The sequence below is a fragment of the Mustela lutreola genome, chromosome 4 (genome assembly GCF_030435805.1).
Source record: "Mustela lutreola isolate mMusLut2 chromosome 4, mMusLut2.pri, whole genome shotgun sequence".
Lineage (NCBI taxonomy): Eukaryota > Metazoa > Chordata > Mammalia > Carnivora > Mustelidae > Mustela > Mustela lutreola.
In genome coordinates, this window is record NC_081293.1 from 64,573,299 (window position 1) to 65,726,731 (window position 1,153,433).

The window sequence follows — 1,153,433 nt, forward strand, 5'->3', positions numbered from 1 at the left end:
GGATATTTTTACTCTTCCACTTATGCCATATAAACATTTAAAAATTTTAAGTACTACAGAAAGGAAATGAATGATCATATACAAGAGTTACTGGTTTTAGATTTGCTTAAACATGTACACATGACAGGTCATTTAAATCTAGGGAAACTTAAAATAATTTATTTAAATTGGTTTAATAGTCTCTTGTACTAGTTCACAAAGTTTAAGTAAAAATACTGCTCTTAAAAATAATTGTATGAAGGGGCGCCTGGGTGGCTCAGTGGGTTAAGCCGCTGCCTTCGGCTCAGGTCATGATCTCAGAGTTCTGGGATCGAGTCCCGCATCGGGCTCTCTGCTCAGCGGAGAGCCTGCTTCCCTCTCTCTCTCTGGCTGCCTCTCCGTCTACTTGTGATTTCTCTCTGTCAAATTAATAAATAAAAAAATCTTTAAAAAAAAAAAAAAAAATAATTGTATGAAACTAAAAATACACTATTTTTTTAAAAGATTTTATTTATTTATGTGAGAGAGAGAATGAGAGAGAGAAAGAGAGAGCAAGCATGAGAAGGGAGAAGTTCAGAGGGAGAAGCAGAGTCCTTGCTAAGCAAGGAGCCTGATGCAGGACTCGATCCCAGGACCCCAGGATCATGACCTGAGCCGAAGACAGTGGCTTAACCAACTGAGCCAACCAGGGACCCTAAAAGTACACTATTAAACTTAACATAATTCTACTGCCCTAACCTCTCCCCACCAACACACATAAAAGATATCAATAGTCTTCTCAAAATACAAATACTGTTAAATTTTTAGTATTTTTAAAAATGTAAGATTACTATGGGGATGGAGAGGGTTGGCAGTGAATCATATCAGAATAATTTCAATTTTCTAAAAATGTGAACATTTTTGTTACCATATAAAGAACATGTAATTAATGCGTATTAGCACAGGATACCTTAAAGATTGGATTTTAATAAATATTTACATGTTTTCATGTCCCAGACTTATAGCATTACTAAATTATTTTTTAAAAGCTTTTTTTAACTACAAAAACCACTCACCTTCTCCAATTTTCTCTATTTTGGTATAATCTTCCATAGTTAATCAGCAGATTTGGTAGATCCTAAAATGAGAGGAAAAGCTGATTTGATCTCATGCCACTAACTCAAAAGGTGGTTTTAAGTTTTTAAGGAGATACAATACATAAAGCATTTTCCAGTGTCTAGTGCAGTATTAATTTTCCCTAAGTATTAGTTGTGTTAAAACAACATTTACAAAGGAAATTTCTGCAATAAGATTTTTCTACCTTTTAGCTCTTAAAACACTGGATTTTGTATATCTTAGCCAGTGTAACATTTAGCTTCTTCCAATCAAATTAACTCTCAAATTCAGCTATCAATTCATCTATCCTTCCCAAACAAAACCCAGAATGTTTTATGTAACACTTCTAAGGAGCACCAATGTGTCAGTTATACCCAAACATTTCTATAAATAATGTTATTCAACTGAATTTGTACTTTATGATTTCTTTTTGAAAATTCAAAAGGAAAAAATCTTAAAGACACAAATGGAAAGCTAATGTAGACACACTGCTCAACCATTAGCAAGATTGCTCAAATGTCAGCTGAAAGGCTGACAATAAGACATTTCAAGACTTCCTCAGCTGAGAACTGTGCCAATGAAACCTATCTTCAGAAGCCCAAAGCATAATTACCTTGATTTTCTGACACACTCATCACTGATAAGATCATATATAAAGGTCACTCTGAGTAACTGACACTTAGTTCATTCAGCTTCACAATCATTCCAGAAGTAGAGACAAATCTTTTTAATGAACAAAATTGCACTACACTGGCTATATATACATGCCAATCTTAAATATTTTTTTAATTTTACAAAATGGCAACAACTAGAATAATCGATGTAATATCGATTTTTTCTTACAATATCCAGATTTAATGTCTAAAGATCAATAAAATTGTTGAGTTCTACAATATCCAGATTTTTACAATATCCATACTATTTACAATATCCAGATTCTACAATATCCATTTAATATGCCCAAAGAATAAAACTGTTGAGCTCTACAATATCCAGATTCTTACACTATCCAGATTATTTACAATACTCAGATTCTACAATATCTAGATTTAATATGCCTCACTTAATATGTTGAGCTCATTTTTAACAATAACTTAATTTCCAAGCTGGGTTTTATTACCCTCTCTCCATTTTCCTGTTCTAACAATTCAAAATAAAGGATGCAGCTTTAAAATGTCTTTTGAATGCCTTCTGGGGCTCTGTACTACTAGCAGCAGGATGTAAAACACCAATAGCTTCATCTCCTAACCAGAGACCTCCAGGTCTTTAAAGGAAGCAATTGTGCACCTTGGTAACCCTAGTACTAAACAAAAATTAAGGGGTACTCCAAGACACGTATCTCTCGGCACTTCTTAGCTTTCTACCTTGGGCCAATTGCACAGTGTGTAACAGTTACCAAGCGCAAAGTAAAAACAAACAAATCCAGATTCCCTCTGGTTTTATCCTTGGCCAAGTGTTCTTAAAAGCTCTGGCAGCACAAGAGACTTGGCCACGGAGGGAAGCCCGAGAAAGCCCAAAAGTTGGTTCATCCGATCGGTGTTTCGGGACGACCTGGCTTTGGGAACTGGCGCGGGTACCTGGCCCAGGTGGGCTCTGGCTTTCCGCCGCCACGGAGGCTAGAGCAGGGCGCACGCGGGACAGGCCCGAGCCTCAGGGCCTAGGACCGAGCCTGGCAATCCGCGTCGTCGAACCAATGCAAGGGTTTTCCTCCGCCAGGCCGGCGGCCTTTTCGCAACATCTGCCGACCGCGACCCCAGACTGCAACTCCGAGGCCAGGGCAGCCCCTACCCTCCCCACAGTACGCCCGCCGGATCTGGGCTCCCGCGAGCCTTCCTGGAAAGGCGGGCTCCGGCGTCGCTCACACGCCCAGGCCCCGGGGCCCGAGTGAAGGCGCGGCCTAGCCTCCAGAGGCCCGGCCTGGTCCCGCGCAGACCCGGCCTGGCCCCGCGTAGACCCCTGCTGCCCAGCCCGGCCTCCTAACATCACCCGGTTCCTCGATACTCCTTCTCCGGGGCCTCCGAGCCGGCCCCGCCGAGCAGACGCCCCGTAGGCATGACCCTGACCTCAGCAACTCTACCCGGCTTATTATCCCGCGACGAAAGCGGCGGCGGCTACCACGGCGGCGTCGCTCTGGCCTTAACTTCCAAGAGCCAGCTTTGAAGCTAAGTGCGAGCTGTTTCAAACTCACCGCGCTAAAGGGCCCGGGACCCACCAATCAGATAGTCCGTAGACTTTCAAAGGAGCCAATCGGAGCCCAGCGACGCTTAGGGCTGGGCTTCCCGGGTAGCTAAAGCGCGAAAGAAAGTGGAAACGGCGGCTAGAGAAAAAGCAGGAGGGCGGGCGCCAACTGAGTCTGAGCGCAGGCGCTTTCTTTCATCGCAGGATAACGTCGTCCTACTGTTTCTGCTCGTCGGAAATCTACTGTTCCCTCTAGGTCGGGATGTCCCCCCGCCCGCCCCCGGCCAGTATTGGCACAATTAAACCTACTGCGCTCAATATCTCATCACAACAGTGATTCTACATTGACATTCAAATTCCATTACTTTCACTTCTAATACTTAAAACTACTGTATATTTATGTTTTTCTAAGTGGGTGATTTTCCGGCTCTGCCAAAGGAGCACATTTCACAAGTACACAAGAATATATTTTTACCTTACTTTTAAAAATTTTTAATGTTTTATTTTTTTGAAATTCTATTTATCTAAAAATTTAAGACAAAATTTTACATTTTTTAGTTTTAAATCACTTTCACATCAGAATTTTAGTTGTTTTTTTTTTTTTTAAAGACCTTATTTATTTATTTGACAGAGAGAGATCACAAGTAGGCAGAGAGGCAGGCAGAGAGAGAGGAGGAAGCAGGCTCCCTGCTGAGCAGAGAGCCCGACGCGGGACTCGATCCCAGGACCCCGAGATCATGACCCCAGCGGAAGGCAGCGGCCTAACCCACTGAGCCACCCAGGCGCCCCTTTAGTTGTTTTTTAAAACACAAAAATTCTCAATTCCATGAGAGGAAGAAAAAGAGATCTAAATTATACTTTAAATAATACAGTATCAAAAACTCTCTCTCTCATTACCTCCACCATAACTTTAAGGGAGATGTCTGTTCTTGAACATCATTCTTTAAGTCTCTAAGAAAATAAGAGAGAAATAGAAGTGGTGGTAAGAAGAGTCCCCTAATAAGGGCTTCTCTTTTCACTATCCTTCATGGGATGTAGGACAAAGACTGATTACCATGATTCTCATATTAGAAGACCCAGATTAAGTGCTCGCTTGGGCAGCACAATTGGTAAAATTGGAATGATACAGAGATTAGCTTGGTCCTTATGCAAGGGTGACATAAATTGGTGAAACGTTCCATATTTTATTTAAAAAATGACCCAGATTAGGATAAAGGATGGAGCTGGTATATCAAATGTATTTAAGTCTTTAGTACCTTCTTACACAGTGAGTAGCATCTGTCATCTGGCACTATTTGTGGTACAAACACATGGCCTTAACAATTTTATTCTCCCAGGTGACAGAGAACGTTTGGGATTCACATTGGAGGTAGGGGGTTCTGAAATCTCTAGTTGGACCTAAGGACTTTAAAATACTTTTAAAACCCCCAGTTCACATTTTATTTTTATTATTTTTTAAAGGTTTTTTTTATTTATTTGACACAGAGAAAGAGATCACAAGTAGGCAGAGAGGCAGGCAGAGACAGAGGGAGAAGCAGGCTCCCTGCCAAGCAGAGAGCCCGATGTGCGGCTCCATCCCAGGACCCTGGGACCATGACCTGCAGTGGCTTAACCCACCGAGCCACCCAGGCGCCCCCTCAGTTCACATTTTAAATGAAAACTAACTGCTCCAAAGAAGTGCTTTAGGGAAGAAGACTGTTCTCTGCCAGCTCAGGGTACTGATTTTAATGAGTACATATATATCTCTCCGGGAGGCATTCATTTTATAGCATCTAAAAACAGCTAGTAAATCATTATACCCATTTTACATTTTACATTCAACATAAAGAAGACCACAAACTTCCATAGCTGTGATGCTAGATTTTTCAATTTATCTCAATTATCTTTGTTTTTAAACTTTCAGAGGTTTTGTAAGTTCATGCTACCATCTTCCCAAATACAGTTTATTAATTCTTTGGGCCAACTTGAATTTAGTGTCTCGAAAGTACTTTATAGACACAAAATTAATCAGATACAATTCTGATCTGTAGGTGATGGAGGCAGGAGAACACATGATACTTAGAATTTCATTCTAGCATTTACATTGTAACTTGTGCTGTAAAGTGAAATGAGAACATAGAGGGGCAAATTACTAATTCCAACAAACATTGAAGAAAGAATTGTGGGGTGTGGTTTCCAAACAGAGGAAATTCCATGAAGTAAGCACTTAAAGTCTGCCTGAGACATTCAGGGTGCCGCCATTGTAGGGTGTGTGGGGCGTCTGCTGGTGCACTGCCATTGTGGGGAGCAGGGTGTCCCCCAGTGTTAAGCAACAAAGAGTCTGGAACAAGAATCGTAAAGAGTCCTAAGGGGTTGCACAGGAGAGGTGTAGAACTTTTTTTTTTTTTTTTTTAAGATTTTATTTATTTATTTATTTGACAGAGAGAGATTACAAGTAGGCAGAGAGGCAGGCAGAGAGAGAGAGGAGGAAGCAGGCTCCCCGCTGAGCAGAGAGCCCGACGTGGGACTCGATTCCAGGACCCTGAGATCATGACCCAAGCCGAAGGCAGCGGCTTAACCCACTGAGCCACCCAGGCGCCCGGTGTAGAACTATTTTAAAACTATTCTCTAAGTGCTATGAAAAATCAATGGAGGATGAGAGGATGAAAAGGCATATGCTACAAAAAATGTTATATTTTGATAAGCTCCATTTAGAAAAAAAACAAAAAAAGCGGGTGTCACTGCAAGTAAGTTTGCTTCGTTATATAGCGTTCACTGTGGGATTAGTGCTCTTATTAGAAGAAAAACTAGAAAAAAAAAAAAAAAACTAGAGAGCAGGGTCACTCTCTCTCCTCCTTGTGAGGACACAGCAGGAAGGTGCCATGTATAAACTTGAAGCCTCACCAGACCTCACCATGTGGGCTCCTTGGTCTCAGACTTACAGCCTCCTGAACTGTGAGGAAATAATTTCTGATGTATAAGTCACCCATTTTATGCTATTTTGTTTTGACAGCCCAAGCAGACTAAAACAGGTTTGTTTTTTTTTTCAGATAAAAAGGTTAAGAAACACTTGTCTGTAAACACATAAAATAGCCTAGAAGGAAATGCTACAAATAACAGTGTGCCTGGAGGAAGAGTGCCTGGGGCACAGAGTGGGGGAGGGAGACTGTTGTCTCTTGTGAAGTGCTCACTGTGTGAATATATTACCTTGTGTAAAAACGGACGGATGGATGTACGGATGAGGCCAAAACCTCTTTTTTGCTACTGGATAAAATTCTTGGAAATTTTTGCAAAATTTACTCCAAAGGAGAAGACTGATCTCCCTTTACTTAATTCAGAAAGTGAAGTGGTTGAAAAAAGCAAGACATGAAGTTCCAAGATCTTTTCATCACAGCTGAAAATATGGAACTATCTCGGCTGTTCCTGAGTTAGGCATTTTTGAATTATAAAAGTAATGTGTTTTTTTGGTAAAATGTTCAAACAATTCCATAATAAAAGTTTGTCATATGTGATCTCTAAGCTCCCATCCTCATTCCTCCAACTAAAGAGATAGAAAGAGAAATCACGGGTAAGCTTTATGGCATCCATACTCTAAATCCACATGTGTCAACTTATCTCAATCTTTCACTGGAAATTTGAGAACTGGGGATGGGGTAGAGAGGAGAAATTCATTCATCAACCAAGGAGGATCAAAGACAACAGATGAACAGATATGTGTCTTTCCATATAGGTGTGGAGCAAATGTTTACAGTGCGGTAAGGCCGTTCTGTGCAGAACATGCTGGTTCCTAGTAGCTGTCATTGTGGCGGAGGGCAGAGCAGTCAGGCAAGGCTTCACAGCAGAGGCAGGTTCTAAACTGAATCCCGAGGAATGAAGAGTTTGCCAAGCAGACAATGCATGAGGAGAGATTTCTAGTCCATTGAGAAGAAATAATAAGGCATCTTTGATGCACTGAAATTAATTCAGTATTCCTGGAACATAAATGGAGTTTGGGGGGCTAGAGAAAGGATCAGAGAAATGATGTTATCCAGTAAGGCAATATCCATACCTGGGAGGGCCTTTCAGGGTCTCCCCAAAGGATGTGGATGGAGGGTGGAATTGAAAAAAAAAAGAAAAAGTGAGTAGTAGTAGGTGATGTAGTCAGATGTGGGATTAGGAGGGAAAAGTCAACTGAAGAGAAGATCTGAGGAGGGACAATGAGGTAGCATCAGAGCCAGGAGACCAGTGGAGGGCTCTCCTTCTATCTCAACAGGGGCCGAACTGGGGGAGTGGTAGTCAGTTTGAAGAGGAGGAAATGATGATGAGCTGGAACTATAAGGTCTGAAGCATGGATTTGGTGTGTGACTAAAGGAGAAAGAGTCATCAGGAATGACTAGGATATATGTTTGACAGTGGATGGATGCCACTACACTTCTGGAGAGAAACTGAGGGATACTTATGGTTGGAGGGGGAGGGTAGTCCAGGAGGTGCTGGGGAGAGTGCTGATTTGGGCATGTTGATTATGAGGTGCCAATATAATAGCCATGTGTCCTCAGATGGACAAGGCCTGGGGATGGGGGATGGGGGCCATTTGGGGGCCGTTTTAAAGAAAAAGGATGCTGGATTTGTTGTGATAGGGAATTCTTATTTTGAGAATAAGAAATTGTAAGATTACAAAATTTGAAAAGTTGAAAAGTACGGGGGGGCCTGGGTGGCTCAGTGGGTTAAGCCTCTGCCTTCGGCTTGGGTCATGATCTCAGGGTCCTGGGACGGAGCCCCACATCAAGCTCTTTGCTCAGCAGGAAGCCTGCTTCCCCCTTTCTCTCTGCCTGCCTCTCTGCCTGCTTGTGATCTCTTTCTCTCTCTCTGTCAAATAAATAAATAAAATCTTTTAAAAAAAAGTTGAAAAGTACCATAAAATCACAAAATTCATAGAAAATTATATTTTTATTAATTGACATATCCTTATAATGCTTTTTGTCCTACATTTCTGGGGAGCAACAACTTTTGGAATCCATATTCTAAATGCTTATTCATCCTTCCAACTGGCAAATTCTTTATCTTTGTCTCGTTATATGAAATACAATTTTGTAACATTTACTTTGAAGAGAAAAAAGATAATTCAGTCTTCCCTTTAACATGATTAATCCAAATTGGCTTTTTATGATTAATGATTTCAAAAAAGTTTTTATGACTTCTTACCCCCTTATTGATAACATCATGTAGATTTTTTAGACTTTCTATCAAATTTGAGAAAACATTTATCAAGTTTCTTTCACATATGAGCTGCTTTTAAGATTGGTCTAAACTTATGCCTTACAAACACAGGTATTACACTAAATTCTTATTTGCATGATTCTAAAGTTTCCAGATTCCAAAAATTGTCTGATGCATTTATCATTGTTCATGCTGTGTTAATAAGTGCATTCCTGACACAAGAGAATTTCAGTTTGGATGAGGTAATGATAAGAATTTTACATATCTGCTAATGGGAAGAATTTCCCACAGGTTAGCTTCTCCTCTATTACCCACTTACTTCCAGTTCAGGTAAGACCTCAGACCCTACACTTTCATTTTCACATGCCAGGAGCATTCACAGAATGGGTAGAAGGAATATTTCCAGAAGCTGTTGCTATGTTAGGACTGCTGGCAATGACTTGGAAGCGTTGGGGATGAATAAGTAGATACCGCTAATCCTCAACTAAATGTACCCTCAACTCAACTTCTCCTAAGCTGAATCCCCACAATGTTCTGGTCCCACCAGTACCACTGGGCGGATGGGGAAGTTTGACTAGTGGGGAGTTGAACTGGAAAGAAGACCTGTGGCTAACCTACCTTAGTGTATGCATTTTATCAAAAACCTATGATTATGGGAACACCGCTCTCAGAGCCCAGGAAGGGGCCTGTGCTAAGGCAGGATCTTGACACTTCAGCTTCATGAGATTCATGGTAAGTCTAAGTGTTAAACTGTAAAATATTTTAAACATAATCGGGGCCAGGAGAAGTGAGCAGGGCTGCTGAGATGATCAGGGTTCTTGTTTTAGTTGAATCTCTGAGGTGTTTTTGATAATTTTTTATGGACTTCTTCAATTTTGTGACAATACTCCTTATGCCTAAAAATAGGCCCTTCTGCTAGAACTAAAAATTGAGAGGGAGAAGTAGTTCTTTAAATCTTGATCTTCGTAAAGTTGTCCAGGGTAATGGATTATGGATGAGTAAGTTAAGGAATTAATATAAAAGTTTATTTTCTAATGGTGTTAAACAAAGGTAGTTCTAATTTAACTCAATAAGCTGTCATCTAGAATGATACAGGCCTGGATTTTCACCTGCAATATTCTGCTTCTTTTTAAATGTTTACTATAATTGACAGATTCCAAAGAGCAGAGTGGCAAAAACACACTCCTCCTGTTAAAATGATAGAGATGAAACATAATTTACTCTTTCTTAAAAAATGAGACAGGCACTTTCAGGTATGATAGGAAATTAAACTCTTTCAGTTCCACTCACTAAATATTTGAGTGTTTTCTGTTCTCTTGGCATTATTTGGGGGCCACTAAAGATATAAAGATGAATTAGACTTCCTGTCTTCCTTGACTTGAAAGGAGGGGCCAAGATAAGAAAAATACATCAAGTGATTACACTTCTTTTAAGACCACTAGTTAAATATCTTCCTTTAGCTGATAGCTTACATCAAGTACTAAGGGAATACAAAGTATAGTGATGTGGTACCCAGATAAGATAAAAAGGGAAAAATACCTGCTGTTTCAACATTTGGTCACTATATGGAACCTTTATTATGTCCCAAGTGTGGGCTTAAATAATGGGTATACAAACAGAAATCAGACCCAAGCCTGCCCTTCAAAGCTTCAGGGTTCAGATGGAGAAAAAAGTAAAAAAGAAAAAAAAAATTCAAAGATGAAACAAGAACTTCTTCCTACTCCAGGGATCCTACGTGAGTCTTTCCACAGCTTAACCCCAACCATAGACTCAAAATGTAAGGTAGGGCCCTCAACTCTATGGTCAACTAATCTTTAAGAAAGCAGGAAAGAATATCCAACAGAGAAAAGTCAACAAATGGTTTTAGGAAAATAAGACAGCCACATGCAGAAGAATGAAACTGGACCATTTTCTTACACCACACACAAAAATAGACTCAAAATGGATGAAAGACTTCAATATGAGCCAGGAATCCATCAAAATCCTAGAGGAGAACACAGGGAGCAACCTCTGTGACTTCAGCCTTAGCAACTTCTTGCTAGACACATCTCCAAAGGCAAGGGAAACAAAGGCAAAAATGAACAATTAGGACTTCATCAAGATAAACAGCTTTCGCACAGCAAAGGAAACAGTCAACAAAACCAAAGACAACAGAAGGGGAGAAGATATTTGCAAATGACTTATCAGATAAAGGGCTAGTATCCAAAGTCTATAAAGAACTTATCAAACTCAACACCCAAAGAAAAAATAATTCAATCAAGTAATGGGCAGAAGACATGAACAGATTTTTTTAAAATGTGATGCAGGAGGAGAAATGTTGAAGCTGTGCTGTCCCAACAAAAGCCCTCCAGGAATGGCTGTACCATCACAGTAGTTAGAAGTTCAGAATTGTTGGGGCACCTGGATGGCTCAGTTGGTTAAGCAGCCAACTCTTGATTTCGGCACAGGTCATGAACTCAGGGGGCTGTGATTGAGCCCCACATCAGGCTCCTGGCTCAGACTGCTTGATATTCTCTCCCTCTGGCCCTCCCCATGCTTGTGTGCTCATTCTCTCTCAAAAAAAAAAAAAAAAAAAAGTTCAGGATCAAGACTGCATGGCCTCAAATCCTTTCAAATCCTGGTTCTCCCCCTTAATTTATCTGTGGCTTTGAGCAAATCACTTTATTTCTTTGTGCCTCATTTACTCAAATGAAGATATGAATAGGACCTGGTTGTATCTTTTTGAGTATAAAATGAGGTCATCCATCTACTATTTCCTTAGATCAATGCCTAACCCACAGTAAGCACTTCACAGGTGTGATTTATCACTGTTTATCTCTCACAAAAATTGCTCTGGTGGTGAGCGGTGGAATACGCTGCTATGGGGTCATAGGAGAGGGGGAAAAAAGACTCTGGGGGAGGCAGATAAGGCTTCATTAATGCTGTGACTCTTGCTTTCCATCGGATAGGAAAGCTGATATTATCCGTTTAAATGGGAATGAAAGAGAGGAGCCTGCCCGGAACATCTGGAAAGGAAACAGCATATGCAGCAGATAGCTCAGCATCAAAAAGGCACCTGGCGTGCAAGGGATTGATGAAGGGAGCTGGGTAAAGCTGAACAAAGAGTGCATTTGAACTAATTCTTGAAATATTAGCCCAACTTTGGCAAAGAGAAATGGAAGAAGGATATTGGCGGGAATGATCAGGTGGGAGACATTCTAGGCAGAAAGAAGAAAAACAGGGGCCAGGTTTGGAGAACATCCAGCAGTGGGATTTGGCTGGAGGGTAAAGTGGGATAGGAGGTAAAGAGACAGAGGAGGGGAAAGAAGAGTTAGATTCCTATCATAAAGGGTTTTCAAAGTCACTTCAGGGAAGTTTACCTAAAGCACTTCAAACAATGCAAAGGGAAAGACTAAAGGTTTTTTTATTTGATTGAGCAGGGAGTGACAGGATTACATTTTGTATTTAAACAGATTAACCTGGCAGTACTATACAGAGAGGACGAGTGTGGGAAGGAGAGATGCAAGATTGCCAGCAGAAACGTAATTCCCTCCAGGAGTTTATCATATCTAACTCTGTGAAGCTGAAATTGACAAAACTCTGTATACATGGTGTATTAGTAATCTGGAGGCAATGCTGTGAGGATATTATGACTATGATTCCACTAGAGGGTAGTAGAAACAAATTGGTAAAATAGATGAAGCCACTCTCATCCCTACCAGCTATAAACCAAGTTATTTCTTTTCTTATCTATATTTTGTAAAGGTTGCAGCTTAATTCAGTTATCCCATGACTGAGGAAAATATGACAAGTACATTTAGTGGGTTGTAGCTCTAGACAATTTAATAAATTCAATGTATCCATCTTCAGACAGCAATAAAGCTGAACTGGCCAGACCAGGAAACTAGTTGGGATTTAACCTTTTGACAATAACCAATATCTCATTATGGCCTTGAGTGGAAACTCTCCTTTTAAATTGAATACCGAATAGTACATCCAAGTCTCTTAATTGATTGTGCTTTTTAAAAAAATGGTGACGATGATGAAGAAGACAAAAGTGTGATTGATCAAGTTAATTTCAACATGTGGTCTCAGTTAGATAATTTAAGTTGAAAAAAAGCATATCTTTGGTACGCTCATTTTCAGATAAGATCCTAAAATATATACTGCTATATTTTACACACATACATACACACACACTTCCTTTTGGAAAGTGATACAGCAATGAAGAGTGATCATGTCCATTCTGGTTTTTTTTAAACTTAATATTTCTCTAACATTATTTTGTCATAAGGAAATAACGCTATATAAATAAGTCATATGCTTGAAAAAACTTGCTATGTTGTAATAATATTTTCTATAATAACAAAAATTTAGAGTCAACTTAGAAGTGTAATACGGAAATGGTTAAATACTTAAATTGTGGTTATTTCCCTTAATCAAACACCACGCACTCAGACACAAACACTGTGGATTTACACTATAAGGAAATAGACACAGATTGTTCTTTTAGTGTAAAGGGATGTGTGGTCATTTAAAAACATTGCCATTCAACTAGTTTTGTGCTGTTTTTACAATGACCACACACCAAAAGGGAAGAATATGCTGCCAGTATCATTTTACTTGTAATTTCAAGGTACTGTATTTAACTAACACTTTTCAAAGCTTCACAGTGTAAAGATCATTATATATTAAACCTTTAATTAGAATAACTCTCTTCAACTACCTTAAAAAAAAAAAAAAAAAGGAAGGAGGGAGGAAGAAAGGAAGGAAGGAACTAAAATGAGACTTCTCGGGCACCTGGGTGGCTCAGTTGGTTAAGAGACTGGAGTGCCGGGATGGAGTCCCGCATCGGGCTCCCAGCTCCACGGGGAGTCTGCTTCTCTCTCTGACCTTCTCCTTGCTCATACTCTCTCTCAAATAAATAAATAAAATATTAAAAAAAAAATAAAATGAGACTTCTCGAATATACCTGTTCTTGTATCTATAAACAAAATATCTCTAGAGTAAAATATAGCATTTTAAAAGATCTGTGAATACCTTCCTTGATAGCTTAAGGAAAGGAAAGCAAAGAGGCTAGCAAAACACTGTATGATTTCTTGCATGTATGGAATTTAAGAAACAAAACAGATGAACATAGTTAAAAAGAAAGAAAAATAAGATAAAAACAGAGAGGGAGACAACCCATTAGAGACTCTTAATTTTATGGAACAAACTGAGGGTTGCTGGAGGGGAGAGGGTGGAGGGATGGGGTAACTGGGTGATGGGCATTAAGGAGGACCCTTGATGTAATGAGCCCTGGGTGCTGTATGCAACTGTTGAATCACTAAACTATATCCCTGAAACTAATAATACACCATATGTTAACTAACTTGAATTAAATAAAAATAAATAAGTGAAATGGAATTTCTCCATATTTCAATATAAAATAGACAAGTCTTGGGGGAAGGGCAGAAGCTCTGTAGACTTATTCAGTCATGAAAATGTCCAAGTTGAACATTCTCTTCCATCTTTAAAAACACAAATCCAAACTGAAATAAACTCATCTTCATTTTAATGACTTCTAAATACTTGTAATGGCAATAATCATAGGATTTTTAAATAGTAAAATGGTAGAGTCGATTAGAATTAGAGATCATCCGGGCGCCTGGGTGGCTCAGTGGGTTAAGCCACTGCCTTCGGCTCAGGTCATGATCTCAGGGTCCTGGGATCGAGTCCCGCATCGGGCTCTCTGCTCAGCAGGGAACCTGCTTCCTCCTCTCTCTCTCTCTGCCTGCCTCTCTGCCTACTTGTAATCTCTCTCTGTCAAATAAATAAATAAAATCTTAAAAGAAAATTAAAAAAAAAAAAAAGAATTAGAGATCATCCAATGAGAAATGTGTTAAGGAAATTCAGTGTTTACATTTACCAGTGTTCAGAGTTTCACATATTTATTTTATTTAAGTTCCTATTTTATTAAATTCACATATTTATTTTATTATTTGTTTAAGTAAATTTGTCAGTATGTAGGAAATACACATACATATATATTAAAATATGTGTGTGTATCGATTAATAGACAGATAAAGTAAATCAATTTAAATGTTTCAGTATGGTAGGGGCGCCTGGGTGTCTCAGTGGGTTAAATGTTTCAGTATGGTAACAATAGCTACCTTTTACCTATTATAACATTCAGCCATGCCATGAGCTGAGCGAAGAACTTTAAATGGACTGTCTTTAAGGATGGAACAATCTTTCTGATAAAGATTCTGCTTCAGATAAGGAAACTGAGTTGTAGAGAGACCTAATATTTGCCCAGTGTCAGACAGCTAGTAAGAGGTAGAATGGAGAGGCACCTGGGTGGCTCAGTCGTTGAGCGTCTGCCTTTGGCTTAGGTCAGGATCCCAGGGTCCTGGGTTTGAGCCCTGCATCGGGCTCCCTACTCCGTGGGAAGCCTGCTTCTCCCTCTCCCTCTCCCCCTGCTTGTGTTCCCTCTCTCACTGTGCCTCTCTCTGTCAAAATAAATAAAAGCTTTAAAAAAAAAAAAAGAGGTAGAATGGAGACTTGAACCCAAAGATTTTCTGACTCCAAAGCACAGCTTCTCTACCACTGTGCAATCTTCCACTTAGATGCAATAAAATAAATATACACTCTAAGATGATAAATTATTGGAAATATTATTAACACTAATTTTGTTAAAGAGAAGTTTATATTTAGTCTTCTTATACTGTGTATCTTCGTGATAATTTCATCCTTACTCATGTCTCCTTAAAGAACAGTGGAAGTGTATCATTTTCTTTAAATAAGAATGTGATTAAACAAGGTTGAATCATTGGTTAATGGTAGAGTATTTAAAATAGTTGTTCATTATTCTCGGAACACCACAATTATTAGCTTCAGATGAAAGGGATGAAAAATTCAGAGCTCATTCTCAAATAGCTGTAGGTCCAGATTTTCTCCCATCACTAGAATTTTCCACCTAAGGTACATGGTTATTTTCAGTGTCTCCGGGGGAGCAGGCTGGTGGTGACTTAAGAACACAGAAGTGGAATAATGTAATGCTTGGTTCATGATGCAGTCTCATCATTGGTGCATTATGACCCTCTTTATTCATATAATTATTAATTTATAGTAATAATATAATAAGCATTCATGAAATCATAACCCAACATTAAAACTTCGACTTTAACAGTACTCTACACATATGGGACCCTCTTTTCCCTGTCATCTTGTTCTGCCACCACCCCAACGCCAGGTAATTGACATCCTTAATCATCATTTCTTTTGCTGGTATTCCTACAAAAAAAGTTTAAGAGTAATAATAATAAAACCTATATATTCCTCTCCTAGATTCATCAATTATTATTATTTTGCCAAATTTGCTTTATCTTATCTTTTCTCTCCCTTCACCCCCCCGCTCCCTCTCTTTCTTTCCATTTATTGAGTTATTCATTCTCACATAAATTACAGACCCATAACTTTACTGCAAATACTTCACCATGCATCTCTTAAGAACGATGTTTTCCAGGCCCCTGGGTGGCTCAGTCATTAAGCATCTGCCTTTGGCTCAGGTCACAATCCCAGAGTCCTGGGATCAAGCCCCGCATCAGGCTCCTTGCTGGGTGGGGAGACTGCTTCTCCCTCTCCTGCTTCCCCTGATTGTGTTCCTTCTCCAACTGTCTCACTCTCTGTCAAATAAATAAAGAAAATCTAAAAAAAAAAAAATCAATTTAATTTACATATACTGTATTATTAGTTTCGGAAGTAGAATTAGTGATTCATCATTTGAATGCAAAACCTGTGCTCAGGGCGCCTGGGTGGCTCAGTGGGTTAAGCTGCTGCCTTCGGCTCAGGTCATGATCTCAGGGTCCTGGGATCGAGTCCCGCATCGGGCTCTCTGCTCAGCGGGGAGCCTGCTTCCTCCTCTCTCTCTCTCTCTCTCTGCCTGCCTCTCTGCCTACTTGTGATCTCTCCCTGTCAAATGGATGAATAAAATCTTTAAAAAAAAAAAACAAAAAAAACAAAACCTGTGCTCATAACATCAAATATCGTCCTTAAGGCCCATCACCCAGTTACTCTATCCCTTAGCTCTTCCCCTCCAGCAACCCTCAGTTTGTTCCCTATCATCAGAAGTTTCTTATGGTTTGTTTCCCTCTCTATTTTCCTCTTATTTTATTTTTCCTTCACTTCCCCTATGTTCATCTGTTTTGTTTCTTAAATTCCACATATAAGTGAAATCATATGATATTTGTCTTTCTCTGTCTGAATTATTTCATTTAGCGTAATACCCTCTAGTTCTATTCATGTAGTTAAAAATGTCAAGATTTCCTTCTTTTGATGGCTGAGTAATATTCCATTGTATATAGTCTTCTTTTGGTGGCTGAGAATTATTCCATTGTATAGAATGGAATATATACAACTTCTTTATCCATTCATCTGTCAATGGACATCTGGGCTTTTTCCATATTGTTTTATTTTGGTTTCAATGATATTTTTTGTAAGCCAGTTGTCCTGAGACAATATCCCCATGATACATCTGATAATTTCTTCATGGTGTCATTTACCTTGTTCCAACATTTCCTGTATTATGTAAAGTATCTTCTGTACCTGGAATTAGATCTAGAAGCTTCATTAAATTCAGGTTAAACATTTTCAGCAAGGATACTTCATAAGGAAGTTGTGTACCTCATGTCACATCGTGTCAAAACAGACATAAGGCAGGTTGCTCACTTCATGTCATTGATAACTTTTAGCTCTTTTCCTTTTTAAAGATATATCCATAAATTCTTTGATAGTCTTCTGATCATGAGATAGATCTTAATTTCCCACCCCTAGCTGCCATGGCACAGGGACCCTCAGGCCATGGATGGAGCTAAGTCTTTTCCTAATAGTGAGCACTGAAGCCTTGCTAGTAGGTGAGTTTGGAAGTGGGTACTCTGTCAGGACTTGGTTAATAAGTTATATGTTTCAAGGAATTCGTTTACTGGGTCCAATTTTTCCAAACTGTTGGCATAGGTAATAGTAGTGTTCTGCTATGATATTTTCTCTCCAATTACTATTTGTGATTTTCCTTTTTTTTTTTTTTCCGATGCAATCTTGTCAGATATTTAAATATTTTCTTGTTTTTGAAGAACTGATGTTTGGCTTTAACATTTTGTTTTTTCTTTCTTTCTTCCTTTATTTTTTTTTTAAAGTAATCTCTACACCCAGTGTGGGGCTCAAACTCATGAACCTGAGATCAAGAGTCTTATGTTCGGGGCGCCTGGGTGGCTCAGTGGGTTAAGCCTCTGCTTTTGGCTCAGGTCATGATCTCAGGGTCCTGGGATCAAGCCCTACATCAGGCTCTTTGCTCAGCAGGGAGCCTGCTTTCCTTCCTCTCTCTGCCTGCCTCTCTGCCTACTTGTGATCTCTCTGTCAAATAAATAAATAAAATCTTAAAAAAAAAAATAAAAAAAAAAAGAGTCTTATGCTCTACTCACCGAGCCAGCCAGGTGGTCCATTATAATCTGCTTTATATTTTGATTTCTGCTCTTATTTATATGACGTCTTTCTTCTTAACTCATTAACTTTTAGCACCTGGTCTTTCTAATACAAGTATTAACATCTAAAATATCCCTCAGGAGCCTGGGTGGCTCAGTCAGTTAAGCATCTGACTTCAGCTCAGGTTATGATCGCAGGGTCCAGGGGACAAGCCCCACGTCCAAGCCCAACTCACCATGCAGTGGGGAGTCTGCTTCTCCCTTTCCCTCTGTCCCTCCCTTCATTTGTGCTCTCTCTCAAAGATATAAAATCTTTTTGAAAAAAGGTAAAAAAATAAAATGTCCTTTATGTGTATACTTGAAACTAATATAACACTGAATGTTAATTATACTAGAATTTAAAACAAACAAACAAAAAAATCATCCCTCATAATATCATTAACTCTGTATCCTATAAGCTTCAACATACAGTGTTTCAACTTTCTGAATATATGGAATATAGTAAAAGTAACTGTTTAAATGTCATTGTCTGCTAATTCTAATACCGGTGTCTGTCCTATTTGGTTTCAGATCATTTTTCTGATCATAATATAGGTTGTATTTTCCTGCTTCTTTGCATGCTTGATAATTTTTTTTCACTGTGTCAGACAATATGAATTTTACATTGCTGGGGGCTCAACACTTTTGTATTTCTATAAATATTTCTGAGCTTTGCTCTAGGCTGCAGTAAGTTCCTTGGAAACAGTTTGATCCTCTCCAGGGCTGCCTTTATGGTTTGGTAGGCAGGACCAGAACAGAGTTTAGTCTGGGACTAATTATTCCCCACTACTGTGGCAAGGTCCCTCGGAGTACTCTTCCTGTTGTCCCAGAAATCACGAAGTTTTCCAGTCTGGCAGGGCCTGGATGAATATCTTTTAACCCTTTGATCTTTTGGGTAGTTGTGTAAGGGTTCTCCAGAGAGACAGAACTGATAGGCTGTATATATGGATTATTGTACACAATAATAATATGATTATATAATATAGAGTAATAGTACAATAGTAATAGAACCAATAGGATGTATATGATATATATTTTTATTGTCAGGAATTATAATTATATTAGTTAATTATTTTTATGTCATGTAATTATATTATTAATATAAGGAATTGACTCACATGGTTATGGGGGCTGAGAAGCCTCAAGATCTGTAATCAGCAAGCTGGAGACCCAGGAGATCCAGTGGTGTAAATCCCAGTCTGAAAGCTACCAAGCTAGAGATGCAAGAAGAGACAGTGTTTGTATTTGAGTCTGATGATAGGAGAAGACCAATGTCCCAGCTCGAAGGCAGTCAGATGAAAGGACTTCCCCTTTGGGGAAGGTCAGCCTTCTGTTCTAATCAGGACTTCAACTGATTATGTGATGCCCACCCACATTGCAAGGGCAATCTGCTTTATTTTGTCTACCCATTCAAATGTGAATCTCACCCAGAAACACCCTCACTGATACACTCAGAGTAAGGTTTTACCCAATACTGGGCACGCTGTGGCCCAGTCAATTTAACACATCAAGTTAAGCATCATAGTGGTTCTTGTCTTGCCCTTTCATGGGTTCCACACACGCATGTGCTGTCCATACTCTCCTGAATCCTTGAGGGAGACAGTCTGCAGATTTCCAGGGTTCTCTGTGCATGTGTCTCCACTGAGGTTTCGGTCCTGGGAGGGCCAGCTGTGTTACTTTGACTCCCAGAACTCCCAGCTTTGTCTCTTTGACTCAGTAAATCTCCCATCTCCACCTGTGTCTCCCCTTCCTGCACCACCGACTAGAAACTCTCAAGGCAGCAGACTGGAACAATCTTCGGGTTCATCCCATTTGATTATAATCTCTCATGGATCACCATCTTAAGTTGCCCGATGGCAAGGGTTTTGAAAACTGTTTTTTCATATATCTTATTTTTTATTATTTTTTGGTGTTTTAGGTGGGAGGATGAATTCAGGACCTATTATTTCAGGTTGCCACAAAGAAGCCTGTACAGTGTTCTAGGTTTTATTTTCAAATTTCCAGTGTGATTTTTCTCTTTATCTCAGGGTTATCGAAAAGTAGGTAAATTTTTAAATATGAAAGGACTTTTCATTTATCATTTTCAAATTAAATTTTTTTTTTAAGATTTTATTTATTTATTTGTCAGAGAGAGAGAGAGAGAGAGCAAGAGCGAGCACAGGCAGAGTGGCAGGCAGAGTCAGAGGGAGAAGCAGGCTCCCTGCGGAGGAAGGAGCCCGATGTGGGACTCGATCCCAGGACGCTGGGATCATGACCTGAGCCGAAGGCAGCTGCTTAACCAACTGAGCCACCCAGGCATCCCTCAAATTAAATTTTTAAAAAAATTTTTATTAACATATTATTTGCCTCGGGGATACGGGTCTGTGAATCATCAGGCTTACACATTTCACAGCACTCACCATAGCATATACCTTCCCCAATGTCCATAACCCAGCCACGCCATCTCTGCCCTCCTACCCCCCAGCAACCCTCAGTTTGTTTCATGAGATTAAGGGTCTCTTATGGTTTGTCTCCCTCCTGATTCCATCAACAGATGAATGGATAAAGAAGATGGAAGATGTGGTATATATATACAACGGAATACTACGAAGCAATCAAAAGAAATGAAATCTTGCCATTTGCAACAATGTGGATGGAACTAGAGTGTATTATGCTAAGTGAAATAAGTCAATCAGAGAAAGATAATTATGTGATCTCTCTGATACGAAGAATTTGAGAGGTGGTGTGTGGGATCATGGGGAGTAGGAAGGCAAAATGAATCAAATTAAAATTTTTAAAGGATTTTTATTTATTTATTTGACAGAGAGAGAGAGGACACAAGCAGAGGGAGAAGCAGGTTCCCTGCTGAGCAGGGAGCCTGATGCGGGACTTGATCCCAGACCCCAGGAATATGACCTGAGCTGAAGGCAGACACTTAACCAACTGAATCACCCAGGCACCCCATTTCAAATTAGTTTTTTTTTTTTAACAAAACAGAAAACCTATTTTATTTTATTTTATTTTATTTTTTTAAAGATTTTATTTATTCGACAGAGAGAGATCACAAGTAGGCAGAGAGGCAGGCAGAGAGAGAGGAGGAAGCAGGCTCCCCGCTGAGCAGAGAGCCTGACGCGGGACTCGATCCCAGGACCCTGAGATCACGACCCGAGCCAAAGGCAGCGGCTTAACCCACTGAGCCACCCAGGCGCCCCAGAAAACCTATTTTAAAATGATATTTCATCTTTGCAATTTTTTGTGTTTGTTTCATTGGCTTGGTACAGGATCAATTTTTGTAACTGTACCATGTGAATTAGAGGATAATCGGTATCCTCTAATCTTAGATGTAGATTTATATATACATTTATTAAATTCGGGCTCATTAATGGTGTTTTTTATCTGACTTTTTAATCACTGTTAAATTTTGGACAGCCACATCTATCAATAGTAGAGATAGATGTGTTGACATATTTCAGTATGATAGCTGGATTTATCAATTTTTACCTGCAATTCTATCAAATTTTGTTTTATTTTTTGAGGATATTTTATTATGTACTTACATGTTTAGTTATACTACATCTTGGTTAATTGAAACTTTCATCATTACGTAGTAACCATACTTTTTTCCTAACAATGCGTTTGCTCTTAAAGTGTCTGATGGAAGTTTTATATGAGAAATAACATGTATTTTAAAATTTTCTAGTAGCCACACTGAAAGGATAGAAAGAAAAACAAAGATAAAAAAAAACAAATAAAGTGGGGCGCCTGGGTGGCTCAGTGGGTTAAAAGCCTCTGCCTTTGGCTCAGGTCATGATCCCAGAGTCCTGGGATGGAGCCCTGCATTGGGCTCTCTGCTCAGCAGGGAGCCTGCTTCCTTCTCTCTCACTTCCTGCCTTTCTGCCTACTTGCGATCTCTGTCAAATAAATAAATAAAATTTAAAACAAAACAAAACAAAACAGCAATAAAAAACTCTGTCATCCAAGTGATATTTGCATCATAGTTGTCATTGTCTGAACATGCACAAGCATCCAAAGTTCCTGTATCTCTGTGGCTTGGCTGGCAGAGCACACAACTCTTGATCCCGGAGTTGTGAGTTTAAGCCCCACATTGGGCCTAGAGCTTAGTTAAAAAAAAAAAAAAAAAGTACCCGTATTAAAACTTGAAGAACAGATGTCAGTGGCTCGGAATCAAATCCCAAGAGATCAGAGTGGGACTTTCTTTTAGTCCTTAAGAACTAACTGATTGTGGGAAAGGAGTGGAGAAAGTATGAATCAGACATATTTGGCAATATTCACAAAATAAGAGTAAACAAAATAGACTAGACTATACATAATTGCGAAGCAGTCCTAAGAGCCCAGAACCCTGGCTTTCATTTCTTTTTTGGATTGTTTTAGGAAGTGCTGAGTCACCAATGCTCTTGATGGCACAGACCATAATATGGTATAGATATTGACAAATGGAAAGGTAATTCATGAGGGTTGGGTGGATGTGATGAAATTTTAGAAACATTTTAATCAATGTATTTTGCTTCTATTTTACTTTTTATATGCACATAGTAGTTATGTATGATAAATTCCATGTCTAAATAAATCTAAAAGAGCTCTTTAAATGAGCATTGTAGTCTAAGTGATCAGAAAGCTTTTGTTGTAATTTAGTTAATAACATTTCTTCTTTTTTACTTAGGTTTATGAAATATAATATACCTTTTCAATTCCATGGCATGTTATATTTGATTAAACAGGTTTCTAGATTTCAGTTTTGCTCTTATACAATATGATGACCTCTTTTAATGGCCAAGTTCTATTTATTTATATTTATTGTAACTATGAATTATTTAAATTATATTTCTTTTTTTTTTTTTTTAAGATTTTATCTATTTGACAGAGAGAGACACAGCGAGAGAGGGAACACAAACAGGGGGAGTGGGAGAGGGAGAAGCAGGCTTCCCACCAAGCAGGGAGCCTGATGCAGGGCTAGATCCCAGGACCCTGAGATCATGACCTGAGCCAAAGGCAGATGCTTTAACGCAGTGAGCCACCCAGGCACCCCTTAAATTATATTTCTATAATTGCAATTTATTATTTCAAAATCTACCCCCTTTCTCTGTAGCTTCTTTTAACCCTCTCATTATATATCTTGCCATTTTGGCATGCTCTCACATGTCTTTAATATCTAGAATATTAAATCTGGGATATTTATGGATACTCTCTCCCTTGCCCTCCCTTGCCATATATAAATATTATGATGGGCAGGATAATGGCTTCCCAAAGATGTCCACATCCTAATCCTTGAAACCTGTGAATGTGTTTTGGCCTTACAGGGCACAAGGGACTTTGCAAATGTGATTAAGGTTAAGGACCTTGAGATGGGGAGATTATCCCGGATTATCCATGTTGGCTCAGTCTAATCAACTGTCCTTAACAAATGTCCTAAAGGGGGAAGGAGTCAGAGAGTCAGAGGAAAATATGACTGTCTGGAAAGGATGGTTAGAGAGATACAAGGCTGCTGGCTTGGAAGGTGGTTTACAAGCCAAGGAATGCAGTATCAGCTTCTAGAAGCTGGAAAAGATGAGGAAATGGATTCTCTCCTAGAGCTCCAGAAGGAAATGCAGCTTTGCTCTCACCTTGATTTCATCCCAGCGAAACATGTGTTATACTATTAACCTACAGAACTGTAAGATAATAAATTTATGTTATTCTAAACCACTGTATTTGTGCCACAGTAGCAAGAGAAAACTAGTACAGGTATTTTATTTTATTTTTCATTTTTATTTTATTATTATTCTTTTTAAAGTTTTTATTTATTTATTTGACAGACAGAGATCACAAGTAGGCAGAGAGGAGGGCAAAGAGAGAGAGATAGAGGAAGAAGCAGGCTTCCTGCTGAGCAGAGAGCCTGACTTGGGATTCCATCCCAGGACTGTGAGCTTATGACCTGAGCTGAAGGCAGAGGCTTAACCCACTGAGCCACCCAGGCGCCCCTAGTACAGGTATTTTAAGGTAAACACAAACTTTACCAGTATTTGGAGATCTTTATGTTTCTTATCCTTTTTAGACTTGTTTCCTTTGATTTGTAGTTTATCTAAAATTATTTTCAAGGGTGGGTCTTTGTGTTATAAATTCTCTGAGGCCTTAAACATCTGAGAAACTTTATATCAAGCCATTATATTTAGCTATTAAAAAATTCTAGATTCTTAGTCTTTTTTCTTTTAAAAAATATATATATCTATTCTTTCTGCAAGATTTAGAATTTCTTTTTCCTATGATATTTTAAAATTTCAAAAAGATCTAGGTAAATTTTTTTTTCTTAATTTGAGGTTTTATGGGCTTTTTGACTCTAGGACTTTCATCCTGTTCTAATTTTAAGATTTTTTCTCCATTATCTCTTCAAATATTCACTCTACCTTATTTCTATTTTTCCCTATTTTGGTGACTGTTTTTGCTCATATGTTAGCAATTATATTCTTTTTTTTTTCTCAGATTAAAAAAAATTTTTTTTAAAGTTATCTCTATCTCTATGGATATCTCTATCCATCCAGCATGGGGTTCAAACTCACAAAAACAACATCAAGAGTTGCATACTCCACCAATTGGAAGACCTATGCACTCCACACTTACATTCTTTCATATTCTCTGGCTTTATTTTTATATTTTTTTTTGCTTTTTCCTCTCCTTCTTCCTTTGTTGAGAATTCCTCAATATGATCGTTCCATATACTATTTTCCTCAGCTGGATCCTATTAATATTTATCCCATCTAGTATGTTATTTATCCCATCTATTGTATTTCTCTTAACAATTTTTAGCACTTGTTTTTCTTTTTAAAATAAGTTTCTCTTTTTTTACACTGTTATTTGTTTTCCTCTTTTTTGTGAGGTTATGTTTCAGACTTATTTTAAATTCTTTGTCTGTTGTTCTAACACACGCTTCTAAGGAAATCTGTAATCACTTGTATTTTTTTTTTTCCAAATAGGCATCTGGTTATTTTAGCCTGTGAGCTCCTACTCTTCTGGAAGTATTGCCTGCTTCACGTGCTGGGAAATGCCAAAATCCATCCCTGACTGGGTGTTGGGATGTGGGATAAGCCCGAGGATAGAGAGCTCTGGCACCAGAACATCACAATGAATTATTTCTCTCTCCATGAAAGGGAGGATGAATCTGCTTTCAAGGGAAGTACTCCTTAGCCTGGGTAAGTGAGTCTGGGGATTGTCAAGGGGGAGTAGTGGGGAAGCATCCACTCCAAACAGGCTGGTTCCCACTGTTTTCTCTGCTCTCCACCTGCAGAACTCTTACATCCTGCCCTCGGGTCCAACATTCCCCCACAGTGACTTTGTGACTTCTACTTGTTTGGTGTAAGGTGACGAGAATGGATGACGAGAATACAGACTAGGTAAGCCTGGACACAGGACTGTTTATCTCTGAATCCACAGGCAGAGGACGGGGTTAACACATGGTAAGGGGTCAACATATCATTTTGTAGTGAAATAGTGGTAAGTAGGATGAGGACGGCACAAGGATGGTATGTACATATTGATTACAAACACATATTGGCTACCTACCAAAGAGTGAAGATAGAGGGTAAGGCTCAACAGGGAACTTGAAAAAAAAAAGTTAGCTTCATTAGGTTACTTTACAGAAACAGATATTATTTAGTTTGTTATTCATACACACAGAAAAGTCAGACAAAAAGTACTTATTTACTAAACATACATATAATTTTATGTGCCTTCTATGAGGCATTGGATGCTGTTGGCAGAACTTTTTCTTTCGAAACTGTCTTAAAAGATGCATCCTTCCTAACACCAGCCTCCTTGTGGTGAGTGGTTTTCTGCCTACCCAGTGGTTTCTGCTTCCCCATGTCTCTCATTGGCTGATTTCTTTCTCTCCCTCCTGGTTTCCAGGATTTTATCCTAGGCACTCTCTTCTCACTCTGTTTTCTTTTCTTGAATGGTCTTGTTGAACCCCAAGGTCACAGCTACCACCCATCTAATGGTGATGTCCATCTAATGGTGATGTCCACATGCACATTTCTAATCCTCACCTGTCCTCTGAGCTGCAGGCTTACTATCTACAGGGTAGTTCTACCTGGTCCTCCTCTGGCGTCTTCACCTCAGCTATTCTCCCCAACCAAGTACAGTTTCTCCATTTCCACTCCAGAAGTTTCAAGGTGGATCTTGCCATTTTCCGCCCCAGCCACACCTAATTCAACATGTCCATTCTACCTGTTCCTTCATTTCCATTATGGCTGCTACTTTTTTAGTTGGGGCTCTCATCAATTGCGAAGTGTACCATTTCATTAAATGCCTAGCTGGTTGTCCTGCCTCCAGTCTCTTATCAATCTCCACAGCCCTATGATGACGTTCCTTAAAATTATTCAGGAGCTCTCCATCACAGAGATAATAAAGCCCCAGCCAATTAGCATACTACTCCACTTTCGTCACGGTACAGTCCCAATCTATCTGATCTGTCCCATCTCCTGATATCACCCATGCTCTACTCTGTGGTCCTGGAGGTTCAAAGAAATTGTGATTCTTCAAAATGTATCGTATTGCATTCTCTCTATCTGCAATGTCTGTCTGCTTTGTTGACACTTTGTTGAGTGAGAAGGGTCAGCTTGGCTGAGAAGAGAAGAAAAGCTGCAAGTTAGGTTGTAGAAATGGAAGCAAAGTGTTCAATAATTTCAAGAGAAGTTGAAAGTCATCCAGAACACGAGAGAGAGAGCAGCTTTGAAGGTGGGAGGCAAGGAGAGGAAATAAAGCTGTTAGTTCAAGTTTCATTGTCTATTATCCAGTTCTTGTTGACCTGGCAGTGGGATCATCGGCTAATCGTAATTGTACCATAATAAGAAAATCTACATTCAAATGAAATAAACGGTAATTAGGGATCTTGAACTAGTTACCCTTTCTTGGAAGTGAGTCAGGGGATGATTTGGGGAGGGGTCTGTGCTGTAAACAAAGAATGAAGTCACAGAGGGGAAGAAAATGGTTTATGTATACACAGGATTAACTCGATCCTGTGCTTGGGAGAGCTTTCTGGTATCATCCACCTGTGTTTTCCCCACTATTTTTGGTCAGAGTCCATGTAAACTAATAAAGCATGTGGTTGTAGATGTCTCTCAGAGTCTCATCGCATGTTTCTGTTTGGAAGGAAACCCCAGAAACCAAGAACCTGGATGGGGAGATGGTAGACACTCACAGTCCTGCATCGGTTTGTAACAGTCCAGGCAGTTTGCTCACTGGCTTGCTCCTCCCATCCTTACATTACTCAGTAAGGAGGGGGAGTGGGAGGGAGAGGACAGGATCCGATGTATCCAAACCTACCCTGGGGATTCGAACAGGGAGCCAATGTATAAGAAACGTATTTAAATGATATCTCCCCCAAATATAATCTATGCTACTGTTTAAAAAAGAAAGCCGGGGAAAGGAAGGAAAAAGAAAAAAAAGTTTTTATGTACAAAAAGGTACCATCTCTAATAGAAAAAAAATGCAAAGTACTGAGTGTACTATGCTAGCTTTTGTTTTAGAAATGGGAAAAAATATGAATATATATATGCTAATATTTGCATAACAACACTAAAATTTACATAATAACCTAATAAAACTGGTTTCATACGATGGAAGGAAATGGGAAACAAGATGAATGGATTCAGAGTGTTAGTGAGATATCTCGACTATGTTTTTTCACATTGTTTTCATATTTGAAAGTACAAATGTTTTATCTATTGAAAAAATAAAATAAGTTTAGTTGTTGCTGTATATTTGTTACCTTCTAGAAATAAATCAGAAAGAAATGATCAGACAATTGATTATCAGACAACTCATGGAGAAGGAGGTGGAAGAGAGAGAGGGAAATGTTCATTATAGGGTTGTTTCTAATACAACAAAGAAAATAACTCAGATAGACAAGTATCTGAATACAATAGTTTGCAATTGTAAAATGAACACATGGAACTGTCAATGGTTATGAGGTAAATACATATTTGTGGACAGTAATAGTGGGAAAAATGCAATACAAAATAGTATGTATAGCATGATTTCTACATAGAGATATAAAGCCCTGTAGAACAGTACACACAAAAATGTTCATTTGAGAATACAGTTAATTTTAGTTTAAACTTTGTGTCTCATGCGGTGAAGTAGTGAGGTTTTGGGTTTTTTTTTTTTTTTTAAGATTTTATTTATTTATTTGACAGAGAGAGAGAGAGATCACAAGTAGACAGAGAGGCAGGCAGAGAGAGAGAGGGAAGCAGGCTCCCCGTTGAGCAGAAAGCCCGATGCGGGCCTCGATCCCAGGACCCTGAGACCATGACCCAAGCCGAAGGCAGAGGCCTAACCCGCTGAGCCACTGAGGCGCCCGTAGTGAGGTTTTTTATGTATTAAATAAACGTTTCTAAAAAACCACCTCTCACTGTCCCTCTCTCTAATTAAGCAAGATGTTCTTCCTTATTTTATACTACTGAAGTCATGGCAGTAACAATTGATTATTTACCATGTCCCAGGCATTGTTGTGAGTACTTTAGAAGGATTAGTTAATAGTCAGAACCCCGATATGAGGCAGGAATTATTAGATTTCCATTCTACAGGTGAGGGTCCCGAGGCTTGGTAGAATACCTACCCTGCCCAGCCACACGGACACTCATGAGTGGTGAGGATCTAGAACGTGGACACTGAGTCTGGAGCTTCTGATCTCATCACTGTGCAATCATCTCACATGAACATTTATTGGGTCTTATCTCACTTTGTTATGACTGTGTAGTCTCGGCATTCTCGACACTGTCTTTAATCTTTGGTTCCCTGCACAGTTGCTCAGCCTCTGGCTTTTAACACACACCAAATGTTTATTGAATGAACGAATGAGTTTATTTTAAGCTGGAGATGTTGTTCGACTGCAGCAGCTCTCTGGATGTTATCTCCTGTGGCCGTTTCTAATCATGTTGGTTGGTTCTCTTCAATGTTGTTACTGTGAATTCCATGATTTTGATAGCCAGGCATTCCTGTACTGTAAAGCTGAGGAATGACTATTTATTCTAACAGTAAGAAAAATTAATAAAACATGAATTGGTACCCACCATATAGCAGGATCTGTCCTAGGCAACAGCTGTGGGAAGATAATAAAAAGACAGTTGTAAGGAGTTCATAGGCTGGGGCAAAAGGCAGGAGAGAAGGTTGTCACCCCAGTCATCACTCCTTTGCAATGGAGATGGAGGGATACACAAGTCACCAGAAAGCCCAGAGGGAGAACCACTCCCTCCAGCTGAGAGTGGAGCATCCTGGAAGACTTCCCAGAGGAGGTGGCAGTGATTGAGCTGAATTTTAAGGAATAACTAAGAATGGAGCTGACAGTAAGTGGTGGGCAGAAGGAGAGCTTGATGTCAAGGCAACCTCATTAAAGTTTTAAGAAAAGACTTCCTGCTAAGAATCCTAATAACATGTATGTGGATGGATCAATAAAAGTAGTCAGGAGAATGGGGATTTAGAAATTGTGTGGAGGAGCACCTGGGCGGCTCACTTGGTTAAGTGTCCTACTCTTGATTTAGGCTCAAGTCCTGTTGTCTCGGTGGTGAGATGGAGCCTGGAGCCCCACATCTGGCTCTCCACTAAGCATGGAGACTGCTTAAGATCCTCTCTTGGGGTGCCTGGATGCCTCAGTCAGTTAAGCATCTGCCCTCGGCTCAGGTTATGATCCCAGGGTCCTAAGATCAAATTCTGAATTGGGCTCCTGCTCAGTGGGGAGTCAGCTTCTCCCTCTCTCTCCACCCACCCCACCCCACTTGGGCTCTCTGTCTGTTTCTCTCAAATAAATAAATAAAATCTTTTAAAAATAAATAAATAAATAAATAAAATATTTTCTCTCTCCCTCTGCAACAACCCCCACCAGCCCCTGCTTCCACAATCTCTCTCTTAAAAAAAAAAAGAAAGAAAGAAAGAAAGAAAGAAAGAAATTGTGTGTAAGGAGAAGTGTATGCTTATGTGCAAACAGGCAAGCCTGTGTGATTGTGTAAGATCAGAGAAAAAAGGAATGGTTCCATTTAGTGGAAGATTAAATCTTATTTTAGATCACATCTTTGTTTTCTGACATTCTTAACAGTAATTGTATTAATTGTGACTAGGCTGGTCCCCTCTGTGCTGAATTCCTTTCCCTGACTCTGGTAGCCCTGTGCAGAGCCAGAGTAATTTCCTCATTATTACTCATTACTCAGTGACCAGGAAAAAATTAACAAGCTTCAAAGTACGTCTATTTTATATCCAGAAAGAATTTTAAGCCTTGTGATTTTATCAGACCAAATAAATATATAACCAAGTATATTAATGGCATTTCTTCTTTCCAATCCTAAAAACTTCTTTTAAAAACAGAAGTAAGTAGTCTCATCCTTCATGGATTCCAGAGGTCCTGAGGCCACAGCAACATTTCCACCAGGGCCTCTGAAAGGTAGGGAAACAGGAAAAAATGTCCTGAGAGAGACGGTCAAATCTAGTCTTCTAGTCAAATCATCCAATTAAAACACACACACACACACCCCTACAGCTGCTGTAATTACAATTTACATATTGAGAGCCATACCCCAGATTTCTTTATCTTGACCACTTGTGAAGTGGAGGAATTAATTAGAAATTAATTAAATTGCAGGCAATTTTAATTAAGGGGTTAAAAACAAGACATACTTAGAAATGTTACACAACTCTAATTAGGAGAGCAGTAAAAATCAACAAAGGAATCCAATAAACATTTTTTAATCTGCAAATTTTGACATCATCACTACCTAATTAAGTAGACCAAAAAAGGAGGGGACAGGTAGTAAAGTATGAGCAGTTTGGGGGAAAGATGCCAGAGATGGGTAAAATCAGATTTTTAAATTTCTTCTATACCTTTAGTGAATTGCATTCAAGTCTCTCTTAATTGAACATCTGGAAGCCTTGGGTGATTCTGGACGGGAAGGAGATAGATCTTTATGTTTAATACACAGTGCATTCTTGGCATGCATTAAGTGCAAAATAGTAGCCTCCTGGATCTTTCATCACACAAGGTCATGGAGATGTTCATTACAGGGCTCCTTTTATAATGAATAGGTTATACTTTCACTAGTTAAATGATGAACTCATCCTGGTGATTCAGGCTGGTGTAATTTGTGTTTGGTGTTCAGAGCAGATAAATAGCACAGTTCCCATCCCAAAGTTATATGTGTCCTCGGGTCCCGCCCCCTTGCAGGGCTGGCGTTGCCCTTGTGAAGACAGCCACTGCCCACACACAGGGAAAGGGCTAGGAGAAGGTGACTCTCTGATGGAGAAGATTAGGGGGTATCTCTCTGACCTGTTCACTTGATTTTCTCTTCTTGGATCCCAGCCCTCAGTCTTTACTTCTGTCTCCGTCACTACCCCCCAGATCTCCCAACCCCTTAAAATTGTTCTCAGTCATTCTGACTCAGTCTAAGTATGCAAAGGTACAACTAGTGCTGCCTACAAACGTGAGGTTTTCACTGGGAAGCCTGATACCTAATGTGGGACTGGGGTGGGGGAGTCTGCGGGATACCTTGCCCTGGAGCAGGGTTTCCTGATCTCGGCACTCTCAGCCTCTGGAGCAGAATAATTCTGTGGAGGGCTGTCCAGTGCTGGCGAGGGTGTTCAGGAGCCTCTCTGGCCTTGATTCATTACGTTGTGACAACTGAAAATGCCCCCACATTGTCAAATGTACCCCAGGGGACAAACAGTCCCCCGCTGAGAACCACTGCCCTAGATCCATGGCCCTTCAGATGGAAGTTCTGCTCCTTGGAAGTCTGAAGTCGTATCTTTTCTCTTCATATTCCACACCCTGACCTAAGAGGGGAGAGGAATCCTTCCCCACTGTTCCTCCCACCTATAACCAAACTGCACTCAAGCTGCCTCCAATAGGAGGAGGCTGCCAAATTGTTCCTCAGTTAAACAAATTTCTGCTTGTGTAACCCTGTCACTTGTCAGTGCCTCTGGTGATGATTTTGCTGCTGGGAATCCATCTATCTTTCCTTACTCTTTTTTTCCCCCCACTCAATTCCTTTTTTTTTTTTTTTAATTTAATTTTATTTTTTTCAGTGTTCCAAGATTCATTGTTTTTGCACCACACCCAGTGCTCCACGCAATACGTGCCCTCCTTAACACCCACCACCAGGCTCCTTACTCTTGTGTTCAAAGATAGAACTTTGAAAAAAGAAAAAAAAAAAAAAAAGTGTTTAGGTCTCTGGGCTACTGGGTAGCAAGATATTTTTTCCATATATTTCAATTTTCTCTATCATACTGATTGAAATTGAAATTGTTCTTGCTGTCCCCCAAAATTATGCTCCTGAATCTTCTGGAATCCTTTCCACAGCGTCATCCACACGATTTAATCCTTTGTCAGTTCCTTTTGTCCTGTCGATCACCACGAAGAGAGGTCTCTACTCCAACACACCTTTGAAGAAAATATATCCTTAACTATCATAATTTCATGGTCAATCTCAGCGTGGGAAGCGAACCCTTCTCTCCTCTTTTCTCCTGCCCATTGTCTCCTTACCCAGAGAAGGCTGACTTTATCTTAAGGACATGGTTCTCATTTTAGCCTATATCAGAATCACCTGGAGGGCCTGTTGAACCATAGATTTCTTTAAAAAAAAAAAAAAAAAAAAGATTTATTTATATATTAGAAAAAGAGAGAGCAGGGGAAGGGACAGAGAGAGACGAGACAAGCAGACAGCAGGGAGCATGGCTTGGGGCTCCATCCCAGGACCCTGAGATCATGACCGCAGCCCAAATCAAGAGTCAGATGTTTAACTGAGCCACCTAGGCACCCCAAAACGTGGATTTCTGAACCCCAACTCTAGGTTTCAGATCTGACCTGAGGTGAGGCCCAATAGTTTGCATTTCTAACAAATTCCAAGTGATGCTGATGCTTCTGCTCCAGGCACTGTATACCTTGAGGGCAGAGGGAAAAGCCCTCCAAGTGACTCAGATAGGGGCGGGGTCCACTTAGTGCAGAGCCACTGGTTGATTTCCCCTCCCCCTGCAGACAACAGTATCTTTTGACAAGTTCCATCTTACGAGCAATGCCAGCTAAGGTTCAAAAGGGCTATGAGAAAGTTTCCAGATGTTAGGAAACAAAGGTGGGCTCAAAAAAAAAATTATATATATATATATGCGCACGTGCACACACACACACACACACACACACAACACTACAACTCCTATGCATTTCAGGTGCTCAGACAGGTGAATTTCTACCTGCATGGGCTTTCAGAGGGCTGTTTTGCCATGCTCCTTCCATGAAAGAAATAAGATTTGCAAGCTTACAGACTTACAGACATTTATTAAGTAAACGAATTGCATTGAGAGTTGTCTGAAGAAATAGAGGAGAGAACATGAGGCTTGGAGTGTAAACATCGGGGCTCTAGTCTGGCTGAATAATCTGGGCAAGTTACTTCATGGCATTTTGCAAACACTCAGTCTTATCTCTTAGATAAAGGACCTCCATCTCCTTCACAGTGATCGAGTGCTATGATTCTAGAAACTCTCTTCCTTACGAAGGAACCTTTTAAGATCCTGGCCCTGCAACTGGAACATACCTAACTCGATGTGACTGGTCTCCCTTGGTAGGCTCAAATGTCTCTGTCTCAAACCTAAAAATGAAGCAGTACATGCCATTTTTTTAAACATAACCACTCTGGTAGGCTGAGAAATGGCCTCAAAAGCTATCTCGATCCTAATTCCTAGAACCTGTGAATGTTACCTTACCTAATGGGAACTTTGCAGATGTGACTAAGTTAAAGAATTTTGAGATGGAGAGATTGCCCTGGATTATCCACAAGGGCCCCAAATGTAATTACAGGTGTCCTTATAAAAGAGAGGCAAAGAGAGATTTGACAACAACAGAGGAGCCCAAAGGAGAGGGAGAAGAGGCGATGTGACTCAGGGCCGTCAATCAAGGAATGTCGGTAGCCTCCCGCATTTCTTGCTGGAGAAGGTAAGGGACAGGTTTTCCCCTAGAGCATCTGGAAGGAACCACCTGCTGACACCTTGATTTTGGCAACATAAGACTCATTTCAAACATCTGCCCTTTAAAACTGAAAGAAAATAAATTTATGCTCCTTTAAACCATAAAGTTTGTGGTAATTTTTCATAGGCAGCCATAGGAGACACCAAACTTAGGCCAGTATGACGTGCCCCAGTTCCCAAATTGGAAGCCTTTGGCAGAGCTGACCACAAGTGGTAAATTGCAGGCTTGTTCCAATGAATCGCATCGCCTGCCTTTTGACATGAGAGCTGCCTTTCTTTAGTTCATACAGTCTCTTGATTCTCTGTTCAAACGGCAATATCTCTGACAGGAACTCTGCCTCAGTCACTCACAGGTTTAGCCCCAGACATGGTACAGTGTGGGCATTTCTTACATGATATTACATGTAAGAAATGTAATGTACATGTTATTACATGTACAGGCTCCCAGCTGAGTGCCAAATACCATGAAAACTAGTGTTGGGGGCAGGGAGAGGGAACTGTCTGGAAGGAAGTTGAGTCTTTGTTCAAGCTCACTTCCTACATTCCCTGAGTTCCTGCCAGGTCCACCCTCTGGCCAGGTACTCTTGTCAAGGCCCCAGCAGGACATTTTTTGTTGTTCTTAGGAGTAAGTGGGGGAAAAAAAACATATGCATGGAGAGGCCCTTAAGCTGAGCCCCTATTTACCTGGCATCCTGCCAAATTGATTCTCTGTCTCACTCCCTTTAGTAGCCTCATACTGTTTTTTCTTTTTTTTTTTTTTAAGATCTTATTTATCCAATTGTCAGAGAGAGGAAGAGAGAGAGAGTGCGGCAGGCAGAGGGAGAAGCAGTCTCCCTGCTGAGCAAAGAGCCCCATGCGGGACTTGACCCCAGGACCCTGGGATCATGATCTGAGCTGAAGGTAGACACCTAACTGACAGCCACCCAGGGATCCCTTTAGTGGCCTCATACAGACCTCTCTGGCTGTGTTAGAGGCACAATCTAGAAACTTCCACATTCTCACCTTCAGCTACACACAACCTGCTGTCCAGGAAGCAGAGCAGTTGAAGGGTGGTGGACTTTGGGGAGAACGTGAAAAAACCCTTTCCTGAAAACAAACACCCATTCTTATTTTCTTCTCCCATCTTGGTAGTAGAACACCTCAGAATTGGCATAACTTAAGGAGAAGGTATTTTTATGTGAAAATACATAAAATTTGAATTGGGACAAAATGTTCTCATTGTGAGATGGAAAAACAGGTCCCTGGGAGATGTGAGCAGGTAAGACAAGCATGTGGTACACACGGTTCCTTTCCCCCTTTCCCCCGTCTCTGATCTCCTCACCAGCTGATTATGACAGTCTTCTCCAGTAAACCCAGACTGGTCAGCTAGAGACGGCACTCCGGAGAACCATCATTTGGCATGCCTATAGTACCCCATGGCTTGGAAGACAGGGCTGCCCTGTGAACTCTTTCCGAGTTGTGAATTCACTTAAACAATTTCTGAATTCTATTCCCCCTTTATTCTTTTTATATAAGTCTCATTCTGCTTTTTGTTTATGTGGGTTTTTTACATCTCACATATGACTGAAATCATATGGTATTTGTCTTTGTCTTACCTATTTCACTAAGCGTTAAGACTCTCTAGTTCCATCCATGTTATCTTAAATGCCACAATCTCATCTTTTTTTATGGCTGTGGAATATTTCATTTTATGTATGTTGAGGGTTTCTTTTCCTTTAGTGCCCATGGTTCTTGGTCATGTCACTTTGTTAACATATAATGTATTATTCGCTTCAGGGATACAGGTCTGTGAATCATTAGTCTTACACAATTCACAGCACTCACCATAGCACATACCCTCCCCAATATCCATCACCCAGCCACCCTAACCCTCCCCACCCTCAGCAACCCCCAGTTTGTTTCCTGAGATTAAGAGTCTCTTACGGGGGCACCTAGGTGGCTCAGTGGGTTAAGCCTCTGCCTTCGGCTCAGGTCATGATCTCAGGGTCCTGGGACCGAGCCCCACATCGGGCTCTCTGCTCAGCGGGGAGCCTGCTTCCTCCTCTCTCTCTGCCTGCCTCTTTGCCTACTTGTGATCTCTGTCAAATAAATAAAAAAATCTTAAAAAAAAAAAGAGAAGAGTCTCTTACGGTTTGTCTCCCTCTCTGGTTTTGTCTTGCTTCATTTTTTCCTTTCTTCCCCCATGATCCTCTGCCTTGTTTCTCAAATTCCACATATCAGTGAGATCATATGATAATTGTCTTTCTCTGATGGACTTATTTCATTTAGCATAATATCCTCTAGTTCCATGCACGTCATTGCAAATGACAAGATTTTATTTTTTGATGGCTGCATAATATTCCACTGTATATATACACCACATCTTCCTTATCCATTCATCTGTGAGTGGACATCTGGGCTCTTTCCATAGTTTAGCTATTGTGGACGTTGCTGCTATAAACATTGGTGCCCTTTACTCACCCTTTATTTACTTATTTATTTTAATTTAAAGATATTTTATTGCTAAAAAATGCTTACAGTGAATCATCATCTTTTTAATGGTATTTTACACTTTTATTTTTTTTAATTTTTTTATTTCATTTTATTTTATTTTATTTCTTTTCAGTGTTCCAGAATTCTTTGTTTATGCACCACACTCAGTGCTCCATGCAATTAGAGCCCTCCTTAATACCCACCACCAGGCCACCCAACCCCCCACCTTCACCCCTCCAAAACCCTCAGTTTGTTAAAGCCCACATCTCATCCTACCCACTCTGAGAAGCCTTCCCTAATTATACTGATGTTTGTCTTCCCTAAATTATTCTTCTACTGATAAATCCCGGGAAGAATCTAGATTTTGTGGAGACTGAACACTGACAACAGCTCTGTAAAATATTCTGTAGAGAAAATGGAAAGAATTCAATTTTTCCCCAGGTTGATCTGAATTTGTTTAGAAAAGTTTATGTTGATGTCCTGTAAATTTTTCAGGATGTTCTCTACTTTGGGAAAACCACTATCAATTTTCTTTCATACATGAGCTCTCACATTTCAGGGCATTTCAAGCTTCCTGTGTGACGTCTAATCAGAAATAGCCTTATAATTGATGACGTTTGTTGACCAGTTGTCCCCATTGCCCTCATATCATTAAATTTCATTTCTAGTAAGGATACATCTAAATATCGAAGATGTTGTGGCTGATGTAATCACATCCTGGCAGGGGGAACTGGGCAGCTTCTGTGGAGTACCAAGTTAGGGATATTTCTTTCTGAGCTCTATGGACTAGATCCAGGCGTGTATACTCCAAGCCTTGTGCTTTCTTTCCTCTTTCTTTAGAAAGCTTAAAATGCACTGGGTATTTAAAAAATATCTCCAGGATTCATTCCTCTCACTACATCTAGTAAAATATCTGTGACATTTCAAAAATGTATTTCTGAAGGAGTGAATGTAGAAATGAGTAAATGAAGAAGGGAAGTCCAAGTATCTTCAAATATTCTGATTGCTCTATTTTCCCCCTACATTTCTCATACTAATGTGTTAATGGCAATGTGTCTTATTTAGCTGAATCTCAGGCCTAACTTTTCAGCTGCTGGAATTAAAGTCTTGGTGAAATTGCAGAATGCTGACATTGGAAAGGACCATACAGATTTCATAATTTAATCCTTTTTCGTTTTTAATAGAGTCAGTCAAGGCTGAAAAAGTTATATCCAGGGCCTCAGAGTAGTGAAGGGGTTCAGGACAGACGCCCCTCACCCCCTGCCCCAGTCCCTGGAATGTGCCACTTTGGCATGTGGATTATTTTGAGCTCAAGGCACTTGAGACCCTGTGGGCTCAAGGGAAATTTTGTTCCTTCCTTAACCACACAAAGAATCTAATTTGGAGGTCTTTCCCAGAGTAAGGGCTATTAACCAAGATCAGTTTTATCTGAGTGACCCATCTGTACGGCAGGGCAAACGTCTAATTACTGAACATCTGCTCTTCTTATCACCCTGTGAAATGCATTCCTCTCCTCTGAAATCCCGGACCCCAACCCCCTTCTCCTTCAGGATGACATATATACCTCAGTCGGCCTGACTGTCTTTGGCATTTCCATGTCTAAGTGGATTCCCCGTCGGTATGCCTATTACATTTGATTTTTTTTCCTGTTTTGTGTCTCATGTCCATTGGATTCTTAGTCCAGCCAGAAGGACCCGTGGACCAGCAGTCGGCATGGTTGGCAAGATACTTTAACTCGCTGGACCCTGCTTGCCCCGACCTTGCTGCAGCTGAGACCCTGGGACCTCTAGACATACAGCTGGCAGGAGGTGAGGTTTCTTACTAGGTCAGTCTCCTGGAATCTCTCTCTGCAGAGCCTAATGGCGTGAGAGGGGTAAGAAGCTTTTCTCTCTTTCTACATTTAGGTTAGCAGGAGAAAAATATTTGTGGAACTAGTCTGGTGACTCGTTGGTTAAATCTGGCCCAGCACTCTGGTTACTGATCCATTTCCTCCCAGGGAAAGTCTTTGTTTTCCTTTGTCTGTGTCTTTTATGTTGTTTGTTGCTAAGGGATAGCTTGGAACCCAAAGCCACGAAATTGGTGGTCACAAGTTGGCCACTGTAAAGCTGTAAGAGGCCTCGTCCCCTCAAGAAGACTTCCCTTCAAGAAGACTTAACCAACTTTAAATTGGTTACAGAATGGGTTAGATTGACACTAGGTCACTTGCTTATTTCAAGAAAACTTCCGTGCAGTGAGGTCCGCTGTAGAACAACACACAGCCTTCGAGTGCCTGGGGGGCTCAGGCAGTTAAATGTCTGCCTTCGGCTTAGGTCATGATCCCAGGGTCCTGGGATCGAGTCCTGCATTAGACCACCCCCCACTTCCCCACTTGTGCACGCTCTCTCAAACAAACAAACAAAATCTTTCTTTTCTTTCTTTTTTTTAAGGTTTTTTTGTTTATCTGTTTGACAGAGAGAGGTAGAGAGCGAGAGAGGGAGCACAAGCAGGGGAGTGAGAGAGGGAGAAGCAGGCTCCCTACTGAGCAGGGAGCCCTATGCGGGGCTCGATACCAGAACTCCAGGATCATGACCTGAACAGAAGGCAGATGCCCAATGACTGAGCCCCCCAGGTGCCCCCAAATAAAATCTTTAAACACACACACACACACACACACACAGTCTCCCATCCTGTGGTACCTCCCTTAAAGTATTAGTGTGGCTCCAAGAGATCCAAGGCTTAAATAAAGCTGCTAGACTTTTCCTTTCGTCTTCTTCTTTGTGACCAATGAGAATATTCTTTGCCATCTCCACTATTCAGAGAGTGCACTTACTGGGGTGCCCTTTGGTGGTCAATCAAATAGAGTGGGATCCTAGTTTCTCTCTGCATTTGGCTACGCCAGCTCTCAGGGGCCTTTGTCATGAGAGTTTCCAGCCCATAGAAACCTTGGTTATCTAACCCTTTGTTGCTTATTATTGTTAAAAATTCCAGAAGCACATGCCTGATGTCACAGATTAGTGGGTCTGTGACTGCAGACATCACACGTTTTTGTGGGAGACTGTGGACACTGATTTCATTGCACGGTCCTACTACCTGTGCAACGAAGGTCTTTGCTTTCTTAGACTCATAGCAGGAGTAAACTTTTGGATCACGAGGGCTGGATCATTTATGCCTTCTCTGGACACCTCTTACGTCTTTGGTTAAGCCTGTAAATGGCTTAGTGGTTTGAGTTACTATTAAGAGATCCTACTTGTCAATGGCCAGAAAATGGATCCCTTAAACTGGTTATATTTTTTAAAAAATACAGATACACACATATATGTATATATATTACGAAGAGTTCTTAATTGTCTTATTAGTGTAATAGCTTGCCTCAGGGACTCCTTGACAAGATAAAAGAACAGAAATTAGACATTAGACAAAAAGAAATGTCCACATCCAATATAAATTCCCCTTATTAAAATCAGGTGGCGTCTGTCTGCTTGAACTTCTGTTTCCCTACAAGATTTACAGAGATCATTCTGACCTAAACTCTAGGTTCCAAGTGTATAGGTTGCTCACATAAATGCTAAAAGCCAGAAAATGAATTTAACGAAAGCACTTGAAGCTGGCTCACTTTGCTCCTGCTTTCTGGGGCTCTAACATCAGGCTGTGTCTACCCTCAGGCATTCTTATACAAAGTCCTTTGCAAGAGTACCAGAGACCTCCCCACTACAAAAAAAATTTGTGTCCCTTGGACAACGGTAGAGCTTTTAAATTATAAAGCCCTTTTACTTTCCAAAAGATCCTAATAAATTTAGAGAGCAATTAGAATAATTATTTGGCCATATTCACTACCTTCCCTTCTGAGGAAATAGATAACCAAAATTCCTCCTGGGCCCTCCTACAACTGATTTGCCTAAGGTCAATATTCAAGGGCCAAGGTTAAATTGTGTATCCAGAAGAAGGGCTTTTAGTAAAATGCTCTATACAGACTTTACAAAGGCATAAATCTTTTGGCTCTCATTTTAGTTATAATTCTCCCTCATATAAAGAAGTAAATTTAGGGACCCCTGGGTGGCTCCGTGGGTTAAGCCGCTGCCTTCAGCTCTGGTCAGGATCCCAGAACTCTGGAATGGAGCCCCACATTGGGTTCTTGGCTCAGCGAGGAGCCTACTTCTCTCTCTGCCTCTGCCTGCCACTCTGCCTGCTTGTGCTCTCTCTCTCTCTCTCTCTGACAAATAAATAAATAAATAAATAAAATATTAAAAAAAGAAGAAAGAAGTAAATTTAGTTTCAAAGATCAGGTAATCCTTTGATACTCATTGACATTCAAGGTATAATCCAGTTCTTTGGGGAATTAGGAACAACTGTCGTTATCTTATAAATCTCTACAAAACCAAACTACAACCTTAGAAACAAGTTAAAGCCCACCCATCTGATTAATCTCTAAACCTTGGCTATTTCTCTCAAGATGTTTGTGAATAAAATAATCCAGATAATGGATAAGGAGGATGTGGTATATACACACAAAGGAATAATACTTAGCCATCAAAAAAAAAAAAGAAACCTTCCCATTTACAAAAACATGGATAGAACTATAGGTTATGATACTAAATGAAATAAGTCAGAGAAAGACAATTATCATATGCACTCAATTGTATGTGCAATTCAAGAAATAAAACAGGGGATCATAGGGGAAGAGAGGAAAAAATAAAACAAGATGAAACCAGAGAGGCAGCCAAAACATATGAAACTCTTAATCATAGGAAACCAACTGAGGGTTGCTGGAGGGTTGGGGTGGAGGGATGAGGTAATTGGGTGATGGGCATTAAGGGAGCACATGATGTAATGAGCACTGAGTTTGGTATAAGACTGATGAATCACTGACCTCTACCTTTGAAACCAGTAAGGCCTTATATGGTAATTAATTGCATTTAAATAAAAAAACCAATCAGGATGTGGGTCAATGGGTCAAAATTGCCTGTACTTTAAGAAGAAGGGAAAACTTTAAATAGCTTTTACCCCAAAACTCTGAAAAATTTTTTTCTTTACCTTCTTTTTCTGTCCCTTGAAGTGATAAATCTTATCATATCTTTGAAATGTAAACACAGCCCACAATTTCCTGAGATTGAAGAAAAAAAAAAGAGGGAAAGAGGTCTTCTAAAAATACAAATTGCCAAGAAGACTCTTATTTCCAGATTCTAGCACCTCTAATAACAGGCAGATAAGCTATAAGCATGCACCTTGCAAAAAATTTAGATTTTCTCTCTGTCTTTGATAACAATTTTGGTATAAATATCTTCTCCAGGACCTAAGAGTCAGTCTTTGATATGCAAATTTTAGGGAAAAGTTTTTCATAAAAATAAGTAAATAAATAGAGGGACGTATTTAAAAATTGACCCTATACTGTCCTTTCCACAAATATTAGTAGAAACAAAATTAAGATTTTTGTTTACATCTTGTCTGAGTTTGTGTGTCTGTGTTTGTGTATGTGTGTGTGTGTGTATCTATGTATTTTGTAAATATGAGATATTTTCTCTACCTCTGGGTGGAATTGCTAAAATTAGTATGTAAAAGAGCTCTATTTAGTTGGCTTGAAGACGTGCACTTCTAAGGATTGGGCATTCTAAAATTCAGAAGGGTAGAAATTAACCCAAATGTTTTTCAAGCTCACATGATCTGGGAAAATATTTGGTATTAAAGCTCAATTAAGGATGCTGTTTTAAATAAAAAAGACATGTCTTTAGAGTTACCAGCATTAAGTACAAAACTTTTATTCTCTTTGTGTTTACTAAAAGTCAAGTAAGTTCATGGTATTTTTGTTGCAAAATTTGTCAGTAAAAAAGAAACTTAAAATAATGTTGACTTGCCTAATGCATCCTGAAGTTTTTGTGGGTAGTCTAACTATTAAGAACAAATAAATTAAATAGATGTAAAAAGTAAAAAGGTTTGTAGCTAAGCTTTCAAATAGCTTCAAAATCTTTGGTAACCTAAAATTTTAAAGTTTTGCCAAGTTAAATGAGAAAAGTTAAGTTTGTTGATAATCTAGATTATTTCTGAATAAGATAATATTTTATCTTATCTAAACATTAAGTACTGAACAGGGTTTATCTACTTTTGTCTTATTACAGAAAAACTACAGATAAATTTGGGTCTGTTAATAAACATATTTTATGCTTTAGTGGAATATTGTACTATGAAAAAAATACATGTTTCCAAAAATTACAAAATGAAACATATCAATAAATCTGCCTGTCTAAAGAATTCTAATGTAACAGACAGTTCACAATTGGTTACTTCTTAGTTTCCACTGGAGACTGAGGTTTCTAAAAACAATATTCTTTTTTAAAAAATGTTATTTATTTATTTGAAAGAGAGAGAAAATGAGAGGGGGGAGGGGCTGAGCAGGGAGCCAGACAGTCTCCGATCTTGAGCCCCAGGACCCTGGGATCATCACCTGAGCCAAAGGCAGACGCTTAACTGACTGAGCCACCCAGGTGCCCCTAAAAGCAATACGCTTATAAATGTAATTGAGACTGCTAGAAATGATAAGGGAAGCAACTCTATGCAAGGAAAATAAGATGTGTTTTGACAGGAAAGGTATGAGGTATGGGAATACATTTTTGTTGAAGGAAAGAAAGTAATTTTGTCCTAAAATGAGGCTGGTTATTTAGAGAGAAGGCTTAGGGCAAAATCTCAATGAAAAAGAAAGTTGTGGAAGGTTTGTCAAGGGAAATCTTTGAAAAAGAATTTTATGCATGATCAGGTCTAAGATTAGAATTGGAAGAGTTTTGAAGTACGCTGGTGTAAGATGGAGATTCAGCTTTTCTCTTCATAAGAAGTACAAAAGTTTTCTTAAACTATTGGTCTGCTCTTCATAAGACACTGTAAACAAAAGATTTTCTTTACTTTTTGTCTGCCTAAAAAACAATAACTCTAGGTTTGCCAAAATAATTTCCTATATTTATCTGGTCTTTTTTTTTTTTTTTTTTAAATTTTATTTATTTATTTGACAGAGAGAGATCACAAGTAGGCAGAGAGGCAGGCAGAGAGAGAGAGAGGAGGAAGCAGGCTCCCTGCTGAGCAGAGAGCCCGACTCGGGACTCGATTCCAGGACCCTGAGATCATGACCCGAGCCGAAGGCAGAGGCCTAACCCACTGAGCCACCCAGGCGCCCTATCTAGTCTTTGATTACTTAAGAAAACAGAGTCTTAATATTAAAAGCTAAATTTTACTCACAATTATATGACCTTCTGTATTTGCCTTTGATATCCTTTATTGTCACTTTGATGAAATGGATAATTAAATATTGTTTTCTAATCATGATTCTACTTAATCAAATGTTCAACTCTTTTGGTTTTTTTCTTTTTTTAGACATAGTTTCCAATCAAATTCTAGAAAGAAGTCTTTTCACCACAATCTAACTGAAATTTTCCAGCGGGCCCCTGGAACATTTCGAGAGGAAAAAATTTGGTGAGAAATTAAACTAACTAGGCTTATTCGGTATGTTAAATAACTTGGAAGCATTGTCAAATAAGTGGTATCAAATACTGTTAGATTATATTTACAGAGGTATATTATCAAAACATGTGTTCTACAATTAAATGAAACTCCTAGAATTCTGATGTCCTGGTATGCTGCTGCTGCTGCTGTTGTTGTTCTTATTTTTTTTTAATTTTTTTAAGTGATTTTATTTATTTATTTGAGAGACAGAGCATGAAAGGAGAGAGGTCAGTGGGAGAAGCAGACTCCCAGCCGAGCAGGGAGTTCAATGTAGGACTCAATCCCAGGACTCCAGGATCATGACCTGAGCCGAAGGCAGTCACCCAACCAACTGAGCCACCCAGGCACCCCAGTTGTTGTTATTATTATATTTTTATATTACATTATTGTATTATATTTTTATTAATATATTTTATATTTAATCAAATATATCTTTGTAAGCAAATTAAAACATTTATCTTTTCTCCCTACCAGATCCTTCTAGAATTCAGAAACTCTCAGTGAGAATTCTCAGTGAGTACTTTTACGGCAATATATTATATTATATTTTTATTTTATTATTATTATATATTATATTATTATTTATATTTTATCATTATATTTTATTATACATATTTATATTATATATTTATATATTTCATTATAGCTTTACTATATATAATAATATATTATTATATTATCATTTTTATTTATCATTATATTTTATTTATTTATATATTTAATATATAATATTATAAATATTTTAATTATTGTATTATTGCTATATTATTATATTTATATTATTATATTTTTATATTTAATTTATACATATTTTTATTTTTATATATTATATTTTAGAGAGAGCACACACACAAGGTGGGGGAGGGAGGTGAAGGGCAGAGGGTGAGGGAGAGATGCCCAGGGTGGAGCCCTACATGGGTTTCGATCTCACGACCCTGAGATCATGACCTGAGTCAAAATCAAAAGTTGCAGGCTGAACCGACTGAGTCATCCAGATGCCCGTATCCTGGTATGTTACTATCTTGAGGTGTTCTATGCCACAAAAATAACCACATTTCCTTGTCAGTTGCATTATAATGAACTCAAATCAGATGTATTTGTGTCTTTGTGTTCTATTTGTGTTCTTGTATGGATTGTGTATGGTATATGTGTAAATTGTGCATGTGTGCTGTGTATGTTGTCTGCTGTGTATGTTGTGCTTTTTGTTATTAAGTTTTTAAATTTTAATTCCAGTAGAGTTAAAATAATAATAATGTTATATTATTTTCAGGCATAGAGTATAGTCAAATCAGATATTTGGGGCGTCTGGGTGGCTTAGTGGGTTAAATAAAACCTCAGGCTTCAGCTCAGGTCATGATCGAAGAGTCCTGGGATCAAGCCCCGAATTGGGTTCTCTGCTCAGCAGGGAGCCTGCTTCCTCCCCTCTCTCTGCCTGCCTCTCTGCCTACTTGTGATCTTTGCCTGTCAAATAAATAAACAAAATCTTAAAAAAAAAAAAAAATCAGGTCTTTAACCATGGCTATTTTCACGTCTTTTATCATTAATAGTTCTACTTTTACTCAGCAGATGCCTCTATTCCTGCAAGTCTGCTTCATCTTCAGTGAGACCCATGGAAAAAAAAACCTCTGAGTACAGTTTTCTGATAAGCTTAAGATCATAAAACTGAACCAGCTAAAAATTTCCAGAAGGAGTGGAAAAACTGGATTCACACTGAACAAGAATTAATAACATGAGACTCAATGAACTGAGGAAGATAATTATACTTCCAGTGACTTTTTGTTTGAGATTTTGCTGACCTTTTAAAAAAGGTTTTCTTCAGATTTAAGAAAATTTGTTCTCTTAAGCTAACTCACTTATAGCAATTTAATCAAATATGCCTTTGTAAGCAAATTAAAACATTTATCTTTTATTCCTTCCAGATCCTTCTAGAATTCAGAAACTCTCAGTGAGAATTCTCAGTGAGTATTTTTATGGCAATATATTTATTTTATTTGTCAGAGAGAGGGGATGATCACAAGCAGGGGGAGCAGCAGGCAGAGGCAGAAGCAGGCTCCCTACTGGGCAAGGAGCCCAATGTGGGACTTGATTCCAAGTTCCTGGGATCATGACCTGAGCCAAAGGCAGATGCCCAACCATCTGAGCCACCCAGTCATCTTCTATTCGTATAAGTTTCAATAAGAATCTGTTATCCTTATGACATGATACAAATGATAACACTGGTTATATTCCCAAGGCTTTGATTGGAAGGTCATATCTGAAGGACCTGCATAGGCTAAGATATAATCAGACAGTTTTAAAGAACTAAGATTGGCTTTATGGAAGCAATAAAGCCTCCTTAGAAATATCAGACTTATACCTTGCTTATAGAGTTCCTAGAAGCCTTACTAGGGAAGTAAAGAAGGTCACTTCCTGGCAGGGCAGGAACCTCAGGATACTGGGGACTTCGAGAAGAGAGAAATTCACCCAAATCTATAGGCATTGCAGGTGAAATCTGATGGCAACTATGTGGCTTGGCTTCTGGCTTTAAGAGGCTATTAAAAGCTCAATCTAGCAATTCCTTATGAAAAGTTCCAACAAAGCAAGTTCTAAAGCGTCTATATGGTCAATTACTGTTCTTGATACATTTATGTAAATAATTAGGCTGAGGTTTTTTTGAAACTAGACTTATTTTGCAAGCAAATTAGTGCTAATCTGGCTATCTTTGGTGAAAATGAGAGTGCTTATATAGAGAAAATACATGTCATTGGCACTTCTTTGTAGATCCTACATTTTTATTACAATTCATCATAAAATGGACTAGATCTTAATTTCTTCTAGTGTTCTTCAATGCCTAGCTACAAATCTCCATCTAACATTTTGATTTTTCTCCTACCTTTCTGACTTAGAATCAGTTGAGGACTAAAACTCTCTTTTTCCTGAAACCCTGCAAGCTAAATATAAACGGCTTGATGCGAAGCAATCACCGTAAGAACTCACGCATAGACAGTCTTTGCTCTATTGCTCTATGAGCCACTCAGAAAGATCACTGGAGACATTTGAACCATAAATCAGGAAGATCTGCCAAATTGCACTATCCACCCTTACTCTGTCTTAAGATTCTTCAAGTCTGACATCTAGAAGTCTTCTCAACTGGCAGCCCTCAGAACTCAGAAACTGTCTTACATTTGATCTGGTCATTAACCATTGTTTTTCTTTTGTTTTTCGAGAAATGCCTCTTTTAAAATACTTGAGTACTTGAACCATAGGTCTAACTTCAAGAATGTGCCTACATTGTGCCTCCCGAAATGAGTTCGTCTGAACTGATCTATTGTCAGAACTAAGAGACTGGATCAGTAAGATGAAACAACCTACCATCTCAACTTTTTTTTTTTTAAGATTTTATTTATTTATTTGACAGAGAGAGAGAGAGACAGGGAGAGAAGAAACACAGCAGGGTGAGTGGAAGAGGGAGAAGCAGGCTCCCCATTGAGCAAGGAGCTAGTTGTGGGGTTCAATCCCAGGACTCCAGAGTCATGACCTGAGCCAAAGGCAGATGCTTAACCAACTGAGCCACCCAGGAGCCCCCAGCTTAACTTTTAATTGTGAAACTCCTATGGAAGTTTCAGATGAGGGAGCTGGAGGGGTTCAGACCCTTCACCCTCTGAACGTGGCACTTGGACATGCAAATTATTTTGAGCTAAAGGCATTTGAGACCCTGCTGGTTCAAGGAAAACTTTGCCCCTCACTTAACTACACAGAAGAATCCAAATTGGAGCTCTTTCCTCAGATAAGAGTTTTTAACAGAGATAAATGTTATCTGAGTGACCTACCGGGGGATCGCAGGGCAAACATCTAATTACCAAACATCTGCTCTTCTGTTGCTTGGAAATGCATTCTTTTTCTCTGAGGTTCCAGATCCTTACGTCCTTCTGCTTAGTTCAGAATGACATGTATAACCTCATTTGCCTGACTATCTTTGGCATTTCCATGTCTGTGTGGATTCCCCATATGTATGCCTATTAAATTTGATTTTTTCCTGTTAATGTGTCTCATGTCAATTTGTTTCTTAGTCCAGCCAGAAGGACCTGTAAGGGGACAAGAATTCTTGCTCCCTGAGAGGGGTCCCTCTAAATCCTGATCCTAACTTTTTTTTTTTTTTTTTTTTTTAAATCACAACTATGCTCTTCAGTATCCCAAATCAAAGGGTTTTTGCTTCCTTTTAACAGGCTGGTGATTCAGAAGACTTTCGACTGCCTTGAAATCAATCACTTCCACTGTTTCCTCCCCTTTCTGATTTTTTATTTAAGACATTAAGTATTTATTAAATGTCTGTGTGTTGAACATTACAGGAATGAAATGAAATGTGGTCCCTACTTGTGAAGACCTGTAATCAAGTTAAGAATTGAAATACATATGATCATATTCATGGTAAGACATAATTATGGAAAAAAATTCTGAACTTGGTCTGAAATGAAAGTTTCTTTATTCCATACAGACCATACCTTTTTCATTTTTTAATGAGACCTTTGAAGAATGGCATTCTAGGGTTAAACTGCACAGAGAGGCTGCTTATCTAAACAATAGAATTTAAGCGCTATTAAGATGAGGCTGTCACTTTCAACAGTATTGTTCTTTAAAGAGAGCATAGCATCATCTTTGCATTGTACTAACTGGCCAATGTAGTTGGCATGGTTTGTTTTTGTCTGCTTATGTTCGTGGGGTAATAAATACAAGTTAAGGAATATGGATGGAACAACACAAACCAAATGGTTTCCCAACCGTTAGAATGTGACTCATGAGAAATAGCCTCAGCCAGTCCTGGGAAGTAGTAAATTGTGAGGAAGAGCATGGGATTTTTGTTAATAAACTTTCATTAAGCAGATGTTTATAAATATTTCTTGAGTCCTTAATAAATATCATGCACCACTGGATGTTCTAATCATATAACAGCGAATAAAAAGGAAAAAGACTATAGAACTTACATTCTAGAGGGACAGACAGGTAATGAACAGAGAACTAGAGAGTTGGCATAGGAATGAACACTGTACAAAGAAAAACACGATTGATGAGGAAGCGTAGGCTGCAGGATCCTGGAAGGCTTCTGGGGAAAACAATCTTGAGGTTAACATCTTCTTGACAAGAAGGAGGAGGTAGCAGGAAGACCTGGGGGAAGATGCTTCCGGCAGATGGTGCATCAGGTAGAGAAGCCACGAGCCGAAGGGTTCTCATTTCAGAAACAGCATTTAGGCTGGTGGGGCTGGAGCCTGCAGAAGAGTACTGGGTGAGGGCACTGGGTGAGGTCAGAGTGTTAGGCAGGCGCCAAGCCAATGGCAGGCTTCATAGGCAGGATAAGGAGTTTAGTTTTAATTCCAAAGGCAATAGAAGCCACAGGAGGGTTTTAAGTAGAGGAGTCATGTGTTCTAATTTACATTTAAAAAAGAACATTCTCGATGTTGTGACAAGGGTGAATTTTAGGAAGGAGGAGGGAAGCAAGAAGACCAGTTAGGATGCAAGGGCAGGTATTCTGGGTCAGAGATGGTGACTTCTGAGCAAGGAGAGACCTATGATCTAGACAGATCCAACTACTTGACTCACCAGCAAAGCAAAGCTGGTAAAGTCAGCTTGCTGAGCGCTAATTTCCTCACCCATTTTACGGAGTTTGGAGATTTGTTTGGGGGATTACCTGAGATGAAACAAAGTGCCTACTACAAAGCCAAAGGATAGCATGCTGGCAGGCTAGATTGGGAGTCAGCAAACCGGCTCGTGTGGCCCACCACTTGTTCTCGTTAGTACGTGGGAGCATAACCATGCCCACCTGGTAGGTATGACCGCTGTCATTGTACAACAGTGAGGTTGTACCCAACTTGTTGTAACAGAAATCACATGGTCTGTAAGATCTAAAATACTTAATCTCTAGCCCTTTACAGAAAAAGTTTACTAACCCTGGTCTACATTGTAACGAAGACTAGAAGGAATGTAAGACGGATGTACTCTATCTATACACCTCGGAAGCAGTGCTTTCAGAGAAATACTAGTGGCACGTCATGTGGTATATTTTTCAAGTGCTCTGCCAAAGAGGAGACCCACCTGTAAAGAAGTGATTAACAAGAACAAGCTTTTAAAATAACCTTCACATGTCATTGTCCTATAAACCAACAAATAACATCACATTATTTATATAATGTCTTTATGTTTACATTCTATTTATCAATAGTTTTGTTGATACTAACAAAGACCAAGATGAGGAAGCCAGTCATGGGGATAACTGGAACATGACTATTCCAGGCAGAGGGAAGCAGTCGGAACTGAGATCTCGATGTAGAAGCTGGACCAGGAATAGCCAGGAGAAATAATTGGAAGTAAGACTTCTTTCTTTAGCCATGGCTAGTTCTGACGTGAAACCGAAACCAGTAAGTTGTGCCAAAAAATGGTCAGAAGACATAGGAAATCTGTACAGATTTCAGCAAGCAGGCTCTTGGGATGAAATTGAATACAAACAGGTGAAACAAGTTTCTATGGTAGATCAGTTGGCCAGAGACAGGATACGTGAAGAAACTCCAAAGAAGGGACAATACTTTCTATTACTACAACAAACAGAGGGAGTGTGATGACAAGGAAGTCCACAAAGTGAAAATGTATGCGTACTAGCCTTTGTTCTTTGTGTTACTTGTCATTATTTCTTAAGAATTCATGGCTTTGTTCTATATCATGTAAATGTCATTTTATAAAATGATTCAAAATGCAGACTTCAATGGAATGTTTTGAAACACAAAAGCCATGAAACCTGGTATCAATCATCCTGTTCTGTTCTAAAAGAGAACTGCAAAAGCATGAAAGTTGAAAAAAAACAGTCTTGTTAAAATCGTTCACTACAGATTTATAAATTCAGTGTATGAGAGGATAAGTAATGGAGAGACCAAGTAATATATTTCTTTATTTTATTTTATTTTATTTATTTTGATAGAGAGAGAAGGAACACAAGCAGGGGGAGTGGGAGAGGGAGAAGCAGGTTTCCCGCTGAGCAGGGAGCGTGATGCAGGGATCGATCCCAGGACCCTGGGATCATGACCTGAGCCGAAGGCAGGCACTCAACCAACTGAGCCACCCAGGCATTCCTACCAAGTAATATATTTCAATGAACTGGAAAATCCATATGGAAATAGAGTTCAGTCAGGCAGTCAACAAGTATTAATTTAGCATTAAGCCTGCGTTGGAGCCAGTGCTAGCTGCTGGGACCTGTGGGGATAGACATATACCGCTTCCTGCTTTCTTGGTACTTTGAATTTGATGTTCCCTTTTGGAGAAGACCTGCCGGACAGCATGTAAGTATCTTCGTGTGAAGAAAGGAAGACCCTGGGATGCCTGGGTGGCTCAGCTGGTTAAGCGTCTACCTTCAGCTCATGTCATGACCCAGGGTCCTGGGATAGAGCCCCACATCGAGCTCCTTGTTGAGTGGGGAGCCTGCTTCTCCCTCTGCCCCCTCCACTGTTTGTTCTCTCTCTCAAGTGAATAAATAAAATCTTAAAAAAAAAAAAAAGGCAGACCCTCTTCTTTATAATACTGTATCTCCATCTGTAGTAAATATATTTAAAAAATTTTTTTTTTTTTTTTTTAGGGCTGTCTGCCAAAACCATGTGATAGAAATATTCAACTCTACTCTGTGATGTGAATGGCTCCTGGGTGCGGCACGCTTTTGCAGTAGAGAAACTTGCTCAATTATATGTGGAAGTGCCAGTTTTCCAAAGGGGAAACCGATGAAAATACTATAAAGAAGGGATAGGACTGAACCGAAGATCGTGAAGACCGTTTCAGTAGTTCTCCGTTTTAACTAAGTCAGTGATCCCTGAGTCTTGGTTCTATAGGATCCTGAGTATCCACAAGTATTTCATACGGCTCTCTAAAACTTTCAGTATAAAATTTAAGCAAGCTACACATACTGTTCTTGAAAGAGTGGACAAAGGGGAGAGTGGGCAAAATCAAATGATCAGTTACAGGATTGACCTAGTGACCAAAAAGTTTTGGTGGTCTCAGGAGGGTGCAGAAGTTGGGGCAGTGTTGGGGAGTTGTGCTGGTGTGTTTCTATTTTCAACAAATTGAGGTTAGTTATTTCCCTATTTTCTTTCTTTCTTTTTAAGATTTTATTTATTTATTTGACAGAGATCACAAGCAGGTGGAGAGGCAGGCAGAGAGAGGGGGAAGCAGACTCCCTGCTGAGCAGAGAGCCCCTTGCGGGGTGGGATCCCAGGACTCTTGGGATCATGATCTGAGTGGAAGGCAGAGGCTTTAACCCACTGAGCCACGCAGGCACCCCTATTTACCCGTTTTCTTTTTTAAAGAAACTCAGATTTGAAGTGCAAGGTTTTATATCATACCGTGGTATACAATTAGAATACCTTGATGCAGAAGTCCCAAACGAGGCCATTAGAAAGAGTTTATAAAACACAGGTAATTCTAGGGGAGCTGGGAGCAAAGAGTGCATGGAGTAGGTCAAGGAGCTCCTTGGTTCTTTTTTCCTTTGGCTCAGGACAAAGATGAAAACACCTGAATTAAGAGAGCTTGGTTCTGATTTAGCAGAATCAGGACCGAGAAGAGCAAAGGAAGCGAGAGAGAACTAAAGAGAGAATGTCGGGGAAAGAGAAAACAATGTAAACGAAAGTCTGTTCCTTTTTATTTTCCCACATCTGGTTCTCAAGTGTCATTTCCTTTTTTTCTTTCTTAACTTACTTAATTCTTTCCTTCCTTCCTTCCTTTTCTCTTTCTCCTTCCTTCTGTCCTTCCTTCCTTCCAAGATTTTATTTACTTATTTGTCAGAGACAGAGAGAGCACAAGCAGGGGGAGGGGCAGGCAGAGGGAGAAGCAGGTGCTCCACTGAGCAAGGAGCCCTACGCTAAACTTGATCCCCTGGGATCCTGACCTGAGCTGAAGGCAGATGCTTAACTGACTGAGCCACCCAGGCGTCCCTCAGGTATCATTTTCTTTTATTATCTTCCTCTTGTGACCTAGATGCTACACCAATGAACAATTCAAAGTCTTCCTTTCCTTTACTTTCCTAAGCACCCTCAACTAGAATCAACACAGATCATTTCAGTGGGAAGTTGGGCAACAGTAATAAGGAAAGCTTGCCTTCTTAACATGGGGCTGAAAGTTACCAATTTATCTCCTACTGTTAATTAGTTTTGCTTTATGGAAACTTTTTCTATCTATTCTTTCTTTTAATTTTCAATTTTTTTATTAACATATGATGAATTTATTATTTGTTTCAGGGGTATTTCTATGGATTCTTGAGCAATGATGTTAGCATCATTCATATTACCATCACTTTATATGTTTTTGAAATCCCAGACCAAAGCTAAGAGGAATCGATGAAAAGTTGTCATACTCAGAATGTAATGAGAAGGTAGAATTTACCACACTGGTCTTTTCTCTTCTGCAACTCTACTATGAAGTTTATTATAATTATGAAACTTATTATTACTATGAAGTTTATTATCCCATTTTGTAAACTACTATGTAATTGTTTTTTTTTAAAGATTATTTATTTGAGAAATTTATGTTATTTATTTATTAGAGAAAATAAGAGAGCACAAGCAGGCAGAGCAGCAGAAGGAGAGAGAGAAGTAGGCTCCCCACTGAGCAGGGAGCCCGATGCGGGGCTCCATCCCAGGACCCTGGATCATGACCTGAGCCGAAGGCAGTCGCTTAACCAACTGAGCCACCCGGATGCCCCAAGATTTTATTTTTAAGTAATCCCTACACCCAACCGGGGCTTGAACTCCCAACCCTGAGATCAAGAGTCGCATGCTTTACTGACTTGAGGCATCCAGGCATCCATGTGATTGGGTTTTTTAAATCAATAATTATTTATCTCAAATACTTTGTTGAGTCAAACAGTATTTCTCATTCCATAGGGGATACCCAAATAATTTCTATTTCCTTTCAAATGTTAAAGAAATTTAAGGAATTAAGTACTGGAAGTGGACACTAAAGTAAGTTATTTAACCATATTTTACATGGGACTGCAAAACTTACTCAATAAATAAACATTGCCTTCTCATTCCAGTTGACCTTGATAAAAATATGGCTAACCCATCATCTTTATTGTATATTAGGGGGATGAATTTCTACACTGTTGAAACCATAAATAGGGAGAAAGGCCAAAGACCGCAAGAGGGAAAATATTTTGGTTCAACCTTGTGCTTGGTGAGCCACTTTCTCTCATAAAATTTACAAATTAAGGGACATATTTTTATACACAGTCACAGTCGCCATGGATAGCGGTAACCAAATATGTTTTTTATTTGAGAAATGTTTTTCTGTTACTTGCTAATCTTAGGAAACAAACACATATTCACTAACCATAATCGAACTTAAAAAAATTTTTCTCACAGGCAATAGTTTCCTGTAGTAACTCTTATTTCCCTGTTTGTTTGTTTTTAAGATTTTATTCATTTATTTGACAGAGAGAGATCACAAGTAGGCAGAGAGGCAGGTGGAGAAAGAGAGAGAGAAGCAGGCTCCCTGCTGAGTAGAGAGCTTGATTTGGGGCTTGATTCCAGGACCCTAGGATCATGACTTGAGCCGAAGGCAGGGGCTTAACCCACTGAGCCACCCAGGTGCCCCTCTTATTTCCCTGTTTATTGCAGATTTTGTAAAACCGTGTAAGAAATCAACTTTTCTCTTTTGCTAATGCCCAGGTGGGAAATTCCTACTGCTTAACCACAATTGTGAGTTTGAATCAAACCGCAGTAGAAATTGCTCTGGAAGGAACAGAGTGTCTAATTGAGGTTGTGGAGAAATATATAAATGTGAAAGCAGAGTGAGGATAAGAAAGTTCATATCATCCTTACAATGGTGGTTCTTGAGGTAACTTTAGGTGGCTTAAGGACAAAGTATTAAATAATGTCGAATTGTATAAGATTGTCCCTTTTCAGTTCTTTTTCATTCCTTCCATTAACATTGAGGAGAAAGTTGACATATAGTGCCAGTGTTTGTGTCCTCTTAACCCTTGTTACATATTTTTTTAATTGATGAGAGAGGGCCTCAGACAGAATATAGAATAAATCAGCAAATCTACAATATTTTTTTTTATCATATCTGTTGGGTGCGAGTGAAAGTGATTTTCCATTAATTCGGTAAGGTAATATTTCTTTTAAAAATAAATTTGTTATGGGGCGCCTGGGTGGTTCAGTGGTTTAAAGCTTTGGACTTCGGCTCAGGTCATGATCCCAGGGTCCTGGGATCGAGCCCCACATCGGGCTCTCTGCTCAGCAGGGAGCCTGTTTCCTCCTCTCTCTCTCTCTCTGCCTGCCTCTCTGCCTACTTGTAGTCTCTGCCTGTCAAATAAATAAATAAATAATCTTAAAAATAAATAAATAAATAAATAGATTTTTTAGATTAAAAAGTAATGATGTAAATAAAAATATTAAATAATAAAGTTGATGCACAAATATGACAAATACTGTGACGTGACTGATGGTCAGAATATTCTTTAGAGTTCTCTTAATAGTGATTAAATCATCTTCACCCAGACTTCTTCCAAATTCTTTTTCATCTTTCCTTCTTCCTCTCTCCTCCTTTGATTTTTTTTCCTACCATTTATCATTAAACAGCGTATTGAGCCAGGATGTAAAGCGTGTGATATTGTGCTGGTTACTGTGAACACAGAGATACAGAGATTAATACATCCTCATCTTCACTTTCAACCGGCTCCATCTCACTGCAGACACAGTTATGCAAACAATGATTATACAGGGAGAAATCTGATGTGCATGCAAGGTATAGTGTAGCCCAGAGGAGGGAAAGCCATGCGGGAAGCAAAGAAGGGTATTGGGTTTCGACCTTGGGAATCAGTCCTATGAAATACAGTCCAAGTTCATAAATATATCCTAGATTTATTCAGCAAACTTCTGTGGAGCCTGACATTGTGTTAGATACTGGAGATTTGGACATGAAAAACACACAGTTGGATGCTTCAAGAAGCTTTTGATTAAAAGGGGAGGCAGACAAGGAAGCAGTGCTTACATAGATCTATATACCTTATCTAAAACCTTTCAAGGCAGATGTGTTTCACAATGCTGAATTTTTAGAATGTTCATATGGTGCACATACAATATACCGCATAACACCCATAAAAGAGTCTGGGGTAGTACCTCACAATTAAAACCTGCGACTATTCATACTAAACAGAATGAAGACTATAAGTTGGGTATAGGTGGTTGATTTTTGTCGTGCTTAAGATTTCTGAATTCAGAAAAGTGTGGGCCTTTCTTCAAAATAATTACAGTCACACTGCAGGGTGTTTTAGAAGAACAAAGAGAGGGTGATGAACATTTAAAATATTTTTATTTTATTTTATTTTGTTTTTTAAGATAATCTCTATGCCCAATGTGGAACTCAAACACATGACTCCAACCAAGATCAAGAGTCATAGGCTCTACCAATTTAGCCAGCTAGGCCACCCCGAACCACATTTTAATTGAAAAGATGTCAGGGAAGGCTTCCTTAAAGTTTTATTTTCTGAATGGAGTCTTGCTGGATGAATAGTTCATTCCACAGAGACAATGGAGGCGACAAAGGACTGGAGGATTGGGTAGGGGTTTTCTAGGCAGTAGGGACAGCCAGTAGGAAGACAATGGACTTGGTGTTTGGGGGTGGGGAACTGCAAATAGTTCAGGCTGGCCGGCTGTACGGTGTGCCTGCAACAGAGATGGAGAAGGGCGAGCAGATGGAGATGCTGAGGGAGAACAGCTGAGATCAGGGGGAGGCAGCTGTAACCATTACCCTGAAGCATAAAGAAAGCTCTTGCAAGATTTTAACAGGGTGTAGTCATGTGAGGATATTTGAAGTTTTAGAAAAATCATAATATTGGGTGACAGAGATGATGCACTACACAAAATTCAGGCGACTGTAGTTATCTAGTGAGGGATGATGAGAAAATGCAAGTTGGCTTGGTTTGGCACGGAGTAATTGCTCAAGAACTTGTAGCAGGTGGGAGGGTAAAGGTAGGGATGTGGTGGGCATGGATAAGAGGAGATGATTTAGAGTGATTATAAGGAATTAGGACTCAGTATCTGATTGGACTGGGAGGGAGGAGGTGTAGAGCCTTCTCCCCTCCAGGACATCTTAGCCTTCTCTCCTGGCTTCCAGGTCTGTGTTGCTTGGCATTCCCTTTTGGACATGACGAAGTATGAGTTTGGGGCTCAAGGAAATAACCTTAGTTGGACTTGAGAGTTTTTATGTGAGAGCTGAAGCCTTCATGTGGCTGAGATCACAGACAGTGCCTGGTATGAAAAGTAAGGAAGACTGAAGTACTAGAAAATACTTAAGGGGAAGGAAAGGAAACTCTGGACCATGCTAAGTGCCCTAGAAAGATCAGCCAAGATAATGTCTGGAAAGCTCCACAAGGGCCATGGCCAAAAGGATGTCAACTTTGATTTGAGAAGAGCAGCTTCAGTAAGTGAGGAGGGGCAGAGAGTAACTCTGAAGGAGTGTGCAAGGGACCACTGTCCTCTTAAGACTGTGAAAGGAGGAGCAGAGAGAAGAAGGCCAAAATTAGAGGCAGTCATGGGCGGTATGGAAAGTTTTTGTTTTAATTTTAGTTTTTAAAGGTAGGAAAGTGCTGCCAGACTTCCAGTCACTTCTTGTAGTTAGCTTTTTCACGGGTGTTGCAGCCTGCCTCTGGAGGAGAAGTATGTTTTACCTGAACACAAGTGCTTCTCAGAAGCAGGCGGCCTGATAAGCAGACTGAACTGGAATAGCTCTACAGGAAAGCACGACTTTCTGGGCTCATCTTCCAGGTACTGCTTCTTGTGCTAACTTCCAGCCGGGTTTTTGTATCTTCCTTCTTTGTCTACCTGGTTGGCTGCTTGCCACTTGTTTAAGATGGCTCTTATGGCTGTGCGTGCCAGGGAGCTGGCTAGTAAAATACCAATGTGTGTGCAGGATTGACCCAAGCGAAGCTCTTCCCAAGCCGCCCCCCACCCCATTCTGGTAGACTGAACTGTGTGCCTGATTGGGCTCAACTAATTCCCGAGTGGCCGAGGAGATAAAGCACTAAGCTGTGTACAGTAAAGATACAAGAAGACAGAGCATTTGCCGCCATGGACATTATAATCCAAGACATGGGAGTGTTTTGTAAATAATGATAACAGTGGCTCTTAAATTTTTAGAGTATCTCTGTGAAATCTTGAATTTGATATAAAATTTCGGGGGATGTGTGGACATGCTAAATTCTGAAGAGGTTTTTATTTTTTATTTTATTTTATTTTTAAAGATTTTATTTATTTATTTGACAGACAGAGATCACAAGTAGGCAGAGAGTGAGAGGAGGAAGCAGGCTCCCCACTGAGCAGAGCAGCAGAGGGAGAGAGAGAGAAGCAGGCTCCCTATTGAGCAGGGAGCCTGATGTAGGGCTCCATCCCAGGACCCTGGGATCATGACATGAGCCAAAGGCAGAGGCTTAACCCACTGAGCCACTGAGGCACCCCTGAAGTGGTTTTTAAAAGTCAAGTTAGGAATGCTCAAACTTTGGAGTCTTTGGTGCTCTATTAGTTTGTGACCTTGGCCAAAATAACGTTTCTGAGATTCAATTTCCAGATCCTACTGCCCGTTTTGCAAAGATTTTGGGAGGACTAAATGTGGTAATATGAATAAGATGCTTAGCACAGAGCCCAACACAGAGCTGGTGCCAATAAATACTATCTCAGCTTTCTGTGTGCTATGGAGGAAGTGAGCTAGGTGTTAAATCAGAGGTAGAGCTAACACACTGCTTTCTGGTGAAGGACTTACTCCTGTGTGTAGCTGTCACTAGCTGATGAAAACACTGCTGTGCATTTCAGTGATTCCTCACGTACCTCTGGAATTTTGCTTTATCTCAGTCCCATCTGAATTATTACTTTATGTATTTTTAAAAAACTTACATACACTTGCTTAAAAAGGAAACTGTGGGTCTCTACCTTAAACAGAAAACCACTTTCACTTGCCCTAAATAGAAAGTAACAATAAACAATGAAACTAAACAATGAAAATTTAACAATGCTATAAATTCTGGTTAGATACCAGTGCTTACCTAGGGCTTTGAGCGTGGGACCCGCTCTTTGATAGAGAATTTAGGGTCAGAATACTTTCTCCTTGTAGTAGTCAGAAGAACTGAAAGAGAATTGAAAAGGGAATAACTTTCTAGCCAATGTGATCCGCAGTCCTTTAGTGCCCTGGCCCTGTTGATGCGCAGACTGAACGCATCTCCCCTGACACCAAGGAGGGGCTCTCCTTTCGCAAGACATTAGTGAGGGATGGTAGCTGCCTTGCTTCACATCCAGATCTGAATAAGAAGTGTTGTGAGGGGAGCATCCGGAATCGAACTATCCCTCAGCCTGGTCCAGGACAGAAGCTTCGAAAGCCTTGCCCTTTACGCTCCTAGAAACAAGGACACTCAGAGGTCCTGTCCCCTATTTCCTTGCTAGATCAGGCTCAGTGCCTACCTCACATCCCGGACGACTCTGGAGTTTTATTTTTTAACTGGACACATAGCTGAGGCAATCTGCGAGCTGCTGGCATCTCGGTGGGGAGGAAGGGAGGCTATGGACTTTGTTTAGAAGCTATCTGCTTGGCAAACACTGCTTCTATATGGGTTGTATGCTATAGATTAATAATAATAAGGCAAAAGCAACATTGCTCAATGATTTTATTCCCTTGCACTTGAATAGTTCAATTAATCAAATAATCAGAGAATATTACTCTTATTTTGTTCTCATCATGAAGGTGGCTAAGGGAACTCTATTCAGCAGCCCGCGGGAACAAGGACGTGCCCTCCCGCCCTTCCTAGAGCTACCTCTGCTTCCCTCCTGCCCAGGTAAGACCTCCGCCCCCGCTCCCTCGCCCGCCGCCGCGCAGACCCCCGAGCGCCCGCCGACTGGGCATGCTCGCCGGGCGGGCTTCCCGCGGGGAGCCGGCCGGCCCCTCCGCCGCGTCTCCACCTGGGCCGAGGCCCGCCCCCCGCGCACCGGCCCCGGGCGGGCACCTGGCGGGCGCTGCGGACACAGCAGGGGGAGGAGACAGCCGCGGGGCGGGCGCCGCGGGACTGTGCTTGGCGTTGCTGAGCTGCCGCCGAACTTTTCCCGCAGAAGTCCCACAGTGGGGGGCAGAAGGCTCGGGGCGGGGAGAAGACAGTGGAGTTCCTGGAAGGAGCGGCCGGCGCAGCTCGACAACATGGCCTCCTCCACCTCCTCCTCTCTGGCGGGCGCCGAGAGCACCCCTTCTGCGCAGGTGAGCGCCGCCCCGCCCCCCTACCTGTGGCTTCCCTCGCGGCGGGGGCGGGCGGGCAGCCGGGGGCTGGGGGGGTGGGGGTCCCGGGAGCCGTGCGGCGCAGGGGGCTGCCCGGACGTCTGCCTTCCTGGGGGTGCCGGGTGGCGCCGGCAAGGCGAGCGGTGGGGGACCGGATGGCTGCGGGTCGCGGGGGTCCGGCTGCGCGGGACCGGAGTTGCGGCCCGGGGCAGAGGCGTGAGCTGGTGTTCTTGCCCCAGCGCACGAGCATCCCGAAGAAGGAGCAAAGAGGGCCCAAGGATCTGGGGCTTCTGCTTCGAAACATTTGTCTCTAAGAAACGCGCGGCCCCGGGCTCGGGACGCCCTCACCTTTTCGTGCTTCCCGTCTTTGGGCTTCTGTGTTCTTGGCTCGCGCCGCCAACTCCGTGCCAGGCTGAACCCTTCCTAAGGACACGACCGAAGTAGGCTGCAGGTTTGGCGGGGAGGAAATCACCTGGTGCTGAAAGTTACCTTCAGAATTACGCCTTTTTTGGGGGGAGGGGGGTGAGTCGAGATACTTGATTTAATCGGGTCAGAATGCAAAATATACGTAAAGATTGGGGCATAGGTAAAAGGCAACCAGTAGGGATATAGTGGCTGTACCTGGGGAGTGGCTTGTGGTGTTTTTACCTCTTGCCCTTTTTGAATGCCAGGAGTGCAAGGGAAACACACACGAAGTAAAAACCGGGTGCGTGATGTGCGAAACCACAGTTTCAAGATAAGTCTCTTCCACACCACACCCTGGAGCAGATGGCCACCTTTACGCCCAGAGGCGTTCAGCGGCAGTTTTGCGGCTGCCACTGGGTGTAGAATGGAGGATAATTGGTTAAAATACTTGATTAGGTTTGCACGTTCGTAGAATGTCTACGGAAGGGGCTTCAAGAAATAGCAAGTTGTCCTTGGGGAGGGTCCTGGAGTGAGGACGGGTGGAAGGGAGACTTACTTTCCCGTTCTTCTTGGGACTTTTTAAATTTTTGTTTTTATCTTAAAGATTTTATTTATTTATTTGACAGAGAGCCAGCACAAGTAGGGGGGTGGGGAGCAGCAGGCAGAGGGAGAGGGAGAGGGAGAAGCAGAACCCTGATGTGGGACTGGATTCCATGACCCTGGGATCATGACCTGAGCTGAAGACAGACTGAGCCACCTAGGCAGGGCCCCCCCCACCCCCCCACCCCCCCCCCCCCCACCCCCGCCTTTTTAAAAAATCATAAGCTTGCATGATCTATTTTTGGAAAATAAGGAAACTACTTTAAAAAAATCAGGTATGTTGGAGTAGCCTTGAAAGCAATGATCTACTTGGTTTCAAGTTAGGTAGAATTGTGCTTGAAACATACAAATCTTCAAGCCTTTATGTCTTGAGTTGTCAAAATCCTCAGGGAGTCCAGGAGAAGTCCTCAGAAGAAGACTCTTCAGTCTTGCTTGGCAAAGTGAATTGGTGGTTTTTATCACTACCTTGATTTTGAATTTTAATTTTGCTTGTTTTAGAATAAATGTGGCCTGTCTAATTTTGGAAGAGACCACTTTCTTTTCTATTTTTTTTTTTTTTTAAAGATTTTATTTATTTATTTGAGAGAGACCCAGTGAGAGAGGGAACACAAGCAGGGGAAGTGGGAGAGGGAGAAGCAGGCAGGCTTTCAGCCCAGCAAGGAGCCTGATGCAGGCCTTGATCCCACTGGGATCATGACCTGAGCTGAAGGGAGACACTAACAACTGAGCCACCCAGGTGGCCCAAGAGACCACTTTCTATTAAAAGCATGGCTGGGAGTCACCCTAGGTTTATAACCCAAGTTTATTCAAGGAGGGTACACTACTGTAGGTAGGCTATAGTAGGAAAACTGGAGGGAGGCAGTCTCAGAGTTGACATGGATTGCTGTCTTAGCAGTTCTGGCTTCCTTGTAATCTGCTGACCTGGGCTCAGTTGGATGCATCTTTAAGGAAGCAGATTTTCAATATTGAAAGTGAATGTAAAATGAAAATCACAGCTCTGAAACAAAAACTAAAATAAAACGATCTATTGAGTATCTTCAACATATCTACTAATATCTCCAGGACCGATTTCTTAGTTCTCAAATCAGTGGAGGATAAGTAAGTGAGCTGTGAATCTGGGCTGTGGTTAAAGAATGTTTATTTATGGCAAACCATTTATGATGGTTCTCAGTGTTCTTTTCGTTAAAGCATAAATAAATATCTGTTTCGTAACCTGCACAGCTATGTGTTAGGCTCCATAGTAGAGAATGTGGCTCAATGTCCTTCAGACAATATAAAGACCAGTGGTGTGTTTTGGAATCCAAGGAAACACTGTGGATTCTGAATTTGTTTGCATTTTTGTGGTGGTGGTTACATTAGGACTGTGGTTTTCCTTTATTCAATATTTCAAAAAAAATTTATTTCCCTTTTACAGTGTTAATGGAGCAAGTGAGTCTGCCTAATTCTAGAATAATATTTTGGTAATTGAAAAGAATATAATTGTTCTGGACTCTCAGTGGTTGTTTGTAGGATGATTTCTAATTATTATTTGTTTCAAAGTTACCCATTTTTTTATGCATAAAATGTTTGTATATTTTTGTAGAATATGTTACCGTAATTATAGGATATCGACATAATTCCAATTGGAGGTCATGTGAAATTCTAGTCTATGTAAGTGGCGTTTTTACATTTTCGAATAAACCAAATACTTGAAATTGATTAGATCAGTTAACTAACACTTTTATACAAGAACGTTTATGAGTTAACAAATTCTAATTGAAATGTGTAACCTTGCTGCAATGTCTCCAAACTTACCAAAGTTTACCCTTCTGAGAAGATCAAGGTTACTAATGATCTAATCAGATCTGAAGTAACCTTTCCCTGTATGTATTGACTGGACTGTTGATCACCTAACTCTACTCTTAGATCTCACAATGTGAAGGCCCATAAGATGTTGGGTTAGTGCTGGAACAATAAAAGTACCTGGAATAGGGCCATTTAATTTTGATTTTTCATTCATCCTTTGTTAACAACTTAATTTGTGAAAACAGCTTAAATTTTAACATTACCTTCTGTGATATAATTTTTTAAAAGATTTTATTATTTATTTGAGAGACAGCGAGTGAGAGGGAGAATGAGCGGGGGTAGGGAGAGAAGAAGCAGACTCCAGCTGAGCAGGGAGCCTAATGCTGGGCTCAATTCTAGGACCCTGAGATCATGACCTTAACCGAAGGCAGGTGCTTAACTGACTGAGCTACCCAGGTGCCCCTCCATGATATAATTTTTAAGGTTAATTAGGTATTATCTACTTTCTTCGAGACATTTTAAAATCTTTATTTTTATTTTTATTTTTTAAAAAAGATTTTATTTATTTATTTGACAGAGAGAGAGAGAGAGAGAGAGAGATCACAAGCAGGCAGAGAGGCATGTAGAGAGAGGGAGAAGCAGGCTCCCTAATGAGCAGAGAGCCCGATGTGGGACTCAGATCCCAGGACCCTGAGATCATGACCTGAGCCGAAGACAGAGGCTTAACCCACTGAGCCACCCAGGCGCCCCCAAATCTGTATTTTTTAATATAAATTTTAATTATTATTTTTATGTATTAGATGTATTTTTTAAGTACTAGAAGCCTTACTGTGGTTTGTTATAACTTTCAAGAACTTTCAAGTTCTGTCAAAGGTAAGTGCAGGCTTTGAGTATTTGTTCTGACCAGACCCTAAATGGTTATGGTAACATCTTCAAAATCTTTAGTCATGGTTGAAGTGCTCCTGGACACTTATCTCAGAGTGTGTGAAAAGGCAAACTATATCTTGAATATAAACTTATATTCAAAAGGACAATGATTTGTCCAGGAACCAATCAGGTTCCTGTTTGACTGGAATGAGATCAATGACACTAAGATTGAGTCTTCAATTCTTTGACATTTTATGGAAATCACTCCTGAATTTCCTCTCTTGGGAAGGTCCTGTGTGGAATAATTAGCAAGTATCTTATGTTAGGCTTGCAGAAAGCAGTCACAGGAAAGTTACATGATTTCGGATCTGAGTAGATGGTATTATTATTATTATTATTTTTTAATAAACTGTCTTTAGTACTTTGGAATGTATTAGAGGACGGGAGATGAAGTGCACTAATATTTGGACTTGGAGTTTTAAGATGAGAGAAATCATTTGGTATTTCATCAGATGATGCTTAGTTATTGTCATTTTCAGAAATTACCAAGGAATGGGGAATATTGAAAAATTGCACCTAACATTGATTTTGCTTTCTGGGTAGGACATGAATATTTGGATGTGCCTTTGTAGAGGAAAGCTGCAGAATGGAAGTTAATTTAAATGCCATTGTGGCATAAAGAACTGCATGTTGCCAAATTGGAAAGGATGCTACCAAAGTGTTTTCAAGATAATGCGGTCATTCATTAGTAGGTATTTTGTCCCTCTAGCGTGGAACTGCATTTCTGTTCTGTGCAGCTCCTCTGGATAACGTTAAGGCTTGATGCCAAGAGTCTGCCATACAAGTGTGGGGCTACTGTCTTCCCCCTTGTTCATGAAATGACACTTTCTGTGGAGCCTGGCCAAAAGTTCTGTGAGTGCAGCTTTGCTCGTGAGCTTCGAACACAGGGCTTGGCATGCAGTTGGCGTTCAATTAATGCTTGCTGAATATATGATCAAATGAATGATGAAAATGAAAAGGATTTGGCATTCAAATTTAGGAGCAGCTTTAACCGTTTGAACAGTACTTTTGAGCTCCTATCCAGAAAAGGCACCACAGTCTTGGTTTTTACTCTCAAGAAGTTCATAATCCAAGTTACCTATCGTTTACATAGTACAAGACTCACACAGAGCCGGTAGCAGTTTCCCATGCCTAGATTTTCACTTAATCATGTGCCTCAATTTAGTTTGGGCTTTAGTGTATAAACAAGAAGAGAAAATGTAGACAAAAGCACCTAAGAATTTTAGGAGAGGTGCATCAGGAACGTAGAGACTTCTTATACTTCCTTGTTTCTCCACTGAAGATGCCTCAGGATGGAAACACATGAAAAGGCACAGAAAACTGTCTGGAAAGGTGCTCTAATTTATTTTTGTTAATGGCTGCCTAATATTCACAGTGTGGGGAAACCATAATTTATTTCCTGTTTTCCCTATTAATAAACATTTACCTTGCTTCCAGTGTTTTGAGCTCTATAGCCAATGCTGCAAATAAATATCCTTATACATAAAAAAGTTCATAATCCGGGCATCTGGGTGGCTCAGTCAGTTAAGTGTCTGACTCTTGATCTGAGCTCAGGTCTTGATCTCAGGACTGTGAGTTCAAGCCCCTGGTGGGGCTCCATGTTGGGGAAGGAGCCTACTTGAAAAAAAGTTCATAGTCTAGTGGGACAGAGAAGATATATCCATCTTTAATAATAACAGCCATGATTTCTTGTGCCTCTCATAATGGAACTGTCTACTTCCAAATGAACCATAGGGTAGAAATTATTACGTCATTTTATACACAAAGAAACTGAGCTTTCATGGCTTTTCAGGAAGGCTATGCATGTTGTAGTTGGGTAAGGGCTGCAACTGGATTGGAACCCCTGTCTGCTCCAGCAGTGAGCAGGCCATGATGATGATGAAATCAGGAGGCCATGACTGAAGTCCCCACTCTGGTCCCCATACTCTTGTTGTAACCGCAGAATATTACCACCTCTTGGGCTTTGCTTTCTCTCCTGGAAAGAGAGAGTGGGAATATAAACAGTTTCTAAGGTTCATTCCAGATCAATTAGCCTATGATTAAAAAAAAAAAAATTGAACTCTGAGAGAGGTATAGATAATTAGTAGTCAAGTGATACATTTCTTTACTTCACAGAGCATTTCCCCCCTCACATTTTGGCATTCCTGACGTTAAAATAGTTCTTCAAATGTTAGGGAGAGGGCTCAGAGCTTCCAGGGTCTCTTTGGGTGCCACTCTTGCCACAGCTCTATGTGTTCACCAATCTGGAACCTTTCTCTTTTTGGGTTTGAAAGGAGGCCTCATTATTACACAGGCATGATTGATTAAGTCATTCGAGGGTGGTTAAGTGATTCTGCTTCCAGTACCTTTCTCCTCTCTGGAGGCTGGGGAGGGGTCTGGCGGGTGGGGGGTGGGGTGGAGCATTCCAACCCTCTAATCCCACAGTTGACTCCACTGCCTGCCCATCCCCAGCTTTAGGAGCTTTCTGCGAGGCACCTCATTAACATAACAAGACACCTTTCCTTCTCTTATCACTGAGGAAATTCTAAGAGTTTTTAGGAGCTTCACACCAGAAACAGGGTCAAAGACCAAGTATATGTTACTTACAATAGCACCGAGTACTTCCATCAGGGCTGGTTTAAAGCTGCTAGTGGGGGGGTACCTGGGTGGCTCAGTGGGTTAAGCCTCTGCCCTCCGCCCAGGTCATGGTCTCAGGGTCTTGGGATCGAGCCCCGAGCTGGGCTCTCTGCTCAGCAGGGAGCCTGCTTCCCTTCCTCTCTCTCTCCCTGCCTGCCTCTCTGCCTAGTTGTGGTCTCTGTCTGTCAGATAAATAAATAAAATCTTAAAAAAAAAAAAAAAGCTGCTAGTGGGAGGTGAACATGGAGGTGGGAAGACGTGTGTTGAAGCTAGTATTGGCTGGTTGCAGCCCACCATTTACATGCAGTGAAGTGTACTGCATTTTTTGGGTTGAAACAATGGTTTGTTTATCTGTAATGTATTTGGCCCAGGCACACATACGGACACATGGGTGAATGAGAACTATTTTTTATTCTCTAGGGTGTCATAGAATTTGTAAGTAAATAAAGGGCTCTTGTACTGAGGTTGGTTGATCAGCTCTTTGTTTCCCACTGAGAACAAAGTAATTACCAAGTGGATCCTCAGATATCTGAGTTAGAAGAGAGAACTGAGGTCTGTAACTGGATTATTAGATGTTAGAATGGTGAAACAGGATTTTGAAGACTTTGTGTCTTTGGAAGTCAAGTTCAGCTCAATACATTTTTCTTCCTCTTGTGTATGTGTTGGTGTACATGCATGTTTATTTATTGCATTTATTGAGATATAATTTATAATTTGAGATCTAAAATTCACTATATTTAAGTGTACAGTGAAGTGTCCAACTTTCCCAGTTAGTGTCTAACTTTCCCAGTTAGACTCACTCCCATCCTCCAGGCAAATGCTGCTCTGATTTCCTTCACCGTGGATTCATTTTGTTTTCTTTCGTACCTGGTCTCTTTCCCTTAGTGGAATGGTTTTTGATATCCTTGCTGTTGTGGCTATTAGTAGATTATTCCTTTTTTTTTTTTTTTTTAAAGATTTTATTTATTTGACAGACAGAGATCTCAAGTAGGCAGAGAGGCAGGCAGAGAGAGGGGGAAGCAGGCTCCCTGCTGAGCAGAGAGCCCGATGCGGGACTCGATCCCAGGACCCCGAGACCATGACCTGAGCTGAAGGCAGCGGCTTAACCCACTGAGCCACCCAGGCGCCCCAAGATTATTCCTTTTTTATTGCTGAGTAGTATTGCATTGAATAGAATGTACCACAAATTGTTCATCTGTTCATCAGATGTTTGCATTGTTTTCAGCTTTTGGCTAGTACGCATAAAGGTGCTGTAAACATTTTTGTATGTATCTCTTTGTTGACACATGTATATCTCCCTTTTTGTATATGTGTGAATGAGGTTAAATACCTAAGAATAAGACTGTAGAGTCAAAAGGTGGTATATAATTGACTGAACAAGAAACCACTCGTGTCTTACTTCACATCCTAGGGAAGGATGGATCTCAGATCAGAAGGGAAGAGAAGGGGAGAGTACACAGAAACTGTTTGTTTGACGTGTTTAATACAAGAATTTTTGAAAATATGATTTTAACTAGGTGCATATTGAGAAAAAAATTGATGTGAAGTAAAACTTTATAAGCTCATAAAAGAAAGCATAGTTACAAAGAGAAAACCATAAGTTTAATAACTTCATTGAGATATAATTTATATACATAAAATTCACTCACTAAATGTATACAATTCAATAACTTTTAATATGTTTACAGAGTCAGAAAATCATTGCCACGATCCAATTTTAGAACATTTCTATTACCCTCCAAGAAGTGCTCACTTATGGTAAAAAAAAAAACCAACAACACAACATGGTTTTGGAGTTAAAAAAGACCTGTGTTTTAGTCTCAGTTTTACTTACTAGCAATTGCATGACCTTGGTAAGCCAAATTTCAGTTTCTACACCTTTGAAAGAGATGGAGATACCTCTTTTGCAATGTTTTTAATAAGGATTATAAGTAGTGCCCACAGCACACTTTATTAAAATTTATTCAATAATTATTAAAATAAATTTAAATAAATAAAATTAAATTATTAAATTAAATTTAATAATTTTTAAATAAATGGTAGTGTTTATTGTTGAACTGTGTCTGCATGTTTATAATTTTGTATTTGTAATTTCTGTGGTATTTTGTTCATATCCTTATAACAGCTTTAGTAGTCTACTCTCTACTAAGAATATTTTTGAACATATCTTTTAGGAGGAGGAAATAAGGTGGAGAGGAAAAAGGATGTTGGAGTAACATGCTGAGGTTTTCTGGCTCTTCCATTTAATTGCTCTTTTGGGCAAATCACTTAACTGTGTCCGTTTCCTTATATGAAGAGCTAGAGCAGTAACATCTACCTGGCAGGATTATGCTCAGTCGTTGGGGGAATATACGTGAGATATTGATACAGTAGGTGCTCAATAAGTAGGAAGTGTTATCCTGTGATATCAGAAGCTACCGTCTTTGAAGTATTCCTATCTAGAGGTAAAAATTTATGTACAGAAATCTATGCCTTAAAGATGGAAAATTTGCTCATGTACGACATGCATATTTGCTGTATAAATTTTTGTATTTTAGTACTAGTGGAGTGCTAGGTACATAGTCCTTAGTAAAATGTTGAATCAAATGAATGCATAGATGAATAAATAAAGACGAAAAAGCATTTTCTGCATACTGTTTTAGTCTCCCTGAATGTTTAGGTATCTAGGAGAAAGCTTCATTTCCCAAGCTTCAAGTTTTTTTTACTTATCACCTCCTATTTGGCAGGATGGGGAAGGGCATTGGGGAGCACGCTAATTAGAAATAGTCATAAAAACAAAAATCACAACAGTAATTGCTGACATTGTAAACTGCTGTTTATCTTTTTAAAGGACTTTCATGTTCTTTCTTTAAATTTGTTTCTCAACAACCAGGGTAGGCAGTGGGAATAAATAGTGTCATTTTAGGGAAAAGAAAGGGAAGGTTCGGAGGAGGACTTGCTCCAAGTAGCAGAGCAAATGAGGGGAGGGGGCAATAGATAGGGAAGCCTTGCATGTTGCTGGTGGCAGCTGAGACTGGGGCAGCTGTTTGGGAAAGCATCTGGCATTTCTTAGCCAATTAGCTGCTTACTCTCAACCATTTCATTACTACAGGTGGGCACTGGCATGTGTCCGGTAGGTCCCCCAGAGAACATGACTCAGGTTTTTCGCTGGGTGACTGGTGGTGGTGGGAAATGGGAGGTAACTGGGAGACCGCTGGGAAAGGGAGAGGGAGAGCCCTGGATGCACAGCATGGGGTTGTCTGCAGCCATTAGAGCCAACAGATTAGATAAAAGCAACCTGAAAGGATTCTAAGAGTGCTTGGTGAAAAATGCAAGAGTGAGAGGTATATTGTTCATATGAATTAAATATTCATAAGCATTGCACAGTACACATCTTGCAAGAACACTTACATAAAATGCTTATTAAGTGCATTAGAATGACTGCCTGTAGGACCCAGCTCATGGGGTTAGGCTATGGAGAGAAAAAGGAACCGATCTAAATTAAGAGAAATGATAATGTGCTATGAACTGTTAAGGGTGGCTCACTCGACCTGCTGTATGGTGAAGTTAAAAACAGAAGAAAACAGTATTTGATAGAATTTGAATACCTTTTCTGTGATCTCTGTCTGTTACCACTAGGCTTGGCCAGAGAGGCCCTGCTGTCATGCTACTGGATGCGGATGGGTATTCCAAATGAAATAAAATTTGGATTGGTTTCTGAAGTTTCAAGTAAAGTTTCTCACAGAGAGCAATTTTTTTTTTCTGTAATAAAATTTATAATGTGGTACACTTGGTATAATTTAAAAATTAAGTTCTTTTTAAATTTTGTATTTTGGATAGTAGAGACTGATGTATCATATGGTACAGTTTTTACAAAATTAGAATGTTATCTACTAAATGTTTAATTCTAAAATGATAAGCTGGCCTTCTCATTCTTTATGGATTATCTACCTGTTTGTTTTTTCCAAAGGATTGACGTGATTTATTTTTTATTTTTTATAGACATATCTCCTATTGTCATATTTGTCTTCCAGGTTAAATTTGAAGTATGGTAGATCTCTTTTCTGGTGGGGTGGGATGGCTTAATACAGTGCAGATTTATTCCATTGCAGTTCTGGAGTTCAGAAGCCCAAAATGAGTTGGTAAGCTTTCATTCCTTCTGGAGGCTCCAGGGTGGAATCCTTTTCTTTACTTTCTCCGGCTTCTAGAGCCCATCTGAGGCTCTTGGCTGTGTATCATGTTGACCTCTGCTTTGATCATCATTTTGAATAGGTTGCTTTTTAGTTTACCTCCCCTCTCTATTCACTATTGGTGATATTTCTTTTTTTTTTTTTTTTTTTAAGATTTTATTTATTTATTTGTCAGAGAGAGAGTGAGTGAGAGCGAGCACAGGCAGACAGAGTGGAAGGAAGAGTCAGAGGGAGAAGCAGGCTCCCTGCGGAGCAAGGAGCCCGATGTGGGACTCGATCCCAGGACGCTGGGATCATGACCTGAGCCGAAGGCAGCTGCTTAACCAACTGAGCCACCCAGGCGTCCCTATTGCTGATATTTCTGAAAGAGAGTTATATAAAATGGCTAGTCTTATGTCTTGCACATGTCGTAGGGTTTTCTAACAACTATCCTTACTATTTAAAGAAGTCATTATTGTTTCAAATTCAGCTCAAAATGATCAGCCTTTCAAAGTGTTGATCTATCACTACTGTGAAGGTGTTGCTGGTATTCAGTAGGCAAACTCTGCTAAGACAAGAAGGACACCCAATTATTTTAATGATAGGTATAGAAGCTGGAGAGAAATTGATTACATCCTTGGTGCTCCCAGTGTCCACATGTTTGTGAGTGGTGTGCAGACGAGAGTTTCAGGTTTACCAGGAATATGCAGAGGAAGGCCTAGTTCTTGTGTAAGAGTTTCATCTATAGTACCGTGTAATAAAATGTTGACAACCAAGAATTGATTTTAATGCTGTTTTGTCTTTCTCAGCAACATAAATAAAAGAGTAAGAAAGGGGAAGCATTGGTAATCAGTAGGAGGGAAACAAGCTCAGTGACAGGATACGTGAAAATGAGATTTGTAAGTGTGATTTTGAGCTGTCTTGCAATTTAGTTTTGTCATCTACAAAATGGGGTTAATGATAACGCCTACTTTATCCACCTTGGAGTTGTAAGGATCAAATTATATGATTAGGTAATTTATTTAATTCAAATTGCTTAGTGCTATGTGAACATATATATATATATTTTCCCTAACCTATTAGCTTTTTTCAATGTGTTGCTTTTCATTATGATAGCTTGCCATTGAACAAACTTAGCATCCTGGCAAATATGATAACTTATAGCAAATAATATCTCAGTGATGGTTTGGTACTTTAAAGATGATCTCTTAAGAAATTTGAGATTTTTAGCATCTCTGAGATGTTGGCAACATTTTTTTCTTTTTTCTTTTTTTTAAGATTTTATTTATTTATTTGACAGAGAAAGACTCAGCGAGAGAGGGAACACAAGCAGGGGGAGTGGGAGAGGGAAAAAGCAGGCTTCCCGTGAGCAGGGAGCATGATGCCGGGCTCCATCCCAGGACCCCAGGATCATGACCCGAGCCAAAGACAGCCACTTAAGGACTGAGCTACCCAATTGCCCCGATTTTGGCAATTTTTAATTAAAGCATTAGGTGTGACTGGAAGCTGCTATTTTAGTTTGCTGGTCCCACAGAACAGGTATATACAGAATAATTAAAATCTTGGCACTCCATGCTGCATTTTGCAAATTTTGGTTAGATTGCAAAGCTGGTACTGAGTATGAAATGCCATGGCTTCGATTGGTGTGGAGATCTACTGAAGTCTCGTTGAGTCCCTCAGTATGTGGTACTTACTAGCCTGAAATTCTCCAGGTGTTTGAAGAGTCAGTGTAATGAATTGCCCTCTATGTTGGGAAATTTGGTTTTAGTCTATTATTCAGTGTAGATGTGCTTGGTCAGATCACGTCACTTCTACAGAATGTCCTCTTAACTGGTAAGATTTTTCTTGCTTAAACAGTCTCCATGTTCTGAAATCCAGACTGTGGTGAGGCTCTCCATCAAAATTAGTACATACTGGAGGTGCCTGGGTGGCTCATTGGGTTAAAGCCTCTGCCTTTGGCTCAGGTCGTGATTCCAGGGTCCTGGGATCGAGCTCCGCATGGGGCTCTCTGCTTGGCAGGGAGCCTGCTTCCTCCTCTCTCTCTGCCTGCTTCTCTGCCTACTTGTGATCTCTCTCTCTGTGTCAAATAAATAAATAAAATCTTAAAAAAAAATTAGTCCATGCTGTTTTGCAGAACCTCCTAGCGCACTAATTCTAAGCTGTAGGTTTGCCCAGACACTGATGAAGACTCTGGAGGGCTGAGTAAATGCCTAATGTACAGGGATTCCTGAAGAAGCCTTTTATTTGTTTGTGATCGTTGCTTAAGTTAGAAATCTGAGTCATTAATGAGACCTTTCTCCCCTTCTCATGTAATGAGGTACAAACACTCTCAGTTCTGCCCCACACATATGCACCCCCTTTTTATTTTTTTATTTTATTTTTTTTTTTTAAAGATTTTATTTATTTATTTGACAGAGAGAAATCACAAGTAGGCAGAGAGGCAGGCAGAGAGAGAGAGAGAGGAGGAAGCAGGCTCCCTGCAGAGCAGAGAGCCCGATGCGGGACTCGATCCCAGGACCCTGAGATCATGACCTGAGCCGAAGGCAGCGGCTTAACCACTGAGCCACCCAGGCACCCTGCACCCCCTTTTTAAAAGTGATTTTTTTATTTATTTATTTTTTTTTATTTTTTTTTATTTTTTTTTATTTTTAAAGATTTTTTATTTATTTATTTGACAGACAGAGATCACAAGTAGGCAGAGAGGCAGGCAGAGAGAGAGAGAGAGAGAAAGAGGGAAGCAGGCTTCCTGCGGAGCAGAGAGCCCGATGCGGGGCTCGATCCCAGGACCCTGAGATCATGACCCGAGCCGAAGGCAGCAGCCCAAACCACTGAGCCAACCAGGCGCCCTGCACCCCCTTTTTAAAAGTGATTTTTTTAAACAAAGATTTTATTTATTTATTTGACAGAGAGACAGAGACTGAGAGAGGGAACACAAGCACGGGGAGTGGGAGAGGGAGAAGCAGGCCTCCCACAGGGCAGGAAGCCTGATGTGGGGATCAATCCCAGGATCCTGGGACCATGACCTGAGCTGAAGGCAGACACTTAACGACGGAGCCACCCAGGTGCCTCTAAAAGTGATTTTTAAAAATAGATAGAATTAGCTGATGATAAAATAAAGCTAATAAACTTTCTTTCTTGCTTATGAGAGGTAGCAGCTGAAATCTGTGATGTTGGCTCAGGTCATGAGATCAAGTCCCACACCTGATTTTCTCTCTCTGCAGCTTCTGGGGACTGTGTCCATAGGCGTTCACAGTGGTCCGGCGTTTGACATTCCGCAGCAGGCTGTCCTATAATATAGCTTCTAATAAAAATAGGCTGTCTTGAGCCCCTGGTAATAGGATCATTTACCTTTATACCAAAGAGGTTGGGAAAACACCAAAATCTGCATGTGGTGTGTGCCTAGACCTACTTTGAAGAGGAGTTTGTGCTGGGAGAACTCAAGTCCTTATGAGGTTGTCTGAAAACGAGAAAACACCTCAGCAGGACCTACGGTGGTTCCTTGTGTGTTCTTGACAGGATCAAGTGTGCTTTTCTTACTGAGGAGCAGAAAATTGTTGTGAAAATGTTGAAGGCACATCCACAGAGTCAGGAAGCTAAATAAAAAAATGAAGCTTTTTTGAGTAATAAAAAAAAAGCAAAAGGCAAAAAAAAAAAAAAAGATTCTTTCTGCTTCTCTTCTCTCTCTCTCTCTCCCCCACCCTTAAAAAAAAAAAAAAAAGAAAAGAAAAGAAAAGCAGCTGGCCAATAGACATATGAAAAAATGTTAAATTCACAAGCCTTAAGAGATTAGAAGGACTACTTCCTGTTTGATTGCACTTTACCTACTAGATGGGCCAAAAAAAGTCCTCTTTAGGGTGTTGAGGATATGGGCCCTTCTGAGTGCTGCTGATTTGAGTGTCCGTTGTACAGCTTTTTGTGGGGAGGATGAGAGGAGTTTAGGTATACTATTTATCTGCTAAAATAAAACATGCTTAGGGCACCAGGTGGCTCACATAAGGTCAAGCGTCTGCCTTCAGCTCAGCTCAGGTCAGGACCCCAGGGTGCTGGGATGGAGCCCTGCATAGGGCTCCCTGCTCCTCGGGGAGCCTGCTTCTCCCTCTGCCTCTGCGTGCTTATGCTTTCTCTCTGTCTCTCATGAATAAATAAGATATTAAAAAAAAATAAATAACATGTGCTTACCCTTTGGTTTAGCAAACCAATTTAGGAACTTCCGCTATGGAAGCTAAAACCTCAAAAACCTCAAAAATCAACAACAAAGTATGTGAGGTCATATTTACAGGGATATTTATTCCAATTATATTTGTCAAGCAACAATACTGGAAACAAACAAATTTTAAATCTTAATGGGACGCGTTGCACGGATTATGGTTCCTCTATTATATGGGATATGATTAAGGTAATTTAACATTAAGTTAGAGCTACACATAGTAAACTGGAAGGATGTGCATTATTTCTTAAGAGTGTAGCATGATCCAAGTTTGAAAACAGAAAGAAGAAGGACAGTCATAATATTTGAGCATAGGTCATTGGTTAATTTGGTTACCTCAGGGATGGAATTTTCAGGGAAGGGGAATTATTAAATTTTCTTTTCATGTGGTATGTTAAAATGAGGATATACTTTATAATAATAAAAAAACATCCAATAAAGCAAAACCAAAATCAAGTAAAGAAAAATTTAAGGTAGAGGAGAAGCAGAAACCCTTGTTCTCTTGGACTTCTTTTCCTGGTGTACATTTTTACACTACCATTTATTGTACATTTGATCTTAGGAGTGTTCCTTATTCACAGTCACAGAACTTAATTCTCTAAAAGCCATTGGTATCTGTGCTTGTGGAAATTTTCTCAGTGCTAATTAAGATTTATGGTTCCTTTGCACAGGCCTGTGGTTTAGAAATTATATTTCGAACTGAGCTGGAGCTATAAAGAATTTTTGTTTGGATGTTGGTATCATAATCATGTTTTTAGAGGGTGGAATTAAGAATGCTAATTTTCTTCTTTCATGCCCCAAATTAGAGTAGTCCTATCTTCTTCATCCTTTTTACTTCCAGGTAAGTTGATTTCTTGTCTTATTGGGTCCTTCTATTTTTAATTCCTGCTTTGCTTTTGATTAAAGTTGAAGTTTCTTTAACTTTTTTCTTTAATTATAAGAACAAATGTTATTCATTCCTGAAAAATCAGAAACACAGTCAAATAAATACCAAACAAACCCAACTCCTTGCCTCCAAAGCAAAAAATCATGCAAATCCTACTCATTTGATATCAATGTCTCAATCCATTGATAACTTCCTTTCAGACTGTTCATTGAGAGTATTTTCTGTAGAGTAATTATGGAGATCAGACTGCATTGTAAAGAATAGTTATGCTATTTGAAAGTGGGTTTTTAGATGATATATTGGGCATGGTTATGGAATAACACTGGAGAGGCTGACGAAAGTGAAAGATTTCCTTACCTCCACGGTCCTCTGGGGCACAGCAGAACATACAGGGGCTTGGAGAACACAAGCCAGAGACAGGAGAGGATTTCATTAGTGCGTTTGAATATCACTAGTTTACAGTCAGGAGAGGACAAGTAGGGGAATTTGTGCCTGGTTGTCTGGGTCAGGTCTTCATAGTCTGTTTGTGGAGATGTTGATGCAACAGGTAAATAAAAAATTTTAAAACATTTGCAGTGCACAGGCAAATCTGAATATCCATCCCTAGAATTTGTCGGTTTACATCTTCATTTTATCTGGAAAATGGGCATAATAATTAGCACCATAGGGTTGCTGGTAGCACTGCGTTGTAAACGTCAGTGCTTGGTTCACAGTAAGTTCCTTTTATTCTGTGTTTAAAGGTTTCATATGTAATATTGTTTTTATTGAGCAGGTAATATCTATATTTAACGTGTATGTTCAATGTCAGTCATGATGTTTTGAATCTTATTTTATAACAACGGCACCCTGGAGTCGAAGTACCCGGCTGCTCCCTGATGTAGGTGGCACTAGGGGGTTGTGGGCACCCTTGGCCCTTCTTCATTGCCCTAAAGACTGAGAGATGAATAACTGCTTACTTATGACCATGTTGGGCTTATCATATGTTATCAGAAGTAGAACATACACAAACAATGTGAACATTTTTATGTCCCCTTTATTTTTTGAGTACAGCCCAATCTGCCTTCAGATGACAGGTCGTACCAATTGACATCCCATCAAAGTGTGCGGGAGTGCCTATGTCCTGAGCTTCCTAGAGCACAGCGTTATTTTTTTCTTCACTTTTATGAACATGATTGGTGAAAAGCGGCCCCACATTGTTTTACTTTGTGGTTATACACTTTTGATCAATGTAAAAGTAAAATATGGAGTACTAGCTTTCAGAAAAGATTGTGCTCCTCAGGGGTAAGTGTGGAGGCACTAATACCCGGCAGCCTTGTAAGTCACTGGCTGGGTGAGAAGAAGTTGCTCTCTGCTCTTTATTTACACTTGTCCTAGCAGCCCATTACATTGCTGTGCTTTGTGTTTCTGGTGACAGTTGTGTGATCTGTTATTACATTGAGACTCCATGTGGGAATCTCCATTCTGAAAAATTTTTCCTTTTAATACTGCTGAGTGTGAAATTGCAAGAGAATATAGAGGACTACTCATGACTTGAGTGGAACGTTGAGACTTATTTTCCTGGCTGGAGATCCAAAGAATTATCCTTACTATGTTTGACATTTTCTTTCTTAGCAATATTTAATCATATAGTTTACTTTGGCAACACAGAGTTTGTTTCTCCAAATGCTTGCTTTATTTTTGAGAAGCTGTACTTAGGTTACATTGATCACTTTTTTCACACCTCTTTTTTTTTTTTCCCCCCCCTTAGTTTTCCTGGAGGGATGGCAAGGAAATTAGTAAAAATGTAAATTCAATACTTAGGATGACATTTTCTAGCTTTCTTGGATTTTGGTATTAAAATCCAATTTTTGTTGGGTATGGTATTGATGATTCCTTGATAAAGTTTGTTATTTTCATGTCGTATTCATTTCTTGTAACAAAAAAAAATTGAATACATGTATTATATGTAGGAATAGTGTGTGATTCTTCAGAGGAATACATGATATCCCTAACTAACCATCTGAAGTACATTTCCTAATGTTGGAGCTAGATTTATTTTAATTTGTACATACATTTTCCTAGTTTTTCTTGTACTGGGGACAGTTGTTTGTTAAGGGATAGAGAGACATGATGATGTGGTCAACATTGTCTTCAAATTTCTAATCTCTGATCTTCAGGTCAGAACTTTAGTATCTTTTGGCTGAAAGCCATCATAAAGTTTGAATTAAAGAAAAAAAAAAGAAAAAATCATGAAAACATACCATAACATTCATGCTAGAACAGAGTTGCAAATATATAAAACTACCATTTAAGAGGTAATTTCTTAAACCTTTGTTAATCTTAAAAGTAAAACAGTCAGGGGGGCCTGGGTGGCTCAGTAGGTTGAGTGGCTGTCTCCTGAATTTGGCTCAGATCGTGGTTATCAGGGTTATGAGATCAAGCCCCACCCTGGGCTCTGGGCAGGGAGTTGGCTTGAGAAGTGCCCTCTCTCTCTTCTTGTGCTCTCGCCCTCAAATAAGGAAATAAATCTTAAAAATAAAAGCTGTTATTTTACAGCAAAAATGAGTTTACTCAAGAATAACACAAAATTGCAATTCAGGACATGCAAGCTACAGTAAAACGATGGACAAGTCTAACAAACAAAGGAGAGGTAGAAAAAATGCAGGAGTTCAGGGTGATGATGGTTTCTCATTGGCGGAATTGCCGGAGCAGTTGATTTCTTGCAGGAGGTCCAAAGTGCATCTTTCCCTTTTGGGGCCTGTAATTAGTGATTCTTTTTGTTGACTATTCTTCTGTCGGGGTCTGTGATGACAGGGAGTGATCCAGGCTCTCTCTTTAAGCCGGCGGACTCCACTTCCCATGAGATTTCTCTTTATCAATTTTCACGTTTTTCAATACAGCTCTTTAGTTATGGTATCTAAAACAACTTTTATGCTGGCTTTAGAAGGAAATCCAAACAAAAACTCCCCAGAATTTACCCTCTTACCATTATCCAAACACACAGCCTCTCCCTATTTCTGTGCTTTTGTTCCGATGCTCCTTTGTGTGTTCTCCCACCCTTTGCAACTCTGGAAAGGTCTCCTGTAATTTATGCCTATCCTTTGACTATCACCTCTTTTGTAAAGGCTTTTTGAACTGTATCTCTGTCTCTCCCACCACCAGATGTGTGCATATGTGTTTTCAGGGCTTGAATGCCTTTATGCATTATACCTTTAATTTGTCTGATACTGACACACTTCTTCATGCCAGTCACTCTGCAGAGACTGGGGTTACAATGGCCAATAAAGCACTGTCTCTGCTCTCAAGTACCAGTGTATATTTTTAATTAATAGACTTTATTTTCATTTTTTAAAAAGATTTTATTTATTTATTTGACAGAGAGAGACATCATAAGTAGGCAGAGAGGCAGGCAGGGAGAGGGCGAAGCAGGCTCCCTGCTGAGCAGAAAGCCCGATGCGGGGTTCGATCCCAGGACCCTGAGATCATGACCTGAGCCAATGGCAGAGGCTTAGCCCACTGAGCCACCCAGGCGCCCCTGGACTTTTTTTTCTTTTCTTTTCTTTCTTTTTTTAAAAAAATATTTTATTTATTTATTTGACAGAGAGGGAGAGATCACAGGTAGGCAGAGCAGCAGGCAGAGAGAGGGGGTAAGCAGGTTCCCTGCCGAGCAGAGATCCCAGGACCCTGAGATCGTGACCCGAGCCGAAGGTAGAGGCTTTGACCCACTTAGCCATCCAGGCACCCTTAGACTTTATTTTCTAGAGCAATTTTAGGTTTACAGAAAAAACAGTTGAGTTTGAGTTTGAGATCTTCCATATACTGTCCTGTCTTCCAACCCCACAGGCAGTTTCTTCTGATAGTTGCAGTGATACCTTTGTTATAATTGATGAACAGTTTTGATACATTGTTATTAACTGAAACCCATAGATCACATTGGTGTTCAGGTTTTCTGTTGTGACAAATGTGTAATATCTGTCATCCCTATTGCAGTATCATACTAAACATCCTTCATGTTTCACTTATTGATCCCTTTTCCCTCCCCCAGAGCCTTGGCAACCACTGATTGTTCTATGGTCTATAGATTTGCTTTTTCTCAAATTTCATATAGTTGGAATTATGCAGTATGTAGCCTTCCAGAGGGGCTTCTTTTACTTAGTAATATGTATTTAAGTTTCCTCTTTTTTATTTTGTGTGTGTGTGTGTGTGTGTCTTGATAGCTGAATGAGATTCCATTGTCTGGATGTACCACAGTTTATTTATCCATTCACCTGCTGAAGAGCATCTTGGTTGTTTCTAAGTTTTGGCAATTATAAATAAAGCTGCTATAAACCTTCATGTGTACTTTTTGGGTGGACATAGTTTTTAACTTATTTGTGTTAGGTGTCATGAAGCCTAATTGCTGGACTGTATAGTAAGACTATAGTCAGCTTTGGGTGCCTGGGTGGCTCAGTTGGTTAAGCGACTGCCTCCGGCTCAGGTCATGATCCCCGAGTCCAGGGATAGTCCCTCATCAGGCTCCCAGCTCTATGGGGAGTCTGCCTCTACCTCTGACCTTCTCCCCTCTCATGCTGTCTTTTTAAAAGAAACTCTTTAAAAAAAGAAAGAAAAAAGACTGTAGTTAGCTTTGTAAGAAACTACCAGTTGTTATTGTAACATTTTGCATTCAGCCTTATGGGAGTTCCTTTTGCTCCACATCTTTGTCAGCACTTGGTATTGTCAGTGTTTGGGATTTTTACCTATTTTAATAGGTATTTGGTGGTTTCTCATTGTTTTAATTTGCAATTCCTTGATAGCATATGATGTTGCTCATCTTTTCATGTGCTTATATGCCATTTATATATCTCATCTGGTGAAGTTCCTGTTCAGATCATTTGCCCATTTTAATTTTTATTTTATTTATTTATTTTCCTGCATTTTTTTTTTTTAAGATTTTATTTATTTATTTGACAGAGAGAGATGACAAGCAGGCAGAGAGGCAGACAGAGAGAGAGAGGAGGAAGCAGGCTCCCTGCTGAGCGGAGAGCCTGATGCGGGGCTCGATCCCAGGACCCTGAGATCATGACCTGAGCCGAAGGCAGCGGCTTAACCCACTGAGCCACCCAGGCGCCCCTATTTTCCCGCATTTTTAAATTGGATTGTTTATTTCCTGTTTGTTTAGTTCTAAGAATTCTTTGTATAATTTGGATACAAGTCCTTTATCAGATATATACTTTGCAAATATTTTCTCTCATTCATTTATTTTTATTTAATTAATTAATATATCTATTTATTTTTAAAGATTCTATTTATTTGTCAGAGAGCACAAGCAGAGAGAGTGGCAGGCAGAGGGAGAAGCAGGTTCCTTGCTAAACAAGGATCCTGATGCGGGACTTGATCCCAAGATCCTGGGATCATGACCTGAGCAAAAGGCAGACACTTAACTTCTCTCATTCTTTTAATAGTGTCTTTCATAGGGTAGAAGTTTTTGATTTTAATAGAGTCCAACTTAAATTTTTCTTTCATGATAATGCCTTTGGTATTGTATCTAAAACTCATCACCAAACCCTGTATGTCTAGATTTTTTCCTAAATTTCCTAAAAGTTTTATGGTTCTATGTTTTGTAGATTTACAGTTATAGGGCCACAATTCATTTTGAGTTAATTTTTGTGCCAGGTGTAAGGTCTTTGTCTGGATTCATGTTTTTGTATATGGATGTCCAGTTTTCTAAAACCATTTGTTGAAAAGACTATCCTTTCTCCATTAAATCAGTTTTGCTCTTTTGTTAAAGAAGACTTGAATATATTTGCTTGCGTCTATTTCTGGGTTCTTTACTCTGTTCCATTGATCTGTTTGTCTATTTGTGTACCAATAATAGCCTGTCTTGATTGCTGTAGCTCTGTAGTAGGTCCTCAAGTCGGGAAATGTCAGTTTGTTGATACTGTGCTGGTTTTTTTCTGGGTCTTCTGCCTCTCCATATAAACTTTAGAATCACTTTTTTGATATCCATGAAATAACTTACTGGGGTTTAGAAGTACAACATAGTGATTTGACAACTCTATATCTTGTGCAATACTCATGAGAACTGTAGTTACCATCTGTCACCATACAATGCTATTACAGTGCTATATACTGTCGCCCTCGGCCCGCAAGAACGACAATCAACCTGGTATGGTGTTAATGCTTCATCTGTTTATTTCGTCAACTTCCTTATATGCGGCAAGGTGACCAATAGGGGCCAAGCAATGGGGAGAGCCAATGAGAGTCCTGTTACTATGCTGATTAAATTTGAAACAGCCAATGACTATGTCCTTCGAAACAGCCAATGACTATGTCCTTCTTTAGGCGGGCTTCACCAGAACGTTCATTGTTTACTTGCAGCGTATTTTGCTGGTAGTGAGCCAAGCGCCATCTTGTAATGGCGGGTATTTTCCCAGCCAGAGGCGGTCCCCGACAATATACTATCGACTGCATTTCCTATATTCATCCCTGTGACTTACTCGTTCCAGAACTGGAAGCCTGTGCCACTCCCCTTTACCTATTTTGTGTGTCTCCCACCCTCTTCCCTTCTGTTAACTACCAGTTTGTTCTCTGTATTTATGGACTTGTTTCTGCTTTTGTGTATATGTTTTGATTTTTAGATTCCACATATAAGTGAAATCATATGGTATCTCCTCTATTTCAGTTAGCATAGAGCCATACTAGGTCCATCCGTGTTGTAATGGATGGTTGTAAAGTGTTACAAATGGTTAGATCGTATTCTTTTTAGTGGCTGAATAATATTCCTGTGTACACATATAGGTATGTGTGTGTACAATATCTTTTTTATCCATTTATCTGTCAGTGGACATTTGGGTTGCTTTCATGTCTTGGCTATATTAAGTAATGCTGCAGTAAAAATAGAGGTGCATATATCTTTTAAATTAGTGTTTATGTTTTCTTTGGGTAAATGCTCATAGCGGAATTACTGGATTGTGTAGTATTTCTATCTTTAATTTTTTTTATAAAGATTTTTATTTATTTATTTGACAGAGAGACACAGCGAGAGAGGGAACACAAGCAGGGGGAGTGGGAGAGGAAGAAGCAGGCTTCCCACCAAATAGGGAGCCTGATGCGGGGCTTGATCCCAGGACCCTGGGATCATGACCTGAGCTGAAGGCAGACGCTTAACTACTGAGCCACCCAGGCGCCCCTCTATCTTTAATTTTTTGACCCTATACTGTTTTCCACAGTGACTGTACAGATTTACATTTTCAGCAACAGTGCATGAGGGTTTCTTTTCCTCCACATCTTTGCAATACTTGTTATTTGTTGTCTTTTTTATACCAGCCATTCTGGCAGGTGTAAGGTGGTACCTCTGTGGTTTTGATTTACATTTCACTGATGGTGAGTGATGTTGAGCATCCTCTCATGTGTCTGTTGACCATCTGCTGTGTTCTTTGGAAAAATGTCTCTTCAGGTCCTCTGCTGGTTTTTAAATTGGAATATTTGGTTTTTTGGTGTAACTTGCTATGATTTTGATTGAGATTGTATCAGATCTGTAGATTAGGTTGTAAGAATTGACATCCCAATAATATTAAATCTTCTGGTCCATGGGGGTGCCTGGGTGGCTCAGTCAGTTAAGTATCCTACTTTTGATTTTGGCTCAGATCATGATCTCAGGGTTGTGGGGTCAAGCCTTATGTTGGGCTCCATGCTGGTAATGGAGCCTGCTTGGGATTCTCTCTCTCTTTCCCTTACCCTCTGCTTAGTTGCTTAGTTGGTTAAGTGTCCTACTCTTGATTTTGGCTCAGGTCATGATCTCAGGGTCATGAGACTGAGCTCTCCTTTGGGCTCCACAATCAGTGGGGAGGCTGCTTGAGGTTCTCCCTTTCCCTCTTCTCCTCTCCTCTCCCCGCTCTCTTTCAAATAAGCACATACGTTAAAAAAAAAGAGAGAGAGAGAATGATGTTAGGGTTGTTGGGATGGCACAGTCGTTTAAGTGTCTGACTCTTGGTTTCAGCTCAGGTCATGGGCTCAGGTTGTGAAATAGAGCCCTGTGTTGGGTTCTGCACTCAGTGGGAAGTCTGCTTGAGATTCTCTCTCTCCCTTCTGCCCCTCCCCATTTCCCCCACTTGCTCTCTCCCACACACTCTCTAAAATAAATAATAAATCTTTTAAAAAGTGATGTTAGCTGTAGGTGTTTTGTAGATGCTTTTAAATCAAATTCGGAACTTCTTCTCTATTCTTAATTGTCGAGAGTTTTTTAATCATAACTGAATTTTGGCTGTTGTCAAATGCTTTTTCTGTTTCTGTTGATAAAATCATAACTTCTCTCTCTCTCTCTTTTATAGCTTGTTGATGTGATGGATCCCAGTAAATGATTTTCAAATGTTTTAGACCTGCCTTGCTATTTGGAATAAATCTCACTTGGTTGAGATGTGTAATTATTTTTTTACATTGTTATACTTGATTTGTTAATGTTTTGTTAAGGGTTTTTGTGTCTGTGTTCATGAGAGGTATTGATTTGTAGTTTTCCTTTTTTATAATGTTTTGGGTTTTGGTACTAGAGTAATCCAGGCCATCTGTCCTCCCTCTGGGGTGCCTAGATGGCTCAGTTGGTTAGGTGTTGGTTAGATCTTCAGCTCAGTTGGTTAGACCTTCAGCTCAGGTTATGATCTTGGGGTTCTGGGATCAAGCCTCACGTGGGGTTCTCTGCTTGGTAGGGAGTCTGCTTTTCCCTCTCCCTCTGCCCCTCCTCCACACTTGTGCTTTCCCTCTCAGTCTCTCTCAAATAAATAAAATCTTTTAAAAAAATACAAAAGAAATAAAAAGAAATATTCCCTCTGGTTATAATTTCTGATTCCTTTCAATAATGTTTTATAGACATCACCAGAGAACAGTTCTGGAAGGTTATTATTTCTGTTTATGAATATTACTAATTATTGATTCAGTTTATTTAACAGATACAGGCCTATTCAGAGTACCTATTTCTTCCTGTATGACTTTTGGTAGATATAAAAGTATCTTTTAGGGCGTCTGGGTGGTTCAGTGGGTTAAAGCCTCTGCCTTCGGCTCAGGTCATGATCCCAGGGTCCTGGGATCGGGCTCTCTGGGGTCGGGCTCTTGGCTTGGCGGGGAGCCTGCTTCCTCCTCTCTCTCTCTGCCTGCCTCTCTGCCTACTTGTGATCTCTGTCTGTCAAATAATAAAATCTTTAAAAAAAAAAGTATCTTTTAAGAAATCAATGCATTTCATCTAGGTTCTCAAATCTGTAGGCATAGAACTGTACATATATTCTTTTATTATCCTTTTGGAGTCTATGAATCTGTACTAATGACTCTTCTTTTATTTGTGATATTAGTGACTTGTGTTTTCTTTTTTCTTGCTGAGCTTGGCTGGATCTTAATCAACTCTGTTGGTCTTTTCAAAGATCAGCTTTTGGTATTGTTGATTTCCTTTATTGATTTGATTTCAGTTCATTATTTCCTTTTTTATGCTTTAGACTTATATTGTTCTTAGTTCTCTAGTTTTTAAGATTGAAGCTTAGATTATTTTAGATCTTTCTAATTATGCATTTAATGCTACAAATTTTTCAAGAAGCAGTGTTTTCATTATATCACTTATATTTTGATCTGTTGTATTTTCATTTTGTTTACTATATTTTAAATTATTCTTGAGATTTCTTCTTTGATTCATGTAGTATTTAAATGTGTGTTTGATTTCTAATTTGAGATTTTTTAGCTATCTTTCTGTTATCAATTTCTATTTTAATTCCATTGTGATCTGCGAGCAAACTTCATATCATTTATTTTGTCTAAATTTGTTAAGGTGTGTTTTATGATTTATCAGAATGATCTGTCTTGGTGAATGTTCCATGTAAGCTTGAGAACAATGTGTATTCTGCAGTTGTTGGATGAAGTATTCTATAAATGGCAATTAGATACAATTGTTTAAGGGTACTACTTGGTTCAACTGTGTCCTTCTTGATTTTTTTGCCAGCTGGATCTGTCAATTACTGATAAGAGTATTGAGGTCTCCACAATAATAGTTGATTCTTTTTTTTAAAATCTCTTTTTCCTTGTAGTTCTAGCAGTTTTTGCTTCACATGTTTTGACATTCTGTTGTTAGACACATATACATTAGTGTTTGTTATGTCTTTTTTTTTTTTTTAAGATTTTATTTATTTATTTGTCAGATTGAGTGAGCACAGGCAGACAGAGAGACCGGCAGAGGCAGAGGAAGAAGCAGGCTCCCTGCTGAGCAAGGAGCCGGATGTGGGACTCAATCCCAGGACCCTGGGATCATGACCTGAGCCAAAGGCAGCCGCTTAACCAACTGAGCCACCCAGGTGTCCCTGTTATGTTTTTTTTAAAACATTGAACTTTTAAATCATTATGTAATGCTCCTTTTTATCCTTGGTATTTTCCCTTGCTATGAAGTCAGGTTTTTCTGAAATTAACATTACTATACTAGTTTCTTTTGTTTCATGTTAATAGTGATATGTCTTTCGTCATCCTTTTATTTTTCATCTATGTGTACTTTATTTTTTTTTTTAAGATTTTATTTATTTATTTGACAGACAGAGATCACAAGTAGGCAGAAAGGCAGGCAGAGAGAGAGGGGGAAGCAGGCTCCCTGCTGAACAGAGAACCTGATGCGGGGCCCTATCCCTGGTATCATGACCTGAGCCGAAGGCAGAGACTTTAATCCACTGAGCCACCTAGGCACTCCTCTATGTGTACTTTATATTTAAAATGGTATTCTGGTAGACTTTTTTTTTTTAGTGCATTCTAATAGTCTGTCTTTTAGTTTGTGTATTTAGCCCATTCATGTTTGAAGTGGGTATTTAAATTAATAGCTGGATTAATATCTACCATATTTTGATTTCTTTTTAAATTTTTTGCTCTGTTCTTTCTTTTTTGCTTTCCAGTGAGTTTTCTTCTTTTTCCCTTTTCTGGTTTTAACTGATCATTTTATACAATGATTCCATTTTCTCTCCCCTCTTAACATATGAATTATGCTCCTTAAAATTTTTTTTCATGTTTGCTGTAGAGTTGGTTATATTAATTTATAGATAATGCATGCCCACTTTCAAATAACACCATCCATTACACAAGTAATGCAAATAATTTATAATACAATGTTCCCAATTCCTCCCTCTTATCTCTTATAACATTGTTGTCATTCATTTCACTTATCTCTAGACTATAATAGCTGTATATATTGTTGCTATATTTAATCAACATGAGTTGTTATTGAGCAAACTCTTATCTGCTAGATAAGTTAAGAATAAGAAAAGTAAAATATTTTACTTTACCTTAATTTATTCCTTCTCTAATCTTCTTTTATTAATATGGATCTGAGCTTCTGATTTTTATCATTTTCCTTTGTTTCTCACTACTATTGTCAAATAATCTCATTGGATACAGAATTTTTGGTAGGTTTTTTTTTTTCCTTTTAGGACTTTAAATATTTTATGCCACTCACTTGTTTGCATTGTTTCTGAAGAGAAATTGGATGTAATTCTTATTTTTGTGCCTCTTTAGGTAAGGTGTTTATTTCCTCTTGGTTCTTTCAAGATTTTTCTCTTTGTGTTTGATTTTTTGCAGTTTTGGATGATATGTCAGGGTGTAGATTTTTAGTATTTATCATGTTTGGTATTCTCTGAGCTTCCTGGATCTGTGGTCTAGTGTCTGTAGTTCATCAGCTATAATCTCCTGTTACCAGACAGGAGCCAGACTGATTAGATTAGGTCTTAGTCTTTTAAGGAGCCCTTGGACCGTGAACTTCAAAGTACTTCTTAACCTTTCTTTTCCACCTTAGGAGAGAAAGGAAGCCCCAGACATGCTGGCATTGAACTTTGTGCCCAGGTAGGTTAGACTTTTGGTAAAACCCAGGGGTCATTCAGTCTTTTGCAAATTAGTTTTCCCCAAGGGCATACTTTTGTTAAGGAAAACAGAGCTCAGGATCTGTTTTAAAGTGACTGCCTGTCCCCTCTCCCTCCCAGAAATGTGAGGGGAGTTATCCTCAGAACCTGATGGAATTCCTGGAAGTGAAACTCATGGAGGGATTGGGGCTCTATTAAGGCTGGGACCCTTAGAAGTTTAAACTCTCAAACCTGCCCAGAATCCTGACTAAGGTGTGGCTATGACTATATTACGTGCCTAGATTAGGAATACTAGAAGGTAAAAAAAGCATCTAATTTGTAGCCATTTGATAAGTTTCCCAGGTTTGTGGTTGTCTCCTTTTGCCCCACCCTTTCAGTACAAAATTTGGGCTACTACGTTGCTAAGGATTGGTTTTACTGTAGGTCCACCAAGTAACTGTATTTTGTGGATTGTTTTCATGGCCTCTCATGTTCCTTGAATGTAGCATTTCCTTTCTTGTGTGCTTTCCCAGGAAAGAAAATAATTATCCAGATATTTAAATTGCTCCAGTTGAGAAAAAGGATTTTAACAAATAGCTCATTGGAATTTACCACATTTTCCTCCCTCTTTTTTTGGATGATAAGAGCTCACATTTGCTGAAACTCTACTATGTGCCAACTGTAGTTTTAAAATCATTAGTTCTATTAACTCATTTGATTGTTATAACACTGCTGTGAGATAGGTGTAATTACTGATCCCATTTTATGGATGAAGGAATTGAAGATTAGAGAGATTAGAACAATGGGTTAAGGTCACACATTAAAAAACAGAGCTCAACTTCAATCCTAGGCAGTCTGACTCAGATTCTAGGATTTTCGATTTTTCTTTTCTTTACTATATCTGCATACTACTATATTTAAGTAGTATTCTTTAAGTCAACTCATGTTTTACAAATATAAATTCTTTTTGAAAGGAAACTTGACATCCCTGTTGTAAATTGAAATGGTTTACTGAAACCATAGTTTACTGAAACCATGATTTACTGAAATAGAAAGTCAATATAAAATCTTGATGAAAATAAAACAATGCTGCAAAAAACAAATTTCTCAAAACTTTGATCCAAGAGTGCCTGGGTGGCTCAGTCGGTTAAGCATCTGCCTTCAGCTCAGCTCATGATCCTGGACTCTGCTTGTGTGCCCTTCAGCTGCTTGTGCTCTCTGTCTCTCTCTCTCTCTCTCTCAAATAAATAAATAAATAAATATCTTTAAAAAAAAGAAACAAACTAACCCAAAACTTTGATCCAAGAACTGCTTTTTTCTTTTTTGAAAGGCAAGACTGCACTTGTCAAAGTGTTAGTCTCCAAATTAAATTACATTTCTTGATGTAGTAAGAATGAATCAGAGAATATTGACAAGAGAAAAAGTGATTCCGTTTTTGTAAGTCTCCTTCCTTCTGTTTGACTTTCTTTGGAGAAACTACTCACCTGTTAACTTAGTTCTAAAAATGCAGCAGTGTATTGTTCAGCACACAGAAGAAGCATGAGTGAGTGGCACATACGTAAACAGGTATTTATTAAATGGTAGTTATCATTATTGTTAAAATCCAGATATCCTATTACACATAAGGATTGACTTATAAAAATAATTTTGTTAGGATTTATAATTCTTAGGTTAACCTAGCCCAGAGGTCCTCATTTTTTCTCTTTTGGATGACACATTCTTCTTCCATATATACAACAGATATTTCTACTTCCTCAGATAGAAAAAAACGAACAACAGACCTTAAAAACACCCGGTTCTCTCTCTCTCTCTCTCTTTTTTTTTTTTTATTTGCACGTGCCTAGGTTATTTAGCACTCCTCTTCACTGCTTATACAGTACCACCTGGAATTAACAGGACAAAGGGGAAAAGGGATGTGTGGATGTGTAAGATGTGGTCTCATTTATGCTGCAGGCGACACTCAGTAGGGCTTACGTTTCCTGTATTGTATATCCTTATCACCCTGTTTCTTTCTTTTAGTCACAACTGTTTAAAAATATTTTCCTTCCTTCCTACGAGTAAACTAACATATTTCACTGTGGAAAATGTGGCAAGTACATAAAGCATAGGCTAAAGCCTCTGCCTTCAGCTCTGGTCACGATCCCAGGGTCCTGGAGTTGAACCCTGCATGGGCTTCCTGCTTGACGGGAAACCTGCTTCCTTCTCTCCCATTCCCACTGCTTGTGTTCCCTCTCTAGTTGTGTCTCTATCAAATAAGTAAATAAAATCCTTTAAAAAAAGAAAAGGGGGTGCCTGGGTGGCTCATTTGGTGAAGCTGCTGCCTTTGGGGCTCAGGTCATGATCCCAGGTCCTGGGATGGAACCCCACCCCACATCAGACTCCCTGCCTGGCAGGGAGCCTGCTTTTCCCCTTTCCTCTCCCCGCCACTCCCCTTGCTTATGCTTTCCCTCTCTGTCAAATAAATTAAAAAAAAATCTTAAAAAAAATTAAAAAGAGATTTTAGATTTTAAAAGTGGAGTAATTGATTGTAGCCTAATAATTTTACATTGGAACTCCTGTAGTCTAAAATTAGATTTTACACGTTCTGAATTATTCATAACAGTGTTGTAATTATTCTGGAAGGTTAGCAGTTACTTTTTGTTGTTTTTTGTTTTGACAAAGTGGCATTATATTAAATATTAATTGTGGGGTGCCTGAGTTGCTCAGTTGGTTAAGCTTCCGACTCTTCATTTCAGCTCAAGTCCTGATCTCAGTCCTGAGATGGTGCTGCGCTGGACTCCATGCTCTGTGGAGGGTCAGTTTGAAGACTCTCTCTCCACCTGCTTGCATGCGTGCATGTGTTCTCTCTCTCAAATAAATAAATCTTAAAAAAATACTGTGAATTCCTAGAATTTACAGTGAAGGACTTCATACCTACTTGAACACATTAATCAGGTGTGAAACATATGTGAGTATGTGTATATGAACATACACATGTGTGTGTATTCATGCTCAAGAATATTTACTGCCATGAATACTGCCTTTGTTTATGTCTCACCAGCATTGTAACAATTTTTATTTGCTTTGGTTTCAAAATATATAGTCAAATTATGTTCAGCATGTTTCTGTATCCAATATAAATTCGTTTACAGGCCTGAGTTTATTGTGCTTTAAGTATTTGTGACATGTTCTACAAGTTGTTGGACTTGATTTTGTTAATTAAGTTTAGTAAATTTGAACATTTGGTCCACCAGAAACAATGACAGCAATTGTGGCAGTTTCGAGAACAAACGAGTCTGTCCAAAAAAAATTAATTTACTATTCATGAGCACCTAACATTTCATTAAATCAATTATATCCATACAACACTTACAATATAAGGAGAGTAAAGCGGTGTTCAGACTCTTGCAGTGTGAGGAAGGAAGAAGCTCTATTAGAAAATAAAACTGGGAAGATTCCATGTACCGGAGCTACAAACCGTCATGCCCCATGATGGCACTGGTGATGGCTTGTCATTGTGACCCACGTGCTGACATGGGTGGCTGCTTGCTCCAAGGAATGCACTGGTGTTCCTTGTAGTTTCCATATTGTGGGGAAAATGTCTGTCTAGCTGGTATCCATACCCTCCGAGTTAAAATAAATTGGAAATCTGAGTGGAACAGTAACTGTTGGATACATCTATATTCCTTTTTTTACTCACGCTCATTTCCTTGAATGACCTTTGTACTTCTTTTTTTGTAGAGTCTCTTTGTTGGAGAAGGTCAGGAGGACAACATTATTAAAATTCTTTAGATCTCTCTCTCTTCACGACTATAATATGTTGCTTTTTCTGAGGTTATCTTTTCTTTTGAGTTTCAGGATAAAGGCCTTTTGCTCTAAAATCTCTGGTTTTTTGGATACTTGTTTTTTTTGTATAATTGCACTAATCTTTCAGAGTTTAGGCACATGATGATTGCTGCTACTTATGCAGGGTAAGTATTCAGTCAGCCTGGATTAAAATGTGTTGTAGAGCTTAGGTTTTTTATTTCTACTGGTATTAAATTAAGATAGTATATAGAGAGAAACAAAACTAATACTGAAGTGAAAAGAAGCGATAAAAATAGTGTATTTGACATTTACCTGTAGTGACTTTAAACTTCTTGGATGCTGATGGCATGTTGTTTGATTTTGACTCCATATGATTAGGAGTGTACTAAGGCTATTATGGTTAACTTTTGGAGAGGCAGTAAGTCTTAGGGGTTGAGAGCACAGCCCTGGAATCAGACTGTATGGGATGGAAGACAGGCTCTGCCATGTGTTTGTTCTGACTTTGAGCAGGTACTTAGTTTTGCTAATCCTCAATAAATGTATAAACTGTATTCCCGTTTTTACCATTGTTATTACTTTAAACTTCTACAACATCTTCATTTTCTTGTGGTTTGTTGGTCTACACATCAAATTCCCAAACCAAAGCTAAGTTTAGAGCTTTGCTTGAACCTCACAAGAACTCATATGAGAAATGTCAACCTTTAATGGTGAAGAAACAATCTGGTATTAAAGGTAATGTCTGTCCTACAATTACATGGACATAATGGATATAAATGTTTGGAAAACTGTTGGTACTTAAAGGCTTATTACTCAGCTGCAGAGTACTTCATGCATACAGTCATTTTGTAAAACTTAGGAGGCATGTTTAAAATGGCTTTTGTGGGGTGCCTGGGTGGCTCAGTGGGTTAAGCCACTGCCTTCGGCTCAGGTCATGATCTCAGAGTCCTGGGATCGAGTCCCGCATCGGGCTCTCTGCTCGGCAGAGAGCCTGCTTCCCTCTCTCTCTCTCTCTGGCTGCCTCTCTGTCTACTTGTGATTTCTCTCTGTCAAATTAATAAACAAAGTCTTTAAAAAAAAAAAATAAAATGGCTTTTGTAAAAAAAAAAAAAATAATGCCTTTTCTGCAAATAACAATTTCCAGTGTACCTCTCCCTCCCCAGATTTCTTACCTCCATCTCCCCACTTACCTGCCCACTTGAAGTCATTCTGCTCTGGGAGGCAACCCTACTTAGCACACTCTGTAAGACCCATGCTGACGATTATCTTCCCATGAATAAGGAGTTCAAATGATCTTGAAACCATTTTCCCTTTACCCACCTTTTAATCTCTTCATAAATTTGCCTGGTGATAGGGTAATGATTGTTTTTTCTTACCAGACTTTGTTTTAGTTGGTATTTTAAAGGCTCGTCTCTCCTTTGTTCTTGTGAGTCCATTTCAGGTTCTCTCACTTACTTTCTTCATCTTCTTTAATGAGTTTTTCTTCTGCGTGGGAAGCATTTGATAAGTAAGTTTATGGCAAGGGTTGGTGAACTTTTGGTAAAAGGGGCAGGTGGTAAATGTTTAGGTTTGGCAGGGTCTTTATCACAACTACTCAACTCTGTTGTAGCTTGAACAAAGCCAGAGATAATGCACACAGATAATACATAAAGGAATGAGTATGCTTGTGTTCTAATCAAGAGTATGTGTGTGTGTGTGTGTGTGTGTGTGTGTGTGTATTTAATCCCAGCCCCCCCCAATGAAGTTTTATTATGGACACCGAAATGTGAATTTTGAATGATTTTTGTGTGTCATAAAGTAGTCTTTTTGATTTTTCCCAATCAATTAAAAATGTAGACTTATTCTAAACTTGGTGGGCTATACAAAAGCAGGTAGATTTGGTGCCTGCATTGTTGCCTGTGGACTTCTGGTCTGGTGTCTTACCTATATGACAAGAGCAGTGTTGATAAAGTATCCATAAATGCTACATGTTATTTCTATTATGAGCTTTTGCTCCTTTGAAGTACTTTATTAATAAGTAATAAAAGTATGACGTGTGGTATTCTGGTTATGTATTGCTGTGTGAAAAGTCATTCACTAACTTAGGGGCTTAAAGCATCAGTTTTTTCTTCTCTCTCCTATTTCTCTTCGTAGACTCAGTTCAGCTCTCTTACTTAGTGGCCAGAGCTGGGCTGGAGTCATTGGAAGGCTCACGTGCACTGGATTTCTAAGATGACTTGCTCTGGTGGCTGATGGTTGATGCTGGTGCAGGGAGCTCTGTCTTCCATGGCCTATCCCTGTGGCCTGGGCTTCTCACAGAGTAGCAGCTGGGCTTTAGGACGGGGTGACCCAAGAGTCCCAGGTAGAAGTGCCAAAGCTTCTTAGGACCTGTCCTAAGAAGTCACACAGTATCATTTTCACCACATTCTGTTGACCAAAAGGAAAGTGTTAGGGCCAACCCAAATTCAAGGGCCTACACAAGGGCATGAACACCTAGGGGTGTCATTCACTGGAGAGCTGTCTTTGAAGACTAGTTACCATATGGGGTGTTCTTTCATGAATTCAAGGTAACTGGTCCCGTTTGGAGAGGGTAAGGATAATTAGAAAGGGAAATATAATTGGAGAAAAATAAAATTTCTGATACATATTTTGTCATATGTAGCTATACATAGCTCCCCCCTCCCCTACTTTAAAAATATTTCATAATAGGGAGTGCTTGGGTGGCTCAGTCAGTTAAGCGTCTGTCTTCCGCTCAGTTCATGATCCCAGGGGCCTGGGAGGAAGTCCTGCATCAGGCTCTCTGCTCAGCAGGGAGTCTGCTTCTTCCCTTCCCTCCGCTGCTCCCCCTGCTTATGCTCTCTCTCTCTCTGTGTCAAATAAATATCTTAAAAAATTTTTTTTTTAAATATACAAAATTAGGAAGAATAGTAGAATGGACTTTTGTTTACCTATCACTCAACAAACATGGAGTCATGGCTAATCTGATTTCATTTACACCCACCTATTTATTTTGAAGCAAATTAAAGACACTATAACGTTTCAGATCTACATATTTCCCTTATATCTCTGAGAGATAAGAATAAAAAAAAAATAATAACCTTACTAACCTAACCATAGTATCTAAATCTTAAACAATTCCTAAAACTTCAATAGTGTAATCCTTTTATTTAAGGGATTTATTTAATTAAATAACCAGGAAGTTCAAATTTCTAAATTATCTATTAAATATCACAATTTTTTTATTTATATTTTTTTAGATCAAGATCCTATAAAGAGTCACACATTGTAATTGGTCAGTATATCTCCTGACTCTCTTTTGATCTATCATTGGTTTCTCCTTTTTTTTTTCTTTTCAATTTATTTGTTAAAGAGACCAAGTCCTTGTTTGCTGGTTGCTTTCCCCTGATTGCATCACAGTCACAATAATATCATTGAATTGGTTTTATTATTCCTTATAAATTGGGAGTTAAATTTAGCAGCTCCATCAGATTCAGATTTGTTTTTGGATAGAACTTCTTAGGTTGTGTGGTATGTTCTTTCATGTGGATGCAAAATAATGAATGCTTGTCTCTTTATTGAAGAAAAATGCCCATATCCACTAATTTTTAGAAAGTGCAAAATGGTGATATTCTGATTCTAGAATCCGCCCTCCTTTTCTAAATTTCTAATTCATTTTCTTTTATTGGCGGAAATACAGCCATAAAGAGAAAAAGCCTTAAATCCCCCGTTTGCTCATCTTTTGGTACCATTTACATAGGAAATTTTCAGAATCATGAGTTAGTTTACTTGTCTCCTTTGGTCTCACATGTATCTCCTCCTTGTTACCCCAAAATTCAGTTTTCTAGGCCCCCCTGGACTAGACTATCAAATAATTAGTCTTTTGATTTTTATCATAGTATGCACTGAGTCTCAAAATAATACAAGTACTATAACCAACAATATGATTTCTGTCAAGTATGTTTCCTTCCCTGGTTCTTTTTATCTTTATGTGTATCTCACACAGAATATATAAATTATTTGTTTTAAATCCTTTTGTGTAGTCTCTGTATAGTTAGGCCTCTGACTGACCACACATTTATTTTTAGGAATTCCTGCATTAAAATTTAATTCAATTAATTAATTAATTAATTAATTAAAAAGATTTTATTTATTTATTTAACAGAGTGATATCACAAGTAGGCAGAGAGGCAGGCAGAGAGAGAGAAAGGGAAGCAGGCTCCCCACTAAGCAGAGAGCCCGATGGATTTGGGGCTCCATCCCAGAACCCTGAGATCATGACCTGAGCCGAAGGCAGAGGCTTAACCCACTGAGCCACCCAGATGCCCTAATTTAATTTAATTTAATTTTATTTATTTATTTATTTATTTTTTAAACTAACCAATTGGTTATCTTTTTTTTTTTTTTTTTTTAAAGATTTCATTTATTTATTTGACAGAGAGAAATCACAAGTAGATGGAGAGGCAGGCAGAGAGAGAGAGGGAGGGAAGCAGGCTCCCTGCTGGGCAGGGAGCCCAACTCGGGACTTGTTCCCAAGACCCAGAGTTCATGACCTGAGCCGAAGGCAGATGCTTAACCGACTGAGCCACCCAGACACCTTAGTTTGCATTACTTCTTAATGAAGTAGCAACTGGGATTGTTCCCAGTTTTTGATTCTTATAGTCTTCTATGAATTAGCTTGTTTTCTCATAGTATTTTGTTTTGTTTTGTTTTAACCAATATATGTCTTTTTATCTTCTTGCTAGTGTATCCTTGAAATAAATGTCTAAAAAGCAAGTTAATGGGACAAAGGGCAAGTGAATATGTAATTTTGTTGAATGTTGCCAAATTTCCTTTTGTAGAGGCTGCTGTATTTTGCATTTTCTCCAACATTTGTGAATGATATTCTCATAGCTTCATCTACAGAGTATATCATCAAACATATTTTTACCAATATAATGAGGAAAAAAAATCACATGTCTATATGGTTTAAATTTCTGTTTTCCTATGAGGAATGTTGAGCTTTTTCCCCATATGATTAAGAGCCATTTTCAGTCAGCTGTTTATTTCTGTAGTCCATTTTTCTATATCATCATTGGTCCTTTCCCCCCCCCCCCCATTTTTAGAAATTCTTTATAGATAACTGACATTCCCATCATTTGTGGTAAAAATTCTAAATGTTTTTGTCATTTTACTTTTGATTTTTCTTGCTATTTGGTTTTTTTTTTTTTTTTTTTTGGTCTGTGTGTAATCAAATTTATCTCTTTGTTTTACTGCTTTTAGGGTTTGATCATAATTAGAAAAGTTTTCTCCATTGGCTATAGAGGAAGTCACTTAAATTTTCTTCTGGTGTTTACATGATTTCATATTTTTAGTTTTAAATTTCTCATCCATTTGGAATTTATCTTCATGTATGATATATGGAATGGATCTGATTTTGTATATTTTTAATCCAATTATTGAAATGCCCTCCCCCAAGTAAGAGTGTCTTTATCAAATATCATATTTGCATTTATAATTGGAAGTAATTCTGGATTTTATTTTGCCTGATTGGTCAGCCTATTCATGTGTCAATGCCAACAATTCATGTTTTTTCTTTTTTTTAATAGATTTTATTTACTTGAGAGAGAGAGCTAGCAGCCGGGAGGGACAGAGAAGGGAGGAGAGGGTCGGGAGGAGGGACAAGAGGACACCGTGCTGTGCATGGAGCCAACATGGGTCTTGATCTCATAACCTAAGATTATGACCTAAGCTGAAACCAAGAGTCAGATGCTTAACCAACTGAGCCACTCAGGCACCCCCCAACAATTCATACTTTAATAGTAGCAACTTTATAATATGTTCCAGCTTACTCACCCCCAACTCCCATGTTCTTTTGCAGGATTTTTCTGGCTTTGTTGTATGTTTGCCCTTTCAGATGAACTTCAGAACTAACTTGTCTAATTCCAGGAAAAAACCAAAGTGGTATTTTTATTTAGATTGCTTTAAATTAATACATTAACTTGGAACTGAACATCTTTGTGATGCTGAATTTTCCTAATCAAGGCATGTTTTTCCATTTCCAGTTCAAGTTTGGTTTCATGACGTTCAAGTGTGTTTTGTGTTATTTTCTTATTTAAGTTTTGGGCATTTTTATTTTATTTTTTTTACAAAAGATTTATTTACCTATTTTAGAGAGAGAGAGAGAGAGAGCGCGAGCATGTGCGTGTTGGGGAGGGACAGAGGAAGAGAAGCTTCTAGCAGATTCTCTGCCCAGTGCAGAGCCCAACATGGGGCACAGTCTTGAGCTCATCACCCATGAGATCATGACTTGAGCTGAAACCAAGATTCAGCCCAACTGACTGAACCACACAGGTACCCTAAGTTTTGGACATTTTAAATTATGCAAAGACTTTTAGTCATAAGACATCTCAAAAAACTTACTATAGTAAGCAGAAAAATTGAGGATTATTGCTGTAGGGACTTGCATTTTTTCTGTATTGGAATTATTAATGCTATTGATATTATCTGCAGTAGTAGATTTTTTGTATTTGTATTTAGTTTCTTTACTTCAGGTCATTTTTAATGCACCTGTCTTTAGGAGGCAGAAAGTTGTACACCTTGGTGCAGTAAAAGAAGAACAAAAATAAAACCAAAACCAAAGGCTGACTAGGGAAGGTGATGGGTAGGGGAGGGAGAGAGCTGTCGAGACGCTTAGGCTGTGGATGGTATCTACAGTTAAGTTCAACCTTTATATAAATTGCTAAGCCTGTAGTGTTCTTATCCCCTAAAAGAATTTTGAAAAACTATTTGCCTCCTCACACATTTTTTAGTTGACATCTAACATTTTTACCATAAATTTAAACTGTTGCAAATAATGTGATTTCCTGTTTGTGGTAAGTGGTGTCATTTAAAAATGATATCATTACATCATTCTTTTGAATGTAGCCAATGGAATTGGAATAACAGCATTTTTAAGACCTCTGGTCATGCATTAAAGAAATATAAACAGGATCTTTGACAGCTAAATTTGACATTATTTTTCTCTTTAAGTGTGCATTTCCTTCCCCTTCCTACATAGAATTACATTGTATTGAAATACACTTTGGTGCTGGTTTCTTGTTGACCACTGTATCGTATGTCTTGGTAATAAAAATGCATATAAATTTAAAATAATTATTTAAAATTTTTCTGTGATCATAGGCTTTAAGTGCTAAGACATTTTCTACTGGATTGTTACTATTACAATTATGAGCAGTATAAAATTTATCCAACCAGCACAAATGTATTAAAATATTTGAGAATCATTTTTTTTTTTTAAAAAGCAAAGTTTTATTGGAAATGCCATTTCTTAGATGAATAAGACTGGTTTTATTTCTTCTTGTTTGAATAATACTTCTCACCAGAATAAGTAGGGTTTAGTAATAATTCTGCTTCTATTTTTGTTTTTATAGCTGTAATCTGGAGAAACTTGGTTCACATGAGTCATAAATAGTAATAAAAAGAGGTTTTATTAGAACCAGTCATTCAGTTCTTTGACCTGCTTCCATGTCACATGCCAAAAGCACATAGCAATTTACTATCATTGCTTTTAAGGAGCTGCTGGACAACTAGATGATGTCTTTCTCTGGTTTTGTTCAAAGTAAAGAGTTGGAAATCACCTCAATTGCCAAATAATTTGTTAATCAGGCAGTAAGGTCATTTACTTTCTGGAACTGACAGCAGTAGAATTTGAACTGTGCTTATACTTGGAATCCCAGTGATCAGTGTAGCCTGACACCATGCATCCTAGAAAGATACAGAGTATGAAAATAGTTTGCCCTTTTTTTTTTTTTTGGAAATTGGGAGGGGAGGGACTTTATGTGAAGGGAAGGGGAAAAGGAAGAGGGCTGGTACTCTCTCCTATTCTGCAGCAGATCAATTTTAGGTAAGAGTAAAAATGGAAATTGAGGATTTGGATATTTATGTGTGAAAATATCCCCATTCCAGTTTGTATTCTGAACCTCATAGAGTACATAGTCCCACTTTGAAGACCCCCACTCCAGGCGGTCCACGAGAGAAGGGACAATACTTGGGGCTACGTTGGTCTAACAAAAAGAAACACAACAGCCAGAAGTCAGCAGGAGAGGTGTTGCTATGCTCAGGAGAACTTAAACATACCAGTATTGCTTACACAGGAGCACCACCTGGTGTATCCATATTGTCTTCACAAGATGTTTTTTATGTGGTCAGTGAAAAACAAAACAAAACAAAATGTTTAACATGGACACTCACCAAAGAAGACACGCAGATCGCAAATAAGCATGTGAAAGATGCTCCACTTCATGTGTCAGCAGGAAATGCAAATTGGAACAATAATGAAAAAAAAACAATAACACGGACATACAATATATCTATTATATATATATTCTAATATATCTATTAGAATGGTCAAGATCCAGAACACTGACAACGCCAAGGGCTGACAAAGATGTGGAACCTGGGAACGTTCATAGAGTGCCAGTGGGAATGCAGAATGGTACCGCCACTTTGGAAGACAGTTTGGTGGTTTCCAGTAAGATGAAATATACTTTAACACATAGTCCATCAGTTGTGCTCCTTGGTATTTACCTGAAGGAATTAAAGACTTGGGGTGCCTGGGTGGCTCTGTTGGTTAAGTGGCTGCCTTTGGCTCAGGTTGTGATCCCAGGGTCTTGGGATTGAGTCCCACATTGGGCTCCCTGCTCAGTGGGGGGCCTGCTTCTCCCTCTGTCTCTGCCCCTCCCCCTCATTGTGCTCTCTCTTTCTTCTCTCCCTTAAAAAATACATAAAATCATTAAAAAAAAAAAAAAAGATGCTTGAGAGCGCACCTTGAGGTCCTTTCTTTGTTTCTTTTTTTGTTTCTTTCTTTATTAAGGAGTTAAAAGCCTACACAAAAACCTATACATAGATGTTTAGAACAATTTTATTTATAATTGCCCAAACTTGGAACCAACCAAGATATTCTTCAGTAGGTGAATGGATAAGTAAACTGTGCTACATCCAGAACAAAATATTACTCAGTGTTAAGAAGAAATGAGCTTTCAAAAGGCATGGAGGAAGCTTAGACATATATGACTAAGTAAAAGAAGCCAGTGCAAAAAGGCTATATACTGCCTGTTTCCAACTATATGACATTCTGGAAGAGGATGGAGGCAATAGAAAGATTAATGGTTGCTAGGAGTTGGGGATGGGTGGCCAACAGATGAACAGGCTGAACACAGAGGATTTTTAGGGCAGTGCAAGTATGCGTGATAACATGATGGTGGATGTGTGTCATGATGCCTCTGTTCAAACCCATAGGATTTGTGAAACCAAGAGTGAACCTTAATGTAAAGTATGAACTTTGGGGGATTAGCTTGTGTCCATGCAGGTTCACCAATGATAACAAGTGTTGGAAGAGACCACAAATGTTGGAATCTTGCCTGTGTGGGAACAGGGGGCATTGGGAAATCTCTGTACCTCCTTCTTCATTTTGCTCTGACGTTGAACTTAAAACTGCTCTAAAAATTAAAATCTTGAAACAAACAATATGTTGATTTTGAATTCTGTTGAGTAGCATCTATGTGGACCTTCAATAACTTGAATTAGCTAAGTTTGAAGAATAGAGGATTCATTGGCCTATTTTTTTAGAGCCAAGGCCATCTGTCTCGTAATGGATTGAGTCCCTTTCCTGGTGGAATGAATTTGTGGTGCAGGTCTGTGAGTGCAGGTATGTGTATGTTCTGGCAGAAGAAATTTCAGAAGTACTGCCTTAAATTATGTACTCTTCAAAGCCTCAGCTGGACTCTTGAGAGAAAGAAAATAGATGAAGGCCTAGGGTTAGGGACTGAAATGCAGCATGATATTTGCTGCGTGTGAGCAAAGCCATTTGTGGGGGACATGCAAGAGGCATCATCATTGATATCATATAGTGAAAAGTCAGGGAACCGGACCTACATTTTGGCACGCAGAGTGGTCATCTCACTTCACCTTTGAGAATACCTCTCACTGCACCTCTCTGTAGGGCAAAATGTTCCTTAAGAATTTGCTTTTGACTTTCCCTCTCCCACAATACCTTGCGCTCTTCCTTTCCAACCCGGGCCCGGCAGAATGGCTCCCGCGAAGAAGGGTGGCGAAAAGAAGAAGGGCCGTTCTGCCATCAGCGAGGTAGTGACCAGAGAATATACCATCAGCATTCACAAGTGCATCCATGGAGTGGGTTTCAAGAAGCGTGCCCCTTGGGCACTCAAAGAGATCCGGAAATTTGCCGTGAAGGAGATGGGAACTCCAGATGTGCACATTGACACAAGGCTCAACAAAGCTGTCTGGGCCAAAGGAATAAGGAATGTTCCGTACCGCATCCATGTGCGGTTGTCCAGAAAACATAACGAGGATGAAGATTCTCCAAACAAGCTCTACACACTGGTCACCTATGTACCTGTCACCACTTTCAAAAATCTACAGACAGTTAATGTGGATGAAAACTAATGGCTGATTGTCAAATAAAGATATAAAACTGAAAAAAAAAAAAAAAAGAATTTGCTTTTGATCTGCTGGTGATTTATATAAGTGAAAATTGGCGCATTTCCTCTATGTCAGGTACAATTCTCGATACATTAGTCCTTTCATTGAGTGTTTATAACTCTGTGGAGTTCATACTAGTTCTGTTCTCTCCATGTTACAGATAAGGACACTGGGGCATGGTGTGATTAGGTAATTTGCCCACGGTCACCCTCAACCCGGGCTGTCAACTCCCAAGTCTCCTCTTAAACCTTGTATTATGTTGCTTTTGGGTATTTGAATAGAACCACATGGAGCAGGGCTTCCAGCTCTGTGCAGTGAGGTAGGGAACGGGGTTCAGATATACTGTTCCTCCTGGTCTCAGAGTTGTAGGTGCCCAGGCCAGTTTGTCCACCTCAGGGAAAAGCCTTTTGTTCTTACCCACAGTGCTAGTTCGAGTACTCCTCTGTATGTGTCAAGGTATGGGAACGACTGGGAGGCTCTGTCACAGAACGTAGCAGGGCCGACTTTAATCTAAAGGATCTGTGTGCAGATGCCATAAAATCACTACCTACCCACCCCAAAGAACTAAAAACACACCAAAAATGGACCCGTTGAATGAAGTTGTTAATGTAGTTAGTCTGAAGGGTGAAGCAAATCTGTGCGGATTTATTTAATCCAGAGGTTATTAAAAGACGGGCTTGTGGGCAGATTTAACCCAGGACTCTCTGTAAACAGCCTTAGGTTATTTCATTTTGATTGGAATTATTTTGAATTTATAGACCAATTTTGGGGAGCATTGATAATTCTATTAGATTTTCTCATCCATGAGAAGATTTTTACTGAGGTCATTTTTCTGGCTCTATTTATATCATAATTTTCTTTGTTCTGCATTTACAAATTCTGTTTATGTAATACTTGTCATGTTTATGTATTTGGAGCCGGAGTGGTTAGTTGGGTTTATGCCTTCATTCGAAGTTCTCTTCTTTCCTTACATTTTCTACTTGACAGATCTCATTAGCTGTCAGGTTCCGGCCTCTCTGTAAGTCAAACTTCAGCCTCTTCAGGGCTTCTGCAATCCTTCTCAGGTCATTGTTCTAGGCACTGATTTTCCAGACCCATTTTCAATTACAAATAACACTGTTCATTCTAAAATGTCCAATCAGTGCTTTTTAGACTGGCTAGAGTTTTGCCAGACTTCTCTTCATTAGTGTGGATCATTTTTATGTAATAAACGTGTAGTAGATGTTTAGCAAATGCTAATAACTTCAGACTTAAGTTGGTACAGTTACAAGGTCTTTTAGCAAGAGAAATGAAAGCAATTGCACATCAGCTCTTGTTGGGCCCTGCCTTTTAACTGGCTTTAGAAAGGGTGTTTGGCCCTTATGTATCCTAAACAGATTAGACTTTCAGACCCATCTCCAAATTTCTGCACTAAGAAAGAACACGAACAGTATCCTTAAGGCCATGATTTGTGTGTCCACTCCTGAAGACAATAGAACATTTTCTGTGCTATTTTTAAGGCAGCTGTGGCTTATCTAAGTGGACGGAGCAGCTGCATTTCTCCGTAAGGGCTTTGAGCAATCTCGACAAGGAAAGTCTAAATGATTTAAAACATCCTCTCAGTCTGGACCATTAATAAGCATTTTCTAATTACTGAAGGAAGGGCATTATGAGCCATGCTGTATCTTTGAACATCTTGAGCTTTTTGTTCTGCAAGACTCGGTCCAAGGGACTGAGTACAGTAACGAGGACGAGTATCAGCCAACATTAAGGGTTTTCATATTTGTCAGACTGCTTCCTCCACCCTTCCAAGAGAGCGATCGTTAGTTCCCTCTGTATTTAATGTGTTAATACTTTCCTTGCTACATCCATGACTGCACCTTTATTTTAACCCCACGTAATGACTTGGTAGATAGTTCTAGTTAGCATTGACCAAGCATACAAACAAAAGTAATCGATGACACATAACTTAAAAATATCTTTAGAGAATTAGAGTATTTCCATGAATTTTAAAGAGTAAGTTTATCTGAAGTAAGCATATTCTTTCTTTCTTTATTATTTATTATTTTTAAAAAGATTTTATTTATTATGGGACAGAGACAGCAAGAGAGGGAGCACAAGCAGGGGGAATGGGAGAGGGAGAAGCAGGCTTCCTGCTGAGCCGGGAGCCTGATGCGGAGCTGGATCCCAGGACCCTGGGATCGTGACCCCAGCCAAAGGCAGAGGCTTTAACCCACTGAGCCACCCAGGCTCCTCCATTTTTTTAAAATTAAGAATTCCACAGTGTGATTGTGCAGGAAGGCGTGCTGATGTGCGAACTGACGTCTGTGTGTAGTCCTGTCTTAGCCAGTTTTATTATCTGAGCTGCAGTCTGTTAATTTGGAAAATGAGATTGATGCTTATGGGAACTAAATGAAGAAATGAGTGTAAAGGAATTTAGAAAAGTATAAAAGGGAAGAGCATTCTGGGTTTTGCCCTTTATAAATTGAAAACATACTTTTCATGGCTTTCTGGATTTTAAGGTGAAATTGGGAAAAGGCAAACTTTATGTTTCTAAAAGGAAACCCCACTTATGAAATATCTTCAGAGTGAAATTCAGGAACATGTTTTAAGTTCATCTTCCCTTTTGGAGATAAGGCTAGGGAGGGTGCTAGGCTGTGGGTCGCCCCCCACTGATTAGCAAGTTTGATACTGTTGGCTTGGCTTCTCTTACTGTAACCCTGCCAAAAAGGGCTGTGCTTGGCCAAAGTTGAGAACTGTCCCAGATATTGTTGGATAGTTTCAGCAGTTATGTGCACTTTATGAAGTCCAGAAATTCTCATTTGTCACTTTTTCAATGTTCACAATGACCTTCCTAAGTAGAAATTATGGTCACCATTTAACCAGTGTAAAGGAAAACAAAAGAGAGGCCAACAGAGGTGCCGGTATTTAAAACCAACATGTATTAAGTGGTAGAATCAGAGATATCAGGATATCTGCTGTAGAGTTGCATGGACTTCCCACTGAAAGACATTGACCCTAATAATATGATTTTTTGATTCTGCCTCCATGACCTTGACCTTGGACAAGTTATTTAAGCATTCTAAGTCTCTTTTCTCATCAAGAACATGGAGATGATAATCCTTTTTTTTTTTTTTTTTTTTTTTTTAAGGCAGTTTCTGGATTCCTCTCCTCTTTCCTCCTTTCCTTCCATCTGCCATCATCATTACTGATGTCTTAATATGTGCAGCCCATCTGCTCTGCACTGGGGACACTCTGCTGAACAAGACAGCCTTTCTTCCTGCCTTCATGGAATTTCCAGTTTACTGGGGATGCTTCTAATATGGTGGTGTGAACAATGAGGGTAAACACAGAGGGCATTACTGGAAGGCATAGAACAGCACCTGAGACTGCTGGGGCTGGGTAGGTGGGGGAGGCTTCCTGGACTGTGGAAGGATTGAAGGATGCTTAGCATGTAGCCAAAGGAAGAGGAGGGGGAAAAATGCTTTAGGGAGAGAAAACAATTACTTGCTAACAGCAGGAAGTATGAGAGATCATGGTGTTTTTGAGGAACCGGAAGACCTTCATCCTGTACTTATAGGAGGTGGTAAGAACCGAGGTGGGAATGGTGTCAGAGGCACTTCCTGAAAGGCCTTGCCAATTATGGAAAGGGTTTTGGACCTGGTTCTAAGGGCGGTGGGAAATCACTGAAGGAATTTAAGGACACTGTCAAGTGATGAGGTTTGTACTCTTCCGTATTGTCTGAAATACAGGTATCAGGAGGACAAGAATGAAGGCCAATTTGGCGACAAGAGATGATGGAGGGCCCAAACTAGAGTAGAGGTCGTAGAAAGAAGAAGAAGTAAATATCATCAGCAAGTGTTTAAATTGTAGAATGGCAGCTCAGATATGGAAGCTGGAGGAGAGGGAGAATGTTGTCCAGATTTGGGTTGGTCGCCTGCAGAGTACGTGGTAACTTCCTCTGAGGCAGAGAATGTCAGGAGGGGAAGAACAGTATTAATGCTTACTCCCCTGTAAGAAGTGCCCTGTGTGCACTGGACATGCACGATCCTGTCAGATTCTCACATGGCTCTATTAGGTAGGGACTAGAATTGATTCCCTTTTTTTTTTTTTAAATTTTTAAAAGATTTTATTTATTTATTTGACAGAGAGAGAAAGCGCACACAGAGAGGGGAAAGGGAGAGGACTCCACCGAGTAGGGAGCCCAATGCAGGGCTTGATCCTGAGCTGAAGGCAGATGCTTAACCAATTGAACCACCCAGGTGCCTCTCAATATCCATTTTATAAATGAGGAAACAGGCAAAGGTGTGGAGAGACTAATAATCTGCCCCAGAACAAGCACATGGCCAGAAAATGGGGGAGCCAGAATTTAAACCAGGCAGTCTGGGCCCAGGATCCATGAGGAGGAGGAGTTCAGTTTGGTTATGCTGAGTGTGAGGCACCATCAAGAAATCTAAATGGTTTGGAGTTCAGAACAAATTAAGGTTGCGCATGTAGACTTGGGAAGTATATCCTGGTACACAATAATTGAACTGTGAAAGGAAGAAAAGGAAGAGTGTGAAAGGAGAGGAGAACATTCCTTGGAAACACCGGTGTTATAGTCATTCCTAGAAGACTGACATTAGGCAAGACTGCAGAGTTGGGAAGAAAACCAGGAGACTGTTACGGGGTGGTTACTCAATGACCTCTTCATGGAAAAACTGGCTTTAAAAGACTCTGGTCCCATCTCCTCTCAATAACTCGGAGTCACTGGACCAGCCTAGTACTTACTACCTTCTTTCTGGCCCTCAGGGCACCCCCATCGTCTGTGGTGGTGTATCTCTTCTACACATCACTGGATTATTCCATCCCTTAGGCCAAGTTCTTTGCTCTGTCTCATACATCATTCTGGTTATTTTAGCATACATGCAGTCCACGGCTCTTACTCTGTTAATTGCTCTTCTAAACCAAAGACCTGGGTTTTAAGTGTATCAGGCTGGGAAACCTCCAGTTCCCTACCCTCAACAGTCTCCTTACTCGCCATCTCTCCTTTCCCCTAAACCCTTTGTTCTGTGATCTCTGTTCTTGCTTTTCAGTTCAGCCCGTTTTCTGTGATGAGCCACCTTTACAACCATTAATCCACTTCCATGGCCATGTCCCATACTGTTGGGATTAGATCTATGGCTGGATTGTTCCTTTATTTTCTTCTTCTAGACCTCATAATGATACACGAAGAAAAAAAATCATGAAACTTCACTGACTCAACTTCCAAAAAACTGTTTTGTATTTTTGAAATGTTGAAGTCCTAATCATGTCTTTAATTTGTCTTAATAGTCAATAATCCATAACTGAATAATTTTTATGAGCATTGAATGAAAAATAAAGTAATAATGGTTTGCAAGTGGCCTGATAACATTATCCATCATAGCTTTTTTAGATTTTATTTATTTATTTATTTATTTTAAAACATTTTTTAAATAAAGATTTTATTTAATTTGTCAGAGAGAGAGGCAGAGGGAGAAGCAGTCTCTCTCTGAGCTAGGAGCCTGATGTGGGACTTAATCCCAGGACCCTGGGATCGTGAGCTGAGCCAAAGGCAGATAGTTAACCGAATGAGCTACCCAGGAGTCCCATAGATTTTATTTAGAGATGATATTGGATATATAGTCTAGTAAATAGGCATTTTATAAATTAAATGTTTAAAAAATAGGTATTTTTGAGCCAAGGAGAAGAAATTCATATTTACTATTTAAGCTAGATAATAGGGTAAGTCTTGTGCTTTGCTTAGATATATACTCTCATGCATTGAGGTGTTAAGGCTAGTCCTTATTTTCTTTTTACATCTTCTGACCCAGTGTTTTGAAATTTTGCCCATTAAATTGTTTCTTAAGTAGGCCTTTGTTTTCCCATTCCCCCCCATGTTAAAGCCGCTGTAACTATCAGCATGAGCTTTTTTTTTAAAGCCAACAATGTAATTTTCACAAAAGCCTTAGCAATTTATTTTCTTGTTGGATTCTGCAGCTTTTATAGACTTCACAGTACAATTTCTATAGGGTTTTTGAAATATTAAAATCTAACTCTTAGAGCTCTTTTTGTTGCCTTTGTGTTTGTGGAGAGTAAGAAAATTATTCTAAAGTTACATTGCTTTTTTCCTCAGCCTGTGTTTTACATGATTCAGTCTCCATTAGTGAGGACAAAACCACCCGCTTACAGATAGCTGATTCATTGCCAGTTCTTCCCTAACTTCGTGTGGCAGAGTGCTGTCTGTCAGTAGGGCAGTCTGAGTGGATTTGGGTGGCTGGGATGGCATTTAGCTCCTGTGACAATGGACCAGGGAAAGTGTAGCAGAGTCTGGCTTTTGGAAGGAGTATTGTACTTGATCATGTAAGGAAAAGCTAGTAGTGTTTGATGTGTTCACCCCCCCGCCCCCCTGCCCCATTACCCCCCGCAACCCTGACTTTTTTTTTTTTTTTTTTTTGTAGCTGGGAATGGATTAGTTTGGGATTCAGTTTCTAGGTGAGGTTGTGAGAAACAGTTTGGAATTGAAGAGTCTCTGGAGACCAAACTTAATGCTTGGTTGCAAAGGCTGGTGCTTTTATCCTTTATAAATAATTTTAAATCCTCCATAACCATTTCCAAATCTAAGGCATTGAGATACTCCAAATACACTTCTTTGAAAGCAAGAGTGGCAAGGCTGCAACTTTGTAAGCTGCTTATTTGAGTTGGGAAACCACGTGAAATATTTAAAATTGGTTTTAAGAAGTTATATCACAGCCTCCAACCTAAGATTTTCTTTCTTTGGTAGATCTTATACATTTAAATGATACAATATATACTAATATCTTTCAACGGTCATGGGTGCTGACTTAAAACCAGAAAAAAAAGTGATACGTTTTTACTGCCATATAACTACAAATACATACAGACCCTCTTGTTTTCTCCTTTTACTTCCTTTTCCACTTGAATGCCTCCTTGCTGGTGTGTCTCATTGTATTGCATCAGTTCTTTGAAAAAACAAAATGAAGTGTTGCTGCTTTTTCTACCTGATTGGTTGAGGAGCATTGCTGATCCCTTTTCTCTGGACCATAACTTTACCATTGCACTCTCACGGCTGCGCTGGGGATCTGTTGCAGCCTTGGGCAAGTGTTACAATTATACCACTTAGCCTTCTGATACTTTTGAACAAAGAAGGGATCACTATGCTTATGTTTTATCTTAGTCTTTTTTTTTAAATTTTTTTTAAAAGATTTTTTATTTATTTATTTGACAGAGATCACAAGTAGGCAGAGAGGCAGGCAGAGAGAGAGAGAGAGAGAGAGAGAGAGGAGGAAGCAGGCTCCCTGCTGAGCAGAGAGCCCGATGTGGGACTTGATCCCAGGACCCTGAGATCATGACCTGAGCCGAAGGCAGCGGCTTAACCCACTGAGCCACCCAGGCGCCCTCTTAGTCTTTTTTTTTTTTTTTTTTAAAGATTTTATTTGTTTATTTGACAGAGAGAGACACAGTGAGAGAGGGAACACATGCAGGGGGAATGGGAGAGGGGGAAGCAGGCTTCCCACCCAGCTGGGAGTCTGATGCGGGGCTTGATTCCAGGACCCCGGGACCATGACCCGAGCAGAAGGCTTATGCTTAAAAACTGAGCCACCCAGGATACCTGACTTTAGTTCTTTAAAAATTAAAAAAAAAAAAAAAATTGAGTCTACTTGATATACCATGTTACATTAGTTTCAAGTGTACAACATGGTGATTCAGCATCTCTATACATTATGCTCTGCTCTCTACCGGTATAGCTACCATCTGTCCTCATACATTGCTATTAGAATATCACTGACTATATTCTCTATGTCGTGCCTTTTATTCCCAGGACTTATTCATTCTGTAACTGGAAGGCTGTATCTCCCACTCTCCTTAATGCATTTTGCTCATCCCTCTATCTCCCTTCTGGCAGTGTTCTCTATATTTATCATTGTCATTCTGCTTTTTGTTTGTTTCTCCTTTTTTTTTAAAAAAAAAGATTTTATTTATTTATTTATTTGACACAGAGAGAGAGAGAGCACAAGCAGGGGGAGTGGCAGGCAGATGGAGAGGGAGAAGCAGGCTCCCTGCTGGGCAGGGAGCCCAATGTGGGGCTCTATCCCAGGACCTGGGGATCATGGCCTGAACTAAAGGCAGATGCTTAACTGACTGAGCCACCTAGGCACCCTGTTTATTTATTTATTTTTAAAGACACCACATGTGATGACATTTATCTTTCTCAGTCTGACTTATTTCACTTACAATAATACTCTCAAGTCCATCCGTGTTGTTGTAAATTGCAAGGGCTCATTCTCTTTTATGGCTGTGTCATATTCTATTATAGATACATTACCATATCTTTACCCCTTCATCTATTGATGGACACATAGACTACATTCATATTGTGGTTTTTAAAGTTCTTAACGTTTTGTACCCTTTCTGGTTTCCTATTTCATGATGACACTGAAGGATTTATGGTCATTAGTTACCCTTAATGATCCTGTATATGTATTATAACCTGAGATTTGAAACTTATTTAAGCTGGTGTTTCATAATTAGTGAATATTATTTTTATTACAGAAATGCAGAGATGGATTCTTTAATAACTGTAATGACTTACTGCTATGTATCATGAAAATAGACTACTGAAAATGTGTATAATATAAATTAATTTATGATTCTATTAGCATATACTATATGCAGTGCTGTTAGCAGTGATTTTAAAAAAGTAGAGTAAGAAGCTTATGTCAAAGTGATGGTCTTGGTATGCCAATGAACACACAGACACTTTTAAGCTCTTTCTATTTGGTCTTTCTGTTTTATTGATTGAAAGTAAAATATTTTCAAATTTCAAGAAATATTGTTAGTGGACAAGTAATTTAAATTTTTTTCATTTTAAAATTGCAACTTGAAGTATTTTGCTTCGTTTTAGCATTTTCATTGATTTTATTGACTATTTCTTGTTTTTTTTTTTTTTTTTAAGATTATTTATTTTAAGGGGAGAGAGCATGAACAGGAGGTACAAAGGAAGAGGGAGAGAATCCCAGGCAGACTCTGTGCTGAGCAGGGAGCCTGATGCAGGGCTCCATCCCCGGACCCTGAGATCATGACCTGAGCTGAAACCAAGAACCAGACGCTTAACCAACTGAGTGGCCCAGGCATGTGGGTTCTATGTCAAAATTAAATAAGCCTTACCTTTTGAGGTAGTGATATTTTTATCATTTCTAGTGTACAGATGAGATAGAAAAAAGTGGAATATTCTTGTTTTTGAGTTGAACATATTTAGATATAAATAAATGGTGCAATTTAACTTTTTAGTTTAACAACTGTTTCCTGTTGTTAAACTAAAAAGTTAAATTGCACCATTTGCACCATTTTCATTTTAAATTGCACCACTATTCCTGAACTATTTCCTGTTGTTACTATTCTTCCCAGTTATCTCAATATTTCGATCTCCTTGTTGGCCATGTTCATGAGAGGTGATGGCTGTAATGTGTGGAGAAATGTGACAGCTAATTGACCTTTGCCTAACCTTATAATTTCTTACTGTCTTTTAAGACTGAAGTTCCATTTGAAATCAGAAGAAAGTAAGTCATGGATCCTCTCTTGAGAAAAAAACACAAAACATAGGACTTATTATAACACAATATACATTATAACAGTTTATAAACACAAAGTTTGTTATACATTTCTAGACATTTTATAAACTCCTGTTTAAGAAACCCTGTCCTGGGGGCGCCTGGGTGGCTCAGTGGGTTAAAGCCTCTGCCTTTGGTTTGGGTCCTGATCTCAGGGTCCTAGGATCCAGCCCCACATCGGGCTTTCTGCTCAGCAGGGAGCCTGCTTCCTCCTCTCTCTCTGCCTGCCTCTCTGTCTACCTGTGATCTCTGTCTGTCAAATAAATAAATACAATCTTTAAAAAAAAAGAAAAAGAAAAAAGAAACCTGTCCTGTACCTAGATACTATTTCTATTTAATTTCAGATATTGAGTACCCAAATTTAGTGTGTTATTTTCCCATTTCTACAGAACTATTCTGCATTCACTCAAAGAGTATTTATTATCAGTTTTGTACTTGTTATAGAATTTAGGTGTTGTGAAGAAGCCAGGAATAATTCTCAGTGAGACGCAAATTTATACTGTCTGCTGCACACCGTGAAAGAAGAACAAATTGTGTGGGCCGGAATGTTCTTGGGTACATTGGGTTGAATTAGGCTTGAGAAGATTGGGAAGATAGCCGAAAGAAATGAGTCTTCTTATCCAGACTGCAAAGATTTAGTGATGACCTCAGATCCTTCATAACTAGATTCCATCAGGATGCACATGTAGACTAAAACAATGTTTTTCAAAGTTGAGTTAGGTAATGATGGTTTTTAAGAGAAAAAAATAATTATTGTGGCCTTAATTTTTATTTAACATTACATAAATATGTGAAGACACAAAACTTGGCCTGACCACTTTATGACTCTTGTCAAGTGTAAATCTCAAAACTGGTTACACATGTCATACAAACAAAACAACACCAACAACAATAATGATATGTTGGTGCAAATAAATTGCCACTTCTAACACAAATATGGTACTGGCCATTATGTCATAAGTTCTCTTGATTTCAACATGCCTATGCTACTGGAGATCAAATGTATTGTTCATGCTTTTGTTCTTTTTTCTTTTATCAGCTCACAATTTAGTATTACCTAATATTGTGAACATAAATTGTGAAAATAATTGTGACATAAATTGCCATAGTATTTATTATGAGACATTTATCAAGATGATTCAGAAGATATTTGTATTAATTTTTAAAAGATTATAATTGGTATGGTGATATAAATCAAAATAGTAGCTGCCTTTAAGGAGGAGATTATTTGGAAAAGGCCATAAGAGAAATTCCTAGGGTGATAGAAACTTTTTATGCCCCGATTTAGGTATTTTTATGGGTGCATGCATTTATTAGAACTCATCAAATGATATACTTGAATTCATTATATGTAATTTTATCTTAATAAAGAAAACATTTAATAGTAATGAAGACACAATAGTTAAAAGCTTGTGGGTTTTTTTTTTTTTTTACTATTTTTTAAAATTTAAATTCAATTAATTAATATATAATGTATTGTTAGTTTCAGAGGTAGAGTTGTTAGGAGATTCTTTTTTTTTAATTTTTTTTTTTAAAGATTTTATTTATTTATTTGACAGAGATCACAAGTAGGCAGAGAGGCAGGCAGAGAGAGAGAGAGAGGAGGAAGCAGGCTCCCTGCTGAGCAGAGAGCCCGATGAGGGACTCGATCCCAGAACCCTGAGATCATGACCTGAGCCGAAGGCAGCGGCTTAACCCACTGAGCCACCCAGGCGCCCCTGTTAGGAGATTTTTTTTTTTTTTTTTTTTAATATTTTTATTTATTTATTTGAGAGACAGTGAGAGAGAGCATGAGAGGCGAGAAGGTTAGAGGGAGAAGCAGACTCCCCATGGAGCTGGGAGCCCGATGCGGGACTCGATCCCGGGACTCCGGGACCATGACCTGAGCCAAAGGCGGTTGCCTAACCAACTGAGCCACCCAGGTGCCCTGTTAGGAGATTCTTGATTACTGCTTCAATTTCCTTGATGGTTATGGGTTTGTTCAGGTTTTCTATCTTCCGGTTTCAGTTTTGGTAGTTGATAAATTTCTAGGAATGCATCCATTTCTTCGAGATGGCCTAATTTGTTGGTTGCTCATAATATGTTCTTATAATTGTTTGTATTTCTTCAGTGTTGGTTGTGTTCTCTCCTCTTTCATTCACAATTTTATTTATTTGGATCTTCTCTCTCTCTTTTTAATAGATTTTATTTATTTGACAAAGAGAGAGTGAGAGAGGGAGAGCATAAGAGGGGGGATGGTTAGAGGAAGAAGCACACTCCCCACTGAGCAGGGAACCTGATGCAATGTGGGGCTCCATCCTAGGACTCTGAGATTATGACCTGAGCCAAAGGCAACCACTTAACTGACTGAGCCACCCAAGTGCTCCTCTCTTTTCTTTTCTTTCTTCTTTTTTTTTTTTTTAAATATTTTATTTTATTTATTTGACAGAGATCACAAGCAGGCAGAGAGGCAGTCAGAGAGAAAGGTGGAGGGAAGCAGGCTCCCCACTGAGCAGAGAGCCCAATGCGGGGCTCAATCCCAGAACCCTGGGATCATGACCTGAGATGAAGGCAGAGGTTTAAACTGAGCCACCCAGGTGCCCCCTCTCTTTTCTTTTTGATAAGTCTGGCCAGGGATTTATCAATCTTAATATCTTTCAGAGAATAAACTCCTAGGTTTGTTGATCTGTTCTATTGTTCTTTTGGTTTCTATTTCATTGGTTTCTGCTCTCATCTTTATTAATTCTCCTCTCCTGCTGGGTTAGTTGAAATTTTTTACAAGAATTTTCATATTCTCAGAATAGGTCCATTTACTGTAGTTTGGGACCCACAATCAAAGAAGATACTCCAGTCACTGAACAGTATTTGTGACTACATAGGGCTTTGGCCCAAACACATGTGCTCTTTTCTACCCAGGTGAACTGAACTTGCCTCTGTGCCAAGGTCAGAGGCAGTGTAAGCAGTATGACTGATGCCACCAAGTCCCTTATGCCATCTTGATTCCAACTCAGGCATTTCGTTAATACCCCTCTGTGTATTCCTCCTTCCCCCTGTATAGCCACATGGGAGAAGGAAAGAGTCACAGTAGCTACATGGGAGATAGAGAGGAAGATAACCTGGACAGTGTACAGAAAATGGGATTCAAGAGAGCAGCACTCAAAAGAAGATTAGAGTTTCTTAGTTGCTTTTGTCCTCAAAATTCTGTATTTTTATAGTTAACAGCGGGTCATATTGAAGACATTTTCTGAGGAGAGGTCAAAATTAAAGTTAGGTCCCTATTCTATGAGTGATTTCCTGTTCTTGTAGTTTTTCAGCTTTTTGAGGATAAATGATGGAACTGTAGTCTTTTCTGAGTGCCCATTCTCTTCCATGCCGATTAAAGACATTTTTTATGCAAAATATGCTTACAGCATACGTTTTAAAAATATTCAACAATTATTTTATCATCCTACCACATGAACTCTTAAAAATGTTCCACATTTTAGGTAGGAGGTCATTATGGGCAAAATGATTATTACCAAATTTAAATGATAGAAATGGATATTAGTTGTTATTGTTGAGTAACATCACACCAGAATTTAGCCGCTTAAAGCACTAAGTATTTTATTATCTCACATTAAGTTCTTGGGGCTAGGAATCTGGGACGGCGGCTGTCTGAAGACTTGACTCACTCCCATTCCTGGCAGCTTGGTTCTGGTTGTTGGCAGGTGACGGCAGTTTCTCATCATGTAGGCTTCTTTTGGGGTGCCTGCATGTCCCCATCCCATGCAGCCGACTCCCCCATTGTGAGTGATCCAAGACAGGATAAGGTGGAGATTGCAGTGCCTTCTGACTTAGCTTCCTAAAGCACATTCTCTCATTTTCACTGTCTTCTGGGCTGGACTCCATGTTGGCATATAATAGTGAGCAAGAGGCACACAGACACACTTTCCTGTTCTTGCAGCTTATGGCCCAGACTGGGGAACACACACACACACACACACACACACACACACATACATATGCATATATAGACAAACACGTGTTTATAAGATCAGTGACAGATAAGAATATTTACCAAGGCAGAAAGTGCTGCTACAAAGACAAACAGGATACTGAGTTAGCTGCTGGGAGGACCCACTTGCCAGAGAAAACCTCTGAGAGGAAGTGACCTTTAAGCCCAGACCAGATGGTTGAGTAAGAGCCTGTCATGGGAAGGGCCGGGAGGGGAAAGAGAAGAGCCTGTGTAAGGTCCCAAAGAAGAAGAGCATTTGGCCTGTAGCATGAATGGTGAGACACAATTGAAGAGGTAGGCTGGTGCTGAATCATGCAGGTGGATCTTAAGAAATTGGATTATAATATCAGTGTCACGGTATATTTGCATTTAGGTTCATTTGCGTATAACTGACCCCTCAACCACCCCACACAAAAAAGACTGGTTTATAACCAGATAAGTCTATCTTTTTTATCTCCTTTATATTATATATATACACATATATAATAAATATGTTTATATAATACATAATATAAATATGTATTTATATAATAAATAAAAATAAATAAAATAAAAAATATTTTTATCTCCTTCTCCTATAAGACTCCCAGAAAGGAGTCTTATTGTAGAAAATCCATGGGCCTGGGCTCTTATTGATTCATTTATTCATTCAGCTATTTTTGGCTCCACTGTCCTGTTGTGTGGCTTCCATCCCAAAGGTGATGGCCTAATATGGCAGCTATGGTTTAGTCATTACATCCTTGCTGTAGCCCAGAAGAGGGAAAGTCAAAGAGGCAAAATGAGGGCCTCCTCCCAGCTGCTCAGTTCCTTTGTGTGGCCTTCCTAGAAGTCCTGTATGACACTCCCATGTAGAATCCGTTGGCCAAACGCATTCACATGGCCTTCTTAAGCTGGAAGGGAGAAGGTAAACTTTTGTTTTGGGTCCCATTACTTAAGGGGAAGGAAAATGGATGTGGGGGTAGGCAACCAGCATCTGTGCCACAAACACTGAAGGGGTTAAAACCAGGAGCTTTGTGAGGCCTTAAAAAAATATTCCTGGGGCTCATGGTGGAAAATGGCTTATAGAGAAGAAGGAGTGGAGGCGAGGAGCCTGGGGCAGTGAGTGGTTCAGGGGCTAGATAATGGGCCAGGAATAGGTGAGTGGCAGTGGTGACACCAGTGGATGAGTCTGGGCTGTATGTCGGAGCTAAGCTCAGATCTATACGTCTTTGTAAGGTATGAAGGAAAGGGGGGGGTTGAGAATGAAAGCCAGGTTTCCTCTTTGAGCCACTCTGGGAGCAGTGATACAATCATGGAGATAAGAAAGACCAGCCAGAGAGCAAACTTGGAGGGAAAATTAGGAGGTTGATTTTGAGTATGTTAGGGTCGAGATAACCTAGGGGAAGTGTCGAATCAGCAGTTGACTATATATTTCAGGAGTTCAAAGAGGAAATCAGAGTGTATCCATTGGGATTGTGGCCAAAGAAATGTTTAAAACCTCCTGGGGAAAGAGTATAGAGAGGGAAGGGAAGGGAGGCTGTGACTTAGCTCCAAGAGTTGCTAACATTTAGAGGTTGGATAGGGAAGGAGCTGTTACCAGAAGAAAGTGAAAAGGAATGGCCAAGGGAAATCCTGGGATGTGGTGTCTTGGAAACCTGCAAAGGCTTCAGGATGGAGTGTTTTACTGCTGGGAGGCTGGATAGTGCTGGACATTGGTGCTCCTCATAAGAACATTTCAGGGGAGCTGTGGTTTTGGAAGCCAGGTGGGAATGTGTTCCAATATGAGTGGGGGCCCAGCCGTACCAGACTGCTGTCTGTAGAGTGTAAGCCTCTGAAAAACAGAGAAAGATGAAAACTCTTCGTAGACAATTGGAAGAGGCAGGAAAGAGCCCATAGAATGGCATAAGCCGCTGTGTGCTGGAATGCAGTTCAAGAATGTATTTCGAAACAAAAGACGAGTTTGTCCAGTTATTGGACACTCACCAGTGCTGACAGTTGTCAGGAGCGGACATGGTTGTGAGGAAATTGTTCCCCCAAAATGCCCTTCTCTGCTGGTAGCCCACAAGTATAATCTATTTACACAAGGGCTGAAAGGAGAAAAACCTGTTTGACGTATTTGTGCCAACAACACAAATCTGATCGTTGAGGCCGTTCTTAAAGCCAGGAGATCAGAAACCAAGACTCGCTGGTCCCCAGAGCCACTGTGGCATCACATTTCTTGTGTTTGAATTGTTTAAGAGAATCTTGGACAGGCTGAGCCCGGCAGATTCGCACCTGCTAGAAATCCTTTTCCTACAGTGAAAGAGAAGGTCCCCAGTATTCTCGCCGCAGTTCTTCGGTCTAGCAGGAATGAGTCATTTCCCTGTGATTAAGAAATTCCTGGCACCTGGTGGCAAGAAGAGCCCACCCCCTGATGTCCATGATGTGAAAATGGTCCACTAGATCTTTATATTGGAAAGTGGGTATTTATACCCATGAGTTGGTCAGCCTCTGTGGATTACTGTGTCCCTTAAGTACTATCGTCAGTCCCGCCCTGAAGAGGTCCCCAGTTCTATGACTAGTTACTTCCTTGCTTACATCTCGGAAGGCACCTTCTCTACTCAGAAGCTTAACCTTGTCGTGAGTAACTGGGAGAGAAGACAGTCTGGACTTCAAGTGAGACCCTTCAGCTGACGACTTATTTCTGTCTCCTCTGAAAAGGGTCCATCTTGTGGTAGAGTGAGAATTTATGTTCCTTGAGCTTCCTTCTTCCCCTCTCTTTAGGAAGAGAACTAGAGTTGTCAGGAGAGGTGAAGAAGCGGGACCCCATGCATTCCCTCATGCAGCGGTCTTCCAAGTCCAACAGCATCAGAGCAACTTGGGAATTCACTAGAAATGCATTTTTTTTTTCTCTCTCTCTCTCTAACCGAGACCTATTTTATTACTGGGAAGTGGTTCCCAGTAATCTGTTTTAACAAGCCCTCCTGGTGATTCTGCTGCAGGGTGAAGATTGAGAGGGACTGCCCCAACAGGGGACAGAGATTCATGGCCATTCCAGAGTAGGGGAAGTGAATGCAAGTGACTGGGATAGAACTGGGCCGGTGTTGGGAGGGGGCTGTGTTGCAGACCTGCTGTCTCTGAACCCACTCCTCTGAGGTCCTGGCCATGTCCCCGGTTTACCCCTGTACTCACTGGAGAGGAAAGAAGGTGTAGGCAGAGAGGGAGTCATGGTGGGAAGGTGGACTGACAGAGATGCAGGCAGCTAGGGAAGGGATTGCAGAGAAATGATGGGTCTGTGAAGGATAAAAATGTAAACTAAAGACATTTCCAAAAGATGGTCCACCTTCCCATATCTAAGACTTCGACATGTCCTAAGAGATTGAGAGCTTCAATTTTTATGAAATATTTTTATTTCATCTGCTTGGTTTTCTTTTTTAATACTCAAAAAAAAAAAAAAGGTAAAAATCATTCTGGTCAGCTAAAAGTACTTTGCACATACTGATGTTTTGTTTTATTTAATGCAACGGCATCTGTAACACATGTTTGATTTTCTTTGTTTGTAGTCTGGAACATTCTTACTTGCCCAGGAGGACTCTTAGAAGAGGCCTGCTTACATTCTGTTAGTAGGAAAGGGGAGTTCATTTGTCTCCATTGTCTGGTTCATCCCTGGATTGGGGTGGTTCTTCTCTCTTTCCTCATCTAAAATGGGTAATAACCGCATGGATGCCCTGGTTCCATGGGCGTGATTATATTTGAACTCCATACCCCGCACCAATTATGTAGGGAATCAGGATAACTGCAGCGGCAGCTTTTTTTTTGGGGGGGGGGGGAGGGAGGAAGGGAAGGATTGGGTTACCTAACAGCATTTTCAAAGTGCATAGGTAATGAAATGAGATCTTTAAAGATCTCAGCAACTTGTCAAAGAAAATACTGTTGGCAAATGTAAATTTAAAAAAAAATCTAAAAAGTGAACATTGATTTCACACCCAGAAATCCAATTCACGGCAATACCTAAGTGAAGAATATGCATTCTTTAAAAATATGCCTAAGTAAACTTGGATTATTGCCACAAGAATTCATCTGTGTATTTTCTTATCAGAGCAGAGTGTTGCGTCCTTGGTTTGCTAAGTGTGACCCTGTTAAAGAGTGTGCCTCGCTTTCAACATGGTAGCTCACCATGGTTGAATTTAAGTTCTTTTTGATCTTTTCCTTATTAGAATTTTTATACCAGGATAAAATTAAGAAGAAATTGGGGTAGGTTTTCCAGTTTCAGCAAATAAAAATACAGGGTGCCTAGTGTTTTAAAGTAGAGGTATGTCCCATGCAAAATTTGGGAAATATTTATTCATTGTTTATCTGAGATTTCAGTTTAAAACAGTGTCCTGTATTTCATCCGACAACCCTAAATTGATAGTAACTAAATTATAATGTGTAAGCATTATAGTCATTCAACATTGCCCCCTAGCTTTAGACTTAAAGTTTCTTGAGATAGTTATGGCCTTAGCTAAGATTGGCTATGCGCTGTGCACAGTTTTCGGCACTCTAGAAGAAGTCTTCTCAAGGAATCCTGCTAGAAGGCAATGACTATGAGGGAGATACTTTGAAGGATAATCTTGAAGACATTGTACATCTTTTACGATACAACTTTGGAAAAGGTAATACTACCTCTTTTATCTCCATTCAGGTTTTCTAAGTTTATAGTAAGTGACCTATTGGTGTATTTTTAAAAAATTGTAATGAAATACACATAACTTAAAATTTGCCATCTGAACTATTTTAAGGGTACAGTTCAGTGGTATTGAGGACATTCACATTAGTGGGCAACCATCCCCACCACTGATCTCCAGAACTTTCTCATCTTGCAAAATTGAAACTCTATATCCGTTAAATAGTAATTCCCCATCCTGCCCTCTCACCAGCTCCTGGCTTTCTTCATTTTATTTTCTGCCTCTAACTGATAGCTCTAGGAGCTTGCACAGCTTCCACCTTTTGGCTTTGGTGAATAATTCTGTGAATATAGGTGTACACATAGCCATCTCTTTGAGATTCTGCTTTCAGTTTTCCTGGGTGTCTACCCAGAAGAGAAATTGCTGGATCAGATGGTAATTCTGTGTTGACTTTTTCAGAGGCACGGCTGTACTGTTTCCCACAGCAGCTGCACCATTTTAGCTTCCCACCAGCCCTGCACAGCCATTCCAGTTTCTGCATATTCTCAACAACCTTTGCCAGTTTTGGGGTTGTTTTGGTAGTAGCCATCCTAATGGGTATGAGGTGACATCCCTTATTTCAATAAATCACAGAATAATGTAGTTCTTGATTATTGGTGGTGAATTACTTGCTGCAAGGGCCTTAGTGTGTTGTTACCTGGTAGTTGAGAACTTCTGTGGTTTACTGGTTGGCAGAAGAAATTTGGGCTGGGATTAGGATGGGGATGCTGGATAGCTTTTTTCCAGAATTTTTCAAGAAACCATTAATAGAATGGCTTCTTTCTTTTGTTTTTCACAAATTCCCAGATGTTCAGCTGTGTATATATTAAAACAAATACTAGAAACCCAATACATGCTTGGATCCCAATGGGTGTTTTTTCTGAAATACTGTCCTTTCCACTGTGGCAATGCGTTGGCATCAAGAATACAATTCAAGGGGCGCCTGGGTGGCTCAGTAGGTTAAGCCGCTGCCTTCGGCTTAGGTCATGATCTCAGGGTCCTGGGATGGAGTCCCGCATCGGGCTCTCTGCTCAGCAGGGAGCCTGCTTCCCTCTCTCTCTCTCTGCCTGCCTCTCTGCCTACTTGTGATCTCTGTCTGTCAAATAAATAAATAAAATCTTAAAAAAAAAAAAAAAGAATGCAATTCAAGTCGCAAAGAATTTGTTCAACCAATGTTTAATGAGCACCTGCTATGTGCCAGGCACCACGTTGGTATTGAGGACACAAAGAAAGATCAGCATGTTTTGATTCTGTTGAGGTTCCTCAGGCTTGATGAGGAGCATGTTTTAGGTTCTCAAGGAATGCTTTATGAAAAGAATTGCATTTTGGTATTTTTGTTGTTTTATGCTGTTTCCAGTAGTTAAAAAAGAGAAAACAATACTACCCCTATTTCTTGAAATCATAGTAACAATATAAAATAAATTCTGTTTTGTAGTATCCAGCAATCCTCAGAGCAGGAACTTTCTTTTCATTTTATTGATTAGAAGATAGAGGCTTGGCGCTCAGGTATCTTGCACAGACTTAATCTGAGCACCTGACCAGGAGTCATTCTAATCGGCTCCTGAGTCATCCTAATTAGCATTCTTACTCTTTCCTTCTGGATGAGAAATACTTTCCATGTTCCTATTTTGTAAGATGGTCCCATAAAAATTTATCATTGATTCTGTGGTTATTTTAAGGCTTATTCTTTTTTGAGTGAATTGCATTTTGGATAGAAAAGTAATTTAAATTCCTCATATTTTACTCCTCTTAGATATTTTTAATCAACATTTGGCTTCTGTGGACTTGAAAATATTTCAGCTCCATTTCAGAATTATTACTTTGTGATGAAATTGAGCATTTTCATTATGGCATGAAGCACATATCTCTGCAATGCCTTTTAGAAGTATTTTATAGGTACCTTATTCAACAGAGGTCATTGTTGGAATTTTGAATTTTATGCTTTTAAATGGGTCCCAAGTAAATGATTTTTTAGATTTCAGGTCTTTCTGAATTCATGAGCATTCTGCTAACTATTTTGGCCTACAGCATTTTCTTTTAAGCTAATTTATTCTGGTTTCTCTCTGTGCTCTGAGACTTTAAATGGCTAACTTTGCATGAAACAAGCTTACACTAGGACCATCTGGTGTATCAAGGTGACCGATTCTCAACTCATTTGATTAAATGTTTCTTTCTCGAATGTTCTCTGATATATATATATATATATATACATATACATATACATACACATACACACACACACACACATACATAAATACTTTAATCTGGATGTCTCGGATTGTATTTTAGATTTAAGACAGGGTCATTGTCTCTTAGTGTTTGGCTCCCTGTTTCACAGAACGTGATGACAACTGTCATTTCAGGCACAATTATAGAATCAAGCATAATAAAGCCTCTTCTGTATTTTGCCCTGACTTGCCAGCATTAGTACATGAAATTTGATGTTAAACTCTTCTTGTTTATTAATCCCAAACATCAAGATTAGAATTTCTTGGAAGCACTGGATTGGATTTTAGGCTGAGTTAGCCTCAGGGTTTGAGCTGCCTCCTGTGCCCTCTTCTGCTTTCCTCCCTGACAGCACATTGGGAAGCTGTGTGGGTGGGGAAACTTTAGGCTGCACTTAACGTTGGTTCATTGGTTCGCAGCACAGACTGCCCTTTGGCCTTGTGAGCTGGGCAGGATGCAGTAGGGGAAGACCACTACCTTAAAAGGCAGATGACCCCAGATGCATCTGGTTCTGAGCCAGCTCTTTAATCTCTCTTTATTTCCTTATTCTTATTAGTACCATCCACCCTGTTCTACCTCCCTGCATATTGTTGCAAGGATAAAAAAGACGTGATTTACGGAGGCTTTATATAGTCAGACCCCAATACAAAAATAATTTTTTTGTGTTAATTTGGAGAAATGAGTTAAAATGTCACCTAGTTAAGATGAAAGAATTAAAGTAATTTATGTTAAAAAGTATCTTTATAATTTCAAAGCGTTTTTACATATAGGTCACATTTGCACATTTTATACCATTGTGAAGTAGGAGGAGATGCTGGTATTATCAGCTCTATTCTGGTAATGAGGAGACTGAAGTCCAGGGCCAGGAGATGCAAGGTTAAGATCCTAGGGCTTCTCTACGATTCAGGACCACTGTCCCAGTCTGCTCTCTCTTCATGGTCCTGAATATAGGTGGAAGAAAGTCCTGGCTTGCTGGTTTCATGTCACCTCCTTTTTGCTAGTCCTGTGAATAGGTGAAGGTAGAGCTGGTTGGGTTGAAGCAACATACAAGGGGCCCAGGGACCAATAGCTTCAAACCCGGGGCCATTGCTGAGGAATCTGTCTCTAACTTCTACCTTTGGCCTTTCTAGAAAATCATGGCCAGTGCTCTTTCCCCATATCATGCTTGTATTAACTTATTGAATCACAATTTTAAACTTCCTGGTAGCCAAGAATATATACATAGGAAGGGCTTATTGGTAACAATCTGATTGGGGGTGGGGGGAGAAAGGGATATATGCTATTTGCATAGCAAACATACTATTTTTACCTGGATTGCTCTTTTATTTGGGTGGGGGGCTTGCTGAGGGGAGTTACTGGAAGGAAGAGGGGACAGGAAGACTTGGTATTACTGTGAACTCTTACATTATTTGATTTGCCTTATTTCCCCAAGTAGATTGTTCTAAAGGATTTTTCAAGGATCTTATATAAGGCATATTTGTATAGCCACGAGGTCTTACACAGGTGTTCTGGAAATATCCGAATGTCTAAATGAATAAAACATTGGAGAAAGTCCTGGAATATTCTAATAGTTTATCTTAAGGGCTAGTTTAGTCGTGGATTGTACTCTAAATATGTTCATCTATTCAACAAATATTTGGTGAGCACTGGTGGTGTGCTAGACACTGTTTTAGAGACAGAATTATGTAGTGAACAAAACAGATTCTTATTCTCTTAGGAGCTTGCTTTTATGTTTTAGTGTAAAAAATAAAAACATTTGGAAGGAGTTAATTGGTAAAGGTGTTTATTCTAATTACAGCTTGCTTGAGGAAATTGTCAGTACAGTTTATATATTTACCTTAATGACTTGGAGTACATTTTATGACATGGCAACAATAATGAATGTGTATGAAAGTGTCTAAATGTATTTACCAGTAAATTTGAATGTTAGGATTTGGTTCTGGGGCGCATACAGCTTTTACATTTTCAGCTCTCTGTGGAATTTTGTGGCAGAAAGATTAATAAAAGATTCATCGTGTTCTTCTATGGTTCCCCAGATTATCCATTTATCTTTTAGTGCGTAACAAATACACTCATGAGATATGAATGAAGCACGCTGTAATTGAACTTTATATCTCAATGTGTGACTGGGACAGTTGAAAACATTGTTGCATTCCTTCTCCTTGCAGGGCAATCCCACAATTAAATTTGGCTACCGTGTCATCAATTTTTTCAATCTTTTATTTTTTTCTTGATTTTTCTCAAACTCAAGAGGCCAATGAAAAAGGAAGTAAAAAGTTTTCCTTATTTGTTTATAATTCATATTCTTTTAGGAGTTGATATAGATGGTATAACTGATTTCATCCAGAAATTTCACTGGATTGATTTAGGAAAATCTGTTCAGCCTTGGTTCTTGCTCTCGACAGCATGTATGGTACAGCACTTTAGAGCTGAGACTGGGACCAGATGACCTGGTTCAATTCCCAGTCTGGCTTTGTTTGGGGAATAAAAGAGCCCACTGGTGTTACAGTCAGCTCAAAAAACTAAAGAAGTAATAATGCTTTTGTAGCCTAGCTAAGCCAGATGGAAGGTGAGGGTGCCAAGGGGCTCCCTGCAGCTAGCGGGGCATCATTCCCATCGATGCTGTTTGGGATGTCTTATCTTCAGCTACACCTGGAAACTGCCATTCATCTGGGACATGGTTCTTTTAAATTTGCAAGGCTACATATAGTGAGCAGGTCATTACTGTGCTGGGAGTTCAGAATCCAAAGCTAAGAGACAAAGGGAGATAAAATAAGAGAAAAACTAGTGGAATCTCCCTGGTATCAGCTGGTTATCCATAAGCCAAGGTGTAGGACAGACAGGTGAAAGCAATGAAGCTCTTGTAGGGCCAGGAAAAAGAAAGCAATTAGAAGAGCAAATGATTAGGTCCTTCTAAACTGTATCTTTGTGTGCAGTGCCATTTATGGACTGGGGAGACTCCCTTAAGAGCATTATTTTGGTAGAAGGAAACAGGAATGCCTAGAAATCATGGTAGTTTTATTTCTGGCCCTTGTTCTTTCCCCTTCTAGGAACTACCTGTAGTTTTATGATTAAGATTTTTAGAAATGTAGTTATAGGGGCACCTGGGTGGCTCAGTGGGTTAAGCCTCTGCCTTCGGCTCAGGTCATGATCTCAGGGTCCTGGGATGGAACCCCGCATCAGGCTCTCTGCTCAGCAGGGAGCCTGCTTCCTCCTCTCTCTCTCTCTCTGCCTGCCTCTCTGCCTACTTGTGACCTCTGTCTGTCAAATAAATAAATAAAATCTTAAAAAAAAAAGAAATGTAGATATACTATTTCAGTAATATTTTCTTACATATTTATGTTATTTGACAGGTGAAAATAAAACTGTTACCTTGACACTGGTTACAGTCCCATTGCAACAATCATTTCCCAGAAAAAACCAACTTCCCCTTCTCTGCTCCCCCCGCAACCCACCCCTGTTACTTCTCCTTTCATAGTCCATCCTTCACCTTGCCACCAGTCCTCTATCTGATTAGTTTATTTTCTTTTTCAATTGGCTTTCTTGGTAGTTCCCTATTTTCTACAGAGCAAAGCCTGAACTCCTTGGTCTGCTTTCCAAGTTGGTTAGTTGTGGAGTGTGTGTGTATGTTTGTGTGTGTGTGTGTTTGTGTTTGTATGTAATGTTACACTACTCTAAAGTTTTTGCTCCTATTCTTGAAGGTTTTAAGGAGAATGACATGAGAGGCAGTTTGAATTCATAGGAAAGAATAAAGCGTGCCAAAAATGGCAAATATGTAGATAAACACAAACATGATTACTGTTAGGATAGTAATCATCACCAGACAGGTGTTTTAGGTAGTTTACTATAAGCGTGCCAGTCTGAGGGGGAGATGTTGCTAGTTGATGCCTCCTTGCATCCCAGAACAGGGCCATATGCAGATTGGTTTTGCAGTGAGCATTTGATATACTCATAAAGAGATGTGTGTATGCAAGAAAGGTTTTTGTGCCTATGTGTGGTAGGAGCTTCAGTATGTAAGAAAGCATATGAGAGGATCCTTGTTCTAAAGCAGCTCAAAGCCAAGTATGCAGATAACTAATCATCTAATCAGAAAAACAGATGCCAGAGGAGGGGCATATACCAGGAGTTCCAGGAGTCCTGAAGGAGAAATATACCAACGTATATATCCACCTACCTGCTTTTCTATCCATATAACAAAAGTAATCTTCAGTATGACTAAGTTTTAAGAACAGGCAGATCACTGATTAAGTTAATAAAGTAGAAGCAAATCCTAATAGTTTAACAGAGAGAAGATTTGGGGATATTTATCTCTTATTTGCTGCAAAGTCTCTTGGACACATGCCCATTATCATTTTTTTCCTCACTCCCTGCCTCCTTTTAAATATTTATTTTTTATTTTTGAGAAAGAGAGAGAGAGAGTGAGAGAGAAAGATAGCACAAGAGGGAGGGGCAGAGAGAGAAGGAGAGAGAATGTAAGCTGACTCGGCTCTGACCATAGAACCTGACATGGGGCTTGATCCCACGACCCTGAAATCAAAACCTAAGCCCAAACCAAGAGTCTGCGCTTAACTGGCTGAGCCGTCCAGGTCCCCCCGACGCCCACCCCGACCCCTTTCTAAGCTTTTTTTTTTTTTTTTTTTTTAATAACTCTTAATTTGACTTTGTGTCCAGTCAGCCCATTATTTTTTCCTGCTCTTAATTTCCCCCCAGTAATTTTATACTTATGACAATGTACCTGAAAGCAGTCCCCATTCACTTAAATGGTTATCATATCATTTTATATTTATGATAAACTAAGGGCATACTCTTTTTTGTTAAAGGTGTTTGAACTATTTTATATATGCAGGCATTTTGTAAGGGACAGATAGCTATCATGTACTTTTGAGGTTTATTTATTTATTTTTAAAGGCTTATTTATTTATCTTGGAGGTGCTGAGGGAGAGAGATTCCTGAAGCAGACTCCCTGCTTAGCACAGGCCTTGATCCCCAGGACCCCGAGATCATGATCTAAGCTAAAACCAAGAGTTGGCCACTTAACCCACTGGGCCACCCTTGAGTTTTAAACTTGTACAACTGCCAACAACTTCTAAGAGACATAGGTGTGATGTGGTCACATAAACCCTCTTGCAGATAACAATGATAAGAACAGAGTAAAGTGATAATTAAAAATTAGGACTATAGTTATTTAAAGATGCTGGGAAGTATCACAGAGCAGTCAAAAAAGTCTAGAGGGAAATTTAATCTAAAAAGATTGAGTGGAATTGTGAATTTGTAACTTTCTGACCCAATAGCCTTTTTCTTGATATACCTTCCAATGGCAAACTGCAGCATTACTGACTAAAGGTAGCAGGGATCAGAGATTAGGTCTGGAAAAGCATGTGGACATTGAAAGATGAAATGCTGGCAGCAGCAAAACCACAGGAAGTGTATATAGGTAACTGCACACCTGTCTGAGAAGTTCGAGGGAGCCTGGTTAAAGGGGTCCCTTAGAAACAGGGGGATATGAGAGAGACAATTACCTATCAGTAAGAATAGGGAGGGTCAGAATAGCACTCAGCTGTCTTAATCAAATTGATATTTATAGAACATTATATATGACAACTATAGCATACTCATTATTTTCAAGTGCATATAGAATCTTCTCCAAGATAGACTGTATACAGGGCCATCAAACAAGTTTCAATAGATTTCAAGAGATTGAAAATTTACAGAATATGTTTTCTGACTACAATGGAATTAAATTCAAAATCAACAACCACAAAACATCCAGGAAAGCCCTAAATCTTTAGAAGTTAAATATCTTGCTGCTAAACAATCATGAGTCAAGAAATCAGAAAGAAATTTAGAATAATTTTGAATGATAAGATACAGTGTATCAAAATTAGAAGAAAATAAATTGTGGAGGGCACAGCTATGGTAGGTATATTTATAGCTTTAAATGTTCATATTAGAAAACAAAAAAAAGTCTAAAGTAATTGATCAAAGCTCACACCTTTGCACTTTAGTAAACTATAAAAGGAAGTAAAAAAATTAAACCCAAAGAAATAAGTTAAGAAAAAAAGACAAAGGAAAATCAGTGAAACCAAAGGCAAAACACGAGTCATGTTGATAAACTTCTACTCAGACTGAATAAAAAAAAGACAGAGTCTATAAAAAAGCTACTAGAAGTAAGAAACAAGTTTATCAAAGTTGCAGGATACAAGAACAGTGTACAAAATTAAGAGTATTTCCATATATAAACAATTAACTATTAGAAAATGAAGTAAAACTATAATTCTGTTTATATCAGTTTCCAAAACCATGAAACACTAAACTGTGCACAAGACCTATAAATGCAAAGTACAAAACCATTGCTGAGAGAAGTAGAAGAACACTTAAATGACTGTAGAGGTATATCGTATCCGTGAATTGGAAGACTGAGGTTTTTTTTTTTTTTTTTAATGATTTTATTTATTTATTTGACAGAGAGAGAGAGATCACAAGTAGGCAGAGAAGCAGGCAGAGAGGGGGAAACAGGCTCCCTGCTGTGCAGAGAGCCTGATGTGGGACTCCATCCCAGGACCCTGAGATCATGACTTGAGCCAAAGGCAGAGGCTTAACCCACTCAGCCACCCAGGCGTCCCAGAAGACCAAGTTTTATCCTTAAATTGGTCTGTAGTTTTGGCATAGTGCTGCAAAATTCCAACCTATGAAAGCCAAAGCAGTTTGAAATAGAAGAGAAATACTGCAGGAGTTATATTACCCAATTACTATAAAACTATTAATCAAGGCATGGTGGTACTGGAGAAAGGATGTCATATGGATCAGTGGACTAGTAATACAATCCAGAAAAAATGTTTATTGGATATATAATTATCAATATACATAATATCAATTTTCAACAAGAATGGTTAAGGTAATATAAGGGGGAAAGACAGGTCTTTTCGTCTTTTCAAGAAATACTGCTGGAACAAGTGCAAATCTACATGGAAAAAAGTTACATTTGCTGTAACCTTATACTATACTAAAACATTAACTTAAAATGAGTTGTGACCCTAAATATCAAAGCTAAAGCTATAAGATTTTTTAGAAGAAGAATGGAAAATTCTTTGTGACCCTGGGAAAGGCAAAGATTTCTTAGGACACAAAAAATCATGATCGTAAGAGAATATAATTCAGAAAGAGACTATTATCAAAATAAAAAATTTTGTTCTTTGAGGGGCACCTGGGTGGCTCAGTGGGTTAAGCCGCTGCCTTCTGCTCAGGTCATGATCCCAGGGTCCTGGGATCGAGTCCCACATCGGGATCTCTGCTCAGCAGGGAGCCTGCTTCCTTCTCTCTCTGCCTGCCTCTCCATCTACTTGTGATTTCTCTCTGTCAAATAAATAAATAAATAAAATCTTTAAAAAAAAAAAAAAAAAAAAAAAAAAAATTTTGTTCTTTGAAAGATATTAAAAAGATAATTTATAGAAATTTATGTTTGACGAAGGACTTGTGTCTGGAATATATAAAGAATTCCTGGAAGTCAAAAATAACAATCCAAATAATCTAATAAAAGTGGCAGAAAAACCCTAAAATATGTGCTTCACAAGTAAAAATATATGAGTGGGCAATAGGATATGGAAAGATACTGAACACGAGTGATCTGGGAAAATGGAAGCCTGTAGAGATCTTCATCTGGGGAAATGGCCAGGCTCTGCCTCCTCTCTGTTCTCTAGAGCCCCACCCAACCTTCCTGTACTCTAGTTTCTGAGATCTTGGATTTTTGATCCCGCCCTTGCTTTGACTTCTTGATAATCCCTGGCTCAAAGCCCTGACACCGGGGCCTGTTGGGACCAACAGTGTAGATTGTTGAACATTTTTACTGGAAGAGAATAACCCCTCAGGCAAAAACATGGAATCGAACTGGTGCCTTGGCTTTTCATAAAGAATTCCAGAGCTAGTCTAATACTTCCTAATTGTTATTCTTTATACCGTCATGCTTTCACTTAGTGCCTCTGCCTGTTTTCTTTTCCTTTCCTGAAGTTATTTAATCATGTCTCTCTTTTCATTCTGCTTGTGTGCTAGTCTGCAAATTCCCTCAATGCCAGTTCTTCTAGAAAATTTTCCATTTTTTAAAAATAGGAATGAAACAGCTTTCAGTAAATTTAGTCATTTTTTTCTTAATGAGTATTTTATTTTATTTTTAAAAAGATTTTATTTATTTCACAGAGAGATTACAAGTAGGCAGAGAAACAGGCAGAGATAGAGGGGGAAGCAGGCTCCCCACTGAGCAGAGAGCCCGATGTGGGGCTCAATACCAGGACCCCGAGATCATGACTTAACCCCCTGAGCCACCCAGGTGCCCCTTCATGAGTATTATATTTTATAAGATTACATCATCTAGTTTTTAGGCTAGCGGGCTTTTAATTAAGTATATTTTGAATATTTGTTTTCTCATATGTGAGAGGCCAGAATGCTTATATCAGAAGGGACTGTTGGGGCATTTAATTAGCAAACACTTAACATGGTGCCTACCCTTTGCCAGGCACCAACTTGGTACTATTAAAAATAGAACTAATATAACCTTCACAAAAACCCCACAACATAGGTGCACTATCAGATCCCCATTTTACCAGTGAGAAAACAGGCAGAGAGCAGTGAGGAAAGGTGCCAAGGCCAAATAGCTAACAAATAGCAGAGCCGGCCTTTGGAGCCAGAGTCTGGCTCCAAGTTCTCCCTAAGTTGTATTATATAGCAGTACAGCCATATTCATTCACAATGTTAGCGCCAGAATGCCTTAGGAGAAGAACTGCGTTTTACTCAAAAAGTAAATGTATTTCTTGTGTATGTCCTTGATCTGTCAAATTCAGTGTGTTTGTGACTCTCCGTAAAGTTTCAGCCCTTCTATGATAAGCAACTTTAGTACTGACCGAGGTCCTTGCTGAGGTGGTTCACCCATTTCTTTCCCTAGAGTGAGGCGGGCCCCTGTGCCTCCCAGGCAGAGCCCCGCGGAGCTGGGGTTGCTCGCTTCCACGTATAGAGAGCATCTGCTTTCAGGTTGAGAACATTTTCTAAGACTTTGTTGCTTTTGCCATCAACAGTAATAGATAATTTTATTCAAAGCTAGTTTTATACAGATAGATTTTTGTGTTTTTGACCTGGCATGAGAGTGACTTTAAAAACTCCAAAGCTGAGGGACGCCTGGGTGACTCATCTGTTAAGCATCTGCCTTGGGCTCAGCTCATGATCTTAGGGTCCTGGGATCGAGCCCCGTGTTGGGCTCTCCGCTCAGTGGGGAGCCTGCTTCTCCCTCTGCCTCTGCCTGCTGCTCCCCCTGCTTGTTCTCTCTCCCTTTCTTGCTCACTCTCTCTATGACTAAATGACTAAATAAATAAATGAAATCTTAAAAAGAAAGAAAGAAGGAGAGACAACTGAAGCTGAGAGGTGGAGAACAAAGTGGTGTTGAGGTAGGATTGATGAGTACTCTACTGAGGAAGGTCCCTTCATAGCTTCGTTTCTCTCCCCACAGCACCTTCTCCACACTCTGACCCAAGGTTCTGCCTCGACAAAATTCCATTTCTTTCCAGTGCCCCAATAGATGCCAGACAATAGTCATATCTGTGAATATTAAGACTCCAGATGCCTTTGGTCTCCTGTGAACACGTTGTTGATTTTCACAGACGTAGCACCTGCTCTCAGAGAACAGATAGATCTGACTCATCTTTTCCTCGCTGTGCTGGCCAGCATGGGGCTTTACAGCAGTGGTTGGCAAACGTTTCCTTTCAAGGGCCAGGTAGTAAGTATTTAAGGCTTTGTGGGCCATATTACTGTTATAGCCTCCCAACTCTGCGTTGGTCTCTGGAAAGTAGCTATCAGCGGCAAGTGAATGAGCAGGTGCGGCTATGTTTCAACAGAATTTTGCTTACAAAAACAGGGAACTGGCGGGATTTGGCTCCTGTGCCATGGTTTGCCGGTCCCTGCCTTGGGAGCATTGAGCAGTTGTGCCAGTCAGAAGGATAAGCTGCACTGTGGTAACAGAGAACCCCGATACCTCTGTGGCTTTATCCACCAAAGTTAGTTTTCTGCTCATACTTTCTGTCCAGTGGGAATTGGCAGGATGTTCCTGCCTGTTCTAGATACTCAGTCCCCAGGCTACTGGGGGGCTTCAGCTAAACCTGGGCTCCCATGCAGCAAAGGAAGGGGAAGGTGTCAGGTCATAAACTTCCTTAAAGCTTTCACCTTAGCGGAAACACGTCCTGTGGCCAACTTCAAACGAAAAGATGCGATGCCGCTATGAACCTAGAAGGAAGAAAATAGAATATTTTTGAACAGCCCAAGAAATCTTTCATGGAAGATGACCAATAAAACAGGGTGAAACATAAAAATGAGAGATCTGGGATGGGTACCTAGAGCCCTGAGGCACTTGGGGAGGGGTGTGTGTCCTAGAGCTCCACAGATTACAGTTGGAAAGTCTTTGTTTTAAAGAAGATTATCAGGGATGCCTGGGTGGCTCAGTGGGCTAAACCACTGCCTTCGGCTCAGGTCTTGATCCAAGGGTCCTGGGATCGAGTCCCGCATCGGGCTCTCTGCTCAGCGGGGAGCCTGCTTCTCTCTCTGCCTCTGCTGCCTCTCTGCCTGCTTGTGTGTACTCGCTTGCTCTCTCTCTCTGGCAAATAAATAAAAAATCTTAAAAAAATAAAGAAGATTATCAGCCTAAATACTGGGAGAACAAGTTCTAGGTTTCAGAGGTTGTACACCAAAAATACATTGAGCTGAACTGATTTCATAGTAGATATTGTCATTTTTGGAGAATTAAATTTGTTGAATTTTTAAGATTTATTTCTTTTAAAGAGTGAACACACATGAGCAGGGGGATGGGTGGTAGGAGAAAGAGAGAGAGAAAGAATCTCTAGCAGAATCCCCACTGAGCACAGAGCCCAACGAAGGGCTTGATCTCATGACCCTGAGATCATAGCCTGAGCTGAATTCAAGAGTTGGATGCTTAACTGACTGAGCCACCCAAAGTGCCTCAGTTTGTTGAACTTTTATATTAATTCTTAACCTTGGTTCTTCGTCTTAAGAGACTTAGGTTGTTATGCGAAACACTATTAGTATAAAAATATTGATACTATCTATGCTTTAATAGGTTAAATGATCACTATGATAAACCAATTACATTGTTAAAAGAACTGTAGAGACAGTGTACTTTTAAAATTATTTTTAAGATTTTTAAGTTTTTCTTTAATCTTTCCCCAGCTTTATTGAGGTATAATAGGTATATAAAGTGCACATAATTAATTTATACAGTTTGGTGAATTTGGGTACATGTATACACTCCTGTTAACTTCACCATAATCCATGTAATAAACATATCCATCACCTGCAAAGGTTTCCCTGAATGCTTGGTTGGTTTTCTTTTTCTTTGTTTGAGCATGAATCTAGCTTATTAATAAATTTTGAAGTGCACAAGACCTTATTGTTAACTGTAAGCAGTATACTGTTCAGCAATTTTCTGAAAGTATAACTTCCCACTTGTATAACTTTTTGTACTTTTTAATTTAGGTATTAGGTGTTGATGGTAATATGGGTGGTATTTTGATGGTGGGGCTCACCAATGACTTGCTCTATGCTCCCCCTTCTTGTGGAGTTTCTGCGACAGCATAGGCCAGAAAAATGGCAATCTGAGAAGCAAAGTGTCATCTTTAATAACTAGGAGACTGTGTCCGAGGAGCTTGAATCTGTGTCTTGGGACTGACAGAGGTAGGTGGTTCTGCACAGAAAGTTAGCCAGGAATGTCCAGTTCTTAAGAAGAACATTGAATCCCATTACATTCCCTGATGTATAGAACAAGGGAAAGAGACATGGGAACATGGCTTTTTACCTTCTTAAGGTACACTGACCCTCCTGGTTATAATTGCTTGGGGCTCTGGCCAATAAGATTAGCAAATTCTCCAGGGTTGGGGAAAGCAGGAGCAGGCAATGCTCAGGTATATTTGGATTGGGGAAAGGGGCAGGAGTACCTCCACTGCCCCCCCCTTGCAAAAACTTAATATTTTTTAGATTTATTTATTTGATACAGAGAGAGGGAAGATGAACAGCGGGAGGGGGCGGGGAGAGGAATAGTGAGAGACAGACTCCCCACTGAGCACGAAGCCTGACACAGGGCTTGATCCCAGGACCCCAAGATTACAACTTGAGCCGAAGGCAGATGCCTAACCAACTGAGCCACCTGGGCAATTTTTGAGAAACTTTTCCCCAAAGGCAACGTTATTTTTTTCTTTCTTTAAAATTTCTAAAACCAGTTTTCAGTTGAATCGGGAAAGGTTTTCCTTTATTCTCTGATATATAGTGAGCTTGACATAGTTTTATCACATCATTTGTTTCTTTGTGCAACTTATCATTATTAGGACTAGTAAAGATATCATTTTTCTTCCTTTTTTAAAAGAACCATTAGTATTTAATTTTTTATTGAGATATAAATGACATATGTTATATTGGTTTCAGGTGTACAACAAGATGATTGAACATCTGTATTACCTATAACAAAATGATCACTACAGTAAGTCCAGCCAGCATCTGTCCCCATATATAGTTACGGAATTTTTTCCTTCTCATGAGATCTTTTCAGATCTCTTCTCTCAACAACTCTTTTATTTATTTATTTATTTATTTATTTATTTATTTGACAGAGAGAGAGAGAGATCACAAGTAGGCATAGAGGCAGGCAGAGAGAGAGAGGAGGAAGCAGGCTCCCTGCTGAGCAGAGTGCCCAATGCAGGACTCGATCCCAGGACCCTGAGATCATGACCTGAGCCGAAGGCAGCGGCTTAACCCACTGAGCCACCCAGGTGCCCTCTTCTCTCAGCAACTCTTAAATAGGCAGTGAAATATTATTAACTGGGGTGCCTGGGTGGCTCAGTTGGTTAAGTGGCTGCCTTCGGCTCAGATCCTGATCCCAGCGTCCTGGGATTGAGTCCCACATCGGGCTCCTTGCTCGGCAGGGAGCCTGCTTCTCCCTCTGACTCTGCCTGCCACTCTGTCTGCGTGTGCTTGCTCTCCCTCTCTCTCTCTCTGACAAATAAATAAATAAAATCTTAAAAAAAAAAAGAGAGAAATATTATTAACTGCGGTCCCCATGCTGTATGTTACTTCCACATGACTTACTTGATCACTGCAAGTCTGTATCATTTGACTCCCCTATGCATTTTACATCCCTCCCTCCACCTCCGGCAGCCACCCGTCTGTTCTTTGTCTCTATGAGCTTAGCATTAAAAAGAATTGTTTTTTATTTATGTTTTATTTTATTTTTTTATTCCACTATAGTTCACATACAGTGTTATATTAGCTTCTGGTGGACAATACAATGTATGGACAGCACGTCTCATACATCACTCAATGCTCATCAAGATAAATGTACTCTTAGTTCCCTTCACCTATTCATGCATCCCCCACCCACCTCCCCTCTGGACCGTTAGTTTGCACTTTACAATTAAGAGTCTGTTTTTTGGTTTGTCTTTTTCGTTCTTTGTTCATTTGTTTTGTTTCTTAATTTCACATATGAGTGAAATCATATGGTATTTTTCCTCTGACTGACGTATTTCAGTTAGCACTATACTCTAGATCGATCCATGGTATTGCAAATGGCAAGATTTCATTCTTTTTAATAGCTGAAGAAAAATATATGGCTATTGTAAGCAATGCTGCCGTGAAAATGGGGGTGCAGATATCTTTTCGAGTTGGTGTTTCCTTTTTCTTTGGATAAATACCCAGTAGTGAAATTGCTGGATGACAGGAGGAGCTGTTAGTATTTTAAGTTCACTCCTTGGAAAATCATTATGACCATGGTAAGCTGTTGCCCCTGTTTCTCATCCAAACAGAATAATAAAACCTGGGAATTAGAAACTGCATTTGTGGGGCACCTGGGTGGCTCAGTGAGTTAAACAAGCCTCTGCCTTCGGCTCAGGTCATGATCTCAGGGTCCTGGGATTGAGCCCCATGTCGGACTTTCTGCTCTGCAGGGAGTCTCCTTCCCCTCCTCTCTCTGTCAAATAAATAAATAAAATTTTTAAATAAGAAAAAGAAACTGCATTTGAGAAATTTTAAGATAAAAATTTTGATTTAATTTTGAAAAACTTAGTTTTGTTTTAAACTTCAGCTTTCCTTACTGCCTTTAACTGAATAATGTGAAATACTTTCCAAAAGGGAAATATTGTACGTAGCATCTATGAAACTTTTAAATTATGAAATAATTTTGCAAAGGACCAATTAGTGTTCCCCAGGTGGAAGCATCATGAGAGATCCAGCACTGACGCTGAGAGAGGACATTACTGTGTGTCTTGAAATGACAGTGAATCTGAATCAGCACTGACCCTCTGCATTTCCCTCATAGCCCTGCACTCACCATGTTCTGTCGGCTTCTTTTCCGGAAGTTTGCTTGTGGTTTATCAACGCTTTGTGTCCCCTTGCCAACCTCTTAACTCGAGGCCTAATAATCTAATTGTTGGAAGCATAGCTAAGTGACAGTGCTTTTTAGCGACATCGCTGTTGTAACGGACTCTTCTTGACTTCTTTTTTTCGTGATTCTTTCCAAGCCTGGACTTTCAGTTCTCAGCTGAGTTAAGTCCTTTTTAGACTCTGGATAGGGCGATCCGCCTTTCCAGTTTGCCTGGGACCCAGGGGTTTCCTGGTATGTGGGACTTGCTACACCCTGGAAAGTCCCTGGCGAATGGGGACTGGTTGCTTTTTCCAGCCTTTTCAAAGTCTACAGGGTGCATTCCGTAAAACTTCATCACAAGGCAGGGTTTCTTTTCTTTTTTGTTTTTCCGTTTCTGTTTTCAAATACTGTGAATTTGGAAACTTATTGAAGTTGAGCTTTTTTTTTTTTTTTAAAGTGAGCTTCTTTAATAACGTCTATGTATTTGTATTATGTTTAAATTTTGTTATATGGCGTTTGTCAGTGTCTTACTGCCCCAATAGTGAATGGAGTTGTCTTGTGGTAGACTGAAACTGTCAAAGACAATCTAAAAAATAGCCAGTAGGTGGCAGCATGACATTGTACCTGAAGTAAAGCTGAGCAAAAGATGTATCACAGCTGCACTTTGATGTTATTAAGGCAGAAGGACCTCATATTTCATTTGGAAAACTACATTTTAATCAAGGACAAAATAGCTCTTAAGTGAGTTCTAAGCAAGCAGTTCCTTCCTTGCTTATAACCGGTATCATATCATCTCAGCTGTTCTGTGTTAGTTTTGCCTACCAGACAGCAAGCATCCTGAGGTCAGGAATAACATGCTGTAACTTTTCTCTCTCCTTTCCACAATGTTCAGCACAGAGCTGGGTGTATAATTGCTCAATTTCTTGATCGTGAGGGGTTTAGCTCAGAAATGATTAAAATGTTTTACCGTTATTATATATTCTATTCAAATTTTAGTCCCCCCAAAAGTCCTATGTAGTCTGTGAAGACACATGCATACACGCAACAGAGACAAATATACTTCAGTGACCAGGCTGCGTAATCTAATTTTGTGTTGGAAAGTCTAACAGGCGAGTCATCCATGTTCTGTTTCTACCCTATTTCTCTTCTGCTTGTAGCCAAACTTAATGAAAGTGCTATTTGCTTGCCTTTGTCCACACTTCTCACCACTGGCTCTGCTGTCCTCTTCAGTTTGGCTTTTGTCCTGGTCCCATCACCAACACTGCTTCTGCTCAGGTTACCAGGGATTACCCATGTTGCTAAGCCAAGGGACACGACCTTGCTCTCTGCAGCTTCCTGCACTGGGCTTCCTCTGCTTGCAAGATACCAGTCTCTGTTTTCCTATTTGCCCTTTCTTTCCAGCAGGAACTGCTTAGTAGTCCTTAAATTCCTGTTCTGTCTGAGCTAAATGTTGAAGTTCCTCAGGTCACAGTCATGTCTGATATCTGTCTTTCATGTCCCTCAAAGAATCCCCCAACTTCTCTCCGTCTCAGTGGCTCCCACCCCAGGCAGAGCCACGGGGCCTTTGCACCTGCATCACCTAGGCAGCTCCTAACTGATTTTCTTTTGTCCAGCCAGACTCACTACTACCAATCCCTTCTCCATATTTCTCCAGAAAGAGCTTTCCAAAAGCGATCTCATTTCTCATAGTGAGAACGGTCCCAAAGCTCTTCATTATTCCTCAGGGTAAAGTCTCAAATTCTTTTTTTTTTTAATTTGACAGACAGTGATCACAAGTAGGCAGAGAGGCAGGCGGAGAGAGAGGAAGGGATTCAGGCTCTCTGCTCCCGGGACCCTGGGATCATGACCTGAGCCGAAGGCAAGGGCTTAACCCACTGAGCCACCCAGGCACACTAAAGTCTCAAATTCTTATCACTGCCCTGTATGCTCCAGCTAGGCCTACCCACAAGCCAGTTCTACCTTCATTTTCAGGATGATCTTGAGCCGTTCTCCTTCACTCCAAGCATTCCAGCCACAGTAGGAATTCCCCATGTCTACCTGCCTGCAGACATCTGTGCACCGGCACGCATGCTGGGCCCCCAGCCCCACGTCCTTTAAATGCTTCTCCTTCAAGAACTTCTTCTCTGTCTCTGGAGAGACTATATTAGGTCTTCTTTCTGTGACAGGTTCTCATTTCATGTTGCATTTATTTCAGATCCTTTATTACAGCTCTGTAAATGAAATTTTATGTAATAATGTGTTCCTGTCTTGACTGTAAGCTGTTACTACCCGGTACTCTGTTGTATTCTGATTCGTAACAAAATTCCCGGAACAGGTCGGGCTCATACAAACACAATAAACAGCATTTAATAAATGCCTCAGGAACCTCAGAATCAAACATTCCACCCTTAATTTCTAAAGCTCAGATTTCTAAAGTCATAGATTGTGTATCAGTTTATGAGACCAGTAACTTTGGTAAGAAAATTGTCACTAGAAATTTGTTGAAAATTATTCATGTCAAACTGAACTTTTTAGAATATCTGTGCATTTTTAAGAAGTGGCTTTAGTAGTCCCCCCACCCTTTTTTGGATTAAATATCTCTCTCTCTTTTTACAGAATATACACCACAGGTTTTTCTTTTGTGTGTGTATGTGGTAATTGTAAATGTGGATCATATAAATTAGATGATAAAAGAGGATGTCAAATTCTGGGCATCCAAATAAAAAGCCTCTTATTAGGAAAAATGTACTTTTTTTGTTTTATTTAAGATATATAAGAATTATATATAACCTAACACTTCCAGATGTATTCTAAAATTAAATGAAAAAGGCATTTACTTGTATAAAAACCCCATCATTTTTAAAGTAAATAAAATTTTAGTCCTAATCAACCTTGTAGATCAGAATTACTTCTAAATATATACCTGGGTTTTTGTCTAAATTTGAACACCAAGGAAGAGCAGCAATGACTCATCATTATTATTATTTTTAAACTAAAACCAGCAATAATTCAGGTCTCATTGTCTAAATTAAGTTCCTTAGATAGCTTTTCTTATTGATTCTAAAATTGTCGGAATAATAGGTATTGAATATTTTCCTGCTACACAACTCACAATTACACATTTTTGTAAGATGCATAATCTATTCCTTGATCTAATCTAGGAGAAGAGGGAGGGGATGGGGAAAGAGGATCACTGTGTGGCTGGAGGAGAATTACTTACCAAGAAGTGTGTAAGCCAATTTTATAAACCAAGCGGCAAATGCTTCAGAGCCCTGTTCTGATGATTTGACTCCTAAATCAAGTTGCTACATTGTTTTTTCCAGGAGAGAAATGTGGTACATCTAAAGATAATTATTCCTTCATTTGGTTCAGAGTAATTTCAAACCTGGTTTTTATTTAGTAGCATGTTTATTTACTTAGAAATCTGTATAACATGGGGGAAAAATATTTATGGCTCCATCGTGGAAATTAAAAAAAAAAGTTTCATGCTATATGTAATTAACAAATGAATTATTTATTTATTTAAAGATTTTTATTTTAGAGAGCAGGTGGAGCCAGGGGAGAGGGAAAATCTCAAGCCCACTCCCCTGAGTGCAGAGTTGATGTGGGGCTCAATCTCACGACCCTGAGACGTGATCTGAGTCAAAATCAAGAGTTGCACATTTAACCATTTGAGCCACCCAGGTGCCCCATAGGCTGAAATAACATTTAGAAGAATCTACCTTGTGTGTTTATTGGTTTTGGTAGATGCCATGTTCTCATGTTCAGTGATATAATGTACATCCTAGAGGTAGTTTATTTTCTCTGGGAGCTTCTTTTAAGAGACTGGCCATGCCTGATAATCCAGTGCCCGCATAATGGGCATGAACAAAACCAAGAAAAGAAAAGTCATCTTACAATTCATTACTCTTTTCAAAAGAGTTGAAGTAGCTCTTTGCATTATTTTGTATTAGGGTTCTTTTGGTTTCCTCTGTTAAAAACCACACTCAAATTAGCTTAAGGAGAAAATGGAAAAGACTTGGCTCTATAACTGAAAGTCCAGGAGGGCATGTGTTTAGGTACAACTGCAGACAGGGGCACAAATTGTATCCTCACAGCTGCTTCTATCTCTTTGATACTCAGCACAACTTTCTTCTTGATCGGCCTTTGTCCTGGGAAGGCATTCTCCATGAAAGGCAAAGATGCTTTTGTTGGTCCAGGTTTACCAGGCCCTCAGACAGGGAGGAAGATCTTCCAGCCAACACATTCCTGAATAAGGAGGCTGATGAACTCTGTTGGCTCATTTTCCATTTGTGGATTCATTACCTGGTCTAGGGGTATGGGGTCACACTGTTTATCTGGCAGAGGTCTGGGTCTTCACACTGAAGAGCTCTACTGTGTAAGAGGGGTTGGATCCTAGAAGGAAAGCAGATCAAGGAAGAATTGAGGGACAAAAGCAGGACGGAGCCAGGACACCATTTTTGTTAAAATGTCGTATGTGCTTGTTGAAGAAGATTCTGGAAATACAGAAAAGTATAAAGAAGAAGGAAAACACCTGACCTCTAATCTCACCATCTGAAGAAAAATATTTTGAGTGTGTATTAATTATGTAGTTGGATTTCCTGTGTTTCTGTCCAGTTCTGCCAGGTTTTGCCATCGTGTGTTTTGAACCTTTGTTATTGGATGCATACTCATTGTGGACCACTATATCTCCTTGATGCACTGCCTCCTTATTATAAAGTGACTGTCTTTATGCATGGTAATATTCCTTGTTCTGAAGTCTACTTACAGTTACAAATACAGTGCCTCTAGCTTTTTTTCTCTTTCTTGGTTAGTGTTTCTGTGATCTTTCTTCATTGTTTTGCTTTTAACCTGTGCCCATAAATTTCAAGTGGATCTCTCATAGATGACATATACTGGAATCTTCTATTTTTATCCAACTTGACAATCCCCACTTTATAACTGGAATGTTAAATGATTTATTTTAAATATATGGATATGATTTGGTTTACATCTATTATTTGGCTGTGTACTATTTGACACATATATTCTTTTTTTAATAATTTTTTTATTGTTAGTCACCATATAGTGTATCATTAGTTTTTGATGTAGCATTCCATGATTCATTGTTTGTGTATAACACCCAGTGCCCCCATGCAATCCATGCCCTCCTTAATACCCATCACTGGCTCACCCATCCCCCCCATCCTGGTCCCCTCTTAAAAGCCTTCAGTTTGTTTCCTGGAGGGCATAGTCTCTCATGGTTCATCTCCCCTCTGATTTCCTCATTTCATTTTTTCCTTCCTTCTCTTAATGTCCTCCGTGCAATGCCTTCTGTTCCACAAAGAAATGAAACCGTATCATTGTCTTTCTCTGTTTGACTTATTTCACTCAGCATAATCTCCTCCAGTCCCATCCATGTTGATACAGAAGTTGGGTATTCATCCCTTCTGATGGCTGAGTAATACTCCATTGTATATGTAGACCACACCTTCTTTATCCATTCATCTGTTGAAGGGCATCTTGGCTCTTACCACAGTTTGGCTGTTGTCGCATTTCTGCTATGAACATTGGGGTGCATATGGCCCTTTTTTTCACTACATTTGTATCTTTGGGGTAAATACCCAGTAGTGCAATTACTGGGTCAGAGGGTGACTGTATTTTTAATATCTTGAGGAACCTCCATAGGGTTGCTCTTTCTCCACAACCTCTCCAACATTTGTTGTTTCTTGTCTTGTTAATTTTTGACCCATATATTCTTATAATTTTTTCTTTTCCTTTTTTTTAGGAGAATAATTGAGTATTTTTAAAAATTGATTTTTATATCATTTATTAGCTTGTTAGAAATACCTCTTTTTTTTGTTTTACCTTATTTTATTGATTTCATTTTAGTAATTATAATCTGGGGATTATAATGTGTACATTTACTATATCATAGTAAATCTTCAAATAATAATATATTACCAGTATAAAAAACTTAGCAACCATGTACTTCCATGTATTTCTTCCAGTTTTTGGTGCTGTTATCATACATTTAAGTTCTGCATATGTTTTAAACTCCATAGTCTATTATTCTTTTGTTGTTGTTGTTGTTAAATGGCCACTTTTATTTATTTATTTTTAAAGCCCTATTATTTATTTATTTATTTATTTAAAAAGATTTTATTTATTTATTTGACAGAGAGAGAGATCACAAGGAGGCAGAGAGTCAGGCAGAGAGAGGGGGGGGGAAGCAGGCTCCCTGCTGAGCAGAGAGCCCGATGCAGGGCTTGATCCCAGGACCCTGAGATCGTGACCTGATTAGGCCGAAGGCAGCGGCCTAATCCACTGAGCCACCCAGGTGCCCCGGATACTTTTATTTTAAACACAGATGAAGGGGCGCCTGGGTGGCTCAGTGGGTTAAAGCCTCTGCCTTCAGCTCAGGTCATGATCTCAGGGTCCTGGGATAGAGCCCCGCATCGGGCTCTCTGCTCGGCAGGGAGCCTGCCTCCCTCTCTCTCTGCCTGTCTCTCTGCCTGTTTGTGATTTCTGTCTGTCAAATCAAAAAACAAAAAACAAAAAACAAACCAAAAAAAACCCTTTAAACACAGATGAAAATATTTAGGACCCCCTCCCCCACCGCCCCATTTACCATTGTGGGTGTTCTTCATTCCTTTGATTCAATCCAAATTTCCATGTTTTAGTATGATAAATTTTTAGCCTTACTTTTTTTGTGGGGTTGGGTGGGAGAGTAGGGTCTAAAATATCTTTATTTATCTTCAATTTTGAAAGATATTTTTTCTGGATATAGAATCCGCTGACAGTGTTCTTCCATCATAACTTCAAAGACAACATTCTACTGTCTTCTGTTGCTTAGTTTCTGGTAAGAGGTCTGCTGCCACTCTTATTTTTGTGTCTCTGCATTTACTATGTCTCCTTACCTCTGGTTGCTTTCAGAATTTTCTCTTTATTACTTGATCACTAATTTGATTACGATGTATCTTTGTTGGGTTTTTATGTGTTTTTTTTTTGAGATTCCTGGAGCTTCTAAAATCTATACGCTTATAGTTTTCAACAAATTTGGAAACTCTTCAGTCATCATTTCTTCAGATATGTTTGAACTTCTACCCTTTTCCTAAGACTCCAATTGCATATATGATAGGCTACTTACTACAGTAGTACCAGTCACTGATGCTCTGTTCACTTTTTCAATCTTTTTTTTTTTTTTTTTTAAGATTTATTTATTTGACAGAGAGAAATCACAAGTAGACAGAGAGGCAGCCAGAGAGAGAGAGAGAGGGAAGCAGGCTCCCTGCTGAGCAGAGAGCCCGATGCGGGACTCGATCCCAGGATCCTGAGATCATGACCTGAGCCGAAGGCAGCGGCTTAATCCACTGAGCCACCCAGGCGCCCCTCAATCTTTTTTTCTCTATGCTTTTTTTAGATAATTTCTGTTTTGATTTCCAGGCTCATTGATCTTTTCTTCTGCAATGCCTAATTTGCTGTTAATCTCATCTAGTGTGTGTGTGTATGTGTGTGTGTATATATATATATATATATATATATATTTATTTATTTATTTTGACAGAGATCACAAGTAGGCAAAGAGGCAGGCAGAGAGAGAATGGGAAGCAGGCTCCCCACTGAGCAGAGAGCCTGATGCGATTCCAGGACCTTGAGACCATGACTTGATGTGAAGGCAGAGGCTTTAACCCACTGAGCCACCCAGGCGCCCCTCATCTAGTATATTTTTGACTCTAGAAACCCTCCAGCATATTTTCATCTGTATAAATTTCCTCTGGCCTTTATTTTTCTATTTCTCCCTTTACTATGGTTGTATTTTTCCTGTGCTAATTCCATCATATCTGTCATAATCTGGCTCGGTTTCTACTGATTACTCCCCCTCCTCCCAGTAGTGGTCACTGGTCATATTTTCCTGCTTCTTGGCATGCCTGGTGATTTTTGATTAAATACTGGACATCAAGATTTTCTCATTTTGAGTGCTGCATTTTGTTGTATTCCTTTAGTTTTTGTTCTGTCACATAGTTAAGTAACTTGCAGATCAGTTTAACCTTTTGAGGCTCCTGTTATGCTTTATTAGAATGGGTCCAGAGTAACCTTTATTCTTGGCCTAAGCCCCACTTACTAAGTCCTGGGGACCTTACCTAGTGCCCCGTGGATTGCAGGTTGTTTCCACTCTGGCTGGTAGAATCATGAACTATTCCCAGGTCTGTGTATAGGCTGGGAATTTTTTAGCCTATTGGTTCATTCCTCCACCTCATGGAGTTCCACCCCTTGCCTTGTGGATCTGTACTTGTTAATGATTCAGTGAACCTTGCCGTGTATCTACAGAAGCTTTGTGCAGCTTCTTCCTCTCTTGTATTCAGCCTCACAAATTCTAGCTGGGTGTTTCCTTCACTAAGTCTTCTGTGATGCCTTTGCACTCTTTTTTCCTGTGCTGTGGCCTGAAACTACTCCCAGAGAGTGAGTTGTGGTTATTAGAAGACTGAACTCACTTTTCCTCCTTCACTCAGAGATCATATTTCAGCACGGCCTGTTTTCCAATATCTGAAAGACATTGCTTCATGGGTTTTGTCCACTTTACAGTGGAAAGGAAATTCCTGTAGTTAATCCTTCCAGGGTGGAAGCAGAGATAAAAAAAAATATTGTAGGGACACCTGGGTGGCTCAGACATTGAGCATCTGCCTTCAGCTCAGGTCATGATCCCAGGATCCTGGGATTGAGCCCCATATTGGGCTCCCTGCTCAGCGGGAAGCCTGCTTCTCTCTCTCCCACTCCCCCTGCTTGTGTTCCCTCTCTCACTCTCTCTCTGTGTCAAATAAATAAATAAATAAAATCTTTAAAAACAATTGTATAATTGGATTCATTTTATAAATGCAAATTTTGTTTAATATTATGTCATAAAATTTCCCCCCCATATAGTTATAATGTCCTATTATGCCATCCTGAGGATGATCTCTAATTTATTGAACTCTTTCCCTATTTTAGGATGGTACATTTACTTCCAGTTTTTGATGATTTGAAAGTGGCTATCTTAAACATCCTTGGCTACATCAAAGGCTCTCTTAAACATCCTTGGATATGAATCTTTCTTTATATTCAGTTATGTCTTTGTGATACATATCTTGAAGTGGAAATATTGGGTTGAAGGATTTGCGAGTATTAACACCCTACAAATGTATCACTAGGTGTTTTCTGGAAAGATTGTGTCAAATTCCCATTGGCATTGCATGAGAGTATCATATTGCTAGACCCTTAAGAGCACTACCTGTTTTATTCTTTGTGTGAACACTATTGAATGCAATACAGTGTGAGGTCTGTTGCCGGGAAGCGTTAAGTACAGTTTCTTTCCCTCGAGTGCTCATTGGTGAGTGAGAAAAACAGCAAACTAATCACCACCACGTGATACATTTTGGAAGGAGTGATCAAATGTTGCCTAGGAAAACCCCACCGAGGTGAGGTTTTCTTGAAATATTTGAGGATAGGCAGTTTGTAATAAGATCAAACAGAGAAAACAAAAAACATGCGAAGGATTAATAGGACATTTAAGGTGACTCAAGTGTGGGTTTGGAGTGAGAAAGTAGGAGGAAATAAAGAAGGATCTAGAGGTGGAAAGCTGATAGTGAAGGGCTTTGTATGGTCCTGAGGAGGTGAAACACGTACCCAATCTTCTACGTTCCAAGGTGTACTGCCTCCTTATATGTAGTAAAATTCAGTTTCTTACATGGGCTTTGTTTTTCCTCCTAAGATTTTCTTACAATGGTTTCTAAATTGTTTTCATAACTGTAGGTCCTATTTCACCCGAGGATTAACACTCAACATCTAAGTCTTGCCGCAACCTTTTCTGTTTGTTTGTTTCTTAAGTGAACAGGTTGAGGCCTTGTCTGTTCTTGTAAATTCAATGGCCTTGATTTTTTTCTTGTCTTTTAAACAGCATATTTTGCTCTCTGGGCACACATAGCCCTGCTTGGAGCAATCTTCTTTGAGCCGAACATATGATCTGCTCTTTATCCTGGGTGACTCTCTCTGGAGCTGGCTTGTGCTAACTCAGGTTCCCTCAGGGTGAAGGTCTCATCTTGGCTTTCTGCCTCATTAGAACAAAGGCAAACCAGAGGCATGCTGTACTGTAAAACCAATGTACTTGGAGCATAGTTTAGCCATCACACAAAAAGGAAGAAGTGGAAAAATGTCAAGAGCAGAGTTGATCAGGGACATCAGAGATAGACCTATTTCCAATCTGCTAAATGACTAATGAGTCGAATCATCTTGGTCAACTCACTTAGCTCTTTGGTCTCTGGCTTCTGAATTAATGAAATGACTTTTACATTCTCTACTACTTCTAAACTTTGTAGAAACAAGGCTTTAAAAAAAAGTTTAAAAGGGTAAACCATCATTGTGGATATAGAAATTAGATTTGTGTTTTATAGTAAAAGCAGAATTTAGCCATATTCAGTTATGAAAATTTTTTCCAGATTACCAAAGACCTTTAGACAATACAATTCATTATTTTATTTCATTTTTTTAGAGAGAGGGAGTGGGGAGGGACAGAGGGAGAGGACATCGAGAATCCTAAGCAGGCTCCAGATCAGTCCATTGAGAGCTCGATCTCACAACGCTGAGATCATGACCTGAGCTGACCAAAATCAAAAGTCAGAAGCTTTAATTGACTGAGCCATCCAGGCACACCTATAATTCTAATTTTTTAATGAATTATCTCCTAACCGTGATGCGTCAGCTTGATATCTGAGCAAAATATATTGGGTTACTCTTCATTTATCTTCAATGCATAGCAGATACTTACACTCGAGATGTTTCTCCAGGACTATAGTTAAAATAAAGTGCTTAAATGCGTATTCAGTTCTTTTTTAAGAGACCTCAAATTACCAGAGTTAAACTCAGAATAGCTGTCCTGGTTGTGGGCATCCGTGGATTCTTTCCATTTCCACTTCTGTAATTCTGAGGCTTTCGCTTGTCTTGTGTTGTGAGATGAGAGAGAAGGCTCTCTGAGGTTGTGTATTATAATTTTTTGTTTCAAGTACTCTTAATTTGATACTTTAGTTATTTTTAGCTCGAGTAGGCTTTTTTGGTGTTATTTTGGGCGTAAACTGTAATAATTTTTTTTTTTAAATGATTAGAAACCTTTCAGTCCTAAGTAACAGACTAGTGCTTGAGTTTTGGGCACAAGCTCCTTCCTAACGTGGAGACTGCTTGTCCGCAGAGCATATCTGAATGTCCTATGAATGATCTGGAGCCATTGGTGTGAAATCAGTCATAAACTGATGCGGGGTGCAGAAGCTATTTAGGCTGTTAGGCCTACTAGTCCTTAAAAGGAGTGGCCCTCAATTGTTATACTTCTAGCCTTTTCATCTAATTGTACCGATTTTTGTCTTCGGTATGTTTGGTGCTTTCACGTTTTTAGGACTCCTTCTGATGTAATGTGCACTGGGACTGCAGTTACTGGAGTTTACTTGAATTACAGGGCAATCAGAGACAGAATCTGAGGAAGTCTCAGAAAGAACGCCCTCTCCAGATAGGTGAACAGATTTTAGGTGTAACCACCATTGTGAATGATGAATGGTGTTTCCACCGAGACTCTGGAGGTGTGGAGCAGAGTGGGGTGTTGGGGAGACTAAATTATGCCCGCTGCTGTATGAGCCCTGGGGTACTAGGGTTTTAGAAATGCCTGAGCTGTCAAAATGATAACAAAATGGTTTAATATTCAAATAATCAGATTCCTTACTAGATGGCTTCCCTACTCAGGGTATAAATCATAAATTAAAATTGGTTTGTGGGACAGTTTTGGAATACCTGACAGTCTTAGACTGTTTCCTTCTTTTTTAAATTTATTTATTTGACGGACAGAGATCGCAAGTAGGCAGAGAGGCAGGCAGAGGGCCGGGGTGGGGGGGGGGTGCGGGGAGCAGGCTCCCTGCTGAGCAGAGAGCCCGATGCTATGGAGCTCAATCCCAAAATCCTGAGATCATGACCTGAACCGAAGGCAGAGGCTTAATCCACTGAGCCCCCCAGGCGCACCTATTTCCTTCTTTTTGTTGAGTTATCATGTGCCTTCAGAAATTTCAGTCCAACCAAATAAAACCTAAACAGAAATAGCAGGCAAAAAACCCTTCAAAGTAATTTTAAACATTCTACATTATTCTTTAGCAGGAAGGTTTTTATGTGCAGAATGAGTGAGTAAATTGCAGCCAGCCACTCCCCATTCAAGTAGTTATAATTGAACTTGATGTAGATCATATTATAGGTGAGAGAGTTAACTCTTATTTAGATGTAGGCGCTAGAGTTGGTTCAAGTTCCATGAGACTCCTGTCCTATTTCTTTGCTCCAATGTTATGTTAAATGATGTTCTTTGTATTTGACTCTAAGGTAGGTAACATTTGCAGAATTTGTTCGACAGAAACAACAGCCAATATCCAGTGGAAAGACTGGGCATTTCAATTTAAGAGCAAAAGAACATTTGAAAATTAGAAAAAGATAGAATCAGAACTGAATGCTTCAGGTGGTATAAGCTTTTAGAACATTGGTGTGCCAATGATGCTTTTTGCCATGTTGCACATTTGTAAATATCATCCAGTGTTACCCAGAAAATTAAAAACCTGGAACATCATCGCCCATCCCCACCCCAGCTCAATTCCTTTCTCTTTGTTCTGTTTCACCGGATTGACCAGCCAAAATTTAAAGCAATGGCCTTGACCATGTTTTGGATTGCATCAGAATCTATACATTTGTTTAGGTTAGCTTAAATATTTATCTCTATTGCATAAGTTTATGTGCTTTCAAATTCTCTAATAATTAGTGTTTTCTTTGTGTTAGTTTTAAATTTTAACCTACTGTATAGTGATTCCTTGTGTTTTCTTAAAAAAAAAAAAAACACAAAACAACTCTAGCAGTCTATTGTTAGAAATAAATCATCCCTAGCCATAGGATAGCACTTAAAAATCACCTTGAAGGTATCTCTATGACTTAATTTTTTTTTTCAGTCTGGGGAGTATATTTTTAGGATGTGTTTAATGTGCAGTTACTGCATGAAATACAGTATCTTAAGCTTTGCTCTCTTTTGTTCTTTCACTAGTCATGCTAATGATTATTATTTTTTTTAAAGAGGGAGAGTGGGGAGGGGCAAAGAAGGGAGAGAGAGGAAATCTTAAGCAAGCTCCACACTTAGTGAGGAGCCTGATGCGGGGCTTGATCTCACAACCCTGAGATCATTACTGGAGCTGAAATCAAGAGGCAGACCCAATTCAGTCACCCAGGCGCCTTCCCCTGCCCTCTTTTTTCTTTTTTTTTTTTTTGCTAATGATTATTTTAAAGTGTGTTGTGATGACTGTACTGTTTTGTATACCTGCTAAAACCAGATTTCATCTAGGTAGAAATTCCCTTTGGTTTTTTTGTTGTTATTACACATTATGTGAATAATATTAAACTTCTAAGCATGATTTTATTTGAATTTATTAAATTTGAGCTTACTGTAGAATCTATATACACTATTCTGTCTGGAAATAATAGAGAGGGGAACCCCAAAATAAAGTATTAAAATTTCCCAGAGCTTTACTTTTATAAAATAAAAACTAGCTATCATGTGACATTAGGTAGTCTTAAACTTAAATACATACTGTCTTAAACATTATGCTTTTTAAAGCCTTTTCTTTTACTTTTGTTTACATTCAAGGTTTTTAAAAAGCAATTAGTTAAAATTCTGTTTAATTCTGATATAAAATTTTAAATACTATTTGTAAGTTAATAAATAAATAACAGATTAAAAACATACTTGAAGGGTCAGTATCTTGCTGGTATAGGAACCATTTGGCTTTCATGTAAATGAATATGTGGTATATGAATTACAAAGCAATATAAACCTAAGTTTAAATGGTGGTTGAGGAGGTGCCTGGGTGGCTCAATTGACTGAAGATCTGACTCATGATTTCTCCTCCAGTCATGATTTCAGGGTTGTGAGATTGAGCCCCATGTGGGGCTCTGCAGCTGTGCACTGGGCATGGAACCTGCTTAAGATTCCCTTTCTCCCTCCCTCTCTCTTGATGCCCTTCTGCCTACGCCCCTTCTGGTTCCATGCTCTTTCTCAAAAAAATGAAAATTGTGGCTGAATAAAGAAAGCTCACCTTATTTTAGCTGAATGTTTAATTTGGTAGATGCAGGGTTTGAAGGGGGCTGGTGGTGGTGGTGGTGGGGAACAGGTCGTAGGGAAGACAGAAATCACAAAAGGTTGGCTCTATCCTCTCCAAGGATGTATTCCACCTTTATGTCTGGATTTAGACTGAATAGTCAAGACTAGACTTTGAAGCTTAATAACTAGGCACGAAGCTGTTATCCCATAGTTCATTCAGTTTTTGAAATGTGAATTTTAGATTTCTCTAGCTTTACCAAAACTAAACACACAGAATTGAATTAAGTAGTCTTATAGTCACCAACATACTGACAGGAGGATAGGATTAGGGGTAATTGTTAGTTTCTCTAAACTTTTCCTTATTTTCCAAAATTTCTACAATGAATCTGTATTTTACCATAGAAAAGATAATACTACAAACTGTATATATTTGGGTATATATTCTTTCCCATATTCTTTCATTATCACATGGGTATTCCTAGTCTACTCCAAAATTTAACATTTTAACATAACAAAATTTAACATTTTTGATATTTATGGTGATTTTATAATTTTGATGCATAACTTTGATGCATATTTTGAAAGAAGAGCCTGTGTTTGAATTTTTATAAGTTTTGTAATAGTGGGTATCAATTAATCAAATATTATTATGGTTTTTTTTTTTAGATTTTTTTAATTTGGGGGTGCCTGGGTGGCTCAGTCAATTAAGTGTCTGCCTTCGGCTCAGGTCATGATCCCAGGGTCCTGGGATCAAGCCCCACATCAGGCTCCCTGCTCAGTGGGGAGTTTGCTTCTCCCTCTACCTCTTCACCTGCTTGTGCATTCTCTCTCTCTGTGCATCAAATAAATCAATAAAAACTTTAAAAAAGAAATTTTATTTATTTGTTTGACAGAGATCACAAGTAGGCAGAGAAAGGGAGAAGCAGGCTCCCTGCTGAGCAGAGAGCCCAATGTGGGGCTCGATCCCATGACCTGAGCTGAAGGCAGAGGCTTAACCCTCTGAGCCACCCAGGTACCCTTATTATATATATTTTTAAAGATTTTATGTTTAAGTAACCTCTATACCCAACACTGGCTTGAACTCACGGCTCTGAGATCCAAAGTCATATGCTCCACTGACTGAACCAGCCAGGTGCCCCCATATTATTAAGTATTTTTAAAGAAATTTGTGACTATGGCCTGGGAAAACATTTAATAGGGAAATCAGTACAAAACAGAGTCCCGATTCCTGTCCATCCCTTCTTGTCACTCCAAACCTGTTGGCTCCTTCAGATTCCCTCTAGTACATGACTGTATCATCAGTTGTTTATGTCAGAAACTTGGGAGTTTCACCTGAGCTCCTGTATCTATCTCCATCAGCAAATCTGAACTAGATCTCAGAGATGTCCATTTCTTGCTGTCACCATTGTCACTGCCATAGTACACCTCACGCCATTTTCTCTAAACTGGACAGTGTTGCAGTCCCCTCTCTGGTCTCCCTGTCCAAGCCACTGTCCACACAGCCATTAAAACAAGTGCCTCTGTCAGTAAAACCCTTTGTACTAGTGACCACATTTATAGTCTTACCAGAGCCTGCCTTTGGTCTTGCCTCCCTTCTGGTTTTCATATCATTATCATTTCTTCTGTCTCTGTTGTTGACTGTTCAGCCCCACTGACATCTGCACTATTTTGCCACCACATTAAAGGCTTTACTACTTAAAGGTCTCTCTTTTTTCAAAGTAAACTCTACCCCCAAAGGGGGCTTGAACACAGGATCCCGAGATCAAGAGTCCTTGACCCACTGAGCCCTGCTGCTTGAAGGCCTTACAATGGCTATCCTCTCTACGTGGCTGTTTCTGTCTCCCCAGGACTGGCTCCTTGGACGGCTCACGATCATAGTCCCTTCCCCTTCCTTCAGGAGGACTGACTAGATACACCCAAACTAGCCCATTTCTTTTCACAAATCCTTTCTATTCACTTCACTCTGATGATTTCCTCTGTGCCACTTTCTTTAGTCATCTTTGTTTGCTTATTTTCTGATGTTATCTGCTAGAACATAATATGCTAGAACATATCTGTCTTGTTCTATGCTTTAACACCCACAACTGGCAGTATATTAGGAGCTCAGTAAAATAATTGTGTATCAAAATAATTCAGAATGGGTATGGAGTTTTACATCGATCTTTATCATTAACTCCAATTTTTTTTTTTTTTTTTTAAGATTTATTTGTCAGGGATAGCACGTGCATGCACGAGAGAGCACGTGGAGGAGGAGAAGCCGGCAGAGAGCGGAGCAGACTCCCCACAGAGCAGGGAGCCTGGTGTAGGACTGGATCCCGGGAGTCTGGGATCATAACCTGACCCAAAGGCAGATGCTTAGCCGACTGAGCCACCCAGGCGTCCCATTAATTCCAGTATTTTTAAATAAAAATATAAAGAGGAACATTTTTATTCTCCTTTTTTTGAAGCTAAGACAATACATTTAGTGTTCTCCCTGAGTGCTTATGTATATCTAGCACATTTTGCAGCAAACTGGTAATGAGGAGGAGGCAGATATCATGCCCTGTGACAAGATAAGGAACTGACACTCAGATTAAATGACATGTGCACATTCACTTGCTGGTAAATGACAGAATAGGAATCACAGAGGCTTTAGTGTCCTTTAAATGTAACATCCTTTTGTGAAAGAGAACCTGAGGCTTTTAGAGGTTAAGTGATCAAGGTTACCCAGCTGGAACTCTTGAAAAGAGTAGGAACCAGAAAAAGAATAAGATCTAAACACAGTGCCCCTGCAATGCTTCTAGGGTTCACGTTGCATGATGGCATGTAAGTCTTCTGCAGCTGGGAGAATATAGCCACGCTTATAAAAAATTATGATTCTGTGCTTTAAAATATGAATACCGTATTTTCTGTATTTTCACACTTAATTGTATATTGATGTAAATTCTTTAAGTCCCATAGGCATTAGTTATTTTTTTCAGAAAATACTTCAAATATGCCTTTTAATTTTCTAGCTAATATGTCTTTGAACTGTGATATTGCTTGTTAAATATACAAAAGCATCCATAATATTTGTAATAGATGTTACATGAGCTTTTTGATTTCCAGACATCACCTCTTTAACTCTCTGTTGCTATGGGTTTTCATTAGTATTCCATGGAGCCTGGGTTGCCATAGAAAATGTGTAGTTGTAGAGGAGTTGCCATGGCAACAGTCCGCCATTATGTGTTTTTCAGTATCAGCTAGCTGGAGATGATAGGGAATCTGAATATTTGTTTAGGAGTCCAATATTGAAAAATAAAACAAACGCAATGTTTTAATATCCTGATTATCTCCCACAGACACTTTAAATATGATGCTTGTTACCCTTTATGCAAATAAATTGAATAGAAATGAAAGCTGCTTTAAAAGCTAGTTTTTAGCAGCCGTCTAGCTTTATCTCTGGAGATACTAAAAATTTAAATTGCCTTAAATGTTTGACATGCATATAAACTCCCTTGGAATAAAGCTCCTTGTCAAGTATGCCTAAGTTTTTGTTTTAACCAGCTTGGCTTCTTCCTGACCTTGGATAATAGCAGCTCAGGTATATAGGAGAAGACAAAGAGGAGGAAGAGTAATTTTTGTCTTTGAAATGCAACTCAGAAATAAAGAAAGGAAATCACCCAGTGACTCATGGCTCAAAGTAGCTTTTCAAAAGAAAGAAAAAATCAGAGAAACTATTTTCAGTAAGATGGCAAATCCCTTGGTTGAGGAGAAGTTTTAAACATACTATTCGAAAACATTTTGATATCTCCAAACCTGTAGCAGTCATTTTGAGATTCCTAACCTATTTGTTAGGCATATTATGTCAATTACCTGCAAATAACCTTTGTTATTTTTATCTTGATAGAGTGACACACCATTATTTTGTCACAGGGGCGAATAGGAAAAAATGTTTTAACAGTTCATCAAATTAGGTCTTTATATATTAGAGATTTTAAAAAGATGAGTGAACTTCAAGTTTTACAATTTTAGTTTTATGATCTAGGCTTGATTTTTTTTTTTTTAAATTGCTGCTCTGATCTGAGCACTTGTGTTGCCTCCAAAATCCTATATTGAAACCTAATGCCGAATATGATGGTATTAGAAGGTGAGACCTTTGAGGGGTGATTGGGACTCTTATAAAAGAATAGGATTAGTGTCATTAAAGAGACCCTGGAAAGCTCCCGTACACCCTGCTACTGCATGAGGGCACAGTGAAAAGACAACATCTATTTATTTATTTATTTATTTTTAAAAAAGATTTTATTTATTTGACAGAGAGAGATCACAAGTAGGCAGAGAGGCAGGCAGAGAGAGAGGGGGAAGCAGGCTCCCCGCCAAGCAGAGAGCCCAGTGCAGGGCTCGATCCCAAGACCCTGAGATCATGACCTGAGCTGAAGGCAGAGGCTCAACCATCTGAGCCACCCAGGTGCCCCAAAAGACAGCCATCTTTGAAGCAGGAATTGGGTCCTCACCAGACACCAAATTTGCCAGCGCCATGATCTGGACTTCCCAGACTGCACAGCTACAGGAGACAAATATTTGCTATTTATAAACCACCCAGTTTGAATGAACTAAGAGTATCACCAAGTCTTTCTCTGCAGTTGTGGGAAGATAGGATGTTGGGACTTATTGTTTTGTTTTCTTGAAGCCGCATAGTGCTGTAGCTCTCTAGTGGTCTTCCCCGAAGATTTTTCTTCTGGGGCATTGGAAGGTAGCCTTTTCCCTAGTAGAGCAGAGGCTCAATGCATAGTCATGGAGTCATAACTGAGTAATGCAGAGAATTGTTGAGTACATGAACTGTTTCTGGGTAACCATGGGCAGTGAGTACTCCTTCTGGGTAACACAGGGGCGTCTGAGAGAAAAATGTAAAACCAAACAGTGTTTTATTAGGTACAGCTTGCGTGGTGGAAGTATGTAGAGTTGGATAGGAAGTATATAAAAAGCTGATCTCTAATCCAGGATGTTACTGTATCAAGTAACTCCCTTGCAAGGAGCAGCTTCGAGTGAAATTGAGAGTAAAATGCTTGGAATTGCCAAGCTACAGAGTTCTCAAACAACGCTGTTCATCTGTAAATGGCATTTGACCTTGTCCTTCTGGTTGTACAGATAAGGGAATGAGTAACTTAATGGGTAGTATCAATCTAGGATGGGAGTACTGAGTTTAGGAAAAGAATAAAATTAAATGTTTGGCATTTAGTGAATTAAGGGCTTCTTGTTGAGGATGCATTCAAAAGGTTACTGTGTGCATTCCTTTTCTCTACCACAGGGTATCTCAGAGCAGGGCAGCAGTTAAGAGCACCGAATGCTGTCTGAGGCAGAAAAACCACACTTTCGTTAAAAGCACAGACTTTGGAGTCAGACTGCTGGAGTATGATTCCTGGTTTGATCATTTACTAGGCTCAGTGATAGTGGACAGCTTCACCTCTCTGGGCCTCCGTTCCCTCATTGTATAATGGGGATAATAACGGTCACTATGGTATACGTTGTTATGATGATTAAAGGGATTTACCTTTGTAAAGTGCTCAGAACAGGGCCTGAAAGACAGAAAGTGCTATTTAGGTGTATGTTAATTAAAGTGGAAAAAAGCAGGAAGGTTGGGGTTCACAGTTCCCCAGCTGGTGATGGTTGACCAGCGGGTCAGTGCCACACTGAATCAAAGATTAATTCATGTTGAAGAAATCAGCTCAATAGTGACATAAATAGTGCACTTGTTTCACTTTTTTCATATTTAAAATTACATGCAAGACATTGGGATAACATCAGTAGCTTTTTACACTGTATACTGAGGTTCCATTTACCAGCAAGTCCACTCAAATGTGATAAGGATTTATTAATTTTGATCTTTATGATCCTCAGTCCCTATATAGAGGTTTTTGGCAGCAGAAGATACCGTCACTTTTTTCTTTAATGACAGAAGATAATGAGGTCAAATGGAATTTATCATGGTCTATTACCTTCTCTTACCTGCCTTTTCTTTCCCCTTGATGGATTTTGAGTCAATACTTAACAGAAAAATTAAACAGAAGATAAATATAGTTCTTACCAGAGGTTGCAGTTTGATTTGATAAATACATTCTTGCCATAGTTACATTCCTTTTATTGTAATGGATCAGGTTGTCTATTTAAATCAGATATCAGAGCTAATCCACAGCCTGGTGTGGTGTCAGACTCTCTTGTTTCTTGTCTGGTGGTTCTGGACTGAATGAACTGTTAGTAAACAGTTCATTCAGTATTTCTTACTCACTGCTTTCTTGCTTTTCAGCCTTTAGTCCTTTGCCTTCCTTCCTGAATTGGTAAATCTCCAGGCAAGGCTCTGATCGCCTCTCCTCTGTCTTATCCAGGTCTAACTCCCCCCATCCCATCTCATCTAATCCTCATTCAATCCCCATTTTACCTCTGTGTGGGTATCTTGGAAAACTATCCTGCTGTCATCCCGATTTCTTTCTAGCCGGTCCTCGGTCTTACTGTGCACCAGTGTTTTCGGTGAGTACCCTGCTGTAACTTCAAACAGGCCTGTGACCCCAAACCTTTGTACCGCCTCTTAACCATGCCCACCTGTACCACGGAATCCCATTTCTGCTGTATTTTAAAACCAGGCTCCTCTTACCTTTGAAATTCGGTCAGGGTTCCAGCTTCTCCCAGTGTTTTGGGAGTTCTGTGAATTCAGGATAATTAATAAGAGGCATGCTCAGTGCTTTATTGCAGGCAGGGATATAACTAAATGGTTGGGAGTAGAATCTATAAGACCCTTGAACTTGGATGGGAAAAAAATTACTTCATTTCAGTAATCTCTAGGTTAAAATTTACCTTTTCATTTAATTATGGGAATTTGGATCAGAAATCACCCTAGTGCTACTAATACCTATCACTTTGTCACCAAAAAAATTATGAATATTCTCATATTATATTACAGTTGTTGAAGAGATCTTGAAATACCATTATGCTTAACTACTTCAAAATTAGTTATTAGATCTGCTACGAGATCATACAATTAATGCATTAATAAAGGAGCACTTACTCTATTATAAATTTGTTTTAAAATATTTTGATATTTTTATCAAATAAAAGGTGGGTGTGGGAATGGGTGAAATAGATGAATAGAATTAGGAGTATACTTATCGTGATGTGCACTGAGTAATGTACAGAATTGTTGGGTTGTTATATTGTATACCCAAAACTGATCAGTGTATCTGAATTATACTTGAATTAAAAAGAAAAGGTGTTACTAAAAATAACATAAGCTCTTTCAGGAGAGACACTATGTCTGTCTTGATTGCTGTTGTACTTCAGCATCAGGTTCCATTTGAAGAAGCTGAATAACAATTGGTTCAAAGAAAAATTCTTTTGACAACTGTGATTTGCTGTGTTTGGTTTCTTTTGCAGTTCTGTTTTATGTTACGCTTTACAAGCACTGGTTTGAAGAGGGCCTTTGAGGCTTCCCCATTCTGCCAAAGGGGTCCATGGTCCAAAAGATAAACCATCTGGATTCAGAACCCCTGTTTTCATGTTTCTATGATATCACATATCGTATAAAACTTGATAGGCTTTGAATGGTATTGCATACTTTTTTTTGCTTATTTTCAAGTGTGGAAACATAGCTTTTATGTAAGAGTAATTTTAATACTCACTGAAATGGCAGTGGTTACACTTTGGGCCACCTCCCGGGTGTGTCTGGGGCTGGAGGGTAGGGCCGGAGCTGCCCAACCTTAGTTTCCTTGTTTATTTATTTTTCCTTGAGTATTTGAAAAACAGTTCTGTATGCATCTGGCATTATGTTAGCCAAAACTTTATCTCAGTGTTTTGAACAAAAAGGCTGTGATTTTACAGGAACCATGGGTTCGTTCCAACTATTTTTAATACAGGACAAAAGATTAAGGAAAAGGTTAATTTGTGCATGTTCACATTACCTTCTTGTGCGATTGCAGGTAACACAGAACTGAGCACGCCTGCTGGCAGTTTATCAACCTGGATTAGACTGAAGATATTAATAAGCTGGAAAAGGGGGGCTGGGAGGTGAGGGAGAGGGTGAGCCAGGTACCGTCAGACCTCGTTGAGCACGTGCTCCCTCGTGCCTCCTTCCAGGCAAGGAGATGCTTCGGAAGAGAACTGATTTTGATCATCTGTAGCCACAGAGCAAAATGTCCTGAAGCTCTTTGGGTCATTTAGAGATTTTAATTAGTTATGTTTTTTTACTTTTGACCTCCATTATCGTGGGGAATCGTATGCTTTCTAAATAAAGAAATTAGCTAGGGGAAATGATTTAGTTACGTGATGTTTACTGTCTTAAATTCAGATACCGAATTACATCATCACTCATAGCCCCAAGGCTTGGTGGCTGAAAGGACGCTGAATTTTTACCTCTTGTGGCCCTGCGGGGTTCTCGCCCGGGATCTCCTGCACTGTTGCTGTCCTTGGGGGCCCCACCGCTCTGCAGGATCGCGGGGCCTTGGCCTTCTCTTCTCCCACATCTTTGTGCTTCTCTTTGCGGCCCCTCTGTCAGCCGTTGCCTGGACTGTTTATACAGAAGCTCAGGAGCCAGGAGACAGGAAGCGGGGTCTGCCTGTTCTCTGCAAGGCTGGGATCACCGTGTGCACAGCAGCATTTATGCCATGTTCTCTTGGCAAGGAAAGAGCCCAAGGGGTAAAGGGACCAGACCCCACTGGTCAATGGGGACATTGACGTGTTTGCGCAGGAAAGGAAGGAGCTGCAGGTACCCCACGCTCCTCATTTCCCCGGCCGCATCTTGCTTTCTTCCTCGAACTAGCCCTTATTTCTCATTTCTCAGTTTTTATTTATTTCCTTTTTAAAAGATTTTATTTGTCAGAGAAAGAGAGAGAGGAAGTGAGTGTGCACAAACCGGGGAGCAGGAGAGGAAGAAGCAGGCTCCCCACCGAGTAGGGAGCCTGATGCAGGACTCGATCCCAGCACCCTGGGATCATGACCTGAGCCAAAGGCAGACACTTAACCGACTGAACCATTCAGGTGTCCCTCAATTTTTATTTCTTAATAATTTAATTAATCCCTTTTTCCCAGGCTAACTCCTAACTGTTTTTAGTTTCTTATATGTAGTCGTGTCTCCATCCACTTTTTGTTTTTGTTTTCTTCCTCTATAGAGCTGTAGCATCAGTGCCTTTGCAATTCTACCATAGCTGTTTAGGCTTCCGTAAATTCCTCCCACCGTGTCCCAGAGGGTTTTCTTATTGATTGCTTTAGATTCGGAAACCCCAGGACCACCTTCACTTCTGATGCCAACTTCAAGTTTGGGTTCCCAAGATCCCCCTCAGGTTTGATAAGCCACTAGAAAGTCTCCCGTCACTGCGAAAGCTGCCGGGATTTGTTACTGTGACAGGATGCAGATTCAGGTCAGCTGAGGGAGGAGGTGCGCGGGTCAGGGCCCAGGAGAGTTCCCAGTGCCCAGCTCTGCCATCCCCCACACAGTCCTCCGTCCTGTGGCCGCACACACTTTTTCTAGTCACAGTGTCTGAGAACACACACACACAACACTGCAGACTGGAGAGCTCACTGAGCCTTGGCATCTGGAGTTTTCACTGAGGCTCCATTGAAAGCTGGGTTGGCTACACAGACGTTGTTGAGTGCTTGTGTGGTTTACCTCAGCCTACAGTCTTTCCTGGGATGGAGCTGGTGGCATGTGGCCACAGGCATCCACCACAGATCACATCATTAGTTTAGCATGTGTGGAACAGCTCAGAGCCCCAAGGTCAACAAAGACACTTAGCAGGCAGACCATTCCAAGGGTTTCATGGCTGGCCACTTCCCAGGAGCCAAGGCAAAGGCTTGACCACTTTCTAGGAAAGGTTAATCCTTTACTGCAGAGCTGTCTTGTCTCTGTCTCTCCAACCCACCTAACATGTACTTGCCAGGTAAGTATTTCTAATGAACCGTCTTAGCCATGTCACTTTCTTCTCAATAATCTCTGTGTATTATTACACTTTGTCCCTATGTTCCAGAGTTTACAGATGGTCTTGATTATAAATACTTTTTTTTTTTTTTTTTTGCCCCATAAACCAGTAAAATATCAAAGTGGTCCCAAATTATATAATCACCCTATGTTTTCCTAACTGGTCTTTACCCCTGCTGTCTTCTCAACCTGCAGTGCCCTTGCCCATTCAAAATCTTGTGGTCTCATTCGTGTGCCCCACTATCATAAAGCCTTAATTGCCTAAAATAGATTTATTTGATTCCTCTTTGGATCTCTTTCCTTGTACATCTCCATGACACTTGCTATGATCTGCCTTGCATTGAAGTTATTTTTGTACCTGTCTTATTTTCTCTTTTAGACAGGAACCTCCTTCAGTGTAAGGATTGTGCCTTATTCCTCTTCATGTTCCCTGTAGAGGCCAAGATAAAATGCCTGGAAACCTGGAAGGGACAGAATATGTGCAGAATTTAATTCCTGTCTTTTGGAGAAGATCCACCAAACATTTAACGTCATAAAAACAAACTCCTTAAAATGATGGCTTCTTCACTGTACTTAAGTGCTGAAAGAATGCTGTTGATAATACGCCCTCTTGTACTCCATCTTGGGCTGGGCTGTTTAGGGAGCCCCTTTTGAGGATTTAGCTGTGTTTTTAAAGGATTGAATTTACATGAGTATAAAAACACTAACACTGATGTTCCTTGGTCAGTCTGCAGCATTTGGCATTATGGGTTTGGAGACTCTGCCCTAAAGGATCTGATGGGATCTTGCTCCCAGTGTGAAAAATGTATAGAATTCATTTAACTACTTCTGTCTCCCATATTTAACCCTCTATCACCCCCAGCTATGACTTCAGTATGCCTTATGCTGAGAGAGACAACTCTTCTAATAGATTGATTCATCTAATGAATATACTGATTCAGCATATACTTAATAAATATGTACCTATTAGACGCTGTGCCGGGTGTTCCAGATACAGTGGTAATAAGACGGAAATAGCTAGCCCTTGTCCTCATTTTTTCCCTCAGAAGAGATTTTAAGGGCACCTGAGAGGCTTTAGTTGGTTAAGCAACTGCCCTCGGCTCAGGTCTTGATCCTGGGGTCCTGGGATCAAGTCAAGCATCAGGCTCCTCCTGCTGTACGGAGAGCCTGCTTCTCCCTCTCTCTGCCTGCCACTCCCCCTGCTTGTGCTCTCTCTCTCTCTCTGTTAAATAAATAAAATCAAATCTTAAAAAAAATATTTTAAAAATGAAGGCTCATTTTCTGGTAGTTCAGTTAACTTTCAACTCACTAATTTCCTTAACAGGTCTGTGAAACAAAAATGCTAAATGGATAACATCTGCTGTAGCAAATATTAGCTGAGCACTTACTATGTACTAAGCACTCTATATATTTATTACCTCAGTCCTTACAACCTGTTGGGTAGCTATCCAATTACTGTTACATTATAGATGAGGAACCTGAGGCTTGCCTGCTTTAGAACTTAACACTTTGTGCCCCTGTTTGATGGACTACCACTAGGTAGGGTAAGCTCTGCTACCTTCAGCGGCAGTTCACCATGATCTTGCGTTTTTATTCTAGCCCAGTGATCAAACATAGCTCTTGTCTGTGTTAAAAATCTCAATTCGAGTTGTTACTGCATGATCAGCTGAATGCATGGATCAAGACTGTTAACTCTTGGTAGCAGTAATACTTATCTCTGTTCTTTATGGAGCCTTATTATATTGCCTGAATATCGTTTTGGAAAAAAAGGAATAGGTGATATTAGAAATTTTAAAAAATAGCTACAAGTTGCTAAGAGTAATTGCGCCACTTGGAATTTTCATGATAAATATGTTAGTTGAGCCAAGTTCGACAAGTGGACTAAGAATTTTCTCAGCAAGTTGGTTGTTTTTTTTTTTTTTAAAGATTTTATTTATTTATTTGACAGAGAGAGATCACAAGTAGGCAGAGAGGCAGGCAGAGAGAGAGAGAGAGAGAGGGAAGCAGGTTCCCTGCTGAGCAGAGAGCCCGATGTGGGCCTCGATCCCAAGACCCTGAGATCATGACCTGAGCCGAAGGCAGCGGCTTAACCCACTGAGCCAACCAGGCGCCCAGCAAGTTGGTTGTTGACATGAAGTTTCTCAAACCTGCAGCGAGTCACATGACTTCCAGGAAGGTCTGGAAGCCTGGCTCGTCAGTGGCGAATTGTTGCACTGTTCTCTAAGGCAGTAGTAGTATGAATGTTGAGCACTGCCGTTTATTTATTCAAGTATATTTGAAATAATATATTTGGAGACCTATACTTTCTGAGCTTTATAAAATACTTATTTCTTGAAAGTAATGTCCAATTGAGGACAAAACAATCTGGAATTGTAGTTATCTTTTTTTTTTTTTTTTTTTAGATTTTATTTATTTATTTGATAGAGATCACAAGTAGGCAGAGAGGCAGGCAGAAGGAGAGGGGGAAGCAGGCTCCCTGCTGAACAGAGAGCCCGATTCCAGGACCCTAGAATCATGATCTGAGCTGAAGGCAGAGACTTTAACCCATGAGCCATCCAGGTGCCCTTGGAATAGTAATTATCTTAATGAATGAGTGCAACAGTATTACTTTAAAAAAATGTTTTACTGTTATAGCCCCTCTCTCCGAAAGGTCTTTAAAGTGCTACAAACTATAGGCCCTTCTTTTGAACATATTGGCAGGTGCATTTGTGAATGTAAGTGAACACACTGCATTGTGTTGCCTTGCAGAGTTGAAGTGGAGAAATATTTGCTCATACTGCTTTTTTTCTATTTTAACCAGTGTTATTTCAGTAGAGTAGATGGGGGGCAGGTTGATAGAATGGCTAAGTGTAGGGCTCTGAAGACAAAACTGGGTTTGAGTGTTACCTTTGCTACATATTAGCTGTGGAATGTTGGGCATTTTAATCTTCTGAGTGTCAGAGTCTTCATCAGGAAAGTGGGTTAAGTAATAATTCCTACCTCACATTATTTAGTGGGATAAACGTATTTTGTGCTGGGTGTATGTATTAGATGCCCTCTAGCTCTAAAAGGCTAATTACGGTTTTATTTATTTTTATTGGAGAAAGTATCAGTTTTCTTTCTTTGTACTTATTGAAAAAGTCACCACTGTATAAAACAGTAAGTGGTCTGGGTAATTAGTATTGTTGCTAAATACAAAAGGGCCACAACAGTGAAGAACTAAATATAACACAGACGGTCGTCTCTGAACAGGCTTCCTTCAAGATGCTGAACTTGATTCTAGCAGTCACCATATAAGAGCTTTGCATTCACACTGAGTTCTTAGTAGCAAATGAAAATTTTTTGGAAACCACAAGTTAATGATATTCTACGGATTATGGAGCCACACAATCGGGGTTCAAATCTAAGCTTACAAAAAGAATTTGGGCAAATTCCTTACTTTCTCTCTTGGTTTCCTTGGTAAAATGAAGATAGTAAAAGCACCTATCTCATAGGGTTGTTAGGTGAGGACAAAATGAGATGATACTTGTTAAGCTTATAGAATAGTATTTGGCACATAGTAAGAACTATATAGGATTAACTCTTATTATTTCATATTGATGGTACTAACATAGCTAAACTTCATTTTCATACAGCCATAATGTTGGATATGCATTTTATTTTATTTCATTTGTTTATTTTTTTAAGTAGTCTCCACATCCAGCATGGAGCCCAACATGGGGCTAGAACTCCTGACTCTGAGATCAAGACCTGAGCTGAGATCAAAAAAGTCAGACGCTTATCTGACTAAGCCACCCAGGTGCCCCCTGGATATGCATTTTAAATGATGGATGGACTAATTATTATTGCAGACACTGACTAGCTGGATATATACATCAGAAATATGTTAGACATGGAGAAGTCAGAAATTCAAGATCTCCTTGGAAAGAGTCATTATTTAAAAGAAATGGTAAGATTATATGTAGTTATTATAAACACTTTTTTTTTCTTTTTAGCATTTGTAGCAATATAATAACCTCCAATCCTGCCTTTATAAACTCAGACATGATTTGACCTATATTTTCCAGATTGTTACCTCAAGAGATTATTCAGTCAAGGAACAAGGAAGAGTTGTGTAGGACAGTCTCAAAGTGATTACCATGAACTTCACAACAGTCTTTTTTTTTTTTTTTGTAGCAATATAATAACAGTCTTTTTTTTTTTTTTTTAAGATTTTATTTATTTATTTGACAGAGAGAGAGAGAGCACAAGTAGGCAGAGCAGTAGGCAGAGAGAGAGGGGGAAGCAGGCTCCCACTGAGCAGAGAGTGAGGAGCTCACTCCCAGGACCCTGGGATCATGACCTGAGCTGAAGACAGAGGTTTAACGCACTGAGCCACCCAGGTGCCCCCACAATAGTCTTTTGGGGAACAGTTGCTGAGAAGCGAATCATGATTGCCCTAATAGAAATGATGAAAGTTTAGTAACCAAGGGTTCTAGAGACTGTCAGTTTCAGGAAACAGGGAGAATTTTGGATTTAACAACAGAAATCCTTGTTTTGAATCTTATTGCTATGACTTATGAACATATAACTCAGGGTAATTCACTTAGTTTTTGCTCGTTAGCTGCTTCTTTTACAAAATAACAATGATAATCTCTACTGTGCGGTTCTCCCAGGATTGTTTTGTAGGCCTGATGCTCTAACATGTGAAGTCACTGGACATGTATGTCATTGAGTGTTCCATTTGTGTTAAGGTCAAGACAAGACAATGTTAGGAACTAAGGTGTTTTGTTTTTCTGTGGAATCATGACTTGGGCTATGTGAAGAGAAAAGGAAAGGGGTATTTTCTATTTAGCCTCTATTCTATAAATTTAGATCTATTCAATTTAAACTGTAATTGATTTAATTTAATGTCAGTTATGTAATTTTATCACTTTTCCTCACAGTGTATGATTTTGACCTGGTTGGCAGAATGGGAACAGAGAGGAGCAGCTTAGGTTGGGGGTGGATTAAAGGAGAGAAGAGGGTGTTGTGAAGGACAAAGGGTCGTGAGTTCAAGTCTGGCATTGGGCTCCATGCTCCCTATGGAGCCTACTTAAAATAATAAAGACTTAATCCTTACGATGTTCTTAGTATGTGGCAGATAATGTGTGGGTCGTTTTTCTTAAGCTCTTGTTCTGCAGAGAAGGTCTTAGCAAGACTCTCAGACCTCTTCTGGGGTGGGACTAAGGGAAGAGATGGTTGGCCCTGTATGATTCCAAGTACAGAGAGGTTTGGGACAGACAGCATCTGTGGTTCCTGTCAAGAAAAAGAGAGAAATCTGGCCCATTTGGTAGAATACTAATCTGGTAGAACTAGCATAGAGATAGAGTGTGGTCTGGATAATTACATTCTAGGAAAAACCAGGGTCAACTTTGAGGTTTTTTTTGAAACTGCAACTTTCTTCTTACCTGCATTTTCTTTCCTGTCAATTTCCCAACATTTGCTAAAGTTAAATTATCCCAGAGCGGAAAGACATGTATTTATTTGAAATCAGGCCAATAGAAGGAAAACTTGACTTTCTGAAATGCAGTGAGGGTCAGAGGTAGGGGAAAACTTCAGATCAGATCTGAAAACAGAAGCAGACAGGCCAAATCGTATTTATATTGGGCGTTTGCTCTAACAGGCACATTCAGCCCTCATGGGTCTGAGAAGAAGGAAGAGGTCAGGATGTGCTACTTAAACCCTCTCCTTCCGCTTTGCTTTCTACCACCACCTGCATGTGATCTGCTAAGTCCCAGTCCTCTGCCTTCCAGAGTTTCTGTTTTGCTTCAAAGTCTTACCCTTTTCTACCCTTAGCAAGAGTGATGGAAGTTCTTTGTTTTCTCTGCATAGGCGATAAGGAAGGAGGACTTACAGCCATGTCTCAGGTATCTTCTACTAAATTCTCTTTCTCGGACAAACACTGATGAATGTTGAACTATTTCTGCAGGTAATAACTGATGATTTACACTTCTTTAGCTCAGCTGAGAAATTAGCCATCCTTTCTTATATTAATTTTATAAGAAGATGTTTTATAAGATCTAAATGGATTTATATGGCTAAACTTGGAACAAAACAAATGGCTGTGGGGCACCTTGGTAGCTCAGTTGGTTACGTGTTTGCCTTTGGCTTTGGGTCAGGATCCCAGGGCCCTGGGATAGAGCCCCACATCAGGCTCCCTGCTCAGCGGGGAGCCTGCTTCTCCCTCTACCCCTCCCCACAGCCCATGCTCTCTTTCATGTTCTCTTCTGCCTTCCCATCTCAAATAAATAAAACCTTTAAAAAACCGCCGGAACACAAATGACTGGTTTGAAGACTGACTGTATTATAGGGTGGCAGCATTGTTGCAGAGGGAGATAAAAATGGAACCAGACAACTTGGGCTTGCATTCAGGGCCCATGTGTTCACTGTATGACTTTGGGTAGCTCATGTTACCTCTTCAAAATTCATTTTCCTCCAGGCACTGGGTGGCTCAGTTGGTTATGCAGCTGCCTTCGCCTAGGTCATGATCCCAAGGTCTTGCAATCGAGCCCCGTGTCAGGCTCCCTGCTCAGCAGAGTCTACTTCGCCCTCTCCCTTCCTTTGCTTGCCGCTCCCCTTGCTTGTACTGTGTTGCTCTGTCAAATAAGTAAATAAATAAAATCTTTAGGAAAAATTCATTTTCCTCTGTGGATGGAAATAAAAATAATGTCAAAAAACAGTATCGTAAAGGCTTCAGTACTATAAAGTCTTCAGTATTATAAAGATTGGTTTAAACCCATGACCAACATCAAATTCAATGATGAGACTCTAGAATCTTTAGTATTTTAATCCATTAAAAGGCAAGGATATCTACGTTCGCCCTTACTTTTAAACATTGTTTTGGAAGTTTTGGCCTGTGTAATGTGTGTGCTAAAAAAAGCAAGTGAGAGAGAGATGATTGTGGAAAGGTAAGACTATCCTAAGAATAACTGAAATGAAGATTGACGTGGTCCTATGTAAAAACAGACAGGTGGGAAGAGCCAGGGCGGTTTTAATGAAGTAGTTGGAGATGCTTTTCCTGCCGAATGTTACGTGTACTATCAAATTTACCCTGTGAGCACAAGAACAGACAGATGGTAAGAAGACGACAGACAGCCCTGAATCTGGTGTCCAGCCACTGACTTAATGAGCTAAAATGCTATAGAGGGCACTAAACTGTTTTCGGTAAATTGTTGTTTAATCCTTACCACAAAACTGTAAGATGGGTATTATGATACCCCTTTTACAAATAAGGAAACTAAGGTTTAGAGTAGTTTAAAAAAAAAAAAAACTGACCGAGGGGCGCCTGGGTGGCTCAGTCGGTTAAGGGTCTGCCTTCAGCTCAGGTCATGATCCCAGGGTCCTGGGATAGAGCCCCACATCGGGCTCTCTGCTCAGCAGGGAGCCTGCTTCCCCCTCCCTCTCTCTGCCTGCCTCTCTGCCTACTTGTGATCTCTCTCTGTCAAATAAATAAATAAAATCTTTAAAAAAAAAACCAACAACTGACCCAGGTGCCAAACTGACATTAGAGCAAAGGTTATACCTCAAATCAATTGCTTTCAAAGTGAATATTACACAAATGAGCCATGAAGGAGTGAATGATTTTAACCAGTGGTGCTGGAGAAAAGGCGGAGGGAGGCGGTTGTCAGGAATCACATTAAGTACTCATCTTACCATACCTCCAAAAATTGTACATGGATCGAAAGGGTAAAAGCTGGTGCAGGGGGGAGGTGGTTGCAGGGCTATTTAATTGCAGTTGGACTGAGGAAGAACTTTCTAAGCATAGAAACTGTGGAAGAAACCACAGAAGAAATGATTGATAAGTTTGCATAAAATTTAAACTTCTGTGCATCAAAAGCCAGTATAAACCAAACCTGAATGCAAATAAGACTAGGAAGGCGAATGAAAATATACAACTAAGATACACAAATGATTAATATCTTTATTGTGCAAAGAGCTCTTACAAATCAATAAAAAAAAACCTCAAATGTCCTAAGTAAAAACGGTCAAAGGCAATAAATAGGAGAATTACCATAAATTTTTTTAATTGCTCAGAAGCACTAATAAGAAAAAATACCTAAAAGTAAAAGTAGATACCATTTTCACTGTGAAGTAAAAAGAATTTTATGAAATTGTTAAGGTGCATTTGAGAAATAGGACCTGATATACACAGCTAATTGTCTTTTTGGTAGGCAGTCCGTAGACATATCTCAGATATATTGCAGTTTTGGTTCCAGATCACCACAATGAAGTAAATATCGCAGTAAAACAAATCATATTAATTTTTTGCTTTCCCAGTGCATATAAAAGTCATGTTTACCCAATACTGCAGTATATTAAGTGTATAGTAGCATTAAGTTAAAAAATATATATACCTTAATTAAAAATTACTTTATTGCTAAAAATGCTAACCATCATCTGAGCTTTCAGTGAGTTGTAATCTTTTGTGCTGATGGAGGGTCTTGCCTCGTTGTTATGGCTGCTGATCAGCGTGGTGGTTGCTGAAGGTTGGGGTGACAGTGGCAATTTCTTAAGATGACAGTGAAGTTTGCTGCATCGATTAACTCTTCCTTTCATGAACCATTTCTCTGTAGCTGTGATGCTGTTTGACAGCATTTTAACCACAGTAGAACTTCGTTCAGAATTGGATTCTGTGCTCTCTGACACTGTCCCTGCGTTCCCAACTAAGTACGTAACATCCTCAGTCCTGTGTTGACATTGCAGCCGTCTTCGCAGCATCTCCAGCAGGAACGGATTCCATCTCCAGAAAGCACTTTCTTTGCTCATCCATAAGAAGCAACTCCTCATCCTTGTAAGTTTGGTCACGGTGGGAACAGCCAAGGCGATTTTGATGAAGGAATCGGAGATACTTTTCCTACCGAATGGTATGTGTACTATCAGATTTATCCTGTGAGCACAAGAACGGACAGATGGTAAGAGGAAGACAGACAGACAGCCCTGAATGTGGTCTCCAGCCCCGCCGTCCCATCTCCAGGCTCCATTTCTAATTCTGGTTCTCTTGCTCTTTCCACCACACCTGCAGTTTCTTCCTCCGTGGAAGTATCGAACCCCTGGAAGTCATCTGTGAGGGTTGGAATCTACTTCTACCAAACTCCTGTGGATGTTGCTGTTTGGTCCTCTTCCCATGGATTATGAATACTCTGAATAGCATCTAGAGTGGGGAGTCTTTTCTGGACGGTTTTGTGCTGATTTTGCCCAGATCAGAAGAATCCCCATCTATGGCCCCAATAGCCTTATGAAGTGTCTTTCTTTTTTTAAAGATGTCATTTATTTATTTTGAGAGAGAGTGAGTGAGTGTGTGCATGGCCGGGGGGAGGGGCAGCGGGAGAGGGAGAAGCAGGCTCCCCGCTGAGCAAGGAGCCCCATGCCGGGCTCAATCTCAGGACCCTGGGATCCTGACCTGAGCCGAAGGCAGACCCTTCACTGACTGAGCCACGCAGGCGCCCCATGAAATCAATTTCTTAAATAATGAGACTTGAAAATCAGAATTACACTTTGATCCATGGACTGCAGAATGGATGGTGTGTTAGCCACTGAAAAACATTAATCTCGTTATGCATCTCATCAGAGCTCTTGGGTGACCAGGTACATGGTAAGTGAGCAGTAATATTTTGAAAGGAATCTTTTTTCTGAGCAGTAGGTCTCAGCAGTGGGCTTAAAATATTCAGTAAACCGTGTTGTAAACAAACATGCTGTCCTCCAGGCTTTGTTGTTGCACTTTCAGAGCCTATGCAGAGAAGACTGAGTGTAATTCTTAAGGGCCCTGGGATTTTCAGAATGAAGAGTCAGTGAGTGTTGGCTTCAGTCACCAGCTGTGTTAGGCTCTAACAGGAGAGTCAGCCTGTTGTGGAAGCTTTGAAGCCAGGCATTGCCTTCTGCGTCGCTATGAAAGTCCTAGATGACGTCTTCTTCCACTAGAAGGCTGTTGTTTGTCTGCCGTGCAAATCTGTTGTGGAGTGTGGCCACCTGCATTGTTGTCTTAGCAAGATCTCCTGGATGACTTGCTATCGCTTCTGTATTACCACCTGCTGTGTCCCCTTGTGTTTGTATGTTCTGGAGACGGCTTGTTCCCTTGAAGCTCATGAATCAACCTCTGCCGGCTTCAGACTTTTCTTGGGCAGCTTCCTCACCTCCCTCAGCCATCACGGAACTGAAGAGAGTCAGGGTCTGGCTCTGGATTAGGCTTTGGTGTAAGGGGATGTTTTGACTGGTTTGATCTATCAGACCACTGAGACTTTTTCTGTATCAGCAATAAGTCTGTTTCCCTTTCTTATCATTCGTGTGTTCACTGGAGTAGTACTTTAAATTTCCTTCAAGAACTTTTCCTTTGCATTCACAACGCGCTATAGGAAGCCTAGTTTTCAGCCCATTTCAGCTTTTGACATGGCTTCCTGGCTAACCTCTGTCATTTCTTGGTTTTGATTTAAAGTGAGAGGCCTGTGATTCTTCCTTTCACTTGAACAGTTAGGGGAATTTTAGGGTTATTAATTGTCATAATATCAGTATTGTTGGAACTTAAAGGAGTAGGGAGGCTTGAGGAGAAGGAGAGAGATGGAGGCACCAGGGGGTCAGGGGAGGCTCGTTCGTGGAGCAGTCAGAACATTTCTCAATTAGGTTACTGTCTTTGTTTGGGCAGAGTTCACGGTGCCCCCATATTACTGATCACAAATCACTATGGCAAATATAATAATAATAATGAAAAAGTTTGAAATAGTATAACGATTATAAAGGTGCGATGCCAAGTCCCAAATGGGCAAATGCTGTTGGAAGCATGTTGGAAAAAGGTTGCCACAAACCTTCAACTTGTAAACAAAACAAAAAAAACCCAAAACCACCACCACCACAACAAAAAACAGTATCTGCAAGACACAATAAACTATAGTGTGCCAGTATTGATTTTTGTTCTTTCGGTGGGCAAACTATGGACACGTTCCATGGAAAAAGCTTATGCCGTTTCTTCAGAAATGCCATTTTGGTGAATTTCACTTAAGGAAACTAGCAGATACAATAAGATTTTTGTGCAAGGATAGTATTGTAGTGTTAGATGGACTAGATAAATAGAAAAATGGCACACCTTAAATAAATATTAAGAAACATTTGAACAAATGGTGTCATGCCAATGTGAAAATTAGGATGTAACTGTGAGGACTGAGTTTCGAAGACACTCCAAGGTAAAAATGTTTCACTGCTAAGGGAATTTGTGTATAATCCTAATCTTGTTTAGAAGACCCTGTGCATATGTCTGTGTATATTGAAAGGGAACGGCAAAAGATATCAATTCTGTGCAAAGTGGTGTGATCATGATTGGTTTTTATTTTCTGTATTTTGCATATTTTCTATTATAAATGCATAGTGCTTTTATGATTATAAAAAGTTATTGAAGTCACTGTTTTAGAAGTTGTGAAGATTAAATATGGAAATATGGCTGGGAATAAAGTAAGGTTTTAGAAATGTGAATTTCCCACTTTCCTTTATTGGAACCTCAGGAATGTTAGATTTCAGGTTTAATTCTTTATGATTTGATTCGAATTTTAAAAACTTGGTAAGAGTGGGGCACCTGGGTGGCTCAGTGGGTTAAGCCTCTGCCTTTGGCTCAGGTCATGATCTCAGGGTTCTGGGATGAGCCCCGCATCGGGCTCTCTGCTCAGCAGGGAGCCTGCTTCCTCCTCTCTCTCTGCCTGCCTCTCTGCCTACTTGTGATCTCTATCTGTCAAATAAATAAAATCTTAAAAAAAAAACAACAAAAAACAAAAAACAAAAAAAAACCTTCCTTGTCATGGAACTTGAGAGGTCAAAAAAAAAAAATTGGTAAGACTAATTCCTGTGACATCAATTTGTCTAGCTTTTGGTAGCATTAACTGATACGTAAGCCTTATTATAGCTAAAGATACAAAGTACAGTGTTCCTTTCCTCACATTCTATATATTTAATCTTTGATACCAGTTGGAATAATTTGCATCTTGCACATGTTACTGTATCCTAACAGGAAATGAGCTAAATGCATTTTCTCCTGACAGAAATGAAGTTAGCATTTTGTACAAGCAAACGTCAGCCTTGTGCTTGGTCTTGGTGTGCCTGCCCTCACAGTAGGTCTGTAGTTTTCTCTTTTGAGGCTGGAAGAGTTTGAGAGGAACCACGTCATCTCTTGTAGAATCTGGCGTTTGGCTTTTATCTGCTTTGTTATTCTGGCCTTTGGTAAACAATATTTGGGAAATGAAGTTTGAGAGAGAACATTGGTTTCTCATAATAGCTGTGAAGAGAAATGGTAGGAGAAAGTGTTTTTCCTGTGCCAACATTTTCACACAGGAAAGACTGTTTTCACAGTATATTTGTTACCCCATTGAAATTGTATCTCATGGGCATATTCCTTTCCAGTTCAGGTTCACACTTTTTATGTATTTGACACAACTTTATTTTTATAAAAATGTTATTCAGATTATTGGTGCCTTTGACTTGGTGTGCTTTTCTTTATGGCATTAGTTGTATGAACATTTCCCGCATGTTCCTTTGTTCTCTATGGCCCATTACATTTCCTTTGTTTTACTTTGTGTACCTTTTAAGGCACTTCCTGAGTTTTTAAGTCCATTCATAATAATCGTTTGTAAACTATTGTCACAGTAAATATGAAATTCTTTCATGTTTGCTGAAATTCATTTCTTTGTTTCTAGGGTGACTATGGATTCCATTATTCACGGAGCTCCAGAAAGGTAAAAAAAAATTGACACTGAAGACCATATATCTATATCTATAGATATCTATATATCTATATCTATATCTATATTTTTTATTTTCCTTCTTTGTTATAATTATAAACATGGACTTAAGTGAATTATATATCAGATGCTATTTTTTAACCTTTTAAAATTTTAAATTAGAGAACATTTTGAAAGCTTTTATGGTTTTGCCTCGTGGGGCCACCTGGTCGCCTGGCCGCGTGCTGATGGTAGAATGGTACCTTGGGGGTGTTAATTGTGTGCCACATCTGGTCCTCAGCTGTGCAGTTGGAGATTTGCTTTTATGGCATCCAAGAGTGACCTTGTCCCCTGGAGACTGATGCAATGTCACTTTCTCCATTTATAATGCCATGAAAACCAAATGCTTGGCTCAGTTCTGTAGCACATTCTCCGTCTGAAAAGCCTAAGTGGACGTTTAATTATGATCAAATGCTTCTTGATCTGGAATTAGGAGAGCCTGTTTGATGATTATAATAGTGGAAGTCTTTTAGCTGTGATAACCCAGTGCCTCCTTGAGGGGAGCTCTGCTCAGTGGGCCCCGCAGGCTGCCTTTTTTTCTCCTTCCTCTGTACAGTGACGGGCAAATGCTACAACTCTCTCCCTGTCCTCTCCCCATCTTCCTGCAGTTCCCAGCCCTCATCTTTCCATATGCTTAATAGCCACTGTCTTCCAGCTCTTAGTCTGGGAAGTATCTGTTCTTTGCAACAGCCAGACTGAAGGAAGGGTTAGGATAGGCATTTGAACGTCAACCCGACTTGGCTCCATGTGCTTGGGCAGTATACGGCATCGCTCTGTGCTTCGATTTCCTCACCTGAAAATAGGTTATTAATGGCCCTTCTCTCATAGGTTTGTGGGGAGAGAAAACATTTTACTTGGTGACATAATAAGAGCTCGAAAAAAGGTCAAATGAGGAGCACCTGGGTGGCTCAGTCAGTTACGTGACTGCCTTCGGCTCAGGTCATGATGCCAAGGGTCCTGGGATCGAGTCACCCTTTGGGCTCCCTGCTCAGTGGGGAGCCTGCTTCTCCCTCTCTCTCTCTGCCTACTGCTCTGTCTACTTGTGCTCTCTATCTCTCTGTCAAAGAAATAAATAAAATTTGAAAAAAAAAAACAAAAGTACTTTAAAAAAAAAGGTCAAATGATACAATTCATGTTATTATGGCTTATTGTTTTTCCTAAGGTGACTTTTGTTCCTTTATGTATAGATTTTATTAGGGTGGGTTATGCATAATTGCCATTTGGAATGTCAGAAATTGTCTAATACCAGCTACTTTATGTGGCTAAACAATTATAACTTTCTCCCATCTATGGAACCTTTAGTTATTTTACTGTTCTAACATGTCATTACCCTTATCCTTTGAAATGCAGATACACTTGGATCATCTTCTTAAATGATGGTTTTTTTTTGTTGTTGTTGTTGTTATGCAGTGAAATGGTAGAATAATACTGATTTTTTGTCACGAACTACTCATAAAAATGATAATGTAGTCTTTTGAGATTTTCACATTGGTTTGGTAGGCGTTTTTCATCATATCATCAGCTCGGCAGGATTTCGTAATGTTGCCAGTAAGTGTTATTTGTGTCACTGGTAACAAATGAAAACAAAATTCATTGGAATCCTATTGATAATTCCTTCTTACCTGTATTATGTCTCACCTCTTAAAGAAAGTTTGTATTTTTCAGGTATATTTTCTTTTCCAATAATTTTGAGGGGCAAAAGTATGACTATCTTTGTTTTCTAAAGTTAAAAAATAGAATCATATGTTGAATAATTGGACCAAGATTTAGTTAGTAATCTAGTTAGTTGAGCAGAGGTCTTCATAATTTCAAAGCTAAGATGGGATTTTTCTAGCTCTCACCCAAAATTCTCAATTTATATAGTTGGGTAAATAAAAATCTTAAGAGGGGTGCCTGGGTGGCTCAGTGGGTTAAAGCCTCTGCCTTCGGCTCAGGTCATGATCCCAGGGTGCTGGGATCAAGTCCCACATCGGGCTCTCTGCTCGGTGGGGAGCCTGCTTCCTCCCCTCTCTCTCTGCCTGCCTCTCTGCCTACTTGTAATCTCTGTTTGTCAAATAAATAAATAAAATCTTTAAAAAAAAATACATGTTGTCGTATTTCGACATTGAAATATTTTAGTTTTTTTTTTTTGAAACTTATACGAGAATGAAACAACCATTCATGTGTAAATTTAGGACTTTGTTATTCTGTCTTATCTATTTGTGCACAAACCAACCTCCTTTACCAAGCCTTTATCCGTTTAAACACCTTCCAGAATGTGCTTATGCTACCTTCTGTAGCAGGGTTTTATATGGAGCTTAAATACTGTCTTTCCTGAAGTTTTGACTTTGTACCATGACATCAGAAGTCTTGAGGCACTGGCATTGCCAGGCTGAAATGATTTCCCTAAAGGCTCCAATGCCACAGGAATTCAGTTAGGTAAGTGAGTAAAACTGATTGGGGGCAAAAAGAGCCTGGGAGTTGTTGCATTTTTTTTACCCAGAATGAAAGGTTTCTTCTGATTTACATTTTTGGTATCTTGGGAGTGCCTCATGGCCTCTTTTCAGTTTGGATATAAACTCAACTGCCTTGGCTCGTTGGAACCCTCACTGGCCCATCAGCTTAGTTTGCCTCCTTTCTCTCCTGTCACAGTTTCAAAGAACATACCAGAAGACAGAGATCTGAACTTTAAAGAGATCCCTCGCTACTTGGCACCCACTCCAGCTCCTCTGTCTCCAGTCAGTTAATGGTCCAACCCACTTTGCCAGCAAGCGGATGTCTGGGGCCTCAAGAGGGAACACAGAATCCTTCTTCTGAATTTTTGTGATTGAATCCTCGCACCCACTTAAAATATTAAAGATATTTAAGATTCAGGAGATAATGACTTCATCATGCGCTAGTTGAAGGGTGGCTTGGAAGAATTCTGAGTTTAATGAGAAGAGCATCAGTACAAGTGAAAGGAAACCCATTTTTAAAATTCTGGTATCTGATTCTTTCTTTGTTTTCCTCCACCACTTTGATTATGTGTTTTTTATAGAATGTGAATTGAATGGGCAGCATTTAAAGAAACCAAGGTCACTTTTTCAATATCGTACACTGAAGACTTGCCTAGACAAGCCTTTGATTTAGATGTTTGTAAGAGTGACTTGACATCTGGAGATAGGTGTGCTGTCAGAACGTTCGATTTACTTCATAGAGGAGCTGAAGGAAAGCACAAGCCTCTCTGATAGAATTCTTTTGTCTTTGAACTCTGGAATATGAGTAATCAGGAACAATGCCGCATTGTGTCAGGCAAAGTCTGAATCCCGATGACACAATTCTAAGATCTCTCAGAATTGACTCATGCCCAGTTTAAGGGTGTGGGTTACCACGAGGCTGACTAAAAATACTTGGATGTTTGCTGTGCCTTGCCAAAGTTTGTTTTCTTTCTGCCTTCAGAATAAATCAGCGCTGCCACAGTGCAGGCACGATGCTGCCCTGAAGGGCTTTACGTGGGGAGACTGGCTTATATCAGGGTCAGATGTGAGAATGTGCTGGCCTCATGGTCTGTCGCTTCCCTTAGCCTCAGGACTGACCTGACGACACGCTTTCCTCTCTGCTCCCTCAAGTGGGCTGCTTTTAGAAGGCGTGTGGTCTGTAGGAAGAGAAGACTCCCATTTTCATTTGGGAATATCAGTCCTTAAACACATTTCCTTGGCATTCAAGGAAGACGTGTTTGCTTTGATTTCGGTTCTAAAGGGAATAATGTTATTGCGGGCCCTTTAAAACGTGTGTTAGGGGACGCCTGGGTGGCTCAGTGGATTAAGACGCTGCCTTCGGCTCAGGTCATGATCCCAGCGTCCTGGGATCAAGTCCCGCATCGGGCTCCTTGCTCGGCAGGGAGCCTGCTTCTCCCTCTGCCTCTGCCTGCCATTCTGTCTGCCTGTACTCACTCTCCACCCCCCCTCTCTGATAAATAAATAAAATCTTAAAAAAAAAAAAAACAAAAAGTGTGTTAGGAATGCAAGTAAGAGCGTGTGAGACAGTTGGGGGGTGTGGATCGGGAAGATTAAAGAATATCACTTATTCAGAATATTTACGGAAGTATACAGTTTCCATATATTAGAAATCATCTTACGATGACAAGTTGTTGGTTCACTCATGTATAGTTGTCACATACAAGTAGGACCCAGTTTGAACCCATGAGCTTAGAATCCTGGCTCAGCAGAGCAAAAGATTCATAACCAAATATTGTGAATGTCATGTTCTCAGAAAATGCTACTCTCGTCCTACTCAAGAGAAAATATAATTTTTCAATTTTTCTTCTGTTTTTCAGTACGAGTACAAAGTTGTTTAGAATCTCAGAAATGAAGTCTGATATCACAGTGTTTTCTCCCAGGCATCTGATTGTGGTCTGTTTATTGTTTAACATCTTCTTTTAGAAATTGCCTCTCCATGTCGTTGGGCAATATTTTATAAGGGTATTCATATTTTTCTCATCAATTTATGAAAGTTTTTTATGTATTAATATTATTAGTCCTTTAGCTTTATTTCGAGGGCAAATATTTTTATAGAGTTCTTTTGACTTTTATTTTTCTTATGTTTAGCTTGCAGAGTTTAATGTAAAAATTTAGCAGACATATTTATTTGGCAACTATGGTGGAACTCTTATTTGTAGAATTGTTTTTCAAATATGGTAATTTTTAGAAAACATGCTTGGATACAGTTTCAGATTGTATTTTTGATCTGAAAACCAAAAATCAAAAAGTGGTAAATTTGGCTGAAAAGGTAGGCGAGAGTCACTTTGGGGGCTTTGAATTTTCAGCTAAGGAGATCATTCTGGTATAGATGTGCTTCATATTAAGTTGGATACGATTGTGGGTCACAGTATGATAAGGAATCAGTGTATATGAGTCTCCTTTGAGGCAGGTGGAGGAGATGCCATGTGGTGGGACACTGTCATATTATTTCACTGTGGTGTTTTTTGTTTGTTTTAAAAAAATTTTTTTTTTTTAAATTTATTTGACAGAGATCACAAGTAGGCAGAGAGGCAGGCAGAGAGAGGAAGGGAAGCAGGTTCCCTGCTGAGCAGAGAGCCTGATGCGGGGCTCGATCCCAGCACCCTGTGATCATGACCTGAGCCGAAAGCAGAGGCTTTATTTAATCCACTGAGCCACCCAGGCACCCCTGTTTGTTTTTTTAAATATTTTTATTTATTTATTTGAGAGAGAGAGTGAGAGAGAGCATAAGAGGGGAGAAGGTCAGAGGGAGACGCAGACTCCCTGTGGAGCTGGGAGCCCGATGTGGGACTCAATCCCAGGATTTTGGGATCACGACCCGAGCCGAAGACAGCTGCTCAACCAACTGAGCCACCCAGGTGCCCCTGTTTTTTATTTGTTTTTTAAAACTCTCTTGGAATTCCCCTTTGTGACAGACTTTTTTTTTTTTTTTATGGATTTATTCATATCACATCCAAATCTATGATCACATCTGAAAAGGTTTCATGTGTGAACATGTCTTCACGGAGTCTCTAGAACTCACATTAGTATCCTGGAATTCTAAGGTAAATTCTTGCTCTACGGCTCTCTTCTTCTTCTTCTTTTTTTTTTTAAAGATATTATTTATTTCAGTCTCAAGTAGGTAGAGAGGCAGGCAGAGAGAAAGAGAGGAGGAGGAAGCAGGCTCCCCACTGAGCAGAGAGCCCGATGCAGGGCTTGATCCCAGGACCCTGAGATCATGACCTGCGCCGAAGGCAGAGGTTTAACCCACTGAGCCATCCAGGTGCCCCAGCTTTCTTCTTGATATTGAAAGATGTGGCCCTAACTTGACTAATGCTAGAGTTCCTGTTCACGAGCCACCTCTTTCTGGAGGACAGAAGACCTCGTGGTTGGTGTCTGGCAGACCTGCTAGTTAGGAATTGTGAACAAGATGCTTGACTTGTATTCCTCAACTTTCTCATTTCTGACGGGCAGTAGCAACAAGTGTGTACCTCATAGAGTTTTTATGAAAAGGAAATGAGAATGCGCCATTCCCCCAAATTCCTGCTACATTATACATGTTTGAGAGATGTTTAATGTCCCCATCAGCAGCAGGCAGATGCCCTTTCTTTCCTTTTCCTCAGCTCGTGATACTATATTCTACGGAGTAGGAGCCTATCTTCTACGGAGTAGGTTCAGAGGGAATGAGGCTAAAACCCAGAAAATTGTGAGGACTAGACATTTTAATAGTGTAGTAATAAAGCAGTAGGCAAGAGATTGGTGATGGGGCTAGGAAATGATGCTTTAAAATCTAATGGCAAGATGATCCCGGTTTCTTCCTGTGGATACTGCCCACGTCTCACCCCCTCCGTGCCCATTTGTGATACTCTAGAAGTTGGATCAAAATAGATGGACAGGATTTGACAATGTTCGTCTTGTTTTGGCCTTTGATGGTGTATGTTGATCTATCTAATCTGTGTGTTATCACTAAATATATGTCTATAGATGTTATTGTATGTGGCATGAATGTGTAGACAAGTGTACATACGTGCCCACATATACACACTCTTTGTATAATATATATATAACATGATGTAAGTGAGAGCTCGAAAAAGTCTCCATAATTCCAGGTCCCTGCTGAGCCTCTCGTTAGGAGTTACTCTGCTAATTCATCCCAGGGGGAAGACCTGGGGAGGAGCTTCAGTGTGCTAAATACTGTTTACTCTAAGCTACAATGATGGGTTTCTTTCTTCTCAATGGAGCGTAATGGGTACCCCACTGCTCAGTCTGTAGCTCCCAACTCAAGAGGTTATTGGAATACAAAGTGATTCTGTCTCAGGCCAGAGAGAAAGAAAGATAGACATGTATTTTTCTTAGTTTCACGGAAGAGAAAAAGACTTCCTGATGTAGCTGACTGTGGTTTGTCTTTTTTTTTTTTTTAATAAAGTTTGTTTTCCTAAGATTTTATTTATTTATTTGACAGAGGGATAGAGAGCACAAGTAAGCAGAGCGGCAGGCAGAGGGAGAGAGAAGCAGCCTCTCTGCTGAGCAGGAACCCCAATGCGGGGCTCGATCCCAGGACTCTGGAATCATGACCTGAGCTGAAGGCAGCTACTTAACCAGCAGAGTCTCCCAGGCGCCTCTCTGGTTTTTGTTTTGAGCCTATAGCCACTCTGCTGATAATCACTTCAAATAGTGCAGTAAAGGGGAAGGAGCTCACATTTATTGAATGGCCATTATGTGCTATATGATTTTAACTCATTTGATTCTCCAAGGACTCTGTGAGGCCAGTTGGATTTCCCCCAATTTATAGATGGGAAACTGCAGCTCAAAGCAGTTGGTAAACAGAGTTCTGATCTGAACCCAGGTGCAATTGATCCCCCAAATCATGCTCTTTCCAGGGCTATTCAGTCTGCTGCTACATTCCTTTATGAATAAGGGAGACTGGAAAAATTGTTCAGAGATTTCCCCGTTTCTAGTGTTGACCCTGGCCGTGCACACCCAGGAGAACAGCAGGTAGCTGCTTGCTGGCAGGAATAACCCTGAAGGCAAGTTTCCTTCTCAGCCAAGAGTCCTCCGTCTCTCTGCCCTCTGCCTTGGGGTACTGCCTTGGTCTTCTCTGTTTATCTTGGCTTTCTGACTTTTAACCTGCCTCCCACCTCCCAAAATGTTAACATTTGCTAGATTTGCTTTGTGACTAGTAAAGCCATATTGGTGACAGTTATTTATTTCACTTATTTATTTCAACTCGGATCCAGTGTTTTGAATATCCAGCTATAATTTGACGCATGTATAACCTCCTGAGAAAAGAGGCAGCAGTTAAGATGTCAGCCCTGTCAGGATTCCTAAGCGCTCTGCTGATAGGTACTTGGAAATGATATAGATAGGACATATGCTAAAACCTTCTGGCGTGTAAATATGTTGCTCTTTAGCAGAAAGTTTCCAGGATTCGATAGGCAGCCTTTTGCAATGATTTGGGTATTCTGGGCTGGATCAGCCTTTCGTAGATTTTTTTTTTCTTTTTTTTTATATTAGAAAGGGAGGAAGTGTGTGGTAGAAGGAAAAGTAGGTAAGCTTAAGAGTCTGATGGGTGCAGGCTTTTTTCTTTTTTTTTAAGTGTCCAGTTAGCATATAGTACATCATTAGTTTTTGATGTTGTGTTCAACAACTCATTAGCTGTGTATAACACCAAGTGCTCATCACAATATATGATGTCCTCCTTAATATGGTAGGTGCAGTCTTAAATTGTAGGCCCATCTCTCACTTGTCCCTGACAAGTCCCTTTACCTCTTGGGGTTCTCTGGTTATCCATCTGTAAAGCGGAGGTTGTACCTGCCATTGTTTATAACACCCAGTACAGTGCCTAGCATAGAGCATCACCGAGTAAATATTAGTTCTCCGCGTCTTGACCTGGAAAGTAATGCTTTTCTTTCTTTCTTTCTTTCTTTCTTTCTTTCTTTCTTTCTTTCTTTCTTTCTTTCTTCCTTCCTTCCTTCCTTCCTTCCTTCCTTTCTTTCTTTCTTTCTTTCTAGTTCTTGCCTTTAGTGAATGCATGTATATAGAGGGAAGACTGATTAAATAAGCCTTTCCTCCCATCGAAACTGTCTTCCCTTTATAGTTCGTATCTGTTCTATTTTAAATAAAGGTTTAAACTCTCTCATTTCCCTGATACCTCTGCATGAGATAAGACTTGAACTCAATATACAACAACTAGTTGGGTGCATTCCATACATCTGTTCTGCACAAGTGTTCTTCCTGCCGGATCTGGGGTTCAGTGCGTTGAGAGGCACATTTTGCTAGACTTAGCGATCGATGATTCCAGCACATTTATCAGCATAGGTGATGCTTTTGAAATTATGCAGGAAACAAAAATGACTAACGCGGTAGGTCAATGCTAACAGCCATAGGAAAAAACACTTCTTGGCTGGGGAAGAGGTTTGGGTTCATCTCACATTTTTTTTCTTTCTTCTGTGAATTCTGTGCTCCTGATAAAAACTTGCCTGTCCCATCTGCCTTATTAAGTAAGTGCAACCGTTTCTACAGATAATTTTAAATGTGCTCAAATGTTAACAGTTAATGAGTATAAGTCTAGCAAGCTTTCATTGTAAATTAATCAGCAATTAGATACTGTCTGGTATCTAAAATTAAAATTACTGTTCTTTTACTTTTAAGTCAACAGATGAATAAGTTTATATGCAAGGTATACTTTTTAACGAAAAAGTAAATATTTTTAATCACCAAATAAGAGAAGAACTTTCTCTCTACAGAAATAGACATTTTTATAAAAGATGATGTGTACTTTTTCTAAAGCATCTCATGAGATCTATTAATTTCATTAATCAAAAACTCTAACATTATCTTTACTTTGGCACTCTTATCAGTGTTCCAAAAGAAAATGTTCATTACTTGGCAGTTGTGCTTTTGTCTTAATTCAATCATCAAAAATCTAGGAAATGCATCATTTTTTAAAGTTGGGAAATAGAAGGAACTGAAGAATGACTGTCATTTTTTATGCTCCTTTACCAGTTATCAGTATTGCTGCCCATCAACAGCTAGAACTGAATTTTCTGCTAGTTTAAAGTCTAATGATAAAGCTGCATCTGAATTTCCCTAAGCACTTCTTTATAGACAATCAGCACCAGTGTGATACCCTTCTAACATGACTTGAGGAAGCAGAAAGTGTTGCATAAAGTCAGAAAGAGTACTCAGAAGTTTGTATGTGTTTTCTGTTCCTTTATTGGACATTATTTGATTTTTAGATCATCCTTATGAAGTGGGCATCAGAGCTCTTAATATAAGTCTATAGAAGTGGAAATGGCAGCTCACTGACCTGACTGGCACAAAGTCCCATAGCTGAGCTACTTGTGACAAGAGCCTGGCCCGTGGCTCCGTGCTTCTTCCACTGTCCCACTCTCCAGGTCACTCACAAGAAGGACCATGTGCCCCCGTTCAGGTTATTTCCTTGTGAGAAGCAGTCAAGCCCTGATCGTTGGTGGGCTGGGCATTAAACATTAATGGATAGAGTCTATAACTAAGTGTAAAGAAAGTAACACTGGTTCACCAATGCGTATGAGTCATTCTATGTATGTCTCCTCTTTCTCTGTAAGAGCATTTTTGTTTGGACTCGTCAGGTTTCTTAATGTAGGTCATTTATTTTTTCCTGTGTGGAACCTGGATGGGGACGAACTGAAAGCTGGTCTGAGCCTATCAGTTGTGCTGATGCCAGTAAGTTTACTGATTATGTTTACCAGGCTCAAGCTTTAAGACGAATCTCTATGGAAATGAATTGCTCATTTTAGAGACTTGTCCAGTGCTGTGCTCAGCCACATTCAAGAATGGAAGATAGAAAAAGAACTCAAGTTTAATTTTTTAAAAAAGATTTTAGTTACTTTTTTGAGAGAGCAAGAGTGAGAGGGTGAGCAGAAGCATGGCCAGGGGTAGAGGGGGAAGCAGACTCCCCACCAAGCAGGGAGCCTGAGGTGGGACTCGATCCCAGGACTCTGAGATCATGACCTGAGTGGAAAGCACATACTTAACCAACTGAGCCACCCTTGTGCACCCGAATTCAAGTTATGTTAATGTGTTTCTTGGAAAAAAAAGAACTATTTATTTGACGCAGAGAGACACAGTGAAAGAGGGAACACAAGCAGGAGTGAGAGAGGAGAAGCAGGTTTCCCACCGAGCAGGGAGCCCTATGTGCGGCTCCATCCCAGGACCCTAGGATCATGCCCAGAGTCGAAGGCAGACGCTTAACAACTGAGCCACCCAGGCCCCCTACCTTCTAACTCTTGAATTTAGTGATTTAGTTTTGTGGAGCTTGGTTATGTTGTTTCAGTGATAAGGCACACTTCCTACAGGTTTGGAGCCTTTCTTTCCCATATGGGAGTTTCCTCCACAGAGCCTCGTTGGTGAGGAATTATTGTAGAGGTGTTCAAAGCATTGAGAACATCCTTCCAGATCTTTGGTTCTATACACCTCAGGAGCATTATTTTATCTCCCCCCCCCCCCCCCCCTTTGCAAATACAGGTAACCTTGACAAATAGACTGAGTAGTTAGCTCCTGTTTCCACAGCGCTGGCATGGAAATTTCTTACAGGCTGGATCTGCTGCTTCCACGGTTGCTATGCAACCAGGAGAGGAGTTCACAAGCTTTGTCACAAGCCAGCAATCAAAGGAGAGACAGTATTTTCTTTTGAATATGTATTTTACTTATTTATTTTTTTCTGTCTGCCCTTGTTTTGGGGATTGTGTATTTACATCCTTTGGGGAATTTTTATTTGTGGAAATGTCTTTTCTAAAGAAACTTTGTTTGTTGAAGACTTTTTTTTTTTTTTTTTTTTTTGATCTTGCAAGATGAAAAGGTGAACGCCACCTCCCAGGCAGTAGGTGTTGAAATTAGGCCTTGAAGCAGATAAAGTAGCTCTTACTAAAAACATGATGGAATCAAATACAGCTTCAACCACTCTTTGAGTAAGAAAGCATCCATGTAGCTTTGTATTCTTCTGCTTCTGGTCTCCATATATTGTGTACTTTTCTGACCTACATCGGGGGCTTTGAATCTGCAGTTCTTCAACTCTCTTGTCCCTGAAAGTCATCTCTGAATAGAAGACCATTTAAACCTTTGTAATCAGGATTATTCTGACCAAATTTTCTGGAACCATCTTCTATGTAAATCCTTCTTGACCTATACAGATTTTTGTCTTTCAAATATGAACGAACCAGCTTTTAAATAAATGTTTGGGTAAATGCTTATAATCAATGTTTGTGTTTTCAATTATCCATTGATAATTGGATTGTTTATTGAGTGAGGCCAAGGGATGTGTCTGTCTCAGGACTGTTCATAATACTCATGCAAGTAGAGAAGGGGAGATAGGAAGACTAAAATAATACAGATCTTCTGCCAGGGTCCCAAAGGAGAAAAGATGAATTATAGAAACTGCATCTCAATGAGTTCGATATTGATATCTGAAAGCTCTACAGTCTGGGTTATTGAACTGATACCTCGCGATGACTAAGAAGTGGTGATAATTTGGAGCCAATCTGATTTCAGTAGGAAAAACTCATGTAAAATTAAACCTGTTTTCTTCCTGATGATTTTACTATGCTGGTGAGTCATAGAATTCTGTAGCCACTGGGTATGGATTTTAGTAACACATTTGATGAAATTTCTTATGGGAATCAACATTTCCTTGCAGCAGTCTCTTAACTTTTATGCTTTAAAATAGCACTTAGCAATTTTTTTTTTTCCTGCACATGACTCTCTATGTAAATTATTTGAAGACATGACACAGAACATTAGAACCGATACAAATGTTTCTGAACTTCAGGGACATGACATTTGCATATAAGCATTACTGTTTGTATTTCCTCCTTATAATTGGGCCTACGGTGGGAAGAAAGCTTTGCTTTTTATCTTTTTAAAGTCCGTATTTAGCATTTCGTTGCGTGAGGTCAGGCTCACAGAGCCCCATCAGGATGAGTTTATCTTTACCATCTGTGCCCTCTGCAAGTGAGTGGGGTTCCAGTTTGGGCCTCTGTCGCTGCTGGGGTTTTGCGTATAAAGTGGCAATGACTGTTGGAAAGAGGCCTGATTTCCCATCTTAGTTTCCACACTCCCTTTGAGCTCTTTGTACAAGAGTGGCGAGTGAACTATTTTAAGTCAAACCATAAACCGGTGCTGAGGAATGCTGATTTTTTCATTTGCTCAACCCACAAGCGCTTCCTGAGTAGTGCCTTCAAGGGTTTGAAGACAGGTGGGGCACATGCATTCTGTCACAAGCTACATTCTCCCACTGGCCTTTTTTTTTTTTAAGACCCTTTGGCCAACTGACAGATCCCTTTTCAAAAAGAAAATTTTAAATACGTAAGATATGAGGGACTAATTCTATTAAGGTAGTCATCCAAGATAAAAAATTATGATAAAGTAATAGATATACTTATTAATGCATTAGGTCATACAATCTAGTAGCTGGCTTAACACCAGCTGTAGTTTTGTAATCATGATGTGCTTAAGCAATAGCATATCTGCCTAACTATAGAGTGATAGAAAAGGAATCATTATTTCTATTGGTGACAGAGTCGCAGGGACTGTTAATACTCTGTGGCTTGGGGACCTGGGTGGCTCAGTCATTAAGCGTCTGCCTTTGGCTGTGGTCATGGTCCCAGGGTCCTGGGATTAAGCCCCATACCGGGCTCCCTGCTCAGCGGGGAGCCTGCTTCTCCCTCTTCCCACTCCCCCTGCTTGTGTTTCTTCTCTTCTGCCTGTGTCTCTCTCCATCAAATAAATAAGTAAAATCTTAAAAAAAACAACAACTCTGTGGCTTGTATCATGCCTATATTTATAATGCAAGGAGATGCTAGATTTCGGTTAGATGCCAATGAAAATATACTTTCTCTTGGAGTCTGTCCGCAGACCCATGTGGGTCTATAATTATAATTATAATTATAATGTTCACAAAAGTGATTTTCTTAAAAACAGTAAAATATATATTAATACTTATATTAATAGGTATAGTAATAATATGTGATGATACTAGGTATAGTAATAATACGTGATGATACGTTCTTTTCAGATGATAAAGTCTCTGGGATTAGAATCCTTGGGGATAGTCCAGGTAGCATGTGTAGTTTAAACTATATAAAGCATGTGTCGTAGCAGAGACACATGAGTTTCAAGCATGTGTACTGTCCTTGTGACCTAATCCTCAGTAGACTAGAGTGGTAAATCTTCACGGAAGATGCCAAATGGCTAGGCCCTTTGCCAGTTTTCCATTATATTTTTGAAGGAGCAGAAGAAATAAAGCCATAGTTTAAGTGGAGAGATTTTATCTACACAACCTGCATGAGAGGCCAAGGGAAAATTCCCAGCTCATAAATGAGTAATGTTAGTAGTCATATGGGACATCTTTTGTGCAGTTAACAGTGCGGATCTCGTAGGGATCCGTGGGTTCATGGGTGTGTAACGCTTCGAGTCATGCCTACACACAGGGCGCCCTGTGTTAGTGCTGTTACTGACCCTCCAGCATAAGTTACTACTATTAAGCTCTCCAGGTTTGTTGTGGGGGCCATAAAGCTTTCTCATTTCAAAGAACCATATTTACATGAACAACAGCGATCCTTTAGGGCTCACCGGTCCACGGCTGGGGGACGACATCATGGACATTTTAACTTATTTTTTGACTAGAAAGTACATGAACATTTTATAAAATCTTAATGATGTAGAAGTGTATAGATGGTGAAAAGTAAATCACTTTTGTTTTCTTTTATCCCCGTCACCCAGTTTTCCTTCCCAGAGGCAATGTGTTATATATAAAAGTCATAGATTTATCCTTTTTTCTTTCAAAGGTTTTATTTATTTATTTGAGAAAAGAGAGAGAGAGAAAGAGCATGAGCGCACAAGGTGGGGGGAGAGGTAAAGGGAGAGAAGAAGCAGGAAGCAGACCCCCTGCTGAGCAAGGAGCCTGATGTGGGGCTCGATCCCAGGATCCTGAGATCAAGACCTGACTAAGCCACCCGGGTGTGCCTAAATTTATCTTTAAAGGGAGATTTTATGCATATCGTTACCAGTTTACTTACATATACACACAGTCTTTTTTTTTTTTTTTTTTTTTCCTTAAAGTAAGCTATACACTCTACATGGGGCTTAAACTCATGATGCCCCAGAGATCAAGAGCCATATGCTGGGGGCGCCTGGTTGGCTCAGTCCGTTAAGCGACTGCCTTCAGCTCAGGTCATGATCCCAAGGGTCCCGGGATCGAGTCCCGCATTGGGCTCCCTGCTCAGCAAGGAGCCTGCTTCTCCCTCTCCCTCTGCCTGCTTCTCCCCCTGCTTGTGCTCTCTCTCTCTGTCAAATAAATAAAAATCTTAAAAAAAGAAAAAAAGCCACATGCTCTACTGACCAAGCCAGCCAGTTGCCCCCACATATAGTCTTTTTAATGCAGAGATGATTCCATGATGTATACAGTACATCAGTAAATATATCATAGAGATCATTCAACTCAGAGTTGGCTTGTTTTTTTAAATAAACTTTTAATTTAGAATAGTTTAGACTTACTGAAAAAGTTGCAACGATAGTGCAGAGTTCTCATAAATGACACACTGGTAAACTTCTTACATTACAGTGGTACAGCTATCCAAACTGAGGAGACAGTATTGTTGAATTATTACCTGATGTCCACATTCGATTCAGATTTCCCTAGTTTTTCCCTCATGTCCTTTTTCCTCTTCCAGGATCCATATTACATTTAGTCATCATGTACTTTATGGTCTCCTTAGTCTGATAGTTGCTTAAATTTTCCTTGTTCTTGAAAACCTTGACAGTTTTGAGGAATGCTGGCTAGGTATTTTGTGGAATGTTCCTGCATTTGAGTCTGCCTGGTGTTTTCTCGCCATTAGTCTGGGTTTATGGGTTTTGGGAGCGAGGTGAAGTACACTTTTTTATCACCAATGTCAAGAGTACAAGTTGTCAAGGTGGCTTTTTGTTGATTTGCTGACCTTGGTCACCTGAACAAGGTGGTGTTTGCCAGCTGTTACTCTGTAAAGTTACTTTCCCTCCCTTTCCATGCTCTGCTTTTTGGGAATAGCTCACTAAATGCAGCCCACACTCAACTGGACTGAAGTTCAACGAAGGATGCCCTGTTTGTGTGTGTGTGTGTGTGTGTGAATGACTTTCTAATGTGAAAGTCTATGTTTTGTTTGTTTGTTTTTAGAAAGAGAGTGCCCGTGCGGGGAGGGAGGGGCCGAGGAAGAGGGAGGGAGAGAATCTTAAGCAGCTCCACATCCAGTATGAAGCCCAGTGCAGGGCTTGATCCCACAACCCTGAGGTGATGACCTGAGCTGAAATCAAGAATTGGTCTCTTGACCAACGGAACCACCCAGGTGCCCGAAGGTCAGTTTTTGACTTCTAGGTCATCTTTCTAGACTAAAACTCAGGTCTAGAGTTTTAAGCAGTCCTTCCCAAATCCGTCCTCCCCTTCACATATATTTCTTATTTTGGGACACCTCTCTTTAGCTGCCCAGAGACCTCTTTTTGTTTGTAATTTTCTAGTTATTTTGGCTGTGTTTGTACATACAGCTGAATTCAAAAGAAACAATGTGGTACTTTCATAATGGTTCTGTTGATACGCGTAGATGATAATTGCTAAGCTACTTACTGACAGTAAATTGCTCCAGGTGAGTAAATAAGCAGTTTTCGTAGAGCCATGTTTTTGAAATTAATATCTAGAGATGCTGCTGTCTTATCAAATGTTACATGGAACTTTGTAACATAAAACTTTCTTGTGTACTCACGTAGTTTGGGGCTTTTTATTCAATTAACAGTATTTATTTATGGAGCTTCTGCTGCATTTTTGCTACAGTTATGTGGTAAGACAAACCAGACGCCTGATGTGCGGCAGGTCAGTTCTAGTGCGAGACACACAATAAACGCATTGACAATTAGTAAAGAAGATCATTCCAGAGACTGAGAAGTGCTTTGAGGAAACGAAGCAGAGTGACATGCTTATGGATCCCTTGGTCACTGTGGCTGTGTCTGGGCTGCTCTCAGCTTGTGGCCAGAGCAGTCCTCAAGAGATGCCCTTGATCTGAAGCCTGAGGACGCAGGAGGACAAACATCTGAAAGTCTGGGAGAAGAGCTTCTAGTAAAATCTGGAGTTGAGAGGGGATTGGTGACTTCTAGGAATAAAAAGGCTGGGTGGTGTAAGTGAGAGTGGGGTGGCTGTGAGGCTGGGAGGGTAGGCAGGGCCGGGCCCCTGCAGGGCCTCACCAGCACATTACCTCCTATGGGAAGGCTTTGGGTGGTTTTGAGCAGGGAGTGACATGATCTGATACATAACGTTTTTAAAAGCACCTTCCTGAGGCGCCTGGGTGGCTTAGTGGGTTAAATCCTCTGCCTTCAGCCTCAGGTCATGGTCCCAGGGTTCTGGGATCAAGCCCCGCATCGGGCTCTCTGCTCAGCAGGGAGCCTGCTTCCTCCTCTCTCTCTTCCTGCTTCTCTGCCTACTTGTGATCTCTGTCTGTCAAATAAATCTTTAAAAAAATAAAAGTAAAGGGGCGCCTGGGTGGCTCAGTGGTTGGGCCGCTGCCTTCTGCTCAGGTCATGATCTCAGGGTCCTGGGATCGAGTCCCGCATCGGGCTCTCTGCTCGGCAGGGAGCCTGCTTCCTCCTCTCTCTCTCTGCCTGCCTCTCTACCTACTTGTGATTTCTCTCTGTCAAATAAATAAATAAAATCTTTAAAAAAAAAAAAAAGTAAAAATAAAAGCACCTTCCTAGTTGCTTTGTAGGAAACACACTGTAGGGGAGACAAGAGGAAGTAAGAATACCAGCTCAGAAGCAAGTATACCAGCTCAGAGACCTCTGTAAGAGTCCCTGTGAGAGATGGGTGATGGGTTGGACTGTCAGTGAGATGGGCAGAAGAAGATAGTTAAGTGATGATGTTGGCCATATAAAGGGCCTCCCAACAGATTGCATTGCACGTGAGTTTAATATTAGAGAAATTTGACATCAGAGAAGCATCATCAGTATTATGTTTTCAATTAATGCTTTAAAAGAAGAGTGGTAGCACTGGTAGATGGATGGATAAGGAAGATGTGTCCACACACACAAGCACGTGGGAATGTTATGCAGCCGTAACAATGGATGAGATTGTGCCATTTGCAACAACGTAGAACGTAGGGTATTATACTAAGTGACATAAGACCAAGAAACACAAATACCATTTGATTTCATTCATGTGCGGAATCCTAAGTAAACAAATGAATGAAGAAACAAAAAGCAGAATCAGACCTGTAGCTATGGAGAACAAATGATGGTTGCTAGAGGGAAGGGACTAGAGAGATGGGCAAAATCCATGAAAGGGAGTGGAATATACAGGTTTCCGTTACGGACTGAATAAGTCATGGGCATAAAAGACCTGGCAGAGACAATAGAGTTAGTGATACTGTCATAATGTTGTGTGGTGACAGATGGTAGTTACACCTGTGGTGAGCACAGCAGGACGCATAGAGAAGCTGAATCTCTATGCTGTACACCTGAAATTAATGCAACATTGTGTGTCAACTAGACTCAAATAAAAACAACATTAAAACAACAACAAAAAAGAGTGGTCTCAAATATCATATTAACACACTAGGAGGACATTAGGGAGCCATGTTTTCCCTGACTTAATTCACACATCATAACAGGAGAGGAAACCTGCTTACCAGATTAATGAGCTCTTGATTTTTATTATCTAGTAAGTCTGTTGTAACTACCAAACCCACAACAGTAAGAATTTGTCTTTAGGGGTTAATAATAAACTGCAGTGGTTAGCTCTCCCATTTATTTGATTATTATTCCTCAAGAAATTCTCATCTTTGTAATAATATTTCTGATGTAATGGTCACTGTGAATTCCTTTTATACCATAATGATTGTAATAATCAGCAAAGCAGAACATGTTTCAATCATACATTGATGTTTAACTTTGAAACCACTGAGAAAACATTTCATTTGTGTAGCTATTACTTGCATGCAAATGACTTTTGATAAAGGGTTTTACAAAGTTTTCCTTGGAATGGATCTCTAAATGTAGTCAGTCTTGACATTTTGACTCCTATCAAATACAGCAATTCATTTTATGAGAACTTGGAATTTAATACTATAACAATTGATTTGCTTTAAATTTTCAAGGTAATATTTTCTTTTGCTGTATGAAGAAATATTGTTTCAATGTAACAACCTCATTAGTTGGCCTCAATATTTTGGGATTAGGTAGGTAAGATAGGGACAGTTTATTTTTGTATTCTAAAAATAAGGATTTGCTAAGGAACTGGTGAGGGAAAGAGAAGGGAAAGAGAAGGGAAATATTTGCCTCTTTAATGAACTTTACAAAGCATCGTGTAAGCATGGAGCGCCTGGGTTGCATAGTCAGTTAAGAATCTGACTCATGGTTTCAGTGAGGTCGTGATCTCAGGGTCGTGAGTTTAAACCCCGCATCGGGCTCCACACTCAGTGTGGAGTCTGCTTAAGACTCTCCCTCCCTCTTCCTCTGCCACCCCCTTCTCTCTCTTAAAATAAATAAAATCTTTAAAAAATAGATGGCTAAATAGATGCCTAAATAGATGGATGTCACCAAAATTAAACACATGGATGTTGATATGTTAACTGTCTGTAGTTCTTGTCTGTTTATTATCAGGGCAGGTATAGCTGTACTTTATTAGATAACACTTAGTTAACTCATGATGTGCCACATGTTCCTGTTTAACTGGATGTCTGGGGTTTTTTGTTGTTGTTGTTTCTTTTTAAGAATAAGATGCTATAAGTTGAAATGGGTTTGCCTCTCAGGATGTGAGTTCGTTTCAAGCACAGAATTCTGGCCAAGTTTATTACTTGGAATGTAATTCACTCTGTGTGTTGAATATTCTTCAGCATCATCTCACTGAAGGTTTAGGAGGATTTTCGGGAGTGAAGTGCGGAAACAGGAACCAAGCTTTACTAGCTACTTTGAAACACACAATTTTAAAAATGAAAAAATAAATAAAAAAGAAGTGTTAAAATTGCTTCAGTCCTTGTAAGAAAAGCACGTTTTGGTATTTCAACTGGTTCTTCTTAAGAAAGAATCAAGGTTCTCGTAGCCCCAGGAGATTTTGTTTCCGGTGCAGGACAGAATAAAAACCAAAACTAAACCAAAAGTTGCCCTTTGGAGTTAATGTTGATCCTTTGACACACTTACTTGAGCAAAGAGGAAGGCTCTGTAAAAAGTGGCACGATAGATATCAAGATGTCAATGAAACAGTCCTTTCCTAAAGAATTTAGGTGTCGTGGGGCATGAGAGTCCCACTTGTGTTCCAGCTCGGCCCTGTTCCGTGCCCAGCCAGACAAGTGCGTGTAACACGCTAGGAGGTCAGGCCAAGAACAGACTCAGTCCAGCTGTGAGGGGGACATGAAATTTGGCGTCTGAAATGATTCTTGAAGGAGCTGTAGAATTTAAACAGGTAGGAGTGAAGCCACTAGGAAAGCGGTGGAGGTAGAAATGACAGCACCTATCCTGGCTCTTCTGTATTAGCTGGGGATTGTGCCTGTCACTTTTACGGCTCCCTGGACAGCTCGCACAGTGCCCTGACCAGAGCGGCTGCCAAACAGATGGAGTCCTATGGGTGGACAGCACTCTTAAACGTGGAGAGCACACAGATTACTAATGTGCTTTTCAGTCAGTTGAACAGGGTAGCATAATCACATAAAGTATATTTATGTTATGAGAACTCGATAGTCTGTCGTATTCACTTCACATCTCACTTGCAATTTCCCAACGCAGTTGCTACAAATCGGAAGGAGAAAGAACATTTTGGTTCATGAAGAATTTCTTGGGCTAAATGTTGATAGACATTTCTGAGTTAAGTTTTTGGTTTCTAATCTCCTGGTCTTTGAAGTCAGCAAAAGGGAAGCTGTTTTAATGTTTCTGTTCTCCAGCCTTTGGGGGGCTCACTTTAGAGGAGGGGAATGCTATGAATTTTAAATGAATACATTTAACAAGTTGAATATTTTTAATTAGGAAAATTGCATATTCAGGGTGAATCCTTTTATAGGATATGAAGTCCATTTTTAAAAGTAAATAGTCTTCTGGGGAGCCTGGGTGGCTCAGTGGGTTAAAGCCTCTGAGCTTCTCCTCAGGTTGTGATCTCAGGGCCCTGGGATCGAGCCCTGCATTGGGCTTCTCTGCTTAGCAGGGAGCCTGCTTCCCTTCCTCTCTCTCTGCCTATTTGTGATCTCTGTCTGTCAAATGAACAAATGAAATCTTTAAAAAATAAAAAAATAAATGTAAATAGTCTTTTTTATAATTTGCTGGTTTAACAAACTTGGTTTCTTAACCACCTGACTTAAGCTTTGGGTTTCTAATCTCCTGGTCCACTAGGAGACTATATATGTGCAGTTGATTTCATGCTTTTATTTTCTTACATCTGGGGACTCACTTTAGTGGTAGGAACCCTGATAATATGCGTTTTGAAGAAAACACTTACTAGCTTTATTTTTTTAATTAGAAGAATTCCATATTCAGAATGAATCCTTTCATATGGCATGGATTCTTTTTTTTTTTTTTTTTTTTTAACTTACATAGTTTTTGTATGATTTACAGGTTTCAAAAATGTTGTACTTTTGTGTATTGGATTTGCTTAAAGTGGAACATGTTCAATATCCTGTTGACTTTTTATTGAGACTGTTACAGCATCCAGTGGAAAAATCTATGGGTACTTCTCATTATTTGCTCTAAAATTCTATCAGGGTTGGAAAATAGATAATCTGGAAAATTATTTTTGACACAGTATAAAAATGAGCTTGTTGAGATGGAGTCCACAATAAGCCACTGACTGTGAAAGAGTATAGGTCTGTTTGCGTGTTTGATTAGAACAAGTGTTTCTGACATAGAAAATATTGCTGTTATTAATGATCATAATGGGTTTTGGGGGGTAGATTTTAATTTCATTGTTGCTGTTTCATTATGTTGAGTGCTCAGCCATTTCACAGCTTGTTAAAGATCTATTTCAAGCATTTGTTTCTTCTTCTGAACACTCTCCCAGTATCTCATTATTAAGGGAACACACAGTATGCAGAACAAATTCACATGAGCAAAACTGACAATCCCAGAAGTGTTCTGTTCTTATTTACATTGTGGTCTTTTTCATGTCGGGTCAAATCCATATATTTCTCTCAGATTTTGCTCCTTTCCATCACGGAGTGTCTTCACAGGGATGCTGTCCGTGATACTGCAGGCATGCTGTTAGGAATATTAAAAAGGCTAAGAACCTCATGCTGAAGAATTATGTAGAAAGAGTGGATTCAACATGAACTATCAGTCTGTCCTCTCTTGCCTTTTAGGTTTTGACTTTCTTATTGGCAATATCTTGGGGTAAATGTGGAGCTCTTTTACCTGCCTTTAACACACACACACAAAAAAAAAAAAAAAAAAAAAAAAGATTTTCCAAGGATCTGTCTGAGCTGACAGGCCCTATGCATAATACCAGGATCCGGACCTTTTATTTCTTTCTCTAGAATGTTCTAGTCGCCTTGACACCAGAGATTCCAGTGGGTCCTCACCTTGCTGGAAGTAGTAACAATCTAAAGGCTGCCATTAAGCCAGAGTCAGCCTGCGATCGATTGCTAACAATTACCTGAAAGAAGCAATTACCGTTCTGGTAAGGTGATTGCCAAGAGAGCAGACAGCAGGCATTTCTCAGGCAAAATCAAGGACTAACCCTGCAAGCTTCAAATACCTCATCATTGTGAGGCTATTGTTGTGTCATCCTAGTCCAAACAAAAGCATGCCTAGAATAAAAATCAGCTTGCTAGGGGCGCCTGGGGTGGCTCAATCATTAAGCGTCTACCTTCAGCTCAGGTTTTGATCCTAGGGTCCTGGGATCGAGCCCTACATCAGGCTCCCTGGTCAGCGAAGAGCCTGCTTCTCTCTCTCCTAGTCCCCCTACTTCTGTTCCCCTCTCTTGCTGTGTCCCTCTCTGTCAATAAATAAATAAAATCTTAAAAAAAAATCAGCTTGCTGTCTATATACATCTGCAGATAAAAATACAGTCCATGGAATGGCACAGGTCTGTAAAAAATTGTGTTTTCATTTTACTTTTATAGAGTTATATCCATGTCAGAAGAGGCAAATATATATGCTCCTTCTTATAGGTGAAAGGCAAAAAGCGTGCAGGAAATGGGTGGCAGTGAAAGGGTTAATAATATTGTTTTGCAAAATGTGTGGTAATGAATGACTTAACATATTTTTTAAAGAAGGAGATGGGAAGCCAGGTACATGTTTTGATCTATTCTCTCTGAAGAAGTTGTTAAAGTCTTTAACTGAAAAATGGATTTGTTTTTAAAGAAAGCACCAGAAAAATCAAGCAACATACATTAGATTATTAAATGTTGCCTCATCCGATAGAAGTGAAAGCTGCAATCCCAGGATGGTCTGAGACTGGGTGAGTTTTTCTTTCTGAGGCTCTAGCTCTTGCTTTAACTGTCTTTGGATGGAAAGATGAAGGGGATTATAGTGAAAGAAACAGAAAGGTCAATAGAAAGATTTATACAGACGATGGACAGAGAAGGGGAGGCAGAGACGACAAACTGATTGTTAGATTTTTCTTATGTTCCATATTAAAATGAAAATAGGCAATTCCTCGATAATTCTGAGTTAGATACATCTCCTCTGTGGATATTGGTCGTGTGAATGGTGCCAGAGTGTAGGAAACAAGCCTCAGTGGGACTGTATCAACAGGTGATTTACCCAAATTTGTATTTTAGAGCTCATGGAAAACAGATACTGGTTCCAGGCCCTCTGTCTTTAATGCATAATGTAAAACACTAAGTAAGTGCTTCTACTGTAATAGCTTTTGAGGCAAAGGTCACGGGCTTTTTACTCGGAGACACCTTACAGACACTTTCATTTTTGCTTCAGGATCCAGGTTTTATGTCAGCAGAAAAATAAAAGGGATTGAAACCCGAGCGAGGAAAACCTGCAGTTCACCACAGTTCCCTGGAACAACAGTGTTTTTCTTAGAATACTTTAGTCAGAATCAGAATTACTTTTAGTACATATTTAATTTTCTTGTAGTAAACCCAGATTTGGCCAGCTAGACTTAAAGGCCCAGAAGGAAACTATTTAATAAACATTATTCGTACTTGTGGAAATATTGAGAATGCCCAAAGAGCGATAGGAACCTAAAAAAAAAAAAAATCATGATTTTGGTATTATTTTCCTTTTCCTGATGACAGATTAAAGAATTTCATTTGCTACATGAGAAAGACTTGGGGCTGTTTGCCCCCCAGCTGCGGTTTACACTTCTGGGGCACACTCGAGGTCTTGATTCTCCAAATAGCGAGTTTGTAGAGATCAAGGCAAGACATCCTGTAAAAGAAATCCAGGAATAACACTTTATATAAGGCAGTGATTTTTTTTTAATTTTTAAATTTATTTTCAGCATAACAGTATTCATTGTTTTTGCACCACACCCAGTGCTCCATGTAATCTGTGCCCTCTATAATACCCACCACCTGGTACCCTGACCTCCCACCCCCCGCCCCTTCAAACCCCTCAGATTGTTTTTTAGAGTCCATAGTCTCTCATGGTTTATGGCAGTGATTGTATTTGATTAAAACACATTTCTTCATTTTCTGGCTACAAGACAGTCACACAGTGTTTTAAAAGGGTAAGAAAAAAACGGTCATCAGTGCCATAGATTTGGGTGGTGAGAGTTATTTAATTGGTGCATCAGACCTATAATGGCCAGAGTTAATTAATAGGTGCATCAAACTCCTTAAGATTAATTGTTGTGTTTACTTAAGTATCAGCTATCTTTCTAAGTTCCGCTATAGCCCTTGGCAACTCTATAAAGTTTTCTGTGTGCTGTGACCTCAGCAAAGACATAGGGGTCATTCACACCACGTGGCTGACAGAAATGCTTACGAGGTTCCAATGACAGGAAGCAACAGGAAGAGTCAGTTTTCTTTCCACTCATTCTCCCCACCGAATATATGCTTTTGGAAAGAAGGGTGAAACGCATTTCCCTTTGGTTAGTCCTGGAATGTTATCTTCAGGGGCATTCAGCCAGTCAGCAGCCCCGAGAGCCTACTAGAACTGTTACAAAGAATGTGTGACTGTTATGCCATCAGATCCCTGTCTGTCTTGAAATAGTTTAGTCTGAGATAACTCACATCCTCAGTCATTCACTTGACTCCTCTTTGATCTCCATGCCTTACTTCTATGCTGACTGAACATGGTATGCGCTCAGGCACAATTAATCAATTATACAATTAATCAATTAATTAAGCACGGTCGTCTTTGTGCTTACCTTCTACTTCATAGCCCTATAGATTCTCTAATCTACACTCATTTTCTGTATTGTTCTTAATTGCAAACAACAAACTGATGCTGGCTAACTTAAGCAGCAAAAGAACCTGTTGAAGAATATCGGACAGCTTGCAGAATCGAATGGAATCCTGGAGAACAAGGAGTTACGGCAGACACGGGAACGTGGGCAAGCTGAGGAACACAGCCAGTAGTCGTCAATAGAGGCCATCCAGTCATGCCACAAAGGATGTTCTAGCTAGGGCTGCACTCATGGAATATGCCCTGATCACCTCCGGGCGCTCAGCCCAGCCACCCCTCGTGTGACTAGCCGGCCACTGCGCCGATGCTTTGTGTCTCTTGCTCCCTGCCACACACTGTGTCATCTGAGACATCCAGGATGACTGCTGGCTCTTCAGGAACTCGCGGGAGGAGCTCTTCAGTTTGGGTAACTGTTGTGATCCTGTAGCTTGGCGAGATGATCAAAGTTGCGGATGCACAGGTGGAACACAGTGAGAGAGTGGGTGTGGTTGTCCAGTGAGACGCCGGGGGTGTGCCAGCCATCCAGCAGGTTGCTTCTGGTGTTTCTGCTGTTTAGGGTCCAGCATTGGTACCATCAGCGGTAGCCTGGAAGGTTTCAGGGCTGCGTCATCTTGTCCTGTCCGAGGACCATGTTTGGAGTGGCAGGTAGCAATCCATTCATCACCTGATTAAATGCGATTACGCGCACAAGCTGGGAATCACCAACCTCCGCATCAGTCCTGTCTTCTGTGCTGTCGTTGATCTCTGCCATTCTTCAGGGTTGTTGTCTTGCTTGGATCATGATTTTTGATTACAAGGAAAGGCAACTCAAAGGGTGCTTGGCTGTTCCCACCAAGATAACCTCCATGGGTCCATGGGTTTTCTTCTGAGGAATATCTTTGTTAAGCCTGCACTTGCAAACGGGGAAATAACTACAGCCTGGGTTTGAGGTGCCCCTGGGCTAGAGGTAAGCTAGACTGAGTCAAGACTTGACTTGTCACTTGACTGCCAGCAACCTCCACAGGGGCTGGTGGACGGCGGTGTCATGTGCAGAATTAGTTTGGGCTCAGAGCCGGTACCCAGTAATTCCCAAGAGGCCTGGACATTTTTATTCCCCACAATGTCCAAGTGTCTAAATGGCCACAAAGTCCTTTGAGGAAGGCTAGCCAGAAGATTCATGAACTGCATTTATGATGTTACTGAAGATACATTAAACTTTCATTTGGGTTATTTATTCCTTTGAAGTTGATCTTAAAAATACAGTAAAATAGAACCATTAAATCTGAAAGACTCTGTTCCCGATTGTTTGTGTGGATTGACCGGCATTTCCATTTACCTTGGCAACTCTTTTCAAGTTACTCTTTTCTTTCCCCCCAAGTAATATTTAGCGTGGCACCTATTTCTCCTCTAGCCCAGAAGAAAGTTGGAAATTTTTTACTTAATTCTTCCTTCCTTTCTTCCAAATAGGTTGGTGGCTCTTCTCTCCTAGGGAGGTGGTGCTTTCTATTCCTGGCAATGGAATAAGAAATTAGGAGTAAAGGAGATGGACAAGGGCCCCGCTGCTCTATGGTTCATTTCTCTGAGCTGCATCTGTACAAAGCTGACTTCTTATTTCTCTCGACTCGCTTATCATCAAGCCTTAGGTTTGGGGGACATACTGCATATGAGTAAGAACTGGTTTGGGCCTGACCTTGAACCACAGATCTGCTCCCTACTGGCCGTGTGACCTCAGACAAATCATTGAAATCTCTGACCCTATTTCATCACCGATAAAGTGGAGGAAATAGTGTGTATCTTGGAAGCTTTTTGCATGGATATAATAAGCTAAAAATCATAACACATAGTGAACATTTAATACTGTTAGCTAGTGTATTTCTAAAAGCTTATAAATTTTAAATCATAGAAATAAGAAGTAATAACAAATGTAAATTCTGTTAATTTCCATATTGGATTATCTGTGCTGCTGGTCTTCTGGAGTTCATTTATTTAGCTTCTATTTCTGAAATACCTACTATGAGCAAAGCATCAATGCTGGTTTTTACATGATGTGCTCACCTAGACCTGAGTTTCCTATTAGCCATTGCTAGAGGACACAGATAGCGAAAAGGTTCTTGTGGAATGCTGGGTGCAGAAAAGTTTGTTCCTTTTTCCCCCCATCTGGGATCCTTCCTATCCTGGCTTCTTCATTGCACTAAAATTAAGCCTCTGTGAAGTCTTTAACCACTAAATCATTGTTGTTCAATAGAGGTAGAATGTAAGGCACATCTGTAATTTCAAATTTTCTAGTAGCTTCATAGATAAGGGAAGTGAATGCAATGAGATTAATTTTAATATTTTTACCTAATCTATAGCCAAAATAACAGGATTTCAAAATTTAATAAATCTAAGTAATTACTGATATTTTACTTTTTTTTCCCTCCAACCAAGTGAAGTCCAATATGTATCTCACATGTGTAACACCTCTCTGTTCACACTTGCCACATTTCAGGTGCTCAGTGACCACACGTGGTTAGTTGCTACTAGAGAGGACAGAGCAGGGCTAAGCTGTCACCAGATCCCAAGAGTGTTTAATGAATTCTTCATTAAACAATTCTGGACTCTTCCCAGATCCTCAACTGGAAGGAGAAAAACAGAAAGAGAAAGAATGAATTGAGGTTGCACTTTACATATGTACTTTTTATAAAGCTCATCCAGGGTAAACATGAAGAGTTTGTGGATTCAAGACCATGTTGGCTATTTTCAGAAACCCAAATAGCAGTTAACGATTGTTAGAGAAGAGCTGACTTGGAGAATCTTAAAGGAGGGTTACATCATTGGCTATTATTGATTGGGAAGAAAATCAGCAACTGGTTAGTGATGCTGAAAGGAAGCTGGTGGAAATTGTAAATTTTTGAAAACAAGTTTGGCAAAATACCCATAATAGTTCATGAAATTTTTTTCCATCTGAGACCTTTTAGTCAGAACATAATCCCTGTTAAAGGGAGAAATTATAGAATTTTTTTCTTTCAGGTTGGGAGTTCCAATGTCATTTCTTCTTTCAACTGCTGGTGTAGTTTACTATGGAATGAAGTCAGTTATGTGGAGAGTAATCTTTCATGCCATCTGTTGCCAGAGTTCTGTCACGCTTCCTGCCGCAGTCATCTGGGACTTCACTTGTCATCCACGTGGTTGATGATCCAAGTTAACATGCCACCTGAAACTTTAAAAGAGAAAGCTCCCTAATTTCTCAGTAATTCATGATGGTAGTCACACACACCATGCTTATGCCATGTCATTACATATAGAAGAAGCATAAACATTTAATTTATTAGGCAGTTGATTTTTGGATCAGAATTATTAAGGATTCATGTGAGATTAATATCATTTTTTAATTTTGCCTAAACTTTTTTTTTATTATAGAAAACATATATATACAGAATTAGAATAGAATGATGAACTTTCATGGACCCTTCTAGCTCAGTTTTAACAATTATTAACTAGTGGATGATTTTTATTTCCATCTATAGCTCTATCCCCAATTACCTCAATGCATAATTTTAGAATCATTGACAGCACATCAGTAATTTTAATATCTTCAGTAAAATACCACATCACTTCTAAAATTCAAAAATGTTAGTAACATTTACTCAATGTTTATATTTTCACAATTGTTTTTTTTTTAAATAAGAATCTTCTTTGAATCAGGATATAATAAAAGTACATATTACATTTGGTTTATAGGTTCAATCCTTAAGCTCCTTCCTCTCCTTTTCCCCCCCTTATAATATATTTGTTGAGAATCTAGGCATTTTGTTCTGTAGAGTTTCTCACGGTCTAGATTTTGCTGGTTGCATCTCTGTGATGCTGGTTATCATGTGCCTCTATTCTCTGTATTTTTATAAAATGGTGATTAGATTGAGAGTTTTGACTAGAGTCAGGTTTAATATATATTTTTTTAATATATATATATTTTTTGGCAAGACTGTTTCCTAGGTGCTGTTGTGGACTTCTGTGTGAAAGTACATAGTATCTGGCTATTTTTCTTACCACAATGTTAACACTGATGAATATGATTGTGGACCTACCAGCCATTATAAAGTTGTCCGTCTAGGGGCCAGTGGCTCAGTGAGTTAAGCCTCTGCCTTTGGCTCAGGTCATGATCTCAGGGTCCTGGGATCGAACCCTGCATCTGGCTCTCTCTGCTCAGCAGGGAGCCTGCTTCCCCCCCTTTCTCTGCCTGCTGCTCTGCCAACTTGTGATCTCTCTTTCTGGCAAATAAATAAATAAAATCTTTTGGGATGCCTGGGTGGCTCAGTTGGTTAGGCTGCTGCCTTTGGCTCAGGTCATGATTCCAGGGTCCTGGGATCGAGTCCCACATTGGGCTCCTTGCTGAGTGGGGGGGCCTGCTTCTCCCTCTGCCTCTGCCTGCCACTCTGCCTGCTTGTGCTTGCTCACTTTCTGACAAATAAATAAAGTTGTCCATCCACTTCTCAGGAAATAGTTTTAGCAGCCATTGCTTTGATCCATCGTTTCATTGTGAACTGCAACATAACAATATTCAAACTCTGTTATTCATAATTCATTAGCTGGACTATTTCTACGTATAGAAATGTTCCTTTTTCAACTACTTGTCAACTTGTTGTTATAAACTGTTGAGGTGCAGTTTATAAAGACAGGATTAATATTAATCTTTTCCCTCACTTAGTAGTTTTCAGAATGAGTTGGTTTCCTAAAGTACCCCCCAAAGGTAAATAATGTTTCTTTTCCCCACCTGCACAATTTATGGATTTCAACATACTTGATGTGTTTCAATGCATTCTGTTTATTACTCTTTTTGACACTCCACTTCTGGTCAGTGGAAGCCTCTTTAACTTGGTTCTGAGTCCTTTTTTAACATGACCGTAGTGGATTTTGATAGCTTCTTCGCTTCCTCGGATGCCAAGATGTTCCAGACTGATCTAACATTTCCCTACCTCGGATCTCGAATCAGCCATTTCTCTAAGGGGTTCTGATTTCTTTAAGTGAATAAATGATATTTGGAGAACACACCTGAGTACCGTGGGTCTTAAGCTTCCGGAATTTTCAATCTGGAGTCTGTATTAGGAAAACTGTAGTGAACTTAGTCCCAATGTCAGCAGCTGAAGGCAACCCAAGTTTATTTCTTCCTATTACATCAGCAGACAGCCCTCCATGCAGTGATTTAGGAACCCGGAATCCTTTTATCTTGTAGCAACAATAACTGGTAGTACCTTAGATTCCTCTTCTTTCACCTGAGAGATGAGAAAAGGAAAAATGGAAGGGCACCTACTTTTTAACCATTTTGGCCTGGAAGTGATACACATCATTTCTACTCTCATTCTGTTAGTGAAACCAGTCTATGTCCCCACCTCAACCCAACCTAGTAAAGGTGGTAGAGGTAGCCCCTGGCCAGGGACCCAAAAACACCAGCAGAGCATACCTCTTTTTTAATTGTCAGACTGTCTCTGCTAGAGGCCATCCACAGTCATGTGTTGCCCCGCTCCTTCCTCCAAAGGGACGATGATCCAAAGTCTCAGTCACCCTAAATCAATATATAGTGGTAGAGCAGAGGATGACCACAATAATCACTCACATGTCAAAATGAGAAGAAGGGGGTAGGCACAGTTTGCTGGTCCATAGAAATTTTGAAATACTGCTGGGGATGCATCACGAGGTCTTTCTGCTCTGGTGTTGGATGCCGTTCCTTGATTAGACTTGATTTCTACTTTGAGTTGCTGCAAGCAGGTCTCTGCCCGTTGCTCTCTGTGGCTCTTGCCTCCACGCCCGGGCAGCTTCGTTCATCTTCATTTTCCTACCTGTCCAATCTGAACTGCTTATAGACTCTGCCAGCCTTGCGAGCTATAAATTTCATGTAGGCTGCATTCTATTCTTGCAGTTTGGAAGGTAACTTCGGGGGATTCAAAGCTTAAAGCAAAAAACCCCCCCCAAATTTTAAAGATTTTATTTATTTATTTGACAGAGAGAGAGATTACAAGTGGGCAGAGGGAGGGGGAGAAGCAGGCTCCCCGCTGAGCAGAGATCCTGATGCAGGGCTCGACCCCAGGACCCTGAGATCATGACCCAAGCCGAAGGCAGAGGCTTAACCCACTGAGCCACCCAGGTGCCCTAGCAAAAATTTTTTTATAGCTCAAACTCTCTACATATTTTTAGTAGAAGTTCTAATTTCTTTAGCAACACAATTCTTTCAGAACCTTGGGATGGTCCTTCTAGTTAGTTCCATGTGCCAGTAACGTCATCCAAAGTTCTGTCAAGGTATAACTGTCAAATTTTTTGGTTTTTGTTTCCTTTGGCTTTATCTCTCATTTAGGAGTGGCTATTGAGGAGCCACTCAAAATAGAGAGAAGACCATCTTCTCAATCTGATCTTTACTCCAAAGCTGAGTCTCAGTGGGCTTTTTTCCATTAGGAGGTTTTTCTCAAGTTTTCTGTCTCTCTGTTTGGGGTCTCTTGAGGCATTCGCCTTTCTGTGCTTGCAAGTTCACACATCTCTGGACTTGCTTACCGTGTATTTCTCCACCAACTACCCTACCGATCTCCAGGTTTCCAGCCTCCAGCATTGGTTTCCTCGCTGCCGACTGCCTGACGGCTAGGCCAATTTTAGATACTGTTATGGCAGCCCCTCACTTGAAGGTACTAATTTCTGTACTCCTCAGGGTAATGCTAGCGAGGCTAGTAAAGACTGTCACAGAATTAGAGAATTCAGAACTAAAAAAGGACATTAGAGATCATGTAGTATATCCAGCTTCTCTTCATTTGAAGAATCAGGAGCCAAGACAGGAAACAGCTGAAGCTTGCCCAGACCCACACAGGGACCCGGAGGCCACAGAGTGAGAGGTGTGGCAAGGCCTTGGTGATTTTTGCCCTTTAGCCCATCGCTCAGTCTCACATACTGGAGGCTTAATGAATATCTCAAACTGAATTGGGAATGTGTAAGTCTGACTCTACTAGGGCCTCACTGAGGCTCAGACGAAGAGAAGAGAGGAAACAAGGAAAAGTCAGGGAACAATGGAACTTAAGTAAAATGCCTCAAGGAAAGTATAGATTCAAAACACTTTATGACTTTGGTATTATCTTTGGCACATTTTCCTGCTTTAAATCTTAATCAAAATGCTAAGGACATTTTGATGACGTCGTTTTGAGATGGCTGTTTTGATATAGTCTTAATAATAAGCTACTTAATATTTAGCTAAAAACCACTACCTGCTAATGGACTCCTCAGTCCTGGTTCCCTGTCTTCCTCTGTCTCTGAGCTTCTGGTGTGGGACGAGTAGGGGTTGATCATGCTCGGGATGAGATGGGCCAGGCTTAAGGAGAGGGATAGTTTGAAGAAATAAAAACCACCATCTTTATATTTTGGTGCCATGTGGAAAGTAGCCGGCTGAGATTTCTGTGTCACTTTCCTCTCCCACACCACATCAGCACTTAAAGATAGGACTGCAAAGTTTAGATAGCATAACACTTTTAGGGTAGGACACTGTCAGGCATGCCACAGGGCTCTACAATTCTGTCATTCGTTAATCCAGGTGGCATTTCTGAAGCATCTGTTCTCCCCCAGACCCCATACTAGCACATAGGATATATACACAATGTGATACAAGGGTCATGCTAGGAGCTTATGGGTGACATAATTTATTAAGTTCCAGAATATTCTACTGGACCATAATATTGGGCATCACATTTTTGAAGGTAATGAAGGTTTTCAGGAACATATGTGTAATCCTCTTGAATGCAGGCAAACTTGGAAATCCTGTGGGTTTGGTGCCATGCCATTGCAAGAAAGCAGATATTGCAGCTAAGGCGGCCAAATGAACGTTTTTGTTTCCCAATGCATATAAAAGTTATGTTTATACTACATTGTAGTCTTTTAAGTATACAAGAGCAGTATGTCTAAAGAAACAATGCCATACCTCAATTAAAAATACATGGTTGCTTAAAATGCTAATAATCCACTGAGCCTTCAGTGAGTCATCATTTTTTGCCAGTGGAGGATCTTGTCTTCATGTCCATGGCTGCCAACGGATCAGGGTGGTGGTTGCTGAAGGTTGAGGTGACTGTGACAAGTTCTTAAAATAAGACGGCGGTGAAGTTTGCTGCATCGATTGACTCTTCCTTTCAAGAACGATTTCTTTATAGTGTGTGATGCTGTTGGATAACATTCTCCAGAGTAGAACATCTTTCAGAATTCGAGTCAAGCCTCTTAAGCCCTGCTCTTGCTTTATCAACTAAGTTAATATGGTGTTCTCTGTCCTTTGTTGTCATTTCAACACTCTCCATGGCATCTTCACCAGGAGTAGATTCCATCTCAAGAAAACACTTTGTTTGCACATCAGTAAGATGCAGTTCCTCAGCTGTTCAAGTCTGGGCACGAGATTGCAGCCCCGCGGTCCCATCTCCAGGCTCCACTTCTAATTCTGGTTCTCTTGCTGTTTCCACCACACTTGCAGTTTCTTCCTCCACTGAAGTATCGAACCCCTCACAGTCATCCATGGGGGTTGGAATCTACTTCTATGAAAATCCTGTGGATGTTAATATTTTGACCTCTTCCAGTGAATCATGAATGTTCTGAATGGCATCTAGAGCTGTGAATGTTTTCCAGAAGGTTTTGCCATGATTTTGCCCAAATCCATAAGAGGAATCCCCATCTATGGCCCCAATAGCCTTGTGAAGTGTATTTCTTTTTTTAAAGATGTCATTTATTTATTTTTGAGAGGGAGTGAGTGATTTTGTGCATGACTTGGGGGAGGGGCAGCGGGAGAGGGAGAAGCAGGCTCCCCGCTGAACAAGGAGTCCCATGCAGGGCTCAATCTCAGGACCCTGGGATCCTGACCTGAGCCGAAGGCAGACACTTCACTGACTGAGCCATGTCGGTGCCCCATGAAATCAATTTCTTAAATAATAAGACTTGAAAATCAGAATTACACTTTGATCCATGGACTGCAGAATGGATGGTGTGTTAGCCACTGGAAAACATTAATCTCGTTATGCATCTCAGCAGAGCTCTTGGGTGACCAGGTACATGGTAAGTGAGCAGTAATATTTTGAAAGGAATCTTTTTTCTGAGCAGTAGGTCTCAGCAGTGGGCTTAAAATATTCAGTAAACCGTGTTGTAAACAAACGTGCTGTCCTCCAGGCTTTGTTGTTGCACTTTCAGAGCCTATGCAGAGAAGACTGAGTGTAATTCTTAAGGGCCCTGGGATTTTCAGAATGAAGAGTCAGTGAGTGTTGGCTTCAGTCACCAGCTGTGTTAGGCTCTAACAGGAGAGTCAGCCTGTTGTGGAAGCTTTGAATCCAGACATTGCCTTCTGCGTGGCTATGAAAGTCCTAGATGACGTCTTCTTCTACTACAAGGCTGTTGTTTGTCTGCCGTGCAAATCTGTTGTGGAGTGTGGCCACCTGCATTGTTGTCTTAGCAAGATCTCCCGGATGACTTGCTATGGCTTCTGTATCCCCACCTGCTGCGTCGCCTTGTGCTTGTATGTTCTAGAGACGGCTTGTTCCCTTAAAGCTCATGAACCAACCTCTGCCGGCTTCAGACTTTTCTTGGGCAGCTTCCTCACCTACCTCAGCCTTCACGGAACTGAAGAGAGTCAGGGCCTGGCTCTGGATTAGGCTTTGGTTTAAGGGGATGTTTTGACTGGTTTGGTTGTTTATCCAGACCATATCCTCCATATCAATGTAAGCCTGTTTCACTTTATTATTATTATTTTTTAAGATTTTATTTATTCATTTGAGAGAGAGAGAGAGTGAGTGAGTGTGAGAGAGCACAAGCTAGGGGGAAGGAGCAAAGGGAGATGGAGAAGCAGGCTCCCCACTGACCAGGCAGCCAGATGCGGGGCTCATCCCAGGACTCCTGGATCATGACCTGAGTCAAAGGCAGCACCCCTGGCTCTTTCACTTTCTTATCATTCATATGTTCACTGGAGTAGCACTTTTAATTTTCTTCAAGAATTTTTCCTTTGCATCCAGAACTTGGCTCTTTGGCATAAGAAGCCTAGCTTTTGGCCTGTGTTGACTTTTGATGTATCTTCTTACTAAGCTTAATCATTTCTAGCTTTTGTTTAAAGTGAGAGACATGCAACTCTTCTTTTCATTTGAATACTTAGGAGCCATGTTGGGGTTTCTCTTTGGCCTCATATCAGTATCGTTGTGTCTCAGGAAAAAGGGAAGCCTGAGGAGAGGGTGTAGGACAGGATAAGGCCATTCAGTAGAGCAGTCAGAAGACACACATTCATCAGCTAAGGTTGGTATGTTATGGGAGTGTGGTTTGTGGCACCTCCAAATAATTGCAGTAGTCACCGCAAAGATCATCGATCACAGATCAGCAGAACAAATCTGATAGTCATGAAAAAGTTAGAAATACTGTGAGAATTACCAAAATGGGACCCAGACACCCGGAAGGAGCAGATGTTAATGGAAAAATGGCTTTGGCAGACTTGCTCAAGGCACGGTTGGTTGCCACAGTCGTTTGATGTGTAAGAAATGCAATTATTTGCGAAGCTTTAAAAAGTGAAGGGCAATAAGATGAGGCCTGCCTGTGCTCTGTCTGCTCCCCTGGAGGCAGAGAAGGGAAGCTTGGGTTCATTTCTTCGGGAATTTTTTCTGTCCTTCAAGTCCGAAAAAGGCCTGGTGAGATGGTGTAGACCAGATTCGCTGTGAAGGTGTTCTGTGCATTTATCTGGGGATGTTTTCAGTTTCTAGATGAGCGTATTTGTGGTATTTACACCTAATTGTAAACGTTGCATTTCCTTTTGTGAACATTTTTTTTACGGACTCTGTTACACAAGTTGAGTAACGAAGATTGCCTACATACTTGGGTTAATTGTTTGGAGCGCTTTCTTAATAACTTTGTAAGCTGTGGTAGTGAGTAATCTAGAGAATAATTACATTTTAAAACAGAATCTTACTGTAAAGATCAATTATATCAAGCTGACCTTAATTTACATGGAAAATTCTTGTTCTTTAAAAAACCTTTTGTAGTGCGGGTGAGGCAGGAGCAGAATTTGGATATGCTTATTATTGCAGTGCTCGCTTTGAGTTAACGAAAAGACAGCATGCCAGAAAATGCTGCCTGCCTGTGTGTGTGTGTGTGTGTGTGTGTGTGTCTGTCATCAAACAGGACTTCTTAGAAACTGATTTAGGTAGCAGTTGTGGTTCCCTGGTCATTTCCTCCCTTCTCATTTAAAAAAAAATATATATTTATTTATTTATTTGTCAGAGAGAGAGAGAGAGAGAGAGCGCGAGCACACAAGCAGGCAGAGTCAGAGAGAGAAGCTGGCTCCCCACCAAGCAAGGAGCCCAATGTGGGACTCTATCCCAGGACCCTGGGATCATGACCTGAGCCGAAGGCAGCCCCTTAACCCACTGAGTCACCCAGGTGTCCCCCTCCTTGCTCATTTTGATTAGAGTAGAAGCTGTGTGTCTCTTAGTCCTCAGATTCTCAGGCCCAGAAGTAAGTTCACCTTTGCTGATTATCCTGACAGACTTGAGTACAGTCACAACAGTAAAATCACAGAATAAGAAATGACAGCAATTAGTAAATGTAATGAGATTCAGGGTCTCTACCAATCAAAGTGATGCAAATTACAACCCAGCAGGATAATATTTTTCCCTTGTCAATTTGGCAAATACTATAAAAGACCAGTGCTGGGTTACGTTGGCGATGGTATCAGTAAACATGCATGTTTATACATCATGGAGGAGTTGTCGATTGATACAGAATGTCACGTTTTGGGTGAATGTTTCTCTTACTGCTTATCCTTAGGTGATTTTCTAAGCCATCTTACCGTGTCTTGTATGTGTAAATTATTTAAAGTTAGAGGCATAGGGACGCTTGGGTGACTCAGTCAGTTTAAGCCTCTGCCTTTGGCTCAGGTTGTGATCCCAGGGTCTGGGACTGAGTCCCACACTGGGCTCCTTTCTTTGCTCAGTGGGGAGCCTGCTTTTCCCTCTGCCTGCTGCTTCCCCTGCTTGTTTTCACTGTCTCTCTCTCTCTCCCTTTCTCTCTGACAAATAAGTAAATAAAATCCTAAAAAAAATAAATAAAATTAGAGACATAATTTCATAATTTTGTGTCAAAAGTGTCAATAAGAAAAATAAGAAAAATAATAAAAGCATTGACATTCTCTTGAATCCTTCACTTCAAGAAGAGTTCATGTTTTCATTTATTTGCTTGGAGGAATATGGGTCAGGTGCCATGACACAATCAGAGTACTGTGTGGCATTCGATATACATGTATTATAAAATTAAAGGTATTACCTTAATTTTGTAATTCTTGTAACGAATCTGAAGATTAGCCACACATGACATGATGAAAGCATTATTGGCTGGAGCCTCGGCCTGGCATAGTTCCAACATTATCCTGGACCGTGTGGTTAAATGTGGTTAAATGAGATGGTGTCCTGGTTGCACATGTGTGGATACAGGTCTGCAGGAGGCTCCTAGAGCAGCGGTCATGATCTTCATTTCACAGACTCTCTGTTTCTATAACCAATCCCTCTCTTATTGTAGTTCCTCCTTTACTTATTTATTTTTTTTAGATTTTGCTGTTAGAAAAATCTCAAACCCATTTCTTCTATTCCATAAAAAAATGATTTCAAGCATTTGTGCCAAAAATTATTAAGCCAAATGAAATACCAAGTAGCAAGTGTAGACAAAGTTGTCACTACATCATGATAATTTTAGTAAAGACAGCATTAAGTTAGTAAAAGCTTTTAAGCTACCATGAGATATTGCTTAAGTCATAGTTTCTAAAGATCAAAATTTTTTTCTAAACCCTTTTATTTCAGCCACTGAAAGAGTAAGCATCTCCATATTACTGTGTTGTTTGGAATATGAAGAGTGAGAAGCCGTCTCGGGTGGACATTTGATGAGGGAGAGGCACCCCTAGAGCTGTATCTGGTCATCTTTTGTGTCGATTTTCCCAGCAATGAAAGAAAACCCAGCAGAATCTCTGTCCCCATTTGGGTGTGGACCCAAACATAAGCATCCATAGTTCTTAATCATTGTAATATTTGCATTGCTAGGGATTACCTTGTACAAAGCCAGGGAATTTCTTTAGACTCTGTCACCGTGGTTCTTTAAAAATCATTTAGGATCTCTATTGTTACTAAATAAAACACATGGGTTTAGGGAAGATCACAGGAATGACTCATCAGTCCTCACCTCCTGAAAGGAGGGGTATCTGGCATGTAAACACTACCAGGCCTCCAAATTGTTAGCCTGGTGCAAGAAGATTGCCCCGCTCAGAAAATCACACCAATGGAAATGCAGAGGTTCAGGGAAGGAAACAAACAACATCCAAACCTCTCATTTATAGCCTCTGTCTTTTTGGAACATTCTGTCTCTCCCTGTTTTACTAATCCACTTTGATTATGTCATTATATTTTAATGGGCACATGACTAAATAATCAGGAAAGAAAGAACACGCGGAACAAAACAGGCTACTCCTGCTCTGAAGCTGCCTGAGGGGTTCTGATGTATTGTCAAAAATGGGGCTCGTATATCAAAATGGTAATTTCACAGACAATGTTGCTTAGAGCAAAGCGAGGTTTAAAGAATATCATTTGAAACAAAAAAGCACTAATGAGTAATATAGATGGCTGTTGGGTCTGGCAAGAATCATGGTGGTCGTTGATAAGGGGCTGAAAACTGAGACTCAGTTCACGCTCTCGTCCTCCTTCAGCTCATGTCCACGCCTGCCTGAATGCTCTGAGCGAATGTCGGGATGTCACTGGGTGTCATTGTATGACATGGAGACTCACAGAAGACTAGCGGCTTAAATGCAGAGTGTGTTCCTTCGGATGTTTTCACTCACGATAGAAATATCACGACATTGTGTAACAATAATGGTTTTGATACATACATTTTATATGGATAAATCATCTCTAGGGACAGCCCAGAAGTTCAGGGGCTCTAGCGCATCACTCATGGTGGTGGTGGGCGTGTGGAAAGATGAGACAGTGGTGGTCATGGTGAGATCAGCCTCTGACGGAAATTAGCCTGAGGTAACCCCAAATCTTAGAGAAGGAGAGTGACCAGTGTGACTTATGAAGTGACCACCTGTTTCTGTTGTCCTCTTTCTCCTGTTTCTTCTCTCTTGGCACTCACCCCAAGTAGGGCAAGATAAATACCAAAACCTCACAGTGAAGCTTCCAGCAAACATTTGGTATGTATTTGTGTGTGTGTGTGTGTGTGTGTGTGTGTGTGTTTTAATTTAAAGCACATGCATCACCATTGAAAGCATGTTTGCTTACCACCGAAGATGCTCGCAGATCTCACTATGGGTTCACTTTACCCTCTCTGGGAGACACTGGTGTAGTGGAAGGTGGAAGGAAAGCCCTTCGTGGAGGAGTTGATAGAACTACCTCTGCTCCCAGTTCTGCTCTTAACTGGCTGAGTGGACCTCAGGGAAAACGTGTCAGGGCCACAGGTGGGGGAAGTGAGAACATTACTACCGCGTTTCACTCAGCTCTAAAGATACTAGGGTTTTCGGAAAATAGCTTATTTGCCTGTAATTTTGTCTTTAGCTTTACCAGCATCGTAAACATTGAGGACTAACAAACAGTGCGGGATGCTGTTAGTAAGATTTAGCAGCTACATTAGCTTGCCAACCAGCAGTATGACTACAGTAAGTACATGATGTCCCAGCCTTAAAAATAAAATTAGTTTCTTCATATAGGTATTTCTGGTGGACTTAAATGGAAAGTCTTTGTTTACTTTTAATTTGATGCACTTTGATTTTAGGCAAGAAACTATCAGTAAAAGTGTTTTCTTTTTTTTTTTTTTTTTTTTTTTAAAGATTTTATTTATTTATTTGACAGAGAAATCACAAGTAGATGGAGAGGCAGGCAGAGAGAGAGAGAGGGAAGCAGGCTCCCTGCTGAGCAGAGAGCCCGATGCGGGACTCGATCCCAGGACCCTGAGATCATGACCTGAGCCGAAGGCAGCGGCTTAACCCACTGAGCCACCCAGGCGCCCAGTAAAAGTGTTTTCAAGTGAATTTTATGCAGAATATTACATAAAACATTTGCTTCCTAATAGCCCCGGCCCCACGATTTCTCCTATGGTAAGCCACTTTCATTTTAAAAATAGATCTGTTCTACGACACTTAACTTGGCCCTGGTTGTTGTCCTCTTATGCGAGTTATTTAATTTAAAAATAGAACTGTCTCAGTAGATCTGTATCAACCAGTTTAGGATCGTTTCTATCTGGAGGAAGCTGTAATTAGGCAGGCAGTTCTTCGGATCATATTTGGGCGCAGTGCTCTCCAGTTACGTTTTCCTCTTTGGTGATCTAACAAGGAGCTTTGCTTCCAACTTGATAATTTTATGTTGTATTTAGCTTATAATTTTTTCTTAGGCTAATTTTAATTTCCTCAAGGGTTGGGGGAATTTTATAATTTGGATGCAAACAGATTACCATTAGAAAGTAGTTAACATTTAACATTTTTGGAACGAGGAATCATGCCTAGACTGGTTTGAGATCAGTCAAATGACCCTTTTACCCAGAGCAATTTTAATTTAATGTGCATTGCTACAACTTTGGACTTATTAAAAACAATCAGTGTTTCTGTGAATGCATATTTCTAGAGTACAAGTGTAGGAAAGACCATTAACCAATAAGAAGGAACAGTTTTCCTATTTATTATATCTAAGTTTTAATTTTTCAACCTTTAAGTGAAATTTATCTGATTTTACAAAGTGAAATATGTTTCGTATTGTGAGGAATTAAATTACTATTGATTTTGTGATGTTTTAAGGCCTTAACTTTAACGCAGAAGCTTTTTTTGCCTTACAGATTTTTAGAGATTTATTCCTTCTAAAAGGTCTTGAACTTAACAAGTTCCAGAAAATGAACATAAAGCATGTTATATACATCACATACTGTTATTATTAAACTGTAGCTTAATACATTTTGTTACTTAAGTATACGTTTTTACGTATTTTAAAGTTAATTTTTGAAACTGGGCTTTTTCTCAGATGTGATTATACAGTGTGACACCTGGAAAAATTATTCAGTCAGACTTATGAATTCCTTATCCGTAAGGATAATTCCTTCCTAAAGTGATCTTTCATAGAATTTGGCTATGTAATTTTATCTTTAAAAGTCCTGTTTTTTCCCCATCTAACCAGCAGAGAGCACTTTCGCTTGTAACATAAGCATCAAATATTTAAGTGGAGAGTCAAGATCATGATTTATCAAAGAAATGGACAATTGTCATCACTCACAACCTCATTCTTTCCTGTCATTTCCAGTGTAATTCATCGATTTCCTTAATTTTTCATCAAATTGAAACACAATTTCATAGTTTAAAAAGTGATGATAATGACATTTTCCCCCAAACACATTCTTGTGCTATTTACTTGGCCAGAAATATTCATGTTAGTTTTATTTTATATATTTGATAGTCCTAATTAATTTATAAATTTTCCCACAAATGGACTAAATTTGGTCTCAATTTCTGTACACCTTTGATTTTTCTTTTTCTTTTTTTTAAGGAGGCTTTACTCTGGATACTAGGTAAATAATTAGTGACAATGACTTTTCTGGAAGGAGATTCAACTCAGTATTTCTTTTGATACTAGGAATCAAAATGTCAGGATTCCACTATAAATGGATGCATTATCTCTTTTGCTTAACTAGTGAAAATGCAAAGATTTAGGTAGTCTGACTTCAGTCCACCTGCTTACATCCTCTAGTTAATACAGAATTTGTTATAAAGCACCTACCTCACCCTTGTTCCTCAGGAACAAGGCTTAACAAGTAACAAACCTAGGCTTATCCAATTGAAGTATATGAAGGAGCGAAACAGTCAGGAACTGCCTGGTCCCTGGGTTTTCCTGTGTTTTAAAGATGAGGAAGGGTTGATTTGGGGAAGAGGTGGAAAGGCTTATTCTGCCATAATAGGAATTTTTACCTTTTATTGTGTGATAAGAAGGATCTAGAGAAATGGCAGCAGAAAGTGGGGACTACGGCTAGGTAGCACTTCAAAGTCTGAGAAGAAACTTGCCACATGGGACTACATGCCTGACACCATTCAGAATTCTGGCCACACCAGACTTACTGAGATGTACGTTATTGTGATTAAATACTATGAACCCTCACAGTGAAAAAGTAGCTCCAGCAGCTAACCCATGGTTTATAAAATTCATGTCGTTCTTGGGAGGGTCATTTGCACTGCTGTCCCCCACTTGCTTGGCCATGGGGGACCCTCTCAAGCTGCCCCTCACACTCAGGCTGGGGGAGTGGTTGTTCAAGATGGGGCAGAAGAAATGTTTGTTGCACATAAATACAAACCCCCTTTCTAGGATTGGTAAAGAATGGGGGAATATTTTAATATAAATACCTGCCCTTTAGGTTCAATGTTTTAACATCATTTCCTCAAACCAGCACTAAATCTTCCGCCCACACAACACTGAAAATTAGCCCTTTTGATAGGTTTCCCCCTATATTGCTGGGCTTTATATCCTTTTAAGTTCGGGTGAATGAAGATGTTAATGTTAATCCAGTTTCTCCTGAATGAAAAATGTTAGCGTAAGCAAGGAAATGATTGATTTCTGACTCCTGGACCCCGACGGGTCGCTCTGACCCTGCTGTCCATCTCCTTCTCCTCCCTTGTCCACTCTTCCTATCTTTGCCCTACACCTGGATAACTTATCTGCTTCCAGAGGCCTATTTCTGTCTTAGGGGTGGCCGGTGGGGGCTCAGAACTTCGTTCCTTCCCAAATCAGAATGTAACTGACACTCTTCAAAGAGATGCGTGACAGTTTCTGCTGTTAATTCAGCTATGTTTAAATGGATGGAGAGCAGGGAGAGGGAGTTTCTACTCAGGTGTGAAGCCCCCCCAGGTACCCAGAAAACACCCTGGAAACCTCGGGTGTGCTGGTGTGCTGCACGGAGTGTGTGATGTGATCTGAGAGCAACACTGTCCTAAACGTGGCAGACAGCAGCCTTGTTCTTCACGTTTCCTGAATATTCCGATACTTCTAGTGTTGGTTGGTTGATGGGTTGAATGGCAGGAAAACAATGATTAAATGCGAATGATGGCACATTAGGTGTGGGGCCTTCTGTAATGAGCCCTTCATTAGAAATCTTGAGCTGAAGATTGGCAATTTGCCCATCCGTTTGCTTATCCCATTAAAAAAAGAAAAGTAATCATGGAGAAAGTGTAACCTTTGGTTTCTCCGGTAGTAGTAGATCCCTTTTATTGTCTGAATCATTGAGTGATTTTTTGCAAACCGGTAACCTGATCTTTTATCACTCCCTGGACCGCCTCCTCCGCTGGTATGCCCTGATGCATTCAACACATGTGTTCAAATGGGAGGCTAGCAGCACTCAGAGCAATTTACATTCGGCTTCGCAGCCTGTGAGAAGCAGCAAATCAGCCTCAGGGAAGGCTCCGGGAGACTTGTCAGCAGTCTGTAGCTTATTTCTGTATGTGTGAGGGTGTGTGTGTGTGTGTGTGTGTGTCTCCCTCTCCCGTTCTCTTGCTCACCATTTACAGGCTGGAATCACTGTGGAGGAACAAGCAACAAAGTGTTGTCAAGATTTTATCTCAGGGTAATGATTAGTTAAAAATGAAAGGCTAAAACATTGATTTTCGTTGTGAGAATAATTGACTGTTGGATGTAGAGAACACCCGGTTTCTTCCTGAGGAGAGCTGAGCAGTGGCACACTCCCAGCGGCGAGGGCTGGGTGGAAACGGCCACCGCCTGCCTAGGGAGCTCCCGTAAATGGACTTTGGTCTCAATGCTTTGACTCTTTGTCGTGGTTTTGGATGTTGGAATACGGGCGGTGATCCCTTGTCTTTTATAAACTCACCTGATTTAAAGGAAAGATGAGTGAAGAACCAAAGGAGAAAAATGCAAAACCTGCTCATAGGAAAAGGAAAGGAAAAAAGGTAAGAAATGAATAAGCAACATGTTCTCTGTATTGTTCTCTGGCTCTGGGGAGGAAGTGATCTTCAGGCTGGATTTTTTTAAGAGACTGGATTTTAAGAAGCTGCTAGAATCAGATTGCTTTTGTTTTTCTGGTCTATTAATAATGGGTGTGTTCTGTGCTGGAGAAAAACATCACAACTCGGATACATTGCTAAAATATTTTAACGGTTAAATATAGTCATTTAGATTTCACTGAAGTGGTGTGTTTTTCATAGTGATATTTAGGATTATTAAGTAAACACATGTCCTAATTATGTGGGTGTGTGTGTGTGCTTTTTACCCCTTAAATTCTCCAGAAGAGCTCGTTAATCAACAGGGTACAGTTACTAATGAATATTATTATGGTATAGATGTTTAGCTTTAACACATATATCAGGCAAACTTAGGGAAACCTGTAGTCACTCTTTGAAATTACAGCATGGAGGTGAACTCCATTTTAATTATTGATCAGCCTATGGCTGACAAACCTCAATTTGCAACAGACCCTGCAGTTGCACAGCCATATGCCTCATTTATAAAATCAGTTTTGTCTTCCGTGTAAAGTGAGGAATCTTCCAAATATTGATAGATGATTATTGTAAACCTGTAGATTCATTTTGGTTGTCTCGAATGTGGGTATCTTAAAATGTGCTCCGAACTTTTTGGTCCATTGTGAAATTGGGGGTTGGAGGGGTGGAGGAGGTAATTCCCTAGGTCTGGCATTTGCTTTTGATCCATTGTGGTTAATAAATTGGCTTCCATAGGGTGTGCCAGCAGTGGAAAAGCCAGTTGTATATCTGTAACAAAGAAAAACAAGTCCTCAAATAGGATTATAGTTTATAGCTCTTTAAGGAAAATGTGTACTGCATTTTTTAAATCTATAATCAAAATCTTCAGCTACTGTATATTAATTACTAGGACTGTTATATATAATAGTGACTCTTTAAAATGCTTCCTTGACCCAATGTAATGTCTGCTCAGCCAATGGGTCCATGGAGAATGGATGGTTATAGAAGAGAGGATAGAGATTTCAAGTCCTCATTGAATTGTCAGCATGTAAAATTTTTTCACAATCTATTATTTATGAAAAGATTCGTTGGGATATGATGCTCTTAAAGGAGCTGGTATCAGCAGACGACTCTGAGGACACGTTTATGAATGTGCCATATTCTAGGGCAGTGGTTCAACATCCTATAGATGGCAAAGCCATGCAGACTGGCAAGAAGTCAGCCTGGACTCTGGTCTGCTGTGTCCGCAGGGGCTGATGACAGTGTGAAGGTGCAGTTCTGATTTCCCAAGGGAAGCTGGTCGCAGCTGCACAGCACAAACGATTTGTTTAATGCCTGGCATAGCGGTGCTGGTCTCAAGGAAAGCTGTCGGCTTGGCTCATGTTTATGAGATGTGGCCTGAGTGTCTGACAGGCTCCACCATGATTCCGAACACGGAGTGTCATGGAGAGCCCAGACAGACATCATGAGCCACGACAGTGCAATCCAGAGTAAAGTGAGCAGTGGCTGGGTTCATTGTAAATCATTGAGCTTTTATGTGGAATCCTTTAACGTGGGTATTTTTTCTCTCTTCCTTGAAATTTTCCCAGCTGTGTTCTGCTTCTCATCTGAGGTTATCCTTAGAGACAGTATGAAGTCATTTGCTTTGAGTCCTTCTCCTGTACATGCTGCCCTTTCCCAGGGGCTACCAGGGTACCCTCTATGAAGCCTTCATCATCACACTCTGCCCAAGGACCTTCCAAAATCCCTCCGGCCTGTTTAGTGAAGTCCAGATTCCTGACCACAGAGCTTGAGGCCTTTCCCAGTCTGATCTGTGCCTGCATCTCCCAGGCTTTTTTCCCCTTCACCATTTACTTCATTCATGTTTGACTCCATCCAAACTGGAGATCTTACCAACCCCTGAATTAATTCCCTTCGTCTGATACTTGTCCTTTGTCCATGGAGAAGGCATTTCTGTGCCAGCCCACTTGGTGAAATCCTACCCATCCTTCAAGGTCCAAGCCAGCTCTTGCCTTCTCCCTGAAATCTTTCAATTCACCCTACTTAGAAGTCAGTCAGTCTTCTGGATTGACACCGTACCTTCTACTTAACCTAATACATTCTGCTGCCTTTTCAAGTTACCGTGTACCTGTTCTGTTCTCTTGTCCACATTGAACTACTGGTATTCACCTCAGGAGCCTCTCAACATGTTCCTTATGTGCAGCTGACACTAAATAAATGTCCCATTGAAATAGCTCTCTCATTTACTAACCAGAGTTCACCAAGAATTAGATGTTCAGTATTAGAGCAGATACATATCAAGTAGGAGTTATCTTTTAAATGAATAGGCCTTTTCTCCCAACATTTTTCTGGGTAAAAAATAAAATAGTTTTTGTTTTCTTAAAGACAGTGTGTATGTATATACACACCTGCATATGTGCAGGTGTGTGTGTATGTGTGTGTGTGTGTGCGCCATTTCCTTCTGAGCCAAATATTCTAGAAGGTTTCCGGGTGTTCTAGATGACCTACACTGCAGCATTGGTGGGTGTGGTCAAATGAAAGCATTTCAGGTGGGAAATAAATGCAATCTGCCAAAATTCTATTGCAACAAGCTCCTCAAATATTTGAACTGTTTCCTAACTACTTATGGAATTATTTTAATATAAACTTCAGTATGAAATCCTTCTTATATAGGGATATGTCTCAAAATGGCCTTAAAAATGATGTGTTGTTGTTGAGTGTTTTCAGAACAGATCACATGCTTAAGGGCATTTGGGTATAAAGTGTCTCATGAGACATATTTAATATTGGAGTCAGCAAGATAAATGTAATGGAATCATTATATTATTCCTTTGTTAGCACATAGCAAGTGTTTTCCTATTTTGCTCAGGAATATATAGGGATTCAAACTGATGTTAGGAAATGCTTTTTTCTAATAATTTGTATATTTTGTTCTGAATGTGAAGAGGGAGTGTGTGTGTGTGTGTGTGTGTATCCATATCCTGTAGCTATTTATCTCTCCTTGTGCTGCTTACAGGAGAAGGATTTACTGAAAGTCAGGAGACTGGGTTCCTATATAGCCCAGCTTCTAACCTGTCTTGAGTAGAACAATCAAACCCTCTGACTAGAAAATGGAATCCATGTGCCTGACAGAACCATCAGGGGTATTATGAGAGTAAAATAAAAGTAATCAGTAGGGCCATATTTTCAAGAGATTTTAAAAATGACAACACTTAAACTCAAAGTGGTTGTCACGGTGGAATTTCAAACTTGCTGTAGAATGACTGATTCTAAAGAAGAAATGACAGACAAGGCCGTATTACCCCCATAATATTATACCGAACGGCCAGAAGTGCTTAGCTTAGTCAGCCACCGAAGAATAAGTGTGAAAGGTGTCCGTCAGTGACTTAATTTATTTAGCATCTGCATTTCATCAGCCCAAGTTGTCATAACAAAATGCCATTGACTGCATGGTTTAAATAACAGAAATGTGTTTTCTCGGTGTTGTGGAAAATACAAGTCTGCAGTCAGAGCGCCCGTGTGGTGGGGTCTGGTAAGGAGGACTCCTCCTGACCTGGAGAGTGCTGCCTCACTGCGTGCTCACATAGCCTTTCCTGGCCACGTGCAAGTGAACGTGGGGGTGGGGAGGGAGAGATTGATTTCTCTCTCTCCTTCTTCTTATAAGACCACCAGTCCTGTTGGGTAAGCATTGCACCCTCATGACCTTACTTAACTCGGATTACCCCCCAAAAGCCCTGTCTCCCAATAATTAACATTTACCATAACGCATTTGGGAGGGGTGCAATTCAGTCCATAGGAGCATCCAGAGGAGGCTGTGTGGTTCAGATTCCTAACTTAGATATGCTTAATAAAACATATGATGGTGATCGAAGTCCTTTCAATTAATTTAGTTATTCAGCAGATGCTGTGTCATAGAAAACCTTCAAATACTGGGCCAGAGCCAGCTGTGGAAACTAGTCTGTGCTGGAAGTGTTAAGGGTACCAAATGAAAGTGAAGTCAGGTTCCCTTGGTGGCACAATGAGGGAAGGGGAAATTCCCTCTGGGGCCGACATTAGGCAAGGAGAGGTTGAGGAAGGCATGCTGGAGTTGATATTAAGAAGATATGTGTTTCCAGGTGCTCCCCAAGAGGGCCAGAGCCTTCCAGATAAGAGTATAGGATGAAAGAGGGAGGAACATTTGAAGCAGCCTGATTCCTGTTTAGGAATCTAAACATTGTTTTGTGTAGTTGGAGTGCAGTGGGCAGGGACGTGTCATTGCAAGATATAAAGATGTAAAAAAAGAAAAGGGCCAGCTTTGAGCTACGGGTCTCTTTTTGGTCCTGGGGTTCACCAAAAGGCTTTGAGCAGATGACTACTGAAATCAGATTTACTTTTTAGAAAAACATCCTTAGTATTTGGTAGAAGTGCTAGGTCTTTATTTTACACCGACATCCCATCTGGTAGAAATATAAGTCATATATTTCACTGCTGAGGATTACCAAAAACTTAGTTTCTTGAGTGTTTCATTGAATGAATTTTCTCTTTTTTTTTTCCTCCTTTTCTTTTGCTTTTTTTCCTTTTCCTTTTTTCTTTCCCTCCCCTTCCCCTTTTCCCTTTCCTCTCTCCTCTTCTCTTTTCTTTCCTTCCTTCCTTCCTTCCTTCCTTCCTATTGGCAGATAGGAAAAAACACTTCGCTATTTAGACCCCACTCGGTAATGAGTTCCATTGCAATGAGTTTGCTTGTTTTCTAGGGAACTTCAGTAAAGGATTTTCACTATTTTAGTTCAGTTGCCTTTTCCATCTTGAGAATCCAAAATAACTTACTTTAAGTTAGTTTTGACAGTTTGTGTTTCTTCTGAGGGTGGACTGCATAACTTTCTTCTTTTCTACTCTTTCTTTCCCATGTGCTTGCCTTATGTGTGAGAGCTGTACTTGTCTCATGACGCTTAAATTATCCAAATGTGTATAATTTTTTTTTTTTTTGAGGGAGAGTCAAGGGAATGTCCATTTCTGAATTTCATCCATTATTCCTAATGCTGGAGTTTCTATTGTTGGAATTTTTGTTTGTCTTTTGGTTGTAGGGTCTTTGATCAGGATGCCTTGAATACCAAGTTCCCTCTAAACTGAGGTGTTGGCCTGTGGGCACATTGAACACATGGCATTTCTGTTGACCTGTGATTTTCATTTGTGTTTTTGGACATTGCCCACTACTGCTCTATAAGCACAGAACCTCTCAAAGTCTTTTGTCGATGAGTGGAGTGAGTTGAGTTATGGCTCACTGAACACAATCATGTATCCAGCGCTTTGTAACTTCTGGGGGCCAACGTACACTCCATGCTGATAGCTTTTATATCCTTTTCCATTTCACTATATGTGTTACTATCAGATATTTCTTCTTTTATTCTTGTATAAATAGAAAATTTTGAACACTTTTTATTTTCTTAATCATTTTTCTCTTGACTATTACTCCTATTTTCACAAGTACTATCAACTTTGTAGTTAACAAGACATTTAAAATATTTAAGTATCTTGTGCATCCATATCCCCGAATAGAAATTTTGACGCCTCCAATAATGAGATTGTGATGGTATTTTCTTGAACTTAGTATTAAAGTTTGCTCATTTCAGTGTGCAGATTTCTATGTTATCTTGGCCTAAGGTTTTTGTACTTTTGAAACTTTCTTTTTGCAGGGAGAGATTAAATGAATTAAGAGAACCTGACAGGTTACTTCGTTATATCAGAATTTCATGGGAAAAAAACCTCAATTTAATACCATCTTTTTAAAATCAGATTTAATGAGGTACATTTACTTGGGGATTTTCTTCCATGTTAGAAAAAGACCAGCAGAAGCTTGGCATAAATTTATTTTATATGTAGCAGGCTTGGGGCATAGACTCTGAACATGACCCATAAAGAGAGGCTGTGATACTCCACAGGTCCAAAGGCCTTTCTCCGTAATTTCAAGATTCAAAATGAAAACCGAAAATATTTTCTAGCTTCTTTGGCGACAAAATCTGACCTGACCTGAACTCATGTGGCAGGAAAACGTTCTGACCTTATGTGAAGCTATTTATAGTCTTTATTTATCTACCTTTGTGGGAATCTTCGTATGTTCTGCTGCAGAAGTAAAAATTCTTTGCTTGGGGGATACTGTGGGGAAGGAGCTTATCATATTGGTATATCCCTTTCTAAAGTTTGACAAGTTCTGAATTCCAGAGCTTTTCTGGCTGCAGGTACTTCACAGGAGGGATTGTGAATCCACACTGAGTCCTGAGCTGGGAGGGGTGATGAGCCAGCATGACGAAATGTTAGCTTGCAGTGAGGAGGAAGGGGCTCGTTCTGTCCTTAATCACTTCCAGAAAAAGTGGCGTTTTGTGATGCTGGGCACGATATCAAAGGTCCCTCAATTATTTCCAGGTGCAATCTAACAGACTTTAGCTTGTTTGGCAGTAAATCTGAACCTTTTGACAGGGTGGTTTTGAAGATGATATTTATAAAGCCTTTTCGTCGTCGTCGTTGTTTTGTTTGTTTTTAAGCAATGAATTGTGACTTACCAAAAAGAAGAAAAAAGTCTTAATATATTGTTTAGGAAATTCTTGGTTTTTTGGGTTGTTCATGACCATTTGATTAGGTCATGAAAAATAACTGGTATATATATGTTCTGTAGAAGAAAAAATAGAGTAAATTGTTGTTTGATTGGATTGTTGTGCCTACTCGCAGAGAAAGCAATGATAACTATATAGGGATAATTAATTTCCCACAATTAGCACATAAAATGTCTTTTTCTGTCATCCATCTTACATAAAAATCTCCATTTATGGGTATATTATACAACTTAATTATGTATATATTATGCAACTTACTTTTAAAAACTTTTCATTCCATTTTTTCCTCACAGTTACACATAAATGGAAGTATAAAGTAATTTATTATATGGGTGTATTAACAGTTTAAAATCTAAATGCTTTTCTCAACTTATTCTCCTATGAATTATATAAATTTGGTCCTTGAAATCTATCAGTTCTCCCACTACCAGGGAATTAATAGAAATGTGCTGTCTGTCACAAGGCATGTCATTAATATGATTGGAGATAACTTGCTTAACAATGTCCTTAAGAAAGCCAAAATTCTAAATCATATCTGAAGTTTTAATGCTCATAAAACTCAGAGCCTCGTTAAGCAGTTTACTGAATGCTCGCTGCCCTGTATCTTTCATTCCCAACTCACTAGTCTTTTTTTTTTTTTTTTTTTTTTTTCCAACTCACTAGTCTTTTAAAATTATTTTTCACAGCACGTGAGTTATGCTGGTCTCACATTTCTACTGGTGTGTGTGTGTGTGTGTGTGTCTTAAACTATCATCGTGCAAAGCTATTTTGATTCTGCCTTGGTACCATACCATTTGTTCTTTCAACCAACATTTCTTGAGCGCTGGGGCGAGGCAGTCATCAGGGAACAAGATCGGCAGTAAATGTACGAACTGGGTACTAGTCATAACTCAGTGTGAAAAGTCCACAAGAGGCCTCTACTCCAGGGAGAAACTAGACTTCAGAGAGGAGGTGACCATTGTCGCCAGGGAAGGAACTGAAAACACGGAGGGGAGGTGGCAGGGAAGGCCTCGCAGTGGGGATCCTTGATCAGTGAGCTCAGTCCTGATAGGGACTCCATCAGCTCCAAAGAGGACATTTTAGGTGGAAGGAACTGCTTGGGGGGAAACCTCTGTCATGTTTGGATCCCAAGGAAGGAACACTTTCATGGACTCTCCCAGCTGGCTTGAACTTTAAAGACTTCTAGACGCTGCTCTCAAATGTCTTTTTCCTCCTGGAATTCAGTCAATGTTTCCCGAGTTTTCAGGATAAAGAACAAGATTTGAGGGAGTCAGCTGGTGACACATGGTACCTCTGCAGGGTAGCACCCAGTGAACTTGTAAGAATGATGAACTTTTATTCTACTTTTCACTTTTCCTTCACTGCTGCTCATTGTTGACTGTTGTGACAAGTACAGAGAGGAATTTAGAGACTTATACAGAAACCCACATCTCTTGAGAATCTAATCAACACTAACTGCACCCCCCCACTTAGCCACAGTCTACTAATTTTATTACTATAATAAATTAGAGATACAAATAAAGACACATCGGAAACTAAACTTGATAAACCTTGATATGAGGATTGTGCACAGTACTTTTTGCAAATAAGGCATATGAAATCTCCCTTGTCTTACAATAAAGGTTTCATAATTCTGAGCATTAGTGTCATATTTAATGTCAGTGTTTTGTGAGTACTTAAGGAAAAATTAAAGATAATTATAGCAAACCAAGTTAATTCCTTGACATGATGCTTAACCTCTAGATAATTTATCTGGGAACATTGTGTAATTTTCCTTTGTTATTTTCATGATGCCGGTTTATTCAGTCTTTACTTGCAGTGACTTCACTGTACCTTGGCATTGTACAAAATTGGAAAATCTCTTTGGAACCTTATCATGTTATCTTAAATATCATTTCCACCATTTGTAAATCTCAGTCATTTTCACATAGACGCGACATCAAAACTACCTACAGAAGTGGAACCACGGTCTTCTGAATATTAATGAAAAACATTTTCTGTGTAATTACAGGTAATTAAGTGAATCATGTGTTCAAGTAAATATTTATGAATAACTTCAAAGTTTCCTTTTAAAAACAAAAGCAACCACGGTTATGATTTCAGGGATTCCCACCCCACAGCCCCCACAGAGCTGTTTTTCAGAAATGTAATGGACTGCTTCCTACCACACACGTGGGGTTATTTCACTTAGTCTGCTGTTTTGGACAAATTGAGAAGCACAATAAACAGCTTGGGTTCAGATATTTGAAGTTCCCTTTTCTGATCCGTGAAGAAGGGCTCATCCTCTTCAATTGGTCTTTATGTCTCCAAATTAGAAAAAAATACACAGACTATTTATGAAGTGAGAATAGCAATTAATAGGTTCCAGAATTCCAGACTTCCTTTTTAAGAATTTGTTAGATATGACTTTTGATGAATTCAGTTATGCGAGTGTGCTTGAAAGAGGTGCTAGGAACTTGCAGCAACACATGGGTGCTTGTGAAGTTTTTGCTGTCTTTCACTGATTTTTGCTATTTTAGGGGATCTTTAGAGCAAAACTAAAAAGGGACTGTCTTCTGCATTATCAAAGTGTAAAACCTACAAAACAGCAATTTTAAATGCTTAGATTTAATGATACATTTTCTCTCCGTCCACCTGCTGAAAGTGCTTTTACTGTTATTCTTTCATCTCTGTCTAAAGGTCTTTTAGGGGTTGAACTTCTGGCATTATGCTATAGCGCTTCATGTAAATTATAAACATGCCAATTCTAGTGTTTGTCTTTAGAAAGTAGATGTACTAATGTAGCTGCCTTAAACTAATGTGTCAATATGTGCCTTTTATCTTCTGCTTTTAAAGCTTTTCTGTAATCTTTAAAGGAGAGGTTCTCTGAAAAATATTATGATCATGGGCTTTGGCTAAGGAAAGAATGGAATCACATACACCAGAGCTTAAATCCTTGTTGTGCATCTTAATACTTATACGAAGTTTGTCAGGTTGCCTACATGTCCTAAGCCCTGGTTTCCTAGTCTTTTTTTTTTTTTTTTATGATTTTATTTATTTATTTGACACAGAGAGAGAGAGCACAAGTAGGCAGAAAGGCAGGCAGAGAGGGAGAGGGGGAAGCAGGCTCCCTGCTGAGTGGAGAGCCCAATGCGGGACTCGATCCCAGGACCCTGAGATCATGACCTGAACTGAAGGCAGAGGGCTCAACCCACTGAGCCACCCAGGTGCCCCCTGGTTTCCTACTCTTTAAAATGAGGATATATTGCTTATGTAGAGGTTTAATGTCAGGATTACAAACAGTATATGTATGTCAAGTGCCTGGTGCAGCTCTTGGCCAAAAGTAGGTGTACGTCATAGAGTAGCTGTTGTTGTCCTTAATGTTAAAAGCATTGCTAGCAGAAGATTAGATTTGGTATTACTTATTGCCTCTGAAGTAAAGCAGAATTTAAGTGCTCAAAGTTCATTGTCTCCCTAAATCAGAATTTTTATGTATCATTTTCATATGACTTGTTTTCTTTTCTTCTTTGTAAATCAGAATAGCCTGTTCCCCAATGGTTAAATTTGTTTGTAATGTTGATTTCCTTGCTCATTAATAAAAAACTTAGAAATTTATCATCCAGATATAACAGTCTGTATAAAAATTATCTTTTGAATTGTTTTAGAAAATTGCATATTTATCTCTAGTGAAATTCTGATTTAGAAGGAGATTTATGGAATAAACTGCCTTTTAATAATAGAAATTGGCATTATGTCAATTTCTAATGGTACATGTCAGATAAGATTTAGATTATTAGCATTTGTCTATTAGCATGATAGTGGATATTTTACTCTAGTAACTGTGCTCGAAAAATCCTTGCACTTTGTATTGTATTTAACCATTTAGAATGAGGGAACAGGTTGGCATATTAGAATATACCAACACGGTGGTGTATCAGAAAGAACAACGCATTGTGGGTTTTCTTCTTGACTCATAAAACAGCAGCAAGAGGAAGTGTAGTGGAAGGAAAGTAAGATTCAAAACCAGCTGGTAATTACATTGAAGACATTTAAGACAATGCATATGAAAATATCAATGTGTTCATTGTGTTTACCACTGTGGCATTGAACTGAAGCCTCCTATTTTCTCATCTCTGAAATGTAGTTGTAACAGTTGATACCTATGACGCTTATGGCTTTTAAGACACCATTTTCTAGCAACAATATTGAATCCATACTTTGAAAGCGATAGTATAATGGGTGAGATCTGGAGCACTGCTGTGTGTTTGCTGAAGGGAACAGAAGCCCAAGAGGACCTCCTCTGTGTAGTTGTCACCTTCAGCACCACTAGGTGATCTTGTCCCTAACAACGTTGCCGCCTCATTTACTAATTTGCATTCTAGTTTTTGTATTTTCATAATTGAAGTGTAAAGAACACAAGGAATGGTTACTGATCTTGTCACCTTTCACATAGAATCCCAGCTACCCTTCCGTGATTATATTTAACACCACCACCACACAAAACATCCTAAATTTAAGTATGGGATCTGAAGTAGTTTTAGAGAGAACGCCCTATTTAATGGCAAAGCAGGTCCTTGGGTTCTTTCATTCCTGGGCCTTTCATAGATGTCCCCTCAGGGACAGTTTGTACATTGTTCGCATCTAGAGCACAGATGATTTGGCATTTTTTGGTTTTGTTTTTACTCTGGTAAAATACTCATAAAATGTAGCATTGTGATCATTTAAAAATGCAACTCAGTGGCATTAACTACGTTCACAGTGTTGTGCAACTGTCACCACTATCTAGTTCCAGTACTTTTTCATCGCCCGAAATGGAAACCCTGTACTCACGGAGAAGTCACTCCATATTCCCTCCTCCCCCACTAATCTGCTTTCTGTCTCTATGGATTTTGCCTATAATGTGTTTTTCATATGATGGTTTGTGGTTTATATGATATGTATCCTGTTGGGTCTGGCTTCCTTCAGTTGGCATGTTTTCAGGGTTGACCCATGCTGTAACATGTATCAGTGCTTTATTCCTTTTTTTAAGCTGACTAATACTCTATTGTATGCATAGTCCCCATTTTGTCTATCTCTTCATCTGTTGGAGGACTTTTGGGTTGTTCCTATCTTTTGACTATTGTGAGTAGAGCTGCAACAAACTTTTCTGGACAGGTTTTTATTTGAACACCTGTTCCCAGTTCTTTGGGATATTTGTCTATCCCAAACAGTGGAATTCTTTGGTCACGTAATAATTCTATAAACACAAAAATTACTGAAGAACTTGCCAGGAGGTTTTCTTCTATGATTTTTTTTATAGTTTGATTTGTGTTTTAGTCCCATTTCTGTATCTTATTCTTTATCTAGTCACTTATTACTTGTGAGGTTTTTTTTAGGGAGTAAAATACAGTGAAATTTTGTGTCTATTCATCATATAGAGATGGTGGTGGGAAGGGGTTTGTGGAGAGACTGTGACCCTGAGATAGAGATAGAAACCCCTGGTGAGCTTTCGTGAATGGCTGCAGGTAGATCTGAGCATAGGAGACAAGTACAGTTCTTGTGGTAACGTTCCTGATGGGGACTTTTACTTGAAGCTGGAACTTTGAACAGGGGCAGAACCAAGAAGACAGCAGTTTGCATTCTCTCCCCAAGCACAAGCTATTGACTATCCCAGAACAAAGTGCATGAAATGGACTCTGTTCTTAGCACTAGGCCAGAAAAAGAGTTGGTGCGTTTAGCCACACCTGGAGTAAGATTTCTCCAGAGAGAAGAAAGTTAGAGGCTTAAAGTATCAGATGTCCTCTTTGTTGCATATGTTTGTGGTTAACTTTACTGTGGAGCAAATACTATATAATTCTCATCCCATAATATAGCATCAGTCTTTCCCATTTGTTCCTCTTTTAATATTTAAAGTGAGAATATGCTCCTTGGTGAGGTCACAGAGGAGTTTCTGAGCCAAGTAGATTGTAACTGACAACGGTAGCCACTATTTTGGTTCCTGTTTTGTGGGTAAAATGAGGTTCTGAATATGTAGATTGTAATCACGTCACCATAGACAGGTATTAACTGCTTTGCTTTGCAGTAAACACTACAAAAAAAAAAGTATCAGGAAAACATTGACTTATGGGTTGCATGATCTTTACAGAAGAAGCAGGAAGATTCCTAAAATATTAGGTTCTGAGCTTTTTTCTAGGTGGGGTAGGTTTGTTGTTTTCTTTCTTTTTGGGTGATACCCAGCCTCATGAAAATATGCGGTTAGTCAAGTTATTCCACACTCTGCTGAGCAAAACTGGTGTTACCCCAGAGAGTACTTTCTGGTCCTGACATGTGTTACATATTAAAGATATAGGATGAAGTATTCAGGAAAGGCATTCAGAGTCTGTTTTGTGGTCTTCAGATACAGAATGCAATGTAGCCTTCACACTTGGACGCTTTAAAAAATTTTTTTCTTTAAATTTATTTATAACTAGAAAATTTTTATGAATTTCAATTCTAAGAGGATACATTCCAATAAAATGTGGTCTCTATCTACATATCTTCTTAAAATGTCTTGCTTTAAATTTTTTTTAACTGGAAATCTTAACAATTTCTTTTTTTATTTGCTTCTCTTTATTCCTCACCCTTTTCTGTAAGAATTTTGGACTCAGGTCTTATTTAAAAATGGAAGAAATACAAAACTAAAATGTTGGAAATATTCCTGCTGGGAGACTCACCTAGAAGTTTTGGTGATGGTAAAGTATAGTTGATCTTATCAGGAAAATAAGCTTACTAACACAGAGATGTGGGAGAAAGTCCACCTGGGAATACACCTTGACAACTGTCATTGACAATGTCGGTTTCTGTTGGGTGGGTTTTAGATTTTTAAATGATGTTCACAGTGGTTCTTGTCATCTCACATACTTTAAAACGTCATTGACTCCCTTTGACCGGACTATGAAAACTCAAGTCATTGCAGTTTGTGGCTTCATCTTTTTGAAGCTGGTCAGCAGTCAGCAAATCTCATTTGTAGAAAGGTGCTCTGGGAAAGAAAGGCTTAGTGTTAAGCACATCAGGTCTCTTTCTGTGCGTTACCAGCAGGTTGGAGCCCAGCAGAATGAGCCATGGACACCTGCAGTCAGCTGAAGCACATGTCCTGGGCTCTGTGGGTGCTGGCCTGTCCTCCGGGGAGTTGTCCTCTTACGGGACAACCACGTTTAGAGGTTTATTTAGAGAAGGAGCTCTGAGTGATGCAGTTTGAAAAGGTAATACATTTAAAGATTTTACTTATTTATTTGAGAGAGAGAGACAGTGAGAGAGAGCATGAGCGAGGAGAAGGTCAGAGGGAGAAGCAGACTCCCTATGGAGCTGGGAGCCCGATGCGGGACTTGATCCCGGAACTCCGGGATCATGACCTGAGCCAAAGGCAGCTGTCCAACCAACTGAGCCACCCAGGCGTCCCGGTAATACATTTAAGAAATAAAAAGATAACCTAAAAAATAAGAACACAGACTTAAGAGTGTATTTTATACTATCGTATGTGACTTGGTATAAAGGGGTAAAAGTTGTCTGGAGAGAGCTTGTTTTGAACCAGGGCAGCAAGTTCACGATTAAAAAGCCAGAGAAGTAATATAAATGAATAAATGGGGGGCAGTTGAGACATTCTATAATTTTGTAAGAAGAGCCAGAAGTCTAGATTTCTAGGTTAAATCTCTTGATATTGAAATATTGAAAGTAATTAATAGTATTTTTTGAAAAAAAAAATACTCATTTGTGGCCAGAGCAAGCAAACAGGCACCCAACCAAGACAGTCTCCGGGACCCCAAGTTTGTACCTTTGTTTTTAGCTGTGTTGGCCACTGTCTCCAGTTCTCTCTGGGTAGAACTTTAGAACTGAGTTCCTGAGTCTCTAGAGAATCTCTGTGGTAAACATTTATCCAATGCAAATCTATTTTCCTTTATTTTATTGGTTAAAAAACCTTTGTTTTACTCTTGATCATTCAAATACTCAGATCAGATTTTGCCCCATCCCCACCCCAGGGGAAAAGAAGTAGAAATACCTGCCTTCATAGATTTAGCAAAACAATTCAATTCTTTATGCTTTATTACTACAAACAGCAAATTTTGGATCCTGTAGCAATCTAGATTCATGAACACAGCTCAAATCTCATATAGTTAGAGCTCAGGACTGGTGGATGTACAATTGTAGCAAAGAAACCCATTTTCACTAAAATCTGTACCAAATTCACAAGTTATGGGTATACAGGGTTCTTAACAAAGACATGTTTTGTACCATGTGGTTACACCGTAAAACTTAATGCCAGCGATGTTTATACTTACTGTTGTAATAAAAAGCATTTTGTTGAAACCCAACATATTTTAACATATTTTAGTTGGTTGTGAAAGCTCAGACATGGATATTTAAAAAGCGTTGTGTATTCAGCCTTATTAAGTACTTAGTTGAGAGCACAGTAATTACCTTAGATTTTATGATTATAGGATAGGAGTTGTATGAAGACTCCTATTTCTAATGGTTGATTAGCGAGAAATGAATATGAATATCATATTTCCTCAGTTGTACATGGCAAACTACCTTACACATTTAAATCTCCCTGAACTGGGGTGCATTTCACAATCCATGAATTCTCATCTCTGCTGTCATCCAGACAGCAGCGAGGATGTAATTGCCATGGACTGAATGTGCAAACCTGGTTGTTATTCCGGGTGACGTGACTGCAGTGTCTCAGAGTTTCAGTCTGCAAGGTGCTTAAGGATCCTTTGAGGGAGGAATTTGCAGAAAGGGTGACAATTGGGTTGGAGAATATCCGGGAGGTAGGGGTGGAGCATTTTAAGAAATGCTTTGTCAACCACCATCCCGACACACAGAAATAAATGTATCATGTATGAGAAGACTCACTGATGCCCCAACAACCAGCCTTATCCTCAGGATAAGGAGAGTAAAGAGCCGAATGCGTGAAGTTTTAAGAATGCCTTAACCATAGACCCTCAACTCTATGGTCAACTAATCTTCGACAAAGAAGTAAAGAATGTCCAATGGAAAAAAGACAGCCTCTTCAATAAATGGTGCTGGGAAAATTGGACAGCCACATGCAGAAAAATGAAATTGGACCACTTCCTTACACCACACACAAAAATAGACTCAAAATGGATGAAGGACCTCAATGTGCGAAAGGAATCCATCAAAATCCTTGAGGAGAACACAGGCAGCAACCTCTTCGACCTCAGCCGCAGCAACATCTTCCTAGGAACAACACAAAAGGCAAGGGAAGCAAGGGAAAAAATGAACTATTGGGATTTCATCAAGATCAAAAGCTTTTGCACAGCAAAGGAAACAGTTAACAAAATCAAAAGACAACTGACAGAATGGGAGAAGATATTTGCAAACGACATATTAGATAAAGGACTAGTGTCCAGAATCTATAAAGAACTTAGCAAACTCAACACCCAAAGAACAAATAATCCAATCAAGAAATGGGCAGAGGACATGAACAGACATTTCTGCAAAGAAGACATCCAGATGGCCAACAGACACATGAAAAAGTGCTCCATATCACTCGGCATCAGGGAAATACAAATCAAAACCACAATGAGATATCACCTCACACCAGTCAGAATGGCTAAAATCAACAAGTCAGGAAATGACAGATGCTGGCGAGGATGCGGAGAAAGGGGAACCCTCCTCCACTGTTGGTGGGAATGCAAGCTGGTGCAGCCACTCTGGAAAACAGCATGGAGGTTCCTCAAAATGTTGAAAATAGAACTGCCCTATGACCCAGCAATTGCATTATTGGGTATTTACCCTAAAGATACAAACGTAGTGATCCAAAGGGGCACTTGCACCCGAATGTTTATAGCAGCAATGTCCACAATAGCCAAACTATGGAAAGAACCTAGATGTCCATCAACAGATGAATGGATCAAGAAGATGTGGTATATATACACAATGGAATACTATGCAGCCATCAAAAGAAATGAAATCTTGCCATTTGCGACAACATGGATGGAACTAGAGCGTATCATGCTTAGCGAAATAAGTCAAGCAGAGAAAGACAACTATCATATGATCTCCCTGATATGAGGAAGTGGTGATGCAACATGGGGGCTTAAGTGGGTAGGTGAAACAAGATGGGATTGGGAGGGAGACAAACCATAAGTGACTCTTAATCTCACAAAACAAACTGAGGGTTGCTGGGGGGAGGGGGTTTGGGAGAAGGGGGTGGGATTATGGACATTGGGGAGGGTGTGTGCTTTGGTGAGTGCTGTGAGGCGTGTAAACCTGGCAATTCACAGACCTGTACCCCTGGGGACTAAAAATATATGTTTATAAAAAATAAAAAAATTATTAAAAAAAAAAGAATGCCTTAACCAGTTTATTTCACTTGTATCTTCATATTTTAGTGTGTATAAAGGCCACTAACAATACAATTTTATGTATGAATCTAAGTAATTATTTTCAAAAAGGATAAATTTGAAAGTTCCTATGATAATGCTTTGTGTCACAATTTTATAACAGCATTTTTCTTTCTTTATGTTACATTAAAAATGGCACATCTCATAATCAATGGCATCCTAAATTGATGAAATACAATAGTGAAAAACTGACTTCTCAAATTAAAAGTCAGAGCTCAGAAATAGTTTTCATTTTTAGGACTAAAATTAGAAACTTAATGGTGTGAAGTATATGTTAGATGCAGTTATAATACTGTGATGCCAAATTATGATTTTTAAAATGCTATTTAGTTCTAGAAAACAATATTTTTCTTCAAAGTTAAATCAAAGTCAAAATAAAGATATGGACTATGCATATCTTCTTTTCAAGTTCTTTCATCCTGCTTTGTAAATGGCAGCTCAGGAGTCTGCAGTGTGTATGTACCAACTGCAGCTTGTAAATAAGACCACATCAAATGTGAAAACATAATTGGACATCCTGGAAGTTAGTTGGTTCTCACTGTAATTCCTTCAGTAAATATATTCACTGATAATAACCCTTTCTTTTCTTTTTAATCTCATTCTTATTTTGGAAAACATTTTGTATTTTAATCTGTTGTTGACTGAATTGGCCATACATTTTCATTTTCAAAGCACACCTTTTAAAAAATGTTTATAACACTTTATTTATCATTGCCTCAAACTGGAAGTAGTTCAAAGTCTGTCAACAGGTGAATGGAGAAATAAATTGCGGTTAGTTAACATATAGTGTAATATTGTTTTCAGGAGTAGAATTTAGTGATTCATCACTTACATGTAACACCTAGTTTAAGGCACACAATAAGTATGACAGCGCTAAGTGTCCTTAAGTATTCAGTTTCAGTTTCTAAATTTATATATTAGATATTGTTAAGTTGAAAGCTCAGGAAAACAAAAGATCCAAATGGGCATTCTGTTGTATGATATATTGAAAAGGGAGCCAGAGTCATGGTGTTGGTAATATATGTGAATGTTTAATTTAACTTGATGTGTAGACAAGTCGACAAGAACACTACTTAATCTTCTCTGGAACTGCGATGTACTGAAGTGATGTCACTTCACTTCTGAAGAGACACTGAACAGTATTGCAATGATGTGGTTGGTGTATTAATCAAAAATATAAAAAGGTGTAATATTTCACGCGGAGGTAAATTGAAAAGGACAAACCAAAAACCTTGTTAGTTTATGAAAACGTCAGAGAACTCTAAAGAAAACTTCACTGCATGATAGCAGTGCCTTGTCCAAAGACAGATCAGCTGCTACAACATTCTGTGTTCCTGCTTTTCTGCTGGACATAGAAGTCTTTATATTCTTGTTTGTCCGTCTGCCATTTTGCTTTATGTTTATCTTGTAGAGAATATATTTTATTGTCTTTTAAGCATACCGTTTGTCTTAGGAATACCAGAAAATACAAAACAGCAAACAATAGAAGAAAGCTATGTAAACATTTTGAAAATTCAGTTGCATATTTTAGACTTTTTAGAAATTCTCATCTTTTTTGGACTGCTTAGAAAACTCTAAACACATGTATTTTCCCTGCCTTTCTGTAAAATGGTATACTAGCCTGAAATTTTTTAGAATAGATTTATACCAAGTAAATGCCTCTTAATTCTGTTACTTACAGGAAAGAAATCTGTTAATGATACAATTAAAAGCTACTTAATGATAAAAATAAAAGCTGCTCCTATATCTTACCTTAATCAAACCTATTTATCTCTAGCACACAAGAATGTTTTAAATAAAATATAAATGTGTAACATATAAATAGATAAGGTATATTTATATATAACATATAAATGTTACATAAAATATTTATATATATGTATAATGTTTTAAAGCCCTGTAATTATTTAGACAAATGTTAGTTATGGGACAATTCACCTGTGATTTTACTGATGTGAAATTAATTTCAGTAACTTCCTTTTTCACAAGATATGGCAGATTCTTGAATAGTTGTGTTGTTTTAGTTGGAATAAGTCTAGTTCATGTCAACACAAACAGAGGTTCTATTTAAAAGCATAGTAAGTACTCTTCTTATTTTCTTGGTCCACTACTAATCTCTTTGATAACAAGCTCCTTATTAGGTACCTGTTCAGACAACCCAGAGTAATATGCCACCTAGTGACCTCATTAAGAATTCACAATTTCCACTCAACAATCCAACATGCATTAAAGCCATTTCAGAGTATAGGTTTTTATCAAAATGTTTTTGAATGACACCTATATACATGTTGCTTTGGATCTTCTCTTTTATTTGTATTCTCAAATTTCAATTATGATTAGAATATTTGGATTGGATGTAGAAGAAATTTCAACATATGATTTCCTTCCACCTGACCTAATAAGAAATGTGGTAGTCCTCAGTAAAATCTAAGTTTAATGGCCAAATTGCTTAAAATTCTGGGCAGATTAATCTACTTGTACATGTAATAAAGTTTAAATGAATTTAAAATACATTGCAAGCACTAGTTCAACTAATTATGAACTTTAGGGAGAAGTATTATTAGGTCTTTCCCCCAAAGAAGAAATAAGAATCAGGGTCTTTGAGCATTACTTACATTAGTTGTAAGAGAAATGCTGTATTATTATACAAGAATAAAATGTTAAACCATAATAAATTAGTAGTAAAAACAATATTTTAAGGACTTTCAGTTGAGGGTAACATTATTGAGTTATAACCCATTATTATTAAACTGTCATTTTTGAAACCTATTTCAAAGTGGTTAAATATTTCAAACTCGTGGTGTATAACATCTCTTGGAAAACCATGGTGTTTTTGCATACACGTCAGTCACTCTGTGTGTGTGTGTGTGTGTGTGTGTGTGTGTGTGTGTGTGTGTGTGTTTGGAACAGCCCCTTCTCTCTGGATTATATGTGTGGCAGTGTCTGATTAGCTTGGTTTCCTAGAGAATTGTATTATTGAAGCTCTGGTAATAAGGATTTAGTTTCTCATTTAATTTCTTTTAGAATTAGAATACCCATGGAATTGCAATTCGTGAATTTGACAATGATACTTCCTGTTAAGTGTGTGATTTGGCTTTCGTAGGGTTTAAATTGTTTATTAAGTGAGCACAAGTTACAAAATCTGGTTGTAGAATGCCCTGAGTCTCCTCTCACTTTCAGTTTACTGCAAAAATAGGGATAAGATGATGTCTTGTATGACTTGTGAGAGCTTCTTCTTCTTCTTCTTCTTTTTTTTAAGATTTTATTTATTTGTCAGAGAGAGAGGGAGAGAGAGAGAAAGTGTGCGCACAAGTAGGGGGAGAGGCAGCTAGAGGGAGAAGGAGGCTTCCTGCTAAGCAAGGAGCCTGACATGGGACTCTATCCCAGGAACCTAGGATTGTGACCTGAGCTGAAGGCAGACTCCCAACTGACTGAGCCACCCAGGCATCCCCTCATGAGAGTGTTCTAAGAATGAAGTGAGACTGTATATCTGAGCATGTTCTCTGGTTTATAATGTAGAACAGGAGTATAAATACAGGTTTCTAGGGGTACCTGGCTGGCTCCCTCCTTAGGGTGTGTGACTCTTGGTCCCTGGGTTCGTGAATTTGAGCCCCATGTTGGGTATAGAGATTACCTAACAATAACATTTTTAGAAATAAATAAATGAATGAATGAACAAATGAAAGTTTCCATAATAATCCTATACTACGGTATTTTAAGAAGTACCTATTTATGAGAAATGGAATAATAAACTACTATACTCAATAGGACCTAGTTTAACCACTTCAGTACATAAGTAAGGATGTTAATGAATTAAGGCCTAGCCCTCATTTTTAACCATCAGACTTAAGGTTATTTGGGAGCCATATAAAAATGGATTTGAGACACATTGGTTATATAAAACAGATGGTTTGATATTTTCTGAAACTATGTATTATTATTGGATATTGTGAATGTCCTCTGTGACTGTTCTTAAATACTTACTTTGGGAAGTTTTCCTCTTTGGGAGAAAATAATTAGAACCTTCCCACAGGGCAATTGGTGCTCATTATGTCATTTCAGACTTCTCTGTTCCCTTTGTGGTGGCTTGTAATTTTATAATTTCCTTTTTATGGGTGCCTGGCTGGCCTACTCGATAGAATATGTGACTCTTGATCTCGGGGTCATGAATTCGAGCCCTATGTTTGGAGTAGAGTTTAGGCCTCACTCTTCCTGATTGATTCTGGTTCCTAAAATCTTTTAATGCTTATTACCTTTTTTTCAAGTTTGATTAGAAGAGAGCCTTTCTTGAAGGAAATAAAGACAATGCAGGAATAACTAGGCAGCTGAATGGAATGGAGTGGGGGTTATTGCAAAGTTATGGTTCATACAGAATATACCAGAACGTAATGGTTTGCCCTGAAGTCACACAAATCTCCTTGTGTTTATCTTGGTTATTTTTGTGTCTCCTCTTACATTTAGAGAGAGGCTCTCAAGTAGAGAAATACAGTTGCTTTGGAAAGAAGAAGCAGAATTAAGGATTGCCGTGATACTGTGTGATAACTGAAACATCGGGGAGACCTGCTTTCTAGAAGAAACTTTGAGGCCTCACATGTTGGTTTACAGAGCTGTTTATCTCTCAGTCCCTCTGGTCTGAAGCCTCTTTATGAAAACTCATGATGGTATCGTCTAGTCTTCTTCTTCTTCTTCTTTTTTTTTTTTTTAAAGATTTTATTTATTTATTTGACAGAGATCACAAGTAGGCAGAGAGGCAGGCAGAGAGAGAGGAGGAAGCAGGCTCCCCACTGAGCAGAGAGCGCGATGTGGGGCTTGTTCCCAGGACCCTGGGATCATGACCTGAGCCGAAGGCAGAGGCTTTAACCCACTGAGCCACCCAGGTGCCCCTATTGTCTAGTCTTCTAAGTAGATAACGACACAGATCTAGGATTGTGTCCATCATAAAATTTTAATGACAAACTGAGATAATATTGCTATTGTGCAATGCCCTTAATTTGAGGAAATAGTAAGTATCGTATCGCCAGTTCTTAATTTATAGTGCCGTCCCTATTTCCTTCGTGATCTCTGACTTTGTGGGCTCTCTCTGGACACACAAGATCTTTTGCTTTGACTTGAGAATGCTTTAAGCGAAATACAGTGTTTCTTCCAGTCCCTTGAAAACCTTACACATTCATGAGAATCGTGAGAGCATCTCTTGCCATCATCATACTTGGCAGGTATAAAGGCCTCTTGAGTATTTGTTTTTCGCATTTTGAACCAAGCTCTGTAACACCTGCTGGCATAGAACTGACTGGAAACCCTGGTTAACTCAGAACTGTTTTTTTCTTCATCTGACTCAGAGCCCTAGAACCTCAGTTTGGAAGTACCTAGAAAAAAAATTCTAGTTCAGTAAAAGACACTAGTACTCTCTCCCGAGACCCGTGGCTGGACCAGAAGATAAAATTGCTGTCCCCAGTCAGATAATTTCTGAAGCTGCTAGTTCTTTAATCTCACTTTTCTCTTCTTTCTGATAACATCCCTTCCTATAGTGCTGAGTTACCAACTCTTCTCTTGTTCGTCTGACCTTGCTGGTCATTCTTCAGCACTCTGATTGCTGCGTTTCCCACCTTAATGCCATCATGTTTCATCACAAGAGTGATCTTCCTATTTTATGTGTATTTCTTTTTAAATTTATTTATTTTATTTTATTTTATTATTATTATCATTAATATATCTTTCATACTTATTAGGGTTATTTAGTTTTTTTTTTTTTTAAAGCATTGATCTTTGCAGGTAAATTAAGAGAACCTTCCAGAGAAAAATCAAGAAGAGTCAGTCTCAGCCAAAATAATGGGGTGCTTTCTTCCATTTTCCAAAACAGTATCTGCTCCTCATAAAGCTGAGTTCACTGCAAAAATTAGATAGTTCTGTATCTGGCACTACATTCCTTAGGAATTTTAAATGGGGGCATCTGGCTGGCTCAGGTGACCTCAGAGTTGTTAAATTTTAGCCCCGTGTTGGATGTAGAGATCTCTTAAAAATAAAATCTTTAAAAAAGAAAGAATTTTAAATGAAGTGTGTTAAAATATTATCTGTTGAGACAAGCAATATGGAAATTTCTAAATTTGATGAGTCTTTAGACTTCTTAAAATGTCCGTTATTAAGCAGTGCTATAGATTAACACAAAATGATCAAGACAGCCTTATAAATGAAGGGGAAATGGTTAAAAACGTATTTATTTTACATTATTTTGGTATTTGTATGTGTTCAGATTAAAATCCAAGCCTGTCATTTTGGGGTGAGTTTTCAGATAATATTTTCATATTTGTAACTGCCATTTAGCAATAACTTAAAGTTCAGTGCAGAGTCATTATTTTTTAAAGGAAGAATTTGTTAACCTGTCAGAGTTAAAGGCTATTAATGGTGATTAAATATGAGAGAAAATTGAAAGCAATATTTCACCTGCTGTCCTGAGGAAAGCAGGAATGTACAAGGGTGGCAAACGAGAATGTTATAGTCTTAATCTTTACATTTAGTGTTTTGTGACCATCTTTTTATTACTCTTCTTTACCTCTCACAAATTATGATATTCTGATCTAATATCTGATGTAACAACATCAAAATCAGATAGTCTGTTGAGTTAAAGGGTAATATCTCAAAAAGCTGAAATTAGTACAAGCCTAGTATGCTTTTGTGCTGGGAGACATTGGAATAAAATGTATATAGCTATTTATTGATACCTGCCCCATTCTCTAGGTTGTGGTTAGTGCATGTGTGTGTGTTTCAGATAGTGCCTTTTACCCAATATGGCTGCTTTCTGTACATTTCTGGGCATATGGCTTACACATACCTAGAGCCTCCTGTATGTTTTGCACCGTAACAAGACATAGAGAGAGGTATTGACAAAGCCTTCTCCTCACTCCCCCTTCCCCTCAAGGAGTTTGCCTTCTTAGTGAGAAGACAGGAGCTTATACAACAAGAACCTAGGTGGCACAGGCACAACATGGAGGATAGACGCTGTTCTCCAAAGGTTTCATAGAGATGAGGGTTGCGTCTGGGTAGAGTAGCTAGAGAAGAGCCCCACACTGAACTAGGATTTGAACTGTGCCGTCAAGGACTTGACAGCCTTAAGTAAGCAGGTGGGAGAAGGTAGGCATTGTGAAAAGAATGGGATTTGTATTACCAATGAATGGAAAAATGTTGAGTTAGCAATTAAAAATTTTAGGCAAGATTTTGTGAGATTTTAGGAAACGTAGTTCTTTTCTTCAGAATAAGCCCTACATGTACATGGTATGGAAATCAAAATGTAAAAATAGTGGGTATATACATGGTGACAAGATGGTCTCTCTGCAGGGAAGGATCACTATCACCAGTTATCCTTCCAGAGACAGTCTGTAGTGTACTCAAATGTGTGTGTGTTTGTCTCGATCCATCTATCGAGCTGTCTGTATTTTTTTTTCCCCTTTTCCAACTTTTTCCAAACAGTGTTACCTTGTTCTTTGCTGCAAGCCCATTCCATTATTTGGAAATGCATATGTGAGGTGCCTCGACACCTTACCTACTGATAGACATTTGGCTTAGTTATAATCTTTAGCTCTTCCAAACGCTGCAGCACTGAATATCTTGCCCATTTGTCTTTGTGCGTATGTGTCAGTGGGTTTGTGGGATACATTCCTAGAAATGGAGTTCTGGGAGCAAAAGATGTTGTCAATGTGTGGGTATTGCCAAATTTCCCTCCACAGAGTATCTCCCATTTTATTCCATATTTGCCTATCAATAATATATGGGATTTGTGTTTCCTGGCTTCCCTGTCATCACAGAACATTGTCAAGACTTTTGGGTACTTTTCAATATGAAAGGTGAAAATGTATATCGCTGGAGTTAAATTTGCATTTCTTAGTTTCACCAGATCTTAAGTAATATAAATAGCTTGTTTCCTCATGGACTATTTAAAACAGGACATTTGCAAAAGATTTGCAGTAAATTTTTTACTAGAAGGCTTACTCATTGGTTAAGGTCTCAGTAATAGCTAAAAAAGTCAAGCTAAGGGCAAGCTGAATCATGTCGGGTATGCGGGGGACAAATTGTCTCTGTGTTGTGGGCTTGTGGGCAGCAAATTACTTCTACATTTTTCTGTCTTCCACATTTTTAAACGCCATTAAAACCAGTAAAAGGAAATGTAGTGTTTCAGACTTCAGCCTGAGTGGGCATGACTGGCTGGATAAATGACCCAGTGAATGAGCTGGAATCCTAACCTTTAGACAGGTTAGATTTCAAAGATTGAGAAGACACACCTCCTGTTCTAGTTTTATTCTCTGGTCACCTAATTATTTTAATTCTCTCCACCCAAATAGCAGTCTAGGACAGAACAAAAGAACATGCCTTTTATTACCCGTAATGTCCAGAAATCATAAATGTATCTTACAGATAAAATGGCTCTGGGTTTCTTTGTGTGATTCCCCCGCTCCCCTGCCCCTTTATATCCACACCTGCTATGAGGCATTTTGAAGCTTAATATAGCTGTAGGATTTATCTTTTTAGTTAAAAAAAGAAAAAGAAAAAGAAATCTCATTCAAGGTAGAATACAGCCAATCCAAACATACTTAGCATTTTTTTCATGTTGTGGATTGGTGTTTGAAGGAAATGCTGCCCCCACCCCAAACCCCTGAGTAAGTACGATTAAGGGGGGGATTTTAGGGTAAATTTCGTAACTGGTGTGGACCTCAGACATGATACAGGAAACAGACAATTGCTGGGGATGGGAACTTTTGTATTTTTTCTAACAACATCAAATTGAGTCCAAAATTCGCAGGAAGAGGAGAAAAGAAATTTTTTAAAGATTACAGCCAGGCAGTTGGTAATTGGTGTGTGGTATTCACAAGTATGAGGGAAAGTGAGAGGACATTTCTTGGCATGGCTGTCATATTTCTAAATAAACTACACATGTGTTTACCAATGAAGAGCACACTCGTCCATGGCACCTCAGTCCCAAGGGTGGTTGCGTGCTCACAAGTGGAGGGCTCCCACAAGGAGCTTTGCCGGCTGTGCCAGATGAAAGAAACCTCACAAAGAAGGCAAAACTCCAGTCACCTGTTTCTGAGGAAAAGTCTCTGCTTTATTTTTAACCCAAGTATCTCCCAATTTAGCCTTTTGGGGAAAGCCTGTCAGGGTGCCATGACAACCCTATTTTTCCTCCCCAAAGGAGCTCCCTCCTTTGCCAAAGCCATATTCTAGCCTAGAAAGTAGTGTGACTTCCTCTCTAGCCACACTGTTGGGAGTACTCTAGGGAGTATGGGTGTTATTCGTACACTATTTATAGCAAAGAGAGTTAAATGAAAGCTGGGTGCTGTGGTGGCATAGGGGGTATTTTTAGTACTTCCCGCACTTTGCGCCTTTCTAAAACCGCCGGCTTCTGTGAGCAAGATGTAAAATCACTAGGTTTCTCTCTTTACAGATCTGTAGTGCAGTTAAAAAAAAGAGAAAGAAAGAAAGTTTCTCTTCCCTCACATTTCTAAATCTGTGGGCTTGCTGACAGTTTTCATATAGTTGAACATTTTTTCGTTCTCCGCACAGGCATGGGCTGGGTGACATACCTTCATTGGCCCACTGATTAGAACAGCGGGGTGTGCGTACTTGTGAAAAATGTTAACAACACAGGAAACAGCAGGTGTGAAAATGAAAATGCCCTTTGAATCCCAATCTGACCAAATCTCCTCAGTGAAGAGTTTGGAGGAGAGCCCGACAAACTTTTCTTTGCATATCTCATTACATGTCAAAGTGTACACACATCTTTGCTTCTTTTTGAAGCATGTATGTTTTTCCTGAGCCATTCATTGCTTTTTTCCATTTGCCAGCATATTTCATTTATCAATGCATGCCAATACATGTTAAATTACCTAGATAGTTTTTAAATATTTGATGTCTGCTTAGAAGTATGCCATATTTTAGTGAACCCAATTGTTTGATAGATTTATGTGATCATTTTAGAGACTGCTGCAGTCAACATCCTTGTACATGTAGGAACGTGTACTCATGTAAATATTGCTCTGTTTGGAGTGGAATTTTTTTAAAAGATTTTTATTTTTTTATTATTTATTTGACAGACAGAAATCACAAGTAGGCAGAGAGGCAGGCAGAGATAGAGGAGGAAGCAAGCTCCCCGCTGAGCAGAGAGCCCGATGTGGGGCTTGATCCCAGGACCCTGGGATTATAACCTGAGCTGAAGGCAGAGGCTTTAACCCACTGAGCCACCCAGGTGCCCCTGGAGTGGAATTTTGACATGTACATTAAAAAAAACTGAAGATTTTAAGTGAGCAAATTGGCACTGTCATGACATTTTTCTCAAAGGTAGGGTTCTTTGAGAGCCTAAAACCAATGGCCACATTGGTGATGGGTCCTGTCAACCCAAGGCGCCATTCAGGGTACCACCATGCAGGAACTCTTTTGAGCTTTAGAGGCATTCTAAGCTCTTCTTTAAATATCTCTGTGGAGATTTCATCATGGTGCCCCTTGACTCACTGCCATCCCATCTTTATCCCATGTACCCCTCCCACCATACTGCACTTTCTCTTAGTAGACAGTATTTAGTATCAATTCGATAAATTCATTCGTATGTAATGTGCTTCCCAATGGAGCCACGATAGTATTTAATCTAGTTGTAGTAGCCCTGTTTTAGAAAGCTACACCCATTTGGAAAATTAACTGAAAGATCCATTTGGACCTCATAGGCTTAAGACACAATTGTAGCTCAAAAAGAGACTAGGACCAGGAGCTGGACATGTTCCTCCACCTCCCCAGGACCACATGGTTTCTGATCTCTATTCACTTGTGCCCATCTCCATTTTTCAGATAATCAATGGTCTTGCCCACCGAGCAGAAATAAGACACCCCTGGGCATTTTTACATCATTGCCTGGTTCAAACCTTTTAAAAGAGAGTAGTCTTGGAGTTCCGATTCCAAATTCCTAGGATAGAATCTTTTATTGATTGGATTAGTCAATGCATCTGTCCCTGGGAGAGGGAATTAAGTAAAGGAGCATCAACATGGCTGATGGTTTTTTGTCATTCACTTCCTCCTTCTTGGATGTTACTATATCAGTGCTTTGCCACCCACCCAAAATGCGCCCCTTGCCTGGTGACTTTCCTTCTCATGATTATGCATGATTATGGCACTTAATCTTGAGCTACTTATTTTTTGTCTTTTTCCCTCATTAGAATATTAGCTTTGTGGCATAAGGGAACATATTGATTATAGTCATTGCTGTAATTCCAGGCCCTAGAAGAGTGTCTGGTGCACAATGGGCACTCAATAAATACATGTTGAATGAAGACACAGATGGACAGACCTAGATGAAATTCCTCTATCTTGCACAAGCTGTGCCTTGGGGACTTTTAGTGATAGTGAAATTGTACGTGTCAGCTTCTCTGAGAGCTGTTTTCTTCTATATGTGTTTTTGACTACTCTTCCTATTTGAAAGAATTATGTATTTCAGTACCTCCTATTTTAAATAGGGTTTGCTAGATGGTTTCCTGGACTGGATGAGAAAGTCAGGTATCATTTTTTTGGTAGAAGCATTAATTGAGATGTTGGAGGATTGCACACTTGATTCAAAACTGAACAACTAGTAGATAATGGATCTTAGAACCCAGGTCTCCTGATTCCTATACTAGCGTTAATCTCAGTAATTCTTAGCTTTTAGAATTAATGATGTGGAGTTAACGAGGAGTTTTAGTTCAGACTCAAAGGTGCTATTTCTTAATAAGGTAAAGCAAGGTACTATGTAAAAAAAAAATCACCGAGGGCACCCGGATGGCTCAGTCAGTTACATGTCTGCTGTCAGCTTAGGTCATGATCCCAGGGTCCTGGGGTCGAGCCCCACATCAGGCTCCCTGTTCAGTAGGGAGTCAACTTCTCCCTTTCCCTCTGTGTACTCTCTCTCTCATCCTCGTTCTCAAAATAAATAAATTTTATATATATATATATATATATATATATATATATATATTTATAAATCAATGGTATTATATACCTTTTTAAAATAAAAAAATCCATGGAATCATTTTACAAACATGAAATTTCTAATTGTAAGAGTCATTTTCATAAATTTGTATTTTAATATCATGCCAGCATAATTGCAACATTTTAATTGCAGACTGTTAGTATGTTTGTATTGATGGCCTATTTTATGCTTCCCTTGTTTAAGGATCTCTGAAGACGTATTGCCAAAGAACAAATGCTGAGATACTGGCTTTCTCCTTCATTTAGCTTTGCTTGCTGTTGACAGACTGCTGTGTGCTATGTCTAAGGAACTCTATGGACACAACTTGAATCAGTGAAATGTATAAAACCGAAGATAAACACTGAATTGAAATGCATATGCCAAGTAATTCTATTAGAAGTTATTTTTCCAGGAACTGTAACAGAGATTATAATTTTCAACAAATCACTTCTTCTGAGGAAGTGTGAAAGTAGTTAATTGGAGTGTGTCCCATCCAGCAGTAAAGGTATGTTTACTACTTTCTGTACAGGAGGAAGGAGCTCCTGCCATTGGAAGTTTTAAATGTAGAAGGAAAAGTTACATTTAAAAACTAATTGAAGAAGTTACATTGTATGTTAATTGTATATGAGCATTCCTTCTTTGTATTTTACGTAGTATCTAGTGGATTCTGAGGTATATAGACTAGACCGGGTAGATATTTGTTGAATGACTAAATAAATGAATACCTGAATAATAGAACACACTTCCAAGCAGAGTGTTTAAAGGAAAAGGCTGATGAAAGAAGTGTCAGCTTTTCATAGGCAATCCAGGGGCTAGAATGGGTGTATTTTAGGCACGAGGAATGAATACAAGTAATGATTTCTTCTTCCAAGGAAACAAAAGATCATGTACTGTGGCATAAAATTTTCTGACAGACACATTATGTGTGAGCCTTTCAGAATCTTGTATACTAGATTATTGGATAGACAATAGGATGAGCCTAGTGTACAAGACTTTTCTTAAGTAGCATATAGTAAGTTGTTTTAATTTGGAAATCTATGGAGGAAACATCCCCTTACTTGTTATTCTTGTTCACCACTGTTCCTTTTCTTTTGCCTTATTCAATTTCAACCATGATTCTGAAATATCTACTGGACTTCTAAAAACAGCCATTCAAGGACATGTGATCTAACAAAACCAGGACTGGTGAACCATGGCTTCATGGTTAAAGAATAACACAGAATTAAGTATAACCATACTTACCCTGCTCAAAGTGAAATGATGTTTAACTGAAAGTATTTTTGATGCACTCAGATTCCTTAGTTATTTTAAAAACGAGATTAGAATTTATTCATTACACTAATACATTTTCACTTTATTCCCGTATAAGAATGAGTCATCATGAATCACACATTATAGAAGCCTCTTAGTCATTGTACACAAATGGAATGGTGACACGAAAGACAATGAGATGTCACCTTGTTTGTTACACCGTACTAAGTATGACTTACAATACAGATTTTGTTTGAGGTTGTATCATATGGCTAATACGATGACACTTCCCTCATATTTTTTGAAAATCAAATCTGAAATTTTATTTCTGTAAAGTAAGCCTGCTTAATAATGGTCATTCTATTTAGCCATTCCATTTATTCCATTTGAGCAATTCTTTATTTTCGCAATACAAAAAGTTGCAAGCACACTTCATTTCCATAACATCTACTACTCTCCATTTTCTTCTGTAATTTCTAAAGCAAACTTTTCAGTGGCTTGAGATATTATGATTATACTACATACATATTCATGCAATACATGTATATGAAGAATGACTGATGAATCTGGTGGTTTCTGTGGTGGAAGTGTTACTCCGTTCCATCCCTTCTTTTGTTTTGTGTGCGTGAAACCCAAATGGCACTTTGAGGTTCTCAACTGAAAATGATCTCCATTGTTCTCTTTAAAAGCATTTTTAGGGCGCCTGGGTGGCTCAGTGGGTTAAGCCGCTGCCTTCGGCTCAGGTCATGATCTCAGGGTCCTGGGATCGAGTCCCACATCGGGCTCTCTGCTCAGCAGGGAGCCTGCTTCCTCCTCTCTCTCTGCCTGCCTCTCTGCCTACTTGTGATCTCTGTCTGTCAAATAAATAAATAAAAAAAAATCTTAAAAAAAAAAAAAAAGCATTTTTATATCATGGTCTTAAAATAATTACTATGTTTCAAAAGATACATGGAAAATCTAAAACTAGATTGACATTACACTGAAATGGCTGAAATGTTTACCACATCCCTTTTTAATTTTTTCTCCAAATCTTACATCAACCATTAAAAAGCTAGAGAGCTATGATAATGCCATTTCAGAATGTCAGATAGCTGTTTTCATTCTACAAAATGGCAGTCCCCTAATGAAAATGAAATTCATATTTAGGTGTTTATAGAATTTAAAATCCTGTCCCCAGATTTTCATTTCTTCTAAGTCCTTTCACCAATATATGATATTTTTGTATGCCATTATTTTCCCTGTATAATTTTTTTTTGGAACTGAATGTCAACATTAGCATTTTCTGGCCCTTGCTGAAGCAGACATTTAGGTTAATGCTGCTGTTGGCTTTGTTTCCGTCAACTGAAGAATTTTGATTGTAATTATTGGGATTACTTTAATTTAGAAAAGTGCCAGTCCCTTTTGTGAGCATGATTTATTCTTGCATAAATCAAATTAAAAGTATTTATGGCCAGCAGACCTGTCTTCTTGGCTTTTTAATTCTTGGATGCACTATTACTTCAAGAAGAAGGAACTGGATAAAGGAGACATGACTTACCATTAGAGATGAGACAGATTCAGTGGTGGAAATCTTTGTCACCAAAAGACCCACAGTATACTGGTTGGAAGACTCTTACCTTTCCTTTTAATTGCAGAAATGACCATTTTTTGTTGTTTATAAAACTAGTCTTTTTTGAAGTGGCATGAGAAGATCCCAGAGAAAAGAATTTTATGCATAAACTTATTTTGCATTTATTTCAGGATGTTTAGAAAAGAATGTTCCTCTCTTTGAATGTGAAATGTTTTAGAAACTTACCTGATCACTAATTTTTTTTAACATTTTTTTTAAAGATTTTATTTATTTATTTGACAAAGAGAGATGACAAGCAGGCAGAGAGGTAGGCAGAGAGAGAGGAGGAAGCAGGTTCCCCGCTGAGCAAAGAGCCCGATGCGGAGCTCGAGCCCAGGACCTCGAGATCATGACCTGAGCCGAAGGCAGAAGCTTAAACCACTGAGCCACCCAGGCGCCCCCGATTACTAATTTTTTTAAATGAGGAAAGTATCAGATGCCATGTTAGTTGAATTTAAATTAAAAAAAGAGGAAAGGATGAGGAAAGTATTTTTATGGTTAGCTCATAGAATGCTATTTGAATTTTTTGGGGAAAAGTGGATCAGTTGCAGGTGGCATTTGTCTCATTTCTTGCTCTTACATCATTGTAACAGTACAGGGCTTGTTAATTTGTTATGCATGCTTTTTAAATTTGTGCATTATTCTGCAAAGCAGCTTTCTGGAGTCTAAAAAGAGGGATGCAGGTTGTTACATCTTTGAAATAAGATTGTTAAAAAATAAGACTGTTAATTTTTCATCAGCAATTTAAAAAATTATTTGATTAGGATTTGGACAGAAGATATTATATCTATATTACTATAGGCTTAATAAGAGAAATATGAATTCTTGAAAAATGATATGATCAACTTGTTAGTAGTTTCTAGTCATTCCTAATGAGGTCACAGCTTTTTAAAAAAATGTTTGTAACATGGGGCGCATGGGTGGCTCAGTGGGTTAAAGCCTCTGCCTTCAGCTCAGGTCGTGATCTAGTGTCCTGGGATCAAGCCCCGCATTGGGCTCTCTGCTCAGCAGGGGAGCCTGCTTCCCTTTCTCTCTCTCTGCCTGCCTCTCTGCCTACCTTATCTCTCTCTCTGTCAAATAAATAAATACAATCTTCAAAAAAAAGTTTGTAACATATAGAATTCTTTCCTGCTTTATTGCAATTTACAGTGATTATCTGCAAAAAGAAAATTACTTGATTTTATTGAAAACTTGAATTTAAACAATGAATTGTTATTTCTAGAATAATAATTTTGATCATTTTGCTTGAAGGCTTCAAGCAGTTTCTTTGACAATATCTAGAACATTGTTTCTCAAGCATTATTTCCCACCTAAGGAATCTCTTTAGACTTTTTAAAAAGATCCCCTCAGTGAAATTTTAATATAAATTTAAAATAAATAAATTTAATATAAATACTGCATATCTCCATATACTCTTTATATACTATATTTCTATCTGTGCTTAATCTATATAAATAACGTGTAATGTCTAATGTAATTTTACCTACCTCTGCTGCCTGCCCTGCATCCACAAGACCCAATATTTTTTTTGTGGGGGGGGGGGGCTGTATTGCACCATTGAGAATACATGCTCTAAAGTGGACCTCACTCAGGGTGCCTGGGTGGCTCAGTGGGTTAAGGCCTCTGTCTTCGGCTCAGGTCATGATCTCAGGGTCCTGGGATCGAGCCCCACATCGAGCTCTCTGCTCAGCAGGGAGCCTGCTTCCCCCTCTCCCTCTGCCTGCCTCTCTGACTACTTGTGGTCTCTCTCTCTCTCTCTGTCAAATACATAAATTAAAAAAAAAAAAAAGTAAAGTGGACTCCACTCAGTCCTGAATAAGATCAGTGTTAAGCCAAGAAATCCCGGCCCCTTGTCTTTATTGTAAAGTGGAAGAGGATACATAGTTTTCTTACAACAGGAGGCATCCTTCTCATATTATTTCACTACATAGAGCTAATTAGTATTTGCAACTTAGGACTCAAAGGGGAAATAATGATGGTCTCCTCAGATAAAGGGGCTTTCAGAGTCTTCTGAAGCAAGGGGATCCTGTACCCAGAGAGGGCTCATGTGGCTGGATGCCAGTGACTCAGAAATTTTCAGATGACCTTATTTTCTTCTACTGCTAAGAAACTAGAGGGGTGAAAAGTAAGGAATTTCCCAGTCTGGATTTGGCTCACGTAGTACATTAATTTAATATCTGGGCTAAATCTCAAAGCCCACTGATACTGAATGATGACATAACTGCAAACATCAGAGCCCAATAAAAGTTTCATTGTTTTCAAACCTCCAGAAGCACTGGTGTCAGGTCACACGCCTATCCTCCTAGTTTAAGGGTCCGCGATTTGACAAGAAGGAGAACGTGTCTCGAGCTTGCAGCTCTGCAGCCCTAGCTACTGTGCACGCCGTCGGCCTCCAGCCGCTGTGGGGCTATTTTCCCAGCTGGGATGAAATGGGGTTTGGGTTTGAGGGTCTGTGAGGCTTAACACTGGAGGCTACTTGACACTGGTTGATCCTGCTGCGAGTTTGTTCCTTGCTGAAAGGCCAGGGAAGTATTTTTCCATCCTACAGCCTTGGGACTTTTGCCACAAGCCAGGAGTTCACCAATTGCAGTAAAAAGACACACGCATTTTCCCCATACTTGAAGATTGGGAGTTGTCATTTGAACTGTTACAGCTGGCTTATGGCTGTGATTTCAGACTAATTATGGTTTTCTCACGTATACTAATAGCTCTAATTTAGAATTTTTAAAATAATCACACTCTCAGGTAGAACTGATAAGCTTCTGAGAAATGGAAACTTTGTATATACCCTAGGGGAAATTTAGGTTGTTGTAAATTTAATGCCCTAATGTACTGTAATGAGATGTATTATTTTTCTTGAGTGCTTCTATAATTTATACGTAGGACTCTTTGAACCAGTTTCAAGTAGTAAAAGATATATATCTTAAAGACTTCTTTGACTTGTTACTGTAATTTAGAACACTCATTTATCTTTTGTTATTGTATAGTTGACCTTCCACCCTTGCAAATTTAATAGCACCAGCCCAGTGTTCCCCAAGTGATCCGGAGTAATCTGTAATTTTGCTGAGAGGTGCATGTGTGCAGAGTTCCAGAAGTCTGGGGTGCAGAAGCAAGGGACTTAGTGAGCAAGTTCATCCATCCATTCCGGGTCCACGGCCCCTGTACCTCCGTGGTCTTACCCTGCATTCTTTGTTGCTTACACGTGTGGAGGATATTATATGCGGGTGGGATCCCTGTAGTTTGGGGAGCAACAGATGTCTCTTGCTCTTCTAATCGTATGTATCAGCACTCTGTTGTAATTGTTACTCTTTGGTAATTGTGGAGCAGTGATTCTTGCCACCAGCTGCAGATTCCAGCAGCCCTCCTGAGAATCACTTCTGTAGCATGGGGTTGTGGCAACACCTCAGGTATGTCAGGGCAGAAAGGAAACCGACTTGAATGAGATTTGAAATACAATAATAGAAACAAAACTCCTTAATTTCTTTTTAAATATTTTCATATAGATAGTGTTACCATGTGGTGAGAAGATACTTAGATGGTGGAATGTGGAATGACTTTTTAATTAAGTCCTTGCAATTAGATAAAGTAGTCTAGTCTAAAGGGGCAATCTCTCTCTCCTCCTCTCTAATTTTCTCTTCCACCAGCTAATCTTTTTACATTATAAATTTACCTTTGGAACATGAAACAGCCATCTCTAAACCTAACTTAGCTAGCTCATGACAAAAATAACTCGCATTAGAGATAGTGGGGTCAGAAACGAGTTCTGTGTGGCATTGCGCTTTGTTCCCCCTCATCCCCACCCCCCACTCTTGTTGGTCTTTTTAATGTCACAGATATTCCCCTCCCCAAACCCACAGAAATGTCTTCTTCTTAACTCCACCTTCTGGGTTGCCACTAAGCCATAATATGCTCTTTTATCTTTTGTCCCTGTGAAGCCCTTATCAACATGTTCGAGAGGGTTTTTGTGGATTAGAAAAGGAGAAGAGAATAAGAACCCTATGCAGAAGAGCCCAGCATAGAGAACGTGGAGCCCCCACCCTGGGGGGAAAATGGGCTCTCACTGACCCCTGGGGAGTGCCTCATCTCCTGTGATTCATTGATTGCTCGGTTGGACGGTGGTGGGATTTTCCTGGATTGCACGGATACAGTCCAGCTCCTGAAATTGTGAATCTTGGTAAATTCTACTGATCTTAGTCACTTCATCATTTAAGCCACCCGGCAGCTTCCGTATGACCTAGGACCTGACGCTGTCTGCATTGGGTTGCGTCGCCCTGTTCCGATTGGGCAACCAGCTTGTCAGGACAGACTGCTGATGGGAGCAGTGGTTCTCAGCCTTTAAAGTTCAAGGATCGGTTTCACATACAAGAAATGCTGGAGAAACACCTTAAAAGATGTCATTGCATTCCTACATGTTACACTCTATGTTATTACTTTTCGGCTGGATTAAGAACTGTCTGTAGCCTTTACCAGGCTTTTGTAGATACTCCTGAGAGTACCTGATAAACAGGTACCTACCTCTTATTACCGAGTGTTTCCTACCCGATGTTGCACAGGACAACCTGCTCAGCTCAAAATTTGGTCTCACACTTACTCCCATCAAATTTTGCATCTTCAGTGAATGCAAAAATTATTGTACACAGGGACCATATTTTGGGAGCATGCTTGGAAAGGTCCTGTGGCACCCTGGCTGAGAACCAGTGAACTAGAGAGAGAAGTTATTCCCAGGGGCCTCAGACCAACAGTACCAGTAGCAATATCAGCTGGAACTTGTTAGACATGCAAATTATCAGTTGTCCCCCAACCCCCACCCCCTGTTCTGCTGAATGAAAGCCTCTGCAGTTGGGATAATGCAATATGTGTTTTAACAAGCTGTCTGGGTCATTCTGATGTGCACTGAAGTTTGGGATCCATTATACAACAAGAATTATTTCCATCCATGCACTTAACGGGGGGAAGCAGGCATGGAACTGGGTCTCTTTAGTCTGCCATGTGCAAATTAATCTCAGGAAAGTGTTTGGATTGATCACAACAGACTTTGGTTTTAGGAAGTGATTCTCAGACTCTGGCTGCATGTCAGATTCAGACTATTAAACGATACACATTCTTGTGTTTCATCCAGGATATTGTAATTCAGTCCAAGCTGGGGCTTGGGAGCCTGTTTTCAACAGCCAGCCAGTCTGCAAAGTGATGGTGAATTACTGCTCGGGCCGCTGGGCTTCCGAGGGGGCGTTAGAATCACCTGGAAGGCTCCTTTAACCAGCTCGCTGGTCGCACTCCCAGAGCTTCCTGTTCAATAGATCTGGAATGGGGCACAGAGTTTGCTTTTCTGACAGATATTCAGGTGATGCTCGTTCTGGCCCTCAGCACCGGTCTAGAATGCTGTGACAGGGACATCCAGATCCCAAGTAGTGTTGTACTTGACTTCCGTGAGCTCGTCTCTAAGTTGTAGCAGTCGCTTCCAAGCCTTCTATTTATTTTGATTTTTCTTTTCAGTTTTGAAATAGAAGTATATTCATATAAATAAGAGAATTTTTAAGTATAAAAGGATATATAGTGGGTCCACAGCCACTGATGTTTCCTCTCCAGAGCTAGTAGCATTAGTAGTGAATTATGTATCTTTCCAGTGATATTTGTGTTTATATAGACATACATAGATGAGTGTACGCAGGCTGAACCTCCTTTTTCATTAAAATGCTAGCATTCATTGTTCTGTATCGTGCTTTTCTCCCCTGATGCATCATGTGAATCTTTCCTTTCGTACCTGGAGGACTCCCTGGTTCTCTGGGGCTGCTATTTAGGACTCCTTGTGTGACTGCCCATAATCTATTCAAACAGTCTCCTCCGGATGGACATAATTGGGTTTCCAGTCATGCAGTCCACAAATAAACCAAGGAGCAGACATCCAAAGTCCCAAAACCTCCTCTTTGAGCAAATTGCCTTATACTCTCCATTAGCCTGTAAAGAGATGACTTTGGGCCTTGTCCGATAATTATATTCCCATTGATTCTAGGTAAACAAGAACAAAGTTTAGTTTTGATCAGCATGGAATATAATTTTTAAAATCGCCATTAAAATATTAAACAAAGACTTTTACTGGGTAAGGAAGAGCAGAGAGTCCTATTTATTGTGTACACCTTGGGGGCCAGGCTTTTTCACTAACGTATTCTCATACTCAGTCATTAGAAGGCAACACTTCTATAGATATTACCCTGTTTTTTCACAGAAGTAGCCCATGGCTCAGAGAAATTAAGGTTTGCAGCTGGTAAATAGTGGAGCTAGTTACCTCACTTGTTACTAATGCCTGCACCCTGTTTTTCCCTCATGAGTATCTTCTGTTTGGTGGTGTGCCCAAGACCATGGGGATTCGATCCCAGAGCCAGCACTTCCACTCGGTGTGGCCCAGGAGCCCCTAGGACAGAGCTGGTTCTCGAGGGAGATGAGGCCCCTGAGACGCAATATTGAAGGAGAAGCTCACTCTCGGAGTCATTGCTCTCGTGTGTCAGACCCTGTGCCTTCCTTTCCTTATCTACAAAATGGGGACATAAATCACACCTACCTCATAGAGTTGTTTTTTGTGTGTTCTTGTTGTTTGTTTGTTTTTTTCCTAAATGAGGATTAGTGGAGTTTACACACATGAAGTACTTAAAACAGTGCCAGGCCTACAGTGAGTTCAAGTTAGTTATCATTAAAGTTCAGTTTCTTAATTATTCACTTACACAGAACAGTCATAATCCTGCTTCAGTAACTAGGACTTTGCAAGCTAAAAACTGTTTTTTTAAAAAGAATCATAGGAATATTTTTATAGCTCTTTATGCGCTTGCTTTCATGACCTAACTCACACAGGAGGATCCTGACATCGCCTTTACAGTCATCAGCTTCTAATGCTCTCCCCCACAGACCACCGTCTGGGCACGGAGCCGGCTTCTGTGTCGGGGGCCCGGGGTGGGAGGGCAGGACTCTGGGAAAGAGCGGCCTGCCCAGGGGTCAAGCCAGAGGCCAGCTTTCTTGTGACTCAAGTTCTGTTTTCTTCCCCCTTTCGAGGCAGGAGGTGGGATGGGGGAATCCCAACTCTGATTTAATGCCAGCTTTTATTCAGTTCCTTTTGAGAATTCCCTCCTTCCTACACTTCCTCCCACTCAATACCCAAAAATATTAATGCCTGAGAAATAAAGCGAATTCTAAGGCTTTTCAATAAGTCCTTCAAAAATGTCTGTCATGTGTTTTTACATATTTGTAAGTTGTTGAAGAAATAATGAGGCTGTTGTTTGTGTATAGATAGTGATGATGTCTGATTGCTGTTTTATCTCATATATGCCATTGGGAACCAAGATTAACTGATTTGTGATTGAAAGCTGTCTAATCAATGTTTTCAGGCACGTTTTTTTCTTTAAGAATGAACATGCCTTCAGACCGCATGAGTAAGTAAACATTTGAACTTCACCATTTTTGCTTTGGATGGGAGAAAAAGGAGCTCGGTTAGACCCTGTTTTCTATGTATGTATCCCAGAGTGTGCGCATGAACCTGTATTTTATCAATCTTAATTTTCAAAAATAAATCGTATCGGTTAGACCTCCATCGATGTGTGGGGGCGGATGAGAGATGGGTTTGTGACTAACAGCCTCTTCCATTGTGTGCATCTGGGAAGACAGTCCTTTGGCTCCTGATTGCGACTCTCATTGTGTTTATGACTAGGCAGTTGAGAACATTTTGTGATCTGGTGTTCAGACCCTTCTGAAAGCATTTGCTTGGGGAAGGCATACCCAGGCCTGGTGACTGCATGCGAGGCTGGTTTATCTGTGACCGTTGTTTTCGGTGCTTCACAGATAGGCTTTCTCTCACCTTTACAGTCTATCCCTAATTTAGCTTGGGAGAGCAGCTGCGTCACCATTCACTCGTGAACGGGTCTTTGCACAAGCCTTCTGTACGTTTCATGGTGCTTTCATGAGTATCCTCAGTGGGTTGATAGGTCATAACATTCATGGCAATGCTGAACCTGTCTTATCTTTAACAGATGGCCCCCATGTGAAACTCGTGGAAATGTTGATACAGGGTTAGCATCTCGGCGTTATTATAAATGTTAGTGATGGTCGTCTCTGTTCTCTAGGCCAGTGGTGTCCACACTATTTTGATCATTTATTTCATTAGTAAAAAATCAACACATGCCCTCATATTGGAGTGGTTTTCAACAGGGGATGGTTTTGCCCCCCTGGGGAACAATTGCCAATGTCTGGAGACATTCTGTTGGTTACAGCTGGGGAGAGGGTGTATACTGATGTTTAGTAGGTGGAGGCCAAGGATGCTGGTAAACGTACTAAATGCATAGGACTTCCTCCCAAAAGAGAGCTTGTCGGGACTAAAATGCCAATATTGCTGAGGTTGAGCAATGCTGATATACGGGTTGAACCATATCAAATGGCACACAACTTCTAATTATACATAGAGGTCAAACCATATGAAATTGCTAACATTCCATCCACTTGTACTTAACAAATGCCAGTTTCATACATTTCACCATAATAGGTGTAATTATAAATCACACGAATGAACTACGCTACCAGTAAATTATTTACATAATAAAATTCACAGAATAGCATCTTTTGAAGAGAGATTAAAACAGAGCATGTGAATATTTTTTTCTTATGTCCCTGTAGATAATTTTGCATATACTCCACCTTAGAGAATACTGCTCTAGACTTCAGTTTCATCTCGAGTTTGATGTGACTTTCATTGACTTATTTACTAGGCTAGAATGTCCTGCATGGTGCCCTTTGGTATAGTTAGGAGTTCTCTCGTGATGTCTGGAGGGACCGGCTGCTTCTTGTAGGGCAGGGCGGCAGAAATCTGGGCTCCCGTCTTTTTTGCCCCCTTAAGCAGAACAGCTCTTCTTAGCAATGGCTTAGATATTGAACTTCCATGTAAATTGCATTTAAGGAGAAGGTTTAGTAGGCAAAATTACACTCTGTAAACCACTGCACTGGACAGTGACCTTCTGAGGTTCAGGGACTATCTTCTTTCTCTGCATCCTCAGTACATAGCACATAGTAGCTGCTTAATAAACACTCTTCTGCATGATTTCCACAGGATGTTCTACTTGAATAGAGAAGTACTTTGAATAGAGAAGAGTTTTTTTTTCCTCTTAATACCATCTTTTGAAAAAAGATTTTCCCAAAGTTCTTACAGAGGTTTACATGCTATTTTTACTTTGTAGGTTTATCAGGTGGTATTTATTAAACGCTCATGTGGGTGTGGGTGTTTCTGAATACACCCTCTGTCTTTGTTTTCTTAACTTCCCTGCAATGAATATGGATTAGCAAAAACAAAAGGCTTCTGCATATGGTCACATGGTGTGCATTGATCCTATAAAGCATGTTGGAGAAATTCGGTGCATATCATCTTAGCACATGAGCAATGGATCAACACTAGGGAGCTTTTTTTAAAAAATGAAGACACCAGATTTGGGGTAGGTCTCTAACATTAGTCTACTTTTAAATGGTTCATAGGTGATTCTAGCTTTCAGCTAGAGCTGAGAACCACTGATTTAGAAGTTAGATACCAGTTGTGTCCTGCAACTTCTTTTTTAATATAATTGTCTATCTAGCACTTTATGTAAAAGGTCTTCAATATCTATATATTCAAGTGGGAAAAAAATCCTGATATGGATATAAATGTTTATATGTGAATGTGTGTGGAAGAGAGACTCATTAATTGTCCAGTTTGCACATTCTCCCATGAGCACTTTTTTTTTTTTTTTTTTTAGAGAAAGAGCAAAACAACAATAGCACTCCTACCAATCTACATTTTTTGTTTCTTCATATTAGTTTTTTCCTAAGGACTCTGTCATAGGCCTCTCATTCCTTTTCTACTGCACTGACATAATTTCTCTGGAAATCTATTGAAGAAAATATTAATTTGGCATTGAGAAAAAGCTGATTATTTGTCTCCTAATAGTCTGTTCAGAAAGATTCTGGTGTATTCTTAACACAATGTATTTTTTGTTTCAAATTCTTTATGGCCAAGCATGTTATATCAAAGAGCTGTTTTATCACAATGGTCTGCAGTAATCACTACTGACGTTTTTGTGACTCACTGCAAAATTCAAAGAATGTCTCGTCTCTGTGATGGAATGCACAATAAAAGGGACTCCAATATGTGGAATCAGGGTATCAAGAATAATGTTATGTATCACAGTTGCCTCAGTGAGATGGTTAGTGTCTTTAAAGTTGTACTGATTTCACTGTTCCAGTAACACTTAGGAATCATTATAGAGAATTCATTCTACGGTATTCTGAGAACAGTCCATTAAATACATCTATTGTCTCATCAAAAAACTAACATTTCAGAAAGCCCTTCTAATTTTTGTCACTCTGTATAGAATGATGAGTGTATTTGATTTCACTAAGGAAGGTTTACAAGTGAAAAAATACCATTAGGATGGCAGGATTTTTCATGGCTGATTTGTTTCATATTGTCCTGAGGAGTCAGAGCTTCTGACAAATCCCATCTATCCGGACTAGCTCATACCGTGTTTTACCTCTTTGCTCTTTGAGATTCTAATATCCTTTCTTTGAAGTCTCTGAAATAACTTGACCAGTTTGGCCTGGTCTTTCTTGACCCCTAGCCTCAGGTAGCCTGGACCTTTTCCACCCCATGCCCCCCTTTTATTTTTAAGATTTTATTCATTTACTTGAGAGAGAGTGAAAGCCAGAGAGAGCACAAAGAGAGAGGGAGAAGCAGACTCCCCACTGAGCAGAAAGCCTGATGCGAGGCTTGATCCCAGGACCCAGAGATCATGATGGGGACGAAGACAGACGCTTAACCAACTGAGCCACAGCTGTGGAGAATAATTGAATGGACAGTAACTAGCCTTTGTGAGGTGCCTGATTATTTACAAAATGCATTGTTCCATTTTTCCCTGCAACAGCACTAATGATGGAAGCTTTCTGTTCTCTCCCACTTGCACGTGGGGCTCCAGGAAGCTAAATGATGATCCAAATCCACACAGTTTATACAGATAGAACCAAAACACATACTAAGAGGGGAAGAAATCCCTTTTTGTTGGCTCTGGCAGCTAACAAAATCGAATCTGTCTCCACCCAAAAAGAATTGCAACTACAAAGGATAAAACCTACATCTCTAATTTTGGTAGGCACCGAAGTTCAGGGCACACAATAGGCTTTTGGAAAGCATTTGGTATGTTATCTCTTTCCAAAGATGTCTAATGTTGAGCTCTTTTAAGGTCATGTTCTCTTTCTTTAAAAAGGTCCTAAATGTTTTCTCGAACGTTTCTAGTTTTTGTCTGTTCCCGAAACAGTGTGTGCTTTGATTTTCCCTGGTGCACCTTGCATTTATTTCAATAAACAGTATGTGTTAAAATTTGTACATGGTTTCTGGGAGTGACAGTGGTAACATCTTTTTCTCAAGATGAATGTTTATACTAGAATCTTCTGACATTTTTCCTCAAATGGGAAGCTTCCGTTTACATATGTAAACTGCGTTGTAATTTTATACTTAACCAATTCCTCCTACAACTTCCCATTAAAGTATTTGTTCTTTGGGATGAAATTCATGTCAGATGAAATTATTAGAGGGAAAATAAAGTATTTAAATTGTATATATTTTTGTGTTGAATATCACAGTGCTTTAAATGAATAAACACTATGAAGGACAATGTTTGCTTTGTTGATTTAGCTTTAACTACATTGCAAAACATCACACTTTGTGGGTTTAGTTCATCACGTGAGCTGTATGATTGTGAACTTGCATTACTTTTGAGGTGATTCTGTCCTTCAGCCTTGAGACTGTGCCCTCACAAGAGTCTGAGACGAATAGAATTTCGCTTGACCCCAATCTCAGTTTTGTTTGCTTGTATGGCTTTATTCAGCCAGAAGCTGCTATGGTTTCTGCTCTTCTGTGGACTACCTTCTTTGTTGCCATGCTCCAGGATGGTGCCTAATCTAGTGTTTCTTCAGCCTACCGGATCGTTCAAATTACCTGGGATGTCTGATTAAAATTCCCAAGACCTTTTCTATGAGACAAGATTTTAGTTGGCCCAGAAGACTGACTGGGGTCATCACAGTGTATGACCCATTAGCTGTACCACCATGCCCAGTGCAGGCCGTTGGTAGACCTAGAGATAACCAAGATAGGAGGGGTGGGAGAAAGAAAGGAATTGGGTTGCTCAGTCCCTTGTGGACATAGGCATTCTGTAGCATCTCTCTAATACAAGGAAAGGTCTGGCTCAAACCTTGGACCTTTTGAATAGTCCAGTGTGGGTTTGACATATGTTTACAGATGTATATGCTTGTTTTTACATAGCTGCCATATGTTAAGCACCCGGGAGGTTCTAGACGCCGTCTCGTTTAATGCTACAGCAGCTTTTTCTTATGGTGGTGACAGAAAGAATCCACTCAAAAATCATGTACTAGATCACTTATCTAGAAAAGACAGGTCTCTGACAATTTACTTTTAGTGATCAACTATTTTAATATACAAAGCTGTCTACTTCTGTATATGCCAGGCACAGTTGTAAAGAACTTTGAAACGGGAAAATAACTAAAAAAAGATTATAAGGTGTCTTTTCAGGGGAACATTAGGTGATGTCTACCGTGTTCTTCCAAGTCCTGGAATTCTCTAGAGGTCTCCATCTTTCCTTAGCTTTGACATGGGTTGCAGAAAACTGATAGGAAGGCAAATAAGTTTTGTCTCACGGAGAGGCGATTGACACCGCCCATCTTTTTGGTGGAAGAGGCTGGCTTGGTATCTACTAATTCTTCTTAGCATTCCAAATTGCTCACGAATGTGTCTGCTCTTTGATGTGGTTGAAGCAGCCTACTGGTTTCTTCAGTTAGTTTAATGGCTTCCATAAAACCTTTAAAAGCTGTTCTTTTTATATTCATGGAAGAACCATCATGTTAACCTTTAAAAAGATTATCCTTTAGCTCCTATTATTCTTACTAAGCCTTATGGTTATTATCTCCGCTGAACAGATGGGAAAATTTAGCCAGTGGATGGAATTAGGAACCGTGAATCGCCCAGATGATCTGGATGAGTACTGAGGAGCTTCTGGTTGTGCTGGACCACGGGATCTGGAGCTAAGCTGTTCAGTGTGGAGACTCCTGCCACAGCCAGACAGGATGCAGAAATCCAAAACTTGGGTCAAGGATGGAAGGTCACGGATCAAAGATTAAAACAAACAATAGTTGTGGAATATAGGGCAGATGAGCTGAAAAGTTTGACTCTAGGAAAGGAGCTAAACAGGAAGGAGCCCGTGATCCAAGCAGAAACCTGGCCAAAAAGCATGCATTGCTTAAAAAAAAAAAGTCTTGATATGGAGCCTTAGCAGTTCCTTTGTGGTCCTGTGTCAGCAGGAAACAACCCCAGCCAAGGTATTTAAACTAAGCATAAAATTGGAAGCACCTGGCCCAGGGAAGGAGCTGGGTGTGGAGGTGGGGGAGGCCGGCACGGTCTCCGGCAAAGGAGGTGGGGACAATGGCCTTCAGCTGGGCTCAGCTGCAAGGAATTGCATTGATTTTTAGCCATGTGGTTTCTTTCAGAAAACTGCATACATTCCCCAAATCCCCGTGGAGCTGACATTTTCTTGCCGCTCTGATTAATCAAACTGTTCAGAGTGAAAAAAACTTCTCCAGCCAAACTGTTCTTGCTGGTAGCAACATTACCTGGTCTTTGCTTTTGTGGGTTTTGCTTTCCCACTGAAATTGTTCCTGAAGTTGTGTTCGCTCCCGTTCTAATGTGGAAGGAGGTTCAGTGTTTTGGTAGCTCTCATGGTTTCATAGGTTCAGTATTTCGGCTGCAAAGACTCAGGAACTAATGATGTTTTGGAAGCATCAGGAAATGTGGAAGTTTTGTGATTTTTTGGGGGTAGGACCATCTTCAGATTAAGGCAATCCTCCTCACAGCTTTGATCGATTATATTCAAAGGGGGAAAAAAGTGATTCCAGAGTAGGCCTAACATGGCTTGTGAGAAACTGTTTAAAATGTGTGATGTTAAAGTAATTTGGGTGCTTTATTCCATACCATCATCTGGTGCTGCAGTCACTGTTTTGCATTCATCTCTAATTTTACCTGGGAGATCTTGCAAAGGTAACTCATCATGATTACAAATGAACTTTAATCAGATCTGTCAGGAATTTACTCATTATTCTTTGTGCCCAGATCTTAACCTCTGCTCAGACCTCTAGGCTTTATTTAAACTCTAAGATATTTAACACAAGTATGATTTCCCCCTGACTCCGGTCCTCTCTAATCAGGAATCTAATTAGACACATTAGCTTTTCACATTACATAATGTATAATACAAATGATGGAAGTGTCTGGATGAGAGATTTTTAAAAAGTTGTCTGTTGTAGGATATAATTCATTCTTAAAATAATATGCTGTGACTTGAATCATGAGGCAGATTCATTAGAACTCAGGAGATGTAAACTTACTGGTGGTCTCCTACAAAGAAAAAAATAATCTTTTTACAGCTGATCTAGGGAGAAGGTGGTAAGAAGTTCATTATTCACAGGCATGATTTATATTTCCCCCAAAGAGATGAAACTTGGCTGTACTCACCAAAGGGCTATCATTTTAAAAATTTTATCTATTTATTTTTTACTTATTTTTATTTTTTTGTTTTCGAGAAAAAGAGCCTACATGGCCCTGTGAATGCTGTGGGGGTGGGAGTGGGGGACCAGAGGGAGAATCCCGAGCTGACTGCAGAGCCCAACACTGGGCTCCATCTTGACCCTGAGATCATGACCTGAACCGAAATCTAGAGTCGGTTGCTCAACTGCCTGAGCCACCCAGGCACCCCTTTATCACTTTTTATACTTTAAATTTTGATATAATGCATTTTGTAGAACATGACGGCTGGCGTACTGCTGAAACATCATGCCCGTGGCACAGTGTTTAGCTGCTCTGTGAGTCAAATATTTGAATCAAATATTTGAAGAACAAAAGAAATTGAAGCAAATGAGAAAAAAATTACAAAATTGCAAAGTAGAAAAATAATCAACTTTTGGGTCAGGTACAAATTCGGAATTTGGAACATGCCATTCTATGTGTAATTGGTCTATTAATATCTAAAAACTGTTTTTGATTTTTACCTTTGCTAAGTGGTCATTTCATACAAGTTTTGAGAAGGACAGCTTTTTTATTTGCCAGTTAGTATGATTTAAGTGACAGCAATGGGCAGAAACGGTGTAAGTACTCGGGGAGTAATATAACAAATAGGAAAACCTGTGCTTTTACTGGAGTAGTTTATGACCTTGATGGCAAGCCATCAAAAAATGGACAAAAAAAAAAAAAGGACAAAAAAATTCAGAGGACAAAGTATTAAAAGATTATTAGCATATTAGAAATTGTATACACATTGGGCAGGCTTCTAAAGATGTCTTAGTTGAAATTTTTTCTTGCCTTTTTTTTTTTTTTTTTTTTTTTAAAGATTTTATTTATTGGGGCATCTGAGTGGCTCAGTGGGTCAAACCTCTGCCTTCAGCTCAGGTCATGATCTCAGGGTTCTGGGATCGAGTTCCGCATCCGGCTCTCTGCTCGGCAGGGAGCCTGCTTCCCCCTCTCTCTGCCTGCCTCTCTGCCTGCTTGTTTAAAAAAATTTAAGATTTTATTTATTGATTTGACAGACAGATCACAAGCAGATCCCAGAACCCTGAGATCATGACCTGAGCTGAAGGCAGAGGTTTGACCCACTGAGCCACCCAGGGGCCCTCTCACCTTTGTTTTACTTAGTTGAAATGCCTCTTGATTTCATAATTTCTTTTTTAATCCCTGTGCAGGTCAGAATGGGAATGGGATTTGAAATCCATAGAACCAGGCTTGAAACTTGGCCCACCATTTTCTGTTGTTGAGTTCTGTGATTTTGGGCAGACAAAAGTGCTGAAGTGGAGACCCACAATCAGAACATAACACCGTCTCACTTCATGACAAAGAGATTTCTCATCACTGATTGCCCCTTTAACCCATCATCCTGCTCCTGCATACACTTGGGGCTTTGAGGGCATTCATATTTTCGAGCGTTATGTTTCTGATTCCGGGCCTTTGTTCGGACCTTGATGGGTATAATGAAATTAACATGAGAATATAAGCTCTTTGAAGGCAGTGATTCAGTCCTTATCACCCAGTACCTAGAACACTGGAGGTGTTGTATGTACATTTGTTGGCTTATATAGACTACCTGGAATGAATGCTTAGGCTTGTTCTTAGCTGATGGTCAAGTCACATCCTCTCTGAGGATCCCTTTAAAGATAGCAGAATTCAGAGAAGCACCTTTCCTATTGGTAACCTGTTTTGCCACAGCAAGATAGGTTTCTCCAGTGTTTTGCAGTTTGGCGAGTGGGAAGTGATCCCCCTCCTCCAATCCTCTGGAACAAATCTCCGTGTATCCTTCCCTTTGATGAGTTGTTCAGCCGTGGTTGACCTTCAGGTTCTGCAACATGGATGGCATTCCCTGTAGCACCTGCCCGGAGCCTTAGATAGATGAGACAGTCTGGGAGGTTGTGAGTGAGTTTCTGGATGGACCTTGTCTGTATTACAAGAAGCCCGGAGACACACACGCAACTTTGTCAGCCTCTTTGCTGGAGCCTGTCATTTAATGTCTTGCCCAGGGCATTGGGTCTGGACCAAGGGCTCCTCTCGGTTCCTTAGATATGGCAACCGTACTTTTTCTTTATTCTCCTTATTCCTACAGCAAGGAGGGAGGGAAAGGCAAGATTATCTTACTGTATTCTCTAGCATCTACAGGAAAGGCTTATTATGATGGGGAGGTGAGGGAAGAAATTTAATTTCCTATCCCTGAGGCAAGAGGGAACCAGGTCAAAAGGAGGCTGGGAAGTGAGCCAAAGAGGGGATTGGGAAGCCATCCAGTACTTCCCAGCAAAACTGGGGCTGGGTCCTTTTATCCTTTTGGATCAGTTGCGAATTATCAAAATGCCTACAGGCATTGTAAACCAGATTTGCACGTTGACTTGGATAATTAAAAGCTGTTTCCAATCAACAAATCTGTATTCAAGCCATTGGTAGTCTTCAGGTAAAAATACTCTTCCTATCATTGGGGTTAACTAGTGTTGTGTGTTTGTCTAGGAAACTGGAAAGAATGGTTTCCCACACAGTGAGATTGGGGTTTGGAAGGGAGGGGAAGGTGGAAACCAAATACTGACTAGTCTCTAGCAGTCAGCGAGGCCACTGTGTGCCGCATGTCCCCAATAGGCAGGACCATGAGACTCCTTTGGGGCACACATTCTCAAGCCTCTCTCCTGAAGGTTCAGATTCAGGGATTCTGCGGTAGGGATGGGAACCTGGATTTTTAACAAGTGCCCCAGGTGATTCTTATAAAGCTGTAAGTGTGCAGAACCCTGCTAAGTGCCTCTGCCTGGGTCTTTAAAGTATGTTGTGCTAATGCCAGAGAGCCTGTGACTTGATGGAGCCTGGAACAGCAACCGTTTAGCTCTTTTAGAAGTCGCCCTGCGTGTCTCATTTTTCAGGGAATAGGAGCTTGCTATTTTTTCGCTCTTGACATTTGCTGGTACGCACCGTGTTATTTGCAGATAGGAAAGTAAGTGAATTTTACATAAATTATTTGATGACTATACCAGAAACTTCTGGCGACAGTGAAATAATTTCTTTCATGATTTCGTTCTTGTCCCAGGCTTTAGATTTAGATTTGACTCGGGACCTCTAGGGTGGTGTGGTATTTGGCTAAGGTGTTTTGGCTATTCTAATTAGTAGCAAATATTTATCACATTTTGCTATGTTCTAGGACTTTGCTAAGCAAATGATCGTGCCACTTAGGCTTCATGAGATCCCTGAGACATAGCAGTATTCTTAGGCTGGGCTGGGCATGGGGGTTCAGAGAGGTTGAGCAGCTGTCAGCGGTTACCCAGCCAGCTAATGTGGTTCTCTGGCCCAGCCTTGCCCTTAGTCAGTACTCTCCCCTGCACGCTAAAGAGGGAATCTCCAGTGGTTGGTCCCCGGGGACCCTTGGGAGTCATCTTAATTGTTCTTACCCAGCATGCACTTTGTTTCTTGTTAAAAACCCTGTTCTGGACTGGCGTGTATTTTACATCTTACAAAGTACTTCCAAATGTCAAATTTTGTGTGATTTCCAGCTATCCTGAGAGACCAGCTGTGTAAGGAAAAGCAGACTCTTCAAGCGGTAATGACTTGTCCAGGGTCACGTTCTGTTGTCTCTTTTTAATAAAAACTTAGTTAAGCTTTTGGTGCAGCTAATACATACGCAGGGCACAGTGCAATACGAAGAGTCTGTGTAAAAGCTAGCTGCGTTTTTACGGGTCTGCATTCCCAGCACCCTGTTTCCTTCCCCAGGGGTAAATCTGGGGCTGGAAACCAACTCTGCTAACCCCAGTCTTGTGGCTCCCCCGCTGCTTTGTAGGTCTCTGCCGGCGGAGCTCTGGGTAACCTCCTGTCTGGACTTTCTGGACTTGTCACTGCAAAGTTGGACTTCGATGAGTCGAGGGCCTACAGATGTAGGACTGTAACAAAGTATTCCTATCGATAAAATAATGTGGCTCTTCTTGCTTTGCCAAATCTTTTCTCACCATCTCTACCCACTGCCACCAGGCACCAACGTGCCAACCTGCCAATTTAGCGATCACCCAAGTGCATCACAATGGAGAATTTTTCTTCCCAAAAAAAGATGTGAGAAGGAATAATGCTGTTCTTAGAGCTCTGTAATGATTCCAGATCTTGGGAAAATGTGGTCAATGGAACGAGCTTTGGGATAGAGCATCCGCAGGCTTTGAGTCCTCCAGCTGTGGGGAATCTTGGGCAAGTTATCTATTTCACTCTGACCCTCAGTTTCCTCACTTGTGAAACTGGTAGGATTGTGAAGATGAAGTGAGATTTAGTAGAACAGGTCGTGGCTCTCAATACTTAGCCCCTTAGTCATATGAAACTACGGGAGAAGTAGCTTTTCCTCCTCTTTGGGCAAAGGGTGTTTGATATTTTAGCCTTTCCAGATCCACCCTTACAAACATCTGGCTCAAGATAAAGCAACACTACGCTTTTTTAAAAGATTTTCTTTATTTATTTGACATACAGAGAGAGATCACAAATAGGCAGAGAGGCAGGCAGAGCGAGTGGGGGAAGCAGGCTCCCCTCTGAGCAGAGAGCCTGATGCGGGGGTTCGATCCCAGGACCCTGAGATCATGACCCGAGCCGAAGGCAGAGGCTTAACCCACTGAGCCACCCAGGCGTGCCGACATTCTACGCTTTTATGGAAATGCATCTTCTTCAGGGTTGTGGAATTAAGTCCTTTGTTGGATTAAGGTGACCTTGTACATTTCACCTCTTCCTTGGCTACCTTAAGTAGTTGCTCCCAAGGCGTTCCCCATTAATCTGGATTCTGGTTCCCTTTGTATCACATTACCCTTGCGCTACTGAGCCTCACTGTGAGCACTGACTAGTCCGTCCTGACTGCACGTGTATTGGCTTCTTGCTCCCCGAAGGCAGAGGACATATTTACTTTATTCCCTGGTGTTCATCCAGCATGAGCACTCTGTTGGCACACTGTGGGGCCCAGTCGTCTCTCCCAGCACAATGACACAGTATCAGTGGTCTGCGTGTGACAGTTGGTTTGCTTCTAGTTTTCTGTTTAGCTGCTTACTGTGACTTCTAACTCTAAGCAAAACAGAATAGGAGGAAAGCGGGATTTCTCCTGTGTCATGGCTATAGCCATGAATCCTGTAACTCTTTCCTTTGAGAATAGAACCTGGCCTTGCTAAGGGGCACTGGTGGTTCTGAAATGCCCTGCTGGTTGTGAACCCCTGGATACAGACAGCCTCCTAGAACTCTAAGATGTTTCCATTTTAATTATGATCTATGATTCTATCAAAGTACTCTAATACTGAACTAAGGAAGCATTAGTCTAGTAAACCTAGCACTCATTTATTTTGGAAAAATTATCTTCTGTCCTTCTGGTGGTCCAGGAAAGGTCCTAGGTGAGCATGATGATCCTCTTTGGGGATATCTTGCTTTCTTGTAAAATCTTAATTTCACCTTCATCTTAAGCCAGGCCAGACTAGACCCTTTTAATGTGCAAAGGCTGGACCTGCTGGGGAGCATTTATGGCCAGTGCTTCCTGCATCTGCACTTGATTCCCTAAGTAATAAGAAAACTGGAGAGCAGTTTAATCATTTTGTCCTTGTTTGGCCTATGATGTCAGCTGCTTTCTGGATATCTTCATATCTGTATCACCCCAGAATGTCTAGCATGATACGTTACCTATTGTGGGCTCCTGGTCCAAATGTTTTCAATAAATAAATAGTGGTGGTCTAGTATTCTCATTTATTATTAAACCTGTTTAGCTGGAATCACAACATATTTACAATTATTTAATGAGAGTAGTCTTCTTCTCTTTTAAAAAAAAAAATTGTCTTGTTGTTTTAGAGCCTGTTTAAAGATCGGTTAGAGTCTCAACCAAGCATACAACTCCTTACAGTAAATTTTGACATTTTATATGAAATGCTTGGGAGAAGTGGCTTGTTAGATGTACCTTTCATTTATTTATTTGCTGTTTCTGTTGTTGTTAAATTTCTGATTCAGTGAGGTTGACATAGTTATAAGCAACTTAGAAACCTACAGCTAGACTAGTGACATACTTCATTCTCTGGTGACTCTATTTTCTTCATTTGGAGAGCTGTTTAGGAGTGATCTCAGAGAAGAAAGGACCATCACAGAGTAAGGTTGATAGACAGCAAGGGAGAGAAAAAAGGACCTCAATTTGCTTTGTGTTTTCTCTGTTCATTTTGGGCTTCAACGAGGAGAAACCCACTCAAGAAAGCTCGAAAAGGAACTTATTTTCAGAGCATTAAAGGAATGGATACTGGGGAATTGAACTGCAAGAAAAGAGCGCTATCTCCCTGACAAACAGGGAAACCGTCAGGTGGCTCTTTTGTCTCTCTGAGCTGTATGATCTCGGTCTCGACCTTCCTCCGTTCCTCTGCTTTGTGGTTGTTTTTTTTTTTTTTTTTGGATAGACTTTTCTTCTCACTCACTTCCACAGGGCCCCATATATAGCCTCCCATAATGGTCACCTCCTCCTCCAATGGTGGACAGACTTGGTCTCAACATTTTTAGCTCAAGTTGGGCTAGTATTGAGCAGGTATCCCTCTTGGTTCCAGTCAACTCTGGTTGGGTTTTGGGGCATCTGGTACAAATATGGCCGTCTAGGCTCACCTTTCCAGGAGGGCCTGGGGTAAAAGGAGATCTTTCTGAAAAATGAGTGCAGAGAGGCAAAGATCAGCATTGTTAGTTAAGTTTTAGTAATTTTTAGTCTTTGAAAATTTATGTTTGAACAGGGTGCTGCAAATTACACAGAATGTTCCTATATAGTATCTCCGTTTGTCCTCAGAGCTTTGGTGTGGGCTGCATATCCTTATTCTGATGGGTGGGTGACGAAGTAGGTTCAGATGTGTGAGGTGATGGTGTCAGGCCAGACCGGTATGCCTGGCAGACATGGAGTTCAAGTTCCCTGGTCATTGTACAGCTGCACAGATGTCTGTATGCACAGATGTGCGGCAGTCAGGCAGAGCACTAGAGGTCCTTTTTTGGTATGTGTGTGTGTGTGTGTGTGTGTGAGAAATGTTTTTTGAATTGATCTTCCATCTGATAGTGGGCAATTTTGAGCAAAGCAGTGTTAGAATTGGGGGTTGATAATCCACCAGGTGAAGCCCAGGCCCCAATCTGATGCTCTGGGGGCCATTTTGATTCATTTTGATTGCTTCATGCCTGAACCTTACAGCTAATTAAATTTTGAATATCATCCCTGATGAGCATTTTTTTTGGGGGGGGGCGATTTTTATTATGTCAATCTGCTGACTAATCTAGATATACTTTTTAAGGCTATTCTAATTCTATAATAATTACTTCTTATTACTACTTGAGTTGGTGCTATACATAAGATCATCTGTTAAAAAACAAATGTTTCCTCTTCCGTGAATGCTATGCACTACTTTTAAAATATTATACAGATGGAGTTTCTAATTTTTTATGGTATGTAGAAGGCAAACAGGAAAGCATATTTAGGGGGAGGTTGGTATGTTACCAGTTTGAAGTCATTTGACTTTAACATTTGGACCCATTTTTCATTTTCAACACCCCCTCCTTCTTAACACTAACCCCCATTTTAGCCAAACATCCCTCAGCTTCTGAAGACTTGTCCCCTTCAGTTTTTATATCCTTTGAATTTCACTTCCTCAAAGAAACTTTCCAGGTTTCTTCAGCCAGAAGAGCGTGGTCTCTTCCTGGTCTCAACACTCAGATGATAGTGCTTACCATCAGAGCAGTTAACCGCTTACAAAGTAGAATCCTGACTGGTAGTTGGCTTTTTATGCTTTATTATCCCTAACTAGCTTTTTTTTTTTTTTTTTCTTTTTAACTACACCCAGCATGGGGCTCAAACTGACAACCCTGAGATCTAGAATGATGTGATCCACCAACCGAGCCAGTCAGGCAGCCCTCCCCAACTAGTTTAAAAGTTTTGAGAGTAGTAGCTGTATCTTATAAATTTTGCCCATGATAGCACCTCACACCCAGATGTATATTTGTTCCCTTACGGAACACACCTTGTGGGCCAAGTGTTGCTTGAGACACCACAGACACAAAGGTGAACGGGCTGCTTTCCAGCAATGATCGGCAGTTTCCTGAGGGAGACAGACCTCTAGCTCAGACATTAATAGAGTTATGTGCGCACCCTCTTGAAACGAGTTCAGATTTCTTTGATGTTTAAGTCCTTATGCCATGAATTGAGACATAGCTATTATTTTTTTTTTAAGATTTTATTTATTTATTTGACAGACAGAGACCACAAGTAGGCAGAGGCAGGCAGAGAGAGAGGAGGAAGCAGGCTCCCTGCTGAGCAGAGATCCCGATGCCGGGCTCTATCCCAGGACCCTGGGATCATGACCCGAGCCGAAGGCAGAGGATTTAACCCACTGAGCCATCCAGGTGCCCCCATAGCTATTATTTTTAACACTAAAGTTTATTATGAGAAAACTCCTCAGTTTATGTTTGCCATGAAAAGTAATAAATGTGGGGTACCTGGGCAGCTCAGTCGGTTGGGCATCCACATCCGCTCAGGTCATGATCTCAGAGTCTTAGGGTGAAGCCCCATGTCAGGCTCACTCCTACTCAGCAGGGAGTCTGCTTCTCCCTCTCCCTCTGCCCCCGCCCCCTGCTTGTGTTCTTTCTCTCTCTCTCTCTCTCTCTCTCTCTCTCTCTCGAGTAAATAAATAAATAAATAAATATATTTTTTAACAAAGTAGTAAATATGAATTACTTAAATTAAGGAAATAATTGTTCTTCCTTGTTTCTGTTTTTAGTTTATCTCAGGTGAATTGCCCAGATCTCCCCCAATACAGCCAGTCCACCATGACTACTGCTTCCCAGCTGTGCCCACAGTACTTCACTCCACTTGGTCATTAACATATGTATATATACGAAATCCAAATAACAGTTTTCTTCCCCCCCCTTTTTTTAAAGATTTTATTTATTATTTGACAAACAGAGATCACAAGTAGGCAGAGAGGCAGACTGAGAGAGAGGGGGAAGCAGGCTCTCCACAGAGCAGGGAGTCTGATGTGGGCTCAATCCCAGGACCCTGGGATCATGACCTGAGCCGAAGGTAGAGGAGGCTTTAACCCACTGAACCACCCAGGTGCCCCCCCCCCCGTCTTTTTTTAAAGATTTAATTTATTTGTCAGAGAGAAAGAGAGAGAGAACATGCACAAGCAGGGGGAGGCAGATGCAGAAGGAGAGGGAGAAGCAGGGTCTCCGCTGAGCAAGGAGCCCAGTGCAGGACTGGAGCCCAGGACTCTGGTATCGTAACCTGAGCTGAAGGCAGACGCGTAACCGACTGAGCCATCCACGTGTCCCAAATAACAGTTTACTTAAGTCTAATATTTCTCTTGTTTGCATCAAAACTATAGTCAGTAATACTGTTATATAAAATTTAATTCCCCAAAGAACTGTTCTTCTAGATTGTTAGAAATCTTTGAAAGAATCATCTTCCCATTAAATTAGGAGACTTAGAATGTCTACAGCTAGGAAATTATTGATAGCATCCTAGGCCAGCAGCAAAATTGTTTTCCTTGTGTTGCAATGAATAATTGATTTTGCTTAAGAATTTTCCTTTCTCCCATGGAAAGATCTTTTTGCTATTTCCTCAGTGTGAAAATAATCCCTGGCATATACGGTATGACACTTTCCCACTTGGGGGTAACTTTAACATTTAAAACCAGTAGGGTTTTTTCATTAATTGGATAAATATTTCCTTTCAGAATTTTTTATTCTTTAGTTAAAAAAAAATTCCAAGAAATATTGCACTGCTTGATGTGGGGGGCAAAAAGAGCTCGAGATAGGAGTACGTGTTGGTTTCTAATCACTACACTAAGAAAACTGGTGCAAAACAACCCTATTCGATTCTTGTTTTTTCATTTTTTTGTCTTTATTTACTGCTCTGTCTCTGTGGGGGTGAAGATGACCTTTTTCTACGCAGGGAAAGACTCAGACTGATGTCTGCATGGGGTCCTTACTTGAACTGATGGCAAAGGTGAAAGTTCTCTGAAACCAATGACTTGTATCTCTGCGCATGAAGGGTGAGCTCCCCAAGTGTCACCCACAATGAAGATGGACACACTCTGCTCTATGTGGAGTGCTGCTAATGCTTCCAGAGCATAGATCATTCCAAGCTGGCTGTTTCAGTCTTGATTCAGTAGGTCAATGCCCAAGATTTCTTTACACTGAAGGTCAAGACCTTTAAGTATCTCAGAAATTCTGTCGGTACCAGGAACATTTGAATCTTTGTTTAGAATGGAAACCAGTCTGTACACTACTAAATTTGCACAGTCTCCTGCTGTTAAGCAAAAAAATGTTCTTTACCTCTGTGCTGTTGATGACTGTGTGAACGGCAGGGGAGGTGGCAGGTGAAAAGCAGGGAGGCAGTCTGGTACTGGGACAGGCGGGGTTTATCATTCCAGTATTCTGCAAAGTTGAGGTCTTCTGAATGTGCATAAAGAGCTGAAGCCATGTGTCGTCATCTGCAAATGCTTTGAAAATAAGGTTCTGAGACACATTTGCATAAAACCACTCCCGTATTAAAGATAATCTCTATAAGATGCACTAAACCTCTATCTTCTAGCTGCTAATAGCTTTTGTTATGCAATTCCAGAATGGAACATTTTTTAAGCACAGCGAGGCACAGGTGTCATTAGTGCTATTCTTGTATCACAACAGTTACCTTCTCGTCTTGTGGAATTCATGAAAAACACAACTTTTGGAGCTGCTTTTTTTATTCCTTAGTCTTCGGACTCCTTTTCCTGTCTGATTCCCGCTCTAATTCCCCAGTAGTGGAAGTTAGAGCCATAGTGACAAAATACCCACCCCAGACTTTTGTCGGTGGCTAGCTTTCTCTTGCTAACAAATTTAGGGCACAAAAGAGACAAGATAAAGCTGGGACAATTTCGATCATTTCTGTTTCAAAGAGAAGTGGCACGTGAGCATACAAGTATAATTTCTCTCCAGAGCATTTGGGTAATATCCAGAATAGTAAATTTGAGTAGGACAGAGATCTAAAATACAAATCCTAAGACAGAAGGCAACTAGGCCTGATGAATGTTATTTTCTCCCTTTTAATGAAAAATGTTCCCACTCAGTAGACCCCTATCTCACATTGTCCTTATAAAGAGCAGATGGTCAGTCCTGCAGCTGGATGGAGGAAGGTGGTCCAGAGAATGTCTTATGGTCTAGACACCTGGGGGGCAAATCCCAATGAATGGCCATGTTAGCTCTTGGCTTTTCATTCTACATTTCTAAGTCTCTCTTTCCTTAGCTGTAAATTAAGAGTCATTTTGTAAAGAGGATTTTTGCCAAGGGACATTCAACTGATGTATAAAAATGCTTAGCCTCATACTTGGCACATGGTAGGTAATCAATGACTATCAATTGAATTAGGTCCTTTCTGTGATTGGCCTCAATGAGAAGGACGTTAGTGGAGGAGAAAAACCATATGCACACCAGAACATTCAAAGACCTATTTTGCCTTCGTAATCTTCACTCTAGAAAGTACTACGCATGTCCCAGAGATAACTTGCCTTGATATCTAGGTGTATGTGTACAGCTCCAATTATCGTCTGCCTACCTGCCTGTTTATCTGTGTGATAACTTGAATGAATGGACATACTTTGTAAAGGTGGATTTCATTTTTGAAAATGTTATTTGGCACTAGGTAAAGGACTATTCCCATCAAGTAATATGGTTTTTAGTAAAAAATGTTACCATAAAGTAATGAGACCATTGTCTTGTAGAATTCCTATGTCTGATAGAACTTTAAAAAAGGGTTCCAAAAATAGAGGAGTAGCTATCGCAGTGGGTTAAGCACATAGGGTGCTTTGAAAGGAAGTAAGACACCTTTGACTAAGAAAGGTCCTGCTACGGAGATATCTATCTATCTATCTATCTATCTATCTATGTATTTTTAAAGATTTTATTTATTTGACAGAGATCACAAGTAGGCAGAGAGGCAGGCAGGGGTTGGGGGGAAGCAGGCTCCCCGCTGAGCAGAGAGCCCGATGGAGGGCTTGATCTCAGGACCCTGAGATCATGACCTGAGCTGAAGGCAGAGGCTTTAACCCACTAAGCCACCAAGGTGCCCCTCCTGTTACGGGTCTATTATATGCCATTTAATATACCAAGCATCAATTCTGTGAACAATCCCTGAAGGCTCTTTCGTGAGGCCAGTTTTACAGAACCAGTCCAAGGACAGATAATGATTTGATACTTGCAAACTTTGATCCATGGAAGCATTTTATTTCTATCAAGCTTGTATTGTTAGTATTTTATTCTAAGGGAATGATGTTCTTTATCTTACAGAAAACAGCTGTAAAACCGTATTGTCATTGTGATGTTTTCTGACGCGCACAATTACAGACTTCCTCCTTCTTTCAGTAACATGTCAAAATGAATCCCAGGAGGGAAAGAACTTGATGTCTTGACTCAGGAATCTGTGAAATCTGAGTTGATGATAATAGAAAATACATCTCTTTATTCTAGCTTTGTCACTCCTGGCCATGCGGCTTTGAGCAAGTTTTTGAAATTTCTTGTTTCTTAACTTACTGGTGGACAGGATATGAGAATAATACCAGTTCTTCCCTCAAAGACTTGTTTTAAAAAATAAAATGAGTTTGTGCATGTACAATGCTTTGGTGCTTGGCACGTGAGACTAGCCCAGATATTAGCTGTTATTATGGTTCAGGGATAGAGAACTAGCTCATTTATTTAGGTTCCTTTTCCCCGCTCCTGGTTCGGTGTCCTTGGTGCATCCGTATTTTAGACATTCCCTATGCTTTGTGTCAAGATGAGTGCTCATGCTAAAACGTGCCCCTGCGGATGTGCACCCTGAAGTGGATAAGGGCAAAATGACGGTGTTTGCTGCTCTATTTATGGCTTTTTAAGCTGTCAGTTGCCTAGGAGATCATTGGCAAAATCCTAGCAATAACTAGCACCATTTTATCCTATGAAGAGAGAGCTGCAACTGATCTAGTAATAATCATTAGAGTCTGCAGGGGAGACACCCTCCAGATCTCGAGTGATTGCTGTGTCTCTCACTGTTCTACTGCCATATCTGCTTGTCACCCCACCATAGAGGAATTGACTTACCAACTCATCATAAAGAAAATAATGACTCCACTTCTGTCTCCAATCATCTCGTGTCTGCTGAAGAAGTCCTAGTTTGTCCATGGGAGGAGGGACCGTCTGTTTTCAAATGTTGTTATTAAAGGCCTCAAGGTTATATTTGTCTTTTTCTCTATCGCATAATCTGCTTTAAGTCAAAGCTAATTAGTAGACATGTGGGGAGATAGTTGTGATTAGAACCTTTTAAACCTTTGCTCTTTCTTTTTGTAGGTAAGTGAACATGGCATTGGGCGTTGCTCATTATGCTTCCTGTCTGGCATTTCCTTGTGCTGTCATTTTATGGACTTAACCTCAACGAGGCAGTTAAAAAAAAAATACTGAGATGCAGGTACTGTGGATACTCTTGGAGTGTATGTTCTGAGAGAGATGGTAAGTGTATGGTGTTCATTTTAACCATCCCTCATGATACCAAGCTGGGGACCCTCTTCCTTTCCCTCTCCTAACAAAAGTGGCTGCGTTGGTTTAATAAGCATCTCTAGTTGGCACCGCTAAAAGAATGAAAAATGAGATTTACTTTGCAGGCCTTTTGGACATGCTTTCTGGACAACAATTGAAAAAAACAAAAAACAAAAAACCGTAAATCATTCAGTGCTGTTGGTATTTTAAATGAATTTCTATCACTGTGCATTGTATTTCATATATGGCTAGGTTGGAATGAAATTTAGAGTATCGTGATGCTACAGTAATGTAATGTACTAGATGGTCTGCGTAGCTCAAGAAAAGAAACTCTAGCCTGACAGAGAAGGGTCTAAAGTCCCCGCCAAAGTAAAACACTAAATTAATAGTTGCCTGAGGACTAGAGTATTATTAGATTCCTTTTTTGGAACTCAGAGTTCTAAATCAAAGAAGTATAATTGGAGTTTTCTTTTTAAATATTTGAAGACTGTATTTACTAGGTAGACGTTCGAATATTAGTTCTATATTTAGAAAGGAATCTAAAGGCATTTTAAGCTGAATAGGAATATGAATTTCTATTCGATTCACTATTGCAAAGATATACTGTCATTTAAGACCTTTGGAGCATTAGGTAGCTTTTTAATATTATAAGACTGTTATAGCTAAATCCTTTATATATTTCCATTGTTAATTTCTAAGAGTTAAAAGTCTAGTGACACCTCTTTTTTTTTTTTTGAAATTTGTGGTTCAGTTTACTTGTTGGCCATTTCTTTTTATTGAGAATTAATTATTTTTTTCACTTTGACTAAAATTAGACAAAAAAGGTTATTTAAATATAAATTCTTGGTGGGTTCTTGGTGTTTTTATCATGAGAAAACAAATAGTCCATGCAGACTTTTTTCCAGAAATATGCACAAGTATATTTTCACGTTGACATAGAAAGTACCTGAATTTATTGGTCATTTTATAGCTTCATCTGGGATAAGAGAATAGAAATATTATCATTACCTTTAGAAATTTTATTCCAGCGGGTCTTAACATTAAAAGGATTGCAAATGCTGATCAATTTTATTTATTTTTTGTCTAGGAGGGAATGTTTAGATGATAGCTATTTGAAGATGATTCCTTCTAATTCTTAGATGTTATGCTGCTGTGACATTAATCTTTGGGGATGATTACTTTAGGAGAAAACAAATCTCCTCTGAAAGCACCAAGTTTTGTACATCTGACACATCAAACACCCAATTAATTTCTAAATGCTAGATGGATGTGAGAATAAGTCTCATTTTTCTAATGGCGGTTATGTTCTCCGTGAGGTGTTATCTTTTACATATCACAAATAGGATAAATCTGCTTTATAAATCAGTAGATTATCTTACCATGGACAATGTAACTTATTTTAGTAGTGATGAGAAATATCCTTGAAAAAAAACAAAGGACCTAAAAACGGAACTTTTACAAATGAAGCCTTGAGAGAATTAGTCATGAATCTCAGACTTCTGAAACCTTTCATCCTGTATGTTGTAAATTTTATTAATTATTTTGTTTATCAGAAATCAGTCTCAACCGACATTATGTTTGGACCTGTAAATGTCATATGATCAGTACTCTCATGGATGTTGCTAGGGCATTCCTGGTTCATAGTTTTCAGTTCTGATTAGAAGCAGAATCATGCCTGCTTCACTGAGCCGCAGCAATCCAGAGCCTTTGGTCTTCAGGGAAATCAAGTGTTCTTTAGAACCCTCCAAGCAGCTTTGAGATACCTTAACATATCAGTAAATTGTGTTTGGAGTGTATGGTTCGTGCTGTATCATCTTATGTCCTAGCAATGCACCGTCTGTGTCTTTCTCTTTATTAGAAATTCTGGAATAGCCCAAGTTACTGATGTTGGGGGAACTTTCCAGAGCCACTCTGAAATCTCCTGGAGTCACTTCTGTCTGCACTGTGTTGCTTCTCCCGTAAATGGTTCTTATGGTGACTGATTTACTCTTTTGTAGGAACTGAATCATTTTGGTGGCCTTTATGGTGGGACAGTGACTTCCTTTATCATTCAAATAATGCCACTGGCTGAGAAGGAAATAATTATATTTGAATTTTTGCTAGGTCAGTGAGCATTCTCATCAGTTTTAGTGTTTACGTTTGGAAACCTGAAGTAATAACCCATTTTCTTTTATGCTCTGCTGTGCCCTCTGAGGAATGGATTTTAGGGTCTACTCTGAATAGAATAATTACTTAATTGGATGAAGAAACTTGAGCCAGGGGGCTGTAGAAGCAGTTTTTGAGGGCTGACTGGACAGGTGTGAACCTATTCCAAGTGATCATCACTTTTTCACTGTGTACGCCAAGACAGATTACTTGATCTGTTTGGAATTAGAATATATTTTTCAGCTGTGGTTAGAAAACACGAAGTTAAAATTTCGTTAAATTGAAAGAATTTTTTTCTAGAAATTCTAAGTCATTTCAGAGTTTCCCGATGTACATATTAAATCTTGGCATCTAAAAGATACTGGAAGATTGTGAGTGAGTTGGAGTTGGGAGATAATTAGGACATTTATTGTACCTCTGGGCCCTGACTCTAACTATGACAGATTTTCATCCTCATATATATATGGCATAGCAAATAGCTACCTCTGAGTTTGGAAATGTCAGTAAATGTAGGGTTTAATTCATAATCTTGACAATAACTTTTAGTTGCATTTCCCTTGCGGTGTTCCAAGAATAGCTAATACTTAATTTAAGAAATGATTAAACCTCCTGTATTAAAGTGTTGAAGACAAACTAAAGGAAGATATATCTTGGTGGGCAAAACAAGTAATTAACATTTAACAAACTTTTAATCAAATGATATAAATGAATTTGAGTAAAATGTCAGTTCTTTCAAAAGCATAATTTTATATGTTGTTCCTGTTAAAATTTTCAACATGTATTTTATAATTCATGTCAATTCAAAACGGTATATAATAGTTTTATACATCTAGCATTCTTAGAGTCTCTTTAAGTAAAACTTCTCACTATGAATTTCATCATAAACAAAAGAGAATTTTCTAAATATCATCATTACAGATTTGTCAGTTGCAAGCATTTTACTGTAGTTTGCTGTACTATCTTTGGAGGAGTTTGATGACCTATTTTAAAACAAATTTTAGACCTGTCATTTGCTCCTAACTACTTCAACATGCATGTCAAGGAAAGGGGACCTTTGCTTACATAACTAATATCTTATCACACCTGGAAACTTTATAATCCTTCCTTCATAGACTCTAATACCATAGTCTATATCCAGATTTCTCATATAGCTCAAAATGACTTTCTGTTGCTAGTTTGTTTGAATCTGGTTCAAACCAGTTCCCACTCATTGCATTTGGTTTTATCACTCAAAGTTTTTTTAAAATTCAGAATAATTTCGCCTCCTCCTTCCTCTTACTTTTTCTTGCCATTGACTTGTTGATGAAACTTGTCAAGCATCCTATGGAATATTCTGTACTCTCCATTTTTCTGATTTCTTTTTGCTGGTGTCCTTTACTTTAGTCCCTCTATTCCCCCAATACTTGTAAACTAAAAGTTGGATCTAAAGGATTGACTACATTCTGTTTTAATATTTCCAGTGAGAATACTTCATAGATGATGCCTTGGTAGGGCCTCTCAGTTTCTCAGCCACACTTGTTTCGTAACTAACTTTATCCCAGTCCATTCTTCAAGTGGACATCCTACTGCAATTTTTTAAAGCTTTAATTTTAATTCCAGCATCAATAACATCGTTAATTTCTGATACTCAAAATAGTGATTCAACAATTCCATACATTACCCAGTGCTCATCACGATAAGTGCACGCCTTACTCCCCATCACTCATTTCATCCGTATCTCTACCCACCTCCCCTCTGGTAACCATCGATTTGTTCTCTAACTTACTGTGTATATTTAAAAGCAATTTCTTTTTAGAAAGAAAAAATTGCCTTTTCCTTCTCATTATGTCTTTATTGTAATTAAATCCTTTAGAGGAAGTAGTCAACTTCAATTAATTGATGCCTGAAATATGTGAAACAGAGTGGACCCTTAATGTCTCTCAGTTTGACCATGCATAAAGAAAACTGTGCTCCCCATATTTATCATAAACTGTAAATGACCAGTCAGATGGAAACTGCTGACCACACACTGCCACATTGTGAGCAGATACCTTCACACTATAGAGAGCTTTGAGTGACAGGCATTTGCCACTTGGATCTTGCTTCATCAAGGTTTTTCTACCATTACTACATTTAAAGTTCATGTGTTCAGGTTTTGGATGAATATCGAAAACATATCACTTAGGAATAAAATGGATCACAAGAAAACATGATGAGTGTTTGGTTTGCTTCCAAGCCATGATAGATCCATTCTGTTGCCCTTATTTTGACATTTTAATTCAGTATCTCTTGTACTTCTAGTTATAACGTATGAAATTCTCACTTTCAGGATCATTCTTTATGATCTTTTTCAAAACATGTAATAGAATGGAATTAAAGGATCCCCTTATCTGGGAAGGATAACAGAAGACTCACTGTCATCCAACCAAATGATAGTTCCAGTGGGTACCATCAGGAGAATGTTTTAACCTTAGATGGGCGTCTCTTCTGGAAATAATGTGTGGGGCACTGGACACTTGGGAACAAGGGAAATGTCAGTGGACCCTTATGACGGCCTAGTCTCATAGTAGAAGCGGTGAGACTTTAAAAGGAGAATGGGAAGTCTTTTGACTCTAGTTTCTAATAAGCTGCATTATATTGATAGAGCCTGTCCTGGGCTCCATAGCACATGGAATGAGCTGTAGATTCGGAGATACGGAGCTTCAGTTACTAATTTTGAGCAGTATCGCTTGCTGGTCAGGAACACAGGCTTCAGCTTCCCATTGGGTAGATCCAGATTGCTGTTCTTGCATGTGATCTCAGAAAATTTGCATGACTTTGTGAGAAGCCCTAGTTTCCTGATCTGTAAAATGGTGATAATAGACCTTAATTGTTATGAGGATTTAGTGAGGCTGTTCCCATAAGTGCTTTCATAGTTCTTATATGTAGGAAATGATCAAAGAATGTCATCACTGCTCTTTCACTATTGATGGTAACTAGTTGCTCCCTTTAAAACCTTCATAGTGAATTCTGTCAGATCTATAAGTTGGACTCCCTTGTTTTTTTGGTTTCTTTGACAAATGATAGTTATTTATTCAAAAATTTGCTCTTTGTATGTAGAGACCTCTAATAATAAAAATGAAATTTAATAAGTTTGAAGAGCAACATGTCAACAAAACTCAGCCTGTTTGCAGTCTAACACATGAGTAAAAATGGATATGAACTTCCAAATATATAAAGTTACATATATAAGGCTACATACTTAAGCATGCCTATGTAATTTCTAATAAATATGTGTGATGAAACAGTAAGGTTGCAGTTATATTTGTTAACAGAGAGCCTTCTTTAGGGCCAACTATTCTGCCAAATAGTTTATGTAGATATTTGTATAGTGTGTGTCATTATTATCCCATTTTGCAGATGAAGAAACTGCAGCCCAAGGTCACGCTACTAGAAGAGGGAAGATACAGGATATAAGTCAGGTCTGTGTAACTCTGGAGCTCTGTGTTCTCTTCTGTATGAACTCTCCACTTTTCAGAATCTGTTGTGAATTTAGAGGGTTCTTCTTGCCTTCTCTTCGCTAGAGTGATATGTTCTAATGAAGGAGGAATAAGTGTTTGCATCTTGTGGTCAGAGCATTTTGATTATGGCTGTGATCACTTGAACTCAGCTCTGGTACTTGGGTTACGGACAGCTCATGCTTGAGGCTTCCTAGCTAGCCAAAAGTTCTAGATAACCATTTTCTGTTTATCATTTTGGTGGATTTAAGATCTTCTCTAGTCATCCAGGACAACATCTGAAACGTGTCCTCTTCTAAAGGACTACTCATCATTTTGAAGTGCTGCCCCTTTGGTGAAGAACTATATCCTCCTTTGACAGCACTAAGGTTTACCAGATGGAAAGAAGAATGCACTCGCCTTGAGAGAGGGAGTTCCCTGTAATATAGTTGGCAGTCTTCTAGGATGTAGATTAGAAGGAGTGTTCAGCACTGTTATCTAAACTCTGTCTTCTCCCCCCACCTCCTCCCTGCTCTCAGTGCCCTGCCCTCCCCAACCCCTTCCCCCTTGGCTTACCGTAAAGTCAGAGGTCTCAGAAATGTATTGATCTTGACTTGCAGAGAATTCATGCATTGATAAAGACTAATTTTGAATGTTACTTTTTAAAAAAAAATGGTGTTCTTCATTGCCTCTTCATAGTGGCCCCAAATGATTACATAATTAAATTGAGAATGTAAAGGCCTGGAAGGCAGAATATTTATATAGTCTTTGCATCTCTCAAGGTAGATAGCATTTTCACATAGTAATATTTGCTTAGTAAAGGGATAAATTTGCCGCAGTCAGTTATCTAATTGAGAGGTGCTATATTACATATGTGTGCAGAGAGACTTCAAGTTGACTATATTAGTCCTTCAAGAAAAGGTGCTAAAACCTTCTAGAGCAGTGTTTTTCGAACTTCCGCACTGTACGAATTGCCCGAAGTACTTGTTATAAAATGTAGACTCCTTGCACTCACAGGTAGAGATTCGATTGAGTGGGTATGGGGCAGGGCCTGGGGCTCTGTATTGCAAACTATCCCAGTTGTGTCAGTGCTGGGAATCCCCTTACCATCTGTGGGAATGCTCTGAGCCTGCTCTGATTTCAGGTGTAAGTTCCCAGTGCCTGCACTTCCAGTGCTGGCTGGGCCTGGGGGATGGTGAACACTTGAGGAGCTTTTGGAGCTCTCCCACCACTTCTGTATTTCCACCCCTCCCCCCCCCAATGGTTTTTCTGTGCACAAGGTATCTAGTATCCTCAGTTTATCTGTGTTTCAGTTATATTCCCAATTTCTTCCCACAAATCAAAACTCCTGTTTCGGGGCGCCTGGGTGGCTCAGTGGATTAAGCCGCTGCCTTCGGCTCAGGTCATGATCTCAGTGTCCTGGGATCGAGCCCCGCATCGGGCTCTTTGCTCAGCGGGAGCCTGCTTCCTCCTCTCTCTCTGCCTGACTCTCCACCTACTTGTGATCTTTCTCTCTGTCAAATAAATTAATAAAATCTTTAAAAAAAAAAAAAAAAAAAAAAAACTCCTGTTTCTTCATCATGCTTAGCTAGTGGTCTCCAAAAAAAGCTACAAGATTCATTAGCGGTTTGATACATGTGATTGGCAGCTGCTTGATGTGTCACCTCCCTCCCCAAGTTCAGTTTACCAAACCCAGATGAATAACACTCATGGCGAAAATTTAGTTCACAAAACAGATTTGGGGGACAAGTACGGAGGGTGGACAGGAGAGTGGGGGTTTAGGATCATTCTTCTGGGGACTACTCTGATCACACAATGCAAGCCTTGACCTTCCTTTCCTTTCTGTAATGCTGCGTTACCAGTGGGTAAATCAAACAACAGTGTAGATTTTTCTGTCCATCAGAGATGCAGGAGCAACTCGGGTAATTTAGTCAAGCTCTCTTGTTTTTGATTAATGATAACAGTTGTCTGTTTTATAACAGGTGGCCTTTAGTTAACCTAGATGCTTCTGAAAGATACTTCTGAATTCTTTAAACTAATTTGGTGGGTGTCCTTGTGGGAAGGATTGTGAGCAGTGTGGCCCAAGTGAGAGTATTTTTATGTTGGTGACCACAGTGTGCCCAATGCTTAGCCTCACTGAAGAACGATGCAACCTGTATATGTTATGTGTATTGAGATTTTTTTCTTTTTGCTAATAAGACAATAAATTGAGCTTACAATATTCCACTTAACTGGGCCAAGCTCCAAGTTTTACTGTCTTTGAACTAGTACCTCAGAACTGTAGCGTTCAGATGCTCTCAGAGCCGGCCTTCTACAGACCACGCTTGCGCACTGCAGGCTGAACACGGGAGCAAGACGTACCAGCCTTGGGGGAACATTTTGTTTTAAGTAGCCTTTATTAAACTGGTGTTTTTCCTCCATGTCTCTCTTGCTTTAATCTGGATGGAAAAGGTCAAACCAAATTGATACAATTTGGGTATTTGTTTGACTCTTTGATTAGGACATGTCTGGTGTCTCATGAATTGTACAGTTTTTAAGAGGTGAACTTTTTAGTATCTTTTCCTTTCTATTTATGAAAACGTGTATAGAAACGTGTACGTAACTAGAACACAAAGCCCTATGATATTCTGTACGGAAGACTGATAAATGCTGCTCACAGGCAGGAGCTAACTAAATTTTTTTTTGCATGGTCTAAGAGTCCTGTGACTTCACAGAAATAATTTGGTTGGCTTTATTCATGACCTTTTTGAAGGAGACTATTTATTTTTGTCAGGTAACTGGGATTTTGACTAATTAATTTTTATAAACGTATCTAGGCCGTTGGACCCTGTGAGGGCAGGAATGTGTCTTAATCTGCCTCGCTTGCAACGTCCTGGAGGACTGTGTAACAGGGACTTGGACTATAACAACGAATAAATGAGCAGTAGTCAAAAGTCCTGCCACTCTGCTCTGCTGTGACTGAGAAGATAACGTGACTAGATTGTTGACAACACTTGCTATGACAGGCATATACGCATTGAAATCCATCATTCTCATTGGGTTTGTGTGAAATGCTTCTACTCTTTATCCTTAACATGGCTGTAGTGGTCTTCCTATAAATATATTTTATTGGCCACATTGAAACTTGGTATTTTAATAGCATGCAGTGATAACTAGTTTTTTGAATGACAGTCTACCTGGCAACATCAGGCAAGTCGGTTAAAGAAAATGGAATGGGCTAGAATGTTGAACAAGAGTTTATGTGTGCATTGCAAAATTTATTGTTAAATATGAAAATAAGATAACCTCAGATTTGCGGTTTTATTCCCACATCCTCTCTGCAAAGCAGTAATATACCCAGATTCAACGTATTTAAAGAGTTGCGCATCACAAACAGTGCTTTGTAAATAGTATTTTCTTGGGAAATTCTCCTTGAGCTATAATAGCTCAGGAGTGCGAGGAGCAGCTGTCTGAATCCCCCATGGAGACTAGATATGCCCGACAGTTCAAAGACAGAGGAGGTGAGGATGAAGACAGGTGAAGATGGGCAAGAAGCTTAGGAAAAAACTGGAGGAGCAAAGGGTTCGAGAGACAGTTTGGAGGTAGGGATTGTAGGGGGATTGTCGGGAGTCTGACAGTGATAATGAATGCTCCCTCGAGGGGAAGACACACTGCAGATAAAACCACTAAAAAATATTTTGTTTTATTAGGGTGCCTGGGTGGCTCAGTTGTTAAGTTTCTGCTTTTTGCTCAGGTCATGATCCTGGGGCCCTGGGATCCAGCCTCCCTGCTCAGCAGGGAGTCTGCTTTTCCCTATCTGGTTGTCTGTCAAAGAAATAAAATCTTTAAGATTTTCTTTTGTTTAGTTAGATGGGATTGGGAGGGAGACAAACCATAAGTGACTCTTAATCTCACAAAACAAACTGAGGTTTGCTGGGGGGAGGGGGTTTGGGAGAAGGGGGTGGGGTTATGGACATTGGGGAGGGTATGTGCTTCGGTGAGTGCTGTGAAGTGTGTAAACCTGGCGATTCACAGACCTGTACCCCTGGGGATAAAAATATATGTTTATAAAAAATAAAAAATTAAAAAAAAATTTTTTTCTTTTGTTTTACCGAGAGCTGCTGAAGTTTCTATTGTCTGAGCTCCAGGGGATGGAATTTTCCTGCTCACTTCTTTGTCTCGCTGAGTTTGTTGTGCTTTGCCTGGTACATCTTGATCCCTGTATTGGGATTTAGGGCCTGGCAGCAGAATCACCTGAGTAGTTTGTTCAAGCTGTGAGGGGGACCTAAACTTCGGAACTTAAAATCGACGGCTGCCGTGCTAATTAACTGAACATTTTTAGTAGCTGAATATTATGACACAAAATCCCAAGCAAAGGAGCCTTGTCACTTTTCTTTAGAAGAACCTCTAGAGCTGTGTGTAGGAACACCAAAGCAAAGCAAAACAAAACAAAACAAAGCCCCCAAAGTTTAAAAGGTTGGTCATGCATGTATTGAGTCCCCCTCTAGGATTTTGCTTTACGCGTGGCTATGTTTGTTTTGATCACAAACTCAGAAGAGCAAACTCTGTCCACAGGGCTTCCTAGGACTGCGTTTTGTAGGTTATCTATTGTTGGGACTGAGCATTTTTAAGTGTAAGTAAATCCGAGGGCAACCACCAACCACTCTGAAAATGCCATCGAGAGAACTAATAATCAGATGCACATTTATTTCAAATCACTTGGACAATTTTTCTTTTTTTCTCCAAAGCCTGTGTTGTATTCAAAGAGAAAAACATTCTTCCTGTGTGAAGTCCTTTCTCAGAAGAGAATACTGTGGTAGTCTCTCTAAATGTTTGTAAATGACGAGGAAAGATGTGGTACAAATGGATGAGAAATTGGAGACCCAGACCCTATTCCTCATCTATGTCTGAGCCACCTGCTAGCCAAACAGTTCAACCTTGCTTTGCCTTGCGTTATTCTTCCTTGTAAATTAGGATGATCTTTTTTTTTGTTCAAGATACTGTACAAGAGATATCAAATAGGAATGCAACATGTCTCTTATTTTGGAAGGAAGATTGTCTTGCTTTTAGAGTAATTAAAATTGAATAAATTGAGCTACAATAAAAAAGGAAAGCTAATGTTCATATGGAAGATTTCCTTCTTAAAGTCATTTTGGAGAAAAGTGAGCAGATTAGATTTCCCCAGAGATGGAATATGGTGCAGGTTTCTAATTATGAAGATGTCATAATTATAAAGAAGTAGGGAGAATACCTTTAATTTTGCCTTGCTTGTTTTTAACGATGATTTGTTTTGAGCCAGGGGAGGGGTAGAGTTTGCTTAAAAAAAATTTTTTTTTTTTCTTAAATAAGAGCAGGCAGTTTTGCTATTGAAATCACAGGGCTGAGAGGTGGGGAAGAAAGGAAAAAAAAAGTGAAACAGGGATACACTGGGGGATCTGTCCTCAATTTAGATTACATGAGTTATAAGAACACCTGTTACATGCCTTTTGGAACAGGGATTTGCAAAGATAAGTTAATTATTAAAGACAAGCCTCTGGAGTCTTCTAAAGAGTCATAACTAACGGTTGCCTCTCTGTTTGAGCCTTAACAGTCTTTGCCCCACTGCATGTTATAATTATAAGATTGCAAACTTATTTTTCCTTCTCCTCCCTCTACTATATTGGAATTTGCAGTAAGGTTATAGGATTTCTCTTTTAATCTGAGTATTAAAAATCACACCCAGTGTTTTTCAGAGTACTTCCTAAGAAGTTAGCTGTCTGATTATCATTTGATTTTGAATCAGACTGTTGGACTTTTGCTTTTTGCGGGAACCCCTCATGCACAATGAACATCTGAGCACTGCACTAGAATTTTAGATGAGCTATCATGAGTCATGGGCCTCCATATTATTTCCATGAGAACACAAGCAAGAGGTTGAATGGAGAATATTCCAGAATTACGCTTCTTAAACTGTCATGTGTCTATCAGCATTTAAGGATCTCGTCAATATGAAGATTCCGATTCAGTAGGTCTGGTTGGAGCCCACAGATAGGCTTTTCCACACACTCCTAGGCTCAGTGGTGCTGGTCCATTAGCCACACTTTGAATAGTAAAGTTCTATAACCATGGCATAAATCTTAACCTTAAGGGTTTTAGTATAGTTTTATAGGAACTGACATTGCAGTGTTAGTTTTGGCTTGTAAAGCTTTAGGTAGAACTTCTTAAAATTGCCCCATCAGTCTGCACTACAAGACCATTGCAATTTGCTGTTGATAAGAACCTTTGGCCATGTTGTGGATATTTTTTATAGGAAATAGTAGTTTCTCTCTCTTACAAAAGAACGAGAAACAAGTTTCTTTCTGCTTTCTGCTATTTCTGCTTATTTGGAGAAGGCATTAAGATTTCTCAGTTCTTTTAAAGCTAGATGAATCTAGGCTTGTAAGTATCGTTGCTCATCCCAGTAGAATTACTCTTTTTCTGTGGTGATGTTTTAGAATGGTAAGGTCACTGTTGCATTAGGCTGTACCTATCTATGTATTTATGATGTCAAATCTATGTTATATATAACATTAACTTAAAGTAGGAGTACTTAGAGATATGAAATCGTGACACAAGTGGCAAGATTCCCACATTTCACTTTATTATTTTTTAAAGATTTATTTATTTAGAGAGAATGCATGGGGCGGGAGGGGTGGAGGGAGAGGGCCAGAGTCTCAAACAGTCTCAAGCAGACTGCACTGAACGCAGAGCCCAGTGTGGGGCTTGATCTTATGACCCTGCGATCACTACCTGAGCCAAAACCAGGAGGTGGACACTTAGCCAACCGAGTCACCCAGGCGCTCCAAGATTCCTACATTTTAAAGTGTGTCTCTTTTGAAGGTAATCGAGAGGCCATCTCCTCTAGTAACTAATTAAAAATATAACTGATCAGATTTTTAAAATGAAGCCTAAAATTACACACTTTATTGGAACCAGTTTTTATTTATCCTACTGCAAACTTATATAACAACAGACATCACTTTAGACTTTAGGGAGAGAATGAGTAAATATTTGGAATTTTTATTCTTAATAATGTTTTGATAAAATACAATGATCAAAAGAGGAAGAGCACCTATGTTGATGTATATAGAACTATATTGATAAGATAATTAAATGTACAAATGATTCATGGATCAGATCATATTTCTTGTGCTTGTCTTTCCATATGGAGGCCTTTTTCCCCCCCTCTTGGTTTCAATAACAGCACACTCTTCCTATTTTCATTCTAATGATTTCCTACCTGATAAAAGGTATCAGTCTGGGTGTTCTCTACTTCAAGTAACAGAAACCCTGGCTCAGCCTGGCTCACATATAGCTTTTTTCTCACATAGCTTGAAGTCTAGAAGCTGTACACTCCTCTGATCTGGTTGATGCATTTGTTCAGCAGTTTCATTAAAGGTCAGGTTCTTTCCTCTCCTCATACAAGGAAAAGCTTTCCAGAAGTCTCCTACCATACTTCTCCCTTAGTTGGGTCCATGAATATCCAGGTTAGAAGGGAACAAGAATTATCACTGACATATGCTGATCATTTATGGTAACAGAATGGATGGTGGGTTATCAGGGTCCACTGTCTTCTTTCTCTGCCAACTTTAAAATTTTATATTCCCCAGCTTTGTGTTTGAGAACCTAGTCTTACCATATAATCGGTGTGTATAATTTAATCAACCCCCATGACTGAACTACCACCTTGGCGTGTGAAAGTGTTTCCCACATCTATACACTCGACCCAAAACAGTTTTAGATTTTTCTATCTATGCATATAGTTACTTCCTGGAAAGCTTAACAATAAAGTCTCAAATCCATACAGTCCAAAATGGAGCTGATGGTCTTTACTTAAGAATTCCCAACTTCTGTACTCTTAACCTGACAGGTCACTTAACCTGAAACCCCAGGAGTCCTATTTGATCACTCAATTCATTAATAACCAAAATCTGTCGATTCTTCATTATTTTCTCTTGGTCTGACCTCTTCCTGTTCTTTTCCCAGTTTCTGCGGCCGCCGTTTCGAGATCTTACCGTTGCTGGTCATTAACTCCTCTGTCTCCATCCCCTTGCCATGTCTTCCCCTGTGCTCAGTCAGCTGCCCCAAAATACAGCTCATTATGTCTAAGCCGCTCCCCTTTGTCAAGTGACCTGTCAGCATCTGCTGTGTCCCAGCCTTATCTCATGCCTTGTATTTCAGTTTGCTTTTCTGACTTTTCCCTCAAACATGCAATGCTTGCTCTTCATTTTGCCTGTGTTCCTGCTGCTTCATTTACTTTCTTGTCTCCATGCAATCATTATCCCCTTTTTAAAGACTTCAGAATTCTTCGACTCCCTTTATATCTCCAGGAGAATGGAGGTGGCGATGGTGCTGTGGGCAATGATGATTAATAACAACAACTAATATCTCAGCATAGAGAAATAAAGTATGCACGTAAGTTGTATAAACACCGTTCTGAATGCTTTGTACACATGGAGCCGCATAAAAACACTATAGTCGACACTCCGATCTCTATTTCTAGAGGAGATTGAACCACAGAGATGCAGTTACCTGCCCAAGGGCTGTAAGCAATGACCTTGGGATTTGACCTTGTGTGGCCCTTGGGTCTGTGCTCTTAGTCCCTGTGCCTTCCTATGTCTCAGTCATTTGATCCACTTTTTCTTGGGCAGCGTTTCACTTGGGACATATTTTTATTCTTGCACTAAAAGTATTGTACTGCACTGTCTTTCCTGTCTAATTTCCACTTCTATGCTAGAAGTTCCCTAAGCAATTCTTACTCACACCCAGTCCCAAACACAGTAGGCACAGAGTGTTATTTGGATGAGGATAGGAAAGAATGGAAAGAATGTTTGTTTGGTGTCATATTTAGGGATCAAGAAAGGAGTTCTGCACTTCTCCGGAAGACTTCAGAGCTGTGAAGAGCTTTGCATGCCTAGTGGCAGGGCGTTTGATTGAAGAGTTTAATGTCCTTAGGGCAAAGGTATTCCTGCATTTTTGCTGGTTCTGAAACTTAAAAACAGATGACTTTTTCAGGGCACATAACCCAGATTCCCTCAGTGAGTATGTTTATCCAAAACAAACCAGTCTCAAGAAAGACTGACATGTGAGTGTTCACTGTGGCCTTGGTCATAATATACATGGAAGCCGGTCTGTGTATCTACCGACAGGCAAATGAATAAACAGAAAGGGGAGTCACATAATGAAATATTACTTGACGATAAAGAATAAAAAGGCATGAACAACTAGTATCCTGCGACAACATGGGTGAATATCAAATATGTTGAGCAAAAGAAGCCAGGTGCAGCAGAATGTTCTAGATGACTCCATTTCTATGAAGCTATAAAAGACGCATAATTACCCCTAGTTCTATAAATCAGATCAGTGGTGGCCTGAGTGGGTAAAGTGGAATTGATTGAAAAGGGGTGGGAAGAAACTTTCATCTTGGGTGATGCAGATGCTTTACAATTTGTCTGGGTGGTGTTTACATGGGTTTAGACAGTTATGACGACGTACAAACCCAAACCCTTAGAACATCTTACTGTGTGTTAATCATACTTCAATTTAAAAAGATAGTGGAAGGAGGGGCGCCAGGGTGGCTCAGTTGGTTGGGCATCTGTCTTTGGCTCAGGTCACGGTCCAAGGACTCTTCCACGATTGAGCCCTGCATTGGGCTCCCTGCTCAGTAGAGAGTCTGCTCCTTCCTCTCCCGCTCCTTATTCCCCCCAGCTCATGCTCTTTATCATGTCCTCTCTCAAATACATAAATAAGTAAAGAAATAAAATAAAAATTTTAAAAAGATGGCATAAGTAGCTACCAAGGGAAATGGAGATCAAAAGGACTTATTTTGGGGGGGTGGATAATAGCAAGTTTATATGCTCATATGGTAAAGCTGAAGGGAAAAATACTACTAAATATTGGAAGTGATGCGCTTGGATAGGACAGAGTGTGCGGTGAATGCACAGGTGAGGGACTAGCTTTAGAAAGGCTAAAGATGAGCTGTGGGCTGTAGCTGCAGATCGTGGGGGACGCTTGGTTGTGTTGTTCTGAGTCCACACAAGTCTCTGCTTGATTTTTCTCAGAAGTCAGAAGCCAGAACAGCAGTTCATGGTGAGGGTCTTGGAGGAGATGCTGGGAGTTGGAGTGCAGTGCAGTGCAGACTTCTATCAGAAGCGCGATGCATGTTAAAACAAATTTGCTAGCTCCTGCCCTGGAGTTTCTGGTTCACTAGGGCTAGGAAACACTCTGAGAATGGGCTGACGAGTTTTTAGAGAGATCTCAACGAGACTGTGGCCTTGAGAATCACGGAAGAGAGCTCTCCCTTTCGTTGCTGAGATAGTCCTGCTTTCAGTCGTAAACCAGTTCATCTCTGGTGCTAGAACTGTGACAAGGAAGTAGGCCAGGCCTCCAGCTCAGGATCTCCGGAGTACCGCCCTGGCTGGCTTCAGAAAGGGGAGTGGTGGAGAGCAGTGGGTGCCACAGGTGAAGGAGGGTGGGTACCGGGAGAGGCAGGTGGAGAAGGGAGAAACTGGGATTACCAAAGTGAATCTTGCTAAACCAAGGTCACTTGGTTTACTGTACCTCGATGAATAAATGTGGGCAAAAAAAATAAATTTGTCCTGTTCAGTATACATGAGCATAACTTCAGATCTTAGGAGCGCTTTGTTTTCCTTTCTATCTATGAGGAAAGTTTTAGAAAGTTTATTGATGGAAATAATGATCTGTTTTCTTAAGAAGGCTGGGATTTCATTTGTAAACACATGCTTTCCTTTGGACCCAGTGTATATATGATATATCATGTATGTTGTAAGTAAGATCATGTGAATATGATTGTGAAAATACTCGTGAAATATTTAAAGGCCTTTTAAATTTTATGAACACACATGTTGAAGTTCTATTGAGTAGCAATAGTGAAATTGACACAGTAGATACATCCAGTAGGGACCTGGGTGGCTCAGTCATTAAGCATCTACCTTTGGCTCAGGTCATAATCCCAGGGTCCCAACCCCTCATCGGGCTGCCTGCTCTGCGGGAAGCCTGTGGCGGGAAGCCTGTGTCTCCCTTTCCCACTCCCCTTGTTTGTGTTCCCTCTCTTGCTGTGTCTGTCTCTGTCAAATAAATAGGAAAAGTCTTAAAATATATATATATGTATTTATATTTATATATATATATACACACACACCCCAATAATTAATATACTGTTTATATAGAGAAAAGGCTAAAAGGTAATAATGCTAAATACAACTGTGGCTTTTCTCTAAGTAGTGTGACCACAGATGATGATTTAGTCTTTCTATGTTTTTTCATATCTTTCAAATATGAAAGAAACTTCATAAGAAACTTCTTTTAAAAAGTATTTATAATAACTAATGCATAACCTATAACATGTAGCAAAATAATTAAACAAAAATGAAATTAATATTTTTTTTTAGTGCACTGGTTTGGGAGCTTGGGTTTTTGCAATATTACCCAAAAGTGAATAAGTAAAATGTTCCTGTCCTTGCAGAGTTTATACATTCAAACATTAATGATTAAGCTCCCTGCATCTCAATGAAGCTCTTGTTCCTAGTGGATATTTCAGAATAAGTTAGTCGCACATTAATATTTTCGTTTGAAGTACTGTTATTCATGTTTTTTGAAGTTATGGGCTATGGCCCCTGGAGAAGTTATTTGTTACAAAGGCAACCATGTTAAGAATGAAAGTGCTATAATTTTGCCTAGAATAAATTATTAAGTGCATTTTTTAGTAAAAAATATGTAGCATATATATATATATATATATATATACACACACACACACACACACACACACACATATATATGTATATGTATATATGGTGGGAGTCTGTTCCTAAGTATGAGCAAAGGAATGCCAGGAATATGCTTGGTAATGTCAGATTATATTAAATAGGATCAACTCTGACAAGTTAGCCACTGGCATTATGATATATTAGTCTGATGCATGAATAAGCAAGGACTGTTATAAGGGTTCTTCTTTTATAAACATTTGGTTTAAAAATACATTTTTTTTGGCAGCAGAAAGGAATGAAGTGCATGCTACATTCTACAATGTGGATGAAACTTGAAAACTTACACTAAGTGAGAGAAACCAGACACAAAAGACTTCACATATTATTCCATTTCTGTGGACTATCCAGATTAGGGAAATCAATCAAGACAAAGTAGATTCATGCATGGTTCCCTTGGGCTGGGTGTGGAGGGGGATCATCAGGGGTATTTACTGATGGGTGGAGGTTTCTTTTTGGGGTGATAAATGCTAAAAATGCACAGCCCTGAATATGCTGAAATGGTTAAATTGTACACTTCAAATGGGTGAATTGTAGGGTATGTGGATTATATTTCAATAAAAACTGTCCCAGAAATCGTTACACAAGTCTCAATGTCTTAAAGAGCTCTTCGTGTAAAGCTTGGTGCATCTTTATCTTTCTTGGATAACCGATTTACATGATGCCAAAGTCCTCCATTCAAGCTTCTTTTCCTGCTCACCTTCCCACCCCTTCTAAGGCATGTGTAAACTGATCTGAGCATTTAAACTTTGAAGTAGAAAGAGAAGTGAAAGAGAACTTGGCCTAAGGGAGTTTCTTAAACCGAGTTACTTTTGGCAAACATTTTAATTAGCTGATAAGCAGAGAAAATCCAGATGGTATCTATCGCCTGTAATTAAACACTTTAAAACTTATTTCAGATTCTCTGCTGTCTCCCACACATCGTTCCCCCCCTGTGCTTTAATTTCTTCTGGTGTGATAGAAAACACCCTCAACCTGAAGTCTATTCGTAGGTATGTTTTTTTCTCATCTTATAATAAATTATGATCAGATGCCCAGGGTTTCAAAGGATAACCTGTGAACCAACAGCATCGAAATTATCTGGGGAATTTAAAAAATGGAGACCCTAAATCCAATTTCCAGAGATTTTGGGGGGTCACCAAATAAATATACTTTCCAAATCAGAATTAACCACCTGGCACCTGGAAATATGCATTTTACCATGTAGTCCTCCCTCTGCCCCCCACTCCCTAAAATCCTTATGTGCACTAAAATTCAAAGTCACTACAAATTTATTAAAAACACTGCCTATTGATCATAGGCCAAATGCTTATCTGAGATACATTTGAATTGCTCTTGAAGACTCTTACACTTTTCCTCCTCTATTTCTCTCCCTGTTTCTTTTCTTTCATGCAGTGTATTGGGTGATTCTAGGTGATATGTTCTGAATACTGGATATTCTGAGTATTCTGGGATGTATAAAATTTAGTTGATGTCTTCAGAGACTTATGGTGTAGATTTCTTACTACATGGTTGAGTTTCATTTCCCCTCTAAGAAAATTTGATCTTGGGGCGTCTGGGTGGCTCAGTGGGTTAAAGCCTCTGCCTTCAGCTCAGGTGGTGATCCCAGGGTCCTGGGATTGAGCCCCACATCGGGCTCTCTGATGAGCAGGGAGCCTGCCTCCGCGTCTTTCTCTGCCTGCCTCTCTGCCTGCTTGTGATCTCTGTCTGTCAAATAAATAAATAAAATTTAAAAAAATAAAATAAAATAAATTTAAAACTTTGGTCTTTAAAAAAAAATTTATTTATTTGAGAGAGAGAGCACAAGCAGGAGGGAGGAGCAGAGGGAGAAGAAGCAGAGTCTCCTCTAGCAGGGAGCCCAATATGGGACTTGAACCCAGGACCCTGTGATCATGACTTGAGCTGAAGGCAGTCACTTAGGTGCCCTGGTCATTTTCTTTTTTTTATTTTTAAATAAATTATCCCACCCTGCCACATAACTGCTCATAGCTATAACTTTTAGAACTAATATATTTGCATTATTAAATTTGAGGAAAAAATATGTGGCTCCTCAGCTTAAAAATTTAGCTTTAAGCATAAATAACATGGAAATTTAATTTAAAAATATTGAATTTTGTTTTTAAGACTAGAATACAGACTAACATTTGCAACATAACTTTTAGGAATTAGTCTATTCTGAAAGGCATCTTTTATTTTTTTAAATTTTTGTTTATTTATTTAAAATTTTAAAAAAGATTTTATTTATTTATTTGACACAGATCACAAGTAGGCAGAGAGGCAGGCAGAGAGGTGTGGGGAAGCAGACTCCCTGCTGAGCAGAGAGACCGAGGAGGCGCTTGATCCCTGGACCCTGGGATCACGACCTGAACCAAAGGCAGAGGCTTAACCCACTGAGCCACCCAGGTGCCCCGAAAAACATCTTTTAAAAGTATTACTACATATGCTACTGAAGGTTGAAGAGACCCATTTCATTGTGTTTGTGGGAATAGATCAATAAGAGAAATTATTAATTTATTTTAATATATATTGTTAAAGAACTTTTATCTTAACTTTCCATGGCTTGGAGTTTTAAAAGGATCGACTGCAGATAGATTACAAAATAAAATCAAAGCTTGAAATTCAAGTATGCTTATAAAACTGGGTCATACTCTTATTAATAACCATACATTTTAATGGAGGTTTAATATTTTCATTAAACCTGATAAACAACTCTTGGTATTTTTTTAGTTAATTCTCACTTATATTCTGATTAATAAATTCTTCTCATCGCATGTACCTGTAACACTGCCAGGAGCTCCGGTTCCGAGGGCTTGCTGCTAGCATGCTGACGGGCGTGACCGACACCTGGCACATCCCGCTGACGGGAATGATTCTGTCCTGTTTGAGTTAGGTTCTCCTTTTCAAGAACTGCCTTCCTGCTTCATCGGTTCTTTTTTTGTCCCCCTTCATTTTGCCAACTCATTCTTCTATGTTCTCTTGAATTATACCTTGCCTGATCCCTCCCATTTTAGTATCCAAAAGCCCATTTTTAAAATGTACTGCTTAAAATTTACATCTACTTTAGGTAGCCTGTTGTCAACGTCCCTATCATGTTCATATTTCCCATGCCATCTCAGGTTATCCTTAGTCTCCAGCAAACACAAGTGAAGAATGCCAGAAATTTCTGAATGCTGAAGATACACTATGAATCAGAAAGCCACAGGCTCTGCCCCAACAGCTCACACAGCTAATTATAAATCCATGTGACAAATGCTTAGATTTGTTCACGGGACTGTGGGAACATAGGTGGGGGACATTTAACCCACCGTGGGAGAGCTTTGCCGGCAACGCCCTCCCCACCAGCCTGCCTCCCTCCATCTCCCCCTGAAGTCATGGGTCTCTTGTTAGTCTTCCTAAAACCCCTTTATACAAACCTTTGTCACAGAACTGAGCAAATTATGAGGATAATCCCTTCCCCGTGACTGGGACTCTAAGATTCCCTCTCTGTTTGCATGGCTTCATTCACATCCGATGAGAAAGACCAGAAATAGACTTCTCTTTGCTGTTCCTTCAGGCAGACTTGTTGAGATGTGGAGCCTTCCTAGAACGGGAGGTGTCATAATCTGTGGTGAGCACTGGGTTCCTGAACAGGTGTAGACATAAAGAGAAACAGATTGCAGCCTGTAGGATGTTAAAACCCAGGGAAACTTGGATGGCATGGAACAGAACCCAGTCACAGGGCAGATGATGAATCTGGGATTCCTGAGCCGAGTGCATTGCCTTGGTTCAGCATAGTGCCTCTGTCTCTTAATTCTTTGTTTCCTCCAGTGCTCTTTTTTCTGACCATACTGCTTTCTGAAAGTAGTGGCCTTTTATTATTTTTCTTTGGTGATCCTCATGCATTATATCCCCAGATTTAATTATACCACTGTTATATAGTTAAATGCTATTTTCATAAATGCAAAACATACATATGTATATGTATAGTTTCAAAAATCATTATTTTACTTGGTGTAAAGGGGAAAGTGAATTTGGGGTCATCTTAAATCAATTATTAGATGTAACCATGTAATAATTTCTTAGATATATTTTTAAGTCTTTAAATTCCAGTTAGATAACATACAATGTAATACTAGTTTCAAGTGTCAAATGCCATGATTCAGTACTGCCATATGTCACCCAGTGCTCATCACAAGAGCAATCCTTGATCCCCATGACCTGTTTCACCCATCCTGCCCCCCCCCTACACACATCTCCCCTCTAGTTACCAGCAGTTTATTCTCTATAGTTGAATCTTTTCCTTGGTTTGCCTCTCTCTCTTTCTCTTTCTCTCTTTTCTCTCCTTTGCTCATTTGTTTGGTTTCTTAAATTCCACAAATGGGTGAAATTATGTGGGATTTGTCTTTCTTTGACTGACTGATATCACTTAGCATCATACTCTCTAGCTCCACCCACGTCATTGCAAATGGCAAGATTTCATTCTTCTTTTATGGCTCAGTAATATTGTACTGTATACACACTACCTCTTCTTCATCCGTTCATCAGCTGATGGACAGTTGGGCTATTTCTGTAATTTGGCTGTAGTAGATAATGCTGCTGTAAACATCGGGGGGCTTGTATCCCTTTGAACTAGTATTTTTTTTTCCTAAAAAGTTTAACTCAGAGTTAGAAATGGAAAATTCTCAAATTTTTTTTTTTAATTGAGGTATAATCGACCTACAATATTATATTCGTTTCAGGTGTACAACATAGTGATTAGATCTTTGTATACATTGTGGAATGATCCTTACTTGTGTTAAATTACCACTTGTCACCATTCAGTGTTAATGCCCTATTACTGATTGTATTCCTGATGCTGTACTGTCCATCCCCATGACACGTGTTTTTTTAATAATAATAAGTTTGTACCTCTTGATCCCCTGTATTCCTTTTGTCCCTCTAGCCCACTCTCTTCCCTTCCGGAAACCAACAGTTTGTCCTTTGTATCTACAAGTCTAGGTTTTATTTTGTTTTGTTTCAGATTCTACTTGTAAGGGAAGTCTGGCAGTATTTATTTCTCTAATTTTGTTTAGCACAAGATCCTCAAGGTTCATTCATGTCTATGCAAATGTCAAGCTTTCCTTCTTTTTTTATGGTTGGATGGTATTCCATTGTGCCTATATATCATGTCCTCTTTATCCTGTCGTCCCATCAATGGACACTTAGTAAATAATGCTGCAGGGAACATAGGCGTGCACATATCTTTTCAAATTAGTGTTTTCATTTTCTTCAAATGAATATCCAGTACTGAAATTGCTTGATCATATGATAGTTCTATTTTTTAAATTTATTTTTATTTATTTATTTATTTTTTGAGAGAGAGAGAGGGAGTGAGCACAAGTGGGAAGCGGGGAGGGGTGGAGGGAGAGAAAGAATCTCAGGCAGGCTCCATACCAGCACAGAGTGCACCATAGGGCTTGATCTTATGACCCCAACACCATGATCTGAGATGAAATAAAGAGTTGTATGCTCAGGTGGCTGGGTGGCTCAGTTGGTTAAGCAACTGCCGTCAGCTCAGGTCATGATCCTGGAGTCCTGGAATTGAGTCTCACATTGGGCTCCCAGCTTCACGGAGAGTCTACTTCTCCCTCTGACCTTCTCCCCTCTCATGCTCTCTCAGTCTCTCTCTCTTGCAAATAAATAAATAAAATATTTATTTTAAAGCAAAAACATTTATTTGTTTGTTTGTTTGTTTATAAAGTTGAAATCACAAGCCTGAAGTCATGAGTCAGATGCTTAACCCAGTAAACCACATAAGTGCCCCTAATAAATAAAATCTTTAAAAAAAAAAGAAGAAGAAGAAGAAGAAGAAGAGTTGTACGCTCAACTGACTGAGCCACCCAGGTGCCCTATTTTTAATTTTTTGGGGAACTTCACACTCTTTTCTGTTGTAGCTCTCCCATTTTACGTTCTCACCAACCATCGCAAGTGTCTGATTCCTCCCCATTCTCACCTCATTTTAATTTTCTACTTTTTTGATAGCAGCCTTCATAATGGGTATAAGGTGATAGCTCATTGTGGCTTTGATTTGCATTTCCTGATGTTCAGTGATGTTACATATCTTTTCATTTTCCTTTGTCCCTCTGTCTTTGAAAAAACTGTCTACTCAGATCCTCTGCCATTTTTAAAAATCAGATTTTTTTTTATGTTGAGTTACAGGAGTTCTTCATATATTAACCCCTTACCAGATATATAATTTGCAAAATCCTCTTCTGTTCAGTGGGTTGCCTTTTAGTTTTGTTGATGGCTTCCTTTGCTGTATAGAAGCTTTTTGGTTAGATCTAGTCCCATTTATTGGTTTTTGCTTTTGTTGCCCTTGTCATTGGAGTCTGATCCAGAAATACTTTGCTAAGACCAATGTCAAGAAGTTTATTGTTTGTTTTCTTCCAGGATTTCCATGGTTTCAGATTGTACCTTCAAGTCTAATCTATTTTGAGTTAATTTTTGTGTATGGTGTGAGGTAGTGGTTCAGTTTCATTCTTTTGCATGTAGCTGCTCAGTTTTCCCCACAGCATTTATTGAAGAGTTGGTCCTTCCGCCATTGTACATTCTTGCCACCTTTTACTGTATGTTCATGGATTTACTTCTGGGCTCTCTATTCTGTTCTATTGATGTATGTGTCTTTTTATACCAATACTGGACTGTTTTGATTATGGTACCCTTGCAGTATAATTTAAAATCAGGGTGCAGGCTACCTCCAGCATTGTTCTTCTTTCTCAAGATTGCTTTGACTACTTGGTCTTTTGTGTTTCCATACAAAGTTTAGCATTATATGTTCTAGTTCAGTGAAAAATGCGATTGAATTTTGCTACGGGTTGTGTGTATTGATTTGGGTAGTGTGGACAGTCTAACAATATTAGTTCTTCCAGTCCATAAGCACAGAAGATTATCTTTTTATTTATCTGTGTGTTCCATTTTTTTAAATTAATGTTTTAGGATTTTCAGTCTTTTACCTCCTTAGGTATATTTATTTCTAAGTATTTCACTCCTTTTGATGCTATGGTAAAAGATTGTTTTCTTGGTTTGTCTTCCTAGTAGTTTGTTATTGTTGTGTAGTTATGCAACAATTTTTTGTATATTAATTTTGTATCCTTCAACTTTACTGAATTTGTGTATTAGTCTTAACAGTTTTTTTGGTAGAGTTTTTAAGGTTTTCTATATATAGTATCATGTCATCTGCAAATAGTAACAGTTTTACTTCTTCCTTTCCAAATTAATACCTTTTATTTCTTTTTATTTTCTAATTGCTCTGGCTAGGATTTCTAATACTGTGTTGGGTAAAAGTGACAAGAGGGGCATTCTTATCTTGTTCTTGGTTTCAAAGGAAAAATGTTTAGCTTCTCACCATTGAGTATAATACTAGTTGTGGTTTTGTCATATATGGCCTTAGTTATGTTTAGGTGCATTTTCTTTATACCCAGTTCGTTGAGTTTTTCATCATAAATGGGTAGTGAATTTTGTCAAGTGCTTTTTCTGTATATATTGAGATGAATATATGATGTTTATCTTTCATCTTGATGTAATTTATTTCTTTGATTTTTTTTTTTAATGGATCCTTGCATCCCTGGAATAAATCTCACTTGATTTATGATCTTTTAAAGTATCATTGAATTCAGTTTGCTAATATTTTGTCGAGAGGGCTTTTTGCACCTATGCTCATCAGCAGTAATGGCCTGTAATATTGTGTGTGTGTGTGTGTGTGTGTGTGTGGTATTCCTGTCTTTGGTATCAGAGTAATGCTGGCCTTACAAAATGAGTTTGGAAGTGTATCTTTCTCTGAAAATTTTTTTTAGTTCTTTTTTTTTTTTTTTTTTTTTTCTTTTTTTTTTAATATTTTATTCATCCGACAGACAGAGATCACAAGAAGGCAGAGAGGCAGGCAGAGAGAGAGGAGGAAGCAGGCCCCCCACTGAGCAGAGAGCCCGATGCGGGGCTCGATCCCAGGACCCTGGGATCATGACCCGAGCCAAAGGCAGAGGCTTTTAACCCACTGAGCCACCCAGGCACCCCTCTCTGAAATTTTTTGAAAGAGTTTGAGAAGGGTAAATATGAAAGCTTTGAATGTTTGGTACAGTTCACCAGGGAAACTGTCTGAGCCTGGATTTCTGTTTGTTGGGAGGTTTTTGATTACTGATTCTGTCTCCCTTTCTGGTAGTCAGTCTATTCAGATTTTTTATTTGTTCATGATTCAGCCTGGAAGATTATGTTTCTTGGACTTTATTTTTTCTAGGTTGTGCAATTTGTTGGTGCACAGTTGTTCATAATTTCTTATGATTTGTGTTTCTGCGGTATCAGTTGCAACTTGTCCTCTTTCATTTCTGATTTTATTTGGGCTCTCCCTTTTTTTTTTTCCCTAGGTGAGTCTGGCTGAAGGTTTGTTAATTTTGTTTAGAAAAAACCCAGCTCTTGATGTCATCTTTTCTATTGACTTTTTAGTCTCTCTTTCTTTTCTTTTCTTTCTTTCTTTTTTTAAGATTTCATTTATTTATTTGACAGAGAGAGAGAGAACACAAGTAGGCAGAGAGGCAGGGTGGGTGGTGAAGGCAGGAAGCAGGTTCCCCACTGAGCAGAGAGACTGATCAATGCAGGGCTCAATCCCAGGACCCTGAGATCATGACCCGAGCCAAAGGCAGAGGCTTAACCCACTGAGCCACCCAGGTGCCCCTTTAGTCTCTGTTTCATTTCCATTCTCTTCTTTATTATCTCCATCCTTCTACTTCAGGTTTTGTTTGTTCTTCTAGTTCCTGTAAGTATGAACTTAAATTGAGATTTCTCTTGTTTTTAGAGGTAGGCCTATGTTGCTATGAACTTCCCTCTTACTTTTCATCCAACTTTTCAGTTATCAATTCATTGCCATTCTTAGTTCATTTGTTTCTCTCATCACACATTTATTGATCAAGGAGTACTTTAAAACAACCCTCAAACATCATATTATTTTATCTGTAAATAGTACATTTGTAGTAGATATGGACTTTAAAAAATATTATGTTGTATAAAAAATAGTTCTTTGATATCCTCTAATATCCATCCAATCAAACTTCTAAGATTGGATTTGAAGATTTAAATAGTGAATCACTTAGACTGGCTTCCTGCGTTTATTAACTTGATAAGGCTTCACTCTCACTGCATCCTAAGCCTGGCTGTCACCCACATTCCCTGCAATATTCCTCATTGTCTTTTCCTCACTGATTTTGTTTTCCTTGTGGTCTCTCTCTCTTTCTCAATCTGCCCATCTTACATCTTATTGAATATCACATATATTTTTAGTACCTTCCTTTTTACTACCATTGATGGTAAGTGTTAGCTATACTTTATTGCTTACTTAGGATGTTAGTTTAGTAAGGAAAAAAAAAAGGTATCTCTAGAAGTAGTATGTAGTGTCAGAAGGTAAAAGTCTAGGGTCTTTACCTTAGCTTTACTCTAATGGCGGTAACCCAGGCAAGTCTCTTAGTCACTTTGAGTCTCTACCTGTGATATATGAACAGTCGTAGGCCATTGTTCATGTCCTATTATATGTGTCTTTTGCAAGTTTATACAAGTTATCTTTCACCTAAACTCCGGCGTGAATAATGAAAAATTCTCTCTTTGTCTTCTAAGTTCTTTGTCAGGGGATAGAAAATGCAGACTGTGTATTTGACAGGGTCCATGGTTACAACATATCCATCCATAATAGCTTCTAGGGGCTAAAGGGAGAAATCAGCAGAGAAGCATTTAGATTTGAAAAAACTATTACATCATTAAAATCAGAGGCATAACAAAATATATTCTGTTATTTTCAAATTGCTATGACATATTGATATAAAAGCAAAGAAAAAGATACTAGTTACCTTTTGAAAGGATTACAAAAAGAGGTGAATGAAGCCCATTAAACCAAAGTCGTGTTTCATTCTATTTCTCACCATGCTGAAAATTCTTTGAAGGAACATGAGCATGAAGAAGGGAGAAAATGGGCAAAAGCTATCGGGGCGGGGGTGGGTGGGTGGGTGGTGCATACTGTTGTTTACAAACTTGGGCTGCCGTAACTATAAATTTGAAGATTCTATGGAATACTGCATGTAAAAATACTTTGGAAACATTATTTAGGTATTTTCATTTTCAGAATTAATGTTTTGTGATAGAGATGTTAGAGGCAGAAGTCATTTTGCTTACTATGAATCATGATTTTCCATATTCTTTTCCCAGGAGAAATGCATTTTAGAGCGATTGGAAGATTGGGTCCTGGGGTCCAACAGACCTTGTTAGCAAGTGGCAGAGCTGGGATTTCAAACATTTCTCAGGACTGATAAAATAGACAACTCTGCCAAGTTGCTGTGTATTCATGTACATTAATACATGTCTCAAGTATAGAGAAAATATTTACTATAAATTGTTGTAAGAATTATACAAAAAAAGACTAGTGCTAACACATCCATATGAAACACCAAAAAGACATGGCCATCACATGTCCTTCCTGAATAATCAAGCCTTAGGATAATGTGATTCTTTCTTTAACTTTTCTCAGTGAGAATGGTTCTGTTACATAACGGGTTGTACCATGTGTTTTTTGTTGTTTTCCTTGCGACCAGAGTCACTTATCTTGGATAACTTGTACTTTTATTTTCCTTTACTTTGATAAGTGAGACCTTCTAGATATTGGTAGAGTGGTTGTGATGGTTTTGATTGGGTTTCTGAGAACACTTGCAAATTGAATGAAGGAGATTTTATTTTAGAATGGTTGGGGATTAGATGAAGCAAAGACTGGGAGTACTTTCAGTACTGCCCCGAACCACTTTGGTGATTTCGGGCCATTTCCTTCATCTCTCTGGACACCACTGTCCTCTGTTAGGAAGGAGGGGTTTGGAATAGGTGATGGTACAGGTGCTTTCCGTTTGAACATCCTGTGATTTTCACTGGGAAGGTAGAGCTGCATCATCTGAATGAGAAAGAGCAACCCAGGAGCAAGGCTTAGGGGTGGGAGTTGGGAATGAAAGAACACCAGGAGATGACAGAAGGCATTACTTTTCAGAATGAAGGGAGCAGTATGGGGAGTGGGAGGAAATCAGAGAATTAAAGAACAGAAAAGGAGAGCAGTGCCAGGAATTTTCCAACAGTGTCCACTATTATCTCTGATACATGTTTTTTGTTTTTGTTTTTTTTTTAATGCAGTATTCAGTATGTAGCCTATAAAACCAAGTTCTGGGGAAACTCCAGCTCTGTAAAGAGCTCACTGGAGAGAAAGAGAGTGGGTTCTGCTGTCTGTGGCAGGATGCAAACAGAAGTATGGTGTGATGGCTTTTGCTCTTAGGTTTAATCAGAGCTTCAAACGTGTGGCTTGTGTTGACAGCCAGTAGGAACCATGGAATTGCACTCGGTAGCCAGGCAGCCAAATGTAAGATATGGCTTTTGCTGGAGGGCTTGATATTAGTCATACTGGCAGATAGGACAAAATCACTTTAAAACATGTTGCTTATGTTGCCTGATACCAATCCTTTGTAGAATTTCCAAAAATTCTCATCACGACCATCTGGGATTGGACAGACAGGTAGAAAGATCAGTATGTAACAGTAAAGTATTCCTTGCCACTCTTGGTAAGTAATCTCTGTTGTTCAGCCATTTTAAGGTCACTTCGAGCAAACTTTAGAGGAAGGTTTCATAATTAGAGATAATAACTCTGGCAGAGCTTCACGAAACAACAGTATTCTAACAAGGTCATTAGCTTCTAAAATCAGGAGTTTAGTCTGGGTGTCCAGAAGCATCATTTGCCGGTGCATTTGTTGACAGTGTAATTCAGGGAAACTGCTCCTGACAAATAAAAATCTATAAGATGCTGATGTATAAATGATGATTTACAATGACAATGAAAATATAAATGATGATTTACAATGAAACTTTAGAATAGATTCAAAAATTTTGCCAATTTTTTTTTTGTCTAAATGAAAATTTACCTGGATAGGTCATTATTATCAGAGTTTGCAGACATGGTTGAATGACTTCCTTGGCCAGTATCATTAAGTTGTGATTATCTAGTTCAGGCACAGATCTATCCAAAGCACTGGGTATCTAAGCCCGCTGACCAGGGAACTGCCTGTGATCATTTTTCCCTGCCCTGTTTCTGTGTTCATCATTTATATGAACTCTGTCTTACCATTGTATTTCCATTTCTAGTGAAGTGCTTATCACATATTTGCTGAATTATTGAATGAATTGGTAGGCAATTTGAATTTTGTTGAAATTGAATAATAATCTATTTTATTTTAGTTCTCACAGCACTTTTTCTTTTGTCTCTTCTGTTTGGAATTGAATGTTCCCACATTTCTGGGCCACAAATTGAATGTCTTTGTTATCTTGTCTATTAGGTGTGAATTATTTCAAATTTCATTTTCTTTCTTTTTTTTTTTTTTAAGATTTTATTTATTTATTTGACAGAGAGAGACACAGTGAGAGAGGGAACATAAGCAGGGGGAGTGGGAGAAGGAGAAGCAGGCTCCCACCTGAGCAAGGAGACTGATGTGGGGCTCGATTCCAGAACCCTAGGATCATGACCTGAGCCTAAGGCAGTTGCTTAACTGACTGAGCCACCCAGGTACCCCCCATTCTCTTTCTTCTAAACATTCTCTCTTCATAGATTTTTCTGTTCCCATGGTTTTTAAATACCTTTAAAATGCTGATGATTTCTTTCTTTCTCTCTCTCTCTCTCTTTCCTTTCCTTTTTTAAAATATTTAATTTATTTGATAGAGAGAGAGTTAGTTCACAAGGAGGCAGAGAGGCAGGCACAGAGAGAGAGGGAAGCAGACTCTCCGCTGAGCAGAGAGCCTGATGCGGGGCTCCATCCTAGGACCCTGAGATCATGACCCGAGCCGAAGGCAGAGGCTTAACCCACTGAGCCACCCAGGCGCCCCAAAATGCTGATGATTTCTATTGCTTATAGGTCTTAAGCTCTAATGGCCACTTTAAACGGAACGTGATCACAGTGAACACTTGATAGCCACCCCAAAAATGTCCTCCTCTAAAACTCTCCCTCTTTAGGTATGACTCAGGTGCTCATGTTGGAACCCAGGAGTAATTCTTAATCCCTCTCTGTGTATACATCTAATTAATCCTGGCGTGTCAGTGATGGAAAGTAACCACATTTCCTACACAAATTTTTATTTCACCCAAACTGTGCCTACCACCTTTTTGTATTTCTGACTGACCTTCAAATGTACTAAATAGTTAACGATTTTTTTTGCCAAGTAGGAAGGATATTATTTTATTTGATGACTTTGAAAAATATTTAGTGGATATGTACTTCTGTAATTTAATCCTATGTTTTCTAAAACCATCAAAACCCAGAAATGAAGTAGACAGCATATCCTTTCTATCTATGTACACTTTTGTTTCTTAAGGGGAAAAATCATTCAATTGCCATGATCTGTTATGACCTGTATTTTAACCAATTCCCAGTATAACCAGTCACAATTTTAGTTCAACTTGTTAAAAAATGGTGAATAAAATCATGTAAATCTTAGAAATGGCCTTACTTGCTTATATCTAAAGATACTTGATTAATATAGGTGAGATACTGGTTTAGGAACAGCTGTGTTTTCTTTAAAAACCAAAAATTTGGTAATAATAAAAACTGTTTTCATGTGCCAAGAATAGTATGTATTCTTCATGTGCTATCCTATTGAGACTTCATACCAGGTTTTATAATCCTTATTTTATAAATGAGAAAATTAAGTTTCAGGTCAGTTGTGATCCAGGTCTTATGACCCTAACATTTGTGCTCTTAACTGCTAATGTGCTGCTATTTTGTTTTCCATGACTTGTGTTAATGAAATGTATCTATTAAGTTTTGCTTCTTTTATTGACTCCACCAATGACAATGATTAGCTCTAAAACATGATGTTCTCCTCTTACCTCCCTTATGCTTATCGTAACTAACAATTATTGTCAAGTGGGTTCAATTATCAGAAACTTATATCCTCCTTGTACAGTTTTTCTTTGTTCTCAGAATTTGCTCATATTAAAAATGATCTATATATACTTGAAAAAATACCTTTTATTTCATCATCAATTATTTTAAATGCTGATGTCAGATTAGAAATGTGGAGCTGTAATGGTAATTTTGTGAAGTGCCATTAGTCAGTCCTCATTCCGTTCGATTTTCATTTTTACCACTGTATAAAATTCTCTGCCGTATAACCTGCTAATATAGCTATAGAATTTTTTTAGCATTGCTGAAAATGCACGACCCTTATCAACAGAATCAGAAATATGAGAAAATGGCAATTTTCTAAAGTTCAAATCTAAACTTGTAATAGGACCATGAAAAGGACCCCATTGGCTCAGGCTCATGACCTACCCAGGTTCATTTGCTAAAAAGGTTGAGTGTTGGTTGTTCTACAGATGGATTCTTTGGAAAATTTCCTGCCCTAAGTGTTGTGTCACAAGAGAGATACTCCTCTCTTGGAGGGGGAGGACGAATTCATTATTCGTCCCCAATCTCTTTCCCCAAATGAAGACTGTATTTCTTTTTTCAGTAAATGAAAATCTTACAGAATTATCAAGTATGAATTTCAGACTTTACAACTCACTTTTGTATTATTCTGAGATGTCCTTTCTATGGGATAATTAAATATTACATGAAAATGTCCATTCAGATTGTCCATTTTCAACCGCTTTCTTAATCTTGTTCTTGAACTATGGGAAGAATACACTTCTCTAAATGTTTTTCAGAATTCATCTTTTTTGCTTATCTGTTTCCTTAGTCATTTTGATAATTTCTGTGTGATAGTTTAACAAACATCTAAGGTATTTCTATTTATGCATTTCTAGCTCCTAGTTTGAAGTGACCATCCTGGATGCGGTATCTTAGTGTTCTTGTAGGTGTAGAAGTCCTATAACACTTCATGTTTTCTGCTGTTCTTCCTACTGTCTGGGGTGTGTGTGTGTGCAGGCATGTACTTCTTGCTTTGCATTCACCTATACTTTATGTCCCCAAGACCTGTTTTTTGTTATAAAAAAATATATGAAGTTAGAGTATCATTAAGGATCCAGTAGTACAGGAAAGTGATTTCTGTAATTCTTTCATGTAACTTCCTTATGCTTTTCATTTGTTGCCGTGTTTATTTGCTGCACAATTAAATCCCATAATTATGAAGTTTCCAGGGGGAAAAGTTTATTTTCAAAGTTGGGAACATCAAAGGCCCTCTGTTACCTACTTACCCCTACCTACCCCCCCATTCTTTCAATTAAAATGTGTATTTTAAGTAATCATTTTCTGAGGCATGCAAGATTGTAGAATTGCATATGCTTTATAAAGGGGATTCACCTGAAGGCTAGAAGTGAGCTTTTTTTGCTGAATGTTCTGAAAGAATATCTGTGGGCCCAGTATCCTAGAATTTGCTACCATTAGCAATCTCAAAGCTGAAAAATGCTCACCAACCACCTTTTATAGTAACTTAGGAGGAAAAGCAAATATCCCATTCATGGTAATCTTGGGTTTCCAACTAGAGTTGGACGATTATTGTTTTTCATTTTGTATCTATAATCTAATTTAACTTTTAAGTGAGGACCTTATTTTCTAGATTAAAGAACTGAATTCCTTGGAACTTCACTGACTGATTCAGGCTGAGGTAGCCTTTAAATAACAGAGCCAAGTTTCAAATCTAGACTTTTGAGTATAAATCTATTCTCACCAGCAGAGAAGAGTTACAATTTTGAAAATTGCCCCTTTAAACTTAACATATGGTGAGTCTATATAATTTTTGGCATTGCATAAGCTGGTTTAAAATAGCAGAGTAACTACCCTTGTGAGCTTATAGTTTTATATGAAGTCCTTTGTTAGTTTGAACAAAACTGTTTTCTGCATCCTTTTCATCGTTTCTTGAATAAGTGAAGTCATTTAAAGAGTTGAGGTCATAATCATCAGTGCCTGGAGAAGTTACAGTTTTTCTTATCCTCGAACTACACAGTTCTCATTATCCAATCACGTGGGGGCTGTCCTGTGCTTTGCAAATTGATAGCTCTTAGGGTTATTCCTTTTGTTCCTTCAACTCTACTCCCTCCTTCCCTCTTTGCTGTGAAAACTACTCTGGAGAGCACATTTAGATCTTCGCTGTCCTCTTGTTCTTCTTCAAGTCCCCCTTGAAGATGTTTAATTTATCTTTCACTGTGAGATCCGCATTTATAACAAATCTCTAGGTATAATGTTATTTCTCAGTTTTTGGCCCCACAGCTGAAGACCGAATAGTGACACAACCCAAACCAGGAAGATGTGGTCTCTGTTCAGTCCAATTGTTTTGAATTAATGGAAAATTTTCTTTCACCTGTTTTTTTTTTTTTTTTCCTCTGCACATTGGTCAGAGATGAGATGTTTGGGATTATAAATGCTTACTTTTAAAGCTCCTGCTTTTAAGGCTGAACTAGAACATCTGTTGGCAGGCTGTGTGAGTCTGCAGTGCTTCTTGGTTACTCCAGAACCAGAGTTTTTAAGAATGCGCTTGCATGTCCTGAGAGCAGCGTGAATGTGGCGGCAGAGTGGACAGGCGCAGTGGTGGGCACGTGGCTGGTCTTTGAGCCAGGCTTTCGGACCTGTGAGAATGCATCTGTGTGTAGTTGGGAGTGAGAGTCACTTGCTAATAGTTTTCTCTTTTTCAAGGAAGAAGAGATTCTTGTAAACTTTAAAAACTGCGTAAACTGGGTTTTGCTTACAGAGCTGAGAGACTATTTCAGAATTAAACTATATGGCCTCCTTTTGGAAAACAGTTTCCAGATGCATTTAGACCAGGAAAAATGTGTACACTTTCTCTCTTAAGTAAGATGAGTTCTGTTGTTAATTCTGGAATAGGACTAAACCAGGTCTGTACAGCTGTGCAACACACTGAAGCCCAGATTGGTGGGCACGGCTGACACCAGTAACCAGGAAGTGCAACTCTTACCCACAGTTGGTAGCCACAGGTGCAGCGTGGCTGTTGTTTCCAGCTTGAATTTGTGTAACACGGAGAGATGGCAGAGCTTGTCTTGTCATGACTTACTCGTGTATGTCTTTCCGATAAGGATTGTGGTCAGTAGACATGGTTATCAGTGGGGTCTGTTTGCTTTTAATGAAGAACAGGTTAAGATTTGTGTTCAAGGTTTCATTTTCATTCAGCCGCGCTAGTTTATGGCGGTCCACGTGCCTCAGCGCTTCCAAACGAGTCCCTGCTGCCCACAAGGGTATGAGTCTCTTAATTTCTGACTGGATTTGTGTGGGAGCTCCTGCATTCAGCACATAAGGCAGTAACAGTTTGGGGTTATTAAACAAAAGGATATTTAGATCTTAGGTACATGTATGTATAATAGCCAGATTCGCTTTTTCATGCTTTGGATATAAATACCTTATAGAAAAAAAATGTAAATGTAGAAAAATATGAAGAAAATAAAAATCTTCCCCAACCCCCCATTTTGAAAAAACTGCTAGGCACATCGTAGGATATGTGCTCAAGAGGTACACACACAGACATGCATGTATTTCTTTCAAGATAAGCATGGACTATTTTAAAGACAGTATAATTGCATACATAATTATTAGATTTTAGATTTATGCTGGAAAATCCCCTGAATCCTACAGAGCTTCTCATTAAGTCTTGTTTATTCCTTCCTTCCTTCCTTCCTGACTGCATTAGTTTCAGGTGTACAAATAGTGATTTAATAGTTATGTAGACTGTGATGTGTTCACCACGAATAAGTACAGTTTCCATGTCACCACATACTTATTACGACATTAGTGACTGTATTCTGTATGCTGTACTTTACATCCCTGTGAAGTCCTATTCTTTTTTAATCAAAAGAAAAATTCATGTCGAAGCCCTCTGCGAAGCCATGATTGCTGGGGGCCAAAGTGTGAACTCCCAGAGCCTGAAACCATCCAGTCTTCCTGTTCTGTTGCACACCCCTGAGGTTTTTATGTAAAGCTGGGAAATAATGTTTCATTTGAGGACCCTGCTGCTCCTGTCATGGACCCTCCTGCTCGCGGAGAGAAGCAAAGCCATCTTGAGCCCACTCTCCCTGGCTGGTTGCCTTCTCTTCAGAGGGACATAAGCAATCTGGAGAGATTTTGGCTCTCCTCGCCGGCACTGGAACGCCTGAAAGATCTCGAACACTGCCTGTGTGTGTGTGGGGGGGGGGATGGGGAGACCAGTCTCCTTAGAGAAGATAGTTTCTCACTATCTGTTATGGGTGTGTATTCATTTCCCCTTCCCGCGCTCCCCTAGACTTTCTGAAGAATTGTTAGAGGGCACTGAATTCTTATCTGTCCCGAACTGCAAGAAGCTTGACATTCCTTGGGACGTTTTGGAAATTTTTCTTTTTCGTTAGAAGTGTAAGCTCAACCTCCTGTAATAAATCAACATTTGTTCTGATAGAAGGAGAGGATGCCAAGCCTTCACCGCCCACTCCTCCCTTGATTAAACAGGCCTTCCAGGGAGATGTCCACATTCATCCCTGGGTGGTTATACTCCAGTCTCCTTTCCTCCAGCATGAGGCTGAGAGGCCATGGAAGACATTCATTCATTTAAGTCCAGCACCTGCTGTTCCTGTGTGAACACAGTGGGGAAAAGTGATGCCCTTCCTTTTTTTTTTTTCCCTTAAGATTTTATTTATTTATTTGACAGAGAAAGATCACAAGTAGGCAGAGAGGCAGGCAGAGAGAGAGGAAGGGAAGCAGGCTCCCTGCTGAGCAGAGAGCCCGATGCGGGACTTGATCCCAGGACCCTGGGATCATGACCTGAACCGAAGGCAGCGGCTTAACCCACTGAGCCACCCAGGCGCCCCAGTGATGCCCTTCCTTAAGAGAACCTTCGTGCTCTCACCCTTTTTGTTATTCTGAAGGTAGGGTCACATTTGAGACAAGAGCATCATTACCTCAATACTTTTTGAGCCATGTTAGTAAATACAAAACCCTCAAGTTACATTTCTGTGTTTGAAGGTGGAATTAACATGTAGACAAAGAATATTTAGGCATCTTGAAATTTTGGAGCATTGGCAAGTAGATTTGTATTCTAGTTTTTCTTTGTAAATGGATAAATATAGGCTTTTAGTGTAATTATTTGTAAAAATGTAGGAAATAGAAATAAAAAGAAAATTAGTGTCAATCCCATTACTGAGACAAAAAAAAAAAAAAAAAAATCACGTTCTTTGGCATTTCCTTCCAGAAATTTTTTCCATTCAGAGATGAGTGTGAATGTCTGTGGGTGTGTATAGATATGTTTGTGAGTGCTGCAAAATGGTAATCATGTTTTATGTTTACATTTGTCTTCTGCTTTTTATTTGTTGTGCTGTGAGCATTCATTGGTATCATTAAATATTCCTCAGTTGTGCTGAAAATATTCTCAACTGTATACCGGATTACTTAAATATCAAGTAATACCTATCTTACAGCTCTGTGGGGAGAGGGTGGGACGTCTCATGAAAGCTATGTGGAAGGCTGGGTAAATGATTGTTGGGTCCATTTTCAAAACATTCTCAAGTTGCTCTCTGGAATTTGTGTGTGCATGCTGCTGAAGAGACAGTGCCCTCACCGGCGATGAGTGGTATGATCTCACGGATGCGAGGTAAATGAAAAACTTCAGTTTTTCTTTACAATGAAGAGTTATTCTTTCACCCGATTATTTCTTGAGCTTCTCCTATGTGCCAGGGAATGTGTGAACAGTAGAGCAGGAATGAGACACAGTCCGATCCTCAAGAAGTTTGCAGTTGCCGGACTGAATCACTGTGGAAAGTAACAGTGCGTGAGTATTTGAAGGGGAGAAAATTCATTGACCTGCTAAGTTTGCAAAATGTTGCAGCTGTGTCTCACTCTTGCAGGCTTACAGAGTTTATGAAGTCTTTAAGCGGAGCTTGCAGGGAGAAAACACCCCGATAACTAGCTTTATTAAATAAAGCATTTTACTCCCTGAATCTACCCACAAAAATCATTATCCCATCACTCTAGGGTTCTCTTAAATTCTCTTCATGAGTGTGGTAAATCACTTAGCACCACAATATATTTTTTTTTTGTGATTGTTTCTGTTTATTTATGAAGTCATTTATTTGTTTTAGGTCTGGAGGTTGGGTTGTTATTGGAAAAATCAATGGGGGGGTATAAATTACCAATGGACATTTTTCCTTGTCTTGAGTTCGTCTCAAATTGTAGCATAAAGACCATCAATGCCAAAATGCTATCCTAAGATTTTAGCGTTGCTTGATAATTACTGAAGACTGCAGTGGAGCTGAGCTACATGTGTCTGCTTGAAGATAGTTCGATTAGTTTCTGCCTTCAACCTCTGAAGAAGACCTCTTTCTAAGTTTATTTGATATCTGTCATAGCATGACTTGAAATGCTAAATTGGAAACCACTTGATCTGATAGACTCTCCTTCTCTAAAACTTTTTCTATTAAGTGTCTCTGAAATAAATTCCAAGAGTACAAGGGCTTTCACTGATAATGGCTTCTGATCAAATATTAATATTACTATTAATCTGCTTTTGGCTTCTTTTGTAACTCTTCTCTCGAGAGCCTGTAACAGTGGTGCACACCAACTCCATCACCCAGGGATGGTACTATTCACTGAAAGCAACTCTGACGGTATTTATAAGCCAAGTTTCCTTCTCAGCTGGCTTATTCAGTATACTGTTCTGGTACCCTATTTCAGAGATATAGCCTGTTGTCAGGCCATAAGTAAAAAATGTATTTTGATGTATCTGAAACAAAGTATAAGGAAAGTGGTAGTTTCTTATACTGTTGATGGGAGTTTTTTTTTTTTTTTTAAAGATTTTATTTATTTATTTGTCAGAGAGAAAGTGAGCGAGAGCGAGCATAGGCAGACAGGGTGGAAGGCAGAGTCAGAGGGAGAAGCAGGCTCCCTGCGGAGGGCAAGGAGCCCTCTGTGTTCTGATACATTTTCCTCCCACTCGGTCGTGGGTCCATGGGGCTCTTGGCTGTGCACACTTGACCTTCAGACCACAGGGATGAGCAGGGATTTGGGTGTTGGCGTCAGCTGCCCTCAAGCCCTTGCCACTGGCTGGCCACAGGGTTGATGCCTTTCAGCAGCCTGACTTTCAAACTTCCTGAAATGTGTACTTGTATTTTCATAATTTTTAAAAAAGATTTATTTATTTTAGAGAGAGAGCGAGAGCGAGGGGTAGAGGTGGAGGGAGAGGGAGACGGAAATTTAAGCCGACTCTGTGCTGGGCAAAGAGCCCTATGGAGCCTTGATCTCACAGCCCTGAGATCACAACCTGACTGAAACCAAGCTTCGGGTGTTAACAGACTGCACTGCCCAGGCACCCCTGTACTTATCCTTATTAAATCAACAAATTCTGATGTTGTCTAACCTTCTATTAGGGGACATGAATTGCTGGATTTCTTTTTTAGTGGCTGTGAAATTGCATGATCATGATACTTCATTGGTATTTCTGAAAATGTGAAATAGTGCATGGTAGAAGAAACTATTGATTTGCAAGGTATCATTGTGGTTTATTTTTTGTCATGATTATTTAACTTACCAAACATAGCTCTCCTACTATGCAATTGTATAAATGAACAGCCGAGACCTACAGTTACCCAAACAGACTAATCCTTATCCAGTTGAACAACACTGAGCTATAAAATGAATACTTGTGCTGGGTTACTTCACAATTCTCGATGCTCAAGTGCTTACTATCCCACCATTTCTGTGAATTTTTTTTTTTTTTTTTTTTTTACTTGACTGGGAAAGCAAAGAAAATCCCAAGTACTTCGCATACTAATATGGGGGGTTGTTATAAATATATCCTTATCTACACAAGGAAAACAGTATTCAACTCTGATTTTGGTCCCCGTTGGCTTTTCTGTGTCACTAAGTCTAAAGTTTAAGAGCTTAGGGAAAGAAATTCCACATGAATAAATAGGTTATCATAGAGTTTATCTGCGACTTTTCAATCTAGCTTGTAAAGCTTGATGCCTAGCGTGTCCCAGTCCCGTATAGGTCCCCTCTGCTCAGGTCTGAGAATTGGTTACTTTGGCACAGGTATTTTCCCAGTCTAGTAAATGAAAGGATGTGACTCGTTGATAATGAGTTTATGCCCGTTTTTAAATATACCCAGTGTGGAATGTAATAAAAGTACACAATTGTAAAAGAAATACTGTGGCTCACATTCAATGTGAGTTCATAGTAGTATATGGGATGATGACCTCCGAGAAATATTAAAAACAATATCAATCAAGACAGGACTGTCTAGAATTCCATTGTAGCATTATCTTAAAGATTGCATGTTTATAGGGGTTCCTGGGTGGCTCAGTGGGTTGAAGCCTCTGCCTTCAGCTCAGGTCATGATCCCAGGGTCCTGGGATCGAGTCCCACATGGGGCTCTCTGCTTAGCGGGGAGCCTGCTTCCTCCTGTCTCTCTGCCTGCCTCTCTGCCTACTTGTGATCTCTGTCTGTCAAATAAATAAATAAAATCTTAAAAAAAAAAAGATTGTATGTTTATGTAATAACAAATAATACTAACCAGTGTTCACTGAGTCACGGAAGGTGTCATGTGCTTTAGTTGAACTGCGATATCCCATTTATTTTCAGCTTCATGTCAGCTTTGTCTTTAACTCCACTTTAAAAGGTAAAGAAATCTGCCAAAGTTCACCCAGCTGGTAAGTAGCAGAGGTAGGATTTGAACCAGGCTAGAATGTTTTGTGAATGAATTGATAAGCATAGTAAGCAAGAAATCGGTTGGGGGACGACTGGGACTGATTAGGAAGAGAGACAGTCTGACCTATACGATGGTGTTTTGCTGTTTTACTTGAAATGCACATTTGTGGAATATCAGATACCCATACTTAAACGAGTAGAGCCAAATTATTGCTATTCCTTTTTCTTTCAGAAGTACAGTATGTAAAAATCTGTTTTGTTTAATTCACTAATGTGTTTCTCTACAACCTTACAGGCATTACCCATTTTAAGTACATATAGTGTTGGATTACATATATAAAAAATGTTACATATATTTCCCATTTTATCTATAATTGATTTAATTTTGTGTTACTAACTTCAGTGTCATGTAATATGTGAATTCAGTTAGTTTATCTCATGGATTTGCCACTCTGTAGCTTCCCCCAACTTAATAAAAAATTAATAAATAACAAATAGCCTTTAAAAATTTGAAGGAATAAAAATTACCATTTGATTTTTGTTTCTAAACTGGTTTCCTTTTCCTATACCTATTCTCTCTGCTATGAGGAAACAATGGAATAGATACTTTACATTTCCTGGGAAATACTTTTGGTTTTGAAAAAATAATTGGACCATTTTTACTCAAACTATGCAAAAATTAAATATATATGTTTTAAAAGTTTCTTGTAAATATTTAGGTGAAAAATTCTCAAGAAAGATTAGTAATGCCAAGCTACGGCTAAATATACATTCACTGATAGTTGGCATTTAAATGTGACCAACACGAACTTGTTTGGCAGTTACTTTTGAAATCTTGTAAGGAATAGAGCCGTACTTCTCTGTATATCACGTGATGATCCCCCTAGGCAACCACTGATCTAATTTCTGACTCTGAAGGTTTTTCTATTTTGGACATTTCATATAAGGGAAATCATGCATTCTGTGGCCTTTTGTGCCTGGTTTCCTTTACCTAGCATAATGCTTTCCAGTTTCATCCATGTTACAGTGTGTATCAGTACTTCACTCTTTACATGGCTGAACAATATTTCATTGTCGGGCTGTGCTACCTTTTGTTGATCTCTTCATCAATTGATGGACCTTTGATGTTTCCACGAATGTTTCTACTTCTTAGAAATATACTGCTGTGAACTTTCATGCCCAAGGACAAGTTTTCAATTATTTGGGATATATATTGAGGGGTAGAATGGTGAGGCCATGTGATAATTCTATACTGAATCTTTTGAGGAACTCCTAGGCTTTTCTAAAGCAAATGCACCATTTTATTTTCCTATCAACAGTGGATGAGGATCCTCATATCTTTACAGTGGAATAATAGGGCCTATTCCACAAATGTTGTGAAGATTAAATAAGGCAACACATGGGAAGTGGTTTAGGGTGGTTTTGGTGCACAGGGTGAGGGCTCAGTAAATGTGTCCTTCTTTGGCTTGTCATCCCTAGAAAGACCTCTTTTATCTTGAGCCAGAAAAATTCAGCTGAAGAGAAACAGTGAAATGTAGCACCTCTACCAAAAGTAGCCTTTTGGATACTGGAAGATGGTTATGATAACTAAAGACCTTATTTGAACAAACTCAGTCTTCCTCTGTTAGGTTTGCCTTGTACATAAATGGATACATGTATTCTTATATAATTATAGAAGCATTCAAGAGGACCAAAAAGTGAATGACCTGACCCTCAGTGTGATGAAAGGGTGAGAGCTCGTGTCTAGAACCAACTTCCATCTCTGCCGCTATCAGTCCTTGAATTATTACTCAGCAACACTGCAAAACAAGATTCAGATGAGATGGTCCCTAGGATCACTTTCAGCTCTACTTGACATTTTGATTTTAATATAGTCACACACACACACAAATAGCTTAAATCTACACATTTGGACTCTTCCAAATGAAATGCCTTTCCATTGTTGCAGAACATTTTGTCAAGTTTTGCTGTCGAATGCCAGAATCCAGAGTTCATTTGAGAAGAAGTATTCCTGCATTCTAATAGAAGAATCCTGACATATTTAGCCTAGGGGCAGAAGCAGCCTCATTTCTTTCTCTCTCTCTGATCTCACGCTCTTGTTCATTTGAGTTTCATTTAATTATACCCTAAATTCTTCTAGAGCAATGTCTTTTCCTCTGCACTCAACAGTTTCCTGCCCTATGGACACAATGACTGATGATTAGTCAGGAATATATTTCACTGAACATTGAGTAGGTAGGTGTAGATTTACGTTACCCCAAGTAACTTAGAAACTGTAAAAATTGCCCTGTAGCTTTGTGCAGGTATATAGGAATTTTCATGGTCCACATAGACTCCAGAAATTCTGAGTGTCTTCCCTATTAGACACAAGGGAAACAAACGCTCCTTCAAACGCTTCTTGGAATTTTGTAATTCACTAGTAAAACTCCTGTCCTGGTTTCAGTAGGAAATTAAGAACTTCTTATGATAATCTAGTTTACCATAGAAACATGGTAAGAAAATAGAGCTCTTTTTCATTTGCTTTGAAGAGCCCAAAAGATGTAGTGTGTGGTTCACTGAATTCTAGATAGAGAACAGACTGCAGCAGGTGAAGGAAATGTTTTGAAAGCATTATATATTTTTTAATGTTTTAGGGTGGAGATCTTGCATTTTTAAATACTGTGGGTATAAAATTAGTTCTACACATTGCAACCAAATTACAAGTGACAACTGTGTTATAACTTTGAATATTTGCCAGGAGGCAGTTGACATTGGGGAATAGCAAGGAGAGTTAAGCATAATTCGCTTAGTTTTTGAAGATAAGAAAGAACAAAAATGTCCCATCTTCATATTCTAAAGGAGAGAATCAAAGACACTGGCAAATAGTAGTTCTCAGTACATTCTGGAGGGGATCACTTTTAGATAAGGTTTAAGAAGTTCTAATCAGAAAAGACTGCCTATCTCCCTCATAAAATGAAACTTTATGAATCTGACAAATTATGGCAGAAATCTTGTAATGATTAGACGTTATGTCATTGTCTACTATTACTGGTTTCCAGAAAAATTATTTGAGGTAAAACTGTTTGTTGATTTGAAGCACCACATTTTAAAGCTAGAACTGAACATTAGTGTTTGTAGTTGAAAATGTAAAAACTGAAGGAAAAAACCCTCAATAATTTCATATATAGAATTTTTCTTTCCCAGATAAGTCATTCTGATTGTGTGTTCCCCTTGAGTAGATCCATCGTGCAGGCTGTTCTAATGTATGGTGACAAAAGCACCAATTAGCAACCTCTAGGATCATCATTTCCTGGTAGACATTTAGCTGTTTCTTCCTTAATGTGAGTACCTAGAGTTCCCACATGGGAGGTGCAAAGTTTAACACGATCTGGAGATCAATTCTCCATGTTAAGCAATAGCTAATCTTCTCTGTGTTTCTGGATCATTTTAAAGTTAGAGTGAAGTGCCTTTCTTGGCCAAGAAGAAGGAATCTTTCGTTCCCTAGCAGAGAATTAAGATGTCTCCTTGATGGAATGAAGCCATCACTCCCCAGGGAGCACTGGATACACGGAGAACTCTTCTCCAGACAAATACAAAATCTTCCTAGAGGAGGAAGAATTGAGGCTATTTTATTATGTTCATTAAATTTAGGTTCAGAAAAAGAAAAAAGACTTTCTATCTGAATACCTCCCAATCAACTCTCTCAAATCTGGAAAGTTCTTGGGTATTTGGAGTTTCTTAAAGGAAGATATAAAACTATTACAGTTGAGAGTGAAATAGAAGAGTTCTAGCATGCCAGCATTTCCTTTGCTGCTCCTTTGATGGGGTAGCTAGCCTAGTAGATCAGGAAAATTAAGTCTGTGTTGGCTAAGATCACTCTTGGTATTCTTAAGGGAGAGATGGAGAGATTTTAGGAAGACAAAGAATGGCAAACAGTTGAATGATCCTACCGAAAGATGACAGGGAGTTTTATAAAAACATGCCACAGGGTTCTGTCTTGGACCTTGACCTAAACACCATTTTTGTCCGTGGCCAGGATAAAGTGTAAACAGAATTCTTCTTGACAAAAAATATTGTAACCAGATCTGGAAAGTTGATCAACAAGATGAATCTTAATGGGCGTAAATGTAAGGTTCAAAGAAATCTATGGAACCAGGCCAAAAGAAAAGAGAAATCTCTTAGCTGTGGAACCTCAGGGAAAAATATAGGGCAGAAGTTTTCAGCTTTGGTTACACATTCAGATCACATGGTGGGTACCTGGGAAGCTTTTAAAAAATGCCAATACCTGGGCATCACTCTAGCCCATTAAGGTGGAGTCTCTGGGGACGGGTGCAGGTATTGGTGTGTTTAGAAGCCTCCCCTGGTGATTTTATTGTGCATCCAAGGTAGAGAGCGATGGAGTTTATTATGTAGGCAGATTATAAAGCCGGCTAGGAAGTAACAGATGTGACCGTCCACCTCTTTTAAGAACCTAAATTTTTCTTGCTTAGTAAGACCGTATTTAGAGTATTACAGGAAAAAAAGGAAGAACAAGATGAAAATGGTGGAAAGATGTAGGCCTTCTCTAAGAACGCTTTAGTTCCCTTGGGCACCCACACAGCTGAGTGCTTCTTTCACATCTGAGCTGTGTTCTCAAGAACCTCCCTTTTGTCTTCCATTTTGAGGTAGGAAGCTTGGACTGGTGTGGTAAGGACAGAAGGGGGAAGATTGTGAGAAGAGGTTATTTTCACTTCAATCTCTTTACTCTGTCAGGATTGAAAGGTGTGAATTGATAGCGGATTGCATGATTCTTGACCTTGCCTGGTCGAAGCTTGGAAGGGAGTCCTTTTGAACACTCGTGTTGATATTCAGCCACTTGAATGACAGTTATATTTGCCCTGTTATTAACTTGGCCCTGAGTCACTGATAGCCTTTTCCTGAGGACATTTTTGCTGCAAGTCCTGAGGACATTTTGCTGGAGTCTGAGTGTATACCTAGACTAAACAGCCTACCCGAATCTGTCTAACATACACAGAGTTCACCTGAAAGGATGGATCATGGGACCCATCTGGGCTGCCAGTCGTTATTGTGCCTGCTTTGTCAATGTGTCTACAACATCAGCAGGTGAAATTCTCTATAACAGATGTTTAGACATTCCTATCCATTAGCAAGGAGTCTGTGCACTGAAATTATCATTTTGATCTGGTTACTTCTATGGTGACTATTTTAATAATAGTCATTATTAACGTGTTATTTTCATTATTGTTTGTCAGGGTAAAGAAGTAGCACTCACAGATTTTTGTTCAGGTTTGAGGAAAGAGTTTCCTTAGGTTTAGTACCCGGGAAAGAATACCTGCTCCATGAGGGAATGGGCCAGAAACCAGGGCCTTCATTTTAATGAAATGTTAGCAGTGAAAGGAGGTGATGCTACGGAGGGGTCACACGTGAAAAACCAGTGAGAGCATTCAGGGTGGATCTGTGTGCGGTTAAAGATGGGCACGCACGGAGAATTCTGTGACACATGCTCAGATCGTGTCCCTGCTTCTGACGGGTCAGTGACTAGAAGCCACAACTTTCCTGAAAACGCGTGTCTTTGTAAAATGAGAATATTTGACCAGAATAATTCTACAGTCTCTTGCCACTCAGAAACCTCTGTGGTATTATCATTATAAAGCCATGTCCCACTAATTAGTAGTAGTATGCCATAGTTTTGTGTTAATAAGACTTTGGAGTAATTATGTATACTTACAAATTTGCTCTTCTTACATGGTCTTATTGGCATCTTTACATGGAAAAGAAAATAAATTCTTAGGCTTTTGGGCAATACAGACTCTCGGTATTTTTGGGGGGAATGTAATACTTTCAAAATCAGGAGGATGAAAACATTTGCCCTCCCACCTCCACCTTTAGCTATTTAGACATTTCAAAATATTAGTGAGAATGTGAATTTAACATATAGGCATCAAATAATACAAATAGATAATTCAATGGGATAAAATTGGAACAGTGCCCTTCAGAAAGCCCTGAAAACACTAGTCAGTCTAATGTAAATGCCCAAGGAGACAACTCATTTTTTTTTTTTTTAAGAAATATTCAAGGATATAGGAAAAATGAGATGATGTCTCTGTTGAAACTACATGATTCCTATTGCATCTTGGACAACCGCTCCCTACACCCTGGGTGGCTGCCAATTTTAATTCCGTGAAAATTAAGAGTTTGCATTAGTCATATCCAACTAGGACAGCTGACAAAATGACCCAGATATGCTTTTTGTTTGTTTGTTTGGTGGTGGTGATGGTTGTTATTGCTGTTGTTTTAAAGTAATTCTCAAAAACTGTACCTTTTCTGGACCGGATGTGTTTGTTTCTTTGTTCCAGCACAGTACTTTATGGTAATGATCTTTTTGTGCCTTTAAATTGCTTAGGTAAGTACCATGCAAAGTTATATTTTCTCCCTGAGTTTCTAATGATTTTTGCTTTCTTAATACTGCTTTTCTGGCTTCTTTAGTTTGCTGAATCATTGCCTATACTTCTGGGAGACATGTAGTTATTTCCCAGAGGATTCACCCCTGCTGAGAAGTGATTGCCTACATATTAGCAGCTTAGGTGTTTCTGCCCTTCGGCTCCTTTCTTGATAAATCACAGTTGTTCAGAGCAAGTACACAGCTAAGCTCAGGAAGAGCAGATTTCAAGGTGGATGGCCCAAAGGAATTGGTGACAGGCTCTTCTCTGGCTTTTCTCTTCAGACCTTGTTTCAGATGTCACCAGGTATTGGTGATAAAATCATTCTGCCATCTGCCCTTTCGACTGGAGGGTTTCTTGTGGTCCCAGGCTCATACACCTGGCTCGGCTTGTGATGCTTCTGCGACCAGGTGTGTTGTATATTTCAGAGACGGGTGCAGAGGGGTTTATAGAGACCAACTAGAAACATGTCCAAGAGAGTGTGTAGGTTGCCAAAAGCAATAAATTACTGGAGATGTCCTCACCTGGACAGTCTGAGGAAAATCAGGGTGACGGATCTGAGATCACTCGGGTTACTTAAGGTCATCTTCCACAAAGTGTCTGCATTTTACTTTCTGGGCGATGAAGACTGGGAAAGCTTTATGGACACAGTTTGAAACATCATTATGCATCATTAATTAGAGCTGACAAAGCCGGCAATCAGAAAGAGAAAAGGCCTAGAACAGTGCCTCAACATTGAAAGCAGATTATAATAAGGCAGAGGAGGGTCCCAGGCAAGGGTAAAAACCAGCTACAGCTGCAGGGTCTGGAGGAGTCCACAGTACCTCATTCATTCATCTCACCAGGACCGTGATTGTCTAGTAGAAGCTTCTTGTTAGTACAGGACCCAGCGCCAGTTTCTCCAACCGGCCAGCTCTTACAGGATCTGACAGTGAGGTATTTGGCAAGAGACAGGCAGATGTGCTGTTTGTTGCAGATGTGGAAACACTGAAAGTATTGGCAAAAACTTTAGACTCTGAGACCAAGTGATTTAAAAGTCTATTAGATGTCACAGGGACAGAATCTCACACTGTTCATATAGCATGTCTGTCCTTTAAAAAATGACTAGGCTTGTTCTTGTAAACCAGTCGTCCCAAGGATTTTTCAGCTTAGGCTCTTTATGATATAGGTGCTGTCGCTCATTTTGATCACTGTATTTTGTGGTACTTTTTAGTTTGCCTTTTATTTCATTAAAAAAAAAAAATCTCACCCTTATTTTAAGTAGCATAAATATATCATCTACATTTTTTTTTTCTCCAGTAGCATTAAGGCCAATCCAGTCCCCTTTGATAAAGGAAATGCATATCCACAAACTCTGTTTTGGGGGCATATGAATAACTTACCTGTCCTTCTTACTTTAACTACATTATTTGTAGACTCTAAACTATGAGACCACTTTCCCTTCTGCATGCAGGCAAAACTCCACTGAAATAATGGGGAGTTTCATGTAAGTCTGGCCGAATAGTTTTCTTCTGCTACAATCCCTTACACTGCACATTGCTATGTGGCAGATATTTTTAGGTAAGCTTATTTTTCTCTGTTTCCCTTTCATTTACTCCAAAATAATATTACAAGTTCATAAGGAAAGATAACCTTTCTGCTTTAATCTGCTCTTCTCCCAAAGGATAGAGCAAATCTCCTTCTCCAGCAGGTTCTTGTTGAATTTTCTCAGGACAGCTGTTGTCACCTCCAACTGTTATGTGTGATGTCATAATCAGCTGGCATTTCTCTCTTTCTTTCTCGAGACTATGAACTCCTTTTTTTTTTTTTTTTATTTTTTAAAGATTTTTACTTATTTATTTGACAGAGATCATAGGTAGACAGAGAGGCAGGCAGAGAGAGAGGAGGAAGCAGGCTCCCTGCTGAGAAGAGAGCCTGATGTGGGACTCAGATCCCAGGACCCTGGGATCATGACCCGAGCCGAAGGCCGAGGCCCCAACCCACTGAGCCACCCAGGTGCCCCTATGAACTCCTTTTTTGAGGGGGTGAATATCTTCTTATTCTTCACAGTGCCCTAAGCTGTACCAAACACGTGGTAGGACCCTAAGAAATGTTGAATTGTATCTTCCTTTGAGGAGAGTTATGGGACGTAATTATGGAATATGGAGCATGTGGGCTGCTAGCAAATTTCATTTTCTCAAGTTACTTTGATAGCAATATGAGATCATTGGAAGAAAGTAGTTGGAAATGGAAGAACATGACAGAAGAGAGTATAGTTTCATTTCCAAGAAATTCCCTTCCTTACCAATAGGGTGCCAATTCAGTGAAGATGAGTTTTGCACAGAATAGCACAACTTGCCTGGAAAATTTTTGCATATAGGAAATAATAGCAACCAGTGATTTTCGTTCATGCCACATACTCGATTTTTTCAAAGGTACTTTTCATCCCTTACCTCTTTTAATCCTTATAACTTTATGAAAAAGATTGTGTATCCTTCTGTATGTGAGAATATAGAGAGAGGTTATTACCTCAGACCACGTTAGAAAGAGCACAAGAGACCCACGACTGAGCCTGTTTCTGATCCGGATCACGTCCTCCCATTCATGGGACACCGCCCCCCACCTCACTCCGCCACTGATTCTCTCATTACTCCACCGGCTGCTGGCAGGATTCACCAGGCTAGGAAGAGTGAGGACCCAGAGACTAGGCAGATGTGAAGGGAAAGCTGCTTTTTAAAATAATAAGACAGAAACCAGAGCCCTTGAGGAGATTCTCTGCAGGACACCCTGAGGCCCTCACTCTTTTCCTCCCAATTTTGCCTTCGCCTCGGGGCTCCTTCCTTTCTGTTTCTCAGCCACCTCCCTGCCTCAGGGAGACACTGATGATCTTTTTATCCTATGACTTAAGGGTTGATGCGAGGTGATGCCCTCCTTTGGTTCCATTAACATAGCAGAAACTGCTGGAACTTGCTAGATGCCACAGGAGAATAAAACTGATAAAAACACACTTTTAAAACCTGTTAGCAAGTCATTCCTTAAATTTCAGGCTTCTCTTTCCCCTGGCTTACCTTTCTGCCCATTTCCTTCAATATCCATTATCCAGTATACGTTAGCATAGTGAGTCAGTGAATCCTACTTAGTGGTAGAGAGCGGTAAGGCAATAGGCTGAGGTTGGTTAGCACCAGGAACCTCACAGCCGGAAGTAGAGACCTAGACCTACAGATGGGGCTTTGGGGTCAGACAGCAATCCCTGAGTTAACTCTCACAATGGAAGACTTGAGTTTTGGAGGAACTTAGATAGCAGATTAAAGCAAGGGCTGCAGCTAGACTGAGTTGATGTTGGCTGATGAGCGCCAGGGGTGGTGCCCGAGCCTGCTGCAGGGTCATCTGTTGAAGATCACAGTGCCTGGACGTAAGGAGTCAGAGGGACGGGACCCAGGGTAAGGAGACAGACATGTAGCTGAGATTACAATGGTCACTTTCATTCCTACACCTTATCACATTATAGTTTGATCACTGGTTCTTGAGGTGGGTGAGTCATGGGGGAGGCGGCGGGAAGATGGAGGTTGTGCGGGGAAGGGTGTGTTTCAGCTCTCCGTGGGATCAGGCGAGGGGGTAGGTATCTGAAAAAAAATACTGATCAGTGTTTTAACTTTTTTTACTTGGGGGGGGGGGGAACAGCCCTATCATTTTTATAACATAGGGTATGGAAACTAAAGCTACATGGGATCTTTTGGGCTAGTGGTAGGGAATACAGTGATTCACTCCGAGGAAGTGAATCAGAATCTCCTGGAGAAGGTGAGCTAATTTTGTTTATTCACAGAGGGCACTGGTGGCTTGGCTCTTAACTGGAATTTTTTGACAACTCCTGACATGCATTTATTTCCTTGGTTAGACTCAGGAAATGAGGGTTTGCTCTCAGAAGGAACCCCTGGCAGGTGTCTTCCACTAATTGGATTAGTGATTCAGTCTTTGAATATAGATGGATCTCCAAATTATGTTGCATGCATGACATTTTAAAAAGATGACACACTGAGACAAGCCAGCTGTGAAGTCTTAGCATTCCATGCCTAGGAGGGTCCAAGACAGAAGCACCTTTAACCAAAGAGGACTTAGATAGAAAGAGGAGGGAACTATTTATTATTTTTTTTATTTTTTAAAGTTTTGTTTGTTTTATAGTAATCTCTACACCCAACATGGGGCTCAAACTCACAACCCCGAGATCAAGGGTTGCATGCTCTTCCCGCTGAGCTGGCCAGGCGCCCCAAGGAGGAAACTATTTTAAAAACCTTTTTGCATATGCTCTTGCCATATATCATCGTCATGTCTCCCAAGAGGAGTGACTCTTAAAGTTAGAGTGGAAAGAGGATGGACACCATCAGACCTAAGAAGTAATTCGTTCTTAAACCAGCAGCCAAGATGGAGTTCAGATGTTGCCTGATGAAGGCCAAGAAGGACCCTGCACCAGGGACAAAACCAGAAGGATACATAATGAGGCAGGCATGGAACTAAAATCAGAGTTAACATTTTATTAAAGACAAAGTAATTTTGAAATGCGACATAGACAAATGGTTTACATTTATAGGCAAAGGGAATACATTTTAAATTGTGTTTAAACAATAGACACAATGGTTTTAAAGTAACCAACTCTAAGCTAGGCAGTACAGAATGTTAGCACCTTGGAGCCTCACAGTGCATTAACTTCTGTTGCCTGGTTGAATTATTTTGTACATACTTTGAATAAAGCTTTTATCATCATCTCTGTTTAACCCAAAAATATCTTGACCCAAAGTAAAAAATTGAACAGTGTTATTTGAAACAGTTTGTCAGTATTAAGTGCTCATTTTTTAGTACTGCGCACCCCAAAAGAAAACATGGACCTAATTCAAATGCTGAAACAGATATGATCCATAATGCTCAGTTTGAAATTTGGAGACAAATCTAGTAACCCCATTATTCTCATTAATCAACTTTAGAGTGAGCAAATTTGGTAGAAAAATTAGATTTGATGAAATATTTCTTAATAATTAAAAACCTCTTGTCTGCTCTCTGCATTGAAGGTTTCTCATTAAAATTTTGTTTGAAAACGGTCACTTTAAAAACATTTTCACAACAAATGTTTAGACACACACACACACCAAAGAACACTACTTAACGCTGCATATTATGATCCAGAAAGGTAGTTTTCACCATTATTACAATTACAACTTTTCCAAATTTAAGAATGTGGCCTTCCTTCCCACGTATTCAATATATTTTGAGTGATTAAAAAAGTAATTTGTGAACATGTATGAAGTTTTACTGCCTTAACATTGGATTCTTTTGTGGCTCGATTTTCTTAGTAAAAACCCCTTCCCTTAGTGTGTCAGGCCCAGCAAGCTTATTTGTGAATCCGACAACTTCAAGTATGGAAGGAGATTACTTTATCTGTGATTTTCAGGTAGAGTCCAACAGAACAGAGGAACCATTTTTGTGTATTCAATAAAAACATCACCCCAGGATGTCCTACTTTAGGATAGCCAGAGGGTGGCCTATTTTCATCCCAGCACATTGAATGGGGCTTCTCTGTGACCGGGGCCAGCCTGTAAACCAACCTCCTTGGCCTTCTTCCCTGTTATAAAGGAAGTGCTCTTCCTGTCCTTATCAGTGTTGGGGTTACAATTTCAAGGGGGGCTCTGAAGCCACAAGACCCGTGAGAGATCCTCAGAGCCTGTGTTGGCATTAATAGAAACTGAAGGAAAGAGTCTCAGGGCATTCTGTGGATAGGAAAAAAAAGAAGGAAAAAGAGGGTCATTCTAGAGTGTGCTTCTACTGGCTTTCTGTGGCTTGTGCTTTTTCTCCCCCTCTCATTTTGCAGCATATAGAAAACAGAACATTTTCATGTCAGAGAGGACCAAGGATGAGGTTATCAAAAGATACAGTCCTCGAGAGACTTCTACTCTGAATCAGCATGACCGTTCAGTAGTTATAATTCCAACCGCTATTATAATTTTGTAGATGGAACAAAAATACAAAGGATGCATCCAGTTTCTTGTGAATTTAAATCCACACTTTCAAAATAGAAGGGAAGAGCACGGTGGATTAAAAGATGGCTTTAAAAAGACCGAGTTTTGCATGTTAGAAAACGTGCCAGCTGTTTGATTCATTGTTAGACATAAATGATGAGAAACCCATAAACCAGTCATGTTCAGTCTGGCTGCAAATTTATATTTCATTTGTTTGCAGTGTCTGGTTACCAATAATAACCAGATAACCAGATTCTTATAAATTCCTGCTAATGGGAATATCCCAGGTAATTGCGAATATTTAGGTGTAAAATTTCAGAAATTATAACTACTTCAGAAACAAGAACAACCTGGGAAATTCCCATTTAATTTTCTTTTTCTGTTTCCTGTTGGTTGGGTTTAGCGTCACAAAAGGTCCATCATCCATCAGAATAAAGGGGAGGGCGCCTGGGTGGCTCAGTGGGTTAAGCCGCTGCCTTCGGCTCAGGTCATGATCTCAGGGTCCTGGGATCGAGCCCCACATCAGGCTCTCTGCTCAGCAGGGAGCCTGCTTCCTCCTCTCTCTCTCTCTCTCTCCCCGCCTGCCTCTCTGCCTGCTTGTGATCTCTCTCTGTCAAATAAATAAATAAAATCTTAAAAAAAAAAACAAAAAAGAATAATGGGGGAAACAAGGGGAGTTCGACTTTCTCAGACATTTATTTGCCATTGTTCTTGATGTCTTCTAGGTCCCATCCATAGCCCAAGGCCTTTTACTGTTTCTCTTTGCAGTCTCTAGGACATGGGGAATTTGGTAGCGGCACTTACAGAGAGATAACTGGAGATATATTTTCATTTCCTTTGAGAACAGAACATCACGAGAACAATTTAAATGGCTGGAAAATGTATTCAAATTAAAGCGCAAACTCTTAACTTGAAGGAGCTGGAATGGTTTATGGAAATGGGTCAGAGGTTTTTATTCTCCGGAAAAGCATCTGCAAAGCGCTGGGGGCTGGAGAGGGGGATGGGGGAGCAGGGAGGATAGGGAGCGCCTGCCGTGCCGCGCGTCGGCATTCTGCCGGGAGTGTGTGTGTGTGTTCAGTCTCCACAACTACTTCGTAGCTTCCATGTTACTAATGAACGTGATGTAGGAGTGAGGCAGACTCTGAGCTGAGCACTTCACCCAGGTTTTCACAGCTAGCAAATGCTGGAGCCAAGATTCTAATTCAAATCTTTGGGTTTCTAAAAGTGCTCTGCTATGCCATTTCCTCTAGAGATCCTATTCCTAAGTTACCTTTTCTTTGAGGCCAAAGACAAAATTGACTTGCCGAGTTTCTTCCGGCTCTTGCTGCTGTGTGCCACGGAACAGACCTCTCACTGACATGTCCTCAGGTCCCCGGGTGCCATGGGAATGTGTCCAGGTGGTTTGTGTCCAGGGATATGTGAGGCCATCCTCTCCCCAAAGCTGTGAACATGTGAATTTCTTGAATTCATTCAGCTTATATTAAACTTTCCAGTAGTCCTATAAGAAACACCCTCCCCCTCCACCAAAAAATCCTGTAAAAGGACAAGTTAAAAGAGGTATCCAAATTCTGTGGGCAACCTGTATGTAATTTAGATCACAAGTATTCTCTTTGAGAACCTCATTAAAAAAACAAAACCCTATATAATCAAATTGAGCCTGACTTTCTGGATATCTTCATAAAATTCTGAAGAACTTGCAATCAGAAAACTCACTTTGTGAATTATATTTGGCATGCATCACTCTTCGTTAGTGTTAGGCAGGCTCATTAGAAGGGCTCTCTGTCCTTTAAAGACTTTCAAGACCTGGCAGGCAGGATGAATATTCCCTAAGGTCCCTCTTCATTTCACTGGCGATAGAGTATCAAGAACACTAAAAGAGTATAATGAGTGATTTTTCCCCCAGGGTTGTTTTCACTGCTTTTGTTTCTTTTGCCATTGCTTTATTCCTCTGGAGTGGCTTTCCCATTCCTGCATTCCTCTCCGCAGGCTCTAGGTTGCCCCTTGTTGGCACTACTGTCAGATTGTCTGTGTCTATGGGAGACTCTTGTGTGCAAGGAGAGGAAATTCTGGGCAGCCTGATGTTATTTTCAGTGCACACCAGAGACCTCGTTGGAAGAACAAGATCAGTGTGGTTCTTTTTTTAGGATTTTATTTATTCGAGAGAGAGCACAAGCTGGGCGGGGTGGGGTTAGGGGCAGAGGCAGAGGGAGAAGCAGACTCCCCTCTGGGCAGGGAGCCGGATGTGGGACTTGATCCCAGGACCCGGGATCGAGACCTGAGCTGAAGGCAGACTCTTAACCAACTGAGCCACCCAGGTGCCCCTCACTGTGGCTGCTGACGGTGAGCAGCTGTGCTTGTACCCTGCCAGACCTTCATCCCAAAGGAACACCACTGGTTGTTGGGAGGAAACCACATAGGCCCTCCACGGTGCTGCAGCCGTGTGGTTGCGTGGAGATCAATAAGAGCACATTTCTGGCAATGTGACCGGCTGGGAAACAGTTCCTTGAAGTTTGTCCCTGGAAGAAGGTAGCTAAAAGTGTCACAGTGATTGATCTGTCCACTCTGCGGGCTCGCGCTGTGCTCTGCTAGGGGATAGATGTCCCCTCTCTTACCCCACATCTAGCAAGATTTCAAGTTTAAAGAGAACATGGTCAGTGAATTTGCAGGAACGTGCCAGGCTGTTTTTGTTTTCCTCCCTAGAAGACAAAGTCCTTGGGCAGAGTTTATGAAGCGAGACAGAGAGGGTCTAATTGACACCTGTGTGCTGGTGAGACTCTGCTCTGTTTTCCAGTGCGACCTTGCCACTGGGCCCCCAGTGTGTGTTCAGTGTCCTAGAAGATGGTAGAAACCCTTGGGGAATACTTGTCAGATTCTTCAGTGATGGCAAAAATCACTCTATTCCTTAAGCGACTTCTCTCTCTCAGGCAAGGCTAACGGTTGACTCCACACACACCAGCAGAGTGTGAGCTGGGAGAACAAACAGCCCAGAGACAGCTGCACTTGGAGTGCCCGAAGGCCCAAGGACACCACACGGCCAACTAATCCTGCCGAGGAACCTGCAGATGGCCCAGGTCTGGGTGCTTAGAAACACAGCCGTGCATACAAGCAATTGGGGACCTACGGAAAAGACCGGAACAAAAAGCATGATTCAGTATTCTGGGCAGAGGGTGAAGTTTCCCTCTTGCTTCTCCCTATCCCCTCGTGCAGCTTTTGGACGTTCCTGGACCCCTGTGTGTCCTGTGGAAGGCGAGGCCTTGTCAAACAACAGGCGGCGCACTAGACCAGCGGCCCAGATATGTGGGGCCCAGTTCCAGCCTCACCGAGTTCTAGACCAGTGGTTTCGGACAAATAACCTCACCTCTCTGCAGCTTTAACTTCACACTCCTCTCCTTTCAGAGGTTTTAGGCGTTTCCTAGGGCTGTCGTAACAAATTACCACGAGTGGGTGGCTTAAACAACACAAATTTATTCTCTCCCAGTTCTGCAGGCAAGAAGTTGGAAATAACGGTGTTGGCAAGCTTGGTCCCTTGCGCGGGAGAATCCATTCCACACCTTTCTCCTAGGAGGTTGTTGGTGACCTTCGGCCTGCCTTGGACGATTGTCCCACCATTCCCATCTCTGCCTCTGTCCTTACGTGGCCTTTCCCTCTGTGCGTCTCCGTATGTCTCCTTTTCTGTCCCTTGGAAGGACGCTCTTCACTGGAGGCAGAGCCCACTCTAATCCAGGACGATCTCATCTCAAGGTCCCTACCTTCATTACATTGCAAAGACCGTTCTTCCAAAGAAAATCCCATTCTGAACGTCCCAGGGGACATACCTTGTTCTGTGTCCAACCCTCTATAGGGGTGGCAGTGTCTCCTGCTGCACAGGTTCGTGTTAGGGGACAGTGAGCTACCCCTCACGGGAGCATTTTATGAGTAGGCAAGGGCTACGTTTTATTCTTGTCACTGTCTCAGAGGCCTTTGGGAATGCCCCCCGTTTTGCTCTCCTGGTCTTGTATGCCGTGGCCATTCGGAGCTGATCCTGAGCTGGATCTTTCCAGAGATTTGTTTCCTACCACATTCCCTATGGCATTTTACCCTCTGGCCGCAGAAGATTTCTTATTTTTTGACTTCTCCGCATGTCACCCTCTTAATTTCCCTCCCTTCCCCTGCCCCCTCACGTCGCACTCACTTTTCTCTCCTCCTTATCTCTCAAGGCTGGGCTGATAGCCCACTTCCTTGGCTAACTCTTCTTCCCTGAAGTTGAAATTTCTCCAGGAATGTACTGAAGCTAGCTCACACTGCCTAGAGAGAGCCTAGTGCTGATGGCTAAATATTCAGTAAAGCTCTGGCAGCTTGAATTCAGCCACAGTAGGAGGGTTTCCATCATGGAAATTGGCAAGTGCCTCAAAGGAGAGCATTTTCTTTCTCTTTCCTAGCCCACACCAGTGAATCTTCTCCTTCTCTGCACCTCCGTTGCACATTGTTTTTGTCCCTCTTTTAGCGTCTTAAACATGATCTGTCTATTCTTAACTATGGAAATAGTCATAAGCTTGGTAGATTTTGGGTTCTTTGAGACCAAAGAAATATGCTATATTCTGCAGAGTTGTCTTATATGTCACAGCACCTGCTTTGGACTGGTGTTTCCCAGAATGAATGTGTTGAAGCCTTAACCCCTGGTGTGACTATATTTGCAGGAGACAGGACATATCATGAGGTCATTAAGGTCCAATACTATCCTAAGGGTGGGGTCCTGATCCAATAATATTAGTGTCCTTATAAGAAGAGACTCTGGAAAGTGAGCTTGTTCTTTCTCTCTGTTCTACAAGGACATAGTGAGAAGGCAGCCATCTGCAAGCCAGGAAGAGAGCTCTCACCGGAAACGTAGCTGGCTGACACCTTGACCGTGGACATTTTTGCCTTCAAAACTTTAAGAAATAGAATTGTATTGTTTGAGCCACTCGGTTTGTGGGATGTTGTTAACGCAGCATGAGCAGACTAATACAGCTCCTACTACACAGAAGATGCTCAGGAAACATTTCTTAAACTGAGTTGGATAAAGGCACAAATCGAAGAAGGACAACCAATGTTTATTGAGCCCTCCCTCTGTGCCAACAACTCTGTAAAGCAAGTACCATTAAAAGACCCGTTTTATAGATGTTCACTGAGGCTTAGAAATGTCAGCAGTTTGCCCAAAGTCTGATTGGATAGATCACAAGTTATCAGAGAGAGAGACAGAGAAAGGGAGAGGGAAGCAGGCTCCCTGCTGAGCAGAGAGCCCCACACGGGAATTGATCCTAGGATCCTGAAATCATGACCTGAGCCGAAGTCAGAGGCTTAACCCACTGAGCCATCCCCGGGGCCCCTGGATAGACTAATTCTTAAACACTATATCACATGTTTTCTTGAATCCAATGAATTTCCTGTCCCAGATCTGCACCATCCAATAGGGTAGCCATAGCCACGTGTGGCTGTTGAGCCATTGAGACGTGGCAGTCTGAATTTTGAAGTACAAAGCACCAGGTTTCTGAGACTTAGTGGAGAAAAAATGATTATTAACTATTGAAATGTTAAAATAGTAATATTTCATAGTAAGGTATTTAGGGTTAAATAAAGTTTTCCTTCTTTAATGTGGCTGCTAGACAATTGTAACAATACATGTGGCTTCGTTATATTTCTGTAGAGATAGAGACAGCACTTTCCCGCGACCTGGGACACAGCTTTAGCTGCTGCATTGCTCTGTAGCATTTTTATACCCAGAGATCTCTCCCTAGGTAGGGCCAAGACTTGATCATTCAGAGACTTGTCCACATGACTCTAACTTCCTCCGGAATTTGCTTTCAGTCTTTGCCCTGACCCTTTGATATGGAGGCATTTGCTAGGGATAAAGGGATAAAGGGCAGTGCCTCAGTCACATTGGCATCTTGGGGAAAGGTCAGGCATCCAGGGAGCCAGGGAACAAGGTTGGAGCCATTGGCCAAAGTATTATCTCCAAATAATCTGTGAGTATCGGTTACAATAAATCTTGTGTCTGCTCAGTTGGAGGGGAGCCACAGCTCCAAAGGAGATATTTAAAAGGAATTAGTAATCAATTCCTCTCTTCCTTGAGAGGGCAGGAAGCTGCTTCCCATAAACACAAAATAAGCCATGTTAGAATGCCACAGCTCTTCCCAACTAGCAGGTTGAGGTCATGGCGATGGGCAGTCACTTCCAAACAGAAGAGGGGAAAAAAGAGACAAAAGCGAGTAACTAAGACTTAGCCGGTCTTTCCCCACCAGGTTATCACAGGAGGCAAATAGGAAGGAAGGGAGATGTATGATTTGTGTAAATAGGTCAAATCCTTTGGAAAAGAGAAAAGGAAACACCAGTAGATGTCAGTCAGAAGAATCCACTGGCCTCCCTGCGTTTCTCTTTCTCTGCCAGGGGAGTTCTCACACGCTCCAGTCTGAGTCAGAGGAAAGAGTTGTTGGAGCCCTCATTTTCCTTCCTTTCTAATGAAGAAATAAATTCTGAAGATGCCAGGATGACATTTTATGTTTCTCCAGAGTGCTGCAGTTCCATGTAATTATTTTGGATTTTGTTTGGCGTTCTGAGTTTCTCTGTCAAGCCCCGGAAGCATTGTGAATCTCACTGATCTTTCAGGCAAGGAGCCTGGCCATTTGCTCCCAAGCTTCGAGGTTGAGAGCGATGTGGTCTCTGACTAGCAGCTGCAGAAAGCTGCAGGGGGCGTTCCCCTCCTGTCTTCTCCAGGTTCCCCCGGTGCATGGAACATGGAACCGAGTTTTGTGTACACTCCTCTGCTGGGAATGAGCGGGGCTTTGTGAAGCGCGGCAGGGGGATCTCCTCTGGCAGCGCGGGGACCTGCCCCTGCTTCATTTACAGAGCCCCGTGTGAGTTTCAGGGGTCTCCTGTATCTGTTAATACCATTCCTCTAAGGAGAACAAAACCATAACAGCTTCAGAGATGGTAAAGATTCTTCAAGTCATCTCATCACTCCCTAATTTTTAAAGTTCACGAGCCGGCCAGGTTCAGTCCTCTAGCAGGGTCACGTGCGTAGGTCCTGGTGCCCCTAGCCTCACCCCTGCCCACCGTGCCAGGAAGCCTTCGTTGCAGTCACAGGAATAAACTGGATAGCAGAATCCTACTTTTTTTTTTTTTTTTAAAGATTTTATTTATTTGTCAGAGACAGAGGGAGAGAGAGCGAGCGAGCACAGGCAGACAGAGAGGCAGGCAGAGGCAGAGGGAGAAGCAGGCTCTCTGCCGAGCAAGGAGCCTGATGTGGGACTCCATCCCAGGACCCTGGGATCATGACCTGAGCCGAAGGCAGCTGCTTAACCAACTGAGCCACCCAGGCGTCCCAGAATCCTACTTTTAATTCAACGTCAGAAACAAATGTGACTGTCCGTTTTTGGCATAAAATCGAAAATGTGTGCATGATCTATTCAGCCCAGGGAACACCTAGTCTCACAGTGACTTTGGAATTCCCAGCTGCCTCGGTTTCACGGGCAGAGCTCATTTGTTCCTGTTTGTGCAGATGACAGGAACTGAGGGGCTGCTCCTGGAGAGGAAAAGGCTTTTTTCCTCTTAAAGAGGGAAAACGTGAACTTGAGGATCCTTCAAAAAGTATGTTTCCTTGGGGTGAATTACTTCTCCAGCAGCGATAGAAATGCTTCCGTTTTTGCCTTTCCTGTACTGGCACGGTCCCCTCCCCCCACCTTCCCCACCCTCACACTGATACTTGGTCTCTGCTCTCCCTTTGTCTTGATCCCCCCTAGGTTATAGGTGGTGACATTTTTAGAATGCTTTAAAGTAAAATGCCTCATTTTCTTCCTGGTCTAGTCTACCTAGGGGAAGCCCTCTAGTCTTTGAACACACACATCTCCCTTTTCTCTCCTGGAGGAAGCATGGTGCCTGGCCACCTGTGATGTGGCCGGGTGGCATTTTGGCAGCCCGGTGGGCACCGGGACAGCACCCGGTCTCACGCTCCCCTGGCATTTCCTGTCACTTGTGGGATTTGTTTCCAATCACCTTTGCTAACCCATGTGGGTTTGTATTTTAAGCAGACTTCCTGCTTCCGCAGAGCTTCTCACATACAAGACCCAGTGTAACCCAAGGATCAAACAGAATGACTAAATCACTAAGTACATTCATCTCAAATGGCACTTTACCTCCAAACACCTTTTGGATGCCATCTTATGACTTTTTTCAAGGGTGTTTTCATTGGTTATGGTAGTTTTGAGCAAGGCTTCATTCGTCTTAATTAATTAATTTAAAAAAATACCTTACTGTAGCCTAGTCTCGTTCCCATAGAGAAGCACCCAGATTAACCTTTGAAGTTGAAGATGTTCTTAAAACAACCTTGCCATTGCTATTTGAAAAAGCAGGATCAAACTCAAGAGCCTGCACATGTTACCTTGGCTGTGTAGAAAAGTTCAAAAGAACAAATGAGGGAGAGAAAGGAGAATACAATGTTTTGATAAAGCTCTCCCCAAATGTTGTCATTCCAAACCCAAAGAAGCCCCCACCCCCAAGTCTCCAAACCTTGAATTCATCTACAGACTGAGAACTTCTATGAATTCACACTAATTGTAGCCATGAAAAGATGGAGAGTGTAGAGGAGCACACAGAGCATATCAGGGGCTACCCAGAATTAGTACTATGGATTGACTCAAGCTGCTTAAGTCTTGGAGGTGCCCCAAGTGATGCAATTCTCTCAAATTCAGTTGGCGGTGGATGGATGCATTCCATTCTGATGGATGAGGTATTTGCTTCCTGGGAGTGTTTTCCTTCACCACAGGCAAGAAAAATTGCTCCTTAAAATATACCTCTTCATGGTTGAGAAATACAAAACCCTCCATGGTTTAAAATTCCAAATGACTAGTCGTCGTCAAGAGCACCAAGACATCAAAGCATCCAGACACCGGGCTTGCTGTGCTCTCCTTGGGTATTTATAGCTAGTCCTGATTGCCTCTGCCTTCCCTTCCTCCTTGTTTCTCTGAACAAACAGGTTGTAATTTCAAGAGCAGCACTGATAGAGAAAAATGTTGAAGATAAATGTCCGTGTTTGCCTCGGGCAGTTAGAAAACACATTAGCTTTCTGGATTTGTGTTCCCTCCCCTTGCCAGTGTCCGTATTTTTGTCACTGATGAAATCTATTGCTGACAAGCCTGGTAAACAAGATGTAGCTAACTTTGCATCAGCCCCTTAGAAATTTCTCTGATAACCTGGTGGGCCACAAGGCTTGAGAAATTTGGTGCATTGTTTAGGTTACTGTATCGATTGGAAGTTACCCAGAAATTCTTGTTTGAAGCTGTTTTTGTAGTACCTTATGAAATTGTGCGTGATGATGTGTAAATCCTCCTGTTTGATAGTGAGACTTGTAAAGCCAGGAGTGGTGGTTACATCTAATTTCAATTTTCATTTTGCAGAAAGGTAGAAGGGATACACCACTGAATTTTCTTTAAATCAGTAATTTCAGCTGAATTTAGTTACTGTGATCCTAGTTTGTGCCAAGCACCAAGTGTTACCTTTTTCCTAAACACAGAATTACAAATGAATTTTTTCTTATAATCTGGACCACCGTGTTCTACTTCAAAATTACTTGAAAATCAAGTTTATTAAAGAAAAGATCTAGTTCTCTAAACAGACTTGCTCTTACCATACTCTCACTTTCAAGCTATATCATTGTGATACTCACAGGAGAGTTTCATTTTCAAAACAGTGTAAGTGTTAGAAAACCTTATATGTGATGAGATTTAATTTATCAACAATGGACTAGATTTGGTTGGCATAACTACAAAATAACTACAACCAAATCAACGCAGAAAATTAAAAGGTCCTGATAGCACATGACATTTATGACATAGTCACATTTCAAAGCTTAAATATATGTTAAACTCATTAAAGAAAAAATAAGAATGTTTTTTCTGAGCAACTTAAAAAAAAAAAAAAACTTATTTAAAAAGAAAAAAAGGACCACCACGCCCTCTAGTGACAAATCATAAAATTAGCAATGAAATGCCATTTGGTTAATATTCCAAACCCCTTGGGAGGAAAGCCCCGTGTTTCAGAGGAAACATGAATTATGACTAAAATCAGTAGATTGAAGGGTGCCTGGGGGGCTCAGTGGGTTAAGTCTCTGCCTTCGGCTCAGGTCATGATCTCAGGGTCCTGGGATCAAGCCCAGAGTCAGGCTCTCTGCTCAGCAGGGAGCCTGCTTCCTCCTTTCTCTCTCTCTCTCTTTGCCTGCCTCTCTGCCTACTTGTGATCTCTCTGTGTCAAATATATAAATAAATATTTAAAAAAATAAAATCAGTAGATTGAAATATGAAAAAAAAAGAGGGCGAGTAGGAAATTATTTGTGTTTTTAAGTGTTAATAGTCCAATTCGTCTCTCCATATTTAGTTTTTACCTTTTTAGTTTTTACCTTTTTTTTTGTTTGTTTCTTTTCTTTCTTTCTTTTTTCTTTTTTTTTTTTCTTTTGAGAAGTATTAGGTCATGTGAAGAGGTTCAAATGTACAATCTTGCAGATTGATTTTGGAGTCATTTCCCCATTTTCAACTTCAGTAATACTCGGTGCTCTTTAGTTAGGATTGCATATTTTAGTTCTGGTACTGTAATCACTGGCCAGAATTTCAGTACTTGGCATGCACAGTAAATGGATATAAGGTAAAAGTAGAAAAAAAATACTACCAAAAGAAAATAAACACAATCCCACTATTCAGAAGTATTAGTGTTAATATTTGACCTACAGGTGTATCTTTAATCATTTTTTAAATGAAGAATGCTGCCATTTTCATGCCAAATGTCTGTTCAGCAGCCGCATTGGGGTGGCTCCCCGGTGGCCTGAAGGTGAGTTCAAGGGCTTAAGATGTGGAGGTAAAATGCCGGGTTGAGCTAATTCTGATGTATGTGCAGCTGAGATGGATGTGAGCCCCAAGTAAACAGTGTCTGCCACCTTGCCTGACACCCCTCAGGGAATCAGTAACTAACTGTTTGCCGAATGAATGAGGTAGACTCACTATTAAATCAGAATTTTGTAGATTAGAGCTTTCGTGATGTACTAACCCAAGAGGGACATCTCTTTTATGTCCTTCCCCCCCCCCCCCCCCCCCCTGTCTATTGGGATCACACTGGGGCACTCTCCTTGAAATTTCAAAGGCTTTTATTTTTAATCTCTTCAGTCCAATTTCTCCCAGAAGGGGTATGATTTAACTTGAAGTAAATTGGGCGAAATGTGATGGATAACGTTGGGGATGCTGAAATGAAGGAGTTACACGGTTCGAAGTGAGCGTCGAACGATGTGACGGGGCAATTTTGGAAGTTTGTGGTCTGTTATTTTTGAAAGGCTTGTGCAAAATATTTTTTTCACTTTCATCATTGTCTTGGGGTCCTAGTGAGGAGTCAGAAGCAGGCCAGAAGAAAGCTAAGCATTTCATCTAGGCCATCAGACAGCAAGGATCCATCCTCACCCGGCTTCCTCCCCTAGTCCAACGCGCAGGCGCACATGTAAAATGCTTCAGTCTAACCTGCCTCCTTTGTTTCCCCACCTCTATGCCTTTCCTCCCGTTGGACACTAGGGGGGAGTGTTGCAAATAGCAAAAGAACGCAGGAAGGAATTTATAAATGGAGATTTTATTGTACTGGTAAAATATTTTATTTACTTATGTTAGATATAACTACTTTCTAAACCTGAATAAATTAAGTACCAAACAGATTTTTATAGGAATTTCTGCTGACGTAATTGCTGTTGTACATGTGAGGGACCTACAGAGGGCATTTCTGAAAGAAAAAATGTTAAATTTAGGAAGCAGAGATTCAACTATAGAAACTTCATTTATTAGCAAAAGATACAGAGGGAAAAAGAATCTTTTGATAACGTGAATTTTAGGTTTCACTCTATATTAATTCATGGTACCTTAATAAAACTCATGCTTTGATTTAGGAAGTTTGTTTGTTTGTTTTTTAGGTATGCTCATATTGCAATCCTGTATTTTAAGTTCTCAAGAAGTTATTTGTTTCCAGGTTATCTGCAGCAATTTTTCTGATCTCTGTAATATCAGGCATGGGATAATTTGATTAACAATTACAAAAATAGTAATGCTCATTGAAAAGCAAATTCAAACAATGTAAGAGTAACGATATTATAAAGAGAATAGAAATTGCCCACAATTCCTTTTACTACCTAGACGTGGCTACTATTAGTGTTTTGGTGAATATCTTTACTAAAATTTTTCCTGTCTTCTGACTTTGACCATAACTTGCTGAGTGGCTTGGACTGATCCCTCTTCCCCACCTTCCTGCCTATAGGCAATAAACCCTAAATCCACACTACCAACTCAAGTCTGTCTCCTGAGTGCCACAGGAATGTCACACGGGCTTCTCAAAATCCATACTATTTTAAAACCAGTTTGTAGAGAACCATTTCTATTAGATTTTTTTCATGTACACTGTCTTTAATATTGGTTCCAACTGGGGAGGCAATCTGCCAGACGCCTACAATGTATGTCCCACCTTCATTTAGGCTACTGGAATAAATTCAGGTTCCTTTTTACCACTTAGTCCCTCAAACATTGGGACCTCTCCTATGGTGCAAAGGAATCCCCAGGGAGCGAGGTGAAATGCAGATTCACAGTCCCCACTTCTGGAGAGTCAGGGGATCTTTGGATGAGCAGTTTAGGAATCTGAGTTGGTTCCCAGCCCACCCCCCACCCCAAGTAATCTGGGGTAGCTGGTCCCAAGCTTCAGGTTGGTGAAACTCCACACAAAGTCAAGGACAAGCAGGTGAATATAGATGAAGTTGTTAAGCTCTTTCTCTTCCTTTCACTTACCCTGAATTTTGTTTCATTTTTAATTTGTTTTGTTTTGTTTTATTTTGCATACATTGTTGGAGCAGCCAAGCTTGTGAATACCAGCTGACAGCTTGAGTCTTTGTTAACATACATACAACGTTCCTGGGGGCCCTCAGCAGGGAAGGGCATAGGGAAATGAATTTAGCACAGATTGAAAAACACAGTATGTGGGGTGCCTGGGTGGCTCAGTGGGTTAAGCCGCTGCCTTCGGCTCGGGTCATGATCTCGGGGTCCTGGGATCGAGTCCCGCATCGGGCTCTTTGCTCAGCAGGGAGCCTGCTTCCTCCTCTCTCTCTCTCTGCCTGCCTCTCTGTCTACTTGTGATCTCTCTCTGTCAAATAAACAAATAAAATCTTTAACAAAAAAAAAAAAAGAAAAACGCAGTATGTGGAATGTGTTAATTAACTAAATTTTTTCAGGGAAGTGAACTTTGCTACAATTTGTTTAGGTTTTCACACAGTTTATTCAGCTGTTGGAAGGAGGGATATCCAACTAAGTTGAGAATTTAGGACAAAATTAAAGTATAATCGTGAAGCGTCAGAGCTGTGAGAACTTCAGAGAAGATCACTGGAACCAGTGTTCTTGTTTCATGGAGAAATGAACTACAGCCCAGAGAGGTGTAGTAGCCAGTCCAAGCTGCTCAGCAAGTTACGGTCAGAGTCAGATCCAGAACTTAAATCTTCACCCCCGGGTTCTACCTCTGTCTACTGTGTTCTTACCCCAGATTAGATGGCATCCCTGAGGCTTATAGGGTTTACCATTTAGCTTCCAGGGCACCTGGTTTCAGGGTTTCACGACCCAACTCTGTGTTCTCAAACCAATGTATTATAACTGTGTGTGTGTGTGTGTGTGTGTATGTGTGTGTGTGTGTGTGTGTGTGTGTGTGTGTGTGTTTAAGGGGAATTTGGAACAATAGATTGTAGCACATTGAATCGTCTTTACAAGAGCATCACATCCTACTTGGTGGCTAAGATCTACAAGCCAAGGCATGTCAAAATGAGCCTGGAAAAGCACTTAGAGAACCTGTCATCTCTCTTTTCAATAATGCATCTTTTCCCCTCCAGCTTGGGAATAGATCTTTGTTTCTTCCATGGAGTTAGTTGGTTTGTGTTTGAGGATGGTGTTATGAGAAAAAAAAAAATACAGTTTTTGACACTAGAATCAGAAGGGTTCCCACATCCTCAAGATCCTGAGGCCGTCGGAAGGCATGATAGACTCCCGCTCACTTGATGTGGGGGGACTTGGGAATCACGCTCATTCTGTGTCAGGGCCAAAGGGGTTTTCCTCATTTCTATGCTTGTGTCTTTCTCTCTCACTCCCAGCTCAAGGGACCAGGTCATTTGCTCTTGAGGAGAATGAGAAGCAAAGTCTTATCATGGTTAAGATCCCACCCATAGCTCTGCTGCAGTTTTCCTCAGAGTGAATTATGGAGAGCACATTGTTACTCTTCAGCAGTTCCTTCCCTGAGTAGTTATTTCTGGCTGCTCAAGACCCTGGAGGTGTGGTTCTCAGGACTTCCTTGGTCTTCCTCTCTTAAAATGTGCTCCCCTGCCCCCACACCCTTAATCTAATAGACCCATCACCGTGAGGTCATTAATGGCTGCAACTGGCTCACCCGCTCACATTAGCCATCTTCCTCCTAGTATTTTAGACTAGGCTTTTTGTGGCCTTAATGGAAGAAACAGAGCACCAGATGCTGGAACATCAGGAACTAGGGTAGGTGCTCATAGGGATACAGTCAAGGAGGAGGGAGTTGGGAGAATTGCAGTAGGAGCCTCGTATCCCGTCCTTCAGATGGAGGCCTCATGGCTGGCACAGTTGGGAGCCCATTTTTCCAGAAAGGAGAGTTTGGGGGTGTTTTGTTTTGTTCTGTTTTCATGTTTGCCCATCCCAGCTTCGCTCCGGCCTCACCTTCTCAAGATCACATGCGCATGTATGTAACTTTGGAGGAGAAAAACCTGGCATATCAGACGTTATTTTCAATTACATATGACGATACAGCAGTGGTTAATGTGAGAATTAGAGTGGAGAAGCCCGCGCAGTAACCACACTTAGGAGTCATTGTGCATTTCTGGAGAAGATGTTTCTGTCTCGTCTCAGCTTTGGCAGACAACTCAGGTTTTCCATTTTGAAAAAGTAGGAAACAGTGTTTTGTTATTTAATGACTGTTAGAAATGTCCTAGGAGCACAGAATCTTGGAGTTCACAAGAACCTCAGGGGTAACTCACGACAGTGGGCTGAGATGGAAAGATACGCATTCTGTGGGCAAACTTCAAATCCAACCTGACTTGCTGCGTAGTCCCTGATAAAACACGCAATCCTTTTAAGTCTGTTTCTTCATCTGACACAGCAGTCAGGATGAAGATGTTTAATGCTCAAGCTTGTTATGAGTATTTGTTCTGGGTCAAGAGATAAATACATTCACTTTTCTGTCCTGCCTGCCTTTATTTGCCTCCTCTGGGAATTCTTTCTACCACCTTCTGCTTATTTCCAGAAACCAGGAGCTCATTAATTCTGAGGACAACATTTGCTACTTGCATGTGTTCATTCATTCTTGTATTCGGTCATAGGTATTGGCCCCTCCTTGAGCGAGGCATTGCTCTTTATATCGAATTCAGAGTCACTGTCTCTATAAATTCTGCTCTGAGAGCCCCGCTTTTCATCCTGGCGACAAGCTTCCCACATGGCAGCCCTTTGGCTGGGTAAGGACAATCCTGGTGTCTTCCATGCCTCTTTTCTTGTAGGAAGTATCTTCTGTGGTCTTTAGTCTCCTCACTGTCCTGTCCAGCAGCATCTGGTTACATTTCTATTTTTTGAGTTTCCTTAAAATATGGCACCTGGAAACCCTATCCCACCTGCTGTTTGGCCAATGCAAGTAAGGCCTTGACTTCCTCTGATTAAGACTGTCTGCCTGGCGTGATGCCTTTAAAGACTGCATTTGCTTTCAGCTGCTTTTAGGTGGCTATTGTGAATTTTTAATGCCCAAACAAATGTCCCGACACACTCGGGAGTCCGCTGTAGCTCTGTGAGGCAGTCGCTCACTCTGGTAGAAGGATCACTGTTCCAGGTGCCAGGAAGGAACAACATGTGCTAAGGAAGGAAGCATAGAGTGCTGATGAAGACTGTGCACCCTGACCCCAGTCTGCATCTGACTGGATGCAGACTACTGTGATACAGATTCTCTGCAGTGCTGTGGTTATGTCTGTTGTTGTTCTGAGTCAAGACAATATTTGTGAATTAAGATGGATTGTATTGATATGACACTGAAAATACAAGTAACCAAAAATACAAGTAACCCAAGTAAAACTAGATTGACTGGACTTAGCTAACTTAACTGTGTGCCTCAAGAGACCCCATCAAGAAGGGGAAAAGACAGTCCACAGAGGGGGAAATAGGTTTGCAGATCACTTGGCAAAGAGCCAGTTGTATATATTTATGAAGCTGTGCAGTCACTGCCATCATCTAATTCCAGAACATTCCATCGCTCCAAAGAAATGTGCCAGGCCTACTGGCAGCAGTCGCCCCCCATTTCTGCCACTGCCAGCCCTTGTCAACCACTAATCTACTTTCTATCTCAGGCTTGACCTATCCTGGCCATTTGCTGTTAAGGGAACCATGTAGTATTTGTCCTTCTGTGTCTGGCTTCTTTCACTGGGCATAATATTCCAAGATACATTGTATATCCACACTGTAGTGTGTCTCAGCATTCTGTTCCTTTGGATAGCCAAATAATATTCCACTATGTGGATGAACCACATTCTGTTTTGCCACTTATTAGTTGATGGATTGTTTCTGCTTTTTTGGCTTTACTGACAAATGCTGCTGTAAGCATTTATGAACAAGTTTTCATGTGGAAATAGGTTTTTAATTCTCTTGGGAATATATGTAGGAGTGGCATTGCTGGGTCAAATGATAAAAGTCACAGTTTTTGAGGAACTGCAAAACTGCTTTCCAGAGTGGCTGTACCATTTTACATTTCCACCAGCAATGTGTGAGAGCTCCAGTTTCTCTGGACCCTTCTCAACACTTGTGTATCTGTTTGATTATAACTATCCCAGTAGGTGCAAAGTGGTATTTCATTGTGGCTTTGATTACTTTTTTCCTTTTTCACATGTTTATTGGCTATTTGTGTCCATTCTTTGGAGAACTATTTAGATTCTTTGCTTTTTTAATTAGGTTATTTATCTTTTTATTATTGAATTGTAAGGATTTTTTTCAGACATTTTAGAATTTTTAACTGAGGAAGATTTTTGAGAAGGGCAAAGATTCTTGGTAATTAGAACTTATCTAGAAAAAAGATCCCACAAGGAAAGAAGAGGTATTTGAAACAAGAGCAGTGAATAGGGAGACACAACTACACTTATTTCTCAAAGCACCAATTATGTATTTTTTTATAGATGGATCATTGTTTCCAATGTAAAACATGATTTATATCAAACCAGCAGGAAAATAAAATTTATTTGTAAACTCTTAAAAACAAATATTCCAGCAATCAACATGCAAAAAACTCAACTTATAATCCTCTAATGTCTTGTACTACCAGAAAACACTATATATTTTTAAAAATCTTGAGCAAAGTGTTAATGACATTTTGTGAAAAGTCCCTTGTTTCTTGTGCTATTTCAGTTATCACTTGTATAAAAATTATGATAGTTCTCTGGATTGAGTTTGGACCATGGGAAAGGTGAGTGTTTGGGTGATCTCTGACCCCATTCTCCTCTCAGATAAGATTTAACTCTAGTTTACTGCCTCCTGCACTCCCTCAGTTACTTCTTCCATTTGTCCAGAGCTTTACATAAATTCTGATTTGGAAACACAGTGAACACGTTGAGTGAACATGTTGAAAGGGAATCCAAGTTCACATGAAGCTGGTTTTTTTTTTTGTTTTTTGTTTTTTGTTTTTACATTAATCAAGAATGGAACATCAGTCAGTTTTCAGTTACTCAGAATGTACAGTGAAAAATTCCAAAGTGCCAAATCATTACAGATACATACATTCTGAAACCATTTGATTTGAGTTTCTGTGAAAATGCATGTACTGTACTAAATAATGCAAAGTCAGGTGTTGGTGGTGCAGGGGAATGTGGGTGGTGCTGGCGTTTCTATCAAGTTATGCTCCCCCCCGCCCCCGGCCCCCGGCTCTGGGTCTGAGTGTCTTCTCTGAATTTTCCACGAGGTGGCAGTGCAGGAAAGCCACAGACTGTTAGAAATTGTATTCAGACTGAACATTCTGGTACATACATTGGCCCTACTAAAGAATTTAAGGCTTCCTACCTACAAAAGACTGTTTTCTGAACTAGGGGTTGATGTTACACTAGAGTCAATTTTTAAAATAAAACACAAGATGGAAGGTGAATCACATTACAGATTTCTTTTGGCTTTATTTTGTTCTTATTTTAGCCCACAGATATTCATTAACACAGTGAGTTCATGTGATTTGACTTGCATGCCCCATGCCAATAACTCCACTGCACAATAAAGAGACTATATTGACTCTTAATATTACAAATGTGGCTGTGATTGAGTTACATAAATGAAAATAAATTTTGAAAACCAACGTTATAAGCTCTTACAAGTATCTATATATTGTGTTGAAATTAGGATGAATATTCATAAGTAGAGATAAAAGTATATTATTTAATAAAAAAATGAGTGAGCACAGAATTGTTTGTTAATATTCCACAGAGATTTTGAATGCTTAAGCAAGACCTTTCTTATCATACAGAGTTTTGCTTGTATATTCTTATTTGCCTTATTTTTATAAAATATTTGACTTTGTTTTTAAATTAATGAGCAGTAAATGTAACTGACACTTGCTGTGAATTTCAAAACCCAGTCGTTACATATCCAGTCGTGAAAGTTTTATCTGCTGGGATAATGTGTGGTAAGAGAGATGTAGGGTTATTCTGCAGCTCATGCCTATGCTGCTGTCATGATTGCACAAGGAAAGCAGTACTCATCTGAGCTCCTGTCTGATGTGTACTCAGGATCTGGAAACAGATCAAGAGCTTGAATGTGCTCTCCATCTACGTCTATCCGTGATGTAGTAAGAACGTTTTTCCAAAGCAGTCTGTAAGAGCTATCAAATAATCCCAAACCTTTCCCCTGGTTCTTTCTCTGCATTCTACCTCCCACCTCCACCCTCCACCCACTCAGCCCCCGCCCTTCACCTGTCTCACTCCCTGCCCTCCGTCTCACCTCCCACCTCACCCCCCATCCACCACCTCCGGTCCCCTCACCCTGCTCTTACCTCAGCCTCCACACAGCTGACCCCCAGCCCCACCCACCTGACCCCACCCTCCTCCCACCTGACCCCCACCCTCTAGCCCTCATCCTCCATTGACCTCACCCCCCACCCTCTACCCACTTCCCCCCGCCCCCATCCCCCACCCCCACCCTCCACCCACCTTACCTAACCCCTGGGTTGCTTAAGGATTCATTCCATTTTCAGTATTCTTCACTTGTCTTTTTTTTTAAGTTTCTTTTTTACATACAATTTCTGGCTATTTAGGCTATCTATGATTGGTTCCAGAAATGGGGTATAAAAGCTTTTTAAAATTTATGAATAGACCTTATTTTTTAGAGCAGTTTTAGGTTCACAGCAAAGTTGAGGAGAACGTACAGAGATCTTCTGCGTGCTCTCTGCCCTCATAATACACACAGCCTGCTGGTAGGTGATATTTTAGAGCGTTGGGGCTAGTGTCTGCTGTCCTTATCACACTGTCTCAACGGAAGCTTCATCTCCGTGGCCAGCTGTTGGCGGAAGCTGGGAATGGAAGGGGATTTTTGATGGTGGAGTTGGCCTGACGCAGGAAGAAAGGCCTGGGGAAGATTTTCAACTTGTTTATAAGCTGTATTAGTTCATCCTGTAAATGACTTTCTCAGAAAGGTGGAGGAGCCACACTGGGATGATTTCATTTGGCAAGAACTCGCAGTGCTCTCTTCATTACTGTAAGATTTTAGAATAATGCTGATAACAGGTTTATTCCCGAACCCATGCGGGGCCTCCTCCCAGGCCTCAAACTTCATATCCAGGAACTTTAATATTTGATGTTGTGCTTGTTCAACTTTTTCTGGTTCAGCTTATTCAGATTTTTAAAAACGTTGTCCATTTTCATTATTATATGAGAAGAAAAATACTATATTCCATCTTCCTCCATGTCTAGTCAATTCCCAGAGTTAAAAAGGGATAAAATAAATGTCTTGGGATGAACAGTGCAGTGAAGATGGTTAAGTTTGTGAGTGTGGGCATGTGCTCTGTCAGCCTGCATCAAAGGAGGGGCCTAGCAGGTGCTGGTTACAGAGTACTACATCCTCTCAGCCTGGTACCCTCCATAGGAGACCTTTGGAAAGTTTATCCTCAAGGAAATACAAAAACCTTGACCAACTTAATCTTGGGCACTTAGGACACTTACCTCTTAAGGTCTTCATATAAAGCAGGAGAAAAGCTGGTTTTTAAGAAAAATCAGCATCTCTGTGGTCATAGTAATTGTTACACCATCTCCCCATTTGAGAAGATGGCGGCTTTGGAGTCCTGCCCTGAGGAGCAGTTGCTCTGCCTTGTGTGAACATTAGGCCTACTTGCTGTGAAGTTATCAATGCCCACTTTGCAAACAGCCACCAGAAGAGGGCTTATTGATGACCTCTTTTGACATAGCATGGGCTTCCTTGAATATTCTGAATGTTTACTGTAATTCATAAGATAGGGAGGATAGAGTATGGCATGGAGATGGCTTGTGGTCCAGGTGGCTTGGAAAACAGGCTGACAGGCAATGGGTAAGGTGTGTCAGAAACGTAGAGACACATGAAGCCTCATTGAGAAGTATATGATTGGACAGGGGACATTTCGGGACCAAATATTGTTCCAGAATTTATGCTTCATGATAATAATATTACGAATTAACATTTTTTATATTCTAGGACATATGATAAATCCATTCCATGCATAAACTCATTTAATTCTCAAAACAGACCTGTAAGGCACACATTTTTCCTCCTTTGTTCATACATGAGGGGACTAAGGCTCAGAGAGGGTAAGTCCTTCAGCCTAGGTCACACAGCTAGATAGAGACTTAGAATTCCAATCCAAATCTTTGATTCCAAACTTGGGATTTTGAGTTATGAAAGATGTTTTTGAAACTCTAGAAAACTGATTCTTCTACAATATGGGGGAATAAGATTTCATGATTTTTCTCTCATTTACTTCAGGTTGATTGACTATATCCTACCCTAATAAATTTTTGGAGAGACAAGATGTCTTAATTAAGTCTGTCCTAATTAAATATCTTAGACTGTGTGGCTTATAAACAACAGAAATGATTTCTCATACTTCTGGAGGCAGGAAGTCTGTGAGCTGGGTGCCAGTGCGGTCACATTTTGGTGTGAGTTCTCTTTCAGGTTTTAGACTCCCACTTCTTGCTGCGTCCTCAGTGGTGGAGCAGAAGCTAGTTAGCTCTCTGGTCTCTTCGTATTAGGGCTTCACCCTCATGACCTATTTACCTTCCAAAGGTCCCACCTCCTAATACCATCACATTAGGGGGAAGGATTTAACATACGAGTTTGACAAGGACACAAGCATTCAGTCCATAACAACAATACTACAGGTAATTAGAAGAACTACTCATGGATTGTCAGGGGTGAGTTCTGCTTGCAACTGCTGCCCTGATGTAATGATTCATAAGCACCCCCCTCCACTCTCAGTGGTGCCTCGGTTTGGACAACAAATTAGCTGGTGACCCTGTGTATAACCTCATTTCCATCAGAGCTGATCTGAGAAGAGAGACGACCTGTCAGTTTGGAGTTGAGAAGCACATGGTAGCCATCTCTCTTGCTTTCCTGTGGACCACCTGTTCCACCCCACGGCAGTCATCTTGAGAGCAATGACAACTTTTGGTCATTGACCGTCTTGAGTCTAGCTGTTATGCACTGCAGATCAGTGAATTCTGGGCTGGTCTTCACTTGCACTCCTGTATTTAAACAGCATGGTTCTCCCTTCCTAATTTTCTTGGCACTCATACTTCCGTCAAGGTCAAAACTTTCTGTTCAGACTTCCAAGTTCCTGAGACTTTGGCCATGCAAGGGTGAGTTCAGTGCACTGGACGCAAAAACTTTAAATAATGGCTTTCCTAATGGCATTATAATCTTATGGGCTGGATGAGATGCTCAAGCAAAATTTCCAAAATCTTCCTATGATTTCCTACAAATTCATACAGTTGTTTAGGACTTGTACATGAACAAATCTGGAAGCACACTGGATAAATAGGTACTCTCACCATCAGCATGATCAATCAAGTAGGATGAGCAGCTTCTAAATTTTTGTTTTGCCTTTGGGAAAAGCATATGAAGATCAAAGTAGTGGGTTTTTTTTTAGTTTCACTTTATCTTATATTTTAACTCATAAGTGATGAAATATTAGATAATGTATCCTATTAATAGCCTATTTGCATATGGTGCTCTGGTTTTTCCAAAGGTGTTTTGCATTTATTACCTTATTTGGTCCTCCACTACTCCTGTGAATAAAGTAGGATAGGAAATTTTATCTATTTTTATAGAGGAAGCACCTGTGCTGGGGAGAGTCTAAGTGACTTTCTACCAGTTGGAAATAAAGTCAAGGCCCAAACTGGAAACTGTCCTTCCAGACCAGTCTCTCCCACCAAATCAAAGAAACCCCTGACTCTTTATTTCCATTTCATTGGTATGTTGACCCAAAAGCTTAAAAATCATGCTTACTTGGGTTATATTCACTTACTGTTTTTTTTCCTATGAAATGTAAAGCAATAATCTACAATGAATTTTCTGGGGAAAGTAGTATCTACTCTATCTGGAGTGGTACTTTTTCTGTTTGGAAGGGACCCTTTTCTGTTTGGAGTGGCTATACCCTTTTGTGCCAACCTTGCGTCTCCCTTCTATTCAGCGTCTCATTACGTAAGCCTTTTTCACCTCCTCCCTTATTTTCTCCTAATGTTTTAGAGAAGGCAGTAGTATGCACTGCTTGGAAGAAGCAAAAAGAGCACCTCAAGTTATGTTGTTTACAAGTGACTAACGATGGTCAATTAGTTGGATCTGATGGAAAACAAGGATTCAGGATCATGCCTGCAAAACCACACGACCCCATATCCGAAGATGGGGACCTTGGGGCCTGTAGTCACATTAAATTTTGGCGGTAGAATTACAACCAGATTTTAATACTGAAGATTTGGGCCACCAGTGCCTCAGTTGTTAATATTATCCGATAATACATGGAAGTCTCAGTATAAAGAGCAGTGCTTATTCCTGGGGATTGGATTGGGAGTGGTGTTGAATTGTCTTTGTCACAATATGGAAGGCAAATTAAGACATGTCTTCTTCCTCCCAAACAGGGATAACCTCCCTGATAGAGTTTCTCCATTGCTTTTGCATATTAGTGCAAGTAAGTGCGGTTTCCATGAATGTCAGAGTCCACTCAGTCCCCATGGGAGCAAGGGTTGGAAACCACCCAGATCTTTCTATTGAATTTATGGGGAGAGGATAGTATTGATTTATTTAGGGAAACTCAGCAGGTCTCATATCCAGACCTTTCTTAAGTCTTGGGAAGTGATTTCGATGCTGATGGAGTTTCTGGAAACAAAAGTGTCACATGGCGTTGCCAGTAAATCCATGTTCTCAGGGTGGTGGTGTCATTTTTACAATTCTGGCACCACAGGGAATAGATATCACAGTATAGTGATGAGGCAGTCGAGTCACTTAAAAGTTAATTGTGAAGGACAAGAGAATGGTGGAGAGCAGCTTGTTTGGGGAATATTTTAGATAAATCTCTTCTTAGGCTTTGTCTGTCTTGATAGAGAGCCACCAGAGCAAGTCAGTGCACCCTGAAAAATGATGGGTTGTGTTCAGAGAAGCTAACCATATTTCAGAGGAATGCTGGCCACAGGGCTGAGCAATGGCTCCATACTCAGGCTTTGATAGAACTGTACTCTGCTTGGCTGTGTTTCGGACAGCTTTGTTGTTTGAGCCTTAGTTTTGATGTGCCTGCTTAATTCAGTGATGGTCCAAACAGGCTTTGGGGGGACTTTATAAACAGCTTTGAAGAGTTCATTGTCTAAACTCACTGCCTGAAAATGCAACTCATATATATTAGCCATTCAGAACTGGGTACCTGAGGAAGCACTTGGGAAAAGAGATCTAGCTGGTTATTGCTGATGTGGGCTCTGGCCCTGGAGAGGACTGGGTGGTGCTGATGGCATTCTCTGAATCAGGGCTCACTATCTCCTTAAGGAAGCAAGACAAAGGTGCCTGCCAGAGTAGAAGACTGAGAGGCTCCCCAGTAACCATATTGTCGAATTTCACATGTAACCATGTGCTTCTCAGAAGGAACGTGGGTGGTGCCCACCTATTCCTTGAACTTACAAAGGATCTGAGCTCCAGTCTGGCTCTACATCGAGGCCACCAACTAACCTGGTGACCTTGGGAAAGTCACTTTGCCGCGCTGGATCTGAAGATGGGACATCATCCATATTTTTCTGCTCTTTTTCTTTTATTAAGCCATGAACCCTTTTAAAAACATTAAAATTTCATGCCCTTGTGTTTTTTTAAATCACAAAATGCCCATGGTAAGTACAATCAAAACACTATCGTATTGAATAGGTTATTTTTGAAAGATACTTAACGGACTCAATTCTGATGTGCCATTCCTTTTACTTCCCAAGTTTGAACTCCAGAGGTTTCTGAGGGCTTAAAACCCTACATTCTATGTCATAAGACCTATTGATACAAAAATGCTTTTAAAACAATCACCTTGTGGTTTTTTATTTTTTTCCTTATCTTCATGGTTCATCAACAAAAATGTCAAGAAAACTCACTCTTCATTTTTTTCTGGGTGTGAACTCCCCTGGGCTCTCCTGTAAATGCCAACACCCATATCAGGCCAGCGTCAGGATGGGTCTGTTTGCCTTTCTCAAGACCTTTCTGTAGTTTCTACCAAAAAGAAATGTTGACTACTGTCATCTTGGATAATCTCTGATCACTTTCTTGATGTAAATGTACTGTTTCATCCACCTGGTTACCTGCTTTGGAATGTAGGATATAATTGTTGCTCTGAGTCTATAGGCGATTCTCAGGATGACCTTTGTCAAATGCTCTGTTAGGTTCCCATGTGGTAATGTCTTCTTTCTCCCTTACTTTGCTCGTCTGGTTGCACAGAATGTTAGAGCTGGACAGGAACTCAGAGCATTAGATTCAGCCCTCTGGTTTTTGCAGATGAGAAAATGGAGGCTTCCAACAGTTAGTAACTTCCAACCAGTTATTACGATTTGCTCAAACTGCAGCTTCTCCCTTACGGTAGTCACACGACATCTACAGTTTTCATAGTCCTAATTCCCATCAACTGTTCTTTACATACTGTCTTCCTTCCTTCATAAATGTAGGACTTGGGTGACCTAATTGAACATGCTGATTTTTGCTTTGCTAAAAGCTTCTCAAGCTATAAATAAGTAATTGTGGGAAGATGCTTAATGGCCTTTCAGCTGAAATAATAATCTCTTGGATTGATAGAATTTCTTTCCTGCAAGAGCTAAAAGCACCTCTTACGTACTAGCACATTCATCTTTGATATCCTTGTGGAACTATAGGGACAGACTTCATCATCTGGAGGACAGAACTTTGAACAAGGCTTTGTTGGTTGCCCCACTATGTGTTCTTCCTGTAAGTAAATCAAAGTTGGTGGGATTTAAAGAAATTAGAAGGCAAGATCCTGGCTTTGGAGTGGTTGTTGTAATAACATATAGCATCATGAGACAAGAGGGAGAACTTCGGGAGGCTTTGTATGGTCGTGAAATTAGGAAAAGTAGAAGATGGTATTGTCACCACTGGAGATAAATATAGGGATGTGCCAGCCGTGGGAGCAGGAGGGATAGAGCCCAGACTTCTATAGGAGCAAGGCAGTGGGAGGGAGAACTAGATTGATTTATGTTAGATAGTAAAGCCTTGGTGATACAGTGTGGGTGTTATTAGCTGCACTGGAAGCAGGAAGTAAGAGGAGAAGGTTAGAGAATGTTGGAGATGGGTAGAGCTGCAAAGGTTAAAATAGTAATCAACTGAAGAGTGAGAAAATCATTTTGAAATTGGTCTACATTTGCATACCACTTAAGATTTTTCAAAGTATTTTTATTTCCCTGTATAACCTCTAAGGCTTTTTCTTAGCCCAACAAAGGAGTCTGCTTTTTTTTGTGGCTGTTGTTCCCTTTCCCTTTTTCTTCTTCAGATGATTAAGATTGTACCTATTTTAACTGATGGGAAAGATGAGGCTCTCTCAAGGTCACATGGTAAGTAGTAGCACGAAGACTCAACACACTTAATATCTGCTGATTCTCTGGTAACTTGCACTTACTAGTCTACCCTTCTTATCATCTCTAAGCTATTTTGAACTGAAACACAAGACCCAGTTCTTTATGTGGGCTTTGCTGATTTACTGCAGTCATTCCCTTGCCTGCCACAGGGGCCCACCCTAACTCCATTAATCTTTCATGATCTGCTTGCTGTGGAGCTTTTCAACAAGGCTGCAGCCTGCCTCAGGAAGAAGAACTTCCATTCAGAGTTCTGTCTCTATGGTTAGGGTTGGTTACTTAAACGAAGGCTTTAGCCCAGGTTAAAGACAGGTGATGAAGAACACGGTGGTGAATGAACATAGAGCTCCCAGGGCAAAATAAAAGGCAGAACCTCTCCTACTAACCAGTGACTGTAACTGCTTCAAGGAATCTATTATTTCAAGACACAGGACTTGAAAATAGATGTGGAAGGGGAAACAGAATCACTACTTGTTCTATTATTCCTTCCCAATACTTATTGTATAGTGTTATCAATGTGGTGGTCTACGGACTCTTTTTCCCGCCCTCCGTTATTATCCTTTGAACTCAAATCCGTCTTTCTGCTACTTCGAGACGTATGAGTCTGACCATGTCATTTACCCACTAAAACCCTTCAGCAGTTCCCCATTTCCCTATGGGAACAACCCATAGTTTTTTGCTAGATATACAAAGACCTACCACGTGGCCTCCACCCAGCCCTCCAGCTTCCCTTCTCGCCACTCACCTACTTGGAAATGCACTTCAGTTGTATTTCCACTAGTCCCCTGTGGAATGTCACCTTTTCATATCTCCTTCTGTTGACTTTCTGCTGGGATATCTGTTCTCTCTCTTATGAGCATGACCAGCTATTCCTCCTCCTTCAAGATTCAGCCGAGGTCCTGTCTGGTCTAAGAAGTAACCCTGAACTAGACCTCTTTCCTGTTTCTAGCTGGCCTCAGCCCCTATTTGGGGATCATATATCCCTTTGTATGCCCTGTTCTATCATGGACATGGTACACCGAAATAGTAATATGTGTCCATAAACATCATTGTTTACCATGTGCCATCACTATTAATTTCTCTTCAATCTCTGTAACCACCTCACACTTGGCACGTAGGAAGCAATCAGGTAAGGCTTGTTGAATAGAATCGATGAGCCTATAAGAGGTATTATCTAGATTTTTCCTATGATAAAACTCATTTTCAAAATGATTCGCTAACTTTAGTAAGGTTCACAGCTTGGAAGAGGGGGAAGGAACTGCTGAGCCACACTGCATACCAAACTTGTGCTTTAATTTCTGTCTGCTCCATCCAGTCGTAAGGACAGAATTTAAGGTCAAATACAGGAATGGTAACTTTTGGTTCTCATTCCCTGCAGCCCAGTGTACTAGTATAGGAGGTACTCAGTAATGTTCAATGGGATTGACTTGAATTCTCTTTTTCTGTCCCTTTTGATTAGTTTTATTTTGGATATCGGGCCCATCTTTAGCATATACACCCATCTGCATATATGCTAAAGAGACACTATACACTAATTTATGGCTTATAGACATTCAAACAACTTGATTCATTTCTTTTCCCCCTAAAATTAGCTTTCTAGATCCTCTTCTTGGTGACTTTATTATCTGTCTCCAGTGACTCTAGGTATAATGAAAGTGATCACATAATTGATCCCACTTTAGAGAATAAAAGGGATTGTTGTTAATAATTATGTCAGGAGAGGAGACACAACTGGGACTGTCCTGGGTGAACCAGCTTGTGTGGTCACCATGAGTGTGATGCATCACAGAAAGGAGAGATTTAATCCAGTGCTTTGGACCAAGCCCTAAACCAGACTTAGGTTCTCTTCTGAGTTTCCCATATTGTAGAAAAGTCCTGGGAGTCTAGCACACCTTCTCAAAATGTAAAATTCCTGGAAGAAATCTGGGACAGTCAAGGCATTCATATGTTCTTACTAATATCAGTATGCTTGCATGTACCCCAAGGTTTATTTTCTGCAAAACCACCAACTAGAGGTACTTTTTTTGAGTTATTAATGAAATTTAATACAATTATTTAGTCAAGAAAATTACATTGGTATAAAGTTAGTAAAAGAAATAATAGTTCATAATATAGTGTATTTAATACTATACAACTATATATATAGTACCTTTATTTACAACAGTATATAGGCTTTCATTGTTTTGGGGATTTTTTTAGCCTTTCATTCTTTTTAAACTTAAAAAAGTTTTTTAAATTTAAATTTAACTAATTAACATATAATTTATTATTTATTTCTAGGGTACAGGTCTGTGATTCATCAGTCTTATATAATATCCAGTACTCGTTACAAACATACCCTTCCCAATGTCCATCATCCAGTTACCCCATCCGTCTACCCTCCTCCCCTCTAGCAACCCTGAGTTTGTTTCCTATGATTCAGAGGCTCTTGTGGTTTATCTCCCTCTCTGGTTTCATCTTGTTTCATTTTTCTCCTCTCTTCCCATCTCTTCCCCATGCCTTGTTTCTTAAATTCCACATATCGGTGAGATCACACAGTAGAGGTCATTTTTAAAAAACGATTATTAGGAGAGTTGTTTGCAACCAGAGTTATGGACCTCTAGTGTGTTGTAACCCTTTTATGGGAACACTGCCAAATCTGGATCATCACGTAAGATGTGTATTCTTGGTCTTCGTGCCTTCTCTAGAACGCCTATCTGTTGACATCCTGTCTGATGTAATGGGTCATGAAATGCAATGGAGGAGAGGGACCAACTGACTCTCAGTTAAAAGATAAAGTGTTTGGCAACATGAAGCCTTTGGCAAAGATAGTATTTTTCCTGGAATATACAAGAGGTTTGCTTTGTTGGTATGTAAGAGATGCGGTCAAGGCAGTTGTCTTCAGTAGTCACTCTGGCCAGAAGTGTATCCACGCAGAGATTGGGACAACTACAGATGGTATCAGAGACTCTGTGAGCCAGGGTCTCTGCTGTCGTTTGATTGCTAGTAGTTCTGGGAGCTAGACTACAGTGTGCTGTGAAAACAGAAGGACTGGAAAATGCTACTGCAGAGAGGAATTTCATACTGCTCTATTCTACCTTGTATGAGATTATTCTGGCTCAGAGGCAGCTGTGAATACTCTTTTCTTTCTTTCTTTCTTTCTTTTTTTAAAGCAACTTTGTCAACAATAAAAGAAAGGTCATGTGCAGATACTCGAGTTGGAAATAGACCACAGACAGGTTCTTCTGACTCAGTTAAGTTTATTTTCTTTGATTCTCCTCTTGCCCTACAGATATATTTAGGACATAAACCTTTGGAAAATTTCACTAGATGGGTTTTTATCTAGACTAATATGACCTCTCTAGAAGTCTTTGGGAATTATTTGGGGGTGTGTTGATGGCCACAGCAACTAGAGGGACACCATTGACATTAGTTGAGTGGAGGTCAAGGAGAATGTGAACACTTCACCCTTCAGTGCACAGGGTTGCCTGCACTATAAAGGATTGTCCTTTCCCATATGTCATTAGTGTCCCTTGGTGCAATGCTTGGAGAGCATATATTCCTGATTTGGATAACATATATTCTGTTTTCTCCATATGTGTGAACGGTGAAACAAAATCTTTAGGTTTTAAAGTCACTGAAAATTACTCTTCGTTGACATTTTTATTGTTAGTTGATGTGAGTATTTGACAACATTTTAAAAAATATTTAGCAGAACTAACTCTATTCCCTTTTGCAATCTACCTACTGTCTATTTGCATTTTAAAACTTCCCTTACTGCAACAGCTGTACAAAGGCCATTACAGAATAGAAGGAAAAAAGGAGACCATATTTATGAACCAAATTCATGAAAGGCAAAAGGAAAATGTTTTGCCTAAGCTTTGTGCCTAGAAAGGAATGAAATAATGTGTTGCCGAATCCAAATTGAGCTGAAATATAACAGATAAAAATCTTATAAAAAGATATCCTACCTCTTGCCCTTAGAAGTTTAGATGTTAGGTAGATGTTTATGATTAATTAAAACTCAAATAGCAGGGGCACCTGGGTGGCTCAGTGGGTTAAGCCTCTGCCTTCAGCTCGGGTCATGATCTCGGGATCCTGGGATGGAGCCCCACATCGGGCTCTCTGCTCAGAAGGGAGCCTGCTTCCCGCTCTCTCTCTGTCTGCCTCTCTGCCTACTTGTGATCTCTGTCAGATCAATAAATAAAACCTTAAAAAAAAAAAAAAAACCAAACTCAAATAGCAGTACAGGGTCTGGGTCTCTTGGCAGATCACCCAGAGTTTAGAGCAGTCTTTCTCAACTAAAATTTACACTGCTAATCACATGTGAAAGGGAACAATTTTGTACGTAGAAGATGCTCAACCAATACTTGTTGACATTTGTATGAATGAATAAGTGAATGAATAATGTTTCCTGTGGGTTTTATTAGCCAAAATTCATGGCTCTAAGCCACAGCCAAGAGTAATTAAATGTAGAATTGTTTGAGGGAAAACTTTGGTGGAAGTTATTTAAAATTAAAAGGCAAGACGAAGTCAACATTTACAAAATACTCCAAGCATAGATTAGAGTCTGAAAATAAATGATTTCTTCATCCCTCAAACCCAACCCATTTCCACAACCCTGCTACATAATGTCTGCGCTGAACTTCTCTCCAAGCCCTTCTATATGTTTATACTACCTCGTTCTAACAATCCCTTTTGGGGTCTGGGCCCTCCAAAAAAAGCCACATTTCAACAGAGTTTCTCCTTTTGGCCACCAGAGTGTCCCCTAAAGTAATTGAAGCCTGTGGGTTTTAAATATAGACCTGACTGATGCAACGTGATTACAATGACCAAGTTTGAATTTCAGCACAAATGCTATGTTTACAATATCAGAGTATGGTTGGATTTTTAACAATAGATGTTAAAAGGCCTATTGAGATTATTTGTGCTTGGTTAGCACTTTCCTTGAGTGCTTATCTACTCAACAGAAGGGCTAGGGTTTCACTTAGCTAGCCGCTTAGAATGAGAGCTTCAGGGGAACAGCGGGGGGGGGGGGGCGGGGGGGGGTAAGGGGGGGAAGGAGAGGAAGGAAGGAGTTGTCATAGCTGCGGAGACTCTGTTGGTGGAAATGCACTCCCTCTACTCTTCGCTCCTGGATTTCCTCCCAAGACATCAGTATCTGATTGCTCCAATCCCACAGGTCTGTAGGTGGCGCAGATGGCCCCTCCTTACTCTTGATAGCGTCCTTGTAGTTTGCTGGGTGTGCTGAGAGGTTGTCCTCTCCTGCGACCCACCCTTCCTAAAGAAGACTTTCCCCTTTTCCCCACCTTTTTTTTTTTTTTTTAATTGTGGTAAAGTATATATAATGTAAAATTTGCACTTGTAACCACTTTCAGGTGACATTAATTATATTCACAGTGTTTATAACGTCTCTGTGATTTATTTCCAAAACCCCCGCATCACTGGAAACATAACCTCTCTACTATGATGCAGTTACTCCCTAGTCTCCTCTCCCTCCAGCCCCTGGTAACCTCCATTCTCTGTTTTTATGAACCTGCTTATTTTAGATACTTCGTGTAGCATGAAGCAGAGCTTCATTCCTTGTGGTGGCCCAACGGTATTCCACTGCACATCCGTATCATGTTTGGTTCATCCGTTCATCTGTTGATGGGCACGGGTTCTTTTCACCCCTTGGCTGTTGGGAATAAAGCTGCAGGGAACATGTCACAGGCATGTATTTGTTTGAGCCCATGTTCACTTTCCTTTGGGTATATGCCCCACAGTGGAATCTCTGGGCTGTATCATAATTCTGTGTTTCACTTTCTGGGGAACCACGAAACTATAACCTTGTATTTATTCCCTTTTGGGAAAGGGATCATCTCCTTTTCTCCCCAACTCTGGAGATGACCAGATGCGTTATTAGAGCTTTGCTATGGTTTTATTTGTATCTCAGGATCTGTGTCTTATGTATAAGCACTGCTCGTTTGGGGGGGCAGAAGGGGCAAGTGTCACCTAGATAACAGCTCATTTAGATCCAGACTAATACAGAATGCACTGTTGTCCTGGAAATATTTTCTTCATATTTGTTTACTTTATGGAACATGCACTTTCTCTCTTCTGGTCGGAATGTAACTGTATTCATACAATAAGTTCACCAGTAACTGTACTGGAAGGCAAGCACCCTTTATACAAAAGTTGACCGAAGATGTGGGAGTGGGTCCAGGTCCGCTGACTCACTGCCCGTGCTCATTCCTTCCCACTGGGTCCCATAGCTTTGGCTTCCTGCATTTATGGGCTGTCAGAGTTGGAGACCAGGGCCACTGAGATCATATAAAAACCCTCTTCCTTTTATAGATGAGAATGTGCCATGCTCAAATTCACATTTCAAGCGACTGACTGAGGTGGGGCTGAAATGAGGTCTCCAAACTCCTGGTCCAGTACTTTTTATATTAAATTCATCTCTTCTCAAGGAGTGTGTGTTAGACTCGTGGAACATTTATAGATGTTTCATTTGAGAATATGGATGTTTATATCCCACGGAAGATTGAATTCACACATTAGCTCTTCAAAATAATCAAATTAAGAATTTTTATTTTAATCTAAAAGTTTTATTGTTTAGAAATAAAAACACTTGGAAGAGAATTCTTTTCTCCTGAAGTAAATTGTAAATACAGCTCTAACATTTTTACCTTTAAAAAATTTAATAAAAATATGGATGTAGAGCCTGGGTTTGGATCAGTTTGAGATTGTGAAATCTTATGAAACCCAGGGTACTTTGTATCTTCGAAAGTGTTGCTCTAAGTAAAGAGGAATAAAATAATTTTTTAAAGTATTTTGAAAATTTCTATTTAGAGTTGACAAGTTAATACAGAATTCTCAGTTAAATTTGAATTTCAGGGGCGCCTGGGTGGCTCAGTGGGTTAAGCTGCTGCCTTTGGCTCAGGTCATGATCTCAGGGTCCTGGGATTGAGTCCCGCATCGGGCTCTCTGCTTAGCAGGGAGCCTGGTTCCTCCTCTCTCTCTCTCTCTCTGCCTGCCTCTGCCTACTTGTGATCTCTCTCTGTCAAATAAATAAATAAAATCTTTTAAAAAATTTTGAATTTCAGATAAACAGTAAATAATTTTTTCTAGTATAAGAATGTCTATGTAATATTTGGGACTTATACCAAAAGTTTATTATATACCTGATATTCAGATTTAACTATATATTATTTGCTAAATCTGGCAACCTTATTTCTATTATATATCTAATTTTTGACAATATTTTTTAGAAGATTTTTTTAATTGTGTTATGTTAGTCACCATATAGAACATCATTAGTTTTTGATATAGTGTTCCATGATTCACTGTTTGTGTATAATACCCAGTGCCCCATGCAATCCATGCCCTCCATAATACCCATCACCTGGCTCACCCTTTCTCCTACCCCTCTCCCTTCTATAACTCTCTGTCTGTTTCCTGGAGTCCATAATCTCTCACGGTTCATCTCCCACTCTGGTTTCTTCCCCTTCATTTTTTCCTTCTCTTAGTGTCTTTCATGCTGCTTCTTTTGTTCCACAAAGAAGTGAAACCATATGATAATTGATGTTCACTTTTGGGTTATTTCACTTAATCTCCTCCAGTCCCATCCAAGCTGATGTAAAAGTTGGTTATTTAACCTTTCTAATGGCTGAGTAATTAATATTCCATTGTGTATATGGACCACATCTTTTATCCATTCATCTGTTGAAGGGCATCTTGGCTCTGTCCACATTTTGGCTATTGTGGATATTGCTGCTGTGAACATTGGGTTGCATATGGCCCTTCTTTTCACTACATCTGTATCTTTGGGGTAAATACCCAGTAGTGCAAATGCTGGGTTATAGGTAGCTCTATTATTATTTTTTGAGGAATCTCCACACTGTTTTCCAAAGTGGCTACACCAATTTGCATTCCCACCAACAGTGTAAGAGGATTCCCTTTTCTTCACAGCTTCCACAACATTTGTTGTTTCTTGCCTTGTTAATTTTTGCCATTCTAACTGATATAATGTGGTATGTCAATGTGGTTTTGATTTGAATTTCCCCAATGGCTAATGGTGATGAAGACTTTTTCATGTGTCTGTTAGCCATTTGTATGTCTTCTCTGGAGAAGTGTCTGCTCATGTCTTTTGCCCAATTTTTGACTTGATTATCTGTTTTTCGGGTGTTCAGTTTGAGAAGTTCTTTATAGATCTTGGATATCAGCCCTTTGTGTGGTGTCATTTGCAAATATCTTCTTCCATTCTGTGGGTTGCCTCTTTGTTTTGTTGACTGTTTCCTTTGCTGTGCAGAAGGTTTTTATCTTGATGAAGTCCCAAAAGTTCATTTTTGCTTTTGTTTCCCTTGCCGTTGGAGACGTGTCTTGAAAGAAGTTGCTGTGGCCGGTGTCAAAGAGGTTACTGCCTATGTTCTTCTCTAGGATTTTGATGGATTCCTGTCTCACATTGAGGTCCTATATCCATTTTGAGTTTATCTTTGTGTATGGTGTAAGAGAATGGTCCACTTTCACTCTTCCGTATATATATATATAGCTTTCTAGTTTTCCTAGCACCATTTATTCAAGAGACTGTCTTTCTTCCATTATATATTTTTTCCTGCTTTGTCAAAGATTAGTTGACCATAGAATGGAGGGTCCACATATGGGCTCTCTATTGTCTGTTTTTGAGCCAGTACCATGCTGTCTTTGTGATCACATCTTTGTAATATAGCTTAAAATCAGGCAACGTGATACCCCCAGTTTTGTTTTTCTTTTTCAACATTTCCTTGGTGATTTGGGGTCTTTTTTGGTTCCATACAAATTTTAGGATTCTTTGTTCCAGCATTTTGAAAAATGCCATTAGTATTTTGGTTGGGGTGGTTTTGAAAGTATATTTTGCTCTAGGCAGCATAGTCATTTTAATGACGTTTAGTCTTCTGATCCGTGAGTATGGAATGTTTTTTCATCTTTTTGTGTCTTCTTCAGTTTCTTTCATAAGTGTGTTGTAGTTCCTTGAGTACAGATCCTTTATCCTTTATCTTTTTGGTTAGGTTTATTCCAAGGTATCTGATGGTTTTTGGTGCTATTGTAAATGGAATCAGTTCTCTAATTTATCTTCCTATAGTTTCATTGTTAGTGTATAAGAAAGCCACTGATTTCTGTGCATAGCTTTTGTGTCCTGCCACATTACTGAATTGCTGTATGAGTTCTAGTAATTTGGGGGTGGATACTTTTGGGTGTTCCACATAGAGTATCATGTCATCTGCAAAGAGAGAGAGTTGGACTAATTCTTTGCCAATCTGAATACTTTTTTTTCTTTTTGTTGTCTGATTGCTGTTGCTAGGACTTCTAGTACTATCTTCAACAACAACAGTGAGAGTGGGCATCCTTGTTATGTTCCTGATCTCAATAGGAAAGCTCTCAGCTTTTCCCCATTGAGAATGAAATTTGCTATGGGTTTTTCATAGATGGATTTTATGAAGTTGAAGAATGTTCCCTATGTCCCTGTACTGTGAAGAGTTTTAATCAGAAAAGATGCTGTATTTTGTCAAATGCTTTTTCTGCATCAACTGAGAGGACCATGTAGTTCTTCTCTCTTTTCTTATTTATGTGTTCTAGCACATTGATTGATTTGTGAATGTTAAACCACCCTTGCATCCCAGAGATAAATCCCACCTGGTCATGATGGATAATCCTTTTAATATACTGTTGGATCCTATTAACTAGGATCTTGTTGAGAATTTTGGCATCCATATTCATCAGGGATATTGGTCTGAAATTCTCCTTTTTGATGGGACCTTTACCTGGTTTTAAGATCAAGGTAATGCTGGCCTTATAGAGTCTGGAAGTTTTCCTTCTATTTCTATTTTTTGAAATAGCTTTAGGAGAATAAATATTATTTCTTCTTTGAATGCTTGGTAGAATTCTGCAGGGAATCCATCAGACCCTGGGCTCTTGTTTTTGGGGAGGTTTTTGATCACTGAGAAGATTTTCATATTTATTTAGATCATCCCCAGTTTAGGTACAAGGTGTCACAAATGAATAAAATACCTCTTCTCCTGAAGGCATTGAAAGAAGTCTTGAACAGAAAGTGTTACTGTTGTGCTAAGTGCAGCTATAAGGGCAGAGCCTCACAGTCCAGGGAAAACTTCCACAAGGAGCAATTCCTGGGCTCACAGTGGCAGCAGTGGACAGTATGAGGCATGAGTGAGCATGGTGTGTATACACTGAGGGTCTAGCGAGAGTCAGAGTGAACACTAAGCCTGGTTTGACTCGGGCTTCAGACACACCATGCTGGCATGACCCGGAAGGAGCATTTCAGGAGGACGGCATTGGTGGTAAGAAGGTCAGCATGGAGACTACTGCAGTAGTCAACCTTGGACATCATGAGTCAGAACCAGGGTTACGATAATTGAAGGAGAAGAAACAGACCAAACCAAAAGTTCCAGAGATCAAAATCACCAGTCCTTGCTTGCTGATTAGATGTGGACATCACAAATAGCAGGCAATAGCTACATCGGTCCTTTCACTTCAGGACAGTAGACTTGTGTATGTGGATGAAGGGTATGCCGTTGTTAAAAGACCCTTCCATGATAATTAATAGATGTATTAGTTTTCTTTCAGGTGATTATCTTGGTTACATATATATATACACATACCTTGATCATACACACACATACCTGTTTACCAGACAGAAAAGAATGGTCTAAGAAAAAGACAGTGGTACTCATTTCCTTAATGTTCCTTCCTCAAAATTCTCTCTAGAATGTAGGGTCTAATTTACCTCTGTCGGTTCTTGTGGCCTCATCCACCTGTCATTTTGTTCCCCTCTGGTACCAGTAAGCCTTCCATGAAAAACACAGAAGCTCACACAGTGAGCTCCTCCACTCTTTCTGCAGGATGCTGACCATATCGTACGTGACACATCAATCTTTCATTGAAATCTTTCTGGATCCCTTGTTCGGCTGCACCCTCCTTGAAATAGTGCATGTTCAGACATCTGTTTTTAAGTTCAAAAACCATTCCTTGAAACCCCAACTTTGCACAGAATTCCCATGTTCCCAGGAAACAGGCCTGTACCATGAAACCAGCTGGACACAAGCATGTCAGCTTCTACATCTGTTTTTGTACCAGGTTTTCAGATCTTGGCTGGATTTATGACTTTTTTCCCTGAGGCATTTGGTTTTTCTCTGCTGGCCCCAATGAAGTTGCTGTTCCTCAAATCACCTGAATCTTGGCCACATTTTGGTCTCAGATAACTCCCAGAAACTTTATGTCAAATACCTCTCATCCAGGACCTTCATTCCCCCTGGATGTCCGTGTTCTCTAGAGGTCTCTTTCAGATCTCAAGCTTTTTCTTATCCCCTTATCTCTGTCTAGTTAATGCAGTTCTTTTCATTCAAGTGTACACTACAAATGTGTCCTCCATCAGCTCTTCCTGCCTCCTCTAGAGATCTGCCCAGTCTTCCTGCTTTTCTCAAATGTCCTCTCTACCACCATCCACTTCCCTTTATACTTCTCTGAACCTCAGACAGCAGTCTATTGTCAGGGCTGTTTTCTTTCAAAAACTATTTTTTTAAAGATATTTTTTATTTATTTGACAGAGAGAGAGAGAGAGAGAGGTCACAAGTAGGCAGAGAGGCAGGCAGAGAGAGAGGAGGAAGCAGCCTCCCTGCCAAGCAGAGAGCCCAACGTGGGGCTCGATCCCAGAACCCTGGGATCATGACCTGAGCTGAAGGCAGAGGCTTTAACCCACTGAGCCACCCAGGTGCCCCTCAAAAACTATTTTTAAGTCCATTTTATTTGGGTATTTTATTTTTTTTTAAGATTTTATTTATTTGACAGACAGAGATCACAAGTAGACAGAGAGGCAGGCAGAGAGAGAGGAGGAAGCAGGCTCCCTGCCAAGCAGAGAGCCCAACGTGGGGCTCGATCCCAGAACCCTGGGATCATGACCTGAGCCGAAGGCAGAGGCTTTAACCCACTGAGCCACCCAGGCACCCCTATTTGGGTATTTTAGCACATGTGCGTGTGTGCGTACATATAAGCCACTGGTGAAATCAAGATAGGGACATAGAACATTATTGACTGATAAGACTTTTGACAACAAGGAAAAGTGTTCTAGGGGCTCCTGTGTGGTTCAGTCAGTTAAACATCTGCTCAGGTTATGATTCTGGGTCCTGGAATCAAGTCCCGCCTTGGGCTCCTTGCTCAGCAGGAAGCCTGCATCTCCCTCTCTCTTTGCACCTCCTCTCTGCTTGTGCTTTCTCTCTCTCAAATAAATAAAAAAACTTAAAAAAAAAAAAAGGAAAAGAAAAAGTAAGTAAGGTAATAAGGTCAGCATGGAGACCTTCTATTCTGTACTGTCTGGTATAGTCGCCACATACTGCTGTTGAACATTTGAAATGTGGATGGTGTGGCTGAGAAAATGAACCTCTAGTTTTGTAAAGTTTTAAAATTTTAGTATACTTAAATGGCCTCGTAGAGAGATGGTACTGTACTGCACAGCTCAGTTGTGAGAGTTTTCCATCACCCCCAAACTTCCCTAGTTCCTCTTTCCAGGGCACCCCCTCCCAGCTCCACTCAGCAAGCGCCACTGATGTCAAATTTTCTTATTTAGAACTTCATAGAAATCAAATCCAGTTGCTTGCCTTCTTTATGTCTGGCTTTTAAAAAACTGTTTTATTGACCTGTAATTCACATACCACACAACATGCATATTGAAAATATACAATTCAGTGGTTTCTACTATATTCCAAGATATATAGGTGTCTGGCTTCTTGTGCTCAACATAATATTTTAAAATTCATCCGTATGTAATTGCATGTGATGGTAGTTCATTTTTATGTATTTTCCATCGCAGTAGAAACCTAAATGTAAATTACTGTTACAGTAGCCCATGTAATCTACGTGTCTCGTATTTGAATGAGCAGGATTTCAGCATCAGAAAGAGCTGTAATCCGTGCCCCTGTTGCCCATGGTAATCTTTGCTGAGGTTCAGTTTTCTTTGCTGCCCCAGCAAAGTATTAGGGCTCACCCCATGACTTGTTTTGGTCACTCTCACAGTAACAAAGGCCTCTGGTCACTCTGTCACAAGATTCTCATTTAGTAAATTAACAGGTTCGTTCAAGTATTACAATAACAACAACAACAACAACAACTTGGAACTTTGTAGAAGGTTAAAGCCTTTCCTCTCCTTTCCACTTGAGCCCGACCTGAAGCTTGTGGCCGGTGACAGAAGTGTAGAGTTTGGGCCCTACTTTCTCACTGGGGTTTTAGCCTTCTTCTGCCACTAGCTAATCCAGCCTCTTGTCTCTCTGGAGTTGGAGCAGGTGGAGGGAGCAGAGGCTGGATTGAGAGCTGATGTCATCTGGAGATGGTCCTCTCTGGCTGCTAAGGAATTGAAAAGTTCTCTTCGTGCTTTGCACATAGTTAACACTGCTGCATCCATTTGCAGTTTTTAGGGGTCCCTTCTGAAAACACTCAGCTATACTTCCCCTGACACAGCCTGGCCTCTCATTTTTTTCTTCCCCCAGTCAATGGAAATTTTGGAGGCTCTCTTGGACTGGCTGTTGGGTAGCTGCAAACGGACTGTTTTCCCTCCTGGGGCTCACAGCCGATTGCAAGCAACACCTGGGCACTTTGGTCCTGCTGCAGGCGCCCTGGGGGAATTGTAGGCAGCTGCTAGGCTGTTCCGTTCCCTCTTTCCCCTGCCTGCCTCCTCCTGTCACTTGCGTGGAGATGCATGCTGCTTCTGAAACCCCAGACCTCTGAGGAAATTCCTTGACTCTGCTCTCGAAGTCATCGGTGTGGGCGGTGGGGGTACTTGGAGCATACTGATATGTCTGGGGTGATTCCTGTCTAGGCTACAGCTGTCTCCTGTCAGCTCCTCTGAGCTCTCATGCTCTGAGGTGAGCAGTAAACCGAGGTCACAGAACTGGCTCCCAGACAGTGCCTTTGCAAATGCTGCTGCGGCATCTGATACCTCGCTCTGCAAGGTGGATGCGCTTGCCCCCGGCTTTTTAGGCCCTCAGCCAAAAGGGAGATTGAAGCAGTCTCATTGTAACATCCTGTGAAACACGCGTATGATTTTGGCAGCATTATACCCTTGGCCTTTCTCTTGCAGTCCATCTCGTATGGAAGAGAAAGCAGATTCATTTCAATGCTACCCGCCTTCCCAAACCCATTCCTTCACGGTGGCTTCCTTCCTTGATCTCAAAAGGTCATCTCCCCCAGAAATCATATGGCTCCTTGTGGGTACCACCTTTTCTATTTGTAATTACTTACAAGATCTTATACTGTAGTAATTTGCAGGTATGTCTTGTGTTTGTTGAATTGCACCGAAGATCGATGATTATATAAATAACCTTGTACGCTTCTGAGAAACACTCAGGAGCTCTATATTCCCGTTATGTGCTGGAGTCTACACCGCCTGCCAGTGAGGAGTGCCTTCCACAGCCAAACTCAGGGAGGCTCCAAGACAGTGCCTCCCTGCCCAGCAGGATTTAGATGTGGGGATTTGCTGAGAACCGACTGACTGTCTTTAGCAGAACAGGACTCTTGTGGGCATGTTTTTACATGATGAACGTAAATGTTTTTGAGCTAAAATACCATTTTTTTTGGTGCTGTAAGAATAATGGAAACCATCTTTTTCAAATTGCAAATGTTTTCAAAACTGGGGCAAGATAATAGTGCTTATTATCCTTTTGTGCTCAATTTTATTATGAATTACATAGCACCTGAGAGTGTATTTTAGTTTATTTATTAAATATCCCTAAAATACTCTTGCATCATTCCAAATAAGAGATTTCCATCTCTCTTGCTTTGCTTTTATACTTTTGCAGGATTATATGCTTATTTCATTTTGCAGAGCCTTCTAGATTTCCCTTAGGTTAATGGGATAGTTTGTGGTAAATGATACTGTTTTGGAATTCAAGTGATGGGTCTTACAGATTTTTATATTGTCTCTGTAGAGAAGAGAGATTACTTCATGACTATGGTGAGAAATAGATTAGAAATTGGTCAGAGTAAGAAGATTTTTATCTGTATCTTTTCAAAACTTGTTCCATAGAGCTTTACCTCAGGCACTTGGCACAGAAGTGTGACAGATACTGACATAAAGCAACATGGCAGCCACCGGTGTCTCACGTCACGAGTTCTTGACTTGTGTGCCATGTTGCACAGCATCAGAAGAGGAAATAGACTTCTTTTATGATCTCAATATCCTTTCTACTAAATTGGCCAAAATAAAGCCTTCATTCAAGGTCATAACATTTTAGTGAGAAGTGGCTAAAATTGCTCTAACCCCCTCTTACAATAAGGGTTTAAGAGTCGTACCATCAAAAGGTGGTCATTATTTTGTGTTTCATGTTTCAGTTTTGTAAACTCAGATTTTACTCTTCTACAAACTGAGGAGAAAGATGATTAATGAGGACACTTAATGGATGATCCATCCTTTTATTGATTCATTAATTCTTTCCTTTTTTTATTGTGTTTCTGTTAGGTACAAGATACTGTGTCAGGTGGGAATAAAAGATAAATGAAGTATGGAATCTGTCCTTGAGTGACTTTACAGAGAAATAATAACGTGCACAATAAAAGAAATCAGAATCCTAAATAGAAAGTCTTGGTAGTCATTAGAAAGGTAAAATCAATCAGGTGCAGGTTTGTGGCACATTTCCTCTGTGCTGAGTGCCGTCACCAGCCATGAGGACACCACAGTCAGTAGCTGGGTAGTAATGGGCAGTGAGACCTTTCACACTTGCACAGTTCATCGACCTGGTGGCTGCAGTAACGTCTCCAAAGGCTTCCTGACTAGTCGCCCTCCTCACGTGCTTTTTCACTGGCGTCATTTTTCAGGATTTTTTCTCTCGTGGGTCTTCTCTGTTGTTTAGAAGCCTTTTAGAGATTCAAAACAGTTTCTCTTTAATAAAGTTGTAGGACCCATTAAAAGTAGACAGTACACAGCTGAGATTAATTGCCCTTTCTCTCATAGTCTTTTTTTTTTTTTAATCAGGAACGTATATAGTCCTTACTGAAAAAAAAACACTTCACGAATATTAACTCATCTCCATAAGAACCTCACGAGTGGTTTCTTCTTTGTCCTCATTTCTACATTTTAGAACTGTGGAAACTGATGCACAGAGAAGTGTGCCTAGGTCACTTGTCTGAGGCCATTCTTCTAGCAAGTGGTCGCTTTGGGAATCAAGCCCACGCAGTCTGGATTTGGAGTCTGGGCTTGTCTCTAGTACCCCATGACATCTCTCTCTCTCTCTTTTTTTTTTTCTTCAGTTTTATTGAACTATAATTGACATACAATTTTGTATTATATGTAAGGCATACAACATGATTTGACCTATGAATATATTATGAAATGTTTGCCACAAGTTCAGTTAACCTCCATCACCTCTTATAGTTAAAAACATATTTTTTTCTCCTGACAAGACCCATTAGAGCTATTCTCTTAGCTGCTTCCACTTCTGAATTCATTTGTGTTGAGACTTACCAAGGTTGGAAAGGTGGGCTCGCAGGTGCCCCTCCGCCAACCAGGGTCTGGCTGTCTTCCAGGGTCCCCCATGCCCACCATTCCTGACTGCTCGAGGCAGACCACCTCCAAACTGACCCTTTCTCCCCAAGACTGCTCTATTAGAAGGGCTGCTTTTGTGGTGGTAGTTCTTCTTCTTGTCCCCCTCCCCCCCCACTCCAAGAACCAGTGAGAAAGCAGAATGCACCCTTAATAGCCCAGTGACTTTCTCCAGCACATTTTCTCTTAGCATTTCTCTGTTTAGGATGCCCTGGCCGGAATGTACAGTTATGGCTCACCAGTTGTATTTTTCAGATTGAAGCCTGTTTTACTTTGAACCATAAACACAGGGTAACGGTTTCTCTTTTCCAGGTTAGAGAAACAAAACAGTCTGTGTAAAAAAAATTCACAGAGGGTGATAACTGCTTTATCTTGTCTCTGCCCAACTCTGCAAGTAGGTGTAGTCTACTGGCTAAAACAACTCCTGAATTTGACCCAGGAAAGGTTTCCTTCTGATTTGCATCACAGTCCAGTGTGGCCTGGGGGAGGGGCTGTACATTTACTTGGAATTAGGCTCCTTCCGGTTTGGAGCTCCATCTCTCCCAGGCCCTTGGAGTCCTTTAGTGGATCCTTGGTAACTGGTCAGTGGCTTGGTAACTGGTCTGATGGCTATTAGAAGAGAGGGATGGAGGGAGAGGGACAGAGGTTGTGTGGAAGTTTCTAAGGGCCAGGCTTTGAGCTGCCATATGTCACATCAGTTGTGTCCCTTTCCAACTCCAGTGACATTGCTTTGCCTAGCTGCGTGGAGGCTGGGAAAGGAAGTCAAGGTGTGCAGCCAACAGGACAATGGACATTGTGTGAAGAATCACTGGGCTATGTCTCCTGTACCAACCAAAGTCTGATATTGAAAAAAAATTTTTTTTAAGATTTTATTTTTTAATAATTTTTAAATTTTTTAATAAACATATAATGGATTATTAGCCCCAGGAGTACAGGTCTGTGAATCACCAAGTTTACACATTTCACAGCACTCACCATAGCACATACCCTCCCCAATGTCCATAATCCTACCCCGCTCTCCCAACCCCTCTCCCCCCAGCAACCCTTAGTTTGTTTTGTGAGATTTAAGTCTCTTAAGGTTTGTCTCCCTCCCGATCCCATCTTGTTTCATTTATTCTTTTCCTACTCACCAAACCCCCCACATTGCATCTCCACTTCCTCATATCAGGGAGATCATATGATAGTTGTCTTTCTTCAATTGACTTATTTCTCTAAGCAAAAAAATGTTTTTTGTTTTTCCCTTTTTGTTCTCCTTCCCTGCCTTTCTTCCAACAAATATTTAGTGAGAGCCTTCTATTAAGTATCCAAGCACTCTAAGCTCTGTGGAATATGGTTGTGAAAACACACACATACACACACACACTGCCCCTTCTATGGAGTTTACAACCTGGTGTAAGGACGTCAGACTTAGTCCTTTGAAGGGAGGTGTGTGATGCTCTGAAACCAGCAGTGGACATCAGGAATATGGAACTTTAGGGTATCTTCCCATATCCTGACTCCTGAAGGATGAGGAGGCATCATGCAGCCGAAGGGTGGAGGTCAGAGGGCGACAGCAAGGTGGGGGTCAGAGCACATGGCCCATGATGAAAGGCTGGTGAGAGAAGCTTCTCTCTTGTGCGTGCTGGTGCCCTTCCCATAGCTAAGAAACAGTGGTAGACCCGTAAGGGAGAAGGGGCACATCATGTGTTGACTTTCGGAGGTTGCTGAGTTGAAGACGTCAAGGGAAGAGTCAGATAGAGGGAGAGAGTGGGAGGGAGAGGGGGAAAGAGGGAGAGGACCAATAGCGAGTAAATCCGCCAAGGCCATTCTGTATTCATCTTTTACTTAAGCAGGAGAGGACTCAGTTGTTGGTTTTAGCAAGTAGCACCCAAGCTGGCCAATATTACCTGCAATGTGATATATGAGGGATGTTTGCACTGGGTTCCTTTCAAAAAAAGAATTGTGCATCTCAATTGATGAGAGAGGTTAAAAATCATACTGTCGTTTTTCTCTTGATCTTTCTAGAACTGGAGAAGTTGCTATTTGGGAAGTTTCGTAAACTTAACTCTCAAGCAATGCAAAATGAGGCTACATGGCTACAGGAGGGAAGAGAGCCTTTAAAAAAAAATCAAACTCAGAAACCGGCGGGTGGGGGGCGGGGAGAAATCAGCTGCAGTGCTCCCTGCCGCTGTAGCGATGTCTCGTTTCAGGAAAAAGGAATTTGAGCCCAGCTGGCAACTTGCAGTAGGATTTTACTTTGCCTTCCTTCGTAGATATATTGACATCGCTGCCTGCTTAATGAGGACAACAGTGTCGGGCAAAAGCCTTGTAATAATAGTATTGCCCCGCGCCTGTTTGTTTTCTGAACTCGTCACTGTCGCTAATTAGTTAATGTACCCAGTGCTATTAGCTGATCTCAGAAGCACATCTGAGAAGGTGGAGTCTGCCCAGAAGCACCCGAGTTAGTGCCAAAGCCTGGCTGCGGGGAAGGAGCGAAGCAAGCAAGAGAAGCAGCGCGGACTGCAGGAGCAGCGCGCCACCGTCAGCCCCAGCGCCGGGCGCGTTCTCCTTGCGCACGGGGCGGAGAGGGCGCGCCAGACTGCGCTTCGTTCTCGGAAGGAGCTCATAGGCTGATGCCTTCGTTCCTTCGGCACCACTCCTGCAGAGCCCTGCCTCCGCCGAGCCGCACAGCCGCTTGCCGAAGTGTCATGGCGAAGTTCCACGCGGAGGGAGTGTTTCATAAGACGGGGAGTCCCCGAGTCTCTTGCCTTCCGCAGATGAATTCCAGAGAAGCCGGGAATAAAGTGAAAAACAAACAAAACAAAAAAAACCAAACCAAACCAAACCAAAACAAAACAAAAAAAAAACCTCCTGCATGGGGGTAGGGTGCTGGGAAATGAGTTGCCTGCACAGATGGTGGTGGGGGCTGCGGGTAGGAAGCTACAGAAATTATTGGTCTAACGCGGCTCGAAGAGCAGCGTGGGAGGGAGGGGGGCGGTCCTAGGGAGAGCGCCTCCTGGACCGGGTCTTTACAGAGACAGGACGGCTCGGCTGGAAAAGGGCAAAGCAACACAGAAACACACAACCCAGGTGACTTCAGATATGCCCTCCCGATACTTGTTACGAGTCCAGAAGGCGAGTTTCCTGCTAGATGGCAGCTCCGCCACTCCCCAGCCAAGGGGCATTGGGAAAGCAATTACTCTTTAGCCTTAATTTACCCATCTTGGAAAACAGAAATTATGACACCTACCTCACATGACTTTGGTATAGATTCGTTAGATAATTTATGTTAATCCTGCCCCATGGTGAATATTTCATACACACTAATGGATGTGTGCATGGAGGAATAGAACGGTTAACAGACTGCCTGGCACATAATAAAGGCTCATTTAATGGGTCTCTAATTACTGTGGTATTATTTAGGCAGCCATTAGTGAAAATGGAGGAAACATTGTAACCTAATGTTTGGCTATACCCTTGCAACTTTGCTCACTGACATACTGAGTAAGAGATGGCTGGGTAATTTGTATCCTCACAGTTCTATAGAAGGGAATAAATTTGAATTATTAGCATTTTGCTGCCTCAGTTGCTTCAAGGTGTTTGAAGAGAAGCCAAAAGATAAGAGGGAGGCACCACACACTTAGGAAGTTCCGTTTTCAGTGGGATTTTTTATAGGAGGGACACACAGCTTAGCACCAGGGAGTAAATGAAGTCATGCAGGTTAGAGAAGTGGCCTGAGAGAAAGCAGTTTAATTTGTTTACTCAAGTGTGGAATGGGGGAGAGTGACTGAGACCTCCATGTGATAGGCCCTCCAAATCTGGAGGGCCTCGGTGAATTTCTGTAGGAAAATTAGCATAGAAAATGCAGGAACAATCATGCATTTTCACTGACAGTGCAACTGGTTAGATATTTAATGAACAAAAAGTCTACTATGGTTTATTAATTTGGTCGAACAACATTAAGCAGCTTGTTTTTCTTGCTGTAATTCATCCAGGACATGAAGTATGGTGGCAAAAATAACAAATGAGAAAAAGACAAGGTAATGAAAAAACATGTTAAATAACTGCTTTAAGACAGGGTCTATGCTAGTTACTTTATAAGAGCTACCTAATTGAAGTGTCTATAACCCTGGGGTATATAAAACAAGGTCAGTCTGACTCTAAAATCAATCCTTTTCTATAACTTCTATAGTGAAATAACTTGGATTATCATCTAGGGATCAGCAAACTATAACTCCTGGGCTAAACCTGGCTCCTGCCTGTTTTTGTAAATAAAGTTTTATTGGGACATAGCCATGCCCATTTATTAACAAATTGCCTCTGATTGCTTTCACACTACAAAAGCAGGGTGCAGTAGTTGTGGCATTGATTGTATGGCCTAAGATACTTGCTATCTGGCCCTTTATGAAAACATCTACTAGTTTACTGTTTACTACCCTGACACTTTGGGCAAGGTCCCTTATGAGACAGCATCTTAAGTTGTAAAACACAGTTGATGCTGGCCTCATATGTATTTGCAGAGTTGTAAGAAAGTAATCTCTTATAATTGAAAATTGTATAGAAATTGTATAGAGGTCTGTCTACCTTGTAGTATCAGTTTTAGTTTTTTTTTCCCAATATGCTATGAAGAGAATTTTCAAATATATAAAAAAGCAGAAAGAACTATACAATCAATGAGCGTATTCCTACTGCCTAGAGCCCACAATTAACATTACCTGTGTATCTATCTACCAATCTCTCTCCACCCATTATTCCATCTTATTTTTTATGCGTTTCAAAGTAAGGTGTGCACACCAGTTTAATTACTTACCTGGCAATCGATACGTGTTTAATTTTTTTTTTTTTTAGGTAAAATGTACATACTGTGGAATGTATAAACTTGAATGTACCCTTTGGTGATTTTACAAGGGACCCTGGTTGTGATATAAGACATTATGATCACCCCAGAAAACTCCCTCATGCCCCTTCTTGGTCATTTCCCATCTCACCACACTCCCAACAGGCATTTCTCCCTCAGCGTAATGTGTTTGAGATTCCGTGTGTTGTTTTATATAACAGTGGTTGGTTGCTTTTTGTTGCTGAGTAACGTGAATTGTATGAATGCGCCAGTTTGTTTATTCATTTATCTGGTGATCCACACCTAGGCTGTCCCTGGTTTTGAGTTATTATGACTAAATCTGTGAACATTATTGTACAAGTCTTTTGTGAACATATGCCTTTTGATCTCTTGTATAAACCTCTGGGACTGAAATTGTTGAGTCATAGTGTGGTCTTACAAGAAACTGCCAAAGTAGTTGTACAGTTTCACCCCCTCTCTTCCATCCCCCAACAACTTATTGGAGTTCTGGTGTTTTCACATTCTTGCCAGCATTTGGTTTGCGTCTGTCTTTTTAACTTTACCCTTTCCAGCTGGATGGTATTGGTATCTCATGGTGGATTTAATTTGTATTATGCTGATAACTAATAATGACAAGCAGCCTTTTATGTGTTGGCCATTTATAAATATCTGGTAAAGTTAAGTTATTTCTAGGGTGAAGTGGGATAGGGGCCCATTATCTATATGGGTATGCAGTTTGCAAAATTTGTTAAAAAGACTTTCTTCTCTCAATTGAATTGCTTTGTACCTTTATTATAAATAAGTCAAAGATGTGAGTGTAGTTCTATTTCTGTTCCACTGACCTCTCTGTCTACCTTAGCACCAGTAACATACTCTATTAATTATTGTGGTTTTATAGTAAATCTTACATTAAGGTGGTAGTGTAAGTCTTCCAAATTTGTTTTTATTTTTCAAGATTGTTTTGGATATTTTAGGTCCCGGGGTGCCTGGGTGGCTCAGTGGATATTTTAGGTCCTTTCTATTCTATTATGAATTTTTTAGTAAGCTTGTCTATTAAAAACTAGTGAAGTTACAACTGGAAATTCTTTGAACCTATAGATCTGAGGAATACAGGTGTTTGAACAATGTTGGGACTTCTAACGCATGAATGTGGTATATCTCTACATTTATCTAGATCTTCTTTAATTTCTCTCAGCAATGGTTTCAATATAGTTTAAATATGGAGGTCTTGCATGTCTTTTATTAAATTTATTCCTAAGTAGGGGTTCCTGGCTGGCTCAGTCGGTGAAGCATGTGACTCTTGACCTTGGGGTTGTGTGTTCATGCCCCATGTTGAATGTAGAGTAATGTTTGCAAAATTATTCTGAAGTATTTAGTGATTTTTGGTGCTTTCAAAAGTAGGATTTTGGGGCGCCTGGGTGGCTCAGTGGGTTGGGCCGCTGCCTTCGGCTCAGGTCATGATCTCAGGGTCGTGGGATCGAGTCCCACATCGGGCTCTCTGCTCAGCGGGGAGCCTGCTTCCCTCTCTCTCTCTCTGCCTGCCTCTCAGTCTACTTGTGATCTCTCTCTGTCAGATAAATAAATAAAATCTTAAAAAAAAAGTAGGATTTTTCTTTTTTCTTTCTTTTTTTTCTTGAATTTTATTTTCCAATTGTTTGCAGCCAACATATAAAATGCAGTTGATTTTTGTTTATAGATCTTTTATCCTGAAACCAAGCTCAAGTCACTTATTAGTTCTAGCTGTTTTGTACATTCTTAAGGATCTTTCTATGGAAACAGTCATGTCATCTGTGAAGAGTCCATGTTATGCTTCCATTCCAATCTTTATGACTTTACTTCTTTTCTCTGACTATTTACATTGGCTAAGATCTCCTGTATGATGTTGAATAGAAGTGGTGAGAGTGAACATGCTTACTTTGTTCTTACTCTTAGGAGGAAAGCATTCAGTACTTTACCATTATATATAATAGCTATTGTAGGTCTTTCATAGATTTTTTTTATCAGATTGGATCAATTTTCTTTTAATTCCTAACTTCATGAATTTTTTAAAAAAATATCATAAGGGGGTTTAATTTTGTAAAATGAATTGTCTACATTTGTTGAAATAGTCATCTGATTTTTTTTTTCTTTATTGGCTATTGTGATGCATTGTCTTCATTAGCTTTTATGAAGGTTAGCATTCTTGCAATAAACTCATTCTGTTGCTAAATTTGATCTGGCTTATATTTTGTAAATAATTTTTGCATTTATCTTGGTGAGATAGATCATTTTATGTATTTCTTATTGTTAATTTCAGTTAGACTTTGTTATTAAGATTATGCTGGCCTCATAAAATGAGTCCAAGTGTCTCTACCTCCTCTATTTTCTGAAACACTTGGTGTGAGATATATGTATATTTATTGAAATATAGTTGATGCACAGTGCTACATTAGTTTCATGAGTATAATAATGTTTGAACAAGTCTTATTCTATTTATTCTATGTTCACCACAAATGTACTTCCACCTGTTACCATACAACACTATTACAATACCATTGACTATATAACCTATGCTTTACCTTTTATGCCCATGACTCATTCATCCCACTAGCGAAAGCCTGTATCTCCCACTCCCCTTCACCTATTTCACCCATCTCCTGACTCCTTTCCCCTCTGGCAGTTTGTCAGTTTCCTGTTTTTATGGGTTTCTGCTTTTTGTTTATTTCTTTACTCACTTGATTTGTTGATTAGATTCCACATATAAGCGAAGCCCTATAGTATTTGTCTTTCTCTGACTTTTTTTTCACTTAGCATAATGCCCGAGGGGTAGGTGTGTGTATTGTGGTGTGTTTGTATATTTTACATCTTCTTTATTCATTCGTCTATTGATGGACACCAGAATTGCTACCATATCTTGGCTCTTGTAAATAATATTTCAGTAATCATAGTAATTTTTTTGAATTAGTGTTTTTGTATTATTTGAGTAAATACCGAGTAGTGGAATTACTGGATCTTATGGTAGTTCTGTTTTCCACAGTGGCTGCACTACTAGCCTTAGATTCCTACCAACAGTGTGCAAGAGTTTCTTTTTCTCCATATCCTTTCCAGCACTTGTTATTTCTTGTCTTTTTGATTCAAGCTGTCCTGACACATGTAGGGTGATATGTCATAGCATTTTTGAAGTGCCTTTCCCTGATTATGGGTGATGTTGAACATCTTTTCATGTGTTTGTTGACTCTCTGGAAAAGCGTCTCTTCAGGTCCTCTGCCTGTTTTTTTAATTGGATTATTTGGGCTTTTTTTTTTTTTTTTTTGGGTGTTGAGCTATGTAAGTTCTTTATATATTTTGGATATTAACACCATATTAGACATATTATTTGTGAATATCATCTTCCATTCACTAGGTTACCTTTTCATTTTAGTGACGGTTTTCTTTGCTGTGAAAAAGCTTTTTATTTTGGGGTAGTCTCAATGATTTATTTTTTGCTTTTGTTTCCCTTGACTGAGGAGACCTATCTAGAAGAATGTTGCTAAAGCCAGTGTCAAAGAGATTACTGCCTAGGTTCATTTCTAGGAGTTTTACTGTTTCAGGTCTCTAGTCCATCTTGAGTTTATTTTTGTGTGTGGTGTAAGAAAGTGGTCCAGTTTCTCACAGACCTGTACCCCTGGGACAAGTAATACATTATATATTAATAAAAAAAAAAAAAAAACTCTACAAGTTACCATATGATCTCACTAACATGAGGAATTTGAGAAACAAGATACAGGATCATATGGGAAGGGAGGGAAAAATGAAATAAGACAAAACCAGAGAGGGAGACAAACCCTAAAAGACTCTTAATCTCCGGAAACAAACTAAGGGTTGCTGGAGTGCAGAGGTGGCTGGGAGGGGTGGGATGACTGGCTGATGGACATTGGAGAGGGTATGTGCTATGGTGAGTCCCGTGAATTGTGTTAAGGGTGATGAATCACAGACCTGTACCCCTGAAACAAATAATACATTATATGTTAATAATAATAATAATAACCCTACAAGTTAAAAAAAAAAAGTGGTCCAGTTTCATTCTTTTGCATGTAGTTATCCAGTTTTCCCAGTACCATGTTTTGAAGAGACTGTCTTCCCCATGAATATTCTCTCTTCCTTTGACATAGATTAATTGGGTTTATTTCTGGGCTCTCTGTCCCGCTGATCAACATGTCTGTTTTTGTACCAATACCAAGCTATTTTGATTACTATAGCTTTGAAGTAGATCTTGAAATCTGGAATCATGGTGTTTCCAGTATTGTTCTTCTTTCCCAAAATTGCTTTGGGTATTGGAGGTCTTCTGTGGTTCCACAGAAATTTTAGGATTATTTGTTCTAGTTCTGTGAAAAATGCTGTCAGTATTTTGATAGAGATTACATTGAATTTGCAGATTGCTTTTAGTAGTATAGACCTTAAAACAGTATTAACTCTTCCAATGCATGAGCATGGAATATCTTTCCATTGTTTGTGACGTCTTCAATTTCTTTTATCATCGTTTTATAGTTTTCAGTGTACACAGGTCTTTCACTGCCTTGTTTCAGTTTATTCCTAGATATATATATTTTTTTGGTACAATTTTAAATGGAATTATTTTTTTAATTTCCTTTTCTGCCACTTCATTATTAGTGTATAGAAATGCAATTAGTTTCTATGTATTTTGTGTCCTGCAACTTTACTGAATCCATTTATTACTTCTCATTGGTCTTTGGTCAAGTCTTTAGGGCTTGCTATGTATACTGATGGTTTAACTTCTTCCTTACCAATTTGGATGTCATTTATTTATTTTTCTTGTCTGATTACTGTGCTACAACTTCCAGTATTCTGTGTTGAGCAAAAGTGGTGAAAGTGTCTTGTTCCTGATCTTACAGGGAAAAGCTTTTGGCTTTTTCCCATTGAGTATGATGTCAGCTGTGAGTTTTTAATATATGGCCTTTATTATGTTGAGGTATGTGTCCTCTGAGCATGCTTCATTGAAGTTTTTGTCAGGAATGGATGTTGAGTTTTGTCAAATGCTTTTTCTTTTATTGAAATGATCATGTGATTTTTAGCCTTCATTGTGTTGATGTGGTGTACCATTTATTTGTAAATATTGCACCATCCTTGCATCCCTGGAATAAATCCTACTTGATCATGGTGAATGAACTTTTTAATGTATTATTGAATGCAGTTTGTTTATATTTTGCAGAGGATTTTTGTGTCTATGTTCATGAAGGATATTGGCCTGTAGTTTTCTCTTTCGTAGTGTCTTTGTATTCATAGGGTAATGCCAGCCTACAAGTACAAGTAGAATGTACTTGAAAGCTTTCCTTCCTCTTCTTTCTCTTGGAATAGTTTGAGAAGAGTAGGTATTAACTCTTCTTTAAATATTTGGTAGAGTTTGCTTGTGAATCCATTTGGTCTAGGGCTTTTGTTTGTTGAGTTTTTATATTTCTGATTCAGTTTGGTTACTAGTTATTGGTCTGTTCAGATTTTCTATAGTTGGGATAATGTTGATACTTCTTTCCTAAAAATTTGATAAAACTCATCAATGAAACCATATGGGTGTGGAGTTTCTATTGTAGTATGATTTTATATGATTTTAGTTTCCTTTAAAAAAAACTCTAAAGATTACCCTTTTCATCTTTTGTCAGTTTTGTGTAAGTTGAAATTTTTTTTGAGGAATTTGTCCACTTCATCTAAATTTTCAATTTATAGGCACTGGTATTCATAATAGTCACTTATCTTTGAACATCTAGTCCCTAGAAATTATTCATAGTATTTATAAATTGTATTCTCTGACTTTTTTGGTATCAATTATTTGTGCTACATAACAAGTCACCCCAACATTAGTAAATTAAAATAATAACCTTTTATTTATCTATAAGTAGGCCTTCTAGGATTATCTAAGAAGTTCTTAGAGTCCAGGCAGGTTCACAGAGGGGTCCTCTGCCTCTGGGGGTTGGGTGGCTTTTGGCTGAGAAATGTGGCTAATGCACCACACCTCTCTCATCATCTACCAGGCTAAGCCAGGCCTGTACACTGGCTCAGCAGTGTTCCTGGACAGAATAGAAATGTGCAAGTTCTCTTGAGTACTAGTTTTGGGATATGACAGAATTGCTTATTATCCACATTTTTTTGACCAAAGTAAGTCACAAGAACAACCCAGATTTACAAGGTTGAAAAGTAGACTTCACCCCCAATTCCAGATGAATGTTGGGCAGGGGAGAATTAGCAACATTTTCACCATTTATCACATATTATGGTATACTATTATGGGCAAATTTTATGTGACTAGTTGTCTTATCAGTATTGCAATACAACAATCTTTTTGCATCCTTTTGAAATTTACAGAACGTTAAGTTTTTTGGTGTCTACTCAAAAGCGATGTCTTTTCTCCCATTAGCACATAGGAAGATTGTGATTGTTTATGTGTTTTTGTTTTATACATAATTACATATTTTGGTTATCAACACAACCCCAAACCAGTGAAGTTTCAAGCTATTTTTTGGTCCATAATACTTTAAGAATTCCAAGTGTGGCACTGGTGAAAATTAACATGGATATATTGATTTGGGGCTTAAAAATAGGTTAAGTCTTAGATATTTCTCAGCTAAAGATAAACTGTGGATAGTATGAAAGGTAAGCAGTTTATCTTAGCACAGGTAATACATTTCTCTGCTCATCTTGTCTGTCAATGGAGTGATTCTTGGACACAGAAAATGTAAGTAGAGTAGGACATGTGGTAATGCAAGTACAGTTTAATTCTCCCAATCTGTGAGTATATATTTACATCTTGCTGTTAAGTCACATTCCTTTTACCATTTTGGAAATTTAGCTTGCATTACTTATGTATGTGTGAACTCAGCCAGTGAAAAGAGTAGTCATTGATAGCATTGTTTTTCTCATGGAAAAATTGGAGGTGATCTTAATGTCTAATGGAATGGGGTTGATTTTTTTAAATATGATGATTCATCACGAGAAATACTAAAGAACCATTTGAAAGTTACAGCAGAGTATTTAGTGACCCCTTTGGATATTCATCATATATAGTTAGTTGATACATATTTAAAAGTAGATTATGAAGCTCTTTGTGGGATTGTATTTTTGATAAGATACTTACATGTAAATAATTGTAGGCATAAGAAAAGACATAGAAGAATATATAACAAAAACATTTTGTTTGGAAGCAGAATCAGCATTTATATTCCTTTCTCATAAGTCAGTATTCATGGCTTCCCAGGTCTTTAAAAGAATTCGGTTGGCTGGAAAGTCAGAGTTAAAAATAGACACAGGTATTGGATCTGTGTTAAACTGCTAGCCATAATTCTGTGCTTTCCTTTCCAGTCTAATTGCTCAGTGACCTGACAGGGTAAGTTGGTATTTCTACTTAGTAAATCTCACTATTAGCACTGATTGGCTAAACTTTACTAGATTTTAGTATCATGGTTACAAAACCAAACCAAACCAACAAACAAAAAAAACCCCTCTATTTTGAAGATTTTGATATATATTTTATTTTCATTGACTAGACTATTGGGACCAGTTTCCATCTAGGAAATAGTTAAAGCAGCATGCCATCTGTAATGCACCAGCATGTCTACCAGGGGTATTGAAATTTTGTGGGACCCAAATTAAATTAGATTTACATTAAATACATGCTGGAGAGAATATTTTTTTAAAGATTTTATTTATTTATTTGACAGAGAGAGATCACAAGTAGGCAGAGAGGCAGGCAGAGAGAGAGGAGGAAGCAGGCTCCCTGCTGAGCAGAGAGCCTGATGCAGGGCTCGATCCCAGGACCGTGGAATCATGACCTGAGCTGAAGGCAGAGGCTTTAACCCACTGAGCCACCCAGGCGCCCCATGGAGAGAATTTTTAAAGTAAGGCCAAGTGTTGTGAATTCACACACACACACACACACACACACACACACACACACACACACACACACACACCCCTGCCGCAGGATAGACTACAGTTCAAAAAACATTACTGAGGTGTTGTATCTTGTATGCCGTGGACAGGCATCTCCAAACACATCTGGGTGTGCGGAGTCAAGTCCATGGTTTCTGGGGTGGGAGGATTTCTGGGGAAGCTTCTGCATACCTTGGGACCCGGAGCAGCTCTGTGCCTGCCACGCTCTTGTATAGGTAGCTTTTTCCATTTCAACACCTGCTCATTAGGAAATGGACCAAGACTCCCCAAGAGCTCTCAGATGGCCTGAATTCTGTATCCCTGCCAGTCTGCAGTAGAATTTAATAACAACGGTGAGGTGAAACTTGGGCCTTTCCTCGGTGCTAATCCCCAAAACCATCTGGCCTTTCCCTTTCTCTGAAAAACAGTTGAGTGTATGTGTTGAGGGGAAGGAGGGGGTTGGAGCTGGAAGAAGACGAACAGACCTATCATATGTTTCTTAAAAGACAATCCACTCTCTTTCAGAGCAGATAGAAGTCCTCAGAGATCATAGCTCTAAGCTTGTCTTCCATAGCATCCACATCTTTGCCAGCTAATTGTTTGAAAATCACACCATTCATTAACTATTGACAGATGTCCAAGTTTAGTTCCTTTAGTGAAATAATGCCAAAAAGAAACGTGTACATCTGCAATCATGATTCAGATATTAAAAACAAGAAATTATGCATTTTCTCTTTAATTTTCTATTAGGTTTTCATAGAGTATTAGAAATAAAGCAGAGACTCCATAAATATTTGTTTATTCATGCTCTACAAACGAATTGAAATCAGTTGGTAGGGAATACATAGACTACAATAGTAAATTACAAATAAAACATGAAACTACCTCTACCCTGCCCCTACCTGGGGAGGAACTAGAATACAGATAGTGAACCATGTGACCTACACATTACATGGAGAATATCATGGTTTGGGTCTCTTTGAAGCCTCGCTCTAGGGTATATGCTCCTCAAATGGAAGTACGTATGAGGTCCGTTGTTCTACTCAAAATTGTTCTCTCTCTCTCGTACTACTGAGCACTTACTGAGTTTGGGTGTCATAAAGACATGTGGAGGGTGATGCTACTTCAGGAAGAGGGGTACCAAAAAATAATTGTCAGTGAGTGAATTAATAAAGAAATTTGACTTGTCTGTACATGGGTTAGAAAAGCCAGTAGTAGTATGTCTTTCTGTGTCTCAAATGACGGTGACTATGTTCAGATACAAAGGGTAGATCCCCATGGATACTTTTGCAAATATACACACAGTCACATGTATATGTATGTACGTGTGTATAAACATAAATATGCCAAGCATCAGGTTTTAAGAGTAGTGTCCATTCACTCTTTTTTTCAGAAACCCTCAAAACAGTGATGCCTCGGAAGAAGGGGGAGGTCAGGAAACTGTGGACCTTGGGTCAAATCCAACCTTGTTTTTGATTCACCTACAAGCTAGGAATGGTATTTACCTGTTTAAATGGTTGAAAACAATTCAAAAGAAGAGTAATCCTTGACAACATGTGAAAATTATTTGAAATTCCAGTTACAGTATCCATAAGTCAAGTTTTATTGGATCCTAGCCACATTCCTGTATTTACCTGTGGTCTCTGGCTGCTTTTGTGTTCCAATAGCAAAATTGAGTAACTACAACAGAGACCATCTGGCCTGCAGAACCCAAAATATTTACAATCTGGCCTTTTATGAAAATGTTTGCCGACCCCTACCTTGGAAAATACAAAAATGAGTAGGAGGAAATCTTCCTGAACACACACCTCCTCATATTTGGAAAGATCTATCCTCTAACCTGCCCCCTTTTTTTAAAAAGAGAAATTGGAAAAGGATAAGAAAATTGGTTTCAACTTTGATCTTTCTAAAAAAGGCCTCATAACTTATTTTCTCCATACATATCACCCTATATCTTAAACATAATATTTTCAATATCCAAGCTTCACTTTTTTTTTTTTTTTTGGTTTCTTATCTTTATTTATTTATTTTTTATTATAATTTTTTATTTTTTATAAACATATATTTTTATCCCCAGGGGTACAGGTCTGTGAATCACCAGGTTTACACACTTCACAGCACTCACCAAAGCACATACCCTCCCCAATGTCCATAATCCCACCCCCTTCTCCCAAACCCCCTCCCCCAGCAACCCTCAGTTTGTTTTGTGAGATCAAGAGTCACTTATGGTTTGTCTCCCTCCCAATCCCATCTTGTTTCATTTATTCTTCTTCTACCCACTTAAGCCCCCATGTTGCATCACCACTTCCTCATATCAGGGAGATCATATGATAGTTGTCTTTCTCTGCTTGACTTATTTCGCTAAGCATGATACGCTCTAGTTCCATCCATGTTGTCGCAAATGGCAAGATTTCATTTCTTTTGATGGCTGCATAGTATTCCATTGTGTATATATACCACATCTTCTTGATCCATTCATCTGTTGATGGACATCTAGGTTCTTTCCATAGTCAAGCTGCACTTTTTTAAAAAATTGAAGTACAGTTGGCATGACAATATTCTGTTAGCTTCAGGGGTGCAACATGGCCATTCAGCGGTCGCAGTCGCCCCTTGAACAACACGGGTCTGAACTGCATGGGTCCACTCGCAGACTTTGGTAAACACAGTGCAGTACTGTAGATGTATTTTTCTTCCTTATGAGTTTCTTCACACTGTCTTTTCTCTAGCTTACTTCATTGTTAGATACAGTATATAATACCTGGACAAAATATGTGTTAATCCACTTTTAATGTTATTGGTAGGGCTTTTAGTCAATAGTAGGCTGTTAGTAGTTAAGTTTGGAGGGAGCCAAAAGTTCTAGGTGGATTTTTCAACCGTGCAGGGGGTTGGCACCCCTACCCCCATGTTGTTCAAGGGTCAACCGTTATCTCCATTGCAAAGTTCTCCCCCCATAGGTCTAGTTACCATCTGTCACCATGCAGAATTATTACCATATTATTGATTATATTCCCTGTGCTACACTTTTTATCCCTGTGACTTATTTATTTTATAACTGGAAGTTTGTACCTCTTAATGCCCTTCACCTATTTTACCCATTCCCCTCCTTCTCCCCTGTGGGCATTCTATGTATTTATGAATCTGTTTGTTTGTTTGTTCAGACCTTACTAACCCTTGTGATGATACCCTAACATGATATAATAAAGGACAGGAAAAAAGGTACAAAGTTGTGAAACATACAACAGGACGTTTTATTAGTCCAATTTATAAAGTGGCCTTCTGAAGCAACATGAGAGGGAAAATCTACCAAGACTTAGCAAGGTATAGGATAGGTAGGAAGAAGACAAATCCTAAATGCACTTGGAGCCCCTGTGTAATGCCTTGTGTTTACATGTAACTGTTTTGTCTTCTGTGATGATCATATTTTTTCATAAGCATTAGCTATTGAAACATACTCCTAAGAAGCAGATGCTGTTATTTCCATCTTACAAGAGGAAAAGGTTATAAACTTTACATGTAGCTCTTTCTACGGCAGTAAGTCAGTGCCAATTCCAAGAAAGTAAATATTTTTTTTCTTTTTTTGTCAGGTAGAAATCTCTGCATGATTGATATGGTCCACAGTATGATAAATGATGGTGTGAGTTGTAGTGTGAATAGTTGACTGATTTCCTTGACAGCATCTGGCATAGTGCTTAGCTATGACTATACTACCCTTGGCCATTGTATATGGCCTCATGAGTCAATGAAACATTTTCTAAAAGTAAAAACCTTTGCTTCCTCTTGTGTGCCACTCCATCCCTCATAGAGAGTGTTAGCAAATGATCATGGAGTAGGCCAGCAGATTCCTGAATTTTCAAATCCTATCTCTTTCATACCTTTGACCTTTAGTTTCCTCTTCAGAAAAATGTTTTGAAAGTAGACTTACTTTCCTTACATCTTGACCAGAACACACCCACGGTAGAAGCACACATCAGTCCATCATGGCGTCCTTATTATAATTGTATTTTGTCATCACATAGTTGGGGAGAGAGACTTTAGAATTCCTTACCCCCTTTTTTAGATGCTATTTATTTATTCGACAGAGATCACAAGTAGACAGAGAGGCAGACAGAGACAAGGGGTGGGGGGGGAAGCAGGCTCCCTGCCCAGCAAAGAGCCCAATGTGGGGCTCAATCCCAGGACCCTGGGATCATGACCTGATCCGAAGGCAGAGGCTTTAATCCACTGAGCCACCCAGGTGCCCCTAAAATTCTTTTCCCTTTATTACGGGTATGGGAATCCTGAGGAAGGATAAGGGACTAAGCCACCCAGGTGCTGAACACAGTGACCAACAGGTGAATGGGCGAGTCCATGAGTGCATGAATGGTTCTTTTAGCACAGGCACCTGGGAACATACTACCTCTTTGTGCTTCACCTTTCCAAATGGAAAGTGTATTGACTGACTGTTGAGTGTCTTCTCTCGCTCGTTTGCAGAAGTATCCGCCTTTGGGAAGATCATGTCTGGCAAATTAGGCTCTTTTTACTAGTATAAGCTCTTTATAGAGACAAACACTGTAGTGTGAGCCTCTCATATAATTTCAAATTCCTAATAGCCACATTGAAAGATTTTTTCAGAAAGTTAAATTTATTTTAAAGTATTTTATTAAATATATCCAAAATAGCTCCATTTCAACATGACTCAATGTATACAGTTATTACTGAGGAATTTTACATTGCTTTCTCTAGTATTTAGTCTTGCAATCCGGTGTTAGTTTATGTCTTAATTTGGGTGCTAAATTATTGGAAATACTTGATCTGTATTTTTCCAATAAAAGTTAAAGTTAGAAAAGCAGATTCCCATATCCAGATTGTTCCAAACACGCTGCAGTATGTATCTGAATTGAGTATGTTTTTAAATTTAAAACTCAGTTCTTCAGACATACTAGTCCTGCTTCACTTGCCACATACAGCTGGGGGCTACTGTGTGGACCCGCATAGATCACAAGCTCTTCTTCAGTATACCTTTCCTCCGCATCTCCCTTTATTTCCACACACCCACAACCTTCTGTCCCTTCAAGTCCTAGCATGTTGGGTTCGTGAGAGGGTGGGTTTGAAGTCCTTTGGTCCAGCCACCCCCTTCTGTATGAACAGGGGCCTCGAGAGGAAGTGACTTGTTCAGTACACTTCATTTGCTCACCGCTCAGTGCTCTGCCAGGCTTTGCCGGTCTACTCCTCCGGTCAGAGAGGGCGCAGGATGTGCCTGCGTGGCACATCCTGCGTGGGTCTTCCATGCAGAATGAGGGATCCCCTCCTCCCTGCCAGCCAATGTGGCTGTGGCGGAGACACCTGGGGAAGCCCGTCTACTGCTCGTGTGTGGTGGCAGAAGCAGCTGGCAGCCTGGGGCCAGCCGGCTCTGCAGCACTGAGGTCAAGCCATCGAACTGGCCGGACCATCTCCTCCAGGGATGACGGAGGGCAGATGGAGCATGGACACGGACAGGCCCGAGGCCAGCACTCACGGATGTGAAGATGCCACCCCACAGGGTGTGGGAAGGACCATCAGTCTTTCAGTGTGGTCCAGCAAGTCATTTCTTTTCTTTTCTTTTACTTTTTTTTTCTTTTTAATATTTTATTTATTTATTTGACAGAGATCACAAGTAGGCAGAGAGGCAGGCGGGGGCGGGGGAAGCAGGCTCCCTGCTGAGCAGAGAGCCTGATGTGGGGCACGATCCCAGGACCCTGAGATCATGACCTGAGCCGAAGGCAGAGGCTTAACCCACTGAGCCACCCAGGTGTCCCTCTTTTCTTTCTTTCTCTCTCTCTCTCTCTTTCTTTCACACTTCTTGTGTCTAATCTGAAAATGAAGACGAATCTGTGACTATGAGTTGAGAATTTTCCAGGGTGCTTTTTCTGTCACGTATAACCATTGACAGGTTTAGTGCTTGTTTTCTTTCTTGTTCCCCACGTTGTTCAGAACCTGCTCAAGGTCTCTTGACATCATCTTTATCTAGGATGCCAAAATTAATGAAATGACAGTGGATCCATTTTTCTTTGTGAAGGAAAAATATTTTGACTCGTACGGTGAGCCTGCTCTACTTCTGAGAAGACGGAAGTGGAACACGAACAGCAGCACGAACAGTTTTCGTTCCATCAAAACACACACTTGGCTCATTCCCGAGAACTCGGGGTGGGTTTGGGAAGGTACAGCCTCCCCGGCAGGGGAGAACACTCTCTTCATTGGTTTTCTTTCTGTTTTCCGTCCTCCATTTTTCTTCACACTCCCCGTCTTCCCCTTCTCCACATCACCGTGTCCCATTTTTTCCAAAGGGTTCTTTTACTATAACTTCAAAATGACCAAGAGACAGTATCCTCTTCATAGAACTTGCGTACATTGTTCGTGTGTCCACCCAGCTCACCACTGTGGAGACATGAGATAGAATGACAACCAACCAGAGGGGTCAAGATACTAATTGGCTGAGGTAATCGAGTTGATCTCAAAATCCTGGCAAGGTGTAAGGAACTTCACTTAAACTGTGAAGGAAAATCCCTCTCACTGGCATCTCAAGCCTGTGACATCCTAATGAGTTGACTTGATGTTGTTTTCAGTGGGATTTCAGTTGGTCACAGAGTTTTGGTTCCCGGATTAGAAATTATTTAGGATCTAAACATTATCCCCAGTGCCACGCTAGAAAGTTTGAGTTTTACTTTTTTGTACTAGTTTTATGCTGTAATGCTCTGAATAAAATTTGTCACTTCTGATAAGAAATCAGGAATTATTGGGGGCAGAATCGTAAGGAGAGTTTTTGACATAAGTTCTGGTAACTAAGGTCCACGCAAGGAAAAGGCCAGGACTCCTCCTTGCTGCGGGATGCTGGGTTTTCAGATTGCTCAGCCACGCTGCCTTCTGCAGGAAGGGTAAGGGGACATAAAGCTGGGTGCTAGGATACCATGCCTTCAGTTCCTCCAAGTGGCTTGCTGTTCTTTGATTATCATTGCCTTTCCTATAGGACATAGTCCAAGAAGGATTTCTGCTAGTAAGTCTGAAAGATCACTTTTACTTTATTTTTGAAAGGATGCTTTAGGAATTCCTGTAGCTGGAGCTTTTATTAAACCAGAACAGATTCCCCTCCCCCTGCTTCCCTAGAGAGAAGTGTCTTAAGAATAGTCTTTCTTTAACTTTCAACAGCTTTGAAATTCCATGCCCAGGCCGTCCTCATCCTGTGTAAGTTCTGTCTAGTACATCCTCAAGGCCAATGTCAAGGAGTGGGACTGGAGAAGTTCCCCTGTATGTGAGTGGTAATTGATGCCACCGAACCCTGCATTTCCTTCCTGTTCTGAGACACTGGCCACCCTGCTCGGAGACACACTCTTGTACCTGCTGTGCCCTCCATTTTCCTTGGAAGATTCATACTAATTCTGTAACCTTATAAAAGAGAGCAAACTCTTGAGACTTAAGCGGAAAAGTTTTATGAATCTTCATAGACTTCAGAGACTCAAGTTTTTAAAAATTATTTTCATGTTTCATTTTCAGCTCTTATAAATAGCTTGCTTTCTAGAATTATTGATAGAACTGTCAATTCAGGTTGGGAAGGGAAACACCTAGTATTTGTGGCTATCATGCTTAAATGCCTGTCAGGATGTAGGCTGCGCAGGGAGAAAAGAACTAAGACATTAGCAGTATAACAGTCAAAATCACAGACCCACAGGGCAGCTTTCCTTGGTGGTATTGCTGTTTAAAGTTCTTCTGGCTTAGAAATGGAGGACAAAGGCCCACATGCTCTGTAAGAAAGAAAATCTAAACAAGCCTTAGACTTTATTTTGGATGGGTTAACAACTTACTGAGATACTCCAAAATCCAGCATAACACAAAATGTATGTTATGGCAACATTAAAGTTGTGATGGATTCTCAACTTCTGAGTAATTTGGGGGAAACAAAGAATGATTCTAGTTTTAAAAAACACCTGTGGCCTGTTTTCCTAATTTCCAACAATGCTTTAGCTGATAGAGATCAATGGGAAAGTATAGCTTTACAGCCCCAGCCAAAGAGGTTACTCTGATCAGGGATACTTAGAAATATATTTTAAAGTATCATTAGTGTCTATAAAGGAATTAAAAAAAAGGTCCAGGAGCCGGTGGGAAATGAACCAGTTCTGTAACTGGCTGTTCTCTTCAACTTGCTGAAAATAAGGAAAGGAAATTGTATGAATTTTCCTCAAAAGTACAAGGTGTTTTATATAAGGAGAGACTATACAAAAGTTCTAAATAAAAATTAGAACTTTTGTATAGTCTCTCCTTTGTATAGTCTCTCCCACCTATTCCTATTACAATAAAAAAATTATTCTGGTAGAAAAACCACTTATTTTTATTACTAAGATCCAACTGTGATTTATCACTTTTGGATCTGAGTCTCATTTCATTCCCCTCCTTCATTTTCTCCTCTGTTTTGTCAGCTGATGGATTGGTAGGCAAGGGAGAACCTTTCCAGACGTCTTTCTTCCTGGAGATGGTTTGTGTGGGGAAGCAGCCCATGAACATCAGTGCACGCAGTAGGCCCCCAGCGCACGCAGTAGGCCTCTGGGAATGGTTTGACCCACATGATTTTCAAATCGGTCACCGGGAGTCACAGGGAGAGGAGTGTGAAATCCACTCGCAGCAGGTCCGGAAAGCCATGCGCCTACCATCTTTCTCTTCCCATTGCCTATCACCGCCCACCAGAGGGTGAAGAAGCCCCCTACAGGGGGTATGGGGAGGAAGATCTTTGATCTCCAAGTCTGAAATGTAGTGAGTGGCTGTTGTTTGCAGGAGCGCTCACACTGGAGGTTTTTTTGTTTGTTTGTTTTTTTAAGATTTTATTTATTTATTTGAGAGAGAGAGTGAGAGAGCATGAAAGGGGAGAAGGTCATAGGGAGAAGCAGACTCCTCATGGAGCTGGGAGCCCGATGCGGGACTCAATCCTGGGTCTCCGAACAACAGCAGTCGAACAACAGCTCCGGAGAACGCCAGCCGGCTCTTCAAGCGGCACCTTTGGTCTTCTTGCTCCAGCTCTCATGCGTGTTAGCCCTCAGCCCTGCAAAGCCAAAAGGACTGATCTCTAAAGTTACAGACTTCTTGAGTTGGAAGAAGCACACGGCTTCATGGTATTGAAAGCAAACATACTAAGTCTTTCCAGTGGAACATTATCTCCATCCGCACTGCCCCCCATTCCAATCCCCACCAACCCCGCTCATTTTCCTGGTGCATTTAGGGTTTCCTACAAGGGCTCAAGTGTTTTAGGTCCATCCAGTGTACCACTCAATTCAGCCATTTCTTGCTAAACCCATGTGAATCCCCTGTGTGTATACATGATTCCTGACTTAGGCCATTTCTTCTGGGGTATGTCCTGGCAGAAGCCACCCCAGCAGGCCCAGAGAACGACTGACTGCTGCTTCACTTCTCCATCATGAATATTCAGAGGCTGCAGTCAGCAGGGACTCAGGTGGCAAAAATAGTAAGGTGATTGAAGCAAACCCTAACATGAAGCCAGATCTCCATGTCAGTGTCTCCGAAACCCTGATCTCTGCCCAGATTGCCCATCCTCCGACCCGTGGACCACATGAGAGGAGAGTCCTGGGGAACTCCTCTGAATCGGGCATCTGTTCCATACACCAACATGCTCACGTCTTTCTGTATGATGTGTTGTAATCAGCGTGTTGTTTTTAAAAGACAACAGGCCCTTCTGTAGTCCTCTCCCACAAAATGCATTTAAGCCCATAGTTCAGCATAAAGGACGCACTGTTGAGACCAGCAATGCATGCATTGTTTTCCCCTGTAATGTGGTCAGGATCTCCATAGCGAAATGTAGTGCATTTTGTGAAATCTTATTTTATGTGTTTTGTCCCCATCAGCAGTTAAAACTCAAGTAGGAACGGCTCCATTCTATTACGGGTTAAATTGTGCTCGTTGCAGAACTAGTGGTGATGTATAAATTGCAGCTCTGTCTTTTTTTCGAAGGATTCTAAAATAGGTTTTCAGAATTAGTACTGGATTTTCGCTCCTGCATGTGTGGTGACTCTGGATTTTTTCCCTTCAGAGAAGCATCCTTTGCAGCATTCCCCCTTCCGAGGAATCACTTAGACACTTCCAGCTGGTGGCAGGGGACACAGCCATAATACAGCTTCCTCAGTCCCAGCTGTCTTTCTCACTACGATAAATGCATTACGATGGCTGCACTCTCATGTAAAGGTTCAGGTGCAGGAAGGTGGAGGATGAAGTCTGGGAACCGTCTTTGGGGTTTTTAAAAGCTTCAGCTTCTACAGCATCTTTTGCATTTTGCATGTCTTCCTGCTTCTGGTCAAAGGTTTCTCTCCAGTGATTGGAATGCTGCCGTAAGCCTGGCTAAAGGTGCCCGAGGAGATCACCTTCTAAGAGGAAGCCCTGCGTGCTTGAGAAGCTCTTTTTAAATGCATTATGGCTCATGCAGCTTCCCAGTTAAAGAAAAACAGGGATTTAGAAATCAATGCTGAAGAAGAGACTGAGAAAAAAAGGAAACACCGCAAACGGTCCCGGGATCGGAAGAAAAAGGTAGTGGTCTTTGCCAGAGCATATATCTTGCCTGGCATCTTTTTGTTTTAATCTCCTCCTGGCGTCTGTTGGAGGCATGAAGGGCTGTTTTCACGTGCTGTGTAGGGGATAAATTGGGAACAGATGATGAAGCTCACCGGTGGACCCCGGCCGCAGGACAGGCGAGGCAGGGGGAAGGCTGCATGCCGGGTGGGGGTGATTGCAGGGCTGATGCGGAAGGTGCGCCTCCTCTCCTCGCAGGGGCTGGGGCACGCCGGCATGACACAGAAAGGTGTTGCCAGGGAGTTAAAAGTACTTTCTTCCTGGCCCCGTCAAGGTTAAACGGACTTCGGGGACGTGAGTTTGAGGGAGAGGCTGGAGAGCCAGTTTTTGGACTTGTTAGAGGTCTTGCTCGTGGAAAGGGAGCTTTTTGTGCTAGAACTACTGTCACTGTGTGCGTTTCGCGGGCAGATCTGTGACCTTAAAGACGGAGCAGAAAAGTCATTTCCTGCTTCTCTTCCCCTCACCCATTTCTTTCCTCTTGCCTCTTATTTTTGTAAGGTGCTGCTAGTTAGCTTGTGCAATGGAAATAAGCTGCCAGAAATAACTTTCTTTTGTTACGTGAAGCTAAAATCACCGAGGTTTGTTTTTCTCAGCTGGGGGAGAGACATCATCCTGAATGCAGGAATTCCCTTGGCCCAGCGGGGACCTGAAGCCTTCCTCACTGATTGCTTCTGATTAAAGCTTAGGCATTGATTGATCATCCCCAGCTGATATTCTAAGGTGGTGGTGGTGGGGAGGAGGAGGAATATTCTAGGTCAGTGGTGTTTTATTACCACCTGAGAGTACTTACTGAGTGTTTAGTGGCTGTGCCCTTAAATATGACTCCTAGGTACCCTGTGGGGATTGAGGGCCCAAATCACTTTCCCTCCATGGCAATTAATAAAAACTGACTAAAACTCTGTGATCTGAATACGAAAGTCGGGTCATAAAGCATTTTTATGTCTCTTTGTGAGAATTCCCAAGGGAAAGATAATCTTAATTCGCTCTGAGCAGTGATGCGTGTGCCTTGTAAATGACACGCAGATTTCATCCACATGTGCCTCTCCTCAGGGGTGATGGGGTATATTTTTGGTGCCTTTGCCGTTTTCTTCAGGGTTAGGATCTGGAAAAAGAGCCTCTCTGCCTTTTGTTACCTGGCAGATTTGACGAGATCGGGTTTGGAGGGCTACAGTTGCTTTGCTGCAAGGTGGTAAATATAGAACATTCCCCCTTCAATATTCTTGTAAATAAACTTCTTGACTGCATTTTTACAAAAGTACAGACTCAGAGTGCATGTTTCAAAGCCTTGCACAGCAGAGTTATGGAATTGCCATATTTGGCTAGGTTCTGGTCTAATTGTACCGTGCCAGGTTGTCTGTGGGTAGGTCACTGTTGAGTGCCCCCTCTCCACACATCTTTGCCCACTCCCACAGTGGTAAACTGGCTTCTAAGAACCATGGGGGAAGGTAGATGTGTTTGTATAAAGATACAACGTCACCGTTGCCTTTCCTACTCTGGAAGCGTTGTTGGCTGAACCAGCCTTATGCAGCACAGTTTCCTGTGGTGATGACAGGCCTGCTGCCTTGGGGCCTGGGCCCCTGTTTGACTTGGAAGCAAAATCGGGAAGGAGTAAGGCAAAGGGAGCTTCTGGACTCACTGAACTGAAGCAAATGCTTTGTGGACCAAAGTGCTTTGTTATGAGTACAACAGTCTGTCCAGTGTAAATCTCTTAGCAACCAGAAGGGAACATGGAGAAATATCAATATCGCTATGTCAATGTGTAAGCAGATTTAAATGTTTTGTTCTCAGGACAATCACAGAGTTGATCCAGAAAGTGGCTCGGGGATAACACTTTCATTGCTGTTGCACTACTAGATTCGTGACATAGTACGATATGTATATTCCCTCTCAAAGATACATGTATTTCAGGAGATTTAAATATTCCCAGTCTAGTGATTTCAGGGACTACTTTCAAAATATAAAGTCAAGATCATGTGACTTTGAAGACATAATCTAGATTCTTTTTTCTGTTGTAAAGCATATCTACCACTTACTCTCTATAAAGTGAATTGTTTTGACTTGGGCTTTCCTTTCTCTTTTTGTTCCTAAAGATCCTAATTAAGGCCCGTGGGTTACTTTGCTCCGTATTATAGGTCCCATGTCGATTGGAAAAGCTGCTTTTATATACTTTGCAGGTTATTATGGGATTCATTGCTCTCGCTCATATGTAGAATATCCTGTAGGACCTTTTAATTACATCAAAGTAATAGTGAGTAGTCTCCTAAAATCACAAAATAAGAAAGCTTAAGAAAAACGTAAAGAATATCTAATTTGTAAAATAAGGAATTTGGTTCATGGTACCCATGCAGTTCAAGTCTGAGCAAGCTCAGGGTGAACCTTTCCTGATTCTCTCCATATGATGTGACATCACACAGTATGGGACATTACTAAGTATTATAATCAAATCATAATACGTGCATAAAATCAACACTGCATTCACATTTCATCAGTTTTTTTTTTTTTTAAACCCACCTTTGGTCTGTTAAGAATGTTGATAGCCATGAATAAGTGATTACCAATCAAAAAAATAGGAAACTTCTAGGAATTTATAATGCCTTGTATTTTAATAAGGATGTGTTTTATTCTTGCTGTAACAAGTTTATTGTCAAGAAAAAGATCTTTCTGTTGTTAAAGGATACACACCTGCATGGATGAACCCTTAATCTTTTTATCACTGGTTTTTCTGACTTAAAGCAAAAAAAAAAAAATAATGATAATAATAATCCCCAAATCTTTTCATGAGTATTTTGTTTAAAAGTTGCTTTTTATTACATTACGAATCTTCCTGATGCAGACTTTCCCATTGCTCTTTCCTGATAGATTTTCCCCTTCCCTCTCTTCTTCTCCTGATGGGCTGAGTAGCTGGCCTGCCTAAGGTAGAGGTAGATGGAGGGTCTTTGGGTGTGTTCATATAGGCTCCATGCCCTGGCTGAGCAAGTTGCAGAGAGGAACTCTTTATATCCCTTGCACTGAGCAAGGTCCTGACCCATGGGTAGTGGTCAGAAGGTGACCTAAGCTACTACCATGGGTTAATGAGGGCTAGTCACAAATGCTCTCAGGCCCACACTTTCCTTATTGCCTCTGATGGGGAATTACCTACGTATTTTGCCTTCCCTCCGTGTAAACTGTAAAATACATTTCAGTATTGTGGGGTATTATGAGAATTGACCTTAACTTATTCAATAGTTTTCTTAATGTTCACCAGTATGCTTGTATATATTTATACACTCTACGGCAAAACAAATAACTTTAAGGTGATCTAAGGAAATGTACACTAAAAAAGGAAACATTCGTATATGTATCACTGACATAGGATAATATATATTATATTATCCTATATATATATTATCCTATATATATCCTATATAGGGATACAGTGACAGTTAATTTTATGATTAATATCTTTTCTAATTATTGATGTCAGACTCCTACAGCTACTCAGTGGTAGAACAGGAATGAATATTCATTGCTTCATTTTTGGATTCATGCAGTTGGTCAGCAGACGTTTATTGCGTGACTTCTGTGGGTCTGGCATGGCATCCGGTGGTGGAGGCAAAGCTAAAGGAGCCAGAGAGGCAACAGTCTAGTAACTCTCTGTAGAGAGAAGAGAAAGATCCGAGCACCATTAAAACCCCTACGTAACACATGGAAAGGGAGCCACAGGAGCCCACAGGAAGACTCCCAGTTTAACCCAAATGGGCTCAGAGAAGGTTCTTGGAGAAGCTGAACCTTGGAGGAGGAGTGAGCAAGATAGGCAAGCAGGAGTCCCATGCCCAAAGTGGTGGAAGTAAGAGGGAACATTGGAGTGTGTGAGAAAAAACATAAATAAGGAGCAAAGAGGACAGGCGTGTACAGCAGAAAAGGTAGCTGGAAAAGCAGCCCAAAGCCAGGTCCTGAAGACTTTGTCTGGGGCTGGAAATCACCCTCTTGAAGGAGAGGGACTCGAACCAACTTGAACGGTGGTGGTAGGCAGGGAAACCAACAGCTGCATGATCTAGAACCATCCCTCCGGTGGCTGTGCTGCAGACAGCCGGCGGGCTGGCCGTCCGGAAGTGCTGGTGGTGATTCAGGAGTGAGAGAGGCTGAGGGGCTGAACCAGGGCAGAGACTGTGACAGTGCAGAGGGGGTGTTGCATCCAAGAGATATTTAGGGGAAGACTCAACAGAACTTGGCAGTGGACTGGACGTAGGATGTGAGAGGGAGAGATCGGATTCTAGCGTAACTGCCAAGTTCCTGGCTTGAAGCGGAAGATGAATAATTAAATTTCCTGGATCCATGTCTTTTCTCCCAGGACATTTGTTGACCACTAAAAATGTACCAGGTAGGATTTTAAATTGCTTTGTAGGTGGAGGCTCACTTAATCTTTACACAACCCTACAAAGAAAGTATTTTTATCATCCCCATTTTACAAATGAGGAAACTGAGGCATGAGCCCATGAAGATGTTCCTGTACTGCTTAGTGGTACATTTAAGATTCCAGCATGGAACATCTAACTCTAGCTCGTGCTCTAACCTACAACACAAAACAGCATATGTAATTAATATTTTCACAGCTGTGTATCAAAATGGAATTGATTCAGAGAATCTTCTAAGCGATCAGCTACTTCCTAGACACTGGGAACCTCAAATAACCAGCATTATATCTCTAACTAACCCACTGCAGTATGAGCAGGGTGTCTGGTTTTCTTCTCCTCTGTTAATAGGCTTTTTAGAAAGATTTATTTATTTGAGAGATGGGGAGGGGAGAGCACGAACAGGGGAAGGGGCACAGGAAGAGGGGAAGAGAGAGAATGTCCAGAAGACAACCTGCTGAGCATGGAGCCTGACATGGAGCTCAGTCCCACGACCCATGACCGTGCAATCACGACCTGAGCCAAAATCAAGAGTCAGTTGCTTGACCGACAGAGCTACCCAGGTGCCCCCCATCTCTGCAGTAGATTTTAGTGTTTTATCTGAATAGTTTCTTTTTTAAATTTTGAAAATAAATGGACAGTCACCAACACCAGGACTTCACATCCTCAAAGACATGTTGCTATAGTCTCGTGGTGTCTTAGGTGCTTACTGTGTACCCAGTGATGTGCGGTGTGAGTGCTATGGATTGTTCTACTATTTTTTCCTCACAGCTTCTTTATGAGACTTCTTTATGAGACATCCCCATTTTTTAAATAGCTAAATGAAGACTTAAAGAGAATAAAGAACTTGCCTGTGGTCATATGGCTCATACCTGTTGGGTCTACACTTAATCTTGGGTCATAGGCCCCATTTGGAATATGTATTTAACCACTGGGTTTATTGTTTTGTTTTTTATAAGATTTTATTTATTTATTTGAAAGAGACACAGTGAGAGAGGGGACACAGAAGAGGGAATGGGAGAGGGAGAAGCAGAGCAGGGAGCCTGATGTGGGGCTCAATCCCAGGCCCCTGCGATCATGACCTGAGCCAAAGACAGACATATAACGACTGAGCTGCCCAGGTGCCCCACCACTGGGTTTATTGTAATAAAAATCTGGTGGTCTCTTTTAGGATTGAAACAATGTAGAGATTTGAGAACGAATTTCAGGAGACATAAACAATTGAGTATTATTTCTTGCTATAGATGCTTGGTGCTTCCTGACACTTACAGACCTTCTCAATGCCTAGTTTCCTATGCAGCTATGGCACCCATGATGCCAGGCAGGGGGAGGTTTGGGACTAAAGTGACGGGACTTTTGAGGGAGAGGATTGTGTGGACCTGTATTAGATAAAGGGAGCCTACTCTGTTTCCTGCTTTGCTGAGTATGTGGACTCCAGATGTGTACAGAGTCTAATTTGTCTGTCAGCATCCTTGATATTCTGCACTATAATCATGAGCTCCCATGAGACTGTGAGCCCCTTGAGGGCATCTACTACCAAACTGGGGCTTGTGGAGTAGGTAGTGGATGGGAGGGAGGTGGACAGATGAGAGGTGGTATCACACAGTGACTAAGAGCATGGACTGTAGAGTAAGAGTGTCTGAGTTCAGGTGCTAGGACTGGTAGCTAGTCTGACCTTGGGGAAGTTATTTAACCTTTCAGTTCCCCAGTCTTTTCACCTGCAAAATGAATATAAAAATAGTACATACTTTTGTCACAGGGTTGCAATGAGAGTTCAGTGAATTAGGATTAGAATGGTGCTTGGCCGAAGCAAGGGCCATATAGTTGTAGTTGTTGCTTTTGTTATTGATTCTCATAAGGAACAGAAGAGTGAATGGACTGTTTCCAACCCGAGCCTTTAGAGATTGTGCCAAGTCATTTCACTGAAACCAGGCAGGTCAGCTCCCTAGGAGCACAAGCAGCTGCTGCCCCATCTCCACGCTTCCTCCATGTGGAAAAGGATGGATGGAACTCATAGAAAAGTTGTAAGCCTTTGTCCTTTCACATTCCGTGACATTTAGGAATAAGGAAACAATTGAATAAAACGTGTCTGCTGATTGGTTCTCTATTCCTATCATGATACATTTTTTAATTCTCAAAGTCATATGTTCATTAAAAAAAAAACTTAACCTTTCTTGTTCTTGATCAATTACCATTATAATCAGTGCAAGATCATGTTAGTCTAAATTATACATTTATTAATGTCTGAATATGTTATTTAAGATGTTGTTAGTTTCATCAGCAACATTCTGTAGCTATTGAACTGTTTCTTCATACTCTTCAGGTTCGTGGTCTTTTCTGTCTCTTGATTTGCCTTTGACAAGGTGATAGAGTCCTGTGTGTATGTGTGTTCTGTTGAAACTCAATATGGAAAAAGGTTTGTTTTCAATAGGTATGCTTGTGGATAAAGAGGATTTGGTAGTGCTTCTATAATTTTTGTAGTTATATTATTAGAAAAAAAATTCATCAACCATAACACATTTTGCCAGTATCCATTCATTTAATAAAAATGTACTGTATACCTACATTGTGCCTGTCACCCTGCTGGGGACTGGTAATATAAAGGACCTGTAGGCCCATCTAAATACTGTTTTTTTTTTTTTTTTTTGATATTTTATTTATTTATTTAAGAGAGAAAGAGAGCATGAGAGGGAGGAAGGGGAAAGGGTGAGAGAGAAGCAGTCTCTCAGCAGGGAGCCTGACGGGAGGGGGGGGGAATCCCAGGACCTTGGGACCATGACCTGAGCCGAAGGCAGATGCTTAACCAACTAAGCCACCCAGGCACCCCTACCTGCTTTTTTTTTTTTCTTTTCTTTTTAAGTATTTTATTTATTTACTTGACAGAGAGAGCACAAGTATGCAGAGAGGCAGGCAGAGAGGGGTGGGGGGGAAGCAGGCTCCCTGCTGAGCAGAGAGCCTGATGTGGGGCTCCATCCCAGGACCCCAAGATCACGACCTGAGCCAAAGGCAGAGGCTCAACCCACTGAGCCACCCAGGCACCCCTAACATATATTATTTGCCCCAGTGGTACAAGTCTGGAATAATCCATCTTACACACTTCACAGCACTCACCGTAACACATACCCTCCCCGATGTTCGTAACCCAGCCACCCTATCCCTACCCCCTGCCCCTGGCAACCCTCAGTTTCTTTGGTGAGATTAAGAGTCTCTGATGGTTTGTCTCCCTCCTGCTCTTTTATATTCTGCTTGAACTCCACGACGCAGGTAGGGATGAAGGACTAGAGGAAAATAAAGTGGATTCTGGGAGGGCTGGGCTATGCTAACATTGTGCCAGAGTGTTATCCACATATTTAGAGGCTTTAGCCTGAGCTGAAGTTTGCTATGTAACTTGCCTTGGTCACAGAAATAACTGGTCTTGGAATCAAGCTCTGCATGGTTCTAAGTCCTTGCTTGGGCTATCAGAACCTTTGTAGGATAGATTTTTTTTTTTTTTTAAAGATTTATTTATTTGACAGAGAGAAATCACAACTAGACAGAGAGGAAGCCAGAGAGAGAGAGAGAGAGAGAGGGAAGCAGGCTCCCTGCTGAGCAGAGAGCCCGATGCGGGACTCGATCCCAGGACCCTGAGATCATGACCTGAGCCAAAGGCAGCGGCTTAATCCACTGAGCCACCCAGGCGCCCCGGATAGATTTTTTTAAAGCAAAGTTCTTACTAATACACATCTGCGGTGCATTCTTATGTGGGGACAAGAATAATCACTGTGGGAATGTTAAAAGTTATTTAGTAGCTGAAATTTATAAATTATTTATCTTTCACTGCAAAATGTATATATTGTCTAAATCATTACACTTAAATTAGTGTGCATTTGAATTAGTACGTATTTATTTTAAAGATTGTATTTATTTATTTAAGAGAGATAGATACAGTGAAAAACAGATCAGGAGCAGAGGGGAAGGGTAAAGGGGGAAGCAGGCTTCCTGTTGAGCAAGGAGCCCGACACGGGGCCAGATCCCAGGACCCTGAGCTGAAGTCAGACACTCAACTGACTGAGCCACCCAGGTGCCTTAAATTAGTGTGCATTTAAAATAAGAGGAATCCAGTCATTGAAACAAAGAATTGTTCACTTCTGTCAATTGATGAATACGTTAAACTTTGACTCATGATGTCTAAATACTATGTCACACTGTCAGTTGTATAATCCAAATAGTATCCTAATGAAAATACTTGCATGGGGCACCTGGGTGGCTCAGTGGGTTGGGGCCTCTGCCTTCAGCTTAGATCATGATCCCGGGGTCCTGGGATCAAGCCCCGTGTTGGGCTCTTTGCTCGGTGAGGAACCTGCTTCCCTTCCTCTCTCTCCCTCTGCCTGCTTCTCTAACTACTTGTGATCTCTGTCTGTCAAATAAAAAAAAAAAAAAAAAAGAAAGAAAAAAGAAAAGAAAAGAAAAAATACTTGCATAGAAAGGTAACATTTGAAAACAAGGAGTCTGCTGTAGTTTTACCCAGGCTGTGGTGTTTCTAGTTTGTCTAAGTTAAAAGAGGAAGAATCGAAAGCAAATTAATAGAAATGAACCCAGACCTTTTACATAGAGTTCAGATTTTTTCTGGTGCTTATCCCCTTCATTGAAGATTATGCTGTCCTGGACCCAAAGTGGGATCATGAAAAGAACAGCCCATTATTGTCAAATCTAGGAGCTGCCTGTAAAATGTATAGATTTCAATTTAGATTTAGTTGGGTCCAGTAAATTATTTCTCAGTTATAGGTGACTTTCTACAAATTAGGATCATATCACCAGTTCTGTCTGAATTTACATGAAGCTCATTAGAATGTATAGAGATTAACATTCTTACATCCCAGCTCCATAGCTTGCCCTTTGGCAGAATGAAAGCCAACCAGTACCGTCACCATGGGAGAGGAGGGGTAAGTGGACTGTGTGGAAAAGAATGGGAACAGAGAATGTGTCCATAGAGGGTTGGAAGTAAGTCCAATTGGAAGCCAGTGACACTAAAATGTTCATAAGCTATATGCATGTATCCCCTAAAACTTTGTAGTTTCAATACTACCAACAGCATTATTTTATCGTAGTGAAGTACAGTTTTCTAAGAGGCCTATGCAATTGAAGAGGGTAGGAAAATACGGTAAATTTTGTTAAGTAGAGGATTAAAAACAATAGAGCAGTTAAGCAATAAGGAGAAAGTTGTGGGGAGGGGTAAGGGTTACAAGCCACAGTGATGGAAAGAATGAGCTTTGGGCCTCGGTAAGAATTCGTATCACAGGTGCCACTCATTAGCTCTGTGGCCCTGAACTAAATTTCTTTGGGTTTCAGTTTCCACATTGTTCAAACCAGGATGTTAGTCCTTTACTTGTGTACATACTGTAAAGAGTAGAAATGCTGTAAAGACGTTTTGCCAGGTTCCTGGCATAAAGGGAGAAGTTAGCAAGGGCTTCCAACCTCCCTTCCGTGGAGCAGGGGCTCTCCCATGTCAACCGGTGACCGGAGCCAAGAAGCAAACGGACGAGCTGAGGAAATGAGGAAATGCTTTCAAGGACTTTTATACCTAGCAAGCACTCAGGAAAGTATTTGATGGATGAAATTTTACTAATAAACTGGTATCCTCAAAAAGTCATTTGAGCCTCGCAGTTCAGTTCTTTGCAGACTTTTTTTTTTTTTTTTACAGCCCTCAGGGAATTAAATCTGTCATTTTGAGAAATCCTTCCAAAGACTCACATGTTAAATACATTTTTCCATTCATTAACACTATTATTAATTAGCTTCTCTCAGTAGTTCAGTGCTAGGCTAGGTAGATATTAGAGAAAGCTTAAGAATCATACGTACAGATAGAGGAAGTATCAGATGAATTCTTTGAACAAACGAACATTATTTTGCAGACTTGAGCATAAATGTTGAAATATTTAGGGGGAAGAAAAGTATTTGACGGGGGCTGAATGAAAGCAATTTTCCCTGGGTAGTTTATGTATTTATTGAAACAAAACCATTAGCTATGCAATACGTCTATAAGATCTCTACATTTCAATACCAATCAGCTCTTCACCCCCACTAGCTACTGTGGCCCCCAGAGGTATAGCACAGTTTCAGGGTCGTTGGGGACCTAGGGAAGAGTGAATGATCTGGCCAATGTGGAATTATCACTGTATGTACCTGGTTTCAGATGTCAGAGCGTTCTGTGGACTGTCTTCCTTCCCAGTGCACCCCCTTCTCTCTCCATCTCGCAGACTGCCACTTCTGACGGCCTCGGCAGTTTGCAATCAAACACAGCATGTTAGCCTGCCCTGGACCAAATCGGCCTGTGTCGGTAACTGCCACTTAGAATTACTAGTGTGTTCAGACACCTCTCTTCACCCTAAGCCGAAGAGAAAAAACGGAACCTGAAACCTGGACATCTCTCATTAGACATTTTTGTGGTAGACTCTCAGCGATTTTTCACTTTTCAGAGCAGGGCAGTACAGAGCAATACCTAACAGCAGAAGTATATGGAGAGGAGTTTACCTTTTCTTTTCTTTCTTTTATTGAGCTGTAAATTATTGAGGAACTAGAATGGGCCAGGCACTCTCTGGAATGATTTCAGGAGATTATGACTCTGCTTCATTTTCCTTTTCTTTCTTTCTCTCACTCTCTCTCTCTTTTTTTTTTTTTTTTTTTTAAAGATTTTACCCATCCATTTGACAGAGAGAGATCACAAGCAGGCAGAGAGGCAGGCAGAGAGAGAGAGGAGGAAGCAGGCTCCCCATGGAGCAGAGCCTGACATGGGGCTGGATCCTAAGACCCTGGGATCTTGACCTGAGCCAAAGGCAGAGGCTTTAACCCACTGAGCCACCCAGGCACCGCTCTGCTTCATTTTCATGCATGCGTGGTATTATCCTAGTTCTCTGGATTACAGAAGGCCCATTCTTGAACATTTCAGCAAGCCCAAAGTTGCATGGTTAGTAAGAGTAAATCTGGCGTTCAGACCCAGGTAGGTCTGATTGTCCCATCCTTGTGCTTATTACTTACTCACCTCTCACCGCCCCCCCCCCCATTCCCTATCAGATGTGGATCACTTCCAACACACCACTGAGAGCACCATTTTCCCAGAACACTGGGCTCCATGAGATGACTTTTTCCTGGACCATGAGATGCTAGCCCCCCGCCCCAAAGAAAAGGACACAGTGGGGGGGATAATTATGTATAAATAATTTGATTTTCACATCATACATTTACTTGAAACGCAGCCTACCTCAACAGAATCATAGTTATATTAATGGTAAAATAAATGTGAATACAGTTCATTCCCAAAATGTTTGTATTTTTTGAAGGTAAACGGCGAAATCATTTTGTGTTGGCTGATGTTGTGGTTTTTGAAATCAGTATATTCCCAGTGTGTTGTGTTTCATGCTTACTGTTTTTATAAGATAGCTGTTGAAGAAGCTGGTTTTAAAGAACTCACTCAGGGACTCAAAGCAGACTTACTTTCAGAGGCTAAATTAGAATTAAAAAATAATTTGTAGAATGGTAAGAAGTTAGCACTAACGTTAAAAAAGCAAACAAACACACAGAAACCCTTCTTGAGCTGATGGCACTGACAAATGTTGGAAGTGAGTCACTGTGGCCACTGCCAGGTTCTCAGCGAGGGGAGCAAAGACCTCTGTGGCCTTCCAAGTGATACTCTTTCTTTATCTATTTCCTTGACAGGAAGGGCAATGAGTAAAAAGCTCAAATTTGGGAACGGGAGTAGGCAAAAATTGAAATCTCAAAAAAATGGATTGATTATTTGAAAAAGATGACTTTAGGCTTTACTAGCACACTTGAGTTTGAATCAATAGGGACCCTAATTGCAAAGTTAGGCTCCATTTACAGTAAAATAATTGGCAGGTGCGAAAGGCTGTTCTCTCGGTTAATACTTCATGAGCCTCTGAGTTAGATGGCTTTATTCTCCTTTTCTAGATGAGCAGATTGAGACTCTGAAACCAAATTTAACAGTAACCGTGAACAGACAGAGGCAGAATTTGAACCCCCTTTCCCCTTTCACTATTCTGTTTATAGATTATTCACTGTTCATGTCAGATTCTTACATTTGGAGAAAGCTTTTACTTACATTTTTCATTATTTTCTAATCAGTATTTAAATCATTTTTATGCCTCCCCATTACCAGTGTTATTGTTCATTTGTTTTATGTACAAATATTAGATACAAAGTGCTTTTTAAGTAATGATGCATGACTTCAACCTGTATTTTTATCTTCAGATGTTACATGGGGACGTTAAATATTACTGCAAAGCACAGAGCAATTTTGAATCAGGTAGAAACATCATAATTGACTTCAGTACTGTGGATTTACCATTGTTTAGGGAAGCAGCTGTTGTCAAAGCCATAATCATGAACAATGCATTTTGTTTTCTGTTAGTCCCCAAAATGCCCAGTCTCGTCATTCCTAGCACATTCTTATGACCTAGCTGCTTAGGGGTGAATGAGAGAGAATGTGCCAGAAGGTTCTGAGGTCACCAAATCCTCACACCATCCTCTGTTCCCCTCTGCCTCTTCTGTAAAGATGTGCTGTCCCTCTGTGCAGTGGTTGGTCACTGCAACCTGATTCAGTTAACATAATGAGTGTATTTACTTAGCTCTGTCAACACTCAAAATACGTTCGCCTGCCTTGAAATAAGAAGATAATCATATTGATGTTGAAAAATGCTGGAGGCTGTAAATTTTTTCCTTTGAAGAATGGCCATTGTTAAGGATCCCTGCCTCACTCTACCTCTTCAGCGGGAATCATTCTTCGCCATCTAAAAATAAATGGTTTTGTGGTACACATTCGTTCTAGCCACATTTATTCCAAAGAGAATTAATATATTAATACCGGTGATCCAGGCATATGAATCTCACACATTCACTCGTCTTCATTAGTGTGGAATTAACGAGCCTGGTAATCCTCCCCAATTCTAGTCAAAAGGTTTGGAATGTACCGCATCTCCGCTGATATTAGGTGCTTGAGGGGGACCACGGATACATCAAAACAGGTATTTTCCCTGCCGCCTGTGTTGTGACCGGGCTAACAGGAGTCTGGTCTTCCGCAGATGCTCAGCGTGCTTAATTTAAGGCAGTCTCACTTCTTCCCACTCCGCCGTGTGTGGATCCAGTTCCTGGTCTTTGTCAGAGCTCTCCACTGGAAAGCTTGTCTCCACCGGTTGGTTGTAACTTGATTTTACATAACATGTTTCAGTGGATTTTCTATGGGATCAGATTAAAATAATTACATAGCCACCCATTTGGCATCTGATAGGCATTATCTTTTTGTTTTCTGGTGGATTAGTTAGGGTTTTGTTTGCAGTGTCGGGAAGGGAGAGTGTTCTTAGGTGCATTTGGCATTCTCGGCTTTGACCTGCTTTCCTCGAGCTGCTTTGCAGCTTTAGCAGGACCTAAATTATTAATGCGATCTGCGCTGTATCTGCATATACGGCTTAATCCAGCCTTTTTTCTTTTTTTAAAGTGCTGCTGGGGATCTCTGAAATTATAGGAAAATTGATTTTTGAAGGGTGCGTGGAATGAGGAATGGGTCTGGGTGTGAGCCCTGGAGTCGTGGAGGCTTGGGTTTGAGTCTCCTCACTATCCCTTCTTTACTGCGTGGTCTTCAGTCGGTTACTTAACCTCTCTGAGCCTCTGTGCCCTCATCCACAATAACACCCAAGTGCAAAGAGATGTTGTGAAGACAAAATTAAATTGAACATGAAGTGCCTGGCACAGGGCAGTGATTCAACCAATGTTAATTCCTCCCACTTCCCTGCTCTTTTCCTCTTCCCCTCGTCCACTTGGAAGAAATGAGTTTATTTTATGCTGAGTTTATTTAGGGAGAGTTGTCAGTTAAAATGAGGAAAGTAAATTCACTGAAGGTCATTCCAAGCAGTGTAAAAAGTAAATAAATGCATGTGTGTATGTGGAGAAAAAGACATATTTATGTAAAATACAATATTAAGAATTATACATACATGTGCATATGTATGTATGTGTGTATGTATATATTGGATATATTCCAAATATTTATTATTTGTATATATTCTACATAAGGTGGCTAAATCCAAAGCCAAATTGTGATTACTTTCTAATTAGAAAGAAATGGGGTTTCTGGAGAGAACAGTGAATGTGGTGGCGGGTGTAAGAACACTTGGGTTCTGGGCAGGTGCGAAGGCTTAGCCAGGATGGCTCAGTGTGGCTCCGGCTCCTTCCGCAGCAGCGCCCGCCTCCAATGCAGGTGTCTCCGCAGCTTTTCTACACTGAGTGAGAAGCCAGTCCTTTTCCCCCTGGGTACACCTTAATGGATTTACCTCTATGTTAAAGGTCTCCCTCTGGCAGCTGCTCGTTGGCTCCCAGAGTGAACTCTACTTGGAGGAAGCTAGTCAGCGAAAATTCTGTTTCGGCGGCTCTCAGAGAGGGCTTCAGAGACCGTCTGTGACACGTGTTTCCTCGGGACGATTGCACAGAAGTAGACAAAACGTGGGCAGATAGGTGTGCTTGCTAAATATTACCGTCCAATCAGAGAAGACTTCTTCTCGAGCGTTTGACAGCATTTAATACCTGTTTGCCACCTCTATCCCCTGCTTGATTACTTGTCATATCCCAGGGCATTCTGGCAGTCCTCTTACCTTTGTCCTTCCCACCATGTGAATAATTGATGTACATTGTAGACGCGGCATGCCACACAGGGAGGCTAAGGTCACCCAGAGAAAGCATTACTGTTACCATTTTGAAATAGGTTTTTCCAGTATTTTTCGAAGCATGCATATACTTAATGTCTTTTTCGCTTGCCTTCTGTTTTCTTCCTTTCTTTCTATTTCCTCTTCTTCCCCCACCCCCAAATTAATGGAGATAATGGTGTCACCTCCTCTTTTTTTGCCTCATTTTTCCCATGAAACAATATAATTTGAACATTATGTTTATGTCAGTAAGTATAATTTTGTAAGGTTTTTAATGGGTCTGTGGTATTCCGCTTTATGGATGAACCAAAATGTATCCAACGAATATCTTATTTTGCATATTTGGTTCCTTCCCAATTTTGTTATTGTGAAAAGTGGTGCAAAGGACATTAGGACTTCATCTTTTCCACACCTGAAGGGTTCTCACTTTCTGCTCTCCTTATTTCTGGAAACTCCTTAGCCGAGCACTCTTGGTCCTTCATTCTGAAGTCAGAGCCCCGTGCACCACTTCGTTTTCCACAAGTACACTAGTTGACCTTACTTGTCTTTGGAGGGATGGCCTTTCCGTTTCCCAGAGCACACACACCCCGCTATCGCACCACGGGCTTGGTGCTTGGCTGACAGCAGGACCCACCCTCCCCCATTCTCCTCCTGCTGGAGGTCGTTTCTTTCCTCTTATCTGCTATAACTCTTTGTATTTCTTAGTAACCCATATGGAGCTATAGTCCTTTGTGTATGAAGGTCTCTAGATGAAAAAAGTCCTAAGTCTTGATTTCAGATGAGATCGGGCACGTTCAGGGTGGTATGGCTGTAGACTCCTAAGTCTCGATTTCGAATCTTGGCATGGCCCCTAAGTTTGATCCTTCAGCTGCTCTTTCCTCGGCTGTTACTTGTTGAGGACCCTGACACGGTGCGTGGTGAGGCTCCAGCGGTTCCTTTGTGCTCATTCTGGACCACTGATTCCTTGGAGCAGGCTTACTCCCAATTCCTCATGTGTCTTCTTCCAGGCCCCCTCGGCTCTGTCCTGTTCAAGGTATAAATGGCAGTAGTCACACAGCTCTCCACCCAGGGTTCCGTGCTTTTTCTCCAGATTGTTGGAGGCTTGTGGCTCTCAACTGGCAAGAGAAGAGGCTCTGCCTTATATACCAGGGGTGGGAGAGGGGTTGGGGGGAGATGTCGGTGTGAGTAGCAGGCCTTCATTGTCCGGGGATGGGGTATTTCCCAGGATAGGACACTTTTAGTGATAAAACTGGGACAACCCTAAGGGCATGTTAGAACTGGTGGCTTGTGGTGGGGCTAGGGCAGATCACAGAGCAAGGAAGAGGTCCTCTGTACTCCCTGCTTCTAAAACTCTCTCGGCTTTGCTAACTTTGAGGGGCTTGTCTCCCATCCCTGATTATGAGGATGGTCCTCCTCCAGGAGTCTGTTACCCATTTTTACAATTTCCTGTGTCATCAGTGGGTGTTACTTCTTCCTAAATATTTCTCTTCTCTCTCAAGCATTCAAGCACAGTGGACCCTTCTGCATGCCAAGCCATAGCGCGTATAGGGAAGTACTCAACACCCAGCTTTGGGCCACTCCCGCTTTCATTATATAGGGTCTCATCTAGGACCCGGATGCTTTTGCTTTACTTTTATTTCATGGGCTCTTCAACGCCTTGGATCAAGTGTTTTACTTCTTATTTTTTTCTTTTTTTGACATCTTTTGTTTAAATTTATTTTTACCACCACTCAAATTTAAATTATACAGTACATACAGGGATTTTTGTTTTTGTTGTTAGTTTTATACATTCTTTAGATTTTGGGAACATAGCTCAGGGCAAAGGAAAGAGTTAAAATAAAGGCAAGGTGATAAAAACCCTACCACTGTCACCTTATTTTTATCATTCCCAACTTGGACTTGCCAAAGCTGTCTCCTCCACCCATGCCACCTGAACCAAGGGACGGAGACATCAGCCTTTAACCCCATCTCTCCCTGGGAGAAGTCCCTAGACTGGGTGCCTCCTTCCACCAGGTCATGGGGGATTAGACACAATAAAGAACTTTGCTACCCTCCATCCTCGTTCTCATTTAGTTTCTCATGTCCTCATCAGAAGGAACCTGCCATTATTTTATAAGAAAATGTTTTGATGCAGGCTATCACAAAGCTACATAACTACGGTGTTGTATGTGCAAGAGAGTCACGTTTTACTTAAATTTACATGATTGAGATAACAAACATGACTTCAGACTGTTTGACAGTGCTACCTAGGTAAGAAAAAAAAGAACCAACTTATCCTGTCCCCACTTTCATACCAGTCACTCAACTTGTATTTAATGGATTAGTAGTGACATTTATGGACTACAGATTAAAACAGGATTCAGTTACTTTATTAGGATGAGTCCATGAATAATTTCATTCAGTGAAAAGAAGAGCTACTGTAGAAGTCTGAATAGGACTTACGTAAAGGACAGCCACATCAGTTTTGAAGGGCAGAGTTGTGTGGAAAATCCCCACAGAGTGTCTAGCGTCGTGGAATCTTAGAGGTGGAAGGGACCTTCGAGGTCACGGAGGCAGGGTCCCTGCAGAGCCTGCCTGTCCTTGAGGATGGCTCTGTGACTTGCTTGTCAGACTCTGCTTAGGAATCGCCTATGACTGGAAACGTCCTACCTCTAAACATAGTCCACCCCATTTCTGGACAGTTCTAATTGTTAGAATGTGTGCTCTTATTTTGAGCCTCAATCTTGCTCCTTGCACCTTGCTCTGTCCACCCATATGCCGGTTATTTATATAGAGGAAGATAGTGATGTGTTGGTGCCGTGTCTTCTCTTCCAGGCAAATGTGCTCTTTATTTCCTCAGCAGGTCCTCATGAGATGTGGTGGCAAAACCCAATTCTTCTGCCAGGAGCCATCATGTGCCACCCCAAGTTGACAGTCTTCTGCATGGAGACTGTCCAGCTCATGCTGTGTTGACACAGCTCAGCCTCCACGGTGGCCTCTCTTTGTAAAAGAGGCCAAGGTCACAGTCATTTTAGGGAGAAGACAATTGAGCGTCTGTAGAGCCCCTTTTCATGGGAACTTTGTTTCTGTTCTGCACGTGGGTTTTCTCCTTGCTCTTTCACTTGTCGCTTTGTCTCTCTGTTGGCTTTGAAATACATACGTCTGACTGAAGCGCGAATACGCTGGGACTTTATAAACAGCAGCTAAGTACAGATTTATAAAGATACAAAAGCCCTGTCCCCATCAATACTTCATCTTCTGTATTTGCCATTGTCTGGTCTCCCATTGCTCTAGCCCTCAGACTCAGAAATTATTTTTCAAGTCATTAGTAAGTATCAACCACACATCCTGCATGGTCCTTTCTCTCTCTTTTACTTGGCTTCGGCCCGCCTCTTCTTGTTTCTGCTTTCTTCTTTTTTTCACTAGAATTCACTTAGACCAGATGAAGATAGTTCAATATCCGCTAGATACAAGAGAGGAACAAATAATGTGACGCGTTAAGCTTTATCACAGGTTGATTTTTCATATTTCAGGTTAAGCGATTTAATAGGTAAATTGTTGGCTTCTTAGAGACTTTATGGACTGACTCCTTAGACACTGAAGTTAGGTGAAACTATTTTGATGGGAAAATTAGCCAAATTAATTTGGGTGTAAAAGTAAAAAGTTCTGAAATATTTGTGTAGTTCAGTGACTAGGAAATACATATTGTTTTGATTCAATAGCACTTTAGGTCAACAAATATTTATATGCTTTAGAAATTCAAAGGAAAAAAGATATACTTCTAGACTTTGGGAACTGATAGTTTAGTGAGGGAGACGGACAAGTTGGAAAGAATTAAGATAGTCTTACAGTTGATACAGAAAGTGTATAAAGTGAGATGGAGGCCATGTGAGAGGGCACGGCTATGGGGAAGAGGGTAGGGAGAGGTGGCCATTGAAGCTGGGTCTCTACACCGATAATGTGAGCCCAGTTAGAAAACTTGTAGAAAGAGGTAGGACTGATCAGACAGGATGGTTTAATGTGGAGTGCAAGAGAAAGGAAGGAGCCAAAAAGAATGTGTAGGAGCTGTCAAATGTTAGGGTATATAGGGTGCCTGAGTGGCTCATTTGGTTAAGCAGCTGCTTTTGACTCAGGTCATGGATCCCAGGTCCTGGGATTGAGTCTGCAACAGGCTCCCTGCTCAGCATGGAGCCTGCTTCTCCCTCTACCTGCTGCTCCCCTTGCTTGTTCTCTTTCTCTTTGTCAAATGAATAAAAAATAATTTTTTTTTTTTTAATGTGAGCATCTGAGAGGCTAGTATACCTTGTGTTAAGAAAGAAATATGGAGGGGCACCTGAGTGGCTCAGTGGGTTGAGCTACTGCCTTCGGTTCAGGTTGTGATCTCAGGGTCCTGGGATCGAGTCCTGCATGGGGCTGCCTGCTCAGTGGCGAGCCTGCTTCTCCCTCTCTCTGCTGCTCTCCGTCTGCCCCTCCCCCCTTCTCATGCTCTCTCTCTCTCTCTCAAATAAATAAATAAAAGTTGTTTTTTTTTTTTTTTTTTAAGAAAGGAATGCAGAGAGATTGGCTTACATGTGTGTAGGATGTGGCCCTTCTCCTGCTTTCCCTGATTCCTGTCAACCCTTAATAATTTTTATTTTGCAAAAAAATACTATGTTGACTTTTAACTTGGGTTTCCAATATGAAGTTCTGCACTTGGGACACCTGAAAGTGCAGAGACCCACTGAGCTGCTACATGAAGAGCCTGGAGAATAATTACTGAATGGTTTTGAGAAAGATGGAAGCCATTGGTTTCTGTCTAGGCTGTCATTCATCAGGCATGATGAATTTAGAAATGCTAGTTGAAAGGCCTTTCAGATTTAGATTGTGACAGTCTTTAGAATAAGAACTGTGATGTTCTGCTCTTGTTCTCCCCTCCAGTATAAGTATTTGCTAGATTCACAGTGAACCTTTTAGAACAGTGGCATGTTTTCATGTGTTCTTCCATTTTGTGAGCAAAGTATTTACAGTGATTTTTAAAGGAGGGAAGTGAAAAAATAGGAGAAAATCATCTGTAATGAACTGCAGGATCAATTTAATCCACTTCTTCCATATCACAATTTGAAAGGTTTAATTTTCAGAAGTTTAGAGAAATGAAGAAGAATATATCTTGAAAAACAATAGAATTGTTTTCTTAGAAATATGTTCATTAATACTTACAAGCTTGATTACAAGTGCGATGTAAGAATGCTGAAATGAATTCTGAGAACATGCACTAGATTTAACCTTCCTGAAATGTGCTACTTTTACTGAAAAAAGAAGTGTTCAAGTTTGAAGTTGGTTTTAAATTCTGTAAGGATATTAAAATGCACTCAGTTGGCCTTTTGTAGAACCCTTTTGGGGAAGCATACATAGTATTTTGATGAAAAATGCTGCCTTACTATTAAAGCTCAAATAACCAGTAGGGAATGTCATCACCCCAATATTCATGAGATGATTTTTTTTTCTAATGCTTTCTGTATGTTTGTGTTCATGTGTGTTTGTATATCTTTCTGTATTTTTAATTTCATTAGTTTGACAACTATATATTAGTATTTGCAGCTATTAATTCTAGCCCAAGCAAAGAGACATCAAATTTGATGAAAGATTTGAACTTAGAAGAGAGCCGAAGCAGACAAGAGAAAACAGCTTGTTGGCTTGTTATAGATAAAACCTATATCTACTGGTCAGTGCTATACTATAGGTAGTTATGTTAAACAGGAAGTTCGCTGAATAGCAATGCATGCTTCACGGTGGCACTTGACAATGGAAAGGGATCCTTTTATATTAGAGTAATTGGGTCTTGATGTATCTGTTTGAGGTCCGCTATCCAATTATCATAAAATGAGGTGCACACATCTTTCAGGAGAGGCCTTCCTATACTCACGGTTCTGTGCTGTGGACCACAGCTGGGACATTTGCTTCAGATGTGGCTGGGAAGTCCCAAGTTCCCTTGTGTCATCATGGGGAATGTGGTAGGAATGCCTAGCCTAGACTTTTAGCTTGCACTTGCAATTTAATACAGAGCGTTTAATTGCATTCTCAGCGATATTTGCTTTCATCTCATAACAGTAAAATTTTCATGGTAATGCCTCAGTAAAGCATGGCACTGAAGTGGAGACATGTGGCCCCAGGAGTCCCTCAGCTTTTGCGTAAATGTTCAGCGAAAGGCGTTCTGTTTATTGGCCTTACCATGATATGTCCAGAAAATTCTGAATCCCTGTGCTTGGAAGAATCTTAATTGTTGTTTAATGGTTCCAGGAAGAGTTTTTTAAACTCAGATCTAATTTACATGAGTCAAATGCAATGATCCTGAGTACATATTTAATCAGTTTTGACAGATGCACTGTTGTTTATCCCGTTCCCCCAACGAGGCGGATTGCATTTCATCACCCCTGGGAGCTTCTTTCTGTCATTTGCCAGTTAGTGTCCATCCTCTGCTGGAAGCAGCCAGAGTTAAGATGCCCAGCACTGTTGTTGAACCTTAAAGTTAATTTTTAGAGGCTCCTCTGTCAAAGAAGGATCTTTAAAACTACATTTTTCTTTTCTTTTATTTATTTTTTTATTATGTTCCGTTAGCCAGCATATAGTATGTTTTCCTTTCAGAGAGCTTCCCCCCACGAAGGGGGAGTGATGATTCCTCAGTACTTGCAAAGGCCAAGAATGGGGCTCGAGAACTTGGCCATGTAGAATCTCAGTGTAGTGCTTCCAAAACTCATGAGTGTACCTTAAGTGTCAAATTGTTACTGAAGGAGGGGCCGGTCCCTTTCCAGCCTGTCAAAAAAAATGTCAAGCAGTTTGATTTCTCATTGTATTTTAATTTGTCTCCGTCAGTTTCCACTTCTGGTAATAATTACCGGCAGTGCTTTGTGGACTGTATTCACCCTTCTGTAGGGTGGAATAAATAGCCCATTAATGGGAATTTAGTGAGAATGAACAATGAATGCTATGGGTGAAGCTGCCAAGTTCGGCATAATTCCTTAAACGTAGAGAAGCAGGCTTTGCTCTTGGTGTCCTCTCAACCTCTGCAGGGTGATAAAACAAGTCATACACACTTCACATCTCCTTCCCCTCCGTGACTGTATGCCATTGCCTCCAAGGTGACTCTCTGTCATTTGGTTCTCACTGTAACCAGACAAAGAGTACTTCTGTTCTCTCCCTTGGAGAGAGACAGACATCTCTCTTGGACAGACAGACGGATGGACGGAGACAGAGAGAGAGAGAGAGAGAGAGAAAATGTGTGTGTTGAGCATTCCATATTCTCCCCCGCCCCCTTTTAGCTAATGTGCTCTTCTTCCTAAATACATGTCGGAGGCAGGGTTGGAGTAAACTGAACACTACAGAGACGAAAGATTCCAGGATGGTGGGCAACTTTTATTTCAGTATTGCAGCACATGGAGTATACAAGGAAATTGTGCTGCTGCTGGAATGTATTCCTTTTTATTAAAATAGACAAGCATTAAACAAGCCATAAAATTTCCATCTGTAGTCACAGCGGGCTCCCACCATCCAAAATAAGGCCCCCACCCCCACCCCTTGTCTCTAAAACACCCAGGAGTGAAACATTTCAGTATTAGATACTGACAGAATCGTAGTATTTAATTTCTAACAGCGATGACCAACCGGAGCTCCTCATCTGTTCTCTTAGATTACTGCGTCCGATTTAAAGGGCAAGCACACCTTCTGTAGGTAAATGTCACTGAGGACAGGGGAGTTGGGTCACAAAGGATCTGCAGTGCAGCAGAGGGAAACGCTTGGGCTCCGGGCTTGGTAATTCTGATGTCGTTCTGCTTTCATCACCTCACCAGCCTCCTCACCTTGAAAAGGAAAGCAAAAGGCATTTTTACACGGTGTGCTGATAATCAGCCCAGAAGTGAGGCACCCATTGTCGTTGGAGCACATTTTTCTCCATTGCCTGAAGGACAAAGGCTTTTAATAGTGGGAAATTGCCACCAGGGCGTGTAAGAGTGAAAGGCATTCTCAGGCTTGAGGGAGAATTCATTCTTTCTTTTCCTAATGTCAAAGCCAAACACTTCCTTGGCATTTTAGGCATAGAAAGCATAGAGTTCTAAAACGATGGTTTAAAAGGTAATTGTAAGTTCTGATCTTTTTAGCAAACTGTTGCCCTGCTTGGAGAATACTCTGTTTCAATTTTTTATAAAGGCAGTCTGATAAAAAATTTAAGCGCACTCTTTTCGAAGCGAGTTTCTGTCAGATGTCTCACCAAGCTTCCCTTTGGTAAGAACGGTTATGTAAGGCTGGTTGTGCCATCCATCTGAGGAGTAGACAGACATCTATCATGAATATGGGGTTCCAGTGCTTTCTTTCCTCCCCCCGAGACTTCATCCTTATGGCATTTCTGGCTCAGTTAACTGAAGTGTAATAGAAAATTTGAATAATGTTACTCCATTAGGATGACATTGGCCAGGGTGGGGGGGTGGTGTCCTTACCCAAAGGGTGCAATGCAGTGTCCATACGGTGGTATAATTTAGTAAGAAGAGAAATGATTGTAAAGCAGATATATCCACTGGAGGAAGGAAGGGCTAGGTTACTACAGTGTTTTGAGAGGGGCATCAGAGGACACTGAAAAGAAAAACTGAAAACATAAAAATTTTGAAATCTCAAAAGGTGCGTATCGATTTGGTACTTATGAAGGACCTTCTTATACATTATCACATTTGATCCTTATAATTCTGTGAAAAGGATACTCTCATTTTCAAGAAGATTTGTTACTTTGTTCAAGGTCACTGAGCTACCAAGTTACTTTGAATCCTGGATGGTGTTCTCCCTCCTTCCCTCTTCTCTTCCTTTATTCCTGAACATAGAATGTCCTCATCCAAACATGGGTGGTCTTGGGCTAGGCAGACTGGTCTCCTTATGTCCCAGTGTTTCTCTGGCTAACAGCACAAGCCTTGAAACAAAGGAGTGGTGCTTGGCGCCAGATTTAAAATATAAATTGTGTGTGTGTGTGTGTGTGTGTATCCTCTAGAGACAAAAACTGGAGAGTAAAAGAAGTCTTCATGCCTGATGATAAGCATGCCATGAAGGTGCTTTCTATACCGTTCAAACCAGTATATACCTCTGCGACGTGTTGACCTCATTATCCCCTTTCCAACATTGTTAACTTTTTGTTTTCACCAGTTTCACAGTCGAACAGTGTTCTTGTCATCATTTATTATTAGTGCAAATGAGTATTTTTTCATGAGTTTGGTAGCGATTGGCATTTATCAGTTCTGGATTGCCTGCTCCTATAACTTACATATATCCTGCCGCTGTCCTTTATTTTTATTAATACCTGTCTTTCAGTTCCGAAGGAACTAAGGCCAGTTGTGTGGTGCTGGTATTATTGTAACATGCTGTAAACATGTAGAGTTTGAGTTCATATCAACAGAAAATGTTAAAGTTAAGAACTGTTTTTCAGTAAGCAATTCCCTAATCAATGAACTAGAATTTTAGAAACCCAGAAGGTACTGATTTTTATTATTTCAAATAGGACAAGAAACACAAAATTAGGACCACAGCATAACATGCTACATGGATAACAGCTCCCAGAAATTGTGTAAGCCAAGTGAATGAACACATCTATTTTGTTGTTTCCATATAATTTATATTAGAAAGATAGTATCTCTTAAATCTACACTCAGAATAGAGTTGGAGTAGCTATTCATTTTCTCTCTGGCACCAAACTGAAAAATATAATACCTACTATGTCCAGGGTCGCAACTGCTGACACATAACAATTTCAGACATATAACCGAAGAAAAGCAGTGAAGAAAGGTCTAGCCCTGTCCAGATCATATCCCAGAGGGCGGGGGAGATGCTAAAAAATGTGTCCTTCCCTGGCAGGGTCATGAGCAATTGAGGTAAAAAGGGAGGAAAAACAGTTGATTTTTGAAAAAGAATTTCCAAGTACAGTGATTTAATAGTTTGGTCTTAAAAAATAAGCATGTTTGCTCTTGGCAGGAAAGGGACAACTGAGGTTTGATATATCTTACAAAGATTTCATATGGGGGAAGTTGTTCCAGCAACTATGTGTATGCTAATTTATTACAGACATACCTCAGAGATATCAGGGGTTCAATTGCAAACCACCGTAGTAGAACAGATATTGCAAGAAGCGAGTTTAATGAATATTTTGGTTTCCCAGGGCACCTAAGAGTTACTATCTATATACTAGTGTTGTCTTAAAAAACGTGCATACCTTAATTAAAAATGCTTTATTGGTAAAGATCATCTGAACTTTCAGCAAGCCATAGTATTTTTGTGGGTGGAGAGTCTTGCCTTGATGTTGGTGGGTATTGACTCATTGGGGTGATGGTTCCTAAAAGTTGGGCTGGCTCTGGCAATCTGTTAATGTGGGACGACACTGAAAGTTGCCACATCGATGGACTCTTCCTTTTGCTTAAACACTTAGAAGCCATTGTAGGGTTATTTACTGCATTGGTTTTAATATTGTTCGCCTCAGGAAGTAGGGAGGCCTGAGGAGAGGGAGAAAGATGGAGGAACGGCTGGGCGGTGGAGCAGTCAGAACACACACAACATTTACCAATTAAGTTCACCATTACAATGGCACATCAAAGATCACGGACTACAGATCCCTGTAACAAATACAATAACAACAAGAAGGCTGGAAATACAGCAAGAGTTACCAAATGTGACACAGAGACATGAAGCGAGCAAATGCTGTGGAAAAATTGTGCCAATAGACCTGCTTGACGTAGGGTTGCCACGGTCTTTTGATTGGCGAAAAACCACAGTGTCTGTGAAGTAACGATGAAGGGAAACACACTAAAATGAAGTATGCCTGTATTCATATTATTATCAATTATCATTATCTCTGTCACCACCATGGATGCAATTTCAGTTCATCACAATAATCAGGAGTTGGCTCTGCAGCCAGTTTCCCTGTGAGTCTCATCTCCATTCCTTACTCACCTGTGTGGCCTTGAGTTAGTTAATTCACCTCACAAAGTCTGTTTGGTCGTCTATAAAACACTGATACCAAGAATCCCTGTCTCAAAATGATTGTTGGGACAATCTCCTGGGGTAGTCAACCTGACGTGTTTCAGAAGTGCACAATAAATATCCAGGGCTTTCTCATTGTCCCAGTAAAGAACATACTTCAGATTAACTCTTGACTGAGAGTTTCACAGAAAGATTTCTCATATTAGCCAATAGAATGTATTTCTTAAGCATTTAGGCAGCCGAAGAGAGAAATGCTTCCTATAAGTGGTAAATGCTTGTAACCTCATTCAGGATAATTCAGTCTTCCCGTTAAGAGCAGGTTGCCCTTTGTTGTTTTAGAGATTCCATCTATGACAAATATTTGAACACTGTTCAGTGAAATGGTGACACATATTACCTACCAGGTTTTGATTAATGGAATTGAGGATGCAATTTGAGAGAGCTCTTTGAAGTGTTCTTCTATAACCTACCTCATAAGAATGTATCCTGTGTTGTTTATTTCCTTAAGATCATTTTGCAACTTATGTGTATTTTATACTGCATGATACTTCTGCCACTTGGAAAAGTATTCTTTGTAAAGAATATCTTGCTCATGTAGGAAGTTTCCTACTTCTCTTTTCCTTCTCTTTTTTCCCACAAATATTTGAACACCTACTTCTCAGGTACCATGCGGGATGCCAAAAGATTGTGGTAAATAAGAGTCAGCATCTTGGTGTCTTAGATTTTAAGACCTAAGTTTTTCATACCTTGAAATTTATTACACATTTTTTATTTCACACTCAGAGGTGTGGTGATTTTAAGTTGTTTGCTTTCAGAGAAATAGATCCACAAAGCAGTGCCATGTTGGATGGTGTCCCTCGGCCTTTGGGAATACAGAAAATGTCTGCCTATTCAGATTTCCTTGTAGTTATTGTCTTTCCTTTAAAACACATGGTTCCTCCCCATTTACTTATGATTTTGTAAATTGTCCACATTCAGAATGATTGGCTTATTTTCTCAGACTTTGGGAAAGAGTTTTGTGGGCTTTGGGGTTTGTTAAGACAGCAGTCTGCACATTCCTTGTCTTGTTTTTCTGACTAATTTTACACATTTTTATCATTTTATCATTAGATCTTTCTTCCTATGACAAATTCACGATCATCTAGATGCTGTTGTTTCCTTTGCTCTTAAAATTAAAATGTGCGCGTGCGCGCGCGCGCGCGCACACACACACACACACACACACACAAAACAGCTACTTTCTTTTAACTCCACTGTAATGGTAATGTTTTGTCTGTTAGGTTTTTTAAAATTTTGCCTTATTTTTCATATAAACTCAAAGTTTCTGCCAGAAGAAAATGGATGCAGAAAGGACATCATATGCATGCATGCCCTTTGCCTAGTTGTACTGCTTTTTGTACTCTCATTTGTTATTTCTAAATTATATTTACTCGTTGATTCTATAATTCATGTTAGGATTTGCTTGTCTTACTTTTGGTACTTTTGAAGTTGTTGCATCTCAAAGAATCCATGTTTCAAATTTATTATCAGAGAGTGTCATCCTATTTTTCTAATAAATACACACTCTCAGGCTTTCACACTTAGGAGAAATGTCACCCTGTATACTTAGTTATGCCTCCTGAGCTTGAAAGTGCCATGTTTTGAGAGCATCAGTTGTTGAAGGTGCTCGTTCTGAAATCTGTTCCCTGTTTTGCCCCATCTTGGCCCCTTATTCTTGCCTCTATCCAGACACAGTCTTAGTTGGAGGAATGATACATTGATTGAAGCTGAATGCCTTCAGCTGCAAATAGCAGTACATCCGACTCCAAATGGTGTAAACAGAGAGAGGTTCCTGTTCCCCCACAAAATGAGCTGTCTGTGCTAGTTGGGAGATTTAGTGATGTTGATCTTCACTCCTTGCTTCCTGCCTCAGATACTCAGTTAAGGCAAAAGGAGGTAAAGGATAGAGCTCTGTGGTGCTTTTATCAGAAAAAGAAGCTGGCTTCCCGCAGCCCCTAGCCAGCTTCTCTCTCACTGGCCAGAACGGCCTCTTCTAGCCCCCGCCAATGACAAGGGAGGCTGGAAAAAGGAGTAGCTAGCCTTTCTACTGCAGAGGTAACAAAGGAAGGAAGGGTTCAGGTCATTCAGTGGGTGAGCAGAGAACAAGTCTGCTTCCGTCCCAGGTAACCCAGTCCATTCACCACCACCCCGTTCCCCAGAACCAGCTCTAATGCCCCTGTGTGAAGACTGTCCTGATGTGCTCAGGCAGAGTATTTCTCTGTGGGTCCAGCTGGCCCTGAAGTTGTCATCAGTTAGACTAAGTGTGCTCCCTGGGCAAGGACCGCATGGCCACCCATGGTACCTGAGAGACGGTGTTCAGGGAGGTTTGCTGAAAGAATGAATGAATGCAAGGGGTGTGTGGATCCCTGAATGTTGTCCAAAGCCAGCAGCTGGAGGTAAATGCAGAATGCTGAGTGAGGAACTCTCACTTGCACCTGACATTCCATCCTTGCCCCTGGGCATTCCCTCGGTGAAATGTGAAACCGCAACCCTGACCACTTGTATTCATTAAGGTACTATGGGGAGCTTTTTGCCAAAGTCCTGCTGGCTCATGTGTGATAGAGATATTCTAGTTTGGGACACGAGCCTTTCTGCCTTCCTAGAACTTTTATACACAGTTTTAAATAGTTATCATCATTTGGTCTCTTGATGTTATAAATCTTAGCTCAGCATAATAATCAGTACAGCTCTCGGAATTGAGACAGTTTACAAATTATCTATTCATAGGAAATATTCCTGGTTGTGCCAGAGTAGACATGTAATTTAAAATATAGTGTATACTTTCTGGAATTTATCCTAAGAGAATGATGATGAAACAAGTGTGCAGAGCTATGTATGCAAGATTTGGGCGGGGGGGGGGCGGTGTTGTAGCAGTGTTTTACAGCAAAATTAGGAAGCATTCCAACTCATCACTAGAGGCTGGGTTAAATAGATAATGAAATAGTATGGAAACCTTAAAAATGACCCTGTAGGATATTCTAATAGCATCGAAATGTTGCTTGGGATATGAAGTAGGCTCTGTGGCTATGAGGTGCCATTGCCTCTCGGTTCACAAAGCTGTGCTTCATGCACGTATGAATTTATTTTTCACCAAAATGGTAGGCAGTGCTTAAGACTGTCTACGTTGTTTGATTTTTCAAACAATGTGTATGTTGGTTGTACAATCAGAAAATGTAGTTTTCACAAAAATACCCTTTAGGTTAATGAAAGAATAGTGGAAGAAAATTCCACTAAGTGGAACCAAACGAAGACTAAAAAACCTTTATTAACAGACCTTTTTTTAAAATGTTCACAACATTTTAAAATGTTAATGTTTTAAAATGTTAAAATGTTCACAACAGGGAGAAATCAGGACAAGATAAACTATAACCAGGAATCCACTGTAAATAATAGTTGTCAAAATATGTCTTAGAATTTATCTCCTCCATTTATCCCAATACCTTATTCTACTCCAATGAGTATTATCCATGACTCTGAACTCCTGCTAGTTCCTTTCTTACTGAACAAGGGGCTGAACAGCGTGAAACACAAGTGAGCTAATAATGCATTTATGAAATATTTTTAACATTAAGGGCTAAACAAAAAGCATTTGCCAAAAAGTCTTGAGTTAGACCAAAAATTAAATTCATATTCTGTTCTCTGAACACTCCAATTAACAAGACGTTCACCATAGGAACTTTGAAGAAGTGATTTTAAAATTCCTCTCCGAAATTCCAATATCTCAAATTACAATTATTAAGGGCCACTAAAGGCTGTAGTTGAAAACTTCCAAGAGTGGCTCACTTACGTTATTCTACTGTCCTGGTTTTTTTCCTCAATAGTTTAATTATTAGTAACAAAATTCTGACTCAGGTGGAAAATACACTAGAAAAGATTCAGGCACACATCAGTTCTGCAGAATATTGAATAATTTCCTTAGGTACTTGGGAAAGAATAATGGCCCCAGAAGAAAGATTTGATAAAAAACAGAACTGATCTAATGTTTTGATTCTAGAGTATGTCCAGTATCAGTGTTTTTTCTTGTTGTAAAAGCCTACATGTGACCATAGAGTTTTCAGGCTTAAGACTAAAGATTTTAATTTGCATTACTTAATAAAATAGACCTATCTGGACTTTTGTTTTTAATTAATAGTTTCAGCAGGTACAGTAGTTTCCATTTTCATCCATCTTCCTAGGAAGAACCACTTAGAAACAATCTCTGTGAATGGCAACTTCCTTTTTCTTTTCTGAATAGATCATAGGTAGAAATCAAGAAAAATAACCAGGAGCTACTTTTTTTAGATAAAGGTTTTGTAATATTAGATTCAAAAGTTAAAATTGATTTTTTCATCCAAAAGATTTCTCTTAGCTTCAATAAATCCAGCTGTCTCCTTGGGTCTCCTATTACTGAAAAGGAAAAGAATGTTTTAGATGGTACCCTTGATTTGCTCCTTACATGGTAAGAAACATTTCACATCTACTTTATTAAAACAGAATGAAACAAATATCACCCTTGACATTTCTTGACCTAATCTCAGCTGAATAGTCATGTTCATTCAACAACCTGGAATAAAACAGTTCTTTCTAGTAAAATTAGATCTGTGCCTAACTCTTTAGGGTCTGTCAAAACAGGTAAATATAGTAAGCCTAAAGATGCAGTTGTCTCCCCTCATGCCTCACACACACACACATACACACATGTACCTATGTGCACATGCATGTACACACATGCAGTGCCAGACACACTGAGACTTAAACCTGTATAAAAAACTCTATCAAGGAACTCCTGGGTGGCTCAGTTGGTTGAGCCACTGCCTTCAGCTCAGGTCATGATCCCAGGGTCCTGGGATTAAGTCCCACATCGGGCTCCTTGCTCCGCAGGGAGTCTGCTTCTCTCTCTGCCTCTGCCTGCCACTCTGCCTGCTTGTGCTTTCTCTCTCTCTCTCTCTCTCTGACAAATAAATAAATAAAATCTTAAAAAACAAAAAACAGGGACACCTGGTGGCTCAGTTGGTTAAGCGGCTGCCTTCAGCTCAGGTCATGATCCCAGCGTCCTGGGATCGAGTCCCACATCGGGCTCCTTGCTCAGCGGCGAGCCTGCTTCTCCCTCTGCCTCTGCCTGCCATTCTGTCTGCCTGTGCTCACTCTCTCCCTCTCTCTGACAAATAAATAAAATCTTTTAAAAAAAAACAAACAACAACAACAACAAAAAAAACCTCTATCAAAACTGTTCTTTCAATTCTGGAAAATTTTTTGGACTTTTTTTCAGTTAATTTATTGTCTCTTTGTTACTGCTTAGAAATACGGGGACAATTACTACTACTAATACCATTTAGTACTAGTAACAGAGTACTATTAATACTGATAAAATAGAGATTTTAGAAATAAATAGTAGATCTGTGCTTAACCTTCTGAATTTGGTCAAATTAGATTTGTTGGCATTATCACTAGGAATTTTAAACTCTCGGGTGGAATGATTGAGTTCTTGATTCAAACTAGCGTTGTGATTAAAAAGGGATCTAAAAAAGACCTATTTAAGGAAAGCATAAATCACACTAACAAAGTGAATTCAGGGGTTAAGAATGCATGAGTCAAGCCCCTCAAACTGATCAATATAGGGTACAGTGTATAGATAAGAAGTGATAGTTCATTTAAGTCTGATTTGAAGGGGTGCTATCAGCTCTTCACCACGTTAAGCCTTGGTTATATTTGCAGAGAGATATTGTTCTCAGGGAGCTCTTTTGACTAGCTCTTTCAGTCAAGGCAGTACATGTATTCCAGCTAGAGAAGAGTGCTTTGGGGGCCACTGGGGTCACTGGGTTGTCAACCAAATTGTGAAAATGAGGATAGCGCGTTCTTACAAAAGAGCATACAGTCAAAACACTTTATGAACTGATTTTCATCCTCATTACCATTCAGGTGGATCTGGCAAGTATCAAATCTCAGATCTTCCCTGAGCAGTTCCCTTGTGCAGACATCTTTCTAAATATCAGGGACAAACAGTGAATGGGACAGCCTGAGACCCTCAGAGGTTGGAGCTTGCATCTAGTGAAGGGAATCAAATAATAAATACACAAGCGAATAGGACAATGTCCATTGCAGATAAACGCTGTGAAGAAAGTCAGTGTGGCCAAAGTGTGTAGGTAGTGACTGGGGAAGCAGTTCTCTGTAGGGTGATGGAAGAAACCACTCAGGGAGATGACATCTGACTTGTGATCTGAATTATTAAAAGGAGAAAGTTCTTTATCCCCCAGAGGAGCTTATCAAGTGGAAGGAACAGTAGGTGCAAAGCCCCTAGCGGTAGATCTCCACTGGCATTCCCTGTTCTCCTAAAGGTGGCCCAAATCCCAAGAGTAAAGTCAACTAAAGAAGAATGATAGAAAGTAGAGCTAAACTGAACCCTTAATATGCCAGCTGTCTAGCCAGCAGTAGCTACATCAGCAGGACAGTCAGATGTGCAGGTTTGGTGATAGTCAGGGGTCCAGACCTGAGACCTGAAGTAGTCATCTGTGAGTGCTTTTAGTGATTTTAAACCAATGGAACTTGATTGGGGGCAACTGAAGAACAGAGGGTGACCAAACACAGAGCTCTGGGCCATCCTCAGTGTTTAGAGATTTAGAAGAGGAGGAGGAACCAGAAGAGAGACTGAGAAGCAACATATACTGAGATCAGAAGATGACCGGGTATACCTGCATGGTTGTTTGAGGAAGAAAGCTCTTTGTGGAGGAGGGTGTGGCCAAGCATGTTAGGTGCTCTGTAGTGTTAAATCGAAAATTGACAACCGACTTTGTAAGATTCAGGTTACTGGTGAGCTAAGGGGCTTAAAAGAAGAGAGAATAGGAAGCAAAAGGCTATTATATTGAGACAATTTCTCATAAAAGAGATTAAAGAAGCGAGGGAATTGCTAGAAGAGAAATGGGGCCCCAGGAAAGTATTTTGGGTTTGGGGTTTGGACATTCTTCGTTTTGTTTCATTAGCATGAAAAAGACAGGGAAAGCATCTTACTGATGGGAAGAAGATTGTATAGATGAAGAAATGGACAATGCAAAAGAGAGAGGGGAGGATGACAGTAGCTAAGTTGTTCTGAGGAAGTCAGGACAAGCCCTGAATGGTACGAGGGAGCCGGTGCCTACATGGGAGGGTTGGCTTCACAGAGGAACAAGTACAGCACATCTTTTGTAGAAGGAGAGGAACCCGAGCCCCTGCTGCAGATTCAGGAAGGTTGCTAGGGGTGGCGGTGAGAAGCTGACTTAGTACTCATCCCCTTACATCTGTCTTCTCCGTGGAGGATGCAGCAGCTGAAAGTGAGGGACAGAAGGGGGTTTGGGAGAAGGAAGAGGGAGGACTGGGAATGAAGTCTTTTCTTGGACGAAAGCAGATTTGCCAAGGAAGTTTCATAAGACTGCCTGGCCCCATGGAGTCCATTCAGGGTAAATGGTGGTGAATTTCAAGTGAGTCTAGTCTGCAGGGTCAGGTCGTTTTCTCCGGGATTCTTTAACTGATCAGATCTGGGTGCAACCACCCTAAATAGGTTTAAGCAAACCACTACAGGGTTTGCTTAAACCTATTTAGGGTTTTCCAGAAGGGTATGTTTGAAAGGCCAAGGCCGTTGTATATAAAGGGAGTGGTTGTAATGCCAGGGCATGGAATATAAGCTAATACGGAGGAAATTAAAGACAAGATGGGGGTGATGGGGAGTGAAAAAGTGGATGTGTGAGAGCCTTACACTGTGTATTTTGGATGTGATGCGGCAGTTGGTCATAAAGTACGGCCTGTGGCCATGTGTGATGTGGCTGAAGGGGATTGTCCTGAAGGACGGCAAAGACTTGAGAGGCCAGAGCCTTGGAAAAAGCCACAGTGCTGAAACTGCTAAGAAATCTGCTGGGAACAGCGATAGAGAAAACAATGCCGGGCCATAGGACGCTGTCATCTGTGGTGAAGGGGGTGTGAGGAGGATTTCAGCGGACGAGCAGATAAACACCAGCAAGACTAGTAAGCTGATAGCTGGTGCTTCAGAGGATCTGGGCGGCTCAGTGGGTTAAGCCTCTGCCTTCAGCTCAGGTCATGATCCCAGGGTTCAGGGATCGAGTCTTGCATCGGGCTGTCTGCTCAGCAGGGAACCTGCTTCCCCCTCTCTCTCTGCCTGCTTTTCTGCCTACTTGTGATCTCTGTCTGTCAAATAAATAAATAAAATCTTTAAAAAAAAAAAAAAGAAAAGAAAGAGGAAGGAGAAATGACTTGAGAGTTGCACAAGAGAGCAGGAAGGACGCCTGCTCCCACTGCCAGGTGCTGAATTACATGAGGATGGAAGTGAAACAGACTTCACATGAGAGGGTTACACAGGATCTAAGGGAGGCAGCCCATTTCTGTTAGAATAATAGGGCAGTCGGAAACTGTACAGTGTCTGGGGCTCTTGAACTCAGATAGTGAGCCTGGTGGCATGGATGTGAGGTGGAGTGAGACTGCACCTGGATGTCTCTCATAGAAAGTTGTAGTCCCTTGATGCAGAACATTTAGCTGGGGCCACCGTACGGACGTTTTGTCCCCCAGCCACTGGACATAGGAGTTGCGCTATTAGGAGCTATTAGTTGCGCTATCAGGAGCCACACTATTAGGAGCTTCCTGGGGTGGTGGTACCCAAGAGAGGAACTGTAGATGCTGGCAGATGCCGTACCTGCTGGAAACATGCAGCAAGAGGAACTCTCCGGGCATCTGATCTACCTCGTGGCTGCAGGAGTACCACGGACTATGTATGTAGATTGGATCGGTTGTGTAAATACATGCTGAGAAGCATGAGTACTCTACTCCCATGATTTCAAAGCATTATAAATCATATATATGAACTCAGAATAATTTCCTGTGACAATTATAACATAGAAGGCATTAAATTCTCAGGCGAGTCCATAAAGACGTTCATGCACAAGACGGATAAACCAGAATTCTAAGGAGATGACGATGCTCACCATCCTTGAGACCATTTCTATTGGGGAAGTGCATTCTCCTCACTGCTGCTTCTCTGGGCTCCCACACCAGCAGCCCGACATGCATTTCACTCTCTGTTGGGACGTTTTTAATGTATGTGTTGTTGTTGGTAGACTGTAAGATCTTTGAAGGCATGGCTGTGTCTAAACCATAGCATGATATCCACGTGACAGTGCCTGAGGAGCACTCTGAAATGTCTCTTTTCCGTTCCTCCTTTGTCCTTTCTGGGAGGAGACAGGAAGCAGAAACAAAAGAAGGAAGAGGACCCTCCTAGGTCTCATTTTTCCACTTTCTGTCTGAAATGTAGAACTTTAAAGTTATCAGAGGGTAAGATGATATTGACTAAATTTAGCCATATAAAGGAAGGGGCCACAAGGAGGTGTTGGAAACGGTCTTAAAACCTATAATCTATGGAAGAAAGAAATATTTTACTGTTACTATGGGGGTGTAGAGGTGCTTTCTGGCCTTTTGTGAGCATGTAGAAGATGAAACTTCAGGGGGATGTCTGGCCGGATTTTCCTTTATCTCAATTAGAGCAATGTTTTCTGAACTCTCTTTGGCCTCAAATGCCCCACAGAGATTAAATGTGGTGAAGTTTTAGGAGCATATTTGCCAGTATCTAGGCTCCATTTGACAAAGTGTCATTCCCTGAGAACATGGACAATGTCAATCCAACTAAAACCTGGTTATGCCAGTAAAGCCCCGAGAAAACAAGCTATTCAAGACAGCGGCACAAAAGCCAACCTTGAATTGAAGAAGGAGAAGGAGAAGGAGAAGAAGGAGAAAAATCATTGATTTCCTCCCCTTTAATGCCTTGAGGGGAAAGCAAGGATGTTGACTTCTTGATAAGGTTTAGTTTCAGTTAAACTCTTGTGACAAGAGTAGTTACCGTTGTTGTTGTTTTTTTAAATTTATTTGCAAAAATCTTAAAAATTGTGGTTCTTGAAATTATGAAAAATACAGATTATCAAAACACAAAAATAGCAATCATGAGAAGTCTTAACACCCAGGATTCACCATTATTAATCATGTAGCATATTTTCTTCTACTCTTTTTTTCCATGTCCCAATTTTTTAGAGAGCTAAGTTATATTCTCTAAACAGTCTTGATAAAAATAAATTTGAAGTCTGTTCTTAGATTAAGCTACAAAATACAAGATCTTACACTTCTAAAATTAATTATGAAGATGATCTGTTTCAGGGCTGTTTCTTTAGCAGAAATATAAAATGCGGAATTCTCTCTTTAGAGAACACAAAACCATCAATATCTAAAACTTAATATAAAAGGAAAGTGATTTTTTAATTTAAAGCTCCATAAGCAAAGATAAACTTGTATTACAATAAAAGTTGACATTTTTTGTACAACCACATTTTAGGAGAGAACTCCTATAAAAGAGGAAAAATGCAAAAAATTGGCATTAAACACCTGACTTGCACCACCGTCCCTTCTCTTGATCAGTATCCGGGCAAGAGCCAAGAAGAACTGGGGCAAGGAGCTATTTTTATATTATATGTTCTTTATCTCTGGGGTTTACAGGAGAAAAGATGGCAGAGAGTTTCCTGACAGCTGTTCTTAACTCCAGCTTATTTGGAATGTGTTATTAAAGAATGATGCTGGCTCTACTTATTTTTCATTAAGGATTTGGCAACCAACATCAAATTCAGTTTTTCTATTGAGTTTGAAGATAATGTCTAACTTTTTTTTTTTTTTTTTTTTGTGGCAATGAATGCAGTTTACTAGTGAGAACAGTTTTTCCAACAAGCAGAGACATGTTCCATCTCTTGTCATTAAAGATGCCTATACTTCCAGGAGAACCACTTAGTTCTCTAGAAGGCTTGACTCACTGTCATCTCAAGGGTTTTTCAGATCTCTTCACATCTCTTCTAAGGAATATATCATCTGTCTCGGGGGAGGCAAAGAATGGCTTAAATCCCAACTGCTTATTTTCACGATCATGGAACAATTCACAATTCACAAAGTATTCAGTGATCAAGTCTAGCTGATTGTAGAAGGTGGGATGGAGCTGAAAATGGGACTGTTGATCAGAGTTTGATCGACAGGATACAATACTCTGCTGGAGACAACAGTGTTCATGACATCATGGACTGCACGTGGCCATGGAGATGCCCCAGCCAAGCACAGCCACTTGGTGCCTGGTCACAGGCCAAGCCCATGATGACAACAGTGCACGTGGCTCTCTGGCCCTGCCTGCTGACCTCCACTGGGAAAAATTAACAGGCTGGGATCTCCCTGGAAAATCCTGAGACAATGAATAAGTGCAAAGATTCATGGGGTGAAACAGCAGGTTTCTGGGGCAGTGTTTATTTTAGCAGTGGTCATTATTTTAAAAATCACTCCAGTGACCTTTGTGCTGTCAGTGATTGTGGGAATGTTTCTGACCTTAATTCCCCCCCAGATCAAGTAGGGGCATACATACAAAACAGAACAAGGGATGCTCACGTTCTGCCTGCGCTGCTTGTGGAGGCCATGGCCTAAAGGTTTCAGTCACACATAGAATCTTCAAACCAGATAACTCCCTCACACAGGAGTAGTCTCATCAATGAACAAAATTTGTGCTCATCAGTCAACAAAATTAATGATAAAAAGGGAGATTGTGCAGCAAGAAATCCTGTAGAGGGGTACCTGGGTGGCTCAGTGGGTTAAGCCTCTGCCTTCAGCTCAGGTCATGATCCCAGGGTCCTGGGATCGAGCCCCGCATCGGGCTCTCTGCTCGGCAGGAAGCCTGCTTCCCCCTCTCTCTCTCTCTGCCTGCCTCTCTGCCTACTTGTGATCTCTGTCAAGTGGATAAAATGAAAAATCTTTAAAAAAAAAAAAAAAAAGAAAGAAATCCTGTAGAGATTAAATAGTATGAGAACCCAAGGAGATGTGTTGAGCAGGGATAATCAAGGAAATCCTTACAGAGACGCGTATAGTGAAATAAATAAAAGTACATATTAAATCAGACAAAGTTCAATCCTGGCTTACTATAGCATAGTAATAGTTATAGGGAGCTCATGGACTAAAGGAGTTAAGGACCTAGGATTCACAGCTTCTATTTTCCCCTCATTCATTCATATTTTCTTTTCCTCTCTTCATCCCTTTCTTCCTCCCTCTACCAAGAGAGTCCCGTTAGACTTACTTAAGCTAAATATGATCGTCATTCAGCTGGTGTGTGCATCTAGACATACAGCAACACAGCATTTACCATTCCTGAGTTTTAGAAACCTTAGCTGAATGGGAAAGTAAGTGGTTCATAAGCTTTGTCAGGGAGGAGGAAATTCCTCTGCCCTTCACGGTCCTTCTGGCTGGACTAAGAATCAAACTGACATGAGAGATTAACAGGCGAAAATCAGATTTAATATTGTACACATGGGGAATCTACCCATACAGACATGGAAATTCTAAAGACAGGCAAGTGAGGTATGTAAGTCACCCCAAGCTAAAGAGAAGGTGGCAAGGGTCTGGGACTTTGAAGGGAGGGAGCACAATTCACAGGAAGATGAAAAATAGCAAATGTTTGGTGAACAAATGCTGCTGATAACCCAACGTCTTTTCTTTTGGAAAGAAAAGGAAGAGGGGAGAAACAAGTGTTGAAAGAGTTGGAGCAATTCAAAGGTGGGGAGGGGTGTCATTCCATAAGAAACTTATGGGAATAAGATTCTTACCTGTGCTCTCAGTCCATGATTTTTACCCACACATGCCATCACTGAAGGATCCTGGCCTTTGGTGCCACACTTGCACAGCTCTCACTTGCTTGCCTCTGGGTCCAGCAGTTACTGTGAAATTAAAACTCAGCATGTGTGTGAATGTGGGCATTTCCTCCAGCTAGTTCACTAACTCATATCTGTGTAGGTGTGTGAATGAAGTCCAAAGGCAAACCTTCAGTGAGGGCTTTATTATCAGGTGTGGGAGAGTTAATTACCCAGGCTCCCTTTTTCCATTTGTTGTGTACTTGAAGTCATGATTCAAATAAGCAGGAGACGTCAATTGCCACTGTGCACCTAGACATTAAGTATAAAATAGTAGAGTTGTTTTTTTTTTTTTTTTTCATTGTAAATGCATTTCTGGATGCCTTTAATGCATTGGCTTCTGAGTTTTTTGCTTTATAATCCTTCTTAGAAAGCAATTTTAAAAGTAATAGGGATGTACCTTTTCATTCATGATGCTTGCTGAGATGTTCTCTGAGGTCCTGCCAGCTTGAGCAGCTGTCCTTGCCTATCTCTGACTGCCTGTGCCCCTTTAAGTTCCCTGCGGTTCATCCAGATCCTTTTACAGCCTGAATTGTCATTAGTGTTCTCTTCACCTTATCATGCCATGAAGTTTCCCCCTAAAGTTTCAAGGCAATAAAGTTCAAAATAAAAATTAACGTAGTTTGTAGAACTTGCATATTTTTGGAAGAGAACGTGGACTAAAAATATAAATGAGTGGTCTTTTCTTTTCCTCTCTTCAAATAGGGAACTTCCCAAATGCCCCTGCCCTGTGCATGGAGCAGTCTGTGATAGCACTGAAGTGAATAATTCTATATTTGGCAGTTGTATGTCAAAGCAAGTCTCATAAACACAGCAGATGTACATTCTGGGAGAGTGCCATTAGCGTGCATCTGGGGAGTCATTTAGTGGTTATTGACAGACTTAGGGATGGAGAGTAGGGAAGGGGGTACCAAGGACTTTCCCCCCTCATTGTTTTATTTTCTGATTGTCCCCAAAGAAAAACCTTCTGAGTCTGAATCCTTAAATGAACCTTTTATATTTAAATGCTTGTGGTCCCGTTAACTGTGGGAAGCCTTCGGATTGGAGGTTTTCCACTGGAATTGAGAGAAGTAAGCCGGGCCTGTTTCATTGTTTAAATTATAATTGTTTCCAAGAGAAAAGCATTTGAGGAAATGCGCTTGTGCCCTCTGAGTGGCATTGTCTGCTTTTTGAAAGTGGATTTAAGGGATTTTTCTATGTGAAACCAATAAAGCAGTTTAAGTAATTAGAGCTACATTATTCTCCGTGGAAGACAGCCAGGTGAAAGGCCTGGGAAGAGTGGCAGGGCCCAGGGAACTCACTGGTGGGGTAGCACGTCTTGTTCCCACCCCTAGTGAGTGAGGGGCTGCTGCAACCCTCAAGATCCTGAGGGATGAGCTCAGCAGTTCCCACACTTTTGCCCCGGAACCTGTTCCTCATGACACACTGTAAATTGTGCTCACACTGTGCTGTTTCTCCTCTTCCTGCTCCTCAACCTTCTTTCCCTTTTATCTTGGTAACAGTTACAGTTGTTTTTCCTTTAGAGATGGGAGCTGGGGCTTAAGAGTCTCTTGACATCAGATTTCTGAAGTCTCTTTCTTAGAGGAAAAGGATGAAGAGGATTGGCCTGAGCAACTCAAGGGACCTGCTTCATCTACTCAGACAAAGGTGGAATAACTTCCACAAATTACTTAATATCTTCCTCCCCGCCCCCCGACCCATTTGTAACATGCCTTGAGTGAGAAGACCCCATGTTGGTTGCTCATGGCGCAGTGAAGCTCTGTTCACTCTCTAAAGTTCTTTGACCAGGTTCACTGGAAGCTCTTACGGCTCTTTCTTGTCTTTTGTTCCTTTGGGCTGCTCCTTCCCTACTGCATCACTCCTCCCTCATGCCCATTCAATCTCTTCTTAAAGCCAGAACCTTTAGCTGCTATCTCTGCTCCATAATTAATTAGTGTGCATTTGCTGGATGTTTACTATATATCCTAGTATGCATATTATATTATAGATATTTGTGTACATTGTCTTATCTCCCACATAAAGTCCAAGACAAGGCATTTTCCTTCTTTGACTCTCCCTAGAATAGTGCCTTGCTCATAGGGAGTGCTGAATAAATGTGGCTGGCACTGTGGTTTTCAATCGATTTGAAAACAATGTAAATAATGGATATGTTAGTTATTAGGCATGTAGGCTCAGCACCATTGTGTCCTCTTCCATTTGTTTCCAGAAAATGCTTATTAACTGTATAGACTGTATAGGGCTCTTTTTTTGTTTTTTGTTTTTTTTTCCTTCTGCTATATTCTTGTCGTATCACCTGTTCCCTCTACGTCTCTATTTACCTCTGGGGAGATGTGATTTGTCCAGAAACCCTTGTTACTTAGAAGTTTCTTATTTTGCCAAGAATATTCATGCCTCTTAGAAGGGAGAACAGAGCGGGAGAGATCCTCTCCACCCTCATTCACACTCCTGTTCCAGTGTTGCTATTATCTCTATTCTTTCTTCTCTTTTTCCTTATATTTAGAAAGAATTAGGATTCACATGATATTTTAGCGGGTAAAGTGAGTTAATTTTACCCAAAGAACTTGCATGGAGTCCATCTTTATGTGAAGCAATGATTGAAAGAGAAGAGGAAGAATTAAGATTTTCCTATATTTTGGAGTTTTTTGGTGTGTTAAAAAAAGTGTGTGGGGGGGTAGATTTTACATGCACTGAATATTTCACAGATGGGTTTCTTGAGCATTTATCTTCCTCAGCATCAAATAGGAAATAGTTCTCCCTATTTCTAAACTACTCTCTGCTTCCCATCTTTATGAGAGCCGAAGGACAGTTCTTCAGTTTGGATTCACAGCCAAAGCTGTGACACAGGAGGCCTTTGCACTCCTTTCTTCAAGAGCTGGGAAATCCAACATTGAGACTGCATAGACCATCTTGCAGAAGTGGATCTTCTTCTGACTTCTCTGGTTGAATTCATGAGATCACAATGAAGGGTTGAAGTTCAATAGCAAATAAAAGGCCAAGTGTCACACCAAACAGTTTGCACCGAAAACGTTCCACTTGTCTTTTAGAGCGACTCTTGCTCCACAAAGCTGTGTTAGCATTTTGTCTTTTCCCATGTTTCTCTCATGAGCCTGGCTTGTCATCACTTACTCAACCCTGGAGCAAGCCTTCTTCAGAAACCAGTTCGTGCTGGGAAAATGGAAATGACCCTAGAGAGCTCCATATTTGTGTGGACGATGTGCACATGACTGTGGCCTCCCTTCTGTCTTTAGAGGTTAGAGTCTTGGATCTTGTGGTGGCTCTTTTAGCTTTATCTGTGGTCCTTGTCACTCACCAGGCAGTTATGGAGAGCTGATCACACGCGTCTAACATGGTTCCAGGCTTTGTGAGCCAGTTACCATCTATTGAAACTAGGAGTTCATTTCTTGTATGGCTCATGAAATCAACTAACTTTCTTGTAGAGATGCCCCTTCTATAAAGTAGAATATAATATAATATCTCATGATTGTTGAAACTACTGTTACTACTACTATTATGACTACTACTACTAGCAAGGACATTATGCCAGGCACTATTATAAATCCTTGAAGTATAATATCCCATTTAAACATTACAGCCTTCTGAAATTCCTACTGTATCTCTTCACTTTAACAGCTGGGAAGCCTGAGGCTCACGGATTATTTGTTCTGGGTTACACAGCTCATGTATCTCAGAGCGTAGTTCAAACCCAAAATCTGTTTTACCTCTGTCTTACCTGAGTCTGTGTCTTTAGTCACTACCTCTTACTTTTTCTGGAGATTGTCAGATGCCAATACTTCCTGAATCAGTTACATTTTTGACTGGTTCTGAGCTTTTCTTTCATACAACAGAGAAGGCAGGTGCATGAATAATTGACACCCAAGGAACTGATGTGAGTTCATTTCTTAGTGAGTCAGAAACTGCCCGAGGTTGGTTGTCACACAAGGAAACTTTTATTTATTTGCAGCAAGTAAGGAGATTGCAGGGAATGGCTTCCAAAGCCATGACTCCTCATGAGAGGGTGAAAGGGTTCCTTTTATTTAGGCTTGGGCTGAATATTTAGTTAGGGAAGCCTTGTCATCCTAGGTGGAGGTGGGCAGAAGGTCATACATGCGCCTGCATATACCTTGTGTGTCATGTAAATGAGGCTGAGGTTCCTCCTTGGGTGGAGATTTTGGTATGATAGTGAGGGAAAGGTAATTGTGGGTCATTCCAGAGGTCACTCCATGGCCCATCTGTGCAGGTGCAAGGTTTAGCTCAAATGGTCTGGGTGGTCTGGGTGGTCTGGGTGGTCTGGGCTGTTGGCAGGTCTTGTCAGGGAAGTGGTCATCACCTGCTGGCTGGTTTCAGGTTTCGTTTGCCCCAAGTCAAGAGGAGAGCAGAAAGAAGAGCTTAGGGGATACTGTAAGACAAAGGGTAGTAAGCGTAAGCAGGTGGGTGGCAAAGGCCAGGGCGTGGGATGGAGCCAGTGACAGATCCAGGTTTTGATACCACCCAGACTTGCGATGGGCCAGCTGGGGTGACAAAGACTTAATACTCAAGAGTTTGCTTAAGGAATAGCACCAAGTAAGACGGAGGAGTCCCTTTTCGTCTTTTGTAGGATTTGCAGTTCATCCTTGCTCTGTTGCTAATAATGCTAAGAAACATATAGATCCCTACATCAGTGTAGGAAACAAAGCCATTTCTTGGCTGACACCTCCAGGGTAAGGGAAGCAAACAAAGCAAAGCCTGGTGGTGGCAAAGGGGCTGAGGGAACAAGACTTAGAGGTTCAAGATTACACCTGAAGCTGTAGAGCCTATTTTTCACTTAAAAAGAAAAAGCACACACAAAAAAATCACAGAATCAAAAAAAAATCACAAAAAAGAAGCTGTGTTTAAAAGTAGTCACTTATGTTTAAATGTTTAAGGGCAGTGGTTCTCGAAGCTTGGTACCAAGGCCAGCAGGATCGGTGTCATCTGGGAATGTAAAAAAAATACAGATTCTCAGGCTGCATCCCACATCCACAAAATCAGAAGTCCAGGAGCTGAATCCCACCAGCCTGTGCTTTAACAGGAAATTCTGATGCACAGTAGAGTGTGACAGCCACTGGGTTAACGTTACCGTGGTTCACCCTTGAAAGTTCATCTGGTGAAGCAAGCAGAAGGAATTGGTTTATAATGGTCCCACTAAACCTATCTGGTACTTGACTATTTATGCATTCACCGTTCATTGTCAAGCATGTTGACAGATATCACTCTGTTTCATCCCTTCCAATCCTGTGGGATGCTCTTGCCTCTGTTTTACACATTAGGCAACAGAGGTTCAGAGGTGTTTGGTGACTTGTCCCACATTACATAGCATGTACTGTCTTGGGATTTAACCCAAGTTTCTGGACACATGCTTGGAGAATGAGACAAGATACGGCATCCCAACGAGTTCACGGCCAAGCAGGAAGACAGAGGCACAGCAAAAATCGGAAAACCCTACTACCCTTCTGTCTCTATATACTTGTATTCATAGTAGTAAAATTAATCTTTTCAATAGAGGGTGAATCAAACTAATGTTTCCTTGTTCTTAAAAAAAAAAATCCAGATAAATCCTTCTCAACAAGGGATAAGGTAGAAAGATTAGACACACAGGCTTTTGCCTACATTTTATAATCATGGAACATGATGTAAATGGTTATATTTCAAACTCACAAGGCTTTTGAACACCAGCCAGCATACAAATTCACTTGGTAAACATGTGTCTAGTGTGTACAGCACTGTATTAGGTACTGGGGAAAAACTAAAAAAATAATGGATAGTCTCAAGTTACTGAAAAGGTTCTTTGTATGAAATCATTAGAAAACAATAAAGGAATATCAGGGCCTCAGTGATGTAACAGTGGCTGAGCAGAGGGTGAGATCAGTGAGGGTCAGAACATCCATTCTCTATAAGTAATTCAACCCATGAGTGTGTTCCAAGAGAATAAATCTGTATGATCAGCAAATTGAAGGTTATTACCCTGGGCCCGGGGCAAAGAGGCACGAGGCGTGGCTTACTCTGAGTATATGTGTGTGAGAGAGTGAGAGAGTATGTATGTACCCTTGCATATGTATTTCCATGTAGTGTAGTGATGTGCCCGTAAAACCGCAGCAATGATTGCTGAGTTGCCTCCTATGTGTCCAGTTACACTTTCTCAAACAGTGTCTGATGGTCTCTGTGGCTCCTTGACTTCCCCCAGAGATCTGTTACCAATATTCTCAATCTCTACAGATTCAGTAGGCAATATAATATTTCATTATTTTGGCTCTATTTATTGAAAGTTGCCTACGTTTGAGTGATTTTTCATGTGCTTATTTTCTGTTTGTGTCAGTTGCCCATTATCTTTCAGAAGAGGCTTTTCTTCTTTGTAAGAATTCTTTGTAGTATACAGATGGCAGCCCTTTGTGATATGGGCTGCATATATTTCTTGCTGTTCGTCCTTTTTTTAATCTTACATTTTTGTGTGCCATATAGCAGTGTTACATTTTCGTATACACAAATGTATAAACCCTGTTCTCTACGACTTTTGGATTTCATTTTTTACTTAGAATTCCATGCTTCACAACTATTAAAAACTCTGCCCATGTTTTCAAGTAGTTGTTTTATAGGTCTATTTTTGTATACATATATTTTTGACAAATTTAAGTTTTATTTCATGTAAAGAGTGGGGAAGGAGCTTCACTTTTTCCTTGTAGTGGCCATTCAAGTACTCGAGACTCTATCATTATAAATAATCCATTGACTTCAGATGCCACCTCTGTTACATATTAATCTTCCAAATTTACATTTGAACCACTTTTTGATATCTTTCCCCAGATTAGTCTATGGTTCTAGACTTGCTAGTTAATTAGGGACCACACTTGTTAAAACAGCTTTCTATGAATACCACCTCTAGTGTTTTACAGAAAAAGAGTGAGATGTAAAGATTATTAAAGGGTTTTTTCATCAAGAATATGAGATTCATGATTTTTAATGATAGATTCTCAAAGAGTGTAAGATCTGGGAGGGTCTAGAGCGATGTCTAGAAGAGGAATAGATTCTCAATAGATGTGTTTGAATAAATGAATTGGTGCTTTCGTATTGTCATACTAATTTTGTGCCTCACTATCTAAAAGATTAACGTTTCATCCAGATAAAGAAGTAATACACCTCATGGGTATGATTCAGCTATTTTGGATTTGGCACAACATGTCAAAAGCCATAAGACTTGAACATAATCTTTGACCTCTAAGAATCTAACCAAAGGAAGGAAATCAAAGAGGAAGCTGAAAGTTACTTGCATAAAAATTCTCATAGTAACATTATATCAGGAGAGACTGATAGCAAGTAACCAAAATGGACAATAAAATAAATTACTGAAAAAATAATTTAAAAGCAAAATCTGGATATAGTAGACCAACTATAGACAAAATAGTGCACATAGGCATTTATGGTAAAAGCCTAGAATGAGCAACATCAAAATGATTGGTTGTGCTGGGAGTGATGTGTTGGACTCCATTCCATTTTTCTTTCTTTCTTTTTTTTTTAAATTAATTAATTAATTTTTTAATTTTTTTTTTATAAACATGTATTTTTATCCCCAGGGGTACAGGTCCATTCCATTTTTCAAATGTTTATAATGCCAGCTTTTTGTGTAGATAGTAATAAATTGCACAGCAAATATAATTAATGCTGGACTGAGGCACAGGCACATATATAAGACCCTTAGCTGGGCATTGTTTCACAGTACTGGCTGCTGATTTAGCATTTTAGGGCTTTATGCAATGAGAAATGGCTGAAACCAAATGACATCTATAAGCAGGGTACTTCTTTAAAACCCCACCTATACTGCTAGTTCTGCTAGCCTTGGGAAAGTGAAGAGGTCCCCAAGCCATGTTTACTTTCTATTCTTTGTGTACAGACCCAACCTATGTATTTCAATCTCTTTCATCTTTCAGCATTAACCCAGTGTTTAAGTGTATGAAACACATAGTAAATCAGATTTGTGTGGTTACCTATAAATTCTTTCTCAGGGGCGCCTGGGTGGCTCAGTGGGTTAAGCCGCTGCCTTCGGCTCAGGTTATGATCTCAGGGTCCTGGGATCGAGTCCCGCATCAGGCTCTCTGCTTGGCGGGGAGCCTGCTTCCTCCTCTCTCTCTCTCTGCCTGCCTCTCTGTCTACTTGTGATTTCTCTCTGTCAAGTAAGTGGATAAAATCTTTAAAAAAAAAAAATTCTTTCTCAGCTTTGGAATAGGAAGGAGTGAACTACCTCCCACTGATTATCCGTGTCTTAACTCTGTTTTCAGAGTTGTGTAACTTAGGAAAATCTTCTTCTCAGTCAAATATTGTAGCTATGTGTTTGTTATCTAAAAATTTTTGAAGAGTTTCTAAGTTTTGTATTTAGTGGCAAATGTGATAGATAAATGTTCAGGGTTGAGGAGGAGAGATTGATGACATCTTTTTTTTTTTTTAAAGATTTTATTTTTTTATTTGACAGAGATCACAAGCAGGCAGAGAGGCAGGCAGAGAGAGAGTGAAGCAGGTTCCCCGCTAAGCAGAGAGCCTAATGTGGGGCTTGATCCCAGGACCCTGGGATCATGACCTGAGCTGAAGGCAGAGGCTTTAACCCACTGAGCCACCCAGGCACCCTGAGTGATGACATTTTTAAGAGGAGAATTTTTTTGTAATAGGCGGTGTCATTGAGATTAGCCTGGGATATAGCTCTTTCGATCTGTTTTCTATGTGCTTGTGCAGTGTCTCTCAGACTGTACCTGTTGAGCTGATATCTCTATTCCTCTCTTCTCCCATCAAATCTAGGCTCACACATAGCATCTTTGGCATCAGGACAAAACAGCTTAATAGCTATATTTCACCTTGATTCTTCTGTCTCTACACCCACAGGAAGACCTTTCTGAGTGATATTTGCCTTGGCTTCCCTGAGGACTACAAAGCTGTTGATGTGTATTAGACACCTGAAGTCAGTTCACCAATTGCTTTAAATGCTTTCTCTCCATCTGTACAAATAGTGGACCTGTTGGATTTGGGATATGGAAAGCCGGTGATCTAGGTGGCAGTGGTGGGGAGGGGCAGGCAGAGTCAGCTTTTGTGGTGTTGGTTTGGAACTAGGTGGTCACCAGGATCTGCCTCTACCTCAGCCCTTTTTGCTTGTTCAGTGTGGAGCAACCTCTCCAGCAGGCCCAGGTCTATGGAGATGCAGAACTGGCCCTTGCCCTAGCGCAGTGGTTCTCCCAGTGTTGTCCCTGGACCAGCAGCATCAGCAGCATCTCGGGACTTAGGAGAAAGGCTGATTCCCAGGCCCCACACCAGACACCCTGAAGCGAGGACTCTGGGTGGGTCCAGTGGTCTGCTTCTTCCAGATCTCCAGGGATTGTGAAGCATGCTCTAAGTCAACAGCCACAACTGTAACAAGACAGAAACACTGCCCACAAGCATATCCTTTCAGTTGTTGTTATGACTGCATAATATGTAAAACCCAAGTTCACACTTGAGAGGAAAGTACCATAGATCTACCTCCACTCCCACTCCTCAGAGGAGCCATTTTTGACCATGTCCTGTTCAGGTATATGAGTAGAGCTTCTCATAATTGAAAATCTTTTCTTTAAGAAGTATTTATGGCTACCTTTTCTGAGAGATAAGGATTTAGTTATACTCCCTTGCCTTTCCCCTGCCTCCTTCAACATGTTCATCTCTTACTTTTTTTATTGGGTTCTTCCAGAGAGTACCTTCATAACTTTAAATGACCTACTTCAATTCTTGAGTCTTTGCTCAATGAACTTAGCACTATGTAAAGTAAAGAAATTGCCATCTACTTTCCCACCTCATCCTTTCTCCCTCCCTCTTCAAAGTAATTTTAGATCGTCAACATTTCTCTTTTACTATGTTGCATTATTATTGCATAGTTAATTTGTTTAGACATTGCTTTTGAAAATTAGAAATAATGTTTGCAACAGCAGGGTTATGTAAAACATTATTCACTGCCGAATGAAGAAGTATGATTGGTCTTTGATGTAATGCCTTGCCCGCCAGGGCATGTCGCATCCTTGATTGCTAACCTAGGTCTGATTTACAGTCTTACCTTACCTCAGGACAAGATTTTCCCAAAGTGTTTTCTGTAGACATTAAGCAAAAATGTGGCAAACACTCAGTTTGGGAAATACTCAGGTAAAGTTAAACACACTACTTTAGGACTCTTCAAAGCCCTTGATTTCTGATGAAAATCATTAGTCCTCAAGAGAGGGATTGGTATACAGCATTTTCCAGATGGAACCCCTTTTTTCATAAAGCATCTCAAGGAATTAGGCTAATGAAGAGCATCCTGTGGAGAGTCCTTCCCTATGGGGTCTGGAAGCCTCTTGCTCCACAAGATCTTTCTGCCTAGATTCTGCATCCTGCCTATTCCCTAATTTGTCTGGTTTGATTCTCAAACTTAGTGAATTATTGTTCCCTAAGGTCCTCGTCCTGGCTTGCTGGATCTGAGAATGTTCTTATCCCCTCAGCTGCCATACTGACCTCTAACTGATACGTGCGTAGGCTCTCTGCTGTAGTCAGGTCCTGCCAGGTGCCATTTTGCCTGCCGAAGTGCTTGTTCACTGATATTCTTTTTTATGAGATACTATGATTGTGGTTTGTATGCTTCCTAAATGCTTGGTTTCTTTTCTCTTCTTTTTTTTTTTTTTTTTCCCCAACTTATCCTAGAGATAGTGACCTTAACCAGCCTACTTAGAGGATATTTTCTTTCTGAAAAGCAGAGTCATCTAACAATAAAACAAATTGACTCAAGATTTCATGCTTCAATATCTGAATTCTTATCTACTTAAATAAAAAGGTCCTTTATTTTGAAAAGGAGTGTTTTGGAATATGGCAGTGTAGCAGAACATTTCATTTCAGTCTGATTCATGCTTTAGGAATAAATTATCCCATTCTTTAGGACAAAGAACTTGTCATATCACAGTTTAGGCAAGTACAGTAAATGGACATGGAGTAGATGTTTAATAAAAATATGTATTAATTTTGAATAAATGAAAGCTTCCTTCCTTTGTTCCTACAAATTGAATTCCACCCCCCATCATGAATGTGTTATTTCTTCTTCAAAAGAAAACAAGTTTATGTTTATCTTTCTGGAAATTGTCCCAACTGAACACCTTTGAGAATGCTTTGTTTTGTAAAACTGACCACACTCCCGTGGAACCTGACATTCTCAGATGAAACCTTTGTCTCATGTGGATTAACCAGTCATGAGATTCTTAAAAACCCATCTAGATATTTTTAACCTAAGATTAGCACTTCCTGTTTCCTTTGACTAAATTGAGTATTCTGTGTAACCATTCATTCAAAAAACTAGTCACTGTGTGCCCATTCTGTCTGAAGCTCTCTGCCAAGCGAAGAGCAGAACAGAAAGACGAGCAAGGCATTATCCTGCCCTCAGATGCCCACTGCTTAACTGGGGAGCATTAGGCGTACACTCAGGTACGTGAAATGCAAAGCAGAGACATACCATGCAACAGAAGCAAGAGTACAGTCCTGCTGGTGATGCGGAGTGCTCTGAATGCAAATAATAACCATCTTCAGGTTGTTTTCGTGGAACCTGTGATATTATCAGTGCATTGATATTGCATCCTAACTGGTAGGTGGTGGAATATAAAAAAAAAGTAAAACCTGGTTTGTGCCTGGTTTGAAGCACTTGATCAGCAGACAAGCCATGAATGCAAAAATTGGGTTCATAATAGAAGAGATAACCAAAAGATATATGAGCTGTCATAGAGCAGAACATGATTGATCACCAGGTGAATAGATTTGCATTTCCAAAACTCTCCTTACTGGTTTCCATTGGTCTTTGACACCTTCTTACAAAATCAGACGCTTCGTGTCCCAAATGCTTAAGAATAAAAGTATTAAGCATGTAGAGCTGAGGAGCCCATGCCGAGGCTGATGAGAAGAGAAAAGGAAGGTAAGAATCGTCGGGAATAGAGTTCCTGACTGATGAAGTAGTCAGGTTTTGAGGGGCTTTGAGCAGATGCTGGAAGGGATAAGAGGCAGCCAGAATAGAATAGAGAAGTGATTTAGAATTTCTGTTCTAAATAATCCTGAATTTGAGTTCCAGTCTACAACTTTGCTCCTTTTGTAATCTTGGGCCAGTTCTGTAATCTCCCAAGCCCCAGTTTTCTTATCAGTAAGATGGGGCAGCAATGGAATCTACAGGGTTGCTGTGAGGATGAGACGAAATATTGTGCATGAGGCGTGCCGCACAGGGTTTGCTGGCGCCAAAGGCTTCGTGGAAGCTGGCGGCTCAGGACTGCCTCCATGTTTACTGCTACCTCTCCTGGGAAAGAGGGTGAGAACAATACCTCTGCCTGGGCTTTTTTGGTGAGAAGTAAAAGATAAGTGTGCAGAGTGCTTCTCTGGGGCTCAGCCTACTGTCCTGCCATGTGTGTGTTGCCCACCTCCAGAGGGAGTCAGTCCCCTCCTCATCTACACAGATAAGTACAGCTACTAGTACGTTGCCTTGAAGAAGGAGCACAGCCTCCCGATACCCGCAGTCTTCATGTTTGTCAGCACTGTGCGTGTGTGTGAAGTGCCGGCGGGCACCACTCCTGCTGTCGCTGCCCCAGGGACCCCTCGAGTTTTATCTCCCCATTTCCTGCTCCCAGAGCCCTGCCCCCTGCCCCGGAAGGACAAGGTTGTCTGGACAAGTCAGAAGAGCCTCTCTGGTTTTATGATCTCATCTAATATTTTCAAAAACCATGTAGAATAAACACTGTGTTTTGCATTTCGTAGATGAAACTATTCTGAAACTATTCTCGCTGAAGAGCCCATAACCCTGGAGTGATAAAGCTGGAATCTAAACCAGGGTCTGTGTGTTTCTTTGTTTGTTTTCCATTAACACACATATGACCTGCCCAGATGAAATGTCCATCCTCGCTTTAAGTGACAGAGAGAATGGACTCAAATACCATGTGAGAGAAGTGTGGTCAAGTAAGGATGTGACTGAAATGGTGACACGTTTATAATCTATGTGTGGCTGCTGAGGAACTCCATTCGCCTGTGCAGGTAGAAGTTACAGGTGGTCCTTTATTCCCTGAGGGAGAGGCTGCGGGATTCAGAGAATGCTCACTGATGTTTTAGCTCTCTGATGTGTTTTGATTTTATTCTGCAGCCTAGAAATAATCTTGGCTTCTGAGTAGATTACATTTTCATAGCAATGCGGAGGATTTCACTCCCACAGATGTTAATGGAAGCCATATAGCACAGCACTTTCAAAATGTACCACTTAATGTCTGAACCTTTTAATCATGCTAGAAATTTTTTTCTAGCAAATAAACAAAAATCTATTTTTGTACTAACAAAGGAAAGAAACAAGCACACAATTCTGTTTCGCTCTGCTCTTGGAATATATACTGACTTTCTCTTTGGAAATTCACCAAACATCTGTGAAGCTTCGAATCTCTCAGATTTGGTGGTTTCATACTTAAATACAACTGCCACATATTTGGGGACAAACACCAAACAAACAAAGCCTTCAAATTTTTCTGCATTAAAACCTCTAGGGGAAATTTCTTCTAGGAAGAGTCAGAGAGCAAACCTATATCAGGGATTTATTTAGAAAATCAACATAAAGATCTTCTAAAGGACAGGGAACTTTTAGTGCAGTCTCCTCTACCTTACAACTTCACGAAAAGTAGAACCTGAAACTCAGGGTGGCATGGACCCCACCAGGGCTGAGAAAACACCATTGTGTTCCCATTGCTGGCTTATGTTGATATGCCAGATCTATGCCCTGACACCACTGACATTACATAACAACAATAACAAAAAGATTCAGCATGCTATTCACTGGGCAGGTGACTTTCATGTGTATTTTTCTTTCCATATCAATTCTCTATGTGTGCTCCCTAGATCAGTATCATCATCATCATCTGGGAACTTGTTAGAAATCACATTACTTTTTTTTTTTTTTTTTTTTAGTGGAGGGCTGAGGAAGAGGGAGGGAGAAAGAATCTTAAGCAGGCTTCCATGCCCAGCGTGGAGCCTGATGTGGGGCTTGATCTCATGATCCTGAGATCATGATCTGAGCTGAAATCCAGTCAGATGCTTAACTGACTGAACCATCCAGGCACCCCAGAAATGACAACTTTTTTTTTTTTTAAAGATTTTATTTATTTATTTGACAGAAAGAAATCACAAGTAGGCAGAGAAGCAGGCAGAGAGAGGGGGGGAAGTAGGCTCCCTGCTGAGCAGAAAGCTCGATGCAGGGCTCGATCCCAGGACCCTGGGATCATGACCTGAGCTGAAGTCAGAGGCTTTAACCCACTGAGCCACCCAGGTGCCCCCAGAAATGACAGCCTTAAACCCTTGTCAAAGCTTACTGAATCCAAACCCGAGACAGGTGCCCAAGAATCTGTTTGCTAAACGAGTTCTGGGTGATTCTGAGGCAGACAAACATTTGATAACCACTAATGTTGAGTTAACCTGAATACTGTTCATGTGCCTCCTGGGTGGGTGAAGGCTTATTATAGCCTGTTGTCCCTTCACCATACTAGTTAACTCTGTTTGATCATACTTAGTGTGCAAAGAAGTAGAACCCAAGATTCCAGAAAAAAGCAGCAATGGAGAGAAAAACGAGGGAACAGGTGTGCAGACCTCATGATGCAGGTAGAAGAGGTCCATCTTCTCCTACCAGTTCATAGCAGCACCTCAGGCTGTAGAATATAACAGCTCAGGCTCAGAATATAACCATTTTTGAGCTGTGGGACAGAGGTTGAAAAATGAGGCAAGACAAAGTAGCATACAGGAAGTCAAGGATAGAGGCAGGTCAGGGGACAAATGAAGTGCTACTTTATTGACAGTTACGGGCAACCTGCTTTTAGCTACTGTGCCCCTTCAGGAATACATCTTTCTGCATTAGGCTTTACCAGGATGCTTGGGAATTACTTGTTCACATATGTCCACAATTCTGTGAAGACAGAGAATACCATGCTTTATTCATTTTTGGTGTCCCTAGTATATTCCCGATATGTGGGAAGTATGGGTGCACCTTGTTTTATTGTGCTTTCCTTCGGTGCCCTTCACAGATATTCCATTTTACCAGTGGGAGGTTTGTGGGAAGCCTGCATTGAGCAAGTCCACTCACGCCATTTCTCCAATAGCACTTGCTCACTTATGGCTGTGTTCGCAGTTTGGTAATTCTTGTAATGTTTCAGGCCTTTTCCTCATTATATTGGTTATGGGGACCGTGGTCAGTGATCTTTGTGGCCACCTTCATTGTTTTAGGGCACCATGAACAGCATCTATTTAAGGCAGCAAACTTAATTGATCAACATTGTGTGTGTTCTGACCACTCCAGCCACCAGCCATTCCCCCATTCCTCACCCTCTCCTCAGGTCTCCCTATTCCTTGAGACAGAACAATATTGAAATTAGGCCAGTTAGTAACCCTACAGTGGCCTCTAAGTGTTCTAGTGAAAGGAAGAGTCGCATGTCTCTTATTTCAAATCAAAAGCTAGAAATGATTGAGCTTAGTGAGGAGGGCCTGTGGAAAGCTGAGATGGGCCAAAAGCTGGATCTCATGCTAGTTAGGCAAGTGGTGAATGCAAAGGAAGAGATCTTGAAGGAAATGAAAGTGCTACTCCAGTGAACATACGAATGATTTAAAAAAAAAAAAAAAAAAAAAAGGCAAAACAGTCTTATGGCTGATATGGAGAAAGTTTCTGTGGTCCAGTAGATCAGACCAGCTACAGCATTTCCTTAAGCCAAAGCCAACTCCAGAGCAAGGCCCCAACTCTCTTCAATTCTCTGAAGGCTGAGAGGTAAAGAAGCTGCAGAAGAAAAGTTTGACGCTAGCAGAAGTTAGTCATGAGATTTAAGGAAAGAAGCTGTGTCCATAACTTAAAAACACAAGTGCTAATGTAGAAGCTGCAGCAGGCTATCCAGAGATCTAGCTAAGATCTAGAAGCCACGAAGTTGGCTTGCTAAAACCTAGAAGCCATGAAGGTGGATACACTAACCAATGGATTTTTAATGTACAGGAAACAGTTTCCTGTTGGAGGAAGTTGCTAGGACTTCCATAGCTGGAGAGGAGAAGTCAATGCCTGGCTTTAAATCTTCAAAGGCTAGGCTGATTCTCTTGTTAGGGGCTAACAAACATGGTGGCTTGAAGTTGGAGCCACAGCTCATTGACTATTCCAAAGGCCCTAGGGCCCTTAAGAATTCTGCTGAATCTTCTAATGCCCATGGTCTATAAAAGGAACAACAAAGCCTGGATGACAGCACATCTGTTTACAGCATGGTTTACTTAGTATTTTAAGCCCATTGTCAAGACTTATTGCTCAGAAAAGAGATTCCTTTTAAAATATTGCTGCTCATTGGCAGTGCACCAGGCCACCCAAGAGTCTGATGGAGATGCATAAAGAGATTATTGTTTTTATGGCTGCTCATACAACATCCATTCTGCAGGCTTTGATCAAAGGGTCATTTAGAGTTGCAGATCTTATTATTTAAAGATATATGTATATATTTCCTAAGGCTAAATCGTGATTCCTCTGATAGATCTGGGCAAAGTAAACAGACAACCAACTGGAAAGGATTCATCATTCTAGATGCCATTAAGAATATTCGTGATACAGGAGCCAAACTGTAGAAAGAGCTGAGGTGTCCATTGGCAGATGAATGAGTAAAGAAGATGTGGTCCCATGTATACAATGGAATATTACTTAGCCATCGGAAAGGATGAATACTTACCATTTACATCAACATGGATGGAACTGGAGGGTGCTATGTCAAGGGAAGGAGTCCATCAGAGAAAGACAACAATCATATGGTTTCCCTCATATGGAATATAAGGAACAGCACAGAGGATTGTAGGGGAAGGGAGGGAAAACTGAATGAGATGTAATCTGAGAGGGAGACAAACCATGAGAGATTCTTAACTAGAGGAGACAAACTGTGGGTTGCTGGAGGGGAGCTGGGGAGAGATGGGGTAGTTGGGTGATGGGCATTAAGGAGTGCACGTGATGTGATGAGCACTGGGTGTTACATGCAACTGATAAATTTTTGAACACTACATATGAGACAAATGATGTACTATATATCAGCTAATTGCATTTTATTTTTTTTTTTTTTTTTTTTTTTTTAAAGATTTTATTTATTTATTTGAGAGAGAGAGACAGTGAGAGAGAACATGAGCGAGGAGAAGGTCAGAGGGAGAAGCAGACTCCCCATGGAGCTGGGAGCCTGATGTGGGACTCGATCCCGGGACTCCAGGATCATGACCTGAGCCGAAGGCAGTCGTCCAACCAACTGAGCCACCCAGGCGCCCCTAATTGCATTTTAATAATAAAAAATATTTGTGATTTAGGGGCACCTGGCTGGCTCAGTCAGTAGAGCATGCTATTCTTGATCTTGGGGTTGTGAGTTCAAGCCCCATGTGTGGTGTGAATGTTACTTAAAACATTTTTTTTTAATAGAAAGAAAAAGGATATTCACAATTCATTGGAAAATGTCAAATATCCTCATTAATTGGAATTTGGAAGAAGTTGATTGTAGCTCTCACTGATGACTTTCAGGGGTTCAGGGCTTCAGGGGAGGAAGGAACTGCGGGTGTTATGGAAATAATAACAGAACTAGAGTTAGAAATGGAGACTGAAGATGTGACTGAATTGCTGCAATTTCATGATAAAACTTAGAAGGTTGAGGAGTTGATTTGTATGGATGAACAAAGAAACTGGTTTCTTGAGATGGAATCTACTCCTGGTGAGGATGTTGTGAAGACTTGAAATGACAACAAAAGATTTAGAATATCACATAAACTTTGTTGATAACGCAGCAACAGGGTTTGAGACAGTTGACTTCAATTTTGAAAGATGTTCCACTATGGGTAAAATGCTATAAAATAGCATCTCATGCTACAGAGAAACCATTCATGAAAGGAAGACTCAGTCGAAGCTCCAGACTTCACTGGTGTCTCATTTTAAGAAATTGCTGTGGTCAGCAAACCTGATCGATCAGCAGCCATCAACATTGAGGGGAGACCCTCCAAAGTGCAGATGATGGTTAGCTTTTTTTTTTTAGTGATTTTTAAATTAAGATGTACCTGTTAGCTTTTAAAAGATGTTACTAGACTACAACATAGTATAAACATAACTTTTTCATGTGCTGGAAAACCAAAAACTCATTTGACTCACTTTATTGTGAAATCATTCATGGGTGGTCTAGAATGGAACCTACTGTATTTCTAAGGTCATCTTCGTATTCAGTGGCTACGTGGGGAACTGAGGCAGGCACTCTGGTCTAGGGGGAGTCGCATGCTTGCCAAGTATGACGTCACCACCTTAAGGGAAAACCGACGATGAACACAAATGAGAGAAAAGCTTAAAAAATCATGGGGTCAGAGGAGAAGCATGGAACTTAACAGGAAAAATATTTAGTGGTAGCCAAAAAGAGAAAATGCTGTGATTGGAAGTATGAATCTGGATTTTAAAAAGGAAAGAAAATGGTGGGAAAATTTGGTGTTTGGAGGAAAATGGAAAGTGTTGTTTGTGAAGGGGAGAACTCAAGACTGTAGTGTTTGACAAGAACAGAGCATTCAGAAAACAGGATGGAGCAAGATGGGGGCAGCCAAGAAAAGACTGGATGGAAGAATCGGAATGCCATGGGCAGTAGGAGAGAATCTAGAAGGCATGGGGGAGAGGGTGGGAGTGAGAATTTTATATTTTATTTGGTCAGCTAGACTTAAGGACTTTAGAGTTCATTGTTGTCTTACTGTTTCATCATCAAAGGAAAGTCCAGCTCACACAATGAAGCCATCTGTCAGTGTCCCCACAATTGCCTGACCGTCTTCCCTGAGAGCCCCCGCTGGATATTTTTGTCTTTAGCAAGACAGATTGTTTCTCTTCAACTGGTTTTAGAGGCTTCTCTTGATGTCGAGCCCCTGAGCAGCGGTTCCTTTCTTCAGCCTTGTGAAGTGTGTGCCTGGAAACCAAGAGGGAAGGACCAGTGGGCCCCAGGATCAGGGACCTCACTCAGGAGCTTTTGCCATCTACCTGATATGTGGCAAACTGGGTCAAGGAAGGCTTCCTTTTTTTTTTTTATCTCAGCACTGAATGCTTTCCTCACTGAATACATGGTTGGTGCTTGGGACGTGCTCTCGGCCAATTCCCAGGGCCACAGCTGGGCCTGAGCTGTGGGGTCAAAAGCATCAGCTTGTGTCTGTAGATATGCGCAAGCTATTCTTTCACAATTGTCTTAAAATGCAGTTTGAAACTTATTTTATAATACTCCGGTGTTACTTTTTTCCTTAAAATGTATGTTAATTTTAGAAAATGTAAGTAAGCAAAAAGAACATAAAAATTGAGGCACCGGGGTGGCTCAGTCAGTTGAGTGTCCGAGTCTTGATTTCGGTTCAGGTCATGATCTCAGGGTTGTGGGATCGAGACCCACCTCAGGCCCCCTCACTCACTGGGGAGTCTGCCGGAGATTATCTCTTTCTCTCTCCTCCTCTGCCCCTCCACCTCTCTAAAATAAATAAATCTTAAAAAAAAAAAAAAAAAGAAAAAAGGGAGAGAGAGAGAGAACATAAAAATTTCTCCAAGTCTCACCAAACCAGAAATAATGGTCGCCATCTTGGCATTGTGTGTTTGTGTCCTAGCAGAAGTAAATTCATTTCTTCAGGAAATGCATTGGTGGGATAGTGTATTGGTCTTATATATACTTTCTGTTTTCTGTTGTAAGATATCAGTTTCTGTCATTTCTTGAATCAAGGGATACATTATGTGGAAGTGAGATCCCTGGTTTTAAGGCTTCCCTCTCATACTTGGATTTTTAATTTTTCTCCTAAATTCTTTCCCGTCCTCCTGCAAATATGCCCAGTTCTTTTCCAGTCTAGCCTGGGTTCTCTTCCAATTAAGCCTAGGTCACCCCAGGATCCCCTACCCAGTGCCTCCCCCTCCCTTCTTAACCTCACTTTTTTGCAACCTCGATCTAGAAGCAACCTTACTTCCCAGCCTATCGCATGTGACTTTAGCCTGATCTCTGTCCCCAGGTTTCCCTGTCCTCCTAAACTGGATTTAAATATTCTCAGTAATGTACCAGTGATCATAAAACTTCAAAATCCCAAGAACATTTTCTGATGGGGTTTTTCTGCTGTAGTTGTCATTTAGGATTACTGCTCCTTAAAATTCTAGTCTTCTTGGCCTCTGTGAGCCTGAGTTGACACTCTATCTCTGCCACCTACAGGTAACTGTGCAACTTGGGGCAAATGTCTCAACCTCTTTGTGCTTTATTTGACTCACTTGTAAATTAGGGATAATAATAGAACCTACCGCATAAGATTTTTATTGGGGTTGAATGAACAAAAACTTACAAATTACTGACAAAGTACCACAAGAAATAGAATTACTTATGAAAAATTACAAAGTACTACAAGAAAAAAAGGATAATGATCAAGTGGCTGATGTCTTCCTCTACCTGCTTATTTCATGGTGGTAAGGTTGAATGAAGACTGGTGGGTTCATTAAAACTCTAATCACATCATCCACGATTGTTCAAAGGTCAAACTTGCAAGAGCTGTCTTCATTGCCTCTGTTACACAGTTTTGACTCTGTCCTTATTTGCTATCTTATAGCTGTTTCTAAAGGCTAGAATTTAGATGGGCTGACTTTCCTCATTCTCCCTGCCATAGAGAGACGGTCCAGGTCTGACTTTTCTCCTTGGCAGGGAATAGAACCTGGAAGAGAACATCTTTCAGGTTAAGTGCTGCCAAAAATAGATCCTCTGCTTTGCAGAAATCATTTGTTCTATAGAGTGTGAGTAATTGTATATAATTTGTGTGTGTGTATAATTACGTTTAAATGCCTTTGAAAAAATAAAAACTTGAAACAAACAAACAATAAATAATAAAAAGAAAAAAACAACTCCTTTTTCTGAGCTGCTATCAAAATATATTTTTTGAGCTCCAACCAAAAAACTCCTGCTCTGTGGAGAAATTGTTCATGTGTATGTGTATGAATTATATCAGACAGTAGCATTATTCCTTTGAGAAAACAAAAATTTTTCTTTTTTTGAACGGCTTAGAGGTTAGATGTAAAGTAGACAAGTTTGGCTTTCGGACTCATGCTTGTAGCCCTCACTCTCTCTGTCACCCACAACCTCATGCCTGATCCTGGGTGTCCAGGGACCCCTACTGCCGACTTGGGAAACATCTCATACCCCAGAATGTGCTTTTTCCTCGACAGCCCTCAGGCACACACAGAGACACCCCTTGCCAAATGTTTCCTTTCTCAAAGTGGCATAAAGTCTCCAGACTTATTATTTTATTATTATTATATTATTGAGCTTTAATAAAAATCCAAGTGTCTCCTTGAAAGGAATATTAATAGTGGGAACTTAAGGGTATATAAGGCCAACATTTCAGATCTCTGAGTATCTGATGAGAGTGACAGACTCTGCCTTCCCTCCCTGTATCTGTATCTATAGACACATACTTTTTTTTTGGGGGGGGGGGTCAATAATTTCCTGACTTTGGCCTAGGGAGTCCCAGGTAATAAATAAAAACCTTGAGTTTAGATGATTATTTCTATGCTCATAAAATGTTAACTTGCCCATGTCTTTATCAATAGAAGGGGACAGTCCTTGGCCCTGTTTTCATTTTTAAGATAAAGCCCTTCTCACTTTCCCTTGTTAAATTAGATAAGAACAATTTTACTGGATCATAAAAGACTTCTGAAATCCATCATCCAGCATTAAGAACATGCGAGGTCATTACTATCCTTTGCACATTCTGGAGCCAGGGAGGCCCTGGGCCAGCACCTTACAGACTCATTAGAGACCTTCCCAAGGAAAGAACCACCCCCTGCTCTGAACTGGCCACCTCGTTTTACCTTTTGGACTCCTAGTGGGCTTAAGGCTCATGAAACCAGGGAAAGGAAGTAGGATCGCTAAGGATGAAAAGTTTAACTACACAAATAAATACCTTGTGAAGTAAAAGGGGAGGGAAAAATTCTAGTGACCTTGGGATGCTATTTTATGTAGATCATTTTTATCAGGGGACATCTTTTTCACTGCCATGCACTTTAAAATTAAATAATTTATTAAATTATTAATGTAGTCAAACTAGATATGTGAAGTCATGTAAATTGGGTTGAGTGTTGGTAAAATCTTTATTAGGTGACAAAAAGTACAAGATAATTGGTACCCAACGTCCCCCAAACTGCAAACATTGTATAAGAGCTATGAATATGAATAGAAATCAACCTAATTGCTGTCACCTGTTTTTTTAACCTTTCATAGCTTAGTGTTAATTTCCGCCCTCTCTTGAAATTCAGTGAGCTCTGAGCTAAGGAAATGAAACAAAACACAGCTAAACAATATGTATTATATATCACTAGTGGACAACTGGTAGAAATAAAGAAAAGAGCAGAATAATTAGAAATTAAATAGTATCCCAGATTCAGAATACAGCAGAACATGGGCACCTGGGTGGCTTAGTGGGTTAGGCATCTGCCTTTAGCTCGGGTCATGGTCTCGGGGTCCTGGGATTGAGCCCAGCATTGGGCTCTCTGCTCGGCAGGGAGTCTGCTTGCCCGCTCTCTCTGCCTGCCTCTCTGCCTACTTGTGATCTCTCTCTGTGTGTCATACAAGTAAATAAATAACTTTAAAAAAAAGAATATGCAGAACATCTTTGTCTTTTTGGCCTTTTCTGTAGAAAAGAAAAGAAAATTTACTTTAAATACCCTATGGAGATTTGGGGACTGCAGATGTATCTCCGCATGACTCTATTTTGGAGTTCTTTATCAGAATTAGAAGATTTAAAAAGCCTTTAAAAAATATCTCTGGGTCTAATTTTTTATGCTTCAGATCCTGCAAGGGGTATAGATGTGTATACGTACTTTAAATAGACCCGGCCCGAACGAGCTTCAAATTTGCTCTGAGTTCTAACACTAGAATGGTGTGGTTTATCCTTATTTCTCCCAACAGCTCCATTCTCTTTGTGTTGTAATCACTTTTCACAGTTCGGTGATTCCTCTGATACTATCTTAAAGCTCTGATTCTCATTGTCTTCGTCCTTGCAGAAGACAATGATCAAAATAGAACGATGCCTCTATTTAATATGGTTTAGAATTTAGAAAAGAGTGCTTTTATTTCTGTATCTGTATTGGGTCTTTCCTGGGCATCTGCCTGTGTTCCTTTTTTTCCCCCCCTCTCAGTAGCTACTGCCAAGCAAATGTGGCAATACTGACAGTTGCCACTTTAAGCAGCCTTGCCCTTCCCTTCTGTTCCCCCTCCATGTGTCCCTTTAGCTGGGCCAACTATGAGGTGACTGCAAAGAGGGGCAACTGGCAAGAATGGCTAGATGTTCTAGAAGTCAGAAAAGAACACACACTATATGTACGAGGCCAACATCTGCCTGTAGACACAGCCTTTGCAAAATTCGTACTTGGGATTAAATGGATATGTATTTTATTTAAGGCAAATTTCTAAAGGAAAAGAACTGCATCACTTTCTCTCCACATTGTATTAAAGTATTTTGCATATAATTAAGCGGCATATGTCTGCAACAGGAAATCCCTAGTCATTCTGAATAAAGCCCTGAATTACTTCTTTATCCTTTTTTTTTTTTTTCCAATTTGGAAGCAGAGCAATAAGGAAGCAGGCGCATTTGCATTGGCTTATCATGGCAGAGATGGAGGAGTGTCTTAATTAGTTTTAATCATGAGATGAATGGTAACTAAATGATGTCCATCTACGCTGAGCTCAACACAATGGAAAATGAGCTTAGGCTGCAACAAGAAGAAATTGAGTTACCTACACGGATATATTTCCTGAATTGTTCAGATGAGTTATTAAGAGACTGAAAATGTGGTTTACAAAGGAAGAAGGTGGTGACCCTATCTGTGATGAAGGGGGAGATGAGCCAATTTCCTTCTTCTTTTCTCTATACTATGGCTCAGGTGGTTTCTCTGCAGAAGTGAGGTGCATACAGTATTCATATCTGAATGAAATCAGGTCACTCCTGAGTTTTAACTGGTAGTTGAGATAAAACAGTATATTTTAATGTAGAATATGAACTTTATTTTTTCTCCTGAAAAAATCGGGTTTGTTTCTTAGCTCCTGCTAACTCAAGGACAGGCTAATGTGTTTATCAGAAGGGATGAGTTGTGTGGGTCCACCTGGTGGAAGAGAGAAAAATTCTGGATCACAAGCAAGACTGGTGAATGGTACCGTGTGGTGGCTATGGTGACTTTTCTTTTCTTTCTTTCTTCTTCTTTTTTTTTTTAATGAGCCTGGTTTAACTTTACAGTGGGATTTTCCTCTACTGACATTTTAACTGTTACAAAACTTAAAGAAGTAATTATTCTCATTTTTGAAAATAATTGACTTAACGCCTGTTACGTATTCCATCACAGGGATATAGTTCTTTTATTTAACCACTACTCTATTGTTAGACATTGCTTCTAATTGTTCCTTACCGCGAATAATGTTGCAATGAACATTTACTGGCAAATCTTTGTCTGCATTTAATATAATTTCTTTAGCCATAGTACTTTTAACTCCATCTTTGCTTCACAGTCTAAAATTGATACTGCCTTATAATTGATTTCATAAGCCTACATGAGGCTATAGGAGAGGTATATGGGGTTAAACACGTCACTGGGAATTTTATTTCTTGTTGTGGTCATGTACATTGTTTCATCAGAAAGTCATCTGTCTCTCAGAAGTACCATAGCTGCATGGACTTGAGTTTCTTATCTTGGAAATAACTACTTTAAATGAGTTAAGTCTAAATTTGAATAGATAAAACAGGTAGATTTAAAGATGACTGCACACCTTTTATTTATTTTCACTTGAAGTGTGTTGAGACACAATGTTACGTTGGTTTCAGGTATACAACATAGTGATTTGACAACTCTATGACGGGTGTCACCTCATGACGGGGTGACTACCACCTTTCGCCATATGACGCTGTTACAATACCACAAACTCTTCCCTATGCTGTGCCTTTGATATCTCTGACTTACTCATTTCATAACTGGAGGCCTGTACCTCTCACTGTCCTCCACTGCACACCTTTTAGAAAGAATTCTTTTAAAAGAACGTATTCACTAAAGCGTTCATGTAATTATGGTTAAAGTGTGTTTACATGTAATTATGGTTAAAGTGTGTTTAAAATAGGACCAAATTCAACTTCAGTGTACACACACATCTTTCTGAAAATCGATCATTAGACTCTAAAGTAGCTGTTGGCAAACCCAAGGAGCCAGGTCCCCAAAAGATGTTTTAACCATACCATTTACCAGGCCCACTGGGTCCCAGGAGACAAGAGGTGGTCCTGGAGCATTGGTATTTTTTAAAATCTGACCAGTTTATTTTTTTTTAAGATTTTATTTATTTTTTTGACAGACAGAGATCACAAGTAGGCAGAGAGGCAGGCAGAGAGAGAGGAGGAAGCAGGCTCCCCACTGAGCAGAGAGCCTGATTCGGGGCTCAATCCCAGGACCCTGGGACCATGACCTGAGCCGAAGGCAGAGGCTTTAACCCACTGAGCCACCCAGGTGCCCCCTGACCCAGTTGATTTTGACGATTGGCCAGATTAGAGAGCTGTAGAGCCAAGGACATCTTTTAGCCTTTATCCTGTGATGCTCATTAGATTTGAAAAGACATCAGACAAAAGGGAGGAGGCATGGAAGAGCCAGGAGACTCTGTGACGTATGACAGCACAGCCTTTGAGCTTCTCCTTTACTTCTAAGAAGTCCCATGGTGTTCCCCTTGATCCTCACCCCTGTTCTTTTCTGGAACTTTAAAGAGTACGAAGAGGGACTCTGAATCTGAAAGGCTGTGTAGCCCTTATGGACTGTTTTTGCTTCACTATGTGGAGGGAAAAAAAGATTAGTAGAATGTGGGAGTTAGTACCAAAAAAAAAAAATTTTTTTTCTTTTTGTATAAGGCAGTATTTACCAACCTTCCCACTGTTCTAAATTTACACACTAACATGTATTGTATCTAACCACTTAGAAAAACAAAGAATAGAGCTTGCTGTCCTACCTAAGAGAAAATTATTTGCCCAGTCCCTGTCCCTAGAGGGACTAAATATTTATTTGTTAAACCCATTGCATGCACTGAATATGAAAACCATGAGCACCTATTAGAGAATGGGCGCGGCAGTGAGAGAGGGCATGACTGGACAGCCCACATTCCATTAACCCCATAGTAAAATCACTTGATGTGGCTACTCCTCTCTCCCTCCCCTTCCATGAATATTTGTATGAAAGCTATATGCTCAGATAAAAATAAATGCATTCAGTCTCTGCCCCGAGGAAAGTTACTTTTTAATATGGGTGTGAAAACAGTGAAGCCGTCCACGTCTACCTGTTCATACAAACCACTGAAAAGCGTCAGCGGGAAGGTCAGGGAGAGGGGAGATGGTTCTGTGATTGGCTGATCCCTACATCACAAGTGATGATGGTAGGAGAGTTTCTGGGGAGCCCTGTCTGTGACTGAATGGAGAAGAGGGGTGTGATATCAGAGACCAGAGAGGAAAAATGCCTTCTCAAGTCCAAATACTTAGACATCACAAGGTAAGAAAAAGCAAGGATAGATTCCAACATCAGGATAGAGAAAGATCTGGAAATAAAAGTAGGTAGGTAAAGTACAGGCTCCTAGCAAAAGCTTTTCAAGGCAAGAAGCAGAACTTTACCCTTAATCTTAACTGAAATGACACATAGAAGCTTTTGCAGCAAACTGACATGAGCTTTGGCTTTCTTAAGAAATAGGGAACTTACTGGAAAATGCCCAAGCTCTCTTCGAGGAAAGACTGTTGGAAAACCACAGAGAATGCAGTCTGTCATCCAGGTTACATGTCGGGGTAGAGAGTGTGAAAACCTGCCCCTCAGAGTTATTTCAGACCAACTAACCAATGCTTATGGTTTGTGGCAGCAGGGAAAGAAAGCCCTGCAGGGTCTCCTCCTGGTGATTAAGTGCTGCAGCCAGAAAATGACTTGCAATTTCCACCCACAATCCATGGAGATAATATCCTCTTAGAAGCACAGAGAGGAAAACCAGATATAGGTGTGCATTCAATGCCTCTGTGATAGGCAGGAAGCAGGATGCAAACATCAGGAGCTATAGGAACCTTTGTCTTAGACGCTCTTCTTTAGGTGCTTCTGCTGGAATGGATCAAGACTCTCTGTCACTGTCTTTAAGAGTCACACGTCTAAGAGAAGTCATCTGTTGGGCTCAGGTTGGTTTGAGTGCTTCCCATTTTACCTGGGTAGGCAGGGCACGGCTGTGGGCAGTAACAACAGGTGAAAGCTAACCCAAGAGAGGATCAAGGTGCAAGGAAGGAGCCTACGGTATGCGTATGAAGTGTTCACTGAACTGCAGAAATACCTCCGTCAATGGAGACGTTACCCGGAAGCCTCTTATTTGGGTATTCATCAAATATTTACAAAGCGCCTACTATGTGCTCTTCTAAGAACCATGGATCTAGCAGTGGGTGCAAGAGACAAAGTTTTCCTGCTCACTGAGCCTACATTTTTGGTGGTCAAATAATCATAGTTGATAAATTATTTGGTGGTGTGGACAATCTTCTGAAATTGTGGGGATAGAAAAAGGTTATATGGGTGGGAAGACAAAGTGAGACCTCTGCAAAGAAGAGAAAAGAAAAAGGTTTTAAAAGACTTCAGGGCCTTTGCATTCCTCATTCCAGAAGATTGCAAACTGAAGCTGACTGGCCACTTGTAAATGTTGTAGAGGGACTGCATAGTCTATGTGAGGAGAAGGAAATGGAGGACATGCTTTGCTTAGGGCCCTCCCAGTTCAGAAGTTCAATGACTTAATGACAGTCCCATAAATCCAAGTTGTCACTGGGAAACAGACACGGGATGAGGGAATTGGGGCAACATTATTATCATGAAGAAGACATTTCCTCCTGGTGACCGGGGACACCAGAGTGTACCTGGAGGAGAGTTCCAAGCTGGAGAGCCAGATGAACACTGTCAGTTTCTGACCATACTCAGAAGTCCCTCCCACGACATCTATGCACCTGCTGCTTCCGCTGTCTTCCGTCCTGGCATGTACTGCCTGTATTCCTATCTAAGGCTCTCCTCTTGATGTGTGCACTAGATCCTTTTGGTCTTTCCAACAGTTGGTCCTCAATTCAGCATTTCTCCCTTCTCCTTTTGTTAATTTTCCTCTCCTTTGTGGGTACTTCCAATTAGCACTCCTGTGTGTAATTTCTCCTTTCCTTAAAAAAAAACAAAAAACTACTCTTTGTCCCGTCTTCCTCTAGCTTCTGGCTCATTTCTCTGTTTCCCCTGCCCGCCATCACCGCTAAGCTCTCCTAAAGAGCTGTTCCCGAAGCCTCCCCATCCCTCCCACATGTGACCCCTCCAGGCAGGCATCTCCCTTACCGCTGGTGCACTGCTGCTCTTACAAGGACACACACACCTCTACATGGTGAAATCCTACAGTCTGCAGTCCTCTTATTATTTGACCTGACATTTGACACATCTGATCACTTCCTTCTCTTTAAGACACTTTCTTCGCTTCTAGGAAACTTCTCTGCTGGCTTTCATCCTACCTCACTAGCTACCTCTTCTCATTCTCTGGGGTGATGGTTCCTCCTCTCTGCAACTTCAAAGTATTGGCATATGGCCAAGCTCAGTCCTTAGATAACATCTCTTTTCCATTTAACTTCCTTCCTTGGTCATTCCATTCAGTCTCATGGCTTTAAAAAATCTTTCAATAATTGATAATTCTCCAATTTATATTTGGACATCTCCCTGAAAATCCAGTCATGTATATCCAATAGCCTACTCAAAATCTCCATTTGCCTGTTGGGATAGACAGTGTTGTTGCCCTCTCCATATTTTCTCAGAACTATGCATTTTAACCTGATTTATTCCTTCCTTCCTTCCTTCCTTCCTTCCTTCCTTCCTTCCTTTCTTTCTTTCTTTCTTTCTTTTTTCCATTGAAGATTTTATTTAAATTCAAGTTAGTTAACATACAGCTTGACTTCTAATTGCAAATATCTATGACTTTGCCAGAAGACTTTCTCATCTGCTAGAGTCTCTGTGGCCTACGTGGCCCATGTATGAAGCTGAGTTAACTCTCTCTCAAAGTACCCTTCAACCAGTGACTAATAGGGGTTGATCGGTAAATGCTCTGCTCCCTCACCTTAGGGACCTCTGTGTCCCTGCATAGTGGTATGTTCTGTTTCCCAGGGTTTCCAGAGATCAAGTTCCATTTACCCGTGGTGCCAGCTGGCTTGGTAGTATGATCTACGTGGAGCCCATCCTGTGCTTGTCGCATTTCTTCAGTCCCTACAGTATTTTCTGGGATTGCATCCCAAATAAACGACTTACACTCAAATACTTGTCTCGGGCTCTGCTTGTGGGGAAACCCAAACTTAGATGTCAAATAGGTATCTCAACTCTAACATGTCCTAAATCATGCTCAAGATCTTTACCTCAGATCTCTACCCACTCTTCTCATGGTCTTGCCTGCCTCAGTAAATGAGGAATTCTACCGGGTACTGGTGGTCAAAAACTTTGACACATACCTTTTTCTCACACCTCATACCCAACTAGTTGGCAGATCTACCTTCAAAATTCATCCACTTGTTTTTTGTCCAAAGCCTGCGCTCTGGCATAGTATAACATTCAACATTTTAAAATTGTCTCCAGACAGTTAAATGTACTTCCATGAGGAATGACATGTTCATTTGATTTGTTTGCTCTTGTACACTTAGTGCCTAGAAAAGAGTCTGGTAATATAGTCAACCTTCAAAAAATATTTGCTGAATGAGCTGCATAGATGGGGGGGGGGAAACGGTTCATGAGGGAAGATGTTGGGGGTGAAGGTGTGAAAGGGGACTCCATAGCATTCTTGGAGATGATGAATGCACTTGTTCTCCAAACCAAACATTTTTGTTATTCAAATACTTGTACAATTAGGAAGAAGCCCTCTGAGGATTTCAAAGACCTCTGGTCTATGTTACAGGAGCTTACCACAGTAGGATGCTCTTTGACAAAGATGGAAAGAAATTCTAATGGATTATTTTTAATTCAGAAGTCTGCTTCTTTCTACCTCACCCACCCCAGCACTTGTACATGACCAGCTTTATAGGAATGCACTTGTTCTTGTAGGTATTTCGAGGATAAATTTGCAATTGCCAGGACCACTTTGAGAAGCACAATTATCGTCAGGATAATTGAGCTGGCATCATGCCCCTGATGGTACACAAGGGGCAACCAGTAAGGCAAGGGGCAGGAGAGTAAAGGTGAGGGCCTGGGCTCTGAGTTCAGCCCACTGACTTCAGTGCAAGCTCTGTAGCTCACCCGCAGCACCGCCGTGGGCAGCGTGCCGTGACCTCATTCATGTCACTTTCTGCCTTGCGAAATAGCAGTGCCTAGCTAATGAGATCATTGTGAGGGTTAAGTGGGCTAAGACATGCAGAACACAGAGCGGAGTGCCCAGTGCAGAGTGAGGCCTGAGTAAGTGTGAAATCTCCTGCTCTGGTCGGGCTGTATATTTACCTCTCGTATGTCCCAGACTATTCTGTAGCTTCTAAGACGTAAGCTGTGCTTTGTCATAGCATCATTATTATGTTCGTATACTGCTTCCTCTATTTTTTAAATGCTTTCCACATTTAATATTCAAACTAATACCTCTGTAATCAGAAGATTATGTCTGATCCTGCTTTTAGTAAGAAGCACGGAAGGTTTTTCTCTAGTAGGGTATTACAGTAAGCCTGGGGACATTGCAGAGGAGCATGCTGGGAGGGTCTTGTCACTTTGTACATGCCCGCTAGAGATTCTGAGTTCCTGCTACAGGAAACCACTCTTACAAATGGGATGAGGGGGGCGCCTGGGTGGCACAGTTGGTTAAGCCTTTGGTTCAGGTCATGGTCCTAGAGTCCTGGAATGGAGCCCTGCTTTGGTCTCCCTGCTCAGCAGGGAGTCTGCTTCTACTTCTCCCTCTGCCTCTCCCCCTGTTTGAACTCTCTCTCCCTCTCTCTCTGTCAAAAAAAATAAATAAATAAAATCTCTAAACAACATCAGTAACAACAAATAGGATGGGGAGGGATTGTGTCCCACATATTGAGTACACCCTGTTCAGCGGTATTTCACAAGGTGTGCAACAAATAAACCCTTTCTCTCAACTCACATGGCCCTCCCCAGAATAGACAGGGAATGCCACCTCTAGATTTTGCCACATCCTGTCTGTTCCCTTTGGATCTTTGCAATCACTGAGACTCTCCAGTGCTCTGCACGCAGCAGACTTGAGACAAATTGATGCTTTGAATCCAAGCCCAAGGAGGGCTGCAGTGTATACTTCTGATCTTTATCCAGTCTTGCGTTTCTCTGCCAAAGGGTATCCAGAGTGGGTGAAATAAGGGACAGAGTTGAGTTAAAGTCACACACATGGTTCCGGGCCACCCCAAAGGGAAACTGTAGATGTAGCAGGGCCACTGCCACTAAGGTAGGCACAGAGCCTGGCTCCTTTGTTAGCCCAGGAAAGAAAGTGGCTGAACTGGGGAGACACTCATTTTAAGGCATTTAAGGAAGGAGAGCTCTATGCAGAGGAAGCATCAAAGGCTGAAGGAAAATGATGTTGATTTTCTCTAGAAATTCCTCTAGAGTAGCAGGTTGAGAAACACTGGTCCAGAGTAGTAAAGGGAGTTGGAGTGAAGAAGGAAGAGAATATAGAAGAGTATACATTACAACTAATCACCATCAGTAATGAATAGGTATGGTATACAGACAACAGAGAGGTAGAGAACTCTTGGACTGTTTTCTAGAAATCTAGGAAATCTGAAGACCATAGTTATTTATAGTCAGGTAGAGAAAGATTTCTTCATAGTATAGTATCTATGTCTCCAAGGACTTTGCCACTTAACTGTGGATGGAATATAACCCCCCCAAAATGTAAGCTCCTTGGAAACAAGGCTCCCTTGACTGTGTAGCCTGGCTCTGAGCATGATGCCTGACACCTAGCAAATGATCGTTATATGTTTGTTGAATCAATAAAGGAATGCATGTTAGAGCAAGCTGGAAAGTTAAGCAAAATATATATTAATATACTAAATATTGGGAATAGAATGGAAGACATATTTCATTGTAATAAATTCCACATCGCCATCCAGTTGTTTTTCCCCAACCTGCCACTTGTTGCATTGTTTTGTCTCCATTATAATGATGGGAGACTATGTTAATCTCAGATATTAGAAATTAAAAGATCTAACCTAGTCCACTCAGATCCAGTCCAGCCACCTGATTTGGGGAAAGGTTGCTAATTTTTCTAAGGATTGGTTTTCTTGTTTATTAAAGAAGGATTATAACAGCTGCACAGAGGACTGCCTATCTCAGGTACTAGTGATGATAAATGAAATAGTAAATGTCACAAAGCCTTGGAAACTATTAACAGCCCTCTGCAAATGTGTAACTATTGTAACATCCTGCATATAGTGCTTTGTTTTCAAAGGCAGGGATTTACTATACAGTCCAGTACTATTTTGAAGGAGTTGGTGATCATGTGTTTTCAGAACCCCAGCTCACTGGCCTGCTGCATGGCTGAAGGAGAGTGTGTAAGCCTTGATGACCAAGTACTTAAGTTCTGTGAGGCCACATCACCGATTATTGCATTCTTCTATAGAACTTGGTGGAATTCAATGGCTTTCCACTTAGGAGCATGCTGATCTTAACTGCCATGGGAGGTTGGGGTAATTGTCAGTGTTTCTTAGATGGAGGACCATTTTCTTCCATAGATGATCACAGTATTTGGTAATTTTCTGACCCAAGTACTCAAGGATCAGCATTTTGGGAAGGGGAGGGGGACAACTTTTTCTTCTTCCTGACATTCTGGAGTTGTGGTTCTTAGTTTTTTGAGTTATGAACTCCCCAATGCCCATATACAAAAACACAAAACCAGAATTTGCAACCAGAATTTGTGTTTTCCAGCATTCAGAAAGCCACTACAACCCTGGTCTGGTATATTACCAAAGAGTTTCTCTTTGAGACAATGCAGGTATTGTCCTAAAGGATATACAGTAACTCAGAGCTCTGTTGCCTTAGGCTTGTGAGATAGTTGATCCCATTATCTGTTGTCACTGATTTGAGAGTCTGAACCTAGAAATTTAAATTTAAGGCTGTAAATCTTTATATGGGTATAATGTCATGTAAATTATAAAGAAAGCACTTAGGTATTTATAAAATGGGATATTCAGTAGATAGGATTTAAGGATATGAAATAGTCTCTGAAATTAATAATACATTATATGTTAATTAATTAAATTTAAATTCAAAGATAGTAAAAAAAATGAAAACAAAAATCAAGACAACAGGCCCCAAATGGAATCTGAAGCCCCAAGTCACCAAGACGTAGTTATGGTTTCAGCTCTCCCAGAAATGGAGTCTTAAACACCCCAATCGGAAATCTTTTGATCAACACTAGTTAGGTCATCTGCCTGATAAACCCCTGCTATTCCCTCAGGGAAAGTAAAAGGCAACCTTGCAATAACCAGTCTGGTGTTTTGTTTTGTTTTGTTTTTTGCCTAATACAACTTCCCTATTCCTGTTCCCCTCTGCAAGTACAGCTCTTTGTTTTACTCTGTATAACTCTTCTGAGCTCCTATGTATCTACTAGATTGGATGATGCCTGATTCATGAGTCACTGAATAAAACCAATAAGATCTTTAAATTAAAAAAAAAAATTATTAAATAGGTTCAGGTAATCCAGATAAAGGTAAATTATTTGTGGGAACTTGACATGGTAAATGACGTTTCTTTAAAGATGTTGTGTATTTTTATGACCTCATGAACATGTCAGAATTCTTTTATGAGCTGATCTTTGGGGCCATAACTCTAGCCTAGTACGTAGCTGATGATATTGTATCAGGTCACTTTTTTTTTAAAAGATTTTATTTTTAGGTAATCTCTATACCTAACGTGGGGCTTGAACTTACATCTTGAGATCACAAGTCGCATACTCCATTGACTGAGCCAGCCTGGTGCCCCTTCAGTCATCATTTTTCACTTCAGTTAACTCATTTATCAGAAAGGGACAGTAATACCTACTTTGTAGAAATGGTATGAGTATTAAGTCAAACTTTATTCAGTGAATGATTTTTTGAGTACACACGTAAAAAAGTAAGTTGTATAATATGGAAGAAGGTGACTGATGCTACGGAAAAAGAGTGCAGGCTAAGGAGGATGGGGGATGCTAGGAGTGTGGTTAGTTAAATTGTCTAGGTAAGACTGTCTTGAGGCGAACTACTTGGTACACACCAGGTGTTCAATAAAGGTGGACATACACGTATTCGGATGAGATTTGCCCCTGCAATGTGAAAATCCGTATATTACATGGAGATGGATGGATGGCTGGATGGATGGATGAACTATATTTATGATACGGATGTGAATGAGACAGGGCTGTTTTGTTTTTAATCAGATAATTATAAAAGGTTTTTCTCTTCCTTTCTGTAAACATTACTAGTGATGATGGTAACATATTTGTTGAATACCTACTGTAAATATATTAACTAATGTCTTTGTGTATGTTACATGTATTTACATACGTAACATTTCTTATAAAAGCCCTATAAAGTAAAACTATTACCATCTTCATTTTAAAGATTTAAAAAAAAGAACAAACTAAGAAACAAGTAACTTGTTCAAAATTAAGAAGTAAGAAGGAGCAGAGCAAATTTCAAACCCAGGTTGTCAGTCAGACCTTTGAATCTCCTCACTGAACCATGACATTTGCGGCCACTATGCCTTTATGAAGACATCTAGTTTGTTAAGGAATCATAAATTTACATAGGATTTCTTGTTCTGTTTCTCCTTCCTCACAGTTAACAGTTCTCACTGGGTGAAGTCCAGCTGCCCAGAACCTGCCTTAATGGCAACTTGGAAGAATCCAGATTCTCTGAAGTGTTTCCCTGCAGCCCACCAGGCTAGGAGAATTCTTGAGTCCCCCTGGAGTTCCACAGGGGCTATGGCTGGGGACCTTGATTTTGTTCAGCTTCTGATGCCAAGGGAGTCCTCAATCTCTGGAAATCCTATCTACTGTGCTGAATTGAGTAAATTAGAAAAATCAAAAGCTTTTCTTCACATTTCCACCAGAATTAGCCTCCCTTACCATATAGAGTGAAAGCTGGGGAGGTTTCCAACACTCCTGAAGGATCACTATTGGAATAGTCTATTTTATCACCTCCTTGCTCATAATATCCACTGGTAGAATTTTGCTGGAACACCTCAAATAATCCTTAACTTACTAGTTAGGGAGAGGATGGTTGGTAAAAGGAGCCAGCTCACGCCAAGCTTGGTAAAACTGCTGTGGATTGCTCATCTAAGAAGGGAAGCTAGGGGGAGGCAACAGTGTATTATTTTTATTTTAGAACTTTCCCAAATTCCATGGAGCAAATTTAAACCAGTGAAACGAAATCTCCAAATTAAATTGTACCAAACATTCTTTCCACAGTGACAGGTGGAGGGATTAGACAACTTCCTTCGTGTCCATTTTCATTACTAGTGTTTTCACAAATGACTCATTTCTGACAGTGATGTTGGCAAAAGTCACAGGGATTCTGGAACATGTTCTTACATTTTCATTAATATATATTAGGATTATTGCAATCTTAGTGGACTCCAACTGGGGTTCAGTGCCAGAATTTTTGGGCTCTTGGAAGGTCCTCAGATTTATCGGGTCACACAGGCAATCATCTTGTGTGTTTTATTTGCACACCCTAGTGAAACAAGAGGTTTTTAAAACACCATAATATACACTTTAATGACAGATTTAAATAAAAACAAGGTAATATCCTAAGAAGTATTAATAAAAGCAATGCCAAGTACGGGGTCCATTCTGTTTATCAAAGAACTCATAGATATTACTTAACTTTTTTGTGCACCGATGTCTTGTCTCCCCTCTTCCTCTGGCCTCAGTGATTGTGACTGTTTGAAATTCTTATGTACCCACCCCCAGCTTCTACCACCTTACACAGTGCTAGGCCATGATGCAAGGGTACGGGAATAGGATGGGTAATAGGCTTTATAAACTGGAAAATTCTGTATTAATATGTTACCCTTAATAAGTGAGTTGTAGCATCATTTCCTCTGCCTTTCTAGAATTGTGTGGTATCAGAAATTACAGCTAGCAGAAAAGCTTTACCTTTAAAGTCAACTCACGTAGCTTTTATACATGGCCCTCATCTAGGACATGGGTGCACTCCTTTCACATCAGTCCTTCATCATGTATTTCCAATTTTTAAATTAGCTGCCAAGTTAAAAAAAAAAATGGAGAATTGCACTTAAAAACATCCAGATTCACATCCTTTCTTGAAATATGAGAAGACCCACCTATCCTGTGGCTCCCTGATGGTGGAGAAGCACCAGCTACCTATGGGCTAGAGCTGGGTGGGCCCTGCCCCATTCACATGCAGCCCATACCCTCCCCCACACCCCCCACACCCCACCCCCACCAGCGAGGCCTACGGTTCCTGCATGAAATGTTACTCACCCAGGGAAAGGGAGGCTCCTGTTTTCAGCCCTGGTTATGATTTTACAGTTTTATATTCATGTGACTGTTTCACAGGAATATGCTTATTCCTTTTCTGGTGAGTCACATATTAGTCATATGACACATATTTCTGACACTTGTCTGGTTCAGACCTGGCTTTATTTACATAACACAGTTGAAAAATTGCTATTTTAAGGGTTAATTTGGTTAAGTCCTGTTGGACGTAGTGCCCTGCAGATTCTTCTCTCCAGAACGACACAGCAATAAAGACGCCTTGCACCATTCACTGACAGAACAGCAGTGACTTCCTATAATGTTATGAAAAATAACTGGGAAAATGAACGCCCAGTGTCTTGTGCAGTATCTGGAATAGATCATAAGTGTTCAGTTACTATCACTAGCATTAAATACGTCTGCCTGTAGTAAACACATTAACTGGACAAAATCTGATGAAAATGATCTAATTTGAAATTGTGATAATTTGGGAATGCCTGGGAGGCTGAGTCCGTTAAGCATCTGCCTTCGGCTCAGGTCATGATCCCAAGGTCATGGGATTGAGTCCCACATCAGGTTCCTTGCCCAGCAGGGAGCCTGCTTCTCTCTCCTGCTTCTCTCTCTCTCTCTGACAAATAAAATCTTAAAAAGAAAAGAAAATTTTGATTATTTTGGCTCTTTAACCTGATTTTCTCAAACTTTCCCCCATCAGAATCTCCACAAAAGTAACTATTATTATGCAATTGCTCAGAAATGATTTACTGACTATTAGGCACTGTTCAAGATATGGGGAGGGGCTATATTAATGAACATGCAGCTTCTTGTCCTGGAGGATTTCACACTTTAGCAAGGAGATAGACAGTAAGGGATAGAGGACATTTTAATTCACATAGACATAAGAGCCAGTAAGAAAAGTAAAACGGGGCTGCCTGGCTGGCTCCGTCGGTAGAGCACGCCGCTTTTGAACTCGGGGTCACGAGTCTGAGCCCTACTTTGGTGCAGAGATTACTTTTAAAAAAAACAAAACAGAGTCAGGGGCTGGAATAATGGGTGGGGTGGGCTTGAGGTGGCCTTTAGCTAAAATGTTTAAGATAGGCATCTCTGAGAAGGTGAAATCTGACGTGCTCTGATCAATGAGAGGTGAATTATAAACTCGATTCAGTGTCCTCTGTTGAATTATGTATTCCTGTGTTTATTTGAGACTTCCTGTTTGCAGACACATTTCTGTAAACACAGAACATGGTACGCTAGCTGAGTTTAACGAACACAGTTTGAAAGTGGAAGAAGAAATACTGGATGGAGGTGCCGAGCTGCTGGGGAAGAGCCAAGGTCAAAGCTAGACCAGCCCAAGACTGGAGACAATGAGGTGATTGATGGTTAAAGAAGTTCAGGAGGAAATGAAGGGCTTCGGAGGGCAGGCAAAGAGATAAGCGGTGGGCAGACTGAGAGAAACCTAAATATCCCAGCTTACCCTTTTCTGTGGTAGAGACAACTAATAGTAAAGGCACGTCAGCGGTTTTTCCAACTGTGCATAAAATGTTAACCCTCAAGAGGCTCATTTTTTTTTTCCTTAGTCCTGACTCCCCTGTAGCATATTACTCTATCTGTATGGTTGTTACACCAAAATATGCGTATTTCTTTCCCTCTGAGTCATATATTACTCAAAAGTCACTCGTTTCCTGTAACTTTGAGACTGCAAGCTCTGTTGAGGATATTTCTCTCCCAGTCATGTTAACCCCGGCAAAGCCGCAGCCGGTGTCAGCCCTGTAGCCCCGGAGTGGGTGCTGTTTCCAGAGCGGACAGGCTCGCTTGTGTTCTGGTCCGTTCACTCTCAGGTGTTGTGCTAAGCGAAAGAGGTGCAAAGGGGGATAGGCCGCCTGTCCTTGGATTGACCTCTACAAGCCTGATCTTCTTTGTGAGAGCCCCGCCGTGTCTGTTGTGGGGAGGCCCCGGCTGTTTTCAGGGGGACCTTGTGGATGGCCCCATCGTGGAGCCGCCGGGTGAGGCCGGGCTGGGGAGCTGGAGCGCACTGCAAGGCAGGGTTCAGGTGAAGGGCATGGCTTGGGCTACTCTAGAGCCAGTGGTTACCATGTTGGAAAGGAGGGCTCATTTTGCCAAAGCTTCTGATTTTTTTTAAGAAGAGGCAGAAGTCCGGCTTTCTGTGTGAGTCTCTTTCTTTGTGAACTTTGGCAGTAAGAGTTTTTTAAAAGTTGTTTTTAATCCTGAATGAGTGCCTTCACGAAAGAAGATGGAGAAACCGCTAATGTGCATTGTGATTTCGGACAAGTCATTTTCCTCTATTGGTTTGTTACCTCAGGAAAACTGGGTCCCATTGTCTGTGAGACCCCTTCCAGTCCTAAAATTCCCTGTTTGCCCCTGGAGCACAGCTGCATTGCTGTGGTAGGACAAGGTCAGTAGGTTAGGGGTCTGTGCCCACCCTTCCCACGTATGTCTCTTTATAAAGTGCAGAAACAGAGCATTCCAACGCTCCTGCCTTTCTGGACCATTAGTGAATATACCAATAGGGAGGAGACACTTTCAACATTCAGCAGACACTTACTGAGGGCTTGCTCTGTGCCAAGTCCTGTGCCAGGCACCATCGTTTCGGCTTCTTTATGTAGATAAAGAGGTTTATTCTTTCCAACTCTGAAACACGGGACACTTAGCCCAGTACTGGGCTCAGAGTAACAGCTCCATAATTGTTAGCTTTCCGGAAATCTCCACCTTCCGAGGCTGTCCCTATGAAGGATGCTTCCAGAACTCTTATTGGCTTGACTTTTCCCCCTCAGCCTAGGATCTGCTCATTTTTGTATAGCAATTTTAAATACCCTCGGAAGCCAGCTCAAGCCAGCCCTCTTTCACTTCTGGCTGCAAACTCTGAACTCTGCTTATTCTCATTCATTTAAAAATATTTGTTGAGCATCTACTATATGCCTGGTCTTGTTCTACCTGTGAACAAGACAGACACAGCTGTGCTTTGACCAAGTAAAATTCTGTGGGAGTTGAGAGGGAAGGAAGAAACAAACCAGGAACTAGCAAATCAAATTTTCAAATAGTGTGATATTGAAAATAATGGTGACATCTTGGTTATTTCAGACCTACATTAGATTGAGTGGCCAGGAAAGGCCCATATGAGGGGATGCTATTTGTTCCTTGGCCTCCTTGACAAGAAGAACTGGCCATGAAAGACCTGGCAGAAGGGAGCATTCTACACAGAGGAAATGGCAAGTGGAAAGGCCCTGGGGCAGGAATAAAATTAGCATTGGGAGGAATGTAAAGGAAATCTTTGTGGCTAAAGCCTAAATTGGGAAGAGCAGAGAGAGATAATAGGTGATATCAGAGAATTTGTTTAGGTATACATGCTTAAAAATTATTTTATGCACAGACACTTTCTTTTCCCTTAGCTGGAGTATCATTTCCTTAAGGGAATTGGACTGGTCTCTTTTTTTGTCTTCTGTATCACCCTGTTGCTCTCAGTGTGGTTTGATTTAGGGTTATTCAGAATGGGTGTGTCTAGTAGCCCAGGAGGTCTGAAGGGGTGTGTTCTTGTCCAGCTGCTACTTGAGCATGCGAGTGTGAGGACAAATGATCTTCCCTTTCTTCCCAGTTCACCCATGTGCTGTTTTGACTGCATGTTGCTTTTGAGCCAGTAGCCAACAGACCTCCATCTGTTTTAGGAGATAAAGAAGCTGGGATGTTTCCACAAGTCTTTGTAATTAAACCACCACCACCACAAGATGGCCTTTCTCCACCAAGTCTGGCACTCTGAGGAGAGGAGGCGTGCTTATTCCCCTCTCTGATAACTGCTGCTTCCCAGCCCCCTTCATCCTCTGTCTCCTGAGAGATTAAAGATGGTTGGAATGCGGGCCGAGTCATTAAGTGTTCTCACCCCTTAGAGCAAAGCACATGACACACGCCAGTCCTCTCTGCGGAGCAGCCGACCGTCATGTGACTTGCCCCACTTGATCTTTTGAGTTCCAGAATTGAAGAAGAGAACATTGCGGGAAGAATGATGGATGAAGATATTTAGTTCTACCCCTGTTTTGAATTTCTAGGGGAAGAATGCTTTTTGGCAGAAAGCAGCTAGCTTCAGTATTCTATCTTTTATACCTGTTTTGGACATCGGGCATTACTTGTGTTAGGATCGGGGACTCAGTGTGATAGCAATCAGATGGCAGGTCCATCTCTGGTAGGCTCTGGGGCTCCTGAGTCTAGACTTGCTTCCTAATAACTTGTCACACTGATTTATTAAATTGTTCTCAGTCTCCTGCCTTTTTGATGATGATTGCGTTCTTAGTTCTTTGTATTAAACCATTACTTACTCTTCTCCCACATACAGCCAAATCATGTGTAATTTCTAACACTGAACAATTTTCTGGAATACAGCTAATGTTTCCCCACTCGTAAAAGAGAGCCAATTTTCTTTAAAGAATTATCCACATTTAACACATCTCATATAATGTGTGTGTGTGTGTGCATGTTCATTACAAAAGCCGTGCCTGGAAACAGTGTTTTAGCTTCTTCCTTTCACTTTGAATATTAATCTGACATCCATAAATCAGATCCAGAATGAGAGCATTGCAATTAGAGTTGAATAACCATTGGAAGATTCCTGGAAACCTAGATCATTGTGTGGATCTGTATGTGTGCACACGTGCATTTTAACTTTCTAAGATTTGTAAAGAAATGGGGTACATCGACTTCTGCCTGATAAAGTACAATTTAGACAGCTGCTAAGGGCTGGCTTGTGGGGTGACTGATTTTGCAGACCTAAGTCCAGTTTCTCTTTTTCTTACCTTTGGTTTCTTCTTTTCTGATGGTTCAAATAGAGAATATTTTAAGGTGTTGATCTCTTTCTGGTTTCCCTTTGCTTTCAAGTGTTAAACTGTGGTCCAAAGGCAGAGGAAATGACCGATGTAAGTTATTCCAGCCTTCTAATTCATTTCCGGAAATTTGTATCGTGTCACAATTTACGGACACCTGACTGGAGTAGTCTGTCACTGTCGAGATTGCACAGCTGTGAGCTCATCATCTTTAAAGGTGTTGTTCTTAGGCTGTTCAAAGCCCCTGGAGTTCATTTTGGTTTCTATATCTCAAGCCTTGATTATGCACAACAGCAGAAACACAGTCCGTTTCATCCAGCGAACACTACACTCAATGGAGACCTTCAAAAAAGGGGAGGAAAAAAGTAATCATTTCAGAATCAGTTTTGAATTTTGCATGCTTCATGTTTATGTATTAAATGGCATATGACACATTGCAGAAATGTCTTGCTATTCTGTTTCTTCAGGCTACACTGAACACAGCCTTGGAAGTCCAGAAATAACCTGGCTTTCCTAATGCAACTTGGGCATAACAATAGGGGTACCTTTGTTGTTAATGAAGAGCACGTCTCATAATCTGTTTGCTGCGAAGTATGCAGGCGCTGGGAATAATCTGTTTGCTGCGAAGTATGCAGGCACTGGGAATGCGCCTACGTGAAGGGCTGGTGGCAGTGTGTGACCATACAGCATTTGTTCTCTTGTCCCTCTGCTGAGGGGACCCCTTTTTTATTCTCCTGGCCTCATTTGCACATAAAAGCATTTGCAAAAGGAAGGAGGGAGGGTATGTTGAGTCTGTGCCTATCGTTTCTCCTGGCATCTGAGGTTTTGAGGGAGTGCAGGAGCAGGGTTGGGCAGCAAGGGATGGCTGGGTAAGGGTAGGAAGCTGTGAACTCAATGGGAGGCAGAGGTCTCCCAGACATCCGGTGTGAGAGGAATTTGTAGGAATGTGTATATCCTTTCTGCAGGTCTCCTGTGGGTTTGATGAATGGATCATTCGTACCATAGAATTTCTTGTTTTAGTAAAGTAACCCATTGTTACTTTGTGTGTCCTGACATAATCACTGGCTTTGGGATGGTGGAGGCTTGAGGCCCTGAGAATGGAGAGAAAGGGAGGTTGAATCACCTCGCTGACCACTTCGCTGCTTCTCCACCTTCTCCACGCTGAGTTCCTGACCCCATGGCCCCACGGGAGCCATCCCAAACCAGGCCCCTCCAAAGTCAGGGGTCTCCTGACTAATCTGGGTCTCTCAGCTTTTCTTTTATCCTTTATCTTGTCTGTTTCTCTGCTCATAAAGGAGGCTAGAATGTGCCCTGATGAAGATATGGAAAATGTTGAATACAGCCAATCCAGATTACTTTGCTGTTTAAAAGCTCCCTTGTAGATTAGATCATTTGCCCTCCTACAGGCTCAATGAGCTACTTTTTCCATGTGTTCCCTGTGAACAAGGCCTATGTCATGGTCTCAGCTTGAAAGAAGGGAAAGACAAGGAAAAGAGAGAGTGCACTTTGTTACTACAAGTTTGCAGGAGTCATGTTGTGATGTAAATGCTGTTATCATGATTTTTTCCTTTTTGAAAACATTGTATGTTCTTGTGCAGATTGAACAAAGAAAATGATACAGGATCTAGGTCCTAGGGCTCAATATTTTGTGTTTGATACACACAGAGAGGATACAGAATATTATTAGCATTTTAAATTACTGCTCAAAAAGATATTGCTGTTTTCTGTTACATAAAGCTAACGGGTGACTACATTCTCCTGGATTATAAGGGGTTTCTGCCATTTTCCAATCTCAGAGATTAGACAGCATGCCAAGTACACAGGATTCTCCCCTGCCTTTCAAAAATGCATCATAGTGGGGAACCTGGTAGCTCAGTCAGTCGAGGGTCTGACTCTGGATTTCAGGTCTTGATCTCAAGGATATGAGATCAAGCCCCACATTGGGTGTGGAGCCCATTAAAAAAAAAAAAAAAAAGCAAGAAAGAAAGAAAGGAAGAAAGAAAAAGAAAGAAAGAAAAGCATCATAAGAATACAACCTCCAAACCCCTGGCTCCAGATTAAGGGTTAGTGACTTTTCTAACAATGGGCAGATAGCAAGTATTTTAGGCTTCTTTTGGCCATACAGTCTCTCACATACTGGAATAAAACTTTATGTGTGAACACTAAAATTTGAATTGCATATATGATCTCTACGTGTCATGGAATATTATTGTTCTTTGAATTTATTTCAACCAAAATATAAAAGCCAGTTTTAGTTCAGGGCTATACCAATACAGGTAGCAGGTCAATCTGGGTCCTCAGGTCATAGTTTGAAGAACCCTTATCTCAAGACAAACCAATCTTCACAGCGAAGAAGTTGGTATGTGGGGGGTCCACTTTCAGGCTGGACACGTGGGAGAAGGGCACTCTCCAGACATTTTGCTGTGTCTCCAAAGGACCTGTGAAGCGGGAAGGGTTTCAGGAACTTCCAGCACAGCCACAAAAACCTTCTTCCCCTTGCTTGAAATGGTTCTAACACTGAAGACTATCTCTGAAATCCAAGGAACTTGCAGATGCTACCAGTCTCTCCTCAGTTCTCTCCGCCTCTTCCCACGTTGCTGAACCATTGGTTGAGCACATTCTGTGTGGAGCCCTTGGTTAGAGGTTGGGGATGTAAAGACGCAAGCAGCCCGCAAGTGCTCCCAGGCTGCAGCAGGCCAGGAGAGCTGCGTGGGGGCTCCCACCCAGGGTGAGCAGCCTGTTGGAAAGAAGCTCCGCGCCCTCCACGCTGCCCACCCAGACCTCATGGTCTGCTCCCATGGAGAACTTTGAGAGCCAGTCCCAGGTGGAGGACTCATGATTCAAGGTGGCTTGCCATTCTCAGACACTGAACCCTTGGCTTCTAGTCCGGAATCCGGTTGGTGGGAAAGACCATAACTTCTCAATTGCTCTGTATTTTAAAGATCCATCCAGAAACGTATTACCAGGCTCTGCTCTGAGCTGGTAGCTCTCTCTGTACACAGCCCGATGCAGGTCTCTGTCCCTTTGTCTGACCCCAGATAACAGATCCCAGAAGCGATGTTCACACAATCATTCTTCAGGAGCATTGCCTTTGTAGAGCAGTGTTAGTGCACTTTGAAATCACAAGTTAAATCTCACTTTGCAAATTAAATCCCTGTGTAAATACCCTAAGTCTTTATGCTTGTCATGGGGATCCTGTCATGAATGCTAGGCACTGGAACATCTTTGAGTCACGTGAGTGAGTACGCCAATGAAGAACTACTCTTGGGTTTCCATTTCTTTATCTTTAAAATGATGGGGTTTGATTAAATGGTTCCTGAGATTATGCGATTTACTCTTCTGTTTATCTTTTGTGTCAAAATATATTTTTCAACATTGGATTTCCTTGAGGTAGGGCACAGTTGTCTTCATAAGACGTGGTAAAAGCTGGGGCACCTGGGTGGCTCAGTGGGTTAAGCCCCTGCCTTTGGCTCAGGCCATGATCTCAGGGTCCTGAGATGGAGCCCCGCATTGGGCTCTCTGCTCAGCGGGGAGCCTGCTTCCTCCTCTCTCTCTGCCTGCCTCTCTGCCTACTTGTGATCTCTCTCTTCGTCAAATAAATAAATAAAATCTTAAAAAAAAAACAAAAAACAAAAACAAACAAACAAAAAAACATGGTAAAGGCTGGGGCTCATATCCCAGCATGGAGCGTTTAGTATTTTCAGCAGACCCACCGGACTCCCAGCTTAGGCTATGCCAGCCTCATGTGTCAGCCCGGACTCTTCTCTTTTTGCAGCCGCAGTGTCTGTGAGATGAGCAGCGTCAGTTTGGGAGACAAAATGTCCTGGCCAGGGGGTGGGTTGAAAGACGCAATTATGGGAATTATTACTCTTCTTACTTAGTATAATTATAGAGCGTTTTTCTCTGAAGAGGTTGAACCAGTTGGGATTATTTATCCTAGGGAGAGAAGACTGGAGGGAAGGACATAACTCAGTAACAGTCTGAAATATCTGGAAGGTACTAACCAAGTGTCCTGTCTTCTCACTGAAGACAGAGGATGAAGAAGTTGGCGGGAGAGGTCTAACTTAGATGTGAGGAATAATTCTTTGCCAGTAAGCATGATCAGACACCAACATGAGTCTCTTCTGGACAGGTCTGGGTGGATGCCTTGCCTGGAGCCAGACACCTTGCTCTCTGATTTCTGTTGCAGATGCTAGGGACCGCCCATAAGATCCAGGGGACAGAGTCACAGGCATGGACTCGTAGGCCCCCAGCATTCTGATAAACCAGACGTGATTAACGTAGACATAAAGAAGACCCTGGAAGAGAATAAGAAATAGAACAAATGTTATGAGACGGATGTATGTCTGCAGCTCCAGAGGAAAGAGTTGGGCTTGGGGATGTGGCCTGGGGTTTGAAGGAGTTTGCCCTCAATTAAGCAATGCTTGGCCTGTGGATGGTGAGGATTTCTTGTGCTACCCTCACATCTTCAGAACATCAGCTAAGGGGACCTTTCTCCTGTCCAAGTCTGTTGCCCACCCTTCTTGTGTCTGTCACAGGCAGATCGGATTTGCTATGTTGCAGAGATGACACTGGCCTCACTTGACTGTGTATCCATCCAGCAATAGGTACAGAGAGAGAAGGTGATGGTTTTCCTGGTTTTCCCCGCTGATGCATATATTTTTTAAAAGATTTTATTTATTTATTTGACAGAGATCACAAGTAGGCAGAGAGGCAGGCAGAGAGAGAGAGAGAGGAGGAAGCAGGCTCCCTGCTGAGCAGAGAGCCCGATATGGGGCTCGATTCCAGGACGCTGAGATCATGACCTTAGCCGAAGGCAGAAGCTTTAACCCACTGAGCCACCCAGGCACCCCCACTGATGCATATTTTCAAGCACGTTAGGTGCCCACCCTGTATGTGGTGAACCCAGGAGGGAGGGAAGAAAGAGATGTATAGTCAGTAGTAAATAAATTCCTCCAGACATTTCAGAGCCATCCCTTCCCAGACTGTCACCCTACCCTCCCTTGGGGGGTCTTGTGCTTCCCTGGGCTGTTACAGTCCCTTGGGAATCCCTAGTGTTGTGATCAGAAGCACAGGTTTTAGAGCAAAGGCCCAAATTCAAATGCCTCTGGTAGCTTAGCCCCCAAGGAGTGAAGCAAAGCAAGGTAAGATAGGAGGAAATGCTGAGGGCTGAGGTGGAAAGCCATCACTCAGTCTCTGGAAACTGGCCCAGTGCAAACATGGGCCCAGAGTTGCCCGATCCTTGCATTTTTACTTATTTTTAAAACAAGAATTCTAGATTTTGATGTGAAATTAATCAATTTTGATAGGTTGGCAACTAAAATATTTTTTAAAACACAGTAAAAGCCAGGAAAACCTGTATTTATTATTTTGCTGCTGGTGTGAACTTTCCTTTAGAATAATATGGAATTAGGTTCAAATTTTGACTGTTTAGTTGCCAGTGGCCTTGGCTAGTTATTTAAGTTTTCTGAATTCTAGTTTCTCTTTCACAAATGAAGAAGATTGCTTCACAGCATAGCTATGAGGACTAAAAGAACATGGGTAAGAAGTTAATATAGTATAGGAGCGCCTGGGTGGCTCAGTGGGTTAAAGCCTCTGCCTTCGGCTCAGGTCATGATCCTAGAGTCCTGGGATGGAGTCCCACATCGGGCTCTCTGCTCAGCAGGGAGTCTGCTTCCCCTTCTCTCTCTTTGCCTGCTGCTCTGCCTACTTGTGATCTCTCTTTTTCTGTCAAATAAATAAATAAAATCTTAAATTAATATAGTACCTTGCATGTAGAGAACTTAATAATTATTAAATAATAATGATGGCCTTGATTATGTTATTATTAGATTGAACTATATGAAGTTCCTGGAATACACATGGATTTAACCTATAAATGGCAATTTGGGGGCATCTGGGTGGCTCAGTCAGTTGGGCATCCGACTCTTGATTTCTGTTGGGGTTATGGTATCAGAGTTGTGGGATCGGGCCCTGCATCGGGTTCCGCGCTCAGTGGAGAGTCTGCTAGAGATTCTGTCTCTCCTTCTCCCTCTGCCACTCCCCCTGCTCTCTCTTTCTTTCATAAATAAGTAAATCTTAAAAATAAATAAATAAGATAATCTCCTATGGTTTGGCATAATATTAAGATCCTACCCTATATACCTATATATACCTATATACCGTATATATAGATAATAAAATTATTATTTTGTCATTATTATCAATGTTAAGTTGACTTACTTACTCCTTAAACACATACTTAACCATCCCCCATCCTTTATTCTGTTTTTCTCACAGTACTTATCCTGTTGATTGTACTCAATAACTTATTATATTTATGGTGTATAGTCTACCCCAGCTCTGCTGGTACATAAGCTTCATGTAAGGCAGAGATGTTCTGTATCTCGTTCATTGTCTTTCTCTATGCACCTCACTCAGCACCTAGAATTATGTAGAAAGCTCTCTATGAATATAGGTCAAATGGACTTGCACACGGGCCTTCCCAGAGTTGAATTCAGTCCCCCACAAACACTCGTTCAGGCCTTTCAGGTTTGAGGAAGCTATTGATTTAGAACTGTTCCAAATAAAACATAAAGGATGATTGTCACCTTATGGTGATGGGTTTTTTAGGGCTTTGACTCTTGAGCTCAAGTGTAATGTAAGAGAAGTGAAAAGTTGCACGAATATTACCTGTCCCAAATCTGAAAAACTGAATTCAGTTAATTGTAGAAATAGAAATACCTAAATTGCGGGGGAAAAAAAAAAAAACAACAAACCTGACCAAAATCTTTCGGTGAAATTTTGTTTCATTTTGTTTTATTTTGCTTTGTTTTTCTTGGCAAACACCGGAGCTCTATATGATGTTATATTTCTAAAAAGATGCACTGCATTTGCCCTTGGATAAGAGGGAATTCGGTTTGGAAGAGAATTCTCCTTGGCAGTACAGTATGGGGTGTGTGTGTGTGTGTGTGTGCGCACGCACACACATGTGTGCTTGTACATGTATCCATATATTCGCTAGTAAAGCTAATGCTTCACTAGTAAAGCTAATGCAGCGAAAGAAATTAAAATCATAAAGGGCAGGCTTGCCTGGATTGCAGAGACAGAGGAGAAAATGGTGGTATTGTCTTTCGGAGGAATGTCAGAGTAGTCCGCACACAGAGGAAAGTGCTGATAAGCAGAATGACAAAAGCCGGCTTCATGAGTGATTCCAGCAGCAAGGGTACACTCCCAGATGATTGCCCTGCTATTTTCGGTATTCCACATATCATGACTAAATACACAGAGCTTGACTGGAGGCCACAAATATGGTAAGTCAGTGGGGAATTCTGGGAGCTCCTCTAGCATTTGTAAGGACCAAGGCACCTACCTGCTCTTGTCTACCCCTCCCCTCTCCCTAATTCAGTAGTTAAGAAAATTCTGACCAGCTCCTACCTTCTTACTAGGACACAGGGGAAACCTTTACGTTTCCCAGGGCAGATATTTTTAGACTCGATGCTCAGTCCAAAGTGTTAACTAATTGAGTTATCAGGTTTCATACTTGGCCACAGAGAATGGCAGTGGAAAAGCGAGAGAGCTTCCCAGAACAAGTAAGCCTTTACAGTTTCCGAATGAAATGCATTTTTCTTATAGAAGTGCTGTTTGGGCCTGAATAGTTGTGTCTTTTACAAAATGCGTGTTGCCAGACGGGAAGGAAGCTAGCCTGTGCGTACCACGGATGGCCTGAGCTCAGTATGTGTGGGACAATGCACTGTCCTTTCTTTCTGTTTTGCTCGCATCTGGACCCTAGGTACGTTTTGCCTTTGATGTACTTTGGAGTGTGCTGGGCTCAGGCGTGTCTGAAGAAGATGCTTAATGAAATGCAAAAAGACTTTGGGCAGCGTGGGGTCCGGGAAGGGCCTAGTGGACCCCAGAGTGTAAGGTTTAAATGTTCACACTTTTCTCAGGAGAAATGTGAGAGCTTTAAAACTCAGCTATGTTTGGATTATTAACGACAAGGGGGAGAATAGAATTTTACAGCGGGGGGAGAAAACACTGTGGAGTTGAAGTTCATTTTTGAAACTCTTATTAATGGTAGCTTGGGAGATAGGCTGTATCTGGAACCTGGAGAGTGTAATTTTATTTTTCTGTGTCAGTAGAATTGCACATGAACTAATATGTTTATCTCATTTAATAATGTTAAAGAATTAGCATAGTAAGCCATTGTCCTCTTAAGGGTTACATATGGGGAAAGGAGGTAAATACTTGCTTTATGTGTATAAAATTTTGAATATTTGATTCTGAGGGAATCATAAAATGCTATTTTAATTATGGCATAGTTTAAGATTTCATGTGATCTCTTCCTTCTGTCTAGGTCTTTTCAGTTAGTACCAGTGTATCTACTTCTGTGAACACACATGCACTCACACATGTACTTTGCTATTAATACAGTATATTAAGTCCTGAATGAACATTTTCTATGCGCTGGTCGTAATGTCTAGTGGAAGACATCATAAAGGTGAGAATGTTGGTGCTAGTTCTAACATCAAGTAGGAAGGCAGGCTAATGGTTTTGAGAAAAGAACTGTCATTTCATAGTGTTACCAAAAAAAAAAAAAAAAAATTCAGGGAACTCACCATTTTGAACCTTATTTTAGATGGATTCATTTTAATCTTTGTATTCTTGGAAATAGGTTCATCTTTTCATGAAGAATATTCTTTCATGACCTTTACTGAATATTGCTCTGTTCTACCATAGACATTTATGAAATTTTAATCTCAGTGAGACCTTGCAAATATCCTGTGTGCCTCAGAGAAAGGCCTTTTCAAATTAAACTTGAGATTCATCATAAAGATGTAAATATTGTTCATGAATTCCAGACATTAAGGATAATTTGCTAGTAGCATAAGCATGCTGACAGGTGAGTCCTAAAAATCACATTATGTCACCCTAAAAATAATCAATTCACCCCTCAAAAATTGCAAGCTGTATTGGAGCTTGAATTTCAGATGTGCATTCTGTTCCATTAGTTGTGGAACCAAAAACTTTACATATAATCAGAATGACATTTGCTGATGACCTAGTGAGACTTAGCTTTGAAAAATACTAATTGCTAGGAAGTTTCAAGCCAAGTGCAAATATAACAAGTCTTAAAGAATGTACTTGAAAAGCTTTGACCACTTATGAATTAATGAGTTAATTAAAAAAAGAGAAAGAAAGAAAAGATCCAAGATCCAAAAGGAAAGCTCAAATAAAAGCAGACCATCTTGTTTCTGCCTCGTGTCAGAATATATCAACTAAATGATGAGAGCATTTGATCTCGGCCCATATGTGCAGCATTTTCTGTTTCGGTGGGCATGCTGTTTAAAAAATGTGTAATAAAATGACAGACTGGGTTTGAAATTATCCTGCCCTAAGCAGTGACTCTGGAAGGGTAGTGACCCGACACAGATCACACAGAAGTCCCATCACAATAGAGTGTAGCATATACTATTGCTGTCCTGGGTTTAGCTGGACAATGAATAAGAATTATTCATCTCCTGGTTTCGTCTCTGACTGGAATGGAAGACTGAACAGTTTGTCTGCATGAGCTGAACTATGGATAAAATCCTTGCAAACAGGGTATAGTAGATAATTACATTTTCATAAATGATCATTAATACCTCCTGCTGCTTGTGTTTGGCTTGTGATTTCTGTAGTATTGTTTAGAGATTTTCTACAGGGTTGCTTAGTCTGTTTTGGGAGAAACTTTCAGTGATTTTACAACTTTAATTGTGAAACATTTATAGCCCAAACCTTCTAGAAAGGCAGAGTATGTGTACCTCTGCCAGTTTTAGATATTCTCATGGGTTACTGATCAAGTCTTTCTGAAAGAACTAGTTTGGCATAAATAATTGATGAAAAATTAACTCTTAAACTTGAACTCTTAAGTAATGACCAGGCAAAAGAAAAAGAAAAAAAAGAAGAAGCTTGACTCGAATATTGAGCAAAGCCCAAATTTAATACAATTTGAATGTGCGTTTCAGAGGCAGCTAATGATTAGATCTTTCATAGCTGTGAATTATTTTTAAATCCTTTAAAGTTACTCTATCCTACCAAATAGAAGTTCTTGGTATCACTTCCTGTTCTATCTTCAGTTCAGTGGGGTTTTGCTTTATATGTGTGGTGTTTTAATAATTCATTAATAAATACATACTCGACTGTTGTGAGAATCCACAATTTTATTTATTTTTTTTTTTTTATTTTATTTTATTTTATTTATTTATTTGACAGAGAGAGATCACAAGTAGGCAGAGAGGCAGGCAGAGAGAGAGAGAGGGGAGGAAGCAGGCTCCCTGCTGAGCAGAGAGCCCGATGCGGGACTCGATCCCAGGACCCTGAGATCATGACCTGAGCCGAAGGCAGCGGCTTAACCCACTGAGCCACCCAGGCGCCCCACAATTTTATTTTTGATGATTTTCGCATTAGGAAGCTTAGGGCAAATGGGAAAATTCATATAGTCAAACTCAAGAAAGGAGTCACAAAACCTGTCTTTTGGTGTTGAGACTTTTCTATAGTTTCTTGTTTTAAAATGGAAATGTTTATTTATGCAGTAAGTATGGTATTTATTTACCAACTAAGTGTGCTTTCTTCTGGGTGAAGATACTACTTCCTCTCAGTTACAAATTTAGGTGATAATCAACTCTAAGCAACATTTATAAGACAAAAGCAACTTTAAAAATCCAAGTCCTGTTTTTTTAACAGTCACTCTCTTTATAATACCAAGGCAGTTTTAGTAACAAATTAGGATATATATTTGCCAATTCTTTATTCTAAAGTAAATATTTGTGTGTTATATGTTTTTACTACATCCCCAAAATATTGCAAAGCCTAGTAGTAAGAATTAAGTCATATCTTCGAATTAGACTATTAATAAATATTAGACAACACAACACAAATTTCATAGCATATTAGGTAAATAGCTGCAATTACTAATTAGTCATTTGTTAAGCATAAAAATCTGTAAAGAATTTAATTCTTTTATTTTAAGAAATTTTCCTGCTCTCACATGAAATACAGATCTGTGTAGACATTCAGATAGATATTCATTTCCAGAAGTGAATGCATTTTTCTTTGGTCGAATGACAAGTGAGTGATGCAGCTAATTTAAAAAGTAGAAGTCAATAATGTTAAAAATTGTTTTGTAAAATCTGGGTATGTGTCAGATTATAGTCTTAACTTCTTGATTATATTGTATTCTAATTCTTCATCACTCTGATATATTATTGATTTATATGTTTCAATAATTCAGTAGTTATTCTGTTGTATTTTGAAAACACTTGTGTCAATAAGATAAATTATACTTTGAATACTGTAGCTTTTTAAACACAGGCTGTGTCTTACTCATCTTTTGATCATAGGAATCTGGCACATACTGAGCATTCAGTAAGTATTTGTTAAAAATTTTTAAGTGAATCCTTATCTCTGAAGAGTAGAGCCTGTCATCAAGAGTAATTGCTCAAAAGGGTATTTTAAGCATCTCATCAACAGTATATTTGAATTAAATTGAAAATAAAGTGATATTATATAGCTAAAAAGAAGCAAAAAATATATAGTAAACTAGATTTAAAATAATATTGGCCTTCTAGTCACCATTTAGTCTTATAATAAGGTGCAATGTTTCTAAATATTTAAATATTCAAAATATTTTAAACAGGAAAACGTACTAGCTAACTTTGCATTTTAGGGACTAAAATTAGATTATTATTTCCAGGCTAGAAGTTTCCCAGAATACAGGATTCATGTCTATAATTGTGTTTACACAATAATGACAAATTATCTATAAAGAATTTTCGTGTTATCTTTTCTGATATGGCGGCAGGACTTGCAATGAGAGAAGTTGTTTATTTCTCACGTGTCATTTCCAAGAACATTCAGTTGATGTTCTGAGGATGGCTTTATCCACCACAGACGTGTCACAGTGTCAGAGTATTTGGAGCACGTGGACATGGACACTTGGAAAGAGCCTATATAGGAAGAGGGTTAAAACAAGGTAGTGAAGAGGCAATGAATACATATTTAACTGTTGGGGAATCTATAGCTTTATTGGCAGTAAAAGCTGTAAATCGATAGCAATTAGAGAATTTCTGGCCTGTACTTTGCAAAAATAGCAGAATTGCATTTCCTTCCACTTTGTCTTCCTACTCAATCCTGTTGCCTAAATTCTTCTGTTGGGAGGTAATCAGCCTTAGTGCCGTGAAGTAGGTGTGACAGCTTTGCGATAGACCAGCCACTCTCAAAGTGTGGTCTGAGACCCTCCTAGAGTACTTAGGAGGTCCTTTCTGTTCTCACAACATTATCTGTCTGAGACTGTATGTCCTTCCCATACTTCAATCAAAACAACATATGGCCAGAGATTGAATGAAGAAGTAAATACAAGAATCTAAATATCTTCTATTGTCAAGCATTATTGCCAAACTGTAAAACAATACCAATCTTCTCACATTTTGTGTTTGGTTTGGAAGATGTCACTATTTTCCATAAGATATATGTTTTTTGTGACATAGCGTGTGTTACTATTTTAAAAAAATAAATATTTGTTTAATTCTTAGTTTTATGCTCTAAGGCGGTAAATAGCAATTGTTATAAGACTTTTATTCAAAAGCTCTTTGGGGAACCTCAATAGTATTTAAGAGTGTAAAAGGACCCCAAGACAAACAAGTTTGTGAACCATTAATCTAGACGGAATGTGGTGTGAACCTTCTCTGGCCTGGTTTGTATGCCTAGCATAGTTGCTGAAAGCATTGGTCAAATAAGGTCAAGTTCATATGTTCAGTCCCTGCGTGATCAGTTATGTGCACTTGACTCTTGATGGTAATAGCCATAGCCAAGCAAGCTAAAAAAATTAACTTAAGAAATTTTTAAGGTGATAATAATAGATAGTATTAATTAAAGGTCAGCTGCGTGCCAGGCCATTTCTAACCGCTTTGCATATATTAACTCCCTTAGTTTTATCAAAAGTTGTACACGGTAAATTTTACTGCTCTTCTCATTTTACAGATGAGTAAACCAAGCTACAGTGCGTTTAAGTCTCTTGTCCAAAGACCCCCAGTTTGTAAATTGTAGAGACTTGTTTTGAATGGAGGAATTTTGGCCTCAGAGATCTCTCTCCAAAAACTTAAAATGATATTCTACCCCTGAGTTAGCACCTTCGTTTTCATACCTGAAGAGCAGCTTCTTAAATATGAGTCTCTGTTCCCGTGATCCCTGCGGTATGTCTTAGCCGTCTGATTATAATAGAGCTCATAATAGAGACATCTCAAAGTCAGCCACCACCTTGTAACCACTTACAACTGCACATTCCCGTGGCTACCTTAACTTTGAGATAAAATCTACTCTTCTATGTTAAACTTTAAGTAATAAAAAATACCATCCTTCTTTATCTTTACCATGTGTTTTCATTGTACTTTTAAGAGACCTCTTGCACGTCTGGGCATTCTGTGTTTTTTCTCTCTCTCTTCCATTTTATTCCATTCAGTATAAAGATGTTAAGTCTTCCAGTTACAAATCTCATCCAGGACAGTGTAAATGCCACCTGGAGATTATTTAATATTCCTAGATCATGCTACCTGTAAACCTACCCGTCTACCTCTGACTTTACTGATGAGCAAAACTTATTTTAAAATAAACTTTTTATTCATTCGGGTAAGACCTTATTTAGCTATATTTTTGCCAAGGGCTTCTAAAATCCCTTTGTTGATGACAGATGTGAGTAGCAGTGAAAAGTTAAAATGGAAAGAGCCATAGCATTTTGGTATCTCAGTGTTGATAAGAGTCCATATGGAACCGTGTTCCACACTAGCCCCCCAAAGAAGGCAGATAGTTTCCTATACCAGCAAGGTTCCAGCCGCAGCAGCTGGCACACCACATTTTAGGATGACACATTCAAGAATCTTTCATCTCGCTCTGATGCCATGGGCCTCACCCTTCAATTCCTCTGGGCTTTTAGCCCCGGACCTCTAATTATCTGACCAGGAAGCTAAGTCCAGTGTATTATGATTGCCTGGCTGACCCCCACCCCATAAAGTATATTTGTGCAGTGGAAGAAACTCCATATGTTCACAATATTAAGTCTATCCACACTAAAAACCAAGCTATTTATTTTCTAATCTCAGAAAGAAAAAGGAAGTAAAAAAAATGTTCATCTATTCAAGTAAACACTTTCTCTTTTCTCCTGATACCTAGACCAATTTTAGCTTATCACTGTTTTCAGTTGCTATATTTAAGATGCGAATAGTTCGCTGGATTAAATATTTTAGGACTCACGCCAATGCCTCCTACATAATAAGGATCCTTAGGCATGAAGCCCTGTTCTGATTCATAACATACCAAATAAATGGAAAAATCCCAAACAGTTGATGTGTCTTATATAACCCACCATGCGTAATGCCAGAAGTAACTGCTCTGTATTTCCTAAGTGGTAAGTTCGCAGTACATTCGTATTACAAGGAGCATTTCTAAGGGTCTCCGCAGTTCTTTGTTGTGGTTGGGCCTTGTCTACATTAACGGCCCGCCATTGGTTTTCAAAACAAAGGTGCACACAGACTCCCAAATTTCGGCTGCGTAGTACTATCCCATGGGGGCTCAGAAAAGTTTCATTTGATGGCTGAAGGGACAGCGCTGGCTGGCCGTAGCCCTCTTCATCTGTGTGGCAGGGCTCACGACATGCGGATTCATCTCCGTGCCCTAGGATGCTAAGGAGGACCATGTAGAGACATGGAAGACAGTTCTGGGAAAGGAAGGGTGAACCAGTACACACACCTTGGAGATCCCATTTTTTACTGGAGTCTGGCAGAAGAATCTCCAGCCAAGTCCTTATACTAGTTCAAACCATAAAATTGTTGACCAGTCTGTTCTTCTTGTACGATGAGGTAGGGAGAAGAACATACAATCCAGGAATCCTGATTGCTGTGTTCAGCAATTTCCTAAGTAGTTAAGGAAATCCTACCTCTTTTTGCTTCCGTTTCTTATTTATTGTAATAGAGATGATGCAGTAACCTCAACCTACCTCCAAAACCAAAAAGTGTTTTAGAAAAATTGAAATGCACAATTTTTTTGATAATCCAAAACAAAGCTATATATTCAGACTAAGATTCAATCATTACTATACTGAATCTTTACCCACAAGTTGACTAGGTCAGGGCTATGTCTCTTGAGATTATTTAATACATATCGTTGAGGTGAGTCAAGGGCACTTATCTAAATTACTCTCCTCACTCTAACAATTATAAATGAAGGCATGATGGGGTATACAGGTCAAGGGATCCTTCCAGGGATGAGAGACCCTGTTCTCGAAAGACAGCCACTTCCTCGGGGGAGCAATGGAGTACAGGCTCGGCTGCCAGTATCTTATAGGCAGCCTCGCTCATGGGAAAGCAAGAAAGAATTTCTTAAAGGACATGTTCATGTGGGAAGTAATTGAGATGGACGAGCTGGATGAAGCAGAGCAAGAAAAGAGAAGGGATGACTGATAATGAGAAGGTTGAAGACCCTAGAGGCTCTCCATTTTTTTGTTTGTTTTTTTGTTTTGTTCAGTGCTTGCCTTTTGCCTGACAAATGGAAAAGGCTTTCAGTCATATGTTTGAAGAGCCTGGCAACTACAACCTTTATATATTACGAACCAACAATAACTCCTAACTACTTCATGTAACATTCAGCTACATTCTTGTTTTAATTCAAGGGGGACAATAACTCTCTGAAATGGAAACGACTAAAATGTTCAGAAGAGTTAAATCTTCCTTGTGTTAATAGTCCATCTTTGTGGCTTAAGGTGGAGGGGAAAAAAAAAAATTCTCCAGGGCTGTTCTATGTTCTGAGTTGCTGAGTTGCTGAGCACTGAGAGAGCTGTGGATAGACTTGTTTTTTCCAAAGCAGCGTATTACCATTTCTCTTGTGCTTTCTCATCCCAAGAGATAACCAGAAACATGTCCAAACACAGCGGAGTTTTCAAACATGCCTGTTAATGAATCCACCTGGAAAACCTACATTTTAGAAATAATTTCTCCATCTCTGGCTGTCTTCCAGGCTTACTTATTCCTGTTGGATCTTTGTATTTCAGAGTAACAAAAAATAAATAGATTATGAATTTTAAGGTTACTGGCTCCTGGCTCTATAACTGTACTCTCCTGCAAGTCTTCTGCAAAGACAAACTCACCCCATACTAAAATGTCCTAAAATGGAGTAAGGGAAGAGTTCATTTTGCTTTCATTTTAAACTCCAGGAATATTTTGGATAAGGAGCTACACCTCTTTCTACGTCTTATGTTCAGTACCCTGGCTAGAACGGAACTTTTATTAACACTTTCCATTTTTATTCATTTTGGAATAAGCTACCTGTTTTTAGCTCTAAGAGTACTTTCACATTATCACCATTATCAGGGAGCTTTTAGGAAAGGGAGGACTTTACCTGTCATTTAGTTGAACTGTTCTAACCTATCTAGTCCTAACATCATTTATAGCATTCTGCCTAATATACAATAGTGTTAGCACATAATCTGTGCCCACAGCCCACTACCTTAAAATTCTATACTGCAAGGAAAGTTATTTAAACGAAAGTTGTAAGTGAAAGTGATTTGAATTTCTGTCCCAAGCTACCACAAATCAGAATACAAGATTACTCTATTGACCACAAAATATTAGGATATACAACTCTCCTCCCCTGATACAAATGGTCTTCTGTCCCCTGAGAGGGAAGTTATAATCTTATTTTATGTTCCCAGAAAATTTCAGATAAACCCAAATAAATCCTGCTTTGCAGCTGAACCGAATCAACTTCACTTTGAGGAGTATTAGAAATTCCCACCCACCACCAACACTCAATGTGTTGGTTTGCTTTTTTTTTTTTCCCTCCCTATAGGAAACCTCTTTCTTCTCAGTATTTATTTTTATTTCTAATCAGTCTCCAGGAGAATTTTTAGGTCTCTGAATTCTGGGTGAGAAAAGACCCTGCAAGGGACCTGGATTCCGGGTCTTCCTTTTTGATGTAAACCAGATCTTAGCGGACAGACTTGATGAGAGTGGGTTTTTTATCGGCACAGCCAAGTCAATCTCTTAAAAACACTGTCTTTATGAAAACAAAAGCCGGCCAACGCTGTATTTATTTGTTTTAACTGGGTCCCAGTCCCCTCTAAGTAAAGATAAAGATGGAAATGTTGTTTTGCCTTTCAGCGTTAGAAGAACCCTGGCAGATTTGAAATGTGCACCAGCAGGGGCCTTTCTGGCCAAGGGCCCGGTGGAAAGATGCTAACCATGCTTAACATGTGTTAGGGGACAGTGACCTCATTTTCAGGGATGAACTAAGGTTAGTTCCAAGCGAAGCCCTTACAAACAAAGGCAGCCTTGCAGCAGTGGGAAAGAATCTGTGAAGACAGCCCTTGGTCCTCCGGGTGGTTTTGATAAGGATGACTAGAAACACAGATAACCTTTAGAAGCATTTTCCTTCCTTGTTAAGCCCTTCCCAGCTCCCCCACGCCTCCCAGTGCTGGCTTACAGATGGAGAACCCAGGTGTATCTCCAGTAACTAGGTAGCAGATAAATAAAAAAGAATGAAACCTTAGGAACTCAAGATCTTCCCTAACTAAAACAGTTTGAGTTTTTTTCAAGCACTTGCCAGACAAAATTCCCTCTTAGGATCTCTGCACCCCACCCCCAAAACGCACCCCTAAAAAGGACTTACTTGTGGAGATAACTAATACCCACTTGGTGGCGTGGGGGTGAGGGTGGGGGAGGGGGAGAAAACCAGTACCCAAAGGATCTGTGGTTGTTAATGACAGGAGGCAGATTGTTGCATGAATGTCACAGTTGTTGTCGGTTGCGCAATTCATCACATTCTTTTGAAATTGGTCAGGAATTAGATCACTGTGCAAGAGATCTATAAAATATCAGCACATAACATCTTACTCTCAAATATCTGGAAACTTTGAGTGGGGACTATCTGAATGGCCATGTCTCAAGGTATAAACTGCGATTCTGCTCTACTCTAGTGGGTAAAAAAATAAATGAAAAATCCCTCCTTTATTACCACTCCCTCCCCCCCATATGCTTGGGTACCCCCATGACTCTGTGTCCACTCTCAAAGCCTTACATTCAGAAGAATGTGACTCTTGAGCCACTTTTTTCTGTCCAAAATTATTTTATTCCGGATAAACATATCAGTCTTAGGTTTTGAGAAGTTCTACGAAGCATCTCCACTTCTATTTCAAAACTGTGCTTGACGTTAAATCAGTGACTTAGGAGGAGGGGCACAGAGGACTTTGAAAAGCAGCCCTCATACTCTGTAAATCCCCCTCCTGACTGAAAATAATTTACAAAGCTGTATTACTTTATTCACCAACAATTACTGTCTGATACTACCAAGAACAGCCTGACATCTGTAGCTTCTGGGTATAAAAGTTTGCTTTAAATGGGGGATATAGAAGACTAAGAAGGAAAGGAGGGAGGCAAGCATGAAAGCCAAAACTTTAAAAATCTGGCATGCAGATCTGAGACATTGATTTAGTGAAATTAAAAATCTGGCAGCAGACCTTCAGAATGCCTCTCGCATCATTCCTTTCTTTTCCATTCCACCTGCTATTGCCCCCAGATATCCATATCGCATAGAGCCATATTTTTTCTTTTTTTAATCAAAGTATAATTAACATACAATATTGTATTAGCTTCAGGTGTCCAACGTACTGATTCCACAATTCTATCCATTACGCTATGCTCACCAAGATAAATGTAGTCACCATCTGTCACCGTGCACTGTTATTACAGTATTATTGACCGTATTTCCTATGCCTATACTTTTCAGCTCTGTGACATTTATTTCGCAACTGGAGGTCTGTACCTCTTTGTCCCCTTTATCTATTTGCCATTCCCCCCAACTCCCCCCTTGGCAACCACCAGTTTGTTCTCTGTATTCAAGAGTCTGGTTTTTGTTTGTTGGTTTCTTTGTCTGTTTTTTAGATGCTCCGTATAAGTGAAATCAGATGTTATTTTTCTTTCTTTGTCACACAGAGCCATGATTTTATTGTGACCGAATTCAGTGGCACTCACATCTGGTTGCACATTAGGCTCATTTGAGCTATTAAAATGTTCCATCTCAGACCACTGGAACCTCTTGGGGGTAGGGGCCCGAGTGTCTGATTTGTTTGTTTGTTTATTTGTTTAAGTCTTCCCCTGGAGATCCTTGAGGCATCATAAATTCGACAAGCATTGGTCTTTTTGTCTCCATTTTCTCCAACATGAACCTGCTGTCAATTAACTGGGCTAAAATGTGGATCTAATGATTTCTTCCCACTCTGCAAAACCCTTCTCTGGCTACTGGTATCTTTATGATGAAGTTAAGTCCGATTTAAGTGCCATTCCAAACCTTACAGGAACCCTTCCTTTACCATTCTCTCCAGGGCCTCCCCTTTTTCGGTAGAAATTGTTTATTTGCCATTCCTGAAACCTTGCCATTTCTATATCTCTGCTCACTTTTTCTTTCTCCTCCTTCTCTTCCTCCTTCTTTTTCTCCCTCTTCTTCTTCTTAAGATTTTATTTATTCATTTGAGAGAGAGAGAGAGCATGCACCAGCCAGGGGGATGGGCAGAGGGAGAGGAAGAAGCAGGCTTCCTTCCAGCTGAGTGGGGAGCTCCATGCTTTGGGATCAGGACCTGAGCTGAAGAAAGATGCTTACCTGACTGAGCCACCCAGGGGCTTCTCCTTTCTTCTTTTCCCCCCTTACTGGGCCCCTTCTAGAATTCCTGCTTCTCCTTCTCTTAGCCGTCCAGTCATATTCAGTATGTAGAAATGGCTTTTCTCAGTAGCATCTGTGGACTTCATCCTCTTCTGTAGGTTCTGCTACCATAAAATCTCATCCTGCTTGCCAGCTCCAGCCTGCATGGCCAGACTGTATGATCACTGAAAGCAGTAACTATGCTCAGAGTCAAGGCCAAGTTGACACCACTGCTGAGCTGCCAGATGTTGAACCCTGTGTGGACTACGAACTCCCAGTCCTGGTGATGGAGTAAATGCAATAGGATCTGTTTTACTGCTCAGGAGAGATACAATGTTGATTCCGTAAAGACCCAGACTTGTGATTTCACTTTTAGCACAAGCCCACAGTGAAGTTAAGAATGTGGGTTTAAGTAAACAGATTTACCCATTTTCTGACGTGTCTGTGTAGATGCAGCTGGTGTTGCCATTCACGCCTGAATCAGTGCATCCAGTGTGAAAAGATCATAACATCGGTGCTCTTCCTGGGCCATATTTTCTGAGGCATGGCCAGGCAACAGTTCTGTTAGATCTGCCCACCCCCCAGATGATGCTTCTGGAGGTGTTTATTAGATGCTTTATTAAAGGTGTCTTAGAACCCTCTTGAAATTAACTTCTTGAGAAGTCGAAAGCATGATTAACAGAAGGCCTTTTATTCAGCAAAACTTGTATCAGAGTTATTTGGTTAACTTAAAAAAAATAACTATCAGCCAGGAATGCTAAGAGGTACGTTTATTTCATAAATATTTGAGTGTTGCCCTAAGTCACAGAAAAATACATCCATTTTCCCAAAGTGTATATAAAGATGAAGGCTTTTCTCTAAGCGTGAATCCCCTGACTGTTACTCTCTTTGGCCTTCTATACCATAAATGCTCTTTCTAGGAGTCCCGGTTTCAGTCTCTTCGAAGGAAAGCTCGAGATTAAAGCAATTGGTGAAGTAATGGGAGTACAGAATCTTTCTGGATTTTTCTGGTTTTTATTTTAGTCTCTTACCATCATCCCATTCATATCTGATTCAGCAGGAATATTTTTAGGAAACTTCTTTCTAATAAGTCTTTCCAAAGCATTTAATTTAGTTTTCATAAAAATATCCTGTCTCTGCACTATTTTATACTTTAAATAGTACATAATTAAATTCCATAATTACAACAACCAGGACCACTGGCATAAACATGTGGGAAGAAAACCACAACTGATTACCAGTCGAGCGGGGGCGTCTGTATTCCGGCACCGTCCTGTGTTGACAAAAGGAAAGGTGAGGGACAGATGTCAGTCAGAAGAACAATGGCCACACTCCAGCAGGACCTGGAAAGAACCTAGCAGAGGACCTGTCACTCTGATGACTCTACGTAAATGTTCTTGCTCTTTCTTTCCTTCTTTACTCCACGAATGTATGTTCTTCTTCCTTTTTTATATTACTCTGGAGCATGGAGCCAAGGAAGCCTGAAAGAGTAGGGATTAAGGGCAGAGTTCTAAAACCAGGGAGGCACGAATTCGAATCTTGCCTCTGCTGGTTTCTAGAAAAATGCCCTTGGGTAAGTTACCTAACCCGACTTTCTGTAAATGTGGATGATGGTAACCTAGACTGGGTCCCATCCCTGTGAGAGGAATTTGGGGCAATCTATGGAAAATGCCCCACAGATTATAGGTGTCCAATCGTTGTTGGTCATGAGACCATGTTCTTAGATACCAGAGCATTTCAGTGTCTTCTGAGTCGCAAAGTACAGTAGATTGCAGACCTCACCTGCACGAACCTTCCGACAGGTATCGCTAAAACAAATAACATTGCTCCGCAGGTGATCCCAGCAAGCGTCGCAGAAATAGGTGCTCTGCCCAAGGTGAAGTAGGGACCCATAGTAATCTCAGACCCGCTGAGCACTGACCCCTTTATCACTGTGGATGAAGCTTCAGGTGCAGAAGAACCCAAGTCTGTCACTAGACCCTTAACCTTTCTCGGATGAAATGCAGAGATAGTAAGAAAGAGCAGAGGGTTTGGGTTCCGAGTTAAGCCGAGTTAAGGTGTTTGCTCCTCAGGGAGTAGTTAGAGCATTGGTCCATACAAGGGTCAGCATTTCTTCATTCAGCATTTACTGGGATTCTGTTATGTAGAATGCAGCCCTGAGCAAGATGAGGACCTGCCCTACAAGAGATCACAGTCCATCTTGATAAACAGCTTGTACCCGAGCAGAACAGACCAAGTGCTGTAGGAGCCCTGAGAGGGGGATCGTGTGGCGTTTGTGGAGGAGGATTGCAAAGGTGAAGTGACATTGAAGCTGGGCCTAGGATTGAGTTGCTGAGTCTGTTAATGGGGGAGGGGGGTTAGAGGGCTGGTGGCCAACATTACTGGCAAAGGGATGCACTGGCTGATGTCACAGTGCCAGGAAATTATGGGGCCTGTCTACAAATACTAAGCCCTTGGGGGATTAAAAAGCTGTCTAGATTGCCTTCAAGATCAGCATTCATGTTTTTAGTTCAGTCTGGGAGTGTTTGTTTGCCTCTGGTTTTAAAGGGCCTCCCAGACCATCCCATAGCAATTGAATATTGTGGTTTAAGAGCAGAAGCATTCTTACAAATGAAGCATGCCCTCAAACATCAACAGATAAAGCAGTTAACAGTGCATCTACCTGGGGTGAAACTGTAGACAGGCATAAGGAAATCTGCTTAGGCAGCCTCGCTCTTGATCTCGGGATTTTTCACTTCTAGGGCCACACAGAACCACTGGCATAGAGGGGAGAGTTTGGGCTTTTCTTAAGCAGTAAAGGCTTTCAGTCCTGACTGTTTACTTATTAGCTGTGTGACCTCAAGCCACTTACTTTTAAGAAGTTAGTTTTTCAAACTCTGTCATGAAGGTGCCTGTCCTGGCTGAATTTTTAAGAAATAAACACTAAAAATGCATGTATAATAATTGCCTACATAAAATGCTTAATGAAGTCTCTTAATTGGCATCTTTTGTCATGATTTTCTCAGAATCCCCAGTGGTTCCTGAACAGTGTTCAGCGCTTCTGGAATGTTCAACTATGGGGCGTGTTCTGACTACAACCCCTTAGAGGTTTTGAGAAGGATCTAGGCATCACAGGGCTAGAGTCTGAACTGAGCAATTAGAGCAGGGTGAATGGGGAAAAAGTGTTAAGTGGGAGCACTTAAGTAAGGGCTCTGTAGAGGTAAAATGACATGAAAGCAAGAACCAGTTTCACTTGTCTGCATAAACACAGGGCACAGAAGATATAGCCTTGAACATGCCCAAAGTGCACCGTTTAATAAGAGATCCCCTAATAAACTGGGCCCCCAAGTGTGTGGCTCCCAATATAAAGGTGGATTGGAAATAAACCCACCCCATAGAAAGTGTAGCAAAAATTTTTCTGTCTCAATTTATCACCAGCTGGAAGGGGGGAAAAAATCCCTCCTATCCATACCAGTTGGAAGTCTAAATTTATCTAAATAGTCTTTTGAAACAAAGGCAAAAAATGCTCAAGGCAAGCATTTATTTTAAAAATAATCTTGGGTTAATAGTGCCTCAAGGCAACTGGAAGGAGCAATCATAAAGTCCTTTTCAGAGTGTGGTATCATTAATCCAGGCCTGAAAGAATCCCCAAAGATTAATTGCTAAGGAATATGAAATGATCAATAATCACAACCATAGAAAGTATAACCTGGTACAATCACTTTGAAAAACAGTTTGCCTTTAACTAATAAAGTTGAGTTAGTGCATACCAAATGATACAGCATTTGCGATACTAGGTATATGCCTTAAAAATCCTTGCCTGTGTGCACTGGGACTGGGTCCAGAATGTTCACGGCAACACACTTCGTAGGAGACCCAGACTGGAAACAACTCAAACATTCATCAACTTCACAGTGGATAAACAGATTATGTTACAATCATATAATGGAATCCTCTGCAGCCTCTGTGATGAACGAACTGCAGTTACCCATGTCAGCATGCAGGATTCCAAGAAACAGAACAGCACACAAAGGAGGCATGTCACAGAAGGGTGCAAATGTATGATTCCTCCTACAGAGAATGCAAAGACAGTCAGCTGCGTAGTATTTAGGTTAGAGAAGTTTACATAGATGTGAAAACTATGAGGAAAGTTGTGAGAATGATTAACGGGAACAGAGGATGCCTTGGGAGAGCTGGTCAAGGAAGGACCGATGGGAAGTCTGTAGAGCTGCTTATAAATTTCATTCTTGAGCTTACCAGGCGTGCCGGCGTTTCTTTCATTATTTCTCGAAACTGTTGATATATGTTTCGTGCATTCTTTTGTATGTATGATACGCATTATGATAAGTACTTTTTAAAAAAAATTTTGTTTTTAGAGAAAGAGTTGGGGGGGGTGCAGAGGGAGAGAGAGAACCTCCTGCTCAGTGTGGTCCCCACTCAGGGCTCCATCTCACAACCCTGAGATCATGACCTGAGCTGGAATCAGAGTCAGATGCTTAACCAACTGAGCCACCCTGATAAATACTTCTTAAGGGGAAATAAAAGCCATAAAAGCCCCCTGGATACAGAATATTTAATAGAAAGTATACACATCATTTTCTGGAAGAGAGTCTGAGGGAGAAAATAAAGAAGAAACAAGAAATCAAGGATTCACACCTCTCATTTCTCACACAGGCACACACACGTGATCTGTAGCTGTGTATGGAGACCACTGTTAACTAGACTATTGTGGTGATCCCTTTACAATACATATAAATATCAAGTCATTGCCTGGTATGCCTGAAACTAATATGATATGTCAATTATACCCAAGTTAAAAGGTTCACACCAAAGTTGTATACCTGAGTGGCTAGGAAATTTGGGGATCTTAAGATCAAAGTAAGAGAATCAAAGGAATTTATGGTTCATATCTCTAACATTAGTACCTAGTTGCAGTGGCTGATGAGTTATATGTTCTTGGTAATGTTTGTTGTACCTGAAAGTATTTGCATGGTTAATTTAGTGGTTGGATGGACTGATGGATGGATGGAAGATGAATGAACAAGTGAACCAAGAATCTCCAAGCATAAACTATGGAGCAAACACTTATTAAGCAAACACTTATTAAGCCCTCCCATTTCTTCCATCCAAGTACTAACCAGGCCTGACCCTGCTTAGCTTCCGAGATCAGACGAGATCGGGCGCGTTCAGGGTGGTATGGCCGTAGACTAAGCCCTCCCATTTCTTGAGAGAGATTGAGGGTGCACACATGCATGCTTGTGTGGGTGCTCGAGGGGTGGAGGGAGACGGAGAGAGAATCTTAAGCAGGCTGGAGCGCGACGCGGGGCTCGATCCCAGGACCCTGAGATCATGACCTGGGCAGAAATCCAAGAACTGGACACTCAACTGACTGAGCCACCAGGTACCTTAAGCCTTTTCTTAAAGTAGTGATGAACAGCTTGCATTCTGGAGTCAGACTGTTTGGGTTTGCATTCCTGCCATTCATAAGCTGTGTGTCCCTGGGGAAATCAGGCATTCTTTCTATTGCTTTCCTCATCTGTAAAATGGAGCTAGTAAGGGTACTGAGGGCCACCGTAGCAAACCACCACACACCTGGTGACTTACAACAATAGAAATGAATTGACTGACAGTTCTGGAGGCCAAAAGTCCAAAATCAAGGTGTCCACAGGGCCCTACTCCCTCCAAAGGCTCTGGTGTGTTATTCTTCTTTGACTCTTCCAGCTTCTGGTGGCTCCTGGCATTGTTTATCTTATTGTCAACTTACTTTCAGTCTCTTCCTGCATCTTTACATGTTCTCTCTTATGTATCTGTGTGTCTCCTCTTCTTTTCTTTTTCTTTGAGGTATAGTTGACATGTAACATTATATTAGTTTGAGGTGTACAACATAATGATGTTATACATATATATCTTTTCTTCTTCCAAAGACATCAGTCATTGTATTTAGGGCCCATTTAAATGCAGTCTGACCTCATCTTAGCTAATTATATCTGCAAAGATCCTTTGTCCAAATAATGTTTATGTTCTGAGTTTGTAAGTGAACATGAATTTGGGGAGACACTGTTTAACTCACTGTACTACTGCATGGAAATATTATAAGGGCTAACTTAATATAAGGACTCGTGAAATTAATATATAGAATATTAAGTGACTAATATAATGAAGCTATTATAAGTATGCACAATAGTGTCTAGCATGTAGTCAGAGTTATGAAGTGTTGGCTTATTACTGAGGTTACTTGAGGTTGGGATTTGGGAAATGCTTATTCATTCCAATCACTGCTTTCTGCTGAGTAATATCAATATTTCAGTATTGGTGGGAATACTGAGTTATTATGTTAATTCATAATAATGCTTGACTCTATCCTTGAAGCTGTTTCCTTGAAAAACATCCATGGTTCATATTTCTTTCCTGTCTAGTAAAATGACTAAGTAGACAAGACATGAAGTGGTGATAAAAGATATTATCATTTTCCAGATGCTTCTTTCAGATTTTGATCATCTAGGGGAAAAAAATGCTGACCAATCTGCTTACATTCATTTTAGGTCAGTTGACTCCTTAAGGGTGACCTCCTCTGTAGGACTTTTCATGTGGCAGAGCTCAGCTTCTCAGGAGACCTGATGTCCTTCTGTAGTGCTGTGTCTACAACTGGCATGGGGCATTGTTAATGATAGAACATTTAAGATGAAAAAGCAGGCTGTAGCCTGTGGTGAGAGTAACTCCTTAGTTTCTTAAGGAAATGACAGCTAAGAGATGCAATACACTGATATTGAGCCAAATACAAAATCTTATATGTATTTTAGCATTAAGGAAATAAAGAACATTGTAAAGGTACTGTGGACAAAATTTGAAAAAAAAAATTAAAAAGTGAAGAATCCATTATTTCCCTGCTACCTAAGCAACATGATTTGGAAAAGCTTAAGACTGAGGTGAAAAGCAAGTGAGTCTTCATTTGTGCTGCTCTGTTGCGTTTGCCGCCGCGCACCCAGATGTCAGCACTCCTAGCGCACCATCAGTATTCAACAAATGTTCGTGGAAGGAAGATGTGGCTGCATTGCTTGCTGGTGGTTGAGAATAAATGGAGGATCTTCTTGGCTCCTTTTCTGTAGCCATGAATAACTTCACTTCCTAAGACATCATTTTTCTTCCAGGCAGATTTCATGTTCCTCCTCTTGCTTTTTCTTTATATTTTCCTCCCTGTTTCTCCCTGCATACTCTTTCTTTGAAGTATAAGATTATTATGTATTCATGTGTTAAGCATGCCTGTATGTAACAGAGGGCTGAGAAAAGTGAAGAAAAACAAGTTTTGTTTTTTCTCTTGTTCTTAAAGTTCTCAGGTGGTAAATTACCTACCTCAGAGGATTATCTGGTACCAGGGTCACTAGGTGAAATAGATATGGTGAAGGTATCCACCAGAAAGCCCTTCATCATTAGAGTAGGTGTTCTTAAACATGAATCCATGAGAAGGCTTGGCTATCCTGAACCACATGACGTTAGTGTGCGAATTAGGTGTGTGCCTGCAGATTTGATGTGTATGTGCAGATTTGGTGTATGGATGTGTCCATGCATAGCTGTTAAAGGAAAAATAGTTCCTTGTAATTTTTGTTAATCTCAAAAGAATCTGAACTCCAAGTAGGTAGAGAACCACTGAATTAGAAAATGTGGCTTATGTTGTTTGTATTTGGCTTTTCTTTAGGGAGTCTGGTGGGATAATTCTGAGAGGTAAATGGACAGTATATACAATCACCAAACTTCTCAGATGTGGAATGAATGCAGAGGCTTTCCTTGAATCATGATATCTCTATTGGAACTTCTTTAGCTACTGTTTTTATGCACTTTAAGTCAGAAGTGGGGATGCTTTACTCACAGTTGTTATCTCTGGCAGTTGAAATATCCAGGCAGACTGATGTCATTTGTTCCCAGAATGGCATCAGAGCCCTTCTGGGCAAATTCACTGATAAGTCATTGAGCAGGCACAAAGGAGATGATGTTTTATGGTACAATGAGCCATCCTTGCTTAGCTAATTTATTTCTAACTGAACTTTAAACCAGACCAAGAAAAAACCCAAAAAGAAAAAAACCAAACAAGAAAAAACCCTAACCATTTCAAAGTAATGAGCCTCTTTAAAAATCATATTTCATTTTTCTTAAAATTCCTGGAAACTTCGGTTTGTCCTTTGTCTTATTTGAAGCTCTGATTAAATGATTTGCATGCTTGACTCCAGTCCCAGTTTTATTTTGGCAACAGCTGCGTGTGTTCCCAGATACCTGACTCAGTGGCTTCCTTTATCATTTCTGGAAGTCAGCTTGGTATTCTAGTAGCTTCTCCATTGAAATAGCTGCTGTTATTGGGAAGAAACCTTTCTGTATTGTTGCAGGCGATATTTTAATTAATATAGTTACTTCCACACAATTTACTTATTTATTGGTTCATTCATTCACAAAACATTTTTAAGCACCTGCTAATGGGCCAGGATGCTTCTAATTGCAGGGAAAACAGAAAGATGAATGTTATACTGTAGTCACTGCCTTGTGGTAAGTCTAGGCATGTGGTAACTCAGGCCAAAGAGTGAAGCCTATGAACCCTATAATCTGTAAATAAATTAGCTAACCCCTCATTCAGAGCAGTGGTTCTCAGCTGGAGAAGTCCCTCCCTCCCCTGCCGGCAAGGGAAATTTGGCAACTGAGGATACATTTTTACTAGTTGCACTAGGAGATAGTTGGAATGCTAGTAAACAGGAATGCTAGTAAACATTGACACTGAACAGGAACATCTCCCACATCAAAGAATTACCTGCGTCAAAATGCCAGTAGGGGTTCCCAGCGGGCTTACTCCATGGAACACGTGACTCTTGATCTCTGGGTTGTGGGTTTGAGCCCCACGTTGGGTGTAGAGATTTCTCAAGATAAAGTAAAATCTTAAAAAAGAAATGCCAGTAGTGCTGAGATTGGGAAGGCCTGTTTTAGAGGAAAAGGGATACTCCTTCAGAGAGGCATACACGAGAAGGATGGACACTGTAGAGATGGTGGGCTCTCCTTTGAGGACCTGAGCAAGTCAAATCCTAACTAAATTGGCCCAACCAGAACCAAAGACATTTCTGAGAGATGGGATTTCTTCAGCTCAATTACATTTCCAGGGATGAATTAGTCATTCCTCAAAGATTGGCGTCTTGTCCGCTTTCCAGTTGTCTACCTCTTGATCTGCCTATGCTTGTTCTTAAGAGGCTTACAATTTGGGAGGAAGAAGCACAGGTACACCCAAAACTCTAACGCCTATGTGAGAAATACCAAGAGGGCTTAATGAAATTAATGCTCTGGGAGCACAGAGCCACACATCTCTGCCCGGGAGGTCTGGGAAGGCTTTCCAGATGAGGTGGCCTGTGAACAGGGGCTTCAAAGGTATTTGCCAAATGGGTGACAGAAGACACTCTCTCCTCTGTTGTTTAAGCCATACACTGCATGATTGCTTTGATAACCAGTGAAGAGATGGGTTTGGCTCTCCTTTCGGAAACCTGCTTCTGTGGTGTTCTACACAAAGCAGGACTCCTTTCCAAATTGTGCAGATCTGACTTTGAAGTTTTTCCTCTCACTGTCTTTCTGTTAAAGACTTCACTGGTAGGTGGTTTCAACCCCATAATCGTGGGTACTAGAGTTTAGCAGAAAGGCAGAGTTGTAAGCTTTTGGTGAATGTATCACAGATTTGGTTTTTGTTGTTTTTAAATACATGCACATTTATTTATTTGCTCCTGCTAATACTCAGGTGGTGGCCTTCGCTTATTTGATAATATATGGGAAGTATGCTTCATAATTTGGATAGACATTTATAGATGCTTTTCAGATACATTCAGTATTCTAGCACATGGCTATGTGCTGTAGGAAAATTCAAGAGAACATCCTCCAAATTCCTCTTAAACTAGTATAACAATGTTAAATGTATTTGTGAAACTATGAATTGAAAAATTGGTTGTAATAGTTTAATGTGAAAGAATGGGTTAGATGTGAAGTTTCTGACAAAATAAAACAGTGAGATTTTCATAATGAGACCACCAGGAAGTTATGGGGTTTCTCTTTACTCTCTAGGAATTGTATGTAGATTTAAAGTACCTACATAGTATGGGGAATTTTCTCTTTCAGTTCAGAATCAGTTAGGACATCACATAAGAGGTAACTTTGTATACTTAAAAGCAACTTTTCAAGAATTTGTCCTTTCCTTAGTGACTTTAAAAGACCTTTAAGAGTATTTTCATGTTAGAATATAATATAATAGTTAAAAATCTTTCTTTTAGTTTGGACTGTAAGTTGAATAGGTCTAACATTCTTTGAGTTTTGTTTTTCATCAAAATGTCTTTCTTTTTTATTTTAGTCTGATGCCAATGCCAGTTACTTAAGAGCAGCTCGAGCTGGACACCTAGAAAAGGCCCTTGACTACATAAAAAATGGGGTTGACATCAACATTTGCAATCAGGTTAGTTGTGGTTATTGATGCTATTTAATTTTTTGCCGAAGATTTTAAACATCCAGACTGTGTGAAACTCCTTGAATCTTTCATTAGTTATTGCCAAGACTCTCTCTTTTTGCCAGTTTAGTGTTTGTTTTTGTTTGTTTTTTAAAGGTTTTATTTATTTGACAGAGAGAGACAGTGAGAGAGGGAACACAAGCAGGGGGAGTGGGAGAGGGAGAAGCAGGCTTCCCTCTGAGCAGGGAGCCCGATACGGGGCCTGATCCCAGAACTCTGGGATCATGACCTGAGCTGAAGGCAGCTGCTTAACAACTGAGCCACTCAGGCACCCCTGTTATTTTGTTTTTTTGTTTTGTTTTGTTTGTTTGTTCATTTGGTTAAATGTCATCAGCTTAGATTTTCAAATGACTCTGCTTTGTTAAAGAAGCATTCAGAAATGTAGGTAGGCATCCTTTAATAATTCCTAAAATTTAGTAACTAATGATACCAGAACAACCCACCTGACTTTTAAGTACCTTTATTTGTAATTCAAGTTTCTACATTGCACACATACAAGTGATTGTTGGTGGGATGTGATCTTAAGAGTTCTACGTAGACTGTTTGCTGCTCTGTTCTCAACATGCTAAGTAATGCTTTCCCTTCACTCTTAATCAGAATGGGTTGAACGCGCTCCATCTTGCTTCCAAAGAAGGCCATGTAGAAGTTGTTTCTGAACTGCTACAGAGAGAAGCCAATGTGGATGCAGCTACGAAGGTCAGTATCCCCTATTGAATGCTTGTTGTGTCACTTAACAGATTCAATGAGGATTCAGCCCTCGATAAGAATCAGGGCAAGCATCTCATGAGATAACTTGCCAACCACGTTCTCTTTGGGAAACGTATAAACATAGAGGGAGTCCATATTTTATAAAATGTTAAAACAGAGAAATAAAGAGGGAGAGTTGATGTATCTTTTCATTTTACAGAAAGGAAACACAGCCTTGCATATAGCATCTTTGGCCGGGCAAGCAGAGGTGGTAAAGGTCTTGGTTACAAACGGAGCCAATGTCAATGCACAGTCTCAGGTAAACCTACAACTCTGTTGCCAGTACGTGTTGTAACTTACAGATGTTTTTTGGGTCAAGTCTTGTATCCTCTAAGAATAGAATTCAATGAATAGGGACATTGTTGCAAATTATTTAAATTCATATATGTTCTGTTACATGTGAAAGAGATTTTTAAAAGTCATCTATCTTTGAAATTGGGCTGGTAGTCATAGACACAAATATTTGGGGACTGTCTATAATGCAGTCTTATACACTTTATTATGCTAGTTCAGGTCCAATCTCAGTACCTATTAACTTACAAAGGAGATGAAAATGCCTATAAAGGAGGAAATGCCTCTTATAGGTCCATTCTGTTTCAGTGCTTGATCTCGTTGAAAAAGGGAAGATGCTGCGTAATTCCTGTTTAGTAACTGAGGCCTTACTGTTGTTCCCTGAAACAGATTAAAAGGAAAAAACAGAATAAACTTTAAAACTCCCCAAACTAAAATTTCCAGATTCTTTCATTTGGATATATGCTAATCATTCATTCAGTAGGACGTCCTGTGTGCTCTGAGTCTTGCATGAAGTTCTAAAAAGAACACCAATAGATTATGGTTTCGTAGACTTTCAGTGTAAGAGAATTTACTTTAAAATAGGTTTAAAAATCAGTCCTCATAATCCGAATTGTTCATTATTGCACTCCCCGCAGAAAGGAGGTTGTATAGGAAAGCAAACATCATCATAACACAGAAATAACTGCTAAGAACCTGACCATTTTTAGAACTGGTCCTTACTCAAGTGTTCTTTCTCATTGGATGCCTTCATGTACTCCTCCTGTTTGTCCGTCTGCCTCCAGGCAGTTGGATACTGAACAAATGAATTGCAGAACAAAACCACAAGTTTTGCAAAAGACACAGGATGGCCTGAAGTTAGGGGGAGGGTGCTGGGGAACCCTGGCTTCACAACTAAGCTGTAGGTTGTGGTTTTCTAGCAATGTGTGAAGAATTAGGATGATTTCCTGGTAAGTGTTTCAAAGGAGAATGAGTTGAAAATCAAAAGATTAAATGACCAAAAAATAAATAAATAAATAGATGAGGTCTTTGGTTAGCAAATCCATTTGCAAAAAGGCTGTCTGTTTACTTAGGCCGTAAGAATAAAAAGTGAAGGGCATCAAGCTGTCATAGAATTCTGTCAGAAAAATTACACGTTCCTCCACAGAAATCCTTTTTGGTTTAGTTTTTGTTCGTTGTGAGAACTCATACAGGAATTCCAATTATAACCAATATTTTGTTAACTCCTAAACGCGCTTTTATGGTTTCTAGTTTTTGTGTTTTAGAAGAAAGTCTCAATCTAACCTTTTTCATTATTTACTCTGGCCTTTTGATTTCCAGTTTTAAGTGTGCTCGATTTCCACAACCATCTTCAGTACTGATTATCTCTGGCTAACAGGAGCCTCCTATATTTTGTGGGACCATGGCATTGGGGTGACTTCCTCCATGGTTGCCGCGCCATAGGAACATGGTGTTGATGCTGTTATATATCAGGGTCATGGAGGAGCAACCGCACTGCGGTTCCAGATGTGTGATTTCTTGTATGTCGGATCTGATTCTTTTCTAGTTCCTTGTGGTTGGACTTCTGATACGTGGTCCATTTATGCTGATTCTCTCAGAGTGATGATGCTTTTCCAGAAGCGAATGATACCAACTTGAATATTGACAAGTATAGTCCACTGAGAGAGATACAGACAAGCTGACTATAATAAGCAAAGCATCATGCTTTTAAAACATCTTTTTACTGGAAAGTAAAAGTGTTAAGCTCTGAGACAGTTAGAGAACTCTTTAATCCATTTTCATTTCCTTTATCCCCCCAAGGGAGAAGAAATAAACCTCCTTCTTTTAAACATTTCACACATTCTTGACTGATGTTTAGAGCTGCCGTAATTTTAAACCTCCTTGATGATGTCGGAGAGAATCCACAATTGAAATCAAATTTCAATTTATACACATTCCCTAGTGATGATGAAGTGACGGAGAAGAACATGGGCTGCGGAATTCCCTGTTCCCTGCAGCTGTGCTTGGCATGTCCTGCCCCCACAGTTTGTAGTAGAGCACCCCCTTGTCTGGACACGTGGCCCCATGTGCCTACTGAGCTGCATCATTCCATGCACAGAAGAAGTAACGGATGTCCCAGCAGCACACTGGGGTTTCCATGATAACTCCTGGTAGTAGCTTTTCAATAGGAGCTTTTACAAAGAAATGATAAGCAATAATGCCGTGAGATTAAATTCCGTTTAGGCGTCAGCACAGAAAACATCACAAGAGTATTAATATTCAAGAAAGACAGCATCCCTGTCTGAGTGAAGTTTTAACCAAATGGGTAATACGTAGTAGCCAACAAAACTAGTGTAAAGAGAGTCCCTCATCTTCCTTAAGCATAAAAGTTCTCCTTGTCTTGAAAATGAAAATGGAATTGGACGATATCAAGTTCTGATCTTATAAACTGAGGATCTATAAGCTAAGAATTTTTAAGATATTACTTTAATTTTTGACATTGCCTTGATCTTATGTCTTAATAAGTTAGTTAACTCTTTCTTATATTACTTAACATTCCAGAGATGATTTAGTCCTACCTTGAGAAAGAAATTAGGTTAGATAATTAAATTGTGATTATAAAGAACTCTACTATGATTAAGTCCTTCATACTTTGTACTAAATACCGCAACAAGGATTACTAGTGTTTGCAATTGGAAAATCTCAAACTGCCCCATCAGATGACAGCCCTCACTTTTCTCCTTCTGTCTTTATTCTGTAATATAAGGCACAAACCGTGTTGATCAAGAAGCGAAGTCTGTTTCCAATAATATTTTACCATAACTATCAAAGTATTCTAAATGGATACGTTTTCATAATAGTATGAACAAAGACAAGACCCTTTGGGTTTTTGTGGGTTTTTTTGTATTGTGTGTTTTTAAATTCTGAATAGGTAATACATTCACAGGGTTCTACCATCAAAATGCATGGAAAGACAGGGAGGTCCTCCTCCCAACCCCAACCCCCGTCTGCTCAGCCCCCACCCATCTCCACCCAAGGGCGCAACAGGGACTGAGTTTCTGTGGATCTGTTTCAGAAAGGACAAGACCCTTTGATTAAAGTAGTGCCTCCTTGGTCTTTCTGCGTTTTTCAATATTTTCTTTGGTGGGGAGGTCAGATCTTCATGAAATCAGATAATAGGTATGATAGAGCCTCTCTGTCTTTTGACTTCATAGCACACATATTTTCTAACCAACAGTCATAAAAATCAATATCAGATGTTAGTCAGTGCGGATCCGTCCCCTGCCCTTGCAGTTTAAATTCAGAAGAGCAATTATGATGTGCACAGGCTGCCTGTAGGAACCTAGGATGGATAATAAAAGTACATGAATGAAATGTCAACCCTTACTTAAATGGAATAACAGGAGGGCTTTCTATTTTATTTTATTTCTGTGGATATTAGGCAGCATGCTTCGGTATGATCTATAAAATTATAGGTCTGCATCTTTGTATGCTTTTGATAACCCCGTAATAAATGTTCTGAGCAGAAGGTGTTGAAGATAATGGGTAAAATCAGGTATCCAAGAGCATACTTTCTCAATCTTGAGCTGTTCTGCCTTTTGAAAATTAAATCTATTGTTGCTACAGGAAAAAAAAAATGTAAATTGGGCACCCATATGTTCCATTTTGGCCAGCTCTTTGTTTTGGAAATTTCCTAAGTTAGGAAATTAATTAAAAAAAAAACCAGTGGTGTACTTTTTTCTCTTCAAAAAAAAATAACATTCTTTCTAAAATTGGACCATTCTCCCAATCCAGATGCTCTTTTACAAAAAATCATTTCAGCCGTAGGTTGTGCAGTGACAACACATTGAATTATTGGTGCTTTAAGCCTCTCTGTACAAGAGAGTAATGGTAATATTTTTATTCAATCTTCCCAAAGGAAGCTCATAATTACTCGCTAGAACCATAACTAAATAGTGTATATGTGTTCTGTGTGTTCTCATGCTATGTTGATCCCTTCTTGATAGATGAGATTTGTATTAGTTGATGTTATTGGGATTAAAACAATAAACACTAACATGAACGGAAAAGGGAATTTATTGAAATTACATGGAGAATACATAGAATAGAAAGCCAAAGAAACCTTTTGGCAAGCTTTGAAAACTAGATAGTTGGGGTGAGAGAGTAATCAGCAGCTACGCAGTAAAGTGGCCCTTCGATGTGGTCTGTACAGACCAGCTCGAGGCAGGGGGAAGGAGGGATTTGTCAGAGAACAGAATTGAGAAAGCTAGAGAGTAGACTTTGAAAAGCAAACAGGAGATATCTTGCACCTATGCCCATGCTGCGGTTGAAGAAGGGCAGGCTAATTTGTCTCAAAGATGGCCAAGAGACACGCTACCTACATTTCAGGGGAAGAGGTAGGTCCATCCCTTTCAGGGAAGGCGTAGGTTCTTCGAAATTGGAAAAATATTGCCAGAAAGGGAAACAGATGCTTGGTGACCCAAACTGAAGCACAACAAAATAAACACACAAGCCTCTACATACCCCCTTATAAAATGGAAATTTCATTATAGAGGAAAAAACAAAAACACCAGAAACATTCTATCACTACGAACAGCAGAAATAAAATGAGACCATTCAACAACATTCAATATATATCAGCATATCATACCATATATTGTGTGATTCCATTTATACGAAATGTTCGGAAGAGGCAAATCCATAGAGATAGAAGAGAGATGACTGATTGCCAGAGGCCTCAGGGAGGGGTGAATGGGAGTGAATACTAATGGTACAGAGTTCCTTTTTGCAGTGATGAATATGTTCTGGAATTAGATAGTGGGGATGGTTGCCCAAGTTTGTGAATATACTGAAACCCACTAAATTATACACTTTAAATGGGTGAGTTTTGCAGTATGTGAATTATATATCAATAAAAATTTATAAAAATGAAAAAGTATAAAAGAATGTGACCATTCCAAAAATGACAATGGCAAGCACTCAAAAAAAGAGAGAGAGAGAGAGAGAGAGAGAGAATGAGAAGCGATTGTGGAAAACCATGAATTATAGGGCTCAATCTTCTTGTGATCCTTATTGACATATTTTTTTTTTAGTAACTCCAGCCCCACACAGTTCACACTCTGCTGTTGTGGAAAGGGCATGTGGGATGATTTAAAAGTTGTGATTCTTAAGAATCACTCTTTGGAAGCTCCATGTCTGTAAGAACAGCATCTTTTAAACTTCAGTACCTGGTTTTGGGTTATCTTCCTGGGTCATGAAAGGTTTGGTTCTGGAAGGTAAACTCAAGAACAGCCTACTCCATCGGGCCAAAAGCCAGATATTTATTGGTAGACTAGTGTTCCTTAGGTAATCATCAACTTCAGCTAAATTCTGTCCTGAAGTTGAGAGAATAACATCCATTTTCAAAATTTTTCTGAAGAACTTTTCTCCTAAAACCTGAATCTTCCATCTAGAAATTTCAGCTGATAAGGAAAGACAGATCCTGAACTATCACAAAATCTACCCTGGTTTTTTTCTTTCTCTTCTTAGTATTTTTAACAGGTTTTTTTTTTTTTTTCTTTTTCTTTCTCTTGTTTTGATTTTTAAAGGATATTTAATTCAACCAAGGATAAAATGATCTTCCATTTTGTTCAAATTAAGGAAATGAAAAAATAGCTATGTAAGGGTAATCCTAAACTACCTGTCAGTTTTCCTCACTGGTCTGGGCAGATTAACAGAGATGAAACATGCCAGGCACATACACACAAATATGCACACACACACTTATGTACACATACATTGTGTCACAGTTATTCCATGTCCTATGTTTATTGTTGATAAAAACCTTTCATGGTAGAACAGAATAATGATGAACTTCAGTGATGTTAGTAGGTGGCTAATTTAAAGGGAAGTAGCTTGAATGCTGTGTCATATTCTCCTTCCTCTAATTTCGTGTCTGTAATTTTGAGCTTTGCAACTGGATAATGTAGCTTGTTACAATTATGTGTAAAATTAAGTAAGCAGAATAGAGGAACTCTCTGATGAATAAAGTATGGCAGATTTGTTACGTGACTTCACTTTTATCAGCTCAAGGATCTTTTTAACTTACTTTTAAAATTCTTTGCGGAAAGCCAAAAAAATGCGTCTCCAGAGGCTGAATTATAGATAAGTAAGTTAATCATATAGTAAATGGTATTTATAATGATGAACCTAAACCTTCTGAATCACAAAAGTTTGAGTAATATTTGGTACATTTTACTAAGAATATATTTACTTTTATTCTGTCCAGTTATATAATGTATACAATAAAATTTCCAGAACATTCAGTTAAATGGAACTGTATTCTGAAAAATTTATTCAAAGAAAATTTGCTATAGTTTGAAAAATATGTTTTGATGTATATGTTTTGCAATAAGATTTTAAAATATTACATATAGGCAACATATGAAAATATTTCATAGATGTGAGATAAATTGTTCTAGAGAGCAGTCACACATATGCAACATATTTTTTTTGAAGATTTTATTTACTTGAGAGAGAGAGAGCCCAAGCAGAGGGAGATGGAGAGGGAGATGTTCCCAAGGAACAGGGAGCCCGTTGTGCGGCTCAATCCCAGGACCTTGGGATCATCACCTGAGCCGAAGACAGAGGCTTAATGGACTGAGCCGCCACCCAGGTGCCTCTTCAACATATTTTAATAAAAAGCTTAAGATGCAGTGTACACATTTGTGTATTTGAATCCTGGTATTTGGGCAGCTGGCCACATTTCAGAGAGACATAAGTACACATGTATAGAAAGTATGTGTGTACATATATGTTTATGGATGCATGTGTATATGTATTCTGAACATGAAAATACCCTGTGTTTGCAAAAAAAATGCAAGGCAGGAAACTTACAAAAAATAAACTATTAATTGAATTCTATTTTGAAACTGAAGTATATACCTTTAGCATATTGGTGTTCTTTCCTTTGCTCCAAACCACCTCAGCTGGATGAATTTGAAGCTATTTGAAATTAATATAAATTCCTTCCAAATTAGGAACTATTCCAGAAACTTAATATTATGTGAAAGTATACATCTTTTATTAAAAATAGATAATTATTGGCGTGGGGGAAGAAACCTCACTGGGACATGACTAAATGTATTTTTCTTCATATCCTCTTATCATCTAGGAAACTTCTTTATTCCTGGTAGATATTCAGTAAGAGGCTGATGATTAAACAAATGTATCTATTTATTTAAAGTGGATCTATTGGTGTGAATTATACACTATTAACTATGAGCTACACTCTGTTATAATTTATGAACTATAATTCTGAATTATAAATTCTACTTAAACTGTCCTGCTTAGGCTTTCTAATAAAAATGAATCTCTGCATGAAAGTATCATTAAAATTATTATACACAAGCATTTTCTAGAACATATAATATCAGTACCATGGAAAACTAGATTGGTGCTATAATAAAGCCACAGACAAACATTTCATTTCTCTTTTACAGAATGGTTTCACACCATTGTATATGGCAGCCCAGGAAAACCACTTGGAAGTTGTCAAGTTTCTTCTTGACAATGGTGCGAGCCAAAGCCTAGCCACCGAGGTAAGACATGTTTGTTCTTTCTGTGGGTAAGTTCACATGTTTGCAGGGCATTTTGTAAGCCTGGAGTTAAAACATGGAGAATCTGTCCCACTATAGTTTTAGTTACAGTCATAGACATACAGTCCTAGTGAGGATTCTTCAATGTTTATGAAATACACTAGAAAGTCAATTTTCAATCTTTAAAGAATCTTCCATTGCATAGATAACCCTTTCTGCTCTTAAATGCCTGGCTCTACCTTATAGTTGAGCTGTTTGTTTAATATCTATGCATTTGCTTTAGAACACTTTTCCATCTATTATAATTTTGCCTCAAAGGCAACAACCTTTTTGAAATATGTTTGTAGTAAGACAAGTTTGAAATCCCTTTTTTTCCAAATATGTTAGTGTAATTATAATGATTGAATTTACATATTTCAGTTAACTAGATTTAATTCACACTTTTCAACAAAACTATTATATGCTTTTAAGTGTTGGGTAAACATGGTAGTGAAGAGATTTTTACAGTCTTGAATAGAAGAGTTGTTTTAGAATAAAAAGTTACTGAAGTCATTTGGAACTGTCCTACATAACGCAGTTTTTATTTTTTAAACTACACTGGATGGAAGATTGTGCTCCCTTGTGAAGTGTATCACTAGAAATCTATTGCTAATATTAAAAGATCAACATTTGAGTATTCTGTATTTTTAACAAAATAATGAAAACAGATGCAGGATTATCTCTGTCATAATACTGCTCCTCTTAAATTTTGACATGTTTTCCAAATGGCACAAGAAAAATTGTGATAGAGGAATTGCATAATTTTACCTAGGTTTTGAGATCATGCCCTCTGGAGAAACCACTAAATAAATAAAGAGGCAGTTCACATAAAAAGAAATACAAATGACCATAAATGTATGAAAATATCACATCCTCACTCATAGTCAAGGAAATATTAATTTATTAATCAGTTTAAAAATGAGATTCAGTCTTTTGCCTAGGAGATAAGGAAAAGAATTTGAAGAGTAGAAGAAATGGGAACTTTCCTACAGTTGGTAAAGTCGATCATTGGTTGTAACACTTTTGCAGAACATTTAGCAATAACTATCAAAAGGTAGTGTTTATGTACCTTTTTACTTAGCAATTCTGCTTCCAAGAATTTATATTACAGTTGTGATAGAAGGGGATACGAAAACAGTATACAGGAAGTTCATCAACAGAATTAGTACGAACAATTTTTTAAGAACCGGGATGAACCTAGATATGCACCAGTAGGAAACCTGTTTGATAGTATTGCAATACTCACACAATAAAATGCTATTCAGCATTACCAAAAATGAGGCCAAACTATAGGCATTGATAGATGAAAATCATAATGGTTTTATGATTTTTTTCTCAGTGGTTTATTCTGAGCAGCGGGAGAGAGATACACTTTTTATTTTATACCCTTCCATACTGTTGAAGATTTTTATCATGAGAATATTGTTTTTGTAATAGTCGTAAGGGTAGGTAAGAAGTAACTACTGGTAAATAAGAAAAGAACATGCATCTGGTAGGCATAGAGCAATGCTTACGTGACAGATGAGAGAAAAATCCATTTCCATTTTTGGATAGAAATACAAAATAATATAAATATCCCAATGAAAGTGATTTCATAGTGCTTTTTTGGCTTATGAAGGAAAAGGTACTATTCTTTTTAGACTGTGATGTACAGATCACTAAGTCTCTCTTCTTTAGAAGCAGACGTTAAGTCCAACTTACTGCTAAGTCTTTGGCATGATTGTGGTTTTTATAACCTTTCTGTATTTATATACTGTCTTTTATATATTTATATATATATATATATTTTCCCATCTTGTACTAATTAAGATTCTGAAACATGAGGTAAAAGTATTTGTTCACTTACCCCCACAAGTAATTACTAAGTCCGTATTGTGTGCCAGATTCTGCACATGGGGTGGAGGTTCTCATGGGGCTTCCGTCATGTTTTCCTTGGGCTTGTAGATTTCCTCTTTTTTTTTTTTTTTTTTTTTAAGATTTATTTATTTATTTTAGAGAGAACACACAGGCAGGGGGAGCAGCGGAGGGAGAGAATCTCAGGCACATTCCCCGCTGAGTACAGCTCCTAACACGGGCCTGGTCTCAGGACACTGGGATCATGACCTGAGCCGAAATCAAGAGCTGGTTGCTTAACCAACTGAGCCACCAGGTGCCCCATGTATTTTTTCTTTTAAGAATAACTGCACAGAGAGAACAAAGCTGTTTAAACTAGGTTTGGACCCAAAATCAGGAGCTGTTAATTTTAGCTATTGACACCTTAGAGCTGTTATCTTTGTCTCTTTAATTGGCTTATTGCAGGAAGCACATTCTTGTGGGTGCCCATGGTCTCTGTTGCAGTGTATTTTCTGGTGCAAAGTAGTTTGCATAGGGCCTTTATGCATAAGGCCCTATGAGTTGAAAAGTTCCTATTGGAAAATACAGCCAGAATCAGAAGTAGGCTGTGATTTTTACCCCTTAAATTTTGTCCATGTTTTAAAAAATGAGATGCCATGTTCACTCTTAGCACACAATTTTCCTTTTACTATTCTATCCTTTAAAACATGTATTTTTCTTTTGTTTTGTAAAAGTAATAGATTACATAAACGAGAAAGTACAGTGAAAAGCTAAAAGAAAAGCCACTGTTAATTTTCCCAGAGATAACATTTTGATTATTTGTTAAGACCTTTTGGTATATGTACACAACAAATGTATTTATCTTTATGAAAATGATGTCATATATTTACACAGTTATGTAGATTACTTTTCTCATAACATTAAATTGCATTCAAAATTTATGCCCTGAAATGTAAACCTGTGATGTTCTTTTGGTAATGTCTTGGTTGTATCCAGCCTTTCTTACCTTTCTTAAGGCTGCAGGGAAAGTCCTTCTAACTATGTTAATGATCATCCTTTCCCTCTTTTGGGTGTCCTTGGAAAAGGTGAAAGGGCAGATGGAACTTCGGCAGGATATCGAAGCATGAAGAGTAGACAGAATTTGTATACGTAGAGTGAGGAGGAGGACATTGCAGGGTGGGGGACATGGCGTGAGTATAGAAGCCAGGATAGAAATAGTTTGCACACTACAGTTAATAAGGACACTTCATGAAAGGATTTATATGAGAAGAATTTGGGCAATATTGTCCCTTGGGATTTGGAGCTAATATTTTGTACATCCTTAAATATAAATGCATCGATATGCATTCTGTCAAAAAAGTGGTAGCAATAAAAAGAATGATGAAGGTGATCTTTTAGGCACACCAACAAGACATTAGTGTGCAACTCACTAGGTTTTCTCTTTCTCCTGTATGAACACACCTCCACTAGAAGTAGCCCTCTACTTGTAGCACAAGGCTTACCAATATAAAATATCATGACCAAATAAAGTAAGTGACTTTATTCCCAGTTCTCTAATAAAAACAGCTTATAAATGTTCTTTTGAGTGCATGACAATAAAAGTATAGAAGAATTCAAACTCAAGACAGTCTTAGGATTTTCTGTTCTATGCTCTTGGTTCAACTGTCAGCAACTCTAGATCATGCACAAATTACTTAACCACAGTGAAATCGGTAGCTGTCTTCTCGTCAAGTCCCAGGGCAGTACAGTGGGAAGACTCAAAGTGCACAGACCTGAGTGTATATCTCTGTTTATTCTAGTCATGTTTTGCATGATCCCTGTGTGTTCTCCCTTCGTTGGGCAGAGAATCCAAGAGTGTTTCATAAAGACCTTTTTTAAAACAGCAGTTACTGTGGTTCATCAATTAACATATACAGACTGACCACCAGATAAATACATGTTAGGCAATAAGGCACAGTGAGGAGGCAGACAGGCCTCTCCCTCAGTTTTGAAATGTTAGGGAAAATTTTTATAGCTTACTTGAATAATATCCTTTGGAAAATTTGCCTGGATTTAACCTGAAATATTATTGTTTTCACTGCGATTATTTTCTGGATATTGAAATTACGCTATCTTTTTCCTCTTTATTTGGTACTTCTATGTATTTTCAAAATTCACCCAATTGATGTGTATTACTTTTGAATGGAAAAAAAAAAAAGCCAAAAACTTGTTACAAATTTTTTTATTATTTTCTGCTTTGGTAACTATATAAACATAAACATTTATAGACTATACATATATAGACATATATATAAAAGATATATATGTATGTGTGTATACACACACACACATCATCATCATCTTTTCACATATCTGTCTACTTGAACGTGGTAGCTTTAACAGCCCTGAACAAAAATTGGTCACTTGGTCGCATTTTTATTTGTTAATCAAAAAGAATGCTAGGGGCGATCTTGACCCATCCATTTATTTGCAGGATGGCTTCACACCGTTGGCGGTAGCTTTGCAACAAGGTCATGATCAAGTAGTTTCCCTCCTGCTAGAAAATGACACTAAAGGAAAAGTGCGTCTTCCAGCTCTTCATATTGCCGCCCGAAAAGACGACACGAAGGCCGCGGCCCTGCTGCTGCAGAATGACAACAACGCAGACGTGGAGTCCAAGGTAAGGCGCGAAGGAGGGGAGCTGGTCACACGCTCTCCTGTTAGGCACCCAGGCTCTAAGAATGCCAGTCTCCCTTTTGACAAGCTCACACCGAACCCTTAACCTCACTGGGAGGAATGACAATGCGTGTCCAAGTCAGCCAGCGGAAGCCGCCGCCCCGGTAGCATTGCAAGCTAGGAGGTAGCTGTGGATGCCCCCCATGCATGCTAACAGGGAGGCTGCGTCCAAGGTCAGTCTAACAGGGAGCCGGCCTCCAAGGTCAATCTAGAGGCACCTGGTTTTTCCTTCCTTCTAACGTATATCTTGGATGTATCTAACTCTTAAGCTCAAACACCAGGGCGGAAAATTACAAAACGCTCGCAACAATGTGCGCAAACCAACCTTTGATCGGTATCTAAGATGAGAGGCAATGCACTGAGTGTTGGTCAGTTGTGGAAAGCATGCCGGCAGCCAGAGTCCCAGCCGAACATTCCCATTGCCTTGACATGTATGACCTGAATGTCTCTGTGAAGGAAATGTGGTGTTTGGAACAGGCCATCGTGTAACCCTTCATTCGGTCTAGCTTTCTTTCTGTGCCTCCTGTGCTCCCGCCATTGCTTCCGTCCTCATCACTTAGCTGCCACGAGCTTGCTGCCGTCCATGTCACCGAGAGCAAACTAACCGTTCATTTTTTCCTCCTCTTTGCTTCCAAATGTGTTAACCTAGATGGTGGTGAATAGAACAACAGAGGTATATATACATATATCTATAAACATATGCATATAATCTGTACCTGCATCATCATTTTCCCATTACCTAGAGCTGCTGCCTCATTTCTTTCCCTCCTTCTTTGCATCGCCTCTGTAGGCTAGATACCTGCTTTATGCCCCCGCCCCCAAAGTAGCATGTGCCAGAGAAGATAGTAGTTTGATTACCAGGGCTTTCTGCAGCTGAACCTGGTGTTGGAAAGGAAGAACGAGGCATCCTTGAGACTGAAGGATATCGCAGTAGAGTTGGGTGAGATGAAGAGTTTTGACTCTCTCGATGCTTATCAGCTCTCCCTAAAGCTGCAGACAACCCTGTCATTCTACTCGTCCAGGACCGATTCTTCCGAGTTCTGCATGACACTTGGCCTCATTGGTGTCAGCAAAATGAAAGTTACCTCTGAATGGTGCCAGTGTTCCCACCCTTCCCACAAGACTCAGTAAGATAGCTAGCATGGCTAAGAAGCTTGCTAACAACTTAGAAATGCATCTAGTTCCTATAAGGTTTCAATCTTTGGGGACTAAGTGAATCGCTGCATGTTTTAGCATTTTTCAAGGAAGTAAAATGACCTTGGTGTGACGAAGCTAGAAAAAATGTGTGATCAAATAGGCATTTGCTAATGAAGAGACCAGCTTGTGGATTCTTTCTAAAAATGCAGTCACCCATCATACAAGACCAATTGTAGTTCTCTTCCCCCAAATTGCTTTTATCATTAAAATTGGCACTTACTCTATATTGAATATATTAAGCAAATTGAATTTCGACAAGGAGTTTCAATGGACAATTCTGTCATCGATAACAAAACAGTGGTACTAACCGAACCTTCTGTGAGCAATAGATTTCTCTTGTCATCCCTATTCTGGTGTTTTGAAACGTTGGCTTCTGTAGAGTCCTGCTGCTGGATTACTAAAATCATTCAGTCTGCACCCTTGGTTCCTTCCTGGCTTTTCCTCTGCCTATGAGTCTGGCATTTATTTGAAACCCTACAAACAATTGGCAGTAATTGAAAGAAACCTAGCACAGAATGGAATGTGGACCTCAGCATATTTTGCTTCCTCACTTTGATTGGGGCAGGGTTATGGTATTAACGGGTCAGGCAAGGGGCCGGCCGGAATCAGCTGAATGTCGGCTCTGTTTTCTTTGCAGAGTGGCTTCACTCCACTCCACATAGCTGCTCACTATGGAAATATCAACGTAGCCACACTGCTGTTAAACCGGGCGGCTGCTGTGGACTTCACTGCGAGGGTAAGAGCAGGGCGCTGTGCCCCGCCCTGAAAGCATGTGAAACTGTTCTGAGCCCTCCTTGCCCAGCACGAGGAGGGGCGTGGGACCGCTGACCTCTACGGGTCCTGCCTGCCAGTCAGCGAAAGCTGTGATTTTCAACTTCTCCTACCGCATGTTCTTGCTTTTATACAGACGTGCCGTTTCCTAGTAGGAAAAATAAGCCATGATCATGGGGGGCAGGGAGGTGGGGATGAATACATACAGACCTGAATATGTAGACGTGATCCGAGGAATCATGACTGGAAACGACAGACCCTTCCCCAAGCAGAAATCTCTGAGACTCTTAGAAATGGGTCAGATGGTACTAATAGTGCTTTGGCTGGCACAGTCTTGACCTTGCAGATAGGAAGAGGGTGGACGATGTGGATGAGACCCAAACTTCAGAACCCAAAACACAGAGACTGTCTTTTGCTTTCATCCTCTGTTCCCGGACAGACGTTCATAATGAGTAGCAAGAGTCTATACCTGAGTAAGTTCATATTGCTGGAGAAAGGAGTTATAGTATCATGTGTACCCGTGGATAGCAACTCAGCCGTCCGCAGTAGTCGTGTTCTGAGTGTGAACACCAGGCTGGGGCTGGGCCTGCTCCCGAGACACCTCATTGTCAGAAACAGAAAGGAAGGAGGAAGCAGGATAGAGGAGTAGCCCAAAAGTGTGGGCTCAGGATTCAGACTCCTTGGGTTCCGATTTTGGCTTTAAATTTCCTTAGTGTCCATCAGTTTCCTCATTGGTAAGATGAAACGGTGTGAATTATGAAATTGAATGATAGCAATAAAATATCACCACTCCCTCACTGGGTGAGGGAGTGTATGCAAAGCTCGGGACACAGGGTCCAACACGTCGTCAGCGAGGACGGCATCAGTACTGGGATTTCGAACATAGCACGTGAGGTGGTGTTTTTGCTAAAACCTTACTCGTGGGAGGAAAAGGGGATTAGATGAGACAGGAGAGAAGCCATTTACTGGTGCTACCTTTAGCAATAGCAGTAGAAGTAATACTGTCTTTGAGGTCACTCCTGTGAGGCTACGCGTGATTATCTCATTTATTCAAATATCAAGAAAAGTGTTATTTATCCATGTTTTAGAGAAAAGGAAACCAAAGCTTAGCAATAAAAAGTGGCTGGTCCAGGATCCCAGAGCCAGCAAATTAGGAAAGGCAGGATTTCAGCCCCAACGCTCCTAAGCACTCAAGCCTTCTGCCTCCCTTACATGACTCTAGGTTTTCTAGAGTCTAGGTTTCCATTTCTCCCTCTCCTCTTATAGCTCATTAGTTCTATAAATTTAATAAGAACTGGGACGCCTGGGTTGCTCAGTCGTTAAGTGTCTGCATTGGCTCAGGTCATAATCCCAGGGTCCTGGAATTGAGCCCCACATAGGGCTTCCTGCTCAGTGGGAAGCCTGCTTCTCCCTCTCCCATTCACCCTGCTTGTGTTCCCTCTCTCACTGTCTCTCCCTGTCAAATAAATAAATAAAATATTTTTAAAAAATTAATAAGAACTCAGATTATACTATTTTAAAAAGCTATTTTCTACCCTATGTCATCAGCTTGCTGGAAGCCTTGATCAGTTTAAATGACTCAGGAGTGCCCACTAGCTTGTGTCACCGCAGAGCTACGTTCTTACTGCACGGAGCGTGTCCCTGGGATTCAGTGACATGGCTGTCCTGAAGCCTACTTTGACATTTTGAAGGAAAAAGTTAAGCACCTCTTTCACAGGGGCACGTGAGTGCGAAAACTGAAGTCCTTGTCTTGAAGATGCATTCTTCTGGTTTTATTTCTGTAATTCACAGTATAATGAAAACCTCATTAAGTCACATCTTCTAATTAGGACATTAGGGAAATTTATGGCAGAGTAGTGTTTGAAGTTTGTCTTTGCACCATTGTTCAGAAACCTCCTGATGCTGCTGAAAATAAGACTGGGGCAATGTTTAAGGGATTTAAGAGGACAAATTACAGTATTTTCAGACTCCTTCGAGCAGTTCTAAACCATCCATTTACATTAAGACAATGAATGTGCTAATTACAAACGAATGCTTATTTATCGATTAAAGATCAGTGGAGATCTCAGATCCATGTTGCCCTTAACTGTGCCTCTTGTTCAAAATAATCACATTGTGTTTTGTTTAATATATGTTAAAATTGAGACTTTTGACTGATTTACAGAATCATTTTCTCCAGTCATCCTAATTAATGAGGCCTACCAACACTCTGAGCTGAAGGCTGTGGTTTAATTTGATTGTACTTCGTAGGAGGCCTGCGTGGTTGCTTACACACCAACACTAGGCTCCCCTCTGCCGTGGGTGATTGATGACTCGCTTTAGGATGTCTGAGAACTAGTCTTTGTAGACAGCTTCAAGAAACTCATTTTACAAAGAAAAAAAAAAAAGAAAGAAACTCAATTTAGCTTCCACATCTCTAGCAATTCTATTATCTAGTAACCCGTCATCTGCCCTTTGGGACCAGGGCCTCCCTTGCCCAGTTTCAGTGGGCAATTTCTGCATCACATGTTCCTCAAGGGTGTGGCAGAAACAGCAACTGAGAGTAAGACCGCCCCAGAATGCAGATGGGAATAGATTTTACCTGGTCAGAACAATAAAGGAAGGATCATTAAGCCCTACATGCTAAGAGCTAGCTGCAAATCATAACCATAAATCATGTGCGTCAGGAACTGGGTCTGAACGAGATATTGATTAGATGGTTAGAGGTAAATTAAAAAGCAACAGCAGCCCTTGTCTTAGGGGGCTGTGATCCCTGCTCGCTGGCTGTGACAAATCCTCGGAGAAAGATACAGAGAGACTGTATCTACAGTCTCTGTAGCTCTCTGTGGGCTGAGGACATGACCTTGGCGATGGCTTCCTGTAGGCAGAGAGCTGGGGAGCAGGAGCAAGGACAGCTCTCCTGAGGAATCATTTCGTACATGCGGTAGATACGTGTTTCCCAAGTAGATACGAGGCAGAAACAAATGCGGTGTCGCTGAGGGGAGTACACAGCAGAACAGATTGCTTTCTAGGCTTCTCTGCAGGGCTAGCTGATTCATGCAGCAGGAAAGCAGATCCTTGCCAGTGGGGACTGTGTACCTAGGAGTTGCAATTCTGGTCACCGCTTAGAGTGCTCTGGCCTGCTTACCACCTTCCCTTGATTCCTATGATGACGTCGGTTTTGATTTTTGTGTTACGCTTTTGCAATCGGAATGGAAGATACCCCAAATATTTCCGTTTGGATTTTGCATGGAGACCTGGTCAGCCTCCTGGGTCCACTGTGGGGAGTCCGTGGAGGGGCTGCTTCATGCCACAGTGCAGCCTTGGCGTTCTTCATCCTGCAAAATGAGTCTGCTGACGTGGCATCGACACGGTCGGAATGGATGCGTGACCCCTGCTATCTTAGCAAATCATTCTAGCTCTCTTGGGGAGGAGAATGTAGCTAAGACACACGAGAGCTGCTAGCGATTCTCATTCCAGAAAGGGCCTTTTGCGCTGGGGTAACTGAAGGCCAAATTAGTATGTGGATGCCTGCAAAGTTCCTTTTACGGACTGAGATAGATTAATACTCTGCTGGCTCAGAGTTTTTTTCCATCAAATATAATGGACCACCCAGCTTAATCTTCCCTCATGTCATTGACTTTTCTCCCATAAATGATTATTCAACTCCCCATCTGGGGAGGATAATTGAATAAAATATCCTCATCTGGGTCCTGCCATTTAGTGCTTTTTGGTTTTGATCTCTGGGAGGAATAAGGGATTTATGGGTCTGAGTGTTGTACTTCATTTGTTTCCTAAAGGATTTCAGGTGTTTGCAGATTAAGAGTATACACATGAAGACATCTGAGGATGAAACAGAAAAAGCAAATGTTACCACGCAGCTGGAATGAACCAGTGAATACAACCGGAGGATAAGTTTAGGCCTGAAGGGCTTTGATATATGTCGTAGAAAGGGAATCATGGTTGATATGGCTTTCATTTTTTGACAAAGATCTTACAGTTATTTACTTACCATCTTTTGTGCATGCGGGAATAACTCAAATATGATTTTTATCACGTGAATTCTTCTAGTAAGGACAGTGGGTTTCATAGCTGACAATACCTTTAAAGACTAGATTTCAAAAGGCTCGATTCCAGCTGCCCTGTCCTGTCAATCTGTCGGTGAAGGCACCTGGCCCAGGGATGCTGAGGGACTGTCGCCCACTAAGCTTGATGATGTTCTAATTAGATGTGATAGAACTTGGCATGTGTGTCACAGATCACTGACTGGTTCACATGCCCATGGGACTGCCTTTCTCAAATATCAGATATTTAGAACAAGATTTTGGCAGGTCCCAGGCCATATTTGGAACTCAAATAAGTCGTACAAAAGGTTACTTTATTTTACATAAGTGAACCGCTAAAAAATAAAAGTGAAAAAATGAAAGTGTCAGACTTAGACTCTACCTGCGTAAGAGATCAATATGATTCAGCATGTGCATGAGCAAAGCAATGCCCACGGACAGACATTATTTGGGGATTTCCTTTCTCAATTAAATTCAACCTAGCAAACATTAAGAGCGCCTATTACGGGCTAGATCTGGAGATTCAGACTTGAGTGACCTACTGCCCCTACTCTACTAATCTGTTTAGGCTTTGAAGTGCTAAATGATACAACATAGTCTCTCTCTTAACTCCCCAAAGCATAGCAGAGTCTAGGCTATAATACCAAACATGACTTTTCTGAAAATGCAGAGACTGATCAGATCAGAAAAGCAGAGTTGAAGGACTGGTCTGGACATCACTGCCGCAAAAGTCCATAGGCTGTGACCCATTCCCCAGGGTAGCTCTGGGTCCCTTCTTCAACCCCCAGAGGCAGAGTCTATCTTGCTCCACCACAGTGGAAACCCCTTTTATCATCTCTCTTCCAGCTGGACCCCAAGACCTTAACCTAGTCTCTGGGTCCAATGACAGGGATAACCCTGTTTTCGCTACACCTGGGGCATCTTAATTCAGTAGCCACCATCTAGTGGAAGTAGTTTTAAATTAAATTAAATTTAAATTAAGAATTCTATTTCTCATTCTCAATAACCATGTTTCCAGTGCTCAATAGCCACCTGTAACTTGTGGCTGTGTATTAACACAAAATACCTAACTCTTCCATCAGTCCAGAAAGTTCTTTAGAACAAAACTGAGATACTGTTAGTCTCAGGTCGTTCTTCCCATCCACATAATAATTATCTCTAAATGTAACTCCCTCCTTCAAGGAAAATGATCCCTTAAATAGTTATGCAGAGCAGTTTTCCTCCGATGGACTTGCCCTTTTTTGCTCCAAGGGAATATTTTGCCTTTCTCATTGTGTAATGAGTAATCACCATCGTCACCACCACCGAAAGTAAAACTGAAATGTTTTTGCAAAAGAGAAATACAAATTCCTAGAAGCTCTAAGGTCCTGATTTCTCCCAATTCATGCTATGTGAATTTCACAAGAATTAGAAATGAGATAAATCTCAAGAGAGGTCTCCAGTTGCCAGAGATTTTGCCACATGGTTGCCTCGCTTGTGAAAACCTCAGTTTTTCCATCTGTGTGAAGGCCGCTTGCGTCCTGCTCCTCCAGGATTTTTTCTCTGGCCCCCTGAAGTAAGCTGCTACCCCTGTTGTGTCCCTGGACGTGCTCCTCGCCCTCTGACTCGCTCTCACACAGTAGACGTTACATACCCTTTCCTGTGTATACTAAGGTGTGTCTGGCTCACGCTGCTTGTCAGCTAAGCCCCTTGGGAGTGAAGATGCCTCATTCCCCCTCCCTGCTGAGCGCCTTACCTGGAACAGCGTCTTCGCCCCTGGTAGACCTCCTCTCCCCCAGTACTCACCACGTGCTGAGCACCGTGATCACCACTTTCACATGAAGTTTGTCTTTTCCATCCTTCAGCAAAGGACTCAGCCACGTATTTGCCGTGTAGATTTTTTTTTAAATTAGTTATTTGTTTGACAGAGATCACAAGTAGGCAGAGAAGCAGGCAGAGAGAGAGAAGGGGGAAGCAGGCTCCCCACTGAGCAGAGAGCCCAATGCAGGGCTCGATCCCAAGACCCTGAGATCATGACCTGAGCCGAAAGTAGAGGCTCAACCCACGGAGCCACCCAGGCGCCCCGCCGTGTAGATGTTTTTTAGGAGAAGTAGGTATTTTATTTCCAAAAACCATTCCTCAGTTGTTGTACTATAAGAAGGCAGGACTTTCCCCTTCCCCCTCTTTCTTTTTCTGCCTGAGAGCCCTTTATTGGCTTCAGAGGAAATGGTACATTGGCATACAGCTGCACTGCATCCAACCAGAGGGTTACAGCATGAAAGCGTGTGGTACCCTGCTTGTTGCAGAATAAGGGCTCAGTAGATGTTCATTTTCTTCCTGTCTTCCATCGGTGACATTTGTAGTAATCATGATTTTTTTAAATAGTTACAATTTATTGAGTAGTCAATCTCAGCTTCTTTGTTAAGCAGTTGGCGTGTACCATCTCCACAGTCCTAGGTGGGCCCAAGTAGGGGTGAAATGAATGCAGTTCCCATATCCTTACACTTGCAAGACTTTGAATTTCTCAAAGACAGACCTGTGTAGGGACGCCCAGGTGGCTCAGTCGTTAAGCATCTGCCTTCAGCTCAGGTCATGATCCCAGGGTCTTGGGATAGAGCCGCACGTGGGCTCCCTGTTCCGCGGAGAGCCGGCTTCTCCCTCTCCCACTCCCCCTGCTTGTGTTCCCTCTCTCGCTGTGTCTCTCTCTGTCTAAATAAATAAATAAATGCAAGCTTGGGGGGGAAAAAAAGACAGACCTGTGTATTAGTACCCATTTTGGAATCCCTCAAGGATAGTCCAGCACTTAGTACTGGGAAGGACTCAATATATATTTATTGAATTTGAGAGTAAATGAGCCAATAGCTTGCAGGCACCTGTGCCCCCTACTCCTGGGTGGCCAGCCCTTGTGTAAATCCACTTTCCTCCAGCCATAGCCCTCTCCCTAGTCTCCAGATTTCAAACAGAAACTCACCTGATGGTAGGGGACTGCCTCCCAAACTGATATCAGTACACAAAGGGAGATGGGACATCCACAGCATTCTAATACTGGGATTTTATTTTTTTTTTTTTTTTTTTTTTTTTTTATTTTTTATTTTTTATAAACATATATTTTTTATATACATATATTTTTATCCCCAGGTCTGTGAATCACCAGGTTTACACACTTCACAGCACTCACCAAATCACATACCCTCCCCAATGTCCATAATCCCACCCCCTTCTCCCCAACCCCCTCCCCCCGGCAACCCTCAGTTTGTTTTGTGAGATTAAGAGTCACTTATGGTTTGTCTCCCTCCCAATCCCATCTTGTTTCATTTATTCTTCTACCCACTTAAGCCTCCATGTTGCATCACCACTTCCTCATATCAGGGAGATCATATGATAGTTGTCTTTCTCTGCTTGACTTATTTCGCTAAGCATGATACGCTCTAGTTCCATCCATGTTGTTGCAAATGGCAAGATTTCATTTCTTTTGATGGCTGCATAGTATTCCATTGTGTATATATACCACATCTTCTTGATCCATTCATCTGTTGATGGACATCTAGGTTCTTTCCATAGTTTGGCTATTGTGGACATTGCTGCTATAAACATTCGGGTGCATGTGTCCCTTTGGATCACTACATTTGTATCTTTAGGGTAAATACCCAATAGTGCAATTGCTGGGTCATAGGGCAGTTCTATTTTCAACATTTTGAGGAACCTCCATGCTGTTTTCCAGAGTGGCTGCACCAGCTTGCATTCCCACCAACAGTGTAGGAGGGTTCCCCTTTCTCCGCATCCTCGCCAGCATCTGTCATTTCCTGACTTGTTGATTTTAGCCATTCTGACTGGTGTGAGGTGATATCTCATTGTGGTTTTGATTTGTATTTCCCTGATGCCAAGTGATATGGAGCACTTTTTCATGTGTCTGTTGGCCATCTGGATGTCTTCTTTGCAGAAATGTCTGTTCATGTCTTCTGCCCATTTCTTGATTGGATTATTTGTTCTTTGGGTGTTGAGTTTGCTAAGTTCTTTATAGATTCTGGACACTAGTCCTTTATCTGATATGTCGTTTGCAAATATCTTCTCCCATTCTGTCAGTTGTCTTTTGATTTTGTTAACTGTTTCCTTTGCTGTGCAAAAGCTTTTGATCTTGATGAAATCCCAGTAGTTCATTTTTTCCCTTGCTTCCCTTGCCTTTTGCGTTGTTCCTAGGAAGATGTTGCTGCGGCAGAGGTCGAAGAGGTTGCTGCCCGTGTTCTCCTCAAGGATTTTGATGGATTCCTTTCGTACATTGAGGTCCTTCATCCATTTTGAGTCTATTTTTGTGTGTGGTGTAAGGAAATGGTCCAATTTCATTTTTCTGCATGTGGCTGTCCAATTTTCCCAGCACCATTTATTGAAAAGGCTGTCTTTTTTCCATTGGACATTCTTTCCTGCTTTGTCGAAGATTAGTTGACCATAGAGTTGAGGGTCTATTTCTGGGCTCTCTATTCTGTTCCATTGATCTATGTGTCTGTTTTTGTGCCAGTACCATGCTGTCTTGATGATGACAGCTTTGTAATAGAGCTTGAAGTCCGGAATTGTGATGCCACCAACGTTGGCTTTCTTTTTCAATATCCCTTTGGCTATTCGAGGTCTTTTCTGGTTCCATATAAATTTTAGAATTATTTGTTCCATTTCTTTGAAAAAGATGGATGGTACTTTGATAGGAATTGCATTAAATGTGTAGATTGCTTTAGGTAGCATAGACATTTTCACAATATTTATTCTTCCAATCCAGGAGCATGGAACATTTTTCCATTTCTTTGTGTCTTCCTCAATTTCTTTCATGAGTACTTTATAGTTTTCTGAGTATAGATTCTGTGTCTCTTTGGTTAGGTTTATTCCTAGGTATCTTATGGTTTTGGATGCAATTGTAAATGGGATTGACTCCTTAATATCTCTTTCTTCTGTCTTGCTGTTGGTGTAGAGAAATGCAACTGATTTCTGTGCATTGATTTTATATCCTGACACTTTACTGAATTCCTGTATAAGTTCTAGCAGTTTTGGAGTGGAGTCTTTTGGGTTTTCCACATATAGTATCATATCATCTGCGAAGAGTGATAATTTGACTTCTTCTTTGCCGATTTGGATGCCTTTAATTTCCTTTTGTTGTCTGATTGCTGAGGCTAGGACCTCTAGTACGATGTTGAATAGCAGTGGTGATAATGGACATCCCTGCCGTGTTCCTGACCTTAGCGGAAAAGCTTTCAGTTTTTCTCCATTGAGAATGATATTTGCGGTGGGTTTTTCATAGATGGCTTTGATGATATTGAGGTATGTGCCCTCTATCCCTACACTTTGAAGAGTTTTGATCAGGAAGGGATGTTGTACTTTGTCAAATGCTTTTTCAGCATCTATTGAGAGTATCATATGGTTCTTGTTCTTACTTTTATTGATGTGTTGTATCACATTGACTGATTTGCGGATGTTGAACCAACCTTGCAGCCCTGGAATAAATCCCACTTGGTCGTGGTGAATAATCTTTTTAATGTACTGTTGAATCCGATTGGCTAGTATTTTGTTGAGTATTTTCGCATCTGTGTTCATCAAGGATATCGGTCTATAGCTCTCTTTTTTGGTGGGATCCTTGTCTGGTTTTGGGATCAAGGTGATGCTGGCCTCATAAAATGAGTTTGGAAGTTTTCCTTCCATTTCTATTTTTTGGAACAGTTTCAGGAGAATAGGAATTAGTTCTTCTTTAAATGTTTGGTAGAATTCCCCCGGGAAGCCGTCTGGCCCTGGGCTTTTGCTTGTTTGGAGATTTTTAATGACTGTTTCAATCTCCTTACTGGTTATGGGTCTGTTCAGGCTTTCTATTTCTTCATGGTTCAGTTGTGGTAGTTTATATGTTTCTAGGAATGCATCCATTTCTTCCAGATTGTCAAATTTATTGCCGTAGAGTTGCTCATAGTATGTTCTTATAATAGTTTGTATTTCCTTGGTGTTAGTTGTGATCTCTCCTCTTTCATTCATTATTTTATTTATTTGGGTCCTTTCTCTTTTCTTTTTGATAAGTCGGGCCAGGGGTTTATCAATTTTATTAATTCTTTCAAAGAACCAGCTCCTAGTTTCGTTGATTTGTTCTATTGTTTTTTTGGTTTCTATTTCATTGATTTCTGCTCTGATCTTTATGATTTCTCTTCTCCTGCTGGGCTTAGGGTTTCTTTCTTGTTCCTTCTCCAGCTCCTTTAGGTGTAGGGTTAGGTTGTGTACCTGAGACCTTTCTTGTTTCTTGAGAAAGGCTTGTACCGCTATATATTTTCCTCTCAGGACTGCCTTTGTTGTGTCCCACAGATTTTGAACCGTTGTATTTTCATTATCATTTGTTTCCATGATTTTTTTCAATTCTTCTTTAATTTCCCGGTTGACCCATTCATTCTTTAGAAGGATACTGTTTAGTCTCCATGTATTTGGGTTCTTTCCAAACTTCCTTTTGTGGTTGAGTTCTAGCTTTAGAGCATTGTGGTCTGAAAATATGCAGGGAATGATCCCAATCTTTTGATACCGGTTGAGTCCTGATTTAGGACCGAGGATGTGATCTATTCTGGAGAATGTACCATGTGCACTAGAGAAGAATGTGTATTCTGTTGCTTTGGGATGAAATATTCTGAATATATCTGTGATGTCCATCTGGTCCAGTGTGTCATTTAAGGCCTTTATTTCCTTGCTGATCTTTTGCTTGGATGACCTGTCCATTTCAGTGAGGGGAATATTAAAGTCCCCTACTATTATTGTATTGTTGTTTATGTGTTTCTTTGATTTTGTTATTAATTGGTTTATATAGTTGGCTGCTCCCACGTTGGGGGCATAGATATTTAAAATTGTTAAATCTTCTTGTTGGACAGACCCTTTGAGTATGATATAGTGTCCTTCCTCATCTCTTATTACAGTCTTTGGCTTAAAATCTAATTGATCTGATATAAGGATTGCCACTCCTGCTTTCTTCTGATGTCCATTAGCATGGTAAATTCTTTTCCACCCCCTCACTTTAAATCTGGAGGTGTCTTCGGGCTTAAAATGTGTTTCTTGGAGGCAACATATAGATGGGTTTTGTTTTTTTATCCATTCTGATACCCTGTGTCTTTTGACAGGGGCATTTAGCCCATTCACATTCAGGGTAACTATTGAGAGATATGAATTTAGTGCCATTGTATTGCCTGTAAGGTGACTGTTACTGTATATGGTCTCTGTTCCTTTCTGATCTACCACTTGTAGGCTCTCTCTTTGCTTAGAGGACCCCTTTCAATATTTCCTGTAGAGCTGGTTTGGTATTTGCAAATTCTTTCAGTTGTTGTTTGTCCTGGAAGCTTTTAATCTCTCCTTCTATTTTCAATGATAGCCTAGCTGGATATAGTATTCTTGGCTGCATGTTTTTCTCGTTTAGTGCTCTGAAAATATCATGCCAGCTCTTTCTGGCCTGCCAGGTCTCTGTGGATAAGTCAGCTGCCAATCTAATATTTTTACCATTGTATGTTACAGACTTCTTTTCCCGGGCTGCTTTCAGGATTTTCTCTTTGTCATTGAGACTTGTAAATTTTACTATTATGTGACGGGGTGTGGGCCTATTCTTATTTATTTTGAGGGGCATTCTCTGAACCTCCTGAATTTTGATGCTTGTTCCCTTTGCCACATTGGGGAAATTCTCCCCAATAATTCTCTCCAGTATACCTTCTGCTCCCCTCTCACTTTCTTCTTCTTCTGGAATCCCAATTATTCTAATGTTGTTTCGTCTTATGGTGTCACTTATTTCTCGAATTCTCCCCTCGTGGTCCAGTAGCTGTTTGTCCCTCTTTTGATCAGCTTCTTTATTCTCTGTCATTTGGTCTTCTATATCACTAATTCTTTCTTCTGCCTCATTTATCCTAGCAGTGAGAGCCTCCATTTTTGATTGCACCTCATTAATAGCTTTTTTGATTTCAACTTGGTTAGATTTTAGTTCTTTTATTTCTCCAGAAAGGGCTTTTATATCTCTCGAGAGGGTTTCTCTAATATCTTCCATGCCTTTTTCGAGCCCGGCTAGAACCTTGAGAATTGTCATTCTGAACTCTAGATCTGACATATTACCGATGTCTGTATTGATTAGGTCCCTAGCCTTCGGTACTGCCTCTTGTTCTTTTTTTTGTGGTGAATTTTTACGTCTTGTCATTTTGTCCAGATAAGAGTAAATGAAGGGGCAAGTAAAATACTAAAAGGGTGGCAACAACCCCAGGAAAATATGCTTTAGCCAAATTAGAAGAGATCCAAAATCGTGAGTGGGGAGAAAGGGGATAAAAAGAGGTTCAAAAAGGAAGAAAGAAAAAAGAAAAAAAAAAAAAAAAAAAAAAAAAAAAAAAAAAAAAAAGAAAAGAATTTTTTTTTTTAAAAAAGAAAACACCTAAGAAAAATGTAAAAAAATATATATATATATTAGATAAACTAGTAAAAAATCGTTAAAAAAGAAAAAGGTAACAGTTAAAAAAAAAAAAAAATTTTACCCGAAGGCGAGAAAAAAAAAAAAAAAAAAATGAAAAAGAAAAAATTAAATTAACTGCAAGACTAAAAAAAATCACAGGAAAAAAGCCATGAGTTCCGTGCTTGGCTTTCTCCTCCTCTGGAATTCTGCTGCTCTCCTTGGTATTGAAACCGCACTCCTTGGTAGGTGAGCTTGGTCTCGGCTGGATTTCTTGTTGATCTTCTGGGGGAGGGGCCTGTTGTAGTGATTTTCAAGTGTCTTTGCCCCAGGCGGAATTACACCGCCCTTACCCGGGGCCGGGGTGAGTAATCCGCTCGGGTTTGCTTTCAGGAGCTTTTGTTCCCTGAGCGCTTTCCGTAGAGTTCCAGAGGACGGGAATACAAATGGCGGCCTCCTGGTCTCCGGCCCGGAGGAGCCGAGAGCCCAGGGCCCCACTCCTCAGTGCGCCCTCAGAGAACAGCGCCCAGTTACTCCCGTCTGCCTGACCTCCGGCCGCGCTCCGAGCTCACCGAGCCTGCGACCGGTTCAAGGTAACACGGAGCTGCGAGCTTACTGTCGGCTCTGTCTCTGTAGCCGGCTTTCCCGTTCCAATACCCGCAAGCTCTGCGACACTCAGACACCCCCGATCCTTCTGTGACCCTGCGGGACCTGAGGCCACGCTGACCCCGCGTGGGCTTCGCTCCGGTTTAGCCTCTGGAGCGATGTCCCTCCGCGGAACAGACTTTTAAAAGTCCTGATTTTGTGCGCGGTTGCTCCGCCGCTTGCCGGGAGCCGGCCCCTCCCCCCGGGGTCTATCTTCCCGTCGCTTTGGATTCACTTCTCCGCCGGTCCTACCTTTCAGAAAGTGGTTGTTTTTCTGTTTCCAGAATTGCTGTTCTTCTTCTCTTCGATCTGCCGATGGATTTTCAGGTGTTTGCAATCTTTAGATAAGCTATCTAGCTGATCTCCGGCTAGCTGAAGCAGTCTCAGCTTGCTACTTCTCCGCCATCTTGACTCCTCCCACCTAATACTGGGATTTTAATTGAGTGCACCAAACCCACAAATTGAACGTCAGGTGCTGAGGGGCAAGTTTATTTGAGTGGCAGGAAGATTTGTGATTCAACAGTGTAGGTGACCTTGGAAGACAAGAAGGCTAGAACAAAGGGCCAGTCACCCATGGCTGTTACCAAGCTTTGTTCCTTTCAGGGTATTTTGTTAAACGGGGCCTCAGGTTCTAGACTGTCAAGTCCCAATCAAGGCTACCACCAGATGGTGCTAGAAAAGACAGCAGCTCTTCCACAAAGAAGGCTGTGCATGATGTCAGTAGGAGTGGGACTCTTGTAATGATCTTATAAGGATGCAGCACTTCTGAAGACCCTACTTTGGTTTGGGTGGAGAGGCCAATGAAAATACATTTTTTTTTTTAAAGATTTTATTTATTTATTTGACAGACAGAGATCACAAGTAGGCAGAGAGGCAGGCAGAGAGAGGAGAAAGCAGGCTCCCCGCAGAGCAGAAAGCCCGATGCGGGGCTCGATCCCAGGACCCTGGGATCATGACCTGAGCTGAGGGCAGAGGCCTAACCCACTGAGCCACCCAGGCACCCCGAAAATACATTTTTGATATATTTTCCCTGCACTATACAATTTGTTTTGAAAATAAAATACAATAAAGCAAATGAAAGAAAAGAAAAAGCCCTCATAACCATCCTGTTAACTTTTTCAACATTAAATATCTTTCTTTACAAAGATCAAAAACACACACACAGACACATTCATTTCTGTTCTATATTTTCAAAGATAGAGTAAATTAGATTTAGTTCCTAGTACAGGCTCTAGAGCATTAAAGACTAAGACTTTTTTTTTTTTTTTAAACCACATTTGGAATGAAAATGGAGATGTGGGAGCATTAGCAAAGGAATGTGAGTTATGGGAAAGTAGCCAAGCGGCTACTGCTTCAGCGGGGATATCGTTGCCATGGTGACATTAACACATCAGGAAGAACAAAACCAGTAAACCAGGGGCAGAGTGGTGGGAGATACACCTCTTATAGAGAGTTGCTGTTAGCATGCTGTACAACCCTTTCCTGCCTTTTTCATTTCATTTCCTGAATGCCACGTCAAAGCAAAACCTCATATATCATTTTTTAAAAATTTTTTTAAGATTTAATTTTTAAGTAACCTCTACATACAACATGGGACTCGAACATACCCCGAGATCAAGGGTTGCACGTGCTTCCAAATGAGCTGGCCGGGCACACCCCCTCCATTTAACTTCTTAAAGGAATATTTTTCTCTTAAATCCTGAGTACACTGGACCTTACTGATGTCTTGCTGTGTAGTACGGGATCTGTGTTGTCTTCTGACAGAGTGACATTTCCAGGTTGTAGCAGCATAGAGAAGGAGTCTTCAGATTTGTGGTGGACCCCTGGCTTGCTTTCTGTGCCATCACCTGTCACTGATAGGGCCCAGGCAAGTCTCCTCATCCTGGGGCCTGTGGCTTTCCTAACAGCCCGATGAGAGAGACAGCAGTCAGTCACAAGCCTTTCGCTTTTGCCTCACCACCTCATGTGATAGTGGTGGCGGCCATTTCCCCTCCCCTTTCATGATAGGTCTCGGACAGCGTCATAGTGAACGGCATCTCTGTCAGCCTGCTGCCCCCCCCCCCACTGGCTTACTTTGTGTACTTTTGGGCAAGTCAGTTATACTTCAGCTTTCTCATCCGTAAAATGGGTCCAATAAGAGTACCTCATGCATAACGTCATTATGACTGAAAGAGGGAGTCCGCATCCATTGCTTAGGCCACAACACATGGGCAGGGGCCCCAGCCATGCTCGTGGTAGAGGTGGTTACTACTGCTTGCATCCCGGAGGAGACCTGTCTCTGTAACCACAATGCCGGAGAAGGTGACGTTTGTCAGTCAAGCAAGTGCATCATGGTGGCTCTCTAGAGGACACCTAGAGAGAGCTGGAAATGTGGCTTCCCAGAATGTTGGATTGACCCCGTCTGCGGTGCTGTTTATCAGCATGGGAAGGTCAGCCTTTAAGAAACAATTACTGTGGCATTGTTTGAGACAGTAAGCCTTCTTCTAATTAAGTCATCAGCATTGGAAGGTGCGTGTTTCTCTTTGTTTCGCTTTTCCTCTTTGGCGTGTGCCCTGCTTCCTACAGGGCTGCTGCTCCAGTATTGTTGATGCTCTGAGAACATTTTTAAATGACCCGAATATATCCTATTTTGAAATTCCGTGAAATAAAGTTCCATTAAGGTAGGAATTGGCAGAGCTCACTTTATTCATCCGCACTTTAAAAGAGAATTATTCATCAGCTGTAGGATGTCCATTTCCTCCAGCAAGTGCCAACAGTGGCAAAGGCTCCTATGCACCTCTGCTGGGCGGTCAGAGCCCTATCCATGCTGCCATCAGATAGTGCGTTTGGAGCAGCCCAGAGGCACCCTGGTCTGCCCCTGAGCCCTGCATATTCTTGCATGCTGAAATCTTTACCTTCTTCCTCTGGTGGTTTGAAGAATGTTCTAGAAGAGCGAAGGGGCATCTAGCGGAATGAGGTTAGGACTGGGCAGAACCAAAAGGTTGCGAAGGGTGAACTTGAGAAACATGAACAATCACTCACTGGCTCTCTCCCAAGTCAATGCAGGAGGTTCAAGGAGACAAGTGTAGGCAGGCGATGAGCACAAACTAGCCTTCTTGGGGAAAAAATTGAAGAGTAAGTTGTGCTGGAAACACAGGGAGTAGAATTAGAGGCTGAGCCCGCTTGCCAATGTGAAATGAGACTAGAGACAAATATTAGTGACCAAAATTACCAGACTGTTCCTTAGCCCTCTAGAACTCATTTATCTACACTTGCAGGTTTGTGCCCTTAAGGAACATCTCCCCAGTTGCCAGCCTGCCAACCCCTGGTACCCACCATTCCCATCTGTGTCTACAAGTCATTGCTGGTCTTAAACTGGAGAAGTGGGATAGTGGCAGTGGTGTTTAAAATGTATTAGGACGTACATAATGAAGGGGAAATTAGGGTACTTGGCTGTGAGCTGTGGCAGGCTCGGGTCACACAGGGAAAAGAACTCCGTTCAAAGAGAAGCTTGTGGAACCCATGATATGATGCTCTTTCTTCAGAGATGACTTCTCTAGAGTCTTGCTATAGCCACAGTTTCTCAGTAGCAGAACGGGGATCATCATTCTCCATAGAGGATTTGGAAATTTGCAGAGGCATTTTTGGCTGTCATCATGGCTGGCACATAGTGGGACAGGATGTGTGGGACAGACCCTTTCAAATAGTGTCCCAACCAAGACGCCAGCAATGCCCCCTGAGAATGCCGGATCGAACAGCTCTTTACAGCTAAGGTGGGGAGGTGGGATATCCCAGGATACAGAAGAGGGGCCCTGAAGTTCATCCTCAGGCAGAGCATTGAGTTTCCCCCAGTGATGTACCCCTGTGGGTGGGTAGGCCAGAAGACCCAGAGGTTCCTTTCAGCTCTTATTACTGAAAGTTTCAAAAATGAGGTGGACAGAACTTACACAAAGTTCAAACTAATTTAGGTAACAGCTTTCATTTATTACTAGTATAAGACACTATAAGTTCTGTATACATTGTTTCATGTAATCCTCTCAGGAATCCTGTGAGGTGTGGGTTCGATTTCCATTTTCCATGAGGAAGCAAGAAGCTGTATCTCTTGGGCAAAGTCCCACAGCTTTAAGGTGGGGGAGCTGGGGCTAAGAAGCAGTAAAGTGAATAAAATGAAATCAGACCAAAAAATAAGCTACACTCAGACTGTGTTGTTCATAACGTTTGAACATTGGAGGTAGCATGTCCAGGCTTCATACCAAACATGGACTATCACAGGAAAACCAGAACTGACAGCAGCCCCTCTCACACCAGCTGGTGATTGTTCTCTGCCCATGCCAGGGTTGCCAAGTGAATTAAATGCTTTTTTAAAAAGGGTTTTAAAGGACTTAAAAAAAAAAAAATACTAGGAAATCCCATTACGCATTTAAGAACAGTTAAACTGGAAGATTGGAAACCTAAAAACTAACAAATGATCAGATTCCTACTAAAATATAGTGCATTCTCATCCCCCCCCCATGTTTTGTTTCTCTCTCTCACTTGTGCATTTTTGAATCCCTAAAGATCATGGTTTGAAATGAACTCTTATATTCAGAAATGTAATGGCTTTATGACAAAACATATAATATCTATTTTCTGGTAAGAAGAAATACAAGACGGGCTTGTCTCTACAAGAAGCGAGTTCCTCTAGGTTTGAAAATTAAAAGCCGCTTTGTCCTCGCCTCGTCAGAACCTCGCAGCCGGTTTCCCCAGCTGGCCCCCCATCCCCTTGGACTAGGATTCAGTACCTTTGGGGTAGGACTTTGCAATCTGCATTTTTAACAAGGTCCTTGGATGATTCTTCTGATCAGACACCATCAGAAAACACTCTCTGAGGCCATGCTGTGAAAATCTTCATGTAAATTGTCCAAAGTTGAACTGCAGGAGTCTTTTTTTTTTTTTAAGTTTTATTTACTATTTATTTGAGAGAAAGAGAATGTGAGGAGAAGGGGCAGAGGAAAAGGAGATGGACACCCTCAAGCAGACCCTGCCCTGAGCAAGGGTCCCATGGCAGGGCTCAGTCTCATGGCCTGAGCCAAAACCAAGAGTCAGATGCTTAATCGACTACACCACGCAGGCACCCAAGTCATAGAAGTCTTCATGGTTCCTTGGCTTACAACGACTATTCTTATAACTCCTTAATAATGTGACTTTGAACTTACATTATATGCACAGTTTACAAAACACTTCTGCATGGTGCATCACTTGAGACCACAGAATGGACATTTTTACAGATGAGCAAACTGAGATCCCAAGAAGTCATTTGTCCCAGATCCTACTGAGAGTAAAACAGAATAACAGGGACTTAGATCCAGACCTTCTACCCCATTTTATTGTGCCTGATGTGTGACCATCAGCGGCGCCTGCGGTGCCCAGATGGCAGCTGCGGGTGTGCGGCACTGGCCGCTGAATAGCTGAGGTCATCACGGTCCCCGGAAGAGCAGTACCATCTCCTCAGGACAAGTGCGCTGCAGAGAAGGCCATTTGCACCAGAACTACCTTTTATCCACCCCCCAAACCATTTTTCTTTAAAAACTTGATAGACCTTATTTTCATTTCTTAACACGTTTAAAACTTGAGCAAGGATCTAATTTATCCACTCAAGGATCTGATTTGTCCAAAGACCAAATGAGGGCAGGATAGTTGAGAAACTAACAATTTCAAGGTAACTGACATCTCAGAAACCTATGTGAGTGATTGACTTTTTGGATGGGAAATAAAATTATTTTAACTCAGAAATGCATTTCATTCCAGATTTATCAGAAATGATATAAGAGTGTGGAAAATGTGTGCCGGTAACGCCCCTTCATATTTTTGTTTCTCACAGTTGGGTTGGTAAAACATGAGAAAAAGGAGTGGGCTTTTTGATTAGAGCGACAGCATTCGGTAGAAACATACCAGGAAATCTAACATCGCTAGGTTAACTCATTTTAAAGAATTACACAATTTAAAAACAACTTTCCTCAATGTACAGAAAGCAGCTGATACTCTGTAATTGAATTGTTGAGACACTGTAGAGTTCAATTACTATACGCTTCTCTACTCAGATATTTCAAGCTGGGAGGGGCTTTATTAGTTACTGTAATACAGAGCAGACTACTTTTGAATGAGCACTAATAGTGACAACTTTAAAGAAATCTGAAAGCCATGAGTTCTTCTAATTTAAAATGACAGAGCTGGACTAGCTCCTCTTTTAAACTCTGCATATTTTTATTAGCTTTGAGATGTGCCGTTTCCTTTTGGATGGAAGCTGTATGCCAGCAGCGTTTTTAGTATGGAGACTGCTACTTGGATTCAGAGCTAGAGCAGATGGATGTTTGCCCAAGTTAAGAAGAGACTCTGTATAGAAAGAACGGGCAAGCACAGCTTTTAGAATCAGACAGTTGAGGTTAATCCTGGCTCCAGCATTTTCTAGCGATGGGACCCAAGGCTCCTTCCAGCTGCACCTTGCTTACCTGTGAACTTGAGTTAACAGCTTCTATTTTATGGATTGTTATGAGATTACATGAGATCTAACTCATAGAATCAGCAAAAATAAGAGCCTAATAATTTATAGCTTTTTTGTTCGTTTTAATTTGTTCTGCAAAACAAAGACTTGCTTGGTCTAAGTCAAAAGGTGTCAATTTCTTTAGCAGAATTCTTTTTTTCTAACACATTCTTATAGGATGAAAGGCATTCAGTGGTCAAAAACTCATCATTGTTTATGGAATTATGGAAACTCTGAAATGTATCCTGAAAGATATATATATTTAAAATATGTTTAAATATATATATAGGGGCGCCTAGGTGGCTCAGTGGGTTAAAGCCTCTGCCTTCAGCTCAGGTCATGATCCCGGGGTCCTGGGATCGAGCTCCGCATTGGGCTCTCTGCTCAGTGGGGAGCCTGCTTCCCTCCATCTCTCTCTGCCTGCCTCTCTGTCTACTTGTGATCTCTGTCAAATATATATATATATATACATATATATATATATATATTTAAAATATCTTTAAAATATATATATTTAAAATATCTTTAAAATATATATATTTAAAACAAACTTTAAAATATATATAAATAAATATAAATAAATAAATCGTTAAAATATATATTATATATATATAATGTATATATTAAAGATTTATTTATTTATTTATCTATTTGAGAGAGAGAGAGAACATGAGAGGGGAAGGTCAGAGGGAGAAGCAAACTCCCCTCCAAGCAGGAAGCCCTAAGCGGGTCTTGATCCCAGGACCCTGGGATCATGACCTGAGCTGAAGGCAGTCATTTAACCAACTGAGCCACCTAGGTGCCCTTGAAAGTTATATTTTAAAGGCACATATTGTGTGTGCCTGCGTGGCTCAGTCAGTAGAGCAACCAACCGACTGTCTATTTTGTCTCAGGTCATGATTTCAGGATCATGCGATTAGGCCCTGAGCTAGCTAGGCTCTGCACTCAGTGGGGCATCTGCTAGAGATTCTCTCCCTCTCCCTCTGCCCCTCCTCCTGCTCACACTCTCTCTCTCTCTCTCTCTCTCTCTCTCACACACACACACTCTCTCTCTCTCTCTCTCAAAATAAAGAATCTTTAAACACACACACACACATTGAACACCCATTAGGATGGCTAGTATCAAGAAAAAAAGAGAGAAAGAGAACAAGTGTTAGTGAGGTTTTAGAGAAACTGGAACCCTTGTGCTCTGTTTTTGGGATAAATGTAAATTGGTTCAACCACTATGGAAAAGAGCTTTGGAGATCACTCAAAAGTGTGCTGTGTGAAGTCACCATGTGATCCAACAGTTCCATTCCTGGGTCTGTCTACAACAGTATTGAAAGCAGAGTCTTGAGGATACATTTATACACCCACGTTTCATAGCGGCATTATTCTAGAAGCCACCCGTGTCCATTAAGAGATAATTGAGTAATCAGAATGTTCAACAAAGTTTAAACAAAAAGAGTTGGGGAGCTAGTGAGAGAGACCTGGCAGAGCCTTATCTGAATTGTTGATAAGAGACCTGCTATTAATTCAAGTTTGAGTGATAAACAGTCTCATTTTATCCTTAAAAGAAAATAAATAAATTGCCTGAAGTTTTTAGAGCAGAACGGATCCAAATACGCAGAGCCCAGTTCCACGGCAAACATCAAACAGCCAGGCAGCGGCACCACCGGGGTCTAATCCGGTGGGATCTGGTCGGTCTCTGTGGGAAGGGAGTGAGGGGGAGTGCCAGTGGCATCAGCGTTTTCGTCAGTCTCTGCAGGATGGGGTGGACTTACTCTCCTTATCTAGGAAGCACAGACAGAGAACAGTTGCTGTAGAATAAAACCAGCAGTTAGTAAAACCGGAGAAGAAGACTTTCACCTAAAAAGACCCATCTCATTTCATTAAAGGTTCATGAAGGAGAAGGAAAATGAGCCTTTACTAACAATGGTGGCCATCTTAATAATGATTGCTATAGTATAAAGGAAGTTTGAGTTTATTTTGTTTTTATTGTTAATAATAGACCATATAAGTTTGAATTTTTTTTTAAAGAAAACCCTACTATGGGTCAGACTGGGAAAGCTGGAATATTATCTTAGATTCCATTATTTGAAACTCTCCTGGGTATGTCCTTGAAATCTCAAATCCTTATCACTGAAAGCATTATTTGTTTGCATATATTTTGTGGATTTTTTAAGGTATTAAAAAATCAGGCATCCTCTTGAAAAGAAATGAGGTACTGAGACGTGCTTCAGCATGGGTGAACCTTGAAAACATCGTGCTGAGTGAAACAAGACAGACCCAAAAGGCCATATGTTGTGTGGTTCCCTGTATGTGAATTGTCTAGAACAGGCAAATGTGTGAGAGAAAGAAAATGGAATAGTGATTGCCAGGGGCTAAAGGATGGACAGAAGAGTGGGAAGTAACTGTTTCTTGGGATGGGGTTTCTTTTGGGGGATGATAAACTGTTCTAAATAGATACTGATTATGGTTGCACAATTTTGTGAATATTCTAAAAACCACTGAATCGTATACTATAAAATGGCCAATTTTATCATATGTAAATTATATCTCAATAAGCCTGTTACAAAAATAAACGACTGGAGAAGACTTGCAGTGGAAAGCAATAAAAATCGTCCTAAAAAGAACATGTTTTTATACTCTTGAGGAAATGAAAGCGAGCAGGAATTCAATTCTGTGCTTTTCTACATTGTAGCAAAATCTATGTAATCGTAAAATATCACTGACCAAGCATATATTGTTTGGAAATTGGCATGTATGACTTTGTAGTAGAAGAAAAAACTTTCTCCTCTACACTCTTCGGTTTAGTTCCTAGGGTCTTGCAAATTTAACCAACAAAAGACAGATAAACAGGAGAAAGGTTTACGATGCATACAGAGTCTTTCATAGAAAAGATGTGAAGACCCAAAGTGGCAGTTAGCCACGAGGGGCTTACGTACCATTTTAACAAAGGGTGATACCTTTCTGGAGAAGCGCGACGGCAAAGGAAAGGGAAGTTGGGCTTCCAGAGGTAGTAAATTTGGGAAAAGTAAACATATGGGTGGGGAAACTAATAGCTGCTAAGGGTTGTTCAGTTCTGCAGATCCCAGTTGTGCCTTCTCCATTGATGAGACACTCAGAGGTATCTTATTCCTGGCCTGGGAGAGGGAAACACCTACCCAAAAGGAAATCTGTGCTTTGCTTTTAGATGAAAAGCCCAAAACAGCCTTTATGCCCAAGTGGCATATTGTGGGCATACTCTGATCTCCTTCAGGCCTCCTCTCAGAGGCTGTAAGACTTTTCAAAAAATAAATATCTAAGAGGTGGACAAGCCAAAAGGCCTTGCTTAAATGTCTTCCCAGGGCTCACTCTGTGAACTTACTAATTGTTTTTCTATTTCTACTTACACTAGGGATAACGAATCGAATAAGCAGACTAGCAGAAGGACACGTACAAATCTTGAATTGGGCGTGTTTTAAATGCAAGTCATTAATCCATCAAAAACTTCATTTTCAGACATCTTGTTTTGCCGTTTTGACAAACTTTTAAAACCATAGTAGTAACACGTGTGAGAATTAGCAGAAGATACCAGATTCCCTCTCAATTTAACATTTAATTATTTTAGAATTGGTACTCACTTGGGACCATATCAAGAACCTCAACGAAAAGAGTCATATTGTTCAATTTTTCATTACCTGAAAGACTTGAGTGTGATCACACCGATTCTTCTACCTAGTGATAACCTCTGAGAGAGAAAAGGAGAAAGAGAAAAGAGAGAGAGAGAGAAAAGGGAACAGGGCATCAGAAGTCAGCTGCCTTTTGTATATTTAAATGGGACAACAAGTCTGCCATTTATCACAGGTGAGGTTGGAAGTGGTCCTGATTCACTTTAGGAAGTTGCAGAAAAAATCTGGCCTTGGCTTGGTGACAGTTCCATAAAGAGCCTTGGCTACTACCAAACCTGGGTTTTTCAGAAACAGCTGAGAAGAAACAAACAAGCCAGCAATTCCACCTTTCCCAGGAGAGCTAGCTGTTTCTTCCAAGTCCCTGGAAGTTTAAAAGAAAAAAAAAAGATGCCCTTCCATATTTGTATCACATTTTGTCACACATACCATGTTCAGTCAGTCACCACTCTGCCCATGGTCCCTTCCTCTCCACCACGACTCAGCCCAGCCCACCGCTTCTGAGCTGTGCTGAGCAGACATGGATCGAACACCGTTTGCATCCATCCTAAGAACTGCCCCCTTTAGGGCCTTCTTTCTTAGAGTTCACTCGTTACTTCAGCTCTGTCATGACTTTTCTACCCGAACTATCTAATAATAATGTCTTTGTGAGATGTGGTCATGTCATCCTTTTTTTTTTTTTTAAGACTTTTTTTTATTTATTTGAGAGAGGCACAGAGAGAATGAGAGCGTGAGCAGGGTGCGGGACAGAGGGAGAAGCAGACTCCCCGTTCAGCAGGGAGCCTGATGTGGGACTTGATCCTGGAACTCTAGGATCATGACCTTAGCTGAAGGCAGGCGCTTAACCGGCTGAACTACCCAGAGGCCCCATGTCATGCATTTTTAAACATCCATCTGAGAAATAAGAAAAAGAACAGTAATAGCTAACATTGTATCCTATTTACTGAATGCCAAGAAACATTCTTAAGACTACCCTTGTTAACTCATTTCATCCTCATGACCGGTCTATAATATGGATACTATTATTGGCCTCATTTTACAGATAAGAAGTCTGGGGTACAAAGAAATTAAATAAACTCGCCCAAGGTTAGGCAGGTAGTCTTGGGTGACCTGAGGTTTGAGGTTAAGAGGTCTGGCTCTAGAGTATTAGCTCTTAACTACCGTAGTATTTGACCCCAGGGCTTTCTGTATCGGCTCGTACAGGAACGCGCTAATGGTGAGACTTGGTTATATATTTGAACAGTTTAGAAGCTCAGGGACAACGTGGTCTGGTCTAGTGAAGAAAGTGTAAACTTTTGGACAGACAAATTATGGTGGCTTTATGACGCTTGGCAAAAATCAAAATGATTTTTTGTTCTAGTTTCCTCATCTGTAAAATAAAGATAAGAATTAGAGAGTGCCTGTGTCTAGAGTTGGCGTGCGGGTTAAATAAGTAATATGAAATACTTGTGAGTATATGATGAAATATACTGAATTTGTAGGTGTCCCCTCTTTTCCCTAAAAGTGGAAGGCAAAACCCGTTTTTCAGGGTTGAGAGTTTTACTCCCTAACTTCAGTGATTGCTTATCTTCAAGAAGGGTAGACTGTAGGTAAGGAGTCTTACTGAAAAATCAAAATAAAAGAAGATTAGTGTAGAAGAACATGAATGACTGAAAAGAAAAGGCTAGCAGCCACACCGCGGCGAGAACACACACCCACACATGAACAGATACAGTCACGATCCGTGTTGCTTTGTTAAGTACCTGACCAGGTTATTCACTAAGAAATCTGAAAGAATTAAACCACTGAGTACTGTAATTTTCTTTAGTCAAAATTCTAAATATTCACCCAAATCCTATTAATGTTTTCATAAATACTTTTACAGCCAATTTCCTCTGTATGTTTTTACTAAACATATGTGCATATATATGATGGGATTGCTTTGTTGTCTTTATCCGCCATCTTCCATAAGGGTTGAGGAGAAGTAAATGCCAGGAAAAGAAAGGCACTAGCTAATCAGATTTATCCCCCGCCTTTTTTTTTTAGAATGAATAATTATTACATTGACTAGTTTAATGGAAAAGCTCAGTGGAATAGGATGCTATTGTCCTGGAGATGAAAATAAGCCCAGAGAACTTAGTGAGATGGAAAGGGCAGTGTCTGGGGATCCGGAAACCTGGGGTCATGGCCAAGCCTCCAGCTCTGTGACTCCCGGCAACCTCTTATCTTCCCCGGCCTCCTCATTGTCTCTAAAATAGGTGATTAGACCAAATCAGACATACTCATCAGTTAACAAAGTTATCTAAAACACTAATGTAGACTATAACATTGAATGTTGCACCTTTGGCATAAGAAAAAAAATTCCACTAATAAGCCACTCTACACAAGCTTTGAGTAGCATTTACTCTTATTTGCACTAAATTTAGGTCAGCTTCAAAACTCTAGGTTGAATGTGTTTTTATCCAACTTTTAATTCAGGTTTCTTCTTAGGAAGAACAGGTAAACCATTAACCCTAGCCATATGTAATTTTCTATGTTAGTAATAAATAGGTACCTTCAGGATACCTGTAGGCTTAACAGGGTCCCTCAAAGTTCAAATGTAAGGCAAGTTGATGGGTAGGTAAAACTTCTCCTTGGCTATCAGAGTGGGCAATGCAATCAGTATGAGCCAGGACAGAGCTGGCGATGATGGGCTGCAGATTAGGTAATGACAACAAAGAAATACAACCATTTTTCACTGTACATTGTACAAATGCGTGTAGTAGAAATTATTTAGGAAAGAATGAAGAAGTCTAATGTTATCTATAATCTCAGTCCCGAGGGATAGGTGGTTAACATGAGGGTCCAGAGTTCAACAGATTTTTAGAATGTAGGTGTACATATACTTACACATAAATGTGACGGCATATTTTTTAAACCATGTTTTTTGTATGTTGTTAATTTATCACAGTCTACCTTCAAAGTTATGTCACATTACAGCTAGTGTGAGAGCTGAAAACAGGATCGCTCTCACTCTTCCGTCTATGTGTGGATAGTGGGCATTTTATTTACACATATGTTGTGAAGCCCCCAATACACTGTTACTGTTTCTGTTTTAGGTAATCAATTATCTTTATATTTGCCTTCACTTTTGCCATTTCTGTGTTTCTCTGTGTGGGCCTAAGCTTTTGACTGGTATCATATTCCCACTGCCTGAAGAACTTCCTTTAATGTTTTTTTTTTTTTTTTGTATTATAAGTCGGATGGTAATGGAGTCTCCCAGTTTCCATTTATCTTAAAAAAGATCTTTATTTCTCCTCAGTTTCTTAAAACATATTTTTACCGGGTATAGAAGTCTTACCTGACAGGTGTTAATTTTTCAGTATTTGAAGATGCCACTTTGTTGTCAGCATTGTGTAATTTCTAAGGCTGTCATTTTTGTCCTTGTTCTCTATGTAAATATGTCCTTTCCCCTCTGGTGACCTTCATGATTTTTCCTTTATCTTTCATTTTTAGCAGTTGGATTGACATATCTGACCGTAGCATTTGGTTGTTTGTAGTTTATCTTGCTCGAAGTTCTCCAAGCTCCTGGGATAGGTGGCTTCATACATTTCATGATTTTGAGATAATTCTTAAACATTGTCTCTCCAGGTATTTCTCCTGCCCCATCCCCTCTCTTCTAATGCAACTCCAGTCATTGGTTTCATACTGTCCCCCAAAACTTAGACTCTGCTCTTTCTTTTCCACTCTTTTTTTTTTTTCCTTTGTGTTTCAGTCATTTATACAGACATGTCTTTAAGCTCACTGATGCTTTTTTCAGCTGTATGAAGTCTGGTGATGGGCCCATCAAAGGAATTCTATGTTTCTTATATTGTGGTTTTTCTTACTGAGGGTTTCTATTTGACTGAAATTCCATACCTTTGGTGAAATTCCCTAACTTTCGATGCCTATAGCTCACTAGTTCCACTGGACAGAATGCAAGAGAGACTGAGGTAAACACTAAGTTTGTCTGAAAATGGGCATACCTCATACTTGTCTGTCAGGCCAATGTAGACAAGAGTCAGCAGAGCTTCCGTCTTGCTTGAGGGGATTTGGCACCCTCTACAGGAGGGTTGCACTGCCTCCTGCTCAGCGTAGTGGCTGAAGGGTGCGGTGGAGGGAGGAGGGGGAGTGTTTAATGGTGTTGGTGCTCCGCCCTCGGTTCTCCCTGCACACATGAAGAAGCTGGGAGGAGGTCTCTCACTAAGTTCTAACCTGATTTCATCCCCTGGCTGCTGTTGCTTGTGACTCTGTGCTAGGCTCGTGCTGGAACTGACGGTCTTCAGTGGTGGCCTTAGAGATGGTGCCTAGCCCTCAGGGCTGGCTCTCAACATTCCTACCCTTTTGACTATGGCAGTCAACCTCTGCCTTGTATCTGTGGTTTTAGATTTGAAGGCTTTTCACATATACTGGCACACTGCATCCCAGAAGCGTGTGTAAGCCTGTGTTTCACAAGCAGCAATGAGCGTTCTCTGAAGCATGCATTTTCGTCCGGAGCATCACTAGTTTCTTTTGATGTGTTGGGATTCCATATTTTTATTCCTCACTTATACAGTGGAAGTGTAATGCTGGGTTTGTGCATAATAGAATATGAAACATTTTTACTGGTTAACCAAGGAATTGGACTATAAATGTCCCCTTGAGTGGTCCAAAGGTACCACGTTCATTTTGATTCATTCCTAATTGACAGAAGCAGTTATTACCAGAGTCGGGAACGCAAAAGTATGTATTTCCTTCAGAAGCTCTATTTAATAGAGAGGGGAAGCCATAGCTGTTTCTAGACCACGGCCCAAGGGTCTAGAAAACTGAGTTCAAATCCCGATTCTGCCTCTGATTCACTGTCTTTTAATATACAAATTGCTGACCAGTACTATTCCCCAGTTTGTCTGTCAAATAGGATTAGTGATTTAGTTCAATAGAGTGTAGTGAAGATAAAATGAAATTATGTAAGTGTAAGCAGTCCTTGACAACACTTTTTAAGCACTATAGAAATATCAAGTATTCCTCTAAGGTCAGAAAGGTGTAGAAAAACGTGGGAGTTAGAATTTCAAGGCACCTTTTGACATCTATGCATCACTTTATGAGAGAGTACATGAATATGGAAAAGAGCAAAATTAGATGTAGAGTCTTCCTCTCCCTAAAATTAGCCTACTTGTAATGGAGGTTAATTAAGTCCTTCTCAGCCAGGCAAGGGCACAGTTTTAAAGGGAAATCACATGTAAGTGCTGACTCCCGCTGGGGAAGTCACTATCTCCCACTCTGGGCTCAGTAAGCTGCCTGTTAGACCATGTTTCCTACAGACCTCACCTGCCCCTCCATCAGCTATCTCAGGTCTAGAATTTACCCACTATAATGCTTGGGTCCACACCTGCTCTTGGACAGTGGAGACAAGGAAGACAATTACAAAGTCATCAGGCATTTTGTTTCCTTCTGCCCACTTTCATTCACACCAAAAATAGTCCACACCAAAGGGGCCAGAGCACACACGATGTACAGCATATAGCTCTACCTCTTCTTTTTGTAAACTGTTACACATAGTTGAAACCTTTAGCCATAGCCTGGTTAATCTAGAGCAGGGTCAGCAAACTACCATCCCCAGGTCAAATCTGGCCCACCGCCTGTTTTTATAAATAAAGTTTTATTGGAACACAAGCATTCCCGTTTCTTTACATATGTTATATGGCTGCTTTAGCCCTACAATGGCAGAACTGAATAGTTGTAAGAAAACTTGTATGGCTTGCAAAGCTGAAAATATTTGCTCTCTGGCCCTATGCAGAAAAAGTTTGTCTACCCTGGCCTAGAGCAATAATGCTTATCCCTATGTACTCCCCATTACTGAAGCAAATTTGGTTTCCCGAGGCCTTTTTTCTTCTTTCGTGTAATGAGTCAGTTGATACTTTGGCACCTAAGAGTGATGAGGACAAGAGTCGCTCAGATAGGAGAATGTAGTGCTAGGAGCGTTATAGTTTATAATGTTTAGAAAAGTTTATAGAAAACACAAGGCGAAACAACATGTCTGACAACCCTCCATAAGGATGAAAGCAGCTAAATCTGGACATTAGAAAAGTCTACACAGTGAATTACTCAGTTTTTTCAATAAATAAATAGTCACGGGCAAAGGAAGGCAGAGTCGGGCACCTACGGAGATTGAGATGTAAGAGATATTTCAAAGTAATGCAGGTGTGGCTCTTCTAATTTGAGCAACGCTGCTGAGCTTACTGGACATAATGCGAGACTTTGAATACTGACAGGGTCTTGGTGTGATGAAGGAATTATTTTTAGTTTGTTAAATATGGTCATGGTGTTGTGATTACTTGCTTTAAAAAAAAAAAAAAAGCCTTATCTGTTAGATAGAGCTAAGTTGCAGTATTTGTGGATGAAATAATATGATCCCTAGGATTTTCTCTTCCTTCTCTTAAATTTCTGCATACACGAAAAACAAAATAGCGGGAGCATAGGACAAGTAATGTCACCAAAAAATTGGTAGGTATTGAACCGGAGTGAGGAGTGCATGAAGCTCCTGCCTTTCTCTCAGACCTGTCTGAAAATCTGTTTAAAAATTTTCATCATAAATTGTTTTCTAAAAATCCCAAGTTGAGTCCTATTTTAATTTGAATCCTGGTTTGGCCAGCTACTTGTTTATCAATAAAATGGACATTATAAGTCGGATTGTTTATGACGTGAAGATTTTGAGAATTAAATGAGATAATAAAGAGTTAAGCACAGTGCCTAACGCACGGGAACAGTCAGGACCTGGGAGCTGTGATGCTATCGAAAGACAGAGACATGACCCCTTATGAGCTGACACTATGCGTCCTATAATTGCCTTAGACCTTAAATCCATATTGTTGCTACATAGGCATAAGAAGCCAAAATAGATCATGTTTTCACTGTATACATATATTTCCCCGACAGTCTGGCAATGGTAAACTGGCACCTGTAAGATGGGAGGGAAAACCTGTGGTACTGCGGGGTCGTGAGCTGGAATTTCAGATTGTCGTAACAAGATGTGTATTCCTCCATGGGAAATCCAAAAACAGTTTTCTGTGACGTTGCTAATGAATGCCTGTAAACACATTTTAAAAAGCCCCACGTGCATGGGCAGTCCTGTGACTTTGGTATTGTCCAGTTTCCCACTTGGATTTGCTCTTGTCTCTCTGATATCTTGGGCTCAGATGAACCCAGAGATGGCTTTGAGTAACATGATCCTCCTTTCACAGTCTCAGCGGACGTCATCAGCCACTTAGTCAACTGCTCGTTAGCTAGTACGGATCACACAAGCTTGTAGGACGACGCAGTGGCTTAACGCTGCAGGATTTTAGAGGGGGAAAGAAAAAAGCCATCTCATCCATCAACCACCTACTCAAATGAAATAAAGTTGGTCCCAACCCCACAGACTGTGTCCCTTAAAATTCATCCCTCGGAGGGGGAGGGAAATCCCCTTAGTAAAATTACTGTCAGAAATTTTGAGAAGCATTCTGTTCACAGTGACTGTTAAAAAAAAATTAAAAAGTGAGAATATGTTGGGGGATATTGAGGAAACGATGTTTTGGCTGAACTGAAGATTCTAAACTACATTTTTTTCTGTTCTTCTACAGAACGACATCACACCTTTACACGTTGCGTCAAAAAGAGGAAATGCCAATATGGTAAAACTATTGCTTGACCGAGGAGCTAAAATCGATGCCAAAACGAGGGTAAGGGTACAATTTGTGTACACGCTTCTACTTCTTCTCAGGAAGTAAGAATCCTTCTGATACCTTTGCGCTGGTTCAGTGCAGGCTTTACCTTTGACTTCATTTGCTGCGGTCTCTGAGAAAATGACCGATAGATCAATGTGTCCTAAAATGGGATGCTGGTCCGTGTTTATAGATCTGCAATGCATGCGTATGTGGTGTGTGGCTTTAATTATAAAAACTGAGACCTAAGGTCTAGAGGTTTAGCTGAGTTTGATTTGTAAGAATTCAGTCACTGCTTAATGCTACAGGCTGGGCTCTTTGGTCAGTTTGATATTAAAACTGAGTGATTCTATTTAAAAATAAATCTGTCTGCTTTCGCAAACTGCTGGTAGAAATGTAAAATGATGCAGCTACTACGGAAAATCGTATGGAGCTTCCTCGAAAAGCAGAAAATAGAACTACCTTACCATCCAACAGTTCCTCTGCTGGGTATTTACCCGAAAGTATTGAGAGCAGGATCTTGAAGCAGTATTTGCCCACTCGTGTTCAACTGTAGCCTTATTCGCAATAGCCCAAGAGATGGTAGCAAGCCAAGTGTCCATCAACAGATGAATGGATGAAGAAAATGTAATGCGTACATGTTGTGGAGTATTACTCTGCCTGGAAAGGGATGGAATCCTGTCATATTCCACAACATGAATGAATCTTGAGGACATTATCCTGAGTGAAAGAGGCCAGTCACAGAAGTAAAATATTATAGGATCCCACTTCGATGGGGTATCTAGAGTGGTCAGAATTAGAAATGGAAGCAGAATGCTGCTTGCCTGGGGCTTTGGGGCCAGAGGAATGGAGAGTGTTGTTTAACAGGTATAGAGTGAATTTTATAAGATGAAAAATTTCTAGAGATGTTACCTAACCATGTCAATACAGTTAACATTATAAAAATGTATACTTAAAAATGGTAAAGAGAGTAAATTTTATAGTGGTTTTTTTGCCGCCGTTTAGAAATTGAAAAACAAACAAACAAACACAAATCTGTTTGGCTAGGTGTTTGGCACCTTGCCTGATTTGGTGACATACGTTGTGGGTGGGGGAAGGAGTTGAGTCCCAGAAGCAAGCTCAAGTCTCAGATGCGGACCTTAGCCCGTTGACTTCGGTAGGCTGTCTCATCTGTATGTAATTTCTCTATCTGAAATTAAAGAAAATTAATGGTCACCTTAAAGCGTTGCTGCAATGATCAAGTTAATGTTTATAAACTGGGTTGGAATGACGTCGGCCAGAAATAAGTCCCAGATATTGCCGGGATCACTCAGAGGTCTAACTAGTGCCAAACTTCTAACCAAGGAATTATCATGTCGACATTTCATGCGTTTGTTATAAGGTGGGAGCAAGAGTGGGCATCAAAGGCTACAAAAAGGTGATCTCGCTGTACACAGCCCCTTATCTAAGGGGGATAGTTTGTAGCCCCCACAATCCTGTGTTTGCTCTGCGTAGAATCCTGATCTTGGTGTTTCCAAAACTGTCCCGATAACCTCAATTTGATTCCTGCAGCTCCTTGGTTTAGTGATTCACTTACTCACTGCGTTTGTCCACCCAGCCAATACTGAGGTGCCTGTTGCGGGACAGACACCGTGAGGTAGTAGAGCAAGACTGCAAGACACTGTCCCTACCCTCGTGAGGCCATTGGGCGGTGTGTCCCCTGTCCTCTGACCTGAAGACACCCCAATGTAGGTGCTCAGCAGAAGATCCACGCTGCTTTTTCCTGATAACTATTGCCCCTGATAACGGTGTCTGTACCTTAAAAGAAACAAGCTTTCTAGAGAGGAGGAGTGAAGAATGATGAAGTTTGACCTCTAGAGGACTGTCTGACTGGGCAAGTAAATTGAACAGAGCTCTTTTTTGAATTGGCTTTGCATTATTTAATAAGAAGCCATAACCAGTATGCTAGAGCTGCTGCTTTAAATGGCAGAGGTCTTCCGCTCATACAAGCTATTTAAAGAGGTTGTAAGCAATAAAACCGAATCAGTGCTTGTGCCCCTTGATTACCATGGAGAGCTACAGGATCATCTTGAGTAGAGAGCATTTTTATGAAGAAAAATGAGGAATCCTAGAGCCAAGCAGGAAAGAGGAGTTTGAAGGGATATACCCTGATATCTAGCTAGGGTTTTAGTGGGTAAGTGGATTAGAAATTCACTTATTTCCCCCTCAATAAAATCATCCATGCCCAACAAAATTCCTTTTTGGTCATTTTGCATCGTTTACCGAACACTCACTTGCAGTTTTAATACAGTGAGAGGAGAAAAGGGTATCTGGGGAACTCGGGCCCCAGGTTTATGGGGCATCTGGTGGCACCAGGGTGAAGAAACATAAAAACTCTTCTGGATGAAATGATCAGAGATAGGGAATAATGTAGAATGCAACTTTACACGCTATGCAAATTCAAGATGCAATTTGGTTTCTCTGCCGAAAGGCCGTCCCATTTTGAATAAGGTGCAGACTCCTTTCTCCCATCCATTCAGTTTTAGCTGGGATTTTCTTTTCTCCTGTGCTCTGTGAGTGGCGTGTGAACGTGAAGGAGACAGAAACAGAGGACAGAGAAGCCTGTCCTGCTTGTGTTGTTGTCTCACAGGGAGTGGGGGGAGGGTGGGATGTCCGTTGGGCACAGGCTGAATTCCTGGCAGACCGTATGGAAGAAAGTGTAGTACATACCCCAAATATGTAAACTATTTTGTGTTCTTCTCATCAAAGCTTCCCTTCTCTCTGGCTGAAATGACTGAGTGGTGCTTGGGTGTGTGGGTGAAGGGCGGGAGCCAGCCGAAATGTCAGAAAGCGCTGGGGACAAACCTAAAAAGAGAAAACAAAATTGTTCATAAATGCAAGTTTTAACTACTCAAGCCAGTAGCTCTTGGGAACATAAATATTGTTATCTACTGATCCACCTCCTACCAGGCCTCACTCAGGTTGGGGCTACCTTGTACCAGCAACAGTCTACCCTGTTGTATACAAGCCCCCAGGTTTAGAGACAGGAAAACATCTCCGGATTTCACGTTAGGGACTGGCACTCCCTGGGATCTGGTTTGCTCCCTCTGTCCCCTGCGTGGGCTGCTGAGCTATTAAAGGACTCAGATTAAAGGCAGACTCTTAGAGCCCTTTTATTTAAGCAACTAAACATGAATTATGGTCAGAGTAGTTTAGCTAGGACCTGAGCGAGGTCTTAGCAGCTGGTAAAGCAAGTGAGAGTGCATTTTATTTTACCTCAGTGACCTGATCTTGAGTCTTAAGGGTGACTTGCAAGTCAAGTTGTGACCTTAGGCAAGTTCACCCTCCTGAGTCTCAGTTTCTGTGCCAGCACGGGTGAGGAGTTGTTCCAGATGATTTTACAAGCTCTCCCATGTGGAAGGACATTGGATATCGCACCTGTAAGAATAATTAGTTACTGTAAAACTTAAGATGGTTATGTACATTAGGTTGGTGTCACCAACCTAAGAGACCTCAGCCTCCATCCCCCAGCAAAGATCAGCATTTAGGCAGCTATCCACAAAGAAAAGCAGAGAGCTTAAGGAGTCTGCTTCAGAATCTCCAGTGACTCACTGGTAGGGAGGTGAGGGGGTCGGGGTGGGGGGAAGGGACCCTGAGAATAATTGCGTAAGAAAGGAAAGAAGACCAGCTTCATTTTGCCTGCATCGTCTGAGCCAACCTGGGAATGCCTCGGCCTGAGAGAGCTTCCCTCACCAGGAAAGGGAGAGTCTGGCGAGAGGAAGGAACGAGGAAACCTAGGGGCTTCCAGGACCAGCCATGCAGCAGGAGTGACTGGCTCCCAGTGACCTGCTTTGCAGAAGACCTTAGCAGCTTTCTCACTGCTGCGGGCCCCCTGTGGATTTCCCTGGGTTTTATTCACATTCAAAGTCTCCAGACTCCTGAGTCCCCCCTTCCCTGTCCCTGCCCATGCCCCACCCTGGCCTACCTCCACCCCCTGCTGCTGGAGCCAGGGGTCCACACCAGCAGCTAGCCCAGGCCTCTGGGGCTGCACAGGTACAAGATGGCAGCCCGGACCCCCTGCGGACCCCCATCACCATGTGTACGCTGGGGCCAGCCCCTCCCCACACTGACCTGACCCCTACCCCGGGCTCCACTGCTGTCCACATGCCTGTGGCAGATCACAACGAGACAGGGCCTCACAGCAGTTTGTGGGGCTGAATTTGTCTCTGCTCCAGTCACTGGCTTTCCCCACTTGGCACACATTCAAGGAACCTTCTAGCTGTGCACCTGTGTGCCCCAACCAGACGTTCATTAGTGGCATCCAAACAAGGCACACACCTGTTGGGGGGGTACCCACAGCCATAGGTGTGCACACTAAGGGCAGGGCCCCCACAGCTGTTTGAGGGCTGGATCTGGCCCTGTCTCCCATCACTGGCCTGTGCCACTCAGCTCACCTACGGCTGGTCTTTCAAGCTGTGTAACTGCCTGCCCCTTACCTAACCCCCCACGCCAGTCTCCTCTGCAGGGTGCCCACTGTGGGGAGGCCTGGCAGCCCCAGTAAGACACACGGACAACCACGGTCCCCACAGCCGCTGGTACACCTGCAGCCGGACCAGGCCTTTGGAGCTGGGCCTGGTCCCCCCACTCTGTGTATGTTTGAAACCAGCCCCCGCCACTACCTAGACCCACAGCGGGCCCCTACTGCGGTGTGCACACCACCAGCTCTGGCCCCCATCACTGCCCACCCCAACCCCCAGCCACTGGCCCTGGAGGTGCCACTGAGGACTCCCCACAGTGCTCGCCAGGAACCACACAGTTGTCAGTGTTGTGAACCTGAGTGGCCTGAGCAGATGAGACATCATACACCTCTGGGACACACCCGGCATTTGGCACTCTACGCCCTAGGCCTGGGCTTATGGCACATTCCACCACGTCCCTACCCACAGGTGAAGGTCTTTCCATAGCAAAGTCAACCCATAAAGTCTGGAAGAGGTGACTAGTTCTTTAAATGTGCAGATATCTGTATGCAAGGTTACAGGGATCTTGAAGAATCAGGACAACACAATACCCCCAAAGGAGCACAGGAAACTTCTAGAATGGACCCCAGAGAAATGGCAATACAGGAATTGCCTGGCAAAGGATTCAAAATAATTATTCTAAAGATGCTCAGAGAGCTACAAGAAAACATAGTAAAACAATTTAATGAAATTAGGAGCAAAAACAACAAGAACAAAATGGAAAGAGATAGAAAATATAAAAATTAGAAAATAGAAAAAGATAAAAAAAGAAAATATAAAAAGAGAACCAAGCAGAAATTTTGGAGCTAAAGAAGACAGTAATGGAACCAAAGACCACAATAGAGTGTTCCATTAGCAGACCAGACCAAGCAGAAGCAAAGGCCTTTGCACTTATCCAGGCACAGGAGCAAAAGGGAAAAGAGTGAAAAGGAATGACAAAAACCTGCAGGACTGAAAAGGCACCACTATGTGAAAACAATCTACCCATTATTGAGTCCCAGAAGGAGAAGAGCAACTTACTGAGGACTTAACAAATTAAGTCCAAACCAATTTGGAGAGTTGTAAGGGTCAGGAGGGGGAAGAAACTAGACAAAGAGGTGCCCCTGGGAACAGAAATTGGATTTTTTTTTAAGAAAAAATATTAAAGAAAAAGTAGCTAGTGGTTTTATGCAAAAAAAAAGAAAAAGTCACCAGCATTTTATTCATAAATTGATAAAGCTTTAATACAGCATTTAAATTGCATTTCCAGGATGTGGAATATTATTCAGCCATAAACATAAAGGGAAATCCCGCCACTTGCAACAACATTGAGTGGACCTTTGGTGCATTATAGGAGGTGAAATAAGTCAGACAAAGACAAACACTAGATGTCCTCACTTAGATGTGGAATCTAAAAATATCACACCCACAGAAACAGTAGAAAGGTGGTTGCCAGAGTCTGAGGGGTAGAGGAAATTGGGAGATGTTGACCCAGAGCGGACAGAGGGTACCAGTTACAGGGTGTATCTATTCAGTTATCTAAGGTTGATCTTGGTGACTATAGTGAACCGTCCTGTACTGTATATGCAAAAGTTGCTATGAAAGGAGACCTTTAGTGTCTTGACCATAACAACAGCAAGGTTTATGTAAGATGAAGAATGTGTTAAGGAACCTTAGTGGAAAAGATTGGATGAAATGAAATTAAAAGGTTGAATTGAAATGGAAAGCATTTCACTCTCTGTGTGTGTGTGTGTGTGTGCATGTGTACACATACATACATACATGTATACATATATGTATAGGTAGGTAGATCAGATCATCACGGGTATAACCGAAACTTGCAGTGTTCCAGGTCAATTTTATTTCAGTAAAGTTGGGGGACACTGGGGAAGAGGCTTATACCCAAATGTTCCCGAAAGAGTTTAGCTAGGAGCTGATGAGCCACAAAGGCTGTGGTCTTTTTTCCATTTAATTCCTTTCAAGAAAGCTTTTCCTATTTTCTCAGCCTCTTAATGCTGCCAATGTCAACTGGCCTGTTATCTTATTCTCCCGCAGAATAGGCAAGAATAAGTATGTTGAGTATCTCTGGAATAATGGCGGCAAATGTGTTGAGATATGAACAAATATCAAGGCAGATTTTTTCACTCTGGTCTATATACAGATCCTAATTTTAAATAATTTTTGAAATGTATTCATTTTTTTCAACAAGATTTTAATAGCTTGATTTATAGACTAAAATGCTTTGCAAAGAATGGCTACTGGGGTTTTTTTTTTTTCCCCCTTTCCCATTTAACTCTAGCTCTGTGTAAAGCTGAGCATATATGTTTCTTGAAGGAAGATACTTTGCAAAAGGTGGTGTCTTATCATTTTCCTTTTCCTTTGCATCAACTTGCAGCCAAAACAAAGGCTCAGTAGGGACACGAATCAGAACCATTTTAAGGCTTTGTATCAGCTTCTGAGTTCTATCTTTTCCCGGGCTCTTCTGTACCCGATAATAAAGACAGCTATGTTTGTGTTTAGTGCTTCAGAAAAGATGGCAGAGTGCCAGGTAGAGTCATTAATGTCAGTGTTCTGAGAACGCTGCTCTGATCACGGCTCTGCCAGCTTCCAGTTGTCCTAGCAGGTGCCACTGTCTGCGTCCACCTACAGTCCCATTACTACCACATCCCATCCAAGGCTCCACCATGACCCTCAGATGCACACATTCATCTTAGTATCTGTAGCACTTAGCATACAACCTGGCATATTCCAGGTGTTTAATAAGTATTCACTGAATATATAAAAATAAAAGATACTCTCCTTAGTGTTAATTTGCCAAAAGGTCTTAATTTTCTTGACTTTATACTGATCCTTTTGTGATGTAATTTTGCTCCCTGAAGTTAATGACTTCCAATTGATTTATAAGAATACAGAGAGATTTGTGTGCAAGTAAATAAAGGGTTTTTTTTCCCAGATTTTTTTCTTAATTTATTTATTTGACAGAGAGAGATCACAAGTAGACAGAGAGGCAGGTGGGGGGGGGGGCAGGCTCCCTGCGGAGCAGAGAGCCCGATGTGGGGCTCAATCCCAGGACCCTGAGATCATGACCTAAGCCAAAGGCAGATTAATCCATTGAGCCACCCAGGCGCCCCAATAAAGGGTTTTCAAAATACCTCAAATCTGTTGGTTGTTAAATTCTTACTATTCTGGGAAGGTGTCAGGGGACACTTGGGTGCCCTGTAATTTTAGCTTGTCCTTTCCCAGAAATGCAACTGGTTCTATTTTACAGGTTAAATACAAAGAAAAAAGTAATATTTTTATTGACTTTTGCTTTCTATTTTATTTCCAGAGGTTTATTGCCCTGCCTAAAAATAAATCCTTAAAGAAAACATTAAATATTTTATGGTCATAAAATAGTCTCCATCAAAGAGAAAATTCCAATACAATACTTTCTCCTTAGAGTTCCAACATAGACATGTTGATAAAAGCATGTGAAATGGTGCAAAATATTCTGTGTTTGAACATTAATCAAGATGAATTTGAAAATATTTATGTCATTTGAAAGTAGATTAATTTTTAATTTTTACATTACAAATATTAAAAGTTAATTAAAATTTATTTGAATTCAAAGAAGCATAATGACATCTAAATGTTGCTATAAACCTTAAAGTGCTCTAAAAAAAATTAGATCTTAATATTTAAAAATAGAAAAGAAAAGAAAGTACAAGTAATCATGAAATGCCCTTAGCTTTCAAAACATGAAAATCTCTTTAAAGGAAAGAATGCTTTTAAGAGTTGCAAAGAGTTCTGAGGACATGACGGGAGCATGTTCTCTCACACTGTGTCTCTCTGTCTATTTCTTTCTCTCCTAATGATTTTACAGCATATTGGAAACCCCATTTCCCTTACGAAATTAGAGATATAAAGGTATTGGGTAAATTTTGGGTACCCCTGAAGCCAGGCTGCTGTGAAGAGTCTGTAGAGCAGGCTCAGGTCAGGTGTTATTTTCATTAATTGCTGTGGTTCTAAGTGCTGGTGCCCAGCAAGTACTCTACTCTTTCTCCTATTTTCTTGTGATGTAAGTCAGTAATGCTCAGTAACCTTATTTCTTTTAAATAACTCTGCATTCATTAGGCACACAAGAACTCAATAGTTATCAACAGTAAGTATCGTTAATTATCCTCCTTCCCAAAGGAAAACGAAGATAAATAAATAAGTCATTATTTTTTTAAGTGTCAACTTTAATTTGAATTTTTTCCATGTAACATTTTCTAAGGAAATAGTGTGCGATAGAAACAAATATAAACTGTGATGGCAGAGTGTGTAGAAGTCACATATTCATGTTTTTACTCAACTGTATTAGAATTTTGACTTGAAGTAATGGTAAAAATCATAGATTCTGAAAAAATAGTTTTTAAAACGTGTTTGGAAGGCACTGAAAAGTAATCAAAACTTAGCATAAATTGGAGTGAATTCAACTTTTGAAATAACTAAATATCATGAGATCTCTATTTATAAGGGAGGTACTGTCATACAATTCATGGAGACAGTCACAATGTTACTGTCTTGAGGTTAGAGGATCACGTTTGGAGCTGTAAGAGTGGCTGGATATTCAGGGATGAATCAGTGAAAGGAGGGAAGCACAAATAAAGCACTGAAGTCAGTCTAACAACTCCCCACAATCTTTAGCTGAGCCCTGAACTATGTGTTTTTGCAGGGGAGAGGGTGTTGAAACACCAAGGAGGTCAGAGGGAAATAACAGGTAAAAAAATCGAAAGCTGAGAGGAAAGTTCAGCAGTGCCTGTTGCAAGGAAGACAATCACCACATCAGGGAGGCTTGATAAACTTCTTTGGCTTTTTATTAACTCTATAAGAACTGCATCTTAGAAGTTATAGCTGTGTTCCAAGTCTAAAGGGATTACTCTTGGAATAAGGACAAAACTGAAACAGACTTGCCGTTGAAAACCTAAAACCATGTCCCTACAAGATCAGAGTCTTTATAGCATATTACTCATAATATCCAGAATTTAATCTAAATTTGACATATAATTTAAAAATTACTAGTACACACAAGAGGAAAAACAAAATCTAGCATGCAGTCCAAAGGAAAAGGTATGTAATAAAAACAAACCCATGGGGCATCTGGGTGGCTCAGTGGGTTAAGCCTCTGCCTTCGGCTCGGGTCATGATCTCAGGGTCCTGGGATCGAGCCCCACATTGGGCTCTCTGCTCAGCAGGGAGCCTGCTTCCTCCTCTCTCTCTGCCTGCCTCTCTGCCTACTTGTGATCTCTGTCGAATAAATAAATAAAATCTTAAAAAAATAAAATAAAATAACTATGATAAATATGTTAGAGAGCTGAAGGAAAAGATAGATAAAATCAATAAGGCAAAAAAAGAAAAAAATTCAGGAGAAGTAAAGAAATCTTAAAAAAATAAATCTTAGAATTAAAAAAACAATACCTAATTTTCTTTTTTTTTTTAAATCACTGGATGGGATAAAGAACAGATTGAAGGCAAAGTAAGAAAGAATTGGTGAACTTGAAGTCAAGTTATAAAAATCATCCAAACTGTAGAACGGAAAGCAAAAAGGTTAAAAATCAAGTTAACACCATGTCAGCACACCCCATGGAGGATAGATACGAAGAAAACCACACAGAGGCACATCATACCAAAGCTGCTAAATATCAAAGATAGGGAAAGAAATGTAGATAGCCAGAGAACAAGGCACATTATAAATGGAAAAATAATGATGAGACTGTAATCAAACTTATTATCTGAAACACTGGAGGTCAGGGGTACCCGGGTGGCTCAGTCATTTAAGCCTCTGCCTTCAGCTCAAGTCATGATCCCAGGGTCCTGGAATCGAGTCCCGCATCGGGCTCCCTGCTTAAGGGTGAGTTTGCTTCTCCCTCTACCCCTCCCCCTGCTCCTGCTTTCTCACTCTTTCAAATAAATAAATAAAATCTTTAAAAGAGAGAAAAAGAAAAGAAACCCTGGAGGCCAAAAGGCAATGGAACATTTTTCAGGTACTAAATAAAAAATATCTGTTAACCTAGAACTTATATCCTATAAACAAATTCATAATAAGAGCAGAATGCAGTTTCAGATAAGCAATACTTGAGAAAACATCAAACCCACACTAAAAGAAATACTAAAGGAAGTTGTTTATTCTGAAGGGAAATGATAGCAAATGGAAATAAGGATCTAAAAAATGGAAAGAAAAGTTGGAAGTAATACATAAGCAGATCAACATAGAAAACATTTTTGCTTTTTAGAGATTCTTTAAAATTTGATTAAAGAAAAATATCAATCTATTAGGTTTGTAGTCGACGTTAAATATCTAATATTTATAGCACAAAAGATAAAACTCATAGTGTAAATGGAAATATAGCAGAATTTCATATTATATGTGAAGTTATATAATATTAATTCAATATATCATATATAATATTACTATGTGATACATGATTGATAATATTAGGTAGACATGTTAAATTAAGGATATATATTGTAATGCCTAGGGCAACCACTAAAAGAAAAAGAAAAAAGATTGATTTAAAAAGCCAAAGGTGGAGATAGCCAATGATATGTATAATGATTCAGTGATTAGAATACTAAATAATGCTCGGTTAACCCAAAGGAAGACAAAAAAGGAGGCAAAAAGAACAGAGTGGGAAAATACACAACAAATAGCATAAAGGTGTAGGTTCTAGGCTCAGAGAGAAAGCCATGGTTTTCTAAGCAGAGAGAACAACAGAAGGATTTTGCCTTATTTTAGTTTAATTTAAACATACAGAATGAATGACAGGGACAGCAAGGAAGGGAATTAGGAAGAGATACTTCTTTCTCCTATACATAAATGGCAGAAATGAATTCTAGGTCATGAAAGGAGATTGTTTGACAGTAGAGAGAATCCGATTCCTCAGCTGGAGGCAAGGCGAAGTATAAATTAAGAGTCCAGCCATTGGCTTGTGTGTGACCTCGAGTAGGTTCTGTGACCTTGAGTAGGTACCTCCACCCTCTGGAGGAGCTTTCTTACCTGTAAGTGGAACTCTGGTGTCTTTCTCATGAGTTGTAAAGATTCAGTAAGTTCACAAGTACAGTGTGCCTGTAACAACAGGGGTTTTTCAAAAAATGGTATAACACTCCCTCCTTGGTCAAATCTGTACCGCTGAACACACATACAATGAGGATATAGTCAGAAGTTTTGGTAAAGAATACAGATCTGAGAAGAGTATTACTGTTGGACAGCAGTTGCTGCCCTTTGACTTCTCTCTGACCTTGTTACAGCTCTCCCCTCCTGGAGAAGTACCTGCTTTGTGTTTCATTGTTTCCAGTTTTCGGTGAAATATACATCCTCTTTTACATCCCTGATATAGGAAAAGAGTTCTCTCTGCTTGATTTCCTTTTTCTTCTCTAGAGTGAGATTTATTTATTTATTGCTTAGAGAGAAGGAAAGAAAGGAACCTACAGAATACATGTCAAAAGAAATGTACATTTTAAAAATTATTTCCCAAGTCAAGAATTAGTATCACTTCAGTATTGGCTTTGAACAAGTTCAGCCTGTTAAGAACATATTCTGGGTGCAGTGTTCTCAGAAGTGATGCCTTCATGTCCTGCTCCATGCTTTTTGGCAAAAACAGGACCCGAAAGAAAGCCTTTTTGACCTTCGAGTGTGCAAGGTTTTGCTCTCAGGCTAACACGAGAGAGCATTTTGTCCAGCCAGTAAGGCACAGTTTCCCACCTCAGTAATAAGAATACTGTCACCAAGGTGAAATATGAGATCTGGATGAGCCAGTTGGCTTTGCTTCAGAATTCTCCCCAAGGGAATACTTGTTCATTATGGTAGTGCTTTAAAAATCAGGGGAATTGGGGGAAAAAAAAAAAGAAACTAACCCCATGCAATTTCCCTTCTCTCCCATAACGTTACTATGGCAACTCAGCATCCCTCTCTCTCTCTCTCTCTCTGCTATCCAAGCGCACATGCCGCCATTGGTGAGACTGAGACGGCCTCCCTGGCGCCCCAGGAATTGCCTTTGTCAAGCATTTGCCATCCAGAGGCCGGCACTTTCATATGCAACTGAGGAACTGCTTTTTGGTCCCAGACCCATTCTAAGTGACACTGTGCTGGGAGTAGGTTAGATTCCTCATTTTGTTTTTTTTTTTTTTTTTTTTTTTTTTTTTTTTTTTTTAAATATTTTATTTATTTATTTGACAGAGATCGCAAGTAGGCAGAGAGGCAGGCAGAGAGAGAGAAGGAAGCAGGCTCCCCGCAGAGCAGAGAGCCCGATGTGGGGCTCGATCCCAGGATCCTGGGACCATGATCTGAGCCGAAAGCAGAGGCTTTAACCCACTGAGCCACCCAGGCGCCCCGATTCCTCATTTTGTATTGGAAAAAAGCACTGCTCTAGTTTCAGGGAAAGGAGTACACCGGATCGCCGCTGTGTTCCAAACCACGGGATCCACAGGAGCTCCCTTTGTTAAGCTTGTAGTATTCTAAGTAAGAGGAAAATATCTTATTTAGAACAACTCCTCTGATATTTTGCTTACTCTGAGAGTGAGAAAGACTCGTCAGTCTTTTGTCACATTTAAAATCTTTTTTTTTTCTTTTTAATTGAGAGTTTTATTTTTCTGGAAAGAAAGACAAAGTATAGCACTCCTGAAGTACAAGGTAAATCTAGACAAAAAGGATAACAAGGAAAGGGATTTTTAACCAGCTAACTAGAAAACCTTTTTTGAAAGACTAGTGCCCAAACCCATTTACCTGGTCTCTCCATGCGTTCATTCACTCATTTCCATTAAGCCACTTTCACGGATACAGTACTGAGTAACCCTCCCTGTGACGGTCAAATATCCCTTAAACTAAGTGGCCTTGTGCTCAGAAGCAGACTCGTTGAAAGGATAATGCCTGTTCACAAAGGACTAAGACTCAACCAAAAGTTCGAGGTTCCTCAAAAGAAGTACAGATAAAATAAGGCAGATGCCCTGCAAATGGGATGCTTATGTCCAGTTTTGGAAAAACCTCGTAAGAACACAGAACTTTCAAACGGTATACGCTGGGATCTTAGAGAAAGTGGGAAGGGGAGTCCGTGCAGGTACCCCATGTGGGCAATGCTGAGAAGCAAGAAGACAAAGAGCTACAGAGGGTTTGTGGACCAGGTGGGAAGGAGGGGCACTCGGGGAAGGCTGTCCCTCTTAACCCAGGGAACTGAGGCTTGGCCGGGGAATGAGTGGCAGTTATGGATGGTCCCCAAACACAGGGCTCCAGAAACGTGAATGATAAACCTCACCCATTTCAAAGCAAAAGAAATTAGTTTGAAATTTAAATTTTTTAAAAGACCATTTATTTGAGAAAGATAGCACAAGAGAGGGGAAGGGCAGAGGGAGGAGAAGCAAGCTCCCCGCTGAGCAGAGAGCCTGACACAGGCTGGATCCCAGGACCCTGGGATCATGATCTGAGCCAAAAGGCAGCTGCTTCAGCTACTGAGCCACCCAGGGGCCCTGGAAATTTAAATATTTAATTTTTGTCCAAAATATCGGTATTAAGTCAACTCAGTACTGGCTAATTTTCCTTTTTTTTTAAACTGAACTAAGTGTGAAGCAGTACATGGCAGATACCCTTCAGTCTCACTGCAGGCTGGCCAGGCAGCTGTGTTCTTTGTCACCGTAAATGCTGTGACGCTGAAGACCTTGCATTAACTCTGGGCACCAGCTCTCCACTGACCTGTGAATGTCCCCGCAGCCAGGCCAGGCAGTCATGACATCTTGTGCAGCTCCCTGATGAGGCAGCTCTCCGGCCGGGATCCTGGCTGTTTGAAGTCCTGCACTTTTGAAAAGTTGCAGAGCAAATTTGCAGAAGATCCGAAGGAGTCAGCTACTCATGATCAATGTTAAAAATACTGCAAGTCAAAGTCCAGTTGAAAAGAGCGGTGCTTCAGGTCGATCACTGCAGTTAGCTGGGAACTGAAGATCTCAACCCTGGGGAAGCAGGTGACTTGATGATTGAAACCAGGTGGTAATAGGAACAATGGCTGGGGACAGTGGCACTTCACTGCTCTTGCGCTGATGAAAAAATTACCTTCCCCAGCTGCATCTCTGGAGTCGATGAGTTTTTAATAAATAAACACCAGAGATCAGAGGCAGCAGCTGCAGAATGTAGATAAAAGGAGGGTTCAGGGTGGCTGGAAGTTTGAGCCAAGGGGCTTTGTTGTAGTAACTCCTCCCAAGACGTGCCTTGTCTGTTCCGCACTGTCTGGCCTAGCTCTGCCGTCAGCCTGTGCCGCCTTGGATGCGTCACTGAACCTGTTGGAACCCTTCGAGTCTTCATGTATCACATGAAGATTGTGCCTTCTGTATCAGGGTAGTTGTGAGGATCAGATGGTTTCAAGCTTGGATTGGCTTCACAGTGATCTAAGAGAAGAGAAAAGGTCAGGGACACGAAGGGAAAAGCCTGATCAGGAAGGTGACGGGTGACGGCTGACGCCGAGCACCGCACACCAGAGGCTCGTTACCCCATTCAGTCTGCTTTAGTCTGAAATAGGTTTGAAATTTTCCATAATTAAAACTTAAAAAAAAATGAAACGGGCAAACATGTACGTCTGTAAGGAACAGTATGTTTCAAAGGATTGAGGAGTCGAGGTTTTGCACTTAACAAGCCAGACACTTTGCGTTCAGTGTGTAGGAGTTTGTTTGGGGGAAGGTAATCTTCAAGGATAAATGAGTTGGGCTAAAATAGTTATGTTTTCTGTGTGACCTTAGTTTGAACACGTCTGCACGTATTCTGTCACCTCTTGGGTCTTAGAATCTACTTATGCGAAAATGAAAGAAACAGATTTGACCTTTCAGTTCATAAAAGACAATATAAAAGGGTCTGTGTGGTATGTTTCTGTGTGTGTGGTAGAGGATAGAGGTAATTATTATTTCTCCTTCAGATATTTTCAGATTTTACATTATTGGGAAGACCCTTGGACATTATAGTGATTTTTATTTTTTTATCTGTTTTTATTAGCAAAATGCTGTTTCCAACTTCAAAGTCTATACATTGCTTTACTTTGGTTTATAAGAGCAAATGTTTTAAATCAGCATAAAAGGCAGAATGCTTTCATGCTCACAGCATGATCAAATGAGGTCATGCAATGCTTGTGATTCAAATTTCATTTTTTAAGGACTTAATTCTTGGATGTGGCTGGTAGGTTAGAAATAGGATTGTACCTCACCAAATATACATTAGGATAATTACGGTTATTTTCAAGATCTGCTCATACAATCTAGAAGTGATTTGAACACACTGAATTACATTCTGATGTACCTTAAATTGTAACTGTCTTTTGGGTAGGCATTGTCAACCGTGGGAATCTTCAAGTTGGGGAACACGTAATGTGGGTGTGTAAAAACTCTCCCTAGAGTTTGGGGCCACTTAGATAGTTTTGAGTGAATAATTTTCCACTCCTCAGTTCCCGGGCTTTCCCACCAAACATGTAGTACAACAGTCCTTCTACCTTAGCACTAAAGAAAGACCTAACTAACTCTCACACACCTGGCCCCAGGGTGCAAAACCTGGGGAAAAAGGGGGACAGAGTTGAGCAAGGCAAAGAGTTCAGGATATCAGTGTCATGTTCACAATGGTGTGCTAATGACTGAGCAACAGTTTCTTCTGCTCATTGGATGGTTAGAAATCTTGCTGCTGCTGCTGCTAACAAAAATGAAGGTCCTAAAGGAGTTGTATTATGATGCATCATTGAAAAAAATCTTCACCGTGTAGGTGATTTTGGCATGTAATTCAGGAGTTCAAAGAACTAGTGACACTGCTTTAACAAAGTCCATCTACTTACTTATGCAGAGGAGATGTCTCAGCACTAACATTGATAAAAACAAACATTGGGATGGTGTTTGTACCAAAAATAATAAAATGCCTGGGGATAAACTTAACCAAGAAGGTGAAAGAGCTGTACTCTGAAAACTATAAAACACGGATGAAATAAATTGAAGATGATACAAATAAATGGAAAGATATTCCATGCTCATGGATTGGAAGAACAAATATTGTTAAAATGTCCATACTACCCAAAGCAATCTACAGGTTTAATGCAGTCCCTATCAAAGTACCAACAGCATTTTTCACTAGAGCAAACAATCCTAACATTTGTCCAGAACCACAAAAGACCTCAAATAGCCAAAATAATATTGGAAAAGAAAAATGGAAGCATCACAATCCCAGATTTCAAGATATTCTACAAAGCTGTAGTAATCACAACAGTATGATACTGGCACCAAAATAGACACATATATCAATGGAACAGAACAGAGAGCCCAGAAATAACCCATAATTATATGGTCAATTCATCTTTGACAAAGAAGGCGAGAATATGCAATGGGAAAAATCTCTTCAACAAGTAGTGTTGGAAAAACCAGACAGCTACATACAGAACAATGATCCTGGACTACTTTCTTATACCAGACACAGAAATAAACTAAAAAATTAAGGACATAAATGTGAGACCCGGAACCATGGAAACCTGGAAGAGAGCAATAATTTCTCTGACATTGCATAACAACAGTTTTCTAGATCCATCACCTGGGAAAGGGAAACAAGAGCAAAAATAAACTGTTGGAACTACATCAAAATAACAAGCTTCTGCATAGAAAAGTAAACAATAAAACTAAAAGTCAATCTAATGAATGGGAGAAAATGTAAATGACACCTCTGATCAAGGATTAGTATCCAAAATATACAAAGAATTTATATCTCAACACCAGAAAACAAATAATACAATTAAAAAATGAGAGAAGACATGAACAGACATTTCTACAAAGAAGACATCCAGTTGGCCAACAGACACATGAAAAGATGTCCAACATCACTCATCATCAGGAAAATGCTAATCAAAACTAAAATAAGGGGCACCTGGGTGGCTCAGTGGGTTAAGCCGCTGCCTTTGGCTCAGGTCATGATCTCAGGGTCCTGGGATCGAGTCCCGCTTTGGGCTCTCTGCTTAGCGGGGGGTCTGCTTCCCTTTGTCTCTCTCTGCCTGCCTCTCTGCCTACCTGTGATCTCTCTGTGTCAAATAAATAAATAAAATCTTTAAAAAAAGAAAAAACAAAATGATATATCATCTCACACCTGTTAGAATGGCAATAATCGAAAACACAAAAAGTTGGTGAGGGTGTGGAGGAAAAGAAACCTTCGACACTGTTGGTGGGAATGCAGACTGTTGCAGCCACTCTGGAAAACTGTAGCATTTCCTCAAGAGGTTAAAAATAGAGCTATCCTATGACTCAGCAGTTTTACTACTAGATGTTTACCCCGAAGATACAAATGTAAAGATCCAAAGAGGCACATGCACCTCAATATTCATAGCAGCAATGTCCACAAAAGTCAAACTATGGAAAGAACCTCGATGTCTGTTGACAGATGAATCGATAAAGAAGATGTGGTCCATATATACAATGGAATATTACTGAGCCATCAGAAAGGATGAATACTTAGCATTTACATTGAGATGGATGGAATTGGAGGGTATTATGCTGAGGGAAATAATTCAGTCAGAGAAAGACATTTATCATATGGTTTCACTCATATGTGAAATATTAGAAATAGTGCGGTGGATCACAGGAAAAGGGAGGGGAAACTGAATGGGAAGCAACCCGACAGGGAGACAAACCATGAGAAATTGTTAACTATAGGAGAAAAACTGAGGGTTGCTGGAGGGGCGGTGGGTGAGGGATGCGGTAGTTGGATGTTAAGTAGGGCACGTGATGTGATGAGAGTGGGAGTTACATGCAACTCATGAGTTACTGAACTCTACATTTGAAACTAATGATGGACTGTATGTTGGCTAATTGAACTTAAATTTAAAAGAAAATAAAATGAGGTTGATCTTTAAAAAAACAAATTTCTATAATAAAAGTTTATTTTTTTACTTTTTTTAAATGGTGGCTCTCAAATTACTTATGGTAGGTCAATTCCATTGGATATGGAAAGAGTAGGGAAACAATCGTATTTTTAATGGTGAGTATTCTAATATGTGGGAAATTATGCATTTTACAACTGCTTAAACTTTTGAAAAATTTAGTTTTCTACTTAGGAATAGGAAATTATTTTGAGATATGTGAGTAAATGTTTGAAAGTCCCAGGTCCACAACATGTTGGAAGTCGCACCAAATCCTGAAGAAAGACACTGCATTTATGGAGTTTCCCATCAAATCTAACTGAAGATGTTGCCTTTGTTCCTCAGGACGGTCTGACGCCCCTGCACTGTGGAGCAAGGAGCGGCCATGAGCAGGTGGTGGAAATGCTGCTCGACCGAGCGGCCCCCATTCTTTCAAAAACCAAGGTAATTTCTTCCCAAGTTTTTGGACGTGGACTGTATTTCACTTTGCATGCCTTTACTGCCTGTTGAGCTTATTTAACTGCCTTTGAATCATAGAAAAATGATACCATTCCAATGTAGCAGTGAAGAGTAGTTCAGATCTTGGAGAACCTTAACATTAGTTTGGGTTTATGAAGCCTTTCGATGGAGTGCGCCCTGCCACAAAGTCGTCTTTGTGCGTGTTGCTTGTTTTTGCTTTATTTTGGGAACACTCACTGCTTGATCTTACTCTGTGAAATTTTCATAGCTCATCAATCATTGTTTATTTGTGAAAGAAAATATAAGATCTATAGTCTCGGAAGTCTGGGGACTGGCTCTCTTTGTCCCGCCCTTTGGTTTATTTCTTGAGGGTTTACAGATTATTAAAGGGGATATTGTTTAACTGATAAAGGCTGGAAACTTTGGAACGATGGCATCTTGCTTGAGTCTTTGGCAAAGTTGACATATGCAAAAAGAATGCATGGTGATTGCCTCAAAATGAATGTCTTACAGAATGTCTTCTGGATTTTTATGATAAAGCCTTTGGCACTATTTAATAAGAGAATATTTATAAATAAATTTTGAAACATACGGAATACCTGAGTCCCATAATTTTTGTTAATTTGGTCAGTGATACGTGGAAACTGCATTAAGCTTTATAAAGAGCCTTACTTCTAAATGTCATCAAAACAACAAAAACACATGTTACTCCTGTGTGCGAGTACTCTGGTTGGTGTTTCCTCAACAGCCCTAGTGGAGATGCACGAGGTTCCAGGTGGTCTGAACAATTCCGTCACTCATTTGAAATGTAGGGTTTACATTAGTAACCAAGTGAGGTGTTACCAACAGTATGAAACAGCCACAGTATTTCATTGTATGTGATGACACCTTGACCTTTTGAGGGCTTCTCATCTAAGGCCTTCTGGCTCTGCTTTGTCCTTTCAAGAAGTCTGTATTTATCTTTTCTCCACCTCTACTGCTTTCTTCTGAGTCACCTCACCACTAACTGGAGCCTTACAACAGCTTCCTTACTGGTGCCTCCATCCTGCCATGGTCCTCTCCAGCCCCATTCCCAATGCACAACAGTCAATGTAGCCAGATCACGTCAACCACACCGTGTCACCTCCTGCCTAAAAACCCTTGTTCTGTTCAAAATTAATTTTCATTTCATCAAAACAATAAGGCATAGCTAAAAATAAAATTGCTGTCTCCGTCTTTTCTCCCTTTTGTTCCTCTCATTGTTTTTTCTTTCTTTCCAAGATATTTCCTTGATTTTTTTTCTTCTGTGCTTATAATGGGCAAGAACATTTTCTTGTTCTCTGATAACTTCTTTTCTTAAAGCATCCAGTTCTTGTTTAATGGATGCGATATAGTCTATTACCTTTCTGAGAACACCCCAGAATTTAATTTTTTCCTGCCTCTCTTCTGTCTCTTATTCCTCACAATATATTTTTTCTCTGTGTTGGTTTTGTCTCTCTCTTTCATGTTGGGGTTTCCCACAGGTGTCTGTACCCCACCATCAGTGTCAGGCACTAACATTTGAGTGGAAACTCCATGCGAGTGTAGGCAGGACTCCACTGGTGGTGAGCCGTACACGTCCCCCCATGTCACGGTTAATTGCCCTTTTTTTCTGGCAAGTTCAGTTATTTTGAGAGACGAATCTGCTAATGTTTTACAGTGTAGAATCTGTGTCAGTACATTCCGAGTAAGAAAAAAAAAAAAGAGGGGGCTGTCATTCTCCTAGTTCTCTATGCATACATCAATCATGGTAGTGATAACAAATACTTACGTGGTATCCAAGCACTTTTCATATATGGACCCACTGAATCCTCACAATGAGGCACCAGTTTTACTCTTAGGCCCTTTTTATAGATGAGGCAACTGAGACCCAAAGGGTTAAAATAACTTTCTCAAGAGAGCTCAGCTCATGTCAGAACAAGGATTTGAACGCAGGCAGTCTACCTGGAGAGACCACACTCTTGACACCCATGCCAGCCTTCCTTTTTCTGTGAGCACCTGGTATCACTCCAGAGCCTCACCACTGCCACTGCCCAGGCTCCTGCTTCCAGAATCGCTCTGCTTCAGTTTCTCCAGAAACTAAACTCCTGATTTCCTGAGAAGGACAAGGGGAAAATCCTTTTGCTTTGCTAGGTCCGAAGGACCTAGAAACCTGACCGCTCCATACACAGGTGAGCCAATCCTGCTTTTGACTCCAGGCCTCATCTTTATCTTCCAAGTTGTGTCGTGCTTCCATCTGCCCTGCCTTTGGGGCATCTGAGAAATCAATCACCTGTCTTTATTTTACCCAGTGGGTTGGAGCCACATCATTGAGCCTATTGTGTACATCTTTTTCCAGTTCTGTATTCAGTGACATCATATTGATGGCTCGAAATCAGTCATAGTGGGGTTCTTCACACCATGGGGATTGGCAAATGTCACATATTAGGGTTTTTCTTTTTTTCTTTTCTTTAAAATATTTTATTTACTTATTTGACAGAGAGAGAGATCAGAAGTAGGCAGAGAGGCAGGAAGAGAGAGAGGGGGAAGCAGGCTCCTCACTAACCAGAGAGCCCGATGCAGGGCCTGATCCCAGGACCCTGAGATCATGACCCAAGCTGAAGGCAGAGGCTCAACCCACTAAGCCAAACCAGGTGCCCCAGAGTTTTTCTTTTTCAAAGAGCTATAGTTATTAAACATTAACCAGTAACACCGCTGATGTACCCTTCCACAGACGCTTAGCATTCTACCTTCTCTCTTCTGCTGGATGTGTTAACACACTAAACCCTCTTTTGACATTCTACAATGTATAGACATCACACCTCTGTTTTTATTTCCTTTCCTGTGTGTTTTGGGGGTGTGTGCATACATGCCCTTGTGGAATTTATCTTTTAAATTGCTTCAGAGTTTGGGAAAGGATGGATGCGTATAGGTTACATCTACCATGTTTGTTCAGAAGTAGCCTCCTGCCCTAATAAATTCCTGACCAGCATCTGACCACCTCCCTGCCTTTCTTCTTGTTCTGCTCCCTACCATCTTCCAGCCAGCTGGCCTGCTTCCACTTTCCAGAACGCACCAGGTTTACCCTCATGTCCTGTGCCCCTACATGGAGTTCCCTCAGCTTGTCCCAGATCTCTGCCGTCTCTACCCATTTTCTGACTCCAGTGTTTTGTTCTCACAGAGGCTTCCTTGTTAGCTTTTCTTCCTGTGTACTTATCTCTCTCCTTGGTAGAATGAAAGCAAGGACTTTGCCTCCTTCGGTGTGGTATCCCAGGCCCCTAAATTAGTGTCTGGCCCATAGTAGACCTCCCAGAAACATTTCCTGAATGTATTTTAAGTGAATGAATGCGTTTCTGACTTTAAGGCCATCTGTCTAATTCCTCAAGGCTTTCATCTTTCTGAGCTAAGGAAAGCCGTCGTGTTGGATCTGTATGTTCAGCTTTACGAGGGGGCAGTCTGTGATAAGACCCCTCTTCCTAGGGCAGAAGGTCTTTACATTCTTCTCCTCCTTCTCCAATGCCCTATAAATTACCTACTCATATATTGTTATTTTGTGTATCGCTAGAGAATTTTTTTCTTTCATTGGCACTGCCTCCCATCTCTACTCTCCACGACTATCATTTGATCTCTGAGATTTTGTTTCTTTGTTTACTTCACCATTCAGAACATAAAGCAAAGGAATGTCTTGGCAGGGAGGAAAGGAGATGTACATGTGCTCGTGGGTGGCAGGATCTCAAATGAGAAGCATCCCCATCCTTTGTTGCATGTTAGTGTCTACTTCGATTTAGAATGTTGGAGTGGAATTTTTTAGGCAAAAATATTCTTTTTTTTAAAGATTTTATTTATTTATTTGACGGAGAGAGAGAGAGAGCACAAGTAGGCAGAGAGGCAGGTGTGGGGGGTGTGGAGGAAGCAGGCTCCCCGCTGAGCAGAGAACCAGATGCAGGGCTCCATCCCAGGACCCTGAGACCATGACCTGAGCGAAGGCAGAGGCTTAACCCACTGAGCCACCCAGACACCCCTAGGCAGAAATATTCTGATTGACCATGTATGAAGTCTTTAAAGTTACATGAATATTTATTTTTCTATATATGCCGCACAATCTTGGGAAATTATAATCCATGAAATTTTACTTGCAAGGAGCACAACTAGTGTTGCATTGAAATATATCACAGTGAGTGAATGGTACCATGAGGGCGGCTAGAGGAAGGCTTGCACTGTTTTTATCTTGATCTACTATTTTATGTCATTAATAGATAAATTACGGGAAATAACTTGGCCCAGAGGATTCAGAAATCCCGGAGTCATCAGTGCCTATTTAATACATCATTATTTTCAAAGTTCACCGATGACACATGTTTTGGAAACTGAATTTGCACTCGCTTCTTGCCCACCCCCAGATATGTTAAACTATGTTACAGTGATGAACAGAGCCTCTCTTGACAATTGGATTCTCTAGAAATTTCCCAGACTCCTCCACTTTGCCTGCATATTTGAAGGAAGCATGTGCGAAAGGACTGACATCTTAATGCCTTATTTTTGTCTTCACTGGGAAATAAGTACTGGATGCTAAATGTCCTCCAACCTGCTTTATTTCTTCTCACAACTCTTTAAAGAATTTTTGACTTATTCCTACCATGCATGATTAACTGTGTCGTTGATCCCAGTTGATTTAAATAGAGGCAGGTGTTAGTTGAGGAGTTGGTCAGTGCCTTGCCTTTCCTCATCACAGACACAGGGGGGCACCAGACTGATGGAAGAGGAAAAATTTCCTTTCTACATTGATAGGAAATGAAATGTGTTGTTTTAGTCAGATCTTTTTTTATTGATCAAATCAATATAAGAATATCAAGTGTTAGTAACTTGTAAGGAAAAAAAAAAAAAGCCAGTATAATGAATTCCAATCTACTTTTGCTTTTTTAAAAAATTTTTAAAAATCCTTCTCACTCTTAAATATTAAGAATTCCAGGAATGCCTGGCTGGCTTAGTCCATGGAGCATACAGCTTTTGATCTCAGGATTGTGGTTTCAAGGCCCATTTGGGAATGGAGATTACTTAAAATCTTAAAGAAAAAAAAAAAAGGAAAGAAAAAAGAAAGAATTTTAGTTCACTGGGGATAAGATAAATAATGGGCGTTAGTACAATTCATATTTTTTAAAAAATTAGGCTCCACGTCCAGTGTGGAGCCCAGCACGGGCCTTGAACTCACAACCCCAAGATCAAGACCTGAGCTGAGATCAAGAGTTGAATGTTTAACTGACTGAGCCACCCAGTCACCCCAATTCACACCATGTTTAAAACCAGAAAAGAAATTATCTTGAAAAATTTGTTTTCAACTGATAAAAGAAGTGAGAGGACTAGGTTTAAAAATAGCTAGAATTCAAAACAATCATCAAAACCTTTTAAAAAGAGGGTGGCTGGCTGGCTCAGTTGGTAGATCATGTGACTTTGATCTTTGATCTTGTGTGTCGTATAGAGTTTACTTAAAATTAAAAGTAATATGACATGTTAACGACTTGGAATTTAGATAATAAAACTTTTTAAAAAGCCTTTTAAAAATGAAAAGGTATTTCTGTGTGAAAAACTAGGCTTTCATCTTCTCATATTTGTGCTGTATTTTATGTTCGGGACATTTGCATTTAAAAGGTAAAACATTAAACTCTGATTTTCTTATGTGTTCCAGAATGGATTGTCTCCATTGCATATGGCCACACAAGGGGATCACTTGAACTGCGTCCAGCTTCTCCTCCAGCATAACGTGCCCGTGGACGACGTCACCAATGACTACCTGACTGCCCTCCACGTGGCTGCCCACTGCGGGCATTACAAAGTCGCCAAGGTCCTCCTGGACAAGAAAGCGAACCCCAATGCCAAAGCCCTGGTGAGTGGCTAAGCCAACAGCTCCAGTCTGTGTTGTCTTGCTGACAACATGCGGCCTCCACGTGAGAAGAGATTACTTTGAGGAGGTAAAAATAGAAGCTCTAGTTAAGTAAAGTGTACTTCCCCTCAACTTTTTTCAAATATCCTTTAAAGAAACAACCTATTTCTGATGTGAACAAGGCCGATGGGGCTAAATCATTAATCTCTTTATGGTCGCACTGGTGAATCTCTTAACATAAATAAGACCCAAAAACTGTAGGTGTAGAAAAGACTGAGGTGATTAGACTTATCTTACTGAGGGTATAGTTATATTTATATGAATTAAAATTTTTTCCCCAAGATCTAAAAAAATGAGGAAAAGTGGTCAAAAAACTTTCTCTTACCCATCAGTGGTCTAGGAATGTGTGAGCTAAACTTTTGTGTTACGTTTACCATGTAAGCTAACATATGGCCAGTCATCTCCTTTTCCTATTGATAAAAATGAAAATTTGGTCTCATTTGTAGTCTTAACTCCTAAAATGATCTGTTATTTTAACCCCTAGCTGTACTGTAATTTGATTTTCTTGATGAGATAGGGTTTTTGTCTTTGGAAAAATAAATAATCCCAATTTGGTAAGCTGTTTAAATTTAGTTCAGAATAAGCACCCATGTTTAGGAAAAAATCAGTCACCAAATGCTAGGGAAGACATGTAAATTGACTAGCAATTTTAAGGTAAAGGCTGTCATCTGATCAACTGATTTAGAAAGGGTCACTGTTCCTTTCCAACTGGTACTGTCTCCCTGTCCCAACGGACCCCCAGTGCCTCTGCTACTCTGGGGGCAGGAAACATGAGGACTGAGGAGTACTCTGACCCCAGCCTGTCATTGTCACTAAAAGCTTTTACTGAAATAGTATTTCAAAAGCTGTTGACCTGACCAGTATATCAAGCATATCTTTGAATTCTGAGAAGGGAGGAAAATAAATTAGCAGTCATGACTCATTTTTCCATACAAGAAAAAAAAAAAAGCCTTAAAACAGGGTGTGGACATTCACTCTCATTTTCCTCTGACTTGGAAGATTTCACAACATGTGGAGGTTAGAGCCAGTCATCCTGGGATGGACTATGGCCAGGTAAACGGTCTCAGAGTGGCTGTGGAAACACCTATGGTGACTTGGACCTAAGCTTTTAGAGTGGCCCCTGATACTTTATAGTTCTCTATGGTGACTGAAAAATGCTCTGTGGTTTCAATGATCGAGTGGTATGATTTGGAGCTAATTTGTGAAAAAGCAGACTCCTTTATTAGATGAAATGTGAAACCAAGTGATCCAAATAATGTTGGGTTGTTTCCTGCTTCCTTGGGAGTAAACACCTATTTGAACCCTAAAACTGGAAGGGATGAAAACATTCTAGAACCAGTCTTGTAGTTGTCCTAAAATTCAACAGAGAATGCTGAATGGCATTGGCAGAGTTTGGGCTGTGAGGACAAATGTTTGGGCCCAGCTGTTTTTAGTCTGTATTTGAAATGAGATGGAGGAGGGAGGGACATATTATTTGGAAGAGTGAATTCCAAAATAAAATAATCTAAAAAAACTCATGACCATTTTGCCTCAGCCACCAAGAGGCTGTGACAAAAATTCACTTCCTGTTCGTGATCAGCAGAGTACTGTGGATTTCTAGGAGCAGCTAGACTACCTACGCTTCCAGAGAAGAATCCGCGTTCTGTTTCATCGCGTCATTTACTTCCAAATCCTTACAGAACATCATTTCCCAAACATTTTACCACACTCGGAGGAATTGTATCTTCAAGGAATGTGGTCATGTACTTCTGTGCCTTTGTCCCTTTCAGAACGGCTTCACTCCTCTTCATATTGCCTGCAAGAAGAATCGAATTAAAGTCATGGAACTCCTTCTGAAACACGGTGCATCCATCCAAGCCGTAACCGAGGTGAGGCGAGGAGGATTTCTAGGCTTTGCCGTGTCACCAGTGTATACCTTCACAGCTGGAGTCCCAGAGCCTTCCTCAGAGAACAGCTAGTTGTGCTGTGTGTGTGATTGCCACTGATGACTGTGTAGATCCTTCACCCAAGGGGCTGCCCATCCGGAGGAGAATAGACAGGAGTCTGGGGGGTGGGTACAAACACATCATCCAAAACACATGCTTCATGCTTAGGGGTGAGTGGTACCATCAACGAAAGCGTAATTTTCATGAAATCCTGTCATGCAGTACTCCTCAGTGGGAGCGATTTTGCCCCCCAGGGGGCAGCTGACCACGTCTGGAGGTATTTTCAGTTGTGACAGCCACATGGTGCTACTAGAAGCCAGTGCCAATGAATAGTTGACAGTGTATACAGGCCAGCCTTCTACAACAATGAATTATCTGGTGCATAATGTCAACTTTGCCAAGGTGGAGAAACTCTGTATACTCGAACCTCCAGGTGTTTGTAAACTGAACACTTCTCTCTCCCAAAATTCAGAATGAACGACACACAGAGTTGCTGAAGTTAATAAAGGACTAGCTCTAGGCTTCTTTTGTACAAACTGACATGGAACTCAGAGGAATGTTCCACCAGGACCAGTGCTGAGCCTGCAAGACAGCAAACCAGGCTCGGCCACCCCTGGCCCCTCTGGACTCTCCTTCCCTACTCCAGCCCCAGCACTCTGGTCTCCCTAGATGCCAGCCATGACACTTCCCTAGACTGGACACCCTTTCATTCACCTCCCTATCTCTGCACCCTCCATGTGTCACCCCAGCTTTGCTCAGCTAATTCTGCACACCCGCCTGGACAGGATAGGGAAATCCCTCACCCCTGGCCCACTGTAGGAGCTCCCCTGCAGACTGCCTCTTCCCATCAAAGCACGTATGACCTAACTACTCTCCTGCCCCCAGAGAGTCCAGGCTCTCTCTGGAGTCCAGGCTCTATGGGCACAGGCTGAGCCCCACTGGTCTGTAGATGCCAGCAACACAGTGTAGGCCGTTCAGGAAAGGTTTGTTGAGTGCATCAGTGAAGGCTGTAGCATTGGAAGCAAATAGAAAGTTTGAGATCTAGCTTAGTGACTGTTACTTTGCCTGATTTTCTTATCTGCAGATGAAACATTTGCCTTGATTTGCGACACAATTTTAAAATGATAAATGATTGAAAATATTACTACTGCTTTATTCTTTCTTCACTCTTACGGCTTTATTATGGCACCTGTGATTTTAAAAGCTTATTCTCAGTGCGCAGCAACCTTTTTTAAAATCAGAGTGGGCTCTGCGATCAAATTTTTTTGGCTGATGTTTGAATAAATATCCAGAGATGTCAGCCCCTGAGAAGGGGCTGTTGCCAGTCCTGTATTCCCTGAGAGCTCCCAAAGGCAGGGCAGACGGAGATGAGGGCTTGGCCCTGCGCGTGTTCTAAGGACTCCCCCTGCTGATGGAGAAAAGTGCCAAATTACAACACAGAGCTTTTCCCTGGTTCCCTCGGTTGCCACTGTCTGAAGGTGGGGCAACCAGAATTATTTCTCTTCTGCCCTTTACCTCACTATTATTAGGCAGAGTTCCTTTCACATATTTTTTTGACATTTCTCAAATTTCTCTTGAGATTGGTATCTCCTTCTCACTCTCTTTAAAAAAAAAAAAAAAGCTTTTTCTAGGCATGTTAAATATTTTTACCAAATGACGATGTTCATGTTGCAAGTGGAATGAAATTTTAAAAAATTATAAGTGGCATCATTTCACATACAAAGCACAAGTGTTATGGCTGTGTGTGTGTGTAGGATTATAGACAAACAACATTTAAAGTCTAGTCTAGTGACCTTTGTATTATTTGCCTTACTTAATTTATAATATTCATGAAATTTAAAAATTGATTAAAGATTTAATGCTGATTTGCTCGTTTTTTAGAAGGTTGGCATTAAGTACCCCCCTTAGACACACACACACACACACACACACACACACACGGTTATATGGATAAAGAAGGTTTGGTAGCAAAGGGGAAAAAAACTTTAAGTCATTTTTCTCTAATTTTTTCTCATTGATCTTCATAAAATATATGAACTTTTTCTTCTTTAGTGGATATGACATAGGTCTTTCATAATCACCCAACCTGCTTTAAGGAAACGATGATCATGTCCTGATGCGTTTATCTTATTGAATCTGAATCTATGCCAAAAATAGGCAGGGCGCTGGTGTCTTTGATCTGATCACTCAAGTGGTTATATTAAGGTGGGTGGGTGGAGGGCAGACAGGGAGACAGGCAGACAAAACCTTTTCATGATAAGATCACAAACCAGCATTTCCCTCTTTTCTTCCTAGTCGGGCCTTACCCCAATCCATGTTGCTGCCTTCATGGGGCATGTAAATATCGTATCACAACTAATGCATCATGGAGCATCTCCAAACACCACCAATGTGGTAAGTATCCTTCCAAGAAAGAAGGTCCAATTATGAGTATTTCAGAAACTGGTGAAGATTGTTCTTATTTACTTATTTTTAAGTAATTTTTAATAATTATTTTTATTAAATAAAATAATTATATTTTATATAAATATATAATATTATATAATACTATATATCAATATATTATTATATAATATAATAATACATATTTTATGTTGTATATTATATAAAAATAATATTATATAATATATAATATTATATAAAATAATTAAATTATTTTAAAAATAATAGGTTAATTACTATTTACTGCTTAAAAGACAAAATTTAAGAATACCTGTGTTTTCCTTTACTTCGAAAGCAAGATCTGTTCAATCACTAGCTGATCGCAAAACATTAGGACTTATGAGTTGTGTGTATTGACCTTACAGATATGTTACTATTGGATATTGCACTCTAAAAAAATAGCTTTGGTAGAGGGGAAGATTTTTTGGTTTTGTTTTTTAACAATAGAAGCATTTAGTAAGTGTTTCATGTTGAGGAAGCACCTCAAATCACCATTATTATAATTGCAAGTAAATTCAAAATGATTTTTCTCATTAGTGTGCTTGAGCATGTTATAGCAGAGCCTTGGTTACAGCAAATCCATGTTCATAGATCATTGGATGGTATTGCTTTTCCACACTAATCATTGCTCTGCAGAACCATAAGACTCATTTCAGAGTAAGTATTGGAGAGGTGACTTCTCACCCTAGGTCTGCGTGTGGCATTTAACATTACCTTACAGGAATTTAAGTTAGACATCATGGTATTATTAGCATAACAGACCACAAGCCTAAGAACCTGGTTGGACTCATGAGCACCACAGCATTAACAATCAAATAAACCACACGCTGGCACAGAAAGGGTCAGCCACAAGGTCCGAACACTCCCCCTGATGGTGGGCTTCCAGTAAGGCTCTGTCTTCCGGAGCCCAAATCAGCACATGCACAAGATACAGACCAGCTTCGCAGCTGACAGGTAATCTTTTCTGTAACTAATGCCAGAGATTTTCCTTCATTAAGAAGACCCTGGATAATACAGTAAACTCTATCCTGGATGCTTTTCCAGTAAACACAGTAACAAGTTACACGTGAATGTGCCTTTGTATATCCTGCTAGGGAGGTGGCTATCCTGTAACACAAGGCTTGATTTAGAAAAGGAATTTGTGGGTGGGTGCCCGTGGTGTGAGAGAATCCTTTGATTTCTGTGACTATTTGTTTCTATCCATTTTTTAAAAATATTTTCATTGTTTATTAAATAAATGAACAGATGATCTGAATTCAGTTCTTTTGGTGAAAATGGGGGCATGGTTGGGTTGGAGGAATCCAGTGACAAGGAAAAGGGCCCCGTGGGATAATGTGCAAACTAGGATACTGGTGTGCTGAGGTAAAGCAGAGAAAGCAAACCAACTGCCTGCAACCGAGTCTGACCCTCAGGTGTGTCTATGTTATCCTTGCAGATTTAGGGTTTTGCTTTGTTCTGGGTGCAATTCTGATTTGGGGGAACCAGGCTTAAGAAGTATATGCAAATATCCAAACTGCCACTGCTTTTGAAAAAGAGGAAGGTGTGGCCTGCTGGGGCTGGCATCCTACTGGGCTACCAGCAACCGCTACCAAAGCCTTCTGCATGTCAGGCAGCACTGCCACCCCCCAACACACCCACCATGGAGGGGGCGGGGTGCTCTGTTGTGGAGCAGTCCCTGGCTGTTGCCTTCGCTCATTTCCTCTCCTGCTTGGCTCTGGTGAGCATTCACCTGTCAAGCCCTCCGGGGGCCAATGGAGCAACACTTCTGATACTGCCAGAGACTTGGCTCCCCAGGGTTACACCAGCCCTTCCATCATGAATCAGGTGGATGTGAACTTCTTGAGTATTCAGTTTCCTGTCCTTCCTCATTTTCAGTAAGGAAGTGCTTGGGACTATTTTTTACAAAAAAAAAAAAGAAAAGAAAAAACCCTCCATCGTAAGCTTTATGCAAATAAAATATGCCACCCTCCTCAAGAGCTGTAGTTAATTACCCTTGGCTCCTGTTCCCTGTCCCCCAGAGAGGAGAAACAGCATTGCACATGGCAGCTCGATCTGGTCAAGCCGAAGTTGTGAGGTATCTGGTGCAAGACGGAGCTCAGGTAGAAGCTAAAGCCAAGGTACGTGCAACCCATGAAAGTGTGTGCTATTGAGGGGAAAAAAACCCCTGATTTTATTACAACCTTTAAACACATGCATGCTCTCTTCCAGGAATACTTTCATAAAGTAATGACAAAAGTTCTATGCATGTGATATTGTAAAAAAAAAAAAAAATCCCAACACATTTGTCCATTCAATTATTTGACAAAATTAAATGGAACAAGAACTTTGTGCCAGAAAGAACTCTGTGTCCTTGGCATATTGTTAGCCCTTTGCAGATTTGGAACCAAACCGAGACTTGGTCCAGAGTTTTTCACACTCCACAGAGAAGGACTTAGGCTCAAAACTTCTAGAACAAGCACAGTTCGGAAGCACGACTGAATTCTTTTGGTTAACTTCTATGTCACTGGTCACAGACATAAAAGGAAAAAGGAAATTTTTACTTTTTCTTCACAATTTGTGAAGCCATGAAGAGACTTGAGACTTGAATTGGAATGGTTTCAGTTTGAGTTTGACTGCTTCATTCTCTGCCTGGTGTTTAATTTCCAAAAGAAACCCATTTACCTGTCACCCATTGCCTGTCAGTTGGTCTGGTTATCAAGATGGCAGTTCAGTTCAGGAATTATAAATAAATACATAGATTCTTTAACTGCCTAATTTAAGTTTTGTATATAAATATACATTTATTTGCCATTTATTTGCATTGTCTACAGTTTCTAGTTTCAGGTTAGGTAGAGAGAAAACCAAGACACGTATGAAGCAGTTTGTATGCAGAATATTTCTAGACTTTTATAATATTCTCCCAATGTTTTTAGCTATCTCACCTGTATCTAATTTGACCACAGTTGTTTTTTCTCAACTTCTATCAACACTCTCCAAAGCTTTCAATTAGTATTCTTAGGGAAAAATTGAGGCTTCTCTTTCATACTCATATTTTACCTGCTAACTTATTGTGTGATTGTATAATTAAAGTAATTAGTGCAAATAAAGCACAAAGTAGTAAAGTGACTAGTACAAACATACTAGTGTGGGAACAAATACAACTACATCATTATAAGCATGAAATCTGCAGATGAGCACAAAGGTTGTAACGTTCTGAGCAGCCATCACACACTCTGAGTGTCCAATAGACTGTGGTGCCACTTGGTGCATTTTACAGAGGATCTGGAGACCTTTTCTGTTAAATGGACGAGAGTAAATATTTTAGGCTTTGCCAGATGCTCCATCTCAGCCACAGCTGCTCAGCTCTGACATTCTAGAGCAAAAAGCAGCCATAGGCAATACTACATAAGCATATGGGCATGTCTGTTTCCAATAAAACTTTATTTACAAACACAGGCAGCAACTGGATCTGGCCCCTGGGTTGTAGTTTCTCAGCCCTGATCTAAAGAGATTGGTTCAATCTGCTTCATCAATAAAGAGCCACGAATAGGAAAGGCTGTACTCTACCACGGATTACAAGAAACCTCACATTTTCTGAGTGTTGTTGGTTCCATACCAAGCAATGTACCCAGGGAATGGTTAACCCACAAGCTGAAATGGAGGAGATAATTCATAGTGATGATGATTTCATTAAGGAGGCAGTATGTATCATGATTAAGAACCTGACCTCCTCAGCCAGACTGCCTGGGTTTGAATCTTGATCCACCACTTCCCAGCTCTGTAATGTTGGGCAATGAATTAACATCTCCATGGCATATTTCTTTTCCTAGTTTCTTCATATAGAAACTGAGAATCCTGATAGTTGCTGGTGATAAGATTGGTGTGATGATGAATGAGTGAATGTAGGTGGAGTACTTAGCACAGAGCCTGGGACATGTAGATGCTCAGCAAATGTGCAGTGATGGTGGTGGCCAAAGGAGAATTATGGGAGATCTTGCTGCAGCAATTATCTTCTTCTGGTTTCAGTACTCTTCTTCCTGTGACGCCCCAATTCCTTTTACACTTCTTATATAGACTCTCTTGCTTTGGCCTTGACTCTCATCCTACTTTTATCTTCAAAGACGTCTCCTGTGCTCCAACCTCTTCTGTACACCTTCCCTACAGGAAGCACTTACCTGAACTTTTTTCCCATTCAGGTGTGGGATTTCCTTTTAAAAATGAGATGGCCATTGGGATGGCCAGTGGAAAAACAATGGCCCCCACAGGGCATCGTTGGGCAAACTAAAAAAGATGCCTCTCCCCCTTGGGGATAAGACCCTAACAGTGCAAGATTTGGTGCCTCATGCCTCGAGGTAAATTGTAATAAGGGACCCTTCTACTGGAGGCAGATCCCGCCCATGCCCGGAATGTACCACTTGACAAGCAGAGGGTGGGCTGGCTTTTAGCCCCCTTGGCTGGGAGCCTTTGTGCAGATCTACCTGCACAACCCTGTGCTCCCCACCCCACCCCTCTGCTTTTGACTATAAAAAGGTGATACCAATACAAGAATTCACTCCATTTGAGGGCGTAACAGCTGGTGGAGGCAAAATACCTTCTTGGTTATTTGAGTTTTACTAGGATTCATTCCCTTCTCTCCCAAAAAAGGAACCATTAGAGGTTAAAATTTTGGTAAAGTGTGGCAGGTGGTAGTGGGTTAATTTACAGACAGAACTGCTTCTCACACTTTTCAGACTAATAGGTTACTTGAAAGGCATTGAAGGTAGCCTCTGATACCAAGCAAAGTTTTCTGAATGATCCACAATGTCATCATTGTTCTCTAAACTAATCAGCCTTGTTTTTTCTGCCTTGCACTTAAGGATGACCAAACCCCACTGCACATTTCTGCTCGACTGGGGAAGGCAGATATTGTACAACAGCTGTTACAGCAAGGAGCATCTCCAAATGCAGCCACGACTTCTGGGTACACCCCACTCCACCTCTCGGCCCGGGAGGGACACGAGGATGTAGCTGCATTCCTTCTGGATCATGGCGCATCTCTCTCTATAACAACAAAGGTAGGAAAGTGAGTCTTGGAATCCTGCTGTGTCTCCCAAAAGCCATCCTCCTTACAACTGAGGCCACGTGTCCAAACCACTTTCAGATCAGGAGGTGGATTTTCTTTCATTTTTGTTTGTTGTTACTCTTTTGTTGTTGTTGTCTTGTGTGATTAGTGGTCTGATGTTTCAAATCTCCACTCTGATGCCTTCAAGCAATAACCTATCACTCAGTCGCTCTGCAGGTACAGGTTGCAAAATATAGAGCTCACGTTTTGGTAGTGCTATGTAAACCTAGCAAGTCTGATAGATTAATTGGCCTATGGCATGTCTGAGAAAGCTAGAAATGGGTGTTTCACTCTCCTGTTTGGATGCAGGGAAGTGTGATCCGTACACAAGCCGATTACAGTAATCGGCAATCCTTGGAAAACTATCTGAATAAATGATGACTGCCTCCAACTATACCCCCTGTAATTCTTTAGGCTCCTCAGCAGAGCTGAGATGCACAGTTTCTGGATCTCATTTAATATGTGGAACAGAGTGAGTGGGGATTAGGTTTCGAGTGCCCCAGCCCTTCCACTGTGCCAGCTGCCTGTTGGCTCTAGTTGGCTTCAGTCTCATGAGGTCAGATGTGCTGATGACCCTCCAGTCTCCGACTCATGCTTGGGACCCTCCATAGGAGCGCATGCTGACGGACTGGTGGATCTCTAGATCCTTGTGGGAGCAGGTAGCAAGCAGGAGCAGCTGCTCAACTCTCAGTACCCAACTCTGGCAGATTTACTGGGCTGGAACCATGTGCTGTTACTCAGTCCACCTGTGGTAGCTAAGATTCGAGAATCTCTGACTCCTGAGGACTGGGGCATAGCGAAAGACAATGTGTATACGTGCAGGAATTGGAGAAGTGGGCGCAAAAGGCTCCAGTCTGGTGATGTGAAATCACGGGAGGTCCAGACTTGTCCTGGATTTTCCCAAGCCCTCCAAATCCAAACTGGGCCTGGGACACAGTAACCTATTCTTCCCAAACTGTGAAACCCTAAAACGCAGCAGGAGTACACCCCAGACCCAGCTCTCCACCATTGTCCTGGTCAGACGCCTGAGAAGTCCCAGAGTTAGTGGCACGTGGTGGCTCAGTCAGCAGAGTTAGGAAGATGAAAAATCCTGATCCTCCTTGTTGATGAAGGGACTCGGGCTGTCATCGTCCTGCGTGGGTCTGTCAGTGCACGCTTAACTGTGCTTCATTGTTAGAATCATTTATGGGTTCCAGGAAAGCAACGCCTTTGTGTCATTTCTGTTGTTCATTATTTTTATGGTTCTTCTTTCAGAAAGGATTTACTCCCCTTCATGTGGCAGCAAAGTATGGGAAGTTGGAAGTAGCCAATCTCCTGCTACAGAAAAGTGCCTCTCCAGATGCTGCTGGGAAGGTATGGAGCCAACTGCCCTCAGGCCACTTCCAGGGTAACCAAACCAGCCTTTGCTCCTTCACCAACAGCCACCTAAATTATGACTAGTCCAGAGTTAATTAAGTCTCATAGGATGAAGAGCCCTTTGGACATAGGAAGGTGAATGCCGGGGTCCAAGCGTTGTGGAATCGGGAATGTAAATTGCACTCTGTGTTGAACCCAGACTAACCCCATCTCCCACACCTAGGCCTCTGGTGTTAAAGACACTTTTGACCATGGTTGTTGTTTCTGCACGTGTTTTCAGAGCGGGCTAACCCCACTGCATGTGGCTGCACATTACGATAATCAGAAAGTGGCCCTCCTGCTTTTGGACCAAGGAGCTTCACCTCACGCGGCCGCAAAGGTACCTGGGATTTGGCCTGCCCGGGGAGGCTGGCAGGCGGCGTCCGCCGGCCTCTGTCTGTCCATTCCTTTTGCTGCTCATGGGGCACCCTCCACCTTAGACATCACGGAAAAGTCACAGACATAGAAGGGCCTCCAGAACTCTGTGCCTTCAGCTATTTCGTCAGTAATGTGGTAGATGCTCAATAAATACTCACTTGCCAGTTGATTTTCCTTAAAAATCCAGGACATCCTGGGGCCTGTGGATGAAAAGAAGTTGAGGTACTCTTCAGTCAGATTAAAAACATCAGCACGGCCTGAGGGAATAAGAAAGTCTGAGTTGTCAAAGTTATAAAAATATGCCTTATATTTTCCTGGCCGTGAAACATTGCCTCCAAGTTGTTTATTTCTGTTTAATAAAATAGGTTGGGAGTTTTATCTATTTTTATTAATCCTAAGGGGAATCTTTATTCCTCTTGTTAGAGCATTTTTGACTAGTAGACAACCTACATTTCTCAGAAAAGAGCTATGTATGGTGTGTGGCTTACTAATTAGCCATACATGCTGATTTGGGAGGCAAATCATGAAGAAGAGTTTACTTAAAGATAGGTTAATCGAGTGCTGTTGGTTTAATAGGCTCTCTGTTGTCGAGCAGACGACTGTGATCTGAGAAAACTGGAATGATGCTGCTACATAATGCTGTCCAGTGCTTTCCCTAAAACGCTGCTCTTGAAGGAACTTTTAGCATTTTTAAGCTTTTTATGTTTTGGGGGTTTTTTGACTTTGCCTTTTTGGGGCATCTTTAGAGCCCTCTTTTAACCTTAGTGTTTCAATCTAATGGATTGTGATCAAATCTGAATGGGGCTGTTCCAGAATGCTTTGGAGACTTTAAAAGAGAAGGTTTTTAGGTACCTTCTTTTAGGGAGTAGGTTAACTTTGACAGTTATTTCTCCAACTCTTCACCAATATGTCTTAATGATCTCCTGTCCCATCCTCTCCAGAATTGTACCCGGTGAGGTCTAGAATTCAGAATCATACCCCTAAATTTGCTTTTCATCTAAATGTGGCTTCCCCCCATAGTTTCTGATCCTGACAAACATTTTTCCCCATCATAAAGCCATGCCTTGACTTCTGGTAAAGACTTAATCTTCAAAAAAAAAGAGAGAAAGAAAGAAAGAATAGCATTATTCCCAAGAGCCAAAAGGAATGGAATTATCCATTGAAGAATGAATGGGTAAATAAAATGTGGTGTATACATACAGTGGAATATTATTCAGCCTTAAGAAGGAAGGAAATTCTGGGCCAGGCTGCAGCACTGAATGAGCCTCAAAGACACGGTCCTGAGGAGAATAAACCAGTCATGCAGAAGGACAAGTATTGTTTGATTTCAGTCATGTAGAGACAGAAAGTAGAATGTTGGTTGCCGGGGACTGAAGGGAAGAAGAAACGGGGAGTTGGTATTTAATGGATAGCATTTCGGTCTGAAGACGAACGGTGGTAATGCTTGGAAAACTATGTGAAATGTACTTAATGCCATTGACTGTGCACTTAAAAGTGGTGACAGTGGTAGGTTTTATGTAATGTATATTTTATCCCAATGTAAAATATGAAAAAAATTACAATGTAACTTAATGATTATTTCATTTTAATATATTTTAATATCCTTCTGAACCCGGACCACTTTTATTATATTATTAAAAAAACAAAAAACAAAAAAAAACATGTTCTTGGTGGTCAATCCGTCAATAATTAATAGGCAAACAATTCAGTGCTCGCATGAGAGTGATAACTTTGACACCACTTGTGCCAGGCAGTTTAAGATTGACAAGATTCATAAAGTAGTACATGAAGCAAAATGTGTGCAGTCCACCCTTCCATCCATCCATTCTGTCTTTCAGTCCACAAATAACTCTGAAATAGGTCAGTAGTTGGTGTATTTCCCATTGGGCTCCTGCTTTGTATTTGCCAAACAAGCCTCCATGTTTGCATGTCTGCAGAACATCTTTAACAGAGAGTGGCAAAGAGCTCTAACGGCCCTTTAGCCTTAGGCGGAGCTCTGCCCTGTGTCCACCCACTTTCCTCGGCAGCGATTCTTGTCAGGAGCTTCTTCTGGGCGTTGAGCCTGAGCAAAGCCTGTTCTATCAGGTAGGATTGGCTTCATCGACTGGAAGATACTGGTTTAAATGGATGTGGCTCTATTTTTCTCAGCAGTCTGGAGATGGGCAGTTGTTGATGTTGGTTCAGTGTTTCCAGAGTCTTAAGGAAAGTTTCAGGTGATTTTTTTCTTTTTCTTTTTTCTTTTTTTTCTTTTTTCGACTTTTCTTTGAGAGATTGTTGTTGCCTAGATTGCCAGGCCCTCTTTTAAGCCATAAACTAGAAAGAAAGTTGGACTACAGGGCATTCTCAGAAGCTCCAGCCAGCCCTTTCTCCTTACCTCCCATTGGCCACCTCTTCCTGCAAGGGAAGCTGGGAAATGTAGTTTTTCAGCTCGGCATGGTGCCAAGGCGCTTTTGTTAAGGAAGGAGGGAGACTGATACAGGGTCAGCAAATAGCCTCCCATACCCCAGGGAAGCTTTAGCATTTCTGAATCTGGTAGAGGTGCAGAAGGAGGAACAAAGTCTCAGTAAGGCCTGATTTGAGCTGAGAGTCTGACAGTAATGACTGCAGTGTGAACTCTTCCTCCATTCATGTGCTTGGTCCTTAGGGTATGTGACATTTTGTTGCCTTTTCTTCTCTTTTGTAGAGTTGCCAACATATTTTCTTACACACACGAGTTTAGAAACACAATGTGATCTTGTAATGGGAGAGGTAGAAAGGTGCTGGAAAAGGAGATCAGCTTCTGTAATCCATTTTAGCCGGATCTATTTCCTGAGGCAGGACCCTGTACTAGAAGGAGGATTGGCATGAATTCAGGCATAACCTGGGCACCTGTGGAAGGGATAGTGAGCCATAGCTTGTTATTTGTCATATCTCTCTTCTGTAAAATGTGTAATGTATCTATTGATGTGGAACTGTAGAGATGGTGAAAATTCTTAGAAAAAATATGAAGCATCATATAAATATATTACTTTGGGTAAAATAAAATTACATTTCCTTTTGTTTTCATCTTGAAATGCAAAAGCACACTTGGCAAGCATTTTATCCTCTATATCAAGAGGAAAAAATATCTAAGATGATTCTGTAGTTGGATCTCTATTTTATTTCTTTTCTGATAAATGTACCTGTCCCCTTTAGCATGACAGGTAAGAATCATTTGGCTTTCCAGAAATTAGAAAGCACTTAGGAAATTTAGAAAATTTCTTATAGGTCTCAAGGTGAACTTTTTGTTTATTATTTGAAACACAGTTTAAGTCGTTCTGAGATGAACTTCCCCTTCTAAAATAATACCATCAGTTGTTTCCCCCTTGCTTTATACTTTACTTTGTAGCTCAGGTATGGAGCTCAGAATAAAACCCTCAGTAGTAATGAATAGCTTGTCTGAAATCAGCATGCATTACAGAAATGCCAGAGCTTCCCTTGATTAGTGTTCTTTAGTGCCTAGGATTTTGGGGTGGAATTAAAAGTAATCAAGATGATTAACACCTCTCAGAGGACACTGACCTGCCTTCAATTTTTGAAAAGTGGCTAATGTGAAGGTTATGTCCATGCAAAAGCAAACAGAAATAAGGTGCTCAGTAAGAAGCTAAACTCAGACTATCTTGCTGTCACCACTCTGTTTAGCCAGTGTTAGACATATTGACTAATCAGATGTCCTATTTTAGCACTGTTTGGTGAATTTTGTCTTCTAGGCAGGGGTGGGGATGGGAGGGAAACAGACCTCCCCCTCCTGTCACTCGCTGTAGAGTTGGGCTCAGTCCATAGCTCTTCATTTGGCTCTGAAGGCAATTTCTTTAGGGTGTGTCTGTGCAGAGGGACAAAGGCTTCCCAGGTCAGCTGGGGTTTCCAGATGGCACTAAGTCCAAACTAAAAATAGGGATGTAAAATCTTCTACCCTGGCCCATCCCATTTGGCAGAGGGTGGTTTCAGAAGAGTCTGGAAGTGGCATTTCCACTCACATGGTTTGATATCCAACAGCTTAAATCCTCTACAATTGATTAGAAGAAGAGCGTCTGTCAAGTAAGAAACACTGTTCTCCTAGGACATGTTAGTGACTTAAAATATGAGGGTTGATTACAGTAGGCTAGCCTGTGAGTGGTTCAGCAGTCCCCAGTGTCCTCTGTGTTGATTCTGACCCATCTGTATTGCTTGGAAAGAGTGCGACTGATAGTTGTCTAGATTTGGATCATTTTCCCAAGTATAAATCCACAAATTCTTTTTTTCTCTCTAAGCCTTCTTTTCTATAAAAAAAGTCATTCTAACTTTTCATTGGCATATTTTATAATATTTTATATTATATATAGTCATGCCCAAGTCAAAATACAATCTTGCGTTTCTCTTAAATGACTGTAAGGCAGGACAGGGTCCCCTCCCTAGCACAGGGGACCTTTCTTTCTCAGAGCAAAGGGCTCTGAAGGACCCTGAAACACAGCTAATTAACAGTTTACCGAAGAAATTTAGGTCACCACTACCTTAAGCACCAAGGGTCAGCCAAGATGAGGATCCCAGAATGTTCCAAAAGTTCTAGTAAGTCTGACTCACATTCTGAGGATTCACCAGTCACCATGAGGCATTAATAGAGATACAAAGACAGATATGACACAATACCTGCCCTCAACAAATTTGTGTTTTAGTAAGAGGAAACAAGTGTGGAAAAGAAAGAGCACCACTAAATATCTCCAAGACTTTGATTAGAGTCAGTCAGGCTCAGTGGGTGTTAGAAGGGGAAGGAGGAGGTGAAACACTTCATGAGAACATGACCCTTAGCTGAAGCTTTGGCTGGAAAATGCTGGCCCTGAGGACCTGGTGGGGGATAAACATTCTTGATAGAGGGAGGCAAAAAACAGAAACATGAGCCGTATCTTATTTGGGAAGCCAGTTCAGCCGAAGCATAACATAGAAACTAGGGTTTCGTAAAGGAGGCAATCAAAGGGGCTATGAGAGGTGGTGCAGTCGATGAAGCATCCAACTCTTGATCTCAGCTCAGGTCTTGGTCTCAGGGTCATGAGTTTGAGCCCTGCATTGGGAGCCTGCTCAAAAAGAAATAATAATAAAACAAAAGGGTTATGAGAGTAGATAATAGCATCTGGACTACCATGAACATTAGGTTTTCAGCTTGTTAGCAACAAATAACTATTATGGATATTTTAAAGACAGGATAACAGCTCTGAACATGCCCATACTGTTTGTTGTTTCCTACTTGGGTTTCTTCTTAGTATCAAATTAAATAAAGCAAGTAATTATTGAGCACCTACCAACATGGTAGGAAAGAACTCTATATTCCTTTTGTAAAAACCAGTGGCACTCTGTTTCTCTTGCATTAAACTGTCTGCAGTATAATTTCCAGATTCAGGAATGTGGGGGATGAGCGCAATACTTTAATGGCACAGCTCGATTTATCAGGTTGCTTTACAGGATTCCAAATTTTTAAACCATCGAAGAAAATCACTAGAAAGGGAAGCATGCTATTTGAGAGTGCACTGTACGCATTTTTATCTCTTTCCTGGGCATGTGACCAAGTGATTTGTGTTGACAGAATGGTTATACGCCACTGCACATCGCTGCCAAAAAGAACCAGATGGACATAGCGACGACTCTGCTGGAATATGGTGCTGATGCAAATGCGGTTACCCGGCAAGGCATTGCTTCCGTCCATCTTGCAGCTCAGGAAGGACACGTGGACATGGTGTCCCTGCTCCTCGGCAGAAATGCTAACGTGAACCTGAGCAATAAGGTAACCTTCCTTTTTCTCTACAAAGCCTATACAGTAGAACCTTACCTGTCGGAAAGGTCACTAAGAAGCATGAAGAATCCAATTGATCTTTAAAGAATAATATCGCACAAGGATGTTTGCCAAAATATTTATTATAGCAAAAACTTTAAGAAAATATGGTTAAGCAGTAAAAGAATGGTAAATCAATAATTGGAAAGTCTTGGGATTGAATAACACAGAGCCCTAAAAATGAAGTCCACAAAGTTTTTCTGAATTCTATGAAATTTTGTAAGAATGTTAATTCAAAGAGCAACATTGCTGCCATACCAGAACCTAGCAAATAGTAAGTTGTAAATTGCATCTGTTGACTTAGTCTGCAAACATTTTGGGGGCACCTGCTCCTTGCCTGTCCTGGTTTTAAGTCAGAGATTACAGATATTGGAAATAGTGCTTCCTTCAGAGAGTTCATTAACAGAAATTAAGACTAGCTATTTTATTCACAGATTAGAAAAGTTGTCAGTCTTTATGTGTGAATTGGCAATTTCAAGGAATGCATGAAGCCTCTGTTCCCCAAATTTTTCAAACTCCCCTGCCTTCATAGTTGACATTCTGAATCTTTGTGAAGAATTTTGTGAAGCAAAACAAAAGTCCAGCCCACAATTGGCCAGAGACATGTTAATGAAGCTACAACCTCTCAGTGCATATGCAGAGTTTGCTGAACTGTTTATCAATACCTAAGTCTGAGATCTGCTCAAAATACAGAACAGATGTTTCTTTCTTCCCTTCAGATATCAGGAAAGCCTGCAAGAGTGCCCCCAAATTCTTGATAATCCAGACTCCCTAGCTTCTTCTCTACCACTGGTGATGACACAACCGTAGCTTAGATATTGGAGTAGAGTTTCAAGATAGCAAGAGTTTTATGATGACAAATAAAAAGTAACTTATTTTTTCCCCCAGTATGTGGCCTGTGTTTTGGAATCACAAAAGCTTTAAATCTCCTGGGTGTGAATCCTAAACCTCACTCTTACTTGATTGGACAGGTTGTATGACCTCGCTGAGCTCCGGTTTTGTCCTCTTGTAAATGAAGACAAAATATTTACCTCACAGAGATGTCATAAAGATTAACTGGGATAACATTCAGCACTTTCTTCTTCAGCAGAAAAAGAATAGGTCTCTTAATTTTGGACTTCTCACAGTTTGGGGAAAAGCTTATTCTGCATGAATCTGAGTTCCCAAGGTTGTAAATTAACACATCCTGTAGCTGAAAAGACATACATGAGAGAACAGGGAAACCTTTTTTTCAGTTTCAGTGTCTTGAAAATCCTTTGTGATCATTGCAGAGCAAACACATTTTTTCATATTTCTCCGGTATGACAGTTTGATTTTTTCATAGCTTTCTTTTTAAACATTCCTTTTAGGAGAGCATGTCTCTGCACTAATAAGAATCACAGGACAATTTCAAATAGTCATTAGCAGGATTTTTTTTTGGAGCTTTTGAGTTTTGAGTGTTGGAATACTATCAACTTGTTTTAATGAGGTAGAAGACCTGGTCTTCTCCATTTGAAGTACATTCTGTCATCCACTGAGTTTATTTTAAGAGCCCAGAATACTATAGCTCACTAATTCTCTCAGAGACAATGTAGGCCTTAAGAATTGGTTCATAGGTAAATGTTTAGATTTGATACCAAAGTTCAGTATGACTTGATTTTCCCCTTAAAATCCTCCAGTCTAAATAAATAAATAAAATACTCCAGTCAGCTAGTTGCAGCGTATATCCAGCCTTAGAATCATAGAAATTTTTAGACTGGAAATACTTCAGCATTTCTCAGCGTTTGCTTTGGGAGACTGGACATCAGCGAGGGAATTCTAAGGTCCACGTGACGTGGGTAACCAAGGCAACCTGCACCTTGTTGGTCACCTTCCTGAAAAAACGTGACATCAGCAGAAAACCTCCCAGGGAAGTTTTAAAAAGTGGATCAGGTGGCTTCCCAATAGCGCACTGTGTTCAGGAACATTCAGGAACGTCACAGCACCTAGAAATGACCTAATGGGAAGGCATTTGTAAATCTTTGCTTCCTTTCTCCGTTGCCATGTTCTCTATAAAGTATTAAATAAGCCTTGAAGTGAAAACAGAACACGAGGAGAACTTCATTATGCAACAAGGAGCTCAGAAAATTCTCTGTCAATTTTTCCTGAACTGCCCAAGTTTTAAACACCTGCCCATCCCAACTCCCACTCAACACTAGACTCCATGCCTTTGCTAAAAAATAAATATTAAAAGAGATGTAGCTTTTGTGAAAATTGATGTTGAACCAAACACTTCATTGTTTTCACTTTGTTCCTTTCTTATTATTGATCCCCAGCGTTTCCTGGTCACTTTAAGGAAAAGAGGCCAATGAACCCCAATTACTGATGAAGTGTTAGCATTTGATTTGATTTGCTTTTCCTTTTGATGTTCCTACCTACCTTCCCGCTTGGATTTTGCAGACCACAAGTAGTTCCATTCCTTTGTCCCGCTAATGGAATATTGAACAGGCCTGTTGATATTCTGAGTTGGTGGTGGTCTCTTGTTCCAAGTAAATGCCATTTTTTAAAATGAGCAATGGTTGAAACCTTATAAAAGGTTAGCAGGTAGCTTCAGAAGTCAAATGGGATTGTTTTAACCATCACACTATTTTTAAAAAATCTTCTCAATGGAAATCATGAAGATAAACAAAAGTTTTTATTTATCCTATTTTACCTAAAGGTGATTGCTCTTTCTTCTGATTTAATTATTTAGTAGATCCTAGTATGGGCTGGATGGTAGACACTGGTTATGTGAAGATTAAAGGTACAGCTTTGCCTCAACAGGCTCATAGTGGTGTGAGGAAGACAGACAAGAAAACAGAATTTCAATGCAGGGTTATGATGCTCTTAATAGAGGTGAGCACATAGAAGGCATGCACATAAATGGAACAATGAGCCCTTTGAGAGGCGAGGAAGGAGAGAGAAGCCCAGAGAGCTGTGAGTGCCTCCGTGCCACAGATAGAGTGGGGGGCTCATGGGGCAGCGTGAACACAGACCAGGGGACGCGAGAGAATAGAGCACGTGCCAGAAGACATCCCTAAACTTTGCTGAGAACCACTCAGTAAAGAATCTTCAGAAGTTTTGGAAAGTCTTTAACTTAGAATAGGTGACCATGATACTTTGACAAAATATTATGGCTAAAAATATTTGTTGCCTCTAAAATAGAACATGAATGGGGTAGGGGATGGGGGGAACTAGGGGTGGGGATTGAGGAGCGGCCTTGTCATGACGAGAACCACCTGATGCGTGGAAATGTTGAATCAGTATCTTGTGCACCTGAAACTATAGAACACTGTGTGTTAGCTAACTGGAAGTAAAATAAAAACTTAATAAATCAATGAAGTAGAATAGGGGACATGACTTTCAGATTATGTCACTGTTTGCGTGATACTGGTTTTGGCCCCAGCTTATTTTTCTTGGATTTCAGTCAAATGTATCAGCCCTCCTTTCCATATTTTCTCTTTTTTTTTTTTCAGTTTGAGTGGGCTTCCTCCCTAATCCTGTAAACATTATTAAGAACTCGAGAGCAAGTGACTTCCTGAGTCCTGGGATCAGTCATATGGAAGGGCAGCCCCTGACTAAATAACGTTCAGCATCTCGAGGGCTCTGTGCCCTTGCTGCTGCTGCATCTGATACACTCTTGTCTTCTGACAATAGGACAGCTGAGGCTCTCACTGCATGGTTGCTGCAGGTGGAGACAGAGGCCTCCAGGACACAGAGATTCACTTCTGTGCTCATATTAGGGGAAGGAAATCAATCTGGAAGCACTAACACCAAGTTTCTTTCTCTTAAGTATTATTCATGAAAAGACACTTTAACAGCAACAGAGGATTTTTAAAACAGAGTATAGTCTTGGCGATTATTTCCTTGGCCATTGGAACAGCCAGGTAGTCTGTTTATTCTATGGTAGACTCGGTTTCAAATATTCAGTCTCAGTAAACACATACGCCATCTAAATGACCTGGAAATTCTCAGGAGATAGCACTCATTTTTGCATTTCCTACCCAGAAGCAACATACAGAATGTATTTATAAGCTTTGGGTATTAATATTTGATGGGGAAAATGCAATCATCACATATTCATTTATCATATTTAATTTAAAACTAATAATGTTAACATATTTTTGTCATATTTAATTTACAACTAATTTTTCTTTTAATGATTTCTGTTAATGCCAGCACCAGTGATAATGTCTTGAAATTCCTGCATAATTTTGCAAAAAAAAGTCTCCAGTGAGGGGGTTAGTAAATACGTATTTACTTACTTATTTTTTAAGTCTAGTTGACATACAGTCTTACATTGGTTTCAGGTGTGCAACTTAGTGATTTGACACCTTTATCCATTGTGCTGTGTTCACTACAAGTGTAGTGAACTTGTCCATCTCCGTCCCGACACATCACTTGGACAGTATCATCGCTCTGTCCCCATGACTTACCCACTCCATAACTGGAAGCCTGTACCTCCCCCTCGCCTTCCCCCATGTCATCTATCCCTCCATCCCCCTTCCTTCTGGCGATCAGCAGTCGGTTTTCTGTATTTACAGGCCTGATTCTGCTTTTCATTTGTTCATTTAAATTTTTTTTCTCCTTTGTGGAAGTATCTTAAGGCAAATCCCAGACATTATATCATTTTATGTCATTTTTTTTTAAAAAAAGACTCTAGTTTTAAAAAATGAACACTGAAGTATGTAGTAAGAAAATGATATAATGTCTGGGATTTGCCTTCAAATGCTTGCACAAAGAAAAGAATGAACAGGAAGTAGGGCTGGATGAAGCAAATGTAGGAAAACCTTGATAAGTGCTGAGTTTGTGATGAGGACACAAGGTTCCGGCCACCCCTCCACTGCTGAGGGTGTGTGAAATTTTTCATGAAGCCTGCAGGTTACAGTTTTGGCCCGATGCTAATAGGTAAGCTTATCCTGCAGAATTTTTTAGCATGCAAATTCTAGATATCCTCTCCCAGAACTCCTAAATTGTTGCTCGAACATGCCTGTGTGTGCCACACTCCACTCTCTAAGATGACTGTACTTTGACTCTTTCACAGAATGGCCTGACCCCGCTGCACTTGGCTGCTCAAGAAGATAGAGTGAATGTGGCCGAAGTCCTCGTAAACCAAGGGGCAAACGTGGATGCCCAGACAAAGGTATACAAAAAGAATGTGCTCCTATAAAGTGTCACTTAGTGACTCCTATATGGAAACAGAAAATTTGATAGGGGCGGTTAGGGGGAAGACAGATTTTCCATCCTATCTCTTATACATCATATTTCAAACATGCATCTGTGCAAGGGACACTGAAGTCTCTGGTGACAGTGTCCCAGATGCTTTTGTCTTTGGTGGCGTAGGCTCTTTATCCTAGCTGCCTGTAGATGCCCATCTGTGTTAGTACTGTTGATGTTACAACAGATCTGTCCTTTAAGGGCAGGGTGTAAAATCTTGTTCCTTTCTTGGCTTTTGTGACTGACTTAATGCATACAGAGAAATTTATCAGTGATTTGTAACCTTTGACTTTCTTCGGATATAGTCCATAAAAAAAGGATAAAGTAAGTTTTATTCAATTATTATTCAGTCGCTAAATTCCTTATGGCGTGTGTGGTTGTGAGCATCTCTCTCTCTCAGACAAATAGCTCTCTTCAAAAAGAAAAAGAAATACTGGTTAATATCCTATAATGCCACAATTTCAAACTCAGATAAGAAAAATGGATGTTTTGTGTCTTCATCTTATGAGATAGACTTCATATTAATCTCTTTTCTCTGAGGATTTTCTTTTGGTACTTCATAGCAAACTTGTTTTATTTACTCGAAAATAGAACTCCCGTTTCTTTCTGTGTGTCATATTTTTGACACAAAAACGAATGCTTATTAAATACTGTGCATGCAACATCTTGGGTATCCTATGGATCGATTCTGAGGTTATTGATACTGAAGATATTAACAAATATAGAAGTATCACTAGGAATTCACCAAGTAAAAAGGTATTCAGACATCAAAGTCAGACTGGACTTACCGGATAAACACAGAGGGAGCAGCCCGAGTAGACTACACCCCTGGGACATTCATTGTTCGGCTCTCAGGGCTGTGGCTCCACCACCCATACTGTGTCCCTGTTGAGAAGGAGCTGCCTGAAGGAGATCTGACCAGGCACGATCCTTTCTGTGCTTTAAACTCTGTGTTAAAATGGTAAAGCAAGTGCCATCGTCCCTGGCCAGGTAGAACGGGGAAAGTGAGGTAGGTAGTTCCCTTTCTGGAATTTCTGTGCCCTTGCGGTCTCCATGGCCTCACTCTGTAGCCAGAATGCTCAGCAGTACCTTCACTCTATTTCCTCCCCATTTAAAAAAAAAAAAAAAAAAAATCTCATTGTCCTTAGCCTTGACTGCTTCCCTGGGTAGCTGAGTATTTAGCGGTAAAGGCCCCAGTAGCAGCTGAGTAGTTTCTTGTTACTTTCCATTTTGAAAATAAAAGCATTTTTAATTCTGAAAAAAGAATCAGACTACGGGCACCTGGGAGGCTCAGTTGGTTGAGAGTCTGACTCTTGATTTTGGCTCAGATCGTGGTCTCAGGGTTGTGGGATTGAGCCCTGCATCAGGCTTTGTGCTAGAGCCTCCTTAAGATTCTCTCTTTGTCTCTCGCTCATGCGCGCTCTCTCCAAAAAAAAACAAAAACAAACAAACAAAAAAAACCAGACTGAATTTAGATTTATCTTCTTATTCCTTATTTTATTAAAGGTAAATATATTCACCTTGTATTGTTTCATTTACACACACGAACACAGACTTAAACACTTTTTTTTGTTATCTTTCCCTTTATAGATTAAAAATTCTAGGAGTCCTAAACAGGGTTAAGTATCTTGGTATGCCTCTGTCCCTGCACATCCGAGGCGTACCCCGTCATTCAGTCAGGAAGTGTGGCAGCGGTCCTCCAGGGCATGTTGGGAGGCAGGACATGGCACTGTGAGCCTTCTTGCACACAGGTCCCCTGGGCTTAAGAGTCTTGGGCCTCTACCAGCGTTTCCTCCTAACTCAGCCCACCTCAGGTCAGGTTCAGTAATCGTTTTAGTCCTTGGTGTAGTATTTATGAAGCGTGTTCCCTTTCCTGCCCTTGACAAGTGATGCACTTTGCAAGGTACCGGCCTCTTAACAAATTCTTTTCTCTTTCTTTCTTGTCTCAGCAAAGATCATAGCACCCAAAAAACTGAGGCTGTGATTGTCCCCTTGTTGAGAAGAGCAGAAGGGCAAGAGATGGGTTTTGGGGCTTGTTTTCTAATCTTGTGAATAAGGAATTTATTATGTTCTATGAACTTGCAGATTCTTACTGGTGAAGATGATCTCTGAGCAGCCTACAGGTGTAATATGTGGTACTGTCCAATTCATTGGCTTAAATTGAAGCATAGCAATCATGAGAACATTGAGAACTCTTCTCTGTTTTGGGGAAAAGACCAGAAAATCCTGTTAAAAGCTTTCCCAGCCTTCCCACTGGCTTGCTGATCATCTACACCTCCGACTCTGTATTTGAGTTTTGCTGAATCAGATCAGACTTAATTGTCCTGCTGGCCACAGGGTTTAATATTCAGTGTGATTCCACTGAAATAAAGCTACTCCTTTTGGTTTTTAAAAGGTTAATTTAGACACCCAAAATACATTGATTCTCAGTGGTACTGATTACAAATTAATAGTTAAGTTGTATTTCTTTACACGTGTGTAAAATAATAAAAAAAATTCGATACTCATTTTACATTCATTTTTAGAGCTCCTGCTAGTTTCCAAATTCTTAACAGGGTGATTTATTCCTTTGCCTCATAGTACTTAGAGTCTAGAAAGGAAGATATGTGACAATAAAAATAATAAAATAATGTAATAATAGCAAAGTATATTACCCATCTTCTCTGTGTCAGGTATTGAATGCTTTACCTTTATTAATTGGTTTAATTCTTACAACACCCCTAGAAGGTGGTGAAGTTGGTATCCCCATTTTACCGATCAGGAAATGGAGGCACAGAAAGTAGTTACTTGTACAAGGTCACACAGTGAATTGGTACAAAATCTGACTTTGACCCCATATATAAATAAATAATTTTAAGAAATATTGGCATGAACTAAATTATTTTACAAAGGTGGGGAGTGTAGAAGGGAGGTATAACTGGTTCAGTCTTGCAGAAACAAGAGAAAATGGTGGGGGGCATGCTAGAAAACTAAGATTTCAGAGAGCCTTAATGTGCCAGACTGAGCAAGTTCAGCTTTTCATTCTGTTTGCACTGGGAAGCCTTGGAAGGTTTTAAACAGAAGCATCATAAGGTCAGACATCCAGTTTAGAAAGATCCCAGGAGACAGTGCAGAGACCGAGTCGGTCAAAGGAGATTGGATCAGGGGCCGTTGAAGGCTACTGCCAAGGTCCAGGCGGAGAACAAAGAGGGCTTTCATTTAAGGGCAGATGGGAAATTGGTGAACAAGAGAGAAATTGGAGAAATACTACTTAAAGAAGTATGAACAATAAGACATGAGTAGAAGTGAGAAATTCAGAGGCATCAAAGGACGGGAGCCCTGTGACTGGGCGAGCACAGGTACCATTCAAGGAGACTGGAAATAAAGGAGAGAAGCTAGCTGGGAAAAGAAGATCAAGAGTCCCGTATTGGGTGTGTTGTATATCAGATGATCTAGGGGCTGTCCAGGTGGAAAAATCCAGTAAATGACTAAAGTTTTGGCTCTAGGGTATAGAATGGAGGTCTGGACTATAGATCCTGATTTGTTAGTTGTCAGAATGGTTGTGTTAAGTGATGCTGGGAATGCAGATGTGACCATTGAGAAACAGCGAGGAGGAAACCAAAGCCCAGCCCCCTGGGATCAATATTTTTAAGTGGATGAAGGAGGTAGAAGCAGGCCTAACGACGCGTTTAAGGCGATCAATCAGGAAAGAGTATGACATGGACGCCAGGTCATGAACCAGGAGGGTGCATCGGGTAAGAGAAGTACTAAAGCTTGTCACTGGGTTGGCACGGGGGTGATTAGAAAGTAGGTCCCCCGGAATATGGGAGGAAGGGGGTGGGGAAGGAAGAGTGAGTGAAGATGCCTTCTTTCAAGAAGCTTCGCTTTGGAAGAATCTAGACCTAGAAAAAGAAACAAATATTTGGAAGAGGTGTTTTTGTTCTCTAAGATTGGAAATATGTAAATGTATTTGTCCACTGAGAGGAAGGGGCCGGGAGAAAGAGAAGAGGTTAAATTACAAGACGCATCAGAATTGGGATAAGCCACACTAGAGAGAGAGATGGCAATTTACTTATTTTTCTCCTATCATTTTGAAAATATTGGGGTGCCTGGGTGGCTCAGTGGGTTAAGCCTCTGCCTTCAGCTCAGGTCATGATCTCAGGGTCCTGGGATCGAGCCCCGCGTCGGGCTCTCTGCTCTGCAGGGAGTCTACTTCCTCCCCTCTCTCTCTGCCTACTTGTGATCTCTCTCTCTCTGCCAAATAAATATAATTTTTAAAAAAAGAAAATATTCATTCACTTTGACTCTTCTGTAATATCTGAGATATTTGCTTGTTTTTCTCCCCCAGTTTATTCCCCCATTAATTTTGGAGGTAAACAATAAAACAAAAAACTACAGGGGAAATGTTCAACTTTCTTTTCTCTTTTAGTATGTTGAGATTTTCGACTATACCGCCTTTAAGAAACTAAGTCCAGAGAGTTTATTCTCTAGGGGAGAATTCCTGTTTGCTATGAAATGCACTTTTAAAATTTCAATTAGTTATACCAAACTAAAATTTTGCAAAAGTTATTTGAGAGAATATCTTATAATTTTGTATCGATCTTTACCTGCCTCATTATCAAGTACTATTTCATATAACCTGTGACAATAGAAAGATGTTCCTTAAAGCGATAGCATCAATATATAAAAATAACAAAAAGTTGTTTACCTGAAATAAATAAAATCAAGGAGTAGTCGTAGCTATGAGTGGGTGTGTTCACTGAGGAAAACTATGCTAAGTGCAAGGAAAGCCAAGGATCGACTCCTAGAGGACAAGAGATTTTAGGAGGTTGGGAGTAAGTATGGATTTCCTACTCCCTCTCTCTCAAACCATTTGTGTGGGGATGTGCTTAACTATAACCCAATAAGATATGGTCTTGTGGCAGCATAGAGCAGAAACACCAGCCTGATTACTCCCTCTGCACCTGTTAGCTCTTTCTACACAAATACAGCCTTTCAGTATTGCCTAAAGGAGAAGACAAACCCCACTCGTAAGGACGGTCTAAGTAGACAACAGTGGAAAAGAGGCAGAGAATGCTCAGATACCGGAACTGTGATTATTTCCTAGCCACTCCAGAAAGAATAGTTGGTCTTTCCAAAATCGATTGCTGCTAGTTGGAAAGAATTTCTCAAATCACATCTCTTTGAGCATATATGTGCAAGGTGCCATTTCATGTGGGAATTTTCTAGCCTTCAATGAATGGAAGAGCCCAAATTTCATTTCTCTAACTGCCAGCTAAATCTTCTTGGCTATGCACATGTATTTTTTAATAAAATACTTTAATGCTTGTGGAACAGCAAGAAGACCAGTGTCCTCGAGTGCAACAAGCAAGGAAGAGATTAGTAGGAATGAGCTCAGAGAATTAATGCATAGGGGGTATAGAGAAGGGACCAGATAGGACTGGTCGCATAGTCCATGATAATGACTTAGGGTTTAACTAGGAATGGGATGGAAAGCTACGAGGATAAGTAGAAACTGTGCTTTAAGATTCTTCACACAATTCAATTTCTTTAAAAAATCTAATTAGTATACTTAGCGCAACAAACAGCCTTTTGAGACTGTTGCATCATTGCTTAATTAGGCACACTGACTAAAAACCTGAAAAGTTTCTTTTTTAAATTTTTATTTCTTTTTCATTTTTTTAAAGGTTTTATTTATTTGCCAGAGAAAGAGAGATAACACAAGCAGAGGGAGAAGCAGGGAGAAGCAGGCCCCCACTGAGCAGGGATCCCAAGACCCTGGGATCATGACCTGGGCCAAAGGCAGAAGCTTAACCACCTGAGCCGCTCAGGCACCCCTAAAAATCTGAGAAGTTTCTTAATATTTAGATTTCAAAAATATTTTCTCTATGTTTTTAGCTGGGGATTAATCCTCTACCATGAAATTTAGGAATAATGTTACTTCAGTTAAGCTACATGTACTGAGAACCGATTGGAGAAAACTGTTTTCGTGCCTCTTCCACTAAGCAGCATTCTGATTCCTAATGCAATATCCTGAGTCCTTAGTATCAAGAAAGAAGCCTGCAAAGTTTGGTCAGTCAGTTCTGGTTACCAAGCCAGGATCTCCTTCACCACACGTTGAGCAGCTTCAGGGACCATAAAAGTCAGACTCACGTACACGGTTATGGCGAGCTGTAGCAGTGGGCATCCGGGCAGCACTGACTGGTTTGCGGGACAGCATCTGACCAGAGTAAAGTTCTTTAGGGCAGCACATCCTGGTGAGATGTCTTCACCTTCCACCATCAGTTGTGGTCTGGGCACACTCTTTTCAAATTCAGATATAACCCATTTGCGGGCATGTCTTAATCGGTTTGAGTAGCTATGGCAAGCATACCACAGTTCTGCACAGTTCTGAAGGTTGGGATTTCCTAGATTAAAATGCCAGCAGATTCCTTGTCTGGTGAGGGACCTCATGCTGGTTTGCACATGGCCACCTTGTGCCTTCTTATTGTACCTTCACATGGCAGAGAGCAGAGAGGAGAGACAAGCTGTCTCCTATCTCTTCCTATAAGGACACTAATCCCATTAATGGGGGGTTTCATCTAATTGCCTATGACCTAATTACCTCCCAAAGACCTCATCTCCAAATACCAGCACACTGGGGACTGGGGTTTCAGAATGGGAATCTGGGGAGGAACAAACATTCTGTCTATAGGATAGAGTCACCATAAAGATACAATAGTGCATAATATATGAGATACAGACCCTTGAAAACATGGATTCCCCTTTGCCCTCCACACACTGAGAATGAAAATGTTTTTAAAACTCAGTCTTCTCCCTTTTGTCAGTATTGTGCTGCTGGTGTCCTCATAAAGAGAAATTCATTGTCAATGCTGAAATTGCATGGTGCTGTCTGTTACAATGTGGCCCTCTAGAAAAGTATCTGGAATATCCTTATTTTAAAAAGTAATTATACACACATATATATGTATATAATTATATATATGGAAGATATATTTTTAATGGATACAATTTATAGTTCCTCAGGGGTCAGTGGATATTAATTTGCTTAGCATCTTACTGTCTTGTCTGAATCAGCTGGTTTCAAATTATGATACCCTAGCTATGTAAGCAGGAGACTTTTAACTCCAGCATGAGTATTGGATCAAGTTCAGACATCTCCGACCTCTTGAACTGCCACCAGCCTCTTCCGCTTTAGTGTTTCTGACTTCCATCTCCGTCATGTGTTCTGACAATCTATTACCTGGCATTATCATTTAACCACTTCATGGTTTTTTTCTACCACCATTTTATGCTTTTAGAGAATAGAATGTTCAATAAATCCTAGTCCGCATCTCTCCACAGATCATTCTTTCTGTCCCTCGACAAGAAGCCACTGAATCACTCTGCCCAGCTGTTGACTGTGCCATGTTTCCTTCCTACCTTGAAAAGTTGCTGTGAGGAGTGCCTGGGTGGCTCAATCGCTAAGCGTCTGTCTTCAGCTCAGGTCTTGAGGTCCTTGGCTCAAGCCCTGTGTCAGACTCCCTGCTTGGCAGGGAGCCTGCTTCTCCCTCTCCCACTCCCCTGCTTGTGTTCCCTCTCTAACTATCTCTCTCTCTCTGTGTCAGATAGATAAATAATATCTTTAAAAAAAAGAAAAAAAAAGTTTGTGTAAGAATAAATTGAGCTGATGCAGAAGAGAACACTTTGGGACATTGAATAACTCCTTACATGTGACATGGTATTATTTTTTATATCAAACACTAGCTCTCAGAAATATCAAGGGCATTGTATATATATGTAGGGGGGAAAAAAACTATGCCAGCTCAAACAGACAGGTTAAATAATACTTTTGCTTCTATTTAGGATAGCTGTTTCTGAAAATATACTTATGAGATTTCTTTTCTGAAAAATGTAATTACAGATGGGATATACACCTTTACATGTAGGCTGCCACTATGGAAACATCAAGATTGTTAATTTCCTGCTCCAGCATTCTGCAAAAGTTAATGCCAAAACAAAGGTAAACTCTTTTCTTCTTCGTATCCACCACCAAAGTCATTGATTTTGTGTCCAAGGAAGCAAGAGTCATTTCTTCCATCTTCCTTCTGCAGAATGGGTATACGCCGTTACATCAAGCTGCTCAGCAGGGACACACGCATATAATAAATGTCTTGCTTCAGAACAATGCTTCCCCCAACGAACTCACTGTGGTAAGAGTGAAGGGAAGGGAAAGGCTAAGGGAAGAGGGAAGAGATGGACCTGGATGCTAGAATCTTCTTATATTTTTCTTCATGCACCAATGTCGCTGTTCTACTTTCATTAATAGGTATAAATGGAATATTCAGTAGAATTCAAGCCAAGGGACAGTAGCTATATTGTGAGCTGTCAAGAGAGATGTGATTAGTGTTTCACACTTAAAAACTACAAATCCTGGGGTGCCTGGGTGGCTCAGTTGTTCAGCGTCTGTCTTTGGCTCAGGTCATGATCCTGGGTTCCTGGGATCGAGCCCTGCATCAGGCTCCCTGCTCGATGGGGAGACTGCCTCTCCCTCTCCCACTCCCCCTGCTTGTGTGCACTCTCTCAGTCTCTCAAATAAATAAATAAAATCTTTAAAAAAATAAAATGAAATAAAACACTACAAATCCCCTGCCACCTAGTAGGAAATACATATAGAAACAAAACAAAACAAAAAAAACTTGTTTGTCTCCTTGATGACTTAGAATGTTAAAAAGCCTCTTGGCTTCCATAGGTAGCAGCCAAGTGTCTTCTGTGTGAGGGGGAACAGGTTAGATGGGTTTTGTGCAAGGTACGTCTAATGAAGTAGTGTTTTGTGTAGGACAGTGGGTGGGACCAATGAGACACTCACCCTCTGTTTAATATGGATGAAACGTGTGGGAACACACAGTCACCAAGACACGGGGAATGACTTCTTAATTCCTTGTCCTCCTTTCCCTCTTGCCAGAATGGGAACACCGCCCTGGCCATTGCCCGGAGGCTTGGCTACATCTCAGTGGTCGACACCCTGAAGGTAGTGACTGAGGAAACCATGACCACGACTGTAAGTAGCAGACGCCGGACCTCGTCACCCTGAGTGCCTGCGCTCACGCTGTTGATTTTCCGGGGCCTTTGGGAGATAAACCCACTTTCCTCCCATTCACAGACTAAGCACCGTGTGTCCAAATGCTGTCACCTCATTGCCGACAGCCAGCATAGCCACTCTCATTTCTGATATTGAGATGCTAAACACTAAAAAATACCTTCTTAAAAGCTGCATTAGTAGCTATGGAGTGTTTTGTTCCATAGAAGGCTAAATGTATGCACTTATTTGTTTTGCTATAAAAACATTTTAATGAACTGGAGGCAGAAATATTTTAACATCCACCTGTGGCAATGGGAGGAAGTGGAAGATAAGATGGTTCTTTGAAATGTCATAACTCACAAATGATAATGGATACACTGTTGTCATTATTGTAAATGTGTTTTTTACAGTGTCAAAATAAGACTTCAGAGAGAGGATCAGAATGGGTTTTTGTCACCACTCTCACTGCTCTTCCGTTCAGCTATTGGAATTTTCGTAGGAAAAACAATAGGATGTTTTGTTAAAATTATAAATAAATCTTTACCAGGAGGCCTCATTGCGTCAGATACATTTTTACAAGCTTGCAGCCTCTAGGATAAGTCATTTCTTATTAGCACCATCTGGAGCCTTTGAACTGCTGTGGGGTTTGGTAACCGTGGAATCATGAGCAGATATTGCACCATATCAGAGGCTTACTGGAGTTACTCCTAACTCCGTGACTCAACACACATGCCTGAGATTGGCTCTGGACTCTGGAACACTGGGCATTATCAGCTGTGCCTCCTTTTCTCATCCACCACCTTCTGGCATGAAGGGAGGCATAGTTAGCATCTGCAAACAGTTTGTATACACAGTGCTTCGTATTTTTTTAAAAAATGGATTGAGGGCTTCTGTAGCAATCTACTGGTTGAGTTATTTAGCAATGTACAGGCTTTAAAGCTAAAAACAAACAAACAAAATACCAAAAAAAACCCAAAACAAAAGCAAAACAAAACAAAAAAATAACCTGTTGATTGCAAGAGAGAAATTATGCAATTTGCAGAAAAGAAAGCAGTAGCTTTAATGGGCTAGGGCAATGGTTATCAACCAGGGCATGTTTCTAACTTCAAGGTATAGTTTGTATAGAGATAAACTACTACACATTGCTTTTATGTATACTGCTTGAGTACTTCATGATTTTAAAATCTGTTATTAAGTTCTTGAGAAAAGAGTTTAAACAAATAATATTTATTGACCTTAATCTTATAGATATTCCATCTAGTTTTTTTCTAGAGTGGGAAAAAAAAGAGGAAGAAGAACAAGATATTAAACAGTGGTGAAGTGTCACAATGCCATAAAAGATTTGAAATCACTGCAGTAAATATGTAAAACCTATATAATCATTCAAAATATAAATCTTGCTCATGTTTTTTGAAGATTTTATTTATTTATTTGTCAAAGAGAGAGAGAGTATGAGCAGTCGGAGAGACAGGCAGAGGTAGAAGCAGCTTCTCTGCTGAACAGGGAGCCCAATGTGGGACTTGATCCCAGGACCCTGGTCGTAAGACTCTGAGCCGAAGACAGACACTTAGCCAACGGAGCCACCAGGCATCCCTATAAATCTTGCCTATTGAATATAAATTATTTTCTCACTCATTGGGAAAGTTTAGAATGTTTCTTGAATATCAAAAATGCTTGAAGAGGGGCGCCTGGCTGGCTCAGGTGGTAGAGTGTTTGACTCTTGACCTCAAGGTTATGGGGTCAAACCCCATATGGGATGTAGAGATTCTTAAAAACAAACAAAATAACAAAAAAACAAAAACTTGACGAGAAAATAAAGTTAAAGGCAGAGGAGTTAAAGTTATAGCCTGAGAAGGGTTCCAAGGCCTGGTCTAGGTGAAGGACAGAAGGAGTATAGGAGTCAGGCCATATCCCTTAATGTCATCAGCTGAGTTTTTCTGTGAGAGAGAAAAGATAGGACTCATGCTAACAGAAAGATCCAGTTTGCCTAATGAGGTACATCAGGCTTTTACCAAATGAGTGCTCCACAGAGGTGAGAGTAGAGTCTATTGGAATCCCTAAAACTTAGTCCAGCACTGTGGTATTTGAGACCTTATTTTCACCCCAGACACCACCTTATCATCTGTGTGGTAGCAGTTACGTGTTACCGGGCATGGATGAAGGCTGACAGAGTTCAGGGTGGAGTCTGTGATCTTGAGCTCCCTGACTGCAGTGCGGTCTGCACAGCAGGTGGGTCTCTGCGGGGCCCCTTGCTGGAGTCCCAGCAGCCCGTGAGTTCATAAGCAGATACTGGTTTTTCAAAAACCCTAAAAAGATTCATCCTCCCTGTGAGTACAGTGTTTGACAAGGCAATTCTGAAAAAGATGCTTGAGTTAGTGACATTGCAATCATGGCAGAGTAGGAAACTGAGCAGCTAGAAGCTGACATTCAAAAGATGAATTCAGCTTTTAAATTGCATTGTTTAAAATATTCAGTTCCCTCGTTTGCAAAGAACAGAGGACATCTCTCTTTCTCTCAGATACTGGTTTCTAATACTGTTCTGTACTAAAGGGAATCAGGGCTTCTTCAAGAAATAGCTGAGTCTAGATCTGGGGAAGGAAATATGCACGATGACCCTGGAGCATCTTATGGTGCCAGAAAGTAAGGGAGTGTCTCTCCCCTCAAGTAAGTAAACCAGCATGCGTACACACAGTTATGGGGCTGTGTCAAAGGGACACAGGAGTCAACTGACCCAGGGGCCAAAGGCGGAACAATTAAGATAGATAGATAGATAAGAAAAGGAAGGAATGAATGAAGGAAGAAAGAATTGGAGTATAGTGCAAAGTATAAAACAAATTTCCATGAGTCCATAGTGATATAAATAGACAACTGAATAAGTAGCAAAGAAGAGGAAAATCAGGCAAAAAAATTTCAAACAAATTATAAAAAATACTTCACTCTCAAGGGGGTATAGAATGTAATTCCCCCATTGCTTATGTGTGGGCTGAGTACTGCTTCCCTGCAAAGGAAACAGTATGGAAAGGAACATGGTGGGAGATAGACTAACTTTACGGCAGAGAAACCTGAGGAACGCTGCCTCCGCCAGGCGTCCACGGCCAACATCAACACTGGTAAATCCTGTTGAAAGTATGGAGCCTTGATCTAACTGTGTGGTGAAAATAACACTTTACGTCTATGGTCTTCCTCTCCGAAACATGTAACCCAGTCTAATCACGAGAAGAACATGAGAGGAATCCCAATTGAGGGTCATTCTACAAAATACCTGACCAGTTCTCTTCTAAACGGTGAAGGTGACGTGCCTGGGTGGCTCAGTCAGTTAAGCATTTGGCTTCGACTCAGGTCATGATCCCAGGGCCATGAGTTCAAGTCCCACATCAGGCTCTCTGCTCAGCAGGAGTGGGGAGTCAGCTGCTCTGCCCCTTCCCTCGCTTGTGTGCATTCTCTCTCTCTCAAGTAAATAAGTGGAATCTATAAACAAACAAACTGTGAAGGTCATTAGAAGCAAGGCAAGTCTGAGAAACCGTCACAACCATAGGAGCCGAAGAGGGCATGACAGGGAAAGATAATGTGGTATCCTAGATGGGAACCTAGAACAGAAAAGGGACATTTGGTAAAAAATTAAGGAAAACTGAATAAAATATAGACATTAATTAATAGTAATATGTGAGTAGTGGTTCATCAGTCATGACAAATATACCATAGTTTTAACAACTGAGCTTTTTTTTTCCAGTTGCCTTATTTAAGTACGTGTGTTCCCTTTTACCATTAGTATTTCATATGCTCAGAATAAAGAGGAGTTGTTTTAAGTCTGAAACATTAAGTCATTAATATTGTTAACAAGTTGTCGGTGTCCTTTGGATGGATACAAGCTGTATAGGTAAAAAGTCATCAAAAAGCAAGTAAAAATATTCACTAAGGCTCTGTAATATACAGTTCTTTAAAATTGTGTGAAGGTGAAAATGATCTTGCAAATGCGTGACTAATATTTTCAGCGTGGCATAGTCGCAAAAATTATATAATTTATGCAATCTCAATATTTTATATTTATCCTAGGCATTAAAATGTACATATAGAAGGGGAAGACAAAATTAATGGCTGGCTTGGCACAAGCAATAAAGACACGATTCTCGCTGTTCATTTCTTCAGCCAAGACTTTTAGTGGAGTGAGGTGGCAGGTTCCACAGACCATGAAAAAGTATTAACAATGGACTAGGAGAGGCGGTATCTCTCTTCTCTTTCCTTTGAAAGGCCTCATTAGGGACCTAAATCTTTTAAGCCAGTTTGCTTTACCACTAGAATTCTTTCATCTTATCTTCTCAGTAGTATATATGGTGGAGACCTTAATGCTAAGGGGAAAATCTTAATGCCATTTTACATGTGAGAGCTTCATGATATTCTGCACATCAGTCCCATAATAAATACTTATTTAGAAAGAAATGAATAATCTCATTCCTTAAAGTGACTGCCTTTTGTTTGTTTGTTTGTTACTAGACTATCATAGAGAAGCACAAAATGAATGTTCCGGAAACGATGAATGAAGTTCTTGATATGTCTGACGATGAAGGTATGAAAACGACATTTGTGTTCATAATAATTAAAAGTGACTGTGTATCTGTTTCCTGAAATGTGTTTATTGCAAAAATGTGTTTAGAAGTGTTCATGTGTTTTGTTGTTCGTTTAAAGAGTATGCGATTTTCCACACACTTACACTGTTCACTTGCATCATGCAGTTCGTAAAGCCAACGCCCCTGAAATGCTCAGTGATGGTGAATATATCTCAGATGTTGAAGAAGGTATTTGTAACTTTTTACTGTGATGGAACTTTCACTTCCAGCTTTATCTTCCATTTCTTACCTTCAAAATATAACACTTCCTTGAGTTACTAACTCTTCACCTAACTTCCAACTATTAATTTATGTACCATTTAAAAGATGTATCTAGTATTAGTGGTTGCTTTAAAGCCCCTCTCCTTGAATCCGTTTTCCGACTTGAAAGTACAAGCGTCACTAATGACATTGTTTGCATTCTATTTGTTTCTATTAAGCAGAAAATTGATTTTTATTGTTTACCATTGAAAATCCAGAAGAGGAAATCTGATTAATGTTTACAGCTAAAATATCTTCCAAAATAAGAGAAGGTATCTTATATGTAACTCATTGTAAGGCTGACTCTAAGCTTACTCTAAAAAAGCAGCTTTTGAACTTGAACCATTAATGAAAGCTCAACCTGAAGAAAATTGCTTTCAGAATATAAACTTGCAATATTGATTTCATGACAGAGATCAAAATATAAATTCTTAAAACTCTACTTCATTTGCTTAAAAGAAACGACTTGTTTTCTGCCCTATTTTAAAAATCAGTTCATTTGCCCAGCTCACGACCAATCCTTATACTAATGAATGATATCTTTAAAAGTTTCTTTGGAAAATTAACATTTTTATAGTAAATAAATATTATAAAGGTGGCAAATTTTGGAATTTTGCTGGAGTAATGAAATGTATATTTATAGAAGAATTTCCAGTATATTTATGTTTCTTTCTTGCCCCGTCTGACTCTCCCAAATGACTTCTATCTTCTTGCTCCCTGTATTTGCCCGTCTTCTGTATTTTTCGCACAGAGAGGATTCAGTGTTGTTAGTCTTTCTCTGTGTTTAGGTAATTGTCCCTATTTTAACTACTAGTCTCTCCTTTGAGTTGCACTCATTTAAATGAACATCTAAATAGTGGGAAGCCTACAGAATCCAAAGTCACTTTAACTTTTTTGGCATCCAGTGAGTGCCTATTGAAAGTGCACTCTGGCTAGGAGAACATGGCTAGAACAGCTAATGCCTTGATGGTTATTTAGGAACCCAGACAGAGCTGTCTCATTGTTTGTAAATGTTGTTTTTGTAACTGTTAAAGGTGTTTACTCATTTTTCTTTTCCTTTTGTCTCCATCATCAGCTGTGTATTTACTTCTGTTTTATCCCCGATTGGGTATTTGTATCATCTTTAGGACTTTAAGAATAATATGCCTTGCTATCATACTATATTTTGATGCCTTCTTATATAAAGTTTGCAGAGTAATTTCTTATGGGCAGAAGACAAAAGGAAAATATAATCACACTGATGTGTATGCACACAAATCATGTCAAACGTAGATTTTCAAATGCGATTTTATGAAATATGATAATCACAGACCCAAGAATTTGCTAGTTTTGGACAGAATATCCAAAGTAGTTGCGTTGATAAGAGGCCAAGTTTGAATGGACTATATAACAGTTTTATATATATGAATAACCGAGTAATTTCCCCAAAAGGAGGAATTTTTAATCGTTTCATTTGAAGATAATTCATCTAGCCATTTAACTAGAAATGACAGTGATTTCTTATGGATTTCTCTCAGCTTGGGAGTTTGAAATGAATAAGTTTCGATTCTCATTTTATTCGTCTTTTTTTTAAACTTTCTGGCCCTTGCCTTATGGGTGTGTCCACAGGCTGTGAGAATCAAATGGCTATTGATTTCATAAAGCCGTAGAATTGAATGTTGGGAGGGGTTCCTAAAAGGTCACTTCAGCCATCTATGCTAGAGTCATCTCTATAAAATCCTCTCAGAGGAGGTCTTTTGCCCAAATGCCTTAATGACAGAAATTCCCTAATTCCCAGCCCACTTAACTGTGCTTGAACAGCTCTGACTTTAAAAATTCTTCATTTCGCAATGCGTCCTTCTCCATAATTCAAGCCACTGCTCATTGATTCGGGCTCTGATGCATTTGGCACTATTTAACACAAAACCTGCCTCTTCTATTTCTCATGAGTCTGTTTTTCTCAGGGCGTGTTATCCCCTCCCTCACCATTGCCTCCTGTGCACATTTCAGGGTGTCAGTTTCTACCTCAGGTGGAGGTGATCAGAGCTGAACACAGAATTCCAGGTGTAGTCTGATCAAAGCAGAGGAAGGCAGGGCCGTTGCTTGTCCATGGACGATATTACAAATCTACTATTGAAGATTAAGATGGTTCTGAGGTTATAATATCCATTTAATTTGACTCCTATTAATATCACTGTCATCTGACGTTCCTCAACTGCTTACGTGAGCGCCAGTAAGCCACGTCTGTCCTATCATGAATAAACTAGCATTTCTATATTATTCCAAATCCTCCCCCCCATTTTAATTCTAAAGGGACCCCTACAACTTTAATGATAGCTTTTATTTCTGACTCATTTGCCTTATAGTCTTGCTAGCCCTTTGCTACTTTAGTTGGATTTGGAGCTGCTTCTTTTGGTAAGCCCTCACAGACTGGGGCAAATGTTTATTTCCACGTAACCACAGGGATGTTATGAATATCTGTCTTTAACGAACCAGTAAGAGATCACCACACTGGTATCCTAGGGTACTGAGAAGCTCAGCAGCTTTTAAAAGCATATAAAAATGAAAAGCAATATATGCTACCAGTTTTTCTCAAGAAAGAAAAGGGCGCCTGGGTGGCTTAGTTGGTTAAGCGTCTGCTTTCGGCTCAGGTCATGATCCCAGGGTTCTGGGACCGAGGCCCGCATCGGGGTCCCTGCTCAGTGGGAAGCCTACTTCTCCCTCTCCCACTCTCCCCTGCTTGTATTCCCTCTCTCGCTGTGTCTCTCTCTATCAAATATATAGAACCTTAAAAAAAAAAAAAAAGAAAGAAAGAAAGAAAAAGAATGAGTTTGTAATATGGGAAAATATAAATTTAATCCATATTATAAAAATTGAATAAATACTAAGGGAATGGTACTGAGAGTAGTCTTTCTTGTCCTCCTTTATCTTCTTGGCTTTCTCCTTCTCTTCTCTCATCTCTTAGGAGAAATTAGCGTAGGTAAGAAATGTTTGCATTAATTTCACACACTAAAAAATCAACAAGTCTAGACAATGTTATCAACTAATGACCTAGGGGAACAATGGAGCCAGGTTACAGAGTAGAAGGAAGGCTGAAGTATCAGCGAAGTAGAACTAGAGAAGGAAAGGCGATAAAGCAGCCTTATCCAAGCAACATATTACCTGGGTAGGGGCTACGCAGAGCTCCGAGAGGGCCAGACTCATCCACAGATATCTTAATGCCCCACTTGTCTTCTTTCCCAGAAAGTACGGCACATACATGTCAAATTAATATCTGTACAAAATTAATATTGATTCTGGTGCCAGTTACATTCTTATGTTTTGCAATTCACTTTGCAATTTAAAAGAAAGAACAAAGATGAAGAAGGGAGGGAGGAAAGAGAGAGAAAGAAAGAGAGGAAGGAAGAAAAGAAAGAAGAAAATTGAGGCGAAGGTTCCGTCTGTCTTCTATTTTTGAGTCCCCCTTCTAGGAGATTTTTAGTTTTTTGGTTCAACGCTGACTTTAAATTATAAATTCCTGTTGAGTATATTTTGTAAATTTTTAAATAACGTAGAACATGTTTTAGCTTGCAGAATTCTAAGAGGTTGCATTATAGTGACAAATTTAAAAAATGGAAAATGGAATTAAGCCATGGGAAGTAAAAACCAAAGGTAGCTCTGTGAAATAAGACTCTACTGAACAGGGTTGGGAGACCATTGGGTGAGACTGAGAAGAATTATTTAATTCTCAGCTACTCACAATTTGATAAGGCTGCAAAGTCTCACTCAGGATCAAATGCAGACAATGTATGTTAAAAGGAAAAAAAAAAAAGTAAGAGGCTAAGTACACACATAGTAGAAATAATTATCAGATAGGTAGAGGTTTGGGGCGCCTGGGTGGCTTAGTGGGTTAAGCCTCTGCCTTCGGCTTGGGTCATGATCTCAGGGTCCTGGGATCGAGCCCCACATCGTGCTCTCTGCTCAGTGGGGAGCCTGCTTCTCCCCCCCAACCCTGCCTACTTGTGATCTTTTTCTCTCTCTGTCAAATAAATAAATGAAATCTTTAAGAAAATCAGATGGGTAGAGGTTTGAGCTATAATAAAGCAATAAAATTTCATCAAACGTTAGCATGATGTGAGACATGAGGAGAGTCGTGCTCAGTCACCTTTGTATCAAATTCAGTGCCCAGTGAACTGACCTTGCATCATGGAGCCCATGCTGTCTACTATGCTGATGAGGTAGCAAAGCCCAAATAAATGTTGAGTAGCTTGCCCCACCAGGTTAGCAGCAGAGCTGAACAGGAAGACAGATTGGACAGTCTGGGTCTTCTCTTTCATTTCCACTCTAACATGATCTGTTTTCTTATATACAGAATCCAAGAATATATTGTTTTTTAAGCTTTAAAAAGGGGAAAGTTGGGAAAAGGAACAGATCATGCCTTGGAAATTATCACAAGTTAATAATTATCTCTTAATGACCCTGATAAGACTATGGTAGAAATAGTATATTTTCTTCTGACCATCTTGGTAAAAGAAATATGCAGCCCAAGGTGCAAATTCCAGGAAAATAAATGTAAACATAATTTAGAATAGATCTTAAGAACCCAAAGTAAGTAGTTTTAGTAAACATATCTGAGTCTTCTCAATTAGAGAATAAGTAGAATTTGAATGGCATAATCTAAAACTCAAAAAAATAGGAGAAGTTACTTTAGGAGACATGAAAATGGGCATCAAGGAAACGACCAGAAAGATGTCCTTTTAGGACCCCTTCTCACAAATGCCTAGGACTATCCTGCTTTCCTAATCCCCTGGGCATGCTAATAAATAAATCAGGCCAGTAGGTGTTTAGCTTTCTAGGTCTGGAAGGAAGCCTTGAAGACTAGCCTGCCCCAGATGGTCTGGGGGTGGCTGTAGTTTTGCAAAAATTGTTCTTCACCTGAAAAGTTATCATTTTGCAAATACCTGTTCAGTCATAACATCTAGCCTTTTGCCTGATACGTTTCTGATTACAATTGATCTTCCGAATAGAGATTACCTAATTACATGCTTCTCTCAATGATAAAGTGAAAATGAAACACCAGAAGCAGAGACCCAGAACCTGGCACGGTACCTGGTACACAGGAGATCCTCACTGTGTTTAGCTGATTCCATCACAGTGGAGGGAGACTCAAGGAAAAGCATGTTTTACAGGTTTCTGAGAAGAGGCAGGTTAGAGAGAATTTGCTTGCTATGTCCATATTCCATGTCCATTGGAATATGCCATTCCAATAAACGCCTTCCCACTGAGACAGACCTAGACTACGGATTGCATCAATAAACAGCTTTTTAATGACTCTCCTAAGGTGTATCTGTATCTCAAAGACTAGTTAGTGAATTTAAAAAGAATTTCCAACAAAAGAAAAAGATCAGTGAACTGGGGCAGAGGCCTTTATCCTAAAACATATTCTATCCTATCCTTGCTATCCTGGCTTTGGTTTTGGAATTGTTGAGTGATTTTGATCCAGGCTGTCCACCTACCCAGCACATGCCTGATGTTTCCCTTTAGAGTCTCATAGACAACTCGTCATGCCCTGAACCCCGGCTTCAAACAGTGTCTCCCCCTGGCTCCTCATCCTAGGGAGTGGCTCCGTCACGCAAGCCAGCCCCAAGGTTACGTGTAATCTCCCTTTTCTTAGCACTCATGTGCAATCTTCCAGAACTCATCTCACATCCCCCTTCTCTGCCTCCCCACGCCCCACTGCCACTGCCCAAGCCAGTCCCACCTGCGGACTCCTTACGGTTCTGCTGTGGACTGCTGCGGGAGCTTCTGCACTCTGTCCACTTCTTTCCCTGCAGACTCGGATTTCTACCTGGCATCCCAGCAGTCTTTTACAAATATTGGATCATATCATTCCATTTCCAAGCTTAAAACCCCCTAAAGTTTAGAGTCCTGTTTTTTTAAATTCCTTCGTGGTGTTGCCTATAAGCATAGCTCATTCCTTTTCATTTCACTGTGATATTCTGTTGTCTGCCTCTACCAGACTATATTTCATGATAAAAGTAGCCACCCCCTCTAAATAATGTATAGTGTAAATACTAAACTAAGATACAAACCTCCTGAGGCTTTACATCACACTTGGCTTAAAAGTCTGGCCCTTCCATGGTTGGTAGGTTCTGTGTGATGTGGCCCTGGCTACTGATTTTCCACTGTCCTCTCTGAACACGCTTTTTAATTTCATCCTAATCCTCATCTTGAGGAACTAGCCATTAATTTCCAAGGGTAGCACGTTTTTTTTTTCTGTTACAGGTCAATGGTAAATATTTTCAGTTTTTCACACTATGTAGTTCTCAGGCCCAATTGTTCAACTCTGTCTTTGTGATATAACAATAGCACGAGACAAGACCTGAACAAATGGGCTCGGCTGTGTGACAGTCATTGATTTAAGGGACTCCTGGGTGGCTCAGTCAGTTAAGCATCTGCCTTTGGCTCAGGTCATGATCCCAGGATCCTGGGATCGAGCCCCAGATCAAGCTCCCTGCTCAGCGGGAAACCTGCTTCTCCCTCTGACCCTCACCCTACTTGTGCCCTCGCTCACTCTCTGTCTGTGTCAAATAAATAAATTAAACCTTAAAAAAATAATAAAATAAAATAAAACAAATTGGCTTAAAAGTTGGTGGGAGGTGGATTCAGCCCACAGACTGCAGTTGCTAATTTGTGATTAATTTTGTTCATTTTCTTTTAAAGTAGACTGTTAGCTCCATGAGAGGAGACCGGTCTTTATCCCTGTCACAATATTTAGGATTTATACAAACAGCCACTCTCCCATGGACGAGTGTATCCACAGGCTTAAATCCACACATTTACTTGTGTCAGTCCCCTGAGAGGATTGCATATAAATGAACTCCCAAAACATCATAAATAAGGTACTTACCCTTTATTGAGCCCTTTCTCTGTGCCAGGCATGAATCTATCTACATTTCCTGCTATATGTCATGTGACCTTCACAGTGAGCTCTGAGTTTAGAGCCATCGAAAATGGTATGCCCATTTTATAGATGTGAAAAATCAGTTCCAGCAAGGTTAAAGGACCTTGATCAAGATTACGCAGATCAGTGCAAGGGATTATGCGCAAATCCCTGCCCTTAACCTTTGCTCTGGCATCTCTGGTGCCTGGTAATTTAGATAATTTAGTCTCACAATGGTTAGATTGTTGCAAGTTTTAAATGAGATCCTATATAAGGGATTTGGCCCAGAGAGTTCAGTGAAAGTTAGTTACGAGGTACCTTATCTTCCTGAATTTTTTCCAAATAGTCAAGAGAATTATTGTTACTATTAGCACTCCAATCTACATTTATTCTCCATCTAAAGCCCTGACTTAAAGTCCTATTAGTTCTAATTTACATTAAGGAATCTGAGGCTCAATGGGTTTAAGATATTTGCTGCCCAGGTTCACCTCGTCAAGGCAACTGGAATTTGAATTAGGTTTTTCACTCCAACTTTCTACTTAAAGGAGATGCGGTAAAGAAGAATAGATAAAAGTGACAAGGAAATTCAGAAAAAGGGGAGATTACCAAAAGCCTCAGAAAGGACATATTGCAAGGAATAGATAGAATGTGGAGAAGTCAAGATTTGGGTAGGTGGAAAGAAGTGTTCCAAAGTTCAGAAAGTGTCAGAGACAGGGTGCTTGGTAGGCTTCGTTGGAAAAACATGCGACTCTTGATCTTACAGTCGTGGTTTGAGCCCCACTCCTGCTGGGGTGTAAAGGTTACTTAAATAAAACTTCAAAAGGAGAGAGACAGACAGAAAAGCAGATGACCCGGCAGAAGACCTCAGCAAACAGGAGCTAGAGAAACTGAGCACCGCCCTGAATGGGGACCCCAGGAAAGGGCATAGGGAGGATGAGAAGCAGTTCTAGAAAAGTCTGGGCACATTGACGTGCCCAGAGGAAGAGGAACATCAAAGGACATGGAGGGGGAGTGGTGAACAATAGAGGAAGAAAACCAGAAAGAAGAGTGGGTTCTAGCAGAAGCCAGGGGAGAAGTCCTGACGGGGTCCAGTCAGCGGAGCGCAGGCGATCTGCGGCTCCCTGGTGATCTTGGGAAGCTGCCGCGTCCATGACACGATAGAGACATAGACATAGAATTGAGCAGTTCTCATGTTGTGTGTGTGTGTGTATGTGTGTGTTTTCCCCAAGAAGCTGTGACAGAATGAGTAACTAGAGCCGTTGAGGGGGATAAATGGACACAGGGATTGTCTTAAGGGATTGCAGGGAATGAAGCATGTTTATTAATGAAAGACAATAAGTGGTTTTTCCATTTGCCCAAAGCAAGTCATAATTTTGAATATGCTTTCTCCCCCCACCCCTCACCCTCCAGTTATTTTTATGCCTGCCCACCTACCTAGAGAGTCTGACCTGCTTCATGTGGAAGTGGGTCCTAGTCTGACCACCCTTAACCCTTTCCCTTCACATTGGGATTCTTGCTGCAGGGAGAAGACAGTGGAGTATCAGCACTGGGGATGAGTGGAGATGGGGGTGGCAGGGGAGTGCGAGGGCCAGGAATGGGAGGGGTCAGAGAAGCAGGGAAGATGTTGCAGAAGGAAGGGGTGGTCTGACCCACTGGGCCGGAACCACAGGGAGGCTAACTGACAGCAGAGCCCACCCATCTTCACCTTGTAAGCACACATCCTTTAGGTAGAGGTAGGTAATATAGCAAACTGACAAGCACAAGTTCGTTGTCTACACAAGGAATGGAAATTTGGGTATAACATCAGGAAGAGGCCAAATGCTTGCCCACAAAAACCCATGGGATCTTGATATTCCTGCACACCCAGGGGCGGGGAACATCTTCTTGCCGAGCACACACCATTTTATATGCCTGTGTTAGGAGGAGCCAAGGCTAACGAGGTCTGGATTGGGGGTTGAAGCTAGACAAAAATAGCTAGCAAGGAATAATTAGAAGAATTAATGAGCATGGCAGTACCACCTTGAATTAAGCTATCCCATTTCTCTTTCAGTAAGAATCAACATGTCAGTGCCTGATTTCCCAGGGCTGGCCTGCAGCTGATAATTCATTTGTTGTCTAGTCTATTTCATGCGTGGCACAGATTTTAGATAAGGAGAACAGTGTGCCTAACTTTGTCCTCTTTCTACCTGCGTTCTGTCTGGAGTCTCAGGTGTTCATGTGACCAAGTCAGGGTAATCTGACTTAGATGCCCGAGGGCAGTTTCTGGATGAGGGTGAAGGTGTATTGATAAGAATGATAAGAATATGAAAAAGTTATAGCATCTGTCCCAACATTGTCTTTTTCTACCTCTTCACAGGAAGGACACTGAAATCGTTTTCCTTTCTGGGATGAGTTTGTTTATTAACCCAACCAAGATCACAGGGGACATTTTTCATTGCTACATCTGGAAGAGTTCCAAGCCTGAGTCATGCATGCTTATTTAGAAACTATATCTAGCCTGGATTAAGGAGCAGTTTAAAAACTGTGATCCCGTTTTTTTTAAAAAGAAGCACATCTAGCCACAAAGACTAGAATAAATGTTTGAGAGTAAAGAATCAAATGGACTTTGTTTGCTCTTAAAACAAAAGAAATCTAGCCCGAGCAGAAAGAGGCATTTGTTCTGTGGGAGAACAGCAACTTGTTCACGCTGATTACAAGATGGGCAAACTTTGCCAGTCCAGCCCGATTCCTTTTGGCCATGGAGGAGGGCTGGCTCTTAGGAGCACCTAGAGGGAAGGAAAGGGGGGAGGGAGAGCATGGCCTATGGCCTCCCGCATGAGGTGCTTACAACCCTTAATGACACATACTTCCTTAGCCTCCTTAAGACCACCTTAAGACCTCCTTAAGCCATCTCACCCGGGGCTCATCGATTTCCTCAACTTACCCCATTGTTCTCATTGAGAAGGAAAGCAAGAAAACACTACATTCCAGAATATAGTTAGCAAGCTGTTTGAAAGAACCACCGCTGCCAGGAGGTACTAGAAAACAACAGGTTCTTGTGAAGGCCCAGAACTGTTCCTTCCTGGCTGAGGGAGTTTGCTTCCTCCTTCACCTGGCCCCGGGGGGGAGGGGGGCAGCCTTGCCCTGAGCCTCCACTCTCCCAGAAGGCCACCCTGGGCCTCCAGCCCGACACTAAAGAGCCTCTGCTACATGCATGAACTCTTGAACTACGTAGTGCAATTCCGTCAGCCGCCAGTCACCTCCCCCTTTGATCCGTCCCTCAGATGGCTGCAGGAAACCTTGCTTCATCCAAGCTCTTGCTCCAAACTGCAGTACGTGCAGATCTGGAATCTGAGGAACTTTGTTTGTGCAACTGTAGGGCAGAATCAGACCCTTAGAACAGAAGTCCGAGAGCGTCAGGCTGGTAATATGACTGTTCCCCGTCCATCCAGTTCCCGCCCCCTCGCTTTTCTGAGAATCAAAGTACCGGGGCATGGAGGGAAAAGACTCATGAACAGACACTGTCATGTGGGTCCTCCAGGCTGAAAATGTTATTGTCTAAACATTAGGGGAGAGAGACATCTTTTGACGAATGCTTTGAATTGATGGAAAATGTTTTCAGAGTTATCTGTATTTTTATGTCCCTGATTTGAACCTTCAAAAAATAAAATGTGCTGAGTCTTATTTGTCTCCTCTCTAAACGGGTTCATTATACCACATGGAACTGCCGAGAAGATGAAAAGATATATCAAAGCATTTAGAACGGCGACCAGCATAGAGCAGGTGCTCAATAGGCGGCAGCTGTCAGACAGAGGCAGCTCTCCGTGGATTCTGCTTCTTGCGGGATTAGAAGTGGGTGGAAGAACACGAGAGGAAGAGGGAGAGCTTTGAAGGTTTAGGTCTTCAGTGAGTGAGTGTGTGTGTGTGTGTGTGTGTGTGTACTATATATATATATACATATATATCTATGGGTCAAAAAAATGAAAGTGTTTTCACCCACTGACGGACATATGTTGCTTGTCACTTGGATGGTAGTTGTTATAGTAGAATCCAACTTCCCTATAAACATGGCCGGACATGGCCCTCACTTCCCACAACTCCGTTGCCCGTCACTTTAGGAAAGCTGGCTGCTTGCTCTTCTCACGATAGTCCCATTCTTTCCTTCTCGCGCCACATCTTGGGGCTGGCTGCAGACGGCTCACTCCCCTCACTTCCCGTTTCCACTCCTCTCTGCCTGTCTTAACTCACGCACCTCTGTTCAACATCTACCGCACCGCCTCAATCGAAAGGGATGCCCTCTTCCTGGGAACTCTTGGATACTTCTGTGATTTCTCTTGCATATCCCGCGGCACAAGGGTGGTGGCCAAGACCTTGGGCTTTCCCAGACTCTACCACTGACTAGACACGTGAGCTCTGAACAATGACTGAACCTCTCTGAATCTGCCTTTGTCTAGAAAAGGGAAATGAGAGTACTTGCTCCCCAGGGTTAAAGAGTGAACACGATGTATATAGAAAGTGCTCGGCACAGTGTCTCGCATATGCCAAGCTTTAAGCAAATCATAACCAGCAGGAGACATAGTACAGTATTTCAGTGTTTGTGTCCTGGTCTTCACTGGAGACAAAATGTGTCCAAGGCAGTCGTCGGCTGTACTCAGAGCAGAGCCTAGTCCAGTGCCCTACTGTCTCACTGCTCGAAGTGTGGGTTGCAATCCCCTGGGAGCCCATCCCACGCACAGAATCTCAGAGACAGCCTCAGACCTGTGGAGTCAGCGTCTATGGTTTAAATGGGTTCTCAGATGACACAAATGTACGCCTGGAAATTTAGAAATAGTGTGTTCCATTCACTGAATTCAGTTTCTGAAGCGATTTTAATTACTCTTGCAATTCCCACCAGGAAAATAGATATTTAATTCTCTCAAATCAATACTGCCATTAGATAACTGTCACTTACTTGTAAGGATCCCTTAAGCCAGTGCTTATCACAGTGTGGTTCTTGGACCCGAAGCAGCAGATTCCCTCGGGAACCTGTAGAAATACAAATTTTTAGGGGATTTTAATGCATAGTCCAGGTTCAGAACCAGCACTTTAGAAAAATGGGAAGCTGTTGGAAGTGCCACGCAAATAATGTGCATCTCCTTCCAGCCTTGTGATCTTATTCCTCCTGTTCCTTGCTGAAACAGTGAGGTCAAACCGCACAAAGAATTGAGTTTCCTCTCCATGTTTGCTACGTATTTGCTGCTGCACATACACACCTTAGCATCTTCTGGCAGACCCGTATAAGTCAAAACACTTGATCTGGTGTACGGAACACAGCCTGTATGACTTCTCTGCAGTCCCTCTATCTTGTTTTATTTTGTTAATTATATTCATTTTTTGAATAGGTGATAGATGCACAAGGTATAGAATTCCCAAGGTACAAGAGTTTACAGTGAAAAGTAAGTCTCCCTCCTCCTCACTCCAGTAATGTAGTTTCTGCCTCCAAAGGCAATCACTGAATTTTCATTGCACACATTTATTGAGCATCTACCATGTGCTGGGCACTAGATCTGGAACCAAACAGACAAAAACCTCAGCCCTCACGGAGCTCACATTTGGGTCACCTTTGGGTCACATTGGGGTCACCTCGTGGAGCTTACCTTTCTTTTTTTAGTATATGTGCTGCCGAAGCGAGCACGGAGCTTACCTTTCTTAAAGTATTTGTTCGACAACATCGCATATGACAGTATGTAGAAGTGGGGCTCTGTAGTCACATCAACTGATTTTGATTCCATTTTTATCCAATTTCTAAGTGATCCTGGGTTATCCTCCACTCTGAACTGGGTTTTCTTTATACTGAAATCGAGACAATTCTATTTGAGAAGGTTGTTGCTTGAATCGTATCAGATAAGACTTAAAAAGCACCGCGCCGTGCCTAGAACATTGTAAATGCTCAGTAGATTCTGGTGATGATTATAATGGTGTGCTCTCATCCTGCTGTTCTGTAATGTAGACTAGAAATGCTTGAAGGATTTATTTTCCCAGTCATTTTTATTTTCCTTGCTGTGTGGTGGTCAAACAGTCACCTTTTTCAGAACAAGCACACTAAATGGAAGTAAGTTTCAATCATTAACTATTTGTCTGTAAGACTATTTGCTGAGTTCTAGTATGAAAGCGACGCTTAATAAATCACTAGAGTTTAGATCCTATGTTCCTCTGTATTCTTTCTAATGTTGCCTTTTTTAAAAATCCTGCATAATTTGAAGGTTTTCTACTATTAATTCGTTTGAAGGTGTAATGTATTTTTAACCGTGACTCCATAATGTTACAAAGTATATACCTTGGAAAGAAGATTGTTCATTTCGTAGCAGAGGAATAAAGCACTTCTGAGCAAAGTTTCAGAAAATATAACTTCATATGGTTACATTACGGAACTTTCTTTATGATTCTTGCCTCCAGACAGAGGGGAAAACAACTTTCAACCCCTAGGAAAGCAACAGAAGTATTCCTTGGTGATGATGGAAAACATTAGAAAAAAATGACATGCAAAAAAGAAAGAGCTCCTAGGGCATGAAAACACTTATAAATATTAGCCAAGAACAGTTTCCTCTGTTCAGCGTAAAGAGGCTTGCCAGCGGGCACAGTGAAAGATCGCGGGGAAGCTGGGTTAGGTACATTCCACCACATCTTGACAACTGGCCATTGACACGGCATGTAAAAAAGAATGAGGACTGGGATCCCTCTACAGCAGGCAATGCTTGCTTTTGGGGTTTAGCGTTTGAGCCCCACATTGAGTGTAGAGATTACTTAAAAATCTAAAAATAAGTAAGTACAAAGGACCGAGGGCACAGCTATGTGACCAGCGACTGTCCCGATAATCATTTCATATATTCTCTTTGTCTCCTTTGTTCTTGATTCTATTTTGCGTGATTTCCTGTTAGTGAAAGGGTACGGATCTTCGAAAGGTTGATTGTGGTACAAGAAACCTCTTACCCTAGTCACGATAGGAGGACCAGGAAGAGGGATAACTGGAAAATGGAAGTGAAATGACTCTGAACAGTTTTTATTATTTGGTGAACGGCGGGATCAAGGTAGACTGGGGTGTTTTGTGTTCTCCTTTAAACAGTTTCCAGTGTCTGGTATTTTATTATCAGAAATGGATTAACAGTGAGAACGGCAGTGCTCATGATGTTAAGAGACATAAAGTCAATCCTAAATAGATGAGGCTTCCGTGGTGGCACTCACTGGGTACCCTTCCTGGGCTTGTTCTGCACTAAGCAGGTAGCACTCTGCAGAGCTCACTCTTAATTCACTGGGCATGCATTAAGCAATCAGCACATGACCTCTTTGGCCTACCTTTAGACCTTGTCATTTCTCATTCCTCTCTGTTCCCACTACTTACTACGCTGTGATGACAAACCTCTAAACTCAGTGGATTAATCTATTATTATCTCCCATGGTTGTGTGAGTTAACTGGGTTCAGCTGAATTCTTGAGCTCTGCTGAGATTACAGTCGGGTAGCAGCTGGGATGCGAGTAACATGGCAGAATGTTCGATGTGGTATCTTCAGTTATAGGTCTGTTGGCCTCACTTGGGCGGCCCTGAAACAGCTGAGGGAGAGCTGGCCATCTCTCTCTCTCTTTCCGCGCAGCCTCTCCACGTGGCTTCTTTGACCTTCTTTACAGCATGGAGGTCTCATGGTAGTCAAATATCTTCATGGGGATTGGCTTCCCCCAAACCAGTGTTCGAAAGAGAGCCAAGGAGAAACTGCAAGGTTTCTTGGAACCAACACTGAAAAGTCATGCAATATCACTTCCCCTGCATATTATTGTTCAAAAATTGAACAAGCCCACATTTAATTAAAGAGATGTGGTTCGTGGTGGGGGTGGGGCTGGGGAGAAAACTTCTTTAAACACTAGCTACCACACCCTCTTCACCACAAAATGCTCAGAGTTACCTATAACACAACTGTTAGAACACTCCACCAAACACTTCTTGGAAACATAAACCCACACAAGTGCTTCTTGGTAAGTGAGAATGTGTGGTTCTTGTTTATATATAAACATAATATTATGTTAAACAATATAATATATATAATATATTAAACAAACATATATATTATAATATAATAATATATAATATATATATTTCAACTAAATATATATGATATTGCATCAGAGTTGTCCAGTCATAGAATTATCTTTGTTGGCTTATCTACCTTTGGGCCTATTGGTCAGAAGCTACTACTAATAAAATATTTTTGGGTTACAGCATGGATTAGAGGCCGTTAACAAACTGCACAACATAATTCATGTCATTCCTTTCTAATTTTTGGTGTAATAGTGTGTTGTGCTCTATAAAATTATAGAATATTTTGTTTATTGAAAGAAGAGTAGGTATGGTCTAGTATTATTCAGACAGTCAATCAGTCAACAAATATTTATTGATTAGCTATAAGCCAGGCCTTGCATTCGGCATTGTAGACAATGGAGAGCAGAGACATCTGCTGCCGTGGTTGGATTTTGCCTTTACCAGTATCAGCAGTAGCAACTGAAATTCTAACTGTATGAGTTCATGCATTCAGATGTTTGGGCACCACAGAAAGCTGTGTTACAGAATAACACTGACCATACTGATGAAGCCCTTATTCTGTGCATTATTTCACTGAATCCCTGGAAGAGGCTGAGGTTAGAGGCTGAGTTATTATCCCAGTTACAGAGAGGCAGGAACTGTGACTCAGAGTAAACAGTGTCCCGAAGGTCACTTAACTGGTCACTGATGAAGCCAGGATTTGAATCAAGAGCACCAATTATGCAAAACTGCCTTGAAATACTAACACTGCCTGGGTTTCTGCTTTCCATGCCTTGTAAGAAATGTCTTCATCATGTCATGAGGCTATTTTAATTAATCTTTGGCCAACTATATTGACAGCTCTCACCCCCATTTCAACTCTGGGCATCTTCTGGTTTCACAGTGACCATTTCAGAAGTCTAGAAGGATGAGTAAAGAAGAATGGAAACTTAACTTTATTAACAGTTTCCTATGTGCCAGTCAACAACTTGGCATGCCGGAGAGTGCTAAGTTGCTGCGGCTGGTAGAGGGGGAGAAAAGTACAACCACCAGCCTCTTTATTTTTTTCTCCTCCATCTCCCTCCTCACCTTCCCTCTGGCAACCACCAGTTTGTTCTCTGTATTTAAGAGTCTGGTTTTCTTTGTTTTGTTTTGTTTTTGTTTTTACCTTCCTCTTTGATGAAAGCAATGATGAAATCCAAAAGTATTTATGGGGCACTTGCAATATGCCAGGTTCAGGAAGAATTTGGTTCCTAATCTAGCGTGGATCTCACTATCCAGTGGGAGAGACTAAACAGACGTTTTCCCTGGTAGGACGCTCTGATAAGGGAAGCCCACATGAAGAACCACTAACTTTAGATGGTCCTGTCCAGGACGGGAGGAATTTTAGTGTCAAAGTTTGGAGAGATTACACAGGTGAAGAAGAGGGATAAAGGTTCCATCAAGAGTGCACCCTATGTAATGTTCCAAAGTCTAAAGAGTTTCTGGACTTCTAGGGACTGAAATAATTCTGTATAACAGAAGGACAGCAGATGTGCAGGACCGTGCAGTTGTGCAGGCTGGCCAGAGAAAAGCCAACTGATAAGTCAGGAGGAAGGAGCAGCAGTCATTGAATGAGGCTTTGCTAAGCAGTTTGCAGTGTAAGTGCAGATGTGGAAAACAGATTAATTTTAGTCATTTTATCCATTTGAACCACGACTTCCCCTTCTATTCTTTACAAAGTTGGGAATTATTCTTTTGCTTGGGAATATTTTCCAATACATACCAGGCATTATAAACAGTTTCCCTTCTATTCCTGCGTATGTACCATGCTGATTACAGTCAGGCTGCTCCAATTAAAGCCCTGGGTCTCCTATCATCGTACTATTAGGTGAGTCGTGCATTCATTGATCCAGGAGAAACACATTTGTAGAACCCACTTTGGGGTTCTACAGATGCAAATTTCCAGGAGATAGACACACTCATGGAAAAGTGTTGTAAACCACTGACTTCAGCAAGAACGTTCAGAGCCCTGTACTTAGTATCTGGCATAACTTTCCAGCTCTTCTGAGAAACGAGCCATTGAAATTGCCTCTTGAGCATGCCCAGATGGAGGATGCAGAAGTCCTGCTAGTTTTTTCCTCCCCTGCCAACACAAACAGGGTGGAGGAGCTCCAAAGGGAGGCCAGGAGTCCCGGAGAGAGGGAAACAACGGACCAGAGCAAAGTGACAGAAGTGCCTCCTCTGGGCTGCGTCCTGCCCTTTATGCAAAGACCTCTTCGCCTGGCTTGGGCGCGCTCTGCAGAGCTGCCTCAAGGAAGGAGAACCAGTGAGCTCCTGTGAGGGTGTCAAAGAGCTGAAAGAACTTGTGCCAAAAAGTGGGGCAGACATCCACTTGCTTTTTCCAGCCTGTCTCACTTCTGCTCCTCTCTTCCAACTCTTGATAAAAAGCAGTGGGGATTAGCATATCCTGCAGCGCTGCTCGGAGACATTCGGGAATCCTTGCGACTCCCCTCGGCCCCACACTTTCAGCACCTCGGCTCAAGGGCAGGCCCTCCCTCCGGGTCCTTGCTCCCCCTCCTTCCACCTGACAGGGACCATAAATAACCAGGGCTCCTGGTGTTCCCAGCCGAGAACAAAGTTGAAAGTTTGCCTGGAGCTCCCTGCCACTCCCCGCCTGGGCCACTTCTTTTGTTTTCTTCTGGTTTTCCTCTACCTGGGTTGGCCGTTTCTTCATTCATGCTGGAGAAGAGTCACCTCGTAATTAAGCGCAGCACCCTGCTCGCTGGCTCTCCCTGGATGTAAGGCTGCCTCAGTTCCTCGGTGAGGCACCGGCCATTGGTATCAAATTACGGAAAGTCTACCCTGGAGCAGTCCTCATATTTACATACAAATAACTCAGGGGCTTGCATTTATGTCACCATTCGGTCCTGCTAGAGGCTTGCCAGCGGAGTTTTTGGTCCAATCAGAAGGAGCTTTAAAAGGATGTCTGCAGAGTGATCGAAAGGGTCTTCTCAATTAAGGGTAGGCAGGCTTTGCTCTTTTTTCCTGTATTTTTTTCTGGTTTGGAATATCGAAAATCTCTGAACTCTAACGAGTTAGAGAAAAGATGTACACTTCTTCAACTGCCTACGAGGAGACGAAGATGCTGAGTGGACCCCAGCGGCGGTGAAGACGGTGAATACAGCCCAGGGGTCGGTTTGTTTGGGCTGATTCCGAGGTACACTCTAAATCACTGCTTAAGGAATTCCTGGAAACATCAGGAAAACATTTGATCTGCCCCGCCTGGTGGAAATGGCTTTACCACAGAGTAAGCTCTTTCTTTAAGTCGCGCTTGGTGTGTGCTGTTTTTGTTTCGTATGCAGTGGTTGTGCAAATAGCCCAGCTGTGAGTAGTTACTTAAAATAATCTCTCTGGGTCCTGGGTAGTAGTAGAAAACAGATCTGTTTCTTTTTTATATTTGCAAAAACAGTAGTTGACAGTGTATTTTTAGACTTGATTGGTAGTTTAAAAGCTAAGCTCTTGCGGTTTCCTGGGTTTAAATGAATGGAAATTATAAACGGTACTGAATGAAGGAATTGGAAAATAGAGCTGGAACAGATGAATCACTTACCTTTGAGAAAACATAACGTGCACGCTTTTGAAATCTCTTGTGTCCAGAAAGGGTAAGGAGAGTCATAAAAAGGAAATAGGTTTGCCTGCTTTGCAGAACGAACTTTTCCACGGACTCTGCTACGTTTTTAAAAGGATGGGAACCGTCCCACAGGGCAAAAGGCATTTGAAAAACCTGCTCTGTCACTCTTGGAATGTGGTTTTTCCGTGAGGTCATGTTATGCATATGTAGCTAGTAAAAGTTTTACGGAATTAACTCTTTGTACTGGTGAGCCAAGAGCACTTCATATAGTCCTTCCTTCAAACGGCTGCTCTCTACAGAAGGTAGAGCTCCTTCCTAAACAGCGGTTCAGCCCTGGGGCAGCCGGACCGCGCTGTTTATGTGATAGGTATAGAAACAGTTCAGAATTGATGTGTTTCAAGGTTCTCCAGTGAAGAAGTAATAGTTCAGATTAAATGACTTGCTGGTTTCTTACAGAAGCCCCAAACTGAAATCCTGTGTGTGAGAAGACCATTTAAAAAAAAAAAAAAAAAAGGTCCCCTCCCTTCCCAGTATAATTTTCGGAGTAGTCATGGCGAGGTGGTTCTTATGTTGCAATCCATGTCCATTCGGACAAGCTGCCCTCCTCGTGGTGAGGCGTGGGAAGCTCATTGACAAAAAAAGATCCACCTTTCTAGTCAGCCAGGACTTGAGGGGGAGAAGGAGTACGGGGAAAGTTTTAGAAAGTGGTCCTTAACCCCAGGAGCCCTTCCGCTACTTACATTCACTCTTGAAATTATGAACTAACCTCACCTCTGTTTTTTCCTTAAGCACAGTAACGCGCATTACCTAGTGGGTAGGGGAAAGTGAGTGAGAAACCCGGGTGGTTTGCAGATGACCAAAGGAGTGGTTTTCTCCTCAACGGACCCATTTTTAAAAGGAAAGCTTCTGATTCTGGCTTGTTCTGTCCATCGGCAGGTGAAGATGCCATGACAGGGGACACGGACAAGTATCTCGGGCCACAGGACCTGAAGGAGCTGGGCGACGACTCTCTCCCCGCCGAGGGCTACATGGGCTTTAGTCTTGGGGCCCGTTCTGCCAGGTATTTTATCGTTGCTGTTTTTCACCGTTTATTGAATACAACCATGATTTGTCATCAACCAAAGCCATTTTCATGTTTCACATGATCCTCCGATGTCCTCTTTGGATGAGGGTATGCATTGGGTAGAATAGAATGTTCTCAACACTGGTGTCCATGCTCTGCCATTTTCTTTTGTGGTTTTGCAGTCCTTGATTTTCTGTGATTGAACATGTCACGTGTTGCTTTGTTCCCAGCTCGCAGTCATGCTTCAAGCATGATAGTAGAAGAGCCCACTGAAGGAACTGGGAGAGCCTGTGTGGTCTCTGTGTTTCAAAATTCAGTCATGATTGAGACTTAAAAGAGAGCACTCTTGAAAAAAAAAATTAGATATACTTTATTAGAATTGTCTACCAAATGTTTGGGTATCTCTTCCAAAACTATGCCATTACTTTGTTTACAAAGGGATGCGTCAGGAATGTTACCAAACTTATTTAAAGTCACGGACAGGAATGGTAGCAAATTCAATCCTTGAAACTGAAGTGTAAAACTTTTGCATGTGAAAAACCTTGGCTCATACCTACCTGACGCTGATTGAAAGAAACAGGACCTTGTCCAGAATTTGGGGACTTCTTTTCCCTGGTTGGTTTAACAGCATGTTTGCTGACAGTCAAGTTATTTTGAAGCTAATAATTAAACTTTCTAAGCCAGAGCCCTGAGGACATTTTCCTATAGTTTAAGGCTCTCTTGTAAAAAGTTTCATTGTCTAATAGTAAATGGCACTTCCCACAAAGTAAAGCCTGGGAGTTTATTCTCAGTGTTGCTGATGTGGCCAATTCAGATACTGAACTGATTTTCCTTCCAGTTAGTCTTTTTATTAGTGGAATTTGGAACGATATGTAACTCCATAGAGTTTTTGTTTGATAAATTTATAAAAGTCCTTCAAAGCTTATTGTAGGAGGTATCATTAATAAGGGGAAAATAACTTCTTAAAAATACCTAGTGTCTCAGGTAAGCACACAGAGCCACAAGCTACAACTGAAAAGAGCCAGAATCTCAAAGGATCTCAAGAGAAAATTCTATTTGGAGGCTTAATAGTTTTTGCAATCCAATAACTAGTTGGTTCTCTTCCTCAGATAATATGTAAAAGCTACATTTTGTGAACCAATCATTTGTATATAGAAAATTGTAGAAGCTGACATCCAGTAAGAGATGAAACCAGCATATATTGTTTCATAATTTTGCTCAAGACAGTTCTAAGGCTTCCACACTTCTGGTCTTGATTGCACCATTATGATTTGTTGCTACTATATGTAACTCATTTTTTTACATTGGCAACTCATGTTATGCTCAGAGGCAAATCTGAAAAAAAAAAAAAATCTATAAAACCAATTTATTTTTTAAGTATTTTAGAGTATTACCAAATATAATATTCTGAGTGTAACATTTAAAAGGAATACATTCAGGGGCGCCTGGGTGGCTCAGTGGGTTAAGCCGCTGCCCTTGGCTCAGGTCATGATCTCAGGGTCCTGGGATCGAGTCCCGCATCGGGCTCTCTGCTCAGCGGAGAGCCTGCTTCCCTCTCTCTCTCTGCCTGCCTCTCCATCTACTTGTGATTTCTCTCTGTCAAATAAATAAATAAAATCTTTAAAAAAAAAAAAAAAAAAAAAAAAAAAGGAATACATTCAATGTGTAATTCATTCAACCATAACATTTTTTTCTTTTTTCCCTGTCTGATTTTTTTTGCTTTCCACTTCTCCTGTGTTTTTCTAAAAATACTTTAAATTAGTCCCAAGATCAGGTAAGAAGAAACGTCCCTTTTACGGTGTTTTTCTGCCCTTCCATGACTCATTCTCATTTTGATTTTCCTTAGCATTGTGCTGTGCTGTGCTATGCTGCGATGTGCTTTTTTTTTTTTTTTTCCTGCTCAGTGTCAGAAAATCACTTTTGTAATTCCAAGATACTTAGCAAGCAACTGAATGTATGACAAGAGATATGACTAATGCAAAATTGACTCCTTAAGGAACTTCTTCTATTTAACAAAGTTTGAATAGTGCATGAAGTAACTGGAAAACTTTAATTGGGTTTGAAGAAAAAGTCTTGATTTGAAAAGCAGTCTGTTTGCTGGTGGCTGTTTTATCTGACCTTGTGCTAGGTATATTAGTATGATTTTAGACTTCTGAGGCATGTGTTTTTCTAACACTTCCTGTATTTAACACTTAGAGTATACCGATGGCTACAAATAATATAGTTGACCTTAGTTATAAACAATTTAATGCTTTCCAGATCCCCATGCAAATAATACCTAGTTTTAGTAGCTGAAAGGACTCCGATGTATTAAGGATTCAGAGCAAAGTTTGATGGATGTAATGAGCTCCATCTGTCTAATGTAACTTGGTTGGGAACAGTGAGGAACTTAAACACTCTATAAAATGAAGACATCTTTAGGCTTTTCCGTTGACAGCACCCATTTTCTATGCTCTGTTCTTCAGTTGGAGCTCATACAGAAGTTAAAAGAAAGAGGATATTTTAAAAATATTAACACATCTTAGATATATTTAAAAACTGAAGTTAAAATGAATAGGTAATAATTTTTTAAACATTTAAGTGTTTGCTCCATATACTATAAATTGGCCTTTACTGCCCAGCAGTGTTAGCATACGTAATTTCTAGAAATGAATGTGCAGGGATGCCTGGGTGGCTCAGTTGGTTAAGCAGCTGCCTACAGCTCAGGTCATGATCCCAGCATTCTGGGATCGAGTCCCACATCAGGCTCCTTGCTTGGCAGGGAGCCTGCTTCTCCCTCTGCCTCTGCCTGCCACTCTGTCTGCCTGTGCTCGCTCTCTCTCCCTCTCTCTTTCTCTGAAAAATAAATAAATAAAATCTTAAAAAAAAAAAAAAAAAGAAAGAAATGTGCAGTGCAGAGAGTGGGGCTTCCCAGTGTCTCCCATACCACATCATGGGTGCTAGAAGTTATACTGATGATGATGTGTCATGAGTGCTAGAAGTTATACTGATGATGTAGCCCCTAGCCACGAAAGACTATTTAATTAAAATTAGTAAAAATTAAATAAAATTCAGTTCAATTCTTCAGTCACACTAGCCACACCTGTCTTGGATGGTGCAGGTAAAACGTGCCCATCAGTGCCAAAGGTTCTGTTGGACAGTGTTGAGTTAGAGAGTAGAAAGAACGTATCTGCTTTTAGGAAATTTATATTATATTTGAGAGAAGGGAAGAGGCTAGAAACAGGAGTAAAAAAGGGGAAAATGGGGGGAAAAAATGTTTGCCACTGAAGCAGGAAAAAAAAAATGAAAAGTTATGTGTTGTGTGACTGGGCCTAGAAGGCCCGCCCATGCAAGTGGCCAGGCACGTGGCTTACTAGGTAACTCTGTGCAGAAATAAGACTTCGTTCTTTCTGGGTTTGTTTTTGCTTCTCTGTCCAGTCTGTGATATTTGTGTCTTACTTCTAAGAGTCAGTATATATTTGCTGAATACACTAGAGAATGATGGTTATTTTGAGGTTGAAGATCCCCTCAAGATTCTGGTGGAAGACAAGGCTCTAATCCTAGAAAAATGCATCTACTCATTTGTGTAGACTCTTAGAATTATTCCTATAAATTAGGGGCCTCTGTATCTTGATATAAAAATATCCACCTTGGGTAATCTTTAGTAGTGAGCAGTGGAGAAAAGAAGTCATTTTGTGCAAAGCAAGGAGGCATTTCTTATGTACCTCTTTGCTCTTTTCCCCTCAAACACATACAAGACAAGACCAAGGTCTTATTCTATTGGTAAAGATTCAAGCAGCCGCATTTAGATCCAGACATGGGCAGTGACGGGTGGCAACTTCCCACCGTCCTTGTCTTCCATGTAAGTCAGGATGCCACTGAAATGAAAGAGGCTGTCTACCTCCCATGGTAATTGTGGGATCCTGCATTGCAGGGATTGCAACTAAGTGGTTTCTTGTTCTGAAGCTCTGTCCCAAAGAGAGTGGGGCAGTGGAGCAGAAAGTATCAGACCTCGTTCAAAACAAGAGGTGATGCAAAGTTACCTTATGATGGCCTATCGTGATAGGTGGGATAGGGAGGCAAGACAGAGATGACCTCAGAGCAGCTCCTCATAAACCTGTCCTCTCTTTCTGGAGGATTAATCCCAAGGTGTTCTGCCAAGGCTCAGATTAGGGGCAATCCCCGTCAGCCTGCATGTCCTAGGTACCTACATGTGCAGGCTTCCAGCATCCCTTTTACTCTATTGTTGTTGTTTTTTTAAGTCGAGATGTAATTGACATATAACTTGTTAGTTTCAGGTATACAAAATAATGATCACCACGATAAGTCACATTAACATCCATCACCACCTAAATTACAAAAATTTTTTTTTCTTGTGATGAGAACTTTTGAGATCTATTTTCTTATCAGCATTTAAATACTCAGTGTAATATTATTAGTTAAGTCACCGTATGTATACTGTATCCCCAGGACTGACTTATTTTATAACTGGAAGTTCATACCTTTGGACCATCTTCGCCCACTTCTCCTGTCCTGCCACCCCCTCCCCCAACCCTCTGCTGGTTCTTAGTTTCAAGGTCAGTGTGTGAGAGGCATTTCAGGACATTGGGGGTCTTACACCCTGGGAAACTCAGGGACTGTCTGAGGATTTAAGAGAGGCTTGAGAGAAGAACAGTGTACAGCACAAGGAAGGAAGGAAGAGAGCAAGGAAAGACAATAACCATACATGAAATTTGAATTTTTCAAGGCCAGAAAGATGGCAAAGATCACGCAAGTTCTATTTGTCACACTACCTTTTTTATGTTTTCCATGAGTCCTTCTGAAAACCAGAGCTCTTACTAGGTTAAACCCATATCTGGTTTCCAGAGACTTATGAACAAACCCATTTGCCACAGACAGAATCCCATTCAATAGTGCAAGGTAAACAGATACGGACCAGAGGTAAAGAAGACTCTAACATATGGTCTTAACCATAGAAAAATCTCTCAGATTATCAAGAGGCATCTGGTTCTTCTCAATTGCTGTGTTGGTTCACCTGTCATAGTGAGACATCCAAAGTGTTCATCATTTCATATTCTCACAGATTTAACACCATTTGGCCTAATTTTAAACAAAATCTGATCATGAGGGGCGCCTGGGTGGTTCAGTGGGTTAAAGCCTCTGCCTTCAGCTCAGGTCATGATCCCAGGGTTCTGGGATCGAGCCTCGCATCGGGCTCTCTGCTCTGCAGAGAGCCTGCTTTCTCCTCTCTCTCTGCCTGCCTCTCTGCCTACTTTGATCTGTGAAATAAATAAATAAAATCTAAAAAAAAAAAAATCTGATCATGAGATTGTCCAAGCTGAAGAGATTTCCTCAAATATAAGGGATTTTATTTTCGATGATGTCTTTTCAAGAACGACTTCTGTTGATATTTTTAGCCATCTTGCCTGTTTTCATAGTTGCATGCATTAATTTTATTTTATTCATCTCATCATCATCCACCACTCTTGAATGGTTAACTGTAAATACAACAGCCTCCGCTCCTTCAGTTCGGATAGGTCGTACACCTTGAACAGAAGCTCCTACGCACGGGACAGCATGATGATTGAAGAGCTCCTCGTACCGTCCAAAGAGCAGGTACGTGCTCTCCTTCAAATATTCTTGAATTGTTGAACTTCCGTAGCTATGATTGAATTGAGCTCTTTGTCTTGTGACAAAAACAGTATTTCTACACGTTTGACTTTGCATTCATAAATCGACCTGTACTGCCAGGGACAAAGGTAAAAATCATTTGAAAAAAAAAAGAAAAAATATCAATTGTGCCAAATACAGAAATAGCCTGCTCGTCTTCAGGGTTATCCCTAACAGGCCACATAGAGGAACTTGAAGTCCTATCAAAGACATGGGTCACTTTCTCATTTCGAGGTCAAATCTATTTCAATTTTTTTAAAGAGTTAATAATAATTGGTAGCTGAAGTTGCTGACATCACCCACGTAGGTGTCTTATTTTCCTGAACATACTGGGTGCATGTTGGAATTTGCTAGAATTGTTTTTAGCCTGTGATTAAAGATGAGCTTGGTCAGGTTTTTGATCCCTTAGCATCAAAGCTGCCTGTGATTGGCCTTCTCAAGACGTGATGGTTGTTTTCTACCAGAACCTCTGCTGGTGCTCATGCCGTTTCTGCTTTTCAGGAATTGTGGTTGAAAAGATACTGGTTTAATGCAGGAAGTTCCCGCAACATAGTCCTGCTGCCTGTGGGCTCAGGGTGATTCATTCTTCTAGATACATACAGTACCTGGTTTTAAATGCACACATTCAGGAGCTAATGATGGATAAAACTGTTTAGGCCATAAAACTAATTTTGAAGGTGGCTTATCCTATTTAACCAATGTCAAAAATTGGTGAAATTATGCTAGACTTACTTATTCACTGAACAATGAGGGTACATTGGATGAGATGAACAAGCGATAGCAACAGTATCACTGAGTTAGAGGTTTAAGCAGCTGGTAGTCAGATTTTTGGGACTTCTCTGTGTTTAGAGATGCTGATTTCCAGACATACAGATACATATTGTATTTCACAAGAACCTACAATAAATATTTTATTACTTTGCACTCTCCAGAACATCCTTGCAAGGATATTTTACAAAGGTGAATACAGTGGCTGTTTAGTGTTTGGTCAGACATAAGCACCCTTTGTAGAATAATTATAGGTGCGATAGGATGTCATGGTTTAAATAGGCGTTAGCAGTAGAGAAAGCACTTTTGTCCACTAGTGAAGCTAAGCGTTTGGGTCTAAGGTATTGCCCAGGTATTGGTTGAGGTTTTCTGAGGAGCTGTCCCTGGTTGGCTGTGTTGGCTGTCCCTGCTTGGTTGTTTGGCTGTGGTCATTATCCTGGTCAAGGTAATCCTGCTCTCTTCAGGTTCCCAATTAAAACGAGATGTTGATGGCTATAATGATGACACAAGTGTAGACATGCCTGTCATTCTCCAGGACTAAGGAAACTCCACAAAACTTACAAAATAGCAGGTGGTAGGAGCTTCTTTGGGTGTCAGTAACACTTGGGTCATATATAAAACATGTGCCTGGTTTTAGAATGGGGTCTCAAATGCTTGACTGAACCTAATTATGGTATTTATTTCTGGATATATATTTACTTTGGGACATGGGTCTGAAATTGGGACCACCACCCGCATCAGCCGTGACCTCACCATCACTGCCACCATCACTGCCACTCCCACGGCCATTGTTACACTGCCTTTCAGTTTCTGCCTATCAACCTTAAAAATATAAGTGTTTGCCATGCCAAAAGACTGCAATAGTCTTCTGAGGGTTCTCACACCATTACCTGTTAGCTACTGCCAGGGCCTGCTTACTCAGGTGGGCTGGAAGGGGCAGCTTTAATCAGAATGGAGGATTTGTGAAAGAAAGAAAGAATAAAGAGAATTTTAAAGGTAAAACTGATGTCCTCTAGTAGAGTTTGTTGCTGCTTAAATTTGAATAGCACCTCTGTGGTCACTCTCTGGAGAGTAGTCAGGGGAAAGAAGAGCTTAGGACATCTCGAAACCTTTACAAATAAATCTTTAAGTTGATAACTGCAGAGGTGGGAAGTTGCTTTCTTCAGGGTCCACAGAGAACCCCACGGTCTGACAGGTGTTCCATGTGGAACTAGCATGTTTAATGAACACAGTTATTCATGGGCACATAACTTCATGATAAATTCACTGGAGATTTGAAAAAAAAAATGTATGAACAACATAAAGACATTTCAGGGAAAATTGAGGACACTTGAACACATACTGGCTATAGTGTTAGGAAAGTACTGTTAGTTCTGTTACCAGTGACAGCATTATTAAAGCTATATAGGGGAATATCTCCATTCCGGGGGGTAGGCATGTGGCAGTTTTCAGCAATGAAGTAATCATTAAGTCAGCTGCTTGTTTTCAAATGAGCCAAAAGACGTCGTGTGTGTGTGTGTGTGTGTGTGTAGAGAGAGAGAGAGAGAGAGAAAGCTCGTGTGAGCATAAATATGGCAAAATGTGAATTTTTTAGAGAGATTTTAGGTATTTATTGGAGAGAGAGTGCTTGCATCAGCATGGGGGAGGAGAGAAGCAGAGTCCCCACTGAGCAGAGAGCCCAATATGGGGCTTGATCCCAGAACCCCAAGATCATGACCCGAGCCGAAGGCAGACGCTCAACCAACTGAGCCACCCAGATGCCACAAAATGTTAATGTTGAATCTAGGTGAAGTATATATGGGTATTTCTTATAAAGTTTTTTCAACGTCTTTATTTGTTTGAACTCCTTCAAAATAAAAACTTGGAAGAAAGGGGAAGACAAACTGCAAAAGAGTTGTGTTGACTTTTTAGTCTCTAGTATCTCATTTATTACAGATGAGGGAAAAGACTAATTCCTCAAAAGAGAGGCTCTGTGAGGGAAGGGTCCAGTTACACTGTGCAAGACGAATGAGGAGCATTTTCTTGAGAAGTATGCTTCATGTAAAGCACAGACTCTATATTAGAATTAAGTGGCAAACATTAGTTTATATCCATCATGCCTCTAAATCTGTATTTATACACTTCAAAACGGAGTTCCTGCACAGTACTGATTTTGTCTGAAAGCACGCAAGAAGCCTTAAATATTTAGAATTCTTAAGGCAAGGATATATGACTTACTGTCAGATTTGAAACTGCCCAGTTAAAGTTGCATTGACACATAAAGGTGGCAAATGAATAAAAATGAACTCTCCACGTGCTGGTCATTTTCAACAAGCAGAGACTTCACCAGTACAAAGCATAATTAGTTGCCCCTTCATTACTATGCTGCCCATGAAGCAGTTTGCACATTAACCACAGTTAAAGTGCAGTTGAGACTCTGGATAATTCCCAAGATCCTATGTTGTTGAAGGCAGATATGGAGGCTGGGAAGGAAGCTGGGAGAAGTGAGCCTGTCCTCTTGCCCTGCAGAGCCTTAATCATGATCAGTCTGTAAACCACATAATCCCCCCTTGGATAATCAAGAGTGGACTCTTTTTACTGTGATCCTGGGTTATCCATGAACTCCCTATACCTCTGCCTTCCCTTCGCCTTGTAATCAAGAGTCACCTGTAGCTATGCCTCTGAAAATATATAAGTAAATCATGCCTTGCATTTGTCAGGTTTTATTATTTAAAGCAATGATGCTCAGCTCTGACCGCTCTTGAGAATCATTTTAAAGAATTTTTAAAACACTATTGCTCCCTGTATGATTTCGCTGTTGTGCGGAATTTAAGAAACAAAACGAAAGAAAAGAAAGAGACAAATCAAGAAACGGACTTTTGGTTATAGAGAACAAACGGTTGGTTATCAGAGGCGAGGCAGGTGGGGGATGGGTGAATTGGGGAATAAGGAGTGCGCTGTTGGGTGATGAACGCTGGGTGACCTGGGGCAGTATTGAATCATTATATCATACACCTGAGACTCATAAGGCTGTATTTCGAGTAACTGGAATTAGAATAAAAACTTAAAAATAAACAAGCACAATTGCCCAGTGGCTGGGAGGGCCTAGGCATAGAACTTTTTAATGCACCCAGAACTGAAAATTCCTGATTCCTAGTCAGAATTCTTAACTGGGCGAAGGGATGTCTGGCTGGCTCAGTTGGAAGCGCATGTGACTCTTGACCTCAGGGTTATGAGTTTGAGCCCCACCTTGGGTGTGAGATTAGAATTCATCATTGGGGCCCACATTGGAATCACCAGTAGCTCTTCGGAGAACAAAAGGCCTACAGAATCAGACTCTCCCCAGCTGGGTTCCTGGGCACGTGTGTTTCTTAAAGCTCCACAGGTGATTCTGGGATGCATCTCTGGATAGGACCCACTGATTTAAAGCACTCTGGCTGGGATCTTTTCATATACCGGCCATTCAACATTTAATGTATTTGTTTCATAAGCTCTGATTTGTGCGTGTCAGACTGTCTTTGGAACAAGATCTGTGCTTGGAAACATTCTTTTCCAAATAGAAGGTAACAAAGACAAGGGATGATTGCAACCTGAAACCGGCTTGTCTAGGATTAATATAATAGACTGGTTCTTTCATTTCTTCTGACATAATTCCTGAAAGCCACGTCTGGTATGGCTTATGTAATTGCTGTGCATGATCCGCACCAGCCAGTCCTCGTGATCTAAATGGAATAACATTCAAAAGACACTGTGTCAGGGGGTGTGGTGATGCATATGGTTCATGGAGCTCCTACTGGGTCCAAAACCGGTTCTAAGTGTTTTATCAGTATCAGCTCGTTTGCATTTCACAAAAACCCTTCGAGACAGTTTCTTGGGTCCATTAAGAAGATGAAGAAACTGAGGCACAGTCAGCTTAAGTATCTCATCCCAGGGAGTGCAGGTGGTAAACGGCAGAGCCACGGGCCATGAGGTTCCAGGCTGCTTCCTCAGAAGCTGTCCATCTACATCGCCCTATGTGGGAAAGCAGCCGTCGGAGAGCTCTCACACTTAATACTCTGTCCTTTGAAACCTCACACTTGTTAGTATTTTTAATATGGATTTGGTACCATCAACTTTATCCTTTTTACATTTTTTTTAAAAGATTTTATTTATTTGAGAGTGAGTGAGAGAGCAGGGGGCAGGGGCAGAGGGAGAGAAAAAAAGCAGACTCCCCAGCTGAGCAGGGAGCTCAATTCAGGACTCGATCCCAGCCAGGCCCCTGGGATCATGACTTGAGTGAAAGCAGATGCTTAACCTACTGAGCCATCCAGGTGCCCCATTTTAATCCATTTTTAAGCATGAAAGATTATATTTAGAGTTGTGCTCTCTATTTTGCTTATGCCAAATTCTAATAATAAATTTCATATTTAATGAGACTTGAACTGACAACTTACGTTCATCAGTAAGTTATGAAAATTATGGAGAAAATTATTATGCTAAAAGTCATGGCATGTAAGGCATCATTAAAGAAATGGAAATACTTGACCTTCACATAGATATGAGGTAGAAGGCACAATAGTGGTCTAAAATTGTTTTGCAAGCTAAATTAATTACACTTCCTTTGAATGACCCGAGACGTATCTGTAAGACCAAGGGCTGTATGTATACAGCAAGCAGAAACATTTAATTCAGTATGATTTCTGGTAGTTTTCCAAAAGTAGGAGAAGAGCAGGAATCACTTAGGGACTTGGGTTTGTTTTGCTTATGTACACCGTTCTGCTTTCTTAGCTGGCAGACAGGATCTGATGGTCAAACCAGGACCCCTATCCATTTCTCAATGTCATTTAGAAGGGTCAGAAATCCCTTCCTCTCCTCCAATGATGGGCTCCAAACTTGGCCTCCCAGAGAATTCCTTTTCCTGGGTTACAGTGTTTATTTTAGGTTAAAATGTAAAATCTAAGCCAGCTTAATGAGACTCAGATTTGAGACTTTCTGTAGCCTGTTGGGGTTGCTAAGCTCTACGGATGATGTCAGCTCGAAGCTGCTAAGGATAGAGCATGAAAACGAGATTCCTACCATGAGCCATGGCTGGATTCAGCCTGGAGTTGGTCCCTCCCAGACTTTCTTGCAATATAAACCAGTGCATTGATCTCAATCTCCTCCCACCCCTGGGAGGTGGAGGGGAGTGTCTTGAGCCAGTTTAATTGGGGTTTGGGTCCTCATTAACATGCTTATATTGGTGGTGGTCAAACTTGACATGAATAACCACCTATCAAGGGCAACATAGAAAGTCTTCTAGCATCTTAAAGTTCTGTTCAGTCTTGAGATTCTGTTTTATGCTTTCTCTCTAGATCTAAATAAATGTAATCTTAACAAAATAAGGAAAGGAGCTATGGCTTAAGAGAAGAGCTAAAAATTTGGGTGTTCTAAGCAAAAACTTTTAGAAAAACATTCTTTGCTGATTGATTACTAAGCAGTGAGTGCCTTCCGTTTCCTTTCAGTTCCATTGCTATGGGGGCGGTGCATCCATGAAAACGAGAAAAGGGACAGCTGTGAGACCCCGTTCCTCTTTTAGGAGGCTTAAAGAGGTTGCTTTCATTTTGCAACCTTCTCCTCTGAGATCGGATTTGCCCACATGGTTTATGTCTCAGGATGACTGGCAGGGCTTCTAAAACTGACCAGGTTAGAAGGTTTAACTAAAGTAGTATGGGAAGGGTTGCATTGGCTGTTGAATGGGGTCATTCTGTCTTTACTGTTGGAGGCCTTATTCAAGCCTCCCCATACCTGTAGGCTACCCGGAGGCAGCCGCCATACCTTCCACCTCGTAACTCTCTCCTTTATCTCATAGCCCAGGACTCCAGATCCTTTGGGTTAGATCGTCTTTTTTAGGCTAAGGATGACCTCACGTATGCTTAGTCATATAAAGTGCTGCTTGATGTATTAGCAAGTCATATGTAAATAGGAGGGTTCTTCAGGAGAAATTGCATGTCTGTCACTTTAAGACCTAGGCAATTTCCACTTATTTCAGTAATAGAAAGTAAGAATGCCTAATACCAAAGGCCGGTCATGCTAACGCTCCGTTTTTCCTTCTCTGCCTCTCACTCCATCTCCTCCTGCAGCTTCCCTTTCCCCACATCAGCAGATTAGCACTCCTGTTTCTTATGGTGAAGGTAATTCTAAGGGGTTCTCAGAAATGTGCCTGGTGGTAGAAGGTAGCCAGCCTAGGATGAAAGATTTGCTAGAGATAGTCCCCTAGAAGATAAACACCTTTGACTAGTGACATTTAATATGCTACTTTTTCTGTTCAGAGTGCTTTGCCAGCATTACTCAGGTGATCCATTCAACACCTCTCACAGATTGGTCTGTAAGATTACACATTTTCTTTTCAAGGCAGATGGGTTGGTGTTGCGACTTACTTAAGGTAGGACAGTTTAAATGTCTTGAGCTGAATGTTGTGTTAACAGCTTCCATGCTGACCTTGATTCACCTTCTTTTGTGGAAGTTGGTAGCTAAATTATTTTGAAATCAATCAGGTTTGGAAATCCCAAAGAACTCAGCTTCTATGGTTTGCATTTTAGTCTCAAATAAATCTTAAGCATAATAATAGTTGACTTCAAGAAAAGAAATGCTTTCAGGAAAAAAAAGAAAAGACCTGCTTTAGTCAGCCTTTAATTGTTATTTTCTGTTTAAATCAGGTTTTCTTTTGTGGAAGCCATTTTTTAAGTTGTACAACATGATGTTTTGATGGATATATGTATGTATTGTAAGATGATTTCCATAATCAAGCTAATTAACATATCCATCACCTCCTATACTCACCATTTTTGTGTATATAGGAAGAACAGTTGAGATCTCTCTTAGCAAATTTCAAGAATATAATACATATTTAACTACAGTCCCCGTGCTGTACATTAGGTTTTCAGAACTTACTAATCTTGCAGCTGCAAGTTTGTACCCTCTGATCAAATGCCCCCACTTCTCAATCTTCCAGCCTCTGGGAACCACCTTTCTATTGCCAGTTACTATGGATTAAACCTTTCTTTTTTTTAAGGTGGAATCCATTCCTTAAGAGAATATTTCCAACTAGTTGCATGACATGTCCCAACAGACCCCTAGCAGTTTGCCGTTTCACTCAGTGTCTGCTGTGGATCACAATACTTGGAATACTGATTGTAGGCACTGCCACAGCATTTTACTGATGGATCATCTCACATCCTGCTTTCAGCTTCATTGCGGTCTAGGTACGACCATTAGCTCTTGCAGACAAAGAAGCTGGGGCAGAGAGAAGTATTTCATTTGCCCAGTATCACTAGATAACAGAGCTGAGACTAGAATTTAGGTCTGGTGGCTACTAGACCAATTCTGTGGCTGACCACTAGGTTGCCACTCTAATACACCAAGCGTGGCTGACCTGACAAAACATGTTCACCATGGGAAAGTCGGTATTTACACAAGTATTTGTCACAGCCCAAACCCCACCATTGTTGGCGAATCTAGCAGGCTACTTCCTGCTGTCTGATAAGACGATGCTCTCCTAAAAGCTCCGTAAGGGGCTGTAATGTTCTATCAATTTAAGAAATTAATTATCTCCACTTATAAAAACCATAGGTAAAGTTCAGGATTATTATAATCTGTGCTTCTGTTCACATTACATTTTAGAATGTTCACTTTTTTTTTATTATGTTAGCCAACATCTAATACGACATTAGTTTTTGATGTAACGTTCAACGATTTGTTAGTTGCATATAAACACCCAGGGCTCATCACCACACATGCCCTCCTTAATACCCATCACCTGGCTACCCCAGTCCCCCACCCCCACCCCCCTTCTGTAACCCTAAGTTTGTTTTCCGGAGTCCTGAGTTTCTCACAGTTTGCCTCCCTCCCTGACTTCTTCCCATTCAGTTTTGCCTCCCTTCCCCTGTGGTCCTCCGCGCTATCCCTAGAATTTTCAAATCACTTTGACAATACTTGGGTCATTCCATTCTTACAGTGAATCGGGACAAATAGTCTCATCCGCCGGTTACACCCATGCAGCAATGGAGGTGCAGCGAGGTGTTTGACTTGTCCCTGTCTGGGCAGTGAAGTGCTATAGCCAAAGTCGAACCTAAGTCATGTACTCTTGGTCTAAGGGAACTGAAACCCACATGGGTTCCCCTGTCCTGGTTCTGTGCAGTGTGTGGCCAAGAGGTAACATTATCCTTGCAAGCCTTTCCTTTCATGGGCTCCTAGTCTCGTGCCATCAGTCAACTGTTTTTCAAGTGAACTGTGTTTAGAGCTTTTCAGATTAAATGCACTGAGTTTTGACCTGATAGTATGAGGTCTACTTGGTGCCATTAGCTATAGCCCATCAATGCCACCAGTTAATCTATAGGACTCCCTTCTGCTGGCTCCCAGGGACAGCAGAGCTGACAGAGAAGGACATTCCCTGGTGTCCTCCAGTACTGGGGTTTGACAGTTGGCAGCCTGGAAAAGTATGTAATACTGAAGGGAATCGAGTGGTTCTTTCTTTTCCTCGCATATTTACTTTCTGGGCCCGTGCCTCTTTTCTTCTGTGCTGGGGCATTTATTTCCAGACCTGGGCATTTGGGTGTGTCATCTTGTAAAGCCAGTGTGTACTTGCTCTTCTCTTTCCTCTGATGAATAGTGCTAGTGAGAAGCTATTTTTGGAAAGTATTAAGCTCATGGAGACAGTGATATCATCATTAGTCAGGCCTTGGACTCTATTGAATAACATGCATTTTGATTCTAATAGGGTCCTTGACATCACTTCCAAGATGAAAAAGAGTGTGCCTATTATTCATATCATTTCTGATGTGGGAGTAGAAGGTCTTACTAAGTCAGTGTAAATCTTTCCTTAACACAGTGTCCTACTTAAGCTGCCCAGTGCAGGGAGTTGATTTTGTGTCATCAAATTTTTGAAGTTTCTCTCCGAAATTCAGTTTCCTCATCTGTGAAATGGGTATCATATGACCCCTAGTGCCACTAGGTTCCGAGGACTCAGAGGATAAATGAATGTAAAGGTCTGGGACAGGGCTTGACACTGAGCTGACACGCAGTAAGTTTTGGTATTGCTGTTGTCAACATGGGAATTGAAGCATTTTTGAATCAATAACTAAGTCCTACACATTTATAAGATGCATTTTTCTAATTGAATGGGCGCCATTGATTTGATATACACGGTCTGTGTATATAACTGTAAAGGACCAGTGCTGGCACTGGAACATTTTTGTTTTTACGTGTTTTCCCCAGATTATCACATTTTTGCAAATGAGTTAATATAAATGAAAGCCCTTTGAAAAGCAGAAATGACTACACATATAAAGAAACGTCAATATGACTCCATGCCAGCCCTGACCTTAGTGCCAGATTTTTTGGTGTACATTTGTATTTAATCTCCACAGCAACCAACCCTCAGTTTGCAAATGAGGAAACTAAGACTAAGAAAAGCTAAGAAATACCCTTTTGATCATGAAGCCAGGAAGCCATGTTGGGGCATCTCCAAAAGGGCTTTCAGTAAAGAAAGATAAGGAAAGGTCAAAAGCAAAATATTTCCTTTATTCCTACTGGAGGCCAGGTCGAGGGCTGGCTTAGTGTTGGAGGCACGTAGGCGTGCTAACCGAACCACTGAAATAGACACGCAGCCTCTATGGTGGCCCACATCGCCAATGCTGGGGCAGGCATACCCTTCAAGGAAGTAAGCTTCAGGGCGCTGAGGGGCATGTGTGCTCTCTGGGCCCAAGCTCAAGCCCAGGACAGTGAACACTGGGTTTGAGCAGAGCCTTCCCAGCTACCTTTTCCCAGATCTACCAGCCAAATAAATCACTCCACCTCTCCAGGGCCCAATGTAAAGGGATAGGAAGAGGACCATAGTTACACAACTGACTTACCTTGCCAAAGTTGAAAACTCAGGTGGGGAATGCCATTAAGAAGTAGCAAAGGCAATTTTTAAATCTAGGTCTGCCAACTTTTTCCATTAAACCCTGGGGACACCCTACTTGTGGTGGGAAGCTCAAGAGCCAATCTAGTTCATTTTTTTAACCATCACCATAATGTGATATCCTGTTTATTGTTTTAAATGTCTATTTGTTCCGTAACCAGATAGAGGAAAAGCTTTTTGTTGGTACCATAGTACCATTCACAATAACATGACAGAACCTTCTGGAATTTATATTGTTTATTAAAATAAATAAAATAGGGGCACCTGGGTAGCTCAGTGGGTTAAGCCTCTGCCTTTGGCTCAGATCATGATCTCAGGGTCCTGGGATCGAGTTCCCCATCGGGCTCTCTGCTCAGCAGGGAGCCTGCTTCCCCCTCCCTCTCTATGCCTACCTGCCTCTCTGCCTGCTTGTGATCTCTGTCAAATAAATAAATAAAATTTTTTAAAAAATAAATTAAATTTCAGTTTTAAGTAAGTGCTAATCTATAGAATTTAGAAAGGGAGCTTTCACCCTTTGGTGACAGGGAGATCAGAAGTGAAGCTACAAATTCAGTCTCTTTCTATAAAAAATATAGGTTCTGTCCAATTGCCTTATTTTGTGTTTCTATGGATGCTACAGAGGAAGAGCACGTTTTTGTGTTTAGCTTATTAAAATTGGTAAGTCTGGTCATAAGCCTAAGCAAACCTCTCTGGGGGAAAAAAAAACTGGGACAAATATTGGGATATACATGTCATCATTCTGATCAAGTATATCTGCTCATTATACATTGGTTCATTTGTGTTATGACCAAGTTTTGATGAGTGGCAGAGAGCTTGGACAGTACAGGAGTCAGGAAGGGCTGACAGGGACTTGGGATCCAAGTGCTGGCATGCTTTCACCTCCATAAATAGTACATGATAGTGGTGATACCTTCTTGCATGGTATAATTCATTGTTTCAATAATTAATGTTGCCAGTGCATGTTGCTAAGAGTACCAAAGGTAAATAATTTACTGTAATTACCAAAGAGGTGTGGTATTACTTATTTATTAGAACTTTGAAAAAAAAATGGGTCCTTTGTGAAAAATGACCTCGGGACCCCAAAGATAGGAATTATAGTTTGCTAAAAAATTAAATACAGTGAGCATCACTACCCATATTTTATTTGCCCTATTCTGAAGGTTAGTTGGTTGGGGTCTTCAAAAGTCAGTAAAATTGGTAAATAAGGCCAGACTAACACCAACACATAATCTACAGTCAACTCATGTAGAATTGGGGAACTTTCTGAAGTGATGATGTGTTATTCTTTTGGGGTTAGGACCTTGCTGTTGTGGTCTCTTACTCTTTTCCAATTTGATTTCAGGGCTTTTAAAAAAAAAAAAAAAAACTTTGTAATTCACAGTAAGTTTTTAAATTTGTGTTTTATTTTTTTTTAAAGATTTTATTTATTTATTTGACAGAGAGAGACACAGCGAGAGAGGGAACATAGCTGGGGGAGTGGGGAGGGAGAAGCAGGCTTCCTGCTGAGCCAGGAGCTCAATGGCAGGGCTGGATCCCAGGACCCTGGGACCATGACCTGAGCCAAAGGCTGATGCTTAACAACTGAGCCATCCAGGCATCCCCAAATTTATGTTTTGTTATCGAAGTTATGCAAACAAATAAGCCATGTCATTTTATAAGATGTTCTCATTAGGAAAGAGAATCTCCACATACATCTTCAGCCTCCAGTTTCTCCTCTCTAGAGACAACTCCTCAAAGTACATTTCGAACAATCTTGTTATGTGCTTCTGTGTCTCCAAATAATATGTATATGTGGCCTCCTGTTGGCTTTTTCCCATTTCAGGAGTTATTTGTCGACTTCCCAAAATGGAAGATGAAGTTTTGACTGTTTGAATACCTCTTCCCTCTGACCACACACACTTTCCATCCCCCCCATTTCCCCAAAACAGTTGTGTTTTATTTCGGCTCTGCCAGTATTTAGTGCTTCTAGTATTTTACCTATATAAATATTATCCACAGATGTGAAGTGTGTTATGATTGTATTTTCTCTTGGGCACAATATTTTGCTTTCCCTAGATGTTTTTCATTTACTTGGTGTTTTCTATATGTATTCCTAGTCCAGCCCCCAAACCCCTCCCCAGTTGTGCCAGTCTCCTCTAATATGTTCACACTCATCAGCTGTTCTATAAATTTCATCTGCTTAATTCATCTCTCTTTGAGCTTTCTTACTTGTCAGTAAGTTCCTTTTAGGCCCACTGCATGGATGTCCTCCTGGGTCTTCCTTCGCTGTCACCATGAAAATTCCCTGTGTTCTTACATTAGACTGTGTCTTCCATCTTCTTGGTTTAATCCTTCATTTTGATGGAGTACATTTTCCAATAGTTTCCTTACAGGGTTCGTGAGAAATCTATCTGGGGGAGGGAGTTTATATTTCTGAAAATATCTTAGTTCTGTTTTCATACTTTTGGCGGGGGGCTGGTTTTAGAATTCTGGGTTGAAATTCATTTCCTCTCAGAACACTGAAGGAATTGCTCCAATGCCCTAAACTTCAGTTTTTGCTGTTAAAAGTCTGATGGAAGTCTGTCCTGTGATCATTTTTCCTCTGTAAATCTATAGGCTCTTTCTTTGTCTCCAAGTCCTGAAAGTTCATGATGGTGTGCTATACTGCATTTACATTCATAGTACTACTCAGTCAAGTGGGTCCTTTGACTCTGGGAACTCAGGGCTTTTGCTCTCATGAAGTTTCTTGAGTTATTTCCTTGATTTCTTCTCCTCTATTTCACTGTTTTCTCTTTCTGGAACTTTTTTTGGGGGAGAGGGGAGAAAGGAAATAGGTTTGAAATTCCTGAAATGATTCTCTGCTTTCTTGTATGTTCTCCTCTTTTCTATATTTGAAGATATTCCCCTAACTTCTAGATATTTTTTTAACTTCAGCGCTGTCATATTTGTTACTTTCTTTGAGTTATTTTTTCTTGTTTTTTTGTTTGTTTTTAGTATTTTATTGCTTTATAAGTAGAAGAAGATCTCATCTCTCTCTGGACATCAATGAAAATTTTTAAGCTTTCTTCTCCCTGAAGTCCCTCTATTTCTTCCAGTTTGCTCTTGTTCCATTTACTTATTTGTTTATTTTATTCCTCATATACTTCTTAACCATGCAGTGACTTTTGACCACGGAGCTCAGTGAAAGCTCTCTCCATGGTGGAGAGCTTGCCATCCATGATTTCTACTCAAATGAGGGGCCAGGGACATGTTACTGGGAAATCCCAATTCTCAGTGAATCCTAAGTCACTGGGAAATCCCGGTGAAGACGTCCCAGTTTCTGCCTGGAGGCTCTGTCCCTGTCAGGCTGGGGACCAGTAAAGGAAGGCTGTTCCCTCCTCATGTAGCTTCTGCCTTACTCTCCTCTTCCCAGAGTCCCGTTACACGTAGGAAAACTATTCACCGTGTTCCATAGGTCACTCATATGATTTTCTGTAGTTTCCGTTCTTTTATTAAATCCTTTCTTTTGTACATTTTTCCATTTACACTTCCAATTTTCTAACCCTGTTTCTGTTGTGTCTCATCAAGAACTGAATTGTATTTACAAGTGAACAAATGCCCATTTGATTTTTTCTTACGTGTATTCCAGGGCTCTATTATATCAGCCACCTTTCGGGGTGCCTGGGTGGCTCAGTGGTTAAGCAGCTGCCTTCAGCTTGGGTCATGATCCCAGAGTCATGGGATCAAGCCCTGCATGCATCTCCGTACTCTGCAGGAAGCCTGCTTCTCCCTCTCTCACTCTCCCTGCTTGTGTTTCCTCTCTATCTGTCTCTCTCGATCTCTCTCTGTCAAATAAATAAAATCTTTAAAAAAAAAAAATCAACCCCCTTTTAACTTCTTTCCTATGTTTTTCCCTGTTTTCTTTAACAAACTAATCAGAGCTGTCATGAAGTTCTTACTTGCTTACTTCAAAATGTAGGATGACCTGGGAGTCTGTTTATAGTATCTGTTTTATTTTGTTTTTTGTTCATGTGCTCTGCCCATGCTTGGCAATTTCTCACTGCAAGCAGGACATGGTATATAAAAAGCTGTAGGCAGGACACACCCGATGATGATGTCATTCTCCACAGAGGGCGCTCCCTGCCTCTGCTGGGCAAACAGTGGTGGCTGATTATTTCAATCCCAGTCAAGGTTCCACTGCAATGAGGCAAAACCATTTGCAGCCCTGGTAAACTCAGACTCTCCCGGCTTTGTTCCTGGCCTTTGTGAGGATCCTTATGTGAGACTCTTGTGTGATCCCCTCCCCTGACGAGTCCCAAACTCAATTTTTCCTCATGAAACTGCCCAGAAGCAACAGTGTGCCTTTTAGAGATTTTCTGGATAGATTTTGAGCTTCCTGTTCCACACAGCCCCAGAATTGAGCAAATGTTCTTCACAGAAATCTGGAACATGCTCAAGGCTGCCCAAATCTCCACAGAAACCCCCTTGGTTTTTCTATTCCCCAATAGTAGCTCGCTGGTACAAAGCCCCAATTCTGTCTGTACACATCATTGACAAAGGCAGCCAAGTTAAAAATGGCGACAGAAAGTCCACGCAGCTCTTCAAGGTCTTCCCCTCCCTCAGCTGCGCTCGCTGCTCTCTGAGCCCATTTCTGTAACTATCTGGTGTGGCAGCCACAGTGGGTTTCTTCTCCAGGCTCTGCCCCCCTTGGAAAACAAAAGTCACCAAGATTGATTTTATTTTTTTTTAATATGGGAAAGAATTTTATACTTGTAAAATTAATTGGGAGGTGTGTTCAAGTCATTAAAATCATGGTTAGCATTTCCACATTGATGTACCTTTTGCCCATAGAACGTCATTCACTGGTGATTCGGAAAATACTGCTTTACTAATTTATGCAAATCTTTATATTGTTGGCACACATTTCTTATCCAAAAGGAATATATCACATTTGTTCATATCACCACTGAGCTCATTAGACGTGGACAAAAGGTTCTGAAATTCTAATTTGCTTGAAAGCTCAGATTTTATCATTAACAAATAATCCATCAGTTACTTTCCTTGAATTGACAGACTCAAACTGTTCATTCTCAAGAAAATAATGTCAAAACCGAAGTCAAAATTATCATAGTTTTGCATATACTATAGTATATACTATTTGCATATGCTATACATATATACTGTGTTTCATGGAAAAGTCGCTTCTCAGTTTACATCTCAAATGCCTTTCTTCCCGCTGATGATCATAACTTTAGTAATCAGCAGGCGTGCTTTGTGTCTACTTCCGGTTTGAAATCTGTGACATTCCTTTTGTCATGCCAGTTACTCAGGATGCTTTCTTAAAAGATTGAAATAATACAACATATCAATAAGCTTTGGCTCCTGCTCTTGAAACTTCAATGTAGACCTACAGACCTAGAGTACAAATTGTTTATTTTCACTCTCTGGACTTAGACAGACATACAGGTGTATTTGTAGGTACAGAGAAACAGTGTCTTGTGTGGGTTGTTGATGCCATATATCATTTTATTTTGCAGCATCTAACATTCACAAGAGAATTTGATTCAGATTCTCTAAGACATTATAGCTGGGCTGCAGATACCTTGGACAATGTCAATCTTGTCTCAAGTCCTGTTCATTCTGGGTAAGTAATCTAAAACTCACTTTTCTTTATCCTGTTAAATGAACATTACATTTATTATTTGGAGTTATAAATTCATATCAACAAGCTTCATATGTATGAAATCCTGGTCTTCTGAAGACTTCATTAGTGAGTATATGTGATGTATATTTGTAAGTCATTAGTCATTTTTTTCCTCTGAGCAAAATGGTATATCTGTTTTTTGTTGAAGGAAGCACAGTGATAGAGAGAAAGAGAATTAGAGTATTGGTACATAAAAATTTCTTGCCTTTTTGGTGCTATTCCCAGGTCTTTAATTTTTCTTTTCAATTAAAAAAAATTAAGTCTAGTCATTTCCCTTCATTTTACCTGATTGAAATCAAGTTTTATTTCTGAGTGCTTAATTTTTCTTTCTAATGAAAAATTCAATATGGAGGTCTGTCTGATCATTTACCTCACTGACTGCTTTCATGCTTTGCTTTGAGCCTGAAATCTCCAGGTCAAGTTTGGTACCTTCTGTATTCCTGAAATAAGATTATGCTTAAGTTGTATTAAATTATAACTAGAAGAAGAGAAATTAATTTTAAAATGGAAAGAAAGGAATTCACTTTTAAAAAGTGAAGGTACCAATGTGTGTACCCTAGGGGCGCAGTGGTAAAAACCACATGGGACAGGCTCCTCCCTGCTGTCCCACTGGTGGCGGAATCTGGGGTAGGTGGTGGGAAGTAGGTGGTAGGTGCTCCAACTGCCGAACTGATCATCACTGTATATTTTGATGTGGGATTCTTTACCTTTTGGTAATTAAAACATGGGGTAATTGAATCTCCTCAAATAGAATGCAAATAATTGAGAGGCTGAAAAACATCCAGGTGTTTTCACTTCTGAAACTGGCATTTGGGCCATAAATTAGTTGTGACCCAGAACAAGGGTGGATTAGCTTGCAATTAAATAAATTAACACTAATTAACATTACTGAAATGCTGTATGTATTCCATGAAGTATTTTCTGCTGCTTTTAATTGAAATAAATGTTATAGCTAATGTTTACCTTTGTATGTGCCTGGCATTGTGTTAAATGTTTTACATGTATTATCCTACTTAATTTTTGTTTGAACCTTGAAATGACACTGGGAGGTAGGTTTTACTCATTACCCCCATTCTATAGAAGAAAAGTGAGACTCAGAATGATGCTGCAGGTTATTTGAAGCATTCTTACAGAATTGTGGCTTGTGGCACAAGGATGTGCGGTATCATTCAAATGGAAATAATTGACATGAAAGGGCTTTATCAACTATAAACTACATGGCAGTCTTCGACTCATTAACACTGCATTTCTTTAACTCAATCAGAAAAATCTTAATTATAGTCACATTAATTTTTAATTGCTTAAAATATTTACACCACCAATGTTAGATGTTTATGGATCTAACATTGAAAATGCAAAAAAAAAGAAAAAAAAATCAGTTGAGAAGGAAAATAAAAAATACCCGGGACACACTCTGTGAGCAGCATGTTCAAGAGTTCCTTGTATCAAGCTTAGTGAATTGTTGCCGTGTCTCAAAGACCTAGAACCAGCATCTTGTATTCTCCACACAGGAAAGAAAAGTACTAGGGTCCAATTCAGTCAGCTCTTAGGCTTTGCTTCAAAGGATGGTTTGAACTTCAATGAGGAGTTAAAGGAGCACAGAATAATAAAATCAGAAGTAGACTTTCCCATACACAGGAAACAGTGAAATATTTGAATATGTGCATTCTCTCTCTCCTTCCTCCTGAATTTATTGAAGACAGTGGCCATGTCCGGGAGAGCAAAAATAATGGCAGTTAGTGTGGGCGTATTTGAAAAGGAAACTACAGACGTGGCATACACTCAGAAACGATTCCCTAATGCCAGGTCCGGGGAGTAGCTTCTGTAGCCACGTAAAACAAATATTTCTCCAGGTTGTCCCACAAATGCCAGATGCCTTGGTTTCACTCTCTGATGGTTTTTATTTTTTCTTTGCTTATCATTGACATTTTCTGTTGCCTGCTTCTAATTATCTTACATTAATTTTTTCCCATTTGCTTCTAAATTATTTTGCAGCTATTCTTCTCCACTTCCTCAGTATGATTCAAGGTGATAACTGTGTCTTTGATGTGAACCATCCTTTTTTGTATTTTTAATTTATGTGAAGTTTTCCCGCAGTTAGATGTGTCAATGTCTGTAATCTGCTTTCGTCATCCCGCTGTTCTTTAAAAGTAGAATCATCCATGTGTTAGTTTTAGGATCATTTGTAGAATTTCTGCTTTAGTGTAAGTATTAATAAGATGCAACCAATATGATTAAACATCACCTTCTGATTTGTTTCTAAGAAGTTATTGTGCATGAGATTTTGTTTTGCACAGAATATGTAAGGAATGAGTTTGGAAAACAAATCACTGTATTTCATGATTGTTACTGAATAATAGGACCCTATCCTGCTTAACATTTATTCTCACCTCTCCTCAGTCAACTGGCTCTTAAAGTTGAAAACCTTAAAACAATAAATGATTGCTAATGAATACCAGGGGGGCAGTGGGTGCTATGGGGAACCCAGAGAAAGAGCTTCTTCTAATTTGTTGTTAAAATCGTCTAAGACCTGTTTTTTCCATTTGGTTCTGATATTCTTTGTACTTTGGATATATTTTTTTACGATCTTATTTATTTGACAGAGAGAGTTCACAAGTAGGCAGAGAGGCAGAGAAAGAGAGAAGCAGGCCCCCTGCCGAGCAGAGAGCTCGATGCGGGACTCAGTCCTAGGACCCCAAGATCACGACCTGAGCAAAGGCAAAGGCTTAACCCACTGAGCCACCAGGCGCCCCTGTACTTTGGATATTTTTATATCAACATGAATATCTGCTCAGCAGATATAGATCTTTTTCATATAGATATATTTTTAGTATTAGTAACCTCGTCTGACCTAGGCAGTTCCTAAGCACCCTTAACACAAGAGTTTTTGTTCAGTGGCTCACTCAGTAAGCATTTATTATGTCTTTGGGAACTGTGCTCGGCTCTGCAGGTCAAGCAGTGAACAAGACAGGCCTGATCTGAAATACCATTCTATATGGTTGGCATCAGCTGTCATGTAAACACTCCAGTGTTTATTTGTACTAATACAACCAAATTTTCAAACCCAGAGTTTATTTTTTTGAAGTTTTATTTAAGTGATCTCTACACCCAGCATGGGGCTCAAACTCATGACCCCAAGATCAAGAGTCAGATACTCCACCAAGTGAGCCAGCCACATGACCCCCAGAGTTTGTCTTGAATCATTCTGTTGCTTTTACTCCCAATCAGGAGTTGATTTTCAGTATTGACTGCTGAGAAGGATCAGGTTTTGTCTTGGGCTTCTTTATAAAGTTGCCCTGTTGTCTTCATTACTGAGTAAAGGTCGCGCTAAGTATGTGTATGTCTAAGACAGTGTGGGCTCACCAGAGCAGTCTCACGTGAGCCTTGTTATCATTTAGCACTGGAGGCAATTGATGTGGACACTTGCACAAGGAAACAAGTACCTCTGTCTTTGACTTGGGAGTTGTGTGTTTGTCTTGTTTTGGAGGAGGTCAGTCTCTTCCCCTCTTACTTTGAATACGATACTGGTTCCAGCCTCTCGAAGTAGGTCTAATGTTAAAAAAAGAAAAAAAAAATCCAGAGGAAAATCGCTTAATCTAAAATAAGCAGAAGCGTGTGAAAATGATTCTGCCTAACTGATGACCAGAGTTGGTTCTGAACATCTGATTGGCTAAAAATTGAGCCCCATGATCTTGCCTTTCTCCACGGGAATGTCAGACCAGTTTGCTTTGTTGGAGAGGTTCCTCTTCTGAGGTCCAGAAGCATCACTCTTAAGGAAAGGGTCCCCAGCTTGGACCTCCATGCAAAGTCCTAAAATCTGCTTGCAGGATGTTAGAACTGCATTTAGATGAGATATAGTTAGTAGAACATTTTGATGGAGGGGATTATTCCCTCCCCTAATACTATAGCTATTCAGATAATCTTCTACTTATCAACATGTGGTGCTGCTCCAGTAATAAGCATATTTTCACATGTGAACGTTGGAATGCAGAGGGACAGATGTTCTCCTGTCTGACTTACACTCTTCCGTATGTTGGACTCATTGGTGTACATTCACTGGAGTGCTTTGTAATACCAGAGATTTGAGGAGGATGCTCTAGGAGCATGTGATAAGAATCAGGAATTAGGATATGCTATAACCCAGATAAGATACTAATAATTTCCTTACACTTTCATGTCTACATGCAGACAAGTAATTTTTCTCCATTAGCTTTAATAGAAAGACCAGTGACAATTTTAATGTACCATTTAGAGACATTTTCTAAAGGCTGTTCAGTTCTGAATGGCTGTACAGATACTTAAGTGGAGGCTATTTTAAACAGTATTAATGCCAAGTTTATACGGAAAAGACTAAATCCCTTTCCATCAAAATTGCCTGAGCAAAACTAGCCATCTGCTTTTATTCTTATATTTTGCTTTGTGGTAGTAAAAATTAAGAGTGTGCGGTATGATTCGGTATCTATTTATTTTATGAGTTGTGCATGTTAAGACATACCGTGGAGTTTCATCTGACTTGTTAGGGAGAGAAATGCCATAGTCAGCATCTGGCTAACTCCACCAATAGTTAAAATGACGCTTGAATACAGCTGAAGTCATTCACAGAGGCCACATAGAGCGGTCTCAGTTCGGGTTTTTACATGCGTGACACTCCTGTAAGAGCCAGTTTTTAATCCCAGCTTGGAAATGTTCACTGTTCCTCAATCTGAGCTTCTGACAAAGTGGCTGGCTTCTGTGAGGAGGCCAGCGTCCCACCAAAACTAAGTTCTTGTGCCCCGCTTTCTGCCCAGTTCACACGTCGAATGCATGTTTGATGTGACTCCACCGTATTTACTTCCAATGTATTTTTAAAGAGAGGAAATGATAGCTACATTGTCTGTCGTTTTAAACCCTAACGTTTAATCTCAAAATCTCCTGTGAAGATGGCATGTTTCCCTCCTTGACTTCACCTCCGGTCTTCTCCCCGCAGGTTCCTGGTTAGCTTTATGGTGGATGCAAGAGGCGGCTCCATGAGAGGGAGCCGTCACCACGGGATGAGAATCATCATCCCTCCGCGCAAGTGCACGGCGCCCACCCGCATCACCTGCCGCTTGGTAAAGAGACATAAACTGGCCAACCCACCCCCCATGGTGGAAGGAGAGGGATTAGCCAGTAGGCTGGTAGAAATGGGTCCTGCAGGGGCACAATTTTTAGGGTAAGTCATTTGGTCGATTTTTGTCTTGGCCCTTGTGTGATACATTTGATTTTCTTTGCCCTTTTTAAAAACTCAAGTAGTTAACGCTTAAAACTACTTAGTTGGACCATTGCGACGGAGTACACCTTTCGTGGTGTCAAAGGTCCCAAAAGCTGTGTCATTCTCTGAAAAGCTAGTAGGCTGATACTTCCTTAACTCAGTTTGCTGGTCAAAGCTTTTACTAACCACGAAGCATGTTCTCTGCTCAGTGAGTGCACGGAACCCCAGCGGCCCCCCGTGGAAGTCAAGGCACCATTCTTAGGGAAAAATATAGATGGCGGAACTCTCTCACCACGTTGAATAAATGGCTACTATGGGTACATGTCTTTTTTAAAGATACTTTTTAGGGAACTTAATCCATGGTGATATGGGCTTTTGCAAAAAAAAAAAAAAAAATTCATTTTCTGAGGTGGCACTTGGGTGCAAATGAGGCAGGCTCTGTCGTGACGGACAGTGTGTTCACGATTTCCCCTTCTTGTTTCTCTTCCTGCTGCATGGATGTTATTCAGTAAACTGCATCTTCCTACCAATCCTCCCCCTGTAAATGAGGGCGAGAGCTTGGTTAGCCGAATCCTGCAGCTTGGGCCTCAAGGAACAAAATTTATTGGGTAGGATCTTTATAGACAAGATACAGAATGTCTACAATTCTTTTTTCCATTTTCAATTTTTTTCTGTCACACCCATGGTCTTCTTCTTGTCTGAATTTTATTTTTATCTTTTCAGTTTTTAATGCTTTCAGTTGATGTGTGTCACTGAAAGAAACAGGAACCATAGTGGCTTGACTTAGCTGTAGCACTGCTCCCTCCCCTGTGCTTTCCAAGCATGTGGAGTTCATTGCGAGCCCCCCGCTTCATAAATCTGTGCTTCTGTAAACCTTTCTTTATTTTGAAATGTTTCAACTGGTTATGATAGTCTTTAAGACAGACTGACGATCTAATTTCAACGCAGCGTTAAGAGAAGGTATTTGGAGGCTTTGAATCAACATTTGCTGTAAAGGATATATACATGTGTGAATATATGTGTGTGTACATATATATATATACATATATGTACGTGTCTGGAGTTACAGTTTTTTTAAAAGTACGTACTTATGCATACTAAGTAATCTTTATGGGCTTTGAGAAAGCCAAGTCCTCAAGAAGTAAACTGAATTTGATTAAATGTTGGGAATAGAAGATATGTAAAGAAAGCCAACGAGGCAGCAGATAGAATACTGAAGTTATTAAATTGTCTTGTTTTGTTTTGTGTAAGCTGAAATGTGTTGGTCTTTGTTGTTTGTTTGCTTGTCTGTCTGATTGGTGGATTTGCCTTGGCAGTCTGCATGAAGAGACCTGTTATGAAAAGTTATGCTTGGCTTTCACCTTGGTCAAAGGCCCTGGTTCATACCTTCTCTCCAGTATTGTTGAATGTCCTACACAAAGCCACATTCTTTAAATATTTACAGAGACAGTATCTGATACATTAACCTGCAAAGATTGTATCTAGTTCTAAAAAAAAAAAAAATTTAATGTCAAATCAGACATAGTTAAAACTATGTTAAATATCTTAACTCTTGAAATTATTAACTCTCTTAGGAATATGTGATTTTGTTTCTATCAAAAAATAAAAATTTTTAAATCCTTATATATAAATTCATTTAGGATTATATAAAAAAATAAAAAATATATATAAATATAAATTTTTAAATCCTTAATTTGAGTTAATTGTAATTATTTTGCCAAAAGAAAAATTGTATTTATCAACCCACTTTAAGTGAATGCTTTTGTAATAAATGAAATGCTCCTATATTCTTATGTTATTGGATCATTGCAATGCCTCTCCCTTTATGTGCTCTTACCTATTTAAACCCATGTCTCCTATTATGACCTGTACTTAAACACATAGGTTAAGAGGTGAGGTTACATACAACCTCTGTAGGAGAATAATGATACTGTCTACTTAAATGTCATAAAATAAAGCTGCACAATCCAACTACATAAACTGTGTGTGATTGTGGTCTGCTTACTTCCATCCATCTTTTTTAGCATTTATCCTATTTTAAAAGTTAACAAAATTATTCCTGTGCTCGACTGGCTGTCTTCAATTTGCAGCCATCCTGTCCACATTCTTTGGCAAAAGGACACTGTCAAAAATTAATGTGTGGCTATATTACAATTTCAAGCCGACAAGTGCTTTTTCAGAAGTTTAAATCTTCCTGTGCAGGTTATACTAGAGTTAGGAAGTGACGTTGCCCACTACCATTTCACAAATTAAAAACGAGAGAAAGGAAGTCACTGTTGGAGTAAATGACTATGTCGATTGATCATTTGCTTGCTAAGGGACAAACACCTGTGATCTTTCGAAGCAGGAAATCTACAGAATTTCTCTTTTCAAAGAAATGACTGTGTCCTTTTAAATCATTAGCTTTTTTGCATAATATAATATAGCTATTGTGTTTTTAAAAATGGGCCAACTTTCTTATGGTCTGTTTTCATAACTTTCAATTCCTTGATTCAAAAATCCTGTTTATATGTGCTGAATATTTTCCCCTTATTAAATCAAAATGCCTAACTGGCAGTAGGCCCTTATGAATTGTTGGTGAATGAATGAATGATGGCATGTTCTCAGGCTTCTAACATATTATTTAATTAGCAAATGATTCTGCAGCTTTGAAGTTATTCCCAACCTTAGTGGCACCTCTGATTTTCAAATGAATACTGTTGATGACACTGTTTTTGAAAATATGACACTACAAATATATTTCATTTGATCGCAAAATAATGTGGATTTTTCTTCCAGCCCTGTCATAGTGGAAATCCCTCACTTTGGGTCTATGCGAGGAAAAGAGAGAGAACTCATTGTTCTTCGAAGTGAAAATGGTGAGACGTGGAAGGAGCATCAGTTTGACAGTAAAAATGAAGATTTAACCGAACTGCTGAATGGCATGGACGAAGGTAATTATGACGACTCCTTGTCTCTGTAAATGTCAGCAAGTGACGATCAAAGTCCTGGCCGCGTTGAAGTTCATGCCACTGAAGGTCGTGTTCTGACCCGGGAGTCTGCAGCCCCGGCATTTGTTGCTGCTTTCTGAATCTCAGGCAGGAAGCTCCTTTTAATCCGACAGCCTTTTTTTCTCACAATACTAATGTACAGATAGTACATTGATGATTCTTTCAGTCTCTAGTCAAATATGTTCATCTTTCCAAAACCCAAGAGAGTCTTCTAAGTGCAGGACATGTAAGGGGGAGGTTAATAATGGTGGAAGGTATGCAAAGCATGCAGCACATTTTTAAGGAAATACGTTTGCATTTTATTTTTGGAATTATTATTTCTGGATCCTTTCCTGTATCTCCGTTTTGTTCCTGAGGATTTCAACATTCTTTGCAAATTTTTAATTTCTGTTGGGCAATCATCACCGAAAAAAAATAAGTTGCAGGCTAGTTATTGGAGTCTGGGTCGTGTTCTGTGCCTCCTAGTAAGCCCACATGGCAGACCTGTCACCGTCATTGGAGCATGGCCCTCCCGCAGCTGTCTGACCCTCAAAACCAAGCAGGTTTTCTGACCAGATGCTGGGAATAGACTTGTTTTGAGACTAGGTACTTGATGCGAGGTTTCCTTTAAAAAGGTCAAAAGCAATCAGAGACCAAGTTCACCACAGAGTGAATCTTTATACTGAGTTCCTAATCACTACAAATTCAGCAGTTCTAAAGAACAGCTTTATTGGAGATAAAATTCACATACCATAAAATTCACTGTCTTAGCATTGAATTTACTGGCTTTTGGAAGGCATCTGCATAGTCTCCTGGTTTCAAAGAAAGGACAAAGGAGCTGGACCGACTCAGGTATTGGAGGGATGACCATGGGCAAGTTCTTTGGTCCCTGCAAGCTTCTTCCATTTCTGTAAAATGGAAGTCACCTTCCTTCCTCTGTAGGGTTGTGACTGGGAAAAAATAATCCTGTGAAGCCCTTGTGAGACACAGCCTTTGACACTCCGTAAGCCGTCAGTAAATATCAGCTGTTGTCACTATTCATTCTAGAGGGGAGAATTGCCCTGCCAGAGGTTCTGTATATGACACGGTTCATCGCAGCCAACCAGGACTTTAAAGATGTTTTTACAGTGGGGTAGAAGGAAACTTAGAGTTGTTGAGTTTCTACCATTCATGAGGCAGTGATAAATTCCTTTCTATATGAAAACTTAAAACTAAAGTATAGTACTATAAAGTAGATAGTTTTAATCACACTTTACAGGTGAGGGAATGGAAGTTCTGAGTAGCAATGCTGGCATTGAAATCTTGTCCTATCTTGTTTTCAAAGATGTAACCATACCCCACTGATTTTAGAAGTGTGTGTCCTATGGAGAAGAAAATAAACTTAAAGAGGAAAATTCCTACAAACCTAGATTTAAGGTCCAGAAGAATAGTCATATTTGTATATGATACTGACATTTAGATCACATGCCATCTATAACTTCAAATGATTTCTAACAGGAACATGCAGTGGTAATTGAGATTTCTAATTTTTATTACCTTAATTTGAAGCATGAAGTGTAGTCATTCTCTTATTTATAAGGAAATTGATAAGAAAACACAATTAAAAGCTTTGAAAAGGGGGCACCTGGGTGGCTCAGTGGTTTGAGGCCTCTGCCTTCGGCTCAGGTCATGATCTCAGGGTCCTGGGATCGAGCCCTGCATGAGGCTCTTTGCTCAGCAGGGAGCCTGCTTTCTCCTCTCTCTCTCTCTGTCTGCCTCTCTGCCTACTTGTGATCTCTGTCTGTCAAATAAATAAATAAAATCTTAAAAAAAAAAAAAAAAGCTTTGAAAAGAATGCGTCCTAGGGAATGAATTGAATTAGCATTTTGAAAATAGTAAAAGAATATAGATGAGTCAGGATTTAAAAATGGAGAGATGAGGAGAAGTAGGTCTTCCAGAGAAGGTAGTTATTTTGATTTAAGGACAATAGAATATATAAATATTCTCATGTTTCTAGTGTTTTTTTTTTTTTTTAAAGATTTTACTTACCTATTTATTTATGTGAGAGAGAGAGAGAACATGAGCCGGGGGAGCGGCCGAGAGAGAGGGATAGAGAGAATGTTAAGCAGATTCCCTCCTGAGCATGGAGCCTGATGCAGGGCTGGATCCCACAACCCTGAGACCATGACCTGAGCTGAAACCGGGAGTTGTTTGCTCAACGGGCTGAACCACCCAGATGCGCCCATGTTTCTGGTGTTTTTTAAATGCCAGCATCATAGATCACTGGTGATTGAAATGTAGCCTCTGTTCCACAAGGATTTTCTTTTTTTTTTTTTTCTTTTTAATGGATAGCTACCTTAATACTGTAAGCTCCTGAGGGTAGGGCACGTGTCTTAACCACCTTTGAACCCCCAGTATCAGACACAGCACTGATTTAGGCTCCCTTGCACTGCTGGTGAGGGGCAGGAAAAGGAACCTCCTTAAAATTATTTAGCTCTCTGGAGGAAACGTCCCCGTTAGTCTGTTTCCTCTACTCCAAACATCATTAATGTTAATCTCCAGGAAAAAAAAAAATTAGAGAGGAGCATTTACTTTGAGGAAAGTTTTGAGAAAGTAACAATATTCTAGGAAGAATCCTGAGCATTCTAAAACAATGCCGTCCGAGAGAACTTTATACGATGGTGGAAATACTCTGTATGCATGCTGTCCAACGGTAATCGCTAGTCATGTGATTTGGGAGTACTGCAAATGTGACTAGTGCAGCTGAGGAGGGTAATCTTTAATTTTGTTTCATTAATTTCAGGTAGCCAAACATAGCCACTCGCTACCGCATCAGACACTGTAGTTCTAGCAAAGACACTGAGTTCTAATATGTTCTCCTTCGTTTTTGAGTATGGATTATAGTATGCCCTAACAGTCACAAGTGGATTTTTTTTTTTTTTAATTCTTAAGATTTATTTATGGAATGGACTTCCATGATCTCTTGCTGACTTGTGTTCATTTTGTTTTGAAGAAACCAATTTTCAAATAGGAATTCGTCCTATCTTTGCTTCGTCAATGATGCCCCCAGTGCTGCCGTACTCAAGGCATCTCTCAGATGTTTAAAAGAAATGATGATTTAACCCTCCATCCCAGATTCTGTGCATTATCTTGGAAATAGTAGAAAGAGTTTCTTTGCTATAATTTTATTTTTAAAAATATTTTTTTATTTGAGAGAGAGAGAGAGAACACATGAGCAGTGGGGAGGGGTAGAGAGATAGGGGGAAGCAGACTCCCCACTAAGCAGGGAGCTCAATCCCAGGACCCCAAGATCATGACCTGAGCCAAAGGCAGACATTTAACGGACTGAACCACCCAGTTGCCCTTCATAAATGTCTCCTTTTTAACCCTCTTACATAAATGAATCCTGCTTTATAACTAATATAACTATAACTTTATAACTAAGCTTAAAACCCAAATATTTAAAAATCACCTTTTTTTTTTAAAGATTTTATTTATTTATTTGACAGACAGAGATGACAAGTAGGCAGAGAGGCAGGCAGAGAGGAGGAAGCAGGCTCCCTGCTGAGCAGAGAGCCCGATGTGGGGCTTGATCCCAGAACACTGGGATCATGACCTGAGCCGAAGGCAGAGGCTTTAACCCACTGAGCCACCCAGGCGCCCCTAAAAATCATCTTAACCCATATTTTGATAACAGATTTTGACTAAACACAATCATGAAAATGAGGTTATGGTTCTGTAGTATTTCAAAACATGCAAAGCCTTTCCAAATGCACAATTTAGTAATTAGAATTGAGGAGTTAGAATAACTCAGTAGTCAGAGCAACTTCAGGGCAAGACAGGTTCGAGGAAGAGGATAATTTTCCCAGTGTAATGTGGTTAGGATCAGGATCTGTGGACGTCCCGTAGACTGGAATTCCCATCCTGACTGGGTGCGACCCTAACCAAGCACTAAATCTCCCTAAACTTTAATTTCAGTCTGTAAAGTGAAGGTCCCTCACAGAGAACCAAGGGGAAAGTGACAAGCTAATGTAAGTAAAGTTCTTCACCCAAGGCCAATACATGAGAACCGTTCAGTCTGTGGTAGGATTCATTGCCGCTGCCTGCGTACAGTTGTGCAGGAGAGCAGGTCGGAGCTAAAATCCTGACTCTTCTCCTCCCGAGCCATCTGCTCCAACAGTGGCTGCAGGACAAAGTCTCTTAACCTAATGTTCCCAAGTCATTTACCAGCAGGGCGGTGTCTGCCCCTGTGGCTCCCTCTTCCAGGTCACATAAGGCTAGCCGAGGCCCTGGTCCTGGTTCTTACCTCCCCATCACCACCACCCAGTCAGGAAATCTAAAAAGATCTGGATCTAGACTTCTAAAATGCAGACTTCTGCCTCCAAATTTAGCTGTTTCTCTGTAATACTCCTTCACCTTTCTGTGTTCTCAAATGAAGGATGTCTCTGAAAGTGTTCTGTGTGGAGTAAAAATGTTACATAAATGTTAGCTGCTATTTAAAATTTCCGTGACTCATCAAGGTACCATCTTAGTTCTTCTGTGACTCAAAAGGAGATGAGATGCATTCAGGAAAAAACTGTCATTGCAAAATACAGTGGAATTAAGATTAATTTCTGCCTCTGGTGAGCCCAGAGACAAAAGCGTATTGATGTTTACGCTAATGAAGCAGGTGTGTTAGCAAAGCTCCTACTGAAGAAAGAGGCTAGAATGACAGAAAACAGGTGGTCTGGGTATGACGAACCTGCTGTTACCGCTAGGATATCACGTGGCAGGAACAACTTTCCTCTTTGGCAGCAGACATAGGTCTTATTCAAGCACTTGTCATGTCTCTGCTGAGAAAAAGATAGTGCAACATGCAAAATATTCATTCTGCTCCCCCAAAAACATCATCTTTAAAGTGCACCAAGTTCAATCCACTTCGTAATAAGTTTGTTTAAAATCTTCAGTTAATTGAGCTCATGGAGTTCCATTGAACGTGTTTAAAATTGTGCCTCCAGTGCTAGATCCCAAGGGGTGTTTTGTAGTTTGTGATTTTGCTGGAACTGGGAGTATTGATTAGCAGAAGAATCCCTCATCGTTGGAGGTCTCAGAATTGCAGAGCTCGAGAAGTGCTCCCATCCTGCGCCATCACTGTGGTCACCACTAGCTGCGTGTGGCTCAGAGCACGTGGAACTATACACAGAGATGTGCTGTGAGTGGAAAACACAGCAGATAGGCAAAGTATATCCCACCCCACAAATCTATATCTGATTAATAATTTTTACATTAGTTACATGTTGAAGTGGCAATATTTTAGATATTATGGGCTAAATAAAAAATAATATTAAAATTAATTTTAATCTGTTCCTTTTTATTTTTCCAGTGTGGCTATAAGGATATTTAAAATTATAGGGGCACCTGGGTGGCTCAGTGGGTTAAGCCTCTGCCCTCGGCTCAGGTCGTGATCCCAGAGTCCTGGGATCGAGTCCCGCATCGGGCTCTCTGCTCAGGGGGAGCCTGCTTCCTCCTCTCTCTCTCTCTGCCTGCCTCTCTGCCTTCTTGTGATCTCTGTCTGTCAAATAAATAAAGAAAAATCTTTTTTAAAAAAAGGATATTTAAAATTACAAATGTGGCTTGCATTATATATTTTTTTTAGATAATGCTCCTCTGGACAGTGTATAGACTCATGTATCCACATTTATGAGGTTTTAAAATCAAGATCATTGCTACCTAAGCATCACAAGAAAGCTTTGAGGATATAAGGATTATGCTGTTATTTTAAAACCCCAGCCACTGTATTGGAATCAAGTATAGGTGAAGGTCCCCAAACAATGCTACAAATGCCAGGAAAATGTTTCCTTGCTGTTGTCATTGCTTCACTTTCCCATGATACCGAGTGAAAGTTTAAATAATTAATAATAATAATTATTATTATTATTAAGTAATTATTAATTATTAATTATAGTAATTAAAGAATTATGTTATTTCTTTTTGTAAATTGGAGCAGGAAAGAGAAATTGATAGCTATAATGTTATATTACTAGAAAACAAATTTCCCATAATTTATTATCTAACTGTAGCAACAGTAACTACAGAAAATACATACTTCTCAGTTAAAAATTGCAATTTTGGTTCATCTCGGTTGAACTTGTTTTTAATTTATCAGCCAGGAGACAAAGAGTAATCTTAAAGCCTCAAGTCCCGATTTTAGCAATAGCTGAGCCACGAGAAGTGAAATGCCTGGCTTAATGTTGTACACAGCACCATCTGTTGGACAGATCTGTTAACAAACTTGAAAAATTCTGAAGGAAAAAGTAAAATTGAACTTAACCAAATCGAAATTGTGTTACGGGCGGGGGGAGCAGTGCATACAAAATAGTGTCTGGTAAACCATAACAAAATACTGACTGACTTTCTATCGGTGGCCATGAAATTTAGTTTAAATCAGTTGCATGACCACTATCACATTGCAGAAGGAAAGGAACCTGCGCTAGAACAGTTTCCCACACTGACTGGCCAACAAATGAGAATGGGACCAAAGCAAATGAGCATTAATAATGGATAATAATTTATGGATGCCTGTGTATGTGAATTTGCCGGCATTTACATGTCTTTATGAAACATTTGTGCGTCAAAACAATGACGTCAAACCCCTGACCCACATGTCAGACAGAAGGGGGCTCTTAGCCTTCTGAGGACAGGAAAGCAAGTCTGAGAGATTGAGTGTAAGCCTTACTAATTCAGTGTAGATGTGGCTGGAGGCCAGTATGGCAGACACAGCAAGTGTAGGCCCCCTGGAGTTCAGTGTGTTTCTGTATCTGCTGGACACAGTCTTACTGATTTATGGTGTTCAGCTTTCAAACATTATATATGATCCTGGTTTTGAACGCAGGATTATATGGTTTGTCTTCCTGGATGTACTAGTAGTGGTTTAAACAAAAGGTAGAAGAAAGTGACATAAGGGAGCTAATCGCCTGAAAGCCATGCTTTTTTATTTACCTAAGTGGAAAAGTAAGCAAATATGGAAAAACATTTTCCTGGAAAATACACATAGAGAAGCAGATGCAGAGAATGTTAGGTTTCTGCAATCCTGGAGGAAAACCCTGGAGTGATTATTCTGACATGACCAGACACCTGCTCCCTGACTTCTCTCCCAGAAAGCCTTCCCTAAACCCCAGAGTAAGTGAGATCCACCTGGTAAATATGGCCACGACATCTGGCTGGTCATCTTCTGTAACAAGCAACTTTGAATTTTGCTGTCTTCCTTGATATGCTGTGAAGTCCCTGTGGAGAGGGACTGGCCCTGACTTGTTGACAGCCATATGCCCAGTGCCCGGACAGCTCTTAGCACAGGACTGTCATCTCACCATGCTGAATGAATGGAAATATGAATGCTTTGTATCCAGGCATCTGTCCCCACTTTCAACAATACATTTTCTTAATACTTCAGTGACCCATACCCAAGAAAGAATGCAACTTTCTAAAGGAAGGGATACAGCCAAATGAGGAGAGGAGGTCTGGGTGGCAGGTAAAGGGCAAATAAGGATTAGAAATTCACTTAAAAATACTTTTAAGGAAAAAAAAACTTTTAAGAAATAGGATTGTCAGAAATTATATAGATTGCTAAAACTGGAGGGGAAACATGTAGATACATCATTGTTTCAAGACATGCTTCATCATTAACACTCAATACATTGTACAAATCTGAGTAATGAAGATGTTGCATCTTCTTGCATAGTTAAAGATGTAAAATAATGCTGATCCAGGCAGACATAAAGCAGATGCCAGAACCGAATAGAATATAAGTTAAGTTACTGAGAGTGTAGTGGCGCCTGGGTGGCTCAGTCAGTTGAGCGTCTGGCTCTTGGTTTCAGCTCAGGTCATGCGTGATTTCAGGGTCCTGGGATTGAGCCCCGTATGTGCAGCGCTAGGGGGTTCTCTTTCTCCTTCTTCTGGTCCTTCCCTGGCTCTCTCTCTCTCTAATAAATACATTAAATCTTTTTAAAAAATTACTCAAATTATAGATGTGCATGAGCTCTCTCTGTACTCTTTGCAACTTTCCATGACGCTATAATTACTTCAAAATAAAAGTTGATCAAAATTGAAAAGATTTCTATTATGTTTACATTAAGGAAGAAGGGTCAGTTGTACCACTTGGTTTTGGGCTTTTTTTCCTGCAACATCTTGGACAGGCTTGTTACAAAATTTGATTATTCAGGTGAAGATGAACTTGAATTCCATGGAGGTGAATGTCCACAATTTTCTGAAATATTTGAGTGACAATATTATAAGTACTCTGCTCTTCCACATATTCGATAGCCAGTGATGAATGATACAGACTTGTCTTTTATTTCCTTCATTTCCCCCAATTAATCTATAAATTCTCATACTTAGTTTTCTGTAATTGGTGAAACTTTCTTTTGAAAAATGGAATGAAATTAAATGATATCAATCAAGGTTTATATGCTATAGAAATAGAGTTACGGTAACATGTTTTTTAATTTTTATATAATTATATACTGTAGAAATACAGAGATAAGGTAATATGGGGGTTTGTTTTGTTTTAATCCAACCTTAGATCTGCCACAGAGTGGTTTTCTGGTATTTCTCTCCTCCAAAACTGTGTGACCTTCTAAGAATATTTAACCTATATTATTACATGAATTGGATTGTGCTAGTGGTTTTCTATAATTTATCTACCCCAGAGGAAACTTTTCTTGTCCTCAGTTTAGACACAAGGAACATAAGCTTCAAAGGTCAGGAACTTGTTCAAAGTCCAAGCTCACTGGTCGAGGGTTGGATCTGAACCCAAGGCACCTATCTCCACTAACTTCCACAGACCTAGACTGACTAGCTTGCCCTTTTGAATTCTAACATTCTAGGACTCCATTTCCCCCCACTCCCTGTATCACATACTCTTTAGAGGAGCAAGCTGCACAGAATATTCACCTAACTAGAAACTGAACTGTAGGGGGCCTGGGTGGCTCAGTGGGTGAGAAAGCCTCTGCCTCCCACTCCCAGAGTCATGGGATCAAGCCCTACATCAGGCTCTCTGCTGAGCGGAGAGCCTGCTTCCCTTCCCCTCTCTCTGCCCACCTCTCTGCCTGTTTGTGATCTCTGTCTTTCAAATAAATAAATAAAATCTTAAAAAAAAAAGAAAAGAAAAGAAAAAGAAAGAAAGAAATTGAACTGTAGGTATAGAAATCATTCTTTGTGAAGTCTTGAGGTTGTATTCCTTCTTTAGGCTATTCACACTCAAACCTGACCTTCACACTCACAAACAGCCTTCAGAAAACAAATTTGATCTAAGAAAAAGAACCATGGTCCCATTGGAGCAAGTTATTCAGACATTTAATCACGTGCAGGTAAGGTGAGGCAAAGCTGATCAAGGATGATCATTTGAAAGATTAACTCATTTAGTGGGGACATGATTTCTGTCCTTTTATTTATGCTTCATTGTATTATGATCTCCATAACCATTTATATTTGCAAAGCATTTTTTTATTCTTATTGCTCTGTTGAAAAATCTCAGTTACAGAGAGAGCTGCCCCACTTTTTGCCTATAAAGAAACCAAATGTGTTACAAGGTGCTTAAGAAATGTATCATTAATCAGTGAGTTAAGGAAACTATAGGACATTAGCTTCCATTTCTTGCACAGCAGAAAATGCCACTATAATCAGGGCTTTCTGCTCATAGAGTGGACTAGTAAGAAGCCATATCACCTTCTGGACCAGGATATCTGTGTATCTGTCCATTACTCATCCACTTATCAACCACCACCCCTGTGCTAGCTGGTCTGCAAAGACACTGTGTTAAATAGTGGGCGAAGTTCATGTCTATGTGACTTCACCCCTTCTCCCCCACCCTCCTGGACCTACCTTCTAAGCTCTAAAGCAGACAGGTCAATTTGGGCAAGTCACTTCCTTTCTTGGAACTTTAGACATCCTCTTTACCAACTGCTATGTGGGCGAAATAGTAACTCACCTGCCACAAAGTTAGACATTCACTAAGTGTAAATTTTTAACGTTCTGCCTGACCAAAACTACCTGTTTCAAATATACCTCTTTCTTTTCTCTTTAATCTTATTTTCTTGTGAAAACAGTAGCAGATTAAACAGAAGGGGTATTCAGGGTCCTTTTGTAGTCTACGGCATTATCAATTACCCCAGGTAAGAAGCTCTCTATTTCTATGTCATTTTCTCCTTTAATTGTATAGCTACCAAAGGGTATAGAAAATTTTTTTAAGAAGCAAAGCCATTTAAAACTAATGGATATTATTGCCCCATAAGCTTTTCTTCTCATAGTGAACCATCCTTTAGATGTTTTTCATAGGATCCTCTTGTCATGTTTTTAATAATTTGGGTTCTGAGTTTTTAAGGACAGATACTGGTGAGAGTCTACTAAGACTTCACCTCCTACAGGTATCAAGTCAGAAAGTCTCCTGAACTGAGTGTGAAAAGTAACTTTCCAGGTGCCCTCCTCCCCCACCCTGGCCTACCAAGTCAGAATCTCCATAAGAGAAGGCTGGGAATCTGTGCCTTTAATAGATATCGCTGGTGTTGCTCATAATCTAGCCGGTTTGAGGCACACACAGCTGGGTTCCCTTTGGGGATGAATGGAACACAGGTATCACATTTGTAGAATTTTTGGGGGGGTTTATCTATGTCAAGAGTGGAAGCAAAGCAAAGATCCTTGGTAATACATTCCTGCTCTCTGACCTAAGTAATAAACCATTTTAAAATCTGAATACAAATAAATTCAGTCCTGGAAAGAATATTGGCATTGTTCATTTTTACATTATCAAACTTTATCACTGTTTGCCTGGAAGTCTGACTTTCCTGACATACCTTTGTAGTTTGCAACATAGAACTTTCAGATGAGTTTGACACCCTTTGAGTAAACATCCATTAAGTCAAAAGTAATTTCTCTTATAAATACATGGATGTAATAAAATTTACTGTGAATTAAAAAGTAGGAAGACAAGAGTCACATCCTACATACAATTTAAAAAAAAAAAAAAACTGTTAAAGAAGGAAACAGTAACCGGTCCCTACTACTACATATATTTTAAAGCAAGATTTAAAGAATTATGTGGTTCTTTGATTCAAAAAGTATGCGTCTTATTGATTCCCACTGAGGTCTTTGTTCAGTGGATACTAGTTGAATACCTACAATGTACCAGGCCTCAATCAGACATCAGTTAATTTAGTGTAATTTAACTGGTCACTTCACATTTTCTGAAAAGAAAATCTGATTTTAATATACATTAATAGTTTATCAAAATTATAAATAGAATAAAAATCCTCGTGATAAGGTCTCATGATGGGGGATGTGGCCGGGGGTCAGGGTTTCCCAGTAGCTGAGTGTAGAGAGCTTTCATCCCTCCCGCTGACTCCCCTAGTCAGCTGGGTTGTTAGTTACCTGAAACACACAGCTAAGATCATTTCATGACTCTGTTTCAGTTTCCTATTTTTAAAGTGAGAAATAGAGAAAATATTGCTTGAGTTGAATCTATAAAGTGTTAATACTCTGCTATATCATTTATTATATTTATGTACATCATACTATTAAATACTAGTATTAGTATTCTTACCCATGTAGTAGTACACAAGTATACAGTCATTATAATTTTCCTCTTCTTTCCCCTTGCCTGAAATTTTGTATGAATTGTATGAATTTATACAGAGACGTGTGGAGATGGGATTAGTTGATTGTGATCACATTTTTTATTTTTTGCAACTTTTCCATTTAATATGGACTGGAGATTTACATATTAAAATGTACACTTCTACCCCATTCTTTTTTACTGCACAGTATTCCATAGTATGAATATATCATAATTTAGTTAACCTTTGTCCTGTGCGATGACCAGTAAGATCTTGTGATAGGTTTTCAGGCCGTAAGAATTCCATGGTAATCTTACTGCCTGGTTTTCCCTTCGTGCTCTTGACTCTCACCGTTTCCCAGCTGTCTCCATCATTGTCTTACTTACACAGCTTTCTCTGTGCGTAATAGCCCAGGCTTCCACTCTAATTGTTAGAGATTATGCTTCTTATAAACCAATACTTAAATACTTTTTGTAGTTTTTACATTTGTATTGACTTTTATTCTCAGAAAAAAAGTTAAAGATAAGTACACACAGAAAGAGAATGTAACCTGATTGAGGGGAGGTATCTTTTCTCCATTTCATCAGGCAGAGGCCTGGGATTCTGAGTAATTCAAGAAGGCGATGTGTGTATCCTCCTGTTTAAAGAATGTTGCTTGGGGATTCCAGTGTCCGAAATTCACACAGTAGTTGTTTCTTTGGACTGAGGCTTATCTTTAAAATACCTGTTGGGGTGCCTGGGTGGCTCAGTGGGTTAAAGCTTCTGCCTTCGGCTCAGGTCATGATCTCAGGGTCCTGGGAGCAGGCCTGCATCTGGCTCTCTGCTTGGCAGGGAGTCTGCTTCCTCCTCTCTCTGCCTGCCTCTCTGCCTACTTGTGATCTCTGTCTGTCAAATAAGTAAATAAAATTTAAAAAAAATTAAAAATAAAGTAAAATAAAATACCTTTTAATAAAATACCTATTAAAAGGGGCTCCTGGGTGGGTCAGTTGAGCGTCGGACTCTTGGTTTTGGCTCAGGTCATGATCTCATGGGTTGTGGGATCGAGCCCCGTGTGGAGCCCCGAATCTCCTTGAGATTCTATCCCTCTGCATCTGCCCCTCTTCCTGCTCATGTGCTTACTCTCTCTTAAATAAATAAATAAATCTTTTAAAAAAAAAACTGTTAAAAGACATCATTGAAGATCAATAATTATGCAAATTTTAATGGTGACAGAGAAATTGCTAGAAGGTTTAAAAGAGTGGGTACAACACAGAGTGTCCCAGAACCACTGGCAAATCCTAAAAGACGTTAGACGTCAAGTGGGGAGTTAGAACCCCAAGCTTCTCCATTTTCCACTCATCTGCTGCATCTGAGATGGACATGCTCGCTTTCTATTTGCGGTGGTTTTAATGCTTTATCAAGGGCAACAGAGCAGAAGCATGGCCTGGGTGCCCCCATGACACAAAGGGGCCACTCTTCCCAGTCCTTAGCTATTAGAGTTTCCAGGGGTGATATGGCTGTCTCCCCCTTAACTCTGCACAATTGTACATGCGGCTCTCTCTCTCTCTCTCTCTCTCTCTCTCTCTCTCACACACACACACACACACACGCACGCAGCTAAGAAGAATGTATTGCTCCAAGTTCCTCAGAAGGTGCCTCGCTGCCCCTGGTGGGTGCAGACTGATGTTGAGGAAATGTCATATTCACAGGATACGCAGCTTGTTACACACAGAGTCAGGAAATTTGTCTTGTTTGAAGGATGTAATTTCATAGCACAGTCTTCCTAAACTGCTTGCACTCTGTGGAGTCCGAAACTATTTCTAAAGGAGAAGGTAATCATAAGTTTGAGGCTGAGGTAAAAAATAAAAATGTCTGCTTAGCTGAGGCTGATGGCTTACACAGCAACTGAAACAAATGATCAGAACTCTCTCGGTTCTGGTAGTGAATTATGCAGCATGAATTATGAACTCTGGGAACTCAGACTTTTTAAAATAAGCCAAACCATGGGGAGGGAAATACATCTGCTCTGTATGGAAAACTTTGATTTTGTCAATTGCTGAATAGGTGAAAACTTCTGCAGAATATTTTCCTGAGCAAATCTTTGTTTCCTTCTTGTCTTTCTATAGTAACCTTTTTTTTAATTATTTGCCTTTGTTTTATTTTCTTTCACTAAGAACGCAATATTTAGTTTTGAACAGGGCAGAGGAGAAGCAGATGGTCACAAAACAAAATAGGCCAAATTCTAGTTTCATTCTGATATGGGTGGAATCCTGTTTCTCCCATTTGCCAATTAATTTGGTGTTCCCACCTCAGAGTTTGATGGTTAATCTATAAAATGAGAAAATGTCCCTGATCCATCTATCTAACCATCCATCTTACCTTTTTATAAATTGCTAGTTCGGAATAAGCCATGATCTCAGTCCTATGATGAAGGAGGCAAACATGTTCATAGTTAAAAAAACGGTAGGATGGATACTGTATGTTTCAGAGGTTTGAGGAGAGGGCTGTTAGGAGTAACAACAAAAACAAAATCAACATCCCTCTCTGAAATTTGGGGATTTTCCCTTAATTTTGTAGCAAACCCACCCCAACTATGTAAACCCACTGTCTTCTTACGTCCTCACCTCCCTGGGCCCATCCCTCTCAAGTGGCCCATTGCTAATGGGCTTAGAATGTCTCTAATGCAAATTTTTCTTGTAAATGTAGACAAATGTGCAGATGACATTTTTCCCTGAAAAGGATCAGACTCTGCGTTTTGCTCTGCATCTTCTTCTTTCCTCACTTTATATGCTTTATACCAATGAGTCACTACCAGCCTGGCTCCCCCCTCCCTTCGCATTTTTCACCTATTATTACCTCTTCAGAGACAGGTTTCCCGGTCATCATGTTAAAATAACTTCTCCCTCCCTCACCCCCATGATGTCCCCATATAACTGTCTTATCATGATACTTCCAGTTCTGCCTTACAAATTTATTTTTCCAAAAATACCCTTGGCTAGTCTCAGATATTTATGTCGTATCTTGTTTAAGTCAGTACTTCCATGCAAATTTTCAAGTTTGAGCTTTTTAATTTATATTTTTCTGACCAGTTTTCAGCTTTTGTGAATCGCCCATTTACAGTATTTTGCCATTTTCTGTTGGCTCATCTGTCATCTCTGATAACTCAGGAGCCGCCATGGGGATTGAGCCTTTCAATCCATTATGTGTTGAATGTGGCTGTTATCTTTTCTCATTTCCCTTTTGTCTTTCAAGCTATTTTTGCCATGGAAAACTTTACGTATTTATAGTCAAAATGACCTTTTAGGCTTCTGGGTTTTCAGTTATGAATACAAAAATTTCTCCTAACCATGGCTGAAACATTCTCTTGATTGTTTTATGATAACACCTTAATTTTTTTAAGTAGTTAAGTCTTTTATCCAGTGGGAATTTATATTTATATATACTAAGATATCGTGATTTAGCTCTGTTCTGCAAATAGATTTTTATTTGTGTCAGTGCCATCTTAAATAAGACCTCTTTCCCCCACTGATTTAAGTTTAAATATATGACTTTGATTTAAATATATTCATTTTAAATACATAATATATAATATATAGAAGTAGATATATATAGACTTACATATACACCATGTATGTGTGTGTATATATATAAATTTAAATCTATTTCTTGCTCTGTTCTTATCCCTCTGACCTATTTGTCTAATTTTATATATATATTTCTTAAATTTTTATATGTCTGTCCATATAACTTTTATTATGATACTTCTAGATAAGTTTTTAAATCTTACAAGATAAACTGTCCCTCACAAAGCTATTTTTCCCAAATACTCTTGGCTAGTCTCAAATGGCTATTATTTCATATGATTTTTAAAACCATTTATTTCAGTTAAACTGACCAGCATTATAATAAAATCTGGCTTTTGGAAGAGAACCCATCGGGCTGCACTGTAGGGGATGAGTTGGAGTCAGGAGAGGCGAGTGGCAGGGAGATGGTTAGGAGGTGACTCAGTGATCCAGGCAAGGCAAAGAGGGTTCAGACAGAGACTGGCAAGAGAACAAGCCATTGCCACGTGGAATCAGCTCAACATCCACCTCTCGATGTGAAGTATCCAGGAAAGTGAGTCGAACTATTAGACAGGAGGACTAGACAAACTAAGTCCATTACCAGAGTTAGGACAAAGGGGAAGAAGTAAGTTTGGCAGTGGACAGAAGGAATGACGTGTCCATTTGTGGACAGGTTGAGTTTGATGCATGAGGGTTATTGGTGGGTGGACAGAGATTGGAGATGATGATATTAATCATTTGGGCAATATCTTAAAGAGGATTTCAAATAAAGTTTTAGAGCCTTTTAGACATCCTTAAGTTCTTACTTTCTTGTGAGGCCCTGCTTTTTTCTCACTCCTGCTTTGGCTGTTTGAGGGTATATTATTGGAAGTCATCACAGAAGGAGGTCTCTCTTCTTAAAGAGTAGAGAGCTCTGTTCATAGGAGGTAACATTTCAGTTTTTGAAGACATTCGTTCCTCTTCAATAGAAGCACTTTTCTACAATACTCTATATGAATAGCTTTTATAGTATCTTTACAAATCTTTAAATTATTTTTAAAGTCATGTAGCTTTCTCTCCATCCTTGAAACTCCGCTGAGACTACTGGATATGTCGTTTTTAGCTATCAACATTACACATCAGTTTATCTTAAGGTATCTTAGGATAGGCTTACTCTCATGGCTTTTTCATTCATTTGTCTTTTCAGAACTTGACAGCCCAGAAGAGCTAGGGAAGAAACGGATCTGCAGGATTATCACAAAGGACTTTCCCCAGTATTTTGCCGTGGTTTCGAGGATTAAGCAGGAAAGCAACCAGATTGGTCCCGAAGGCGGAATACTGAGCAGTACCACTGTGCCCCTTGTCCAGGCTTCTTTCCCAGAGGGGGCTTTAACCAAACGGATTCGAGTGGGCCTCCAGGTAACATGTGCGACATGTTATGTAAGAGCCTGTGAGCGTTTGCTCCACTCAGAAAACAGTTGTTGTAATTCATCCTGATGGTATTGCTAATCAAAGCCCTGGGCCATTTGGGGATTCATTAACCTATTTCGAAATGAAAAGCGCTAAGTATAAAGTAAGCTTGGTGGCTTATTCAATAAAGGTACGTATTTTAGGGTTTTTCTTTTAAAAGCATCACTTGGGTCTGATGAAAGATTGTTCTGTTAACCATACGTTATTGGTATTTGGAGTGACAGGAGCTCCAAAGAGCAAATACACCATTAAAGAAACAAACCACATTTGACTTGGTTTATAAGAAAGACGCTGTTTCATAAAAATCAGTAATAAGGATACTTGCAAGCTTTCAGATTTTGATGGAAGTACATCATAAATACTGGGTTTTATCCAAACCCAGTTGGAACTTGTTTGGGTTTGGAAAGCTAACTAAACATCCTGGCAAGAGTCGTCTTTCTTACGTTTATTTGTTTCAGTTAAACCTACTGAAAAAATAAAATAATAAGGAAAGTAATTTAATTTGTGTCAATTAATATAGTAATTAATAGTTTGACTGAGGTTCTTCTTGTGAGGTTTTTTAGAGTGAAGTACTGTAAGCACTGGGAAGGTATTCAGTTCCCACTCGGAGCTAAGGAGATGGCCTTATAGTTCAGAGCCGAGAAGTTCCCTTCAGCTGTCTCCCAAATTGAGTATCTTGCCAAATAGCAAAAAAGCCAAAAAGGAAGACATTAGGTTTGGTAATCTCGAACTGAAATCTTAAATGTGCTTTTGTTACTTACCTCTGAAGTCACCTCAGTTCTTACCTGGGCACAAATCTCCTCTGTGATGTTTTTACTGGATATCCCGCATAGGTTTAAGATACACTAGACTCAGTATTTGCTGATCTTTATTTGGATCAGCTCAAAAGACTTCTCCGTTGTGAGACTTAACTGCCTCTCTGTCACACAAGCTCGTGTTGTCCATATTCTGTTGGGGAAACACACTGACCAGTTTCTGCTACAGCATGAGGTTGTTTGGGTTCTTTTTTTACGACCTCCTGAAGTAGTGAGAAAGGATGAAGAAGAAAGACATTTTTTTTTTTTTTTTGACGGGAGAATCTGTTTTTATTTTATTTTTTTCTCCTTACTTAAAAAGTCAATTTCCCAATGAGAGAAAATGTTAACTTCCACCTAAGGTCCTTTCTCTGTCTTTAGGCCCAGCCTGTTCCTGATGAAATTGTGAAAAAGATCCTTGGCAACAAAGCAACATTTAGCCCAATCGTCACTGTGGAACCAAGAAGAAGGAAATTCCATAAACCTATCACAATGACCATTCCGGTGCCCCCGCCCTCGGGTGAAGGCGTAGCCAATGGGTACAAGGGGGACACCACACCGAACCTGCGTCTGCTCTGTAGCATCACAGGTGGGGTCCCCTTGTCCCGTTACTTGCTGCTGAGGCTAGCAACTTGCAGTGATTCTGTATGGACATGTAAAGCCTTTGAAGCCTCCGTGCCAACTTTATGAGACTAGGAAAAAGATTAAATAAATAAAGCGTTTGACTTGTCCATCCCCTCATCTGCGATATCCCTGTACCTTCCTTTAGGATGCTGAGATCATGACTCAGTAGTAGTAGTAATAATAGTGCTCTTTTGAGGTTATTGAAATAATGCAGCATCTACTAGATCATCTGGGTCATTTCTCAGGGACCTAGGGAGAGGTGGTGGACCTTGTAACACCCTTTAGACTAAAGGAAGCTGGACAGACTTTGGAGAAGACAAGCCCCACAGAGCACCAGGCGCAGGGCAGAGCAGAGGACGTGATTCTCACCACTCAGTTCCCGAGTTTAACCAATAGACCAAATCTGCAGGGACAGGAGAACACATTTTGTGATGAGCACCTGAAATAGAGCTTAGTTCATTTAGTTAACTTACTACGATTTTTAACAGAAAGTACTAAATTAAGATTGTTTTTCTTTGTTTTGTTTTTATGAGCAGTTTTAGTGGCTGATTCCTCTTTTTACCTTGGAAAATTAAATGATTTGGGCAGTACAAAATCTGCTGCTGCTTAGCTTTCTTGATAGTTCTTGTCTTTTTTAAAAAATTAAAAAAAAATAGGAAAGAATTACATTGTCTTTCTGAACAACAGTTATTTGCACTTATAAGTTGCACTTACAAAATGCACTTGATAGCCTGTGATTGTCCATTTAGACCATCCGTTAATAGCCAGACAAACTGAAAAGTAATTTTTAAAAACTATAACGTCTTACAAGGAGATCACCATAAGGCAGTAAAAGCACAGAAGGAGAGTAGAGAGGAAGACCAACCTTAGAGCCTGCCATTGACTGAACGTGCAGAAGTTTGCAAGTTCACGGCAGTGCCGGAAGAACAGGATGATAATGCAGATTTTATCAGGAGCCCCTCCCATGATGAAGTCAACATATCTGCTCTGTTTTCCCAGGGGGCACCTCACCGGCTCAGTGGGAAGACATCACAGGAACAACTCCCCTGACCTTCATAAAGGATTGTGTCTCTTTTACAACCAATGTTTCAGCCAGGTATGGGAATAAAAGATTCCAAAAAGCACTAAGGAATTCATTTTACTACCTTTTGGAAAGTGAAAGTTTTTGTGCTCAATACTAGTATGATTTTTTTTTTTTTTTAATTTCGATGGCACAATTGGGCCTAACTCAGAAATTTAAAATTGGCTGGCGTAAGTCATCTTACCAGCCCTCACAGGGGGCTATACGGTGCTAGACTTGCTTCTTCTAGTTTTTAGCAGTTTGTAAAAACCCATTTCTGTTGATTGTTATGGAAATCTGGACTCAAGTATTAAAGGAGGACAGCAACTTGCTTTTAACTGTTATGCTTTCAAGGAAAAAAGACCGATAGAATTTCCATTTCATAAAATTCTTGCTCCGTCCAGCATAAAGTAAGACATTAAACTCTGAAGCAGGAGTGGAAAGGAAGGGTGGGGGAACAGAATCTTAAGGGAAGGAAAAGAGAGAGAGAAAAGAACCCTTAGCTTTTCCTTAGAAAATTAAAACAAGTAATAAACATAGGCTTTCTGTAAACAGAGTAAACACTTTGTTGTTTCTTTAAATGAACAAGTTAATGTTTGGGGGTAGTTCCCTTATATGCCCCAATATTTTAATGGTGAATTTTCTTTAAGATTTGGCTTTTAAATCACCTCATTGTCATCCCCGTTTTGTTTTTGTTTTTCTCAGATTTTGGCTCGCAGATTGCCATCAAGTTTTAGAAACCGTGGGGTTAGCCACACAACTGTACAGAGAATTAATATGTGTTCCATATATGGCCAAGTTCGTTGTTTTTGCCAAAATGAATGACCCCGTAGAATCCTGCCTGCGCTGTTTCTGCATGACGGATGACAAAGTGGACAAAACCTTAGAGCAGCAGGAGAATTTTGAGGAAGTTGCCAGAAGCAAAGATATTGAGGTACCTTGTTTACACAAGTCCATTCCATTACATCCCCCAGATCTGGGGTTTTATTTTGAGGTCATAACAGCACTCACCAGAAATACCAAGCCCATTCTCGATCTCAGGTTTTTATTCTCAAATTATTTGTGTGTCTTTGAGGTTATCTTGGTTACAGTGCAGTACTAAGCAATCCACATGATGGTCTACACTTCTCTGTGGTGACTTGAGTTCTCTTATTTTTATGGTCACTGTCTTTTACACATTACTATGATTTTCCTTTTTTAAACCCAGTGTAAGTATCTGAGTAAAAAAACAAACAAAAACCCTTTCAAAGTCTGTATGAAGAAGTGATGTCAGCACTTTCTCAAAGATGTCTAAAGTTGCTAGAATAGAACTGAATGTGTAATTCTGTCTTGTACATGTGCATGCTTTGGTTTCCAATCACAGTAGTTGAATTGTGAGCCAACAGTTATTTTTGTGGCAAATAACACCATAGAAGTAGTTTCCTAATAAGGAGACAAATGTGACATAGAAATATATCAATCAGTCTTTTAATATTATGTGAATTAAAAATCTCAAAATTCTTTCAACTTAATTTAACATTAAATTATGTATTTCTCTTATTCTAAAAGGTTCTGGAAGGAAAACCTATTTATGTTGACTGTTATGGAAATCTGGCCCCACTTACCAAAGGAGGACAGCAACTTGTTTTTAACTTTTATGCTTTCAAAGAAAATAGACTGCCATTTTCCATCAAGGTAAATCATTAACAGAGACTCTGAATTTTGAAAAAGCAAAAAATGCTCTTAGAGCATAAAAACAGAAGAGTCTAGTGATTTATTCAGTTTGTAATATCCCACCAAACTTGAATTCAGAGGAACAAGGTCAGATTTTTGTCCCGAGTGTCTTTTTGAGCCAGGAAAGCTTTATAATTAGTAACAAAGAGTCTTTACCTTTTAAACATCTCAATGATCATTTATGTTCAAGCAGATGTTTGTAAGACCAGACCATCTAGAATAGTAAAATGCATCATATCTGGTTAATGCCCAGTAATCAAATAATGGATGAAATCCAAACTCAGTATTTAAGTTCCATCTTCATTTCTGATGGAGCCCAAGGACATTCTGGAGATACCTTCCCCCTCCTCAGAGAACAGAAGGACATGGGACAACTGTTTACTGTGTTGGTTATTTGCTGTTATTATCGTTGCTAAAACCAAGGCCTTGAGGAAAACAAATTATTGGACAGGAAGCAAATGCATATAACCCAGACTGTGTAGCAGAATGCCAGGGAAACCAGCAGGCATAGCCGTCCTGGGTCTGATTTCGGAATTGGGCATTCTAAATCCCGCTGAGTTCACACGTGACCACCGCCATTGATCTGTAATGGTTACCGCCATCTTTTCCCTTTGCCCGCCTCCTGAAGGGCTCTGTCAGATAAACCTGTTTAATTCTTGTACAGACGGGAGTCCTCAGAAAAGTCTCTTTCTATAACTGTCAACCACCTAAATTCTTCTAGGTTAGAGACACCAGCCAAGAGCCCTGTGGTCGTCTATCTTTTCTGAAAGAACCAAAGACAACAAAAGGACTGCCTCAAACAGCTGTCTGCAACTTAAATATCACTCTGCCAGCACATAAAAAGGTATCTTTTAATACCGGTTTATTGTAAGTCTCTTCCCCTGGTCTTGGAGAAGTGGGCCCTCGGTATGCGATTAAGGAATGCTTTGTCACATGATTAAAGTTCTTGAAGCTCGAGTTTAACTAGTCTCTGTGTATAGATTGAGTCTTGTTACTGTGGTGTCAGATTCTTACGGTCTGTACGGTGGAGTCCTCTGTATATCGCTCCTGCTCCTGCCGCTAGCTTGTAGATTCTTGATTTCGAATAACGTCACACATTAATTTGCCGTGGATGTACGGTTCTTGATATTTTGTGTTGGCTTCATTTGATTTGCTTTGCTTTCTTGATTCAACTTGCATTTTGTGCTCCCTACTCAGTCCTTTTCATATCCTGATATTCTTTTCCCTGCTGTCCATTATAATATTCCTTGTCTCTGCAATGCATCTTGGAACCAAAAGGAGACAGAGTCAGATCAAGATGATGAGGTAATATGAACACTTCTGCTTTTACTCTCTCAGAGATAGAATAAAAATTAATTCTGTATAAAAGAAGTTGCAGAGGGCTGAAGTGTGGGAACCGTATGCTATTTTTGCAGCTCTTAGCGTAAGTGAGCTGAAGGATATATACACTTTTCATGAAGAATAGTTTGCTTTTCCGCCACATGGCTATTAGATTAAGATAATCCGGCTAATGATTTAAAAAGAGGAACTAACATTCTTCCAACATTTTTTAAATGTAGTAGCGTGGCATGTATAAATACACATTTGTTCGTACTTTTGCCTAATATCCACTTTGTGTAACATTTAAATCAAGATCCTGAGAAACAGGAAACTTTAGTGTATAAATCAAGTTGTTCTATACTAGAAAATATGTGTCCCATGGCTACTGATAAATATTTAGTATTCTATTTAAAGATAATTATCCTGGCCATTTTTAAGGGTGTAGTGGTTCCATTTGGTTTTGAATGAATTTTTTCCTTGCAAAGGCATCTCCTGCTATTTCCCCAAGCTATAGGATAAATGGATTTTTAAAACTACCACCTCCATAGTAATAAATAGAATCCTTATGTCTAACAAAATCGTTAACCTTTTTTTAACCTCACCTACACTCTATGCCTTTCAACATGTAGAAACAACAGCAGTAATCGGAACGAGACCCTGTGTGCCCCTTTTCCTTGAATGTACTCACATAGAGTGACTGTACATCATGATATATGTGCTTTCAATACCAATAGATTTGGGGAGATTTACTGCTCAGCATCAGAAGTCTCTGTAACGCTCGTCTTGTATTTGTAGTCCCCTGTAGTCTGCTGTGTTGATGCTCTTACCTTTGCCAAGTGATGGTAATTTGGTTGAGACATCGGGGTGGGGTTGTAGACCCACAATAGGAAATGAACATTTTCATGAGGAAAATCCATCAGAAGAAAAATAAAGATAAACGAGGTATCCACATGCCATCCTACAGAATGTTTCAAAACTGTGAAAATGCCCCAAGGAAGTTGGACAGAGTGTCTTTTCCCTTCTCCCTTTCCAGGCCGAGAAAGCAGATCGACGACAGAGCTTCGCGTCTTTAGCTTTACGTAAGCGCTACAGCTACTTGACTGAGCCCGGAATGAGTGAGTTTCCTAACACGTTCTACTAATCTACGTGGGTTTTTATAAGAAGAGGCATTTTTTCTGTACAAACTGAATTTGGGGTCCTTTGAAAACCCAGTGACGAAAGAAAAATTGCCTGCAGGAAAATTTTATCATGAAATCTAAGTGATTTTTTTTTTTTGTACATAGTTCAAAATATGAAGTAGAAACTCCCTTAGCTCATAAGTTCAAAATGTTTTTTTTTTTAAGCACTATCTCTTTTTTAAATTAGAAACATCTATGCGTTACTTGTCTTTAAAAATCTTGATTTCCCTTGTTTGTTAACTAGGAGATATCGGGCCAATATTGATTCAAGTCTAAATATTGCTTCGGATTCTCTAAAGGGAAATACTCATTTTTATATATGTGGGATGGTAGAAGGAATGATAAAGTAACTTTGATTGTCATCTCATTTTTCTTAATATAGGTAGATCATTAGATCTTAGTCCTGATTCTCCTTCTTCCCAGTTTGCAAGAATTAGATTTTCCTACCGTCTTGAGGTAGCACTTCTATACTGATTCCTTATTTCCTCCTTCCTCCTCTTACCCCAACCCCTCCCCCACTGCCCTTTATTAAACACCAGTTCCAAGGCTAGTCTTCACTAGACTGGCTTAGTCCTTTTCTCCTCTCAGTGATTGTTTTGATTCATTGTTAACTGGCTTGCAAGTATCAAGGTATAAATTCACTCAGTCATACTCATTCATCTGTCTCCCTCTCCACCTCATCCTTTCCTGTTCCCTCAGCCCTCCAGCGATTCCCTCCCCCGACAGGAGCTAAGAATGCTGAGAGCAGCACCGTGTTTGATCCATCAGAAGAGGATTTTTACAAAAATTATTGTTAAGTTAGCGGACGATTTCTAGCTACTTTTCATTACCTACCATTAACTTGCGTTCAGGAGAGATTGGAAATTTACCAGTAAGAGCCACAAGTTTGGTTTTTCCCACCTTCCCTGAATTCTTGTTTTGGTGGGCCAAGATAGCACATTAAATGTGCAGCAGGAACACTTAGTTTAGAGGTCTTAGTATAATCTTTTGAGTCTAGCTCCTTGACTACTAGGGAAACTTTTGTATTCAGACACAAAATGGAGAGCATAAGAGAAATGAAATGCTACCACACTCATGAGTGGTTCTTCTGGATCTCAGTTTTTGCCTCTAGCATAAATGTCTAAATCCTTCCAGAACCACAAAGGCTAAGTTTAACCCCTATTATCACAAAGCAGGAACAGTATATGTGTATATAACTAAGTGGTTTTTTCCATATGACTACATCTGCTGGGTAGAAGTTTTCTTGGGAATACTATTTTGCCTCAGAGCTAAGGCTCTCAGAGTAGCTGGTTGGGACTCCTAGGCAATGTCCTTAAGATTTTAACAATCTCCATGACCAGCTCCTTTAGGTCCAAGGCACCTCTGGGCAGGTGAGCTCCCATATGATTCTGGTCCCTAAGATATCTGGGGGGGATATATGAGTTTAAGGTGAGGTCTACGCTAAGTCAACTGAATTTTTCCCACTTGTGGAAGTATTGCTATTTTTTAGTTAGTTTCAGTTATAGTATAATACGTGGCTTATCTTCCTTGACTTTTGGTAGAAGGAAGAGGGTCCTTTTCTCTGTTTTATGAAAGGGAACATAATGGTGGTAAACAGAAGAATGGAAAGAACTAAGATGGGACAATAAGGAAACTAAGGAAACGCTATGGCCCCTTAATTGGTGTTAGAACTCCAAATGATGCAGATATTCCCTCAGTATCCTGCCCTTTCAAACCACACCGCCCCCCCAAATAAAGAAAGAGTCTGGTGTAGTTCAATGCCTGACATCCAGAACCTCCCAGAAATTTTCTTTGTTATAAAGGGCATCCCAGAGTATGTGTCATTAAAGCATAAAATGTGTAACTGATCAGTAAATTGGCGGCTTCATGAGAAGTATAAAACCATACATGTAGTTTAGAGGACTTCTTTGCTTAATGGAGCCAGCCTTCAGTGGTAAAAGCGAGATGCTGTGCCAGGTTCTGTTAGTTATAAAAATAAATTCTCATGAGACATTGAACTGAGCCCAAGTCACTGAATTGAAGGAATCTCCAAACCTTCCATTTGCACTGTGTGTTTCCAAAAGAGTGAAGCAATATAATATTGAGAATTATGACTAGGAGGGGTTAATGAGCGGGTGAGTTTTTCCTCAGTTCTTCCACATTTCTTTAGAATAATATGTAAGCTTAGAAGAGGACATGTTCTGAATGTCTGAATTTAAATGTACACTAGGAATGAAAATCTTCACCCTTGTGGGAGTAGCTGCTAATCCAAGGACTGGATTACAGCACTGGCCCGGGCACGGCATGAAGAGGAGCATAAAAGATGAAGCAGATTCTCATTTCCTCTTCGCGTGTCACTATTATTCTGCACCAGTGCTTTCTGGGAGCGAAACTGTACTCAACTTTGACATAGACCGCTAGCCCTTGGCAGGCATTCCAAATCTCTGTGACCAACTCGGTTTGTTTGCTAGAGTTGTAGAAGTAGAGAGGACCAAGTGCGTGCTTGCTCTCCCCCAGCGAGTGTGCTTACCTCATTTGTGTGTTTCTCGTCCCATTGCCAGATGAATGCTGGTATTAAATCCATCTTTCCCAGTGGGAGGTCTGCCTCATGGTTGCTCCGGTGTTTGGGGTATCTATGAGTCCCATGAACGTTCTTAAAAGGCACCAGAATTCGTACCTTTGCCATGGATAAAAATGTATACAGATATATGCCATATCCCACTGCAGATACTTAAATGTGGGGTATTAAAAATATGACTGCTTTTTTAGATTTTTCCCATGATATCTTTTGAGAATTCAAAGTAATTGTGAAAATTGTGGAAAAAAATATCCAAAATGAACTAGGTGCTTTTATCCATAATGAAGAGAACTCCAGATGTGGACACATTTAGTTGCAGATATGTTTTAAATAGGCAGTATTAAATATTTTCCTAAAGTCTCAAAAGGTACCAAGATTTTGCATCTCATGGAAAAAGTGTACTCTTCTTTCTAAATGCTCTTGTGGAAATATTTTTAAAGTTTATATATTGTGCATAATATGGCATAAAAATTGTATTACTTCATTGGCTTGTTTGCCATGATATATTGTGCATGATAAAATGTTTTCAGTTGCTTTGCTTGCTTATGGTAACCATGACCCATATTTTCTGCTTTTTTTCCCCTTTGTGTGTATGTACACATGCATTTTTAAATCATTTCATATTCCATTTTCTTTTTTCCTCACCAAAAGGAATATGCTGCATGGAAACAATAAATGCAAACATTCCTTTTCTTTGTTTTATTTTTTTTTCTTTTAAACTTCTGACTCAGAAAATTTCTTGCTCTTATTGGCTTTTTATGGGTGTGAAGCATAACCGAATTGTGCATGGAAGGTACAGATTTAAAATCCAGTGGCTTCACAGTTTGCACATCAGTTGCCTGTCACCTAAAAGTTAATTTGGATTCTGCATGAAATAGGCTTGAGTAGTTTTCTAAAAAAGAGTTCTAGATATTTAACGTATAGTGACACATCGATACGGTTCTAAGTAGATGCAATCAGTATCACCGAAAGGTTCGAGCAGAGGGAATGTTAGACATTGCTAAAAATGAAAGTTATACGGTTGCACAAAACAAACTTGTACCTATACAGGCAAAACAGAGTGGCTGCTGATATTTCAAAACCAGCACATAAGAAAGTCAATAGGAAGTAAGGCAACGGTTTTCCATTGTGGTTATTTTTCTCATCATTAATTCTTTCCTCATGTTTTCTGTTTCTCATTGTCGGCCTCTTTGGTTGCGGTGTGCTTTTTCTGTCTTTCATTTCACATTGCTCTGTTTTTTTCTTTGTTTGTTTGTTTATTTTTAACTTTGGATTAGTTATGTCCGTGGAATTTTTTTTTTCCTCTTTTACTTTTGCCTCTTCCATTCTAAATCATGCAAACAATTGTACTTGCTTTTGTAATATTTCAAAGTTTACTGACCAATTTTTTTCTCTGGTCTCTCTGTTTCTCAACCATTTTTGTTGATTTTTGTGTTTGATTTCATTTTAAAATTTAAGAAACAGTTGAACGGAGTGCAGGAGCAACAAGATCCCTCCCCACCACTTACTCATACAAGCCATTCTTTTCTACAAGACCATACCAGTCCTGGACAACAGCTCCAGTTACAGTGCCTGGGCCAGCCAAGTCAGGCTTCACTTCCTTATCAAGCTCTTCCTCTAACACGCCATCAGCTTCTCCGTTAAAATCAATATGGTCTGTTTCGACTCCTTCTCCAATCAAATCCACATTAGGCGCATCAACTACATCTTCAGTTAAATCCATTAGTGATGTGGCATCTCCAATTAGATCCTTTCGGACAATGTCTTCACCGATAAAAACAGTGGTGTCACAATCTCCATACAATATCCAAGTTTCCTCTGGTAACCTCGTTAGAGCTCCCACAGTCCCAGAGGCCTCGCCTTTAAAAGGGCTGGCATCCAGTTCTACGTTTTCCTCCCGCACCTCTCCAGTGACTACAGCAGGGTCTCTTCTGGAGAGGTCGTCCATTACTATGACACCCCCTGCCTCCCCCAAGTCAAACATTAATATGTATTCCTCAAGTTTGCCATTTAAGTCAATTATTACATCAGCAGCACCGCTAATATCTTCACCTCTAAAGTCAGTGGTGTCTCCAGCTAAATCAGCAGTTGATGTCATTTCATCGGCGAAAGTCACGATGGCCTCTTCTCTCTCATCACCTGTGAAACAGATGCCTGGACACGCAGAGGTAGCATTGGTCAACGGCTCTATTTCCCCTCTCAAGTATCCGTCATCGTCAATGTTAATTAACGGATGCAAAGCCACTGCCACGTTACAGGAAAAAATTTCTACAGCTACAAACTCTGTGAGCTCTGTGGTTAATGCAACCACTGACACAGTTGAGAAAGTGTTTTCTACCACAACAGCAATGCCATTTTCCCCACTCAGGTCATACGTTTCTTCGACACCATCAGCTTTTCAGTCTCTAAGAACTCCTTCCGCAAGTGCACTCTATACATCCCTTGGGTCGTCGATATCTGCAACTACCTCATCTGTAACTTCGTCGATAATAACAGTGCCAGTATACTCTGTAGTCAATGTTTTGCCGGAACCAGCATTAAAGAAACTTCCAGACTCTAGTTCACTTACAAAATCAGCAGCAGCCTTGCTGTCCCCCATTAAAACATTGACTACGGAGACACGTCCTCAGCCCCATTTCAATCGAACTTCATCTCCAGTTAAGTCGTCTTTGTTCCTTGCACCCTCTGCCCTTAAGCTGTCTACACCATCCTCTTTATCTTCCAGTCAGGAGATATTAAAAGACGTGGCCGAAATGAAAGAAGACCTCATGCGGATGACTGCGATCCTACAAACAGACGTGCCTGAGGAGAAGCCATTCCAACCCGAGCTCCCCAAAGAAGGGAGAATCGATGATGAAGAACCTTTCAAAATCGTTGAGAAAGTAAAGGAAGACTTAGTGAAAGTGAGCGAAATCCTTAAGAAAGATGTGTGTGTAGATAACAAAGGACCGCCCAAATCGCCAAAGAGTGACAAAGGACTCTCTCCCGAAGATGACTGGATAGAGTTTAGTTCGGAAGAAATAAGGGAGGCGAGGCAGCAAGCTGCGGTGAGCCATTCTCCGTCTCTGCCGGAGAGAGTACAAGTGAAAGCAAAAGCGGCCTCCGAGAAGGATTATAACTTGACCAAAGTTATTGATTACTTAACAAACGATATTGGGAGTAGTTCATTGACAAATTTAAAGTACAAGTTTGAGGACGCAAAGAAGGATGGCGAAGAGCGACAGAAAAGGATCTTGAAGCCAGCGATCGCTTTGCAGGAACACAAACTCAAAATGCCGCCAGCCTCCATGAGGCCCTCCACCTCTGAGAAAGAGTTGTGTAAAATGGCCGACTCCTTTTTCGGAACAGATACCATTTTAGAGTCTCCGGATGACTTTTCTCAACACGACCAGGACAAAAGCCCCTTGTCTGACAGTGGCTTTGAGACAAGAAGTGAGAAAACTCCTTCAGCCCCACAGAGCGCTGAGAGCACTGGTCCTAAGCCACTCTTTCACGAAGTCCCCATCCCTCCTGTCATCACAGAAACAAGAACTGAAGTGGTGCATGTTATCAGGAGCTATGAGCCCTCAGCGGGAGATGCTCCCCTGGGTCCCCCGGAGGAGCCCGTGTCCCCGAAACCGTCGCCTACTTTTACGGAACTGGAACCAAAACCCACCACCTCTAGTATTAAGGAAAAAGTTAAGGCGTTCCAAATGAAAGCCAATGGTGACGACGACGACCACAGCCGAGTTTTGAGCAAAGGCATGCGTGTTAAAGAAGAGACCCACATAACCACAACCACCAGAATGGTCTATCATTCCCCACCAGGCAGCGAAGGTGCCTCCGAAAGAATCGAGGAAACCATGTCAGTCCACGACATCATGAAGGCCTTTCAGTCCGGGCGGGACCCTTCCAAAGAACTGGCAGGTCTGTTTGAGCATAAGTCGGCGGTGCCTCCAGATGTTCACAAGTCTGGGGCTGAAACCCCAGCCCAGCATGCAGAGAAGGACAACCAAATGAAACCCAAACTGGAGCGTATAATAGAAGTCCACATCGAAAAAGGTAACCAAGCTGAGCCCACTGAAGTCATTATTAGAGAAACCAAAAAGCATCCAGAGAAGGAAATGTATGTATATCAGAAAGACTTATCCCGGGGAGATATTAACCTAAAAGATTTTCTGCCAGAAAAACACGATGCTTTTCCTTGTCCAGAGGAGCAGGGTCAGCAAGAAGAAGAAGAGCTTACTGCCGAAGAGTCATTGCCTTCTTATCTGGAGTCTTCCAGAGTGAACACTCCTGTGTCCCAAGAAGAAGATAGTCGCCCTAGTTCTGCTCAACTCATATCTGATGACTCTTATAAAACATTGAAGCTTTTAAGTCAACACTCCATAGAATACCATGACGATGAGTTGTCAGAACTAAGAGGGGAGTCTTACAGGTTTGCTGAGAAAATGCTTCTGTCAGAAAAGCTAGATGTGTCTCATTCTGATACCGAGGAATCGGTTACAGACCATGCAGGACCCCCTAGCTCAGAGTTACAGGGGTCTGATAAGCGGTCCAGAGAAAAAGTAGTCACTGCCCCCAAAAAAGAAATCCTCTCCAAAATCTATAAAGATGTGTCTGAAAATGGTGTAGGTAAAGTGTCTAAAGATGAGCATTTTGATAAAGTGACAGTGTTGCACTGTTCTGGCGATGTTAGTAGTCCAAAACATGCCATGTGGATGCGCTTTACTGAGGACAGATTAGACAGAGGTAGAGAGAAGTTGATATATGAAGATAGGGTGGACAGGACTGTGAAGGAAGCTGAAGAAAAACTGACTGAAGTGTCACAGTTTTTTCGTGACAAAACCGAAAAGCTGAACGATGAACTGCAGTCCCCGGAGAAAAAGCCACGCCCTCGAAATGGCAAAGAGTACTCTTCTCAGAGCTCTCCGGGGAGCAGCCCCGAGAAAGTCCTGCTGACAGAACTGGTAGCATCCAGTGACGAGTGGGTTAAGGCAAGGCAGCATGGCCCTGACGGACCAGGCATCCCCACAGCCGATGAGCAGAAAGCAGCCAGTCCGCCCAGCAGCCCGGAGAAGAAGGTTCTGTCCCCACAGCCTGACGACAGCAAGCCCACAGAGGAGACCCAAGAGAGCGTTTCACAGAGCAAGGCACCAGCAGGGCCCCAGTCTGGGTTTCAGCTCAAACAATCCAAGCTCAGTTCCATTAGATTAAAATTTGAACAAGGCGCACAGGCAAAAAGCAAGGACATGTCTCAAGAAGAAAGAAAGCCAGAGGGCCAGTCGAGAATCCCCGTGAAAAAAATCCAGGAGAGCAAGCTGCCCGTCTACCAAGTGTTTGCTAGAGAAAAGCAGCTGAAGGCTGTAGACCTCTCAGACGAAAGAGGATCCGCGCAGAACGATCTGATGGTACTCAAGGCTAAAGACGAGCACGCGCAGAGCGGCGAGCTTGTCGTAAATGATTCTGGCTCCGAGGATGTGAAAACACAGAGGACTGAAATGTCAAGTAAAGCCATGCCTGACTATTTTTCTGAGCAACAGGCTAAAGACTTGGCCTGTCATGTGACCTCAGATGTAGCAACTAAGGGACCATGGGACAAAAAGGTCTTTAGAACATGGGAAAGTTCTGGAGCCACTAACAATAAGTCTCAGAAAGAAAAACTCTCACATGTACTTGTTCACGATGTAAGAGAGAATCACGTTGGTCACCCTGACAGTAAGATTGTTGGTCAGAGGAATGAGTTTATGTCTGTGACTGAGAGAGAACACAAGTTGTTAACGAATGGCTCTCTCTCAGAAATTAAGGAAATGACTGTAAAATCTCCCTCCAAAAAGGTCTTATATAGGGAATATGTTGTGAAAGAAGGGGGACGGCCGGGTGGGCCCCTGGAACAAGCTCCGAGGAGGAGTGAGAGCTCAGCCGTGTCGCACATCCCGGTCAGAGCCGCGGAGGGAAGGAGGATGCTGTCATCTGATATCCCCGATGGCTTTTGCGAGCAGTCGACATTCCCCCAACATGAACTATCGCAAAAGTTGCCCCGGTCCAGTATGAGTAAAGAGACGGTTGAGACACAGCACTTTAATTCTATAGAAGACGAAAAAATTACCTATTCAGAAATCAGCAAGGTTTCCAAACGTCAGAGTTACGTAGGCTTATGCCCTCCTCTCGATGAAACCGAAACCTCTCCCACCAAATCTCCTGATTCCTTAGAGTTTAGCCCAGGAAAGGAGTCTCCCTCTAGTGATGTGTTCGACCACAGTCCCCTTGACGGATTGGAAAGAGTTTCTCCACTAGCCCAGACAGAGGGAGGGAAAGACATAAAAACTTTACCGGTGTATGTCAGTTTTGTACAGGTGGGGAAGCAGTATGAAAAGGAGATACAACAAGGAAGTATAAAAAAGATCATAAGTCAGGAGTGTAAGACAGTACAAGAGACCAGGGGGACCTTTTATACAACTAGGCAGCAAAAGCAGCCTCCTTCTCCCCAAGGTAGTCCAGAAGACGACACTCTAGAGCAAGTTTCCTTTCTAGACAGCTCTGGGAAAAGCCCTTTAACCCCAGAAACACCCAGTTCAGAGGAAGTAAGTTACGAATTTACGTCTAAGACACCAGACTCGCTCATAGCTTACATACCAGGCAAACCCAGCCCAATTCCTGAGGTTTCTGAGGAGTCTGAGGAGGAGGAGCAGGCCAAGTCAGCCTCCTTAAAGCAGACTACGGTGGAGGAAGTAACCGTTGACCGCGAAACACCTACCGATGTCAGCAAAGACTCTAACCAAAGACCCAAAAGCAATCGAGTTGCCTATATTGAATTTCCCCCTCCGCCACCACTGGATGCAGACCAGATGGAGCCGGATAAGAAACCCCATTATCTCCCCGAAAGAGAGGCGGACATGATCGAAGTCAGTCTGCGGGATGAGCATGACAAGTACCAGCTGGCCGAACCGGTCATCCGAGTGCAGCCGCCCTCGCCAGTTCCCCCAGGGGCCGACGTCAGTGATTCGAGCGATGACGAGTCCCTCTATCAGCCCGTCCCCGTTAAGAAATACACCTTCAAATTAAAGGAAGTGGACGACGAACAAAAGGAAATGACAAAATCCAAAGCTCCTGCTGACAAGCCTTCCAGCCAGAAGGAACTGGAAACGAATGGCTCTGGAAAAGATCACGAGTTTGGCCTTGGCCTCGATTCACCTCAGAATGAAACCGCCCAGAATGGGAACAATGACCAGTCCGTCACGGAGTGTTCCATCGCCACCACGGCCGAGTTTTCTCATGACACCGACGCCACAGAGATCGACTCTCTGGACGGCTACGACCTGCAAGACGAAGACGATGGCTTGACGGAGAGTGATTCGAAACTCCCAAGTCAAACCATGGAAATTAAGAAAGATGTCTGGAACACGGAGGGCATTCTGAAGCCAGCCGATCGCTCCTTTAGCCAAAGTAAACTTGAAGTTATCGAGGAGGAAGGAAGGGTGGGACCCGACGAAGACAAGCCACCTTCTAAAAGTTCCTCATCTGAAAAGACTCCTGATAAGACTGAGCAGAAATCGGGGGCCCAGTTCTTCACCCTAGAAGGCAGACATCCTGACAGATCAGTGTTTCCTGATACTTACTTCAGTTACAAAGTAGACGAAGAATTTGCCACTCCTTTCAAAACAGTAGCTACCAAAGGTCTAGATTTTGATCCTTGGTCTAATAACCGAGGGGATGATGAAGTTTTTGATGGTAAATCACGGGAAGATGAAACTAAGCCCTTCGGTCTGGCTGTGGAAGACCGCTCTCCAGCAACAACCCCTGATACAACGCCTGCCCGAACGCCAACTGACGAAAGTACCCCAACTAGTGAGCCTAACCCCTTCCCATTTCACGAAGGGAAAATGTTTGAGATGACTCGCAGTGGTGCAATTGACATGAGCAAGAGGGATTTTGTTGAAGAGAGGCTCCAATTTTTCCAGATTGGTGAGCATCCTTCTGAAGGGAAGTCAGGGGACCAGGGGGAAGGGGATAAAAGTATGGTCACTGCCACACCCCAGCCACAGTCAGGGGACACCACTGTAGAAACCAATCTAGAGAGAAATGTAGAGGCACCTCCAGTCGAACCCAACCCCAGCAGCCCGACCAGCGGAGAGTGTCAGGAAGGCGCAGCCAGTAGTGGCTCCCTGGAGAAATCGGCAGCAGCCACTGGTGCCTCTAAAGTTGACCCCAAGTTGCGCACGCCTATAAAAATGGGAATTTCTGCATCCACCATGACCATGAAGAAAGAAGGCTCTGGAGAAGTGACAGATAAGATAGAAGCTGTGATGACCAGTTGTCAGGGACTAGAGAATGAAACTATCACAATGATTCCAAGTACAGCCAATAGCCACATGGGCACTAGGCCTCAGGAAAAACACGATTTCCAGAAAGATAACTTTAATAACAACAACAATTTGGATTCTTCCACTATACAGACAGATAACATTACAAGTAATGTAGTTCTGACAGAACATTCTGCACCCACTTGTACCACAGAGAAAGCTAATCCAGTGAAAATCTCATCAGGAAAAAAGACAGGGGTACTGCAAGGACACTGTGTAAGAGATAATAAGCAGAAGGTTCTTGGAGAGCAGCAAAAGACCAAGGAACCGATAGGGATTAGGCGAAAATCCAAACTTCCCATAAAGGCCACCTCACCAAAAGATACCTGCCCACCAAGTCATATGCCAAACATGAAAGTGAGTAAAACGAAGCAGGTCAGTCAATCTGAGAAAACCAAAACCCTTATTGCTTCTTCATGTGTAGACGTAAAGTCCAGAATTCCAGTAAAAGACACACACAGGGATAACGCAGTTAGGAGAGCATGTGCCACACAAAAGCAAGGGCAGCCAGAGAAAGGCAAGGCCAAACAGCTTCCATCCAAGTTGCCAGTAAAGGTAAGACCCACCTGTGTCACCAGCACCACCAGCACCACCACCAGCACCACCAGCACCACCACCAGCACCACCACCACCACCACCACCACAATAAAAGTTAGGAAAAGTCAGCTTAAGGAAGTATGTAAACATTCCATTGAATATTTTAAGGGAATTAGTGGTGAGACCTTAAAGCTTGTGGACCGCCTCTCGGAAGAAGACAAAAAGATGCAGTCCGAGTTGTCCGATGAGGAAGACAGTACCTCAAGAAACACGTCGTTGTCCGAGACTTCCCGGGGTGGCCCGCCTTCAGTTACAACGAAGTCTGCTAGAGATAAGAAAACAGAGGCAGCACCTTTAAAATCAAAGAGTGAAAAGGCCGGCAGTGAGAGAAGGAGCAGTAGGAGGACTGGTGAGGACGAAGGCAGTCAGGTCTCTCGAGCACTCTTTGCTCACATCCTGGAGAACGAGCGTAGTTCGTAAACACTTTCCGACTCGTAGAGCCTAGTGCATGCCCTGTCGTGATTGCCTGTGCGGTGACTTAACTGTAGTTTCTCATTCTGTCATTGTCATCTGTGTGTGCTGTCTCTACACTCTTCTCTCTCCCTATCAACCAAATGACACCGTAGGCAGCTAGGGAAGCATGCTGAAGATATTGGTGTCATTCAAGATAAGCAGCTTTTTTTTTTCTTTTTTTAATGTACTAATGATTCTGTCAAAGTCAAAGCTCAGATGCTGAAATCCCATCATGGTGTTTTCACCGACGCGATGATTCTGTAACCGTTGTCCGGTAGCTAGCTCGTCAGCATGTTCGATTCCATCACATTGAGCATCCATGTAGTCTCACATCTGGCCGGGGCAGGTGACGATCAAGTGAGCCATGTGCAAAGACAAGTGTTCATGTAGGTGACTAGGACACATGTAAGTGTACAGTGTTAGCATTAGTCTCTCTGTAAAATCTGAGTACTGCTAAAAAAACAATTTTCCGGTATCGTGTCTTTCTTGATGATTATTTTAATTAAGAAATTGTAAATCGTAGGTCCACAGAGTCCATGTGAACGGACAGATATCAGGATGGCAATAGTAGCCGATCACCTGGGACTTAGTTGGACAGGTAAGTGTGTACCCTCCTGAGTGAAACAAATACCATTTCTTAATTTCTTTGTCTGACTCACAAGGGGTTCGTTATAAAAAAGAGAAACAAGCAACAAGTAGAAAACAAAACGAGACATTTTTATCTTCCACAATTCTACCTACCCAGAGAAAATTACCGATAATACCTTACATCCTGTGTTTTTCAAAGCTTTTTCGATGCATATACACTAAAGAATAGAAATTTAAATCTTCCTTTACCATAAATGTAGGCACTTTCTTCAAACTGCCATTTCTGATAATAGAAGGTAACATTTTACCTAGTAGTAAATTTATTTTCTGGGGTCAAAAAAAAAAAAAAAACTAAGGCCTATGACTTTTAAATAATCCAAAATTTTAAACATGGTCTATTCCCTTAGAGCAGCTCTCTTAGGCAACTGTTCAATTAACCCATGCCTGTGCTTCCCCAATTTTTTTTTTTTTAAGACTTTATTTATTTTATTTGACAGACAGGGATGTGCTTCCCAAATGTTAATCGCTCTTGAGTCATCTTCACAGTTTTTATGATATACACAGACTATCTGTTTGTTTACCTGAAGCTTTTTTTTAAGTGGACTCACTCTTACGCCCAAAGATTTATTTAAAAGGAAATTTACCTCTTTGCTAAAGGAAAACAAAGATCATTTTCATTAACTACATAAACAAGAAAACAAGGGAATGAGAGGAAGTTGAAAATCTGAATTACAATTTTTTAAGTAGGATACAAGTTCAGAAACCCATTCAGTTTACAAAAGTCATTGGATTTGGTGAGATAAATGAAACTGTTTATAATCCGTGGGTAGAAAAGGAATGTTTAGCTTGATTTCACTTCATTATAGATGAAGATAAGATTCTGTGTCATTTGGTCAATTCTGCTTTGTAGATTTCACATTAACTAGGCCTCCAAAATCTTACGTCACACAAATCAGAGAAATGTCAAGTTCTAGAGGTTGAGTGTATTTTTTAATACATAGTCCAAAAAACAGAATAGCTTAAAATATAAAGGTTAACCATTGTCATACCTAAGTCATCTTGTATACCCTCCATGATATTCTATGCTCAGGGAAGTGATTATCTCTGTTATTAAAAGGGAGAATATGAAACCAGATAATGGCAAACAAGGTCAGCTACATTTTCTTCCTTTAAATGGCCTAAGTCCTGCCCTCACCCCCAACTTCTTATCTCCCTCTTATCTCCCTCCACCCAGCCTCTGCTCTCAGGCACGCTGCTAGTGATACTCTGAGAAGACAGGTAGTTGGTCACCCTTAGCAACTTGTTGAGACTTAACAATTCGTTATGAATAAATATTTGCTAACATAAAATTAATAATAAGTATATTTTAACATCAGACATTATGATCTGAAAATATATTGGAGTAAATGTTGGTTTTGCAGTGTTATATGCCCATACTATTAGATTACTTACCTTAGACAAATCCAGTCATTAAGTCTGTCAGAGCAAATTTTTGGAGAAGATGTGACATAAAGCTATTAAACTGTAAAATTCTTAGTGACAGTGTGTCTTTGCTTGTCCCTGGCTCACTAGACAAAGGACACAGTTGGGTCATAAAAGGCTTGTTGGGCAGTAAGGAGTATTGTCTCTTAAAGCACAAAGGAATGAAGATCTTAGAAAGATATTTAACTTTTATAATTCGAATTACTATCTGCTCAGTGAAGATTACCATTAAAATTATCATTTAGAAGAGCAAAATTTTTTTTTTTTAAAGATTTTATTTATTTATTTGACAGAGAGAAATCACAAGTAGACAGAGAGGCAGGCAGAGAGAGAGAGAGAGGGGGAAGCAGGCTCCCTGCCGAGCAGAGAGCCCGATGCGGGACTCGATCCCAGGAGCCTGAGATCATGACCTGAGCCGAAGGCAGCGGCTTAACCCACTGAGCCACCCAGGCGCCCTAGAAGAGCAAAATTAATCATGTTCCTCAAAACCACTGTGAACATCTTCATGTACCTTGATTTTTGTATAAAAAGCTTTAAAATGTTATATACACCATATAATTTTTTGGTTTTTTGGTTTGTTATTACCTAGTTTCCACAAAATGGCGTATTCTATGATCTTGGTTTTCACGGATAAATAACATCTAGTATACATATTTTATAACGGTGTTTTTCTAACTTTGGATCACAGTGCACTCCTGAGTCATGAAATCAATACATAACTTTGGTTTTGCTTTTAACAGACTACAATGGAGAGAAATGTCTGTGTCTCGTGTGTATTAAGGCTAAGTTTTGCTTCTTGATGATCTGGTTTCATTTATATAAACATTGCCCTCTACAATGTACATCTAACTACAGACCATGATCAAAACAGTTCACAAGCTGCTGTATTAACTCAATGAACTCTTCTTTTGTTCAACACTTGGATTGTTTTCCATTTTTCAATAGTACAAGCCTGAGATAAACACTCATGTGTGTAAATCATTGTGCCCAGCCCAGTGTATCATCACGATAGTTCCTAGAGTGAAATCACGAGTTTTTTGAGCCTCTGAATGCATTTCTCCAAATGCTAGAAATAGTTCAGCCGGGTAGTATATTAACCAATTCCTTTTCCCTGGGAGGGTTTTTTTTTCCCCCCATTTATTTCTGGAATCACTTAAAATAATTACCTGAGGACTTTTTTTTAACTATACAGGAAATATACAGTGAAAAGTGAGGCTCCCTCTCATCTTCGACTCCTGGTTTCCTCTGCCAAGGCAGCCACTGATTGTCACACGTTTCTTGCCAAAGACACTCTGATTAACAAGGTTGAGTGTACAGGTATAGACATTTAGATGGACACAGAGCTATTTCCATTTTCTTTGTTATACATGTGGCTGCATAGTGTAGACAGCAATCTGGACTGTGGTCATCATTTAACCTCCCACAGGGAATTCCTGAAGGCACACTCCCAGCATCTCTTGTGCCGTGTTCGCGGGTGTGTATCCCAGCCTATCTTACATGAGGCTTGAACAAAATACAAAGAATAATTTGGCCGAATGAAAAGAATCCAGCAACATCCTTTGTACAGCTCAAGAATCTTTATAAAAGAGTCTCTCCAGAGAAATGTAATTGTAGCTAAGCAGTTAGGTCAGGAGAGTGAAGTCACAGCCGGTGTGTCATCACTGTTCCCTGTAAAAGCAAGCATGTAAGGAGTCATGCTTGAGGCTGGACTGGGTTTTACGATGCAGTTCCTTTTTGTGTGTATGTAACAGTCGAGCATTACGTTTAATGAAACATAGGTGATAAAAGCAGAATGTGAAATCTTAGTAACTCTTTTTCTTTTCTACAGAACTGGCAAGGGAACTGAATTTTTCAGTGGATGAAATCAATCAAATACGTGTGGAAAATCCAAATTCTTTAATTTCTCAGAGCTTCATGTTATTAAAAAAATGGGTTACCAGAGACGGAAAAAATGCTACAAGTATGCTGACATTATATTACTTTGACTTTCAAAACTGCCTATAGTATTTTAGATAAGTCTACTGTTAATAAACTAGAGTAATCATAAAGTAATAAGTCTTTTGAAGTTACACTTGTTTAATTTAGCACTAGTATTTTAAACACCTGTCTTTGGGAAGCTTCTTAAGAAAGCAAGTGGTAGTGAATTTTTGGCATTTTTGTCGTTAGTTCTCTCCATGACCATCAAAAGTGAAAATCGAATTCTAGCTGCTAAATCCTGGGGTAGAAGTCAGAAGCACTCGGAGGCTACTGCTGTGGCCAGAGCTAGATGCACAGGAGAGAGAGAAAGGGGGATAGAATCAAATCATTCAGCTTCATCTGTGCTGCAGAGAGATCTCCAATATTTTTGGGTTCCTTTTGGTTTGATGGTGTTGGGGTGGGGGGAGGGGAGAGTTGCTGTACTATGACAAGTGCCAACGCACGACAATGTGGAGTAAGTTACTGCAGGGTTTGCCTGTGTCAGCCTGACCTTAGTAAGTCATTAAAATGCTAAGCATCAAATATGAGGGTGATCTGTTTTGACAGTCAAAAAGCAGAAGAACATGTTTAAAATTTTAATAGATCCCCTTGTAACTAAAAAGAGTCTGGCTATTTGGAGGCTCATCTGCTCAGCATCTTACAGTGGAATGAATATTGCTGCCACTCCACACAGCTTCACCAAGTGATTCTTAAGACCCGGACAGGACTTCCCTGTAACAGCGAGCTTTCTGAGCCCTCCAGATGGTGATTTGGCAGAGTAATCATAAAGTAATCATAAAGCAGGGAGGAGGAGCTAAAACTCTAGGAGGGTGCAGATCGCTGTGCTTTTGTGTGGATATTGTGGTGACGGCAGAAAATAATTTAATCGGGTTTTCAACCCTGTTTTCTCCTTTTTCAGCTGATGCCTTAACTTCGGTCTTGACAAAAATTAATCGAATAGATATAGTGACTCTCCTAGAAGGACCAATATTTGATTATGGAAATATTTCAGGCACCAGAAGTTTTGCAGATGAGAACAATGTTTTCCATGACCCTGTTGATGGTAATTGAATTTAGTGTTCCTATTTACTTAATCATTTGATAAAATTTGAAAGTGTGTAGGACGAGGCAGTCGCTTAAAACTAACTAAATTGTGATTTGCTTGACTTAATTTCTCGTTTTCACAGCTCTTTCTCTGCTAGAGTCTGCAAATAAAACACTCTGCTAGAACAAACTTAATAAATGTCTGTTACAGAAAATACAAATAACAGGGTATAAAAGCATAAATTAATTGAAAGAGTTGGTATTTCGAATATTTTACATGACCAAGTGGAAGAAAATTTAATCTCTAGAGAATGAATTGTTTTTGTCATTTTCACATTAACCTAAAAAACTAGTGAACTCTTTTATTCACATATTGATAAGACCAAACTCTAAGCTATCTTAGATCAAACAACCAAATTACTGGGTCAAGTTTTAGCATATAGTATACACATTGTTAAATAAAATGGTGAGTTCCTGTTCTAGGGCCAAGTATTTAAGCAAGTACTGAAAAAGTCTAGTGCATCACTCAAAACTATTTTTTACTTATTTAGCATTATTTTAATTTTGTATGGTTCCAATTATTGTTTGGAAAAACCCTGCCTGATCTATCATGTATAAAAGTCAGTGTCATTTCTAACTCAGGGAGCACAGATGTCACTAATAACATAGTAAGTCCTTTTCAACATTAGCTTACTTTATATAATAATATTGTCATCTTTCCTTCATTGTGTAAATTGAGGCTTTTTTAAAATCAAAGTATCAAGTAAAGTATAACAAATATCTCGCTATGTTTTTCAAGGTGCTTGTCTTCCTTTACAAATGGAAATTTATTCCTATAATGAGTTTTGAGTAAAGAAAGAAGAGCTTGGGATATTTTTCTACTCGGTTTTGAAAAATACGATGTTTTTTCCCCCATTTTTAAACTGGCAGAGTTAGATTAACAAAAACCAACAGCTTCTAGTTCTACATATATTATGTAACAAAGTTGTCAAATTCTTTAAAAAGTTTCTGCTTGCTAAAGTTAAAGCCAACAGAAAATTTAAAGCATACCTTATTATTTACATAACATTACGGTGATAGGGAATAATGTCAAAATTCATTTCATTTTAAGCTTATATATGCCACAGAACCTTGGAAAAAAGCTCTCTTCAAGCCCTCATCTTACATGTGAGGCCATGTAATGGTAGCCAGTCTCTTTTTGCACTAGCAGTAGATCATTGTTATATCAAATTCTGAATTATTGCCAAGTTATAGTTTATGGAATCTTTTGATATTCTTTTTTGGGAAAAAAATTAAGAAAATAGCTAACAAGGAGGGAAAAAAAAGAAGGAAAATAACTAACAAGCAAGATCACCAGAAAATAATGGAAATAGTCCATCGAATTGAAAGCTTTATTTTTAACATTTTAAAAAATCAGAATATCATTAAATAAATTCACAAGAGTTTTTCATGGTCGCATCTTAATATTTTTTATTTCTTATTTTAAAAATTCATAGGGAACTTTAGGAAGGTGTGTATGAAGTAAATTTCACTTAGGCAGATTATCAACCTCAGCTAATCTCAACCAATTTTTCAATAACATTCTGGTTTGTAGGTGACTAGACTTACCTATAGCAGTTTGAATTTACAACAAAAGCTAAGATAGTATTTGTCATGGACTGATGGGAAAATTAGGCTGTAGTTTTGTGGACCATCCATTCAGAAAATGTGCGTGGCTGCCTTTTTTTCCTGTCTCTCCTCTTCGTTGAACTTTTTTACGAAACCTCCTTTCCTCACCATGACCAGACCATTGTCGACTTCTCTCTCTGCTGAAGGAGAAAAATATTCCCTTTGTCCCCACAGCAAAGGTTAAAACAAGGGAATTATTCCCTACTTCCCCTCTCTGTAGGCTGGTAAATAAACCTCCGTGTTTCACAGTATTGTCATGGTTATCCGGAGAGCTCTTTGCAAAGGGCTTTCTTCCTTGTCTCTGTTGTGTATCATTTTTTTTTTTCTCTTTATTTGACTTGTGGTTCTGAGTGGACCCCTTTCACCAAGTTCACTAAGACCTTCATATACACCGCAAACCTTTCATCTCTGTCACATTATGATACCTGAAAATTTTCCTTGGAGTCTTTTCTACTTTATCTGCCTTTCAAATCCTTTTTCTAACATCATTTTAGATTTTTTTTCCCAGTGCTACTGCTCTAAGATCTAATAATAACTTCCTTCCAAAAATTCAATTTATTTTTCCTCATGCTAAATTTCAAGTGAAAAAAATAAGAATTAGAGTTGGATAGCATTGTTCATATGGAAAGCTCTTAAAATAAGTTATAAGTGACTTATTATAAAAATTGGTTTCTTTTTGCTTACTATATGCAGTCCACCAAATATGGATTTTGCATGCTAAACGTACATAATAAATTTGGCATGGAATAAGTATATCTTATATAATGAGAGCCGACTTTGTATTGCATTGAATTAGTCTGTGTATTTAAGTTACTGTATTAAAATTATCAAAATTGATAGAAATCATTTATATCTTAATTAGTATTATTTTATTATAGTTTGCACTAGTCTTTTATTTCATTGTATTACATTTAATTAAACTAAACCAATAAATTTATGAACATTATTCTGTAACTCATCATACATTTTCATAATTTCATAATTTAATTCATTCCATGTGTTTTGTTTGCTGTACTCTAATTCATTCCAGTCAGTCCGAATGTACTGTCTTCCATAGGTTATCCTTCCCTTCAAGTGGAACTGGAAACTCCCACAGGGTTGCACTACACACCACCCACCCCTTTCCAGCAAGATGATTATTTTAGCGATATCTCTAGCATAGAGTCTCCCCTTAGGACCCCCAGTAGACTGAGTGATGGGCTAGTGCCTTCCCAGGGGAACATAGAGCATTCAGCAGATGGACCTCCCGTGGTAACTGCAGAAGACACTTCCTTAGAAGACAGCAAACTCGAAGACTCAATGCCTTTAACAGAAATGCCTGACGCAGTGGATGTAGATGAGAGCCATTTGGAGAATGTCTGTCTGAGTGAGTATCCTCAATACCTCGGAAGTATGTCTGAGGTCCCAAAAGATGTTAAACCAGCAAAGCCCTTGAAACAGCCTAGTAAAGTAGGAGTATGCTCTGAGCAGCAAGAGAAAGGAAAATCTGGTCCTGATGAGGAGATGACGGAAGAGAAACTCAAATCTCTATTTGAGGACGTTCAACTTGAAGAAGGAGTAGAGTCTGAGGAGATGACAGAAGAAAAAGTTCAGGCTATTCTTAAAGGTGTTCAGCAAGCAGAACTGGAAATGTCTTCAATTTCAGGTTGGCAGAACGAGACATCAAGTGGAAATCTAGAGTCCCCTGCTCAGGCTCGAAGAATAACTGGTGGGTTACTGGAACGGCTGGATGACAGGTATGGCTCCATTTCGGAAAAAAGAGGAGCGAATCGCTGCTTACGCGTTAGTGAATCATTTGTTTTAAGTACCTGCTTTTTTAGCAAGTACTATTCTTTGCTAAATCGCCATTCCAGTTTGGGGATAGTATCTGCCTCTAAGGTTGGTTCATTCTGCTTATCCAGAGAGGGAAAGTTACATGACATCTGACTCTGGAACTCAGCTCAGTTCTCGAAGTCATAGTCATTAGTTCCAACAGGGTACTGGGCTCCACCCTGGGTGTGGACCCTACTTAAAACAAAACAAGGGTGTCTGGGTGGCTCAGTCAGTTGAGCATCTGCCTTCATCTCAGGTTGTGATCCCAGAGGCCTGGGATCAAGACCCACATCGGACTCCCTGCTTGATAGGAAGCCTCCTTCTCCCTCTGCCCCTCCCCCTGCTCATGCTCTCTCTCGCGTGCGCGAATAAATAATAATAAAATAAAAATCCTTAAAAAAACAAAACAAAAAAAAACAACTACTGTTAGCCTGAAGTAAAATGCAGTTTTACATGCATGCCAAAGATGTTTACTTTAGAAAACTGCTCTTTTCTAGTTCATTACTTGTATTACTCCTTTCACAAAGCCAATAAGGAATGAGCTTTCAAAATAGTGTAATAAATGAAACCCCATGTCTTTTAGAAATATGAACATTTCTATTGTTTCCTGACCTCAAACGTAATATGCTTATTATGCAAACTTTAAAATACAGATTTAAGAAATCAAAACCCCATCATTTAGCAATAACCACCATTGAAATTTGGGTGGATTTCTTTTACATACATCTTTCTAAATGTCTTTTTTTAAATTTTCTTTAATGATTTTATTTATTTGAGAGAGCGAGCGAGCGAGCATGAGAGGAGAGAGGTCAGCGGGGAAAGCAGACTCCCTGCTGAGCAGGGAGTCTGATGTGGGACTTCATCCCAGGACTCCAGGATCATGACCTGAGCCGAAGGCAGTCGCTTAACCAACTGAGCCACCCAGGCGCCCCTCTAAATTTCTTAATATAGAAAATGCAGAGAAACAAAAAGTCATCGGTTGTCCTACAGTACTAAGAAAACACTTAACATTGTATATCCTTCTTTTTTCCTACATGAACATTTTATGTAATTTACAACATTGCATATGTAATTTTTCACTCCAGATAATATTGCCGTAGTGGAAATTTGATTACAATCAAAATAATTCCCTAATCGTGAGTCTAGTTCTTTTTTGCAGTGGACTTAACTCTAGGAAGGTGAGAATCTAGGGCCCTTCAGACATTGGTTCATATCCCACAGCATTGGGTTTGCATTTTGTGGCTCTGGATGAATTCCTAAGCTCTAAGAATGTCCGTCTAATCAGCTTTAAAAACTGGAACCTCAAGCAGATTAACAGATTAAAAAAGAAAGCCTGTGGAATGGCTGGAGTGTAGAATGGCTATAGACATGACTGGTACAAATAGTCAATAGTTGGCATCATTTTTGCTTATGCATACATCAGATTAAAATACAGTGTACTTTAGTAGCAACTAGGGATAACCTCAGGGTTTTTTGCATCCAACTTGTTTCTTTCATAACCATATTTAATATTTTCGTATTGCTGATAAACTCCTTACTCGATAAAAATTCCCAAAGAGGGAGTTTATAACATTTTGCAAAAAGGAGTCTGCGAGATTCCTTTAGAAGAATGATAAGACCAAAGAATTCTGTGCTCAGCCTACCAGACTGTTGCAAAGACAACAAATAGTATTATTTTTGATGTCTGTGTTCTAATGTAATAACAATCTATAGTTGCATAGCAGGAAATTGTTACATTTAGATTATAGCGTCTTCACACTGTGCTGGGACCGTTTGTCCTCACACATATTGAATAAGGTGTGCTGTTGATTGGGGATTGTTTATGTAGAATCAGAATTTGATTTATAAGAATACACACCTACTTACATATGTAGGATATAGATCTATATCATGCATATAAAATATTGTGCTAGTTTTCACCTTCAGAATTCTACAGGTAATAAAGACAGTAAAAACAGTGCGCAAGCTAGAAAATAAAAGTCTATACTGATACTAATAAAAATTGGAAGTCAATTTAAAAGAAACTATTGGAAGAGAAAGATTGTTAACAGTTGAAAGGAAAATAGTCCTCACAGAATTTGAGAAGTGACCGGTGAGCACCAGCGCCCGCTCACCAGTGGGAGTCAGCAGAGATCAGGGGAGGGGAAGGAGGAGACCCAAGTTAAGGGTGTTAGGGTTGCAAAATCAAGATGGCAGGATTCACAACTGGAAACTCATCCAAAGACTGGAGTGTCGGTACTTGGGGATGCCAGAGCTCTCATCACAGGAATGCGTTTGTTTCTCTGCCAGCAGTTTTTTCCACTGGCAATGTGAAAGCCTTTTGCAATATCCTCCTCTTTTACATTGGTGGGTCTGGAATTCTCCGTGAACCTCTCAGGATGACTTTTTAAAATCTCAAGTCCAAGTAGCTGTAGCAATGCAATTAAACAAAACAAAACAGAAATAAGGGCAGCATAGCTAGACAGTTTGGGAATTGGGGTGTGGGGGAAGCCTGGGGCCTCACCCCCAAACCCAAACCCATGATCGCCCTTCACATATTAGATTTTTTTCATGCCTTTCCATTTCATGCCTATAAAAGTGGCTTCAAACGTGGTTGTTAAAAATTTAGGGTTTCTGAAGCCCATATTCAGCCATGTATTACCATTATAAATTTCCACATTTTCTCGTTTGCAGCCCTGATCAGTGTCGAGATTCTATTACCTCATATCTCAAAGGAGAACCTGGAAAATTTGAAGCAAATGGGAGCCATGCAGAAGTCACTCCAGAGGCAAAGACAAAATCCTACTTTCCAGAATCCCAAAATGACATAGGGAAACAGAGTGTTAAGGAAACTCTGAAACCAAAAATACATGGATCTGCTCATGTGGAGGAACCGGCATCATCGCTAACAGCCTATCAGAAAGCTCTAGAAGAAACCAGCAAGTTTGTAATAGAAGAACCTAAACCCTGTGTGCCTGTCAGTATGAAAAAGATGAGTAGGACTCCTCCGGCAGATGGCAAGCCAAGACTTAATGTGCACGAAGAAGAGGGGTCCAGTGGGTCTGAGCAAAAGGTATGCAGTCCGGTTATCTGATACACTGTCAGTTAAACCAACAGTACTAATGCTTCCCATTCTTTGATTAATCTTGTTGCTGGTTCTTTACTATTTCCCAATTATCAGTGCTAACACTAATGGTGGGGGTGAAGAAAGAACTAGGTAACACTCATGCTATTTGATTATATTTTCATTCACTGAGTAGGACAAAGGAATATGCATGCCTTCAGCCATTTTTCCGGAGAAAAAAAGAACTACAGAGAAGTTACGCTTAAAGTCCAGTGGCAATTTTTGTCTAGGATTTGGATTTGGGCTTCCTAACTCCCAGCCCAGTTGTCTGTCTTATGGAAGGAGGATAATTATTCTGGCTTTTCTTGGTTCTTCTGCATAACTTAAAGAGTTTATAGATGTGACCCACCTAAGAGTTCTACCCTATAAAGGCTGTTATCTGAAAGTGTGTTTTCAAAATTAAAGAAACCCAGGGCCCAAGGCTGAAATGAGGTGGGTATATACAGTGTTGCTTGACTGCATTGAGAAATTTGAAGTTGGACTATCATGTTAATCATTTTTATATCTTAAGTTGAAAATTTTCTTAGTATTTGTTTCTTGTAATTTTGAAGCCTTAGTGTCCTAGAATTATTTGCTTTCACTTTGTACTTAAACATGTGTTTGTGGTAGATTTTTTTTTTCATCCTTTGAGATTTACCACTTTTAGATATTAAAAAAATTTGGAACTGAAATTTATAACTCACACACGGATAAAAGAAAATAAAAGTTAGTTCCATTTCCTACATTTTTTACTGCTTTTTGCTCTCTCAGGCTTGTCTTTTCCTGAACCATGCGGTAGGCGTAGGCCAAGACATGGACATCTTGGAATAGTAACACTTGCAGTTTTCCCTAAAACATCCAGTGGTGCTTAAGATCTCCTGCAGTGTTTGGGATTTAAAAGAAACAAACAAACAAAAAATTCTTTTGTAAGATAGCAAGCCCATGATGAAGTTGTGGTTTACAAAAACTTTATGAGTAAATTCCCAGTCACTCGGGAGCTAATGATCAGCTAGCTGGTCAACGAATCATATCCTTTCCTGGTCCCTCTGCGGGCTAGCTGCTGACCGGTTTCCCACATGTTAGGAGGGAACGTGAGAGGAAGTAAAGTTCTCAGGCTTTCCTGTCACTTCCTGACAAATGGGTTTTGAGGTTTGATTTCTTTCAGTTAATTCTTAGCATATTTAAGCAGTATGACCTTGGATGTTCCCTTTTGAAATGAGTCCACAAAATATAGAAAGAAGCAATAACATTGTGATATCTTAACTATGAAAGTTTACCATTAAAAATCCATAGAGAAGTTCTGAAATCAAATCATCATCTAAATATGAATAAGCAGTTGTGTGTGTGCACATATTGGCCACTGGGGAACCAGGGAGAAGGCAAAAGAGGGTTTGAAAGGAAAGTCTTAACCCTGAATGGAAGCTCAGCTGAGTCTTCAATACTGGAACATAATGACTCATCAGTACTGGAATATAATTACTCTTAGAAAATGTTTTCAAATTGCTTATGAGGTTGTGCTTTTGGTCTTGTCACTAGTCCTATTCTAATGCCTAAAAACTTTTCATGAGCATAAAAGTTCTTAACGGAGTTAAAGTTTCTGGGAGTTTCTGATCTCACAAGAAATCCAGACATGTTCAGGTTGTGTCCTTTGTGGCTAGACAGGAGTAGAGTAGCAGCAACCAAGTAAGTCATCTGATGTACAATCTCAGAAAACAGCGCCCTTTTTGTCCCCTAAAAAATCAGGTCAAAAGTCCGGGTGCGGCTCTTACACGGATGACTGCCTGCTGTTACAAGGTAAACTTCTGCTCTTTTCCACGTCTTTCCATGCCGTGACCCATAGTAAAATGTACTGAAACAACCCCGTTTGTCTGTCTACTAGTTACCCTCTTTGCCAGTTCTCGAGAATTCTCTAAAAGGAATCGTGATCGAGATTCTACTAGCATCTTCTGTCCACCTTTCACCTTCAGATTAGCAGAGAGTAAAAACTGAAACTTTGGCCAGATGGCCTTTTTTCTTTCTGTAGGGGACTAGTCTCCGAGGATTCTTGAGAGAATTCTAATGCAATTCATGTCTAGGTTTGGTAGTGTTTATATGCACATATGTTCTGCTTTTCAATTTACCCAAGTCAAAACCTCTCCCCAGTTTATAATTCTGTGTATGAATAATTCAGATTGAATTTTCTCTTTTGCCTCATCTAACCTGTTGATTCCTGAATGCTGACTGGGAGTTCTTTTCTTTCACAACATGAATGCCTCTGATTTTTTCTGACTTTCTGAGCTATTTCAGTGCCTCCCTTCAAGCACTGGGATCGCTGTACGTTTTCTGAATTTTATGATCTTTTCAAAACATTTTAACAGTATGAGGGAACTTAGTAGCCAATATCTTTGCATGGAATAAGAAACTTGAAGACTCTTCCCTTTTAATACCATATCATTTGGTAGGGTGTTTTGTTCAGGTGAAATTTCTTACAAAGTGAAGGTTGATATTATATTTTGAAGTATTTGTTAAGTGTAACTTGGGTGAAAAGTAACCTACTTTATTATCTATTTGACAATATTTCTTAATCACTTTAGCCAATACTTGTACCTCCTGTAACAATTTTTATTCCCCCCTATTTTTACCGACACTGCCAGTGATTTTTCCAATGCATATGAACTGCAGTTTCTATCTCTGGGACTCTCAGATTTGGGGCAACTACCAAATTTAGAAAATAAAATGCCAGAACTATTTTCAGAATTCCACCATTAAAATTTAGAGATAAAATCATTCAGTAAATAGTCTTCACCATGACAGTTAAGAAGAAGCCAGAGATATTTGTCCCTTTGAATTGTGAACTGTGTGGTAGTTTTTCCTTTGTCTCATCCTTACTGTCCAAAAATTAAAATTTTGTGTACTTCCTGTATTCTTGTCTACACCATCTTCTTGTCTGTCAGATGTTTTCTCTGTCCTCATTTCATATCAGATTCTTAAAATAAAACTCCAAGTTTTTACATGTTTTACATTATTCCTTCATTCATTTGCATAAACTCTTACTGAGTACCTATTGTGTGTTAGGAGAAAATTATGCTACTAAAAATCTCCTGATAAAAATATACGTGACAAATTCTACTCATGTCAATTCTTTAATTTCATAAAAATCAGAAATCCTATACCTGTTTCTGTCAATCAAGTGAAGCATGGCCATTCAGGTCAAATGTGTAGAGATTTAAAACAAATTTTAAATGAATATCAATGTTTCTTCAAACTAATAATGAGTAAGCCTGTAGTCTCATAGTTATTTTTAATTAATGTAATTACATTGATCTTTACTATATATGTGCACATAAAGATCAATGTAATTAAATATATATTAATATACATATACACATATATGCATACATATACAGAGTCATTTCATCTAGGGTCCTGCTCAAAATTTTCTTACACTTACATTCTTTTTTTTAAGATTCTCACAAATATATACCGTGATGTTCTTAGCAGGGAAAACCAGCAAGTGAAAGTAATTCTTTTTTGATTTCCCTTCTCAGAATGTCTTTATTTTAAATGTGATGGTAAAATTATACTAAAAAATGCATTTATCAGGACTTGAAAGACAGTGAGAGTGATTCGAGCTCAGAGGAAGAACGGAGAGTCACTACCCGCGTTATTCGCCGGCGTTTGATTATAAAGGTATCCTGTAGCCAGATCGTGATGGGGCATTGCTCTGGGATTAGAAGGTCCTTCCTTTCGGTCTTGAAAATTCAGCATGCTTGATAATTAAGCAGTTCTCTATATGTTTCTTTGCACATTTGAAAGCTTGTAAGAACAACCACCAAGAGGAAAGGGTCATATTGCATGGTAGTGAGTGTTTGTCTAGGCCTGTGTCTGACTTGTGGCAGCTGTAATTTTGTCTAAGAATTCTTGGCATTTGTATCCTGTTTTCCCTGAAAAAGCGTTGTATGTGAACAAAGATTTTATCTTGGTGAGAGAACAGTTCGTATGAAATGCAATGTTCAGTGGAAACGTCAGAGGCCACAGTGAGGTATGAGGTCAGATGGAGAAGGACAGGGAAATAATGAAAAGGCCCCCTCCTCAGTCTCAAATTCCTACTGCCTGAACAGATCTTGAGTAAAAATCAGTTCTTTATTACCAAACAGTAGCTGAGAATTTGGAGTTATAGCCTGGCATGGATATCAGTGACAAAAACAAAATCAGACAAAACCTTCTGAAAAAGACTTTAACTTGACTAATAAATACAGAAAATCAGGCTGTATTTTTAAGAATAAGAACCATTTTTTACTGGAAGTGAAAAATATTACCCCCCCCCCCCCCCCCCCCGTTGCAGCACAGTTGAATGCAATGAATAAACCTTCATTTCGCCCACGAAGGCGTTTGGAAGCCCTGACTTTGTATGCCTGGTCAGGTCCAGCCCAGTGCTTCTCACAGTCTGCTGCTTGTCTTCATTACTGTCTTTAGAAAAAGGTTTCTTGATGTTAGAATAACTGACTGCAGAAACCCGGAAGCCATTTTCAACACACGGGCCTTTGAACATGGTCCAAGTAACTTGAGGCTCCTTGGTGGACAGCTCTGGAGAGAAGGAAAGAAAGATAAATATCTGTTGAAAAGCATTTATCAGATTCATCATCCTTTTCCAAAGTGTCAGGAGACCCCCTAGAGAGTGGAAAAGTTGGCTTAGGCAGCTAAAATTTCTTAATCCCGCTGTTTGTACATTTTCACTACGTACATTTGTACGTAGATCAGATGAAAGAAGAGCAGAAAATCTGCCAAATTTGCTCTAGTAGGTTTTCTCAGGCTCTGGAAGCATTAGAGAAGAAAGTAAGTCCTTGTCTAAATCTTAAACCATCCCCAAATCAATCAATAGACAGCTTTAACATTAAAAAAAAAAAAATGCATGAATCACTTCTTTGACAATTCCATCTAGGCAAGCCAAATTACTTATTGGTATCCAGCATATTTGCAATTATTCACCGTGCTTATAAAATCCTCATAGTCACTTCCCACACATTTGCTGGGATTAGGGAAAGAAATACTTAATACAGGTTTTCTGAAGGAGGTAAAGCTATACTCTTTGCTCCGGCAGGCTGTGCCCTTTCCAGAATAGAGGTCTTCAAGAAATGGTATTTTAAAGTGAAACATCCGAAAAAGTGCACCAGACGATATCATCTTATGACTTGCCTTTTATGCCTAACACGCATCATACTCACGTTGCATCCAAATCTAACGCATTCCTTGTAAAAGCTGCTCATTATAAAAGCTGAATCTTCTCTATATAAGGCAGAAGAAAATAATCCTGCAAAAAAAAAAAAAAAAAGAGAGAGAGAGAGAGAGAGAGAAGAAGAGGATAAAGAAGTTTTACTCTGAAGAATACAAAAACAAAACAATAAAAACACAAAACCCACCAGATCAATGAGGGTTATTTCTCTTGGTCTTCTAGAATTCTACATGTGCATTAGCAAGTTAGCTTTTAAGTAATTTCATCAGAATGTGTTATTTATATATTTGAACTTAATAGATAACTATGTGAAATATATAAACATTTTTATTAAGAGCTTAAGTTTAAAAGACAAAATTATATTATGATGGCTTCATAAAACAGAGGAGTCTGTTCTCCCCAAATCCCCCACTTTTTGAAGTGGTGTAATTTTCTTTTTATAAAGATTTTATTTATTTATTTGACAGAGAGAGATCACAAGTAGGTAGAGAGGCAGACAGAGAGAGAGAGAGGGAAGCAGGCTCCCTGCTGAGCAGAGAGCCCGATATGGGACTCGATCCCAGGACCCTGAGATCATGACCTGAGCTGAAGGCAGCAGCTTAACCCACTGAGCCACCCAGGCGCCCCGAAGTGGTGTAATTTTGAAGTTGTAATTTTAGGGAGGATGCATGGAATGATCAGAGCATGGGTTTTAAGTGAGAAGAGCGCTGTATAAATGATAGAATTAAATAAACTTGGAGAAATGAAAAGCTAGAAAAAGTAGCTATAATTAGAATTGAAGGCTATAGGTATGATAAAAAATTGTTACAAATCACATACATAAGAATCTGGTTATACTTTTTCTGTAAGATATTTGGGGCTTTTGGAAAGGATCACACTTCTGCTGCTTTTCTCTTCAGTCTACGTGTTGGTATCTTTCTAATGTTAAAAGAGCTTGAAAGTACTGTAGTATACGGTACTTGTGACATGGGAACCGCCTCTGCCAAAAACATAGAAGGAGAATGTTACAATGGAAAGGGATCATTGATACTAAAATCACTTCTTTTCTGAGATGACAAAAACCAAGGGACTGGAGAACAGTTGGCTTACCCAAAACCAGACAGGAAAGCAGCAAGTAGTGTAGAACCTCAAAACCTGACCTCTAGCCTTCCAGAGCACTGTCTTCTCCCTGCCTTTCCCTCAACGCTACCTTCTGTCTCTTCTAGAACAAATTATAAAGGAATAACTTTTCCTAGACCAAATTAGGCACTTGGCCATTTAAATATATCCAGTGGCATGGAACAGGGCAGCCATGGGCTGCCTCTCCTGGAAATTATCTGATGGGACTGGAATGCTGAGAATTTGGCCTTGTTTATGGAGGTTGTCCAGCCTTGGGCTGGACCAGCATGTTTATACTGTTTGCCATAGTCATCCTTCTAGCATATAGGCTCTCAGAGTTGAAAACTACTTTGGGGCTGTTCCTTCCCTCCCCCAACTATCTTGGGCTGCAGTGTCCACACCAGCAGGGGATGTGCTCGGGGTCTCATGACTGCAAGTCATGGCCAATCTGTCTTAGCCATTCAGTTTGTACAACTGATGGAGTATAAGTATAATTTTATAGTTTTTCTTTAATTATGTATGCACTTATCAAGTTCATTTTTTTTTGTTTTGTTTTTTTTACACTGCCTATTTTTTACATTTTTTTTACATTTTACATTACATATAATTTACTTTTTTTTTTTTTACATTGACTCTTTTTTTTACATTGACTATTTTCAAGTCCCTAAGGAATGAGTCAAGTAAACAAACTCTTCCAGTTGGGGGATTTTTAGATAGTATAAGCACATCCATTTATTTCTGTAATTTGAGAAATCACAATGTTTTCAAATGCTTAGAAGCATTTTAATTAGTAACTAGTAAATTAACTAGTCCTATGAGCTTTTTTATATAGCATTTGCTTAGCAAAGTCAGTGATTACAAAAACTTTAACTCACAGCCAAACTATTAGGGAGTTTGGTAAGATTCAAGTAACTGAATTATTATTATATAATTAAACTGTATTTATTTCTACATCTGAACATTTTTTACTAACTTTTGAATTAAGAGTTTACATACATGTTTTCCCCAAATTAAGCAATCAAAAGCATATAAAGTTTGATCTACTCATTCCATTTCCCAACGGTAACCACTGTTTATGAGTTTCAGATTATTTTTATGTACCTGTATTGATACGTGTATAAAATGTATGCATACGCTCTGTGCATGCATATGCACACACATCCCCAGCAAATGGGTTTCTCAGCATATAAAAATAGGTTACACCATCACATACTGCTTAATAACCTGCTAAGTTATATATGTCACAACTGTGATATCCATCCCATTTGGGGGTAAAGTTTAAGTCCTAATGTTATAAACATCAGAGCAAATTGGTACATCTCATGCTGTTATTCCCTCCTTTTATTCAAGGACAGAGGAATAAAAATTATGAAATGCAATGCTTCCAGCAGAGGTCCAAAGGGAAGAACAGCGAGTCCTCATTAAGGTGGCCGCCAGAATGCTACTGTGACACCATATGTGCTGTAATTTTCCTTTGAAATAGGAAAGAAAAAAGTGGGGGGGGGGGTATTGCCAAAAATAGTGTCATCAACAAGACCTGGGGGGAAATTTTGCTCAGTTAAAAGTACAAACTGTTTTCTAGAACTTTAGGAACTAATTAGAGATTATTTTCTGTCATTTCTGTCATTAAAGAAAGGCCCCAAAAAGACCTCCCCTTGGAAACACTTGGTCTCTAATATATTTGACAGAATTAAAGATGGATTATTTTTTTAGAACATGTTTCCTGACTCCTTACTGTCTTCCCTCTTCCTCTATTCAGCTCCTAACTAATCTGCTCCCCCAGTTTAGTGAATTTTCACATCACCACACAACTTACTTTGGTCTTATTAAAGCACTTATTGGCTGTATTTAATGGACACTGAAAGGCACCTGGGCGGCTTAGTTGGTTAAGCGGCTGCCTTCATCTCAGGTCATGATCCCAGGGTCCTGGGATCAAGTCCCGCATCAGGCTCCCTGCTCAGCAGAGAGCCTTCTCCTCCCTCTCTCTCTCTGCCTCCTTGTGCTTTCTTTCTCTCTGTCAAATAAATAAATAAAAATCTTTTTTTTTAATGGCCACTGATGATTAAGAGAGGTATCTTTATCTTTAACTGTACACAAACAGTATGAATTTTCAGTAGGAAGCATGAAAATGCCCCACATGCCAGAGTAGATCGCAACAACTTATATGACTTGTTATTTATAAATAGGGCTTTGCTTTTTTCTAAGGCTATTAATATAAATCAAAATTCTTCACATATTCTCTATGTTTATAAATATACCTTATTTCACATTCCTCTTAGCAACCATGCAAATAGTTAACTGGCATCATTCCCCACTAAAGAGTCCATTCATAACATATCTAGTAGGGTCTTATTTTACTGGATTTTCCTGGGGTCCTCAAATTAGCTAACAGGCAAAGAGCTGGAAATTTCCCCGAGTTAGCTCAAAAATATCTCATTTATTCATTTTTAAACTAGAAGGAAATATTTCTTGACCTTTTATTGGCTTTTCTGATGTCTTTATGCCTTCACTTTTTTTTTGTTTTGTTTTGTTTTAATGTAGGTGCCACACTCAGTGTGGAGCTCAGTGTGAGGCTTGAACTCATGCCCATGAGATTAAGACCTGAGCTGAGAACAAGAGTCAGACGCTTAACTCACTGAACCAGCCCGCACCCCTATGCCTTTACTTTTTTTTTTTTTTTTAAGATTTTATTTATTTATTTGACAGAGAAAGAGAGATCACAAGTAGGTAGAGAGGCAGGCAGAGAGAGAGGGGGAAGCAGGCTCCCTGCCGAGCAGAGAGCCTGATGCGGGACTAAATCCCAGGACCCTGAGATCATGACCTGAGCCGAAGGCAGAGGCTTAACCCACTGAGCTACCCAGGTGCCCCTTTACTTTTAAAATAATTTTTTTTTTAAAACCACAGGAAATATAAATAACATTCCCATAAAAACTTGTTGCAGATTTTAGTGCATTTAAGCATGAGACCTTTACATTTTTCCGGTCACCCTCTTAACTGTGCTGCCGACTGAGCTACCCAGGCATCCCACATCTTACTTTTCTATACCACAGTGAGGAAAATGAGTCCATGTCTTACCCAGTCATGACCCACAATCTCTAAGCTTATAAAGTCACTTTGTAAAAAGAAAAGAATGTAAACAGAATTTTGTTAGCCAAACAAGATAATGTTTTAGTCTTTATTTACTCTGTCATTGTATGACAGTGCACCTTTCTACTGGCTGTGACATAAAACAGTCACAGAACTTTCTAACCACTGGCTAGTGCTAACAAAATTATCAGAACTACTACCTTCTCTAGACCAATGACACTGAAAGAGTTAGAATCCTGGCTATCCCAGAAATGTAGCGGTTGTCTCTGTGATCCGCCATTTTCCCTAAAACAACAGCAGGGGAACAACTGCAGAACATGATTCTGTAGCACTATCCAGGCCACCCTTTCAGCAAGAAGTCTGACTAGCAGGTCACTAAGTCCCTAGACTAGGTCTGCACTGTTTGTCCCTGTTCTCCCAAACTATATATGGCACTAACTGAAAGTTGATTATCAGTGAAGAAGGTAATATATTGCAAATACAACCCTACTTTGGCTGAGTGGTTTTTCTTATACAATCATAAGAGCCAATAGGGAAAGATTAAGGACCATTCAAATCTACCAAGCTGGAAAATAGGCCCCTGCCATGGGGAGTTAAGACTTTATTCCATGTTTTGAAAGTCACCAGAGGAAGATCTTTGACAGTTTCCCTTTCTAAATCAGTTAGCTGTCACTAGCAGAAAGATAACATCATCTTAAATTCCTTTAGTACTGATATTTTCTTTGTCTGTAGCCATGGAGATTAGATGATCTATCATCACATAAGACCCCTTCCCTTGAACATAGTAGTCAGAAACTACGTACTTCATCTAAGTCATTCCCATTTATTTGAAGACCCACAAAAGGCTCAGTTTTAAAGAAAAATAAAAAGGTTTTCTCTGTACTCTGAAATTTGCTTGTAAAATAAATGTCTATGTTACCCTTAGTAGATGAATTTTTAAATGAAAAAAAAAAAAAAAAAACCTGACAAGGGCAATAAATAAGACCTCAACTAAGGGACCATCTTATTTTAGATTAAGCACAATGCAACCCAAAAATTATTTGAGAGATTTGGTAGGACTAACCAAGAGATACTGTATTCAAAATGAGATGATCTAAGCAGAGCTCTAATCATTGGCTAATTTTTTTTTTTTTTTCAACAAATGAACCGTTTTGGTTTGTATATCCATGTGTAACTGTGTTTTATCATTCTTCCTTCTTGGAGTTGGCTGCTAACCATCTTTCTTGTACATATGTAAGGTTTAGTGCTTTGAATGTTGTTGGCTACTAAGTAACCTTCAGAGGAGCCCACCTTTGCCCCTTGCCCAGGAGTAGCAAGTAGGATTTATACTTTCTTTTCCTAAAAGTCCACAGAGCATGTGTGTGGTGTATGGAGTGGTGTGGAGGTCTGTCCATCTAGTACGCTGCTAATCTCTACGCCACATCCTTTAGGGAGAGGAAGCAAAGAGCATGCCTGGTGAATCTGTCACAGAAGAACAATTTACTGATGAAGAAGGCAACCTCATCACGAGAAAAGTAATCATCCTTGGGATTTTATGCTTCTCTTGGAATTTAGATTTTCTACTGTTTGTTTGCTGTAGCGCCCCCTCTTAAAATAGAAAACAGGAAAATCTCTGCTTCTCACTATTGCTTCCCACAGATCACTCGGAAAGTGATAAGACGAATTGCTCTCCCACAAGCGAGAAAGCATGATGCCATGGTAATGAAGAGGGAATGCCAAAGAAAAGTAGAGGATAAATGCTGTGGGAACTTTCTAGAACGTGCTGCTAACAGGCTGGATTCTGCAGTGTGGCAGCTTGAAGCATTTGCTGCTTTTGACACCCTGTGCATTTGATCAGGATGAAGGAAAAGGACTTATTTTCTTAACATTCCTTAACATTCTATATTTTTTTATTGTCTTTAGAGTTTTCACAGAGATAAGTTCATTTTTGGAGGGTAGAATGTGCTGGTTCAAGCATGTAAGAGAAATAAAACACAAACCCTCTCAGCACCAGCCCCCTGAGCAGTGCCCCAGTGTCTCTGCCTCCGCCTTACCCACCCCCTGCCGGCGGGGAGGATGGAGGGCGCTTACTTCCAGCAAATGTACAGGATTTAAATGTTAGACTGGCCAAAAGCTCAATTCAAGATCCTTACATCAAATCTATACATTTTCCCTTTCCAGTGTGTTCTACAGGGAAATAGGAATTCCCTCATCTTGACCTGAGCAAGGTTCATCCTCTTTGGGTTTATAATAGCCCACTTCCGGCGGCCAGTGAAAGAACTAAACTCGCCGCTGGGCAGTGTAGCTTGGCAAATGTGTCTCCATCTCCCAGACAAAACCTCTCTGGCTACTTGTCCTTTCTTTCCTTTTCTCCGATCTTTACAACCCTTTCATTCGGAAAATAGGAACTCCAGTAGCCTGTGTTTACTTAAGAAAACGTGAACTGAAAATTTCTCAAGACTAACTCAGAAAAGTGGAGAGGCTACTGCGTTTCAGTAACAAAGCAGGTGAACGCGGAGGATCTGTACAACTTTGCTCTCAGAGAAAAGTGTCCCTGGTGCTCAGTGAAGAGAGGTCTTGTTTTATGGACATGCCCGCTTGATCTGGAGTAAGAGGAGGGGCTCGGTGATTCCACAGATTAAAAAAAAAAAAAAAAAAAAAAAAAAATCCCTCAGATCAGCAACATTTCCATGGTGTTTAGTTCATGATTAGTGCTTTCCTAAGGAATTTTGGTCTCGACACAACAGATCCCTTAAAATTCTGTTGGCTTGAGGAGAAATAAATTATAATTTACTAATTTTTTTTTTTAGAATTGGAGTTTGGGTGCCTTGAGGGCTTTGGTGATGATTACTACAAAAAGTGAACCAGCAACTCATTTTTTTTAAACTAACCTTTTTTAAAATTTTGTTTATTACTGTTTGTTATTTTTATTATCACTAACCTTTTATTTATTACTAACCTATTGAGTTCTTGTGAAGCACAGTTCTGTTACTGTATTCATTCTGACGCGCTCTCTAGCTTGCCTCCATAATGCTAGGCCGTGTGGTTAAGCCAAATGGATTGTGTGTATTTGGGGACATGAGGTGACAAAGTGCTTTCAACTGTGTTTCACTTACCTTAATCCAGCCTCAAGGGACCAGCATGGGAACCTCTCTATAACTAGAACTCTTTTACTATGAAATCTTAATGCGTATATTCCTTTTTACAGCAGGGAGAAGGTTATAAGGTGAAGACAACAAAGAAGGAAATCCGGAATGTGGAAAAGAAGAGCCATTCATAACAGTAAACGGTTAGTCAAGGCGATGGGAGTGCTCATATCAGCAACAGTTGGCCTTAACTTCCTGTGAAACCTCTCATTTCCCTGGATAAGTGATTCAGATCTCCCCACCCCTCTCCCTCTCTTTTTCACTGAGTTCCAGCTTTGAATACCCAGTGTGAAGCTGTTGAAGTTTTTATATGTATGTACACATCCCTACGCACACTAAAACTCAGTTCACAGTCCATAAACTTCCTCCTCACAAATTAGTCAGGAATTTAAATGTAAAGGGTGTTTGCAGAAGCAAATGTAAATAGTGACATTTGAGTCTCCTCCTAGAGTGCAATGTGGTAGCATTCTACAACCTAACAGGAAAACTCCTGGCAACAAATAATTCTGACAGATGTGCTCTCAGATATGTGTAGATCGAGCCTTTCACTATTTTAGCACAATGACATCTGACAATTTAATTTTTTTTTTTTTTTTTTTTTTATTTTTTTTTTTTATTTTTTTTAAAGATTTTATTTATTTATTTGACAGAGAGAACTCACAAGTAGATGGAGAGGCAGGCAGAGAGAGAGAGAGAGGGAAGCAGGCTCCCTGCCGAGCAGAGAGCCCGATGCGGGACTCGATCCCAGGACCCTGAGATCATGACCTGAGCCGAAGGCAGCGGCTTAACCCACTGAGCCACCCAGGCGCCCCCTGACAATTTAATTTTGGTGAAATAGAGCGGTTGCCAAGTTTAAATGAAATGACTGGGATCCCTATATACTACTTGGTGTATCTTACATAAACCAAAGTAAATTAAATAGGAGGTTAATGGACTACTATTTTTCTTTTAAGTTAAATGTTTGGTATGCTTTGTGTGAATTTGTCTGAACAAATTCTTTTTTTCTTCATAGACGAGGGTATTTTCCTTAACATTGTTTTCTAAGTTTTACATTGTCCTGTTGTTTTCTACATGGTTACAATTAGTAAAGGTAACTTGGGGTGAAAAAGCAGATGGAGCTTTGAAAAGAAATTTGAAAACTTCTCCCTAAGTCTGTGAGGTGAAGTAGCATGATTTCTTGAGGGCTGCGTATGACAGTTGTCTCAGCCCTGTTGGTCCAAATGAAAAGAACAAATAGATTCCAGTTTGCCTCTCTCTCTCTCTCTCTCTCTTTTTTTTTAATTGCTCATTTGTTTTATTTCTTAGATTCCACATATGAGTAAAGTCATATGGTATTTGTGTTTCTCTGGCTTATTTTGCTTAGCATAATACTCTCTAGCTCCATGTTGTTGCAAATGACAAGACTTAAAACATTCTTTTTTATGAATGAGTAATAGTCCATTGTGTATATAGATTCCACATCTTTTTTTTTTTTTTCTCAGATTTAGGATTAGGGTGAGGGCATGTGCCTAATATTGCAGGCCCAGATAAATTCCTAGCCCCTTCCTCTCAAAAAACCTTACCATGTGTTTATTCACTCCAAGATTTATTTTACTTCCTTTCATGAGGCTTTCTGCATAGGTACTGAGAAACTCTTAGTAAACAACATTCATGTGGTACTTACCCTCACTGAGCTTACGTTGTGGAGATTTAATATTAACCAGTCCTAATTGGTCACATCCATATTTACTGGCATGGAGACAACCACCAAGAATTGTGGAACATTCTGGAAATAATAATATTTACTACATATTACACCTCCAAGTATTCCATCCTGCTCTTTATTTAATTCTCACAGCCAATCCTTTTGGAGAGATGGCTTTATCACCCCCATGTCAGAGGGGAGGAAACAGGGCCAAAATTGCTCAACGTCACATAGATAAAAAGTGGTAGAAATAGGGTACCAACTTTCCACCAGAGCCTACACTCTCAACCATGTTGATGGGAGACTTGACAGTTCTGAGGTGACAGAGAGGGTACCCTTGAGAAGGTGATGTTTGAGCTCAGTGTAAAAGACTGCTCGGGACATGACTGGGTTGAGGAGGGGAGTTAGACGGTGTCTGGGGCCACCTAGGCAGACAGCAGCACTGTGCAAAGGCTAGATGGGGAGGGGAGGACCGCAAAGGAGGAGCCGTGACAACCCATCAGTGCCACTGGCAGAGAGTTTGGACCTTGGGTCTGCAGAGGTAGGAGAGGCAGGAGTTTTCAAGCCTCCTGAGCCTCTCTGTAGGGATTCTGGTCTGTCACTAAAGGCAGAAGGAAAGTTGTGCAAAGTCTCGGGTTGGGGGTGTGTGACTGAATGTACGTTCAGCATTACTCGCTCTAGCAGCAAGCAGAGAAGTGAACTGGAGGTGGCAGGAGCGAACGGGCAGAAAACCGAATACAAAGCTCTTGTGGAGACTGGCTTGGGCTGTGAGGATGGTAAGAGGCAGGCTGAGTCAGGAGCCATCGACATGGCTTGCTTTTCACGCAGGGTGAGAGAGGAGGAAATGGCCCCCGGCATTAGTGCCACGGTATCTGGAATGAACCCACTTCTTCATGCCTTACAGCCCAGCCTGGGGCAAGACACACACATACACAGGAGCTGCCTAAAACATGGAGCACGAGTCTGCGATCTTGAGTTAGTAAGCCCTTGTGAGTGACACGTGGAATGAATCTAGAAGAGAGTTCAGTCAGCTCCAGGATGCACCTCAGAGTTCACCAGCTGCATCGGTCCACCTCATATGCTGGCTGGGAAAGAACCAGGAAGGTAGCCCCCACCCACTGAGCCATTTTTCCAGAGCCACGTGTGCCCTTAATCTATGAGTAAATGATGCCCCAAAAATACATCCGTGCTGTTCTTCTAGGTCCTTCTGAGTAAACGAATACACACAGGACATGGTCACTAAATGTACAAGAGCCCTTCAAATGACAAATAATCTACCCTGTAAAGAAGCTGTCAGGGCTTTGGCTCACTTGCCCCCCACTCAAAGGAGAGAGAAATTCAGGTAGAAGTCACAGGAACATGAAAATAACTCCAGCCTAAGGCAAACTGCACACGTCAGAGAGCGAGCACAGTGATTTGACTGGAAGCCTCACGTTACTCTCCAGGGTGATTATTTACCTTCCTGAAGTGAACTGAGGAAATGAGTCCAAGAAAACCACCTGAAATTCCAGGAGACTGAACGTGTGCTCTGGAAAAATCAATTTGCAAATATATTGAGAGTTTTTATAGCTCTGCTGTCTGCCTTTTTTTTTTTTTTTAATAACAAAACAACTAAGAAATGGAATGCTGCCCAGTTTCACTGAGTCTCAGATGGTGACATCAAAATTTCTATTTTCCATTTTAGAACCGTTTTATTTTGAGCTATAAGAATCCTGCACCCACTTTTCTTTAATACCGAGTCACAGCCATCCTGTTTTTAATGTAAGGGAAAAGCAAATGGCTTACAATAGCTATACAGATTTGTACATAGTATGTAGTGATTTATAGTTTTACAAAGTACTTTTACATTTTTGTCTTATTTAATCCTTCAAACATGCCTCTAGAGAGGTCAGGCCAATTTTTTTTGCTTTTTCTATAGACAGATATTTGAGGACTCGAAGAGGTCAAGGACATTCACACCAGTCACACACCCTGACTGGTAGAACTAGGACTTAAACTCAAGGTGACTGATACTCTGATACTCTACCGACTGCCCTTTCTGTGGCACTTAGCTGCATCTCTAAAATTATTTAGGAATAATAGTCATGTTCTAGCAAATGATTACTTATGCCAGGTACTAGGTAAGATCATTACATACATTACCATATATAATCCCCCAAACAATGCTATAAGGTAAGTACTACTATCTCTTTTTTATTAATGAGGAGACTGAGATTTAGAAAAGTTAAATGATTTACTCAAAGTCCTACAGAGCTGATGAACAAAAGAACAAAATTTGAACTTATCCAGAACCTAGGTTCTTTACTATTACTCATATTCATAGTTAAGTAGTATTTGATGATGATTAAAGACCTAAAAGCAAATTTGAATCAAATAGATGTCCATAGGCAAATGATAATAAATGTCTTCATATCTTACACAATGAAAATACTCAGGTTTTTGTTCTTTTTAAAAATAAAGCAAATTAAGGTAGCCATAATCTCCAAATGTTTATTTCATAAACACTATTAGAAGGCTGATTAGCAAGGTTGTAACAAGGGAAGGTTCCCAGGTATAAACCGTCAAGGACTGTGAAACAGCTGTATCCCAAACCTCTTTTGAGGGAAATGCTCAGGTCTCACAGCCATCTGGAAGCTGAGTGTGAAAACAGGGCCCCTGCTTAACACTTTTGAGCCAGAAGTGACTCATGTTTTTCATTCCTTCAAAAAATATCGGAGCTTCCACCTGTCTGCAAGTGGAAAGGGAGATGTACGATGGTGAAGGAAACTTCCACGGTCCCTGTCCTTCCTAATGCCTCAGCCTGTAGGGGGAAATGAGATGGGACAGATGTTGGAGGACTGAAAATACAAAACCCAAGATCCAGTAAAAGAATAATGCAGAAACATAGTTAGACCTTTGGTGGCTGGGGAAGGATGCTCAGAAATCATGATATTTAGAGCACCTGGCTGGCTCTCTCCATGGAGCACGTGACTCGATTTCAGGGTTATAAGTTCGAGCCCCACATTGGGTGTAGAGATGACTTAAAAATAAAATCTTTAAAAAAAAAAAAAAAAGTCATTTAAACAGAGACTTTATAGGTGGGACCAACCATGAAGAGAAGGGGGAAAAGGATCCAAGCGAAGGTTAAAACGTGTGCAGGTTCCTTGAGCGGGGAAAGGCCCAGCACAGCTGAGGAAACATAAGAGGATATGCACCCCAGTGCCCGGTGAGCTGGTGGTGGCTGGGGCAGGCACAAGATGACATAAGGGAGGGATGCATCATCACAGGCCAGAGGACAGGCTTTTGATGTCATTCTAAAAGAATGTGAAGCCCCTGAAGGGTTATAACCGAGAGCCTGAGCCGACTGTTTTTCTAAGCACATAGGCAATGTCGAGAATGGGTTGGTTGGAGGGAAACAAGAATAAACCAAAGGTGACTGGTCAGGCCCCCTAGGCCATAAGCCCAGGGCTAGGACCTGGGCAGTAGTTTTAGGAAAATCAACAGGTCGATTAGCTTGAGGGGAGGATGAGAAGACGGTTAAAAATGACTCCCAGAAAAAAATAAAAATAAAATAATTTTTTAAAAAGGAATGACTCCCAGGTTTCGGCTTATACAGCTAAGTAGGAGAGAAAGGAACAGAAGCAGAACAGCTTTTAAAAAGAACATCAAGCATTCAGGCTGGGACTTGGGTTTGAGGGTGCCTGGGAGCCATCCAAGTACTGTGGTAGGTACAAAAATCTGGAGCTCTGAAGAAAGGTTGGGGCCGATCTGCAAAAATCGTGAGAGTACTCCCTGAAGAGATGGTGGAGATACTCTCCACCAGAGAATAGACGTGATCCTCCAGGGAGGGGGTCAAGGGGAGCAAAGAAGGAGCTTGGGACTGAGTCCCAGGGAGTACGATTTTGAAGAGGAATAGGACTTAAAAGGTTGTCCTGACTTCTGCTGTAGAAATCTCCAAACTCTTCTAAGATCAATGATTAGGATCTTAGATGTCCCCTCATCTAAGATCACCTACAGGTTCAGCCTCAGCCCTCCAGCATACTTGGTTGGTTTTACCTCAGGATCCCTCAATCCATGCAGTTCCGTGGCAATGGATGAGAGAAATGTTCCTATAATGTAGATTAGCTAACAAGCTTTTATAATAGGTGACCACGTGCATTTAGAGCCCCTTTACTTCTTAGCAACTAGGTGGAAAGGCTTGTGACACACCGTGTAAGTGGTAGGGAAGGTACAAAGTTGTAAGACATTTTCTTCAGTTTGACGTTATTATCTGAGAGAACTCCTGCCCATTGTAACTTTACAGTCTAGTCCAAGGGGCACCCAGGACCGTAAGTTGCACCAATCAAAATACATAAATGTAGTAAAAGATAGAAACAACATGCTCAGGGCATGTACTGGAAGATACAATTACCTCCAAGGGAGGAGATCTTTTAAACTTTCTTGAAAGGGTGTATTTGAACTAGTTTTTGTAGAAAGAATAGCATTAAAGAATAGCACTGTATCCAGGATAAGGGCCAAACTCCTGAGTGAAGCTTGCATGACCCTCCACATGCCTGGGTGTTAGCTTACATGGGTCATGCAAGCTTCACTCAGGACTTTGGCCCTTATCCTGGATACAGTGAGGCACCCCTGGAGGCTTTGTGTAGGAGAATAGTATGATCAGATAAGATGTAGGTGACCCTAGCAGTAACAGAGGGAGAAGGGAGTCTGAACATCGGTTCTGAGACACCGATGAGGGCCTGAACTGGGGCAGAGAGAATGAAAAGGAAAGAACAGATTTGAGGAACTAGATGAGTTCTATGTTGGGAGGGAAGGGTGAGAATTGAAGATACTGGGGGTTGCTTGTATGTAGGTAATCATTTAACAGAACCATAAAAGCGAAGACCACAAAAACAAAATCAGGGCTTGATGTAGCCTGTGTGATTCGTAGATGGTCAACACGCAGGACCCTTGACACTCATCAATGATTAGGGAGAGAACTCTGGGCTAGAGATCATAGTGCGGTCCTGTTTGGTATTTGAGTGAGAAGTGAATTGGCCTGAGTGGAGGGAATTGCCAGGGAGCTGACGAGCTACGTGAACTTAGCCAGGTTCTGTGCCTTAATCTCCTTACCTCTACTGGGATAAGAGAAACATACCTCGAGGAGTTGTTGGGAGCATTAACTCAGTTAATACAAGTAAATCACTTCAAATAGCGACAGGCAAGCCCATAGGAAGCACTGGGTAAGTTCAACTGTTAGTAGAATTGAGACAGCCTGGATCAGCGGCAGGTAGACCACGACATGAGGGGTCCCCGGAGGGAACCCTGGGAGAAATCGGAACAGCAGCATCCCTGACATTCTCTGAGAAACCAGGGGTAGCTGAAAGTATTCTTTTTTTTTTTTTTTTTTTTAAGATTTTATTTATTTATTTGACAGAGATCACGAATAGGCAGAGAGGCAGGCAGAGAGAGAGGAGGAAGCAGGCTCCCTGCTGAGCAGAGAGCCCGATGCGGGGCTCGATCCCAGCACCCTGGGATCATGACCTGAGCGGAAGGCAGAGGCCTAGCCCACTGAGCCACCCACGTGCCCCAACTGAAAGTATTCTGAAGTGTAAGCTAACACCCATGCAGAGAAATTCCAGGGGAAATTAGTAAGGCCGGCATTCTCATTCCTCTTTACTAACAAATGAAGAGAGAGAGACAAAACCCCAATGGTCTAGTTAATACACGTCTGGATTTTAACCCAGCAGATTCTCCTGATTCTGCTTCCCAGAAGTCCGAGATGCAGCCTGAATTTCTTCACTCCTAAAGATTTTCCCTGAATTTATTTGGCACAGATAGGTTTTTTTTTTTTTAAAGATTTATTTATTTATTTATTTGACAGAGAGAAACTACAAGTAGACAGAGAGGCAGCCAGAGAGAGAGAGAGAGAGGGAAGCAGGCTCCCTGCTGAGCAGAGAGCCTGATGCGGGACCTGATCCCAGGACCCTGAGATCATGACCTGAGCCGAAGGCAGCGGCTTAATCCACTGAGCCACCCAGGCGCCCCGGCACAGATAGGTTTTATATAGTTTTGTTTTTCATTTTTTAAAAGATTTTATTTATTTGACAGGGAGAGGCAGGGAGAGAGAGAACATAAGCAGGGGGAGTGGGAGAGGGAGAAGCAGGCTTCCTTCTGAGCAGGGATTCCGATGCAGGGCTCGATCCCAGGACCCTGGGAACGACAGAGCACCCAGGTACCCCATGTTTTTATTTTTCTTACCCTTTAAAAAAATCCCTCCTTAACCAAAACCCTTGGCTTTGACATGAAGAGCAAGGATTCTGGAGTCAGGTGGCTTGTCTTCTGTTTCTGGCTCTAATGTGTACTAAGTGTGCAGACTTGTGTTTGTTTTATAGCGCTGAGCTCTACTTCCTTATCAGTAAAGGGGAGGGTATAATAATACCTTATTGTTATTAATATTATATGAGCTAATCCACTCTACAACAGTGCCTAGCCTGTAACATTTAATAAGAATAGCCGTACAACTTTATTAGTGCTCTGTTTTTTACGACCAGAATATAGATCAGTATTTTCCCTGCATTTTTTTTGAACTGGCCCGATTTTAAAAATCACAAGTCACTAGGAAAAAACAGAACAACAACTCAAAAAAGCCCCACTTATTGGTAGTAGTTGAAAAAATCTACAGGAAACGGGAATTATTTTTAAATTGCACTGTAGTTTATTAAGATTACATGAAGTAACTAGAATTAGTGCTTGGGAAAGAAATGTTCGTAGCCGCATGACTTCTGTAATAAGAGACAAAGAGAAGGGAAGGGAAGAGAGACGGTTGGAAGAGAAAGGAATTGAGTAACAAATCTGTGTTCTCCGTAGGCTATAAGGAAGGCGTATCCGAAAAGGCTTTCTTTCCTAAAGCTGTGACAAGCAAAGTTTTTAAAGATGAGTAAGAGTTGGGACGCCTGGGTGGCCCAGTTGGTTAAGCAGCTGCCTTCGGCTCAGGTCATGCTCCCAGCGTCCTGGGATCGAGTCCCACATCGGGCTCCTTGCTTGGCAGGAGCCTCTGTCTCTGCCTGCCACTCTGTCTGCCTGTGCTCGCTCTTTCCCTCTCTCTCTCTCTTTGACAAATAAATAAAATCTTTAAAAAAAAAAAAAAAAAAAGATGAGTAAGAGTTACCCTGACAACGGGATCTCCTTAGGGAGAGCACAGTCTGCACTTGCACGGAGATGACATTTGACACAAACTTGAAGGATAGAGAGGGGTTAGATACATGTGGAGATTAGGGAAGAGAAGTACAAGTACAGGTGGATACAAAATCAGGAGCAAAGAAAAGGAAGTTGGAAACCTGGGTGTTGATAGCTGGCGTGCAGTCTAGCTCCTCCTAGTGTGGTCTGTGGAGTATCAACACCCCCGAAGTCGTGTTAGAAATGCAGCATCTCTGGGTTGACTCTGACCTCCTGAATCAGAATCCACATTTGAAGATCCCTTCGGTGATACATGAGGACATTAAGCTTTTAGAAGCAATGTTCTAGAATAGATCACTGAGTCTTAAACTTTTTTGAACATTCAGATAATCTAGAGAGTTTTTTCAATGTTTTTTGATGTTGGGCTCCACCCCAAGAAATTCCAAATAAATTGGCATGGGATGTGCCCTGGCTACTGGGGTTTTTCTTTTTGTTTTTTTGTTTTTAAAGCCTCCCCAGGTCATTCTAATATTCACCCAAGTTTGAGAACCACTGGAAATTGTGGAACAGAGCTTTTCACTGAAGATTTGTAGGCCCTGAGACTGATTGGGCTGAACTACCAAGAGCTTCCTGAATCAAGCTAAGATAGGTGATTCGTGTTTTTCAGATGGGGACTAGGGACCAAAGAAACGACAATGAAATGGTGGTTCTGGGCACCTTGAGTGGTTCAGTGGGTTAAGCCTCTGCCTTCGGCTCAGGTCATGATCCAGGGTTCTGGGATGGAGTCCCTTATCAGGCGCCCTGCTCGATGGGGAGCCTGCTTCCCCCTCTCCCTCTGCCTGCCTCTCTGCCTACTTGTGATTTCTATCTCTCTCTGTCAAATAAGTAAATAAATTTAAAAAAGAAAGAAAGAAAGAAATGGTGGTTGTAAGCTCAAGCATATGCCTGACTTGAAAATGGGTATGGGAAGTACAACATTCATCTGTGAAATGTAAACTGCCATGAAAATCCACTGTATAGCTGTTTTCCTATACATGAAAAAATTTTTCTTAAAATTAAAAAAGAAATTATAGTGAAATGACTAAAGCCATTTTCTGAGTTGATTTCTACTATCTTTGGGTTTGAAAAACATGCAAAACCCAAAGACAGATTCCTAAATGCAGAGGCTTTTGTCTCAGATGTATTACCTAAACCCACAAAGGGAAAAGGACTCAAATTCTATTTCAGTGGCTCCTGCCCCCTCACTTTTCCATCAGATGGCGCTCTCGTCACAAAAAGGTGCTCATTTTTTTGTAGAACGCTGTACTTGGTATAAATTCTTTGGTCCAATGAATGACGTTCCACACTCTGATTGCATGACCAAGAACAGGAGTGATTTACAAGGGGAACTCACTCCCAATCTTTTTTTTTTTTTTTTTTTTTTTGAACTATCACCTGAATCCTACCGGAATATAAATGGGTATAATGAATAGCACTTTTAAAAAGTATAAGAACATATCCAATATTTCTATAAAACATAAAATTTGCTTGCCTTAAGGTGATAAGAGGAAGACCTTGCTTCTTATTGCAAGATTAACCTGGGCAACTGGATTGGCTTTTGGAAGAGAGGATGCAAAATAATTTCAACTGGGTCGTAATGGTTGCATTACATAAATTTCCTAAAATTATCAGACTATATTTATAATAGATAAATTGTATGGCATATAAATTATATATCAGTTAAGCTGCACAGAGTGTGGGCAGCGCGGGGAGGGCTTCAACTAGAGAAGATTGCTGAGGATCCTCCCTAGGAAGACAGAGGAAGAACACCGGGGTAACCTTATCATAGGGCCATCTAAGAACCCTGGTGCCCAGAGGTTAAGGAGTAAGTGGTAGTAACAGGGGTGAAAATCCTTTACTAGGATTTGCCCACTTTCTGGGACACGGTCTGGCCAAATGAGTCACTTTCCTTCTCTACCACCTCTGCAGAGTCATGGGAGGAGGGGGCCAATATAGAAATCACCCCAGAAGGAATTGATTGACGCTCTGATGTTCTTGGCTCCAAGCATTAGTGACCTGGGGCATGGAGGTTAGTAGCAGTTTTCATACAAAAAAAGGAAGCAAGAACCTAGTAGAACAGACAGAGGAAGTGCTGTACGAACATGTTGACCTAAACCAAGGTATTCTGGGTGATCCATCTTAAAGGAAAAGAAACTTGTCTGGGGTAAGTAAATAACCTCAAGGTCACCGAGGACACAAAGGCCCCAACAGAAGCAAGTTTCTGAAGGTGTCCCTACACCTGGAGAAATAGTCTGCTCCTTACTAATGAGTGAGCTTGGCTGTTCCTAAAATTGTTCTTGCCTTACTCAGGTTTTTTCTTGGGGCTAGAATCTGTTCTCAGGCCAGCATTCAAGCATGTTATCTTTTTACCCTGAAAGAGGAGGATGGACTATACTCAGAAACCTTTGTTTTATGAAGAAAGAGTGCATAGCAAAAATTATTGGTTTATTTTGACCGTATTGACTGGTGATAAAACACTGATACTTTATGCCGTGATGATCCAGTAAGACAAGATGTTGTCAGCCCCCATAAAGAAGCTCAAATACAATGAGTCGATCTTGTCGTGACTGATATGGGCAGGAGGAGGGAAAGTATTCTTCGCAGCAACGCAAGACGGTCTTTAATTTTAATTTGTGCACAGAATAGCCAATTTCAGAGTAATGAAGGAATGATGCTGTTCTCCCTTTTTGAAAGATGAGTTGCACTTTGGGGAGTGAACACTTATTATAAAATCTACGGGTGTTACTGAAATAATCTATCCGGAGTCCGTGTCCCTAGTCCTTATGCCCATGAGAACCCCAGACTGCTGATATTTTGATGTTGATGGAAATCCCAGACAGCACCTCTGTCAGCCTTCTCATTTTACTGCTATGACAAGGTCCAACAGGCTGGAAGTGGCTTTCCCAAGTACCTGAGTGACCTGATCAGAGCTGGCAGCCCTGAAGAGGGTCTTTTCCTACTCAACCTCAAAAAAGACAAATCCAGTGAGGAGTGTGCTGTGGAGGGCATGGGGTTACCTAGAAAAAGTCACTGCCTTCAAAGGGCTCTCAGGTACCCCTCAGGGCTTTGTCCTAGCAGATCGCCTTGGTTAACAGAGTCTTGTGAAACCCCCCACGTTAGAAAGTGGACGCCCCACCCCATTCTCTCAGGCTTTTCTGTTGAATGGCAGGAAGGCTTAGGCAAATTCCTGAAACAAAACAAAACAAAAAACAAAAATGGAAGACAAGCAAGCAAGCTAACCTCACTACCTATTGTCTCTCTTTCCACAGGATCATGTGTTTTTACTGCCAGTATTGAGAAATTCATGGAAGATATGTCAGCAGGAAGTAGAAATTCACGGAGAAGGGTGTGTGTGTTTGCCGCTTCCACACATTAATGGCATGATTTTTTTTTTATGCAAAAAGAAAAAAAAAAGAAAACTACCCACATTTTAATTTAGCATGAGCCAATTTACAGAGCATGGAAATTCACTTTCATTCCGGGGATTGGCGCGTGTGCAATTAGCAATGCAGTGTATATACAAGAAGCCATGCTGTTAACAGTTTATCTTAAGTAATTTGGTGTCATTTACAAAAGGAAGAAATTCCTGCCGCCAGAAGGGACAGAAGACGGGACGATGAAATCACAGAAAAACACTAAAATTACTAACTCCACAACAGCTCGCCTTATTTTTCTTGGACCCAACTGTCAGGGTATAAACACTATTTGTTTCTTTTTTAAAACATCTATAGTTTTGCTGTAAATAATAACACTGTATAAATTCTAACAGAAAAATAGAATAAATGTTGATAAGGCACTGCCTCTTAGAACACAAACAGAATATTGCAAATGCATTTAACGTACTAGGGGTCTCAAGTGACCACCCTAGAGGACGGGGGAGGGGTTTTGGGTGGGGGGAATATTCACTGATTCTTGTATATTAGCAATTATAATGTTTGTATATGCAAAACTGCTAGCTTGATTTTAAAAAAAGAAGAACAACAAATCTTTAAAATCTGCTGCAAATTTAAATAATTCCCCAAATGAGGAATTCTGTAGTTCTGTGAAAAAATTTTTTCTTCAGAATACTAATATTTTGATGCATGTGTATCACCTTATTTTGATTAAATCTTTTCCAATTTTGCAAACACTACAGTATACTGCAACACAGAAGATTTTATCTGTAAACACAAAGCCCTTCATCTAATATTTGTTGCTATTGCCAATTTTTCAATGAAATGACCTAAAAATGAAAAAAAAAACAACCCTATATGGTAGTTGCTTTAGGGGGAGGGGGGTGCTGTTAGTGCTTAAAAGGGGGTAATGCTTGCCGCTTTAGAGGTGGATGGTGCTCATAAGAGGCCCCAGTTGGGGGTAAAATTTAAAATGGACTGAACCGGGATTCGTAGCTAGTAGAATGGCAGCACGCTGTACCATTACTACTGTATCGTGTACTGGCTATAAGACGTAGACACCTTTGAATAAGGCAATCATTTGTAACCATTCTAGCAGTGTCACATTAGGTTAATAAGGCTGCTGTGTTTTCAAGGGCATTTTTATTTGGGTTTTGGTGAAATCCTTTAATTTGTTGATTATATTCATATAAAATCAGCATTCATTGACACATAGCTCTAATGACATATGTATGAAAAACCATACACTGGATGACCTAGTCGATTATTTAAGCATAAAATAAATTGTGTTAAACTCTTCACCCATCTGTGCTCTGCAGTGTCCTTGTGTTCTCTGGCAAAAGGTAACCGGCTGACTCCTGGGCGTCTGGCCTCCCCAGCCCCCTCCCCACTCCTGTTCCAGCCTCTGCCTGTGGGGTCACTAGAGTCCCTAACGTTCAGTTGCGCCCTGCAAACTCCCAGTTTACAGAACTTCTGTGCATTTCACAGAGGAGCCAGGAATTAAAGATTAACTGATCTTTGCCCTCGTCTGGTTTGTGCTGTCCCCAGAATATTGGGGAACTGGGGCTATTGCAACCACATGTCTGCAAGTTGTACATGGACCCTTCCAGCCAGCATCCAGTATGCCGCTGCTTTTAACCCCTAAAACACTCATTTGCCGTTGGCATTCATTGTCAGTGCTTGTAAGTGGGGACATTTCACATGATAACCCAGATTCCCACCTTCCCCTAAGATGCAAGATTTGACAACAGCCCTCATTTCCAGATGGCATCAACCAGGTGTGTGGGGTCCAGGTGACAGGGAAGCCGCCCACCCCTTAACGTTTGTGGGCCCTGACCGGCCTGGTACGTACTGGAATCTGCAGTCAGACCCTACATGATAAATTCAACAGGGGCAGTGACCGTGGCTGTTTTAATTGGCATTCTAGCCCAGAACCTGTCGTGGTGACACCAGCAATTCTCCCTGCTAAAATTGGAACCCTCACTACATGCTCCGCTGTATAAGAACGCTGCTTGGAGGAGCTCAGTCCTCCTAACCACCTTATGAGGTAGGTACGGTCTCTGGTAGTAGTTGGCCCCATACCAGTAGTACATGGGTGCCTGGAGCTGTCTGACAGCATCCCGTATTTCTGTCCATTAAGGATGGTTGCCGATGGGACGCCTGGCTGGCTCAGTCAGTGAAGCATGTGACTGTTGATCTCGGGGTGGTGAGTTTGAGCCCCACATTGTGGGTAGAATTTATGCTTAAAAAAAAAAAAAATTGCTGAATCAGATGAGTTGTTTCCAAAAAGGATTCAGTATCAGTGCAGAACACATGTACAGAGAGTCTACTCTACCTGAATAATGGGGCTAGACCACATTTGCCTGACATCCCAAACAAACAGAAAGTGCCTCTACATCTGCACCAAGATCGTCTTATGAGGAGCAAACTCAGAGCCCTGAGAAGCTTAAACAAACAAAAAAAAGATTCCCCCAAAGCTTCTCTTTGTAAAACTGAGATCGGAATTCAGATAGTCTAACTTCCCACCTAAGAATTCTGGATTTCTGACTCCCAGTCCTGGGCACTCACACATTTATCCTGAATTGGAAACTCAATGAAGTATACTTATCTGTATTAAGTAATTATTAATATTACGTTTATATCATGAAAAACGTGACTGCAGCTCAAGAAAAAGCTCATTTGAGCTCAGAAGTAACCAAAATAGGAAAATAAAGATTTTATTTGCATTTATATGTGTGTATGTATATATTTACATGTGTGCATTGATTGAATATATACATTATATATTCCTACTAGTGTTTGGCCTGCAGACTTATAAAAATGTATTTAAGCTTTTCCTTGACTGACTTTGCTGCTTTAAAAAAAAAAAAAAGAAAGAAACGATAGCTTTCTGATATTTGCTCTGTGTTTCATTTTATATTCTTAGCAAACTCCTGAGTTTTTTAAACTGAAGCGTATTATCATATCGTATTGCCAAGTTATGGCAATGTACTGTGCATCGCTCTTTCTCCATTTCTAAGAGGGATCCACTTCACCAGACACAGAAGCATCTGTGTTTCTCCAGGACATATAAAAAATTGCTCATTTCCCTTATTATTATGGGTATCAGGTTACATTTGGCTGTGCAGCAGGGATATGTGGTAAGTTCAGAAATAGAAATCGCAGAAATAATAACTCATTCTTTGAGTCTCCAAAGAAATCAGAATCCAAAACCTAACTTCCTATCTGGATGTCTTCGTATTTTTGGTTTGTTAAAGAGGCCCTAAGAGAGGAAAGGGTGTATAATTTTACCCTTGTCACCTGGCACTGCTTCTCTTTCATGAAGTCGGGACCAAATGGTCCATAAGCAAATACTTGTTTTTTAAGATTTTATTTATTTATTTGACAGTCAGAGATCACAAGTAAGCAGAGAGGCGGGCAGAGAGAGGGGGAAGCAGACTCACCACTGAGCCAAGAGCCCAACGCAGGGCTCAATCCCAGGACCCCGGGACCATAACCTGAGCCGAAGGCAGAGGCTTTAACCCACTGAGCCAACCAGGTGCCCCCATAAGCAAATATTTTTGACATTGAGCTACAAGTCAAACTTCAAAAGACTTCTTTCAATAATGATGACAAGAAGCAATGGTGTAATTTACTTGTGTGGTAACATGGCTGACAACGTACCAATACAAAATTAAGAACAGAACAGACTCTGAGGAACACCCTTGGTAGTCAGTCCAACAGTCTTTACTTCTTTAGAAGGATTAAATGCAGACAGTTCAAAAAAGGGCATAATTCTAAAGACCGGTGGGACCCACTAGGCTGTAAGAGGCACCCAGGAAACAAAATCTGCCAGAACTTTTTTTTTTTTTTTTTTTTTAAAGATTTTATTTATTTGAGAGAGAGTATAAGCAGAGGAAAGGGAAAGAGGGAGAAGCAGGCTCTCTGCTGAGCAGGGAGCCTGATAGGGGACCCAGGACCCTGGATCATGACCTGAGCCAAAGACAGCTCCTTAACCAGCTAAGCCACCCAGGCATCCCCCTGCCAAGACTTTTGGTCCAAGACCATGTCAGAACTTCTTGTTGTTATCCCAGAAGCGCTCTCCCTGTCTCCTTTCCCCTGACATCCTCAGTTGCTACTTCCCTTCTGACCCCTAAGTCAAGCAAGGGCATAACTCTGGGAACTGGGAAAGGACAGTGATTTACCAGTTATTTTTTAAGTTTTTATTTATTTATGTAAGACTGTGAGAGAGAATAAGCAGAGGGAACAGCATAGGGAGAGGGAAAAGCAGGCTCCCCACAGAGCAGGGTGCTGAAAGTAGGTGGGGCTGGATCCCAGGACACTGAGATCCTGACCTGAGCCGAAGGCAGACACTTAACTGACTGAGCCACCCAGGCGCCCCTGATTTGCTGGATTTTTTAAAAGACCCAGTCCCACCGGGTCCTCGTGCTAAACTGCACTTCCTGGGGCAAGGATCCAGTTTTGTTTTCTGCGGTATCCACAGCACACAGAATACTGCTTGACACCCCACAGGCAGGTTGAGTGCCTGAATGAACGAATCCACAACACATCAGAGGTCCCAGAACGGTAAACAGGAGAGGTTACTGCATGCACCATCATGTGCACTATTTTCTATACAGGTTCAACCAAACTGGAGATTGAAGGAAAGCATAGCTTTCGATTCTCCTGATTTCATTCCCCAAGGACTAACGTGCTCTGGGGCAGGCTCTGGGTGGCTCAGTCATTAAGCATCTGCCTTTGGCTTGGGTCATGATCCCAGGGTCCTAGGATCAAGCCCCACACTGGGCGAGCTCCTCGACAGGAAGTGTGCTTCTCCGTGTCGTACTCCTCTTGCTTGTATTTCCTCTCTCGCCGTCTCTGTCAAATACATGAATAAAATCTTAAAAAAAAAAAAAAAAAAAGGACAAATCTGCCCTTTCCAGTTGCACCGTGCCCTTATTAGCCTCAAAGCCTTAAAGAATTAGACTCAAGGGACGCCTGGGTGGCTCAGTGGGTTAAGCCGCTGCCTTCAGCTCAGGTCGTGATCTCAGGGTCCTGGGATCGAGTTCAGCGTCGGGCTCTTTGCTCAGCAGGGAGCCCGCTTCCCTTCCTCTCCCTCTGCCTGCCTCTCTGCTTACTTGTGATCTCTCTCTGTCAAATGAATAAATAAAAAATCTTTAAAAAAAAAAAAAGAATTAGACTCAAGTACCCCCGTGCCTCCTGCACAAACAGCACAGCCCCACTGCTGAGCTGGCTCTCTTTCCCGTGGTCAGAGCGATCGTCCTTGTCCTTGCCACAAACAAGCCACTGAGAAACCTGGCAAGAGTGTGGAGAAGCCATCCTGAACCCTTGTTTCTGAAAAAGGCAGCTTGGTCTCCTTTCTTTCAAACGTGATAGTCAGATTTTTTTTAAAGTCTCGCTACCTCAAGATTCCTACCCCATTGCTGTTGTGTTTGCTGGGCAGGTAAAGGCCCAGAAGGTCCAGAAATTATACCCTAGAAATCCTGGGGCCATATCCAGTTTGCAGAGAGATTTTGTTTGGATTACATGAAGTTTGAAGAAAGATGGCCAGCATTTCTTAAAAATCAGATTTTAAGGGCACCTGGATAGCTCAGTGGGTTAAGTGACTACCTCTTGATTTGGGCTCAAATCATGATCTTGGGGTCATGGGATCGAGCCCTGCATCAGGCTCCAAGCTCTGTGAGGACTCTGCTTCGGCTTCTGTCTCTGCTTCTCCCTCTGCCCCTCCCACCGCTCACACTCTTGCACACTCTCTCTCTTAAAATAATTTTTTTTTTTTAAAAATCAGATTTTAAATGAAAAATAAATAGTGAGTTCTCTTTAAAATCTAAAGAAGTGATAATGCTATTTCTGAAATTCTTTCTAACAACCACCTAGAGCAAAACTGCACATACCACCTTTGGACAGGCATGTGTTTCACAAACACTCACCATGGCCCTTCCTTGTCCTATTGGGTCTAAGCCCAGTCGACTTTATTCTTGTCTATTCAGTCTCAGTTTGGTCTCACTAGAAGAAAGAGAAAGCAAACTGATGTGATCCTGCTTAAATTCTTCCCTTTGTTTTTGGCAAACCAAACCTCTACCTCATTTTCATCCTCTCTCTCAGTTCCTAGTGGAGGATGATGGAATAAGGGCATGAGGAACTGTGAAGAGAAAGAGGGGTCACGTGGCTCTCCAGACCCACCCACCCAGCCATTTGGCTCAGCAACATTCTGTACTGGCCACTTTCCAGGGGCTCTCCTGGGTGCAGGAGGCCACAGTTCCCTGCCCCTGCCTTCAAAGGAGCATGAAAACAGCTTCTGTGTGCAGTCAAAATTGAGGCCCCCTCAGGAAAAAACCCTATGATGACTTGTGGCAATGAAATCGGTGTAGGACCCTGTATGGAGCGAATGCTGGAGGACGAGGAGAGACCGCGCAGAGGGAGAGAACAGCCCTGTGGCCGCTGAGTGTGGCCATGGTGCTTTCATATCACGCCTGCTGGTCGTAATCCAAGGAGACTCAAGGGCTGATGAAAATAGCAATTCAGCAGAAAACTTTATTATTTATTTTTTTAAGACTTTATTTATTTATTTGAGTGAGAGAGAGAGAGACAGAAGGAGCAGGGGGAGGAGCAGAGGGAGGAGAAGCAGACTCCCCACCGAGCAGGAAGCCTGACCTAGGGCTCAATTCCAAGACCCTGGGATCAGACCTGAGCTGAAGGCAGATGCTTAACTGACTGAGCCACCTGGGCACCCCTCAACAGAAAACTTTTAACACACCTCAAAGTTATTTGATCAACTCTACAAGAGAATACAAGCCCATTGGACTTCTAGAGAGTCTGGATTTCGGTGAAATTAGTTGAAACTTTAAATTCATGCATGATGTTTTTCAGCTTCTGTCTATGAAGTTCTTCCTAGCTCTGACCTCTTCACAAAGCCTCCCCTGTTGATGCCAACTCACCCTGGCAACTCAGGTAAACTAAATGGCTATCCCATGATTCTGCACTCAAGTCTCCTACCTTGACAGTTTCTCTGTCAGTGTCTTGCTCTTCAAGAACAAGGACTCTATTCTCCACATCCCAGGAGCAGACATGGACACACAGTAATAAATACTCAGCTTTGCATTTCTAATTATTTACTAGTCCTCTCTGATGAAGTCTCGGCAGATTCAGCTCTGTAGCAGTGCACACTGATGGCTCAGAAGGGTGCACACCCCAGCCTCCAGAAGTCAGTGCTTGGGTACAGTCAAGGGAAGAGGTAGAGCTGCCTCACAGCTTGGCTTGCTAACACTGTACTGTAGTCAGTGTGACCTGTCTGCATAGAACCTAAAGGAAGAAGTAAATAAATGGTATCTAAGAAAAAGCCTGTGGAACTTTAATCTTGAAGGTCAAGGCTATCCAATGTCAGCAGGTAGGTAGATGATGAATGGGTGGATGGATGGATGGATGGAGTGGTGGTAGCTGAGCATGGCTAGATTTAGAATAACTATCCTGCTTCTGGCTACGGTAAAACTTTGAGTACTCAAGTTCCATAGCCCAAAGACACTCTCAAATATCTGTGGGCACTTAGGCAGATCATCTAAATTAGACAAAGAGGTCATGGTAGACTGTGTTATATAGAAGTTATTGTCTGCCTCTTCCTGTAGGCGACTGCCCTCCAGACCCATCGCTTTCACCTTAACTGTGTAACTTGCTTTGGCCAATGAAAGAGGAGCAGACGCTCTAAGAGCTAGTGCTTTCTTCTTCATGCTCCCCCTCCTCCTAGTTCAATACCAGGGATGGTCCCCCAGAGAGGCTGCTTCCAGACCCTGTACTCGAGTGAAGGTGATGTGGAGCCGAGACACAGTTGCCCCACAACGGACAAGTGATGTGAGCAAGAAATAGACCTTTCTAGTAAGAGTCTGAGATTTGTCAGTCATCTGTGACCACAGCATGACCTGGGATTAATACACAAGTCAGGGAGAAGACTTTAAGGGGTGTTGAATACCAAGTAAGCATATTCTCCTTCTAAGTTTTGAAAATGTTGGCAGTTGGGGCACCTGGGTGGTTCAGCTATTTAAATATCTGCCTTTGACTAGGTCATGATCCCAGCAGTTACATTGGGGAATTACTGCTCAGTGGGGAGCCTGCTTCTCCTTCCCCCACTCCTCCTGTTTGTGCGCCTGCACGCATGCTCTGTCAAATAAATAGATAAATCTTTAAAATATATATATATAAAGTAGAATAAAATGTCAGCAATTAATTTGATTTTTTCCCATATTGCGTAGGTCAAACCAAACATCCCTGTGAGCCGCCGCTCTTCAACCTCTACCACTGACTCTTGGCATTTGTAGAACAGACATGCACCTGGATCACACTATATAAATTTATTAACGTGTGATTTTTAATTATACACTATAAAGTTGGTGTACATAAGCAAGTAATTTAATTCCTGAGTCAGTCTGAGGGATTACCTAACATCCCCACCTCAGAGCAGCTCCAGTGTGCTCTAAGTACCTTTCAAGTGCTAACACTCTCATTAAGGGTCTATAGGAGGTCCGTGGCTTTTTAACCCTCATTTTATTGCTTATTAGTGAGGAGCTGATCTTCCCTTGCGCACCTGGGCCTGAGGGGGCTCCTGGCCCCCTCCACGGCCACACTGAGCCTTCCCTCTCAGGCCCCCGCAGATCAGCAAGAAAGCGTGTCCACGAATCGCTCTTCGTCTGAGAATTCTCAGTTGCCTGCCCAGTCACATAGGGCACCAGATCCAGAATATAAACCAACTGTGTTACTAAGCTTTACTTCAGCTGACTTTTTTTTTTTTTTCTTTTTTAACATGCAGCAAGGCTTTTTTGAGAAGGAAGTGGTGCACAGATTTACAATCTGGTGCAAGTTCCTTGTTGCAGATTGATGCTCCGCGTCGCACAGCTCTGGCAACGCCAGCTTTCTTTTCTGTTCCTCAAAAGTGCCAAGTTCCTCCTCATCTCCTTCCCATCCCATTTGTCCTCTGCCAGGGAACCTCTCATTTCCATCCCCAAATGTCGCCTCCTCAGGCCTTCCCTGCACCCCTCTCTGGCTCCCCCGTTACCCCGTCACACCACCATATTTATTATCCTCATCACATCACCAGTCACATCACCCTTTCCTCTGTAGACTAGTTTCCTGTCCGTATCCTTCGCTCTCTCCAAGGCGTCCAACGCAAGACCTCGCGCTAGCAGTGCTCGGACGTTTGTTGAATAAATAGACAAGGGACGGACGGAAGTACAAACAAGGATGGCTCAGGACACATTCCGTACACATCTCTATGTGACAAGGAAACATGGCAACACCTGCCGTGACTCACTGTGAAAGATCAGAAAGACTTCAGCAGGCCTTTGAGGGTGTGCTCCACACCCAGCGAAGACTCGCTGAGAAGAGTTTTAGACTCAGCTTCCCCTCTAAGCATTTTATGAGAGCTTTGTTACAACCGTCAGGTGTCATCGTGGTGTTTTTCCGTCCTGTGCTGAGGACATGTGATGGGAAGGTTGTTAGAGTCATCTGGTGTGTGTCACAGCATCAGATCTTCCAATGACTCTTTGAATCACCCAAACGCACAGCACAGCCCCTGTTAAACTGGTATTAGACAAATGAGCCATCTTCCCGGATGAAGCAAGAGTCTTGCTGGTGGGACAAAAATGGAAAATGGCTGCTCACACAGCCGAGGGACCACGTTGTACAATGGCTACCACTCTCCCTACCCTGGTAGGGCCAAGCTAGAACTGGAATCTGAATTCTCCCAGGGCTTCACATGGTTAAAAAATCAGATGCCACAGGGCCTGATGCAAGGAGTGAGAAGGGATAGGGCCTGAGAGCACATGCCCCAGTTAAAACCGCAAGTGAGTTCTCACGAGAACTGTTTAACAATGCAGGAAGGCAGGCCCAGTTTTTGTCAGCACTTCGGTTTTTTCAAGAGACGCTGGAAATCTAAATGAGAAGAAGGCAGTGGGCTAGGGATACATAGGAGTATAGTATCTAACAGACCCAACTTCAACGCTATTTAACTTGCCCATGCTATGTCCAAGTCACTGTCCTAGATATCCTTATATATCCTAGATAGAACCATTTCTCAAAAATGAAAAAAGCAAGAACCGGAATCCATAGACTCAAGAGGCTTTATTTAACTTTGTCAGAAAAGCAAGGTATGTTCTTAGAACATAAGATGATATGGGGAGGGCTTTGGATTAAATAAGTGAGTGTGTATGGAGCCCACTGATGATCCTGACACGCAGGAAATGCCGCAACTGTCAGCTCCGACGATGATTGTTATGAGCCTTAAAAGTATGATTACATTATCCTGACAACCGTGATCGCAGGATTGTCCTTGACAAAGTGACCTGAGAAGGCCGGGCAGAGTCTGCGCAAGTCGGGCCCTCAGCAAACACCCGCGGAAGGGTGGACTGCTGGGAGAAGGGGCTGGGACTTGAGAAACGAGCGGAATTTCAACATGTCGAGAAAGGAGGCCGGGACTAAAGGAACAAAGAGGCTAGAAGGATGAACACATCCCTGAAGCGGGAGCAAAGCTGGTTTGGGTCAGAACTTCAGGAGAAAGCACAGGAGGCCAGGGTGGAAGGAGACACTCAGCAGGAGACACTCAGCAGGAGACACTCAGCAGGAGAGCTCAGGCGGCCCGCACAGACCCCATGTGGACCGCAGTGGGCACCTGAACGCCTCCTAAAGCCCACTGGGCCCTGCCGACTGGATGGTGCAAGTCACAGTCGGCCAAATCAGCCAAAAGAGAGACTAGTTCTTAAGAGCAGTCCCAAATTTGTAGATGTTGAGGACCTGGAGAATGGTTTCGTGTGCTTACATGCTTTTATTTATTTATTTAAAGATTTTATTTATGTATTTGACAGAAAGAGACAAAGAGAGAGAGGAAACACAAGGGGGGAGTGGGAGAGGGAGAAGCAGGCTCCCCGCTGAGCAGGAAGCCCGATGCGGGGCTCTATCCCAGGACCTGGGACCATGACCTGAGCCGAAGGCAGACACTTAACGACTGAGTCACCCAGGCGCCCCTTTACATGCTTTTACATAATTTATATCATGCCGTACTAGTTAAATGGCCTCAGACAAGTTACTTAACCTTTATATTTCTTCATCTGGAAAATGGGGGTGGTAGTTTTATCAACCGCAAATAGTGGAAATGAGATCATTCAAGTAAAACACTTCAAAAAGTATCTGACGGAGAGGAAAGTGCTCCATAAACGTTACCTATTTTTTTATTATTTGTGGGGGTGTATTATGCTGAGAGGTGAGAGAGAGGAAAATGCCTTGCCTGGGCCTCTGTGGTTCGTGAGTCGTGGTGTAGGCAGGAGGCCCATGACACAACCTTTCATGTCTGGGATGCTTCATGTGGCTCCAGAGACCAGGGGATGGACACCTACTCTGGGGCTATGCAGTCTAGCCCCAGCCGCATTACCCTCCAAGGCCCCAGCAGCCTGCTCTCTCCCACCCTTGCCCCTGGACAGGTAGGTCTCCATCCCCAGCCCATAGACAAAAAGTGAGCCTCCTTCCAGGAAACCAGCAGTGTCCCTCCTCCCCCACCCACGCCCCCCCCCCCCCCGCCATCACCAGCTGCTGTCCCACCCCACCCCCCCAGTCAGTCACTAACTCCCACTCCAAGGCAAGAAGATCCCCTCTTGACACAGTCGTCTCTAATCTCATTCTTGTTTCTCTAAATTCACTTCCTCTGCTCCATGAGAAAAGAGAAGTACTTTTCTGTTGTTCACAGAGGCGTGAAATGTGTATCTGGGGTGAGGAGTGGAGGTAGAGTTATGAGAAACTTGTATCCAGAACCTGGTTTTTTTTCTGACTTGGGCCCACAGTTACACCAAGAGATTACAATGAAAAGATTTTGATTCTTTGATTTATCGACCTCTTCATCATCCACAATCATACTAAAATTCAAAGCTTACCAAGTCATAAATGAGAGTGAACGCCCTACAAAAACCAAAGGATGTTAGAATGGAGAGCTGCCTCTTCCGTGTGCAGGCTGGGCAGCGGTCCAAACCAGGAGTACACTGAGCTACAGGAGAGACCAGGCACCACAGATCCGTGGTCCCAGCAGCAAAGCCAGGGCCGCAATCAGAACTAAGGTGGGGTGGCGGGGTGGAGTTCTCATGAAGATGCAGGGAGGCTTTCAAAAGCAGTAATCCAGAAGCAAAGATGAGCTTGGCAACCGGGCAGCTGGGATAGGAGGTGAGTCGGGAAATTGGATTCACGATTGCTGTTAAATGCTTTCCCTGTTGCTTGAGCCCATTTCTATCTTACCACCTTCAAATGTGTCAGCTTTCATTCCAGTGACATCATGAGGCCCCGCTTGCCTCAGATGTCAGTCCTTTACAAAGCACCTCAAGAACACAGGTTGTATCCTCCTGATTTCTGTAACATGCCAAGTGCTGCAAGTTTTCCTTGTTTTGGGGGGTTAAGTCTGTTTAAAAACAACATCACAATAAAATGTAAATACTCGTTAAAGGGAACTTGTCCATTGCCATAGAAGTCTACCGCACAGCGAAAGAAACCATTAACAAAATGAAAAAGCAACCTACCGGCACGCCTGGGTGGCTCAGTCGGTTAAGCACCTGAGTTTTGATTTTGGCTTACGACATTATCTTGGGGTCCTAACGCTCTGTGCTGAGGTTGGAGGCTGCTTAGGTGTCTCTGTCTCTCTCTCTCTGTCTCTGCCCCTCCTCTTGCCTATGTACTCTCTCTCTCTCTCGAAGTAAATAAATAAAATCTTAAAAAAAAAAAAAAAGCAACCTACTAAATGGGAGAAAACATTTGCAAATCATAGATCTGATAAGGAGCTAATCTCCAAAATATATAAAGAATTCATACCACTCAAAAGCAAAAGAAAATTCCCCAGACAATCCAATTTAAAAATGGGCAAAGAATCTGAATCGACATTTTTCCAAAAAAGACATGAAGACGTACAGATGGGCAAATAGGTATGTGAAAAGGTGCTCAACGTCACTCATTATCAGGAAATGGAAATAGAAGCCAATGTGATATCACCTCACACCTCTTAAGATTGCATATTATAGGAAAGACAAGAAGGAACCAATGTTGGCAAGGTGTAGAGAAAACCCTCATACATCTTGGTATGAATGTAATTTGGTTGCAGCCACTTTGGAAAATGATATGAAGGTTCCTCAAAAAATTAAAGACTGCCATGTGATCCAACAATTCCACTCTTGGGTATTTATCTGAAGGAAATGAAAATGCTAACTCAAAAAGATACATGCACTCCTGTGCTCATCACCGCATCGTTCACAATAGCCAAGACACGGAAGCAACCTAAGTATCCATCAGTGGATGAATGGATAATGGAAACATGGCATATGTTTCACCCATAAAGACAAACAAACCAACCAAAGAACCACAAGGAAACCCTGCCATTTGCAACAACATGGATAGATCTTGAGGACTTACACTAAGTGAGATAAGCCAGACAGAGATAACTTACTTGTAGAATCGAAATAAAAACCGAACTCACAGAGAACTCACCTTGCCAAAGGCGGGGGATGGGCAAAATGGGTGAAGGGGGTCAAAAGGTACTGACTTCCAGTTATAAAAACAAGTAGTGCCTGAGGCTGTAATGCACCACATGGTGACTATAGTGAGTAACACTGAATTGTATACTTGGAAGTTGCTAAGAGAATAGCTCTTAGAAGTTCTCATTGCAAGAAATATGGAGGTGATATGAATTGGACTTACTGTGATCATTTTGCAATCTCTACAAATCATGTTGTACATCTGAAACTAAAATGTTATATGCTGTGAAGTGTGTAAACCTGGTGATTCACAGACCTGGGGATAAAAATATATGTATATAAAAAATATATGTTTATAAAAAATAAAAAATTAAAAAAAAAAAAAAGATATAAAAATAAAAAAAAAAAAAATCTGAATACATCAAGCAAGTGAAGGCAATATGGAGAAACAGAATAGTCACGGGCTTCTCAGTATGACATATTTGGATTTCAATCCAAATGATCTTGGGGAAATGATCTTTCCATGTGTACATGGAATACTAACCCTACCTTGCAAGGATATTTGGGGATTCAAGATAATGTATGCAAAAGTTCCTGTCTGTTAATGGTATTATTTTAATCACAGGCAGAATATTTTTTTAAAGATTTAATTTATTTATTTGACAGGCAGAGATCACAAGTAGGCAGAGAGGCAGGCAGAGAGAGAGAGAGAGAGAGGAGGAAGCAGGCTTCCTGCTAAGCAGGGAGCCCAATGCTGGGCTCTATCCCAGGACCCTGGGATCATGACCTGAGCTGAAGGCAGAGGCTTTAAACCACTGAGGCACCCAGGCGCCCCAATCACAGACAGAATATTGACCAGGAATTCAATGATCACTCCCTGATAGTGTCAGGTTGAATACCACGCATATAGCAAACGAATCATTTTAAGGATGTCGCAGGACTGCCACATGGCTGGATAGTAACAAATGGATACGTGAGGGGCAGGGAACAAGTGGATTCCAAGTCAAAAACGTTCTTTATCTTTAAATATGCCCTGTTATAACTGTTCTGAAAATTCTTTGAACTAAAGACATAGGTTTCACATTGTTTGGGATAAATTAAAATATTTTTTAAAAAAGAGAGAGCGAGACAGAGAAAGGTCTTTTCGTTCTTGACAAATGAAACTAAAAATGTCTACCTTTATCTCCTCCCCCAAAGGGAAGAAAAAAAGAAACTTGCTTTCATCTTAGAAAATACATAATGCTTAACATAACTCATTATTAAGTATATTATCTTGACTTCCAAAAATGAGCTCCGTGGGCTGGTATTAAATCAGAAGTATGCTTATTGCCTGTGCTGTAGTGGGGAAAAAAAAATGGCTCTAAATGTATTTGTATCCCTTTATTTGCCTTAAATCCTAAACATCCTGTTGTCATGGAAATGCATTCCCTGAGCATCATATATGAGGTGTGTTTGTATTCCGCGTAAAGAGATTTCCAGTATTTGTCACATTTGCCAATCCCATATAGAAGAAAGCTGATTATCCAGGATTCATATGAGGTATATGATATCTGAAGCATCTGGCATGATTAATCCACGAGCTTAAAATGAAATGGAGTTGAAAGGAAACATTGATAGTTCCAGAATGACAAGGAGGAGGAGGAGCAGAAGAAGAATAAGAATAAAACCAGTGAGTGAGGGGGACTTAGGTAAGAAATGCCACAGATTAGGCTGCATATTTCTTCTCTGTACTTTTCTAATGATGATAACCAGTCCAGGTCGTTGGTTGAAAACAAAGGAATCCACCTGGCTAACTTGAGCAAAAAAAAAAAAAAAAAAAAGAGTTTACTGAAAGAATGTCAAGCAGCTCACAGGATCATGGAAAAGGTTAAAGCTTTGGAAAACAAACACAAACCAAGAGAAACTGGGATGCTCAAGTGCAGCCAGAGTCATGTCACAAGAAAAGCTTGGCTAAGGAGACCTTGCAAAAGCCAGACACGTCAATGCCACCACTGTGCTCGCTTTGTTGTGACACTCATGCTAGTCACAAAATTCCAGGTGGGATTTTCCAGGTCTGACAGGCTAAGCTGGGTTGCAACCTAGTGGCCAGGGGCCAAAAGAATCCAGCCTTTTCAACTTCCACAGTTGGAGGCAAAATCCCCACCTCTTACCAGATTCATCAAACAGAAAGAGGCATAGATGTGGAGCAGTACCCCCCCACCGCCAACAAAAGTATAAAGTTCCCCCACAGAAAACGTTATTTTGCATTTATGGTTTATATACTCTTTCTACCTTCAGAGAAGATTTAAAGAGGCTAGCAGTAAAAGGTACAGATTCAGTGGATATATGAAAATAAAGGAAAGGTATTTAGAAGCGCTGGATCAAGGCTAGAAAGGACTTAGCAGATTGGGGGAGAGGGATGCTAGAAGAAGTAAGAAAAATATATACCTTATTATTTCTGTTACATTTTCCCCTCACATTCTTCTTCTTATGATTTTCTTTCCCCCTCTTTGATGAATTTTCTTTCATTCTCAGTAATGTGAAAAGATATAGGAGGACATTCCCAGACCATAGGGCTTCTAGAACTTGTTCTTCTGTCTTCCTGGATCAGTTTTCTCAAGGTTTCAGTGTAAAGCACAATTAGTGGGTACCTGGGTGGCTCAGCTGGTTGAGTATCTACCTTCAGCTCAGGTCCTATACCCACAGTCCTGGGATTGAGTCCCAGATGGGGTTCTCTGCTCAGCAGGGAGTCTGCTTCTTCCTCTTGCATCTCCCCTCACTCATGTTTGCTCTCTCTCTCTCCCCCTCCCTCCTTCTCTGAAATAAATAAATAAGATCTTAAAATTAAAAAAAAAAAGTCCACTAGTATACAATGTTGAAAATCCTGGCACATCTTTGGCCATTACTAAAAGCAAAATCCTCCAAATCTCTCCAAGAAATGAGAGTGGTTGAATTCAGGTGCTATGGTGAGATGAACCTTAGCTTGAGTCATCAAAAAAACCATATTCCAGCCCAAAGCTTCTCCTCTTAGAGATTAGATGACCACAGAAAGCCCCCCTAACCTCCATCTTGGTACTCAACATGGCTGTGGAGTGACAAAAGACTATGTACAAAAGTTGAGGAGATTCCAGACAACTATAGTCATCCGTCTATCCTTTTATTTATTTATCCATTGAGCACTTAACTACATGACAAACCTAGTGAATAAGACACAAGGTTACTACCATCAAGAAGCTGACATATTTGTCAGTGAACAGAACAGACAAGAAGCTGTTTTTGCGTCAGTATTGACTGGGGAAGATGCACAAGTCCCACCCAAAAGTGTTGTCTGTTTACAAAAAAAAGAAGAAATTAAAAAGGGCATATATGTATATAAATACTTAAATACAGAATACTGAATGTAATATAGTGTATATAAGTTAATATAGAAAAGAAGGATTTGTTCAGCATGCGGTGTCAGGGTGTTAAATTTCCAAGAGAAGATGATGTCTAAAGAGGATTTGAAAGACCAAAAGGAGACTCTGAGGCAGATAAGTGGGAAAAGGGCAGCTGAGGCAAAGTGAATATCCTGGGCAAAGATTGTAGGATTGAAACTTAAGTGTGTGGTCGGATCTACAAGATGTTTGGTGTGTTGGAAAACCAAAGGAAGCCAGAAAGAAATGAGATTAGAGAGAGAGATTAGGGACAATGAGTGGAACAGCTATTATGACCACTTACAGGCAAGTGGGGAACAACAGATGGTTTCACACAGGAAACCGAGAGGGTTGGAAAGCAGTTGAGTGGATAGATTTGAGAAGTGGACAACTGCGAATGAAGAGAGTTAGTAGAAAGGATGGCAGCACCACAGGTGACAGACGATGAGGCCCTAAGTGAAGTGGCTGTGGAGATAGACACTTGATCTAAGGACAATCAAGGAAATAAGACTGAGAAAAACCAGTGGCTTAAAAATTCTGTGAGCTGGGGCGTGTGGGAGGCACAGTAAGGTAAGCATCTGACTCTTGATTTCACCTCAGGTCATAATCTGGGGGTTGTGAGATTGAGCCCCACGTCAGGCTCCATGCTCAGCAGGAAATCTGCTTGCGATTCTCGCTCTTCCTCTGCCCCTCCCCTTGCTCATGTGCACACTGTCTCTTTCTCAATATAAATAAATAAATATTTTTTTAAAAAAAAAATCTGTGAGTTAACCTAGTGTTAAATGTTCTGCCATTGAAAGAGATCTGTAGGATCAGGGAGGTAAAAAAAAACAACAAGGACACCACAGTGTCATGAAAGTCAATAGAGGAGACCATTTTTTTTTTTTAAAGATTTTATTTTTATTTATTTGACAGGGAGAAACACAGCAAGAGAGGGAACACAGCAGAGGGAGTAGGAGAGGGAGAAGCAGGCTTCCTGCTGAGCAAGGAACCCGATGTGGGGCTCGATCCCAGGACGCTGGGACCATGACCTGAGCTGAAGGCAGAGGCTTTAACCCACTGAGCCACCCAGGCGCCCCCAATAGAGGAGACCATTTTAAAGGGACATGAATATCACCAGTGTGAAATGTTATGGAAAAGTCAAGTTAACTTAGAGGCACAAACATGTCTGGCTGACATTAGTAACGCTTTCAGACGTTTTGGTAAAAGCACTGTAAGCCAATTTAAGGGATTACCCTAAAACAGGGAAATGTATCTCAGAAGAGGGCACGGTTATTCTGTTGTTGTTGTTTTAAGATTTTATATATTTATTTGAGAGAGAGAGTGCGCCAGAGAGCACAAGTGGGGGAAACAGCAAAGAGAGTGAGAGAAGCAGGTTCCCAGCTAAGCAAGGAGCCCAATGCAGGGCTTGATCCCAGGACCCTGGGACCATGACCTCAACCAACTGAGCCACCCAGGCACCCCAGGAGGACAGGTTAGTAGAGTCCATGATGAAAAGGACCACTGGCCTACACAGTAGATGCAGAAAAGGAGAGGTGAGAAGTAACCAGGTAACTCCTATTTTGCACACAGACATATGTTCTTCCCTCCAGCAACATCTTGATTTCCTTTTAGAGACATAATCTTCCATCCCCCAGAACTGACTTGGCTAGGAATGTAACCACCATATGGACACAAGACCCAGGCCTGGTCTCTTGGCCAAAACAATGGTTTCAGTGAGGAGCCCATAACCCAAACCAGACCATGAACACATAATCCTCTGTGTGTTTTTCACATATTTGGGTTGCTTTGGTTTGGTTTGGTTTAGTGGGAGCTGGTTTTCTGGTTTTTGTTGTTGGGGAGGGGCAGGTTGTGGAACATTGTTTTTGTTTTTGTTTTGCTTTGTTCTTTAGAGCTTTTGGTTCTTCCTCTCTGGAATCACTAAGCCTGTGGGCCACCTGCTGCAGAAGAGAACCTCAGAGCAAGAAAAGCAGCACTGAGAGAGGGGGAGGAGGGCCGAGGAGAAGAGAAGAAGGGAAGAGACGAGGTGGTTATGGTGTCATCCGTGCACCTGAAGCCACACTCAGGAACTTTTCAATAAAATGGGCCAACAGAGCTTCTTTATTTTAACTGCAGCCATTCAAAGTGGTTTTCCGTGTCCTCTATCCTAAAAGCCTGGCCTGAAACAGCAGGTTGGAGAGGTATTGGAAGTGAACCAGTTCCCGCAGCCTTGCCCAGAGCCAGCTCTGAACACAAATCTCCAGGTTTGCCTCCCATCCACTCAGACAACCAGGAGGTTAGGAGCCTTACCCTCCAGCTCCCCGAGGGGGGCGAGTCGGAAGAACAGGTGAGGAAGCTTGCAGCCTCTCAGCAGGTTGGCCCTGAGCCCAGGCCATCCTGTGGCTGATGGATCCAGGTCTCCAGGAACCAGCTGTGAGACACAGAGATTAAGGTATGATTCTGAGAATTTTTAGAGCAGACCTGACTGCTGCTATTCTGTAGAAATGAAGGACCAGACCACCCTTTTCTGCCAAAGTAAGCCAACTTCTAAAATGCAATTGCTGTCAGAAAGAGATTCCCAGACGTCTGCCACTCCTCATTTCAAGCAGATATTGGTCCTTCTTTGTCCAGAAGTGTAGTGCTCACCCCCAGGGGCACCAAACCCACGCAGTGATGTGGACAGCACCCTGGGGTTATGCCCTTTTCCACCTGCACGCCCACCTGTAGGGATCCTAGCAGACACTCACTAACCAGTAACACACATTCACATGCCCCCGCACCTGTGGGAGCTCCAGAGGGGGGTGAGGAGAAAGAAGCTCTGTGCAACAGCTCACATGGCAAGAACCTTTAGCCTTTCAATCTTCAGAAGTGAGCTGCTGAGTTGTCTGTATGAACCACCTTGTCCGGGTCCTCTGAGCTGAGTGTGGGGCCGAGGTCACAACCAAAGTTGACCGAACGGTCCACCCCAGTCTGAGTCCCTGTGCATTCTCTTTCCCAAGGGGATTAGGTTGGTCAAACACTGACTAAAACAGTGGCTCCTCAAGAAGGCGTCTGGATTTTTGGCAATCATGCTATTGAGTCCATTTATGATGAATAAAAATCAGGTAGTTTAAATGTGGGGTAGCGTCAGAGTTTGGGGCCTTATTTAAACCCTCAGGATTCCATGCTGGCCTTTTCTCTTCCAGATATGTGACACAGTGAAAATTCAGAATGAATTGCCCAAAATCTCTGCAGGCCTGAGACTAAGTCCACGCTCCATGATGGGAATAGCGTGTTTGGTGAGGCCGAGATACAGGATGTTGTTCACCAACAGTCCCTTGTGGAAAGTACAGAGAGATTATCTCTACCTTTCCAAAGCAGAGAAGGTCTCAAAGACCCAGTAATTGCCCTTAAACCTCCATTAGAGCACCATTCTGGTAAGTGTGTTGTTTTTTCCCCCACACAGAAAAACTAAAAACCCATTTGTCTTCTTTATTCTGTGAAACTGCAAAATATTCAGAAATCATTTTCTCCCTAACTGTATCCTCCAACAGCAGTTTATTTGTACTCGTGGGTATAATTTGATCGGAGCTTTTTAAATTTTTCTTGTACCAGTGAGAACTTCCGCTCTCAGTGAATGATCTTCTGACCTCACCTGCATTTTTCTGAGTAGCAGAAACATTCACCTTGGATGATCTAGCCCTTAAAAGCCTGTACTGTGTGTTTCCAAAGAGTCACTGTTCCAAAATAAGAACTGCATTCACAATGGACAGAGGCCTTCGTCTTCTCTCACACTTTCCATGATGGGCTCTCCCAGTACAACATCAAATATGTTGCCAGTTCCCAGTTGTACAAATCAAACAGTAAAAGCTTTTGATTCCCTTCAGCATTAGAGAGGTAGGGATTATGACCAGGAGATCACAGAGTAAGAACCTACCATGTATTAAGCACCTAAGATGTGCTTTACAGATACTATCTCAAATCTTAGACTAACCCAGCAAAAGAGGTATTATGAGCCCCATACAGAATTATGATTACAGTGTTACAGCTGAGATTTAAGCTCACATCTACTTAGGCCTGAAGCCCAGGATCTCAGGCCACGGACTTACTCACTAGATCAGTTCAAACACAAAAGGGCAGACCTCCTTAGTTCGCAGAAAACTGGAATTTTATCAGATTGGTATCACCCAAAGCACAGTTGCTCCAGGGGCTGATTTGGAGACCCTGATTATGTCAAGAGAGGGCTGATTGTTAGATTTATAATGATCATGCACTCAAGGATTAGGCCTCATCGGCTCTATCGATAAGCCGCTAGCACTCTTCTCCGCAAGGACAGAGAGGGAAGTGATGGCCTGGAACAGATCAACAGAGCAGTAGCAAAGAGCAGATGCCAATCTTCACGATGGGGTCTGGTGTTTGAAGGCAGCCAGGTGGATGAGATTCAGGCTTAAAACATGGAGTCGAAGAGGGAGGCACCTACTTGGAACACTTATGAGGCTAATTATTTCCTGCCAGGTAATGAGAAGCAAGTTTTTTTGTTTTTTGTTTTTTGTTTTTTTAAAATTTTATTTATTTAACAGACAGAGATCACAAGTAGGCAGAGAGGCAGGCAGAGAGAGAGAGAGAGAGGAGGAAGCAGGCTCCCTGCTAAGCAGAGAGCCCAACGCGGGGCTCAATCCCAGGACCCCGGTACCATAACCTGAGCCGAAGGCAGAGGCTTTAACCCACTGAGCCACCCAGGCACCCAAGAAGCAAGATTTAAACAGCCACAAGAGCCCGCCAATGATAAAGCCCCTTCTAGAAACCATACTGATGATCTGTCAATGTCACCAGATGCATGTAGAAGATAACCGGTGGGTAAGGGATCCTTCAAATCTCAAGTTCAAACAAATTAGAAACAAAAATTTCCACCAGGGGCGCCTTCGGCTCAGGTCATGATCTCAGCATCCTGGGATCGAGCCCTGCATTGGGCTCTCTGCTCAGCGGGGAGCCTGCTTCCTTCCCTCTCTGCCTACTTGTGATCTCTCTGTCAAATAAATAAATAAAATCTTAAAAAAAAATTTTCCATCAAACCAGTATATTTCTATATTTGCATTACTGTAAAACTCCTTATACTGATACATAGGAATAGAACTTTTAAAAAAATATCTAAAAGGTCTTATGCTCACTGTAGTGTTATTAAAATAAAAAATTTCATTGAAAAATCTAAAAAAAAAATTTCCATCAAAAATATCTGAATTGTTATGGTTCTTATAAAACTTTTAATGTCGTGCTAGAAGATAATTAGGTGGACAGAATAATTGGCATTATATTACACAACAAGCAGATCTGTTAACAGTATATTCAAATTTAAGTTGGAGAAAAACTAGACTAATCCTGGAATTCCCTAGATTTTAGTTTACAGAAATTCATATAGATTGACCTGTGTCTGATTCTAAATCTGAGTTTTAAAATACTAAGATTCCAGAAAGACAGGTATCCTAAAACAAAATTAAAGTTCAATCCTATTTAAAAAAACAAAACAAAACAAAACTCAGTTGAATTGACCATCACATAAAAGACAAGGTCACACTGAAATAATAAGCCTTCTATTTTTGAAAGAGAGAAAAATAAATAATATCATCAAACAAATGCTCTTAAAAACCATAGAGAAAACCGAATTGAGTAAGTGAGGTTCGTGGACCTGTACAGAGTGGAGAAGTTAGAGGCTCAGGGGATGTGTGAACACTTAGAAGTCTTCCATGTGTTTGTGTGTGAGTGTGCTGGTGAGAGGAGGTTCAGAGAAGCTCATCATATGATTCTCAGAGAAGCATGTGACCCAAACAAGGTTGTTAAGACCAACCGTAGTAAAGTCTGAGAAAAATTTAAAACCTTGGCCATTACTGGGGGGCGCCTGGGTGGCTCAGTGGGTTAAGCCTCTGCCTTCGGCTCAGGTCATGATCTCAGGGTCCTGGGATGGAGCCCTGCATCAGGCTTTCTGCTCAGCAGAGAGCCCCCCCACCCCCGCCTGCCTCTCTGCCTACTTTTGATCTCTGTCTGTCAAATAAATGAATGCAAAATCTTTAAAAATATATATATATATAAAATAAAAAATAAAAAACACCTTGGCTATTATTGGAAGCTGAGACTGTCACTGACTGGAGCCTAAAATAATAACTAGCTAAAATATAGGCACAAAATCTCTGAACTGCAAACTCAGAACAAAGGACCCTTCGGGAGTCATAAAAGAGCTGACTCTGTGACCTTCAGTAGCATCCAGAGAACCAACAGTCTACCAGGTCATTGTCCCTCTCTTTAGACCAAGCCTAAAATGTGTAAGGGATTTGCTTTGTTTTTCCGACCGCAGGGCCCTAGCCGCTCACAGCTGCTGGAGCCAGTCCAGGCCGCATGCTGGAAGGGGATGGGCCTTGTATTTCATTTTTATAGACCAAATGGCTTCTCAATAATTTATCATCCGTGTGATGGAGGAAAGTACCAATAAAATGTGATTGTAAATCTCCGCCCTCTTCCAGGATCAAGGAAAAGACGTAAAGAAAGCTAAAAGAAAAATGACAACACAGTTTTGAGAGCTGAAAATGCATGTCTTCCAAAATCAGATCCTGCCCCTATTTCCTGAACTAAAGGTCTCTGAAGATATTGAATTTGAAAAGTAGGGAATACTGAGTGGGGAAGGGGGGAGTGTAGGAGAATTGCGCATATCTAGGCAGCCTATTGAATGAAATCTCCCCGAGATAGAGGTGATAAGAATCTGCTGTGAAACATGTTATCTGCTATTTCCTGCTTACATGCATAGCTGAGTAAATCACACACATAAAGAGGAAGACAGGGCTGACATTAAAAAGGGCTATAAGGAATAAAACTCAAAACAATAATAATAAACAAAATAATTAAAGAATATTTAAAAATATTTAAATAATAAATTTAAAGAATATTTAAAAACATCACTGGACGACTTTCACTAGAATCTATTTCTGGGATTACTCCTATCTACCCATTTGTGGCATTTTGCCCTGAAGAATATATTTTCATTACAAGATTATTTTTTTTTCCCTTTCCAGCAAAATTCCGTGACACTGTGCTCTCTCAGATCCATCACAGCAGCTATCTTGAAAGATTATTGTAGCTCTGGCCTCTGAGCAGCTTCCATACTGTTCCCTGCAAATAAAGGAGCCCATAAGAATTCCAGCCTGCAATGAACATCCAGGCTGGAGACTGGCTTCCTTTGCTGTCTTGTCAATGTTCCAAACAGGTCCAGTGTTCATGGGTGGCTAGGCCCTAGTCACAGAGAAGCAATAACAGCTAACATTTCTATGGAGCTTACTGTAGCCCAGGCGCAATTCCAAGTGCTTCTCAAAAACCTTCCATAGTACGTACTATTATTACCTCCATTTTAGGGATGAGGACATTGAGACATGAAAAGCTTCAGCTTTTAATGAAGGCAGAACAGTTCTCTAAATATGACCTGAAGGGAGGCAGATGATTTTGCCTACTTTTCCAACAAGGACCACGAGCCTCAAAGAGGTCAAGTGGCTAACCCAGATTCACATAATTAATAAAAGCAGCCAGGTCAGAATCAAACCCAGACAAGTCAGTACTCTTTCCCAATGTCTGTTCTCAAGCTTATAAGAGCTTTAGCAGCACCTAAATCCTGGACAAAACTTCGTACTTTGGTTCTTTTTGACGTAGAGGACATCAAAGAGCTTTCTTCCAGATGGAAAATAAGGGCTCTAGAAATAAAGCTCCCAAGAAATGAAAATGTTCTCTAGATTTCTTGTTCTCCCCATATGTGAAAGATTAATAGAGGAGTGATGTGCTTAATTGATTCAAACTCCACTGGCAAGAGTAAACAAGTTTGAAGATTGCACACACTCAAGCTATCCATAACACAAAAAAGGAGACAAAAATACATATCAATGCCCTGTCAAGAACAAAGGAATTTCAGCTTACTTCACTTAAATTCAGCAAAGGATGAGATATATTGGACCTTTATTTCTAATAAATGAACTATTTACCTTGGCAAACATCGGAGTAGAACTTGCTTTCCGAAGTGCAATGTCATTTGTAAAAAATGTACTCATCCCTGCATAATAAGGACATTTGCACTGACTAGAAGTGTTTATAATCTTAAAGAGAAGACAAAATGTTTTTAGCCCAATGGTTTTAGTCTTTGAGTTAGATAGACCAGGGCTTAGACAAAGGACTTGTTCTTGACAGTTCCCTGTGAAGCTGCCAAATCTTGCTGTCAGCACCCCTCCAGCTTACCTCCCTCTCCTGCCTCCAGGTGTGTTCCTAGGACTTATATATTGTTCCAAGGATGTGCACCTTCAGACCCACCCCACAACTGTTAACACTGCCTCCTTGCAAACTCTGATGTGGCTCTCTCTTTATGTACAACAAAGACTCTCTTTTCTCCCTTAAGTAGAGAGAATGCAAGGGCATGTTTTTGAGAAGAGAGAGGTGTGAACTGAAAGAACAGACGATATTGCTAAATGTCTCCCCAAAACCCATTCACTCTTTCTATATTTTTGTAATATAATTCCCCTGCTAGCTAGAAATGATATAGCACAACATAAGCAGGAGTAATGTATGCAACTTCTTAAAAGTGGGTCATCAGGGATGGCTGGGTGGCTCAGTCTATTAAGCTTCTGACTTCGTCTCAGGTCACAATCCCAGCATCCTGGGATGGAGCCCTACATCGGGCTCCCTTCTTCTCCCTCTACTGCTCCCTGTGCTTCTGCTCTCTCTCTCTCTCTCTGTCAAATGAACAAATAAAATCTTTAAAAAAATTTTTCAAAAGTGAGTCATCAGGACTCCACTCTTCCATAGGGACTGGTAAGCAGTTTCAAATATGTGGATGAGGGTAAAACCCAGAGAATGGAAACAACAAAACAGAAGGAACCCAGGTCCTTGGATGTCCTCAAAGAACAAACTTTCCTGTAAACCCAGGACCATCTGCCTACCATCACATCACTGTGAAAGAGAAATAAACTTAAACTCTGACTGAGTCCCCATTATTTTGACTGTAAAGTAGTCAAATCAATATCCTAAGTAGTATAGGCAAGAAGAGAAAGGAAAGCACAAGAAGACCTCCTCAGAAGTCTCATACACACACACACACACACACACACACACACACACACACACATCCCTACCCTGTGCCTGATTTCTTCATCTAGAAAAAGGAATAATACCTCTCTTTCAGTGCTATTGCAAGGATTACATTAAATAATGTATGTAATGCATTAAGTAGTCATCATAAGGTTTCCAGTTATGATAGCTTTAAAAAAGTTACAATTTTCTCACTTAAAACATCAGATGTTCTCTCCTTCCTACATTTTTAAGGTTTTATTTATTTATTTGACAGACAGAGATCACAAGGAGGCAGAGAGGCAGGCAAAGAGAGAGGAGGAAGCAGGCTCCCTGCTGAACAGAGAGCCCGATGCAGGGCTCGATCCCAGGATCCTGGGATCATGACCTGAGCCGAAGGCAGGCGCCCCTCCTTCCTACATTTCTAAGTACAAAATATCTTAATCCGAAGATTCTAGGAAGACAGCAGAGTAAGAAGCAACAGGAATCTGCCTTCCCACCTAGACAACAATTGCACTGGCAGAATTTGTCTAACAATTTTAGAAGGCTGGAGTCTATGGAAGGAGTCTATGGAAATTCCAGAGGAAAACTTAATCCATACATTGTGGTTAATTTTGATCAATTTTAGCTGTTAGCGGAGTATACATCTCCCCACCCCCATGACAGACAGCAGTGCACATGCTCCTAGAGCAGCTTGCATACAGCTTGCAGGAGTCAAGGTGGGCCTAAGAAACCCTGTTCTTGGGGCACCTGGGTAGCTCCATTAGTTAGACATCCAATTCTTGGTTTCAACTCAGGTCATGATCTCAGGGTCTTTAGATTAAGCCCTGCATCAGGCTCTGCAGTCAGCACAGAGCCTGTTTGGGATTCTCTCCATTTCCCTCTTACCCCCTCCCCACTCGTATGTGCTCTCGCTCTAAAGTAAATAAATAAATAAAATCTTACCCAAAAAACCCAGCAACAATCTTATTTTCCAAATATCAGGGATCTATGCTCCAATCACTGATTGCTACTTCTGATCACAGAGGAGCAAAGAGGCAAACAACCACTGTTGTTGCACCTCCCTTCTAACTGACATAACTTCCAGGGAATTTAAAGGACTGGAACACATCCACCTGCTGCATTTTTCCCCCTCTTTTGGGAGGCAGACATTAAAGATGAAGACATTCAAAAAACAACTGCATATATGGGGAAAATTAGTAAGTGTGCACACCCAGCAAAAGTCACAGGCTCAGAAAAGACCTGAAAAGACTTTAAGCTTACACCTCAGGCTGATCTTTGGCACAGAGACAGCCTATCACAATCAAGAGAACAAACACAGCAAGCCCTGAGGTAGAGAATCTGGTTTCTCAAGTTACCACATTTTTAGATTCAAGTGTCCAGCTTTCAACAACAACAAAAGAATCACAAAGCATAATTTTTAAAAAATGAACAAAACAACAGGAAGTATTGCCCATTCAAAGGAAAAATGAAAGTCAACAGAAACATTCTCGGAAAAAGACCTGATGGCTGATCTACCAGAGAAAGATTTTTAAAACCACTATCATAAAGATGCTCAAACAACTAAAGGAAGACATAGAAAAAGTCAAGTAAATGATGAACAAAATTGAAATAGCAACAAAGAGAAAACCTAAAAAGAAGTGAAAAAGATATTCTGGAGCTGAAAGTTAGATAACTGAAGTGAAAAATCATTAGAAGGATTCAAAGGCAGATTTTAGCAGGCAGAAGAAAAACATCAATGAACTTGAAGACAGAGTAATGAAAATAATGGAGTCTGAGAAACAGAAAGAAAAATGTTTGAAATAAAGCAAACAGAGCTTAAGAGACCTTTTGAACACTATCTGCATTGTGAGAGTGCCAGAAGGGAAGAGAGAAAGAGGCAGAGAGAATATTTGAAAAAAATAGCAGCTGAAAACTTCTCAAATTTGATGAAAGTCATGACTATAAGAATCCAAGATGTTTAATGAACTCCACATAAGATGATATCAGAGATTTCATACTGATATGCATTATAATTAAACTTTAAAAAGATGAAGAGAATATCTTGAAAGCAACAATAGGAGCAACTCCTCACATACAAGGAATCTTCTACAAGATTATAAGCAAATTTCTCATCATAAACTTGGGAGGCCAGAAAGCAACAGGCTAATATCCTATATCCAGCAAAACTGTACTTCTAAAGGGACAGAGAAGAGGTTGGAAGATGGCAGCAGGGTAGGAGGAATCTAGGCTCATCTCATCCCATGAACACAGCTAGATAACTAACAAGTTACCTTCAATACCCCAACAGTCAACCAGAAGTCTGGCAAAAAAAAAACTCCACAACTAAAGTAGAGAAGAGGCCATATCAAAGAAGGTAGGAAGTTGCAGAGACACAGTTTGGGAGAGAAAAGGATCTTGGCTGCTGCAGTGGGGAGGGAATTATGGTCACAGAGAAGGGCGAGAGATAAATTAACACAGAGAAGAGTACATGGAGAAAATGATTCCACATGGCAATGGAAAGCAAAAGGACCTAAATTTCTTGAGTTTTTACAGCCAGAAGGGCTTAAGGCCTGGAGTGCTAAAGGTCAGTGTGTTTGGCTCTGAGAGAGCTTGGAGGACAATGGGGATGCTCTTGGAGAAAACAGGGCAAACAACATGTGTACACATAGCACAGAAACAGTGATCTGAAGAGCGCCTGTGACAGGGTGGGGAGGTTAGTTGCTCAGTGTGGATCTTGTCCCAGGGAGGCAGAGTTCATAAAGAGACCTCTCTGGGAAGGTAGGAAACTGGCCAGAATCATTTCCCTTTTCCTCTCCTCAGCATAAACACAGAGCCACCTGTTGGAACTTGCTACCTATCTTGCTTACACTAAGCCCCAATCCCCCTGTCCATGCTCCAATGGAACCACTCCTCCCAGTCACACTTGCCTTTATTCCAGTGATTCTGGCCCCTCCCCCAGAAGACCTGCTCAAACACCTGCCAATGACCATCTCCTGACCAGAGAGTTTTGTGAGGTCTCAGTTCTGATGACAGCAGTAATGGGCCTCATTTCGCAAACAGACCACAGCACCTCTAGTTGAAATGTGCCACCAAACATTGCCCACAAGCAAAAAAAAAAAAAAAAAAAAAAAAAAAAGCCACTGCAGACAACTGTCCTGAAGGATAAAGTAGATAGGGCACAACAATAGAGCACACATTAGAGCCTCTCCTAAAAGCACCAGGCCCTGAAGAACAGGGCATTCTAGGACCTCTTCTTTATAAAACCATTACCTTTTGTTAAAAAAAATACCCATTATAAAACAATAAACATTGTTAAAATGTCTATACTGCCCAAAGCAATCTATACTTTCAAATCCATCCTCATCAAAATTCCACTGCCATTTTTCAAAGTGCTGGAAAAAACAATCCTAAAATTTGTATGGAAACAGAAAAGATCCTGAATTGCTAAGAAAAGGTTGAAAAAGAAAAACAAATCTGGGGCATCACGTTGCCTGATTTCAAGCTTTACTACAAAGCTGTGATCACCAAGACAGCATGGTAATGGCACAAAAACAGACACATTGACCAATGGAACAGAATAGAGAGCCCAGATATTGACCAACAACTCTATGGTCAAATAATCTTCAACAAAGCAGGAAAAAATATCCAGGGGAAAAAAGACAGTATCTTCAATAAACGATGCTGGGAAAACTGGATAGCTATGTATAGAAGAATGAAACTCGACCATTCTCTTACACCATACACAAAGATAAACTTGAAATGGATAAAAGACCTCAATATGAGCCAGGAACCTATCAAAATCCTAGAGAAGAACACAGGCAGTAACCTCTTCGACATTGGCCATAGCAACTTCTTTCAAGACATGTCTCCAAAGGCAAAGGAAACAAAAGTAAAAATGAACTTTGGGACTTCATCAAGATAAAAAGCTTCTGCACAGCAAAGAAAACAGTCAACAAAACAAAGAGGCAACCCACGGAAAGGGAGAAGATATTCACAAAGGATACTACAAAGGGTTGATATCCAGGATCTATAAAGATCTCAAACTCAACACCCAAAAAACAGATAATCATGTCAAAAAATGGGCAGAAGACATGAACAGACACTTTGGAAAACAGTATGGAGATTCCTCAAAAAAATTAAAAATAGCGCTACCAATTGCACTACTGGGTATTTACCGTTAAAGATACAGATGTAGTAAAAAGAAGGGCCATCTGTACCCCAATGTTCATAGCAGCAATGGCCACAACCACCAAACTGTGGAAAGAGCCAACATGCCCTTCAACAGACAAGTGGATAAAGATGTAGTCCATATATTCAATGGAATATTATACCTCCATCAGAAAGGATGAATACCCAACTTTTGTATCAACTTGGGAGGGACTGGAGGAGATTATGCTGAGTGAAATAAGTCAAGGAGAGAGTCAATTATCATATGGTTTCACTTGTGGAGCATAAGGAATAACAGGGAGAACATTAGGAGAAGGAAAGGAAAAGGGAATTGGGGGAAATCAGAGGGATAGATAAAGCATAGAAGACTGTGGACTCTGAGAAACAATCTGAGGGTTTTGGAAGGGAGGTAGATAAGGGAGATAGGTGATCCTAGTAGTGGGTATTACGGAAGGCATGTATTGCATGGAGCACTGGGTGTGGTATATAAACAATGAATCTTAGAACACTGAAAAAATAAAATAAAATTTAAAATAAAATATAAAAAAATAAAACCATTACCCTCAAGAACAGGAGACATAGCTGACTTTCCTAACATAGAGAAACAGGCACAGAAATTTAGAAAAAATCAGAAGACAGGATGATATGTCCTAAATGAAGAGGAGGACAAAGCCATGGCTGGAGATCTAAGCAGAACAGATATAAGTAACATGCCTGATGGAGAATTTAAAACTATGATCACAAGAGTACTCAATGGACTTGGGAAAAGAGTGGAGGACATCAGTGATACCATTAACACAGAGACAAAGAATAACATACCAGAGATAAAGAGCTCGATAAACAAAATGAGAAACACACTTGACGGAATGAAGTGCAGGCTGGAAGAAGCAGAGGAATGAATTAATGACCTAACAGACAGAGTAATGGGAAGTAATCAAGCTGATCAAAAGAGAGAAAAAAGAATTATGGAAAATGAGAATAGACATAGGGAACTCAGTGACTCCATTAAACGTAATAATATTCATGTTGTAGAAGTCCCAGAAGAAGAGATAGAAAAATGGTAGAGAATTAATTTGAAGAAATAATAGTTGAAAACTTCCCTAATCTGGGGGAGGAACTAGATCTGCAGATGCAGGAGGCACAGGGAGCTCCCAACAAAGGCAGATCCATACCAAGACATACTGTAATTGAAATGGCAAAAATACAGTGATAAAGAAAAAAATATTAAAAGCAACAAAAGAAGACAGTATATATATATACACCCCACATAAGGCTATCAGTGTAATTTTCAACAGAAACTTTTGAGCAAGGTCATGATCTCAGGGGTCCTGGGATTGAGCCATGCATCTGGCTTCCCGCTAAATGGGGGGATGGGGGTGGGGGGGTCTTCTTCTGCCTCTTCCTATGTCTCTCCCCACCCTCCTCATGCTCATGCTCTCTTTTTTTCCCTCTCTCTCTGAAAAAAATAAAATCTTAAAGAAAAAAAAACCTTCTGACCAAAAATAAAAATAAAAACAAACAAATAAATAAATGAAAAGAAACTTTCTGAGCCAAAAATGATGGGCATAATATATTCAGAGTGCTGAATGGCAAAAACCTGTAGTCAAGAATATTCTATCCAGCAAGGCCATCATTCAGAATAGAAAGAGAGATAGTTTCCCAGATAAATAAAAACTAAAGGAGTTCATGACCACTAAACCAGCCTGCAAGAAATATTAAAGGGGACACTTTGAGTGGAAAGGAAAGACCAAAAATGACAGTATGAAAGTAGTAAACACAAAAGCAGTAAAAATCAATATTTTTGTAAAAAATCAGTCAAGGATTTACAAAATAAAAGGGTATAAAATATGATACCATATACCTAAAATGTGGGGATGAAAGAAACAAAGAATGGGTTCAAATTTAAATGACCATCAACTTAATATAGATTGCTATATGCAGAAGATGTTTTTTAATGGCAACTACAAATTTTTTAAAAACACTAAGAAATATGCAAAGAATAAAGAGAAAGAAGTCTAATTATGGCACTTAAGAAAACCAGCAAACCGTGAACAAGAGAAAACAAAAAAGGATCAGAGAATATCTTCAGAAATAACTACAAAACAGGCAATAAAATCACAATAAATACATCAATAATGACTTTGATTTGAACACTCCAATCAAAAGACACGGGTGACAGAATGGATTAAAAAAAAACCAACAAGACCTGCCTATAACCTATAAGAAATTCATATTAAACCTAAACATACTTGCAGACTGAAAGTGAGGGGATGTCAAAAGAAACCAAAGTAGCAATACTTACATCAGACAAAATAAACTTTAAAACAAGAGACAAGAAAGGGCAATATATGATAAAAGGTACAATCCAACAAGAAGATGTAACAATTGTAACTATTTATGCACCCAACTTGGGAACACCCAAATATATAAAACAGTTAATAACAAACATAAGGGAACTAATCAATAATATTACAAAGATAGTAGGTGTCTTTAACACCCCACTTATATCAATGGACAGATCATCTAAACAGGAAATCCATAAGAAAACAAAACAATGGTTTTGAATGAAACAGTGGAATAGACTAATTTAACAGATATTCAGAATTTCCCATTCTGTAACAGCAAAATACACATCCTTTTCCAGTGCACATGGATCACCCATGAAATATGTGAATAGCTCAAATATTTGGCCACAAGGCAAGACTCAATAAATTCAAAAAGATTCATATCATACCAGGCATCTTTTCTGACCACAATGCCATGAAACTAGAAGTTAACCACAAGAAAAGATCTGGAAAGACCACAAATATATGGAGATTAAGTAAATAAACAATGAATGGGTCAACCAAGAAATCAAAGAAGAAATCAAAAAGTACATGGAAACAAATGAAATGAAAATACAACAGTTCAAAACCTTTGGGATGCAGCAAAGGTGGCTCTAAGAGGGAAGTACATAGCAATACAGGCCTACCTCAAGAAGCAAGAAAAATCTCAAATAAATGACTTAACCTTACAACTGAAAGTGTTAGAAAAAGAACAGCAAACAAAACCTAAAACCAGCAGAAGGAAGGAAATAATAAAAATTGGAGCAGAAATTAAAGATATAGAAACAACAACAACAAAAAATCCAACAGAACAGATGAGTAATGAAATCAGGAGCTGGTACTTTGGGGGAAAAAAATCAATAAAATTGTTAAGTCTCTAGCCAGACTTATCAAGAAAAAAGGAAAGACTTTATTTCAAAGACTCAAATAAAGAAAATCACAAATGAGAGAGAATAACAACAGATGCCACAGAAATACAAAAAATTTTAAGAAAATATTATGAAAAACTATATGCTAACAAGTTGAATAATCTAGAGGAAATGGATAAATTTCTAGAAACATATAACCTACCAAACAAAAACAGGAAGAAATAGAAAATTTGAATAGACTGATTACCAGCAAAGAAATCGAATCAGTAATCAAAACTCCCAACAAACAAAAGTCCAGGACTAGACGCCTTCACAGGAAAATTCTAGCAAACATTTAAAGAAGATTTAACACCTATTCCTCTCAAACTATTACATAAACAGAAAAGGAAAGAAAACTTCCAAATTCATTCTATGAGGCCAACATTACCCAGATACCAAAACCAGATAAAGACACCACAAAAAGAGAACTACAGGCCAATATCTCTGACAAACACAGATGCAAAAATCCTCAACAAAATACTAACAAACCAAATCTAACAATACATTTTAAAAAAATCATTCATCACAACCAAATGGAATTTATTCCTGGGTTGCAAGAATGGGTCAATATTTGTAATCAGTCAATGTGATACATCAATCAAAGAAAGGATAAGAATCATGTGATTATTTCAATAGACATAAAAAAATCATTTAACAAAGTACGACATCCATTCATAATAAAAACCCTCAACAAAGCAGGTTTATAGAAAACATAATAAAGACCATTAGTGAAAAATTCATAGCTACCATCATCCTCGATGGGGAAAAACTGAGGACCTTTCCCCTAAGGTCAGAAACAAGACACAGATATCAATTCTCACCAATTTTATTAAACATATCATTCAACTGTAAGTCTTAGCCACAGCAATAAGACAACAAAAAGAAATAAAAGGCATTCAAATCAGTAAAAAAGAAGTAAAAACTTCACTCTTTGCAGATGCATGAAACTATATATAGAAAACCTGAAAGACACCACCAAAATACTCCTAGAACTGATAAACGAATTCTGTAAAGTCACAGGACAAAAACCCAACATATAGAAATCTGTTGCATTTCTATACACCAATAATGAAGCAGCAGGAAAAGAAATTAAGAAAAAAAATTGCACTTACAATTGCAACAAAAATAATAAGATATCTAGAAATAAACCTCACTGAAAAGGTAAAAGGCCTGTACTATGAAAACTATAAAATGCTGGTGAAAGAAACTGAATATGACACAAAGAAGTGGAAAGACATTCCATGCTCATAGATTGGAAGAAAAAATATTGTTAAAATGTCTATACTACCCAAAGCAATCTATACGTTTTTCATCCAAATTATTTTATTCTTATTTATAATGATTTTCTCAATTTTTAACTGAAATTAAAATGTTTTTATTTACAAAATGAAAAGAATTTGTCTCTAATACTAAAGTACCCATTTTCCTAACTGAAATGAGGACAAAGTTCATAGAAAGGTTTTAACTCCATAAAATTTAAAGGGAAGGGCACCTGGGTGGCTCAGTGGGTTAAGCCTCTGCCTTCAGCTCAGGTCATGATCTCAGCCTGCTTCCTGCTGAAGCCTGCTTCCTGCTGAGCAGAGATCCCGGAATGGGGCTCGATCCCAGGACCCCGAGATCAAGACCTGAGCTGAAGGCAGTGGCTTAACCCACTGAGCCACCCAAGTGCCCTGAAATCAGGGTTCTTGACTACAATAAAGGTTTCCTCATCTTTATTCTGTGACAGATGATAGCAGTAGCACACAGGCAAAAAAAAAAAAAAAAAAAAAAAAAAGCTTAGAAACAATGCACTGTGAATCTTATTTGGCATAAACTGAACCTTAGAATCCTTGGACAAATCATTGGGAGCTTCTATATTAAAGTTTTCTGAAACCATCGCTGCTCTGTTACGTTTCTCTCTTGAAATGAAGCCAACTCATATGGATTCATGAAATATCCTGTCAGGATGTACTGTTTAATCAAGTCAGCAGGTCTATTTAAGTGCTCAGTATCTTCTCCAAATTTCACTTTTATTAAAAGTTCTCTGTGGGAACCATCTTTTAAAATTCCTTGCCTCAGCATAATTTCAGAGCAAATAGCCCTTGTGCCAGGATCAGTGGGGGTGGCCGTGAAGACTGTAACTGGTGTGTTGGTGAGCCCAGCCACATCCCAGAGGACCTGTGAGGCCACCACCTGGATGCCCACAGCTCTGGCAGCCAGGACACTGGAGAACATGCTCCTGAGAAGAGGGCACAAGGAAGAAATGTGGATGGAGGATCCTGTGCACACCTCAGACTACTCCTAGAGTGTGTTGCCACGGAATTAGTGACCACAACAGAAGACTCGGTGACAGCTCCCTAAAGTCCTGCCATTCCCTGGCTCCCTCTAGCTCTGGCCCCTGAATGTTCTGGTGTTGGGGGAGGCAGCAGGCCCAGCATGCTTATTCCCTTGCTCCCTGCCCCTTGCAGTCTACACATTAAGTGCAATTCCTATCAAAATACCAACAGCATTTTTCACAGAACTAGAACAAACAATCCTAACATTTGTATGGAAACACAAAAGACCCCAAATCATAAAAACAATCTTGAAAAAGAAAAGCAAAGCTGAAGACATCACAATTATGTACTTCAAGTTATACTACAAAGCTGTAGTGATCAAAACAGTATGGTACTGTTTTGCTACAGACCCAGATCAATAGAACTGAATAGACAATCCAGAAATAAACCCACAATTCTATGGTCAATTCACCTCTGACAAAGCAGGAAAGAATATTCAATGAGGCAAAAACCAGTTTCTTCAACAAATGGTGTTGGGAAAACAGAACAGCAACATGCGAAAGAAGGAAACTGGACCACTTTCTTACACCATACATAAAAATAAATTCAAAATGGGTTAAAGGCTGAAATGTGAGATCTAAAACCATTAAAATCCTAGAAGAGAACACAGGCAGTAATTTCTCTGACATCAGCGGTAGCAACTTTTTCTAGATAGGTCCCCTGAGGCAAGGGAAACAAAAGCAAAAATAAACTACTGAGACTACATCAAAATAGAAAGCTTCTGCACAGCAAAGGAAAAAATCAACAAAACCAAAAGGCAACCTTTGCAATAGAAGATATTTGCGAAGGACATATATGATAAAAGGTTAGTATCAAACATATAAAGAACTTCTAACTCAACACCCCCCCAAATAATAATTCTATTAAAAATGAGCAGAAGATTTGGACAGACATTTCCCTAAGAAAGACATACAGATGGTCAACAGACACAGGAAAAGATGCTCAATATCACTCATCATCGGGGAGATGCAAAACAAACCACAATGAGATATCACCTCCCACTTGTCAGAATAGTTAAAATAAAAAACACAAGAAATAACAAGCATTGAAAAGGATTTGGAAAGAAAGGAACCCTCTTACACTGTTGGTAGAAATGCAAACTGATACAGCCACTATGGAAAACAGTATGGAGGTTCCTTAAAAAATTGAAAATTGAACTACCATATGATCAATTCCACTAATGGGTACTTACCCAAAGAAAATGAAAACACTAATTCAAAAAGATATACGCACCCCTATGTTTATTGCAGCATCATTGATAATAGCCAAATTATGTAAGAAGCCCAAGTGTCCATTGGTACATAAATGAATAAAGAAGATGTGATATGGGGCACCTGGCTGGCTCAGTTGGTAGGGCATGCAACTCTTGATTTCACAGTCATGAGTTCAACCCACATGTTGGGGGTAGATTTACTTAAAAAAAAAAAAAGTGTGTGTGCATTTGTGTGTGTTTGTGTGTGACAGAATATTACACAGCCACAAAGAGAATGACATTTTGTCATTTGCAAAAAAAAGAATGGCTCTAGAGAGTATAATGCTAAATGAAATAAGTCAGAAAGACAAATACCATATGATCTCATGGATATGTGGAATTTAAGAAACAAATGGACAAAGGAAAACAACAAACCAAAAATCCGGACTCTGGGGTGCCTGGATGGCTCAGTCAATTAAGCATCTGACTCTTGATTTCAGCTCAGTTCATGATCTCAGGTTTGTGAAATTGAGCCCCACATTGGGCTCCATGCTCAGTGTGGAGTCTGCTTGAGATTCTCTCTCTCCCTCTCCTTCCATCCCTCTCTCTACTCTCTCTCTCTTTCTCTAAATAAAACACACAAAATATATTTTTTAAAAATTCTCTTTAAATAAAAACAAACAAACAACAACAACAACAACAAAAAACCAACCCAGACTCTTAAAGGACATTTACCAGAGGGGAGGCGAGTGCAGGGATGGAGTCAAGTAGATGATGGGATTAAAGAGTGCAGGTGTTGGGATGAGCACTGCGTAATGTATAGAATTGTTGAATCACTAATATAACACTATGTTAAGTGTACTAGAATTAAAATTAAAATTTAAAAAAAGTCTCCAGTGAGATACCATCTCACACCAATTACTATGTTTTGGCTACTGTCAAGAAAACAAACAAACAACAACAGCAAAAAAATAGAAAGTAACAAGTGTTGGTGAGAAATTGAAACCATTGTACATTTTTGATGGGAATAAAAAGGAGTAGAGATGCTGTGGAAACCAGCATGGAAGGGCCTCAAAAAATTAATAATAAAATGACCACAAGACCCAGCAATTCTACTTGTAGATATATACCAAAAAGAATTGAAAGCAGGTCTCAAAATATACTGGTATACTCATATTCATAACAGTGTTACTCACAATAGCTAAAATGTGGAAGCGAGTCAAGTATCCACCCAAGCACAAATAGATAAGCAAAATGTGATATAATTCATATAATGGAATATTATTCAGCCTTAAATGAAGAATATTCTGATACATCTACAACATGGATAAACCTTGAGAACACCATGCTAAGTAAAGTAAGACTATCACAAAAAGACAAACACTGATTGATTCCACTTACACAAGATACCTAGATTAGTAAAAATCATAGAGAAAGAATGAAGAATGGTGGTTGTCGGGGAAAAGTGAGGTTATTGTTTAATGAGTATAGAGTTTCAGTTTTATAAGATGAAAGAGCCATAGAGATGGATGGTGGTGATGGTTGCACTTTATGAACATATTTAATGCCACCGAACTGTACAATTAAAATGGTTAGGATGGTAAATTTTGTTGTGTGTATTTTATCACAATAAAAAAAAAAACTTGGAAAAATATCATTATAATCCATCTCTTTCTATTAATTCTCACTACTATTACTAAAGTCTGGCCTGGGGTCAACAACAGACTAGCCACAGGCTGAATGCAGGCTAGAGACATGATTTTTTCGTTAATTAGTTGCCAATATAAAAGCGGGGGGGGGGGGGGCTCTCCAGATACTATTTTCCACATAGGAGAACCAAGATTCTTTAGAGAAATGACAGTTCTAAGTTTGGGCAGGAAATTTTAAAAGATGAGCTGGGACATCTTGTCATGCATGATAGTAAAGAAGTTATCAATTTCTTTGATTGTTAAAGCCAAATGACTCAGGAGCCTAATGTATAAAAAATGAGCTGATTTTATCATCAACAAGAACTGCAATACATTAAAAACCATCAAATATATTTAAATCCTTGAGTTCATAATTATAATAAAAACAATTAATTGATAACCAGGGAAGATGCTTGGGAATTAGCTCATTATTTTGAAGATATACAAGTAACAGGAAAGAGTCAAGTGTTCTTCCTGCCATCCCTAACAAAGTATACTGCAAAGTAACCAAATAATGGATAAGGGAAAGTTTCTTTTTACAGAAGTATTCTAGCTAATAACTAAAAAGAGTTTCTTTTTTTTAATTTTTTATTTTTTCAAAAGATTTTATTTATTTATTTGACAGAGAGATCATAAGTAGGCAGAGAGGCAGGCAGAAAGAGGAGGAAGCAGGCTCCCTGACCAGCAGAGAGCCCAATGCGGGGCTCGATTCCAGGACCCTGAGATCATGACGTGAGCCAAAGTCAGAGGCTTTAACCCACTGAGCCACCCAGGCACCCGTAAAAAGAGTTTCTTAGGTACACAATGCTACATACATATACAATTGACAATAGGAAATCACTATTCTGCAACCTCAAAAAACTAGTTGAGCCAGATACTCAATATGAATGGTCATTAACATTGTAGAAAAGAGGGACATCACATTTCAGGTCTCCTGGCACATGAAGGAACATAATACCACTTATCTAGCAGGTTTGTCCCAAAAAATTGAGCTGAAACTTGATCAAGCTTCTATATCTGACTACCACTTGACAGAAAATACAGAGGAAATGTGAAAATGTTAAATGATACTTTAAGGATGCAATCAGAAAAACCCAGACTCGAGAAGATATTTGCAAATGACATATCAGATAAAGGGCTAGTATCCAAAATCTATAAAGAGCTTAGCAAACTCAACACCCAAAGAACAAATAATCCAATCAAGAAATGGACAGAGGACATGAACAGACATTTCTGCAAAGAAGACATCCAGATGACCAACAGACACATGAAAAATTGCTCCACATCACTCGGCATCAGGGAAATACAAATCAAAACCACAATGAGATACCACCTCACACCAGTCAAAATGGCTAAAATTAACAAGTCAGGAAATGATAGATGCTGGCGAAGATGCGGAGAAAGGGGAACCCTCCTACACTGTTGGTGGGAATGTAAGCTGGTGCAACCACTCTGGAAAACAGCATGATGGTTCCTCAAAAAGTTGAAAATAGAGCTACCTTATGACCCAGCAATTGCACTACAGCGTATTTACCCTAAAGATACAAACGTAGTGATCCGAAGGGGCACGTGCACTCGAACGTTTATAACAGCAATGTCCACAATAGCAAAACTATGGAAAGAACCTAGATGTGCATCAACAAGATGAATGCATAAAGAAGGTGTATATATACACAATGGAATACTATGGAGCCATCAAAAGAAATGAAATCTTGCCATTTGTGACGACATGGATGGAACTAGAGGGTATTATGCTTAGCGAAATAAGTCAATCGGGGAAAGACAACTATCATATTATCTCACTGATATGAGGAAATGGAGAAGCAATGGTTGGGGGGTTGGGGGGTAGGAAAAGAATAAATGAAAGAAGATAGGATCAGGAGGGAGACAAACCACAAGAGACTCTTAACATCACAAAACAAACTTTGGGGAGCCGGGGGGGTGGGGTAGGGAGAGGGTGGTGAGGTTATGGACATTCAGGAGGGTACGTGCTATGGTGAGTGCTGTGAAGTGTGTAAACCTGGAGATTCACAGACCTTTTCCCCTGGGGCTAATTACACATTATGCGTTTACAAAAAAATTAAAAAATTTAAAAAAAATAAAGGGTCCCAGAATCACAAAGAAAAACCCAGACTCTGGAAAAGTTTACAAAACAAACATCCCAGTTTCTTTAATACATGAAAAAAATGCAAGATGCCCATGAAGGATTATCTCCTAATACTCTGGGGTTTAAAGTTCAGACTTTAAGCATCAGTGTGTCTTAGAGACTAGTACTGCCTCTGCCATTTATCAGCCATTTGCATGGAGAAATTAATTTAACCTCTTCAAGCTCAGGCTTCTTTACCTATAAAATAGGTAAATACTAATCGCAACTATGTCCATTGAGATAATGGACATAAAACACTTAGCTCATTGCCTAACTTATAGTCCATGCAAAATAAGTTATTTTTATAATCTTCATCAGTAAAGAATGTGTGCTGAATGAATGATTAAATGAATGACTAGAATTAATCGGCTAAAAATACTATGAGCTATTCTTGGCTGATAATGTTGGCCATGTCATTTACTCAATATTTATAGGGCACTGGAGCTAGTACAAAATGCGTAAGATGTGACCTTTTCGAAAAGAAATCCTCCATGTCTTAATCCCAAGGAATACTAACTAATGAGGTTGTCAAAGCCCCTCTAAAAGCCTGCTGGGAAGAACTTTCAGAATAGAGGACCATTGTTCATTGTCCTTTCCTATAGAACCTGACTGAGGGCGGGTAATGCCCATCGTCGTGCGTGTACTCTGTATCACTGAAACACTTCAGAACCACTCACGTTCTTAACAGACCTTGGCTGCTTTCGTCTGGTTCCTTCTTGCTCTTGTCACTCCCACCTGTTCATTCCCCCTTTCCATGCGCAATGTTTCCTTCTGCTGCATACAGCACCTGAGGGTCAAAAGATGGACTTATTCATTGGGATAACTCGGATTGGGAAAAAATAAGCAAACAGAATGTTGCCAGAATGTTAAGAGAACAAGTACTTCCTCATTAGAGAAGAGACGACTGACCTGCTTAAAAGTGGAGATTTGAATGACTAACGCAGGACAGAGAGCTTCCACCTTAGAAACACTCAACTTACAAATGACCCAGACACACATTACTGCCCTGCCCCGGCCCCACCCCAGGAAGCTGCTGTTGTCATCGGCAACACTAGGTGCAGGAAGCGGGTGGAAATGAAGATTTTATACAATCAGGGGGTTCAAAATAAAAGGGAAAAATTGAGACAAGAATAGCTTTTTTTCCCAACCATATCTCAAGTTTATTTACTTAACTCTGTTTTACTGGCTGAAATTCTGTATTATAGAGAGCCATGGTTAGTAAGCAGGGCTTTAAAAAAAAAAAACAAAAAACTACTCCCAATGGGAGTTTATGTGATCTTCTATTACTTTCAGGCCAATTTTTCACTAATGATATGAGAGATTCTTAATGTCAGTGGGTTTATTTTTTAATGTCAATATTTTTAATCAGATAGAAAGAGTGCCCTGATTTCCTACCAACCACAATAGATAGTCAGCACCACAGGCAGTGTCCTGAGCAAGGGACATTCCCTTGTAAGTCTAATTCACAGCCACCATGTGTAGGAAACCCAATAACCATTTTTATGTGTAATGCAACAGGAAAGGAGCCCCCTGGAGTTCTTTCTTAAGGATCTCTAAGATGGATGACATAGACTTGAGACAGTCGCAGCAAATTCTGCTCCCTGGAGGAAGGCTAATCAAAGAAAGAGACAAAGAGAAAGAGAACAGACAAAGAGAAGCTGATCTGAAAATTGTATAAGGAAACAGACACACAGAAAGAGAAGGGGGGAAAAATCCTGCTGAAGTCATTTGAACTCCTAGATATTATGGACTTCCTAGTTATATAACCCAATACAGTCTTGATGTACTTAAGATACACTGGACTGTGTTTTTTGTCCCTTCTAAACAAAAACCCTAGAAGAGCTTCATTCTCGGACCCACTGGTTCACTTCCTGGTTTGTCTCTCTCTGACCACTCAGCAGGCGTCCGCCTGGTTTCCCAGAGTAGTGACCTCTCTCCTCAGGTCCTTGTCTTCCAAAGGCAGCACCACGAGTAAGACTGGCCCGTTCCCCAGGTCAGCTTCTCTCCCTGGAGCTGACCTCTGAAGGGGGAATGCTATACTTCTAGGTGCAGCATCCCTTCCTAATTATGTGATCTGGACCCTTATTTTCTTCCTGTGTTGTTGGATATACCTTGAACAGTACTATATAGGATTCCAGATATTTCTCAGCAGTTTTTGAAAGTAGACATACATCATGAAGGTCCCCAGAGCTGGGTTGAAAATACTTGCATTGGTAGAGTTAAGTGAACAGTGGAATACGATGGGTAACTGATGGGCATTTGTTTATTTCATTTCAGGTCTGAGCTCAGGTTTTTGCCAAGTTTATTTCAATGTAGTTTGTGTAGTCATTTCCCAGAAATTATATGACCTTCTAGGATCTTTTTAGATTTTTTTTTACACTTTATTACAAGGGAGGGGTATTTAAAAAATAAAAAAAGAAAAGAGAGAAAGAAACCACATTGAATTCTACCTTTCTTTTTTTAAAAATATTTTTTATGTATTCATTTGAGAGAGAGAGCATACCTAAGCGCAAGCACAGGCACAAGCAGGGGAGAGGGGGTGGGGACAGAGGGAGAGGGAGATGCAAACTGTCCACTGAACAAGGAGCCCAATGAGAAACTTGATCCCAAGACCCAGGGATCATGACCCGAGCTGAAGGCTGAAGGCAGATGCCTAACCAACTGAGCCACCCAGGCACCCCTAATTCTTCCTTTCTAAAATAAGTATTTCCTTCCAGTTTGCACCTAATGTATTTCTTTTTTTTTCTTTTAAAGGTCAGAAAACCTTTTTTTCCCCCCCTAAAGCTCTGCCATAGATTTTTAGCACGTACTGATGGTCACTGGCTCTATGAGGTCTCCATAGCCGGCAAACAGAGTCTGGCCATCAGCAGACAAGGCCAGAGAGGTACACTGGGGTGTTTCTGCCTTGCTGCTGGTACTGATAACTTCCTGCTTCAGTTCGTCTACAGTGATCTTGCCTTCTGAGTCCCAGATCTCGATGCTGGGGCCCGTGGCCATATACAGCCCATGTCTGTTAGGACTGAAGCCCAGGACACTGACGATATCTCCACCATCTGGAGTATAAAGATGCTTGCCTTTGCTGAGGTCCCACAGCATAGTCTGGCCCCCTGTGCCTCCAGAAGCAGAGGGATCCATCTGGAGACACAGTCGCAATGTCCAGGTACCCTGTGCGGTTGAAGTGGTTAGTCTTCAGCTTGTAGTTTGCCTCGTTCCATATATTGACCAACTTGTCCCGGCCGTAGCAGGCAGTGATAGGGTCGCTGCTACTGGACGAGAAGCAGACACAAGTCACCCACTCCGAATGGCTCGCATCCTGGACGGTACATTTGCATACACCCAGAATATTCTACCGCTCGATGGTTTTGTCTACGGAGCCAGAGACAATTTGCAGTGTTATCAGAGGTTAAGGCCCCACTAAGCACATCCTTGGTATGGCCTACAAATCTGTGTGTGGTGGTACCCATTGTAGATCCCAAAGTTGAAGGGTTCCACCACAAGAATCTGAGAGGGCAAACTGGCCATCCGAGGAGATGACCCTGGGAAGCCCACCATGGATGCCCTAGTTAGTCTCCTCCCTGGTGAGCTTCTACATGATGATGGTCTTCTCTTGAGAGGCAGATGGTATGTCCGGGAACTGGGGAGGGACGAGAATCTGCGTCAACCAGCCTTTGTGGTACCCTCAAGGGTACCACAAAGTGTCCTCTGCTCAGTCATGGCAGTGGTGACATCAGGTGTTCCCGTGGTAATAAGGATGGAGCTGGAAGGCTCAGAGAGACTAGCACCGAAGCCACTCCAGCCACAGCCCTAGTGAGGAATAAAGAGCTGCATTGGATGTATCTCTATTTTTTCCACATGTGGAATCCCAGTGATTTAATTGTCTGCTTTGTCACTTATATTAAAAAATAAAAGCTTTTCTCCATGCCTGGTCTTCATAAATGTAATTTAATAGCTATATAAGTAATACAATGGAACTGTAAACAGAAATATAATTTTAATTCTATCTATTCCTTCCAATAGGTATATAATTTACATGATATTCATAATTCATCTTATCGAGTCGCCAGACATTTTAATTTTTCCCAATGGAAAGTGGGGTTATTGGGTCAAAAATCTATGAACAGCTCTTGCTGTGTATTATACAAAATCCATTCTCAAAAGAATTATTCCAAGTCACTCTACCAGCTAAGTGTGGGTACATGTGTATGGACATTTCACTTAACATGCAGGAGATCCTGTCTTTGGTACTATTATCTTATTTCTCTTTTTCTTATATAATAGGTGTTACATGTTACCTTAGGATATCATATAAGTTAAAATCTGAATTTCAGAAGGAATAAGTAAGACTTAAGAAAGGAGAGAAAAATGAAAGCTTCCAAGTGTGTAATTTTTCTGTTTCTAAATCTTTTGAAAGTTAGCACTATTAATGTATACTATTTATAGTTCTTTCCCCTGTTTTAGACACTGTAACTTAAAGAGAAGAATGTAATCTTGCATGGACATGCTATTCTACCAGTAAAGGCTGGTATTAAAGGCATTAAAACAAAGACGCAAATCTGTCATTTTATACTCCACCAAAAAACAGATATACCTGGTGAAAGACAAAGCTGTAAGGAACAGAAGGTAAGAGTCAGAGGAGGCAAAACCTAGAGATTTCATTTGAGAGGTTTTACAGAGTCACAACGAAGAAAGGTCAATATTTATGAACCAATACCATTCAAAAATACCCCAGACTTTTCTGATACTTGACCACCTACCTTCCCTGCTCCAAGGTGTGAATCTGTCCTTAAGCCAAGTATCGAAACTGTGAATCTACAGGGTGCTTCCTTAGGAAGCAGTAATAGGCTGAGGTGGGCTATGTGGCCCTTGAAGAGGACTCTGGAACAATCTTTAACTCTGGAATTCTGCCAAGAATGAGGCACAGCTCTGGGCTAGACTTAGGACAATGAAAACTGAAATGACTGACACATTTAAACAGTTGTGGTCAGACTGCAAAGCTGAGCAGCCCTAAAATAGCTTGCATGCAAACTTGATAGACTATTTTCAACTCCTTGCTTGTTTATCAGAGTATGTAGTTTTCATTAAAGCACTCAGCAGGTTCTATGATGATTATATTCCAAATGCCAGACTCTAAACTCTTTGATTTCTACAATTCACCCATAGGATTTTATTGTTAAGTATATATAACAGAAAATTTTAAAAAGACAATTTTAACCAAAAATTATTCTATAATTATTCTACAAGAGTATTGAAGGTGATATATGGGAAATACTTAGTATATTCAACCCTTCATTCATTCAACAAATTTTTACTGAGTCCTATTAGGCATTAGAAATTCAGTGATGCATAAATGTCCTTGCCCTCTGGGAGCATACATTTTCAGAGGTGAACAAGAGAGGGCAGACAAATAAATAGTAAATAATTAAACTAATAAATATAATTTATGTAACAAAAATTATGGTGAATTTTCAAAGATCGCATAAAGAAATGAAATGCAAGATGACAAAGCTGAGGAGGTGGGAAGATCCTAAACGAGATGGCGCTTTGCACTTTACAGAGCTTATCATTTCCAAGATCTATGCAGCCCTTGCTTCTTCCTCTGGCCTGCACCAGTCTACAGCTCTGCAACGCCCCCACGCAGCGTGCACACACAGTACACCGTCATGCGTAAACACTCCCCTTTTCTGATGACCCCAAGACTTAGCTCAGTATTATGAGACTAGAAAACCCTACTTTGTGTTTTTTCTTGTAGATTTTATTTATTTATTTGAGAGAGAGAGTGAGAGAGAGTTCACAAGCAGAGAGGAAGGGTAGAGGGAGAAGCCATCTCGCCGCTGAGCAGGAAGCCTTATGAGGGACTTGATCCACAACCCCCAGGGATCGTGACTTGAGCTGAAAGTAGATGCTTCACCAACTGAGCCACCCGCATGGCCCTAGAAAACCCAACTTTAAAGAAACTGCAGGCAGTAGGCCCTCCTAGCTGCCCCAATGATACTTAGTTGTTGAAAGTGCAGCTTGACATCTTTTTCCACTCACCATTTTAATCTCTCGTAGCACATTAACCAAAAACAAACAAACAAACCAAAAAAAACCAAAAAACAAAAAACAAACCACTGAACAAAGAGGATTTGAGCGAAAGAATAGCTAACTTTAAACACACAGAGAGAAAAAACTTGGGGGTGGAGCACTCACCACAGCTCTCACCACGCACTCCTGTAGAACAGGCCATTCACGCTGGCCACTGAAAGTCGCTACCCGTTCACTGCCGACTTGGAGGGCGTGGAATCCACTCTCCCCTGGTTAGAAGTAATCTAACTCTCCTTCTCAGAGCAGTCCTCACCAACTCAAAAGAAAGTAGATAAATCTCGTCTGGGAACTTGCGCCTGGAGGCTGCTTTCGGCAAGTCTCTGGGAGAAAGAAGGTTCAGGAAGCCCAGCAATGGGGATCACACCAACTGCACACATCTCACCAGGGCTGGGAGGGTGAGGAGGAAGGGCAACTTCCGGCTTTGACTCTCACACACTCCCACCTGTGGTGCTTGAATACATGGATGAGCAGGGTGGCCTTGTTGTCTCGCATGAAAACCAAGAGTCACGTTGTAATCCTGTAACTCTGCCCCCAAGGAACAGGTCTTAATTTTGTATTCTGGCAAAACTTCAGATAAAATGAAGTCACAGAAAAGAGCTCAAAGATGCCATAGATTCTCGTTGGCTCTTTCTGGCCACAGCTTAAAAGAGATACCCATGAGGCCTCCTTAATTGGACTCACTTGGGATGATTGAACCTTAAAGAGGAAGCAAATGAGTAACAGGTTTAGTTTTTGTTTTTAAATAATATGCAGTCACCAAGAAAGAACTGCAATTCAATTTAATCCCATTAATTATCTGCAAGGCTTGTTAAAGTAAGATTTATCCAGAACCCTCGGGTTCTTATATGGTCTGGTAAATCCGCTGATAGATATAAAAACCATGTCTTCACTCAAAGAAATAAATGCCAAAGTGTGATATTTGGGGCTTTGACAGTTAGTGGGAGAGGTCCTGTGATAGCCCCCGACTTCACCCCTCGACAGGCTTTTGATTCAATCCGCGTGAGACAAGCATTGCTGGTGGAGAGCGCTGATGATGCAGCTGCCAGCGATGTAAACGTGTCTTGGTCATTTGTAGGCTATGTATACAACCCGGGTTGGTTTACAGACAACAAAAAGACCAAAAATTAATTTATAACTGTGGGATAAAAATGTAATTAAGAAGATTTTTAAAATCTGTCATTCCCAAGCACAGCAGCCACCCCAGCGGTGTCTGGCTTACAGTTGCCAAAGGATCTGCTGCTTGTGTCTTGGGCCGTGTGGGTGGGCGTTAAGGATCCCATATGGTACGATGCTCATTTCTGCATTCGAAGCAGACAGCAGGTGGACTGCCTTCCGACCGTCTAACAGGCAAAACCACTACAAATTCCAAAATCTGGTGGGCAATGTAAAGCCTTGAGTGGAAGGGCACTGAAGGAGAAATTAGCACTTCCTATATGATGATGATAACACTCTAATGGTAGAGTATTTGAAATTATTTTTTAAAGAATATTTTATTTATTTATTTGACAGAGAGAGAGATCACAAGTAGGCAGAGAGGCAGATGGGGGGGCGAAGCAGGCTCCTCGCTGAGCAGAGAACCCAATATGCGGCTCGATCCCAGGACCCTGAGATCATGACCCGAGCGAAAGGCAGAGGCTTAACCCACCGAGCCACCCAGGTGCCCAGAGTATTTGAGATTATTAAATAAATGTATTTCTAGCTCCCGATTGACTTATCAGAACGCAGTGTAAAGATTACCTTTCTGGAGTGCATGGGTGGCTCAGTGGGTTAAACCTCTGCCTTCAGTTCAGGTCATGATCTCGGGGTCCTGGGATTGAGCCCCGCATCAGGCTCTCTGCTCATCTGGGAGCTTGCTTCCCCATCTCTCTCTGCCTGCCTTCCTACCTACTTGTGATCTCTCTCTCTGTGTCAAACAAAATCTTTAAAATAAATTTACCTTTCTGCCATTCAAATTGAGCAAGGAGGTTGAGTGGCTTAAATGCAGTCCCCATAGAAAAGAGGAGGAAGGAGAAAGTCTGCTCTGCTCAGAACCTTGAAATCATGGGTAAGTGTGGGGAGGCAAAGTACACTATTTGCCATGTGAACTGACTGGTCTGGGAGCAAAAGATTATTATATAGGTTTGACTAAAAAAACAAAATCAAACGAAGTTTTTGACACAATCCCCAACTGGAATATTAGAATGAGACCTCTATGCAAAGGATGCTGCCAACCTCTGAAAAAGTGTTCAGATGGGTGGGTTGAGTTAAAGTAGAAGAAAAGACAGTGCTCCTTGTTCCCTACAGTGTGTGCCTGTAATAATCCAGAAAGATGGGACACCTGGATGGCTTAGTTGGTTAAGCGTCTGCCTTTGGCTCAAGTCCTGATTCCAGGGTCCTGGGATCGAGTCCTGGATCTGATTCCCAGCTCAGCACAGAGCCTGCTTCCCCTTCTGCCCCTTCCCTCTACTCGTGCTCTCTCACTTTCTCTCAAATAAATAAATAAAATCTTAAAAAAAAAAAAAAAAGCACTAGGAGTATCTTTTGTTCTAATGTTTGGTCTTTGACCCCATACCTAACACAGGGCTCCTAAATCCCTTGGAATTTTCTAGGTGAATGTTTTTTGTTCCAACGAAGGGACTCTTGATGGGCTCTTGAATGGGTAGTTAGTCACCAGAAAGACCAAGCCATGATAAGAAGCTTAGAATTTTGTGTCCCACCCCACTTTCTCCAGATAAGGGAGAAGGGCTGAAAATGGAGTTAATGATCAATCATTCCTCACCTGTGGAAGCCTCTGTAAAAATCCCAAAAGCATGGGGTGTGAAGAGCACATAGAGGTCCTGGAAGAGTGGGCATGAAAACGCCATGCTCCTTCCTACATACCTTGTCCTACACATGCCTCTCCTTCATCTGGATGTCCATCGGCATCTTTTATCATATTTTTTATAATAAACTGATAACCAGGAAGTAAGCTGTTTTCCTGAGTTCTGTGAGCCACTCTAGCAAATTAATTGAACCCAAGGAGGGGGTTGTGAGAAGTTCTGGTTTGGAGCGTGTGGGTCAAGTACAGTTGACAACCTGGGCTTTCAAGTGGTGTGTGAGGTAGTGTAGGGACAGTTGCAGGGTTGAGCCCTTAACGTGTAAGATCTGATTCTACCTCCAGGTGGATAGCGTCCCAACTAGTTAAATTACAGGACATCCAGGTGATATTGCAGAGAACTGCTTGGTGAAGGAAAACTCCCACACAGCTGTGTCAGAGGTGTTGTGAGTGAGGCAGCAACCTGAGAGGAAAAGAGAATCGTAAGAGGAAGACAGGTTTTCTTTATACCTCCTTTGGGGAAAATATAAGGGAAGGGGGCAATAGCTCGATTATGAAGATGGATTTTTGACTGGCTAAATACTTCCTTGGAAGTCTTTCAAAACCAGAAGACAGTAACGTGGTTTCTTCCACCCCCTCAGAACAGCCCTCTGCTATCTCACAGTGGGTTATGAGAAAGATCTCTTACAGAAAGTATAGAAACTACATTTTCTTTGCACATCTAGATGAAATGTACAAATCACTGTATAATAAGTACTATTATTATCGCCCCCTTTTACAGGTGAAGAAATTGAGGCATAGAAAGAGTAAGTAAATTTCTCAAAGTCAGTGATGGGGTGAGGATTTGAGATCAAGCACTCAAGATATAGAACTCACACTCTTAACCCCTAGACTGTGTATTCTCAAAACCTTCCTCTTGTATGTTATACATTTTAAAGCGCTTCCTACATAGGTTGCTATTAATTTGACCAAGAACAACTCTGAAATTACATTGTTTGATGATAAAAGAACTTATTTACATAAATTGTGCATATATTCTTATACATAGAGAATTATCTTTCATGATATTCATGAGGAGATGGAGAATTGTTGACCCTGGATTGTAGAACTTGGAATGATTTTTAAATTTTTCTCTATTCTTTCTTGTTCAATTGAAATTTTTATAAGATCATGGCTTTGCATTACAAGTAGGAAATACAGTGAGGCTTGTATTAATAAGGAGAGAATTGGCTTCACTACAATAATAAATCTCAAAAACTCAGTGGCTTAACACATGCAATTTTCTTTTCTGCTGCAGATTGGGCAGCTTCCTTTTGTATCATAACTCAGCAATTGGATCTACTTCTTACAGTTCCACAACTTCAATCAATCCTTGGTTTCTAGAGTCATAGAGGAAAAGGATAAAGGAGAATGAAGAATTTATATCTGCTCTTAAATGCCTCCATTGGCCCAGAACCAATCATGTGACCTCACTTAAACTATAAGGGGAAGTGTAGTCTATACTGTGCCCCAGAAGAAAGGAACTGGACAAAGGAAGCACAAGTAGTCTCTATCATAATGTGAATTCCACTGTAAGAACTTAATAAAAGAGCATGGCCTCCAGAGTCAGGCTGTCTGGGTTCGTATCCCAGCTTAGGCACTGACTGACTATGTGACTTTGAGGAAGTTATTCAACTTCATTGTGCCTATTTCCTCATCTCTCCAATGAGGAAAGCAGTATTGCTGTGCAGGTTAGATGAGGTTGTATGTTGACAAGCACAGGAGATTGTTCACAGAGATGACCATGCCTGCCCATTTGCACCATGATTTTTCCTCTCCCCCCATAAAAGCATACAGTTTATTACCCTACCCTTGGATCTGGGTCTACCTGTAATTTGCTTTGATAGATAGAATGTCATGGAAGTGATATGTGGCATTTCTAAGTCTAGAATCCAATGATCCTTGCAGCTTCTGCTCTTACTTCTTGGAATTCTGCCCTGGAACCTCCAGATGAAGAAGCCTGGCCTGGCTACTAGAGGATAAGAGGTCAGTGAAGGAGAGACAAGCTGTCCTAGCGGTGGGTCCTTATACCAAGCCGCTAACAGCTACCACCAATTGCGAGACATAGGAGAGGGGACAAGTTAGGTTATCAGAGCTGCCAGATTAATTTGCAGCCACATGCATAACCACAAGCAAGAAAAGCAGAAAAACCATTCAGCGAATTCCATCCCAAATTGCTGACTCACAGAATCATGAGTAAATAAAAGGGTTGTTGTTTTAAGCTACTAAGTTTAGCACAGAGTCTGTCACAGCTTCATCACACTGCTTAACACCGTACCTGGCACATAATAAGTATTTTAATAAATGTCAAATGGTGTTATCACTTCTTCATCTAGTTTTAATCTCATATAAATAAAAGGCAACAGAGATTTCTAATCTCATTTCATAGGTGAGGAAATGAAGGCTCAAAGGTGGTAAATAATTTATCTGGTATCACAGAGTCCTTAAGGTGTCAACTGAGCATTTCAGATTTGACCTTGTAAATCCTTCTCCAGTGAAGGCCTATTCTCCACAAATACATCCTTTTATGAATAGGAATAGGAACCACAGTGGAATATCTGCTCCTACGGTTTTTAATTTACTAATTTCCCAGCAAAGAGCATAATCAGGCACCCAGTACCCTAGTATTTCTTTTTTATTTTATGATTTTATTTATTTATTTGAGAGAGAGAGAGAGAGGGGAGGAGAGGGGAGGGACCAGAGAGAGAAGCAGACTCCCCACTGTGCAGGAAGCCCAACAGGGGGCTGGATCCCAGGACCCTGGGATAATGACCTGAGCTGAAGGCAGACTCTTAACCAACTGAGCCACCCAGGCACCCCCCCCCCCCCCGCCTTGTTAATGACCTTTAGTACCTGTAGCATCAGATTGAACTTTAGAGAAAGGTAAGTAATTTTTTTAATGGCAAAAAAAAACACAAAAAAAAACCCTAGTTGTTGTTTTGTTTGCTTTGTTTTGTTTTGTTTTGGAGAAGACTTGAAAAAGATGATCTCTTTGAAATCAGAAATGAGATTTGTAGGACATCCATCAACAGTGATCAAAATTCCCTGAGAATGAGTTCTATTACTTTAGTGATAGACCCCACTGACCTGTCAATCCAAAGTATCTACAACTTTCAAAATCTACTAGTTCCTCACCAATACCTGCAACCATATTTTTGGTCATGCATGCATTTCCATGATTTTTAAAAGTTCTTGCTCTCTCCCAGGTGAAGGATGAGTTCTATTCCATTGAGCCAACAGAGATCTATTTCCTCCATATGTAAATATTTCTAATCCTCCTAACTCTGCCAAAGTAGACCTGCAAATATAGCTAATTCATCTCTTCCATTCATTCCCTCATAAACAATTCTTTGGGAAGTCCTATGGACTTTACCTTCCAACTCTACCTGAAGTACAACACTGCTCACTATCTCAGCTATTACAACCCCTTGTCTAAGATATCAATGTCTTTAACTTGAACTAGCGGTAGCCTCTAATTGCTTCCACTCTCTCTAGAACCGTAACTTTTTGCAATGATGGAAATGTTCTATGCCTACACTTCCAGTGGAAGTATTCTATGCCTACACTTCCAATACAGCTGCCAGTAACCACATATAGCTATTTGAAATGTGTCTGGTGTAACTTGGGAACTAAATTTTATTTCATTTTAATTGATTTAAATTTGAATAACCACATAAGACTAGTGGCTACTATATTGGATGACACAGATAAAGGGCATGGGTCTAATTATGTAACTTGCCTGTTAAAAATCCTCCACTACAATTAAGATAAAATACAAAGTTTCTGCCTGACTTATAAGGTCTCTCATGACCTGGCCCTACCTACCCTCTTCTCCTAGATCAGTGCAAGGACCTTCTTCATGTCTCTTGAATACATCAAGTTCACCCTCTCTGACATCTGTTCTTCCTTCTTCAGTAGGTCTTCACATAATTGACTCCTTCTTCTCATTCCGGTCTCACTACTCAAAAGTTACTTCTTCAGAGCACTTTCTCTAGTCATCAACCCTAAAGTCTGCCCTAAATCCTATTCCATTCAACACATTATAAATCACATGATTATAGCATTTATCATTAACTGAAACTATCTCACAAGTGTATTTATTTCCACGTAATTGTTTCTAGCTTTGATTGTGTCCTCCATCAGAAAAAAAGGGCTACCAAATGCAAAGACTTGGCTTATTTATCACCATCCTAGTGTCTTGATGAATCAGGGAATCTGGGCTCTTGAGGTGAGAGCCCAATGATAATACCAGTGGCATAGTGTTTCTTTGACTATTACATGTTGGGGGTATTACATGTTGTTTTTCCTCTGACTTAGAACTTACTGAGTGCAGCCAGCATGTCCTGAAAAAACAAGAACAAAAACAAAACACAACCTGGTGGATGAGCTTAGACCTACTCTGAGAATGTAGGAGAGCTACGGAAAGCATTTAGCCTTTCTTTCTCTTTCTCTGTAAGATTCTGACTCTCTCTTCTAACTAGTGGCTAAAGAAAAACCTCTGGTGAGAGTGAAATCATGAGCAGTCTCCCACTTTTTCTCATCTCTCGGAATACAGTGAATGTGAATGAAAGATCTCAAGAAGAATGTTCAAAAGCTTGCTGCTCGGACACCAACCTTTGAGAGAAGCTATGGATTGATGGCTGCCTGTGAGGAAGTCTCCAGAAACTGCAGCAATTTTCCAGGTGAGCTCATGATGCTGGTAATGAGACACTGCTGACACAGCTACGTTTGAACTCCAACTCCGGCACTGACTCCCCTGGAAGCTCTCTGATTTCCTGGAGGATCTTTCACAGGGATGTACCACACTTACCAAACTTTGCCTCATCTAAAAAACCCAGAGTAGGGCATAGAGGGTGGTCACAGTGGTCGCAGTAGGCAATGGCAGGTGGCAATGGCAGAATTTTGTCTACCAGAGTGTTTAGCCTGATTGGCAAGGGAGCAATTTCCATGTCAGTGTGTGTTGGAGCACATGGAGATGTCATGAAGAGTGAAAACTATGCTCTCCTGAATTACGTTGACTGGTATGACTACTCTCTGCTCTATGTGGCCCACGTCAAGAACTTCTCTGCCAGCCAGAGGAGAAGAGGTCTTGAAAGAAAGGAGAAGGGTCCCTGGAGTGGCCTCTCCATTGATGAAAAAGTGGAATGGTACTGCATCAAATTCAATGAGAGCTTTACTGAAATGAAGAGGAGCACGAATGAGTGGAAGACAGTTGGGGGCATGTTCTTCATCGGCTTTGCCATTCTCATTCTGATTTGGGAGAAGCACTATGTGTACGGCCCCATTCCACACACCTTTGAAGAGGAGTGGGTGGCCAAGCCACCAAGAGGATGCTCGACACAAAGGTCAGCCTGATTCAGGGCTTCTCAGCCAAGTGGGACTATGACGAATGAGTAGAAAAACTAGGAGCCCACCACTCACTTATCTGAACCTCACCTTATTCTGCCACCTCCATGCAGCTCAGCGTCTTCACTGGAAACCGTTGCGTTGTAGCATCAGCACTAATAAATGAGCAGTCTATGTGGGGAAAAAATAAAACAATTAAAAACCCAGACTAAAGATGAAACAAACTAAAGATGAAGCAATTTGGTATTTTAGTCATGTTCTTTCATGTGTCTGTACCTATAAGGCAGGTTCACACAGAGTGGTCATGAACTGGTTAAACAGCAGAATTCCTGACTTCTGTAATCAGCGAGAAATGTCTGAGAGAGTTTCACAGAATTAGGACTTTGGTGCAGAGAGGAAAACATTGTAAGTCAAGGATTCATTCACTCATTCATCAACTCCTCCATTCATTCATTTCCTGCAATAAAGATTTAGGAAGCTCCTGCTATGTGTCAATAACTCTGCAGAGCTGTGGGGAAACAGAGATGAAAGCAAGGTAACCAGTGGTTTTTTACCTGAGACAATTCTCTGCCACATTTTTGATAAGAGACCAGCCCTTCCCCAGCATGGCAGCACTGGCCAACTGCAGTGCTCCATTCCCCTGGCCTTAGTGACTTTCCTTTCAAGAATTTTCTTCTGGGACTAATAGCAAAGACTGTCATTTACCTCTGGGGACACCATTCTGAAAACCTAGTACCGTCATAGCCAAAAAATTCATCATGTGGGGGAACAATGTCTGCAGTAGGAATGAAGGAAGCCACTACACAGCCTGAAGCGGTGTGAGGTGTAAAGGAAGAGAAGATGAGAGAAGAGTACGGAGAGGAAGGAAGACAGGGAAAGAGTAAGGGGAGTACGAGTAAAACCACTTGGTATTATTTTCTGCCTGGATCAAAACGCCAGATACCAGCACCATTCCTCCCTTTAAAAAAAAAAATCAATTTCATAATCCTCAGATAATCAATATTGTTCTCCTCCCATACATTTCTTTTTTCTTACAATGGTTTCAATTACCTGCAAATGAGAGAATTTAGATGAAACCAGAGAATTTGAGGAGGTCTCTGTAGTAGCAGAGCAATCATATTTATAACCATGAAACAAATGTGACATAGGCATAAGTACAATATACAGTCGTGGCAGAAAAGGGAGAAGAATCAGCTCCGCCAGGGCTTGGTTTATTCTTTTGGGGGGCATGTTGCCTTGTACTGAGTAAATGCTAAGTCATTGAAAAAACATCATGCAGTTGCCCTGTCACTCAAGAAAGGCTTTGTGACACTGAAGTTAAGTCTGGAAGAGCATATAGCTGCCAAGCTGACAAACTGGGGAAAGGCAAACGGAATAAAATTAGAAAAAAATAGACCTGATAAAAAAGAAACAGAAAAGAAAGGAAAAAAATATATTTATTTATTTAAAAAAAGGAAGAGAAAAAAGAAAAAAAGACCTATGGTTCACTAGATGCCCTTGGTATGGCAGATTCTTTGCTATGACAAATTCTTTGCTACTTCTAGTGAGAGGTGGGGTCTAATTCCTCCACCCTGGATTGGCCTTAGTGACTTGCCTCATTAGTAAAATATGGTAGAAATTATATTCTGGGATTCTTAGGTCATAAACAGTTGTGGTTTTATGTCACTGAGTTTTGAGATGGTTTGTTATGTAGCAATACATAAGCAAACAATATAACGAAAGCAATTAGCGTAAGAGGAGAGTGGTTTTTGTGCTGGAGATAAGGCCTCCAAAATGGTCAGATCCTAGAGGTACATGCAAAGAGCTGGATTTTATCGTGTCAGTATTGAGGATCCATTAAACACTTGCATTCGAGCATAATCATTCCGATGACATAATGGAGACTGGATTGGAAGGGAACCAATCTAGAATTGGTGTAGATAACTGCAGTCATCTAGGCATGAGATGTGAGGACCTGGCCTCAGATATCAGGAAGGGGGACTGAGAGAAGAATCCGTTACAGGACGTGATGGAGGCAGCAATAGGGCACTGATTGAATGAGAAACATAAAGGAGAGAGGTAACTATCAAGGTTTGGGTGACTGAAATGGACATTACCAGGTTAGAAACTATACAAGGATGAAATGATTTGGACAGAGTGATGAAGAGTTCAGTTTTTGACACAATGAACTTGGGAAATCTGAACAAAGATAGCTACTAAACACTTAGTTCACAGCTGCAGTAAATGATTATTCAGGGGTGCCTGGGTGGCTCAGTGGGTTAAGCCTCTGCCTTTGGCTCAGGTCATGATCTCAGGGTCCTGGGATCAAGTCCCATATCTGACTCTCTGCTCAGCAGGGAGCCTGCTTCCCCCTTTCTCTCTGCCTGCCTCTCTGCCTACTTGTGATCTCTCCCTGTCAAATAAATAAATAAAATCTTTTTAAAAAATTTTTTAAAATGATTATTCATATGTTTTGTTTAGCATCTGTCTTTCCCGGCTAGATTTTAAACAGACTATTTTTGTCTTATTGACCTTTAAATACCCAACATCTGACAGTGTACTAGAACACAGCCAATCTTCAATGAGTGTTTGTTAAACTAATGAATGAATGAAATGATGTCCAGCACAGTAGCTCTCAACTTCAAATAAATATAGGAATTACATGGACAGCTTTCAAAGCCACTGATACCTGGGTCCCCCTGCCCTTCCAAACCCAGAGATTCTGATTAAATTGGTCTTGGTTGCAGCCTTGTGATTAAGATTTTTCAGAATCCCCAGCTGACTCTGATGAACAGTAGATAGTGGATGTGGGAATCTGGATATGATCTGCATATAAAAAGCTATGACCTTAAAGTTGTTCCTGTCCCAGCAAAAAGCTAAAGTGGACTATAAAACTTCCCAATACAAAATTACTTCCTATAAGTTCTATCTACAAAACAGAGCCGAGGAACAAAAAAAAAAAAAAAAAGGAGCCCTTACCAAGGGTATGGGAGTCAGCAGCCGACATTTTGCCAGTAAAGAAACTAAACCTCCTTAAGTTTTAAAGTTACATGGAATTATGCAGTTGATAATTAAAAACAGCATTAGCCAGACTCATAGAAAACTATAGAATATGGTTTTGGATGTCAAAAAATACCATCAATCAACTGAAAGAGAACGCACAGAAAATATTTACAAAACTCTATCTGGTAAGGAACTTGTATCCAGAATATGTAAAGAAATCTTATAACTCAATATTAACACAAATAACCCAATTTTAAAATAAGGAAACAGTTTTAACTATCATATGTATGACAACAACTTCTTCATCTGTAATCCAATCCAGATCTTTCTCTTGAGCTCTAGCCTCATATGTCCAACATTGCAGGCCATCTCCAGTAGGATGGCTAATAGGGCTCTAAAGATCCAAAGATCCAAAACCGAATCCAAACTCCAAAGATCCAAAACTGAATTCATCATGGGCTCCCACCCAACTGTCCAACTCCTAACCTTGAGTTATTTTCTGTGCCATCCCTTCTCTCATGTTCTGTACCTAATCAATGACTGAGTCCTACCCGGTTACTCTTAAAATGATTCAATTCTATCTAATGCCACTGCCTCTATCTGCCTCTGTGCATAAGCTCACCTTTTGTTCTTCCTTTGCACCTGGTAAGCTTCCGCTGGTTGATCTTTAAGGTTCAACTCAGTCACCATGTCTTCATGAAAGACTTTCCTGATGTTCCCACCTCTACCCCATGAGGCTGAGGTGGTGCCCCTTCTCTGGGTTTCTAGATACTCTGTTATCTTTAAGGCACTCTTTGGCCCCTTATAATAGGTTATCTTTATCAGTCTCCTCCACTAGACTAAAAATTCCCTGAAGACAGAGAATGTGTTGTTCATTGTGGGCTTCCATTACACATAGCATCTCAGGCCTGCTACAAAGTCATTGTTGAACTCAACTTGAAGGATGACTGGAAACAAAGCCCACATTAGAGCATGCAGGAGCTCTTTCATAAAAGTTTACTCAAGGGACACCTGGGTGGCTCAGTGGGTTAAAGCCTCTGTCTTTGGCTCAGGTCATGATCCCAGGGTCCTGGGATCGAGCCCCGCATCAGGCTCTCTGCTCAGCAGGGGGGCCTGCTTCCTCCTCTCTCTCTGCCTGCCTCTCTGCCTACTCTTGATCTCTGTCAAATAAATAAACAAAATCTTTAAAAAAAATTTTTTAAAAAGTTTACTAAAAGTGTATTCCATGAAATACTATTTCCTTGGAAGTAAGAGGAAATTAAGTTCTATGGTCAAATATATATGGGAAAAAACATTGTATCTTCCTTTTAAAGATTATTGAATGGGCACCTGGATGGTTAAGCATCTGACTCCTTGGTTGGTTAAGCCTCTGACTCCTGATCTGAGGGTTGTTAGTTAGAATTAGGCACCTGGGTGGCTCAGTGGGTTAAAGTCTCTGACTTCAGTTCAGGTTGTGATCCTAGGATCAGGCCCCGAGTCTGGCTCTCTGCTCAGCGGGGAGCCTGCTTCCTTCTCTTTCTCTCTACCTGTCTCTCTGCCTACTTATAATCTCTGTTAAATTAAAAAAAAAAATCTTTAAAAATAAAAAAAAATAAATTTTTAAAAAAGGATTGTTGAAGATTCATAATGTTTTCTAACATATCAAATACTATGAGAAGCCTTGCAACACAGAAGTCCTTTTAATTTTGCTATCTGGTTTCCCAAGCAGATTGAACATGGGTTCATTTTAATATGCTGTGGAATGAATAGCCTACAGATTTCTTTTAGTTGGCAGATCAATATATCTCTTTTGGGGAAGTTATTCCCCTCCCCCTACATTAGGATCAGCAAATTTTTTCTGCAATGGGTCAGATAATAAATATATATATCTTTAAAAAAAAATAGGGAGAGAGGTGGGGAAAGGGACAGAGGGAGAGGGAGAGAATATTTTTTTTTCTTTAAGATTTTATTTGTTTATTTGTCAGAGGGAGAAAGAGAGAGAGAGCACAAGCAGGGGGAATGGCAGGCAGGTGGAGAAGCAGGCTCACTGCTCAGCAAGGAGCCTGTTTCGGGACTTGATTCTAGGACTTAAGCCGAAGGTGGATGCTTAACCAACTGAGCCACCCAGGCATCCCGAGGCATAGAGAATCTTGAGCAGGCTCCATGCCTAAAGTTGAGCCCAACGCAAGGCTCAATCTCACAGCCCTTAGGCCATGAGAAGCCAAAATCAAGGTTGGGTGCTTAATTGACTGAGCTACCCAGGAGCCCCAATATTTATACTTTCCTGACCACATATATCCCTGTTATATATTCTTCTTTGCTAGTACCCGACCCTACCCCCAGCTTTTTAAAAATGCAAAAATACATCTCTGCTCAATGTGCACGCGCGCAACACACACACACACACACACACACACACACATCAGGTGCCAGAGGGCTGTAATTGCAAACATCGGCCCTGAATCTACATGGTTATCATCTGGGCTACCACACTCTGGGTCACAGCTCTTTCTTCTAAGGGTGGCTAAATAAACCAAGCTGGGATAATTAGAATCTCTCCCCTAGAAAAATAGAATATGACTAAGAGATATCTGATTGGGCTTTTAAAATGGAGAGAGGGGAGCCTAGGAATAATTCTCAATAAAGAGTGGAAGGACAAACTCTATGAGAGATGGGAATGAAACAACTGAGAAGGAGAGATAAACAATGGGTAGAGGATTGCCTGGGTATCCTACAGTCCCCAGGGTCTGTGTCCAGTCTTTCCTGTGTTTCACCACATAACATGAATATCTCTCCCCAACATTGTCCTCAAAGTACATTCTGTTCTTTCATCTAAGGTAGAGGTTTCTGTCACATGCAACCAAAAGGGATCTAATAAATACACTTTGGAAAATTAAAACAAGACAAATGGGAAACAGATTTCAATAAACATTTCTCCGAAGAAAACATGCAAATCAGTTAATAAACTAAAAAAGAGGCTCAACATCAGTAGTCTTCAGGAAAATGCAAATCAAAATCCCAATGAGATAATACTTCACAGACACTAAGGTGGCTATAACTTGGGGGAAAACACATTTGCCCCATTTTGTGGGCAAAAATGTTGAAAAACTGGAACCCTCATATATTGCCACCCTCATATATATGGCACAATAAAATATTTAAAAAGGTGGTACAAACTGCTTTTGAAAAATCTTTCAAGATGTTAAACACAGAGTTTCCATATGACTCAGCAATTCCATTCCTACATATCAACACAAGAGAAATGAATGTCTGTACAGAGACTTATACTTATATTTGTTCCTACCAGCATTATTCATAATAGCCCCAAGGTGGAAACAACCCAACTGTCTATCAACTGATGAATGGATAAACAAAGTGTGGTATGTAACTATACAGTGTAATAACATTCAACAATTTAAAAACCCTGTGTAGATTTTTAGGCCAGTGAAAATACTCTGGATGATATTATAATGATGGAGGTATGTCATTACACACTTATCCAAACCCACAGTATGTACCCAATGTGAAACCCTAAGGTTAACCATGGACTTTGGGTGATTGAAAATGTGTCAGTGTAGGTTCATTCTTGGTAACAAATACACCACTCTGATAACTGATGTTGTTAATGGGCAGGTTATGTATGTGTAGGGGCAAGAAGTATATGGGAAATCTCTATCTTCCTCTCAACGATGTTGTGAACCTGCTCTTAAAAGTTTTCAAAAATAGAAAAGTGCCAGGAGTGCCTGGGTGGTTCAGTCAGTTAAGCAGCCAGCTCTTGATTTTGGCTCAGGTCATGATCTCGGGGTCCTGGAATTGAGCCCTGCATCAGGCTCCCCCTTCATTGAGTCTGCTTGTCCCTCTGTTTATCCCTCTGTGCCTCCCCCTGCTTGTGCTCCCTCTTTCTTGGAAATAAATAAATAAAATATTTTTTAAAAAAAGTTTTTAAAAATGCATATAGCTAATTTAGAGCAGATACAGAATAATGCATTCTACATGATTCCATTTTTATTCTAAACTAATTTCTATGGTATTACCAATGATATTGGTTTCTTATAAGAAAGGGGCAAAGTTGAGAATGGGACATGAAGAGGCTGCTGCAGTCCAACCAATGTTCTATTTCTTTTTTTTTTTTTAAGATTTTATTTATTTATTTGACAGAGATCACAAGTAGGCAGAGAGGCAGGCAGAGAGAGAGGAGGAAGCAGGCTCCCTGCTTAGCAGAGAGCCCAATTGGGGGCTCGATCCCAGGACCCTGGGATCATGACCTGAGCCAAAGACAGAGGCTTTAACCCACTGAGCCCACCCAGGCGCCCCTAATGTTCTATTTCTTGATGTGTCTGGTGGTTTCATGAAAGTGTTTACTATAAAAAATTCTTTTTTAAAAGAATTTTTTAAAATTCTTTAAAAAATATTTTAAAAAATATTTTAAATAAAATATTTTTAGAAATATTTTTTAAATATTTTAAAAAATATTTTTAAAAAATATGTGCATCTTTCTGTAAATATGTTATACTTTTCAATCAAAATTTATTTTAAAAAGAAAATTTTAAAAAAAGAGGGACACCTGAGTGCTCAGTTGGTTAAGTGTCTGCCTTCAGCTCAGGTCATGATCTCAGGGTTTTGGGATCGAGCCCCTCATTGGGCTCCCTGCTCAGTGGAGTGTGCTTCTTCCTCTCCCTCTGCTGCTCCCCCTACTTGTACTTTCTAACTCTCTCTGTGGCGAATAAATAAATAAAATCTTAAAAAAAATAAAAGTACTGACACATGCTATAATACACGTAAACTTAAAAAAATTAAGTTTCATGAAAACATACAGTAAGTGAAAGAAGTGAAATATAAAACACCACATCATATATGATTCCATTTATATGAAATCACAAGGCAAATCTATGGAGACAGAAAGTAAATTAGTGGTTACCTAGGCCTGGGGTTGTACGTGGGTGTGATTGCAAACTGGCATGAAGTTTCTGTTTGGTGGATGGAAATGTTCTAAAATTAGGTTGTGGTGGTAGTTGCAGGACTTGGAAAATATACTAAAAAATTTTTATTTTATATTTTAAATGGGAGTATTTAATGGCATATTCATTATATCTCAATAAATCTGTGAAAAAATGTAGTTGAAATGGACAAATGCTTTGAAAAACACAACTTACCAAAGCTAATACTAGGAGAAATAAAAAATTTGAATAAAAAAATGTTTTATTCAAATTTTTGCGTCCCTTAATTTAAAAACGTCCCACAAAGAAAACTTAAAGTCAAAATAGCTTCAGTAGTGAATTCTTTTGAACATTTAAGGAAAAAAAACACACAGTATTTAAAACAAAACGAACCAATCAACCAAACAAAAAACCTCTCCCACAGAGTAGAAAAGAGGCGAGAATAGATTCAATTAATTTTATAAGATCAGCATAACATCAGTTTCCTTCTATTTCTAGATTACTAAAAGTTCATGAAGACTTGCTAAATTTTATCAACGTTTTTCCCTGGTGTCTACTGAGATGATTATATGGATTTTCTCCTTTGTATAAAAAAGATAATAAATATATTATGACCAAGTGTAATTTATGTCAGGAATACAATCCTGGAATAAGCATAAAAGAACATATTGTAAAAGATTATTAAATTAGATTTCATGTCAAAAAATTAAGTATTTCTGGGGGCGCCTGTGTGGCCCAGTGGATTAAAGCCTCTGCCTTTGGCTCAGGTCATGATCCCAGGCTCCTGGGATGGAGACTCACATTGGGCTCTCTGCTCAGTGGGGAGCCTGCTTCCTCCTCCCCTCTCTCTCTGCCTGCCTCTTTGCCTCCTTGTGATCTCTGTCTGTCAAATAAATAAATAAAATCTCGATCCCAGGACCCTGGAATCATGACCTGAGCCGAAGGCAGAGGCCTAACCCACTGAGCCACCCAGGCGCCCCAATAAATAAAATCTTAAAAAAAAATTAAGTATTTCTGAATCCAAAAAACAAGAAATAACAAGTGTTGGTGAGGATAGAGAGAAAAGGAAATCCTTGTGCACTGTTTTGTGGTGTACAGCTACTATGGAAAACAGTATGAAGTTTCCTCAAAGAATTGAAAATTGACCTACAGTAGGATCCAGCATTCCCACATCTAGGGACTTTCCTGAAGCAAACAAAAACACTAGCTCAAAACGATATCACACCATGTTCATTATAGCATTATTTACAATAGGCAAGATATGGAAACAACATAGGTGTCCATCGATGGATGAATGGATAAAGAAATTATGGTTATGTATTCAAGTGAGTATTAATCAGCCATAAAAAAGAATGAAATCTTGCCACTTGTGACAGCACGGATAGAACCTGAGGGCATTCTTCCAAGTGAAATAGAGACAGAGAAAGACAAATACCACATGATCTCATTAAACATAGAATCTAAATTTTAAAAAGTAAATTAAAAAAAAAAAAAAGCTCATGAATTCAGAGAACAGACTCAAGTTTGCCAGCAGAGGAGTACTGGGGGAGGAAGAAAAGGGTGGAGAGGTCAGAAGGTACAAACTTCCAATTATGAAATAAATAACCCATGGGACCGTAATGTAAGCATGATGACTATACTTAATACTAGTGTATTGCATATCTGAAAGTTGCTAAGAGAGTAAATCTTAAAAATTCTTATCACAAGAAAAAAAAATTACAAGTATGTATGGTGATGGATGTCACCCATCACCTGACTTATTGTGGTGGTCATTTCATAATATATACAAATAGCAAATCATTATGTTGTACACCTGGAATTAATATAATGCTATATATGCCAATTATACCTCAATTTTTACACAAACTTTAAAAAAAGAAAAGCACAAAAATATGTATAAAGGGGTTAAAAAACTAAGCCTAACGAAAACTAATATAACTTCATTAAGAGCCAACATACACATTTTAAATTTGAGAAAGATACTTCACCTTTGTGACCTTCCACACGAAACTTGTAACTGCCATCTAACCATGACAAAAACATCAGACAATCCCAAATTGAGGGACATTCTACAAAATATCAGAATAGTACCTTCTGAAACCATCAAAGTCATCCAAAACATGGAAAGACTAAGAATTTGTCACAGAACAGGGGATGTTGGAAGACAGAATAACCAAATTCAGTGTGGTATCCCAAACTGAATTCTAAAACTGAAAAATTAAGTATGAGAAAAATGAGTGAAATGAAAAGAAAATCGAGAGTTTAGCTCATTGTAATAGGTCGAGGTTGGGTTGCTAGTTGTGACAGATGAGCGTGGTAATACAAGACACTAACCTTAGGGGACACTGGGTTACAGATAGACAGGAAACTTATCACACTGCAACTCTTTTGTAATTCTAAAGCTATTCTAGGGGCCCCTGGGTGGCTCAGTCGGTTAAATGTTATGATCTCAGGGTTCCGAGATCGAGTCCCACGTCAGGCTTCCCACTGAGCAGGGAGTCTGCTTTCCACTCCAGCCCCCCAGTACCTCTCCACCATCTGTGCTCTTTTTTGCTTTCTTTATCTCTCTCTCTCAAATAAATAAAAATCTTTAAAAATAAATTTAAAAAAAAGCTATTCTAAAATCAAAATTTATTAAAAATTAGAAAAGGATTTATGTTCATCAAAAGACACCCTTAAAACAAACTGCTGACTGACAGGAAGTGTTTGTAATAAATACATTAATAAAGAACTCAATTCTAAAAGAAAAGTAGATATATACATGTATACATATATACATATACATATCATATATATGTATAATACACACACACACACATAACATCCATTGGTGTACCAAGGGCAGGGCAGTAGAAAAGTATGTCCTGGGTGCAGACAATAAAACATCGTATTGTCTGTGAAGAATGTAAAAGCAATAATAAAACTGACTAAAAGCTGGTATGTACTTTACTACCGTGGGCTGGAAATGCTAAACAATGTCATAATTAAATACTCATCTAGGAAAAAACATCATTTGTTGGTATAAGTTCTAAACCTGAAATATGATCCACAGACCTAAAGTAACCTGAAATCCTTTTAGAGAGTCTATGGGGTAAAAATATTTTCATAATAACATAAAACATTCTTTGCCTTCTCATTGTGTCGACTACGTGCCCTGATGGTCCAGAAACAATGGTGAGTAGAGCTTCTTGCTCCACAGTGAAGGAGTAGCACAAATCGTGCTGGTACACATCTCATTCTTCACCACTAGACACTCACAGTTAACAAAAACCTAGTGTTACTTAAGAATGTCTCTAAGGAAACCATAAAGAATTTATTACATCTCAACCCTTGAGCACCCATCTTTTTTTTTTTCTTAAGCACCCATCTTTTTTGAGTAATGAAGTCTAAAGCACTCTGCTAACCGAAGGAGGAGCACTGTAGTGATTATTTCAATTGACAGTTGATCCAGCCACTTCTATGGGATACCATTTTGAGTTATAAAAAATATCTGATGGGGTGCCTGGATGGCTCAGTTGGTTAAGTGTCTGACTTCTGGTCTCAGCTGAGGTTTTGATCTCAGAGTCCTGAGTTTGAGACCCACATTGGGCTCCATGCTGGGTGTAGAGCCATCTTAAAATATATATATCAACATATATAGCTGATAGACTATAGTTATTCAGACCTAGTTATTTAGCACTATTATCTCAAAAGTGATCTAAGTAAGCGTAACATTATCAAAGAAAACAACTTAAATATTCATTACCTAAAATTTGAGCTTTCAAACCAAAATTGAATGTTGGAAATCTGAATCTGCTATTGTGAGCTTAAAAGCTTCCATAAACATAGTTTTTCTGAGATCAATGGTGAAATTAACAAACGGGATCTTGGGGTACCTGGATGGCTCAGTGGGTTAAGCCTCTGCCTTCGGCTCAGGTCATGATCTCAGGGTCCTGGGATCCAGCCCTGCATCGAGTCCCTCATCAAGCCCTGCATCAGGCTCTCTGCTCAGCAGGTAGCCAGCTTCCCCAACCCTGCCCCCCTCTCTGCCTGCCTCTCTGCCTACTTGTGATCTCTGTCTGTCAAATAAATAAATAAAATATTTTTAAAAAATGTGATCATTTTGCTATTGTAAAAAGAAATGTGTCAACATTTAGAAAAGCTGCATTAATTGCAGGGAATAATATTTTCCAAATCACCAATGCCCAATGTTACAAAGTCATGCATGAGAAAAAAGATGCATTTGGGATGTAAGATAAGCCAACAGATTTTAATGTAACAGAGTATGAAAAGTTTATGTGGTTTCAGAACACATTAAAACTAACCTGAAAGAAACTATTTCTTGTCAAGTTTTAGTGTAGCATCAAGTCTTTGATATCTATAATTATTTCAATAGGCTATTAAAGACCCTCTCTTCTCCAGCTACATACTTGTGTGAGGCCAGATTCTTTTCATATACTTTAACTAGAATAACATATTGCAACAAATTAGATGCAGAAGCACATATGAGACTGCAGCTGTATGAATATGAGAGGATGTCATTCTTATTAAAAATTTGTGTTTGGTTTTGGAAAATTAATTATTTTTTATAAATTTGTATTATGTATGTTAATAAGTAGTGAATTATGCATTTTTAAGATGGAAATTTAGTTTAAAAAGAAATATTTAAATTTTTTTCAGTTTTAATTTCTAATAAGGTGAATAGATATAACACACAAACCAAAAGCAAAGGGCTCAATGATTTGTAAGAATGCAGTAACATCCTAAGAACAAAAAGGTTTTTTTTTCGCCTGAAACCAAAAAGTTTGAGCACTGTTATTCTGAACAACGGTAGCTACTATTGCTGAATTTTAGTATTACATGTAAGTATCAAGTTAGCAAACCTTTATAACTTTTGCTGTAATAAGCGTTTTATTTGTTGTGGAAGCTAGTTCAAAGAACTTCACTTTTTCTTTTTTTAAAGGTTTTATTTATCTATGTCAAAGAGAGAGAGAGCCTGCACAGGCAGGAAGAGCAGCAGGCAGAGGGAGAAGCAGGCTTACCTCTGAGGTAAGAGCCCAGCATAGGACTCAAACCTGGGACTCCCAGGATCATACCTGAGCCCAAGGCAGATACTTAACCAACTGAGCTTCCCAGACATCCTCAAAGAACTTCATTTCTACAATTAGCCAAATACACACAGACTCAGCTACTTGCATTCATTTTACAGAATAAGTTCTTAACTCAGAATCATTCAAGCTTGCTTCATGCATAGTTCTTGTCTCCACCTCTGTGGAAACACATATTCCTACATTTAAAAAGTGGATTCAAAATAACATGATAGAGCAGTAATCATAATAAAGACAAACAGAGTTCAAGTTGCTTCAATTCTGTAATTCTATGTGACCATTTGGAGCTTTTATATGTGTTTAAAATTTAACACAATGAAACTGGAAACTGTGAGGTACAATTTTTTTTTTGAAGGGTGAGTTTTAGTTCATAAATGAAGTATTTATTAAATTTCAATAGGGATGAAATGTCTTCTTTTTAAATTGTTCATTGTTTCTTAACCTAAAGACCAAATTTAAAAAATAACCAATTTTACTACTTATTGTTGTTGAAAAAAATTTTGTCCTATTAAGAAGACAAATGACATTCTTCAGTTGTTGTCTGTACATTAGGTAATCACCACCAATGATGACATTTTGGATACTGTCCTCCCAAGTTCAACATCAGGGCTTGTGTTTTAAGGATGCCCACAGAATCTTCATATGTCCCCTTTGTGTCTGATTTTTTTTAAACTACTCAAAATTATGACTGAAATTCATCCATGTTGGTGAATGTATTTGGAGTTCAAGTTCTTCAGTCTTCTCAATACAGGGTCATTTTCCACAATGTTGCTCTTGTCACTCTTTAGTGAAGCCCTCTCATTTCCTTATGCAAGTAGGCACTCCTTCTGTGCTTGCACAACATCTTGTAGATATTCAATTTAGCTAAAAGCTCTTACCACATTGAAGTAAGTTTATTATCTCCTTTTATGCTAGAGAGCTGGGGAACTCACCTCTTAGCCCAGGGTCTGACATGTAATAGAATTGCATTCATTGTATTAGTCAGGAGATACATATGTATATGTGTATATGTGTGTCTGTGTGTGTGTGTGTGTGTATGTGGTGTGTGTGTGTATACATATAAAAATCTATAGCTGGAGACACAGGAAACCTAATACTGTGGTTCCAGTCTGAGTGGAGAAGACTAGGAAGGACCAGGGTAGCTAATGGTGTAGTTCTAGTCCAAATGTCATCAGGCTTAAAACCCAGGAAGAGCCAATGTTTCAGATTAAGTCCAAAGGCAGGAAAAAAACTGATGTCCCAGCTTGAAAGCGGTCAGGCAAGAAGAGTTCTTACTCAGCCTTTTTGCTCTATTCAGCCTTCAGCTGATTGGATGAGATCCCACCACATTAGGGACGGTAATCTGCTTTACTCAGTCCACCAGTTGAGACATTGACCTCATCCAGAAACACCCCCCACAGAAACATCCTAAAGAATGTTTAACCAAATATCTGGGTACCCTGAGGCCCAGTCAAGGTGATACAGAAAATTAACCATCACATTTCTTAATGTTTCTCTGCCTGCCCTGGTCTTTGCCATCAATAACTCAGGGGCAGAATAACCATGTAGAGTTCCTACTTGTAAGGCAGAATGAACCAGGGCTCACGCAGGGTATATAGAAGGCAGGTTTCACTTCATCGAAGAGTTAACTTCTTACTGGAGGAGCAAAGATGAGTAAGATTTGGATGGGAGGAGACGAATGAAGTGAAGGCAAGATCTTACAGACAGGAAGCAGCTTCAACGCAGAAGGCTCTTCGGTGGGTGGATCAAGATTGCATTTGTAAGGCAGTCTTTGGCTAAAGAACGTTCCAGAGACTGGTGCTCAGATAACTAAACATACAGGGCCCTTTCCAACCTGGGGTAAATCCAAAAAAATGTTCCTGTGCTGGAATAACCACTGTTGTTAGCCTCAAGGATCAGTCTTGGCCCTGAGTTAGTTACCATGGAGACCATCTAAATCTTGTGCTTTTCCTTAGTGATGTCCAAGAAAAGTCAGACTGATAACTATTCAGAAAATATTCTAATATATGGCTTTACACCAAGATAGATGATTAAGTCCTTGGTAGAAAACGAAAGCAATGGTGCTTGTGCAAGAATGTGAAGGCCAGAGTTCTCTGAAAATGCAAAAGTTGATGAATAACTATAATCGCTGTTTACATTTTATTTCACTTTTCTGACTTCTGAGTAGAACATGTTTATTTTAGAAAATTGGGAAAAGACATAAAAACATAGAGAGGAAACTTAAAATCACCCCTAGTCATTTTTCTCCATTTATGGTAGGAAAGAGTATAAAGAGAAATATTCAAGCCTTTTCCTCCTCCCCTTCACGCTCACCAGCCCCATGCCTGAGATAACCGCCTTCATCAGTTTAGTCCTTATCAGCCTTGCCAATTTCTCTCTTGTTTATTCATTTATTGATTTAGCAAAAATATATGGAGTAGCACCTTGAGCGAAGCCCTATTCTATATGTAGCCTTTTCACAGCTAAATAAATCTGATAAGATCTCTATTCCCATGGGTTACATTGTAGTAGCAGAACACCTATAAGAAACCGGTAAACAAACGAACAAACAGGAAAACACTTGCCGGTAATAAATATTATACGGAAAATAAGATGGCACTATTGTGTCTGAAACTAGACTGTGAGGATAAAATCAGCCAAGAGGACTGAGGGAAAACATTGCAAGTACAAAGAGTACGGGGAAAGGCCCTGTGGTCGATACAGAAAGAAAGCCAGTGTGGATCTATAGCATGGTGGGGGTGTAGGGCGGGAGTTAAGAGGTTGGAAGGGTGAGCCTGGGACACAATGCCGAGGGCTTTTGGGGAGGAGAGTGTCAACAGAGTCTTGCCTTTAGTCCAGGAAGCCACTGAAGAGTTTTAACAAGGAAATGACAACCTTTAATCTACATTTTTAAAATTTTCACTCTGGCTTTACTGTGGAAAGTATATTTAGAGCTGAGATTCCCAACAGGAGGTCTACAGACATGCCCAAGCAGTCCACAGATAGCATTCAAGGGGTTTATTACCTCGAAAGGGAGAAAACCACCTGGCCCAGCCCCTGTGGGAAGTAAACATCTCAAAATTATCCTATTGTGTTTATTCTCCAGTTTCGGTTCCCAGAATATCAAAATGATCCTCTCTGGTTTCCCCAGTGCCCTAGTGGCAGGATCTCAGTTTTTTGGTTTTTTTTTTAAGATTTTATTTATTTACTTGACAGAGAGAGAGATCACAAGTAGGCAGAGAGGCAGGCAGAGAGAGAGAGAGAGAGAGAAGCAGGCTCCCTGAGCAGAAAGCCTGATGTGGGGCTCGATCCCAAGACCCTGAGATCATGACCTGAGCCAAAGGCAGAGGCTTAACCCACTGAGCCACCCAGGGGCCCCAGGATCTCAGTATGACAGGAAGTCTCTTCTTTTAGTTTTTTCATTTTTCTTTTAGGGGAGTATTTCCATCTGAATCCCACTGCAGTCCCACTAACTTAAAAGGCTTAGATTCAAAAAATGAAAGTGAGCAGATTAAGAGGGACTGTGGGGTCAGGGCCAAAGAATCCTCACAACTCAAACCCCGTACTTCCATAACTTGCCCCAGCTGGCCTCAGATTCTGGTTCCTTGCTGCTAGCTGCAAGAAACAATCAGACTTAAGAAAGACCTTTAAGAGGGCAGGTCAGTGGGGCATGGGAAGCACACTTATAAAGAAAGAAGAAATAAAATGCTTCTTGAAACTGCTTAGCAGTCTTTCCCAAACATGGGCACTAGTTAAAAATACAAATACCTGCGCTCCGCCCTAGACGTCTTGACTCAGAGTTTCCAAAGGTGGGGCCTGACCATCCCTGCTGGTGATTATAATGATCAACCTGTTGAGAAAGCACCATAAATATCTGTGGGAGAAAGTCTAGGAGACCCCATGGAACATTTGATTAGCAGGCCCAGACTGAGAAAGCACAATCTTACTCTTCTAGCCCTCATCACTGGTTTGTGGCTTAAATAATTGTGGGCATTTTCATTGGCAGATCGTTAGAAGGGTGGCTGATCAGCATATGAATAAACCAAACAATTGATATTTGATAAAACCGCTGAGATGGCTGACATTGAAAAAGAGAATGACTGAATTTATCGTTCATTGTGCCCCTCAAGATGTAAAATTCTTTTTCTTCATGCTGCCAGAACAAGTGGACTCCATTTAATGTGGCCGAGGACCACACAATTTATTAAATGATACTTGGAAGTCCTCATAAAAGTGATTAATATGTGTGCACTCAGAGCTCTGAGTATAGTCATTTTTCAGACAGTCCATTGTTCTACATTCAAAGAACCAACCTGAGTGTGTCTGCGCTTTGTAGGAGGAAGGGCTGTTTTTCAATACTTCTTCTTCTTCTTCTTCTTCTTCTTCTTTTTTTTTTTGAGGTGTGGGGCAGAGAAAGGAGAGGGATTCCTAAGGAGATTCTGTGCTGAGTGGGAGCTTGAGGTGGGGTTTGATCCCACGACCCTCATGACCTGAGCCAAACCAAGAGTCAGACTGGGCTATTTTTCAAGAGAATCACAGAATATTACAGAATTGTAGTCAGTGTTCTCATGTAGTCTCTCATGGCCATCAATGTTACCTATACACTCCTACCCCTAAATTCATACCTCTGATTCTTACTGCCCCAAACCTCAGATTCTTATATCCAACCATTTACATGTCATCTACACTTACTTTAATATGCATCTAAAACTGTAAAAGGCTACAGCTGAACATCAGCTCTTCCCCTGCATCCATCACTCTTTTCTTTTCCATCCAGTTATTAAGAACTCTGTTTTTCTAGTTGTTTCGCCATCCTTGGTTCTGGTTTCTCTCCCATTCCACCTCCACATCCATGAACCAATTCTTTCTACCTTCCCTCCAGAATATATCCAGAACTTACCTACTTCTCTACATCCTCACCTTAACCATGCCAAGCCACTATCAACTCTCCCCAGATAAGTGCAGGAGCCTTCTAACTGGTCCCCTTGGCTTCTACATTGGCCTCTCTTCCATCTATTTATAACACAGCAGCTAAAGGGTTCTTTTCCATTTCTTTCATTTTTATTAAGGGAAGTTTTAAACAAATACAAAAGAAGAAAGAAGAACACAGCAAAACTCTGTACCTGCTCATCATTCAGCTTCAACGATTAATTATCAATGCATGGTCATTCTCGTTTCCCCTGTATCCCCATCCACTTTCTTCCCACTGTAGTGGAACCTTGTTTAAACCCTCCAATGACTTCCTATCTCCTTCAAAATAAAATCCAAAATCCTTTCAGTGCCATACGGGTGGCATAATCAGTCTCCCTCATCTCTCTGCTGTCAGGGAGGAAGAATTTTCTCTGCCCTTCAAAGTCCTTCTAGCTGGAACTAAGAATCAAATTGACATGAGACAGATTAACAAGAGAAAATCAAATTTAATAGCATAAAAATTTAATAGCATATGCACAGGGAATCTACATAGACATGGAAATTCCAAGGACAGTCAAGTAACATGACACTTATATGAGCTAAGGAGAGGAATAAATGTCAGAGGATACAAACAGAAAAAAGGCCATTCTCAGGAAGGTGAGAGGAGAGGTTTGGGAAACAAAGATTGCTCTATTAGGTAGATAAGTTTCTTTCTTTCTTTCTTTCTTTCTTTCTTTCTTTCTTTCTTTCTTTCTTCCTCCCTTCCTTCCTTCCTTCCTTCCTTCCTTTCTTTCTTTTCTTTCTTTCTTTCTTTAAAGTAAGTTTCTTAGGTAAAGAGGAATCTCTGTGGACAGCTCTCTTCCTAGTACTAACAGGCAGTTGAGGTAAAGAGCCTATTCTGAATCTGCCGGCCTTGGATAGCTTTTACTTTAGAATAATGTTCACGCCAAAGTGGCCCATCTTGGGAAGACCTGCCCCTGACCCACACACTTGAATAAACATATAGGCCTGACACGGTCTGTTTCTGAAGTACAGCAGTGGTTTCGGTAAAAAAACAATTATTAGAGTTAATTTTTTAAATAAAAATGCGTGTAATGCGAGGATTTCGACAACATATATGATAAGCTGTATTATAATACTATGTTGATAAGATGGCAAAATGTGGTTTGTATTGGCGTACAGAGCAGGGAACATATAACTTCTTGAACAAGTACACCGAAACAATATCCACTCCATTAGTGTTGACGACTGGTTAACACAAACCCTTCCTATGGACTAGTCACCAGACTAAGCACTTTACCTGCTTTAATACCATTGAATCTTTTTATTATTATTACTTTTTATTTTTTAAAGATTTTTATTTATTTATTTGACAGACAGAGATCACATAGGCAGAGAGAGAGGAAGGCAGAGAGAGAGAGGAGGAAGCAGGCTCCCCGAGAAGTGGAGAGCCTGATGCGGGGCTCTATCCCCAGACCCTGGGATCATGACCTGAGCTGAAGGCAGAGGCTTTAACCCGCTGAGCCACCCAGGCGCCCCAATACCATTGAATCTGGACCGCAACTCTATGGAAATATTACTGATTTACAAATGAGGAAGGGGAAGCATATCTTAGTGAAATAACTTCCAGGGTCATAAAGCTAGTTATCATGGAGCTGGGACTTGAACTCCAGCAGATTTCATATTAGTGCACTCACGTGTAATTGCCATGCATCCTCCCTCAAAAGTAAGCTTTGTCCTTATCCTATCCTACACCATCAATTTTTATTAGTAATTTGGATAATGGTATAGATGGTATGCTGATCAAATGTCGTTCATAATCTAAAGCAGGGAGAAGCTATGGTGTTAGAGATCAGAGTTGGGATTCAAAATTATTTCAACAGGTTTGTTTGGTGCTAGAACAGTTAACAACGGACTTTGCAATTTCTCAGCCTCAGTACTATTAAGATTTGGGGTCAGTAAATCTTTGTTGTGAGGAGCTGTTCTGTGCATTGTAGGATGTTTAGCAGCATCACTAAGTCTCTACGCACTAGGTGTGAGTAACAGGCTCAAAGGGTGACAACCAAAAATACATTTGCAGACATGGCCAGTGTCACCTGGGAGGCAAAATCACCCCCAGCCGAGAACCTCTGTTTTAGTCTCTTGCCACAGTCGTTTTTACTTAACTCTCATCATTCTGATAAGAGGCAGATTGATTTGACATTGAAACCAAAGTTATCTGATTCTGGGTGCCATGCTCTTGTCAAGAAGAAATTAAGGAGAGATGAATGTGAATTCCCGCACTTAGAGCGAAACAACAACAAATACGTAAGGCCGTGATGGGAGAAGTGTAGGAGGTAGCATTTGTGGAAGGAAACTTGTTTTTAGATGGGTAAGGACTAAGAACCTGAGCGAACCTTTGTTAATGATTTATGCTTTTACAGATTCTAATATGTGCTATGTACACAAGCTCATTTAATTCTCACAGGTAACCCCATGAGATAGCATTATTATTCCTGTCTGAGAGTATAAGAACATTGAAGCTTAAAGAAGTAAGGCAGTAAAACATAGTGGCAGAGGTAAAGTGATTCTGTCAGGATTTGAATTCAAGCAATTTAATCCTAGAGTCAGTGCTTTTAACTATTTACTAACACACACACACACACACACACACACACGAATCATCAGTGTAATATATATGGCTGGGATAAAAAATTCTAGGGTACATTAATAGATGTCCCAGACAAGAGTGAGTCTCGTCCTCTCCTGCCCTGGTGGCTAGGGGCCATACCAGCTTAATGCACAGGTCCCAGCTGACCTTGCACAGGCCCTGAGGAATTTGATTAGCAGGAGCTGAATCTGTAGTCTACATCTGAAGGAAGGTGGAAGTCCCTTCCCAAGAGTTCCATAGATGCCACTGTCTCTAAGCTTCTGTTGTGCACAGACTGTATTTTGGGCTACATCAACCCAGATGAGGAGCTGAGTCCGTTTCTTAAGGTCACAAATCATACAAGCTGACCCAAAGCTTTCCAGGGTATAATAAATGTCATTTGTCTGTCATGGAGTAAACAAGGCCCCAGAGTCTAAAATCTAGGGGCACGTGGGTGGCTCCGTGGGTTAAGCCTCTGCCTTCGGCTTGGGTCATGATCTCAGGGTCCTGGGATCGAACCCCGAGTCGGGCTCTCTGCTCAGTGGGGAGCCTGCTTCCCTCTCTGTGCCTGCCCCTCTGCCTGCTTGTGATCTCTGTCAAATAAATAAACAAAAATCTTTGGAAAAAAAAAATAAAATCACACATTTGACTATTCTGTACTGAAATTCCTTCAGGCAGAAAACACCAGGACCTTCCCTGGCATAGGCTTTGTTAAAAACTAACCAACCAACCAACCAACCAACCAGGCCCCAAATGAATTCTCTTACCACCACCCCAACAGCAAACCAAGACTTAATTGGAGGAATGTGACCTATAACCAGTCAATCTGGAATTTCCTGATCAGCACTAGTGAGGTAATTTACACGATAGAAACCCCCTCTCCCTCCCCCCAAAGAAGGTGACCTTGTCGGAAACAATCCTTTCTTTTCTTTTAGGAATAACTTCCTCATCCCACCTAGTTTCTGCCTAGAAAAGCATTCCATTTTGTACAGCTCCTTCTTTCTAATTGTTAGATGGAATGCTGCCTGATTTATGAGTCGTCGAATAAAGCCAATAAGATCTTCACATTTATTCAGTTGAATTTTGCTTCTTAACACCCTTCCTCTCCCTGCTCTCATCCTCATCCTCTCCCTTCTGAACTACAAATAATCTTTCCTTTATTATGGTGAGCAATCTGCTCTTCCCCAGGTACGAAGATCTTTTGTTTTCCAATAGGAAGTTTAAGTCCTTGTTATATTTGGAATTTCATATTTGTTTGTTTGGGTGGGTGGCTAAACCAGTAGTTCTCAGCCAAGAGCAATTTTGTCCCCAAGGGACATTTGTAGGAAAAGGTCATTTATTACCATTTACTAAAACCTTAGTCATGAGACCCTTCAGATGTATATCAATGGGCCATATGCTTGGGCGGTGGTTGCCAACATGGATCTTGGAGGTTTAGAGATAAAGGAAGTTTCCAAAAGAACTCTTGTAAGTAAAAGTAGGCTTGGGCACCTTGGTGGCTCAGTCATCAGGCACCTGCCTTTGGCTCAGGTCATGATTGGGCTCCCTGCTCCACTGGAAGCCTGCTTCTCCTTCTCCCACTCCCTTTGCTGTGGTCCCTCTCTTGCTGTGTCTCTCTCTGCCAAATAAATAAATAAAATCTTAAAAAAAAAATAAAAATATAGTAGGCTTACAGGATCCTGGATTGGGACGAGGTTTAGGATTGCCTTTTGCCCTTAGCAAAGTGTCAACATCAAGGCAGTTGAGTTTCTAGAGGAATGTAACTCTGCCTGTTTCAAGGACCTGTCATAGGACTTGTAGGTAGTAAGGAACTTTCATAATTTTTTTCTGCCTTTGTTTCCAACATCAATTCCCCCACAGCAAAGAATTATCTGATTCCAAATGTCAGCGGTTCCAAGATTGATGAACTCTGGGCCACTGAAGAACAAAAGCTACTCCAGAGGAAATTCGAAGAAGATAATAAAAAAAAACTTGAAATTGTACACATGGAGAATGGCTGAAGGAGCCACAGCTGTTTAACATGGAGAAGAAGAAATCTTGGGAGAGCACGAGAACTGCTTATGAAAATCTGAAGAGGGTCAAGGGCCATGCTGGATCATGGAAAAATGGTGGTACAAGCAGAGTGGCAAATTTCATCTGGATTACAGAAAGACCATCCTAAGGAAGATGTCTGAAGGGGCCCCTGGGTGGCTCAGTGGGTTAAGCCTCTGCCTTCGGCTCAGGTCATGATCCCAAGGTCCTGGGATCGAGCCCCTGAGTCGGGCTCTCTGCTCAGCAGGGAGCCTGCTTCCCTCTCTCTACCTGCCTCTCTGCCTGCTTGTGATTTCTCTCTCTCTGTCACATAAATAAAATCTTAAAAAAAAAAAAAAGAGGAAGAACGATAGATCAATAGATAGATGTCTGAAAAGAAAATAGGTTTCCATAATCTTTCTGTTGTTAAGTTGTTAAGGGAAGAGTTAAGTAATAAGCTCAACCACATCGAATTTCTATTTTTATTGGTCAGAAATGGTCGCACATCAGCAATTTCATAAAACTTGTAAACTAGTATTTTTAAGATCTCTTCACTATGGAGAGCTTGGGTGGCTCAGTTCATTAAACGTCTGACTCTTGATCTCAGCTCAGGTCTGGATCTCAGAGTTGGGAGTTCAAGCCCACATTGGGCTCCACACTGGGTGTGGGACCTACTTTAAATAATAAAAAAAAGAAAATCTCTTCATTCTAGGATTCAGTAAGCTACAATGATGTCTATGGGTCTCTTAACTCAGTACTGACCAGGATTCTCAGTATTTACGTAATTGAGCAAGCGCTATGACAATAGAAGCAATTTGAGGGTGGCATCTCAGTCTTGAGCCTGTCTTTCCTTTTTGTCTATTTGTATTTATATTCTTGGATAATTTCAGCATGGTGAAGAATTATTTTTCATTCCATAGGCAACTACCCTGTGCAGGACTCCACAGAGTACCTTAGTCCAAATAAGACTTCTGCTTCTATGCAAGGAGCTTGGTCCATAGAGTGTGTGATGCTATGAAGACTAAAGCTTTTACTTCCTTTCCACTTCTCTGGGCTGCTGAGTTTCTACATATTCTTAAGTCTTTGATATGGTTTTATAAGTTGTAGGAAATAATGGCAGGCTAACAAATAAAAATTGAAGTTTTATGTGTCACACTTATGTTTTTATTATGAAAGCTTTGTAAATGCAGGAGGTTGAAAGAATAATACAGGAGTGCCTCAGTGGCTCGGTCATTTAAGTGTCTGACTCTTGATGTCGTTTCAGATCATGACCTCAGGATCATGAACTTGGACTCTGGGCTCAGCACCGAGTCTGCTTGAGATTCTCTCCCTGTCCCTCTGCCCTACAGAGGGCTCGCACACTCTCTCTCGCTAAAACAAAACAAAACAAAAAAGAATAGTACTATAATCACCCACATACCAATCATTTATATAAAAAAAATTTTAAACATTTTACCCTTTAAAAATATATTTTACATGCACATTTGTATATATATTTCTTTTCACTAATCCATTTGAAAAGAAGTTGCAGACAATCTATCAGTTTATCTCTAAATATCTCAGTCTGCATTTCCTAAAAATAAAAATAAAATATCCTACACAACCGCGAAGCCATTATTGTATGTAAAAAATTAACACCAAATCTCTATTTTTTATTTTTTATTATTTATTTATTTATTTATTGAAGATTTTATTTATTTATTTGACAGAAATCACAAGTAGGTGGAGAGGCAGGCAGAGAGAGAAGAGGAAGCAGGCTCCCTACTGAGCAGAGAGCAGGATGTGGGGCTCGATCCCAGGACCCTGGGACCATGACCCAAGCTGAAGGCAGAGGCTTTAACTCACTGAGCCACCCAGGCGCCGCCTCTCACATATTTTTAATATAGAATGTTGTTTCAACTCATCTTTGATGATGTTGAGTATTTTATGAGATCGGGCAGTTGTGTGGTAGAATGTCCTACCTTACGGATTTGATCTATGGTTTTCTTACAGTGTGCTCAACTTGATTCTCTCTTACTTGTATATATAAACTGGAAATTCAGATCTAAAGACTTTAGTTCAGTTTGGGTTAAACATTTGTGGCATATCTATTTCATAGATGGCACTGTGCATGTCAGATTGGAGGCAATTACTAAACAGCCTACTATTTATATTTCTAAATTTGATGACTGGGTTAAGGCGATGACTGTCAGGTTGCTTCAAAGTAAAGATACTTTTTGCCTTTATTTGGGAGAAAAGCTTTGTCATCATGAGAGTATTCTGTTTTTGACAACTTTCCACTCAATTATTTAGCAACTATTGACGACTCTTGCCTACATCAATGATCTCATGAAACAGGGGGACACAGAATTCGGACTTTCGAATTATTTTATCTTTTGCAACTATTGACGACTCTTGCCTACATCAATGATCTCATGAAACAGGGGGACACAGAATTCTGACTTTCGAATTATTTTATCTTTTTTACATTTATTAGCTGATATTCTTTTGTAAAGGAGCATTTGTCCTCATTAACAAGCACTGAACTACATTTCTTTCTAAAAAGGCACAGTAAATGCTTAATTCTTTCCCTCTAATTAAGAAAAATGAGGATTTTTAATGGTTTTTATTAAGAAGTTTCTACTCTTTGAAATAGAGTAAAAATTCTCAAAACTAAAAGCAAGAAACTGTCTCTAATCTTCTTGGAGAAAGAAAAGGAAAACAGAATTTTAATTACCATCTATAAAATGCAATTTATTTCTGTAATTCCTATGTCATTACATAGGAATTAAACTGAAAATTCACTATCTTCAACAACAGTTTCAAAAAGCAATAGACTGACCAATAACTAATTATCATATATTACTGCAGCAAACATTACTTTAAGAACCGTGTTAGAATATCCTTCATTAAAGAAATGAACAATCAATTGCAACAAATGAAGGTTTATTTGCAAAAATGTGAAATTATTAGCCATAAAATTAAATTATATTTATTTTCCTTTTATATAGTTCAGTGCAGTCAAGTTTAAAAAGTCAAACCACAAGGAGTTGTGAAGGAAAATAAAATACATATAGGAAGGTTAAAAGGAGAACTAATATTTCTTAAATAATTGACCACATGGTTTAAAAAAAATTAAAATTTCAGTGCAGAAGTATCTACAGTCTCTAAAATTTACTTTGGAATTGGCTCCAATAAGTATTCATTCCAAGAAATGTTGTAAGACCTAAAATTATATCACAATAAAATAATAACAAAACCTGCATAACCCAATCTCTCATGCCCATTTGGCACCTTTTCCTATACTGCCCCATTCCTTTCCCAATTACAGAAATATGAAGAAATTTTCTTCAGAAATTTGCCACACTAAGGAGATTCCGCACCCATATGGCCAACATTATAAATGTTTTATCATTTTTATTTTCCTGTGGGGAATAGAAGACTCAAGGTCTTCAAGGACAAAAGAAATGTATTCCTAAATGGTTAGCCATTCCTGAGAAACTTAGAATTTCTTTCAAATTGACCATCTGCAGGGGAAAGAGGAAGAAAAAAAAATTAAGTAGCCACAGTGGAACAACCTGAAAAATCAAAGGAACAAGGCAATTCTTCAGATGGCACCAATTTCTCTAGAGAATTCCCTTTCAGTTTTGACCACATAAGATTAGTATCAAAGACATGTTTGATTCTACGTCATTCTTTGGAACACGTGGGATGTGATCAATTCATACACATCAAGGAAATGAGATTGCCAGTGCAGGAACATCCACGGTACAAAATCTTTCCTGGAGTGGGGAGTGAGTCAAATGACGTACCAGGCTTCCACAATCTCACGATGTATTTTTTCAGTGCTCCTTGAAGGGGAGGTGGAGATTCCCTTTGTTATTCTGTCAGTTCATCTATAATGCCTGTTTTGAAACTTCAAATTATTCCAGTGCAATTGATTTATTAGGGGATGACTTCAGCAAAATGCAAGTTTTGCATTTGCTTATGTGTAATTTTGTCTGTGAAAATACTAAGGAAATGCAGAAAACGATTTCCAGCTTACGTGGACTCTGAAATTGACTCCTTGCCCGTTTACACTGCGGCTGTGATTCCCATGGAGTATAGCCAGCCAGTGACTACGAGCTGCAGAGATCTAAGGCAGGTCCATTCCTAGGAGATGGGGGATTCATTTGACTTGTTACTTTGGCTTAAGAATTCTCCCTCAGCTTTGCCGAGAGTTTCTTAAAACCACAGCGAGGTCTAAAACTTTCCCTACCCAAACTTCCTTCTTCCTTTCTCATCTCCACAGAGGTTAGACCTCGCGCTGCAGTCTGACGGTTCTCCAAGTCTCCTCTGTCTCCCTTCCCCCAGAGCTATTTTCCCCAATAAATCTCTTGTCCATCTTATCCTGTCTTCACATTTACTTTTGGAGTACCAAACCTAACACAGCGATCAAAGAGCTATGTGTGAAAAAAAAAATGCCCCTCTATGGATAACTGTTGAAGGTAGGTGATGGGTATATCGGACGATCTGTGTACTATCAAACAAATAGGAAGTCCATTGTACTGCCTATTTTAAATCTTTCTTTTAAGATTTTATTTATTTGAGAGAGAGAGAGAGAGAGAGAGAGAGAGAGTGTGTGTGTGTGTGTGTGTGTGTGTGTACTAGTGGGGGGGAGGGGCAGTGGGACAGGGAGAAGCTGACCCGCACTGAGCAGGGAGTCCATCGTGGGGCTCGATCCCAGGAACTCGGAATGATGACCTGAGCCAGGCAGATGCTTAACCAACTGAGCCACCCAGGCATCCCTATTATAAGTCTTTTTCAAAAAGTGAAAAGTTCAAAGGAAGAGAAAGGAGGGAGGATGGAAAGAAGCAAGAGAGGGAAGATAGAGTAATAAACCTGGGTGAGATGCCACTTAATTTTAGTAGACCCTGCTTTGTGATCTTTGGTTTTCCAAGAGAATATGCATTTAAGAAACCAACTGTGTGTGAAGCTTTCATTTTTGTATATGTGGCCTTAAACAATAGTCATTACAGTCATCTTTATTTCTCTCCCCCAAGTTCTTGGAAACCACTAATCTACTTTCTATCTCTGTAGATGTCCCTATTCTGGACGTTTCATAGAATTGGAATCCTACAATGTGTGCCTTTTATGTCCGGCTTCTTTCAGTTAGCAAAATGTTTTCAAGGCTCATCCATGTTGTAACATGTCCTTTTATTTTATTTTATTCCTTTTAATTTTATTCCTTTTAATGGCTGAATAATAATCACTATATGGATATACCACATTTATTTACCCATTCATTAGTTCTTTGACATTTGGGTTGTTCCAACTTTTTGGCTGTCGTGAATAATGCTGCTATGAGCATTTGCGTCCAAATTTCTATATGGACAGATGTTTTCAATTCTCTTGGATGTATCCCTAGAAATGAAATTACTGGGTAATATAGTAACTCTATTTTAACATTTTGAGAAACTTCCAACCTGTTCTCCAGAGTGGCTGCCAATTTTGCAATTCATCCAGCAATGTACGAAAGTTCTAATTTCTCCACTGCCCCCACAACACTTGATAATGTCTGTTTTTCTTTATTTCTTAATGGTGTAAAATACTATCTCAAATTCTGATTTGCAATTCCCTAATGGCTAATGAGATTGACCATCTTCCCATGTGTTATTAGACATTTGTAGATGTTCTCTGGAAGTATATCTGTTCAAATGCTTTGCTCATTTTTTTTTTTTCCCGAGAGAGAAGACTCAGGTTATGATTCTCAACCTGACCCCATCTTTCCCACTTTTGGCTCCCACACTACACAGAGCTGCCACCCACCCCCACCCTCCCCCATGTCCCTGCCATAATAGTGAAGCCTCTAGGAGGTGAAGAGGGTAAACTTCAAAGTGAGAAGGCCTGTGAAAAGCCAAGGTCGTACAGTTCTCAAACAAGGAAACAAACTATAAGAAGGGCTCATTGATTGGACACAGTCAGTGTGAGTTGGCCAGTATTCCCTGGACATGGCCAAATGCATAAATAAATCCCTGGCTTCTTGGCCTCCGTCATCATCCAAGGTTGAGGCTAGCAATGCTTTGATTTCCACAGGGTCATGGACATCATCCATGACGTGACAGGCTCTGGCAGGCTGGAGATGTGCAGGGCCCATCTGGTTCAAGGTCCTGATCTCTTGCTAGGGCTTGGGCTTGCGCAGCTTTGGGCGTTGTCCTCCAGATCATCTAGGAAACTCTCCTGGGACATAGAATAAAAGGCGTAACCAGGTGCCCACGCAGGTTACCATGTTGCGGTTTGCTGCCATGGCAGTCTCCTGTCACTGCCGAACTGCACCTGATGCACAAACTCCTCAGAGGTCAGCTTGTCCCATTTGCGCCAGCGGAGACTTTCCATTCTGAGCATCCACAGGGTCACCAGTTCCTAGGGCCGCCATGTTGCTGCTCTTACCTTTATCCTTTTGCTCATTTTTAAATTGAATAATTCCTTTTTATTTTGAATAGTGAGAGTTTTTTACATATTCTAGATGCATTCCATTATCAAATATGTGATGTGCCAGTAATTTCTCTCCTTATAACTTACATTTCTTTGATGGTGTCTTTTAAGGCACAAAAGCTTTAATTTTAATGAATATCAGCTTTTTTTTTTTTTTTTAATGTCACTTAGGCTTTCGTTGTCATGTCTAAGAAACCGATGCCTAACCCAAACTCATGAAGATGTTCCCTTCAAGGAGTGTTATAGTTTTAATCCCTACATTTAGGTCTGTGAGCCATTTTGAGTTAATTTTTCTATGTGGTGTGAAGGAGCATTTCAACTTCGTTCTTTTACCTATGGATATCCTGTTGTCCTAGCACCATTCATAGAAAAGACATTTTTTTCCCCGTATTGAATCGTCTTGGAACCCTTGTTGAAAACCAGCTAACTATACATGTAACTGTTTATTTCTGGACCCATAATTCTGTTCTGTTGACCTACAGTATCATCTTGTCTTGATTAAAGTAGTTTTGCAGTAAGCTTTGAAACTGGGAAATGTAACTCCTCCAAATTTGTTTTTCTTCTCAAAATTGCTTTCCTATTCTGGATCCCTTGCATTTCCATATTAATTTTATGATTACCTGGACAAATCTATGAAAGAGACTGCTGGGATTTTGCTAGGCATCACATCAAATGTGTAGATTAATTTGGGGAATATTGCCCAATATTGTCTTCTAATGAATTTTCATTTGTTTAGGTCTTCCTTAAGATTTTTTTCTATAATGTCTTATAGGTTTTTTTTTTTTTAAGATTATTTATTTATTTGACAGAGAGAGAGATCACAAGTAGGCAGAGTCGCAGGTTGAAGGAGAGGGGGAAGCAGGCTCCCTGCTGAGCAGAGAGCCTGATGTGGGGCTCTGATCCCAGGACCCTGGGATCATGACCTGAGCCAAAGGCAGAGGCTTAACCCACTGAGCCACCCAGGTGCCCCACGTCTTATAGTTTTGGGTGTATAAGTCTTGTCCTCTTTTTTTTTTTTTTAAGATTTTTATTTATTCATTTGACAGACAGAGATCACAAGTAGGCAGAGAGGGAGATGGGGAAGCAGGCTCCATGCTAAGCAGGGAGCCCGATGTGGGGCTTATCCAGGGATCATGATCCCGGGATCATGACCTGAGTTGAAGGCAGAAGTCTTTTTTTTTTTTTTTTAAGATTTTATTTTATTTATTTGACAGAGAGAGAGATCACAAGTAGGCAGAGACGCAGGTTGAAGAGAGGGGGAAGCAGGCTCCCTGCTGAGCAGAGAGCCCGATGTGGGACTCGATCCCAGGACCCTGAGATCATGACCTGAGCCAAAGGCAGAGGCTTAACCCACTGAGCCACCCAGGCGCCCCAGGTCTTGTCCTTTTTTTTGTTGTTGTTAAATTTATTCCTATTTATTCTTTTTGATGCTACTGTAAATGGAGTTATTTTATTAGTTTCATTTTTGGATTGCTCAACACTAGTGTGTAGAAATACAATTGATTCTTATATATTGATGTAGAATTCTGCAAATTTTCTAAACTTACTAGTTCTGATAATTTATTAGTGAATATCCTAGAGTTTTCTATAATAAAAGACTGTGTCATCTGTGGAGAGACATGTTTTTATTTCTTTCTTTCCAATCCAGATGCCTTTTATTGCTTGTTCTCGCCTAATTGTTCTGGCTAGAACCACTGGCACAGTGTTTCTGAGTCAGAGTCAGTGAGCCTGTGGGTTGACTGGGAAGCTCTGCTTCAGGCTTTAGTTTGGTTGTGCTTGGCTGGGCTCAGTTGGATTCTCTTAGCACTTTAGAGAGGCTCCAGATTCCAGAATGCAAGTTGAGTTTAGGTCTACTCCACACATCTCCATATTCTCTTTGGACCTGCGGCTCCCACTGATTGGTGAACTACAAATGTGCAAGACTAAACCCATACCATGGAGACACCTTTAAAGCCTCTGATCATATCAGTGAGAACGTAAGTACATTCTGCTCATGGAGAGAGGACATTTCAGAGGTAGGTGGAAAAGGGGTGAATGTCTATTTTTATTAGAGGGGAATGAGTAACTGGGACAATAGGCCCAATTTAAAAAACTGTGGGCATAAAGATGGAGTCAGAGACAGGTTAGAGAAACACATTAGATCCTCAGAGTTCTATTTTTCTGCTTATATATTTCACATGGGCAGGGTTTTGTTTTGTTTTGTTTTCCAGACCCTCTAAGTAATGAAATTAGTTCATTCCTTCATTCAACCAACATTTACTTCTCTTATCAGGTAACTTCCTTCAGAGCTTTCTCCTTACAGATTCCGGGAATGACTCCCTTGCCCCTTCCTGTCTAGAGGTGATAGGTTCCTGCTCTAGTCTTTGTGTGCTTCCGTACAATCTGCCCACATCTCTGTAGTATTTTTATTAAACTCTCCTCAAATTATTCCAGCTTAAGGGCACCTGGGTGGCTCAGTGGGTTAAGCCTCTGCCTTTGGCTCAGGTCATGATCTCAGGGTCCTGGGATAGAGTCCCGCATCGGGCTCTCTGCTCAGCAGGGAGCCTGCTTCCCTCTATCTCTCTCTCTCTCTGCCTGCCTCTTTGTCTACTTGTGATCTCTCTCTGTCAAATAAATAAATAAAATCTTAAAAAAAAATTATCCCAGTTTAAGACTCTTTTTTGTCAGAACCATGACCAATATACCTATTAATAGTTTCCAGCTAATAGTGCCAATGTAATTACTAAATATAGGACTACCCAGTATGAAGTTTATTGTACTTCTTTTTGTCCTAACAACATATCTCTCCAGGAATATACAGCCAACATATAGTGTTTTATACTGCATTACTTTTCTATTGCTGCCATAACATATCACCTATCGCCACAAATTTAGCAGGTTAAAATGACATAAATTTCTCATCTCACAGTTCTGCCAGTCAGAAGTCCAGTTTGGTTGAGCTGGTTTCTCTGCTTCGGGTTTCACAAGGCCAAAATCGAGATGCTGGACAGCCTGGACTCTCATCTAGGGGCTCTGGAGAAGAAGAATTCACTTCCAACCATATCCCAGTTGTACAAATCGGTTCCTTGTGAATATAGGACAGAGGTCCCCCACTTCTTTGCTAGTTGCAGACATGGGGCCACTCTTGTCTTCCTGAAGCCCCTATTCCATTCGTGCACATGTGTCTTGCCACGTCGGTGCCCCCCAAAATATGTTAAATCCTTGTCGTGCTTGCCATCTCTCTGACATCTTTTGTGCTCCACCTCTCGTTTCCAGCAGAGAAAGTTCTCTGCTTTTAAGGGTTTGTGGGATTAGACTGGACCCACCAAATAATCCAGGAAAATGTCCCAAGTATCAGGTCCATAATCTTCATCACACCCTCAAAATCTCTTTTGCCATTTTAATGTAACATCCTGAAGGTTTCAGATGTTCGGGTGAGGACATCTTTGAGGGGCTGCTGTTTTGCCTACCCTACAGACATTGGAAATTTCTCCTATCATTGTGCCACCAACTTGATATATAATTAAGATTATTTGCTTTGGTTCTTTTTTGTTTTTTAATTTTGTTTCAAAATAATTTTAGACTTACAGAAGAGTTGTAAAGGGAGTACAGAGGATTCTTTATTCCTTTGTGTGAGTTAGTTTTTGATTTTTAGGAATTCTTTTATTAAATATTAAAAACTTTTGCTTTGTTTTTCGTTATGTAAACTAACTTTTACATACATTTACATGGTTTACATGGTTCCAAAATAAAAAAATTATTAACCAGGTACCTTGCAAGATTTGGTTTTCACACGATCTCTCCTTCCTTTTCTTTTTCTTCCTTTTAAGAACTCCACCTGCCTCTAATCTGCCAACACTCCCCATTGCTGTTACATCCCTAAGCCGCTCTTACCTGAGAAGGTTATTCTTCAAGGTTGTTTCCTCTTTCCTCCCATGTCTTCCATCAGGAAAGGGGGAAATACAATGATAAAGGTTAGTGACATCCACCACCTAAATAGGGCAGAGGCTGGTAGAGGTTTCCGATGGAACATACAGGGTGTGTTCCTGACCACCAGCCACATACCCACCTCTCCTTGAAATCCCTGGATATCAATAAAGTTTATCAGAATTACTTAAATGGACCATATTTACTGTACTATAAAACATCACTGAGCACCTGGGTGGCTCAGTCATTAAGCATCTACATTCCGCTCAGGTCATGATCCCAGAGTCCTGGGATTGAGCCCTGTGTGGGGCTCCCTGCTCGGTGAGATGCCTGCTTCTCCTTCTGCCTCTCCCCCTGCTTGGGTATCAAAAGCATAGTTCCACATAAACAAGCACATAGACAATAGGGTGCATCCCAGTTTCAAAAGTGTAAAAAGTACAATATAAAAATATATCTTAGAACAAGAGAAAGGGCTATGAATAACATAGTCCAGATCATTCCATAGTTAAATTAGGTCCATTCTAAACACTGTCTTCTTTCTAATGTTGACATTTTTTTTTTTCAAATTTATTAGGGAGATACCACAGCCTGCACCTTTCTTAGAAATACATATTATATTTTCAGTTAAATATAGTTGTTTCTTATTATTCATGGTAGTTATTGTCTGTACTGTATCTGCAAACACTAAATTAGTGTTTCAGTGAATTTGTGAATTAGTTTTAGTGAATTAGTGAATTAGCAAACACTGAAGTAGGAGCCATTCCTTCCAGGAGAAATCCAGATTTAGTTTCCTCTGAGACTTTGGTCACAGAGTTTTCACCAACCCATCAATATATAATCTTGTTCTATGGATGTATCTCTCTAATGACTCCTTATTTAATATCTACTGTTCATTCGTTAACACTGAGCTAATGACCAGCACTGTAACCCGTGCCTGAAGGCAGCTTCTGTAACACACACCCTCTTTCTCCCTAAGACCTGCCACAGTCTTAGCCAGCTTGGGACACTGGACAGTATTCAGTACTCCATCTAAGGGCCATTTTAAACCGTGGAAGTATCAACAGAAAGCATAAAGATGCAAAACAGGAGGCACTAGACAGACCATGAAAGCGATACTTCTTACTGTATAAAAGCTGAAACAAACAGGTTGAGTGTTCCCCTGTTCTACCTTCAGAATGTGTGTACCAGGTGACTCCAATTTTGCAACACTGCACGTGTCTGCAAAATACCGAAGCAGCACTACGTGTATTGATCTGGGGGCAAAAAATACATTTTAGGGAGGAGGGAAATTCACAAATATGGAATCCGCAAATAGTAATGACCGATTGTATTTGAAACACCCAGAAAAGTATTAAAACAGCTTGCCATGCATCTTCCAGCCTTGTGAAACCTTAACATTTCGTTACATTGGCATCCAATTTTTTACATACTTATTTTTATTTTTATTTTTTTTAAAGATTTTTATTTATTTACTTGGCACACAGAGATCACAAGTAGGCAGAGAGGCGGAGAGAGAGGAGGAAGCAGTCTCCCTGCAGAGCAGAGAGCCCGATGTGAGGCTCGATTCCAGGACTCTGAGATCATGACCTGAGCCAAGGCAGAAGATTTAACCCACTGAGCCACCCAGGCACCCCAACATACTCTTTTTTTAAAAAAATATTTTGTTTACTTATTTGTTAGAGAGAGAGAGGGAGAGAGATAGAGCGTGAGCACAGGCAGACAGAGTGGCAGGCAGAGGCAGAGGGAGAGGCAGGCTCCCCGCCCAGCAAGGAACCCGATGTGGGACTCAATCCCAGGATGCTGGGATCATGACCTGAGCTGAAGGCAGCTGCTTAACTAACTGAGCCACCCAGCCGTCCCCAACATACTTATTTTTAAAAGAAATAAAACATTACAGACACAGCTGAAGCCCGCTGTTATCTTCTCTTTCTTAGAGGTAACCACAATCTTGAAATTGGTGTTTATCGATACACATGACGTCATATATACACGGCATATGTAAGTACTCACCAATGATGATTGGTTTGCCTACGTTTAAATCATATTATATGTACTATGTTTCTGCTGCTTGTTTTGTTGTCCCTTAACATGTTTTTGAGAATTATCTATATGGATACATATTGCTCTAGAGAATGTATTTTTCTTGCTATGCAGAATGAGTTTATCTATAAACTCTCCCACTGATGAACATTTCTTTGTCCCCAGATTTTGCTGTTTCACGCAATTCTGCAAAGATTCTTGTTAATGTTGCCTTGTGTACATGTGTGATTGCTTTCCAGAATGCATACTAAGGAATCACTGGATTATAAGAAACATCCATTTTCAACTTTATTATTACTTTTATTACTATTTTATTACTATTTATTACTATTAGTTAGTATTACTAAACTGTTCTCCAGCTTACCGTTCTATCAGCAATGAGTAAGACAAGAGTGTTCTCGTTGCTTCATGTTCTCACCAACACCTAGATTTAAATTTTGTTGGCAATATGAAGGCTATGCAAGGGTATTTTATTGTGGTATTAATTTGGATTTCACTTACTAGTAGTAAGAGTGAGCATTTTGTCAGCTGTTCATACGCAGTTTGGTCTTCTGCTTCTTTCAAATTGTCTGATCACTATCCTTGCCTTTTTTCCCTCTAATGGACTGTTTTGTTTTGTTTTGTTATTCACATATGGGGTTGTTTATATATTCTGGACACTAATACTTTGTCAGTTATAAAAGATGCAAACATCTACCTGCTATATGCAGTCTCTTTGGGGTCCAGGCAGACAGGGGTTCTGCCATCTTGAGTTTGTGCTCCCTGCGGGGGCTCTGAGGGTTACCATTACAGTTAGCCATAAAAGAGTAAAGAGGACTATGCTTAAGATTTTTTATTCTTCATGTGTGGCAGTGGCATACATCACTTCCATTTAGATTCCACTCTGGGGAACACGATTGTATTCCCATGCCCAAATGCTAGTGACGTTGGGAGATCTTGTCTGAGTGCCTAAAAAAGGAAAGAATAGTTTTGGTGGGTACTTAGCAGTCTAATGCCTTCAAATTTCTTTCTTTCTTTCTTTCTTTCTTTCTTTCTTTCTTTCTTTCTTTTTCTTTCTACACTGCCATTTTCTGGTTTTAGGATAAAGTTTATTGTCCTCATAAAATAGTTGTGAGTTATTTCTGTGTTTTCTATTTTCTGGAACAGTTTGTATAAGACAGGGATTATTTGTTCTCGAATTGTTTGGTAGCACTCTCTTATAAATCTTTCAAAACTTGGAGGAGAGTATTTTTTGGAGGAACATTTTAAACATCTGCTTCAATTTGCTCGATGGTTACAACCAGGTTTTCTATTTGTTCTTGGCAAATAATGTTTTTCGTACAAAAACTATTTTTTTTAAGATTTTATTTATTTATTTGACAGAGAGAAATCACAAGTAGTCGGAGAGGCAGGCAGAGAGAGAGAGAGGGAAGCAGGCTCCCTGCTGAGCAGAGAGCCCGATGCGGGACTCGATCCCAGGACCCTGAGATCATGACCTGAGCCGAAGGCAGCGGCTTAACCCACTGAGCCACCCAGGCGCCCCCAAAACTGTATATTTTAACTACATTTTTTGTTTCTTGTCTTAAAATTGCTTATAGGTGTTTCTCCTTACCTTTTTTTCCTTACTGTCTCCTACTAGTTGTTTATCTGGCATTTTGCTACTTTAGCAGCATCCCTTGTGTTTGATTAGTAGATTTTAAATGATCATTGTTATAAATGTCTGTTAATTTTCATATTTAATTCACTTCTGGCCCACAATTTATTTAGAAACTATTTTAAATTCTTTAATATACATAATATATATTATTTTAGTTATATCTTATTAATTATTTAATATTTAATTGCATTATTATCAGAAGGCTTGATCTTGGTTTTATGGCAAGGCAAGGAATCATGTTTGGTAAGAGTATAAGTCCTATAATGAAGCCATTTTCAGTAAGAATTGTATATATCAGGGCAACTACATAATCCTAGCTACTGAGAAAAGACTCTTCTTTACAAAAGAATGACAGCTGAAATTACTGATTGAAACTAGGATCATCCATGGATGTTGAAATCATTAGGTCAAGTGATGACAGGAGACAAGATGACAATGTATCCGTTGCCATGATGTCGCCCTGTCTATTATTTGTTGGGAGAAAAAGGTAAACCATAGGCAAGAGTGAAAACTGAATGTCACCTCTTTAACTCAGAGATTAATCTTAGTGTCCATTTTTAGTCAACACCCAGACATTATGTTCTTCCTCTATGTGTAACGATGTGAAGCATACAGCATCACCTATGAAATATTCTTGTTAAGAATGTTTAACTTGAATCTGAACAAGTTTTACACCTAAATTCTGGTTTTTAGGAAACACAAAGGGCAGAAGGAAAAGTTAAAAACCATATTAAAAGGAAGGATTGGGCAAATCTAGAAGTGGGGTATTGCATAAGTGCCTTCAGCATTTTAATGACATGAGAAAAGTGATGAAAGGGCTTTATAAAAATTAGAGACTAAAGAGACCCAGAAAATGCAATGCAGTATGTGTGGTCTTTGGTTATATCTTGGTTTGAATAAGCAAGTTGTAAAAAACATACTGGTGACAGTCAGGAAAATGATGATATCATTAGGGTACTAAGGGGCTCCTGGCTGGCTCAGGCAGTAAAGCATGTGACTTTTGATCTTGGGGTTGTAAGTTTGAGCCCCACATTGGCCATAGAGGCTTACTTTAAAAATAGAGTACTGTTACAGTATGGAGTCTTCACTGATAGTAAGGGAATTACTGTTAATTTTTATTGGTAATAATAATTGTATTGGGGTCATGCAGGAAAACTATTTGGAGGGAAACATTGTAATGTCTCTATTTTACTTTAAAATATCTAGGCCTACCACTTTCTTCTTTGGAAAGAAAAAGACAACTGTTCTGATTTATTTCCTACAGGATGAAATCCAAATTCATTCCTATGGCATTAAAAAAAAAAAAAAGCTTCAAAGCTGGTCACAATTTACATCTTTAGTCACTTTCTCTCTTGTGGCTCATGTTCTGGCCTCATTAAGTTTTTCATTGTTTTTGGTTTGCCATTAGCCATAGTTTCCTCATCAAAATGCCCTTTCCTGGGCGCCTGGGTGGCTTAGTCAGGTGGGCATCTGCTTTCAGCTCAGGTCATGATCCTGGGATCCTGGTGATAGAGTCCCGTGTCAGGCTCCCTGCTTGGTAGGGAGTCTGCTTCTACCTCTCCATCTCCCTTTGTCCCTCCCTGCACTCAAGCTTTCTCACTCTCAAACAAATAAATAAAATCGAAACACACACACACACACACACACAAACACACACACACATGCACACATACAAACAAAATGCCTTTTCTTTCCTTCTCCAAATAACTATTAACATGGATTCCCATGTGTATGTTCACTTTTGCATATGCATCCTCACCAAAACAAAACATTTTTAATAATCACAAGTATTGGCCATCATAAATATGTAAAATATAAACTGGAAGGAAACCTGTCTATCGTGGAAAAGAGGCAGGGAATCAAACTGAGTTGTTATTGTTCTTTTATTTATTTTATTATTATTACATGTTAAGTAGGCTCTACACCCAGCATGGGACCCAACACAGGGTTTGAACTCATAACCCTGAGATCAAGATGCTGAGATCTTGACCCAAGTCAGTGCTTATTTGACTGAGTCACCTGGGCGGCCCAAACTGAGTTGTTGTTAAAGGAGACTAACTGTTTGAGTACACTGTTGTTTTTAGAAAAAAGGAAAATGATAAAAGAAATATGGCCAAATTGCAAAACTTATTAATTTGGGGTGTTGAGAATGTGTGCTTGTGTGTGTCTTATAAAATTTTCTCTCTAAAGGAAAAAATGTGCATGTCTACAGACCGCATTATTTTGTACTCCAGTCCTCCAATTTGTCATTTGAGGAGCTGGGGCAATTTTCTAAATTTTTTTTTAGCCCGAGTTTCCTCATCTTAAAAACAGGGATAAAAATAGTTACATACTCAAGTAGGGTTGTTCTGAGGATTAAACAAATGAACACATGTGAAGCACTAAAGCATTTAGCCAGCACCTGGCACAAGGCAAGCACCTAGTAAATATGGGATTTTGTGTGCTGAGACCTGCTCTGTGGCTTAGTTCATTACCACTTTTGGTAAATTATGTGCCTGAATAGAGTGCTTGTTTCATAATTGTTGGGTGTAGGTATACGTACACACACATACACACACACTTGATCAAGCCTGTTAATTGTGTTTAAATCTTTCATTCTTTTTAATTTTTCATTTGCTTCATCTTTCAATAGAGAGATGTGCTATGATCACATCTATGTGATAAGGCATTATCACAGGAAGGCATTTTGGAAAGGCATAAGGAAAAGGCATTTTGTTTGTATGTATGCGTGTATGTGTTGTGTGTGTGTGTTTAGATTTTATTTATTTGTTTGAGAGTGAGAAATCTTTCAATAGAGAGATGTGCTATGATCACATGCTATGATGATTGTGGATTTGTCAATTTTCCACATGATTTTGTTAATTTTAAATACATATATGTGAGGCTATATTACTACTACTTAAACATAAATTAAACATTATTATTTAAACAAATTTTTAAAAAAATTTTCATGGTTATTTGTTCCTTTAATTATTGGATGCTTACTTTCTTTTATATCTGACAGCACTTTTGATTTCTTTAAGGGGTTTAATCTGACTTCTTCAGCTTTCTTTTGATAGGTATCTGTATAATACATCTTTTTTCAATCTTTTATTTTCAAATTTTTAAGTCTTGACAGTCTTGTGAGAAAGATGGCTAGGTTCCCCCCCGCCCCCCGCCATTCTGGTTATCTCTGTGCTTCTATAGGTAGGTTCAATTATAGTTTTTATGCTTTCTGATATATATATACAAATTTCTACATACACATCATACTACATCACACACATACACCCAAAGAAATTTGGGTGTATGTGTGTGATTTTTATTTATTCTGATTTTCTCTTGCTCTTTTCTTCTTTTATTTTTTTAAACTTCCCAGTGGATCGAACAAGTATTTGCTGGTTCTCCTTTATTCCCTTAACTGATTCGTGTTAAAAATTTCATTCCTATACATACCTTCAGTGGTTTCCTTTAAAATTTTAACGTGCATTACTCAAAAAAAGAAAAACAGCAAGTGAATCATTCTCTTGACTCTCCTTTTGAACATCCACAAAGGCTTTAGAATGCCTTAACTCCAATTCCTCTCTCCCATTTGTTGTTATTTTCCAGTGTTTTATTTTTCCCTAAAATGGCAATTATTATTGTTGGTTTTTAAACTCCCATATTCATCACCATTATTTTTTATATTTTTTACAGTTATGTAGTCAGTATTTGTTTAAATTTAGACACTTCCTTCCAAGTTACTTTGCTCATGGTTCTTTCTTGTATCTTGCTGCTTCTAGAAGAACATCTAGAAAGTCTCTGAGCTGGACTGTGGTAATGTATTTGTCTTAAAATGTCTTTAATTTAGTCTTGTTCTTTTTTTTTTTTTTTAAAGATTTTCTTTATTTATGACAGAGAGAGCTAGAAAGAGAGGGAATATAAGGGGAGCTGTAGAGGAAGAAGTAGGCTTCCTGCTGAGTGGAGAGCCCGATATGGGGTTTGATCCCAGAACCCTGAGATCGTTACCTTCGCAGAAGGCAGATGCTTAATGACTGAGCCACCCAGGTGCCCATAATTTAGTCTTATTCTTAAAGAGTATCATAGTTGTGCATAAATTCCTATTATAGTCATTTTCTCTTAGCACTTTGATGTTATTATTGTATTGTCTTCTGGCTTCCATTGTTGCTATTAAGATGTCTATTAACACTCTAATTATAGATAATTGTCTTTTGAAATAGTCTCTGTTTTTGGTTTTCTCTCTGGTTTTACATAGGATTGTTTTAATTTTTTTGCACTTGTTCTTCAGTTTTTACCAATATATGTTTGAATTCCTCTTGATATAGTTCTATTTTTATTTGTCCCATTCTATTCTTTTTTTTTTTTTTTAATAGGCTCCATGCTCAATGTGGGGCATGAACTCATGATCTTGAATTTAAGATCGAGAGTTACACAGTCTACTGACTGAGTCATCCTGGTGCTGCTATCCTATTCCATTCTTATTTTACCTCTTGAATATGACCATTCATATTTTTCTATCAATTATTTAAAGTTCATAGCCATTATTACTTAAAATATTGCCTCGATTATTCCACTTTGTTCTCTAATTCTGAATACCTACTAGATATATGTGGGACCTTGCTTTTCTAACCTTGCTCTTATATCTCTGTGCTGCATTCTAATTTCCTCAGATCTATCTTCTAATTTGTTAATTCTCTCTTCAGCTGTTTCCAGTCTGCTCATTAATTTACTCCTGGAGGGTTTTTAAAAAATTATTCACTTAATGAAAAACTGCTCAGGTGGCAGTTCAGGTGTTCCCAACTGAAATAAGAGAATGCTGATAGAATAAAAGTCCTGCTCTCATGCTCCTGCTTCTTAGATAAAAATAACCAAGATATTCAGTCACCAACTTTCCTCCACTTTTTGACAATATCTAATTCAGAACTAACCCTTGCCCTCTTAAACCTTGCTTAGAATCACCCAGTTCAAGCATAAATCCTATAACAAACTCCTCCCACAATTTCTGTGGTATACATTCTCCTTTATTGTTGCAAGCTAAAGAAAGTTAGCTTTTGTGGCTGCATGTGCGTTCCTGATCTTTGGTTAATTGATTTTTAGCCTACTATATATCTTAAGTTCCAAATATTTTCTTTGGTTTCTTTGTAATTTGTACTGTCCTGTTTTCAAGTCTGTTTGTGTGTTTTTCTATCTTATGCTTTCTGAACCTTCTTTTATGGCTTTTATTTTAAACATACTTATCTAATCCAATTCTCTCCAACACGTGTCTTAACTGAAATTCTAGAGATACCACCCTTCCTGTTCTTCTTCTTCTTTTTTTTTTTTCAAAGATTTTATTTATTTATTGGACAGAGAGGGAGATCACAAGTATGCAGAGAGGAAGGCAGGGAGAGTGGGGGGAAGCAGGCTCCCTGTTGAGCAGAGAGCCCAGGACCCTGAGATGATGACCCGAGCTGAAGTAAGGGGCCCAACCCACTGAGCCACCCAGGTGCCCCACCATCCTTCCTGTTCTTTACTGTTTGTTAATTTTTATTTGAGAGGGATTATTTCTCTGTGTATTTTATGATTTACAATTGTAATCCCATTTTCATTTTGAGACTGTTTCCAGAGGAAAGTTTTGCTTATTTCTTCCAGGTAAAATAGAAATACTACCATCTTTATGCCAAATATTTTTGTTAGTTTATTTTCTTGGTTGGAGTTTACATAGGTGCAAATACCCTTTTTAAGTATGTTTGATGAGATTTGACAAATATATACATTTGTGTAACCACTACCACAGTGAAACTCTAGAACATTTCCATCATTCCCAAATTTCCCAAACCAACCTAACTTTTAAGATGGGGGGGGGGGGATTTTTTGGACCATGTAGGTAGTATGAAGTATATACGTGAAATCCCTAACTCCATGAGGCTTAGGTTTAGATGATAACTTTTCGAAAGGCTTTTTTTTTTTTTTTTTTTAAACTCTGAAACCAGTTTAAGGCAAACAAACTTCCTTGTTGCCTTCCTGTTTGCAGGTAAGAAACTTTTGGCATGGTGAGGCTTTTTGATTGGCATTTTGTAGGTTCCTGCCTTGTATGGCCCCAAGCCCCAAATTCTGTCCTTGATGGGCATTAAACTCATGATTAACAAACCCCACAATGCTGTTGCTCCAGTCTCAGCAACCAGGTCATTACTGTGGTTTATAGTGACTCACTCCTCCCCCCGCCTTTTTTTTTTTTAAGGAATTTATTTATTTATTTGGCAGAGATAAAAAAATAGGCAGAGAGGCAGGTGGGGGGGTGGAGAATCAGGCTCCCTTCCAAGCAGAGAGACTGATGTGGGGCTCCATCCCAGGACACTGGGATCATGACCTGAGCCGAAGGCAGAGGCTTTAACCCACTGAGCCACCCAGGGGCCCCTGTTCTCCCCTTTTTTGATTTATACATTTTGTTGAAGTGCAAGATACATACAGTAAAGTACAGAGATCATAAATCTATAGCCCAATATCTTTTCACAAGTGAACATATCTATGTAACAAATAACCCTGACAAGAAAAAAAAATGTTATTAGAAATCTTCTAGTACCCCAAACACTATCTCCTCCAAAAGACTATCATTATTCTGATGTCTAACCTCATAGGTTAATTTTGCCTATTTTTGAACTTTATATAAATGCTATCATACAGTATATACTCTTTTGTGTCTGTCTTTCTTTGCTTATTAATATATTTGTGAGGTTCACTCATGTTGCTTCATGAAGCTGTAGCTTGCTCATTCATGTTGCTGTATATTATTCCATTACATGAATATAATAGGATTTATATTGTAGGTGAACATTTGGGTTGTTTCTAGTTTTCCTCTTTGCTTTGGAGCCTGGGATTTCCCTTTACTTTCTTTCAAGTTCTGCTGTGCCTTTAGTATCATTTAAAAAAGCATTTCTGGATCAGGAATTCAGTAAGTTCTGTGTCAAGACAAATTTTAGATTTTCTAGGTTGCCAAATATCTAGACATAAATCATATGTTTCATTTTTTGTTTTTTATTTTTGAAATTCTTACTTGATTCTCATCTAATTTAACTGATGACATATCTTTTTTGTCTGTCATTTGTAGAGACAGTTTTGATCTCTTTGAACGAATGATGAGTGAACACAAACAGGAGGATAGAGGTGAGATATGTAATTAATCTTGTAGTCATGATCTTTTGCCAGAGTGGGATGTGGGATATGCAAGACTAGTTTGACATCAATAAGTGTAAAATATTGAAAAACAAAAACAAAACAAAAAAAATGTTAAAGAAATGGGGTGGTTGGAGATAAGCAATAGTAGGATGGATGGATATATTTCGAAATCAACTATTTTTCAAGAAAATGATAACACTAAGTGGCCCATTCTTCTATGATTCTATCTGAATTCTGGCACTCTGATAGCCAGCTCATATTGGCTCATTCCTATTCTTTTCAAAACTGCAACAACGGGTCTTGCCACCACCCATAGAACCCATTCCGAGTTTGAATGAAATCACTAGCATGTGGCATTAATGTAACTAGGTATGTATAGCCATTTATATATAGTCATAAAAAATAAACAAAACTTCCCTATGATTTATGGCATTATTTTAATTTTCCTATTGGAAGGTTCAAGGCCATAGAGTAAATCAGCTGCACAAAGGGCATTAGACAAAGAAAGATTGTGGTGTTGTGCCTATAATTAGATTATAAGGTATTCTTTTCCTTTGTCGTTATATTTTGCAGCTCGAGTTTAGGGCAAAGTTTAGGGCAAAGGTAAATTTCATTATTTCTCCCATGGAAGTGATTATCTAAATATGTCTTCTTCCTCCAGGCAGCACACACTGCCACCTATCCTGATTCATTTCCCCTAGAAAGCTGAGAAGGAGTTTTATAATGATATTATTGGTTTTGTAACTAGTGTTTCCATTGTAATGTTATTACTGAACCAATGTTGTGATAAATGGTCTGTTTATATGGGGAATCACTTTTACAAGAAATAGAAAATTAGACACGCTTCTGCTTTGCAATAACAATAAAAACCACAGTGAAAAAAATATTCCCCTGTTTATTCCCATCCGTATCAGCAGGGAAGCTTTAGAAGATGGCTTTCCCCCCCAAAGTCTTCTAAACACAATTACTGCCTACAAATCCCATGTCAAAATGCAGTTTTCCTCCAGATTCTATTCAAGACTAATACATGTTTAAGCTTCCTATAACATGGGCCCTTTAAGAAAGTCAGGCGCTTTAAACCCCACCCCCATGCTGACTTGAAGGAGTCAGTCTTTCTGAGGTAGTTGGTGATAGAGCGAAGAGAGAGCCAACTTGCCCATTGCTCTGCCTGGAAGGAATGTTTCCGTTGCAATAAGCTCTAAAAGTGGAAGCTTTAAGATACTATGGGATAGGGAACAATAGAAACTTGTGAAGTATGGAAGCCAGACCGGCTCTAAGATTCTATCACGGAGCTGAATAAAGTGGAAAGAATGCAGTTAAATCTGAGTTTCTCCCGGGGCTGCCGCTCCTTGCTAGGTTTACTCTCCCCATTCCACCCAGCAAGTGAGTTTCCCAGAAGCTGTTTCTACTTGAACGAGCTGCTTGTCTCAGGTACCAGACCCCAAAAAGAAAAGTCAGGAAAAGAAAGAGAAGTTAAGTTTCAGGGAAAATTACACTGGATCACTTCTAACAATTTACATTGGCTATATGCCTCTGAAGAGCCAAACCCATTCTTTGTTGTTGTTGTTGTTGTTGTTTCCTGCCACACCAACCCTGTTTAAGTTCAGAAGTCCTTTAGCACCAAAAAATAACTAGGAGAAATTTGGGGGTTAATTGCAGTTGGCATTTCTCAGCTGTCTGCTAGAAGCAGCCATCTTGGTAAGAGATGATGTCATTTGGAACACTTGGAGTTGTAGTTTGTTCCGAGGTACCAGTTTCCATGAGCCACTGAATGACAGTTTAATCATTAGATCAAGTTTAGGTTTAAAGATAAGGGGAGGAGCGAGAATAAAAAAATCATTAAGTCCCCCTCTTTATTCTTCCTGACACATTATAATGGTTTCCAAAAGTTCAAAGCAATAGAAAATTTTCACACTTTTTTTTTTCTCCTCTATTTTCTGCTTCCAAGTGTTTGTTCTTTCCCTGACTAAGCTCAGATAATAACTAGTCTGGTCAGTTTCACTTTCCAATTTTTATACATAAGTGAAAGCTGTTTTGTGTCAACAGTTTAAAGATGTTTAGAATCATTTCACCTGCTGGGCGGACTTCCTGCAAGACTTTCTTTGGGAGGGCAGAGGGGGAATCAAAGTTTTGATTTCAATTTTTTTATACTTCAAAACTAGAACCCTGAATTAGATCACATTAGACTAATGTTTTATTTTTAACCTAGTAAAAGTTTTTATGGTTACGCCGTATTCCCACTTGATCATTATTTGTATAGCAAATGCTATGTCTAAGGAAAACTAGCACTTAAAGAGTTGGGCTTTAATCCACAGAAAGTGTTTCTTTTTTTCTTCGTGGATTAGACAAGTGTTAGTGTCTCAGTCCTATTGCGTGACGCGTCCTGGCACTGTTCTCAAGATGCAAAGAGGAAAAGAAAAAAAAAAGTTGCACCTTGTCTGAACAATTGAGCGCCGTAAGGTTTATGAGATTATTAGGAGGAGGAGTAAAGAGAGCGGCGTGTCTTTTCCGTAAATTCTTAACAAGGTTAACCTGTGGCCGCTGTTGTTGTTTTCCCCCTATGGGCTCCCTGCGGGGGAACTTTCTGTTCTCTTAGAGCTAGTATCCTAGGCTTCCCCGTGAAGCTCACTGAGAAGATAAAACTGAAAGAGGCTGCGTCTGTGTTTGAAGCAGACAGAGGGAGACAGGAGCACACGCAGTCGGCGGAAGATGGGGCCCCCACTCGTCCAGGGCTGGATGCGGGAGCCGGCGTGACCTTTCCACGTGTCCCCAGCACCTGCGAGGCTAGCGGGGCACTCGGTTTTCTTTTCTCGGGAGCCGGCGCGAGCCCGGAAGAGGCTGGGCGGCCAGGGACTTAGGTCTGGGGGCAAGAAGGCCCTCCCTCGGAACACGTGCGGCGGGCGCGCAGCTGGCGCCGGGGCTGGCCTGGCGTTGCAGCACCCGCAGGGCCCGCGCGTCCTAGGACCAGGGGCGGGCGCCGGGAGGCGGGTCGCGGCGGCGGCGGCGGGCGGGTCCTGGAGCTCTCCGCCAGCTTTGTAGGGCGGCCTAGCGCGCGCGCCAGGCCCGGCTGGAGCGAGCCCCAGTGCAGTACTGCCCGAGCCCGGGCGGGGTCTCTGTTCTCTGGCAGAGGAGGTCCCTTGGCAGCGGGAAGCTCCCTCTCTTTCTCTTGCCGCCGCTCGGAGTCTGCGCCCTGCTGCCAGGCGCCCAGCTCGGCGCTCCCCTGTGCTCGCCCGGCGCCCACTCATTCGCAGCCCAGCCTTCGCCGCCGCCGCCGCCTCCCTGCTCCTCCTCCTTTCCCCAGCCCGCCGCGGCCATGGCGGACAGCGCCAGCGAGAGCGACACGGACGGGGCGGGGGGCAACAGCAGCAGCTCGGCCGCCATGCAGTCGTCCTGCTCGTCGACCTCGGGCGGCGGCGGCGGCGGCAGCGGCGGAGGAGGCGGTGGCGGTGGGAAGTCGGGGGGCATTGTCATCTCGCCGTTCCGCCTGGAGGAGCTCACCAACCGCCTGGCCTCGCTGCAGCAGGAGAACAAGGTGCTGAAGATCGAGCTGGAGACGTACAAACTCAAGTGCAAGGCGCTGCAGGAGGAGAACCGCGACCTGCGCAAAGCCAGCGTGACCATCGTGAGTGCCCCCCGGGGGCGCGCCGCGGCGCCGACCTCCGCCCGCCTCCGGGAGAGGCTGCACCTGGACCGGGCAGCCCCCGAACTCCCCGAGGCTCCCGAGAACCCGCAGCAAGCACACTCTCTGCCAAGAACTGTTGGCTCCCGGGGGGTGTGGGGGAGGGAGGTGCCCCTCCGAGGCCACGCGAATCTGGCCTCCCCTGGGGGTCAGACTCCTCGTGGGGTGTGGGAGAACGCTGCTGGACAACCACGTTCCCGTTTCGCCTCTGGGGAGGAGGCCCCTCCCGGGAAGTGCTGGAGGCTGGTGGCGTGGCTGGGGGGCGGGGTGGGACTTTTTTCAGTCCTAGCAAGCCTAAGGTGTGCGTCCAGAATCTGGGGCTCCCTAGGCTGTGGGAGAGGGAGGAACCCGGAGTCAGTTCCAGGGGCCTGACTGGGGGTGCTGGGGGGGTGCGTAGCTGGTCTGGGCACTTCGCTGGCATCTGGAAGGCGCTAGCTTGATCGCCCGGGGAGGGGGCGGGAGAGAGTGGCTGGGAATCCGGGAAGTGGAGTTTTCTGGCCAGGATTGAGAGGGAAGGGCGGGTACCGTAGCTGAGGCTCCCACCTCCGTTGGAAGTCCTTTCCTTGGTAGGGGTTGGGGTGAGGGGTGGCAGCGGCATTATACAGCCGGGCGAATGCAGCATCTCGTACTATACTGGATAGAGTGAAGGGTATGAAGCTTGGACGGGCTCAAACCATGGTATTGACTGACTCCCTTTCCCTTACGGAGCAAGATGTACGTGTGTTTGCTTCATTGGTGGTGGAGTGCCTGGGGGTATTTTGTCTGAGTCCAGATTCTTGATGAAAGAACAGGCTGTCTGTTCTGTTTCCACCTAGCCTCCGAGGCTCCCCCGAAGAGGGTAAGATTAGGTGTTGTCTTCTCCTTCCTACTGTAGCAGGCGATTAGAAAGGCCACTGTAGCCGTGATGAGGCGAAACATAACTGGCAAAAGTACACCGTGTGCTCTCACCTAATATCCCTGCCAGCTAGCCACATCATTAACATGCAGAATCCCCATACAGACAACTCTATTCAGATCAAAACAGTTTCCCAGCCAGGAGCAGAGAGGAAAATGTCAAGAAATCAAGGGGATAAATTACCATAGTTGCTGCACCAATAGCTGATTAGCCTGAATCTTCAGATGGAGGAAAAAGGCATGAATTTGGGAGTGGATCAAAGATGACAGTCTGGGAATGAAATGGGGCAAGTTTAGGATGCCCCTGTGCCAGCAAAAGTCTTTAGCGGAGGAGTGAGTGTGTATGTGTGTGTGGGTGTGTATGCTCCCCCAGTGCTAGCTCATACGTGGGACCTGGATGGCATTCTGAATTTGCTTAGGAAGCAGATTTCCACCAAAGTTTCAGTGTAATTGGCAGCCTAAATAGAAATTGATTGTAGAAAGACACTTTGCATGCTCAAATCCAGTCCTGGTGAATGGAATTGGAGCAACATTCATGCGTTTCCAGACTGTCAAGTTCTTGAAGTGCCCTTTCGGTAGGAAGAGGGAGGAATTTGCAGAGGCAGCCACTTCCAAGCCTCCTCTGTAGCTTTCTTGGCCGAGAGAGATGTCTCTTCTGAGTGGGGGCTTGAGAAGAGGAGGAAGTTGGTAGAAGCAGTTTATTTAAGGTTTGAGTTAGTAAATGAGAGGGTTAGTCTCTTCGAGAATGTGAACCACGGAAAGTAGTAAAACTCTATGAAACTGAATCCTTAGCTTCTTGCGTACAGTGAGCAATTCAGGCTGTTTTTGTTTGTTTGGGAGAGGATTAGGGGGTGGAGGTACTATGAAAGGGTATCTGTTTGACACTTGACCATATTATAAGTAGGTCTGTAAATTGTACACAAACATGTTGGCTTTGCACGGACAAACATGTTCATTCCTGGTGTATAAGATCAGAGACCTTCTGAACACTTGGTTTGAAGAGTGTGTAAGGTGGTGGCTTTATTTCTTAGCACTTACCCTCAGCTAAAACTGACATCCAACCAAATACACTTTGTGAAATGTTCTGTGGCCTTACTGAGTAGAGTTTTAAAATTGTTTTAGATGACAGCCTACAAGTACAAAAAGCCACTCAGTTCTTCTTTAATCTCTGATTCATATATTCAGGGAGACAAATAAAAATGCCTGTGGTTTACCTGGTTCCCTAGGACTTGGCAGGTGTTATTAAAGCAAACGCAGAGAAGAGATCCCTCTAAGCTTTTGAGAGTTTCGGTAACTGGTCTGGGACCCAGATTGTGTTGAAGTGGTTTTGACCTCTTAGGTATGTAAGTTGGGTTGAGAAATGTGTGTGACTACATGAAATGGGTCTGTGCGTGTAAGGGGTCCATTGAACAATACCATATCATAATTTATTGTTGCGGTTAAACTGCACAACCCATAACAACTCTAACTTAAACGTAACCCTTGTTAGTAGCTGCCTAGAAAGGCTTGTGTTCAATTAAATAAAGGCCTTGCTCGATTTTTCACTATTTTAGTTAATCTGAAGGGAAAATGGCACCATAATCCTATTACTTGCCTTCCTGCCTTTTATTATTTCCTCTACCTATAATGTTAACTTTCATGTTCTTGGGCACTAAAGATAATTATGAATGTCTTTCCTCCCCCCCGAACACGTTCAGAAAGATACATTGCTCATTAGCCACACCCTGGAGGAGAGGTACCCTCTTAATCTGTCTCTCTCTTTAAACAGTTTATTTTTCAGAGCAGTTTTAGGTTTGCAGCAAAATTGAAGGGAAGTTGCAGAGATTTCTCTTAAACTCCTTATCCTGCTTCCCCTCCCCCATTATCAACATTCCCCTCCAGAGTGGACATTTGTTACAACTGATGAACCAACTTTGACACATCATCATCACCGAAGTCCATAGTTTACATTAGGGTTCACTCTTGCTGTTTGTACATTCTGTGGATTTACCATTATAGCATCACACAGAGTAGACCAAGTGCCTTAAAAATCCTCTATGCTCTGCCTTTTTATCCCTCACTAACCTGGCAACCGCTGATCTTTTTTACGGTCTTCATAGTTATCCATTAACCTACTGAAGGACTGGGTTGCTTCCAACTTTTGGCATTTTTGACTAGAGCTGCTACAGACATCTGTGTGCAGGGTTTTGTGTGGACAAAAGATTTCTGCTCCTTTGGGTAAATACCAAGGAGAGAAGTTACTGGATTTTATGGTAAGAGTATTTTTGATTTTGTTAAAACACTGCCAATTGCCCCGTGTGTAACGGGGGCCGGGGGAGTGGTGGAGAGAGAGTATCTTTTTCTTTTTAAAGATTTTATTTATTTATTTGACAGAGAAAGACACATCTGGAGAGGGAACATAAGCAGGCTTCCCACGCATCAGGGAGCCCTATGTGGGGCCCAATCCAGGACCCTGGGATCATGACCTGAGCTGAAGGCAGATGCTTAATGACTGAGCCACCCAGTCCCCCCCTTGAAAGAATATCCTTAAGCAGACACCCCACTGAGTGTGAAGCCCAGTACAGGGCTCTATCCTAGGACCCCGAAATTGTGATCAAGCCGAAACCAAGGGTTGGCCACTCAACTGACTGACACGCGCCACTCCACTCCCCATGTGCCCTCTTTTAAAAACAGTCCAAAGGCTAATAGAACTCTTAACTGTGGTAATTTCTGTCTGTCTCTTTTGGTATATAAGTACTTGTTTGGGTCAAGCTTTCCATTTAATAAAGGGCTGGTTTCATGGGCCTGTGTGTTCCCAGCACATATATGATAGAGGTAAGCATTATGTGCAGGGAAGAATCCTCTGTATGAGGCCCTTCATGTGTCCCAAGTGCCTGAAGCATCTGGGAGTTACAAGCTTGACCCTGGGGCTCTGGGGTGAAATGGAATGTTTGGAGTGGTTATCCAGTTTCTTCTAGTAAATCGGTAGTGGAACCAGGTTGCTGATTATAGATCATAATTTCTTCTTTGGAGTGGAGAAAAAAAACAAAAAACAAATGCTCAGTAACTGTTGAGTAGCTTTTAGATGTTAGGCTAGATCCATCAGCTTGTATTGTGGGTGAAAAATGTAATTGGAGGTGATCTGATTCGTTGTCAGGAGAAGTGTCCATGGGTGGTGGTGTCCGAGCAGATGAGGAAATGCGTTAATGGGCATTCACTGGATGGCTTCACGGTTCTGGACTGGTTAGTTGCTGGGCTTCTCAGAGTATAAGCAGAGCTTCATACCTGGCGTGGCTAGTTCTCTAAGGTGTGGGCTTTTCTGAGACCAGTTCAGACCTTCAGCATGTGTCTGGCTTGAAAATCAAGGCCTGAAATTAGTCACTAGTATTGAAATATCTTTCTCTAACTATAAAATTAGTACTTTATTATAGAAGTTTAGGGTTACAGAAATAAAAATGCATTTTGAGGTTATGGTAGAAAAACAGGTTGGTATGGCACGATTAGAAAACCTGGCTATTTTAAAGATCAACGGTGTAAGGATCTCATTAACCAGTAAAAGCCACCGTATAGTAAATGTTGTGGATATGGGATTATTTGCTCTGGAAGCCTAATACACTATTTTCCATTTTTAAGACTTCATTTTGGCAGACTCTGATGCTTTTGGATTAACATTGCCCTTGTAAAGAGGTGTAGTGTGTCTTTTTTTTTTTTTTCCCCTGTTAAAAATTTTTTTTCCCCTTAGATTCTTAATGGAAACGCCCAACTTGAGATGCAACTTTGAGAAGTGTATGACCTAATTGTACACAAGTTCACGCTTCTTAAAAAGGCTATATTGTTAGATTTCTTCTGCAGTTAAAGTCCTTCATGTTCATAGTTCCCTTCAGTGTATCTCATATACCGTATTTGTATTTGATTAAAGAAACACAAAACATTGGAGGAGATTATGTCAGTCTTTTGCTGTGTTCTCCTTATTTGTTTTGCTGGGGATGAGGAATAGTTCAGAGAATCACCAGGATCTGGTTTGTGATTACTCTTGTTTAAGACCAGAAAGACTGGCCTATAGCAAAAATCTGAAATAGTTATTGCTTATTTAAAAACTTTGGATGGCCCCCCATTACCCTCTGAATCCAGGTAGACTTTCTGGTTGTTTCCCAGGCTCTGCTTGATCTGGCCCTTGTGTGTTTCCCAGAGGTACCCGTCATGTTCATACCCCTCACTTGGTTGAACTGCTGGTTCCTGGAATTTAGATTTCTCTGACTCCTCTAGGATGTACTTCCCAGCCTTAATCTTATTCCTTCCTCCTCCCTTCCCTGCTACCTCATAAATGCAAGTAGACTAGATTGCCTTTCCCACCCCCACCGCAGTGTGCATGGCATTGCCTCTTCGCCAGGCACACAGTGGATTTTGTGCCCATTTGTGTGGTCCCACAGGACCCATCTGTTGCTCCTTCTACATCCCCATCACATAGGTCTCCCCCGGCAGATGTGTAAATTCCTTTTGGGGGGCAGAATTTGCTTTGTTCACTCCCATTCCTCAGTGCGGGGCATGTGGTAGATACTCAAGGGTATATTGGCTTGACTCTGGAGGCATTGGGTGGTGGAGGTTTTTGTTTTTGTTTTTAATTGGATGAGGGTGCCCGTACTGTCTCCTGACTTCACTAATAGGGCCACTCTCCTGCCTGTGTCATGAGACACTGTCTTTGCCCTGGTTGGTTAAGCAGATCAGATGGATGAATGGATACACTGTATACTTAGGGAGACTACTACAATCAAGGGGCCTCCCAAGCCTTTGCCCTCTAACCATGGGTGATGTTGTAGGCTACCTTGTAGCATACATCTACATTTCGTGATACATTTCACCTCTGAAAGGGGGACAAAGTGTCTTTAGGTTCACCTTTCCATGGATTTTTGAGCCAGGCTTTTAGGGGGGAAAAGTGGCTCAGTTGGAAAAGTTCAGATTCACCCCTTCACTTTTGGTGATTGATCACTCTAGTGTTTCTCATAACTAGTTAATGGTAAAATGCCCCACAGCTGCCTCTGGGAAGCAGCTTTGGGCTATAACGCATCTATGCAGGTACCCCAGTAACCCGAAGCTCCAGTTGGGGGAGTATTTGCAGGCAGGATTAGGAGACTTGCTGAATCCTTGTGGATGACCACGTGTGGCTTACAGAGTGGAGTTCCAGGGAGTTGATATAGTGTCCCACACAGTGTACTTTTTTTCTTAAATCCTTCTTTGCAGAGATAATTGCATTTACACCTAGAAATGCTAATCTGAGCTTTTAAACCCCAGCCAGGCTGAACAAGGAGTAACAGTCCTCTTCCTCTTTTCCTCCCATACCTCTTCCCTCCGTGGGTAGGAGTTGGTTTTGGTTTTCAATCACAATGCCGCTGCTGTTAGATAAATTGGATTATTGTCAAAGGTGGTGAAGTAAGTGTTCACAGGTTCAAGGTGTTCTTGCTTGGTGGTGGTTGAAGCTTTTTTGACAGGGATACTAATGCTTGGGAAAATGTTTCTAATTGTCAGGATCTTGGAGGGGTGTTAACTTGCAGACTCTTCATTCTTCCCCCAAACTGTCCAATTTTCTTACCTTTTTTGGCTGTCAGGTTTACAGCTAGGGATTTTATTCCAGTGCTCATTCTAGTAAATTAGAAATCTCGCTTTGTGGAAGTATTCTTTTTTATGGAGAAGAATGCGTGAAAGGGTTAATAGTTTGATTTATGGTTATTTAGAAATAACTCACCCTCTTATTTACTATTGGTTTCTAGATCTAATGTATGGGGTGCAGTTTAGTGATTAAAATTCATTATAAAGTCTTTAAAAAACATATTTTATTGTTAGAGAGCACGAAGGGGGGGCAAGGGAGAAGCAGACTCCCTGCTGAGCAGGGAGCCCAGCATGGGGCTCAACCCCAGGACCCCAGGATCATGACCTGAGCTGAAGGCAGATGCTTAACCCACTGAGCCACCCAGGCAACCCGGTTTTATAATGCTAACTTAATGATGGGAAATTGTCCGTGATTTCTTTCCCCCTTTGCCTCCTCAGTACAGCTACAGGTACTTAAGAACGGCCTGCTGTGTGCCAGGACTCTGAAATCTCCAGAAGGAATGTAAGGGCCTTTCTAGCAGCCAGCCAAGGGTCGCACTTGACTTTCGTCCAGCTTGGCTCTGGCTTGGTGCTGTAGAGAATTAAGAGCAGAGGGAATGGTCCTTCTTCCCTCTCCAGCACTTTCCAGTCTGAAGACTTGGGAGGTGCAACAATTGCCTGCATGCGGGGTGGGGAGCAAGAAAGGAAGTCCAGACTTTTGTCTGGGTTCCTGGGAGGGCTGTGTTACCCTGTTTTGTTGAGTACCTTGAAGAGAAAGGATGTGTCATAATTCACTCACAGTTTAATTAGCCCGTAGTTTATTTTGTGAGGCAGAGAGATGGGGAGAGCTGTTATTCAATTTGTCTGTGTCAAGGTGGCACTGGGAGGCTTTCTGTTTGTTTTTAATTTTCTTTTTTATGTGGTGATGATTGAAAAGAAATGTCATTGATGTTTTAATTTCATAATTTGCATCGGCCGGTAGATCGAAATTATCTAGGTAGTTTTGCCTCTATCCTGTTACGCCCTGAGGCCGACCCACGTTCCTTTCAGGGAATATTGTTGGACGGATCGAATTTCCTAAGTCTTTTTAATCCAGAACTATGTGAAAGTAAAGACTTTGTAAGTTAAAGTTAATTAGAGATACTAGTTTATGTGCAATTCCAAATTCCAGTTTTTTAAAAAAGCAGTGTTGATGGATGGGATAATCTTCCAGGCATCTGTTCCTGATCAAACCAGCCTCCTGTGGGTGCCAGGTGTGTGTCCAGAGGGATCTGGTTAATACCCTCCAGGGCATCTCAGGGCACTTGGGATCAAATAAGGCCACTTGGTACTGAGGAGTGGAGCTGGGATATTCAGCCAGACGTTGGTCATGATTCAAAAAAGTTTTCCCGAAAAAAAAAAAAAAAAAGTTTTCCATAGAAGGAAAGAGGAAAAGTGAAAGAATGAAAACATGGAGTGTGCCTGAGCTAAAGGAAATTCTTAGAAATCTAGTACCTGCACTAGATTAAACACAGCTATGCCTTGCTTTTCTAAGCCAGAAGTCTTCTCTGTGCTAACGGCATTTTTGGGATGGAGTTAGGCTAAAATAGTATTGAGAAAAATAATTTATTTGGTGTTTAATTAAAGAAAGAGTTTCTCGACTTGTGACATTATTTGTGTGTAAGTGGTGATTTTTTTTTCCTGTTATCCTAATATACCAACTCAAATAATAACTTTTATTCTATTGAGGATTTTTTTTGGTCTTCACTAGACAGGCCTTAATTTATCTAAACAAAGACATTTGCTGAGAGTCAAAACATTGTGTCTCTGCTTCATTTAGTAGCTCCTGATTATAGAAACACTAAAATTTGAGGGGGAAAAAATTGGTTAGATGATTTTAACATCTTTGTTAATGAAAGAGTACTATTTAAATATATATGTCATTAAGTAGAGGCTCAGACTCAATCAGGTACAGATCATTAACTGCTAAGGTGTCATTTCTTTTGTTAAGTATATTAATTATTTCACATCGTTTTGAACCTTGAATGCATGTAGCCTTTTTTTTTTCTTTTTTAAGATTTTATTTGTTTATATGAGAGAGAGCGCAAGATGAGCGGGTTGAGAAGGAGAAGCAGCCTCCTCGCTGAGTGGTAACACCCCCCCACCCAAGTGGGGCTCAATCCCAGGAGTGCTGACATTATGACCTAAACCGAAGTCAGATGCCCAGCTGCCTAGGCCAGCCAGGTGTCCCCTGTAGCCTTCTTATTGAGAAATACGTGCCTAGTGAAGAGGGCCAGTGACTTTTGTGTGTCATTTAAAAAACAAAAATTATGGTAAAATACATAACATCAAGTTACCAGTTCAACCATTTTTAAGGGTACAGTTCAGAGGCATTAAGTACATTCACAGTGTTTTGCAGTTATGGCCTCACCCATTTCCAGAACTTTATCATCCTAGACAGAAACTGTCTCTGGACAGTTATTAAACAAAAACTCCATTTTCCCTTACCTCTAGCCCCTGATAACCTCTATTCTGAGTGACTTAAAACCCTTCTTTTTTTTTTTTTTTTTTTTTTTTTTTTAAATTTTATTTATTTATTTTGACAGAGAGAGATCACAAGTAGTCAGAGAGGCAGAGAGAGAGAGAGAGGGAAGCAGGCTCCCTGCTGAGCAGAGAGCCCGATGTGGGACTCGATCCCAGGACCCTGAGATCATGACCTGAGCCGAAGGCAGCGGCTTAACCACTGAGCCACCCAGGCGCCCCAAAACCCTTCTTTTTTTAAAGGAGAAAGTGTGCACGGATCCCCAAAAGTAGCTAGCTGGTTTTTGTTTGTTTGTTTGTTTGTGGTCCTCATGTTGAAGTTATAAATTTGGTCCTAAAAACATTTATTTTTTGAAAGATTTATTTATTTTCGATAGCACAAGTAAGGGGGGGTGGGTTGCAGAGGGAGAGAGACTCCCTCTCTCCTGAAGCGGACTGCCCACTGAGCAAGAAGGAACCAGAGGAGAGGCTCTATCCCCGACCTTGAAGTTATGACTTGAGTTGTGGAAACCAAGAATTGGCCACTCAACCGACTGAGCCACCCAGTTGCCCCTGGACCTAAAAACATTTAATTTTATTTTTTATTTTTAAAGATTGTATTTGTCAGCGCACAGGCAGGGGGAGTGGCAGGCAGAGGGAGAGCGAGAAGCAGGCTCCCCACTGAGCAGGGAGCCCATGCAGAGCTCCATCCCAGGACCCTGAGATCATGCCCTGAGTGGAATGCAGATGCTTAACCCACTGAGCCACCCAGGCACCTTTCGACCTAAAAACGTTTTAATTAAAGTGAGGTTGATATATTGCTCCATTGTCAGTCTCTGTGGCTTGTTGTCTCTCCCACATCTGGTTCTTTTCTGTCCTTCAGCAAACATAGACAATAGACTGAGCCCATGCTTGGGCTCAATGCTTTGGTCCTTTTGTACTTAGAGTAAGTACCCAACGGTGGAGGACCTTGGGAGGGAATAACTTGCTGCGAAGACTTGTCCTCTAGGAAAGGAAAGCACTTTGTCCTGACACCTCATAAATAATGGCTGCTTTAAAAATTTTTTCTTATTCTTTATTTTTAAAAAATAATTTTTAAAGGTCTTATTTTTAAATTTTTTTAATTTTTAAAACTTTATTTAAATTAAATTAACATAGTGTATTAGTTTCGGATTAGTGACTCATCAGTTGTGTATAACACCCAGTGCTTCTTACATCATGTGCCCTCCTTAATGTCCATCACCCAGTTACCTCATTCACCCGCCTTCCCTCCAGCAGCCCTCAGTTGGTTTCCTAGAGTTCACTGTCTTATGGTTTGTCTCCCTCTCTGATTTCCTCTTACTTTATTTTTCCTTCCCTTCCTGTATGATTGTTTTGTTTCTTAAATTTCTTATATGAGTGAAATCATATAATTGTCTTTTTCTGACTGACTTATTTCACTTAGCATAATAAAAGATTTTATTTTTTAGTAATCTAATGTGCAATTCAAACCCACAGACCTGACATCAGAAGTCACATGCTCTGCCCTCCACTGACTGCAGCCAGGTGCCTCTCTTTTTTTTTTTTTTTTAAGATTTTATTTATTTACTTGAGAGTGAGAGAAACAGCAGGAGCAGGGCAGAGAGAGCAGCAGACTTCCTGCTGAGCCGGGAGCTCCATTCCGGGACCCTGGGATCATGACCTGACCCAAAGGCAGATGCTTGACCAACTGAGCCACCCAGGCATCCCTCCCTTTTTTTTTTTTTTTTTAATGAAATGTGTTGTAAGCATTTATTTTCCTTGGTAGCATTTCAAGTAAACCGTAATTTAAGAAAGTTTGAACAAAGGTTGAAGAAATGAATAACAATTCTTATTTACCAGCATTGCTGTGTTTCCAAATCCTGTTGTGTTGCTGTGGTGACTGCTCCTGTTCATGAAATGCTTACTGTGGGGAAGGCTTTGCTTAGAGCTGCTTGTGGAACCCTCGCTGCCCTTCTGTGGGATCAAGGCTGCTGTCGGGCGTGGCTAGGCTCAGAGAGGTTCTGTCACTTGGCAGCCCATCCAGGTCAGCCAGGTGGGGCTGGGATTTGAACACAGGCCTGGCCTCAGAACCTAAGTGCCAGGCTGTCCAGCCCATGGGAGGGTTGGCTATAAATCAGCTTATGATAAGTTTTATCTTTATTTTGTTGTGGGCATTATCCTCCTAGTTGTTTCTTCAAAGAGACTGGTCAGGGCTACCCCATTACTCCAGCACATTCCCAGGATGCTGGGCCTAAGGGAGTGTTTCCAGGGTAGCAGACTCCCTTGGAAAAAAAGCAGTGATGGAAGGGTGCTATCTGTTCATGGAGGTGGGGCAGTCCCTGCTCCCATTTCTGTCTTGGTCACCCTCCAGGGGTGGGCCTTAGCCGGTCCACCGCTGTGCCCTGCCCAGAGCACCCCAGGAGGTTGCCGCTCTGCTTACAGCACAGCCACCTGGGCTTGCTCTTTTCCCTCCCGTCGCCCCAGCCCAATCTGGAATCGATCTCTTTGTACTTATTTATAACCTTTACTTAAAAATAGTCTGACTAGCACAGTCCTAGTGGATTTTATTTTATTTTTTAATGTATCGATCACCTGCGGTATACAGGCAGTGTTTCATATATAACAACTGGGATGAGATAGCGCATGGGAAGTTGGGGAAGGGCCCGGACTCCATCTGGAAGTGGGGAACTGTAGGCAAGGAGGGCTTCAGCTCCCTCAGAAGGGGATTTTTAAGCAAAAACCGGAAGGATAAATGGCAGCTCATCTAGAGGAAGATGGGCCCAGGGGTGTTGTCGGGAGGGACACACCCCCCCTGACTCTGAAAGCTGAACATGGGATCAGAAGGCAACCTGGGGAGGAGAGCAGGACCCTGCTGGGCAAGTCTGGTGGGCTCTGTTCCTGGGTTCCGTCCAGGGGCTAACTGCAGAAGAGGTGGGGAGGGAAGGAGAATGGGGGGAAAATAGGAGCATTTCTGTTTTCATCATCTGCTCTGGCTGCTCGGTGCAGACCTTTGTGTTTTCCTTCTACTTGAAGGCAGGTACTTTGGGACTCAACACCTGTGAGATGATCTCCCTTATTCCATGAGAACAGTAGCTGCATGGCACAGTCTTAACTGTGTGGCTGGTACGGTTCCAAACACTTAAGTTAGGGACTTGCAGCAACCCTTTTCCATCTCCGTGTCCTGGGTGAAGCAGTGAGGTGTGGGAGTGTCAGCAACCTCTGGAAGGTCACGGTAACTGCTGGGATCGGGGTTTGAACACAGGCAGCCTGAGGGTACCTCGTATGGTGACTGGTGCATAAAAGCTCTGGCTTTGAAGGATCACCTGCAGCTTTCTACATCCTTGTCGTTCAGTCAGTGTTCATGACACTCAGTAGATAGATGCTCGGTGGACTTTGTGGAATTTGTTTTGTGGGGTGCCCAGGTTTTCTTTTTGTAAACTGATGGGAGTAGGATATGCTTACAATGAAGGGCATAAGATTTGAATGCACACATTTATGCTGAATGAACTTACAGATGAATTCACCAGTGTACTCCTCATCCGCTCAAGATACATGCTATTATCAGCATTTCCTCTGCCAAGCTGCCCTGTACTGTTCCGGTCACTGCGCCCCCAAAAAGTCACCTTGTACTGACTTCTGTCACTGTAGATTTGCTTTGCTTATTTTTAAACTTAATGTAAGTGGTTTTATGAAGAGTGTATTCATTGTGCACTGGATGCTTTGATTTGTTGCCGGAGTTCATCTGTTTACTTATATGAAACAGTGTGTCGTTGCACGCAGAGCTGGTTGTTTTTGTTTTTTTTTTGTTTTTACTGCGGGGCAGTCTTCCACCATATGCGTATCTGTGGAATTGTTTTGGAGTGTACCCTCGGAGGCACCCCACCCCCTGTACCCTTTTGCTCACTGTGTGAAAGGAGTGTGGCCCACCAGAGGATACCAGGCCCTGCAGGATGCAGGTTCTAGTTAGTGGAGGTTCTTGGTGCTTTACTAGGTAAGTTATATTGCACTGAGAGCCGTTGGACCTTGGTGGACTTAACCTGGTAAAACTACAGTTTTTAGGGCTAATACCGGTGTCACTGTTGTCTTTAAGGGTAAAATGAGACAATACACATCAGAGTGTTTTGGTAGGTTGTGTATTATTATTCCTGTGGAAAATGGGATTTAAGATAATTAGTGCCCCCCTAATACTTTCTGATGTTTTCCAAAATGTATTTCAAAATCAAAACTGTTCTTGATACTTCTGTAAGATGGTGGTATCAAAATAATGTCTGGAAACTGATGGGAGGAAGTCAAGGCAGCAGGCCCCGAGCTCTGGAGACCTGAGCCTGGGGAGCTCTGTGTCCTGGCTTCTTAGGGCCTGCGGTTCTCTGGCACTTGGTGGGGGGATGCCTGGGAACTTGGCCCATACCCTAGGGTTTGGTGAGCCAAGATTAAGCCAGCCTCTGCGGTGGTGTCAGAAGGCAAACGCGTGTTTCTAAAAGATCCATGTTTTTTTTTGCAGGTTGGTTCTAAGGCTCTTTCCGTTATTTCTTGGAAAAAAAGGCCAACGTGCATTTTCCCAGTTTTCTGTCTTTAGCACTGGGGGCAGTAGACAGTCAGCCTGCTTCTCAGTCCTGTGACTTTTGACCCCTTTCTCAAGGAGCATGGATTCCAGAGGGTGGGCTTTGATGGATGGCTGAGAGGAGAGAGCCACTCTCGTCTAAAGAACTCCTGGTCTAAAGAACAGAAGCCACATGTGAATGTCTTTGAAACTGACTGACTTCGCAGGTTTGCAGTACCTACTTGGTGGAAGGACAACCACAGCTTGTGAGCCAGGGACAGGTCTGTGGGAGGCCAGTAGTTTTCTGTTTGCAAGGGGACTCCTCCAGTGACCTCTTTTCTTTCTGTTGCCTCTGGGTCTCCCTCTAGCAATAGAAGTGGTTGCCTCAGGACTTTGGAAGGTCGAAGGAACACGCTTTTCACCGGAGCACGGATGTACTTTTATTGCCCTGGTGTGGAGGCTTTTGGGATGACGGAAGGGGGCAAGGAGGACAGTTTGTATAATTCAGGAGCTCAGCTGGCATTGTAAATAAGGTAGAGTAAGCCTTCTTGAACCCAGGAAAGCCCTTAGCTCTGTCGCTGAGGAGGTGTGGCTGTAAGCCAAAACTATTTGAGTCTTTTGGTCTCTCTGCAGTCTGCCTCCGAAACTACTTTGAATGCCTTCCCGTTCTTTTTCAGGTAAGGGAGATTAGCACTAATGACTTTAATCCCTTATTTGGTTGGTTCTTACTTGGCCCACAGCCTGGCAGCTCTGGGTCATTGGAATCTCTGTTGGGCTATGTGAAAAGGCAATTGGAATTCGCTTGTTAGCCCACAAATGAAAACCATTAGGCTTTGCTGCTTTCCATAAGTACAGTGTACTCTTTCTGCCGCTCTCACATTCCTGTGGGTCCCACTGCTCACCTTTGTTTTTATGCTCTGAATTTTATGTGTTGCAGATTAGCATTCTCCATTAGGCCATCTGTGTGAATTGTCCCTCCTTTTAGTTTTATTCATTAGCTCCTTACTGTTTTTCCACCCCAGGATTCTTTGAGTGAACTTGGTGTAATGGAGAGAGATTTGGAAACCAGATAGGGTTGCCAGCGTTAGCAAATAGAAGGAAGGATGAGGAGCCATATTTAAAGTCCAGATAAACAACGAGTAGTTTTTTAGTATATATATGTTCCAAATGTTGCATGGAACATACGTATACTAAGAAATGAACTGAAATGCAAATTTAACAGGGCCTCCTGTATTTTATCTGGCAGTCTTAAAGCCCATAGGACTTAAAAAAAAAAAAAACACCTCAGTTCTGCTTCTTTCTCGTCTGTGATCCTGTGGCAGTTTACCTGACCCCTAAGACACCGGTCTTCTCTAAAAATGGGTCATAGTCTCTTACCTCTCCAGTGTGAGGGAGCCCATGTCTTTTCTCCTCTTTGTTCAGTGATTATGGATTTGCCCATCTTCTTTTTCTCTCTCCCATGAAGCCATCTAGTGTCCTTTTCTTATTGGGGCTCTTTTTTTTTTTAAACCTTTGTGAACCAAAGGACATTATTTTTTTAAGATCTTATTTTATTTTTCTAAGATTTTATTGATTTATTTGACAGAGAGAGAAATAGTGAGAGAGGAAACACAAACATGAGCAGTGGGAGAGGGAGAAGCAGGCCTCCCATCGAGCAGGGAGCCTGATGCGGGTCTTGATCCCAGGACCCTGGGATCATGACCTGAGCTGAAGGAAGGTGCCCAACGACTCAGCCACCCAGGCGCCCCCTTAGTGGGGCTCTTTTGGGTTTTCAGGATGTCAGCCCCTCTTCTTCCTCAAGCTGCTGTCAGTTTGCTTTCACTTTTTTCTGCCCTTCTACCACCGACTTCCTTATTTCTTCCTCTCTGGAAGCTATCTTTGACTGTATGCCTCAGGTGTCCCTTTTATTTGGCCACATGTGACCAGCCCTCTTGTTTCATTTCTCCTTTCCTTCTGAGCCTCAAATGGCACAGAGGGAACGGGGCCTCTTACTGTTTGTGGGACCAGGCGACACTCACACATCATTTTGGGGCCTCTGCTTTCGCTGCTCACTGGGAGGGCTTGTTTAGAGATCAGGGATGGCAGGCTTGCATTTGGCCCAGAGCAGGTGGTTTTGCGTCAGAGTTTTGAAAAACTCCTGCAGGGGGCGCCTGGGTGGCTCAGTGGGTTAAGCCTCTGCCTTTGGCTCAGATCATGGTTTCAGGGTCCTGGGATGGAGCCCCACATCAGGCTGTCCGCTCAGCGGGGAGCCTGCTTCCCCCTCTATCTCTACCTGCTCCTGTGCCTACTTGCGATCTCTCTCTCTCTCTCTGTCAAATAAATTAATAAATAAAATCTTGATTAAAAAAAGAAAAAGACTCCTGCAAGAGAGTGTTGTAGGAAAGGCATGGATGCTCTGGTTAGTCTTGGCATCACCCCTCCCGCTTCTCACGCCTGTGGCTGCACATGCTTGTTTTCTTCCTGTTCCAATGGCAGTTGAATTGGGGACCCCTGGAGCTATGCTGCAGATCGTGACTAATGGTGGCAGTATGTACTGAGTTAGCTTTTGAAACCAAACCACAGGCACAATTGTTCCAGCTTTCCAGACTGCGAGCGCCTAGGTATGGGGAAGGTAACTTGCCAGGTCTTTCGGCTGGTAGGTGGGGGGGCCGGGATTTGGCAGCCCGCCCCCTGGAGGCCCTCTCACAGTAACCACTGTGTCTTCGCGCTGCTGCAAGATTCTATGAAATTCCTTGTAGGAGCTGGAAATACAGCACGGTTTTGTTTATTTAAATTCGTAATGTAAGTCTTTGCCCTACTGTTTGGGAAATTGCTGTAATTCATGGGTGGTGAATCCGTAGAATCAGTTTCCCCTCCGAAGCATCCTTCTTCTGTCCCTTAAAGATGTTTCCAAGAGTTTTCTCTTCCTGTGGCCTTCTTCTAACTTTTATTTATTTTTAAAGATTTATTTATTCGTTTTAGAGAGAGAGCCTAAACCATGGGGAGGGGCAGACGGAGGCGGGAGAGAATCTCAAGCAGACTCCCAGATGAGTGGGGAGCCTGATGTGGGGCTCCATCTCAGCACCCTGAGATTATGACCTGAGCTGAAACCGGAAGTCGGACACTCAAATGACCGAGCCACCTAGGTGCCTACCCCTTCTTCTAACTTTGAAAAGATTATGAGGTATCCTTGTGTTTATTTAACTCAGTAGCTTTTGGATACCTGCCAAGTGCCAGCTCTACACTTGAGATGTCCTTTAAGGAGCAAGGCAGCCTCATGAATAACTGCATCCCCCCTGCCCCAGGCTCAGGGCGTCAGAAGCCCAAGCAGACCTCAGAGTTTGGAAAAGCAGGACATCACTCCCATCTTCCTCCCGGAGGGCAAAGTGGGAGGAGGTGTTATCAGAGCCCAGGGACCCAGGTGGGCCTAGAGACAGGAATGCTGCAGGAGGTGGAGAAAAAAAGGGAAGAGACACCCTGATTCTCCCTTCTCCCACCTTCCAGGCTCTTGCCAGTGCTTCTTACTGGCCGAGTCCCGTGGAAGTGAGTTGGCTTCAGGGACCTGGGAGTTGCAGCCCCTAGAGGTCACTCCCACCTTGCAGAGCAGGAGAAGGACAGTGGAGGATCCTGGGCCGGACAGACCAGGGACTGGCTCAGGAACAAATGGAAATGGAAGGGCTATGTTTGGCCTGGGCAGTGTTGAACACTTTACAGATGACAGAATGTTGGTGAACTGGTAGGGTTTTATTTCCCCTAGAGGATGTGAGTGAAGGGCATTCCAGGGAGAAGGATCTGCATGGGCAGACTCATGGCAGCTTGAAGCCACAGGACCCACTCGAAGGACGCCTGCAGCTCTGAACGGCTCCATCCATCTCAAGCTCTTTCTTCAGCCTCCAGGCCCCTTTTTTAGATGGCTGTCTTGTGTGTCTGCGTTGTCATTTATGGCTGACAGGAATTTTCTCTCGGGGGAGAGCCAGGTGGGGAGTTCAGCACCCTGTATAACCACAAGTGCAACCGCTTCGGACAGCTCCGGCTGCTGCACCAGCGAAGAGAGGTCCTGGCCGCTGCCATTTCTGTTTGGTACCTGTGGCCTGACTTGGGCCCCAGGGCTCCGGTGACGATGCTGCTGCCTTGAGAGGAAAACCCGCTGCACAAGTTGGTGACTTCGTGGCCTTGTCTCCTCCTGGAATGTCTGGCACGTGATCATGCTGTTAGAATACATTTCTTACATTCTCCTACTGTGAAATTTGTTTTTATGATGCTAGAGGATTTTGTTTAAACTTTTTTTATTATGGAAAATTTTCTGCATACGCAAAAGGAAAGTGAATTTATAAACCACTGGGCTGGACCGGTTATCAACATGTAGTCAGTCTCAAAGTTGTTTCACCTATAAATAGTTCAGTTTGCATCACTGATAAGGATTTATAACCACATACCATTACATACCACATTTTAAAAAAGTAATATTTCCTCTAGTAACTTTGTGTTGGAAAGGTAAACGGGAGAGTCTTTTCTGGACTCAAATGTGTTATCCTTCCTTCTCTGCTTTAAGCCTTTACCTCTGTGCTGGGAGGCTGCTGGCTCCAGATTTAAATCTCTTCCTGCTTAGTGTGCTGGCAGCTGGTATGGGGACCTTTTACCTGCTGCTCTGCTTCTTGGTACTAGTCCCCCCAGCATCCTAGTCACGCTGGTTCTGCCCTCAGGAAGGTATGCAGTCTGGCCTCCCTGCCCTCATGCTGTACAGTGGGATGTGTCTCAGGTCACTGGCTCTGGCACATGGGGCAAGCATCTTGGCTTCTGCAGTTGTGCTGCAGAGAAATCTCAAGTGAGGTGTCCTTTGCAGTCTTCGCCTGGAGCTTTTAGCTGCGAAATGTCTGAGCATTGTGGACGAAATACACCTTAGGAAGACGGGCTAGCATCTAGAGCTTCTAGAAAGTCTGGCATGGTGTTGTATGTGAAGCCATCTGGGGCTGGCGAGCAGCAGACAGGAAGCTGTGGGCAGTGTGTGCAGACGGATGTCTCCTGGACAGGTAGAAAAATGAGCATCTTTGCCCAGAATCTGCAGCTCTGAAATCTGCAACTTGTGCAGCACATAGATTCAAAATGGTTTCAACTTGGTTATTTCATGAGTCTCACAGGAAGTCTGTGGGGTGGGTCGTGGGAGTCTCGACTGAAAAAAGACCAGGTGAAATGTGTATAAGTTATTGGCCATGGAACAGTGCTGATAAATGGAACAGTTGAGAGTGCAAGGTAGATGGCCAGGGTTCTTCCAATCTGTCAGCTCCTTGGCTGAAGTGGGGTGGGAGGTGGCGAGACTCCTTTTACCAGAAGTTCTCCAAATCTTGGCTGGACCTCAGCAAGAGGGACCAGTCCAGGTGGTAATGAAGCCTCAGTGGAGGGTGGTGCCGGGTGGCCAAGCCCTGAGCCTAGGAAAAGAAATGTGCCGAGGGATGGTCTAGACAATGTTACTTTGCTCTTTTTTGCCCAAGTCAACTAGGATTTAAAGTGGGTGGCTGACTAGGGGTTTGGGATTTGGCTTATTTTTAGAGCAGTTGCTCTTTGATGGGATTAATTTGGCCTCATAGCTAATAGTGGCTCAGCTTTCAGTCTGTGGGTCCCAGACGATCCTGTCCATCCGAAGCACCTGGAGAACTTCAAAAGTCATGATACCTGGGATCACATCCTTCAGTGTCTGAGGATGGGAGCCCCTGGCATTGGTATTTTTAAAAGATTCCCTGGTAATTCCAAAATTACAGCAACAACATTTTGGAACCACTGGTCTGTACATTTGTATGTACAGTATTTATTAATTAAGGCTTGAAAAAGATGTTGCCAATAAAAATGTTTTGGTTTTTTTCCCCACTAGTTATTTTTTTCCAGCTTTCTTGAGCTTATAATTGACATGTAGCACTGTGTAAGTTTAAGATGTACGTGTCGATTTGATATTCTTATATATTGTGAAATAATTACCCCTATGGCATTAGCTAACAACTGCGTCAAGTCACATAATTACCTAAAAAATTCTGATTTCTTAATTGGCATTCTTTGAATAGAAAGGCATCTCATGATATGCGCTCCCCTTCCCTATTACACCAAGAGTGGTGTAGATGACTCCTTGTTGTATGCCTTTTTTCTCCTCCACTTAGTTATGCCTTGGAGATTTTTCCTTAACAGTACATTCATTACGTCCCCATTCTTTCGTGCAGTTGCATGGTAATCCGCTGTATGGCTGTCTCTTACCATTGGGGATCCAGTTTGCTGTCAGTTTTTGGTCTCACATTGTTTCAGTGATCTTGAACATGGATCGTTTCGCGTGCGGGTGAATCTACCTGGGACACCTTGCATTTGGTAGTGCCTATCTAGTATATACCATGTATATGGGCCACTCCCTTCAACCTTTTCCTTAGATTGACTGAGTCCTCCCATCAGGCCGTGAAGTAGCAGTATCTCCATTTTACAGATGAAAAAACTGGGACTTAACAGGATTTGGGTGACTAGCCCAAAGTCACGCCCCAGAGAGAGGCAGAGCCAGATTTCACACCTGGACAGGTGGACTCCAGAGACATTTCTTTACTTTGAAATACTGCATTTCTGGGTAAATTCCCAGGAGTGACATTGCTGGGTCAGATGCACTATGTATGTTGTGATTTGAATAGATGTTGCCCAGTTGTCCTTAGTGGGGCTAGTGCTAATTTACATTTCCATTAGCAGGATGGGAGACAGAGTATGGTGGCCCCGGACCACACTTTTATCCAGTTGGGATTTTGTCAATATGGTAGATAAGAAATGGCATATTGGTGTGATGGGCATTTCTCTCAAGGGGATGGGCAGACATTTTCTCCCATGTTTGTAAAGCGCATTTGTGTTTCCTTTTCAGCAAATGCCCACCTCGTAGTCTTTTTGATTGCCTGTTGGGATGGTGGTCTTTCTCTTAGCCATTTTCTCAGCGCTCTGTATATTTCAGAGACTTGCCCTTTTTTCTAATTTTGAGTTGGAAAACAGTTTCCCACTGTCACTTATTTTTTTATTTGGCTTTTTGTTTTTTTTTTCCCCCACAATGTTTTTTTTTCTCCACGCTTTCTTACATAATTTATAATCTCAGGAAATAGTATTATGATGTTAGGTAAAAATTTACTGTGTATTTACTCCTTTGGAAAAAAATGTAGGATGGCTACCTATTGGGTTTTTGTTTAAATGATTCACAGTGCATTTAAGAGAGATTCAGAAGAAAACGTAGAAGCAGTCATATTATATATTATTTTAAACTGCTGAATGACTTAAATTTATGGCTGAATATTAGAGCACATCTCCTGGTGTCTTTTAGAGTCTCCCTCATCTTTCTTTATACTATCACTTCATATTTCATGTACAATCCTAAGTTAGGATAAATCTTCCATGATGAATTGATTACTGCATTATTTGCATCTTGGATACTATTAGTGTAACCTTTTCCTCTCTCCAGAACCTTCTTAAATGGACTTGAGGTTAATTGGCATTATTTCTCTCCTGATCAGTTTCAGACTCTTTTATCTGGTGGTTTTATTTTACTCTGCAGTATTTTCCATTTCCCCTGTTTAAAGATAGGTTGAAAGCTCTAGACCTTAAATTAAATTGAACCTCCTTACCACTTAGCCAGTCATCTTCCTTCATCTCTGAAGTATTTCTGAGGCCATTGTTTGTCAAGCACCATGGTAGGGTCTAGGGAACATTCCTGCCTCTTAGGGCTTATGTTCTGGCTGGGAGGAGGGGAGGAATAGATATCTGACAATTAGTTTTAAATTGTAGATTTAAGATTGTGATAGAAGAAGGGGTGCCTGGGTGACTCAGTTAAGTGTCTTGATGTTGGCTCACATCATGATATCCCTCTTCTTCCGCCCCTCCTCCTGTTCCTGCTCTCTCTTTCTCTCAAATAAAATCTTTTTTTTTTTTTTATTATTATGATAGATGCTTTCAAAGAGATGGTTTTCAGAGGATACAATCAGGAACTCAGCTAGTTTGGGGCAGCCAGGGAGAGCTTTCCTGAGGTGCATTTAGGCTGCTATCATTTGAATGATAAAAGTCACCGTGGAGAGGACTGGTAAAAACATGTTGTGGGCCAAGGGAACAGGCCATGCAAAAATCCTGAAAGCAACAAAAGCATGTCGGGTTTGAGGAACTGAGAGATAAGTGTGGTCAGAATGTGATCTGGATGTGGCCCGAGGAAGGATCTGGAAGTAGGTGGGGCCAGTTTTGACAGGGTTCATAGTCTGTCTTCTGATGGCTGCTGTGAATAAAACCGGAACCAGTGGTAAAATATGGAAGACATCCGTTTGAAGGGAAGAGACTTTTTAGCTTTATCTCTTATGGTCTTCAAATTCTGGAGCTGAGAATACACTAAGTGTCCTTTATTGCCAGTCTAATGCTTATTTTTACAAAGGATAGACCAAGGAAATGATACTGGTAGCCAGGAGTTTCAGAACTTGAAACCACGTCTCTTAATAAACTGTTCTTTGTACTCTGCACTTTCTCTTCCCTCTGAAAACATGCATTCTGACTAAAAATTGAAATTTGTTCTGATGTGTGGTTTTATTCTGATTTATATGAGAATATTAAGAAGGCATAAAAATTAAATCACTTAAGAATTTTGTTGAGTAGTGTTTATTGTCTCACAGAAGAGGAGACTGTCTCCTAGAATGTGGATTCTACTGATGTCATGTCCATGCTTCTAATGCTACGGCTTCAATACAACTTTTAGTATCTAGATCATCTACTTCAAGGAGCACTGCTGGCATATGTGCTTTTTAAATTAGGTATAAGTTTGATTCCAGTGACTATGCCATTCTAGAACTTTCTTCAGATGAATAAATTTGGCCTGCAAAAATAGCATTTTAATCCATTCTTTTTTAGTTTTTCATTAGGATGTGTTTTTGCCAATAGTCTTCATATTTTAAAATCCAAATGTGGCAAAAAGATTTACTGCTTGTTATGCAAACTTTCTGACTTGGTTGGGGGATTGGAGAAAGAATGAAGATGGAGAGTCTGTAGATAGAGGAGTAAATGTATCCAAAATGGACCTCCCCCGCCTTCACACTTTGTTCTGTGCTCATTCTAGTTAAAAGGTAAATAAGTAAGTAGCCTGTTCTTTGCTTTCTTTGTACAAGGGAAGAGAAAAGCGGGAGATGACAGGGGTTATGTTCTTCCCACATTTATTAGAGTCTTAGATCCTCATGTGATAGACTTTTTTTTTTTTAAGATTTTATTTATTTATTTGATAGGGAGAGAGCATGAGAGAGAGAGAGAGAGAGAGAGAGAAAACCCAAGCAGGGGAACTGTGAGAGGGAGAAGTAGCTATCCCTCTGAGCAGAGAGCCTGATGCAGGGCTGTATCCCAGGACCCTGGGATCATGACCTGAGCTGAAGGCAGACGCTTAAAGACTATGCCACCCAGGCGCCCCTGGTAGACTCTTTGCATGCCCGTAGTGGGATTTCTTGGCATCTTAGTAGTGTGTTGAGGAGTGTGTTGTCTTTAACCTGCACAGTGAGTGAGTCAGAGACTTTAGACCTTCCTTTATTGGAGCCTGTGCATTTTTGTGTTACAGCTAACTCCAGAGTGTCTCATGTGCATTTCGGATCTTGACTGTTTATGTGGGGGATGGAAAGGGAGCCTAGAGGAAAAGGTGGGTTCACTGGTACTACCATTGAAGTAGGCTAGAGGCTGGGGCCAGAAGGGAGGTTATAGTGGGTGGGGATGATCCATTAATAATTAGAATCTTGGGTGCACCTGGGTGGCTCAGTGGATTAGGCTGCTGCGTTCTGCTTGGGTTGTGATCGCAGTGTCCTGGGATCATGCCCCGCATCACTGCTCACTGCTCAGCGGGGAGCCTGCTCCCCCCTCTGTCTCTGCTTGCCTCTCTGCCTGCTTGTTCTCTCTCTCTCTCTGTCAAATACAATAAATAAAATCTTTAAAAAAAATAATTAGAATCTTGGTTGGGGTCTCGGCAAGGGTCAGATCTAGGTAAAATTCCTTATGTATGGATCTGGTGCCTGGGGAAGTGGAGAATAATTGGGTTATCTAGGGTGTGGTCTGGGTTTGCAAGGATACAGGGAACCCCACCCAACAGGGCTTTCTTACCGCCCAAGTTTGTAAGGTAGAGAGAGAGCTCTTCTGTATTTCCCTGCCCAAGGCTGTTCTATCTCTTTGCATATTGGTGGGTTTAAGTCTGTAGGTGAAAACAGGAATATCCTATTGGCATTTCCCCAAAAATGCATTCAGTCATTAAATATTGTTAACTGCTCATCTCTTTTCCCTCTACTTCCCCCTCTTTGTGGAGATCATCTGAGACTCCTTTTCCACCAATAGAAAGTGCATAGGCTCCATGTTAAAACTGAAAGAAGACAGTTTTATATATTTAGGAAAGATACGTTTAAAAAATTAATGTAATTGGTGCATTTGAAATTGGAGCCATATAAAAATGAAAGGTAATGTCTTATCCTTGACCCTGGTTTGTCTTCATAGGCATAACTGCTATTATTGGTTTCTTAGTCATTTTCCAAAGTGTTTTCCTGGGTATATTTTATGCAGATACAATTGTGGGCCTATATTGTGCCCTTAAGAAAATACACAGAAATGGGAGCGCATTGCATATGCTCTTCTCTGTCTTGCCTTTTTCACTTAATGAAATATTTGAGTTTCATTCTTGAGTTTTGAAGGGATTGGCTTTCCTTTCAGAAATAAGTGCCATGTTGCTTATATGTATATTTTTCCTGGAACTTAGTTAACTTTATTAGCAATGCAAACTCTTCTTTTTGCCTAAATAACTTAGATGGCAGCGAGAGAACAAAGATACATGGCTTTTATTAGTAAACTCTCCTTTCAGTAGAATCTGGAAATTGATAGGTATCGGGAATTCAAAACTGTTCTGTTGGAGTAGCACTAAAGACCTGTCTTTGGCTAACATGGGTCACTCTTCTGGGTCACATAAGAAGGTGACAGTCTTTGTAAAATGCTAGGACATGTTATGACGTTTGTTCAAAGTTTAGGGCTCTCTATTGAGGGTTTTGAACCCCTACAACAGCACATGGAACTTTTTCTGGCATCGACCGTGTTCAGAGTCTACAGATCCAGTTTCTTAAGATAAGGCTGTACTCCAGTCACCATCAGCTCCCATGACCGGAGTCCTAGCTCACGTTCTCAAATATATTTTAGGAGTTTAAGAGTAAAGTAGATTTCCCCATTAAGTACATAATCAATTGAGTTCACTCCAATTTATGTAAGTGGAACCAGTAAAAGGACACAAGCTTTTAATATTATGGTCCTGTTGGACAGGATTTATAATTTGAGCAACCTTGCAGTAAAGTGTACTAATTAGGTTTTTTCTATCACCTGTGCTTACATGGGTTCAGCTGATAGAATAGGGAAGAGCAAAGAGAAGAAAAAGAGGAGCCTGGGTTTTGTTTCGTTTCGTTTCTTTTTTCTTTCTAAGATTTTATTTATTTGAGAGAGCGAGTGCTCGAGTTGGGTGAGGGGAGCTGGGATGGGGCAGAGGGAGAGGAAGAAGCAACACTCCCATTGAATAAGGAGCTTGATGCTGGGGTCCATCTCAGGATGTGGAGATATGACCTTCACCGACAGGGCCACACTGGTGCCCTGAGCCTGTGTTTCTAAATACAGAGCCTCAGGGGACCCGATGGCTCCTGTCAAAGCTGGTGCTGCTTCTACTTGGGTTCTCTGCTGCATCTGAGGACATCTCCATGTTTGACCGTTTCATCCTTCACAAGCTATTGATGCCATCATCTCAGTAGAAGCCACAAAAGGGAGAGTTTATTTCCTTTCCTAGTTCCGTGGCCCCCAACTTCCAGTATCACTTTGGACTTTATAGTTTCGTCTTCAGCAGAACTGATAGACTATATGGTGGTTGTAAAGACACATGGTGTTTAACTCAAAGACTAGGGTGCCGAGGGCTGTTGCTAGTACAGAGAGAGGAGAGAGGTCCTAGTGGGCAGTGAACCCAGACGGTTACTTAAGTTGATGGGACCCCCCTGAATCCCTTTTACTGTGTTTTGGGGGTAACAATATATTCTCCCCCCTTTTTTCTTTTTCCTCTGAATTATTATAATTATTTGGTTAAAATGTAGGCAGATGAATGAACACCCTCATACCCCTCACCTAAATTCACCAATTTTTAGCATCTCCTGACGCCCATATCCCACACACCCCTCCTTGTCGCTCTCGGCCCGCAAGAACGACTCGGAGACTCACGTAGCGGCGAACCTTCTTCTTTAATCGCTTTTTTCTTTCTCCCCTCTACCCTCGGCGCATGCGTTTTTATACAGGCAGTGTTAACCAATCAAAATGCAGTGCTCATGCACCTCCTGCGAGAGTGGACCTAAATGAACAGCCAATCATATTCAGTCCCTTACAGCTCTTAGAGTAGGCCTCCTGTACTGGCTCCCGACATCTCCCCCTTTTTTATTTATTTATAATGGCTGAGATCGTGCCTGTCTTAGGTTGCCAATCCTCAGCACACATGCTTACCCGTCATCGGGTACTCTCCCTGGTCGAAGAGCCCCTGTCTTAGGTTGCTATGGTGTGGGATCAGTCTTACCCGTCTTTGACTACCGATCTAGCATGCTTAGCCATATCTGGGGGGAGGTACCAGCCTCAAGAGCCATCATGGCTTGAACCATGAGGTGTTATTGTCGTTGATTGCGACGGACACGGCCACACACCCAATGTAACATTATTACATTAGCTGTGATTAAGAGAACAGCCATGGCACCAAGTCCGGCCCACTATTTGAGGAACTAAACAGATTGCTGTAACATTTTTTCCACTCACTAACAGGTGCAATAGTTACTTTGGTAGAATATATGGATATAATTTGAGCTCGTAATTGCCTAGTTAAATTTTGAAATTGACGGTTCCAGGTACCATTAAGCATATTTCCCAATTGTCTAGAGAGGTTAGCTGCTAAGGATAAGTTGTTATGAGCTATAGGGGTGATACAAAGTCCGGCCATATTATGTATGCATCCTATCGACACAATTGACTCTAGGATATCAAGTTGTTCCTGTACAAGATCAACCCTTTGATTTACAATAAGGATCCCAGCATGCAAATGTCCGTTAATTTGTTCTTGCGTAGCCAATGCTTCAGCGACCATTCCTGTGACGTTGTTGAGCACAGCTGCTGTCTGTACTGAGGTTGTCAACGCTACTACGGCAGCAGTAGCAGTGGCGGCGGATGCTGCGATAACTGCAATAATGGCTGCTGTTATTCCAAAGTCTCGTTTATGTCGAAGCAGCACCAGCAGGTTGTCGGGGTTCACCTGTACTGGTATCGGGATATACGTCGGTATCTTGGCTATTACTGCCGAGTCTCCCACCATGGCGTTCCAACATTCTGATAGCAGACAATTCTGGGACTCACAAGAGAGACTAGATGACTTGTTAATAGTAGAAGCATTAAAAACTATGAAGAGAAAGGGAGCTCTAACACAGACGGGCATTGGTGAGTAACTTATGTGCTTAGCTGAGGTGCAATTGCAAGTAACATTTGTTTCAAATCGAGAGCCTACGTGATAGTTGTACGTACAGTTACGCCATGTAGACCCATTAATAAAGTGAAGGCTTTCCAAGCCTGTACATGCCTGTGCAGCGTTGCAGAACAGCCACCTATCTAGAAGGTGAGCTGACGCGCCTTGCGCTGGGTCTTGGTAGGTATAATTATAGCCAAAAAAGGTGGAGTTAGAGTAAGTGGGGATTTTAGGACTGAATGAGAATCCTGTTCCCACCCAAACTCCTGAGAGGCTACTATGGCAGCCACTCGTGCGGTGTAGCTCGCACAATAGCAGGCCTTGGTGCAGCAAGGTTTATACGGAGGAGGCCCCTCGTAAGGTGGCGCTGTTGGGGCTGGGCGCGTGGGCATAGGATCTAAGTTATCTACCACTTCCGTCTTTGTTTGTAACTGCGCCATAGCTCCTTCTTCCGCTTTTAATTTCAGCTGCGCCATAACTTTCCCCTGCATTTTGAGCTGCGCCATAGCCTTCTTTAGCTTTTCCTCCTTTTTTGCAAGCTCCTTTTGCATCTTGCTCACCTTTTGGCTTTTGGGCCATTTCCCTCCTCTGCTCCTTTCCAAAAACCAGGGAGCCGTTTGTCCCACTTCTCTCAAAAACAAATGAGCTGTTTTATTTTTTAAAGGAGTACCAATTGCTTTAAGGATATCAGAAAGCGGCCCCAGCATTTTATATGTGGCCATCTCGTTTCCCATACCGGAAAGCTTTACTCTCGTCCTTATCCTAGGAACTTTGCAGCCATCTCGTTTCCCATACCGGAAAGCTTTCTACGCTCGTCCTCGACTTGAGGAACTTTCCCTGTCACTAGACAGAAATAGGTGCACTCTTTACCTGATCGTCGCCGACTCTCACGATGAGATTCCCGGGTCTCAGCACCACTTGTCGCTCTCGGCCCGCAAGAACGACTCGGAGACTCACGTAGCGGCGAACCTTCTTCTTTAATCGCTTTTTTCTTTCTCCCCTCTACCCTCGGCGCATGCGTTTTTATACAGGCAGTGTTAACCAATCAAAATGCAGTGCTCATGCACCTCCTGCAAGAGTGGACCTAAATGAACAGCCAATCATATTCAGTCCCTTACAGCTCTTAGAGTAGGCCTCCTGTACTGGCTCCCAACACCTCCTTCCCTTTCTCTGTTCCCTGTTGCCCAACCATCTGAAAGTAGGTTTCAGATAACGGGTCACTCAGTTCTGAAGTATTGAGTGTTCGTCTTGGGAACAGGGATGTGGGGTGAGAGGATTTTGGAGTGCCGTCTACCTGCCACACTGTCCCTTTTATGAGGACTCACAGAAGAAATTGTTTTCTTGGGTCTTAATACCAAGTAAAGCTCCTCAGTTTTTGGGCAACAAAACTGCTAGGCTGCCAGAACACTCAGAACTAAAATTTCAAAATGTGTAGGACCTGTTGATAAGCATCCGTGGAACTTTTAGTTTTACTTGGCTGCTAGACTTTGTCTTTTTTCCCTCTGTCCATCCATGCTTCCTTCTCTCTTAAAATCTTACATATTTATGCAAAGAACCCTGGTGAATTTTAGAATGAATCGGTGTATAAAAATGAGCTCAGGGTGAATCTGCAGTTGAAGGAAGCCCTCGGCTGACCCTGCAGGGGAGAATGGCTCAGGGGAGTCTGACCTCCTTATGCCCTCCTGGGACACCCAGACAAAGCGGGTGGAAATTCCCCCACCTAAAGCCCCAATACTTTCCTTTTTCTTTTGAATATGCTGCCTTAGGTTCATCTTAAAGACATCTCACCTTCACCCTTATGGCCGTGTCACCCCCCAGTGCATGCCTACTACTCATGTTTTCATGGGGCAGCTCTGCCTGCTCTGACCAAGCATGACTCTTGGTACCAGGGGCCGGTGACATCACTGGGAAGTGCACACCCCTGCCATGGTTGCGTCTGTGAGAACAACAGGAAGACAGTAGGAGGAAATGGACTGAATGGTACAGTGCTCTTGGAGGGTTGAGAGTGGAAACGGATGCTCTCTGAGATGGTAGATGTGGTGGAGAGGGTCAGAAGGCAGGGATGGTGGGAAGAGTCTGGTGAGACCTGAGCGGGCCTAGAAGGCCCAGGATGGGGAAGGAAAAGGTAGATAAAGGGAGTGTGGACGGAGTTAGCCGGATGTGGATCTGCTGTCTGCCGTCTCCCCAGGACGTGTCAGATGACTGCTTCTCACCAAGTTGTACAGAGACGCCGCTGGACAGAGACTGGGAGACAGGATGTCCGTCTGGTGGAAACTGCGTGTTCTAGGCACAGGCCCGCGCCAATGACAAGCATGATCTCTGCCAGCCCTCAGAAGAACTCTGTGGAGAATGAGTGGTTAATCTCATTTACAGCTGGACAAAGGGGCTCAGGGAGGTTGGGAAACTGGCCTCTGTGGTGGACATGTGCTGTCTTCAGAGTCTCAGTTAAGTGGGTGCTGCTCTGTGATATGACATGTCATCCTGCCCTTCTTTAAAAAACTTTTTAAAGCGTAACTTCTTTTTTTTTTTTTTTTTCAAGATTTTATTTTATTTATTTGACAGATCACAAGTAGGCAGAGAGAGGGGGGGAAGCAGGCTTCCTGCTGAGCAGAGAGCCCCATGCGGGGCACGATCCCAGGGCCCTGAGATCATGACCTGAGCCTAAGGCAGAGAATTAACCCACTGAGCCACCCAGGCGCCCCAAAGCATAACTTCTTTAACTGCACGTGGGCTGAATGTACAGCTTGGCGAATTTTCTCAGGTGGAAGGCACTTGGATAACTTGTACCTAGATCAAGAAACGGAATGTTACTACCATCCTGGACCCTGCTTTGCCCCCTGTAGTCTCCATCCCTATGAGTAACTCCTGTCCTGAGTCGGAACTCTGTTTTTAGCTGGACTCATACAATATGTACTCCTTAGTGTTTGACTCCTTTCTCCCCCCCCCCCCCCCGTGATGTCTGTGAGGTTCGTCTGTGTTGTTGATCTCTTCCTTCTTGAAATTGGGTCTCAGGATCTAGGGTGTCTAGAGAAACCATTTCTACTCCAAGGTTATGCGGTCCTCTGAGTGTACAGTTGGTATGCTCAAAACCTGCAAATTTGGAAAATGTCGTCTATGAGGTATGCTCAGAGTTTGCCTTGCTTTGAACTTGAGAAGAAAAAGCTGTCTGAATTTTCAAAGTCCTTGGTGTGAAGGATTTTCTGTATTAATAGCGAAATGCATTTCCATATTTTTAAAAGAATGGAGCAAAAGTCTTGATGAATTTAGAGTCTCTGCCAGAGACATTTTGTCTTATAGATGTAATGTGCTTTTATGCAATAACTAGGATTCTGAAAAGTTTGTTAATGAAGTTAAATTTGGGTTTAACAAAATGTAAGCATATGTGGGATCTTGATGGGGAAAGAAAGTGGAAATTTGCAAAGTGAAGTAAGTTTGTGCTCTTTCGCCAAAGACCATCAGGAATGCACCTGCTAGGAAACAGGTTGAAGACATTCCTCATCTTAGTGCGAGAGAATGCTCCTTGGGGAGTAGGATGGTGTTAGAAAGAACCTATTTGGGTTTTGGATGGGTAATCCTAGGAAGGTCTACAAAAACACAGGTTCATTCTAGGTTGGGTGTTTTCAAAAAGCAAGGGCAGGTCTATGATTGGGTATCTCAGTACATCTTACCTATAGAGAGGACAGAATACAATACTGAAAGCTGTAATTTTTAAAAGAAGCTGCAGTCACTCATTTTAGCTGAGGGGGGATGTTTGGTATTTTGTGGGTTTCACAGAGATCTTGTTTTGTCTCATTTTGTCATGGTCACAGAGTGACCTTGTTTGATGTGGATGTCCTGTGAGATTGTTTTTGTCCTCCAGAGCAATGTGACTTAGCTGTAAATGGCCGTTTGGTTTGTAATAATATTGAGGTTTAGCTGTGAACATCACATCAGCTCCTGGATGTCAGAGGCTATCTTTTTTTTTTTTTTTTTTCTTTCTCAAGGAAAGTTCCTAGGTTTTTTTGTTTTTCATGAGTCTACACATGATAATACAGGTGTTCTTAAAATAGGATTGACCTTCAACAGATACTTAAGATACTATATATGAATTCTGAACAGAAAGTATATTTAGAACATTATCCTGCAGGTTCTTGTTCTCAGGCTTCTTAGGCGACTAGGGTTGCCCTATGTGGACTGGTTTTTAGAGCTTTTAGGTAATCCTAGTGAAGTCACATGGGTCTTTGGTGATTGCTTAGTCACACTTGACTCTTCTTTCCTTACCTGTTGAGTGAGGGTAATTTTAACAGTGACCCACATTTCTTAATGGCCACCAGTGATGTCAGGGTTTGATCTCACCGTGAGATGGAATCTGCTAATTTATACAGTACCTGCTTCTGAAAATGCTTCAAGATGGCCAAGATGATGTGCCTTTTCTCTGCCAAGCGCTCCAGCCACGTCTTCTCCTTTCCTTCCCCCCAAAGAAAAATATTTTCTGAGAGAGTGTAGTCTTTGTCTAAGAAAACTTCATCTAGGGATCCTCTGTGTAGGTACCAAAGGAAGGAAATATCTCATTGTGATTGCTTTTCAAAGCAGGGTTTTTTTGTTTGTTTGTTTTGTTTTTTAAAGATTTTATTTATTTATTTGACAGACAGAGACACAGTGAGAGAGGGAACACAAGCAGGGGGAGTGGGAGAGGGATAAGCAGGCTTCCTGCCAAGCAGGGAGCCCGATGCGGGCCTCGATCCCAGCACCCTGAGATCATGACCTGAGCCGAAGGCAGCCGCTTAATAACTGAGCCACTTGGGTGCCCCATGAGAGCAGGCTCTTGAGCAGGAGACTTGCACTTTGGTGAGCCCAGCATTCTGATTATGAAGCGTGAGGGGCTGGGGTGTCGCATTTTGGGTTACCTTAGGCTCCTGATTCTGTCACATGGGACTTAACTGGCATATGCTTTTCTCATTTTCTTGTCTAACGGAGCATTTAAACTTCTGATTTCTGGCACCTTCGTTCTTGCTACTTGAATGCTTGTAAACGTAGCCTTATCTGTGAGCTGCAGCGGTGTGTGAGGGCTCATCCGAGGTCCGAGAACAGAAGGTGGAACTGGCTGGTGAGGATGGTGCATTTCACCTTGCACTGTCCAGCCTGACAGTCCTTAAGAAAAGGAGGGGACCCAGAGGAGGACGAGTGTTTTGATTAATTGAGTAAGAGCTTCAGACCAGTGCAAGTGGGCGGAAAACAACAACAAGAAGAAAGGAGCTAGAAAGTAGACAGCCTTGCTCAGGGGTAGCGCTTCTTGTGCATATTTTGGGGGTACTGTCTGATTTCATTTTTGACTAAATATGTGGCCATTTATCCCATTGAAATGCTTTGAAATGGCATCTAAATTCCCTAAATACCCAGATTTAGTTGTGGACATTCCTTTTTGATTCCATCATCTCTATATTCCTGTGTTAATAACTGTTTGGATGATTACAGCTTCATAGTAGGTTTTACTCTGCCATATGGTGGGTTCTGACACCGTGTGTTCAAGGCTGCCATCGCTGTGACGGCTCTCCTCCTGCACGTCACGTCCCTGAAGTCTTGTGGGGAGTCGAGGTCAGGGAGCATTTATATCGGATAAATCTCCTGTTTATCCACTTGTTAAAGTTTGTGTTTCTTTATTCCAGCCCTCTGGTGAGGCTTTTAAAAAGACTTCATTTAGCACATTTAGCCGTTAGCCATTTTTCTTTTTCACGGGAACTTTGTCTTGCCCGTGTGAGCAGGACTTTTTCTGTTTGACTTTCTCATATTTAGGCATGATTTTGCTTTGTGTTTTTTAAATGTCGCTTAGCCTCTGGTTACCTGCTGAACAGTTATTGGTTGGCTCTCTTGCACTTTCTAGGTGGATGACATCTGAAATGACAGATTTCTGTTCTCTTCCTTTCTAGCATCTTTTGATCTCTTACCAGAGAATCAGGTCATACTCACATTTAACTTACATGTTTCGCTATTTATACCTAGTAAACAGAAGAGAGTACTAATTTAAATAGTGCTGGCTCCTTTACTCTGAGGCTGCAAGCGTTCGTGGGCCTTGGTCTGTTTCTCCTTCCACCAGTTGGCTATGGATCTCTCCTTGTACCTTCCCACTGCTGCATGTTTTCTGTTGTTTTGTTTTGTTTTTCTAACAGAATAGGGTTCTCTAGATACACCCCAACCATATCATAATCAAAGGAAAACTGACTTTATGCCATTTCCCACTTGCACACTGGCCTCGGAAGTTAGTGTGAACGTAAGAAGCACCTTGACCATGTTTCCTTTCGGTTTATTGCATTAGTCAGGACATTCTGTACAACCTTGAATGATACTGATGATAGCAGGCATCCTTTACTTGTTCCCAACTTTAATGGGAGAGCTTCTTGTGCTTTAGTCTTAAATATGTTGTCTGATGAAAGCTTTTGGGAGAAGCTCAGACACAGGGTGTTTGCTTTGCTTTGTTTTTTTCTCACGAGTGAGTGGAGTTTTGTCAAGTGTTTTGTGTCTGTTGAGATGATACCTAAAATCTTAAGGTAATGAAATACAATAATACATCATCTTATGTTGAACTCGCCACATTCCTGAGAGAAGCCCTACTAGTAATTTTTAAAATTTTAGTACATTACTGTATTCATGTTCATTCTGCTAATACTTTATTCAAGATTTCTGTACACATATTACATAAGAGTGGCCTTTAGCTTTTTGTTGTACAGTTTTGGAAGCAGGATCACTTAGGGGTAGTTTTCTTAGATTTTTTTTTAATAGGTATAGTTTGTATAACATGGCAGTTATCTTCATCTCAAAAGTGTGGTGGAACTTAGCCATCAGAAACATCTGGAGCTGGTATCCTGTCTAGATGGGAGAGGCTTTTATTTATTATTATTATTATTACTATTATTTAAAGATTTTATTTATTTATTTGACAGATACCTAGAGCGAGAGAGCACAAGCAGAGGGAGTGGCAGAGGGAGAGGGTGAAGCAGGCTGCCCACTGAGAAGGGAGCCCAACTCGGGACTCAGTCCTAGGACACTGAGATCCCAGGACACCTGAGCCGAAGGCTTAACCATCTGAGCCACCTAGACACCCCGGGAGAGGCTTTTTAAAAAAATGGCAGAAGCTTTCCTGTTGGGAAAATAGTGGTGGCAAGTAGCCTGTTTTGTGAGGCAGCTGGGCATGTCGCCCTTCAGGGGTGATGCTCCGAACCATTTGCCAGGCGTGCACACACATTCGTGTCTGTTCTGACCGTCGCTCACATGCAGGCTTGCAATTGCGAAACTGCTCTTTGAGTTTTCAGTGACCATTTCATTTTCAGGATTGCAGAATTTACCTTAGTTATTTTCGTAGGAGTACGTAATATGAAATTAAGCCCAAACGTCAGTGTTCTTTGCATAATATCCTTGAACACGTTGAGAATGCCATCTGGCAGGCACGGAACGGTCAGAGCTTTTGTCTTGGTCTGTTTCAGCCAGTTTGGTGCCAAGATAGTTCTTAAAACATCCAAATGAGTACAGGAGTTTCGGCCCTAACATGATCTATGTGTTTCTGAAAACCTTGGCATCCTGCAAAATCACGAAAAACATGAAGGCTTGAAGCTGGGGTGTAGTGTTGGGGCAGAGCACCTGCTCAGACTGCGCGGCGTTGTCACGGCAGAACTGCCCACGTGGTTTTGTGCCCGGGGCGATGGAGTTTGGATGTGCCGAGTCACGGTCGGCAGGCCAGCGTCTTCCGGAGGTACTAGCGGTGCAGGAAGCACAGGCTGTGTGCCCAGGACGCGGACAGACGAAATAAAGATCTTTGCTCCTCAGGTTCACCTGGATGAGAATCCTTGAACTAATGTGCTCTTTGAACCTCCTTTTCCTCCGTCACCTTCCTCATCCCTCGGAGTGTGTCCTTCCCGGTCTTCCTGGTTCAGTCACCAAGGAGCCTGTCACAGCTACCTTAGTTGAGCACACCTCTGCCGGACTTTAAATATTTTCTTCTGATGACAAATAACTGTTCATTGTAGAAACTTTGAAAAACAGGTTCATTGTACAAAGACTGTCCTCAGTGCTGGTCCTCAGAGCCCCCTAAATCGCTTGTGCTTCTGGTTTTCTCTAACACATCTGAGGGTTGGGGTGAATTTTTAAGCAAAACCGGAGTCATGTTGCGGCTCCCAGCTGGTTCTTTCTTGTGAACACGTATCACGGCAGTCGTCCCTTGTTCTTAATTATGGCAGCATAATTATTCCATTGTTAGGGTCAACAACCATTTATCAGTGCCTGCATTTCCCGTTTGTGCCATAACCAGTCACCGCAAATGACCTAGAGATGGGGAATGACGCAGATTTATTATCTTCCTGTTCCATAGGTTAGAAGTCCAGTTTGGGTCTCACTGGACTCAGATCAAAGTGTGGCAGAGCTACCTTCCATTCTGGAGGCAATAGAGGAGAACTCATTCTCTTGCCCCCTCCAGGGTCTTGAGGCCACCTGGACTTCTTGGCTGTTGGTCCCTTCTGCCATCTTTAAAGCCAGCCATAGCAGGATGACTCCTTTTCATATGGTGTCACTCGGACCTCTGCCTCCACTTATAAGAACATCTCTGAGGACATTGAGCCCACCCAGGTGTCCCAGGATAGCCTCCTTATTTTAAGTTAGTTGATTAGCAACCTGAATTTCATCTCTTTCCTTAATTCCAGTTTGTCGTGTAATATAGGCACAGGTTCTTGGATTTGGGACAAGGACACTTTTTTTTTTTTTTTTTTTTGGTGGGGGTGGGCATGATTCTGCCCGTCCTGGTCTCCTCTTGTTGGTGAATTGGTTGTTAGCATGTGTATGAATGACAATTCAGTGAACTCCTACAGACGTCAATCTCTGTGTTATCTCTGGTTGATCCATGGATCACCTTTCTGTACATGGACTATTTCAAAGTGATTGTTTTTAATATGTTCGACAAAGATGACCAAATTACTGAAATTTTCAGTCTTGAGCTATAGGAGAACAGAAGGCAAGTTTAAGTTGAGAGCCAAAGAGAAATTTTCAGAACTGGGAGGAGACCAATTTGTTCCTTTGTTGCATTTCTTTTCTAGTGTAAGGTTCTGTCTCTCATTATAGCTTTATTACATTCCCTGTGCCTTCTGGCACATGTCATACATGTTTATTGGCATAAATTTGCTAGATAAATGAATAAGGAAATGAGTATATACACTTGTCACACACATTCATGCACGCACACACTTCACTGTTAAATTCCTTCTTTTTCCTTGTTTCCCTAGTATTAAATATGGGTAGGGACTCTTAATTACTAACCAGGGTTAATTTTGCAATATTTTGGATGTTGACGGCTCTTTGGGGCTTAAATGTAATACTGCCTCAGTATCACTGAAATGGGGAACATTTATTTGCCACGAAAAGCGTTGAAGATATATTTATTTATTTTATTTATTTATTTTTTTGAAGATGTATTTAGATGGTTTTAACTGTTCCGTCTTGCTAATTTTGAAGGCTAAATATATGTCCTGTGTATTCTCTCTTCTTCTTCCTCTTCCCCTTTAATACAAAAACAGTTTATTATAAATCTTCACATATTTATATAAATACCAGTCTCCAGAAACAGTGAACGAAACCTAGAGTTACTTTGAAATGGGCAGAATAAACTGGCACATTAAAATACAGTCCCCCGGTCTCGTGTCCATGGAGCGTGGTGTGTTTCAGAATTAAGGTTTTCGGTGGCGAGGACGGAGGTATATCCATTTCCTAAGTCTGCCATAACAAAGTGCCACAAACTTGGTTGCTTAAAACAACAGAAGTTTAGGGGCACCTGGGTGGCTCAGTGGGTTAAAGCCTCTGCCATTAGCTCAAGTCATGATCCCAGGGTCCTGGGATCGATCCCTGCATCAGGCTCTCTGCTCCCTTCCCTTCCTCTCTCTGCCTACTTGTGATCTGTCTGTCAAATAAATAAATAAAATCTTAAAAAACAAAAAACAAAAAACCCAGAAGTTTATTCTCTCACAGTTCCAGAGGCTGAAAGTCTGAAGCACAAGTTGTTGCAAGGCCATGCTCCTGGGGAAGCCTACAGGAGGGTCCTTTCCTGCCTCTGCCGGCTTCTAGAAGCTCCTGGCGGTTCTCAGCTGCAGCTGCTGTGCTTCTGTCTCTGCCTCTGCAGTCAGCATGGCACATCCTTGTTCTGTCTTTGTGTTCTCTCTTATGAGGATTCTAGTCATATTGGATTAGGGCCCTCCCTGATGACCTCTGCTTAATCTGATTATATCTGCAAAGACCCTATTTTCAAATACGGTCACATTTACAGGTACTTGGAGAAAGGACTTCAACACCCCTCTGGGGGCGGGGCGGGGGGGGGCAATAGTTCAACTCCTGACGGGGTGGGGCATGGGAAGGCAGTGCTGGGCCCATGCCACAGGTAACACCTCCAGATGGGTTGAACAGCACTCCGTCAGCAAACACATCGGCCAGACATGCGATCAGTCACACTAGGTGTGATGATAAAGGGTCATACTGCCTTGTGTCAGTTTAGATCAGGCTGTGCCACCCAGTGAATGCAGTTCATGCGACCTGGCTTCCTGCCCCATGGTTGCAGCTTTTGGCTTGCAGTCTTCTGGATTTTGGAGTGGGGGACCTGTGCTGGGTTTTCACCTTAATTCCCAACAGCAGGTTAGTGAACTTTGTTGGAAGTTGTATCAGGGGAAAGTTACTCCTTCTGTACTAAAGAGTTCTCTGGTTGAAACAGACTCAAGCGTGGATATCCAGGAGGTAATGTAGTTTGACCTCTATATCTTTGTGTGCAACCGGAATAGAAATGATATGTTGAACAGTAAACCCTTGTCAGGAGTTAAACCACCCCTCTCTCCTCCCTCAGAGAACCTTCATCCATCAGCCTCCCCATCCCCCCAACATCAAAGCCAGTCTTGCAGTTGAACCAAAGCATCATGCCTTTCCCCTCTTCAGAGAAGTTGGCTTCCTTAGAAAGTCAGTGTAGAAGCCAAACCCCAGATGCATCTGCAGGAGCAAGCAGATGATGAACGGGGGAGGTAATTGGCTACAGCTCTCTCACCTGCAGCTGCACGGGAAGCAGACAGAGCTTGGATCTTCGAAGAATGTCGGAAGCAGTTTGCTTTAAATCCCCGTATCCTAACTCCATCCTGAAACCCAGAGCTGGGGCATCTGCTGGAAGGAGCATCTGGCTAGGAGGATGTCCGACCCTGTCACGTTCACTGGAACAGTTCTTAGAGCGGAAGTATTGGAAACATCTGGAACATCAGGGAGATGGGGCACATCAGTGAGATCAGATATTTCGGACATCAAAAATCACTGGAGGAACGTGTAATCAAAGAGAGTACTTCGAATAGGATAAGTGTGGTGAATGGATACGGCGTGCCTCTCCTGTGAGCCGTTTTATCAAATGTACAGGCATTTTATCACATTTCATCAATGTGAGTCTAGAGGGGACGGATAACAGTGTTAGCTGTGTTCTCCCTAGCAGACTACTTAACTTTCTTGGGAGTTTTCTACTCTTATAATGTTTCTTTTTTTCTCTTGCTGCCCCCCAGGACTTTCTCCCTTCTAAGTCTCTTGATCCAGAGGCTTTTTACTTTGGGGGGAGAATTGTATTTCCTTCTGTTGAATCAGAGTGCTTTGCTCTCTTGCTGCTCATGGCCCACTGGGTTTGGAGGATACTACATAAGAGTTGCTTTACAAACCAGGGTAATGTCCCCACTGTCTCCAAGGGCCAGAGGAGGAGGATGTGGGAAGATCACTGAATGGGGAAGAGTGATATTTGGGTTCTCGTTCCCACTTCCTGCTGACTAGCCATCTTCCTTGTCCTTAGTGTCCTCTGATGACAAGGTTTTCCCTAGAGTTCTTCTGGAGAATGTAATTGGTTTTTTTCAGTTGCTGTGTTGTAAGGGACTTTGATTATCTCACCTTTTATTTTGTTTCTTTAAAGATTTTATTTATTTGAGAGAGAGAGAGAGAGAGAGGGCACCAAGCAGGGCTGGATCCCAGGACCCTGAGATCTTGACCTGAGCTGAAGGCAGATGATTCACTGACTGAGCCACCCAGACGCCCTGTATCATGTTTTATGGAGAAAGAAATGTAGGTTTAGGGTAGAAGGAAGCTTGCCAAGGCTAAATAGGGGTTCACAGCACAGCCAGGACCAGAGCCCAGGTCTATAGAGTGCCAGCACACTGTCCTTTCCTCTGCTTCTGGTTCACCAGCCAGCCTGGTCGGAACCCCGGGGCCCCACACCCCAGAGCCGACCCACTCTGTCAGGAGAGGGGCCTGGCATGGGTAGTTTATCTTAATGAATATTAGGTGTTGCTACTGTAACCTTGATATTGGGCTTGTAGGCAGGACGTTCCCTCCTGGGTCTGTGTGTCTACACATACACATGCCAAGTGAATGTTCATATTTGCAAAACTTAATGCTCAGTATGGGCAAAGTAGTGTCCTCAGCTCTGTGGGTATTGTGTGACTCCAGAGGCACTACTAACATTTCTTAGGTGCAGTTCTATTAATTTCTAAGATATTTACAATGATTTATATGCATGATATTTATGTGCATATGTAATAAACTGAAAATTTTTTATTAGATGACTGCATTTTATATATCCTTATTAAATTGAACTTTACTTGGGAGTTCATAATACACATAGATTCTGCCACTTTAATTTACTATATCTTGGGGGAGCTTTTAATTTCTAAACTTAGATCTGACTTTCCTCTCACACTGATGAGTTTTCGTCTAAGGAATTGTACTACGGCAAGCTAAACTGCTGAAAGGGAGATCCAAAATGTGGCTCTGAGTCTCTGACTCTCCCTCAACAGCTCCCTGCTCTGTTCTGTTCATGGGCCTGGGGTCTTCTGTATCACTGCTCTGCCATTTTGTGAGCGGTTAGCCTGCCTCTGTGCCTCATGACCCTCAGCTGATTCCAGGCTGTGGGAAGGAGGAAAGCGGGTGACGATGCTTCCTTTTTAAAGATGCTGCTGCTTCCTTCTGTCCATCCCCTATAGACTAGATTGGCCTCAGGGCTCCCCTCGCTGACAGGGAGGCAGGGAGATGCAGTCTGGCTTGATGGTCACGGGTCCAAGTAGAGCATGAGGGCGTCCTATTGTGGAAAGGAGGAGGAGAGTTCAGGCTGGGGGTTAGTTGCCGTCCTTGGCTACCCCGACCGTGATGTGGCGGTGGTGATAGGAAGGTGATAAGAATGGAAGTCAGAGCTACCAAGTACAGGACTATGCTGTGGTGTTGGCGGCATCCGTGGAAGCCGATGGAGGCTGGGAAAGGCTGTGATAGATTTGGAATTACTGGACTAGCAATGCCAAAAGCAGTGACAGTACTCATCTTTTTGTCACAAGAAGCTGACATTGCTTTGAGCATCTGCTAACCAGCAGAGTGAAGGGAGAAAGGCTCAGAGACTGAGAGAAGGCTTTTCCTGCATCTCAGGGAGTGCCCACGTATCCAGTATTTGAGTGCTTGCCAGATGCCTGGCACGGTTCTAGACTCTGGAGTTGCAGCAGCCACCAGCAGACCTGCTGTGCTTCATAAGCCAACATTCTGGTGAGGCCTGAGAGGGAGACAGAGAAATAAAACCAACAGAAGCAGAAACCTTGTATAATGGGATGTGTGACTATGGGCTGATTTTAGGTTTGGTGGCGGGAGCAGCCTCTTTGGGGAGACGTGGAATGACAGGTGACCAGCTGCCATGCGGCAGAGGGTCTAGCTAGGGCTCAAGTGCCTCACAGGAATCATGAGCTTTGCATGTGTGGGACATGCTGGTATAGCTGGAACGCTGTGAGCAAGGTGGGGAGGGGCAGGCAGGGACTCCATGGTGGAGGGCTAGTAGATTACCGAGAGGAATCACCATTTCGGAGTATCTGGGAAGGCACTGGAGGGGTTGATGTAGGGCAATGGAGTGGTCAGTCTTCTGCCAAATCACTTTGGATGCAGAATGGAGCATAGATTATATGAGAGCGAGAAGGGAAGAATCTGCAGGGCTGGCTCAGCAGCTGTGGTCAGCTGGGTAAAAGATGGTGGTGGCTGGAGCAGAGGCAAGGGGAAGGATAGAAAGAAACATTCTAGATCTGTTTGTTATAAACAAGGTGTTCCGATGGATTGAATTGGGCATAAGGAAGTGTTTACACGAGATGTTTACTCAAGATGTGTTTGATGTTTGTGTTTGAGGTTCCTTCATGATCTCCAGTTGAAGCTGGTAAGTAGGTGGTTAAGGGTCTGGAGATCTGGGGAGGTTTCTCTGGCTAAGGAGTCTCATGGCTTTCTCAGTCAGGGTGCACTTACATTCAGACTTTGGGTTATAGCTTATACCAGCACGCCGAAATCATTACAGTGTGATGGGTGTGCTGTGTGCTCCCATAAGCACTCTGTGGCTCCCATGGTTTTGGACAGCTAGATGAAAGGGCGTTCTTTTTAGATACAAGGTGAGCCCTGGTTGCCAAGACCACCCCCAGATTTGTGGATTTGCCGGGAGAACTCCCAGGACTCAGTATGCAGTCATGATCATGGCTAAGATTTATTACAGCCAGAGGCTACAAAGCAAAATGAGCACGGGGCAAAAGTTCACAGAGCGAAGTCTGGAGGAAGCCAGGCATGAGCTTGTAAGAGTTTGGTCCCAGTAGTCCTACAGGATGTACTTACTTCCCCCCCACCCCCAGCCACAGGTGTGACAACACCTCCGAAATGTTGTCTGTCAGGGAAGCTCAGTAGAGACTGAGCGCCCATGCTTTCACTGGGACTGATCACATGAGCCCCTCTGCTTAGCATGTCCCCAAATCCCAGATACCCAGAGGAAAGCAGGAGTTCGTCACAAACCATAACGTTTGTAGAGTTTTGACACAATGAGCCCCTTTAATCAGGATGGTGGGAACCCTTCCCAGTTCAAGTTTCCAGTCACCAGGTAAGGGCTAAGCTTTGTAAGCAGCCTTTCAGAGAATAGTGGTTAGGCCTGCTATACGTGAGCTCTTTTATACACACAGAGAGTGTGACTTTTCTTATCCTACAGTTTCCTATTAGACTTGAATCCATATCCTCACTTGCCTGCTTGTGGCCGACATGTTCCCGTGACCTCTCTTCCCTCATCCCGACAGACACATCTTCATTCACTCTGCAGGAGCAGGTGGAAGGGCGTGTGGAGTAACGCTAACTTCCAGAGCGTGCTGTCAGCCTGGGAACACCAGTGTGGGTACCATCAGGAAATTGGTAGCAGTAGCAGAAAGTGGTTCTTGGGTGCTTCTGAAAGGTTACCTGTCAGTCACCCTCCATTTAGCTAGTTCGTTTGGGAAAGGAAATTACAGGGTAGCTCCTCCCTAAGACCAGCTGCTTTGTGAAGCCCAGGCATAGTGCCATGGCCCACGTTGGCTTTAAGACTGAGCTCAGAGGTTCTACTTTCTGGAGCATCATTACCTTCCCTGCCCTAGGGGGAGACACTGTTGCTGGAACAGTGGAGTAGGCCATAAAAGGACTAGGAGCTTTGGAACCAGTCCAGGGCTTAGGTTTGAACTGTAGCCCTGATCCTTAGTAGCTGGGACCCTTGAGCAAGTTGCTTGACCTCTCTCAGCTCTTGTTTTTATGTTGGGCAGAAATACGGGAGGCCCATGTATCAGTCGAATGAGATGTATAGAAGGGGTCTCCGGCAGTGTGGGGGTTATTATAGTCATCCACAGAGTTAATGATTCATTTATGGATACACACATACATATGCATGTCTATAACATCAAGTTTGTATATTTGTTTATGTTTTTACCCCTCCTTCGGGAGTTGTTGGATTGCTTCTGTGCTGGGCCGTTTCTTCTGTTACTGCAGTGGATTAAATACTTCCCTTTTCTGTGCAGCTTACTCTCATTTTAAATCCCTTGATTGTTCAGGCTATTTTATGCAGCCAAGATGACTCCAAGGCCAGCTGCTAAGGGTATAGATTAATGATGTTACTTTCACCTAATTGCTAGGATTATATACCCCTTCAGGGCAGGGACAGTGTCAGTGGTCCTTGCTGCCAATCCGTACAGTGCTTGCCATGTCGGAGATTCTCATGTACTGAAGTACATTGTAAAACTCTGATCGCTGTAGTTGCTGCTTCCAAGTGTCAGCCATTCTGGTTGGGAACTTATTATGGAGGGAAGCCTGCTGTTGACGAGGGATGTCTCCTGGTAGTAGCTGGGGCTCTCCCCTGCCCATGTCAGACTTAGCGGGGATGTGGTTCCTAATGCAGGGCTCCTGATGAGTCAAGGCACTTCGTGAATGACCAGCATTCAGTCTGGAACAATAACCGATCGCAGTCTCCACTTTCCCTCTGGGGTGAAGGTGACCACCAGTGAGCTTATTCTTGGCTCGATTGTTTTGTTGTTTCTAATTTTCTTCATGATGCCTCTGTCGATGAGAATGTACCTTCTGGGAGGAAGGATTCCCGTCTTTCTGCCTATTGAGCTGCCTTCCTCCTGCACTGGGGTCCCTGTACCACAGCTCCCCCTCTTGATCCTTTGGAGTAGGACATGCTTGCTGGATTCCTTGCTCTGCTTGGTTGGCCGCTGAGTTGTCAAGCCTGTTTCCCAAGCTTGTTGAGCTGTAGCGATTCCATATTCCTGTTCTGCGGGTCTCAGTTACTGCCCTGGCACCAAGTTTGGAAACCTTGAGGTGTTTGGGGATAGGTAAGGGTATAAAGGGTGTGGCATTCGTGGTTTTCTTGTGTGTGTGGGGGAAGGTAGAGGCCTCAGTTTTTATTTTTTAAGTAATCGCTGCCCCCAGTGTGGGGTTTGAACTTATAACCCACGATCAAGTGTCACACAGCCTACTGACAAAGCCAGCCAGGTACTGCTAGAAGCCTCCATTTTAAGAGCACATCTTCCCAGAGCAGTGGATAACTTCCTCCAGGGCTTCTGAGCCAAGATGTACCCTGGAGATAGTAATAGCTTCAAGGTGAACAAGGTGTTGGGTTGAAGTTAATGAGTGATAGGAATCACAGACATAGAACCCTGATGTGCTCATTTCTGTCTTTGTGTCTCTGGTCCATCCAGTTTATGACCGTTGTTCTTACAGTTGTGTCTGCCTTGAGACTCCTTGGCGCAGACTATGAGTTTTGGTCTGATTCTCTTTTTTTTGGTCTGATCTCTTTTTATATATTGCTTATACATCTGAGATTACCCATCATGATCTTGTAGGACCAGTTCCTGTGTTTATAATTGGGAAAATGTGTTGTTATTCCACTGGGAGACTGTACATCCTCTGGTGCTATCAGGAAGCAAGGAAATGAGTTTTAGCAGTAGGAATTGATCATGGTATGATTCCCCCTGCCCCCCCCCAAAAGCTTCTGACCAAACTTAATATGGTCATTAACAATGCAGGTGGTTGTCCTACTAATACCAACCTAAAGTACTAACCAAATTCTAGAGTTGCTCCTCTTCCATGCCAATTATTTATAGAAAAACCTTGAGAGATTTTAGGATATCTGTGTCTTCAAAAGAAGAAGAAACTTTGAAAAAGGGAAGTATCCTGATTGAGTAGTATTTTACTGCTTCTCTCACTAAGAGATGAAAACTTTTTCCTGCTCCCTTGATCTTAGATCATCCTAGCTCACCTGTACTTCCAGCTGAGTGCAGGAGAGTGAGTGAGCTCAGTGAAACCAGCCAAGGGAATGCCTGTAGAATGATGACAAATGATACATTGTTGTTCACGAGCATTACATTTTGGGACGGTTTGTTACATAGCAGTAGATAACTGGTAGAACAAAGATACTAAGCCAGCGATCCTATTATACCCTCCTGTCCTCTCATAAGAAATCATCAGGGTTGGAGAAAACAGTCTTTCACATTTTAGTATAATTTGGGTCAGTCTGATTGCTTCTCAATTTCCTAGTTGAAAGAGCTTCTAGATGCTCACAGCTTTGTTTTATAGGGAAAGGGGGGTAGCTGATTTGGGGCCATGATTCCTTTAGGGGAAGGATTGTTTGAGAATTATGGTATATTGGGGTAGGGCCTATGGAGCACTTTGAATGTACTGCCAATCTGGTAAGTGTACCAATAAGAAATAGATAATTCTTTGAGGGAAAATGAGAAAATACCAAAGAACTAGTATTTCAAAGAAATACAAACAAACAAAACTGTGCCTTGAATTGGTTCCATACTTAAAGAGGGGGAAGAAAAGCCCTTCTCCTTTCTCCTACTCGTATAAGATGTTTTTGCTTTTATTATTTTTATTTTTAAATTTTTTATTAACATATAATGTGTTGATAGCCCCAGGGATACAGTCTGTGAATCGCCAGGTTTATGCACGTCACGGCACTCACCATAGCACATACCCTCCCCAATGTCCATGTCTTTTATTATTTTTAAGGTAATCTCTATACCCAATGTAGGGCTTGAGCTCACAACCCTGAGATCAAGAGTCTTACACTCTTCCAAATGAGCCTGCCTGCTGCCCCTATTTTTTTTTTTTTTGTAACTTTTGATTGACTATAGATATTGTAGGTCAAAGACCGAGATAATAATGTTAATATTTATACCCAGAAATGAGCATGTCTCTTCTATTGGGCCATCAATGTGAGATTGAGTCAGTCTAATCAGTAATTGAACTAGATTTGAGTTTTGCTGGTGGTTGTACTTCTGTGATTGTACCACAAGCTTCAAATTGCTCCAGTACCTTATACATAGAGTGGGGCCTCTGATACCCCATTTTCCTCATGTTCTTGCTCTGCTGCTCTGCTTTTAGAGGTTCTCGAATGCCTGGGCTACAATAATCTCCATGCCTTTGCCCCTTCTTGAGCCTAGACCACTGGAGTGGTTTCTCATTGCTAGGTTTCTTGTAGAGGAAGGAGTGGTTCTCTGTTCATCTGGTCTAGTCTTCGGTTTATGTGCCTGGGTCATCAAGACACAGTGTTCCCAGCACCGCTTTTCTGTAGATTGTCTGACTTGAATCTGGTGGGTGTCTTAGGGACAGAGTTTCCCTGCCTTTTTCCCAGAGGCAGTGGGTCTTTGCTTGAGATCTGGGGGGAGGACTCTTCACACCCCCAACCCTTGGTCCACTCTTGGCCCAGGGCAGTGGGGAGTAAAGAGTTTGTTGTATCTCCCAGAGTGGCTTAAGCCCCCAACTTCATTTTAAATTGAGATCTGATTCACATACTATAACATTCACTCTTTAAAAATGTACAATTCAGGGGCACCTGGTCACTCAGTGGGTTAAACCTGTCTTCAGCTCAGATCATGATCTCCGGGTCCTGGGATTGAGCCCCACATCAGACTCTCTGCTCAGCAGGGAGCCTGCTTCCCCCTCTCTCTGCCTGCCCCTCTGCCTACTTGTGATCTCTCTGTCTCTCTCTGTTAAATAAATAAAATATTGTTTAAAAATGTACAATTCAGCTGTTTTTAGTGAAGTTATGTAACCATCACCACTATTTAATTACAGAGCATTTTTGTCACCCCAAAAAACAAGCTCATACTTTTTAGTGGCCATTTCTTACTTCACCCCACATTCAACCCTGATCACCCTCTAACATACTTTCTGTCCCATTGGATTTGCCCAATTTGGGCATTTAATATAAATGGAATCATATGTTCTATGGTCTTTTTTGTCTGGTCTCTTTTACCAAGAAGATATTTTCAAGCGTCATCCATGTTGTAAGGTCAGTACTTCATTTTTTTAAATGGCTGTACCATGTTTTATCTATCTTTCCATCAGTTGATGAGCATTTGGGTTTTTCCCGTTTTTTGGCTATAATGATAATGCTTCTTGGAACATTTGTATACGCATTCTTCATGAAGAAAGGTTTTTGGTATTCTTGGGCATATATGCAGGAATAGTTTTGAGTCATACAGTCACTTGAGGGTTAACTTGGAGAATCATCCAGATTGCATGCAAAGGGCTGGCAACACTCTGCTTTCCCACCAGCAGTATGAGGGAATAGCTGTAAGTTTATAGGAAGTCTCTCTCCAGTAGGGCAGGTTTCTTTCTCATACTCTTCTTTGGGAGGTCTGCCTCTTTTGGCCCTTGTGCTTTAACAAAGATTTTAGAATCAGCTCCTCAGGCTTCTCAAAAAACCCTGTTGGTATTTTGATTAAATTGCATTGAATTCATGGGTGGTTTGGGGAAGAATTGACACATCTATAGTAGTAAATTTGTAGATCTATTCTTGCATTTTTCTTTATTAAGTGTATTTCATTTCAGACTTACTTTCTTCATAGAGATCTTGGATATCTTTTGGCGGATTTCTTCTTAGGTGCCTTAAAATTTTCATGACTACATTAAATAATATCTTTTTGAAAAGTGTGTTCTGTTTATGGTTGGTATGTACAAAATGCCATGGTATTGTTTGTCTTCTAATTATTTGAATTTTTAGGAGAGTTTTATAGGTTTTTATTTTTATTTTTTAAAGATTTGTTTATTTGAGAGAGAGCCAGCATGGAAGCAGAGGGAGGGGCAGAGGCAGAAGGGGAGAGAGAATCTTTAAGCAGACTCCCTGCTCAGCCCTGAACCCAATGCAGGGCTAGATCTCAGGACATGGAGATCACGACCTGAGCTGAAATCAAGAGTCAGATGTTTAACCTTCTGAGCCACCCATACCTCTGAGTTTTATACTTTTTAAATAATGCTGCCAATAATGATAGTTTTGTTTTTTCTTTACCAGCCATCGTACTTTGAATTTTTGTCTTACTTATTTTTTTTTGTGCTTGATAGAACTTCCCAAAAATGTGTTTTGTTGTAAAATCCGTTTAAGACAGATATTAATATAATCCTGTATTCCTGGGGTTAGGTTATTGTTTGTGTGGTATATCTTTTTTTCATCTCTGTACTTAGAACTTTCTTCTAATACCTTCTCGGTGTTGCGCTTCCCCTCCCATCTCACAATCTGTCTAGTTTAGTCTTGCTTGTGTTTGTTATGATGACTAAGGTAGTTTCCTTCTTTCTACCATCTTTTTCTTTCTTTTTGTACCTTTTAACTTAAAATACTTTTCTGCTGGTTTAGGAGTTTTCTATTTCTATTCATTTACTAGTTATACTTGAAATTCTACTGTGCACATTTAAAAGAAATATATTAGATCTTTAGGATATATGAGGACCTTAAAATGTTTTAATTCTCACCATCCCTTTAGACTGACACTATTACTATTTAGTATTTGGGTGCTGCGTCAGTATTTTTGTTTCTGAATGACCTAGCACAGCCCAAAACGCCAGAAGGAACAGGGGGGAGTCCTGGTATCCTGCTGTCACCACCCACTCCGGCTGGGTAGTTCCAGGGGGACTGGACAAATTAAGAGCATAGCCCCAGGCTGGGTTTGCCAACACTATTGCCAGATAAACTTGTTGCAGCCAGTAAGTATCAAGAGGGATTTGGAAAAGAGAAAGGGAGAAATTTATTTTGGATGCAGTCAGGCTCAGTAAGCCTTAACAACTGACCTCCCACAAGGTCAACCCCTGGTGGTTTTATGGAGAGGTTCCGAGGGGTCCTGCAAGAAAGCAGATGGGGGACACATGGTCATGGGTGGGGTTGGTATATGTGTAGCCCGAAATCATGGGCAAGGAAGGGGATTTGGTGGTGTGTGGTCTTCTAGGTATACACTTCTGGTCTTGACAGTTGGAATGTTCTGGTCACGACAGAACATCTCCAATGCCTCCAGAAAGTGTGGTAAGAAAAGCCCAGTGGGTTATAGTTAGAGCATGAGCTAAGCTGACTTGTCTCTTTCTGGTTTTAACTATTGGGGTCTGTAGTTGAGCAAGAGGACTCACTGACAGTTTCACCTCACAGACTAGATGTTGTCTTTGTTGAGATTATCCTTCATTTTTACTAGTTTGTTCGCTCCTCAGTTCTTTGTGCATTGTAGACAGTTCTGGGATAAGTCCATCCTGTAGCAGCTTTCTTAGTGTAGATCTACTGGTAATAAACTCAGTGTTGGTTTATATTAGAAATGTGAGTTTTGTTTGTTAAAAGACAGTTCGTCTTGATTATCCCAGTACAGTTTGCTGCTTGTTGTGTCTTAGCATTTTGAGAATATTCTGTTGTCCCCTTTCCCTGTGGAGAAGTGATTGTTAGTCTGCTTTTTCTTTATGGATGACATGTCTTTTCTTTAGACTGTTTTTAAGATTTTTGTCTTAATGTGGTACAGTTGGATCAAAATGTGTCTAGTTACCAATTCTTCGTACTTCCTATATCTGTAGATTCATGTCTTTCATTAGTTCAGGGATGTTCTCAGATGGTATTTCTGAGATACACCATCTGAAACCATCATCTCTTCAAGTATTCTTTCCCTCTTAATCTTTAGTGATTAAGATTTTATAGTTTTATCTGAAGCCTTTGCTGAATATCTGAAGCCTTTGCTGATCATGAGTTAGTGTGTATGTGTGGAACTATAAATAGATTGTTTCTATTAATTATAGTGCATTGTGTCCTTGAGGTGTGGCTTTTCTTTGGGAACTCAGCCGAGGGTCCTTCTACTTCAGATATAAACATTCCATTTTGATATTTCACTTAACCATTTGTTGTTGGACATCTTTTCATGATAGTAAGCGCAAACCATATATAAATATAGTATCTATATACATATAGATACTATATACATATACATATAGATATCTATATATAATATATATAATATATAATCTATATATGTAATCTAAAATATATAATATACTATCTATCTATATATAATTTTTTTAATGGTTCCTCAATGGTTTTCTATGGATGTGCCATAATTAAGCCCCTTTCAACTTTTCATTAAATGAAGGGAACTTCATAAGACTTCATTGTTTTCTCATTAATCCTCTTGTACATGCTTCTTCCCAGGCTTTTTGGTAACTATCTTTTGAGTGCTTCCTTAGGCAAGATACTATGCTGAGCTCTTTCTTTGAAGTATATGAATTTATCTTCACACCAACCCAGAAGGGGGTGCCATTCTTTTCACTTTACAGAGGAGAAAGCAGTGGTCCCAAGAGGTCACATGGCTTGTCTGGGGTCACTCAGCTGGAGGTGGACATCTTGTGAAGTAGGCAGTCTGACAAGCAGAGTGGTTGAGGCCTGGTGTTCACTGAAGCTGATCTGAGAGGCACAGCAGGTTGATAAAACCTAGTAGCTATTGGAGTCCTTCTTAACCTCGAGATTCTCTGAGTTCTTCTTGTCCTGTAGTCACCCTTTCTTGCCCTGTAGTCCTGCAGATGGCCTGGGCATAGTGTCTGGGGTAGAATAACCCAGTGGCAAGGCTGACAGTGATTCTGCTCTGATCCAGTGTACTCAGTGACTTGCTGGCAATACTGGAATGCAATAAATAAGTGTTTGAATTTACTGATTATTAACTGTTCTTACTATAAGCCTAGGTAGCATGCAGTACATGGAGGAAAGACAAAACAGCCTAGTGCTTCCACCGACTAAGTGGGAAATTCTAATGCTCACACATCTGATGTGTGAAATCATCTCTCTTGTTCTTCTAATCGAAGAAGTGAAGGTACTTAATGGACTTATCTTCTGTGTCGCCTGCCACCCACCCCTGTGTTACTGGTACTTCAGTGTTAAACAGATCCAGCAGGACCGCGGCAGGACAGTGGTTTGTTGTGAATAAACCCAGCGGTATGGCTGATATTCAGGCAAATCCTCTGAGAGGCACCAGCCATCTGGCATGGGTTCTTTTGAACTCAGCATCTCCCCGGACTGTGCTGTGGTGACCCTCGTAAATGACAGCGGAGACAGCACGGTTTCAGTCACTTCCCTGGCTTTGTGTTGGGTGGCTCCTTCGATTTTAACAATTTGGTTTCCGATGCTATTTCAAACTGAGATGTTAAGATCATTAAAATACAGATTGTAAGTGACTAGGCAACAGAATAGTGAATTTAAATAATATATTCAAATAGATTCCTAAATTTAGATAATTAAAATAATAAATAGAGCCTGCCTGGATTCTTAAGCATTTGAGCTTCAAGGTAATCTTACCTTTATGATTTTTTGTCATTAAGACAAGTCAGCAATCAACTTAAAAGTAATTTTTAAAAACAAATGCTAATGTGCTACCTTGGTAGTCACTCGTATCTTCTCTTGATTATACCCTCTACCTATGGCTGCTATCAAATATTGATTGCCTGCTTTAGAAAACTGTTCTTTTTCTCATGCTTGATAGATCAGGAATTGCATCATCCTACATGAGTTTGGTTTTGGCACTCGGATTTTTCTCATCAGCAGTGAATGCTACTGTTGAGAGTTTTTGAATTCTCCTTTCTCCACCCGCCTTTGATCTCCAAAAAGAACAGAAACCCTAAACAATCACACTGGAAACTCCTATCAGATTTGTGCCCTGGTGGTCATCCTAGCAATGGATCAGAATGGGCTGTTTTCCTTCTTCACAGAAAATTGTGCTCAGAGTATGGTTGCCTAAATATGTGGTGACTGGGGAGAAAATAATTCTTCTAAGAATCTTGTTGGTGTACTTCGTAAATTTTTGCCAGAGTACTTCGTAAATTTCTCCTGTTCTGCTTTCTCCCCTATTTCTTTACTATTTCCCTTTTTTTTTGGTGTCGGATTTTTGATAGGCAGGGGAAAGAGTGAGTGATGGTGAGATGCCTTCTACTGTGGTCCTTGTGTTTACAGACCTCAGATGATTATCGCTAGGGGAATAAGTGAGTATGGTTATACCAGAGCCACTCAGTTTCTAAACACAACATCCAGAACCATATTGAACATGCAGCTATAATCACAGATATTGAAAAAATTTTCCCTGGATTTTCCCAGTCTTTGACTCTACAGACATAGGCAGAACACAGTAAAGTTTTCCTCCTTCAGAGCATTCCTAATTTTATGTTCACATTTTCTTTTGGGAGTTTATGGTGTTACAGGTGAACCATGATTCTTATATTTAGCTTTTGAAATACAGTTTTATTTTCAAATTTGGATGTCTTTAGGTATGCTGAAATTGTCAAGCATTTCGAATAAAAAGGGAAGCAGTAGCTTGTTTTATCTGTCCCCCTGGTGAATGGTGCCTGGGCTTTGCTTCTTTGCTCCTAGGCCACTCTCTCCCAGGCTTTTGTCTTTGGTGTGTGTGTGGGGGGGAGATAAATTGTAAGGTTAATTCACTTACAGCTTAAATAAAAGGCTTGTTTTGGAGTTAGGGGAAAAAAGAGCCAGGCCCCAGACTGGGCAGACACAGCCCATGGCATGGGAGACGGCTGCAGGGGAAGTGGCAGATGCTGGCTGCTTTGTGTGGCTCTCCACGCAGACTCTGGGCATCAAGTTCGCCCCTGGTTTTCCGTCCACTCTGTCTGATCTTCTAAACAATTTTCTCTGAGGCTCTCTTGGATATAACAGCTTGCCTTTTGTCCTCATTTATGTGTTCATTCCTACAGTGGTTGTGACCAGTTAGAAAGAGGGTGGACTTGGTTTAACATTTTTGGGGACTTGCAATCTTGTTCTCCTAGTGGTTTTCCTCTGGATGTCAGATGCCACGGGAGGCAGACTAACCACCAACCTGGGTTCGGATGAAAACGTGGCAAAAAGGAGGCCTTTGATGGAGTCTGTGAGGGCCTGTCCAGCCCCCGTGAAGTTAGAGAGGCTCCCTAGAGCAGTTCCGCATGTTATTCAGGGGTCCTGAGAGCAGCATTTTCCATTAATGGGCTTTGCCTAGAATTAAGTGGCTATTTTGAAATGGTGAATAATTTTGTTAGCTAAAGCCTCAACCTCACAACTGGTGTTGTGTCACTTACTTGGGAAGGCACTTTATAGCAGATCTGGGGCTCTTCAACGCCTCCCCACCCCCATCCTTTTAAAATTTTGCTGCTTTCTCTGAGAAGAACTGCAAAGGAAGCCAGGTGCTCTGTGAAATACAGACCCTGCTAATTATTCAGAGTGCTTTTTCTTAATCGAGATATAATTCACGTACGATAAAATCCACCCTTTTAAAGTGTATACACCTCATTGATTTTTAGTATATTCACAAGGTTGTGTAAACCGTTAGCACTGATTTCAGAACATTTTCATTGCCCCAGAAAGAATTTGTCCTGCGCTCATTAGCAGTCGCTTCCCATCTTACACGCACGCCCCCTCCCCCGCCCCCCAGCCCCTGGCAAACACAAATCTGCTTTTCATCGCTGAGTTCTGTTTTATGTTATACTGAAGTCTGTTGTCCCTGAAACTTAATGGTTAGATGAAGGGAGAGGCAGGGGAGCAAACTCCACCGACAGACACTTGGGGCTTGTGCCTTATTTCCAGCTTCTTACTTCCAGGCCCCAGTGCGAAGGGGAGGGGTGTCCCCGGAGCCTGGGGAGAGTCTGGCCCTCTCCCTGCTGGTGATCAAATACACCAGGTGTCTCAAATACTGAGCATGTGGCAACACGTAAGAGGTTGAGTCTGACCTGATGATAATAATGTATGGCCAACAGCCTTTTGAAAAATTAAGGGCAGAATTGCAGCATTATAGTTCTCTCTACCTTTCCATTCTGTAACTTTTAGAATTCTCAGGAATCAAATCATGTAGGATGTTGTCAGTCAAAACCAGAGAAACAGGTAGCTTGGACAGATTGGGGGCTTGGATCTGCATGTCAAGTGTGCCTCCGTAAATACTTTGGGTTCCTCCCGGTTGCACTAGTATTGACACCTGGACGTATGTGAGTTTTAAAGAGGAGTGGGGAGTCGTTCCAAGGCGGGGAGGGGAAGAAGCACTAGTCCTCAGGAGATTTTCTGGGTCTTATAGAATATCAGGTGTGAGGGAGCCCACTGGAACCTAGGGATCTCTCCCTGGGTGCTCTGGGATGGAAAAAAACATTTATTAGCTGAGACGTGCCCTTAGGGGCTCAGTTCTCCTGACCTATCCCAGGTGGTTTCTACTGGACCTTCTCCCAAAGTTCCCATTCTTTGTGTATCTCTGTTTTTCAGTTGAAGTACTCCGGGTGGCTCTCCTGTAGAATTCCTCGACAGGCAGTTCTGGGGACTGGGGTGCTTCCTTTTGGCCACAGAGATGGGGAGCACAGAGGACAGGCTCCCCAGAAACTGTGGCTGTTAGGGCACGGGCGCTGGGGAGGCGAGCGTATATGTACAGAGATCTAAACCACCAGACTTGGAGGTGGTTGTTGGAGGTTTTACAATAAAAGGTGGTAATTATTTAGTGCCGCTGCCCTTTTGTCTCCTGCCCTCTGGCTTTTGTGTTATTGTAAGTGACAGGTGCTGGCGGCTTGGAATTGATGGAGCTGTTTCTGCCTCCACTTTGCTGATAAAACAGGAATGCATTATTTGTGATTAATGCATCACAATGATGGTCTTAAAAAGTGTTTTGAGTAGAGTTGAGTTCACTTGAAACAGGTTTTTCTGAAAAGATGAATTTCCTTTAAGGATGGTTAAGTTGATGGTTAAGTTTTTCTGTTTATTCTGGTAAAACATAGCATGAGCTAGGGGGATGCTACAGAAGAATATTTTCACCTCCGTTGAATTATCCAGACCCTCTTGTCTTCTGATTCTAAAATTCTGTTTTTAAAATATGTCTGTCTTTGCCCTCACCTCCAAAAAATTCCTAGTGGGAAATTAATAAAGTAAAAAATAAAACCCCTTTCATCCACCCTTACTTTTCATTGGTTGGATTCCTGCTTCTTCAGTAAGACTTTCTAGCCACTTGTGTGTTTCCTTACAATTACCCTTCGTTGTGCGTGTCATCGAATTCATGTGGACCTGCATTGCTTTTAAAAGTGCATATCCAAAGCCTTTCAGTAACATCCTAAAGAGGTGACGGGATTTTACTTTCAAGCAAGTTGAACTTCTCTGCTTCAATAAAACTTGTTGCCTAGATATTTTAACTATAACCCTCTGAGATGTAGAGACCTGCAGGGAGTTAGCAGGAATGGCTGGCGTATACCCCACAATGGGACCTGTCTGCCATCTGTAGAGCTCTCTGTCGTCTAGTGATTGATTGGGATCGATTCTAAAAACTGTAATAGAAAGTCTTTATTAATGCCTTTGAAATATCACTTTAAGAAGAGAGGCCGTACATATACAGGAAGGCTCTTTGGGGGAATAGCCAGATTTGCTTTTGGGGTTGTGACTCGGCCCCTCTGATTTATGCATCTTGGGGGGCATTGGTTCACAGTTAAAAATAGAAATCTCCTTAAAATCTCCTTAAAATGGGTGCCCTCTCTGCAAATAAATGTATTTTAACTAGTAAATTTACTGTTTCCTTAACATATTTTCGTTATTGTTGTTGCTCTCTTTTCATTTATCCCCCCCCCCCCCTTTTTTTAAACAGCAAGCCAGGGCTGAGCAAGAGGAAGAATTCATCAGTAACACTTTATTCAAGAAAATCCAGGCTTTGCAGAAGGAGAAAGAAACCCTTGCTGTAAATTATGAGAAGGAAGAAGAGTTCCTCACTAATGAGCTCTCCAGAAAATTGATGCAGGTAAATTTATCTTTTCTCCCTTTACGTCTTTCCCTGCCTGTTTTCCTCTCTAGGAAGAAATGACTTTGATGGAGCACTTGGCTTGAAACATTTGCTGATGAGGTTGTAGCTAAAGTTCTTTGGAGATTAAAAATACCAGGTTAAGATGGCAGCAATGTAATACTCCAGACTCTGGCTCTGTGACCCATCTGCTTAGGTAAGGAGCGATATTTTATATTTTGAGCGCCTCTCAAAGTTGCTGATGAGCCCGAAGCCTTAGCACAGGAGTAATTGCTATATGTGGTGTTTTTGGGGTTTTGTTGTTGTTGTTGTTTTTTAAAGATTTTATTTATTTGACAGACAGAGATCACAAGTAGGCAGAGAGGCAGGTAGAGAGAGAGGAAGAAGCAGGCTCCCTGCTGAGCAGAGAGCCCGATGCAGGGCTCGATCCCAGGACTCTGGGACCATGACCTGAGCTGAAGCTAGGCTTTAACCCACTGAGCCACCCAGGCACCCCTATATGTGGTGTTTTGGAAATACGAGGATTAACACTAAATGTGGGACTTCTTCCTCCTTATACATTGAATCTATAATGAATACATAAACATTATTGCAACAGGAGTGGGTCTTTTGCACCAAAATATGAGTATATAAAGTGAAATGTCAATTTAGGAGGCAAATAAAAGATATCTATGGTATCTTGTTAAAATTACGTGCAATCAGATGTGTTCAGATGGGTGAGTAGTATGTTACTGAGCAGATGTCAGACAGCTATTATAACTTAACGTTAATCACTAATAGTTTATAGAAGACACAACACAAAACATGTAGGAAGGTTTGATTTTTTTTTTTTTTTTCCCCTAATTCAGAGGCTCCTTTTTTCCCCCTCAAAGCTTACTAGTAAATTACACAAAGTAAAATTTGTTTTAGGACAAATTATTTTGTGTTCACTTAATATGAACTTAAGAATAAGTGGAATATTAAGTTTTCATTATATACCACAGCTTGTCCAAGATCATGGGCAGATGTAGAATTATGCCAGGAGGACAAGTAATTCCACTTTGTCAGGTGACTAAGAGAGGTAGATGCATTTCCTCGTATCTTCTGTTCAGGGACATCGCTAACCACTCCATTCGTTGATATGGTTGAAGAATACATTTTAGGGAGGTTAAAATAAAAGGATACTTGAGACTTTTTAAAAATAATGTCCTAAATCCTTTTCTAAGCTTCCAATGTAGACATTCCTGTAAGAGAAGGCTGGAAGCTCTGGGGTAGAAGCTCTAGTGTTAGGACCATACAGGGGTCCAGGCAACAGAATCTTTATTTCATTCTCATTTTTCTTCCTATTTGCTGAATAAAGATACTGTTACTCTCTTGCACAAAATTTGATTTAGCTGGTGGCTGTTGAAATGTGAAGAAGAGAGGTAGTCAGGAATTATTGTCCAGCAGAATTTCTGTGTGGAAACTCTATGGACTCATGTGCCTTTTGATTTAGAGGAAGAGAAGGGGAGGCGGTTAGTCTGACCTTTGGCACTCTCTCACGGGGGCAACATCAGACCACTTACTTTGCATGTTACTTCGAGAACTGTAGGGATGCAATTATGGTCTGTTCTTCTGAGTTTAGTGTGTAACCATGTGCCCTAATTTTTAACCCTACAAGAAACATATTTTGTTTTCAACTTGAATGGTTGTTAGTATTTATAGTCTTGTACCAAATTATTTATAAGGCTGCCCGAAGCTAGCAAGGTCATCATGCTCTACTCCTGTTCTTTGTGAGTGGTTCTGTGATGTGTAGTTTCTTATCATAAAGTACCTTTTCCCCAAAGCCATCGATGTCTCTTAAAATAAGACACTAAGTAAGAGTGAGAACAGAAGAGCCATGCACAGCAGAAAAGGGAGTTAGTTATAATAATATATTTGGCGTAAGAAGGTTTGAACTTAAAGTTCTGAACATCCTATAAATAAAGCTATAACCTGCAGAAATATAGTGATTTTTTTTCATATATCTTATATCTAAAAAAAAAAAGTAGTTTACTTGGTCAGAAGAAAAAATTTTTTCATATATTAAAAACTGAGGGGAATGATGGATCTTTTCTGAAGAGATTAAAGAAGGTACGACCTGAACAGGGCAATAAATTGTTTTTGCAGGGAGTAGTATATAACAAGTACCAATAGTTTCCATGTGGCCAAGTCTTAGGTTGGCCCTTTGTCAAAATAAAGGATTTCCTAAGAAGGTGTGATTCTGTTGTTGGGGGAGCTCTTGGTGAGACTGGCTTATTTGGGGTCTGACTTGTAGGATCTGGACAAATGAATGATCAGCATGTCTCTGAGACAGCCTCCCAAGAATCCCAGTGTGGTTCTTGGGCAATCTGTATTTGCCCCACCACCACCACGCATGCATACATTGTAGCAAAATAAACACTAACACAAAATTTACCATTTCACCCATTTGTGTGTGCAGCCATCACTGCTGTTCATCTCCAGAACTTCTTGAAAACCAGACTCCATACCCATTGAACAGTGAGTGACTCATCACTCCCCTCCTGGTTCTTGGGCTCTTGAAAGGAGACAGGTGTCAGGGAGTTTGAGGTTGAGGTCTCTGGCACATTCTAGCACTATGTCTGTTCTGTGGAGTGATAGGTCATCTCTCACTTTTAGACATCAGGTGTTACAGTACACCATTTTGTGGTGAATATCCTTAATGGCCTCCTCTGGTTTTGACTGGTTGGATAGAGCTGGGACAGCTGCAAGGGAAGAAGGCTGCCCCCCTGTGGCGCCCATCCCACTGTGGTGCCCTCCCGCTAGGCTTGCCTCAGGGACTTCAGCCAGTCCTTTGTGGAAGGCTCACATTTTCTGCCACCCAGTGTAGAAGAATGGATCTCCATCTGGAGGCTTTTAGAGTAATTGGTACCAATAGACTTTTCTAATTGTGTAATTACTTTAATATGGCTCTCTACGATGGTGCTTCTAGAGAGACCTTTTTTGAAAAGCTTGCAAGAGACACTTCATATAGGTGTTGACAAGTGAGGCCATGGACCTGTTCACCAGGAAAGTGTTTGCTTAGTATTTTTCACCCAAAAGGCCACCGAGAGGCTGTTGGTAGAACAGTTTTGGTTTTGTCACCACGCTTTGACTGTTGTCTCTGAGAGTGATTGGCCAGAGCTTCTGTGTGCATTTCAAAGGAATTCTTTGGTTCTGAGGACAAATTGAGATTATTGCTGTGGAGGAAACACTTCCTTTCCCATTTGCCATGATGGAACTGGTATCTAATGCCTTTAAAAACAGAAATTTGTTTAAGCGTGGATGAGGGGAAGTCCTTCTGTCCTAGAATATTTTCAAATATGTTAAAATCACTGAAACAAACAACACACTAAAAGCATGCTTTCTCTCCTGTTTTTGTGTATATCCACTGGGTAGCCAGAAAATTATACTTTCATTTTATGAAAACTTGTCTGGAAAATCTGTATCCTTTTGAGCTATGGGATTATCTGATTGAGAACTGTCCTAAAAAGAACCTTCTAGTACTTTTGTAAGCCCAGCACAAGCCTACTTCAGAACTAAATTGAGCTCTGGAATGCCTCAAAGACAGGTTGTATTTAACCATAATTTATAATTAAAATTTATGAGAAATGTTTTGTAAGCAACCTCTTCATCAGTTTTTGATATATAACACGCATGTTGGGAAATATGTCTAAAAGACTGGTTTCCAAAATGTTAGTTTTAGTTATACTGGGGTGCCGAGCTTACGGGTTATGTTAACTTTCTTATATCCCTTTGAGCTTACGGGTTATGTTAACTTTCTTATATCCCTTTTCTTCTCCTTTTGTAAAAGCAACATATATTACTTTTGTAATTAGAAAATGTCTTATTTCCTAAAAAGGAAATTTAAAAATTCCTAGGCCTTTTTTGTCCTTACCTTTTGGAACCTTCTGTGTCACTGGCTCTGAGAGCAGAGATCTGTCATAGTTGTGTCTGTCTGTCACCAAGCTCAGTGGACTGAAGCCCACTGCACACTTGGGTGCATTTGCAGGTGATAGAGGATTCTGGAATGCTGTGATCATTAAGAACTAGTGTTATCAGAATGCTCTAATGACTAGCTTAACTGTCTTGTCAGTCTTGATATGATTTATTTCACTGGTCCTCCGCCATCAAACTTTTTTTTTTTTTTTTTAAATAAATGCCTAACTCCCCTGTGAACTATCAATCACCAATGCCAACTGGAAGGCCTGACATTGCTGAGACTGGTCGTGGTTTTAGCAGTCGTGGATTTTTTTTCACTTGGCTTTTATGTAAGCCTGATGCATCAAGTTTACTTCCTGCTCCTTGGGAAGACCTGTTCTTGTCTGCAGTCTTCTCTCAGCCAGCACTGCTGCCAAGAGTTAATGAATACTTTTTCTTTTTTTTAAAAACCCTGGAATAGGACTGAGATAAGAAGGGTACTATATCTCTGAATCTTTTCAGTCTAAGCCAACTTTTAAATTTTAGACTTTAAAATAACAAATAGGTTAATAGTTTTCTTCTTTTGATTCACATTTGAAATTGGATCTGGTCCAATCTGGAAAATAATGCCACTATAGCTCTAATAGAAATTATTGTGCCCTTATGGGAAGGCATATTCCGAATGTTGATGATTCAGAGTACTTGAGAATAAGTCTTCCGGATGTCTTGTTCAGTGGCATGGCTTTCTCATTACTGGCTTGGTCCCTTAGAATGCCTTCCGGAATGCACATAGTTGATGTTTCCTCGCATCCGTGGAAAGGTGACGGACAGAGAGCTGGGGAGGGAGGGCAGATGCCGCTGCGGAAGCTGGCACTACCAGAGGACGTCCCGCCGTGCGGTGCTGCAGGACGGCACACAGGGAAACCTAGAGGTGAAATTGGAGTGAATCCCTGAATCTGCCTGTTCGTGTAGACAGAGGCGTATCACTTCATTCGCCCTTTTCTTCTCCTCCCCTCAGTTCTGGAGAAATAGTTTCTCCTTCCAGCCCCATGGCTTTCTGGAGTGGATGCTTCTGCAACCCCAGAAGGGCCGTGTGTCCGCCGGGCCCTCAGGCACAGGGGTGAGCACAGAGTGTCAGCGGATGCACCAGCATCTGGGGCTGCCTTTGACCTGGAGCTTACCAGGGCACTAGGAGGGCAGTGCTGGTAGCAAAATCAGCTGTTGGGGCAACAAATATGGAGGAAACTCTCTAGTTAATTTTAAAGATACCTAACCTAGGATGCCATTGCCTCCATTCAAAGGAAAACTGTTTCTGCCCTCCCCATGGCAGAAGAGAAGAGACCTTAAAATACATTCTCCATTAAGGTAGCCCGGGCATTTGGGCCCTCTGGGCTTTTTTCAGGGTTGTTAATGCTGGTCTGAAAAATTTGCTATTACCTATAGCTTACAGAACAGTTGGATCAGAGGAGTGTGTGTGTGTGTGTGTGTGTGTGTTGTTTTTATTACAAAGTATCTGAAACCAGCTTTGTCTGTTCTTTGTTTCTTTTCATGGAGCAAGGGGCTTATACATTGTGTTCCCGATACATCCGCATGTTTTCAATGCATTTTAAATGATGCAGCCTCCAGAGGCTGAATTACGAGCCAGAATTTTCCTGTTTAGTAGCCTGCCAAAAATCTCTGTCCAACACAATTTGCATTGTGATTAGAAAACACAATAAACTTGATGCAGTTGTTTAGTCTTAAGAAATCACAAGATTCTTTCCAAGTGTGCGTATGTGTGTTGACATCAGGGCTGGCTTGGATGTACCAGTACAGACTCCCAGGAATGTGAGGGCAAGAGGAAAGGCTTTTAAGCCTCCATGCTGACTTCCTGAAAAAAGTCAGGGAAAACACAGGTAGAGGGAAAAGAAAAGTAGAAGGAAAATGACATTAAAAAATAACTGGATGAAGCTGGAGTAGAGCTTGCTTTTTGTTCACCAGGGTAGGAGTCGGCATTGTTATTTCTAGTTGAAAAGATGAATGTTAGTAAAGGACCAGTGGCTCCAGTGGAGATAGCCTTTAGCCATCGCTGGAAACACTTTAAATGATTTTAAGACTTTGCACTTAGAAATGTTCTGCATTTCTTGGGTAGGTTCTCTTTTCATTTCAAACCCGTTTATAGTCCTCCCAGTCAGTGATGAACTTAAAATTCAGAGCTACATCCTGCTGCTCACTACCTTTACTTTCCTTTTTTTTCATCTTTATTCATAAAGGTGTGGCCTTTTAATTCACAGTAATGTTTCAAGTTTGAGTCAGTTCTTTCTTTGGGCTGAATACTCTAGTCCTCAGATGAAGAAAGTGCTAGTTTTGACAGAATGGGTTTTTAGTGCAGTCGGCCGACTGTAGGGCCGAAAGGATTTATTTGTGGAGCATCTTTTAAAAATTTTTCTCCTAACCAGATTTCTCTAAAGACATTAATTTCTCTAAACGCTTTCAGCACCATCATGTTCTGGGGGATGCAGGAAGCTCAAACGTGGCCTGTTAGATATTCTGGGTGGGTGGGAAGCCTGAACTCTCCTGGAGCCTCTGCTCTGAAGTGAGGACCTGTCCTTGGGGTTGAGGATGCTGACAAGAAAATAACATCTAAAAAACGATTTTCTGGAGAGACCTAGCTACTCCCTTGCAAAAGTTACATGTGCCTCCCCCCCTTAGGAAATGACAGATGAGGTAACCCAAACAAACCTCACTGAGGATGGACAAAAGCTAGACAGAATACTCTTACGTTTTTTAAAAAAGCATGAAGAACTAACAAGATGAGGAAGGTCTGCAGGTCTGTGCCCTGGGTGGGAGGTGGGAATTGAGAAGACCGCAGCTCCCAAGGTGGCTTTTGTCCTGAGAACATTTGCTGTTCTTCCTGGATCAGGTGGCACTGAGCCGTGCTTTGGAAACTGCGGGAACTGAGGTTACAGAAGTTGGAGCTCGGGGCTGACCAGAGATGGGGGCCTTGATAACTGAAGCCCAGTTGAAGCTGGAATCGTGAAGAGCTCCATCTCAGGATAAGAATTAACCAGTTCTGCAGCACTTGATCACGAAAAGATAGTGAGGCTTTTGTTGTGGATTATAATAGACCCAGGCTTCTTGTTCCTGGCAGAAGAAGATGGAATTTTTTTGGAGGAAGATACCATCATCCTAGGCTACAGGTTTTTGCCTAAAATATAAGTTCCAATACATTGCACAGCACACAAGGAGAACCAGGCACATGGGGGTAGGAGACTTCATGGATGTAAACCAGTGGAAACAAAAGAACAGAAGTGGACTTCACAAATACTGTAGCTATTAGATTTATCAGACATAGACTCCAAAGCGACTGCACTTACTACGTTCAAAGAAATTAAAAAAAAGAAAAAACCAAGCTTGAAATCTTTGTTAGAAAACAGGAATCACATCACAACTTTTCTTACAGACATTCAAAAGGAGAGTGAGTAACTCAAGAATAATTTTATATGGCAGTACATTTGGAATTTTACATGAAATGGACAAATTCTTAGAAAAACATAGCTTTCTACAACTGGATGAGGAGAATTGGAACACGTGAGCTTTCTAGTCATTGGAGAAATTCTGTGTGAGAAACAGCCCTTCCTAGTGAAAGAATTGTAGGCCCAAACGATTTCACTGAGGGTGGTACCAGACGTTCAAGGATGAAATGCAGGTGATCCTGGAACAGCACAGGGGTTAGGGGTCCAACTCCTCCTCCTTATCACTCAATCAGAATCTGTATATCACTTCTAGCTCCCCTAAAACTTAACCATGAATTGACTGGAGGCCTTAACAGATCACATAAACAGTCAACACATCTGTATTACATACCATATTTTTACAGTAAAGTAAGCTAGAGAAAAGAAGATGCTTACTAAGCTCAGAAATTCATTTATGATGTCTAGACACTCACATGAAGATTACAGATCGGCAGCAGCACTGATTCTCCCAACAGAGACATTTTGCTTAGAGAAGAACAAAGACATACCATTGGCAATCATGTAAAGTGAATGTGTAGACAAGCCACAGGGTGGGAAGAGATATTTGCAACTTTATATAACCAACAAAAAACTACAGATTAGTAAGAAAAATGGACGGTCCCAAAGAAAAATGGACAGAGACTTGAACAGACCATTCACAAAGGCAGATAGCCAAATAAGAAGTGAAGGAACAAGTACACATTAGTAATCAAGAAAGGCAGAATAAACCACACGATCTTACTAGAGAAGCCTTCTGAATGCTGTCAGAACGTGGACGTGGTTGCAGCTGCTTTCAGAGCGATTTGGCATAACCTAATGATACTGGAAATATTCACTGTGTGTGACTCGGCACTTTCACTCCTGCATGTATTTCCCAGTGTGTGCACATGTGCACCAGATGTATAGAAGAATGTTCTTTGTGGCATTGTTCGCCAGAGTAAAAAACCAGAAATGACCCAAATACCCATTATCCATGAGTGGATAAATTGTGTGGATAATATCATTGGGATATTATAAGGCAATAAAAATACCGTTAGAATCAGTAATGTGGGTGAATGAAATCACAAGTTTATTTAGCAGAAGCTAGACAAAAAAAATGCAAAACTAATGTTTAGAAATACATAGGCATCAAAGTCATTTTTTTGTTTTTGTTTTGGTTTTTTTTTGTTTTTTTTTTTTAAGAAATGCAAGGAATTTTTATCCTAGGTGAGAATCAGGAGAGTGATGACCTCTCAGGGATGGGGGCTCTGGTCTGGAAGGGACATAGCAGTCTTTGGGGGAGCTGGCAAATTTCATTTCTTGAGTTTGGTGCTGGTCACCTGAGAGTACTGTGTTTGTAGTAATGGCACCCTTGATGCTTGCCTAGTGGTTTCGTTCATCTTGATGCTTCTTCTAAAGGAAGTGAGACTTTTATCATCTCTCTAGTCAGTATTTGCCCAGACAAGGCATTTTCTGCATGATCTGGAATGGAATTCGTATGTGCTAGCCACTGCTGTTAGCGGAGCTTGCAGTCCTATCAGGGTGATTGAGGATGTATGCTGGAGCTTGAGGGGGGCTGCACATGTCAGGGGAAGGGACAAAGGTTCCAAAGGCAGAGACCTTGCTTTTAACCCTAGATTTGACCCCTTCCCCCAGCTGTGTGACTTCGGGCAGGTACTTGACCTCTCCTCACTGTGGTTTTGTCCTTCGTAAAATGCAGATAATAGTATCCACCATTGTGGACGTAAAATGCTTGGGACATAATATCTGGAGCCTTGACGTGTTGGCTGCTTTTGGAAGGAACTCATAGGATAGGAAACACACCATGAACTAGACATTATAATGTATGGGTAGAACAGTGTGCTCCTCGCAGCTTGAAGAAGGAAGGAAGGCATGTGGGAAGGCTCTGTGGAAGGTGTTTTCTGAGCCGGCCCACTCTTGCGGTAGGTTGGAGGGAGGGATTCAGGCACTGTACCAGAGGGCACAGTGTGATCAGGGTTGTGGGGCCATGGGGGCACAGCTCATGGTACCATGGTCCCACGTGACTCACAGAGCTTGTAGTCTGTAAGCCTGGACTGGAGTGGTCTCCAGAAGTGTTTGCCCAGCATGATGGGTTTTGTTTTTTTTTTTTTAATTTTATGTTTTAGGAAGAGTCTTAAACTTTGCCTTTATCCGCAGTTAAAACCACTCTCTGTGCTGAGGCTCATCCCTCTTTGCTAGATGTCTGAACCCTGAAGGCATTTAGGTTTGCAAACCTTAGGATGTCATTTGAGAGTGTGAAATAGCATGAGGAAAGTGAGGGAAACTTTTGCAGAGGGACTGGATCGTGGAAGGACTTGAATGTCAGGCTTTGGCATGTTACACCTTTGCAGTTTGTAGGGAGCCAATGAAGGGTTTTGAGTGAAGTCCTGAAGTATTAGGCTTTGTCTGCCAGGATGACCTACCCTGGATCTTGGGAGATCCGTTAGGAGGCTTTGGCTGTGGCCCAGAGAAGAAGAATGAAAGAGTTGGACGAGATTGGGGCCGTGAGCACAGGAAGAAGAGGGTGGTTTGACAGCTGTTATGGAGGCTGACTTACTGCCAATTGGTAACTGATGAGATGTGAGGTGTTGATTGAGAATAATGGTACCAGTAACAGAAGGGGTTTGGAGGTGGGAATAAGTGTGGGCCCCAGAGGCATTTAGTGGTGATATAATGGATTTGAAGTAGGAGGCTGTCTTTCTGCTCAGGCTGCTCAGTGGAGCAGTTGAAAAGTTGGTTCATAAAAAACTCAGTGTTGTGAGAGATCTTTTTGAACTTTTTTGCAAAGCTTCTATGAATAACATTGATAATTGTTTTTAAAAACCCAATGACTTAATAGTTATTGTCCTCTGGGGGTCTCTACTGGGGGCAGGTAGTTCTAGTCCTTGGTGGTTGTCAGTAAACCAAGGCTGTCGGCTGCAGGGCTGGGTGGTGTAAGTACCCAGAGAGAAATACTAGCGTGGACTAAGGAGAGCCGAGGTAGGGGCAGCTTGAGCTGATTCAGAAGTTGCACGAAAACCTGGGTGCTGGGGCCGGTGGCTGGAAGTCTCGCCTCACTTGGCATTGGCTGAACTGACAGCAGTCCCAGAATTGCACACGCCCATTCCGCCCAGACTGGAATTTGGCAGACCTGCTGCATTGCTGGGTGGGAGGCCTGGCTCGGGAGCCTACAGGTGCGCCTGCGGGGGTTCTCCCAGCTGAACGGTTTTTAGCGTCTCTACGTGCTAGAGAGTGAACTCTTCAGTGAAGTGGTCTTGAATCTATTACGTAAGATGCCTGGTTCACAGAAGTGGCTCCAGGAAGCCGTTGTAAATCATAAAAAAGGTGGTAGTTATAAGTGATTGAATGATGCGTAAGCCTAGCCTGTTTTAGCTCAAAATAATGTTATACTTGCATTTTGTAATGGGCTGGAAGTTTGCTTTTGGGCTCAGTATGTAACGAGTGGATAGAGTAACAAAATGCTCAAGCTTTAGTACTTATAATTTTATAGGTTTATACTTTGTATCTTTGCTTATGGCTTTCTCAGTTATGTTTATTATTTATTTATTTATTTATTTTTAAATGCTGAATCCTAAGGAGTAAACCCTCGTTCATATAACCCTAATTCCATCAAAATTATGCTACCAGTGCATCATCTGTTACATAATAGAATTTCCATTCTACAGGGGTTTTTTGTTAATGTTAATAATATATTGCACAAGTAGGAATTATAAAACTCGGTTTCATAATCTTTGTGATTGACTTTATAAAGTGTATTTATAGAAAATTCTGATTAAAAAAATTTTAATCTGCCTAAGCATTTTGCTTTAGATATATTTAAGGGGAATACATGAGTTTATTTCAAACACATTAATAGAATTTGCTTGACTATTTACTTCTCAGTTTCAATTATTTTTTTGTTCTAGTTCAGGATCACAGACCTTCTTGGAAGATTTAAAATTGCGCATAAAGGAGCTCCTGGGTGGCTCAGTCAGTTAAGCATCTGCCTTTAGCTCAGGTCATGATCCCAGAGTTCTGGGATCAAGTCCTGCATGGGGCTCCCTGCTCAGCTGGGGGCCTGTTTTCCCCCTCTCCCTCTGCCACTCTGCCTACTTGTGATCTCTCTGTCTCTCTCTGTGTCTGTCAAATAAAATCTTTTTTTAAAAATTGCTTATAAATTGTTAAAACCTTTGATTAGAAATTTAAAATCATGCCTTGAGTTTTGTGCCTACTTCAAAGATGCCACTGAAAGTGGGGTTTATTTCTGGTAGCTGGTCTTTCGTCAGCATAAGCCATGCTCCCTTTAGGGTTTTTGTTTGTGGTGTCATGAGCTACGACTTTAACACAGAAGGGTGGATTCAGGATGTCGGTTCCAGCCCCATTAAGGCTGAGTGGCTTGAATTTATATGGTATCTGTTGAAAACAATTCCTGAATTTTCCTCAGGTCAACTCTGTGGTGGTTAGTTTCTCAAGATCCCTTCTTTGCTCTGCCCCCTCCCTCTTGCTCATCTTTATTCTCTAATGATTTGAAGGGTGGTGGTGGTGGGGGGGGGTTCTATATTTCTGTGTTCTCTTTGTATTGGTGGTTTCTTTGTTCCAAGGAAGAACCCTGTTTTCTGCTTCTCGTGTTCTGTTCAGAAACTCTATGCTTGCTCTGAAATTGCCTGTCACCTGAGAGATGGCAGAACAAAGCAGGCAGCAAAGCTGTTTGTTCCAGCTCTGTCTTTTGGGGACGATGAACCTTGTGAATCTTCGGTGAACAGATCTCAGGACGGCTCGATCTTTTCCAAATGGATTAGTGTAACCCAGGGACCTTACTTGAGTTACGGCAACAACAGCTTTAACCACCAAGTTCTCCTTAGGGTATAGCTCTTGAGAGGAAAAAGCCTCTTAAAATTGAGAGCTTTTATGGTTTTTATTACTAGTTTAATCTGTATTCTTAAAGGGAATATCTAATCAGATATTGACAGTATAGACCATCTGTCTGAACAGAAATGTTTTCCTGTAAGCCAAAGACAGCCTTACCTTTTCTCAGATTAACATTCTGTGACAAATGCGGCTTTGTGGGCCAGACATTTTTCAACGTTAGATTGCATCCTTTAGTGTTTTCATTTACCACAGGGTGGAAGAATAATGCTTTAAAAAAAAAAAAAGAATATAAAAAAAAAGACTTTGTAAAGGGCTTAAAGGTTTTAGACTAAAGTTCATTTTTCTAAAACCAGTAGCTATCATTTAAGCTTAGTGTAGGTAAACTGCTTCAGGGCAAGGATGGTATCACTAGAGATTATCACCTATGCCTGAGGTAGGACCTACAGATAATGTTTATGAATAAAAACGTTAGGTGGAGATGTGCACACTTTGCTGTTTTTTTCTTCATGAGTGGTAATTGTCCCATCGGGGTCTTTGTGTCTGAAATGCAGGAGCTCTCCTTGTTCTCTGTCCAGTTCTCTTGTTTCTTTTAATTACTGCTTGATCTTGCAGAACCTGAGTTTTAAAGAGTGAGCTAAAAATAGACTTGTCACTGTAAGCACCTTCTCACATCTGCTTTTTTTCTGGGTCCCTGCAAGGTTGACCAGCTTTTTTTTTGGAGTTGCACATCAAAATCAGTTGGAGGAAAACCAGCATCTGTTTAGTCAACATTTCCAGTATTAGAACACTATGTCAGATTTTAAACTTTTTTTTTTTTTTTTTTTTTTAGCCAGGAATGTGCTTGCTTGCAGAGCAGTGGCAGTTGTGTTCAGTGTGGAGAGGGTTGGGTGCACCCGTGTGGAGGCTGTTCAGGGCCAGCTAATCACGCTGTATGCAGCGTTTACAGGGAGACGTCCCATCCTCCAAGGGAGCTTGCAGGGTGGCTTGGTATCTCCGTTCGATCACGTGACTTTTTAAGCATCGAGAATGCACTAGACTCTAGAGGGATCTGAAGTTGATTCCTCTTAGGTTTGCTCAGGATCCAGTGGGAGAACGCCAGCCTGGGGGTCAGTGCAGGATGTGGGTCCCAGACTCTGCCACCGTCCTGCTGAATTACCTTGGTTGCCTCCTTTGTTACATATAAAATGGGGGTGGTCATGCCTACCTGATGCCCATGAAGAACCTGGTACACCATGCTTCCCGAAGAAATGGTTTTGAAGGTAAAAGTAGGGAGCAGTGTCCTCATAGATACATGCATAAAACTCTGTGTGTTTCATTGTTTTGAATAGCTTCTGCTTCACGTCCCATTGATTTTGAAAATACCGGACCCCGTTGCTACCTTTCTCTCCAACTCCTGCTGTGGATCAGCACAACCCTCCCAGTTGGGTTCTTAATGAGAACCCCAGTAGCCAGATGTCTGATGGATTTCCTTTATTCCCTGTCGGTTTTGATGGTTGGAGTACCTTCTTAAAAAAACTTTACAGTGACACCATAACTTTATCTTTTAATTGCATAAATGAGAGGCCTCCCCGCCCCACCTTGGTTTTTAGGAAAGATGTAGGAGGTGTGATGTATGTTCTCATTATAGAAAGATAATTAATTGTACTGATTTTTGCCAAAGGATGCTCGTTAGTATATTGGGAAATAGCATTCAGAATAATTTACTAAGTAAGCTTTGTGATTGTGACGTCTTTACACACATTTCTGTAAGCCTGAGTAAACGCATTCATTTAAGAAAAATTGACTGTAAAATTTCCATTTTTATTTAATTTTTATCATGGTATAAAACCAAACTGGGGTGTGTGTGTATATGTGCGTGTGCGCATACGAGTTTCCTTCCTTACCTCATTCTGTAGCCTCCCAATTCCTCCCTACAGAGGCAACCATTTACATGTTTTTAAAAAACAAATCTGGGTGTACTCATAGTTTGGTGCTCAGGTGTATCTGTCTTGTCATTTTCAGCCTTTTGCTCAGGCCAGGTGCCTGTGTACATGCGCTGTAATTTTTGGTTGCAAGTTAGAGGAACCTGGGAGCAGGTTCCTCGTAGGTGTACACTTGGATGTTGGCAGACATGAGGGTTGTAATTTCTGTGATGATACCTCTTACTCAGTGGAACCAGCTTTTAGAGCCCATGTTCACCCTGGCTTGTGGGTGTCTTGATTTTCACGTCTGTGTTTTTCCCATTTTCTAGTTGCAGCATGAGAAAGCTGAACTAGAACAGCATCTTGAACAGGAGCAGGAATTCCAGGTCAACAAACTGATGAAGAAAATTAAAAAACTGGAGAATGATACCATTTCTAAGCAGCTTACATTAGAACAGGTAAGATGTAGTTCTCTCCATATAGCTTTTTCCCCTGTTATCAGCTTGTTCCTTCAGGCCTTCAGATACCCTAAGGAATGTAAGTGAAAAGTATTTTTCAGCTGTTTCTTCCGACAGTGGAGACTTCATTTCTGAAGTAAGCATTGACAGAGCTGCATAGCACCTGTTCTCTCTCACACACACTTTCTCTTTTTTTAAACCGCAATTAATAAAGTTTCTGGAGATATGTTGTGATGTACTGATTTATAGGCAGGAAATCTTAGGTTCCTTTTACTGAGGGGAAACAATGTGTTTTTAACCACAGGATAGTTTCTGTGAAAGTTCTTGAGACAGTGTGGCTGTGGAACTAAAACTTTTCTTTTAGGGGTTCTTCAGCACAAACAGCATTTTTCTTCTTTGAATTAGTAACAATATTATTAGCAGTCATTAATGGTATTATTTGAGCCCTATCTTTTCCCAGCTTGATTAGTTGATAGACTTGGTTGTTTATCCTGGTTCAACCACTAACTAGTTGTATGACCTTGCATTGACTTTACTCACTTTTCTGGGCCCAAGTTTTCCATTTGTAAGCACAGAAGAACAAACTAAAATCCTGGATGGCAAGCTTAAACAGTACAAAAGGTGGAAAGTAATTGTGTATAGTCCCTTCGTCCATTGCCCTTGGCAGACATTGGTATTAGAACATGGACCTTGCCTGGGGAGTCCAGTACGGTCTTTATGCTCTTCGATACACAGAACTGTGGACAGCCATTATCAGCCCATCCAAGTTGGCATGTCAGATAAAAGCACTTGTTATCCCTAGCCTCAGTGCTCCCTGATGCTTTTCCCCTAATCTGATATCCTGAGATTTTATTTTCCCTAAGAGAGATTATAAGAGACTGACCATAGTGTACTGCTATCTGGTTTCTGTGTAAAATTCAGTGTATTGATGAAAATCTTCTAGTTCTTTGTAATTTCAACCATGATTGCTAATTCGATGGTTTGGCTTAGCCGTTCAGGCAAAGTTACCAGATTTATCCCAACTTCAGGGTCTTTCTGTGTGTCTCAGTCCATGCTGACTGGTTCTGAAATCACCCCCAGGGCCGCTCTAGTTTCATTATCGTCCCTGAGAATGAAACGGTGACCGGAATGTCAGCTTTGAAAGGAAGTCAGTTTTACTCTAACTGGCATCTGTTTTCTGTGTTATTCTTGAGTCTCCCTGTATCAAAGGGAGGAATGTCACTGTGTTTTCTAAGACTGTGAATAATGATCCTAAAAACATTTCTCTATCCCTTCCAGGGAAAGGGGAAAAAAAAGTTCTGTTTGCAAAGGTTGGTTATTTATTTTATACATATCCAGAGTAATGTAGACTTAACATTTGTCTTCAGAATTCAGATGTAATATCTCAATTTAGAAAACGCCTACCACACACAGTTTAAAAACATTTTATTCCAAAGTTCACCTCTTTAATTCCTAAGATAGGCAATAACAAGTTCCTTCAAGTGAAAACGTTGAAGATTCTTATTTAAGGTCCTGACACACCAAATACTTGTTATCGGAACTTACGAATCAAGAGCTGACCACGTGACCAAGTGAAGTTCTCACAGGGGTGGGCGTTGTGAGAGCTTCACTTGGTCACGGCCTTCATTGGTGGCTGTCAGGAATTGGAACAGCTTCTCTCTTGCATTTATTCCAAAGCTGAGGAGACTTTGGGACTGGGGCTGTGACCCTCAGGGTTTAGCTGTGGCCACAAGGTGGAGGTAGCGGCCTGGCTAGGGGACAGTCTGATCTTAGAGTCCATGGGCGAGAGAGAATGGATTGCTGCACTGTCTTAAGACTCTCTGGGGACTTCAGTAACTGAAACCCTGTAAAATGATGTCCAAGGCATACGTTCTCACCAAGTGCACTTTCAGGGTTATTTCACACCTCAGTAATAAAGAAATGGCATTCGACTATGGAGTTCATGTACTGCAAAGCCCTATCCTGGAAATAAACCTCAGATCTAGAATATCAAGGTCCTGTTTTAATTAAGATGGAGAATTTAACATCATCATGAAACGTCCCCTCTTTGTTTTGGGTATGTCTGGGATGATTAAATGTTGGGGATCTTGTTCTGTATTTTGTTTAGCTGTAAATAGCTTTAGTGCTTTGGGGGAATGTTTTTTTCCCTCCAGCAGGAATAAATGTCTTTTGTTCTTCCATGAATGTGATCTGATCCTCTCTTGTGATTATCCTCCGTGTGATAGACTGTAGGTCACAGTTTGTGTTACAGAATATATCCTCTACTGTAGATCATTATCAAGAGCAAAGGCGTGTACTACATTACATATTACAATGATTTGTCTGTGGTACATGCCTTTGCTCATCTATCTGACAATAAACGTATTTTTTAAACTGTATGCTATTTGAAGGCAATTATCCCATGTGTCTTATGGTCTACCACTGCTCTGTTGGAAGAGTTTTAAGTGTAGATTTGGCCAAGTAACTGGAAAGTGGTCATTTGTGTTTTGGAAGGAGATACAGTGTAGTGTTTAGAGCCTGGGCACTGGATTCCAGAGGAACTGGATGTGAATCTAATTCTTCGCTTGATATCCTAGGTCACTTTCTTTTCAGCAGTGCTGGTGATGGTAGCAGCTTTATTGAGATAAACTCACATACCATAAAAATCCTCCATTTAAAATGTACACTTTATTGGTTTTTAGTCTATTCAGAGTTGTATAACCGTAACCATGATCAATTTTAGAGCATTTTCATCAGCTCAGAAGGAAACCCTGTGCCCTTCTGCTGTCACTCTGTATTTCCCATTCCCCTGAAGCAGCCACTGCTCTACTTCCTGTCTCTGTATGAGCCCATTCTGAATGGAAGGAAAAATGGAATCATACGGTGTGTCCCCTTTTGTGAGTGGCTCCTTTCACTAGGTATAAGGCTTTTATCCATCTGTAGCCTGTATCAATGCTTGACCCCTTTTCCTGACTGAATAACGTTTCACTGCATGGCTGTGTCATATTTCATATATCCATTCATCATTTGGTGGACATTTGGGTTGTTTTAACCTTTTTTTTTTTTTTTAAGATTTTAATTATTTTAGAAAATGCACTTGAGAGAGCAGGAATGTGGGGCAGGGAGAGAGGGACAGACAAGGAGAGAATCTCGAGCAGACTCCTTGCTGAGTGCAGAGCCCACCATGGACCTTGATCTCATGACCCTCAGGTCATGACTGGAGCTGAAACCAGCTGAGCCAGGCGGTCCCCCTCTTGAACAGTTTTTCGTGTGGATTTGTGTTTTCATTTTTCTTGGGTACATATCTAGGAAGATATATGCTGGATTACATGGTAACTCCATGTCTACCTTTTGGGGGGATTGCTAGACTGTTTATTTTTGTTTTTCTTTCTTTAAAGATTTATTTATTTTAGAGAGAGAGCGCCTATGAGCTGGGGTAGGGGGAGGGACAAAAGAAGAGGGACAGAAGCAGACTCTGTGCTGAGTGTGGAGCCTACTGTGGGCCTCAGTCTCAAGACCCTAAGACCATGACCTGAGCTGAAATCACGAATCACTCAACTGACCGAGCCACCCAGGCGCCCCTGGACTGTTTTTTCAAGGTGGTCGTACCATGTTGATTAAAGCCATCTTGGTCAATGTGTAGTGGTATCTCATTGTGGTTTTGTATTTCGCTGATGGCTGATGATTTTGAGAATCTTTTAGGTGCTACTTGGCCATTTTTGTATCTTTTATAAAAATGTCCATTCAAGATGATCTTATTGAATTGTAAGAATTCCTTATATGTTCTAGATATATTTCCCTTATCAGGATATATCGTTTGCAGGTCACATGCCAGGAGGCCCTCACTGTAGACTAGGTTTAGTCTAATCAACATAACTTCAGTGTTGTTACAGGTTTTTTTTTTTTGAACTGGTGGCCACTGCCTGCAAAAGCCTTATTTGAAAATTTTTATTCAAACATGGTCATTGTTAGTCTCTTAATTGGTATTCACATTTTCTTAGGTGACAGTAAGAACATTTAGAACTTGGAATATTCTCTTAGTGTCAGGAAATCTTGACCTTGAATGTTTTCTCCCAACCAGGAAGGATTTTTCTTCTCTGGAGAAGGAGAACTAGCATTAAAAGACAGGCAGCACTGGCTTATTTATTAAGTGAAGTTCAAGTCAGCAGCTATGGCGAGCCCTCTGTGCACTTGGCATAGAAAACTGGAAAAGGAGGAGACAGCTAACAGAGCAGCTGCTAGGTGGACTGAGTACTTAACCATTGTTAGGAAGTACAACAGGAAAAGTGGAATGAATTAGTCCCGTAATTCAGCTAACATTCGCGTTATGAGCAGGCTCATCTGCCACGTACCAGACACCCTTTCTCTGTTCTCCTCTAGCTGTAATTTCTAGAATGTGAGGAGTCTTCTTTTATCTGAGATAACCCCGAATCGCAAAAGCAGAGACACTCCTGTCTAAAGTTGGATTTGGAATTGAATGGTAATTCCATTCATTAGCGTCCCATTTACAAATGACAATATCTTAGCCCATGTAGCATAGGAAAACTGTCTTGGGTCACACTGTTCCTTCCATCTGAAGAACCTGTATGATAATCAGCCCGCAGTTTGAGCTGTTTTGTGAAACAGACATGAATACCTAAATTCGTGGCTTTGTTGAGAGGATTACTCTTGAATCCTGCCTCTCCTCACACTCCACCATGGCGAAGTACTCTCATCCCTCCAGCCAGATCGTTCCAGTGTGGACAAGAGAGAAGTTAACATGGCGACCTCGGACACTACAATGTTTGTTACCATGTATCTGACGGAGACAAGTTTCCTAAAATAGCATTTCTTGTGCTTTGCGCTGATTTTCTATTGAATTGTTTCATTTTTAGCAAAATGTAGGTCACAGTGGTCTCATTTCACACTCCAGTAATGGTCCACAGCCTGCAGTTAGAAAACCATGCTGTGCTGTGCGCCATGCTCGCTTGCCCCCAGATCTGCACGGGTCCGTCTCTCCAGGCAGGCAGGGGCGTGCTGCCCCGCGTTCACAGAATGATCAGTACTGCGCCCCTAACACTTGCTACACAAACAGCAATTAGCAAACAATTAAAGTGTTTCTTCCCTATAAATTTTATGGTAAGCTAAAAGAGGAAAGGCACAGTGTTGACCTAACCACCAAGTCCCGGTGACTCACATCTAGTAAGCTCTTCAAAAACTGTAGCTGTTGCTGTTAATAACGGAAGTTTCATCTAATTTCTATGGTACTTTGCCCTGCCCATTTTCCAGGAAAATGAGCATGCGTGTTATCTGAACCTCAGATGTCTCATCACCTTCCTTGACCTGTTCTCTTCAGTTGAACGAGTATGGGCTCACATGTCCTGTGTGACCCAGCCCCTCTGGCTTTCTCTTGTGCCCATGCGCAGTTAGCCCATTTGTATGGCACAGAGCCTGCATTCACTCAGTTCATGTGCCTGCTGTCTGCACAGACTCTGCTAAGAAAGATGATGTTAGGTATCTGGCCTCATGAAGGCTGGTCTCCTGGTCTGGCAAGGCCAGTGGATGGATCTGTGGACGGCGAGGAGGGACGCTGTGTGCATGACTTTGGGGGAGGGGAGCGGTGACGCTCCTGCAGCAGCGTGTCCTCCCCCTGCCCCCGTTCCCAACCGCGGGAGATGCCCTGAAGCTCCTTGGCACCTGGTTTAATTATTTAATTGACACACATGGTTGGATTGATCGAAGTCCAGCCTGGTTGCAGGGGAGCAGGGAGGTGGGAGGAGATAAATGGGAGAGAAGACATGCAGTAAAAAGTGGGTGTAGGGCCTGCATGGAGCAGAGATGCTGGAAACAGAACAGAGCTGGTGAAGCGGATATGACATTGAACCCCTCCACTGTGTTCCTGGACAAGGAAGAAGTGTCGAGGTGGTCTGCCTCCATGGTGTCTTTGAGGGCGTAAGCTTGTCTTTCCAGGCAGCATTTTGTCTGATGTAGGCCCCAGTGTAGATCGGTGCTGGGGACTTACCTTCAGCCACCTGGCAACGTCAGGTGACCACAGAGGCCTGACAAGACCTCAGTGTCAAGAGCGCTGCAGAAGTGACACCCACTTACCCCAGGGTCGTGTCTCACCCTCCGTGACTGCAGCAAATCACAGGGCTGGGGTTAGAGTGACACTCTTCAAGCCTTATAAGATTTAATTTTGTTCCTTTTTTTTTTTTTTTTTTTTTTTTTAAGTTGAAACAAGGAAACACTTAGTATATTTTAAGTGCTATTAGGAAGAAAAGAAGGTTTTAGGTTTCCAACTCTTAGAACAATTGTTCTTACAGGATGGCCTTTCTGCCTTCCTTGTGAACACGGTGATTCGTTCAAGATACAAACCAGTTTTGCATCTTTGGTTGATCTTTTTAATTGCTGTGGAACAGGGTATTTTTAAAGTTCACAGGGAGTGTGGCCCTGCCGGTTTTATTATAGTTCCATTCTGCTGCCCGCTGCCCTTTCAGGGTCTGGCCATGAGGACCCTGCTGCAATGGCTCTGGGTGTCCCTGCCAGCTTCTGTGTGCCATTTTGCCCCAAAGAAAGACGCTGTGACTGGAGGGTTCACTTCCATTAAGGACATGAAATTTAGTGACCACTGCATGCTTTGAAACTTGATTTCAAATGCTAATATCAAGTTCCGGATCTTGGGAGTTTTTAATTAAATATTTGTATTAGAAAAACGATCCATTGCTTTTTCAAGAAAACTTGGAAAACACAGAAGTACAGATATGGAAAAAAAATTACCTATAGTCCACCACCCCCAAACAACTGCTATTCATATTTTAATCTTTCCCTCTTTTCCTCTTTCTTCTTACCTCTAAAACACACACACACACACACACACACACACAACCAAGAAACAACAGGGTATTATAATTTGCTGTCTGCTTTAATTTGTTTTAAATAAAGCATCGTAACCTGTGCCTGCACGTGTAGGCAAGCTGCATGGGGGCACAGCCAGAATAATAATCAGGATAATTCCTGAAGTCCGCCTGTGGCAATTTGATTGTAGCAAATCCTTGAGGATGTTGAGGTCACTTGAGCAGCTTGGGTACAAGCATTTTACCAACTGCTTATTTGGGACAGATAGGAAAACGCCTCAGAGCAGAGCTGAAACTCGAGCTGGATCTTGTGCCTGGGAAGGAGGCAAGCTAAGGGCAATCCTCAGCGCTCCGAGCAAGCTTTAGTGTTCTTTTGGCAGATTTGTTTTGTAATCCGTAAGCTGTCGGGATGTCATAAAGCAGATGAGAGAGGTCCCTACTCCAGACCTGGGAAAGTATACTTTGAGCTCCATCTGGGACACAGATAAGTCAGTCTGTCTACAGGATGTGGGGGAAACAGTCCCTCAGAATTCCTTCGCTAGATCTCATTTCAATTAAATAGAAAACCTCACTTTCTTCCATCTTGTCAGACTTTATTTTGAAGCATCGGATTAACATTTGCTGTGTGGAAAGGTTGGTACAGATATTACACAGTGGCAGGGGGAAAATTCAAAACGTGTTCCCTGTATAACAAGAGAGACACCTCATCACATCCCAACAGGGTGTGTTTCTGGTCATGCCCTGGAGGTAAAGACTTTGCCTGTTAAACTGAAGGCCATTGGGTATGCCACAGTAAGGGCAGTAAAATCCAGAGACACTGTACTCAGACTTTGTGATTTTTGAAATGCATGAAATCTGTTTGTTTATGACCAGAACAGTAATTTAGTTGATGACTTAAGAAAGGGCATTCTTCTTAGCTCAGTGTGCATGGCTAAGAATGAATGGCTAAGTAAATCCAACATCTCTGTGTAAGGCATTGGGATGGAGGCAGTAACGATTCATCACAGAAACTTCCATTTTGGAGAAAGCATATCGAGAAAAGTTTTCCTCGTGTTATTTTCTTAAGCTCATTTTAGGTAATGGACTGGTGATAGCCACTGATGTGATACCGTATTTCTAACATGGCTTTGAGGGGACCTCTTTCCCATGGACTTCTCCACAGCACTCTCGATGTAGCAAAAGGATGTACACCCAGTTCCACTGATGGTACTCAAATGGTAAAAGTCCCCTCAAATTAGGAACCCATATATGCAGGTTTATATGCTTTTATGCCGATGTTAAGTGATGAACACTTGAGTCCAGAAACCATAGAAATCTGAGTAATTAATGTGTTTTTTTTTTTTTTTTCATAAAAGACCATCGTTTCTCAACATGACTGAACAAAACTAAAATTTATTGAACTGGTAAATAATGAAATAATGTCATTTTCACGTGTTAATATTGACGGGATATTAATGTTGTCCTGAAGTTATGTTCATTTCAAAGAACAAATCTAATTTTTATAGGAAGACGGTCTTTGAGAAAAAATATTTGGAAACTGTGGTAAAGAAGGTTGACTCTGGGTTATCTGGAAAATTCTCAGAATATTTCAAATAGCTAACATTTTATCCTCTGAGAGTTTATTGACTTATTCAGGATTTTGTATATGTAAATTAACATCCTAAATTAATGGATGTACTGTTAAATTGTATTGGAAATGTCAGCTTTTTTATTTTTAAAAGATTTTATTTATTTGACACAGAGAGACCAACAGAGAGAGAGGGAACACAAGCAGGGGGAATGGCACAGGGAGAAAAGCAGGCTTCCCGCTGAGCAAGGGAGCCCAATGCGGGGCTCAATCCCAGGACCCTTAACCAACTAAGCTACCCAGGCACCCCAGAAATTGTCAGTTTTTAAGATTAGATGTCTTTAAATATTTTGTTACAAAAATAATAAATGTTCATTACAAAATTGGGTGCAGGCAGGAAAAGGCAGGAAGAGAAATTAGCACCCGTATTCCTTCCTTTCACTGCAGAGCCAACCCTAATGATCTTGCTATATAGTTCTTTTATGGGGTTTTTTTTTTTTTTTAATCTTTTTTCCTTTTTTCCCCGTCTATCAGTATATTTCTTATGTACACAGATGAGTTTTTTTCACCTAAATTGTTGACTTTCTGGACTCAAAGGGGAGCCTCCTTCCTCTCCTTTCCTCTCGCTCTTCACTGACTCTGCCGGCTCCTTCTGTGCTTGGTGTTGCCCGGGCAGTGATGATGACCTAGAACTTGGTTTTAATTTTGAAACCAGCTGCAGCTTGGTTAATCAGATAGGTACCTCAGGGGCTCTGTGGCCTGTGAACACCCGTCTTAACTCATCTGTGATAAAAATTGGCTGTTGAATTTCTTAAAAAACAACAACAACAACAAATCCACCTTGTTTTAGAAGGCAGAGGTCAAATGTCTTCCAGCCTAGGAGGGGAATTGTTAGGGCTGAGCAAAATTCCACTGACTGCCTGGATAGACACTGGCAGAAGCATCCACTTTTGACCAGCTCTGTGTCTGCTGCTTTAATTGGTGAGTACGGCTTTGCCGTGGGACAAGGACCGTGGTGCCTTGTACTCTGCTCTTTTCATGTCCGTTGCTCATCATCTGTTTTCAGACACCCCGCGCCCCCCCTCCATGAATCCTGTTCTTTCCCATGGATATGGAAAACCTTGATATATTCCCAAAGTAGGCTGGAAGGAGGTTAAGATCTTTATTGGCTCTACTTTTGTAGTAAAAACAAAAATTATCTTCTTCCATTTGGGCTTCTGCAACAACAAAGACTGGCTGATAAACAACAGAAATTTGTTCCTCATTTCTCATGGCTTTGGAGGTTGGAATTCTAAGATCCCAGCGCACGATGGCGTCGTGGAGTTCTGATGAGGACTGTCTTCCAGGTTGCACACTGCCGACTTCTCCTTGTGTCCTCATGAGGCAAGCTGTAAGGTCTCTCATGACTCTTAGAAAGGACACAAGTCCCATCACCATGGGGGCCCCCGACCTCATGACATCAGCTAAACCTAAGTACCTCCCAAAGGTCCCACCTCTATATAGCATCACACTGGGGGTTAGGGCTTCAACATAGGAATTTTGGGGGGACACATTCAACCATTGCGAAAACGTTCATTTTTCTGTCTGTAATTTAGTCATTTTTAAAATACGGTGCTTTTACTTTCCCAGGTATTCTGTATCTCCAGGTTAACCACTTTGAAATCTAATAGTGTTACATAACAAATTGATAGGAAATTGGGCTAAACTATTGATAGCCTTTAGATACTACCTGACCTGGAAGGTTTTGGGGGATTGTCATGTTAATCCCCAGCACCTACTTGTTTTCTTGGAATTTCTCTCCCGGGAAGAAAAAAATCTAGCCAACTTAGAGTTTGGTTAATGTGGGTGTTAGAGGACTCTGATTTCTTTTTTAAACAACGGGTCCTGTTCTTACATCATCACCATCTAAGTGCCCTCTCCTGTGTGTTGTAACAAACTTTGTGTCTTTGTTCTGTTTTTATGGCAGCTCTTATTTCATGGGCTTTTCCCTCTCTTTTATTATCTTGCCTTCAAAATTTGTTTTTTAAGCCAGAGGTTTGGGGTTCAGAATATATTCTCCAATAGAAGTGGGACATCTGGGTGGGTCAGTCACTTAAATGTCCAGCTTTTGATTTTGCTCAGGTCATGATGTCAGGGTCCTGGGATTGAGCCCTGCAACGGGCTCTGCACTCAGTTGGGGAGTCTGCGTGAAGATTCTGTCTCTCTCTCTCCCTCTGCCTCTTTGTAAACCATCTCCTCCCCTCAGCTCACAAACACTCTCAAATAAAACTTTTGAGAGCCACCTGGGTGGCTCAGTGGGTTAAGCCTCTGCCTTCGGCTCTGATCATGGTCTCAGGGTCCTGGGATCGAGCCCCTCATCGGGCTCTCTGTTCAGCAGGGGGTCTGCTCCCCCCACCCCCCAACCTCTGCTTGCCTCTCTGCCTACTTGGGATCTCTCTGTCAAATGAATAAATAAAATCTTTTAAAAAAAAATTAAAAAACGTAAATCCTTGGGGAAAAAAATGTGCATGTGATACATGATTCCCATGATAATGTGGTTAGAGTAAACGTTTTCAATGTAGATTGAAAAAAAATTCATTAAGACGTTCCAAATTCTGTAGTTGAGCACAGTGGTGAGGCTGAAGTTCTCACCAGGTTTCTCACCAGGTTTTTTGGCCAACCATTTCTTTCCCACACCTCTACCCCCACCCCCAGTGTCCCAGTTCTCTTTAAATGGGAAAACGCTACAGGGAGAAAGAAGTGTGGTGGTGCTGGGATCCATCTCTCAGCCACTCCCCACCTTTGGCTTTTTTGATGATAGGTTAGTATCTGCCCAGTGAGAAGATGGAGCTAGGAGAGGCTGTTGAAGTCACATGAACCAGCTAGACTTTTATGCACTTAAGTTTATCTACTGAAGTTTCTGTATTTATTTTGGGAACATAATAAGAACTCCTGGTCTGATGTTAATTAACTTGCAATGGGAAGGAGAGCTACTGAAGAGAAAAAAAGAATTTGGCAGTCCATTGAGCTGATTTAATTATAAAGCAGGCTTTTAAATGAATATTACACAAGTCAGTGATGATACCCATTGGGCTGGGCGCTCGCAGGATAAGCAGTCAGAAGGGACTTGGGTTCAGAGTGCCTATGTCGCTCGGTTGAGTGTCCAACTCGAGCCCCAAGTTGGGCTCTGCAGTCAGTGTGGCATCCACTTGTTCCTCTCCCCCGTCCCGCCCCTCCACCTGCTGGCGCATGCATTTCCACGCTGTGTTTTCATTTGACCATGCGATGTGACTTTGGCTTATTCACTGATAATAAGGTCTGCTTTGGTTGCTTTAAAAGACTGCAATTTATACATAGTGCTGGTCTCATCTTACTGTATATGCAGGGATTTTTTTTTCTCTAAGATTAATTTATTTATCTTAGAGAAGAAGAAAGCAGGGGGTGTGGCAGATAGAGAGGGAGACAAGCAGACTCCCTGCCAAGCAGGGAGCTCAATGCAGGGCTTGATCCAAGGACCCTGAAATCATGACCTGAGTGGAAATCAAGAGACGGCCGCTTAACTGACTGAGCCACCCAGATGGCCCTGTACATTTGATCAGTGAGGAGCTTGCCTCTGTGACCTGCTAAGGCAGTCTTTGTAGCTGTGCAATCAAAAATAATTTGCTGACTCGGTGATTGAAAAGGTGAGTTGCTATTCTAAGAGACAGTATAGGGGCAGTACCATAACCTTTCTTTCCTTAAAAAAAAAATTGTTAAAATTAGTTAATATCTCAAACAGGTAGAGAATTACAAAAAATGATATAACACATTCCCTCTGCACATTGCTGTGAAATGGATCATTGCACTTTTTATCCTTCCTGCCAGCCCTCTTTTTCTTCATAGCTCTTTCACACTCCACCAAAATATAAAATCCTATTTCATTTACTCTCTTGACCCCACTAAAATATAACTGTCATGAAGGCCGAAAATTCTGACTTTGATCCCCTGATACACCCTTATTAGCCAGTGACTGGCATCATTCATAGTATTTTCATATTGCCCAGTATTGATGGAGTAAATGAATTTTCCCATGAATTTTCTTTTCATGAAGTAGAATGCATTTTGGGGCTTCCTTGCTGCTGCATACTTTCCCCCAAATCAGACTTCTCTTCCCTACCTCCTCAGAGGTAACTGGCATTGTGCAGCCATTAATCAGTATAAAGAATTGTCTTGAGGTGTTGAGCTCTTTATATAAATGGTAATATAACCTTTCTGGTTTAGCCCTGAGCTACATGCAGCACTGGGGTCGGGGGACAAACCCGGAGAAGTCCTGGTAACAGTAGTAAGCTGAGCTCTCTCAATGCTCTCTGAGGAAGACTTTACCTGTGTCCCTGTGCCTTGAATGAATGCTGAAACAAGCGGTGTGACTCGTGTACCAGATAGCAGAGAATGAACCTGTCTCGGTTCTCTCAACTAAAGGTTAAGAACGAGATGCACTTGATGTGACTATGCCAGGAAATTGGCCATTTCTTTGCAGTTTTTTCCAAGTAAGGGGGTCCTCATGGTCCAAACAACAACAACAAAAAATCTCATTAACAAAAGTTTAAATGGCTTACTATTCTCAGTAAAACTTTTTTCCTTCCTTTAGTTGAGACGAGAGAAGATTGACCTTGAAAATACTTTGGAACAAGAACAAGAAGCGCTAGTTAATCGTCTCTGGAAAAGGATGGACAAACTTGAAGCTGAAAAGCGGTTTGTTTAGTCTTGCTGTTCAGTGTGGGGCATGTGCACGGCGAGAGCGCTGCTCTGGGTGTGGTTGATGGAGAGAAAGGGGAGTTTTAATTCCTTGGGTGATGCACATTGTTTTAACTTGCCAAACCAAAAAAAAGTTGAAAGCCTCCTGAACTCTTCTCATGTTGCATCTTTCTATTTCTTTTTCTATTTCTATTTCTTTCTCTCTTCTAGTCCCAAATTTCCTTTGGGACAAAGTGTATGAAGACATTAGTCAAGGTGCTAATGGTTCCTCTTTAAATTGTTCAGGAAAGATCGTTGCAATTTCAGCGTCTTACCTTATTGAACTGGCTTCCCCCGTTTTTTCAAGTGCTTCGGTTGTGGATGGTGTACGGCTAGTTATTACACATCTCTAGAATGTATTTCAACAGGAAGGCTGAGATTTTAATAGGAAAATTATTATCTATTGGCGTGAAGACTTACTGTAAATACTTGCACATTGTTAAGGTTAGGAATTGTTGTGCTAAATGTGTGTACATGGTGTGACATGTCCTTCAACAGCAGACGTTTCTTGGACCCCTTCGTGTCCTGATTTTTCAGTGGTGCATCCATTGGGTGATGGAGCAGGACTTGAAGAATGGCAGGGTGTTCTGTATGTGGGATGTGTGTGGGGGTGTAGAAAGGGAGTTTTAAAAATGTTCTTAATCTACTTCACTAGGATCTTTTGTTTGCTAACCAGAGTCCTTTTTGCCTTAAGTATTTGGTTTGGATGAGCATCCGTAAGCTATTTTGAGTTCATCTCTAAATTTGCAAAATACAGTCCTATCACAGGCTTTAAGAAAAGTGAAAATCAGAGCTGTATCTCTAGGGAAATATTCAAGCTGTTGTTGAATTGGGTGTGTTTTGCATTATTGTAGCGGTGCTAATAAATTGAATTATGAAAGAGTATTTAATACAGTAAATGCAGGACCATTACAATGTTTAACATGCCAGTTTTCTCAACAAGGGCAGGCCTGAAGGTAATTCACAATTTGCAGTTGGGCAAACTTAAAGGTAAAAGTTAAAAGCCAAATCAAACCAAGAGCCTAGCAGCTTATGAAAGGGGAGCCTAGAGGTCTATTGCCAGTCTCTCTTCCTTTACAGAACACAGTTGGAGGTTTTATATGTGTAAGTGCCAAAGTATTGTGTTAAACAATATGATGTATCATTTGGTCAGTGAAAAGCTGTTGAATATTCACATTCCTTGTGCCTCAAACTAGTGGTAATTGCTAGAGAAGGTGGGACCACCAATTATTAACCCAATGATTGTGGCTTGGTTTTGTTCTTTACCTTTTCACTTGTGCTCTGAATAGAAGCAAAGGGCCTTCAGCCCAGTTTGCCCCACTCCTAGGAATTTTTTAGGAGGGAATTTTAGAAGTGGAGTCTGTGTGGTGTCTCCTTCCAAGGGAACCTAGTACGGAGTTCAGAAGCATTTACCAGAAAGCGTTGAGAGTGAAATTTCTTTAGTATCTCTGTTCCCACAAACCGATGTGATGCATTGAGTCAGCAGATAATTTGAGTGCCTACTGTATGCCAGGCATAATAATCAGAAACAAATGCTGACGACTTTTTCACTAATGCTTAATTACCGGCGAACATTTAAAAGAAAAAAAGGAGGGTGGATCCTTCAGCTCTGCCCTTTGACCTTGACCTGGATACTAGGTAAGGGAGACCCAAAGTGGGTATAAAACGGGCAGAGCCTGAGTCTGTCAACCCTGTGAATTCTGGTGACTCACAGGAGCTTGCCGTGAAAACAAACCCTCCAGCTAGTATGTTTTGTCTTTTAAGGGAAACTGTTTTTCATTGTTGGAATTTTTCTTTTCACGGAAGAATCCTGCAGGAGAAATTAGACCAGCCGGTCTCTGCTCCCCCGTCGCCTAGAGACATCTCCATGGAGATAGACTCTCCAGAAAACATGATGCGCCACATCAGGTTTTTAAAGAATGAAGTGGAAAGGCTGAAGAAGCAGCTGAGAGCCGCTCAGTTACAGCGTACGTAGCCCCTGGTTTCTCTCCCCGGTCTTCTGTGTGCACAGGCAACCCAGTTACCAAGCACAGGCTTTTACCAGTATTGACCGTTGGATTTGCATGGGTCAGATCCATCCTGTAGTCCGTTACCAATACATGCGTATAGAAACCTTTCTGTCCTGGAATGGATTATTTTTGAAAATATTGCAGTAGGACAGGCAAATAGTCTCAAGTACTTCTAGAAAATCAAATAATTGTGGGAGGGTCCAGAATCGGGGTATTATTTTTATGCTTCTCCCTGTGTTCACAAATGTACTTTCAGGGAACAAAGGCAGAGACCAGAGCATGTATCATCCTTACTAAATTTTAGTGTCAGCTAACATTTTCGCATTTGAAGAATAAATGCTTTAAAAATGTATTCTTACGGGGGCACCTGGGTGGCTCAGTGGGTTAAGCCTCTGCCTTCGGCTCAGGTCATGATCCCAGGGTCCTGGGATCGAGCCCCACATCGGGCTCTCTGCGCTGCAGGGAGCCTGCTTCCTCCTCTCTCTCTGCCTGCCTCTCTGCCTACTTGTGATCTCTGTCAGATAAATAAAGAAAAAATCTTAAAAAAAAAAAGTATCCTTACGGATTGGGAAAATGTCCAGTTGTTGAGTTGGAAATCAGGGGAACTAGATTTCTGAACACTTGATGAGGTCACTGTGCATTTGCTTGGGTTTTCCCCATTTCCTTGTGCAGGCTGCTCAGAGGCGTTTGAACGGACAGTGCCAAGCTGGGTGCGCAGGGGAGGAGGGGCTCTCCCTCTCGCCCCTGACCCCAGCCGCCCATGTCTCGTGGTTAAACACTTTTTTATCTTTTCTTCCAGATACATGTATGTGTCTGGATAAACTTACTTTATACTAAAAGCAGCACAGCGAGCACACTCTTTTGTATTTATCTATTTTTCCTTACTGTATCTTGCAAGTTTTTCCTTGCCAATACATGTAGAGAGCTCTCTGATTCCCTTTCTAAAAGGCTGGTTCGTATTTGGTTCTGGGGATACGCCACTGCCTTCTTACCTACACAGCTTCACTTTCCATAGTGTCAGCCCAGTCGGGAGGCAGGTGACCCTCCTGCCTTACACTCAGAAGAGCAGTAGAAGCCTGATGATGTGTCCCAATGCCTGTGTCATTCCCCTCACTTCATCTCCTCACATAGGCATCGTGTCATGTCACATCATCACGAGGAGGGCAAGTACAGCCAGGCAGGATGTTTTGAGAGTGTTGGGGAGGAAGACCTTTCTCTGCCCTTCAAGGTTCTTCTAGCTGGACTACGAATCAAATTGAAATGAGACAGATTAACAGGAGAAAATCAAATCTAATAGCATATGTACGGGGACTCCACACAGATGTGGAAATTCCAAGGACAGTCAGGCACTGGGAAGCTAACCTGAGCTAAAGAGAGGGGTGGTGTGCTGACAGTACAAAGGGAGACAGACCCTTAGCAGGAAGGTGAGAGGAAATGCTTAGAAAACAAAGGTTGCCCTATTATGTGGATAAGTTTTGTAGATAAAGAAGAATCTGTAGTGGTAATTCTCTTCCTGATAAAGGCAGGCAGTTGGGGAGCAATAAAGAGCTTTTCCTGAATCTGATGGGTGTGGATTGCTTTACCTCAAAATACTGTTCCTGCCAAAGTGGCCCATCGTGGAGTGGCCTGCCCTGGGTCCCCCACAAGAGAGACTGGGACCACTTCATATAACATATAGTATCCTATATTGTTAAAATTGTTCTAGTTTATTATTACTTTGTTAACCTCTTCCTGTGCCCGATTTAAAAAATTAAACTTTGTCATAGTGTGTATATTTAGGAAAATACATAGTATCTTCAGGGTTTGGGGTCATCCTTAGTTTTGGGCACCCACTGGGAGTCTTAGAAGGCATCGCCCATGATGCTATATGTCCTGTGTCAACGGGCCCTTTCTGGTTGTCATGCTGCAACCACAGTGAACATCTGTGTCCCCACATTTGACACCCGAGCAAGAACACTGAAGGGATAAACTCTAGAAGTGGAATTACAGAGTCCAGTGACTATGCATTTAAATTTTCGGTGATAGTTACCTTTCTGTTTCCTTCTCTAAAGTTCATTGCAAGTTCTAGTCCGGTAGTGGATCTGGGTTGGTGACTCAGGATCATCCTTGGAACCTGTAAGAAATGGTGTTCATTTCCTCTTGTTGCCATAATAAATGACCACAGCCTTAGTTGCTTAAGGCAGTTCTGAAGGTCTGCGGTCTAGAATAGGTCTCGGTGGCCTAAAATCAAGGTGTCAGCAGGTCTGGTTTCTTGTAAAAGGCCCTAAGGGAGACTCTGTTTCCTTGCTTTTTCCAGCATTCAGAGGCTGCCTGCGTATTGTGGCTCAGAGCCCCTTCCCTGCCTGAGCAGCATTCCTGCCTGCACCCATGGCACCTTTTCAGTCTGACCCCTGCCTCCTTTTATGAAACGCTGGCCTGACGTTTGTCCAGCCAGATAATCCAGGATAAGTTCCCATCTCAGGATCCTTAACTTAATCCTATCTGCAAAGTCCCTTTTGCCGCCTAAAGTAACATCGTCACGGACCTCAGGAATTAGGATGTGGACATCTTTGGGGGTCTGTTATTCTGTCTAACCTCATAGTTTCTGGGCTCATGCTAGTAGAAACCAGCCCTCCATCTTTTTTTAATACAAGGAATTCTGATGTGTACCCTTGAGTTGAGAACCATGATAATACATTTTATGAAAACGAATCAGCGAGTTCTCAAATAATAGATATGTTAGGGTATTTTTTGAGTTTTTGGTTTGCCGGACAGACAGAGGTCTTTTTGTGCCACCGGCTTACATTTTTCTTTCTGTGCCCCAGACAAAACCTTTAGAAGAAATTAAGGAAGAATTTTTCATTCCCTTTACTTTGTTCCTGTGGCAATATCTGGTATTTGAAGAGCCTGCCGATGCGGACAGAGGCATCCATAAGTGCCATTTTGATTTTGTGAAGGCAGAGAAGGCTAAATGTAAGGAGGGACACGTGGCAACGGGCTGGCTCACAGCTGGTCTGGATTGGTTTAGAGGATGAGTTAGTGACCGAGGTCAGGTAGCCTGCCTCCCTGGGCTGCTGCTGGGTTCTTGGCTCCTCACCCTCCAGGTCTGCTGTATCAGAACTTGGACTTGTCTCCCTGTGGGTCTCAGCTCGGGATGAACATAAGAATCCCTTGGGGACTGTTCAGTACAGTGGTGGAGAGGCTTCGCCCACAGGGTTCTAATCTGTTTGTGGAGCGGCCTGGGCACCAGCATTTTCTAACCATAAACTTGAAAGGGGATATAAAATATACAGGCCACCTTTGGATCATAGGAGACCCAGCTGTTTGGAGTCTGTGAAGTCATCCTCTGTTGATGTCATCTTTGAGTGTTGCAAGATGGCTAAAGATGGTGGAAGCATCAGCTGTGGCCCCTAAGTCTTAGGGAGCTCTGTGTGAGAAAAGGTGACAGACAGGGTGACTCAATGGAGTAAATCCAGTCTTGAAGTCAGGTGTGGTGATGTGCCAGCAGAGGGCACCCAAGGCATACCATGGTGTCAGCATCTGAGGCTGGTCTGTGCCACCCAGAGGTGATGGGCCTGGTGCCTTCTCTGTCCTCTGGCTTCTGGGTTAATTGCCCAGGTGCCAGGAAAGTCCTCCAGCCATCACTCCTGCTGACTGATGGTCTTGTGTATAGATAATTGCTTAAGGATCCCTCTGCTGATATCCCCAGATGCTGAAGGGTTGCATCTGAAAGACAAAGACAGTGTTTCCTCTTAAATGATGATTCTTGAAGCCTCATAAATCCTCAGTTCTCTGAAACTTTCCTATTTATGGAAAAGAAAGGCAGCTTGCTCCAACAGCCACCCCTCTTATTCTAGAAACAGTAATACTCCAAGGGCCCAATCTAGTGCTTCCTGTTGAGCTAGTGAAAAAATTCTGCCGGCTTGCATATTTGGGATGAAATAATTTAAATCGTTTATATTAAACGTGTACTTTGTAAATATTTTCCCAGCTTGCCTTCAATTAAAGAGATTTTTGCATCTGGATTAGACAGCAGGGTTTCTGGTTATATTGAAAACAACTGAGGGATTTAGTGTTTAGTGCACATAATAGTGTTTAATAACTTAGTGTTTTTGGCATTTTTATTTGAATTTCTAAAGTAAGGATATTCAAGAGCTTTTATAGTTTCTGTAATGATGCTGTCTTGGAAATCATGGAATTCCTACCATCAAAAGTCATTATTTGCTAAAACACCAGACCTTCATAGAGGTGCTTAAAACTGAAACTAATTGGATAGATTTAGGAGTCGAAGTAGGGTCAATTTGTGGGAAAGAAATGATTAGTGTGGAACTCTCACTCCTCCTTCCTTGAAAGAATTTGAAGTGGGCTAATAATACGGAGCAGTAACCTGTGGGGCTCTCTTAAACATGATTGTGACCGCTCTTGGGTTCGTAGCTATTTTTCACAAAAGAGAAGTAGATGGAGAGTTTACTTTTCCCAAGTTCATTGGCTGAGAGGAGGGAAAAGGAAGGAAGCAAGATGATGGGCTGATACTGAATTGTATATCGATATTATTTTGGTGACTTCACGTATTCTGTCAGAGGTGGGGACAGGTTTTACCATTCACTGGAATGGTGCTGGCAGGTACCCCACAATCCGGCACAGAGTCCCCTCAGGAGGGCAGGGCTGGTGAAAGCTCCAGGGAACTTGGCACAAGGAGATTCTAGAACCTTATGAAGATGGCAGCCCCAAATTTCAGATTCCTGTAGAGTCAAAACAAGGGGCTCCGCCACTTCCAGTGTCTCATGCTGGGACGAATCAGCTCTGGGCTAGGAAACCAGTATTGTTGCTGTGTCCTTATCACACAGGGTGGTGCCTGAGGAACCTCAGAGAGGCTGGGCCTGGGTCAGGAAAACAGTCTCACAGACACACCAGAAATTCCACCTGACATACTCACCTCCAGTTCTTTACTGTGTCTGTTCCTATTTTCATAAACAGAATTCTGACTTACCAAGTGGGTTCTAGTGCAGCGGTCTTTCCCGGCGTGCTGGCGGGTGTGATGGGCTCCCTCTGTGTCTGGAGCTGAGGAGCAGCAGAGCTGGTGCCTCCCTGAGGGGAACCCAGGGCTGAGCTGGTTGCCCTGGCTGGGCCCCCGCCCCTGTGGGCTCCAGCAGCGGGGAAGGCTCCCGGTGCTGCCACTCCACCATTTCCTCTTCCCCAGGCTTCACTGTAGAAGGCACCCAAGTGGGCGTGAAAATACCTAACCTCCCAGTGCCATGGCACTTCTTACATTTCTTGTACATGCAGCTTGTTGGGGAACTGGGGTCCGTGGGGGTGATCTATAAGTCCAGATCCCCTTCATGTGGGAGAGGGAGCGCGATTCTTTGCGGCACGGGAACCTGACCGCAGTGTTCTTAGCTCAGGTGTGAGTGTGACCGCACGGAACACGGCTGAATGGAGAATTCTGGCCTTACAGATTCTGAGAAAATGGCCCAGTACCTGGAGGAGGAGCGCCACATGCGGGAGGAGAATCTGCGGCTGCAGAGGAAGCTGCAGCGGGAGATGGAGCGGAGGGAAGCCCTGTGCCGGCAGCTCTCCGAGAGCGAGTCCAGCCTGGAAATGGACGACGAAAGGTGCGCGCGCGTCTTCCCCGCCTCGTGAGGAAGCCAGACCAAACCAGGCTCCAGGGGGTCTCCCTTCACATCCGGTCAGATGTGGAAGGAGGTGGCCCCCACGCTTCTGCGTGGTGGTGACAGACAGCGGCGCGTGACAGCCGGGGCTGAGCCTGGGGAAAGGGAGGAGGGGACCATTTTCCTGAAACACAAAAAGACCGAGAACTTGCCTTTCCAAAATTACGTGGTCGAGAGAGAAATGGGGGTTACGTATAGAGAGACAGAGTTTGCCTAGTTGCTGGGTTTGTCTCCTCCTGCCCTGTGTTTGTTTAAAGGATGGGAGCATCTTACGTCCGGATGTGGATGAGCAGGCTTCTGCGGCCTGAGGTAACAGCACTGTGCCTGGGTGGAAGGATCAGCAGGAGGCAGGTGGGGGTTGCTGAAAGGAGAGGCCTTGCCTTAACAACTTGGAAACTTCTGGGCCTTGTTGGAGCTACTTTAAAAAACTAAAACCAGTGCGTCCCCTGTCTCTGCTCAAGAGTCTGTGTCAAGCCCTCTCATTGTCCCACCGAGAAATGGGCTGAAGTAAGAGGGTCATCTGTGGTTGACTAGAGGAAATGGCCCCAGCATTTGTCCCATCCACAGTCTTTCCCCCCCACCCCCAACTCCCACAGACCCCTTGTACTTGGGAGTGAGGCGATTGTTAGAATCAGCAGCAAATCCAACTTGAAAAAACTAAAATTATTCAATCATCAGAGAAATCCAGCATTTGGGAAATTGGGCTTTCTCTGAACCAGATCATTTCTGCAGGGAAATTCTGTGTTCTGGATCAGGGTTGCCTTAGCCTTATGTGTTGGTGTCAGAGTGAGGGGTAAGACCGAGCCTCCTTGAGCGTTCCCTTCAACAGGACTGGGCAGTCAGATGAGAGCAGAGTCTGCAGATGACCATGATGAATCATCTTGACTTGTCGACACCAAAACACATCAAAATCACTTACTTTCTCTTTCCATGGATAGCTCTAGAGAGTTATTAATAAACTTTTGATCAACTTGCTATATAGATAGTGGTATTATCATTTTAAGAAAAACCTGAGATTTTCTATAATGAAGGTCTGTATTTTTATAATAAAAAACTTATAAAAACAGAATAATGGGTTATATTTAAAATATCTGTGTGCGTCCTCATTTGGAAAGATGATTCTTTCTCAAAAGTTTATATCATAAAACTGTTATCCTGACCTTGAATTTCACTGATTTCTTTCTGACATGTTCCCTTCTCTCTGAAATCCTTGGCCTCTGACAGTCATTTGACTAAAAACTTAAGCTTGAATACCAGATAACTATTTTATTAACTACCTTAAGACACGGAGTGGACCAGTTATTAACAGTACACAATGCCCTGTACTTGGTTTTGAAGGACGCACTCTGAGGGACAGTATCTTCCAACCGTGGTGAAAATACTGGAGCTACTTCAGGCTTCCAGATAGATAGATATATAGATATTTTCCAGAACTGGTATCGACTCCAGAAGATTTGCCTTATCTTTCGTAGGTCATATTATCCCAGCTAGAGTACTGCTGCCCAACTGAGATTTCTCCTCTCCCTGTTAGGAATGGTGATGTCACCTTGGGGAGAAAGAAAATAGTTGGAAACCTAAGTTGTCTAAAATGTGTTTATTTCTTAAAGAGCAAGAGGTGGTCTTCGCTGCCTGCGGGAGTTGGGTAGAGTCAGTACCTGGGGCCGCGGTGCTGGGCTGTTCAAGAGGGCAGGCAGAGGTTGCAGGTGGCTGTCTGTCTGAGAGCTTTGTGGCAGGTTGGGGAGCCTGGTTTTCTGTGAGCCAAATGGCCCAGAATGGAAGTAGCCTTGGTAACGTTCTTGCAAACTGCCGGAGGACCTTTGGGGCTGTGATATTCCCCGGGACAGAGCGGCTTGCACGCGCGGCGCTTCCTTTGGCTGCAAGGCCTGTGGAGGGTAGCTGATGGGGAAGACTCTTAAGCAGAGATTTCTGCTTGTCAGCGTTCTGTGCTCATTCACAGAATGAAGGCTGACATTCCTGACCATCAGGCCTGAGGTTCCTCAGGTCTGGTGTGACTTCCACGTCCAGGAAGAAGTCTGAGCCAGCATGGCGTGGCCAAGTGCGACTCCCGTAGGTGTGGAGTGCTGGGTCTTTGACTGTTCTCGTGTGTGGCTGTTCGCTAAGCCAGGCTTACCTCATAAATGATTGACCTCCAGTTTGCGGGAATACCGTGACCTTTAAGCTTTAAGCTTTAATTTTAATTTTAATTTTTGCGATTTGTTTTTACCTCTTAAATTAATTTATTTTTTCCCATTACCTGTATGCTTTAATTTGATGACATAAATCTTAGAGGGCTTGAGTGGGTTTGCGGCTCAAATAACAGTTTAAATATAGCCATCAAAACATGGATATGTCTAATCTTCAGCACAGTGGAGGTAGATTTCTACATAGCTGTCGTGTGATGAAGAAAAGCCCAGCCCTCTCTGTCGTACAACACAGTTCTGTTAGGAGGCCTCCCCCTGGAGCTAGGATATTCCAGATTTCCCTAACCTGTACCCCTGGGAAGAGGGGCTTGCCAAGCAGTGGAGCTTTGTGACCCCGGAGTCTCCTAGCTTATAGTATCACTCTCCAAATACCCGGGGGTTTGACCTCAAGATTTGAACCCCGAACATTATCTCATAGGAGCTCCCTTAGGAACTATTGAAATGCACGCAATTCTGATACTTCCCCCCTTTCCTCTTAGGTATTTTAATGAGATGTCTGCCCAAGGATTAAGACCTCGCACTGTGTCCAGCCCGATCCCTTACACACCGTCTCCGAGTTCAAGCAGGCCCATATCACCCGGTGAGTACACAGTCTCAGTTACCCTGTGAGTGATCTCTGGTACATTTAATAAGCCTCCCCGGATGTGTTCCCTTTTAGCATATAAAAATCTTGTAAGCAGAGGAAGAACAGTCATGTGTTTTTCAGATACATCAAAAACAAATCACCATTAAGCCTGAGTTTTAGCCTAAAATTTTTAGGCGTAAATGTTACAGTGCCAGCTGGTGTTTTTAAATTTTTTGTTGTTGTTGAAAAGGAATTTAACTCCAAAGATTCTTTTTAAAAAGACTGTCTCTGACTGATTTTAAGTTCCAGTGGATTGACAAAGCCTTGGACAGATGTCTCAGATGGATCGTAACCCATCTCCTGTGGGTTCTGTTATTAGGTTTTACATACATCTTTTCATTTTTGCCGTCAGAATAATTAACGTAGGCATCATCTTCCCCACTGAGGAAGCAGTGATTCAGAAGTTAAGTGGCTCTGGTCACAGGTCGAGGAAGGGGGCAAGGTGGACCGGTTCTTGCTTCCCAAGCTTGGGTTCTTTGCAGCACAAGCTGCCCCCTGACATTCCTGGTGACGACTGGTGAGCAGGACTGGGGCCTAGTAGGCAGGCCCTGCAAGAAGGAGTTGGCCTCGCTTTTGGCTTTGCTCCTGCATCTGGCTTGGGTCTTCAAGCCTTTCCCTCAAAGGCGTGCTTGTCTTCATCTGACCCTGAAAGCTCCCTCCCCCCGCCAGGGTCTCTGGCTCAGAACCAGCACAGCATGGGGCTTTCAGGCCAGGAGGGCAAGTAAATGATCCAGCAAGGAAGAAAGAGGAAGCAGGGGTGGGGGACTAGCGAGGGGAATGGAGGGAGGAAAAGAAAAGGTAGCGAGCCAAAGGTTCGCATCTTGTGACTGAAGGGACAAGTCTGAGTTTCTTGTGCTTGCTGGTAAACAGATTTTAAACAGAGCTGGCGAGAGAGAGAGAGTGTGTGTGTGTGTGTGTGTGTGTGTGAGTGAGTGAGTGAGTGTGAGAATTTCACAGCAGAATAAAGCAAGGTGCCTGCTTGGAGGGATGTGGTTTTGGAGAGTAGAACAGCTGAGTGTTGGGGACCCTCTCACTTGGGCTGTTGGAACTGTGGAAAGTGCGGAAGACCCTTCAGGGGGCCAAGGGGAAATGCCCCGGCAGTGCACGTTGCCACAGACACACCGAGGTTAGGGTCCTGCCCGGTGCTATGCTGCTGTGACCTTTCTTTCTTTTTTTCTAAGAGGAGAAATCAAAAGAGCCCAGCACAAAGCAGGGCAACTTCTATCCAGTTCAGGCAGGGTAAAGAGCTGTTTGCAAACCGAAAGGGCTTCGCATCCTGGATCAGTACATGATCATCTCCCCTTGTTCTTGCCCCAAGGATGCTCTTACATCTGTGTCTCCCATTCTCTGGTGGCCTTTACATCTCTCTGAAAGCTCCCTTTCCCTGCTGCCTCAGTTTCCCCCAAATAGCACTCAGGGTCCATTACCATGATAAAGGTCTTCTTTGCCTTCTGAATTATTGATGTAAAGGAAGGCATGCATTAGGAAGAAGCAATATGGAGATGATGGTACTGATTCATATTCAGTATAATTTATTTAGCTTTCTGTTTGATTTATCTAAACCTAAAGAGGTCCTTAGAGGCATCTGTTTTCCAATTCATTAAGTCTAATGTTGAGGTCTTTGAATAGAGAAAAAGCAAAAGTCAGACCTTGTTTGGGAATATTAACTTCTCTTGTTACAGGTATTCTACAAAAATATCTTACTCTGTGTACATAATTTGAACTCTCACTGTCCCTGTCCCTGTATTGGGGACTTGCCTGTTAGACAACCTGTTTGCTTTTCCTTAAACTAAGAAATAAGTAACACCAGATTATTTTTTTTCTTTCAGCCAGCCTAAGTGAGAAGAACATTTGTGTCTTATTTTAAGTTCTATAATATCATCAAAGTAGATTTTATCTTATTTGGCAGCAGAATTACTCCTAATCTAGTCCCTTATAGTCCTATACATAGTACATGAGCAAAACCTGAATTTTCAAATTTGCTTTTCAATTCAGTTTTTATTGGAGGAAGTGCTCAGTATTAAGAATATCTAATCACTTTCTTAGTGGAATTATGTTGTGTGTGTGTGTATATATATATATATATATATATATATATATATATTATATATATATAGTTTTCATTTCCATTTTAATCATTTTGGCTCGTTCCTTCGCTTGCCGTTTCTGATTAACATTGGCAGTCTTGCATTTCATCAAGTTGTTGAAATACTTTAAGTTCTCCTTCAGTTGAATTGAAAGACATATTTCCAAGAGCTTATCAAAGATCCTCCTCTTACCTCTTAATAATGTGTGGACTTACATGTGTGGGTTACCACAAGGAGAGAGTTACTTGTCAACAGTTAACCTTTCAGGTTGTCCATTGTTTTAAGCATTGTTTTTTTTTTTTTTTTTTTTTTTTTTTAAAGATTTTATTTATTTACTTGACAGAGAGAAATTACAAGTACACTGAGAGGCAGGCAGAGAGAGAGAGAAGGAAGCAGGCTCCCTGCCGAGCAGAGAGCCCGATGTGGGACTCGATCCCAGGACCCTGAGATCATGACCTGAGCCGAAGGCAGCGGCTTAACCCACTGAGCCACCCAGGCGCCCCCAGATCTTGGTTTCTAATTCCCTTCTCCAGTGAAGAGAACTGGGAACTTCTTGGAGAAATGGCTCTTTCTAGGGCACAGAGCAGGCAGGGGACAGGATGAACCTGGGAAATCTGGGAATGTTGCAGGGTAAGGCAGTGCTAAGAAAACAGCAAGACACCACAGAGGTGCCAACCAAAAGAGCTCCCAAAGGCCAAAGCTGGAACAATCTGAGCAACAGAAGAAATGATGTCATGTTAGATTATAACCCAAACAAAAAATAAATATCCGTGAGTTCATATGAATATAAATAAATAATGGAATAAATAAAGAAGGGAGAAGAGACAGATCTGTCCTTTGAAAGAATTCCAGAGAACTTACGTGGATACTCTGCTCTCAAGGAAGTAGAAATAACCCCTCATTCTGTCAGTGTGAGAGGACATAGGGTCTTCCTTCCAAAGAGAAGTGTAGAAAAGGGTTAAAAGAGTAACTTTACAATGGAGGAAATTGACAGACCTGGCCTCAGCCAGGCCATCAGGGTCCATGTCAACAATGGGGAGCCCTGTCAGTAGCACGTACCCTCAATGTGATGAAAATGGCACTTCGCCTCTGTGGACTTCTTCCAAAAAATCCATAACCCTGCCTAACCATGTGGAAACATCAGACAGATCGCAGCTGAGGGATAGCCTGTCTGTAGAAGACCTGACTGATACACCCCAAATGTGATAAGCTCGTCAGAAACAAGAAAAAATGAGGAACTGCCGCAGCCAAGAGGTACCTAAGGACGCCTGATGATGAAATAGTAAGTGGCATCCAAATGGGATCCTGGAACAAAAAGGGACCTGAGTTAATAATAACGTATCAGTATTGGTTTATTAGTTGTTTTTTTTTTTGTTGTTTTTTTATGATTTTATTTATTTATTTGTCAGAGAGAGAGAGAGAGCACAAGCAGGGGGAGTGACAGGCAGAGGGAGAAGCAGGCTCCCCACTGAGCAGGGAGCCCGATGGGGAACTCGATCCCAGGACCCCGGATCATGACCTGAGCCGAAGGCAGATGCTTACCCAACTGAGCCACCCAGGCGCCCCTTGGTTTATTTATTGCGACAAATGTATTATACTCACATAAGATGTTAATAATAAGGGAATCTGACCGTGGACCATATAGGAATCCTCTTTATTACTTTTGCCACTTTTCTGTAAACCTAACACTATTCTAAAATTAAAAGTTTATTTTTGAAGAAAACCACAGAAATAGGTGAGACGTTGCCTCGTCCTAGTAGATAAAAGGAGCAGAGCAAAGCCCTCCTGTCTGATCCTGAAGCAACTGCGATATTTGGAGGTCAAGTATAGGAAGAAAACCTGGCGAAGGAGACTGAAAATTGGAAGGAAAATCGGAATATGAGCTCATTGAAGTTAAGACAACGCCTTTCACCCAGAAGAGAGTCAGCTTTGTCCAAGGCTCTCCAGAGTCAAGTACAATGAGGGCTGGAGAAGGTTGTCACAGCCCGCAGCTCAGAAGCACCACTGACCTTGCAAGAGCGGTGCTGATGAAGTCATTGGGACGGAGCTGGATTAGGGAGATTTAAAGAGGAAATTGTGTCTGTAGTTAAAGTTTTGCAAAGACCATGGTCTTAGGTGTAACTTACAGAACTAAAATATCTTAAAATTATAATCTAAAATAAAAACTCTTAAAAGGAAGAAAATGTATCTGTCTTTAGTTTGGCTCTATATTTTTTTTCACTGGCAAAAAGATATAAAGAGAATTTGGGGACAGTCAGAAGGGTAGAAGCAGAAATAAAGTCATACAGAATCCTCCTATCCAAAGGTAGTGGTAATATTTTAGTGTTTCCAGATGCTTCATTTTCCTACCCTCTCCTCCTGCAATGTTCCTTTAGATAGTTGGTTTCATACCAGATTATACACTTTTGTACTTGCTTCATTTTGCTGAGTGGTTTTTGTCATGAATTTTTGTCATGAATTGCTTTTCATTAACCATCTTTTTTAAAGTTGCAGCCTTGAGCTTGTGGACAGCAGAACAAGTCTTACCATTTTCACTTTAGTTAATGCCTTTCTCTGGAGAGCAAGAGAAATTTATTGTAGCAATAGCTTTGAAGAATCGTACTACTTGATTTATTAGTGGACTGGTGTTTGGGGTTTGGCATTTTCAACCCAGTGATTTTTGGATTCTCATCCTGTATTGTGTTTGTGGGCCAGAGGGTCAGATGCATGATGATTAGAACTTAAGGGAAAACAAAAAGTACTAAGATACGGTCTGGCCTCTAAGAGCTTATCATCAACCACAGGGCCTGGGGAAGGGGCTGGAAGGGAAAATACAAGAGACTCTTTTTAAGAAACTTTGCAAGGCCAAGTGTAATAATTTCATGCAGAAAGTGAAATAGCCGAACTGCAGGACATCCACTCCATGGAGGGTTATATACTGTACTATTTCATTTCTAGAACATTCTCAAAGTGACAACATTATAGTGACAGGGAATGGGTCAGTCATTGCTGGGGCACAGGGTGAGAGGGAAGGTGTGACATATGGAAGGACTGACTCGGGTTCTTTTTGTGTGTGTGGTGATGGAGCAGTTTTGCGGCTGGTTGTGATGAGAGTTACTCGAATCTGCCCATGTGATCAGATAACTTTGGGCTGTGTACACACATACACATGGGAACAGTGCAGTAAACACTGATGAAGTCCACCTCGAGCCTATGCCTTCGTCACTAGTCGGGGACCTGTGTCGGTCTCCTGGCGTTGATCCTGTGCTGTGCTTCTGGAAGAACTCTTTGGTGGAACCTGTAGTGTGTTTGCAATTTCATGCAAGTGATGAATGGTTTCAAAATGAAAAGTGGTAATTGAAAAGAAATCTCAGTAGTTTAAGAAGAGATTCAAATTCAAAGAAGAGAGAGAGCTACCAACTTAGAGCACTTTTGAGATGGGCTGTAAAGGAGCTTCATGAGCCGAAGCTTAATGAGGCTATCGTTGGCCAGGCACTCTGAGCATTTTGTGACATTTACTCATTTCATCCCCACAGCAACCTTGTGAGGCCACTTCAGTAATCTCATTTTACAGTTGATGGATCTGAAGTCCACTGTCACTCAGCACCAAGTTGCAGAACTAGAGCTAATATGGCTGTCGGCTCTGGGGTCTAGGCTGTTTGCCTCTTGAGGCTGATTGAGGTCCTGATTGACAGGGGAGAAAGTACAGAGAAGCCACCTCAGGCAAAGGGCATGGTATGAACTGAAGTAGAGGTCAGGATTAAGAGTGGTAGGGGTCACTATGGTTCTTACCACGGGCTGCCCTGAGGCCCTGCTCCCATAGATTCTGATATCATTTGATTTGGGCCTGAGTTTTAATACTGTGTGTTGAGAACCACTGACCTACAGTATAAGAGATAGTTTGGAGCCAAGTGCAGAGGCCTTTATAATAGCCAGAGAAGAGAATTTTTTTTTTTCTTCAGTTTAGGTAGACAGTAGGGAGTCTTTGAAGATTCTTGATTCATGTTTAACATATCAGTAGTTAACCTTGTAATACAAAATAGGCTGCATCTTTTTTTATTATCATGAACTTCTCTGTCTTGGGATAAGAATCCACTTTCATACTCTTTCTCTTAAATTTCATCACTTTCATAAGAAACAGAATTAGGGTCGTATTCATCAGAGCTGTATTAATAAAACCTCTTCTTTCCTTCTCCAGCTGAATGAAGTGCTTGTGGTCAAAACAAACACAGCCACTTAGTTGGACTTAGACTTTACTCCAAACCTTCATTTTGTAAATGGGAACCCCACATCCACAATTGAAATGGGAACATGCCAAATAGAAAGCACTGTTTGATAGTCAAATCAAGAAATGAAATAAATTCTTGACTTTAGATGTTGAGGGCACAGACAAATTCTGGGACATGACACATAAAGCTAGGCTTGGTGGCTGCATGTTTCAGCCATGGAATCCAAAAGAAAAGTATCCTTAATAGCTTAAAGAACTGTGCTCATTATTTCAATTGCCCTCCTTAATCCCTGTTTTCCCATCCCCCCCACTCACCTCTTCTCCAGCAGCCCTCAATGTTTCCTATAGTTAGAGTCTCTTATGGTTTGTCTCCTTCTCTGTTTTTGTCTTATTTTTCCTTCCCTTCCCCTATGTTCATCTGTTTTGTTTCTCATATTCCACATATGCATGAAATCATGGTATTTGTCTTTCGTGGACTGATTTATTTCACTTAGCATGATAACCTCTAGTTCCATCCATATTGTTGCAAAAGGCAAGATTTCATTCTTTTTGATGGCTTAGTAATATTTGTGTGTGTGTGTGTGTACCACATCTTTTTATCTATTCATTTGTTGACGGACATCTGGGCTCTTTCCATAGTTTGACTACTGTTGATAATGGTGTTATGAACATTTGGGTGCCCTGTGCGCCTTCAAATCACCATGTTTGTATCTGTTGGGTAAATACCTAGTAGTGCAGTTGCTGGGTCGTAGTGTAGTTCTGTTTTTAACTTGAGGAACCTCCATACTGTTTTCCAGAGTACATTCCCAGTTTGCATTCCCAGGAACAGTGTTAGAGGGTTCTCCTTTCTCCATATTCTCGCCAACGTCCATTGTTTCCTGAGTTGTCAGTTTTAGCCATTCTGACCAACGTGGGGTGGTATCATTGTAGTTTTGATTTTTATCTCCCTGATTCCGAGTGATGTTGAGCTTTTTTTCATGTGTCTGCTGGCCATTTGTATGTCTTCTTTGGAAAAATGTCTGTTCATGTCTTCTGCCCATTTCTTGATGGGATTTTTGGGGGGGTTTTTTGGGTGTTGAGTTCAGTTTAGGTGGTTTATACATCTTGGCTATTTTGGATTATGTTGCATGATGTTGAGCATCTTTTCTTACGCCTGTTGACTATTTGTAGGTCTTTGGAGACATGTCTATTCAAGTCCTTTGCCCACTTTTTAATTGGGTTATTTGTTATTGAACCTTAGGAGGAGTTCCTTATGTATTTTGAATACTAATCCCTTATCTGATGTATGGTTTGTAAATATTTTCTCATATTCCCTGGGTTATCCTTTTGTTGATTATTTCCCTTGCTTTGGAAGCTTTGGGGTTTGACAGACTTCCATTTGTCTAGTTTCTGCTTTTGTGACTGTGTCACATCTGAAAAATCATTGCTAAGACCAATGTCATGAAACTGTTTCTCTGTGTTTTCTTCGAAGAGCTTATAGTTCTAGGTCTTACATTTGAGTTGATTTTGTATAGGGTATAAGACAGGGGTCCATGTTCTTTTGCATGTGGATATCCACTTTTCTCAGTACTGTTTGTTGAAGAGGCTGCCCTTTCCCCATTATGTATTCTTGGCACCTTTGTTGAAGATTACTTTACTGTTTATGTGTGGACCTATTTCTGGGCTCTCTGTTCTGTTCTAGGACTTGACTTTTACATTCCCTTTCATCTAGGAGACCATTTGGTGAGCTCACCAGTCTTATTTATGTTCATTTTTGTTGGTGATTGAGAACTTCTGCATTTTAAAGTCTTCTGGATGGTTAAAGACACCAGAGAATGGAGTTTGACATCATACTTGCCATGGTTATATTTCAGGTCTATCATACGCAAGTCACACAGTTGGTTTCACGCCACCAACTTCACTGACTAGAGCCGGAATGTCTTACTACAATTCCCCGGGTCTTCATGTGCAGCACATGGGAGCATCCCATGGCATCACAGTAAGTATCCAGAGGGGAGGAAGCCGCACTGGACTCTGTTGGTGGTGGCAGCAGCTCCTCCTCAAGAGACCAGGGGTGATGCCCTTAGACCTTGCCCTTTCTTCTCCCTCCCACCATCAGTTCACCTTCAAACTATAGCGACTTCCATCAATTTGATGCCAAATTCTGGTTTGGAAACTAAAATCCTTCCCAGGAGACAAAACTTCAGCTTCACTTTCTGTGAAAAATGACGCTTTGTGAAATGTAATTTGAACTCTAGCCAGTGCCTTAATTAAACCCCGGCTAGCTCTTTGCCATAACGAATAGTTGCTGGTTGCCACAATGTCTAAAATATTTATTGTCCGCATCTTCACAGTTCACTCAGTATTCTTCTTGAAACTAGCCTTATTTCTGGTTTCACTCCAAATTTTCTCTCCTGGAATTAGAAGGAGCCTTAAGTGTGTTTGGTTCAGACTTCACTCAGGGGAGTTTTTTCTTTAGAGCTGGTTAGTAGGTTGACTAATAGAATAGTCAGAAATGTAGCTAACAGGGGTTTGAGAATAGGAGAGAAGTGAGGGTATTTCTGATAATGGAATCCTTAAAGCCTCTTATTCTACGAAAGCAGGAGGTATCTGGATTTTGGGTTTAGTTGGTTTGCTGGGTTTTATGTAAAAGACACATTTGGTTGAGCTGCATCTTTCAGGATGTTGACCACTTACCTGAGTGGTGGAAGGAACCTGGGGACATACAGTGGACGGAAAAGATTAGAGCGGAGGATGAGACAGCTGTTTCTTAATTCTAGGACTGTCCCATCGAAGGACCAAGTCCAGTAGTTTGATCAGTGCACGTTTTGGGGTAATCTTGTATGGCTTTTTCAAAGGTATAGGTGCAAATTCCACCTTGTTGAAGTTTTCATTAGTAGTTCAGAAACCAATAGGGGTAGACAAGGAGCTCTCTAGTTTCTTGTCTCTGTAGCTCCCCTTTCTCACCGTCCCCGGCTTATCAGGCTGTTAGAAATGAGCCTCTGGACCCAGACTGACCTGTTCTTCTGTCCCCTCTACAGAGGCCTTCACCGCGGAGAAGCAACAGTCCTGACAAATTCAAGCGGCCCACGCCGCCTCCGTCTCCCAACACACAGACCCCGGTCCAGCCCCCTCCGCCTCCGCCTCCGCCCCCTATGCAGCCCGCGGCCCCGTCAGCAGCCACCTCGCAGCCCGCCCCTTCGCAACACCCGGCGCACCCCTCCTCCCAGCCTTAATGCATGTGCTTAGTCCGCATCTCATGTTGGGACTCGTACAGCGGAGCCGTCTACTCAACGCCAAAGGCTTCCTCCCCTGGCATTTTTGGATCTGACTGATTTGCACTGAGGTTATCTAGGCTTCACTATTAATTGTGTTGTAAGTGTTTGTCGGAAGCGCAGCCAGTGTTGTGGGTCTACAACACTAAACAGACGACTTTTTCCATCAGTGTTTTACTTGAATCTACATGTACGTCCATTCCCTGGCTGGAACATTTGCTATTCAATATTTGGTAATTCAGCAGCAGTGTGCAATTTTTGCTTGGCCCCAGAGCTTCATTTTCCTGGCTTTTAGGTTTGTAAAATAAAAAGGGATATCTTTTTTATATTTTTTTTTTCATGAATTTGCAGAAAATTACTGAGCTGTTACCTCTCCTCCCCATCCCCATTATAATGGTGTTTACCAAACATACCAATAATTCAGCACTACAGTTCAGACCTTTGAAAATCTAGCTTTCGGTGTAGAATGGAAAGTTAGATGCAGCAGTGCCCAAGACAATATACTCTTTAATAGAGCTTTCTACAGATACACTTTTTATAGGTTACTTTCAGTATCTGTCAACATCCATTTCTTTTGTGAAACAGACTAAAAGTAATGGGTCACATGGCTGTACCTTTTCCACATACACGTGGGATGGATAATTAGTGTATATTAAGGTGTGCTTATCTTTAGTGTTAACCTACCCAGACGGGCCCTCCAACACGAGTCAATAAATGTTGTCCTGCCCACCAGTGGTTTTGACGGCGGATTAGAACACACTCTTGGATATCTGCTGCAGAAAGCAATGTGATTGTAACAAAAACAGCTATTTTCCCCTTTCCATTCTTCATGTTCCCCTAAGATAGAGTTTGAACAAATATTTTAAAGGTGCAAAATACTATTAGAAAGTACTATTTGAAATGAACATTATAGGAATATCATGGCCTAATGGCCACAGAATCCTTTATTGCTTGGCAGAAAAGACCAGAGGTGAGCGGAAAGGAGCCCCTTAGCCCGAGCGTTCGTGCTGCCCAGTATCAGCAAGTGTGGTGTACAAACAAGTATACTCTGAATACATCATTTCCATTCATTTAGCACAAATAAATCGTTTGGTTTCACTTGGAAGTGGAACACTGTGAGTCACTCTTTTCTTAATACTTGCAACATCTTTATTTTTGCTTTTCAGCAGTAACTGTTTTGTACTTTGGTAGTAAAGTGATTTTTACCACCTGTGTTTGCATATTTATATATGCTGTGGACAAAAATAACTTACTAGAGAATGTATATTTTATGATGAGAATGTGTATCTGTTGGATATAATCAGAGAACTGAAAATTAATTTATCAGTAATTTTTAAGAGTCCATGTTTTGTGACACCCATCTCTAATAGCTAGCTCTTTATTGAACACACTCCTAAAAATAAGGAACCGTGACATTGTAGATATTTGATAGTGTACAGTATAGAAACTTCCGTTTTTGCCTTCGAATGCGTATTTAAAAATTACAGAATGAAGCAAGTCTTGTCGGAAAATAGTGTTTGATTAGCATTTTAAGAACTTGAGAGTAAAAGCAACAATAGGATTTTTCACCTCTTCCTGCTTCCACCCCTAACTCCCCAATTGGTCGATCTAAATTTTATTTATAATCTGTATGTAATATACATAATCATAGTACAGTTCTCAAATAAGGGGAAGAAGTGTGGCCTTTCATTATTGAGGCTTTAGGTTTTTAATTTGATCAGACAGGGTCCTGGCAAACCCAGGGACCTCACCAACAGCCTGTTGCCCCTCCTGGTACATTGCCATTCCGAGGAATTCTGAGAGGAGGCAAACCCATTTTGCCTTCATGGTACAGTTCTTGTTTTTTTTCATAGGAGAAGTACGGTCTATGTTTACAAAACTCTTTTTCAGTGCTGTCGGATAGTGGCTTGCACGCAGCCAAGATCGTCCATAATGTAACAAGCTTCCCTTCGCTTCCTGCCAATAGTGTTACCTCCCGAAAGCACAAAAGTCGTGACATTGCCATATGGTGAATGAAAAAGCACTTGGTGTGAGCAAACCATTGCTGACAATTGCCTTTTAGAAACAGGTTCTTGACTTTCAGACTTTGCAGAAATGGAGTGCTGGTTCCCCCAGACTTGTCATTTCATTTCAAAATAAAACACAGCTCCTTCAGACAGCACTTTGTCGACATAAATGAGTTGCCCCTCCCTGCAGACATTCAGAATTGGATCGAACAAACACTACTCTTTAGAATCTATGCTGTTTCAGGTTCTTCTCAAGTGGTTTCTGACCCCGGGTGCCACCCGTCACGCACGGGCAGTACACGTGCCAGGGACCCATCAGATTCAGACCCCAGCCCATGGAGGCAGGAGTCCCTTCACCCATGGGAAGCTGACTTACCACGGGTGCTTCTCAGTGGGGGCTGAATATGGTTCCTGCCATTCTTGTGGCCCACAAGCCCAGAGGCACCCTGGAGTGATTCCCTGAAGGCCTCTGTCCAGTCAGGAGCTGGCCCGAGGGCAGGCGGACGCACCAGGAGCTTCTAGGAGCTTCCTTTCCCTGTCTTGTGGACAGAGACCCTTGGCTACCACTGTGCTGCTAATAGGATAAGTACTCTGTTGCCAGATTACCATGCCTTTTATATAAAACCAAATTAACTTCTCTAAAACCTGACACCTCTGGGCTCTGAACTGCTTTCTCTCATCAAGCGTGCTGGCATTCTGGACAGAATTCTAAAAATTTGGCAGATGGTGGAAGTATTGGAAGATTTAATTTAACTTGCTCCTTGTTAATTGAAAGAAGTTTTAAATTCTGAGCTCCTGAGATACTGACTACAACCATGGGATGAATGTGTGACCAGAATGTGGCTTTGGCACCAAGTGCTGCTGTCCCTTGGTAATTGGCTTCTAACTGATTTGACCAGAGATCATTGATAATGTGAATTTTTGTTAACTGTTCAATTGTAGGAAAATAGACTATGTATCGCCCTCTGTTAGGTAGACATGAACTTCTCCTGCACGAAGCCTTGCTTATAGAGGAAGCCCAATAAGGCAAGAAAAAGCGTAGTAACTTGTGCTTCGAGAGCACAATCTTTTTCTTACCAGTACGGAAGAATCGTTTCTATGTAACTTGATCTTCTGTCTAGTACTTGTCTTATAGGTAACCAACACTGAAAACTTTGTAGTGGTAACTACCAAAGAAATACATAGTAAAAACAACCTTTTATTTCCAAATTTATTAAAGAGCCAGCCATTGACGCTGCTACACGAGTTCCATGCTCGAGAGCCATTGTAAGATTAAGGGGTTTTTAGGTTTTCGTTTCTGGTTTCTTGTTTTCTCTTTTCTACCTTTTTCTTAAACACACACACAGCTGTTAGCATGACACTATGGGGAGCATTTTCCAGAATGCTTGGCATCGTGTTTAACAGCCTGGCCCCGGGTGCCTCTCCCGAGGCAGTGGGAGGAAGCCTATGTTCAGGATAGCGTGGGCGCCGTGTGTGTGTGTGTATGTGTGCATTCATGCCTTAACTCGGGTTACTGCTCAACTTCACTTCTTGACTTGGTCTGCACCGTCATCGAGATTGTAGTGTACATCTTGATCTGAACTTCATCTTGGCAAAAACAAAGTTGCAGGCACATCAGTTTAAGAACGCATTCCTCTGGAAGAGGTTTGGATCAGGTTGACCCTGAGCCGTTGGACCTTTATTTGGAACTCAGCATGGAAAGCAAAAGTGGACTGTCAAGTGGAAAGACATCAACAAGGAAGAGGGGAGAGCCAAGTGCTAGCATGTCTTTGCCTCTGCATCTCCGTGCACACTGTATGTTCATGGTTAGCTTGTTTACAACTTGACTAGGTTGGAGTTCTGGTAATAGTGGCAATCTTGACATTCTTGGTCAGAGTTTAGAGAGATGTAAGACTTCCAATTAATGTCTTATTTACTTCTTTATGTTGATTAGTCTTTGATACATGTGCTGAATCAGAAACCTAAATAAAGATAATTTTTTAAAATGCACCTCTTGAGCCTTAAAACCTCTCTCTTTCTGGTCTTTGGGTCAGAAAATTGAACATTGTTTCCCTGTTGCTTCTGATGGGCATCTGACTTTGATTCTAATCCTACAGGCTGCCTTAGAAAGTATATGTAAGGACTTAGAAAGTAAACGTAGCAGAAGGGGCTAGGACTGTTCTGTCTCATAAACAGGGTGCCCGTTACCTGGATGTATTGAATTTTTGAAAAGTCACTGAGCTGTATGTTTATAATTTGTGCACTGTTCCAAGTCCAGGTTGTATTTCAATTTAAAACCATAAACCTAGGAGATTATGAAAACTGACATTTCCCAAAATATATTACATATAAACAAGTGTGCGTGTTTACACATATGTGCACACACATACTTGGGCTTTGGGTCTGACCTCCACTATGTTTGTGGGCTTACGCTTGATGCCCATCTCTGTGGTTTCCCTCTCTCTCCTTTGTAGGAAGCACGGCTCCAGAATCTTCCAGATTTGTGTACCAGCTCTTTAAATGAGCTGGCTCCTTAGTCCATCTGGAAATCCAGTTCCTTCCCTGTGAGACAGGTTATCTGCCTTGCTAAAATGAGAAACCGGGAGATGGAAGCCTCAAGTGCAGCCCTTCCACGGGAAGGTACACACTCCTCCCACGTGCGTTCATTTGGGAAGAAACACAATGGGTATTTGGGGAGACGTGTTATGCATGTTCGGGGGCTGTATTGTTGGTCAGCTGCACTTTTGTAAGCCCTTAGCATTGGGTGGGGAGGAGCACGGTACTGAGCAGGATCTGTCTTTGGAGCATCATCTTCAAGAACCTGGTTCTGATACAGTCTCATGGGGGCAGTTGTTGAATCTAGGCCCTTTTCTGTATAAAAGCATTAAATGGACTTTGACCCTTGACCTCACTCCAGCTTAAGCCAGATTCCATGTTCACTATGGGCTAATGAAAGATTTTAGTTTGGCTTTTGATCAAGGCCTCTCTACTCCTGACAGCTACTAGGTTTTAGTGGAAAATGTGGCCCAAGTAATGGCCCAGGATCTCTGAATTCAAGTCTTGGCCCCTTTGGCCAGCCTCAGTGTTCTAACCTGGGGATAGCCATTTTAATTTCAGGTAGAGTGTGATGAAAACAAGATTGAAACAAAGTGCTTTAACAACAAGTAAAGTCTACACTACCTGTGTACTTCTTTTCTTCTTTTAATACATTTTAGAGGCAGTGTGTCCACCAAGTCTACCTAAAATCGAAACTGTTGATGGAAATTTTGTGTTTATGTAAATAAAACTCTATGTAAATCTGGGTCTTTTTTTCTTTTGAAGGTTTTATTTATTTGAGAGAGAGCAAGAGAGCACAAGCAGGGGCAGAGGGAGAGAGAGTGGGAGAATCAGGCTCCCAGCTGAGCATGTTTGAGCCTAGGACCCTGAGATCATGACCCAGGCCAAAGGCAGACACTTTAACCAACAGAGCCACCCAGGCACCCCAGGGACTTTGTTTTAATGTTTATTTAACTTAAAAACTCATGGAAATAGTTGTATTCAGTCACTGATATCTAAGCCAGACCCAAACTTCGTAACATTCTCTAGAAATAGAGGAAGAAGGCAGTGTGTGTCTAATTTTTCATGTCTGATTTTTAAGGTTTTGTGTCTAATTTTTATTACAACAGAAAATTGGATTCCTGACCCTCAAACTTCTGATATCCCTAATTCCATATTACAATGAATGCTATTGAACTAAATACATCGAGAGCTTTTTCTGAAGATTGTATTTTCTGATACCCTATGCATGATTTAGTGCAACTTTAAGATTACTAATTACCCCCAGAAGGAATCTTATTAATTACTTAAAAATTTTTTTAAAGATTTTTTTAATTAAAAAAAAATTTTTTTAAAGATTTTCTCCATTTATTGGAGAGAGAACACACTTAAGAGCAGGGGGAGGGGCAAAGGAAGAGGGAGAAACAGACTCGCCACTGAGCAGGGAACCCCATGCAGGGCTCCATCCCAGCACCCCGAAACCACAACCCAAGCCAATGGCAGATGCCCAACCTACCGAGCCACCCAGGCGGCCCCCCCAATTTTTTTCTTCTTAAAAAGAAAGCCAGACTCAGAAGTGAAATGGATGACAGAATTAGTAGACAGCGATGCGAAAACTTCCTCCATGTGTTCAAGAACGCAGAAGAAGGTGTGAGCGTGATGAGAAAAACAAAATATAAAATAGACCCAGATTGAACATCTAGAGACAAAAAAAAAAAAAACTAATGTCTGAAATTTAAAACATCGGGCTCTCTGCTCAATGGGGAGCCTGCTTCCTCCCCTCTTTCTCTGCCTGCCTCTCTGCCTACTTGTGATCTGTCAAATAAATAAATAAAAATCTTAAAATAAAAAAAAAAAGTTGACCACTGAACGGTGTGCAGGTGAGTCTGTTGGCCTTGTGGGGTGTCCCTGAGGAGTCATTTAGAAGTGCCTCAGAATTGTCCCACCAGAGGGCAGGAATGCAGGGACTTGGCTTCACCAACTCCTTTCATCTGTTGGCTAAAGGTGCCCTGGGAGAGAACCACCCCCACATTTGAATTTTCTGGGTTGTGCCAGAGGCTTTCTCAAAAGTCTGAGGCATAAGGGACCCCTCATGGATGTGGTGAAACTAGGCGGCTGAGAGGCTGGGGGGCCTCGCATTGGTGGCCTCTGAGTACAACACCTGTCACCATTGGCTGGTTTAGCCCGGAATTCGCACGAAAACAAAGGGGGGGGGGTGTGAATTTTCCAGAAAAAAAAGGGGGGGGTGGATTTCCCAGGAGTTGAGAAATGCAATGTGTTTTATTTACCTCTTTTTCCTCCAGCTTTCTGGAGAAATGATCAACACACACAGTGTGTGTCACATGCACAGTGTACTGATTTGGTAATGCCTCTATGCTGTAGAATGATTGCCGGGGTACGGGAGGTGAGCATATCCACCTCATGTAGTTGAAATTTCTAGTACTTTCTACCTTCAAAGGAGGGAAATTTCTCTTTTACAAAGATCCAGAGTCCTGATTTCTCTTGGCAAATAATGTCACGGCAGGGCCTCCTCCCTCTACCGCACAGGCAGAGGGGCTGAGCAGGCCCCTGGGTGGAGGGCAGGGAACAGCATGCCCTCCTCAGAGCCTGGCGCAAAGCTGCTACCACACGGTCCCTGCAGGCTTCCGAGTTTGCAAACCCCTGGCATAGGGTATTTGAGGAATGAACGAAGTTTAAGACAACCAGAGCTGTGTGTGCAGAGAAGAAAGACAGAAGGGCGAGGGGCAGGGCAGCAGGAGGCAAGCCCTGAAGCGGCTGTGGAGAGAGGCCTCCCTGCCAGTAGGTCCCGGCGGCGCTCATCCAGCCCAGAACACTGAAGCGGGACATCAGCACCCGAGGGCCTGCGGTCAGCCGGTCGGTCCGGTGAGCCTCACAGGGAAGGTTGGCCCAAACTGGAGATAGTTAGGATTAAAGCGCTCCTGGGTTCCCTTCGCCGTGGTACTACTATGCCCCTTGCTCTCTTTAAATTCAGTACCCAGTGCGCTTTCCACAAGCTGGGCTGAGGATGTCCCCGGGGGTCTAGAATCCCGGACATCAGTCAGACAGGGGTGTGCTGGTAAGTGTTTAACTTTCTGCTCTCGAGAGACTATAAGCCTTTCTTCTTCTTGTGTGTCAGTTTTTGTTGTGTAAATGCTCCCCAGCAATGTGGTTTTGGGCCCTCCGTGTAAAGTCCCCAAGCTTGGGGGTCATTAGGCTGGCGGGCACCATTTCTGTTGAATTTTCACCGTAGAGACAGGTTTGTTGTAAATAACCTTAGAAGCACAATAATAGTAAAATGTAGTAAATCAACTAAGATATATGATGTTTTCAGTATTTATTAGCTGTTTGTACTATAATCTTTTAAATCATAAATTTATATAATGTAATTTTTAGTAGTGTCAGTGTTCAACAGCCAGCTGACAAAATTCCTGGACATTTAACAGTAATCTGTAGAGAGCCTGCTGATCCTGTTCTAGGTGCCTCTGGCTGGGAGAGGGTGCAGTGGGGTGGCAGGAGGTCAGAGGAAGCAAGGGCCTCAGCTGCGTCTGTATCCTGTTGCAAAGGAGGACATAGTGACAGTGGAGAAAGTCATTTACTGGGGGGACCTCAAGCCCCGAGCCCAGCTGCTGGCTGAGAGCAAGTTTGGGTCTGGACTCAGCAGAGGACAAAAGGTGGTGAGGCTCTCTTGGGAATCTCAAGACTAGTGAGGCAGCCTCTCTGGTGGGAAGGCTCCCATGTGTCAGGTGTAATACCGTGGCTTAGAACTAGCGCGCTCCTTTCAGGAGCCCCAGCACACAGGATCTCTGGCAGCAGGGATCTTCCCCTCCCCTCCCCCCAACTCCACCTTTACCTCTCTTAACACCCCAGTCTACAGCCTTGACAGGGGGCCAGGACTTCCCTCCAGGGAAGCAGACAGATCACTCGGGGTGCGGGGGTTGGTGGTCGACCTGAGGGCTCAGCGGGGAACTCGTGTTCACCCAACTTTTTGGAAATCAGTCCAGACTAGAGGGGCTGTCCCATAGCTCATCCTCCCTTTGTTGGACTATAAACTGACAAGGTTAATGACCTTGGAGCGAATCAAACAGTAAATCATCGGGCTCCATAACATGGGATCTCTTGATGGAAAAGAAATGTGGGGACAAAAAAAATGTGGGGACAAAATGAACGGATTGTTGGGAGGCATGCCTCACAGACAAGGAGTTCCAGAAGCTGTGGCCCTTGGAAGCTGCCACAAAATCCTTGGGAAGCTGTTGGGGATATAGTGGCAAAAAATGTGAAGAGCATGGGGCTCAGACTAAAGGGAAGGGAAAGCTGCGAACTTCATTTGGTGAGGTCCTTTTTTTTTCTCTCTCTGTCAAATAAACAAATTTCTAAAAAAAACTTTTAAAAAAAGATTTTATTTATTATTTGACGGAGAGAGAGAGAGAGCTGGAGAGTGAACACAAGCAGGGGGAGTGGGAGAGGGAGAAGCAGGCTTCCCACTGAGCAGGGAGCCCGATGGAGGGCTCAATCCCAGGACCCTGGAATCGTGACCTGAGCTGAAGGTTTAACGACTGAGCCACCCAGGTTCCCCATTTGGTGAGCTTCTTAACCTATTTGTGTGTCTGCCAGGAGACTGCTCTCGGAAGCAAGGCCTGTCTCTCTCCAGGCTCAGTCCGGCATCTGAGAGTCCAGGATGCTTGGATCAAAGGGGAAATGGATTGAACTCTCACTGCTTAGTTGTATGAAAGATGTACTGTGAATTTCTTTCCAGCTATGATAATGATACTATGGCTAGTTCCTTTTTTCTTTTCTCTCTCTCTCTCGCTCTCTTTTTTTTTCTTAGTCAGAAGCTATTTCCCTGAGAACTTGGGGCTCCGATCCTTGAGAAATGTCAGGACCCTGGAATGAAGGTGTCAGAGAAGGCCATAGGAACAGAAACCCATCTGGCCAAGATTCTGGGTCTACCATGAGACCTTTCTTGAGGGCTTTAGACAGATTATGTACCCGTGGAGCTTTCTCCTTAAATCTGAGTCCAAAGGCTTACTCTGCAGAGCAACCCCATGGGAAGCACAGGTTCCCAGAGAGGTCACAGAGTACAACTAGAAAGGGCAAAGCCTGAAGCAGCAGAAGATGCAGGTTTGAGGTGAACTAACTCTTGCCTGACTCATGGCTTCACAGAGTTTCTAAATCTCTCCAGTCTTGCTTCGTTATGTTTTCTGACTTCTTACTGATGCATATAACACATTCAGCCTATTTTTTATCTGTAAATAAAAACAATATTTCTAAAAGATCTGCATCTTTGAGAATTAATAAATAAAATATTTACAAATGCAATGATAAGATGTTTTGGGTTTGCTTTTAAAATAATTTAGTGGGTACCTGGGTGGCTCAGTGGGTTGAGGCCTCTGCCTTCTGCTCAGATCATGATCCCAGGGTCCTGGGATCGAGCCCTGCATCGGGCTCTTTGCTCCGTGGAGAGCCCACTTCCTCCTCTCTCTCTCTCTGCCTGCCTCTCTGACTACTTGTGATCTCTCTCTGTCAAATAAATAAATAAATAAAATGTTTAAACAAATAATGATAAAATTTAAAAAATGAAATAATTTAGTGAGGGAGAATGAAGAAGAGGATGTGAGCATAGATAAAAGAAGACGCTGACTGCCTAAATTACATGATAGATTATTCTCTACTTGGGTATGTTTAAGATTTTCATAATACATTTTTCAAAAATAAAGGAGGGGGAGGGTATCAAGAGATTTTAAGGATGAAAAGGAAGAAGGGAGTTTTGAGGACAGTGCTGGAGATGTCACCATAGGAAATTCTAATTTTTGCAAGAAGGTTTAAGTATTTCATTCACCACCGCCCAAAATGCGAACCATGGCGAGAAGTTGCTCTGTGGTGAAAACAAGTTTATGGCTTTGTGAACTGTGGACTCCGAGCAAGTGAACTGATAGCCTGGTCAGGTGAAACACAAGGACATGTTCTCTCCTTTATTCCCTTTTTGTTCCCATGTGCACATTTCAGCAGACAATGGGGCTCACCTGGTGGGGGGTCCCCGTGGCTTGGGAAAGGACAGCTTGTAGCTGTCCCAGGGTGTTCAGATTTTTTAGTTGAGATGTGATGTTTGTTGTCATAGTTTAAGATGGCCTTATGGAACTCCGGGACCGTAAGAGGCCTGGGAGTCTTGACCAAGGTCCATCAGTGATGAGGCTTCCGAAGCATCAGTCAAGTATCAAGACACTCACCAAGTATTGAGAGAGACCCCCAAGCTCAAGAATGACACAAGAGAGAGGAAATCACTGGGCTTTGTTTCATTTTGGCTTTTCAATCTCTTTTTTGGAAATATGAGGCTCAACTTTGGGGTGTTTTTAAAATTCCTGGCCTTGCTCTGTGGTGAGTATTCATGACTCATTGGATAACCCCGACAGGTTATGGAATGTATAACCCCAGGCTGGGTAGCATGATGGGGTGTAAATCAAGGTGTGACGCGCAGAATTCTCTGAGCATCCGGCTCTCAGGTGGGCTTCATACCCAGTTTAACAACAGAAGCTTTGCAGAAGCTTCTGACTTGCTTGTCTCACTAGCCCTAGGTCAGTACTTTTTAGAGGGGAGGGGCATGGGGGGATGGGTGAGCCTGGTGGTGGGTATTAAGGAGGGCATGTATTGCATGGAGCACTGGGTGTGGTGCATAAACAATGAATCTTGGAACACTGAAGAAATAAAATTTAAAAATTAAATTAAAAAATAAAATAAAAATTAAAAATTAAAAAATTTTTTAAAATGGTAATTTTAAAGAACTTTAAATGGCCACACGGATGTCAGTAGGACATTTCTGATACTCTGAGCTCCAAGGGATCATCACCTATTAGTCTTGGCTGTGAGACCAAATGGTTTATTAAAACTAAATGTAAAGAAATGTGGGGTGTGCTCAGCGGGAAGCCTGCTTTTCCTTCTCCCACTCCCTCGACCTGTGTTCCTGCTCTTGCTGTATCTCTCTCTGTCAAATAAATAAATAGATAAAATCTTAAAAAAAAAAAAAAAAAAAAAAGAAAAGAAAAAAAAAATTCTCCTCCTAACTTCTCCACAAGGGTAGAATTTTCTAATTTGGCCGGGTTGGAGCCTAGGACAGTGACAACTGAGCCACGAATCAGCAAAAGTTGGATGAGATTCTACTGGCACTCAGACTTCCAGTCATTTTCCTAATCCGAGGATCACCGTCTTCAAGTTCCAGCCCCTCATTTGAAGACATCCTAGGTTTCCTTGGTCCTAAAGAAAATACTTCAGAAACCAGTCTGGCTCACTTATCTGTAGTTGCATTACTGAGATGGGAATTACAACAGCCTGGAGGAAAAGAGGAGGGGTTTTCTTTCTAAAGCATTTAAAACCCAAGTACTTTTTTATGTTACTTATTCTCTGTGTACTTTAGGAAAACAAAGTGCCTTCAAGATGCATTGAGCATCAAGATGTTCAATGATTAAATGGATTTTCCTACCATTTAGACAAAGTGCAGGTTACTCATGTTATTGGCCTTTTTTATGCATTGAGAATCCCTCCAAAGGTGAAGGGGGAAATACCTACACTTCAAACCCTGAGCCAGGTTGAATACCTATGAACCCATACCCTGAGTTGCATTTTTTTTTTTTGCATGGTAAATGGAATTATCTATAAACTTGCATTTCTAAAGGAAAGTTGAGCCCACCTGAAAGAGGGTTCTAGCAACTCATTCATCTTGACCTCTCCAGGTTAATCAGTGTCTGAGAATTTTCCTTCTCAGGGAGGTACCATCTCATCAAATCTGGCAGCAGGGAGACCAGAATAAACAACTCAGTTGATACGAGGTGTGCCTCCTTTTTTTTTTTTTTTTCTTTTTGCATCACAACGTACTTTTGTTTCAGCTACTCATGTATATCTTGTGAGCATCTGTGGACACTTAGATCCTTAGATCCTGGGGTGAATTGCCTAACCACTCGGCATCCATTCCCAAGACTTCCTCTTAGAGTGTGTGGGACAGGTATGTTCCTCTATATGCAGCTCTCATGGCAGGGACCTGGCACTTACGACAAGCAAGCCCTCAAGATATGAGAACTGTTATGATGTATTCCTCTGTTCACTTCATCACACCAGGATCATCATGATCCTAAATTCTGATGATAGCTGTCCATCTAGCTTGTCATCTCTCTTCAGTTTTTCCCTCTTTCTGAACATGCAGTTAAAAAAAGACAATGGCTTCCTTTCAAAGCCACTTATTTTCTGTTGGCAATAGCGTCGTCGTGTGAATACCGCATCTGAAATATATAAGATTCCTTTCAGGATTTTTCTGAGTCATTTATAATCTCCTCCCCTGTGCTTTCTCAACGAATTAGTTAGGTGCTTGATTCTTATGAAGTTCCCGTCTTCAAAATGCGGTGATGTATCAGTTCAGAACACTGAGCAGAACTCTCCATGGCTTGCCTGCTGTATCAGCCACGTCACTCTCCTCCAGTGTGTCCAGAAATTGAAACTGGGCCAAAAAAAAAAAAAAAAAAAAAAAGAAAGAAAGAAAAGAAAAAAGAAAAAAAGAAAAGAAAAGAAACAGGGCCACATGGAACATGGAGCTGACAGGGCAGAGACAATGGGCAAAGGCTTTTGATTACTGTTCTTTCTCACTTCCTCCCCACTGCCCCCCACCATGCCCAGGCCATTCTCATCGCTTTAAAAAATACTGGGCTGATTAAGGACAGGAAGTTAGCTTCCTGACAAATATTATCAAGGACTGAGGGCCAGTTGCAAGTTGCCAGCCACCTTCCCTTTGGATGAAGCTTCCTGCTAGAAGCCGGTCTGCCTTCTTCAAACAAAGCTGTGCTCACATGGGACCCTGCGTATTCTGCCACGTAAAAACACACACAGGCTCTCTGCGACTCTAACGGGATTGTGGAGGGATGTTCGGAACCTGGAGTTGGATGAACTCTTCTGCTGCGCTGAGGGGCCATGGGCTTGTGAGAAGGGACACATTGGTTCTTTGTTTTTTTTTTAAAGATTTTATTTATTTGTCAGAGAGAGAGAGGAAGCGAGAGCGAGCACAGGCAGACAGAATGGTAGGCAGAGGCAGAGGGAGAAGCAGGCTCCCTGCCGAGCAAGGAGCCCGACGTGGGACTCCATCCCAGGACGCTGGGATCATGACCTGAGCCGAAGGCAGCTGCTTAACCAACTGAGCCACCCAGGCGTCCCAACACATTGGTTCTTGAAGGTTACTGTTCCAGGATTTTTGCTTTTCACTGACTTCTTCGTTCAACACACATTTATCAAGTTGGGTTCTCCTTACTAACAAGAGCCCAAACAGCCTCTTGAGATGAAATTCAGGAAAAGTGCTTGAAAAACTGCTTGAATACATAATTCCAATAGGATTTTTTTTCATTACGTCACCTCAATAGCAGTTTTAAACGATAACCCTTTTTGAAATTTAGAAAACAATCAGTAGAGATCTGATAAAAATGGGAATTAGAGGCAAAGTGTATGTAAGATTTTTCCATCAGAATGAATGGGATAAGAGAAATTTGCCAGAAGAAGGGGGCTAGAGGTCAGGCACTATTTTTGTTTTGGCATGAACTGCCCTCGCCAGCCCATAGCGCTCCCCGCCCCACCTCCCTCCATGCTGGGGCGTTCCCCGTGGCTCCTCCGGGATGCAGAGCTGTGATGTGCGGGTCAGAAGTCTTATCCGTGGGAAGGACCCATGTCTCGGATTGCATGAGGGTGTGTTGGAAAAGTGAACAACCTGGGAGACTGAACTTCAAGTCTCCTGTGGCCACAGGCTGGCTTGCTGTGTCCCTGGACCAGTTCCTCTGCATCTTTGCTTCCAAGCCCAGCTCTGGGCCTGATACATAGGAAAGGCTCAGAGACTCTTTGAATTTCTGGACCTCACTCACCCAGCTACCTACACCAGGAATCGGGCACGTGTTCTGGACTTATTGTGGTCTCTCTCCACCCAGTCTGAGCGAGGCACTAAATCTTTCCAACTGTATACCCGCTGCAAGCAACTCAACCCTTCTTCCCTGTTCCACTCGTGCCCCTGGTCAGGTCTGTCCTCAGCGCCCACTGGGCTGTTTTAAGACATGGTTTCCCAGCTCCTTGTCTGGCCTCAGGTCCCAATCCACCAAACTCTCCTCCTTTTGTCTTTCTGGACAAAGCTGACCCTATCTCGCCCTTGCTGAGAAGAGAAATGTTAGCCTCCTCCTGCCCATGGGGTGATGTGCTTTACATAATATAAGACTGGCAAGCATGTTCCTAGTTCTTACTCTGGGCTCTTGTAAGTGTTCCACCCATGTGAGCCCATTCGATCCTTGCAACAACTTTACAGGCAGATGACTACTATGATCTTCAGTTTATGAGGGGGGAACATGATGCATAGAGAGCTTAAATCACTTACTTGGAGTTAAACTGCTAGTACGCAATGAAGCAGAACATGAAGTTTTCTACAGAGCCCTGCTTAGTCCCGTTTTGTAAAAACTTGAGTACCGTTGAGACACAAAGTTGCATTAGTCTCAGGCTTACAACACCTAAGTGCTGTGCTGTGCTCCCCATGGGGATGACTACCATGGGTCACCATACAACGCTAGACGATACCACTGACTCTATTCCCTATGCCGGCCAGTCAGTCGTCCCCATGACTCGTTCATTCCTGAGCTAGAAGCCTGTGCCTCCCACTCCCCTTCACCCATTATGCCCATCCCCCTGGACCCCGCACATCTCAGTTCCATCTATGGTCGCCTCTGCCTTGTCCCTTTCCTTCAAAAATGCAAGCTGCAGGCCATTCTCATCCTCCCTGTATCCACCCCCTGCCCTCCCCAGGCTTTTGCTCCTCTTCATAGCTCCGCCCCAAATGCCTTCCCCATTGACTCCTGGACAAGGTCCCACCTCTTCTTTTGGACTTGGCCTTGGCACATTTCCTCCATCAGCCAAGTCTTTCTAACACACTTCCCCTCTGTGTTGCACACCTCCATATGTCTGAGGGGCTGCTTAGTGTTAGGAATGAGATAGACAATAGGAACTAAGTCGAGGGGTGTTCTTCAGGAGTTATGATTATTTGGGGCAAAGAGGCTAAAAGATCTGGAGCAGAACAGAATATGCCCTCCAGGAAAGGTGAGCTCAGGGCACTCTGTGGGGGCATATGTGTGTGTTGAGGAGTATGGGGTGTGGGAAAGTATTCCTAGAGCTAATGCTACAACGAGGAACTGAGGGGCAAAAGGGAATTCACACTGAGGAATTAGGGAAAGGATAGGTTTTTCAGACATAAGGAATAGCATTTAGGAGCTCAGAGCTGAGGCCGTGCATGGTAGGTCTGGGAATGTGTGTAGTGTGTGTACTCATTAATCTCACCCACTGGCTGAGCTCCTTGAGGACATCTAGTCCCCCCTGCTGCCTCAAGGAGGGCTCAGCAGAATTAGACTAGAACCTAAGCACTGTAATCTCTGGAACTCTCTCTCCCAGCCTGCTAACTATGAGGGCCATGTGAGCAGGCTGCTGAAGTCCTTTGGCTTTTCTGAGATTCTGTGAACCAAGAAGCCATGGAAGGCAAGCAGGTGGGTCTTAGTCTGTGAATTGTCCGAGAACCCTGGAAAGCCAAGATGATGCTCAGGCTCTGATTTTCACCTTTTAATTAAAAAAAAAAAAAAAAGACAATGTGGGGTGGGGGTGAAGACCATTGAAACACACTTAGCCTCTACATGCTTTCTCTGCTCTGCAAGCCTCTTGCTGCCATTTCTGGTGTGAGTGTGGGATCACTAGCGGGGCTGGTGTGAAGGCCTCTTATGAATGCAGAGTCCTTGAGAGACCTGAGAGGATGAATATACAAGGATCAGGCTACTTATAAAAATCGTATTCTGACCTACAACCTGCTGCAATCAGTCCAGAATGCCAACCGGCTACAACAGTAAGCAGTCCTGGAAGCCAGCTCATAACCCCCGTGGCCAACAGCTGCAGACGGCCAGGGCTCTGTACTAACATCTTGCCTCCAGTTTGCACCCACTTCTCATTTAGGACCAACGGGAGGAAGGCCAATATGTATTTCCTTTTTTTTTTTTTTTAAATTTTATTTATTCATTTGACAGAGAGAGATCCCAACTAGGCAGAGCAGCAGACAGAGAGAGAGGGAAGCAGGCTCCCTGCTGAGCAGAGAGTCTGATGCGGGGCCCGACTCCAGGACCCTGAGATCATGACCTGAGCTGAAGGCAGAGGCTTAACCCACTGAGCCACCCAGGCGCCCCCAATATGTATTTCCTAAACAGTTCCATAGGTTTCCCCAACTTTAGTTAGCCTATGTATGGCAGCCCCATGCCTCCAGCCTCCAATCAAGCCACACTTGGGGCCTTCTTTCTTATGCACTGTAAAGTGTTCTGCCTGCCTTTGAGTCTCCACCCAGTGTATGTGAGGGCCAACTCCCTTGCTGGAGCAGCCTCTGAAGAAACAGACTTAGTGGTTCTCATTTGGATGGTTTTCATTCATTTCCATGGATAGAACGAAGTTCCGTTAAGCTCTGGGTATTCTGTTCAATTTTTTTCACTCTTGGATCCATTTCCCTTTTCTTAGAATACTGGAGAAAGTTTTCGTCAACTACAAATATTGACCAAGATTAGGCACGTTCTTGCTGGAAAGGGCATTGTTTTGTAGGAGATCAGCAATAGCACCCAATTCCTACTCTGTCATGGTGCTGGGACTGTCAGCCTGTTCTTTGGCCTTCTTATAATTCCACCTCCTTACCTAGAAAATGGGATTAAGAAATTATTATCTGGGGCGCCTGGGTGGCTCAGTGGGTTAAACCTCTGCCTTTGGCTCAGGTCATGATCTCAGGGTCCCGGGATTGAGCCCCACATCGGGCTCTCTGCTCAGCAGGGAGCTTGCTTCCCCCTCTCTCTCTCTGCCTGCCTCTTTGCCTACTTGTGATCCCTCTGTCAAATAAATAAATAAAATCTTTTTAAAAAAAAACTCTAAAAAAAAAAAAAGAATTTATTATCTGCTTAAAGTCTGGGACCACATCCATGGTTCTCAAAGTCTGTGTCTAGCAGTACACCTCTCAGCATTTTCTCATTAATCCCGGTCAAATAAAAACAAATCCAGACTAAGGTATGGAGAAATTTTATTTGAGAAGACTATTGCAATAGGTAGATGGGACTATTGCAATGGTGAGAACATTCTGAACGGAAGATTGATTGGCAAGCATCTCATAAGTTTCTGCAGACTGGGGTGGTGAGGAAAGGCTGTTCTGTGTTCTAATCAAGGGCCTGTGGGAAGGGGAGAAGCTTGACTAAAGTTTAGCCATTATTCAATCCAGATTGGTTGGTAGGAGCGAACAATTCAGCTAATCATTTTATGAGACAAAGAAGGGGAAGTTGGAGAGTGTGTGTCTGGTCTTGTCTTAGATAAGTAGTTGGCCATCCATGGGTCTTATCTAAATCACAAAACAACTGTGGTTCTTTGCAGAAAGCCATTTTGAAGCACAAAAGTGTGAGGGGACTTTTTGACTACTGTTTTCTAGGAACATAAGGCTCAGGTAAAGTTCAACGTTATCATCCACTGATGGATGAATGGATAAACAACACATGGTAAATGCATTTAATAGAATATGATTCAGCCTTGAAAAGGAAGGAAACTCTGACATGCTACAACACCCATGAATCTTGAGGACATTGTGTAAATGAAATAAACCAGTGGCCAAAAGACAAATGCTGTACAAGTCCACTCACACCAGGTCTCTAGAGTGGTCAAAATCATAGAAACAGGGGTGCCTGGGTGGCTCAGTGGGTTAACGTCTCTGCCTTGGGCTCAGGTCATGATCAGGGCTCAGGGTCCTGGGATGGAACCTGGCATCTCTGCACAGTGGGGAGCCTGCTTTCCCCCACCCCACCCCCGCCCTGCCTGACTCTCCACCTACTTGTGATCTCTGTCAAATAAACAAATAAAATCTTTTAAAAAAATCATAGAAACAGAAAGTAGCAGAGTGGTTTACAGTGGTTAGCAGGTTGGGAAGAGAGGAAAATCGGGAGTTATTTTTGAAAGGACAAAAAATTTCAGTTTTGCAAGACAGAAAGAGTTCTGGAGATTGGTTGTCCAACAACGTGGATGCATTTAACACCACTGAACTGTACACCTGAAAATGGTTAAGATGGTAGATTTAATGTTGTGTGTCTTTTACTACACTCAAAAATTTTTAGAAATTCAGCATGGTCAGTCCCTTCTTTTTTTTTTTTTTTTTTTTTTAAGATTTTATTTATTTGAGAGAGAGAGAGAGAGGAGAGGAGAAGCACAAGCAAGGAGAAGGTGCAGAGGCAGAGGGAGAGGGAGAAACAAACTCCCCGCTGATCAGGGAGCCCGACTGGGGCCTTGATTCTAGGCCCCTGGGATCAGGACCTGAGCCAAAGACAGATGCTTAACTGACTGAACCATTCAGGTACCCCATGTCCATCCTTCTTTTGTTCAAGATGAGTAGATATCATTTATCACTAACAACTCAGAGGCAGTCATAAATCTCCTGAGTGGAAAAACCATCTAAAAAGTAGTCTCCGGAAGACTCTCATTGGTGTTGTTTCTGAAACATCAGTTAAGTCATTTACTGAGAGGTAGTAGATGAGATTGGTTGACTAAGAATCCCACTGATCAGGCCTTTGAAGAGAAAGTTGACTGGAGTAAAATAGAGAAATATCAAAAATAAAGAGTTATTTTAGGTAAAGAGCCAGAAGTTGTCCTGGGGCTGTGTATTCCAGTAGGTTCTGAGAGGCAGGTGGTAATCTAGCACTGGTCATTGCACTTGTCGATGCTAAGATGTCAGTGCTCTTGGAAATGCTGTCTGTGGTCATGGTTGCCTTATATATAAAGGCATACATAACCTGAGCATTTCACCAGGTTTCTTTGCTAGCCCAATCAAGGCCCTTTCCAGGGAGAATTCTGGTCTGTGCATAGGCCGCTGCGGGGAATTCTTTTGAGGTCTATAGAGGTTTTATTTATTTTTTAAAGGAGTTTGTTTCTTTGACAGGGAGAGACACAGCGAGAGAGGGAACACAAGCAAGGGGAGTGGGAGAGGGCCAAGTAGGTTCTCCGCTGAACAGGGAGCCCATGCAGGGCTCGATCCTAGGACTCTGGGATCATGACCTGAGCCAAAGGCAGACACTTAATGACTGGGCCACCCAGGTGCCCCTACAGAGGTTTTAGGTTGCACTGCTGCCTCAGATGCTGGGGATGAAGCCAATGACAAGGCAACCTACAGTCCCAAGGAAGATCTGCTAAGTCATATTTTCGTTCTTGGTGATGCCAAGACAAGGTGGGGAGGGGGAGAAAAATTGGAAATATTAGTTTGGATGGTTGTACACAGATACTGAAGGAAAATAACAGATGTGAAAATTCAAAAAGTTTTGACGATGTGTGCAAGATGATAGGATCGAGTTCAGTTTACAGAGGTGCATATTCCTCAGTTACAGGCAATTACAAAGACGCCCAGGCTAGCTCAGAAACAATGAACAGGGCCAGAATCTGATAACCCACAAGTTGTGCTACTGCTTTCCAATGAAACAAAATTCTCTCGAGAGTTATCTCCCTTTTGATCAAAGACAATCACAAGGAAAGATCATTCTCAATCATAAAATAAAGATAGTCTCATTAGATATGACTTGATTATTGGCAGAGGTTCAGCAAGAATGATGATTTAATGTGCAGGCCTTTTTAAGTTTGCTTTGTTGGAAGCTTTCATAAGAAATATCAGAATGGACTTTTAAAAGCTTTCTTGAGCCTCAACTCCAGTCATGATCTCAGGGTTGTGAGATGGAGCCCTGCATCAGGCTCTGTGCTGGGCATGGAGCCTACTTAAGATTCTCTCTCTCTCTCTCTCTGCCCCTCCCCACCCTGCAAATAAAATAAATAAATAAATAAATAAATAAATAAATATGACATGATCGTAAAGAAACGTTAGCTATCTCCAAAATAGGAAGATTTCATTCATCTAGCAAAGACAAAAGTTTAGTTTTGCATCAGTGTAATATTTGATACTAAAACTCTTCTCCTTTTTTAAGGTTTTACTTATTTATTTGAGAGCGAGAGACAGAGATAATGAGAGAGAGCACAAATGGAGAGGAGAGTGAGAAACAGCCTTCCTGCTGAGCAGGAAGCCCAATGTATGGCTGGATCCCAGCACCCCAGGGTCATGACCTGAGTCGAAGGCAGACACTTAACCGGCTGAGCCACCCAGGTGCCCTGATACTAACGCTCTATTAAAGATAAACTTATAAATAAGCCCATCAAACTTTCACCAGCATTGACCATGACAAATGAAATTATCTTTCTATGAAACTTCTACACCTTTCTCTATCCATTCAGATTTTGTCCTACATGTTCCTCTTCCTCGGTCTTAAACACCCAGTCATTACTTTAGGACAAATCTACTCTCCTTTCCCTTAACAAGGGTGCATCCTGGTTATCTTGTATTATTTCTTTCTGCAATTGTGTGTCCCAGAGAGTTTCATTCAAGGGTAACATTTTTTTTTTTTTCTTGAGAAAGAGAGAGAGGGAGAGATATGTCATTTTCTGAACTGTGAATAAAATTTTGGACAAAGGGCTGAGAGGGACCAAGTCACTCGTCTAAGTGTCTTAAATACCCCATCTGTGTCCAGTTCGTTTTTTCAAGTGTCCTTGAACCCCTTGAGGACCCTGACAAGGGGAGGGCCACCTCTAGCTCCAGTGACTATAGAAGCTGATGGGCCAGCCTGGGAAGGGTAGGGTAGAAATAGAGATGGAAGACGGAAGAGTTTTGAAGGGGAACAGATCAAACAATGCAAGGGAATTTAAAGGAAGGTCAGACTTAGTAAAAAGGAGGAAGAAGGAGCCATGAGGGACAGGGAATGACAGGAAGGAAGATTTTAGGTGAGGACCAGACTGAGGAGTTGTCTCGTTTCCTCAAGAAGTCACTCGAGTTCTAAGGGGTCTTCAGGAAAATTTGGCCATTACTGAAGATATTGAACTGAATCAGTGTCATCGGGGCAAAGTAGAGGGAGGGAGAAGAGGAGGGGAGTGCCAGAGAGAGAATTATTGTCCTGGATCAAATTGTGTCCCTTCTAAAGACACGTTGATGTCCTAACTCTGGTACCTATAAATGTGGTTTTACATGGAAATAGGATGTTTATAGGGATAAACAAGTTAGGCGGAGGTCATTGGGGTGGGCCATAATCCAACATGACTGGTGTCCTTATAAGAAGAGAAGATAGAGACACACAGGGAGAAGGTGACTGTGTGGAGCCAGGGAGGAGTAAGGAGGGCTCTTCCCCTATAGCCTCCGGGGGAGGACACCTCCCTCCCTGGCCCCGGACCCTTGATTTCAGACTGGAGGCCTCTAGATCTGTGAGACAACAAAACTCCATTGTTGAAAGCCTCCTCGTTCTGGTATTTTATGATGACAGCCCAGGGAAACTAATATATCCAGTAACCCAGGGGATTAGATGATTTAATCAGGCATAAGACCTTAAAGAAGACAGAAAAGATACTACTTGTTTTATTTCTCTAGTTCTCCTTACACAATCCCAATCACCCTTTGTTCAGACCTCAGTGGAGGAGCTGAGGGTACTTCCTTACAAAACAAATCATTAGAGAAACAGGACAAATGGAAGAAGCCTCGCAGAAGAGACAGAGAAAATTCTCCTTGCATGAAAGAATCAGTGTACCTCCTTAGAGTGTTACAACACACAAATGTCCAGAGCCCTGGATCCACTCACCATCATGGATGCCACACCCCCAGGACGCAAAGAGTCCGAGAAGCCAGCATGAACACCAGGGTGAAGACGGAGGGGTCCGGCGGAGGGGGTCGGCGCACTATGTAAGACACGGCACCAGAAAACCGTCAAAGAAAAACAAATCTAGATTCAGGTAAGGGGAGACTTTATTTGAAAAGACTGTTGCAGGTGGTTGACAGGGTCTGGGGCTGGGGAGAAGGGGGAGGGGAGAGTTGCTGTTTAGGGGGTATGGAGTTTCAGTTTTGCAAGATGAAAAAGTTCTGAACCTCTGTTGCCCAACAGTGTAAATATACTTAACATTGCTGAATGGAAACTTAAAAGTAATTAAGATGAGAGGCACCTGGGTGGCTCATTCAGGTAAGTGTCTGCCTTCAACTCAGATCATGATCCCGGGGTCTTGGGATCAAGTCCGGCTTCGGGCTCCTTGCTCAGCTGGGATCCTGATTCTCCCTCTGCCTGCCACCCACTACTGCTTATATTGTCTCTATCTCTCTGATAAATAAATAAATAAAATCTTTAAAAAAAATGATTAAGATGGTAAAGATTATGATATGTGTATTTTACCACAATTAAAGACATTTTAAATTATTAAAAAGAAGAGACATGATATGGCAGGGACCCATTAAAATTCAGAAAACAGTGATCAAAAGATCTACAAGCATCTCAAATTTCAGGCAGAAAATGGCTTTTTCGGGACACCTGGGAGGCTCAGTTGTTAAGCATCTGCCTTCAGCTCAGGTCATGATCTCAGGGTCTTGGGATCCAGCCCCACGTGGGGCTCCCTGCTCAGCGGGGAGTCTGCTTCTCCCCCTGCCTCTGCTGCTTCCCCTGCTTGTGCTCTTTTTCTCGCTGTCTCTCTCTCTTATTCAAAGAAATAAAATCTTTTAAAAAAGGGAAAAGAAAATGGCTTTTTTTTTTTTTTTTTTTTTAAATAAAGAGGAGTAAACAAAGCTGAAAGGACTGGGTGTCCACAATTAGGTGAGAGGGTGTATGATCAGACAACTGATCAGAGAATGTCTGTGGTCAACTTATTTTTAGAAAACATGCTAAGGAAGAGCTGTTCTGTATTCTGATGCAGGGGGGTCAAAGTTCAGGGGACCGTGGAGCAAGAAGCCTGAGTAGAGTTCGGTCAAGACACGTGAGCAGGGGGACGCCTGGGTGGCTCAGTTGGTTGGACGACTGCCTTCGGCTCAGGTCATGGTCCTGGATTCCTGGGATCGAGTCCCGCATCAGGCTCCCGGCTCCATGGGGAGTCTGCTTCTCTCTCTGACCTTCTCCTCGCTCATGCTCTCTCTCACTGTCTCTCTCTCAAATAAATAAATAAAATATTAAAAAAAAAAAAAAAAGACACGTGAGCAGGTATTTTGTTCAGATTAGTCAGTGGGGGCAAAAGGCTCAGCTGACCGTTTCTGAGACAGAGGGCAATGGAGAGGGTTTGTGTCTGGGCTTGCTGCCGTGAACAAGGGAGTGACCCACCAGTCTTGTCGAAGTCATTTGTAGAAGGGTGGTTATTTGTGGTAAACCTCTTCCCGGAACACAAAGTGGTAAGGAATTTCAGGGGAACAGGATTCAGGTAGAGCCCGGCAGTATCACGCCACTGCCCCTTCTCCCCGTCCCCCACCGCCCCCACACGAGTTGCCGAGTGGCGAGTTTTTGAAGGAGTGCTCCACCAAAGTTGGCCAGCCCCGGTCCTTGCTCGTAAGGCTTCCTAAAGTGCAAGCTATTTTTTGAGTGTTCCTGGTGCCATGCTGAGGACAGGGCATGTCTTATGTCACTCATTTCTTGAAACAACCTGATCCCGTTTCGATTGCCATTTTACAGATGAAGAAAGTGAGGCACAAGAAGAATATGTCACATTACTAATGTCGCATTGTTAATATCACATAATTAATATATTCGTTTCCTAGGGCTGCGAGACAAATGACCACAAACTTGGTGGCTTAAAACAACAGAAATGTATTGTCTCCGTTTTGGAAACTGAAAGTCCAAGATCCAAGTGTCCACAAGGCCCTCCTTTCTCTGAAGTCACCAGGGGAGGATTCTTCCTTGTGATGTCATAGCTGAAGTGGTTGTCAGCAGTGTTCCTGGCTCATGGACCTACCATTCCGTCTCTGTTTCCTTTGTCCCATGGTGTCCTCTCTGGGTCCAAATTGCCCTCTCTTCTAAGTACTACCAATCTTAATCCAGTAAGAGCTCATCTTAAATGGATTATATGAGGATTATATAAGATCCTACTTCCAAATAAGGCCACAGTCTCAGGTCCTGGGAGGGAGGACTTGAACATATCTTTTTGAGGGACACAATTCAACCCATAGCAGGTAGTAGGTGAGAGCTAGGGCTTGGAACCACTCCCCAGTCATCTGCAGAGTGGGATCTCGGGCCGCAGTACTGGTCAAAATGTCCCTTGAGGGGGTGTTAAGACGATATCAGAATGTCTATTTTTTAAATTTCATCTTTAAGAAAATTCCATTTGTGTTTTAGATGTACGTCATGTATTCGCAATAGTACATGAATGTGTTCTATAAAGGTATGGATATTCAGTGGGTACTCAAGAATTGTAACTGATCAGTGAATGAAAAAGAAAATTAAGGCCTTGTACCTACTCTGTTCCCTCTTACCCATCTCTTAAACCGGTGGTCACTGGTATATTACTTTCTCTTTTTCACAGTTGCCTCAGCAAAGCAGCACTCCACTATTTGTAGTGAGGGGTTTTGAGTTCCCCTCACCCCCAGGATTTGGTTGAAAAGGGTTTAGTTTGGAAAAAGGACAGTCACCAGGCCTGAGCCAAGGTGACAGGTGGCTAGAACCTTAAGAATGAGGCGATTTGACGAGATTTTTTTTCCCTTCAGTTTGTATCCTTATGTATTTCAGGAACTTTGTCTAATGGTCAGTTTCCTTTTCAACACCCACACAGACAGGGAGAGCTAGTGTTTAATATAATTTAGGTCTGAAGACATGCTGTTAATGATCCAAACAATTTAACATCAGTTGTTGGGGACCGGGGAGGCGTATCTTTTTTGGGCTTTTTGTGAGATGCAGTTTTTCAAAAAGGAGAAACACTACAACCAGTAGCCAGGTTGTGACTCCCCTTCTTCTCGGCTTCGGACTTCAAAGCTGCAGCTTCCCTGTTGTGATACTATCCCGAGGCCTGCTTCCCTCCCCCGACACATTCACATACATACACTTCGCCAGGAATGCTTTCGGGTTCCGGTTCCGTAAGGGGAAGACAGGGATATGCTCACAGGTAACTAGATCTCAAAATGATAATGTGCGTTTGAAAATCCATTTGTTTAGTGTTTCTTTCTTTCTTTTTTGAAAATCCACTTGTTTATATATTTTAAAAACAGGAGGAAGTCAAGGTAAACAAGGCAAAATGGATACATGTGAAAAGATACTCAGCTATCCATGGACAAGGATCGCTCTGAAGAACAAAGGGTAGTATGACGTTGAATGAGTCATGGTGTTCTCCAAGAGAGTAAAACGGTATTCTTGTAAGTTATGGTTTGATTCTTAGAACATCTGACAGAGGGTCTATCGATTACTGGGGCGGGGGAGCGGTTCCCCTCCTCACGGGCTGTTTGAGCTCCTGTGGGGCCAAGCATATTTTTGTTGTAATTTATCCCACCTGTGCCTGTCAGTTCCTTTCCACTTGCCTCCTCCCGTGACAGCCTGGCTCATGTTTCTTCATGAAGCTCTAAGCCAGTTATTAATAACAGCCCAGCGCGTCTCCTGACCCACCTAAGAGCATATGGTGTTTTTCACAAAAGAGAAGAGACATCATTCTCCTTGGCTTTGGACTTCACTTACAGAGCCCCTGAGCAGTAAGTTTGGGTGTTTAAACTATAGGACGTTTTGCAATGTGGACGTGGGAGGGAAGTTTATGCAACTCCCGTTTGCTTCTGGTAGGGGAAGAATGCAGTAAGCCAAAACTTAGACTCCCAAAGCCAATTTCTCTCACTCTGTTTCAGCCTCCCTTCAATGTGGATGAGGCTGTTTGCACGACAGACGAATGCATTAGAATTCGCTTCCTCTCATGTGTTTCTGGCTAAGTAAAGGTAGGAGGAGAAGCAAGGGAGTAATAAATCCTAAATGACTTGCCCACACCTGGTGGTACGCTGGGTCTTCCCGTCGCTCCGGTGACTGCGAAAGGAAGTCTCCCCCAGGGAGAGTGTTCGCATGGAGGGCTGCCCAGGAGCTGTGGGTCTTGTCGTTCCCCCGTCCTGGAGTCTCCATTCAGACACGGCACCTGCCTTGTTCCAGCGATTCATCGCCTTCTTGTTTTCTTTTAGCCGAAGGCTTTGTCTTTGCAGCCTCCTTTATAATGGTTGCTTCTGAGAGTCCTGAAAAGTAGGTCACTGTGTTTTCTGTCTGGAAAACGAGGACCAGCTTGGTCCCCGCGAGCTCAGCTAAAACCAGACAATCCAGTCATTCTTCCGGACCGGGGTCGCATGCAGCAGCTTCCTGCTTTGGTTACGATGTATTCGGTGCTCTTGAACGTGGACATCAGGCTTTTCTAAGTGACGTGTGTGAGGGAGGCATTGCAGCGAACTGGAAGGAGGCTGGTGCTGGCCTGGTGTGGAGCCCTGGCCTGGAGCGCTAACCAACTGTGCGAGTTCAAGCAAGTCCTAAGCTCTCTGAGCGGAGTGGGGTTTTCTCATAATGTATATAAGTGGCCAAGTATACTAACGGTATTTATGAAACCCCTCATTTGAATGTCTCCTGAATCTTCTTAATCATCTCTTGTTTGTTTCAGAATCAAATCTAGACACTCCGGGGTGGGTCTTTGACAGAAAGTATTAATCTAAATGGTAGAGACGAAGGAGGCAGGTGGACCGGGGATGAGGTAAATCGGTGACGGACATTAAGGAGGACACGTGTTGTGATGAGCACTGGGTGTCATAGGTAAATGATGAATCACTAAATCCTACTTCTAAACCCAAACTACGCTATTTTGTTAGCTAGCTTGAATTTAAATTAAATCTTGGAAGGAAACAACAAGGAGGACGAAGAAAAAAATAAATGGTAGAGACAATAATTGGTTTCCTCTTTAGGATGGGCAAGCCGTGTGGAGGTCGAGGCTGGAGCATACGGTTGGTTGGCAGTTCGGGACGTTAGGCTATAGCTAAGATCAAGGAAGATGCCAAAGCTTCCAAAACAATTTCAAAGTGTAAGCTAGTATTTTCATAAACTTGCCAGGTTTACCCGTATTCTAACATTTGTTTTTCGGTTATGTGTTTCTATGGCTCGAAGGGACTGGTTCCCCCCGCTTGCCAGATCGATTCTGTGCCTGGAGGAAACAGGAGATGAGATTCTTGCTTTCCTCTACAAGCTTTCATCATGCACACATTTATTTAATTCCTACTTTGTGCAAGGTTAGCAAGGCATCAGTGAGCTCTGTATTCAGTAGGAGAAAGAAGTCATTTTGTGAGTAACTCAGGCATAAGTCAGAACGGGCTTTTTCTGTGATACTTGAGAAGTTCAGACAGAAGACAGACAGGGCCCGGATTCCACAGGCCTTCGCATCCAAAACTGACCCACCAAAAACAGGCATTGTTGGTTAGGCTTCCCCTTGGAAGGCTGTAAATTCTTGGAAAATGATTCCGGAATTTTCAGGGTTCCTCCTAAGATTCACCTTCTAAGTAATGAGCTGGTGAGGCATAAAAGGACAGCACCTTAAACCGGCGCCTCATTCTTATCCCTCGACCTCCCACTTCCCCAGTTACTTTTTTAAAAGATTTTATTTACTTATTTGCAAGAGAGCGAGAAAGCCCATGCGTGGGAGAGCACACACGAGCAGGGGGAGGGCCAGCAGGTAAGGGAGAAGCAGACTCCCCACTGAGTGGGGAGCCTGACTTGGGTCCCCAGCTCAGGACTCTGAGATCATGACCTGAGCTGAAGACAGACACTGAAACGACTGAGCCACCCAGGTGCCCCCACTTACTTTGTATTAAACACATAGTTTTCTTCTAGGGCCTGTGCTAAATGCTGGAAGTATAATTCTGCCTTTAAAGACTCACAGATTTTCATTTAACTTAAAATTCTGTTCTCCCCCCAGCCACCTACCTTCTCAGCTAAACTTGACTCCAAAAAACACTTAACTGGTTTCAGAAATCAAATCTGTGCCTTAATGAATCCAAAATTGCCATCACAGAATTTATGCAGTGTGTTTGTTGCAGAAAGTAGTTTGAAAGGTTCTGCCAGATGCTTTTTAGAGCTCCAAAAGACCTCCAGACAGGCCTCCGCTCTCCTCCACTCACCAGCCCCCCAGCCTGGAAGGGCCATTGTGTGGCTGTACGAATTCTGCAGATAAAAAACGCAGACCTCACAAACATCACCCTCTGTCTCACTCCTGCTTCCTCACACCAGGGCAGGACAAATATGTGCTGGGGCTTCCTCCTAAAACCTTGCAGAGCTAATCCCCACCACCTTGCAGAGCTAATCCCCACCCAGACTCGGGGCAGTTCATCCGGCCTTGTAAGAAGACACTATAGCTGTGATTCATGGAGGAGGTCGGGGAACTTGTCAGGGAGAAGATTGATAACATTTTGATTATTGTGGTTCCAGAAGACTTCTTCATGTTAAGTGCCCATTAACTTGGGGGCAAGGCACAATCTTCTATTTGGGGCAGGAATGTGCCAGTGAGATATCTTAACCTTCAGAAGTCTTGGTCATGGATGATTAAGAGACGTTTGTTCATGTGTCGAAAAATAGTTCATTTTAGGGCCGAGATATTTACTTAACAAAAATCTGAGGCATGGTCAGGATGGCCCGGGAAGACCCCAACTGCACAGGATCAACAGAAAGAAAACATGAGAGAGGGAGAGTTGAAGAGAAGTAGAGTAGATCCACCCAGGTTGGGGAGCCCCCTCCCACCAGCTCCCTAAGAGTCAGGGGGACCCTCGGGAGTGCTGCCAGGCAATCCAGCCCACATACCTGCACGCCTGTCTCCACCTCCCCTTTCCATCTCTAGATTCACTTGTTTCCTCTCCTTCATTGGAGTCACTATGCTTTCCACGGTGCTGGGCGGTGGGGAAGTGACCATGTTTCTAATTCCTCAGCTTCACTGCAACAACGACTGTTTGCTCGAGCACCAGGCAGCATGCTGGGCTCCTGGCTTCCCTTCTTCCTGATCCTGAGATACAGCGGCAGCGGCAAAGTCTGTGGGGTCAGACAGACCTTCATTCAGATCCCGGTTTATCCCTGGTGTGTGATGTGAAGTGGTTTATTTAACCTCTCTGCTCTTCAGTTTCTAGAACTAAGGAAATGGGAGTGCTAATTACTCATGGTATCAGGCTTTACGTGATGACAATCAAAGCATTCATAGGCTTTTCCTAATGATAGTGACGAATAAAATCCTTTCAATCCCCTGCAAGACTGATAGCGTCTCTGAGTAGCAGGTGAGGTTAAGGGCAGGGTCTGAGGCTACAGGGTTATACCACCTAGAACCAGGATCTAAAACCAGTTTGGTCTGGCTCTAAAACCTATATTCTCTCCTCGCTGCACTTTGCTGACCGACCATCTGTGACCAAGCGGTTTTTGTCCTCAGCGGAAGTCTACTTTGTCAAGTTGAGACCTGCCAAAAGTGCTCCAGTCTTCGCTTGTAACTTCCTTGGTTTTGGACTCGCTTGTCTGACCCTGGCCGGAATCGGAGAAGTTGGGAGGTGAGGAAGGTAGAGTGTCTCCAAATAGGCGAGTGAAATGCAGAAATGATTTATCTCAAATGTCAAAACATGGCTAAGGCCATCGTGATGGTCTTTGTGAAAGACAGTAGCTGTGGAGGAGCCTGAGACAAGTCTCTGGAATTCCTGTCCTTCTCTGGGCCTCGTTGGTCGGATGGGAAGTGTCAAAATCGCAAATACCTTTTCCAGAGCCAGCATTTCTGTCATATTTCAGACCTTTCACTGCTATTGTTTTTCTTAGCTGGAAAGAGAAAAATCTCTTTGAAATCCTATCTCAAGCAGGAAACAAGGTACAATGATCATGCCACAGTCATTTAAGTGCAAAGCCATATGCCATTTATTATGATTCTCATTCAACAACATTTCTCTCATACAAGACTCGTATCATTGATGAATTAATTTTTCAGATGTGTGTTAAATTTCCTTTCTCACATAATTTGGCTTTGGGCAGAATCTAAGGGAGGCTTAGCTAGTTCAAAAAATGCAATTTGAACTCAAATTTTAGAAACTTATATAACACACAATACTGTTGAATAGGTCTGAGTTTTTGGTTAACTTCTAAATGACTCAAATTTGAAGGTCTCCTGCCCTGCCACAACCAGTGGCCATTTCTAGAGACCCCAGGGGACAAATCTCCATGATGCCATAGAAACGGTAGCCATCCTAACAGGATGTTCCTATCCTAAAATCCCCTATGGCTGCTGTCAAATTTTAGTTGCCTTCTAGCAACTAGACTCGGTTCCCTAATTACAAATAAAACATAAATACAGAAGCAAAACCACCAACGAGATATAACTCCCCTATGATTTCTGAAGTGTCTAAAAGTAATTTTATTAAACATAAACTTGAAGAGACATTTTCCATGTAGAAAGCATCCAACTTTGGGATTTTGGATGCTTTTCAAATATTGGCTAGAAAAGGTAGACTTAATACATATGTTTTTCTTGTTGCAATTGTCATTTAAACCAAATGGCCTTCCAGTCTTCTGAAAACACTTCTACTTTACATGCAGCTATTAAATCAATATTTGTTGAAAATGGATTGGTGTCAGATACTGTGAGGCACTGGGATCCAGGGTGGGTAAAGCCATCCTCATTGCAGTTTATGCAGTGCTATATGCAAACCAATAATCATAATGGGGTGTAGTGAGTTGAAATGTGGGAGAGACAAGCTGGCTTCAGTTCTGCCCAAGGAAGTCAGGATAGATCACAGAGGAGGTACCATTGGGTTTCAAAGGTGTGTGACAGTTCTGTGTGTTTAGGTGTTTAAAGAGAGCCCGAGAAGAATGACTCATTCAAGGATACCCTCTAGGAGGTAATATGCTAGATTATAATTACAATAATATTTACCATTGCTTATGATGTGTACTTGCCAGGAACAAGAATCATCTCATTTCATGCTCATACTGCCCTAAGAAATAGGTACTTTATTTTCATCCCCATTTTCTAGAAGGGCTAATGAAGGCACAGAGGGATCGTCTAAGGTTTCATGGTAAGTAACAGATCTGAGGGAAACTCTATCAGTCTGATTCTACACCCATCGCTCAACCATCATGTGCAGAAAACATTCTTGTTATTTCTTTGTCTAGTTAAGGTTAAGGAGGTCAAGGGGGAAAAAAAAAAACCTATCAGTCAAAGGTTGATAAGTGGATCAAAAACAAGGTAATAATAAACCAGAATAAAATTGCAAATAAAAAAGCTAATAAATATGTTTTAAAACCTGTACTTTCAGCAAACCTGGCTGCTAGAGTAAGGTCACACTGGTGGTCTGTGACTGTCCCATTCACAAAGAGCAGGCTATTTTGATGTGAGAGAATGGACAGCTGACTGTTGTAGAGATTTTCCAGCAGATTCTGGGTTCTCTCTCCCAGAAGGGCCATTGCAAGACAGTATATAGCATTATTTGATCAACAGTTCACATACACAGAAAGGAGTTGGGACTGAAGAGGAAGAGTGGCCGTTAATAATTACATGCAGGTATTTCCACTTCAGTATGGTCAATTTCCATTGTAAAACAGATCTTTTCAAAAGTAACTTCTTGTTTGAAAACATTAATAAATCTATGTATTTGAAAGATGGTGCCATTTGGAGCCCTGGGCTAGGAGAATCTAGGACCCAGCACAGAATACTGAGTGGCCCTGGGTAGTTGCTCTATGTTCTCATGGCGTGTCGCCACAGCCTGGCACAGGCTAGCTCCTCAATAAATGGGAATTACTGTACTCTACTGGAGTGACCTAAAGGTAAAAATGGACAGATTTCAATTATGTGTCATTTTCAACATGTGTCTTTAGGCAACTTTGCCCAGTATTATTTTGACTATTAGATACTGATGGAAACAGGAGTAGGATGAACAAATTCTTGTCAAAAAAGAAAATATTTTTGAACTATGACTCAAGAGTTTAAGACTATAAACTTGAATCCAATGAAAATTGTTTTTCTTTTGACTGAAAAGAGACTTTCCAAAGTATGTTCTGTTCTTTGTCTCGACCAAGAATCCATGCCCAGTAAGGGGAAATAGTAGAGGTTAAGAGAAATTGAGAAAATGGTGAGGTCTTACTTGGGGGTGGTGAGGTGCAAGCCATTTAGCAAATCCACTCTTCTTATGGTTGCAGAAGTCAGAGTTGATTTGAGAAGCCTCATTTTATATAAAAACAAATTCATGAAGGTTTTAAAGGCAAGAGCCTAGGGCCACCTGGGTGGTTCAGTCGTTAAGTGTTTGCCTTAGGCTCAGGTCATGATCCAGGGGTCGGGATCGAGCCCCACATGGGGCTCCCTGCTCAGTGGGAAGCTTGATTCTCCTTCTCCCACTCCCCCTGCTTGTGTTCATTCTCTTGTTGTCTCTCTCTCTGTCAAATAAATAAATAAAATCTTAAAAAAAAAAAAAAAGGCAAGAACCTACAAGCTGATGGCAGGAGGAAAAATAGGGCATACAGTGAAATTCCATTCCCAGAGACCAAAGTTTATTGCTACTTTCTATTTGTCCAACTTTGGGGGATACCAATTTTCAACCACTGATAAACAATGAACAGGTCACTTTGAATTAGATTATTTGGACTCTTTCTGGAGTCAAAAGATAAAATAAATACAAATTTTAAAAAACAGATGAGAGTATTTGCAGTACAACAGTCTATAAAATAATAATTTGATTCCCAGTACCTTCTGAAATAGGGAAAAGAAAGGTAGGTAGAAGCATTGTGAATGAGATGATAAATTATTCGCAATCTTCTGAAATTTCTACACGAAGGTCCAAAATAATCGGGGATGTCTTAGATTAGAAATTGGAGATTATTTTAGTTATGACTTTTAAATACTATATTCAAGATAAGCCTGTGGTCTCAAAATAGTCACACTCAATATGGTCTATCATACTCTTAAAAGTGTCCTAATTTATTTGAAATTTGTTTTTTTTTTAATTTTATTTATTTATTTATTTATTTATTTTAAGATTTTATTTATTTATTTGACAGAGAGAAATTACAAGTACACTGAGAGGCAGGCAGAGAGAGAGAGAAGGAAGCAGGCTCCCTGCTGAGCAGAGAGCCCGATGCGGGACTCGATCCCAGGACCCTGAGATCATGACCAGAGTCGAAGGCAGTGGCTTAACCCACTGAGCCACCCAGGTGCCCCAAAATTTGTTTTTTTTTAAAGATTTTATTTATTTGACAGACTGAGATCACTAGTAGGCAGAAAGGCAGGCAGAGAGAAAGAGAGAGAGGGAGAGGAGGAAGCAGGCTCCCCGCTGAGCAGAGAGTCCCAGGATCTTGGGATCATGACCCGAGCTGAAGGCAGAGGCTTTAACCCATTGAACCACCCAGGTGCCCCTGAAATTTGTGATGCGTGTTGTACCCAATAAAAAACACTAGGAATCTTTTTGCTCTGAGTATTGCTGTTGCTAAATAGCTTTCCCCCCAAAAGAATGTCCCTCCAATCCCAAAGAAAAAAACACCTGATTACAAAGCTTCTAGCTATGTAAGAATTAGACAAAACATAAATTAAGGTGCAGTGACACTCATAATTTTAATCCACAGTAAAATCTGAGCACATTAGTAAGCTTGTGATGATACAAGTCTGTGTCCTTCCAGTGACTGAGATCTAAAAGCAGATCTATCATCAAGCAGAAGAGCTAAACAGGAACCACCCATATTCCTATTGATCATGAGTGTTTTGGATGAGACAAGAACATGTTCTTTAGCAAAAAAGACTTACAATGAACTCAAGGAAAGTTAAGTTTATCAGTGAAACATTTTAATTGAAAATATCATTTGTACTGATATGTTTTCAATTAAAATGTTTCATGGATAAATCTAATTTTCCCAAGTTCACACTTGCTTAAATGATCGGTTTCACAAAATAAAATTAGTATATGTTACTGTTATATATATGAAGAAAGAAGAAGACTGGCAGTTTTGAAACTATTTTCCAAAGTTATATAAGCAAGCAATGCCCCTTTAAATGAAAATGGGAGAAATGGAAACAGAAGGATAAAAAAATCACATACTGTCCTTCCTTCCAAAATTGACCACTGTGATCATTTGTAGGTATTTCTTAGTGTTCTTTTCTTTTCTTTCTCCACCCCCACCCCCATAGTCCCATTGTGGAGTTTAATATACATACAGAAAAGTGCATAAAACTTACAGGTACAGTTTAACAAATGGTTAAAAAGTGATTGCCAGTGTGGGACGCCTGGGTGGCTCAGTGGATTAAAGCCTCTGCCTTCAGCTCAGGTCATGGTCCTGGGGTCCTGGGTTGGAGCCCCACATCGGGCTCTCAGCGGGGAGTCTGCTTCCTCCCTCTTTCTGCCTGCCTCTCTGCCTACTTGTGATCTCTGTCAAATGAATGAAAAAATTCTTAAAAAAAAAAAGTGATTGCCAGTGCAACCACTGCCCAGGACGGGAACTTAAACAGTGTTAGGCTACAAAATTAAGGTACCAATGGAAGATTATTTATCCAATAAAATGATGGTTATTATAACTACAAAATAATAAAAACACTACTTAGAAAATTATCCCACTTATCTCTTCCCTTAACCCTCACTGAAGTCACCCATCCTGACACGGTAGCCAATCCCTTGCTTTCCTTGATAAATTTACCTCCTACACAGCTGCCATTCACATATGCACCCCTTAATTGTGCACTCTTTAAAAAAGATTTATTATTTATTTGAGAGAGAGAGAGTGTGTGCAGTGGGAGGGGCAGAGAGAGAGAATCTCAAGCAGACTCCATACTGTGTGCAGAGCCTGAGGTGGGGCACGATCTCGTGACCCTGAGATTATGACCTGAGCCAAAACCGGGAGTTGGACGTTTTACCCAACTGTGCGAAGCCAGGAGCCCTTTTGGGGCCTTGCTTTTTAAGACTTTGATATTATGATCATAAAATTTACCCCTGCTTTTATATGTAGCTATAGCTTAATGTTCATTATTGTGCAGTATTCCGTTCTATGAATTTATCTATTTATCTGCTAATGGTCCTGTGGGTTGTTGCTGAGTGGAGAGTATGATGAACAGTGGGTGCCCTAATGCGGATATTCATGTATCTCGTATGTACTTTGGAGTGTATGGGTGGTCATAAGGTATGGGTTTCAATCATATTTAAATATTAAACATAATTTTCTTTTCTTTTTTTAAGATTTTATTTATTTATTTAACACACAGAGAGAGAGATCACAAGCAGGCAAAGCGGCAGGGGGAGAGAGGGGGAAGCAGGCTCCCTGCTGAGCAGAGAGCCTGACGCGGGGCTCAATCCCAGGACCCTGAGATCATGACTTGAGCCGAAGGCAGAGCCTCAGTCTGCTGAGCCACTCAGGTACCCCTAAACATAATTTTCTAAGTAGTGTTTTTATTATTTTGTAGTTATAATAACCATCATTTTATTGGATAAATAATCTTCCATTGGTACCTTAATTTTGTAGCCTGGTCTTTTGTAATAAATTTACTCCTGCACTTTTTAATTTGTTCATAAAAGTGGTACAAAGTCCTAAAACTTATAGAATTTATAGCAGACATACAGTCACATGAACTATGGTCTTATGTAGACAGTGGTGTTTTGTTCATTGTCATAGAAGGTATTGAAGCAATTATATTTAAAACAACTCTTAGGGAATTTTTTGGTTGTGTTGTACAGTATGATTGCCGTAGTAGTATTAGCCAATACCTATATCATACCACATAATTATCATCTCTTCTTGTGTTGAAAACAATTAAAACTTAGTCTTTTAGCAAGTTTAATGTTATAATACAGTTTTATTATCTATAATCACTGTAATGGGAATTAGGTCTTTAGAATTTACTTACTAGTTGCAAATGTATGTATCTTTAAACATTTCTCAGAGAGAGAAATGTTTAATATCTTTAAACATTTCTCAGAGAGAGAAATGTTTAATCAGAGAGAGAAATGTTTAAAAGATACAGTGAATGTTTTCCCTGCCAGGAAAACCTTAAAATTCAGCTTAACCTTTCTGTTAAAGTTTTACTGTTTAGCTGCACAAATCTGTGATAAATTAAAATTAAAGTGTCATATTTTCCGAAGTCTGACCTTTGACATCTTCCTGACTTCTTTTAGAAGTTTCTCCAAGCAGGCTCCCTGCCCCTCTACTTTGTACACTACCTCACTATCTACTAAAACCTTTCAATGTGCTTTGACACAGGGACCAAGGTTGCTAAGAGACCACCTGCGCTGAATGCACTTTGTTCAAGCAAGAGCTTGCGGAGTGAACCCCAGGAGTGGGGTTATCTACCAGTACCTGGGATCAAGTCAGGTGAGAAATGGGTTTCTACTCACTCATCAGTCCCCACCCGCTACCTGGTCTTTTCCAAACTTCCTATCTCAGTCTCTTGCTGTTGTTGGAGGAAAGTAAAAGTGTCCTTCAGAGCACAGATGAAAGAAACACAAGCTGGAGGCCATAGGAATGAAAAAATCACTTTACAAACTCGTATATTCTTCTCACCCATTGCTTCTGAAACATAGGTGAAAGGAATCTTTGGATGTCAGGGAAATTCTAGGTGTTTACTTTGCCAGTGACTGCTGCATAGTTTGGGGCATGTCATTCCCTCCTCCAGGATCGGGGCTAGTTATTACAGAACTTAAACCAGATTGCTGAAATGGGAGAAGACAATACCGTAGAAACCTTGTCTAGTCCTCTCTCTTACAACTCAACCTGCCTTTTTGGTTTTTGAGTGAAAATAGCAAAAAGTATTCTTCTACTCCAACATTGCCACTTTTAAAAAGTATTGACACTCCTTTTGAGTGTATAAAAGGAACTCTGAGGCAAGTCTTTGAAAACTGCTTGATTTATTTGACCTTGCATTCCTGAAAAAGGAATTCAGAACGGTTCTAAACGCCCTCCCTGACAGGCGTTCATTTGGTAAAATGTTCCAACAGTGTGCTGAACTCACATTAATACCTTTTAAAATTCCATAATATTTTTTGAAATTGCTCTTGTTTGTAAAAACTATCTGATTAACACAGAAATGTGGAGGAAATTAAATGTTTGATATCTTGTTAAGTGACCAAAATAATGAGAGAGAGGATCTTGAGGAAAGATCAGGACAATGAAAAAGACCTTTTGTTGCTTAATTAAAAAAACATTTTGTCACCTGCCTTTTTCTGTGTCTTCTAATTCTCATTTCCTGGTGATGCCACCCATATAGGTGGGAAGAATGGCAATTTCACTGATGCCAGTAGAAATGATGGTAAATAACTTTGTAGATAAGATTTCATACAAAACTAATTACATGATAACATGACAAGAGAATGGCCATTCTGCTAGTCCCTTGAACTGTTTCTTTTTCTTCCTTTTTTTTTTTTTTTTAAGATTTTGTACATTTATTTGGCAAAGAGAGATAGAGCAAGAGCACACAAACAGGGGGGATCAGCCGGCAGAGAAAGAAGCAGACTCCCTGCTGAGCAGGGAGCCCTATGCAGGGCTCAATCCCAGGACCCCAGGATCATGACCTGAGTCTAAGGCAGAAGCTTAACCGACTGAGCCACCCAAGTGCCCCAAGCTGTCCCTTTTTAGAAAGAAAGGCATATTTGACATGTAGAAAAATGTCTGATTATGACATAAAGTGGTCAAAATGAGTGGGTAGAAAATGTTTTAATTAATTAGGGGGAAAAGTATTTTAGTTTATTGGTAGGTTACAGATGTGTACAGATGTTCCCTCATCACTATTTTTTACAGTGCAACTATTCCACTGAAGTTAAAAAATCAGGATTATAAATACGTTTATTTCAGGATACTTTTCTCTTTTCCCCCATCAGGGAGCAAGAGCATTCTGTATATGATGTGTAAAAACTGGATATTAATGTCTACTACTATTCCTGCAAGTCCAGAAGATGAAATTCTTGGAAGACTTCTAAAAATTTTGTTTGTTATCTTTGTTGACTTTATGTCTATTATATATGTCATTATAACTTCCTAAAGAACTGAATTCCCTTGCTTCACATGTAAATTTCACATTAATTCCACTGAATAAAATTTGTAGTTTAATTTTTTTAGTGATTTTAATTTGCTAATATTCTAGAAGCCAAAAGGACATTACAATCAAAACAATACCGTGTATTGCTTAGTACCTTAAGGTTTATAAAACATTATAAAAATTCATGTTTTTTTTCCCCCAGAAATCTACACTACTGACTTATAAAACTTCTTGACTTTTTAATATGATTGTAATTTGGTATATTGACTAAAATTTATAAGTGTAACTATGGGTAATTTTTTTTCAGGATGCATAACTATGTGAAATTTTATATGGTTCTATTTTTAACACACCAAGCTTAACATATGACAATCTTTCCATACGATATGCCAGTAAGTTATACTCATTTTCTTATACACTTATCTCATCTGTGTGGAGGTAGGTATGTTTTTCCAAACCCTGGACAATTTTATGTTTCTGTCAACAAGAACTTAAAGTTAGGAATAGAAATACCGTAAAGAGATTCTTTTAAGAAAACAGAAGTTACAAGAGAGGAGAGAAAACAGGAGCAACGTGTCGATTTTCTATTTGGGTCTAAAGGCTCCCCGTATGTCATTTAATGTAAGGCTCACAAAATTCTAGGAGACAGCTTTGTTGCCCTCATTTTACAGAAGGAAAAATGGGATGTTGGGGAGAAATATGCTAGCGTGAGACTAAAAAGAGGAAGTGACCAGAACCAGGTCTTGGGCCTTCGCAATCCAAAGGTAAATAAGAAGACGAGTGTGATTAAAAACCAATCTGCAGAGCTCAGCTTCTTCTCACAATGTTTTAGTTAAGTCTTTAGGGTTGTATTTTTTTTTTTTTAAGATTTTATTTATTTATTTGGCAAAAAGAGATCACAAGTAGGCAGAGAGAGAGGCAGGCTGAGAGAGAGGGGGAAGCAGGCTCCTTGCTTTAGAGGCTTTACCCTACTGAGCCACCCAGGTGCTCCTTAGGGCTGTACTTTTATATCACCACTATTTATTTTCTTATTCTGCATTTAAAAATCTTTTATGAAAGAGACATCAATTACCCTGCTTGACAATGCATTCTCTTTACTTGTTTTCTTGATTTCCTCATTTTCTGACAGTGTTAAAATATAACTGTTGAACTTCTGCTTTTTAAGCTTCTGAAAAGCAAAGGTCACTCTGTCCTTTAGACTTTCTGACTTTTTACATTGGACACACATGCTTCACCAAATTCTGATTTCCTCCATGTGATGACCATTTTCTCAGATTTGGCCCAGTCATTAATGCAAGCTTTCATAAGAGGCCTAATGAAGTGTGAAAGGAATCTGGGACCTTTGAGACTTATTACTTAACTGACTCTTACTTAACCTTTCAGTGGTGTTGTGTATTTAACCATAAGCCAAGCAGAGTCAAACTCCTTGCACACTTGCTGTAACAGAAAATCCTACTTTTTCTACACTATACATTCACACCCTTCCTTTTGGATATAAGAGTTACGTCCTGGGTGCCTGGGTGGCTCAGTCGGTTGAGTGACTGCCTTGGGCTCAGGTTATGAGCCTGGACTTCCAGGATCGAGTCCTGCATCGAGCTCCCAGCACCTTGAGGAGTCTGCTTCTCCCTATGACCTTCTCCTCTCTCATGCTCTCTCTCACTCATTCTCTCTCAAATAAATAAATAAAATCTTAAAAAAAAAAAATGTCACGTCCTGTTGATGTATAACAGGTTTCTCCCCACTTCCCTGTATTTGGGATTTGTTGGGGCCTATATTATCAGGTTACTGACAGGAGAGCAAAGTCACTCCATCTTCTAGAAATTGTTTTTCTTCCACCCTGTCTGCTTCCAGGCAGTAGACAGTGTGGTTAGAAGCACTGACTATGAAGCCAGATTACGTGTGTCCAAATCTGGGCTATGCCTCCTACAGTTTAATAACCCTGCGTCTCCCCTCCCTGACCTATAAAACAAGTGCCTGTGTTCCAGGTTTTTAGAGAGGATGAAATGAGCATGCAAAACGCTTAGCATAGTTCTTGGTGTATGGAAAACAGAAAACTGTGACAGACTGGTGTTATCAGCATCCTCAGGGAGAAGCACAGGTGACTTGGCTTCCTTCAAGCTGAATGTCAGTGGGTCTCAGTCAACCGCCTGTCCTACATGCCCCCCTTGCTCTCAGAATGACCTCACATTAACCCATTCCCTGCGAGTGTGACTGTTTGCCACTGGGCCCAGCAGAGTTCTGGGCGAGGTGTAGGTCTAAACCTGTTGACAGTGCAGGCCTCCTTTGGGGATGTTATTTTGGGACCTGGCAATTACCGCTAGGTACAGTATGACTTGCGACAACAAAGAAACACTGGTAAATATCTTCTTGCAATAAGTAGAGTCCTGGCTTTATAATCAGAAATATATCTTTTTTTTTTTTTTTTCACTCTTCAAAAATACTCATTCAGTTCCTTTTTGCCAGGCATGGTATTGAATAACCTGGGCAAAGTAGTGAACAAAGCATACTTTTCCTGCTCCCAGGGAGCTCAAAGTTCAGTGGGGGTGGAGGTGAATGGATACCCAAAGGGTTCAATTGCCATGGGGTGAGTAGTAGACAGAATATGCCTGGGAGGGTGTGGTGTTGTGGAGGACGTTCTCCAGCAGCAGAGTCCCGGGATCCTGTTAGACATGCAGAACCCTAGCTTCCCCGCAGACCTACTGAATTCAGAAGCTGCACTGTAACCAGATCCCTAGTGATTCATATGCATGCTACAGTTGGAGAAACACTTACGTGGAAGGAAGCTTACTGGACTAAGTGTTCCTACTGTCTGGCTAGTGGACAGATAACGTGACCTCTGGGCAAATTGCTTAACCTCTCTGGGTCTCATACTCCTCCTGCATTAAAATGGAACAGAATGAACAGAATGAAGAAATACCGAAAATGGCATAAATACTACCTGCTTTGCAGAACACGTAGAAATATTGTGAATTTTAAACGAACTGAATGGAAACACACAGAAATGCGTTACAGAAAACAGTTATATAAATCTAAGACTTCATAAACATCAAGAAAACAGGAATAGCTCTGGGAGGTAAGGGACCCATGACTCCTTTTAGGAGAACTGGAAATGGATTGTTCTTCTAAATGGCAACCATATCCACTGCACGGATGCAGGTCTGCAGCCCGGATTAGGTAACGTGTGTTTTCTTGGATGAATTTCTGTGGAGTTTCGTAGAACTTAACATCCACAGGCACTGTTATAGTCAACCCTCCAGCTGAACTGGGTGATGTTTTTTTTTTTTTTTAACTTGCCACTAATAGGTATGAATCGTCTGGCCATGCCTGAGCTCATGTGTCTACACGCTGTCAATTTCATAATCTCGGTATCAACTCAAGTGCCCTTGCACCCTTCCCAGTTCTGCAGTCCTTGGAGAACTTCAGGAGAGACGTCAGAAGTTACTTGCTAGAATCCTCCTAACTCATCAATGGCAAAACCTGAAGTTGGAATGGGCTGTGCTAAATGTTTTGCATACATTATGCAATTTAATTTGTACTGAGAGATCTATGAGGTATTTCCACTCTGCAGATGAAGAGATGCCAGCTCAGAGGAATTAAGTACGATGGCCAAGTTCGCACAGGACATCCTGACGGTGGTCACACCGCTGAAAGTGAGAGAACCCAGACCCTCGATGCAAAATGATCTGCCTCCAGAACCCTGTTCTTGACCATGCAGTTATCTTCACATCAAGTCATAGAGGTTAATTTCCTCACTGGCTTTTTGCTTGGAAGGGCAAGAAGAAGAAGTTTGCACTAAATGAAGCAGTCTAATCCTACGCTGAGGGAGGCAACCTGTCGCATATAACCTATTGTATTGTGACACCTTGCAATGTGATGACTATTCACCTTACGGGCGCTGGTCTTTCTAAGGCTTCTGTCTATAATAAAAGGGCATATGTACTCTCTGGTCATTGAGTCCCATTGCTGCATGTTATCAAATATGAAGTCAGTCTTTATAAAAAGGAAGTCTTGGATTATTGTGCTGCATTTGGTACACAAAGAAATAGAAGTTGTGTCTATAAAATTATTTCATGTCAATTTCTTAATAATTGAAAAATCTCAAATACTATTTTGAGCAATCTGTCCCCAAAGAACTCACAAGGGACACCTTGGTAAATGTGCCAATTGCCTGGGCTTAGTACTAGCATCTTTTGAGTGATAAGCATTCTACAGTTTACGCATTAACTTCAGTGTTTACTTGACTGAAATGACTTACAAAAAACAATAAGCCAGGTAGCCCCTCTGAGTTAGCGCTCCAGGGTAGGACCGGGGTGGACTACTGCCGTAGAGACTGGGACCGAGGTTTGGGAGAGAATCTTCAACGTGTGGTGTTTGTGTGAGGACGCAGAACAGGTTTTTGTTCTGGGCTGCTCTCTGCGCGATGGTTATTTGCTAACCTGACGGGGAGCAGTCCTACTAACTGAACAAACTGAGGGCGTGTTGCCATGTAGGCCAGTCTGGGATCAGCCATGAGCACAGACTTATTTATAAACCTACAGGAAAGGCCCCTTGAGTGTGCTCTGCCTTCCGACCGGGAATGATGGTGAGAGATTAGTGAGAGAGCACGGGAAGTCCTTGAGGGCCAACTGGGTTTCCAGCCTGGGCATCTGCCCTTTCTGCCAGGAGCTAGCTACAGACTGTTCTCTGGATGGTCAGTGTCCCTCGACTGGTGTGATCTCAAGGCACAGAGACTGACCTTTGGGTGTTGTTTACGAAGTTGATTATAACTTGCACTATGGAGATCATTTGCTCAATAAATATTTAACAAGCACTCATTGCCTGTCTGGTAGTGCTGTAGGCACGGGGCAAGATTACAGGTTCTGTCCTCGCAGAGCTTGCCTTCTGATGGGGGAGGCAGACAACAGGCTGATAAAGTCATGAGAATTTTGGATAGTTCTAAATGCTGTGAAGGAAATAAAACAAAGCAATGAAAGAGAGAGTTTATGTGGGATAAGACTACTTTAGCTCAGAGGATCTAAGAAATGTTTCCCGAGAAAGCAACATTGGAGCAGAGCCTCGACTGATGAGCAGCCTGAGCGTTAGGACTTCAGGTACAGAGAACAGTATGTACAAAGGCCCTGAGGTAGGCCGAGCTCAGCAAAAACATTACAAAGGCCAGTGTGACTACAGATCAGTGAACAAGTAGGGAGAGTTTTTTTTAGCATTGATAAAAATCAGCTTCTATATGACTTCTTTAATATTTGTTGCATAACCTGGATGGTTACTGAAACTTTCTCATGGCAAACTGGAGAAAGAACGTGAGCATAGCTCATGTTCTGTGTCCTTTGTATTGGCACACTCTCAATAAATATTGAGCAGACAACCGACCCTCTCTGAAGATTGTGATTTTTCCGTGATTACTCCAGGCTGACCATAACTGGCCCCTAACTTGTTGCAATGTGAGGGAGCTTCATTGCTTGACTCGTTAACTTTAAAAGTCACGTTTTTAGGACAGCTTTTTAAAAACCACATGCAGAGCAAAAATTGTATCTGCTATGGTTTTTTAAATAACAGCTTTATTATTATAATTCATATACCATACAGTTCATCAACAATGTGTACAATTCCGTCATTTTTAGTATATTTACCGAGCTGAGTAACCATCAGCACAATTAATTTTAGAACATGTTCACCACCCTAAAGAGAAACCCCACGAGCACCCATCAGTAGTTATTCCCAGCTGCTCCCAATGACCCCTCCCCCAGCAGCCCCAGGCAACTACTGACCCACTCTCTGTCTCTATAGATCTCCTCTTCTGGGCATTTAATAGAACTAGAATCATCCAATATATAATATTTTGTATTGGCTTCTTTATGGTCATCCATTACATGGATACATCACCATTTAGTTACCTACTCATCAGTTGATGGACGCTTGGATTATTTCCATTTTTTGGCAATGATGAATGGTACTTTTAGGAACACTCATGTATACATTCTTTTGTGTGTGAAAGCATATGTTTTCATTTATTTTGGATATTTACCAGTTTGTGGAATTACTGGGTTGTATGATGACTCTACTTTTAAACTTTTTTTAAATTTTAAACTTTTGAGGAACTGCCAGACTATTTCACAGAGGAGCTGCCCCACATCTAAGTTTTTGAAAAGGTTTTCTTTTGATCTCTAGGGACAGAAAGAACATTTAAAAGATATATATACTTATACATATATATGTATATATATATATATTTTTTAATTTTATTTATTTATTTTTTAATTCTATTTGAGGGAAAGAGTGTGAGTGGGGTGGAGGGGAGGGAGGTGCAGAGAGAGAGGGGGAGATAATCCAAAGCGTCAGGCTCAATTCCATGACTTTGAGATCATGACCTGAACCAAAATCAAGAGTCAGAGGCTTAACCAACTGAGCCATCCATGTGCCCCTAGAGAACATTTTTGTTACCTTGATAATTCTTAGGATTTCAAATATTAAATAGGTGGATCATGAAATAAGGGCTAAAGATGAAAGCATCTGCCCTTTCCTCTAGATTTGAGTTTTAAAACCTTTAATAAATTTCTTTAAATCTCTATTTTATGCTATCTGCAATCACAACTTGTTATCTGTGTTCCTTATTATCCATTTCATTTCAAAAATTAATTACATAAAAAATTCCTGACATTTCCTTTAAGTACTTTAGGTCCAGTTAAAAAAAACCCAAGTTAGCATGAGATACTTTTTCATTGACGGAGGTTAGATTTATTTGATTACTATTCATTGGATACCTACTCTAAGCCAGGCATGTTCTAGGTGTTGGATAGTTCCTCTCTGCTTTCAACTTCAGAAGGTTCACTTTATTAGTTATGTGGTTGGAGGAATACTCTGTAGTGTAATTGATTCTTTTTTTTTAAGGTTTTATTTATTTATTTGAGAGATAGATCGTAGGAGAAAGACAGTGATCATGGGCAGGGAGGAAGAGCAAAGGGAGAAGCAGACTCCCCACTGAGCAGGAAGCTCGAGGTGGGGCTTGATCCCAGGACCCTGGGATGACAACCTGAGCTGAAGGCAGATGCTTAATGACTGAGCCACACAGGCGCTCTATAAATGATTCCTATAGTTCATTTTCCATAAGCAGACCCTTCGCAGATTGAATTTTTGGCTTTTGATACTCATTAGCTTACTTTCTCCAACATATACTATTTGGGCTGCACATAGGGAGTCAGATCTACTGCAGCGTTGTCAGCATGACGAGAATTCCAATAGGTGTTTCTTTATTCACCCCACAGCAATATTAATTTCTTGGCTTATCTGGTGGTATATTGTAACACTATTGGCTAAAGAATCTGTTGAAAAATAATCTTGGCCAGCCAAAGAAAAGTTCACCTAACAGCCTTCCAAGAATTACACCTAAGCCAGGATTCAGCCCTTGAGTTCATTAAGACCATAGTTGACAGAGCATAGACCCATGTCGACACCGGAGGAAAGATTCAAGTCTTCTTGGTTTTAAGGCTAACTACCATATGAGATTATTCTACTCATTTTCAGATGAGGGAACAGGCACAGGAAGGATAATGAACCTCATCAAGGTTACAAAGCTATCTTTGACCACATTATCCAAACCAAGAATTAGAAAACTTGAATCTGATCAAAGAATTTTGTACCATTTCAAATGGCAAAATACATCTCAGAGACATATTTTAGATCTGGAGTTTTGGGAAACTTTTCGTGTTTTATTGGAGCAATGAATATAATATTTGAAATTTGGCCTATTACATGAGGGTCTTTCAGAGTGTCCCTTTATTTTCCTATTAGTGTCCCTAATTTTCCAACAATTCCCTATAAAGCTCTTAGGGGAAAACTGGAGGCCACAATAGCCTTTCCTTTTACCAATCCTCATGTGGTACTTCTTAATCTCTCAAATTGGTCCCCTTATCCTTTCATAATCTCATAGGTTTTACAACTTCCTAAGTTTTTTTCCTCAACTGTTTAATCAGCCTCCTAACTAGTCTCTCTCTCTCAGTCTACCCTTCGGTGGTTTCAAAGATTGATTATGTTGAAACACAAATCTAACCATGTCACCCTTCTGTTTAGAATCCTTCAGTGCTTCCTCTTTATTTCCCAGATAAAGCCTTCATATGGAAACAAGAACTCGCATGGTCTAACCCATTGGAGAAGACATTTGTTGTGTTTTGGCTAGTCAGCAATCCAATTTGCTTTTGGAGAATCTTCTGCTGTGGGTACTCCATGGAGTGCTTCTCCATGTGCCCCTAGTTGAGAGATGGTTATCTTGCCCAAGCCAATGTCCGTTTTACCTTTCCTCTGGAACTCTGAATCTTGAATAGAATCTGGCAAGGAGGGAGAAAATAGTCAGAGCCCATTCATTTGCTGATGAGACTATGAGTCCCTGCCAACTAGATCTCTAAGTGGACTCATGTCCACTTGGGTTCTCCATTTATGCAATCCTGCCAAGAGATGGGAACTACTGCTTGCAGTTAAAAGCTCTGTTGCTGTTTACTTTCTACTTCCCACAAATATGCTTACCCTTAATCCTTTGTAATTATCCACTGTAGTTCTCAGTGTAGTCCTTAACAGAAGAAGCTTTCATGCCATTAAGACTTTGTAAACGTAAAGACCTTTTAAATGCTCTTACCTCTGTCTTGGGATGCCTCCTTCTCTGCCCAAGCTGTGTTTCTGTTTCTGTGTTCCCTTAATGCAGCATGGGTACCTTAACGGAGGTACTTAGCACATTCTCCTTACTATCTACCTGTCAGTATTCCCTCCTAGATAGTAGGACCCTTTGTTTTGTGAAATGCCTGGCGCAAAATAAATGATTAAGAATTTTTGATGAGTGAGTAAATAAGAATAAATAAGAATTGACAATATATTTTGTAGTTCATGCATGAGGTTTTGTGTTATGGACAACAGATTTCAGAAAACAGGTTGCAAGTTGTAGATCATAGAATCGACATAAATTGCAAGAGACTAACCATCAGGTAAATTGCTGATGAGATTAAGATAAATTTATCAGAATAAGGGTGGTGATCACTAAGTCTTACAACAAATAGATAGCATTTGTTTTACTGTTAAGCTTTTTTTTTTTTTTAAACTAGATAGTAATTTTAAAACATTATTTTAAATACAGCTTAGTTAAAGAGTGTAGCAATTAAGAGCACAGAATGCCAGAGTTAGACAGTCTGGATTTAAACTTCACTACTTCTTTTTTTCCATCTATAAAATAGGGGAAATAATATTCTTAAGTGCTTAGCACAGCCCCTAGTAGTTCTGGTCATCTCCATTTGCCAGTTTCTCCCATTCAATTCAGTTTCTGCCCTTCTTTGTCCTGCTCTGGACCCAGGAGGCTGACCACTTGTGGGGTTCTTGGTGCATGGCTTCACCTTGGCTTTGGCCAATGGTGAGCACCATTGAGAGGCGTGCAAGCAGAGAGTGGCAGGGGTATTCTCTCCACACTCGTCTTGGCACTTTGTCTCTGACACTCAGACTATGTCTCCTCTCAATTCCAGCTCCCTTTGGTGGGGGGGGGGTGTCAGGGGGGGGGTCCATCCTTTGCAAGCTCTGCTTTCCTAGGTACTGGTAACACTAGGTCTTCTCTTTGTTACTTAAGGCCCAGCAGCAGCAATCACGTCCCACTGTCTGGTCTTTGGATGCCTCTTGTTTATGCCTTTAACCCTGCCCACAGTGCTAAAATTATTTCCCTTAAGATTCCTTCACTTAATTATCTGAGATGTCTTCTGTTTCCTGCCTGGATCTTGACTAATACACTCTTATGTATAAATCGCTTAAAAATGTGAACTATTTTTATATTTAATTATTAATATTAAATGTTCAATTATTCAATTTTAAAATGAATATTAAACACCATTAATGGAACATAGGTAAGTTGCCATAAATAGATTATTGTAAATATTAAATATTGTTATGATATTAAAACATTTACGGCTATTGAGTAGAAAACAGGATTCACACCTTTAAAATAAAGCAGAGGACTTCAAGCACATTTCAGCTGTACAGTTGGCTGTTTTGCCTGTGGTTTGGAACAACTGCCAAGTACTCAGATGGAAAGTTGAAGAAGCTGTCCAGGGTGTGGGTAGGAGGGCGAGAGCCGAGCACACCTTCCCACGTGAGCACGCCTGGGGTGGTGGGAACAGTCTGCTCGCGCTGTTGGGCTGATCCCACCCGCACTTTTCCCGCCTATGCCCAAACTCTTACAGAACTTGGTTGACTGTACACTTTCGTCCCTCAAGGGTGTATTTTTTTCTTTATAACTTCGAGTTTCATAGGTTAGCTACCATGTTTGAAATCAGGCTCAACAAGCCAAAAGAGCTGACCATTTTTCAAACCCCAAAACCCCGAATGTTTACTCACTGAGACCATGTGGTAAACTGGTTGGATTGTCCACGGTCTTGGACCACATAGACCCTGTGCACAGAGTAGAGGTCAGGCATTCTCACCTCCATCATATGGTGAGGAAGGGAAGACTAAAACTTCCCACCTGGGGGCGGAAACGTTGTTCCCTGCTGTCTGAAACACACAGCACGTAAGTCAGATATCAAGGCAGAACCCCATGAACAAAATCGGCTCTGTTTCACAAAAAGGTTCAGTTCAGGTTCCTTAGGTTTATTTTAAAACAACATTAATCAATTCCACCTGTGTTTTCAAAAAAAGACATTGAATTCATTGGTACATTTGAACCTGACAGCCTGCCTTTGGGATTAAAGCCTTTTCTGGTGATCTATTATCCAATAAGATTACATCATAAATCATACAACCTGAATTTGTAACAGACACGATTCTGTGAGTCAATTAAAATGTAAGAAATAGTCTGAAACTGTCCCGGACACATGAGGGAGTTCTCTCCTTCCCTCCTTCAGTACAGTTCTGGAGACTCTCCTACGCACAAGTGTGGTGCTGGATCCTGAGCTAGTGCTGTGAACAGGAGAAAGGCAGAAGCCATACAGTCTCATCTCACAAGCGTGGTCTCTGCATTCCCGCTGCCTGTCTGCTTCCATCTCTGCTGCTTTGTTGCCTTCTGACTTTGGGAGTTCACTGAACCTAATGGGGCCTTAGTTTCCCATCTATAAAATGGAAACTCTAATTTAAAAAGAAATATCTATCTATTGATATCCCTGTGTTCACCACAGTATTATTTACAATAGCTAAGATATAGCAGTAACCTAAGTGTCCATCAATAGGTGAATGGATCAAGAAGACGTGGCATGTGGGCGCCTGGGTGGCTCAGTGGGTTAAGTCGCTGCCTTTGGCTCAGGTCATGATCTCAGGGTCCTGGGATCGAGTGCCGCGGGAGCCTGCTTCCCTCTCTCTCTCTCTGCCTGCCTCTCCATCTACTTGTGATTTCTCTCTGTCAAATAAATAAATAAAATCTAAAAAAAAAAAAAAAAGAAGACGTGGCATGTATATACACAATGGAATATTACCAAGCCATAAAAAAGAATGAGGTCTTGCCATTTGCGACCACATGGAAGAAACTAGAGGGTAGCATGCTAAGTGAAAGAAGTTATACAGAAAAAACCAAATACCATATGACTTCACTTACATGTAGAATCTAAAAACAAAACAGACAAAAAAAAATAATAAAACAGTAACAGACTCATAGATCCAGAGAACAAACTGATGGTTGCCAGAGGGGAGGGAGGTGGTGGATGAAATTGGTAAGGGGGTTCAGAGGTACAATCTTCCAGTTATAAAATAAATAAGACATGGAGATTTAAGGTATAGTATAGTTGTTACAATATTGTAACAACTTCATATAGGGTCAAATGGTAACTAGACTTATTATGGTGACCCTCTCATACTGAATCATTATGTAAATACTGAATGTAAATATGTAAATACTGAATCATTATGTTGTACACCTGAAGCTAACATAATATTGCATGTCGATCATTCTTCAGTTAAAAAAAGTAATAGAATAGAGCTTGGCAGAGTACGGGCACTGTTGCAGCAAAAAAGCCACCAACAGTTTGAGCATGTATTCATGCATTCACGGCTCATTTGGCCACTCACTCATCAGCAAAAGTTCATTAAGCAAAGTGCTTCCCTACTGCTGTCACTGTGCCCTAGGGAGCAGTGATGAACAGGACAGACCAGGTACCTGCCTTCAGGATTTTATTGTTGCTCTGTGCAAACAATGAGTACATCATAGATGTCTGGAGTCCCATATGTGGATATAAACTGGGTGCTCTGGAAACTGGTACCTATAAAAATGTAATATTTTTTTATGGCCTTGAAACCAGGCAAAGCAGGTCAGAAGGCTGTAGAGTGGAAAGTGTATATATGTGTACACACACACACACACACACACACACACAGAAGGACACACATTCTATGTAGTTTTACATTTCTGATTTCCACTTCCATGAAGATAGAGAGTAGTGGTTCAGAGCATGGATGCCTAGATTAAAACTCCAGCCCTACTGTCATTCACTGTGTGATTAGAGGCAAATTATTTAACTTCTCTCTGGTTCATTTTCATTAGCAGCCAACGTGGATGATTATAATAGCGCGTACTTCAGTCCACTGTGGATTGTAGTGAGTTTAGTGAGCTGACGGTCCACAATGATAGCTCTTACCAGCCTTGGATCATTTTCATAAGGTAGAGTGGGAAAGGCACAGGTTTAATAACCAGCCAGACCAGGGCCTGAGTCCTACTTCATCACTTACCAACCAAGCCAGTAACTCAGCTTCTGAATTCTAGTTTTCTCACCTGTAAAACAAAGATAGCAATACGTAACTCTATGAGATTGCATAGTTCTTGGCAATTACCAGGCACTCAAAGAACAGCATTCATCCCTCTTTATCCCTCCCCTAAGATTAAAAACCATTTGAGCCCAATAATGGGATGAAAGTAAAGGCAAGAAAAAGAAGAAACAATATTTTGGAGAATTACAAGTAAAAATATGATGCAGTATGTTTTTTAAGGTCATTTTTAACATTTGAAAATGTGTCTTTAAAAACAAATCTCTGTAAGTATGTGAGAGAATGGCTTATCCACTTCTAGTTTTGTTTTTCATCTTTTGTCTGTTAAAGTGTGAGTGAATGAAATGGAATTCATAGAATGATCTCTAGATCTGAGCTAACTGCTGTAAAAAACTCTATTTTCTTTATTTTTATTTTCAAATGTAGTGTCTATGTAGCTATGCCATCATTCATAAACAGGGGAAGAGCAGCATGTACAAAAGAAGAGAAGCATGTCCTGCTGTAGTAAGTCAGGAAAGAAAGGCTGCTCAGCTGGGCAGGCTCTGGACGGATGACTCAGGTGTTGTGCAAGTGTCCCACCCTCCCCTGACCCCTGATGCGTCCATCCACCCTCCGCATTTCTGGCTTCCTGGCTGGTGTGAGGTCTGCACAGCAATTTTGGGTTAATTTCTCTGTCTTTTCTCTAAATGATTAAATCAGCAAATGGTCTATGTGGGGGGTGGGACTTAGGCTGTCTCACAAATCACCAACTTCTTAATAAGTGCTCTGAACAATAATAATAATGCAAGACAAAGGACCAACTTCTCAGTCCAGGGTACTGCCTTTATATTAATTTTTCTTTAAATGCACATTCAGGTTTTTTTTCTTCCCAAGGGAGTTTTATTAAATCCAGCTTATTTGATGACCTGTCTTTTTCTCTTACTCTGTCTTGCAAGTACATATGCTTCTGGGCGGAAGAGAGGCTCGAAGGGCAAGGCCTGCACACAGCTATAAAGCCAGAATACTGAAACTCATCTGACCCTTACCTCGCTAGCAAATCTTGCTTCTTCCAGTCAATGGGGACAAAAATTCTGGATGATAAGGAGGTGGTTTTGGTCTTGTCTTTGCCAACCTGCTCTCCACTTCCTCTGCACTGTGAGAGCAGTGTGGGAGCATGTGAGATCAGAACATCCCCAGCTTCTCTGGGTCAAATTCCACTCATGGGTAAAGTGTCAGGGTTGGGCTAGATTTCTGAGCTCTCTTGCATGTCTAATTGCTCTGCTGAGGTGTGACTGAACAATGAACCTTCACAAGCGGGTAGGGGCAATTCTTACCTTCTAGTAATGGCAGCAATTCCCTAAGCCAGCATCCACTGCTCCCAGAGCCACCTTCCTAACTCCTGAAGTCCTCTGGGCTTCTTCTGCCTGCTCTGTTCATTGCAGTAGAAGCCTGGACCCCCAGCCATGCGAGTTTTGGACCCAGTCTTTGGGATCCAGTCTTACACTAAAGTTGGGACCATGCTCCCGTGTGTAAGAATGAGCTCATTTTCAGTTCTTACTTGATAGGTATGGACTGGCCTGAGCAGACATGGGAGTACTGGTCATACACTCTCCTTTAAAAAAATCTGGGAGGGGCCCCTGGAGAGTGCAGTCTGGCTAAGTGACCACCTCTTGGTTTCGACTCAGGTGGTGATCTCAGGGTCTTGGGATCAAGCCCCACATGGGGCTCCATGCTCAGCACGGGGTCTGCTTGGAATTCTCTCCCTCTGCCCCTCCTGCTGGGGCTTGCTCTCTCTAGAAATAAAGGATTAAATCTTAGGGAAAAAAAATTCTGGGAAAACTTGGTGGAGATGAGAACAGGGACAGGCACCTTCAGAAACCAACTGGTGAACAAATATTTTCAAGAACACAAATATTTTTCCTTGTCCTCAAAATATAATTTTATATATATGGATTTCTTCAACCAACTAACTACCAAGATGACACTTTTTTTGGTGGTTAGAAGGTATTTGAATCAAAGATAAAACTTTCTAAAATATCTTTTATCAAAACATATGGAGAAAAGGACACATGTGATCAATGTGCAGGTCAATACATTCTTATAAAGTGAACCATTGAGTAACCAAAACCAACTCAAAAGTAGAACATAGTGAGAAGTCCTTATTCTATCTTCTCTCCTTCTCAGGAATATGTTTATGATCTTATTGACAGCATCACCTCTCTGTGTTCCCTTCCAGAACCATTCCTGGGGCCACCCCCCTCTCATTCTCACGGTTACTTCATTCCCCGCCCCCCATCTTCCGCCCTCTTAGGACAAAACAAAACACCCTGTATCAACTAGCACTAGCCATTCTCTTCCTCATAACCTGAAAGTCAGTAAATTGGGTCCAAAAGGAATGATGGGGCGCAAAGGGGATGAACCACTGTTTTCCTATCAGTAAGAAAACTGGGTATGTGCTGTCAGGGTCCTCAGGATTTTTGGAGCTCTCATTTCGGGGAGACCGTACCATGCAGCCAAGATGAGAAAAGAGAGGCTCAGGAAGGTGAGGCAGCTTAATCTCGATTTCAGAAAAGAAACCTTTGCAAAGTGTGGAGTCTTGGCCTAGGTCAGAACCAGAGGCTTCAGGGTATAAGGAGAACTCTCACCTCGGTAATGAATAGTGGCCCTAGGCCTCTTTGAGAAGCTGGTGGAAGGCATGGTGCTTTTTCCCAGAAAAATGTATAGACCGAAAGCACCTATCAATTTAGGGGTTCCCCTCACCAGTGAGCCCCTGGTACTTAGGAACTGTCCCCCATCTGCTGCAGTGCCTCTCTGTGGGGATTCAGCACACATCCAGTTCAGCTCCCATGACCATTACCTTTCAGCCACAGACAGGTGTACTGTTAATGCAGTGCGCCTGCCCCACAGACGGAACTGTACTTAGATGCACCCTCTCTCCCAGCAGCCGTGCGCACTGCAGGGTCGCCCTCCTTTCCCATGGAGCTGTCACAAAGGACAGCACTTGGCATCCTCACTCCTCACTGCCCAGGAGCACCGACTCCACAAAGTTCTGGTGCCCGGTTCTCTGGGATCGCTGCCAGCTGGGTATACAGCTCTGGCCAGGAGGGCGCCCAGCGGCCCCAGGAGACTAGGAGACCGGAGGCGGCTTGCCCTCATCTCGGCTAGACCCCGGCTTCCGCAAATACACTGGGTCTTTGGCGAGCCGGTGCGGGCACGCGGTGGGCGGCAAGGGCGCAGAGGCGCGGGGGGGCGCGCGCGTGTGCGCACCGATAGGGCGCCTGGCCGGCGGTGCCCCGCTCTCCCGAGGCCTTGGTGGCCCGGGGCCGGGCGGGGGCCCGAGCCGCGAGAGCAGGAGCAGCGCCCCTACCGCCCGCTTTTCCGCCTCCATCTCCTCCGCCTCCTCCTCCTTCCCCCAGCCACCCGCGCAGTCACAACCGGTTCAGACTGGCCAGGGTGCCCCGCAAAGGAAAGAGGCAGGGGGCAAACTGCGGGGAAGAACTTCCCGGGAAGGAGTAGGAGGAGGAGGAAGAGAAGGTGGAGCCCCGAGGAGGGGGCCGGCTCCCTCTCTCCCTGCACGCGGCCGCCGCCGGCGCGGGGCTCGGCGGGGGCAGAGGGCGGCGGCTCCCGGGGCCGCGCGTAGCGGGACCGATTGCCCAATACTCCGGCAGGGGCCGGGGCCGGGCCCGGGCCCCCGGATAAATACCTCCTGCAGGCCGCGAGCAGCAGGGGAGAGCAGCGGCCGCGGTTCTCACCGCACCACCCGCCCGGCTCGCCCGGGGCTCTGCGCCCGCAGCTGCGCCCCGGAGCCCCGGCCGAGGCCGCTACCCAGGTAAAGGGCTGGAGCTCGCGGGAGGGCGCCAAGGCTCGGCGGGCACCCGCGCTGCCTCGCCTCCCAGAGGCGAGAAGTAAACTCCTCTGGCTCGGAGCGGGAGGCGGCGGCGGCGACGCTGTCACCCGCGCGGTCAAGCACTTTGGAACAGGTTTCTGGTTTAGGGTGTGTACCGGGGGGCTGAGCGTCCTCCGTGTGCCCAGCCCTGGATACCCGCCCCTATGGAAAGGTGCTTCTCCGCGGTGGGCAAGTTTTCCCAGCAATCTCAGGGGGCATTTTGCGCGGAGGTGGAAGAGGGAGACACAGATATAAAGAAAGGGGTCCTGGAGGAAGGACCGTGCTCAGGTCCGGCTCAGAACTCCCGAGACAGCAGCTGGTGGCAGAGAGGGGCTTGGGGGGCAATGCGACCGGGTGGTCCCCTCTTTCTCAGAGAGCAGAGAGGACTCCAGGTACCTCGCTGGTGCACGCTGCCGCCCCCGGGAGGGTCGCGGCCGGGGCCCCCGGGTACTCCAGGGCTTGCGGGGGCGGGCGGGAGGCAGCGCGCGGGGCTAGCTGCTTCTACGCCGCCGCGCCAGGTTCAGCACCACCGGGTCAGTCCGGGCGACCGCCGCGGGAGGCACAGCACCTCGGCCTCCCGGACACGGGCGGGAATTGGGAGGACTTGGAGATTACCGCTCCATCTGTGGTTCGCGGCGGGTAACCTGCTCAGCTGTCCGCGGCGCCGGAGGCTCTGGAAAGTGCTGAAACCATTTAAAAACTTGGTCATCAAAAGCAAATCAATGCTTCTTTGGTTGCCAGGTCTAATTCATTCAGCACAGGTCAATCCATCCGGGCTGTTTAGGGGGGATTTACACTAAACAATATACTTAAACAATAAGTTATTTCATATAACATTTTGGGGACCAATTTCCTGGGTCACAATTAGTTTCGGTGTATTTTTTTTTTTTTTTAAAGATTTTATTTATTTATTTTACAGAGAGAGATCACAGTAGGAGAGAGGAAGGGAAGCAGGCCCCCTGCTGAGCAGAGTGCCCGATGTGGGACTCGATCCCAGGACCCTGAGATCATGACCCGAGCCGAAGGCAGCGGCCCAACCCACTGAGCCACCCAGGCGCCCCCTTTTTTTTTTTTTTTAAATCTCCAATTATCTGGGTAGTAGTTCAGAACGCAGATGGATTCTTCCTTCCCCCCAGTAGGATATTTAGTTGTTCCATCAAATTGTGTTAATTTAGTATGTTCTGATAGTTTCTTAGATTCAGGTTGGCTTTAGCTCTGAGAAATTGTTCTGACCGCAAGAGTACTTATATTTTGAGCTAGTTGGCCTTTTCTTTGGGAGAGGCTTTGCAGATACCGGCATATTTCTTGTAGCTAATGAGATTGAGCAAGTATTTAACAACCGAGTTTAAGCAAAGAACACATGGTCCCTGCCTTCAAAGAGTTTAGTCTAGTGCGAAATGGGTATGTTTACAAATATCTACAATACAAGATAGTACAAATGGAGTCAGATGGCAGCAACATCATTAGTGTGCTGTTGATGGCAGAGAAAAGGGAAGGTTCATTCAAGGTTAAGAACTAAAAAAAGTTACATAGCAGGTGTAGTGTTTGAGCTGGTATTTGAAGAAGGAAGAGGATTTCCTCCATTGAAGGGAGCCTTGCTGGAACAAGTGAATGGCACAGAGTTCTGGAAGTCCAATGTGTCCAAAGGAAGCAGGGTAGTTTGGAGTGGCTGGAGCCTGGAATTTCAGATAGATAAGGCTGGGAGGTAGGATGGGCTAGATTGGGGAGAATATGACCAGCCATGTGAAGAAATTAAAAATGTGATTGAACATCATTATTATTGTTATTATTATTATTTATACCAGCAATGTTAGCATCCTTAACTATAATTTATACCTTGAAGTTCATTTTTGTTTTTTTTTTATTTTTTAAAAGATTTTACTTATTTATTTGACACAGAGAGAGAGATCACAAGTAGGCAGAGAGGCAAGCAGGGGGGTGAGGGGAGGCAGGCTCCTTACTGAGCAGAGAGCATGATGTGGGGCTAGATCCCAGGATCCTGAGATCATGACCTGAGCCAAAAGCAGAGGCTTTAGCCCACTGAACCACCCAGGTGCCCTCAGTTTTGTATATATCCTAAAATAAATAAAGGGATATAATCTCAATGGTATTTGCTTCCTATAAACATTACTGTAAAAGAGTAATATATTTCAAGTAGCCTTTAATGCTTTATATAAATCCAATAGTTTTCCCTCCAAGTCTGCAGTCTTATGGTATACCGACTCTTAGTTTGATGAAAATTCCGGATAGGAAGACACGTCCACTTTCCTGAGCAATATGCAGAGTAGAGCCACTGTCTGTTCTGTGTTTCCACTGCCAATAATAATAATTATTATTAATGTTTATTAAAGATGATATGTCATGTGAGCCACATGCCTTATTTTGTCAAGGAAGAAGGCATAATTTTGATCTTAAGCTGATAATGTTAATAAGATCACTCAGCTAAGTAGATGATGGGACCAGAATTTGAAGCCCAGAAATGTCTCTCAAAAGCCCATCCTTTGAACTTGAATCCTATTGTTGAACTGTCACGCAACAAGGGCATAATACATGATAGCTAGTTAAAAGAAATTAGAAATTGAGCCTGCTACCAGTAGAAGTGTTTCTGTATTTTTTTAAATTTGCATCCTCATTCACATCATTCTGATTTTATTATTTTAATTGTTATAAAGACGTATAGCATTGTATTACTTTTACATGTACAGCATAATGATTCGATATATGTATATATTGTGAAGTGATTACGACTGTAAGCTTAGTTAACGCCCATCATCACACATACAGTTTTTTGGGTGATGAGAACTTTTAAGATCCATTCTTTCAAATATATGATATACTAGGTCATCATATTGTACATTACTCATCATTCTGATTAATTTCACTTTATAAATTAATGATGCGACATTAAAAAAAATGTTTTTAAAGATTTTGTTTATTTGTTTGACAGAGAGAGACAGTGAGAGAGGGAACACAAGCAGGGGGATTGGGAGAGGGAGAAGCAGGCTTCCGGCTGAGCGGGGGCTCCGTGTGGGACCCCATCCAGGACTCTGGGATCATGATCTGAGCTGAAGGCAGACGCTTAACGACTGAGCCATCCAGGTGCCCGAGACATTTAAATGTTTTAACACATCTTCAAACTATTCTATGATCTTGTGTTTTTATGACACACCCAAAAGAAACTCTTTAGCACTTTGAGAAGAGAGAGATAGGTTATGGATGGGTAAAACATTAGCAAATATGACACAAAGACCAGATCTGCCACTCTGGAAGAGTGTTAATTTCAAATATCCTTCTCATTATTCCCAATAACCCTCCCGAATGCACCAGATATTTTTGTGTTTCAACATCCCATATAGGTTGCCTTGTGTCTTGAGTTTTTATTCTGAAAGTGATACAGCAAATATACTGGTTTATACATGACATACTCAATTGTGTGCTCAGACAACAGATTGGACTCTACATAATCATGTACAAATTATGCAAAACATATACTAAGCAAAAGAATACACCGGTGTAGATACTATCATCACACGAACCATATCACTCAAAGCATGGCCCAAATAGTAGCTACCACTCCAGGGAAAAGCTAAAACAAGAGCCCAGTAGCATAGGACACATGATAAGAGTATGGGATGCTGCGAAATGATTATACCAAATTTAAGCATCTGTCTCTCACTTGCTGGTTCTTAACTCTGTTAAATCTAGATCTTTCCATCTTTTCTCAGACTCTGCGTGGTTTACAAATTTGGCCATTTTCTCTTCTGAGCCTGAGAGCGGTACTGGAAGTAGGTGACTGTTACTGGATTAGTCAGTGAGGGACCTGGGTACTGGCCTCTCCTCTAACCACACACCCCCAGATTGGTGGAAGCAAGTTCACAGGGTTCAGCCAGGGGAGACAGGCAAGGCAGATGATGGGTAGAGTGGGGAGAGCACAGGTGAAACTCTCAATGCAGGTCAACCTTGGTCTTGTGTCAGGGAGCTCTTAGAGAGTGGAAGGAACTGGAGAGAACATGGCCATTCCGTGACGATGAAAGCAACTCAGTTCCAGCCAACTGTTATGTGGGAATAAGGGCCCAGTGTTGCTGGGTCTTCTGATGGATTTTCAAGAGAAAATGTAAAATCTTCCAGTTTTAAATTCATTCAGAATTTGCAAAAGTAAAATAAAAATAAAATAAAAAAATAAAAAATTGTGCAGGCCAACAAAATACCTCTGGAGATCTAGAGATCAGATCTGGTTTGAAGGCTGTCACTTTGCTAGATGATTCCTAAGGCTCCTTCTGGCTTCAGACTTCCATGATCCTATACTCAATCCGTGTTATCTCTAACCTATTTCTTCCATTTTGGTGAAACATAACACCATATCTAAGTCATGCTTTGGAGGATAATTTAGCTTTGGAGGAGCTCTTTGCTAAGTGCTGGACTGTGATCGATTTGTAAGGCCTTAAAGAGAAAGAATGTCCTTTTTTGATGGCCAAGCTGTTTTCATAATTCATAGGTTCCAGCAGTTAATTACTTGTGTTAATTATCTCTTTTGGGGATGGTTAATGTGATTTAATTCGAGGGCCCAGAGTTATTTCTCTAAACATTTTCCTTCTCACTCCAACCTGAGATAATAACCCATCAGGAAATTGATCCTGGCTCCCCCTTGGGCAACTTGTACTCGTGGTCTGACTTATGGCCCTTGGACAAAGAAATCTTCATCGTCTTTACCCTGGCAAAGTTTCACTGTGTAGTCTGTCTCTCCTTTTAAACTTGGAAGTATTTGGGAATGTTCTTGAATTGCATACTGAATGAAGAGTTTAGCTTTTGAGTTGTGTTAATTCAGCAGTATAGGGCCTTTTTTTTTTTTTTTTAACATTCTTATATGGACCCCAAAGTAAAAATGAAAACAAAAAGTAGTGCATTTATGTCTGATTCCAATTCCAAATTACCTTTAATAACTCTGGTTCCTCTGCAGTGAAAACTCTTTAATATAAATTTTTTTTAAAGCTCAGTGTATTGGATTTAACTGGCTAAGATGTGTTCCTCACTTTATGTCAATGAGCCATTTTACAAACAAAAGAGTCTGATTCTAACTGAAAAGTTCAGAGCAGATGTTGACAATGAGACGGAAGCATTTGAATAAATAACACAAGAATGGCATGTTTAGAGAAACTACATATCTTCTTGTGACGGAGCTGATTTCAAGAGGACAGAGGACAAACAGAAGGCTCTGGATGACAGTTGTGAGCCACAGTTTGTCCTTGTTCTGGCTCCAGGAATGTGTCGCCCACCCCCACCTCCCAAAGTGCCCCCTGCCCTTGCCCCCCTACCATGTTGCCCTTCAGTGTGTCAATCATGTTTAACATTTAAAACCAAATCTAGAATCAGGTAACTGTCTGGCCGTTAAAGACATAGCATTTGATATTATATTGGTAAAAAAGTTTGAATTAGAAAAAACCCTACAATTTCTTTATTTTTACCCACGTGTTTGGCTAGTCCTTCAGATTCAATGATGGAAGCAACCTCTAATCTCCATGGATGCAGGGACCAGGCCGTCTTGGTTCCACCGTGCCTTCTAATTCATTTTCTTCTAAATAAAGGCATGTTATCTTCTAAATGCACGTAATTCATTTTGTTGAATGAGAGATGTTTGATTCATCATTTTAATAGAGTTAGGTAAGTAGGTTTTTTTTTTTTTTAGCATTCATTAATTTCATAAAGATTTATTGAGCTTTTACTATGTGTCCAACACAATTCTTAGTGCTTGGGATGTGGGACAGGCTTGTAAGTTAACAAATAGTAACAAACAATAACAGTTTATTGGGATGAATGTTGTAATAGCAAGATTGTCCAAATTGGTGTGAGATATTAGGGGAGGATAGATTGACTGTTGAAGGATGGCATTAAGTAGAAAGAGACATTTTAGGCTAAGTCTTAGAGGAAAAGCAGGAGCTTGTCAGTAGGCAGGTTGGAGATAGGCATTACAGCCCCTCTCTAAAGGACGGAAGGAGCGGGGCTCATGTGCTGAACTGCGACAATGGCTTGGGGACCACAGGCTTGTGGGACATCCTAAAGGGGTATAGTTGGGAGTTGGATTGTTGCAGATTTTTAGAGGAAAACAAAAGGCATCTAGTAACTCGCTGGGTATTTAAAGATGTAAATACCTAATGTATGAACAAAACATGGATTTCTAGAACAAATTTTTCATTTTTATAAGTTTTGAATACTCATTCATTGATGGGGGACTGTCAGCTCCATGAGGGCAGGAAAAATCTTAGATTTTCTTATATGCTTTTACTAATGAATTAAACAGAGAGCTTGTGCCCTACTAGTGGATACACTGTGGGTGGTGAGGGATGGCTGAGAGATCTGAGAAGTTGGAGGCGGAATTTGAGATGAGGAGAAGCCTGGTTTGGCCGCAGCCTGCAGGTGCATTGCTGCAGGGAGAGAGCAGAAGCAGAAGGGTCTGTGAGCAGGCAGCTGTACGGATTTGCAAAGATGTAGAGGGAGGGTCCGACCCCAGAGCTCCTGCTTGGTAGGTCCGGGCCTGGCTGACCTGGGACCCAGGGGAGGAGGATCAGGGACGGGCTGCAGACGGCGCTTTCTGCTTGGTCCAATGAAAGCCTGGCTGTGTTGGTTTTCCAGATGAAATTCCAGATGAATTTGGGAGGAGGAGGTTGATGGCTGCATGGGGTGGGAGGGGCCTGAACCCAGCCAGAGGGGCATCTTGACATAGAAAATGATAAGAAATGGGGTAGACCTGTGGGTTTGGAGTTCTGGAGAGAGGTCAGGCCTGCGGATGGAGACTTGGGACTCCATCCTTTGCAGACATGCGGTCCCCCAGTGAGGCTAGAGAGCTTGTGGGGTCGGGTGGGTGCGGAAGACCAGGGGGGCGCTGGTTTGCAGAGAAGATTGGGGAGGGGGGCGGTGGTTGGGCACTGTCAGGAGGATGGTGGAAGGCAAGCCCGACCTGGCTCCGCGCTGAGGCGGTGGGGGCTCCACAGCCGGAGCATTTCTCTTGTGTGGACGCGTGGGAGCTAGACCACAGTTGCGGAATCATCAGGGGGTGAGAAAGTGGAGCCAGGGAGCGTGTTCTTTCGCGTTTTTCTCAGAAAACCTGTGAAAGGCGCAAGGACCGTGAGGAGAACGGCGCGCACTCACTCTGCCAAGCCCCGGGCTTTGGGTTGCGTGGATTGTGTCCTGTGTTTCTCCTAAAAGTCCCGAGACGTTGGAGTTCTTGCTCTTTCCATTCTGTAGATGAAGAAACTGGGAAGATCGTGAACTTGCGGTGAGTCTCGGGGCTAAGGGCCAGGTGCAACCACGAACCCCAGAGAAATGACTCCAGGGTCCATGTTCTAGCGCAGGGACTTGTGGCAATTTGACAGTGACCCGCAGTGCGATATGTTTGTGCGCCCTGCACACACACACACACACACACGCACACACACACTCACACACCCCGAAGCGCAGTTTCCCAGACTGCCACGGAGCCCTCACCACCCTGCAGGAGCTGTTCTTACATTTTTGATTCTTACCTGTTTTGTTCCAATTAAAAAAAAAAAAATGTACTCACAATCAACACTTGATTTCATGACCTGCGATGCATTGCAGAGTTTGGACAACACTGCTCTAGCCCACAGCTTGGTGGGCTTCCCAAACTGCTGCTTAATACTCTTTTCTGTTACACTCAAGGAACATTGATTCAGTGCCTATTGTATGCATAGATGCAGAAAGAACGTAAAGAAGATAAGTTGTGTGCTCGCTTCGGCAGCACATATACTAAAATTGGAACGATACAGAGAAGATTAGCATGGCCCCTGCGCAAGGATAACACGCAAATTTCTGAAGCGTTCCATATTTTTAAAAAAATAAAAAGTCAAAATAAATAAATAAATAAATAAATAAATAAAAATTAAAAAAAAAAAAACAAAAACAAAAGAATATAAGTTGTGCCCTTTGCCCAGGAATTTTTGTTAGTGAAGAGGAAGGGAAGAAGATGAGTAAATGGCACACCAGAATGAAGTAAGAAGAAAAGAGTGATGTAAGCCACATCGCATGGAAGCCCAGGGCGCTTAATGCTGGCTCTAAATGTGTATGGATTTGACTAGTAGTGTCTGTTGTTTCCTGTGCTATGAAAATATTTAAAAAAAAACTTTTATGAAATGAATACAAATGTCTCTGGTAAAGACTTTTAAGAGTAGAGGCCAAAGGAGATTTGAAGACCATGATATTCTGTGTATTTTTCTCAAAGCTCCTGAAGTGGTCAAAATATTATTTTTATCTAGACATCTGTTTGTTCAGTGTAAACCCCCTGGATGATGTTAGCAAATTCAGTCATATTAAAGAAATCCATTAAAGGGGCGCCTGGGTGGCTCAGTCGGTTAAACATTCAACTCTTGGCTCTGGCTCAGGTCATGATCTCAGGGTCATGAGACTGAGACTATGTCAGGTTCCACACTCAGCATGGAGTGGGCATGAGTTCCTCTCCCTCTGCCTCTCTCCCTCAGCTCTCTCTCTCTCTCTCTCTAAGTAAATAAAATCTTAAAAAAATAATAAAGTACATCCACTGAAACATTTTAAAATCCAAGAGCATCCGTTAAAAAAAGTTTACCATCAACTTCCCGAAGTAAAAGAATGCAACCATGCATTCTTCATGAACCTGCATTAGGCAACAGCTCCTCAGGTGGAATGGAGAAGCTTCAAATAGAATTTGACAGAAAACCTATGGATGCTGGGGTAGAATGGGAATTATTAATAACTACCTAAGTTTTATGTAGGGTTGTATGCAGATTAAAAAGATAACGTTTGAATGGCGCCTGGGTGGCTTAGTCAGTTAAACCTGTGCCTTCAGCTCAGGTCCTGATCCCAGGGTCCTGGGATAGAGACCCCAGCAAGGGTGACAGGGTTCCTGCTCAGTGGGAAGTCTGCTCCCCACCCCCGTACCCCTTCCCCACCCCTGCTCATGCTCTCGTGCTCATGCTCTCTCTCCTTCTCCTCCTTTCTCAAATAAATAAATAAAATCTTTTTTAAAAAAGATAATATTTGAAAGACCTTGACACTGTGTCTGACGTACAGGAGGTGTCAATAGAAAATGGCAATTAGAAGTTATTCCATGATATGGCTAAGTAGTAGTACATTTAAACCTTAGAAAACTTTCTTCAGTCCACTGTTTAGGGACTTTTTAGCAAAGTATGATATCATTTTTGGGATTAAGGACATTTTGAAATATTTTTCCATAGCTGTGATTGAAGTGGGAAAAAAAAAAGAAAGAAAATCTATTTAAATAACTAAAAGCAGCCATGCCTTTCATTTTATGATTGTACGTTAGGATGTTATTTAAGATGGCTTGTAGTGCTGTTGTCCCCTTCTTTTGCTCAGAATCACATGGTAAAATCACCCAGAGCTCTCTAACAACCTGGTCTCCCCTCCAGAGATCCTGTTTTCGTTGCTGGAGGGTGGGCCCAGACATGGGTCATTCTTAAGCTCCCAAGGTGATTCTGCCAGGTAGTCATATTTGCAATATCCTGCAGGTCTTAGTGTGCTAAGTGCTTAGTATGTAGGTATGTGTTTCTTACTAAGTGTGCTTAGGATGGTTCCATCAAACCATTAGAAGCAAGCTCAAGTGCAGATATAACCTCAAAATAGGATTCTGCCTTTTTGCTCCTCGATTGCATGTAGAGTCACCACCTTTCCTTGAGAACTGATTTAGAAAGGAAGATCTTAGGAGTCTTTGGAATAGGAAAGGGGGTTTTGAACTGGGACGATTAGAAAACTGGGGTGTGAAGAGTACAAAGAGGAGCTCGAGTTCTTGCAGTTCTTTGAGAGGCAAAGGAGCTGAGTTTAAAAGTTTCTGGCCCGCTCTGGTGATCAGTGCTTTCCTCCACTCTACCAGGTGCAGCAGCGGCTGGAAAAGGTGCTGGAAAGTTGTGTGGCTTCCTGAGTTGGGAAGAAAAGGAAGGGAGAAAATGAAAGGGAGAAAGAGAACAAAAGAAAGGAGATGAAAGCAAACCTTGTTTGGATTTCAGCACCTCCTCGTTCTGTCTTTTCTTGACTCTTGGTGACCTAAGAGCAGACTGTCCTTTTCATTGTGTTCTTCCCTCACGGAGACTTCCTTCTTTCCATTTGCTGAATTTTTCTTACTGCCAGGAAATTATCCATGATGTGTCATTTCCATATCTTTTTTTTTTTTTTTTTCCTGGAGGGAGGAATTTGGAAGTGGAGTGAGTGAGTGTGTGTGTGTGTGTGTGTGCTTGTGCGCACGCACTATTGCGGCAGGGAAGGAGAGGTAGCTGTGGTTGTTCTGGTCAGCGGTATTTGTGGGTATAGTACTTTCAGATTTTGAGAGGATCTCTGCCAAGATAAAAAAAGAACGTTTTTATGACAGATGATTATATTCAAAAGGATAAGAAATAATAATGTACATTAAAATTGCTACGTGGGGCGCCTGGGTGGCTCAGTGGGTTAAGGCCTCTGCCTTCAGCTCGGGTCGTGATCCCAGGGTCCTGGGATCGAGCCCCGCATCAGGCTCTCTGCTCAGTAGGGAGCTTCCTCTCTCTGCTTCCTTCCTCTCTCTCTGCCTACTTGTGATCTCTGTCCATCGAATAAAAAAACAAAAAAACAAAACAAAAAAAAACAACCTTAAAATTGCTACGTGCCAGGCACTGTGCTGAGTGCTTTATGTAAAGTAACTCATGTCATCATCATAGTAGTCTGGCGAAGTAAATACTATCATCCCCTCCTCTATGGATGGAAAAAGTGAGGCACAGAGGAACTTGCTAAAAGTCACACTCTTGGCTGGTATCAGAGATGGGATGTGCAAACAAGCCACATTCTTATCCTTTATGCTAAAACTTCTAGAATATAGATCTTCCTGTATTTTTAGATATAAATATCTGTGTATGTACTTGTATGAAGCTGTAGCTTTTTTTTTTTTAAAAGAAGTGTTTATTTACTGAACTTGGGGCAGATTAGATACACAACCAATTTTAAATGTACACCTTTTAATTCAATTTTGAAGTGTTTTCACACCCCCCCCCAAAAAAAAATTGGCATTGCAACTGTTGTCTTAAGGTAAAATACAGTCACCTTAAACTGTTGCAAGTATTTTCACCAAAGGTTGAAAAATTGTTTATCCTGAACATGAAAACCTGTAACAAATTTAAATTAATTATACAAAACTCGTTACTTGTAGCTTTCCCCTTGTAAAGATCCGGAAAAAATGTACAAGTAACTAATATACATCAGTCACAACATAATCCTGGATCACCCCCACACCACGACCAGATGCTCCTTTAATTTTAAACCCATCATCAAAGACCAAAAAAAAAAGTCATTTCATTTTATACAAAACAAAATCCACATGTGCCAAGAAAGACCCAAAAAACAAAAACAAAATCCTAGCTAACCAAAATCCCACTAACCACATTTGGGGACCTCACAATACCATTCCTAGAAGATCCCAGCTTCTCTCCCACTACCGTCCTCAAATGGAGAGGTTCCTTGACGAATGTGAACAAATCACTAGGTGACGCCATCATTCTGCGGGCAGATTATTAGAATTATCACCGTCTAGCATCATCATCATCATCATTAGAATCTGCTCAGAGTTTCACCTGCCAACCGCAGGCCTGCTCTGCTGGGGACTATCGAGGCTGGGGACTGCAGATGCCCTCTGTTGGGGCATGTGACTTGGACCCAGAGAGGTGGGGTGACCATTTTTGCACCGACTGCCTGGAGGTTTTTGGAGCTACTTCTCCTCAGGTTTTGGCTGGGCTGCTGTGCTAGAGAAGCATGGCATTATGGGTGATTGAGTGTTCTCTACAAGGAGTGTGCCCGGGCTTGGCCATTTGGGTCAGAGGAAGAAAGAGAGGAAAAATTTTCTCTCTTCTGGCTGGCAATGGGTGCTTGCTTTCTCGGGAGCCACAAGGGTGGAACTCTGCTCATTCTCCAGCCGGAAAGCAGCCAACAGATTTTGGGGAGTTGCCACATCAAAGTGTGGGGTTAGTAGCATGGCCACCACCAGTGGGGACAGAGCCAAGTGTCACAAATGAAGAGAGAGCAGGCAACTGTCCATTCCTTTGTTCTCCCTCTGCACGCTGGGGTAGTTAAAAAATAAAAGCCGTGCTCTCCTGAGAAGGTCCAATTATTCTGCTCTTTTGTTTTGTCAAGTTAGGATTCTTTGGAGAGGGATGCTTACTTGTCTCTAGCCTTCGAATTCACTAGGGCACATTAACATGTTGGAGGTTGTTTTTTGAGTCGATACACTCTCTGACGCTATGTTCTCCTGTTTTCATTAAAAAAAAAAAAAAAACAACAAAACTTTTGCAAGCCTTCAGATAAATGGATGTAATCATCTTTTAAATTTTGTATCATAGATAATGATCCCCTTTTGCGCCTTCTCAAACATTTTATAGAAAATCAAGAAAATACCTTTGTCGTGGCCATCACTTCTATAGCAATTTTTGCTTTGGGTCAATGGAGCTTTGGGGGTAAATAAGCTTTGTCCTTGGCCATGTTATAGATGACAGGGCTGAGCCGAAAGAGCAGAAAAGTACTGGCGCTGCACTGGGACCAGCAGGCTCAGGTAAGAGTTTGCATGTGTTCCTGTCTCCCACTTCGTCCCTAGCTCTCAATCTCTTCTCTCCCTCGCCTGTATTCCTTCTCTGCTGGGAAAGAAGATGTGATGTTTGGTCAAAGGTTGTTCTCCCTTGTAGGACAGTGGTTCTCAACTCTGACTGCACAATGGAAGGACAGAAAAGGTCAGGCCCTATCCCAGAGCAGTGTGTGTGGGGCCATCCATCACAGATGGATGATTAAACTCTCCAGATGATTCCAGTCAAGGACCCCAGTGGTTGGGCAGCCGTTTTCAGAGTGTGTCTGTGGATGACCTCCGTTAGAGTCACAGGGTGATTTTTTAAAAATGCAATTTTTAAAAATGCTTAGGCCTTGAACCTGCAATAAAAGGAAACTAAATCTGGTAGGAAACACAATTTTTGAATGATTCAAGTTGGAATCTGGTAATATCCGGATCTTGGTATAACTATTATTCTAAATATTAAGAGATAACTGAGATTAAAAAGTCTTAGAGGGGCACCTGGGTGGCTCAGTGGGTTAAAGCCTCTGCCTTCAGCTCAGGTCATGATCCCAGGGTCCTGGGATCGAGCCCCTCATTGGGCTCTCTGCTCAGCAGGGAGCCTGCTTCCCTTCCTCTCTCTCTGCCTGCCTCTCTGCCTACTTGTGATCTCTGTTTGTCAAATAAATAATTAAAATCTTTTTTTAAAAATTAAAAAATTAAAAGTCATAGAAACCCTAGATTTAAATATGATTCAGTAATTAGTTGCTATGAAACTCTTACATGAGTAACTAGTAACTACTTCTTGAAGAGGCTATCAAGTGATCAGGAATCCTTTATGGTTTTTAAAATAATGGCTAACACTTATTAAACCTTTTTACTGCGTGCTAGGCACTAAGGTTTGCACTTGAAGTTCACTGTTATCCCATTTTAAGATGAGAAAAGTGGGGCCTAGAGATAGTAAGTAATTGGCTCAAAAACACATGGTAAGTAGCATAGACTAGGTTAGAAGCCAAATGTATATGTGTAATAACAAAGCTCCTGAAATTCTGGAACTACATATTGGAAAAATTTCCCTCTTCCTCTCTACCCCATCTTTATGGTAAAATTAAGAGGAATAAAGAGAAGCTATTATGCAATTGAAAATGTTAACTTGCTTCATACCATTTTCTTTACATCCTTCTTGTGTGTAGACATAAAACATCCAGACACCATGATGTACTCCAGAAACCCTGAATTTACGTTTCATTTTCATCGCTTAGATTCTTCTTTTATGATATGTGGTCACTCCTGCACCTTTGTTCGAGGAGCTACATGTTGAAATAAGCAACACATCATCTCCTGATTTCATTTCCTTAGTATAACCTGTTTTCTAGGTTAAAAGTCTGGGCATGTGTGTTGGGGGAGTGTGTGTGGGGAGAAGGACTATATTGGCCCCGGGGAATTCCTCCCCTGGGTGGAAGACCTTCTACAAAGATTATCGATTTTACCTCCAGATCAGATCATATATCTGGCGATTGTAACTGTGTGTGTGTTTATAGAATTATTTTTTTCCTTCATAAAGTCAGCTTTATTGAGGTATAATTTACCTATAGTAAAATTCGATGGTTATTAGTGTGTAATATAACTAATTTTGGCAAATATATACAGTTGGAGTTTACATTAAGTTTTTGATAAAGGTTTATCAAAAATGTAACCCACATACCCTATAATGCATATTTAAAGTTTGTTTGATTGTTTTCAATATATTCACAGACTTGTGCAACCATCATCAGAATTTTTTTTTTTTTAAAGATTTTATTTATTTATTTGACAAGCAGAGAGGAAGGGAAGCAGGCTCCCTGCTGAGTAGGGAGCCCAACTCGGGGCTCAATCCCAGGACCCTGGGATCATGACCTGAGCCAAAGGCAGAGGCTTTAACCCACTGAGCCACCTAGGTGCCCCAGGATTAATTCTAAAACATTTTCTTCACCCCAGAGAGAAACTTCATACATATTAGCAGTTACTTCCTGTCCCCCCTACCAAACCTCCTAAACCTAGGCAACCCCTAATCTACTTCCTGTCTCTAGATTCCCTATACTGAAGTTTCATATAAATGAGAATCCTGTAATAGGTGGTCTTTCGTGTTTGGCTCCTTTCATTTAGCATCATGTTTTTAAGGTTCATGATGTGGGAGCATGAACCAGCACTTCTCCCCTTTAGACCACATTTCAGTCATCCAGTCATCAGTGGATGGACATTGGGGTTGTTCACCCTTTTTTGGCTGATAGCATTAATTTTTAAAGTGCAAACTTTTAACAGATAATCTTGATTTCTCTAACCTCATTTTGGCTTTTTTTCTTCTATATTTAATATACCAGAAGTCTGAAATGGCTTATTTCTTTTAACTTCTGAGACCGTCCGATTAAGGCCACCACAATTGATTTCACAGTAGTATTAAAGTTGTTATTTGGAGTTGACTTCCTTTTATAGCTCTGCCATTTTGTAGAAAATGCTTACAGAATTGTAAATATAGAAATCTGTGTGTATGTCTGTGTGTGTATAAAATAAGGCTATCTCAATATGACTTTACAAAGAGTTCTAATAGTTTTCTAGAAGGACAACAAGGTGGATTCTTTTCCTTTAAAAACGACCTTGATCTGGGGCAAATAATACATTACATGTTTATTAAAAAAATGTTTATATATGTTAAAAAAAGACCTTGATATATAACTAAGTTTATTTTACTTCAGAAGAGAAATCGTAAGCTGTACTGATTATGACATGTCATTGGAAAATGACAAAATTCATCCACTGACTATAACATTTAAAGGACTAACATTGGTGTTAATGTGTCTGTGTTCACTAACACATGAATCGCCAAGTGGAGTAGACTCACTTCAAAGTTTATATTATTGGCTCAGAGGGAATTTCTACTATTTTAAATCTTTATGCTACTCCCAAGTAACCAAAAATCAGTCATAAGTGTGTTGACTCTTTTGCAAGTGATGAGTACACATGCTACACTTTTCACTCCTCAAACACTGTAGAACGAAGCTACTTGAGAATAGGAAAGTGAAAGAGGTGGCGTCATAGGCGAGCTGGAGGCAGGCTCGAGCGCTGGCCACAGGCACAATTACTTGTACCTCTGAACTGCCTCTCTTGTGCTCGTGTCCCACTAAATGGAATTTAATTAACTTATAGTTGAATTATGAGCCTCAATATATGTTAAAGGGTATTTTTTTACCTATATATTTTTAGAATTCCCAAATAATTATTTCCTTGTCTTCATTTTTATTAAAACAAAGAATGATTTGTTTACTCACATTTTTTATGAGAATTCCCCCCATTTTTTTCCCCCTCAATTTCCAGCATTCCTGGACCCAGACTGCAGTGGTGGAGGATCTATGATGGATGTTTGGGAAAGCAGAAGTCACCGTTGTGCAAGCGCGGTGTCAGTGCTAGAACTGCTTCCCACAGAGCAGTAGTTTATGAAGCTTGTTACTTGCATTGGAGTCAGAACCAAAACCTAATATCCAGTAGCTTTCGAATGTGTTTTACTCTAAGAGGTTTGTGATAAAGCTCACCTACTTAATGTGTTCAGGTCTGTTGATTCTAACCAGGAGTTGTGCAAAGTGTATCATAATCTATTTTTAAAATACTTCAAAATAATTTGAAAACATTTCCATTACCCCAGAAAGAAATCTTGTGCCCTTGACAGTCCACGCTCATGCCCACTTTCAAACGCTTCTCAGTAGTGGCTGCCGTGTTTTCATCCCCAACAGTGACGTGCTAGGGTTTCAGGTTGCCTCATCCTGGCCTCTGGTTTAGAACCTTTCATTTAACAAGAGTAGCATCAATGTAACTGAGGAAAGTCACAAAGCCCAGGTTGACTTAGACTTTTGACACAGCTGATGGATGACCAGGTCAAGACAAAACCAACCTGGAATCAACATTTCCTCCACCAGGATGTAGTCATGTGATCCTATGCTCCTAATTTAAAAAAAGAAAAAAAAAGTGTTTCAGCATCAGGTAATTTGGCAGTGATTGAGATTGAACAAAAGAAAAAAAAAGTTCTCTTTTACCTCCTAAGATTTGAGCGAAAAATGTATCTAGGACTCTTTACTGACATAGGTAACACTCAAAAGGGGTAGGGTGATTGGGTTATGGACATGGGGGAGCATATGTGCTGTGGTGAGTGTTGTGTATTGTGTAAGACTAATGATTCACAGACGTGTACCCCTGAAGCAAATAATATATTATATGTTAATAAAAATGAATGAATGAATGGTAAAATGCTTTCTGGTATAAAAACTTAAAAATGGACTATTAAAAATTATTATCGTGGGGGGAACAAAGGCAAGAGGGACCATCAACTGAAAGTAAGATCAATTGTAAATCACTCCCAATTTGGCAAAAAGTAGTATAGTATGTGTGTATACATTTCAGGGACAAAAAGCTTCTATGTCAACAGTGAATATTCATAAATGTCAAATATGCAGTTCTGGGATCCTATATGTGGAGAATAGACATTTTCAGCCAGTGGATGCTTAAGGAAATAGCAAAGAATTGGCATTACTTGAACAGAACTAAATGCAGTCTAAGGTATTAGAGCTTAATCACCATCAGTGAAATGTAGACTTTCATCAACAGTTGGCATTTGCCTTTGATAAAACAAATTCTAGAGTTAAGAGATACACTGTCCTTTATACTATGATAATCTGATTTTCTTGAGTAATAATATGTTGCCATGGTAAGTTTTATTTCATGCTGTTTTCTCTCCACTCCAAACAAGGTTTATAATATGTAGAACATATTTACTGTTTAAATTAAAAATAAGAAGTGCACTTAAATGATAAGTTAACATTAATTTTGTGATGTTCCCTTAGACTGTAGTGTGACAAAGAATGGTCTTCTCAAAATGGCTTGTAATTTTGAGTTTTATAAGGTGTCTTGTTATGCAAAGTCTTGGTGTGTGAACACTCCGATTAAAAAAGATTCCAAATTTTCAAAGAATGTACTAGAATATGCTACAATGTGTGTGTTTCCTAGAAGCATACTTTCCTACAGTTATATGCGTAAGAGCCCCAAACTTTGAATATACTCATGGAACTCTAGTCCAAATAAAACAACATTCTCTGATGTTACAGAGCTTGTTATTTTTTAGTACAAAAAAAAATCCATCGTTTAGGTAATATAAATGGGTTATTAATGCCAGCATACATTATGTAAAATATGAAAAAAAATCCTATTTTAGGATTATAGGTATAGGCTTCCTGAGATACTTTCTTCTTCAGTTTCAACTGAGAGTGCTACCTTTCTAATCTTGTTTTCCTCTGTGAGTCCTCTAAGACCTGCCTTCTTTACCTTCCCCCAAACGTAGCAGGCCTGTCCTGATTCCACACCCAGGTGCATGTTGTTTTTCTTGCCAGAGCCACGCTTTCCCGAATCTCTCCATTGTTCTTTAGAAACCTACTTCCTAAGGCCTTCCACTCCTGATTTCATTTTCCTCTGACTCCCAAACGTTTAATAGCCGGACACCTCTTTGGAACTCAGAGATCACACGCTATCTTAAGGCCATGTCATATTTCTTCTGAGTTCACTTGCTGTCTAGGGCAATATAATTTAATTTGTAAGTGATCGAGAAACTTATTGTGTAAGAACCCCTTTTATAAAGCTGCATTTCTGTAGATATTAGTGTAAGTGTGCTTAGTGGAAATTTCAGTTAATTTGAAGTTTTTATTTAAATAATGCCAGAGAAGAGATTGTTATCATATATGGAATCATAAGATATGAAGAAGGAAGGATAATTAATTTCAGAAAAAAATATGACATATCTATATTTCCTATATTATGTGGCCATAGACTATATCCCTAAACTTGCCCTTTGACCCAAATGGAACCAAGTAGGGCATAGAAAGTTAAAATAATCAATTTGAAATTATGGTGTACTCAAATTTATTTAGTCTGTTCTAAGTAAAAGAAACAAATACCAGCTAACTTCACAACTAATCTTTTGAGTTAGCTCATGGAGTGAAATGAAAGCCTGGAGAAACCAATCTTGGGTATCCCCTAGGTAGTCAAGGTAGTAGGAACTGACAGAAGGTCTCTTCAGTGTACTATCTTTGAAATCAATAAACTTCAAATGTCTGTTTTTTTCCTTATGGCATTTCACCTAAGATTCAGAAACCTGATAGAGAGGTCCTGTTGCCCTTGCTTGGGTTAGATACTGTCCTATGGGTCAAGATCAAGGAATCTTAATCAGCAGTGTTACCAACTGTCTACCTATAAAGAAGATCCAAGTCTTCCACAGGAAATTGGGAGCCATTACAGAAGGGGGGGAGGGAAATAAAGATTAGTTTATTTGTGAAATCAACTTGCAGAATATATAATGTCAGAGAAATAGCAGGTGAGAAACACCTAAGGAATAGAGAGACCTGTAGGAGGAAGTTATTCATTACCCTGACAAGAAATCACGAAATGGTATTTTCCAGCATGTTCTAATGAGACTACATGTATATCAAACTATGAGACAATTAAAGATTAGAAACTGTTAGCCAACTCGTTGTAAAAACTTGTCTTTCTAGTCAGAGTTGATATACATGGGAGCTTTGTATTTCAAAGGTTGTTCTCCCAAATATTTATGGTGAGAAGAATTCTCTGGCTCTTGTCCTATGTGTTGAAATGTCACCCTAGGCAAAGCAAAGTAAAGCAAGGCCAAGGTATTTTGTGTATAAAGGCATTTCTGTCTCCTGAAGTGTGCACACTGGCAAGGGAGATTCTCCTCACCCCTTCACTTTCCCCACCCTCCAGAAAATACTGGGGCTTTCTTTGCAATTCTGGTGTTCTGCCTATGTAATTGTATACTTTTCCTGAAGTTCTGTAATTTGAAGATTTAAATAAACAACAGTCTCATATGCATTTGTTCTTATATAGCTTTTTAGTCTCGCTAGCTGTTTGGCTATTGCTATCATATAGTATCTAGTTTAGGGAATCAAGACTATATTTTCTTTAAAAGGAATTTTGACCAAGAAAAATGGCAGAGTACCCAATTGTCATTAGAAGGACCAGCATTATATTATTTGCTTTTATAGTAGAGTAGGTACTAGAAAGAGCTAGTTTCTGATGGTTATTTCAAAGGATTTAGATATTTGGAAGTTTGCAGTATTCTGTCTGCTAACACAATCATTTGGTTTGAGAGGCTGGCCTTTAGACTCTGCAATTTTGTGTACAAATTGTAACCTCTTCCAGTTTTCAGTTATGAAATACTGAAAGTTAATTTATACAAAGGCCTGTGGCAGGTGGGGATGTGATTTTTGCCTAGTGTTCTGAATGTCAAAGTGAATACATTCACTGAAGCCCAGATAAATTGGTGGTTGTAACCATGACTCTCTTAAGATAGCCAAATGCTCCACCATCTAATTAGGGGCATGCATGAATGGCTGAATGATATTTTCCACTGTCTTTAGCTATTATCTGATGAAACAACAGCCAAGGGAATGGCTTAGAAAGACCTGTGGTCAAAGAAGACTCTGTTGAAACTGTAAACCTGACATGGTACAGGGACATAGGAAGTGTAGATTAAGTGGGAAGCCTTGCGGGGGCAGGGAGGTGGAGATTTGGCCCTCCAAATCCATTGCCATGTAAACTGTTTTAGAACTTTGGAAGAAGTAATATTTTCAAATTCTTTGAAAATATTACTTTGATTTAAAAAATTTAGTAAAAATTAAAAACAAAAAGAAAAATATCACTTGTCAATTTAAAAATCCTTCCTCTGTCCCCCAAATAGGCAGATATAATCAAAATAGTGCATGAACCAAGGATGATTTAATCCAATAATGCAAGGGTGGTTCGAGGTAGAAAAATAGAGTTTTAGGGATGCCTGGGTGGCTCAATTGCCTTAAGCCTCTGCCTTCGGCTCAGGTCATGATCCTGGGGTCCTGGAATTGAACTTCACATCTGCCTTCCTGCTCAGTGGGGAACCTGCTTTTCCCTCTGCCTGCTGCTCACCCCTGCTTGTGCTTTCTCTCTCTTTCTGACGAATAAAGAAAGGAAAAGAAAAGAAAAGAAAGTACAGATTTTATTACATTTAAAGTTCTATGGAAGAGATCATAATCATCTCCCTGTGCACCAGAAATGCCTTTGATAAAACATAGTAAGCATTCTCTATAAGAACACTCAAAATTAGGGAAATAGATATATTTTCTTAATTTTGTGGAATAAATTGATTTAAGCCCCAGAAGCAGCACCTTGGCATTTGAAGGTGTTCTAAGTTAGGAGCCAGAGACATACACCCTCATTATTTGACATTATCCTGTATACCCTGTTTGATGCAAAGGCAAAAGAAGGAAATCTGAAGTGTAAAAATACAAGGTAAAAATGTAAAACTATTACTGTTAGTAGATGACCGTGGAACTTTATTGTATTATATATTGTATATACCCAAGAGAATTGTCCAAGCATCTAAGGCAAATGAGAGAATTTAGTAAGGTAGTAGGACACAAAATTAACATACAGACATCAATAACTTTTACGCACAAAAGCCAAAGAAATAACCCCAATTATAATATTAGCAAAAAGAATAGAGTACTTAAAATTACCTTAAACTTAATAATTAAACTAATGTGGTAATGGTGAGTGAATAGGCACAGAATGGAAAATCCCGAAACACACCCGTATATACATACCCAAGAACTAGGTAGGAATTACAGATAGCTTTTCATCTATGAGATGACATACAACATTCAGGGAAAGCTGAAAAATGCAAGTGAAGTCTATAATGAAATACTGTTCTACAGTTACCATATTGGCAAAAATCCAAAAGTTTATGACACACGGCAAATTGCCGGGCATGACGTAAATTGGTTTAATCCCTTGAAGCCAATTTTGTAATATTAGTTACAATTACAGTGTACATAGCTTTTGACTCTGCAATTCCTCTTTTAGGTTTTACCTAACAGATACGCATATATGCAAAAAGATATATGTATATGTAAGGTTATTCACTGCGGTGTTGTTTTCATTGTAAATCACAGGGAACTAAGAGAATTAGTTAAGAATTAAGAGAAAGCCCTATACTGAAACACAGGGCAGCACAAAGAAGAGAATGAGGAAGGTCGCTATGCATTGATGGGAAAGATCTTTAGGATATTTTCCAAGTGAAAAAAAGCAAGACATATACAGATACATATGTATATATGTACATATATATCATGCTATTTTTCTGTGTAAAAAATAGAGGAAAGCTATATTTGAGTTAGCAATATATGCATAAACAAACTCTAAAGAAGGATATAAAAGAAACAAGAAGCACTGGTTTCCTGTGGAGGATATGGGAGTTAGGTGAGAAATAGGTAGGTGTGGATTATATACCTTTGGTCCCTCTTTTTCATTCTTGAACTAGATAATAATCTAGGTAATAAACAATAATATATGATAACAATAGCCAAACACCTCAAGAGACTAAAAGGCTGTGTAATGTTTTGCTTATTTGGTAACTAAATAAACAGTGTGCAACCATATGGTGAGATACTTTGTGCTTAATTAAGAAAAAAATGACTAGGGATGCTGTCTATGTATTGATAGGGAAAAATCTTGGGGATGTTAAGGGCATGAGACAAGGTTTGGAATAGAATGTACAATATGCTATTTTTTGTCAAAAAAGAGGAAATTAGGACTTTCGTGGAGAAAGTCTGGGAGGATACTCAAGTTGGTGGGTGTTATGATGTACTACCAGTTCCCCTCCAGACTCCCTTTGGGACTGAGAGATTCCTTGCCCTAGCTGCACACAGTGCTGTTGGCAGGATGCCTTCAGCTGACACCCCTACAGAAATGATTGCCTCATTTGAAGGGAGCCCCCTCACCTATGGTCATGCCCACTCCCTGGATGGCCTGAACCCGGTGAATGACCAACATGGGAGTGTGATGGGCCAACTCTCCATGCCTAACTCTTCAGAGCAACTCTGAAGGGCATTCCAGCTTTAGAAGTCCCCTTCCTTGACACTACATGGCTGCTTATCTTTTTTCCTCTCCGGCCTATTACCTTCCAATGGAAAAGAATAGTTCTAAAAAAACTTTCTTCTTACTAAGAACCTTCTTCCTGGGGAAGCTAACATGTGGCAAGAAACCAAACCTGGTGAATGGGGACAAGGTGTTCAAACTGTGCCTTTTTGCAATTAAAAAATTTCTTTTGAAGCATGTGGATGTATTCTTTACTCAAATCAAGAGTAAACATTTTAAAGTTAGGGCACCTGGATGGCTCAGTGGATTAAAGCCTCTGCCTTTGGTTCAGGTCATGATCTCAGGGTCCTGGGATAGAGCCCCGCATCGTGCTCTCTGCTCAGCAGGGAGACTGTTTCCTCCTCTCTCTCTGCCTGCCTCTCTGCCTGCCTCTTTGCCTGCTTGTGATCTCTGTCTGTCAAATAGATAAGTAAAATTAAAAAAAAAATTTTTTTTAAGTTAACTTGATATGTCAGTGATATTTTATGCTTTTCCATGTGTATTTTTAAAGAAGACTTTTATGACTTAATTTAGGAGGAGATATTTTTAATCCAAAATACTGTGCCCTACCACACTCTAAATATGTTTTTCTCCTTTTTTTTTTTTTTTTTTCGCTTAGGACCTACAGAAGAATACTTTCTTGATCTCTTACCTACGATGGAATTTAAAAAGTCACCTGATGGTGGATGGGGCTGGGTGATTGTGCTTGTCTCCTTTTTTACTCAGTTTTTGTGTTATGGATCACCGTTGGCTGTTGGAGTCTTGTACATAGAATGGCTGGACATCTTTGGTGAAGGAAAAGGAAAAACAGCCTGGGTCGGATCCCTTGCAAGTGGAGTTGGCTTGCTTGCAAGTAAGTGGATAAATGCATGCTTCTCCTCTGTCCCCTATCGTTGAATTAAATTTGCGGCCTCACTAACACTGTGCAAGCCATAGAAAGATATATATATATATATATTTTAAGTATAACATATTCCCTGCTTTCATTGAAATTTTAGTACCTTTTCACTATAATAAATCTATGTGAAAATACAGGGATCTGGAAGATTGTCATTCATCTCTTTATCCATTTATTTGCTGTTATATGCCAGTCAGTGTGCTAGATTCTGGATATAAAAAGATGAACAGTAAACACACTGTTCCTGCCCTTAAGAGACTCACAGGGAGATGAGGGCACAGATCCAGGCATGTCCAGTGAATGCTGGTAACCAGAGGACCACGTGATGTTGGGCAGTACTAAGCAGATCCTGTATAATTCAAAGTTAGTTCTCTGCCATTTAGGCACACTGTGATCAAATTGTATGAACATCATTTGTGTCCCCTTTATAAGAGAAGTGTGACATAGCAAGGGGTTGTCCCATCTCACAATGGTGATGCTATTCAGAATTCTAATGCAGTGTTATGCATGATGTAGATGTGATATATTTGTCTTCAAAGGCTTTTTATAATGTCTCCAAGAGTAATGTTCTTCATAAACATTTATATATGATATAATGTGATTCCTGTCATCTTTAGAAAGAACAATAGAGGGTTTTAATTTACCTTTAAAGGATGAAAATCATATGACCCTTCTATTTCTGAAGTAATAGTTTGAACTCTGCAGCAGTGTTTAATGATCATGTAATTTACTTGGAACTATCTAAGCACAGGTGTGCTAGGATGGTTTGGGGTCAGTTGCCCCGGAGTCTCTTCCTATTGCTACGAAGTTGACGTGGTTCATTGAACAAATCACAATCTCTGTTCTGTGGGAACATAGGGAGAAAATAAGGACATTGGATGTGGTGATTTGTAAGGTAATTTTCAGCTCTGAAATGATTTCATGAAAACAAAATAAACTAGCGGTACCTTCTTTTGAGTATGTTGTCTTTCCTGATCTCTAAAAGGGATTTTTTAAAAGATTTTATTTATTTATTTGAGAGAGAGAGAGAGAGAATGAGAGAGAGAGCATGAGAGGGGAGAGGTCGGAGGGAGAAGCAGACTCCCTGCTGAGCAAGGAGCCCAGTGCGGGACTCGATCCTAAGACTCCAGGATCATGACCTGAGCTGAAGGCAGTTGCTTAATCAACTGAGCCACCCAGGTACCCCTAAAAGGGATTTCTCAAAACAAAACAAAAACATTTGCTTCCAATTAATGTATTACCTTGTTAAATTAAAAGCAGGACTTGAAAAACAATCCTGGATCATCTGGTCATGCCAGATAAGATAACTAAACATAACTAAACAAATGAAAATAATACTGTCATTATGAACTCAAGAAAAACAGGAAGAGTTTGCTCAAGATTTGTTTGAAAGAGTTTTTTAAAACGCGGATTGTTTGCAAAGCTGTCAAAGTACAAAAGGATGATAACTGATATGTTAATATACGGGTTTGCAAGTACTGATTTCTTGAAAATGATCAGGTATGAAGAGGAAATAGTTTTTTTTAAATTTAATTTAATTTATTTTTTTCAGTGTTCCAAGATTTATCGTTTATGCACCACACCTAGTGCTCCATGCAATACGTGCCCTCCTTAATATCCACCACCAGTCCTTCCTTCCACCCCTGTCCATCCTTCCACCCCCGTCCCCTCCAAAACCCTCAGTTTGTTTCTCAGAGTCCACAGCCTCTCATGCTTTGTCTCCCCCTCCTATTTGCCCCAATTCACTTTTCCTATCCTTCTCCTAATGTCCTCCATGATATTCCTTATGCTCCACAAGTAAGTGAAACCGTATGATAATTGACGCTCTCTGCTTGACTTATTTTACTCAGCATAATCTCCTCCAGTCCCAGCCACGTGATACAAAAGTTGGGTATTCATCCCTTCTGATGGAGGCATAATACTCCATTGTATATATGGACCCTATCTTCTTTATCCATTCGTCTGGTGAAGGGCATCTTGGCTCTTTCCACAGTTTGGAGACAATGACCATTGCTGCTGTGAACCCTGGGGTACAGATGGCCCTTCTTTTCACTAGATCTATATCGTTGGGGTAAATACCCAGTAGTGCAATTGCTGGGTCATAGGGTAGCTCTATTTTTAATTTTTTGAGGAATCTCAACACTATTTTCCAAAGTGGCTGCACCAACTTGCTTTCCCACCAACATTGCAAGAGGGTTCCCCTTTCTCCACGTCCTCTCCAACACTTGTTGTTTCCTGTCTTATTATTTTGGCCATTCTAACTGGTGTAAGGTGGTATCTCAATGTGGTTTTGATCAATTTCCCTGATGGCTAATGATGAACATTTTTTCATGTGTCTATTAGCCATTTGTATGTCTTCTTTGGAGAAGTGTCTTCTGTCTGTCTTCATGTCTTCTGCCCATTTTTTGACATGATTATCTGTTTTTTGGGTGTTGAGTTTGAGGATTTCTTTATAGATCTTGGGTATCAGCCCTTTGTCTGTGGTAGGACAGAATTTTTTAATGTTCTCCAATTAGTCACCATTTTTATTAGCAAATACTAAGTTAAACAGAAATGTCATTACTTCATCTTCCAGCAAGGGTCAGGGATGATGAAAATGATATATACCTCAGTTAGCACATACTCAGAAAACAAATTTTTTCACAAAGTCTGTCCAGGTAGGAGTTGAGGGTTCAGAGGAGCTGAGAGCTCCTTAGGGATGGATGGGGCCCTGGTTGTCAGAACTCAGGCTGAGACTCAAAGTGAACTGCAGCTCTGCACTTACTCCAACTTCCCTCTGCTTCAAAGGCACCCCGTTAATCTGTAGGCAGGACCAGCTACATAATTTGCAGGCCCCATTGCAAAATAAAAATGCAAGGCCCCTTGTTAAAAATTAAGAATTTTGAGACAACAACAGTAGAGGAGTCAATCAAGTTTACTCTCTTCAACCCTCAGACATTCTAATTCAGTCAATCTATGATGGGGTCCACATACATGAATTTTTGTAAGTCTGAAAAGTGATTTTCAATTGAGAGCTACCATTGACTTAGACCCTCTTGACTTAGATTTCAATCTTGCCCTTCTTGAGAATTCTCCAATGTATGATTTGCTTTGACTTATTTGTAAATGGAGCTACTGTAGGTTTCTGCTTGGTTGTAGCACCATTCATGCTATATAAAACATGAAAAATAATGTCCACTGACTCTGATTCTGGTGAAAAGAAACCCCACAAAAATGGATGACCTTGCATCTTTTTGATAAAATATAATGTATACATATGTATATATATATATTTACATTCATACATTTTTTGATAAAGATGGGATTTATACACATACATATATGTGTGTGTGTGTGTATTTGCTTTTAAATTCAGGAGTGTATGTAAATTACTCAAGCTTGTCTAAAAAGGCAATTTCCTACCTATCAGTGCAGTGGGGTGGGGGGAGGAGGGGTCGTCCTGGGCGTCTTCATTTTAACTAGCTCCCCAGATGACTATGATGCAGGCGGGCCATATTATATCTGAGAAACATGAGTCATTGCCTTTACCCAGTTTTGTCCAGAGAAAACATAGAAGATGTCATCCTCAGTTCTGTGATCCAATGTCTGAAGCTTTATAACTGAGCAAGGCACAGAAGAGTAAGTACTTCTGCCAAGCAACATCTAAATTCTGAGGTTCTTGTGCTTGTCCTTTAACGTTCACTAAGCACCCTTTTGTGTGCTTGGCTCAGTATCAGCCGCTTTCACTTACTTGATCTTAGTTGATCCTCCGAACAATGCACCGATATAGGCATTATTGTCCTTAAGATATAGAGCCTAAGATGCCCACACAAAGATGACGCCCAAGGCAAAGCACACTCTCTAGGAGGAATAGTGGTCCCCCAGGCTCCAGTTTTCCTAACGTGTTCAACCCATTTCTTCATCTTTAAATTGGGGACAATAAAGTATTACCTTCTATGATTGTTGTGTAGAATAATGGAGATGGTGCTTGGTATGACTGAGATGCAGGTGCTCAACAAATATTAGCTATTAGAGGACAAGAATCAACCACAAATAAAATTACTTTAACAAGCAATTCAGACCAAACTGTGGAAGCCGCAAAAGAAAGGGACCCTTCAGAATGAGAGACAAAGATATTTCTGGGCTATGGACTGGAGGGAGACTGGAACTTTGGTAAGATTGTACCTGAGCATCTCAAATGTAAAGGCCCACCCCTTTTCTCTGGCAAACCTAGACTTGGACAGTAGCTAACAGTAGAATATTCGAACCATGCAAGACATGCACTCCTTTACTTCACACTCTTCATCATCTTAATTCTTCATTCCTTCTCTTTGAAACTCGAGCAGTTGAGGGGAAAATACTTCTTCCTCTCGTCTGAATTATTTGCTTATTCAGATGATCCTTGCGTTAAAAAAAGCTGGGAATTGGGGTTATATTGTAAACGAGCTCACCTCCGTTACACATCTCCTCCGTGCTCAGGATTCAAAAGCTTATCCTCTGTGCTTATCAGGGATTTTAGTTTCAGGGAAGATATAGAAAAAAGGCTTACTGATAATTTCAGACTTCGAAAATGCAAAGGCAAAGCAATGTCTGGAGTTTTATAGAGATGGGTTGTTAGATGGAAGGAAGGGCTGTGCATGGTGGGCTGACAGGGAGAAGGCCATCCACTCTGACTCCCTCTATGCAAAGGTCTGCAGCCTGCACTGCAGGTACGCCAGGTAGAGTAAATCCGGCAGAAGGAGGCCTTGCATTGGGAGATGTGATGGTCAGCATCCACCTGGGTAGCCTGTATTCCCCAGTTAGTCAAACACCAGTGTAGGTGTTATTTTAAAGGTATTTTACAGATGTGCTTCAAGTTCACCATCAACTGATTTTAAGTAATAGAGATTATCCTCAATAATTTGGGTGAACTTGACTCAGTACATTTAAAAAGACTTAAGAGCAGAAATGAACTTTCCCAGAAGAAATTCCGTCTTCAGGCTGTAGCTTCCGCCTGTGCCAGAGTGTCAAGCCGCCCCTCCTGGTGGCCTGCCCTATGGGTTTTGTACTTGCCTCGCCGGGTCTCACAATCGCATAAGCCCGTTTTTTGCAATAAATTTCCCAACACACATCTTCTGGTTCTGTTTCTCTGGTTGAAATGTGACGGATACAGGAGGGAAGGAACTTAACTGAAATCAGGGGCTCTCATGGCCCTGCATTGTTTTCAGATGAGCTCAAACACTTTTCCTTTAGACGTCATTCTTCAAATTCAAGAAGGGTGGGGCCGTTTTTCAGGCAACAGTGTTGCTGAAACAGCAGGGAGACCTTTTGTTCTCTATTTTTGTGCTCTAAGCAGATTTAACAGTCTCTCCCCTCCCTTTTCTCCTTAATTTCTCCAAAGGCCTGCAAACTGATAATAAGTCAATAAATCTATGCTCAGCTTAATAGTGACTCAGCATAGCCAGTTGGGCTTGCTGAATGAGTTGTGAGTGCAGGCAGAGTGGTGTTAGAGGATATCTGGACGATTTTACTCTCAGGCACTGTTACTCCTTCAAGTAGGACTGAATTTCTGCCTCCTGCAAGGGTTCTGTTGCATCGGCCAGTTCCCAGGATGCTAGGCATTTCCAGGATTGGTGAGAATAACTCCAGGTTTTGCTTAAGCTTTCCGTGCTCTTTATAGATCAGCAAACCAACCAGCAAGCAAAGCAGCTGTATGCATGATCAACAATTTGAGTGGGTTTGGCTCCTTAGTGCCTTTCTCTTCCTTTAGGGAGATGAACTTGAAATTCTGGTCTCAGCAGGAACAAGGGATGAGAACCTACAAGAGTTTGCTGGGCTCCCTGCATTGTGGGTATCGGGGTAAGACTTTCCTGGCTCAGTCATCTGCTCTCTTAGGAAATGCTTGCTCTGCTGCCAGCATACAACCTGGTTACAGCTCTGTTTTTTTTTTTTTTTTTTTTTCCCTCACTGTGCTGTCAGCCTACTTACGGCTTCAGTGCAGTAGGCCTCACCATCTGACCACTCTTGGGATTCTGAAACTTTTTAGGAGAAATAAGTGCATGGAAGTGATTTGTTTCCCAAAAGGCATGCTTTCTTTCCCAAAGCTATCTTATAATAATGACAAATTTGAAAACCACATTATGTTTCGGTTTTCCTCCATTTAGAATTTTCATCCCTTTGTTGATATAAGCACATTTTAGGGCCCAGTTCAAGGCTTTTTTTTTTTTTTTTTTTCCCATGGCGGTCTCCCTTTTCTGAAATCCCTAAACACATGATTTGAGCCTTTCTTTCGGTGCCTCTTATCTGTGACCTTGGTTTTATTTTATTTTATTTATTTGACAGACAGAGATCACAAGCAGGCAGAGAGGCAGGCAGAGAGAGAGGAGGAAGCAGTCTCTCCGCTGAGCAGAGAGCCCGATGCGGGACTCGATCCCAGGAACCTGGGACCATGACCTGAGCTGAAAGCAGAGGCTTTAACCCACTGAGCCACCCAGGCACCCCATGACCTTGGATTTTAATTGAACACTTGTGTGTTTATTTTGTCTTCTGGGGTAGGTCTTATATTGTGTGTCCTCCTCTCTGTGCTTCTGCCATGATAGGAGACTCCAGGGCTGGGCTGTCCAGCACAGCTGCCACCCACCACATGTGGCTACTGAGCACTTGAAATGCAGCAAGCTCAAGTTGAGAAGTACTCTAAGTGTAAAAAATTCACACTGGATTTCAAAACCTTACTACAAAACAAAAGAATTTCAAATGTCTCAATGATATTGCAGTGTTGAAATGATAAGGTTTTAGATGTATCGAGTGAGATAAAATGTATTACTTAAATTAATTTTACCTCTTTTTCTTTTTCTTTTTTTTTTTTTTTAAAGATTTTATTTATTTATTTGACAGAGAGAAATTACAAGTACACTGAGAGGCAGGCAGAGAGAGAGAGAGAAGGAAGCAGGCTCCCCGCTGAGCAGAGAGCCCGATGCGGGACTCGATCCCAGGACCCTGAGATCATGACCTGAGCCGAAGGCAGCGGCTTAACCCACTGAGCCACCCAGGCGCCCCTCTTTTTATTTTTCTAATGTTCCTACGAGGGAGTTTAGAGTTCCATATGTGGCTCACGTGTCCGCGTCCTTGTATTTCTATTGTGTAGCGTTGCTCGAGAAGACACTTGGTAAATAGTGAAGGGATGACAGTGAGCAAATATTTAGTTTTTGGTTTAATGAATGCAGACCTAAATATAATGTTACCAACGTATTTTAAAATTTTAAGAAATATATTCTTCCTCCATGCTAATTTGAACAGCCAGCAAAAATGTAGCTCTGTTGTTTCTTCCTAAATTACCCTGAGGGCTGAAGGAAACAATTTCACCACTCACTTGTAGATCGTTCTGACTTCCTTATAATAATTCATTCTTCTCATTTTCTTAATTCACCCGTGATCATAACAAAACGCTTTTTCAGTTAGAATTTTCACTTTCACTTCCTTTTTTATTCCCTTCATTGACTGAAAATTACCTCAATCAGTCTGATTTGCAGATGACTAGTAACAAATTATTTTATGTTTTTAGTTTCATTTTGTACTGACGAGGTTGCAGGGCTCAAAATCCCATCCTTATCTTGCTCACTTTCTTTGCTCCTTTCCTCAGTTTGTAGGGTTATTTCCTAACATACAGGTTCTTACTTTTTTTGAGTGAATGTGTCCCCACTGTGCCAAAAATGTTGCTAGAAGAATAGAATATCTTTAAGAGCCCTGACTACTGTACGCTAGGAAGGAAGGAGAGAGCTGTTCCCCTCTTAGTGCCCTGCACCGCCGTCTACCATCCTGAGACCATTCTGTGCTGACTGGCGGCTCCGCCACTTAACATTTAGCCAAGGACTAAAGGACTTTCAGTTCCCCCAACTTGTCAACATTAATCTCCCAGACAGAATGTAGTAATAGTAATAATGTCTCCCAAACACCAGTATACACACAGTTGTAGTTTCGAGAAACATTTTCACTGAAGGCAAACTGAATATGAAGGCATTGATCCTTGGTGTGTATTAGCTTCCCACTATCTTCTCACGCTTTTCCATTTTATTTGCAAATGATATATTCTCACTATTTCCTTATTAAAAGATTCCTTCTTTCTCTTAAATGAAATGGCAGAGATAATAGACGGCTGTTGCATTTTAAAAACTGACTTTGCTTGTTAAAAACTGGCACACAGACGATGAAGCTTCCTTCTTCCTTTTTTCTAAAATTTTACAACTTTCCATAGATGGAAGCACTGGCTCATATTATGAGTTAACTAACTTTTGTTCCAGAGGCGCCTTCTGTAAAGTACAAGACCTGAAGCGTTAAAAGTAATCTCCCCTGAGAGCTGTCCTTCCATTGTATTTATCTCTTGAAACTCGTCCAGCACTGAGGAGTACTCTATGGTTTCTCATCTTGGGAAATTTGCCTGCTATTACTGAGAGCTAAACACATAAGTGTGTCATGTCTTGCAGATGTGACTTAATGGTCAATTCCAGTTATACTTTGCCCTGATTGTTATTGATGAAATACGGGACTGCTGTGGTTTAAATCCATATAAACAGAATCTAGAAATACTGTGGTTCTAGAATGAGAATAAAATAATTTGCTCTGAACTTTTAAACACCAAAACAAGCATGGATGTTACATTTTCATCTGCCATAAATTCATAGGAACTCTTAAGCTGTAAGATATTAACAAATGTACATTGGCGTTTTTATTAATATTTTGATTTTTAGGTGTCAGTTGAAATGCTTCTCAGTTGGGAAGAATGCTAAGCTGACTTTGGCCTTAGCCCTCTCATTGATTGGCTCTGGATTCTTGGTCAAATTGCAGGATCTTTCTGAGTTCCAGTTTTATCATTCTAAAAATGTGGTGTTTGGACTCTATCCAAGGCCTCTTTCAGCTCTAAAATTCTGTTTTAAATCTCTGAGACCAAGATATTTTTCTAAGTAAACAGCAGATGGCAGTATGAAAGTAGAGAAATTTTTAAAAACGAGTTTTCAATTTGCTCTTTTCATCAAAGAAATTCTGCTCATGTCTTCCCTGAGCTTTTTTTTTTTTTTTCAAAGATTCAAGTATTTAGACCCACATGGTTTATGAACTTATCACATAACTGATAATAATTATGTACTTTTTAGCATGTAATAGTCACAGTGTAATTGTACATGCTATTAAATTATTACCCTTCATCCACACCCCTAGTTTCCCATACTTTGCATCTCCTTGTGGAGTTATCATGCATCAAAGAGCATAGATTTAAAGTCTTACTTTGAGGATGGAACTTGAAACTTTCCAGGTATGCCAATAATAATAATCTCTGTGTTTTAGTTCCTTTGTGTTGTTGAATTTGTTGACACTAACTCTCAGTGTCAACGAGGCTGGTAAACAACTCGGAAGGATCATGCTTTTATGATGTCACCCATCCATTTATGAAATTTGACCCTTAAAATCATTTCTATTTTTGAAGTGTCTAAGTATTTCTCATTGGGTATACAGAGAGCTCAACTATTGGATAAGTTTGGTCTTTCAAGTGGGTTTTCCTTTTAAAACAGTGGCACGGAGTATTCTCTTCTGTGTGGCGTATAACTGTATCAGTCTGCCCTTCCGTAGCGGCTTTCACAGAAGGCCTGAAAAGTCAGGGGCCAGTTCATGACCAGGGAGAAATTTGGGAGAGCTGTGTGTTTTGAGAGCTCTGTGGTATCTCAATGGTCATATCCTGGTCTTAAGTATGCACTTGAGAGATTCTCTGGTATTAGCAGGAATGTTGGACTTGGGGTGGCTGGACCCTGGCTCTGTCACTTATGAAAGATATATACAGAAAAGTGTGCATATCATGAGTATAGCTTGGTAAAATTTTCACAAAACAAATTATACTCATGTAATAAGCACATTCACATCAAGAAACAGAACGTTGGTAGTACCCTGGAAGTGGGGCTATGCCCCCTTCTGGTTAAACTTCCTACCCATTACCAAAGATAACCATTATCCTGACTTCTAAGCATAGAGTAATTTCACCTATTTTTGCAAGTTATGCAATTATACAAGGTATTCTTTCTTGTGTTGACTGTCTTTCTCTCTCCATATGTTTATGAGATACTTCTGTTTGTGTAGCTACAGATCATTCGTTCTCATTGCCATATAATAGTCCATTGTATGACTATACCAGAATTCACTTCTGTGTTCTCTTGCTGATGAACATCTGGGTTTCTAGGCAACTCTGAATTGTTCTGCTATGAACATTACATACTTTGGTACAGGAATTTCTTTTGAGTATATACATAGAAGCAGAATTTCTGGGCTATACAATATGCTATATTCAGCTTCAGGAGACAATACCAGCAGTTTTTAAGAGTTCTGATCCTTTCCTATCCTTGCTAACACTTACTGTTGTCTGTCCTTAGCCATCCTGGTGACTATATTTTTTAAAAATTGGGAATAATAATTTGTATTTTGAAAGGCTGTTGTCAACTTAATTAAGATGTATTTCTCTTTGTTTTTAAATCCTGGGCTCTCTCTTCTGCTATGGGCTTAGACAACTTCTCTGAGGCTTGGTTTCCTTCCATGTAAATGAGACTAATGGGCTGAATAATCCTTAATGTCCTTTCATTTCTGATAAGCTCAGCTCTGTAGTTGTAGGTGCTTTCTAGGTACACTTCTAGTGGGAGAGAATTTCACTATCACTTAAATCCCATTACTTACCATGGTTATCCATGTCACCCACTTTTCCATAGAACAGATCCAAGTAGTGTCACCGTTACCTGTCACTCAACAGTGTACTTCCTCTCACAAATTCCAGGTTACACATAGACTGTAGGACAGTGGTACTGATGGACTCTTACTGGAATGGGGGGGTGCTTCTCCATTTAGCCTCACCTGCCAGAATATTCTCTAGGAAATGAATAATCACCCCTGCATCCCTCTATAGGGTCATGATTGGTTGTGTTCAGCCAGTCATCAAGCTTGTTTTCCTCATCAGTGTATGATGAGGGAAGTTTAACCAGGGGGCAAATGCAGGGGGCAAATGCAGGGGGCAAAATCCTCAGCATAATATGATGGATAAGACGCTGGGCTCAGGAATCAGACTGCCTGGGTTTTTACGTCTTCTTCTGTTACTATTCTGGTGGCTGCTGCTGTTCTCATCACTGAAGAGCTGGCAGTGACTGGGGACATCCTTGGGTCAGGCCTCGGGATCAGCTTGACATCTATGCTCTCATTGGTCATCATGGTAACCCTATGAGGTGGTACTGCCATTACAGTCATTACAGTCATCAGATGAGGAAACTGAGGCACAGAGAGATCAGAACAGTTGCCTGAGATCATATTGCCAGCAAATATTAGAACTCGAATTTGAAGAAGGTCTGGCTCCAGAACGCCCATTTCTTAACTCTGTGGCCTTACTATCCGGAAACTTTAATTTCCTTATCAAAAAATGAGGTAGTATCTACCTTCCTGGGCTGCAGTGAGATTAAAATGAAATGTGATTGTTTATATGAAGTATCTCGCAGAGTGTCTGGCGTGTAGTAAACACACGGTAGCTGTTTACTTTAGTGTTATTGTGTGATGGAAGGAATCATTTTGAATTTATGATGGGATGGAACTTATGATTGTGGGAAGGAGGTTATTGTTAAATAAGTGAAGGTTTCATTTATTATTTTAGGTCCTGTCTGCAGCCTCTGTGTCTCCTCCTTTGGAGCAAGACCTGTGACAATCTTCAGTGGCTTCATGGTAGCTGGAGGCCTGATGTTGAGCAGTTTTGCCCCCAATATCTACTTTCTGTTTTTTTCCTATGGCATTGTTGTAGGTAAGAAACCTGGTCACTATAATTTTTCTAAGATTCAAGAGTTCAACATCATTTTACCAACATCAGGTTTATTATTCAGTTAATATGCAGCATGAAAATGATGGAAAATAATTTACTTTCAGTGACATGTCACCAAAAATTACTGCCTTAGTAACATGGTCTGCCCAGTGAATCAAAATATTTGAAAGCATAAACATGTTTTATCAATGCACATTATGTTCTCTTGCAAGGCACAAGAAGGTTTTTCATTTCAGCACAGCACAAAAAAGGCAAGGGGCGGGAGCAGGAGACTAACAGCGCTTCTCACTGACTTAGGGAGTGGTCCGTTTCATATTGGCCGGTTCAGCAGGGCTCTGTTGAGTTGTTTGTGTTCCAAACATCCTGTGCTTCCAGGGCCCATATCGCAAAGTTACCACAGAAGTAAAAAGTGGTTTTTAAAACATATTATTATTATTATTATTATTATTACTATTATTATCATTATTATTATTAATTTTTTAAAAAGATAAGACAAGAGTGAAGAAAAACTGAATGGTGGGGAAAAGTGATGATGATCCTGGTTACAGGAGAGGAAAAACAGAGGGCTCGGGAGCCTGCGAGGACATTTTTGGGGCAGACGCCTTTGGGATGTATTATACTAATTGTATTCAATGTTCAACCTCATCAGATTATTCCTAGGGGCTGTCGTAGGGAATTTGGAAAGATGATGCCAGCTGCCGAAGTTTTTCTTAGTGTCTGAAAGAACCTAATTTTGTTGATGAGTGATACTCCTCTTTTTCACTTGGGACTGTTTCCTGAATAATACATAATAGAAATAAGAGCAGCTAATATGCACGGAGTACTTCCTATGTGCCTGGCTCTGTGCTGAATTCTTTCTCTGACCTCAGTTAATCTTCACAAGAACTCACATTACAGAGAGGGAAAGTGAAGCTCAGAGAAGGGAAATTACTAACTGAAGCTATGTAACTAGGAGATTTGGGGTTGAATCCACTCAGTTTGACACCAGATACCAATCTCTTTCACATTTTTGTAACTATTTTTGGTGCTTTTCCAGTCCTTGAAGTCTATTTTAAATTTAACTACATACTCTAATACTGCTGAGACCTGAATTCCATGTTAGTTCTTTGAAAGCATGCAGTACATTTTTGGTATTTTATATTTCCTGGTGGTTAATATAGTTTTGGACTGTGGGTACAAGTACATTAGTCTCTTGTGTAAAATCTGAGAGTTCCACTGAATAATCATTTTGCTTTATTGTCTAAAGTCATAAAAATAAAAATGTAGGTATCTGTGTTTACACATGAATATTGGATTATTCTTTTTAGGATAAATCCCTTTTTACGTAGAAAATTGAATGATGATGCCATTAATATGATTTGGGCTTTTTCCCCAAACTCTGGACTCCACACTTAAATTTTCTTGGGATTTTCCTCCTCCACATGGTTTCAAGGTTAATCTAGGCATACGAAGGTGTTACGGACTTAAAACTGATGAGCAGTGAGTGATACCATAGCATTTGCATTACCTATAGATAAAAATAAATTTCTAAGAAGAAAAAATCTGTTTACATGTCTAAGAGTTATATACATTTGATTGTTTTGGAAGAATATCTAATGATACATAGAAAGAAAAAGACAATATTAACTAACTCCCATAACTAAGATATATAGAAAGAAAAAGACAATATTGACTAACTTCCATAACTAAATTTCAATTTCTCTAGCAATGGAGGGAGCTTTATCACCTGTGAAGTTATTTTTGGTTTGGCATATGTTGTTGGAACCTTTTGAGAGCTAACTGTGCCCCCCACCCCCACCTCCATGAGACCATGATTTTCAATTAATTAGATAGGACTTGAGATTTGTCTTGGCTGGTGATGATGTTATAGGTCTCTTGGCTTTCTCTACTATGATAACTCTTACCCCGTTGGCCAAGGAACATTGTAGAGGGTTATACCCATCACCATGATTGGGTGAGCCAATGAGGAACTTGGATGGGTCCATGGACTCAGTGGATCCATTGTGAGCCAGACCCGGGCCATGATCCTAAGGCCATGTAAATGCTTGAGGACCCTGGTTAATATTGCCAGCTCATGTTCTGTGTCCAACCATGGTCAAAAGGTATCCCACTTTCACTAGTGTACAATTACCTAAATAAGAAGTATTTGCAGTACCATTACCTACATACTTGTCATAGCATTTACTGTAATGTCTTTCCTCCTGGAATGCTGGTCTCTCTTTCACTTAATGATTCTGGGTTAGAAAACAGGCTCATGTCTGAAGACTCTGATTTGGCAATAGGTTCTGAATCCCTGAAACTAAGAAGCAATTGTTAGCTCTTGGAGGGAGTACTGGGTTTAGGGTTAGGAGACAGAGATTCCGTAAGCCTGAGCAAGCTAAATGACAAATGGCCATCCCTTCATCTGTGAAGGCGGGCTGGGAAACCTAACTCACACAGGTTTTGTGAGGACTAAATAAAGTCAAGTGAAATATAAATACAAATAAAACAAATAAAAGAATTGGGTTGGATTTCAGTTAATAAAGAGATCGCTTCCACTGGTAATTACTGGGGCCCTGTGAATTACTCCTAGCCAGCAGATAATTAATACTTAATGCCATGGTCAACATCTTTGTGTCTCTTTCTTTCCTTTTTTCATCGGTATGCTCATAATCCATGGCTCATTGAATATTTCTGGGATAAATAAATGAGATAAAACTGAATAATACTTCCACTGTATCATCATTTAGAATCTCCAGTTGAAAAGGAAGTGACAGGAAATTATTATGTTCTAAAGGCATTTTCCTTTTTGTATTGAGTTTCTTAGAAAAAATAAAAAGATTCACTTTAAATATTTTATTTATTTATTTGGCAGACAGAGATCACAAGTAGGCAGTGAGGCAGGCAGAGAGAGAGGGAGAAGCAGGCTCCCTGCAGAACAGAGGGCCCGATACGGGGCTAGATCCCAGTATTCTGGGATCATGACCTGAGACAAAGGCAGAGGCTTTAACCCACTGAGCCACCAAGGTGCCCAGAAAGATTCACTTTAATTATATTATTCATTGAGCACCAGTTCTATGCAGAATTGTATACTAAGCATTTTCATTTGCCTAGGATGAACTAGATGGTCTCTTAAGAGCGAGAGTATGGGGAGGGAAGGAGCCAACACCAAGAGGCAGTCTCTGGGCTCCAATCATGTGGGTTAAACTTATCTTACTCACTTGCCAGCTGTGTGACTCCAGACAAGTTACTTAACTTCTATTTTCTTTCTTTCTTTCTTTCTTTCTTTTATTTTTAAGATTTTATTTATTTATTTGACACAGAGAGAGAGAGAGATCACAATTAGGCAGAGAGGCAGGCAGAGAGAGATGGGGAAGCAGGCTTCCTGCTGAGCAGACAGCCTGATGCAGGGCTTGATCCCAGAACTCTGAGATCATGACCTGTGCCAAAGGCAGAGGCTTAACCCACTGAGCCACCCAGGATTCCCCTATTTTCTTATTGTTTTATTTTTAAAACAATGTAATAATGACATCCACCTTCAGGTTTTGTGAATTGATGATGTAATTCAATAAATATTAGTTAGCATAACCGTTATTAATAGTTTTGTGACCTTGGAAAGTTATTTGATCTCTCTGAGCTTTTCTTTTAATTTTTATTGGATGACTTCATGAAGCTATTGTGCCTTTTCATGAGATAATGTATATAGAGAAGCATGAGGAGGTGTTTCATACATCCCTTCCCTTAAATTCCTTTCTGAACACTTAGTTCAAGACCACAGCATCAGTTTTTTGCTACTGAGGAAGCTTTTTGAATCAGCAATATTTGTATGACAGATTTAAGAAGATAGAAAAAGAAATTAAACCTTTTTAGTATGTTTAATTATAATACACAATATCAAAAAAGATACTAAAGTGTATTAACGGGTACAATTCTGTTTTACCACTTAACTGATGTTTTAAAAAGTATCATCTTGTTCAGATTTTCTTTTTCTTTTCTTTTTTTTTTTTTTTAAGATTTTATTTATTTATTTGACAGAGACAGTGAGAGAGGAAATACAAGCAGGGAAGCAGACTCTCTGCTGAGCAGGAAGCCTGATGCAGGGCTCGATCCCAGGACCCTGGGATCAGGACCTGAGCCGAAGGCAGATACTTAACAACTGAGCCACCCAGGAACCCCCAGTTTTTAATAGCTACCATGGAATGACCATTTCCCCTTTTTCAAGTGACTGCAGGCCACACTGCCAAACCTGGGAATTCAGGCTTCTGTTTTCTCAATTACTTTATTAAATCAGGAAAAATGAAGTCGGGTGTGGGGTGCGGGGTGGGAAATGTGTGCTGAATGAGTTGTTCAAGTGTCTCCCCAATAATTTCTTTTGGCTTTTCTGAGTTGTTCACGTGTCTCCCCAATAATTTATTTTGGCTTTTCTGAAAAGCACAACTCAAAATCCATGTCTTCTGTCTCTTTTCTTCAGAGTGTATTGTTATTTAGCTACCTGGGTAGTGTTTTCTTACTATTTCTTCTCAGTTTTTGGAAAAATTCATGTGTTCATGGTAATATCTGCATATGTCCTGAATCTGCTCAGGTTATTGAGATTGAGGAGGGAAAAGACCACGTTTGCTCAGTTATGGCAAATGTAATGAAGGTCATTTCCTGAGGTTCATTTTAGCCATTAGAGTTTTAATAAGTCATTTTGTTTTGTTTTGTTTTTCATGGTTATATCATTAATGATAGTTCTTTTTTGTCTCCCAGATGCTTAGTTGTAATAAGGAACTATGATTTTCTAATTAGTTTGAGGCTGTTATTGATATAATGCCATAATACTCAGTGAAAAGTGAAAACATATTATCAATACAATGGTTATTTTTTAGTACTTATTATATTCCAGGCACAGATACTAAATCTTTTACATTTTTTATGTTTCCTAATCTTTACAGCTATCTTGTGAGATTGTTTTAAAGATAAAGGCACTAAGAATTAGAGATTAAGGAAACTCTCAAGTCCTCAAGTCACCCAGCCAGCAAAGTTAGAGCTGGGATTTGAATCCAAGCCTGCCTGATTGCCAAGCCTATGCTCATAACTAGTCAATGTCATGTTAAGGGTATTCATGCTAAGCTACAAAAATCAGAGCCAGTTTATTAAAAATGCTAGCCAACTGCTTGCACTTTTAAGCTCTCCATGCAGATATTTAAAGCTAGTTGCATAAAAGTACCTGCATTGGGGGACACCTGGGTGGTTCAGTGGGTTAAGCCTCTGCCTTCAGCTCAGGTCATGATCTCAGGGTCCTGGGATCGAGCCCTGCATCGAGCTCTCTGCTTGGTGGGGAGCCTGCTTCCTCTCCCCACCTCACCTGCTGCTCTGCCTACTTGGGATCTCTCTCTCTGTCAAATAAATAAATAAAATATTTTTTTTAAAAGGGGCTGCACTTGGATATATGCTAAATTTATTTATCTTTTTTGGTTCTTTAAGTTACCTTCCCACAGTTTCATTTCTAGAAGTAGATTTTTCTGGAACACTATATGCAATTGTCTCTCCTAACCTTTGGTCAGGATAATAAATCATCTTGGCTCAACTATTCTAAGAAGTGGTTCAAATACTTGCTTTAAAACATACAGAAGGGGACTATTGGGTTTTCCAGGATATGAGACTTCTAGTAGCCAAACAGGGAATGTCCTGGGCACTGGCCCTTCCCCTGACTACACACAGTTTCGGATTCTGTAGCTTCACCCATGTTGTTTCTTAAGATTGCCATGTTAAAGTGCACTGTTACTAAAATGTTTCCTTCTCATTAAAGTAATACTGCAGGGAAAAGTTTTCATATATAAATGTAGGGGTTTGATAGATATCCACTCAGTTACATGCAAAAAAATATATATATAATAGCAGGATATTTAAAACAAATTCATGGACATTTTCAAAAATACATATTTGATTTCAGATGTTCTATTGCTTGTCTTCCTAAAATAGATCAGACTTCCACTTTGCATGCTTTCATTCACATACTAGTTCTTTAGAGATGCTTGCTTTAGTTATTCTAAATTTGAAGTGTTTTATAATATCAGAGCGTTTTACTTCAGGTATATTTTCTCCTCATAGCTCTCTTATTAGTTTAATTGATGTAGGTGTTTTGTTTTTGTTTTTTTAGTTTATATGTAAGGATTGAGGAAAATGAGAAAATGAGGAAGTTTAGTGTGATTTGCCCAAAGCATCATCATCCTTTAATGCATAGAAGTAGCAAATTAGTTGTATCTTTCTTCAAACCATGTAATTCTAATTCTGTCTTTCTAATGAGGCTATCCTAATGAATTAATTAATGTAAAAGAAAAAATCTTTAATATTTTTTAAGCTAAGATTTAGTTTTTGGCTAAAATAAAAAGTAAAAAAAAATCAGCATCATTGAAATGGGGAACAGATATAAGAAGTTATTTAAAAAATACATATGGTGCGCCTGGGTCGTTCAGTGGGTTAAGCCTCTGCCTTCGTCTCAGGTCATGATCCCAGGGTCCTGGGGTCAAACCCCGCATCAGGCTCTCTGCTCAGTGGGGAGCCTGCTTCTCCCTCTTTCTGCCTGCCTCTCTGCCTACTTGTGAACTCTGTCTGTCAAATAAATAAATAAAATCTTTTAAAAAAATTAAATAAAAAGTACATATAATACACACGTATATACATATAGAGTGATTGTGTTTGTTATATGTATAGAGACACAGACAGGAAGAGAAAAATGTAAGAACGCAAATGAGGTTTATGGGTAAAGGTAGTAGACTAACTTCTATGGGGAGTTCATTCAACAGATTTTATTTAATTTTTATATGTATTTTTTAAATATTTATTTATTTATTTATTTGACAGAGAGAGAGAAAGAGAGATCACAAGTAGGCAAGCAGAGAGAGAGGGGGAAGCAGACTCCCCGCTGAGCAGAGCGCCCGATGTGGGGCTCGATCACAGGACACTGAGATCCTGACCTGAGCTGAAGGCAGAGGCTTAACCCACTGAGCCACCCAGGCGCCCCCATTCATCAGATTTTAGAAATACTCTGTGCCAGGCTTGGACCTGGAACCAAAATACTTGGATGAATAAGACACAGCCTACCATCAGATAGCCCATTGTCTAGTTGGGGGGATAAACTTGTAGTTTTGCCACTTGTGGATGAAACCAATATTCCGTGCGGGTGTCGTATGTACCTGTAGGGGAGGGGGTGCTGAAGCAGGCTTCATGCAGGAGTTGATGCGTGAGCTGGGTGTGGAAAGACAAGTAGGATGCAGTCAGGTGGGCATGGGTTTCGAATGGGGAGTGAGGGGGTTGGAATCAGCAAATGCTCAGAGGTGTGATACAGGGTGGATAAGAGTGTTCTTACAGATACTTGTTTAAGGACTACATTAGAAGTCATGTGGATATAGCAAGTACCTCAACGCCTGGTATGCACCAAAGGACGACAAAATGTTTTTATACAGACTTGACTGTAGGAGTGTGATGTAATGATAATTGTATAACAGCAGCTTAGAGGACAGATTGTTGGAAAAAGAAAAAAAAAGAAGACAGATTGGTGGAAAAAGTACTGGACGTTTGAGACAGCGATGAGGAAGCCGGGATTCAGCTCAGAAAAGATGAGGAGGTGAATGGAAGCAGTGGTGGGGCCCAGAGGGAGGCTGATAACTTAGGCAGTGAGCGTGATAAAGAGCACGGGTCTGGTTTGATGGGAGGAGATGAGGGAAAAGAGGCCTCGGAAGTTGTGGTCTTGCCCAGAGGTGTGTGAAATGGAACAGAAGGTGTGGAAAGGAAATGTCAGAACATGTAAGTACATTTCGTTTTTACCTCCTTAAGTAAAGGGAAACAATAATATTTCACTAACGTTCATGCTTTGAATTGCTAATATAGGTATTTAGTTTAAAAATTATACTGCAGGCGGATGCTTAAGATAGTCTTCACTGAGAGGAGTCTGACCAAAAATGACGGGAGACTAAGGGATGCTTTAAGACACTGATTTCCAAACTTTATATTCTTGGGACCCTTTACATTCCTTTTGTAGGACCCCATGGAGCTTTTGAATATACAGATTATACTTGTAGATATATATTCTGTTAAAATTAACTGTATTAAATGCTGAGGAATTTGAAAATATTTGGTTAGTAATTCATTTAAAGATAATAACAAATCCAGTACATGATAACATAAATAATGTACTTATTATGAAAAATACCCCTATTTTCTCCAAAGAAAAACAGAATTTAGTGAAAAGAGCTACATTATTTTATAGTTTTGCAAATCTCTTTTTAATGTTTGGCTTCTTAGAAGACTTCTGGATTCTCATATTGGCTCCATACACAATCTGTTGCAATCTGTTTTTTTGATTGAAGTGTATGAAATAAATCTAGTCACAAACAAAGATGTATGTAGAAAAGGGAGTATTTTTTAATAGCCTTTTCAGGTAATTATAGATATCCTTCTTTGGTACTATATCAAAACTTGATGAGGGATGGTTTTTCAATGTTAATTGTAATGTGGAACCTGGTACCACATCAGCATACTTTTCATACTCTGTTATATTAAGCCCATTTATTTATAATGCATTTCTCTTTTTCTTTTTTCATTTCTTCAGTGATTCATCACTTACATGCAACACCCAGTGCTCATCACAAGTGCCCTCCTTAATAATCATCCATTAACCCATCCTGCACCCACATCCTTCCATCAACCCTCAGTTTTTTCTCTAGAATTAAGAGTCTCTTATGGCTTATTTTCCTCTCTCCATTTTTTTCTTTTACCCCTTCCCATATGTTCATCTGTTTACTTTCTTGAATTCCACATATGAGAGAGATCATATGGTATTTGTCTTTCTCTGACTGACTTACTTCACTTAGCAGAATACTCTGTAGCTCCATCTACATCGTTGCAAATGACATGTTTCTGCACTTTTTAAACAATTTTTTTTTAGATTTTATTTATTTATGTGACACACAGAGATCACAAGTAGGCCGAGAGACAGGCAGAGAGAGAGAAGGGGAAGCAGGCTTCCCACCAAGCAGAGAGCCCCATGTAGGGCTCGATCTCAGAACTCTGGGATCATGACCTGAGCCAAAGGCAGAGGTTTTAACCCACTGAGCCATCCAGGCGCCCCATGTTCTGTCCTTTTAACAGATCTTCATTCAAGCTTCATTTTATAATAACATGAATTGGTTATTTGAAAAATATTGGTTCACTGAGTTATGAAAGAACTTTTAAATGTTGACAAATTTCATTATACAACATCAAGAATCACTTTTGTTACTATCACCAACAAACTCATCAGAAAACTTTATATATTGGGAAGCTGTCCAAATTCAAGCTGTCAAAATACAAATTTTCTAAAATTCTATTTTTTTCCCCTGGAATGTTTGGATTTTATCATTGGTAACAGTTAGTGCCAGTTGTCTCCCTTCTTAGTTTGTTTTCAAAAAGATGTCTGCCAAATACCCAAGTCTGAGTAACCATAGTTTTTCTGTTAGACATTCTTTCAAATACAAATGGTTACACTGGAGAAGAGGGGCTATTTGAGCTGGCAACTGAAACAATTGCATATGGGCTTTCCCTTGTAACAATTGTCATCCAATTGCATTTTTAAAAATTTTTGTTTGTTTTTATTGTGAGTATGTAGTTAGGTAGCATAACCTGATACAAAATTTTGGTACCAATACCTTGATTTGTGCTAAGGCCCTTGTGGTTATACTCACCCTCTATTTTTCTCCCTCAGCATAAATGTAAACACAGTGAAAAAAAAAAGCAGAGATCATGTTAGTATTACAGTTGTCACCCCTTATCCATAGGAGATACAGTCTAAGACCACCAACAAATGTCTGAAAACATGCATAGAAATGAGCCCTATGTTTTCTCCTATATGTACATACACACCTATGATAAAGTTGAATTTATAAATTAGGCACAGTAAGAGATTAACAATAACTAATAATAAAATAAAACAATTATAACAATATACTGTAATGAAAGTTATGTGAAGTGGTCTCTCTCTCAAAATACCTTACTGAACTGTACTCACCCTTCTTCTGATGATGTGAGATGATAAAATGCCTGTGTGATGAGAGGAAGTGAGGTGAATGAGATAGACACCACGACGTAGTGTTAGGCTACTACTCACCTTCGGATGGTATGGGAGGAGGATCACATGCTCCTGGACTGCGGTTGACTGTAGGTAACTGAAACGATGGAAAGCAAAACTGCGGTTAAGTGGGAGACTAGTTATGACTATGATGAAAATAGTTTTGACTTTATGGACTCTGGGAAAGATCTTAGAGGTTCTAGGAACCTCTCTTCAATAATTTCCAGTTTAAGGTCAGCCTGATTCAGGTGTAGGAAAGCATCATGCTACCTTTTTTTTTTTTTTTTTTCAGATTTTATTTATTTATTTGACAGACAGAGATCACAAGTGAGCAGAGAGGCAGGCAGAGAGAAAGAGGAAGCAGGCTCCCTGCTGAGCAGAGAGACCGATTCAGGGATCTATCCCAAGACTCTGGGATCATGACCTGAGCCGAAGGCAGAGGCTTTAACCCACTGAGCCACCCAGGTGCCTATCATGCTACCTTTTTGAAAAATTTAAGGAGAAAGCATTTCAAATTTCTGCGACATTAAAAAAATAAATAAATAAACTTAACTGAAACCCATGGCTGTGACATAATTTTTAAAAATGGCTTTTTTTGTCTCGGGCTAAAAGTTTAAAAGTTGCTGCTTCAACTTTTCTGACATTGACATTTAGCAATCAGAAATGTCTTTTTTTCCCCTTGTCTCTAATGCCTAACATTTGACAGAGCCCTGACAAGCAAATCACAGAAAAGTAAATTCATTCGCCCTCCCTAGGCTTTCTGACATATAGTCTCAGTTAAGAGTGATATTTTTTGGTTTTGAAATTGGTTGTTTGGAAACATTTATTTTGTTTATTTTATTTATTATTATTTATAAAATAAATAAATACATTTATTATATAAACACTTATTATTATTTATTTCATATCGCAAAATGTCCCATATATACGTAGTAACTGTGTAAATCAATCCAACTCATATTTTAGTTGATATTTTTTCCCTTAAATCATATAAAAAGGGCACATTGTTATAAAAAGCTTACTTAAAGTGTAATTGTTTTAGTTTATTTCATTTCTTTAAGAAGACTTTTTATGGAATCCCAGACGATCCTCAAGGTCTTAGGTTGTTTAAAGTCTTAATTTCCTAAAACTTACGGTATATTTGTGAAGCCCATGTAGTCTTTCTAATCATAGTTTAGGTACCAATTAAAAGTACTGAAAATGATCTAACTCATTAAATGGGCAATGGTTAAAATCCAGTTTTTAAACTATGGCTTATGTGTTTTTTATAGAATGATCTCCAAGAGCAGATAATGTTGCGGAAGAAAGGAAAAAAGTCGTAAGTTAGAAGCCAGAGGAAAATTTTGTGAAAGACAAATTGGGTTTATCAGGTGCTAAATAGGGAAGAAAAGATTAAGTTAATAAACAAAAGCCTTGGAGAAGATCTAGAGATAAGTATTGTCCTTTGATTTCAAGAAAGGGAAATTTGGTAAGGTATTTTTTTTTTAATTATAAAAGAATTTCAAATCTACAGAAAAGTAGAGAATCATACAGCAAACAACTGTTTGTTCCACTTAAATTTGACAGTTGTTAATATTTTATTTTATTTGCTTCCTTTTTTTTTTTTTTTTCAAAGATATCTTAAACTAAAGACATTTTATTCCACATCGGGCTCTCTGCTCGGCAGGGAGCCTGCTTCCTCCTCTCTCTCTGCCTGCCTCTCTGCCTACTTGTGATTTCTCTCTGTCAAATAAATAAATAAAATCTCTTAAAAAAAAAAAAAGACATTTTACTCCCAAATAAGGTAGTTTGCATCTCTGCAAGGAAAAAACTCACAAACACATATTTTACTGTGTTGGGATGATCTGAGAACCCTAGAGGACCTGCAGGGGGGCCTTTGTTTTGTAGACTGGGGTGTGCAAACTATAAGCCCTCCTAAAATAGCTTGCACCGGTGAAGGGAAATTTCTCAAATTGTTTAGAGCTCTTTGAGGAGGAAGGGACGCTGAGCTCAGGGCGAGGATTTGGAAGAGAGACAGAAGGAAGCATGTTGAATAAAATTTTATTATTTGGTAATGTAACCATTTTCTCTCTCTGCCCATAATGTCTTGATTTAAATTTGCATTATTCATTCATGCTTTAGCAATTGGACTTTTTATTTTTATTTTTTTTTAATTTGAACACAACCTTATGATGGGTATAGAATGAGAACTGAGCCTACCCAAATATATTCATTAAGTGTAAAGGATCCAGGAGTCCATGCTCCGAAGAGTTTTAGTCAATCACAAACAGAATGACCTACAGGACATACTTAATTACTCTTGTTGGTTTTTGTTTTTTCAGTGAAGAACCGTAGTCCGTCTGAATTTATGCATTGTCTTCTTATGTTTAGGACTCGGATGTGGATTATTATACACAGCAACAGTGACCATTACATGCCAGTATTTTGACAGCCATCGAGGCCTTGCCCTTGGCCTGATTTCAACAGGTACATTTTCAAAATAAGTATAGCTTTATCACCATCCATCCTTCTAATCAAAGTCAAAAGTTACCAAACACAGATGTTTAACCAGCCCCTTCCCAGATCCCACTTAGGAAGCACCATTTTTTTACTCTAGTCCAAGAAGGAAATGTTATTTTCTCCTGTAAATAAGGGTACAGCTTCCAGAAAATCTTAGGATACATATACAAAAAATCTGGGGAATTTGATGACCAATATAATGAAGGAAAGAAAAGCTGATGGGCTTAGTCAACGGAGAGACACAAGCTGGTGAGAGCTTTACTCAGAGAAGCAGAGGGCACTTAGGAGAGGCCCCTTCTGTCCGAGAGGGGTAGGAGAAATGCCAGGAACGTGGAGACCCCCGGGCTCTGTCAGGAAGCCTGATGCCGCTGTCTCGCCATCTCCACTTACTGCAGAGTGTATAGTTTTTTCAAGAGTCCTGATTAGTGAATGCATCTCTCTGGCCATGTGCATATCCTCAGGACAGACTGTTGACTCTTGTTCTTTAATAATCAAGAGATGATCACTGGGGCGGTGGCGGGGCACGTAAATATAACAGCCTTCCGGAGTTCCTCTGATGCTTTAAAGTCATGTTGTACTATTCAGATGGACTTTTTCCTACACTGTTTAGGGAACTTACCAAATCTTCTGTGGCCAAAAACTTTATGAGTCTGCTTCGGAGACAGAGCTGCCAAGTTTGGTAAAAGTTGTACATTTACATATGCTACTTACTCGTTAATGAGCATGTAGTCCTGGGAGGTCAGATTTCCAGAGAAACCGAGTAAGTTCAATGATCTTTCTGGCAACAGAATCCAAACGAATGTTTTATTCCTGAGGCTAACCCAGTGGCAACAAAGTGATTCCAGATTGAATTAAATGGAGCGGGATATTTACTGAAGGTGGTTAAAGGAAGCATTGCCAGGTGAGAAATGTGAATCATGGTTTAAGAGTAGACAGGGCCAGAGTCTGAGGACACAGTTAAGGTTAAGGCAGGACTGGGAGAAGAAATAGCAAAAACAGAAGACGGAGAACCCACAGCAGTTGGAATGCAGTTCAAAGAACCTTACAGGCTGTTGCACAGGGGTGGGAGGGAGTGTGAGGGCAGGCATAAGCCTGAAGGACAATAGGGCTTATCTGCTGTTTTTGTTTTTTGTTTTTTGTTTTTTAAGATTTTTATTTATTTATTTGACAGACAGAGATCAAAAGCAGGCAGAGAAGCAGGCAGGGAGAGAGGAGGAATCAGGCTCCCCACTGAGCAGAGAGCCCGATGCAGGGCTCGAACCCACGACCCTGGGATCATGACCTGAGCTGAAGGCAGAGGCTTTAACCCACTGAGCCACACAGGCGCCCCTGCTGTCTTTGTAGGGGCATAGAGTGTAGCAACGAGCACAGACCCCAGACCCAGACCACCTGGTTTTGAATCCTGCCTGTGTCACTCACTTGCTGTCTGGTGACAGACAAGTTCTCTAACCATTCTGTCCAGTTAACTGCTGAGTTAAGCTCAGTTTTCTGAACTGTAAAATGGGGATAATAGTACTCATCACATCAAGTTATTGGGAATATTAAAGGAGCATCCGTGTAAGGGACACAGCAAGGGCTCTAACACAGGGAGTTTTATGATTATGATCTAGGTTTCCCTTAATGTCCAAATTTATGTGTCCCGACCATGGCAGAAATTGTATGCTGTATGCTCTCACTCAGTCTAGAAAGGAGGGCCTAAGGGCTTCGGCCACGGAACACTGAAGTAAAAGTGGTTCAACTCTGGACACCTAAATTGGCAGAATCAAGGAGTTTTTAGCTTCAACTCACAGGGAGCCCAGTGAGGCAAAATTAGGGAGAAATCATGGATCTACTTAGTGTGATAACAAGTCCCATGGATTAAAACACAAATGTATTTCTCCATTCTGGAAGCTGGGAATCTGACATCAGAATACCAGCATGGTGGGGTTCTGGTGACAGACCTTTTCCAGGCTGCAGAGTGCCATTTTTTTGCTGTTTCCCCACATGGTGGAAAGGGAGTGGTCTCTCAGGGGTCTCTCTGCTGTGGATGCTAATCCCGTTCATGAGTGCTCCCTGGGCTCATGACCTCATAACCTCCCAAAGACCCCACTTCCTAATACCACCATGTTGGAGGTTAGGATTTCAACATAGGAACTGGGGTGGGGACAAGGACATTTAACCTACAGTATCCGCATTCAGTGAAAGAGGACAAGCAAAGCAGAAATCACAGCAGAATTTTTTAAACATCGAAAAGAAACCAAAAATAAAAGTATGTGAAATATTGTGACCTCATCGACAAAAAGGAACATGGTGCGCATGAAACAAAGATTTGAGGGATGCAATCTTGTCCCGTGGTGCACAGGAGTTGGTAACGAATGTCCACAGTCCAGAGCTGGTCTTCTGCCTGTTTTTGGAGAGCTCATGGGCAAAGAATGATTTTTACATTTTTTATGGTTAATAAAAAAAATCAGAATAAGGATATTTCAGGGCATATGAAAATTATGTGCAATTAAAATTTCAATGTCCATAGATAAAGGTTTATTGGAATATAAAACCATGTTCCTCCCTTTACCACTCTTATTTGGCCAGTATTAATAATGGTTGTTCTGAGAGTCTCAAATTGTAAGAGATTAAGACTGAACAGCTCCCATTTCCTTTTTAGGTTCAAGTGTCGGACTTTTTATATATGCTGCTCTGCAGAGGTTGCTGATTGAGTTCTATGGGCTGGATGGATGCCTGCTGATTGTGGGTGCCCTAGCTTTAAATATATTAGCCTGTGGCAGCCTGATGAGACCCCTCCAGTCCTCTGATTGTCCTTTGCCTGAAAAAACAGCTCTGGAAAGTGTACCAGATCAATACTCCATTTACAGCGAGAAAGAAAAGGACCTGGAAGAAAACACAAACATTCCTGGAAGGAGCTACGGTGCTGAGGAAACTTGCAAGAGTGCCTTAGCCAGTGGTGGCCAGAAGCAGGAGAGCCTACTTCATAAGAACCCAACAACAGGGGCGCATACAAAAGAGGCCGAGACGTACAAAAAGAAAGTTGCAGAACAGACATACTTTTGCAAACAGCTTGCCAAGAGGAAGTGGCAATTATATAAAAACTACTGTGGAGAAACTGTGGCTCTTTTTAAAAACAAAGTGTTTTCAGCGCTCTTCATTGCAATCTTTCTTTTTGACATCGGAGGATTCCCACCTTCATTGCTTATGGAAGATGTGGCAAGAAGTTCAAATGTGAAAGAAGAAGAGCTTATTATGCCTCTTATTTCCATTATTGGCATTATGACAGCAGTGGGTAAACTCCTCTTGGGGATACTGGCTGACTTCAAGTGGATTAATACCTTATATCTTTACGTAGCTACCTTAATAAGCATGGGCCTGGCCTTGTGTGCAATTCCATTTGCCAAAAGTTATGTCACATTGGCAATACTTTCTGGGATTCTAGGGTTTCTGACTGGTAATTGGTCCATCTTCCCATATGTGACCACAAAGACTGTGGGAATTGAAAAATTAGCCCATGCCTATGGGATATTAATGTTCTTTGCTGGACTTGGAAATAGCCTTGGACCACCAATTGTTGGTAAGATATTTCTCAAAGTCAACCTGTTTTACTGCTCTTCTTTATAACATCCCTGGATATAGAAATCCAGATTGTAAGAGTAGCACAGACGAGCAAAAAATAAACCTGCATAGATGTCTCATGGTAATGATTTATTCACAATCACTTTGATATAGTTGAAAAGGCCAGCATACTTGCTCAGGGATTTGTGTTCTTTTTTTTATTTGGGAGAAACTAAACATACCTGTTTATCCTTGTCCAAATTTTTCAGGAGGTTCTGCTCTGCTAACTCCTAATAGTCCTTTAGAGAGTACATGGGGTACTATGTAACCTGGTCCTTACCGTAGCTAAGACTGTAGGTAAGACTGATGAAATTAGCGGAGGAAGAGGCTTCCTCTTCATACACTTTCTATCCAATTCACTTTTTTCTTGCTCTCTTTTCAGGTTGGTTTTATGACTGGACCCAGACCTATGACACTGCGTTTTATTTCAGTGGCTTCTGCGTCCTGCTGGGAGGCTGCGTCCTGCTGCTGGCCGCCCTGCCCTCCTGGGACACGTGCAACAAGCTGCTGCCCAAGCCGGCTCCAACAACCTTTCTGTACAAAGTTACCTCTAATGTTTAGAGGAATGCTGGAAGGCACTACAGACTTTTCTCACAGCAAGATTTCACTGTGGCTGACTCTGAATGAAAAAAAAATTTTTTTTTAAACAAATCCTATGTACTCTATGTACTGTATATGTAGCTTCTATCTCTTGTATATATTTTTTCCCTTTTTTTTTTCTTTTTGCAAGAAATGGGACTATTCTGTTTTACTATGACTCATGGATTCTTGATGTTGTAAAAATTTGGGCCTGTCTCGGAAGGCTTTCTCTGCGTAAAGAAATATAATTTCTCTGTAGGCTACATTAGTTCCCCTGCAAGGAATCCAGAGGGGGCTCTTCTGTTTTAAACCTGATACAGGCAACGTGATGAGATCTATGTGAAGGCCATTAGGGACTAAATCATTCTCCTCTCTATGTTACACCGGCTAGCACATGAAAACAGTTACTTCAATGGCATTAAGAATTGTGGTGGAGCAAGCCGATCTTTTTTTTTTTTTTTTTTCCAAAGATATTTTAAATTACAGTCACTAGTTTTCACTGTTTGATTTTATTTACCTTGAGGCGGCATCCCCTGTTTGGACCCACTGCGCTTAAATCGTTTCAATTCCCAAGGTGTTTCCTGAGAGGCAGGCAGTCTCGAAACAGGGACCCTCCCCACAGCCTTGTGTCATGGTTGGCTGCTAGAACCACGCTCACTCTTCCCTGTCAGCATCCATGGGACGGATGTTTCCCAGGAAGTGTTTCCCAGGAAGTGCTCATTTTACCTGTTTCCCAATGGGGAATGCGTAAACCATTCCGTTCTGGCAAAGGGTCAACATCCATTTGCTTCGGGCACAGTGGGAATGAACTGCAAATCCTTGCATAACTTCTCAATGAAGCATTTATTTGCCACTATCAGATTTTACCACTATCAAATTTTAATTCAAGGCCAGAACTAAAATGCGCGGCGCGCGCGTGTGTGTGTGTGTGTGTGTGTGTGTGTGTACTCCAAGTCTGTGTGGGACATGGGAAGAGAAAAAGGCAGTAAGAAATTGATACCCTGATCCAACATTATTCAGTCTTATAAAAACTTTTTGGAAGAAAATCAATGTTTAATAAATAGACATTTTTCTAAAGAAATATATTTTTAACCTTGCTATAAGTTGGAATCCTCTAGATGGTTTAAAAAAATATAGTTACCTGAGTACTACTCTTAGAGATTTTAATTCTGTAGGTGTAGGCTGTGGGCCAAGCATCAATATTTGTAGTGAACTCTTCAAGGAATTCTAACAACACAGCCGGGTCGACAATGGGTGTTATAAGACTGGCAATAGAGAAACAGTCTTTCTCTTAAATGAAACACAAAAAAGCAATAAACCATTGAGGTGAGGGATTTTTACAAATAGCCAACTGTGGTTCTTTAAATAGGACTCTTCCTATTGTGCCAAAATTGTCTTTTCATTTCTTTTGAAATATGTAAGATTTTATACTTCTATGTTGCCTTTCTTGGAAGGCGCCTAAAGCACTTTATAATCATGAAGCCCCACCACACCTCAGTGAGGTAGGTAAATAGTACTTTTCTATGCAGTAAACCTGAAGTGTGGGGGAATTTCATAACTGAGTTAATCCTACTCAATAATGCAATAATGGGGCTCCAAAGTGCCTTTGGACTTCTACTCCATACTCAAACTTCTGGAAAGTTTTCTGTACCTCATTCTTTAGTCACTGTCAAGGTTAGTAAATAAAACAAGTGACATTTTAAAAAGTTGAACTGAACGTTTTAGTGTTGAAAGTTCCTCTTTGCCAACACTGTCTTCAGGAAATCGTATAACCTGAAAAAATTTAACTTTCATGACATCCTCGCATTCATCAATGTTGATAATTGTCCAAATGCATCTTCCCTTTGTCTACTAATGTCATCCAGTGTGTGTGTTTTCCATGGTCTAGGGAATGAATTTTATGTTAAAATAAAATATTTTTTTGGCTTGTTTTGCATTGGTTTGGTTGCTTTTTCTCTTCTTGGCCATCCTCCTCCCCCAAATTGCAGTGACATTTCACTGAATGTAGAAAAATTGATTACCACATGTTCACTTCAGACCCCAGAACTGGGTGATTGGGCCTCAACATTTTCAAGTCAATCTGCTAAACTATTTTGACCACTGCCTTCCAGAAAGCTAACATGTCAATACTACAGAATCTTTTTGAGGGAAAGGGGATAGATTTCTCTTCGAGATTCTTAATAATGATCTTGGCAATCATTAATGGATTTCTTAATAAGTTCTAGGCACATTATATTATTTATCTTTCATTATAGCCCTGTGAGGTGGGGATTTTATAGTCTTCATTGTATGCTACAAAACATAATTATCATGATATGGAAACATGTATAAGTAGCTTCCAAAAGCAAAATGAAGAAAGTTTCCACTAAACCCAATGATTTCCAACACGGCTAGGAAATGGGACTTCAGTGGGAGGGTTACTATAAAGCCAATCCTTTAATGAATAGTAAAGTCATGTTTATGTGAATAATTATTCAAGATTTGCCCATTTCTTAAAAATTAGCATTTTTTAAAAAGTTTATGTATCTGTTTGTGTTAGGGGCTGAACTCATGACCCTGGGATCTTTGGACTGAGCCTGCCAGGCACCCCAAGAATTAACATTTTAAAAACACATTTAATGAATAAAAAGAAGAAGAAGAAGAAGAAAAGAAGAAGAAGAAGAAGAAGAAGAAGAAGAAGAAGAAGAAGGAGAAGAAGAAGAAGAAGAAAACACAGTGAAATTACATTGATTAGAATATGATCTTTCTTTTGTGACTCAAATGGTATTTTTTAAACTTGGAAGTGCCTGGAGCTGTGCTGGGATCGTTGCAGAGCCCCTCCTCCTGTCAGCCTCTGCTTCACTGTCTCTGAGAAGCCTGCCGGGAGCCAGTTGCCTATCCAATTTTCTCTAGGGTGACCATGTCATCAAGAGAGAGGTTTCAGCCACCAACTTTTAAAAGCCCCACGAGGAACCGTTCCCAGGAACCAGGAGTTGACGCTGCGGGAGGTCATGACCTGGGGGGCTGTCAGCTGTGTCCTGCTGGCTGGAAAAGTCCACTGACCTCAGAAAACCTCCACTTCTAGCAATCAATCTGGGATTATCTTAACTCGAAATGTTCTGGGAAATAAAGGAGAGCCCCTTTTTGAGGGAAAGAATGCCTCATTTTTTCTCTTACTTAGGAGTATTATTTTAAACACATCAAGGACACAGTTTACATGAGCAGGGCCATACAATTTCTCCCTCATTAATAACTAGATCTTGGGACCTTTTGCTCTGCAGTCAATTGTGGCTGAAGGATGGCAGTTAATAAAATGCCTCTTTGAGTCAAGAGTCCAACGACAATCAGTTAAAATGATCAGAGATGTATGAGTACATGGATAATATTCACAGATGCAGTACACATATTTGTTAAGGTTATGGTTTCTGGGTTCTAATCCCAGCCCAGGTCCTGTGCTAGGTGATTTGTGAGTGTATCATTTAACCTCTCAAAGCCTCAGTTTCCTTATCTATGGGCCATGTCCTAGGGCTGTTAGGGGAATTGAATAACATAACCCATGTACATTAGCTATTATTAGCTAATGTATATTAGCTATTATTATTTTTGTTGCTATCGGTATCCCTTAGTGTGTGGCCTCTCAGTATCTGAGGGAGGTGTCAAGTGTTCCTGGGCACAGGTGTGGGGTAAATGCTTGTCTCCTAGGGCCTCATTTGGTGGAAGAATGAGCCTTCTGTTATCCCTAACTGGTAACAGCTCTCACAATATTGCCCTCCCCCACGCATGTTCTTGTCAAAATCTTTTACCCTTAGGGATTCATGACTCAGCACATTTTTTCTGGAATTGCCATTCAGAGGCCCCGACACAAAACAAAACACAAGCTGTTCCTCCACAAATCAAACAGCATTCACTTTGTAAATTGAATTGCTATGGGAATTTGAACTTTTATTTATTTCCTTAAGAACTCATCATCTGAGCTGTTTGGAAGGCCGGCCTGAAATTCGGCAGAAAGTGCAATGCTCTCATTTGTTTATTGAACACTAATTGGCTTCAGCTCCTGGCTCTCATCTCCCTCTGCCTTCCCCCCGACCTCTTTCAGATTTACTCTTGGGGGAGGGTAATTCCTTGCCAGGTGTTCTGGGAATCTATTCCTAGCAGGTTTGTCACATTAGTTCCTTCTTTCCATATGCATTCTTTGTCCTAAAGAGTCATTTACTTTTTTTCTTTCTTTGCAAAAATTAAAAAAATATATATATGTATGTATGTATATATATATAAATAATATATATTTAGAATTTAATAAATTTTTCTAAGTGATAGTCTACAAACACTGGTAAACAGCACATTTTCTTTCTTTTTTTTTAAAGCAAATTTTTTAAGTCAGGGGAGGGGCAGAGGGCGTGGGAGAGAGAATCTCCAGCAGGCTCCACATTCAGCCCAGCATAAAGCCCAGTGTGGGGCTTCTTCTTATGACCCTGACTTACCACCTGAACCAAAATCTGCGAGTTGGACACTTAATCGACTGAGCCACTCAGGTGCCCCAGCAGCATATTTTCTATAACAAATAATTAATTGTGGTCAAGTAGGTCATCTTAAACTTACAAACCCATGGAGACATGCATGTTTTTCCTTCCTGGAAAATGCCTAATGTGATAATACAAGCTGTTATTCCTCCAGCTTACATCTGAAAGCCCCTCAATATCTACAGCTTTAATAGGGCATCTCTAAGTGTAGTCCAAAGGACCCTAGGACATCACAAAAAAGAAGAACAGATGGAACTGGTTATATTAACCGCTAAAAGATGAGGGGCCGGGCTCAACTGTCCAGTTTCATATAGTGTCCATGGTTGCTGGGAGGGTGCCATTTTGAGAACTCCTGGGCAGGATCATGTCTTGAAGGAAGTTCTCTCTGAAGGTCAAACGTGAACAGGGACTGATGGAGAAATCAGTTGACGCCAAGGAGACTGCCATGCTACACACAGAGGCAGAATGAGCTAAGGTTTCTGGATGCAACTATAGAGTGGCAGTTTGTCTGATAAAATGGGATAATATATGAGGACCCCCCTTTGCTCAAGATTAAAAACAGCTGTGACTTCCAAGGGGCATTTTATGAGTCTGACTTAGGACCTTCCTCCATGTGGCATTTGCTGTCACTAGCAGAGAGGCATGAGCTGAGATAAGAGCTGTCTCTGTGCTTTTTTCTTAAAGCCCTGGGAAGTGGTGTGAACCAAGGAAAGGGGTTAACAGAAGCATCAAGGATCCTTGGCAGACAGCTCTGACGGAACTGGGAATCAATGTTGCAAAGAAATCTGAGAGTAAGTGTGTTGTGTGTGTGTGAGAGAGAGAGAAAGAGAGAGAGCTGTAAAGCTGTGGGTGTTCAAGAGAGGGATTCTCCTCATTACCTTAGCCTAAGTCCACTGAGGCGACAGTTATGCAATATCTCAGAGGATGACCTTGTTTCAGGACCTGAGGCATCTTGGTCTTTCCAGAAAGACCTGAAAATTGAAAATCCCCAGGTTGTTTTTAGGCAACAGGAAGCCTCCTCTCAGTTGGACTTCTTGGGGAAGTTTGAGGTCAACTTCCTTTGTGGATTATTGGCTTTGCCTTAGGAGAATTTTCTCCCCTCTCCCACCCCTCCTCAAGAAATCTTTGGGAAGGGTGGGGGCTCTCAGTGAAGGAGAGGGCAGCTTAGTGAATAGTTAGCCAGGACCATTCTATGAATAGGAACGTGCCCCAAGAAGTCCATGGAGTACCAAGGGCCTGGTAAGTTGAACACTGGGGATAGATGTTAACAAGAAAATAGACCAGAATATAGGAGAAAGCATGGGATCTGGAGTCCAACAGAGCAGGCTTGACCTTCTGGTTCCTCCAACTACCATCTTACTAGGTGAGTAAACTTAGTTGCATTTGTTAAACTCTCTTAGCTTCACTTTTGTTATTGGTGAACTGTATTGTTGGAAGATTTAGAAATAATAGTTGCAAAATGTCCAGTGTGTAGTAGTTTCTTAAAAAAAAAAATAGAGATTATTTTTAACCTCTGTTCCCATAAAGTGAATCCCAGTATTATAAAAAAGTAGGAAGTATATAGTAAAATGTTGGATATGCAATGTATGTGGTAGATTAGATTCTTACCACACTGCTGTTATGATGTGGGCATGTAATCAAACTATTCTGCTAACAATGTTTGTTTAGTGGTGGTATGGTGGGGGGGAGGGGTGTATCACTCTCAGGGGCGGTCCTAGATTCTAGAAATACAGGAACAAATAAGAAAGGCTCTTGCTCTGAGAAGTTCATGGTTCAGTAGGACCAACTGATATCCAATTAAGTATAAATTCAGAAACCACTTTTAAGAATTTTCTTGTTAATTTATGTATTCACTCAACTAATTTTTATGTAGCACACACCATGTGGCAGGTACCCTGGCATTGAGGTGATGGCGATAAGCAGACAAATGGGGTCCCTGTGTTGACAAAGATTTTTTAAAGTAAAAATTAGATCCCACAGTATTCTAACTAGTAATTGTGCTTTAAGGCCATTTCTCTCTCTAAGATTGTCCTAGGGAGAGGGAAACGTGCGCATGTATGGTTGCTATCATAGTAGATGCTGTAGTGTGCCACTTCAGGACCTGAGCACTCATTCCCCTGGGGACTGGGATTGGCTGCTGAGAGCTCACAGCTGAGTCTGGCTCTGGGAGGCTTGTCTGGGCCCCAGAGCTGGTTCCAACAGACACCTCAGCTCCTATGGGAAGCTCTGGAGCTGAGATGGCCCCTTAGCATTGTCCCAATGGAGTTGTCACCTCTGACTCATGCTTAAGTTCCCAAAAGAATGGATATAGGAGCCAAAATGCAAATACTGATTTGTATGATGAGCAATAAAACAGCCAAGAGGACTGAACGCGCCAGCTCGCCTGGTAGTCTTCCTTTCCAAACCATAGCTAAGTCCAACGCGAAGCCACATACCACTAATTGGAAGGTGTTTGAGGTTCCTGGGATTGGCACCATGTTAGTTCACTGAGTAATATGAGTGTTTAATAGCATTGTGAGAAGACAGCCTGGTTCAAACTTTGCCACTCTAAGGAACTGCCTCTAGACAGTGCGGACTTGGGCACAGACAGTATTTATCTCCATGACAATCTTCTTGTAAATGGATTACGGCTGACCAGCCTCTGTTCTCTCTCCAGTGTGTTAACTGTCTTTGATCAGGTTACAGCTTAGTGCTACCCGTCAAAGCCTCTGGGCAATACCTGCTCACTCGCGACTGCTATTTTACTGCTCGGAAGGCAGTCTAGGTGGACGGTGCTTTTGCGGAGGGAGCCACCATCAATCACCCTGGGACAGATGAAGAAACCAAACACTCAAATGAGCCATGCAATGTGCTCAAAGTCACCCAGCCCGTGTCTCAGACACAGGCCCAGGTCCTGCCTCTTTATGGAGGTGGAGAAGTGAATGTGCATATGGAAATGATCTGATGCAACCCCATGACTTCACAGAAGAAAACACTGTGGGCCGGAAGGAGACAGGTTCAGAACAGAACTCTCCTGCATCATTATTTATATCTAGAAATTCATGGCATCACTTCTGCCCCTTGAAAACAGGCATTTAATACGTAAGCAGAACTTTATTTTTAGCAAAACCGTTCTTTTTTATTTCCCCCCAACAGGGTAGGCACTAGAAATTGTAGCTATTGAGCACTTGAAATTTGACTAATTTCATTTGAGCTGTGTTTTAAGTATAAAATGTACAATACCCTGGATTTCAAAGGCTTAGTACAAGAAGTAAAATAACTGAATAATTTTAAATTTTGATCATATACCTCATGATCATTTAATGATTAGAAGATACTATGGACATATTAGATCAAATATATTATTAAAATTAACTTCTCTTTCTTTTTCTTTTTTAATGTGGCTATGAGAAAATTTAAGGTTCTACATATGGTTTCCATTATATACTTACTGGATAGTGCAATTGTAGATATTGTTATCCAAAAATATATTTTAAAATTCTTACACGCATTATATTTGGTTGATAGGAATCTCAGTCCTCTTTTAGGATTTTCCTTTGATTTATTTGTTAAAGAAATCAGATTTGTATCCTATATCCTCTCTTGCTGATTGTAACTCCCTGGTATTATTTAATATATTCCTTTGTACCCTGTATTACCTGGAAACACATAGTTATACCTAGAGCTTGATCACAGTCAGGTGTGATTATTTTGGTAAGAAAAAATTCATTGGTTGTGTGCACTTCCATCAAGATGCATTAAATGTCTGGTTGTCTGATTTATTTTGTGTTAAGATTGAAGAGTAGGTCCAGTATGATTATCCATTATAATTTCCCCATAATATTTTCTTCACCTGATGTTTTTTTGTAGCTAGTTATTAGCATTACCTATGCTCATTATTACATTAGAGGGTGCAAAATGGTGATATTCTAATTCTATCGTTCCTTCACATAGACATACTTCTATAAAGAGAAATTTCCTTCTGTCAACTATCACTTTCCCCCAAGGAACAGAAAAGCAAGACACTTATTTTCTTATTTAATTGTTTATCAGTTTCAGAAAAAAAGTTGGTTTTTCTGGCATCCTCCAGATGTCACCAATGAGTCGCCCTCCTCTGCACCCCCCCACCCCCCGCCGCCCCCCTCCCCACCCAGGCCTCTGGAGAAGATACCATCATGAAGTCATGGATTTTAAGCAGGGGGCATGGAGGGGGTGGTTTCAGCATTTTCAGGTATTTTCTGATGCCCAAATTTTCCCTCAAGTTGACTCTTAAGTACTAATGACACAAGTTAATAGTCTTTGCTGGTTTCTTTACTTATGACAAAAAGTTTTAGCCTGACTCATTTTGTACATTCTCTGCCCCAGATCTGGAATTGGCTATTCCTCCAAGAAGCACAAGGGGATGGTTTTTAGACCACAATCTGGGCACTTGGGATTGTTTCTACAAAACAGATACTTTTAGGGGTGCCTGGGTGGCTCAGCGGGGTTAAGCCTCTGCCTTTGGCTCAGGTTATGATCTCAGGGTCCTGGGATCCAGTCCCCGCCCCCCCCCCCCCCCCCCCGCAAATTCTGGATCTCTGCTCAGCAGGGTGCCTGCTTCCCCCTCTCTCTCTGCCTGTCTCTTTGTTTACATGTGATCTTTCTCTCTCTCTCTCAAAGAAATAAATAAAATCTTAAAAAAAACCCATATAGATATTTTTATTTTTTCAACAGAAAATGCATCATGTGCTAATATTGATAATTCAATTTAGTTTAAATAATTGAGGATCACATTTTAAACCTAATTTCATCGATTTTATATTTAAACTCTTTTCTTTGATGTTGGAAATCCTGATTTGATAATGACAGCATTTGCTCTATCATGTCCTGTGTTTAACATTTTCAAAATAATGATATTACTATTATTATTGGTAATACATTTACTGAAACACTACTTTGCAGTTCTTCTCATCTGAAGGTAACTTATTCAGAATGTGTACTTAGATTATTGTATTTTAGCCCACTGAAATAGTACCTCTCTGTGTGATTAAGTCACCTACTTGCAACTCACTGAGCCTTATTTGTACAGTTCTAATTTGCTTTCTCCTACTGTGTGTGAGCTTAAACATCTTTTCATATATTTAAGGGACATTTGAATTTAATTCTTTGTAAACTGTTTTTCTCTAGGGTTATTGGTGTTTTTATTCTTTATTTTTTAGAAACTCTTTATATATTAGGGATATCTGCCCCTTGTACTATAAGTTTAAAGAGGGACATTTGAATTTAATTCTTTGTAAACTGTTTTTCTCTAGGGTTATTGGTGTTTTTATTCTTTATTTTTTAGAAACTCTTTATATATTAGGGATATCTGCCCCTTGTACTATAAGTTTAAAGAGATTTTTCCCAGTTTGTCATTTGTCTTTGTGGTTTTTTATCTCTTTTACCCTGTTTAAATTTTTTTGTGTTTGACAGATTTTTTACTGAATGTTTTCTTACTGATTTTAAAAACAAATTTATGTATTTTAGATACCAGCTACGTGCATGTTTCTAAACTTGTATTACCTGCTTTTTAAAAAAAAAAGATTTTATTTATTTATTTGAGAGAGACAGAGAGAGAAAAAACGTGTGCGCGCCTATGTGTGCATGCACGAGTAGGGGGGAAGGGCTGAGGGAGAAGTAGATTCCCCACTGAGGCAGAGCCCATTTCTGGACTGGATCCCAGGATACTGGGATTATGACCTGAACAAAGGCAGACACTTAACCAATTGAGCCACCCAGGAGCCCCAATACTTTATCTTTTTAATCAGCTCTCTCATGTGAGTTTCTAAAAGGAAATATTGAGGAAAAACATCTTTCATGTCTTGGGAATTTTTTTTTTTCAAGATTTCATTTATTTATTTGACAGACAGAGATCATAAGCAGGCAGAGAGGCAGGCAGAGAGAGAGAGAGGAGGAAGCAGGCTCCCAATGTGGGACTCGATCCCAGGCCCCTGGGATCATGACCCGAGCAGAAGGTAGAGGCTTTAACCCGCTGAGCCTTCCAGGTTCCCCTGTCTTGGGAATTTTTGATAAAGCCTTTTAAGTTTATGATGTTGCATAAAATCCTGTGAGATAGAACGTGGAAACTGCATTGCTCACACATACCAAGTCCATACTATGAAAGCCAGAGATGTTCTCTGTCTCTACATCTGAAACCCAGATAACCATATGGAATATAACTTAAAAATCATTACTCTTATGCTGAGAAGTCATGTGAAATGCTAGTAATATTTTTATTTTGAAAGTTGAATGTTTAAATATACTTATATCTTATTTATCATAAAAATAACAAGATGTCAACTATCTGCCAGGCACATAGTATCCTGTAGAAGCTTAAATTTTAAGTAAGGATGAGAGTCAACAGCAAATATATGGTGTGTATGTATGTGCATATGTGTATATGTCTATATATGCATGTACACATGTATGTGTGCACGTATATGCACGCATATGTACACGATGCATGTGTATACATGTATATACATGTGTGCATGCATGCACATGTATGTGTGTGTATGTATACACACACACATACAGTAGAAGAAAGGCAGGTAAGAGGGATGTGAGTGCCAGGGTATGAGGAGTTTTTAAACTATGATTGTTGGGAAAGCTTTCACGGGTGGCATGACTTGTGAGTAGAGGCATGGTGCAAACAAGAAAGACGGGGAACTGAGTGCCAAGGCCCTTAGGCAGGACTGTGCTTGGCATTGGTGGGTGGAGTGGAGAGAATGATGCGGACATGAGATCAGAGAGTGAAGGGGCTTATAGGCTTAGGTATGGGCTTTATATGCCATTGTAAGGATGTTGGCTTTTCCTTTAAATGAGGCTGACGGCACCTAGTGATGAGGGGCAGGAGGGAGAGAGGCTGAGTGAGGGAGGGAGGAAGGAAAGAAAGTAGGAACCAAGGAAGGAAGGGAGGGAGGGAGAGAAGAAGATCTAATGTTTTAAGAAGATTATTCCAGGTTTTGTATTGAGAATGGACTATAGAAGACTAGGGAAAAAGCAGAGAGACAAGGCAGGACGCTATTGTAGTAATTTAGTTGGAAAATGAGGGTGAATTGGAACTGATAGGGGTGATGACACGTAACGAGATTCTGGATATACTTTGAAGGTTGAGCCAGGAAGATCCGTTGACACAGCTGACGTGGGATATTACAGAGAGGGGCGAGGGCGATCCCAAAGCTTTTGGCTTCAGTTGCTGGAAGGATGGATTTGCCATTTGCTGAGATGAGAGAAATTGTGCAGGTTGTAAAATAGAAGTTCTGCTATAGGTGTGTTAAGTTTGAATATCTATTCCACGTCCAGGGAGAGATATGGAGCAGACAATGGATGCACAGGAGTTCTGTGCACGCACTTGGGAGTCGTCAGAGAAAGTGAAGCCTCAAGTCTGGGGAGACCACTAGGAGGTGATTGTCCATAGAGAAGAGGGGCAGGGACTGAGTCTGGGCATTCAGTCATTTAGAAATCTGGAAGATAAGATGGAACCAGCAAAGGAGGCCCCAAAGGCTCAAGCAAGTGGATAAATAGGAGGACAAAGAATGGTGTCCCCGAAGCCCAGGAGAGAAGGTGATTCAGAGAAGAGGGAGAGTCCCCTGTGCCATCTGACAGGTGGGTCCGGTGATGGGAAACGTGATGGAGGACCTTGAATGCAAACAACTCCTAAGCAGTTTTACTCTTCTGTGTGATGAAAATGTCATTAGCTCTGTTGACTAATTTGGGACTATGCTAATTAGCCCCAAATTACTATTTCTGTTACTCTGTCAGGTTTAAATACAGGGTCAGTTTGGTTTGCTTTGTCTCCTGGCCAAAAATGAATTCCTGACTTTGATTATCCGGAGTAATCACCTCTGAAAATGACCCGCGAGAGTGTGGGCAGATGATTACAAACTCATCCATGGTCTTGGAAGAAGAGCTTGAGATCTCTGACTCACAGTGAGCCCCGGCTTTATTTCCGATGGAAGTTATCTCTACTGCATGGAGCACACTGGGGCGAGCCATTTCCCTTGGGCCTGCGGGCTGGCAGGTGCTATGGGGGGTGGTGGAGGGTGGGAATAATAACCCCCTTTGATTCTTCAGCCCTGCTTAGCTTACAAAGTGTCTTTTATCCAATATCTCATTTGATCCTCGTAACAGCCATATGGCGTAGGAAGGCAGTGATGCTTTCACCATTTTATAGAGGAGGGAACTGAGGATTCCAGCGTCTAAGGAACTGCTTTAGGCTACAGAGCTGGGATGGGCACCTAAAACTTCTGACCACCTGTCTCCCATTCAGTCAGATTCTCCTGGTAGCTCAGCTCTACTGCACTTGGCTCCAGAGAGCAGCAGCTGTTCTTTTTCCCAAGGTCATGTCTTCCTGGTAACAGGATGGCATGGAGCCCTCACATGGTACTTCTACAGCCTGAGGCACCCTGGCCCTGCCTCAGTTTCTGGAAGTCAACACTGGCCCAACTTCTGCTCTCCTCTCCCAGGCCCTTTCAGTCAGTCTGTTTTTCATAGGTTGTGCCTCAAAGTGTGATGGGAGGTGACAAGCCTATCAGATCGTGCTGGATGACCTCCACTTCTATTAAAATCAAATGTAGCTCCTTTTAAAACCAGGAGATTAAAGCATTAGACGAAATGACAGGTGTTCCTCCATTTTGTGTTCTTGAGATTATATAACTTCTCTTCCATTTCCAAGAATGTTCCAGAACTAATTTTAGAAAGTGTAGTTGACATACTAATTAACAAATGAACTGTATCTATATGTTATGCTTGGGTGGGAGGGCATTCGAGGGAGAATTTGGAGGTGACGTGGCAGAATTGATGAAGCTGAATTTAGTCTGAAATCTGATCGGTCCTCCTTTGAGATGTAATGGCTTTAAAGAGGTGTCAAGGTGAGATTACTAGTATCTTTCAGCAGCAAACACATACTGAGTGTCTGGATGTCTGCAGAGTGGAAGACTCTGGTCTGATTACTGATTACACAGCAAAGTGCATTCATCTATGACAGGATTCATTTTTCTAGGTTAACCTCTATTTTTCTGGTTCTCGACACTTATTGGAATTATTAAGGACATCCTGAACTCAGGAGGGAGAGAAGACGGATAGAAAATCTGCAATCCTCCACTTGTCACACTTGCCACTGTAGCCCTGAGAGGCAAGTATCATGAGACCATCTACATGAAGGAAAGTCAGAAAGACCGTGAGGGAAATAAGGGAGTGAAGCCACACACAGTCTGAGAGGTCTTCCTCCAGTCCAGCAATAAGTTTGTATACAAAGAGATGTGTGCATGCCTGTGTGTGTGCGTGTGGTGGGGTGTGGTGGGGTGGGGTGGGCTGGGGGAAGGCAGAAGAGACAGGTGAGAGGACTGTTCATGCTGGGGAGATCTTGAACCAAACAGGCTGCTTTGAAAGTAGGGAACATGCACCCAGTCAGCAAGTGTGGAGATAGCCTCTCTCACATACTCACCATGGTGTTCACAGGTAATTTGATAGCATTCATCAAAAATGTGCATGTCTTTGACCCAGCAATTTCACAATTAAAATGTATCTTCGGGCGCCTGGGTGGCTCAGTGGGTTAAGCCGCTGCCTTCAGCTCAGGTCATGATCTCAGGGTCCTGGGATCGAGTCCCGCATCGGGCTCTCTGCTCAGCAGGGAGCCTGCTTCTCTCTCTCTCTCTCTCTCTCTCTGCTACTTGTGGTCTCTGTCAAATAAATAAATAAAATCTTTAAAAAAAAAAAAAAAGAAATTGTTATCATTTAAAAAAAAATGTATCTTCATCTTATAGAAGTGTACAAAGATGTACACAAATGTTCATTGAAGTATTATCTGTAAGAACAAAGCCAGGAACCACCTCAGTGTCTAAGAAAGGAACTCAGTAACTACATTATATTATATTAATACGGTGAGTTGTTCTGCAGCCATTAAAGACAATAACTTGGGGTGCCTAAGTGGCTCAGTCTGTTAAGTGTCTGCCTTCAGCTCAGGTCATGATCTCAGGGTTCTGGGATCGAGCCCTGCATTGGGTTCGCTGCTCAGCAGGGAGCCTGTTTCCCCCCCACCCTCTGCCTGCCGCTTCCCTTACTTGTGCTCTCTCTGTCAAATAAATAAATAAAATCTTAAAAAAACAAAAAAATACACAATGTTGTATTGTACAATGTTGTATTGTATTGACTGAGATGTAATGTGTTTCACTACACATTAAGTATGAGTGTGTGTGTGTGTGTGTGTGTGTGTGTGTGTTGTGTTGTATATGTTAGTCAGGATCCCATCAGGAGATAGACTTTGCCCCTGATGGGACAAATGAGTGGGTGATGTACAGAAGTGTGGGTGGAGGCATTAGCCGTTGTACCAGTACCAGTGGGAAGGCGCTATGATCCTATAGCAGAACCTAAGGGTCTCCATCCAGGTCTCCTTTTCAGAGCTGAGGCACCCATTCACAGGGGCGGAAAATACCAACCCTCGTTGACTCACAGATGACCCTTCGTTTGGTTGCCCTCAGCCTCTATAGGGGACAACTTCATTCAGGTTATATTCCCCCTTGGGAGCAGCTATGGTCAATGACTATCTGACATAGGGGTGCAAAAGCCCAGCCCCGTCTTCGCAATTTGGGACAATTCTGAAGGAACATCCCAACTCCAGAGCTCTTTGTAGTATCATCTGAGTTCTCATTCAAATGCATTTCATGTTAGCTTCTCCTTCTGGTCAGTCCAGCTTTCCTCCTTTCCTTATAGGTGTGTATCCAAAGAGCACTCCTCAATAAGCCATCTGCATTCACCTCTCCGTCTCAGTGTGTCTCCAGGAAACCTAGTCTAGAGCATATCCCTAGAGCTGAAAGGGCTGAAGGTGCTGGAGCCTGGGGTAGGGGCTGTATGCAGGAGCTGTGGTGTGGAAGGGTGCTGTTACCACCCGGATTAGGGGCTAAAGCAGCAAGAAGAGATACCCAAACTTCACTCTCCTATTCTCCAAACCCTTTCCATTGTCTCTCACTGGGTAAACCCAACTGGAAACCAGCCAACCAAGGAGGCTGGGTAATGAGGTATACAGGGTCCACCTCTTGGGGGGCAAAGAATAGGACAAAAAATACATGGGGAATGGGAGTACCAAATGGGAAATAAGTGACACAGTATCTCCCACTTATATAAACAGGAGGGATATATAAATATGTACATATATGCAGAAATGGTACACACTTGCTTATGAATAGAACATTTATGGAATGAGTTAGAATAAAACATAGTGGTTGCTTCTGGTTAGGGAAACTGTGCCCTTCATTCATTCACTTCTGACCATTTGAATATTTTTTACATGCACATGTGTTTAATATTGTATTTGGAAAAAATACAATAAGTGTAGGGAATTAAGGAGAGAGATTAGACTGGATGATTTGTTCCTCTGGTTATGGTTGATACTAAGTGCCTTATCTTGTGCTGCATGAATACAAAGGAAAGGTCCTGGCCCTCCAGGAATTTGCAGTTTAGTGTGGTGTAGACAGTAGCAATAATGCAATGGGACAATGGTATCGTGGAGGTAGATTGCAAGGTATAATTTACCAGAGAAGAATGGTCTATGTCTCTTAGCAAGTCTTGAGCTTCTAGGAGACAGAGCCAAAGCAGAGGGTGAAATGAGTAAAAGTTTTAACACATTTAACCTGTAGGATTCATTAAAGATAATGGAAGGATAATGGTTAAATAATGGCAAGAGAATGAAGGACCTTGTAAGCCATTATTACGAGTTTGGGTATTGAGAATCCGTGGAAGATTGTTGTTGTTTAAATTAAGGTAAGATGAAGTATCCAAAGTGATGACTTCTGCTAAATGTAGCCCAATCAACATTCCTAGTACCCTAGAAATTTCCTTGAGGATCTACTCCATTTAATTTCTACCTCTCAGTGACAACCACTGTTCTAATTTCGACCAGCAAATATTAATTTTGCCTATTGACGAACTTCATAGAAAAAGAATCATTTAGATCTGCTCTTTGCATCTGACTTCATTTACTTAACATTATCCATTATGTTTTTAGGATTAAGCCCCGTTAAGTTTGCCAGATAAAGGATAGGATGACCAGCTAAAGTTGAATTTCAGATAAACAGCAAATAATTTTTAGTAAAGGTATATCCCATGCAGTATTTGTATTTTTATTTGCTAAATCTGGTAACTTTGATCCATATTGTGTTTTTAATAGTTCTTAAAAAAAAAAAGTTCTTTTTTTTTTTTTTTTTTTTAAATGCTGAGTCGTACTTAGTAGTATGAGTGTACCACAGTTTGGTGATATTTAGGTTGTTTTTGGTTATTATGAATAAAGCTCCTATGGATATTCTTGTACAAGTCTTTTTGTGGGTATATGTTTTTATTTCTCTTGAGAGAAATACCTAGAAGAAGAGTAGCTAGGTTGTGAGGTAGAAATGCATTTTTTCTGTCCACTTTTTCATTTTACATTCCATGGAAGAATTTTAAGCGGATGGAGTGGTGGGCACCTCAGGGCCGAGAGACTGAGAGGCCAGAGTAGCGGGACATAGGAAGGATTTAGGGACTAGGCCAGGGTTCTCATCCATCCAGTATGGAAGTATCTCAATATTTTATTTTATCTCTACTTTACTCTACTTTATTTTATTTAATTTTTTTTAGAGAAAGTGAGAGAATGCGTGGACAGACACCTGCTAGCGGGGGTTGGGGGTGAGGGAGAGGGAGAATCATAATCAGGCTCTGCTCAGTGTGGAGCCTGGGGCCAGGCTCTATGTCATGACCTTGAGATCATGATCTGAGCCAAAATCAAGAGTTGGACACTCAATCAAGTGAGTCACCCAGGTGCCCCCAAAGTATTTCAATACTTTAAAGGTGGTATGGCTATCCCAGTACCTAGATCCCAAGATGCAATGTCCAATAGAAAAACAACGTGAGCCACATATATAGTTAAAAAATTTCTAGGAACCAAATAAAAGAAAGAAACGGGAAATTGATTTTAATATTTTATTTTACTTAGTAGATCCAAAATATTGTCATTTCAACATATAGTCAATATATAACGTGATTAATGGGATCAATTTTTTTTTTTTTGAAATTCAGTGTGAATTTTAAACTTAGGGTATTTTAAACTTAAGCCCATCTCTCTTCAGGAAGTACCCAACAGCCACAAGTGGACAACGCTGTTCTAGGAGGACTGTGGGGAAGGCTGTCCTCTTTTCTTTCTCTTCGATCCCTGGCTTTTGGGGAGGAGACTAGCCATTTACAGTTTCCTGCAGGATCTTCCTAGGGTTTCCTTCACTGCTTAGCTCACCTGCAAACACACACAGCCCTTAACAGGTGTGGAATCTACAACATAGATTTGGTGACTTTTTCAGCTCTGAGCTCAATTATATTAATCAACTAGCCCATTGCTTAGTGCTGGGTTCATTACCAAAATCGAAGTGTGGCTTAATTGCTCTTTAAGCTCCTTTGAATTTTCAGGCCTCATTTACCAGCAGCCTCGAGCTCCTGGAACTCAGGCATCTGTGGGTTTGCTAGGAAGAAGTAGGAATTCGCTGTGCACGGAGGTCTTCCTCGCAGGGCCCAGGTGAGGCCGGTGGTTTCCTTTCTTATTCAGCTATTGGAGATAAATAATCTTCGCCTTCTGGAAGTTGGCGACACCTGCCCGCTTAAGAAGCATTTCCTGTGTTTCAGCCCCACCTTGTGGTGCAGGAGAAGAAGTCCAAAAGTCGGCCGCATCCATCTTGGATCATCCAGCATCGTGAACAGCCTTGGAAGGCCATCTGGCTTTTGCTGTCTTCTTCAGTCTGAGAGGAAATGAGATTTATTGCTGGTTGTGGAATGTCTCCTAGAGGCTAAACCGCCCGCTGAGAAATCAGGCGGTGTAGTGGGTCCAATTTGAATGAAGCAGGGAGTCACGCAGAATCACAAATCCAGGCTGCTCCTGTTCTATTATTTAAATTGAACTGTGTCCACATTTCACAGATGACTTGGCTCAGCCAGAGAGCTTGGCAGCTCTGTTAGCTGTTACTGTAAAATGTTGAGTTAATGCCTTCAGTTACTCCAAGTTACAGATTCGCTTCTGGCCATCGACGATGCACCCTGGAAATTGCACTCACTTCATGGATCTGCAACCCAACCTGTGGCTGAATTTCACCAACAGACATGTTGGCTTGGCCAGCATAGGTTGAAAGTAAGTGGCATTAGAAAACTGACAGACGGGGCAGAAGCTTTACTGATATCCATAACCTCACATGCTTTCTTATTATCCTGCACCCATATTCCTTAATCCCTTTATTGGTTACTTCTCTTGGAAAGATGTGAGTTGGCAGTTTCCTTACTGGTCCACAAATGCTGATTGACTTGTTTGTGGTCATACTATTAGGCACTGGCAAAACCTTATTGATTAACTTACCACTCTTAATCATTGCTTCCTCCCACAAACTTCCTATTAAAAATAACTCATTGCGTTTTTGCAGAGATGCATTTGTACTCAGTAATGGATAGAGTATATATCCTTAGTCTCCCTGTGTCCCAACATCTCCTTGGCTTGATTGTGGCAATCACTTCACGATGCATAGGCATGTCAAATCATCACATTACATCTTAAATATATACAATTTTGAATTTGTCAATTGTAGCTCAATAAACCTGGGGTGGTGACAAAAAACTTAGGGGACCTCTCTATTGTCAACTATTCAAATGCAAGCTTTACCATTCATTAACTGTGTAGCTTGGTCAGAATGTCTATTGGTCATATTTCCTCTTTTCATTTACTAAACTACTAACATCTAAAGGCCTTAAATTGAATCTGCAACCTAAATATTCACTATGAAGTAATCTGAGCTGGGACTGAGTGAGAGTGCAAGATGACTTGGATATTGAGTGCCTCCCTGGTCTCCCTGTAGTCCTCGCCATCACCATCATGGTGATGACAATGATGTTGACGATGGTGATGTTGCAGCTGCTGGTAGCTACATGGCCTTTGCCTGAGTCTGTTTGGGTTGTATATAAAAGTACCATAGTCCGAGTGGCTTATAAACACAGAAATTTATGGTTCTGGTGGATGGAAGTCCAAGATCATGGTGCCAGCATGGTTGGGTCCCAGTGAGGACCATCTGGTTTGCAGATGGCTGACTTGTTGTATTCTCTTCTGGCAGAGAGCAGAGAGGGAAAGCAAGCGAATTTCTTCCTCTTCTTATTTGGACTCTAATCCCATCATGGAGGCTCCGCTCTTTTGACCTAATCACCCCCCAAAGACCAAACCTCCTGACACCATCACATGGGTTAGGATTTACCCTATGAATTTTCGGTGGGTGGAGGAGAACACAAACATTCAGCCCATAACAGCATTATTTGGAATGTTAATATCATTGTGTCCAAGTGGGCTGGAGAGACACTTTGAGGAGCAGCTGGACAGCCCTGATCCCATCATCTCTGTGTCAGCCTTCTGGGATTTCACCCTAAGGCTTTGTTCCTAGGGTGAGCTTATCCTATCTTTTCCTATCTTAACATTTTTCCAAGATTTAACTGAGAGGATGTTCTAACAAGGACTACTGGGGAGAAAAACGGTGCAAGAGCCTTGGAAAGATAGGCTTCTAATTGAGAGGAAAGGGGCAAAAAGGGGTAGATGGCAGGGTCCTGGACACAAGCTTCTCTGACTCCCAACATTTGAATGAGCGCTGCCTTGCTGACCCTTTCCTGCTGACAAGTGGGCTGGGAATCCTGTGACCCAGAGTGGAGATCCTTCCATATTAAGAAATGGATATGTAGTGGACATAGACAATGGAATGTTACTCAGCCATCAGAAAGGATGAATGCCCTCCATTTGCATCGCCATGGATGAAACAGGAGGGGATTATGCTGAGTGAAGTAAGTCAAGCAGAGAAAGACAATTATCGTATGGATTCACGCATATGTGAAACATAGGCAATAGCACGGAGCACCATAGGGGAAGGGAGGGAAATCTGAAGGGGGAGAAATCAAGGAGGGAGATGAACCAAGAAAGACTGTGGACCACAGAAAACAAACCAAGGGTTTCAGAGGGGAGGGGCGTTGATATTAAGGAGGGCATGTGTTGTGATGAGCATTGGGTGTTATACATAACTAATGAATTGTTGAACAGTACATCAAAAACTAATGTATTATACAGTGGCTAACTGAACATAAAAAAAAAAAAGAAGTGCACATCTGCCTATAGTATTCTAACTACATGTTCCAACAAAGGCAAGGAACAATGGTGGTAATTAACAGGACCATAGAATGTATTACTCCGCCTCCCTCCAGCCTCCAACCAAACAGGGTCAGAAGGCATTTGCAATTCCAGATACTAAATAAAAACAAAAACAAACTCCAGCCTTTGAGTGCTCCTGTATCAGGCAACACTGTGGAGTTCTGCTCTTGGCTCACTATTAATGTTTTGCCTAAGCTTGTGCCATGCCAGTCACAACCCTATCTGTGGGAGGGATGTAGGTGGCACAGGAAAGGAGCCTCAGAACTAAAAATTCCTTTCCACCAGGTGGCGTCAGTAGCTATAGTTCCTATATGAATTTTTCCTTTGGGTTAAGGCAGTGAAAATCCTTAAAGTACAATTCTGCTAAGGGAGTAGATTTAAGCTTTTTTTTTTTTTTTTTTTTTTTTTTTAAAGATTTTATTTATTTATTTGTCAGAGAGAGAGAGAGTGAGAGAGCAGGCACAGGCAGACAGAGTGGCAGGCAGAGGCAGAGGGAGAAGCAGGCTCCCTGCTGAGCCAGGAGCCTGATATGGGACTCCACCCCAGGACGCTGGGATCATGACCTGAGCCATAGGCAGCCGCTTAACCAACTGAGCCACCCAGGCATCCCAAGCTTGCTTTTTTTTTTTTTTTTTTTTTTTTTTTTTTTTAAGATTTTATTTATTTATTTGAGAGAGAGAGAGAGAGCGCATGAGAGGAGAGAGGTCAGCAGGAGAAGCAGACTCCCTGCCGGGCAGGGAACCCAATGTGGGACTTGATCCCAGGACTCCAGGATCATGACCTGTGCCGAAGACAGTCTTTTAACCAACTGAGCCACACAGGTGCCCCTAGATTTAAGCTTTTATCTGCCACTTTAACCTTAGTATAAAAGTACATTACATGGCCTTTGTGAAAGGTGAGTTTTGATGTGGGAAAGTAGTATGCACTTACTTGCCAAAAAGCAATATTGCAAAGGGTAGGGACATTCATATATATATATATATATATATATATATATATATATAGTATAATTATATATAATTATATATATATAGTATATAATTACACATATAGTGACATAAAAATATCTGACTATAGATTATATATTGTATATATATATGTACATATGTCATAGAGAATAGATAACAAATCTGTAAGCAGAAAGCACAGCTGCAAGGCCAATGAATTCTGAAGACTGAAAGCATTTGCCCAGCATTTATTTGGCTGGGGTTACCAGGCAGCAACGAAGCTCCTCTGTTGGCCCTTGCAGTTATGAAGAGGTTTAGTGCATGAGACGCCTTTCCCAGAGCCACATCCTAAGGGCATGTTCAAACCTCAGTGGAGGGATAGACTTGAGGCCAATGTTGGCAGCAGGTCACAGACCAAATCATTGGAAAATAAGTCCTAGTTCAGGAAGAGAGCAAAGTGACGTAGAGAGCTGAATGTCACGCCACATATTTGCAGGCAGCTGGGTGGAACTTAGCGTGGAAGCAGTCTCTGAGGCTCCAGTGAATTTGAGGGCCTAGAAACAAACCAGGAGAACCAGGGAGTTGAAATTTCTATCTTCATAGGAGACAGGGTGGGGTTCAAACCCTCACTCCTGGCTTTCTTAGGTGTATTAGTCGGCTATTTAGATGATATTTATGATCCCCTGTAAGAGGGAGTTGGGATCCAGGGCAATTCCAAGGCTAGTAAGGCAGCTTGATTCCATGAGGTACTCAGTTCTGTCCATCTTTCTGCTCTGCCACCATCAGTGTGCCTGCTTCTCCTCAGACATATTCTCTAATGGGAGCAAGATGGCCGCCATAGCTCCAGGTGTTACAGTCTCTCATGATTATGGCTGCAAAGAAAAATAGTGGAGAGGGGCAGATTCTTCTAAGGAACTTCTTTCTATGAGCCCAGGAAACTGACTGCAGAAGCCCCTTGAACACTTCTTAAATATCACTGGCCTGGATAGGTCACATGCCCATGCCCTAGCTGTGCCATTTTTAGCCTATAGAATGGGTGGTAGATTCTATTAGCGATGATGAAGTAAGGGTGATGTGGTCAGATACACAACTCTAAGTCTGAAACATAGGTCAGAAATCTAAATAACTCTATCCTCAGTTCCTTTATCCATAAAATTGATATTATCCATAAAATTGGTATGTTCTACCATATAATGAGTGTGTGTGTTCCCCCAGAATTCATATGTTGAAACTTAATCCCCAGTGTGGTGGTAGGAAGAGGTGGGGCCTTTGGGAGGTGATTAGATCATGAAGACAGAGCCCTCATGAATGGCATCCATGCCTAGAGGAGAGGCCCGAAAGAGCTCCTTACTCCTTCTGCCATGTGAGGGCACAGAGAGAAGTCAGCAGCCTGCAGCTTGGAAGAGGGTCTTCACCAGAACCTGACCATGCTGGCATCCTGCTCACAGACTTCTAGCTTCCAGAACTGAGAAGTAAATTAACATTTATGAGATACCCAGACAGCGGTATTCTGTTATAGGTGCCTCACCTAAGATATGTTCCTAGCGGAATGCCTGGCGTCAAGATGAACTCAATTAAACTGTGTTCTTTCCCTTCCAGCATCCAAAGCTCAAGAATTTCAGGAACCTATTGTCCCAACAGTCATGTGTAGTGGGGTGATGGGGGCCATACAGGACAACAGATGGGGGCAAGTAAACTTGACTTGGATAAGGTTGGCCCCTTTCTGTTAGAGGTTACAGAGGAGCCTGATGGGTCAATGATAAGGGAGAGGGAGAGGAAGAGGGCAAACTCCATAAGGGACCCCCCCCCCCCAGATTTTAAATATTTCCTATGCAAAAGCAAAGCACTTTAGAGTATGCCTATTTTCAATATCTAATTCATGATCCCATGTAGGAAGTTGATGACCCATCCCAGCTTCCCTTACATGGGTGTCATTTCAAGTAGTGTTGTTATAAAACAGAGAAGTATCGGGCACTTTTTCATGAGGATGTGACCAGGGTTAACCTTCTCCATGCTAAACGGTATGATACAAACGTAGACACTTGCACCTTCATGTATGGTCCTCATGGCAGGAAGGGTGTAGGGACCATTGGTGTGGCACCCTGAAAATCCACAAGTGCCTGGGACAATTGTGATGCTCAAAGGGAAATGGACATTGTGCAAAAAAGGAAAGGAATAAGGAAATGTCATTTTGGAAACCATAATGAAAGTATTGACCCAGTCATGATTGACATGTTAAAAATCATTAGGTGGATGGTTGAAGGATGATTGAATGTCCCTATAATGCTAGGACAACAGCACAGAGTCACATGCTCAGAGGCAAGTGGAATACTTTCCAGTCCGATGTGACAGGAGACCATCATCATGCTAATCCAGGGGTCAGGCTGAGCATTCCAATGGTGTGCGAAGATACTTTGTCTTCTCATGTGATGCGATTTCTTTACACTGAATTTCCATTATATGAGAACAACTAAAAAAACACTGCAAGGGAACAACAAATCCAAATTCAGAGGAGGAGGAGGGCAGCGAACTAGGTTAAAAGATACTGAAGGAAAAAGTTAAAAGATGCAATGTGACCACTCTCCTGGGTTTGATATTAGTTTGAACAAGCCAGCTAGAGGAGAGTTTGGGGTCAGTTGGGAAAATATGAATATTGTGTGGATATTAGTAGAAATAATGTAGAGGTTTTTGATTGAAAAATAGATCATAAAAAAGTATATGATCTCATTTCAGTTAAACCCACACACATATGTACATACATACGTAGAAAGTGACCCAGAATGATGTGTACTAGGTGTTCACAGTATAAATCTCTGCATAATAAGAATGTGATGTTTTTATTTTTTAAGTCTTATTTGTTTGCATTTTTATCATATGTTCTGTTTCTGCAATAACAGGTTATTTTAAAAGATTTAAAAAAATATTAAACCTAACACACAAAGAAGGGAGAGAATGAAAAAACCACAAACTGTTTCATTTTCATTTTTTTTGAAGTCCAGCTTTATCTAGAGAAATAGCTATGAAGATTAGGTATACTATTTATTCTCACTCCCCTTTTCATCTCAGGAGCAATTGTTGAAGTGCTGGAAGTGGCTGGCTTAAACACTTTTTGTGACTGTCACACAATTGTAATCAATCTAGCTACTTCCACCCAGCAAAGGCATTTTCTCAATAGGGTTCCTGGAACATATTTTTAAGCCTAAGAACTTCCCGTACAAAGTATTTTGAATACTTTTGCTTTTTAACAGTTGGAATGAATAGCCTTTCCTGATCCCAGGCCAAGAAAAACTGAGACCCAGAGCAAGAATATGATTTCTCAAGGACAGATAGCCAGTTAGAGGCCAGGGAGACTGGTCTCCTGATTTCCTTCCCTGAGTTCATTCATTCATTCATCACATATTTATTTATCATTTGTCATATGTGGGTACTAGTGGTACTAGTGCTGTTTCTGCCCATAGTCCTGACCCTCTCTTAGAGGAATGCTTTGTTTCTCTGGGAAAGACATCCTCTGAGCTCAAGAGATCCCTGTCTTTTGGTAATGAACTAAAGACCTAAAAGTGCTTCTATGAATATTCATATGATAGATGTGAGATTCTTAGTTCAGCATCAAGGTTCAATTACAGGGGCAAAAGTATGCTATCTCTTTCTTTGCTGGGAGAGGCAATAATCTAATGGCTACATATGGGAAAATAGAAGAGAAAGAATTCTATGGAGAGTCAAGGCTTCTGTCTGAACCACCATGCATCCTAGGGAAAATGTCATTTACTGCATTCTCTGACACTCAGACCTCCCTCTTGAAAGATGTAGGGCCTCACTCTTTCATTGATTAATCATTTTGCAAGTACTGTTTAAATGAATGATGCAGGCAGAAGCCACAAGTCAGTTGTGGCTGGAATGGGAAAGGCTGGGCTCAGCATTTCACCTTCAAACCTTTCTATTTTCTGTAGTGGAGCACCATCCCCAGAGGGACAGAGCTGGACCTGGAAATAGATTGTTCCAATAGATAGAATCAATTGTTTGAGCAGCACGGGCAGGGCCTATGTTCCTCTGGAACACTATTTTATAACTCTGTGAAAGTACATTTTCATAGAGCCTCAAATATGAGATAAATATCCTTGAGTTCATATGGATATGAATAAATGAATACATTAATAAATGGGGCAGAAGAGACGACTCTCCTATGCAGAAGGATTCCAAATAATTTCTGGAGATATCCCACCCTCAGTGAAGTGAAGCAAAACACCCCATTCCTTAACTGTGGGCTGCGCACAGTGAATTTCTTCCAGAGAGTACTGTATGGAAAGTGAGAGGGATAAGAAAATAACTGTACAATGGAGAAAACTGCCAAATACTACTTAGCCAATTGATCAAGGTCAACATCAGTAATTATATATTATGTTAATAGCATATACCTTTGATATGATGTGATGAAAAATGCTACTTTACCCCTTTGATCCTACTCCAAAAAAAATTCATAATCCTAGGTGAATCATAAGAAAAGCATCAGACAAATCTCAATGGGGGGATATCCTGTAATATACTTGACTAGTACTCAAGACTATCAAGGTCATCAAAACAGGGGAAGTCTGAGAAACTCTCACAGCCAGGAGGAGCCTAAGAAGATATAATGACTGAATATAATGTGGTATCCTGGACGAGATCCTGGAATAGGAAAAGAACATATGGTAAAACTGAGAGGGGTGCCTGAGTGGCTCAATGGGTTAAAGCCTCTGCCTTCAGCTCAGGTCATGATCCCAGGGTCCTAGGATGGAGCCCCACACTGGGCTCTCTGCTTGGTGGGAAGCCTGCTTCCCCCCCCCCCCCCCCCACCTCTCCGCCTGCCTCTCTGCCTGCTTGTGATCTCTGTCAAATAAACAAATAAATAAAAATCTTAAAAAAAACCCCACACAACTGAGAAAGTCTGAAATGCTTTGACTTTAATTAATAAAGTATCAATGTTGGTTTATTAATTGTAACAAAGGTAACCATCCTAAGGTAAGAGGTTAGTAGAGGAAACTATATGTAGGGTGGATATATGAGAACTTTGCATTATCTTCTGAAAATTTTTTTGGGAATATAAAGTTACTCTAAAAATAAACTGTTTTTAAAAAACACAACAAAGTTTGGGAGATCTTGTATTAGATCTTATAGGTGCATTGTGGGCCAACTGTGTTGGAGTAGACCCTACATACCTCGGTGGCCATAGAACAACATGCATGACAACATAGTCCCTTTTCAATGGCTATTCCTTGAGAAGACATATATGTATAATCTAAATAGTGCACATGAATACAATGGGATGCTGTATAATTTATTTTTAAATAGCCTTTTTTCTGCTTACAAAGGTAATACATATTTATCTTAGAAGATTTGAAAAATATGAAAAAGCTCAAAGAAGAAAAATTTCAAACCATCTCAAGAAAAAACTCTTGATGCACAAGACATTGAAGATATTTGGTAGGAAGCTGTAACTCTTCCCGTGGATGATTTCCATCTGAAGTAGCTGCTACATGTGTCTTTTCTTGAAGGCTGGGGATGACAAGATGGCCAGCAGCCACCAGTGTGTGAAGGTCCCAGTTCCAACTCTCACTGCCACATCCCTAGCCAGCAGGGGGAGAATTGCTAGTTAAATTACCTGCAGTTAGTTTTACCCCAGACCTGAGAGGTTCAAGAACTAATAACATGATTAGCATTTGCTCTTCCTAGCAAATGGAATGTGTGAAAATGATAGTAAATTAGATTATCATCACACATTGTTCTAAAGCCCTATTCTTATTTGGATATTTTTAAAAAACACATTTTTTTCCACATTCAGGGTTATTGTGGGAAAACCAAAGAGAATATATTGATAGATCAATAGGGTTATGTATACGAAAAAAGCTTTTAAAAATATGGTACAAAGAATACTTTGTATGCATTTATTTGCATTCTTTTTATTTTTTTGTTTTTACTATTTATATCAGGGGGCAACAAAATTATTTTGTTTAAAGCTTTTATTTTTAAGCAATCTCTGCATGCAATGTGGGGCTCAAACTCATACCCCAAGATCTAGAGTTGCATACTCTACTGACTGAGCCAGCCAGGTACCCCAAAATATTTCTGTAAAGATCAGATGATAAATATTTTAAGTGGGATGGGGTGGCAGGAGCATATGACCCCAACTCTTCCCCAACATTTATGTTCCTCTTAGGATCATGTCTAATTCCTACTGATATCCAACTTCTCTTTAGAATTCCAGCCCACCATGGACAATTGACTCTTCCCTTTTTTCTCACAGTACCTGTGAGACACAGCTGGGGCAGTCAGAAGAAGACTTTCCTAAGGTTTAGAGGATTGCAAAAGGGAAATATATTAGAGACACCACCATGAATCTGGCCCCTCTTGAGTGTGTGATTGTGTTTAGCTGTTGGCATTTCTGCACAACCCCCACAGTAGTGGGGACTGCAGAGAAAGAAACAAAGCCAGGACAACTAAAATATACAAAAACCTTACACAACTTAATACCAAAACAAAATGAAACAAAAAAAACAAATACCCCCCCAAAATTAACAAACCACAATATAATATTTAAAATGGGCAGAGCACCCAAACAGTCATTTTTCTAAAGAAGACATGCCAATGGCCAACAGACACATGAAAACATGCTGAACATCACTAATCGTGCAAATCCAATGCAAATCAAAACCACAATGAGATATCACCTGATACCTGTCAAAATGGTTAAAATAAAAAAGATAGGAAATAACAAGTGTTGGTGAGGGTTTGGAGAAAAAGGAACTGTTGTGCACTGTAAAAGGGAATGTAACTTGGTGTAGCTGTGGAAAACAGTATAGAAATTCCTTAAAAAATTAAAAGTAGATATACTATATGATCCAATAATTGCACAAATAGGTAATTACCCAAAGAAAATGAAAACACTAATTTGAAAAGATATATGCATCTCTGTATTTGTTCCAGCATTATTTAAAATAGCCAAGATATGGAAGTAATCCAGGTATTCATCAATAGACAAATGGATAAAGAAGATGTGGTATATCTACAAAGGAATATTACATGGTCATAAAAAAGATTAAGATGCTAAGTGAAATAAAGACCAAAAAGACAAAAACATATGATATTAGTCTTATGTGGAACCTAAAAAACCCCCAAATGAATAAATAAATGAACAAAAAGTGATGTCAGACCTATAAATACAGAGAAAAAAAATCAATGGTTGCCAGTGGAAAGGGGAAGGTGGACAAAGTGGTTTGGGAGAGACAGGCTTTGCAACCAATATGGAATGAATAAGTTACGGGAATAAAAGTCACAGCCTAGGGAATATAGTCAATGGTATTGTAATAGCATACGATGACAGAGGGTAGGTTCACTTGTAGTGAGCATAGCATAACATAGAAAGATGTTGAATCACTATTTTGCATACCTGAAACTAATGTAACATTATGTGTCAACTTCACTTATTTTTTTAAAGAAATAAAGCCAGGGAATTTTTTGCTTTTACTTCTTCAGTCAATGTCCTGTTTTTATTTGTTTCTGAGTTGTTATTTTTGACATGGCGGGGGTGAGAGAGTAATGGTTTCAGTGTTGAGAAGATTAGACAAGAATGATTAGAAATATATACACATAAATATTTCTGCTAGTAACTTGACCTTGTCTGCCCTTTACCCCATAAAGTCCCAGTGCTGAGAACCCCAGAATTCTGTACTGGGGAAGTTACAATCCCATTAAGGCTTGACTTACCTGGGGTGCTTGGTGACATGGAAACACCTGGGTAGTTATTTCTTTGCTCTTTCTTTGTATTAGCTCCTTCAAAATTTTAGACCCATTCTTGGCCAACGCACCAAGAAAGTTTTGTTGTTACTGTTGTGTTTTAGACCATCAAACACCACAGTATGACTTAAAAGTTTGATTTCCTTTATGATGGTAGCTTTAAAATGTTGCCTATTTTATACAATCCTACACAATCTCAATTTGATTGTTATCTTCAGAATTTAATGATCACTTTCTATCACCGCTTACTTATAAGTTTCAAATGGTATTTGCCCAAGTTCAAAGCTTGCTACCTCTTAAAGAATATTTGCTACAAATTATTTTAATACAGATATTCTCTTGGAACAATTATACAAAGAGATTTTTACTATATTCTCTATTTATTGCCTATATTTGCTAGAGATGGCCATCTCTTCTTCCAAAATTTCTTTGAAATCTACCTGATTTAAAATCACAAGCAAGATGTATTGGAGGTAGGGGCCCCCACCTTGTAAGGTATCTCCCTGACATTGCAACAAGATGATTCAACATTCAACATTGAAGAGGAAAAAGTAGTATCAGTTAGATATGTATTAGAACATGAACATAGCACCTAAAACCATAAAAGTCCTTGAGGAAAGCACAGGTGGTAATTTCTCTGACATCTCTGTAGCAACTGTTTTTCTAGATAGGTCTCCTGAGGCAAGGGAAATAAAAGCAAAATGAACTACAGGAACATCAATATAAAAAAGCTTCTGGGCGCGCCTGGGTGGCTCAGTGGGTTAAGCCGCTGCCTTCGGCTCAGGTCATGATCTCAGGGTCCTGAGATCGAGTCCCACGTCGGGCTCTCTGCTTGGCGGGGAGCCTGCTTCCCTCTCTCTCTCTCTGCCTGCCTCTCTGCCTACTTGTGATCTCTGTCTGTCAAATAAACAAATAAAATCTTTAAAAAAAAATAAAAAAAAAATAAAAAAGCTTCTGCACCATGAAGGAAACAATTAACAAAACTAAAATGTAAACTGTGGAATGGAAGAAGATATTTGCAAATGCCCTATCTGATAAAGTATCCAAAAAACATAAAGAACTTATAAAACTCAACATTCAAAAAATGAATAACCCAATTAAAAATGGACAGAAGACCTGAATAGATGTTTTCCCAAAGAAGACATACAGATGACGGACAAAAAGATGCTCAACATCATTCATCATCAGGGAAGTGCAAATCAAAACTGCAATGAGATATCACCTCACACCCGTCAGAACGGCTAAAATCTACAACACAAGAAACAACAGGTGTCGGAGAGCATGGGGAGAAAGAGAAACTCCCTTGTACTCTTGGTGGAAATGCAAACTGGTGTAGCTATTGTAAAAAACATTACAGAGGTTCCTCAAAAGTAAATAATACATCTGCCCTATGATTCAGCAATTCTTCTCCTAGGTATTTACTCAAAGAATACAAAAATACTAATTCAAAGGAATACAAGCACCCTGGTGGTTATTACAGCATTATTTACAATAACCAAATTATGGAAACAGCCCAAGTGTCCATCAATTGATGAATGGACAAAGATGTGAGATATCTATCATTTATCTATCTATAGATACAGATATATATAAAATGAAATATCATTTAGCCATAAATAATATATTAGCCATAAAAAGAATAAAATATTGCCAGTTGCAACAACGTGGATGGAGGTAGAGTATATTAAGCTAAGTGAAATAAATCAGAGTAAAACAAATACTATATGGTTTCACTTACACATGGAATTTAACAAACAAAACAATTGAGCAAAAGGACTCTTAACTATAGGGAAGAAATGGATGGTTGCGGGGTTGCTGGGGGGAGGTGAATGGGGGGGGGATGGGTGAAACAGGTGTTGAGGATTAAGGAGCACACTTGCTGTGATTAGCACTGGGCGATGTAGGGAAGTGTTGAATCACTATACTGTACACCTGAAACTAATATTATACCCTATGCTAACTAATTGGAATTTAAGTAAAAACTTTAAAAAAAGAGTGTGGACACAGCAACGTTAATTGCAAGATAAAGTCACAGACTGGCATTTTTAAAGCTCGTGACTTTTTACCCAGATATGTCAAAGACAAAAACAAACTGAAACTATGTCAGTAAGTGCCTCCTTCTCTGCTTTAATCACGCTATGCTCTTGTTGAAAGGTAGTTAGATCATCGCATGCAGCTAATAAGTGTTCTAATGACACAATTGTTTGGAATAAATTCAAGTTTGATTTTGGCTGAGGAGGTTGAGTTGCTGGGAAGAGTCTGTGCTACTAGGTTAGCAGTAGTGTATGAAAGGGATGAGGTCTGTTATGAAGTCTGAGAAGTTCTGAGTTTCTGGCTTGGGACATTTTGCTATTTGAACAGGTGTCTAAAATTTTATGAATATGACTGGGGTCCTCCATGAATTTGTTCGGAAAAAAAAAAAGGTTGGGTCATAGTGTGTAAGTAGGAGAAATAGGAAAAAAATTGTTCTTACCTGCTTTAAGATACCTTAGTATGAGTAAGTATTTAGTAAGGAGGGACATTCCAAATACTGATGTTTTAAAGGAAATTGTGTTTGTGTTGTGTTATTACTAAAGGTCAAAATGGCTTAGGCTTTGAAAGAGGCAAAATCAGACTTAGAGCATAGGGTTCCTAACTACTATGTTAGGAGCATTTCCACCGTGTCTGGAATTTGAACCGCAAGCCTCTTTCCTGCAAGCATTTTTGTTGCAAACATTTCACTGCATAACTAATTGGTTGTAAGGCGCTTTTGCCATGAAAGATAAAAAAATAAATGTCTGACAGTTTGGCTGTCAGTTTGTTGGTTTCATCAAACTCAACGTTTGGTTTCATTTCTCCCTTGATGCAGTACCTCAGTTTTTAAATTATGGAAGTCTTAGCCCTTGTAATGGTCTGTACAGTGGCACAGAGTTTTGAACCCCATTTCCCACTTAAGTTTGGAATGGCTATTGACAGACACATGACGATATGCTAAGAACAGCTTTCACAACACAATATAAAATGCAGTTAGAAATATGCATCCTATGGGGCGCCTGGGTGGCTCAGTGGGTTAAAGCCTCTGCCTTTGGCTCAGGTCATGATCCCAGGGTCCTGGAATCGAGCCCTGCATCGGGCTCTCTGCTTAGTGGGGAGCCTGCTTCCTCCTCTCTCTCTGTCTGCCTCTCTGCCTACTTGTGATCTCTGTCTGTCAAATAAATAAATAAATAAAATCTTAAAAAAAAAAAAAGAAATATGCATTCTAGTATTAGAAATGAATGCTTCTTTTTAGGAAGGAAGAAATTTTAGCAAAAAAAGGAAAAATATGGGATGCCCAAGGTGAAAATGAATCAACAATCAAAAAAAAAAAGGTATAATACTGTGAATGAAAGATTTTGAAGGTAAGTGTTTAAGTATAATTTGTAAAAGAAATCAGTTATTTGTGTGGTATTGCTGTGAGTCTACAGTACACATTTTGAATGTATTCAAATATTTGGTATTTCACAAAGAAATCTTTTCAATTTTATTAATCATTTTTTTTTCTTTTTCATTATGGTCTTTTTAATGTCCTTTTATTTTTTTGTAATTTTATCCTTTATGTCAAAATACTATTTTTTTAAAAGATTTTATTTATTTGACAGAAAGAGAGACAGTGAGAGAGGAAATGCAAGCAGGGTGAATGGGAGAGGGAGAAGCAGGCTTTCTGCTGAGCAGGGAGCCTGATGGGCTCTATCCTGGGACCCTGGAATCATAACCTGAGCCAAAGGCAGACACTTAACTACTGAGCCACCTAGTTGCCCTGGCCAATTAGTTTTGTGGAGAAAGTATTTGCAGCAAAAATGCTTTTGGTGAAGATGCTTATGGTGAAACTACCTAGAGCAAATTTCCACCACTCTTTTGTTGACATGTGAGGTATGAAAAACTAAGAATTCTTGTTGAGACCCAAGTCTGCTTTAATTCAGTACTGGATTTCTTTTCTTTATTTACTTAAGAGAAATAACTGATCAACCTTGGCATCAAAAATGTAAATAAACTCCCTACCCATCATTTTGTGAACGTAATACTCCATTTTAGTCAATATATAAACAGACACAAAAATTGTTACATTACATTGTCCATTTCCACTGTATTTAAATTTTTAAAACTTTTTATTTTCAGATAATTATAGATTCACATGGACTTGTAAGAAATATTCAGAGTTTTCATATATCTTTGCCCAGCTTCTCTTGACGGTCACGTCATGTGCAATTACGTACTGTATTACAACCAGGAAATTAACATGGATACAATCCGTTGACCATGTTCAGATTTCAGTGGTTTTACATGCACTGTTTTTTTTGTGTGTGTGTGATATTTAGTTCCATGTGCTTTATCATATGTGTAGAATAGCAAAGTTACGACTATGTTTAAGGTACAGAACAGTTTCATCACAAGGAACCCTCATGCTGCCCTTTCATAGCCATAGCCTCTTCTTTCCCTGCCCATTCTCTAATTCCTGGCAACCACTAATCTCTACAATTTTGTCATTTCAAGAATGCTATATGAATGGACCCACACATAAACTTTAAAAAAAAATTATTTATTTATTTATATATATTTCTTTTCAGTGTTTCAGAATTCATTGTTTATATACCACACCCAGTGCTCCATGCAATACATGCCCTCCTTAATACCCAACACTAGGTTCACCCATCCCCCCCCATCCCCTTCAAAACCCTCAGTTTGTTTCTTAGAGTCCATAGTCTCTCATGGTTCATCTCCCCATCCAATTTCCCCAACTCACTTCTCCTCTCCATCTCCCCATGTCCTCTGTGTTACTCCTTGTGCTCCACAAATAAGCAAAACCATATGATAACTGAAGCTCTCTGTTTGACTTATTTCACTCAGCATGATCTCTTTCAGTCCCGTCCATGTTGATACAAAAGTTGGGTATTCATCCTCTCAGATGGAGGCATAATACTCCATTGTATATATGGACCACATCTTCTTTATTCGTTTGTCTGTTGAAGAGCATCTTGGTTCTTTCCACAGTTTGGCGACTGTGGCCTTTGCTGCTATGAACATTGGGGTATGAATGGCCTTTCTTTTCACTACCTCTGTATCTTTGGGGTAGATACCCAATGGTGCAATTGCAGTGTCATAGGGAAGCTCTATTTTTAATTTCTTAAGGAATCTCCACACTGTTTTCCAAGTGGCCGTACCAACTTGCATTCCCACCAACAGTGTAAGAGGGTTCCCCTTTCTCCACATCCTCTCCAACACGTTGTTTCCTGTCTTGTTAATTCTGGCCATTCTAACTGGTATGAGGTGGTATCTCAATGTGGTTTTGATTTGAATCTGCCTGATGGCTAGTGATGAAGAACATTTTTTCATGTATCTGTTAGCCGTTTGTATTCTTCTTTGGAGAAGTGTCTGTTCATATCTTCTGCCCATTTTCTGACATAAACTTTTGAGTTTTTTTTTTTTTTTTCACTTGGCATAACTCCCTTGAGATCCATTTAGGTTGTTATGTGTATCAATGTTTTGATCCTTTTTATTTTTGAGTATTTTTCCATCATATAAATGTACCATTGCTTGTTTAACTATTTACTGACTGAAAGACATTTGGATTGCTTCCAAATTTTGGATTATTACAAATAAAGCTACTGTGGACATTTGCATGCAGGTTTTGCATGAATGTAAGTTTTCATTAGTCTGGGATAAGTGCCAAGGATTAATTGCTGGATCACATGGTAAATGCATGATTCGTTTTGTAAGAAACTGCCAGACTCTTTTCCAGAGTGTATATAACAACTTTACATTCCCACCAGTAATGTAAGAGCAATCTACTATCTCCATATTTTTGCTAGCAGTTGGTGTTATCACTATTTTTGATTTTAGTCATTTTCATAAGTGCATAGTGATAGCTCATTGTGGTTTTAACTAGCATTTTCCTAGTGACCAATGTTGAGTATTTTCAGGTGTTTATTTGTGATCTGTATATCCTCCTCATTGAAATGTCTGCTCATGTCTTCTGCCCATTTTCTAATTGTTTATTATTTACAATTTTTTTATTATTGAGTTTTGAGTGTTCTATATGTATTCTAGATGCAATCCTTTGTTGGGTATGTGGTTTTCAAATATTTTATCCCAGTCTGTAGCTTTCTTTTTTTCTTTTTCACAGGACATTTCACAGAGCAAAAGTGAGGATTCTTTTGGTTATTGGTTTTGTTTTGTTTTGTGTTTGTTTGTTTGTTTTTGGTTTGTTTGCTTTTGCTTTTGATGAAGTCATTTTAAAATTTCTCAATCGGACCATCTGGGTGGCTCAGTCCATTAAGCCTCTGCCTTTGGCTCTGGTCATCATCTCAGGGTCCTGGGATTGAGCCCTGCATTGGGCTCTCTGCTCAGTGGAGAGCCTGCTTCTCCCTCTCCCTCGGCCGCTCCCCCTGCTTGTGCTTCCTGACTCTTGCCCTCTGTCTCCCTCCCTCTTGTGCTATCCCAAATAAATAAATAAAATCTTTTAAAAAATAAAATAAAAATTTTAAATTAACTTTTTCTCTAATAAATCATAATTTTGGTGTCTGACTTTATGTTTATCCCTTTCTATTTTCCTGAGGTGTGCTTATTTGCAGCTAAAAGGAAAACTTTTTGGGTAGAGCACTGCTGTGAGTTCCCTATGTTTTCACACTTGGGGCAATGTACTCAGGTTGGGTGAACTTGGACGTCTGTTTCACTGTTTGCTGCACAGCTTAACAGTGTATACAGTAACTAAAGTCCTGGTAAGCATAAACTGCATTTATTAAGGCATTTTCCTTGTCTTGAGAATTGATATTCTTTTTCAGGCTTCTTAATGGTTTTTGGAGATTGCACTAGTCAGCATGTACTCCAAGCTCCAAGCCCAGGAAATGTACAAAATCTGTTTTATTTTATTGCAGGTAGTTTCTGCAGCAGACCAGAAAGTACCTGCATGAAATTTCAAGGCAGCCATGCCCAAACGTGAATCTTCTAAGCTATAAGAACACTCTATGCTCCATGTTCTCACCAGTAAAGTGGGGATAACAATCCTAAGTATTTCATGAAGTTACTGTGAAAATAAAATGAAAAGATGTATGTAAGGCCCTTTACAGACAATCTGGTATATTTTGTGCTGAATAAATATTACCCGTTAAGATCATAACCTTTTCATTTCTGAATGCATACACTCTCAGATTATTTCCACCTAAAGTGAAGAATTTCAAAGTTCAATAGACACTCCTGTCTCCTTATTAAGACCTGTAGGAAAAACATGAAGGTCTCAAGGGAAAATCCCTGGCTCCTTTTGATCCCCTAACAGGAGATCAAAAACAGTGGGTTTGAGCCTCAGGGAAGAGCACATCTTTGCTTATTTATAGGAGAGTAAATACCTCTGCTTTTGCAAGTGGCTAGCAGAAAACACATCTCCTGTAAGTTGTGTTCCTTCAAAAACAAATTTGAGGCAAGGATGCAAGTTTCTTTGAAATGGGGTCAAAGAAATCACTATAGAGAGTAGGCAAATGAAACAGGGAAGAAAAGGCAGCCAAAAAAAGGATGTGCTAATAACAGGCTACCTCTATGGCAACAGGAGTTTAATCCCTCAGAGAAGTCTGAGAGACAGTGGAGAAGACATGACTCAGCGTTACCTCACCAGAGGGAGGAAGGGTTCTGCTATTTCTCTACCAGTTCCCTTTGCTATTGATGGATGGGTGCTCCAGGATGGGGTAGATTAGTTTCTTGACACTTTCCATCAGCTCCAGGACAAAAAGGGCCCTTGAAAACCAAGTAAAGGTGATGGCAGTTGGGAGGTGAGTAAGGAAAGAGGAAGTGTTGAGGGTCAGAGATAAGACTCATGGTTTCTGCTGCTGCTTTTCTTTGCACCTCATGCATCCACCCAGGCCCCATGTTCATGTTGTGTCCTACATTTCTTCAAGTTTGGGGCCAGTCACAAGGACTTAGTAGACAAGCTACACTCCCCACTGACTTGGTTTCAAATTTCAATCGGTTTGAAAGACATGATTGATTTTTATCATTCTTCTTGCCTCCATCCATCTTAGATCCCTCCTCTCTCAGCTGGCATGGCCGCGTGGGGAGGTTGCTAATGCAGGGCAATAACCCACGCTTTTATCTCCAAGGGGCCTCAGCCCCTGGTTAGTGTTTCAGCAACGCTGTGTTATTACCGTTGCGCAAGTGCAGTTAGAGGAAGGCATGCAAGCCTCAAGTAGAGGGGCTCCAGTGAATTCTCTGGGTTCCAGACCTACTTCCCCTTACCTCGTTATATAGCTACATACCTATTTCCTTAGAATGACCAGAGACAAGGATTTCTGGCAGTGTAGCAATGTCTTTCTTTACCTGCCTGTGATGAGAGAGTTCAGCAGGACTCCTAATGTTTTCTCGGGTGGAACATTTCACTCAGCATAGGGCCATCCACATTCTTATTCCCCAGACCTAAACTAATGTAGGTGTTCTACCTGGGGTAAAAGTATCATCTTAATTATGCGTGTAGGAACTGAGAGACTGTCCCCTGAGGGACAAACTTGGTCTGGGCCTCCATTTACTGCTCAGTCTTTGCTCCCGTCTTTGCTGTTCAGTGAACAGACCCTACACCAAACAGTCCTCAGTGGGCTGGTCCATCTTCTCTTCAGTGTACAACTACATGGGTAAATGGACAGAAGTCCTTTTGGAATAAGATTATGTTCTGCTCTATATACTTACTGTGGTGTCACAGGAAAAAGCCTTCAGTGGCTTCAGTTGATTGGTTCTGGGTGTGAGAGCTGATTCTGGCCAGAGGTGGGGTATTTATTTATCAGCTCCTGTCAGTCATTGGTTGAAGGCTGCCTGGGGAGCATCATTTCCCTGGTATTCCTGGTAAGCCCAGAAGGAGCAAAATGGGTTTCCTTAGAATGAGCTGCAGGTACTGGGCAGACAAGCACAGAAGTGGTAAGCACCAAGGAATCCCTGAGCATGGGCAGTCAACTCTGTGTTGTTGACAAACCCACTAGTTTGAGACAATTTTGTTATGGTACTACCACTGGTATCAGAGAGTTCAGTGGATTTCTGCATCAGCTAAATGCAGGGTTTATTTTCCCCTACAATCTGTTTATAAACTGACTGTGGCTTGTATTTATTTTTTCCCCTTTAAATTAAAAAAAACAAAAAACAAAAAACAAAGCTCATTGGTTAAAAAATTAAAAAACTATAAACAAAAGAAAAACCCTACAAAACATTATCAAAGCAACCCAGACAGTCACTGAGAAAATGTTGTAACATAAGGCATGGAGTAAGAACCATAGAACGCTGAAGAGAATATTGCTATTCTGATGGGAGAGTAAAGGGAAGGAAACAGACAGAGATCTGGAGCATCTCTGCTGACTCCCTTGTCTTCTCTCTCATCTCCTGCAGCATCAGAACATTCCCATGAGATAGATAACAATTTGAATATCATTCTCCCTTTACCAAAAAGGAAGAGGAAAAATAAAAAAAATGAACACGTTCAAGGTTACACCGTGAATTTTAGGAATACAAAACTGTGCCTCTTGATTCCCGTTTAGAATTCGGATACTCCCTAAACTACTCTTTATCTCACTTCAATTGCTATCTCAAATTATACTGTTAAATTCACCCTCTACAATCTGTTTTCTCTGGGGGAATGGGGAATGACAGCCTATCTATCATCCATCTTTGCTTTAGAATGAGATGTGACTTTTATGTAACTGCAGTAATATATGTATGCTGTAAAAATGCCTTGCAGTTTGAAAATGCTACAAATAAACTGGGAAATGAAGACTAATGTGCTACTGAAAGGTTATAATTTTGAACTCTCTTAGCATGAGTCAGACTGCATGTGCCAACACTCACTTGAAATAGGGTTGACAGTTCTCCAGCATGAAGCAGAGACACAATAGAATTCATCTCACACATTGTAAATATCTTGGACCCACTACCACAAATGAAGCATGGAACTTGTGACCTCTTGTTGAAGGAATGAACTCCAAAACCGCGTAGCCTAACATAATACCTTCCTGTTAATTTAATTTGTACCCAATGTATTCTTCCTGAAATTTCTCTTTCAGGGGTATTTTACATCAAATGGTCCTGTAATGTACTTTCAATTATATTCTTAAGCAGCATGCTGGCAGATTTGTGTACTGGGAGTGTCTAACCTTTACTCTCAGTATCCAAAGCAGGATACTGATGGGAAGGGATATATATGTGAATAAAAACCTGATTTTTCAAGTGGTTCATCCTGTGTACTTCACTTATAGATGAAAGATTGGGACTGAATGCTTGTAATCATTCAATTCCCCGGGAGTTTCAGGTGCTCATTTTATGAATATTTGCTCCAAATCCTTGGTTTTTGTTCAAGACGTACAAAGGTAAAATTAACTGGGGGGAAAGGGAAGGGTTTGATTCCTTCTGTCACCTCCCAGCCAGCCGCATATCCATTATCACCATTGGTACATGGCATTCAGCCTTCTATTTCTTCTTGGATGTTCAGAGCCTGTAGGATCCACTTTCTTCTATTTCGTGAGAGTGGGGAGTACAATTATGATTTTCTTCTCTCCGATTCCTCACAGATGACTAACAACAACTCTTTCTGCAATCCCTGCACTTGTTTCCTCCTGCTGGAAATTCATGTAGAGCACCAAATCCCCAATTACAACCTCTTTATCTATCTCTGGCTTCAATTCCCTCTTAACAATAGTAGTTTCACCCTTCCCAGTGTGACACCAATACTTTTAGACAGAGCAGATGGAAGGAAAATAGAAGCTGAATGAACACATTTCTTTTTGTGGTTTGTTAGGATTACACCTTTGTCTTTAAAGCAGATTTAATAAAGCTTGTATCATAACTAAAAGCAAGCTACAAAAAATTAAAAATATAAAAATATCACCAACCCTCTCCACCCTCAATACTTCAATTAAAAGAAAAGTCATCATTAGGTAAGTTAAATATTTTCCTCATTTTGGGTCTTAACTCTTCTGATTTATTAGTTAGAGCTCTTAATAAGCCACCTCCAAATTGTACATATTTTAGCCTTCTCATTTCACTGAAGAATATTATACTATCTTTATTCTTTTTTTAAAATTTATTTTCAGCATAACAGTATTCATTGTTTTTGTGTCACACCCCGTGCTCCATGCAATCTGTGCCCTCTATAATACCCGCCACCTGGTTCCCCCAACCTCCCACCCTCCACCACTTAAAACCCCTCAGATCTTTATTCTTAAATATTATTCAGGGCCTGAAAACTGACTCATTTATTTTGAATGACAATTAGTGAATTGAAATTGAGCAATGATCAGGACTTTATTATATTTCCAGGGTGAGCTTTGAAATCTGAAAGATTCTATCTTCCCCATTCAAACAATTGGATGACCTTCAATGAGCAGATTAATGCCTTTGAATCCTTATTTCCTCGTCTATAAATGAGCTGTTAGGATTAAGTGTAATAATATTTGTGGAAGCCCTGAGTCAGGTGCCCAACACGTGACAGGGAATTTGTAAAGGAAGGTTCACCTGCCTTCTCCTTCGAATGAGTTGTGATGGGATTGAAACAATTGATTTTGGAGCATTATAGAAAATTAATTTTTGTAGGCCTTTATAAAATTAAGGCAACAAGAGTAAGTAAAATCATTAATCAGAGTTTTGAATACATTAAAAAAAATCTATCAGAGTTTCAAGCTCTCAGGATATATTTCCCAGTCTTTTCCTAACAAGATTCATTTTTCAAAGTTTATAATTTATGATGACTGATATCAATAGTGGACAATTTGTCAGCTAATCTTTTAGTCAAAATGTATCCTTTCTCATAACCATATATGTAACCATACATATATCAGAGGCTCAGATAATTAAGGAAATAGTTATTAGCTAGTTTTGCACAAACTAGCATACTTTACCCTAAGAAATTTTTTCAGAGGATGGGGAGTGGAGATTGGTTCTGATCTCTATTATTTTTATAAATCAGGCTGGAGAGAAAACTCCTATTGTCTAATACTTTACTTCCATTATTGAAGAATAATGGAAGTAAAGTATTAGACAATACTTTACTTGAAGCGTCCCTGACCTTAACACAAAACGGGACCTCTTTTGAAATAGACAACTGAGTGGTAAAACTGGATTTAAAAATTCTCAAATCAATTTTTTTCAAAGTGAAGATCAGTTTCATTTTCTGCAGAAACCAAGATTTAAGCGCTAAGCAAAAGAATTAGACTCTGAGTGCCTGAGGGCCAGTACAGGCAGATTAGGCCCCTGTAATAATGTGGCAGCTACTACAGGATCACTGTTCTAGGAAGGGCCACAAATTTCGATCTTAGCCCCATTTCTCCAGCCCAGGCTTAGCGCTGCATGGTCGGCATCACCAGGGAAAGCTGGTCAAGAAAGTTGATGATGGAAACTCGGAGGAGGCGAGGACCCTCAGTTCTCCAGCCAATGGCCAGGACGCTGCCACTCACTGTGAGCTACTTCTGAACAGCCCCTCTGTAGGGTTTGGCATCGGGGGTCAAGGGTCCACAGGCGATCTCTGCCTCCAAAGGGGACAGAAAAGGTAGGCAGAAGGCAAATAGGGTATTCTGTTTTCTGGTCTTCTGGGCAGTGGGAAAGATGTCTCTGTCCCACCAGTGGCCCATCATTCCTATGGGACATGCAGAGTTCCACCAGCTGTAGCATCTTCTCCTGGCCGCCCTGTCCATCCATTGGTCATGGGCCTCAAAACAATTTTTTAAATGTGTGTATGTTTAACTGTTGTTTGCTTAAAAAAAAAAAAAAAAGCCCAATTCAAACTGGGCTCAGTAAAAAATAACATTTATTGGGAGATATTGGGGTATTCATGAAGAGAGACCTCCATGTGGATAATAGAGGTGACATCGGGGCACCTCTAAGGCCATTGAGCCTTAGGATTAACAGTTCAAAATAGGGACTAGAACATAATCAAGACTCAATTTCTGCTCCATCTCTGAGTATCTCTGCTCTCAACCTTTTCTCTTGTCATAGCGTGGCTTTCTCCATGTGCCATAAAACAAGAGCTGGGGGCTCCTAAATTTATATCTTACTATTTCATCCAGTAGAGAAAGAACAACACTACTCTGATCACCTTCAAGACCAGCAGCCCTAGGAAAGGGGGTCATTGGCCCAACTCTGGTCAGATCCTTACTCCTGGACCAAGAAGCTGTAGAGTGGGAGTGGGGTCTGGTGAAAACATGGCGGTCCCTATGAAAACCATGTAAGTAGAGTGGGAGGCAGGTGGGTGGTCCCCAGGCAAAGAAAAAACAATAAGGGCCTTTGTGATTGGGCTCTGTTGTCTTTCCAGAGCCATCTCCAGGGTCCTTCATGCACTTTTACCACTATGACTACTCTACCAACATCTTTCATCCATGGGCTTCTGCTTATAATGATTTTTTCCACCTGAAATACCATTTTTCTTCCCTTCTCCTTTGTTATTTCTGCTTCCCCTTTTATTTGCAACTTAAATATTCTGTCCACAAGAAAATCTTCCCTGGCTCTCAAGTGCAGGTTTCAACTTTACCTATGCCAGGGGATCTAAGTGTACCTTAAATTTCGCACACCAAGGCAGGTATATCATATTGACTCAAACCCTAAGAAGGCTGTAAAACCAGAAGAACTCTTTTATCTTGTTTGTAGCTATGTCTTTAGCCCTTAGTCCACTATCTGGCATGATTATTTGTTCAATAAACAATTGTTGAATAAATGAAAACATAAACAAAGGAACAGAGATAAGCATGGTTTTTTAAAAAAATTTAATTTTGTTTTTTAAAAATTTTTTATTTTATATTTTTATCCCCAGGGGTGCAGGTCTGTGAATCGCCAGATTTACAGACTTCACAGCTCTCACCATAGCACATACCTTCCCCAGTGTCTATAACCCTACCCCCCTTCTCCCAACTCCCCTCCCCCAGCAACCTTCAGTTTGTTTTGTGAGATTAAGAGTCACTTATGGTTTGTCTCCCTCCCAATCCCATCTTGTTTCATTTATTCTTCTCTTACCCCCTTAACCCCCCATGTTGCATCACCACTTCCTCATATCTGGGAGATCATATGATAGTTGTCTTTCTCTGTTTGACTTATTTCGCTAAGCATGATATGCTCTAGTTTCATCCACGTTGTCGCAAATGGCAAGATTTTGATGGCTGCATAGTATTCCATTGTGTGTATATATACCACATCTTCTTGATCCATTCATCTGTTGATGGACATCTAGGTTCTTTCTATAGTTTGGCTATTGTGGACATTGCTGCTATAAACATTTCGGGTGCACGTGCCCCTTTGGATCACTACGTTTGTATCTTTAGGGTAAATACCCAGTAGTGCAATTGCTGGGTCATAGGGCAGTTCTATTTTCAACGTTTTGAGGAACCTTTAAGCTGTTTTCCAGAGTGGTTGCACCAGCTTGCATTCCCACCAACAGCGTAGGAGGGTTCCCCTTTCCCCGCGCTTTGCCAGCATCTGTCCTTTCCTGACTTGTTAATTTTAGCCATTCTGACTGGTGTGAGGTGATATCTCATTGTGGTTTTGATTTGTATTTCCCTGATGCCGAGTGATATGGAACACTTTTTCATGTGTCTGTTGGCCATCTGGATGTCTTCTTTGCAGAAATGTCTGTTCATGGCCTCTGCCCATTTCTTGATTGGATTATTTGTTCTTTGGGTGTTGAGTTTGCTAAGTTCTTTGTAGATTTTGGACACTAGCCCTTTATCTGATATGTCATTTGCAAATATCTTCTCCCATTCTGTCAGTTGTCTTTTGGTTTTGTTATGTGCTTCCTTTGCTGTGCAAAACCGTTTGATCTTGATAAAATCCCAATAGTTCATTTTTACCCTTGATTCCCTTGCCTTTGGCAATGTTCCTAGAAAGATGTTGCTGTGGCTGAGGTCGAAGAGGTTGCTGCCTGTGTTCTTCTCAAGGATTTTGATGGATTCCTTTCGCACATTGAGGTCCTTCATCCAATTTGAGTCTATTTTCGTGTGAGGTATAAGGAAATGGTCCAATTTCATTCTTCTGCATGTGGCTGTCCAATTTTCACAACACCACTTATTGAAGAGGCTGTCTTTTTTCCATTGGACATTCTTTCCTGCTTTGTTGAAGATTAGTTGACCATAGAGTTGAGGGTCTATTTCTGGGCTCTCTATTCTGTTCCATTGATCTATGTGTCTGTTTTTGTGCCAGTACCATGCTGTCTTGATGATGACAGCTTTGTAATAGAGCTTGGAGTCTGGAATTGTGATGCCACCAACTTTGGCTTTCTTTTTCAATATCCCTTTGGCTATTTGAGGTCTTTTCTGGTTCCATATAAATTTTAGGATTATTTGTTCCATTTCTTTGAACAAGATGGATGGTACTTTGATAGGAATTGCATTAAATGTGTAGATTGCTTTAGGTAGCATAGACATTTTCACAATATTTATTCTTCCAATCCAGGAGCATGGAACATTTTTCCATTTCTTTGTGTCTTCCTCAATTTCTTTCATGAGTACTTTATAGTTTTCTGAGTATAGATTCTGTGCCTCTCTGGTTAGGTTTATTCCTAGGTATCTTATGGTTTTGGGTGCAATTGTAAATGGGATTGACTCCTTAATTTCTCTTTCTTCTGTCTTGTTGTTGGTGTAGAGAAATGCAACTGATTTCTGTGCATTGATTTTATATCTGTCAGGATATTTTTGACTACTGTTTAAATTTCCTCGTGGTTATGGGGAATAATGCTTTTAATATACTGTTGCATCTTATTGGCTAGTATTTTGGTGAGAATTTTCGCATCTGTGTTCATCAAGGATATTATTCTACAGCTCTCTTTTTTGATGGGATCCTTGTCTGGTTTTGGGATCAAGGTGATGCTGGCCTCATAAAATGAGTTTGGAAGTTTTCCTTCCATTTCTATTTTTTGGAACAGTTTCAGGAGAATAGGAATTAGTTCTTCTTTAAATGTTTGGTAGAATTCCCCCGGGAAGCCGTCTGGCCCTGGGCTTTTGTTTGTTTGGAGATTTTTAATGACTGTTTCAATCTCCTTACTGGTTATGGGTCTGTTCAGGCTTTCTATTTCTTCCTGGTTCAGTTGTGGTAGTTTATATGTTTCTAGGAATGCATCCATTTCCTCCAGATTGTCAAATTTGTTGGCGTAGAGTTGCTCATAGTATGTTCTTATAAAAGTTTGTATTTCTTTGGTGTTAGTTGTGATCTCTCCTCTTTCATTCATGATTTTATTTATTTGGGTCCTTTCTCTTTTCTTTTTGATAAGTCTGGCCAGGGGTTTATCAATTTTATTAATTCTTTCAAAGAACCAGCTCCTAGTTTCGTTGATTTGTTCTATTGTTTTTTTGGTTTCTATTTCATTGATTTCTGCTCTGATCTTTATGATTTATCTTCTCCTGTTGGGTTTAGGTTTTTTTTCTTGTTCTTTCTCCAGCTCCTTTAGGTGTAGGGTTAGGTTGTGTACCTGAGACCTTTCTTGTTTCTTGAGAAAGGCTTGTACCGCTATATATTTTCCTCTCAGGACTGCCTTTGTTGTGTCCCACAGATTTTGAACTGTTGTATTTTCATTATCATTTGTTTCCATGATTTTTTTCAATTCTTCTTTAATTTCCTGTTTGACCCATTCATTCTTTAGAAGGATGCTGTTTAGTCTCCATGTATTTGGGTTCTTTCCAAACTTCCTCTTGTGGTTGAGTTCTAGCTTCAGAGCACTGTGGTCTGAAAATATGCAGGGAATGATCCCAATCTTTTGATACTGGTTGAGTCCTGATTTAGGACCGAGGATGTGATCTATTCTGGAGAATGTTCCATGTGCACTAGAGAAGAATGTGTATTCTGTTGCTTTGGGATGAAATGTTCTGAATATATCTGTGATGTCCATCTAGTCCAGTGTGTCATTTAAGGCCTTTATTTCCTTGTTGATCTTTTGCTTGGATGATCTGTCCATTTAAGTGAGGGGAGTGTTAAAGTCCCCTACTATTGTATTATTGTTGTTGTGTTTTTTTGATTTTGTTATTAACTGGTTTATATAGTTGGCTGCTCCTACGTTGGGGGCATAGATATTTAAAATTGTTAGATCTTCTTGTTGGATAGATCCTTTGAGTATGATATAGTGTTCTTCCTCATCTCTTATTATAGTCTTTGGCTTAAAATCTAATTGATCTGGTGTTAGGATTGCCACTCCTGCTTTCTTCTGATGTCCATTAGCATGGTAAATTGTTTTCCATCCCCTCACTTTAAATCTGGAGGTGTCTTTGGGCTTAAAATGAGTTTCTTGTAGGCAACATATAGATGGGTTTTGTTATTTTATCCATTCTGATACTCTGTGTCTTTTGATTGGGGCATTTAGCCCATTAACATTCAGGGTAACTATTGAGAGATATGAATTTAGTGCCATTGTATTGCCTGTAGGGTGACTGTTACTGTATATGGTCTCTGTTCCTTTTGATCTACCACTTGTAGGCTCTCTCTTTGCTTAGAGGACCCCTTTCAATATTTCCTGTAGAGCTGGTTTGGTGTTTGCAAATTCTTTCAGTTTTTGTTTGTCCTGGAAGCTTTTAACTCTCCTTCTATTTTCAATGATAGCCTAGCTGGATATAGTATTCTTGGCTGCATGTTTTTCTTGTTTGGTGCTCTGAAATATCATGCTAGCTCTTTCTGGCCTGCCAGGTCTCTGTGGACAAGTCAGCTGCCAATCTAATATTTTTACCATTGTATGTTACAGATTTCTTTTCCCTGGCTGCTTTCAGGATTTTCTCTTTGTCACTGAGACTTGTAAATTTTACTATTAGGTGACGGGGTGTGGGCCTATTCTTATTGATTTTGGGGGGCGTTCTCTGAATCTCTTGAATTTTGATGCTCATTCCCTTTGCCATATTGGGGAAATTCTCCCCAATAATTCTCTCCAGTATACCTTCTGCTCCCCTCTCTCTTTCTTCTTCTTCTGGAATCCAATTATTTTAATGTTGTTTCGTCTTATGGTGTCACTTATCTCTCGAATTCTCCCCTCGTGGTCCAGTAGCTGTTTGTCCCTCTTTTGCTCAGCTTCTTTATTCTCTGTCATTTGGTCTTCTGTATCGCTAATTCTTTCTTCTGCCTCATTTATCCTAGCAGTGAGAGCCTCCATTTTTGATTGCACCTCATTAATAGCTTTTTTGATTTCAACTTGGTTAGATTTTAGTTCCTATATTTCTCCAGAAAGGGCTTTTATATCTCCCAAGAGGGTTTCTCTAATATCTTCCATACCTTTTTCGAGCCCAGCTAGAACCTTGAGAATTGTCATTCTGAACTGTAGATCTGACATATTACCAATGTCTATATTGATTATGTCCCTAGCCTTCGGTACTGCCTCTTGTTCTTTTTTTTGTGGTGAATTTTTCGCCTTGTCATTTTTTCCAGATAAGAGTATATGAAGGAGCAAGTAAAATACTAAAAGGGTGGCAACAACCCCAGGAAAATATGCTTTAAACAAATCAGAAGAGAGTCTAAATCATGAAGGGGGGAGAAGGGATATAAAGAGGTTCAGAAAGGGGGAAAAAAAAGAAACAATTAAAAAAAGAAAATGAATAAAGAAAAAGTATAAAAAAGAAAAAATATATATTAGATAAACTAGTTAAAAAACGTTAAAAAATGATAAAAGTTAAAAAAAAATTTCAGAAGAAGAGAAAAAAATTGAAAAAGAAAAAAGTTAAATTAACTGCAAGACTAAAGAATCATGGGGATAAAGCCATGAGTTCCGTGCTTTGCTTTCTCCTCCTCTGGAATTCTGCTGCTCTCCTTGGTATTGAAACTGCACTCCTTGGTAGGTGACCTTGGTCTTGGCTGGATGTCTTGTTTATCTTCTGGGGGAGGGGCCTGGTGTAGTGATTCTCAAGTGTCTTTGCCCCAGTCAGAATTGCACCGCCCATACCAGGGGCTGGGCTGAGTAATCCACTCGGGTTTGCTTTCAGGACCTTTTGTTTCCTGAGCACTCTCTGTAGAGTTCCGGAGGACAGGAATAAAAATGGCAGCCTCCTGGTCTCCGGCCTGGAGGAGCCCAGAGCCTGGGGCACCACTCCTCAGTGTGTCCTCAAAGAACAGCGCCCAGTAACTTTCGTCTGCCTGACCTCAGGCCGTGTTCTGAGCTCACCGAGCCTGCAACTGGTTCAAGGTAACCCCGAGCTGTGAGCTCACTGTCGGCTCTGTCTCTGTAGCTGGCTTCCCTGTTCTAATACCTGTAAGCTCTGTGACACTCAGACACCCCCGATCCTTCTGTCACCCTGTGGGATCTGAGGCTACGCTGACCCCACATGGGCTCCACCCTGGTTTAGCCTCTGGAGCAATGTCCCTCAGCGGAACAGACTTTTAAAAGTCCTGATTTTGTGCTCCGTTGCTCTGCTGCTTGCCAGGAGCTGGCCCCTCCCCCCAGGGTCTATCTTCCCGTTGCTTTGGATTCACTTCTCCGCCATTCCTACCTTTCAGAAAGTGGTTGATTTTCTGTTTCTAGAATTGCTGTTCTTCTCTTCAGTCTGTCGATGGATTGGTAGGTGTTTTCAATCTTTAGATAAGCTATCTAGCTGATTTCCTGGTAGCTGAAGTAGTCTCAGCCTGCTACTTCTTCACCATCTTGACTCCTCCTTGAGATAAGCATGTTTTAAGAGCTGTGGTAGCCAGGGTGGCTCAGCTGGTTAAGCATCTGCCTTCGGCTCTAGGTCCTGATCCTAGGGTCCTGGGATTGAGGCCCACGTTGGGCTCCCTGCTCAATGGGGAGCCTGCTTCTCCCTCTGCCTCTGCTCCCCTCCTTGCTTGTACATGCTCTCTCTCTCTCTCTCTTTCCCATGAGTCAATAAAATCTTAAAAAAAAAAAAAGAGCTATGGTAGCCTGGAGAAGGCAGTAGTAATAGTAAACTACATACTTTGAGAGCTTCTTGAATAATCCTATTCAATTTAGAACATTTTCTACATATATGCCATACATAATCTCACTTAATCACTATGGGTTGGGTTTTACAATTCCCACTTTCTATCTGAGAGTTTAAGTAATGTGGCAATGTTTCCATTTTAAGTTCACAGTGTAGCATGGCTTAAAACTCAGTAGTTTATGCAGGGAGCAACAGATTTTGGTGAGGATGAGGAGAAAGAGGAACCCTCTTACACTATTGGTTGGAATGCAAACTGGTGCAGCCAGTCTGGAAAACAGGATGGAGGTTCCTTTGAAGTTGAAAATATGATCTCTGTCATATGTGGAATTTAAGAAACAAAACAGAGGACCATAGAGGAAGGGAGGGAAAAAAAGAGAGGGAGGCAAACCATAAGAGACTCTTAACTATGAAGAACAAACAAACTGAGGGATACTGGAGGGGAGTTGGGTGGGGGATGGGCTAAACGGGTGATAATTATTCAGGAGCGCACTTGATGTAATGAGCACTGGGTGTTGTATGCAAGTGATGAACCACTGAATTCTACTCCTAAAACCAGTATTACACTATATGTTAACTAACTAGAATTTGAATAAAAACTTGAAACAAACAAACAAAACTCAGTATCTGACTCAGTTCCTGTACTCTTAACCATTGCTCTGCATTGATTCCTTTGTTAGCAGTTCCTACTTGACAGAATGCAATTCCTCAAAGGCTGTATGACACTTATTTTCCAGGAAGGAAATCTTCCTGACAAAATTAATACATTGTCCTGTAGGCTCTTTGACAACTGAACAAGCTGACAAATTCTTATTTTTCTTAGTACTCAATGAAAACATGAAAAATAAAATTAGCAATCATAGTTTAATCCAAGAGAGAAAAAGAAAAGTTATAAACTGATTAGTCATTTGTTGAAGCTTGTTGAGATTCAATAGGTATAAATTATGCAGAAGAAAAAATCTGCTGGATCTGATGATTATTTTCATTTTCTGGTTTTATTATGGGTATAAATAAAATTTCCCAGAATCTAATGAGTTATCAGTATCAAATGGTTCTCAATTTAGAAACAATACCATAATCAGCTAGGTGTTTTTCATTTGCTCTATTCTAAGTTTATGTTTACATGTGACAAGCTCCAGGTGACACCTAATTATCAAAAGTTCTTCCAATTCTATCTTTGGTTCATTTGATGGAAAATTAGTCTTTAGTAACTTCTCTAGAAGGCAAGTTTCTCATATTTTCCTCTATTACAGAACAGAGTAATATGTTACAGAATTCAAAACAGCTGTATGACAAGTGAGAACTTAGCCTATCTTTCAGATGGCCTTTTCTTTTTGGTGCTGGGTCAGTATAGCTGTAGAACAAAATAGACTAATGATCCTGTCATTCACAGTGACATGCTATTATATAAATATGAAGGCTAAAGATGGGCATGTGAAACCGACTTCCATTTATGTATTGATATTTTTAGCTGTGATCATTTCCTGATCTTGTAATTTTTGGATTTTTGAGTGTAGTTTATTAGAACCATAATTCTTTTTTTAAAGTTAAAATCAATTAATTAACATATAGTGTACTACCAGTTTCAGAGGTGGAATTTAGTGATGCATCAGTTGCATATAACACCCAGTGCTCATTACATACACATGCCCTCCTTAATGCCCATCACCCAGTGACCCCATACCCTACCCACCTCCACTCCAGCAGCCCTCAGTTGGTTTTCGAGAGTTAAGAGTCTCTTAACAGTTTATCTCCCTTTCTGTTTCCCTCTTATTTTATTTTTTATTTCCTTTCCCTGTGGTCATCCGCTTTGTCTCTTAAATCACACATGTGAGTGAAATCATATGATATTTATCTTTTAGAGCCGTAATTCTTGATGAACTTGCCATAAGCACATCAGCCTCTGGTTAGTCAGAGTGTGTTCATGTCAGTGCTTAAGCATGTGAAAAGTGACATCTATCTATCTATCTATCTATCTATCTATCTATATTTGTTCTTGTTTTTCCTCACTTATAAATTCATAAACTTTAAGAGAAAAAGATTCATCCTTTCTGTTTTTTTTATACTATGTTTCACTGTACCTCCTAGCAGAATGTTAGCACTTGGATGCTTGATAACAATGAGTAACTGACACTTCTCTCTTTGGGGTGTAGCTGTCTTTGGGGGAATAATGTGGGTGCTTCAATGTCATGTTCTATTCATACACTACTCAGTATTCCTCCAGAGACTGTTGGTTGCTTAGGATAGATTCCATATGACTTGGCAGTAATTTCATTTCTGTTTTTTTCTTTACCTCCTGCAACTAATCCATTAGCAAGTTGGGTTAGCTCTGCCTTTAACATATATCCCAACTTTCTCCATTTTTCTCTATCCTTACTGTTATTAACCCAGACCGAGTCAACATTTTAGGTTTACAGAATCACTCTCAAGCTGCATTCCACACTTTTACTTTTGCCTTTCATCCCCTCCCACCCTCATTCCTCTCATTTTTCACATAGCAGAACGAGAATGTAAATCAGATCCTGCAAACTCACTGGACATCAGACACTTCCAAGTTCATTCCACCTTGAAGCCTTGTACTAGTTACCCCTTCTGCCTGGAAAATTTGGAAAATTCTTCACCCTTTGATGACTAGTTCAAAAGTTACCTCTTAGAGAATCCTGAAATCTTTTTTTTTCTCTTGTAATTCTTCTTCCATCTTTGCTTTTTAAATAAATAAATATATATGGTAGTCACTAAATGGTCATATTTCATTTGGAGAATAATGATTTTCCAGAGGACTTTATATTTCAGCACTTTAGAAAACAAAAGCAACTTTAGAAATTTTTTCTGGTTATAAAATTAATATATGCTTATTAAAGAAATTTGAAAAACATAGGAAAGAAAAGGAGGATAACCAAAACCACCCATAATGACATCTACCAGGGGTAACTTTTAAAAAATAAATTTATTTATTTATTTTAGGGAGAGAGAAAAAGATTGCACATATACACATCTGCGAGGGGGAGACAGGGAGAAGGAAAGGGACAGAGGGAAATGGACAGGGACAGCAGACTCCATCCTGAGCATGGAGCCCCATGTGGGGTTTGACGCTGGGCTCAGTCTCAAGACCTGGTGATCATGACTTGAGTGGGAACCAAGAGTGGGACACTTAGGCGAGTGGGCCACCCAGATGCCCCCAGAGGTAACTTTTATTAATATTCTGCTAGTTTTTCTCTCTTTTCACGTGCGGTTATGTATATCATACACTATTCTTTCTGCTTAGGATGTGTATATTGCAGTAATCTTTTTGATAATCTAGACAGTGTTTATCTCAATATATCTCATTAGAACTTTATTTTAACTCAACCAGCTTCAGCTGTATATTAATGTAAACTTTCCACCACATTCTAGACTTGTTCTTCCCCATCTGTTCCTCATATCACTCACAGTCCCATCCTGTGACTTTTGCTTTATCTTCTTTTTCACCAAACTGCAATCGTATATTCATTCTTTGTTAATTTATTTATACAAATATTTATTGAGGACCTACAATGTGCTAGCCAGGTGCTGCTGTTGGGGCTGAGTACACAGCACTGAATACAACAAAGTCCCTACTCTCATGGATTCATAATTCTGTGGACAAATCATAAAATGTGAGATGGTAAAAGCCTGATAAGTGAGTAAGAGTCATGGTGGTGAGTGGGGTGCTATTTTAAAATAATGGGCTCAGGGAGATTTAAGGAAAAATCTGAAAGAGGTCAGGAGTGAGCAACGGGCTATCTGGAGGAACCTATATGGCAGAAGGAATGGCAAGAAAAAGACCCATACCCTGGAGTGTGCTTGGAAGAGTAAGAAAAAGGTTAGCATGGCTTGAATTTATCCAGGAATTAAGGGGTAGAAGGAGACAGGTCAGTGAGATCAGATAGGCATCATGGTAAGGACTTTGGGTGTTCATCTGCTCTGAATGAGATGAGACATCACTGGAGGCTTTTGAACAGAGGAATTCCATGGTTGTGAGATATTTAATGAGATCCTCTGGTTGTTGTGTAGAAAATGGGCTGGAGGGAGCCAGTACTGGGAACAGGTGGTTGGTCAGGATGTCACAGAAGAAATCCTGGCAGAGGATGATTCTGTTAGTCAGCAGTGGTCAGATTATGGATTTGTTATGTATATAGAACCAATAAGACCTGACTTTGGAAGTGGGGATTGAGAGAGGAGAGGAGTCAAGAGTGATTACAGTGTTTTGGGCCTAAGCAACTTGAAGAATATATTTACCAAGATGAGGGAGATTGGACAGGAGCAGGGTTGGCAGGGGTGGTGGGTGCTGGAGTATATTAAGGGTTCAGTGATAAATGAACTCTACATGGACATGTCATGGATGTTGCTGGATATGTGAGTCTGGGTTTCTCAAGAGAATTGAGGTCTGGAAATAGGAATGTAGAATTGGTATAGTATAGATGGTATTTGAAGTCATAGGACTGGATGAGGTTACCAAGGAGTGGTTGTAGATAGAGGAGAGAGGAGAAAAAGGAAGAACTAGAAGGGAGGAGAGGGAAGAAAAGCTGTCTAAGGGCTTAAAATTCTTAAAAACTCAGTTTAATCCCAACTTCCTTTTCAAAACTTCTCTCATTATTTAGGCTATATTTATCTTCCTATTTCCTAGTCTTTCTCCATCACTTGAAGCTATATGCTAGAATTTAGCATTCAGCGATATCCTGCAGTATTCTGTAGTATTATAAGAATATTCACTGGGTGACTATTATTTACATGTCAGGTGCATTACTAGAGACTGGCAGCACAATGGTGAACTGGAAAAATATGGAGCTTTTCTAGGGGAGATTTTGACCCTGTGGAATAACTATGTAGTCATATGTGTATATATGTATATTCATATATATGAAATATAGTATATAGTCTATGCATAGAGTATAAAGTGATGTGCTATATACATATAGCATATAGTGAAATAGTATTACTGACTACTAAATATTAAATATTAAATCCATATTCTCTCCTTCCTCTTTTTTCATATTTCTTCAATGGTGTAAACTCTTTAGAATGGAAGCTCCGCAGTGATAAATACATCATTCCTTTGATTGCTCAAGGAAATATTTTTGAAAATATATAAATGCTTTGAAATTTGATGTGAACATTGCTTATTTAATCTGTGCATAGCATGTATTTTGTTGTAATATCAAGTAACACCTGTTAAAAATGATTTTCCATAATGCCATCTCAGCCTGGTTAATTCTGAATAATTTTTTAGTATATTTCTCTATTTTTTAAAAAAAATATCTAAATTCAATTTAGTTAACATACAGTGTCTGATAAATTCATAGTTAACATATAGTGTATTATGGTGTTTCAGGGGTAGAATTTATTGATTCATCAGTTGCATATACTATCCAGCATATTAAACCATTAAATATACTGCTCATTAAATCAAGTGCCCTCCTTAATGCCCATAACCCAGTTACCCCATCACCCTACCCACTTCCCTTCCAGCAACACTGTTTGGTCTCTATAGTTATGAATCTCCTATAGTTTTCTTTCTTTCTGTTTTCAATCTTACTTTACTTTTCTTGCCCTTCCCCTATGTTCAACTGTTTTGTTTCTTAAATTCCACAGATGAGTGAACTTACATGGTATTTGTCTTTCTCTGACAGACTTATTTCACTTGGCATAATACCCTCTAGTTCCATCCACATTAGATTTCATTCTTTTTGATGGATGAATAATATTCCACACACCACACTTCTTTATCCATTCATCTGTCGATAAACATCTGGGTTCTTTCCATGTTTTGACTATTGTGAGCATTGCTGCTATAAACATTGGGGTTCAGGTGCCCCTTCAGATCACTACATTTTTATCTTTGGGGTTAATACCCAGTAGTGCAATTGCTAGGTCATAGGATAACTCTATTTTCAACTTTTTTTTTTTAAAAGATTTTATTTATTTATTTGGCAGAGATCACAAGTAGGCAGAGAGGTAGGCAGAGTGAGAGAAGTGGTAAAGTAGGCTCCCTCCTGAGCAGAGAGCCTGATGTGTGGCTCACTCCCAAGACACTGAGCATGACCTGAGCTGAAGGTAGAGGCTTAACCCACTGAACCACCCAGGAATCCCTATTTTCAACTTTTTGAGGAACCTCCATACTGTTTTCTAGAGTGGGTGCACCAGCTTGCATTCCTACCAATGCTGTAGGAGGGTTCCCCTTTCTCCATCCACACCAACACCTGTCATTTACTGACTTGGTAATTTTAGGCATTCTGACTGGTATGAGGAAGTATCTCATTGTAGTTTTGGTTTGTATTTCCCTGATGCCAAATGATTTTGAGCACTTTTTCATGTGTCTGTCAGCCATTTAGATAGGTTTTGGCACAATTGTAACTGGGATCAATTCCTTAATTTCTCTTTCTTCTGTCTCATTGTTAATGTATAGAAATGCAGCTGGTTTGTGTGCATTGATTTTATACCCTGCCCCTTTCCTGAATTCCTGTATGAGTCATAGCAATTTTGGGGTGGAGTCATCTGGGTTTTCCTCATAGAATGTCATGTCATCTGTGAATAGTGAAAGTTTGACTTCTTCTTTGCCTATTCAGATGCCTTTTTTTTGTTGTTGTTGTTTTTGTCTGATTGGTGAGGCTAAGACTTCTAATACTACGTTGAACAGCAATAGTGAAAGTGGACACCCTTGTCACGTTCCTGACCTTATGGGAAAAGCTCTCAGTTTTTCCTTTTTGAGAATGATATTTGCTGTGGGCTTTTTGCATATGGCTTTTGTGATGTTGAGGTGTGTTCCCCCTATCTCTATATTTTGGAGAATTTTAATCATGAGAGATGCTGTACTTTGTTAAATGCTTTTTCTGCATCTATTGAGAAGATCTTGTGGCTCTTGTCATTTCTTTTATTAATGTAGTATATCAAATTGATTGGTTTGTGGATGTTAAACCACCATTGCAGCCCAGGAATAAATCCCATTTGGTCATAGTGAATAATCCTTTTAATGTACTGTTGGATCCTATTGTCTGGTATCTTGGTGAGAATTCTTGAATCCATGTTCATCAGAGGTATCGGTCTGTAATTCTCCTATTTTAGTGGGATCCTTGACAGGTTCAGGGATCAAGGTAGTGCTGGCCTCATAAAAAAGAGTTTGGAAGTTTTCCTTACATTTTGATTCTTTTGAAACAGTTTCAGAAGAATAGGCAATAATTCTTCCTTTAATGTTTGGTAGAATTTCCCTGGGAAGCCATCTGGCTCTGCACTCTTGTTTGTCAAGATATTTTTTTAAAAAATTATTTATTTATTTATTTAAAAAAAAATTTTTTTACAGGCAATTTATTTATTTATTTTTAGAAATTTTTTGTTTTTAATAAACATATATTTTTATCCCCAGGGGTACAGGTCTGTGAATCACCAGGTTTACACACTTCACAGCACTCACCAAAGCACATACCCTCCCCAATGTCCATAATCCCACCCCCTTCTCCCAACCCCCCTCCACCCAGCAACCCTCAGTTTGTTTTGTGAGATTAAGAGTCACTTATGGTTTGTCTCCCTCCCAATTCCAACTTGTTTCATTGATTCTTCTTCTACCCACTTAAGCCCCCATGTTGCATCACCACTTCCTCATATCAGGGAGATCATATGATAGTTGTTTTTCTCTGTTTGACTTATTTCGCTAAGCATGATACGCTCTAGTTCTATCCATGTTGTCGCAAATGGCAAGATTTCATTTCTTTTGATGGCTGCATAGTATTCCATTGTGTATATATACCACATCTTCTTGATCCATTCATCTGTTGATGGACATCTAGGTTCTTTCCATAGTTTGGCTATTGTGGACATTGCTGCTATAAACATTTGGGTGCACGTGCCCCTTTGGATCACTACGTTTGTATCTTTAGGGCAATACCCAGTAGTGCAATTGCTGGGTCATAGGGCAGTTCTATTTTCAACATTTTGAGGAACCTCCATGCTGTTTTCCAGAGTGGCTGCACCAGCTTGCATTCCCACCAACAGTGTAGGAGGGTTCTACTTTCTCCGCATCCTCGCCAGCATCTTGTAATCATTCAATTCCCCGGGAGTTTCAGGTGCTCATTTTATGAATATTTGCTCCAAATCCTTGGTTTTTGTTCAAGACGTACAAAGGTAAAATTAACTGGGGGGAAAGGGAAGGGTTTGATTCCTTCTGTCACCTCCCAGCCAGCCGCATATCCATTATCACCATTGGTACATGGCATTCAGCCTTCTATTTCTTCTTGGATGTTCAGAGCCTGTAGGATCCACTTTCTTCTATTTCGTGAGAGTGGGGAGTACAATTATGATTTTCTTCTCTCCGATTCCTCACAGATGACTAACAACAACTCTCTCTGCAATCCCTGCACTTGTTTCCTCCTGCTGGAAATTCATGTAGAGCACCAAATCCCCAATTACAACCTCTTTATCTATCTCTGGCTTCAATTCCCTCTTAACAATAGTAGTTTCACCCTTCCCAGTGTGACACCAATACTTTTAGACAGAGCAGATGGAAGGAAAATAGAAGCTGAATGAACACATTTCTTTTTGTGGTTTGTTAGGATTACACCTTTGTCTTTAAAGCAGATTTAATAAAGCTTGTATCATAACTAAAAGCAAGCTACAAAAAATTAAAAATATAAAAATATCACCAACCCTCTCCACCCTCAATACTTCAATTAAAAGAAAAGTCATCATTAGGTAAGTTAAATATTTTCCTCATTTGGGTCTTAACTCTTCTGATTTATTAGTTAGAGCTCTTAATAAGCCACCTCCAAATTGTACATATTTTAGCCTTCTCATTTCACTGAAGAATATTATACTATCTTTATTCTTTTTTTAAAATTTATTTTCAGCATAACAGTATTCATTGTTTTTGTGTCACACCCCGTGCTCCATGCAATCTGTGCCCTCTATAATACCCGCCACCTGGTTCCCCCAACCTCCCACCCTCCACCACTTAAAACCCCTCAGATCTTTATTCTTAAATATTATTCAGGGCCTGAAAACTGACTCATTTATTTTGAATGACAATTAGTGAATTGAAATTGAGCAATGATCAGGACTTTATTATATTTCCAGGGTGAGCTTTGAAATCTGAAAGATTCTATCTTCCCCATTCAAACAATTGGATGACCTTCAATGAGCAGATTAATGCCTTTGAATCCTTATTTCCTCGTCTATAAATGAGCTGTTAGGATTAAGTGTAATAATATTTGTGGAAGCCCTGAGTCAGGTGCCCAACACGTGACAGGGAATTTGTAAAGGAAGGTTCACCTGCCTTCTCCTTCGAATGAGTTGTGATGGGATTGAAACAATTGATTTTGGAGCATTATAGAAAATTAATTTTTGTAGGCCTTTATAAAATTAAGGCAACAAGAGTAAGTAAAATCATTAATCAGAGTTTTGAATACATTAAAAAAAATCTATCAGAGTTTCAAGCTCTCAGGATATATTTCCCAGTCTTTTCCTAACAAGATTCATTTTTCAAAGTTTATAATTTATGATGACTGATATCAATAGTGGACAATTTGTCAGCTAATCTTTTAGTCAAAATGTATCCTTTCTCATAACCATATATGTAACCATACATATATCAGAGGCTCAGATAATTAAGGAAATAGTTATTAGCTAGTTTTGCACAAACTAGCATACTTTACCCTAAGAAATTTTTTCAGAGGATGGGGAGTGGAGATTGGTTCTGATCTCTATTATTTTTATAAATCAGGCTGGAGAGAAAACTCCTATTGTCTAATACTTTACTTCCATTATTGAAGAATAATGGAAGTAAAGTATTAGACAATACTTTACTTGAAGCGTCCCTGACCTTAACACAAAACGGGACCTCTTTTGAAATAGACAACTGAGTGGTAAAACTGGATTTAAAAATTCTCAAATCAATTTTTTTCAAAGTGAAGATCAGTTTCATTTTCTGCAGAAACCAAGATTTAAGCGCTAAGCAAAAGAATTAGACTCTGAGTGCCTGAGGGCCAGTACAGGCAGATTAGGCCCCTGTAATAATGTGGCAGCTACTACAGGATCACTGTTCTAGGAAGGGCCACAAATTTCGATCTTAGCCCCATTTCTCCAGCCCAGGCTTAGCGCTGCATGGTCGGCATCACCAGGGAAAGCTGGTCAAGAAAGTTGATGATGGAAACTCGGAGGAGGCGAGGACCCTCAGTTCTCCAGCCAATGGCCAGGACGCTGCCACTCACTGTGAGCTACTTCTGAACAGCCCCTCTGTAGGGTTTGGCATCGGGGGTCAAGGGTCCACAGGCGATCTCTGCCTCCAAAGGGGACAGAAAAGGTAGGCAGAAGGCAAATAGGGTATTCTGTTTTCTGGTCTTCTGGGCAGTGGGAAAGATGTCTCTGTCCCACCAGTGGCCCATCATTCCTATGGGACATGCAGAGTTCCACCAGCTGTAGCATCTTCTCCTGGCCGCCCTGTCCATCCATTGGTCATGGGCCTCAAAACAATTTTTTAAATGTGTGTATGTTTAACTGTTGTTTGCTTAAAAAAAAAAAAAAAAAGCCCAATTCAAACTGGGCTCAGTAAAAAGTAACATTTATTGGGAGATATTGGGGTATTCATGAAGAGAGACCTCCATGTGGATAATAGAGGTGACATCGGGGCACCTCTAAGGCCATTGAGCCTTAGGATTAACAGTTCAAAATAGGGACTAGAACATAATCAAGACTCAATTTCTGCTCCATCTCTGAGTATCTCTGCTCTCAACCTTTTCTCTTGTCATAGCGTGGCTTTCTCCATGTGCCATAAAACAAGAGCTGGGGGCTCCTAAATTTATATCTTACTATTTCATCCAGTAGAGAAAGAACAACACTACTCTGATCACCTTCAAGACCAGCAGCCCTAGGAAAGGGGGTCATTGGCCCAACTCTGGTCAGATCCTTACTCCTGGACCAAGAAGCTGTAGAGTGGGAGTGGGGTCTGGTGAAAACATGGCGGTCCCTATGAAAACCATGTAAGTAGAGTGGGAGGCAGGTGGGTGGTCCCCAGGCAAAGAAAAAACAATAAGGGCCTTTGTGATTGGGCTCTGTTGTCTTTCCAGAGCCATCTCCAGGGTCCTTCATGCACTTTTACCACTATGACTACTCTACCAACATCTTTCATCCATGGGCTTCTGCTTATAATGATTTTTTCCACCTGAAATACCATTTTTCTTCCCTTCTCCTTTGTTATTTCTGCTTCCCCTTTTATTTGCAACTTAAATATTCTGTCCACAAGAAAATCTTCCCTGGCTCTCAAGTGCAGGTTTCAACTTTACCTATGCCAGGGGATCTAAGTGTACCTTAAATTTCGCACACCAAGGCAGGTATATCATATTGACTCAAACCCTAAGAAGGCTGTAAAACCAGAAGAACTCTTTTATCTTGTTTGTAGCTATGTCTTTAGCCCTTAGTCCACTATCTGGCATGATTATTTGTTCAATAAACAATTGTTGAATAAATGAAAACATAAACAAAGGAACAGAGATAAGCATGGTTTTTTAAAAAAATTTAATTTTGTTTTTTAAAAATTTTTTATTTTATATTTTTATCCCCAGGGGTGCAGGTCTGTGAATCGCCAGATTTACAGACTTCACAGCTCTCACCATAGCACATACCTTCCCCAGTGTCTATAACCCTACCCCCCTTCTCCCAACTCCCCTCCCCCAGCAACCTTCAGTTTGTTTTGTGAGATTAAGAGTCACTTATGGTTTGTCTCCCTCCCAATCCCATCTTGTTTCATTTATTCTTCTCTTACCCCCTTAACCCCCCATGTTGCATCACCACTTCCTCATATCTGGGAGATCATATGATAGTTGTCTTTCTCTGTTTGACTTATTTCGCTAAGCATGATATGCTCTAGTTTCATCCACGTTGTCGCAAATGGCAAGATTTTGATGGCTGCATAGTATTCCATTGTGTGTATATATACCACATCTTCTTGATCCATTCATCTGTTGATGGACATCTAGGTTCTTTCTATAGTTTGGCTATTGTGGACATTGCTGCTATAAACATTTCGGGTGCACGTGCCCCTTTGGATCACTACGTTTGTATCTTTAGGGTAAATACCCAGTAGTGCAATTGCTGGGTCATAGGGCAGTTCTATTTTCAACGTTTTGAGGAACCTTTAAGCTGTTTTCCAGAGTGGTTGCACCAGCTTGCATTCCCACCAACAGCGTAGGAGGGTTCCCCTTTCCCCGCGCTTTGCCAGCATCTGTCCTTTCCTGACTTGTTAATTTTAGCCATTCTGACTGGTGTGAGGTGATATCTCATTGTGGTTTTGATTTGTATTTCCCTGATGCCGAGTGATATGGAACACTTTTTCATGTGTCTGTTGGCCATCTGGATGTCTTCTTTGCAGAAATGTCTGTTCATGGCCTCTGCCCATTTCTTGATTGGATTATTTGTTCTTTGGGTGTTGAGTTTGCTAAGTTCTTTGTAGATTTTGGACACTAGCCCTTTATCTGATATGTCATTTGCAAATATCTTCTCCCATTCTGTCAGTTGTCTTTTGGTTTTGTTATGTGCTTCCTTTGCTGTGCAAAACCGTTTGATCTTGATAAAATCCCAATAGTTCATTTTTACCCTTGATTCCCTTGCCTTTGGCAATGTTCCTAGAAAGATGTTGCTGTGGCTGAGGTCGAAGAGGTTGCTGCCTGTGTTCTTCTCAAGGATTTTGATGGATTCCTTTCGCACATTGAGGTCCTTCATCCAATTTGAGTCTATTTTCGTGTGAGGTATAAGGAAATGGTCCAATTTCATTCTTCTGCATGTGGCTGTCCAATTTTCACAACACCACTTATTGAAGAGGCTGTCTTTTTTCCATTGGACATTCTTTCCTGCTTTGTTGAAGATTAGTTGACCATAGAGTTGAGGGTCTATTTCTGGGCTCTCTATTCTGTTCCATTGATCTATGTGTCTGTTTTTGTGCCAGTACCATGCTGTCTTGATGATGACAGCTTTGTAATAGAGCTTGGAGTCTGGAATTGTGATGCCACCAACTTTGGCTTTCTTTTTCAATATCCCTTTGGCTATTTGAGGTCTTTTCTGGTTCCATATAAATTTTAGGATTATTTGTTCCATTTCTTTGAACAAGATGGATGGTACTTTGATAGGAATTGCATTAAATGTGTAGATTGCTTTAGGTAGCATAGACATTTTCACAATATTTATTCTTCCAATCCAGGAGCATGGAACATTTTTCCATTTCTTTGTGTCTTCCTCAATTTCTTTCATGAGTACTTTATAGTTTTCTGAGTATAGATTCTGTGCCTCTCTGGTTAGGTTTATTCCTAGGTATCTTATGGTTTTGGGTGCAATTGTAAATGGGATTGACTCCTTAATTTCTCTTTCTTCTGTCTTGTTGTTGGTGTAGAGAAATGCAACTGATTTCTGTGCATTGATTTTATATCTGTCAGGATATTTTTGACTACTGTTTAAATTTCCTCGTGGTTATGGGTCTGTTCAGGTTTTCTATTTCTTCCTGTTTCAATTTTGGTTGTTTACATATTTGTAGGAATGTATCCATTTCTTCCAGATTGCCTAATTTGTTGGCATATAATTGTTCCTAATATATTCTTATAACTGTTCATATTTCTTTGGTGTTGGTTGTAATCTCTCCTCTTTCATCCATTATTTTGTCTGTCTAACTATCTATTTACTTATGTTTTTTATGGATCAATAAAATTTTTAAAATTTAATTTTATTTTTTTCAGTGTTTCAAGATTCATTGTTTATGCACCACACCTAGTGCTCCATGCAATACCTGCCCTCCTTACTACCCACCACAAGGCTCACCCATCCCCCTACCTCCCTCCCCTCCAAAACCCTCAGTTTGTTTCTCAGAGTCCACAGTCTCTCATGCTATGTCTCCCCCTCCAATTTCCCCCAATTCACTTTTCCTTTCCTTCTAATGTCCTCCATGTTATTCCTTATGCTCCACAAGTAAGTGAAACCATACGGTAATTTACTCTCTCTGCTTGACTTATTTCACCCAGCATAATCTCTTCCAGTCCTGTCCATGTTGATACAAAAGTTGGGTATTCATTCTTTCTGATGGAGGCATAGTACTCCATAGTAGATATGGACCACATCTTCTTTATTCATTCATCTGTTGAAAGGCATCTTGGCTCTTTCCACAGTTTGGCGACTCTGGCCATTGCTGCTATGGACATTGGGGTACAGATGGCCCTTATTATCGCTACATCTGTATCTTTGGGGTAAATAAATACCAAGTAGTGCAATTTCAGGGTCATAGGGAAGCTCTATTTTTAATTTTTTGAGGAATCTCCACACTATTTTCCAAAGTGGCTGCACTGACTTGCATTCCCACCAACAGCATAAGAAGGTTCCTTTTTCTCCACGTCCTCTCCAACACTTGTTGTTTCCTGTCCTGTTAATTCTGGCCATTCTAACTGGTGTAAGGTGGTATCTCAATGTGGTTTTGATTTGAATCTCTCTGATGGCTAATGATGATGAACACTTTTTCATGTGTCTCTTAGCCATTTGTATGTCCTCTTTGGAGAAGTGTCTGTTCATGTCTTCTGCCCATTTTTTAAAAAGATTTTATTTATTTATTTAACGGGGAGGGGGGATTGGAACACAAGTAACGGGAGTGGGAGAGGGAGAAGCAGGCCTCCTGCTGAGCAGGGAGCCGATGTGGGACTTGATCCCAGAACCCCAGGACCACGAGCTGAGCCAATGGCAGATGCTCAATGACTGAGCCACCCAGGGGCCCCCATTTTTTGACATGATTATCTGTTTTTTTGGGTGTTGAGTTTGAGGAGTTCTTTATAGATCTTGGACATCAGCCCTTTGTCTGTACTGTCATTTGTGAAAATCTTCTCCCATTCCGTGGGTTGCTTCTTTGTTTTGTTGACTGTTACCTTTGCTGTGCAGAGGATTTTTATCTTGATGAACTCCCAAAAGTTCATTTTCACTTTTTCCCCCCTTGCCTTTGGAGATGTGTCTTGAAGGAAGTAGCTGTGGCTGATGTCAAGAGGTTACTACCTATGTTCTTCTCTAGGATTTTGGTAGATTCTTGCCTCATGTTGAGGTCTTTTATCCATTTCAAGTTTATCTTTGTGTATGGTGTAAGAGAATGGTCGAGTTTCATTCTTCTACACATAGCTGTCCAATTTTCCCAGCATCATTTATTGAAGAGATGTCTTTTTTCCACTGGATATTTTTTTCCCTGCTTTGTTGAAGATTATTTTACCATAGAGTTGTGGGTCCATATCTGAACTCTCTACTCTGTTCCACTGGTCTATGTGTCTGTTTTTGTGCCAGTACCATGTTGTCTTGGTGATCACAGCTTTATAGTAAAGCTTGAAATCAGGTGTCGTGATTTCCCCAGCTTTGTTTTTTGTTTGTTTGTTTGTTTGTTTTCCATCATTTCCTTAGCAATTCAGGATATTTTCTGTTTCCATACAACTTTTAGGATTGTTTGATCCAGCACTTTGAAAAATGCTGGTGGAATTTTGATTGGGATGGCATTGAAAGTGTAGACTTCTCTGGGCAGTCTCTGGGTTTTAGCCCAGTCTCTGGGCTAAAATAGACATTTTAACAATATTTGTTCTACTGATCCCTGAGCATGGAATGCTTTTCCATCTTTTTCTGTCTTCTTCAATTCCTTTAATGAGTGCTCTGTAGTTCCTCGAGTACAGATCATTTACCTCTTTGGTTAGGCTTATTCCAAGATATCTTATGGTTCTTGGTGCTATAGTAAATGGAATTTATTTTCTAATTTTCCTTTCTATGTTTTCATTGTTAGTGTATAAGAAAGCAACTGATTTCTCTACATTGATTTTGTATCTTGCCACATTACTGAATTTCTGTATGAGTTCTAATAGTTTGGGGGTGGAGTATTTTGGGTTTCCATATAAAGTATCATGTCCTTGGTGAAGAGAGAGAAAGTTTGACTTCTTTGCCAATTTAAATACACTTTATGGTCTGATTTTTTTATTGTCTGATTTTTTAAATTGTCTGATTGCTTTTGCTAGGACTTCTAGTACTATGGTGAACAACAATGGTGATAGTGGGCCTCCTTGTTGTGTTCCTGATCTCAAAGGGAAGGCTGTCAGCTTTTCCCCATTGAGAATGATGTTTGTTGTGGGTTTTTCATAGATGGATTTTATGAAGTTGAGGAATGTTCCCTTTATCCCTATACTTTGAAGAGTTTTTTTTTTTTAATTTTAAAGATTTTAATTATTTGTTGGACAGACAGAGATCACAAGTAGGCAGAGAGGCAGACAGAGAGAGAGGAAGGGAAGAAGGCTCCCTTCTCAGCAGAGAGCTTGATGTGGGGCTCAATCTCAGGACCCTGGGATCATGACCTGAGCTGAAGGCAGAGGCTTTAACCCACTGAGCAACCCAGGCACCCCTTCTGTGAAGAGTTTTAACCAGGAATGGATGCCATATTTTGTCAAATGTTTTTTCTACATCAATTGAGAGGACCATGTAGTTCTTCTCTCTTCTCTTGATTTGTTCTACCACATTGATTGATTTGCAAAGGTTGAACCACCCTTGCATCCCAAGGATAAATCCCATCTGGTCATAGTGGATAATCTTTTAAATGTACTGTTGGATCCTATTAGCTAGGATCTTGTTGAGAATCTTGGCATCCATATTCAAGAATGTTGGTCTGAAATTCTTCTTTCTGATGGGGTCTTTGCCTAGTTTGGGGATCAGGGAAATGCTGGGTTCATAGAAAGAGTCTGGAAGTTTTTCTTCTGTTTCTATTTTTTGAAACAGCTTCAGGAGAATAGGTATTATTTCTTCTTTGAATATTTGGTAGAATTCCCCAGTAATCTGTCAGGTCCTGGGCTCTTGTTTTTTGGGAGGTTTTTGATCACTGCTTCAATCTCATTACTAGATATTGGTCTATTCAGGTTGTCAATTTCTTCCAGTTTCAGTCTTGGAAGTTTATAGGTTTCCAGGAATACATCCATATCTTTTAGGTTGCTTAACTCATTGGCATATAGCTGTTGATAATAATTTCTGATGATTGTTTATATTTCCTTGGTGTTAGTCATGATCTCTCCCCTTTCATTCATAATTTTATTGATTTGGATCCTCTCTCTTTTCTTTTGGATTAGTTTGGCCAGTAGTTTATTGATCTTATCAATTCTTTCAAAGAACCAGCTTCTAGTTTTATTGATGTGTTCTACTGTATCTTTAGTTTCTAACTCATTAATCTCTGCTCCAATCTTAATTATTTTCCTTCTTATGTGTGGTGTTGGCTTAATTTGTTGTTGATTTTTCAGTTCTTTAATGTGTAAAGAGAGTTGGTATATTCGGGATTTTTCAGTGTTTTTTGAGTGAGCTTGGAAGGCTATGTATTTCCCCCATAAGACCACCTTTGCCATATCCCATAGGTTTTGGACCGATGTGTCTTCATTCTCATTGGTTTCCTTGAATTGTTTAAGTTTTTCTTTGATTTCCTGGTTGATCTAGGATGATCTTTAGCTTCCAAATGGTTGAATTTCTTCCAAACTTTTTCTTGTGATTGCGTTCCAGTTTTAAAGCACTGTGGTTCGAGAATAGACAGGGAATAATCTCAGTCTTTTGATATTGGTTGGTCCCTGATTTGTGACCCATTATGTTGTCTATTCTGGAGAGAGTTCCATGTGCACTTGAGAAGAATGAGTATTCTGTTGCTTTAGGGAGGAATGTTCTGTATATATCTATGAGGTCCATCTGGTCCAATGTGTCACTCAAAGCTTTGTTTATTTATTGATTTTTCTGCTTAGATGATCTATTACTGAGAGTGGTGTGTTAAGATTCCTTACAATTAATGTGTTCATATCAATATGACTGTTTATTTTGATTATCTGTTGGCTTATGTAGTTGGCTGCTCCCATAATGGGGGCATAAATATTTACAATTGTTATATATTCTTGGTGGATAGACCCTTTAATAATGATGTAGTGTCCATATGTATCTCTGACTACAGTCTTTAGCATAAAATCTAATTTATCTGACAGGAGAGTCACTACCCCAGCTTTCCTTTGAGGCCCCTTGGCATGAAAAATGCTTCTCCATCCCTTCACTTTCAGTCTGGATATATCTTTAGATTACAAATGTGTCTCTTTTAGACAGCATATGGACAGTTCTGTCATTTTATCTGGTCTGCAACTCTGCCGTTTTATGGGAACATTTAGGCCATTCATGTTGAGAGTGATTATTGAAAAACAAGTTTTCATTGACATCATGGTGCCTGAGAAGTCCTTGTTTCTATAGATTGTCTCTGTAAAATTCTGTTCTATGTCACTCTTGGGTACTTTCTTCTTTTACAGAACCCCTCTCCCCCTCAATATTTTTTGTAGTACCAGCTTGGTGGTCACATACTCTTTTAAATCTTGCTGGTCTTGGAAGTTCTTTATCTCTCCATCCATTTTGAATGTCAGCCTTGCTGGATAAAGCATTCTTGGTTGCATGTTCTTCTCATTTAGTGTCCTGAATATGTCTTGACAGCCCTTTTTGGCTGTGGACAGGTCTGATGTTATTCTGATGTTTCTTCATCTGTACATAAAATTATGTCTAAAATTATGATTCATGAATTTCACAATTAAGAATCTGGACGTTTTTCTAGACTAATTGATCTGGGAGGGTGTCCTTTCTGCCTCTAGGACATGAACACTTGTTCCATTCCTCAGATTAGGGAAATTTTCATCCAGAATTTATTCAACTATATCTTCTAGTCTTCTCTTTCTCCACTCCCCCCCTCCACAAGGGATCACAATCATTCTGACATTAGAGTGTTTCATGGTGACATCTATTTCCCTAATTCTGTTTTCATGACTTCTAAGCTGTTTGTTCCAGGCCTCTTCCTGACCCTTATTTTCTATCAGTTTGTCTTCTAGATCATTAATTCGGTCTTCTGCCTCATTTACCTTAGCTGTTAGAGTATTTGGATTAGATTGGATCTCATTCATAGAATTTTTTAGTACTGACAGATCAGCCCTTACTTCTACCCTTAGAGTTTCTATGTTGCCACTAATGGTCTCCAACCTAGCCATTGCCTGGATAATTGGTACCCTGAATTCCATTTCTGACATACTGTTTATGTCCATACCCAATAGTTCTGTGGCAGAGGGCACAGTCTCTGTTGGGTGTTCATCCTCCTAGTCATTTGGGTGTTCATCCTCCTAGTCATTTTAGTGAGAGGTGGTTGAGGGGTTGTATGGCTGAATGTATCAACCATGGCCTAGGCAAGGTACACCCTGGAAAGTTTTGGAGCAATCAGAAGTCACCACCAAAAAGAAAGAAAAAAGAGAGAGAGAGAGAGAAAAAAAAAAAGAAAAAATCCAGCCAAAATGAGTCCCCAAAGTAAGATTTATAAAGTACATAAACAAAAACAAACAAACAAAAAGACTGACAAAAGTAAAAGACAAGAAAAAGAAAAAGAAAAATCCAGCCAAAATGAACCCCAAGGGGCACCTGGGTGGCTCAGTGGGTTAAAGCCTCTGCTTTCAGCTCAGGTCATGATCCCAGGGTCCTGGGATCGAGCCCCACATCGGGCTCTCTGCTCAGCAGGGAGCCTGTTTCCTCTGTCTCTCTCTCTGCCTGCTTCTCTGCCTACTTGTGATCTCTGTCTGTCAAATGAATAAATAAAATCTTTAAAAAAAAAGAAATTCAGGGAAGAAGAGGAAATTCTGACTAACAATTAAAAAGAAAAATGAACCCCAAGAATAAGATTTATATAGTACAAAAACAAAAATAGATACATAGAAACAGTAACAGAAGAATAAGATGGGAGGGTGTTTATAAACTCTCGATGTGAGCAAGGCAGGTTATTTCAGTTCTTCCTGGGTGAATCTTGTTATTTTTGTTAAAGGACTCAACTTTCCAGAGATACAGGGAAATTAAAACTGGCTTATATATAGGGGTAGTATTGAATAGGGGAAAAGGATTACCTTGAAACTTATATCTCTATGTATTAAAAAAAAAAAGAAAAGAAAAGAAAAAGAAACACAGGTATATGTATGAAAAAAGTTCAAGTTAAAAAGTTATTATGGAAGGGGCGCTGGGTGGCTCAGTGGGTTAAAGCCTCTGCCTTCGCTCACGTCATGATCCTGGGGTCCTGGGATCTAGCCCCACATCAGGCTCTCTGCTTAGCTCCCTGCTTCTTCCTCTCTCTCTGCCTGCTTCTCTGCCTGCTTGTGATCTCTGTCTATCAAATAAATAAATAAAATCTTTAAAAAAAAGTTATTATGGAATATCTTGTATTAAAACCTCTAGTTGTAATGGTAAGTAGGTTAAAAAATTAAAAGAACAAGAATCGTGAGAACGAATTAAAAAAGAAAGAAAGAAAAGTTTTATCTATGAAATATACAGGTTTTGGGGCAACACTGGGAACTTAATATATTTTCCCCCCTGATGTTGGGGTTTTACAGTTTTATGGGGACCCTCTGGGGTTGTCCTCTTGTTCTTTTTGCTTGTCTTCTGGGGGAGGGGCCTGCCATGTTGTTTTTCAGTTCATCTTGCTTGGGCTGAGTTGCCCTGCCCTCTATCAAGGGGCTTGGCTTTGTGGAAACCGTTTTTTCAGACTTTTGTTCTCTGGAGGTTTTTGTTCTTTGTCAGCTTTTTGGGGCCTTCTGGAGGTTTAGTGGAAAGTAAACTGTATGCACCCAGACCTCCACCTCAGAGAGAAGCCTCACTCTGCTCCCCTCTGGGTGGACCAGAGCACATCAACTCCCCCTCTGCAAACTCCACTGAACACCACAACCTCCACAGGTGCTGTGCACCCAGTCACCATCTCAGTGGTTGTCCAAGGTCACCATGTGTCTCTGCACCCTCATGCCACTAAAACTGCAAGCGATATTGGTCTGGGCAAACCCAAACCCGGGTGACTGCCATTGCCAGGACTGCTGTCTGGGATCCGCACCCACACGGGGTGCACTCAGACCTTGTGGACACACAAGTCACAGAAGGCTGTGGGCCAAGGGCCTCCATGGAAGTCTACAGGCCCAGAGACTGCTGGCTGGCATGCACACTGGGCTCTGTCTGGTGCGGGTGGGAGTCAACCCAGCCTGAGCGGTGGTCCAAGCAAGCAGAAAGCCACAGACTTGGGGACCACAAACTGGGACCCTCTGCCAGGCTCTCTCTGGCACAGGTGGCTGCTGTGGTGATCGTCCTGGGACCATGGACTTAAGCCCATCCTTGTGACTGCCTGATTCCACCAGTTGCCCCTTAAGATCTTTTGCTCTTTTTGAGTGCTTTTAACCAGACTCCAAGTTAATGCTGATCGCTAATCCCAGGACGGGCTCCTTCTGTTGGCTCCCTCCCCCTTTTGTTTATTCTCTGTTCAATGTCCAAGCATTCTTACTCTGCTTTTCCTCTCCACTGATGTCTTCTGCCCCTATAGAGATCCAGAAGTGTATAATCTTACATCTCATCTGAACCCTCATCTGAAACCATGAAGGTGTTCAGAGCGTTCTGGTAGATATTAAGCTCACTTTAGGGGACCAGTTGAAACACAGTCTCCTACTTCTCTGCCATCTTGTCCTGCCTCCATAATTTTATTAATTTAGTCCTTTCTCTTTTCTTCTTGATAACTCTGGCTAGGGGTTTATTGATCTTATTAATTATTTCAAAGAATCAGCTCCTAGTTTTGTTCATCTGTTTTACTGTTCTTCTGGTTCCTACTTCATTGATTTCTGCTTTAATATTTTTAATTCTCTTCTGCTGGGTTTAGGCTTTATTCGCTATTCTTTCCCCAACTCCTTTAGGTATAAGTTTAGGTTGTTCACTGGAGTCTTTTATTGCTTCTTGAGGAAAGTCTGTATTGCTATGTACTTCCTTCCTATGATTGCTTTTGTTGCATCCCAAATGTTTGAGCTGTTCTGTTTTCATTTCATTTGTTTCCATGATTTTTAAAAGATTCTTCTTTAATTTCCTAGTTGACCGATTCATTCTTTAATAGGATGTTCTTTAAACTCCATGCATTTGTTTTCCTTCCAAATTTCCTCTTGTGATTGATTTAAAGCTTTAAAACACTATGGTCTGGAAATATGCAGGGACTAATTCCTATCTTTTGGTACCAGTTGAGACCTGATTTGTGACCCAGTATGTGATCTCTTCTGGAGACTGGCCCCTGTGCACTCAATAAGAATGTGTATTATGCTGCCTTAGGATGAAATTCTCTAAATATATCTGTGAAGTCCATCTGGTCTGGTATGTCATTTAAAGCCCTTCTTTCCTTGATCATTTGTTTAGATGATCTATCCATTGCTGTAAATGGAGTGTTAAAGTCCCCTACTATTATTGTATTATCAATGTATTTCTTTAATTTTGTTATTTTTAAAAATATTTTATTTATTTATTTGACATACAGAGATCACAAGTAGGCAGAGAGGCAGGCAGAGAGAGAAAGAAGAGGAAGCAGGCTCCTTGCTTTTTTTTTTTTTTTTTAACTGCATCTCAGTAATATCCTTTTTTATTTTGACCTAATTAGATTTTTTTTTTTATTTCTCCAGAAAGGGATTCTCTAGTGTCTCCTATGCTTTTTTCAAGCCCAGGTAGTATCTTTATAATCATTATTCTGAATTCTATCTCTGACATTTGACTTATGTCCACATTGATTAAGTCTCTGACAGTAAGTATTGCCTCTTGCTCTTTTTTCTGGGGTGAGTTTTTCATCTTGTCATTTTGTCCCAGTAAGAGGTGAACAAGAGAATAGAATACAAAAATATCAAATATGACCGCAGCAAAATATACATTAAACATATCAGAAGAGATCAGAATCCAAAAATGAAAAAATGGAAAAAAAAAAAAGAATGTAATCAAACAGGTGGACTGAACAGAATAACACACTAAGTCCTATGTGTATTTTGGTCTGTTTATTAGAAGAAAGTAGATCCCAAAATTGTAATGAAAGAAAAGCTTATATATATACAAGAATATAACTGAATACAATGAAGGGAAGCAAAAGTGAAGAATATATATGTAAAATATAAATGTAAAAATTAAAATTAAAAAAGACTTAAAAAAAGAGTTGATAAAATAAGAAACTAGCTGAAAAAGTAAAAAAGAAAAAAAAAGAAAAAAAATACACTGGAAGACTAAAGAATCATGAGAAAACACTGAATTTTTTCCTTTTTAAAAATTTTTTTATTTTTAATAAACATATAATGTATTTTTATCCCCAGGGGTATAGGTCTGTGAATCGCCAGGTTTACACACTTCACAGCACTCACCATAGCACATACCCTCCTCAATGTCCATAACTCCACTCCCCTCTCTCAACCCCCCTCCCCCCAGCAAACCTCAGTTTGTTTTCTGAGATTAAAAACACTGAATTTTATATACTGCTTTCTCCTAGCACTAGAGTTTTGCAGTTCTGTGTCATCAGTAAACTTGGTATTAGTCAGATGTTCTTGCTGGTTTTCTGGGGGAAGGGCCTGTTGCACTGATTCTCAGGTGTCTTTGCCTGGGCAGAAGTGCGCTGCCCTTGCCAGGGGGCTGAGTCCAATGTATGCAGCTTCATAGTGCTCTAGGTGGCTTTTGTTCCCTGAAGGCTTTCTGTAGCCCTTTAGAGGATGAAAATGCCTGAGGCCCAATCTCCAGCCTTGGAGCTGAAAACTCGCCCCCCCCCCTTGTCAGTGAGCCGTCACAGAAAAGCAGCCCATCACTCTTGTCTCCCGGGTTTCCACCAGCATTCTGCATTCACTGAACCCATGACTATGTGTTTTAATCTCAGGTACAGACCATGCTTTGGGTCTCATCTGGCAAGTACCCATACAGCTCCTTCTGGGGGAGGGAGGGATGTCCTGCTGCCAGTCTGGTTCTTGCTGGATCCCTGCTTGGAGAGCAGTCACCTGACTGTGCCATGTTTGTGGTTTATGGGCTTGCTGATTGCAGCCAGCTTTCTTGCTCTGATGTTTAGGAACTCTGCCACTCTCAGGCACCCCTGTTTTTTCTGTGACCCTGGGGATCCTGAGACCACACTGTCCCACCTAGGATTCCACCCTACTTTGTCATCTGAGTGCCTTTCAGGCAAGGATGTCTCTCACAGAAGCAGACTTCTAAAGTTTTAATTTTGCATTCTGCTGCTATATCACTTTCCAGTAGCCAGCTTATTGAGGCTCCCTCCCACCATGGTTTATCTCCCGAAATATCACCTCAGATTCACTTCTCCACACCTCCTACCTTGCAAAAAGTGGTAGATTTTCTATTTGTAGAATTGAAGCAATTCTTTTCTTAGATCTCCAGTTGAGTTTGCAGGTGTTCAGAATGACTTAATTGCTATCTAGCAGAATTCCAGAGACTAGATGAAAATAGGGCCCCCTACTCCTCCACCATCTTCCTACTTTCTCTTAATCTTATTAGTTCTTTCAAAGAGCCAGCTCTTAGTTTTGTTGATCTATTCTACTATTTTGTTTTGTTTGTCTTAAATTTATGTATCATTTAATTGTTTGCTCTACTCTTTATTATTTCTCTTCTTCTGCTGGATTTAGGCTTTATGTATTTAATTTTCTCCAGCTCCTTTAGTTGTAAGGTTAGGTTGTGCATTTGAGGAAGACCTTTCTTGTTTCTTGAGGAAGACCTGTAATGCTATATACTTCCTTCTTAGGACCACCTTTGCTTCATCCAAAGGTTTTGCACTGTCATATTTTTATCTTCATTTACTTCCATGTATTTTTTAAATTCTTTAATTTCCTGGTTGACCCATTCATTCTTCAGTAGGATGTTCTTTAACCTCTATGAATTTGTGGTCCTTCTAAATTTCTTCTTTTGGTTAACTTCAAGTTTCATAGCACTGTGGTCTGAAAATATGCACTTTATGATCTCAATCTTTTTATACTGGTAGGGACCTAATCTGTGACCCAGTATGTGATCTGTTCTGAAGAATGTTCCATGTACACTCAAAAAGAATGTGTAATATACTGCTTTAGGATAAAATGCTTTGAATATATCTGTCAAGTCCATCTGGTCCAGTGTGTCATTCAAAGCCCTTGTTTCTTTGTTAATTTTTTTAACATTGCTGTGAGTGGGGTGTTATTGTATTATAGTTATTGTACTACTATTGCATTATTAACAATGAGTCTCTTTAATTTTGCTTATTAATTCATTTATATATTTTATTGTTCCCAAGTTAGGGGTAAAAATATTTATAATTGTTAGATCTTCTCGTTGGATAGACTCTTTCATTATGATATAGTGACCTTCATCTCTTATTACAGTCTTTGGCTTAAAATCTATTTTGTCTGATATAAGGATTGCTACCCCAGCTTTCTTTTGAAGGAGCAGGAGGCTGGCTGAGGACAAAGCAAAGGCTGGCGCCTTTCACCCCCCCCTTCACCCGCTCCCCTCCATATGTGTAGCATTCCTCAGGCACCCCTGACTGCCATAAAACGATAAATAGTTAACTTGCAGAGATCACAGTCCTGCAAGGCAGGAGTCTCCCCTGGTTTGCAAATGTCCTTGAGATTTACAAACAAAGAAGTTACCTTATCAATAGCCCAATTTCCAGGGACACAGAACTCAGTTCCTCAAGCCCTAATGTCACCCTCCCCTCCATGAAAACGGAAGGAGGCGGAGGTAGAAGGAAAAGTAAATAAAGTTGGTTCGAACCTGCAATAAACGACCCTTGCTGATTGGCTTTGACTCACGTCTCTGGTGGTCTTTTAAGGTGGGGGTAATACTCTATTGGCATTTCACTTTGATGTCCTTTAGCATGATAAATCATTCTCTACCCCTTCACTTTAAATCTGGAGGTGACTTTAGGTCTAAAATGAGTCTCTTGTAAGCAGCATATTGATGGGTCTTGCTTTTTTTTTTTCCTTTTCTGATACCCTATGTCTTTTTGATGGGATCATGTAGTCTATTTACATTCAGAGTAACTATTGAAAGATATGAACTTAGTGCCATTGTTTTACCTGTAAAGTTACTGTTCCTGTAGATTGTCTCTGTTCCTTTCTGGTCTTTGTCACTTTTAGTAGCTGTCTCCACTCAAAGAGTCCCCTTCAATATTTCTTGCAGGGCTTGTTCATTGTTCACAAATTCCTTTAGTTTTTGTTTGTCCTGGAAACTCTATCTCTCCTATTCTGAATGATCAACCTTCCTGGATAAAGTATTCTTAGCTGCGTATAGATCCCATTTAGCCCACTGACCATATCATGCCTGCTCTTTCTGGCATGTCAGGTCTCTGTGGACAGTTGTGTTGTCAGCTTAATGTCTACCCTTATAGGTTAAGGACCTCTTGTACTGAGCTGCTTTCAGAATTTTCTCTTTATCTTTGTAATTTGCAAGTTTCACTATAATATGTTGTGGTGTTGACCTATTTTTATTGATTTTGAGGGGAGTTCTCTGTGTCTCCTGGACTTGAATGTATGTTTCCTTCCCCAGATTAGGGAAGTTATTAGGTATAATTTGTTCAAATAAACTTTCTACCCCCCCCCCTCCATGGCTCTTCACCTTCTGGGATTCCAATAATATAGACATTATTTTGCTTTATGGAATTGGTGAGTTTGCTAAGTCTACCTTCGTGATGCAATAGTTTTCTTTCCCTCTTCTTTTCAACTTCCTTATTTTCCATAATTATATCTTCCATATCACTGATTTGCTCTTCTGCTTTGTTCATCCTTGTTTTAATGGCCTCCACCTAGGACTGCATATCAGTATTAGCATTTTTAATTTTGGCCTGACTAGATTTTAGTTCTTTTATCTTTAGTATAAGGATTCTCTAGTGTCTTCTATGCTTTTTTTAAGTCCAGCTAGTGCCTTTATAATTGTTTTTTTTTTTAAAATAGATTAATTTATTTATGTATTTTAAAAAGCTTTTATGTATTTATTTGACAGAGAGAGATCATAACTAGACAGAGCAGCAGAGAGAGAGGGGAAGCAGGCTCTCTGCTGAACAGAGAGACTGATGTGGGGCTCAATCCCAGTACCTGAGCAGAAGGCAGAGGCTTAACCCACTGAGCCATCCAGGTGCCAGAATTGTTGTTTTAAATTCTATTTCAGACATCTTACTTACATCTATGTTGATTAAATCTGTGGCTCTGAGTACTACCTCTTGTTCTTTCTTTCTTTTTTTTTTTTTTAAAGATTTATTTATTTATTTGACAGACAGAGATCACAAGTAGGCAGAGAGGCAGGCAGAGAGAGAGAGAGGAAGAGAAGCAGGCTTCCTGCTGAGTGGAGAGCCTGATTTGGGGCTCGATCCCACAACCCTGGGATCACGGCCTGAGCTGAAAGCAGAGGCTTTAACCCACTGAGCCACCCAGGTGCCCCTTGTTCTTTCTTTTGAAGTGAATTTATCCATCCTGTCATTTTATTCAGAAAAGATAAGAAGAAAGAAAGAGAAAACAACAACAAAATAAAAACACCAACAATAACAACAACAAATAACTAGATCCTGGGTGGGTTTTGGTCTGCTTGTTAAAAGAAACTAGATCCCAAAATAAGAAAAAAACAATACACTACATATATATATAAACAAGAATTCTCAGGTGGACCTGCCCTGTGTGCAGGGAGGCAGGGCTCTGTGTAAGGAGTCTCCCGACTCCACTAGATGGTGGTGTTTTGCTCCCTAAAGTCTATCAGCACTCATGGGCAGGATAATATGGTGGAGCCCTGCTTTCTAGCCCTAGAGCAGAAAGTTTGTACCCCCTACTCTTGAGTGAGTTCTCACAGAAAAGCATTCAATCACACTTATCTCCTCAGTTTCCTTCAGAACTCTGTTTCCCTACCTCTGATTGAGTGTTTTGATCTCAGGCATGCAACTGAATTTCAAAACTCCAAATTTTAGGGATTTCTGCAGCATGGACCTATGATGTTCTAGCTGGGGGAGGGTCTTGCCTCCTTTTGCTTTTTGCTGGACCCTTCCCAAGAAAGTGGTCACACAACTGTGAAATGGTTTGCAGTTTATGGCAACACAGAGCAGAATGTTGGCACCTAGATTCACTGTTCTCAGCTGACTTCCCCACACTTAGGAGTGAGCCATCCATTCTTCTTGTGACCCTGGGGATCCTCAGGCCATGCTATAGCACCTGGGATTCTGCCCCCACTTCACCACCTGAGCACCTTTAAGCCAGGCACTTTCCCCACTGTAGTGGACTTCTAAAAGTTCTGATTCTGCACTCTGCTACTTATACTTTGCAGTAGCCTCCTTAAGCAGGCTCCCCTCCCCTCCATAGTTTCCTCAGCTATATCACACTGGATACAAGTCTCTTCACCTCCTAACTTCCAAACAGTGGTTGCTTTTCTACTTGTAGAATTGCAGCATTTGTTTTCTCAGATTTCCAGTTGATTTTTCGGGTGTTCAGAATGATTTTTAACTATCTAGTTGTAGTCAAGGAACAATGATGAAGTTCTAGAACCTAGGTGAGGTTCAGTGGGCTGAGGTCCGGAGCCGATGACCAAGAAAGAATTCTTGAGACATCTTTGGTGCAAAATGGTGGTTTATTAAAGCACAGAGACAGGACCCGTGGGCAGGAAGAGCTGCTGCCCCGGGTTGTGAGGGTAGCCATGTTATATACCTTGCGGTTGGGGGAAGGTGAGGAGAAGGGAGGTTTCAACAGGAGTTTTCATATGCTAAAGAGGGCCTACAAGGTGCCAGGATATCCCAAACCTGCTGGAGGCCTTGCCCTTGCCCTTGCCCTTGCGGCTGGATCAATGTTGTCTTTAGACCAGCCATTAACATTAAGATAGTTGGGAGACTTTTTGGTGGGGTGTCACAATCCTGCTATCAATCGTCTTTGTTAGTGAGATTTAGGACATTTGTAAGCCAAGGGAGACTCCTGTCTTGCAGGATTGTGATTCCTGCAAGTTAACTATTTGCTTATTGTTCATGGCAGTCACGGCTGCCTGAAGGATGCTACACATGTGACAGAGGGGAAGCGGATGGGGGGGTGGGTACAAGGCGCTAGCTTTTGCTTTGTCCTCAGTCAGCCTCATGCTCCCTCATCAACAAGACAAATGTAGGGGCTGCCTACTCCTCCACTATCTTAACTCCTATATATTTCTCTATATAAATAGCACTGTACCTTCTCTATGGAAAGAGCCAACCTGGTTATGCCACACCAAAAGCATGCTGTCCTTGATTTCTTATCACCTTAGTTTTCCTCTCCTTCCTCCTGAGTAACTGTGCTGCCCTTCATCTTCCTATTCGCAATTCAAGGCTTGACTCTTCACAGGAATGGGGTTGATGCCAACCAGAGAGGAGAAGGTAACAAAGACCATCCCACACAAAGTGAATCCTAATTTCTTAGGATTTGAATTAAACAAAAAACTCCAAGGTGTGAAATGCCAATAGAGTATTACCCCCACCTTAAAAGACCACCAGAGACGTGAGTCAAAGCCAATCAGCAAGGGTCGTTTATTGCAGGTTCAAACCTGGACCTCTGTGCTACTCGTTGCCGATAATGCCGAGAGGAACAGAGCTGGGTTGGTGCAGGGTTTTTATAGACAGGTACAAACAAGTTTCGGGTAAGGCTGAGCTGATTGATTGACAGTTTGAACAGGCATACTTGGCGTCAGTGAATTGGGTCAGGGGACCCCGCACGAAAGCAGACAAAGCAATCTTACAGAAGCAGAACTGGCCAGTTAGCCCACGCATGCAGAAAAAAGCACTATCAGGATATTGAAGGCCTAGTTACTATCAAGTAAAGACAATTGGGAGTCTCCTGGTGGAATGTTACATTCCTGCTATCAAGCATCCTTGTTAATGAGATTTAGGTTTAGAAGAAATTGAACTTTATTTACTTTTCCTTCTACCTCCGCCTCCTTCCGTTTTCATGGAGGGGAGGGTGACATTAGGGCTTGAGGAACTGAGTTCTGTGTCCCTGGAAATTGGGTTATTGATAAGGTAACTTCTTTGTTGTAAATCTCAAGGACATTTGCAAACCAAGGGAGACTCCTACCTTGCAGGACTGTGATCTCTGCAAGTTAACTATTTATCGTTTTATGGCAGTCAGGGGTGCCTGAGGAATGCTACACATATGGAGGGGAGCGGGTGAAGGGGGGTGGTGCAAGGCTCCAGCCTTTGCTTTGTCCTCAGCCAGCCTCCTGCTCCTTCAGGTGATATTGGCACAAATTAATGTATGAGAACTACTGATGAGTTTGGCAAGATGGATTAGTCTGGCCAGGCTGGCCAGGCACAATGCTATGAAGAATATTAGGCAGGCTTCACTACAGGTTAGATAGCCTTCTTAGAGCTAGCCTACTGAGCTTTCTGCAGCTCCAGGTGAATACTTCACTTGCCTCAACCCTAGTCCTGGCATGCTTAGAATCAGTTCTTCCAGAGAAGGTAGGACCAAACAAACACTAAGAGTATAGAATCATTGGCACTGCCACGTCTTAGCTGTATAATCTTGGGCAAGTTATTTATACATTCTGAACCCTGGTTTATTCCTCTAAAAAATGAATAATAATCACACCAACTTTATAGAATCTGCTGTGAGGAAGAAATGGAATAAGTCATGTGGGAGGCTTAGAACAGTGCCCACTGCAGAGCAGGGGTACAGGAACCACTGACCATCATATTGGACCATTTTTTTTTTCCACTATGGAAAAGATTGGCTTGACTCTAAAATGACAAATTCACATGTCTTCAGAACAAGACCCATTCAAAACTTGGGGAAGTCCAACCTGAATGGCTTTGGCTTTACCATTGTTTGGAAGAGTTATCAGCCCCCAGAGGCCACAACTATTCTAATGCGAATTAAAAAAAGAAAGCTGGGCACCTGGGTGGCTCAGCGGGTTAATGCCTCTGCCTTAGCTCAGGTCATGATCCCAGGCTCTCTGCTCGGCGGGGAGCCTGCTTCCCCCCATCTCTCTGCTGGTCTCTCTGCCTCCTAGTGATCTCTGTCTGTCAAATAAATAAATAAAATCTTAAAAAAGAAAAAGAAAAAGAAAAAAAAGAGAGCCTCTGGTAGTGATGAAGTTCTATAACCTAGGTGAGGTTTGGTGGGCTGAGGTCCGGAGCTGATGACCAAGAAAGAATTCTTGAGACATCTTTGGTGCAAAATGATGGTTTATTAAAGCACGGGAACAGGACCCATGGGCAGGAAGAGCTGCTGCCCCGGGTTGTGAGGGGTGGCAGGTTCTGTACCCTGAGGTTGGGGGAAGGTGAGGGGAAGGAAGGTTTCAACAGGAGTTTTCATATGCTAAAGAGGGCCTACAAGGTGCCAGGATATCCCAGACCTGCTGGAGGCCTTGCCCTTGCCCTTGCGGCTGGATCAATGTTGTCTTTAGACCAGCCATTAACATTAAGATAGTTGGGAGACTTTTTGGTGGGGTGTCACAATCCTGCTATCAATCATCTTTGTTAGTGAGATTTAGGACATTTGTAAGCCAAGGGAGACTCCTGTCTTGCAGGATTGTGATTCCTGCAAGTTAACTCTTTGCTTATTGTTCATGGCAGTCAGGGCTGCCTGAGGGATGCTACACATATGACTGAGGGGGAGCGGATGGAGAGTGGGGGTGCAAGGCGCCAGCTTTTGCTTTGTCTTCAGCCAGCCTCGTGCTCCTTCATCAGTAGTACACCAACCCTAGTTGCCTATGATTGCTTTTACATTATTAGTTGGCATCTTGCTTTAGAGGAACATTAAGCACTTGCTTGATTTTTGTCAACTTAATAAATAGCTTTCACAAAATTGCTTTGAGGAAGATGTCTTATTAAAATAGGATTGTTTAAAAATAAAGCCTCTTTTCAAATAAGGTAAAACATAAAAACTTTTTAAAAAGTGCACCAAGGGAAGAGAGCAAAGTCAAAGGAAACTTATTTCAGAGTATAGGATCAGTGAGAGAAAAACGAAGGGTTTCAACCTAGTTTCTTTGTCATTTGACTGTCACAGGTAGAAAGATCAGTGGGAAATTGTGGATAACTTTAGAAAGCACATAGAAGGGAATTGTGGTTTTCTTATTTCTTTATGTTGGAGTCTACAGTGGTCCTTTATCTTGTATTCCCACAGTCCACCCCTAGAATCTGCATCTGCCTTACTTAACTGGAGACCATCTCCCCAGACTCTCCCTGTCTCACACTGCACCAGCCCCTAAGATCTTACTGGGGCATCCTGTGGAAGTCACTTTCCCACTCCAGAATCTTACCTGAAGAACATTCTTTCTGAATTCTGACCTCTGTGGCTCTGCCTATGCTGCCTCCTCATTCTGCTCCAGCCTATTTCCTGTAATACCTTTTATCCTGAGTGAATTCTAAGATGTGTTTTTTTCCTTTTCTCTCTGTTGAAGCACCTTCAGCAGCAAGGTGCAGCAAGATGGACTCAGACTTCTTTGTATTCCCAGCATCTAGTGTCCTAGATGCTCAATAAATATTTGTTGATGGTGATGATAATGATGTTGACTAAAAATTGGATTGATTCTCAAGGTTCTTCTTGTGATTAGATTCTGAATTAATTTCAGGTCTATTACAGCAATGAATAAAGTCTAAATTGCTCCCCACTTTGGGGAGCAGGGCTGTGATCAGGAAAATAGCTCCCAATGAAGTTTTACATAAGTTCTTCCTTTCTCTGATGCTAGTTGGTACCATTTCCAAGATTTTGAGAAAAAGCATGGGTAGTACCAGAAACCTGCTAACAAGTTACTATTTACTACCATATGCTTCTAGCAGATGATTAAACATTAAATATATTTTTAAAGGTCTTCCAAGAACTTCAAATTTCTTTCCTTCCCTCAGCTGCAGAAGGATGCTGGGTTTAACTTGCTTTCCTTCACTGCTCCCTGATTCACAAGGATAAATTTAAGAAGGGAGATCACAGGGACTGATTTCTACAAGTCATCAAGGCTATGTTATTGAAAGTTAATGTATTTTCCTAGCTAGGTTTGGGACTAATGTAGCAATAAATTAAATGAAGATGGCTCAGACTTTTTACATAATGAGAAACCAGCTAATGTGGAACTAGTGAACCTTCTGGTTTTCTAGGGGGAAGGGCAAGGGTTGAGTGGTTCTCAGTGTTTGCTTCCAAAGCATCATAGTAACACAAGAATCCAAGAGGAAATGTTGACTTCTCAGTCAAGCTATCCCAAATCATGTCTCTCCTGCTGGTAGTCTCACTGCTCTTTCTGGGTCTTAGGTCCAGTGTGGTCATGCTCAAGGTGACATTTCTGGGCACCTGTGGAAGTTTGTGATGAGGGGAGAGTAATTTCCTTGTCCTTGCATTAGATAAAGAGTGTAGACTTTGGACCAGGTTTCAGTCTCCGACGCCTCACTTGTGACTTTGGTAAGTTGTTCACCCACTAAGTGTCACTTTCCTCTTTCTGGAAGTTTGTAAGAATTAAATAAGTCCTGGCTAAAGAATGCATATAAGTGCCTGATGCACATTCACAGTAAGTGGTAACTATTTTTGCTGTAACTATTGAAGAATTTTAATTAGCTCTACTCCTTCAGAATTGGTGAGAACCAAATCGAGTTTCTTTCTGTATTTTCTCCTTCTTGCCTTTTGTCTTTCTGTTTCTTCTTCCAGTTCTCTTTAAGCCCATCTAATTCTATTGGGCTTCCCAGACATGTAGGACACATTGTAAGATTTTTGTTGTAGTTGTTGTTGAATGTAAAAAATTAATAAATGACAATGTTGCAGGATATAATAGGATGGGCTAAAATTTCATTTCAAGGTACTTAAGACAACCATTCCATAGATCTTCTGACTGCAAGAAGAAAGAAAACAGACTTCCCTTTCTGGGCCTCAAACTGTTCTGCTGCAAAACAAAAGGCTGAGAGAGGTCACATGTGTCAAGGCTTCATTTTGTCAGTATTTACCTCAGATGAGGGTTGGGTGAGATATAATGATAAATTGTACTGAGCCAGCTCTATCTATCTGACTCAGAAAATACACAAGTTTCCCCAGATCAAAAAAAGATGGGAAAGGGCAGGCCCCTTCCTAGGGTGTTTTTAAGTGAGGCAGGGTCTTGACCTGCAGAGGAACAGGTGGGACCAGTAACCAGTGCTGAGCTGGTGGTGGACATATTGCAGAGAGCACATAGTGGGCCAGTTCATCAGCAGGCTGGGATCTGGGGTCTGAAGTGCCCAGAGCCTCCTAGGGGTGGACAAATGGGATGCACTGAGGCCAGTTTAAAAACTGAGCAGGAACAAGGAATTCTTCAGAGCCAACCAGGGGGAGGTCATGGAACACTGCTTGTTAATTTGTCCGTGGAGTCACCAGTTGGGTCAAACCAGTTGCTCACGAAGAGCTGAATAATCCCAAACTCACGTAAGAGGCAACATGCAGGAAAAGAAAAGGTATTAGCTTTCAGTCTTTCAGGGAAGGTTTGCATCCTGGCTCAAATGATTAACTTTGTAAATGGGGAAGATGTTTAGTAGCTCTGGCCTTAGTTTCCTGATTTCTGAAATGGGAGTCTGAATATGGCCTTTCAGGGCTGCTGTGAGGGTCAGGGGCACTGTGCGCTTGCCAATGTCCTCAGAAAGTGGAGTGATTATTAGGAACTCCTTCATTTCTTCAGGTAAGGATGGCCAGTGACTGAGCTATTACTTTCTGAGCTACATCAGTGATTCTCCAGCTGTAAAGTGCACAAAAATCCCCTGAGGATCTTGTTTTAAAAGGTGGAATCTGGCCTAGCACATCTCAGGAGAGGTCCAAGACTTTGCATCTTTGACAAGCTCCCAGGTGAGGCCAATTCTTGCAGTTCTTTGGACCAAATTTTGGGGAGCAACAACCTCACAACATAACCTCCTAAGGTTGCAGTGAGATTTAAATGAAATAGAGGCGATGAAGTGCCTAGGACATAGCCTGACACAGTGTCGGCCTCCAACAAACTGTAGCCGGTATCATTGATATATTTGTTTTCCAACTCTCAGACCATCCTCTCTGTGTCCCCAAAGGGTGCCAGAATGGCAGCTTTTCAGGAGAGGCAAGAGCCTTTTGACAAAGGGTTTGTTTGTGGTGCTGTGCCCCTTTAAATCTGAACAAGGCAGGGAGGGAAGTTCTACAGAGTAGAAGGAGGTTGACAGAGACTCTGCCAGGCCAGGTGCCCAGGCCTTTGCTAGCTTTCAGTCATCCGGGGAGTGGTTATTTAATGGGTCTATCTTAGCTCAGGCTGCTGGGGTACCTACCAGCCAGGTGTGGGCATCCAGTGCTGTTGGGGAATCCTTCTTGCAGGTGGCCTCAGAGGCCAAGGAGGAGGCCGGCTGGCCAAAGCGAAGAGCAGCTCTTTTCACCGGCACTCCACCTAGCAAGTTTATAGCCCAGAAAAGTGCATACTGTTCTCCGTGGGCCCAGCAGGCACAGATTTTCAAGTTTTATGAGGACATTCCAGTACTTACAATGATATTAAAATTTAATGCTTGTGCTTTGCTTAGCTAACAGGATTCTTTTAGAGATGGAACCAAGCTTCTCAGATGTCTGCTTGTCTGGTACCCCGAGTGAGCCCTTCTTGTACTGAGAGCTGTCACCAGCTGCTTGGGGCAGACACTCCTTGGATATCTCTGACATCTGATTTATTATGGCCTTTACTCTCTGCAGGTATGTCACAGTGCTTGGAAATTCCTTTCACGGGCCAGCCTATGGAATAATTCCCCATCATCAATCTTCTACCCCAGTGTCTCAATGGAATTCTCCCTCCACTGTTCTAGCTTCCTTTAGAGTCACAGTAGGATTCAGGAAAGATTTTGTGTGTGTTATACCAACCACAACGGCGGAGTTAGAATTTGACCCCAGAGCCCATGTTTTCATTGTTGTGCTGAATTTATTCAAATAAGGATTCCTCCTTCTCTTGAAGTTGGCACTGTCTGTACCTATAATCACAAATCTTAAATCCTCTGAATATGGGGGGATTCTGAAGTGGGAAAGGGATTGTGGAGTTTATACAACACAAACTTACCATTTTAAGATTGAAGACACTGAGACCCTGTGTCCAAAACCTTGTAGGCAAATATATGCAAAGCCAGAACTCAGACCAGGGAGCCCTCACTCCCCAGTCAGCTGACAGCTTTGATCAGTTGACCAGTTCCCTCTGTGTAAGAGGGCATGAATGGTTCTTTGGGGAGATGGGAAAGAACTGAACACTGCTTTCTCACTGCCCTCAAGGTTCATGACTCTTTCAAACACATATATGCGTATTGCATGGGGTGAGCCTTAAATGCCTGTTAAACCTAAACTACCTTCTAAGGGGGCCACATTGTGTATATCATGTCTGTGTCCTTCCCCACTCTCAGGGATTCAGAGTTCTCAGCAGTATATATCAGTACAGCCATACAGGTTGTTAAAATATTGAGCTATTACTGTATTCATGAAAACCAAGGCTTCCCTGAGCCTGCCTGGTGCCTTTCACCTGATCTGATTGAAGCACTATCTCACCCCCGGCCCCACCCCAGTCTTGAACTTTCCATAATCTAGCAGTTAAAGAGCTAGCGGGCAGGCTCTGATTGTCCAGTGCAAGTGCGGAGATCATTGCTAAGCTCAGTAATTTGAATCTCACCTAGCCTTTGGTACAATAGGATGAGCTGAGTCAACCCTAGTCTCTTTCTTAAGAATTTGCACCTAGAAGACTGGATAGCAGGACCTTCACCAGGGGTTTGGACTTTAAGATGATTTTGAAGAGGGTTGTGGCCAGGGTCTCAGTCTGAGCAAGACTAAGATGTAAGGAAGCAGAGGCTTCGTGAGCTGCCGGCACTAGAGGAGAGGGCTCGTACAGAGAGAAGCAGAGACACCATGAGGGATGGCACATGGCCCAGGACAGGGACGGGGAGAGGCACTTGGTCTACTTTAATCACTGCATATTTTCAGTCCCATGAGACTCCCTATAGATGCCTAAACAAAACTCCTTTTTCTTGAAGGAACCTATTCCTGAAATAAAAGTCAGACAAATAAATCAGTATGGTTTCAAGCCAAAATTCATTCATTCCATTTAAACTAAATACAACAAGAGACCCATTTAGATTTTAAAAATCTATTGTGTGTAGCACCCCACTGCAGATATCTTTGATAGCATCTATGTGACAGAGTCACGTGCTTCAAGAAGCTAGCCCCTTGCTGTGGCGAGGTTAGACAAGGTTAACAGCTGACACCTAGAAGCCTGAAGTATGCTCTCCTCTCTCATTATTGGCCTTGATTCAGGGCTGCTGCCCATGAGCCTGAATTATCACTTCTAATAACCAAATGGACACTGAAATGGTAATGAGAATATTACGGTTTTCCAAATGAAAAGCCTCAATCTAATACATTGTCCTTTGAGAACACTAATTTGAAAATAAAATCATTGTCAGTTTAAGCTGAGTTAAATATGAGAAACAATGGAGAATAACCAGCGAATGCCACTTTTACCACTGCTTCTGTATGGGGGCACATCTACCTGTATTGTTCATCTACAATTTCTTACTTCCTAGGAAACTGAGGCAGCTGGCAAGAGATATGTCACAGCTGAATCTTTTCAAGTGATGATGAAATGTACTGGAAGCACCAAAGACTGAAAGAGACAAGAAAATTTTGAGTTACAAACATTGATAATAGGCAAAACTATTCCAGGGGTTAGGCCAGACGTGGAATATCAAGGTGGTGTGACACTTAGGAGAGAAAAATCCCTTCCCTGAGATTCAGAGCCCAATATACGTCTTTACACTGTCTGACCTCCCTCTTCCACATCCTCTGGGACTTTATCTCATGGACAGTCCTGGAGTCACCTGTCTCCCTGTCTCTGCTTTGGTTTCCCTTCTACTCAGAAATTTTAAATTGGATGGAAATTCATTTAGTCTTTCAATTCCCACACCCTCACCCTTACCCAGTACCTATTCTGACTGAATTGTCATAGCATTTTGCATGACCTCCTGTTCCATGACATTTAAAACATAGTACCTTGGTTTGAGGTACATATCCTTTTACTAGTAGACTATAAGCTACCTAGAGCTTTTGCATATCCCCCTTAACGCTTTATACCTGAAATATTTACATCCTACCCTTCCCTGCCCAACTATACCTGATTAACTTTTACTCCTGTGAGATGGCTGTTTAAAGGACACTTTCCCCAGAAGGCTTCCTGGACTCCTCAGACTAGGTCAGGTGCCATATGGTTCCTTTTTCTCCCTTTGACATTCTCTCATGTTACTAGATATTTATATAATTATCCAGGAAATGTCCATCCCCCACTCCAGACCAGCAGAGCAATGTGAAACATACAGACTCCCAGGCCCTGGAGATTCTGATTCAGTGGGCTGGGATAGGCCCTGGTGGGGCCTGGAAATGCCTACATTTAACCAGGACCCAGGTGATTCTTATCAAGAACACTTGGCAGGCAACTGCTGTAGGTCCCTAGACACTCAGACTCTCTTGGTCGGGAGCAAGTTCTTGGCAGACTGTGAGAACAGACAGTGTTTCCATGTCCAGTTTCTGTTTTAGTTTCATGTCTCTTGAAGGAAGCTTTGCTCTTTTTTCATTATATGTGGCTTTTAAAATCCAGACGGATGTATCTGACTTTTGGGTGAGAAAGAGAGCTCATAACAATACCCTCTTCTGTTGAGGTTTTTGATCACACCTGTTCTTCCCAATATTCCCTTCCCGTCTCTGCAAATGATGCTGGCAGACATTCTCTGCACAGATTGATTCTGTAATGGCTGAGGTCCTCCCTCCCCGACCTCCATATTGTTCATTCAGGGAGCCCTGGGGTAACAAGTCAGGTAGGGAGGATTTGACCAAAAGAATGTTGGGAGACTTTATTGGCCATGGAGTATATCCTAAGACATGGACACCAGCCATTATGCTGGGCTAAATCAGAGGCTGAGAGACAGCCTTTCACAGGGATTTTAAAAGCTCCTCGTCAGTTTCTAAGCCTCCCACCATTTCCACCCCCTCAGGGAGTGAACACGTGTGGGGGACAAAGGAAAGAGATAGAGAAGCTCACAGAGGCAGGCTTGGCAACTCCAAGATTTGCTGTTGGGGCTTCTGATCCCATCTCCCTTTTGCAGGATTTACATTTTCTGCTCTTAGCATCTACTTATCAATACTGAACCCAGAAATGAGGTTCAAAATTTTGAGAAACCAAAGTACTAAACTCTCTTTTAAGTATTTTGGTAAAACTCACTTTATTTCCATTTAGATCATATTATTGAGTTTCCTCAGAACTTGCTTTTGTTTTTCAGAAGAAAATTCAGATTATAACCTAAAGATTATTAAGCTTATCCATATATACTGATGGTTGGAAATTTATGTGCACGATGCCCTCAGAGGACGTTTACCTGAAAGTAAATATTACCTCATGAATCACCACTATATTTAACGTGAAAGTTTATTACAGACAAAGAACTTGACATGTTTGCTGCTTCCCAGCCTCTTTCGAGCTGAGGAACTTTGTCCTCAGTGTGGCGTTTCTCTTCTATCAGAACCTGCGCCTCTCACCTCTGCAGAGCCGTCCAAGTGCCATTTAGGTTTCCTTCCACTTGGGGGCAGTATTGTGCTCCTGATCGTTGCTCTCCTCTTGTTTTTGTAACTTCAAAATGTTAATTTGGGAATCTCAGTGGAAATATCCATTTAGTAACAAAATTGGAAGATGCCAGGGCCATGTAGCCCTGGCTGCTGCAGCTCCCTTGATTGCCAGCTGCAGGCCCACTTTGTAGCAGAGTTGGTGGCCAACGCATTATAACTCCTTTGTCTTGGCATCTTCTTTTACTATTACTACCTTCTGAACCTTTTCATCTTTCTGAATGCTTTAGAGACATAACTTGTGACAGCTTAGCATCACACAATAGTGACAAAGTCTTAGCGAAAAGAGAGTCTAGAAAGCAATATTCTACCTCCAGCTGCTGCTTGTTGCTATTAGCAAAATCCACTGGATTTTTCTTTAAAGGAGAAAGATTACAATTGATTGAGGTAGAAGACATAAAAACAGTGATTCTCATCCTTGCTGAATATTAGGATCACCTAGGGAGATTATATAAATTCCTGATGCCCAGCCCATAACCTTGAATGGAGATGGACATCTCTTGGGGTGGAAGGAATTTAGGAATAAGCATTTTTAAAAAGCTCTTCGGAGAGCTTCAGTGTGTAGCTAGACTGAGAACTACTGAGCTAAAGGAAAATTTGGAGAGCTGGAGGTAACTATAAATACAGAAGAATTCTAGAATTGAAATAGACTAAAAAATAGCCAGAAATCAGGAAATCTGGTTTCCAGTTCCTCTGATTTTGTTGATTATTCATGTGCCTTTGGAAACTCAGTCGTTACTATGGGCTGTTCTGTAAATGGCATAAGGACTAAAAGTCATGGAATAGGACAATCATTTGAAAACAGACCGCGCTTCACAGATTTTTGTTATTGTGATCATTAAGTTTTGTTATATTTATGGGGCTTTATATTTATGGGGCTTTCTGGGTTTGACTTCTTCAGTGTGTTCTGAGTTTTATGCTGATGTAATGGAAACAAAATTTCCTCGATGGGTGCTGGGCAGGAATTTGCGTTTTAGAAAATAAACTGTAGGACTTCTAATTCTGGACAAATATGTGCATTTCTCTCTGGGCTTCCTACTAAGTAGAGCTAAAACCTCAGGGACATTGCATGTAAAGCAAACATAGGAAGTCTCTGAACGGTGAAGAGAAGATGCTGGACTTAGGGAACCCCAGGATTCCAGAAATGATATGAAACTGCATTCTCTTGGTTTTTTTTTTTTTTTTTTTTTTTTTTTGCTTCCTGTATGTACTAGTCTGGTTGCTGGAGAAGACTACAACCCAGAAATTTCAATGGGCATGAACAAAGTCCCAATAGAAGCCTACTTTTTCACAATAAATGCTCTAGTCCAGCACAGCCTTAGGGAAGAAACCATGTCACACCTTTACCTTGTGGAAGAGGTCAAGAGATTCAGGTGGAGGACCTCAACCTCCACCCTGGGCTGGAGGTAATGAGGTGGTCTCTCCTCTCCATGCTGAGCAGTGCCCGAGTAAGCCAAGTAGGGAGCCCATTCCGTGGTGATGAGGTATCCCTTCCTCTACCTTCTACCCCACTATTTAATGAACTTCCAATTCTATCTGGTGGTAATGCGTGTCTTCTTACCTCCCAGCCATGGCACTACCAGTGGAAACTGAGTGAGGGAATGTGAACTTCCAAAGTCTCTGTGGTAAAGAGGAAGAGGGTGTGTTTCTTCCACCACTGGCCCCGTTTCAGCATAGGCCAGCTAAACCAAAACAATAAAAAATAAAAATTAAATAAGATCTAGAGTCTTGCAACATAACATTGAAAATGTCCAGAATACAATGACAAGATCGTTATGCTAAGAGCCAGGAACATCTCAACTTGAAGGAGAGAAGAAAATCAACGGATGGCAGCATCTAGATGACACAGATGTTGTAATTATCTGGTAAGATCTTAAAAACATCTTAATGTGGGATTATGGACATTGGGGAGGGTATGTGATTTGGTGAGTGCTGTGAAGTGTGTAAACCTGGTGATTCACAGACCTGGGGATAAAAATATATGTATATAAAAAATATATGTTTATAAAAAATAAAAAATTAAAAAAAAAAAAAAAAAACATCTTAATGAGCATTTATGAACAAACCTGAAATAACTGAAAAAAAAAAAAAACAAAAAAACCCAAAAAAACCCCCAAAACTGTTTAGGCGATTTTTATGCACTCCAGTATATGAAGATCACCAGTGCAGGGAGTTTAGGCTTCTTTGAAGAGGTGAGGCAGCTGGCCAACTCAGTCTTTGCTTCTTAAACTGTAAATATTTCTGTGAGGGCCTAAGCCTCCTTAGTCTTAAATATCTCTTGAATGCTTCCAACTTATTTCTTGGCAGTACCATATAAACCTAGACTGAATAGTGGCAAATATAATATTCAACTGGATTGGTCTTTGTGGTTGCAGGTTGAAGGATCCAATAAACAACATCCCTTGGTGGGCCCAGCATCTGATTATGCAGCCTCTGACTAGCTCACATCTGATGTAAGCTACACCTTTTTTTTTTTTTTTTTAAGATTTTATTTATTTATTTGACAGATAGAGATCACAAGTAGGCAGAGAGGCAGAGAGAGAGAGAGGAGGAGGAAGCAGGCTCCCTGCTGAGCAGAGAGCCTGATGCGAGGCTCGATCCCAGGACTCCATACCCCTCCACCTTCTGCTTACTTCTTCACCTCAGGGTCAGTAGAGGGGAGTTTGGTGGGTGATTCAGTGCTAGTCATTTCCATGGCAGCTGGTGAAAAATGGGGCAAGAATGAGGGGGAGATTGGGCGTTCCTCTTTCTCCTTCCACTGTTCCCACTTTTAGTTGAGAGCTCCAGCACAACATTCTTTCCTTAACCGCTTCCCCAGCTTCACTTCAACCAAAATCCTGCACCCACCCCCAATCCAGGTCCCATCCAGCTACTTTTCTCAAAGGCTCCAAACTTCTACAATAAAATGCCCAAGAAAAGCCTGAGGCTGGGTTTTCTTCTGAAACACAGATCGATATTATTAGCCCACCTTAAGCACAAGTCCTATTAATAAAACTCACCTGTCATCTGTCCTTCATCTTTGGGATCCCATAAAAAGAGCAAGGAGAGAGTTCCACTTTAGTTTCCCACCATTGACTGTATGAAAACTGTGGTTTGCAAAAACCTGACAGGGCTCTGTGCTTGGGGATAAAGGGCCAAGCCTGTCACTATGCCTCATAACCTCCTCGTTTCCCACTGGGACCAAAATCAGTGTTCTGTTGTCTTCTCAGAAACCCACAGTACTTTTGATTAAAAAGATTCCTTCCTGTCCTTTTAAGGGACTTGTGGGGAGTCACCAAGAAAGACTAACATTTGCTGATGTACCCAGGCCATGTTGTTACCTAGGCACCTCATACTCTCAACCTTCAAAATTCCTACTTATCAGACTGATGTGGCCCTGTGGGGATGAGGTTCAAATATTGCTTCCTAACCAAGTGTTCAGTTTCAGGAGGCAACATGTTGTTCAAATAAAAGCAAAATTGTTCTAAGTCTCATCAAGCTCCATGATGATTCCTAAGGCTATTGTTCTACTGTTCAAAATTCTCTGAACAATCAGCTATTCTCTAAAATACTGGGTGATTTTCTAAGAAGGAAGTTGGAGGTCAGGTCAGCTCCATACTGATAATGTTCCTCCATCAGACTCTACTAAGTACGTACAGGAGGTTGATTGCTGGCCCCTTTATTCTTATAGATGTCATTTTTGAGAAAAGTGTATTACATCTGTTAACAGGAGCAAATAGGGTTTAGGAAGGAAAAGAATAAACAATGGAGTTGAAGCTTTTTGGTCTCTCCCCCACCCTGGTTTCTCTATATTTCCTTGTGCACAGATGAATGATGATGGTGCTTCTTCTTTTGTAACAAAGGACTTCAGTCTTGCTAAGCCAATGACAGCAGTAACTGTGGCTCCCTAGTTTGATGTCTTCTCTGACACCACCAGGTGGATCTTCAAAAAATCAGTAGACTGGAGGAGATGTGTGTTGTGGTGTGGAGTTTAAAATATCAGCTTTAGTTTCAAAAAATGGGGTAGAAATGAATTAGGGGATGTAATGATCCTGGACTTATGGGAAATGAGAGAACCACTGAGAGGTGCGAATGTTGCCGGCTGAGACCAGGACATAGATGATGAGCGACATGAAGAAAACACGATGCTCCTATGGTCTGCACAACTCCCATCCATCCCTCCAACTGATGGAAAGTGATGCCATAAGCGTCTAGCCCATGACACCTGTCCATGCCACAGAAAGCCCAGGAAATTGTTTTTGAACAGGAAATGTGATGAGATTAACCAACATTTAGATTAAGATTTAGCGTGAGGGATTTTCCCCGTGAACAGAAGAAAACTGTAAATTAGATGTTCTGTTCCTCTGCTCTCCTTTAAGACTATGTGTTTCATGCTTGTAAATAAATTGCTCTCATGGGCACCCATCCCAGTACACAAGCCATCAGTTTAATTAATTTTTTTCTTCACACTTCACCTTTGTGAAGACTGGTCTCTTTTCATTTGAAGGCATAGAGAACAGACACTCATTCCCCTCTGACTAATAATGTACCATACACAACTTTCTAAGCAAACAATGCTGAGTCTGCTTCTCCAATCTAAACAGTTCCTTTCTCAGAGCCTAGATGTCCATTAACAGAGAATGGATAAAGAAGATGTGACACACACACACACATGAATACTATGTAGCCATAAAAAATGCAATCTTGCCATTTGCAGTGATGTGGATGGAACTAGAAGGTATTATGCTAAGCAAAATAAGCCAATCAGAGAAAGAATTATCATATGAGCTCACTGATAGGAGGAATTTGAGAGGCAGGGTGGGGGGGATCGTTGGAGAAAGGAGGGAAAAATGAAACAAGATGGGACCAGGGAGGGAGACAAACCATAAGAGATTCTTAATCTCAGAAAACACTGAGGGTTGCTGGAGGGGAGGCGGGGGAAGGATAGGGTGGCAGGGTGATATAAATTGGGGAGGGTATGAGCTATAATGAATGCTGTGAATTGTGTAAGACTGATGATTCACGGACCTGTACCCCTAAAACAAATAATACCTTATATGTTAATAATAAAAAATTAGACCCTTTTTCTTCTTTGTCCTTATATTAATGATCTCTGTTGCTGATATTTGATTTCCTTTAAGATCAAGAAACCAGACTGAACATTAGAAATGGCATAGGATGAGAACTGTGCAGAAAAGGAAAATAAACTTGTGGTTTTTCCTTTCTATATTTCCAGATATAAGGAGTATCCTGGACTCAATTTTTAGTAGTACCATATGGAATTTAGTAATTTCTACACAGAATCAATCTGAGTTAGTGGGGTATTCTGAACTGATCTTTTTAAAAGATATAATTGGTATAGTTTTCTGTATAGGATGTTTTTAAATGAGAAATTCAATTTATTTAATGGATATAGGCCAATTTAGGTAATCTAATTCTTCTTGTGTCACCTTTGGTAACTTGTGTCTTTTAAAGAGCCTGTCAATTCAATTTCATCTAAGTTGTCGGATTTACTGGCATAGGCTATTCGTATTATTCCCTTAATATCCTTTTAATATCAATACAATCTGAAGTGATGTCACTTCCCTTATTTCTGAAATTAGTAATTCGTGTCTTCTCTGTTTTTTTTCTTGAACACTTTGACTAGACATTTATCAGTTTTATTGATTTCAGAGCTTTTAGTTTCATTAAGTTTCTCTATTGTGATTGTTTTCTATTTAATTGATTTCTGTTTTTATGATTATTATTTCCTTCTGTTTAATTTGAGTTTTATTTTCTCTTCTGTTACTAGTTTTTTAAGGTGGAAGCTGAGGTCATTGATTTGAAACCTTTCTTCCTTTCTAATATGGTATATAGTGCTGCCAATTTCCTTTCAAAATACAGTTTTATCTGCATTTCACAAATTTAGATATGTTTTTGTTTTTGTTTAATATAAAAAAATATTTTATTTATTTATTTGACAGAGAGAGACCCAATGAGAGAGGGAACACAAGCAAGGCTTCCTGCTGAGCAGGGGGCCTGATGTGGAGCTTGATCCCAGGACCCTGGAATCGTGACCAGAGTGGAAGGCAGATGCTTAACGACTGAGCCAGGTCCCACACAGGTGTCCCTGTGTTTTGTTTTAAGTCTGTTCAGAACAGTTCAGTTTCTCTTTTATTTTTTCTTTGACCCATTTGTCATTTAGCAGCATGGTTTTAAGTACCTGTGAATATTTACAGTTTTAAGTAATTTGTGCATGATGTGTCAGGGTGTAGTTTCCTTCATGTTTCTTTTGGTTAGGCTTTATTGAGCTGCTTCAATCTGTGGATTTAAAGTTTTCATCAAATCTGGAAAAGTTCCAGCCCATTGTTTCTTCAAATATTATTTTTTCTGTTCTTTCCTCTTGTGGGGACTCCAATTGCACATATATTAGGTGGGTTTGAACTCTCCAACAACTCACTGACCCTCTGTTTTTGTGGTTGCTTGTTTTGAGTATTTTTTTTTTCTGTGTATGTTTCATTTTGGATAGTTTATATTGCCATGTCTTTAAGTTTTCTAACTTTTTTTCTGTAATGTCCCTTTGTCCTTAATCTTATCCAGTGTAATTTTCATTTCAGATGTTGTAGATTTCATGACTAAATGCTCAATTTAGATGTTTTGTTATATCTTCCATGGCTCTACTTGTTCAGTGTTTCCTTTGGCTTCTTGAATATATGGAATAGATTTCTAATAACAGTTTTAATGTCCCTAATTCCATCACCTGTGTCATTTATGGGTCTATTTTGATAAATTGATTTTTCTCCTTTTTAAAAAGATTTTATTTATTTATTTATTTAATAGAAAGAGAGAGAGTACAATTTGGGGAAGGGGCAGAGAAAATGGAGAAGGAACCTCAAGTAGATTCTTCAATGAGCATAGAGCCCAACATGGGGCTTGATCTCACAACACCCAGATCATGACCTGAGCTGAAACCAGAAATCATTACCTGAGTTGGTCACTCTACCAACTGATTTTTCTCCTTCTTATGGGTCATATTTTTCTTCTTTGCATGCCTGTTAATTTTTTTTATTGGATGCAGATGTTTGCTATACAAGGTTAAACTGAAAATGGTTTGATGCTTTTAGGTATTGCTTTTTAAGACATTTAGATGGAACCAAAACAGCATTTATTCCAGGATTTTTTTTTTCTTGGCTGAAGCAACATATGCTTTTGAGGGCAATGCCCAGTACTCCATGGGTTAGGAAGTTTCCTATCCTGGCTGTTAGGAACAGCCTCTATACCTGACCCTGTGTGATTGCCAGATATTATTCCCTTTCATCTATTTGGGTGTTTTTTTCTCCCAGCTTCAGATAATTTTTCACCTTTATGCACTGATCAGTACTCAGTGAATGCCTGAAGAACCCTTTCCAAGTATTCAGAATCCTCTCTTTGTGTATCTCTCTTCTGCCTTGTACTGTGACTTACCAACTGAGCTGCTATAGTCTTTCCAGACTGCTTCCGTCTTCCCAACTTAGAGATATTCCTGGGCTCTGCCTGAGTCTCTCCTCTCTACTCTGTGGCCTGAAAACTTTCCCCACGTAGTAAACTGGGGCAATTGGGATCACTGTCTTTTGTTGCCTTATATCTTAAGAACCATTGTTTCTTATCTTTTATGCACTTTTGTAGTTTCATATGGAAGGGCAAATCTTATCCCTATTGCACCAGAGGTCCACGGAACACTGATCCCTACTGAAAGTTACATGCATATGTGTCTTACTCTCTTTGGACTGCTGTGACAAAATACTGTAGACTGCATAGCTTATAAAAAATAGAAATTTACTTCTCACATCTCTGGGTTCTGGAAAGTCTAAGATCAAGGCATTGGCAGATTCCATCTCTGGTGAGAATTCCTTCCTGTTTCATAGAGAGTGCCTTCTAGCCATAAGGTCACATGGCAGAAGGGGAGAGGGGGGTCTCTTATAAGGACACTAATCTCCTTTGTGAAGATTCTACTCTCATGACCTAATCTCCTCCCAGTGGCCCCAACCTCAAATACCATTACATCAGGGGTTAGGATTTCAATACATGAATTTTGGAGGGGCACAAGTATTCAGACCACAGCCATATGCATTAAAATAAAGTTTTAATATATTTCAAAAACCCTTCTTTATTGAAGGGGATTGATTCATTCTTAATATGTAAACTGTTTGGAGTCAAGGAATAGGGGCTCCTTTACCATGACCTAAAACAAAACAAAACAAAACAAAACAAAACAAACAAAAGGAACCACAATTTCATACTGCTCAATGAGGTGAACCAGGGCTGATTCTTAGTTGAGCTGGAACAGGGTCACCTACTGATCTGGTGGGTATGCTTTATGAGTACTTGAAACAGTCCAAACGCATACCAGTGTCCTAAAGGAAGGAAGCTGAGAGGTGATAAAGGTTTTCCCTCGAAGACAGCATTTTCTAGTGTGTTGGTCCATGAAATCCCAGAGTTTTACAAGATGTTAGTAAGTATTCTAGAAAAACACTAACCACAAAATATAATTTATGGTCAAATAAGATAAGGAAACATAAATAATATTATTCTTGCTAAAGATTCACAACGCACTCAAACTCTGAGAATTTTGGTGGTTAATTTTGATTATATAAGATAACCAAGGACTTTAAGACTTTTTTTCCATTTTTACGTAAAATATAGCTTTTTTTAAATTTGCAAACAAGACACCTGACTAATTGGAACCAAATCCAAATGTGTACCAAAGTTTCGGAAATCAAAGTTGTGTATATCCACGGTCATGGAACAGATAGTACTTTTGGTTCAAGTCCAGTCCTCAATGAGAAAATTGTAATGTGAAACAAGAAAGAAATATTGTTTACAAACTGACTGAATTCTCCAAAAATGCTATATGTAAAATATGCAAGATATCAAATTTTCCATAGATAATGAATACATGATCCATTGTTATGCCTCGTGCAGCTAAGGTACATACCTAATATTCAATAAATATGTATTTATTAATTCATTCACTCCATAAGATTCACTGAACACCTACCATGTGTCAGGGCATGTATATTCTGAATATACAGAATCAAATCAGGAAATCATTTTTGAATGTAAGGAGTTTGCAACCCTCGGGAAATCACAATAGATACATAACTACCACTCAGTAATCCAGAAGGGTTTATTCATGCACAGATATTATTTCATGATCGACCATGGACTAAGCACTGCTCTAGGATCTTGGAGACATAAGGAAAAACATAAAAAATGAAGCCCCTGTCCCAAGGAGTTCATGATTTGATACTAAAGACAATTTAGAAAGTGATTGCATAGTTGAGTAAGCAAAATGGGAAACCAAAACCTGAACAATAAGTAGCAGTTAGCTAAGAAAAAAGAAGGCAGTTACCAAGGATGGATATGTGCCTATGCAGAAAAGACTTGCTCAGATAAATCCTGAAAGCTGGAATGAACAAGGCTGTTTGTGCACCAAAGAACAGCCAGCGTGGCTAGAGAAAAAAAGCAAACAGCAACTGGCAAAGTTGGAGAAAGAGGTGGCCTAGGTCAGGCCCATATGGTGGAGCGGGTTAAGGATTTTTGTTTTTACCTTAAGAGCAGAAGTAGGAAGAAAGTGATGAAGACAGATTTGCCTTTTAAGATGAGCCCTCTACAACTGCACTGTGGTCATGTGAGAGAATGTCCTTGTCTTAGGAAATACACACTGAAGTGTTCTGAGGTAATGGAGCATGATATATGCAATTTACTTTTAAATGATTTTGAAAAAAAAAATGTACACATGTATGCGCATGAGAGAGAGAAAGAGTGGGCGAGCCCAGGAGGTAAGCAAATGGGGCAACATGCGAACAATTGGTATGTCTGATAAAAGATACATGTAAATTCTTTATGCTGTTCTTACAACTTTTGAGTTTGCAAAATAAAATGACAAAACACATTTGTTCTGGTTGTGGTATGGAGAATAAATAGATCTCCAGGGCCCAAGGAATGCCAATGGAGAGATGATTTAGGAGATTATATTAATAGGTAACAGGCAAGAGAAGCCGTGGTCGGGGTAGTGCGGCACTAGAGAGCTTGAGGCAATCAGTGCTGGGGGAGGGCCTGTGAAGCTGAACAGGTTAGTCTGGCTTCAAGCACCAGGGCCAGGAAGTGGGGAGGTGGGTAAGGTAGCAGCAGTCAGGAGGAGGCTTTTGGTGCCTTGGCCCTTGAATTTGATTTGCAATTCCTAGAGGAACATGATCAGAGTTGGTACAAGGCCCAGGTCCCTGAAGAAAGAGCAGTAGCATAGTTTTCTCCATACATCTGGAACATTATTAGTGCAGTTACTTCTGTTTCTTTAAGTGAGAAGAAGGTACGGTTAGTGGCTTTTCATCACTGGCCTTGGTTTTTCACACTGCTCTTCCAGCTCTCTTCCCTCTCCTTCCCATGCCTCGTCTCAGCTGCTGCAGGACAAGGAGGGTGTCTCCCATGTTCTAAGAACTTGTCTGACCATGCAGTGAGAGCCCGTTTCTTGCAATGGTCACTCATCACTGGCCTTGATATTTCTGGGGTGAGGCAGAATGACCATCTGTGGTGAGTCTTTTTCAATGGTCACACGGGAGTCTAGTCTGTGCATTTTTAGCCATGCAGACTCATGATTTTTTCATATCCCTTTTTATAAACCATCTCCTTTCATCCTACTTTTTATTGAAGTTAGGAAATTGAGGTTTAAAACACCATTTTAGTGTCACAGACATCTTGTGTATCTTTCTTGTCCATTTTCTTATTTTGGATTGATAGGTAGTAGTCAAAAATCTTTTGTTTGCTAGTAAAAGAAACCTAATTTAAACTAATCTAAGAAAAAAAGTAAATATTTTAGCTCACATAACTGGGAAGTCAAAGGTACATCTTGCTTAAGGCATAGCAAGGTTCTGGGGTTTAATGGATGACATTAAAATACATGAGAGTATATAAAACACATGAGATCTCCCTTTCTCCCTTGCCTTCTCCCTTCATTTCTTACCATGAGTTTCAGATTTTGAGGCAGTCTCTATCCTAGTGATAGCAAAAATGGCCCATATATTCTTTAGATTTTTTTAAAAAGTCCATAGCATTTATTTATTTACTTATTTATTTTTAATCTTCAAAACTCTAGCCTTTTTCCAGCTTCACAATAGGGGATCCCAGACAAATAAAAACATGTTCACATAAAGACTTGGAGTTGAATGTTATAGCAACATTATTCATAATGGCCCCCAAATGGAAAAAAATATATACATCAACTAGTAGAAGGACAAAGGAATGAAGTACTATACTTGCTACAACATAATGAGCCTAAAAAACATTATGTTAATTGACAAAAAACCCCACCCAAACATTTAATACTATGTATTATATGAATCCATTTATTTGAAATTTCTAGAACAGGAGAAACTACAGAGATATAAAGATCAGTGGTTGCTGAGCGCTGGGAGTGGGAGGGGAAGACTGATTGCAAATGAGCACAAGGGAACTTTTGGGGTGATGGAGATGTTCTAAAACTGGAATTGTGACGGTTGCACAATTGTGTAATTTTCCTAAAATTCACCAGATGGTACACTTAGAATGAGTAAATTTTATGATATGAATTATATCTTTATAAAGCTGTTAAAAATAAGATGATTAATGGATAAATGTGTGAATGAAGCAAGCGCAGCCAAAAAGTGACAACTTTAGAACTTAAGCAGTAGGTATGTTGATGTCCATCAAAAACTTCAAATTTTTCTGTAGATTTTATAATTTTCATAATAAGATATTGGAGGAAAAAAATCTGCCAAATCCAATTTAGTGACAATAGTTTACATAAACAAATGTCACAATATATGAGGGGTTCAAAGAGTTCACTTTGTCCTTTTGCCTATGATCACTAAATGAAAAATTCCTCTTAGAGTTTTAACATGGTTTTGACCAAAGGTTAACGGATTATATAATGTGAATTTCAGTATTAAGTCACAGAAAGTTACCAGGGCCCCTTTCTCTATAGTTCTCTGTGGCACTTACTGCTGGTGACTGATCACCTGCTCCCTCTGAACCTCCCAGGCCAGGCCTTCTCAATGTTTCCTTGGATACTCGGCTCCTAGTCTGCCAGCTCCTCAAATGCTGCTGGTCCACAACTCTCCTGCCTTCCTCTTCTCATGCTCTGGCCAGTCTCTGAGCAGTCACTTTCATTCCTGAGCCTCCACGAAGCCCAAGAGCAAGAGCTTTCTTCTTTTTTCTTTAGGGAGCTGAGCAAGTGGGCTTGTCTGAGCAAGGTGGGTGAGGGAGGGCCACTGGTGAGATCAAGTTCACCAAAGACTGGAGTTGCCTCAAGTTTCTTGATGGTTCAGGAAGAGCTTTACAGAGCTGAAGCTAGGGTCTGAGCCATCTTTCTAGATTTTCCTGCCTCTTTCCCTCTGCTGTCTAACTGTTGTGCCATATTGGAGAGAAGCCACTGTGAGCCCTCGTTTCACCTCACAGGACTTGTGGGGTCACTTCTCATTGTCTCCTCTTACCTCAGACACAGCCTCTCATGACTCACAGGCCCCAATCCAATCTGGCTTTGTTTTACCACCTGAGATGGTTTCCAGATCTTTATTTCAGGAGGCACTTAGCTAAATGCATGTCTGAAAGGATGTTACTGCTGTTCATCAGTGATTCCCAGGAAAGACACTGCCAGAGGCCTTGGCTGCCCTCCATAGTCTGTGTTCACCATAGAAACTCACAGGCATCTGCCCACCACAGGCCCTCAAAACCCATTTAGCAGTTACCACTTGTGGTTATATCAGCTCCACAAAGCTTCTGGAGAGTCGGGGTCTCCATTTTTCATACAGGCGTATAGTAAATGTGTCACATAGCCTTATTCAGATTCACAAGTCAGGATGGGTCAGGCAGAAATCCAGGCTGCAGGGCAGTGATGCCTAGATTTTCTCACAGAGACATAATGAGGTCCAAATATAGATGAGGGTGCCTGGGCGGCTCAGTGGGTTAAGCCTCTGCCTTCGTCTCAGGTCATGATCCCAGAGTTCTAGGATGGAGTCCCGCATCGGGCTCTCTGCTCAGCAGGGAGCCTGCTTCCCCCTTTCTCTCTCTCTGCCTGCCTCTCTGCCTACTTGAGATCTCTCTCCCTGTCAAATAAATAAATAAAATCTTAAAAAAATATAGATGAATGTTTTAGTTGTTGTTGCTGGTAAGCAGTGCCCGACATGATAAACAGCACACAAACTCACAGCCGTAAATAAGATCCTAAGATATTCCGGTGGCACTTTCTTCAATGATCTACTGGCTTCAGAGACTAGAGAATGGAAGTAATGTTAACAACCATCTGTTGGTATGGAAAGGAGGTCACCTTGGATCTACTCTACAAGGATGTAGTTCCAGGGTTTGCCAGTAGCTTAGATAAGGCAACTCCAGCAAATAGTTGTGGGTTTATCCTTCAGTAATTTTGTGATCTTCTGCCCAGCTCTATTGATTGACTTTATTCAGTGTGTATTTCCACCTCCTTTTATTAGACTTACTGTGCAGTCAGCTGTCTAGTACCATGGGGAGGACACAGTAAGGGCAATGAGTGTCTCTGGTCTTTAGCACAAGGACTAAACTGGTCACGTGCTCTCATGCTCACTGAGGGCTCCTTGCAGGTATCAGGATCAAAGACATTGGCTCTCTGCTGCCACAAACACTGGTTATTTCTGCATAACATTTCTTTATGTACCCAGGATTGATGCCTTCTTCCTGCTCCTTCTCTTCCTCTCAGTTTGTGTCCTAGTCTTCTTCATTGCTGCCAGGTCCCTAGCTATTCATATTCCTGGACAACTTAGGGACCCAGCTAAGTTGCAGATCAGAAAAGTAGTTTCTTTTCCTGGCTCCTGTCTCATTTTTTACCAATTTCTCAAATACATTAATTATTCTCTTTTCTGTAATCCTTGAACATCTGCTGGGAAGATGTCACTCTGTGTCACCATGTGCCATCTGATTTCCAACCAGAGCCTCAACTCCTTGATGACTGAGCCCACATGGACCAAACCAGGAGGTCAGATTGGGGTGCAGTGATAGAGGCATCAGGCTAACACCAATAGGAGCCAGTGCTGCTTCCCCATGATGGTTTTCGAATGCAGACACAAGCTTTTAGGACTGATGATTCCTATACCATCTTCCCACCCCTTAGACGGAGGAAAACTCAAGGGCAGAGATTATGTCTTGCTCTGTCCTTTGTTCTCTCTTACTTTCTTTTTTTCATATTCTGCCATAGACCTTCCTCTATAAATATTTATTGAATTGAATAATGATTCTTATGCACTATATGATCTTAAAATCCTTCCTGAATTTCATAATGTAGAATTATAGAGTTGGAAGGAACTTCAGAGGCTTTTTAAATTCATCATGATTTAGAAAATGATAAAACTGAGGCCCAGAGCAGTTAAATATATTTACATAGGTTACATAGCTATTTGGTTGCTATAGCTGTCACTGGGGGCCTGGTGTCCAGGTTCCTGGTTTGGTGCTGCTCATAAAAGCAGAACATATTAATTAACTGAGACTTTGCATTTAATCAGCTACCAACCTTCACAGCAATACGATGCCCTGAAGCATCACCAAAACAAACTTAACAAGTGCAATGCAGTTAGCCAAAATGCCTTCCAATATTCGCATGCCTTCCAGATAGTTAGTGCATAACCGCAAAGTTGACTTAAGTTTTTCAGGTCTGAAAGATATTTAAGGATATTGAGGACTCATGGAAAGGATTTGCCTTGGAAATTTTGCAGTTTATCATCACGATTGTCATTATTATGCTGTTATAACTGAGTTTGGAGGATTATTTTTAAATCTCTTTTTGTAGAGAAGCTTGGAACAATGAAAAATGTTAAATAGTTAACAGCATGAATCACGCAGAGTCATCCAGAAAGTATCCTGAAATACTCAGAGAAGTTTTTTTAGGGACTCAATTGCTAAAAATCCTGTGATTGCAGAGTAAAGTGAATGTCTTTTTGCATGTTGTGGGAGTGAGAAAGAGAAGGCAGGAAAATGAAAGTAACTGTGGGAGAGAGTCACTATCCTGTGAGTAATGAAAGCAGAAAGAAGGAAAGCAGAGAAAAAAAGCCAAAAAGCCAAGAACTATCAATGTATCAGCAGAGACTGAGTAGGAGATTCAAATCTGAAAATTAGCAAGTTCATGGTCGTTATCTCCTTTTCCCTCAAACTGAAAATAAGGTGATAAAGCAACTCTGCTCAGAGCTACAGAATTGGAAACTCTGGAAAATATATTACTGGATTTTCCACTATCATTTATCTAAATGTAAACATAAGTCAACCCCTGCAAAGAACACTGGATGTTGTCTCTGCTTGTGAAAGGTCAGGCTGAGAAATCTGGCTTTACAGAAACTGTTAGTCTTGATAAATCTCTCAAGCAACATGCTTCTACTTTTGAAACGCGCCATTGTGTTCCTGTAGATGAGACACAGTTGCTTCAGCAAACCTTTTTTTCTGAAATGTTGGTCTTTATGATCTTGATAAAATTTTGCCAATGACCAAATGAGATGGCAAAATGGAGATGGATTTTAACAAGATTTAACAAGACTTTAACAAGGTCTAGGCCAAGGGAGTGGATGGACCTGCGCTCTCTGCTCATGCGGAAACTTCTTACAATGCTGTGTTTCTGGTGACCTGCCTTTCATGCCCATTTTCCGACCATGGCATGAGATGGAATAGATGACTTCAGAGATCTCTTCTGGCTCGAACATTCTATGATTCTTTCTTCCTTGCCTTTTCTATGGCTTGTGGGAACTCTGATCCATAACTAAAAACCAGGCTCCTATTGTCTTGGAACCCAATTTGGTTCTTTGACAGTTCAGTGGGCCTCAAAACACGCGTCAACTTCACTGAGCCACTCCTTCATCCCTACACTGCTAAACTGTGTATTCTTTGTTTTAACAGATAGGAAAGTCTATTCATATAAGCAAATCCCTTCTAATGGATTAGTCAATTAGTGTGTCACCTTTCTACATGGGAAGAATAGGCCTTGTCCAGCCAAGACAAAATGCTGGAAACTCAGGGCAATAGTGTAGGAGTGAGTGTGTTCCTTTAAGGGAGAACAAACTTGTAACTAATCATGGTAGTTAAGTCAAGTGTTACTGAAGCAATTACAGAAAGTTATTTTTCTAAGCCAAGGATGAAGGTTAACCAGCAAGTGCTTGTTAGACTCTGGTTACGGAGACTGACTCAAATTAGCCCATTTAAGTAGGCTTAAGACTTTGTGTTGAGGAGCACTCCTAACCACTTCTGGTTTGGCACCTCTTGATTTGAATCAATTTTTGCTAATATAAACTATTAAAATTTTTAATATGCCAGCAGTTTAATTTTTTTTTAAGATTTTATTTATTTATTTGACAGAGAGAGATCACAAGTAGACAGAGAGGCAGACAGAGAGAGAGGGAAGCAGGATCCCCACTGAGCAGAGAGCCCGATGCAGGGCTGGATCCCAGGGCCCCGAGATCATGACCTGAGCCGAAGGCAGCGACTCAACCCACTGAGCCACCCAGGCGCCCTGCCAGCAGTTTAATTTTTTAAAGTTCTAAAGTAAGAAGAGGGAACCAAAGAAGACTCCTAACAGTCTCCAGGAGCAATGAACAACCAGCCTTAGGTACCTGCTGAGCCCCTAGAACTCACTGCTTTTTCTCTGCCCCTGGAGGTCGTGGGTAAGTCCCTCGTGAATCTTGGGTCTCAGTTCTTAGCTCTGCAGCTTTTGTGTTATAAGCTTTCAAACTATTTGAGTATTTATTTTCCAGATTATGTCCAGAAATTTGCAGGACTTGGATTAGAATTTAGAAACTGGACTGGGTCTGTAGTTGGACTGGGTTCTAGGAGGGACTGAGTTTGGCTTAGAAGCTGGATTGGGTCTGGGGACAGACCGGGTCCAACTTAAACTGCACTGGCTCCAGGGTGAGACCTCAGGTGAATGGAGTTTTGTTTTAAGAATGAATAAGTAGGTTAACTTTACCAAAGATCATCTTAAATCACAGCGGCCACACTGGAGAAGCTTTAACTTAGATAAACTTACCCATTTATGAGATACCCTAGAAAAAAAAGGGTCTCAGACAGGCACACACTATAAAGGGAAGAAGGAAAGTTATTTTTTCCCCTCTGTTGTTTTTGGTGTCCAGGATCACTTGGACAGCCCACTCACTGGAGTCTGCAGACAGCATCCAGGGAAAACTAGCAGAAGCCAGGTAAGGGTAAGAATTCTTAGCCAGGTCAGCTCTTGCAAATCTCTGTGGTGCCTGGCTGAGAGAGGAAGGTAAAGTTTTTCCTTTTCCCTTCCTTTCCAAACTTAGATTATCAGGAAAAAATACTGATTATCAGTCTTTTCTCTCCCAGGGACAGCTATTGCTTTCTTGTTTGTCTCATTTTGTGTCCTGGGAACCATTTGGTCAATAACCCGTTGGGACCCTCCAAAGTATGACTGGACAGAATTGGAGGTAGTACCCCATTTGCAGCTAGGGTCCTACCACGTGTTGCCAGCTCTCAGGGAAACTTGTCTTTCTTTTGGTTATTTTTGGGAGTGGTCCTTGGGAGGGTACTATCTACTGTACCCTACTTTGGGACCCCTCTTGTGTCCATAGGGTTATTTGATACTGTCAGAAATATTTACTGTTTGTTCCAGGTAAAACCTTACAAGATGTTTAAAAGAATTTTTTCTTTTTAAAATAGCTCTGTGGTCAGAAGTTCGTCAAATTGGAAGCTGATACTCAAAGCCTGAAAGGAACTTTTTAAAGGCCTTCTCCCCTAAGCTAAAATGAAACTAGGTACCTAGAGGGAAAGAAAAACATTTTGAAATTCCACTGTGGAAGGATTTACTCAAATATTCCAAGAAACATGCCTATAAATCTAGAACATAGGTTATCTCCTGACTCTACCTTAGTTCTATTTCTTAGCTCTTCCTCATTTCCTTGGTTCTTTCCCTAGTTCTTCCTGATATAAAGAAACAAACTGAGGATAATGTAGTTGGGTGGGTCAGATATTATTCAAGTTTGCATCCAATTCTTTGAAGGACTTAACTGTACTTGTCTTACAAATGGAGTCTTTACAGGAACAGAAATGAAGTTCTAGAAATGATGAAAAACCCACCTATCTTTTCTACCAATCCCCAAACCTTCCCTGTTCATCTCAAAAGTCATACCGACAGCGTGAAAGATCTGAATTTAGGGAATGAAATCCTTCTTGGAGAAAGGTACATCCTCTTTCTGTGCCTTTGAGATGTAAATATTCTTCCTGGTCTTCTCTTAATTTGGATATTGGGTGGAAGAGAAATCTTAAAAATTGTTTCCACAGATATTAGTAAAATCTTTAGCCATCTGAGCAGGTAACCTTAACTTATTCGGTCAGTCAGAAACACAATTTGGATCCAACTGTAAACTATTAAACTATTGAGCTTTACCTTATCATATCTGTGTCATGGCTAAAATTTTAAGACAAAAACTATAAGAACTCTCTGTATGTTTATTTGTTTATGTATGTCTATATACGTAGGTTGCAGATATGTGGTATTTTTCTACTTCAGGATAGTTTTGCCAAAATTAATTTGTAAAGAGCTCTATTTAATTGGCTTAAAGACAAAGAGACATTTATATAAATCAAGTATACTCTCAGAAATATAGAAACTAAACC

General features: G+C 40.8%; 6 protein-coding genes, 6 long non-coding RNA genes, 2 other non-coding genes and 4 pseudogenes across 29 annotated transcripts in view; 10 read left to right on the forward strand and 8 right to left on the reverse strand.

The window, feature by feature from the left end:
- The window catches only part of CDK1 (cyclin dependent kinase 1), a 17,120-nt gene extending 13,850 nt beyond the window's left edge, over positions 1-3,270 (reverse strand). The window contains exons 1-2 of one of the 2 annotated variants that reach the window (XM_059170183.1): positions 3,152-3,270; positions 1,035-1,096 (exon numbers count right to left, since the gene is read on the reverse strand). In XM_059170183.1, coding sequence (XP_059026166.1) covers positions 1,035-1,071 — 37 coding nt within the window. In that variant the 5' untranslated portion in view covers positions 1,072-1,096; positions 3,152-3,270. Of the gene's footprint in view, positions 1-1,034; positions 1,097-3,137 lie in introns of both variants that reach the window. The other variant, XM_059170182.1, reaches the window with a different exon arrangement.
- A 1,067-nt stretch (positions 3,271-4,337) lies between these two features.
- LOC131830987 (U6 spliceosomal RNA) lies at positions 4,338-4,439 on the forward strand. Its single transcript, XR_009353511.1, has one exon. It is a non-coding gene; the product is annotated as a U6 spliceosomal RNA (small nuclear RNA).
- A 43,811-nt stretch (positions 4,440-48,250) lies between these two features.
- Positions 48,251-60,618, reverse strand: LOC131828938 (uncharacterized). The gene is made up of 3 exons (XR_009352618.1): positions 60,414-60,618; positions 58,852-58,931; positions 48,251-49,048 (listed from the first exon to the last, which is right to left on the reverse strand). It is a non-coding gene; the product is annotated as an uncharacterized LOC131828938 (long non-coding RNA).
- LOC131828936 (meiosis expressed gene 1 protein homolog) lies at positions 50,165-50,432 on the forward strand (annotated as a pseudogene).
- ANK3 (ankyrin 3) lies at positions 59,690-735,250 on the forward strand. 9 transcript variants are annotated; one of them, XM_059170184.1, is made up of 51 exons: positions 59,690-60,047; positions 173,236-173,274; positions 505,469-505,570; positions 506,219-506,317; positions 506,529-506,627; positions 514,120-514,218; positions 518,561-518,746; positions 519,452-519,475; positions 520,637-520,735; positions 551,598-551,696; positions 570,367-570,465; positions 576,161-576,358; positions 578,185-578,283; positions 580,636-580,734; positions 582,801-582,899; positions 585,618-585,815; positions 587,117-587,215; positions 587,499-587,597; positions 593,208-593,405; positions 598,495-598,593; positions 606,550-606,648; positions 606,740-606,838; positions 607,591-607,686; positions 612,199-612,271; positions 612,438-612,500; positions 624,834-624,887; positions 632,048-632,171; positions 637,667-637,769; positions 653,985-654,091; positions 659,118-659,342; positions 662,160-662,314; positions 678,643-678,854; positions 680,081-680,288; positions 681,323-681,419; positions 682,089-682,317; positions 682,932-683,057; positions 683,818-683,940; positions 684,375-684,401; positions 685,450-685,531; positions 689,610-697,439; positions 698,067-698,141; positions 701,442-701,573; positions 702,489-702,632; positions 705,927-706,017; positions 708,767-709,145; positions 710,919-710,969; positions 712,758-712,844; positions 720,003-720,086; positions 720,211-720,270; positions 721,760-721,840; positions 733,827-735,250. In XM_059170184.1, the coding sequence occupies exons 1-50, from the start codon at positions 59,991-59,993 to the stop codon at positions 721,829-721,831; spliced, it is 13,497 nt and encodes a 4,498-aa protein (XP_059026167.1). In that variant the 5' UTR covers positions 59,690-59,990; the 3' UTR covers positions 721,832-721,840; positions 733,827-735,250. The 9 variants fall into 9 exon arrangements, with proteins under 9 accessions (XP_059026167.1, XP_059026168.1, XP_059026169.1 ...); XM_059170188.1 differs by lacking the exons at positions 59,690-60,047; positions 173,236-173,274; positions 519,452-519,475; positions 684,375-684,401; positions 689,610-697,439 and adding exons at positions 394,670-395,279; positions 705,339-705,647; XM_059170185.1 differs by lacking the exons at positions 59,690-60,047; positions 173,236-173,274; positions 712,758-712,844; positions 720,003-720,086; positions 720,211-720,270 and adding an exon at positions 394,594-395,279.
- LOC131830019 (large ribosomal subunit protein eL34-like) lies at positions 60,730-81,869 on the forward strand (annotated as a pseudogene).
- On the forward strand, positions 96,866-101,695 carry LOC131828934 (large ribosomal subunit protein eL31-like). Its single transcript, XM_059170194.1, has one exon. The coding sequence runs from the start codon at positions 101,268-101,270 to the stop codon at positions 101,643-101,645; it is 378 nt and encodes a 125-aa protein (XP_059026177.1). The 5' UTR covers positions 96,866-101,267; the 3' UTR covers positions 101,646-101,695.
- On the reverse strand, positions 122,845-136,814 carry LOC131828937 (uncharacterized). The gene is made up of 3 exons (XR_009352617.1): positions 136,518-136,814; positions 132,356-132,415; positions 122,845-123,158 (listed from the first exon to the last, which is right to left on the reverse strand). It is a non-coding gene; the product is annotated as an uncharacterized LOC131828937 (long non-coding RNA).
- Positions 560,369-566,077, reverse strand: LOC131828939 (uncharacterized). Its single transcript, XR_009352619.1, has 3 exons — positions 565,857-566,077; positions 563,172-563,240; positions 560,369-560,403 (listed from the first exon to the last, which is right to left on the reverse strand). It is a non-coding gene; the product is annotated as an uncharacterized LOC131828939 (long non-coding RNA).
- On the reverse strand, positions 624,204-631,170 carry LOC131828940 (uncharacterized). Its single transcript, XR_009352620.1, has 3 exons — positions 631,091-631,170; positions 624,404-624,477; positions 624,204-624,265 (listed from the first exon to the last, which is right to left on the reverse strand). It is a non-coding gene; the product is annotated as an uncharacterized LOC131828940 (long non-coding RNA).
- Positions 735,251-777,370: 42,120 nt separating the features above from the next.
- Positions 777,371-778,321, reverse strand: LOC131828933 (small ribosomal subunit protein RACK1-like; annotated as a pseudogene).
- A 10,066-nt stretch (positions 778,322-788,387) lies between these two features.
- On the forward strand, positions 788,388-788,902 carry LOC131830119 (cytochrome c oxidase subunit 4 isoform 1, mitochondrial-like; annotated as a pseudogene).
- Positions 788,903-835,548: 46,646 nt separating this feature from the next.
- CCDC6 (coiled-coil domain containing 6) lies at positions 835,549-943,317 on the forward strand. The gene is made up of 9 exons (XM_059170196.1): positions 835,549-836,160; positions 891,392-891,541; positions 906,032-906,160; positions 919,146-919,249; positions 921,098-921,258; positions 926,735-926,891; positions 929,629-929,729; positions 937,922-938,046; positions 939,089-943,317. Exons 1-9 carry the CDS (start codon positions 835,852-835,854, stop codon positions 939,281-939,283), a joined length of 1,431 nt encoding a protein of 476 aa, XP_059026179.1. The 5' UTR covers positions 835,549-835,851; the 3' UTR covers positions 939,284-943,317.
- LOC131828942 (uncharacterized) lies at positions 921,227-926,668 on the reverse strand. 2 transcript variants are annotated; one of them, XR_009352622.1, is made up of 3 exons: positions 924,377-925,016; positions 923,330-923,413; positions 921,227-922,543 (listed from the first exon to the last, which is right to left on the reverse strand). It is a non-coding gene; the product is annotated as an uncharacterized LOC131828942 (long non-coding RNA). The 2 variants fall into 2 exon arrangements; XR_009352621.1 differs by lacking the exon at positions 924,377-925,016 and adding an exon at positions 926,270-926,668 and having other exon boundaries at positions 921,228-922,543.
- Positions 943,318-965,248: 21,931 nt separating the features above from the next.
- MRLN (myoregulin) lies at positions 965,249-977,726 on the forward strand. Of its 3 annotated transcripts, XM_059170200.1 has the most exons (5): positions 965,249-965,383; positions 965,531-965,617; positions 969,093-969,223; positions 975,885-975,995; positions 977,498-977,726. In XM_059170200.1, exon 5 carries the CDS (start codon positions 977,518-977,520, stop codon positions 977,656-977,658), a length of 141 nt encoding a protein of 46 aa, XP_059026183.1. In that variant the 5' UTR covers positions 965,249-965,383; positions 965,531-965,617; positions 969,093-969,223; positions 975,885-975,995; positions 977,498-977,517; the 3' UTR covers positions 977,659-977,726. The 3 variants fall into 3 exon arrangements, with proteins under 3 accessions (XP_059026183.1, XP_059026181.1, XP_059026180.1); XM_059170198.1 differs by lacking the exon at positions 965,531-965,617 and having other exon boundaries at positions 965,252-965,383; XM_059170197.1 differs by lacking the exons at positions 965,249-965,383; positions 965,531-965,617; positions 969,093-969,223 and having other exon boundaries at positions 975,773-975,995.
- Positions 977,727-985,382: 7,656 nt separating this feature from the next.
- On the reverse strand, positions 985,383-991,503 carry LOC131830333 (uncharacterized). The gene is made up of 3 exons (XR_009353111.1): positions 991,389-991,503; positions 990,328-990,370; positions 985,383-985,973 (listed from the first exon to the last, which is right to left on the reverse strand). It is a non-coding gene; the product is annotated as an uncharacterized LOC131830333 (long non-coding RNA).
- A 2,531-nt stretch (positions 991,504-994,034) lies between these two features.
- On the forward strand, positions 994,035-1,048,122 carry SLC16A9 (solute carrier family 16 member 9). Of its 4 annotated transcripts, none has more exons than XM_059170201.1 (6): positions 994,035-994,171; positions 1,017,379-1,017,612; positions 1,029,281-1,029,424; positions 1,041,879-1,041,974; positions 1,044,649-1,045,566; positions 1,045,990-1,048,122. In XM_059170201.1, exons 2-6 carry the CDS (start codon positions 1,017,417-1,017,419, stop codon positions 1,046,166-1,046,168), a joined length of 1,533 nt encoding a protein of 510 aa, XP_059026184.1. In that variant the 5' UTR covers positions 994,035-994,171; positions 1,017,379-1,017,416; the 3' UTR covers positions 1,046,169-1,048,122. The 4 variants fall into 4 exon arrangements, with proteins under 4 accessions (XP_059026184.1, XP_059026186.1, XP_059026185.1 ...); XM_059170202.1 differs by lacking the exon at positions 994,035-994,171 and adding an exon at positions 1,023,386-1,023,474 and having other exon boundaries at positions 1,017,481-1,017,612; XM_059170203.1 differs by lacking the exon at positions 1,029,281-1,029,424.
- LOC131830910 (U6 spliceosomal RNA) lies at positions 1,001,966-1,002,072 on the forward strand. The gene has a single exon (XR_009353443.1). It is a non-coding gene; the product is annotated as a U6 spliceosomal RNA (small nuclear RNA).
- Positions 1,048,123-1,153,433: the final 105,311 nt, after the last annotated feature.

Bases quoted from the DNA above. Each gene is read 5' to 3' on its own strand.
- ANK3 (XM_059170184.1), top strand. From the start codon at position 59,991: ATGGCCTCCTCCACCTCCTCCTCTCTGGCGGGCGCCGAGAGCACCCCT. The intron at 505,571-506,218 runs GTTAGTTGTGGT...ACTCTTAATCAG, and splicing joins ACATCAACATTTGCAATCAG to AATGGGTTGAACGCGCTCCA. The intron at 520,736-551,597 runs GTAAGAGCAGGG...GTTCTTCTACAG, and splicing joins CTGTGGACTTCACTGCGAGG to AACGACATCACACCTTTACA.
- LOC131828934 (XM_059170194.1), top strand. From the start codon at position 101,268: ATGGCTCCCGCGAAGAAGGGTGGCGAAAAGAAGAAGGGCCGTTCTGCC.
- CCDC6 (XM_059170196.1), top strand. From the start codon at position 835,852: ATGGCGGACAGCGCCAGCGAGAGCGACACGGACGGGGCGGGGGGCAAC. The intron at 919,250-921,097 runs GTTTGTTTAGTC...TTTTCACGGAAG, and splicing joins AAACTTGAAGCTGAAAAGCG to AATCCTGCAGGAGAAATTAG. The intron at 926,892-929,628 runs GTGCGCGCGCGT...CTTTCCTCTTAG, and splicing joins CTGGAAATGGACGACGAAAG to GTATTTTAATGAGATGTCTG.
- MRLN (XM_059170197.1), top strand. From the start codon at position 975,869: ATGTGCTTTGACACAGGGACCAAGGTTGCTAAGAGACCACCTGCGCTG. The intron at 975,996-977,497 runs GTGAGAAATGGG...TTCCCCCATCAG, and splicing joins AGTACCTGGGATCAAGTCAG to GGAGCAAGAGCATTCTGTAT.
- SLC16A9 (XM_059170201.1), top strand. From the start codon at position 1,017,417: ATGGAATTTAAAAAGTCACCTGATGGTGGATGGGGCTGGGTGATTGTG. The intron at 1,029,425-1,041,878 runs GTAAGAAACCTG...TCTTATGTTTAG, and splicing joins TTCCTATGGCATTGTTGTAG to GACTCGGATGTGGATTATTA. The intron at 1,041,975-1,044,648 runs GTACATTTTCAA...TTTCCTTTTTAG, and splicing joins CCTTGGCCTGATTTCAACAG to GTTCAAGTGTCGGACTTTTT.